Below are 1,153,433 nucleotides of genomic sequence, written 5' to 3' on the forward strand. Positions count from 1 at the left end.
CATGTTTTCTTATGTCTCTGGGCCATCTGTATGTCCTCTTTAGAAAAGTGTCTATATAAATCATTTGCCCATTTTTTGATTGGGTTGTTTATCTTTCTTTTGTTAAGTTGCATGTGTTCTCTGTAAATTTTGGAGATTAAACCCTTATCAGAAATACTATTGGCAATAATGTTCTCCCATGCAGTGGGCTTACTTGTTGTTTTGTTGATGGTTTCTTTTGCTGTGCAGAAGCTTTTTATTTTGATGTAATCCCATTTGTTTATTTTCTCCTTAGTCTCCATTGCCCTAGGAGTTGTGTCTGTAAAGATATTGCTACGACATGTCTGCTATTTTGCTGCCTATGGAGTCTTGTAGGATTTTTATGGTTTCCCAACTTACATTTAAGTCCTTTATCCATTTTGAGTTTGTTTTTGTGTATGGTGTAAGTTGGTGATGTAGTTTCGTATTTTTGCATGTTTCTGACAAAATGTCCCAGCACCATTTATTAAAGAGACTGTTTTTACTCCATTGTATGCTCTTGCCTCCTTTGTGAAATATTAATAAAGCATAATGGCTTGGGTCAATTTCTGGGTTCTCTGTTCTGTTCCATTGGTCTATATGTGTTTTCCTGTGCCAGTACCAGGCAGTTTTGAGAACCGTGGCTTGGTAATATAGCTTGATATCTGGTATTGTGATCCCTCCAACTTTGTTCTTGTTTCTCAGGATTGCTGTGGCTAGTCAGGGTCTTTTTTTATTCCAGATGAATTTTTGTTCTAGATCTTTGAAATATTCCATTGGTATTTTAATGGGGATTGCATTGAATCTGTAGATTGCTTTGGGTAGTATGGATATTTTAATGATGTTGATTCTACCAATCCATGAACATGGTATATTCTTCCATTTGTTTTTGTATTCCTCTATCTCTTTTTTCAATGTCCTGTAGTTTTCTAAGTACAGATCTTTTACATCCTCTGTTAAGTTTATTTCAAGGTATCTTAATTCATGTGGTGCAATGGTAAAAGGGATTTTGTTTTCATTTCTCTTTCTGTGAGTTCATTATTGGGGTATAAAAAGGCCATAGATTTCTGGGTGTTTATTTGTATCATGCTACATTGCTGAATTCATTTATTAAGTATAATAATTTTTTGATGGAATCTTTAGGGTTTTCTATGTATGGTATCATGTCATTTGCTAATAAGGACAGTTTTACTTCTTCTTTTCCAATTTGGATGCCTTTTATTTCTTCTTCTTGTCTGATTGCTATGGCTAGCACTTCCAGTATTATGTTGAACAGAAGTGGTGAACATGGGCATTCCTGTCTTGTTCCTGTTCTTAGAGGAAATGAGTTCAGTTTTTGCCCATTGAGTATGATGTTGGCTATAGGTTTATCATATAAGGCTTTTATTATGTTGAGGTATTATCCCTCTATTCCCACTTTATTGAGATATTTTATCAAGAAATTGTGTTGGATTTTAACAAATGCTTTCTGTGCATCGATTGATATGATTATATGATTTTTGTCTTTTTGGTTGTTTATTTGATGTTTCACATTTGTTGATTTGAGAATATTGTACCATCCTTGCATCTCCAAAATATATCCCACTTGGTCATGGTGTATGATTATTCAAATGTAATTCTGAATCTGATTTGCTAGAATTTTGTTGAGGATTTTAGCATCTATGTTAATCAAGGATATTGGCCTGTGGTTCTCTTTTTTTGGTGGTGTCTTTATCTGGTTTTGGGCTTAAGGTAATGCTGACTTCATAGAAAGAGCTTGGAAATGTGTCTTCCTCTTGAATTTTTTGGAATAGTCTGAGGAGAATAGATTTTAGTTCTCCTTTGAATGCTCTGTAGAACTCCCCTGTAAAGCTGTCTGGACCAGGGCATTTGATTGCTGGAAGATTTTTGTTCACTGCTTCAATTTCTTCGGTAGATATCGGCCTATTCAGGTTTTTTGATTCTTCTTGATGGAGTTTTGGGAGCTTTTATTTTTCTAATAGTATGTCCATTTCATCTAGGTTGTCCATTTTGTTGGAATAGAGTTGTTCATAGTATTTTTTTCATTATCATTTGTATTTCTGTGGTATCAGTTGTTACTTCAGCTCTTTTATTTCTGATTTTGTCATTTGGGTCCCCTGTCTTTACTTCTTGGTGAACCTGGCTAGAGGTTGATGAATCTTGTTTATCCTTTCAAAGAACCCGCTCTTGGTTTTGTTATTGTTTTTTTACTGTGTTTTTTATTTTTTTGTCTCTATGTCATTTATCTCCACTCTCATCTTTATTATTTCCTTCCTTCTGCATACACTGAGCTTTTCTTGTTGCTCTCTTTCCAACTATTTGAGTTGTAAGGTTAGATAATTTATTATCATTTTTTCTTGTTTTTTGAGGTAGGACTGTAGAGCTATGAACTTCCCTCTCAACTCGGTTTTCACTGTGCCGTATAGATATTGGATTGTTGTGTTTTCATTGTCATTTGTTGCCATGATGCTTTTTATTTCTTCTTTGATCTCTTTGGTAACCCAATCATTGTTTAATAGCATGCTATTTAGTCTCCACATGTTGATTTTTTTGGATTGTTTTTATTGTGGTTGATTTCTAATTTTATGCCATTGTGATCTCATATGATGCTTGATATGATTTCTATCTTCTTGAATTTGAAGAGACTTTGCCTGTATCCCAATATGTGGTCTATCTTTGAAAATGACTCATGTGCTCATGAGAAGAATGGAGATTCTGTGGCTGTGGGGTAAAATATTCTGAAGATGTCAATTAATTTCATCTGATCTAGTAAGTCATTTAGGATTACTGTTGTTGTTTTTTTTGCTGATTTTTTATTTATAAGAATTGTCCAGTGGTGTTAGTGGGGTATTAAAGTCCACTACTATGGCTGTATTGCTGTCAATCTCTCCCTTGATATCCTCCAGAATTTTTTTTTAATGTATTTGGGTGCTCCTGTGGTATTGGGTGCATATATGTTTACCAGAGTTATATCTTCTTGTTGAATTGCTCCCTTTAATATTATGAAGTGGCCTTCCTTATCTCTTGTTATGGCCTTCACTTTGAGGTCTAATTTGGCAGATATAAGTATTGTAACCCCAGATTTTTTTTCATTTCTATTCTCCTGGAAAATCTTTTTCCATCCCTTCACCCTCAGTCTGTGTGAGTCCTTTGTTCTGAGGTGGGTTTCCTGTAGACAGCAGATATATGGGTCATATTTTCTTATCCACTCAGCTACCCTATGTCTTTTGATTGGAGTATTTTATCCATATACATTTAACGTTATTATTGATAGGTTTGTCACCATTTTTATTCTTTATACCTGTGTTCCTTCTTCCCTTCTTATTTCTTCTTTTTACAGCAGACCATTTAGCATTTCTTGCATTGCTGGTTTGGTAATAAACTCTCTTAGTTATTTTTTGTCTGTGAAGCTCCTTATGTCACCCTCAATTTTTATTGATACCCTTGCTGGGTACAGTATTCTTGGATTCAGAGTCTTGCTTTGCATGACTTTGTATATTTCATTCCATTCCCTTCTGGCATTCATGTGTTTCTGTGAGAAATCACTTGATAGTCTGATGGAAGATCCTTTGTAGGTAACTTTCTGTCTGTCTCTGGCACCCTTTAGGATTCTTACTTTGTCGTTGGTGTTTGCCAATTTAATTATAACGTGTCTTGGTGTCGGTCTTTTGGGGTTCATTTTGCTTGGGACTCTGTGAGTTTCTTGGATTTTTGTGGGTTTTTTCTTTCCTATATCAGGGAAGTTTTCTGTCATTATTTCTTCAAACAGGTTTTCTATTCCTTGCTCAGTTTTCTTTCCTTCTGGCACCCCTATTATGCAGATGTTGTTTCGTTTCATGTTGTCCCAAAGTTCCCTTAGGCTCTCCTCCTGTTTTTTAGGTGTTTTTTTTTAGATGCTGCTCTGCTTGGGTATTTTTTCCTACCTTGTCTTCTAGCTCACTGATGAGGTCATTCGCTTCTTCTAGTCTACTGTTGATGCTTTCTATTGAGTTCTTTATTGCCGCAATGTCATTTTTAATTTCTTCTTGGTTCTTCTTCATTTCCTCTTTGTTCTTACACATATTATTGAATTTGTGTTCTGTCCTTTTCAGCAACCTTATGACCATTTCCTGCATTTTTTCTCTGACATTTTGCTTGCCTCCATTTCATTTACTTCCTTTTCTGGTGATGCCTCCTTTTCTTTTGTATGATGGCTATGTCTTTGTCTCTCCATGATCCCTTCAATCTTGATGTCTCATTCTGTACTTCTCTCTGTCCTGTGTTTACTTAAAGGCACAAAATACACCACTACAATACACAGCACACAGAGCACCAATCACAAATGAGTTCACAATACTAATAACCCCAAATAAAAGTGACCACCAGAAAAAAGTGAGTTAGGGGATAGAAAAGAGTGCAAAAATGCAATTGAGAAAAAGAAAAAAATTAAGAGCACAAAGAAAGAGAAGAGAAAAAGAAGGGGGTGGGAGATATATGTATATGGGGAGAAGGCTCCAATAAAATTCCAAATAATCCAAAAAATGCAAACAACAAACACCCAGTGATGAATGCAAACTACAAATAACAACTGATCCAAAATATGTAAACTACAAACCCTCAAAAAACAAACATCCAGATGAATCTTAGGAAGCAGAGCTTATTTCCAGAATGTAAGGTCAAGGAATTGAATGAATGGGGAAATAGCCACAATTCAGTATAGAGGAGATAGGAAGCGAATGAGTGTATAAGAAGAAAAGTAAAAAAAAAAACCAACTATATACAAAAGAAGAGAAAAAATATATATAACTTTTCCCCTTCTTTATTCTATCTATGTATTCATTTACTATTGGAAATGGAGTATAAAGAGTAGCTATGCCTGAGTTTGTGGTTGTAATTAGTAGAAGAAGAGAACAAGGAAGGAAAGGAATAACAGAAGCAAAAAAACTAAACAAAACAGCAACAACATAAAAAACAAAGAACAAAAGAATAAAACAAAAAACAAGTACAAACAAGCAATAAAAAACAAACTAATCAAGCATTAACAAGACAGACAGAAAGAAAAAGGCAAATAATTAAAAAAAGAAAAGAAAAGAAAAAGAAAAACACAAAACAAAAACAAAAAACAAAAACAAAACAAAGGGGAAGTAAAAGAAAATCTGGATAGTCAAGAAAGGGATGAGAAAAGTGTGTATGGGCTTGGAGCAGGGGAGCAGAAATTAGATATATGAGTAAGATCAATTTTTAACAGGGAGTAAAAAGAAAGAATAGAGAAAAACTAAAGCAGGAACAGGGTAAGAGAAACAGGGCAAAAGGGGAATGTGAGGAAGAGAGTTTTGGTATAAAGGAAAAATTGAGATAGAATAAAATAATGCTACAGGAAAAATGAAAATAGAATGCAAAACACTAATCCCAAAATAAAATAAAATAAAATAAAGAAAAAATAAAATAAAACTTTAAAAAAGGTAAAATAATAGTAGTAATAATAGTAATTAAAAACAAAAATATTAAAAAAGGTAAAATCAGGTGAGAAAGAAAAAAATTAGTTTCTCAAGTAAAAGATAAAAAATAAAAATGTGTAGTGAAGGTTGTTCACTTCCTCTACTGTTCTGTTTGGCAGGTCTGTTTCCTGTCAGGTAGACAGCACAGTATTGGAGTACCCTGAGCTCCACAGCTCCTCTGCATCATAAGCCACAATCCTTTTTTCAGGAAGTTGGGAGCTCTTTGTTTCTTAGTCTGCCTTTATTTGCATTCACATGAGTCAATTTCTGATACAACCCCTGGAAGCAGTGTTTCTGTATTGATATCTGGGGCTAAAAGGCTCCTCCCCTATCTAGCTTGTAGATGGCTTTCATTGCTGCACTTAATGCTGGGTTAGAGGGATGGACTGCCCTGGAGCTGGCTTTCTGTTAGTGTCTCTACACTCTGTTCTCCAGGTTGCACAAAAACAGCTTTCCCTGCAGTCTCGGTGAGTGGTTCTTAATTGGAAGATCCTATGTACTGGGCTTAGTAATCAGAAGCAAGGATTTAAAAAAAAAAACAGAAAAAGAAAAGCAACAACAAAAAACACACACACAAAAGCCACAGGATGCACCCAGACTCATATCTTCCCCTGGCACTCCACAGCCGGCACACTGGCAGAACTCCAGACTGCCTTCTTGTGCCCAGCCCTGCGGTGGGTTAATTTCTATAGTCTCCTTCTGCCCACAGCCCTGTGGACCCCCTTCCACATTAGAGGGCTACACTTACCCCAACAGCATGTATTTTGTAGGGCGCAATCTCCCTTTGAGATTCTATTTCCTGCTGCACGCATTACACGTACATTTCACACGTGTTTCTCCCTTAAGCCTGGATTGCAAATCTCCTCTCTCCCTAGGCAATAGCTGATCTTTCCATCCACGGATTTCCTCACCATCCACAGATTTCTCACCAGCTGTGTTTAATTCACCAATTCTGGGTGGATATTAATTAATTCAGCTGTTCCTTATCTCTGCTCTGTAAGAAGGCACAGGGGTCATCCACGTACTCGCGCCGCTTTGTCTCCTCCTGAACAGACTTTCTAGGCGCCCACAGTCGGAGAGGCTGGAGTCTTGGTATTCCTGGGTTCACAGCTGAGGTAGCTGGTCCCTGGGGGTTGTGGTTGTAAGGTCCCGTTATGTATCCGAGGGTCTCCCTGGTTGAAGTTAAGGTTGGGCTTCAGATCACCGCCACTCTCCCCTTCAAGATGGCACAGTCTCTGTGCAGAGCCGGATGCTCTGGGAGAGATTTCAGAAGGAGTAGAGGCTTCCTGGCCAAGGGAGCCAGGTCCGGCAGTCCCCAACAATTCCTTGGACTATAGCTATCCCTCACTCACAAATACATACACTCCCCACGCATCCATGCACTCTCCTTTCATTCTCTCACTCACACACTAACTTGCAGTCTGCCGTCCTGTCGGCAGCCATCTTAGGATCCTAAATAGACACCTTTCGAAAGTGGACATACAGAAGGCCTAGAGACGTATGAAACTATGCTCTAAGTCACTAATCATCAGAGAGATGCAAATCAAAATGACAGTGAGATACCATCTCACATCTATCAGAATGGCTATCATCAACAAATCAACAAATGACAAGTGATGGCGAGGATGCAGAGAAAAAGGAACCCCTGTGCACTGCTGGTGGGAATGCAGACTGGTGCAGCCACTGTGGAAATAGTATGGCATTTCCTCAAAAAGTAAAAAATGGAACTCCCATTTGACCCAGTAATCCCATTTCTAGGAATATATCCCAAGAAACCAATCAGAAAGGACATGTGTGTAGCTGACTTTTGATTGCAGCCTAATACTTATTTCTCTGGTCAAGAAGCATCGTGACTTTTAATCACATATTATCTCATATGACTTATAACAGAGAATGAGATATTCATTTTGCTGTTTCACATAGCTATCATTATGGCATACACAGTTTGGGAAATGAAATAATTAAATGTTTTGCTCTGAGAAGTTTTCTTCATATTATTGTCAGAAGTTGAATGGTTTGTATCCTGGTAAGTTTCAGAAGGTTCTGATACTATGCTTCTATTGACTGTTTTTCTTACTGAGAACTGTCTAACTAATGTATAACTTATCTGAAATTTTTCTTATCAGAAAATCAATTCAGCCATTTAGCTAAAGCTTAATGGACTTTCTGCTTGTGTACACAAAACTTTTATAGGCAAATTCCAGAAGTGACTAATATATTTTTTACTCCCATTCATTTATTTTAAGTAAGCCTTTTATTGAACATAATTGTAGATTGACTTGCAGTTGCAAGAAATAATACAGACTATATACCCACTTTCCTCAAAGGTGACATCTTGCAAAAACCATAATATAATATCAAACCCTGGAGACTGACACTGGTACAGTCAACATACAGAGCAGTTATAACCCCACAAGGATCCCTCATGTTACTTTTTTATAATGATGTCTACTTCCATCCCCCATTCATTTTATATATAACTAGAGGCCTGGTGCTCAAAATTTGTGCATGTGTAGGATCCCTAGGCCTGGCCGGCGATCAGGGCCAATCAGGGCCTTTTGGCTGCTGGCTGGGGCCTTCCTTCCAGCTGCCAGCCGGGGCCTCCCTTTGTCCCATGCTGCCCCCTGGTGGTCAGCGCACGTCATAGTGAGCGGTAGAACTCCCAGTCTCCCGGTCGAACTCCCATGGGGACACTTTGCATATTAGCCTTATATAGAGAGAGATTAGTGACAGGTATATGTCACTTCAATTCATTTTGTAAGTAGGTAGAGTTCTTCTGCCTTCAATAAATCCTGGATCAAATGAGTTATCGGTAGAATACAACATATTCTATGAATTTCTAATTCTATTAATTGCACGTAGCAAACTTCAGATAAGTAGCAAAAGTCATTTGAAAAGTTCCTGCAGCTTGCTTTGGGCTATACATTGGGGTTAGGGGAGTGAGGAGACTCTGTTGAGGGACTTCCTAGAGCCTCTGCAGTGATCAGGTGTTGAGGGAGATGCAGTTGGAATAGTGGGACAAGTTAAGGGACAAGGTAGAGGAGTAACAGGCTGTGTTCCTAAGCCATGGCTGTCCAACAATGGAAAATGCAGTATCCAGTGGAGTGGGATGAGTTATCTCTTGATCAAAGTTTATATGTGTGTACGTGGGTGGGAGGGGTACATTTGGCTGGAGTGCTCTTAAATCAAGTTGGGAGTGACTTCTGATTCTTTTGGAGAAGGCCCTCAAACAATAGATGGATCTACTGAGAAAAGGGTCCAAAATCTTATCATAAGGTCCTGAGTAGTCCTGGGGTTGCTATGGCTGGTTTGCAAGGATGATATTCAACCCTAATAAGAAACTGAGGTGGAAGCAAACAGACTTTACCAATTCAGAAAGTATTCTAAGAAAATCATGACTCTGAGCATTCCAGAACTTAGTTCTTCTCAGTGTACATTTGTCAAGTACTTAATATGGGCCAGATTCTGGGCTGGGTATTGAGTATATAATGCCCATACTGTAAGGAACTGAGAGGCCAGTGGAGATAGTACACATTAGGTCATCCTAGGATAATACAGATTGGGGCAAATGTAGGTTAACAGTTGTGAGTATGTGAAATAGTGTTTATTCTTATATTATTATGTATTAATTATTGTATTATTTTCCATATGAACAGCTGTAAATCTACTTTTGCCCCAATATATACTAGAGCAGCAAGACAGTGTAGAGCCCATTTTTTGGTGTGGTTGGGGCTCCCATAATACTCTCTGCCCTAGTTAGGTTTGGTTTTAGCAGTTAATACATTCCTTGCCCACTTCATTATTAGGGCTTAAATTAGTTAACTAGCTATCTTAAACTAGATAGAGAGATAAAGAGATAGATGATAGATAGATAGATAGATAGATAGTAGATAGATAGATAGATAGAAATGAAGGTCAGCAATTCCAGCAAGGGGGGGTTGCAGAAGGCATGGGCTAACACATTATAACTATTCAACACTCCTTTATCCTTGGAGAATAAAACAAGGAGCACTTACCACTCAAGATATTAGTAACCATATTTGTGGTTTTATGCCCCTGTGAATGTTTTTATAATTTTAAAAAATCTATAGTTGACTACAAAACCTTGAGTGATCTTGCTCAGGATAAAAAAAACTTTCACTAACATCTTTAATCTGTGTAATGAAATCTTGATCTATTTTTCATGCCTTTATTGTTGCTTCAACCAGTAACCAAAATCTCAAGAGAACTCAATGAGTTAGAATGTAACCTAAGATCAAGAGCAAAGAGTCATCAATCACAAAGGGAGATTATTTGGGGAACAGAAATTATGTAAATACCAAAGAAACACTGCCTGTTGACAGAAATATGTCTATAACTTGTTTCATTGGTCATGTAGGACAGGGAACAAATCAAGAGCTCACTCATATAAAAAATAAATTTGATTTTAGACTTCCCTCCACTGCCTTGATTTTTTGGAACTTTAAGTTTGATTCCCTGTAACTATAAACCTTGGTTCTTTTTTCTCTTTTTGCCATGTATTTCTCCATTTGTGTTGTTCTCCATCTTTCCCTCCTAGTTTTATTGAGAAACAATGATATCTATCTTGAAGAAGTACTCCAAGTTTTCAGATAGCAGAGGCCTTTTTAAGGAGTCTCCATTGAGATAGGCTGAGTAATTTAACAAACAACTTTCAAATGTCAATGGGTTAACATAATAAATATTTCTTTCTCAGTTACACAAAATCCATTGCTGATGTTTCTGGGTAGTCAGTTGTCCTGAGCAGCTACTCTAAATGGTGACCCAAGAATGCAACCCCCTTCCATCTTGTGTTGCTGTTGTGTTCAGTATGAGCCTTCCTGGTAACTTCAGAAGGGAAAGAAAACAGTACAAGGTTTGAATACTTGATACTTGGTCCAGAAGTGGTAAATACTCCACTTTTGCTTTTATTTCCTTGACCAGAACAAGTCACATGGTCCCATGAGATGAAAGAGGGACTGGGAAATATGGCCCCTGGATGAACAGTCACTTCCTAATGTCAGCAGTACACTTTGATATACTTCTGGCCATTTCCTTTTTCACCATCCTTTGAAAGCATTGTTCCATGAAAGTACCTCAGCTCTCTCATCCATCCCTAAATGACCTGTTCTGTTCCATATTCCAGATGAACTACATTCAATCACACAATCCTCAAGTCAAAGATACCAGGATGAAATGTAATTCTTTTTAAATATGTAAATGATGTATCTGGAGAAGACTGAGCACTTCTTTATGTGCCTAGCTACAACACTTTACAATTTGTTTCTGGAGCCATAAATCCCCTCATTAAAATTCGACCATAACTTAGAGGATTAAAAAAATGCAATAATCGACTAATTTCAACTCAAGTTTAGATATTTTTCAATATAATAAATTTGGTAAATAGAAACCTTGATTCACTTTTTTAGACCAAAGCTGGGTTTTGATTGACCTAGGTGAGTTTCCTGAGTGGTGTTCTCTGGCAATGGTTTCTACCCATACAAGAGTGACTCTCACCATTGTGATAAGGAGCCTCTCTCTTAAATATTTTGCTCTGGGGACACCTTTCAGCAAAAATGGCTAAATATATTTGAATATGGATGAATCCTTCTAGAGACTAAAAATACTGTGTTTGATTGTCCTGCCTTCCTGGATTCTATTAAATTGCATAAACCAAGGAGTAACCTGGGGTTCTTAATCTTCTGTAGTTAATTCAGGTCCTGTTATTTACATAACCATATATTTCCTGTCCAATCCCTGCTGTTCTCTAAAGACAGGGGAATGGCTAAATAAATTATGCTGCATCCATATGTTAGAGTATTAAGAAAACGTTAAATTTTGTTTCTCACAAATTTTAATGACCATTAAAAAATTCCCATAATATTTAGTTTTATAAATAAATACAGGTGATTTCAATTTTTGTATATATATATATATATATATATATATATATATATATATATATATATATATGACTGAAAGAAAATATATAAAAATTTTAACTGTGGTTATATCCCTGGGCAGTAGGATAGTGGGTGACTTTTATAGTCTTTATATTTTTGTGTGTTTTCCAAGGTTTAAAAATGAGCATGAAGTACTTATGAGAAAAATGTTAGTCACTAACCTGTCAATCAAGTCCACTCTTAACTATTCTTGGGAAAATTGCTAGGGACTAGTGGAAAGGGGAACTTTGGTTGTCTTTAAGTGGTTGAGTCCTCTATCTTTAAATAATAAAAAAGTAGTGACCTACCATCCAAAACAATGGTTATATCATTTTTTCTTATTCCAAAATTTTACTGGTGAAACTTATATTCTTTTCAAATAAACCTTCCCATGTGCACTGCAATCTTTCTTTTCCAATGCAGTAGCTTATTATAGAATTATAAGTTGTATAAGCATGTGTCATAATTAAGTCATTAAATGTGAACCATTGAGTGGATAGCATTAGCCTTTTATTTCCTTTTTTCATAGGAGGGACCAATATTAGCATAGTTTTCAGAGTTTGGGGCTCTAATATTGAATCAGTTTTGTGTTAGATATGTGACTTGGAGACTGCTGTAGCCTAACTTCCAGTGCAGTCAGTTCCAGTTCCAGCTGTTTTTCAAGGGCAGGACAAGCCTTCTCAACCTATACCTCACCTTCTCAAATCTAGCAATTAAGGAGTTAAGTTCTAGTGAAATAAGGGACATTCACTAACTAGCTCAGGTATGCATATTTTCTATTTATTCAATGTCTGTGGAATTCTGATTCTTAAATATTTTTAATATTACATCTGATTGTAGTCAAATAAATACTAATGGGAGTAATTTATTTCCTGTGTTACAGGATAAAATACCATAATGGTCAACTGTGTTCAAAAATTGAAGCTTTGTAAAGTGGGAGAAGATTTCCAGTAAATGTAAATTGATAGAACATCTTTATTATCCCCCTTTTCACTTTGTGAGTCTCTCAAATGGCTCATTGTTCAGGAGAGTATTGGTGAGTGTAGCTACTCTGGTCCTTGGGAAGCATTTTTACAGAGAAGGACATCATTCACACTAACAGAGGTGTTTTTCCTTTTCATTTTCTAAGAGATGCAAAATGCATCTCACCAAAAACAAAGAAAAACAACAAAACCCCTAAAAACAAAAACAAAAAAACAAAAACAAAGAATAACTTCCATAGTCTTCTCAACTAACTCTTCTGTGGTTGGGATTTTAGTAGAGAAGTCAGACTGATGAACTTTCTGTGTAGTCACTTATGTACATGATTTGGTTCCACTATTACATTGCAAAACAAGATCAAGCATTCAGTTCTGGAACTATCATCTGTATTTTTATGCATTTTAACTTGAGAGCTTGGTTGTAATTGCATCAAGAAGGGAGAGATATAAATCGTCCTTAAATTAGATGATCTGTGTGAGATATAGTATGGAATATTTTCCAAAAATAATTTTAGTCTAATCTAAGTCCTTAGAATTAAAGTATCTTAACTATAAATTTGTCTTCTGATCTCAATTCTAGAAGGACAGTAGAGGATGAGTTTTCCTTGCCTCTGCAAAGGCTAAATGAAGTGTAACACAGGAAATAAATTACTCCCATTAGTCTTTATTTGACTAGAATCAGATGTAATATTCAAATGTTACATAATATTCATGTGTTGAGGCCCTAACCGCCAATGTCACAATATTAGGCAATGGGGTCTTTGAGTGATAGCTAGGATTAGATGAGGTCATGAGGGTGAAGCTCCCATTATAGGATTAGTCTTATAAGAAGAGAAAGAGGCCTGGCCAGTGGACTAATTGATTGGAGTGTCGTCCTATGCACCAAAAAGTTGCAGATTTGATTCCCGGTCAGGGTTCATATGGGAGCAATCAAATGATCTCTCTCTCTCTCTCTCTCTCTCTCTCTCTCTCTCTCTCTCTCTCTCTCTCTGTAAGTAAAAAAAAAAAACACCATAACTTTGGGTAAGGATTTAAAAAAAGAATCAAAGAAGAAGAGACACTAGTGATACCACTCTCTGACATGTGAGCACACAAGGAGAAGGTGGCTATTTGCAAGCCAGTAAGGGAATCCTCTCCAAGAACCAAATCTGCCAGCACCTTCATCTTGGACTTCCCAGCTTCCAGAAATGTGGGAAATAAATGTCTGTCATATAAGCCACTCAGTCTATGGTATTTTGTTACAGCAGCCTGAGCTGACTAAGATAAAGAAACTTCATGACACCAACTTTTCTACAATATAGATTCAGTTATATTGCTAGCCAAAGCACCCTGGATATAACGACTCTTTATTGAAACTGATATCAATATTCTCTTTCAAGACTACCATTATATAATGATTTTAGGTGTCCTTTTGGAGGGATAAATTTATTGTAGGAGCGTCATTTTGTATTTTACCTGGGCTAGTGATGCCAAAGATTGCTGGTCTGTACCTTGAAAAGTTCTTTACTAAGATCAAAGCATTTGGACAGTGGTTGGACTATGTTTGTCATTGTCAACCAGGTATTGGGGATGGAAGAAGAAATATCACCCTTTTGAGCATCTTTGTTTTTGTCTGGGGAGTTAACAACAATGTTAGACAGTTTGGACCTAGAGTTAGTATTGTATTGCTCTCTACAGTCTCATGTACTAGCAGCCAGGAGAGGCCCATGAGGGTCATTTTGACAACTGCTTGAGGGCTTCTGGTTTGTTTTTGTGTTGTTGTTGTGTTTTTTTTTGCATTTTTTGTTTATTTTTTTTACCATCACCATTTATTCCTGCTATACACTCTTCCACTTCCATCGATCCCCTTCCCCTGCAATCACTACACTGTTATCCACGTTCATGAGTTCTTTCTCTCTTTTTATTTTCTGCTGAATCCCTCCACCCCCAATCACCAGAACTGTCTGACTGCTCTCAGAGTCTATCTCTGTTTTGTTTGTTAGTTCATCCAAAGAAACCTGAAACACTAATTTGAAAGAATATATGCATCTCTATGTTCATGGTGGTATTTATAGTAGCCAATATTTGGAATCAGCCCAAGTGCCCATCTATAGGTGAGTGGATAAAACAGCTATGGTTTTTCACAATGGACTACTACTTGGCTGTAAAAAAGAAGGAAAACTTACCCAGGCAGTGTGGCTCAGTGTTTGAGCATTGACCTATGAATTAGGAGGTCACAGCTCAATTCCTGGTCAGGGCACATGCCCGGGTTGTTGGCTTGATCCCCAGTAGGGGGTATGCAGGAGGCAGCCAATCAATGATACTCTCTCATCATTGATGCTTCTCTCTCCCTTTCTTTCTGAAATCAATAAAAATATATTAAAAACAGAAGGAAATCTTATCCTTTGTGATAGCATGGATGGACCTGGAGAACATTATGTTACATGAAATAAGCCAGTCAGAGAAAGACAAGTATATGATTTCACTCATATGTGGAATATAATGAACAAACTGAACTAACAAGCTTCTGCTGTATTTAAAGGTGGACCATTTCAAGCCTCCTCTTCAGCCTACTTAGCCAGCCAGTCTACAATTAATGAGATAAAATTGTCTCAATTTTATCTTTCAACATTTCTTTGGTCTTTAAAAGAAATTCTTCTATTATACATTCTTAATCCATGAGAGTGTATCTCATTTTGTGAATATTCCTTTTCTAGACCCTCATTTTATGGTGTTTGGGAAGGAAATGGATATAACCCTGTTTGGTTCTATTCCCCATAATTGGAAGGTTCCCACCATACACCAATTTTAGACCCTGCTATGTACTGATCAGGTCCCTTCCCAATATACTCAATTACTCCTCCATCTGACTTAATGCCCCATGGACACGTCTAGGCTCAGTGGATTTTGGACTTAGATAGAATTGAGTTCAGATCCTGGTACTGTCATTTACTTATGACATGGCATAGGAAAAATCAATTAACATCTCTGAGCTTGAGTTTTTCTATCTGTTAAATAGGCATAATATCTATATGTCAGAGTTTTATGAAAACCACGTGAGTTGAAAGTTTAGCAACACTTAACAGGCTATCTAAGCTATAATTGGTCCAATAAAGGAGATTTTAAAAATTATATTCATATGAGGCAGCAGGTAGGGCTGAACAACTAATTATATCTAAAGTTAGTTGCCTCCCTGGGAAAGAAAACCAGTCGAATAATCTATTTGGTATTAAATACAAAAAAAACATATCTAATTTACTAGAAAGGTCAATATAGTCAGCCTAATTAATAGAGATATTTGTGTGAAAAACTCACCTAAATCAAAACAAATGAATAATTTTGGGTTTATTAACATACCAGCATCTTTAGATCATTGGTTTACTAAAGTGAAAACATTCTGTATTTGAAATGTCTTGTCTATTTGGGTGTTTGTAAATCTATTTCAAATTCAATAAATGAATATAGAGGACTTTTGTGGCCCTTTTCTAGGACCTGAAATGAGAAGGTGAGTGGGAGTGGGTGGTGAATAAAAATACACATTTCTTGCTCTAAAGCAACTTGTAAGATGGGAGATGAGATATATATTTAAGTCACTACAAGACACATAATACACACTGAATGCATTCCAAGAGCTCATATGAATCAAAGTATTTGATCAAGATAGTTGTGAGAGAGAGGTGGCAGGATGGTATTCTGGAGAAAGTGGGCTTTCATCTGGGCTATATATATATATATATATATTCTATATAATAAAAGAGTAATATGCAAATTGACCATCACTCCAAGACAAAAGATGGCCACCACAAGATGTACTGCAGGGGAGGGCAGTTGTGGGTAGTTAGGGGTGACCAGGCCAGCAGAGGAGGGCAGTTGGGGGAGACTAGGCCAGCAAGGGAGGGCAGTTGGGGGGACCCAAGCCTGCAGGGGAGAGCAGTTGGGGGGGACCAGGCCTGCAGGGGAGGGCAGTTGGGGGGGGACCAGGCCTGCAGGGGAGGACAATTGCGGGGGGGACCCAGGTCTGCAGGGGAGGGCAGTTAGGGGCAATCCGGCTGGCCGGGGAGCAGTTAGGTGTCAATTAGGCTGGCAGGGGAATGGTTAGGGGGTGAACAGGCTGGCAGGCAGAAATGGTTAGGGGCAATCAGGCAGAGGCAGGCAAGTGGTTGGGAGCCAGCAGTCCTGGATTATGAGAGAGATGTCCAACTGCTGGCAGTCAGACATCCCTCAAGGGGTCCCAGATTGGAGACGGTGCAGGCTGGGCTGCGGGACACCCCCCCGCCCCCGTGCATGAATTTTGTGCACTGGGCCTCTAGTATGTGTGTGTGTGTGTGTGTGTGTGTGTGTGTGTGTGTGTGTATATATATATATATATATATATATATATATATATATACACATTTTTTTATTGTTTGAAGTATTACATGTCTTATTTTTTCCCAATTGACCCCCTGGCCACTCCCACCCCCAAGGGCAAGCACCCACCATCCCAGTGTCTGTGTCCATTGGTTATGCTAATATGTATGTATACAAGTCCCTTGGTTGATCTCTAACCCTCCTCCCCTGCCTTTTCTCTGAGGTTGGATGGTCTGTTCAGTGCTACCTTGTCTCTGGATCTATTTTTGTTCATCACTTTATGTTGATCATTATATCCCACATATGAGTGAGATCATGTGGTATTTATCTTTCTCCAACTGGCTTATTTTGCTTAGCACAATGCTTTCCAGTTCTATCCATGTTGTTGCAAATGGTAAAACTTCCATCTTTTTTATAGCAGTGTAGTATTCCATTGTGTAGATGTGCCAGAGTTTTTTTAATCCACTCATCTACTGATGGGCACTTAGGCTGTTTCCAAATCTTAGCTATTGTAAATTGTGCTGCTACAAACATAGGAGTGCATATGTCCTTTCTGATTGGTGTTTCTGGTTTCTTGGGACATATTCCTAGATGTGGGATTACTGGATCAAATGGGAGTTTCATTTTTAACTTTTTTTCATCTGGGCTTTTAAATGATGTAGTTTTAAATGATGTCTGTTCCTTGCTGTATTCGTATATAGGAGAGGGAGAGAGAGTTAGAAACATTGATGAGAGAGAAACATCAATCAGCTGCCTCCTGCACATCCCCTACTAGGAATGTGCCCACAACCAAGGTACATGCCCTTGACTGGAATTGAACCTAGGACCCTTGAGTCCACAGGCCGACGCTCTATCCACTGAGCCAAATCGGTTAGGGCCCTTGCTGTATTCTTTTATGAGAAGTTGGTCCAGTGTGGCCACAAGAAAAGAAAAGGGAGAGGCTCAGGAAAACAAAGTTTATTATACTCACAAGTGCTAGAGACAAGAGGTATGACAAGCCTTGCAGGGCCACTTGGGAAAGCACCAAGGTGTTCAGGAGGAGGAGGAAATGTTTAGGCCTCAGCTTTCATTGGAGTATCTGTGGGAAGGGCAACGTAGGGTAAAGAGTTTTGGATTGGCTAGTTTGAATAATTTCCAAGAGCTTTGGGCTATAGGGGTGATCCCTAGTTGTCTGGCACCAGAATCTGGGTTAATAAAGTCAGCAGGATATTGTCTCCTATGGGTATAAAGGATCAAGCAGTGGAGATAGGGCTCTGGATTAGTTGGTTTATATAGCAAAGATATACTTCTGGCTGGGGCCTTTGTTATCTCTAAGAATTGAGATAGACCCAGGATGGACAGACTTTTTCCAGACAGAAAGTTTTATTTTAGGATATCAAAGCATCATAATATATAGAAAATTAAAATATTTATAACAAACAATAACTCATCAACATGGGCAACAGTATGGTAGTCACCAGAGGCAAGGGGATGGGGGAAGTAGTAAAGGATAAAAATAGGATAATGGTGATGAAGGAGACTTGACTTTGGGTGGTGGGCATACAATGTGATATATAGATGATGTATCATAGAATTGTACACTTGAAACCTATATAACTTTATTAAACAATGTCACCCCAATAAAAGTAATTAAAATATTTACTAACATTGTATACTTCTTTTAGCTGTTCATTTGTCTCGTTCATGTTTTGATTTCTGAGTGTGAAGTAAGCCACCAGCACTGTCAGTACAAAGGCACAGGATGCAAACTGGTAGTAGGAGTTCTAACAACAGAGGCAATACAGTTCTTACATGTGGTTGCAAATATTAAAGCTGATGATATACAGTCCCATGGCCTCCTTTTGTCAGGGTTTGAAGGGCTATCTCAGCCAAACTCCAACAGGCCCAAGGCAGCTGTTCTAATACATCTTTTCTTGAACAATTGGATTAAGGTGATGTTTTGATATATTGCTAGTCATCTTTTATAGCCTCAAATCTCTGACACTCTTGGCTTCCTAGATGATTGTATTCTTGCTAACTGTGGCAGCCCTCTGAGTATAGCATTTTGGGAGTCAAAGAAACATAAATACACTTTTCAGTCCCTAGCCAGGAATATCCTGAAACTGTGCTTAGTATAATCAATTGTACAATGAACATTTGCCTTCTGTTGCTTGTCTTCCTGACAAAGTACCATAGGAAGAAATGCTAATAACGCACTTGCTTATTTTTTAAAATTCTTTATTGTTTAAAGAATTATATATAGTATTACATATGTCTCTTTTTACACACATTGACATCTCCCCAGCCGCCCCCAACCCCCAGCACATGCTCTCACAACCCCCCTAGTATCTGCGTCCATTGGCCATGCCTATATGCCTGCATACAAGTCCCTTGGTTGATCTCTAACCTCCCTCCGCTGCCTTTTCTCTGAGGTTGGATGGTCTGTTCAGTGCTACCTTGTCTCTGGATCTATTTTTGTTCATCACTTTATGTTAATCATTATATCCCACATATGGGTGAGATCATGTGATATTTATCTTTCTCCAACAGGCTTATTTTGCTTAGCACAGGGATTTCCAGTTCCATCCATGTTGTTGCAAATGGTAAAACTTCCATCTTTTTTATAGCAGTGTAGTATTCCATTGTGTAGATGTGCCAGAGTTTTTTTTAATCCACTCATCTGCTGATGGGCACTTAGGCTATTTCCAAAGCTTAGCTATGGTGAATTGTGCTGCTATGAACATAGGAGTGCATATGTCCTTTCTGATTGGTGTTTCTGGTTTCTTGGGACATATTCCTAGAAATGGGATTACTGGGTCAAATGGAAGTTCCCTTTTTAATTTTTCAAGGAAACTCCATACTGTTTTCCACAGTAGCTGCACCAGTCTGAATTTCCATCAGCAGTGCACAAGGGTTACTTTTTCTCAGCATCCTCACCAGCACTGGTCATTTGTTGATTTGTTAATGATAGCAATTCTGACAAGTCTGATGGTACCTCATTGTCGTTTTGATTTGCATCTCTCGGATAATTAGTGACTTTATGTATGTTTTCATTTATCTCTTGGCCTTCTGTATGTCCACTTTCAAAAGTTGTCTAAGTCCTTTGCCCATTTTTTTCCATTGGATTATTTATCTTCCTTTTATTAAGATGTATGAGTTCCCTATAAATTTTGGAGATTATGCCCTTATTACATACTAGTAGCCTGGTGCACGAAATTTGTGCACATTCAAAAGGGATTAATTAGAGGAAATATTTTAATATTGCTATTTGCCCTTTCTCTATAATAGAAGTGTCAGAGATGAAAGAAAATTAGTAAAATATATATGAAAATCTTCCTCCTGTCAGTCTGGGATGCACCATGGGACCCAGAGTCAAGTACCTGCTCACCTACATGCACCTCAAAATCGCATAAGACCCAGACCCGGCCAGCCTCCCCCATTGGGCTAGATCTAGACCTGGCCAGTCCCACCCTTGTCAAGCACCACTAGGTGGGGAGCGCAGCCTCAGGTCCCCTGGCCCAGTGCCGAGGTGGGGGGCACAGCCTGAGGTCCTCTGTCAAGCCCCACCGGGAGGGGGCCACAGCCTCAGGACCCCCACCAAGCCCCGCTGGTGGGGGGCACGGCCTGAGGTCCCATGGCTTAGAGTGAGGGGAGTAGCCTGAGGTCTCCTGGCCTAGCACTGGGGTGGGTGGATGCACCTTGAGGTACCCTGTCAATCCTGAAGTCCCCTTCAAGCCCCTCCAGGTTGCCCAGCCCTGCACCAGGGCAGACGGTGTGGCCTCAGGTCCCCTGGCCCGGTGCCAGGGCAGGGGGTGTGGCCTGAGGTCCCCCGGCCTGGTGCCGGGGTTGGGGGCATGGCCTGAGGACCCTGGCCTGGCAACAGGGTGGGGGGCGCAGCCTGAGGTCCACCAGCCTGGTGCCGGGGTGGGGGAAGCAGCCTGAGGCCCCCCAGCCCAGCACTGGGGTAGGGGGTGCATCTTGAGTTCCCTGTCAAACCCCGCTCGGTGAGGGGCATGGCCTTAGGTCCCCTGGCCCACGGCTGGGGTGGGGGATGTGGCCTGAGTTCCCCTGGCCTGACACCGGGGCAAGGGGCACAGCCTGAGGTCCCCCGTCAAGCCCTGCTGGGTGGGGTGCATGGCCTGAGGTCGCCTGGCCTGGTGCCAGGGTGGGAGGCGTGGCCTGAGGTCCCCTGTCAAGCCCCACAGGGGAAGGGGGACTGCAGCCTCAGGTCCCTGCTGATTGCTCGTTAAGGCTCATTAGGGGAACTCGGCCTCTGCTGTGGGTGTAGCCATCTTGTGTTACAGAAACACTGCCTCAGCTGTGGGTGCAGCCATCTTGTGTTATGGAACGTGCCCCCCCACCTCCGCCTCCACTGTGGGTGCTGCCATCTTTGTGGTGGAGTGACAGTTAATTTGCATATTCCATCTTTATTATATAGGATAACATTGACAAATATGTTCTCCCATGTAGTGGGCTTTCTTGTTGTTTTGTTGATGATTTCTTTTGCTGTGCAGAGGCTTTCTCTTTTGATGTAGTCCCATTTGTTTATTTTCTCCTTAGTTTCCATTGCCCAAGGAGTTGTAAAGATATTGCTACGACATATGTCTGATATTTTGCTGCCTGTGGATTCCTCTAAGATTTGTATGGTTTCCCATCTTAGGTTTAAGTCCTTTATCCATTTTGAGTTTATTTTTGTGAATGGTGGGAGTTGGTGGTCTAGTTTCATTTTTTTGCATATATATGTCCAATTTTCCCAACACCATTTATTGAAGAGACTGTCTTGACTCCATTGTATGCTCTTGCCTCCTTTGTAAAATATAAATTAAGCATAATGGCTTGGGTCAATTTCTGGCTTCTCTGTTCTCTTCCATTGGTCTATGTGTCTGTTCTTGTGCCAGTACCAAGAAGTTTTGAGAACAGTGGCTTTGTAATACAGCTTGATATCTGATATTGTGATCCCTCCAACTTTGTTCTTCTTTCTCAAGATTGCTGAGGTTATTCGGGGTCTCTTTTTACTCCATATGAATTTTTGGAGTGTTTGGTATAGGTATGTGAAATATGCTTTTGGTATTTTAATGGGAATTGCATTAAATATGCAGATAGCTTTAACTAATATGGACATTTTAATGATGTTGATTCTATCAATCCATGAACAGGGTATATTCTTCCATTTGTTTATGTCTTCCTCTATCTATTTTTTCAATGTCCTGTAGTTTTCCAAGTACAAGTCTTTTACCTTCTTAGTTAAGTTTATTCTTACGTACCTTAATTTTTTTGGGTACAATGGTAAATTGAATTTTTAAATTTTATTTTCTCTTTCTGTGAGTTCGTTATTGGTGTATAAAAAAGCCATAGATTTCTGGGTGTTAATTTTGTATCCTGCTACATTGCCAAATTCATTTATTAAATCTAGTATTTTTTTATAGTGTCTTTAAGGTTTTCTATGTACAATATCATGTCATCTGCAAATAATGACAGTCTTACTTCTTCTTTTCCAATTTGGATAGCTTTATTTCTTCTTCTTCTCTGATCCCTATGGCTAGCACTTCCAGAACTACGTTGAACAGGAGTGGTGAGAGTGGGCTCACTGTCCTGTTCCTGTTCTTAGCAGAAATGGTTTTAATTTTTGCCCATTGAGTATGATGTTGGCTGTGGTTTTGTCACATAAAGCTTTTATTATGTTGAGGTATGATCCCTCTATTCCCACTTTCCTGAGAGTTTTTTTATCAAGAAAAGGTGTTAGATTTTGTCAATCTTCATCAATTGATATGATTATGTGATTTTTATTCCTCAATTTATTTATTTGATGTGTCATGTTTCTTGATTTGTGGATATTGTACCATCCTTGCATCCCTGAAATAAATTCCACTAGGTCATGGTGTATGATCTTACTAATGTAATGCTGAATCCAATTTGCTAGGATTTTGTTGAGGATTTTAGCATCTATGTTCATCAGGGATATTGGCCTGTAATTATCTTTTTTTGTAGTGTCTATATCTGATTTTGGGATTAGGGTAATGCTGGTTTCATAAAAAGAGCTTGGAAGTGTTCCTTCCTCTGGAATTTTTTGGAATAGTCTGAGGAAGATAGGTTTTAGTTCTTCTTTGAATGTTTGGTAAACCTCCCCTGTGAAGCTGTCTGGCCCAGGGCTTTTGTTTGTTGGAAGATTTTTTTTTTATGACTGCTATAATTTCCTCCATAGTTATTGGCCTATTCAGATTTTTTATTCTTCCTTATTGAGTTTTGGAAGGTCATATTCTTCTAGGAATATGTCCATTTCTTCTAGGTTGACCAGTTTCTTAGAATATAGTTGTTCATTGTATTTTTTTTATAATCCTTTTATTTCTGTGGGGTCTGTTGTTATGTTGCCTCTTTCATTTCTCATTTTGTTTATATGAGTCCCCTTTTTGCTTCTTGGTGAGCCTGGCTAGACATTCATCAATCTTGTTTATCCTTTCAAAGAACCAGCTCTTGGTTTCATTGATATATATGTATATTGGCCTCTATGTCATTTATTTCTGCTCTGATCTTTATTATTTCCTTTATTCTGCTCACTCTGGGCTTTTCTTGTTGCTCTCTTTCTAATTTTTTAAGTTGTAGAGTTAGATAATTTATTACCATTTTTTCTTGTTTACTGAGGTAGGCATATAATGCTATGAACTTCCCACTCAGGACTCCTTTCACTGTGTCCAATAGATTTTGGACTGTTCTGGTCTCATTGTCACTTGTTTACAGGATTTTTTTTATTTCTTCTTCAATCTCTTTTGTAACCCAATCATTGTTTAATAACATGCTACTAGTATTTAGCCTCCAATTGTTTGAATTTTTGTGATTGTTTTTATTGTAGTTTATTTCTAATATTATGCCATTGTGATCTGAGAAGAAGTTTGATATAATTTACATCTTCTTGAATTTGGAGAGAATTTTTATGTGTGCCGATATATGTTTTTTCTTTGAAAATGTCCCATGTGCAATTGAGAAGAATGTATATTCTGTGGCTTTGGGGTGAAATGTTCCGAAGGTGTCGATTAAGTCCATCTGATCTAGTGAGTCATTTAGGATTGCTGATTTTTTTCCTAGTGTATTTATCTTATCATGTTAATAGGGTATTAAAGTCCCCTACTATGATTGTATTGCTGTGCACTTCTCCCTTGATATCTTCTCAAAGTTTTGTGTTTTTTTTTCCCCCAGAAGTTTTTGTAATGTATTTGAGTGCCCTGCAATGGGTGCCTATATGTTTACCAGAGTTATATACTCTTTTTGTATTAGTCCCTTTAGTATTATGAAGTGGCTTTCCTTGTCTCTTGTTATGGCCTTTACTTTGAGGTCTATTTTGTCAGATATAAGTATTTCTACCCCAGCCTTTTTTTCATTTCTATTTGCCTGGAAAATATGTTTCCATCCTTTCACTTTCAGTCTACGTGAATCCCTTGTTCTGAAGTGGGTCTCTTGTGGACAGCATGTATATGAGTCATGTTTTCTTATCCATTCAGCCACTGTATGTCTTTTGATTGGAGCATTTAATCCATTTATATTTAAGGTTATTATTGATAGGTACTTGTTTGTAGCCATTTTTATTCTTTATGCCTGTATTCCTTCTTCCCTTTCTATTTCTTCTTTTTACAACAGTCCCTTTAGCATTTCTTGCATTTCTGGTAAGGTAGTGATAAACTCCCTTACTTTTTTTTTTGTTGTTGTTGTTGTCTGTGAAGCTCCTTATTTCCCCTTCAATTTTAAATGATAGCCTTGCTGGATAGTGTATTCTTGGATTCAGTCCCTTTCTTTTCATCACTTTGTATACTTCATTCCATTCCATTCTGGTCTGTTGTGTTTCTGTTGAGAAATCATTTGATAATCTAATGGGAGATCCTTTGTTGGTAACTGTGTCTCTCTTGCAACCTTTAAGATTCTCTCTTTGTTGTTAATGTTTGCCATTGTAATTACCATGTGTCTTTGTGTGTGTGTGATTTTTTGTTGTTGTTCATCTTGTTTGGGACTCTCTGTGCTTGTGTGACTTTTTCTTCCGCAAATCAGCAGTTTTCTGTCATTATTTCTTCAAATAGGTTTTCTTACTCTTGCTTCACTTCTTGTCCTTCTGGCACCCTTATTATATGTATTTTACTTCATTTCATGTTGTCTCAAAGTTCCTGTAGGTTTTCCTCCTGCTTTCTAATTTTTTTTCTCCAATTGCTGTTCAGATTGGGTGTGTTTTTCTACCTTATCTTCTAACTCACTAACTCGATCCTCCACTTCTTCTAGTCTACTATTGAAACCTTCCATTGTTTTTTATTGTATCTATATAATTTTTATTTTTTCTTGATTCTTACATAAGTTGTTGATTTTCTTATCCATCTGGTTTATTAACTCTTACTCTGAATTCTTTTTTCTGACATATTGCATGCCTTTGTTTCATTTAGTTCCTTTTCTGGTGCTTCCTCCTTTTCTTTCCTGGGGGGTTATCTCTTTGTCTCCCAATTTTTGTTGCCTCTTTCTGGCCCTGGGCACCTTGCTTGGGGTTTGCGAGGTTGAAGAACCTATCAGGGCAATGGTCTGGAAATCATTAACCCATAAGCTGGGTCTGTCTTGAGTGTCACACCTTTATTGTCTTTGCTCATAGTTGTATCCCTTTCTCCCACATATATGGTCCTTCAGTTGTCTGTTTCAGATGCTTGGGGTGGTGGGAGCATTTGCACAGTTCCTCTGGTGTGCAACTCCCTGTAAGGACCCAGAGCCCTCTGGCATTCAGTTTGCTGTGCGGCCCCAGCTGTGGCAGGGTGGCATCTATGTGCCTCTGGCAGCATATTTGCAGCATAGTCCTGTGGCCCCTGGCTGGGAACACTGGCTTGCTCTGGGTCACCTTGCCAGCACTCTCCTGGGGCCCTGAGTGAGGCATGTGCTAGGGTGCTCCAGGTAGTCCCTATAGGACTGTCTCAGAGGCCTGGAAGAAGTGGGTATGGGTTGCTCTGGGTCACACAGTCAGAGCTCTTCTGTGGCCTGAGTGGGTTGCATGTTGGGTTACTCCAGGTTGTCTGGAAGCAATAACCTGGGCTCAGGGTGGAGTGTCTGTGGGTTGCTGTGAGTCACACAGTCCTCCCTTTCTTGTAGCCTGGAATGAGATGCATGCTGGGTTGCTCCAGTTTGCCCCTCCTCAGTGTGGAGTGTGGGCAAGTTGCCCTGGGATGCTCAGTCCACACTCTTTTGTCACCTGGAGTGAGGTGCATGTTGGGTTATTCTAGAGAATGAGATGCATGCTGGGTTGCTCCAGTTTGCCCCTCCTCAGTGTGGAGTGTGGGCAAGTTGCCCTGGGATGCTCAGTCCACACTCTTTTGTCACCTGGAGTGAGGTGCATGTTGGGTTATTCTAGATGGGCCCAGCAGGACTGTCCCAGGGGCCAGAGTGGAACAGGAACAAGTTGCTCTGGGTTGTACAGTCAGAGCTCCCCTGTGGCCCTGACTGAGGAATGTACTGGGTTGCTCTGGGTTGCCCTTCTCAGGCTGGGGTTAAGCTGGCATGCGTTGCTATGGGTCACCCCAACAGGGCTGTCCAGGGGGCCAGGGTGGAGTGTGCACTGGTTGCTTTGGGTCACACAGGTTTCTCTAAGTTGCATAGCCTGTGCTCTCCTGTGGCCCAGAGAGTAGGGTGCTCTTGGTTGCTTCAGGTCACCCTGGCAGCAGGTACCAGAACTCTGGGTGGATCAGGTGCCAGGTGGCTTCAGGTCAGGCTAGCAGCACAGTTCTGGGGTTCAGGGTTGGGATGGAGTGCAGGGTTCTTTCTGGTTGCACTCACTGTGGGGTCTTGGAGCCAGATCCTAGGACGCTGGGTACCAACGGGCTGGTGACAAAGCCTGGCAAGGGAACTCCTAGGTTGCTTATTTTTAAACTAGAGGCCTGGTGCACGAAATTTGTGCACGGGGGTGTGTGTCCCTTAGCCCAACCTGCATCCTCTCCAATCTGGGACCCCTCAGGGGATGTCCGACTGCCGGGCCTAAACAGCCAGCTGGACATCCCTCTCACAATCCTGGACTGCTGGCTCCTAACTGCTCGCCTGCCTGCCTGATTGCCCCTAACTGCTTCTGCCTGCCAGCATGATCACCCCCTAACCACTCCCCTGCCAGCTTGATCGATGCCTAACTGCTCTCCTGCCAGCCTGATCATCTCCAACTGCCCTCCCCTGACAGCCCGGTCACCTCCTAATGCCCTTCCCTGCATATTCCCTCTTTATTAGATAGGGTTTTTTCTTTAACATATTGGACAGCCCTAACTGGTTTGGCTCAGTGGATGGAGCAATGGCCTGCAGACTCAAGGGTCCCAGGTTCAATTCCAGTCAAGGCCATGTACCTTGGTTGGGGGCACATACCCAGTGGGGACTGTGCAGAAGGCAGCTGATCGATATTTCTCTCTCATAGATGTTTCTAGCTCTCTATCCCTTTCCCTTCCTCTCTGTAAAACATCAATAAAATATATATAAAAAAAGAAACATTTAAGATTCCTCCATATCTGCCTGGCTGGTGTGACTCAGTGGCTGAGAACCCAGGCTGGGCCAGGAGGGGATCGCTGCATGGGTCCGTGCACCACTGCCAGCCCGAGATCCCAGGCTGGGGCGGAGGCCCAATTGCCGCGTGGGTCCGCGCGCCACTGCCAGCCTGAGACCCCAGGCTGGGGTGTGGGTCCGTGTGCTGCTGCCAGCCTGAGACCCTAGGCTGGGGCGGGGACCCAATCGCCACATGGGTCCACGCACCGCTGCCAGCCTGAGACCCCAGGCTGGGGAAGTGGACCCAAACTGCTGCTTGGTACTGGAGCATTTGCAAGTGGCTGCAGGCAGGGCGGGAATGTCCCCGTGTCACTATGGTGTTGTGGGGATGTTCCTGCCCCGCCCCCAGCCGCTTTGTGCCTCCACTCATAGGCTCCGAGTGGCCAGGGGGTGTTCTGGGACCCCTGCTGCTCAGGGCCTAAACATGGGCCTACAGGCTAGGAGCAGCCTGGGTCCGGAGGATGTTCCAGGGATCCAGGCTTCTCAGCGCCTGTGTATGCAAATTAACCACCATCTTTTTTGGTTAATTTGCATAATCACTCTGATTGGCTGTGGGTATAGCGAAGGTACAGTCAATTAGCATTTTTCTCTTTTATTAATGTAGATTCTCCCTACAGGTTGGAGTATTAAATTATTTTTTATTATCAAAGATGATAAAATATTAGCATTAAATAAAAGTTTGGATCAGAGAAATCAACTGCAATAAAAACAATGAAAAAAATCAAACACCTGGAGGCTAAATAGCATGCTATGAAACAATGATTGGGTTACCAAAGATATAAAAAAAGAAATAAAAAACATCCTGGTAACAAATGACAATGAAAACACAACAATCCAAAATCTATGGGACACAGTGAAAAAAGCAGTCTTGAGAGGGAAGTTCATAGCTCTACAGGCATACCTCAAAAACAAACAAACAAACAAAAAAAAACAAAAGAAAAAATGGTAATAAATTATCTAACCCTACAATTCAAAGAATTAGAAAGAGATCAACGAGAAAAGCTCAGAGTAAGCAGAAGGAAGGAAATAATAAACATCAGAGCAGAAATAAATGACATAGAGGCAAAAACAACACAAAAGATCAACAAAACCAAGAGCTGGTTCTTTGAAAGGATAAACAAGACCGATGAACCTCTAGCCAGGCTCAACAAGAAACAAACAGGACCCAAATAAAGAAAATCAGAAATGAAAGAGGTGAAGTAACAACCAACCCACAGACTTACAAAGGATGGTAAAAAAAAAAATACTATTAACAACTCTACTCCAACAAACTGGACAACCTTGATGAAATGGACATATTACTAGAAAAATACAAGCTTCCAAAACTCAATCAGGAAGAATCAAGAAACTTGAATAGGGTGATAACTACTGATGAAATTGAAACAGTAATAAAAATACTTCCAAGAAACAAAAGCCCTGGTCCAGATGGCTTTACAGGGGAGTTTTACCAAACATTCAAAGAAGAAATAAAACCTGTCCTCCGCAGACTATTCCAAAAAATTCAAGAGGAAGGAGCACTTCCAAGCTCCTTCTATGAAGCCAGCATTACCCTGATCAAAAAACCAGATAAAGACACTACAAAGAAAGAGGATTACAGGCCAATATCCCTGATGAACATAGATGCTAAATCCTCAACAAAATCCTAGCAAATTGGATCCAGCACTACATTAGAAAGATCATACACCATGACCAAGTGGAATTTATTCTGGTATAATATCCGCAAATCAATAAACGTTATAAATCACATATACAAATTGGGAGACAGTAATCACATAATCATATCAATCGATGCAGAAAAAAACATTTGAAAAAAATCCAACATTGTTTCCTTATAAAAACTGTCAGAAAAGTGGGAATAGAGGGATCATACATCAACATAATAAAAGCCTTATATGACAAACCTACAGGTATCATCATACTCAATGGGCAAAAACTAAAGCCATTTCCCTAAGAACAGGAACAACACAGGGATGCCCACTTTCATCACTCTTATTCAACATAGTCCTGGAAGTGCTAGCCGTAATGATCAGACAAGGAGAAGAAATAAAAAGCATCCAAATTGGAAAAGAAGAAGTAAAGCTGTTATTATTTGCAGATGACACGATATTGTACATAGAAAAAACCCCAAAGACTCCATGAAAAAACTACTAGACTTAATAAATTAATTCGGCCATGTAGCAGGATACAAAATTAACAGCCTGAAATCTATGGCTTTTTTATACACCAATAATGAACTCATAGAAAGAGAAACTGAAAAAAAAATCCCATTTACCATTGCACAAAAAAAAAAAAAAAAAAAAAAAGATACCTAAGAATAAACTTAAATAAGGAGGTAAAAGACCTGTACTTGGAAAACTACAGGACATTGAACAAAGAGATAGAGGAAGACATAAATAAATGGAAGAATATACCCTGTTCATGTATTGGTAGAATCAACATCATTAAAATGTCCATCTACCCAAAGCAATTTATAGATTCAATATAATCCCCTTTAAAATACCAATGGCATATTTCACAGACCTAGAACAAATTCTCCAAAAATTCATCCAGAATAAAAAAAGAATAGCCAAAGCAATCCTGAGAAAGAAAAAAGTTGGAGGGATCACAATACCAGATATCAAGCTGTATTACAAAGCCACTTTTCTCAACATTTTCTGGTACTTGCACAAGAACAGACACATAGACCAATGGAACAGAACAGAGAAGCCAGAAATTGACCCAAGCCATTATGCTCAATTTATATTTGACAAAGAAGGCAAGAGCATACAATGGAGTCAAGACAGTCTCTTCAATAAATGGTGCTGGAAAATTTGATCAGGTACATGCAAAAAAAAAATGAAATTAGATCACCAACTTACACCATACACAAAAACAAAATCAAAATCGTTAAAGGACTTCAATATAAGATGGGAAACCATAAAAATCTCAGAAGACTCCATAGGCAGGAAAATATCAGACATATGTTGTAGCAATATCTTTACTGATACAGCTCATAAGGCAATGGAAATTAAAGAGAAAATAAACAAATAGGACTACATCAAAATAGAAAGCTTCTGCACAGCAAAAGAAACAATCAACAAAACACCAAGAAAGCCCACTGAATGAGGGAACATACTTTATTTGCCAATGTTATCTCTGATAAGGGTTTAATCTCCAACATTTATAGAGAACTCATACAACTTAACAAAAGGAAGATAAACAACCCAATCAAAAAATGGGCAAAGGGAAGGAGAAAATGGCGACGGAATAGAGTCGGGTTTGGAGTCTGTTCCTGGAGCGGAGAGTCGGAGCAGCAGAGGCTCGCAGAGGGAGTGTATGTGGGCAAGCCAAGGGACAGCTAAACTCCAGGAGAAGGCGGGGGAGTGCTGGGCAGTGTTCCTCTGACCGCGCAGCACCCACAGGGGCTGGGTCCCCTCCCGGAGCTGCGGGCTCGCCGGGCGCATCGCCATCTTGCAAGGAAAGGAGGATTTTAGTGGAAACCTGACTTTCTGCGACAACTGCAAACACTGAACTGCTGGGAGCACCAGACCACCGGTCCCCTATCAGCGCAAACATTCGGATTCAAAGAAACTCTTCACTGCACCACGGAAAGGTCAGATTTCGTCTGAAATGAGGTGTGGTTTCTAATCCCCGCGGTGGGTGAGGGAAGCACTGGGTGAGGGAAGCGCGGCAGCCGCAGGACCTGCAGGAGCCGGGAGGTCTGTGCCTAGAAAAATCGGCGGCAGTTGGAACTGCCGTGATCCGTGAATGAGGAGGGGGGTCTTCTGAGCTGCTAACAGAAGTGACCTCTTGAAAGCAACTCATTTTAATCTGACGAGGAGGGTCAGACTAAGAATTTTCAAAGGAGTGCAGGCTCCTTAGTCTGGCGCACAGACCCACGGTCTGCACACCTGGGCTCTTTCCGACTCTGATTGCTAAGCCCAACACATAGAAAAACCCAGGTGGAAACCCTGAAAGACTGCAGGGGGAAGGTGTTTTTTCGGAACCTGGGGACCAGAGCTGCGTGTGACCATCAGAGAGGCAGCTCTGAGGCGCACACCTCCACAAGCTCTGAGGCGCACACCTCCACAAACCGGTAGTAAGTGCCATAGAGGGGGAAAAAAAAAAAGAGCTAGAGAGGCCCGGAAGTCAATTCAGAAACACTGCCACCTAGGGGCTGAAACGCTAATTGTCTCTGGTGTAATAAAAAATAAATACTAGAAATTAAGACACGGCTGGCTTAAGAAGCAGGACTGGCTTCCAACACTGAGGAGCCCTGGAATGAAGCTGAACTGAAATACCGCCCAGACTGGGAAAAAGGCGTACCAAACAGAATAATAGAGGAAGTGAATGACAGCCGCTACTGCACATTTTAGTCTTCCTATTTTTTAATTTTCAATTCTTTTTTTAATTTTTTTATTCTCATATTTTTTATTTGCATTTTTTGCATCTTTTACTTAAGAAACTAATTTTTTTTCTTTTTCCTCACTCGATTTTAACCTTTTTAATTATTACATTTTTATTTTCAATCAGCAATATTATTACTATTATTTTACTTTTTTTTTTTAATGTCATTTGATTTTCTCTTTCTTTTATTTTTGGATTAGTGTCCTACATTCGATTTGCATCTTTCCCTTACAATCGCTTTACCCTATCTCAAAGCTAACATTATGCCATCACTCTCCTCCTAACCTTTCCCCCTTGGTCCCCAGTTTATCTTAACCCTTTCTGGCTTTAGATTTTCCCTACTTTTTCAGTTTACTCCCTGTTAAAACTTCACCCTACTTATATATCTAATTCCCAACCCCCTGCTCCAAATCCATACAAACCTCTCTCTACGCTACCTTAAAAAAATTATTTTTCTCTTGGGCCTTTTGTTGTTGTTTGCTTGAATGTTGATTAGATTGAATTTTTATGCTTTTTTATGAGATTGTTTTGATTATTCTTTTTGTTGGTTTGGTTGGTTCTTTTGTTTGCTTTGTTTTTGTTTGTTTTTTACTTTTGTTTTCCCTTGCCTCACTTGATATTAGCTGCTGTTGCAGTGTGTATTAATCTCCAGGCTCGTGTTGCTGGAATTTGCTGGGAATAGTGGTTGTTCTAGTGGAGTTTACTCCCCATATATATAGTTTGTTCCCCTTTTCTCTCTTAGTATCATTCTTGTCTCTCTTACTTTTTTTTTCTTCTTTTCTTTTTCTTTTCTGTTATTTCTTTTTCTTTTCTTTCTTTCTGCTCTTTTCCCAAGTTCAGATTCACACTCTTTGTTTTGTTTTTTTTTTTTTTTTTTTCGTTGTTGTTCTTTCTTTTTACTCTCCCTCTTCCACTCCTATTCCCTAATTTGTCTTTCTCTGGTGGTTACCTTTATTGGAGGTTATTAATATCATGAATACAATTCTGTTCAGTGCCTTGTCTGTTGTGCCTGGTTGTGTTGTATTTTATACGTTTAAATCAACGCCAGAGAGAGAAATCTATATAACCAAACATCCGGAGAAGAGAGACCATGAGGAGACAAAGAAACAGCCCCCACAGGAAAGAGAAGCAGGCATCACTAGAAAAGGAAGTAAACGATTTAGAGGCAAACAACCTATCAGAGAAAGAATTCAGAGAAATGGTCATAAAGTGGCTGAAAAGGATGGAAGACAAATTCGACAATATGAGTAAGAACCAAGAAGAAATGAAGAAGAACCAAGAAGAAATGAAAAATGACATCGCTGCTGTAAAGAACTCAATAGAAAGCATCAAGAGTAGACTAGATGAAGCAGAGGACCGCATAAGTGAGCTAGAAGACAAGATGGAAAAAAATACCCAATTACAACAGCTTCTAGAAACAAAAATTAGAAAGATTGAGGAGAGCGTAAAGGGAACTTCGGGACAATACAAAACAAAACAACATCAGGATAATAGGGGTGCCAGAAGGAAAGGAAACTGAGCAAGGAATAGAAAACCTGTTTGAAGAAATAATAACAGAAAACTTCCCTGATATAGGGAAGAAAAAACCCACACAAATCCAAGAAGCTCACAGAGTTCCAAGCAAAATGAACCCCAAAAGACCGACGCCAAGGCACATTATAGTTAAGTTGGCAAACACCAACGACAAAGTAAGAATCTTACAAGCGGCCAGAGAGAGACAGACAGTTACATACAAAGGAACCCCCATCAGACTAGCAACTGATTTCTCAACAGAAACTCATCAGGCCAGAAGGGAATGGAATGAAATATACCAAGTCATGCAAAGGAAGGGTCTAAATCCAAGAATACTGTACCCAGCAAGGCTATCAATCAAAATTGAAGGTGAAATCAGGAGCTTCAGAGACAAAAAAGGACTAAGGGAGTTTATCACCACCAAACCAGCAATGAAAGAAATGCTAAAGGGTCTGCTGTAAAAAAAAAAAAAAAGAAAGAAAGAAAGAAATAGGAAGCAAAGAAGGAACACAGGGGTATAGAATAAAAATGGCGTCAAATAAGTACCTATCAATAATAACTTTAAATGTAAATGGATTGAATGCCCCAATCAAAAGACACAGGGTAACAGACTGGATAAGAAAACAAAACCCAGATATCTGCTGTCTACAGGAAACCCACCTCAAAAAAAAGGATGCATACAGACTGAGAGTAAAGGGATGGAAAAAGGTTTTCCAGGCAAATGGAAATGAAAAAAAAAGCTGGGGTTGCAATACTTATATCTGACAAATTAGATCTCAAAGTGAAGGACATAACAAGAGATAATGAAGGCCACTTCATAATACTAAAGGGAGAAATCCAACAAGAAGAAATAACTCTGGTAAACATATATGTACCCAATACAGGAGCACCAAGATACATTAAAAAACTCCTGGAAGATATCAAAGGAGAGATTGACAGTAATACAATCATAGTAGGAGACTTCAATACCCCACTATCACCATTGGACAAATCCTCTAAACAAAAAATCAGCAAAGAAACATCAATCCTAAATGACTCACGAGAACAGATGGAATTAATCGACATCTTCAGAACATTTCACCCCAAAGCCACAGAATATACATTCTTCTCAAGTGCACAAGGGTCATTTTCAAAGATAGACCATATGTTAGGACATAGGCAAAGTCTCTCCAAATTCAAGAAGATAGAAATCATATCAAGTATCTTCTCAGATCACAGTGGCATAAAACTGGAAATCAACTACAATAAAAACAACCCAAAGAAATCAAACACTTGGAGACTAAACAGCATGTTATTAAACCATGACTGGGTTACCAAAGACATCAAGGAAGAAATAAAAAACATCATGGCAACAAACGACAACGAAAACACAACAATCCAAAATCTATGGGACACAATGAAAGCAGTCCTGAGAGGGAAGTTCATAGCTCTACAAGCCTACTTCAAAAAACAAGAAACAATGGTAATAAATTACCTAACCCAACAACTCAAAGAGTTAGAGAGAGAGCAACAAGATAAGCCCAGTGTAAGCAGAAGGAAAGAAATAATAAAGATCAGAGCGGAGATAAACGACATAGAGACCAAAGAAACAATACAAAAGATCAAGAAAACCAAGAGCTGGTTCTTTGAAAGGATAAACAAGATTGATGGACCTCTAGCCAGGCTCACCAAGAAGCAAAGAGAGAGGACCCAAATAAACAAAATCAGAAATGAAAGAGGTGAAATAACAACAGACCCCGACGAAATACAAAGGATTGTTACAAAATACTACGAACAACTCTATTCCAACAAGCTGGACAACCTAGAGGAAATCGACATATTCCTAGAAAAATACAACCTTCCAAAACTCAATCAGGAAGATTCTAAAAAGCTCAACATGCCAGTAACTATGGAAGAAATTGAAGCAGTCATCAAAAAGCTTCCGGCAAACAAAAGCCCGGGGCCAGATGGCTTCACAGGAGAGTTTTATCAAACTTTCAAGGAAGAACTAAAACCTATCCTCCTAAGACTATTCCAAAAAATTCAAGAGGAAGGAACACTTCCAGGCTCCTTCTATGAAGCCAGCATCACCCTAATACCAAAACCAGATAAAGACAACTCAATGAAAGAGAATTACAGGCCAATATCCCTCATGAACATTGATGCCAAAATCCTCAACAAAATTCTAGCAAATCGGCTCCAGCAGTACATCAGAAAGATGATACACCATGACCAAGTAGGATTTATCCCAGGAATGCAAGAATGGTACAATATCCGCAAATCAATAAACGTGATACATCACATAAACAAATTGAGAGATAAAAATCACATAGTCATATCAATAGATGCAGAAAAAGCATTTGACAAAATCCAACACCCTTTCTTGATAAAAACTCTCAACAAGGTGGGAATAGAACGCTCATACCTCAACATAATAAAAGCTATTTATGATAAACCCACAGCAAACATCATACTCAATGGGCAAAAACTAAAACCATTTCCCCTAAGAACAGGAACAAGACAGGGATGCCCACTCTCACCACTCCTGTTTGACATAGTACTAGAAGTATTAGCTATCGCAATTAGGGAAGAAGAAGAAATAAGAGGCATCCAAATTGGAAAAGAAGAAGTGAAGCTGTCCTTATTTGCAGATGACATGATATTGTACATAAAAAACCCAAAAGATTCCATCAAAAAACTAATAGACTTAATAAATGAATTCGGCAATGTAGCGGGATACAAAATTAACGCCAAGAAATCTATGGCTTTTCTATACACCAATAATGAACTTACAGAAAGAGAGACTAAAAAAGCAATCCCATTTACCATCGCACCAAAAAAATTAAGATACCTAGGAATAAACTTAACTAAGGAGGTAAAAGACCTATACGCAGAAAACTACAGGACACTGAAAAAAGAGATAGAGGAAGACGTAAACAGATGGAAGAACATACCATGTTCCTGGATTGGTAGAATCAACATCATTAAAATGTCCATACTACCCAAAGCAATCTACAGATTCAATGCACTCCCCATCAAAATACCAACAGCATATTTCACAGACCTAGAAAGAACTCTCCAAAAATTCATCTGGAATAAAAAAAGACCCCGACTAGCCTCAGCAATCCTGAGAAAGAAGAATAAAGTAGGTGGGATCTCAATACCAGATTTCAAGCTGTATTACAAAGCCACTGTTCTCAAAACAGCCTGGTACTGGCACAAGAACAGACATATTGATCAATGGAACAGAATAGAGAACCCAGATATCGACCCAAACCACTATGCTCAATTAATATTTGACAAAGGAGGCATGAACATACAATGGAGTCAAGACAGTCTCTTCAATAAATGGTGTTGGGAAAACTGGACAGATACATGCAAAAAAATGAAACTAGATCACCAACTTACACCATACACAAAAATAAATTCAAAATGGATACAGGACTTAAACATAAGACGGGAAACCATAAAAATACTAGAGGAATCCACAGGCAACAAAATCTCAGACATATGCCACAAGAACTTCTTCACTGACACTGCCCCTAGGGCAATGGAAGCTAAAGAGAAAATTAACAAATGGGACTACATCAAAATAAAAAGCTTTTTTACAGCAAAAGAAACCATCAACAAAACAACAAGAAAGCCCACTGCATGGGAAAACATATTTGCAAATGCTATCACTGATAAAGGTTTAATCTCCAACATCTACAGGCAGCTTATGCAACTCAATAAGAGGAAGATAAATGATCCAATAAAAAAATGGGCAACAGACCTAAACAGAATATTTTCAAAAGAAGATAGAAGGAAGGCCAAGAGACACATGAAAACATGTTCAAAGTCACTTATTATCCGAGAGATGCAAATCAAAACAACAATGAGGTACCATCTCACACCTGTCAGAATGGCTATCATCAACAAATCAACAAACAACAAGTGTTGGCGAGGATGCGGAGAAAAAGGAACCCTCGTGCACTGCTGGTGGGAATGCAGACTGGTGCAGCCACTGTGGAGAACAGTATGGAGTTTCCTCAAAAAACTGAAAATGGAACTCCCATTTGACCCAGTAATCCCACTCCTGGGAATATATCCGAAGAAACTAGAAACACCAATCAGAAAGAATATATGCACCACTATGTTCATAGCAGCACAATTTACAATAGCTAAGATTTGGAGACAGCCTAGGTGCCCATCAGCAGATGACTGGATCGGAAAACTGTGGTACATCCACACAATGGAATACTATGCTGCCATAAAAAAGAAGGAATTCTCATCATTTGCAGCAACCTGGATGGAATTGGAGAACATTATGCTAAGTGAAATAAGCCAGTCAATGAAAGAAAAATACCACATGATCTCACTCATTTAGGGATAGTAAAGAACATTATAAAGTGGTGAACAAAAAGATAGATACAGAGACAGTAAAGCATCAAACAGACTTTCAAAGTACAGGGGTAAAGTTTGGGAAAGGTGGGGGAGTAATGAAATAAAACGAAGGACTTGTATGCATGCATATAAGCATAAACAATGGACGCAAAACTCTGGGGGGGGGGGGCATGTGTGGGTGTGGGGGGGGGGGGTAATAGTAAGATATGTACACATATAATACCTCAATAAAAATATTAAAAAAATTTTTATTTTGATAAAATTAAAACCCCAAAACATTGCAACAATATTGCAAGGAACGACATGTATCCTTTCCCAGATCCATCAACTGTTTACATTTTGCCTTATTTGTGCTTACTCACATGGACGCCTATATTCTCTCTCTCTCTCTCTCTCTCTCTCTCTCTCAATATAGGGAGTATAGGTAGCTCTTTTTAGATATATCTATAGCTCTCAATATCTATATCTATCTGTTTAGCTGCAAGACACACACACACACACACACTCACACACACACACACAAATAGTATAACATTTCTTATTCTGAAGCATACCTTGCTGATACTAATATGGGCACTCCATCTTTTTGATTAGTGTTTGCATGTATATCTTGTTCTATAACTTTACTTTTAACTCAATTATACAGTATTTTTATATTCAAACTGGGTTTCTCATAGATAGCATATTGTTGAATCTTGTTTTTTAATACAATTGGTCAACCTCTGACTATTATTTGCTAGGTTTAGATTATTTGCATTTAAGTGTTTATTAATATGGTTGGTTTAGTGCAATTACTTATCTATTTGGATTTAGGTCTGCCATTTTGCGTTTTTGTTTTCTATTTATCTCATATTCTCCCCATATATTACTGCTTTTATCATTCTTTTGGGAGGTTAATTGAATATTTTCAGTATTCCATTTTAATTTTTCTATTGACTTTTAAATTTTGCCTCTTTTCATTAGTTGTCAATTATTACTCTACAGATTACAATATGCATTCTTAACTTATGCGGGTATAAACAGAATTAATACTACATTATTTCACATAACATATAAGAATCTTATAATTGCACAGTTCCATTTAGCATCATGTCTTTTGTCCTATAGTTTTCACACACACATATATGTATATATATATATATATATATATATATATATATATAAAATCTGTTATAAATACCAAAAATGTTCAAAGATTTAAAAGAATAAAAATATATAGTTTTTATGTTTATCCACATATTTACTTATTCAAATGCTCTTAATTACATCCTCTAAATGTGAGTTAATATCTGTTGTCTTTTTCCTTCAGCCTGAAAAAAAAGCACTTTTGTATGTCTATTGGTGACATATATTCTCAGTTTATATATATATATATATATATATATATGAAAATGTCTTTATTTTACCTTCACTTTTTTCTTTTTAACATTTAAAAATTTTTATTGATATATAGGCATATAGCATTGTATTAGTTTCAGGTGTTTAACATAATGATTTACGATGTGTTTATATTGTGAAATGATCACCACAATAATTTTAGTTAACATTCATCACTATTCATAGTTATAATTTTTTTTGTGATGAGGACTTTAAAGATCTAATCTCTTAACAATTTCTAAATATACAATACAATGTTATAAACTATATTAACCATGCTGTACATTACATCCCAGTAACTGATTTTTCTTATAACTGGGAGTTTATAACTTTTGAACACTTTCACTCATTTTTCCCACCCCATCCACCCCACCGCTTCTGTCAACCATTAATCTGTTCTCTGAATCTATAAGTTTGGTGAATTGTTTTTTTAGATTACATATATAAGTGAGATCATACACATTTTGTCTTTCTCTGACTTATTTCACTTAGTGCCCTTTTAATTTCACTTTATACTTTTCTGGATATAGAATTTTCCTTCTAGAATCCTTCTAGGATTCTCCCCATTATTTTAGTTTTTTAAATATATTTTATTGATTTCTTACAGAGAGGAAGGAAGAGGTAGAGAGAGTTAAAAACATCGAAGAGAGAGAAACATCAATCAGCTGCCTCTTGCACACCCCCTACTGGGGATGTGCCCGCAACCAAGGTACATGCCCTTGATCGGAATCGAACCTGTGACCCTTGAGTCCACAGGCCACGCTCTATCCACTGAGCCAAACCGGTTAGGGCTCTCCCCATTATTTTACAGGTGTCTTTTCATATATAATTTTATAGTGACATGCATTTATAAAGACACTGTGAAGTATTCAGCTAAACTTTTAAAAAATTAAGACTTTATTTATTGAATAGTTTTAAATTCACAGCAAAAGTGAGGAGTAGGTACAGAGATTTCCCATATACCCCTTGCCCTGACAGATGTGTGGCCTACCCCATAATCAGCATCCCCCACCAGAGCAGTATGTTTGTTACAAGCAATGGAGCCTCCATTGACACATCATAAACATCAAAAGTCCATAGTTTGTATTATGGTTCACTCTTGGTAGTTGCATATTCTGTGAGTTTGGACAATGTAAAATGATATATACTGAGTGGCCAGATTATTATGATCTCTGAACGCATAATAATTTGGTCACTCAGTGTATATCCTATATAATAAAAGGCTAATATGCAAATTGTCCCCTCAACCAGGAGTTCGACCAACAGGCAGGCCGGCCAACCACCCATGTCCCCTCCCCGGCCTGGCTGGCTGGATCCCACCAATGCATGAATTCATGCACTGGGCCTCCAGTATATATATATATATATATATATATATATATATATATATATATATATATATATATACTGAGTGGCCATATTATTATGCATTCAGAGATCATAATAATCTGGCCACTCAGTGTATATCATCATTAAAGTATCATACACAATTTTTTCAGTGCTCTGAAAATCCTGTGTTGTACTCAGTCATCCCTCCTTCTCTCCCCCAACTGCTGACAACCACTGATCTTTTTATTCTCTCCATAATTTTGTCTTTTCCAAAATGTCATATAGTTGGAATAATACAGTATGTACTTTTTCAGATTGGCTTCTTTCACTTAGTAATATACATTTAAGGTACCTCCATGTATTTTTATGGATTGATAGCTCATTTCATGTTAGCACTGAATAATAGTTCATTGTGTGGATATACCACAGTTTATTTATCAATTCACCTACTGAAGGACATATTGGCTGCTTTTAAATTTTGGCAATTATGAATAAAGCTGCTATGAACATCCATGTACAGGATTTTTGTGGGCATAATATTTCAGTTCATTTGGATAAATACCAAGGGGTGTGATTACTAGATCTAGGATAAGAGTGTATTTAATTTTGTAGGAAACTGCAAAGCTGTCTTCCAAAGTGTCTGTGCCATTTTATATTCCCAATATAATTGAATGAGAATTCCTGTTGCTTCACATCTTGTCCAACATTTGGCTTTGTCAGTGTTCCTGATTTTGGCCATTCTAATGTGTAGTGGTATCTCATTGTCTTTAGTTGTATTTCCCTGAGAACATACAGTGTGAAGCATATTTTTATATGCTTATTTGCCATCTGTACATTTTCTTTTTTTAAAAAAAAACACAAAACTTTATTGTTGAAAGTATTACAGATGTCCCCTTTTACCCGCATTGACCTCTTTTAGCCTGACCTATCTCCCACCCCAGGCCTTCTCTACACTATTGTCTGTGTCCATGGGTATGCATATATTCATACCAGTCCTTTGGTTGATCTCTTCCCTCTCACCCACCCTCCCCAGCCTTCCCTCTGAGGTTTGGCACTCTATTGTGTGCTTTTATGTCTCTGGATCTATTTTGTTCATCAGTTCATTTTGTTCATTAGATTCCATATATGAGTGAGATCATGCAATACTTGTCTTTCTCTGACTGACTTTTATGAGGTATCTAAAGTAGTCAAACTCATAGATAGAAAGAATAATGGTAGTTTTCAGGGCCTGGGAGAATGGGAAAGTTAGAGTTGTTTAATAGGAAGAGTTTTTAAGTTTTGCAACATAAGTCCTGAAGATCTGTTGCACAGCAATGTGAATAAACTTTATAAACTGAACACTTAAAAATGGTTAACATAGTAAGTTTTATGTTATGTGTATTTTACCACAATTAAATATTTAAAAATACTTAACTGTGGCTATGAAATAAATTTCTGAAGAACTTGGATTTAAGAAAATTTTCATGAACAATGAAGGTATCTAACCAAGTGTTGGGGATGAATTAAGAAAAGATTAATTAGAAGAGAAAGAAGATGGCGACCAGCAGGAAGGTAGGGAGAGAGAGAGTGTGAGTGAGGAACCCATAGAGGAGAGTGTAGATGTGTGTGGTGTGTGTGTGTGTATGAGCTAGGGTCAGTTAGATTCTGCAGGTCTTCCAAGGGGCTGCCTAACCGGGCAGTCCTAGACAGCAGAGCCCCGCACACAAAGCGGACACTTCTCGGCGGCTGGTGCGGACGCGGAGACCATGCCATCTTGAGAAACAGAGCTGCCTGAGACTCAGATCCTGGCTTCTGACACAAACCAGGACCCTACAGCCACTGGGGACAGAGAACAGCTATCACAGCTTCAGACCAACAAACAACAGGAATCCAGACTTCCTGGCAGAATTCCGTGAGTCAAAGAGCCTATCCCCCTTCCCGCAGGTGCGCAGATAGCACCATTGTAACTGATAGACCCACCCCTCACCCAAGCCGCAGAGCTTTGCACTGGGACGCGCTCCCCCTCAGGGAATTTGGCGCGAGTGGGACAGAAGCAGCTCCCTGTTGGGGAAATCTGTCAGTGCGCACAGAGGGCTCCCCTTCGGAGAATTTGGGGGAATTTGGCTTGTGGGTCACAGCCCCCCCTTCGGGGAATCTTAGTGCTTGCACAGAGGGGCTTCCCCTTTGGGGAATTTGGCGCGCAGGACGGACTCCGCCCCCCTTCCGGGACTCCGGTAGAGTGCACGGAGCCGGCTCACCTTCAGGAAATTAAGAGTGTGCGCCCTAGCCGGTTTGGCTCAGTAGAGAGAGCACACACAGGACGCAGCTCCACTTCAGGGAATTTGACACGCTGGACACAGCTGCCTGGGATCCCTGACTCACAGCGCATTCACACTAAGAGCCAGTGACCCCAATTTTTGCTGCATGCACACACAGGGACCCTGATTCTCAACGAGAAACCGCACAAGGCAACAGAGACTCTGACACTCGAGTCTTGGTGCAGAAACAGGGAAACTCTGACTCCTGGCACATGCTAAGGATCTCATTTTCGGCACATACCAACAGTGTGGTGCAGACAGGGCCCCTGATTCTAAGTGTGTACACGAGACCACACGGAACACTGGGGACACTGACCCTGGGCAAGTCTGGTTCCCACCAACCAAAGGCAGCCACACGTCCTAGTGTCAGAGCACTTCAGTGAAACTCGGGTGGAGCGAAGTCCCCACAGCACACGGCCCAGGTCCACGCAAACGGAAGCTTGAGCTTTCTGGTGATAGCCAGAATGGGGAAACGAAATAACTCACAGAGGAAAGAAAATGTGGAGTCGCCAAGAAAGGAAATCAGTGAAACTGAAGCTTGCAACATGACCGAAAAGGAGTTTAGAGTAATGGTCGTGGAATTTAAACATCGGATGGATGAGAAAATCAACAACTTATGCAAGAATCAGGAAGAAATGAAAAGTGATATAGCTATAATCAAAAACACCATGGAAAGTTTCAGTAGACTACAAGAAGCAGAGGACCGAATTAGTGAGTTAGAAGATCAGGTACAGAAACAAGCTCAATCTCAACAGCAATTGGAGAAAAAAATTAAAAAGCAGGAGGAAAGCCTAAGGGAGCTTCGGGACAACATGAAACAAAGTAACATGCATATAATAGGGCTGCCAGAAGGACAAGAAGAGAAGCAGGGATTAGAAAATCTATTTGAAGAAATAATGACAGAAAACTTCCCGGATATGGGAAAGATAAAAGTTACACAAGTACAGAGAGTCCCAAGCAGGATCAACCCCAAAAGACCCATACCAAGACATGTCATAATTTCAATGGCAAATATAAATGATAAAGAGAGAATCTTAAAGGTGGCAAGAGAGAGACAGAGAGTTACCTACAAAGGAACACCCATCAGATTGTCAAATGATTACTCAACAGAAACACAACAAGCTAGAAGTGAATGGAAGGAGGTATACAAAGTGTTGCAAAGCAAAGGACTGAATCCAAGAATACTATATCCAGCAAGACTATCAATCAAAATTGAAGGGGAAATCAGGAGCTTTGCTGACAAAAAAAGGCTCAAGGAGTTTGTCACCACCAAACCAGCAATGCAGGAATTGCTAAAGGGAATACTGTAAAAAGAAGAAATAAACAGGTAAGAAGGAATACAGACACAAAAATAGATATGACTACAAACAAATACCTTTCAGTAATAACTTTAAATGTAAATGGACTAAATGCTCCAATCAAAAGATATCGAGTAGCTGAATGGATAAAAAAACACGACCCATATATATGCTGTCTACAAGAGACCCACCTCAGAACAAGAGACTCACACAGATTGAAAGTGAAGGGATGGAAAAATATCTTTCAGGGAAATGGAAATGAAAAAAAAGCTGGGGTAGCAATACTTATATCTGACAAAATAGACCTCAAAGTAAATGCCATAACAAGAGATAAAGAAGGCCACTTCATAATACTAAAGGGAGAAATCCAACAAGAAAAAAATAATTCTGGTAAACATATACGCTCCCAATATAGGAGCACCCAAATACATAAAAAAATTCCTGGAGGATTTCAAGGGAAAGATTAATAGCAATACAATGATAGTAGGAGATTTTAATACCCCACTATCACCACTGGACAAATCCTCTAAACAAAAAATCAGCAAAGAAACAGCAATCCTAAATGAATCACTAGACCAGATGGAATTAATTGACATCTTCCGAACATTTCACCCCAAAGCCACAGAATATACATTCTTCTCAAGTGCACATAGGTCATTTTCAAACATAGACCATATGCTGGGTCACAGGCAAAGTCTCTTCAAATTCAAGAAGATAGAAATTATATCAAGCGTCTTCTCAGATCACAGTGGCATAAAACTGGAAATCAACTACAATAAAAACAACCCAAAGAAATCAAACACATGGAGACTAAACAGCATGCTATTAAACAAGGACTGGGTCACCAGAGAGGTCAAGGAAGAAATAAAAAACATCATGGCAACAAATGACAATGAAAACATAACAATCCAAAATCTATGGGACACAGCGAAAACAGTCTTGAGAGGGAAGTTCATAGCTCTACAAGCCTATTGCAAAAAACAAGAAACAATGGTAATAAATTACTTAACCCTACAACTCAAAGAGCTAGAAAAAGAGCAGCAAGAAAAGCCCAGTGTAACCAGAAGGAAGGAAATAACAAAGATCAGAGCGGAGATAAATGACATAGAGACCAAAGAAACAATACAAAAGATCAAGAAAACCAAGAGCTGGTTCTTTGAAAGGATAAACAAGATTGATGGACCTCTAGCCAGGCTCACCAAGAAGCAAAGAGAGAGGACCCAAATAAACAAAATCAGAAATGAAAGAGGTGAAATAACAACAGACCCCGCTGAGATACAAAGAATTGTTACAAAATACTATGAACAACTCTATTCCAACAAACTGGACAACCTGGAGGAAATGGACATATTCCTAGAAAAATATAACCTTCCAAAAATCAATCAAGAAGAATCTAAAGAGCTCAATAGGCCAATAACTATGGACGAAATTGAAGCAGTCATCAAAAAGCTTCCGGCAAACAAAAGCCCGGGGAGAGACGGCTTCACAGGGGAGTATTATGAAACATTCAAGGAAGAACTAAAACCTATCCTCCTCAGACTATTCCAAAAAATTCAAGAAGAAGGAACACTTCCAAGCTCCTTCTATGAAGCCAGCATCACCCTAATACCAAAACCAGATAAAGACAACACAATGAAAGAGAATTACAGACCAATATCCCTCATGAACATAGATGCCAAAATCCTCAACAAAATTCTAGCAAATCAGATCCATCAGTACATCAGAAAGATCATACACCATGACCAAGTAGGATTTATCCCAGGAATGCAAGAATGGTACAATATCCGCAAATCAATAAACGTGACACATCACATAAACAAACTGAGTGATAAAAACCACATAGTCATATCAATAGATGCAGAAAAAGCTTTTAACAAAATCCAACAGCCTTTCTTGATAAAAACTCTCAACAAGGTGGGAATAGAAGGCTTATACCTCAACATAATAAAAGCTATATATGGTAAACCCACAGCTAACATCATACTCAATGGGCAAAACCTAAAATCATTTCCCCTAAGAACAGGAACAAGACAGGGATGCCCACTCTCACCACTCCTGTTTGACATAGTACTGGAAGTATTAGCCATTGCAATTAGACAAGAAGAAGAAATAAAAGGCATCCAAATTGGAAAAGAACAAGTAAAGCTGTCTTTATTTGCAGACGACATGATATTGTACATAAAAAATCCGAAAGACTCCGTCAAAAAACTAATAGACTTAATAAATGAATTCGGCAATGTAGCGGGATACAAAATTACCGCCAAGAAATCTATGGCCTTTCTATACACCAATAGTGAACTTACAGACAGAGAGACTAAAAAGGCAATCCCATTTACCATCGCACCAAAAAAATTAAGATACCTAGGAATAAACTTAACTAAGGAGGTAAAAGACCTATACACGGAAAACTACAGAACACTGAAAAAAGAGATAGAGGAAGACGTAAACAGATGGAAGAACATACCATGTTCATGGATTGGTAGAATCAACATCATTAAAATGTCCATACTACCCAAAGCAATCTACAGATTCAATGCTCTCCCCATTAAAATACCAATGGCATATTTCACAGACCTTGAAAGAACTCTCCAAAAATTCATCTGGAATAAAAAAAGACCCCGAATAGCCACAGCAATCCTGAGAAAGAAGAATAAAGTAGGAGGGATCTCAATACCAGATTTCAAGCTGTATTACAAAGCCACTGTTCTCAAAACAGCCTGGTACTGGCACAAGAACAGACATATAGATCAATGGAACAGAATAGAGAATCCAGATATCAACCCAAACCACTATGCTCAATTAATATTCGACAAAGGAGGCATGAACATACAATGGAGTCAAGACAGTCTCTTCAATAAATGGTGTTGGGAAAATTGGACAGATACATGCAAAAAAATGAAGCTGGATCACCAACTTACGCCATACACAAAAATAAACTCAAAATGGATAAAGGACTTAAACATAAGATGGGAAACCATAGAAATACTAGAGCAATCCACAGGCAGCAAAATCTCAGACATATGCCGAAGGAACTTCTTCACTGACGATGCTCCTAAAGCAATGGAAGCTAAAGAGAAAATTAACAAATGGGACTACATCAAAATAAAAAGCTTTTTCACAGCAAAAGAAACCATCAACAAAACAACAAGAAGGCCTACTGCATGGGAGAACGTATTTGCAAATGGCATCACTGATAAAGGTTTAATCTCCAACATCTACAGGCAGCTTATACAACTTAATAAAAGGAAGATAAATGATCCAATAAAAAAATGGGCAACAGACCTAAATAGAATCTTTACAAAAGAAGACAGAAGGAAGGCCAAGAGACACATGAAAACATGCTCAACATCACTAATTATCCGAGAGATGCAAATCAAAACAACAATGCGGTACCATCTCACACCTGTCAGAATGGCTATCATCAACAAATCAACAAACGACAAGTGTTGGCGAGGATGCGGAGAAAAAGGTACCCTTGTGCACTGCTGGTGGGAATGCAGACTGGTGCAGCCACTGTGGAGAACAGTATGGAGTTTCCTCAAAAAACTGAAAATGGAACTCCCATTTGACCCAGTAATCCCACTCCTGGGAATATATCCGAAGAAACTAGAAATACCAATCAGTAAGGATATATGCACCCCTATGTTCATAGCAGCACAATTCACCATAGCTAAGATTTGGAAACAGCCTAGGTCCCCGTCAGCAGATGACTGGATCAGAAAACTGTGGTACATCTACACAATGGAATATTATGCTGCCATAAAAAAGAAGGAATTCTCATCATTTGCAGCAACATGGATGGAATTGGAGAACATTATGTTAAGTGAAATAAGCCAGTCAATGAAAGAAAAATACCATATGACCTCACTCATTTATGGATAATAAAGAACATTATAAACTTGAACAAAAAGACAGATACAGAGAGAGTAAAGCATCAAACAGACTGTCAAATTACAGGGGGAAAGTTAGGGAGAGGTGGGGGAGATAAGAGATCAATCAAAGGACTTGTATGTATGCATATAAGCATAACCAATGGATGCAAAACTCTGGGGGGTGAGGGCATATATGGGAGTGGGGTGGGGGTGGCAATTGTAAGATATGTACACATATAATACCTTAATAAAAAAATTGAAACATAAAAAAAAAATAAAAATAAAAGACAGTCAAAAATCACACAAAAAAATAAAAAAAGAAAAGATTAATTAGAAGATTAGTCAAGAAGATGAAAGCTGAAATTTAGCTGTGTCAAAAGAAGACAGAACACGCCGAAACCGGTTTGGCTCAGTGGATGGAGTGTCGGCCTGTGGACTGAAAGGTCTCAGGTTCGATTCCGGTCAAGGGCATGTACCTTGGTTGCGGGCACATCCCCAGTGTGGGGTATGTAGGAGGCAGCTGATCGATGTTTCTCTCTCATCGATATTTCTAACTCTCTATCCCTCTCCCTTTCTCTCTGTAAAAAATCAATAAAATATATTAAAAAAAAAAAGAAGACAGAACAACTAAGGTGTTTTCCTCAATGCTGAATGGGAGAATGAAAGAGATGGGCATGTTGTAAATGATTGGATGATATAAGGCAAATGGAATATGACAAGAGATAATGCCTAGAAGGCTGATTTACTTAAATTTTCTTTTACTCCTCTCCTTTCTCTCACGAGAAAGGCTTTCACAAATTCAGCACTGGTTGACAGTGGCCTCCTTGTTCTTCAGTTCATTATAGACATATGGAAATCTACACCATGGATTGTGATTGCTTTCTGCTTTGTTACCTTAATTCTTAGCCTGCCACTGACACCAGCATTCCACTGTCACTGGTAAATAGAAGGCAGTAGGAAGCCTGAACATCACCATCCATACAACCAACCCTGTGACATTTGCTGCTAATTATCTGCTGTCTATCTAGATGATAATGTTGCTAAATTGCTTCTTCCACATTGAAATTTAGTGGGTAAAAGCAGTGTCCTTGAGTCAGAAAGACCTGGATCCCAGGTCTTCACCACCAACTATTTATATGAACTTAGTTTCTAAACTGCTCCAAGCCTCAGTTTCATAATCTATTAACAGATTCCATACTTCACCAAGTTAATATAAAATTTAGGGAGAATATTTTAAAAACCTCTAGAATAGTGTCTGACTTATGGTAGGACCTATGGAATTATAGATTCCCCTGTCTTAAGTATCTCTGCATATTTAATCCTTAAGAGATGATATTTTGTTCACATAACTGCTGTTTGCCTTCATTGCAGGCCCAATGCCTAGTAGGAAATTATGTCTCATGAGTCCTAGACTGACTATCTGGAGCTTAAAAGTTGCCTCTGAAGCAGTTTTTTTTTTTCTATTTTTCTTTTTTTAATTTATTGTGGTGACATTGGTAATAAAATTATATAGGTTTCAGGTGTACAATTCTGTAACACATTATCTGTATATTGTATTGTGTGTTCACCACACCAAGTTAAGTTTCCTCTCAACACCATTTATCTTCCTTTTATCCTCTTTAACCTCCCCCACCCCCTTTCCCTCTGGTAATCACTATACTGTTGTTTGTGTCTATGAGGGTTGTTTTTTGCTTAAACCCTTCACCATTTTTACCCAGTTCCACAACCCCCCTCCCCTCTGATAGCTGTCAGTCTGTTCTCTGTGTCTATGAATCTGTTTCTATTTTGTTAGTTTATTTTGTTCATTACATTCCACATATAAGTGAAATCATATGGTACCTGTCTTTCTCTGACTGGTTTATTATGCTTATCAGAATGCTCTCCAGGTCTATCTATGCTGTTGCAAAGGTAAGGTTTCCTTCTTTCTTATGGCTAAGTAGTACTCCATTGTGTAAATGTACCACAGCTTTTTTATCCACTCATCTACTGATGGACACTTGGGCTGTGAAGCAGTGATTTTTTTTATTATTGTTCATTTTATTGCCACCTAAAGTCAAAAGTGTGCCAGCTTAGTTAAATGACAGAGCACAGATTTCCAAATGCACAAAACCTTTCTTTTGGAAATATATTTTTGAAGACTCAATTTAATTTAAAAATTACTTATGACCCTCTTTGTATCTGTCTACATTCTTTGGCATATAAAAGCAGCTGTCTGGTTCTATACTCCACAAATGGGTTCCCATTTAAGAAAACCCAATAAAGGAAAATACATGAACTTATAGAACATAATCAGTGTACCTTGCTTTAGGAATTGTGTGTGTGTGTGTGTGTGTGTGTGTGTGTGTGTGTGTGTGTGTGTGTGTAGGGGATAGGTATAAGATTATCCTGTGGGGCTTTGTCAAAGTACATATATTCCCACATTCCTCCACTCCATTTTTACTCTAAAGATTCTGGCAGTAAGGCATATAGATTCTCAGCTTAAAAATTAAAAAAAAATCACAAGTGATTCTGAAGCATGCCTAACATGTTTGCTTTACCAAAGTTTTGGTTTATAAAATTACTTGTCAACAATGCCACAGGGAAAATATACATTATAACTCCACTCAATGGGAAAATACAGCTAAATTTACAGTGACTCAATTCACACTCTGGAAACACATCTACTGCCTAATATGAGGAAAGTGTGGATGTGATGGTCAGTCCAAGATATCCAAATCATTCTCCCTTTTAGTCAGTACCATTTCTTTACTTCTGTCAGGAAAGAATTAGATGCTAGAGAGTAATGAAAGCACAAGGGAAGGAGATTTCTAGAAAAGGCTTTTGGGTACATACATTGGTTCTCCACATTCTCCATCCATAAAGCATAAAAGAGCCAGATATTTTTCTTCAGATGGCAACTCGGATGTCTTTAGTGGGAATAGAAATAAGGAGTAAATGGCATTCTCTCTATAGAAGGAAGGAAGGGAAGGGAGGGAAGGAAAGGATAAAGGCTACTTTTGAGGACTTTCCATTATAACATTTGATGATATGACGCTGCAGCATTGATTTTGTTTCTCAAACAGCAGCATTGTAAACACAGACTGTTTGAATAAAATTAGGTACCCTCTAGCCAATATGAATATAGGCTTTAATCAACATATATAAGAGTTCAAAACACATCCAACTAAATTTAACAAAACAACAGGGAAAGGATTCATTTTTATAAATGCTATTTAGATAATGGCATTACCATGGGGAAAATTAACAAACCTACATCTCATATAATAATATATCACAATCAATAACAGAAATTAAAGTGTCAAGTATTTAGAAAAAATTAATTATTGGGGAATAAAGGGAGAAAATAGAGCACTTATTCAGGTACTAAGGGAGATAATGTTTGATTAAAGGAGAAAATAAATTACAAAGAGAAAGATAGGCAGTGATTGCACAAAATGTTAATACAACTAAAACACAATAAAACCAAGATAAAAGTTGTGACAAAATACACAATTATATTTAATACATATAATGACATTTCCAAAATATATTGAGTTTTTTAAAAAAATTGTATTAAGTTCACTGTGGACAGTGGTAAAAAAAATATAAGAATCATTACATAAGATGAAACACCATTAGTAAATTAACATAGAAAACAGTGTGCAGTCTTGCCAACAGTAAAAGAAGTACAAATTAAAACAATGATGAAATGTTACATTATACTATACTTCTAAAATTAGCAACAGTAAGGGAACATTATTAAAACTAGTGATGAGACTATTTGAGGAAATTGAAACATTTATACATTCCTGGTGGCATTACAAATTACCTCAGTCAATTTGATGAACAATCTTGTAGTTTTTAGCAAGAGGCATAGAAATATTCATACCTTTTTACTAAATAGTCTCACTCCAGGGTATTTGTCTTAAGGATATAATTCATAAGGAAACTATTACATGTTATTTATTATCATAGAAAACTGGATACATCCCAAAACAGCCTCTAATAGAGAGATAGTTATAAAATTGTGGTACTTTAATGGTATTGCTTGCAACCAATGAAAATAATAAATATGATTATTATTTCATGTATCATGAGATACATGAAAAACTATATACAAAATATTAAATAAAACATTTTAAATTAAATAAAAACAAATTATAAGAGCCAGTGCTAAGAAGATCTGAAAGGACTAGAGCTGTTTATTCATATAATATATTAAAATTGACCCACTAGGACTCACTTATCATGATGAGCCTCATATTGAGGAGAGACTCTTGGCAGTTGAGCATGTTAGGAACAATAGAGATGAGGGAAATAGAACATTCAATAAAAGTTGAGGAAGGAAACAGATATAAGAAATCTCAGAAAGAGAACAGTCATATTGATTAATACTACACAAAAACAACAGAAGAGAGGGTCCTGTGAAGTTAGAAAGTCTATCTGCTTTATGCCTCTTTCTAAAAGTTGAGTCAAACTAAATTCACATTAAAATGAGCTATAGGAATGTATCAAGGCAAAAAACTCATTTAAAGTTACTATAGGACAAGATAATAAGGAGGAAAATAATATTCTTTATACCATGAAAACACATCAGAAGACATACCTTAAAGACAGATAAAAATTGTTATGCATTAAAAAAATTAAAATGTATTAAGAATATGATAGAAGATATGAAATAATAATATAAATCAGATTTAGAAAAACTCATAAATGAGGGTCCCAACTCACAAAAGAACTAAAAATAGCAGAAAAATGTATTTTAGAAATGAAAAATAAACTAAATGAAATACAAGGGTGAGTAAACACAATAAATAATGCCTTAAGAGAAATAGAAGATTTAAAGAAAAATGTTATTTTAATTTTATTTTTACCTCAGCAGTGTAAACATTATAAAAAGTTTCCTATCATTGTCTTTATTTATTATACTTTGTGATAAAAACACTTAATATAAGATCTACCCTCTAAGCAAATTTAAAAAAATAAATGAAGAGATGAAATAACCTTAGTGAAAATAATACATATGGAAGGCAAGAAAGGAATATCCAACATACCTGAAGAAGGAAACTGAGCAATGGAACAGAACACACACACACACACACACACACACACACACACACACACACATTGAAAATACATGCCCTAGCCAGTTTGGCTCAGTGGATAGAGTGTTGTCCTGCAGACCAAATGGTCCCGGGTTAGATTCTGGTCAAAGGCACATACCTTGGTTGCAGGTTCCTCCCAGGTCTGGGCCCTGGTCAGGGCTCGTGCAGGAGGCAACCAATAAATGTGTTTCTCTCACATCGATGTTTCTCTCTGTCTTTCCAGCTCTCTTCCACTCTCTCTAATGGTCCCGGGCCTGGGTGAGGCCGCGCCCCTGGGTCTGGGTGAGGCTGTGCGCCCCTGGGTTCGGGTGAGGCCACGCATCCCTGGGTCCAGGTGAGGCTGGATCCCGGGTCCGGGTGAGGCCGCGCGCACCTGAGTCCAGGTGAGGCCACGTGCCCCGGGGCCCAGGTGATGTTGGGTCCCGGGTCCGGGTGAGGCCGCGCGCCCCTGAGTCCGGGTGAGGCCGTGCCCCTGGGTCTGGCCGAGACCAAACCAGAGGGAGTCGGACCTGCATTACTACCATTTGTCCACCATCCAGAGCTGAAAAGTCAGTGCCGACATGTACACATAAGGAACTGGTGGACATTGAAATTGGGTCTCAAAAGAACTGTTGGTCCAGAAAGAAACTCACTACAGACTGATTCATTTGCCTGTCAGCATAACTATTATTGCTCGTCTCACATTCGGTTCTTATAAGTATATTTCTAGTAACACATGATCTCACTCATCTAGGGGAAATGATGAACAACATAGACTGATGAACAAGAACAGACCCAGAAACAAGGAGGCATCGATTGGACTGTCGGACCTCAGAGGGAGGGTAGGGGAGGGTGGGGGTAGGGGGGAGAGATCAACCAAAGGACTTGTGTGCATGCATGCGAGCCTAACCAATGGTTAAGGACAACAGGAGGGTGGGGGCATCCGGGGGGAGGGGTGTGGGATGGGAGTGGGGGGATGAGGACAAATATGTGACACCTTAATCAATAAAGAAATTTTTTTAAAAAATCAATGGTAAAATATTCTCGGGTGAGGAAAAGAAAAAAAAAAGAAAGAAAGAAAGAAAGAAAGAAAGAAAGAAAGAAAGAAAGAAAGAAAGAAAGAAAGAAAGAAAGAAAGAAAGAAAGAAAGAAAGAGAAAGAAAGAGAGAAAGAAAGAGAAAGAAAGGAGGGAGGGAGGGAGGGAAGGGAGGAAGAGAGAGGAAGAGAGGGAGGAAGAAAGAAAGGAAGAAAATACACACTTACTGTTTACCTAAGAATATTGACCCAGAATGACAAACACTAGGAATAGGTTCTGCTAAAGTCACCGAGCTTTAAAGTAAAATAGTTCTTTAGGCATCTTTGATAAAGAGAGCAAGGCTTAAAAGAAAAAAATTGAATCAGATGTAATCTGACTTTTTAACAACAAAGTTTTAAGCCACAACAGAATTGAGTAATCTTTTTAAGATATTCAAGGAAAGAAAATGTGAGCCAAGAAATTTATATCCAGGAACACTGACTTTCCAATATAGAGGGCACAGATAAATTATTAACATCTAGGAACTAAAATAATATTGATATAAGCACATCTTGAGGAAATAATGGAGAATTATGTTTAGATAGCCAAAAGATCTCTCTATATGTCTAGAAATATAACAACATAAGGATGAGTTGTGAGCATTAAATATATAGATACTCCCAGAATTAAATCTAAGTGATAGTTAAAAGGAAGAGAATATGGAATGGCTATATGATGAGGCATTATAGATATAGTACAACCATTAAAAATATGGGAGAAGAAAGGGTTAGTACATCCAAAATGTTTAAACTATTCAGTACTACTAGAGGCCCAATGCATGAAAATCCATGCAAGAGTAGGCCTTCCTTCCCATGCTGCAGGCACCGGCTTCTCTCCAGCACCTGAGACCTGGGCTTCCCTCCTCTGGTCGCTGGCAGGCACCTGGGACCTGGGCTGGCTTCCCTCGGGCTGCCTGCAGGCACCCGGGACATGGTCTGGCTTCCCTCCAGCCCGGCTTCATCAGGAAGGATATCTGGAATGACATCCGGAAGACGGCTGGTCTAATTAGCATATTACCCTTTTATTATTATAGATTGGTGGAGGCAGTAATTGTAGTGTTATGCTGATATTACTATGTGTGTTATATGGAAAAAGAAAACAAATAATTTTGGAATATTATAAGTCATGTATTCATAATAGAGCTAATATTGCCCCCAAAAGAGCAAAAAATCATTCTTGTCCAATGAAAATCTGACATATGGCTCACCTAGTGCAAAAAGTCTCTTCCCTGAAGGTGTTTGTTGAAAATGTTTGAGGACAACTGTTTAACTTTTATTCTGACTGAGGTAGTAAAATGGGCCAAATGATTTCCTAATACAAAAGCCAAAAAGGAAAATTTGTGGAATGGGATGTCAGTAGGGACTTTGAAAAGCTCCCAACATATTCCTGAACATCTAGAAGGACACACTCATTTGTAGGGCTGTGCATACTCAGTAAAGACATGAAAAGACCCTAAACTATCACTGCAGACTGGCATTCATTATTTGCACAAGGAAGAAATGAAGGATAAGGTGTAGTTGCAAACTGCTTGGCTGAGTGTTGAAAGAATTCCCCAACAGACACAAAGAGCCTCCTGGTAAATACTGAGATACTAACTGGTTCCAGGCATTTAAGGAAATTTTTGTCTACTCATTAACTGATCACATGCTAACCTAGCAGAGACTTCAGTGACTATACATAACAAAGACTGCAGAATTAGTGCAGAAAATACACCAAACAAAGGGCAATAATAACAACAAACTGTGGTGATGATTGCAAAGCTTTGTGAATATACTAAAAGAATCACTGAATGCCATACTTTAAAATGATTAATTTTATGATATGTGAATTATATTAAAAAATCATTCCACTCATATGTAGAATCTAATGAACCAAATAAACTGATGGACAAAATAGATCTAGAGGCATAGAAACATGGAACAGACTGATAAATCTCAGAGGGAAGGTGGGTGGGGTGGAGGGGGAGAGATTAACCAGGGAATTTATATGCATACTAGAGGCCCAATGCATGAAATTTGTGCAAGGGGCTTGGCCCCCACCACCGTGGCAGCCATCTCTGCCTCGGCTCCCACCCGCTGTGGTGGCCACCTCTGCCTCAGCCCTCACAGCCCCAGCTTCATTCGGAAGGTCGTCCAGAAGAACATCTGGTCTAATTAGCATATTATGCTTTTATTATATAGGATAAGTATAGCCCATGGACAGAGACAATAGTATGGTGAAGGCCTTGGGGATATAGGGTGAAAGGGGGTCATTGGAGAAAAGAGGGGACATCTGTAATATTTTCAACAATAAAGATAAATAAAAAATTAAAATAAGTTAAAAAATCATTCCAGTCCATAAATTAAAGCAAGATGAAAGAATATGATCATTTTGAATTTAGGGGATGCTAATAAGAAAAAAAAAAAGAAAACTGGAGACAGATCATGACCTGAGTCTACCAGGATATGCAGAGGAACATGTTGAAATGTACTATGAGTATGCAGTCAGCAACATACAGACGATGCAGAACTCTGCAGGCGAAACAACATGAATTCTTGGCACATAAATAGTAGAGCATATAAATGGATGGAGGGAGAGTTTATAGATTAAAGTAAGTGAAGTAAGCCAGTCAGAGAAAGACAAATACCATATGATCTCACTAATATGTGGAATTAAATGAACAAAATAAACTGACAAACAAAATGGAACCAGAGGCATGCATACATGGAACAAACTGGCAGGTTCCTGAAGGGAGGGGTTGGAGGTGACTGGATAAAGAAGGTGAAGGGATTAGCTAAAGAACATATACGCATACTCCATGGACAGGGACAATAATGTGGTGATGGCCAAGGAGAGATGGAATGGGGATATCTGCAATAGTGTCAACATTAACAAATTTTAATTAAAGAAAAAGATTCAAGTTTTAAAACATTTAAACAAGATTATTCTATAGTGTCTAGTGATTCACCCTTGGGTGATAAAACCATAATAATAGTAATAATTACTCTAAAATTTCAGATAGTGATTGTATTTGTATGGAGCAAGGGGGCTATATTTTATATTAGGCATTTGGAAGAGCTTCTGGGGTGGCTATTTTTTTTTTAGCCTGGATGGTGGTTACAAGGATATTATTCGTATAATTCACTCAGCTCTACATTTGTTTTGTATGGTTTTCTGCATCTTTATTTTTATTTCTTTAAATACTGAGTTTTATTTCATATGTATATTTTTGTCTCCCCACCATTCCCATTTATCTGACCACTACTACTGCTATGTCCTATCATAACATTGCATACATATTTAAAACCAAGCAAAGGGTGGATTTCCATTTTTATTTTTTTTTTATTTTTTTATTTTATTTTTTTTTTTAATTTCTTTATTGATTAAGGTGTCACATATTTGTCATCATCCCCCCATTCCCATCCCACCCCTCTCCCCACGCATGCCCCAATCCCCTGTTGAAGTTAACCGTTGGATAGGCTTATATGCATGCATACAGGTCCTTTGGTTGAACTCTCCCCCTCCCCCCACCCTCCCCCTACCCTCCCCTATCCTCCCTCTGAGGCCCGATAGTCCGATCGATGCCTCCTTGCTTCTGGTTCTGTTCTTGTTCCTCAGTCTATGTTGTTCATCATTTCCCCTAGATGAGCGAGATCATATGTCACTAGATATATACTAATAAGAACTGAATGTGAGACGAGCAATAATAGTTATGCTGACAGGCAAATGAATCAATCTGTAGCGAGCTTCCCCCTGGACCAACAGTTCTTTTGAGACCCAATTTCAATGTCCAGTAGTTCCTTATGTGTACATGTCAGCACTGACCCCTCAGCTCTGGATGGTGGACAAATGGTGGTAATGGAGGTCCGACTCCCTCTGGTTTGGTCTCGGCCGAACCCAGGGGCACGGTGTCACCCGGACTAAGGGGCACGTGGCCTCACCCATACCCAAGGGGCGCGTGGTCTCACCCGGGCCTGGGACCCAGCCTCACCCGGATGGATCCAGGGGCGCACGGCCTCACCCGGACCCAGGATCTGGCTTCACCCGTACCCAGGGACGCTTGGCCTCTCCCAGACCCAGGGGCACGTGGCCTCACCCGGGCTTAGTTGCACAAGGCCTCACCTGGTTCCAGGGACACATGGTCTCTCCCGGACCCAGGGACGCTTGGCCTCTCCCAGACCCAGGGCCACTTGGGCTCACCCGGGCCTAGGTGTACGAGGCCTCACCCGGATCCAGGGACACATGGTCTCACCCGGACCCAGGGACGCTTGGCCTCTCCCAGACCCAGGGCCACTTGGGCTCACCCGGGCCTAGGTGCACGAGGCCTCATCCGGATCCAGGGACACATGGTCTCACCCGGACCCAGGGACGCTTGGCCTCTCCCAGACCCAGGGGCACGTGGCCTCACCCGGGCCTAGGTGCACGAGGCCTCACCCGGATCCAGGGACACATGGTCTCACCCGGACCCAGGGATGCCTGGCCTCTCCCAGACCCAGGGCCACTTGGGCTCACCCGGGCCTAGGTGCACGAGGCCTCACCCGGATCCAGGGACACATGGTCTCACCCGGACCCAGGGACGCTTGGCCTCTCCCAGACCCAGGGCCACTTGGGCTCACCCGGGCCTAGGTGCACGAGGCCTCACCCGGATCCAGGGACACATGGTCTCACCCGGACCCAGGGACGCTTGGCCTCTCCCAGACCCAGGGCCACTTGGGCTCACCCGGGTCTAGGTGCACGCGTCCTCACCCGGATCCAGGGACACATGGTCTCACCCGGACCCAGGGACGCTTGGCCTCTCCCAGACCCAGGGCCACTTGGGCTCACCCGGGCCTAGGTGCACGAGGCCTCACCCGGATCCAGGGACACATGGTCTCACCCGGACCCAGGGACGCTTGGCCTCTCCCAGACCCAGGGCCACTTGGGCTCACCCGGGTCTAGGTGCACGCGTCCTCACCCGGATCCAGGGACACATGGTCTCACCCGGACCCAGGGACGCTTGGCCTCTCCCAGACCCAGGGCTACTTGGGCTCACCCGGGCCTAGGTGCACGAGGCCTCACCCGGATCCAGGGACACATGGTCTCACCCGGACCCAGGGACGCTTGGCCTCTCCCAGACCCAGGGCCACTTGGGCTCACCCGGGCCTAGGTGCACGAGGCCTCACCCGGATCCAGGGACACATGGTCTCACCCGGACCCAGGGACGCTTGGCCTCTCCCAGACCCAGGGCCACTTGGGCTCACCCGGGCCTAGGTGCACGAGGCCTCACCCAGATCCAGGGACACATGGTCTCACCCGGACCCAGGGACGCTTGGCCTCTCCCAGACCCAGGGCCACTTGGGCTCACCCGGGTCTAGGTGCACGCGTCCTCACCCAGATCCAGGGACACATGGTCTCACCCGGATCCAGGGACGCTTGGCCTCTTCCAGACCCAGGGCCACTTGGGCTCACCCGGGCCTAGGTGCACGAGGCCTCACCCGGATCCGGGGACACATGGTCTCACCCGGATCCAGGGACGCTTGGCCTCTCCCAGACCCAGGGCCACTTGGGCTCACCCGGGCCTAGGTGCACGAGGCCTCACCCGGATCCTGGGACGCATGGTCTCACCCGGACCCAGGGACGCTTGGCCTCTCCCAGACCCAGGGGCACGTGGCCTCACCTGGGCCTAGGTGCACGAGGCCTCACCCGGATCCGGGGACACATGGTCTCACCCGGATCCAGGGACGCTTGGCCTCTTCCAGACCCAGGGCCACTTGGGCTCACCCGGGCCTAGGTGCACGAGGCCTCACCCGGATCCGGGGACACATGGTCTCACCCGGACCCAGGGACGCTTGGCCTCTCCCAGACCCAGGGGCACGTGGCCTCACCCGGGCCTAGGTGCACGAGGAGTCACCCAGATCCAGGGACACATGGTCTCACCCAGACCCAGGGATGCTTGGCCTCTCCCAGACCCAGGGCCACTTGGGCTCACCCGGGTCTAGGTGCACGCGTCCTCACCCGGATCCAGGGACACATGGTCTCACCCGGACCCAGGGACGCTTGGCCTCTCAGACCCCGGGGCACGTGACCTCACCCATGCCTCGGTGCACGAGGTCTCACCCGGATCCAGGGACACACGGTCTCCCCCGGACCCAGGGACGCCTGGCCTCCCCCAGACCCAGGGGCACGTGGCCTCACCCGGGCCTAGGCGCACGAGGCCTCACCCGGATCCAGGGACACACGGTCTCACCCGGACCCAGTGACGCCTGGCCTCCCTCAGACCCAGGGGCACGTGGCCTCACCCGGGCCTAGGTGCACGAGGCCCCACCCGGATCCAGGGACACATGGTCTCGCCCGGACCTAGGGGTGCGTGGCCTCTCTCAGACCCAGGGGCACGTGGCCTCACCTGGACCTAGGTGCACGAAGCCACCCGGACCCAGGGGCGCGTTACCTCTCTCAGACCCCTGGTCGCGTGGTCTCACCCGGATCCAGGGGCTCACGGCCTCACCCGTACTCGGGACCCAGCCTTACCCGGATCCAGGGGCCCACGGCCTCACCCGTACTCGGGTCCCAGCCTTACCCGGATCCAGGGGCCCACGGCCTCACCCGGACCCAGGGTTCAGATTCGCCCGGACCCAGGGGCACATGGCCTCACCCGAACCCGGAATCCAGCTTCACCTGGACCCAGGGGCGCGCGGCCTCACCCAAACCCAGGGGCGTGAGGCCTCACCTAGACCCAGAGGCGTGTGACCACATCTGAGCCCAGAGGCTCGCAGGCTCGCCTGGACTCGGATCTCAGCGGGGTTTCGTCTTCTTGATCCCAATTCCTGTTGGTCAATTCCCTCTCAGCAATTCCTTCGGTCATTTTCTCAGAGCTCCAGGGCGGCTGCCGCAGAACTCGTTGGGCGGCGGGCTCGGCAAGGCTCCAGTGTGCCCGGTGCCCGGCGGTGGGCTGGTCCGGTGTCGCTGCGTCGGCCCTTGGGTCTGCAACGGTGGCCAGTCGCTGAGCGTGCGCACCTGGCCACTTTGGGGCATTGAGATTCTTGAAGGACTCGGAGGTCAGCAAGCACGGAGTCTCCCTCCCCATGTCTCCCAGGGGCTCGTCTGTCCGTGCTCGGCAGCGAGTGGAGCCGTCCCCTCAGCCGGAGACCGCCGGGGGAACTGCGCCGAGCACTTTCCAGGCCACCATTGTGTCGCCTGAGCCATAGTTCTTAAAGTGTGGACTTTGGGTCACCGGCATCAGCATCATCCTGCGTACCCCTCTCTTTTATTCTAGTTGTAGAGCATCTGCTCAGCCAGCCCCCCGGTCTTTCTGGCTGGTGTCTGCTCTGCTCTCCCGTCTCAGTCTCAATATTGTTGTGGTAGGCATCGATCAGGCTGCCGCCCTATGTCTCCATCTTGGTCCTCCTTTGTACAGTTAAGTCTTGATTGTTGTTGGTGTCACTGGGAGGGATTGTCCTCCAGGCCAATTGGCCGTGAGGACCCTCTTTGTCTATATAGGAAGAGTTGCTGTGCAGGAGACATGTTTGTGGGCCGGGTCTTGATGCAGCAATGCCTTGGCGCTCACTGAGTCTGCCTCTAGAATGCCTCCCTTATGCAAGTGATTGAAATCTGGTGTCATCTCCCACCAACCACTAGATGCCCTCGTTTCTGGGTCTCCAATGTAGTGTGGGTCAGCCACTACCTGAGGCACTCAGCAGGAAAAAGCTTCTGCTCAGCTTGGCTGGGGCGGAGCTACAGGGTGGAGCCTACAACCTTGGCTTCCTGTCAGCCCCGCCCTATGAGGCTCCTGTGTCTGTGTCCCTCTGTATTCCTTGCAAACACCTCTGAGAGAAACGCGCCCTGGAGTTTCGCCCACTGCCAAACAGTCCAGTCCCTCCCCTAATGAATCTGGACTCCCAGATTCTCGCCTGGAACTGGGTTTCAGTGTAGTTGGAACTGGGTCTCAGCGCAGTCTGGCGTCCCTGTCTCCTTCCCAGCAGGGCCACCCAGTGGCGCAGGCAAAAGTCCGTCCTCTGCGCACCTTCCAGTGCGCGCGTCTGGAGCCGCCGCTTCTCTGTGCCTCCGCCACCACAGCCCAAATTCATTCCCCCAGCGTGCGCCTGGCTTCCCAGGGTTTCGCCCGGAACTGGGGTTCAGTGCAGTCGGAACTGGGGTTCAGCACGGTCCTGAGCTTATGTCTCCTTCCCGCTAGGGCAGTTCAGTGGCGCAGGCAACAGTCCGTCCTTTGCGCCCCTTCCCGTGCGCGCCTCTGGAGCTCTGCCTTCCCCCGCTCCTCTGTGCCTGCGCCCCACAGCCCAGATTCATTCCCCCAGCCTGCGCCTGGCTTCCCAGGGTTTCGCCCGGAACTGGCGCTCAGTGCAGTCGGAGCCGGCGCTTAGCACACTCCGGAGCCTTTATCTCCTTCCTGCCAGTAAACGCCGGCCAGGCCTTTGGCCGCCCCTTCCTCTCCGGCTCCATCCTCCCCGCAGGCGCGCGTGCTCGTGTCTCCGCCAGTTTCTCCATACCTCAGGCTTTTACGGCTCCCCCGATTGTCCCCGTGGCCTTCTCCTTCCCCCCAGCTGTGGGCATTTCAGTCCGCCAGCTCTCCTGTGGTTCTGGACGATGTCCGTTCTGACCTCTAGTTGTGCCTTTGAAATTGTTGTGCCCGGCTGCAGGTTAGGTGTTTCACCTATGCCGCCATCTTGGTTTTTCTGGATTTCCATTTTTAAAAACTAAACAGGCATTTTGGACAATATAACTTGGCAATGGAACCTGGACAACATTTATCAGACATGGTAGGGAAAGTTCTCACTCTGCATTATAAAAAGGACAGCCAGATATCAACTGTTACAGAAATGAAATAAGATGGAAAATTTTAACAAACTGTTTAAACTGTTTTCTTAAAAAGACTTCCTCCACTGCCAGAGATCTTGAATAGCCTCCATACCAGTCATAATTAATGAACTTGGCTTCCACTTTAGGAAGAGAACCAGCCTTTTTTATATTTGTTTGAATTTTTGCTTTAATGTTTTTTACAGAACTAGGACCTTTCCATGTTTTAGGGTTGTTGTTTTTTTAAGGATTCTTGATCGTTTGATCTTGGTGTTGATGGTTTTGATTCTTTTTCATTCTGGTTTGATTTTTGTGCATTTTTGGCTGGACTATCTCATATGGATTTCTTTTTTTTTTTAAATATTTTTTATTGAGCTATTATATGTGTACATATCTTACCATTACCCCCCCACCCCACACCCACACATTCCCTCCCAACCCAGATTTTTCCGTCCATTGTTTATGCTTATATGCATGCATACAAGTCCTTCGTTTGATTTCATAACTCCCCCACCTCTCCCTAACTTTCCCCCTGTAATTTGAAAGTCTGTTTGATGCTTTACTGTCTCTATATCTATCTTTTTGTTCATCACGTTATAGTGTTCTTTACTATCCTTAAATGAGTGAGATCATGTGGTATTTTTCTTTCATTGACTGGCTTATTTCACTTAGCATAATGTTCTCCAATTCCATCCAGGTTGCTGCAAATGATGAGAATTCCTTCTTTTTTATGGCAGCATAGTATTCCATTGTGTAGATGTACCACAGTTTTCCGATCCAGTCATCTGCTGATGGGCACCTAGGCTGTTTCCAAATCTTAGCTATTGTAAATTGTGCTGCTATGAACATAGTGGTGCATATATCCTTTCTGATTGGTGTTTCTAGTTTCTTCGGATATATTCCCAGGAGTGGGATTACTGGGTCAAATGGGAGTTCCATTTTCAGTTTTTTGAGGAAACTCCATACTGTTCTCCACAGTGGCTGCACCAGTCTGCATTCCCACCAGCAGTGCACGAGGGTTCCTTTTTCTCCGCATCCTCGCCAACACTTGTTGTTGATTTGTTGATGATAGCCATTCTGACAGGTGTGAGATGGTACCTCATTGTTGTTTTGATTTGCATCTCTCGGATAATAAGTGACTTTGAACATGTTTTCATGTGTCTCTTGGCCTTCCTTCTGTCTTCTTTTGAAAATATTCTGTTTAGGTCTGTTGCCCATTTTTTTATTGGATCATTTATCTTCCTCTTATTGAGTTGCATAAGCTGCCTGTAGATGTTGGAGATTAAACCTTTATCAGTGATAGCATTTGCAAATATGTTTTCCCATGCAGTGGGTTTTCTTGTTGTTTTGTTGATGGTTTCTTTTGCTGTAAAAAAGCTTTTTATTTTGATGTAGTCCCATTTGTTAATTTTCTCTTTAGCTTCCATTGCCCTAGGGGCAGTGTCAGTGAAGAAGTTCTTGTGGCATATGTCTGAGATTTTGTTGCCTGTGAATTCCTCTAGTATTTTTATGGTTTCCCATCTTATGTTTAAGTCCTGTATCCATTAGGAGTTTATTTTTGTGTATGGCGTAAGTTGGTGATCTAGTTTCATTTTTTTGCATGTATCTGTCCAGTTTTCCCAACACTATTTATTGAAGAGACTGTCTTGACTCCATTGTATGTCCATGCCTCCTTTGTCAAATATTAATTGAGCATAGTGGTTTGGGTCGATATCTGGGTTCTCTATTCTGTTCCATTGATAAATATGTTCTTGTGCCAGTACCAGGCTGTTTTGAGAACAGTGGCTTTGTAATACAGCTTGAAATCTGGTATTGAGATCCCTCCTACTTTATTCTTCTTTCTCAGGATTGCTGTGGCTATTCGGGGTATTTTTTTATTCCAGATGAATTTTTGGAGAGTTCTTTCTAGGTCTGTGAAATATGCTGTTGGTATTTTGATGGGGAGTGCATTGAATCTGTAGATTGCTTTGGGTAGTATGGACATTATAATGATGTTGATTCTACCAATCCATGAACATGGTATGTTCTTCCATCTGTTTACGTCTTCCTCTATCTCTTTTTTCAGTGTCCTGTAGTTTTCTGCGTATAGGTCTTTTACCTCCTTAGTTAAGTTTATTCCTAGGTATCTTAATTGTTTTGGTGCGATGGTAAATGGGATTGCTTTTTTAGTCTCTCTTTCTGTAAGTTCATTATTGGTGTATAGAAAAGCCATAGATTTCTTGGCGTTAATTTTGTATCCCGCTACATTGCCGAATTCATTTATTAAGTCTATTAGTTTTTTTGATGGAATCTTTTGGGTTTTTTATGTACAATATCATGTCATCTGCAAATAAGGACAGCTTCACTTCTTCTTTTCCAATTTGGATGCCTCTTATTTCTTCTTCTTGCCTAATTGCGATAGCTAATACTTCCAGTACTATGTCAAACAGGAGTGGTGAGAGTGGGCATCCCTGTCTTGTTCCTGTTCTTAGGGGAAATGGTTTTAGTTTTTGCCCATTGAGTATGATGTTTGCTGTGGGTTTATCATATATAGCTTTTATTATGTTGAGGTATGATCCTTCTATTCCCACCTTGTTGAGAGTTTTTATCAAGAAAGGGTGTTGGATTTTGTCAAATGCTTTTTCTGCATCTATTGATATGACTATGTGATTTTTATCTCTCAGTTTGTTTATGTGATGTATCACGTTTATTGATTTGCGGATATTGTACCATCCTTGCATTCCTGGGATAAATCCTACTTGGTCATGGTGTATGATCTTTCTGATGTACTGCTGGAGCCGATTTGCTAGAATTTTGTTGAGGATTTTGGCATCTATGTTCATGAGGGATATTGGCCTGTAATTCTCTTTCATTGAGTTGTCTTTATCTGGTTTTGGTATTAGGGTGATGCTGGCTTCATAGAAGGAGCCTGGAAGTGTTCCTTCCTCTTGAATTTTTTGGAATAGTCTGAGGAGGATAGGTTTTAGTTCTTCCTTGAAAGTTTGGTAAAACTCTCCTGTGAAGCCATCTGGCCCCGGGCTTTTGTTTGCTGGAAGCTTTTTGATGACTGCTTCAATTTCTTCCATAGTTACTGGCATGTTGAGCTGTTTAGATTCTTCCTGATTGAGTTTTGGAAGGTTGTATTTTTCTAGGAATATGTCGATTTCCTCTAGGTTGTCCAGTTTGTTGGAATAGAGTTGTTCGTAGTATTTTGTAAGAATCCTTTGTATTTCGTCGGGGTCTGTTGTTATTTCACCTCTTTCATTTCTGATTTTGTTTATTTGGGTCCTCTCTCTTTTCTTCTTGGTGAGCCTGGCTAGAGGTTCATCAATCTTGTTTATCCTTTCAAAGAACCAGCTCTTGGTTTTGTTGATCTTTTGTATTGTTTCTTTGGTCTCTATGTCGTTTATCTCTGCTCTGATCTTTATTATTTCTTTCCTTCTGCTTACACTGGGCTTATCTTGTTGCTCTCTCTCTAACTCTTTGAGTTGTTGGGTTAGGTAATTTATTACCATTGTTTCTTGATTTTTGCAGTAGGCTTGTAGAGCTATGAACTTCCCTCTCAGGACTGCTTTCGCTGTGTCCCATAGATTTTGGATTGTTGTGTTTTCATTGTCATTTGTTGCCATGATGTTTTTTATTTCTTCCTTGATGTCTTTGGTAACCTAGTCATGGTTTAATAGCATGCTGTTTAGTCTCCAAGTGTTTGATTTCTTTGGGTTGTTTTTATTGTAGTTGATTTCCAGTTTTATGCCACTGTGATCTGAGAATATACTTGATATGATTTCTATCTTATTGAATTTGGAGAGACTTTGCCTATGTCCTAACATATGGTCTATCTTTGAAAATGACCCATGTGCACTTGAGAAGAATGTATATTCTGTGGCTTTGGGGTGAAATGTTCTGAAGATGTCTATGAATTCCATCTGTTCTAGTGAGTCATTTAGGATTGATGTTTCTTTGCTGATTTTTTGTTTAGAGGATTTGTCCAATGGTGATAGTGGGGTATTGAAGTCTCCTACTATGATTGTATTGCTGTCAATCTCTACTTTGATATCTTCCAGGATTTTTTTAATGTATCTTGGTGCTCCTGTATTGGGTGCATATATGTTTACCAGAGTTATTTCTTCTTGTTGGATTTCTCCCTTTAGTATTATGAAGTGGCCTGCATTATCTCTAGTTATGTCCTTCACTTTGAGATCTAATTTGTCAGATATAAGTATTGCTACCCCAGCTTTTTTTTCATTTCCATTCGCCTGGAAAACCTTTTTCCAGCCTTTTACTCTCAGTCTGTATGCATCCTTTTTTTTGAGGTGGGTTTCCTGTAGACAGCAGATATATGGGTTTTGTTTTCTTATCCAATCTGTTACCCTGTGTCTTTTGATTGGGGCATTCAATCCATTTACATTTAAAGTTATTATTGATAGGTACTTATTTGACGCCATTTTTATTCTATACCTGTGTTCCTTCTTTGCTTCCTATTTCTTTCTTTTTTTTTTTTTTTTACAGCAGACCCTTTAGCATTTCTTTCATTGCTGGTTTGGTGGTGATAAACTCCCTTAGTCCTTTTTTGTCTGTGAAGCTCCTGAATTCACCTTCAATTTTGATTGATAGCCTTGCTGGGTACAGTATTCTTGGATTGAGACCCTTTCTTTGCATGACTTTGTATATTTCATTCCATTCCCTTCTGGCCTGATGAGTTTCTGTTGAGAAATCAGTTGCTAGTCTGATGGGGGTTCCTTTGTATGTAACTGTCTGTCTCACTCTGGCTGCTTTTTAGATTCTTACTTTGTCGTTGGTGTTTGCCAACTTGATTATAATGTGCCTTGGCGTTGGTCTTTTGTGGTTCATTTTGCTTGGAACTCTGTGAGCTTCTTGGATTTGTGTGGGTTTTTTCTTCCCTATATCAGGGAAGTTTTCTGTTATTATTTCTTCAAACAGGTTTTCTATTCCTTGCTCAGTTTCCTTTCCTTCTGGCACCCCTATTATCCTGATGTTGTTTTGTATTGTGTTGTCCCGAAGTTCCCTTAGGCTCTCCTCAAGCTTTCTAATTTTTGTTTCTAGAAGCTGTTGTAATTGGGTATTTTTTTCCATCTTGTCTTCTAGCTCACTTATGCGGTCCTCTGCTTTGTCTAGTCTACTGTTGATGCTTTCTATTGAGTTCTTTACAGCAGCGATGTCATTTTTCATTTCTTCTTGGTTCTTCTTCATTTCCTCTTGGTTCTTACTCATATTGTCGAATTTGTCTTCCATCCTTTTCAGCCACTTTATGACCATTTCTCTGAATTCTTTCTCTGATAGGTTGTTTGCCTCTAAATCGTTTACTTCCTTTTCTGGTGATGCCTGCTTCTCTTTCCTGTGGGGGCTGTTTCTTTGTCTCCTCATGGTCTCTCTTCTCAGGATGTCTGGTTATATAGATTTCTCTCTCTGGTGTTGATTTAAAGGTACAAAATACAACACAACCAGGCACAACAGACAAGGCACTGAACAGAATTGTATTCACGATATTAATAACTTCCAATAAAGGTAACCACCAGAGAAAGACAAATTAGGGAATAGGAGTGGAAGAGGGAGAGCAAAAAGAAAGAACAACAACAAAAAAAACAAAGAGTGTGAATCTGAACTTGGGAAAAGAGCAGAAAGAAAGAAAAAAAAAGAAAAGAAAAAAAAAGTAAGAGAGACAAGAACGATACTAAGAGAGAAAAGGGGAACAAACTATATATATGGGGAGTAAACTCCACTAGAACAACCACTATTCCCAGCAAATTCCAGCAACACGAGCCTGGAGATTAATACAAACTGCAACACCAGCTAATATCAAGTGAGGCAAGGGAAAACAAAAGTAAAAAACAAACAAAAACAAAGCAAACAAAAGAACCAACCAAACCAACAAAAAGAATAATCAAAACAATCTCATAAAAAAGCATAAAAATTCAGTCTAATCAACATTCAAGCAAACAACAACAAAAGGCCAGAGAGAAAAATAATTTTTTTAAGGTAGCGTAGAGAGAGGTTTGTATGGATTTGGAGCAGGGGGTTGGGAATTAGATATATAAGTAGGGTGAAGTTTTAGCGGAGAGTAAACTGAAAAAGTAGGGAAAATCTAAAGCCAGAAAGGGTTAAGATAAACTGGAGACCAAAAGGGGAAAGGTTAGAAGGAGAGTGATGGCATAATGTTAGCTTTGAGATAGGGTAAAACAATTGTAAGGGAAAGATGCAAATCGAATGTAGGACACTAATCCAAAAATAAAAGAAAGAGAAAATCAACTGACATTAAAAAAAAAAAAGTAAAATAATAGTAATAATAATTATGATTGAAAATAAAAATGTAATAATTAAAAAGGTGAAAATCGAATGAGGAAAAAGAAAAAAATTTAGTTTCTTAAGTAAAAGTTGCAAAAAATGAAAAAAAAAAATAAAATAAATGAGAATAAAAAATTTAAAAAATTGAAAAAAGAATTGAAAATTAAAAAATAGGAAGACTAAAATGTGCAGTAGCAGCTGTCATTCACTTCCTCTATTATTCTGTTTGGTACGCCTGTTTCCCAGTCTGGGCGGTATTTCAGTTCAGCTTCATTCCAGGGCTCCTCAGTGTTGGAAGCCAGTCCTGCTTTTTAAGCTGGCCGTGTCTTAATTTCTCGTATTTATTTTTGATTACACAAGAGACAATTAGCGTTTCAGCCCCTGGGTGGCAGTGTTTCTGAATTGACTTCCGGGCCTCTCTAGCTTTTTTTTTTTTTCCCCTCTATGGCACTCACTACCGGTTTGTGGAGGTGTGCTCCTCAGAGCTTGTGGAGGTGTGCACCTCAGAGCTGCCTCTCTGATGGATACACCAAGCTCTGTTCCCCAGGTTCCGGAAAAACAACTTCCCCCTGCAGTCTTTCAGGGATTTCCACCTGGGTTTACCTCTGTATTGGGCTTAGCAATCAGAGTCGGAAAGAGCCCAAGTGTGTGGACCGTGGGTCTGTGCGCCAGACTAAGGATCCTGCACTCCTTTGAAAATTCTTAGTCTGACCCTCCTCATCAGATTAAAATGAGTTGCTTTTAAGAGGTCACTTCTGTTAGCAGCTCAGAAGGATCACGGCAGTTCCAACTGCCGCCGATTTTTCTAGGCACTGACCTCCCAGTTCCTGCAGGTCTTGCGGCTGCCGTGCTTCCCTCACCCAGCGCTTCCCTCACCCACCGCGGGGATTAGAAACCGCACCTTATTTCAGGCGAAATCTGACCTTTCCGTGATGCAGTGAAGAGTTCCCTTGAATCTGAATGTTTGCGCCTATAGGGGACCGGTGTTCTGGTGATCGCAGCAGTTCAGTGTTTGCAGTTGTCGCGGAAAGTCAGGTTTCCAATAAAATCCTCCTTTGCTTGCAAGATGGCGAGGCGCCTGGTGGAGGGGACCCAGCCCCTGTGGGTGCTTCACGGTCAGGGGAACACTGCCCAGCACTCCCTCGCCTTCTCCTGGAGTTTAGCTGTCCCTTGGCTTGCCCACATACACTCCCCCTGCGAGCCTCTGCCTCTCCCACACTCTGCCCCAGGAACAGACTCCAAACCCGACTCTATTCCGTCGCCATTTTTTTCCACCTCATATGGATTTCTTTACTGGAGCTTTTTCTTTGGCTTCCTAATCATCAAAATAATAATAATCATCATCATCATCATCATCATCATCGTCGTCGTCGTCATCCTCCTTTTTCATTGTCCTCATCATCTTCATCAGCATCAAGTTTTACTCTTTTCTGTGGTACCTTGCTACCACCTCCAGGGGTAGAACCCTTTCCAGACATACTTAGGAGTTTCACATCCTTCTCTTCATCTTCTGATTCTACATCTCCCTCCACAGCTACTAAGTGGTGTTTACTAATATGCACAGGCCCTGAACCACAATTCAACCATAAGAGCACAGGTGGTGTTATTTCAAAGCCACCAAGGGACACCATTGGCTATACAGACATTTTCAAAGTTGCCAGTGTTACTTTAATTGGACTGCCTTCATAATTCATTGCCTCTGCTTCAACAATGTGCAGTTCATCCTTTGCTCCAGCCCCTAAACTGACTGTTCGTAAAGATAATTGGTGCTCATTTTCATTATTATCCACCTTGAAGTTATAATCTTTGTTGACCTTTAGTTCACAACCAAAAAGATAGTTCTGGGGCCTCAGAGGGCTCGTGTCCATGTCCATAGAATCTTCCATGGGGTGGTAGCATGCACTTAAATGAGAGAGAAGGCAGACAGAGATAAATGGTATCTGTGGTGCAGAACAGACGAGCAGGATGGAATCGCACCAGGGCCCTGTGTCTTTATGTTAAAACTAGAGGCCCAGTAAACAAATTTGTGCCAACCTCCTGCCATCTCCTCCTCCTGACAGGCCCAGCCCCGATCAGCCTTGATTGGACCCGTGCATGAATTCGCGGGCCCACCCTGCGCTATGTCTCAAAAATACCTTCTCCCCCTGCAGGCCGATCAGGGCTGGGCTGGCTGGGGGAAGGGGCTGCCGGGATTGGCTGGTGGCCCCGCCCCGATTGGGGTTTGGGACCGATTGGGGGCAAGACTGGCCATGGGGAGGGGCTGTGGGCGGTGGGCCAGCCGGCCACAACCTCAATGGGGTAGGGGGTGCTGATTGGGGGCCAGCGGCCTGGGGGAGAGGCAATGGGTGGTTGGCTGGCTGGCTCTCCTCCTGATTGGAGTGGAGGGGGCTGATCTGGGGTGGGGCCAGGTGGGGGGAAAGGCTGAAGGAGATTGGTTGGCTAGCCCCACCCCCTAGTGGGGTGGGGAAGCAATAAGGGGTGGGGTCAGCCTAGGGGAGGGGCTGCAGGAGGTTGGCTAGCCAGCCCTGCCCCCATTGGGGTGGGAGTGCAATCAGGAGTGGGGTGGCCAGGGGGAGGGGGAGTTTGGCTGCCCTGCTCTTTTTTTTGTGTGGGGGCAACTTAATGACTTTTATTTGTGGTGCCTGCGCTATGTCTCAAAAAATACCTTCTCCCCCTGCCCAAGACAGTGTCTGGGAGGGGGCAGCAAAAAACAGAAGTCATCCTTCCCTATTGCACATGGACCCTATATACAGGCCCACCTGGCCCAGGTCAGCAGGATGCTTGGCAGATTCTCAGATCCCTGCTCAGGGGTAGGAGGGGTGACTGGTGGCAGCACATGTGAGAGGGGACCTCCGGGTGGCCACTCTGGTCCTGGCTACTGGTCCTGGCACTTCTTGGTTCTTGGTTTCTTCCTAGTCCTGCCTGCAGCCCTGGTCCCCCTACCTGGCTCAGCCTCCCATCTCCATCCTGGCCTCAGATGGCCCCCTTGGCTCCTGGGGGAGTCTGTCCTCCTTTCCCAGCCTGGAGGTCCAGAGGGGAGGTTATGGCTTCTCAGAGACTCCCCAGCAGTCCTGTCACTCGTGTTCACACAGGGGAAGGGGTGCATGTGGCAGAAGCAGCTGTATAAATGCGGGTGCAGGGGCAAGTCCTCTGGAGTCACTAGGACAGTTTGCTGATGACGCGGATCAGGGCCGTGTTCTCATCCTTGAGGCACTGGTTGTCAGCCCGGAGGTTGGACAGGCCCTTTGGCTCCTCTTCCAGCTCAGTTATCTTGCACTCCAGGGCCCTGTGCTCAAATCTCTCCAGCTCTAAAAGGGCCAGCCTCTCTGCAAAGAGCTCCTGCCTCTGCATGGCATGCTCCAGCTCCACCTTGAGCTGCATCAGCCACAGTGTGGTCTCAGTCAGGGCCTCATGAGGTCTCTCTCATTCTCAATGCACAGCTCTGTGTAGAGCTTCCTGAAGTCTCCCCCGAGCTGTTCTTATTCGGGCAGGGGTTCTGGGTTGAGGGCCCACTGCCTCCAGGAGGAAGTGCTGGATTCTAGGCTGATGTCTGCTGGCTTCACCTCCTCCCCCTCTGCAGGCCCTCTCCTCTCCTTGCCAACTCTGAGGTGCTCCCTGGAGGCCTGTGGTCCCTGTTCCTGCCCATCAGGCGCCTCTACTCTCTGGGCAGGGCCATCAGAATTCTCAACCCCAGGGACTTGGGGCTGCCAGGAAAAGTCCAGGCTCTGTGTGGCCCCACTCTTGATTGGGATGGGAGAGTCCTATCAGGGACAGGTCAGTAGTGGGGAGGGGCTGCGAGGTGCTCAATGCACTGCATAGTGACTGGTCATTTGGTAGTCCTGGTCGTCACGGACACTGGCTTTTTATATATATAGACTAGTGGCCCGGTGCACAAAATTTGTGCACGGGGGTGGGTGTCTCTCAGCCCGGCCTGCAACCTCTCCAATCTGGGACCCCTCAGGGTATGTACAACTGCTGGGACCACTGGCTCCTAACTGCTCACCTGCCTAACCGCTTCTGCCTGCCAGCCTGATTGCCCCCAACTGCCCTCCCCTGCCAGCCCGATCACCCCCAATTGTCCTCCCCTGATGGCCCGATTGCCCCCAACTGCCCTCCCCTGCTGACCTGATTGCACCCAACTTCCTTCCCCTGCCAGCCTGATTGCCCCCAACTGCCCTCCCCTGCTGGCCTGATCACCCACAACTGCCCTCCCCTACTGGAACCCGCCTCCTCCGCTGGGACCTGCCTCCTCCGTGCAAGGTGGCGGAGATGCCGGAACTGGCCTCTTCCACACACTGTGTGGAGCCGCGGGACTCCCAGGCCTCACCACACAGAGCGGCCACCAGGCCCCGCCTTCGCCGTGTGCATGGCCATCTTGGGCAGCCATCTTTGTGACGGCCATCTTGTGGTGGCCATCTTGTGATGACATTGCGTACGAGGGCTGCCTAGGCTTTTATTAGTATACATAAGCATGCTTGCATATAAGCCTAACCAATGGACACAGACACCAGAGGGGTGAGGGCATTACATGGGGGGTGGGCAGGCAATGGGGGGATAAGGAAACATATGTAATACCTTAATCACTAAAGAAAAAAAATAATAAAAGACCTAAAAAAAAGAAGGTGAAAAATGACATACATAAAGCTAAAATTTGTAATAGGTTAAAAGAACAAAAATATGGGTACTAACATATTTCTTCAAGTAAAATTAATAATAATGATAAAGAAGACTAACAATTTGGAATTGAATTTCTATTCCATCCTAAAACTGCAATGGAGGAATTGCAAAGGAGAATAATCTCACACTATATCTAAGAATTATTGTTTTTATAAGAGGAACTATATGCTACCTATGCTATAAATGGAACCTGTGTAAGTGGGCCACTCTACCGAAAGCACATTCATCTTATACCCATAAATTGCCCAGGATAAAATTTTAATTTAGTCAGCCCCTACAGTCATTTTTCAAAAAGTGCAAACAATGGGACTTTTATTTAAGAATGTCAGGTTGATTCAGGATCCTTGCAGAATTTCAAACTGGTCAATACCCAAGAGAGTTCCAGTTACCTACCAGTTATTTGAGACCTCCTCTCAAGCCTCCATTCCCTGCCTTAGAAATGACCTCTTCTACTTTGATGAGACTGAGTCCCTTACATATCCTCTTCTCCCCACTTCAACTCATCTCTGTCTCTGTTCATATTTATCATTCTTTTCTCCAGTCTCAAAGGAAGGACAAGACCCTTCCTCATTGCTAAAAGTAGCCATTCCACCTCTGCCTTAGTTTCCAAATGTCTACTGAACAGTTCAACTTGATCTATTGCCATGTACATTTTACTTTCATTAATGAGACCCCTAAAGTATCCAGTCTAGGATACTGGAAGATTCTTTGTGCTACTGATGGCAAAGACAGGATAAGGGAGATGGCAGAGGGGCTGGTTTGGGGGCAATGAAGAATTCCATTTGGGATATGATCCATTTGGAAGGATCAGAATGACAAACCAGTGCAAACTGAAGGTCCATGGACTGTGGTATATCTTCTTTTAACCTATTATTGTTATTATATTTTATTTTAAAATCATTTATTGCTCTGGCCAGTTTGGCTCAATGGATAGAGTGTCGGCCTGCGGACTGAAAGGTCCAGGGTTCGATTCCAGTTGGGGGCACATGCCCAGGTTGCAGGCTTGATCCCCAGGAGGGGGCATGCAGGAGGCAGCCAATCAGTGATTCTCTCTTATCATTAATGTTTCTATCTCTCTCTCCCCATCTCCCTTCCTTCTGAAATCAATAAAAATATATTTTAATAAATCATTTATTCATCTAGTATGTGAAAAGTAATACAATGGGTGCTGTGGGAGAGGGTGAACACTGAGATGAGTGAGTCATAGTGCTTGCCTTCAAGAAACAACAATGCCAAACTTATTTTATTATAGGTAATTTACAAGACAGTGGAGAAAAGTGAAGATGGAGTCAGTGGGAACAAATAGAATGCTCAGCATGGCTAAATAAGTGATTGTAAGCTTTCCAACTTGAAAGTTTCAGGCAGCATCTGTGTGATCTATACTCAAGAGTCCTTCAGGACAGTTGGAATACGAAAGTAGTTCTTTTGTGTATTACTTAATCACTCTCTCTTCAGTATTTTAAAATTTCTCCCCCCCACCCCAAGACACTGTGGAGGTACATACAAAGACTTAAACCATGGCACTACTCAGCCATAAAAAAGAAGGAAAACATACCCTTTTTGATAGCATGGATGGACCTGGAGAACATTATGCCCAGTGAAATAAGCCAGTCAGAGAAAGACAAGTACCATATGATCTCACTTATATGTGGAACCTAATGAACAAAATGAACTAACAATCGAAATAGAGACAGACTAATAGATAAAGAGAAGGCAGAAAGCTGTCCAGAGGAGTTACCTGGGTGGGGACTGTTGGAGGGCATTGATCAAAAAATAAAAGAAAGAGAAATAACTCATGGACACGAACAAAGTGTGGTGATTGTAGGGGAGAGGAGGTGGGGTAGTGGAGGAGGGTATAGGGGATATAAATGTTGATGAAGGGAGACTTGACTTGGGGTAGTGAATACACAATAGAGTGTAGAGATGATGTTCTGTAGAATTGTGCACCTGGAACCTGTAGAATTTTGTTAACCAGTGTCACCCCAATAAATTAAATGAAAAGGAAATAAATAAATCATGGCACCTTACCTAAAAGAGTTTACATTTTAGTTGAAGAGATAATACACATCTATGGAATTAGAGAAAATTTATAATTTAAAGAGTATTCCAGAAGTAAGTATTACTTCTCAGGCACAAGAAGAAAGACACCAAGATGATGAAAACATATTCTTGCAACTACTATGGTTAAGCCATGTTGATAGTGTTTTTGATCTTGGAATATACCAAGCATCTGATAAGATTTTGAAAGCAATGATAAAAGCTTTTAGTAAAAACTGTTCTTGGAAGATTAATCAGAAAGATTTTGTAGTAAAGGCTGACGAGAGACAGTAAATAAGGACTAATAAAGCATTGGAGTTGGACAAGTGAGAGTAAATAAGAGTCATATTTGCCATAGTGCATTACTATGTACTTTGATGTCAGATATACATTGGCTGTAACACCAACTCTGCTGTTTATGAACAGTGTGATCTTGGACAGTTCACTTGTCCTGTTTGAATCTTAGTCCCCATATTAGGGTTATCTAGAGAAAGAGAACATATATATGGATATTTATTATAGGAATTGGGTCATGTGATATGGAGGCCAAAAAGTCCCACTATCTGCTGTCTGTAAACTGGAGATCCAGGAAAGCCAGTAGTATAATGCAATCACAGTCTGTAGGCTTGGGAACCAGAAAAGCTGATGGTGTAAGTTCAAGTCAAAGTCCAAAGGTCTGAGAACCAGGAGTGCAGATGTGCAAGGGCAGAAGACAATAGATGTTTTAGCTCAGTCAGAGAGAGCAAATTGCTCTTCCTCTGCCTTTTTGTTCTATTTAGGCCCTCCATAGACTGGATAATGCCCATCAACATTGCTAGGGTGATCTTCTTCACTTAGTCTACTGATTCAAATGCTAATCTCTTCCAAAAGCATTCTCACAGATATGCCCAGAAATAATGTTTTATCAGCTCTCTGGGCATCCCTTAGGCCAGTGAGTTGATACACAGAATTAGCCATCACAGTCCATTTAGATGTTGGAGATCAAGAAGAGGAAACAGATAGGAGAGAGAGTCCAAAGGTAGAATGGAGAAGACTTGACAAGTAATTAGAGGTGGAGTGCATGGGGAAGGGAGGAATAAAAGATGCCAAGTCTTTGGGCATAGATGACTGTCATTCACAGAACCAAGGAGAACAAATGAGAAACATGTGATGATGGCAAGCAGAAAGCTAGATATTAGAACTGTAACTCAGTAAGAGGTTGGGAATACATTTTGGGAATCATATACTGTCAAGATATCAGGAAGTTGTGGTCTTCCTTTTCTCCTTAGTTTTCTGAGAACATTCAATAATGTAGGCAGAAATTAGAAAATCTCAGATCCCAGATGGCTGCTGATGGGACAGCAGGCTGCAAGATAGTGTGTGAATGAGAGAAGAAAAGGAGAGTGCATGGATGTGTGGGGAGTGTATGTATTTGTGAGTGAGGGACAGCTATATTCCAAGGAATTGTTGGGGACTGCCGGATGGGGCTCCCCTGGTTAGGCAGCCTCTACTGCTGTTGAAATCTCTCCCAGAGTGGCCAGCTCTGCTGCAGAGACTGTGCCATCTTGAAGGGGAGAGTAGCGGTGATCTGAACCCCAGCCTTACTTTCAACCAGGGAGACCTCAGATACCTCCTGGGACCCTACAATCACAACCCCCAGGGACAAGCTGCCTCAGCTACAAACCCAGGAACACTAAAACTCCAGCCTCTCTGACTGCGGGTGCCTAGAAGTCTGTCCAGGATGAGACAAAGCGGCATGAATATGCGGACAAGCCCTGCGCCTTCTCACAGAGCAGATAGAAGGAACTGCTGAATTGAATACATCCACCAGGAATTGGTGAATTAAACACAGCTGGTGAGGCAATTCATGGATGGAAAGGTCAGATATCGCATAGGGAAAGGTGAGATTTAGGATCCAGGCTGGAGGGAGAATTGCGTGCAAAACATGCACAGTGGGAAATAGAGTCTCAGAGGAGGACTGCACCCCAAAAATCCACGGCTGTTGGGGTCAGTGTAGCCCTAGAATGTGGAAGGGGGTCCACAGGACTGCTGGCAGAAGGGGACTATAGAAATTAACCCTGGCAGGGCTGGGCCCAGAAAGGCAGCCTGAAGTTCTACCAGTATACCGGCTGCAGAGTGCCAGGGGAAAAAGACGTGAGTCTGTGCAGTCCTGTGGCTTTTTTTCCTTCTTTTTCTTTTTTAAATCCTTGCTTTTGATTGCTAAGGCCAGTACGTAGGATCTTCCAATTAAAAAACACTCACTGAGACTGCAGGGGAAAGCTGTTTTTGTGGAACCTGGGGGTCAGAGTGGGGAGAGATGAGTAGAAAACCAGCTCTAGGGAAGTCTATCCCCTCAACCCAGTATTGAGTGCTGCAGGGAAAGCAATTTAAACACTGGGTAGGGGAGAGGCCTTATAGCACCAGATATTAACACAGAAACACTGCCACCGAGGGGTTGTATCAGAAATTGACTCTTGTCTAAATACAACTAAAGGCAGGCTGAGAAACAAAGAGATCCTGACTGCTTGAAAACAGGGTTGTGGCATATGACACAGAGGAGCAGTGGAGCACAGGGAACTTCAATACTGTGCTGTCTACCTGACAGGAAACAGACCTGCCAAGCAGAACAGTAGAGGAAGTGAATGACCTTCACTACTTCACATTTTTATTTTTTATCTTTTATTTGAGAAACTAAATTTTTTTCTCACTTGATTTTACCTTTTTATTATATTTTTATTTTTAATTATTATTATTACTACTATTATTTTATCTTTTTTAAAAGATTTATTTTATTTTTCTTTATTTTATTTTATTTTGGGATTATTGTACTACATTCTATTTTTATTTTTCTTTTAGCATTATTTTACTCCATCTCAATTTTTCCTTTATGCCAACACTCTCTTCTTCACTTTCCGCTTTTGTCCTGTTTCTCTTACCCTGTTCCTGCTTTAGTTTTTCTCTATCCTTTCTCTTTACTCCCTGTTAAAAATTGATCTTATTCATATATCTAATTTCTGCTACCCTGCTCCAAGTCCATACACATTTTTCTCTTCTCTTTCTTCACTATTCAAATTTTCTTTTTCTTCCCCTTTTTTGCCCTTTTCTTTCTATCTGTCTTGGTATTGTTTGTTTAATTGTTGATTAGTTTTGTTTTACTGCTTTTTTTTTTTAACTTCTGTTTTTCCTCTCCTCACTGGTTCTCTTCTTCTACTAATAGCTTAACTAATTCCAATCACAAACTCAGGCCTATCTGCTCTCTATTTTCCATTTCCAACAGTAAACAAATACATAGATAAATATAGTAAAAAAGGGGAAAAGTTTGATATATAAATTTTCTTGTGTAAATATACTTTGATATATATATATATTTGTATTTAGTTTTTACTTTTCTTCTTATACAGTCATTCTCTTTCTACCTTCTCTATACTGAATTGTGGCTATTTCCCGATTCATTCAATTCCTTAAACTTACCTTCTGGAAATAAGCTCTGCTTCCTCAGATTCATCTGGGTGTTTGTTGTTTGAGGGTTTGTAGTTTACATGTTTTGGAATAGTTGTTGTTTGTAGTTTGCATTCATCTCTGGGTGTTTGTTGTTTGCATTTTTTAGGACTAGTTGTTGTTTTATTGGAGTTTTCTCCCCATGTACACACATTCCCCACTTCTTTTTTCTTCTCTTTCTTTTCTCTCTTACATGTTTCCTTTTCTCAATATCATTTTTGCACTCTTTCTATCCCCTAACTCGCTTTTCTCTGGTGGTCACCTTTATTTGGGGTTATTAGTATTGTCAATACAATTGTGTTTGGTGCCCTGTGCATTGTATCTTGTTGTGTTGTATTTTGTGCCTTTAAGTCAACACAGGACAGAGAGAGCTACATAACCAGACATCCAGAGAGGAGCCATCATGGGGAGACAAAGAAACAGCTGGCATACGAAAGAAAAGGAATCACAAGAAAAGGAAATAAACAAAATGTAAGCAAGAAATATGTCAGAAAAAGAATTCAGAGCAATGGTCATAAGGTTGCTGAAAAGGATGAAAGACAAATTCAGAAACATGTGTAAGAACCAAGAGGAAATGAAGAAGAACCAAGAAGAAATTAAAAATGACATTGCTGCAATAAAGAACTCAATAGAAAGCATCAACAGTAGATTGGAAGAAGCGGAGGACCACATCAGTGAGCTAGAAGACAAGGTAGGAAAAAATACACAAGCAGAGTAGCATCTAGAAAAAAAAAACTTAAAACACAGGAGGAGAGCCTTAGGGAACTTTGGGACAACACAAAATGAAACAACATCTGCATAATAGGGGTGCCAGGAGGAAAGGAAACTGAGCAAGGAATAGAAAACCTGTTTGAAGAAATAATGACAGAAAATTTCCCTGACATAAGGATGAAAAAACTCACACAAGTCCAAGATGGTCACAGAGTCCCAAACAAGATGAACCCCAAAGGACTGACACCAAGTCATATTATAATTAAATTGGCAAACACCAACAACAAAGTAAGAATCTTAAAGGCTGCCAGAGAGTTACAGAAAGATACCCACAAAGGATCCACCATCAGGCTAGCGACTTATTTCTCAACAGAAATACATCAAGTCAGAAATACATCAGGTCAGAAGGGAATGAAATATTCAAAGTCATGCAAAGCAAGAGTCTGAATCCAAGAATACTGTACCCAGCAAGGGTATCAATCAAAATTGAGGATGAAATAAGGAACTTCACAGACAAAAAAGGACTAAGGGAGTTTATCACCACCAAACCAGCAATGTAAGAAATGATAAAGGGTCTGCTGTAAAAAGAACAAATAGGAAGGGAAGAAGGAACACAGGCATAAAGAATAAAAATGGTGACAAACCTATCAATGATAACTTTAAATGTAAATGGATTAAATGCCCCAATCAAAAGACATAGGGTAGCTGAGTGGATAAGAAAACATGACCCATATATCTGCTGACTACAGGAAACCCAGAACAAGGGACTCACACAGACTAACGGTGAAGAGATAGAAAATGGTTTTTAGGCGAATGGAAATGAAAAAAAGCTGGGGTAGCAATACTTATATCTGCCAAATTAGACCTCAAAGTGAAGGACATAATAAGAGATAAGGAAGGCCACTTCATAATACTAAAGGGAGAAAGCCAACAAGAAGATATATCTTTGGTAAACATATATGCACCCAATACAGGAGCACTCAAATACATAAAAAAAAAAATTCTGGAGTATATCAAGGGAGAGATTGACAGTAATACATTCATAGTAGAGGAATTTACTACCCCAATAACACCACTGGACAAATCCTCTAAACAAAAAATCAGCAAAATAACATCAATGCTAAATGAGTCACTAGACCAGATGGAATTAATTGACATCTTCAGAACATTGCACCCCAAAGCCACAGAACATACATTCTTCCCAAGTGCACATGGGTCATTTTCAAAGATGGACCACATATTCAGACACAGGCAAAGTCTCTTAAAATTCAAGAAGATAGAAATAATCATATCAAGCATCTTCTCAGATCATAATCGCATAAATGTAGAATTCAACCACAATAAAAAAAATCTAAAAAAAAAATTAAAAACCTGGAGACTACACAGCATGCTATTAAACAATGATTGGGTTACCAAAGAGATCAAAGAAAAAATAAAAAGCATCATGGCAACAAATGACAATGAAAACACAACAATCCAAAATGGGACACAGTGAAAGCAGTCTTGACAGGGAAGTTCATATCTCTACAGGCCTACCTCAAAAAGCAAGAAACAATTGTAATAAGATATCTAACCATACAACCCCAAAAGTTAGAAAGAGAACAACAAGAAAAGCCCAGCTTAAGTAGAAGGAAGGAAATAATAAAGATGAGAGTGGAGATAAACGACAGAGAGACCAAAACAAACAAACAAACAAAAAAAAAAACCAAAAAAAAAAAACCCCAAAACAATACAAAAGATCAATAAAACCAAGAGCTGGTTCTTTGAAAGGATAAATAAGACTGATGAACCTCTAGCCAGGCACACCAAGAAACAAAGAGAGAGGACCCAAATAAACAAAATCAGAAATGAAAGAGGTGAAGTAACAACAGACCCCACAGAAATACAAATGATTATGAAAAAATACGATAAAAATTCCATTCCCACAATATGGACAACCTGGATGAAATGGACTATTCTTAGAAAAATACAAGCTCCCAAAACTCAATCAAGAAGAATAAAAAACCTGAATAGGCTTATAACTACCAAAGAATTTGAAGCAGCGATCAAAAATCTTCCAGCACACAAAAGCCCTGGTCCAGATGGATTTACAGGTGAGTTCTACCAAACATTTAAAGAAGAACTAAAACATATCCTTCTCAGACTATTCAAAAAAATTCAAGAGGAAGGCACACTTAAAAGCTATTTCTATGAAGCCAGCATTATCCTAATCCCAAAACCAGATAAAGACACCACAAAAAAAGAGAACTACAGGCAAATATCCTTGATGAACATAGATGCTAAATGCCTCAATAAAATTCTAGCAAATCAGATTCAGCATTACATTTGAAAGATCATACACCCTGACCAAGTGGGATTTATTCCAGGGATGCAAGGATGGTACAATATCTGCAAATCAATAAATGTGATACATCACATAAACAAACTGAGAAACAAAAATCACATAATCATATCAATTGATGCAGAAAAAGCATTTGACAAAATCCAACATGCTTTCTTGATAAAAACTCTCAGCAAAGTGCGAATAAAGGGATCCTACCTCAACGTAATAAAAGCCTTATATGACAAACCTACAGCCAACATCATACTCAATGGGCAAAAATTGAACTCATTTCCCCTAAGAACAGGACAAAGACAGGGATGCCCACTTTCACCACTCCTGTTCGATATAGTATTGGAAGTGCTAGCCATAGCAATCAGAGAAGAAGAAATAAAAGGCATCCAAATTGGAAAAGAAGAAGTAAAAATGTCCTTATTCACAGATGACATGATACTATACACAGAAAACCCCAAAGACTCCATAAAAAACCTACTAGACTTAATAAATGAATTTGGCAATGTAGCAGGATAAAAAGTTAAAACCCAGAAATCTATGGCCTTTTTATACACCAATAATGAACTCATAGAAAGAGAAACTAAAAAAACGATCACATTTACCATTGCACCAAAAATATTAAAATACCTAGGAATAAACCTAACTAAGGACATAAAAGACCTGTACTCAGAAAACTTCAGGACATTGAAAAAAGAGATAGAAGAAGACATAAACAAATGAAAGAACATACCATGTTCATGGATTGGTAGAATCACATCATTAAAATGTCCATACTCCCCAAAGCAATCTACAGTTTCAATGCAATCCCCATTAAAATACAGGTGGCATATTTCAAAGATCTAGAACAAACTCTCCAAAAATTCATCTGGAATAAAAAAGACCCCAAATAGCCACAGCAATCCTGAGAAAGAAGAAGAAAGTTGGAGGGATCACATTACCAGATGCCAAGCTATATTACCAAGCCACAGTTCTCAAAAGTGCCTGGTACTGGCACAAGAACAGACATATATACCAATGGAACAGAAGAGAGGACCCAGAAATGGACCCAAGCCATTATACTCAATTAATATTTGACAAAGGAGGCAAGAGCATACAATGGAGTAAAAACAGTCTCTTTAATAAATGGTGCTGGGAAATTTGGTCAGATACATGCAAAAAAAAAAATGAAACTAGATCACCAACTTACACCATACACAAAAACAAACTCAAAATGGCTAAAGGACTTAAATGTAAGTTGGGAAAACATAAAAATCCTACAAGACTCCATAGACAGCAAAATAGCAGACATATGTCAGCAATACCTTTACAGACACAGCTCTTAGGGCAATGGAGACTAAGGAGAAAATAAACAAATGGACTACATGAAAATAAAAAGCTTCTGCACAGCAATAGGAATCATCAACAAAACAACAAGAAAGCCCACTGCATGGGAGAACATATTTGCCAATGATATTTCCGATAAGATTTTAATCTCCAAAATTTACAGAGAACTCATATAACTTAACAAAAGGAAGATAAATAATCCAATCAAAAAATGGTCAAAGGATCTAAATAGACACTTTTTGGAGGCCCAGAGACATATGAAAACATGCTCAAAGTCACTAATCACCTGAGAGATGCAAATCAAAACAACAATGAGATACCTTCTCACACCTGTCAGAATGGCTTTCATCAACAAATCAACAAATGACAAGTGCCTGGGGAGGATGTGGAGAAAAAGGTACCCTCCTTCACTGCTGGTGGGAATGCAGACTGGTACAACCACTATGGAAGACAGTATGGAGTTTCCTCAAAAAGTTAAAAATGGAACTCCCCTTTGTCCCAGTAATCCCACTTCTAGGACTATATCTCAAGAAACCAGAAACACCAATTAGCGAGGATATATGTACCCCTATGTTCATAGCAGCACAATTTACAATAGGTAAGATTTGGAAACAGCCTAATTGCCCATCAGCATATGAGTGGATTAAAAAACTGTGGTACATCTATATATTGGAATACTATGCCAGTGTGAAAAAGAAGGATCTTTTACCATTTGCATCAACATGGATGGAACTGGGAAGCATTATGCTAAGTGAAATATGCCAGTCAGAGAAAGATAAATATGACATGATCTCACTCATATGTGGGATATAATGATCAACATAATTTGATGAACAAAAATAAATTGATCTGGAGACAAATGGTAGGGGAAGAGGGGTTAGAGAGCAACCAAATGACTTGTATGCCTGCATATTAGCATAACCAATGGACACAGACACTGGGGTGGTGAGGGCTTGCCTGGGATGGGAATGGTTGCGGGGTGGGTTAATTGGGGAAAAATTAGACATATGTAAAACTTTAGACAATAAAAATCGTCAATGAAAAACTGAAAAAAAAATTAGAAAATCTATAACTGAGGGTATATGGGATAATTTCAGAATTAGCTCAGAGGACAGAACAGAATAGTGATTTACTTATCCTGCACCCTGAAAACCCTAATTGCACTCATCCCATTGAAAATAAATAGTGCACTAGAATATACACAGCTGGAAGGTGGTGTGAGGTGTGATGGAATGTCAGCCTTATCTGGTTCCTAAGATTGGCTGTCACTGTTTTTAAATTCTGAGAGTCCAGACTCTATCTGGTTCATCACTCCATATTCATCCCCTTGTGCAAATGGGCTACATAGCAAGGGCTCAATAAATATCTGTGAATGTATGACCCATTAGTTCTGATGGTTATCTTGGAAATGTCTGCTTGTCTTCTTCCCATGTTCAAAAAAATTTTCTCATCTGGTCTCTGCAGAGTAAAAAAGGCCTGGTTTCTGGTCCTGGTTCAGTCACTTACAGCTATCTGACTTGATGGAACATGTTTTTAGTTCATTTTCTTCCTCCTGAAACAAACATTACACAATTCTAAACTAATGAAAATGTGGGCTCAAAGGCACTGTGATTTTGGTAAAATCCATGGTTAGCATTGATGCCCTTGACAGGATGCTGCTTCTATTTTAGTATCCCCATAATTCAATTGATAGAGAAGAGAGAACACTGGAAATTTCACAACAAATAGGAATATAAATTGCTCTTAGTCCTTTATACATTTTTGAGAGGATGTGGCAAGTAAAGGAAACCTGGAAGTCATTCAGTCACCAAAATGAGGTCCTTTGGACTCTTTACAGTAAGTGAACACTGATATTTTGGTTCTAGTACAAATGGACCTCAGATGTTGCTTTGGAACTCTGGCAAGTAGTTTTTAGTCAGTCAAGAATCAGCCATCCTAGAAAGCTTCCAGGAGGACAAATCTGCCTGTTCTCAGGTATGTCCCCAATACCTAGCACTATGCCCGGAACACAGTAGATACTCAATATTTTAGTTGTGTGAAAGAAACAGGAGTAGGGGTGCTCCTCAATATTTTCTATTGAACTTAGTTTCTTGTCCTGGTTCTGCTACTTTAACACTTGTGTGACCCTGGGAAAATACTTTCTGCTCTCAGGACATCAGTTAACCCATTAAGAAAATGATTTTTTAAAATATGTTTGTAGAGAGAGGTGAAGGGAAATGGATAGAGAGATAGGAACATCGACGAGAGAGAAACACCATCTATCAGCTACCTCCTGTACGTCCCTACTGGGCCATGTGTCCTGACCTGAAATTGAACAGTGACCTCCTGGTTCATAGGTAGACAGACGCTCAACCACTGAGCCATGCCAACTGGATAAGAAAATGATTTTTAATTTTCTTTGTGTTCTCAGGAACTGCAGTTTGTATTGATAACTGTGGTTCTTCACAATTAATCTGTGGAAAGACTTCCTGATTCAAATGAACTCACATTTAATAAAAGAAGGCAGAGAAGCAGATTACCACAGGTTGATGGTACGTAGTGAGGCCCTGGCTTCAGGTCTGTGCCTAATATATTTTTGACCAGAATGTTGGATGCTTGTGGTACCCTATTAAATTACTATCTCTTTCTGCTCACTCTTATTACCACACAAAATCTCCAACTAAAAAACCAGACAGTAATTTATTCATGAGGCCATGGCATCAAGACATGCCACTGATGAAGTGATCTATCCTTGGCATAAAGTTTTTTTCCAAGTGTTAATTAGATAGAGGCTCTTAATATTAGACTCATTCAGTGTCAGCCTTGGGGGGCTACTAACTCATGTTACAAATTCTCTTGCTGCTTTTAATCAAGAACTAAGCTACACAGACTGTTTTAGTTGCTACTTTAGTGGAGAAAGAACAGTGCAAATGTTGGTTCTTTAATATGACCTTCAGCTGCACAGTGAATCATTGGATCTTTTACCCCAATGGTGCAAAGCAGGCATCTCAAAACAATTTATTAGAATGGCTTGTGTATTTTGAAGCCTTATCTAATTGGTGTTCAAACTTGTTGCTGCATCTTTACCTTTTCCCTTATCTCTATGGACTCCCAGCAGAGAAGAGAGAGCATCCATAAATCAATCTTCCCTCACATATTTACATGCACGTGTTCACATGAAGACACACAACTCTCCCATACCATGCCATCCCAATCCCTACATACATTGAGGACCTTGGAATAGAACTGTGTTAGATTTGTAGTGGATGAGAAACATCACAGACCAACTACCTCATTTCATAGATGGGGAAGCTGAGGCTCAAAGAGGGTTTGTAAACAGCAAAGCCAGGATTTAAAAAATCAGTTCTGGTACCATCAGTACCATGTTTCTCTATTTGCCCACCATGAGCTTAACTTTTCATCAGGGCACAAAAATACACAATTAAACTCAATATATACATCATTCGTTCTCTGCATATGAAACATTATGCTAAGTACTGGAGGTATTCTATAGGGGAGTAAAATATAATCCTGATCCAGTTGGGATACATGGAGATGTATGCAAATATGCTGAATACAAGCAGATTATTAAGTATTCACATAGACGTGCCAAGTAATTTAGATATTAAAGTTGCTTCTTTTGGATTTCATAATGGGGGAGAGGATTCTCATAATGCTTAAAGAAGCTAAAAATTAGCATTAGTATTGGAAGTGTTCTTCTGAACTTATTTTGAGAAACTTCAAAAGTACTTCTAATTAAAATAAATAGTATCTCTGAAAACAAAAATAATAAAAAGAATAAAAAATATAGGTTTGGTAAGGGTGCAAGGAAATGGGAATATGGATATGTTACTGTTGGCAATTATGAAAAAACTAGAGGCCCAATACCCCAGCTTCTTTAAGAAGGTCATCTGGATAGTTGTCCAGAAGGTCATCCAGATGGTCATTCTGCTGTTTGGTCTAATTAGCATATTAGCTCTTTATTATATAGGATTAACAGTATGTATTGGGAGCTTTAAAATGTGCATATCTTCTAACCCAAGATATTTGACTTCTAGAAATATATAAAAATAAATGAATGTGTGTGTTTAATTATATATCCTATCTAGTAAAGAGGGAATAGGCTAATTGACCCCCACACTGTCACAAAGATGGCAGTGCCCACAGCCAATAAGGAGGGAATATGCTAATTGACTGGCCCACCCTCAAAGATGGTGGCGCCCATAGCCAATAAGGAGGGAATATGCTAATTGACTGGCCTGCCCTCAAAGATGACAGAGTCCCCCAGTCCCCTCAGCCCCCCAGCCACTCAGGGCTGGCCCAAGGCTCAGGCAAACCTCAGATGGTGGCTTCCCAGCTGCCCAGGGCCGCCCAAGGCTCAGGTAAACAGGGCTGGCCGAGGCTTGCGCTGCTGGCAGTGGCAGTAGCAGAGGTGTGATGGGGCATCGCCTTCCCCTGATCGCTGGGTCACCTCCTGCCCCTGAGGGCTCCCGGACTGTGAGAGGGGGCAGGCTGGACTGATGGACCCCCCCTCCAGTGTATGAATTTCCATGTACCTGGCCTCTAGTACTAGTATAATATGTATTGCATACATAATATATGATATATGATATATATATATATATATATATATATATATATATATATATATATATATATTTGTGTGTGTGTGAAGGATGAATATAAGAAATGTTTGTTATAATGCTAAAAAATTTAGGGACATTCATGTTATCACAAATGGAAAGATTTCATTCTTTTTTTTATGGTGGAGTAATATATGTATATATTACATCTTCTTTTTCTTTCTTTTTTTTATTTCTCTGTCTTTGAGTTGTTTTTGCTTAATTTCTTTACCTTTTTCACTCTACTCCACAACACTCCTCCCTTCTATAAGCTGTCAGTCTGTCCTGTTCTCTGTATCTATGAGTCTGTCTCTATTTGATTGTTAGTTCATTTTGTTCATTAGATTGCACATATAAGTGAGATCATGTGATACTTGTCTTTCCCTGACTAGCTTATTTCATTTAGCATAATATTTTCGAGGTCCATCCATGCTGTTGCAGAAGGTAAGATTTCTTTCTTTTTTATGGCCGGGTAGTATTTCAAACAACACCTTCCCTTCAAATATTTATCTTACGCCAAAGTTTAATTTCCTTGTGCAGCTGCTTTTCTCTCTTTCATTTTTCTCAAATCCCTTCAGTGACTCCTCTTTTTATTGCCAACGTATCCTCCTCTTCTGTGGTTCCCTAGTTAAGCATTTTCCAATAGGATATTCTACACAGATTAAAATGTTCTGTATGCTTCTCTATCCAATATGGCAGTCACTAGCCCCACATGGCTATTAAGCACTTGAAATGTGACTGACACAATTGAGAAAAAATTTAAATTTTATTTAATTATAATTGATTTAAGTTAAATTAACCATATGTGGCTATTAAGCATTTGAAATATGGCTAGTGCTGCTGAGCAAATATATTTTTCAATTTTATTTAATTATATGGAATGTAAAATAAATTACCCATATGCAGCTAGTAGTCACCATATTTGACAACACAGCTCTAGTCCTTTCTTAGTCAGAAAAAGCTAGATCTCCCCCAGATCTTCAACTTTGCTTGTTAAATGCAGGAAACATGAGAGGTAACCCAACTTTCCTCAGCATCCACCCTGCTTAGAAAATACTGAAAAGTGTGGTGGGGATTATAAATAATTAATAGTTTTCTTTATTTTTATACGTATGCACAGGAAAAACCAAAGTGACATAAATGAGAGTAATTATTATAGTTAATTTGTAGTAGTTTGATAATAGATGACTTCTTTTTACTTTGTTTTTCTGTTTCTCAAGTCATATAGAGTGGGCATTTATTATTTTTTTGCTAAAAAAATATACAACAAATATTAAAATACCTCTCTTGTATGATTTTCTAAAAAAGCAAATTAGGGAAGACATCTTTTCTAGGGGTCCTATAACAAGCTCCCAGAAAAATCTCTCACTTGGCAAATAGGGAGAAGTCCAATAGCAGCAGCCCCCCCCCCCCCGCGCCCGCCCCCCCGGAGCAGGGCCCAGGAATGGCATGTGTGTATGCTCTCTCAGCTGCTTCCTCACATCAAATAGCTAACCAAAGCTCCAAAGCTAAGCCAGTTCCCATTGTCATCATTGATGAAGCCTTTACACAGATGGAGAAGTAAATAAAAGGGAGAGGTGGTGCATTTTCTATATTTGACCCAGTTACTATTTTTGCTGAATAAGGAGAGGAAAGCTTAGGCTTTCAAGCATGAAGAAATAGATCCTGACTTTGTGAGCAAAATTTTGATGCTCTCTTTTTGCCCTTCCCTGATATTCATTTCGTTCTTGGAATCAGAATTTGGCAGAATCCTTATGGACTCCAGGTTCTGACCTTACAACCCAGTCCAGAAGAGGGGGTTATTGAACATAAGCACAGAGGAACCACACAGAGGGTCTGAAAGAAACCGACTGAATCAGGGGAGCCACAGCATTGGGGGCCCACTGAATCAGGGGAGCCACAGGTAGGGGTCCAAGTTTTGGGTTTAATACACAGAATTGGCAAATTTATACCTGGCTTATAAATTTGGACTCCCAGGCTGCTGAAGGAAGAAAGGGGTTCCGTCTGAAAATGGAAAAAAACAGTTGGACCAGTCTTATTTCTGACTCAGCCATACCCAAATCAGCCCAATGGTTATGTCTTTGGCAATATCTTGCCTCTCTTCTAATACCTCCTCCCCAGAATACAATGCCAGAAATTCTCTTGGGAACCTCATTTACTCTCTTCCTGGTATGTGATCATTGTAAGAGTTCATATTTTGACACCTTCCAGAGTTTCTCATGTTTATTCCACAGAGGACTATAAAAGGCTGAAAAGCTTAATGGAATTCAGAAGAATAAAGCTAGAAAGAGGTAATAATATGGAAATTGGGGGCTATTATGGAGCAGGGGGGCAAATGGGGTCCTTCTAGAGCCTTGCATCCATCACACAAGCAGATATTCCCCATTTTGCTTACTTGCTGAGTGAGTTTCCAGGGACTAATGCCTACTTCAGCAACGTAGGAATGTGAGTGGCTAAATCTGGGACTAGCTGCATAGAAACAGAAGGTAAATCACATTTTGACCTTCGATTTTGTCTTTATTTTCACTGGTTATTTTTAGTTACTTCAAGTCTAAGAATATTTAAAAATAACTCATTCCTGAAATCGCTTTAGTTACCCCAAATTGGAAAACTACAATGCTCTCAAGTTATAAATCTTGTGCTGATGATTATAAGACATTTTTCCCTCTGTTAAACAACCATGGATTAAGTGAGCAGGAAATAGACCCTCTGGAGTCCTGAGTTGTTCAGGGCCTCTGTTCAGCTTGATGACATTGCTATTGAACAATGCCCATGGAACAATTTCTGAAATGTTTCCTTCTGGCAGATTTTAAGGGGCTTTGAGAGGTGAATGCAGAGACTCCTTGTTTATATACACAACATGGCTGGCTACCAATGAGTTCTTGATATCATCCCTTTTATAAAGGGCTGTATTATTGCTAATATAGAAATGCCTTCATGATATTATTTGTAGCAAATCCACACTGGCCTAGTCGGATCTCAGATGGCTAGAGCCAAGCACTGATGAGTCCAAGGTGATAGATTTAATCCCAAGTGGGCCATTTAACTTTAAACAGCAGATGAAAGTTATTTGCGTGTGTGTGTGTTTCCAGATTGCAGCTCTCTCATTGACATTCAGGTTGCAATGCAGTGTGCTCATAAATAAGACTGTAGATTGGTGTCCAACCTGTCTGAGGGTCTGTAAGAGCTTTTTCCAGTAGGCATGAGTATTCAGAACTCTAGGCCACAGGAGAAGGGCCATATTAGGAAGATAGTAGAGCAAGAGACCAGAGATGAACCCCAGGGTAGTGCAGGTGTCTGGAGGGGTGAACTCAGGGCCTCAAGTAGGAAATGGCTCACCAGGCAGATGGAGTATTGTATGTGGAGAACAGCAGGTCAAGGAAACAAATTGAAAGACAAAAATCACATGATCATATCAATAGATGCAGAAAAAGCATTAGATAAAATCTAACACCAACATAATAAAGACCATATATGACAAAGCTACAGGCAACATCATACTCAATGGACAAAATCTAAAACCATTTCCCCTAAGAACAGGAATAAGACAGGGATGTCCACTATTACCATTTCAGCTTTTAAATGAGTAAGGAGTAAAGTTTTATTATATTTGAGCCTATCACATATATGAGTCTATTTTTGGGTTACTCTAACTAATATAAATGCCTTATGTTAATTGCATCATTCTGGATTTATAATTTAGATAGAACATTCCCTTAGTTTTATCATTCTCTTAATTCATTTGGGTTGTTATAACAAAAAAATCATAAACTGGATAGATTATAAAAAACAAATTTATTTCTTACAGTATGCTGTCAAGTCCAAGATTGAGGCTCTGGCAGATTTGGTGTCTGGTGAGGGCCTGCTTCCTGGTTCATGTGTGTTCACATGGCATAAGGGGAGAGAGAACTCTCTGGGGTCTCTTTTATAAGGGCACTAACCCCATTCCAAATGATTCCACTCTCATGACCTAATTACCTCCCAAAGGCCCCACTTAACATCATCACAGTGGGGGTTAGAATATCAACATATGAAATTTGAGGGGACACAAACATTCAGTCAAAAGAAGTCATAGATTCAAAGTATTATGAGGCTATCTAGGACCCTCTCTACTGATTTTGGCCATTAGTACTTCTGCTATGCAAGTATGCTGAAGATTTTTAATAAAGGAAAAAAGCAGCTAAATTACTATTGACCTTAAGATATTTTAGCTAGTACCAAACATTTAAAGACTAGAGGACCGGAGCCCATTGGGGCAGATTGGGGACGGACCGGGCCAGCGAGCCGGGGGAAGGGGCCATGGGAGGTTGGCTGGCTGGGCCGGCCAGGGGGAGGCGCTGCAGTGCGCATCATAGCTACTGGTCGTTCTGGTCATTCTGGTCATTTGGTTGCTTGGCTTTTATATATATAGATTATTTATTTTGTTTAATAAACAATTAAATATCACTGACTCTGCCTGGCACTGTTGAAACTGCTTTAGAAATATTAACTCATTCAATTTTCTCAACAATTCTATGAGCTAAGCTCTATTACTATGTTACATATGAGGAAATTGAGGTGCAGTGAGGTTAAATAATTTGGTCACACAGCTAATAAATTGCAGAGTTGGGAAGGAAAACCCAGGCAGTCTGGCTCCAGAGCTCATGTTTTTATCCATCATAAGAGATTGCCTCCCATTAAGGAATGCTCCATCTTTGTTTTCTTTACTGTTTATGGAGAGCAGATCTGATACTTTCCCTCGATCTTAAAAGAGGTAGTGTTTTCAAGGAGTATTCAGGTCCATAGTTTTGCTTTGAGCATAAACAACCTCCAATTCCTGAACTCTTCCTGAATTAGAAAGTAGATGACTTCCACCTACTGCCCCCATGTCACCATTTTGAGTGAACCTTGGAGATTGCATGTGTGCACATTGAGGAAGACAGCCAGTCCCATGGAGCTGCTTTGTTTGTGAGAATTAATAGGATCATAGGACACAGTAATGTGACTGCAAATGGAAATACTGCTCTGTTCAAACAAGTCTGTTTCTTGATTCATGCCAAGAATTACAGTGGGTAAACTTGCATTGGTGCATGGAGCATTGTTTTTTCTGTAACAAATCCTTGGCCTTGGCCAGAGCTCACTAGTCCATGATCCTAGTTAGTGAGAAGTGAAGAATTGACCTATGGCTCTGAGTTGTCAGGAGTCTGCCTTATCTTTGGGTAAGAGAGGTAAATAGCCCATCATCAGCAGTCATCTCTTCACTAAAACTGCTTGAGTTTAGGTTATTAAATCTCATACACTCCTTTTTATACTCTCCACGTAGAAGTACTTATGGGAGTTTTAGCACTCTTTTCTATTTTCACTTTTTATTGCTAGGGTTAAACTTATCCCTACCTCCACTAACCCCATTATTGAGGCACTCCTTCAACCCTGTCTTTATCTTTGTCCCTTCTTTAAAAATCTCAAGAATATGATGTTTCTACATGTTTATATTTCTATGTATAAAATCATAAGAACTTAGAGTATCAGAACTGAAAGGGCCTTAGAGATGATCTTGTACCCTAACCCCTCATTTTATAAATAAAGAGACTGAAATCAGGGGAAGGGTGATTTATTGCAAGGGTGTATACCTGGAAATGGAAATGAGTAAAACTACTACTGGGATTTAACCCATGTCCATAAGTCAGGGCTGCTACACTGATAAGCCGTAACTGATTGGACAAAGAACAAGAATGGTCAACATACAGGAAACAAAAATTCTGGATTTATCTCCTATCTCTTGCAAAACTCAAAATTGAACCCTTTTCCTAGTCAACTGATTCCAGTTTTGCTATTTTTTTTGTGGATCAATTCAGCCTTTTGTTCAAATGAGTGAATATAAAAATACCATGTTATATAGTCTCCCTGGAGAAAAATGTGCAGGCATGTTTATCAGTAGTATAGTCAATTTATGAATTAGATTGGTTCCAAAATAACTTTTAGCACTAAATGTATATGATTCTGCAGGTGGAGATTGGAATTATAAGCATTTTTTAAATTTCCTACAATTGCAAAAAATTTTCATACCCAATCTCAAGAATTTCATAGTCCTGAAGTTCAATATTGCTCTGCAAAAAGTAGCAAGTGACAAGGAAAATTTGGTATTTGGTGCCCTACATTCAGAAAAACACAAGTAGTTTTAAATATTACAAGCATGTTATTTTTAAACACCCACAAACTCTTACTCTCAGTTTATAATGCTGATCATAAATAAATAAATAGCAATAGTTTCTGCTCAAATTAGGTCTATTCAGTTTCTATGGCACGCAATCTATTAGCATCCATATTCTCACCAGGATCTATACTTAGCCTTAGAATGGCAACATGTGCTTTAAAGTTTATAAGCCATATGATAGTTCACATGATTCCATTATACTCAAGGAGAGAGAGGATTTATAGAAGCCAGTACGTGATGCTATGTTTGATTCCTGGTGTCAATGTTTGGTCCTAGCTTCACATGACTATGGCATAACTGGGATCTGATAGAATTACAGATGATATATTTACAGTAAGAGCTTGGTCTCTAACTACATTGTTTTAAAACAGCCACTCCAGATAACATTCATAGGCTGACCCTAATAAAAGGGTACCCCAGGGAAATCATTTCTTTGCAGAGAATGTGGAAACAACCAGGGTTTAAACAATGTGTAAATCTTGACTTTGCACTTTAAGAAGCTTAACCATAAGGTTAAAGAGAAACTTTTCATGTATCAGTGGGTCCACACTAAATTTATTTTCTCAAGCAAAACTATAGACAGACAACCATACAATTAGAACATTTATAGGCCTTCCTTAGAATGGAAAGAAAATATAATTAAATTGTGCAATTTCCAAAGAAACTAACAGAAATGTAACTGTGGACTTATTTTTTAAAAATATACATGGCAGTGTAAAATAAAAGAATGTATAATAAATTTAGCAGGTGGAATGGCCTTCATTATTCTCTTAACAAAGCACTTAAAATAATATTTCATTTAGAAAATACATATCCAAGTTCCACATTTTAAAATCACCCTTGACGCTCAAAGTTTATTCATAGTGCTTTCACATCAGGTGACATCTTTCTTAAACCTTATGTATTCAATTTCTTTGTTTTTTATTTTTTAATCAGATTGAAATTGGGCCACCATATTTGTGAAGATCAATTTATATTGGTCCTTACCCTTAACTTCTCTGTTTTTAAAAGAGAAATGCTGCATTAGAACACAGGTTCTTAATCCGGGTCTCATGGTTGGGCTTCATGGGGGTCTCTAACTCCCAGGAAACTATGCAAAATTTTGCATGTGTATATAAGTGCATATATACAGTGTTCTGAGGAAAGAGGCTGTGGTTTCCATTAGGTTCTCAGATGTACCCCAGAATGTACCCCAGAAAATTAAGAATTTCTGGGTAAAATGCTTTCTTTCTTTTTTTTTTTTACTCATTACATTTATTTATTTATTTTTCTTTTTTTTATTAAGGTATTATATGTGTACATATCTTACCATTGCCCCCCATCCCACTCCCATACATGCCCTCACCCCCCCAGAGTTTTGTGTCCAATGGTTATGCTTATATGCATGCATACAAGTCCTTCGGTTGATCTCTTATCTCCCCCACCTCTCACTAACTTTCCCCCTGTAATTTGACAGTCTGTTTGATGCTTTACTGTCTCTGTATCTATGTTTTTGTTCATCAGTTTATAATGTTCTTTATTACCCATAAATGAGTGAGATCATGTGGTACTTTTCTTTCATTGCCTGGCTTATTTCACTTAGCATAATGTTCTCCAATTCCATACAGGTTGCTGCAAATGGTAAGAATTCCTTATTTTTTATGGCAGCATAGTATTCCATTGTTAGATGTACCATAGTTTTCTTTTTCTTTTTTCCACTTATTTCCTTACAATTCTGTGATATTCATTAGAATTTGCTCTGAATTCCTACTGCTTTCTTGCAGTGTACTATAATGGACCTTCTGCTCTACTTGTGGGACTTTACCACATGTAAAAACAACTTTATACACTGTTCTCTGAAGCTGCAAAGCTATATACACTTGTCTCTCTACTGTTTTACAGTTGAATGCTACCTTTCAGTGAATTCTAGTGGATTCCAACACTGGTTTCATGTGAACTAACTCTATTTCAAGTGTTTCTGCTGTGTACAACATCCTTTCTAGACTAGAGACTTACATTTTGATGTCTTTTCCACTTATTCTCTCACAATTCTGTGATATTCACTAGTATTTGCTCTCAAGTCTTACAATTTTCTTCTACTTTCCTATAATGGGCCTTCTGCTCCACTTGTGAAATTTCACCACATGTAGAAACAACTTTATACTCTCTTCTCTGAACTTGAGAAGGTATATACACTTGTCTCTCAACTGTTTTTACACTTTAATGCTACTTTTCAGTGAATTCTAGTGCATTGCAACACTGGTTTCATGTGAACTAACTCTATTTTAGGTGTTTCTGCAGTGTACAACATCTTTTCTGCTCTAGAGATTTACATTTTGATGTCTTTTCCACTTATTTTCTTTTTTTTAATATTTTTATTGAGGTATTATATGTGTACATATCTTACTATTACCCCCCACCCCACACCCACACATGCCCTCCCCCCCCAGAGTTTTGCGTCCATTGTTTATGCTTATATGCATGCATACAAGTCCTTCGTTTGATTTCATAACTCCCCCACCTTTCCCAAACTTTCCCCCTGTACTTTGAAAGTCTGTTTGATGCTTTACTGTCTCTGTATCTATCTTTTTGTTCACCACTTTATAATGTTCTTTACTATCCCTAAATGAGTGAGATCATGTGGTATTTTTCTTTCATTGACTGGCTTATTTCACTTAGCATAATGTTCTCCAATTCCATCCAGGTTGCTGCAAATGATGAGAATTCCTTCTTTTTTATGGCAGCATAGTATTCCATTGTGTAGATGTACCACAGTTTTCCGATCCAATCATCTGCTGATGGGCACCTAGGCTGTTTCCAAATCTTAGCTATTGTAAATTGTGCTGCTATGAACATAGTGGTGCATATATTCTTTCTGATTGGTGTTTCTAGTTTCTTCGGATATATTCCCAGGAGTGGGATTACTGGGTCAAATGGGAGTTCCATTTTCAGTTTTTTGAGGAAACTCCATACTGTTCTCCACAGTGGCTGCACCAGTCTGCATTCCCACCAGCAGTGCACGAGGGTTCCTTTTTTCCCACATCCTCGCCAAAACTTGTTGTTTGTTGATTTGTTGATGATAGCCATTCTGACAGGTGTGAGATGGTACCTCATTGTTGTTTTGATTTGCATCTCTCGGATGATAAGTGACTTTGAACATGTTTTCATGTGTCTCTTGGCCTTCCTTCTGTCTTCTTTTGAAAATATTCTGTTTAGGTCTGTTGCCCATTTTTTTATTGGATCATTTATCTTCCTCTTATTAAGTTGCATAAGCTGCCTGTAGATGTTGGAGATTAAACCTTTATCAGTGATAGCATTTGCAAATATGTTTTCCCATGCAGTGGGCTTTCTTGTTGTTTTGTTGATGGTTTCTTTTGCTGTAAAAAAGCTTTTTATTTTGATGTAGTCCCATTTGTTAATTTTCTCTTTAGCTTCCATTGCCCTAGGGGCAGTGTCAGTGAAGAAGTTCTTGTGGCATATGTCTGAGATTTTGTTGCCTGTGGATTCCTCTAGTATTTTTATGGTTTCCCGTCTTATGTTTAAGTCCTGTATCCATTTTGAGTTTATTTTTGTGTATGGTGTAAGTTGGTGATCTAGTTTCATTTTTTTGCATGTATCTGTCCAGTTTTCCCAACACCATTTATTGAAGAGACTGTCTTGACTCCATTGCATGTTCATGCCTCCTTTGTCAAATATTAATTGAGCATAGTGGTTTGGGTCGATATCTGGGTTCTCTATTCTGTTCCATTGATCAATATGTCTGTTCTTGTGCCAGTACCAGGCTGTTTTGAGAACAGTGGCTTTGTAATACAGCTTGAAATCTGGTATTGAGATCCCACCTACTTTATTCTTCTTTCTGAGGATTGCTGAGGCTAGTCGGGGTATTTTTTTATTCCAGATGAATTTTTGGAGAGTTCTTTCTAGGTCTGTGAAATATGCTGTTGGTATTTTGATGGGGAGTGCATTGAATCTGTAGATTGCTTTGGGTAGTATGGACATTTTAATGATGTTGATTCTACCAATCCAGGAACATGGTATGTTCTTCCATCTGTTTACGTCTTCCTCTATCTCTTTTTTCAGTGTCCTGTAGTTTTCTGCGTATAGGTCTTTTACCTCCTTAGTTAAGTTTATTCCTAGGTATCTTAATTTTTTTGGTGCGATGGTAAATGGGATTGCTTTTTTAGTCTCTCTTTCTGTAAGTTCATTATTGGTGTATAGAAAAGCCATAGATTTCTTGGCGTTAATTTTGTATCCCGCTACATTGCCGAATTCATTTATTAAGTCTATTAGTTTTTTTGATGGAATCTTTTGGGTTTTTTATGTACAATATCATGTCATCTGCAAATAAGGACAGCTTCACTTCTTCTTTTCCAATTTGGATGCCTCTTATTTCTTCTTCTTGCCTAATTGCGATAGCTAATACTTCCAGTACTATGTCAAACAGGAGTGGTGAGAGTGGGCATCCCTGTCTTGTTCCTGTTCTTAGGGGAAATGGTTTTAGTTTTTGCCCATTGAGTATGATGTTTGCTGTGGGTTTATCATAAATAGCTTTTATTATGTTGAGGTATGAGCGTTCTATTTCCACCTTGTTGAGAGTTTTTATCAAGAAAGGGTGTTGGATTTTGTCAAATCCTTTTTCTGCATCTATTGATATGACCATGTGATTTTTATCTCTCAATTTGTTTATGTGATGTATCACGTTTATTGATTTGCAGATATTGTACCATCCTTGCATTCCTGGAATAAATCCTTCTTGGTCATGGTGTATGATCTTTCTGATGTACTGCTGGAGCCGATTTGCTAGAATTTTGTTGAGGATTTTGGCATCAATGTTCATGAGGGATATTGGCCTGTATTTCTCTTTCATTGAGTTGTCTTTATCTGGTTTTGGTATTAGGGTGATGCTGGCTTCATAGAAGGAGCCTGGAAGTGTTCCTTCCTCTTGAATTTTTTGGAATAGTCTGAGGAGGATAGGTTTTAGTTCTTCCTTGAAAGTTTGATAAAACTCTCCTGTGAAGCCATCTGGCCCCGGGCTTTTGTTTGCCGGAAGCTTTTTGATGACTGCTTCAATTTCTTCCATAGTTACTGGCATGTTGAGCTGTTTAGAATCTTCCTGATTGAGTTTTGGAAGGTTGTATTTTTCTAGGAATATGTCGATTTCCTCTAGGTTGTCCAGTTTGTTGGAATAGAGTTGTTCGTAGTATGTTGTAAGAATCCTTTGTATTTCGTCGGGATCTATTGTTATTTCACCTCTTTCATTTCTGATTTTGTTTATTTGGGTCCTCTCTCTCTGCTTCTTGGTGAGCCTGGCTAGAGGTCCATCAATCTTGTTTATCCTTTCAAAGAACCAGCTCTTGGTTTTCTTGATCTTTTGTATTGTTTCTTTGGTCTCTATGTCGTTTATCTCCGCTCTGATCTTTATTATTTCTTTCCTTCTGCTTACACTGGGCTTATCTTGTTGCTCTCTCTCTAACTCTTTGAGTTGTTGGGTTAGGTAATTTATTACCATTGTTTCTTGTTTTTTGCAGTAGGCTTGTAGAGCTATGAACTTCCCTCTCAGGACTGCTTTCGCTGTGTCCCATAGATTTTGGATTGTTGTGTTTTCATTGTCGTTTGTTGCCATGATGTTTTTTATTTCTTCCTTGATGTCTTTGGTAACCCAGTCATGGTTTAATAGCATGCTGTTTAGTCTCCAAGTGTTTGATTTCTTTGGGTTGTTTTTATTGTAGTTGATTTCCAGTTTTATGCCACTGTGATCTGAGAAGATACTTGATATGATTTCTATCTTCTTGAATTTGGAGAGACTTTGCCTATGTCCTAACATATGGTCTATCTTTGAAAATGACCCATGTGCACTTGAGAAGAATGTATATTCTGTGGCTTTGGGGTGAAATGTTCTGAAGATGTCGATTAATTCCATCTGTTCTAATGAGTCATTTAGGATTGATGTTTCTTTGCTGATTTTTTGTTTAGAGGATTTGTCCAATGGTGATAGTGGGGTATTGAAGTCTCCTACTATGATTGTATTACTGTCAATCTCTCCTTTGATATCTTCCAGGAGTTTTTTAATGTATCTTGGTGCTCCTGTATTGGGTGCATATATGTTTACCAGAGTTATTTCTTCTTGTTGGATTTCTCCCTTTAGTATTATGAAGTGGCCTTCATTATCTCTTGTTATGTCCTTCACTTTGAGATCTAATTTGTCAGATATAAGTATTGCAACCCCAGCTTTTTTTTCATTTCCATTTGCCTGGAAAACCTTTTTCCATCCCTTTACTCTCAGTCTGTATGCATCCTTTTTTTTGAGGTGGGTTTCCTGTAGACAGCAGATATCTGGGTTTTGTTTTCTTATCCAGTCTGTTACCCTGTGTCTTTTGATTGGGGCATTCAATCCATTTACATTTAAAGTTATTATTGATAGGTACTTATTTGACGCCATTTTTATTCTATACCCCTGTGTACCTTCTTTGCTTCCTATTTCTTTCTTTTTTTTTTACAGCAGACCCTTTAGCATTTCTTTCATTGCTGGTTTGGTGGTGATAAACTCCCTTAGTCCTTTTTTGTCTGTGAAGCTCCTGATTTCACCTTCAATTTTGATTGATAGCCTTGCTGGGTACAGTATTCTTGGATTTAGACCCTTCCTTTGCATGACTTGGTATATTTCATTCCATTCCCTTCTGGCCTGATGAGTTTCTGTTGAGAAATCAGTTGCTAGTCTGATGGGGGTTCCATTGTATGTAACTGTCTGTCTCTCTCTGGCCGCTTGTAAGATTCTTACTTTGTCGTTGGTGTTTGCCAACTTAACTATAATGTGCCTTGGCGTCGGTCTTTTGGGGTTCATTTTGCTTGGAACTCTGTGAGCTTCTTGGATTTGTGTGGGTTTTTTCTTCCCTATATCAGGGAAGTTTTCTGTTATTATTTCTTCAAACAGGTTTTCTATTCCTTGCTCAGTTTCCTTTCCTTCTGGCACCCCTATTATCCTGATGTTGTTTTGTATTGTGTTGTCCCGAAGTTCCCTTAGGCTCTCCTCAATCTTTCTAACTTTTGTTTCTAGAAGCTGTTGTAATTGGGTATTTTTTTCCATCTTGTCTTCTAGCTCACTTATGCGGTCCTCTGCTTCATCTAGTCTACTTTTGATGCTTTCTATTGAGTTCTTTACAGCAGCGATGTCATTTTTCATTTCTTCTTGGTTCTTCTTCATTTCTTCTTGGTTCTTACTCATATTGTCGAATTTGTCTTCCATCCTTTTCAGCCACTTTATGACCATTTCTCTGAATTCTTTCTCTGATAGGTTGTTTGCCTCTAAATCGTTTACTTCCTTTTCTGGTGATGCCTGCTTCTCTTTCCTGTGGGGGCTGTTTCTTTGTCTCCTCATGGTCTCTCTTCTCCGGATGTCTGGTTATATAGATTTCTCTCTCTGGCGTTGATTTAAAGGTATAAAATACAACACAACCAGGCACAACAGACAAGGCACTGAACAGAATTGTATTCACGATATTAATCACCTCCAGTAAAGGTAACCACCAGAGAAAGACAAATTAGGGAATAGGAGTGGAAGAGGGAGAGTAAAAAGAAAGAACAACAACGAAAAAAAAAAAAAAAAACAAAGAGTGTGAATCTGAACTTGGGAAAAGAGTAGAAAGAAAGAAAAGAAAAAGAAATAACAGAAAAGAAAAAGAAAAGAGAAAAAAAAGTAAGAGAGACAAGAATGATACTAAGAGAGAAAAGGGGAACAAACTATATATATGGGGAGTAAACTCCACTAGAACAACCACTATTCCCAGCAAATTCCAGCAACACGAGCCTGGAGATTAATACAAACTGCAACAGCAGCTAATATCAAGTGAGGCAAGGGAAAACAAAAGTAAAAAACAAACAAAAACAAAGCAAACAAAAGAACCAACCAAACCAACAAAAAGAATAATCAAAACAATCTCATAAAACAGCATACAAATTCAATCTAATCAACATTCAAGCAAACAACAACAAAAGGCCCGAGAGAAAAATAATTTTTTTAAGGTAGCGTAGAGAGAGGTTTGTATGGATTTGGAGCAGGGGGTTGGGAATTAGATATATAAGTAGGGTGAAGTTTTAGCAGGGAGTAAACTGAAAAAGTAGGGAAAATCTAAAGCCAGAAAGGGTTAAGATAAACTGGGGACCAAAAGGGGAAAGGTTAGGAGGAGAGTGATGGCATAATGTTAGCTTTGAGATAGGGTAAAGCGATTGTAAGGGAAAGATGCAAATCGAATGTAGGACACTAATCCAAAAATAAAAGAAAGAGAAAATCAAATGACATTAAAAAAAAAAAAGTAAAATAATAGTAATAATAGTGCTGATTGAAAATAAAAATGTAATAATTAAAAAGGTGAAAATCGAGTGAGGAAAAAGAAAAAAAAATAGTTTTTTAAGTAAAAGATGCAAAAAATGAAAATAAAAAATATGAGAATAAAAAATTTAAAAAATTGAAAAAAGAATTGAAAATTAAAAAATAGGAAGACTAAAATGTGCAGTAGCGGCTGTCATTCACTTCCTCTATTATTCTGTTTGGTACGCCTTTTTCCCAGTCTGGGCGGTATTTCAGTTCAGCTTCATTCCAGGGCTCCTCAGTGTTGGAAGCCAGTCCTGCTTTTTAAGCCAGCCGTGTCTTAATTTCTCGTATTTATTTTTTATTATACCAGAGACAATTAGCGTTTCAGCCCCTGGGTGGCAGTGTTTCTGAATTGACTTCCAGGCCTCTCTAGCTCTTTTTTTTTTTCCCCCTCTATAGCCCTCACTACAGGTTTGTGGAGGTGTGCGCCTCAGAGCTTGTGGTGGTGTGCGCGTCAGAGCTGCCTCTCTGATGGATACACCAAGCTCTGTTCCCCAGGTTCCGAAAAAACACCTTCCCCCTGCAGTCTTTCAGGGTTTCCACCTGGGTTTTTCTATGTGTTGGGCTTAGCAATCAGAGTCGGAAAGAGCCCAAGTGTGCGGACCGTGGGTCTGTGCGCCAGACTAAGGAGCCTGCACTCCTCTGAAAATTCTTAGTCTGACCCTCCTCGTCAGATTAAAATGAGTTGCTTTCAAGAGGTCACTTCTGTTAGCAGCTCAGAAGACCCCCCTCCTCATTCACGGATCACGGCAGTTAGGCACAGACCTCCCGGCTCCTGCTGGTCCTGCAGCTGCTGCGCTTCCCTCACCCAGCGCTTCCCTCACCCACCGCGGGGATTAGAAACCGCACCTTATTTCAGACGAAATCTGACCTTTCCGTGGTGCAGTGAAGAGTTTCTTTGAATCCGAATGTTTGCGCTGATAGGGGACCGGTGGTCTGGTGCTCCCAGCAGTTCAGTGTTTGCAGTTGTCGCAGAAAGTCAGGTTTCCACTAAAATCCTCCTTTCCTTGCAAGATGGCGAGGCGCCCTCTAGTTTTCTGATCCAATCATCTGCTGACAGGCACTTAGGCTGTTTCCAAATCTTAGATATTGTAAATTATGCTGCTATGAACATAGGGGTGCATATATCCTTTCTTATAGGTGTTTCCATTTTCTTTGGCTATATTCCTAGGAGTGGGATTACTGGGTCAAATGGGATTTCCATTTTTAGTTTTTTGAGGAAACTCCATACTGTTCTCCACAGTGGCTGCACCAGTCTGCATTCCCACCAGCAGTGCACGAGGGTTCCTGTTTCTCTGCATCCTCGCCAACACTTGTAGTTTGTTGATTTGTTGATGATAGCCATTCTGGCCGGTGTGAGCTCATACCGCATTGTCGTTTTGATTTGCATCTCTTGGATAATTAGTGACTTTGAGCATGTTTTCATGTGTCTCTTGGCCTTCCTTCTGTCTTCTTTTGAAGATTCTATTTAGGTCCGTTGCCCATTTTTTTTATTGGATCATTTATCTTCCCTTTATTAAGTTGTATAAGTTGCCTGTAGATGTTGGAGATTAAACCTTTACCAGTGATAACATTTGCAAATATGTTCTCCCATACAGTGGGATTTCTTGTTGTTTTGTTGATAGTTTCTTTTGCTGTAAAAAAGCTTTTTATTTTGATGTAGTCCCATTTGTTTATTTACTCTTTAGCTTCCATTGCCCTTGGGGCAGTATCAGTGAAGAAGTTCTTTCGGCATATGTCTGAGATTTTGCTGCCTGTGGATTCCTCTAGTATTTTTATGGTTTCCCTTCTTATGTTTAAGTCCTGTATCCATTTTGAGTTTATTTTTGTGTATGGTGTAAGTTGGTGATATAGTTTCATTTTTTTGCATGTATCTGTCCAATTTTCCCAACACCATTTATTGAAGAGACTGTCTTGACTCCATTGTATGTTCATGCCTCCTTTGTCTAATATTAATTGAGCATAGTGGTTTGGGTTGATATCTGGATTCTCTATTCTATTCCATTGATCTATATGTCTGTTCTTGTGCTGGTACCATGCAGTTTTGAGAACAGTGGCTTTGTAATACAGCTTGAAATCTGGTATTGAGATCCCTCCTACTTTATTCTTCTTTCTCAGGATTGCTGTGGCTACTTGGGATCTTTTTTTATTCCAGATGAATTTTTGGAGAGTTCTTTCAAGGTCTGTGAAATATGCCGTTGGTATTTTAATTGGGAGTGCATTGAATCAATAGATTGCTTTGGGTAGTATGGACATTTAGATGACGTTGATTCTACCAATCCATGAACATGGTATGTTCTTCCATCTGTTTACGTCTTCCTCTATCTCTTTTTTCAGTGTCCTGTAGTTTTCCGCGTATAGGTCTTTTACCTCCTTAGTTAAGTTTATTCCTAGGTATCTTAATTTTTTTGGTGCGATGGTAAATGGGATTGCTTTTTTAGACTCTCTTTCTATAAGTTCACTATTGGTGTATAGAAAGGCCATAGATTTCTTGGCGTTAATTTTGTATCCTGCTACATTGCCAAATTCATTTATTAAGTCTAGTAGTTTTTTGATGGAGTCTTTCGTTTTTTTTTTTTTTTATGTACAATATCATGTCATCTGCAAATAGGGACAGCTTTACTTCTTCTTTTCCAATTTGGATGCTTTTATTTCTTCTTCTTGTCTAATTGCAATGGCTAATACTTCCAGTACTATGTCAAACAGGAGTGGTGAGAGTGGGCATCCCTGTCTTGTTCCTGTTCTTAGGGGAAGTGGTTTTAGTTTTTGCCCATTGAGTATGATGTTGGCTGTGGGTTTATCATATACAGCTTTTATTATGTTGAGGTAAGATCCTTCTATTCCCTCCTTGTTGAGAGTTTTTATCAAGAAAGTGTATTGGGTTTTGTCAAATGCTTTTTCTGCATCAATTGATATGACTATGTGATTTTTATCTCTCAGTTTGTTTATGTGATGTATCACGTTTATTGATTTGTGAATATTGTACCATTCTTGCATTCCTGGGATAAATCCTACTTGGTCATAGTGTATGATCTTTCTGATGCACTTCTGGAGCCGATTTGCTAGAATTTTTTTGAGTATTTGGCATCTATGTTCATGAGGGATATTGGCCTGTAATTCTCTTTCATTGAGTTGTCTTTATCTGGTTTTGGTACTAGGGTGATGCTGGCTTCATAGAAAGAGCTTGGAAGTGTTCCTTTCTCTTGAATTTTTTGGAGTAGTCTGAGGAGGATAGGTTTTAGTTCTTCCTTGAATGTTTGGTAAAACTCTCCTGTGAAGCCGTCTGGCCCCGGGCGTTTGTTTGCTGGAAGCTTTTTGATGACTGCTTCAATTTCTTCCATAGTTACTGGCCTATTGAGCTGTTTGGATTCTTCCTGATTGAGTTTTAGAAGGTTATATTTTTCTAGGAATATGTCCATTTCCTCCAGATTGTCCAGTTTGTTGGAAGAGTTATTCGTAGTATTTTGAAACAATCCTTTGTATTTAAGCAGGGCTGTTGTTATTTCACCTCTTTCATTTCTGATTTTGTTTATTTTCGTCCTCTCTCTTTGCTTCTTGGTGAGCCTGGCTAGAGGTTCATCAATCATGTTTATCCTTTAAAGAACCAGCTCTTGGTTTTGTTGATCTTTTGTATTGTTTCTTTGGTCTCTATGTCGTTTATCTCTGCTCTGATCTTTATTATTTCCTTCATTCTGCTTACACTGGGCTTTTCTTGTTGCTCTCTTTCTAACTTTTTGAGTTGTAGAGTTAGGTAATTTATTACCATTGTTTTTTTTTTTGTTTTTGTTTTTTTCAGTAGGCTTGTAGAGCTATGAACTTCCCTATTAAGACTGCTTTCACTGTGTCCCATAGATTTTGGATTGCTGTGTTTTCATTGTCGTTTGTTGCCATGATGTTTTTTATTTCTTCCTTGATCTCTCTGGTCACCCAGTCATTGTTTAATAGCATGGTGTTTAGTCTCCATGTGTTTGATTTTTTTTTGGATTGTTTTTATTGCAGTTGATTTACAGTTTTATGCCACTGTGATTTGAGAAGATGCTTGATATGATTTCTATCTTCTTGAATTTGAAGATACTTTACCTATGTCCCAAAATATAGTGTATCTTTGAAAATGACCCATGTGCACTTGAGAAGAATGTATATTCTGTGGCTTTGGGGTGAAATGTTCTGAAGATGTCAATTAATTCCATCTGGTCTAGTGAGTCATTTAGGATTGATGTTTCTTTGCTGATTTTTTGTTTAGAGGATTTGTCCAATGTTGATAGTGGGGTATTAAAGTCTCCTACTATGATTGTATTGCTGTTAATCTCTCCCTTGATATCCTCCAGGAGTTTTTTTTTTTTTAATGTATTTGTGTGCTCCTGTATTGGGTGCATATATGTTTACCAGAGTTATTTCTTCTTGTTGGATTGCTCCCTTTAGTATTATGAAATGGCCTTCCTTATCTCTTGTTATGTCCTTCACTTTGAGATCTAGTTTGTCAGATATAAGTATTGCTACCCCAGCTTTTTTTTCATTTCCCTTCGCCTGGAAAATCTTTTTCTATCCCTTCACCCTCAGTCTGTGTGCGTCTTTTTTTCTGAGGTGGGTTTCTTGTAGACAGCAGATGTATGGGTCTTGTTTTCTTATCCAATCTATTACCCTATGTCTTTTGATTGGGGCATTCAATCCATTTACATTTCAAGTTATTATTGATAGGTACTTATTTGTCGCCATTTTTATTCTATACCCCTGTGTTCCTTTTTTGTTTCCTATTTCTTTCTTTCTTTCTTTTCTTTTCTTCTTCTTTTCTTTTCTTTTTTTTACAACAAACCCTTTAGCATTTCTTGCATTGCTGGTTTGGTGGTAATAAATTCGCTTAGTCCTTTTTTGTCTGTGAATCTCCTGATTTAACCTTCAGTTTTGATTGATAGCCTTACTGGGTACAGTATTCTTGGATTGAGACCCTTCCTTTGCATGACTTTATATATTTCATTCCATTCCCTTCTGGCCTGATGAGTTTCTGTTGAGAAATCAGTTGCTAGTCTGATGGAGGTTCCTTTGTACGTAACTTTCTGTCTCTCTCTGGCTGCTTTTAAGATTCTTACTTTGTCCTTGCTGTTTGCCAATTTAATTATAATGTGCCTTGGCGTTGGTCTTTTGGGGTTTATTTTGCTTGGGACTCTGTGAGCTTCTTGGATTTGTGTGGGTTTTTTCTTCCCTATATCAGGAAAGTTTTCTGTCATTATTTCTTCAAATAGGTTTTCTATTCCTTGCTCAGTTTTCTTTCCTTCTGGGACACCTATTATGTGGATGTTGTTTTGTTTTGTGTTGTCCCAAAGTTCCCTTAGGCTCTCCTCCAGCTTTTTAATTTTTTTTTTCTAGAAGCTGCTCTACTTGGGTATATTTTTCTATCTTGTCTTCTAGCTCACTGATGCGGTCCTCTGCTTCTTCTAGTCTACTCTTGATGCTTTCTATTGACTTATTTGCAGCAGCGATGTCATTTTTCATTTCTTCTTGGTTCTTCTTCATTTCCTTTTGGTTCTTACTCATATTGTTGAATTTATTTTCCATTCTTTTCAGCCATCTTATGACCATTTCTCTGAATTCTTTCTCTGATAGGTTGCTGCCCTCTAAATAGTTTACTTCCTTTTCTGGTGATGCCTGCTTTTCTTTCTTATGCGGGCTGTTTCTTTGTCTCCCCATGGTCTCTCTTCTCTGGATGTCTGGTTATGTAGTTCTCTCTCTCCTTTCTGTGGTGGAGTGAAGAGCTCCTTCAAGTCTAAGCATTCATGCCACCTGGGACTGGTGTTTTGGGGCTCACAGCTGTTTGGCGGTCACCGCAGTTGTTTATTTTCTGGCCTTTGACAAGATCCACTTTCCCTTGCAAGATGGCAAAGTTTTCTCTCTGAGCCCGTAGCTCCGGGAAGGGACCCAGCCACAGCTGCAGTGGGGGCTGCCTGGTCAGGGGAACCCCATCCAGCAGTCCCCCACCTTCTCTGGAGTTCAGCTGTCCCTTAGCTTGAGAAAAAACACTCCCAGTGCGACCCTCAGCTGTTCTTTCTTTCTGCTCTGGGGGAAGGCTCACGTCTGTCTATCCTGCCGCCATTTTCTCCTCTCCTCTAAAATTCTTTCTAAGTCCCTTTGTAACCTCAAAGTTCAAAGAGACTTGCTAAGTGGATTTATTAATTTTCTTGCTTAGTTGAGAGGAGGGTGATAGGAAATTCAACAGGTATCCCAGTGGAAGCTGAATTATAATTGCTATAGTCAAGCATAATTGAAAATCTATGTAATGAGATAATCTAATGTATAATTTTAAAATTGGAGACAGAGAAGTAATAAGGAATGATGATTTCCAAGCCTAATAATTTTAAGTCACATTAGTAATAATAAAGGATCTCTTCAATCCCACTTTATTTTCAGTATTGCCTTTTATCATGCTAATTACCTATTTCTCATTCTTTTCACATATCCATGATATCCAGTGGACTTTCAGAATAAGTTACCCAAATATAGCATAAACATGTGGAGAAAAGATGAGAATGAAGCTGAGGATGACTGCAACTAGGTCAAATCTATTAATATGTAATATTTATATCTCTGCATGGTTGAAGCAGCAAATCCATTTGCATAACATTTCCTCTTTGATAGAACAATTTTTACTCAAAATACTTCAAAACCATCATTTTAATTTTTATTATCCCTAAAAATTTTATTTTTAAATGGAACACAATGTTATCATGCTGAAATATATGTCATTGGATTACATCACTTTGCATGGTGTGAACTGTTCTTTGTAGAGTTAATTTTACTGCTGCATATCAGAAATGTGCCTGTGAACTTGGTGGGGGGGGTGTTGGTGGTTAGAGGACAGAACTAATGAGGATTAAGTCATGGGTTCAGTCTCTATAAGAGTCTTAACTTGTTTATGCACCCTGGGCATAGATTATACCCCAACTCTGACCAAATACTCTTGGGATCAAAGGAATCCAGGGAAGAGAAGATATGACTCAGTATAAACCCATCCTCCATGATTGGAAAGACAGCTCAAAGAACACACTTTTTAGAATCTTCCAATGTTAGAGCTCCTCAGAGCTCTTCTCTTTTTACTTCTCATATGATATGCAATAATTTTGTTGGGGTTATCCAGTCTACTCTTGAATGCCTCAAGTGACAGAGAACTCATTGCCTTACAGTGCCACCCATTCAATCTTGAAACAGTTCTTATAATTTTTTTGATGTGAATTATAACTGTCTGCCATTCTGTAAACTGGTCCTTGGCCTTCCTGTGGGATCAACAGAATAAGACTCCAAGCCAATCCTTTATACGTTTGAAAACAGCAAAACAATTGAAGTAGAGGCTTCTAGTTTTACCTCTATAGTGTCATACTTATTGGCTCATGTCAGCAGAGGGAGAGACCTTGCTTAGAGAAGCATGCATTTAAACAGTTTTGATTCATTCATATAAAGATCTTAGGGTATAGCATTTGGGAAGGGAACCTTAGTTCCCTTCCGGTTATTGAGGACAGTTTCACATATAAAATACAACTGGGGAGGATATATAAAGGAACACCAAGGATGTATCTATCAACCCTCAGCCACCAAAGAACATTGCAATGGGCACTGCCTCCAGGCTGGAGATTTGGTACATTAATGGGTGGTCCACACCAATCTGTCATTGCTTCTCCAGAGGGCCTAATAGGAAGATGTTTGAATGAGAAGACTGACTTTTAATATCCCCAGAAAACATGTACTAAATTATCCATTTAAATTTTTGTATTGGGAGCCTTTTATGCCCCAGGTGTTAGGGATACAGTGATGAGCAAAAGAGATAAGGACAACTGGGGGAAATGGACATTAAATAATCACACAAGTAATGTATAATTCCAAATCATGATTACTGATAGAAAAAAAATTACAGATTATTTTCAGAGCATCTAATAGGTTTTATTTGGTTGAGGGTTTCAAGGAAGGTTTGCCTGACATTTGAGTTAACACATAACTGATGAATGGAAATTAACAGTAAAGGATCTAGAGATGGGGAAAGCAACAGCATATGCAAAGGCCCTGTGGGAGAGAGGTGTAGGAAAAAGAAAGAAATGTTCAAGTAAGCTAACCGATAGAGGACCAGATTCAGATATAAGAAGTGTTGCAGTACAAGATGAAGCTGGAGAGGTCATAGGGGCAAGTCCATTAAGAATCTGGCACTCTATGAGTAAGATACATGAAAATTTACATTTGTACTTCCCCTGACAAAGTCTCTGTTTTTATCAGCAAATGCCATGATCATCCCCACCCCCCAACTTCAGTTCTTAACTTGTATTATTCTTGTCTCCAGTGATAAACACTAACTGGAACTTTAAGAAAACACAATCAGTTTGGATGGACTATTGGAGGAACTAGGGCTCATGGAACTCTTGTATTCTTTCTTTTTTCCAATATTGACAGATTTTATTTAATTTATTTTTTTATTGATTAAGGTATTACATGTCACCATATCTCCCCATTGCCTCCCCACTCCCATACATGCCCTCACCCCCCAGTGTCCTGCATCCATTGGTTATGCTTATAAGCATGCATACAAGTCCTTCGGTTGATCTCTTATCTCCCCCCACTCCTCAAACTTCCCGCTATAATTTGACAATCTGTTTGATGCTTTACTGCCTCTGTATCTATCTTTTTGTTCATCAGGTTATAATGTTCTTTTTTCTTTTTTTCTCCACTTTTTTTAAAATTAAGGTATTATGTGTGTAAATATTTTACCATTGCCCTCTCCCACCCCACTCCCATACATGCCCTCACCCCCCAGAGTTTTGCGTCCATTGGTTATGCTTATATGTATGCATACAAGTCCTTCGGTTGATTTCGTATCTCCCCCACCTCTCCCTAACCTTCCCTCTGTAATTTGATAGTCTGTTTGATGCTTTACTGTCTTTGTATCTATCTTTTTGTTCATCAGTTTATAATGTTCTTTATTATCCAGAAATGAGTGAGATCATGTGGTACTTTTCTTTCATTGCCTGGCTTATTTCACTTAGCATAATGTTCTCCACTTCCATCCATGCTGCTGCAAATGGTAAGAATTCCTTCTTTTTTATGGCAGCATAGTATTCCATTGTGTAGATGTACCATAGTTTTCTGATCCATTCATCTGCTGCCGGGCACTTAGGCTGTTTCCAAATCTTAGCTATTGTAAATTATGCTGCTATGAACATAGGGGTGCATATATCCTTTCTGATTGGTGTTGCTAGTCTCTTGGGATATATTCCTAGAAGTGGGATTACTGGGTCAAATGGGATTTCCATTTTCAGTTTTTTGAGGAAACTCCATACTGTTCTCCACAGTGGCTGCACCAGTCTGCATTCTCACCAGCAGTGCACGAGGGTTCCTTTTTCTCCACATCCTCGCCAGCACTTGTTATTTGTTGATTTGTTGATGATTGCCATTCTGACAGGTGCAAAATGGTACCGCATTGTCGTTTTGATTTGCATCTCTCGGATAATTAGTGACTTTGAGCATGTTTTCATATGTCTCTTGGCCTTCCTTCTATATTTTTTAGAAAAGATTCTATTTAGGTCCATTACCCATTTTTTTTATTGGATCTTTTATCTTCCTTTTATTAAGTTGTATGAGTTACCTGTAAATGTTGGAGATTAAACCCTTATCAGTGATAACATTGGCAAATATGTTCTCCCATACAGTGGACTTTCTTGTTGCTTTGTTGATGGTTTCTTTTGCTGTGCAAAAGCTTTTTATTTTGATGTAGTCCCAATTGTTTATTTTCTTTTTAGTTTCCATTGCCCTAGGAGTGGTATCAGTGAAGAAATTGCTTCGGCATATGTCTGAGATTTTGCTGCCTGTGGATTCCTCTACTATTTTTATGGTTTCCTGTCTTATGTTTAAGTCCTTTATCCATTTTGAGTTTATTTTTGTGTATGGTGTAAGTTAGTGGTATAGTTTCATTTTTTTGCATGTATCTGTTCAATTTTCCCAATACCATTTATTGAAGAGACTGTCTTGACTCCATTGTGTGTTCATGCCTCCTTTGTCAAATATTAATTGAGCATAGTGGTTTGGGTTGATATCTGGATTCTCTATTCTATTCCATTGGTCTATATGCCTGTTCTTGTGCCAGTACCAGGCTGTTTTGAGAACAGTGGCCTTGTAATACAGCTTGAAATATGGTTTTGAGATCCCACCTACTTTATTCTTCTTTCTCAGGATTGCTGTGGCTATTTGGGATCTTTTTTTATTCCAGATGAATTTTTGGAGAGTTCTTTCTAGGTCTGTGAAATATGCCATTGGTATTTTAATGGAGAGTGCATTGAATCAATAGATTGCTTTGGGTAGTATGGACATTTTAATGATGTTGATTCTACCAATCCATGAACACAGTATGCTTTTCCATCTATTTATGTCTTCCTCTATCTCTTTTTTCAATGTCTTGTAGTTTTCTGAGTAGAGGTCTTTTACCTCCTTAGTTAAGTTTATTCCTAGGTATCTTAATTTTTGTGGTGCGATGGTAAATGTGATTGTTTTCCTAGTCTCTTTTCTCTAAGTTCACTGTTGGTATATATAAATGCCATAGATTTCTTGGCATTAATTTTGTATCCTGCTACATTGCCAAATTTATTTATTAAGTCTAATAATTTTTTGATGGAGTCTTTAGGGTTTTCTATGTACAGTATCATGTCATCTGTGAATAATGACAATTTTACTTCTTCTTTTCCAATTTAGATGCTTTTTATTTCTTCTTCTTGTCTGATTGCTGTGGCTAGCACTTCCAGTACTATGTTGAACAGAAGTGGTGAAAGAGGGCATCCCTGTCTTGTTCATGTCCTTAGGGGAAGTGGTTTAAGTTTTTGCCCATTGAGTATGATGTTTGCTGTGGGTTTTTCATATATGGCTTTTATTATGTTGAGGAATGATTCTTCTATAACCACCTTGCTGAGAGTTTTTATCAAAAATTGGTGCTGGATTTTTTCAAATGCTTTTTTCTGCATCAATTGATATGACTATGTGGTTTTTATCTCTCAATTTGTTTATGTGATGTATCACGTTTATTGATTTGCAGATATTGTACCATCCTTGCATTCCTGGGATAAATCCTACTTGTTCATGGTGTATGATCTTTCTGATGTACTGCTGGATCTGATTTGCTAGGATTTTGTTGAGGATTTTGGCATCTATTTTCATGTGGGATATTGTCCTGTAATTCTCTTTCATTGTGTTGTCTTTATCTGGTTTTGGTATTAGGGTGATGCTGGCTTCATACAATGAGCTTGGAAGTGTTCCTTACTCTTAAATTTTTTGGAATAGTCTGAGGAGGATAGGTTTTAGTTCTTCCTTGAATGTTTCATAATACTCCCCTGTGAAGCCGTCTCACCCCGGGCTTTTATTTGCTGGAAGCTTTTTAATGACTGCTTCAATTTCTTCCATAGTTGTTGGACTACTGAGATTTTTAGATTCTTCCTGATTGAGTTTTGGAAGGTTGTATTTTTCTAGGAATATATCCATTTCCTCCAGGTTGTCCAGTTTGTTGGAATAGAATTGTTCATAATATTTTTTAACAATCCTTTGTATTTCTGAGGGATCTGTTGTTACTTCACCTCTTTCATTTCTGATTTTGTTTATTTGGGTCCTCTCTGCTTCTTGGTGAGCCTGGCTAGAGGTTCATCAATCTTGTTTATCCTTTCAAAGAACCCGCTCTGGGTTTTGTCAATCTTTTGTATTGTTTTTTTTGGTCTCTATGTCTTTTATCTCCACTCTGTTCTTTATTATTTCCTTCCTTCTGCTTACACTGGGCTTTTCTTGTTGCTCTCTTTCTAACTCTTTGAGTTGTAGGGTTAGGTAATTTATTACCATTGTTTCTTGTTTTTTGCAGTAGGCTTGTAGAGCTATGAACTTCCCTCTCAAGTCTGCTTTCACTGTGTTCCATAGATTTTGGATTGTTTTGTTTTCATTGTCATTTGTCACGATGTTTTTTATTTCTTCTTTGATCTCTCTGGTAACCCAGTCATTGTTTAATAGCATGCTATTTAGTCTTCAGGTGTTTGATTTTTTTGGATTGTTTTTATTGTAGTTGATTTCCAGTTTTATGCCATTGTGATCTGAGAAGAGGCTTGATATGATTTATGTCTTCTTGAATTTGAAGAGACTTTGCCTGTGTCCTAATATGTGGTCTATCTTTGAAAATGTTCTGTGTGCACTGGAGAAGAATGTATATTCTGTAGCTTTGGGGTGAAATGTTCTAAATATTTCAATTAAGTCCATCTGATCTAGTGTGTAATGTAGGATTGCTGTTTCTTTGCTGATTTTTTGTTTAGATGATTTATCCAGTGGTGTCAGTGGGGTATTAAAGTCCCCTACTATGACTGTATTGCTATCAATCTCTCCCTTGATATCTTCCAGGTGTTGTTTTATGTATTTGGGTGCTCCTGTATTGGGTGCATATATGTTTACCAGAGTTATATCTTCTTGTTGAATTGCTCGCTTTAGTATTATGTAGTGGCCTTCCTTATCTTTTATGGCCTTTACTTTGAGGTCTATTTTATCAGATATAAGTATCACAACTCCAGCTTTTTTCTCATTTCCATTTGCCTGAAAAATGTTTTTCCATCCCTTCACTCTCAGTCTGTGTGAATCCTTTGTTCTGAGGTGGATCTCTTGCAGACAGCAAATATATGGGTCATGTTTTCTTATCCACTCAGCTACCCTATGTCTTTTGATTGGTGCATTTAATCCACTTATGTTTAATGTTATTATTAAGTACATGTTTGTTGTTATATTTTTCCTTAATGTTTGTGTTTCTTCTTGCCTTTCTCTTTCTTCTTTTTACAGCAGTTCATTTAGCATTTCTTGCATTGCTGTCTTGGTAGTGATAAACTCTCTTATCCCTTTTTTGTCTGTGAAGCTCCTGATTCCACCTTCAATTTTGAATGATAGCCTTGCTGGGTATAGTATTCTTGGGTTCAATACCTTGCTTTGCATCACTTTTTTAAATTTCCATTCCCTTTTGCCCTGGAGTGTTTCTGTTGAAAAATCTGTTGATATTCTAATAGGAGAACCCTTGTAGGTAATTTTCTGTCTCTCTCTGGTGGCCTTTAACCTTTTGCACTTGGATGTCGAGTGTGACTCAACACGGTTAGCATTAGAATAAAGGAATCGAGAAAAACGCAAGCGAGTGCAAAGGGTTAAGATTCTTACTTTGTCGTTGGTGTTTGCCAATTTAATTACGATGTGTTGGTCTTTTAGGGTTCATCTTGTTTGAGACTCTATGTGCTTCTTGGACTTGCATGGTTTTTTTCTTGCCAATATCAGGGAAGTTTTCTGTCATTATTTCTTCAAACAGATTTTCTATTCATTGCCTCTCTTCCTTTCCTTCTGGTACCCTTATTATGTGAATGTTGTTTCGTTTTTGTTGTCCCAAAGCTCCCTTAGGCTCTCCTTTTGCTTTTTTTTAAAAAATATATTTTATTGATTTTTTACAGAGAGGAAGAGAGAGGGATAGAGAGCCAGAAACATCGATGAGAGAGAAACATCGATCAGCTGCCTCTTGCACACCCCCTACTGGGGATGTGCCCGCAACCAAGGTACATGCCTTGACCGGAATCGAACCCGGGACCCTTGAGTCCGCAGGCCAACGCTCTATCCACTGAGCCAAACCGGTTTCGGCTCCTTTTGCTTTTTAAGTCTTCTCTCCAGTTGCTGCTGTGTTTGTGTGTTTTTTCCTACCTTGTCTTCTAATTCACTGATGCGGTCCTCAGCCTCTTCCAGTCTACTGTTTAAGCCTTCCATTGTGTTCTTTATTGCAGCTATGTCGTTCTTCCTCTCCTCATGGGTCCTTTTCATGTTGGCAACATTCTCATTCAGCTCCTTATAATTCTCATTGAGTTGTGTATATTTTTCATTGAGTTGTGTCTATTTGTCATCCAGCCATTTGAGCATCCTTATAACCAATACTCTGAATTCTTTCTCAGGTATGTTGCTAGCCTCAATTTCATTTAACTCCCTTTCTGGTGATTCCTCTTTTTCTTTCCTTTGGGGATTGCTTTTTTGTCTTCCTATGATTTCCTGTAATGTTTTAATTGTAGATCCGATTGCTTTGCTACCCAGGTTCTTTTGGGGATGGTGCTACTGGTGTGATCTCTCAGGTCTCCTGGGATTGGTAATCTAGTGTAGCACCCTACTTGAGCTATTTGGGTTCTCTTGATGTAGGCCTGCAAGCTGGAGAGGCACAACTGTGGTGTCTAGAAGTCAGCAGCTGTGGAGGGAGGGTGTCCCAAATTTTGCTGTCTTGCACCCTTGATTGAAATCACGCATGCCCAGCGGGGACTCACAGTGGCACCCAGGAACCATCTGTTGGGGTGATGGAGCTCAGGGGGCCTGCACTCTGGAAAGGCTTGACTGTGGTGTCCAGAGTTCTGTAGTTGTGAGGTGAGCAGACTCAGCTTTTGCTGCTGTACCTGTGGTTGATAGGTGCTCACTCCCAGTGGCTGCTCACAGGGGCACCTGTGGTACGTTTGCCAGCGAGGCACACTGAAGCACTCTGAAGGGCCCTGGCAGTGTAGCTGCATAATTGAGGCGTCTGTGGGCAGGTATCCAGGATGAGTGAATTCAGAATTTCTACTGCCAGGGGGAGTGCATCCCTGTTTGTCCAAGATCACACCCAGGGAGAGCTCAAAGTGGATCCCATGAGCGCCCTGTGGATAGATGGGCTCAGGGTGCCTGCCTGTTAGAAATGCTCAATTGTGGAGGTGCGTTTGCTGGTGCAGAGCTCTGATGCACTCTGAGGGGCCCTGGCACTGAGGTTGAGCAGCTGGGGTATCCATGGGCAGTTATTCAGGAAGAGGGAGTTCATACTCCTGCCCTTGTCTGTACAAAATCACACCCAGTGGGGGCTCCCAGTGGCTCCTAGGTGCTGCTTATGTAGTGCTGTGCCCTGGATGCCTGCATGCTGGAAATGCGTGAATGTGGTGTCCGGAGTTCTGCCACTGGGGAGGGGGAAGTTGCACATACTGCTGCTGAGTGGTCTACTTTTGGAGGTGTAGGTCCCCAGGTCCACTGGTCTGCTGGTGGGGCAGCAGGATTTTTGGCTGGAGTGCCTGCTGGGTCGTGAAGCATTTCCAAAGCTTGTCTGGCTGGTGGTGCTGATGAGTTCCTAAAAAAGGCCATTCTCCCCTTCAAGATGGCGTGGGCTCCGTGCAAGAGTCCTGCAGTCTGGGGAGTGCCTGCAGTGGTGGTAGTCTCTCCCTGTCCAAGAGAGCCTGGTCTGCCAGCCCCTGCTGCTCCTGCAGGATTTAACTGTCCCTCACTCACTCACACACTCACCACGCACATCCACACACTCTCCTTTCACCCTCTCACTCACTCACTTCCTCTCCCTCACCTCTGTCCTGCCAGCCACCATCTTCCTCCCCCTTGTAGGAACTCTTGTATTCAATTGCAAGAGTACCCAAGATCTCTACAGAGCTCTATGCTTATAATAAAGTTCTGTAGTCCTAACTTCCTCATCCCTTAACTTCCTCTTCCCTTGATTAAATACCTCTCCATCTTGGCAGACCAGGTAAAGTGTGCATTTGGCTTGCCACCTCTGCACGCAGTGGGTTGCAACCCTTTCAATCCTCGTGCCCCGCCCCCTGAATAAATTCATCACTAAGAACATTCCTCCTTCTCATCATTCATCTCCTACTCAAAGAGTTATCTTATGCTCTGAACTTTAGAATCCAGAAGTGGGGGTGAAGGGAAAGGGCTCTAATGTATATTAAGCACCTACTATTCACCAAGCACATTGCTAAGTGCTTTATATTTATGATTTTTAAGCATTCATCATAACCCTGTGAAGTGGTGCCCTTTCCACTATCTTACAGAGGGTGAAATTGACACTAAGAAATCTTGAATAATTGATCCAATGTCATATAGTTAAACTAGTAAGTCCAGATAGAAATTCAGATTTGACTGACCCCAAATATCCTGCTCTTTTTCCTAAATCAAGCTGCTTCTATCTTCTTTTTTTGTTGTTATTCATTAAAATCCCAGTAGAAATGTCTTGGCTCTACTAATTTTGATATTGAGGTAACTGTTTAAAACAATAAGTTGCTGGTATCAATGAGATAACATTCAGTGAGGGTCAAAGTTCCTGGACATTAGAGCCCCATTTATGGTTCATATGCCCTTATATTCACAAGGAAGTAAATGCAGTCATTCCAGAAGTTCTTACAAAGTACATATACTTTGCCATCACCCCTTGAAAGTGAGAACTTAATGCAAGTGTTTATCAGGATTTTCTAATAATTTTTGTAACCTCTATGGAGCTAATTTATATCAAGACCCAGTCTTGGTACAAGGTCACATTCAAAGAAACGTTATTCTGAACATCAAGAAAAAATGTTAAAAACAACTCCAATTGGAACTATAGATGTGGTCTCAGAATGCACCAAGGGTGATTCAAACTTCAATGTATGTCAAACTTTCATAAAGGTCTTTCTTAAACCTTTTAAATGTCATTCATTCAATAGAGATACCCCAAACCTCTCACTTATTTCTTTCTCAATCTCTCAAAAATGTTCCTCAAACCTAGCCTGTGCTGCTGAGTCTTGTCTTTTTTGCTCTTTCCTCTCATTTTCTGGATTTATTAATCTCTTTCTTGCTAGGAACTTTCTGCTCTATCCAATATAAATCTTTCAAGCGGCCTCAGTGGTTAGGATGGCAGAAAAGGGATCTTTATAGATTGAGGTGCAGGGGCTCCCTTGAATATCTAAACATTTTTTAAATCCTCACCTGATAATACTTTTTCATTGATCTTTAGAGAGAGAGTAGAAGGGAGGGAGGTTGGGGAGAAAGGGAGAGAGAGAGAGAGAGAGAGAGAGAGAGAGAGAGAGAGAGAGAGAGAGAGATGATTGGTTGTCTCCCATATGCAGGGGCTGGGGATGGAACCTGCAACTGAGGTATGTGCCCTTGACCAGGAATCAAACCCACGGCCTTTTGGTCCATGCACCGACACTCTAACCACCGGACCAAACCAGCCAGGGCTAAATATCTAAACTTTAAGTTTGTTTTTACTTCACATAGATAGTTTTTTTATGTGTCCATTTTAAGATTCTTTCAACTTGATATTATAATAGTGTTCAAAAGTGTTAAGTACTTTGCTTTCTATTTCCTAATCTTGGCTGAGTCAGCTAGTGCTCATGGATTGCTCTGACCTACCAAACACTTTCCAGCATTCCTTTGTAGTTGGATTGGCCACCAGACTGGCTGTTAAATGTGGAATTTGAATGAAAGTGACGTATCACTTCTTCACCTAGAGAGGTAAATATACAGTTTGCCTTTTCTGAAATCTTTCACCTGTTCAATATCAGGATAATACCAGGGTGACCTGGAAGCCACTAGATGGAAGCACTTGAGTCTTTGAGTAACTGCTTAGAAGGGCGTCACTTCTTAGAAGAGAGTCTTCTAACCTATGAGTAAGAAATAAAGTGTAGTTGCATTGTTTGTTTCAGTAGCTAGTGCTAATTAAGCTAATATATTTTAATTAAAACTCAACAATTTCACAGTTGTAATGAAGTCTACTTTATCAATCTTTTCATCTATAGTTAGTACTCTTTATACCCCCTTTAAGAAATTTTTGTCTAACCCAAGTCCATGAAGGTATTTTATGATTCTTTATTCCAGAAGTTCTATTCTTTTGCCTATTACATTTAGGTCTATTATCTATCTGAAGTTATTTCTTGTATACAACTCAAGAGTCGTGGTTAACTATATGGGCATGCAATTGATGCAGTACCATATGTTGGAAAGACCATTGTTCTCCCATTGGCATTCAGTGCCCCCTTCATTGGATATCATATATAGTAATTTTTAAAATGGCCCCCAATGATCCCCACATTTTAGTTAGTATTCACACTCTCATGTAATCTCCTCCACTTAAATATGAGCTGGGTATAGGGACTCACTTCTAATGAACAGAATATGGCAAAAGTGACAGAAGGTTACTTATGGGATTAGGTTTTAAAAGACCATAACTTCCATTTAGTCTCACTTTCTCTCACTCTTTCACACTCTTTAGGAAAGAACTTTACATTCCCCATTTTAATATGGTATGTACTCTGGTGAGGTTGGAGAGAATGGATGGTCATAGGACTACAAATAGCATAGTCTGTGTTGATATTGCTCAGAATAAGATGGTACTAGAAAGATACCCTTCTGACAATTGGATTATTACAGGGAGCTGTCACTGTTTACCCACAGTAGATAACATCACACAGGAGTCCCCAGGTGCAAGAGACAAACGAACTGAATCCCTTAGTGCTGCACTATGTTGGCAAGGATGTTTTTTATGTAAAAAAGGAAAGACCCTCTACCACATCTGGGTTATACAGTAAGAAACAAATTTTATTTTGATTTTGTTATCTGGATTTAACCTTCTATCAATAATAACACTACATATAAATAGATCTATTTTTCTCTTTTTATAAGATTGTGATTAAGAAAAATTGGGGGTATGAAATTTCATTTTCCAGCAGTATCAGTTTTCTATAAGATAGACCTAAATCAAATAAACATACCTTTGCCCCTAACCCTTCCATTCCTCTTCCATGTAGACACAAAACCCATATATTAGAACAGAAGCTTTCAGAGGCCAGAGAATATTTTTCTTTTCTTCCTGACAAGTGAGCTAGTCCTTGGTTGCTTCAAAATGTTTCTGATTTAAGAGCAAGATTCCAAGAGACACAAGCTACATTGGTGGCTGGAGTGTGGCTGACTTTACACATGGAAATATATTTTTTAAAAATATGTTTGTTTGTTTTTTATTTCAGAGAGAGGAAGGGAGAAGGGGAGAGAGATAGAAACATCAGTGATGAGAGATAATCATTGATCTGCTGCCTCCTGCATGCCCCCCCCCACACTGGGAATTAAGCCCCCAACCTGGGCATGTACCCTGACCAGGAATCGAATTGTGACCTCCTGGTTCATAAATCAGTTGTCAACCACTACACCACACCTGCCAGGCTAATGGACATTTTAAAATCAAACTAGTTCTGCTCATTTAATTTCACAATTTCCTGGAGTCCCAAGAATTTATAAAACCTCTACTTCTAGAAGGAGGAGTAGAAGGTATTTCAGTTTCCATTTTGCAGCTTATTCAACTGTTTTCCTTGGAGCATCCTTAGCCTCATCCTCTTCACCTAGCACGTGCCATTGTTCAGAAATAAAGTGCAGGGGTCCCAAATTCCAGCAGTATCTGTGCAAAGACAAGGTCAAATGACAAAGAAGGGATAGGCTCAGTTAGTCTGTTTGGACTATGTTGTATTCTTATTTTGAAGGATTGCCAAGGAAGGGAATACACTGGGGAGTGACTGCCATTTCAGGCAAAAGCAAAATAAAGCAATTTAACTTCCATTTCCTAGGATCATGGCACAATCCTGAACCCATTACATTTCAGATAAGGAACTGGGTTAGACACAGAGAGATTAAGAGCTGACATGAAATCACATAGGTAGTAAGTAGTTGATTCAAGTTTTGAACCCAAGCCTGTCTGATTCCAAAGTCCATTCCAGAATACTCATGTGACACTAAATTCTTTATAGTAATAAGATATTCAAGGGACGAAATAATAGCACATTTTACAGTGGGAAAACATACAGCCACTATAAAAATGATAAAAAATAGAAAGATATCCAATATATATAATTGTTTATTTATATATTTTAAAAGGCCCAAGAATAGTCTACTATATGTCTGCAGCAGTTCTAGGTGCTAGTGAATACAATAACCTGACCTCATGGGGCATGTATTAGGAGGATTTGTCAAAAAACATAAACACAAATGTCATATCTGACTCCAATAAGTGCTGTCAATGAAATTAAATGGAGCTATGGGTGTTTTAACTTGGATAGAGAAGGAAAGCCTCTCTAAGGAGATGAGATCTAAGTGCTGAGAAGACGATAGTCATTCTGCCTTTCAGGCAGGGGGGATAGCAAGTATAAGAGCATAGAGAAGGGAAGAACATGTATGTTTTAGGGACAGAAAGAAGGGTGCCATGGTTCAAGCACAGTGAATTGACTGGGTAGCAGCAGTGAGGAGAATAGTAGGAAATGTAGTGGGAGAGGCTAGCAGGGACCAGGTGATTTAGGATGCTTTAGGTCACATTAAGGATTTCGATTTTATTTTTAGTGTTATAGAAATCCAGTGGTGTGTTTTATATAGAGAAGGTAGGATATGATCTAGTTATTTCCTGAGAACTGAAAAGTAGCAAGGCAAGAAGGGCATCAAGAAAAACAGTTAATGGCTATTATGGTTTATGGCCATAGAAGATAGACAAATATTCTCCCCTACAAGCAATTGTAGACCTGACCAAAATTGACAAGATACCCATCTATGGACTGTAGAAATTTACCAAGGACATAGAATAAATTGACAATTGTTTATTTAATAAAAACTACTGAACCTCATGTCAGAACAGTAGAAATTTAATGTTTTTTGTTTGTTTAGTCTGGGACTACTCCTGCCTCCCCTACATCTATCAGTGCAGCAGTTCTGCTAGGGTAGGACAAGCAGTGAAACCAAAAACTTTGCTGCAAGAGATCACTAAATTAACTTGGAATGCAGCATAGAAAATCCTATGCCCCATGGAATTGTAAAAGACAGAGATGATCTTGGTTACAAATGAATGGAGGAAGTACATCACAGCTGGCCTGATGTCATCTTGGTTGGCAAGCAACAAACTGATAAACTTTAACTTAACAGGAAAATCCAGGAAATGAGATAATCTGGTGAGCCTTCATAAGCTCTCACAATTCTCTGGCAGTCCAGAAGGCTTTTCACATTATCTGGGCTGCATGAATGCTGAGAGACCAGAAAGAGTCCTTAATAAGCATAAGGCCCTGCAAATGTGAGACCTCATGTGTGACAGAGACCTGAGAGGTCCCAATAGAAAGTAGAATCTGGTAGAAAGTAAAATCTTCAAACTGCCTGATTTGAAATGCAACCTCCAACCCACACAGAGATCCATTAGCAAAAGGTGGAAGGAGGTTTTACTGACTGAATATGTTTGAGCACAATATCTAACCAGTCATTGGCTGCTCTTAAAAATATGCTCACACAGGGGTGACATATAAGAAAACAGGCTTAAAAATGAAAAAAAAATAACTAAAATCTGAGCAAAGACATTAGTGGCTACATGTTTTGGAACAACAGACTTTACACAATGAGTATAGATAGAGACTTTATTCAATTAATATAGATAAAGTCCACTAACTAACTAACTAACTATCTAACTAAGCAACTATAACCTCATGGGGGAATCAATATAGAGTTTCTATAATTTTGTTGAAAATACCAAGTTTTCAACAAAAAATGGTGTGACATTCAAAGACCCACCAAAGTGTGACATGTACTTCGGAAAAAGAGTGGTCAAAGAAGCTGTCTCTGAGTTGACCAAGATGTTGGATGTAGTGCAAAAGACTTCAAAGCCACTATTATAAATATGTACAAAGAACAAAAGAAATTATATTTAAATGATTAAATTACAATATGACCAAAATAACTCATTAAACAGAGAAACAAAAGCCCTCATAACTGCTGGTGAGGATATAAAAATGGTACAGTCACTTTGTAATCAGCTCATCAATTGCTTAACATATGATTCAGCAATCCCACTCCTAGAAATCTACCAAAAAAAAAAAAGAAAAAATGTGCAAACACAAACATATGCATTCAAACTTTCATTTCAAAATTATTCATAATGTCCAAAACTGAAAATAATCCAAAGAACTATTAATAATTACATAATACATAAACAAAATTTGGCATATCAACATGATGGAATATTCTTTGTAATTAATAGGAATGAACTATAGGTACATGTAACAACATAACTGAACCTGAAAAATGTGATAAGTAGAAGAAGCTAGGCACAAAAATCCCTGTATTTTGTATGATTCCCTTTATTGAAAGACCATTAAAAGGCCTATTTATACATATCTGAAACAAATCAGTGGCTGCCTAGGTCTGGGGGTGGGAGCATGGATTAATTGTAAAAGGATGTGAGCAAGCTGTGCAGATGAAAATGTTTTCAAACTGGATTGTGGTTCTGCTTTCAAAACTTCCTACCTTTACCAAAAAAAAGTCATTTTCTTAATGCTTGCAATATATAAATTTTGTATTATGTAAATTTACCTTAATAAAAGTATTATAAATTAAACATTTTTAAATAAAGATTGACAGAAGTGCATTCTAGGAAGCATCTTTGTCCCAATGAACCTGATATTCTCCTCCCTTTCTGAGAGAGACACCAGGGTAGGCAGGAGGAACTAGACAAAGGAACCCAGTCAATAGCAACTGGACATATCTTGGAAACTTCTTTATTTTTATAGCTATAAAATTCTTTATCCTCCACTGAGAAACACTAGAGCAGTGGTGGCATCAATAAGGGATTCCAAAACACCTTCCCCTTCCCCTAATGAGAACACTGTGCAACCTGACCTTATGAGACCTCTCTTGCACACCTCGGTCAGCACTAGCAGGAAACACAGGGAGCCTCAGTGACACCAGATAAATGAATTAAACCAAAATAACACCACAAAGTTGCTAGAAACAAACTTCCATTGGAGCCACAGCACACAAAATTAGGTCAAGGCCTGCATGCTAAACTAAAATGGGATTACTGCCTGGTGAAATAAAAGAATTAAATAGTTCTCATAGTGTTCCAACATAATGAATAAAAATGTCCAAGATAAACTTGAAAACCACCCATCATAACAAGAACCAGAAAATAACAACTTGAATGAGAAAAAACAATCAACTGATTGATACAAAGACTGAGATGAATCAGATGTTGGAATGTTCTGACGTGATTTTAAAGCAGCATTCATAAAAATGCTTCTGCAATCAATTATAAATTCTCTTGTAGCAAATGAAAAAATAGAAAATATCAGCAAGAAAATAGAAGTCATAAAAAAGAACTAAATGGAAATTATAGAACTGAAAATTAAAACTGAAATAAATTACTTGCTGAATGGGCTTATAGTATTGTGGATCTGAAAGAGGACATAAACTTGAGGACAGAATAATAGAAGCCATCCATTTTAAACAACGGAGAGAAAAAAGAATGAAAGGAAAAAGAACCCAAGGGAATTATGGTGTAATAAAATATTCTGATGTTTGTGTAATTAGAACCTCAGGAGGATAGACGATAGTGAGGCAGAAAGAGTATATGAAGAAATAATGATTGAAACGTTCTAATTTGGCAAAAGATACAAACCTACAGATCTAAGAAGCTGAATGAACCATAAGTAGGAAAATTAAAGAAAGATGATACTAAGACATATCATAATTAAATTGTGAAAAATTAAGACAAAGAAAAATCTTGAAAGCTGCCTGAGAGAAATATCATATTACCTATAGGGGACAACAATTCCAAAGTGTATTTATTACCGGAAAACGTAGAGGTCCAAAGTGACACAACATTTTTCAAGTGCTGAAAGAAAAGAATTATCAACAATAAATTCTGTATCACTTTAAACTATCATTTAGGATGAATGAAGAGAAAATAAAAATATTTTTAAGCATTCAGTAATGAAGAAAAATAAAAACATTTTAGGCAAAAGAACTATAAGAATTTTTTTTACTTGCACACTTACTAGTAAATATTGGCTAAAGTAAATCCTTCAAACAGAAAGGTCATCAATGACATTTGAAGCATCAAGAAGAAAGAAGGAACAATGAAAAGAACAGAAACATGGATACAAATAATAGCCTATCCATTCCCACAAGAGTTTTATAGATCATACATGATTGTTAAAACAAATATTATAACACCATCTAACACTAAAAATAATGATATTTAAAAGTGGGAAGTTAAGGAGACCTAAATGGAACTGAGGTTTCCACACTTGGAATGGTAAAAGGTTGACACTAATAATAAATCATTATAAGGCAGATATTTGTATTGTAATACACCAAGCAAACACCATGAAAACTACAAATATAATAATAATAATAACATAATAACAAAAAGATAGATTCAAAATGCAATCATTTTGTGCTTTTGATTTCTTTCTCAGCATTATTTTTTCAATGTAATAATTAAAATCAATATCATAAATAAGTTGAAAATAAAGGAAGGGAAATACATACATTGAAAATATTAATTTATAAAAGCAGGTGTGGCTATGTTAATATCTGATAAAAATAGACTTCTGATTTAAAAAAAAATTACTACAAAGAGAGACATTATATAATTATAAAAGGATTAATCACCCAGGGAGATATTACCATCCTAAAAGTGTGCATACCCAAAATCAGAATCTTAAAATACAAGAAACAAAAACTGATAGACTTGAAAATAGAAATAGGCAAAACCACAATTATAGTTGGGGACTTTAAAGCCTCCCCTCTCAGCAAATGATAGAACTACTACATAGAGCATCAGCAAAGATAAAGAAGTAATGCTATTAGCCAACAGGATTGAATTGATGTATATATAGAAGATTAAATATATACAACAGACTAAATATTTTTTCAAGCATATGGAAAGGCACAGACCCCAGGATAGATAAAATAATATTGGCAGATAAGAATAAAGTGGGAGGAAATGCTCTATTTGATAATAAGGCTAGTATAATTAAGACAGTATACTCTTGGTGGAGGGATAGACACATTGATCAATGAAATGGAATAATGAATCCACAAATAAACCTTCACAAATAAGCTCAATTGTTTTTAACAAATTTCAAGAGTAATTCAATGGAAGGATAGACTTCTCCACAAGTAGTGCTGGAGCAATTGGACATTCAAAGGCAAAAACAAAACAAAACAAAACACATCTCCTCAACCTCCCCCCCCAAAAAAAAATTTCAGCCAAGCCTCATATACTTTATACAAAAATTAACACAAAATGTATCACAGACTTAAATGTAAAACTATAAAAATTTTAGAAAAAACATAGGAGACAATCTTTGGGAACTAGGGCTAGGCAAGAGGTGTTTAGACTTGACACAAAGCATCATCCATAAAAGAAAAAAAATATAAAAATCACATGTACTACTATTTGTAATACTTTAAACAATAAAATTATTTTTTAAAAAAATGGGTCATATGATAATTGCACATTTAGTTTTGTAGCACTCTGTACAATCCCATGTGAAGATGATGAAAAATAAACTATGGACTTGGAGAAAATATTTGCAAGCAACATATCTGACAAAAGACTAGTATAAAGAATATATATTCCAGTGCGACAGCAGCCCCACGGCCACCACACTGACTGACTGAGGGTGGCTGTCAGTTTCAGGTCTTGGAGACAAGCGTGGGGATTGGGAGGGGAAGGTAGAATAAAAAAAAATATATATAAACAAAACAAAAAAAAAAAAAGAATATATAAAGAACTGTCAGGACAGTAGTAAAGAAATGAAAAAAATAATTGTTAAATGATTAAGAGATATGATGAAGACACATTTCACCAAAGTGGATATACAGATGGCAAATAAAGATGAAAAGATGTTCAACATCATTAGCCATCAAGGAAATGAAAATTAATAACAAAATGAAATAATACATCTATTAGAGAGGTTAAAATAAAAAACACCAAATAAAGGTAAGGATTCAGAGAAACATCATTGACATGGTACAGCCATTTGGGAAAGTAGTTTCACAGAGTGCTACAAAACTAAATGTGCAATTATCATATGACCCAGAAAGGGTACTGTTGTGTGTTTATCCCAGAGAAATGGAAATTTATGTTCACACAAAAATCTGTACACAAATATTCATAGCATCTTTATTCTTAATAGGTAAAAACTGGAAACAGCCCAGATATTCTTTAGCAAGTGAATGGTTAAACAGACTGGCATATCCATACCATGGAATACTGCTACTTTACAATAAAACAGAAACTATTAAAACGTGCAACAACTTGGGTAAATCCTCAGGAAATTATGATAGTGGAAAAAGCCAATCCCAAAAAGGTTTTAAAAAAGCATGATTCCATTTAAAAAACATTTTTGAAATGACAAAATTTTATAAATGAAGAGCAGATGAATGGTTGCCAGGAGTTAGGAACAAGAGAGAGGGTGGCAGGATGGAAGTGGATGTGGTTATTCTAAAAGGGCAACAGGAGGGATCTTTGTGTGATTGGAACTGTTTAGTATTTTGAATTTTATGATGGATACATGAACCCACACAGGAGAAAAATGTATAGAACTAAAAACACAATATGTGCGCACATGCGTGCACACACACACACACACACACATACACAAAGGAGTACTGATAATAGGGGAAATTTGAGTAAGATTGGTGGATTATATAATGTCAATGTCCTGGTTCTATTATTATACTACAGTTTTGTAAAATATTGTCATTTGGGTTATCTGGTCAAAGCAAACAAGCAATCTTTCTATATTTTTACAACTGCATGGACATCTTCAATTAGTAAGAATTTCCATTAAACATGCTACTGCAGAAGTCTACAGAAGGGATGAGAAAATTGAACTTGGGTGATAATGGAGGTCTTTTCACTCCCTTATTCAATTGAAAGAGACAAGGTACATATATTTTGTGCAGTATGATTTAAAGTGATGCACATATACATATTTGTATATCAACATCAAAAATTGCTAGAAGGAGACATCAGAAACTGTTGAAATAGTGGCCTCTGGGAATTCTAGCATGGGAGGAGACTTTACTTTTCAAAATAAGCCCTTTCCAGTTACTTGCTTTTTTTAGCCACATGCTTATATTGCTTGCTTACACTAAAAAAATACATAGAACCTAGAATCCTATCTAATAATAGACAAATATGCAAATTGACCATACCTCCGACACACCCACAAAGCCACGCACACAAGCCACGCCCACCATCCAATCAGAGCGAGTATGCAAATTAACCCAAATCAAGATGGCTACAGCCACAGAGAGCAAGGTTTCCTAGGTAACAGAGGAAGCCAAGCTTTCTGCCAGCCATTGCAGGCCTAAGCCTCCACTCAAGCTACAAAGTTTCAATTATAGAAGGTAAACAAATTCAAACAAATGGAGGCAGAATGGAGCTTGAGAGAGCAGGCCAGGGTTGCTGCCGGCAACAGGGGAAGCAAAGCTTTCCACATACCCTGGCTGGGCCCACCCGCTTAAGGCAACAAAGTTTCAATTATAACCCCAACACAAATGGCTGCCTGCCTCGGAGGGAGCCCCAGGCTTGGCTCCGCTCCAGGCTACAAAGTTTCAATTGTAGAAGGAAAATAAATTCCAGATACCAGGGCCTCCGCTTGGCATTGCCAGGGGGCGTGGCCCACCTGCAAACCACCACAGGCCCCTCGCTCAGGCCGCCCCACGCCCCAAGGGAACCCCACGCTGATCAGGGACACCCTTCAGGGCAAACTAGCTGGCCCCCACCCCTGTACCAGGCCTCTATCCTATCTAATAAAAGAGTAATATGCAGATTGATCATCACTGCAACACACAATATAGCTGCCCCCATGTGGTCAAAGATCCTGCCTCCATGTGGACACAAGATGGCCACCACAAGATGGCCAGCAGGAGAGGGCAGTTGGGAGGCACCTGGCCTGCAAGGGAGGGCAGTTGGAGGTGATCAACGCTGCAGGAGAGGGCAGTTAGGAGTGACCAGGCTGGCAGAGGAGGGAAGTTGGGGGCAAACAAGCTGGCTGCAGAGTGGTTAGGGGGTGATAGGCTGGCAGGCATAAGCGGTTAGGGGCAATCAGGAAGGCAGGCAGGCAAGCAGTTGGGAGCCAGCAGTCCTGGATTGTGAGAGGGATGTCCTACTGCCCGTTTAGGCCCGATCCCAGGGATCGGGCCTAAACGGGCAGTAGGACATCCCTTGAGGGGTCCCATATTGGAGAGGGTACAGGCTGGGCTGAGGGACAACCACCCTACGTGCACGAATTTCGTGCACCGGGCCTCTAGTATATTACATAAAATATAAATTTCAGTGTTTTAAAATATGACTTTTTATATTCAACTAGAGGCCTGGTGCACAAAATTCGTACATGGGGGGTCCCTCAGCCCGACCTGCACCCTTTCCAATCTAGGACCCCTTGGGGGATGTCCAACTGCTGGTTTAGGCCCCATCCTGTGGGGCCTAAACCGGCAGGCAGACATCCCTCTCACAATCTGGGACCACTAGCTCTTAACCACTTGCCTGCTTGCCTGCCTGGTCGCCTCAACCACCTCTGCCTGCCTGCCTGATTGCCCCTAACCACTCTACCTGCCTGCCTGATCACCCCTAACTGCCTCTGCTTGCCAGCCTGATTGCCCCCTGACTGGTCCCCTGCCGGCCTGATTGTCCCTTAACTGCCCCCCTGCTGGCCTGGTCACCCCCTAACTATCCCCCTGCCAGCCTGGTCACCCCCTAACTATCCCCCGGCTGGCCTGGTCACCCCGCAACTGCTTCACTGCTGGCCTGGTCCCCCTAACGATCTCCCTGCTGGCCTGGTTGCCCCCTAACTGTCTGGAAGGAAGTTGGACGTCTGGAAGATGTCCGGTCCTCCTGGTCTAAATAGCATATTACCCTTTTATTTAGTATAGATGCTAATGCACCCATCAAAAAATTATTACCGTTGCTCTGATAGCTCCAAAACTCAAAACTCCAGGCATGATCAAATTGCAGAGGAAGCTATTACCAGGAGTGGGGTGAATTGTGATATTATTTTCATGTTGGGTGAATTGTGATATTATTTTCATGGTGGTTCAAAAAAGTTCCTGAAGGCACTGTATTCTGATGTCAAACACCATGGAATAAGTGAAGTTTTTGTGCTAGTGTTCTTTATACTGTCTCACTGTTCACATTTTAAATATGTTCATGAAAATAGGCATATATAATTTAAAAGTTTATATCCTCCTAATACTTGGTTATAAATATCAATAATATTGATAGAAGTTGGTGTCTAATATTTCCTACAGCCTACTAGTAGGGAAGAGAGGAACTGATGCACAGATTACAGAAATCAGTTGGGCCTAATTCTGGGTGCATCAGAACCCCCCGGAAAGGTTAATCCATTGTAACTAAATGAGGAACATTTAGGGAGCAGGTCTTCAGTACAATTAATTATTGTATAAATTCTCTGAGATCTTTTGATATAAATGTAAGCATCAGCCACATACAGAGGCAACACTGCACAAAGAAATCTGTGTAAACAACAAAGGTAGTGGGCCACACTTAGGTTTCCTTGGGCCAATGTAATTTTGAAAATGTTCTTTGACACTTATGAAAAATCTCTGATAAATCATTACTCCACAGCACCATTTTTATCATACAACCAGTTTATCCCTTTATTTTTATTTTTGTATCCTCCTTTATGTCTTGGGCAGGAGTTATTTAAAACAGGTTTTAAAACAGATAATCTGGGACTTTGGTTCCTATATCCATAGACCTTAAGAGCTGGAAGGCATCATTACAGCATCCCTCCCTCTGACCTGGTTTTATTACGTGGCCACATTTATGTTTAATTCTCAGTGACTGCCATGCTCTGCCTGGTATCAATTCAGACATATTTTAGAGACCTTAACAAATGTAGGTAAAAATTCCTGGTCTTAGTGTAGTTCAGCCACACAATGTTTGACTTGAGAAAAACATGTCTAATGAAGTAGATTCTAGTTGAAGCTAGTCTCTGGATAGTCCCCAAGGGCTTAAGTAGGATTGCCTACCTCTTACCCAAGTCTGATGTTGGGCTTGCATAGAAACTCCTTATGGGTCTGGGTGACTAACTGGTAAGTGACTTGGGACTACAGATGTGTCTTGACTGAGAAAATCTTGGCAACCAAGTTTTAGAAGTTGTCACAACATATTTCTTTTCTCCCTAGTGTGTCAGCCAACCTATCAGGATAGCTCCACTTAGAAGACTTGTAGGCACCTCAAACTAACCATATTTCCAAATGAACTCAGGGTTTCCCTTCCAAAGTTGTTTCCTCCCTCATCTCCTCAAGTTTGAACTCTGACTTATTGTTCTCCCCACCCCAGTCCAATCAGTGACCAACTCCTATTGATAGTTCCTTCAAATGTCCTTCAACTCTCCTCTTCTTTTCTATTCCTGCCTCCAATACCTTAAGTCAGGGCTTCAGCAACACCCACTCAGATGACTGTAACAGATTCTTCTTTTCCCATTCTTTGCTCTTCCAATAAATAATGGTAATAATAGTTAACACATATCATTTTCTTCCTATACTGCTCCATAATAGGTGTTTCCTAAGACCTTTATATGCCTTACCTTGTTTATTTTTTAAAATATGTTTTTATTGATTTTAGATAGAGGGGAAGGTAGAGACAGAGAATCATCATCGTGAAAGTAAACATTGATCTACTGCCTCCTGTGAAAGAGAAACATTTATGGGCTGTCTCCTGGCTGGCCCCTATTGGGGATGCCCACCACTTATTGAGGATTGAACCCACAATTCGGGCATGTGCCCTGACTGGGAATCAAACCTGCAACCTTTTGGTGCATGGGACAACATTCAACCAACTGAGCAACACAGGCTCCTTACCTTGTTTAATTTGCACAACTCCATAAGTAACCGCTGTTATCATATCCATATTACAGATGAGGAAACTGAGGCAGAGAGCAATGAAGAAACTAGTCTAGATTTACACACATCCAGTAAGTGCCCCAATTCATCCTATATTGCAGTAAATCTCATGCTTTAGTGAATATAAAAATCATGGGGTAGAGAATATGTTAAAATACTCCACCCTTTGATACTCTGTTGTAATAAGTCTGGAATTGACTGGCAATCTTCACTTCTACCAATGTCTGTGATTCAGTTGCAGGTGGTCCAAAGGTTATACTTTTAGAAACACTGGTCTACAGCTTCAGAGTGAGCTTATTAAAACAAAAATCTCATAATATTATTCACTGTTTATTGCTCCTTATTGTTTTTAGGATAAAGTCCAAATCCCTTGGTATGGTACACCAAATCCTCCAAAAGTAGTTTCTGACAATCTCTCTATCTTTATCTTCAGCCTCTTCCCCATACCAGATTTCTTATAATTTTTAAGCTATTCATTAATTTATTCATTCTCCCAACCACCATTTAAAAAGGTTTTACTCATGCTTAGCACTATACTTAGATTTGGAGATATAATTAAAATAATATGGTACTTATTCTCAAAGAACTTAGTGTAGTGGGGCTTAATTTTAAGTGGGCAGGCCTACCTGGCAGTCAATGAAGGTATTACTGAGGAGGTATCATTTGAGCTGAGACTTACAGGATGAATAGCAGTTTACTCACTAGACAGATAGAAAGAGGAACATTTCAGGTAGAAAGTTGAAGCGTGTACATAAATAGGGGTATATGTATTCCAGAATCTATACAGAGTCCTGTAATTCTAGAGAAATTATAAGGGGATGACAGAGTAGTTGTCAAAATTGAAGCTAGATAGGGAAGTAAAGTCTAGGACCTTAAATACTGTAGGAAGCAGAAATCTGAGATGGCCCTCAAAATTTCCAGTGTTAACTGGTTTGATTTTGCTCTATAAATTTCCCTACTCCTTGAATGCATGCAGGACCTTCTTATATGATGGGATATCACTCAAGTGTTTAGGATGTTGGTCAGAATACAAAGTTTCAATAGTGCAAATTAAATAAATTTTGGGGCTCTAATGTACAACAACGTGAATATAGTCAATAATACTGTATTTTTTACAACTAAAAAGAAACAGTTCTTTAATACCATCAAATATTCAGTGTTCAAATTTACAATTGTCTCATAAATTTTATAGTTATAATTTTTTTCCCATTTGTTCAAATCAAGATCCAATTAATGTCTGCATATTGTGATTTGTTGATGTCTCATAAGTCTCTTAATCTGTAACAGTGGTTCTCAACTGGATGGGATTTTGCATCCCCCCACCCCCATCCTGGGGACACTTGGCAATATCTAGAAACACTTTTTATTGGGTTGGGGTAGTGCTATAGGAAACTAGTAGTTACAGGGAAGGGATGCTTCTGAATATCCCGCACAGCACAGTCCCCACAAGAAAAGTATTATCCGGCCCTAGATGTAAACAGTGCTTCTGTTTGAAAACCTTGCTCCGCAGGTTTACCTCATGTCTCTCTTTTTCCCTTGCAATTTATTTCTTACAGAAAGTAGTTGTTTATCCTATAAAGTTTTTCACTTTCTCTATTTTGTTATAACATCCTGAAGCATCTTTGAACATGTTCTCTTTCTTGTGAATTCATATTTGAATCTAGAGAAGGTTGGTCAGATTCAGGTTTTTTCCCCAAGAAAATTTTATAAGTGGGTGGTGTAGTCTTCCATCAGGAAGCAGAAAATGTCTGGGAAAAAAATTGTATCACTGGGCAGTCAAAGGACTAGATGAAGGAATTTTTTCTCTTTATAGAAATATTCCATCTTATAATTGAAGAAGGAATTTATAATTAAATGATCATTATTTTGCAATCACTATTGAATAAGTGAATGAATATTAATACTGCTCCATGGCAGTAAGCAAGACCAAAAGAGAATTAATACTGTAGTTTAACCTTGAAATTTGTTAAGAGGAAAAAGAAAGAAAATGAAGGAAAAGAGGAAAAAAGGAAGGAAGGAAGGAAGGAAAAGGAAGGAAGGAAGGAAGGAAGGAAGGAAGGAAGGAAAAAGATGGTAATTATGTACAGTAATGGACATATTCCATATAAATTTTATAAACAACTTGTCAATTTTCACAAAACATTCCAGAATTTTTATTTTATTGCATGAATCTAGCAGTTAATTTAGGGAGAATGAATGTTGGTTGACTGTTAATGAGTAGATTTATTTTTCTATGCTGTTCCATTGGTCTATGTATCTGTTAGTATGCCAGTACTACACCATTTGATTATTGTAGCTTTGTAATATATTTATAAATTAGGAATTGTGATGCCTCCAGCTTTGTTCTTCTTATTCCAGGTAGCTTTGGCTATTTGGGGTCTTCTGTGATTTCATATGAATTTGAATGGTCTTTTTTTTTCTGTTTCTCTGAAAAATGCCATTGGAATTTTGGTAGAATTTGCATTGAATCTGTAGATTACTTTGGATAGTATGGACATTTTAGTAATATTAATTCTTTCAATCCATGAACACATACTGTTTTTCCATTTATCTTTGACTCTCTTCACTGATGTTTTATAATTTTTGATGATTACCAGAGGGAAGGGGGGGGTAGGAAGAAGTAGAACAGGGTATAGGGAGGATAAATGGTGATGGAAAGAAACTTGACATGTGGTGGTGAACACACAATACAATATACAAATGATGTATTATAGAATTGTACATATGGAACCTATATAGTTTTATTAACCAATGTCACCCCAATAAGTTCAATAAAAATTAGAGTTTTTTCAGATTCTGAAGATGGCAGGAAGGTAGGGAGCAATAGAGGAGTGGACATGTATGGTGTGTGTGTGTATGAGCTAGGGACAGCTAGATCCTGCAGGTCTTCCAAGGGGCTGCCAAACCAGGCAGTCTTAGACATCAGAGCCCCACTGCCACTGCAGACACTCCGGGGGTGGCCAGCGTGGGCACAGAGACCACGCCATCTTGAAAAACAGAGCTGCTTGAGATAGATCCTGGCCTCAGCAACACCCATTCTGGTCTCAGACATAAACCGGGACCCTGCAGCCACTGGGGACAGAGACCTGCGACCACAGCTGCAGACCCACAGACACCAAGAATCCAGACATCCCAGCAGCACATTGCTATGAGTCACAGACCCCCTCCCTCTCCCCGCAGGCTTGCAGCAGTGCCATAGGAACTGCTAGCCCCTCACACAGGGCTGCAGGTCCACCACAGGAATTTGAGCCTGGGTGTGCACAGACACTGGGAATCTGTTCCCTGCAACGCAATCAGGCAACCAAACCCCATGCCCACGCAGGGCGGCAGTGCCACCTGACTTCAATTCTGGGCAAGTGCACACAGAAGTCTGTTTTCCGCAGTGCAGGAGTGGACCTCCTGCCAACACAGTGGTACTGTGCAACCTGGTACCATAAGCAGACTGGGACCCTGATTCCCCAGGTGAGAGGCAGCAGTGAGCACAAGTGACTTGACTCGGTTTCTTATCGCACGCACCTGGGATCCCTGATTCCCAGTGCATTCACACTAAGAGCCAGTGACTCCAATTCTTGCTGCATGCACACACAGGGTTCCTGATTCTTGGCGCAAGGCTGCACCAAGCAACAGAGACTCTGATACTCAATTCTTGTTGCAGGCAAAGGGGAACTCTGACACTTGGCACGTGCTAGGGGACTCTGATTTTCAGCACACGCTAGTGGGGTCTCTGTTTCAGCATGGCACAGGCGGGGTCCCTGATTCTAGGTGTGCGCATGAGGCCACACTGAGCACCGGTGACTCTGATGCTGGGCAAGCGTGGCTCCCACCAACCCATGGTAGCCACACATCTTGGTGTCAGAGCTCTTCAGTGACACTTGGGTGGTGCAAAGCTTCCACTGCACATGGGCCAGGCCTATGCAACTTGACGTTTGAACCTTCTGGTGATAGTCAGAATGGGGAGACAACCACACAGTCCCCAGAGGAAAGAAAATGAGGAGTCGCCAAGAAAGGAAATAAATGAAACAGAAGCATGCAACATGACAGAAAAAGAATTCAGAGTAATGGTCATGCAGTTCATACACCAGATGGATGAGAAAATCAACAACTTATGCAAAAGTCTGGAAGAAATCAAATGTGATATAGCTACAATAAAAAACACCATGGAAGGTTTCAACAGTAGACTAGAATAAGCAGAGGACCGAATTAGTGAGTTAGAAGATAATGTAGAGAAAGAAGCACAATCTCTACAGCAACTGGAGAGAAAAATTAAAAAGCAGGAGGAGAGCCTTAGGGATCTTTGGGACAACATGAAATGAAGTAACATACATACAATAGGGCTGCCAGAAGGACAAGAAGAGCAGCAAGGATTAGAAAATCTATTTGAAGAAATAGTGACAGAAAACTTCCCGGATATGGTGAATAAAAAAGTTACACAAGTACAGAGAGTCCAAAGAAAGATGAACCCCAAAGACCCACACCAAGACACGTCATAATTACAATGGCAAATGTTCACGACAAAGAGAGAATCTTAAAGGCTGTAAAAAGGAGAGAGACAGTTACCTACAATGGATCCCCCATCAGATTATCAAATGATTTCTCAACAGAAACACATCAAGCTAGAAGGGAATGGAAGGAGATATACAAAGTGATGCAAAGCAAGGAACTGAATCCAAGAATACTCTATCCAGCATGACTATCAATCAAAATTGAAGGGCAAATCAGAAGCTTTGCAGACAAAAAAAAAGGCTAAGGGAGTTTATCACTTAAAGCCAGCAATGCAAGAAATGCTAAAGGGAATGCTGTAAAAAGAAGAAATAGAAAGGGGGTAGGAACACAGGCATAAAGTACAGAAATGGCTACAAACAAGTACCTAAGAATAATAACATTAAATGTAAATGGATTAAATGCTCCAATCAAAAGACATCGAGTGAGTGAATGGATAAGAAAACATGACCCATATATATGCTGTCTACAGGAGACCCATCTCAGAACAAGGGATTCACAGTGACTGAAAGTGAAGGGATGGAAAAATATCTATCAGGCAAATGGAAATGAAAAAAAAAGCAATAGTTGTATCTAACAAAATAGACCTCAAAGTGAAGACCATAACAAGAGACAAGAAAGGCCACTTCATAATTCTAAAGGGATCGATACAACAAGAGGATATGACTCTGGTAAACATTTATGCACCCAAAGCAGGAGCACCCAAATACATAAAACAACTTCTGGAAGATATCAAGGGAGAGAATGACAGCAATACAATCATAGTAGGAGACTTTAATACCCCACTAACATCACTGGATATATCCTCTAGCAAAAAAATTAGCATAGAAACATCAATCTTAAATGACTCACTAGATCAGATGGACTTAATTGACATCTTTAGGACATACCACCTGAAAACTACTGAATATACATCTTCTCAAGTGCACATGAGTAATTTTCAAAGATAGACCACCTATTGGGACACAGGCAAAGTCTCTCCGAATTCAAGATGATTGGAATCATATCAAGCATCTTCTCAAATCACAGTGGCATAAAATTAGAAATCAATTACAGTAAAAACAATCACAAAAATTCAAACACTTGGAGGCTGAACAGCACACTATTAAACAATGAGTGGGTTACGAAAGAGATCAAAGAAGAAATACAACACATCCTCGAAACAAATGACAATGAAAACACAACAATCCAAAAACTTTGGGACACAGTGAAAGCAGTCCTGAGTGGGAATTTCATAGCATTACAGGCCTACCACAAAAACAAACAAACAAACAAACAAAAAAAACAACAACAAGAAAAACTGGTAATAAATCATCTAACTCTGCAAATTGAAGAATTAGAAAGAGAGGAACAAGAAAAGTTCAGTGTGATCAGAAGGAAGGAAATAATAAAGATCAGAGTGGAAATAAATGACGTAGAGACCAAAAAAGCAATACAAAAGATCAATGAAAGCAAGAGCTGGTTCTTTGAAAGAATAAACAAGATTGATGAACTTCTAGCTAGGCTCACCAAGATGCAAAGAGAGAGGACCCAAATAAATACAATCAGAAATGAAAGAGGTGAAATAATAACAGAACCTACAGAAGTACAAAGAATCATAAAATTATACTATGAGAAACTCTACTCCAACAAACTGGTCAACCTAGAAGAAATGGACATATTCCTAAAAAAAATACAACCTTCCAAAACTCAACCATGAGGAATCAAAAAATCTGAATAGGCCGATAACAATAGAGGAAATTGAAGCAGTAATCAACAAACTTCCAGCAAACAAAAACCTGGCACCAGACGCCTTCACAGGGGAGTTTTACCAAACATTCAAGGAAGAACTAAAACCTATCTTCCTCAGACTACTCCAAAAAATTCAAGAGGAAGGAGCACTTCCAAGCTTTTTCTATGAAGCCCGCATTACCCTAATCCCCAAACCAGGTAAAGACAATACAAAGAAAGAGAATTACAGGCCAATATCCCTCATGAAAACAGACACCAAAATTCTCAACAAACTTCTAGCAAATTGAATCCAGTATTACAGTAGAAAGATCATACACCATGACCAAGTGGGATTTATCCCGGGGATGCAAGGATGGTACAACATCTGCAAATCAATAAATGTGATACACCACATAAAAAAACTGAGAGACAAAAATCACATAATCATATCAATTGATGCAGAAAAAGCATTTAACAAAATCCAACACCCTTTCATTATAAAAACTCTAAGCAAGTAGGGAATAGAAGGATCATTCCTCAACATAATAAAAGCCCTATATGACAAACCTACAGCCAACATCATACTCAATGGGCAAAAAGTAAAACCATTTCCCTAAGAACAGGAACAAGACATGGAAGCCCACTCTCACCACTCCTGTTTGGTGAGTACTGGAAGTACTATCCATTGTGACCATACAAGAAATAGAAATAAAAGGCATCCAAATTGTAAAAGAAGAAGTAAAACTGTCCTTATTCGCAGATGACATGATATTGTACATAGAAAACCCCCAAGACTCCATCAAAAAACTACTAGACTTAATAAATGAATTTGGCAATGTATCAGGATACAAAATTAACACCCAGAAGTCTATGGCTTTTCTATACATGAATAATGAACTCACAGAAAGAGAAATTTAAAAAGCAATCTCATTTACCATTGCACCAAAAAAAAATTAAGATACCTAGGAATAAAATTAACCAAGGAGATAATGGACCTGTACTCAGAAAATTTCAGGAAGCTAAAAAAAGAGATAGAGGAAGACATGAACAAATAGAAGAATATACCATGTTCATGGATTGGTAGAATCAACATCATTAAAATGTCCATACTACCTAAAGCAATCTATAAATTCAATGCAATCCCCCTTAAAATACCAATGGCATACTTCAAAGACCTAGAACAAATTTTCCAAAAATTCATCTGGAATAAAAAAAAGACTCAGAAGAGCTGCAGCAGTCCTGAGAAAGATGAACAATGTTGGAGGGATCACAATACCAGATATCAAGCTACACTACAAAGCCATGCTTCTCAAAACTGCCTAGAACTGACATATAGAGCAGTGGAACAGAACAGAGAACCCAGAGATGGACACAAGCCAGTATGCTCAATTAATATTTGACAAAGGAGGCAAGAGCATACAATGGAGACAGAAAGTCTCTTCAATAAATGGTGTTGGTAAAACTGAATAGATACGTGCAAAAAAATGAAACTAGACCACCAACTTACACCATACACAAAAATAAACTCAAAATGGATAAAAGACTTAAATATAAGATGTGAAACCATAAAAATCTTAGAGGAAGCCATAGGCAACAAAATAGCAGACATTTGTCATAGCAATATCTTTACCGATACAGCTCCTAGGGCAATGGAAACTAAAGAGAAAATAAACAAATGGGACTACATCAAAATAAAAAGCTTCTGCACAGCAAAAGAATCCATCAACAAAACAACAAGAAAGCCCACTTCATGGGAGAACATATTTGCCAATGTTATCTCCAATAAGGGTTTAATCTCCAACATTTACAAGGAACTCATACAATTTAACAAAAGGAAGATAAATGATCCAATCAAAAAATGGGCAAAGGACCTAAATAGACACTTTTTGAAAGAGGACATTCAGAAGCCAAGAGACACATGAAAACATGCTCAAAGTCACTAATTATCTGAGAGATGCAAATCAAAAGAATAATGAGGTACCACCTCACACCTGTCAGAACGGCTACCATCAGCAAATGAACAAATGACAAGTGCTGGACAGGATGCAGAGAAAAAGAACCCTTCTTCACTGCTGGTGGAAATGCAGACTGGTGCAGCCACTGTGGAAAACAGTATGGTGTTTCCTCAAAAGAATTAAAAATGGAAGTGCCATTTGACCCAGTAATACCACTTCTAGGAATATATCCCAAAAAAACAGAAACACCAATCAGAAAGGATATATGCACCCCTATGTTCATAGCAGCGCAATTTACAATAGCTAAGATATGGAGCCAGCCTAAATGCCCATCAGAAGATGAATGGATTAGAAAACTATAGTACATCTACACAATGGAATACTTTGCTGCTGTAAAAAAGAAGGAATTCTTACCATTTGAAACAGCATGGATGGATCTGGAGAGCATTATGCTAAATGAAATAAGCCAGTCAGTGAAACATAAATACCACATGATCTCACTCATTTATAGATAATAAAGAACATTACAAACTGTTGAACAAAAAGATACAGAGGCAGAGAAGCATCAAACAGACTGTCAAATTACAGTAGGAAGGCTGGAGAGTGTTTGGGGGCGGGGAGTGTAAGAGATCAACCGAAGGACTTGTATGCATGCATATAAGCATAACCAATAGACACAGACACTGGGGGCGGGAGGACGAAGGCAAGTGCCAGGGGCGTAGGGAAGGCTGGGGGGAGGTCAGTGGGGAAAAAAGAGACATATGTACTACTATTTATAATACCTTAAACAATAAATTATTTTTAACAGTTAAAAATATTACAGTTTTTTCAACAAATGGTACCAGAACAACAGGATAACCATATGGGGAAAAATGAATCTTTTTGTTGTTGTTGTTGCTTTTTTTTATTGTTTAAAGTATTACAAATAGTAGTACATACGTCACCTTTTTCCCCTCCCTTGACCTTACCCCGGCCTCACCTACTCCCTGGCACATGCCCTCACCACCCCCGCCCCAGTGTATTTCGTCCATTGGTTATGCTTATATGCATGAATACAAGTCCTTTGATTGATCTCTCACCTCCCCGACCCCCAGACTTCCAGCTGTAATTTGACAGTCTGTTCGATGCTTCTCTTCCTTTGTATCTATCATTTTGTTCATCAGGTTATAATGTTATTATCCATAAATGAGTGAGATCATGTGGTATTTTTCTTTCATTGCCTGGCTTATTTCAATTAGCATAATGCTCTCCAGATCCATCCATGCTACTACAAATGGTAAGAATCCCTTCTTTTTATAGCAGCATAGTATTCCATTGTGTAGATATACCATAGTTTTCTAATCCACTCATCTGCTGATGGGCATTTAGGCTCTTTCCATATCTTTGCTATTGTAAATTGTGCTGCTATGAACATAGGGGTGCATATATCCTTTCTGATTGGTGTTTCTGTTTTCTTGGGACATATTCCTAGAAGTGAAATTACTGGGTCAAATGGCAGTTCTATTTTTAAATTTTTGAGGAAACACCATACTGTTTTCCACAGTGGCTGCACCAGTCTGCATTCCCACCAGCAGTGCAAAAGGGTTCCTTTTTCTCCACATCCTCGCCAGCACTTGTGGTTTGTTGATTTGTTGATGATTCCATTCAGACAGGTGTGAGGTGATACCTCATTGTTGTTTTGATTTGCATCTCTCAGAAGATTAGTGACTTTGAACATGTTTTCATATGTCTCTTGGCTTTCTGAAAGTCCTCTTTCAAAAAGTGTCTATTTAGATCCTTTGCTCATTTTTTCATTGCATCATTTATCTTCCTTTTGTTAAGTTATATGAGTTCTCTGTAAATTTTGGAGATTAAGCCCTTATCGGAAATATCATTGGCAAATATGTTCTCCCATGAAGTGGGCTTTCTTGTTGTTTTGTTGATGGATTCTTTTGTTGTGCAGAAGCTTTTTATTTTGATGTAGTCCCATTTGTTTATTTTCTCCTTAGTCTCTCTAACCCTAGGATCTGTGTCTCTCTAACCCTAGGATCTGTGTCTGTAAAGACATTGCTATGACATATGTCTGCAATTATGCTGCCTATAGAGCCTTGTAGGATTTTTATGGTTTTCTGTCTTACATTCAAGTCATTTAGCAACTTTGAGTTTGTTTTTGTGTATGGTTTAAGTTGGTGACCATTTCATTTTTCTTTTGCATGTATCTGACCAAATTTCCCAGCACCATTTATTAAAGAGATTGTTTTGACTCCATTGTAAGCTCTTGCCTCCTTTGTCAAATATTAATAGTATATAATGTTTGGGGTCAATTTCTGGGTTCTTTATCCTGTTCCATTGGTCTATATATCTTTTCTTGTGCCAGTACCAGTTTTGAGAACCATGGCTTGGTAATATAGATTGATGTCTTGTATTATGACCCCTCCAACTTTGTTTTTCTTTCTCAGTGTAGCTGTGTCTATTCGGGGTCTTTTTTTATTCCAGTTGAATTTTTGTAGCATTTGTTCTAGATCTTTGAAATATGCCATTGGTATTTTAATAGGTATTGCTTTGAATCTATAGATTGCTTTAGGTAGTATGGACATTTTACTGATGTTGATTCTGTGATTCTATGAACATGGTATGTTCTTCTATTTGTTTATGTCTTCCTCTATCTCTTTTTTCATGTTCTGCAGTTTTCAGAATACACATCTTTTATGTCCTTAGTTAAATTTACTCCTAGGTATCTTAATTTTTTTGGTGCAATAGTAAATGGGATTTTTTTTTTCATTTCTCATTCTGTGAGTTAATTATTGGTGTATAAAAAGTCCATATATTTTTGGGTGTTGATTTTGTATCCTGGTACATTGCCAAATTCATTTATTAGGTCTAGTAGTTTTTTGATGGAATCTTCGGGGTTTTGTATGTATACTATCATGTCATCTGTGAATAAGGACAGTTTTACTTCTTTTCCAATTCAAATGCGTTTTATTTCTTTTTCTTCTCCTATCTCTATGGCTAGTACTTCTAATACTATGTCAAACAGGAGTGGTAAAAGTGGGCATCCTTGTCTTGATCCTGTTCTTAGGGGAAATGGAAATGGGTTTAGTTTTTGCCCATTGAGTATGATGTTGGCTGTAGGTTTGTCATATAGGGCTTTTATTATGTTGAGGTATGATCCCTCTATTTCCACTTTGCTGAGTGTTTTTATCAAGAAATCATGTTGGATTTTGTCAAATGCTTTTTCTGCATCAATTGATATGATTATGTGATTTTTGTCTCTCAGTTTGTTTATGTGTTGTATCACATTCATTGATTTGCGGATATTGTACCATCCTTGCATACCCGGAATAAATCCCACTTGGTCAGGGTGTATGATCTTTCAAATGTAATGCTGAATCCGATTTGCTAGAATTTTATAGAGGCATTTAGCATCTATGTTCATCAAGGATATTTGCCTGTAGTTCTCTTTTTTTGTGGTGTCTTTATCTGGTTTGGGGATTAGTGTAATGCTGACTTCATAGAAAGAGCTTGGAAATGTGTCTTCCTCTTGAATTTTTTGGAATTGTCTGAGGAGGATAGGTTTTAGTTCTTCTTTGAATACTTGGTAGAACTCCCCTGTAAAGCCATCTGGACCAGGGCTTTTGTTTGCTGGAAGATTTTTGATTGCTGTTTCAATTTCTTTGGTAGTTATCAGCCTATTTTGGTTTTTAAATTCTTCTTGTTTGAGTTTTGGGAGCTTGTATTTTTCTAAGAATATGTCCATTGCATCTAGGTTGTCCATATTGTGGGAATGGAGTTGTTCATCGTATTTTTTCATAATCATTTCTATTTCTGTGAGATCAGTTGTTACTTCACCTCTTTTATTTCTGATTTTGTTTATTTGGGTCCTCTCTCTTTGCTTCTTGGTGAGCCTGGCTAGAGATTCATCAATCTTGTTTATCTTTTAAAAGAACCAGCTCTTGGTTTTGTTGATCTTTTGTATTGTGTGTTTTTTTTTTCTTGTCTCTATGTTGTTTATCTCTACTCTGATCTTTATTATTTCCTTCCTTCTACTTACGCTGGGCTTTTCTTGTTGCTCTCTTTCTAACTCTTTGAGTTGTATGGTTAGATAATTTATTACCATTTTTTCTTGTTTTTTGAGTAGGCCTGTAGAGCTATGAACTTCCCTCTCAGGACTGCTTTCACTGTGTCCCATAGGTTTTGGATTTTTGTGTTTTCATTGTTGTTTGTTGCCATGATGCTTTTTTTTTTCTTCTTTGATCTCCTATAACCCAGTCATTGTTTAATAGCATTCTATTTAGCCTCCAGGTGTTTGATTTTTTTATTGTTTTTATTGTAGTTGATTTCTAGTTTTATGCCATTGTTATCTGAGGAGATGCTTGATATGATTTCTATCTTCTTGAATTTGAAGAGACTCTGCCTGTGACCCAATATATGGTCTATCTTTGAAAATGACCCATGTGCACTTGAGAAGAATGTATATTCTCTGGCTTTGGGGTGAAATGTTCTGAAGATGTCAATTAATTCCATCTGTTCTAGTGTGTAATTTAGGATTGGTATTTATTTGCTGATTTTTTGTTTATAGGATTTGTCCAGTGGTGTTAGTGGGGTATTAAATTCCCCTACTATGACTGTATTGCTGTCAGTCTCTCCCTTGTTATCCTCCAGAAGTTTTTTTTTTATGTATTTGGGTGCTCCTGTATTGGATGTGTATACGTTTACCAGAGTTGTATCTTCTTGTTGGATTGATCCCTTTAGTATTATGAAGTGGCTTTCCTTATCTCTTGTTATGGCCTTCACTTTGAGATCTGATTTGCCAGATATAAATATTGCTATCAGAGCTTATTTTTCATTTCCATTCACCTGAAATACCTTTTCCCATCCCTTCACCATCAATCTGCATGAGTTCTTTTTTCTGAGTTGGGTTTCCTGTAGACAGCAGTTATATGGGTCATGTTTTCTTATCCACTCAGCCATCCTATGTCTTTTGGTTGGGACATTTAATCCATTTACATTTTAAGTTATTATTGATAGGTACTTGTTTGTCGCCATTTTTATTTTGTATGCCTGTGTTCCTTCTTATCTTCCTATTTCTTCTTTTTACAGGAGACCCTTTAGCATTTCTTACATTGCTGGCTTGGTGTTGATAAACTCTCTGAGTCCTTTTTTGTGTATGAAGCTCCTGATTTCACCCTCAATTTTGATTGCTAGCCTTGCTGGGTACAGTATTTTTGGATTCAGACCCTTCCTTTCCATGACTTTGTATATGTCATTTCATTCCGTTCTGGCCTGATGTGTTTCTGTTGAGAAATCAGGTGATAGTCTGATGGGGGATCCTTGTTAGTTAACTTTCTATCTCTTTCTGGCTGCTTTTAAGATTCTTACTTTGTTGTAGGTGTTTGCCAATCCTATTTAATAAAGAGGGAATTTGCTAATTGACCATGACACACTCAAAGATGGCAGTGCCAGCAGCGACAACATGGTGGCTCCCAGTCCCCTCATCCCCACAGCCTCCCAGTGCTGGCCCGAGGCGCATGCAATCCTCAAATGGTAGCTGCCCAGCCGACGCCCAAGGAGTAGGCAAGTCTCAGATGGCAGCTGCTCAGCTGCCCAGGGCCCACCCGAGGTGCAGGCAAGCCACAGAAGGCAGCTGCCCAGCCACCCAGGGCTGGCCTGAGGTGCAGGCAAGGCTTAGATGGCAGCCACCTGAGGCTCAGCTAAGCAGGGCCAGCCTAGACTTGCGCTGCTGGCAGTGGCAGCAGCAGAGGTCTGATGGGGCCATTGTCTTCCTCTGATAGCCGGGTCACCTCCTGCCCTGAGGGCTCCTGGACTGTGAGAGGGGGAAGGTTGGGCTGAGGGACTCCCCCTGTAGTTCATGGATTTTCATGCACCAGGCCTCTAGTTTAATTATAATGTGCCTTGGCATCGGTCTTTTGTGGTTCATTTTGTTTGGGTCTCTGTGAGCTTCTTGGACTTATGTGAGTTTTTTCTTCCCTATATCAGGGAAGTTTTCTGTCATTAATTCTTCATACATATTTTTTATTCCTTGCTCAATTTCCTCTCCTTCTGGCACCCTTATTATGCAGATGTTGTTTCATTTTGTGTTGTCCCAAAGTTCCCTTAGGCTCTCCTCTTGTCTTTTAAGCTTTTTTCTAGATGCTGCTCTGCTTGGGTGTTTTTTCTTACCTTGTCTTTAGCTCATTGCTGTGATCCTCTGCTTCTTTTAGTCTACTGTTGATGCTTTCTATTGAGTTCTTTATTTCAGTAATGTTATTTTTCATTTCTTCTTGGTTCTTCTTCATTTCCTCTTGGTTCTTACACATACTGCTGAATTTTTCTTCCAACCTTTTCAGTGACATTATGACCATTTCTCTGAATTCTTTCTCTGACATATTGCTTGCCTCCATTTTGTTTATTTTCTTTTCTGGTGATGCCTCCTTTTCTTTCATATGCGGGCTGTTTCTTTGTCTCTTCATGATCTCTCCTCTCTGGGTGTCTATTTATGTAGCACTCTCTCTCCTGCGTTCACTTAAAGGCACAAAATATAACACAACAAGGCACAAAGCACAAGACACTGAACAAAAATATATTCATGATACTAATAACCCCCAATAAAGGTGACCACCAGAGAAAAGAGGGTTTGGAAATAAAAAAAGAGTGCAAAATGATATTGATAAAAGGAAAAAAAAATGTAAAAGGGGTAAGAAAGAGAATAAAAAAGAAGGGCAAAAAACTATTTATATGGGGAGAAAACTACAATAGAACAACAACTAATCCAAAAAAAATGCAAACAACTAACACCCAGATATGAATGCAAACTACAAACAACAACTAATAACAAGTGAGGAGAGGAAAAACAGAAGCAAAATAAAGAGAAACATTCACACAAACAAACAAAAAACCAATCTAATCAACAATCAAACAACAACAATAGGACAGAGAGAAAGAAGGGCAAAGGAAAACAGAATCAAACAAAAAACATAAATAAAACAACATACAACAACAAAAAACAAACAAAAAAAGGGAAGAGAGAAAAAAATTTGGATAGTAATGAAAGAGAAGAGAACAGTGTGTATGGACTTGGAGCAGGGGATCAGAAATTAGATATATAAATAGGATGAATTTTTAACAGGGGGTAAAAAGTAGGAATAGGGTAAGAGAAACAGGACAACAAAAGGAGAAAAGTGAGGAAGAGAGTGTTGGCATAAAGGTAAAGTTGAGATACAGTAAAATGATGCTAAAGAAAAATGAAAATAGAATGTAGAACACTTTCTCTGGGCCAAATCTGACCCTTCCATGAGAAGGTGCAGAGCTCATCCGAGTGTGTGCATTCACGCTGCTTGAGACCTGGTGTCTGTGGGTTTGCTGCTGGCCCCTGGGTGTAGTGGTCGTAGGGTCCCAGGAGGCATCTGATTCTTCCTGATTGAAGGTAAGGCTAGGCTTCCTATCACAGCCACTGTCCCCTTTTAAGATGATGCGGTCTCTGTGGCAGAGCCAGTCACTCTGGGAGAGATTTCAGCAGCAGTGGAGGCTGTCCAGTCAGTGGAGCCCGGTCTGGCAGTCCCCAACAGTCCCTTGGGATATAGCTGTCCCTCACTCACAAATAGACACTCCCTGTACATCCACACACTCTCCTTTCGTTCTCTCACTCACACACTATCTTGCAGCCTGCCTTCCCATTGGCAGCCATCTTCTCAGAGTTTGCCCATTTCTCTTTTGGGAAAAATGAATTTTAACCCCTACCTTACACCATATACTAAATCTAATTAAAGATAAATCATAGTAAAAGGAGAAAGATTTATGTGATCTGAAGAGAATATAAGAAAAGAACCTCAACATAATAAAGGCCATATATGATAAACCGTCAGCCAATCATACTCAATGGTGAAAAGTTCAAAGCTTTTCCCTTAAGATCAGGAACAAGACAAGGATGTGCACTCTCACCACTCTTATTCAACATAGTAATGGAAGTCCTAGCCAGAGCAATAAGGCAAGAGAAAGAAATAAAAGACATCCGAACAGGGAAGGAAGAAGTCAAACTGTCACCTTTTTGCAGACAATATGATTCTGTATATAAAAAAATCCTAAAGACTCTACCAAAAAAACCCCTACTAGAAATAATAAATAAATACAGTCAAGTTGCAGGATACAAAATCAATGGCCAAAAATCCATTGCCTTCCTATATATCAACAATAAAACTTTAGAAAAAGAAATGAAAAAAAACACACAATTGCTTTGACAGTAGCAACCAAAAGAATAAAATACCTAGGAATAAACTTAACAAAGAATGTGAAAGACCTACATACTGAAAATTACAAAGCATAATTTAAAAAAGATATAAAAAGACACAACAAAATGGGAAAAAAATCCTGTTTTCATAGATTGGAAGAATCAACATAGTTAAAATGGCCATATTACCCAAAGCAATATATAGATTTAATGCAATCCCCATCAAAATTCCAATGTCATTTTTAAAAAATAGAATGAGAAATCATCAGATTTGTATGGAACCACAAAAGACCCTGAATAGCCAAAGCAATCCTGAAAAAAAAAGAACAAAGTTGGAGGTATCTTGAAATTATACTACAGAGCTATGATAATCAAAACAGCATGCTGTTGGCAAAGAAACAGATACACAGATCAATGGAACAGAATAGAGAGCCCAGCTATAAAACCACATGTATATGGACAGATAATTTTTGACAAAGAGCCAACCAGATGGGAAATAATATTTGCAAACAGTAGCTCTGACAAAGGTTTAATATCCAAAATATACACTGAGTGGCCAGATTATTATGATCTCTGAATGCATAACAATCTGGCCACTCAGTGTGTGTGTGTGTGTGTGTGTGTGTGTGTGTGTGTGTGTGTGTGTAGAGGCCCAGTGCATGAATTCGTGCATGGGTGGGGTCAGACCAACATGGCCAGGAGGAGGGGACATGGGTGATTGGCCAGCCTGCCTGCTGGTCGAACTCCTGCTTGAGGGGACAATTTGCATATTAGCCTTTTATTATATAGGATATACACTGACTGGCCAGATTATTATGCGTTCAGAGATCATAATAATCTGGCCACTCAGTGTATAAAGAACTCATAAAACTCAACACCAAACAAATAAACAATCCAATCAAAATGTGGGCAGAGGACCTGAAAATCAACCTCTCCCAAGAAGACATGCAAACAATAGATATATTAAAAGATATTCAACCTCACTGGCAATAGGAAAATGCAAATTAAAACTGTAAGATACCACCTTACACCTGCTAGAGTGGCCATCTATACTAATAAAAGCCTAGGTGGCCCTTGCCCCTCACTTCATCACAAGATGGCCACCCCCATGTTGTCCCAAGATGGCTGCCTCCACATCGTCACAAGATAGCTGCCACATTATGGCCCCCTCATGTTTTCACAAGATGGACACCACAAGATGGCCACCACAAAATGGCCACCACAAGATGGCCAGCAGGGGAGGGCAGTTGGGGATAACCAGGCCTGCAGGGGAAGGCAGTTGAGAGTGACCAGGATGGCAGGGAAGGGCAGTTGGGGGCAATCGGGCCAGTAGGGGAGGGCAGTTGGGGGCAATTGGGCCAGCAGGGGAAGGCCGTTGGGAGTGACCAGTCCTGCAGGGGATGGCAGTTGGGGTGATCGGGTCAGCAGGGGAGCAGTTAGGCATCAATCAGGTCTTCAGGGGAGTGTTTAGGGGGCAATCAGGCTGGCAAGCAGGCAAGTGGTTAGGAGCCAGCAGTCCCGCATTGTGATCAGGCCTAAACTGGCAGTCGGACATCCCCCAAGGGGTCCCAGATTAGAGAGGGTGTAGGCTCGGCTGAAGGACAACCCCCCGTGCATGAATTTTGTGCACTGGGCCTCTAGTCTATATATATATAAAAAGCAAGTGACTGTAACATCTAATGACCATAATGACCAGTGGCTATGATGCCCACTGGCCAGTGAACCGGCCCGATCAGGGGGTGGGGCCAGCTGGCCAACCTCGCAGCCTCTCCCCCCTGTCCACCTGCCCCTGATCAGACTCTCCCACCCCAATCAAGGGCTGGGCTGGCCAGGCAAACGTCCCCCTCCCTTATCCCCACAGCCAGCCCCACCCCTGATCAGCTCACCCCACCACGATAGGCCCACAGCTCCTCCCCCCAGCTGCCCTGCTCCTGATAGCACCCCCTCCACACCAATAGGGCCGGGACCAGCCAACCAACCTCCTGCAGCCCTCTCCTTGACAGCCCCACCTCCAATCGGCCCACCAACCCCAATCGGGGACGGGGCCTGACAGCCAATCACCTGCAGTCCGTTCAGGGTGGGCTGTCCGGCCAACCTCCCGCCATCTCCTCCTCCCGACAGGCCCAGCCCCCATCCACCCCAATTGGGGCCGGGCTGGCGGACCCCACCTGTGCACGAATTCATGCACTGGGCCTCTAGTTATCAATAAGACTAGCAATAACAAGTGTTGGAGAGGTTGTGGAGAAAAGGGAACCCTCATTCACTGCTGGTAGGAATGTAGACTGGTACAACTGCTATGGAAAGCAGTTTGGTAATACCTCAAAAAATTAACAATAGAGCTACCATACAACCCAGCAATCCCTCTCCTGGGTATATAACCAAAAAACTCAGAGACATGTATTTGCACCCCTATGTTCATTGCAGCATTATTCACAGTGGACAAGACATGGAAACAACCAAAGTGTCCTGTGATAGAGGACTGGATAAAGAAGATGTGGTACATATACTCAATGAGATACTACTCAACCATAAGAAAGGATGAAATAGTGCCATTTGCAACAACATGGATGGACCTTGAGAAGATTATGCTAAGTGGAGTAAGTCAGACAGAAAAAGCTAAGAACCATATGATTTCACTTATATGTGGATATAAAACTGAAACTTATGAACAAAAACAGCAGTGTGGTGGTTGCCAGAAGGAAGAGGGTGGAGGGAGAAGGGGATCATAATATGAGGTGACAGGAGATTTGACTTTGGGTGGTGGGCACATGGTGCTATATACAGATTTTATAATTAGAAATCCACACGTGAAACCTATATGTTCATGTTGACCAATGTCACCCCAATAAAAAGATAAATCATATATACATAAAAATCTAATGCTTAAACTACAAAGCTTCTTGAAGGAAACATAAACCAATATCTTTTCAATCTGGGTGTAGGCAATGTTTTTTGGTAGGCAGTATACAGAAATAGATAAATATAAAAGCAAATATCTTTGTCAACTAGGCTTAATGAGAATGAAGAACTTCTGTTAATAAAAATATACCATTAAAAAAAGTATGCCATTAAGGAAATAAATAAATAAGCAAAATGCCTGGAGAAATATTTATAAAATGTATTAAGTATAATAAAAATGTGGAAAAGATGGTTTCCTCACAACTCCATTATTCTATATTATAGCTCTCTAGGTTTTTACTTTTGCCATTTATCAAAATATCTAACTATGCATTTGCTTTTTTACTGGTTTGGTGTCTTTCCCACAAAAATGTAATCTCCAAGAAAGCAGGGTCTTCTGCCAGTTTCTAGCTCAGTATACACAATAGGTGCTCAAGAAATAATTGTTGAATAAATAAATAGTATTGATCCAGTAATCTAGGAGGGGCTGGGACTGTACATTTATTCACTGGGTAAGGATTAGCAACATTCAAGGAGCCAAGTTGGCTGTGTGTGGGGGAGTTTCTAAGTGTGCGCTTTTCACAGCTCAGGTTGAATTTGTTTTAGTATTTTCTATCCTTGGCAACTTGAGATGTCTTTATTCCAGCCTCTGCCTCAGAAAGTGAAATTTGGTATTTGTCAGTCACCTGGAGACAGTCTTTTAGTTTGCGTTGTTCCTTGAGTTATTCCTGTGCTTATCCAGAAATTGAATTGGAATGGTCCTAAATTTCATGGTAAATTATTTGGAATAGAATATGGCAAAGCCCAGCTCTGTATCATGGATTCAAAATTGTTTTCACATTGATGGGGATATCAAAGTATTTCAAACTCCAGATGGGAGTACTGAAATAAACTGTACATCATCTTGGTGCAGGAAACTAACTTTTGTGCTCATTACACATGGGATTCATCAACCTTGTCTTACATTCTAATATGCCAGTAAAGATAGTGAACACTGAGAATAATTTTGGTATTGATTGTTTATATACCAGCCATTGTTAAATTTTTTATTTCAAATTCTCAAAGTCAATTTTCATTTATTTGCACACAAATAAAGAGAGTAGAACTCAAATTGACACCTAAATAAATGTACCTGACAAATGCTTGCATTTGGCCAGCATTTCTAAACACCATCTGGAAGGAGCAAAGTGAGTAATTTTCAAAGCTATGTTTATCCTGAATAAACTTGAGAAATTATATTTCAGTCCAATATATACTTAATAATAAAATATTGTATTAGACAATTGGCTGTTACAGATTAGCCAGTCTGAACCATAGTAAAAATTAGAAGGAAAAATAACATGCTGTGGGATCTTAAGAGAAAGCCACTGTCTGCATTTGAGGAGAGGATTTATTTGGGCACTTGTGTGGCTGTTCAACATTACAATTACCCATCACTGAAAAACATCCTAACTTACATTTTATCACAGTTATACATTTCTTGGACACGTTGATATGTCAGGCACTAGGCTACCTACTCCATTTTTACATTTACAAAACAGTTTTATATGCATTTCCTCAAGTACCAATAGTTGCACATCAAAGTAAAATCATTAACCTCCTCTTAACAGATACGGAAACTGAGGTCCAGAAGGACATGAGTGGATGGAAAAGCAGGATTTTAATTCATCTCTGTGTCACTACAGAGTTTCGTCTAGGTTTTTTATTTTCTTCCCCATCACAAACATAATAGCATCAACTAAAAAATGTGGCAGAATGAGTTGAAGATACTTAGAGACTAAGGTATCAAGAGGGGTACAAGGGTCATGCAGCCTGACTTTTCTGAGGCCCAGGGATTGGACAAGTGAATTTCTGAAACCATTATTAATTTATAGACTCTGTATGAGAATTGCCTCAGAGAGCCTACTAATCTATCATAAAGCCATACAGGGTGATTCCTAAATTGTCACTACATTCACTCCACCTGTAGAAATATTTCCAAAGCCTGTGACTCCCAGGCTGGGAAGGGAAGATTTCAGAGATAAAATGATGTTCTCCCCCCATTTCTCTGAGTTGGCTCCATCTTCCTCTGCTTGACATCAGGGCATCTGGGCTTTCTATGGCGTGGGCTCTCTGAATGGAGGAAAGAAGCCCACTGAAGACAGTTCCAGTCCTCAAGTGCTCCTTCGAATCCTGCAGTCAGTGGAGAGGAGATCTATATATATAAAGAGGTGATATGCAAATTAGCTGGGACACCATAACAGTAACAACTGGCTCAGGAGGAGGCTGCTCTCGCAGATGGGTGGGAGGGGTCTGCATGCGCGGTGCGGCAATCCACGGATGGAACAGGCCTGGAGAATACACACACAGGGGGGCCTGCCCAAGCCACTGGTGGCAGGCCAGCAGTCCTGCCTCTGCACATGAGCTGCAAAGGAAACACCTTTTATGACCGCTCATTGGCTAAGCTCCCTGTATGCCACTTGCAGTGTTCTTGGTAACTTGGGTAATAAGAATCCAAGAAGGTGATCTAGGGTTTTTCCACCTCACCCCTGGAGGGGAAAAAAAAAGGTCTGCTGCTGGAGGGACTAAGAAATGTCATATCCTGCCTTAGCCAGTTTGGCTCAGAGGATAGCATCTCAGCCTGCAGCCCAGTGTCCGGGTTCAATTCTGCTCAAGGGCATGTACCTAGGTTGCAGGCTTCTCCCTGGCTGAGACCCAGGTCAGGGATCATGCAGGAGGTAACCAATCGAAGTGTCCCTCTCACATTGATGTTTCTCTCTGTCTTTCCCCCTCTCTTCCACATTCTCTAGAAATCAATGGGAAAATATACTCAGGTGAGGATAAAAAAAAAAAAAAGAAATGTCATATCCTATGAAAGAGACATCTTGAAAATGCCTAGAGAAAGTTGTCATTTTTTTCGTGATTAAGGGACTGGAATCCATGTTGATAAAAACACCTTGGTGGCTGAGGCGGCCGGCAGTAGCAGCAGCAGCGGGGTGATGGGGGTGGTGCCTTCCTCTGATCAGCCCAGTTGCCTCCTTCAGAGGGAGGCCAGACTGCGGCTTAGGTCCGCTCCCTAGGGAGCGGACCTAAGCTATCAGTAGGACATCCCCTGAGGTCTCCCAGACTGTGAGATGGGACATGCTGGGCTGAGGAACCCCCCTGCCCCCAGTTCACGAATTTCATGCACTGATCCTCTAGTAGCATATAAACCTCTTCTCCAGTATATGCACAGGGATTGTGTGGGCCTGGAGAGTTCATGGAGCCTCTGGCCTTAGACTCAAGATATTCCTTACTGAGTAAGAGTAGAGGCTGGATTATTTTGAGGATCCTCACTGATTCCCAATTGCTGAAGGACTTGACTGAAGGCTGGGCCTCTTTAGTTTCAAGCAGGATGATATCCCACCACCCAAATCAAAGTGACTAACTGGAATTTTAACATGTGGACCAGGATTCTGACTCTGGAAAGGGTTCTGAAGCCCAGGATTCACTGAAGTCTGTCCCTAGTGTACTGATAAAGACCAAGAGGTACAGGTATTAGAAACTGGATCCCAGAGGTGTTATCAGAAGTAGGCTTTGATGCAAAAGGAGACAATACTCCACAGTGAAAAAAAAAAGGACCTAGTTTGGAGAGCCAGGTAGCAAAGCTTAGATAAAGCTCAGTTCTGCCACCAATTAGCTGTGTGACCTTGGGAAAGCTGCCTTATTCTCTAGGCCTCATTTACCTCATCTATAAAGTGAAGATAAAAATTATACTTATTTAAAGGGACTAGTGTGAGGGTAAGGGCCTGTAGAGCTCTTAACCTATGACTCAATGTATAGTAAGCATTCAACAAACCCTGACAATTGTATTATTGTTGTGACAGATTAAACTGTTCTCTGCGGTCCTTCTTAGTTCTATAATTGTATCATTCTAGTATTTAGATCTTGCTTTCTGGGTCTGGGTGGAGTATCACCTTCTGTGTCTACTTCTATCAGGGAACTTATGTTCTGATCAGTTATTATCAGTTACCTTGCCTTTATCCTCCACATATTTGAGCTGCATGAAGACAGGGACTGAATAATAGTCACCATGTATCTAGTGTCTACCACATAGTTAGAACTTGATAAATGTTTGAATATTTAAATTAATACATCAATCAAGAGATTAACATGAGCCCCCTCAGTGCTGTCTGATGTTCCCATTCCATGACCTACTTGGTGATATACTATAGTATGCACCTTCCTCTCAAACAACCCTGTAAGGCCTAGTTAGGAATATAAGCTTCAGAGAAGAGAATATAAGATTTACTCTAATTCAGTAAGTCAATAAATATTCATTAAGTATTATTGAGAAAAGCATTCTTGTGTGCATGCAGTTATTTGACTCCTACTTGGCTGTATAAGAATAGGCCTTAGGTATGGAAACTTCTTACCAATAGAGTTCTCAGTCAGTGCTAAGTTTATCACCTTGTTTGTGAATCTTCCCCTGTTTCAGATTTAATGTGCACTTCTTTTGTTCTGCTTAAGCATGTGCATCATGTGGTACCTGGCCAACTACACTGCTCTGTTCCCCATGGGGAAGGAATGGGGTCCTTTGTTTGCAGCGTGAGAGTGGTGAATGCAGACCATCTCCCTGTAGTCCCTGCTGGCCATAAGAAACAGATGACCACAATTGAAGCTGATCTTGCTTTGTCTCTTCTTTATGTAATTAAAGCATTGTTATATCCAGTGCCTGTGTGAGTCATATCTTTCAAGGAGACTTCAAACAATGGTTGATATTCTGGGACTGCTGCTTCTACTGGCAGGCATTGTTAGGCTTTTTGCTATCCTCCATACAGTGAGCTTTCTTCCCTGGAGGTGGTAACAGGTGTCATGTGCTCAAAAGTTCAACAAGCACCTAATATTTTCCATGCACCATGTGAGGTTCTGGGGATGTATAACAGTAATTAAAATCCGTCTCTCACTTTAAGAAGCTCATAATTTATTAAGGAACACAAATACACATAAATAATAGTTATCATTAACTAAATACCTGCTATGTGCAGGGGTTTCATCTGAACCAATGCTCCTTCTCATTACATTAAGCATAGAGTTTTGCTTTCACTGGGAGAGTTCTGGTTTATTTTTGTTGTTCCAGTGAAATGATTAATAGCACCCCTTTCACCTTCAACACTGTCTTGATTTGAATAATAAATTATATGGACAGCCCAACTAAGCCACATGGGCTCTCAAATATGTTGTGACAGAAGTATAACCAGAGAACGTAGGGAATCTGGAATAAGGAGCAGTTAGATCTTCCTGGACATGGATGAGGGAAGAGGGTCATGGAGGAAGTGAAATTTGAGGAGGACTAAATAGAATTTTGAAAGCGGAGGCAGTGATTATTATTTTTTAATTTATTTTATTATTTATCTGTTTGTTTTTCAATATCTTTATTTAATCCTCACCCGAGGGTATTTTCCATTGATTTTTAGAAAGAGTGGAAGAGAGAGGCAAAGACAGAGAGAAACATCGATGTGAGAGAAACACCGACTGGTTGCCTCCTGCACTCGCCCTGGAGTCTGTAACCAAGGCCCTTGACTGGAATCAAAACCAGCACCCTTCAGTCCACAGGCTGACGCTCTATCCACTGAGCCAAACTGGCTAGGGCAGTGATTATTATTTTTTGAAACAGAAGGCACTTTTTGACATTTGTCTTGTAATTAATCATTTTTATTTTTCAATTACAGTTGAGATACAATATTATATTAGTTTCAGGTATACAACATAGTAATTAGAGATTTATATACCTTACAAAGTGATTTAGAGGTGGTGATTATTGGTGTTTTTCCTTTTCCTTTGTTATGTGTGTCTCTCTACTTGGCTGTCTAAAGACAGAATCAATGAGTTGTGATATCCTATATAATAAAAGGCTAATATGCAAATGGACCAAACAGTGGAATGACTGGTCGCTATGATGCACACTGACCACTAGGAGGCAGACGCTGAACACAGAAGCTGGCCCCTGGTGGTCAGTGCACTCCTACAGGGGGAGTGCCGCTCAGCCAGAAGCCCTGAGCCAGGCTCACGACTGGCGAGCACAGTGGCGGGAGCCTCTCCTGGCTCCACAGCAGCACTAAGGATGTCTGACTGCTGGCTTAGCCCCTAGGACTCCCGGACTGTGAGAGGGTTCAGGCCAGGCTTGAGGGACCTTCCCAAGTGCACGAAATTCGTAGAACATAAGAATCTATATCAAAATACATCAAAATGTATGAGTAAAAACATTAACTAATATTTCTTTATCAGCTATTATGCCCCAGGAACTATGCTAAATAAGTCATGTGTATTGTCTCATTGAATCCTTATAAGCCTTTAATATAGTGCCTACACACTATCATCTCCTTTCTACAGAAGAGGAAGGCTAGCTACAAGGTGTGAAGTGGTTTTTTCAGGGCCACACAGGTAGGAAGTGGAAAGTCAAGATTCAGACAGAAGTCATTCTGAGTCCAATTTTAAAAACAGATATAAGTGACATAAAATTATGTAAGTTTAAGGTATAAAACATATTGATTTGATATATTTACATACTGCATTATGATTAGTTGGTAGCATTAGCTAACAACTTTATCACATCACATAATTATAATTTCTTTTTTGTTATGAGTACATTTAAGATCTAGTTTCTTAGAAACTCTAAAGTATAAAATATAGTATTGTTGATTATCATCACAATGTTGTGCATTAGATCTCCAGAACTTACCTTCTTAATGCAAGTTTGATCCTTTTGACTAATATCTCCCCATTTCCCTACCCTCAAACTGCTGGCAACCACTATTATATTTATGAATTTGGCTTTTTTAGATTCCACATATACTATTAAATGATATCATATAGCACTCCCAAGGTTATTGCAGAATTATTCACGATAGCCAAGACATGGAAACAAAAGGAGTAAAGATAGTATCTCTCTCTCTCTCTATCTATCTATCTATCTATCTATCTCTAATCTATCTATCTATCTATCTATCTATCATCTATCTATAATTCTATAATCTCTATCTATTTATGAGTATTGTTCAGCCATGAGAAATAAGGAGATCCTGCCATTTGCAACAAGGATAAACCTTGAGGGCATTATGCTAAGTCAGGCAGAGATCACATTCCTAAGTCCTTCACTATTTTGCTTCCAGCAATTTTCATAATTGGGAATCCAGATGCCTCTGTTGCCTATTCATCTTTCAGTTTTAGGTGATCATGGTAACAATACTAGAGACCACCATCCATTGAACATCCATGATATGCTGAACCCTTCACAAAATTTGACCTTTTTTCTTACTTTATATTTTTAATAATATATGCACATGGGGGAAAAGGCAAAAGCTATTGAAGGTTGTGCACTGAAGAATAAATTGCTCTTTTCCACCACCCTCAATCCCCCAGTCACCCTTTTCAGAAGTAATCACTGTTGGGAGCAGACCTAAGCCGCAGTCTGGCCTCCCTTTGTGGGAGGCAACCGGGCTGATCAGGGGAAGGCGCCAGACCCATCACCCCACTGCTGCAGCCACTGCCAGTCACTGCAGCAGCCAAGGTATTTTCATCAACACAGACTCCAGTCCCTTCACCATGAAAAAATGACAACTTTCTTTAGGCATTTTCAAGATGTGTCTTTCATAGGCTATGACATTTCTTTCTTTCTTTTTCTTTTTATCTTCACCTGAGGATATGTTTCCATTGATATTTTCCCCTTCCCTCTGATCCCAGGCTCAGCCCCGGGCCAAGCCTAAAGCCTCCGCCCCTCTGATCTCCAGCTCTGGCTGCCCGGGCTTTAGGCTTGGGCAGGGGGCCCCTCTGATGGCAGGCTCGGCCTTTTCCCAAGCCTAAAGCCTCCACCCGCCCCTCTGATGGCCAGCTGGGAGTGACCTGGGTGCCGAGGAGGTTCCCGGGACCTAGGTATGTATGCAAATTAACCACCATATTTGTTGGGTTAATTTGCATACTCACTCTGATTGGCTGTGGGCATAGCAGAGGTATGGTCAATTTACATGTTTCTCTATTATTAGGTAAGATCATGCTACTTTACTGAATTTACCAGTTCTAGTAGTTCCTTGTTTGGAAACTTTAAGTTTCTCTATATACAGTATCATGCCATCTGAAAATAATGACACTTTTACTTCCTTTTCAATATATATGCCCTTTTTTCCTTCTCTTAATCTGATTTCTGTGGTGAGGACTTCCAGTAATGTGTTGAATAAAAGTGGTGAAAGTAGACATCCCTGTCTTGTTTCTGATCTTAAGGAAAATGCTTTCAGTTTTTCCCTATTTTTAAAATTCTGTTTTATCTTATTTTATTGTTTTTTAATCTTTATTGTTAAGAATATTATAGATGTCCCTCTTTTTCCCCCCATTTCCCATTCCACCCAGTTTCTGTCCCACCCCAGGCCTTCACCACCCTATTGCCTGTGTCCATAGATAATGCATATATGCATATTCAATATTTGTTTAATTTCTTCTCGCCCCCTATTCCCTCTGAGAATCATCAGTCTATTCTATTTACATGCCTCTGATTCAATTTTATACACCAGTTTATTCTATTCATTAGATTTCTTATTCATTTATTTTGATTATTAGATTCAATTGTTGATAGATATGTATTTGTTGCCAATTTTTTGTTCATATTTTTTTAATCTTTTTTTTCTTCTTCTTCCTCTACTTACAGAATACCCTTCAACATTTCATATAATACTGGTTTGGTGATGATGAACTCCTTTAGCTTTTTCTTGTCTGTGAAGCTCTTTATTTGACCTTCAATTTGAAATGATAGCTTTGCTGAGTAGAATATTCTTGGCTGTAGGTTCTTGCTGTTCATGACTTTGAATATTTCTTGCCACTCCCTTCTGGTCTGCATAATTGCTGTTGAGAAATCAGCTGGCAGTAATAAGGGCATTCCCTTATAGGTAAATAACTGCTTTTCTCTTGCTGATTTTATGATTCTCTCTTTGTCTTTAGCCCTTGGCATTTTAATTATGATGTGTCTTGGTGTGGTACATTTGGGTTCCTCTTGTTTGGGAGTCTCTGTGCTTCCTGGACTTGTAAGTCTGATTCTTTCACCAGGTGGGAGAAGTTTTCTGTCATAATTTCTTCAAATGGGTTTTCAATATCTTGCTTTCTCTCTTCTTCTGGCATCCCCATAATGAGAATGTTGGTATGCTTGAAGTTTTCCCAGAGATTCCTTACACTATCGTCATGTTTTTGGATTCTTTTTTCTTTTTGTTCATCTGGTTGGGTGTTTTTTGTTTCCTCATATTTCAAATTGTTGATTTGATTCTCAGAATCCTCTACTGTTGAATCCCTATATATTATTCTTTATTTCAGTCAGTGTATCCTTAATTTCTGACTGGTCTTTTCCACTTTTTGGAAGTTTCTAGAAGATTCTTGAGTAAATTTATAACCGTGGGTTTGAACTCTATATCCAGTAGTTTACTTTCTTCAATTTCTTTCATTTGTAACATGTTTCTTTGTCTCTGCATTTTGGCTGCTTCCCTGTGTTTGTTTCTATGTATTTGGTAGAGCTGCTATGTATTCTTGAGTTGGTAGAGTGGTCTTGTATAGTAGGAGTTCTATAGGGCCCAGTGGCTCAGCCTCCCCAGTCCCTGGAGCTGCAAACTCTAGGTGCACCCTTTTGTGCGCAGTGAGCATAGTCTTGTTTTAGTTGAAACTTGATTGCTGTTGGTGTCACTGGGAAGAATTGACCTCCAGGACAATTAGCTGTGAGGAAAGCTGCTGTGAAGGAGACACCCCTATGGAGCAGGACTTGCTTCAGTGGGGCTTTGGTGCTCACTGAGTCTGCCGCTTGACTGCATAGATTATGGATGTGTAGAATTGTAATCTGGTATGGTCTGACACTGACCACTAGGTACACAGGCTCTTGGGTCTCCAGGTAGGTGCAAAGTCAACCACTGCCTGGGGCCACCCAGCAGGAGCTACAGAGAGATTTGCAGATTCCTCCACTTTGTATCGTGTTTAGAAGTGCCCAGATGAGGCCCAGCTATGAAGCAAGGCAGGCTGGTGCTGGTGCCAGGTGTTGGGCATTTTATTGTTAGATTTGAGGCTCCCTGACCCAGCTTCAGCTTGTTTGACAGGTTTTAACCTGAGAAAGGATGGGCCATTCATATGAAACAGCCACTTCACACAGCTTGAGTGGGGCTATAATTGGATGAGGCAGAATCTTAGGGAATCACCAGTATGGAGCAAACAGAAATGGCTGCAAATTAGCCCTGTGACCAGGGAGGTCCCAACATAGGAACAATGATCCTGGAGAGCACCTTAAACTGGGAGAAAACCACCCCCAAGTTCCTGCCCAGAGGCAGACATACCAGTTCCTTCTGGTATGTGTCTGTGTTCCCCAGAGCCTTGCCATGCATCTGGAGCTCAGAGGAAGTGGGACCTTGTAAGTTCAGTTCATGGTGCCAGCCTTTTAAGAGGAGCTGCTGGGTCTCCAGCAACCTGTGTCACTGAGCCCCAATCCACACTGGTTTTACAGCCAGTAGTCCTTACTGTAGAATAGGGACTTCTTTTCTTAGCTCTGGGACCCTGGGTTGGGGGTCTGGTATGGATCTGAACCCCTTGGTCCTCCTAGAGGCCTCCGCAGAGAAGATCTCCTTCTGAATAAAAAAAGTGGCACATGTGGATGTGGGACCAGCCCATTCCGAGCCTCTGCACCTCTTATCAGTCTCAGTGTGCTTTTTTCTTTACTTCTCTAGTTGTAGGACTTTCGTTTAGAAAGCTTTCCAGGAGTTCTGGATAATGGTTGTTCTGTATTTTAGTTGTATTTTTTAAATTTTATTTTATTGTTTAAGTATTACAAATAGTAGTACATATGTCTCATTTTCCCCCCCATAGACCTTCTCCGGCCTCCCTTAACCGCCGACACATTCCTTCACCCCTCCTCAATGTATTGTGTACATTGGCTATGCTTATATGCATGCATACAAGTCCTTCTATGTATCTCTTACCATCCCTCCACCCCTCCACAGCCTTCCCACTGTAATTTGATAGTCTGTTCGATGTTTCACAGACTCTGTATCTATCTTTTTATTCATCAGGTTATAATGTTCTTTATTTTCTATAAATGACTGAGATCATGTGGTATTTTTCTTTCAGTGCTTGGCTTATTTCACCTAGCATAATGTACTCCAGATCCACCCATGCTGCTGCAAATGGTAAGAATTCCTTCTTTTTTTATAGCAGCGTAGTATTCCATTGTGTAGATGTAGCATAGTTTTCTAATCCACTCATCTGCTGATGGGCATTTAGGCTCTTTCCAAATCTTAGCTATTGTAAATTGTGCTGCCATGAACGTAGGGGTGCATATATCCTTTCTGATTGGTGTTTCTGTTTTCTTAGAATATATTCCTAGAAGTGGCATTACTGGGTCATATGACAGTTCCATTTTTAAATTTTTGAGGAAACGCCTTACTGTTTTCCCCAATGGCTGCACCAGTCTGCATTCCCACCAAAAGTGAAGGAGGGTTCCTTTTTCTCCACATCCTCTCCAGTACTTGTCCTTTGTTGATTTGTTAATGATAGCCATTCTGACAAGTGTGAGTTGGTACCTCATTGTTTTTATTTGTATGTCTCAGATGATTAGTGACTTTGAGCATGTTTTCATATGTCTCTCGTATTTCTGAATGTCCTCTTTCAAAAAGTGTTTATTAGACCCCTTGCCCATTTTTTGATTGGATCGTTTATCTTCCTTTTATTAAGTTGTATGAGTTCCCTGTAAATATTGGAGATTAAACCCTTATCAGAGATAACATTGGCAGATATGTTCTCCCAAAAGTGGGCTTTCTTGTTGTTGTGTTGATGGTCTCTTTTGCTGTGCAGAAGCTTTTTATTTTGATGTAGTACCATTAGTTTATATTCTCCTTAGTCTCTCTTGCCCTAGGATCTGTGTCTGTAAAGATATTGCTATGATATATGTCTGCAATTTTGCTGCTGATGGAGTCTTGTAGGATTTTTATGGTTTCCCGTCTTATATTCAACCCCTCTGGACATATTGAGTTTGTTTTTGTGAATGTTGTAAGTTGGTGATCTAGTTTCATTTTTTTTTTTTTTATGTATTGGATGAAATTTCCCAGCACCATTTATTAAAGAGACTGTTTTGACTCCATTGTATACTCTTGCCTCCTTTGTCAAATATTAATTGAGCATAGTGGCTTGGGTCAATTTCTGGGTTCTCTATTCTGCTCCATTGGTCTATATGTCTGTTCTTGTGCCAGTACCAGGCAGTTTTGAGAACCGTGGCTTGGTAATATAGCTTGATGTCTGGTATTGTGATCCTTTCAACTTTGTTCTTCTTTCTAAGGATGGCTGTGGCTATTCCGGTTCTTTTTTTATTCCAGATGAATTTTTAGAGAGTTTGTTCTAAATCTTTGAAATATGCCGTTGTTACTTTAATAGGTATTGCATTGAATCTATAGATTGCTTTAGATAGTACAGACATTTTAATGATTTTGATTCTACCAATCCATGAACATGGTATGTTCTTCCCTTTGTTCATGTCTTCTTCTATCCCTTTTTTCAATGTCCTGTAGTTTTCTGAGTACAGGTCTTTTACATCCTTAGTTAAGTTTATTCCTAGGTAACTTAATTTTTTTTTAGTGCAATGGTAAATGGGATTGTTTTTTTAGTTTCACATTCTGTGAGTTAATTATTGGTGTATAAAAAGGGCATAAATTTCTGGGTGTTGATTTATATCCTGCTACATTGCCAAATTCATTTATTAAGTCTAGTAGTTTTTTGATGGAGTCATTGGGGTTTTCTATGTATAGTACCATGTCATCTGCAAATAAGAACAGTTTTACTTCTTCTTTTCCAATTCAAATGTCTTTTATTTCTTCTTCTTCTCTTATCTCTATGGCTACTACTTCTAATACTATGTCAAACAGGAGTGGTGAAAGTGGACATCCTTGTCTTGTTCCTGTTCTTAGGGGAAATGGGTTTAGTTTTTGCCCATTGAGTATAATGTTGGCCGTATGTTTGACATAAAAGGCTTTTATTATATTCATGTATGATCCCTCTATTCCCACTATGCTGAGAGTTTTTATCAAGAAAGGGTGTTGGATTTTGTCAAATGCTTTTTCTGCATCAATTGATATGATTATGTGATTTTTGTCTCTCAGTTTGTTTATGTGATGTATCACATTCATTGGTTTGCGGATATTGTACCATCTTTGCATCCCTGGAATAAATCCCATTTGGTCATGGTATATGATCTTTCTAATGTAATGCTGAATCTGATTTGCTAGAATTTTGTTCAGGAATTTTGCATCTATGTTCATCAAGGATATTGGCCTGTAGTTCTCTCTTTTTGTGGTGTCTTTATCTGGTTTGGGATTAGTGTGATGCTGGCTTCATAGAAAGAGCTTGGAAATGTGTCTTCCTCTTGAATTTTTTGGAATAGTCTGAGGATGATAGGTTTTAGTTCTTCTTTGAATGCTTGGTAGAACTCCCCTGTAAAGCCATCCGAACCAGGGCTTTTGTTTGCTGGAAGATTTTTGATTGCTGTATCAATTTCTTCAGTAGTTATCAGACTATTTAGGTTTTTTTTATTCTTGGTTGAGTTTTGGGAGCTTGTATTTTTCTAAGAATATGTCCATTGCATCTAGGTTGTCCATTTTGTTGGAATAGAGTTGTTCATAGTATTTTTTCATTATTGTTTGTATTTCTCTGGGATCAGCTGTTACTTCACCTCTTTTCTTTCTGATTTTGTTTATTTGGGCCCTCTCTCTTTGCTTCTTGGTGAGCCTGGCTAGAGGTTCATCAATCTTGTTTATCCTTTCAAAGAACCAGCTCTTGGTTTTGTTGATCTTTTGTGTTGCTTTTTTGGTCTCTATGTTGTTTATCTCTGCTCTGATCTTTATTATTTAATTTCTTCTGCTTAAACTGGGCTCTTCTTACTCTCTTTGAGTTGTATGATTAGATAATTTATTACCATTGTTTTTTGTTTTTTTTGTGGTAGGCCTGTAGAGCTATGAACTTCCCTCTCAGGACTGCTTTTACTGTGTCCCTTAGATTTTGGATTGTTGTGTTTCATTGTTGTTTGTTGCCATGATGCTTTTTATTTATTCTTTTATCTCTCTGGTAATCCAGTCATTGTTTGATAGAATGATATTTAATCTCCAGGTGTTTGATTTTTTTTTATTGTTTTTATTGTAGTTGATTTCTACTTTTATGCCATTGTGATCTTAGGAGATGCTTAATATGATTTCTATCTTCTTGAATTTGAAGAGACTTTGCCTGTGTCCCAATCTATGGTCTATCTTTGAAAATGACACATGTGCACTTGAGAAGATTGTATATTCTGTGGCTTTGGGCTGAAATGTTCTGAAAATGTCAATTAATATAATCTGATCTAGTGTGTCATTTAGGATTGATATTTATTTGCTGATTTTTTTTAGAGGATTTGTCCAGTGGTGTTAGTGGGGTATTAAATTCCTCTACTATGACTATATTGCTGTCAGTCTCTCCCTTGATACCCTCCAGAAGTTTTTTTTATGAATTTGGGTGCTCCTGTATTGGGTATGTGTATACGTTTACCAGAGTTGTATCTTCTTGTTGGATTGCTCCCTTTAGTATTAGGAAGTGGCCCTTCCTTATCTCTTGTTATGAACTTCACTTTGAGATCTAATTTGCCAGATATAAATATTGCTATCAGAGCTTATTTTTCATTTCCATTCACCTGTAATACCTTTTTCCATCCCTTCCCCATCAATCTGTGTGAGTTCTTTTTTCTGAGGTGGGTTTTCTGTTGACAGCTGATATATGGGTCATGTTTTCTTATCCACTCAACTACCCCATGTCTTTTGATTGGGGCATTTAATTTATTTACATTTAAAGTTATTATTGATAGGTACTTGTTTGTCACCATTTTTATTTTTTATGCCTGTGTTCCTTCCTCCCTTCCTATTACTTCCTTTTATAGGAGAATCTTTAGCATTTCTTGCATTGCTGTTGGTGGTGATAAACTCCTTTAGTCCTTTTGTTGTCTGTGAAGCTCCTTATTTCACCCTCAATTTTGATTGATAGCCTTTCTGGGTACAGTATTCTTGGATTCAGACCCTTCCTTTGCATGACTTTTTATATTTCATTCCATTCCCTTCAGGCCTGATGTGTTTCTGTTGATAAATTAGTCACTAGTCTAATGGGGGATCCTTCGTAGGTTACTTTTTGTCTCTCTCTGGCCACTTTCAAGATTCTTACTTTGTCATTGGTTTTTGCCAATTTAATTATAATGTGCCTTGGAATCAGTCTTTTGGGGTTTGTTCTGTTTTGGTCTCTGTGATATTCTTTGACTTGTGTGAGTTTTTTCTTCCCTATATCAGGGACATTTTCTGCCATTATTTCTTCAAACAGGTTTTCTATTCCTTTCTCCGTTTCTTCTCCTTTTGGAACTCCTATTATGCAGATGTTGTTTCGTTTTGTGTTGTCCCAAAGTTCCCTTAGGCTCTCCTCTTGTTTTTTAAGCTTTTCTTCTAGATGCTGCTCTGCTGGGTGTTTTTTCCTACCTTGTCTTCTAGCTCACTGATGTGGTCCTCTGCTTCTTCTAGTCTACTGTTGATGCTTTCTATTGAGTTCTTTATTCCAGTGATGTCATTTTTCATTTCTTCTTGTTTCTTTCTCATTTCCTTGTGGTTCTTACACATATTGTTGAATTTGTTTGCCAACCTTTTTAGGGACCTTAGGACCATTTCTCTGAATTCTTTCTCTGACATATTGCTTGCTTCCATTTCGTTTACTTCCTTTTCTGGTGATGCCTCCTTTTCTTTCGTATGTGGGCTGTTTCTTTGTCTCCCCATGATCTCTCCTCTCCAGGTGTCTGGTTATGTATCTCTCTCTCTCCTGCATTGACTTAAATGTACACAATACAATACAACAAGGCACAATGCAGAAGGCACTGAACACAAATGTATTCACGATACTAATAACCCCAAATAAAGGTGACCACCAGAGAAAAGAGAATTAGGGGAATAAAAATATAGTGCAAAAATGATATTGAGAAAAGAAAAAAAGAGTAAGAAATAAAAGAAAGGGAATTAAAAAAGGGGGGAAAGTATTTATTTGGGGTGAAAACTCCAATTGACCAACAACTAATCCAAAAAATGCAAACAACTAACACCCAGATATGACTGCAAACTACAAACAACAACTAATAACAAGCAAGCAAGGAAAAACAGAAGCAAAAAAAAAGAGAAACTATCACACAAACAAACAAACAAAAAAAAACCAATCTAATCAACAATCAATCTAACAACAACAATAATATAAAGAGAAAACAGAGCGAAACAAAAGAAAATAAAACAAAAAAACATAAATAAAAAACCAACAAGAAACAAAAAAAAGGGAAGAGAGAAAAAAATTGGATAGTGAAGAAATAGAAGAGAAAAGTGTGTATGGACTTGGAGCAGGCGATTTGAAATTATATATATAAGTAGGATGAATTTTTAACAGGGGGTAAAAAAAAGGAATAGGGAAAATCTAACACAGGAATAGTGTAAGAGAAACAGGACAACAAAAGGGGAAAGGTTAGGATGAGAATGTTGGCATTAAGGTATAGTTGAGATAGAGTAAAATGATGTTAAAGGAAAAATGAAAATAGAATGTAGAACACTAATCCCAAAATAAAATAAAATAAAATAAAATAAAATAAAGAGAAAATAAAATGAAATTTAAAAAAAGATAAAATAATAGTAGTAATAATACTGATTAAAAATAAAAATGCAATAATTAAAAAGGTAAAATTAAATGATAAAAAATTAGTTTCTTAAGTAAAAATAAAAAAAAAATGTGCAGTAGTGAAGATCATTCACTTCCTCTACTGTTCTGTTTAGCATGCCTGTTTCCTGTCAGGTAGTCAGGACAGTATTGAAGTTCCCTGTGTTCCACAGCTCCTCTGTGTCCTAAGCCACAATCTTGTTTTCAAGCAGGCAGTATTTCTTTGTTTCTCAGCCTGCCTGTGGTTGTATTTACACAAGAGTCAATTTGTAATTCAACCCCTGAGTGGCAGTGTTTCTGTATTGACATCCAGTACTGTAAGTCCTCTTTACCCAGTATTTAGAATTTTTTTTCTCTGATCCACTTAATACTAATTTGGGAGTATGGACTGCCCCAGAGCTGGTTTTCTAATTGTTTCTTCCCACTCTGATCCCCAGGTTCCACAAAAACAACTTTCCCCTGCAGTCTCTGAGAGTGTTTTTAATTGGGTGATCCTACATACTGGGCTTAGTAATCAAAATCAAGGATTTAAAGAGAAAAAAGAGCCAGAGTAAGTGCATGAACTCACGCCTTTTTCGCCCCGGCACTGCAAGCAACTCTGCTCACGTCTCTGTGCAGGTCTTTTTCCCCTGGCACAGTGCAGCCAGGTTACTGGTAAAGCTTCAGGCTGCCTTTTTGTGCTCATCCAAGCTATGGTTTGATTTCTAGAGTTCCCTTCTGTCAGCAGCTCCATGTACCCCATTCCACATTCGCGGACTATGCTGGCCCCAATGGCCGCGGGTTTTGTGGGGTGCAGACTTCCTCTGTACCTCTAGATCCCACTGCACGTGTTTCTCCCTCCAGAGAAACAGAGACCTCACCTCTCACTGCAGACCTCACCTTTCTCTAGGCGAAATCTGACCTTTCCGTGAGAGGGTGCAGAGCTTGTCTGAGTCCACGTATTCGTGCTTTTTGAGACCCAGTGTTTGTGGGTTTGCAGCTGGTCTCTGGGTGTTGTGGTTGTAGGGTCCTGGGAGGTATCTGATTCTGCCCGATCGAAGGTAAAGCTAGGCTTCTGATCACAGCCACTCTCCATTTCAAGATGGCATGATCTCTGTGGCAGAGCCGGTCACTCTGGGAGAGATTTCAGCAGCAGTGGAGGCTGCCTAGTCAGGGGACCCCAGTCCACTTACTTGTAATTTTGATGTGGTTGTGAGAGGTGGTGAGTACAGGCATTTACCTACGCTGCCATCTTCCATGAATTCAGTTTTTCCCTATTGAGTATAATATTAGCTGTAGGTTTGCCATATAGGGCCTTTATAAGTTTGAGATATGTTCCCTCTATTCCCACTTTTCTGAGAGTTTTGATAATAAATTGATGCTAGGTTTTGTCAAATGCTTTTTCTTCATCTATTGATATGATCATGTGATTTGTATTGTTTCATTTTGTTTACATGGTGTATCACGTTGATTTGTAGATATTGTACCAACCTTATATTCAGAAATAAATCCTACTTGATCATTATGTATGATCTTTTTAATGAATTGCTGAATTTGGTTTGCTAATATTTTGTTGAAGATTTTAGTATCTGTGTTCGATATTGGCCTGCAATTTTTTTTTGTAGTGTCTTTATCTGGTTTTGGAATTGGAATAATTCTGGCCTTGTAAAATGAGCTTGGAAGTCTCCCTTCCTCTTAAAATTTTTACAATAGTTTTAGAAGGATAGGTGTTAGTTCTTCTTTGAATGTTTGGTAAAATTCATCTGTGCAGTCATTTGGTTCAGGATTTTGTTTGTTGGAATTTTTATGATTACTGCTTCAATTTCACTTGTTGTAATTACTACTATTTCTGTTGAAAATTTTCCTTGGGTTTCTTAAAGTTATATTTTCACTTGAACTTTAGAATAAGTGTGACTGATTCAATATTGAATCCTATTTGTATTTTATTTTGATTTTTGAAAAATATATTCTTGATAGAAGTATTCTAGTAAGAATCATTTCTGTTGCTATTTTAAATGGGTTATTTTCTTTGATTCTATTTTCTAAGTTGATATATATATATATATATATATATATATATATATATATATATATATAATGAAAGTTAATGTTATTTTATTAAATAATTTCCTATGTAGCTCTGAAATTGTGATAGAGAATCATATGTATTAAGTGCCTATGATGAGCACTCTGGTTCAAGTTTTGAAATATATATAAAGACTTCTAGAATATATATTGGCAGTTCATGAGCCAAAATGTCAACCTTGATTATGTCTGAATAATGGATGATGATTCTAAACAAGAAGAAAAAATATTGTAAAAGGAGAAAAGAGTTCCTGGTATTGTTAATAGGTGTTACTTTGGAGTATAAATATAGTGCTTATATAAGGAGAAGGGAACAACATGACCAACTGCATAATCAGGGTAATCTAATTGCTATAATAAACTACCACAAAGACTCAGTATCTGAGCACAAGAAGTTTATTTTTTTAAATATTATCTTTATTTATTTTAAAATATATTTTATTGATTTTTTTACAGAGAGGAAGGGAGAGGGATAGAGAGTTAGATACATTGATGAGAGAGAAACATCGATCAGCTGCCTCCTGCACATTCCCTACTGGGGATGTACCCGCAACCAAGGTACATGTCCTTGACCGGAATCAAACCTGGGACCCTTCAGTCCACAGGCCGATGCCCTATCCACTGAGCCAAACTGGTTAGTGCTAAAAAAAAATATTATCTTTATTGTTGAAAGTATTGCAGATGTCTCCCTCCACTTTTTTTCCGTTGACCCCCTCCACCCTGCACCCACCCCTCCCAGGCCTTCACCACACTATTGTCTGTGTCAATGGGTCATGCATTTATGCCTATAAGTTTCCCTGTTAATTTCTACCCACTCACCCCCTGCCTTTCAGTGGCTGACTACAAGAACAAGAAAAGTTTCTTTTTTTCCCTTACAATCTAATGTAGGTCCACAGGGACTGAGACAGGGAGGTGGAGCTCTTGCATATAGTAGGTTTTAGAGCATCAGACTAGAAATTATATGGTCACTTCCACTCACATTCAATATGGCCAGTGCTCAGTCATTTGGCCATATCTAACTGCAAGAGTTACTGGGTAATGTATTCTACTAGTAGCTGTGTGCTCAGGACAAAGAGAACTTGGACATTAGTGAGCACTCATAGCCTCTAAGTGAGTAAGTCTAGTGAGCACTTAGGGTTGCAATTAGTGTTTTTGCATCATTTTCTAGGATAGTTATTTGGGTTTGGATGTTTTCTTCCCAGAGAGCTTTCTTGAAATTGTCGAGAGTACCCAGATTGTCCCTGAATAATCAAATAAACAGAGGTGTTCCCCATCCCACCAAGATTTGCAGGCAAATTTATTTGTATCTTGGTCCTACTGTCCAGCCTTCTTTTGCATCATCTCCAATCTGAAGTTGAATCCTCAGACTAATTTCCCACCGTACATCTGCTCTGGCGTTGTGTCTTCAGTCATTTAACTCAGTATCTGACCATCATTTATGATGGGCACTGCTTGCTCTTTGTAAGATGCTTTAGTGAATTGTCTACATTTTCTTCTGTGTCTGAACTCAATCCATCTCCTCCTTCCTGACCTGACACTGCGTTGTCAGATTGGCATCTCAAAAAGACTCTGTGTCTTATTAACTAGGGCTGATTACTTCTTGGAGGAGGGAATCATTTTTCCCTGCCCTGTTTTCTGGAGAGTGATTGATGAACTACTTAAAGTTGAGTTCATACAATCACTTGCCAAGCTCCCTTTGGTACCCCAAGATTGTGTAAGGAAGCTGATAGATATATGTGGTATATCCTGACGTGGCATATTTGTAAAGGATCACTGATGGAAAACTGAGACCATTGACATCTCACAAAATATCAAAAAACCTGTTATGGTGAAAACACTCAATGTATTCAAAAAGAACAAACCCTCCATAAATATCCCAAGAAGCTGAGCTTTGATTTTGTTAGCTCTGCTCTCACATTGAAAGAAACTGTTTTTTCCCCCATAGAGACTTCAGAGTGAAACTAACCCTCCCCCCTTTTTTTTATTCAGTACAAATTTTCTGTGTTATGTTTTAAATAATCATATTTTTTTCTATCAAACAAACTGCTAGGCAAACAAAATGCCTGGGCCCTATAACCAACTGTGGGTATTGAATTCCAGAGCTATTTTTAAAATAACATTTCTTTTCTGATTATAAAAGTAATGTATATGACTTATGCTTTTGAGTCCATACTAAGATCTCAGTACAGGACTCAGTCTTTTTCATGCATTGAATAATCTTCAGAACATCTTTCTGAATGTAAATATAATAATTTCCATTTGACATAGGTGGAAACTGAGATAAAAAGAAATTCAGTATCTTGTTTAGGTTGACAATTAGGAAGTGGTAATGCTAAAATTAGAACATGGGTCTTCAGATACTGGGCCAGCACACTATACCACCACCAAATCCTGCCTCTATACATGACTATTATAGCAAATATGAATAATATAAAATATAATGAAGAAAAAACAAGAATAAAATTTAATGCTTTAACCTAGAGATATCCATGTTTCCAAATGAATATTTATTCAATGAAAGCACATTATAGAAATTTAGATTTAGAAAATTATAAAATGGATTAAGAACAAGAAATCAAGGGGATTCCAAGATGGTGGCTGGGAGGACGGCAGTGAGGAAGGGAGTGTGAGTGAGTGAAGGAGTGAAAGGGGAGTGTGTGGACATGGTGTGTGTGTGTGTGTGTGTGTGTGTGTGTGTGTGTGTGTGTGTGTCTGAGTGAGGGACAGCTAGATCTCGCAGGACCTTTGGGGGCTGGCTGACTGGGCTCACATAGCTGGGCAGCCTCTGCTACTGCTATAATCTCTCTCTGAGCACTGGCTCTGCCGCAAAGGCACCATTTGAAGGGGAGAGCTGCTGTGATTGGCATCCCAGCCTCACCTCCACCCATGGTGCTCTCAGACACCACCCGGGATCCTAAAGCCACTCTGACCAGGGATCTGCTGCCTCAGATGCTGACCCACAGACACCGGGACTCCAGCCTCCCCAGCTGAGGGCTCCTGTGAGTTCTGGAGCGTGCTCCCCTCCCACCAGCCAGAGGCTTTAGACCTGGGCAAACAGCCAAGCCTTATGCAGCACCCCCAGGCTCTGCAACCATGTGCACAACAGTTGAGCCTTATGCAGCAGCCCCAGGCTCTGCGACTACACCAGCAGCCATGCCAGCAGCCAAGCAAGCAGTCACCACCCACAACTGCCAGAGGAGCAGCCACCACCTGCGGGCACATGAGGAGATACCACCCCATGACTCCCCACCCCAGGAGCAGCCGCCACCCATGACCAGCCTCAGGAGCAACTGGCCAGCAAGCAGCTACCGCCCATGACCTCCCAAGGAGCAGATGCCACCCATGACCCCCCTGAGGAGCAGCCATCCCCTGTGACCACCAAGGAGGAGCTGCCCCACAACTGTGCTAGGAGTGGCCACCCCACAAGCAGCCACCACCCATGACTGCCCGAGGAGCAGCCGCCATCCATGACCTTCCAAGGAGCTGCCACCGTCCATGACTGCATAAGGAGCAGCCACCACATGTGACCACATGAGGAGCAGCTGCCCCGTGATCACGCAAGGGGTGGCCACCGAGCAAGCAGCCACCACCTGTGACTGCCTCAGGAGCAGCTGCCACTTGTGACCACACAACACACACCACCAAGCCCACTGCTGGAGTCACAGACCCCACACTACTCAACACCTACATCCTTTGGGGAAACAGAAAAACAACCCCCAAAGGAAAGAAAAGGAGGAATTGCCAGAAAATGAACTGAATGAAGTGGAGGCATGCAATACGTCAGAAAAAGAATTCAGAATAAGGGTCATACAGTCATAAAGTGAATGGATGAGAAAATCAACAACCTATGTAAGAATAAGGAGGAAATAAAGAATGATATAGCTACAACAAAAAACAATATGGAAGCTTACAACAGTGGACTAGGAGAAGCAGAGAACCTAATGATCAACTTAGAAGACAGGGAAGCAAAACACACCCAATCAGAACTGCAATTGGAGAAAAAAAAAAAAAAAAATAGGAGGAGAGCCTGAGGGAGCTTTGGGACAACATGAAACGAAGCAACATACATATAATAAGGGTGCCATAATGACAAGAAGAGGAGCAAGGATTGGAAAACATATTTGAAGAAATAATGTCAGAAAAATTCCCTGATTTGGGGAAGAAAAAAGTCTCACAAGCAAAGAGAGTCTTAAACAAGATCAACCCAAAAAGACCTGCACCAAGGCATGTGATAATTACAATAGCAAACATTAACAACAAAGAGAAAACCTTAAAAGCAGCAAGAGAGAGACAGAAAATTACCTTCAAGGGATCTCCCATTAGATTATCAAATGATTTCTCAACAGAAACACATCAGGCCAGAAGCAAATGGAATGAAGGATACAAAGTGATGCAAAGCAAGGGACTGAATCCAAGAATACTCTATCCAGAAAAGCTATCATTCAAAATTGAAGGGAAAATCAGGAGCTTCAGTCACACACACAAAAAAAAAGGCTAAGGGAGTTTATCACTGTCAAGTCAGCAATGCAAGAAATACCAAAGGGACTGTTGTAAAAAGAAGGAAAAAAAGGGAAGAAGGAACACATGCACAAAAAATAAAAATGGCTACCTATTTTTATTTTTTGTACCTATCAATAATAACTTTAAATGTAAATGGTCTTAATTCTCCAATCAAAAGACATCGAGGGGAAGAATGGGTAAGAAAACATGACCCATATATATGCTATCTACAAGAGACCCACCTCAGAACAAGAGACTCACACAGACTGAAATTGAAGGGATGGAAAAACATCTTTCAGGCAAATGAAAATGAAAAAAAAGCTTGGTTATCAATACTTAAATCTGAAAAAATAGACCTCAGAGTGAAGGCCATAACAAGAGATAAGTAAGGCCACTTCATAATACTAAAGGGTTCGATACAACAAGAGGATATAACTCTGATAAACATATATGCACCCAAAGCAGGAGCACCCAAATACATGAATAAACTTCTGGAAGATATGAAGGCAGAGATCAACAGCAATATGATCATAATAGGGGACTTTAATTCCCCACTCACATCACTGGATAAATCCTCTAGACAAAAAATTAGCAAAGAAACAGCAATCCTAAGTAAGTCACTAGATCACAAGGACTTAATTGATGTCTTCAGAACATTTCACCCCAAAGCTACAGAATATACATTCTTCTCAATTGCACATGGGACATTTTCAAAGATAGACCACATATTGGGTCACAGGCAAAGTCTCTCCAAATTCAAGAAGATTGAAATCATATAAAGCATCTTCTCAGACCACAATGGCATAATATTAGAAATAAGCTACAATAAAAACAATAAAAAAATCAAACTTTGGAGGCTGAATAACATACTATTAAACAATGATTGGTTTACCAAAGATATCAAAGAAGAAATTAAAAACATCCTGGAAATGAATGACAATGAAAACACAACAATCTACAACCAATGGGACACAGTGAAAGCAGTACTGAAAGGGAAGTTCATAGCATTACAGGCCTACCTCAAAAAAAACCAAAACAAAACAAACAAAACAAAAAAAACACACACCGAAAAACTGGTAATAAATTATCTAACTCTACAACTTAAAGAATTAGAAAGAGAGCAACCAGAAAAGCCCAGAGTGAGCACAAGGAAGGAAATAATAAAGATCAGAGCATAAATAAATAAAATAGAGACCCCCCCAAAAATACAAAAGATCAATGGAACCAAGAGCTGGTTCTTTGAAAGGATAAACAAGATTGATGAACCTCTAGCCAGGCTCACCAAGAAGCAAAGAGAGAGGACCCAAATAAACAAAATCAAAAATGAAAGAGGCGAAATAACAACAGACCCCACAGAAACACAAAAGATTGTAAAAAACTCTATGAACAACTCTACTGCAATAAACTAAACAACCTAGAGGAAATAGACATATTCCTAGAAAAATACGACCTTCCAAAATTCAATCAAGAAGAATCAAAAAATCTCAACAGGCCAATAAATAAGAAGGAAATTGAAGCAGTCATCAAGAAGCTTCCAGCAAACAAAAGCCCAAGGCCAGATGGCTTCATTTGAGAGTTTTATCAAACATTCAAAGAAGAACTAAAACCTATCCTTCTCAGACTATTCCAAAAAATTCAACAGCAATGCACACTTCCAAGTCTTCCTATGAAGTCAGCATTACCCTAATCTCAAAACCAGATAAAGACACTACAAAGAAAGAGAATTACAGGCCAATATCCCTGATGAACATAGATGCTAAAATCCTGAATAAAATTGGAGCAAATTGAATCCAACATTACATTAGAAAGATCATACACCATGACCAAGTGGCATTTATTCCAGGGATGCAAGGATGGTACAATATCTGCAAATCAATAAATGTGATACATCACATAAACAAATAGGACAAAAATCACATAATCATATCAATTGATGCAGAAAAAGCATTTGACTAAATCCAACATCCTTTCTTGATAAAACCTCTCAGCAAATTGGGAATAGAGGGATCATACCTCAACATAATAAAAGCCTTATATGACAAACCTACAGCCAAAATCATACTCAATGGGCAAAAACTAAACTCATTTCCCCTGAGAAAGTGAACAAGACAGGGATGCCCACTTTCACCACTCCTGTTCGATATAGTACTGGAAGTGCTAGCCATAGCAATCAGACAAGAAGAAGAAATAAAAGGCCTCCAAATTGGAAAAGAAGTAAAACTGTCCTTATTCGCAGATGACATGATACTATACATACAAAACCCCAAAGACTCCATCAAAAACTACTAGACCTAATAAATGAATTTGACAATGTAGCAGAATACAAAATTAACACCCAGAAATCTATGGCTTTTTTATACACCAATAATGAACTCACAGAAAGAGAAACTAAAAAAAAAAATCCCATTTACCATTGCACCAAAAAAAAAAATAATAATAAGATACCTAGGAATAAACTTAACTAAGGAGGTTAAAAAACCTGTACTTAGAAACTACAGGACATTGAACAAAGAGATAGAAGAAAACATAAACAAATGGAAGAACATATCATGTTCATGTATTTGTAGAATCAACATCATTAAAATGTCCATACTACCCAAAGCAATCTACAGATTCAATGCAATCCCCATTAAAATACCAACAGCATACTTCAAAGATCTAGAACAAACTCTCCAAAAATTCATCTGGAATAAAAAAGACCCCAAATAGCCACAGCAATCCTGAGAAAGAAGAACAAAGTTGGAGGAATCACAATACCAGATATCAAGCTATATTACCAAGCCACGGTTCTCAAAACTGCCTGGTACTGGCACAAGAACAGACATATAGACCAATGGAACAGAACAGAGAACCCAGAAATTGACCCAAGCCATTTTGCTCAATTAATATTTGACAAAGGAGGCAAGAGCATACAATGGCGTCAAGATAGTCTCTTCAATAAATGGTGCTGGGAAATTTGGTCAGATACATGCAAAAAAATAGAAACTAGATCACCAACTTACACCATTCACAAAAACAAACTCAAAATGGCGAAAGGACTTAAATGTAAGACAGGAAACAATAAAAATCCTACAAGACTCCATAGGCAGCAAAATAGCAGACATATGTCGTAGCAATATCTTTACCAACACAGCTCCTAGGGCAATGGAAACTAAGAAGAAAATAAACAAAGGGGACTACATATAAATAAAAAGCTTCTGCACAGCAAAAGAAACCATCAACAAAACAACAAGAAAGTCCACTACATGGGAGAACATATTTGTCAATACTATTTCAGATAAGGGTTTAATCTCCAAAATTTACAGAGAATTTATACAACTTAACAAAAGGAAGATAAATGATGCAATAAAAAAATGGGCAAAGGACCTAAATAGACAATTTTCCAAAGAGGACATACGGAAGGTAGAGACACATATGAAAACATGCTCAAAGTCACTAATCATCCAAGAGATGCAAATCAAAACAACAATGAGATACCATCTCACACCTGTCAGAATGGCTATCATCAACAAATCAACCAAAGACAAGTGCTGGTGAGTATGCGGAGAAAAATGAACCCTCATGTACTGCTGGTGGGAATGAAGACTGGTGCAACCACTGTGGAAGACAGTATGGAGTTTCCTCAAAAAGTTAAAATGGAACTGCCATTTGATCCAGTAATCCCACTTCTAGGAATATATCCTGAGAAACCAGAAACACCTGTCAGAAAGGATATACCATATTTTCTGGCATATAAGACGACTTTTTAACCCAGGAAAATCTTTTATACACCAGAAAATACAGTATGTACCCCTATGCTCATAGTAGCACAATTTACAATAGCTAAGATTTGGAAATAGCCTAAATGCCCATCAGCAGATGAGTGGGTAAAAAACTGTGGTACATCTACACAATGGAATACTATGCTGCTATAAAAAAGAAGGAACTTTTACCATTTGCAACAGCATGGATGGAACTGGAGAGCATTATGCTAAGCAAAATAAGCCAGTTGGAGAAAGATAAATATCACACGATCTCACTCATTTGTGGAATATAATGAACAGCATACACTGATAGACAAGAATAGATCCAGAGACAAATGGTTGGGGAGGGGGGGCATTAGAGAGCAACCAAAGAACTTGTATGCATGCATATTAGCATAACCAATGGACACAGACACTGGTTGGCGGGGGCTTCCCTGGGGTTGGAATGTCTTGGGGTTGGGGTCAGGCGGGGAAAAAGGAGACATATATAAAACTTTAGGCAATAAATATATTTTTAAAAAAGAGAGATTGAAAGAAACACACAACAAAATGGAAAAATATCCCATGTTCATGGATTGGAAGAATCAACATAGTTAAAATGGCCATATTGCCCAAAGCAAGATACAGATTTGGTGTAATCCCATAAAAACCCCAATGTTGTTTTTAAAGAAATAGAACAAGAAATCATCAGATTTGTGTGGAACCTCAAAAGACCCTGAATAGCCAAAGCAATCTTGAGGGGGAGAAAACGAGGCTGGAGGTATCATACTACCTGACTTCAAATTATACTACAGAGCTATGATAATAAAAACTGCATGGTATTGGCAGAGAAACAGACACATAGATCAATGGTACAGAATAGAGAGCTCAGCTTCAAAACCATATGTATTGGACAGATCATTTTTGACAAAGGATCCAGAAACACACAATGGAGTAAAGATAGTCTCTTCAATAAATGATGCTGGGAAAACTGAAAAACCACATGCAAATGAATGAAACTGGATGTACAAAAATTAATTCAAAATGTATCAAAGACCTAAATATAAGACCTGAAACAATAAGTTACATAGAAGAAAATATAGCTACCAAACTTAGGAACCTTAGTCATAGAGAACATTTTATGAACTTGACCCCAAAGGCAAGGAAAGTAAGTGGAAAAAATAAATTAATGGAACTATATCAAACTAAAAAGCTTCTGCACAACAAAAGAAACTGACAAAACAAAGAGGTGGCCAACGAGATGGAAATTATTTGCAAACAGGAGCTCTGACAAATGTTTATATTCCCAAATATATTAAGAACTCATAAAACTCAACACCAAACAACCCAATCAAAAAGTGAGCAGAGGATCTGAAAATCCACCTCTCCCAAGAAGACATACAAATTGTCAATAGATATATATATATAAAGATGTTCAAACTCATTGGCAATTAGGGAAATGCAAGTCAAAGCTACCATAAGATATCAGATCACACCTGTTAGAGTGGTCATTATCAATAAGACAAACAATAACAAGTGTTGGAGAGATTGTGGAAAAAAGGAAACCCTCATTCACTGCTGGTGGGAATGTAGACTGGTACAACTACTATGGAAGGCAGACTGGCGATTCCTCAAAAATTTAAGAATAGAGCTACCATATGACCCAGCAATTCCTCTCCTAGGTATATACCTGAAAACATCGAAATCATGTATTCGTAAAGATATATGCACCACTATGCTCATTGCAGCATTATTCACCATGGCAAATACATGGAAACAACCAAAGTATCCTGTGATAGAGGACTGGATAAAGAAGACGTGGTACATATACACAATGGAATACTACTCAGCCATAAGAAAGAATGAAATAGATCTATTTGCAACAACATGAATGAACCTTGAGAACATTATGCTAAGTGAAATGAGTCAGAAAAAGCTAAGAACCATGTAATTTCACTCATATGTGGGATATAAAACTGAAATTCGTGAACACAAACAGCAGAGTGTTGGTTGCCAGAGGGAAAAGGGATGAGGGGAGAAGGGGTTCCTAACATAGTGACAGGAGAAGATTTGACTTTGGGTGGTGGGCACACCGTGCAATATACAGATGTTGTAACATAGAAACCCACACCTGAAACCTATATGTTCATGTTGACCAGTGACACCCCAATAAATTTAATAAAAAATGAAAAAATTCTAGAATGCCAACCTCCAGCCCCTTCTTAAAATTAATTTATTTGTTGATCATTAAACACACAGTATATACCACAAAATTAATTTTATAGTAAAGTTAGCTAGAGACTAGATAAATGGACAATTAACCTCTCCTCTGAGAACAGATTCATTATCATAATTGGTAATAAAATACAATACACATGCATGCATAAGACAAATAAAAACCCTCCCTCTCTCTTATGCATTTGATACAGAAGCAAAAAGCTCAATCTGTAAAGCCTAGGAGGCCTAATTAATTTCATTTTTTTTCTTTTTCAACTTCCAATGGTAATCAAGTTTTCTTACAGAGCTCTCCTATCTTGTTTACATTTAATTCTCTAGCATTCCTTATTTGAAATCTACAGCTTGTATTTAACACTGGAATATATTATTAGGTAGATTTTTAATAAGCAGTTAAAATAAAGAAAGAATATATAAATTTCATTAGAAGGCTTTAAAAGCATAATTAACCTAATGATCAATCATTTAAAATTTATCTATACATTATAGGTTAAATATTTCTGAATGAAAAATAAGATAAATCAAATTCTACATACTTTGATTTCTCTCCTGATGCAAACAATAGTATTCATAGATAAAATATAGCAAAGATAAACTAAAAGACACAGCTCGTCTTGGGTAAAAGACAAGCATCTCCATGGGTCAGATACAAAAAAGAAAACCAGCCCTGACCGTGCAGCACCCACAGGGGCTGGGTCCCCTCCCGGAGCTGCAGGCTCACTGGGGACCTCGCCATCTTGCAAGGAAAGGAGGATTTTATTGGAAACCTGACTTTCTGTGACAACTGCAAACACTGAACAGCTGTGAGCACCAGAACACCGGTCCCCTATCGGCGCAAACATTCGGATTCAAAGGAACTCTTCACTACACCACGGAAAGGTCAGATTTCGCCTGGGATAAGGTGTGGTTTCTCAACCCCGCTGTGGGAGAGGGAAGCGCGAGCTGTAGGACCAGCAGGACCCTGGAGGTCTGTGCCTAGAAAAATCTGCGGCAGTTGGAGCTGCCGTGACCCGTGAATGTGGAAGGGGGTTCTCTGAGCTGCTAACAGAAGTGATCTCTTAAAAGCAACTCATTTTAATCTGATGAGGAGGGTCAGACTAAGAATTTTCAAAGGAGTGCAGGCTCCTTAGTCTTGCGTGCAAACAGATGTTAGCATACTTGGGCTCTTTCCAACTCTGATTACTAAGCCCAATACATAGGAAAACCCAGTTGGGGAATACCCTGAAAGACTGCAGGGGGAAGTTGTTTTTTTGGTACCTGGGGAGCAGAGCTGGGTGTGACCATCGGAGAGGCAGCTCTGAGGCACACACCTCCACAAACCTGTAGTGAGTGCCATAGAGGGGGAAAAAAAAAAAAAAAAAGCTAGAGAGGCCCAGAAGTCAATTCAGAAACACTGCCACCCAGGGGCCGAAATGCTAATTGTCTCTGGTGTAATCAAAAATAAATATGAGAAATTAAGACATGGCCGGCTTAAAAATCAGGACTGGCTTATAACACTGAGGAGCAGTGGAACGAAGGGAACTGAAATACCGCCCAGACTGGGAAACAGGCATACCAAACAGAATAATAGAGGAAGTGAATGACAGCCGCTACTGCACATTTTAGTCTTCCTATTTTTTATTTTAAATTCTTTTTTTTAAATTAATTAATTAATTTTTTTATTCTAATTTTTTATTTCATTTTTTGCATCTTTTGCTTAAGAAACTAAATTTTTTTCTTTTTCCTCACTCGATTTTCACCTTTTTAATTATTACATTTTTATTTCCAATCAGCATTATTATTACTATTATTTTACTTTTTTTTTTAAATGTCATTTGATTTTCTCTTTCTTTTATTTTGGGATTAGTGTCCTACATTCGATTTGCATCTTTCCCTTACAATCATTTTACCCTATCTCAACACTAACATTATGCCATCACTCTCCTCCTAACCTTTCCCCTTTTGGTCTCCTGTTTATCTTAACCCTTTCTGGCTTTAGATTTTCCCTACTTTTTCAGTTTACCCTCTGCTAAAATTTCACCCTACTTATATATCTAATTCCCAATCCCCTGCCCCAAGTCCATACATACCTCTCTCTACGCTACCAAAAAAAAAAAACAAAAAACTGTTTTTCTCTCTGGCCTTTTGTTGTCGTTTGCTTGAATGTTGATTAGATTGAATTTTTATGCTTTTTTATGAGATTGTTTTGATTATTCTTTTTGTTTGTTTGGTTGGTTCTTTTGTTTTCTTTGTTTTTGTTTGTTTCTTACTTTTGTTTTCCCTTGCCTCACTTGATATTAGTTGGTGTTGCAGTTTGTATTAATCTCCAGGCTCGTGTTGCTGCAATTTGCTGGGATTAGTGGTTGTTCTATTGGAGTTTACTCCCCATATATATAGTTTGTTACCCTTTTCTCTCTTAGTATCATTCTTGTCTCTCTTACTTTTTTTTCTTTTCTTTTTTTTCTTCTCTTTTCCCAAGTTCAGATTCATACTCTTTTTTTTGTTGTTGTTCTTTCTTTTTACTCTTCCTCTTCCTCTCCTATTCCCTAATTTGTCTTTCTCTGGAAGTCACCTTTATTGGAGGTTATTAATATCGTGAATACAATTCTGTTCAGTGCATTGTGTGTTGTGCCTGGTTGTGTTGTATTTTGTAACTTTAAATCAACGCCGGAGAGAGAGAGAACTACATAACCAGACATCTGGAGAAGAGAGACCATGGGGAGACAAAGAAATAGCCTACATAGGAAAGAAAAGCAGGCATCACCAGAAAAGGAAGTAAATGAATTAGAGGCAAACAACCTATCAGAGAAAGAATTCAGAGAAATGGTCATAAGGTGGCTGAAAAGGATGGAAGACAAATTCGACAATATGAGTAAGAACCAAGAGGAAATGAAGAAGAACCAAGAAGAAATGAAAAATGACATCTCTGCTGTAAAGAACTCAATAGAAAGCATCAAGAGTAGACTAGAAGAAGCAGAGGACCGCATAAGTGAGCTAGAAGACAAGATGGAAAAAAAAACCCAAGTACAACAGCTTCTAGAAACAAAAATTAGAAAGCATGAGGAGAGCCTAAGGGAACTTCGGGACAACACAAAACAAGACAACATCAGGATAATAGGGGTACCAGAAGGAAAGGAAACTGAGCAAGGAATAGAAAACCTGTTTGAAGAAATAATAACAGAAAACTTCCCTGATATAGGGAAGAAAAAACCCCACACAAATCCAAGAAGCTCACAGAGTTCCAAGCAAAATGAACCCCAAAAGACCGATGCCAAGGCACATTATAATTAAGTTGGCAAACACCAACGACAAAGTAAGAATCTTAAAAGCGGCCAGAGAGAGACAGAGAGTTACATACAGAGGAACCCCCATAAGAGTAGCAACTGATTTCTCAACAGAAACTCATCAGGGCAGAAGGGAATGGAATGAAATATACAAAGTCATGCAAAGGAAGGGTCTCAATCCAAGAATACTGTACCCAGCAAGGCTATCAATCAAAATTAAAGGTGAAATCAGGAGCTTCACAGACAAAAAAAGGACTAAGGGAGTTTATCACCACCAAACCAGCAATGCAAGAAATGCTAAAGGGTCTGCTGTAAAAAAAAAAAAAAAGAAAGAAAGAAATAGGAAGCAAAGAAGGAACACAGGGGTATAGAATAAAAATGGCGACAAATAAGTACCTATAAATAATAACTTTAAATGTAAATGGATTGAATGCCCCAATCAAAAGACACAGGGTAACAGATTGGATAAGAAAACAAAACCCATATATCTGCTGTCTACAGGAAACCCACCTCAAAAAAAAGGACGCATACAGTCTGAGAGTAAAGGGATGGAAAAAGGTTTTCCAGGCCAATGGAAATGAAAAAAAAGCTGGGGTAGCCATACTTATATCTGACAAATTACATCTCAAAGTGAAGGACATAACAAGAGATAATGAAGGCCACTTCATAATACTAATGGGAGCAATCCAACAAGAAGAAATAACTCGGGTAAACATATATGCACCCAATACAGGAGCACCAATATACATTAAAAAACTCCTGGAAGATATCAAAGGAGAGATTGACAGCAATATAATCATAGTAGGAGACTTCAATACCCCACTATCATCATTGGATAAATCCTCTAAACAAAAAATCAACAAAGAAACATCAATCCTAAATGACTCACTAGACCAGATGGAATTAATCGACATCTTCAGAACATTTCACCCCAAAGCCACAGAATATACATTCTTCTCAAGTGCACATGGGTCATTTTCAAAGATAGACCATATGTTAGGACATAGGCAAAGTCTCTCCAAATTCAAGAAGATAGAAATCATATCAAGTATCTTCTCAGATCACAGTGGCATAAAACTGGAAATCAACTACAATAAAAACAACCCAAAGAAGTCAAACACATGGAGACTAAACAGCATGCTATTAAACAATGACTGGGTTACCAGAGAGATCAAGGAAGAAATAAAAAACATCATGGCAACAAATGACAATGAAAACACAACAATCCAAAATCTATGGGACACAGTGAAAGCAGTCTTGAGAGGGAAGTTCATAGCTCTACAAGCCTACTGAAAAAAAAACAAGAAAAAAATGGTAATAAATTACCTAACCCTACAACTCAAAGAGTTAGAAAGAGAGCAACAACAAAAGCCCAGTTTAAGCAGAAGGAAGGACATAATAAAGATCAGAGCAGAGATAAACGAAATAGAGACCAAAGAAACAATACAAAAGACCAACAAAACCAAGAGTTGGTTCTTTGAAAGGATAAAAAAGATTGATGAAACTCTAGCCAGGCTCACCAAGAAGCAAAGAGAGAGAACCCAAATAAACAAAATCAGAAATGAAAGAGGTGAAATAACAACAGACCCCACTGAAATACAAAGGATTGTTAAAAAATACTATGAACATCTCTATTCCAACAACCTGGACAACCTGGAGGAAATGCACATATTCCTAGAAAAATATCACCTTCCAAAACTCAATCAGGAAGAATCTAAACATCTCAATAGGCCTATAACTATGGAAGAAATTGAAGCAGTCATCAAAAGCTTCCAGCAAACAAAAGCCCGGTGCCAGACGTCTTCACAGAGTACTTTTACCAAACATTGAAGAGAGAACTAAAACCTACCCTCCTCAGACTACTCCAAAAAATTCAAGAGGAAGGAACACTTCCAAGCTTCTTCTTTGAAGCCAGTATCACCCTAATACCAAAACCAGATAAAGACAATACAATGAAAGAGAATTACAGGCCAATATCCCTCATGAACATAGATGCCAAAATCCTCAACAAAATTCTAGCAAATCAGATCCAGAAGTCCATCAGAAAGATCATACACCATGACCAAGTAGGATTTATCCCTGAGATTCAAGGTTGGTACATTATCTGCAAATCAATAAACATGATACATCACATAAACAAATTGAGAGATTAAAACCATATAGTCATACCAATTGATGCAGAAAAAGTATTTGACAAAATCCAACACCCTTTCTTGATAAAAACTCTCAACAAGGTGGGAATAGAAGGATCTTACCTCAACATAATAAAAGCTATATATGATAATCCCATAGCTAACATCATACTCAATGTGCAAAAACTTAAACCATTTCCCCTAAGAACAGGAACAAGACAGGGATGCCCACTCTCACCACTCCTGTTCGACATAGTACTGGAAGTATTAGCCATTGCAATTAGACAAGAAAAAGAAATAAAAGGTATCCAAATTGGAAAAGAAGAAGTGAAGCTGTCCTTATTTGCAGATGACATGATATTGTACATAAAACCCCAAAAGACTCCATCAAAAAACTACTAGACTTAATAAATGAATTCAGCAATGTAGCAGGATACAAAACTAATGCCAAGAAATCTATGGCCTTTCTATACACCAATAGTGAACTTACAGAAAAGAGAGACTAAAAAAGCAATCCCATTTACCATCGCACCAAAAAAATTAAGATACCTAGGAATCAACTTAACTAAGGAGGTAAAAGACCTATATGCAGAAAACTACAGGACACTGAAAAAAGAGATAGAGGAAGATGTAAACAAATGGAAGAACATATCATGTTCATGGACTGGTAGAATCAACATCATTAAAATATCCATACTACCCAAAGCAATCTATAGATTCAAAGCACTCCCCATTAAAATATCAACGACATATTTCACTGACCTAGAAAGAACTCTCCAAAAATTCATCTGGAATAAAAAAAGACCCTGAAGAGCCACAGCAATCATGAGAAAGAAGAATAACTTAGGTGGGATCTCAACACCAGATTTCAAGCTGTATTACAATGCCACTGTTCTCAAAACAGCCTGGTGCTGGCACAAAAACAGACATATAGACCAATGGAATAGAATAGAGAATCCAGATATTGACCCAAACCACTATGCTCAATTAATATTTGACAAAGGAGGCATGAACATACAATGGAGTCAAGACAGTCTTCAACAAATAGTGTTGGGAAAATTGAACAGACACATGCAAAAAAAATGAAACTAGACCACCAACTTACACCGTACACAAAAATAAATTCAAAATGCATACAAGACTTAAACATAAAATGGGAAACCATAAAAATACTACAGAAATCCACAGGCAGCAAAATCTCAGATATATGCCGAAAGAACTTCTTCACTGATACTGCTCCTAGGGCAGTGGAAGCTAAAGAGAAAATAAACAAATGGGACTACATCAAAATAAAAATCTTTTGCACAGCAAAAGAAACCATCAACAAACAACAAGAAATCCCACTTAATGGGAAAACATATTTGCAAATGTTATCACTAATAAAGGTTTAATCTCCACCATCTACAGTCAACTTATACAACTTAATAAAAGGAAGATAAAAGATCCAATAAAAAAATGGGCAATGGACCTAAATAGAATCTTTTTGAAAGAAGACAGAAGGAAGGCCAAGAGACACATGAAAACATGCTCAAAGTCACTAATTATCTGAGAGATGCAAATCAAAACTACAATGCGGTAGGATCTCACACCTGTCAGAATGGCTATCATCAACAAATCAACAAATGACTAGTGTTGGCGAGGATGCAGAGAAAAAGGAACCCTCGTGCACTGCTGGTGGGAATGCAGACTGGTGCAGCCACTGTGGAGAACAGTATGGAGTTCCCTCAAAAAAATAAAAATGGAACTCTCATTTGACCCAGTAATCCCACTCCTAGGAATATATTCTAAGAAACTAGAAACACCATTCAGAAAGGATATATGCACCCCTAAGTTCATAGCAGCACAATTTACAATAGCTAAGATTTGGAGACAGCCTAGTTGCCTGTCAGCAGATGACTGGATCAGAAAACTATGGTACATCTACACAATGGAATACTATGCTGCCATAAAAAAGAAGGAATTCTTACCATTTGCAGCAACCTGGGTGGAACTGGAGAGCATTATGCTACGTGAAATAAGCCAGTCAATGAAAGAAAAATACCACATGATCTCACTCATTTAGGGATAATAAAGAACATTATAAACTGATGAACAAAAAGATAGATACAGAAACAGTAAAGCATCAAACAGACTGTCAAATTACAGCGGGAAGTTTAGGGCGAGGTGGGGGAGATTAGAGATCAATTGAAGGACTTGTATGCATGCATATAAGCATAACCAATGGACGCAAAACACTGGGTGGTGAGGGCATGTATGGGAGTGAGGTGGGGGGGGCAATGGTAAGATATGTTCACATATAATACCTTAATTAAAAAAATGGAGAAAAAACAACTCTCCTGCCATTATTGAATGGGTCCACCTAGGCCTAGGGCATCAATCCTCTAAAACTGCGGTTACATATGTAGAACTATTGGCTCAGTTAATATTTCAAATTAGAAAGTGTTTTAAACAGCTTAGAAGTGAAGAGCCCCAGTGTATCTACCTCCCCCTTACTGTGAAGCAATTAGAAATGTTATTTCAGACTTATATAAATTGGCAAATTGGGTTAAGTGGATATTCAGGGGAACTTAGTTGTCACCTATTAAAAGATAAGTTACTACAATTTTTATATAATACCTCCATCATTATACCAAAAAATACTAGGCAGGAACCTATTCATGGACCTTTAACTGTTTTTTTACTGATGAATCAGCTAATGGGAAAGATGCCTATCATACAATGAATCAGACTGAGTCATACTGACCAGTCATACTTCTGTACAAAGAATCAAACTAGAAGCTATTAAGGCTGCATTGCAGGATTTCCAAGAGCCTCTTAATATTGTCTCTGTTTTTTTTTTACACTGCAAACCTAGTGAATAGAATTGAAACTGCCCGGTTGAAATGGCTCAGTGACCAAAGTTTATTTTTACTATTTAAACAAGTTCAGCAGATTGTACAACAGAGACAATATCCTTTTTATATCACTCACATCAGGGTTCATAGTGTATTACCTGGTCCTTTAACAAAAGGAAATGCACATGCTGATCAATTGGTTGCTTTATTAAAAGAAGCCTTAGAATCTTGTCAGCTTTTACATTAGCCTGCCAAAATGTTGTCTAAACAATTCTCAGTCACTCAGCAATTGGCAAAACAGATTATTAAGGAATGTCCCACTTGCATGTTACATCTACATCAAGGGCCTAACACAGGAGTCAACCCTATAGGTTTGCTAAGAGACCATATCTGGCAAATGGATGTAACACATTATACTTCCTTTGGACGCCTTGGGGCATTACATGTCTCTGTAGACACCTTTTCAAAAGTAATATGGGCTACTGCATCTACAGGAGAAACAGCAAAACAGGTTATTAATCATTGCCTAGCTGCTTTTGCCATCATGGGAATTCCAAAAATTATTAAAACTGATAATGGGCCTGCTTACACAAGGTGTCATTTCCAGGAATTTTGTAAAAGGTGGAAAATTCAGCACATTTCAGGAATACCATATAATTCCCAAGGACAGGCCATTATTGAATGATAGCATCAGTGGCTAAAATCCCAACTTGAAAAACAAAAAGGGGGGATTATGGAGAAATCACCTGCGGGTAGGCTGCACCAAGCCATAATTACTTTAAAATTTTTCACTTGTGATGCTGGCAAGACACCTATGGAGTTGTACTGGTGTCCGCATAAAACAAAGGAAAATGGTCTAGTTAAATGGAAAGATCCCGAATCTGGTTTATGGAAGGGACCCGATCCATTATTAACCTTTGGCAGAGGGTATGCTTGTATATTTCCAGAGAATTTTTCCAAACCCATGTGGATTCCTGCTAGAAATATTAAACTGCAACATGGATCCAAGAGAGGAACTAGCCAGATTAATAAGGACCTTGCACCTGGAGTCACACCATGCAGCTGCAGACAATCAACTACCTCAGCCACAGAGAGCAGCGACTCCAAGCAGTCCACTGAAGATGAGGAGCAGGAGAAGGACGAGCCGGACAACAAACAGCCCGGAGGTCACCTGGGGCATGGTAAAGAAGATGGTACAGAAAGCTGAGTGAATTTTTTAGGAGACCAGAACCCCATGAACGCCTGAGAATGTCTTTCTTGCCATGCTAGCAGTAATCAGCTGTGCGTCTGCAGATGCGGAATGAAGAGTCTTAAGAGGACTTGAACCCTTCAGGCATCATTCACCATGTAAGATTTACTAAAGAAAAGAAACAGGGGAGATGTTGGAAGCCGCCCATTGTCTTCACTAGCAGAGAGGTGTTGACAAGGAACCCAGAAGGCTGGAGACCTTGAGCTTTGAAAAGTCAGAGCTCTTCATCCACTGTTTAGTTGAGACAATGGTAGCTGAAGCAACTTCCACCTTTTAGTTTTATGTAAATCCTTGTTGATTGGCTATTATTGGAATTGCCTGGCTAAGGGCTATGGGTGTATCCCAAAACCTGAATAAAAGGGATAGCAAGGCCAGAGCAAAGCGGAGTCCTTCCTCTTGAGCTGGGCTCCTGCCTGGCCCCCAATTCCCATATTTATATTTTCTTGTCTAGTCTCTTTCATTTGTGTGCAGCCTCCTCCAGAACCCAAACCCTGAACCTGAACCCTGAACCTGAACCCTGAACCACGCGGGACGTGGGCGGGGGGGTGGGGGGTGGAGGGGGGGAGGAGGCACTCACAAGCTGACCCAAGATAAATCATCTAATAGTGGGTGAATCTCATATTACAACATCAGAGAGTTCCTGTAACTCTGGTACAAATTGATATTTTTATTCTTGTAAACAAAAATATTGTACAAATGCTCTCTCATTAAAGAAGTCTTGTGGCAAATACTTTTGCAAACTGAAGAAACCTTTTGTAATGCAAATAAGCTCCCTTTAATCTATCTGTATTGTTTCTGAGTTTTGTGTGAAGGATTTTCTTAGAGGACATATTAGCAATGTCCCAAATCACAAATATATTGCTTATTTATAAGTTTCTTATTTTGGAACATGGCCCACCTAGAAATTCATATTCTATTGTTTCTCTTTATTGTTTAATGAGTCTTACAAAATACTCACTTTTTTTTAGACTAGCTTGGCTTTGGAAAATTTGCAGGAGATTTTCAAAACTAGCAAGGACAAAAATCAAGCAGATCATGGAATGAAAGAGGAGCCAGGTGTCAAATATCAGGATAATGAAACTAAGATCTTTGTTTTTGCTTCCATTTTTGTTTTTTTATTTGCAAAATGAAGTAGGTAGCCTTATGCATTCCAAATAAGGCAGAAAGACTTTACTCTTTTTTCAGTTCTTAATGTGGAGTTAGTGTACTCAAGTCATTAAAAAAAGAAAGCAGTCAAAACTTACAAGTTTTGCTTTTAAAAAAACACCTACAAACCTTTGATGGGTGTTGGGGCCTGTGTGTTTCTCAGTTGGCTAATGGGCATTTTGTGCTCCTATAGTTCCATCTGGATAGCTGAGACATAAACAAGAAGCTGGAGAAGCCCATTGAGATTTAGGGTGTAGTCCTCTGAAAAAGAAAGTACCAATTTTTCTTTTTTTAAAGAAAGTACCAATTTTTAAATGGGACTGGAAGGATAGTATGTTAGGGCTACAGCATTGGTCACTCCAATTGAATAAAGATCTATTTCATTGATCACCATCAATAGCAGCATAAGAAGTTTATAATTAAAGAGATGTATTTTACTGAGGAGACATTACAAGTGGGATGGTGATCCCAGTGCTCTTGAACCCTTTCTTAAAGAAGATAACTAGAAGTAACAAGACACAAACCAGCAAACTTCAAGAGAACCGGGGAGACCATGCAATGAGAAGCAAGACTTCTAGAAGCAAATTCTTATTTGTATTCAGAACTGGGCCCCAGAAAAGGGTATGGATACCAAGTACATTGTTGTGAGGACACAGTGTCAAATAGTAATTGGTTTTTAAATTTTTGAATTGAGCAAAAGAGTTGTTGCTAGGGAGTACCGAGCTGATTGAGAGAGTATATTCCTCAAGTTGAGGAGTGAAACCTGGAGCCCAGAACAATGAGCAAAATTTCCTGAAGGAACCTCCAGATTCTGTGCCACAGGTGAAACATACACACATCACATTTGCTCTTATCTTCCTCACATGTAACTATGTGGTATTTTGAGATGCCAAACTGGGTAGATAATATTCAGTTATATTCCCAATAAATTCAAACACAACTAGAGAGTAAGAGGGAACAAATTTGTTCAAATTTTAAGTAGTCATTGATGACATCTTTGAAATTAAACTTGATGAGAATCCTCAAAGGAGATGATAATAGATGAATTTGTACAATATGAAGTCGATTCACCCTTAATTATGCTCTGCTTTCCTATGTAAGAAAACAACTAATTTTGAAACAAATTGAATTGAGATCCTGCATTTGGTTTATATAATTTTGAATTTCTTTGTTTTTAAAAACTGCCCATTTCTTAATGACATCTGCATCCTCAAATTTCCTACCTGAACAGTTTTGTCTGCCACCCTAGTAATCCAGCCTTGTGCTTTAATTTTTATCTATCCATACAGGGGTGAGGAAGGTTGGGAGGCACCTGGAAAGGAAGGTGCCTCTAGAAATAAGGATAGAGTCTAACAGCATTTTGCTTTGGATAATTTGCTCATTCATTTATTTATATAATTATGTGATTATACTGTTCCCAGAACCACATTTTATATCATAGGGTTGAAAATGGCTATCATTGCTGAGCCCTTCAAAAGTAATTGTAGGAATAAATTGTAGCTAATGCATAACTATTAGCTCTTGGTAAAAGACAAACAACATGAACCCAGAATGAGGACCAATTAGTGATAAGTGGTAGTTATAATAAAAATAATGCTTTGAGCACCAATCAGTTGGGAGTTACCCAAGAGACCAAGGACCAGATTAACTGTACTGAGGAAAATCCTACTAGATCACCAGAGTTCTCCTCAACACACAAGTGGGCCTGGGAAAGGGGTAAAGAGATATGGGAAGAACTTGGGATTGGAATTTGCAACTTAATGATAAGCACCTGAAGAATACCTCTTGGCTAAAGGGGCAACTGGGAGGACCAATGCTGAGTCTTCATCCTTATCAATAACCGCTTTGTCTCCAAATCTAATGGATACTTTTCAGTCCTCATCTTACTTGACATCTGTCCCAGCACTTAATTGCTCTCTCCTTGAAGCACTCTCTTTTCTGGCTACCATTCTGGCTAGTTCTTTTCCATTTCCTCATTTTATCCTCTACTTGACCTTTCAATGTTATTAATCAAAGTTCTATAGTCAGTCCTCCTTTTTATGTTCACTTTACACTCACCCTGGGTGAACTCCTTCACTCCTTGGCTTCAATGATCATCTCTATACTGAACTGACAAAATTCAGATTTCTATCTTCTTTCCTCTGAGCTTCAGACCTATATCCATCAACTGCTCATTGTCATGCATCCAAAGCACCTCAGTTCAACATATTTCAAAGTGAGTTCACTGTCCTTCCTACTCTTCCTTCTGTATTTTCCATTCAATGAACAGTTCCCACCATCCATTCAGCATGCACGCCTGAAAACGGAGTCATCACTCACACCTCCTTCTCCCTCAGGCTCCACAAACAATTCATCATCAAATTTTTCCAGTTACAACTTTGACATCTCTCTCAGATCAACCCACGTTCTCATTCCCTTTTATCACTCCTACTCCAAGCTTTCCCACCATCTCTCACTGAACAATAGCATTCAAACAGGTTTCTACATTGCCCCCTCTGGTCTGCCTTCCCAGAACCCATTATCTACACAGCAACAAGGCCTTTCAAAAATAGAACTCAAATCATGTCACTCTCTGGCATGAAATTCATCAATAGCCCCTAAAAGAAAGTATAAACTCCTTATCATGGACAAAAGCCCACCACCTCATTTTGTACCATTCTTCCCTTTGCCTATTACTCCTAGACCCACTAGCAATCTCTCAGGTCTTCTAAACTTGACATGTGTTTCTTCCCTAATGTTTCCACTGCCTCTAATAATTTCTCCCATCCAGAACATGGCCTCCTATTGCCTTTGCGTAAATAACTGCATTCTTCAAAGCTCAGATCAAACACTAATTCCTTCGGGGAAACTTTTGTGATCCTCCAAACTTAATCAAGCCCCCATTATTTGCTCTCTTAGCAACCTGTTCCTTTTCTTCCATCACCTAGACATCAATCAAATGACTACAATAAGAAGTATATAATTACAATTATGCAGTCCCCTTCACTAGATTGTAAGGACCATATGGTCAAGGATAGTGTCTGCTTTTGAGCCACCAGCATATTTCTAACACTGAGAATAGGACTTGGCACAAAATATGTATTCAGTTCATAGAGGTTAAATAAATAAGTGAATAGCTCTAATAACCTTTTTATCATCATGTATTGCCAAATCAACTATCGTTTCATTCTTTTTAAAAAGGTTTTTATTGATTTCAGAGAAGCAGGGAGAGGGAGAGAGAGAAAGAAACATCAATGATGAGAGAGAATCATTGATCTGCTGCCTCCTGCACATCCCCTCACTGGGGATCAAGCCTGCAACCTGGGCACTTGCACTGACCAGGAATTGAACCATGACTTCCTGGTTCATAGATCAATACTCAACCATTGAACCACACTGGCTGGGCTCAACTATTATTTCTGATCACTAAGGGAAGAGACTGCATGCATCTTGCTTATCACTGTAGTCTCAATGCCTAGCTCAGTGACTGGCAAAGAAGTTAGTCTAGTTCAAAGGTAATCTCTAGCCTCACCTCAGGGACACTGAGAAAGGCAGCTGTAGGAGCTTGTTACTGAATGCCAAGCCTATGGAAGCACACTTAGTATTTTCAGAAGGAGAAGCCATGGTGTGCCCAGAAATTGACTCCCAGAGCTAATTCTTCTGGAGCTCAGCTGTCCCAAAGATGTTTCCAGAGCAGGAACACTGAAATAGGCCCTCCATTTTCTAGAGCCCCAGAGAAAGAGACACCTTAGCAGTGTGAGTGTTAGTAGTGAGGGCCTAACCATTATGGGTAATGGGTGTGAGCAATAGGCAACTAGCCAAGCTTTGAAGCAGCAGAGATAAGGGACGGCAGAGAAGATGGCTGTGACAGGTGGGTAGATTTACAGAGAATTTAGGAAAGGCAATTAGAAGCTTCTATGTATTGAATGTTTAGCATGTGCCAACCACTGTTCTAAGGGATATACAGGCATTCTCTCATTTAATCGTTGGGAAACTATGAAGTAGATGTTTCTTTATAGATAAGAAAATTGAGAAAAAAAAGACATTAGGTAATTTTGTCAAGGTCATACAGCTAAGAAGGTGACAGATTTATCTTGAACCAGTGTGGAGACTTGCTCTCTGGACATGAAATAAAACAGACTTATACTAATGGGGCCTTGTTATCCCCTTGTGAAAACTGAGGAAGTTGGACAAAATTGCCATCAAGGGCCTTTCTTGGTGTTTCCATCTGGCAGTGACAACTTGTTTTCCTGGGAGAAATTACTGAGATCCCTTTCTGAGCTCAGCTGTCGCCTTTCCTGGTCTAATTGTGCTGTGCTGTTAGTCTGTACTTAGTATGCCCACCTCAGTGTCTTTCAGGAAAACTTTGCTCCTCTTGTTCTGTGAGGAGAGGGGCTGACTGTTAAAGGCTGCTATAGCACCTTCACATTCAGGGCCCTTTAACATCCCAACACAAGCTGATTTAAACCCCATCTTCCCTTTGCAGGGCACCTTTCCTGCCACCTTCCCTAGTCTCCCAATGGGGCTAACCAGGGAGGTAGTTGAGGCACAGGGGAGCTGGCTCCCTGACAATTGGGTGTCCAGCTTCTCTTTCACACTCTCATGGTATGAATAACTACCATGCATTGGGTGTGTCCTCTGTGCCAGACTCTGTGCTACATGCTATACTTGTATTACCACATGTGATTCTTGCTACAACAAGATAAGGTAGACATAATCATGCCCATTTACATATGAGCAAAGAAAAGCTCAGGGAGATTACATCAAGGAGCTCACATCTAGAAAGTGGCCATAATGGAATTCCAAGGCCAGTCGTTTTTCCCCTACAGTGCTTTCTTGTTACTCACTCTCTGTGGCTTTTTGGCAAGTGACCTACCCTCTCTAGGTCTCAGTTTCCTCATCTGTGAAATGAATATGATAATAGTGCCCATTTCATGAGCTTGCTATAAGGCTCAAAACACAATAATGTGTACACCTAGCACGTAGTAAGTGCTCCATAGATTGTAGTCATAATAGTTGTGGTTGTAGTTGCTGTTGTTATTGTTATGATATTGTTATCACCCTAAGCTACCCCCACTGAGTTCTTCCAATCATCCCTCTTCCCTCCCCGCCCCCCAGCACGCATACAGCCAGGGCTCCAGGGCATAAGAACAAAGTCTCTTTGAGGCTGGGGAAGATGGTGACATTTTTAAAAAATATATTTTATTGATTTTTTACAGAGAGGAAGGGAGAGGGATAGAGAGCTAGAAACATCGATGAGAGAGAAACATCAACCAGCTGCCTCCTGCACACCCCCTACTGGGGATGTGCCCACAACCAAGGTACATGCCCTTGACTGGAATTGAACCTGGGACCCTTCAGTCCACAGGCCGACGCTCTATCCACTGAGCCAAACCAGTTTCGGCGACATTTTGTCTCTCAATAGTCAACTTCCCCTTTTCCATCCTTTCTTTCCTGGGAGAGACAGCTTCTGAGTCATGGCTCTGCCCAGGTGACGATAATTATGAGGTGATCAACATAATAGGCAACTGAGCTGTTTATGCCTAATAAAAAAGTTTAAATAAAACTAAACTAGGCTAGTTTAAATAAAACTAAATCAAATGAAAGAAGAGCTCTTCACAATTGTTGAAATCGTTGCTTCTTGCACCTGTGGAAGGGGATCTGCCGCACTCACATGTTCAAATCTAATATGTGGGCTCCTCATTCCTTAGAACTGATTACTTTAATGAATTTTAAAGGGAGAGCTTTAATTAAAACAGGTCTCTGTGGACATAAAGCATGCTATTTTGTGAGCTTTGTAAATATTACCTTTTAATCTAATTAGTTCAGTTACCAGAAATACTACTGTGTATAAACAGTTGGCTTCTTTTCCTTCCTATGCTTTGAAAACATAACTAGATATTGAAGAGAGGCTGGCTGCATTTCAAAGCATGGTATTTGGCTTTCAAAATAATAGCAACAAATTTGCAGGACATTTTCTCCTCTGGAACACAAAGAACTTTCCAGGCATCATCTCACCCTGTCTATAGATATATCCCTATAAAACTGGACTGAGGAAATCAACATTTATTATATGGGCACTGCCAGGCCTTTGTGACTCACCTCAAGACTTTCTTGGTGCCCCTATTGCACCCTCTACTTTATTGAGAAGACTGAGGCCAGCCAAAGGAATGCCACAAATTTATTTTTGCTTTCCCCTCACCCAACCAGCACCACTTTCCTCTTGTTCAGAATAAGAATAATACATAATATGAGTACTATTTACAGTAATGCTGATGTTTGTGTGCCAGACACTGGGCTAATCGTTGATGTATTATTTCATTTAACCCTCAAACAAGCCTGTGAGGTAGGCACTAGTATTGTCCCTAAAGGTTCTTCTATTTCACTCAGAATAACAGCCAAAGCCTTTACAATGGCCTGCAAGTCTCTTCTAAGAGACTGTTAGCTCTCTGATCTTATTGCCTCCTATATCCCCCTTTGCCTGCTTGGATATCAGAGAGATGGGACAGGCTATAGCAGAAGACCCCACATTTAGAAATTAGCTTTCCAGTATTAAAACACACACACACACACACACACACACACACACACACACAACACACACACACACACACACACATGCTCTATTGGGCATCTTCTCTACGCCAAGTTTCACTTTTACCTAATCTATTTACCCTTCCCAGTAGCTCTGTGAGAAAGGTATCATCATTATACCAATCTTAATGATGAAAAAACCAAAGCTTAGAGAGGCTGAGTTGTTCCCCTCCCCCCAAGGCTACAAGGCCACTAAGTGGCAGGCAAAGGGCTTAAAACGGAACTGTCTACTTCCAGAGCCTTCTCTATTTCCACTAAACCCACTGTATCCCGAAGTCTATAAGTAGGTGGTCTGCACACATATGGGAAGTTCTGCAACCTCTCTCGCTGTACATCCCCCATTGATCACATTTGTTTTCACTTCCTCTGTAGGCTGAGAGGCAATATGCATGGTTTATATCACCTGTCATTTACCTCTAATTATGTGACTCAGCCATTGAGTACTTTAGTGTCAGAAAGCAGATCCTTTCTGTCAGTAGATGTTCTGTTTTCATTCAAGTAACCTCTAATTTGTGGGCTGAATATTCCGTTTGGGTAATTTGGAGGAGGTATTAGTCATGCTGTGGTCAGTTTCAGTATCCCAACTTGTTTTCTGTTTGTCTTTACTTATCTCCAAATTTATTACAATGACTTAGTGGTTTGTATTCCTGATTGAAAATTAAAGAATGGAGGGGTTGACCTTGGAACATGTGGCAGAGATTCCCTAATACTCACCAATATTTGTGTTCTCTTCTTAGCCACATAGCTCAACTATGATTCACAAGCTCCCCTGCATTAAGGTTGGTCATGTGACTATTCCATTAAAATATGAGTGAAAATGATGTGAACCTTGTGCAGACTTAGCCCATAACAACTCCATGTGATCCTTATTTGCTTTCCTATACATCAGATTGAAGGCAAGAACTCTGCAGATTAGAGGATCCTAGGTCTGGGAAGACAATGAGTGAGCTATGCAACTAGGAAAACTTGCATTGGACTGTAATATGGATGACAACCCTTTTTCTGCTAAGCCACTAAAGTTTGATTTATGGGAGCTAGCTTTACTTATCCTAACTAATACAGAGGAAAACAATAGTTTCTGGGGGTCCATAATATAGATGGAAATGAAGGAGTTACAACAAGCCAGGAAAAGCAAAATCATTGATTAGGAGGAATCCGATATATAGTGAGTGAATAATCTCTTTTCTCCATTTTCATAAATCCTTTTTATTCTTCTCTTATCCCTCCTGAAAAAGAATCAACAAAACTTAGGACAAGACCATTTCCTGTCTATATATAACTGATTAAAAAGAGTAGACACCAATGGGTGAGTGACTTCTGTGTATACGAAAATGCATTGATCAATCCCAATGTCTCTCTAATTCAGTGGTTCTCAACCTTTCTAATGCCGTGACCCTTTAATACAGTTCCTCATGTTGTGGTGACCCCCAACCATAAAATTATTTTCGTTGCTACTTCATAACTGTAATTTATCTACTGTTAATGAATCATAATGTAAATATCTGTGTTTTCTCATGGTCTTAGGCTCTACAGCAGCGGTTCTCAACCTGTGGGTCACAACCCACAGGTTGAGAACCGCTAGCAGGGTCGCCTAAGACCATCAGAAAACACAGATATTTACATTACGATTCATAACAATAGAAGAATTACAGTTATGAAGTAGCAACGAAAATAATTTTATGGTTGGGGGTCACCACAACATGAGGAACTGTATTAAAAGGTCTCGGCGTTAGAAAGGTTGAGAACCACTGCTCTAATTGGTGGAATATGTGTGTGTAAGGGGGTATTTTTTTAAAAATAAATCTTTATTGTTCAGTTTCTTACAGGTGTTCCTCTTTTTTCCCCCCATAGCTCCCCTCCACTTGATTCCCCACTCCACCCCATGCCCTTACCCTCCGCCACTGTCTTCATCCATAGGTGTAAGATTTTTGTCCAATCTCTTCCCGCACCCCTCACACCCCCTTCCCCCTGAGAATTGTCAGTCCACTCCATTTCTATGTCCCTGATTCTATTATATTCATCAGTCTATTCTGTTCATCAGATTTTTTATGCACTTGATTTTTAGATTCACTTGTTGATAGATATGTATTTGTTGCATTTTATTGTTCATAATTTTTATCTTTACCTTTTTCTTCTTCCTCTTCTTAAAGAATACCCTTCAGCATTTCATATAATCCTGGTTTGGTGGTGCTGAACTCCTTTAGCTTTTTCTTGTCTGTGAAGCTCTTTATCTGACCTTCAATTCTGAATGATAGCTTTGGTGGGTAGAGTAATCTTGGTTGTAGGTCCTTGCTGTTCATCACTTTGAATATTTCTTGCCACTCCCTTCTGGCCTGCATAGTTTCTGTTGAGAAATCAGCTGACAGTCGTATGGATACTCCCTTGTAGGTAACTAACTGTTTTTCTCTTGCTGCTTTCAAGATTCTCTCTTTGTCTTTTGCCCTTGGCATTTTAATTATGATGCATCTTGGTGTGGTCCTCTTTGGATTCCTCTTGTTTGGGGTTCTGTGTGCTTCCTGGACTTGTAAGTCTATTTCTTTCACCAGGTATGACAAGTTTTCTGTCATTATTTCTTCTAATAGGTTTTCAATATCTTGCTCTCTCTTTTCTTCTGGCACCCCAATAATTCGGATGTTGGTATGCTTAAAGTTGTCCCAGAGGCTCCTTACACTATCTTCATATTTTTGGATTATTTTTTTGTTTTTGTTTTTCTGGTTGGGTGTTTTTTGTTTCCTCATATTTCAGATCTTTGGTTTGATTCTAGGGGCTTTGATCTATAGTTGAATTTCTGTATATTCTTTATTTCAGACAGTGTATGCTTAATTTCTGACTGGTCCTTTTCCATTTTTTTGGCATTCTCATTAAGGTCCTTGAAGGTCTCACTAAGCTCCTCGGAGGTTTCATCAAGTTTCTCGGCGGTTTTTAGAAGATTCTTGAGTAACCTTATAAATGTGGTTTTGAACTCTATGTCCAGTAGTTTGCTTTCCTCCATTTCTTTCATTCATGACATGTTTCTTTATCTCCACATTTTGCTGCTTCCCTGTGTTGATGGAGTGGTTTTCTGTGGTAGGTGACCTATAGGGCCCAGTGGTTCAGCCTCCCCTATCACCTGAGGTGGACACTCTTGGTGCACCCCTTTGTGGGCTGAGTGCAAAGTCTTGGTGTAGTTAAGCCTTGATTGCTGTTGGTACACTGGGAGGAATTGACCTCCAGGCCAATTGGCTGTGAGGACCTGCTGTGTCTATAATGAAAGAACTGCTGTGCTGGAGACGTGCTTATGGGGCAGGACTGGCTTCAGTTGGGCTTTGGTGTTCACATAGTCTGCCTCTTCAATGTGTCACTTATGGATGTGAGTAGTTGAAATCTGTTGTCATCTCACACTGACCACTAGATACACTAGCTTCTGGATCTCCAATGAGGTGCAGGTCAGCTACTGTCTGAGGCCACCCAGCAGGAGCTACCGTGAGAATTACAGTTTTCTCCTCTTTGCTTGGGGTTTGGAGGTTTTGGAGCTGTCTGACCAGAGCTGCAGTATGTTAGGTTAAGCTACGATAGGGCAGGCCATTTATATGCAAAAGCCACTGCATGGAGCTTGAGTGGGCTTAGAGATTGTGCGGGGCAGGGTCTCCGGGAGTCACTAGGCTAGGGTGTGGCAAACAGCGATGGCTGCCAGTCAGCCGTCTCTGCATCTCCACATTTCCAAGTCCTTGCGTCCCATGCCCCAGCTCAGTAAACAATGATTGCTGCGAGCACCTCTGCAATAAACCCTCACTTTCCGACCTGATGGCAGACAGTCCAGCTTCTCCCCATAAGAGTTTGGGTCCCCAGCATCTCCCCAGAAACTGGAGTTCAGAGTAATCAGGAGCTTGTCTCCCTTTGGGTTGAAAAAAGCAGCGCACCCAGTAGAACGCTGCCAGCCCGATTGGCACGCCTCTGTACCTCAGCTTTTTCAGCGCTTGTGCATGTCTCAATGCTCGTTTCTCTTTCCTTCTAGTTGTAGAACTTCTACTTAGCCAGCTTTCCCATGGTTCTGGGTGATAGACGTTTTGTCTTTTTGTTGTAGTTTTGAAATTCTTGTGCGAGGCAGCAGTTTAAGTGTTTACCTATGCCGCCATCTTGGTTTCTAGTAAGGGGGTATTTTTGAGGAGAGGTCTAATATGTGGATGAGGGGTGTTTCTTCCCCACTACCAGTCTTCATGGGTCTATCTGGAAATCAACCTGTCCTCTAGTATTTCAACAGTGACTCTGACCCATTAGCATAAACATAAGCAAAATCATCCCATTGGGTGAAGGGAGTTATGCATGTCAATACCAGAAACCCTAATGGAGCTTTGAGCAAGAATGCAAAGAATCCTCTGTTTTTAACAGGTGACACAAAGGCTTATTAGTTTTCACCCACCTGTGAAGTCATTAGTTTTCACCCACTCTTAGATTCAGAGGAGGTTTTATATAATTTGCACAGGTGCAGACATGGAGGCCTCAGGGTTGTGGTGGACATCAAATGTTCAACACCCCATAGCTCAGTCAGTGCCAGAGTGAGAACTTAATTAAGGCTGATTGCTTCAGATCCTTTCTAAGAAATCCTGGGTTTAATCATTTCATAAAGATGAGAAGTAATTTTAATGTAATAAATATTTTATAGTGTTCTGAGCTCAGAGGCATATCACCCCCAAACTCAAGGGAAGTTGTGGGAATATATAAATGAGTGAGTAATCTCTTTGTGTATATATTTATTTGAAAATATCAGAATGTTGTAAATGAAATGTTTCTTTTTGAAATATTAATTTAGAGATTTGCCTGAAATCATGCAGTTTTTGCCGCTGTTGTGTTATTTAAAAATTATTTCTTAATGAGCAACTAATAGCTGTGTATCTGTTTATCATTATTCAGTTATTACACACTTACAGAGCAATTAATGGGGAACTATGATAGGCATTGGTAAGAAGAGTGTGTGGATGCGTGGGCCAAAGACAGTGCCTTGCTCTAGGACACAGGCTCTTAAGCTTTTGGGACCCATTGCTTGTATTTCTGCACAGGAGCCTTCCAGAAAGCAAAGCAGTTTTGTCCACAAAGAGAAGTTCTGCCTTTCCTTGGTCAACACTGCTTTGTCCAAGATCTATATTTTCTGCTTTGTGGATTCATGCCCATAGTCTTCCCTGCTACATATCCTCTTATGCTTTAAATTGTCTTCCGTGGTTTTTATTAAGAAACTAGAGGCCCAGTGCACAAAATTCATGCATGGAGGAGGGGGTGTCCCTCAGCCCAGCCTACACCCTCTCCAATCTGGGACCCCTAGAGAGACATCCCTCTCACAATCCAGGACTGCTGGCTCCCAACTGCTCGCCTGCCTGCCTTCCTGATTGCCCCTAAATCGCTTCTGCCTGCCAGCCCGATCACCCCCTAACCACTCCCATGCCAGCCTGATTGATGTCTAACTGCTCCCCTGCCAGCCTGTTTGCCCCCAACTTCCCTCCTCTGCCGGCCTGGTCATGCCTAACTGCCATCCCCTGCAGGATTGATTGCCTCCCAACTGCCCTCCCCTGCTGGCCATTTTGTGGTGGCCATCTTGTGTCCACATGGGGGCAGGATCTTTGACCACATGGGGGCAGCCATATTGTGTGTTGGATTGATGGTCAATCTGCATATTACTCTTTTATTAGATAGGAGGATAGAGGCCTGGTGCATGGGTGGGGGCCAGCTGGTTTGCCCTGAAGGGTTTTCTGGATCAGGGTGTGGTTCCCTTGGGGCATGGAGAGGCCTGAGCAAGGGACCTGTGGTGGTTTGCAGGCCAGCCAAGCCCCTGGTGACCCAAGCAGAGGCCCTGGTATCTGGAATTTATTTACCTTCTACAATTGAAACTTTGTAGCCTGGAGTGGAGCCAAGCTTCCTGCTGGATCCATGGCTGCCGATTGGATTTGTTTACCTTCTATAATTGAAACTTTGTATCCTTGAGTGGAGGCCTGGGCCTGCCAGAGTGTGTGGAAAGCTTAGCTTCTTCTGTTGCCGGGGAAACCCAATGGTAGCCATCTTGGCTGGGGTTAATTTGCATACTTGCCCTGATTGGCTGGTGGGCGTGGCTTGGCTGGTGGGCATGGTTTATGTAGCGGAGCGATGGTTAATTTGCATATTACCCTTTTATTAGAGAGGATAATCATTTTAATTATTCAAAAAAGAAAATTTTGGAAGATCTAAAAATTTATAGACAAACAAATGGAGAAAATAATTAGTTAACTCCACCAACAATAGGAAACCACTTTTGACATGTAGGGAATGTACCTCCAGTCTTTTCTCATATGCATATAGCATACACATATTTTCAATTTATATACAGGGAATCATATTTAAAACACTATTTTATAACTTGCCTTTTGGTCAATTTTGGAAAAATTATAACTACAAATACAAAATTCATTTTTATTTTTACTGGCTGTATATCATTTCACTCTAAAGAACTATCATGTACTTAATCACATGTTAAATATTAACTTATTTCCAATATAATGAATAGTATTTCTGTATTCATCCTTATATATACACTGGTGAACTGGTGCACTAAGTTCATGCACATTAAAAGGGAATTAATTAGAGGAAATATTTTAATATTGCTATTTGCCTTTTCTCTATAATAGAAGTGTCAGAGATGAAAGAAAATTAGTAAAATGTATATGAAAATCTTCCTCCTGTCAGAGTCTGGGACGCGCCATGGGAACCAGAGTCAAGTTCCCACCCAACCATGTGTGCCTCAAAATTGCACGAGACCCAGACCTGGTTGGCCCCACCCCCACTGGGCTAGATCCAGACCCAGCCGGGCCCACCCCTTTCAAGCCCCGTCAGGTGGGGGACACAGCCTCAGGTCTCCAGGCCTGGGCCAGGGCAGGGGGCATGCCTTGAGGTCCCCATCAAGCTCTGCTGGGCGGGGGGCGTGGCTTCAGGTCCCCTGGCCCAGTGTCAGGGAAGGGGGTGTGGCCTAAGGTCCCCCTGCCCAGGCTGGGGAGGGGGACGCCCTTGAGGTCCCCCGTCAAGCCCTGTGGGTGGGGGCATGGCCTGAGGTCCCCCGTCAAGCCCTGTGGGTGGGGGCACAGCCTGAGGTCCCCCTTCCTGGTTCCAGGGCAGGGGGTGTGGCCTGAGGTCCCCCAGCTGGGCACCAGAGTGGGGAGCATGGCCTGAGATCCCCTGTCAAGCCCCACTGGGCAGGGGATGTGGCCTGAGGTTCCCCCATCAAGCCCTGCCAGGTGGAGGCCACGGCCTGAGGTCCCCTGTCAAGCCACACCAGGTGGAGGTCGCAGCCTCAGGTCCCTGCTGATTGCTTGTTAAAGCTCATTGCGGGAGCTCAGCCTCTTTGTGGATGCAGCCATCTTGTGTTGCGGGATCCCCACCTCTGCTGTGGGCACAGCCATTTTTGTTACAGTGTGACAGTCAATTTGCATATTCCCTCTTTATTAGATAGGATATTTGCATGTCTATCTTATTATTTCCAAAGAATACATTCTTAAAAACTGAATTTCTACTTATATATACTTTTTCAAGGTTCTTAATATCTTTCTGTTTGGCATTTGATGCAGCTTCTCTTGAAAATATTGCCTCCAAAATTGCTCCATATTTGGCTATAGAAACCTCAGACCAAGTGTTGCTCTACCAACCAAGACTTCAGGTCACACACCAGATAGCTATGTCAAGGCTGAAGCTAATACCTCCATTTTCTGATCCAATTGACAAAAACATTTGGGTTGCCAATAAGGGTTAACAAAGGCTGTCAGTGATCTCACCAGCGGCGGTGACCTGTCTGGTGCCTCGAAGGAAGAGAACATTATCTGCAATGCAGCTCTGGCTTATCTTGACATTTTTATTCATGTTCAAATGGAAATCACATTACTTGAATTATAAACATGATTTAACAATTTTTAAAATATGTACTGTCTCCATTCTAACTGCCCATTAAGGTGGGAGAATTCCTTTAGAATGATTTGCCAAACAATATACAGATAAATAAGAAGCTGAGAGGGGAGGAGTGAGAGATGGCCTTGTCTAGTAGAGAAAATCAATAGACCAGTTCTCTCACTCTGCCACTAAGTGACCTTGAGAAACCTTTTTTGCCAAGGTGGGATTCAGTGTCCTACTGTGAGCAAAGAGGATGTTGGACATTTATCTCTATGACTAGAGGTCCGGTGCACAAAATTCGTGCACTGGGGAGGGTGTCCCTCAGCCCAGCTTGCACCCTCTCTAATATGGGACCCCTCCGGGGATGTCCAACTGCAGGTTGAATCGGGCCTAATCCTGCAGTTGGACATCCCTCTCACAATCCGGGACCACTGGCTCCTAACCGCTCACTTACCTGCCTGATTGCCCCCTAACTGCTTCCTTGCTGGTCTGATCACCCCCAAGGCTTTTATTAGTATAGATATGACCCTGCACAGAAAATTTTACTAACCCTGCTTTACAATAAGGGCTTGACGATTGAATCATTAGGACCAGACACCAAGATCTCCTTTCTTTGAGTAGTGGAGGGAATACTTATCTTGTCTTTAAGTTGCCCGGAAATTAAAATGAGATAATGACTTAGGAAAGTATAAAAGCACCATATAAAGACAACTGTCTTTTTAATGAAGTGGCAAAATGAAAAACACTTTTTATTCTCCCCTTCTTTCCTTTACAGCTTTTATTTAAACTTTGAAATTTATAAAAATTTCACTCCAATTTTCATTTCTTTACATTCAACATTATTTTGTATTGGTTTCAGGTTTTATATTAGTTACAGAATAGTGGTTAGGCAATCATATACTTTACAAAGTGTTCCCCAATATTTCTAGTACCCACCTGGCATCATTCCATCATTACAACACTATTGACTATATTCCCTATTTAAGTGACAATGGGTTTACAGGTTCCTTTCAGTCTTTCTTTTGTGTTGCTTGTCCTTCCTTTTCTTTCTCACTTCTTCCCTCATTTTCTTTATATAGTATCTCAATTGGCCATCAAAGCTCAGTGAAGGCACTGGGACACACTTCATCTATTTTACAGACCAGGAAACTGAGGCCAATTCCAGTTGGCTGTGGAACTTGACTCAGCACACAGGAAGCCCTCAGAGCCATGCTCTTTGCACTTCCTAAGGGTCAGCAGCCCAGCAAACAGAACAAACTTTCCAGTCAGGCTCCCCAGCCTTTTTCTCAAGCACCTCTTCATGGTGGATGCTCTACATTCTTTCCTCTCCCCCCATTCTTTACTGCCCCCCCTTCTCCGAAGCAGGTGGAAGGCTTCCCACTCACTGCCTAGGCATACTCTGCTATGGGGCAGGGTGTAGCAAGCTTGCTTTTGGGTCAAGGCAGGAGCTGTAGTCACTGCCTCTGAAGTGTGAAGGCCGCCTGAGCGAGGCCCATTAGCACTGGGAGCTTCTCTGAATCACTTCAGTCAGTCCAGTACCCTGCAGTGCAGCACCCCTCCACTGAGGTGGCACCACCCCTCAACCCCCGCCTCAGGGGTGAGGGTCCTTGCCCCTCTGCCAGGAGTCCTTCCATGCCCCTTGATCCCTGGCTGGGCCCACCCACGTCTTGGGGGCACTGCAGAACCTCTGTCTCTCTGCAGATGAGGCAGATCCCTGCCCTAGGTCTCTGCAAAGCTATGAATCTGTGGCCAGAGGCCTGGTCTGGGTCTCAGCAACCACATGCCTGCAATGTTCCCAGGGACCCTGGGAGCAGCCGGGCGAGTCCTGCCACGGCCCCCCAGGGTGGCGATCTCCCCGGGGACCCCTGGGAGCAGCTGGGCGGGTACGGCCACGCCCCCCCCCAGGATGGCGATCTCCCTGGGGACCTCCGGGAGTGGCTGGCTCGGCCCGGCCACGCCCCCCCAGGGTGGCGATTTCCCTGGGGACCCCAGGGAGTGGCTGGGCGGGTCCTGCCATGCCCCCCCCAGGGTGGCGATCTCCCCGGGGACCCCCGGGAGCGGCTGGGCGGGTCCTGCCACGCCCTCCCAGGGTGGAGATAGCCCCCGGGACCCCCGGGAGCGGCGGGCTGGGCCCGGCCATGCCCCCCCAGGGTGGCGATCGCCCAGGGACCCCCGGGAGAGGCTGGCTGGGCTCGGCCATGCCCCCCCAGGGTGGCATCGCGCCCGGGACCCCCGGGAGCAGCTGGCTGGGTCTGGCCACGCCCCCCAGGGTGGCGATCGCCCCGGGACCCCCAGGGAGTGGCTGGCTGGGCCCGGCCATGCCCCCCCAGGTTGGCGATCGACCCCGGACCCCTGGGGAGCGGCTGGCTGGGCCCGGCCACGCCCCCCCAGGGTTGTGATCACCCCCGGGACCCCCAGGGAGTGGCTGGCTGGGCCCAGCCATGCCCCCCACGTTGGCGATCGCCCCCGGATCCCTGGGGAGCAGCTGGCTTGGCTTGGCCACGCCCCCCCAGGGTGGCGATGGCCCCTGGGACCCCGGGAACTAAGAGGATTGGGCGCCGCCATCTTGGTCTTATCAATGGCCGGATAGGCCACCCGGAGTCCCGCCCCCAGCCTCTCACAGGCCCAATCATGGGCATAGCGTTGGTGCGGTCAATTTGCATGTTTCTCTATTATAAGGTAGGATTTGTGCCAGTTTTAATGATCTAGTATTAAAAATCAACAAGTTGAGGTTTACCTCTTTTTCCAGGCTCTGAGGTTTATCAAGAAAGAGTGTTTGATATTAGTCCAATAAGAGACCATGGGTCCAGAGTTTGAAGAGAAGAAATAGGATATCAGCTGGTCACCCTTATTAAAACACTTGAATCAGCTTGCCATGATTTTAATGTGCTTCCAAGCCTCCTGAATAGGATGAGCTCAATGTACCTTATAGAATTTAAGATGTTGCTTTTGTAGAATGTTTTCTTTTCTACCACTAGGAAATTTTAATGCTAAAAATTAACAATGAAACAGTACTGTCTTATTCACCAATTATAACATACATTCCAGTATTTGCAAAGTTAAAATTGAAAAAATATATACCTTAGAATCAATGAAATATAGCATGAATATTTTTCCTCATGAAAAGTTAAAGTGCAATGACTAAGTAGAAACAATGATCTTGAGATCATCTAGCCTTCACACCCACAGACCCCTCTATGTTGTACAGAGGAAGAGAGCCCAGAGAAATAATGTGAGTAGCCTAAGTTCGCAGAGACAGTATGGGAATAGAACCAAAAATAAATAGGAAGGATTTACACAATGAGTAAGTTTACAAGAGACTCCCTTTAACTAAAAAGTGTTACAAGGAAAAATAATGACACTATTTATTGATAAAAGGGATAATTTATCAAGAAGAGATAAATGTATACATAGCTAATAATAGAGCCCCAAAACATATGAAGGAAAAATTGAGATAATTGAATAGATCTACGTAACAGTGGAAATCTCAATACTTCACTTTAAAAAATGAGTAGAAGTAGAGAGATCAATAAAAAATATTGAATTTGAACAATACCAACTACATCTGACAGACACTGTACCCGCCAACAATAGAATAAACATTTTTCTGAAGTACACATTATCTAGAGAGACAGGCCATAGTAAAGGTCATAAAAGAAGTTGCAGCAAATTAAACAATACTGAAACTATATAAAATACTTTCTCTATCCTAAAAGAAATGAAACTAGAAATCAATACGATGGTAAACCTGGAAAATTAACAACTATATGAAAATGGAACAACACACTCTTTTTATAAATTTATTTTTTATTGTTGACAATATTACAGATGTACCTCAATTTCCACCATTTGCCCCGCTCCACCCAGTCCCCACCCCACCCCAGGTCTTTACCACACTATCGTCTGTGTTCATGAACTATGCATATAAGCATATAAATTCTTTGGTTAATCTCTTCCTGCCCCTCCATCCCCCTTCCCCTCTGAGATGTCAGTCTATTCCATGCACCTATGCCTCTGGACCTATTTTGTTCATCAGTTTATTTTGTTCATTAGATTCTACATACCAGGTGTACTGATTAATAATGCAGACTTTTTTTCACTTGATGGAGTTTCACATATGTTGATATATATGCGATTTGATATGTATGCTATTTTGTTGTATTGACAGCAAGCTTCAAAACTTCATATGCCAAATTTTCTGAAGGTGTTAACATCATATATATTTTTATGCTTAAAAATGTCAAATTTTGTGCCAAAATAAAGAGCATTTGCAGCAAGTTTTATTTTTTTTCAAGCCTATTTTTTTTATTGAGGTATTATATGTGTACATATCTTACCATTACCCTCCCCCACCCAACCCATTCATGCCCTCACCCCCCAGAGTTTTGCATCCATTGTTTATGCTTATATGCATGCATACAAGTCCTTCGTTTGATTTCATAACTCCCCTACCTCTCCCTAACTTTCCCCCTGTAATTTGACAGTCTGTTTGATGCTTTACTGTCTCTGTATCTATCTTTTTGTTCATCACTTTATAATGTTCTTTACTATCCATAAATGAGTGAGATCATGTGGTATTTTTCTTTCATTGACTGGCTTATTTTACTTAGCATTATGTTCTCCAATTCCATCCTGCAAATGATGAAAATTCCTTCTTTTTTATGGCAGCATAGTATTCCATTGTATAGATGTACCACAGTGTTCTGATCCAGTCATCTGCTGATGGGCACGTAGGCTGTTTCCAAATCTTAGCTATTGTAAATTGTGCTGCTATGAACATAGTGGTGCATATATCCTTTCTGAATGGTGTTTCTAGTTTCTTCGGATATATTCCCAGGAGTGGGATTACTGGGTCAAATGGGAGTTCCATTTTCAGTTTTTTGAGGAAACTCCATACTGTTCTCCACAGTGGCTGCACCAGTCTGCATTCCCACCAGCAGGGCACGAGGGTTCCTTTTTCTCCGCATCCTCGCCAACACTTGTCGTTTGTTGATTTGCTGATGATAGCCATTCTGACAGGTGTGAGATGGTACCTCATTGTTGTTTTGATTTGCATCTCTCAGATAATAAGTGACTTTGAACATGTTTTCATGTGTCTCTTGGCCTTGCTTCTGTCTTCTTTTGAAAATATTCTATTTAGGTCTGTTGCCCATTTTTTTTATTGGATCATTTATCTTCCTTTTATTAAGTTGCATAAGCTGCCTGTAGATGTTGGAGATTAAACCTTTATCAGTGACAGCATTTGCAAATATGTTCTCCCATAGAGTGGGCTTTCTTGTTGTTTTGTTGATTGTTTCTTTTGCTGTGAAAAAGCTTTTTATTTTGATGTAGTCCCATTTGTTAATTTTCTCTTTAGCTTCCATTGCCCTAGGGGCAGTGCCAGTGAAGAAGTTCTTTTGGCATATGTCTGAGATTTTGTTGCCTGTGGATTCCTCTAGTATTTTTATGGTTTCCCATCTTATGTTTAAGTCCTGTATCCATTTTGAGTTTATTTTTGTGTATGGTGTAAGTTGGTGATCTAGTTTCATTTTTTTGCATGTATCTGTCCAGTTTTCCCAACACCATGTATTGAAGAGACTGTCTTGACTCCATTGTATGTTCATGCCTCCTTTGTCAAATATTAATTGAGCATAGTGGTTTGGGTAGATATCTGGGTTCTCTATTCTGTTCCATTGATCAATATGTCTGTTCTTGTGCCAGTACCAGGCTGTTTTGAGAACCGTGGCTTTGTAATACAGCTTGAAATCTAGTATTGAGATCCCACCTACTTTATTCTTCTTTCTCAGGATTGCTGTGGCTAGTCGGGGTCTTTTTTTATTCCAGATGAATTTTTGGAGAGTTCTCTCTAGGTCTGTGAAATATGCTGTTGGTATTTTGATGGGGAGTGCATTGAATCTGTAGATTGCTTTGGGTAGTATGGACATTTTAATGATGTTGATTCTTCCAATCCATGAACATGGTATGTTCTTCCATCTGTTTACGTCTTCCTCTATCTCTTTTTTCAGGGTCCTGTAGTTTTCTGCGTATAGGTCTTTTACCTCCTTAGTTAAGTTTATTCCTAGGTATCTTAATTTTTTTGGTGCGATGGTAAATGGAATTGCTTTTTTAGTCTCTCTTTCTGTGAGTTCATTATTGGTGTATAGAAAAGCCATAGATTTCTTGGCGTTAATTTTGTATCCCGCCACATTGCCGAATTCATTTATTAAGTCTATTAGTTTTTTTATGGAATCTTTTGGGTTTTTTATTTACAATATCATGTCATCTACAAATAAGGACAGCTTCACTTCTTCTTTTCCAATTTGGATGCCTCTTATTTCTTCTTCTTGCCTAATTGTGATAGCTAATACTTCCAGTACTATGTCAAACAGGAGTGGTGAGAGTGGGCATCCCTGTGTTGTTCCTGTTCTTAGGGGAAATGGTTTTAGTTTTTGCCCATTGAGTATGATGTTTGCTGTGGGTTTATCATAGATAGCTTTTATTATGTTGAGGTATGATCCTTCTATTCCCACCTTGTTGAGAGGTTTTATCAAGAAAGGGTGTTGGATTTTGATAAATGCTTTTTCTGCATCTATTGATATGACTATGTGATTTTTATCTCTCAGTTTGTTTATGTGATGTATCACGTTTATTGATTTGTGGATATTGTACCATCCTTGTATTCCTGGGATAAATCCTACTTGGTCATGGTGTATGATCTTTCTGATGTACTGCTGGAGCCGATTTGCTAGAATTTTGTTGAGTATTTTGGTATCTATGTTTATGAGGGATATTGGCCTGTAATTCTCTTTCATTGTTTTGTCTTTATCTGGTTTTGGTATTAGGGTGATGCTGGCTTCATAGAAGGATCCTCGAAGTGTTCCTTCCTCTTGAATTTTTTGGAATAGTCTGAGGAGGATAGGTTTTAGTTCTTCCTTGAAAGTTTGGTAAAACTCTCCTGTGAAGCCGTCTTGCCCCGGGCTTTTGTTTGCCAGAAGCTTTTTGATGACTGCTTCAATTTCTTCCATATTTACTGGCATGTTGAGCTGTTTAGATTCTTCCTTATTGAGTTTTGGAAGGTTGTATTTTTCTAGGAATATGTCGATTTCCTCCAGGTTGTCCAGTTTGTTGGAATAGAGTTGTTCATAGTATTTTGTAACAATCCTTTGTATTTCGTCGGGGTCTGTTGTTATTTCACCTCTCTCATTTCTGATTTTGTTTATTTGGGTTCTCTCTCTTTGCTTCTTGGTGAGCCTGGCTAGAGGTTCATCAATCTTGTTTATCCTTTCAAATAACCAGCTCTTGGTTTTGTTGATCTTTTGTATTGTTTCTTTGGTCTCTATGTCGTTTATCTCTGCTCTGATCTTTATTATTTCTTTCCTTCTGCTTACACTGGGCTTATCTTGTTGCTCTCTCTCTAACTCTTTGAGTTGTTGGGTTAGGTAATTTATTACCAGTGTTTCTTGTTTTTTGCAGTAGGCTTGTAGAGCTATGAACTTCCGTCTCAGGACTGCTTTCGCTGTGTCCCATAGATTCTGGATTGTTGTGTTTTCATTGTCATTTGTTGCCATGATGTTTTTTATTTCTTCCTTGATGTCTTTGGTAAGCCAGTCATGGTTTAATAGCATGCTGTTTAGTCTCCAAGTGTTTGATTTCTTTGGGTTGTTTTTATTGCAGTTGATTTCCAGTTTTATGCCACTGTGATCTGAGAAGATACTTGATATGATTTCTATCGTCTTAAATTTGGAGAGACTTTGCCTATGTCCTAACATATGGTCTATCTTTGAAAATGACCCATGTGCACTTGAGAAGAATGTATATTCTGTGGCTTTGGGGTGAAATACTCTGAAGATGTCAATTAATTCCATCTGATCTAGTGAGTCATTTAGGATAAATGTTTCTTTGCTGATTTTTTGTTTAGACAATTTGTCCAATGGTGATAGTGGGGTATTGAAGCCTCCTACTATGATTGTATTGCTGTCAATATCTCCTTTGATATCTTCCAGGAGTTTTTTAATGTATCCTGGTGCTCCTGTATTGGGTGCATATATGTTTACCAGAGTTATTTCTTCTTGTTGGATTTCTCCCTTTAGTATTATGAAGTGGCCTGCATTATCTCTAGTTATGTCCTTCACTTTGAGATCTAATTTGTCAGATATAAGTATTGCTACCCCAGCTTTTTTTTCATTTCCATTCGCCTGGAAAACCTTTTTCCATCCCTTTACTCTCAGTCTGTATGCATCCTTTTTTTTGAGGTGGGTTTCCTGTAGACAGCAGATATCTGGGTTTTGTTTTCTTATCCAGTCTGTTACCCTGTGTCTTTTGATTGGGGCATTCAATCAATTTACATTTAAAGTTATTATTGATAGGTACTTATTTGACGCCATTTTTATTCTATACCCCTGTGTTCCTTCTTTGCTTCCTATTTCTTTCATTTTTTTTTTTTTACAGCAGACCCTTTAGCATTTCTTTCATTGCTGGTTTGGTGGTGATAAACTCCCTTAGTCCTTTTTTGTCTGTGAAGCTCCTGATTTCACCTTCAATTTTGATTGATAGCCTTGCTGGGTACAGTATTCTTGGATTTAGACCCTTCCTTTGCATGACTTTGTATATTTCATTCCATTCCCTTCTGGCCTGATGAGTTTCTGTTGAGAAATCAGTTGCTAGTCTGATGGGGGTTCCTTTGTATGTAACTGTCTGTCTCTCTCTGGCTGCTTTTAAGATTCTTACTTTGTCGTTGGTGTTTGCCAACTTAATTATAATGTGCCTTGGCGTCGGTCTTTTGGTGTTCATTTTGCTTGGAACTCTGTGAGCTTCTTGGATTTGTGTGGGTTTTTTCTTCCCTATATCAGGGAAGTTTTCTGTTATTATTTCTTCAAACAGGTTTTCTATTCCTTGCTCAGTTTCCTTTCCTTCTGGCACCCCTATTATCCTGATGTTGTTTTGTTTTGTGTTGTCCCGAAGTTCCCTTAGGCTCTCCTCAATCTTTCTAATTTTTGTGTCTAGAAGCTGTTGTAATTGGGTATGTTTTTCCATCTTGTCTTCTAGCTCACTTATGCTGTCCTCTGCTTCGTCTAGTCTACTCTTGATGCTTTCTATTGAGTTCTTTACAGCAGCGATGTCATTTTTCATTTCTTCTTGGTTCTTCTTCATTTCTTCTTGGTTCTTACTCATATTGTTGAATTTGTCTTCCATCCTTTTCAGCCACTGTATGACCATTTCTCTGAATTCTTTCTCTGATAGGTTGTTTGCCTCTAAATCGTTTACTTCCTTTTCTGGTGATGCCTGCTTCTCTTTCCTGTGGGGGCTATTTCTTTGTCTCCTCATGGTCTCTCTTCTCCAGATGTCTGGTTATATAGATTTCTCTCTCAGGCGTTGATTTAAAGGTATAAAATACAACACAACCAGGCACAACAGACAAGGCACTGAACAGAATTGTATTCACGATATTAATAACCTCCAATAAAGGTAACCACCAGTGAAAGACAAATTAGGGAATAGGAGTGGAAGAGGGAGAGTAAAAAGAAAGAACAACAACAAAAAAAAACAAAGAGTGTGAATCTGAACTTGGGAAAAGAGCAGAAAGAAAGAAAAGAAAAAGAAAAAGAAAAGAAAAAAAAGTAAGAGAGACAAGAACGATACTAAGAGAAAAAAGGGGAACAAACTATATATATGGGGAGTAAACTCCACTAGAACAACCACTATTCCTAGCAAATTCCAGCAACACGAGCATGGAGATTAATACAAACTGCAACACCAGCTAATATCAAGTGAGGCAAGGGAAAACAAAAGTAAAAAACAAACAAAAACAAAGCAAACAAAAGAACCAACCAAACCAACAAAAAGAATAATCAAAACAATCTCATAAAAAAGCATAAAAATTCAATCTAATCAACATTCAAGCAAACAACAACAAAAGGCCAGAGAGAAAAATAATTTTTTTAAGGTAGCGTAGAGAGAGGTTTCTATGGATTTGGAGCAGGGGGTTGGGAATTAGATATATAAGTAGGGTGAAGTTTTAGCAGAGAGTAAACTGAAAAAGTAGGGAAAATCTAAAGCCAGAAAGGGTTAAGATAAACTGGAGACCAAAAGGGGAAAGGTTAGGAGGAGACTGATGGCCTGTTAGGTTTGAGATAGGCTAAAACGATTGTAAGGGAAAGATGCAAATCGAATGTAGGACACTAATCCAAAAATAAAAGAAAGAGAAAAGCAAATGACATTAAAAAAAAAAAGTAAAATAATAGTAATAATAATGCTGATTGAAAATAAAAATGTAATAATTAAAAAGGTGAAAATCGAGTGAGGAAAAAGAAAAAAAATTTTAGTTTCTTAAGTAAAAGATGCAAAAAATGAAAATAAAAAATATGAGAATAAAAAATTTAAAAAATTGAAAAAAGAATTGAAAATTAAAAAATAGGAAGACTAAAATGTGCAGTAGCAGCTTTCATTCACTTCCTCTATTATTCTGTTTGGTACGCCTGTTTCCCAGTCTGGGCGGTATTTCAGTTCAGATTCATTCTAGGGCTCCTCAGTGTTGGAAGCCAGTCCTGCTTTTTAAGCCGGCCGTGTCTTAATTTCTCGTATTTATTTTTGATTACACCAGAGACAATTAGCGTTTCAGCCCCTGGGTGGCGGTGTTTCTGAATTGACTTCCGGGCCTCTCTAGCTTTTTTTTTTTTTTTTCCCCTCTATGGCACTCACTACCGGTTTGTGGAGGTGTGCGCCTCAGAGATTGTGGAGGTGTGCACCTCAGAGCTGCCACTCTGATGGTCACACCCAGCTCTGGTCCCCAGGTTCTGAAAAAACAACTTCCCCCTGCAGTCTTTCAGGGCCCCTCCACCTGGGTTTTTCTATGTATTGGGCTTAGCAATCAGAGTCAGAAAGAGCCCAAGTGTGCGGACCGTGGGTCTGTGCGCCAGACTGAGGATCCTGCACTCCTTTGACAATCCTTTTTTTTTTTCTTTTTTTTCGCAACTCCCCCTCCCCCTGTTGTCCGTGATCATTGGTTAGGCTCATATGCAAGCACACAAGTCCTTTGGTTGATCTATCTCCCTTGTCCCCACCCTCCCCTACTTTCCCTCTGAGGTCTGACAGTCTGATCAATGCTGTTCTTGTTCTTCATCTTTTCCTCTAGTTGAGTGAGCTTGTGTGATACTAGGAATACACATATAGGAACCGAAAATGAGACAAGCAATAATGGTTATGCTGAGAGGCAAATGAATCAGTCTATAGTGAGTTTCTTTCTGGGCCAACAGTTCTTTTGAGTCCCGATTTCTATGTCCAAGAGTTGTTAATGTGTTCATAACAGCAATGATATTTCAGTTCTGGATGGTGGACAAATGGTGGTATTGCAGGTCCGACCCTCTCTGGTTTGGTCCTGGGCAATCTGCAGTGACGCATATCTGTTGACTGCTAGTATGGCAAGGCATTGTCAGCGTCTTCCATCTCTGGACTGTTTCTCTTCTGACTTCATGGCTGGAGCACTCCTGTCAATTCCTCTCTGATGCAGGACTCCACATGTCTCGGAGTTGTTTTCTGAAAACATACAAACATATTCTCGACCAAAAGTTAATAAAGGAATATTTTCTATAAATTTGACTTGCGATCCTTTTTCATTTTTTTTTTTCCCAAATGATTTTCCTTTGGCTTGTTTTGACACCATGTATGTTTTACCTGGGTGACTTGCTGTTAGCATTACAAATGAAAGTTAATTTTCTAAAGTAAAAATTTTCTAGATGTAATTTATTTGCAGGATATTTTTCCTTACATGATATTCTTCTACTATCCCCCCTTTTTTGGTTTAAATATTGGGAGGCTTTTGGAAATTTTATGCTGTAATCTTGATAGCTTTTAAATTTTACTTTTTTGCACTAAAATGTGACTGCTTTAGGTTCATTATATGTTACGCAATTTTACCATGAGATGAACTACCAATAAAAATTTTAGTTAACACTTTAGTAACAGCTTTTTTGTCCAGTACAATTGATTTTTCTAGAGTATTTGCTTATTTTGATTGGCCAATTTAAATTAGTCTGAAAACTTGACTACTATTTTACTGTCAAATTTAATACTCTAACAACCATCTTGTTTTACCCTGTAATTATTAGTGGAGAGGATTATTTGCCTTCTTGAGTAGGCCCTGAGCATTCCTGGTGCTAGGCTGGATTTAGATATACTAGACCCCAGTTCCCCGGATCATGGGTGCAAGACATCTCCATCAAGTCTTGTTGCGGTGAGGGGGCATCTGCTGTCGGCCAAGTCTCTGTTACCTGGGTCCCAATTTGAGCTGGGCATGTGAAGCTGAGCAGCCATGGGGGCAGGAGATCTCCTTCAGCAGGGGTGAGGGTTCAGGCCCCTGCAAAGTTGGGGGGGTGAAGGTCTGTGCCCCACCTCTATTGACCCCCAAGTTCTCTCCTGATGGCCCCTGTGCGACTGTGCCTGTCTTAGGTTGTTCCTTCCCTGAGGAATCTTACCTGTCTCTGGCTAACCAGCCATCCTCCGGGGCCAAGCAGGGTGATGTGAGGTTTAGTTCTGTCTCCTTGGTTGCCTATGCCCCCATGGCCTCCGCGCCCAGCACCTGCCTTGGGATCCCCTCGCCTGCTGGCAGGGTCCCAGCACTGATCACATATCTTGTGGAACCCAGGTTTCTTCTCCAAGGAGGCCCAGCTCACCCCACTGGGCGAGAGACAGATCCATGGTACCAGCCATCACAAGGTTTCGCCCTTGGCATGAACAGAAGCTCAGGCAACAGCTGTGGACAACTGGATTGTGAGAAGCAGGTCCCTCTTGGCTAAAAGGGCAAGAGGGGCCAATTTAGAATGCTCAGGTGCCTTCCCAGGGGGCCCTCTACATAGTGGAAGGGATTAAACCCTTTCATGTCCTTTTTAAATTGCTTCCAGACATTCAAAGAATTAGTTTGTAAGTTTGTTTGGGGTAATTATATAATATGCTGTTGTAATTCTAAAATATCTAGAGATGTGTTACGTTTGTCTCCAAGCACCAAACAGATGATTCCCCCCACCCCATGGGTGTGAGGAATTATTATATGTAATGGGGGTGATCCAAATCTGGGAAAATTTTTAATGCCAGTGTAGAATAATATCATGTAAGGATATTCTTTGTTCTAGTCCATGGCAATACCCTTTCAAACTGGCTGTCTATTTCTTTTTGTATAGACAAGGTCTTGGTTACATTTTCTGCACTTCTACCACGGGCAAGTAGTGATAGTAGTGACACCCTTTCTTTGTTGTCCACACAAGCCAGAAACCTCTCTTTAATTTTACACACAAAGGGGCATTGTTTTGATTTTGTGTCATACAAAAGGGAAGCTGGGTGGAGACCCCTGTGTATTTATACTTTCTTGCCTCCCCCCCCCCCCCCCCGCCATGGACCTCCTGGATAACCAAGGTGTTTGGTATTATTGGTGACTACATTAGTCAGGGGATCAGCCTATATGAGTGGTCTTACCCATGAAGAGTCAGGAGCATAAGTCCAAAATACTTACCCTCTTGTCCCGGGTAAAATTACCTTACATCTGATGATTGCTAGCATGGCTGGAAAGGTGTTCTCGTGCATTCTTGGGTTTCTGGTTACCTCACAATTTCTTCCCTGAGGTTTGACATTCTGATTGATGTTTCTCTGTTTCTGGATCTATTTCCCCCCCCCCATCAGTTTATGTTGTTCCTTATATTCCACAAATGAGTGAGATCATGTGATATTTATCTTTCTCTGCCTGGCTTATTTCACTAAGCATAATGTTCTCCATCTCCATCCATATTATTGCAAATGGTAAGAGCTCCTTCTTTTTTACCGCAGCATAGTACTCCATTGTGTAGATGTACCACAGTTTTTTAATCCATTCATCTGCTGATGGGCACTTAGGCTGTTTCCAAATCTTAGTTATGGTGAATTGTGCTGTTATGAACATACGGGTGCATATATCCTATCTGATCGATGTTTCCAGTTTCTTAGGATATATTCCTAGAAGAGGGATCACTGGGTCAAATGGGAGTTCTATTTTTAGTTTTTTAAGGAAACTCCATATTGTTCTCCACAGTGGCTGCACCAGTCTGCATTCCCACCAGCAGTGCACGAGGGTTCCTTTTTCCCCACATCCTCGCCAGCACTTGTCATTTGTTGACTTGTTGATAATGGCCATTCTGACAGGTGTGAGATGGTACCGCTTTGTTGTTTTGATTTGCATCTCTCTGATGATTAGTGATTTAGAGCAGGTTTTTATATGTCTCTTGGCCTTCCTTCTGTCTTCTTTCGAAAAGTGTCTATTTAGATCAGTTGCCCATTTTTTGATTGGGTTGTTTATCTTCTTTTTGTTAAGCTGCATGAGTTCCCTGTAAATGTTGGAGATTAAACCCTTATTGTTGACATCATTGGCAAATATGTTCTCCCATGCAGTGGGCTTTCTTGTTGTTTTATTGATGGTTTCTGTTGCTGTGCAAAAGCTTTTTATTTTGATATAATCCCATTTGTTTATTTTCTCTTTAGCTTCCATTGCCCTAGGAGCAGTATCAGTGAAGAAGTTCTTTTGGCATATGTCAGAGATTTTTCTGCCTGTAGATTCCTCTAGTATTTTTATGGTTTCCTGTCTTATGTTTAAGTCCTTGATCCATTTTGAGTTTATTTTTGTGTATGGTGTAAGTTGGTGGTCTAGTTTCATTTTTTTGCATGAATCTGTCCAATTTTCCCAACACCATTTATTGAAGAGACTGTCTTGACTCCATTGTATGTTCATGCCTCCTTTATCAAATATTAATTGAGCATAGTGATTTGAATCGATTTCTGGGTTCTCTATTCTATTCCATTGGTCTATATGTCTGTTCTTGTGCCAATACCAGGCTGTTTTGAGAACAGTGGCTTTGTAATATAGCTTGAAATCTGGTATTGAGATCCCTCCTACTTTATTCTTCTTTCTCAGGATTGCTGTAGCTATTCGGGGTCTTTTTTTATTCCAGATGAATTTTTGAAAAGTTCGTTCTAGGTCTGTGAAGTATGCCATTGGAATTTTAATGGGAAGTGCATTGAAATTATAGATTGCTTTGGGTAGTATGGACATTTTGATGATGTTGATTCTACCAATCCATGAACATGGTATGTTCCTCCATCTGTTTATGTCTTCCTCTATCTGTTTTTTCAGTGTTGTATAGTTTTCCGCGTATAGGTCTTTTACCTCCTTAGTTAAGTTTATTCCTAGGTATCTTAATTTTTTTGGTGTGGTGGTAAATGGGATTGCTTTTTTAGTCTCTCTTTCTGTAAGATCATTATTGGTGTATATAAATGCCATAGATTTCTTAGCATTTATTTTGTATCTTGCTACTCTGCCGAATTCATTTATTAAGTCTAATAACTTTTTGATGGAGTCTTTAGGGTTTTCTATGTACAGTATCATGTCATCTGCAAATAAGGACAGTTTTACTTCTTCTTTTCCAATTTGGATGCCTTTTATTTCTTCTTCTTGTCTGATTGCAATGGCTAATATTTCCAACACTATGTTGAACAGGAGTGGTGAGATTGGGCATCCCTGTCTTGTTCCTGTTCTTAGGGGAAATGGTTTTAGTTTTTGCCCATTGAGTATGATGTTTGCTGTGGGTTTGTCATATATGGCTTTTATTATGTTGAGGTATGATCCTTCTATTCCCAGCTTGCTGAGAGTTTTTATCAAGAAAGGGTGTTGGATTTTGTCAAATGCTTTTTCTGCATCAATTGATATGACTATATGATTTTTATCTCTCAATTTGTTTATGTGATGTATCACGTTTATTGATTTGCGAATATTGTACCATCCTTGCATCCCAGGGATAAATCCTACTTGGTCATGGTGTATGAGCTTTCTGATGTACTGCTGAATTCGATTTGCTAGAATTTTGTTGAGGATTTTGGCATCTATGTTCATGAGGGATATTGGCCTGTAATTCTCTTTCATTGTGTTATCTTTATCTGGTTTTGGTATTAGGGTGATGCTGGCTTCATAGAAGGAGCTTGGGAGTGTTCCTTCTTCTTGAATTTTCTGGAATAGTCTGAGGAGGATAGGTTTTAGCTCTTCCTTGAATGTTATGTAAAACTCCCCTGTGAACCCGTCTGGCCCTGGACTTTTGTTTGCTGGAAGCTTTTTGATGACTGTTTCAATTTCTTCCATAGTTATCAGCCGATTGAGATTTTTAGTCTCTTCCTGAGTAAATTTTGGAAGGTTGTATTTTTCTAGGAATGTGTCCATTTCCTCCAGGTTGTCTAGTTTGTTGGAATAGAGTTGTTCATAGTATTTTTTGACAATCCTTTGTATTTCTGTGGGGTCTGTTGTTATTTCACCTCTTTCATTTCTGATTTTGTTTATTTGGGTCCTCTCTCTTTGCTTCTTGGTGAGCCTGGCTATAGGTTCATCAATCTTGTTTATCCTTTCAAAGAACCAGCTCTTGGTTTTGTTGATCTTGTGTATTGTTTTATTGGTCTCTATGTCATTCATTTCTGCTCTGATCTTCATTATTTCCTTTCTTCTGCTCACTGTGGGCTTTTCTTGTTGCTCCCTTTCTAATTCTTTGAGTTGTTGAGTTAGATGATCTATTACCATTTTTTCTTGTTTTTTGAGATAGGCCTGTAGAGCTATACACTTCCCTCTCAGGACTGCTTTCATTGTGTCCCATAGGATTTGCAATGCTGTGTTTTCATTGTCATTCATTTCCAGGATGTTTTTAATTTCTTCTTTGATCTCATTGATAACCCAATCATTGTTTAGTAGCATGCTATTCAGTTTCCAAGTATTTGAATTTTTAGGAATGTTTTTATTGTAGTTTATTTCTATTATTATGCCATTATGGTCTGAGAAAATGCTTGATATGATTTCAATCTTTTTGAATTTGGGGAGACTTTGCTTGTTACCCAAAATGTGGTCTATTTTTGAGAATGACCCATGTGCACTTGAGAAGAACGTATATTTCATGGCTTTGGGGTGAAATACTCTGAAGATGTCAATTAGGTCCATCTGATCTAGTGTGTCATTTAAAATTGCTGTTCCTTTGCTGATTTTTTGTCCAGAGGATTTATCCATTGATGTCAGTGGTGTATTAAAGTCCCCTACTATGATTGTATTGATGTTGATCTCTCCCTTGATACCTTCCAGGAGATTTTTTATGTATTTGGGCGCTCCTGCATTGGGTGCATAAATGTTTACCAGAGTTATATCTTCTTGCTGGATTGCTCCCTTTAGTATTATGTAGTGGCCTTCCTTATCTCTTATTATGGCCTTTACTTTGAGGTCTATTTTATCTGATATAAGTATCGCAACCCCAGCTTTTTTCTCATTTCCATTTGCCTGAAAAATGTTTTTCCATCCCTTCACTCTCAGTCTGTGTGAATCTTTTGCTCTAAGGTGGGTCTCTTGTAGACAGCAAATATATGGGTCATGTTTTCTTATCCATTCAGCTACCCTATGTCTTTTGATTGGTACATTTAATCCATTTACGTTTAATATTATTATTGATAAGTACCTTTGTTGACATATTTTTCCTTAGTGTTTATGTTTCTTCTTGCCTTTCTCTATCTTCTTTTTACAGCAGCCCCTTTAGCATTTCTTTCATTGCCGGCTTGGTAGTGATGAACTCTCTTAGCCCTTTTTTGTCTGTGAAGCTTCTGATTCCACCTTCCATTTTGAATGATAGCCTTGCTGGATATAGTATTCTTGGATTCAGTCCCTTGTTTTGCATCACTTTGTATATTTCAGTCCATTCCTTTCTGGCCTGGTGTGTTTCTGTTGAGAAATCAGTTGATATTCTGATAGGAGATCCCTTGTAGGTAACTTTCTGTCTCTCTCTTGCAGCCTTTAAGATTCTTGCTTTGTCGTTGGTGTTCGTCAATTTAATTATGATGTGTCTTGATGTTGGTCTTTTGGGGTTCAACTTGTTTGGGACTCTGAATGCTTCTTGGACTTGGATAGTTTTTTTCTTGCCAATATCAGGGAAATTTTCTGTCATTATTTCTTCCAACAGGTTTTCTAGTCCTTGCTTCTCTTCCTCTCCTTCTTTTATCCCCATTATTCGAATATTGTTTCGTTTTTTGTCATCCCAAAGCTCCCTTAGGCTCTCCTCTTGCTTTTTAAGTCTTCTTTCCAGTTGCTGCTGAGTTTGTGTGTTTTTTCCTACCTTGTCTTCTAATTCGGTGATGCGGTCCTCAGCCTCTTCTACTCTACTCTTTAAGCCTTCCATTGTGTTCTTTATTGCAGCTATGTCATTCTTCATCTCCTCTTGGTTTCTTTTCATGTTGGTGACATTTTCATTCAGCTCCTTATAGTTCTCATTGAGTTGTGTGTATTTGTCATCCATCCATTTAAACATCCTTATAACGAATACTCTGAATTCTTTTTCTGTTAAGCTGCTAGCCTCAAGTTCATTTAACTCCCTTTCTGGTGATTCTTCCTGTTCCTTCCTTTGAGAATTTCCTTTCTGTCTCCCCATGTTTTCCTGTAATGTTTTAATTGTAGTTCCAATTGCTTTGCTACCCAGGATCTTTTGGTGATGGTGCTACTGGTATAATCTCTCAGTTTTCCTGGGCTTGGTAATCAAGTGTAGTTCCCTACTTGAACTATTTGGGTTCTCTTGATGTAGGCCTGCGAGTTTGAGAGGCACAACTGCAGTGTCTAGAGGTCAGCAGTCGTAGAGGGTAGTATTCCAATTTTTCTGTCTTGCACCCTAAATTGAAATTACGCTTGCCCAGTGGGGACTCACAGTGGCTCCAAGGAACCGTCTGTCAGGGTGATGTGGCTCGGGGGGCCTGCATTCTGGAAAGGCGTGACTGTGTTGCCCAGAATTCTGTAGTTGTGGGGTGGGCAGACTCAGCTTTTAATGCTGTACCTGTGGTGGATCGGCGCTTACTCCCAGTGGCAGCTCACAGGAGCACCCTCGGTGTAAGTTTGCCAGGGAGGCACACTGAAACACTCTCTCCTTTGAAAATTCTTAGTCTGACCCTCCTCGTCAGATTAAAATGAGTTGCTTTCAAGAGGTCACTTCTGTTAGCAGCTCAGAAGACCTCCCTCCACATTCACGGATCACGGCAGTTCCAACTGCCGCCGATTCCTGCCTGTCCTGCAGCTGCCGCGCTTCCCTCACCCAGCGCTTCCCTCACCCACCGCGGGGATTAGAAACCACACCTTATTTCAGGCGAAATCTGACCTTTCCGTGGTGCAGTGAAGAGTTCCTTTGAATCCGAATATATATAGGGGACTGGTGGTCTGGTGCTCGCAGCAGTTCAGTGTTTGCAGTTGTCGCGGAAAGTCAGGTTTCCAATAAAATCCTCCTTTCCTTGCAAGATGGCGAGGCGCCTGGTGAGCTCACAGCTCCGGGAGGGGACCCAGCCCCTGTGGGTGCTGCATGGTCAGGGGAACACTGCCCAGCACTCCCCCGCCTTCTCCTGGAGTTTAGCTGTCCCTTGGCTTGCCCACATACACTCCCTCTGCGAGCCTCTGCTGCTCCGACTCTCAGCCCCAGGACCAGACTCCAAACCCGACTCTATTCCGTCGCCATTTTTTCACTTACCTTGCAGCAAGTTTTAATTCATTACTTTATTTTGAAGAAAAAGTTATCGTATACTTCGGGAAGCTTATAGTGAACATGCTCCAACTCAAGATACTTGTGAACGCTGGTTTAAATGCTTTAAAAGTGATGCTTTTGATGTGAAAGACAAAGAACATCCAGGTCAACCGAAAAAGTTTAAAGACCAACAATTACAAGCATTATTGTATGAAGATGCATGTCAAATTAAAAAACAACTTGCAGAAAGATTAAACGTTGCTCAGCAAACAATTTCTGATCATTTACAAGCAATGGGAAAGATTTTAAAGGAAGGAAAATGGGTGCCACATCAACTGAACGTAAGATAAATGGAAAAGCGAAAAGTCATCAGTAAAATGTTGCTTCAATGGCACGAAAGAAAGTCTTTTTTGCATCAAATTGTGACTGGCGATGAAAAGTGGATTTATTTTGAGAATTCCAAATGCACAAAATCATGGGTTGATCCAGGTCATCCATCAACATCGACTGCAAAGCCAAATCGCTTCGGAAAGAAGACAATGCTCTGTGTTTGGTGGGATCAGGAAGGTGTGGTGTATTATGAGCTTCTAAAACCAGGTGAAACTGTTAATACTGATTGCTACCGACAACAAATAATCTATTTGAACCACGCTTTGATGGTGAAACGACCAGAATGTTCCAGAAGACACGGCAAAGTAATTTTGCTTCATGATAATGCACCATCACACACTTCAAAACCAGTTAAAGGCACGTTAAAAGATCTTGCCTGGGAAGTATTAACCCAACCACTGTATTCACCAGACCTTGCTCCTTCAGATTACCACTTGTTCCAATTGATGGCACACGCACTTTCTGAGCAGCACTTCAAAACGTATGAAGAAGTGGAAAATTGGGTCTCTGAATGGTTTGCCTCAAAACAAGAAAAGTTATATTGGGATGGTATCCACAATTACCTGAAAGATGGGGGAAATGTGTAGCTAGTTATGGAAATTACTTTGAATAAAGCACTCTGATGTTTCTCTTGAAATTATTGTTTTCTTTGATAACACATCCGCATTATTAACCGGTACACCTAGTATAAGTAAGATAATATTTGTATTTCTCTGACTGGATTATTTTGCTTAATGTAATAATCTCAAGGTCCATCCATGGTGTCACAGCGGGTAAGAAATCCTTCTTTTATATTGCTACATAGTATTCCATGGTGTAAATGTACCACAGCTTTTTTATCCACTCACCTACTAATGGGAACTTGGGCTATTTCCAGAGCTTAGCCATTGTAAATAACACTGCTATGAACATAGAGGTGCATATATTCTTTCTGATTGGTGTTTCTGGGTTCTTGGGATATATTCCCAGAAGTGGTATTTATGTGTCAAAAGGGAGTTCCATTTTTTAATTTTTTTGAGGAAACTCCATACTCATTTCCATAGTGGCTGCACCAGTCTGGATCCCACCAGCAGTGTACTAGTGTTCCTTTTCTCCACATCCTTGCCAGCAGTTGTTTGTTGAATTATTGATGGTAGGCATTCTGACAGGTGTGAGGTGATACCTCATTGTCGTTTTAATTTGCATATCTCTGATGATTAGTGAGGTTGAGCATTTTTCCATATGTCTCTTAGCCATTGTTATGTCCATGTTGGAGAAGTGTCTATTTAAGTCATCTGCCCATTTTTTAATTGGCTTGTTTGTTTTCCTTTTGTTGATTTGTATGATTACTTTATATATTTTGGATATTAACCCCTTATCGGATGTGTCATTGGTAAATATCATCTCCCATACAGTGGGTTCCCTTTTCATTTTGATGCTGATTTCTTTTGCTGTGTGAAGCTTTTTATTTTGATGTAGTCCCATTTGTTTATTTTTTCCTTTGTTTTTCTTGTGCTAGGTGTTTTATCAGTGAAATTTTTGATACGTGACGTGTCTGATTTTTTGCTGCTTATGTTTTCTTTAAAGATTTTTATGGTTTCATAACTTACATTTAAATCTTTTATCCATTTTGAGTTTATTCTTGTGTATGGTGTAAGTTAGTGGTCTAGTTTCATTTTTAACATGTAGCTGGCCAATTATCCCAACACCATTTCTTGGTTCCTTTGTATGCTCTTGCCTCCTTTATTGAAGATTAATTGAGCATAATGGCTTGTGTCAATTTCTGGGTTCTCTGTTCTGTTCTATTAATATATCTGTCTGTTCTTGTGCCAGTACCAAGCTATTTTGATTATAGTGGGTTTATAGTATAGTCTTCAATGGATTTTAAATTATTATTTAAAAAATGTATATCCTGAAAAAAAAGAAAAAGAAAAAGTACATCATGAACTTCACAGTGAAATCTGAGAAATCAAAGCAACTTGAGCAAAATGTTCTCATTAGATCTTTTAACCATTGGCAGGTAGGAATGATTTATATTATATTAAATGAGATATTTTCAATTCACAGTAAAAGAACAAAAAATATGAGAAGTGGCACACATATATACCCACATTCTAAGTTAATGTTAACATTTTGCTTTAGTTTTTTCATTTTTTCATTAAAAAGTTACAGAAAATTCCAGTTTTAAGATGGTAAAATAAAATAGTGATTTTCAAGCCCTGGCCAGTTTTTCTCAGTGGATAGAGCATCATCCCACAGACTGAAAGGTCCTGGGTTCGATTACCAGTTAAGGGCACATACCTCGGTTGCAGGCTGGATCCCTGGCCTGTTTGGGGTGCATGCAGGAAACAACCAATTGATGTGTCTCTCTCACATTGATGTTTCCCTCTCTCTGTCTCTCCCCTCCATTCTCTCTAAAAATCAATGGGAAAAATATCCTCAGGTGAGGATTAACAACAACAAAAAATAGTGATTTTTGAGTTGGGGGGGATATACCCCTGGGAGTACATAGGCACTCTGTATCCATTTCCGTATCCTTTCCTAATGTATTCTCTCCTGAAATTGATTTGCCTGAGAAAAGATGTCAGGAGGACTTAATAGACTTGCCCATTGAGAGAGATCATTAAATATAATATCTTATGAAATATGACTAAGTGACTTGGGCATATAATTCAGAAGTAGTTCAGGGAATTTAGTGACATTGCTATACTAAACTCCTTCTAGTAAATACTTTATGTGAATAAAGTTTCTTAGCCTTTATATATACCAAAAAAACAAACAAACAAAAAACAACCTATAAGAGGGATAGAATTGAACCTAGTCTCATTTTGCCAAAAAATAATATTAATGGAGAGATGCACAAATTAATTGAGAACTTATCCTCATCCAATGCATTAAGAGATGAGTAGAATTTTATTTTAGGTGTAGTTCTTTTTATCAAATGTATATTTATATCATTTCAAACTATTGTGTAATAGTGATATTTATAATTCAGTCCTGAAGAAAACATGTAGAGCCTTGGGTTCATAGACAATTTTAAAATTTTTATTTCAATTAATTTATATATTTTTATATAACTTAATTATAGTTACTCAAGTATAAAAATATAATAAAAATCTCAGGGTGGGACAGAATGAATGTATGAGGTCAAGAAAAGGAACAGGAATTATGTATACTTAAAGTAAATAATGCTAATAAATAATTAACAGTTTTTATTTTATTCATAATATGTGGGAAATTATATTCCTTGTACCTGGTTATACATATGACAAAAATCAACTTTAAAATGTATAAAGAGGCATATTGTTCTTAAAAATTATTTTGGAGAATGAGAATAAAAATACTAAAATATCACTTAAGTAAAGACTTCACTGCCTACTTCTCTCAGACATCATCTCAAATCAACCAGTGGGTAAACCTTAAACTTATGTAGTGATGCATGTCCATTATTTCTCAGTAAATCTGAGACAAAGAAAGAATGAAGAGGCATTATGCTCAGCCACCTCCTCCCTTTGTTTTCTTGGGCTGCCCCATCAAATTCAGTATTTTTCCTAAGATGCCTTTCTAATGACTTTTTTGACTTCTGAAATTTGATCTCTAAAGTTTTCAAAATGATCTTCTAATCACATTGTTCAAATACAACAAAACTCTACTTGGTTTGGTACCAATTTACTGTTGAAACTGAAATCTAAGGATTGAAATGACTTCTTTTCTATCAAAGGAAGCAAAATATTTTTGGCTGTCAAACTCAGAGGCTATATCTTACAAGGGTATTTGAGGCTTCCCAGGGGAGATTATTGCCTGGAGCTCTGCTAAAGACTGAATGTCCCTCCAAAATTATTATGTTGAAACCAAACCTCCAATGTGATGGCATTTGGAGGTAGGGTCTTTAGAAGGTGATTAAGCCATGAGGTTAGGGCCTCATAAATGGCATTAGTGCCCTGATAAGGGGCTAAAGAGCCCTTCTACCATGTGAGGACACATGGAAATGAGGGCTGTCTCTAAACCAGGAAGTGAGCTATCACTAAACACTGAATCTTCCCATGCCTTGATTTTGGACTTCCCAGACTCCAGAACTGTGAGAAATAAATGTTTCTTGTTAAGCCACCCGGTGTATGGTATTCTTACTACAAAAGATAAGCTCTTTTGTCATGTCCATAGAAAAATTTCCTCGTGAATGTGGATTTTGATGCCTGCCTTTTTCTCTTTGAAGACCACCTTTCAAATAGAGGAACGCCAAGAACCCAGTTATCTCATCTTTAGCTTGGGCTAAAGCAAATTTTCAATTTATTGTGCTTCTCAGTGAGATTTGCCAGAGAATCAGACCATATATGCTGATTACTCTTATAACAACTAGAAAAATGTAACAAAATAATTCACAAATCATGTAAATACCTGTACTTTAGGTCATGGTGCTTTACTGGTCTTGCTCAGATTTGTATTTGGGCTGGCATGCTGTTTGCTATCCAGGAAAGAATGCATTCCTACTCTTTCAAATCCAGTAACTGACCAGTATGTACTGATTTCCATAATCTTTTAATAGAGAGGGTAGAATAGTGACTTTTAGAAAAAAATCAGGCAAAAGACTTCGTTGACAATTCAGGATCTGATTTCTGCTCAGGAACATTTTATCATAATAATAATTTCAAGATGTAAATTAGTGATTTTCCAATGAAGATAGTACATGTAAACAAAAATTATATTCTTCACTGGTATCTGAATTAAATATATGTATGATGTGAATACTTAAAATATTTTAGATGCAAATGGAAATGTGATCATTTAAACTACTGTTTGATTAAAACTAATATTGGAATTAGTGATGTGTCATATTAGCACAACAAATACAATAGGGGTAAAATAAAGGGAATTTGAATAGGTGAAATTGTATATGAATGTCAAAATATTATTGTATCTCAAAGTATTTCAGGGAAATATGAAATTCAATAGAGATTCTAGAATGTTGAAAATATGAAGGTTAAATTGAACAATCTAAATCTCATTATAGTTACATGATAAGGTTGGACAGCCAGCCACTGAAATGAAGATGGGAAGGATGAAGAGAAATTTAGGAAAGATGACACATGTATATCATTCTGTAATATTTTTCTCATATGTATAAGAAAGCTGTATACAAATATTTATTATTTTATTCTTTATAGTATCAGCTATACATATTCATGTATAAAAATGATGAAAATCAGATAAATAGATGAAAAAGTTTAAAACACTCATAATGCTATCACTCAGAGTAATTGTCATTTAAATCTTGATGTTTATTTCAGCTCATTGTTATGCACACATATGTATACATTGCTTTAAACAAAAATTTACTGCATATATTGTTTTAAAACTTTTTTAAAAGATAAGATTTAAAACACACTTTGAGAGTATCTGATTTCAAGATGGCTGCAGAGTAGATGGAAGCTACAGTCATCTCTTCCTGGCACCAAAATGGATTTAGGGCTCCATTATAGAGCAATCAACCTGAATGACCACCTGAAGGACAGCTGAACAGGTATAGTATCTCCAAGTATTTATAGAAGAAGCTACCTAGAGACTGATAAGAAGGGTGGAGACTCAGAGAGGGCTGGACCTTGTGCCCATATGTGGCAACTGAGAAACTGGAGGGATATTTCAGGGGCAAAAGTCCCACCTGAGGAGTGTGGGATCTCAATCCCACTCTTGGACCCCACACCCAGAGCATGAGGACCAAAAATAGGATCCTGCATCTGGCAGTGAAAATCAGTGGTCTCTCTCTCTGTTGGGAAGAGGTGGGAGTCTGCTAGGATGCCAGGTGCTCTCCTAAAGGGCCAATTAAAGGAGCTAGCTCTAGGGCACTCACCTGGGGTTCAAATAGAGGGAAGTTGACTCAGGGTATGTGGAAGTTATGAAGAGCACATCTGGGTGGTGTGGCCCCAAAGAGAGAATGGATCACAAATGTGCCAATAGCATACAAGACTCAACTACAACAGGAGAGGTCACATAACTTACACAAGAAACATTTCTAGAGCACCTTGCTTGGGTGATCTAGAAGATTACACCACTGAGACCTACAAGGCACCTACATCAGAAATCCCTCATTATAAGCTTGGGTATCATAGCAGATCAACCTAATACACAGAATTAAACACAAAATAAGAAGACACAATGGGGAGACAAAGAAATGTGTCTCAAATGAAACAAGAGAAGTCCCCAGAAAAAGAAATAAATGAAATGGAAGCAGCAGATACCAGATGCATAGTTTAAAACAATGGCTATAAGGATGCTCAAGAACCTTACGGGGAGAATGGATACTCCTGTTGGAATTTAGAGACAGTAAGCATTAAAAAGGACATAGGGACCATAAAAAAGAACCAGTCAGAAATGAAAAATACAATTATCTGAAATGAAAAGTACACTAGATGGAATCAACAGCAGGCTAGTTTAAGCAGAGAATCTAATAAAAAATTTAGAGGACAAGATAACAGTAAGCACCCACGCAGAGAAACAATAACAAAAAACAAAATTTAAAAAATGAGGAAAGTCTAAGGGACCTCTGTGACAGCATCAAGCATAGCAATTTCTGCATCATAGTGGTACCAGAAGAAGAAGAGAATGAGCAAGGTATTGAGAACCTATTTTGAAGAAATAATGGCCAAAAAGTTCCCTAACCTGATGAAGGAAAAAGTCACAGAGGTTTATGAGCACAGAGAGTCATTATCAAGACGAACCCAAAGAGGCCCACAGCAAGACACATCATAATTTAAACAAAAAAGGTTAAAGACTAAGAAAGAATCTTAATAGCAAGAGAAAGACATATAGTAACCTACAAGAAAGCTACCATAAGGCTGTCAGCTGGTTTCTCAACAAAACACTTCAGGCCAGAAGGGATTGGCATGAAATATTTAGTTATGAAAAGCAGGGACCTTCAATCAACACTATTCTAAACTGGAAGGCTATCACTTAAAATTGAAGGTGAGCATAGCCAATGGACACAGACAAGGGGGCGGGGGGTGAGGGCATGTGATGGGGGATGGGAGCGGCTGGGGAGTGGTCAATGGGGGAAAGGAGACTTATGTAATACTTTAAAGAATAAAGAATTTAAATTACAAAAAATAAAAAAGTAAAATTGAAGGTGAAATAAAGAGCTTCCCAGAAAACAAACAAAGAAACAAAACAAAAACAAAAACAAAATAAAACAAAACAAAAAAAAGCTCCATGAGTTCATTACCACCAAACCAGCATTGAAAGAAATGTTAAAGGGCCTTTTTTAAGAAGAAAGAAGAAAAAATATAGAGAGGAACATAGGTATAAATAATACAATGGCAATAGGTAAGTACCTATCAATAACAACTTTAAATGTGAATGTATTAAATGCTCCAATCAAAAGACATAGGGTAGCTGATTAGATAAGAAAACATGGCCCACATATAGGCTATCTAGAAGAGACCCACCATAGAACAAAAGATACATGTAGACAAAGTGAAGAGATAGAAAAATATATTTTATGCAAACAAAAAAAGCTGGGATAACAATTCTTACATCAGACAAAATATACTTCAAAACAAAGGCCATAAAAAGAAACAAAGAAGGACATTACATAATATTAGAGGGATCAACCAAATTTATATCTATCTATCTATCTATCTATCTATCTATCTATCTATCTATATAGATAGATATAGATATAGATATAGATATATAGATATATATACAGAAAATCTTGGTGAACATTAAAGGAGAGATTAGCAGCAGTACAGTCATAGTTGGAGATTTTTACACCCCATTGACATCAACGAATAGATCTTCCAGACAAAAATCAACAAGGCAACAGCAACCATAAGTGACACACTGGACTGGATGGGTTTAATTGATATTTACAGAACATTTCATCCCAAAGCAGCAGAATTTATATTCTTTTCAAGTGCACACAGAATATTCCCTAAGATAGACCACATACTAGGACACAAGATAAGCCTTAATTAACTCAAGAAGTTTGAAATAATATGAAGCATCCTCTCTGACCACTATGGTATGAAACTAGAAATCAATTATAATAAATAAAACTCAAAAACACACAGCACATGGAGGCTAAATATTATTAAGCAATGAAAGGGTTATTAAGCAAAGAAAGGGTTAACAATGAGATCACAGAAGGAATCAAAAGTTACCTGGAGACAAATTAAAATGAACACACAAAACCCCAAAATTTATGGGACACAGTGAAAGCAGTCCTAAGAAGAAAATTACAGCATTAAATTTACAGGCCTACTTCAAGAAACAAGAAAAATCTCAAATAAACAATCTAACCCTACACTTAAAATAACTGGGAAAAGAAAAACAAACACAGCCCAGAGTAAGTAAAAAGAGGGTAATAATAAAGATCAGAGTGAAAATAAATGACATAGAGACTAAAAATCTTACAAAAGATCAATGAAACCAAGAGCTGTTTCTTTGAAAAGATAAACAAGATTGGCAAACATTTAGCCAAACTCATCAAGAAAAAAAGCGAGAGGACTCAAATAAATAAAACATAAATAAAAAAAGCAAAGTAACAACTGACACGACAGAAATACAAAAGATTGTAAGAAAATATTATGAATAATAATATGCCAACAAATTGGACAACCTGGGCAAAATGTATAAATTCCTAAAAACATATAATCTTTGAAAACAGAATCAGGAAATCTGAATAGACCAATTTCAACTAGTGAAATTGAAGCAGTATTTTTTTTATAAACCTCCCAGCAAACAAAAGTCCTGAACCAGATGGCTTCACAGGTCATTTTTAAGAAACATTCAAAGCACTAACACCTATCCTTCTCAAACTATTCCAAAAAATTCAAGAGAAGGAAAGTCTTCAAAGCTCATTTTATGAGGCCAGCATTATCATAATTTCAAAGCCAGATAAAGACACTACAAAGAAATAAAATTACTATAGGCCAACATCCCTGATGAACATAGATGCAAAAAATCCTCAAAATGTTAAGAAACTGAATTCAGCAACACCTGAAAAGATCATGCACCATGATCAAGTGGAATTTATTCCAGGGATGCAAGTTTAGTTCAAGATTCACAAATCAATGAATGTGACAAATCACATAAACAAAATGAAGAATAAAATCACATGATTATATCAATAGATGCAGAAAAGGCATTGATAAAATTCAGCACCCATTTATGATAAAAACTCTCAGCAAAGTCGGAAGAAATGGATTATATCTCAACATAATAAAGGCTATATATGACAAACCCACAGCTAACATCATACTCAATGAGCAAAAAGTAAAAGTATTTTCCTTCAGATCAGGAACAAGACAGGAATGTCCTCTTTAACTACTTTTATTAAACATAATAATGGAAGTTCTAGCCACAGCAATCAGACACGAAGAAGATATAAAAGGCATCCAAATTGAAAAGGAGGAAGTGACACTGTCATTACTTGCAGATGACATGATACTGTATATAGAAAACCCTAAATATTTCACCAAAAACTACTAGAATTGATAAATGAAATTGGTAAAGTAGCAGGATACAAATTAATATTCAGAAATCAGTGGTATTTTTACACCAAAAATGAACTATCAGAAAGAGAAATTAAAAAAACAACAACAACCCCATTTACTATTGCAACAACAACAAGAAATAAGGTAACTAAGAATATATTTAACCAAGGAGGTAAAAGACCTGTATTCAAAAAATTATAGAACACTAAAGAAAGAAAATGAGGAAGATACAAATAAGTGGAAGCATATACTATATTCATGAATTGCAATAATTAACATCATTAAATGTTCATTCTACCCAATGAAATCTATTTTAACAGAATTCTTATTAAAATACAAATGGCATATTGCATGGATCTAAAAGAAATATTTCAAAAATTTATATGGAACTACAAAATACCATGAATAGCTTCAGCAATCTTGAAAAGAACAAAGTTGGAGGTATCACACTACCTGACATCAAACTATACCACAAGGCAATAGTAATAAAAAACAGCATGGCATTGGCATAAGAATAGATATATAGGTGAACAGAACAGAATAGAGAGCACAGAAATAAATCCAAGTCTTTATGGTCAATTAATATTTGATGAAGGAGGCAAAAACATACAATGGGGTAAAGACAGACATTTCAATAAATGGTGTTGGGAAAATTGGATAGATACATGCAAAAAAATGAAACTAGACCAACTTAAACATTCACAAAAATGAATTAAAGACTTAAATGTAAGTTACAAAACCATAAAACTCCTAGAAAGAAACAGGCAGTAAAACCTCAGGCATTTCTCATAGTATAACTCCTCAAGCAAGGGAAACAAGATAAAATAAACAAATGGGACTACATCAAACTAAAATGCTTTTGCACAGCAAAAGAAACCATCAACAAAATGAAATAACAACACACTGAATGGAAGAACAGACAGGGTGTCTCCCCCAAAAAAATGTATACACGCTTTGAATGATTATAAAGTCAGTGTTTATTAACATACAGTTCAGTTTCAAAATTGAAAATAATTTACATAATGAATATTTTTTTGTCAATGCTGTTTTCAAACTGTTGGCTGTTCTGGTCTAGGCACTACTTATAACATGAAACACTGAAAACACAAACATCAAAAATCATTTCATTCGGTATTTGTGTGCCTTCAATTCATTGACTGTTGCTGGTTTTGTACCTTAAACTTGTTTTTTTTATGTATCCCCATAAAAAATGTCTAGTGGTACTTTAGAATAAATTTTCTTTCTTTAAAGCTCAGTCTGGCTTTACCCATTATTTCAAATCAGTTAAACCTGAAAAGGAGTTTACATTAAGTGAGATATCAGCTGTTAAAGTGTGTATACATTTTTGGGACACCCTATATTTGCCAATGATACATCTGATAAGGGGATAATTTCCAAAATATATAAAGAACGTATACAACTCAACATTAAAAAAACAAGCAATCCAATTAAAAAATGTACAAAGGATCTTTATAGACACTTATCAAAGAGGAAATACAGATGACCAAGAGACATATGAAAAGGTGTTCAATGATACTGATCATCTGAGAGTTGTGAATTAAAACAACAATGAGGTTAAAGGAACCAAGATGGCAGCAATGTTAAACAACTAATCTGCTGCCTCGAAAAACAATTTCAAAAATACAACTGAAAGACAAAACGTCTACCACCCAGAACAATGGGAAAGCTGGCTGAGTGGTAGATTTACAACTAAGGAGAGAAAGGAGCACAAACGCTGAAAAGCTGAGTGAGGTACGGAGGCGCAAATCAGGCTGGAGGCGGGTGACTGGGCGTGTGGCTTTTCTTCAACCCGCAGGGAGACAAGCTCCCGCTCACTCTGAAATCCAGTTTTTGGGGACATGCGGGGGACCCAGACACCTGCGGGGAGAAGCTGGACTCTCGACCATCGGGTCAGAAAGTGAGAGTGACTTTTTGCAGAGGTGCGCCCAGCAATCATTGTTTACTGTGCTGGAGCGTGGGACCTGGGGACTTGGAAACGCGGAAAGGCAGAGACAGCTGATGGCAGCCATTGGGCGCAGCCATCGGGCGCAGCCTAGTGACGCCCTGAGGCCTCACCCCGCACATTCTACAAACCCTCCCAGGCTCCACACAGCGGCTTTTGCATATAAATGGCCTGTTCTGTGACAGCTTAACCAAATTAACTGCAGCTCCAGTCAGACTGCTCCAAAACCACTCAAGCAAAGGAGGAGAAAACTAGTCCTTGCTGTAGCTCCTGCTGGGGGACACACAGTACACAAGGGTACACCAACAGTGTCCTCCTCAGGTAACTGGGAGGCTGACCCGTTGAACCAATAGGACACCTAGTACACAAAGCTACCCTACCAACTTAGGGAAGCAGCGAAAATGAGGAAGCAAGGAAACAGATCACAAACCAAAAAAATGGAGGAGAACAAGCGACTGGACATAGAGTTCAAAACCACGGTTATAAGGTTTTTCAAGAATTTCATGGAAAAGGCTGATAAATTTAATGAGACCCTTGAGGATATGAAAAAGGACCAACTAGAAATTAAACATACACTGACTGAAATAAAAAATATTATACAGAGACCCAACAGCAGACTAGAGGATCGCAAGAATCAACTCAAAGATTTGGAATACAAAGAGGCCAAGGACACTCCTCCAGAGAATCAAGAAGAGAAGAGAATTCAGAAAGTTGAAGATAGTGTAAGAAGCCTCTGGGACAACTTCAAGCGAACCAACATCAGAATTATGGGGGTATCAGAAGAAGAGAGAGAGCAAGATGCTGAAAACCTATTTGAAGAAATAATGAATGAAAACTTCCCCCACCTGGTGAAAGAAATAGACTTACAAGTTCAGGAAGCACACAGAACCCCAAACAAAAGGAATCCAAAGAGGACCACACCAAGACACATCATAATTAAAATGCCAAGGGCAAAAGACAAAGAGAGAATATTAAAAGCAGCAAGAGAAAAAACAGTTAGTTACCTACAAGGGAGCACCCATACGACTGTCACCCATATGAGCACCCATAGCTGATTTCTCAACAGAAACTATGCAGGCCAGACGGGAGTGGCAAGAAATATTCAAAGTGATGAATAGCAGGAACCTGCAACCAAGACTACTCTACCCAGCAAAGTTATTCAGAATTGAAGGGCAGATAAAGAGCTTCACAGATAAGAAAAAGCTAAAGGAGTTAATCACCACCAAACCAGTATTATATGAAATGCTGAAAGGTATTCTTTAAAAAGAGGAAAAAGAAGAAGAAAGATAAAAATTATGAACAACAAATACATATCTATCAACAAGTGAATCTAAAAGTCAAGAGAATTAAAAATCTGAGGAACAGAATAAACTGGTGAACATAATAGAATCAGAGGCATAGAATGGGAGTGGATTGATAATTCTCAGGGGGAAAGGGGTGTCTGTGTGGGGAGTACGGTAAGAGACTGGACAGAAATCATACACCTATGGATAAGGACAGCGGGGGGGTGAGGAGGTAAGGGCAGAGGGGGAGTGGGAACCAGGTGGTGGAGAGATATGGAGGGAAAAAAGGAGAAACAATTGTAATCTGAACAATAAAGATTTATTTAAAAAAACAAACAAACAATGAGGTATCACCTCACACCTGTCAGAATGGCTACCATCAACAATTCAATAAATGACAAGTGCTGGTGAGGATGTGGAGAAAAAGGAACCCTGCTGGTGGGATGCAGACTGGTGCAGCCATTATGGAAAACAGTATGAAGTTTCCTTAAAAAATTAAATATGGAACGGCCATTTGACCCAGTGATCCCACTTCTAAGAATATATCCTAATAGACCCAAAATACCAATCAGAAAGAATGTGTATTCACAGCAGCACAATTTACAATAGCTAAGATCTGGAAACAGCTCAAGTGCTCATCAGTAGATGAATGGATAAAAATGGTACATTTACACCATGGAATACTATGCAGCAGTAAAAAAAGAAGGCTCTCTTACCCTTTGAGACAGCATGGAGGGACCTGGAGAGTATTATGCTAAGTGAAATAAGCCAGTCAGAGAAATGCAAATACCATATTATCCCACTTATATGTAGAATCTAATGGACAAAATAAACTGGTTCCAAGTTCTCTCTTTGGACCCCAACCCATCTTCATCCTCCCAGAACTGGGTGATATCTGAGCTGCAAGGATCACCAGATGCTCCTGCTGTCAATGAGCCATGGAGCCAGCTGGACCCCAGGCTGTCCTCAATGGTAGTGCTGGGCCTGGCCTACCAAGAAATTATACCCAGCCTACCATACTCCCTTTCAGTTCCATCTCCACAGCTTTCCAGACACTACCCAATGCCTCCAGGGTCAGTAATCCCTGGGGAGCTGGTGATAGCCTCAGGGGAGGAGCCCACCCATACCTCACTCAATACTCCTTCAAGGGCAACTCCCTGACCCCCCTATGGGTCACCCATGGGAAAATATGTCCTACTCTTACCCCTTTCCTAGGGCTGTGGAGAGTACTGTGGGGTCTTCCATGTCCCTCCTAACACCCTATATTTATCTGTATAAATAATGAGATTCGAATGGGGGGAAAAGAGAAGATGGGATGGTCTCTGACTCTATACACAATTACTGGTAGCTTCACTTAGTTGCAGCTTTCTCTTATACTGCACAAGTGCACGAGTGAAAGAGATTTTTTAAATAGAGAAAACAATAAATGTTTCCTCATTTATTTTAGAAAAAGTATTTAGTTATAAATTACTTGTGGCACCTCACAATTGTCCTTGGCACACTTGTGTGCCACGCCACCTCAACTGAGAATTGTTTTTCTAGTTCCTTTATACTCTAAGTATGTGTAGTCCATGATGTAGTATGGGCATGGCCTGAGAGCTTACAAGAAATATAGAATCAGAATTAGACCTGCTGAGTCATAATCTGCCTTTTAGTTAAGGACTCCAGGTGATTCATTCTCAGGTTGAAGTTTGAGAACACTCTGGAGGAGTGATTTGCAAAGTGCCAAATCTAGACCAGCAACATCAGCATAATCTGAGAACATGTGAATAATGGAAATCCTCAGGCTTCACCCCCAATTTAATATATCAGAACCTCTTGGGGCATGGCCCAGCAATGTTTTTTGACACCCTTCTAGTTGAGTTTGATAAATCTAAAGTTTGAGAATGATGCCCTAGAGGATGGTCAGAAATGCATGAGTTTTGTTCTTTCATTCCACTATAAGCAGCTCTTGGCAAGTATTGCTAATAAATCATGACATTCTTTCTGACTGAATCTGGACATGGCCTCAGAGTCTTTCTCAGAACAGTGTTCTAGTCAGTCACTACCAATTTTATGGAGATGACCTAATTGTCATCCCAGCGTAAGTGGCCACAGGACTGCCTCTATAGTAACTTGTGTGCATATATCTTAACACGGGAGAGGCATTTTTCTGGGCAGGGGCTATAAGAGCCTCTGTGTAACTTATGAAAATGCTAATAGCAAGGATGAGGATTATAGCCTTTATATTTTTAGTCTCATAAAGCACTATCAAGATAAATTATTGTTTTCAGTGTCAGTGTTAAAATTCACTCCTGCCATTTCTTTTCAGTATATGAAGTTCCTCTTCCAGTCCTTAGCCATTGAGCCCATCCTTTGTTCCCTTTGCATGTATTATAGGGTAAGAAAGCTGTGGCTATGAGCTTGCCGATACATAAACTCTCATTGTACACTGCACTTCCCATTCACAATACTCAATGACCTTCTATTTTTTTAATTAAATTTATTGAGGTGACATTGGTTCACAAAATCATACAGGGTTCCAGTGTCAACAAAACATCATTTGCCCACTGCATCGTGAGCCCGTCACCCAAAGCAAAATCTCTTTCCAGTCTCATTTATCCTCCCTTTGCTCACCTCCACCTCCACCCACTCCCTTTCCCTCTGACTTTCACCACAATGTTGTCTGTGTCTATGTGTTACATGTGTATGTGTGTTTTAATCCTTTCACCTTCTTTTATCCAAGGCTTCTAATATTTTTAGAATTAATATCTGCCTTGCCCATACCATGAGAGCAGAAATTACATTTATCTTGCTCACTACTTTTATTGGTTACCTAGGGCTGCCATACAAATTATCAGATTGTATGACTTAAAACAATAGAAATGTATTCTCTCCCAGTTCTAGAGGCCATAAGTCTGAAATCAGTATCACTGGGCCAAAATCAAGGTGATGGCAGGGCCATACTCCCTCTAGTGGCTGTAAAAGAGAATCCGTTCATTACATCTTTTCAGCTTCTGGTAGCTTCCAGAATTCTTTGGCTTATGGCTGCATCACTCCAATCTTTGCTTTCATTATCACATCTCTTTCTCTGACTCCGACCCCCCCCCCCCGCCTTCCTCTTATAAATACCTTCGTAATTAGAATCAGGTTCAAGTATGATTGTATCATTCAAAATGAAACATCAGGAAAGCAGCGAGATAGAGTTGGTGTGTTGGGGAACATGCTCTGTGTTTGCATCTTTTCCACCCTTGATCTCAAGTGTAGTAGAACGCATTTCTGATAGCATCAACTCCAGACTCCCTTCAATTCCTAGCCCTGCCCCAGCCTTGGTAATAGCTGAGTTCACCTTGAAAAGCCCTTGGTGACCTGTTGAGATTCCATATTCTACTTTCTCAGTTCCTTGTGTATGTAGATGGTGAATGGTTTTGTCCTGACCCTCTTTTTAGCCATTGCTAGGAGGCACACACTCAATGCTTAATTAGACACTCCAAGCCTGACTACAATGTGACCAGACTGTGTGCTTCATGCCAACTCATCCTTTTTCCCTCAGGTTATGCAATTTTTTTTCTTAAATTGTCAGGATTTGATCAGAGCTGTGCAGGCTGGTAGCACCCCCTGGGCATTGCTGACCCTGGCCTTGGACTTTTTAGTTTGGGCAACTACAAAAGTACTTTGATGATGAGGAAAACAATGGCAATTATTATGCTAATGAGGAGTACAGATAATTACTTAGCTTTCCATAAGACCCATCTTCTTTTAAAAGTGAGTCCCAGTCACACACATTATGTCTCTATATCCTCACAACTCTGGGTGGCAGTAAAAGGTAGTGGAAAGAACATAGCTGGCCAATCGCAAAGACCTGGGTTTGTGCCCCACTTCCATCATGCATGGACAAGTTATTTTATCCCTTTGAACCTCAGTTTCCTGTCTATAAAATAGAATAATAATAATATCTGTCTTGCAAGTTTACAGGAAAGACTCCATGTGAAAAAACACAAAGTGCCTGATGTAATAGACATTCTAGAATCTTCATTCCTAATCTTACAGATCAGGGGCATTCAGGGTCAGGTATTTTAGCTTTAATACTAAATAAAATTACTAAATTTCTCTGTGCCTCAGGTGCCTCATCTTTAGGGGGTATTAATAATGTACTTAACTTGTATAGTCATTAGGATTAGATGTATTTTGATTTTTTAAACATTCAGAAGAGTGCCTTGTCCTGGGTCAGCACTCAATAAATTAAGTTTCAGAATCAGGCAGAGAGGAGTTTGAATGCAGCTTCACTACATACTAGCTGTATGACCTAAGGTTAATTACTGAAGTACTATCAGCCTCATTTGCAAAATAAAGATGATTATAGCATCTTCCCCCTACAATAGTCATGAAGATTAAGTGAGGAAATGCATATATAGCCCCAGCACTGTGTCTGGCACCAATTTTTAACTGATACATGTGCATTCCCCTTTACTCAAAGATACTGACATCATGAAAAAGCCCAATTTCCAGGCTTGAAAAAGTTGGGCTTTAGTCACAGAAATAAGACCTGTAGTAAATTAACTGGTCAACCCTAAAAAAATGTTCACGTTCTAATTACCAGAACCTGAGAATGTTATCTTATTTGCATAAAGGGGATTTTGCTGATATGATTAAATTAAGCATCTCTAAATTATGCTGAATTATCTGATGGGTCCTAGATCTAGTGAGAAGTGTCCTCCTAAGAGAAAGAAGAAATTTGACACAAAAAGACACAGAGAAGGGGATATGAAGATAACACCAGACTGTACACCTGCAATTAATACAAAATAACTTTGAATATAAACTGTAATTGAAAAATAAAGTAAGGGGAGATTAAAAAGATAGTGGCAGGGATAGGAACGATACACATATGAGCCAATGAATGACAAGCATTGCCAGCAACCTCTAGAAGCTAGGACAGAGGCAGTGAATAGATTCTCCCTCAGGAACTTTAGAAGGAACCATTCCTGCCCACACTTTGATTTCAGAATTCTTGCCTCTAGAATGGTGAAAGAATACATTTCTGGTGATTTTTGCCACCCAATTTGTGGTACTTTGTTATAGGGACCATAGGAAACTAATACAGACCCTAGAAATTAATCTAAGAGATTAGTTGGAGTGATGGAGGTATTTTCCCATAGGATGAACACAGCACCTCCAGCCCATGTCATTACCTTGTTAGAATTGGGGATCTGTATGTGGCTAGAGATATCTAGGAGCCCTGTTGGAATACATGTTGAAATCCTTTCAGATAGAAAATATTTACAAAGGAAAGATAGGCCTCCTGCCCTAAGCAGGGATCACATCTTTATAGGTACTATAAAGGGTTCCAAATAGTTTAAGTGGTTGGCCATAAAAAGATTCATGGGAAAATGAGGCCAGGCAGACTAACCAGTGTGATAGAAGAGACCCCCCCCCAAAAAAAAATTAGACTCCATGGAAACAAGAAAAGATAAATTTAGCCTCTTGGCTATGTTGTCATCTCATTGCTTTTGAAAATTAAATTCCACTTAGGGAAAGGAAAGGGAACTATGAGTTATTGATTGCCAAGACTCTTCAGGGGCTTTACACATAATTTTGCATTTTACTGTCACATCTACCCTGAGAGAAAGATAAGTACTATTGTTACTCTCAGCTTACCAATTAGGTAACTGAGGCCCCAAATCTCATGACTAGTGAATGATGGAACTGGATTTTAAATTCACCTCTGAAAAGGTAAAATGTGTGTACAAGTATATATATATATGCTTTTATCTAGAGAGAGATACTTTTCCAAGGTTATTATGACCCCAGAATCTGAAGAACTCTTGCTGGGATCTCCTACTGTTCTTTTCTAGTCTCCTCCGAGGTGTTATATCCTTTGGCAAGTCGTTCTTGACACTTGCCTTTAAAAATAATTAAGCAAACAGACTTGGCAAGGTGCCCCTCATCCATGCTTTTATACCACTGTTTTCACCGTGGTTTCCATATAAATTCATACTTCTTCCTCCTTCATCACATGTGAGCAAATCAATCGCATGTAGTGTGTTCTCTTCATCTCAGATAACTGGCATCAAACATAGGTCTTGGTGTATGGGAGGATCTTGGCAAATGTCAGATGGATGGTTAGATGGGTGGATGGATGGATGGAAGGGTAGGTGGATGGGTAGATGGATAGATAGGTGAGTTGATGAATGCATAGATGGATGGTTGGATAGATGAGTGGATGGATGGGTAAGTGGATAAATTAATGAATGGATGGTGACAGGAAAGATAGGACTCCTGCCCTAAGCAGAGATCACATCTTTATAGGTACCCTAAAGGGTTCCAAATAGTTTAAGTGGTTGGCCATAAAAAGATACCTGGGAAAATGATGCCAGGCAGACTAACCAGTGTGATAGAAGAGACTCCCCCTCACCCCCCCCCAAAAAAAAGTAGACTCCATGGAAACAAGAAAATATAAATTTAGCCTCTTGGCTATGTTTCCAAGGTCAATACCCAGACCTCTTTCATTGTTTGAAGCTTGTGATATATTAAGAAAAAAAATAATGCCAAAATAGGGTTACCACAATTCTTCTATGTTTAAAATGTTGTAAATATAGCCTAGCCGGAGTGGCTCAATGGTTGAGTGTCGACCCATGAACCAATAGGTCACTGGTTCGATTCCCAGTCAGGGCATATTTTTAGGTTGTGGGCTTGATCCCCAGTAGGGAGTATGCAGAAGGCATCTGATTAATGATTCTCTCTCATCATGGATATTTCTATCCTTCTTTCCTTCTCCCTTTCTTTCTCTAAAAATCAATAAAAACATTTTAAAAAGTTAGAACTAAATTCAAATAGTTGAGAATTTCCTTTAAAAAAGAAAAAAATATTATATATATATATATATATATATATATATATATATATAAACAATTTTAACATTAACTTAAAATATCACTGTAATATAGCTTTATTTGAATTAATATGTTATCCTATCTAACAAAAGGGTAATATGCAAATTAACTGTCACTCCATCACAAAGATGGTGGTGCCCATAGCCACAAGATGGCGGCACCCAATTCCCTCAGCCCTGCTGGAGTCTCCCAGTCCTTGGGGGGGGTGGCCTCTGATAGAGGGCAGCATAAGTGGCCTGGTGGAATGCTTGGACTGCTTGCTTCGTTGCTGTGGCAATGAGGCAAGCATTCTGCCCCAGCTGTGGAGGGCCTCTGGGGGACAGGGGGGCTGGCCCGCAGCCTCCAAGGCTGAGCGCAGGCCTGGAGAGGAGATGGTCAGCCCACCTCTCACGGAAGTAGCGCGGCTCCCTCCTGGCTCCTATGGAAGTGGCACGTCTCCCTTCTGGCTCCCTTCTGGCTCCTGTGGGCACTGGCGGCTCGCTTCCACCTCCCGCAGAAGTCATGCAGCTCCCGTGGAAGCAGTGCGGCTCCCAGCTACGCACTGTGGTTCACGCCGGCTCCTGTAGAAGCAGAGGGCAGCCTACTGCTTGTGGTATCGCGTGATGGGCTACTAGTTATTTATAAAGGTCTTGGAACAGGTCCTGGTACATACCAAGTACTATGTGTTCATAGTTGTTGTTATCATTTAAAGATGATGTTAAAAAATTAACTTTAAGGCCCTCTGTGAATATATGGCTTAGGCCCAGGGGCTTCCTTCCCTCGTACATCCCACTCCACATTATCAGCCTTGGTTGGATGAATATTAGTACAACTCTTTTCTTTGAGGAGCCGTCATTAATTAATCCCTTTGCCTCATCTCTAAAAGGCCTTATTGTAGATGTATATTGAAAGAAGTTGCTTTAGCTAATAAAGTAGAGATGCTCCTCAACTTACAATAGAGTTATATCCCAATAAAGCCATCATAAGTTGAAAATATCGTAAGTAAAAAGTACATTTAGTACAACTAATCTATTGAACATCATAGCTCAGCCTAGTCTACCTTAAATGTACTCAGAATACTTACATTAGCCTAGAGAAGTGATGGGCAAACTTTTGAGCTTGGTGTGTCAAACTTCTCCAAAAAACTGAGCATAACTCGGGTAGTGTGTCACTTTGAGGAAAAAACATTATTTCGCAAATGTTTCATCCTCAGGAGCAGCAAATGTTTCATCCTCAGCATATGGCTGCCTCAGTGGCCGTGTGTCATCAGAAATGGCTATGCGTGTCAGTGCTGACACGCGTGTCATAGGTTTGCCATCACTGGCCTAGAGTTAGGCAAAGTCATCTCACTGCTGCTGCCTAGCATTGAGAGAGTATTATACCACACATTGCTAGCCTGGAAAAAAATTAAAAATTAAAAATAGAGTTTATATTAAATGGGTATCACTTCCATACCACCATAAAGTAAAAAAAAAAATGTTAAGTTGAATCATCATAAATCAGGGACCATCTGTATATTACATTTTGTTAAAATGAAAAAGGTTTATAAGTAGCTGTGTAGCAATAGAAAGAGCACTGGTCTTTCAGCTCTAATATCTACCCTTGACTCTGTCCCTAAGATACTGTGTGACCTTGAGCCAACTTCTTCCCCTTCTGGGCTCAGTCTCCTTATCTGTAAAATGGAGGAGAGAATTCAATCAATTAACCTTTAAGGCTAAAATTGAGTTTTAGAAATACTACAAATCTCTCAGTCCACTGTTAGATTAGGATGATTAGAATGAGTAGACTAGTAACATCCCCAGATTCTAGGGTAAGGCAGGATATGACTATTTCCACTCTGTCACAAATTAAGAGGGATCAGGTGACCCCAAGGGGTGAGGACAGGCAGAGAGATAGAATGGCTTAACTCTGTTTTCAGGATTTCTGCCTATGGTTCAGTTGATGAGTTTAATAGGTGTTTTTGTAAAAACACTTTCTTTCCATGTCACCTTGGAATATAGAAGGGTAGAACAGAAGAAGAAATGGTAATTTTTGAGGGTCTACCAGGAACCAGGCAAGATGCTAAGTATTTCCAAATACCTTATTACTAATCTACATTTTTAAAATTGATTTCAGAGAGGAAAGGAGAGGGAGAGAGAGATAGAAACATCAATGATGAGAGAGAATCATTGATTGGCTACCTCCTACATGCCCCATACTGGGGATTGAGCCTACAATCGGGGCATGTGCCCTGACAGGGAATCAAACCATGATCTCTTGGTTCATAGGTCAACACTCAACCACTGAGCCATGCCAGCGGAGCACTATTGACATTTTAAAGATAAAAAACAAAAAAACAAAACAGAAACAAAAACAAAAAACCTAAAGCTCAGAGAGATGGAGTGACTTCCACAGGCTGGAAGTAGCTTTTTAGTTTCTCCTTTCCACTCTCTCTCACTCCCCATGTAATTGGAAGAGCTAGACTATGGGTCATAGTACAGGAGCTCTTTTCTGATATGACTGGGTCCAGGACCTCAGCTGTACAGTATTAATCATGTTAACTTTTATAATGGTTGAGATTTGTGAGGGAAGCTGAAACAGTGATTTTTCAGTGATTTTAAGGAAACAATCAACAGACAACAAAAAATAAAAAAGCACTTATTTGGACCAAAGTATATGTGTTTTGCTGCTCCTCACATATGACTAGGCTGAGGACTTCCTTTTTTGATTAGCCCAACAGAAGAGCATTTTTTATTCATTCTTGTGAATAATTCTGTCACTACTCCAAGCACAAGGCAAAAATCTCTGAAGGCCATCCTAGTGGTTTCAAAAAGTTCCCTTTCTCTCTTCTGACAACACTCCTCATCTTCATCCAATGCAGTTCCATCTTCTCCCTGGGCTCCTTCCCATGGAAGGTTTTTGTGGGTATTATTGTTACTGGTCTGTGTGTCTGATGCTTCAAATGGTCTAAACTCAAAACATCAGAGTTTGGAGCAAGGAAATGTTTATTGATCAAGAAGGCACCAACCAAGAAAATGGGGTGCCTCAAATCCATATAAAGAAAGTACAGAATTCAGGCTTCTTTTACGTGAAGGGAAGGAGAAATGGGTAGGGCAAGAGGTGATTGACAACCGAAGACATATAGGTGCCAGTAAGGGTTTAAGGAAGTGTGTGCTAATTTATGTGAGTCTACAAGGTTCCTGCAAATCTTTGATAAACAGTACATACTTCCTTTATCTCCTCAAGCCACAAGCAGAATTCCTCTAATGATTAGCATATTTATATGCAAGTCTAAGCAGAAATTATTAGCCTGGAGGCCATGGGAACAAAGCAGGCTTGAACAAGATGGGGTCAGAGAGACCTAGCATTTACTCTGTTACATTATTTTCCAGTCTTGTCCTCCAGTGCACTAGACTTGTTGTTTCTTCTAACCTAGCATTCATTTCTCCATCTTCTGATGGTATTTATTTTTAAACTAGAGGCCTGGTGCACGAAATTCATGCACGGAGGGGGGAGGTGTCCCTCAGCCCAGCCTGTACCCTCTTCAATCTGGGACCCCTCGAGGGATGTCTGACTGCCTGTTTGGGCCCAATCCCAGTGGGATCAGGCCCAAACGGGCAGTTGGACATCCCTCTCACAATCCAGGACTGCTGGCTCCCAACTGCTCGCCTGCCTGCCATCCTGATTGCTTCTAACCACTTCTGCCTGCCAGCCTGATCACCCCCTAACCACTCTGCGGCCAGCCTGATTGATGCCTAACTGCTCCCCTGCCAGCCTGTTTGCAGCCTGCCAACTTCCCTCCTCTGCCGGCCCGGTCACCCCTAACTGCCCTCCCCTACAGGGTTGATTGCCTCCAACTGCCCTCCCCTGCTGGCCATCTTGTGGTGGCCATCTTGTGTCCACATGGGGGCAGGATCTTTGACCACATGGGGGCAGCCATATTGTGTGTTGGAGTGATGGTAATCTGCATATTACTCTTTTATTAGATAGGATAGAGGCCTGGTGCAGGAGTGGGGGCCAGCTGGTTTGCCATGAAGGGTGTCCTGGATCAGGGTGGGGGTTTCCTTGGGGCATGGGGTGGCCTGAGCAAGGGGCCTGTGGTGGTTTGCAGGCTGGCCACGCCCCCTGGCGACCCAAGCAGAGGCCCTGGTATCTGGAATTTATTTACCTTCTACAATTGAAACTTTGTAGCCTGAAGCGGAGCCAAGCCTCCTGCATGCTCCACGGCCAGCAGCCATTTCTGTTTGGGTTAATTCACCTTCTATAATTGAAACTTTGTAGCCTTAAGCGGAGGCCTGGGCCCGGCCAGGGTGTGCAGAAAGCTTTGCTTTCTCCATTGCTGCGGACAACCCTGGCCTGGTCTCTCCAGCTCTGTGGCTGCTGCCATTCTGTTTGAATTTGTTTACCTTCTATAATTGAAACTTTGTAGCTTGAGTGGAGGCTTAGGCCTTCAAGGGCATGCGGAAAGCTTGGCTTCCTCTGTTGCCTTGGAAACCTTGCTCTTTGTGGCTGTAGCCATCTTGGTTGGGTTTATTTACATACTTGCCCTGATTGGCTGGTGGGTGTGGCTCGGGCTGGTGGGCATGGCTTGGGCGTAGAAAAGGTGCAGTCAATTTTCATACTACCTTTTTATTAGTTAGGATGAGCTACCAGTTGGCCCCTATCTCAGTGCAATGTCCTACTGAAGAATTCCAATCTCTTAGCCACAGGGACAATCCAGTTCAATGGGACTCAATTTTGGAATTTTGATTTGAATTATTGGAAAATAGGTATCTTTCCACTAGACTAGAACTGCCCTATACCCATTAACCAGCTATAATAATCATCACTCAAAGGCATTCTTATTTAATCTATGTCCCTACCCATTCCCTCCTATCAATCATGTTTTATTTAAAGCCAATTCCAAACATCTTATCACTTCATCTATAAATGCTTCAGTATGTCTCTAAATGGTAAGGTAAGTTTATCACTGTAATTTATCATATCTAAAAAATTAACAATTTTTTAACTATCCAATAGCCAGTCCATATTAAAATTCCCTCTATTGTTTCACAAATGTTTTCTTACATTTTTATGTTTGATTCAGGGTCCAAACAAGGTCAATGCAATGCATTTGGTTAGGTTTCTCAAATGTCTTTCAATCATTATGTTCTCCCTTCTTTTTCATTTCCTTGACATTTCTTTATTAAAGAAACTGGAGGTTATAAACTTGCTCCTTGCTGTTTTCCTGGTGCCTAGTGTGGCACCTAGAAAAGAATCAACTCAATCAGTGTCTGTGAATGGATGAGGAAACAAAGGACCACATTTCTTCATGGCCTTTGCTTGTTGTCCATGCTTGGAATAGTCTGTCTTCATTGACCCCCTCAGTCTCCTGGTCTGCAAAGTGGAGCAGCTAATACATGCCTTCTGTTTCAGTTCCTGGAAAGGTTGTGACAAATACTGAGCTTTTAAAAAGACATTTTTTTTTTTACCTAAAAAGAAAGTATAAAACAGCTTTGAGCAATTAGTGCTATAAATACCAGGGGAAGAGTCCTATTATTAAATGTCCTTTGATCATATAAGCTTCAGGCAGAGTGGTAAAGTTGAGAAGTAGAACCCCTTTTCTTTGTCCTTTGTGCTTCCTTGAGTGTGACAACTAGAACAGTCAGGGCTAGAACATTCAGGGCTAGGAGTATGCCCTGGAGTGGGTAACTCCAAAGCTCCTTTTAGACAAGTCAGCCCTCTCTGGCTGGGGCAGGCCTGTGATATCCTATTCCATCCTAGCAAATATGGAATAGCCTGGAGACCCAGAAAGACTGAGACAACTGTTCCTGTTTTGAAAAGTGTCGGAAGGATGTAGCTGCAGATGGGGGTGAATGTCTGCCCCTAAAAGCAAAGCTCAGCCAAGAAGTTGCTGGGCCCCCATGGGGGAGAGCTGAGATTTGGGCTGGACTCCTGACAGCACCTATGACCCCATCTTCTGGTCAAATCACTGGTGACAATGGACAACTTGTATGGAAAGTCTGCAAGTATTTATGAGTCAATTAGTTTTCATTTCAAACAAAGAGTTCAGAGAAGCTTTGATGAGTGGCCAAGAACTACTACAAAGAAGTAAATAGCCAGTGAGGTCAAGTTTCAGCCTTCCCTGGCTTGGAGAGAATCCTATTCTGAAGCCAGCGGCCACGCAATATTACTCTGATCCAAGCAAGCAGCCAGGGAACAAAAGGAGGCCTTCCCTAGGGGCATTTTTGTACCTAACATGAACTCCAGTAGGGACTTTGCAGGAGGCTGTATTTAGTATTTTCCTTCCTACCCAGTCCCTGTACCCTATATGCACTTTCCATAAAGTAGCACTTGTTGAGGCCAATACCTAGGGTCTTTAACACACTGGGCATGCAAACTATGGGAATTACAAAAATTACTGGGTGTGTGCTATGGGGATTACAAAAATGACAACAGAACATAGGAGTTTGAAAAATGATCAAATCAGTAGTAATTTTAAAAGAAAGTAATGAGGGCCTAAAAGTACATAGATGTGAAGTGGGAATCTTTAAAGTTTCAGTTTTGTTTTGTTTTGTTTTGTTTTTCTAAGCTTTCTGTATGCCCAAAAGAAGAGCTTATTTTGGAAGTGGAAGAAGTATGATTTTTTTTTTACTCAACTCAAAAGTGGTTGAATTGATTTAGCTCAAATTATAAAAAGACAAAAATCAAATGCACCCTTGTACAAGATTTCTGTGTAGAATAGAGTGGAAACAAACAGAGGGGTAATACCATGAAAACCTAGTACCTTGAAATCATATTCTTCCAGCTGATTTTTCAGATACCATTTGAGGGTAGGTTTGGGGCATGGGGTTCTGAGTCAAATAGGCAACTAACTCAAATTTAACCATCTTTTAAATCAGGGGTTACTATAAGTTTTTATGAATCTGAAATTATTTTTCTAAAAATTATCATCTTATTTTTTACAAAGCTACCAGCACAGCCAGGATTTTTATATTTGTTTAATGAATGAATTAATTATGCATTGATCAAATAAAAAGGGATGTGGTCCAGAGCTGATAACACAAACTTTGGAGAAAAATAGGCCTAGATTCATACATCAACTCTTCCCCTTATTAGATACTTGAACTTAATACTGAGACTTACTGCTTCTTCTGCAGAATGTGAATAAATTTACCTCAGAAGGTTTTGATAAGTATTACATAAGATGAAAAATATTAAAAACTTAGAATAGTGCCTGATATATAATGAAATCCCCCTAAAGCAGTGATAGTAGTATTACTTGTAAAATTGGGGGTGACCCAAGGGCTTTTCTTTACATTCTTTTCTTCCAAATAGTCGAGATCAGTGAATTTATAGAAAAGTGAAATTTTGTGATGACCAGCAGTAAGAAATACGTTTTATGTGGTGATTGAGTACACATATACATAGAAGAAACAAAAGTCGGTGCATTTTACTCTATTTATTGTATTCTATTCCAACCTATTCTATTTAATTGTATTGTATTCTAGTCTACTTTATTAATTTAATTTCTTTTCATTATTAAATGCTGACCACAGCCCAGTAAATAGATTTCACTACTGTCTAATAGGTCTTGTCCCACAGTTTGTAAAGACATTTAACTAGATGAATATAGGGGAGGCAGTTACCACTCTCAGAATCCCAGAGAACTGTCTTCTTCTTAATTAACAACTCTGGTCAAGGTTTGGAGTAAAAATAAATGTGCCCTGAATTTTTGTCCCCAGTAAAACTACCTCTTAGAACAATAAATGACAGCTGCAAAGTGACTAGACACCAGTTCTCCTTATACTTTCACCCCTGGCCTGGCTCCTGGATGATGACACTTTCTTTTCTAGACCTTTCTAGCAAGTCAGACCAAGATCCGGAGTTGGCTTGCATCAACTAGCATGTGTGTGTATGGTGGGGGTGAGGGGGGGGAGAAAGAGAGAGAGAGAGAGAGAGAGAGAGAGAGAGAGAGAGAGAGAGAGAGAGAGAGATCGTAGGAATTGGGGAAAGAGGGGAAGGACTGCCAACTTCTTAGTTTTATCCTCTAATGTCACCAACTTATCCAGTTTCTGACAGGTTGGAGGGGAATGCCCTTTCCCTCTGGAGATGGCTGAGACAGTGAAAAAGAGCCAAAGTACCAACAGTCAGCTCATTGCTCCACCTCCCTGGTTTGGTCCCTTCGCCTTGACAGAGCCTTGGTCCAGTAAGATGATCTGACCACAGCTGGTCTACACTTAGAACAAGTTGGAAGCAAGAGAACTTGGGTAAGGAATTTGGTTTCACTAAAAATAGCTGCAATATAGACCCTGTGACTTACCACTCCTCGGAACAGTCTTATATGAACCACACAGGGTTCACTGACCCCTGCAATCACTTTGGATTATTTGCTTTTCCTGCCTGGAGCCCGTGAAACCAAGAGGGGCTTAGGGAGTTGGGGGTGCTTTGGTTCAGATCCAGACTCTTGTAAATCTCAGAAATACATGGTGATGATATGACCAAGAAGCTTTCTCCCTCCCCTCGGGAGCGTGTGACTGCTGGCGCTTTTAAGATTTTCGTCTATGGTGAGATCTTGCTTGTTTCTCATCACCGGGCCAATTGAATCTCCAATTCTAAGGTAGGTGAAACCAAATTCATTGGGGGAAATGCTACTGGAATTGTGATCCTCTTAGCCCTGGCCCAGTTTTCGTCGGGGCCTGGGTCAGGGAGGAAAATATTAGGGTAGATCATAGTTTACAAATGACAGTCTAAGTCCATGCTCCTTATAAGCTGATCAAGCCACAGCAGTGTTTGGGAATTATTGCCTTTCCTTGTATCCTCCTACTACAAAGCCAAGGTATTAGCTAGCAAGAAAGCACCTCAAGTATTAAATGTAACCATTTCTCAACTTCTCTGCCTATAGATACTTTATTTTAGGAACCTTGTCCTTCCTGTCCTGCTCCTAACTCTGATAATTTGAATTTGGCTCATAGCACTGGTTATCTATGTTTGTCTTTTCTGATGTACAGCAACAGAGTAATGCAGAGCTGCCTAGCACAGGGATTCTTATAGGTTGGGCATTCCCTGCAAAAGAGGGAATCCAATCCAGATGTACAAAAGACTTGCTTGGATTCTATTTTCTTCCTGAAATACTGATATCAAGACTCATCTCTGTTTTTTAGCCTGTTTATAGCAATGGGCCTTCGGAGGATTTGGAATTGAATGGGAGCTGGAAAGCTCTGGGTTTGAGGTTAGGAGTCTTCTGAGAATAAAAGAAGCTGCCTTGGTTGTTAGAAGGTTAAACACCAACAATTTCTTGCTTAAAGTTAACTTTTGAGCCTTGCACTAAGCAAACTACTATGCCAACATTCTACCTTGCCAAACCAAGATGTTTTCATATAAATGAAGAGACATTTATTAACAGGTATGTTTACTTTAAATGAAAATGACAATCTTAAAATATTACATGGCTGGAGGAAACACATCTTCAGACTCAGAATCATCTGTGTCTTTTTTAAAAAAATGAACTACTGACTGATGTTTAAACATTATAATCCCTCTTCACTTTGTTTCCTTTGACCCATCTTTAAAGTAGATGACTGTCCAAATAACAAATTTAAAATCTTAATCCTTCAAGAAACAGCTTGGAAGTTATATGGTCTACCTTTTATTTGAATTGGAGCATGAGGTGGAATAAGTGATCATCTGGTCTATACCTTGACTGTTGCCTCAACTTCCCCTCTGATTTGAAAATGAATACATGGTGGATATTTCTATTTTGAAGCCATGGCTCTATCAGTATCACATCTTACTAGCACTTACTCCTTTCCAATATTACTTTAAGGTTCATTCATGTTGTTGCAAAACTAGATGAAACTAGCACATTTTCAATTATTTTCCTCATGTTGCATTTGTGCACCCATATGGCATCATTAATACCAGGCAATATTCTTACCACACAAACATGTTGTCACATTTTATTGAAAGTCATAAGAGGTTTGCATTGAAATTGGGTATGTGTTTAGAGTCTAGAGAAAGAAATTTGGTAGAGATTGCCTCAAAATATCACACTTGCATAGTACTTTGAATAAATCACTCCACTAATAAAATCTCCATGAACAAACAACTTTTCAGGAATGCATTTGTTAGTAGAGCAATGATTTACTAACTCCATTCATGAACCAGTGCCAGGCTTGCTGCCTAGGAATCATCTGGAAAGATTATTTTAAAATATAATTTCTGGGCTGTATCATTGGAAATTCAGATTCAAAAGGTCTGGGAATGGGGCCCCAGAACCTGGAATTTTGCAAGCAATCTTGATAATTCCTATACATGGCCAAATTGGGGAAGCACTGTGAAAGTCAAGGCCCTCATGTTTTTGTTTTGTCCATTTGTGTTAAATCTCTCAGTCAATTAAGTTCAAAATTTTTCACTTGGCATTCCCCAGATCCTCCATGATCTAGCCCTAACCCACCTTTCCAATCTTATTCCTCATTATTCCTCTTCACCATCCCCCAGCCCCAGTAAAATGGAATTGGCCATGTTTTTTATTTTGCTTTCATGCCTGAGCACCCAAATCTGCTTCATCTCATGAGTGTACTTTAGTGTGCATGACTTGGAGGGTATCTTTAAAAAACAAATCCTGGGACTCACTTTTGGGAATTCTGATTCAATAGGTCTGGCATTTTTAAGTACATCAGAGGATCTGATGGTGACCACACTTTCAGAAACACTGCATCTAGTTCAAATGCCATCAGTTTATAAAACCATTTCTCAAAGTGTTTGTGCTTCCCCACTCAAATTCCCATAGCATTTGGTTTTAGTTCTGGAATTTAACACTTTACCCTCTACTTTGTATTTTAATTATTTCCTTCACTCAACAAACATCCATTGAGTACCTAATATAAAAGGTATATATTTTCCTTCAAGGATCCAAGCTTCTTGGCAGATGGGTCTGTATCCATTTCTCTCTATAAACACCTTGGGCATGAGTGTGGAGTGTGTCAGTGGGCATGACAAAGTTTAAATCCCTCTGCAATAGATAAGGTTTTATTTTCCATAAAAGATGTGGAGGTGAGGCAAATCCGTTCTTTCTCCATACTCCAAATCTGAGATTTATGCACAAAAGTGGGATCTGGGAAGCCTTTTGTGGTTGGGCAATCTCAGAGCTCAGTGATGACTGGATTCCAGGTAGTCTCATGACTTAGGTAGGATGGAAAAACACCTGGCATTTCTAAATACAGTTGTTCTGACATAAGGGAGGGATAAGCATAGTGCCAGGGAGGGCAGAGAAAGTATAGAAGACATTGCGTGATGGGGATTTGCAGGGTTTTCCCTTGGGACAGGCTTCCCTTCTTTGTCTGACCTGGTATAGTAACTGCAATCACTCTGGAATTATCTGTGACTAAAATGCTATGACTCTTTAGTTATTATTATTATTTTTGTTGTTAATCCTCACCTGAGGATATTTTTTCCATTGAATTTTTTAGAGAGAGAGTGGAAGGGTTGAAGGGAGGGGAAAAGAGAGAGAGAGAGAGAGATGTGAGAGAGACACATGGATTGGTTGCCTTTCACACACTGGGATTGAACCTGTAACACAGGTATGTGCCCTTGACTGGGAATCGCACCTTACCCTTCAGTGCACAGGCTGACACTGTAAACACTGAGACACATAAGCCAGGGCACTTTAATTATTTTTAATTTACTTATACCCATATAATATATAATTATATAAAGTATATAATAACAATTATTACTAGCCTAGTATGTGTCCTCCCATATTTATATTCTTATAATTATATAAAACGTGCATATGTGCACATATATACACGCATATATATTTTTATTATAGATTATTTTACAGAAATTATATCATGTTACACTTTTCTCTATGTTACCACAAAATTCTTGTCATTTACCAGCTGTATGACCTTTGGGCTTTAGTTTCCTCATCTAGAAAATGAGATTGATAATAATACCTATCTCAGAGGGTTGCTGTGAGGATTCAATGAGTTAAAATACATACAACACTTAAAAAAGTGTGTGTGTTTTCTGTGTTCATTGTTGCTATCATTCTCATTCAGGTTGACTGAAGTTGCTTAGTTTCCATGTAACTGCAGCCGAACAGAATTTTGTGATGTAGATGGAGAATGATTTATTCAACCATACAACTTTTAGCAGACATTCACTTTATATCCATTTTTTGTCACTAAAGCAACACTGCAATAAGCACCTTTGTATATATATTTACTTGTTTTTATTACCCTGGGACAGATTCTCAGGGATGCAATGGCTGGGTTGAAGAGTGTGTGTGTGTGTGTGTGTGTGTGTGTGTGTGTGTATATATATATATATATATATATATATATATATATATATATATACTAGAGGCCTGGTGCATGAAATTCGTGCATGGGGGGCAGCGAGGAGGGTGTCCCTCAGCCTGGCCTGCACCGCACCCTCTCCAATCTGGGACCCCTTGTGGGATAACCAGCAGTCGGACATCCCTCTCACAATCCAGAATGGCTGGCTCCTAACTGCTCGCCTGCCTGCCTGATTGCCCCTAACTGCTTCTGTCTGCCAGCCTGATCATCTCTAACTGCTACCCTGCTGGCTTGATTGCCCCTAACCACCTCTACCTCAGCCCCACACCTGGGACCCAGGATTCCCTCCTCTAGCTGACCACAGGCACCTGGATTTGGGCTTCCCTCCCTCTGGTCAGCCATAGGCGCCCAGGCTGGCTGCAGCCTCAGGGGATGGTGGGCAGGTGACTTTGCCTGTGCTGCAGCCACAAGTGTTGGCGCCCGGGACCATGGGGTGGGCGGCTTCTCCGTCTACCAGGCTGTAGCCAGCTGCGGGTGCTGGCGCCTGGGCTGCAGGTGGGGGGCTTCCCTCAGATGCAGTGGGGGTGACTTCTGCTGACACCCGGTTTCTTGTCTCCCTCAGGACGTGGGGTGGGCGGCTTCTCCAGCTGGCTGCGGCCTGGGATCACAGGGCAGGCGGCTTCTTTGTCTCCCAGATCGCATCCAGCTTCAGGTGCTGGGGCCCTGTTTCTGTCTCCCCCAGGATGTGGGGCAGGTGGACATGAGGTTTCTGCTGCTGCCTGTGGCCTGGGATCACAGGGCAGGCGGCTTCTTCATTTCCCGGGCTGTAGCCAGCCTCAGGTACTGGGGCCAGGTTTCTCCATCTCCCCCAGGATGTGGGGCGGGAGGACTTGAGGCAGGTGGGCATGGTGCGGGCGGTTTCTCCAGCTGGCTGTAGCCTGGGATCACGGGGCAGGCGGCTTCTTCGTCTCCCAGACTGCACCCAGCCTCAAGCGCTGGGGCCCAGTTTCTCAGTCTCCTCCAGGATGTGGGACAGGTGGACGTGAGGCTTCTGAGGCTGGCTGCGGCCTGGGATCACGGGGCAGGTGGCTTCTTCGTCTCCCTGGCTGAAGCCAGGTACTGGCGCCTGACTTCTCTGACTCCTACAGGCTGTGAGCATCTGGGGGGCGGGGCTGATGCCATGTTTTCAGTTTAATTTGCATACTCACTCTGATTGGCTGTTGGGCATAGCGGAGTGATGGTAATTTGCATGTTTCTCTTTTATTAGTGTAGATAGTTTTTTTAATTTTATTTTTTTGTTGTTGACAGTATTACAGATGTCCCCCAATTCTTCCTCTTTGCCCCCTCCACCCAGCCTCTGCCCCATCCAAGCCTTCATTACCCTATTGTCTGTGCCCATGGGATATGAATATAAGTTATTTGGTTAATTTCTTCCCACCTTCCCCCACCCCGCTGCTCTCTGAGATCTGTCAGTCTATTCCATGCATCCATGCCTCTGAACCTATTTTGTTCGTCAGTTTATTTTGTTCATTAGATTCCACATATAAGTGAGATCATCTGATATTTTTCTTTCTCTGACTGGCTTATTTTGCTTAGCATAATAATCTCTAGGCCCATCCTATATTGTTTTAATTTCATTAAATGTTGCCACATTACTTTATAAAAAGCATGTGGCAATGCACAATTCCACCAGCAATGTATTGGTGTATACTTCTTCTTACAATCTCATCAACAGTTGATCTAACTAACTGCTCTTTTAAAATTTTACCAGTCCTATCAGGTGAAAGTGTCATCTCATTGTTATTTTAACTTGAGTTTCTTTGGCTATTCAGGAGACTGAGCATCTTTTGAAAAAGTTGTTGGCCTTTTGGATTTGCTTTTCTATAAAGTGGTGGGTTGTTGTTTTTTTTAATATCCTTCATCTATTTTTTGAATGGGATAGTTTTCCTTGTCAATTTGTAATAGGTCCTTGTACATTATATCTGTTCTGTGTGCAGCTAGGTTTCCAATTTCTTTCTTTATTGATTTTAATTATTGTACCTGTGTCAGAATTTTGAAAAATTGTATATAGTCAAATTTTTCTTCTAACTTCTGGGTTTTGAGGATTGGTTAAGAGGGTCACCCTACTCCTAGGTTGTGCATGTAGTTTCCTAGATTAAAGAAAAAAGACTTTTACTGTTTTTATGTTTGACTATGTCTTTATCTAAAAACTATATTGATGTTGGTGTAAAAAGAGGTTCAATTTTATATTCTCTGAAATTAATAGCCAATTGCATCCATATTATTCATTAACAATCCAACTTTTTTCCCACTGAAATGAAGTACCACCTTTGCCATATGTTAAATAATTATATGGGATTTATGGTAATTCTGCATTCTCTATTTTATTATTCTGAACTAATTGCCTGTTATTTTCATGGTATTATCATGTTTTTACTTAATTATGGTGACTTTAGGGAATATTATGATATTTGGCTAAAATATTTCTCATTATTCTTATTTTTCAAGGCTATTCAAATTTTTTATTCTTCCATATAGGTATTAAGATTATGTATACAAACGAATCCCCTCTTTTTCCCTCAAAAGATCATGTTGAGAATTTAAATTGGAATTTAAAAAATAATACTGACTTGGTAAATTTGAAATTTTGTAACATGAAGTCCTATGATTATGCCATTCATTCATTTTTTTTTTCAGATTTTGTTTTAGTGTTTTGGTAAGCTATTACAATTTTCTTCATATTGGTTTAATACTTCTCTAGTTAAATATATATACATATATAATGTGTATATAGTATAATGTATACATATAGTATAATGTATATATATAGTATAATGTGTATATATATATCTTTTCTTTTCTTTATTTTGTGTTTTTCCATCACCATTTATCTCCTCTATATCTTCTTCCACCTCCATCCACCCTTCCCCCCATATAGATTTTTTCAGTTATGAATATAATTTTTACCATTTTTGTTTCTTGTGTTGATTGCTTGAATTGACAAATACTATTTCTTTTGTATAGTAACCTTGTATTTTGTTACCATACCAAATTCTCTAGGTAAGTCTTACCGATTTTACTAGAGTGCGTTGTTTGTCTAGCTGTACAAATATGCCATTAACAAAGAAATATAACATCTCCCCAGGCAGTGCCCCAGGGAGGAAGAGCCTGGGGGGCCTGGGTCCCAAGAGGAGGGGGCTCGGTGGGAGCTCCCTCAGAAAAAAAAAACAAAAAAACAAAAAAACAAAACAAAGAAATAGATATCTGATGTTTGTATTAGTTCTGTCTTTCTTTAATTTTTGGAGATCTTTTTTAAAATAAGCTAGATTCTCCAAGGCAATGTTGAATAATAGCAGGGGTAAGAGGCATTATTGTCTAATTTTGAATTTGATTTGAACAGATCAGTATTTTGCCCTTCGGGATAATATTTGGCATCTGTTTTTTGTAAACTGTACTATTTTAAATAATCTATATATATAAAAGCCTAGGCAACCATTATGACTGAATGACCGGAATAACCAGAACGACCTGTTGAGCAGTCACTATGATGTGCACTGACCACCAGGGGGCAAACACTCAACACAGGAGCTGACCCTGATGGTCAGTGTGCTCCCACAGCCATCCTCCTGTGGCCCCTCCCCTCAGCTGGCCAACCTCCCGTGGCCCTTCCCCCTGGCTGGTTGGTCCCCCATTGGCTCCAATCAGGGGGTTGGCCAGCCAAACTCTCGTGGTCCCTCCCCCCTGCTGGCTGGCCCCCCCATAGGCCTCTATCACTGGCCAGGCTGAGGGACCCCATCTGTGCACGAATTCATGCACTGGGCCTCTAGTCTTCTTATAATCCTATTTAATTTAGATGTATATTAGGAATACAGTTGAATTTTATCAATTGACTTTTAAGTGTTTCTTGATTTGGTTATTCATATGGTTCTCCTCTAATTTATAGATGTAATGAGTTATTTTGATAGATGTGCTGGTATTGAACCTCTTTTGTATTTTCAAACATAATCCTATATGTCAGTTAGTAATTTATGTGAAACAAATCAGCCAATATCTCAGTGGCTTTAAAAACAACAATGATTTGTTATCCCTCATATTAGTTTGGGGTCTGAAGGATCTGGTCTAGGCTTTGCTGAGTGACTGCTTGTCACTATAGGTCTGTTGAGGTTGCTTTGCTTCAGGTTGTGGTGACTAGAATGCCTCTGCTCCAGATAACTCTTATACTGTTGTTGGAGAGAGAAGGCTAGTCAGACTAGTTTCTAGGTGACTGCCAGAGTCACAAGACAGAAGGTGAAAATGCCTAAGGAGGGCCTTGTCTTGGAAGTGGCACATTTCTATCTCATTTTACTCACCCAAACAAGATATTTAACTGATCCCAAAGTTAAGGGACAAGAAAATGTATACCATACAAATATTTATGGCAGGAACTCCAAAATCACATGGAAAAATTCCTAGATCCAGAGATAGGGAAAGAATTAGGGTCAATAGTATATTCTACCATGCCCTTATGTAGCCAAACTTTAACTTTTTTGAAGGATTGCTGGATTGTATTTGGAGGAATGTTTTATTCAAAATTTCAGCATCTATATTTAAAAAGAGAATATTTGTAGATATCTTTTTTTGTAGCCTCCTTTGCAGGTTTGGATATTGAATTTGTGTTGGCTTCATAAAAAGGAATTAAGGGGGTTCCCAGTGACCTGCTTTGCAGAAGACCCCAGCAGCTTTTGCCATTAAAGAAATCAATGGCCAGCAAAGCCATCACACAGTTCCCTGCAGATTTCACCCCACAGGTATTTTCATTCAGTGATACCAGCCTTCTGAATTCCTCTCAGTTCCCTTCCATTTGCTGTTGCCTGAGCTCCATACTCAGACCCAGACCCAAAGCAACAACCAGCCCAGGCCTCTTTGGCTGCACAAGTACAAGACTAAAACCTAGACCCCCACAGCCACTCTCAGGACTGAACCCTCCAGTTGTGTACTTGCACAACACCAAGCTGACACCAATCACGAGCCTCAAATGCCATGTTCACACATGTTGCAAGATATTAACAGCTATGGAATACACATTGATAGCCAAGATCCCCACAGCTGCTTGTGAGCCTGCATCTCCTTGTCTCCTGTCACTGGCTTACACAACCGAGCTCACCTACAGCTAGCTCCTCCATGCCCTCAGCCTGACTGTCAACAGTTGCCTCCCCTGCCTTGTACATGCCCCTGGGGAGGCCATGCAGCAACAGGAGGGAACATTCCATCCAACAATCGCAGAATGCACATTCTTTCAGGTGTACAAATAAAATTCTCCAGGATAGATTATAGATTATATTATAAAACAAGTGTCAAAAAATTTAAAAAGGTTGAACTCATACCAAATATCTTTTCTGACCACAATGGTATGAACCTGGAAATCAATGATAGGCAAATAACTGAAAAAAAAATTACAAATATCTCGAAATTAAACAACACATTGCTGAACAACTAATAGGACCAAAGATGAAATTTAAAAAAAATATCTTGAAACAAATGTAAGTGGAAAAACAGCATATCAAAACTTATGGGATGCAGTAAAAAGAGTGCTAAGTGGGAAATGTATAGCAATAAATATTTTATATGTATATATGCATAACCCATGGACAATAGCATGGTGAGGGCAAGGGACAGTGCAGGGTGGAGGGGATCAATGGGAAAAATGGAAAATATGTAATACTTTCAACAATAAAGATGCATTTTTTAAAAATACCTCAAATAAACAATCTATCTTTACACCTCAAAAAACTAGAAAAACAAGAACAAACTAAACCCAAAGTGAGCAGAAGGTTGGAGATAACAAAGATCAAAGCAGAAATAAATGTAATGGATAATAGAAAACAATAGAAAAGACCAATGATAGCTAAGAGTTGGTTTTCTGAAAAGGGAAACAAAATAGGCAAACCTTTAGCTAGACTTACTAAGAAAAAAGAGAGAACTAAAAAAATAAACAACCCTAGCTGGTTTGTCTCAGTGGATAGAGCGTCGGCGTGTGGACTGAAAGGTCCTGGGTTTGATTCCAGTCAAGGGCACATGTCTGGGTTGCTGGCTCAATCCCCAGTAGGGGGCGTGCAGGAGGCAGCCAATCATTGATTCTCTCTATCATTGATGTTTCTCTCTCTCCCTCTCCCTTCCTGTCTGAAATCAATAAAAATATATTGTAAAAATAAAAAATACACATATAAAAGAAAGAGGAAACATTACATCTGGTATCACAGAAATAAAAGGATCATTGAAGACCACTCTGAGCAATTATATGCCAATAAATTAGACAATCTAGAAGAAATGGATACATTTCTAGAAACATACTACACTCTACCAACTCTGAATCATGGAGAAATAAATAATCTGAACAGATTAGGAATAAGTAAGGTGATTGAATCAATAATCAAAAACCTCCCAGCTGAGGAAAGCTCTGGACCAGATGGCCTTACAGGTAAATTTTAGAAACCATTTAAAGAAAATTTAATGCTGAATCTTTTCAAACTCTTCCAAAATAAAAATAAAAACAAAAACAAAAAACAAACAAACAAAAACAACAAGAGAATGAAACACTCCCAAAATCATTTTATGAGGCCAGAATACCCTGATATACCAAATCCAGATAAGGATACCACAAGAAACAATAACTACTTCTGATGAATATAGATACAAAAATTCTCAACAAAGTACTAGCAAACTGAGATCAACAGTGCATTAAAAATACCATATACAGAAACCAAGATGGCGGCATAGGTTAAACACCTAACCTGCAGCCGGGCACAACAATTTCAAAAATACAACTAGAGGTCAGAACGGACATCGTCCAGAACCACAGGAAAGTTGGTGGACTGAAATGCCCACAGCTGGGGGGAAGGAGAAGGCCACGGGGACAGTCGGGGAAGCCGTAAAAGCCTGAGGTATGGAGAAACGGGCGGAGACACGAGCACACGCGCCTGCGGGGAGGATGGAACTGGAGAGGAGGGGGCAGCTGATGACCTAGCCGGAGTTCACTGGCAGGAAGGAGATAAAGGCTCCGGAGTGCGCTGAGCGCTGGCTCCGATTGCACTGAACCCCATTCCGGGCGAACCCCTGGGAAACTCACTCACTTTCGCAACTCCGCCGCCCCCGCAGGCCGCCTGGCCCGGGACGCTGGGGACGCCGCCGCCGCGGCGGCGCCCGGAGCCCGGCGGCCTCCCAGCACCCGTCCCCGCCGCGCAGCCCCCGCGCGCCTGGTGCCGCGGGCCTCGCGCCCCGCACACCGGACGGAGGCCCGGACGCCCTCTCCGTGCACCTCCCGGCGGCGCTAGACTTCAGTAGAGTTGACTGAATTCAAGGGATTAAGAAGTATAAATTGGGGGGACGCCGCGGCGGCGACGTCCGGAACGCGGCGATGGCGGTGCCTGGAGCTCGGCGGCCGCCCAGCGCCCGTCCCAGCCGCGCGGCCCTCGCGCGCCTGGTTCCGCGGGACGCGCGCACCGCGCACCGGACGGAGGCCCGGGCGCCCTTTCCGTGCACCTCCCGGCGGCGCTAGACTTCAGTAGAGTTGACTGAAATGAATGGATTAAGAAGCACAAATTGAGAAGTTTGAAAAAGATGGCGGCGGAGGTTAAAGGCTGTTCTGTTGCCTCGCACCCAGCGAAATCGGAGGGGATGAGGTGTGGAGGTGCGTGGGTCTGGCTGGTGGCGGGGGAAAGGGGCTTTTGTTCCAAACCTAAGGGAGATTAGCTCTCCATCACCCTGAAACCCATCTTCTGGCGAACCCCGGGAGACCCAGATGCCTGCGAGGAAAGGTGGGACTTTTGCGGAGGTGCGCCCAGCAATCAGTGTTTGCTGCGCTGGAGTGCGGAACGAGGGGACTTAGATACGTGGAAGGCAGAAGGACCAGACTCACAGCCATCGTGGCTCGCCGCACCATGGCCTGTTGGCGCCCTGAGACCCCGCCCCCCCCTGGGACCCCCCCCGCACGTTTTGAAGACCAGCCCCGCAAGTCTTGCAGGCACACCTGCGCCCCAAGCAACGGCTTAAGCATGTGGGTGGCCTGCCCTCTGGCAGCGGACCAGATGATCTGCTGTTCTAGTCGGACTGCTCCAGGGCCACTCAGACAGGAGGAAGAAACTACAGTTTTTGCTGTAATCCTTGCTGAGTGCCTAAGGCAGTAGCTGATCTACACCCCATTGGAGACCCAGAAACGAGGGCATCTAGTGGTCTGTGGGAGATGACACCAGATTTCAACCACGTGCATAAGGGACACATTCAATGGGAATATTCAGTGAGCGCCAAAGCTTTGCTGCACCAAGACCCGGCCCATAAACGTGTCTCCTGCACAGCAACTCTTCCTTTATAGACAAAGAGAGCCCCCCAGTGACACCAACAACAATCAAGACTTAACTATACAAAGGAGGACCAAGATGGAGGCATAGGGCGGAAGCCTGATTGTTGCCTACCACAACAACTTTGAGACTACGACAAGAGAGCAGAGCAGACACCATCCAAGACCACCATAGGGCTGGCTGAGTAGATGCTCTACAACTAGAATAAAAAAGGGGTATGTGGGATGATGCTGATGCCGGTGACCCAAAGACCACACTTTAAGAAATACGGCTCAGGCGACACAAAAGAACTATGGCTCAGGCGATACAACAGCGGCCTGGAACGTGCTCGGCGCAGTTCCCCCGGCGGTCTCCGGCTGAGGGGACGGCTCCACTGGCAGCCAAGCACGGACAGACGAACCCCTATGAGACATGGGGTGGGAGACTCCGCGCTTGCTGACCTCTGAGTCCGTCAAGAATCTCAACGCCCCGGAAGCGGCCAGGTGCGCATGCTCGGCGACCGGCCACCGATGCAGACCCAAGGGCCGACGCAGCGACGCCAGACTGGCCCACAGCCATGCACCGGGTGCACCGGAGCTTCGCCGAGCCGCCGCCTGACGAGTTCTGCAGCAGCCATACTGGAGCTCTGGAAGGATGGCCAGGGGAATTGCTGAGGGGGGATTGACCGGCAGGAATTGGGATCGGGAAGACGGGGTCCCGCTGAGACCCGGGTGCGGGCGGGGTTGCGCGCCTCTGGGCTCGGGTGTGGTCACACGCCTCTGGATATAAGTGAGGTCTCAAGTCCCTGGGTCTAGGTGAGGCCACATGCCCCTGGGTCCAGGTGAGGCCGGACTCCGGGTCCGGGTGAGGCCAAGTGCCCCTGGACCCGGATGACGCTGGATCCCGTGCCCGGGCGAGGCCAAGCGCCCCTGGGTCTGGGAGAGCCCACACACCCCTGGGTCCAGGCGAGACCATGCGTCCCTGGATCCGGATGAGGCCTCGTGCACCTAGGCTCGGGTGAGCCCAAGTGGCCCTGGGTCTGGGAGAGGCCAAGCGTCCCTGGGTCCGGGTGAGACCATGTGTCCCTGGATCCGGGTGAGGCCTTGTGCACCTAGGCCCGGGTGAGCCCAAGTGGCCCTGGGTCTGGGAGAGGCCAAGCGTCCCTGGGTCCGGGCGAGACCATGTGTCCCTGGATCCGGGTGAGGCCTTGTGCACCTAGGCCCGGGTGAGCCCAAGTGGCCCTGGGTCTGGGAGAGGCCAAGCGTCCCTGGGTCCGGGTGAGACCATGCGTCCCTGGATCCGGATGAGGCCTCGTGCACGTAGGCCCGGGTGAGCCCAAGTGGCCCTGGGTATGGGAGAGGCCAAGCGTCCCTGGGTCCGGGTGAGACCATGTGTCCCTGGATCCGGATGAGGCCTCGTGCACCTAGGCCCGGGTGAGGCCACGTGCCCCTGGGTCTGGGAGAGGCTAAGCGTCCCTGGGTCCGGGTGAGACCATGTGTCCCTGGATCCGGGTGAGGCCTCGTGCACCTAGGCCCGGGTGAGCCCAAGTGGCCCTGGGTCTGGGAGAGGCCAAGCATCCCTGGGTCCGGGTGAGACCATGTGTCCCTGGATCCGGGTGAGGCCTCGTGCACCTAGGCCCGGGTGAGCCCAAGTGGCCCTGGGTCGGGGAGAGGCCAAGCATCCCTGGGTCCGGGTGAGACCATATGTCCCTGGATCCGGGTGAGGCCTCGTGCACCTAGGCCCGGGTGAGCCCAAGTGGCCCTGGGTCTGGGAGAGGCCAAGCATCCCTGGTTCCGGGTGAGACCATGTGTCCCAGGATTCGGGTGAGGCCTCGTGCACCTAGGCCCGGGTGAGCCCAAGTGGCCCTGGGTCTGGGAGAGGCCAAGCATCCCTGGGTCCGGGTGAGACCATGTGTCCCTGGATCCGGATGAGGCCTCGTGCACCTAGGCCCGGGTGAGGCCACGTGCCCCTGGGTCTGGGAGAGGCTAAGCGTCCCTGGGTCCGGGTGAGACCATGTGTCCCTGGATCTGGGTGAGGCCTCGTGCACCTAGGCCCTGGTGAGCCCAAGTGGCCCTGGGTCTGGGAGTGGCCAAACGTTCCTGGGTCTGGGTGAGACCATATGTCCCTGGATCCGGGTGAGGCCGCGTGAACCTAAGCCCGGGTGAGGCCACGTGCCCCTGGGTCTGGGAGAGGCCAAGCGTCCCTGGGTCCGGGTGAGACCATGCGTCCCTGGATCCGGATGAGGCCTCGTGCACCTAGGCCCGGGTGAGCCCAAGTGGCCCTGGGTCTGGGAGAGGCCAAGCGTCCCTGGGTCCAGGAGAGAGCATGTGTCCCTGGATCCAGGTGAGGCCTTGTGCAACTAAGCGCGGGTGAGGCCACGTGCCCCTAGGGTCTGGGAGAGGCCAAGCGTCCCTGGGTACGGGTGAAGCCAGATCCTGGGTCCGGGTGAGGCTGTGTGCCCCTGGATCCATCCGGGTGAGGCTGGGTCCCAGGCCCGGGTGAGACCACGCGCCCCTTGGGTATGCGTGAGGCCACGTGCCCCTTAGTCTAGGTGACGCCGTGCCCCTGGGTTCGGCCAAGACCAAACCAGAGGGAGTCGGACCTCCGTTACCACCATTTGTCCACCATCCAGAGCTGAGGGGTCAGTGCTGACATGTACACATAAGGAACTACTGGACATCTAAATTGGGTCTCAAAAGAACTGTTGGTCCAGGGGGAATCTCGCTACAGATTGATTCATTTGACTGTCAGCATAAATATTATTGCTCGTCTCACATTCAGTTCTTATTAGTATATATCTAGTGACATATGATCTCGTTCATCTAGAGGAAATGATGAACAACATAGACTGAGGAACAAGAACAGAACCAGAAGCAAGGAGGCATCGATCGGACTATCGGGCCTCAGAGGGAGGATAGGGGAGGGTAGGGGGAGGGTGGGGGGAGGGGGAGAGTTCAACCAAAGGACCTGTATGCATGCATATAAGCCTATCCAACGGTTAAGTTCAACAGGGGATTGGGGCATGCGTGGGGAGAGGGGTGGGATGGGAATGGGGGGATGAGGACAAATATGTGACACCTTAATCAATAAAGAAATTTAAAAAAAAATAAATAAAAAAAATAAAAGACAAAAAAAAAAAAATACCATATACAATGATCAAGTGGGATTTATCCCATGGATGGTTCAACTTCCAAATCTATAAATGTAATTCACCACATTCATAAAATGAAAGACAAAAGTCATATCATCTCGATAGATATAGAAAAGGCAGTTGACAAAATTTAATATCTTTTCATGATTTAAAAAAATCCCTCTCAATAAATGTGTATAGAAGAAATGTACCTCAACTTAATAAAGGTCACATATGATAAACCTATAGCTAACATCATACTCAAAGGTGAAAGGTTTTCCTCTAAGAATAGAAACAAGACAAGCGTGTCCACTCTCACCACTTGTATTCAACAGTACTAAAACTCCTAGCCAGAACAATTAGGCAAGAAAAACAAGTAAAAGGCATCCAAATGTGAAAGGAAAAAGTAAAATTGTCTGTTTTCTGATAATCTGATCTTGATATAGAAAATTCCACAGACTACCAAACAGCCCATTAGAATTTAATAAGTGAATTCATAAATTTTCAGGATACAAAATCTACATATAAATATCAATTACATTTCTGTACATAAACAACAAACTATCTGTAAAAGAATAAAACATTGATGAAAGAAACTGAAGAAGACAAAAATAAATAGTAAGACATCCTATATTCATGGATCAGAGGAATTAATATTATTGAAATATCCAGCCGAAACCGGTTTGGCTCAGTCGATAGAGCATCGGTCTGCGGACTGGAAGGTCCCAGGTTCGATTCCGGTCAAGGGCATATACATTGGTTGCAGGCACATCCCCCGGTGGGGGGTGTGCAGGAGGCAGCTGGTCAATGTCTCTCTCTCATCGATGTTTCTAGCTCTCTATCCCTCTCCCTTCCTCTCTGTGAAGAATCAATAAAATATATTTTTTTAAAAAAAAGAAATATCCATGCTTCTCAAATCCATCCATAGATTCAGTACTATTCCTATTAAAAGCCCAGTGGTATTTTTCACAGAAATAGGAAAAACAATCCTAAAATTTGTATAGAACCGCAAAAGTCTTTGAATAGCTAAAGCAATCTTGAAGAAAGGTGGAGGCCTCACATTATCTTATTTCATTCCATATTGCAAAGATATAGGATTTGAAACAGTATGGTACTGGCATAAAAACAGACACAGACCAATGAAACATAATTGACAGGCTACAAACAGGCAAGAATACTCTATCAGGAAAGGATGGTATCTTTAATAAATGGTGCTGGAAAAACTGGATATCTACATGAAAAAGAATGAAATTGGACTCCTATCTTACACCACTCACAAAAATTAAACCAAAATGGTTTAGCGTTTTAACATAAGGCTCAAAACGATTTAACTCCTAGAGGAAGATATAGAGAAAAAACTCCTAGACATTGGTCTTGGCAATGGCTTTTTTGGATATGACACCAAAAGCATAGGAAACAAAAGCAAAAATCAGCAAGTGGGACTATATCAAACTAAAAAGCTTCTGTACAGAAAAAAAAAAAAACAAAAAAACAAAAAAAAAAAAAAACTAAAGGCAACCTATGGAATGGGAGAAAATATTTGCAAGCCATGTATCTGATAAGTAGTTAATATCCAAAATATATAAAGAACTCATACAATTTAATAGAAAAAAATCCAAACATCTTGATTAAAAATTGGGCAAAGGACCTAAATAAGTATTTTTCCAAAGAAGATATATAAATGTCCATGAAAAAGTACTCAATATACCTAAATCATCAGGAAAATGCAAGTCAAACCTATAATGAGATATCGCCTCACATCTATTACTGTAAGTATAATTTAAAAAAAAGGCAAGAGATTACTAGTAAAACAATGCTGGTGAGGATGTGGAGAAAGGGAACCCTGGTCCACTGCTGTGGGGAGTGTACATTGATATAGTCACTATAAAAAACACAGTATGGTGGGTCCTCAAAAATTAAAAAATAGAACTATCATATGATCCAGCAATCCCACTTCTGGCTATATATCCAAAGGAAATAAATCAGTATCTTGAAGCAATATCTGCACTCACATGTTCACTGCAGAATTATTCACAATAGAGAAGACATGAAAGCAACATAAATGTCCATTGACAGGTAAATGAGTAAAGAAGATGTGAGATACATATGTATGTATGTATATGTATATATGTATATATACACTGAGTAGCCAGATTATTATGATCTCTGGACGCATAATAATCTGACCACTCACTGTATATCCTATATAATAAAAGGCTAATATGCAAATTGTCCACTCGACCAGGAGTTCGACCAGCAGGCAGGCTGGCCAACCACCTATGTCCCCTCCCCCTGGCCAGGCTGGCCGGACCCCACCCATGCACAAATTCATGCACTGGGCCTCTAATATATATATATATATATATATATATATATATATATATATATACACACACACACACACACACACACACACACACACACATACATATATGTACTGAGTGGCCAGATTATTATGCATTCAGAGATCATAATAATCTGACCACTCAGTGTACACACACAGTAGGATGTTTTTCAGCCATAACAGAAGAAAATCCTGCCATTTTTTTGCACTGCAGATGGACCTTGATGTCATTATGCTAAGTGAAGTCAAACACAGAAAGACAAATCATGTCTGATGTCACTAGTATGTGGAATCTGAAAACATTGAACTCATACAAACAGAGAGACGAATGGTGGTTGCCAGGGCCTAAGGGTGAGAGAAATGGAAATATGTTGGTCAAAGAGTGTAAACTTTCAGTTATAAAATTAATAAGTTCCAGGGATCTAATGTATAGCACAATGATATAGTTAACAAGTATTTTATACTTGAATATTGCTATGAGAATAGATGTTTAATATTCTCACTTTTACAACAACACCAAAATGGTCATTATGTGAGACGATGGGAATGTTAACTAACCTTAATTTGGTTATATTATGTATACATGTATCAAATCATCACATTGAACACTTAAAGTTACACAATGTCATGTGCCAACTATATCCCAATAAAACTGGGGGTGGGGAGAATTAAGGGACTTCCCTCCTCTTTTTATGGTATAGGATAGTTTAAATGACATTGAAAGTATTTGTTTTTAAGACTAACTGAATTAAAACAGATGAACCAATCTTTTATGATGACTTTTTCAGTGATAACTATTTAATTCACTTTTTTCAATCTCTTTTCTGATAATTAACCTATCAAATACTTCTTGTTGGGTTAATTTTGGTTTCTAAAAATATTATTTTTCTCAATGTTTTCAAATTTGTTGTTATAGAGTTTAATATAATATCATTTTATAATTATCCTATATAATAAAAGCCCAGCAACCATAACGGCATAATGACCAGAACGACTGCTTAACCAGTCGCTATGAGGTGCATTGACCACCTCTCAGTCCCTTCCCCCCAGCCCTCAGGCTCTGATTGCCAGAATCTTCCAGGATCTGCAAGTCTCTTACACTTTCCTTCATGATTTCCCTCTCCTGGTATTTTTCATTGAACTCATAGTGCTCTGTGAATCTTCTTCCACTTTATCTTCAAGGTCACTATTTTGGGTTTTAGCAGTGATCATCCTCTCCTTCAATTCATCTATTAAACTGTTTTGTTGGGGAATCACATTTTGCAGTTCCAGAAAGTCTCCTTTCATGCTGCACTAGAGTTTCTGCATATGTTCTTATTTTGTTGTTATCACTGTTGTTGTTGTTCAAGTTATCATTTGTCTGTCATCCCAGCAGTTTATCCTACCTAATAAAAGAGTAATATGCAAATTGACCCTAACTCCGCTACACCCACAAGCCACACACACCAGCCAGTCAGGAGCAGATATGCAAATAAACCCAACCAAGATGGCTACAGCCACAGAGAGCCAGTTTTCCCAGGCAACAGAGGAAGCCAAGCTTTCTGCCTGCCCTTGCAGGCCTAAGCCTCCACTCAAGCTACAAAGTTTCTATTATAGAAGGTAAACAAATCCAAACAGAAATGGCGGCAGCCACGGAGCTGGAGCGATCAGGCCAGGGTTCCCCACAGCAATGGAGGAAGCAAAGCTTTCTGCATACCCTGGCTGGCCCAGGCCTCTGCTTAAAGCTACAAAGTTTCAATTATAGAAGGTGAATTAACCCCAACAGAAATGGCAGCCAGCCATGGAGCAAGCAGGAGGCTTGGCTCCACTCCAGGCTACAAAATTTCAATTGTAGAAGGTAAATAAATTCCAGATACTAGGGCCTCTGCTTGGGTCGCCAGGGGGCATGGCCGGCCTGCAAACCACCACAGGCCCCTTGCTCAGGCTGCCCCATGCCCCAAGGGAACCCCCACCCTGATCCGGGACACCCTTCAGGGCAAACAAGCTGGCCCCCACTCCTGCACCAGGCCTCTATTCTATCTAATAAAGGAGTAATATGCAGATTGACCATCACTCCAACACACAATATGGCTGCCCCCATGTGGTCAAAGATCCTGCCCCCATGTGGACACAAGATGGCCACCTCAAGATGGCCTGCAGAGGAGGGCAGTTGGGAGGCACCCGGCCTGCAAGGGAGGGCAGTTGGAAGCGATCAACCCTGCAGGGGAGGGCAGTTAGGGGTGACCAGGCCAACAGAGGAGGGAAGTTGGGGGCAAACAGGCTGGCAGGGGAGCAGTTAGACATCAATCAGGCTTGCATGGGAGTGGTTAGGGAGTGATCAGGCTGGCAGGCAGAAGCGGTTAGGGGCAATCAGGAAGGCAGGCAGGATAGTTGGGAGCCAGCAGTCCTGGATTGTGAGAGGGATGTCCGACTGCCCATTTAGGCCTGATCCTACCGGTGAGAGGATATAGGCTGGGCTGAGGGACACCCCCCTCAGCCTGGCCTGAACCCTCTCACAATCTGGGACCCCTTGGGGGATGTCGGACTGCCGGATCCCCTGGGATCATGCTGAAAATGGCAGTCCAACATCCCCTGAGGGATGTAGTACTGCATGAAGAAGCAGGCAGCCAGGGAGGAGCCTGAGCCCAGGCCTGGCGCTGTGCCACTCCCACTCATCCGGGCCCCACTGCATCTGCTGCCTCTGCTCAGTAAGCTCACTGAGCTGTGCTCCTGCTGTGGGAGTGCACTGACCACCAGGAGCAGCTCCTGCATTGAGCGTCTGCGCCCTGGTGGTCAGTGCACGTCATAGTGACTGGTCAAACAGTTAACTGGTCAAACGGTTGACTGGTTGCTTAGGGTTTTACATATTACTAGAAGCCCGGCGCATGCACCGGTGGGGTCCCTCAGCCTGGCCTGCACCCTCTTGCAATCTGGGATCCGTTGGGGGATGTAGTAGTGCATGAAGTGGCAGGCGGCCAGGTAGGAGCCCGCATTGCTCTGCTCATCCTGGCCCCGGTGTGGCTGCCACCACTGCCGCCACTTGGTAAGCTCACTGAGTAGTGCTCCTGCTGTGGGAGTGCACTGACCACCAGGGGGCAGCTCCTGCATTGAGTGTCTGCCCCCTGGTAGTCAGTGCACGTCATAGCGACCAGTTGACCAGTTGTTCTGTCTTCCAGTCATTCTGACGTTCTGTCACTTTGGCTTTTATATATGTAGGTTAAAAATACGTTTTTATTGATTTCAGAGAGGAAGGGTGAGGGAGAGAGAGAAACATCAATGGGTTGCCTCCTGCACACCCCCTACTGGAGTTTGAGCCTACAACCCAGGCATGTGTCTTGACAGGGAATGGAACTGCGTCTTCCTGGTGCATGAGTTGAAGCTCAACCACTGGGCCACACTGGCTGGACCTGTTTATTTCTTTAAGCATGAACTCCTTAATCAACATTCTGCTGGTTGCTGGACCCACACAGATGGTTATATAGTATTTCTTTGTCAGCCTATCAGGGTCAGCTCATTGTGACAGGAATATCTAAGAGCTTCCCCAAGAGTTAGTAGGCCCTCAAATGGTGGAAATGAAGTACCTGAAGGCAGCTGCCCTCTTCCCAAGTCTCCTCACCTACTCCATCTCTAAATGACCTTTTCTGCTGCTTTAATTCACTCTGCCTTGGCCTCTTGGAGAGCTAGGAGACTGGGTACATTGTCTGATATTGTTTTCCCAACTTTTGGTCTCCTTGCTTGTGCCTTTCTGGTGCTGGATCCAGGCTTTGCTCAGTACTCAAAACAAAGCTCGAGAATACTTCTTTATGGTGAGATTCCTACAATATCTAAGACTTCACTTACATGCAGCTCTTCTCCATAGACCTTAATAGCTATTTAGCTGAAAACAAGCAAGCAGCCTAGAATTAGGAATGGGAAACAACTCATGCTTAGGTTATCATCTTCCCATAATCTGTCATTTATGAAGAAGAAAAAAGGCCTTAATATGACTGTACCTGACTGGACCTTAATTACATGACTTCCCAGGGAATCTTTATCAGTCTGGGTATATTGTAAAAATAGAGTTTCTAAAATATTGCTATAAAAAGGGTTTTATATATAAACTAGATTCATACAAATTGGGAGGATCTAAGAGAGTGAAGGTCCAGAAGGTCCATGCCAGAGGCCCAGACAAATGTCTAATGACTTCAACTGAAAGCATTGGAGGTGAGAAAGCCAGAACTCACAGGAATTTTGAGAAGTCATCAGGTCTCCCTGTAAAAGGTGAAAGAAAGTGGGAGCTTATAGAGATATCAGTGAAGCCACACTGTCTGTCACAGCCTTCTGGGAATTGTGACTTTTGCTTTACTCCCACCTTTCAAGACTTCAGTGCATTTCTCTCAATGAAAAACTCTACCTGAATCTACATAGGGAAGGGTCTTCTGGGTAACCTCATTCCTGGCCTTGGTCAGAAGTGGCAGGGGTATCTGAGATGACAACAGACATTCTATGACTGTAACCCAGCAGGAAGACTAAAGTGCAGCAGTATGGAATTATGGATATTACTAAAGTAGTCTCTGCAGAGGACTTCTAGGTCTTGGGTCACAATAGCATTCATCTATTGACTGGCATGGTTTGATTTTGGTCTCAGCAATGCCTTCTCCACTAACACCAAAGCCAGAGCATCATTTATTAGTCATGCATTCTTCCAGAATAATCTGGCCCATGCTAACCCTTGCCAAGACTGGTACCTAAGCCGTCTTGACTCTGTCAGCATCTGGCAGTACAAAGTGCATAGGCTTTTCCCACAGAAAGGTCTGGGTTCACATCTTGCTATTGCTATTCACTAGCTCTGGGAACCTGAGAAGATAAATTTCTCCTTCTCAGCCCTTTTCTTTATTTATAGATGAAAGGTAACAATATCTAACTTTTTAAAAAGTTACAGTTTTTTTTTCAGTTATTTTGTATTGATTTCAGGTGGATAGAATGGTGGTTAGATAATCATATACTTTAAAAATGTTCCCCCCGATATTTCCAGTACCCACCTGGCACCATACATACTTATCAAAATATTGATTATATTCCCTATGCTATACTTTATATCTGTGATTATTCTGTAACTACTAATCTGTACCTCTTACACCCAATTCTCTAACTCCTCTCCCCTCTGGCAACTATCAATCCACTCTGTGTCTATGAGTCTATTTCAGCTTTGTATGTTCATTTATTTTGTTCTTTAGATTCCACATATAACTGAAATCATATGGTGACAATATCTAACTTTTAGGACAGTTACAAGAATAAAATGACAGTTTATATAAAGCACCATATATTAATTGGCTCCCATGTTTTCTTTTAATCCTCACCTGAGGATATGTTTTTATTGATTTTGAGGAGGGGGGGAGGGATCGAACCCACAACCTCTCTTTGGTGTACTAGACAATGCTCCAACTAACTGAGCCACCCGGCCAGGGTACCTCCCGTGTGCGTGTGTGTGTGTGTGTGTGTGTGTGTGTGTGTGTGTGTTTGGTTTGTTTGTTTTTGTTGTTTTTTGTTTGTTTGGTTTTTGTCATTAGTTTTGTTGCCAGGACAATGCATCTATCATATACCTACAGAGAATAAATAGGATGCTGTTGTTGTTGTTTTTCTTCCATAGCAACTGGGGACCTTCAAAGAGGCTCCTCTTTTGCTGGCCTGAAGCAACTCTCCTATCACAGATATGAGATGCTCTTTCCAGAAGCAGACAACAGTAAATCCTGACCTTGTAGGCAGGGTGATATAGTGAGGAGGGAGGCTTTATGTAACAGAGTGGAATAAATGTGGGTGGGGGAGTAATAGGAACAGTCATGCTAGACCCTAGAAGTGAGAGAGGGGATGAGAACACGAAAAGAGAAAAAGGAAGCTGCACTTGCAGATGTGGAATGGAGAAGAATAAAGAATTGTAGAAGCGGGAAACTGAGTAGGGGATGTTCCTAAGAGAAGACCACAATTAGTCTGGCAAGTACAGTGACACCAACAGTGTGATGGGTATAGTCACTCCGACCATGTGTCAGGTGCATATTCATTCTGTGCCAGGTAAATCACACCATTGGGTTACAAACAATTTCAAGTCAAGAAAAGTGCAGGTACAAAGTCTCATTATTAGAAACTCATCTTGATATTTCTTGATTATCATCAATTGACTCCTCTTTTCCTAAAATGCAACAGTCATATCAGTATCAGCAGGTGTAAATCCAGGCCCCAAAGAAGGGTTGAAGCAATTTCCCCAAAACAGGAGAGTCAGAGGCAAAAGTCAAAAATGAAGGTCACTTAAACAACCAGAAGAAGAGGAGGATTCTCAGAATCTCTTTTTACTAAAAGCCTGGACAATAAAACAGAATTGTAGAGAAAAAGTGAGAAGAGTCACTGAAAGTGAGAAGGGATCTCTGAAAGCAGAGGGAATTTAAGAGTCAACAACTGTGAAAGAACGGGAGAGGGGGAAGGATTGGGCAGAGGATAAATTAAATTGTGAATCAGGAACAACAAAGCTTTGGCCAACCAGATTGGGGGGTGCGGGGCTCTGGAGTGTGTAGTGTCTATCAGAGAGCCTGCCTTAATCCAAAGTGGCCAGGCCTTGCTCACTCATTGGATGTGGGTTGCTTTAGGAAGGTGACCTCAGATGAGATCATGGTTCTACAGCTGATACACACCCTGAAGGAGCTGACAGGTAGAGGCTGCCAACTGACCCCACTCCTCACAGTTGGCAGCAAGCCCTTCCTGGAATGGGAATATGAACAGCACCCATCCATATCTACCACATTGGAGGTCAGATGATGACAGGAAATGAACGAAAGCCCAGTAAGCCCTGATATCTCTGCTCTTGCTTTAAAGCTTGGCTTTATCTTTGGGGACATTTTAGAGGCACTAATTATTCCACAACATCTACAAAATTAGCAATGTCAAATAGTGGAAAAAGCAGGGACTTTGGAAGCAGAAGGTCTACTTGAGTTGTCTCAATCTGGGGTGCTCCTTTTTACTGCAGTCTTGGGTGATTTGTTTCACCTCTCAGGTTTCTTCATCTGGAAAATGGACATAATAATAGTCACTATGTCAAAGGGTTGCTTTGAGTGAAAAATGGCACAATCTGGATAATTATTTAGTACAAAGCAAGAAACACAGTAAGTTAAATAAATTGTGTTACAGTGATGATACTTGTTACTGTGCCTTTGATGTGCTGGGTGCTACATAAGCCATGGGGTGGCCATGGGGGGGCATTACTCTTAGAAGGGTTTAACCTAGTCCTTGTCATATAGGAGCATACAGTCTCATTGAGAAGTCAAGATATGGGCAAATGAAAGTGTGCAAGCAACTTACTACTATAGCCAAGAATTTTTCAAGAAATAAAATATTTCTGCCTGAAGTTTTTGTTAGCATTGTTAGTTTAACCACGAGAATGGAGCCAAGAGCAGGATTTGAAAATCTTCTGGAAACTGACTGAGGCTATGGTCTTTTGTGTGTTACTTATTTGGAGAGACATTGACTAGGTCTTCTGTTTCTGACATAGAGAATCAGGACCATGCTATGAGAAAAAGTTCACATTTGATTACCCATTCCTCTTGACACAGGAGCTTCTGAATGATGTGGACTGATAGGAATTCTGGGTGAAGTGCTGATGCTTCCCAATGACGGTCCTTGTTTCAGAGCAAGGGTAGATCCTTGGAAAAGCTCTGGCTCATTGTTTTCTTCCCGAAAGGCATCCCAACATCACATTACAATGGTCCAAATGTTAAATTTAACAGGAGGCAGAAAATCATATATGTTTATTGTAGATTGGAAAGGTCTTAGTGTTAATATGTTTTTGGATAAATCATTTACATCTCTCTGACTTATCACGTTCCCCAACTCTAAAGTCCCATTCTAGTCTATAGAAGATCAAGAAACTGAGACAGCTTGGTCCAAACGTGATTCTAGGATTCTCGTTTCAGTTATCTATTACTGTGTGTAACAAATCACCCAAAAACCAAGAGGCTTAAAAAATCATTTTTTTTTCTCACAATTCTGTGTGTTGGGAATTTGGACATGGCATAGAAGGACTGGCTCTTCTCTGCTCCATGAAGTCTAGAGCCTCACAGCTTGAATGGTTGGGAGGTGACTACAATGGCTTTTCTTGGGTCATATATCTGAAACCTTGGTTTTTACCATCAGCTGAGTTCCTCAGTTCTCCTTCACATTGTCTCTTCATCTAGCCAGCTTGGGTTTCTACATAATACACATCTTAGGTTGTCTGCCTTGTTATACAGTGACTGATTGCCCTTAGAGTGAACATGTAGCTGCCAAGTATCTTAAAGTCTAGGCTTGGAACTGGCATAGTATCACTTTGGCCACATTCAATTGGCAAAAACAAGTCACAAGATAAGCCTGGATTCATGAGGCCATGACCTCTAGAAGGTGGAGTGGCATATGCATACCAGATTAGGAGAAATTGATGGTAACTATTCCATTTACTATTTCTGCATAGCATATTAGCCTTAAAATGTAGCAGCTAAAATAGTCCATTTAATTTTGCTCATAATTTTTTAAAAATATATTTTATTGATTTTTTACAGAGGGGAAGAGAGAGGGATAGAGAGTTAGAAACATCAATGAGAGAGAAACATCAATCAGCTGCCTCCTGCACACCCCCTGCTGGGGATGTGCCCACAACCAAGGTACATGCCCTTGACCAGAATCAAACCTGGGACCTTTCAGTCTGCAGGCCGATACTCTACCCACTGAGCCAAACTGGTCAGGGCTTGCTCATGATTTTATGGGTTGGGAATTTGACAACAGGTCCACCAAATAGTTCTCCACTGAGGAGGGGCAGTAGTCATTTAGTGGTTTGACTCTGTTGGACATCCAAAATGGGTCTCTTGCTTGGCTGGCAGTCAATAATGGCTGTTGTCTAGAAGTTCTGCTAGCACTGTCATCTGGAGAGCCTAGATGTGAACTCTCTAGCACAGTGTTGTGAGGGTAGGCACACTTCATGCATGGCAGTTGGCTTTCCGCAAACAAACGTCCCAAGAGGGTCATGTAGAACCTGCATGGCCTTTTCAAACATAACTTAAAACTTATAGAGCATCACTTTCACCACACTGTATAACAGTTACAAGCCCACCCAGAATCATGGGAAGAGGTCAGAGTGCCCACATCTCAAACTGCCACAATCACCATCTTTGGAGATTATCTTACTCTTATGTCACAGAAATCCAACAGCTCACCAGAGATTCTGATTGAAAGCAATCTTAAATCATGATGTAGAGCAACACTGTAGGGTTTGAATCAGAAATTAATCCCTTGCAGAGCTCTAGTATTTGGATCTCTAAGTTCACATTGCTGTGACATGAGCTTAAAAAGAAAATGACTTCCAACTTTTAGATATTGGTCCAGTGAGCCTTTCTTGATTTCAAGTACACTGGTTGAAAGTGTAGGTTATGTCAGGCCCCTTCTTCTTTGTTTTATTTATTAGTTATTGTTCTTTTAATTTTTAAGGTATTTTATTGATTTTTTAAGAACGAGAGGGAGGGAGAGAGAGAGAGAAAAAAATAAAACCCTCAATGGGATGTTCACTGACCGGGAATCAAATGGGCAACCTTTCAACTGAGCCAGGGCCAGGCTGCTTCTTTTTGGACCAGCTTTCTGCTGTGGCTTTTTTCCCCAAGTGAAAAACACATTTGGTCCAGTGAGAAGCAGTCTTGTCATTAAAACATCTAATTTGGTTGTGCCTGATGACAATGGCTCTACATTCAGCTAGTCCAAACCTGCTGGGAAAAAGTGTATCTGTGCTCTGTGTCCCCACTCACCCCAACCTTAACTTCCAGTGCAGACATTGAAATCTCATGGCATCTTGCCCAGAAAAACTGCTCAGAGCTGCTAGAGGATGAGCAAACATAGAATCCAGAAGCTGGTGTTTGGAGGCATTTTGGGGACTGGTATGAAATAGACACAGGGCTAAGAGGATGAAACTCTTGGAACCTTTTCCACTTTCATACCAAACTCAAGCCTCTGCCCTTACTCTATAGAGGCTTGGTCATCTGCCTTTTTATTGTAGAATATTGATTTAATTACAGGACTAGGTTACTCAACCCCTGCGTCCCAAGTTTTACCAGATGTTTGAGTTCTCTCCCACAGCAGAGGCAGAGACAAGATAGATGGTACCATTTTATGATAGTGACAAGGCAGAGAAAATTGAAGTAGTACAAATTGTTAGAGTGAAAAGTGAAGGCACTTTCACCCCAATGGGATGGGGCAGAAAGATCTGGGTAGGAAAAAGGAAGTGCTACAAACTAAGCCAGGGGGTTATTAATGCTTCAAGACTGAGTCCATTTGGTGGTGGGAAAAAGACCACCCCCTAAATGACCCCACACAAATGTCAGATCTTCTATCTGACCATCCCAAATTACCAAGTTGCTTGGGGGCTGGACATTGTAGCATGCCTTTTTCTGAGCCAATGCCAATATTATTTTCAAATTAAACATCTCACAGAGCTTTGAAGAGGGGAAAGCCCCCTTGTCTTTCCCAAAGGAGGATGCCATGATCTTCTTAGCAGTGTCTTCAGAAGCTTCATTTAGATAAGACTGCTTGTTCTGGCACTTGAGTACTGATAATCCTTGGTCTGTGCCAGGAATACCCTTATTACATTATTGATTTGCCCCCATATGGCCACACATCACTATATTGTTCTTTCTTGAAGTATCTATTTTCTTTGTCTTCTGATTATTTTTTGCAGGTGGTAAGTGATTCACTCTTTATTTGACCTTTTGTGTTCATGGACAGACAGACTCTACTAATACTCCTAAGTAGATATCTCTTCAACTCACCTCAATCACATTAAGTAACCTAGCTTTAGTCATATGTTTACCATTAATTTCCTTCAAGGAACAGGGTGATATCTGGCTTCCAGATGAAGTTACACTTTTTGGAGGTGCCATTAGTGATAGTGCTTGGAGTGGGGGACAGTTCTGATCTGTGCAGAGAACTTGCCTGGAAATTTTAATGTGGCAGGAAAGCTGAGACAGGATGGACATAAGTATGATGCTGAAGATCTTCCAAGACAAAGACTGACCCTTTTCCTAAAAGAGATTCTTGGGGGAAGAGGGATGAAAAGAGAGAGAGAGAGAGAGAGAGAGAGAAAGAGAGAGAGAGAGAGAGAGAGAGAGAGAGAGAGAGAGAAAGAGGATTTTTAATGTTCTGAGTTAAAGGAGTTTGAATAAGCCTTCAAGTTTAGGATTGGCAGACAGGTCCAGTGAAGATGTGCTTTCCCTTCCTTTTAAGAGGCTGATAGGAGTGTTGAGAGACCACATGATTTAACAGAAGAGCGCTGTCTAAAAAGAGACCCACCTGTTTTCTATCCTGGCTCTCCTAGTTTTTTATCCAGGCTCTACCACTTACCAGCTGTGTGACCTCCTGGAAAGTTGATTAACCTCTTAGAACCTCAATTTCCTCATTTGTAAAATGGAAATAACAATGTCTCAAAACTTCCTAGTCCAGTGGTCAGCAAACTCTTTAGTCAACAGAACCAAATATCAACAGTACAACGATTGAAATTTCTTTTGAGAGCCAAATTTTTTAAACTTAAACTATATAGGTAGGTACATTGTTATTAACTTAATTAGGGTACGTGGTATTTTGTGGAAGAGCCACACTCAAGGGGCCGAAGAGCCACATGTGGCTCTCGAGCCGCAGTTTGCCGACCTAGTCTGTTGTGAAGATGAAATAAGATAATGATGTAAAGTATTTAGCATGCTGCTTGGCACAGGGTAGGCACTAAATCCATGGTAACTATTATTGGGTGTAAACTATCTAAGAACTTTATTTTCTTCCCCTCTACCTTTCCTCTAAAACCATCCAACTCTCCATTCCCTTTGAATTCCAGTCATTTGAAGAGGAATTATTTTTTTCCCGGAGTACTGACATTAATTAATGGTCTAACATTGGATTGGATAATCACATTGTGTCATCAACCTTCAGATTATTAGATATCATTTACAAGAAAAACAGGCCTGGAGTTCCTCCCAGACCTAGGACTGTAGCTGCAAATTGAAATTAGAGGGCTGCCGACCTTTAGACCAAAGCTGGCTGCAAGGGCAGCTCACTCTTCTGGTCTTGAAAGCCACAGCAGGCTGTTGTAATTGGGTTACCGCCTGGGATTCAGTAGGACTAATCCATCTGTATAATTTCTCCGTCTGGTTTAATACCATTAACAAAACTGAATTAAGGAGCGGGTGGGGTTGGGTGGGACAAGGAGAAACGGATTTTCTTCATGGGAGTGGATGCAGAGTCTCCACTGTCAGTCTGGAGCCTATGGTCTGATTAATGGATGGCTCTGAGTCCTGTTAGCGACCAGCACAGTCCCCTCAGATGAGCATCAGGCTTCAGAAAAGGCCACCACACAAAGGGGTTTCCCAGGACGCCTCAGGGCTACCCTGTTCCTCCTTCAATTTCCTTGGTTCTTTCTCCTCAGTCTGCCCCCTCTTGTACAATTTCTGAGCAGTTTTCCTTTTAGTTCGAATATTCTGGGACCTAACCTATGTTTTCACACTAACCTGTCCCAGGCGACATGTACTTATCCCAGCATTAGCCCCAGCCACACCTCGCTCCATTTGCCTGGGGTTGGCCATCCTGGGGAGTGGGCACTCTTTACTCCCAGTTTGCCAACCAGAGCGTCCAGCCCTAAGAGGAGGGGCCTTTATGTGGGGGTAGGGGTAGGAGGTGGCAGCCGCTCTTGTCAGTTTCACTCTGTGCCCTAGTGACACCTAGCGCGCCCTTCCCACAGAGAGCCCGGCTATCTCAACTCGGGCAGCTGGCCTATGGAGGCGAGGAGTTGCTGACTCTGGGACTGAGATTCCACAGCTCACTGCAGGCGGTGGCCAACAACGGAGTTCCCAAAGTGTAGGTGGCGACCAGCAAGGGCCAGGAGAGCCCTGTGAGGACCTGAGGCGCTGGGAGCAAAGTGGGTAACAGGGGCGGGGACGGGGGCGGGGGTAAGGGGAGGCGCCAGGCTGGATCTCCGTGGCCAACAGTACGAGTTCGCTCCCGAAGCGCCCGTGGGCCCTGCATGCCCGGGAGGGGCCAGAGTACATCTAGCCAACAGGCTGGCCCAGTCTCCACTGGGCTAGCTGGGGTTTTGACAACCGCTGCTGACGTCCGCGCGCCCCCGCCGAGCTCTCCTTTCACTACAGCTGGCGGGCGGCTGAGTGCCGCCCCGCCCACGCCGGCCCACGCCCCCCGCCCCCGCCCCCCGCGTGCCCACACCTTGCCTTGGCTTTAGAAGACTCCTGGTGTTGAGTCGCGGCTCCGGACCCGAGAGTTCTTCTGAAGAGGAGCGGGAGCAAGGGAGCGGGCGAGCTCTGAGGGGGTGTGGGTGTAGGGAGAGAGAGAGCAGGTAAGGGCCATTGGTTCCTGTTCTTCTGCCCGAGCAACTCGGGCCCCCCTTTTGGCAAAATAATATGATCCTGAGAATTGATTCAACAGAAAGACGCAACCCTCCCCTCTAGGTTCTCCGCGGGGAGAAGCTGCGCGGCTATGCGGTGTAACAGGCTCACACGTTGCTCATCACACGTTCAAACATTTCCCTTTCTGAGAGGCTTGTTATTTTTAAATGAATATTTTTGTCTTTGTTTTGATTTTTTAAACCTTCTTTGGGATTCTATTTTGTTTGAGTTGGCGGCTCTCAGCGGCTTGGAAGCGGGGAGCGGGGGTGGGAGGAAAGCAACCCGCCGGCGCGCGGGGCAGCCCACCCAGGCAACTCCCCGCGAGGCCCGCGCCTGACAGGAGAGCGGCCCGCGTGGAGCCCGGGAGGCTGGCGGTAGAACCAAGGATTGCGAGTGCCTCTCTGGGCAGGCGGGCGGGCAGTTTGGAGGCCGCGAGCGAGAGCGCGGAAGGAGCGCCGCGCCGCTTTGTCTCTCCACTTCTTGAGCCAGGCGAGCGGCTCCTCCTGCGGCCCGCTGCTGGGGCTCCAGGCGGCAGTGGCAGCGGCGGTGGCCGGGGCATTGGTTCCTCCTTCACCCCTTTCCTTTCCTCCCACTCCCTCACAGGCTGTGGCGACGGCGGCGGCAACGGCGGGGGAAAGCAGATCCCTCCCCGAGCCACACCGAGGGGAGCTCGCGGTCGCGACTTGCCGCCTAAACACTCTCCCAAGTCCAGCCCGCTCGGCGAGGACTTCCATCTCCTGGGCGAACCGTGTCAAGCAAGCTGGGATCTATGAGTGGAAAGGTGACCAAGCCCAAAGAAGAGAAAGATGCTTCTAAGGGTAAGCCCGCCCGCCGAGTTCGCCTGTTTTCTTTCCCTTCGTTTCCCTTGCTCCCCTCAAGTCGAGTGCGCTCCGCCCTTCCGCGACTCCTGGCCTCTTTCCAGGAGTGTAAGCTGCCCATGACCTCTGTGAACCCGGGCAAGAAAGGGGAAACGAGGGCCGCTGTGTGTGTGTGTGTGTGTTTGGGGGACCTGGGTTTGCACCACTTTCCCTCCTTTCTCGCGGAACTGTCGCCCTGCGAATGCCTCTAGCCTCTTCTACTCCCCCTCTGGACGCACGGTGGTGGCGCTGCGGGCAGCCAAAGCTGCTGCAACCCGGAGAGCCAGGCACAGCGCTGCCTGCTACCCGCTGTCCGCCTGTATGTGCGAGTGCATGTGTGTGTATGTGTGTTGCGAGGGTGCAACATAGTGACATACTCAGGAATCTGCCCCACTGTCAGAACGCAAGCTTGGATCCACCTTCAACTCCCCTCTCCCCGCCCCCAATGCAAACAAAGAGCCCGGCCAAGACGCAAAACCCTACCCCCCTACTCCCAAACACACCCCTTTCCTCCTCACAACCCCTACTCCCTAACTCTCTGGCCCTTCCCCAGAAGACAGGAGCTTGTAACCTTCTCCATGCCGCATGCAAAAGTGAGCATTGCTGGTGCCCAGGCGCCGCCCGCTCTGCGCCTAAGCAGTGCAGCCTCACCAATCCCTGGGAGAACAAAGGCTGTTGTCCCCTTTGCCACTAATGCTCAGTGGGAGCGGGCCTCAGCTGAGGAGAGAGTCTCCTCCCTCTGCTCTCTGGGGTTCAGCCACCTGGCCTTGGGTGCCTGGCTGCTGGTCCCCGGTGTGTGCGCGCCCGTCTCCGCCTGGGGCCTCACATAGGAGGGCTGGGGAGGCGCAGAGGAGCAGGACTCAAGCTGGGGAGAATTCAGGAAAAGGAAGGGGTGTCGCCGCTGGCCCCCATAGGACGGTTCTAGCCATTGCCTTGCTGAGGACCCGGCTTAGTTCTGGCAGCAAACTGGAGACAGCATCACACAGAGGCAGGTGTGGTAGACCAGTTGGGGGGAAAGGCAGGTGCCTTAGGTGCAAGTGTCCACAGAGCAGATCCTGGAGTGGGCTGGATCGGCCCGAGCCTCAGCGACCCACGCGAGTTCATGCTACCAAAGTGGAGATGCAACTGGGTGGGAGGGGGGTAGCTTTCCTTCAGGGGCCCCCATTCCTCTCAGCCCTGGTGCCCCCTTCCCTCCCACTCTTTTTCCTGTTCCTTTTTCTCATCTCCTTCTTGCCTCTCCCCATCTCTCAGCTTTCTTTCCGGGAGATTCTAGGGCAGCCTCAGCCCTCCCCCGCGGAAAGTTGTCAGTCTTCAGCTCCGGGCCTTTATCCATGTTTCTTTCTAAAAGGAGCGGTTATCTTCCAACTAGGCAAAGCATTGTCTATAGGCTAGGGAAGTTTGTGATGGGTTTTAGATATGTGGTTCTAAGGATCAGTGTTGCTACCAACCCCTGGAACCCTCTCATACCCACTGGCTATTTGAGGCTCACAGGTTAATTGAAACAATCACTTGGAAAGTAGAACTGCTACACATTTCCAGAGCTTTCCTAATCGTAGTGTATCTTAATCATAACTTCAGGGTTTTTAAAATGTTTTGTTTTTCCACCGAGGGCCCAGAAAGGTAAATACAATAGAAGATCTAGGCAAGTGATTCCCCTTATGAATCTGGGAGTATTTGAAGTTTGTTTCTGGAACTTTGGTTCCCGATTTCCATCAGGTGGCTAACAAAGCTTTATTTAAAGCTGCCTTTGGGATGATCTTAAAACTAAATTCATTCACAGAAAGTGAATTGCTATTGTAGGAATATAATTTGCAATTGTCCAGAAATGATTAAGCCTATAAACATTTCAGCAAGTTTCTGTAGCTCAAATAATGAAAATTTTACTAGGCGTATGTCATAACATTTTCTTATGTTGACTCACCACATTTGAAACAGAGTATCTCTTTGTAGGAATTATGTAATTAGCATTTGGAATTATGGTTGCAATTAGAATAAAATTAAAGTATTTTTACAAGGTAACTTTTAAGAAGTTTACTTTCCTGAGGAGATGGGAATCTTTTGGCGGCCAAAAGCAGGAGTCCTTTTTCTACCTTTCAGTTGGTTGTTTAATTTAGAGCATTTTCAAAATAATGAATGCCTAATGGTCATTAGTATTTCCCCCTTTCAACTATGTTAAAGGTCTTATTGATTAAATTTTAAACATAACTTTTTATGTTAGAGATGAAAGATGCCATGTCTACTGATATTTTTAATCAGTAAAATTTATTGACCATATTCATGAAGAGGTTTGATTATTTATAAATTTCATATATATATATATATATATATATGTAATTTAAAAATTTAAACTAGGAGACTCATGAGCACACTTCACAACATATAGGATTGAGCTTTTAATAGATACTTAAAATATCCACATATGTAATTTTGAACAATGGTGTGACAAATGATTGAATCAAGTCAAATAATTTAGTAACAGTTTGAATGAATTTCATAATCTGTTTTCAAGATCCTACTGCTTGTTTAAATTCAGCCTCCTACCCTGTCATTTGGGGTTCATGCCAACAGTCTATCATAACTACATAGATGATTATCATACAGTACAGTGTTTCTAAAATTTTAAAAGCAAAGGTAGAAGGTAATCAGTAAATTAATTTATGCTGCTTAGTGAAATATGCCTTCAGAGCATATAAATTGCCAATTGTCTTTTTAAATGATGTTTTCTTTAACTCCATGGAGGTTAAGACTAATGATGGACAACAATATTTTGGATAACCTTTTCAATTATGTAGCCAGCCAAGATAGACTACCCTCTTTGGCAGGGTGGAAGGCATCTTGATTTTTGAAACTGTTATAATAAGTCCTTGTACATCAAATCATCTTTTGTGTATCTATTTATGAGTTGCATAAACTTCTTAAATTGATTTTAGAGAGAAACATCTACTTGATTTGTTATTCCACTTATTTATGCATTCTTGATTGATTCTTGTATGTGCCCTGACCAAGGATCAGATCTGTAAACTTGGAATATCTGGAGGATGCTCTAACCAACTGGGCTACCAGGTCAGGGCCTAGAGATTGCATAAACATTGGAATTGGTAGATATGTATATACTTTGGGGTACTCAGCTTCTGCACAAGAGGACCTATTTCCATTTCAGGGAAGAACAAAGCATAAGATTTGTTTGTTCAAGCTGATATATTCGCTTAGCTTTGACTCACACTTCTCTACCTATCATATTAGATCTTTTCAGCAGTTCTTTGTTGGAAAAGCACTCAGTTAAGGCTGGGCCTGGTTTACTGCAACTGTTTTCCTGTGGCATTCAGGAAATGTGTAATTGCTACGGATAAAACCAAATAATTTCTGGATTGAGTAAAATTGCTAGACAATTATAGATTTCAAAACTATTGTTTGGTTAGTATGTACCTACCTGTTCAGAGTTGGGTGTGTTTTTTTGATAATCCTTTCCCTTGTGCTTAGCCAAAGAGGTATCATATTTATGCGCCTTTTTAGGTGAGGAGGAATGTGGTTTCTCTAAGGTGGGACTGCTGATACCAGCATCATGCTGGCTTATGCTTGCTGGCTGCTGGGAAGTGCAGGGCAATTCCTGGCATAGACCAAGAACTCAGGCACTTGCACAGCTGTTGCCACATGAATTTATGGGCACAGCTCATTTTCTGCTCACTTCCTGGCCTTTTCTAATGGCCTCTCTAACCATACCTAAGAAGGACAGGTCATGTGGTCAGCATATCACTACTTGAACATTGAATGCCATTCCAAAAAATCATCTTGGTCTTGGGGGTTACTGTAATAGCACCAAGCAAGTGGCTTTCTCAGGCTTGGGGCTGGTAAAGCAGGTGTTTAGAGGTATTTTAACCATAAGAAATCATGACGTTGGTGACCTCTCATTAAAACCTAACAATCATAATTTACCCATTACTCATGCAGGAACTTGTTTTTTCACCTTGTGAATAAATCATCAAGGACCAGTGTTTTTATGGGATTTTATAAGCCCCATATTTTCTTCTGAGCTGAAGACGGTGATTGCAGTCTTGGTGAGAGGTGTGGCCAGGGAGATTTCTAATCAGAAATGTTAAGTGTGTTCTTGGGGATAGGTACATAAGATGTGTGCACAGTGCCCCCAAATCTTCTTCATTATTATTTCTAGTGGTGTGCAGCTTCTTTATCCAGAGGCTGAAGTGAAAAGGGAGAGCAAGTTGGGACATAGGTTAGGGGTACTGTATCCTCTACCTTACTTAGTACTGCTTCCTCTAAGTCCCTTTCAAATCATGAAAAGGGATTAGGATGCATTCTCAAGATGGAGATATAGGTGAGGTTGGGGTGGGAATGGATGCTGTGTTGTGAATGGATGTTGTGTTGAGGCCTGAGTGAGAAGCAGTAAATGAGCTGTGGGGTGAAGGAAAGGGTTGAGGTTCATGCTTAAGACAGGGAAATGTATGATGGCCTTGAGAACAGGATCAGAACTGGGTAGAGAATTGGAATCAGGGTTTGGGTGGTAAGCTGGAGGCCTGCTTTGTGAGGCAGTACTAAGGAGATGAAACTGTTAACATTCCAGGTCTCTTTGCAGCTGTACTGTGTTATGTTCAAATCAATTCCTCATTCTGGGAATTACAATCAACACATAACAACCAGAATGAGTTGCAGCTCTTCAAATATATACAGTAAAAAGGATTTCTAGTGCCTTTTATTATGAATTTTATATTTGGAGTTGAGAAATTTGAAAGAAATAAGAAATAAATGCCAAGATTAAACAACTCAAAAAGAAAAAAAAACACATGAATTAAAGTACAGCAGGTGGAGGGGATATTACATGTCCATTACTTTGCTAAGTTTAATATAATATTTGAAATGTGAAGATTAGGCACATAATATGGTTTTAGCAATCAGTGAAGAAGACAAACCTCTGAATAAATCATTGTCTGCATCACTGATTTACGTTTCCCTAACCAGAAGACATGTCAGCACTGAGATTTTTTCAGCACAGACTAAGGACTAGATTTCAGGCTCATTGTCCTGTGTAATGTGGTTCATTTTAGTCAGTCTTCATAACTCAATATTTAGCTTATCTATTTGTGACACATCAATTCTACAAACTCACTTGAATCATATTTCTTACATTTTTAAATGTGACTTTATATCACTTTGATGAATGCCATAACTTGTTAAAATTGATTTTAGAGAGAAAGGAAGGAAGTGAGAGAGAGAGAAAAAGAAAAACATGTATGTAATAGAGAAGCATCTATCAGTTATCTCCCATATGCACCCTGACTGGGGATCAAACCCACAACCCAAGTATGTGCCTTGATGTGGAATCAAACCTGCAACTTTCAGTATACTGGATGATGTTCCAATTAACTGAGTCACACCAGCCAGGGCATGAATGCCATATCTTGAGGAAACATTTCTTAGGGGTGTGGATTTCTGGGTAAATGCACTAATTTCCCAAAGAAAGTGAAATAGTATACAGCAAGTAATCATTATGACCACCATTCCAGCCAGCAGGTCCAATTTCTCCTTCAATTGGATGGCCATTTATTTTTCTCTAAAGTGGTGTTTTCCAGGGCATTGACCCTGAAAATGTGGGCTTTATATTAGGAAAGAGAAAAGTTTTTGATTCTTGGGGCACAATGAAAATGTGAAGGACTGTTTTATTAAGGATCTTGGTTTGTGAGAAACATAAAGCCTAGATTACAATTACTGTATGTTATTACTGTAGAACAGTCTGCATACCCTACTCTTGCCTCTGCCCTTTGAAATGACTTTTAGCATAGATTTTCAAATGGAAATGGTATTAGTGTTACTGGCTGATGACCTTCCCTACAGGCAAAGGGCAGAGGTTAGTAGGTGTTCTTGCTGATTCATTTTAACTTCTGGCTTCTGCTGGTGTAAGGTTTGGGTTGACATTCTAGGGGGTGCTGATCTAGGGCTGGGCTGATCTAGGTCGCTTGCTTGTCCTGCCTGCTGTCAGTTTTCTGCAGAGACCTCAGATTTGGTTTGGACAATTACTCTTAGGACCAAAGGCATTTTCAGGTATATTTGTCTATCCTTTGTTCTTGATCCTGTCAGTAGGGCCTGGGATGAAAGAAAAAAAAAAAAAAAGATTTTGGTGAAAGGCAAGCCTGGTCAGAGGTCAAATTAGAAAGGAGTTAATTTAAAAAATACTATAAACCCATTTCCTTTTTTTGCAATTGCAATTATACATAGTAACATGCCCAAATCTTAAGTGTACATCTCGATTATGAACAAATGTTTATACCCATGTAATTAGCACTAAAATCAAGATACAGATATTTTCATCACCCTAGAAAATTCTCTCATGTCCCTTTCATGTAATTTCTCCTTCAAAGAAACTACTATTTTTATTTCTGTCATATATTAGCCTCTTAGTGAAATTAATATAAATGGAATCATGCAGTATGCACTGTTTGTTTTTGACACATAGCAACCTCTCATTTCATCTTATTTCCTTCCCTAGTTGACACCTCTTCTCCTTGTCTTCTGGTTTGTTTGAAGACCCTCACCTGCCCCATATTAGGACCCTCAACAGGGACTTATACTAAGCAGGTCCATAAGAATTTTTTTTGAATAATCTAGTCAGGTAGGAAATTCCTTTAAGCAGGAATATGCTTTATTAATTTGGTAACAATAACAATAATGATCACAGTTATTATAGTCATTGTTATAGTAGCTTCTAAATTTTTGGGCATTTACTATTTACTAGGCATTACTTTTACATATATCTTATTTAATGCTCATGATAGCCAAATGAAGTAGTGGTTAATATTTAGGGACTTTAGAGATGAAGAAGTTGAAGCTTATATAGATTATATAGTTTGTATGAGGTCACACAGCTGGTGGGTTGCAAATTACTAGCACAGTGCTTGGCATTGCAGTAGCCAATAAATAATTGTGTAATGTATGTACCATACACATATCAAAACTCATTTGGTCCTATGCTATGTTCATTTCCAGTTTGTTGTCCTACCAGAAGTTGTATGATAGAGAAAGGCTTTGTCAGTGACTCACTGTGAATTAATTTGACATGCCTGGGGATATTTACATTTCAACTAAGGATTGCCAGAGGCAGAGCTTTAACACCAAGGAATTAATGTCAATAGTTGACTTTCTGATACCTAGATAGGTTGGGAAAGTAATTTCGGTTGGGTTCCTTAAAATAGTTTTTCTGAGCACTGACTACATGTCAGGTATTTCATATGAAATATCTTATGAAATCTTCATAACAATCTCCAGAGGATAGATATACATACTATTATTATTCTCATTTGACAGATGCAAAAACTGAATCTCAGAGGTTGAGTCCAGCCAGAAATCACTTGGGTAGCAAGCTGGTAGAGTGAGTGTTTGAGCCAGCTTTCACTGACTTCAAATCCATTTCTTAAGCACTTTGTTATACTGCCTCCCTAGGCAACACAGTTGGTTCTTTTCTTATCTAGGTTTGCACTAACACAAAATTACTTCCCGTTTACCAATGGGAACATGATTAGGAAGAGTGTACCTTTGAATGTATGATTGTTCCAGGGCTGTAGTCTTGGTGCAGCTGAACAGGTCTCTCAGCATTTCTTGGGTGACTTTTGCATACCAGGTACTATGCTGGGCCCGAGTGTGAAGAGATGAAAGAAACCCAGTCCTACCTTATGGGTGCCCTTTCCTTCCTCTTTGGCATTGGACATTGACTTTCTTCTTTCCAATGTACATTGTCCCTCACTTGGTCATGACTGTGACTTTTAAGATTTAAGCATCTGTCAGTTTGAAGTTAATAGTTCTTTCTTCCAGAACTGTGTCTAGGAGCTTGTTTCACCTGTTCTCAAGATTACACTTCCTCTTATTTCACTGCTGGGTAAAATTCCCAATTGTTTATTTTTTTCCCATTACATGGCATATGTTTTGAGACTGCCTCTCATCAGAATCATGTCTCATTTCCCTTCTCTATCTCTCTCAACCTACCCTGTTCTCCCTCTCTCCTTTTCTTGTCAACAGATGTCAGTAATTTTCTTTAACCAAAAGTGGTTCCTTAGGGTATGCTGGGATCATTGGAGGGTTCTCAATGTCTAGATTTTCTCCTTTAATGGCTGTACTAACTTCAGCAAAAGAACCTACCCCCATCTACGGAAAAATCCTTTCATTACTTATTATATAACTCACTTTAAGTGGAAAAAAGTGTGAGCTTTATATTTTACACTATTTATGCTGCCTTCAGTTAGATAATATTTCCCAAAATATATCTTGTTAACAGAGACACACACTTTGAACGAGCATATTAATTATAGTTCTCAAAGTTAGGAATCATGTAGTTTCTCTGTGCTGCAAAACCTATGTTTAACAGCTGTAATTAACAGTGATGGGTCTCTTGAATGGTGACAGGTAAGTTTAATAACAAATGTGAAATCCATTTCTCAAAAAGCCCTCCAAATGATGTAAGTAGCTTTTCTACTCTTCTTGACCTGGGGGCTAGTAAATAGATTGAGTTCTTAAATATTTATATTGCTGTTAAAAGTAGAAGTAAACAGCCCAAAGAAGGAAGGCTGAGTGTAGTTCTTGAATATGCCTGTAGATATTTTCAGAATCTTCTTTCAACCATGACTTTGAAGTATTGTGAATTTACCTGCTTATTTTGACTTTGATTCTCTATGTGTATGCATGCCTCTCCCCTTGGGGGGTTTACTGAACATGAAGACTTCCAAGAGCTCTTGGATTTGCAAGTGATTTTCAGAGCCCTGGGAACAATGTGAACCATTCCCCTGGAAACTGGGCCAGGCGCTCCTAGCTGCTCTCATTTCTGGGAGCATTTGTTTCCTGACCAGCTGAAAAACCCTGCAGTAAGGGTAAAGCTGGCTGACTAGTCTGGTTAACCAGCCTCCTTCAGTCGCTGAGTGTCTGGTAGGCAGGTTTATTACAAACCTCTGTGCTCCTTAGCCTCCTGATGTGGCACCTGCCTAAAAAAGAAACACGGAAAAGTTGTCTCACCAAAGGTGAAACTTGATGAAAAGCCTCTGGGCACTGGGTAGTGACAAAGCTCCCTTGCAGGCGGTTGCGGTGGCTATGATGGCGGGCAGTGGAGGCTTTAACCACTTGCCAGGGGTGCCACTGCCGGACCCTCTCACCTGGGGACGCTGCAAAGTGAGCCTTGGCTGGAGTCAGTGGTGCAGGGCGAAGGAAGGGGGGGGCGCTGCAGGGGCAGGGGGAGAGGTCCGCACTCACATCTAGACTGTGGCGCTAAGATGGTGGTAGCCAGAGGAAGTGCTCCCGCCCCAACCTTGCCATCCTGTAGTCCTTGCTCTGCATACACTTGACATACCTGCCCGAAGTCTAAAAGTCAGACAAGGAAGGCAGGTTCCAATCAAAGCCTAGAAGTCAGGGCTTGGCCAACACAAGAGCTTTTGGTTCTTCTGCCTTCTGGTCAACGCTAATTTGGTGTTAACAGTTCAAAATCATAGGCTACATCTTGAGCAGAAAGATCAAGCTATTTTGAATTTATTTGTGTGTTTTTATATTGCTTATGTTTCATTGTATTGATTTTTTTCATATTACAAAATAATGAATGTTTACTGAGGACAATTATGAAAATTGTAAAAGCATAAAAAATGAAAGATCACCCAAGAGTTCCACTCCCAGGTTAACTTTTTGAGATTTTCCTCCCAGTCTTTTATTCTCTGACTTTTATAATACACTCATATACAAGAATAATAATCTTTTAACTGTATGTGTGGGATCATGCAGTACACACTGTGCTCTATTCTCTTAATGTGTTAGAATGTTTTTCTATGCCATTAAATAATCTTCCCTACCACCATTTTTAGTGTGTGCACTAGGGATGGACTAGGGGATGACAGGAGAAAAGGTGATTTTTGTGCCTGTGGGTGTGAAAGGTTTTTGTATACCATGATGAGAGTCTGCTCACTGAGTTCTACAAACATAATTTGTATTTTACATATGTACATATACAGATGTGTGCATATATAAAATACGTATATACAGGCATAAAACTGTAATTAGCAAAAGAAATGCATGTAATCTATATATGTATCTACATAAATATATATCCATCTACAAAAATAAATGCTTAGAATAAATCCTAAAAAAATAGACACCAAAAGGAATCTGAGTGGTTGGCTTATAGAAGATGTATAGTTTTTATTTGTATCTCCTATTTTTTCTACTGTGAATGTATATAATGATGTAATGAGAAGTAAACTCCAAACTGTACCAAAATCCTTTAGGATGACAGCAACATTCCATCTGGATTTAATATTGCTAATGTAATTTGGAGTATAATTTCTACTTTACAATGAACTATCTTCTGTGTAAAAGTAGTTACATGGTTAAAAACATGGATTTTAGACATTTGGGTTCATATCTAAGTTCTTCTACTTATTTGCTGTGAGATTTTGGGCAAATAATCTTTCTAAGCTTCTCTACAATAGAGATATTTATATTTATCTCACAAGCTTATTTTAAAGATGGAATGAGATAGTGTATGAGAAATATACTTAGAATTTGGTCAATGGTGATACTGATATTACTAAAATTGTAGTGATTTTTATATTGATTATTCAAGTTAAAAGGTTCTCTTTAGAAGGCTTGTTGACTATAGACACCAATCTTCAGCTCACATATCTGTCTGATAGTCATATTCCAATTTAATAGATTTTAGTTATACTAATTCATGTATTAATTCATCAATTAATTTACTCAATAAATATTTATATGCTAGTCACTGCACCAGACACTGAGGATACAGCAGTGTGCAGAAGAGATAACTATCCCTTGTCTTCATTGAGCTGATATTTTGCAAATTTACTTAGAGGAACCAGATTTTTAGAACACAAAGCACTCTGTTGCATGTTAGTCATATGTCAAGCAGTGAGTGAGTGATCTGTTGCCTACCATGGCCAGTGGGGACCTGCCCAGGCCAAACTACCAAGGAGGCAGCCTAGATGCAGTTGGACACGGATTATTGTTTATCTCTGGCCCAGGGACCACTATAGCTAAGTTTCCTGAACATGCTTGGGCATCAACACATACATCCCCCAGAATTATAATTTGATCATGTAATATGGGTGTGAGGCTTATGGACCCATATTTTAAATAAATCTCCTCAAGTGAGTCTAATATTCAGACAATTTAGGTACTTACTGCTCCTGAGCAGTGTTTTTCAAGTTTGCCTGAAGTTAAGTATCATCTGTAAGGTTTGTTAAAAAAAAAAAAAAAGTTATCCCTCTCCCCCTGACCTGCTAAATCAGAAACTTAGGAAGAGAGTTTGCTAATCTGAATTGTAAACAAGTGTCTGGGTGAGTCTTATGATCAGGCAAGTTGGGGAAATACTGTCCTAGAGATATCAAAGGAACTTTAGAAGTTATGTATAAATGCATATTTTTCTGGTGAATGGTATCTGTAGCTTTCAACAGATTCTCAAATCGTTCAGTATCTCAAAAAAAAATGTGAAGTAAGGTAGAGCCCTGAGTTCTCTGCCCACCATTGTTGTCAATGAACTGTGTGCTTTGGGTCCTGAGTTTTCTGGTGGTTTGAAGTAAATAATCTCCAGTGCCCCCAGCCCTCATCTTCCACATGCAAATATTCTGTTTGGTAACTTTCTTTCTCCTTCTTTGCTCTTCTTTTCTCTCTTATTGCCAGTCTTTTCTTCATTCTTCCTCTTGCTGCATTCTCTTCAGGAGAAAATTTGGAAGGAAGGGAATTTCAAAGCCTGAGCCCTTCCAAGGAGGGCAGGGCTTGGAGGGACCTTTGGGGATGCTATCCAGAGCTGAAAATCCAAGAACAGCTATTAGAATGGCAGAGGTCAATACTTAAATATTGTGGCCCTTCTGGTGGATTGAACCTCAATTGATCTTGATATTGTGTGATAAGGTGGTGGGAGTGGAACATCTATGATATCACTTTGCCAGTTCAGAATAGGTAGGCAAGGGAATTTATCTTCTTGAACACCACTTTCCTGCCTGTATCTGGTAGTGGGGCGTGGGTAGGAATGTGAGGTATGGAACAGTTGTGGGTGAAACCCTACCTCTTTTCATTGTCCAGTCACCAAGCAGTGTCTCTGTAATTGGTTCATGACCAATCAAGTGTATTGACCTATTACTGCTAGTTGTTTTAAGTTATAAATGATTTTTATTTCTCCTCTGTAATTGGGGGTTTAAGCTATATAGAATGACCTGATTTGTATCACAAGAGCCTTTGAGACTTGACAGATTTCACCATTGAAAAGACACACAGCTTTCTCCATCCACCGCACTGGACATAAAAGCAACCTTTGAATTAATGCAACAAAAAGCATGTCTTTAAAGAGCAGCATGCACAGAGGGGGAATAAAGAGAAGTAAGACAGTTCATCCTCTTTTCTGAGGCTATTGTGACAGAAACGAATACCTTGAAAAATCTTGTATTGATTTTGAATGCAGAGGCATCTTCCTAAGATCTGAAAAACCTGGTAGAAGAATACACTTGTTCCCCTGCCTTTAAGCCAGAAGTTGAGTTGCTTAGTTTCTACAGCAGGAAGAAATGAGAGTAGTTGCTCTACTGAGAGTGAGATTTTGGCCAGGGTGCATCTCTCTTGACTGTATTGTAGGTAAGACATAGTTTATGAAAGATATATATATATATACTAGAGGCCTGGTGCACTAAATTCGTGCATGGGGGGGGTGTGTCTCAGCCCAGCCTGCACCCTGTCCAATATGGGACCCCTCGAGGGATGTCCGACTGCCTGTTTAGGCCCGATCCTGGGCCTAAATGGGCAGTCGGACATCCCTCTCACAATCCAGGACTGCTGGCTCCCAACTGCTCGCCTGCCTGCCTTCCCGATTGCCCCTAACCGCTTCTGCCTGCCAGCCTGATCCCCCCTAACCACTCTCCTGCCAGCCTGATTGATGCCTAACTGATCCCCTGCCAGCCTGATTGCCCCTAATTGCCCTCCCTTGCAGGCCTGGTCACCCCTAACTGCCCTCCCCTGCAGGCTTGATCACCCCAAACTGCCCTCCCTTGCAAGCCTGGTCCCTCCCAACTGCCCTCCCCTGCTGGCCATCTTGTGGCAGCCATTGTTGACCACATGGGGGCAGCCATCTTGTGTGTTGGAGTGACGGCCAATTTGCATATTACCCTTTTATTAGATAGGATAGAGGCCTGGTGCACGGGTGGGGTCCAGCTGGTTTACCCTGAAGGGTGTCCCGGATCAGGGTGGAGGTTCCCTTGGGGCGTGGGGCAGCCTGGGCGAGGGGCCTGTGGTGGTTTGCAGGCTGGCTATACCCCCTGACAACCCAAACGGAGGCCCAGGTATCTGGGATTTATTTATCTTCTGTAATTGAAACTTTGTAGCCTTGAGTGGAGGCCAGGGTGGGCCAGAACGGGCGGGAAGCTTGGCTTCCTCTATTGCCAGGGAAACCCAAGCCTCTTGCTTGCTCCAGGGCTGCAGCCATCTTGGTTGGGTTAATTTGCATACTCACTCCTGATTGGCTGGTGGACATGGCTTGTGGGCGTAGTGAAGGTATAGTCAATTTGCATGTTTCTCTTTTATTAGTGTAGATATATATATGACTAAAATATTGAATGGGGGTAATTATAATATTGAGGGACTTATTATTTTATGGAAAGGTTTTCTCTTAATAGCATGGTGTATCTGAACGTTGCTTTGGGAATCAAGGATTACTTGATTAAAAAGAAAGAAATAAATGCCAAGCCTAGAGGAAGCATTTTGGGTTTCCTGCAAATTCTAATTATAAGCTATTGCTCAGAGTGGCTATTTGTGCTCCCCATGTCTGTTTTAAAAATGTTAATTTTATCTTTATTTTTATTGTGGTAAAATATATGGCATAGTATTTACCATTTTAGTGATTTTAACTGTCCAGTTCTGTGGCAATACATACACTCATATTGTTCTGCAACCATCACTACCATACTTCCCAGGTTCTTAATCAGAATTTACAATGGCTAGAAGGGACCATAATAATCATTTGTTCCAACCTTTCCATTGCAAAGAAGAGGGAATCAGTGTGGCAGTGAGTTGCCCAAGGTCTTAGAGAAAATTAGTGGCAGGGGTCTAGTCCAGTGCATTCCCAGGTGACCATATGGATAGACTCAGGCAGGTGGCCTCTTTTACTCTACTGATAGCAGAATTAAAGATTGATATAAATATTTAGGATGCTTCTCTGATTTTTTTCCTTTTTATCAAGTATGTTATCAGTCATTGTGATTTAGAACTAGAAAGCCTTTAGACACCATCTAATCCACATTCCTAATTTAAAATATTGTCTCTACTTGCTATTTATAAATCTTAATTGCACTACAAAAAGATGCTAACATCCTAATTTTTAAAATTTGGCCAAATTTCCCCCCAGCCTTCCTTTCACTGACTCCATGACATTCTGTGATTGAAACCAGGTCCTTTGTTGGTGGCTGTTATTAATATACTTTCCTTGGGATGTTTACAATAACTGCTGTGACTAAATAAGATTGCTTGTATTGTTTTGTGATTTTATTTTAATTGATAACAGGAGTGAGAAATAACCTAAAAGCAAGAACATTTCTTTTAAAATGTATTCATCTCTTCTCATACCATTGTATTTCCCATGACTAAAAGAACTGCTTGAAGCATTGCAGTTTTTCCTATTTAGGTATTAGATGAGGAAACTTTCACTAGAAAAAGAATATTCCTACACAAGTTAAACATTTGAGGACTTTGTATACCATAACCACTTTTTCTTGGAGTAGAGGTTCATAAAAATGTATCATGTCATGTATTATGTATTATTATGTTAGGCGCCATGTATCATTATAGCGTGATCCTTTAAAATTTTTTTATTCTTTTTCTAACTGTGGTAAAAATTTTCCATCTTAATGATTTTTAAGTGTGTGGTTCTAGAAGTACTAAGTATATTCATATTGTTGTGCAACCAATCTCCAAGAGTTTTTTATCTTGCAAAACTGAAACTCTGTTTCCACCATTCTACTTTCTGTTTCTATGAGTTTAATTACTTTAGATACCTCATATAAGTGGAATAATAGAGTATTTATGTTTTTGTGCCTGGCTTATTTCACTTAACCTAACGTCCTCAAGGTTTATCCATGTTATAGCATGAATCAGAACTTTCTTCCTTTTAAAGGCTGAATGATATTTTATTGCATGTTGTATTGGGCCTCTTCAGTGAAACATACCATACTTATATGGATATATATATATATATATATATATATATATATATATATATGTTTTAAATAATCAATTTATTTTCTCAGTCTTTAGTCCTAGGTCATCAAATTAACTTGATGAATAAAGTGAAGGAAGAGCCCAAACCTTTAGGGATGGGATTTCTGAGGTGTTAATCCAGTGACTTGCAAGTTTGAGAACCTTGAGAAAAGTGAATAAGACTTTCTTGGTCCTCTTAGGTATATTAATTGTTTATGGTGTTTCTTTGTACAGTGTTTTTTTTTTTTTTTGTAGAAATAATTTGGCTCCTTGGTGATAGCTTTTAAAACACATTATCTCTGAATTTGGAGTAGATTGTGCCTTCCTGTGCCCTTTGCAATTTATTTCTATTCCCCTATTGCTTTGTATGTCTCTCACACTACTAGTATACTGTAAACTTCCTGACTCTGTCATTCATCTCTGGATTCCCAGTACCTAGGACAGAGCCCATAAATCAAATGCAATAAATGCTTTTTTGAATAGAAATTTGGCTCAGTCTGTCATTTGGAAAATTTTAACTTCCTAGTTAGTCTTGGAACAGTTTGACATTTTTATTTGTTTTTCTCTGCTTCTTTTATGTGTGAGACATGACTTATGTTCAGGAGCACAAATTAGGTTTAAATATGTGGTAATTAAATCTCCCACCCCCTCAATCCTTTGTGGGAAGTAGAAGAAACATTTGCTGAATACTTGGCATCACATAGAGGAAATATCCAAGCCTGGGCTTTAGTTTTGCTTTCTGTAGGTCCCTCTGATCATTCTCTCTGTTCATTCTCCCCTCCCAGCCACTTCTGAAGGTGGTTTGCACAGGTATCATGTTTGCCTTTGGATTGTACAGCTAGAGCTGTGATTGAGATTTGTATTAGGGCACAGATTTCCCATTCTACATATTGGCTCCAAGGTTTGTTTTTCACACCCCTTGCCGTCTTCTGAAACCTCCCTAATATCTTTATATGTTACCAGAAATAGAAATCACCCAAAGTGAACTCTGCTTTTAATAAAAGTCTTAGCAATGTTTGATATATTTTGTTTCCCATTGGTAAGCAGAAAGCATAGCGATACATTTATATTTTCAGGTGATGGACAATACTTTAGAAACACATGCCTGAGATTCTGGACACCATTCATTCAAAGAGCACTAGCCCTATGGCAGGCTCAGTGCCAGGCACTGGAGAAACACTGATGAGGAAGAGAGTCTCTGATCTGGCTCCCATGAAGTTGATGGTGGATGAAATAGATAAGGAATCAGTACCCTGACCTGGGAGGATAGAGATCTAGGGAAGCTCATAGGAAAGGGAACTGACCTAGTTGGATGGTAGTAGTAGTAGGAACATTAACTGGACACCTGAAGGATGAACAAGAGTTGCCAGTTGATGAGACGGAAGAAAAGTGTCCTGGAATATGGGAACAATATATGCAAAGGCTTGGAGATGAGTGAGAACATAGCTTATGTAGAGAACTGAAGGAAGTTCAGTATTTCTAGAGTAGTGAGTCGCCTTTGTTACATAAACAGTCCTTGCAGATACTGGATTGTGCCATTCACATTTCAGTGACTGTTATCATTGATCCCCCCCCCCCCCCTTTTAAAGCAGGAATATCTAAAATACAATTTCTCTTAATGAGCATGTTCTTAGATTGGAAGTAATATATAAAGAGACAAATTACTTAGCATTCAAGTAGGCTCAGTGTTAACTTATGTACATATTTATATGCCGACTGTGAACAAAACCATGGGATACTATCTTTTAAATGAATAAAATTCATTAAATTTTAAGTAGAAACCTGATTTTTTTATGTTGTTGTTGTCAATGTTGTTTATTTTTTACTGCTAAAATCAGAGGCCTTGGAAGTTTGTCAGTTGTGTGCTCCATGACCAGAAATCCATATATGTGTTTGTAGTGTGATTTTATTTTAATTGATAACAGGAGTGAGAAATAACCTCTTACTAGTAGCTATTCAGAATATATATTGTTTAGCACTCAGATACTACCAGTCCAGAAAGCAACTTAATCAACTGTATTCATACAAAAGTACATGCTAATGATATGGCTGGTATTTGTAGGTCATGAATTTTTATTGTAAAAAAGATAAATATTTAACAGATAACATCATGCAGGACACAGTTTATTTCTGACTCTATGTCAACTGTATTTATACAAAAGTACATGCTTAGTGATATGGCTAGTATTTGTAGGTCATGAATTTTATTGTCAAAAAGATCAATATTTAACAGATAACATCACGCAGGACACAGTTTATTTCTGACTCTATGTTATATCACTCATGTTGGCTCTCATCTTGGACTTTAGCATTGCCTAAAAAAAATGTGCTTTCACAAATATTGCCCATATATTGCCACATATAAACTTCAGGATAGTTTCATTCATATCATGTTTTCATTTGTTGAACATATATTGGATGCCAACTCTGTGTCAGGCTTGATTGTAAATGCTGGTGATACAGAGGTGCAAGCTATAGATGGTCCCTGCCGTCATAGGGCTCACAGTCTAGAGGGGAAGACTATCAAATAAATAGTCAATTGGGATAAATGAAGTGTGAACAATGCCGTAGTAGGAGAAGCCTACTGTGAAAGCCCAGAGGAGGGCAGGTAACTCAGCTTTTGAATGGTCAGGGAAGGCTTCCTGAGGAGAGCTGTTTAACTGGGATCAGAAAAGTGAGGTATGAACTGGCCTGGCAAAGAGGAAAGGAAAGAGAATTTTAAACAGAGGGAACAGCACATCTTAAGAAAAAGAAATGGGAGGAATGGAGAGAAGGAAGGGAGAGAGTGAGAGAGAGGGATTGCAAATATAAGTATAAATGTGAATAATTGAATAATACTCAGTATGGCTAGGGGAGGAGAGGCATGAGATGCACCTCGAGAGGTAGTTAGGGAGCAGTACACAAAGGCATTGAGGGTTTTGTCTATGGGGATGAGGGTTTTGAATTTTATTTTAAATGCATTGGGAAGCCTTTGGACGGTTGCATCGTGATCTGATGTACAGTTCTGGCAGGGGAAGCAGTGAAAATACTGATGGAACCAAGCTTAGACTCAGCAGGGTAGGAATGAAGATGGGCGATGTCAAAAGATTTGAGAGCACTATTCAGGGGTTGGAAGAATTAAGGCTTAATGCTAACAATAACATAAGAGGTACATTGATATTTAATTAAGGGGGAGAGAGGAGTCAAGAATGATGAGTCTCATATTTCTGGAATCCAGTTTCATCTCTAGTACTCATAAATGTTGTGATTGGGCATTATTACTTCTTTTGGCATCTTCTCTTCTTCATTTCCTAAGTTTCCCCATTTTTGATGGTGATTGATAATGTCCATAATATCCTTTACTTCTAAGTTATATAACAGACCCTCAATAAATATTGGTCAAATAAATGAACTAACATTAGTCAATCACCCATCATTTCTTGTGCAGGTACATTTCCCAGTTAGGTACATATTAGCATATTGTCTCCCTCTTATTTGGAGCTTAGTGCTGGGAGTATTATTTTCAAATGAAGACTAAATACTCAAAAGTGGAAATCAAACCTTAGAGTGAGTATGTATAATGATCCCCATATTGGACTGAGACTTGAAAACTCAGATTTTATTTCCAACTAGAGGCCCAGTTGCACAGCATTCATGCACTAAGGGGGGCGGTGCTCTCAGCCCGGCCTGTGCCCTTTCACAGTCCGGGAGCCCTTGGGGACGTTTGACTGATGGGAGCAGGCCTAAGCCATCAGTCAGACATCCTCAGCGCTGCCACAGAAGCAGGCCACTGCGCTCACCAGCCATCAGCCTGGCTTGTGGCTGAGCAGTGCTCCTCCTGTGGGAGCGCACTGACCAGCAGGGGGCAGCTCCTGCATTGAGTGACTGCCCCATGGTGATCAGCACATGTCGTAGCAACCCAGTTGTTCCTCCATTCAGTCGATTTGCATATTACCCTTTTATTATATAGGATTTTCCTGTTGTATTGCGTTTATTTAATGCAAGAAAAAAATCACTTAAGAGCTTTATGTTAATATTGGAGTCTGTACAGTAGATGATAATGCCAGATCCCAAGTGTTAAGGGGTGCTATTAACAAGATAATAGTGTTTAAGCATTTAGTGTTTACCAGTATAATAGACCATTCTCCTAAGAATTTAAGGGTGGTTGTCATTAGATATGGGCTAGGGCAGAGAATAGAACCACTGAAGAGCATTTTCAGAGAATCCATGTACCCCGAATCTCTGACATACTGACTGCAGTAGGGGCATGTGCTATTGCTGTCTGGGGAACCTCTTTTCTCACCTCCAGCTCTGTGTGGTCTTGTGCAACATGGTCTTCTCTTGTTTGAGAAACACCAAATATAAAAGCCAAAACCACAACTGTTGTGAACCCAACTGTAGTTAAGAGAAAATTTACAGGTACTGGCATTGCTGTTGATGAAGGCTAGAGTCTAAGGTCAACAATATGAAGTCATACTGCTTTGGAATCATTGCATCAAAGGATTGGTGTCTTCAGAATAGTAGAAAGGAAAACTGGTATTATATAATGGTTTGATAGCAATACTTTATTATGCACAAGTATACAAAATACTATGAATTTATAGCCAGCACATTTTGCAGATTTCATGGAATTTGTGATTTTGCCATAATGAATAAATGTAAATCTTTAAAATGTTCTTATTTTTAGAAAGAAGGTATTGCTAGATTTGTCAGGCACGTGTCACAATATATTCAGCATATCCTTTCCAGTTAGATAGCCCAAGATTGGTCCCTGTGGGATTTATGAATTCTGTACCATTGATTTTAAACTAATGAGTTTGCTCCAGTGCAAACCAAAGATAATGCAGTTACTGACCAGGGCCAGTTTCATTGGTGTATGAACTATAACTACTAAGTGGTTCACTTTTGAGGCTATAATAGTGAGAGTTGTTCCAAAAATTATCCTGGAATATGGATTTCAGTGTTCTCTCTGAAGAAGACAGTCATGTTAAGTCAGAAATGCATCAGCAAACATGAAGAAATGAAAAAGGTTGTTCATTCTAAAATAAGACTAAAGTTTGTATGGGAAAATTTTATTTCAACTTTGAAAGCAAGAACTTTTCATATAACATTTGTTCAATAATACTTATTGAATATCTACCACGTGTCAGGCACTGATCTTGACACAGGTGATGTAGCAGTGAATAAAACCAAGACCCTTGCCCTTTTTATAGTTGTGTGTGAATATGTATATATAGAAGTGGGGACAAATAATGAGAAAAACATAGGTAAAAATACATGTTATCTGTTGACAAATACTGTAGAGAATAATCTAAAAATGTGTGGTGGCGGTGGTGGTGGTGGGGTGAATGTGTGTAGTTTTATGTATGGTGGTCAGGAATGGACTCACATTTGAGTAAAAACCTAAGAGACAGCCATGTAGATATTTGCGGGAAGAGGACTTCCAATTTTTGCAGGTTGCCTAGGGGAAACAAAGTGCCCAAGAATAAAAATATGTATTACCCAGCATTCAGATAGAGTTGTTTTTACTGAATAGGAGTGAAGTCCTTCTTTCTACATTATTTTATAAATTTGGCAAGGCAGAATTTCCAATGTATATGTTTATTTGATTCTTAAAAATGTACAGGTTTTTTTCTATTGTAGTCTCTGAAATTTGTGTATATGCATCCACATAACATTTGCCTGTACTAAACTAGTCTGAACCATGTATACACCTGCTTTGGTGTTGAAAACTACTTGTTGATTTGCAAATGAAAGTATGCCATAATTTTCATTTATGCAAATGAAAGCATAAGCCATTTTTATATCTTGGAAGAATGAGTACCTCCATGGTTTGAAGGTTTGTTACCAAACTAAAGGAGTTTGTTAGCCTGTGTGGATCAAAGCCCCAAAAGACACGAACAGAAATTAGCAGCAAAGTAAGTAATGGTTTATTTAAGGAAATGGCATCAAGCCAGGAGACACAGGTGAACTAGTGATTCAAAGCCTGGCTTCCTGCCTGGGGCAGGGGGCAGGGGTGAGCTAGAAGGGGTCAATGGGGGGGGGTCATATGTAATACTTTCAACAATAAAGATTAAAAACGCACACAAAAACCTGGCTTCCTGATGGCCCACATGAGGGCAGATTATATATGGAAACATTATTAATCATGGTGATTAAGGGAATTGGGGTCATGAACTCTCATGATTGGTTGGAGACAGGGAAGGAAGTATTTGATCATTGTATTAGGTCTGATATCAGCCATGACATCATTCTGTCTAGTTTCCTGCACTTTCATGGCCCTGGAGCTGATACACAACTAAGGTCAAGATGTTATCTTTAAATTGACCAAAACTGTTTCCTTGATCAACAGATCTGAAGCTTTATTCTTGACAGTTTGACACTGACCAGAACCTGATATCCTATGGGCTTAATGATTAAGTGAGTGGACATTCAGTATGTCATGGTGCTATTAGAATGGAACTTGAATTAATGAAAAAAATTATATAAAAATGAAGTTTGTATGATGTTACAAGGTTCAGCTTGAGCTACTTTGGATCATTTGACTTCTGAAACTAGGAGAGAGTAACCGCTAGGTGGATCAGCCTCTCCTGAGGACCGAAAAGGTGCAGGTGAGAGCAGTGTTTAATCACTTCATCAAGTAGGAAGTGAGTCACAGACTTGGAGAAGAGAGATTCTCCTTTGTGGATTAATGTCGGGACTATTAGATGCATATTATTTATCTCGCTTTCAACAGTGCTCTAACTCTTGGCACGTGCAAGTAGATAGGTGGGAAGACCCACTGGGACTGGAAGAACAGAGTTCTGATCCTGCAGTGGGGAAACCTCAATCCCAGAATGAATAACTATTTCTTGGACAAGATCTAGGCATGTGATATTTGCTTTTTGGTCCTACCTGTCTGATGATTGTGTACAAATAGACAGAGTGTTGCAGTGGATCTATGCTAGGACAAGGAGCTATTGTAATTGGGAAATGACTGCAGATTGACCTTCCTTTCATGTCTTCAGTTAAGTGCTCATTTGTTATATAAATATTTGAATTGAATGATGGTGGGAAGGAGGGAACTATGTTCTTGTGGAAGAGGACAGGAACTGGATACCTGTGGGTGAGCCTTTTTGTGACACTGGGTCTCAATTTTGTGAATGAAGAAAATTACCTTGGAAGAAAATGGTCCTCTATTTAAATGTTGAAATATATTTATGTTGTGAGTTTAAGGAGCCTGAAATTACCTGTAAGTTTTATAGAGCCATCTGCTTTCAGTGATTGTAAATAAACTCTCAAAACATCTTTCAAAGACTCCATACAGAATGTATCAATTGACAGGAAATTTTAATAAATTAGTAATAAGACACATTTTATAAAGTGATCTATTTAAGGGCAATTTCATCAGTTAAAGAACTTGGAAGAGAAAAAATGTGAGCATAGGTTACATCACTTGCAATGAAACAAAACTCAGAGTTTGTGCTCTCTCACACACATACCAAGCTTGTTAGAGAATAAAATATGATATGATATGTGAAAGCACTTGGTGTAGCACTGTACTTGTAAGTATACTTTTATAAATGAACTAGAGGCCTGGTGCACGGCAGGGAGGGTCCCCCTCAGCCCAGCCTGCACCCTCTCCAATCTGGGACCCCTCAGGGGATGTCTGACTGCCTCTCGCAATCTGGGACCACTGGCTCCTAACTGCTCACCTGCCTGCCTGCCTGATCACCCCTAACTGCACGCCCCCGCTGGCCTGGTTACCCCCAACTGCCCCCTCACTGGCATAGTTCACTCGTAACTGCCCCCCCGCCAGCCTAGTTGCCCCTTACTGCCCCCCCTGCCAGCCTGGTCTCCCCCAACTGCCCCCCCTCCAGCCTGGTTGCCCCTCACTGCCCCCCTCTGCTAGCCTGGTAGCCCTTCATTGCCCCCCCCTGCCAGCATGGTTGCCCCACACAGCCTGCTGCTCAGTTGTTTGGTTGTCCTTCACTAACCCCCCTGCTGGCCTGGTCACCCCACACAGCCTGTTTGGTCATCTGTTTGGTTGTTTCAGTTGCAACGGTCGCTTAGGCTTTTATATCTATAGATAGACTAGAATGCCTGTAATGGTGAAAGATTGTTCAGCCATTAAAATGACACACAATCCTTTACTAGGAAATTCCCCAAATTTGCATTATTCACATTTGAAATTATATATTTGGTTCTTAAGCTTTTATCACCCACATTATTTCATTTTGATATCTTTCCCACCCCACCCCACCCCACCCCACCCACCCCACCCTACCCCAAGGAAACATATGGATAATTTATTATTGACATCTAAAGATAATGTACTGTGAAAGGGACAGGCCTGAATCAGTTGGAGGGCTTGCATTTCTGTTGCCTTGTTGTCATTCAATGATGGAAATATTATAGAATGTTTAATATTACTAGTATATGAAGGCAAACAATATTGAATTTTGAAAGAAGCAACCTTATGGCACTTTAATTTATCCTATCTAATAAAGAGGGAATATGCAAATTGACCATCACACCATCACAAAGATGGCGGTGCCCATAGCCACAAGGTGGCGGCGCCCAGTCCCTCAGCCCTGCAGGAGTCCCCTAGTCCTTTCAAGCCTGCCGGGGGTGGTGGCAGGCGTGCAGTGCATCTGGACCCGCTCTCAGCCCCCCAGCCACCCAGGGCCGGCCCGAGGCACAGGTAAGCCTTGGATGCGGTCTGCCTATCCAATGTCTGAGGCGAGGAAAGCCTCGGATGGTGGCTGCCCAGCTGCCTGAGACTCAGGTAACCAGGGCCGGCCAAGGCTTGTGTTGCTGGCAGTGGCAGCAGCAGACGTGTGATGGGGGCGTCACCTTCCCCTGATCGCTGGGTCACCTCCTGCCCCTGAGGGCTCCCAGACTGTGAGAGGGGGCAGGCCGGGCTGAGGGACTCCCCCTCCAGTGCATGAATTTTCATGTACCGTGCCTCTAGTTTAACATAAAAGAGTGATGGTCCTATTGAAGTTTAAAATGGAAAACTAGAAGTTTGCTCAGTAAGGACACTTGAAAATATTTAGGATATGCCTTTCAGTGTTTCCTTTGAGGTCTTACTCTTTGATATTCAAGCAAAGGTACACCTGAGACTGTCCACTAAAGTCCCCTTTGCTCTGTGGACTGTCAGCATCTCATAATGAAGAGATTATATGGTATAATGGTTGAACACACAGAGTTTGTGCCTTACCTTTCCCACCTGTATAATGGGAATAACAATAATGTGTATCTCATTGGATTGTTGTGTGGAATAAGTCAGTTAATGTGTGTAACACTTAGAGTAGTGACAGGCACATAGTAAGTACGTTATAAGTGTTTGTTTGCTACTATTATCACATATGTGTGTGCTCACAACAGATTATTCACCTAGAGCAGTGATGACGAACCTATGACACGCGTGTCAGCACTGACACGCGTAGCCATTTCTGATGACACGTGGCCACATGCTGAGGATGAAACATTTGCGACTAGAGTCTTGGAGTTAGTTTTTTCCTCAAAGTGACACTCTACCCGAGTTAATGCTCATTTTTTTGGCGAAGTTTGACACACCAAGCTCAAAAGGTTGCCCATCACTGACCTAGAGGGTCTTTGTCTAAGGCAAAAGTCTGAATAAAGTCTGTGTTCTGTTAGAGAGGGAAAAGGGAGTTGTAAAGGAATCCTGTTCAGTAAATAGCCTACAATATCTGCCACAAATGCTCTTCCCACCTCATTCACTTGGCAAAGCCCTTTAGGATCCTTCAAGGCCTAGTTTAAATATTCATTATCTCTACCTTCCCCACTCCACTCCCTAAACCTAGTGGATAATCTCCAGTATAATATTTATCCGATAAATTCCTGGATGATATCATAGTGCATTATATTATCTGTTTAAGGGTATGCACCCCCTCATAAGCTGTGGGCTCCTTGAGGGAAGAGACTGGTGTAATTCAAGCACAGTGTCCTGGTACACAGTAGGCACCCAATTTTGTTTGCTGAATGGCTGACTATAGCTGGGCAGGAGAATTTTCTTTCAAGGCTGTTCTTTCTTGTGGTCACTGTCTTCCTCATAAGAATAGACAAGAGCCAGCCCCAGATGGCCTCAATTTACTGCCTGGTCAGAGGCCTGCACGCTCTCTGCAGTGGGCAGCTGGAAAACTTAAGGAGTTAGTCATTATGACCAACGTGGGCTATGGCAAATATTAGGGCAGAAGGGGAGAAAAGAGGCAACTAGAATGATGGTACATCTCTATGTTCCTGGGGTGAGTGGTTAGGGGTATTCCTCTCTATACCTCACTCCAGCTAGACTGAGTGCCTCGAGGGCAGGGCTGGTAGCTATATGCCTTGCACTTTTTCTTGTGAGGCCTTCCTAAAGGCCCCTGGCAGACCTCACTGCTGCTACTCCTGTGCATTCACTGAAATGTGAATATCTCTCTTAAAGAAGTCATTTTATTGCATAATAAACAATAATACATAAATCATGGCTTGTTTGCTCCTCATTAGACTATCAACCCCAAGAGGGCAAGGACTGTCTTTTTTTGGCTCTGTAGAGCAGCCTGGGTTAAATTGTTGTTAAATGAGTAAATGAAATAGGTCATTGGTTTATCCTTTTTTTACTACTTTAACAAGCTTCCCAAATCCTATTGAAAAACATATATGATTACTTGTTTCTCAGCCATCTTTTCTGTTTGTTCCAACTTTCAGAAAACTGTGGAACCATTCTCTCTCACTTGGCACCTGGTACACAGGAGGATTCAGTGAAAGACTGTTGAATTGAATGGTACCTGAAAGCAGGACAGATGTAGGATACTTCTACTTCCTGGATGTATTTGGTATCAGGAATACAGATCAGCAACCTATAGCACAGTAGTCACTGTGGGAGGAGGGTCAGTGTGCCAACCACTGAAGTTAGGAAGTGGTGGAGACAGTGACTACACAGTCACCAACTAATCAGGTGACTCCATTGCACACCACTTTCAACTGCATCTTAAGTTATATGTAAAGTCCATTGTAATACTGATGGCCCCATATGTTTGAGATTTACTTGAGAAGTTAAGGAAGTATATGATATTTATTAAAGTTAGTTTTCTCGTCCAAAGAGAAACAGAACTAATAAAAAATAACCCCCAATATTTCAGAAAACTCAATTTTTGAGGATTTTGGATAACAGAATTTTTGCAGTGGCCACCCAAGCTTAGATAAATTAGTGCATGGGAAACCCTTAAGGAACATAAGCTCTAGAAGATCATTTAACTGAGTGTATAGCATGGTGACAGTCATTGTAAAGAATACAGTAGATTGATAACACCTACTGTTTTTATCCAAAGAGTTTGCATTCTCATTGATCTCAGAAGTTTATATCTGAAATGGTGGTGAGGCAGTTGGGAGGTTATAAGCTATATAGCTAAGCTGTTTATTTTGTGCATGTGGAAGATGTTCAGAGGGATCATACTAAGGGCAGGGTAAATCAATGAGGCTGTCTGGAAGAAGGGGCCTTTGGATGAGATAAGTAAGGTTAGTGGAAAGTGCAGTCCAAGTAGAGGGCTAGGGGGAAACAGGAATGGAAATGAAAATGACCGTAGGGCATTGCTGGTGGGTCCAGCCTGACAGGATCATTCATTCATTTATTAGGTGAAATTTATTTGATCAACTACTTTGAGCCAGGCCTTGTGCTGTATACATAAGACAGGGACCCTGCTCTTGGTACTATAGGAACACACAGGGAGCGCATTTCTTTACTCATCAGTCATTCATGCCTTCATCAAACATATAAGTGTCTCATTTGGGTCTCACTTAGTGCTAGATTCTGGGAATATGGAAATAAATCAGACCAGTTCATGAGACTTTCATATTATAGGTAGATGCAAATATTAAAACATCTATTCACCATTTGCAAAGTGCTTTTTCACATATGAGGCAGGTTTAGTCCTCATAGCAAGCCTGTGAGGTTGTTTCCATTATTATCCTCATCTCAGATTAGAAAACTGAGGCACAGAGAAATTAATCAATTTGCCTCTGATCACACTGTTAAGAAGCAGCTGAACTGGAACATGATCCCAATTCTTCTGTATGTTTTTCTTTATGTACTGGAATAACAAGACTGCCTGCCTCAGAATTGTATGAGCAGAAGTGAAGGTTGAAAACTGATTGTTGGTGGAAAGAGATGCATCTTTTCCTAAATAAATTAAAAAATGATTTTTCTAAATGGGATAAGTCCACTCAGGGAAAGATATGAAAAGTCTGAAGACATGTAATGGGGAGGTAAAGAAAAGACAACAATAAGAAGGGACCATGTCTGAGTATGTTGCTTCACTAGTCCATTGGGAGATCTTCAGTGTGGATTAACTATGATCTGTGGTACATTCTGTGCTGTTCTTCCTTGCCTCAGAGCTCAGCTGCAGTTGTGGAATCCTTCCAGACTGACTCCTGAAGATGAAGGCAGTCTTAATATTTGGAGAGAACTTTGATTAAAAATGAGAACTTAATAGACAAGAGCCTTCCATGTCAAAACTATTCCCCTTATACCACATTGGGATTGCTTTGGTCTATTTCTTTCCCAAATAACCAGGCCTAGGCTGCCCCCAGAGGAGTCAATTGGCATTATGGAATATTAACCATAGAGTTAAATGTTCTGTAAAATAAAACTATTGTTTAAAAGGCACTTGTGGTATCTTATCAAGTGTATTTGTCAATTCTTGACCTTGCTGGCTTATAATTCATAAATATATTAAAAAAAACTGTTAAGTAGTTGGGTGGTACATGATTTCTCCCTCCCTCTCTGCCTCCTTCCCTTTCTTCCTCCCTTCTTTCTTTTGCTGAGTCAATAATTTTAAGATAAGGAAGGAGATATCAAAAGGATCTAGAACACTGATGTGCAGTTTAATTCCTTATTCTTTCCTGCAATCAGAAGATAAAATAGGGAGATAACTGGAATGTGTTTTGGGCAAAGAATGCAAGGAAGAAATTAACTGTGATTACAGACTTCACACAAAAATTATGATTATAGACCTGATACCCAAATTGTGCAGATTGAGGCCACATGAAACATAGGGTATAATGTTTTTCTAGGCATAGTTCACTTGATCTTTCTTTAAAGTTCTTAGATAGCAAGCTGACTTGAGAAATTCTCTCTCTGTTAATCACATTCTGGACCCTCCCCCTTAACTTTTTCATGGAGAGTTTCAAACTTTGCAATAGTGTATAAATTCCATATGCAACATAGTGATGTGGAGAATGGGTTGATGGCTCTAAGTTTGTAATGAGATTGTTGGGGGTGTTAGCATGAAAATACCTGTGTATACTTGACAGAATTCTCTCTGGGGATGTTAGAGTTGAATGGATAGGAATATTGATTGATTTGGAAGTCACCTCTGGCAGTATGGTATAAATGATGTCTCTCATGTGTTTTTTTTATTTTTATTTCCACTTCTTCTGTCATCATCTTAAACTCTGTGACCTCAGAGAACTACCCAACATTCTACAGTTGAACGAACTGAGGCCTGGAGAGGGTAAAGGATTTGCCTAAGGGTTTTTTGTTTGTATAGCAAAATGTAGCTTCTGGAAATACTTTCCATTAATCATAGTGCTTGCTCTTTAAAACAATTCAATGAGGTAGATTGTTTTGTTCCATTGTATAGATGAGATCCTTGAGAGCCAGAGAAATAAAATTGCTTGTTCAGGGTCCAAGAGATAGTTGGCTGCATAGCTGGGATTAAGCCCAGATATTCTGATTTCTAATAGGACACCATAATGCCTCTGAATTTATTTTTTAGAACAGACATGACTGTTATATTGAGTTTGTCTAACTACCTCCTAAATAATTTTTTAAAATATATATTTTATTGATTACAGAGAGCAAGAGAGAGGGAGAGAGAGAGCGAGAAACATCATTAATGAGAGAGAATAATTGATCAGCTGCCTCCTTCACACCCCCTACATTTTTTTACACTACTCTCCAATGGTACATGCATATTGCTTCAGAATGGTAATTAACTTTTTAAATTGGTAGGTATTTTGCTTCTCTAACTTTCTTAGTCTGTTTGTGCTGCTGTAGCTTATAAACAGCAGATATTTATATCTCACAGTTCTGGAGGCTGGAAGTCCATGATCAGAGTGCCAGCATGGTTGTGTAAGGTCCTTCTTCCAGGTTGTAGACTTCTTGTTGTATTCTGACATGGTGGAATAGGTTAGAGAGTTCTTTGTGGCCACTTTATAAGGGCATGGATCCCATTCATGACAGCTCTTCTTTCATGACCTAATCATTTCACAAAGGCCACACCTAAAACTGTTACCTTGGACATTAATTTTTCAGCATGGGATTTTGAGGTACACAAACATTCAGGCCATAGTGTTAACTATATTATAATCTCTTTGAAGATTTGAGACAGGCAGGTTTTATACAGCTTTTGAATCCCCCTTAGTACCTAGCACATAATATATCGTATTTTTCTATGTATAAGATGCCCCCATGTATAAGACACCCCCACTTTTCCAACCCAAAATTAAGAAGTCAATATTTTAAACATAAAATAGAACACATTTTTATTTAGTAATTACCACAGGTAATGTTTACATACCAGTACTATGATATTATGCAGCATATCACTTTATTTAGTAGATAACTGGAATGTGTTTGGGGCAAAGAATGCAAGGAAGAAATTAACTGTGATTACAGACTTCACACAAAAATTATGATTATAGACCTGATACCCTCTGTTGCATCACTGCTCTCTTCTTAATCCCTATTAGTTCCAGATATCAATTTCTTCAACTTCTATTGTATCATTTCTATCTTCTGAGTCACTGTCCATATATGTGAGATCATACTCTTAAACTGGTGGCATTTTGAGCCTACTTTGTTCATGTTCTCATGGCCAACCCTTCTCTCCTCATGAAATTGAAGCATCATTTTGCCTTTCCTGTAAAATCAACAATGATCATTTCGCTTGCAAACATTCTTGCCTGACATTGAATAAGCTTGGTTGAGACACATAAGGCACTCTGGCGCTACTCCATAATCCAAGTCTTAAGCCTCTGCTCCAAATTTGCCCATTTTGCTGGTTTTCCTCTTAAGGCCTTCTTTTTTTTTTTGGCATCTTAACGAGTTGTTCTTTCTGTTTTCTCCACTGTCTGATCATACACTCTGTGGGAGAAAGTCCAAATTGCCTCTCTGCAGCTCTATTTCCATGCTTTTTTGCATAGCTGATTATATTCAGTTTGAATTTTGCAGAGTAAGACAATCACTTACTGGCATTTATCTTTTTATTTTTTGACATCTTTATGGGCTCAGAACGCTCTGGTCCCTGTTGCATCTGCACACTCTCCACCTCCACCTCCAATTATGGCATCAGCTGACATCAGTAACAATAAGGCTCGTGATTGGAGGAAGCCTCTTTGACAAGGTATGGGCAGCTACCCACCCCTGTGGTTCCCTCCTCTGCTGACTTCCGTGTATAAGACGCCCCTCGATTTTCAGTCTAACGATTTTAGAAAAAAAATAGCGTCTTATACACGAAAAAATATGGTACTCTTGATGAATTTTGTTGATTGACTGACAGTGGAGATAAACTGGGGGATGGCATATGTCTAATATAAATCTGAAAATTAACGTTAATTTTGGTTCTTGGCTCAGGATAAAAAAATCATAGGTAATACAATTTGCAAGTCTCCTGGCCTAATAAGGTGTTATGTAAAATTTGTACCTTGATTTGAGAAATTCTGTGTCTGCCAGCAGATTCTGACTGTTGGAACATGAATATATGGATTAATTAGTGGTTGCAGAGTTCTGGCATAGGGTTTGTGGAATACTATATAAATTATGCCCAGAGCTTTCTGGTGTCTGCCAATAGTGAGGAAGTTGATCTTTTTTCTCCCTATATGATTTCTATTTTTAGATCTTTATGCAGATGTTCACTGAGTAATGTTCTGCTCCTAAAATCAGGACCTTGAAAAGCAAGGGTGGATCAAATACCTGTTTTTTGCAAAGAGCCAAAAAAGTGGAAGCCAGTACAATCAAGGTAGAAAATGGAGAGGGGCAAGAAGAAGGATGAAATGGAAAATGTTAGAAATGCAATCAGGAATCTGGCATAAGCCTGATGTTTGAGTCAGGAAACAAGGCTCCTATGAGCCTGGCTGATTGTCATTTCCCCATATGACCTGCTGACCAAAAAAAGTTAATGTGTCCATTCACTAAGGCTGGCCTCCTAGTCTGCTGCAGATCTTGCCCAAGAACCATCAAATTAATCACATAAAACTTGCTACTCAAATTCGATTTGGGTCCTGATATTAAGGAGAAAAAATAACCATTTCAAAACAATTTCATATGCTTATGAAAGTGTATGGGATTTTTATGGACCTGTAGGGAATTTAATACAAACAAAATAGAAATACACAGTCATATCTGAATTTTATGTTAGAAGCATATTTTGATGAAGCTAGTTTTAAACAACTATATTTATTGAGGTCTCACGGGGGGCAAATCACATTCTACATATGCATTTAAGTTTGGTGTTTTCTTTTTTTACAGGAGAGGGAGGGAGGAAGGGAGGAGAGAGAGAGAGAGAGAGAGAGAGAGAGAGAGAGAGAGAGAGAGAGAGAGAGAACCAGTCACATTGAAATGACTTGAATAAGGAAAATAACAGAATAATGCATATTCTTCACTCTTTAAAAGTTTATGAATAGTAGGAATTTCAAAGCAATATCATAATCACAATGTAGAGAAGATAATTTATTGTTTTCTTATATAAAGTCATTAGCATTCTAACTTTTTCATTCATTTGGAAATCACACATTGAAAAGAAAACAATTAGCACTGCTCTTTCAAATGACAGTGGTAAGTCATTGGGCCTACTCAAGAAGCTGTTGTGTAATGGGCATGCTGATTTGTTCTTATTGCTTTACATATTTTAGAAAAAACATAAAATTTGGATATAAAATGGAATTTTTTCTTTTTACAAAATAAATGTCATTATGAGAGGTGATAAGGAGATAAGCAAGTAGGCAAACAAGGCAGTAAGGCAGAGCATGGACTGGGACACTGTTCATAACCTATTTCTGCTGATGGGAGATTGCAGTCTAAGAGTGTATATATATATAGTAGACTAGGAGCCCAGCGCGTGAAATCGTGCGGCCCCGCCCACCCACCCTCTGCCCTGCCTTGACTCCTGAACCTCTCCACGCAGAACTTCAGCACTCCTGGCCTAGCCCCTGACCCCTCTGGCCTTCTCTGGCTGCTTCAAGCCCAGCCTTCACTCCCTCAAGTCACCTTGGGCTGGTCCTGCTTTCTCTAGGTGCCTCCCCACTTCTGCCCCGTTTCTGGAAAAACGCCCCAAAAGTGCAGGCACAGGCAGCCTCCTGTGATCAGTTGTGTTACAGCATCCCGACCATTAGCATATTAGCTCTTTATTATTATGACTAGAGGCCCGGTGCACGAAATTTGTGCAGGGGGGGAGGGCAGGTGTGTGTCCTTCAGCCCAGCCTGCACCCTCTCCAATATGGGACCCCTCCAGGGATGTCCGACTGCCCGTTTTGGCCCAATCCCACTGGGATCGGGCCAAAACGGGCAGTCGGACATCCCGCTCACAATCCAGGACTACTGGCTCCCAACTGCTCACCTGCCTGCCTGCCTGATTACCCATAACCACTCCCCTGCCAGCCTAATCAACACCTAACTGCTCCCCTGCTGGCCTGATTGCCCCCAACTGCCCTCTTCTGCTGGCCCAGTCACCCCTAACTGCCCTCCTTTGCCAGCCTGGTCGCCCCTAACTGCTCTCCCCTGACAACCTGGTTTCCCCTAACTGCCCTGCCCTGCAAGCCTGGTTCCCCCCAACTGTCCTACTCTGCTGGCCTGGTCCCCCCTAACTGCCCTCTGCTGCAGGCCTGATCGCCCCCAACTGCCCTGCCTTGCAGGCCTGGTCCCTCCCAACTGCCCTCCTCTGCTGGCCTGATCACCACAACTGCCCTCCCCTGATGGCCATCTTGTAGTGACCATCTTGTATCCATATGGGGGCAGCCATCTTTGACCACATGGGGGCAGCCATCTTGTGTGTTGGAGTGATGGTCAATTTGCATATTACTCTTTTATTAGATAGGATGGTTAGATTAGAACCTCAGATCAGAAGCTCTTCACAGACATTCTCCTTTCCCCACTCACTGCACTTGTTTCTTTCACAAGCTTTTTAAGTATTCTTTAGGTACTCTGTTGTGCAACCTAAGAGAAATTCAGCATCTAATAATAGTTTTCTTAAGGAGGAGAAAGGAGAACAATCTAGAATTTGCATTTCACATGCTTCTAATAAGATCCTTCTTTAAAAATAGCTTTGAGAATGGATCCTTATTCTTTCATCAAGCTTGCATGGGCACCCTCTGTCAGCTCTGGAGGCACAAAGATGAATTTGACACACAGGCTGCTTGCCAGGTTCTCACAATCTAGTAGGATCTGTGGGGGAGGAAAAATAATTTTCCTTCTACCCTTCAAAATTCTACTGGCTGGTCTAATAATCAAATTGACATTAGACAGACTAACAGGAGAAAATATCTAATTTTATCAAATAAATACATAAGAAGGTTGTGTAAGAACATGGGACCCAAGGACAAATCTGGCAGTTGAGATTTACATTGCATCTTCAGTTAAGGAGAAAGGGGGGGTAGTGGTTTGGACTTCAAAGGAAAAGCAGGCAATTCCTCTTTCTTTAAGCATGTTTTTCTTTTTTTAAAATCTTTATTGTTGAGATTATTACAGATGTTCCTCTTTTTCCCCCCATTGCCCCCCTCCACCTGGTTCCTGCCCTGCCCCAGGCCTTCACCACCCTATTGCCTGTGTCCAAAGGTAATGCATATATGCATATCAGATCTTTGTTTAACCTCTTCCTGCCCCCTCCCCTAACTTCCTACCCTCTGAGAATTATCGGTCTGTTCCATTTCCATGCCTCTGATTCTATTTTATTCACCAGTTTATTCTGTCATTAGATTTCTTATTAATTTATTTTGATTTTAAGATTCAATTGTTGATAGGTATGTATTTGTTGCCACTTTGTTGTTCATATTGTTTATCTTTTCCTTTGTCTTCTTCTTCCTCTTCTTAAAGAATACCCTTCAACATTGCATATAATACTGGTTTAGCTTTTTCTTGTCTGTGAAGCTCTTTATCTGACCAATTCTAAATGATAGCTTTGCTGGGTAAAGTAATCTTGGTTGTAGATCCTTGCTATTCATCACTTTGAATATTTCTTGCCACTCCCTTCTGGCCTGCATAGTTTCTGTTGAGAAATCCCTGACAATCTCATGGTCATTCCCTTGTAGGTAACTAATTGGTTTTCTCTTGCTGCTTTTAAGATTCTCTCTTTGCCTTTAGCCCTTGGCATTTTAATTATGATGTGTTTTCATGTGGTTCTCTTTGGGTTCCTCTGTGCTTCTTGAACTTGTAAGTCTATTTATTTCACCAGGTGGAGGAAATTTTTTGTCATTATTTCTTCAAATGGGTTTTCAATATATTGCTCTTTTTCTCTTCTTCTGGCACTCCAATAATGCAAATGTGGGTATGCTTGAAGTTGTCCTTTCACTATCTTCATATTTTGGACTCATTTCTTTTTGCTCTTCTGGGTGGGTGTTTTTTGCTTCATCATATTTCAAATCCTTGATTTGATTCTCAGAATCCTCTACTCTACTCTTGAATCCCTGCATATTATTCTTTATTTCAGTCAGTGTATGCTTAATTTCTGACTGGTCCTTTTCCATTTTTTGGAGGTTTCTAGAAGATTCTTGAGTATCCTTAAGACTGTAGATTTGAACTCTATATCCAGTAGTTTGCTTTCTTCCATTATTTTTATTTGTGACATGTTTCTTTGTCTTCGCATTTTGGCTGTCTGTTTCTATGTATTAGGTAGAGCTGCCATGTCTCCTTGAGTTGGTAGAGTGGCCTTGTGTGGTAGGAGTTCTGTAGGGCCCAGAGGATCAGCCTTCCCAGTCCCCTGAGCTGTGAGCTCCAGGTGCACCCCTTTATGGGCTGTGAGCACAGTCTTGTTGTAGTTGAGACTTGATTGCTGTTGGTGTCACGAGGAGGAATTGACCTCCAGGCCAATTGGCTGTGAGGACCAGCTGTGACTACAGTGGGAGAGCTGCTGTGCAGGAGACATGTCTATGGCGCAACAGGACTTGTTTCAGTGGGGCTTTGGTGCTCACTGAGTCTGCTGCTTGAGTGTGTCACTTATGGATGTGAAGAGTTGTAATCTGGTATGTTCTGACACTGACCACTGGGAACACTGGCTCTTGGATCTCCAGGTAGGTGCAAAGTGAGCCACTGCCTGAGGCCACCCAGTAGGTGGTACAGAGAGATCTTCAGATTCCTCCTCTTTGCATCCCATTTGGAAGTGCCCAGATGAGGCCCAGCTATGAAACAAGGCAGGCTGGTGCTGGTGCTGGGTCTTGGGCCTTTTATTGATAGGTTGGGGCTCCCTGACCCAGCTGCAGTCTGTTTAAAAGATTTACCCTGATCAAGGAAAGACCATTCATATGCAAAAGCTGCTGCACACAGCTTGGGTGTGATTGTAAATTGGATGAGGTGGTGTCTTAGGGAATCACCAGGGTGGTGCAAACAGAAATGACTGCCAGTCAGCCCTGTGACCAGGGAGATCCCAGCATAGGAACAATGATCCCTGTAAGGACCACTGTCTGGGAGAAAGCTGCCCCTGAGTTCCTGCCCTGATGCCAGATAATCCAGTTCCTACTCGTGTGTCTGTGTCCCCCAAAGCCTCTCCCTGGTGCTGGAGCTCAGAGGAAGCAGGGCCTTGTAAGCTCAATTCGTGATGCTGGCCTTTTAAGAGGAACAGTTGGGTCTTCAGCAGCCTTTGTGTCACTGAGCCCCAATCTGAACTGGTTTTTATAGCCCATAGTTCTTATTGCCCGTAGGGACTTCTTTTCCCAGATCTGGGACTCTGGGCTGGGGTCTGGTGTGGGGCTGGGACCTCTTCCTCCTCCTGGTGCCCTCTGCAGTGAAGACCTCCCTCCCAATTAAAAAAGTGGCTGGTGCCTGACCAGCCCGTTCCACTCTTCTGCACCTCCTACCAGTCTCAGTGTGCTTTCTTCTTTACTTCTCTAGTTGTAGGACTTCCATTCAACCAGCTTTCCAGTGGTTCTAGATGATGGTTGTTCTGAATTTTATTTGTAATTTTGATGTGGTTGTGGGAGGCGGCGAGTACAGGCATTTTACCTACGCTGCCATCTTCAAATCTCTAAGCAGGTTTTTCTATTTGAATTCCTCTAGGCAGGGAAAGGGGAGATAAAAGGCTCTTCTTGAGTCATTTGTTTCTTAAAAATTACCATATTAAAATAATATCTCCAAAAAGCCATATTTGGGGTAGCAAAACTATTCTCACTCAGTCCCATGAGGTAAGACACAAACACAACATCAAGGCCCTAAGGGAATTAAGGGAAGGAGGAAATTGATTTCTGCTGGGGAACTCCTGGAAGAGGGCAGTTGGAGCTACTTCTTGATGGATAGGTGGGATCTGGATATACAGAAATGGAGCAAGGCAGAGGGAGCAGTCACCGGGTTGAGAAAGCATGTGGCATGGTGGTTAACAATGAGAAGTAGATTTTTCTTAGAGTATAGAGCTTGTGGAGGGAAATGATGGGAAGTCAGTTTAGTAATGTAAGTTGAGACTAGATTAGTAAGAACAGCCTTGAATATCAGACTGCTTTATTTTGGAACTTATTCATAGGTAGAGCTAAGGCATATTCAGAGGATTAGCTAGGCATCCTTAGGAATAAATACTTACATCATATTGTGGCAAGAAACACATGGAAATTAGTGCAAAATGTTCAGAAGCACGGAGGAGGGAACCACTGAGAGTCCAAGTATGGAAGGTGGGGAATAGTCAAGAAAGGCTTCATATAAGTGATGGCTTTTAGCTGAGTTTTAAAAGATGGATATGAGTTCTCTGGAATGAGTTGGGCAATAGCCTTCCAGGCAGAAGGAATAGCACCTGCAAAGTCAGACAGGTCTGTGAGAGCATGTCATTCTGGGGAATGGAGATTACTTCGGTATAGAAAGTGTCGATATATGGGAAATGGGTATCAAGAGATAAAACTAGGAAGAGGATCACAACAGAAGTGGCAGGCTGGATTAAGCAACTTGGAATTAAAGGGCCATGTTCAGGAAAGAGGCCTGATGGACTGTGGCTATGATAAGGAGGGTGGTTAACCTAAATGGGAAAAGTTTGGTTTGCTGGGGACCAATATGTGTAAATGGTGTTTGGGATTTAGAGTCTGGGATAGATGTACAGTGTGGACTGAAAAGATTTAGGGGAATGGTTTTTATACGTTTAATTAATACTATAGTTTTAGCAATAGGACTCTTTGTTCCAAGGAAATTTTATACAGACTCTTCCATGAGGCAGGGAAATGGAAACTTGCTGATTTTTGTTTACACAACACTCACCCAGACTTAGAGATTTGGTATTTTGACAATTTCCATGTGTTTCTTGCCACAAGTATGAATGTTTCATGAAAACTAGTTCAGTACACAAATGGTCTTAAATGAAACACCATGCAGCTGTAACATGTGCTCTCACATTTATTCATTTGAGCATGAAATAGTACCCTAGTTTTCATTTTGAATACCAGAGTCTTGTGAAGTCTGATGTCATCTCTTTAAGTGTAATCATGGTCTTTGAAAGGGTATATATTTGTAGTTTATATTCTGGTAAAGTTGCATTGTTATAGTTTGCAAATCACTAATCCATAGTATATACATATTAATGTTTGAGAGGACACCTATGCTTTTTTTTTAAAAGCAGTTTATGGCATGTACATTTTGACATTGTCCCTCAGTTTTGCTAAGTGGAATTTGTCTTACTAGTACTTTGTGGGCTGATGAATGATGCCGTGTTTATCTTCTCGATCAGATGTGTGGCTGGTCAATGCAGGTATCATTTATGGGTTCTGTGATTGTCACCTGGGACTCTAGATTCATTGATAAGAATAGTTATCATTATCACCCATGAGCGATCAGGGACACTTGAGGTTTTGACACCTGGCTGTTTATTTGGTGTATTTTCAGTGTTGGATGTTACTTATCTGAGGCACTGTTATTGCCACATCCCTCAGTGAGTTGTCCTCTTTCTTCAGGTGTTGCCAGTGTTCATATCTCAGATTGGTAACAGAAAGTTGCTCAGAGTTGAAATGATTGTCATTGAATGAGCCTCTACTTTGCTATAATTAATGCAATGTTGATGTTGGTTTGGGGTGTGTGTGTGTGTGTGTGTGTGTGTGTGTGTGAGTGTGTGTATAAATATAATTGCTGACTTGACTTTTGCTTATCTTCATCTCTGTAATTAGAATATATTTTGTCTTGATGTTTATATTAAACCTGCCATTTTCACATAAACATTTTACTATGTGAAAGTTTCTAATCCAAGTACAGGGTGTAGAGAGATTCTTTTACCCTTAAAGAGCTCACAATCCAGTAAGGGAGACAGACAATATACTTTGGCAGGTTCTCAAATTGAAATTCAGAGGAAATATTACTTGTCAAGGCACAAGATCATGAAAGGGGATGAAAAATTTGGGAAGCACGTGCGGGGTTAAGAGACAGGGTAGACATCCATGCTTTGTTTCTGTTCTTAGGGAAATAGTTTTAGTTTTTCCCATTGAGTATGATATTGGCTGTAGGTTTGTTATGTATTGCCTTTATTATATTGAGGTATGATCCCTCTATTCTCACTTTGCTGAGAGTTTTTAACCAAAAAGGGTGTTGGATTTTGTCAAATGCTTTTTCTGTATTTATTGATATGATCATGTGATTTTTGTCTTCCAATTTGTTGATATGATGTATCCCACTTATTGATTTGCGAATATTATACTAGCCTTGCATCCCTGGAATAAATGCCGCTTGGGCATGGTGTATGATCTTTTTAACATATTGCTGGATCCGATTTGTTAAAATTTGTTGAGGATTTTAGCATCTATGTTATATTGGCCTGTAATTCTCTTTCTTTGTAGTGTCTTTATCTGGTTTTGGAATTAGGATAATGCTGGCTTCATAAAAAGAGCTTGGAAGTGTTCCTCCCTCTTGGATTTTTTTGAATAGTCTGAGGACGATAGGTGTTAATTCTTCTTTGAATGTTTAGTAAAACTCCCCTGTGTAGCCATCTGGACCAGAGCTTTTGTTTGCTGGAAGTTTTTTTAAATTATTATTATTACTGCTTTAATTTCATCAGTAGTTATTGGCCTATTCAGTTATTTTTTTTAAAAAAATAGATTTTTATTGATTTCAGAGAGGAAGGGAGAGGGAGAGATAGAAATATCAATGATGAAACATCATAGAGAAACATTGAGTGGCTGCCTCCTGCCTGCCCCCCACTGGGGGTCTTGCCCACAACCCAGGCATGTGCCCTTGACCAGAATCGAACCTGGGACCCTTCAGTCCGCAGGCCAACACTCTATCCACTGAGCCAAACTGGCTAAGGCTATTCAGGGTTTTTTTATTCTTCCTGATTGTGTTTTGGAAGATTGTACTTTTCAAAGAACATGTCCATTTTGTCCAGGTTGTCCAGCTTGTTCGAATATAGTTGTTCATAGTATTTTTTTAACGATCCTCTGTATTTCTGTGGGATCAGTTGTTACTTCACCTCTTTCATTTCTGATTTTTTTAAAAATATATTTTATTGATCTTTTACAGAGAGGAAGAGAGAGGGATAGAGAGTTAGAAACATCGATCAGCTGCCTCTTGCACACCCCCTACTGGGGATGTGCCCACAACCAAGGTACATGCCCTTGACCGGAATTGAACCTGGGACCCTTCAGTCCACAGGCCGATGCTCTATCCACTGAGCCAAACTGTTTTTGGCCTGATTTTTTTTTTTATTTGTGTCCTCTCTGTTTGTTTCTTGATGAGTCTGGCTAAAGTTTCATCAACTTTGTTTATCATTTCAAAGAAACAGCTCTTGGTTTTATTGTTTGTTTTTTTTTAGTCTCTGTGTTATTTATTTCCTCTCTGATTTTTATTATTTCTTTCCTTCTACTTATTCTGGGATTTTCTTATTGTTCTTTTTCTAATTCTTTAAGTTGTAGTGTTAGATATTTTATTAGAAGTTTTTCTTGTTTTTGTTTGTTTGTTTGTTTTTAGGTAGGCCTATAATGCTATGAACTTCCCTGTAAGGACTGCATTTACTGTGTCACATAGATTTTAGGCTGTTGTGTGTTCACTTTCGTTTGTTTTCAGGAAGTTTTTTATTTCTTCCTTGATATCTTTGGTAACCCAATCATTGCTTAATAACATGCTATTTAGCTTACATGTGTTTGAATGTTTTATAGTACTTTAATTTTAGTTGATTTCTAAATTCATTCCATATAAGATTTCAATCTTCTCGAACTAATAGAGACTTAGTTTGTATCCTAAATGTGGTTCACTTTCACCACTCTTATTCAACATAATACTGGAAGTCCTAACTCCAGCAACCAGACAAGAAGAAAAATAAAAGACATGCAAATTGGAAAGGAGGAAGTAAAACTGTCATTCATAAATGACATGATATTGTACATAGAAAAGCCTAAAAATTTCACCAAAAAACTACTAGGTTTAATAAACGAATTCGGCAATGTAGCAGGATATAAAATTAACACCCAGAAATCTATGGCATTTTTATATACCAAAAATGAATTCCCAGAAAGAGAAGCTAAAAAAACAATCCCATTTACCATTGCAACAAAAAAAATTAAGATATTTAGGAATAAACTTAACCAAGGAAACAAAAGACCTGTATTAAGAAAACTACGGGATTCTTGAAAAAAAAAAAAAAAGACAGAGAAAGTTATAAGCAAGTGGAAGAATATTCCATGTTCATGGATTGGTAGAATCAACATCATTAAAATGTCTATACTAAAAGCAATCTATAGATTCCATATAATCCATATTAAAATACCAATGGCATATTTCACAGCTCTAGAGCAAACACCCAAAAAATTTATATGGAACCCAAAAAGATCCCGAATAGCCCCTGTGATCTTGAGAAAGAAGAACAAAATTGTAATGCTCACAGTACCAAATATCAAGTTATATTACAAAGCCACTGTACTCAAAACAGCCTGGTACTGTCATGAGAACAGGCATATAGATCAATGGAACATAATAGAGAACCCAGAAATAGACCCAAGATATTACACTGAATTAATATTTGACAAAGGAACCAAGAGCATACAATGGGCCAAGTGGGTGGGGGAGGCTGGGGGAAGGTCAATGGGGAAAAAAAAAGGAGGCATATGTACTACTATTTGTAACACTTTAAACAATGAAATAAAATTTAAAAAAGAAAAAAAGAGCATACAATGGAGTAAAGATAGTCTCTTTAATAAATTGTGTTGGGAACATTGGGCAGGTACATGCAAAAAATAAAACTAGAAAACCAACTTGTACCATTCACAAGAATAAACTCAAAATGGATAAAAGACTTAAATGTAAGTTGTGAAACCATAAAAATCTTATAATAAACCATAGGGAACAAAATCTCAGACATCTCTCATAGCAATATGTTTACCAATACATCTCCTAGGCTAAAGGAAACTAAGGAGAAAATAAATAAATGGGATTACATAAAAATAAAAAGCTTCTTTACAGCAAAAGAAACCATCAACAAAACAACAAGAAAACCCACTACATGGGAGAACCTATTTGCCAATGTTACCTCCGATAAAGGTTTAATTTCCAACATTTACAGATAACTCATACAACTTAACAAAAGGAAGATAAACAATCCAATAAAAAAATGGGCAAAGGACCTAAATAGACAATTTTCAAAATAGGACATACAGAAGGCCAAGAGACATATGAAAACATGCTCAAAGTCACTAATCATCTGAGAGATGCAAATCAAAATGACAATGAGGTACCATCTCACACCTGTCAGAATGGCTATCATCAACAAATCAACAAATGACAAGTGCTGGTGAGGATGCAGAGAAAAAGGAACCCTCGTGCACTGCTGATGGGAATGCAGATTGGTGCAGCCACTGTGAAAAACAGTATGGAGTTTCCTCAAAAAGTTAAAAATGTAACTCCCATTTGACCCAGTAATCCCACTTCTAGGAATATATCCCAAGAAGTCAAATACACCAATCAGAAAATATATATGCACTCCTTTTTCATAGTAGCACAATTCACAATATCTAAGATTTGTAAACAGCCCAAGTGCCCATCAGCAGATGAATGGGATTAAAAACTTGGGTACATCTTCACAATGAAATACTATGTGGCTGTAAAAAAAGAAGGAACTCTTACCATTTGCAACAGCATGGAGGGTCCTGGAGCATATTATGCTAAGTGAAATAAGCCATTCAGAGAAATATAAGTATTACATAATCTCACTCATCTGCGGAATCTAATGAGCAAAACTAAACTGATGAACAAAGTAGATCCAGAGACATAGAGGCATGGAACAGACTGAGGAATTTCAGAGGGAAGTCAGGGTTGGGCAGGAGGGGCAGGAGCAATTAACAGGGGAATTTATATGCATATATGCATATCCCATGGACACAGACAATGGTGTGATGAATGCCTGGGAATGGCAGATGCGGGGTGGAGGGGGTCAATGGGAAAAATAAAACAAAGGGAACATCTGTAATACTTTCAATAATAAAGATAATTTTTTAAAAAGAGAGAGAAGGTGAAAATATAGGCATGGGCCAGGTCATAAAGGATCTCATATCTAGATGAGGAGCTTAGATTTGTTGCCTTAGGTAATGGGGAATTGGTGAAGAGATTTAGATGAAGTGCCACATTCCAATAGGATTTTAGGAAGGGCTGTCTGGTGGCAACTTGGAGGAACTGTAGCTGAGTTCATGGTGGAAGGTGAGCCCCATTGTGATCCAGTCTAATGCAAAGAGTCTGGAGCCAAGTCAGAAGTACCTGGATTTGAGTCCTTACTCTAGCACTTATTAGCTATGTGACTTTGGGTAAATGATATCACTTTTCTGAGTTACAGTTACCCATCAATTAAATGGGGTTGATAATTCTTACCTTACGGGACTATAGTGAGGACTTAATAATGTCAAGAACGAAGTGTTTTTCTGATGAGATCTTGCTTCCAGGAATGTCCTCTGTTTGGCTCAAATAAACTCTAATATAAACTCATAAAAGAATAATGTCGGGGATGTACCAGCTACATCACACGCCTGTTATGTGGTAGATGCTCAGAAAATTCCACTTATCTTCCTATTTCCTTCTCATATTTGCACTACTGACCTTCAAATATGCCTGGAATAGTCTATTTTGCTCTGAGACTTCCCAAAAGTGTCTCCTTGGGCCTTGTTTTCCTCAGATGGCTTCATGGTATTTAGTTCATTTAGGTTTTGACTTCTCACTTCAATTTGTCATAAACAACAGCTTAAGGACCTGTTACTTTTTCCTCAATGTCATTTATTATGGCCCATAAAGCTCAAAGGTGTTGTCTTCTTGATTGAAGTGTACCTGTTTTGCCTTCGGTTTTAAGTAGGCTCCTCATGATGATGCACAGTCATATCGGCAGACAGAAAATATGTTTTATGGCTCCATTTACCCTGTGAAATGCTGAATTTAAACAGGAGTTGATGTCCCATTGGATCCAAACCATGCTCAGCCATTTTCCAAAAGTTGTAGTGATTTACTTGCTATAAATACCCTCTATGTTTCATTTCATTTCTATATTGAGTACTAGAGGCCCGGTGCATGGATTCGTGCACTGGTGGGGTCCGTAGGCCTGGCCTATGGGGATTAGTGGACCTCTACACCACCGCAGCATGGCCTTACCAGCTAGCTTGTCGGGCTCCAGCCCACTCTCTGCGTCGATCCCACAAAGCACAAAGTAGTGCGAGAAGCTGCAGGCTTCCAGGGAGGAGCCCGAGCCTGGGCTGGGTGAGGCATCACTCCTGTTCATCCCAGCCCAGCTGTGCCAGCCAGGGGCAAGCAAGGGGAGTGTCTGTGGGAGAGGCTCAAGCTAACGCTGCAGCTGTTCTCACCAGCCATCAGCCCAGCATCTGGCGCCCTTCTGTCAGCTGAGCGGTGCTCCCACTGTGGGAGCACACTGACCACCAGGGGGCAGCTCCTGCATTGAGCGTCTGCCCCTGGTAGTCAGTGCACATCATAGCTACCTGCTGGTCATCCCGTAGGCCAGTCATCCAGTCGCTTAGGCTTTCATACATGTAGATAGATAGATAGATAGAGATAGATAGATAGATAGATAGATGATAGATAGATAGATAGATAGATAGATATATAGATAGATAGATAGATAGATGATAGATAGAGATATATAGATAATATCCAGGCCTTTGGGCCAAGTGAGGAGTTGAGAGTTGATTCAAACATGTCCTGTGCCTCCCCAGTGCTTGCTTTCTGTAGGGTAGAGAGGCATATAAACTGCTATGGGATTGAAAGCAGAATTGAATGAGTGATAAATGAAAGAATAAGTAACCTAGCAAATGATTTGGTAATAGGAAAGCAGAGGAGGGGGACATTCATCAGGAAGGGATCAGAGAAAGACTTCCTAGAGGAAGGTGGTTTTTTACATGAACATTGAGAGAGATCTAAAGGTGGAGATGGCAATGCCATGTGAGCAAAGACATGGCATACATCAGAGGAAGAGCACGTTATCCATTGTGGCTGGAGGATGGTGTATTTGGAGATGAGGTTGAGTAAAGTAATGAGGGTCACAGAGGACCTTGATTGCTAGGTTTGGTAGCACATTCCTAACATTGAGGAGACCTAGATACTATTTACAGATTATTTTATTTTTTTATTTCATGCTCATTGTAAGAAACCTGGAAAATATAGAAACATGCAAAAAAGACAGCATAATTCCCCCAAGAGAAAAACCAATTAAGGTTTTGGTGAATTTCTTGTCAGTGTTTAATCTATTTCAGTGGGGATATACATGTTTACAGCTCTACTTATGTTTTTTTCTCCTATCATATTGTGAACATTGTTTGGTGTGATTAAAAAAACAACAACATCCTTAACGCATCATTTTTCACGACTGCATAGTGTTCAATCATATGTGTGTAATACATTTTATTGAATTATTCTTCTATTGTTGGCTGTCAAAGAATTTCATAATTATGTATATGAGGGCTATGATGAATGACCTTGTTAATCTTTGTATTGCCAGTGAAGGTTTTTGAGGAAGGGGAGGGACATAATCCCATTTCACTCTTTGGAGGATCATTCTGGGAGTACTATGAAAAATTGTTGAAGAGAGATTTGAAGCAGGGAAAAAGGATGGATAGGATAATATTCCATTAATGCAAATTAGAGAAGATGAGATATACACTAAGCCTGTGGCAATCATAATGGAGAAGAAGTGATAAAATGAGAAAGACTCTAGGCAGGAAAAAATGAACAAGAATTAGGATTAATTGTTTGGTATAGTGTAGAAACATACCATCACAATTTTGTAGAAAAATGATCAAAAGTCTTGGGCCTCCCACTTTGCTATGCTAGTTGATGAATAAAAACTTCTGGGAGTGGGCCCTGATTTATGATAAGCTCCCTTGACTATTCTTGTGCATACAAAATTGGAGAATCACTTACTTAGGCCTGTGGGATGTAGGGTTGAGGGCCTCAGTTTCTTGCTGACTGTTGGCCAGAGGTTATCCACAAGTCCATGCCAAATGACCTTTTCCGATATGACTGTTTGCTTCTTTAAAACCAGCAAGTGAAAAAGTCTCTTAGCAAGATGTTTGCTAAATTCTAGTGTAATTTAATCATGTGCACATAATAATGTACATCTCATCACCTTTGCAGTGTCCTCTTGGTTAGAAACAAGTCACAGATTTCACCTACACTCAAGTGGTGGGCATTGTATAAGGGTATGATACAAGGAGGCTGGGCACATAGGGGCCACCTTAGTCTCTGTCCCCCACAGACTGTGAGGGGAGTGGAGAGATGGTGAATTCAGTTTTCCATGTGTTACCTTTAAGGTACTTGTCAGCAGAGGTGGATTTGTCATGTATCTAAAGTTTCAGTCTTAGATACCTGTACTTGAATGGCCCTTTACTTCAGTCTTAGATACCTGTACTTGAAAGGCCAGATACCTAATTTTATGTTCCTTAGTCTGTGTCCTATTTCTAGAAAGAGTTGTCTTGAATTGTATAAGCTTTAGGCCTTACAAAATGTAAATCTTCCCTGCCGGTTGAGTTCTCAGGTAGACAGTTAGCTTCTTGGGCCTGGAGCTTAGCAGAAAGATCAGTTAGTGTGCAGTGCATGGGTAACCCATGGCAGTAATGGGAAAATTTTCAATTATTACCAAGCAAGTTGATCTCAGAAGCTCTGCTTTGGATTTCATTGCTCTTTTTAGAGAAGTCCCGCCTGCCCAAAGCTCAGCCTAACAAATAGCCCTAGATGTGGCCTGCAATACCTTTGCCCAACAGCTGATATCAGCATTAGTAGGTGGAATCCCCAGATCATGATCCCAAGAACTTTCTGAAGAGTGGAGAGGACAAGTTCCAAAAGACTGCTTTTGTATCTGGTGCACCATTCTTTAAGAGCTCATCCTAACCTAAGAGGAGAAAATAGGACTCTCAGGCAGACATTTGCGTGTTCTTCTCTACCCGTCTGTTATCCACTAGGCATCTGCATATCCAGGCCAAACATGCATCTGAAGAGTGCTGGGTCCAGGCTCCTGTGTTGTGTACAGTAAAAGCCCTTGAACATTTCTGTGTTTCCTTCTGTATCCAGGACCTTACAAATTCCTACCACAGAATGGTGAGTGAGGGAGTCCACAGTTAGCTGAAGTCTGCTGAAGATAACTCAGGGAGGACAATTTAGCAAGTCGAATAAGTTGTAACCCTACACTTCTCATCATCTGAGTGCTGGGGGATATTTTTGCCTAAGTTAGTGAATTGAGAAACTTTCCTATTAGTATGTTCTTTTTGGCCAGCACTGAACTGGCAGGGACCTCCATAGAGACACAGAGCTAGACTAGGCTTTAAAGTATCTCCAGCATTGGGTCCCAACCTGTGAGTCCTGGACCGTAAGGATGTAGAAGTGTCATCAATGCTTCAGGTGCTATATGTGCGTGCTGCTGGTTTTCATGTATGTGCTTACTATTGTGATAGCAGGTTAAGGACATAGGCTCTGGAATTTGACTGCTTGGTTTGAAATTCTCCATCTAGAATGCACAAGCTATGTGATGTGTAATGATGCTGGATAAATTGCTTAACTTCTTTGAGCCTCAGTTTTGTTACCTATAAAATGGGCATCATAATTTTATCGTAGAGGGTTGTCAGGCTTAAGTTAGTTCCCAAAAAAGTGCTTAGAACATTTCCTGGTACAAAGTAGGTGCTGTGTTAACCTTTATTATTATGGAATATGAATTCACAGAACTACTCAATGCATGCTAGCTGGTTCAGTGTTTTCTCAATCAAAAGATATTGAAAAGGCCCTGGCTGGGTAGCTCATTTGGTTAGAGCCTTGTGCTGACATATCAAATTTGTTAGTTCAATCCCCGGTTGGGGCACATATGGGAGTCAAGCAATAAATGTATAATTAAGTGGAACAACAAATCAACGTTTCTCCCTCTCATTTCTTCTCTCTCTAAAATCAATAAATAAAAATTAAATTAAAAAATATTGAAAATACCAGCACTGTTATGAGCAAAGAGTTGAGGATGAAGCCCAGGGCTCTTGACTACAGTTGCCACATCATTTTTTCTACTGCAGACCCCACTTTTTGTCACTTTGCTTATTGAAAATAAATTGAATTTTTTGTTGTTCTTGTTTTTGCTCAGGGCCTATTGTCCCTTAGTAGCTACGTTTTGATATTGATGACATTTGATATTAATTAACCAGCAGTAATTGTCTGGGCACTGTCTTCTCAGGTGATATGTCCAGAAGAACCCTTGTTCATAATTGTTTGCTTTAATGGTTATGTTATATATTCATCCAATACTTTCCTTAAACAATGGATATGTTATCCTGGATACCTCTCTGTTGCTGATTTGAGGTTGGTAAATACATTGTTTCATTGATGTTCTTAAAATGGTTGAGTTATTGCAAGCTTTGTGAGCAGCACAAAATGTTCTGAATAGAAAAATTGAATAGTATCTCAAAATAGGGATATTTTTGGCCTCCTCATTTACTCCTGCACATGAGTTTGCTTGTGGTATAGACAGAACCCTGTTTTACTAGCAGTTGTCCTAGAAAGTCCTCTTACTACTAGGACCCAAGGGCATGCCATTTAGGGATAGTTAATTAATATTAGATCTTAAGTAAAATGAGAACTTTTTTGTTTGTTTTTTTTTCTCAAGATGGTACTTGTGTTAGGTTCCTAGGATTGCTATAAGAAATTGCCACAAATTTGGTGGCTTGAAACAACAGAAACTCATTGTCTTTACAGTTCTGGAAGTTATAAGTCTAAAATCAAGGTGACAGTGGGGCCATGCTCCTCTGAAGGCCTCTTCTAGCCTCTGGGGTTGATGGCAATCCAAGGTGTTCCAATCTTTACTTCCATCTTCCAATAGGCTTTTCGACCCTGTGTATCTATGTGTCTCCTCTTTCTCTGCGTCTAAATTTTCTTCTTATAAGGGTACCAGTCATTGAATCAGGCCCACCCTAATCCAGTATAACCTAATTTATCTTGATTATATCTGCAGAGACTACTTCCAAATAGAGTCATATTCACAGGTACTGAAGTGTCTTAGTCAGTTTAGGCTGCTATAACAGACTACCATAGGCTGGGTGGCATAAACAAACATTTAATTTTCATAGTTCTGGAGACTGGAATTCTGGGAACAGGGTGCCACCATGGTTGGGTTCTTCATAAGGACCCTCTTCCTGGTTTATAGATGGCCATATTCTCTCTGTATCCTTACATGGCAGAGAGAGTGAGCTGGTTCTCTTGATTTCCTTATAGGGATAATAGTGCCATCATGGGAACTCCACCCTCATGACATTTTTCAAACCTAATTTCTTCCTAAAGGCCCCACCTCCAAATACCATCACATTAGGCATTAAGGCTTCAATGTATGATACTTTAAATATATATTTAGAGAGAGAGTGAAACATTTATCAGCCACCTCCTGCACGCCCCCAATTGGGGATTAAGTCCACAGCCTAAGCATGTGCCCTAACTGGAAATCAAACCAGCAACCCTTTGGCACATGGGACAATGACACCCAACCAACTGAAACACACTGACCAGGGCATCAATGTATGAATTTTAGGGGGACATAAACATTCAGTCCATATCCTGGGGTTTAGGGCTTGAGCATATCTTTTTGGGGGATACAATTTAACCGACAATAGCTATTTCACCTATTTCTTTTTTTTTAAATATTTTTTATTGATTTCAGAAAGGAAAGGTAAGGAAGAGAGAGATAGAAACATCAATGATGAGAGAGAATCATTGATAGGCTGCCTCATGCATGCCCCACACTAGGGATAGAGCCCACAACCCAGGCATGTGCCCTGACCGGGAATCGAACCGCGACCTCCTGGTTCATAGGTTGATGCTCAACCATTGAGCCATGCCATCCGGGCTTTCCTATTTCTTATATTTTAAAGAAAGGAAAACTCCCCAGGCCTCCCCCAAACAACGCAGTGGTGGAATAACCTGATTTATAAATTAGGATGAAAAGTCATAGACTGTAAGATCAGGAGGAAGGAACTAGAAGATATGGCCCATTTTTATTTTGTCAACTGAGGCCTAGTGGAAAGATAATACTTGATCAAAGTCAGAAATCTGGTAAGGGGTAGAGCTGGTCATCATGTTTCTCAAGTTTCCTAACCCCCAGGTCAGTATTTTTCCCCCAGTTTTCTCTTAATAAAGATATTGGCAGTTGTGCTTAAATAACCAACCTCATGTGACCACAGTACATTGAGGCAAATTCCTGTTAAACAGCCAGGAAAGTGGAAGCCAAGGTTGGGCCTACCAATATTGGAGTTTTTGGCTATCTATGGGGGTGAATTGACAGCCCAAAGCCTTTCCAGACTCCAAATCTCTCTTCCCTTTATTGCAGCTCAATCTGATCAATAGTTTATTGAGCTATTAACCTGAACTAGACCCTGGAGATCCATTGATCAGAAGAGCAGGTACTATTCCTGCCCTTACAGAGCTCACAGTCCAGTGAAGGTTAAAACAATGCTAAACTCAATTGTCTGCTCATTTTTTTCTGAGGGTTATGAGAAGAGTAGTACATGACAGGGGCACCTGGTTGGACCTGAGGTTGGGGGGTGGGAGTGAGACAAGTCGAGAGACTGAGACCCCAAAGTTGACTAGGAGTTATCCCAGAAAGGAAGAGTGGAGAAGGGTTGCAGGTGCAGTAGTGTTCCTTACAAAGGGAAGGCATGCATGAGGGCTTGGAGGTGAGAAGTACAGCACATTTTGGAAGAAGTGAAAGAAATTCACTTTGGCTGAAACATAAGGTGTGGGAGGAGGTCATTGTGAACATCTTTGCAAACTTTCAGGATTTAATTGTGTTTTTTTCCTGGAGGCAGTGGGAACTCATTTCAGGGTGTCTATGCATAGAATAAACTTTCAGGCTAGACTCAGCTCCCAAATGAGATTGAGCAGTGCTTTATTTTGAATAAAGAAGGCTTCAGGGTATTTCCATTCTGGATAGAGCCACCTTTCCCATCTTTCCCCCTCGCAATACATTGGTTAAGAATTAGGTCCTGCCAACTGGTTTGGCTCAGTGGATAGAGCATTGGCCTACAGACTGAAGGGTGCTGGGTTCAATTCAGGTCAAGAGCACATGCCCCGGTTGCAGGCTCTACCCCAGTAGGGGACGTGCAGGAGGTAGCCAATCAATGATTCTCTCTCATCATTGATGTTTCTATCCTCTCTCTCCTTCTCCCTTCCTCTCTGAAATCAATAAAAACATATATTTTTAAAAAGTATTAGCTCCAGCATCTGTCTCAGGCCCTGGACCTAGAGAGTTTTCTTCAGAGTATGGTTTGTAAGTTTTAGACTGTGATTAAAGGCATCTCTCTTCTGGTGTGCATGTGCGTGAGCACGTGCATGTGTGTGAGCATGTGCATGCACACACATGCCCCTGTATGTGGGCCCACACTGGCCCACACAGGAGCACTTATAGCCAGTACATACTGACCATGTTTTTTAACTCAATCACCCTGAAAATACTCCAGGGCGTTCTCCATCTTTTTGTAATAGTTCACTCTGAGCTTAGAATTTCTTTGGATCTGCTTTTACTTTCTTGCACTTAGTTAAGCTATGGTTTCCTCTTCTCTTGTTGAGCATACCTCATATGCTTTCCATCTTTAGAGAACTCCTCAAATTTGAGTACACAGAGTACCCTTCTGTTTCCTAACTCTGTTCATGGTGTTGCAATTAGTTCCTATTAAAGTGATGGAGATTAGTTTATCTCAGTGTCTTTCAAGCTTTTAAATTTTTTTAAAAAAGTTTATTGTTTAAGGTATTACAAATAGCAGTAGATATGTCTCTTTTTCCCCCCACTGACCTCCCCCTGGCCTCCCCTATCCCCCGGCACTTGCCCTCATCCCCCCACCCCCAGTGTCTTGTGTCTGCTGGTTGTGCTTATATGCATTCATACAAGTCTTTCAGTTGATCTCTTACCCCCCCACCCCCCTCCTACCTTCCCACTGTAGTTTCACAGTCTGTTTGATGCTTCTTCGCCTTTGTCTATTTTTGTTCTAGAGTTTGCAATGTTCTTTATTATACATAAATGAGTGAGATCATGTGGTATTTATCTTTCTCTGACTGGCTTATTTCACATAGCATAATGCTCTCCAGATCCATCCATGCTGTTTCAAATGGTAAGAATTCCTTCTTTTTTACAGCATAATAATATTCCATTGTGTAGATTTACCACAGTTTTCTAATCCATTCATCTGCTGATGGGCATTTAGGCTGTCTCCAAATCTTAACTATTGTAAATTGTGCTGATATGAACATAGGGGTGCATGTATCTTTTCTGATTGGTGTTTCTGTTTTCTTGGATATATTCCTAGAAGTGGTATTACTGGGTCAAATGGCAGTTCCATTTTTGTTTTTTTTTCAGGAAATGCCATACTGTTTTCAACAGTGGCTGCACACAGTCTGCATTCTCACCAGCAGTGAAGGAGGGTTCTTTTTTCTTGGCATCCTCGCCAGCACTTGTCATTTGTTGATTTGTTGATGATAGCTGTTCTGACAGGTGTGAGATGGTACTCATTGTTGTTTTGATTTGCATCTCTCAAATGATTAGTGACTTTGAGCATGTTTTCATATGTCTCGGCTTTCTGAATGTCCTCTTTCAAAAATTGTCTATTTAAGTCCTTTGCCCATTTTTTGATTGGATTGTTTATCTTCCTTTTGTTAAGTTGTCTGAGTTCCTTGTAAATGTTGAAGATTAAACCCTTATTGGAGATAACATTGGTAAATATGTTCTCTCATGCAGTGGGCTTTCTAGTTGTTTTATTGATGGTTTCTTTTGCTGTGCAGAAGCTTTTTATTTTTATGTAGTCCCATTTATTTATTTTCTCTTTAGTTTCCATTGCCCTAGGAGATGTATCGGTAAAGATATTGCTAAGACAAATGTCTGCTATTTTGTTGCCTATGCTTCTTCTAAGATTTTTATGGTTTCCCATCTTATGTTTAAATCCTTTATCCACTTTGAGTTTATTTTTATGTATGGTGTAAGTTGGTGGTCTAGTTTCATTTTTTTTCAAGTATCTGTCCATTTTTCCCAACACCATTTATTGAAGAGACTGTCTTGTCTCCATTGTATGCTCTTGCCTCCTTTGTCAAATATTAATTGAACTTACTGGCTTGTGTCGGTCTCTGGGTTCTCTGTTCTGTTCCACTGGTCTATATGTCTGTTCTGGTGCCAGTACCAGGCAGTTTTGAGAACAGTGGCTTTATAGTATAGCTTGATATCTGGTATTGTGATTCTTCCAACATTGTTCTTCTTTCTCAAGATTGCTGCGGCTATTCAAGGTCTTTTTTTATTCCACATGAATTTTTGGAGAATTTGTTCTAGGTCTTTCAAGGATGCCGTTGGTGTTTTAATGGGGATTGTGATGAATTTATAGATTGCTTTGGGTAGTATGGACATTTTGATAATGTTGATTCTACCAATCCATGAACATGGTATATTCTTCCATTTGTTCATGTCTTCCTCTACTTCCTTTTTTAGCATACTGAAATTTTCTGAGTACAGGTCTTTTGTTGCCTTGGTTAAATTTATTCCTAGGTATCTTAATTTTTTTGTTGCAATAGTAAATGGGATTACTTTTTAAATTTCTCTTTCTGTGAGTTCATTATTGGTGTATAAAAAGCCATAGACTTCTGGGTGTTAATTTTGTATCCTCCTACATTGCCGAATTCATTTATGAAGTCTAGTAGTTTTTTGATGGAGTCTTTGGGGGTTTCTGTATACAATATCATGTCATCTGCGAATAAGGACATTTTTACTTCTTCTTTTCCAATTTGGATGCCTTTTATTTCTTCTTCTTGTCTGATTGCAATGGCTAGTACTTCTAGTACTATATCGAAGAGAAAATAAGTGGTGAGAGTGGGCATACCTGCCTTGTTCCTGTTCTTAGGGGAAATGGTTTTAGTATTTGCCCATTGAGTATGATGTTGGTTGTAGGTTTGTCATATATGGCGTTTATTATGTTGAGGTATGATCCTTCTATTCGCACCTTGCTGAGAGTTTTTATCAAGAAAGGGTGTTGGATTTGTCAAATGCTTTTTCTTCATCAATGGATATGATTATATGGTTTTTATCTCTCAGTTTGTTTCTGTGGTGTATCACATTTATTGATTTGTGGATGTTGTACCATCCTTGCATCCCCAGAATAAATCCCACTTGGTCATGGTGTATGGTCTTTTAAATTTATTTTTTAAAAAATAAATCTTTATTGTTCAGATTATTGTAGTTCCTTTTTTTTTCTCCCCATAGCTCCCCTCCACCCATTTCCCACCCCACCCCATGCCCTTACCCCCAAATGTCCTCGTCCATTGGTGTAAGGCTTTGTCCAATCTCTTCCTGCACCTCCCACACCCCTTTCCCCCTGAGAATAGTCAGTCCACTTCCTTTCTATGCCCCTGATTCTATTATATTCACCAGTTTATTCTCTTCACCAGATTTTTTATTCAATTGATTTTTAATTCACTTGTTGATAGATATGTATTTGTTGCCACTTTGTTGTTCATAATTTTTATCTTTAGCTTTTTCTTCCTCTTCTTAAAGAATATCCTTCAGCTTTTCATATTATACTGGTTTGGTTGTGATGAACTCCTTTAGGTTTCTCTTATCTGTGAAGCTCTTTATCTGACCTTCAATTCTAAATGATAGCTTTGCTGGGTAGATTAATCTTGGTTGTAGGTTCCTGGTAGTCATCACTTGGTATATTTCTTGCCACTCCCATATGGTCTGCATAGTTTCTGTTGAGAAATCCCTGACAATCCCATGGGCATTCCCTGTAGTTAACTAATTGGTTTTCTCTTGCTGCTTTTAAGATTCTCTCTTTGCCTTTAGCCCTTGGCATTTTAATTATGCTGTGTCTTGGTGTGGTCCTCTTTAGATTCCTCTTGTTTGGGGTTCTCTGTGTTTCCTGGACTTGTAAGTCTATTTCTTTCACCAGGTAGGGGAATTTTTCTGTCATTATTTCTTCAAATAGGTTTCCAATATCTTGCTCTCTCTCTTCTTCTGGCACTCCCATAATTCGGATGTTGGTATGCTTGAAATTGTCCCAGAAGCTCCTTACACTATCTTCATATTTTTGGATTCTTTTTTCTTTTCTGGTTGGGTGTTTTCTGCTTCTTTGTATTTCAAGTCTTTGACTTGATTCTTGGGATCCTGTAGTCTGCTGTTGAATCTCTGTATATTATTCTTTATTTCAGTCAGTGTATGCTTAATTTATGATTGGTCCTTTTTGATATCCTTGAGGGCCTCACTAAATTTCTTGGAGATTTCTAGAAGATTCTTGAGTAACCTTATAACCGTGGTTTTGAACTCTATATCCAGTATTTTGCTTTCCTCCATTACTTTCATTTGTGACTTGTTTCTTTGTCTCCGCATTTTTGGCTGTTTTCCTGTGTTTATTTCTAAGTCCTGGGTAGCTGCTAAGTCTCCTTGAATTGATAGAGTGGCCTTGTGTGCTAGGTGTCCTATAGGGCCCAGTGGTTCAGCCTTCCCAGTCACCTGAGGTGGACACTCTTGGTGCACCCCTTTGTCGGCTGTGTGCACAGTCTTATTGCAGTTAACCCTTGATTGCTGTTTGTATCACTGGGAGGAATTGACCTCCAGGCCAATTGGCTATGATGACCAGCTATGTGTACACTGTAAGTACTGTTGTGCAGGAGACACCCTTATGGGGCCGGACTTGCTTCAGTGGGGCTTTGGTGCTCACTGAGTCTGCCCTTTGAGTGTGTCTCTTATGGATGTGAAAAGTTGTAATCCGGTATGGTCTCACTCTGACCACTGGGTACACTGTCACTTGGATCTCCAAGAAGATGCAACATCAGCCACTGCCTAGGGCCACCTAGCAGGAGTTACAGAGACATCTACAGATTCCTTCCTTTTGTGTGGGGTTTGGAAGTTCTCAGACGATGCCCAGCTGTGAAGCAAGGCCACTGCTGTTGCTGGGCCTTGGGCCTTCTTTTGGAAGCTTTGGGGCTCTCTGACCCAGCTGCAGTTTGATAGGTTTTAGGTGAAAGGACAGGCCATTCATATGTAAAAGCCGATGCGCACAGCTTGGGTGGGTTTGTAAATTGCGGGGGGCAGGTCTCTGGGAATCACCAGGGATGATCAAACAGCAATGGCTACCAGTCAGCCCTGAACCTGAGAAGTCCCCGGTTCTCTGAGTCCCACACCACACGCAGGAACAATGATCGCTGTGAGCACTTCTAAGAGAAAGCTGCCCTGGCATTCCTGTCTCGATGCCAGACAGTCCAGTTTCTCCCTGTATGTGCCTGGGTCCCCCAGAGTCTCACCTGGAACTGGAGTTCAGAGCAAGCGGGAGCTTGCATCTCCCTCCAGGTTAAAAGAGCAGCACATCCAGGTGCCAGCACTTTCCACGCCTCCGCACCTCTTACCAGTCTCAGTGTGCTTTCTTCACCTCTCTAGTTGTGGAACTTCCACTCAGCCAACATTCCTGCAGTTCTGGGTGGTAATTGTTCTGCAGTTTAGTTGTGGTTTTGATGTGGTTATGAGAGGCAGCAAGCAGAGGTGATTACCTAAGCTGCCATCTTGGTTCTCCCATGGTGTATGATCTTTCTAATGTAATGCTGGATTTGATTTGCTAGAATTTTGTTGAGGATTTTGGCATCTATGTTCATGAGGGATATTGGCCTGTAATTCTCTTTCCTTGTATTGTCTTTATCTGGTTTGGGGATTAGGGTAATGTGAGCTTTGTAGAAAGAGCTTGGAAGTGCTCCTTCCTCTTAATTTTTTGAATAGTCTGAGGAAGATAGGTTTTATTTCTTCTTTGAATGTTTGATAAAACTCCCCTGTGAAGCTGTCTGGTCCAGGGTTTTGTTTGTTGGAAGTCTTTTTATTACTGCTTTAATTTCCTCCATAGCTATCAGCCTATTCCGAATTTTTTTATTTCTCCTGGTTGAGTTTTATAAGGTCGTATTTTTTTGAGAATATGTCCATTTCTGCTAGGTTGACCAGTTTGTTGGAGCAGAGTTGCTCATAGTATTGTTTTAAGATTCTTCGTTTTTCTGTGGGGTCTGTTATTTCACCTCTTTCATGTCTGATTTTGATTATTTGGGTCTTCTCTCTTTGCTTCTTGGTGAGACTGGCTAGACATTCATCAATCTTGCTTATCCTTTTTTTTTGTTTTGGAATTCAAATATTTTTTATTAAGCTATTATATGTGTACATATCTTACCATTGCCCCACCCCCACTCCCATATATTCCCTCACCCCCCAGAGTTTTCCGTCCATTGGTTATGCTTATGTGCATGCATACAAGTCCTTCGGTTGATCTCTTATCTTCCCCACCTCTCCCTAACCTTCCTGCTGTATTTTGACAAACTGTTTGATGCTTTACTGCCTCTGTATCTATTTGTTCAAAGTTTATAATGTTCTTTATTATCCATAAATGAGTGAGATCATGTGGTATTTTTCTTTCATTGACTGGCTTATTTCACTTAACATAATGTTCTCCAATTCCATCCAGGTTGCTGCAAATGGTAAGAATTTCTTCTTTTTTATGGCAGCATAGTATTCCATTGTGTAGATGTACCATAGTTTTCTGATCCAGTCATCAGCTGATGGGCACCTAGGCTGTTTCTAGATCTTAGCTATTGTAAATTGTGCTGCTATGAACATAGGGGTGCATATATCCATTCTTATTGGTGTTCCCAGTTTCTTAGGATATATTCCTAGGAGTGGATTACTGGGTCAAATGGGAGTTCCATTTTCAGTTTTTTGAGGAAACTCCATACTGTTCTCCACAGTGGCTGCACCAGTCTGCATTCCCACCAGCAGTGCACGAGGGTTCCTTTTTCTCCACATCCTCGCCAACACTTGTCATTTGTTGATTTGTTGATGATAGCCATTCTGACAGGTGTGAGATGGTACAGTGTTGTTGTTTTGATTTGCATATCTCAGATAATTAGTGACTTTGAGCATGTTTTCATGTGTCTCTTGGCCTTCCTTCTGTCTTCTTTTGAAAAGATTTTATTTAATGTCCGTTGTCCATTTTTTTTATTGGATCATTTATCTTCCTTTTATTAAGTTGTATAAGCTTCCTGTAGATGTTGGAGATTAAACCTTTATCAGTGATACCATTTGCAAATATGTTCTCCCATACAGTGGGCTTTCTTGTTGTTTTGTTGATAGTTTCTTTTGCTGTAAAAAAGCTTTTTATTTTGATGTAGTCCCATTTGTTTATTTTCTCTTTAGCTTTCATTGCCCTAAGGGCAGTATCGGTGAAGAAGTTCTTTTGGCATATGTCTGAGATTTTGCTGCCTGTGGATTCCTCTAGTATTTTTATGGTTTCCCGTCTTATGTTTAATTCCTGTATCCATTTTGAGTTTATTTTTGTGTATGGTGTAAGTTGGTGATCTAGTTTCATTTTTTTGCATGTATCTGTCCAATTTTCCCAACACCATTTATTGAAGAGACTGTCTTGACTCCATTGTATGTTCATGCCTCCTTTGTCAAATATTAATTGAGCATAGTGGTTTGGGTCAATATCTGGATTCTCTATTCTATTCCATTGATCTATATGTCTGTTCTTGTGTTACTTATCCTTTCAAAGAACCAGCTCTTGGTTAAATTGATATTTTGTACTGTGTTTTTTTTTTTTGGACTCTATGTCATTTATTTCTGCTCTGATCTTTATTATTTCCTTCCTTCTGATTACACTGGGCTTTTCTTATTGCTCTCGTTCTATTTCTTCAAGTTGCAGAGTTAGATGATTTATTACCAGTCTTTCTTGTTTTTTGAGGTAGGCCTGTAATGCTATGAAATTCCCTCTCAGGATTGCTTTCACTGTGTCCCAATGATTTTGGATTGTTGTGTCTTCATTGTCATTTTTTTCAGGATGTGTTTTATTTCTTCTTTGGTCTCTTTGGTAACCCACTCATTGTTTAATAGTGTGCTATTCAGCCTCCAAGTGTTTGCATTTTTGTGATTGTTTTTACTGTAGTTGATTTCTAATTTTATGCCATTGTGATCTGAGAAGATGCTTGATATGATTCCTCTCCTCTTGAATTTGGAGAGACTTTGTCCCAATATGTGGTCCATCTTTGAAAATGTCCCATGTGCATTGGAGAAGAATGTATATTCTGTAGTTTTTGGGTGGAATGTCCTAAAGATGTCAGTTAAGTCCATCTGATCTAGTGAGCCATTTAAGATTGATATTTCTTTGCTAATTTTTTGTCTAGAGGATTTATCCAATGTTGTTAACAGGGTATTAAAGTCTCTTATTATGATTGTGTTGCTGTCAATCTCTCCCCTGATATCTTCCGGAAGTTGTTTTATGTATTTGGGTGCTCCTGCTTTGGGTGCATAAATGTTTACCAGAGTTATATCCTCTTGTTGTATCAATCCCTTTAGAATTATGAAGTGGCCATTCTTGTCTCTTGTTATGGTCTTCACTTTGAGGTCTATTTTGACATATATAAGTATTGCTTTTTTTTTTCCATTTCTATTTGCCTGATAGATATTTTTCCATCCCTTCACTTTCAGTCTGTGTGAATCCCTTGTTCTGAGGTGGGTCTCCTGTAGACAGTATATATATATGGGTCATGTTTTCTTTTTTTTTTAATGACCTTTCTTTAATTTTAATATATTTTATTGATTTTTTACAGAGAGGAAGAGAGAGGGATAGAGAGTTAGAAACATCGATGAGAGAGAAACATCGATCAGCTGCCTCTTGCACACCCCCTACTGGGGATGTGCCCGCAACCAAGGTACATGCCCTTGACCGGAATCGAACCTGGGACCCTTGAGTCCACAGGCCGACGCTCTATCCACTGAGACAAACCGGTATCGGCTGGGTCATGTTTTCTTATCCATTCACTCACTCGATGTTTTTTGATTGGAGCATTTAATCCATTTACGTTTAATGTTATTATTGATAGGTACTTGTTTGTAGCCATTTCTGTACTTTATGCCTGTGTTCCTTCCTCCCTTTCTATTTCTTCTTTTTACAGCATTCCTTTTAGCATTTCTTACTTTGCTGCCTTGGTAGTGATAAATTCCCTTAGCCTTTTTTTGTCTGCAAAGCTCCTGATTTCCCCTTCAATTTTGATTGATAGTCTTGCTGGATAGAGTATTCTTGGATTCAGTCCTTTCCTTTGCACCACTTTGTATACCTCCTTCCATTCCCTTCTAGCTTGATGTGTTTCTGTTGAGAAATCGTTTGATAATCTGATGGAGAATACTTTGTAGGTAACTCTCTGTCTCTCTCTCTTGCAACCTTTAAGATTCTCTCTTTTGTGATTAACATTTGCCATTGTAATTATGAAGTGTCTTGGTGTGGGTCTTTTGGGATTCATCTTGCTTGAGACTCTCTGTACTTGTGTAACTTTTTTATTCACCATATCCGGGAAGTTTTCTTTCATTATTTCTTCAAATAGGTTTTCTAACCCTTGCTGCTCTTCTTGTCCTTTTGGAAGCCCTGTTATATGTATGTTACTTTGTTTTGAGTTGTCCCAAAGCTTCCTTAGGCTCTCCTCCTGCTTTTTAATTTTTTTTTCCAGTTGCTGTTCAGATTGAGCTTGTTTCTCTAACTTATTTTCTAACTCACTAATTCAGTCCTCTGTTTTTTCTAGTCTACTGTTGAAATCTTCTATGGTGTTTTTAATTGTAGCTATATCACTTTTGATTTCTTCCTGATTCTTGCATAGGTTGTTGATTTTCTCATCCATCCAGTGTATTAACTATAGAACCGTTACTTTGAATTCTTTTTCTGTCATGCTTCATGCTTCCTTTTCACTTATTTCCTTTCTTGGCAACTCCTCATTTTATTTCCTCTGGGGATTGTGTGGTTGTCTCCCCATTCTGACTATCACCAGAAAGTTGAAATGTTGCGTTACATGGGCCTGGGCGGTATGCAGTGGGAGCTTTGCACCCCCCAAGTGTCACTCAAGAGCTCCAACACCAAGATGTGTGGCTGCTGTGGTTTGGTGGGAGCCACGTTTGCCCAGGATCAGAGTCAACAGTGCTCAGTGTGGCCTCCTGCGCACACCTAGAATCAAGGACCCTCTCTGCACCACGCTGAAACGGAGACCCATCAGTTTGTGCTGAAAATCAGAGTCCTCTTGTGTGTGCCAGGAGTCAGAATTCCCATGTGCCCACATCAAGAATCGAGAATCAGGGTCTCTGTTGCTTGGTGCAGCCTCGCGCCAAGAATCAGAGTCTCTGTGTGTGCATGCGCCAAGAATTGGAGTCACTGGCTCTTAGTGTGAATGCATTGGGAATCAGGGATCCAAGGCACATGCGATGAGAAACATAGTCAAGTCACTGGTGCTCAGTGCTGCCTCTTGTGCAGAGAATCAGGGTTCCCGGTCTGCTTGGGGGACCAGGTTGCACAGTAGCACTGTGTTGGCAGGAGGTCCACTTCTGTGCTGCAGAAAACAGATTTTCGTGTGTGCTTTCCCAGAGTCAATGTCAGGTGGTACTGCCGCCCTGTGTGGGTGTGGGGTTTGGTTGCTAGATTGGGTTCGGGGGATAGATTCCCAGTGTCCTTGTATGCCCAGGCTCAAATTCCTTTAGCGGAGCTGCGGCCCTGTGTGAGGGGTGAGTCTAACAGTTCCTATGGCACTGCAGAGAGCCTGCAGGAAGGGGGATGGGCTCTCTGACTCACAGAAATCTGCGGCTGGGATGTCTGGCTTCTGGGTGTCTGGGGGTCTGCAGCTGTGGTCACAGGTCTCTTTCCCCAGTGGCGGCAGGGTCCCAGTTTGTGTCTAAGACCAGACTGGGTGGTGCTGAGGCCAGGATCCTAGTTTCAAGCAGCTCTATTTTTCAAGATGGTGTGGTCTCTGTGCCCATGCTGGCTGCCCCCAGAGTGTTCGCAGTGGAAGCAGGGCTCTGCTGTCTAAGACTGCCCGGTTTGGCAGCCCCTTGGAAGACCTACAGTATTTAACTGTCCCTAGCTCATACACACACACACCACACACGTCCACACACTCCTCTATCGCTCCCTCACTCTCTCACACTCTCCCCCTCCCTACCTTCTTGCTGGTCGCCATCTTCAGATCCTCTCTCAAGCTTTTTTTTTTTAATTTCATTATTGCTCCCCTAAAGATCCTTTCTAGACATTTTTTGCTAGTTACTTGCTTATGAAATTTTAATAACAGAGATGTTTTGCATATTAGTTTGTGTGCTATATGTATGTCTGCTTTAGGTGCAAAACTAAAAAGTATAGGCTCACTTATCCTTTATAACGTGCTGAATTAAGAATGCTGACATTTTAAAGGTAAAAGCAAAACTGAAAATTAAAAAAAAATATTAACAATAAACTTATGTACTTATTTTTATTTGCTTTGTAATTTACCTACTTAAAATTGCAATGTCTCAAATTACATATGCAAATTTCCAATATTGGAAATATGTAATGGTAATAACTATGTGATCAAATTTTTAAAAATTTACTCCAGTTATTTTCCAGTAAAACATCAAAAATATTATTATTTTTATTAATCCTCATCCAAGGATATTTTTTTCATTATTTTTAGAGAGAGTGGAAGGGGCGGAAGAGACACAGAGAGAGAAACATCAATGTGAGAGAGAGACATTGATTGGTTGCCTCCTGCACAGGGATTGAGCCTGCAACCAATGTACATGCCTTTGACGGTAATCAAACTTGGGATCCTTTTGTGTGCAGGCCGACGCTCTATCCACTGAGCAAACTGGCCAAGGCAAAACATTGAAAAAAATTAAATTAACTTTTTAAAATATGTTTGTGAACTTAATTTTTAATTATTACTTGATGTGGGAAAATAACTTCTAATTTAGCTGCTGCTGCTAGATATTTATTCAGATCTTGCTGGCAGCTTTTCTTTGCATTTGATATAATTAAACATGAGTTGAATTATGTTTTAGAATTAAACAAAATATAAATTGAGGATAAAATATAAACTATATTCACAAACTATATTAGCCAACAGAAGCTAATAGGCACACCAGGCCATCACTTGCTATATAGCATCTAGAATTAACAATCATTCAAGAGAATGCTTTCCAATCACAACTGTGTGTTGATCATAGTCTTGTGACACTGATCTTGCATGTTTTGTGTATCATCATGAATTCATTGTTAGAGCTTCTCATGTGATATCCAAGAAAACCCAACAGGAGACATGAAATGCTAAGCAATAAGATTTTGTTGGGTAAGGTGAACTTTTGAAGGCCACAAATCATTGTAAATGTTTTTTGGCCTCCCTCCCCACAAAACAACTTTCACCCCCTTGACGTGTATATCACCTCTAAGAGAATTCATGGTTTATTTGATTGTGTCTTCTTAGAAGTCTAATATATAAGGCCCATGAAGCTGAATATTAAAAGGATATAGGGGAGAGCACCAGAAAAGTTTCAGACCATGAACCATTGGCCTGGAGAGCAGCCTGATTGAGGCACTGATACAAGGGGAATTAGCCTCATTTCATCCCAGTAATTATATATACAATGACCAACTGGTGTTCTATCTGCTATCTAATCTGTGAGCTGTGTGCAGGAATTGACCATTTTATCTTTTTTTCCTTTATTTTTATTTTTAAATTTATCTTTATTGTTGAAAGTATTACAGATGTATCGCCCCCCACCAAATCTCAAAGGGAAAAGGGGATGGGAAGAGATCAACCAAAGAACTTATATGCATATATGCATAACCCATGGAAACATTATTAATTTTTTTAAAACTAACCATTAAAAAAAAAAAACTCCTTTTGATCCATTAGCCCAGGTGTCCTCAAACTACAGCCCGTGGGCCACATGTGGGTGTTTTTGCCGTTTTGTTTTTTTACTTCAAAATAAAATATGTGCAGTGTGCATAGGAATTTGTTCATAGTTTTTTTTTTAAACTATAGTCCGGCCCTCCAACGGTCTAAGGGACAGTGAACTGGCCCCCTGTTTAAAAAGTTTGAGGACCCCTGCATTAGCCTATTACACACTGCTTATTTGCTGCAATGGAAGAGGAGATTTGGGGCAGTTACAGCACCTAATTTGTGATACATTGATCGTTTTATCTTGTTCTGTTGCCAATATCTAGTACAGTGCCTGGCACAAATATTTGTTCATGGAATAAAGAGAAGGCACTGCAGATGGCCTTGGCCTACTTCATGGTCTAGATGAGGGATGGATCAAATAGGAAAAAAAAGATGTGCTAGTCGATGAGACTACCAAGCCACCATCTCAAAAAAATCCTTCTCGCCCTGACCGGTTTGGCTCAGTGGATAGAGCATCGGCCTGCAGACTGAAAGGTCCCAGGTTCGATTCCAGTTAAGGGCATGTACCTCGGTTGCGGGCACATCCCCAGTAGGAGGTGTGCAGGAGGCAGCTGATGGATGTTTCTCTCTCTCATCGATGTTTCTAACTCTCTATCCCTCTCTCTTCCTCTCTGTAAAAAATCAATACAATATATTTTTTAAAAATCCTTCTCTTCAATACCACCTCTCTTACCTCAGCCCAAGAGAGGAAGTTATTGTGGATAGTTGAGTTTGACCATTTGCCATTTAGATACCAAAATAGTTTTTATTAAATAAATCTTTATTGTTTATATTATTACAGTTGTTCCTCTCCCCCCCCCAATAGCTCCCCTCCACCCAGTTCCCACCCCACCCCATGCCCTTACTGCCCCCCCCACTGTCCTCATCCATAGGTGTAAGATTTTTGTCCAATCTCTTCCTGCACCCCCACACTCCCTTCCCCCCGAGAATTGTCAGTCCACTCCCTTTCTATGCCCCTGATTCTATTATATTCATCAGTTTATTCTGTTCGTCAGATTTTGTATTCACTTGATTTTTAGATTCACTTGTTGATAGATATGTATTTGTTGCCACTTTGTTGTTCATAGTTTTTATCTTTAGCCTTTTCTTCTTCCTCCTCTTCTTAAAGAATACCCTTCAGCATTTCATATAATACTGGTTTGGTGGTGATGAACTCCTTTAGGATTTTCTTATCTGTGAAGCTCTTTATCTGACCTTCAATTCTAAATGATAGCTTTGCTGGGTAGAGTAATCTTGGTTATAGGTTCTTGCTACTTATCACTTTGTATATTTCTTGCCACTCCCATCTGGCCTGCATAGTTTCTGTTGAAAAATCAGCTGACAGTCACATGGGTACTCCCTTGTAGGTAACTAACTGTTTTTCCTCTTGCTGCTTTTAAGATTCTCTCTTTGTCTTTTGCCCTTGGCATTTTAATTATGATGTGTCTTTTGATTCCTCTTGTTTGGGGTTCTTTGTGCTTCCTGGACTTGTAAGTCTATTTCTTTCACCAAGTAGGGGAAGTTTTCTGTCATTATTTCTTCAAATAGGTTTTCAATATATTTCTCTCTCTCTTCTTCTGACACCCCCATAATTCGGATATTGATATGCTTGAAGTTGTCCCAGAGGCTCCTTACACTATCTTCATATTTTTGGATTCTTTTTGCTTTTTGCTTTTCTGATTGGGTGTTTTTTGCTTCTTTGTATTTCAAATCTTTGACTTGATTCTTGGAATCCTGTAGTCTGCTGTTGAATCCTACCTAATAAAATGGTAATATGTAAATTACCATCACTCTGCTATGCCCACAATTGGGCCAGATGGAGGCACAGGGGGCGGGACTCGGGGTGGCCAGGGTAGCCGATTGGGCCGGCAGGATGCTGAGCTCGCATCGCCAGTGGCGGCGTGAGCTCAGTGTCTGCACCTTTGCTGTGCTGTGGAACAGAAGGGGCCTCTGGGGCAACGAGCTCACATCCCGCCAAGGACCATCAAAAGCGGGGGAGCTGGGTGCCTGTCTTCCCCAGCACCAGGCCTTTCAGAAGCCTCCGCCAACCCAGAGGCTTCTGAAAGGCCTGGTGCACCAGTGGACAGGCACCCAGCTCCACCGTGATCGAAAGCGAAAGCGTGTAGGGGACCCTACACGTGCATGATTTAATCATGCACTGGGCCTCTAGTCTCTGTATATTATTCTTTATTTCAGTCAGTATATGCTTAATTTATGATTGGTCCTTTTTTATATCCTTGAGGGTCTCACTAAATTTCTCAGAGGTTTCTAGAAGATTCTTGAGTAACCTTATGACCGTGGTTTTGAACTCTATATCCAGTATTTTGCTTTCCTCCATTACTTTCATTTGTGACTTGTTTCTTTGTCTCCATATTTTGGCTGCTTCCCTGTGTTGATAGAGTGGCCTTTGTGCTAGGTGTCCTATAGGGCCCAGTGGCTCAGCCTCTCCATTCACCTGAGGTGGACACTCTTGGTGCACCCCTTTGTGGGCTGTGTGCACAGTCTTGTTATAGTTAACTCTTGATTGCTGTTTGTATCACTGGGAGGAATTTACCTCCAGGCCAATTGGCTGTGAGGACCAGCTGTGTCTACAATGGAAGAACTGCTGTGCTGGAGACACCCTTATCGGGCAGGACTTGCTTCAGTGGGGCTTTGGTGCTGACTGAGTCTGCTGCTTGAGTGTGTTGCTTATGGATGTGAAGAATTGTAATCTGGTATGGTCTCACACTGACCAATGGGTACACTGGCTCTTGGATCTCTAAGGAGGTGCAAAGTCAGCCACTGCCTGAGGCCACCCAGCAGGAGCTACAGAGAGATCTGCAGACTCCTCCTCTTTGTATGGGGTTTGGAAGTGCCCAGATGAGACCCAGCTGTGAAGCAAGACAGGCTGCTGCTTCTGGGCCTTGGGCCTTCTTTTGGAGGCTTTGGAGCTCTCTGACCCACCTGCAGTTTTTTAGGTTTTGGGCTGTAAAAGGGCAGGCCATTCATATGCAAAAGCCGATGCGCATAGCTTGGGTGGGGTTGTAAACTGGCTAGGATGGGGTCTCAGGGAATCACCTGGGCAGAGCAAACAGCAATGGCTGGCAGTCATCCCTGCACCAGAGAGGTCCCCGGGTCTCTGTGTCCCGTGGCCCTGTGCAGGATCAGTGATCACTGCAAGCACCTCTGAGAGAAAGCCGCCCTCGTATTCTGGCTGGATGCCAGGCAGTCTAGTTTCTCCCCTTCTGAGTCTGGGTCCCCAGAGTCTCTCCCGGAACTGGAGTTCAGAGCAATCGGGAGCTTGTATCTCCTTGCCGATTGAAAAAAACAACAGCACACCCAGTTTCCAGACCATTTCTCGCGCTCTTCCGCACCTCCTACGAGTCTCAATGCGCTTTTTTTCTTTCCTTCTAGTTGTAGAACTTCCACTCAGCCAGCTTTCCCATAGTTCTGGATGATATTTGTTTTGTCTTTTAGTTGTAATTTTGCTGTGGTTGTGAGAGGCAGCAAGTACAGGTGTGTTTATCTATGGCGCCATCTCGGTTGTCTTACCAAATTTGTTTTAATGTGAAAAGTTTGAGTCAATATCTTTCTAAAATATACTAGTCACTACTTTGCTGCTTTTTTTTTTAACCTAATACTGCTGAATTCAATTTACCTTTTACTGGAGACTCAAAATCTTCCTAAGAAGAATCAATTCTTGAGGTATGAGGAGCATTTTATCCTGCACCACATGGTCTGAGACCATTGTAGAATTTTTGGGCTGATGTTTCTGAGTTGGGTCTTTTGTTTATTTTTTGGCCTCCTTTTCTGGCAGTCGAGTAATTGTAACTTTGAGTTGTTGTTGTTGTTGACAGAGTTGGAGCATTTGCTATCCTCCCTCTCATTTGATGGTTCTCAGATATAGAGATAATGATCAGTAGCAAACATTGTAAAAACTTTGTATAAAGTAGGAGAAAATAACTTCCAGTGTGAGGAATTGAGGAGCTATCCTATGAATAAAATTTCTAGAACTACGTGTGTGCATATGTATTGTGTGTCTGTGTACACTTGTGCACCTCAAAGAGACCTGTTCTGCTCCTCTTCCTGTTACCATATAAGTTCTGTATAGATGAAATATACAAATAAGTTTTGTGCTGGATAAGCAAGTGATTGGTGTAATATTTTCTCAGTAGAGTTTATGGGAAGTATACATAAGAGGAAGTTTAGCTTTGTCTCAATGGACTGTCCACGATTCCTTTTGTGGGTACTCACTCTTGAATCAGAGGCTGTAGATTTCCAATGCATAGAAAAAGTGACCCATGGGAGATCTAGGTTATTTTGTACATTATGGCATGTACCTGCTTAAGTAATCTTATCAAGTAGCACTATCCAACAGTGTTTTTAAAAAGTGCTAATTAACATTTGTTTGGGAAAATGTAATTACCTGAATGGGAATTTTGACCCAGATACTCAACTGCTATTCTGAGGACATTTTAAACTTAACCAGACTTTTTTTCACCAAAGATACTAACCAGATATGGTATTAGTGGTCATTATAAGTGTGAACACTTCAAATTTTCAGCATTGGTAAAGTTTGAGTCCTTGTGTATGGACCCTGTGTCAATTTAACAAAATGTTCTCTATGTACCACAACATGTGGTCCCTCTTTTGATGTCAATTCAATGTTTCCAATTAATTTTTTTGGAAATATTTAATATTATGTATTATAGTAGTATGTATTATGTTGATAGGTCTGGAAATGGAAAACCTTTTAAATGGTGAAAATTTATGATGTTAACCTTTTGCACTTGGATGTCGAGTGTGACTCAACACGGTTAGCATTGGTAGCAGCTCGAGAAAAAAGCAAGCTAGTGCAAAGGGTTAAGTATCACAATTTGAAGAAGGCAGTGTAAACATCCTGAAAGACTAGAAGAAGAGTAAAGAATAGAATAAAATCAGAGAGAGAAAAGGAACCCTCAAGGGAAATAATAGGGTTTTTGCAAATACATTGCCAGATCACCAAGATTGATAGCTGAAAAGGTCAAGGCCATTTTAATATCACAGGAGACTAAGTCCAGGTTGCCTTTGAGAAATAATGATGCTTTGAGTAACTACTTAAGATTTGGTATTGAGGACCAAAGGGAATCACAGCAAGACTCTGAGACTGGCCACCTCATTGGCTGACCAATCTCTGTGTTCTGGGCAGGGGGATCAGGATACTAGCTGGCCTGCCCCCATGAATCTCAAAACATGTCTCAAGCATCCAGACCTCTGGGGGGTGTGTGTGTGTGTGTGCTTGTTATATATTGACCTGCTTGTTATACATTGACAGCAAAACTTACATTAGGTACAGGCTTATTAGAGCCAACAGCTAAAGTGTAGGTCCCCAAATGTGGGTTTTGTTGAACATTGCTGGCCTTTTAGTGTTCAAGATGGACATACAATATTTATTAGTTTCTTTTTTCCAACAAATAATTCATGATGCTTTACCATAATATCTCATAGCTTCTTTTAACTATTGGCCACTGACATAGAAAGTCCAAATACATTACAACATTCTGGATTGTAGCTGATTTGTGAAGACATTTTTAGCGTAATTATATTCTGTCATTCTTTCCCTTTAATTCATTTTATAAAGCCGCTCTTTAGGATTTATTGTGTAAGCTGTGTACACCAAACATGTTCTCTCACTGGGAAATTCCATCTCCCTAAGAAATTTTAGCATTATAGTCCTTAAGTTTAAGGAGGTGATTCCTGGACAGCATTTAAAATTCTACTCTGAATAGGCAGGTGTGTGTTCTGTATGGAACTGCCCATGGGGGTGTGGGGTGAGGGGAAAAAAGGAAATACAAGGACCCAGCAGTTGTGGGAGGAATGCAGGAGCTGAGGAGGAAAACAGTTATCATCTACTGCTGTCCTTGATTTCTCTGCTGGTCTCTCTCATTTGATAAGTATGTGCGTAGAAAGTTTAGCAAAAGCCCAGGTACCCTGCTGTCAAGGGAGTATTCTGTAACTATTCTGATTTTTCAGAAGGAAGGGAGGATAATCTGGGTATCTACTATGTACCAGGCACTTTCACACATGCTCTGTGTACCCAGAATGCTAGAATGTGGCCTTATTTGGAAATAGAACCTTTGCAGGTGTAATCAAGTTAAGATGAGCTAATACAGAATTAGGATGGGCCCTAAATTCAATAACTGCTGTCCCTATAAAGAGAAAGAGACTTGGAGACACACAGAGACATACAGGACCATGTGAAGACTGAAGCAGAGATTGGCATTTTACAGCCCCAACCAAGGTACACCAAGGATTGTTGGAAACAACCAGAAGCTAGGAAAAGCTAGAAGAGCCTTTGGAGGGAGCATGACCCTGACTTTAGACTTCTGGCCTCCAGAACTGTGAGAGAATAAGTTTCGGTTGTTTTAAGCCAACCAATTTGTGATATGTTGTTATGGTAACCCTAGAAACTAAGACACTCTGTAAATAAGAACTTAGGATAATTAGGAAAAATGGATGCTCTCAGGTGCCTGTTATAGATTGAGAAGCAGAGTCTTATTGAGGAAATTCTGACTCACAGCACAGGTATTTTGTGAATATCTGCGATTGGGCCTGACACTTGGAGGATTATATATGGCTAAGTGTGGCCTTCACTCCTTTGAGTATGTTTATGGAGTCCTCTGTATTTATTGTATGTGTGGTGCGAGGCAGGCAATAGAGATGGGTTTTCCCCATAGGCCCTATAACAGGAGGCTTCCTCTCCTGTTTATAGGGTCTATGGGGCTGCTTATAGATTGCTTTGCCCCCCCCCTTTTTTGGTGTCTCTCTCTCTCTCTCTCTCTCTCTCTCTCTCTCTCTCTCTCTCTCTCTCTCTTTAATTCTTACCTAGGATATTGGTCCATTGATTTTTAGAGAGCATGGAAGGGAGAGGGGGCACACACAAAGAGAAACATATACTTGAGAGAGACACATGGATTGGTGACTGGGGCTGGGGATCGAGTCTGCAACCCAGGTACATGCCCTCGACTGGAATCAAACCTGTGACCCTTCAGTGCATGGGCCAACACTCTATCCAATAAGCCATACTGGCTAGGGCTTGGTGTCTCTTCTTGATTCAAAAAGATTAATAGGGATACACTAATCTGAGGAAATTCAGATGGCAATATGCCCCCAGCTTCTCTCACCTGATTCTTTCCTGACCCATAAAAGTGAAGGAGACAGTAGCTTAGTATTCCCTGCAGAGGGTGTTGAGATCCATTTGATGTGGATTTTGAGGAATTTCTCCAGTGGGAAAAGGGAGGGAGGCAAAGTGGAGGCATTGTTGGGAAGGCATTTCAGGCTCATGAAGGAGCAGGAGGAGAGGTACAGAGAGATGCTGGGGCTGGGGCTCCCATGTTAATAACACACAGATGGATTGTGGTTTGTGTGGCTTTATGGGGACAGGAGGAAGAAAGGGAGGTTGAGGCCATGATGAAAGTATTACTCCTCCACCTTTTTCTAGTTTGAAAGGGAGGTTGAGGCCATGATGAAAGTATTACTCCTCCACCTTTTTCTAGTTTTAATAGCTTTATTGAAACACAAGAGGCCTGGTACACAAATTTGTGCATGGGTGGGGTCCTTTGGCCTGGCCAGCACTCAGGGCTGATGTGGGGGAGCGGTGGCCGGCTCGGGGGAGTGGCTGTAGGAGGTTGGCTGTGGGAGCACACTGACCACCAGGGGGCATCTCCTGTGTTGAGCATCTGTCCCCTGGTGGTCAGTGTGCATCATAGCAACCGGTCGACTGGTTGGTTGTTCAACTGTTTGGTCATTCAGTTGCTTAGGTTTTTATATATATAGATCATTGACATACAACAAATAGCACATATTTCAAATGTACCAGTAGATATAGTTTGATAAGTTTTGATGTATGTATAGTGTGTAACCATCACCACAGTCAAGATCATTAATATATTCATCACTCCCAAGTTTTCTTGTACTCTTTTGTAATCCCTCTCTCCCACTCCTCCTTGACTCCAATGCCATACATTGTTCATAGGAAGCCACTGACCAAGAATTAGTTCTTAAAGTGTGGTCCGAGGACCCCCATACACCCCCAAGTTCCTTTGAAGAGGTCTGAGAAGTCCTACCTTTTCTAATTACATATCTGTATTGGGCTGGAGTATGTTTTCATGTATGTCAGGTAAAACAATCTCTCACAACAAAATGAAAGCAGAATGCTGACATGAAAATCCAGATGTCCTCTAATAAGCTAGATATTAAAGATATTTGTAAAAATACAAAACAGTGTTGGTCATACCTACATTTGTGGTTGTTTTGAAAAATATGCTTATAAAATGTGGTAATTTTTAATAAAAATATGGTATTCATGTTACCATATAATTATATATTTATATTAACATGTAATAGGTTTATTGTTGCTAATTTTACATAAATTAATACCTGAATATTTAAAAATTTCTTCCAGTTTTGATTTCTAATATGAAAAATATTGACAGATGTGACCCATATAATAACTCTTTAGTTTCCACAATTTTTTTTCAAGAAATTGCCCCTTTTCCCCCCTGCCACCTCTCAATTATTTTTCAGATGCAGAGATAAAAAAATTTTGAGGATTGTTGCTTTGGAGAGCTTTGAATGCTATGCAGAGGTTTGTAGAATTTTTCTCCCCTAGGTAGTGGGGACTTGAAGATATTTCCAGCTGAGGTGTGATAGGACCTGACTTGGTTTTGAAAGGATGCCGCTGGCAACATTAGGATAGCTATAGACTAAGGGAGTCTAGGCATGGAAAAAGGAGGATCTGCCTGAGGGGCATGGCTGTGGGGGAGTGGAGAGAAGCTATCTGCCTTGAGGGGTAATTAGGACAGAGTTACAGTCCTAGGACTTTTCTCGCAAAGGATGTGGAAGTGAACTTCCCCCTTCCCCTTCCCTCCCCTCCCTGGGAAAAGAAAGACTCTCAGGCAGCGGTTAAGAGGGAAGCAGCTTTTTGTCTCCAGGGTTTCTGGCTGCACTGTGGCAGCTGTTCCAAACTACTGGGGTTATTAACTCGAGCATGGGGCATCAGCCACTTAGATTACCAAATAAATATCCAAAGCATAAATGTGCTTACAGACTCCTGACCTCTTCTAGCCCGTTCCTTCTCCCAGCACATGCCCTCACCCCACTAATGTCTGTGTCCCTTGATTGTCCTCATATGCATGTATATAAGTCCTTTGGTTGATACTTTACCCCACCAACCTCCCCTGCCTTCCCTCTGTGGTTTGATGGTCTGTTTGATGCTTTTATGTCTCTGTTCACAATCTTCAGGGCATGTTTCTGAGTCAAGAAGTTTACCATTGACCTTTTAATCTCATTGGTTCCTTATATTGTTTATTCTACTTATCAGGCTGAGGGAATGCAGTGTTTGCATTGCTCTATCTTCTATAGTATGTTGTTACATTTTTATTTTGAATGGCCTTAGATGATCCTCCAAATTCCCAGACATTCTTCTTTTCATTAAAGGAAGTCTATCAGGACCTATATTTGCCAATATCTCTTTAGCCTTTAGCTCATATTACCTTTGGATAATAATAGCCACTGTCACCACAAAGAAGTCACTAACATTTAATGAGTGCTTTATTCTGTCCTCCTTATTTAATCCTCATGAAACCTCTAAGGGAGGTATTATTTTCTATTTCATTCCATAAATAAGGAAACCAAGACTCAGAGTAGTAACACTGCTTGCCCAAGGTCACATGGCTTGAAAGTATCTAAGGAGTTGAACCAAGCCAGACTGGTATCCAAGACCTCTGTATTAACCATTAACTATTCCTAAAAGACAAACACAAGTTCTCCCCTCAATCTCTTAAGAATTAGAGAGACTTACTATTTAGCAGCTGATTTTGAAGAACCAAGCACTTAAAATTTTCTTTGAGAGAGTACTTTGTTGTTCTCTGGAAGTTTACACCTTGTCTATTTTTGTCTGTGATGCCATTTATGATGTTTTTATGTGGTGGTATTTTTATTATTCTATTTCTGTTGGCTGTCATTTTTATCTGCAGAACCTATAGCTGATTATCTGTGATATTTTTTCAAAAACAACTAAAATATTGGCAACAAACATCTTAGTCATTGCTTGTAGCTTAGAAAAATATCAAAACACATTTATCATAACTCTGTTTTGGAAACTCTGCCCTCATATTCAGGTGACAGATGCACTTGTAAAGGACTGATATTTACAGCATCGATTTAGATTTCACAGAAGGTATGAGGTGGTCTATCTTTGCTTGGGGAATCTTTAGGCAGTGCTTGTCCTTTGAATGCTTGAGCCCTGCAAAGTCTTTTTCTGGCCCTCAGACTAATCAGTATGTTGATTCCAGGGTGCACCAAACCCATGACCTTACACTTATAGAAATTAATGTGATTTGAGCTGCATTATCAGGCACTTGCTTTTAGCAGTTAATTTAAGGAATATTTACTGAGTACCTACTATGTGCCCCTTAGGCACCAGAGTACTGAATAAGATTGATATGGTCTCCATCTTCATGGTTTATTATTGGAAACAGCATATTGAAGAGCTAAATATAAATAAGTTAATAAGAAGGCTTTGAAAGAGATGCATAATATTAAATTACTTGTCATAGTCTGTGGGATGGATGTAGAGTGGTTACTATATGAGAAGGGAGTGGTTACTATATGAGAAGGGAGGAAAGCAATGTAGGTGGATGTCTCAGCACATGTGAAGGCCCATCAAGGAAAGAAACAGTAAATACAGAAAAGTCCAGCAGGGCTCGAGCAGAGCTAGTGAGCAGAGGGCAACAGAGTTAATGCTGGATTTGAACCTTTTTGTACAGCAATGGTAAGTCGTTAAATAATTTTAAGCCTGGGGTAACATGATCTAATTTGCATTTTGAAAAGAATACTGCAGTTACTACTCATTCCACAAAGAATTATTGAGCATTTGCTACATTCCAGGCATTGTCTTGGGTTCTGGGAATAAGTCAGGGAATAAAACAGACAAAAAAAAATCATTGCACTTGTGAAATTTACATTCTAGTATGAGCATGGAGGTAGGGTTAGTGGGGTGGGAGATAGTAAAGAAACCGACAAGTAAATAAAGAAGAGCAACAATGATTCAGGAATGTGCAGCAGGGAAATGGTGCCAATTTATATTGAATGGTCAGTGAAGACCACACGCAGAAGGTGGGATTTCAGCAAAGGCTGGAAGGAAGTTATAAGTAAAAGCTTGAGGGAGAGAGTGGTCCAGGCAGAAGAGCAGGTACAAAGGCTCCAAGGAAGACCATTTTGTCCTTATTGCAGAAAGAGCCCCTGGGTTGGGAGAAGGATTAGTGTGGATAAATCCTGCTGCATTGCTTCTTTGGCTATCCTTTTTTACTTTCACATTAGCTTTCCAAAGGCAGTGAGTGCTGTGGTTAAGACCTTGGGTTTTACAGATGAACAGAAGTGGGTTTCAATCCAAGCTTTACCACTTATTGGGTGTTTGGGCTTGAGAAAGTTACTTAATCATCCTAAGTCTCAGTTTGTCCATCTGCAGTGTGAGGCTAATAAGAATGTGCACCTTGCCCTAGCCAATGTGGCTCAGTTGATTGAAGCATTGTCCAGTACACTGAAAGGTCATGGGTTCAATTCCTATTCAGGGCACATAACAGGTTGTGGGTTTGATCCCTGATCTGGGTGGGAAAGGAGGGAAGCTGATACATGTTTCGCTTCCTCTCCCTTCCTATCTCTTTGAAATCAGTAAGAACATATTCTTGGGTGAGGAATGTGTAATATATATATATATATATATATATATATATATATATATATATCACAAGGCTATGAGGCATAAATGAAATGATGCATGTAATGTGCCTGGTAAATAAATATTGGCTGCTATTGTTATTATTGTTGATAATGATTCCAGTAGGTCCTTTCAACTTTGCATTGATAGAGGACAGTCCCTGGTCAGTCTTGGGAGAGAAGAGCAATAGGATATCTACTTTTAAACCCTTATCTGTGACCTGGTCTTCAAAGATGGTGACTGGACCTGCTCATCTCTGTCTTCCCAGGGCCCATGCTAGTGCACTGACCAGAGCAGGCACTGAACACAAGGCAGAGCTTGAACTTGATGTGGATAGGTAAAGGTGGCTTCAGAGTGTTTTGAAAGTTTTTCCCTAAACACACACATAGTCCCCACTGAGTAGGCAGTTGTGGAAAAATGGCAAAGGCTTGAGGTCGGGAATAGGCTATAAGATCAAATCCTAGTCTTACCATCTTCCTTGCCGTGACTCTGGGCATGTTGTTTAACCGCTCTCAGCCAGTTTCTCTTAGTCAACAATTAGAATAATAAAACTTACATTACAGTTGCTTGTGAAAAGTCGTGGCTCATATAGGTAAATTGCCTGTCTAAATGTCTGGCAGTCATTCATTCCTTCTTCATGCATTGCCTGAATGCCTATTGCAACAGACTCAGTACTGTGCAGAAAAAAGTTAACATGGCAGGTCTGGCTGCTATCTTTGAAAGGCCTCCGGCTTACAAGGTTTGTCCCTGGCTGGCATCTGGGAATTTGGATTTCAGGAAGGTTCCTACCATTCCCTAAATCAGTGATGGCGAACCTATGACACGCGTGTCAGCACTGACACGCGTAGCCATTTCTGATGACACGCAGCCGCTGAGGCGGCCGCATGCCGAGGATGAAACATTTACGAAATAATGTTTTTTCCTCAAAGTGACACACTACCCGAGTTATGCTCAGTTTTTTGGTGAAGTTTGACACACCAAGCTCAAAAGGTTGCCCATCACTGATTTCGGCAATTATAAAACATGTACTAGATTATTATGCTAAGTAAAATAAACCAGTCAGAGAAAGACAAATATCACATGATTTCACTTGTATGTGGAATCTAATGAACACAATAAACTGACGAACAAAACAGAACCAGAGGCATGGATGCATGGAACAGACTGAGAGATTTCAGAAGGGAGAGGGGTGGGGAGGACTGGAAGAGATTAGCCAAAGAACATATATGCATAGCCCATGGACAACAAAGTTTAAAAGCATGGGTGGTGGGGGTGGGGGAGCAGGGGCTGGGTGGAGGGAGGCAGAATGGGGCAGTGGGGATATGGGGGGGCATCTGTAATAAGGTCAACAACAATAAAAAGAGAAGTTAGCCCTGGCTGGTGTGACTCAGTTGGGCATTGTCTAGTGTACTTGAAGGTTGAGGGCTGGATCCCCAGTAGGGGCAGTACAGGAGGCAGCTGATGGATGTTTAGCTTTCATATACATCAGTGATGGCGAACCTATGACACGCGTGTCAACACTGACACGTGTAGCCATTTCTGATGACACGCGGCCGCTGAGGCGGCCGCATGCCGAGGATGAAACATTTGCAAAATAATGTTTTTTCCTCAAAGTGACACACTACCAGAGTTATGCTCAGTTTTTTTGGCGAAGTTTGACACACCAAGCTCAAAAGGTTGCCCATCACTGCCCTAAATGATACGATGTCTCACTGTGCCTAAACTGTTTGTATTAACAATGTAGTTTGTGCTGAATTCAGGGAGTTAGGGATTTTGATGTGTGCTTGGAAAAGAGTGTCTATGAAACCAGCCCCAAAGAAAAACCCTGGGCACTACGACTAATGAGCTTCCCTAGTAGACACCATTTCACTTGTGTTGTCATTTGTGTTGTTAGGGGAATTAAGCGTGTTTTGTGTGCCTCCCCTAGGAAGCTTGCTTCTGGTTTCCTCTGGACTTGTACTCATGTACTTTTACTTTTGATTATTTTGCTTTGTAAATTTTATTGTAAATAAATCACAGCTGTGAGTGCAACAATTTATTGATTCCTGTGAGTCTGAGCAAATCATTGAATCTGGGGGTGGTCTTGGAGACTTGGACACGTGGATTTAGATATAAATGTAAGGGACATTCTTTGCCCTCAGAAATTCACACTTTAGATAAAATGTTTAACATGTTAGTATTCAATTACAATACAGTGAGTTAATTAGGTTAGTGCTGTGGTTGGCAAACTGCGGCTCGTGAGCCACATGTGGCTCTTTGGCCCCTTGAGTGTGGCTCTTCCACAAAATACCACAGCCTGGGCGAGTCTATTTTGAAGAAGTGGCATTGGAAGAAGTTTAAGTTTAAAAAATTTGGCTCTCAAAAGAAATTTCAATCATTGTACTGTTGATATTTGGTTCTGTTGACTAATGAGTTTGCTGACCACTGGGTTAGTGTATGTGTGTGGAGAGGATGGGGTAGCCCTGAGGAGGGGTATTGACTCTATCCATGATGGGCCAGGAGAGCTTTTTGCATTGAATCTTGAAGGGTAATTAGAAGTTAGCTATGTGAAGCTGGAGGAAATGATATTAGACACCATTAAAGCCTAACAGGCTCTTCTAAATCATTTTATATTTGTCACTCTTTTCCTTAAAAATGTTTGTTTAATGGCTTTATGCTCACTCAATCATCAGATGTGGGTTGGAGACTGACTGTTCTAAACTACTTTGTACTGTAATGTGGAGACCCAAAAGTGAACAGGAATGGTTCCTACTTTCAAAGAGGGTCTGGAAGTTTATGAGCTGAGATGTTTGGGTTTTGAGGAAATTATGATGCAATGTGATACCTGAGATGATGAGAGCCTGAGGGTGGGGAGTCAGGTAAAGCATTTCCTTAGAGGCAGGGTTTAGTCAGGGCAGGTTTCTTATTTTCTCTAATTTTATTTTTCAATTACAGTTTACATTCCATATTATTTGTATTAGTTTCAGGTATAGAGCATAGCAGTTAGACAATCATATACAGTCAAACCTCAGTTCTCAAACATCTCCCATTTTGAACAATTTGGTTCTTGATCAAGTTGTTCTTGGACAAAAATGTTACGGTTGTCAAACAAAACTTCGGTTCTCAACCTGACCACCCTTTCAAGCTGATACCTGTATCTCTCAGGCGACAATCAAAGGAGAGGATGCACAAATAAGTGTCAATTTACTGCTAAAACTCGGGTTGTTAACATCTCAGAAAATTGTGCTGTGAATATTTTCAAGTTATTTTTGCTTTTGTTGCTACTTATTATTATTAAATACATATACTGTAGTAAGTCATCATGAGAGGGAGAGGCCACTATAACTTCATGATTGTGAAACTCAAAGGAGATGTGACATTTTCTTATAATACAAAGTTTCTCTTCTCCCTCTGCCATCTAAATCTCAGTTTGACTTGCTTTGGCCCTAAGGTATAGCCATACTTTGAAATCTGTAGAACTGTTACAAGTGAATTCTTCTCACTACCTGCTCCCCATATCCTCTGAATTTGTTTTGCCCCAGCTTCCCAGTGAAAATTTTTTTCTCATTTTCCTATAAGAACTGTCCCCAGCTTGAATTTACTAAGCCTCCTACTGCAGTATGTTTGTGCTTGCCTGGGGAACCTGCTTCCAAAGGCCAGACAACCCTGCCCTTGGAGAGCTGCTTTTTTATTTGCTAATAGTGTTTCCCAAAGTGTATTGCACAAAAATACTAGTGCTTAGTAGTGGCAGGTTCAGCTTCCATGGTCAAATATTGGAGAAACAATGTCCCTTTCTTAGAGATTCATAATCTACATTAGTATATAAAGATCCTGAGAAATTTTGCAATAGGGGAAACTTTGAGTAAGTTAGCCTTTCCCAGTGTATTTAACCATTGGAGCCCTTTTTTCACTTAATCACCATCAATAGTGGAAGGCTAAATATTGGAAAGCGCTGGTCAATTGTCAGAAAAGAAGTATGTGGATATTTTTCCCCTAACCAATGGCATTTGTCTGGGAGGGGTGCATATTGCAACACTGGTATAATTTGATTATACTACTACCAGTTTACTTTTTAAATTATTCTTCCCCCCAATTTTTTAAAAATTTCTTTATTGATTAAGGTATTACATATGTGTCCTTATTCTCCCATTACCCCTCAACACCCCCATTCATGTTTCCACTTAACATAAGAATGACAATTAGTCTAAACAAAATATTTCAATGTGCTAATTCTAACCAAATGTAGTAATTGATGGTATTTAAACTGGTACCATAAATACCATCAATTACTACATTTGGTTAGAATTAGCACATTGAAATATTTTGTTTAGACTAACTGTCATTCTTATGTTAAGTGGAAACATTTGGAAATCCACTAACATCATTTCATTTTCCTTTGGAAGAAATACCATAACTAAGACTAGAATCTAAAAAAGGAAATGCACATTTTCAGAGTCCTCTTGCTCTTATGTTAATTAAAAATGACAGCATAGAGGAGAAGAGGAAAATGGCGGCAGAGTATGTAGATGTGTTCCCAGCCTGGTCCTGGAGCAGAAAGAAAGAACAGCTAAGGGTCGCACTGGGAGTGTTTGTTAGCAAGCTGAGGGACAGGTGAACGCCAGGAGAAGGTGGGGGACTGCTGGACGGGGTTCCCCTGATAGGGCAACCCCCACGGCGGCTGGGTCCTTTCCCGGAGCTACTGGCATGGACATCGAAATCTCACCATCTTGAAAGGGAAGTTGGACTTTGTCCGAGGTTTGAAAATCAACAACTGTGGCGACTGCCTAACAACTGTTTGCCCCAGAGCACCGATGTTAATTCAGGAGGCATGTTAATTCAGGAGGCATGAATGCTGGGACTCAAAGGCACTCTTCACTCCACCATGGAAAAGAGAGAGAAAACTACATAACCAGACATCTGGAGAAGAGAGACCATGGGGAGACAAAGAAACAGCCCGCATAAGAAAGAAAAGCAGGCATCACCAGAAAAGGAAGTAAACAAATTAGAGGCCAGCAACCTATCAGAGAAAGAATTCAGAGAAATGGTCATAAGGTGGCTGAAAAGAATGGAAGACAAATTCGACAATATGAGTAAGAACCAAGAGGAAATGAAGAAGAACCAAGAAGAAATGAAAAATGACATCGCTGCTGTAAAGAACTCAATAGAAAGCATCAAGAGTAGACTAGAAGAAGCAGAGGACCACATCAGTGAGCTAGAAGACAAGATGGAAAAAAATATCCAAGTAGAGTAGCTTCTAGAGAAGAAAATGAAAAAGCAGGAGGAGAGCCTAAGGGAAATTTGGGACAACACAAAACAAAACAACATCCGCATAATTGGGGTTCCAGAAGGAAAGGAAACTGAGCAAGGAATAGAAAACCTGTTTGAAGAAATAATGACAGAAAACTTCCCTGATATAGGGAAGAAAAAACCCACACAAATCCAAGAAGCTCACAGAGTCCCAAGCAAAATGAACCCCAAAAGACCGATGCCAAGGCACATTATAATTAAATTGGCAAACACCAACGACAAAGTAAGAATCTTAAAAGCGGCCAGAGAGAGACAGAAAGTTACATACAAAGGAACCCCCATCAGACTAGCAACTGATTTCTCAACAGAAACTTGTCAGGCCAGAAGGGAATGGAATGAAATATACAAAGTCTTGCAAGGGAATGGTCTCATTCCAAGAATACTGTACCCAGCAAGGCTATCAATCAAAATTGAAGGTGAAATCAGAAGCTTCACAGACAAAAGAGGGCTAACGGAATTTATCACACCAAACCAGCAATGCAAGAAATGCTAAAGGGTCTGCTGTAAAAAAAAAAAAAAAAAAACAAAAAACAAAGAAAAACAAAAAAAAAAAAAACACAAAGAAAAAACACACACACACACACAAAAACAAAACAAAAAAACTAGAAAGCGAAGAAGAAACACAGGGGTATAGAATAAAAATGGTGACAAATAAGTACCTATCAATAATAACTTTAAATTTAAATGGATTAAATGCCCCAATCAAAAGACATAGGATAACAGATTGGATAAGAAAACAAGATCCATACATCTGCTGTCTACAAGAAACCTACCTCAGAAAAAAAGACGCACACAGGCTGAGGGTGAAAGGATGGAAAAAGGTTTTCCAGGCGAATGGAAATGAATAAAAAAAAAAAAGCTGGGGTAGCAATACTTATATCCAACAAATGAGATCTCAAAGTGAAGGACATAATAAGAGATACGGAAGGCCACTTCATAATACTAAAGGGAACAATCCAACAGGAAGAAATAACTCTGGTAAACATATATGCACCCAATACAGGAGCACCCAAATACATAAAAAAAACTCCTGGAGGATATCAAGGGAGAGATTAACAGCAATACAATCATAGTAGGAGACTTTAATACACCATTATCACCACTGGACAAATCCTCTAAACAAAAAATCAGCAAAGAAACATTTATCCTAAATGACTCACTAGACCAGATGGAATTAATTGACATCTTCAGAACATTTCACCCCAAAGCCACAGAATATACATTCTTCTCAAGTGCACATGGGTCATTTTCAAAGATAGACCATATGTTAGGACTTAGGCAAAGTCTCTCCAAATTCAAGAAGATAGAGATCATATCAAGCATCCTCTCAGATCACTGTGGCATAAAACTGGAAATCAACTACAATAAAAACAATCCAAAGAAATCAAATACATGGAGACTAAACAGCATGCTATTAAACAATGACTGGGTTACCAGGAATATCAAGGAAGAAATAAAAAAAAAACTTCATGGCAACAAATGACAATGAAAACACAACAAACCAAAATCTATGGGACACAACGAAAGCAGTCTTGAGAGGGAAGTTCATAGCTCTGCAAGCCTACTGCAAAAAAACAAGAAACAATGGTAATAAATTACCTAACCCTACAACTCAAAGAGTTAGAAGGAGAACAACAAGAAAAGCCCAGTGTAAGCAGAAGGAAGGAAATAATAAAGATCAGAGCAGAGATAAACGACATAGAGACCAAAGAAACAATACAAAAGATCAACAAAACCAAGAGCTGGTTCTTTGAAAGGACAAACAAGATTGATGAACATTTAGCCAGACTCACCAAGAAACAAAGAGAGAGGACCCAAATAAACAAAATCAGAAATGAAAGAGGCGAAATAACAACAGACCCCACTGAAACACAAAGGATTCTTTCAAAATACTATGAACAACTCTATTCTAACAAACTGGACAACCTGGAGGAAATGGACATATTCCTAGAAAAATATAACCTTCCAAAACTAAAACAGGAATAATATAAACAGCTCAGTAGCCCAGTCACTATGGAAGAAATTGAAACAGTCATCAAAAAGCTTCCAGCAAACAAAAGCCCGGGGCCAGACAGCTTCACAGGATAGTTTTACCAAACATTCAAGGAAGAACTAAAACCTATCCTCCTCAGACTATTCCAAAAAATTCAAGAGGAAGGCACACTTCCAAGCTCCTTCTATGAAGCCAGCATCACCCTAATACCAAAACCAGATAAAGACAACACAATGAAAGAGAATTACAGGACAATATCCCTCATGAACATAAATGCCAAAATCCTCAACAAAATTCTAGCAAATCGGCTTCAGCAGTACATCAGAAATATCATACACCATGACCAAGTAGGATTTATCCCAGGGATGCAAGGTTGGTACAATATCCGTAAATTAATAAGCATGATACATCACATCAACAAACTGAGAGACAAAAATCACATAGTCATATTAATTGATGCAGAAAAAGCATTTGACAAAATCCAACACTCTTTCTTGATAAAAACTCTCAAGGTGGGAATAGAAGGATCATAGCTCAACCTAATAAATGCTATATATAATAAACCCACAGCAAACATCATACTCAATGGAAAAGAACTAAAACCATTTCCCCTAAGAACAGGAACAAGACAGGGATGCCCACTCTCACCACTCCTGTTTGACATAGTCCTGGAAATATTAGCCATTGTGATCAGACAAGAAGAAGAAATAAAAGGCATCCAAATTTGAAAAGAAGAAGTAAATCTATCCTTATTTGCAGATGACATGATACCGTACATAAAAAAACCAAAAGACAGCATCAAAAATTGATAGACTTAATAAATGAATTCGGCAATGTAGCAAGATACAAAATTAATGCCAAGAAATCTATGGCCTTTCTATATACCAATAGTGAATTTACAGAAAGAGGGACTAAAAAAGGAATCCCATTTACCATCGCACCAAAAAATTTAAGATACCTAGGAATAAACTTAACTAAGGAGGTAAAAGACCTATACGTGGAAAACTACAAGACACTGAAAAAAGAGATAGAGGAAGACGTAAACAGATGAAGAACATACCATGTTCATTGATTTGTAGAATCAACATCATTAAAATGTCCATACTACCCAAAGCAATCTATAGATTCAAAGCACTCCCCATTAAAATACCACTGGCATATTTCACAGACCTAGAAGGAACTCCAACAATTCATCTGGAATAAAAAACAGACCCCGAATAGCCACAGCAATCCTGAGAAAGAAGAATAAAGTAGGAGGGATCTCAATACCAGACCTCAAGCTGTATTACAAAGCCACCGTTCTCAAAACAGCATGGTACTGGCACAAGAACAGACATATAGATCAATGGAATAGAATAGAGAATCCAGATATCAACCCAAACCAATATGCTCAATTAATATTTGATAAAGTAGGCATGAACATACAATGGAGTCAAGACAGTCTTTTCAGTAAATGGTGTTGGGAAAATTGGACAGATATATGCAAAAAAATGAAACTAGACCACCAACTTACACCATACACAAAAATAAACTCAAAATAGATCAAGGACTTAAACATAAGACAGGAAACCATGAAAATACTATAGGAATCCACAGGCAGCAAAATCTCAGACATATGCCAAAAGAACTTCTTCACTGATACTGCCCCTAGGGCAATGTAAGCTAAAGAGAAAATAAACAAATGGGACTACATCAAAATAAAAAGCTTTTTTACAGCAAAAGAAACTATCAACAAAACAACAAGAAATCCCAGTGTATGGGAGAACATATTTGTAAATGTTATCACTGATAAAGGTTTAATCTCTAACATCTACAGGGAACTCATACAACTTAATAAAGGGAAGATAAATGATCCAATAAAAAAGTGGGCAACCGACCTAAATAGAATCTTTTTGAAAGAAGACAGAAGCAAGGCCAAGAGACACATGAAAACATGCTCAACATCACTAATTATCTGAGAGATGCAAATCAAAACGACAATGGGGTACCATCTCACACCTGTCAGAATGGCTATCATCAACAAATCAACAAATGACAAGTGTTGGCGAGGATATAGAGAAAAAGGAACACTAGTGCACTGCTGGTGGGAATGCAGACTGGTGCAGCCACTGTGGAGAACAGTATGGAGTTTCCTCAAAAAACTGAAAATGGAACTCCCATTTGACCCAGTAATCCCACTCCTAGGAATATATCCTAAGAAACTGGAAACACCAATAAGAAATGATATATGCACCCCTATGTTCATAGCATCACAATTTACAATAGCAAAGATTTGGAAACAGCCTAGGTGCCCATCAGCAGATGACTGAATCAGAAAACTATGGTACATCTACACAATGGAATACTACGCTGCCATAAAAAAGAAGGAATTCCTACCATTTGCAGCAACCTGGATGGAATTGGAGAACATCATGCAAAGTGAGATAAGCCAGTCCATGAAAGAAAAATACCACATGATCTCACTCATCTATGGATAATATAGAAAATTATAAGCTGTTGAACAAAAAGATAGTTACAGAGACAGTAAAGCATCAAACAGAAGGTCAAATTACAGTGGGAAGGTTAGGGAGAGGTGGGGGAGATAAGAGATCATCCGAAGAATTTGTATTCAAGCATACATGCATAACCAATGGACACAAAACTCTGGGGGGGGGTGAGGGCATTTATGGGAGTGGGGGGGCAATGGTAAGATATGTACACATATAATACCTTAATTTTAAAAAAAGTAAAAAAAAAAAAAAAAAGAAATCCTAAAAAATAAATAAAGAAAGAACCAAGAATTAGAAAAAAAAAAAAAAAAAGGAACATGACTCTGAGGAACCTGAAGGGCTGCTATGGAGTTGATGCCTGTTGTAAGTAGGAGAGTGTCTGTTTTTCTCGCTGTGGCCTAACGACTCCTCTTTTAGACACAATTGTAACAGGCTCGGTTGTGATTCCCTAGTATTCACCCATTTCAGTCCTTCCAGTGCAGGTTTCTTTGTCTGTTTTACTTAACTGGGGTGCCTTTGGGGAACCCCAGTGTGATGGTGAGGGCGGTAGGTACACTTGAAGAGATGAGATGCTCATCCAACCCAGCCATGAACTGCTGTGTGATATTGGCCACGTCACGTCACTGCTTGGGCACCTAGACTGCTGTCTGCAGCAATGGCAATAGGTATTTGTGGAATGAACAAATGCGAGAGATATTTCAAATAACCTAACTTAATCCTGGAAGGGCGACATTCCTACTTGCAGTAGCCCTTCGTGCTCTAAGGAGTTTAAATGCAGACCTCTTAGAAACTTTATAACCAACTCCTCACACCTCACAGGGTGATAAAGGATGAGAAATATTCTGCCATATTTTCAAAAGTTTATTTCATTTGCAAAAACCTCAAAATTTACAATCCTAAAAACCACCATTTTCACTGTTGGCTTGGAACATCACCAACCTGCCTGTTTAAACTCATATTTAACTTGCTATTTAAACTAGTGTGAAAACAGCAGGCAACTCAAGAAGGTCAGCCTTCCTCAGACCAACTGACCTTTTTGCTTTTTTGCAATTTTGCAAGAAGGGACCTGGGGTGCGAGCAAGTCACAAACTGTCTGATTTGAGCTTTTCCCTACTAATTAAATTCAAACCATTAAAATAAATAATAAAAATGACAGCATAAATTTGAAACTAATCACATTATTTACTCTAAATGTAGTTATAAATTTTCTTTGCAAATGCATGTGGATCATTCATAAAAATTAATAACATGCTTAGACTTAACAGGTAGATGAATTGACTGAGTCACACAGCAAATAAGTGGTAGAGCTAGGATTTGAATTCAGATCTATTTGGCTACAAATGTAAAAACTTCCCTTATGTTATACTTTCTAAAAATATATATAAAAAAATTGTTCTCCCTAAATTGTATTAAAATATTGAGTTGATGCTGCTTTACTCAATTCCAAATTTACTTTTTGGAAAAAAATATGATTTCAATCCCCAAATTGGGGGAAAAGAAACACAAAAAAATATAGGTCAACTTTACTTATGGATATTCATTATTTAAACAATTATAAATAGAAAATAAGTCCACTTAAAATTTATCTGATCAAGTGAGATTTAATGCAAGAGCACATAATAAGATGATAAAATGAAAATTATTGTGATAATTTATCAAATTAATATGAAAACATTGTTAAGATAACATTTATCTTAGCAGATATTGAAAAAGCATCTAATAAATGGAACAGTTCTTCTTTGACATTGTGTTTGGCAACCTGAAAAAGTGTATGCTTTTACATATTTAATTATAAGATATAGCACTATCTTTCATAGAGAAGAGAGTTCCCATAAAAATGGAAAAAATTACAAATGACAAAGATTGGACTACAGTTCTACCATTTTTTAATTATAGTAGAAATCCAAACCATAGTCATTGGTAAGGAAAATGAAATGAGGTGAATGCCATTAGCAAAGAAAGCCTTACCTTGCTTCAACTTATAATAGGAAGGCCTACCTACCACTTATTGTATGTGAGACATTGTGATAGGTACTGGGGATATAACCCAGAAAAACTATGCATACTTGCAACATACAAGGTCATCATATACTAGTTTGTGTAAATGAGGTTAACATCTTGAAATTCAAGGCAAATGAACACAAATAGCCATGTCTCTAGCTGCAAACAACTGAAGAATATAAGAAAGAATATAATTCATTTGCAATGGAGTCAATATATATTAAATACTGAGGCATTAATTAAATTTGGGACATGATATTTATTTAAATAATCCTAAAGGAAGGAATCAAAGGCTTTAAATAAATGGAGAGATACCTTGCTCCAGTTGAAGAGATAATATATGGGAAAGATTCCAGTATTCCCTGAGTTAATATAGATTGTCAGTGCATACTAATTAAAGACCTGGTGGGATACTTTATGAGATGTGATAAATTTCTGGAAAAATCCATCTAGGAAAATAAGCAGGCAGAAATCCTAAGGAGTTTTGAAATTAATCATTTGAAGTTATACTTTCTGTCATATATTAGATCAATCCTAAACTAGTCTCTTTTTCTGTATCCATCTACTTCCTAGTACTGTGCCTGACTCATAGATGGTGCTCTATAAATATTAGTTGAAAGAAGACAGAAAGGGATTCCTATTGTGTGGCTTTGAAAATAAGCTAGGGATTGACTAGTCGCTTTCACCAAGTGTCAAAGAGATGATGAGATGGGATATTAGGGATTAGGCCTTATCTTAAGCAAGCAAAGAGGAAGTGGTCATAATCAGAAAAGATGAGAATGTTCGCGGATCTGATAGTCTGCCTGCTGACATTTTTCTAGAGAAGAGGGACCTGCCTCCTAGCTTTCTGCCTGTGCTGTTTCTTAGCATGTGGAATGCTCAGTCAGTGCCCCTGTGACACTAGCATCAAGGGATACCACTCTATCCCTCAGTACTGACTGTCACAATGTCTCACATATAGTAGGCTCTCAACTATTTATTTTTATTTATCTTTAATTTTTTAAAATATCTTTATTGATTTCAGAGAGGAAGGGAGAGGAATATAGATAGAAACATCAATGATGAGAGAGAAACATCGATTGGCTGCCTCCTGCACGTCCCCTAATGGGGATCAAGCCTGCAACCCAGGCATGTGCCCTTGACCAGAATCGAATCTGGGACCCTTCAGTCCACAAGCTGATGCTCTATCCACTGAGCCAAACCATCTAGGGCACAACTACTTAATAAGTACATTATTTTTTATTAATTCTCACAATGACCCTCTAAGATGGGTGTCTTCTTATTTCATAAGTGCGGAAGGTGAAGTAGACTGACCTGATTGAGGTCATATAATTATTGAGCATTGGAACTGCAGTTTTTCTTCATGTCTTTGCCATTCCCAAGGCCAAGACCCAAGCAATTATGCCATCCAGCAGAAAGAGCCTCTCTACCACATGAGCTAGGCAGGAGCCAGGCCAGGAAGGACATGTATGCAAATAGTGGACACTCCAAGCAGGATGGCATAGATTTGGGGAGAACAATTAGCAGCAAAGCCTTGGAGAAAGTTTAGAGTATGTTATCCAGAGAGTTAGGTGGGCACAGATGATTGGTGACATGCTGTGGCAGTTCATAGTGATTTTGGTCCTTGTGAGGACTGATATGATGCATTCCAGGCCCTCTGAGATGGGGAAAGAATAAGGCAGGAGCCTGGACCTTGAGGAACTGGGGAACACAGCTTTGTATACAGAGGAACAAGGCAAGAAGCATGTTACTGGGTTTGGGGGGAGATGAGGCAATGTTTCACTGTAAGGAAAGAGGTGTAACTCTGGCAATGAGAGCTAGTGGCCAGGGCCAGGGCAGCACCAGCATTCTTGGTCTTCAGTGTGATCATGCTGCTGATGCTGAGCTTCTTAAACTCCTGCTCTAGGAAGATTGCATTCCCAGCTGAGACTAGGCTGGAACCCAGGTTAGGGTAGGGCATTGCCTGTGAGGCCATGCTGAGGAACTTCAGAGGTAGAAAGAGGTACACTTAGACCAGATAGCCAGAAGTACCTGCAAAACAGGGTGAGGACCTAAGGTAACATTAAGCCCCAGACCAAAGTGAGAAGGGATCACAGCACTAGCAACTTTTTTAATGTCATGGTACACAATTTAGGGTTCTTCTGATATGCTGAGGCTTGGTGAGGAAATAATTAAAGGCACACGCCTAACTCCTAAATTGGGGCGAGGAGGTGGCTGTAGCTGGCTTATTTGCTACTGAAAGGTGGTCATATATCTCCATGTTGCCAACTTCTGTTTGAGCATGGCATCCAAAGGATGTGCTGAAAAAATGAATTATGATGTATTTGACACGTTGCTCCCCTCAGCCCTCATAACTCTGGAGAGTGCTGGACTGGATTGCCTGTGGCGGCTGGCAGACTCAGCATGCCATTTGTGACTGGCGATCTGTGTAAGTGCCATGACATGAAAAAGGTTGAGAAACATCACTGAAGCCCTATTTCTTGTTGGTCTTTTCTTTAGTACTACACAGTTGTATCTACTTCCATCTCTACAGCACCAGAATGGTGGCATTCAACATTTTTCTTACCCAGGACCCTTGAGAATCCTTGAGAGACGACATCCCTCCAATGGGTAAAGGTGCTCTGATTCTCAGGAGGGGAAGGCCATGTTCTGGATCTTCCTAGAGCTGGATATGGTTTGAGAAAGCCTCTCAGATGACTCTGAAATATCTCCCTGGGGGAGGGGGGCATGTTCCTAACCCCTGAGAATCACTGTTTCCCAGAGAGAGAAACACTGTTACTCCTATGTTTTCCTAATTTCCTCTGACCTAACAGCATTATCATCTCCAAATTCTAGGTGAGGAAACTGAGGCCTGAACTGCATAAGGTTTTCACAGTTAGAAAGTAAGAGGGCCATTAGTACCACCTGGGTCTTCTGACTCCAACTCCAGTGCTGCTTTCTGCGGCACTGTGCCTCATCCCTGATAATATTAGTACCTAAGAAGAAAAGGACAAGGTTAAAAATCAGGCCCATGGACATGCTGGCAGACCCGTATGAAGTAGCACTCAAGATATGGTAGGTGTGGTGCCTCAGGTGAGGCCTAGGCTGGAGCTTGGTGTGGTGAGCTGGAATGAAGGAGGTAAGAAGACCCAATGGACTGATGTGGCTCAGCCCACAGACCCTTGGGTAAGCTGTGCTCAGAGCTGAAAATAGCCTTTAGGATTCTAGTCCTGGTGGGTGAACCTTTTCTGAAAACAACAGGGGCAAATTTTACTATCCTGCTGATGTTTTTTCAGCCACACTTGTCTGTCAGAGAATAGCTTCCTCAAACAATCATAATTCTCACTGAAGGGTCATGACTATGACTCCTACAAATGCCATAGTAATTGTTGAGTGGTTGGTGGTATACCTTGTGTCACATTACAATTATACTTTGTGTCGCATTATAAATCCACACCTGTTCATTCCAGCAGGATTTATTTAGTATGATTTTTGGGTCAAGCCCTGTGTACTGGGTGTTCAGGATCTGTATGTGAATGAGCCACAGTCCCAGAGAGGTGACTGTTTGGGGTTTCTGACAGATAATACCAACTCAGTATGATTAGTGCTTCTTATGAATTGAGTTCAAAATGGAGGTGGGATGCATGTAAGAGGAAGGTTCCAATTCCCTTGGAGTACTGGCATGGTGAAAAGGTCTGGGAATAATTCCTGGAGGAGATAACTCTTAAACTGAATTTTAAGTGGCAAATAGGATTTATTCAAGTAGGAGTAAAAAGGGAGGGCGTTCTAGGGAAAGGATCTGCGAACTTTTTCTGTAAAGGGTCAGATAGTAAATATGTTAGGCTTTACGGGCTATGCAGTATATGTCCCAACTACTGAACTTTGCCTTTAAGTGAAAAAGCTGCCATGGCTGATTGCCAAAGTATGCCCTGCCAAATAAGGTGTTATACCTATTTGAGGTGTGAGAAAATAGAAGGCCATGAGGTAGAGTTGCTCAAGGCTAACCAATTGCTGTGAGTTCAACACCTCATATGAATACACAAGGGCCCAGACACAAGGTGATGCGGGCATTGATAGCTGGAGCCAGGGATACATGTGGGATATGACATGTGGATGAGTTGGAGGAGGTAGACAGGAGCTGGTGCTTGCACTTGGACCTATTGTTACCCTTTATCCTTGTCCTTTATACCTACTGTACTACCCCTTTCCAAGGCCTTGATTCTGCAGCAGCTGTTGGGTCTGCTAGCCACAGATCTTCATTCAAACCGGCTCCCCTAACATAGAACCTGACACTAAGCAAGTGCCCAGCCCACATTTGCTTCATGATTTTCCTAAGATTCAATTAAGGGCTATGGATCATTTAAAGTGCTAGTTTGTAATACAACTGGAATCAAATTATTTTGCTTTTTTAATTTGTTTTAATTGTAACTTACTGCTCATAAAAACAAAGACATTCAACTCTATGGAACCACATCATAAACATAGGAACTCTTCCAGGTTATATTGGAGTTTTACCAAAGGAAAAAAATAGTTTTCATTCTTAACCCAATTATTTTTAAAATGAATGGCAGTTGAAACACTACAGGATCCATAATTTTTCAAGCTGAAAAAACAACTAAGCATCTTTTCTTTTGCCAAAAAATTTTAGTGGTGTCAATGACAACCATTTTATATTTTTCTGGACCAGATTGAAGATATTTATGAAATAATCAGTACTAAATATAAATATTCCCCTAGAGAGGCTATTTCTAAGGAGACTTAAAAATGCCCCTGAAGTTAGATGTGTAGCAATTTCTATTTCTGTGACTCCCCTGTCCACACTTTCGTAAAGGACTTCAGTTGGTTTGGTCTGCATTCAATGTCATGACCCCATTGCCTTCTTTATTTTGGAAAAAATATATTTTTTCTGTCTTATGGGTGGAAATATATATATATATATATATATATATATATATATATATATATATATACACACACACACACACACACACACACACACACACATACATATACTGAGTGGCCAGATTATTATGATCTCTGAATGCATAATAATCACTAGAGTCCCGTTGCATGAATTCGTGCATGAGTGGGGTCCGGCCAGTCTGGCCAGGGGGAGAGGACATGGGCGGTTGGCTAGCCTGCCTGCTGGTTGAACTCCTGGTCGAGGGGACAATTTGCATATTAGCCTTTTATTATATAGGATATACACGGAGTGGCTAGTGGCTAGATTATTATGCGTTCAGAGATCATAATAATCTGGCCGCTCAGTGTGTGTGTGTGTGTGTGTGTGTGTGTGTGTGTGTATGGGTGTAGGTATATATGAGATCTGAAAGATAATTCCATTTGGAGGCTGGACTGGCTGTGCTCATTGTCATCCCACTCTCAGCATCCCCCTTCACCCACCCCAAGCAGCCCTGGTGTACTCCCCTGTACCATTTGTCTTTTCTGACTTGATCATGGTAATAATAGCAAGTGCTTCATGAGCACCAACTCTGGACCTAGCTTCTTACAAACATGCCTCATGAAAACTTTGTGAGCATCTTGCTGTTATTCCCATTTTTCAGATAAGAAAACTGATACTTCAAGAGATTAGAAGAACTAGCCAGAGTGACTCTGGGCAGAAACTTCAGAGCTCTGATTAGACCCAATAAATTTAGTCTAACTCCCAGACTTGTGATGTTTGTCAGCACACTTGTGGAAAGAAGTACCTGTGCTTAGTTGTAAGTCCTGCATTGCAAGGCACATATGATATATGAGTATCCTGAATGGTGTAAGAGCATAGAGAGTCTGGGAATCAAGGCCTGTGAGGGCACTGAAGGGACTGTTTATCCTGGGGAATAAAAAGCTCAGAGAGAAGTAATAGCTAAAATCCTATGTGATGTGCTTTTATCTGTGAATAGATTTCTGTGTTCATTCATACATTGTTTTAATCGCCTCCTATTTAGCTCATTGGTAAGGAAGATTTGTGCCCTAGGTTTATGGGGATAGACCAATATACAACATCTGTCACTGAACAGATGAGATTGACAGCAGTTTATTAGTCACAAAAACTCAGGCCAGGGAAGTAGGACACCATACTCTATGTAGGTTCACACATTTCCCTCTCAATCCCTTTGCTCCTGACTGGCCGCAGTGCTTCCCCATGTGTTGCATGTCTCCTGCTTCTAGGGGACTGTGAATAATATAATAAATATTTTTTTCATGGCAGTTACTTCTGCATCTGCATGTCTTACCACACTTGATTAAAGTAAATCCAGGGTACCTGTATTAAAATAGGCCTAGAGTGTGGTAACTGCCTTGCTCATGGTCACACAGGTAGTGATAGAGCCGCTTCTTGAATTCAAAACTTCCAAAATATAGACATATGCTCTTTCTTTTACCCATATTGTTGCTTATTTTACAAACACTGCAGATACGTTGCTATCAAGAAAGCACCCTAAACATTTAAAATCCTGTTCAATCTTTTCATGGAGGGTGAAAATTAGTAATTAATTCTGTGACAGGCTCTATGGATGAAAAATAGAAGGAAATTCAATAAATTATAGTGATGTAAGAATTGTAACATTAGAATCCTTGAGGGAAAATAAAAACCACAATAAATGATTATATGCTTCTTCCCATTCTACTTACTACTATAAAATGGCACTATTGCTTGTAAAAAGTCATCCTTACTTGTCAGGAGAGTGCCACCTGAAAGTATTAGTGAGTAAGGTTATAATTGTACATTTGTGGTTTTAAAATTAGTAATACCTTGTCATTTTCCCCTGCCTCCTCTGCTTTCATTAGTCATATGTATTTCAGTAGTGAACCTGGTTGTCATTTTGGGTCTGACTCTCGTCTGGGATGCTGGAGGCAGGGGCTTAGGTCTTCCGGTTGGCCCACAGCTCACAGGGTCTGCAGGCTGGGAGGCCCAGGCTGTTCAACCACCCTTTGGACACATTCTGAAGTAGCTGAGGTCAGGGTCCAAGTAGACCTCCTGGAGTACACCTCCTGAAGTCCTGTAGCAAACCAGAAATGCTTGAAAACCAGAAATGCTTTTTTGGGGGGAAGGGTGGCAGAACTTGCTGGTTTTGGTTGGTGGTATATAGTAAAGGCCATAGCTGGGGAGATCCAATAGAGCTCATTTTGCAGTAGGGGCTACAGTGTGGTGGTTAAGAGCATTGACTCTGGAACTAGACTGCTTGGGTTCCAATCTCAGATCCTCTTCTTATTGGCTGTGTGACCTCAGGCAAGTTACTTAACAACTCTGAACCTCAATTTCATTATCAATAAAAATGGAGAGAGATATAAGAAGTGTAATATAGTGACTTGAAGACAGCAAGGGAGCCAGATTGCCTAAATTCAAATCCTAGCTGGATCATCTATTAGTTGCTGGGCCTTGGCAAATTTCCTAACTTCTTTGTGTCTCACTTGCCTCATCTGTAAATTCGGGATGGCAGTGATACTATGGCAGGAATAAATGGGCTAACCTATGTCAAGCAATTAAAATGGTTCCTTGCACAGCAAGTATGGCTCAGTGGTTGCACATTGACCTATGAACCAGGAGGTCAAGGTTCGATTCCTGGCCAGGGCACATGCCCGGATTGCAGGCTGGATCCCCAGTAGGGGGCGTGCAGGAGGCAGCCAATAGATGATTCTTTCTCATCATTGATGTCTCTATCTCTCCCTCTTCTTTCTTCTCTCAGAAATCAATATATATATATATATACATATACATATACACATACACACATACACACACACATACACACACACACACACACATATATATATATATATATATATATATATATATGTTCCTGCCACATGGAAGGACTGTTGAAATGTCTGCTATTATTACTATTGGTTATTTCTATTAGTAGCCAAAAGTAATGTGGACTACAAGAGTGGCAGACCCCATGTGCTTCATAGTTTGGAGGAGCAAGGAATCTTTGAGAACTCTGGGCTCAAGGAAGGCATCACAGAGCAGGTAGGCCCTGTAGATGCATAGTTTGGTGGAGAGCAGCTCTGCTGTGGGGCATATCAGAACTAGATTCGAATCCCTGTTCAGCCACTTGCTAGCTGTGTGACCTTCAGGAACCGATGTCACCTCTCCTTGCCTCTCTTTTTCTCTGACTGCAAAATGGGGATGATAACAGTGCATCCTTGGGAGAATTAAGTAAACAAATAGATTTAAAGTGACTGGTACATGGTCAGTACTCAGTAAAGGAAGATGTTGCTTAGCAATTACTACTCATACTCATAGTTGCAGTGAATGCCAGGTGTAACTCCCATTATTCTCAGGCTGAGAGCTAGCTGCCAGTGTGAAAGATAGGCAAGGACCTGGGTACTCCAAGAGGCAGAAGTTTAAATACTGGCTTAGGCTGAGAGGTGGGAATCTCCCCAGGGAGTCATGGTGACAATGATTTCCTTGGCAGGGTCCTATATTGGGAGATGTGGATTAAGCTAGGGAGTAAAGGGCACTAGATACCAGGTAAGAATTTGGTTTTTATTTCGCTAGGAATGGAGGCTATAAATCATTGAGTAGGGGGTCTATAGGGGTTTCAGGAAGATTCTCTTGTTTTGACTAAATGTCAGAAGCTCTAAAAGTAGAGTGGGTCTGAAGCTCCTTTTCTGTCTCTTCCTTTGTGGATTCTACCCATTTCCCAGTATACATCTGTAAAAGGACAATCTGCTGCTTGCCTTTGGCAAAGCACGATGCCTGCTACCTCCTCCAGGAAGCGTTCTCTGATTCTTCCAACTGCTATATGTACTCCTTTCCTCCTGTGGCCTCTAACAGCACTGTGCAGTCTCCAGAGTCTTATCCCAGATTAGTTAGTGGAAAATTGTTTATGCCCTCCCCATTCCATACTAGAGGGCCCATAGAGCACCTGGATAGATCGTACCTTGTTTTCCTCTAGATTCTCTTGATCCCCTATTCTCAGCCCCAGCTTAGTGCCTTGTACCAAGATGATGTGAAGATAATCAGATGCATGAGGGAGCAGGCGAGGGGATGCTTCATTGAGCAAATGAGTGGGCAGTAATTGTGAGGAAATGCGGGGCAGGAAGCTCATTTTCTGGGTCCTGAGCAGCAGGGGTGTACCACCTCAGACATCTGTGGGATGTAATGTATGTGGGGGTGGGTGGGAGGTGGTTGTCTCCCTTCTGCTTATGGCCGTGCTTCTCATCTAAAAATGATAGGAATTAACTCAGATGGTCATATGCTTTTCTGAACAGTAATGGACTTCTTTGGAAAGGGAGGAAGCACTTGCTTTAGTTTCTGATAATACCTGGAGAATGGAGCAATGGTTTTCACACTTTTTAAAGTAGCAGGACCCTTTATTCAAATGAAAATTTAAACTTTGGCTAATAGATGATATATAGAAAAATATATAGATGATAGATAGATGAGTGACCTTGGACATGCCACTCTTTCTGGAACTTGATCTCCTCTGTACCATAAGGGGTAGAGCTTAATCTGAATTTCTCAACAATTGACAATTTGGACTGGATAATGCTGTGTGGGACTGTGCTATACATTGGAGAATGTTAAGTGGCATTCCTAGCCTCTACCCACTAGATGCAAGTAGCATCCTTCCTACCCCACCCAAGGTGTAACAACCCAAAACGCCTTCAGACATTGCCAAATGTCCCCAGGGCTCCAAAACCACCCCAAGTGAGAACCAATGGGCTAAATGATCTCTGGCTCTCTCCCCTTTTTTATGTTCTATGTGCTTACTCCTAGCAGGTTCTTAGCACAGTGCCAGGAACATTTTAAGTTCTAAGTTAATGGTAGCAATTCTTATTGTTATATGCTTCCCTTTATTAGTCCTAGCTTAGCTATTCCTCGTCCAATAATGTGGCTTATATTTTTAATGCCCAATTTGGTAGCATATCTCATCTGGGGAAGCAAAATGGTCTGCTTGCTTTCTCATTAGCAGTCCCCAGGGAAGTCTAGCCATCAGTAATCAGGTGGTTGCCATGGCAGAAATGGGAACATGGTCACTTTGTACCATTCTCCCTCCTGCTGTATGCTCTTCAATTTAGCCTTTCCTGTCCTCATTAACACTACCCCTGGTGTGATTTTATTTCTTCCTGGTTAACTAGACAAACTGCAAAATGGAACTTTTTTTCTGCTCCCCCTCTTTTTTTACTAACTGAAGCAACAAGATTCAACCTCCAGAATAACTTTCTGTATTACTTTGGGCTGCTTCTACTGAAAGACCATTAAAATCAGCTTTTAGGTTTATAGTGAGAAAGGGCATTTGCCATTTTTATATTAACATTTATATTCTGTTTCAAGATTTAAAAAAATGCCAAAATAGTATTCACGGGGAAGAATTCAACTACTAGAATAGAAAAATCTACAATATAATTATTATAGTCTCTCATATATTAATTACCAAAATTAAGCTGGTCTTTTGGGACAAATGAGAAATATTCATTTCTGTGTTCTCTTGATCTAGGAGGAAAAATACCAGAAGTGAGAAAACTATATTAAGGATATTAATCTTAATCCCATAAAATGAGCATCCCACTATTTTGGAACTTGTACTTTTTAATGAAAATTATAAGACTCTATGAGTTTTGTTAATTTGCTATCGGTATTGTGAGGTTTTGTATGAACTGCTATGATATAAACATTTGGGAACAATTATCTTTAGTCCCCAGCATAGGGGCTAACACCTAGTTGATTCCCAATAAACTTTTATTGAACTGTATTAACAGAAGTAATCCTGGAAATTGTGCGTTTTTGTTCATTGAATTATAAAGGGCCACTCATTATTTTTTAAAACAGAAATGACATGGTGTACCCACTATATATCATACCATACTTAAGCTACTTTAATAATTTATATAAAATTTTGATTAAGCTCATAGTATGTGTCAGGCACACACTAGGAGATGGTTTGCTAAATAGACACAGTTTCTGTAGCCATAGAGCTGACATTCTAATGGGGAAGACAAACAATAACAACAAAACCACAAAGATATAACTTAAAATATGTTAAGAAATCCTCTGAAATAAATAAAAAATATTTGAACTGAGAACTTACATGTATCAGGAAAGTCATTCACCTCCAATAACAGAAACTTCTCAAAAACAATATCTTAAATATATTCTGTCACATGAAAGAGATCTGGAGATGATCATTCCAGAGTAGAGGTAGTGTTTCTATGATGTTGTCACTGGACTAAAGGGATCCATTTGCCTGCAGGCATCAAAACCCTAAAAGACATGAGCCGGAGTTTGCAGCAAAGAAAGTAAGGGTTTATTTTTAGATAGTAGCTCAGGCCTGAAGTCATAGGTGAGGTAATACTCAGAGACGTAGCTCCCCAATGGCTTCCAGGGAATGGGTTGTATAGGGGAAAAATCATTAATTATGGTGACTAAGGGAATTAGGGTCATAGTCAGGGTCATGGTCTCTACTGATTGGTCAATGCTAGTTTAGGTGGTAGCTGATCAGTGCATCTGGTCCTAAGGTTAGTCATGGCATCACTTCATCTGTTTTCCCTTTTTCTGTGCCTGGAACTGAAACACAACTGATGCCTAGTTATTATCTTTAGTTTGATTGAAACTCTGTCTCTGTGGTCAACAGACCTGATGTTTTGTTTCTAAGATTATTTGATGCTGACCAGGGCCTCGTTGTCCTGAGGGCTTAATGATTAAGGGAGTAGACACACAAGGGAGAAGGAGGCAGGTGAGTCAGGGTGATGGGCAAGGCCAGTTTGAATGAAAAGGAAATAAAGGAGAAAAGGTCATATTAAAGAAATGAAGTTTCTGTGCAGTTATAATGTCATCAGGACACAGGGACCTCTAGCTTTCTGATATTCCAAGCAGTATTCTGAATTTTTTAAAAATATATTTTATTGATTTTTTACAGAGAGGAAGAGAGAGGAATAGAGAGCTAGAAACATCGATGAGAGAGAAACATCGATCAGCTGTCTCTTGCACACCCCCTACTGGGGATGTGCCCGCAACCAAGGTACATGCCCTTGACCGTAATCGAACCCGGGACCCTTGAGTCCGCAGGCCGACGCTCTATCCACTGAGCCAAACCAGTTTCAGCAGTATTCTGAATTTTTTAATAACAGCTTTGAAATATAATACACATACCATAACATTAATCCATTTAAAATGTGCAATTTGATTTTTTTTTTTTTGGTAGTAATTCACAGAATTTGGGCAAGTATCACCACAGCTTAATTTTAAAGTACTCCTGTCACATTTTAAAAAAATATCTTTACCCTAGGATATGTTTATTGATTTGACAGAGAGAGGGAGGGAGAGAGAGAGAGAAGTTGCTTCTAGTACGTATCCTGACCAGGATTCGAACTCACAACCTTTTAATGTGTAGAACGACACTCCAACCAACTGAGCCACCCAGCCAGAGCCTTAAGGTAACTTCCTGATCTGAGATACTTTCTGGCTTTCCAGTCAGGAAGGAGGAAGAAGGAGGTAGAGGAGATGCATTTCCCAGCCTAGTCAATCCCTTTGAAGAGCAATTTGGAAGCCCCACCCAACAACTGTCATTTATATACCAGTTATAAAGGAGGCTGGGAATGCTGTTTTTGAGCTGGACACATGACCACACTGAATAAAATGTGCATTTTGTTAGTAAGGATAACAAGAGAATGGATGCTAGATAGTCAACTTGCAGAATATGGAGTTTGCTAAAAATAGCAAAAGTTTTAAAAAAACAACCTTCCTTCCTTTCGAATGTAATGAACATTTACTTTAAGTAAAGCACTGTTCTAGGTATTGGTAATATATATTAAGAACAAAACAAAGATCCCTGTTGTCATGTAGGGTATTCTAGTGTGGGTAAGACAGAGAATAAATAACATAAAAGTAAGTAGATTATTTAGGTCATCCTATATAATAATAGACAAATATGCAAATTGACCATACCTCCGACACACCCACAAGCCACGCCCACCATCCAATCAGAGCGAGTATGCAAATTAACCCAAACCAAGATGGCTACAGTCACAGAGAGCAAGGTTTCCTAGGTAACAGAGAAAGGCAAGCTTTCTGCCAGCAGTTGCAGGCCTAAGCCTCCACTCAAGCTACAAAGTTTCAATTATAGAAGGTAAACAAATTCAAACAAATGGCGGCAGAATGGACCTTGAGAGAGCAGGCCAGGGTTGCCGCCGGCAACAGGGGAAGCAAAGCTTTCTACACACCCTGGCCAGACCCACCCGCTTAAGGCAACAAAGTTTCAATCATAACCCCAACACAAATGGCTGCCGGCCTCGGAGGGAGCCCCAGGCTTGGCTCTGCTCCAGGCTACAAAGTTTCAATAGTAGAAGGAAAATAAATTCCAGATACCAGGGTCTCTGCTTGCGTTGCCAGGGGGCGTGGCTGGCCTGCAAACCACCACAGGCCCCTCGCTCAGGCCGCCCCACGCCCCAAGGGAACTCCACCCTGATCAGGGACACCCTTCAGGGCAAACCAGCTGGCCCCCACCCCTGTACCAGGCCTCTATCCAATCTAATAAAAGAGTACTATGCAGATTGATCATCACTGCAACACACAATATAGCTGCCCCCATGTGGTCAAATATCCTGCCCCCATGTGGACACAGGATCGCCACCACAAGATGGCCAGCAGGGGAGGGCAGTTGGGAGGCACCTGGCCTGCAAGGGAGGGCAGTTGAGAAGGACCAGGCCTGCAAGGGAGGGCAGTTGAGAGGGACCAGGCCTGCAAGGGAGGGCAGTTGGAGGTGATCAACCCTCCAGGAGAGGGCAGTTAGGGGTGACCAGGCCAGCAGAGGAGGGAAGTTGGGGGCAAACAGGTTGGCAGCAGAGTGGTTAGGGGGTGATCAGGCTGGCAGGCAGAAGCAGTTAGGGGCAATCAGGAAGGCAGGCAGGCAAGCAGTTGGGAGCCAGCAGTCCTGGATTGTGAAAGGGATGTCCGACCGGGCCTAAACAGGCAGTCGGACATCCCTTGAGGGGTCCCAGATTGGAGAGGGTACAGGCTGGGCTGAGGGACAACCCCCACTCCGTGCACAAATTTCGAGCACCGGGCCTCTGGTACTTTACATAAGATTGATAAAACATCATGGGCACTAATATTATGGTTTTTATGGTGTTCAGTTTCTCCAAAAATTGCCTTACTGACCTATCACATCAGTGGTGTGAGGCAGGTTTCATTTTCCCCACTGAACATGTGAGAAAATAGCAGAAGATAAGAGAGTTTGGGTAAGTACTTCCAGGAAAGCTTCTTGTTCAAGTGTGTCTCTCACCCATGAAACAATGAGATCCTCATGGGCAGTGACTGATTGTACTGAGTTTGATAGCCCTGTCCCCTGACCCAGGAAGTGGCATTTAGTCTTACCCAATCAATGTCCAGTGGTTGAACAGAACTGGCTGGAGCTCACATTCCTAGCATTTCAGTGTCAGAGCCAAGCTCATGGCCTTTGGTGGTATGAACAATTGCTCCTGATTTTCTATTTGTACATCTAGATTTTATTTCATTTTTTTCTGTTCTGCCTTGGAATGTTAATAAAATACCACTGTACATCTAGATTGTGGATAATTGTGTTTTTGAAAACAGATCCAGTTCTCTTTCTCTCTTTTTTTTTCTTGATTGAGCTTTTGTTTTGTTTTGTTTTGTTTGTTTGTTTTGTTTTTACTTCAAGGTAAAACAATACAGACTCTCTATGGTAAATTATTCTATACAAAGGGCATTCTTTTGGTGTCCATGTATTTTCTCTCATTCCCTTTAGTAAGCCAGTTTCCAGTTATCTGGGCCCTATGGCCTTAGGTGGAGAACTAAGTTCTGTGCTTTTCTGTGAGCAGATCATGATTAAGTCACTTGGATTTACCATTTGAGGCTGTAAAGTGAGTGTTAAGAGAATCTTGAAGTCGGTTTTGCTTTGCCTAGAGATGTCAGAGAATCTGAGAATATTAGGCCCTGAAGGGCCCTTAGTCATCCCTGGTACAGTCTCCCTCATTTCCCAGGAAGAGGAATGGAGAATCAGAGCAGCAAAGGCACTTAGCCAAGGCAAGCAGATAGCAGCCCTGCCATCTGATTCCCACTCCAGTGTTTTTTCTGTTCTATCATGCTGCTACTTATGAAGCACATGAAATGGATTCTTACCAAGTATAAGGAATTGTGAATGGACTCTTACTCAAGAGATGAGTCATTATAATTTAACCATGTATTTCAAATGATAAGCCAAATACAGTCAACCCCAGCCTGGTTTGAATTAACAACATCTGATATGGAGAGGTTATATATATAACCTCATATCATAAAATGCTAGAGATCCCTCAGCTCGGCCTGCACCCTCTTGCAGTCCAGGAGCCCGTGGGGAGTGAGCCTAAGCCATCAGTCGGACATCCTTAACACTGCTGCGGATGTGGGAGAGGCTCCCACCACAGCTGCTGTACTTGCCAGCTGAGAGCCCAGCTCAGGACACTGACCACCAGGGGGCAGCTCCTACGTTGAATGTCTGCCCCCTGGTGGTCAGTGTGCATCATAGCAACTGGTCGTTCCACCTTTCAATTTGCATATTAGCCTTTTATTATATAGGATATGATATATTTTTATTGATTTTAGAGAGAGTAAGGGAGAGGGATAGAGATATAGAAACATCAATGTTGAGAGAGAAACATCATCCTTGGCTGCATCCTACACACCCTCTACTGGGAATCAAGTTGCAATCTGGGCATGTGCCCTGACCAGGAATCAAACTGGGGACCTCTTGGTTCATGGGTCAACACTCAATCATTGAGACACCTTTGTTCAGGCCTGAGATGTTGTATTTTTTAGTAGTTTTCCTAATTCTGTGTAACTGCTACCATTGAAGAATGCATGAGGAGGAAAGTATACTTTTTTCTTGATTCCTGAGAAAGAATAGATTTTAATAAGGTAGCAGCATGATGTAGCCCATAGAGCATAGGCCTTGGAATCAGGTGGCCTGGCTTTTAATCAGGGCTTCACAACCCACTAGCTTTGTGAGTCTTTGGTAAGAACCTTCTAAGAGCTATTGGAGAATCTGTAGGCTGGGAGAAAAGGTGGTGAGGAGAAAGGTAATGGCTTGGACTGGAGTTCTAGAATGTGACTGAATTCCATTAGGTCTCTGGGGCTGAAATTAGACAGTGATTATGATAATTTGGAGCAGTGTCCATAAACACAGCCCTTGGATAAACTTGCCTCTAGTTGGTGTTAGATTTCCCCTTTCTTTCACGATGATTTATTACTACTCAAGAAGCCACTTTAATTTTTTTTCTGCAATAGCATGTGGTCTAAATGAAAAGATAGTACACACATGTGTGTGCATGCATCTATGCATATGTACACACAACCGCTACATAATTAAGTGCAGCAGTTCCTTGAATAAAATAATTTCGATATAACATTTATAAAAAAAAAACAACAACACATAAAATGTTCCCAGCTGGAATCAATAGCTGTTGGGTTTGCACATTCTCCCCATGTAGGCTTTCTCTGGGTCCTTCGGTGTCCTCCTACACATCCCAAAGATGTGTACAATAGATGAAGTGACATGTCTTACATTGTCCCAGTCTGAGTGAGTGTGGGTCTGTGTGAATAGCTCTATGATGGGAGGGAGTTTTGTCCAGGGTGGGTGTTGCTTTGTTCCTTGAGCTGCCTTGAGAGGCTATGGCACTCTTATGTCTGGAACTAGAATAATCAGGTTTGAAAATAAAGATCTGACTGGTTTTTATTCATTTAAAAAATGTTTCTGTAGCTCACATTTATTTCAGTGTTTAATGTTAGAAGAGTTTTGGGGTTTTATTTAGAAGTTTGCCAATGTTTTTTGTGACTAGAAATATGCTGTAGGAACTTAGGTCAATTAGCATATGGTACAGTTCGTTTCATTATATGTTGTTTTCCTTAAAATTGCAGTTTCCAAGAATCTATCAATGATGATATGGGAGGACTTATGTAATTAGTTCATGTTATATGTATTATGCATGCTACTAGTATGTGCAAGGCACTATTGTAGGCCCTGGGGATGCATTTTATGGAATGATAATGAAAGGGTGAAGTAGGGGAAGAGGAAAATAAGCAGAATGCATGAAAAGGAGGATTGTGATGATGATGACTGCCATTTATCTGGTGCCCACTATGGGCCAGCCACTGGCAGATGCTATATATGCATTTTTCAGCAGATCTTCACAGTTGGCCTATAGGATTTGCATTATTATTACCTCTTACTTATAGTGAAGAAACTGAGGCACAGTAAGATTGAGAGCAACTTTCTGAGGATCACACAGCTGGCAATACCAATGCTTGGACTTGAACTCAGTTGTCAATGACTCCAGGGCCCAAGGTCTTAGCAACCTTTTATGTGCATTAAAAAGGCAGTATAGTGACTGCTAATGGGTTAAAGGCTTCTTTTGGGTGTGACAAGAATATTTTAAAATTAGACTGTGGTGATATTTGCTCAATTCTGAGAATTACTACAAAAATCAATTTGCATATTTTAAATGGATGAATGTTATGGTTTGTGTATTATATCTCAAAACTGTTATTATATAAAAAGGTAGATAACTAAGCGGTTTATGCTAATTATGAGCTTACTATATATTGTACACTGTGCTAAGATGTTTACAAATATTTAGTCTCATAATAGCCCTGTGAAGTAGATTTATCATAATCCTCATTTTAGAGATGATGAAATCAAGGCTCAAAGAGACTAAGACATATGCCTGAGATTATGCACCTAATAAGCATTGGAACCAGGACTCAATTCCATATCTATTTGATGCTAAATCTTGTATATTTTCTGTCTCCCTAAAACATGATAGAGATTATTTTTCTTTTTAGTATCAAACAAATATGACTCCAGTTTTTATTGGTCTTAGAATTTACAATATTTTTTACTACTAAACACTCATGGAATGAAACATTATAGCTCATATATATTATTACCTGTAAAAGAAGGTGGGGAGGGATTATATATCAAAAATTTAATGATTAAATTTTAATATGTCAGGTATAAACTAGAGATTGAAAAATGCTTCATGTCTAAGGAATTAAGAGTGCAGAAAATGTATCAGCTATTTGTTATGCTCATTTTTGGCAGTACTGAAGCATTTTATTTTAAATGTACTGTTCATTTTTGGGTGCTCTGTTTTGTCTTTCTTACGTAAACTTTTTCCATTTATTGCAGCTCATGTGTGTGTTTTTTTTTTCCTGGAAATAGATAGCATTCATAAACTGTAACAGTTTCATTGGGGAAATTTTCTGTGGCACTGAGACAAAACTGTCTTGGCAGAAATACTGGAATCCTATAAAATAGAGTTAATAGTGCTATACTTTAATAAAAAATTTCTGTTTAGAAGCAATAAACTTGTTCATTGTTAGGCAGCCTCAGTTCTATCCATATCCTGCCAGCTAGAAACATCTTCCATATTTGGAGTATGACACCATAACTATATATCTCCAAATTTCTTTCCCTAATACTAAAAGAGAACTTGAAAAAATTTTATTGAGGAATAATTGACAAATATAATTATATCACTATAATGTGCAATGTAAGATTTGATATACATATACAATATAGAATGATTACTAAGATCAAGATAATTAACACCATCATCACCTCACATAGTGAACATAGGTAACTTTTTTGTGTGGGGAGAATGCTGAAGATCTACTCTTATCAACTTTCAGGTATATAATATCATATTATTAACTACTAGAGGCCCGTTGCATGATATTCATGCAAGAATAGGCCTTCCTTCCCCTGGCTTTGCTCCTGGCCTCCTGGGAGCCAGCAAGTCCTCGCTCCCAGCCAGAGCACTGCTCCTGTAGCTCCCTCCGCTGCCCCCATTCCCCCTCATAGCAGGCGTCCCACCCCTCCCAGCCGCTCCACGCCTTCATATGCAAATTAACCTGCCATCTTTGTCAGGTTAATTTGTATACTCGCTCCTGATTGGCTGTGGGCGTAGCGGAGGTACGGTCATTTTTTACATGTTTGTCTATTATTAGGTAAGACTAGAGGCCCAGTGCATGAAATTCGTGCACTGGCGGGGGGGGGGGGGTTGTTCCTCAGCCCAACCTGCACCTTCTACAATCAGGGACCCCTCGAGGGATGTCCGACTGCCCGTTTAGGCCCGATCATGGTGGGATCGGGCCTAAATGGGCAGTCGGACATCACTCTCACAAAACAGGACTGCTGACTCCCAACCACTCGCCTGCCTGCCTGCTTGAATGCCCCTAACCGCTTCTGCCTGCCAACCTGATCACCCCCTAACCACTCCCCTGCCAGCCTGATCAACGCCTAACTGCTAACCTGCTGGCCTGGTCACCCCTAACTGCCCTCCCTTGCCAGCCTGGTCACCCCCAACTGCCCTCCCCTGCAGGCCTGGTCACCCCTAACTGCCCTCCCCTGCAGGCCCCATTGCCCCCAACTACCCTCCCCTGCTGGCCCAGTCACCCCTAACTTCCCTCCCATGCTGGCCTGGTTGCCCTTAACTGCCCTCCCCTGCTGGCCTGGTCGCCCCTAAATACTCTCCCCTGCCAGCCTGGTCACCCCAAACTGCCCTTCCCTGCAGACCTGGTCCCACCCAAATGCCCTCCCCTGCAGGCCTTGTCCCCCCAACTGCCTCCCCTGCCAGCCTGGTCGCCCCTAACTGCCCTCCCCTGCAGGCCTAGTCACCACCAACTTCCCTCCCCTGCTGGCCTAGTCACCTCTAACTGCCCTCCCTTGCTGGCCTGATCATCCACAACTGCCCTCCCCTGCTGGCCATCTTGTGGTGGCCACCTTGTGACCAAATGGGGAAGGCCTTCTTATAACCACATGGAGGTATCCATCTTGTGCAAGGGCATGATGGTCAATTTGCATATTACCTCTTTATTATCACCTGCTGTATGTTATATCCTTAGAATTTATTCTTCTTATATCTCGAACTTTGTACCCTTTGACCTACATCAACCCATTTTCCTCCTTTCTTAGCCTTTGGCAATCACCATTCTAGTCTCTGTTTCTAGAAATAGGCTTTTTAAAAAAGAGGACTCTTGTGGGTTGTAATGGTACTGGGAATCCCCCAGCATTGCCTCTCTGGGATGGTAAACTTGTTCCCAGTTCTCTGGTGTCTAATAATAAGGTCATGGGGTTAATTTTGGAGCATCATTCTCCAGAGAAAACCTTTGTCAGACTAGCTGTGATTGTCTGTTCTGTCAAGAAGCCCCTTCTCATGGTCACCGGACTACTACTACCTCTGCTCTGCACCTTTGTTCTGGCTGTTCCCACTAGTTGGGATGTGTTTCCTCTCTCTCATTCTGCCTCCCGTCTTTTGAGATATTACTCATTTGTAGCAGTCAACATTCATCTGTAGTTATCAAAAGCTATTCTTGCTGTTGGAAGCAGGCAGGTATTTTAGTTCTGTTTAATTAGGTACTTAGAAAATGGTTGGAGTGGGTGGAAGTGGGGCCTGTAGTCTGGGTCTCTAGGAATGACACCCACAATGCCAGTACTGAACTGGCACACCAAATGTAGCCACTTCTGTTTTCACATCCACGGAGGTGGGGAATCAAGAGGTTACTGCTGCAACACTGGCTTTCAGGAATCACAGCTAGGGCTGCAGTCTAGTGGGAGGAGGCCACCACCACAACCACTGAAATTGTCTCTGAACACCCACACAGACAATGACTGGAACACTGCTGTGGAGTATGCCATATATCGACAACTTTGCTTGTCAGGAGTGAAAAATAAAGCAGATGAAGATATAGGAAGATGACTTTTGTCTCATTCTATCTAGTCTTCCAATTACATGCGTATATAAAAATAAATAAAATGAACATATACGTATAACTTTACTCCAAATATAAATACAAAATATATAAATATGTTCGTGTTTGTGTGTGTGTGTGTGTGTGTGTGTGTGTGTGTGTGTGTGTGTGTATCTAGCTTACTATGTTTCAGGCAGTGTTCTAAGCACTTTACATGTATTCTCTCAGTATGGGGTAGGTACAATTGCCCCAACTTCTAGATGCCTAAACTGAGGCACAAAGGGATTAAATAACTTGAATAGATTGTAAGCATCTTCACCTACAAGTCACATTTTTACCTATGCCCCCCACCATACTCCTAGAATAGTGTTTTGCCCAGATGCTCAATAAATGTTTACTGAATTAATTGAAAATAAATGTATGTCATTGGAAAGTATCTTCCCTTCATTGGGTTTTAGTGTTCTCCTTTGAGATGTGAAGGGCTTGAGCACCCTTATCTTGAAATTATTTTTAGTTTATATGCCTGAGGGTTCCTTGGGTTGAGTTGCATGGCAGCCACAAGAATAATTACCATTATAGTTCTCTGAGTGCCAGGCAGTATTAAAAGCACTTAATATGCATTGTTTCCTTTGAGCATCTCAACAGCCCCATGAGAAAGTTATGGTCTTTGTCCATTCCTATTTGACCACATGTGAGGAAATGGGTAGTCAGAAGGAAGTCATTGATCCATGGTCACACCACTAATGGGTGGCTGAGCTCAGATGCCAACTCGGGTCTACCTGACTCCAAAGCCTATGCTCTTAATAACTGAGAAAGCCTTACTTCTGTCAAAGAGAATGACATCTAAGGAACAGTTTTGTCTTTTGTTCCTCCTTCCCATGTATTCTTTTTTTTTTTTTAAATCCTCCTCATCCAAAAGCACATTAGGTCCCCTGGCCTGTATCTTATGGTTTTTACCCCTTTTCTTAGTATTGAAGTAAATAATATTTTTCTTGGTATGGGACACATGTGGCATGTATTGACAGCTGATAAACTTTTTGTTGCTGGGATGGTTGTTAATAAACACTAGTGACCTGATCCTATCTCCCTGAAGAGGGACAAATACCATCAGAACCTGGTTTTGTTTGCTGTCAAGAGAATAAAAACTAAAGAACACCATATTAAACATGCAGTAGTAGAATGATGTAGGTTAGCATGTAGTACATGGACAGGCAGTCAATGGCAAAGGGACTGACCTGGTAAAAGTTCATGAAGACGTTACTGATGGAGCCATACTGGATCCACTGAAAAAGACATTGCACGTTGAGTAGCAACTAAACAACAGGACCACTGTTCAACTGTGCTTGCTCACCTTGATCATACTAAGGTCCTCAGGGCCTGAGCTACTGGAGTGGGATGAGCTACTTGAGTGGACCAAACCACCAGGTTGGGCCAAGGAACTAGGGTGGGCTGAACTTCTGGTGTACACAGAGAGGCTGAGATGGGCAGACATGCTGGGTGTGCCTGGAGCTCATACTCCTGCTCAGAAGTGCCATTCCTCTCCTCCAGGTTGGGATCTTCATTCACCATGACCAAGGTCTCTCTTAGAGCCCTGGGCTAGTCCTCAGAACTCTGGCAGTCTAAAGTGATAGTACCCTTGGCTGGTCCCCTAAAGGTGACAGGGCACTTGCCCTAGTCTGTCCCAGAAGAAACGGAGACTTAAGCTTGCATAAAAGCCACAAGTTGGTCTCCCAATGCTCACCTCCAAACCTTGGCCCCAACTTTTCTATAGGGACCGTTGTCCCTGACTGCTAACCCTCAGGCCAGCTGCAGACCCTTCAGCTGGGTCCTGGCCCTGCAGATGCCTTCATTACTTCTAAGCATTCTGGCTAGGTACAGCCTCTGGTCCAGGAAAAAGTTCTCTCCTTGCTCAGACACTTCACATGACAATTGGCTCCCAGGAGGCTTGGGCCTCGATCCCTAGGGCCCATGTGACCACCCCGCCCCCATCCCACCAGGTATTCGGGGCCCTCCCCTCCTGTCCTCCTACCTAGCTCCCCTTCACTCCCCTTCTCTGGCCCTCCCAATAACCTTGGGCCCAGCAGCCCAATTGTTTTATCACAGTTTGCCTGGTGCATTCCTCCCCCAACGCCTCTGGCGTCATGGAAACCGTCTGGTTAACCCCCCCCTGAACTGTCCCTCAAATTCATTTGCCCCCCTCCCAGAGGATACATGAGATAATACCATCAGCCCTTCTGAGATAACTCTCCAAATAGAGTTTACTCCACTCGGTCTACATCTCCTGTGTTATAAATATTTATTTTAAACTCTCCTGAAGATTCACTGGAGATTAAGACTTAGCCCTGGCAGATGGCCTGAGAGGCCAGCTTTCATAACTGGATTCTTCTCTTCTCAGAAATGAAATATAAATATTTTATGATTATCATATTTTATCGATGATCTAAGCCTTTCTGATTAGTTTCCATCTGCATGGACTAGTTTATTTTGTTGCCTTGGCTTTTTGAGACTTTTTTGTATATGATGTATTCATGACAACCAGTTGCTTTTGTTTGAAGGAAACCCACCTTTGAGGAACAAATGAAAATATGCTTTTCTCCCCCAAAAAACATAATTTTAGATGTGATAAAATAGCATCTACAAGCATTACTAAGGGGCCAGGTGCCAAATATAATAGTGTTAGCATATGCCTTTGTTTATCATACTTTGTTGTATTTGCCAGTTTACTTGTCCACACACCCTTCCTCCTCACTCTACTGTGCACTCCTTAAGGGCAGGTCTGTGTTTAAATCACTTTTATACCTCAAGGTTCTAATACATATTAAAAATAGAATAACAATGAAAAATAACATGGTCTCTGCACAAAAGATAATTTACAAGCTTCTGAAATTTTTGGAGATATCTTGAGGATTGAGTTCCTCATCTGTTCAGTAGGTGCAGTAGTGATTTCAGAGGGGTTGCTTGGAGAGTCTTGCTTTTTCTCCCCCAGGTTCTTCTTAGTCTCCTTGTCCTTCAGGGTCATGCTTGCATCAGCAAATCCTGACTCTTTCACACTTGGCAATGAAGAGTTTAAAATCTGTTTATAAAGAATGTCAAAACTTCATTTTAACTCTATGTAGAAGCTTTCACATGTTATCATTTCATTTGCAGTCCTAATTAGATCTTAGAAGTTGCCATCTCTGCTCACATATTCTCTGAGTCTGAAGCCAATGAAATAAATCATTAAAATATTTAATTCAGCTACCAGAAAAAATAATGAGGACAAATATCTTGGAGGCCCAAATCGATTATCTGTGCTGCCATTCCATCTGTGACAGCTGGTTCTCCACTTGGCCCTAAATGTTTGTAAGTGCAAGGGCCATAAGACCATAGTAAATGGAATTACAAAACTATGGCTTCTAAAAGTGAAGCCTGACCTTTCCTTTAGAAATTTATGGCATTGGAATTGAACAAATTCATGTTGAAGATATAGAGATAAATAGCACTGGACCTCGACCACCACCTCCGTGGTTGACAAGCTGGATGGCCTGGGTAAGTCTCCAAACTGCTCTGTGATTCTGTGGAGTCATCTAACAAGTGAGGGTACTCAATCTTGAATGCCTCTGTTGAGTTACCAGACAGCTTAAGGACACTTCTGTGTATAGAATGTGCTCCATAAGTTGGAAGGTGCTGACATGCACGCAGGAGGAGTTCCTCTTAGGATGGCTACTGGGTCACAGATCTAGCATTAGAGGTCCAAGTTTGCTTCAGCTCCAGTTTACAAACATACAAAACTAGCATTCCCATAGTTTGCTGACTCTGACTTACACAATTCTGGTCACTCACATTACTTCTGGAATCCTGCTAGTGTCCAGAGAAATCAACAGTGCTTCCCCTCAATGTATACCAAGCATGTCATGTTTTTTTACACAATGGAAATGATCTTGAAGAATTGAATGAAAATCACATAGTCATACAACAACTCATATTTACTTGAGGGAAGTTAACTTTTGCAAGATCCTGTGATGAATTATTTTGTAAAATAAAAAGCCCTTTGGTAATGGAAATAATAATATTCTATCTTTTAAGTTTAAATACTTAGGTCATTTTTTTCTTAGTCATGCCAGCCTGCAATGTATTCTAAAGTATTGTAATGTAAAGTAATCTGTTATACCATATTCTAAAAAGATGATGATGTAACTTAAGTGTTTAATAAATTAAAAGTTAATACTTATTAATTGTGATAGTAATTGCACCTGTTTATTGAGGGCTTGTTATATGCCCCACACTGTGCTAACTACTTTATATGCTCTATTTTATTGGACCCTCACTATTTGATACATATAATGAAGGTGGGTTATAGTAGTTTATATTGTATACATTTTGGAGCCTGAGTCATGGGGCTGGGAGAGAACATAGAGGGTCTCAGGTTCAGAGGAGGATCCTGTGTCCCAGAAATGGAAATAAATTCCTCTTGAGTCACTCAGCAAGTTATTGGAAAGGTTGGGATTAGAAAAGATGCTTTCCAGTTCCCAGCCCAGTGCATGTTTCCCCCATCACCCTATCTCTACTGCACACAACACCTCATGATATATGGATGCCATATCAGTGCAGTTGCAGGTTAAGGAATGAAAGAATCACCAATAGGTTTTATATTTTAAAGTGCCCAGCAGCCCTGAGTCCAGCACCTTTTGTACCTGAGGCTTGTTTAAGTCTGGTGAGAGTTGATCAGATAAAGAATCCTACTAAAAACAATGTTAATATTAATAATGGCCTTGGTAAAATATAGTAAAGAAGAATAGAATTTAAAATGGAAAAATGTTGAAGGAAATAGAAAATCATACAGGACACAGTAGTGGGCCCAATATAATTTAAAGAAGGTTTGGGCAAACTTTATCTGTAAAGGGCCAGATAGTAAATATTTGATGCTATGCAATTTATATGGTCTCTGTTGCAATTACTGGACTTTGCCATTGTAATATGAAAGAAGACATGGACTGTATCATGTCTGTATTTCAATAAAACTTAATTTATAAAACAGGTGGCAGGCTGGAATTGGTTTATGAGCCATAGTTTGCTGACTTCTGACTTACACAATCCTGGTTCTATATCAAGGAGTGTGAGTTGGTGTGCTTATGACTGCTTTGGGATGTGTATTTTCCTTTTGTCAGGCAGGCAGGAAATGGATAAGTCCAAGTTAAGGTAGAGCATTCCAATGTTGCCCAATGTCCCTAGTTACCTGTGAGTGTGCCAAAGTCCCCATTTCTTGGAGGGTATTCCTTACTGATAGACTGGCTATTAAGTTTCACTGTTCTTTTTGGAAACACAGCTTAAGAGGTATTTTGAGCAGTGAAGTCATATCAGCTAATATGTCTCTTAGTGGTAATGAGAAGAAACTCCAGCCTTGGACTCCCTAAATACCAGGCCCTCCAAACGGCTCCTCTGAACTTAATGTTCCCATTGTTGTCCCTATTCAGTCAAAAGTATTTATGAATAATGATAATGATGGTCATGGTGGTTAATATTTATTGAGGTCCTTCTATGTACCAGTCAATTTAACTGACATTAATACATTTTCATCATTGATCTCTACCAACAACTTTATAAGGCAGATACTATCATTTCCTGCATTTTGCACAATTTTGACAATTGAGGCTCAAAGAGGTTTATGACTTCATCGGGGTCAAAGAGCAATTAAGTTGCTGCAGCAGATCTAAAGCCCAGGCTGGGTGATGATGAAGTCTATGGTCTTTACCACTTTACCACACCTCCATCTCTGCTCCAGGTTTTTGAGGACACAGTGAGTCATCTTCCTCTGAATCTGGGTCTGAAAATGTTTTCTCACTTCTTCCTCTCCCATATTACTCCTGTCTGTGCTTGATTCCCAGTCTCTGGCCTGCAGCACTTTATACCCAGACTACTGTAGTGGCTCCTGACTGGCTTCTATTTAAAACAGCTCTATTGAGCACCTTGTTACTTAAGAACATTTTTATCACTTCAAAAACAAGCCACAAAATCTTTTCATATAAATGGAATTGCAGAATATGTAAACATGTTTTCAAGGTTCATTATGCTTTCAAAGTTTGTCCATGTGGTAGCTTATGTCAATACTTCATTTTTTATGGCCCAATAGACCATAGTTTTTTATTCTTTCATCTATTGATAGACATTTGGGTTGTTTTCACCTTTTGTATATTCTGAAGTAATTGGCCTCTTAAATGTATTCTGCACAGCACTTTCAGATCAATTTTCCTAAAGTGCAGCTCTTACCATGTCACTCCTCTGATTGAAAAGTAATCTCTATCACATGATCTCATTCATATGTAGAGTCTAATGAACAAAATAAACTGTTGAACAAAATAGATCCAGAGATATAGAATGGTGTAACAGAATTTTGAATATCAGAGGGAAGATGGGGGTGGGTGGGTGGTGGGTAGGAAGAGATCAACCAAAGAACTTGTATACATCTATGCATAACCCATGGACACAGACAATAGGGTGGTAGAGGCCTGGGATGAGGGAGGGCTATAAGGGGTCAATGGGAGAAAAAAGATGACATATGTAATATGTTCAACAATAAAGATTTTTTTTTTAAAGAATGTCATCTCTGATTTCCCATTGCCTCTAGGACATTGTTTAAACTCCAAGTTTGGATGTTATTGTGGGAAAATACCTGACAAGGAGTGAATGCTTATGCTGGGATAAGAATTTTGAGGGAACTGTTCCTTACTCAGCATGGAGCCTTCGCACATTGATGAACTCTTTCTCACAATGATGGGCCCTTCCCATATTACTGCAGCTTCCTGTGAACTCCCCCTTCCTTTTTATTACCCAGGGCTCTCCCATCTGTATTGCCTATGTGACACTCAGCATGTGCTGCTGCACATTGGGAGAAAGATACATCTCTATGTGTCTCATTTCCTTTGCTGATCTTGGAACCCCTTGAGGTCAGGGATCAAGTATGACTCATAACGATGGTCACAAGTGTAATAATAATACCTATCATTTGTTGGAGGCATTGTTATGTGCCAGGCACTCAGTTAGGTCCTTTCAGTCCTTAACTAACAAACCAAGCCATCAAGGTAAGTGCTTTTATTTCAATTTCACAGATGAGGAAATAGGTTCTGAGTGTCTAAATAGCCTGTATTTGGTGACTCAGAAGGTAAACGATAGAGCTCAGGAACATCTGACTCCAAATTCATTCCTCCACAATGCTGTGGTGACAAGGACTCATTTTTCTCTTCCTGTCTCTCCTCTTCTTCCTCCTCCTCCTTTGTCATTGGATATCATCACTCCCACTTGGCAGATGAGGAAATTAAGGTGCAGACAAGTTAGATGTCTCCTCCAGGGTCACATTCTTAGTGTATGATGACTCGGGGACTTTAAAATTAGAAACTTCTATCTGTAAGCATATTTTTATTTTCCCTGACTGTACTATGGCATTAGTATGTGATGGGGCCTCAGTGAGCTCTTTGATATTTGATAATTGTCATGTTATAAAACAGTAGGGAGGAGAAGATGCACATATATAAATAACAATAGAAACTATAAGATGCTCTATTGTGACAAGGATTATAAATGCTATGCAAATTTGAGAAAAGTTATGAGAGCTTCATAGATGAGGGAATCCTGATGCTAGACCTTGAAGGTGGGATGAGCTTAGTGGGGCAGAGAGGAAAAAGTGAAAGAGACAAAAAGAGGGAGATAGCAGAAGAGATTAAAACCTTCCCCTGGGACCATTCTCCCAGTCCAGTTTTCCACACTGACCTACATTCTCTAACAGTCTTGACCTGTTCTAATTACTATTGGGACAGCTGTTAAGAAACAAATAGTTGCATAATAGGGACATGAGCATGTGGTTTTGGATTAAACTTATATTTCTCAAAAGGGACAGTCAAGGACATTTTACATTTGGATGATCTATCAGAATTGCTTTAAGTTCTATTTTAAATAAACTTGTTTTGGTGACTATATCAACACCATTTTAATGACTTTAATTTGTGGGAGATTTCACAAAAGCAGCCACCTATGCATTAAAGTGTGAATCTTGTACAGATGTAGTTACAGCATGCTGTGGCTGCAAGTCATCACTCTCATAAGGCATTAGCCCTAAGCAAAGGCCATAGCCTACGTCGGTTCTCCTCTTTACTTGTTTGGTTCCGTGTTGTGAAATATGGAAGCAAACAGCACAAGCATAAACTCTTTATTTTTTATTGTTGAAAGTATTATAGATGTCTCCTGTTACCCCCTCCCTGCTTTGCCCCTCTCCACCCAGCCCCCACCCTACCCCAGGCCTAAACCACATTATTGTCTGTGTCTATGGGCTAATGCATATATGTTCTTTGGTTAATCTCTTCCAGTCCCACACTCCCACCCTTTCAATCTCTCTCGCCTCGGAGATCTGTGAGTCTCTTCCAAGCCTAAACTCTTGAATTAATCCAAGGTCGGGATAGCCCAATTTCGTAAGAAATCACAGTCCTATAGAATGCCTTGGCTGTATTTTCCCAGGAAGTCCCCCAAGAGACTACAAGGACTGAAGATAGCACAGACCATGTTAGATGCCTGGGTCTCTACTGAGGGAGCCTGGGTTGGGTTGGAAGCCTACCATTGCTTTAGGCTCTGCTTTGCATTTCTCTCAAAAGCCTTTCTCTTTCCTCAGAACAATCCAGTTGTAAATGCTACTTGAAATTCTAATGGTTTATCATTGTTTATACAATTAACTTGTATTTCCAGAGTACTGTTTTCTTCTCATCTTCTGAAATTGTTCTGTAGTAGTGTCCCAGAGTTGTTTTAGGAGGTGCATCTGGTAGTCTACTGAGATATTAAACTGATTTTTTAAATCTGCATTTATTTTCATTTACTACAGTTTTAAAGTGAGTATATTGGGGTCTGAATGTATTTCTTTTTTATTACAGAATTATTATATATTTATTCTGAAGATCTTATATTTCCTCAAATTGTATTTACTTCTCTTGAAAGGCAAAGTAACACCCAATCTCCACTGAATATTTTTTCAAAAATTTTAAACTTGTTTCTCACTTAAAAATATGATATCGTGTTGGATTAAAAACCATAAATAATATAATGATTTCAAAACAAATGCTGTAGTTGGAATATAAGTAAAATAAATTGCACCTGTTGTTAGATATTTACAGCAGACTATTCAATAGCTTTTGGCTTAAAGGTTGATTACAAAGTACATTTATTGATTTCTAAGTAAACCACTCATCTCTGGAGGCATAGTGGACTATTGGCTTCTTGTCAGAATGGCTTTGAGGAGAATATGTCCTTTGGTTCTAATGCCAGCTTCTCAGTAGAGGTGAGAGTTGGTTCTCTGAGTCCAGTGCATTTAGGGTTTAGCAGCAAAGTTTTCCCAACGTTGATAGATTGTTTAATTTGAAGGTGCATGAGTCATGTTTGAGGATTGGTCAAACTCAGAGCATGTTGGCCTTACAAAAGATCGTTCCTTTACCAAAACTGGCACCAAGTTACTTGAAAGCCACATGAAAGCTGGTATAACATTAGCATGAACAGAGCTTAGGAGTATACCTACAAGAAAGTTTAAGAGGAAAATTAAATATCGATTGTACAAAATAATTTCAATCTCAAAAATTCCAAATTATTTTAGTCATCCGTTACCATGGCAGGACTAAAGGAGATGAATGTCACCCACTTCTTGTTATGAAAGAAAAAAGGCATGGAGTCTGAACGAGAGGAACAGACTTGGAAAAAACCTCTTAGCTTCTTAAGAAGAGTAATCCTAAAATGGTCCTCTTAAGTAAGGATGATAAATGTAAATTAATGGTTTAGACACCACTGATGCTAATATAATATACATTAAATATAATTGATTATGGTATTTGATATAATTACATGTCATATAAAAATAGATTGATCCTCTTGCTTGATCTTTTCAATGTGTCTTATGAAGATGCTAGCTAAGCCATAGCAACTACTTTTCTTGGCTTGTAGTATTGGGGGAAAAGAGCAGAGGACGGATGGCAGTAAATCCATTTCTTCTACTTGGGCCAAGGAATGTGGGTCATGTATAAGGTTAGCAATGTCCATTTCCCTTTTGTCATAGAGTGATCACATCCCTACATTGAGGATTGGTGTCTGAGCTTTTTCTTTTTAAAGGGAAAAAACAAAACAAAACACTCTTCCTCTTAATTGTATCACAGCTCCCCTAAAGGCTCCTTACCTGGGCCCTTGAAGTGCCAAGTTTCTACATGTTAGTCTGCCTTCCCTGAGTTGGCTATGTTTTGGGGTTTGTTCTTTTGATAAAATTCCTAGTGTTTATTTTCAGTGCTGCTCAGAGTTTCCCACTCTCATTCTTATCTGCCTGTTATCATCCCTCCTCCCTGTCTCCTCTTTTCTTTTGTTGCTTCCTCTCTCTTCTTTCATTTCTCAATTTCTCTCACTTGTAGGTGCGAGCATATCCTGATTGAGGTTGTTGTTTGGTAGCTCTTCCCCACTTCCATAATCTCCTGCATGTGTGTCCTTAGTACATGGTCTATTGATCATAGTAAAGCTGTGTTTCAAGCTGAGGCCATCTGCTCTGCAAACCCTGCTCATACCCTGTCCCAATGAAGTTGTTTTGCCTCCCTGGTGGTTTTTGAGTCTGTGTGTATGTGTGTGTGTGTGTGTGTGTGTGTGTGTGTGTGTGTGTGTGTGTGTGAGAGTGTGTGTGCTCTCCTTACACTCAAGTCTGCCTCTCAGTTGCTGCCAGTAACTTCAGGTTATTGTTCCAGACTTTTTGGACTTAATTAATCCAGGAGTAAGTTGTTATTTTCATGACCAGAGTTGTCTTCTAACATAGCAGTTTTCACATATTTTTGGTTTATTTGTTTTGCTTTGTATTCGTCTAACAGTAATTCTTATACTCTCTGAAATCTTATGCCAAATCCAATATTTCTGACAGGCCAAATTGGAGCTACTTTGCTTGAACTTTTGGTGGGGAGTTCAGTGCTTGCTTTCTCCTGCTCCCACCTTAAGGGCCCAATGAGGGATTCATGAAGATTACTGTGTTTCTTCATAGTAGGGTTTGATATACCCCTGGCTTGTCCCCTCTTTTAATTAATAGGTGGGGGCTGGGGAGAGGACATGGTACAGAAAAGCTCAAGGATAGAAAGTTGAAGTATTGTGCGACTAGGAGCCTAGTCATTGGTCCTGAATGAACCAAAAGCACAAACCTCAAGTCTACATTTGTAACAGTATTCGGACAGCTGTCAGCCCTTCTTGGGGCTTAGGTGTAGTAGAATCATTGTTCTTTTGAGGCAGAAAAGAAACCCCTAACACTATTGCCTTCATCAAAAACCCCAGACAGCCGAAACCGGTTTGGCTCAGTGGATAGAGCGTCGGCCTGTGGACTCAAAGGTCCTGGGTTCGATTCCGGTCAAGGGCATGTACCTTGGTTGCGGGCACATCCCCAGTAGGGGGTGTGCAAGAGGCAGCTGATCGATGTTTCTCTCTCATCGATGTTTCTAGCTCTCTATCCCTCTCTCTTCCTCTCTGTAAAAAATCAATAAAATATATTAAAAAAAAAACAAAAAACAAAAAAAAAAACCCAGACAGAATCAGCCATACACAGCAGTTTGGCAGGTTATTATGTCTTTGATGAAGATTAGTTAAGTGAGTAAGATTTGTTCTTATCTTATAATGAGGTGGTTGTTTTCAACTGTTATTCCAAGAAGAGAGGTTGGATCAGTCAGACCCAGCAAACATATACTAACTTGATTCATCTGGCTATGTCATTCGAAGGCCAGGGCTAAGATGGGTGTGCTTGTAGGCATTGAGTTGCCAGAGGAAGCAAGGCAGGGAGCTAAGAGACCACCATGGTGGGGTGGGGAGGATAAAGAGAGCAGCTCTACACTTTACTGTTAAGGGGTACAGAGGCAGGCTGTCAGGAAAGGGGCTCTGGGCCAAAGGTTGCTCATATTGGGGAGGCCTTATTGACAGAGTGGTGAGGGGTAGTTCTATCCTCTTTTTAGACTCCTTTTAGTTCTGGAGTTGTGTAGTGGGCTCCCTCTAACAACTCTTAGCTGGTCATCCTCACCATTATTTCCCTGTTTGAAGCCCTCCTCTTTCCAACCTAGACTATCAGGAAAGCACAGCAGTAATCTACATTTGTATCAGTATTCTGGCAGCTGTCAGCCCTTCTTGGGGCTTAGGTGTAGTATAATCATTGTTCTATTGAGACAGAAAAAAACCCTACACTATTCCCTTCATCAAAAACCCCAAACAGAATCAGCCATACACAGCAGTTTGGCCCGGAGCCCCTTTCCTGAGAGCCTGACTCTGTACTTCCTAACAGTAGAGAGTGGAGCTGCTCTCTTTATTCTCCCCAATGCTTTCTGCCTCCATACTTTCTGGTCGTTTAGTTTTTATTTTGCTTATATTATTTATTTTATTTTTATTGAATTTATTGACAGAACAGGGACAACAGTATGGTCATAGCCAGGGGGAAAGGAGGTGGGAGGAAGTGATTGTTTTTTAATGTTTATGGTGAAATGTGTATACAGAAGAATACATATAAGATATTTATGAAGATTAAAATTAATTATGATGAAAAAATAAAATGAACCCCCATGGGTCTACCATGTAGCCTGGGAAATAGAATAATACTACCTGTACTTTAGAAGCCTGAATTAGACAACCTTGCTAAATTCTCTTAATATAATTATAATAATTTATAAGATTTTTTTAGCTCTATGTAGTCAATCATATCATCTGCAAATAATGACAGTCTTATATCTTTCTTTCTGGTCCTTAAGCTGACGTTTCCATTGCTTCACCTAACTGCACTGGTTAAGACCTATTAGTGCAATGTTGAATCAAAGTGGACATTCTTTTTTGTTCCTGATTTTAAATGGAATACTTACAATATTTCACTGCTGAATTATGATGCTTTCAGATTATTTTGTATGCATAGGTTTTATTAGGTTGGAAAAATAATCACCTATATTAGCTAATAAATTTTATTGTGAATGGATATAAATTTTTATCAAATATATTTTCTGTATGTTTTGAGATTATAACATAGCATACTTTTTTTTTCTTTTGTTCTCCTTTAGTCCTCTAAAGCATTACTATACTCATAGAATTTTTAATGTTAAAATAAACTTAAATTCTTGGAATTAACCTAACTTGGTCACAAATTATTTTCATATTTTGCTAGATTGCAGTTGTTAATATATTGTTCAGGATTTTTACATTTATGTTCACAAGTTATACTAGTATATATACTTTTCTCTATTATCCCTGTCTATTTTAAGTGCCAAGGTGACAGTTTCATAATAAAATGAGTTAGGAAATATTCCTTTTTTCTTTTCTCCCAAAGTGTATGTATCAGATTGGAATTATCTGTTTCTTGAATGTTTAAAATTTTCTTTGGCCTTACATTTGTTTAATGGAATGTTTAAAAATTGTTGATGTTTATATAGGACCGTTATTGAGTCAATTGAAAAATTATATTTCTCAACTAACTTGGATATTTCATCAAAATTTCCAAATTTATTGGCATAAAGTTGCTCATAGCATTATTTGACATTTAAATACATTAATGCATCTATAGTTATGCCCTGTTTAATTCTTTTTTAAAAGTTCTTTATTGATTAAGGTATTACATATGTGTCCTTATCCCCCCATTGCCCCCTATTCCCCCAATCATGCCCTCACCCCCCTGTTGTCTGTGTCCATTGGTTAGGCTTATATGCATGCATACAAGTCCTTTGGTTGATCTCTCCCCCTTACCTCCACCCTCCCCTAACTTCCCTCTGAGGTTTGATGGTCTGATCGATTCTTCTCTGTCTCTGGATCTGTTTTTGTTCATCAGTTTATGTTGTTCATTATATTCCATAAATGAATGAGATAATGTGATATTTATCTTTCTCTGACTGGCTTATTTCACTTAGCATAATGCTCTACAGTTCCATCCATGCTGTTGCAAATGGTAAGAATTCCTTCTTTTTTACTGCAGCATATTATTCCATTGTGTGGATGTACCACAGTTTTCTAATCCATTCATCTGCTGATGGGCACTTAGGGAGTTTCCAAATCTTAGCTATGGTGAATTTTGCCATTATGAACATAAGGGTGCATATATCCTTTTTGATTGGTGTTTCTAGTTTCTTGGGATATATTCCTAGAGGTGGGATCACTGGGTCAAATGGGAGTTACATTTTTAGTTTTTTGAGGAAACTCCATAATGTTTTCCACAGTGGCTGCACCAGTCTGCATTCCCACCAGAAGTGCATGAGGGTTCCTTTTTCTCAGCATCCTCGCCAGCACTTGTCATTTGTTGATTTGTTAATGATAGCCATTCTGAAAGGTGTAAGATGGTACTGCATTGTTGTTTTGATTTGCATCTCTCAGATAATTAATGACTTTGAGCATGTTTTCATATGTCTCTTGGCCTTCCTTCTGTCTTCTTTTTAAAAGTATCTATTTAGGTCCGTTGCCCATTTTTTTATTGTGTTGTTTATCTTCCTTTTGTTAAGTTGTATGAGTTCCCTGTAAATGTTGGAGATTAGACCCTTATCAGTGATAACATTGGCAAATATGTTCTCTCATGCAGTGGGCTTTCGTGTTGTTTTGTTGATCATTTCTTTTGCTGTGCAAAAGCTTTTTATTTTGATGTAGTCCAATTTGTTTATTTTCTCTTTAGTTTCCATTGCCTTAGGAGCAGTATCGGTGAAGAAATTGCTTCGGCATATGTCTGAGATTTTTCTGCCTGTGGATTCCTCTAGTATATTTATGGTTTCCTGTGTTATGTTTAAGTCCTTTATCCATTTTGAGTTTATTTTTGTGTATAGTGTAAGTTGGTGGTCTAGTTTCATTTTTTTTGCATGTATCTGTCCAATTTTCCCAACACCATTTATTGAAGAGACTGTTTTGACTCCATTGTATTTTCATACCTCCTTTGTCAAATATTAATTGAGCATAGTGGTTTGGGTCGATTTCTGGGTTCCCTATTCTATTCCACTGGTCTATATGTCTGTCCTTATGCCAGTACCAGGCTGTTTTAAGAACAGTGGCTTTGTAATATAGCTTGAAATCTGGTATTGAGATCCCACCTACTTTGTTCTTCTTCCTCAGGATTGCTGTGGCTATTCGGGGTCTTTTTTTTATTCCAGATGAATTTTTGGAGAGTTCTTTCCAGGTCTGTGAAATATGCCAGTGGTATTTTAATGGGGAGTGCATTGAATCTATAGATTGCTTTGGGTAGTATGGACATTTTAATGATGCTGATTCTACCAATCCATGAACATGGTATGTTCTTCCATCTGTTTATGTCTTCCTCTATCTCTTTTTTCAATGTCTTGTAGTTTTCCGTGTATAGGTCTTTTACCTCCTTAGTTAAGTTTCTTCCTAGGTACCTTAATTTTTTTTGGTTCGATGGTAAATGGGATTGCTTTTTTAGTATCTCTTTCTGTAAGTTCACTATTGTTGTATAGAAATGCCATAGATTTCTTGATGTCAATTTTGTATCCAGTTACATTGCCGAATTCATTTATTTAGTCTACTAATTTTTTGATGGACTTTTTAGGGTTTTTTATGTACAGTATCATGTCATCTGCGAATAAGGACAGTTCTACTTCTTCTTTTCCAATTTGGATGCCTTTTATTTCTTCTTCTATTCTAATTGCAATGGCTAGTACTTCCAATACTATGTTGAACAGGAGTGGTGAGAGTGGGCATCCCTGTCTTGTTCTTGTTCTTAGGGGAAATGGTTCCAGTTTTTCCCCATTGAGTATGATGCTGGCTTTGGGTTTTTCATATATGGCTTTTATTATGTTGAAGTATGATCCTTCTATTCCCACCTTGCTGAATGTTTTTATCAAAAAAGTGTGTTGGATTTTATCAAATGCTTTTTATGCATCAATTGATATGACTATGTGATTTTTATCTCTCAATTTGTTTATGTGATGTATCACATTTATTGATTTGCAGATATTGTACCAAGCTTGCATCTCCGTGATAAATCCTACTTGGTCATGGTGTATGATCTTTCTGATGTACTGCTGGATCCGATTTGCTAGAATTTTTTTGAGAATTTTCTCATCTATATTCATGAGGGATATTGGCCTGTATTTCTCTTTCATTGTGTTGTCTTTATCTGGTTTTGGTATTAAGCTGACACTGGCTTCATAGAATGAGCTTGGAAGTGTTCCTTCCTCTTGAATTTTTTGGAATAGTCTGAGGGGAATTGGTTTTAGTTCTTCCTTCAATGTTTGGTAAAAGTCCCCTGTGAAGCTGTCTGGCCCTGGGCTTTTGTTTGCTCGAAGCTTTTTGATGACTGCTTCAATTTCTTCCATAGTTATCGGCCTATTGAGATTTTCAGATTCTTCCTGATTGAGTTTTGGAAGGTTGGATTTTTCTAGGAATATGTCTATTTTTCCATGTCATCTAGTTTGTTGGAATAGAGTTGTTCATAGTATTTTTTAACAATCCTTTGTATTTTTGTGGGGGTCTGTTGTTATTTCGCCTCTTTCATTTCTGATTTTGTTTATTTGGGTCCTCTCTCTTTGCTTCCTGGTGAGCCTGGTTAGGGGTTGATCAATCTTGCTTATCTTTTCAAAGAACCAGCTCTTGGTTTCATTGATCTTTTGTATTGTTTTTTTTTTGTTTGTTTGTTTGTTTTTTTTGTTTTGTTTTGGTCTCTATGTCATTTATTTCTGCTCTAATTTTTATTATCTCCTTCCTTCTGCTCACTCTGGGCTTTTCTTGTTGCTCTCTTTCTAATTCTTTAAATTGTAGAGTTAGATGATTTATTACCTTTTTTTCTTGTTTTTGAGGTAGGCCTGTAGAGCTATAAAATTCCCTCTCAGGACTGCTTTCATTGTGTCCCATAAATTTTGGGTTGGTGTGTTTTCATTGTCATTAGTTTCCAGGATGTTTTTAATTTCTTCTTTGATCTCTTTGGTAACCCAATCATTGTTTAATAGCATGCTATTTAGCTTCCAAGTGTTTGATTTTTTTGGATTGTTTTTATTATAGTTTATCTACACCAATAAAAGAGAAAAATGCTAATTGACCATACCTTTGCTACACCCACAGCCAATCAGAGCATGTATGCAAATTAACCCAACAAAGATGGCGGTTAATTTGCGTACACTGAGGGAAGGAGGAGTGAAGACTGTAGACAGCATAGAAGGAAGAGGGAGGGAAAGCAGAAATCAAGGCGGCTGCGGGAGGGAAAGCGCGGGTGGGGGCGGGCTGCAGGTGGTGGCGGAGGGCGGCGGTGTGTGGCGGAAAAGTGTGGGGCAGCAGCAGAAGGGAAAGCACAGGTCAGTGGTGGCAGAAGGGAAAACACGGGGGGGGTGGCGGCTGTGGGAGGGAAAGCATATGGTGGGGGGCAGAGACGGCGGGAGGGAAGGGAAAGCACCAGGTGGTGGCGGGAGGGAAAGTGCGGGGAAGCTGTGGCAGTGGGAGGGAAAGCACAGGGGGAGGGGCGGCGGCTGCAGAAGGGAAAGCGTGGAGGGTAGGGGGGGCGGCGGTGGCAGGAGGAAAAGCATGGGGTGGGGGTGGGGGGCAGAGTTGGCAGGGAAAGTGCGGGGGGGCGGGAGAGGTGGTGGTGGCAGGAGGGAAGCCCACCAGAAGCCCTGTTCTTGCAGGAATCTTCCAGCAACGGGCCTCTAGTTTCTAATATTATTCCATTGTGGTCTAAGAAGATGCTCGATATGATTTCAATCTTCTTGAATTTGAAGAGACTTTGTCTGTGACCCAATATATGGTCTATTTTTTAAAATGTCCTATGTGCACTTGATAAGAATGTATATTCTATGTCTTTGGGGTGAAATATTCTGAAGATATCAATTAAGTCCATCTGATGTAGTGAGTCATTTAGGATTGCTGTTTCTATGCTGATTTTTTGTTTAGAGGATTTATTCAGTTGTGTCAGTGGGGTATTAAAGTCCCGTACTATGATTGTATTGCTATCAATCTCTCCCTTGATATCTTCCAGAAGTTTTTTTTTTTTTTTATGTGCTCCTGTATTGGGTGCATATATGTTTAAAAGAGTTATATCTTCTTGTTGAATTGCTCCCTTTAGTATTATGTAGTGGCCTTCCTTATGTCTTGTTATGACCTTGACTTAGAGTCTATTTTGTCAGATATAAGTATTGCAATCCCAGCTTTTTTCTCATTTCCATTTGCCTGAATTTTTTTTTCATCACTTCACTCTCAGTCTGTGTGAATCCTTTGTTCTGAGGTGGGTCTCTTGCAGACAGCAAATATATGGGTCATTTTTTCTTATCCATTCAACTCTCCTATGTCTTTATTTAGAGAATTTAATCCATTTACGTTTAATGTTATTATTGATAAGTACTTGATTGTCATCATTTTTTTTTCTTAATGTTTGTGTTTCTTCTTGCCTTTCTGTTTCTTCTTTTGACCGCAATCACTTTGCATTTCTTGCATTGCTGGCTTGGTGGTAATAAACTTCTTTAGCCTTTTTTTGTCTGTGAAGCTCCTGATTCCACCTTCAATATGAATGATAGCCTTGCTGGGTATAGTATTCTTGGATTCAGTCCCTTGCATTGCATGACTTTGTATATTTCATTCCATTCCCTTCTGGCCTCGTGTGTTTCTGTTGAGAAATCAGTTGATATTCTAATAGGAGATCCCTTGTAGGTAACTTTCTGTCTCTCTCTGGCAGCCTTTAAGATTCTTACTTTGTTGTTGGTGTTTGTCAATTTAATTATGATGTGTCTTGTTGTCGGCCTTGTGGGGTTCATCTTGTTTGGGACTCTGTGTGCTTCTTGGATTTGCATAGTTTTTTTTCTTGCCAATATCAGGGAAGTATTATGTCATTATTTATTCAAACAGGTTTTCTATTTCTTGTTTCTCTTCCTCTACTTCTGGTACCCCTATTATGCAAATGTTGTTTCATTTTGTGTTGTCCCAAATCTCCCTTAGCTTCTCCTCTTGCTTTTTAAATTTTCTTTCCAGTTGCTGCTGTGTTTGTGTGTTTTTTTCTACCTTGTCTTCTAATTTGCTGATGCAGTCCTCAGCCTCTTCTAGTCTACTGTTTAAGCTTTCCATTGTGTTCTTTATTGCAGCTATATCATTTTTCATTTCCTCTTGGTTCCTTTTCATGTTGCTGACATTGTCATTCAGCTCCTTATAATTCTCATTGAGTTGTGTGTATTTGTCATTGAGTTGTGTGTATTTATAATCCAGCCATTTGAACATCCTTATAACCATTACTCTGAATTCTTTCTCAGGTATGTTGCTAGTCTCAATTTCATTTAACTCCCTTTCTGGTGATTCCTCTTTTTCTTTCCTTTGGGGATTGCTTTTTTGTCTTCCCATGTTTTGCTGTGACATTTTAATTTTAGATCCGATTGCTTTACTATCCAGGTTCTTTTAGGGATGGTGCTACTGGTGTGATCACTCAGGTCTCCTGCACTTGGTAATCTAGCATAGCTCCCTACTTGAGCTATTTGCATTTTCTTGATGTAGGCCTGCAAGCTGGAAATTTGCAACTGCGGTGTCTAGAAGTTAGCTGCCATGGAGGGGGGTGTCCCAGTTTTTGCTGTCTTGTGCCCTTGGTTGAAATTGTGCATGCCCAGCGGGGACTCACAGTGGCACCCAAGATCTGTCTGTTGGGGTGGTGGGGCTCAGGAGGCCTGTGCTATGAAAAGGCGTGACTGTAGTGTCCAGATTTCTGTAGTTGTGGGGTGGGCAGACTCAGCTTTTGCTGCTGCCCCCATGATTGGATACACATGTCCCCAGTGGTGGCTCACAGGGGCACCTGTGGTGCGTTTGCCAGCAGGGTTGACTAACACACTCTGAAGGACCCTGGTGCTGAAGCCACGCAATTGCAGTGTCTGTGGGCAGGTATCCCAGAAGAGGGAATTCAGAGTTTCTACAGCCCAGCAGTGTGCCCCTGTTTGTATGAGTGCATGCTCAGCGGAGGCTCATAGTGGCACCCAAGGGCTGCCTGTAGAGCGGTGGGCTTGGGATGCTTGCACGCTGAAAAAGCGTGCAACTGTAGTGTCCAGAGTTCTGTCGCTGTGGGGTGGGAAGACTCAGTTTTTGCTGCTGCATCTGTGGTTGGATATGCACGTTCCCAGTGATGACTCACAGGGGTACCTGTGGTGTGTTTGCCAGCGTGGTTCACTGAAGCACTCTGAAGGGCCCTGGCACTGAACCCACACAATAGAGGTGTCTATGGGCAGTTATTCAGGATGAGTGAATTCAGAATTTCTACTGCTGGGGGAGTGCATCTCTGTTTGTCCAAGATTGCACCCAGTGGGGGCTCATAGCGGCTCCTAAGAGCGCCCTGTGGATCGATAGGCTCAGGGGGCCTGCTTGCTGGAAATGCGCAACTGTGGCAGTGTGTTTACTGGTGCAAAGCTGTGACACACTCTGAGGGGTCCTGGCATTGAAGTTGTGCAGCTGGGGTGTCTGTGGGCAGTTATTCAGGAAGAGGGATTTCAGAATTTCTACTGCAGGCCAGTGCATCCTTGTCTGTACAAAATCACACCCAGTGGGGCCTCACAGTGGCTCTCAAGAGCTGCCTGAGAAGTGGTGTGCACTGGAGGCATGAGCGCTGTGGTGTCTGGAATTCTGCCGCTGGGGAGGGGGAAGTCGCACTTACTGCTGTGGGAGCAGTGCACCTTTGGAGGTGGAGGTCCCAGGGTCCATGGATCTGCTGGTGGGGCAGCAGAATTTTGGCTGGAGTGGTTGCTGGGTTGCAGGCAGTGTCCAAGGCCTGTCTGGGTGGTAGTGCTGATGAGTTCCTAGAAGAGGCCGTTCTCCCCTTCAAGATGGCAGGGGCTCCGTGCTCAAGTCCTGTAGCCCGGGGAGTGCCCACAGCTGTGATAGTCTCTCCCTGTCCAAGAGAGCCTGGTCTGCCAGCCCCTACTGCTCCTGCCAGATTTAACTGTCCCTCACTCACTCACACACACACCACACACATCCATACACTCTCCTTTCACACCCTCACTCACTCACATCCTCTCCCTCACTTCAGTCCTGCCAGTTGCCATTTTTAGGACTGCCCTGTTTAATTCTTAATAGCATTTATTTGTGCCTCTGCTTCCAGTACTACTCCCTTTTATTTCAAAGTTCACATAATCACCAAAATGGTGTTATTAAAACATGGTACTAGTCATATAGTTACCTTTCACACTTAGAAATCATAGGATGACTTTCCTTCTTTTTTTTAATTTTCATGGGTTATGTATATAAGTTCATTAATTAATCTCTTTCTTGTCTTCCCTCCACCCTTCCCTCTGAGATTCATGAGACTATCCCATGTCTCTATGTCTCTGGATCTATTTTGTTGACCACTTTATTTTGTTCCATTAGATTTCACATATGAGTGAGATTATGTGATACTTGTCTGTCTCTGACTGGCTTATTTTGCTTAGCATAATACCCTCATGTCCCTCCATTTTTAAAAAAGTTTTTGGTTTTTTACTCATAACTGATTTTCAGCCACATTAGGTTTTTCTTGATCTGTCCTTGACTTCCCTTAGACAGTACCTTCATTTATGCCCTTCCTAACATTTTGACCATCTTTTCATATTTCTTCATCATTTGAAATACTTGTTTCTCAAGCTCATCTCAAATTCTATTTGTTTCATGAAAGTTCATCTATTTTATCCAAAACCAATAGATATCTTGTTTTCCTGTGTTTCCATCACATAGTGCCCCAAACTTCTCCATAGCAAATATGATGTTCTGTTTTGTATTTAATGAGTTGGTTACATGTCTGCAAAGTCCTATAGGTTGTGACTCTCTTGAAGGCAAGACACTGTCTTATTATTGCCTGCATTCTAAGCACCTGGCAGGGGACAACTCAGAATATGTGAAATTTAATTGAACTGAATTAAACTGAGTGGAACTGCACAGGCATTTATCTCTTGGCAAAGTGTAAAATTGAAAAAGTGAATTGTAGGTCACATGTGCAATCTAGGGTAATGTGAAGATGTCTTTACCTCTAAAATTACTTTTTCATCAACTGGTTGAAGCCTTAAAGTCCACTACTTAAGTTTAATTTATTTTTATTAAAGCATAAATTTCTCCTTGTTAAAAATGCTATCTAGTCTGGGGAAGCATAGGAGACCTCATCAGTCATTGACACCCCACCGACCACAATTTTTCATGGTCCCTAACAAATGAGTGATTTTGCTAGATTCTTTCCTGAGAGCAGATACATTTATGGGCATGAAAAAGAAACATCTCAGCGAGAACAAGGATACAGAAAGGGATAGCTAGATATACTCCCATTTGCTATCTTTATTTAGTATCTATTATATTGCAAGCATTGTGTTAAGTCATATATAATCTTCATACCAACTCAAAGAGGTAGGTAGTGTTATTGTGTCCAGTTTCACAGATGAAAGAACCTGAGATTCAGGGAGGTTAAGCAACTTAGTCAAGGCTACTCACCTAATAAATGGCAAAGCTGAGATTCAAAGTGAAGTCTGGTGGACTATATTCTTCTACAATTCAACTTATCTCTTCTTTATGACTCATCTCAAAACCTCTGCTATTTATTGAGTCACTGTTAAGTGTGTATCTCTGCCTGGCTCCCACTATCTCAGAGTCATTTTTTAGGTATTTTAGTGTCAAAAGTGATCTCTTGTTTGCTGACTGAGCTTAGAAACTGCTGGAATGAATAAGAATATGTACAACTGCTTTGGCTGCTTCCTGTCCCTATAAGATCTCTCTTTACTCCCTGAGTGGGAGTTTCTGGGTTTCAGAAGGATCTGCTTTGTCATGCCATACCTTATCTACAAGCTGTTCCTGAAATCTTAACATATGACATCTGGCTTTTGGAGACAAAAGCTTCTTGATTAAAGGGGAGGGAGACAGCTGTTTCCAAGAAAGCTGGGAAAGAGACCAGAGGGCCAACTGGAGATCAGGAGTGTTTGGGGACTATGTATATTTGGGGGCAATTGTGATTTACTGTTTACAGGCAGTCCTCTCACCCACTAATCCACCAAGCACGTTAGGGCTGACACATCAATAAATAGTCTTACAGGTTATCCTGTCCAAACCCAATCACTGTGTGCATGAGGAACTGAAGGCAAGAGAAGGGGCAGTATATCACCCAGACTCATACAGAGTGATACTCAATGCCTGCTTTAAGACCCAGGGCTTTTAATGGAATGACCCAGATTGGGAAACTTTATTTGGTCCTCCATGCAGGCTATCCTTTCTTATCAGTTATTTTTGCAAGACAGCATGCTCTTTATTTTCCTTTAGGCATTTAGTGCCTTGAAGACAGAGAGCACATTTTGTAATTGGTTTTGGACTCCCTACCATTACTCCCACATAGTTGGCTCTTGGTGGGGGATTGGTGGCTTGATTGAGTTAGCCTTCTCTTTTTATGACCTTTATTCAAGAGGACATCTAGTTTCTGTGTATAGCATTGCCCTTGGCAAGGTGTACTCCTCCACCAGATGCAACTCCTCTTACCTAGAAGTGGCCCCTCAGTGCATTGGACTTCAGCACTTCCAAATCCAGTTTTTCCATTAGCATTAGTTCCTCATCCATTAGTCCCACTTTCTTTAATGTCCATTTCATATTTTGTTTCTAACCCATGCAGGTATGTTATAAATGATCTTTCATTGCATGCATATAGTCTCTGAAGCGCTTTTTTTTTTATATTTTATTTATTTTTTACAGAGAGGAAGGAAGAGGGATAGAGAGCTAGAAACATTGATGAGAGAGAAACATCGACCAGCTGCCTCCCGCACACCCCCCACTGGGGATATGCCCACAACCAATGTACATGCCCTTGACCGGAATCGAACCCGGGACCCTTCAGTCCACAGGCCGACGCTCTATCCACTGAGCCAAACCGGTTTCGGCTGAAGCGCTTTTTTAACTTAACTTTCAGAGTTGTATGGTAATTCTTCAGCACCATAAAGAAAGGTGTATGATTATGTCTACCATGTACATAAGATGCAGAATAATTTCATTATGAATCTTGGTTTTCTGAGTCTTGCCACATTAAGAAAGGAAGCCTCCCTTTAAATATTAATCTAACTACAAACAAACAAACAAACAGGCACTATAGAGGGCATGTATAAAAGACAACATTATTTCTCAATGGTTTATTATGCTGGCTACTTTTTCTGTTTGTTGAAATTCCAATATGAGGCTGAGGTGCTGGCATCCTCTACCAAGCAGAGTGATCTTGGTCTAGTCATTTAATCTTTCTGAGATTCAGCCTCTTCATTTATTGAGAAAGATTAAAATGTTGGGAGGACCTTATGAAGTAATGTCTGTCAAAGCACTTAGACATGGTGTATGCAGCTCCCTGAGCAGTAGCAGTATGATTGTTTATTATTAGAGGACTCAGAAAATAGTAAAATGCAGTTGTAGGAGATATTGGAAGAACAGAGACAATGTTGTACTCTTGCACAGGTCTCTAAGCTGGTATCCTGAGTACTACCAAGCATGTGCATCTTGGCTCAGTGGACTGGAACCAATAATACCTTTATAATTCTGAGGGAGTTCATTGAGATCACATCTTCTTTTAACATACAAAATAATAACTTATCAACTGAAGCAGGAATTCCAGAATCCTCTTCAATATCTTCACCAGTCCCCCTTCTCCCTGGCAGAGGTGGGAGCTTATCTTTTCCTATTAGACAGCTCCAGCTGTCAATTGCTTCTCCACTGTCCTTCTTAGCAATAGGAGATGGTTGAAAAGTATACACAAGTATCTCTGAAGACAGCTGCAAAAAAAAAAGAAGAAGAAGAAGAAGAAGCTGTCTGAAATTTGTGAGCATATACAGGGCAGTAAGCTGGAATTCAGCAAGGGAAAACTCTGAAGACAAGAAAGCACATGGATGTGTAAACTGGTATGATTGTGACAAAATTATCCCCAGCCCACTAGAGCTATACTTTCAACCTGGTGTATTGTAAGGAGCTGACAGGCATATTAATTTTACATCTCTTTTCATGGGGATGACTTTGCTGGTTTTTGTACATAGTTGTCCACATGTGTTTGTAGCATGCCCCAATGCTCATTCCTGGAGGACTTTATTATTTTTGTCCCTAGTGATCACTTCAAGCTCTCTAGATTTCTTGTGGTTGTTCTACTTTTAGTATTGGTGATAGTTGTGAAACAGATTCTGTTATAGGAAGATTGGAGATGTATTTGGCTTTATTAAGGATTATTGCATTATCCTAAGGTCAGTAATTCATCTTTGGAAAGAAAACAAAATTCTCCAAATTAATTTTCAGCAGCCTTTGTCACTGAATGGTGGGAAGATTGCAAAAATTGTTCTGAGTAGGTCAAACCTATGCTTCTAGGAACATGGTAGATCTTCCTCTGCCCAATGCCTCCCAGCTACTTTTGCAGAGATTCAGTTGGTAAATACTGACATCTGAATGGACATACTTAATTGCCTGCCACGTAGTTTATTTTGTTAGCTTTAATCCTGGGAGGTAGGTTGCTTGAGGAATGCTATAGCAAAAAGTCCCAGCTAGAACTGATCACCCAGGAAAAATGTGATCACAGACAATTAATGACTGCTATCTGGAACTGACTGGCTTCTGTCTGTACATCCCACCCCCAAACTCCTCTCTGAAAAAGGAAATTAGTGAAATATTTTGATGAGGGCATACAATTTGCAATTTGAAGATGTAAAAAGGTGCTCAATTATGCCAGTTTGGCGAAACATAGAACAGAGTAGAGGGACTGAATATTCAGAAGCTGAGTGGTCATGTCCCTTCAGGGAATGAGAATCTCTAAGGAGTAAGGTGTGTATGATCTGTGACTACTTACTGCTGCAGGTCACTTAAATGCCACTCAGCAATTAAGTGTGGATCTAGTGGAAGAGAAGGAAAAGTACACTAAGCAGCCATCTGTTTACACTTCCCAAGCCGCTGCCGCATTTCAGGGAGGCTGTCCTTATCTCTTGTCTCTGCTGGTGCAACAAACATCCTCCTACCTCTTCTCCACTTTCCTGCATCTCTCCTCTCTGACCTCTTTTCCCTCCAGCATTTACTGTAATGCAGTGCCAGGCACATCCTTCCAAGATCCAGTCCTAACCAACTTCGCCTTGTACTCAGACTTCAGCAGCTCAGGAACAGTCTATTCTCCACAGCTTTCTGTCCATGGGCTTCCATACCAACTCAACAGCCCTCTGGTCTCTTTCACCTGTATTCATTTCCAGCCAAACTGTACCCCTCTGAATACACCCTGAAGTTTTCTGCCTCTGCTATATCTGTTGACTTAAATGTATTTCTCTTCTCATAATTTTACCTGTCATTTGTCAATATCATCTACTTTACTAAGCTTTTCTTGACCCCCTGTCTCCTACTGGAAAGCATTTTTCTTCCTCTGAACTCACATAGCCTGGCCATTGAATTTCCTTCTTGGCTTGAATTCATGTTGTTTGTGAATTATCTGTCTCCCTCACTGGACAGTGAGTTCCTTAAGGGTTAGGGCCTGTTCTGTATTCATTGCCACATTGTCACAGAGTGTCCTAATAAACATTGGTTAATGTTGGGGTGTCCCCACATGCCACTCTGAAAGGCTTGCAAAACCCTGAGATTCTGTGTGAGGTGATGAAAATACTACTCCCCTTCTCAGGACTTCAGGTTTCTGCTCTACCAATCAGGGGGATTGGTCAAGGTCCTGGCTAGCTCAACTACTCTATGACTCAACTTTACAAGAAATGTTTGTGTATCTGGGTGTTCTAATTAAGGCTCAACTGGTTGCCTTTGCAGCATGGATTTGTGCTACCTTTTGATATCATTGGATAAGGATGGAGACCAAGGGATGGCCTCTGCTTTTTTTTTTTTTTTTTTTTGCCTTCTGGGTCTCCAAATCTCCAATATTTCTAGTGCCTTTCAGATTTGTGACTCTGGAAACCAAGGCAGTAATATTATAAAGTCATGAAGAATCTGCATAGCACAGTTGTAATGCAAATTTAACATTGGGTACAATGCCTACTACATAGTAAGCATATAATGAAGCTTTGCTAATTTCATGATCATTATTAATAGTCATTTTCCAATAAGACAGACCTGGGTGCAGATTTGGGCTTAGTTATTTAGTAGTAATGTAGCCACTTTCCTGATCTATAGGAACCTCTACTGGGTGGGGACTTATTGTGCAGGTGCATTGTTAGTCTTAAGTAAATTACTTCATGTTAAACTGCTTAGCATAGTCATGGTGCTTGAATATATAGTTATTGTTATGATGATGATGACCAACATTATAGTGTAGGAGCCTAATACATTCATCCAAAAGCCAACATAAAGGGTTTCACTGGTGTGATGTGGGTAAACCTCTGTAGGCTGGGATCCAGATTCAATTCAGATCATTATCTCCAAATGTATCCAAGCTCCTCAGAATGCTAGAGGTTCCTAGCATGTTTTTAAAACCTGCCATTCTGAGTGACTCTAAATGGCTGAATGGAGGGGTTGAAAAACTCCAAATCAGTGACATATGACTTAACAAAATGCCCAAAAGATCTTTGCTGCCTCTGTCATGTCAATGCTTCTTTGATTCCAAATAGATCAGTGACAACCTCACTGTGCAACTATGGAGAGACACATTCAAGAAGCATTCAGTAATGGGCCTCCTAGGAAATTAATCTGTACAAAGTACTGGTAAGGTATAATTTTCTTGGCCATGGATGGAAATATGTTTTTGTCCTTCAAATAAATAATCTATCTGGGTTATGGAGTCAGGGCAGTGTGAGAGGTACAGAAACGGGAACTGCTGTGTTAATGATAGTACTTGTGAGACTCAGATGAAACCTACATCTTCAGCTTTCCCATGGATAAAGTGGTAGGGCCAAGGAGGTGTGGAACATTACTGAGTTAATCCACAACCCATCACCTACTTATCTACCTGAAATAACTGTAATAAACAAGGATAAGTTTGTTAGATTATACTTTCAAAATACAAGGTAAAAATACAAGTATATCAAAGGATTTTTGGATGGAGAAAGCAAATTCTAGAAAGTGGCATGAGGCAGAGAATTTGATCAAACAATAAATATCTATAATAATAAAACCGTAATATGCTAGTTAGGCTGGACAGCCGAACCACCTTGGACGTCATTCTAGACATCCTTCCAGATGACCTTCTGGACGAAGCCGAGGTGGCGGGGGCCACAATGGGTGGGGGCTGAGGCAGAGGTGGTTAGGGGCAATCAGGCAGGCAGGCAGAGTGGTTAGGGGCGATCAGTCAGGCAGGTAGGTGAGCGGTTAGGAGCCAGCAGTCCCGGATTGTGAGGGGGACGTCTGAATGCAGGATTGGGCCTAAACCAGCAATCAGACATCCCCTGAGGGGTCCCAAATTGTGAGAGGGTTCAGGCCGGGTTGAGGGACCCCCCGTGCATGAATTTTGTGCACCGGGCCTCTATTAAATTTTATAATGTCTAATCACTGTGGTGTTCACCTGAAACTAATGTAATATTGTATGTCAACTGTAATTGAACAAATTTTAAATCCTTTTAAAAAACAAAAACAAAGAAACAAAAAAGATATTATGAAAAATAAAAAAGAGCCCTTGGAAAATAAAAATGATAGTCAATATTAAAAAGTTAATAATTTGGAAGTAAAAAGGCAAAATGATGGAAAATAATAGGGAGCAAATAAGGATAAAAGACTTAGGGAATAGACTGAATTCAATGTCCAAATAAGAATACAAAGAAGGAGAAAATTATGAAGAAATAATCTATAATAATGAAAGAGTAATATACTAATTAGACCGGACAGCCAAACCACCTTCCGTATGAAGCTGGGGCTGCAAGGGATGAGGCAAGCCACCACAGCTGCGAGGGCCGGGCCCCTTGCATGAATTTTTTGCACTGGGCCTCTAGTTTAAAAATAATATTAAAGACGACCAAAAAATTAAATGAAGAAAAGAATAGTAGTGGATTATTGTGGAAAGAACATGGGACCATGGACACTTGAATTTTAAATTTGATTTTGTAAATTACTGTGTTTAAGTCTTCTCTAACATCAGTTATCTATTCTGTAAAAGGAGGTGGATTAGCTCTTTTTCAGTTCTAACACCCTATGACTATAATAATGATTATTAATAATATACATCTCCCTGAAACAAAGTGAAAAGGCTTCTTTTAAAAATTTGATCTAGATGTGCAGAGTATTTACATGTTGGGCACACAAAACTAAAGAGGCAAATTTTCCACATATGTAATGAAGTTACCTGCACTTGGTGTTCATGGCTTAATTATTTTTATTTTATGGAGGTGAAATTCACACAACATACACTCTAACCATTTAAAAATGTACAAATAGTGGCATTTACAATATTCAGTGTTGTGCAATCATCAGCTCTATCTATTTCTAAAACATTTTCATCAAACCAAAAGGAAATCCCATACTCTTAAGCAGTCATTCTGTATTCCCCTCTCCCCGACAGGATGGCATAATTCCTGCAGCAGGGAAAGCAAGAATTATCCCTGCCTTTGTCTCTCTGACAATAGATTTAGAGGACAGCAGGTAGGTGTCTGTGTGCTTTCTGGGAGGCTCAGGACTTCCAGAAACCAGCATATCAGCCTTGGAAATGAAGTTTCTACTATTTTGAGAGACTTATGGTTAGGGACCTTATTTGCCATTTTTGTTCATTTGTTTTGAACAAAAAATACAAGTTCATTGTTTTTAAAAAAATCATTAAAAAACACACAAGAGTTTGGCTAAATACAAAAAAAAAGTGAAATTCACCACAATTTCTATCATGCAGAAAGAATTACCTTTTAGTGTAAAGTTGTTGAAAATTTATCTGTACATTTTAATATATACACTATATATTTGAAAAGTGAGATCATATGATACACTCTCTATTATTTTATTTCCAAGGTAAAATATTTGTAAAAATTCATACCAGATAGATTTATAATGAATAAAATAAAACACCTATTTCTTAACCTTTCTTTTTTCCATTCAACAGTATAGTTTGGCCATATTTTTCTGTCAATAAATATACTTTCAGAGCATCATTTTAATTGTTGCCTAGCAGTCAACTTTATGTATATATTAAAATTTTCTCAGATAGCCTCTGTTTTTGAGCATTTAGGTGGTTTTCAGTTTTCAGCTATTATAATGATGCTACAGCCTGTGCCTAAATCTGTGCTTGCACCTGTGATTAATTCCTTTAGATAAATGTGAATACTTGCTTTTTGCTTAGTGATGAGGATGAGGATGCACTGTAATGAAAATGAGGCAAAATTTTATTTGCTTACATTGGAATCAGGTATTTTCAAACACACTTTGGGTGGTTCTTTTTCTTTTATGCAACATGCCCACAGACATTATTTCATTTAATACTACCAATAGCAAGTAGCTAATATTTCTGTATACATATGTACCAGACACTGTGCTATGCTGTGAACAAAGGTATCTTATTCATTCTCATTTGTTATATTTTATCATAACCATTTTAGAGATGGTGAGAATCAGGAAGCTCAGAGTGGTTATGCAAATTTTCTAAAGTGTGGTAAGTAGTAGATCCAAAATTTTACTTGGTCTTTTGAATTCTTATTATTCTTTCTGGTGTACCATGCGCCTCTTTGAAATATAAGATATTCCAAGGCTATATGTGAACAAGTGATTTAAATCCATACCAGTTAACTTGAAAAGATTTAAAAATAAGGAAACAACAAAGAGATTGTGTTTCCTCCTTTCCTAGTCCAGGCTCTCTTCATCTGGTGATACCTGCCTCTGGTTGATTTCATGATATGGTCCATAAGAACCGTAAGTGTGGTACCTTCCATGCTGGATCCTTTCCCAAATTGAGACTACAGTGGCCATGCCCAAGGGGTCAGATGTGATTTATAAAAGTTCAGAAGAGGTCAGGAACACAGATTAGGAGAGGTCTTATTTACATTAAGAGTCATTGTGAAATAGGTTCTGGGGCCAAGTGCTCAAAATAATTCATCATTAAAGAGCCAAAAAAAATATTCAAGGATAAATTGGCTGAACTTCATTGGACTGTTTCATTCTGAGCTGAGGAACAAATTGTAGTTTGTGCTGCTAATTTCTTAGGAAAAAGAAGCTGTAAAATGAGACCTATACATGAGTAGGTCTTAAGGAGCATGTCTTCTTGGGAAGAAAGATAGGAGCTATGGGAAGGCAGCTAAGGCTCCATTAGGGGTCCAAAATAATTTTGGCACTGGGAGTCTCTGCCTGTTTTCAAGGACATCTGCTAAAGCTCCAAATGTGTCCTGGTTGGCCTAAGTGCTTGCTGACACCACTGACCCAGATCAGCAAACTAGTAACTGCAAAGGTTATGTATTTACAAACGTCAGTACTGTGAGGGTCCTTGGAGATCACCTAAGATGCTGACTTCCTGCATTGACTGATGAGGCCCAAACAAAGAACAGGACTTGTCCATGGTGCCCAAACTGTTGACTTCCAGTTACAGAGTTCAGTAGTCACATTTGCAGTCTTCAGTATGTTATATTCAACGCAGACATATAGAACTAAATTATTTTTCTTCTACTTTTCTCCCTCCTCCACCTCTTCAACCTTCGTCCCCCTCACATCCCCCATTTCCCTTTCTCTTCTTTCATTTTCACCTTCTCCATTTTCATATTCTTAACAACCACTTTGGTGTATTTATCATACCTGTTATCTAATAACAAGCCCCTCTACATTCATTGTTTCATTTGGTTCTTCATCCATCCTGGCCACAGTGCTCTGAAACTGAGTGACTATTCATAGACAGAGAGGGCAAGCTAGAGGTCCCTCCCCATTCAAACTGGCTGGCATTCTGAGCATTGTGCAGATGATATATACAAGCCATGTACTTCCTCCCTAGAATATTTTCTGTAGGTGTTCATGGGTTGGACTTACCCTGACACAGCCTCGGGTTCAGTGGCAAGGAAGGGAGGAAGTTAAAATGTGTTCTTGTCATTGGATATTGATCCTAAATAGAACTTTGCTTGGTAAGCATACTTCCCATATTCCCTGGCTGGCCCTGCTCTGTGGTAGGGCCTCACTCTTGGGCACTCTTTAGTCAAGATCATATTCTATGCAGGCTTTACATGGCATTCATCACTCACATGGATGCACAAGGTATGCATCCCTGAAGAGCATCACTTTTTAAAAATGTCTTTATTGATTAAGGTATTACATATGTATCCTTATTTCCCCATTACCCCCCACCTCCCATTCATGCCCCCACCCCCCTGTTGTCTGTGTCCACTGATTAGGCTTATATGCATGCATATAAATCCTTTGGTTGATCTCTCCCCCTTACCCCCACTGTCCCCTACCTTCCCTGAGGTTTGACGTTCTGATTGACGTTTCTCTGTCCCTGGATCTATTTTTGTTCATCAGTTTATGTTGTTCATTATATTCCACAAATGAGTGAGATCATGTGATATTTATCTTTCTTTGCCTGGCTTATTTCACTTAGCATAATGCTATCTAAAAACCTAGACTCCTGAGACATTAGATTTCTATTGAAAATATGAGAGATGCAGGGAGAGAAAGAGATAGCTATAGGCATGTAAAAAGGGAATTACACTGTGAGAAATCAGATTTTTCTTTCCTTCTCTCATTTTTGGTTAATTACACATATATTTATTGAGTACCTAATAAATTCCAGGTATTACTTTTTGCTGCAGGATACATTATCCTCAAGGATTTTATATTCTAATGGGGAGCTAGACAGTAAACAAATAGACCTGTATTATAGTATCAGGTAATTGCTATAATGTCATAATACTATACAGAAAAACAGGTGTATTAGTGGTGGAGGGTTGCCCTTAGGAGGTGGGGGATACTTCCTCCACAGTTAACAAGAGAGAAGGCAGATTCTATAGGTACAGATGCTGTTGTAAATGTGGTTGTGGGCAGATGTGAAATTGCTCCTAGTTGTATCTTTTTTCTTCTTCACTGAAATCAGATTCTAAGTCCTCAATGGAGAGTGAGGAGGAAGAAAGGAGTTAGAGGTATGAGAAGAGAGGAAACAATTTGAAATAATCTCAAGGAGAGCAGAAGAATGAATGTGTTAGGGGAAGAGAGCAGGATGGCAGACCACACGGAAAGCCCACACTTGAGGTTTGAATAATCAGTTTAAAAGAAAACATACAATATGGTTGTGTGTTTTCCCAACCATGTTAAGCTGCTTATGAGCAGACATGGAGTCATTAAAGAGTTGGATTAACTCATGTTGGGGTTTTGTCAAGGGTGCATGATAGAGGGAGAAAGAGGGAATTTAGGTTTGTATACCTACCTCTTCTTGAATATTTTCCCTCAGCCTCCTTAATGTTTCCACATTACTTTTGTGTGTCCTCTCTCATTTTGTAAGTTGGCAGGTGACACTTGTATACAGGTAGGAAATATGTCCTCTCTAGTTACAGGTAGATGTGGGGGTGAGTATGAGAATACCATAGCTCAAGAAGAAGCACATGAGTATAAGCAAGAGAGATTGACATTGAATTAGTAGAATATTTACTTTTAAGAAAATTCATAACAGGTAGTTTGGGAGGAAAAATTTGCTATGATTCTGCTTTTCATGATCTTTATGAAATTGTTGACAGTATTACAGATGTTCTCCAATTTTCCCCCACCTTTTGAGTTAGTAGTGTTTCAATTTTGGTCATTTGTGAATAATGTCAACTAACATTTATTGAGTACTTGCCATGATGAATGCATTTCACTGAGTGTTTTAGATGCATTGAGAGACATTTATGCCTCATAACAGTCATAGGAATTAAGTACCATTTCCCATATCTTGAGATGAGAGTAGGTAATTTGTCCAGTATGACATAGCTAGCAAGCTTCAGAGCTAGGTTTTGAACCCAGAAACTTGTGATTACATAGTACATACCCTAACCAGTCCTGCACTGCTCTTCAGTGCCCAAGAATTTTCATGTTAAAGTCTGTGTGCCCATCTATTTTTAAGTCCATTCACTGTAACTCTCCCAATGCCCACTCTGTTGTAAGTAATTGTGTTAGTTTTTGGGTTGGATGGGGTGAAGGTGTAGGTGGGTATCAGCCCCAGATCCTTCATTCTTTTTGTGCTCAATTAGGGATTCTCAAAAAAGCTAAAGGGGGAGTGGCCTTTCTTCTGGGAAACTTGCTCTGAAAACTTGAATTCTGGGCTCATATTATATATTCTGATAATTAAGCCTGTGAGATGCTACCTCTGCTTCCTTCATTTCTGAGACCTTGTCATCATCTGATTTTGCTGGTTCTGTAGGTATTAGGTTTCCATCTTGTTCTCCATGCCGTCATCCTTCCCCCATTCCCTTTTATGAGCTCTTAACTCTTATAAGAGAAACTGAGACCTACTCTGGTCTCCCTCCTACCAGGTTTGGCATGAAAAATTGCCTTCCTGTTATACTTAATGCTGGAATATAAAATAGAATATGCTTTCTTCTCACATACTGCTACCATTTTTTATATCCATCTAGATCTGAGAAGCCTATATCATCAACATAAAACCCATAGAAGCAATGCATGCTGGGAACCGGTCTTCCATATCAGAGCTGATCACCATGGATGGGTGAATTCTGTAGATTGCATCTGTATTAACCAGAAAATTAGCTATGCTTGACTTCAGCTACCATATTTTTCCTGTTGCTCTACCCTTCTATGAAATGTATTTGGTAATGTTGCAGAAGAAATACATAAGATTGGTTAGAGTTGGCACAATCTGTGTATACTTCTGTAGTTATTATTTAGTAGCTGCTTCAAAAGACTCAACAAGTACTTTAGCCCTTTGTTCCTCTATAAATTTTCATTCAAATTTTAGTGGGTATATTTATGTGTAAATTGGATCGCCTTCCAATGATAGCTCCTTATTGTTACCGTTTTGATGTTCGGTTTGCCTGAGCAGATTGATTTACCATTATGAAAAAAAAAAAAACACACAAAAAAAGTTTGAAATAAAAAAGTTCTCTGAACTTTGTTCACTAATTTATAAAAGAAAATAGAGCAGAACATGTAAACAGAAACCTGCAAATTAAATTTACTTTTCCAATTCAAATGTATTTGACCTGCATTCGTTATGAAACTAGGGCAGTAGTTGCTTTTTTATTCTGTAACTAGAGGCCCGGTGCATGAAATTCGTGCACTGGGGAGGGTGTTCCTCAGCCCAACTTGCACCCTCTCTAATATGGGACCCCTCGGGGGATGTCCAACTGCAGGATTAGGCCCGATTCCTGTGGTCACAATCTGGGACCGCTGGCTCCTAACCGCTCACCTACCTGCCTAATTGCCCCCTAACTGCTTCCTTGCTGGCCTGATTGCCCCCTAACTGCTCCTCTGTGGGCCTGATTGCCCCCAAATACCATCCCCTGCTGGCCTGATCACCCCCAAGGCTTTTATTAGTATAGAAATGACCCTGCACAGAAAATTTTACTAACCCTGCTTTACAATAAGGGCTTGACGATTGAATCATTAGGACCAGACACCAAGATTTCCTTTCTTTGAATAGTGGAGGGAATACTTATCTTGTCTTTAAGTTGCCCAGAAATTAAAATGAGATAATGACTTATAAAAGCACCATATAAAGACAACTGTCTTTTTAATGAAGTGGCAAAATGAAAAACACTTTTTATTCTCCCCTTCCTTCCTTTCAGCTTTTATTTAAACTTTGAAATTTATAAAAATTTCACTCCAATTTTCATTTCTTTACATTCAACATTATTTTGTATTGGTTTCAGCTGCAGAGGCCTCCCATTTTTTCTCATGGGAGGCCTCTGCAGCTGAGATATCCCTCCCAATTAAAAAACACACACAACACACCACACATGTATGTGGGACAAGCCCTTTCTGTGCCTTTCTATTATTTACAGAATAGTGGTTAGACAATCATATACTTTACAAAGTGTTCCCCGATATTTCTAGTACCCACCTGGCATCATACCATCATTACAACACTATTGACTATATTCCCTATTTCAGTGACAATGGGTTTACAGGTTCCTTTCAGTCTTTCTTTTGTGTTGCTTGTCCTTCCTTTTCTTTCTCACTTCTTCCCTCATTTTCTTTATATAGTATCTCAATTAGCCATCAAAGCTCAGTGAAGGCACTGGGACACACTTCATCCATTTTACAGACCAGGAAACTGAGGCCAATTCCAGTTGGCTGTGGAACTTGACTCAGCACACAGGAAGCCCTCAGAGCCATGCTCTTTGCGCTTCCTAAGGGGCAGCGGCCCAGCAAACAGAACAAACCTTCCATTCAGGCTTCTGAGCCTCTTTCTCAAGCACCTCTTCATGGCGGATGCTCCACATTCTTTCCTCTCCCCCATTCTTTACTGCCCCCCCTTCTCCGAAGCAGGTGGAAGGCTTCCCACTCACTGCCTAGGCATGCTCTGCTATGGGGCAGGGTGTAGCGAGCTTGCTTTTGGGTGAAGGCAGGAGCAGTAGTCACTGCCTCTGAAGTGTGAAGGCCACCTAAGCGAGGCCCATTAGCACTGGGAGCTTCTCTGAATCACATCAGTCAGTCAAGTACCCTGCAGTGCAGCACCCCTCCACTGAGGTGGCTCCACCCCTCAACCCCTGCCTCAGGGGTGAGGGTCCTTGCCCCTCTGCCAGGAGTCCTTCGATGCCCCTTGATCCCTGGCTGGGCCCACCCACTTCTTGGGGGCACTGCAGAACCTCTGTCTCTCTGCAGATGAGGCAGATCCCTGCCCTAGGTCTCTGCAAAGCTATGAATCTGTGGCCAGAGGCCTGGTCTGGGTCTCAGCAACCACGTGCCTGCAATGTTCCCAGGGACCCTGGGAGCGGCTGGGCGAGTCCCGCCTCACCTCCCCGGGGTACCGATCTCCCCAGGGACCCCAGGGAGCGGCTGGCTGGGCCCGGCCACGCCCCCCCCCAGGGTGGCGATCGCCCCGGGGACCCCCGGGGAGCGTCCGGCTGGGCCCGGCCACGCCCCCCCCCAGCTTGGCATTGCCCCGGGGACCCCCGGAGCTAAGAGGATTGGGCGCCGCCATCTTGATCTTTTCAATGGCTGGATAGGCCACCCAGAGTCCCGCCCCCCAGCCTCTCGCAGGCCCAATCATGGGCGTAGCGGAGGTGCGGTCAATTTGCATGTTTCTCTATTATAAGGTAGGATAACATTAAGGTTTAGACTATTTTACAAAGTCTTTAAAAATTCAAAGGAGAAAAGAATCAGTAATGTTAACTGCAAATAACATGTATTCTTTTATATTAGGTTAGTATACTTCAGAGATTGTCATTGTCCTTACAGTCAATTCTATCTATCAGGCCTGATGAGAAACAAGCAATGGTGCCATTTCTGGAAACAGCCAGGCCAATCCTACTATGTGATGACAGTTTTTTTAGGGCAAACCAATAGTGGCAGAAGTGTTAGAACACTTGCAAAGATGATTGGTGACCATGAATAGGGTCAATTTCTGCTGCTTGATTCACTGGAATTGGTTATTTCTCACATCTCTATTTAGATTTTGGAGAACTAGGCTAATGGCCTGAGCTGTTTGCTTCCTTTCTTTATATCTCTCTCACATGCTTTTAATCATTCCTTATTTTACTGTCTCTTAAGTAGGCGTATGAATCAGAACCACCATGGAAACTAAAAAAAAAAAAAAAAAAAAAAATACACAAACTTAAGACATAGAGATGTTCAAATAGCTCAAGTAAATGGAAAATAGTATGAAAGAGGAGGTCACCTAGATTTTACTCTGAATCCTGATTTCATCACTTGCTAGTCATGTGCCCTTGGGAAAATCATTTACCTTCTCCAAATGTTTTCATTTTATTCATTTTCAAATGGATAAAATGTTAGCACTACATTTATACAGTTGTCAAAATGGACAGTGGAAGTGCATAGACAAAAATATACTTAATATTTGAGAGCTTACTATTATTAGCTCTTAAGTGGTGATCACGCTTCTGCATTTAAGAAGTGTACAGGGTATCTAGAGAATCACTACTCCTAAAAAACAGCTTCCTCCAAACTGTTCTCAGCAGCTGGTTCAGGTTGCATGCTATGATGCCACTTCATGAATGTATTTATATATTGGGTGTTTATGCTGTGCCTAACACTGTGAAAGATATTGGGGATACAGAGAACATAACACATGATCCCTACCCCTAAGAATTGAGTCACCTAATACTTCATTCCTATTTGTGATGAAGTGGCACAATATTTCCAAATACCAGGACTGGCCATTCATATGGAAAAGCCTCTGCAAACAGGTTGGTGGGGCTGCAAATTGGATGGGGTAGGGTCTCAGGGAATCACCAGGGTGGAGTGAACAGTGTGGGCCATGCTGATGGAAACTCGGATATGGCTGCCAATCAGCTCTATGACAGGGGGGTTCCCAGCACAGGAACAATGAATCCTGTGAGCACCCCCATCTTGGAGAAAGTGACCCCTGAGTTCCTCCCCTGATGCCAGACGATACATTTCCTCCCCATATTCCCCATGGATCACCCAAAGCCACTGCCCAGATCTGGAGCTTAGAGGAAACAGGACTGTGTAAGTTCCTGTGCACTGGCCCTTTAAGAGGAACTGCCTGGGACTCCAGTAGCCTCCTTGTCACTCAGCCACAAACCCCACTGGTTTTAGAGCCCAAAGCAATGGGCACTTCTCTTCCAAGCTCTGGAACTCAGGGATGGAGGTTTTGTGTGTGGCTGGGACCAGTTTTTTCTCATGGGAGGCCTCTGCAGCTGAGATATCCCTCCCAATTAAAAAACACACACAACACACCACACATGTATGTGGGACAAGCCCTTTCTGTGCCTCTGCCACTCCTACCAGTCTGATGTACTTTCTTCTTTACTTTTTAGTTGTAGGACTTATATTCAGCCAGATTTCAGGCAGTTCTGATTGATGGTTGTTCTGCATTTTAGTAGTAATATGAATGTGGTTGTGATGAGTACCAGCATTTACATACTCTGCTACCTTGGTTCTTCTTCAGTTTTTTTGAGAAGTCTCTTTTAATGTCATGATTAAGCTGGGTTCTCTCAAGTTCTTTTTCCACTGAGTAGCTTAAAATTTTTAAAGGTGAGCTTGATTATTGGAATGATGAAATAATAATTTGTGGTTATCAATAATGTGCTCCTCAGTAGTATTAGTTTACAAGTTCTTCATCTCAAGTAATTCATTTCCATGACCTCTAATTGAACTGTATGTGTGAGATTGTTCACAGAGTTTATATCTGAATCAAATCAAATACTACAAACAACAACAGAAAAACAATGTGTTTTACATTTGAGGCAGAGGCAGTTAGAGTTTTTAAAAATTTCCTGAATTTTTCTATTAAAGTGTATCCTAAAGTTTCAGTGATGTCTCATGCTCTTTAAATATGGACCACCAAGGGGTCTGGTGAGTGGGCAGCTGCAGCCTACTAGAAAAAAATGCAATCAATGCTGAATCTATGTACTTGGGCTGAGGCTATGCCCTCAGTGTCAGTCAGCATCACACAATTCTGTCCTTTTGCAGAATGAATTGGTCCCAAGTTCAGGTGCAGTGAAACAGGAAAAAAAAAAAAAAACAGCCCTGGAGCTCCAAAAACCCACCTCTTCAAGTCTAGACATTTCAGAGAGAACATTCTTCTCCTTGGTGTCATCAAGTAAACCTGTCTGCGCCATGGGCTGTAGTGGGTGGTATGGTGCAGTACCTCTTCTGATTCTTCTGGGCAAACCTTGGAGGTACAGTTTGTTACATGTGCCAGGAGGCCTCACCATCTTCAAGGCATTGAGTTCTCAGATGGAGTTGCAAAAAGATCAGGAAAAATGAGACTTTTCCTTTTCTCTAATTCCCATAAGAGAATTACATTCCAGCTTTAGTTTAGTGACTCTTCCACTTTTTCTGTGTTGTTTGTATGTGATCAAAACTCATTAGAAACATTATGATAGCATAGAGTTTATTTTTATTTATATTTCTACTTAATGTTTTTATTTCACTGGCCAAATGATGACAAGGAGAATACATGAGGACATTAACATAAATTTAAAAAAAATATATAGCCCACAAATGTTGACTGCTTTAAAGCAAATTTATTTCTGTACCCACTGAAGATGCAGTGGCTTCTCCCTTCCCTTTAGTTTTTCTTTATAGGTTCTGTTGAACATGAAAAGCAGACATTGTTTCAAGTAAACAGGTATCCAAATGAGTTCAAATTATGCTTCCATACCAGTGCATTTATTTATTCCAGTGATTGCACTAATTGTGTTTGACCATGTGAAAATTATGCCACATTCATAACACAAATTTCTATTTTTTTACACCTTTGGGTTTTCTATTCCAAAATTACTAATGGCCTAAAGAGTGCTTTGGTTTAGGTGACCAGAGAAGCCATTTGTATAATGTTTTTGCTAGTAGAGAACTTTAAATGTAGGGAAGGCTATCTCTGCACATTGAGGCTCTAAATGGTCAGAATAGGGCATCAGTATGATCATTGAAGGACACTTTCTTCCATATGAGTAATGGTGGCTGATTATTATAGATTCAAGCTATATAAATGAATGTAATTAGAGAAATGTACACATACACATGCTACTTGCCATTGGTTTAGAATTGGTAATTTAATATACCATTATCTATAGATTTAACATTATATTATCCATTTCAAACTAATTGTGAGACAGACTGGAATAGAAAGAATTGTGGCCAAATTGAAATTCTTTTCTTTATCCTTCATTCTTTCTGATTTCAGTTATTTCTTCCACTTAATTATTTGAGTACCTACTCCAATTCTGAGCCAGGTAAGGACTCAAACACGTTGAATCTGAAGGATAGATATGATTATGGGCATTTTGAAAAAAGGCTACACTGATACAGCCATCCTTAATGGGAAGGAACAATATCCTGAGGGTAGCTTTTTAACTATCAGGAGGTCTGCTTATGCCTATGACAAAGGCTGTCCTTAGATAAGGAACAGTTGCCAATGAGTGTCTAAGTAGAACTAGGGAAAATCCCACTGATCAACCAATGGCATTAAGCAATGTCTGTTGTGAAGTAGCCACTGAGATGGCAGGTAAGGGACAGGAACAGAGATTTGGAGAAAGGTAGAGTGGGAAGGTAGAATCTGGGGAAGAAGGAGTAGGGAAAGGTTGACTGCTTGAGTCTACTACTTATCAAATCATGAATCTACTACTTATTCATTCAACAAATGGCACTAGTGATCCTCTTGAAGCTTACTATCTATACAAGAAAATAGATATTAATCAAATGACTCATTAATTCACTAAAGTGGTATTGAACTTACTATGTAACAAACATGGTAAGTACTATGCAGAAAAAAGTACAGTTTATGAGAGCTCTGACCTTATCTGGCACATCAGTGAACTTCATTGGTAGAACCTAAAGACCCAAAGAAGTGAAACTCTAGATATTAAGAATGATTATGAAGAATGAAGAGTTGTTCAGTCAAAGGTATGTAAAGGGAACATTCCTGAAAGTGGGAAGAATAGGGCTAAGAAAATAATATAGTATTTTCTAATGCACTACATGAAGGCAAGCATGTCTGGAACATAGAAAATATGGGAAAAAGTAAAAGCTGAGGCTAAGAAAATGGGAAGGGAATGGAGCCTTCTAGTCCTACCTGTCCATGGTAAAGTGTTTGAACATTTTCATAAAAATAATGGGAAGCGATTGTAATGTTTTATATAAGATGTTTTAATTAAATAACTGGTTATAAGGAGGTGGAGAATAGATTAAAGCAGGAGTCATACTGGAGGCAAGGAGACTGGACAAGGCATGGTATGGCTTAGAGTGTGATGGAAGCAGTAGAAGAGAAAAATGGATGGACTGTGTGACCTTTGGGGAGTTGCTTCACCTCTCTAAGCCTAATCAGGCTTATTATCTTTCAGGTTTGGTCTACTGTATCTATTGATTTAAGAGTAGGCTTCACTACTCAGATCATATGCTATGTTTAACCTCCCTTTAGATATCAAGTAGTCAACAGAAATGTTCTGTCCATATTTGATATGTGAGGGAAAGACAAAGATAGCTTTGAAGTCTTTTGAATTGTGTTTATTTTAATTTCTTGAGGATAGTGGTCTAAATATATTTTTGTGATAGAAATTGGCTTTAAAATACTAGTAAATGAAGGAACATTGACTTGACACTACACCTGTTATTTCTCTCATCCTGAAGTACTAAAGAAAGGATCTAAAATAAGTCTTCTTGCATTCAGCAATAATTAAATACAACTATACTTAGGAAACTGATAACAGTAAATTAGAGAAATTTATTGCCAGCTACCCATGAAGAGGTGGTCCAGGGACTACTTTATTTTATTTTATTTTATTTTTTTAATTACTTTATTGATTAAGGTATCACATATTTGTCAGGGACTACTTTTTGATCTTACAGTTACAAAGACTTCCAAATGAAATAAAAAGAAAGTGCCTTTAAGGGTTATAGTGTCTTCCCCAAAACCTTTGAAACTTGGCAAACATTTCTTCCAGCTCATCATGCTAAGGCCTGTAAAAATTTTGCACAATGTCCAAGTAGGCAGCAAATGACTCTGTGAGTAATGATTTTGATTTTAGACAAACCCTGGTAGGCAAACACTGAAACTAAATGCCTAAGCCTTTTAAATGGTTCAGTTCCACTTGATTGATATTTGTTGTGGTGCAGGTTATCTGGGCAATGCCTTGTGCTAGACATCTTCAGGGAAGGCAAGGTTGGGGATCCAGCAAGCAAACAGTGTTTAAAATATGGAAGTTTTGAAAACCAAAATGGTGAAATGTAGAGAGCCCTGCACACAATGATTACAAAATAAAAATATTTTCTAACAAATAGGGAACATGTAAAAAAATCAACCTTTTACAAAACTTTGAGGTAAATCTCTAATATCAGAAAGCTAGTATCAGATAGATTAAGTTATTTGACAAAAATGCAATACCACATGACAGCCACAGCTATAAAATAGATTAAAGGAGAAAAAAAAAACCTATTGTCATCTTAATAGGTACAGAATTCATTCAATAAACATGTATGATTAATAACAAAAACCCACCTAACAACCTAGAAATATATCCTTCACTTGGTGAAATCTGTTTATAGAAACTCTATGGCAAACATTATGCTTAACTAGAGGCCCAGTGCACAGATTCATGCACCGGTGGGGTCCCTCAGCCTGGCCTGTGCCCTCTCATAATCCAGGACCCCTTGGGGGATGTAATAGTGCACCAAGTGGCAGGCGGCCAGGGAGGAATCCAAGCCCGGGCTGGGCGCCACACTGCTCTCACTCATCCTGGCCCCACTGTGCCTGCTGCTGCTGCCACTTGGTAGCACAGCTGCGGAGTCAGGAGAGGCTTGCGCCACCTCAACTGTGCTTGCCAGCCATGAGCCCGGCATTTGGCTCACATCAGTCAGCTGAGTGGCATTCCTGTTGTGGGAGCACACTGAACACCTGGAGGCAACTCCTAAGTTGAGCATCTTCCCCCTGGTGGTCAGTGCATGTCATAGCAACTGGTCAAATGGTCAACTGGTCGAATGGTCAACCAGTCGCTCAGGGTTTTATATATATAGACTAGAGGCCCAGTGCACAAAATTGTGCAGGGGGTTCTCTCAGCCCGGCCTGCACGCTCTCACAATCCGGGACCCCTTGGGAGATGTCCGACTGTTGGTTTAGGGCCGAAACTTGCAGTCAGACATCCCTCTTGCAATCCAGGACTGCTGGTTCCTAACTGCTCACCTGCATTCCTGCCTGATTGCCCCTAACCAATCAGCCTGCCTACCTCATCACCCCTAACCACTAGCCTGCCTGCCTGATTGCCCCTAATTTCCTCTGCCTCAGCCCCCGCTACCGCAGCTTCATCTGGAAGGACATCCAGAAGGTTGTTTGGCTGTATGGTCTATTTAGCATATTACACTTTTATTATAGATGGAAAAATATTAGATGTCCATATGTCTCTTTCACGTCAGAAACAAGACTAATAAGAAAACCTCTAATCATCATTTTTATTCAGTACTAGAGACCCGGTGCATGAATTTATGAATGGGTGGGGTCCCTCGGGGTGGCCTGTGGGGATCGGGCCCCAGCCTGTGCCCCCAGACTTGCAGCCCCATAGCCTTGCCTGGCACCCCGCAGCGGCCTGGTGCTGCCCCCTCACCTCCTCCACCATCCCGCCTGTGGGATTATCGATCAGGGCCAGACCCCCCACTGCTGCCGCTGGTCACTGTCTGCGGGGCAATCAATAGGCGAGGCAATCTGGCCCCCACTCACACCTGCCTTGGCCTGGCACTGCCTGCTCACCTGCTCCACCATCCCGCCATGGTCCTGCTCTTGTCAGGGCCCATTGGGGCCAGCAGTGCCTCCACTGCCACCCTCTGCTAGCACCATGTCGCTGACGCCCACCATGTTCTGCACCTCCCCCTCGTGGTCAGTGCACATCATAGCGAGCAGTCAAATTCTCAGTCGAACAATTTGCATATTAGGCTTTCATTATATTGGATTGTAAGTGAGGGTCAAACTAGTTCATTGGGATAAGAAAAATATAAGGATTGAAAATATATTGTTTTCACAGATGGCAGAATTATCTACATGGGTAATGTAACAGAACATGTATACAAACTAATAGAACTAATACAGAGTTCAACAAGTTTTCTGAGAATAGGATCAATATATAAAAAATCAATAGTGCTCCTCTTCAACAGTAAGAATCAAGAAAAAAATATTATAAAAGACAAATTCTAAAAGCTAACATGACACCCAAAATTGTACATTGGTATATTTTCCCCTTTCTTTCAGGTCTTAAGTTATTTTTGCAAGATTTGCCCCTATCCCCCCAGTATTCTTGGGACATGACATTTGTTTTCCCCTTTTTCCAAGCCCTTTAAAGAGAAATTAACCAATTTAAAACAAAGAACAAATGAGGAAACAGGATCATGGGAAGAACAGAGAGACTATTCCTTTGTAAAGCTTCCACTTCCAAGTCCGTAGTGACTTTGATTTAGCTACTACTATGGATATTGAAAACCAAAGTGATATCACTGATTCTTCTGGTACTAGCTTATTCAAAATTCAATTCACTCCTATCTCACCTAAATATAGTCAACACCCCATTAGAGTATGTGTGCCCTCACTTGACTGTATTTAAGTAAGAAGTTTATCAAGTTACTTTCCTTTTTTAAAAAAAAGTATATTTTATTGATTTTTACAGAGAGGAAGAGAGAGGGATAGAGAGTTACAAACATTGATGAGAGAGAAACATCTATCAGCTGCCTCCCATACCTCCCCCCTGCCACTGGGGATGTGCCTGCAACCAAGGTACATGCCCTTGACTGGAATCGAACCTGGAACCTTTCAGTCCACAAGCCAATGCTCTATTCACTGAGTCAAACTGGCCAGAGCAAGTTACTTTCCTTTTAATCAACCCCATTGGTTTTAAAAAGTTATTTTGGAAAACATTAAGGAAAAGAAGTATTAAAAAAGGAAAGGAAAAACCAAAAGGAAATATAAATAATTATGACTTTCACCAATAAATAAGAAACTATTTAAAAATGAAAGCCCTGGTTCCTGTAGTTTCATTCATAGAATAGAAGGAAACCATTCCTCTGGAAAAAAAATTTAACCTTTGAGCAAATCATTGCAAGAAGATTTTAAAAGTGCATTGAAAAACCAAAGTATGATATCACCTCAAGGAATCCTTGAAACTTGTGAAAGTTGGTGAAGATTTAGTAAAAGAAGATTTAGGTGATTATAGATATGAATATTTAGATGGTTATGGATCCATTTCACCTATTATCGAGCCCATTACAGAGGATACACGTTATGTTAAATATGCAGATGAATGTAATACCAAGTTGGTAGGAGATAATGCTTTCATAATAAGTGCTGAATTTCTAAAAAATAGGAATCTAGGTCTAAGATAAGAGGAAAATGGTAAAACAAACAAACAAAAAACACACAAAATAAAACAAAACAAAAAACCCTGCTTTGTCTATAAAGAAAACAATGACATCTTTGTCTTCAAAGATGAAAAAGGTTAATTGTTAAAGCAAGGACAGGATTACTAGAAGAGGAGAATGGTTAGGAAGGAATTTAAATGCAGAACAAAGGAAAAATATCAAGAAAAAATACTTTATATATTAAAAAAAAACAGATGAAGTGTATTTGCATGTGTGTGTGTGTGTGTGTGTGCGTGTGTGTGTGTCTGTGTGAGTGTGTACATATATCCTCTAAACCAAAAATCTTCTAAGGAGAAAAAACATGACTTTGAATAAGTATATACATTAAATGCAAATAAAGAACCAACACATATTCTAAAGAATTAGAAGAAAAAACTTTGCATGTAGAACTAACGCAATGGAGTGAGTTCCATGTAGGAAAAATATAAGCTTTTATAGGAAAATTTTTAATTACTGAAATATAGAAACAATGTAATAGAGACTACTAACTAAAAAGCAATCTCCAAACATCATTGGAATTGTCCTATTTTGTTTAGTGAAAGGTCAAATTTTATTCTAATTTGGTGAGCTCTGGATGTCAGCTACTTTCAAACACATAAGGTCTTCTTTCCATCACTATTTATGATATTTATGAATATATACTACAATTAGAGTTTACTTGCAAGATAAATTGCTAAATTTGAAAGGGAGAAAATCCCATTCACTTAGTAGCACAACCCATAATAAATCTAATGATACACCTAACAAAATATGTATTTTAAGGAAATATTATGAAATTTTGTTGAATAATATAATGACCTAATATAAATAATAAAATAAATAGAACATTTTAATGGTTTAGAAAAATCAGTATCATAAATAATTTAATTCTTCACAATTTAATTGTAGTTTGGTACAATTCCAATAAAGCCCCACAGATTGTTTTCATGGAACTTGACAAATATCCTAAAGTTTGTATGGAAAAAGAAAGGGCAACAACTAGCTAAGATTTTTTTTTTTTGAGAAGAAAAATAAGATGAAGAGACTAGCCTCTATCAGGCATTAAGAATTGTTATTAAGCCATATTAATAAAAAGCATATATGGGTACAGGAATATACAAATATACCAATAGAACTAAATTGAAATTCTATAAACAAACTCATGAGAGAAAGTAAAATTCCCTTCCCCAGTCTATACAGAAATGTAAATTCAAGATAAATTAAAGACCTAAATGTTAAAAGCAAAAATTATTTGCTTATGAAAATTTTGAAGAGTATCTTAATGATACCAAAGTAGGAAAGGATTTCTTAAATCTATAGAATGGAAACCATAAAAGGAAAACATTGATATATTTGACTTCATTAAAAATAAAAATTCTGATGAAATATACCACAAAGAAAATCCTATATAATAAAAGGGTAATATGCAAATAGACCGAACGGCACAATGACCAGAATGCCTGTGGCCCCTCACCCTGGCTGGCCCTGCCCATGGTCCCTCGCCCCAGCTGGCCCACTCCCAATGGCCCCCATCTGGAGCGGGCCAGCTGGACCCCACCAGTGCATGAATTTGTGCACCGGGCCTCTAGTTTAAAATAACAAGACACTGGCTCATATAAGTTATTTTAGTTCATATAAATAAGGAAGTATTAATATCCAGAAGCTAAAAAGATCTGTGTCATTATGAAAAAGACAAACAGTTCAATTAGAAAAATGTGCAAAGGATATGACTGGGCAACTTATCAAAGGGAAAACCTGATTCATCTATAAACATCTGAAAAAAGGTACTCAGCCTCACTAGTAATGAGGAGAATTTAAATTAAATTCAAAATAAGACAGTTGTTTACAACCATCAAATTGACAAACAGTAAAATGCATGATAATATCATGCAGTCATACCAAGGGAAGATGTAGGGAACTAGGAGTTCTGGTGGGAGTATAAATGTATACACCTGCTCTGGAGAGCACTGTGGCAATGTCTAGCAAAGTCAATGATGTGCATATCTTATTAAGATCCCAATGTTCCTCTTTTAGTATCTTACTATGGAGTAATCCTTGCACATTCAAGAAGACATGAATCAGAATGTTTATTGCCATATAAAAATTCATGTCCAGCAACATGGGAGTGTATTAATATTATAAGTAGTAACATATTTAAAGACTGGGATGCTATATGGCACATAAATATTGTGAACTATCTCCATATGTATTAATTCAGATGTATTTGGAAAATATTGTTGGGTGTACAAAGCAATTTGGAAAAAGATACGTTCAGTAAAAGAGAAAAATAAATAGTTGGCCCATGTCAAGAGTATCTTTTGGAGCTTAGTTTTTTTTGTGTTTTTTTTTTTTTTCATGAGCAAAGAAATGTTAAATATGGATACATGTAAATAATCATTGTTTTCATAAAACAGCATTAATAGGAATGTCTAATTTTGAGAATAAAATAAGATTGAAATAAAATTTGAAATATGAAAATACAAAGGATCTTTTGGGTCATTGTGTAGTGGGCCACACATACCACATAACGTTCCTCTGAGGGGACCATTGAAAAAGTTTAGTCCCATCTCCTTGTGCCTTACAAACCTGAAGCAGTGAAGCAGGGAGACCCTCCTGAACATATTTACTTAGAAAATATTCTTCTCTTTACCCTTGAAGAAAAGCCTGGTGTAACACCATCTATTATTTTAGCAGTCACTCGGGTACATTGTGTGATGGCTCTCTGCCTAGGAGAGTTCAGGGGTCAAATGACTCAGAGTTGTATTTTTTTTTAATAAATATGTTTTTATTGATTTTTAGAGAGAGATGAAAGGAGAGGCAGAGATAGAAACATCAATGAGAGAGAAACATTGATTAGCTGACTCTTGCACGCCCCCTACTGGGGATTGAGCCTGCAACTTGGGCATTGACCTCCTGTTGCATAGGTGGATGCTCAATCAACTAAGCCACACTGGCAGGGCATGACTCAGTATTTTAGATTAAAAGGCCAAGTCTGCCGAAACCGGTTTGGCTCAGTGGATAGAGCGTCGGCCTGCGGACTCAAGGGTCCCAGGTTTGATTCCGGTCAAGGGCATGTACCTTGGTTGCGGGCACATCCCCAGTAGGGGGTGTGCAAGAGGCAGCTGATCGATGTTTCTAACTCTCTATCCCTCTCTCTTCCTCTCTGTAAAAAATCAATAAAATATATCTAAAAAAATAATAATAAAATAAAAGGCCAAGTCTACAAGGTGAAACAGAGGAATATAAATTGCAGTGTTTTCTTTTTTATGAAAATTTTTTGAAAGAAACAGGGCCAGTGGTTCTCTTTTCTCTTTATAAAATTAAATCTTTATTGTTGAAAGTATTACATGTCCCTCTTTTCCCCCCATTTACCCCTTGTAGCCGGCCTCCGTGCCCCACTCCAGGCCTTCATCAAACTATTGTCTGTGTCCATGGGTCATGCATATATGCATACAAGTTCTTTGGTTGCTCTCTTCCCACCCACACCCCCACCCCCACTTTTCCTCTGAGGTTTGACAGTCTGTTCCTTGTTTCTATGTTTTTGGATCTATTTTGTTCAACAGTTTACTGTGTTTATTAGATTCCACATATGAGTGAGGTCATGTGATACTTTCTTTTTCTGACTGGCTTATTTCATTTAGCATAATAGTCTCCAGGTTCCTCTATGCCCGTGATCGGAAAACTGCGGCTCGCGAGCCACATGCGGCTCTTTGGCCCCTTGAGTTTGGCTCTTCCACAAAATACCATGGCCTGGGCGAGTCTATTTTGAAGAAGTGGCGTTAGAAGAAGTTTAAGTTTAAAAAATTTGGCTCTCAAAATAAATTTCAATCGTTGTACTGTTGATATTTGGCTCTGTTGACTAATGAGTTTGCCGACCACTGCTCTATGCTGTCTCAAAGGGTAAGAGATCCTTATTTTTTACTGCTGCATAGTATTCCATGGTGTAAATGTACCACAGCTTTTTCAATCCACTCTTCTACTGATGGGCATGTGGGCTGTTTTCTTCAATCAGTTAACTTTTGGATGGCTTTTGTTAAAGATTAAAAAGTTATTTCCCAAAAATTCAGAAATTTCAGGCTTTTGGTCATATTAATAGTGAAAGTGCTGCTCAAATTTTTCTCTCTCTCTCCCCACATTCCTCCTCTTATCCTATTTAAATCTCCAAGCATGAAAAATGAAGGCAGTTTTGAAGGCTGTTTGGTTGGTTAATCCCCTTGAACTCAGTGTAACTTTCAAAAAGAAAACAGGAGGCCACTTCTGATCAAATCAGGATTTCATCTCATGTGGCCACTCAGGCTTCTGTCACCATATTTGAGGTGGTAGGTTTCATGGGTCCTGATGTTTGATCTGAAATCATTTTTGCACATATGAAAGAGCATGATTGAATTATGTATTCATTTGAAACTTGTTCTGTTCATCCTGGGAGCCTGCAATTATTATATACATTTATTGATGTGCAGCTTTATGCTAATTATAGAAGATATTGTGATATAATTATTGATTTGTGGTCTTCACCTCTTTTTGGTACATTTTTCTCACTTGATTATGTTGAGAATCAGTGTATGTGAACACTGTTTCAATGGCACTGAATGAATTGTCAAATCAGCAAGTAATATAGGAAATTGGACCCAGTCCACTGTCTAGAAACATAATTTTAGGCATTTTAATGACTAGATCTATGGCTGTGGAAATTTAAAAGTCTCTATAAGAATCAAAATGATTTTTGACCTTAGATGCGGTTTTAGAATGCTCAATCACCTTGGTGAGGTTCTTTGGTAAACCCCATGAGTGTATGGGTTTGTCTCTCTTATTTACTGTGGTATGGCTTAGCATAATCCAGGCACATGGTAGGACCTCAGCATTTTGAAATGAATGAGTAGGTGGACAAATGAAAGGAAGAAAGGGAGAAAAGAGAGAGGGTAGGAGAAATTTGCTCTGAGAAAGGCTTCCATGAGGAAGGTATTTATTTTTCCAGGAACATTGTCTTTTAAATTTTAAAATGTCTGCCCTCTTACTTTGGATACCAAGGGTGCCAGCCACAGGACAGTTGCTATTTCTGATCTTTAAAATGTGTGAAGCCAAACTCAAAATGGATACAGGACTTAAACATAAGACGGGAAACCATAAAAATACTAGAGGAATCCACAGGCAACAAAATCTCAGACATATGCCACAAGAACTTCTTCACTGACACTGCCCCTAGGGCAATGGAAGCTAAAGAGAAAATTAACAAATGGGACTACATCAAAATAAAAAGCTTTTTTACAGCAAAAGAAACCATCAACAAAACAACAAGAAAGCCCACTGCATGGGAAAACATATTTGCAAATGCTATTACTGATAAAGGTTTAATCTCCAACATCTACAGGCAGCTTATGCAACTTAATAAGAGGAAGATAAATGATCCAATAAAAAAATGGGCAACAGACCTAAACAGAATATTTTCAAAAGAAGACAGAAGAAAGGCCAAGAGACACATGAAAACATGCTCAAAGTCACTTATTATCCGAGAGATGCAAATCAAAACAACAATGAGGTACCATCTCACACCTGTCAGAATGGCTATCATCAACAAATCAACAAACAACAAGTGTTGGCGAGGATGCAGAGAAAAAGGAACCCTTGTGCACTGCTGGTGGGAATGCAGGCTGGTGCAGCCACTGTGGAGAACAGTATGGAGTTTCCTCAAAAAACTGAAAATGGAACTCCCATTTGACCCAGTAATCCCACTCCTGGGAATATATCCTAAGAAACTAGAAACACCAATCAGAAAGGATATATGCACCACTATGTTCATAGCAGCACAATTTACAATAGCTAAGATTTGGCAACAGCCTAGGTGCCCATCAGCAGATGACTGGATCGGAAAACTGTGGTACATCTACACAATGGAATACTATGCTGCCATAAAAAAGAAGGAATTCTCATCATTTGCAGCAACCTGGATGGAATTGGAGAACATTATGCTAAGTGAAATAAGCTAGTCAATGAAAGAACAATACCACATGATCTCACTCATTTAGGGATAGTAAAGAACATTATAAAGTGGTGAACAAAAAGATAGATACAGAGACAGTAAAGCATCAAACAGACTTTCAAAGTACAGGGGGAAAGTTTGGGAAAGGTGGGGGAGTTATGAAATCAAACGAAGGACTTGTATGCATGCATATAAGCATAAACAATGGACGCAAAACTCTGGGGGGGGAGGGCATGTGTGGGTGTGGGGTGGGGGAGTAATAGTAAGATATGTACACATATAATACCTCAATAAAAATATTAAAAAAAATAAAATAAAAAAATAAAATGTGTGAAGCCCATTGCAGGAACTAAGAGAAGACAACCATATCAAAGCTGCACTGCTTCTTTTCTGCTTTTGACCTCAAACATAGCATTCAAGGTGATGCAAGTATTTGATTGTATAGAATTAATAATCCACCAGAAAGTAAAAATAGCTGAATTGTAAATAGCCTCTTTAAATTATTTTTAGTAAACTACTTTAGATGAATCACATTAATATAGAAAAATACACAAATCCTACAGGTACAGCTCATTAAATGTTTATAAATTGAATAAACCATGGTAAATAACCCCATAATAATAGAGGTAACATTACCAGTACTCCAGAAGCCCCTTTTCTGCCCTCATCCAGAACTTATTCCTCACCACAAGGATAACCACTAGAATTCTGAACACCATCGATTGGCTTTTCCTATTTGAGTTGTTTTATATAAATGGTATTACATTATATGTAGCTTTTGTGACTGGTTTCTTTCACTTAGCATCATGTTTTCTTGGTTCATTATGTTGTAGCATCTATCAGTACTCATTTGTTCTTATTGCCAAATAATATTGCATTGTATGGATATAGTCCCAATAGAGATTTGGGTTGTGTCCACTTTTTGGCTATTATGAATAATGTTGATATAAACATTTATGTACAAGTTTTTGCATGGACATGTTTTCAATTCTCTTGGGTAGATACCTGGCAAAGGAATTGCTGGCCTGTATGTTGTTTTGTTTAATATTTTTACTGTCAAACTTTTTTCCAAATTGGCTACACCATTGTACATTTTTATCAGTAGCTTATAAGAGTTCTCTAGTTTTTCTGCCTACTTGTCAATACTTGGTATGGTTTGTGTTTTTAATTTTAGCCATTCTGGTAGGAAAACCATGTTTTTTTTCTATATAGATTTTTATATCTTCTTGTGAGACTCAGAAAGTAACTCTAAAGCTAACTTCTCTAAGTTAATTAATCTTAGATCATTTCTTATCTAGAGTCTTAATTGGAGCAACTAGTATTTTTCTGTCTTTTCTGAAAATGTGGAGACAGCCTTAAAGATTTAGCTGAGATGCTACTTCTACTGAAAAACCTCCTTGACTCTTCTTTACCTAGTCTGCATGTGATGGCTTCCCTTTGAAGATCTCTTTCTTTTATGTGTTGTTCAGCACAGGTCTGACATGAAGTAGGTGCCCACATGCACCTTCGATGAGTGACTAGATTTTCCTGTGTAGTCCCTATTTTATACCAGATTATGTAAAACAAAAACCTGCACTCTAGCTCTGGAAGGGCTTAGAAGTAATCTACCCAATCCCATAATTTTATTTATGGGAAAGTTGAAACTCAGAGAGGGGAATAGTATAGCCAGACAACCTGGGCCTAGTGGGCAGGCCCCATGATTCCTATTCCAGGGTTTTTTCTACCTACCCAGGCAATTTCTATCATGCATCTTTGCTTCCCTTCTGCTGCTAATTTACAGAGATTGAAGCTAATATTGCGGGAGGTAGGTGGGGGATCTGTATATTTAGGGTTTAAATAGAAGGTCAAAGAAACATCTCTCCTTTCATTGAAAGTTGCATGCTCCAGCACTGAGAGCCACCATCATCTAAGTCACAGAAAGTGACTTTTCATCAAATACAGTTTTTAATGGTATACATAAAATATCTGGTTTTGTTTTGTACTCTGATAATGATTAAGAATTTTAAATAGCTCAGGGAGAATTAAGATAATTTACACCCACATTATTACTCATCACCACTTAGAGCAAAGAAAGAAATCTTTTTAAAAGATGTTTATTTGCTTTCAAACCAAATGAGAATCTGAATTAAAATGATTCCCTGCACAATTGTTTGAGTTGAAAGTATATTTAGCCATTTTCAAAATCCCTTGTAATAACAACCATGCTCAATAATTTCATGGAGTTTGTATTTTTCAAAGGAGATGAGGGGAAATTCTGTAAACATGAACTTCCTAATTCTCATTGTGTAGTGACTGCCCTGGGTCAATTGTGTTACACTTGCTCCTCAGATGAACACTAAATCTCTGACTGGCTGTCTAGGCTTAGCTTGAACGTTTGGCCACTTGCTTCACTGTGAATTTACTTCAAATGGAAGAACCTTAGTTCTTCAGTAATTATCTGACCCTCAGTTCCTAGGTTGTAAAATATAATGATCACATATCCATTTCAGATAAATAATTTGTAAAGCAACTACTGCTTAGTAGGTCTTCCTTGTATGGCAGTGACTGTTGATTTCCACTGGAGAAGTCTCTGGACTACAAAAGAAGGTTTTGCTGATTCCCTCAAACCCACCCCCAAATATCCCAAACACACCATTCATTCATTCATTTATTGAGAATAGATTGATTGCTTCATAATCATGTAGTGGAGGAGGTGTGATGTAACAAAAAATTTTCACATTCAAGCATGTCACATTCTAGTTATTATCTTTATTTTGCAATTTCAGTTTATATTCAGTATTATTCCACACCACCATCTTGATTGGAATTTCTAGTTTTTATTATTTTAACTTATGATTTTTATAAATAATCATTACTCCAAGTGCTAAAGTCTAGCATCCTAAAACAAGGCTCATAAAGAATATTTCAGTAGAAAACAACTATATCACATATCATAACCTATATAATAAAAGCCTAATATGCTAAGTGTCCAGTCATCTGGTCCTCCATTCAACCAATCAAAGCATAATAGCTAATGATATGCTAAGGCCACTCAACCACTCACTATGACATGCACAGACACTCCAACTGGTAGGTTAGCTTGCTGCTGGGGTCCTGCTGATCAGGCCTGAGTGAGATGGGCTGGACATGCCCTGGAGTCCTCCTGCGGTCCCTCCCCAGCCCTGATTGTGCACCAGTGGGGTCTCTTGCCCTGGCTTGAACACTCTTGCAATCCAGGACCCCTTGAGGGGTGTCAGAGAGCTGATTTTGGCCCGATCCTGCAGGCCAGGCTGAGGGACCTTACTGGTGCACGAAATCGTGCACTTGGCCTCTAGTAATGATATAATGGACAGACAAGGTAAATGACTCCTCTTATCTAAGTAAATATTAGAAAGAAAGCTTTAAGGACTTGTAAATTTGTGCTAACTCTTGGACCTTGGATATAATATTGTTAAATTAATGGCCTAAAACAGGCAAAAATATAGTTTTCTTTTTTTGTTTTTATTTTTTCTTTCTTTTTTTTTTTTTTTTTTTTTTTTTTGCTAGGAGGACTTTCAGAATACGGCTGAAATCAGTCATAAACTAACATGGAATTCTCAGAAACCACTGCCCTTTCTTTCTTTCTTCCTTTTTCATTTCTCCTTTTTTTGTCCTCACCTGAGGATTTTTTTTTTCATTGATATTAGAGACAGAGATGAAAGGCAGAGAGAGAAACTTCAATGTGATAGAAACATCAATTGGTTGCCTCATGTATGCACCCCAACCAGGAATCAAACCCATAACCTTTTGATATATAGGACAATGCTCCAATAAATTGAGCCACCTGGTCAGGGCACTAACTCCTATTTTCTAGAGCAAATACAGAGCAGAAGAAACTGCAAGGAAGACTTCTAGGGTTGGAAAGATGCTCTTTGAGTTGGAGTTGGGAGACTTGGTTCTTAGTTCCAGATCAGTCACTGCTTTATAGTGTGATCCAGAGCAAGCCACTTTTATAATAGAAAAAAATATATATGGCTCAGCAATTCCACTACTACTATCTACTCAGGCATATTGAAAGCATACACCCATGCAAAAAGTTGCACATAAATATTCATAGCAACATTATTTATAATAACCTATAACAGGCTTTAGTTTCCTCATCTGAAAACTAACAATCTAGTCAAAACTTTTAATTATAATCTGCATTCTATAGATTCATAGGGTTCCACAGAGGTTTCTTAGAGATCACTGAAGGAGGCACTCTGACACTTCAACCCCCATCTCTAATGCAAGTAGTTCCATTTTCTGCTGGTTTGTACATGGGGCCCCTTCTCCTGGTTTCATTTGAATAAAGGGATCCAAGGCCTAAGTAAAATTGTAAACCATGAGGCCAAGTGATCTTCAAGATTCTTCAGGTTTTAATGTTCTATGATATCTGAATAACCATAGTGGCATCTTTGCCATTTTTCAGTTACTGATATGTTAGCCAGGCCTTAGGCTGGAATGATGATGGAAATAGGTATAACCACTCTGCTACCTAGGTGCTTCTTACACCTGGATTATTGGATTCAACAGAATGTCTGAATCATCAAAGAAAGGTTGTATTTGACTTAATTTTGTTTTACTATTGCACATTTCTATCTATGTATTGTATATTTAGTGGGGCTCTAAGTATATTTAGTGAGTATCCAATAAGTAAAATGCTTCATTAACCCATATATATCATTGCTGAGCAGTGCCAGATAGCAGGAAGTTTATTGAATCAGACAATGAACAATTTAAAGTGCTTTTCACACTTATGCACAGGATATCATGAAGAAGAGTATGTTCATGAGAGTTGGTCAGTTTTTTATATCCATATAGTAGAGGCTGATTTATTTGAGGCATAGAATTTTTCAGGCAATCTGAATTAACTATGTCTGGAAATGGTTCTTCTGAGCTATTACATTTCCAGGTGACTGAAAAAACGTGCACAAAAGTAGAAATATAATTTTTTTCAGGATATATACACCATCTCCAAGAATGTAAACTGGAAGTATATTACTCAATTACGTTTTAAAATGTAATGGCCTCCCTCTGAGGAAGAGTGGTGCTATTAATGTCATTTTACATGGGGGGAGAGAACTTTGTGACACTAGTTATTCTTTTATGTGCATTTCTACATTTATTTTCAGCCTGTTTATCTAGTTAACCATTCTTTTCTTTTGGCTTTGCCCCTCTCCTCGGTAGGCTCTAATACTTTTGATATTTTATGGCATTCACACAATCCAAAACATAGGATGCCTATTGATACAGAGCAAGATTCTGAGATAGGCACTGCTAGGGATAGTGATGATGAGCTTCTCTTTTAGCATGTTACTGCATTTTGAAAGTTAGTGTTTTGACGCATTATCATTCTAGGTGAGGTTCTTGTTTAAGTCTAGTGAAAGAAAGTGAGATATTGTATTCAAAATGGAAGCTGAGGCAGGCAGATTGGAAGGACATGGGTCCTGTATGTTTTTCTCTTATCACACTTTATCTCGTATCACATTGATTTGTTAACATATGTCTGTTCCTTACTAGAGTGATTGCCGCGAGAGCATGTTTTCTACCTATGTGGGATTCCCAGAGTCTAACACACTGCCTATTGAATTGGCTTTGCGTATCATATTCAATGAATGAGAGAAAGGGAGTCTGAGCTATTATTTGAGAGAAACTGTTCTAGAAAAGTAAAATGTGGTAAAGATATGTTGCTATGCATTTTTTGACACATTTGTTGACATCTAAGATGAGGAAGATTTTAATAGATTGGGCTTTGAACTATGACAGGTGAATATTTAGATCTCTCCCAAATGTTCATGCCAGTCTTATGTAAAAAATAGCTCAAACTGTTCTCCTGACTGCCCAGAAATCAGAAGGCATGCAATGGGATTCTAAATCTTATTACCTTTTGTGCCATGTATAGCTGGATTATGAGACTCCATTCAACCAGTAAGATAGAAATAACATCTACGTAGGCAGACAATAAATTCAGATCAGCTTTCCCTCTGAAGCCCAGCTGCCATTGTGACTCGGGCAAAGCTCCCTGCCTTAAAAAGCCAAGAACTACAGAGTAGAGGCACTCAACTAAGGGTGGAAACTTGAAAGGGCAGGGGCAGTACACAAACCGGTTTTCTTTTGACACTCCTGAACCAAACAGGTTCCCATTAATTAATCCATTTTCATGGATTCAGATTGGCAGTTGGGCAGAGAAGATGGGAGAGGTACAGGAAATGAGTGACAAACACTTTTATTAAGTTAGGTTTATTACAGGAATGCAAGGTTGGTTCGACAATTGAAAATCTATCATTGTGATAGATTTAAAGCATAAATGCCGTATCAACAGTAGATAGAGAAAAATAGAAAGTACTTGATAGAGTTTTAAAAATAAGGAAAGAATGCTAAATTTTAATTACAAATTGGAATAGAAAGCTATCTCTTAAACATGATGAAGCATATTTACTATAGACCAATAGGAAACATCATAATAAATTGAGAAATACAAATGGCATTTTCATTGAAACTAAGAACAAGACAGGGATTCCCCAATAATCACTGTCATTCAAAATTGTTTTGGAGGTAATCATTAATGTTAAATGTGAAGGAAAATAAATTTGTTTTATAAACAGAAAATATGGCAAAAGTATCATTATTTGAATACAATATCTATAAAAACAAAAAGACGCAACTATAAATTCTTTTATTTAAGACTAGAGGCACAGTCCCCCAGCCCGGCTTTCACAGTCCTGGACCCCTCAGGGGATGTCTGCCTGTCCCTCTCGCAGTCTGGGGCTGTCACAGTCTGGGACCCCTTGCTCCTTACTGCCCACTTGCAGCAGAGGCAGGAGATGCTCCTGCCACTGCTGCTGCGCTCACCAGCTGTGAGCCCAGCTTCTGGCTGAGCGATGCTCCCCCTGTGGGAGTACACTGACCACCAGGGGGCAGCTCCTGTGTTGAACATCTGCCCCCTGGTGGTCAGTGTGCATCATAGCGACCACTATTCAGTCAATTTGCATATTATGCTTTTATTATATAGTATTTTTATTGATTTTTAGAGACAGAAAGAAAGGGAGAGGATTAGAGAAAAACATCAATGTGAGCATGAAATACCGATTGGCTGCCTCTTGCATGCTTTCCTCCTGGGATGGAGCCTGAAAACTGGGCATGTACTCTGACTAGGAATTGAACTAGCAACCTTTCAGTGCATGGGATGACACCCAACTAATCGAGCCACACCAGCCAGGGCTTGACTATAAATTCTTTTTTTTTTTTAATAAATCTTTATTGTTCAGATTATTACAATTGTTTCTCCTTTTTTCCCCCCATATCTCCCCACCACCGGGTTCCACCCCCACTCTGCCCTTACCTTCCCCCCGTTATCCTTATCCATAGGTGTCTGATTTTTGTCCAGTCTCTTCCTGTACCCCCCACACAGACACCCTTTTCCCCCTGAGAATTATCAATCCACTCCCATTCTATGCTTCTGATTCTATTATGTTCACGAGTTTATTCTGTTCCTCAGATTTTTTAATTCACTTGATTTTTAGGATCACTTGTTGATAGATATGTATTTGTTGTTCATAATTTTTTAAAATTTCTTTATTGATTAAGGTATCACATATTTGTCCGCATGTCCCCATTCCCATCCCACACCCCTTCCCACACATGCCCCCACCTCCCTGTTGTCCCCAACTGCTGATTAGGCGCATATGCTTGCACACAAGTCCTTTGGTTGATCTCTCCCCTTTACCCCCACCCTCCCCTACACTCCCTCTGAGGCCCGACAGTCTGATCCGTGCCTCCTTGTTTCTGGGTCTGTTCTTATTCATCAGTCTATGTTGTTCATTATTTACCCTAGATGAGTGAGATCATGTGCTATTAGAAATACACTTATAAGAACCGAAAATGAGACAAGCAATAATGGTTATGGTGACAGGAAATGAATCAGTCTGTAGTGAGTTTCTTTCTGGGCCAACAGTTCTTTTGAGACCCAATTACGATGTCCAACAGTTCCTTATGTGTACATGTCAGCACTGACATTACACTTCTGGATGGTGGAGAAATGGTGGTAATGCAGGTCCGACTCTATCTGGTTTGGTCCTGGGCAACCTGCAGTGATGCACAGCTGCTAACTACTAGTATGGGAAGACCAGGTCAGCGTCTTCCATCTCTGGACTGCTTCTCTTCTGTCTTCATGGCTGGAGTAGTCCTGTCGATTCCTCTCTGTTGCTGAAATCCACATGGTCTCAGAGTTGTTTCCTGAAAATATACAAACATATTCTCGACCAAAAGTTAATAAAGGAATATTTTCTATAAATTTGACTTGGGATGCTATTTCATTTTTTGCACAAATGATTTTCCTCTGGCTTGTTTTGACACCTTGTGTGTTTTTCATGGGTGTCTTGCTTTTAGCCTTACAATTAATTTTCTAAAGTATTAATTTTCCAGATGTAATTTACTTACAGGTTATTTTTCCTTACATGATATTCTTCTACTATACCCTCCTTTTTTTATTTAAATGTTAGGAGGCTTTTGAAATTTTTATAATGTAGTCTTGATGGCTTTTACATTTTAATTTTTTGCTCTGTAGTATTACTGTTTTAGGTTCATTACATGGTGCACAATTTTATCATGAGATGAAGTACCAATAAAAATTTTAGTTAACACTTTAGGAACACCTTTTTGTCCAGTACAATTGATTTTTCTAGAATATTCGCTTGTTTCAACTAGGCAATTTAAATTTGCCTGAAAACTTGACTACTATTTTACTGTCAAATTTGTTACTCTAACAACAATCTTATTTTACCCTGTAAATATTAGTTGAAGGGATTATTTGCCTTCTTTAGTAGGTCCTGAGCATTCCTGGTGGTAGGCTGGATTTAGATATCATAAACCCACTTCCCCACACCATGGGTATAAGACAACTGAAACAATTCTTGTTGGAGTAAGAGGGCAGCTGTTGTCGGCCAAGTCTCTGTCGGTCACCTGGGTCCTGATCTGAGCTGGCCATGGGAAGCATGAAGCAGCCATGGGGGCAGGAGACCTCCCTCAGAAGGGGATAGGGTTCAGGCCCCTGCAATGTTGGGGGAGGGGGAGGGTCTGTGCCCCACCTCTGTTGATCCCCAAATTCTCTCCTGATGCCCCTCTGCAACTGTGCCTGTCTTAGGTTGTTCCTTCCTTGAGGAATCTTACCCATCTCTGGCTAACCAGCCATCCTCCTTGGTAGCCTATGCCCCCGTGGCCTCCATGCCCAGCACTTGCCTTGGGATCCCCTCGCCTGCTGGCGGCGCCCCAGCACTGATCACATATCTTGTGGAACCCTGGCTTCTTCTCCAGGGAAGGCTCAGTTCGCCCCACTGGGTGAGAGACAGATCCATGGCACCAGTCATCATGAGACTGCAACCTCGACATGAACAGAGAGCTTATGCAACAGCTGTGAGCAATTGAATTGTGAGAAGTGGGTCTCTCTTGGCCTAAAGGGTAAGGGGAACCAATATAGAATGCTCAGGTGCCGTCCCTGGAGGCCCTCTACACAATGAAAAGGATTAAATCCTTACATGTCCTTTTTAACTTGCTGCCAGACATTCAAAGAATTAGTAAGTTTGCTTGGGATAATTGTATATTATGCTGTTGTAATTCTAAAGTATCAAGAGATGTGTTAAGTTTGTCTCCAAGCACCAAACAGATGTTTTTTTTTTTTTTTTTTTTTTTTTTAATCCTCAAGTGTGCGAGGAACTATTATAAGTACTGAGGGTGATTGAAATCTGGGAAAATTTTAATGACAGTGTAGAATAATATCATTTAAGGATATTCTTTGTTCTAGTCCATGGCAATTCCCTTTCAAACTGGCTGTTCATTTCTTTTTATATAGACAAGGTCTTAGTTACATTTTCTGCACCTCTACTGGGGGCAAGTAGTGATAGTAGTGACAACCTTTCTTTGGTGTCCACACAAGCCAGAAACCTCTCTTTAATTGTCCACACAAAGGGGCATTATTTTGATTTTGTGTCATACAAAAGGGAAGCTGGGTGGAGACCCCTGTGTATTTATACTTTCTTTCCCCACCCATGGGCCTCCTGGATGACCAAGGTGTTTGGTATTATTGGTAACTACATTAGTCAGGGGATCAGCCCCCATAAGGGGTCTTACCCATGAAGGGTCAGTAGCATAAAACCAAAATACTTACCCTCTTGTCCCAGGTAACATTACCATACATCTGATGATTGCTAGCGTGGCTAGAAAGGCGTTCTCAGGCATTCTTGGGTTTCTGGTTACCTCACAATTTCTTCCCTGAGGTTTGACGTTCTGATTGATGTTTCTCTGTTTCTGGATCTATTTTTTCCCCATCAGTTTATGTTGTTCATTATATTCCACAAATGAGTGAGATCATGTGATATTTATCTTTCTCTGCCTGGCTTATTTCACTAAGAATAATGTTCTCCATCTCCATCCATATTGTTGCAAATGGTAAGAGCTCCTTCTTTTTTACCGCATCGTAGTATTCCATTGTGTAGATGTACCACAGTTTTTTAATCCACTCATCTGCTAATGTGTCCAAATCTTAGCTATGGTGAATTGTGCTGCTATGAATATAGGAGTGCATATATCCTTTCTGATTGATGTTTCCAGTTTCTTGGGATATATTCCTAGAAGTGGGATCACTGGGTCAAATGGGAGTTCTATTTTTAGTTTTTTAAGGAAACTCCATACTGTTCTCCACAGTGGCTGCACCAGTCTGCATTCCCACCAGCAGTGCACGAGGTTCCTTTTTCTCCACATCCTCTCCAGCACTTGTCATTTGTTGACTTATTGATAATGGCCATTCTGAAAGGTGTGAGATGGTACCGCATTGTTGTTTTTATTTGCTTCTCTCTAATAATTAGTGATTTAGAGCATATTTTCATAAGTTTCTTGGCCTTCCTTCTGTCTTCTTTCGAAAGTGTCTATTTAGATCAGTTGCCCATTTTTTGATTGGGTTGTTTATCTTCTTTTTGTTAAGCTGCATGAGTTCCCTGTAAATGTTGGAGATTAAACCCTTATTGTTGACATCATTGGCAAATATGTTCTCCCATGAAGTGGGCTTTTTTGTTGTTTTATTGATGGTTTCCGTTGCTGTGCAAAAGCTTTTTATTTTGATGTAGACCCATTTGTTTATTTTCTCTTTAGCTTCCATTGCCCTAGGAGCAGTATCAGCGAAGAAGTTCTTTTGGCATATGTAAGAGATTTTTCTGCCTGTAGATTCCTCTAGTATTTTTTATGGTTTCCTGTCTTATGTTTAAATCCTTGATCCATTTTGAGTTTATTTTTGTGTATGGTGTAAGTTGGTGGTCTAGTTTCATTTTTTTGCATGTACCTGTCCAATTTTCCCAAAACCATATATTGAAGAGACTGTCTTTACTCAATTGTATGTTCATGCCTCCTTTGTCAAATATTAATTGAGCATAGTGATTTGGATCTATATCTGGGTTCTCTATTCTATTCCATTGATCTATATGTCTGTTCTTGTGCCAATACCAGGCAGTTTTGAGAACAGTGGCTTTGTAATATAGCTTGAAATCTGGTATTGAGATCCCTCCTACTTTGTTCTTCTTTCTCAGGATTGCTGTAGCTATTCGGGGTCTTTTTTATTCCAGATGAATTTTTGGAAAGTTCATTCTAAGTCTGTGAAGTATGCCATTGGTATTTTAATGGGAAGTGCATTGAAATTATAGATTGCTTTGGGTAGTATGGACATTTTGATGATGTTGATTCTACCAATCCATGAACATGGTATGTTCTTCCATCTGTTTATGTCTTCCTCTATCTCTTTTTTCAGTGTTGTATAGTTTTCCGCGGATAGGTCTTTTACCTCCTTACTTAAGTTTATTCCTAGGTATCTTAATTTTTTTGGCGTGATGGTAAATGGGATTGCTTTTTTAGTCTCTCTTTCTGTAATTTCATTATTGGTGTATAGAAATGCCATAGATTTCTTAGCATTTATTTTGTATCCTGCTACTCTGCCGAATTCATTTATTAAGTCTAATAATTTTTTGATGGAGTCTTTAGGGTTTTCTATGTACAGTATCATGTCATCTGCAAATAAGGACAGTTTTACTTCTTCTTTTCCAATTTGGATGCCTTTTATTTCTTCTTCTTGTCTGATTGCAATGGCTAGTATTTCCAACACTATGTTGAACAGGAGTGGTGAGAGTGGGCATCCCTGTCTTGTTCCTGTTCTTAGGGGAAATGGTTTTAGTTTTTGCCCATTGAGTATGATGTTGGCTGTGGGTTTGTCATATATGGCTTTTATTATGTTGAGGTTTGATCCTTCTATTCCCAGTTTGCTGAGAGTTTTTATCAAGAAAGGGTGTTGGATTTTGTCAAATGCTTTTTCTGCATCAATTGATATGACTATATGGTTTTTATCTCTTAATTTGTTTATGTGATGTATCACGTTTATAGATTTGCGAATATTGTACCATCCTTGCATCCCAGGGATAAATCCTACTTGGTCGTGGTGTATGATCTTTCTGATGTACTGCTGGATTCGATTTGCTATAATTTTGTTGAGGATTTTGGCATCTATGTTCATGAGGGATATTGGCCTGTAATTCTCTTTCATTGTGTTATCTTTATCTGGTTTTGGTATTAGGGTGATGCTGGCTTCATAGAAGGAGCTTGGAAGTGTTCCTTCTTCTTGAATTTTCTGGAATTGTCTGAGGAGTATAGGTTTTAGATCTTCCTTGAATATTTTTTAAAACTCCCCTGTGAAGCCATCTGGCCCCAGGGTTTTGTTTGCTGGAAGCTTTTTGATGACTGCTTCAATTTCTTCTATAGTTATCAGCTGATTGAGATTTTAAGTCTCTTCCTAAGTTTTGGAAGATTGTGTTTTTCTAGGAATGTGTCCATTTCCTCCAGGTTGTCTAGTTTGTTGGAATAGAGTTGTTCATAGTATTTTTTGACAATCCTTTGTATTTCTGTGGGGTCTGTTGTTATTTCACCTCTTTCATTTCTGATTTTGTTTATTTGGGTCCTCTCTCTTTGCTTCTTGGTGAGCCTGGCTAGAGGTTCATCCATCTTGTTTATCCTTTCAAAGAACCAGCTCTTGGTTTTGTTGATCTTGTGTATTGTTTTTTTCGTCTCTATGTCATTCCTTTCTGCTCTGATCTTTATTATTTCCTTTCTTCTGCTTACTGTGGCTTTTCTTGTTGCTCCCTTTCTACTTCTTTGAGTTGTTGAGTTAGATAATCTATTACCTTTTTTCTTGTTTTTTTTGAGGTAGGCCTGTAGAGCTATATACTTCCCTCTCAGGACTGCTTTCATTGTGTCCCATAGGATTTGCAATGTTGTGTTTTTATTGTCATTAGTCTCCAGGATGTTTTTAATTTCTTCTTTGATCTCATTGATAACCCAATCATTGTTTAGTAGCATGCTATTCAGTTTCCAAGTGTTTTAATTTTTTGGAATGTTTTTATTGTAGTGTATTTCTAATATTATGCCATTGTGGTCTGAGAAAATGCTTGATATGATTTCAATCTTTTTGAATTTAGGGAGACTTTGCTTGTTACCCAAAATGTGGTCTATTTTTGAGAATGTCCCATGTGCACTTGAGAAGAATGTATATTCCCTGGCTTTGGGGTGAAATACTCTGAAGATGTCAATTAGGTCCATCTGATCTAGTGTGTCATTTAGAATTGCTGTTTCTTTGCTGATTTTTTGTCCAGAGGATTTATCCATTGATGTAAGTGGTGTATTAAAGTCCCCTACTATGATTGTATTGATGTCAATCTCTCCCTTGATATCTTCCAGGAGATTTTTTATGTATTTGGGCGCTCATGCATTGGGTGCATAAACGTTTACCAGAGTTATATCTTCTTGTTGAAGTGCTCCCTTTATTATTATGTAGCGGGCTTCCTTATCTCTTATTATGGCCTTTACTTTGAGGTCTATTTTATCTGATATAAGTATCGCAACCCCAGCTTTTTTCTCATTTCCATTTGCCTGAAATGTTTTTCCATCCCTTCACTCTCAGTCTGTGTGAATCCTTTGCTCTAAGGTGGGTCTCTTGTAGACAGCAAATATATGGGTCATGTTTTCTTATTCATTCAGCTACCCTATGTCTTTTGATTGGTGCATTTAATCCATTTACGTTTAATGTTGTTATTGATAGGTACCTGTTTGTTGTCATATTTTTTCTTAGTGTTTGTTTTTCTTCTTGCCTTTCTCTTTCTTCTTTTTACAGCAGTCCCTTTAGCATTTCTTTCATTGCTGGCTTGGTAGTGATGAACTCTCTTAGCCCTTTTTTATCTGTGAACCTTCTGGTTCCACCTTCAATTTTGAATGATAGCCTTGCTGGGTATAGTATTCTTGGATTCAGTCCCTTGTTTTGCATCACTTTGTATATTTCATTCCATTCCCTTCTGGCCTGGTGTGTTTCTGTTGAGAAGTCAGTTGATATTCTAATAGGAGATCCCTAATATGTTACTTTCTCTCTCTCTCTCTTGCAGCCTTTAAGATTCTTGCTTTGTCCTTGGTGTTCGTCAATTTAATTATGATGTGTCTTGGTGTCGGTCTTTTGGGGTTAAATTTGTTTGGGACTCTGTGTACTTCTTGGACTTGGATAGTTTTTTTCTTGCCAATATCAGGAAAGTTTTCTGTCATTATTTCTTCAAACAGGTTTTCTATTCCTTTGTTTCTCTTCCTCTCCTTCTTTTATCCCTATTATTCGAATGTTGTTTCGTTTTGTGTAGTCACATAGCTCCCTTAGGCTCTCCTCTTGCTTTTTAAGTCTTCTTTCCAATTGCTGCTGTGTTTGTGTGTTTTTTCCTACCTGGTCTTCTAATTCGCTGATGCGGTCCTCAGCCTCTTCTACTCTCCTCTTTAGGCCTTCCATTGTGTTCTTTATTGCAGCTATGTCATTCTTCATCTCCTCTTGGTTTCTTTTCATGTTGTTGACATTTTCATTCAGCTCCTTATAGTTCTCATTGAGTTGTGTGTATTTGTCATCCATCCGCTTAAACATCCTTATAACGAATACTCTGAATTCTTTCTCTGTTAAGCTGCTAGCCTCAAGTTCATTTAACTCCCTTTCTGGTGATTCTTCTTTTTCTTTCCTTTGTGGATTTCCTTTTTGTCTCCCCATGTTTTCCTGTAATGTTTTGATTGTAGATCCAGTTGCTTTGCTTCCCAGGTTCTTTTGGGGATGGTGCTACTGGATTAATCTCATTTTTCCTGGGTTTGTTAATCTAGTGTAGCTCCTACTCAAGCTGTTTTGGTTCTCTTGATGTAGTCCTGCAAGCTTGAGAGGCACCACTGCAGAGTCTAGATGTCAGCAGCTGTGGGTGGGAGTGTCTCCATTTTTGCCATCTTGCACCCTTAATTGTAATCACACATGCCAAGCAGGGACTCACAGTGGCCCCCAGGTACCTTCTTTTGGGGTGTTGGGGCTCAGAGGATCTGGTCTTTGAAAGACGTTGCTGTGGTGCCCTGAGATTTGCAGTCGTGTGGTGAGCAGACCCAGCTTTTTCTGTTGCACCTGTGGTGGATAAGTTCTTACTCCCAGCGGTGTTTTACAGGAGCACCCTCAGTACTTTTGCCAGTGAGGCACACTGAAGGGCTCTGAAGGGCCCTGGCAGTGTAGCCGGGTAATTGGGGTGCCTATGGGCCAGTATCCACAGTAAGTGAGGGGCATGCACCCCCTGCTTGTTCAAGATCACACCCAAGGAGAGCTCACGGTGGCTCCCACTAGCGCCCTGTGGTTGGTTGGGCTCAGTGTGTTAGTATCTGTGGAGGCGCGCTCTCTGGTCGCAGAGCTCTAATGCACTCCAAGGGGTCCTGGCACTTCAGTTGAGTAGCTGGGGTTAATGTGGGCAACCCTCCAGGAAGAGGGAATTCATAATTTCCACTAAGGGGCCGCGTGCCTCCGTCTGCGCAGAATCACACCCTTGGGTGCAAACCCTGAGCAAAGTGACCTGGGGCTGAGAACACGCAAGTGCATGCGCAGCTGGGGTTAATGTGGGCAACCCTCCAGGAAGAAGGAAGAAGGAATTTCCACTGCAGGGCCGTGGGCCCCCATCCGCACAGAATCTCACCCTCAGATGCAATCCTGGAGTGAAGTGACCTGGGGATGAGAGCGCGCGAATGTGTACGCAGCTGGGGTTAATGTCAGCAACCCTCCAGGAAGAAGGAATTTCCACTGCGGGGCTGTGGGCCCTGGCTGCACAGAATCTCACCCTCGGGTGCAAACCTGGAGTGAAGTGTCCTGGGGATGAGAGCGCACGAGTGCGTACACAGCTGGGGGCAGCTTGGGTTAATGTGGGCAACCCTCCGTGTTGGGTGAGTTTGGAATTTCCACTGAGCGCGCCCCTGTCTGTGCAGATTCACAGCCTAGGGTGCAAACCCGAATAAAGTGACCTGGGGCTGAGAACAAGCAAGTGTGTGCGCAGCTGGGGTTAATGTCGGCAACCCTCCAGGAGAAGGAAGAAGGAATTTCCACTGTGGGGCCGCGGGCCCCCGTCTGCACAGAACCTCACCCTTGGGTGTAAACCCGGAGTGAAGTGTCCTGGGGATGAGACCACAGGAGTGCGTGTTCGTGCGTGCACGGGCGGGAACCAGGGGTTCTGCCGTTGGGGAGGGGGAGTTGCACTTACAGCTGTGGAAAGCTGTGTCTTTGGAGGTGGAGGTCCCAGGTATCGTGAGTCTGCAGGTGGGGTAGCAGGATATTGGTTGGAGTGGGTGCTGGGTCGCAGGGCAGTTCCAAGGCCTGTCTTGTTGGTGGTGTTGATGAGTTTCTATGTAAGGCCATTCTCAGCTCAAGATGGCGTGGGATCCCTCTGTGGTAGGGTCCCGCAGTCCCAGGAGTGCCCGCAGCGGTGGTAGTCTCTCTTTGTCAAGGAGAGGCTTTCTGCCAGCCCCTGTTGCTCCTGTGAGATTTAACTTTCCCTCACTCACTCTCACACACCCCATGCACAACTACACACTCTCCTTTTATACCCTCACTCACTCACTTCTTCTCTCTCCACTCCGTCCTGCCAGCCGCCATCTTCCACCGGCCTCCTAGCCATAATTTTTATCTTTACTTTTTTCTTCTTTATCCTCTTTTTAAAGAATACCTTTCAGCATTTCATATAATACTGGTTTGGTGGTGATGAACTCCTTTAGCTTTTTCTTATCTGTGAAGCTCTTTATATGCCCTTCAATTCTGAATGTTAACTTTGCTGGGTAGAGTAGTCTTGGTTGTAGGTTCTTGCTATTCATCACTTTGAATATTTCTTGCCATTCCTGTCTGGCCTGCATAGTTCCTGTTGAGAAATCAGCTGACAGTTGTATGGGTACTCCCTTGTAGGTAACTAACTGTTTTTCTCTTGCTGCTTGTAAGATTCTCTCTTTGTCTTTTGCCCTTGGCGTTTTAATTATGATGTGTCTTGGTGTGGTCCTCTTTGGATTCCTCTTGTTTGGGGTTCTGTGCGCTTCCTGAACTTGTAAGTCTATTTCTTTCACCAGGTGGGGGAAGTTTTCTGTCATTATTTCTTCACATAGGTTTTCAGTATCTTGTTCTCTCTCTTCTTCTGGCACCCCAAAAATTCGGATATTGGTATGCTTAAAGCCATCCCAGAGGCTCCTTATGCTATCCTCACACTTTTGGATTCTTCTTTCTTTCCGCCTCTCTGGTTGGGTGTTTTTTTCTTCCTCATATTCCAGATCTTTGGTTTGACTCTTCGGGTACAGTGGTCTACAGTTGAGTGTCTGTATATTCTTTATTTCAGACAGTGTATGCATAATTTCTGACTGGTCCTTTTCCATTTTTTTTTTTTTTTTGGTATTCTCATTAAGGTCCTTGAAGGTCTCTTCAAGTTTCTCAGCATTTTTTAGAAGATTCTTGAGTAACCTTATAAATGAGGTTCTGAACACTGTGTCGTCCATTAGTTTGCTTTCCTCCATCTCTCCTACTTGTGACATACTTCGGTGTCTCCGCATTTTGGCTGCCTCCCTGTGTTGATTGAGTGGCTTTGTGTGGTCAGTGACCTATAGGGGCCGGTAGCTCAGCTTCCCCAGCACTCTAGGTGGTCGCTCTTGGTACACCCCTTTGTGGGCTGAGTGGAAAGTCTTGTTGTAGTTAAAAGCCTTGATTGCTGTTGGTACGCTGGGAGGAATTGACCTCCAGGCCAATTGGCTATGAGGACCTGCTGTGTCTATAACGAAAGAATTGCTGTGCTGGAGACGCAGTAGGGCTTTGGTGCTCACTGAGTCTGCCTCTTGAATGTGTCCCTTATGAGAGTGGTTGAAATCTGGTGTCGTCCACACTGACCACTAGATACCCTAGTGTCTGGATCTCCAATGGGGTGAAGGTCTGAGGCCTCCCAGCAGGAGCTACAGCAAAAGCTACAGTTTTCTCCTCTTTTCTTGGGCAGTTTTGGAGCAGTCTGACTGGAGCTGCAGTTAATTTGGTTGAGCTGCCACAGAACAGGCCATTTATATGTAAAAGCCACTGTGTGGAGCCTAGGCAGGTTTGTAGAATGTGCAGGGTGGGGTCTCAGGGAGGGGCGGGGTCTCAGGGCGTCACTAGGCTGGGGTATGGCCAACGGCCATGGCTGCCTTCAGCTGTCTCTGCCTTTCTGCATTTCCAAGTCCCCGTGTCCCGCGCTCCAGCGCAGCAAACCCTGATTGCTGGGCGCACCTCTGCAGAAAAGTCACTCTCACTCTCCCACTGATGGCCAAGAGTCCAGTTTCTCCCTGTAGGCGTCTGGGTCCCCCACGTGTCCCCAGAAACTGGAGTTCAGAGTGATCAGGATTTTGTCTCCCTTTGGTTTGAAGAAAAGCCGCGTGCCCATCGACTATAAATTCTTTAGAGTGAATAAGAATTTAATAAGGTGTCTTGATGTAAAATAAACATAAAAATAAATTGATTTTATTTATAATAGCACTAACCAGTTAGAAAAAGAACAAAATCTCATTCATAATAAGGTTTAACAAATAAAGTCACCCAGGAATAAAATTAATTAGGAAGACACAATCTATGTTAAAAAATAACATTTTAATGTAATGACAGAAAACAAGACTTGTTCAAAGCCAGAGTCATATCATAGCCCTGCATGGCAAGATTATTATCTTAAACACTGAGATTGTGATATGGAAGAATAGATATGCTAGCATCTCTTGCTAACAAAGAAATAAAATAAGTAAAGAAATCTTGGCAAAGAAGAAGAATGAGGGAAAAGTTTCCCAGTCAGATATTAAATTGACTATAAAGGAATGAGTGAGATATTGATCCAGCTATCAACAACAACAAAAATGAATAGATCAGAATTGAGAATATAGATCCAAGTATATATTGGATCCTGCTATATGATAAGGGAATTATTGAAGTCGGTAGGGAAAGAGTGTCTTTTTCAATATATGGTGTTAGAAGAATATAAAAACAGAACCTCTTCTTTACAACATATACAAAGACAAATTCCAGATACATTGAAGGGGAAATGTAAAAAGAAAACTATCAAAGAATTAGAAAGCAGTGCAAGAGAATATGTGTATGACTTTAGGGTGATGTTCCTTAAGCAAGACATGGATCTATATTATTTAAAGAAAACACTTTGCAGATTTTTTACACAAAAGTGATCAATCAGAGTAAAATATTTGCATACATTTGACAGTATAAAAGTTGATATTGCTAATACACAAAATAGTCCTACAAATTTATATGACAAAGGAACCACCCACTGGATATATGAACAAATGATTTGAACAGGGAATTTAAAAGAGAAAGTACAAATTTGTTGAAGCATTTATTTGTAATATTAAAAACAAAACAAAACACTGAGGAGTCTGAATAGCCATATGTAGGGAAATAGTTGAAGAAATTGTGGTAATTCCCTGTTTGGGATTAACACATGGCTAGAAAAAAAGTTGCTATAGACCTATCTAGCTGTCTACAAATTTGGAAGACTCTCCACTATATATAATTAAATAAAATGAGCAAGCTTTACAATTGAATGAAAAGTATGATCACATTTTGTTAAAAAGCAAGCCTAAATATCAGCATATATTTTTGTTTGTTTATATGGAAAGATAAACACAAAATGTTGATGGTGGTTACATCCAGGGCTGTTATTGGATGAGGGAGGGGAATGCTATTACTTTTACTTTAAGTTACTTGTGTATTGTCTGAAAGGTTACAATGAGCCATAAAATTGAGTATCAGTATAATTTTCCTTAAAGCTTAAAAAGCCATTGATATGCAAATAAAGCGCATTCAAGGGAAGAGAAAAAAAGACTCACTTACAGAGAAAGTAAACTAACTGCCAGTATGCATCCAGTGTGTGCTAGGTACTATGCAAACATCTTTGAATTAATTTGCTCATTTAAGCCTCCAACTAACCTTAGTGGTAAGTAATGCATTATCTCCATTTTACAGGTGAGGAATTTGAGGCTCAGGGAGCTTGACTAACTTTTCTGAGATCATGCAGCCCATAAGTAGGAGAGCCAGCATTTGAATTCAGTTCTATGGTCTCTAATATCAGTGTTAAAACTTATACTGTTCAGAATCTGAGAAGGTGTGTGAGATGGTGACATGGATTCTTAGTTCATTAAGAAAATAAATGCAGATATTGTTGGTATAGTTATGATGTGCTTTATAGTTAAAGGAAGACTTTGAGTAGTTAAGGAATTAATTCTATTGATTCTGTCCTAGCTACTAACTCACAGGGCAACCCTGGGCATGCCTTTTAGATCCCATGAGGTGGATACCTGAGCAGCTTGAATGACTGAACTAAGAGAATACTGAATGAAGTCTTTGTGTCTACATTTCCCTGTATCTAGAAACCAGACAAGTTGTTTTATTTGTTGATATATTCTCTGAACAAATGCTCAGCCTTCCTTGGTAGAGCCTGGAGGATGGGCTGTAGTGGAGGAGGGGGGGCTATAGGCCCATCTCTATCATTAACTCTCTGCCATTTAAACTTGCAATCATTAAATTGAATGAAGCCACAGTAGCCATGCTTGTCAGGTTTTTCAATTTTGTTGATGGGGCTGGGGTATCCCAATAAACAGCATTTCATTCTTTCATTTTCAAGTTAGTTGAGAAATAAAATTTAAAAGACAAACAAATGGAGACATAATGCTAACATTATTATGCATAAAGCTGATGGGAGAATTAGGCTTTAGCTCTGTAATGAGAACTGTCTGCTAACAGTTGCACTATACTCCATCGTCTAAGTGCCTTCAAGTTCATTGTTTATCCATTCATCTGCTGATGGATATTGGGTTGTTTCCACTTTTGGCTATTTTGAATAGTGCTGATATGAATTTTTGTATTCAAGTATTTTTTTTGAATACTTGTTTTCATTTCTTTTGGTTAGATATCTAGGAGTACAATATCTGGGTATATAGTAATTTTGTTTAACTTCTTGAGAAACCATCAAACTGTTTTCTCTACTTGTTACCTTCTAATTATAGATTAGCTCTCCCAATTATAGCCCAATGAATGTGCCCCACCAGTCAGATAACCTCTTCCTCCTCCTTGTAGTAGGGTAAGTCATAGTTGGGTAAGCAGCTAGGACTATTACTCTAGCTGAAGTTCCTTCACATGTACGCAAAGGACTGGGAAATGGAGCACCCTCCCTTCCCCAACAGATAACACACAAATGACATCCATGTATTAAACACAAACTTATTGAGGACCTATAAATATACCAAAGAGTGTGACAAGCATTATGGATACAGAATCAAGGAACATTTTCTGTCCTCTGTAGGTTCAGATTCCAAAATATGAACACAGATTTTTAAAAATGAAGTAATGCACTAATCAGGACCCATGATACATTTAAAAATCAAATTCTCAGAAATATAAATTTAATATTATACGGTGATGTCTTTCAATGATAAGTGAATTCAGACTCACATTTTTTCAGTTCATAAAATATTTAAAGGGCCATGTCCAAAAAAATTACACATAATTCAGTTGAGATGAGCACTGCACAAAATTGAATAAATTATAGTGGATCATCTGTCTTTTAAAAATAATATTTAAATTAAGAAACCAAAAGGAATCATAAGCTGTACTTTATTATTAAAATTAAATATTTTTACATAAATGGATGTTAATTGGTAGGCACTGTAAACTGCTGTCATTATATCTGTCAGTTTTGTTCTACAACTGAGAGAATTTACCATCGTCATGTAATACATGACTCTGTCCCTAAATTCCTAAGTGCAGGCATTACCAATGAGCTGTTTATAGCTTTACCTACTGTACTAAGCCATTGCAGGCACTGCCTGGATTATTATACTACTGAAGCACTCCTTTCTCAGTGTGACTACTGGTCCAAATGACTCATTTCTTATGGCTCTACCTCCACATACTCCAAAACCATGTTGCATGTTTGAGTACCATATTGAAATGGCCCACAGTGCTGTAGCTGGTTTGGCTCAGTGGATAGAGCATCGGCCTGGGGACTGAAAGGTCCTGGGTTTGATTCCAGTTTAGGGCACATGCCCAGGTTGTGGGCTCAATCCCCAGTAGGGGGTGTGCAAGAGACAGCCAATCACTGATTCTCTCTCATCATTGATGTTTCTATCTCTCCCTCTCCCTCTCTGAAATCAATAAAAAAAAGAAAGAAATGGGCCACAGAGAAAACCCATCTCTTGCTAAGAATAACAGCAGTATTCTATAGATAAAGCACAGCTCAGGCTTTGCAAATGGAAATAGACACAGATAACATTGTTTTATTTATTGATCTGTGTAAACTTCATTTAAACTTTTAGGTAATGTAGACATACAAATTCTTCTACTTAATGGCTAAATGCTCAGTATTGTCAAATACCATGAGGGAATATTGTCAAATACCATGAGATCAGCAGTTTTACTCAAGTGATTGAATGTTCAGGGTATTTCCTGTCTATGCTGTGTTACTAAACACAGCAAACAATTTTTTAGTGTTTTTGACAAAGAATTGACATTATTTTTTTTCTAGAGAATAAATGCCTTTGTGGTTTGTTATTTAAAATTTGGACAAATTCTACTATTCCACTTTGGATGTTGTTCATTCACCCACATTCAGTAAGTGTTGCATTGCTTTGTTCAAACGCTTACTTTTACATGAAATTAAATTCAAAGTTGGTGTGGTTAATGTAATTCAAAAAGACCATTAGGGGTATCTGGAGAAAGTTAGGAACCATGATTACAACTAGAACACAGAGTCAAAGTTATCCAAGCAATTGAATTCTATTCAAGTTCTGGGGTTTATGTGGAAAAGCTGAGATGAGGCCAAGCACAGTGCTGAAAATAGAAAGTGCTTAGTAAATGCCAGTTAAGTAAATTTATGCATGCAATTAATAAAAAAGGAAAGTTATCTAGAATATAATTTTAGGTATCAGTGGGAGAAATCCATCCTTTAGAAGAGACTCAGATTAAAATGTTTGTTCTGGACTACTGTCTTTTGCTTCCCCTGCTTCAGCCTAGTGGTCCTGAACTATACCTGGGAATCACTCTCCAATCTCTTCATGCAATTTCTGGTAATTCCCAAGCCAACCTTTACCCAATTCCAGAGAGGCTTGAGGAAAGCTGCTCACCACCTCAGCTTTCTGCCAAATGATGAACTAAGCTGGTTACTAGGTTCCAGATAGAGTCTCAATACCCAGGTTAGGCCACAGGCTCCTCCTTCTCCTTCAGCCAGCACCATCCTTCCACCCAATTCTCTGAAGTTAAAGTGCTCAGGCCTAAATTAGTAAACAAGCATGTGGGGTGCCCAGGGCTAGGTCAAAAGTTAAATTCTCCAGAAACCATGCCATCTTGAAGGGGAGACTAGCTGTGACTAAGAGCCCAGCCTTACAACCACCCACAGTGGCCTCAGACACCACCCAGTACTATATAGCCACTCTGGCCAAAGACCTACCACTGCAGCTGCAGACCCACGGACACTGGGACTCCAGCCTCCCTCCCTGGACACAGGCTCCTGTGAGTTCCAGAGTGTGCTCCCCTCCTCTGCTGACTTGCTGCTTTGGCCCAGAGCCCTGTGCTGGGCTCTCCTGTGACTCTCAGGGTGCACAATACTCTCGCCAACCCGCTACCACAGTACAGGCCCCGCAAGTTCAGGCTCTTGGGCTCTACCATGACTCTTGGGGTGACTCTCTGACCTGCCACCATGGACACAGGCCCCATGCATCCAGTGCCTGGGCACTCCTGTCTCTGGGCACACTTGGGGCACACAATGCTCCTACTGACCCACCTCTATTGACAGAGGCCTTCTGCATCCTAGCACCTAGGCTCTCCAGTGACTCTCAAGGTACACAACTCTCCTGACAAGCCCTCTGCTTCAGCCACTGCCCCATGCAACTAGGCACCCAGACCCTTCAATGATAGCAAAAATGGGGAGAAAAAGAAACAACCCTCAAAGGAAAGAAAAGGAGGAATTGCCAGAAAAGGACTCGCTGGAAAAGAAATAAATGAAAATGAGGCATGCAATATGTCAGAAAAAATTTCAAGTAATGGTCATACAGTTCATTAATCAGATGTCTGAGAAAATCAACAACATATAAGAATCAAGAGGAAATTAAGAATAATGTGGCTACAATAAAAAAAAAAAAACAACGATGAAAGGTTTCAACAGTAGACTAGAATTGGAGAACTGAGTTGGTGAGTTAGAAGATAGGGCAGGGAAACATGTCCAATCTGAACAGCAATCGGAGAAAAAAAAATTAGAAAGCAAGAGGAGAGCCTAAGGGAGCTTTGGGACAATATGAAACAAAGTAACATATGTATAATAGGGGTGCAAGAAGGACAAGAAGAGGAGCAAGAAAACCTATTTGAAGAAATGATAACAGAAAACTTCCCTGATTTGGGGGAAGATAGAGTCACATAAGCACAGAGAGTCCCAAACAAGAAGAACCCAAAAAGACCTACAGCAAGACACGTCATAATCACAATGGCTAATGTTAATGACAAAGAAAGAATCTTAAAAGCTGCAAGAGAGAAACAGAGAGTTACCTACAAAGGATCTCCCATTAGATTATCAAATGATTTATCAACAGAAACATATCAGAAGGGAATGGAATGAAGTATACAAGGTGATGCAAAGCAAGGGACTGAATCCAAGAATATACTATCCAGCAAGGCTATCATTTAAAATTTAAGGGGAAATTCGAGCTTTGCAGACAAAAACAAACAAACAAACAAAAACACACAAAAAACCAAGGGAGTTTATCACTGCAAAGCCAGAAATACAAGGAATGCTAAAGGGACTGCTGTAAAAAGAAGAAATAGAAAGGGAAGAAGGAACACTGGCATAAAGAATAAAAATGGCTACAAGCAAGTACCTATCAATAATAATCTTACATGTAAATGGACTAAATTCTCCAATCAAAAGACATAGAGTGGCTGAATGGATAGGAATACATGACCCATATAAATGCTGTCCACAAGAGACCCACTTCAGAACAAGGGATTCACATAGACTGAAAGTGAAAGGATGGAAAAATATTTTCCAGGAAAATGGAAATGAAAAAAAGGCTGGGGTAAAAATACTTATATCTGACAAAATAGACCTCAAAGTTAAGGCCATAACAAGAGATGAGGAAAGGCACTTCATAATACTAAAGGGATCAATACAAAAAGAGGATATAACTCTGGTAAACATATAGGCAGCCAATGCAGGGACACCCAAATACATACAAAAACTTTTGGAAATTAAAAAACAACTTCCAGAGAGAAGTGCACAGCAATACAATCATAGTAGGGGACTTTAATACCCCATTGACATCACTAGATAAATCCTCTAAACAAACAAACAAAAAAATCAGCAATCCTAAACGACTCACTAGATCAGATAGACTTAATAGACATCTCCAGAACATTTCACCCCAAAGCCACAAAATATACATTCTTCTCAATTGCACATGGGACATTTTCAAAGATAGACTACATATTGGCACACAGAAAGTCTCTCCAAATTCAAGAAAATCAAAATCATATCAAGCTTCTTCTCAGATCACAATGGCATAATATTAGAAATAAACTACAATAAAAACTATCACAAAAATTCAAACACTTGGAGGCTAAATACTAGTATCATGTTATTAAACAATGATTGGGTTACCAAAGAGATCAAAGAAGAAATAAAAAACATTCTGGAAACAAGTGACAATGAGAACAGAACAGTCCAAAATCTATTGGACACAGTGAAAGGAGTATTCAGATGGAAGTTCATAGCATTACATGCCTACCTCAAAAAAAAAAAGAAAGAAAAGAAAAAATGGTGATAAATTATCTAACTCTACAACTTAAAGAATTAGGAAGAGAGCAACAAGAAAATCCCAGAGTGAGCAGAAGGAAGGAAATAATAAAGATCAGAACATAAATAAATGACATATAGGCCAAAAAATAATAATATAAAAGATCAATGAGAACAAGAGCTGGTTCTTTGAAAGGATAAACAAGATTGATGAACCTCTAGCCAAGCTCACCAAAAAGCAAAGAGAGGAACCATATAAAAAGAATCAGATATGAAAGAGGCAAAATAACAACAGACCTCACAGAAATACAAAGGATTGTAAAAAAATATACTATATGCAACTCTATTCCAACAAACTGGTCAACCTAGAAGAAATGGACATTTTCCAAGAAAAACATGACCTTCCAAAACTCAATCAAAAAGAATTAAAAAAATCTGCATAGGCTGATATCTATGGAGGAAATTGAAGCAGTAATCAAAAAACTTATAGCAAACAAAATCCCTGGATCAAATGGCTTCACAGGGAGTTTTACCAAACATTCAAAGAAGATCTAAAACCTATCTTCCTCAGACTATTCCAAAAAATTCAATAGGAAGGAACACTTCCAAGCTCTTTCTATGATACCAGCATTACCCTAATCCCAAAACCAGATAAAGACACTAGAAAGAATGAGAATTACAGGCCAATAAATCTGATGAACATATATGCTAAAATACTTGACAAAACCCTAGCAAATTGGATCCAGCAGAACATTAGAAAGATCATACACTATGACCAAGTGGGATTTATTCCAGGGATGCAAGCTTGGTACAATATCTGCAAATCAATAAATGTGATACATCACACAAATGAATTGAGAGACAAAAATCACATAATCATATCAATTGATGAAAAAAGCATTTGACCAAATCCAACACCTTTTCTTGATAGAACTCTCAGCAAAGTGGGAATAGAGGGATCATACCTCGACATAATAAAAACCTTATATGACAAACTTACAGCCAACATCATACTCAATTGGCAAAAAGTAAAACCATTTCCCCTAAGAACAGGAACAAGACAGGGATGCCCACTCTCACCACTTCTGTTCAACATAGTACTGGAAGTGCTAGCTATAGCGATCAGACAATAAGAAGAAATAAAAGGTATCCAAATTGGAAAAGAAGAAGTAAAACTGTCATCATTTGCAGATGACATGATATTGTACATAGAAAACCCAAAAGACTCCATAAAAAATGAGTAGGTTTAATAAATTAATTTGGCAAAGTAGCAGGATATAAAATTAACACCCAGAAATCTGTGGCATTTTTATATACCAATAATAAACTCACCAAAAGAGAAACAAACAAACAAATAAAACAACCCCATTTACCATTGCACCAAAAAATTAAGATACCTAGGAATAAATTTAACTAAAGAGGTAAAAGTCCTGTATTCAGAAAACTGTAGGATGTTGAAAAAAGAGATAGAGGAAGACATAAACAAATGGAAGAATACACCAAGCTCATTGATTGGTAGAATCAATATCATTAAAATGTTTTTACTATCCAAAGTAATCTATTGATAGATTTAATGCAATCCCAATTAAAATACCAACGGCATATTTCAGACCTAGAACAAACTCTCCAAAAATTCATATGAAATAAAAAAAGACCCTGAAAAGCCACATCAATCTTGAGAAAGGAGAACAAAGTTGGATGGATTACAATACCAGATATCAAGCTATATTACAAAGACACTGTTCTCAAAACTGCCTGGTACCGGCACAGGAACAGACATGTAGACCAATGGAATCAAACAGAGAACTCAAAAATAGACCCAAGCCATTATGCTCAATTAATATTTGACAAAGGAGGCAAGAGCATACAATGGAGTCAAGACAGTCTCTTCAACAAATGGTGGTGGGAAAATTGGACAGATACATGCAAAATAATGAAACTAGACCACCAATTAACACCATACAGAAAATTAAACTCAGAATGGATAAAGGATTTAAATGTAAGATGGGAAACCATAAAAATCTTAGAAGAATCCACAAGCAGCAAAATATCAGACATATGTTGTAGCAATATCTTTACTGATACTGCTCCTAGGGCAATGGAAACTAAGGAGAAAATAAACAAATGGGACTACATCAAATTTAAAGCTTCTGCACAGCAAGAGAAACCATCAACAAAACAACAAGAAAGCCCACTGCATAGGAGAACAATTTGCCAATGTTATATCAGATAAGGGCCTAATCTCCAAAATTTATAGGGAACTCCTACATCTTAACAAAAAGAAGGTAAATAATATAATAAAAAATGAGCAAAGGACTTTAATAGACACTTTTTGAAAGTGGACATACAGAAGGCCAAGAGACATATGAAAACTTGCTCAAAGTCACTAATCATCTGAGAGATGCATATCAAAAGGATGAGATACCATCTCACACCTGTCAGAATGCCTATCATCAACAAATGACAAGTGCTGGTGAGAATGTGGAGAAAAAGGGACCCTCGTGCACTGCTGGTGGGAATGCAGAGTGGTCCAGCCACTGTGGAAAACAGTATGGTGTTTCCTCAAAAAGTTAAAAATGGAACTCCCATTTGACCCAGTAATCCCACTTCTAGGAATATATCCCAAGAAAGTCCGAAACACCAGTTAGAAAGGACATATCCACCCCTATGTTCATAGCAGCACAATTTATAATAGCTAAGATTTGGAAACAGCTAAGTGCCCATCAGCAGATGAATGGATTGAAAACCAGTGGTACATCTACACAATGGAATACTATGCTACTGTAAAAAGGAAAGAACTCTTACCATTCATGACAGCATGGATGGATATGGAGAGCATTATGCCAAGTGTAATAAACCAGTAAGAGAACGATAAATATCACATCATCTCACTCATTTGTAGAATATAATGAACAACATAACCTGATGAACAAAAATAGATACAGAGACAGAGAAGCATTGAACAGACCACAGGGTTGGGTGGTGGTGGGGGGGGCATAAAAGATCAACCAAAGGACTTGTATGTATGCATATAAGCATATCCAGTGGACACAGACACTAGGTTGTGAGGGAATGTCCTGGTGGGGGAGGATGGGTGGCTGGGGAGGGGTCGTTGGGGGTAAAAGGAGACATATAAAATACTGTATGCAATACTGTAAACAGTAAAGCATTAAAAATAAATAAGTAAGTAAGTAAAATAAATAAATAAAATTCTTGTTCTTACAAGTTCACCATACAGGAGCATCAGTGCTTTTATATGCACATTATATTTCTAGCTAATCCTCTCAAAAGTGATATCACATTCATTTAAATGTGTTATCATAGAAAATAGATCTGCCCATTATATTCCACATAATAGGAGGTTAATTTTTGTGTGTCATCATAAATATTATATTGGCCTACTCAAGTTCATCTGAGCTTCTGTTTTCTTAGACAAGTCTTGACTCTCCCCTCCCCCCACTCTGTTGTCTCCTAGTATATTGGTTCTTAGTTTCCTTTGATGTTACCAGACTACTCTACATTTTATTCCTAGATGCATAGCATTTCTCTAAACTCCCTTCTCCTCACAAAAGTGATACTTCAATGAAACTGGATTTATTATTCTGTGAGTCTCTTACTTGACCCCCATGGCTGGAGAGTGCTTTCAACTTCCTTGGCAGGTTTAGTAACTATACTGGTTAGATGGGACTACAATGTAGCCTTGGCATTGAAGTAATACCTGGACAAGGTACTCAACTTCTCTGTGCCTCATTTTCCTCACTGGTGAAAATAGAATAATGATGATACTTATCTTATAGGGCTATCATGAAGATTAAATGCAATGAAGTACTTGAAACACTTAGTGCAATACATGTACACAGTAAATGCTCAACTGATATTTCAAAAGATGATGGTGAACACTAGGGTTCTTCATAGAAAACTCTCCGAAGCCACACTGTTAAACAAACTACTCTGGGAAAGTATTCCATTGATCTCATTTAATTGGTTGAAAATATAAAAAAAATCAAACATTTTGAAAATCATTTGCCTATCCCTAGTCTTCTGACATATCTCACATTCTTTACCTTTCTTCAAGTTATAAAGGGCCACTCAGAAATTTAATCTGCAGGTTCTCTCTTTGCTTGTGATATCATCTAAAAAGGCCAGGAGACTTGAATATTCATTCACAAAATGCTGAGAGAGAGTCTGTTTAGTGACAGTTGCTGTTCTAGGGTGAACAAAACAATATCCCTCCTTCTATCCCAGTGAAGTTAAAATCAATTAGGATTTCCAGTCTTCTCTCTTCCAAACTACTTTAGTTTTGCCTCTTCCAATTGTTGGCTCATACCTTTGATGGCGAGTATGGGAACAAATTAGTTGAAAATCTATGCTTTCCCTCTCCTCTGGTTATAACATGCTGTTGTTCCCAAGAATAAGCCTAGCCTTTCCTCTGTCATCCTGTCTGGGAAATTATAGAATAAGTAATTTCTAGATAACCCTTACCTTATGCTAGGCTTCAATGCTTCTGACACTGTTTTAAGGCCTCTAGCACTTTCTGACACAAAGGAAAGGTCTTTGGAGTCAGACCTCACTGGACTCAAATCTCAAAATCACTGCTTTCTAACTGTGTGAGTTCCAGCAAGTTACTTCACCTCTATGACCCTTAATTTCCTCATTGTTAATTAATGATAATGATCACCACTTTGTAGGGTTGTTGTAAGCATTAAAATGAGATAATGTTTATAAACACTTAGTACAGGCCTGGAATAAAGTGAGTGTTGAATAAACATTAGCTTTTTTAAGCAAGAGCCTTGGAATAGAGAATGCCCATTTTCAAATCTTAGTTCCAAGCTTATTAACTGCTTAACTTTCATCAAATTACTTACTTTCACTAAGGATTTTCTTTATTTTCTGTAAAATGAAATTTTATATCTACTTATTTACATGATTGTTCTAAGGATTAGATGAGATAAACATGTAATGACATTGTACAGAACATGTCCTTTCACTCTTCTTTTTATATAGTCCTTTCAGTTTTATGTCTGTTGTTACTAACAAATATTTTTAAGGTCTTGTGATCAGCCCTGGAGGTACAGGGGAAAACAAGATAGACCTGATCTCTTGCTCTCTTGGAGTCATATGAATTAATTAAATAGGCACAGATGGTGAAAAATTTATGAGAGAAACAAGCATTGCTACTATAGAGAATAGTAGTTGTTTAAATTGAAGCATCAGTAAAGGCATATTTTAAGAGATAAGATCTAAAATGAGCTCTAAATGAGGAGGAACTAGCAATGGAAAAAGCATTTCAGCCAGAGGGAAGAGCATCTAGAAAGGTCTTGATGGGAAGAGTTTGGACTGTTCAAAGAGCTAAAAAAAAGTCTGAAGGTTTGATTATTTTGAAATAATATACTCCATCCTTTATTTAGAAAAGTAAGGAAAATCTGTTTGCATTATCAAATATTCTAGAGAGGTCAAAGGAGTGAAGACAGGCAAGAAGGTTTTAATAAGGTAGCCATAGTAAGCCTTTCAAAAGTAATTTTGGTATTTTTATCTCTTAGTTTCCTAGCAGGAAACAGGTGTATACCCAAAGGAGTAACTAGAGCAGTGATGGGCAACCTTTTGAGCTTGGTGTGTCAAACTTCGCCAAAAAACTGAGCATAACTCAGGTAGTGTGTCACTTTGAGGAAAAAACATTATTTCGCAAATGTTTCATCCTCGAAACAGTGCTGACACGCGTGTCATAGGTTAGACATCACTGAAATAGAGGATAATTTAATGAAGGAACTATTTATAAAGCTGTGGTCAGGGATTGGGGTCAGTGGTTAAAGGATACAAACAAGGGAGGGGAAAGCATTCCAGGGCTAGCAAAGCCAGGGAGTTCTTATCATCCCCTCCCATGATACAGCTGGGGTAGGGGGCTCTTATGGAGTCTGGAGAGTTGTTTGGAGAAGACCTGATGTCAGTCCAGTGCCCTTTGGTAAAAGAACACAGGTAGTACTTAACATTCAGCAAATGTTAAGTAGCCCAACACCAAGGAATATGGTGATGGGGCCACATATCCTACCCTTCCTTCACTCTCTTGACAGCCTCATATGGGCCAAAACCAAATGGAAGCCATAAAGGGAAGGAAATCAGGTTGATGTAGTCCATAGATATTAGCCTTTTAGAGCACAGAGCAGGATGAAGAGGAATGGGGTGTAGATCTGGAGAGACAAGTGAAGGCTATCCAGTGCAGTATCTAATACATAACTGCAGTAGACTAAATAGTGACCCCTAAACATGTACAGCACCTAACCCTGGAAAATATGAATATGTTACTTTGCATGGTAAAAAAGAATTCACAGGTGTGATTAAGTTAAGGATTTTGAGATGGGGAGATTTTCCTGGATTATCTGGGTGGCCCCACTGTAATCAGAAGGGTCTTTATAAGGAAACTAGAGGCCCAGTGCACAAAATTCATGCATAGGTAGGGTCCCTAGGCCTGGCTGGCGATCAGGGCCAATCAGGGCCAATCAGGTTCTCTGCCTCCCTGCCTCCTCCTTCCCTCGCTCCCTTAGAGCCCTGCTGCCACCAGCTACCACTAGCCGCTTGCTATGTTCTACGTCACCCCTTGGTAGTCAGCGCACATCATAGCAAGTGATCAAACTCCCTTTCTCCTGGTCGAACTCCTGAGGGGACACTTTGCATATTAGCCTTTTATACATATAGATAAGGGAGGAAGGAGAGTCAGTGAAAGAGATGTGAAAACTGAAGCAGTGGTCAGAGTGATGTGCAGCCATGTGCAAAGGAATTTGGGTAGCCTCTAGAAACTGCAAAAGTTAAGAAAGTAAGTGGATTCTCCTCTAGAACTTCCAGAAGGAACACAGACCTGCTGACACCTTGCTTTCAGCCCCAGAAAACCTATTTTGGAATTTTGACCTCTAGAAGTATAAGAGAATAAATTTGTCTTGTTTTAAACACTAGTAAGTTTGTAGTCAATTTTTTATAGCAGGAGTGGGAAACTAATCCAATAAACCTCTATTTCTATAGTGTTTAATTTCTATAAGCAGGTTCATGAACATTACTTCCTTTAAAAAGCAAGTCCATGAGGAAGAGATTCTTTTCTTCATTGTATAGAGAGGGAAAATGAGGAACAGATTTTAAAAGGCTTACCCACAGCAAGTAAAGGAGACAGCTCAGGATTGGAGTCATCTCTCCTTACTCCAAGGTCAGTGTGCTTGTCACTTGACATCACATACTGTAGAGATGTGACCGAAGGAAGCCATGTTGCAGGAAGTTATAGGACAAGTAGGTGGTGAAGATTAAAGTTGCAAAGCTGTCCAAAGATGGTAGAAGAGCTGTCTTTATTGGAGCTAAGAGAATCTGCCACTTGATCTGAGCTTACCTTCAAATTCAGGACTTCAACCCTCATGGTTAACCTGTTCTTGCTGCAAGGCAGTGGTTTCAAGCTGAGCACCCTACAGACCTAGGCCTTTGGCAGGGACAAGATGATGGGGTTCCTGCAAAGAAAATATTTGGTTTCTAGGTCAAATTACACTTTTAAAAAAGGATGCTAGGGCTAGAAAGACATTTGAAAATACTGGAAGACATTCCTCAAATTGCCACAGTGGGAGATAAGAAGAAACAGAAGTCCTGGGGTGATGGCTAATCAAACTCCATGGGACTCAGAGAAAGGGGAATGAAGAGTAGACTTTGTAGAGACCCCCAGAGGCCTGGACTTCCAGGTTCCAAGTAGAGGCTGGCTTTGAGAAGCAGCAGAATGTCATGCATATGACAGCATGTGGGCTGTTATTTGATTTTGCAAGTGGATTGTAAAATTGGAGTTCTATCACCTATGAGGCTTAAACACATTTGTGATACCAGGGTGTTTCTGTTGCATTGGTCAAGGTAAAAATCAATAGAATTCTCAAATATTCCCCTATTTCATAGGTCGTGTGCTATTATTCTATAGATCACTAGTGAATTTCTCTGTGATCCTTAAATATTTGCTTGACATAAAAAATGACTTTTTATGTTTACATACTAGTCCCTTGGCAAACAAAGAACATTTTATATCATCTGAAATTACTGCACATAGCACCTGACTGCTAAGAAATGTGCTGGAGTTTCAGAAGGTTCTCCTTTGCATGCAGTGGGTACAAAACTATATTTTTCTATCTGCTCCTCTAGAAATGCTCTTTGTGAATGAAGTAAGCACATCATAGAGCACTATCCCTGTAATGCATCTTAAACCTCCTAAGGTCATCTGCTCTGAAATGTACTTTAGCACTAGGCATCAGGCTTCCAATAGAGAACCCTACCAGAACTATTCATCAGAGACCTGTCATTGTGTTGATGGTAGGGATGGTGTTAGGAGCATTATCAGTATATCCCATTCAATACACTTTAGAAGAACCTATGGGAGGGAAGTTATCAGAGTCCTCATTGCCTAGAATAGCTCTGTTTCTCATGAGCAACGAAAGTGTTTTCTAACTTAGTGGCATTTGGAATTCTGTTATTCAGTGGCCAGAACCACTGAATAACAGAATTATAGCTGCACATTAGAAATATTAACTAAGGCATGGCCCCACTTTCAAGATTTAATTTTTCTAGCATATAATTTTTCCAATGCTCTTATTCCTTTCTCTAGTGATTCTAATCAGCAGCCAAAGCTGAGGATCACTGTTACTACTGATTGAGTCCCTTTGATTTGGCCACTGGAATGCTCAAAATCCTGTGGGATGGGGCCTAACCTGGCAGTCGGACATCCCCTGAGGGGTCCTGGATTGTGAGAGGGTACAGGGGGCTGAGGGACACTCCCCCCCCCCTGGCACCGTGCACGAATTTTGTGCCCCAGACCTTTAGTCTACCTATAAACTACAAGGTCATGGTTTGATTCCTGGTCAGGGCGCATGCCTGGGTCAGGGTGAATGCCTGGGCACAATCCCCAGTGTGGGGTGTGTAGGAAGGAGATAGCCATTGGATAATTCCCTCTCATCATTGATGTTTCTGTCTCTCTTCTTCTTCTTCTTTCCTCTCTGAAATCAATAAAAATATATTTTGAAAAAGACTAGCTGTTACCATTATTATAAGCTGTGACTATAAATATTTTTCTATTTATTTATTTATTGTCTAAAGTTTTACATATGTCTCCTTTTTCCCCCAATTGACGCCCCCCCAGCCATTCCCACCCTGGCAAGCCCCCACCACCACAGTGTCTGTGTCCATTGGTTATGCTAATATGCATGCATGCATAAAAGTCCTTTGGTTGCTCTCTAAACCTCCTCTCCCCTGCCATTTGTCTCTGGATCTATTCTTGTTCAGCAAATTATGTTGATCATTATATCCCACATATGAGTGAGATCATATGATATTTATCTTTCTCCGACTGGCTTATTTCGCTTAACATAATGCTCTCCAGTTCCATCCATGCTGCTGCAAATGGTAAGAATTCTTTCTTTTTTATAGTGGCATAGTATTCCATTGTGTAGATGTACCAGAGTTTTCTAATCCACTCATCTGCTGATGGACACTTAGGTTGCTTCCAAATCTTAGCTATTGTAAATTGTGCTGCTATGAACATAGGGGTGCATATATCCTTTCTGATGGGTGTTTCTGTTTTCTTGGGATATAGTCCTAGAAGTGAGATTACTGGGTGAAATGGGAGTTCCATTTTTAACTTTTTGAGAAAACTTCATACTGTCTTCCAACAGTGGCTGTACCAGTCTGCAATCCCACCAGCAGTGCAGGAGGGTTCCTTTTTCTCCACATGCAACCCAACACTTGTAGGTTATTGATTTGTTGATGATAGCCATTCTGACAGGTGTGAGATGGTATCTCATTGTTGTTTTGATTTGCATCTCTCTGATGATTAGTGACTTTGAGCATGTTTTCATATGTCTCTCTTGGCCTTCTGTATGTCCTCTTTCAAAAAGTGTTTATTTAGGTCCTTTGCCCATTTTTTAATTGGATCGTTTATCTTCCTTTTGTTAAGTTGTATGAGTTCTCTGTAAATTTTGGAGATTAAACCCTTATCTGAAATATCATTGGCAAATATGTTTTCCCATGTAGTGTGCTTTCTTGTTGTTTTGTTGATGGTTTCTTTTGCTGGATCACCAACTTACACCATACACAAAAACAAACTCAAAATAGATAAAGGACTTAAGTGTTTGAAGGGAAACCGTAAAAATCCTACAAGACTCCATAGGTAGCAAAATAGCAGACATATGTTGTAGCAATATCTTTACCGACACAGCTCTTAGGGAAATGGAGACTAAGGAGAAAATAAACAAATGGGACTACATCAAAATAAAAAGCTTATTCACAGTAAAAAAATATTTCTTACATGTTTACTTTCTAAGAGCAAGTTGGCTGATCACTGAGCGTTGATTTCCTCATCTCTAAAATGGGGACAGTAATGTAAGCCTTGTGACCATCTGGTGGAAATTATCTCATACCTAAGTAGGTGATTGATAAAGGTTTGTTAAATTGAAATGCATATATATATATCCCATTAGAATAAGTGTGACCATTCTGGCTTTCTCCTTTCTCAGAGTTTGTGGATATATTTAAACATTTTATTATTATTATTATCATTATTATTATTATTAGCATTTATTATTTACACAGTACCCCTCTGCAACAAAAATATATAGACAAAGAATGTAATGTAACTTACCTTTACAAATAAAAATTGATTTGTTTAATAAAGCAATACCTGATAGAAATTCTAATTTTGCTCTGCTTTGATGTAATCTAAATGCAAACTGGGAGTTTCCCTACAGCACAGTGGTGAAATAGAAGGCCCACAAATCTCTCCAAATTAGCCCCTGAATTTTTAGCAGCATTTATTTTTTAGTATAATCATATGCTTTGATTCTGGTATTTTAATTATTTCACCAGGCCAAAAAAAAAAAAAAAAAAAAAAAAAAGGTGAGCTGACTAGCCTGGTTCATCCTGGGTACCACAATTTGAAAGAATAACAGAAAGTCCCTAGATGTTCTCTGTTCTTTTGAAATGTGTGTGATCTGTCTTCAGAGACTGCAAGGTTATTAACTTAAAGCAGGAAGGTGATAGAGAAATGAGTAAAGAAACATCCTTCCATCTCAGTTGTCATGGTTCCTTTGCAATTCAGACCTCAATTGAGCAGGATGCAGTGAGCTGCAAAACACAAAGATGAGCTCCCTTCCGCTTGCTGCTACTGATGTATCAAAACTCCTTAAGTTACTCACTAACGTGGCTGATGCTTTCCTTCCTGTCTGCTTCCCAATGTCCAAACTAAGTCCTCCTGTGTCTATGGAACTGAGGGTTCTTTCTCCTTCTTTACTTATCAATTATCAGTCCCTAACAATTGTGTGCAACCTAGCTGGGAACAAATTATATACTCATTTGATACTTAGGTACAGTATAGATGCTCCTCGACTTACAAAGGAGTTACATTCCAATAAAGCCATCATAAGCTGAGAATGTTATAAGCTTAAAATTCATTTAATACACGTAATTTACTGTACATCATAGTTTAGTTTACCTTAAATGTGCTCAGAACACAATAGGCACAAAATACTGACAACACTGTATACACTGCAGAGTATAGGTTGTTTATGGCATGGATGGCTGAGTGGGACTTGTGGCTCACTGCTGCTGCTCAGCATCATGAGAGAGAATGATATTACATATCACTAGCACAGGAAATTATCAAAATTGAAAATTTGAAGTATGGTTTCTACTGAATGTGTATTGCTTTCATAGCATTGTAAAGTCTGGACATAGAACTATAGAGTAGTATAGAAGTAAATGGGCTCTCAGAGACAATCCTAACAACTATATTTGGTGGTTTTCAAATTGTGTTCCTCAGACCCTACAGGTATACTCTGGAGAGGTATCAAGAGCTTCATAGGGAGTAAGTTGAAAAGAAAAGCTGAATGGAAAAGGCTGTCTCTGGTCAACCTATCATTCCTTCGACTAGAGTTCTATATTTATCTACAACATAAATTTGGCTTCACCCTGAGATTTCTTTTTAAGAAATGATTCTTTGGCGAGTACAATTGGTGGAGAAAACATTTCCTCCAGCCCTGTTACATATCCATAGAGGGGTAGGAACCTGTTCATTGTGAATTATATTATTGTGTACTTGCTCTGGTTGCATAGATGCATATTTTCTTTCTCAAGGTAGAGTCTGAACTCTTGAGGATCAGGGTTTGTATTTGCTGACTGTGTTTATGAATAGACACTTTGTCAGCTCCCAGTGAGTGTAGCTCTGTGATCTTCATAGTTTGGTTCCTCATAAACGTTTTGAGTCATCTTTTATTTGAGAATCTGATCAGAGTTGTAGACCTATTGCCATGAAAAATGCTTGTAAGTAGTACAATTTGTATATTCTTTTAAGGATTATGGTACTATTGAAACTCAGCCATTTACTCTGAGATTAAGATTCCCTTCTGAAAGGCTTTTCTTGATTGACCACACAAGTTATTGAGAATGTTATTTTTTGGTTATTAGAACTGTGCAATATTGGAAAGTCTAGATTATTTGGCTACAGAATGGAATATATCATGAGAGACTGAATACTTGATAACTTCACATGTATACATGCTAGCTGGTCAGAGGGGCAGGTTGGCAAAACACACACACACACATACACACACACACACACACAAAAAAAACAACAACACTTGACATCAGCCAGAACAGGCTTTAAATCCAATTGCTACCAATTCTTACATATGTTTCCTTGGACTTAACTCAGTTTCCTTATCTGTAAAATGAGAATAATGATATTGCCTATTTTAAATGACCTCATATGGTTGTTGTGAGTAGTTAATGTATTTATCATGGTATAAAATAGTTGGTCAAAATGCCAATTTTCTAAAACTTATTGAGGAAAGGGCACCTACCTTGGGAAATTTAATTTTGATGCTCTGCAGTCTCTTAATTCTGAGATTCCTTGTTCGTTTATCCTTTCTGTGATATTTTATTGAATAATCCAGAAACTGTTACGTTCTTGCCTTGATTTACCCTAATCCACAGATAGGTTTGTGACTAGAATCTTGGGCCATGATTGCTTATCATCTCAAAGGTCAGCTTTGAAATATATCCTAAAAATATATTCCACTTCTTTGAAGAGATTATACATCTTTGTTGTAAAGTGTTTCTTTGAGGAGACTTTGTCCTAAACTTTTTATATATTCCATTCTGTAGCAAAATAATCAAGGGAAATATACACATATGAGTAGATAGTGTAATCTTAGAGTTTGTGATCTAATTTGGCCTCAGGTTTTTAAGTAAGTCAACCATTTGATGTTCCAAGAACTTGATCTTCAAAATGGATATCTTTAGACATGCCTATAGTATCTATACTCCAAAGATAGCATCCAAATCAAGCCATGCTTTCTTGTATTAGGCCCTCCTTTTGAACCTGAGCTGGCTTTCAACCAAGGGAATGTGGTAGAAGTGACACTGCATGGCTGCATTATATTATTGTGTACCTGCTCTGACTCTGGTATTTTCTAGGCTAGATCATAGGAAGTTTTGCAACATCAGTCTGAGTTTCTTGGAATGCTCCTTATGGGAGAAGCTAGGTACCAGGTAATAAGTTTAACTACCCTAGCTTGAGGAAGCTCAAATGTTAAGAGACAATGTGGAGAGAAAGAGTGATGTCTTACCATCCACCCCAGTTGCTCCAGCCATCCTAGCTGACATGTGAGTGAAATAGCCATCTTGGCCATCTAGCCTAGGTGAGTCTTTGCAGGACTCCAGCTGACATCTGACTGCAACTGCAGGAGAGACACCAAATAAGGACTCTTAGCTTAGTCCAGTTAATCCACAAAAGTGTGAAATTATATAGTGTACTAGTGGCCCGGGGCATGAATTCATGCACATTGAAAGGAAATTAATTAGAAGAAATATTTTAATATCGCTATTCACCCTTTCTCTATAATAGAAGTGTCAACCAAATTCACGATTGACAATGACAGATGGAAACACACGCATGCAATTGACCCCAGCGAGAGCTTTATATGTATCACGCATGCGTGAGTCAACTTAGCTTTTTATATATATACAAGTAGCCCTGCTCACAAATCCATGGGCCAGTAGGTCGCTGCTGCCCTCCTGTAGCTCTCCACCCACTACCCCATCCTTCTGTAGCTTCCCTCACCCCCCTCTCATAGCTTGCTGCCCTGCCCCCTCCTGTAGCTCTCCGCTGCCCGATTGTAATTCGATGCCCCACCCTCCTGCAGATCCGTGATTTGGTCAGTCATTACACCTCATGGTGTAATGGATAATTAGCATATTCCTCTCTTATTATATAGGATAGAATAAATTTGCTTAATTAGACCTGCTTTCTGATTTAGCTAAACATTTTCCAGCCCAGTGAAGCACCCCAACTTCTCTTTCAGGTAATTATCAGCAACACAGCAGTAATTATCAACACAAAGCAGATTATTATTATAGATCACACAGGGAGAACAAAGGGTAAAATATTTAACTGCAGCAGTGTTTGACTATATTCTGTGCCATGAGAAAACCTGAAGTCATTTTCAAGGTCCACCATTTCTTATTCTTTTTAGTTGGGTCAAGTTTCTAAGCTTTCTAAATTTCCTGGCTAATGGAAAGAAAATAGGATTCTATTGCGTTTCCTATCTACCTACTCCAGGACTTCTGTGAGATTCAAATGAGATGAACCACAGGAAAAATTATTCTCAGACAATTGGTTACAGTAAAAATGGAGGGTAGTTGCTAGGAAGAGGAAGCCGGGTGTTGCTATGTGAAATCATTACCCAGATGGATACTTAGCATATTAGCCTTTTATATATATATATATATATATATATATATATATATATATATATATATATATATATATATATATATTGTTCTTTGTACCTATTAGTTTGGGGTAGTTTTTGTTTGTTTGTTTTGTTTGTTTTTTCCAGCAACATATAACTGAAAAGGATGCCTGAATCACACATGGGAGTGGGCAGGCACATACAGGCACAAACAAAGGTGAATTGTATGCAGCTGCCAGCAGAGTATCTGGTAGGATTGTTGGAGGATATGTGACTTCCTACCAAGAGGGGCTAAGTTGGTTGCCATTGACTCAAGTTGATGGGCCTTAACCCTCAAATCAAAACAAAAACAAAATCACCTATGATTGGGTTAAAACCACTGGGGAAAGAATACAGTTTATATCTATCCCACTGAACTCCTTGGTACCTAAGTTTATACCTTCTTTCTCATTACAAGGTTTGGCAGAACTCACCACAAAGATCCACCAAGTTTTATAGAGGATTTTGCATGAGGTTTTCCCCCCAAATTGCTTGCCAGGCTGATTTCATGCAACTGTCAAAACTAGGTTTGGCAAGTAGAGCCAGCTGGCAGACAGCCCATTTTTGTAAGTAAAGTTTTATTGGAACTTGCCCATTTGTTTACATATGGCATATCACTGATTTCACACTACAGTGGCAGAGTTGAATCATTTTTGACAAATGGTATGGTGCACAAGGCCAAAAATATTTACCATCTCAAATATACAGAAAAAAGTTTGCCAAGAAGTCATCTAAATCATTGAGGTAACTGTTTGGTGATATTTTAGATTATGTGCATTATTATACTTAGACTGAATCTGAGAAGTTAACTTTATGATGGTGTTCTTGTAATTTCATTTTCTGGGGACCACTAAGCAGATAAATTCAGCTTCAGCTAACATATATTAAATACCTACTGTGTACCTAGTACCTAATGCTTGGATATATGTTTTATTGTGTATTATTCATTACCATATCTAATAATCCTGTGAGGTGTATATTTTATCTCTACTTTATAGATAAGAAAATTTGAAACTCCAGGAAAAAATATGATTTTATTAATGTCATATAGTTGCTGACATGATTGAACTAATGATGCAAACCCAGTCCATAGGCTCCAAGTACTAAATTTTCAAAATTTAATTTAATTTAATTTTATGTATGTATGTATGTATGTATGTATGCATTTAAGTGTTTGGCAGAAGAACCTTCTTTTACTCAAAAAATGCTACCCATGAGCCCATTGTACATAAAACAAATTAAAGCACAACTTCTTTGATGGAAGTGTTCCATGATCACACCTCTCCTCATTGCAACTTGTACCTCCTCTCTCTCTCTCTCTCTATCTCTCTCTCTCTCTCTTACACACACACACACACACACACACACACACACACACACACATACACATACACACACACTTCATAAATATAGTATGGACCATCTCAGGACCTATAACAAAAGATGGGATAACATGAGGTTTGGGACATCATCATTTGGCTTTTCTTTTTCATAGAGCTCAGATGTCTGATTGCTGTTTTGTCTCAATGCCAGTGATTCCCAAATCATTCCATAAAATTACAAAAAAGTCTCAAGGATTACTATATTTGTTTGTGTAACGGCTGTTACCACTCCTAAGCTTCAGATTTTCCTATCCAAATCTAAAGTAATCTGAATACTATTGTTCTTTTTTAAATTGTATTTTTAATTTAGTACGTCCATACAATGGAGATTTATATATAAAGATTAAAATATGTAAAGGTATTTAGTGATATGAGAAACTATTTACAGTGTACCATAATGCTGATAAAAAAAAAAAAGAGTTCTAAGTACACTGTGATCTTAGCTTTGCATGATGTCTCTTGGGTGGAGATTTGTACATTAACTCACTTACTGCTAGGTAAATAAAATTAGAGACCTGTGATTAAATATTGACAGTCATGTCTGGGTCAAAAAGTTCTGTGTGATTTTTATTGTTTGCCTTGGATCTTTGTGTATTGTCCTTTCTTTTAAAAGCACATGGAAACAGTTTGCCTAAAATAAGTATCTATATGTACTGTATTTTGACACTTTCTGATATTGTTTGAAAAATGTGAGATGAAATGGCTAGCCTAGAAGAACAGATGAATGTTTGTTCCTGAAGTCTTCCTCTCAGAGTCTCACATTGTCCTTTCATTCCTTGTCTGCCTGAATTTTTATGCCTCTTTATTTACAGTGACATTAAAGGGTACAAAAGGCCCATGGCTTTTTATATAGCATGCTTAAAGATATATCTCCATTTATGGCCTATCACTATTGAGTGAAAACTTGACATGAAATAAAACTGTATTTTGAACAAAACAAGTACAGATGTTAATTGATATTTTATGTTTTGAATGTCACTATCAGTGTGTTACTTTGGACAGAAGCTGAATCCATGCAGTAACTGTAAAGTATGAATGAGATTATATTTAGTTAGATAAATGATTTGAAAAATTGAAAGAGTTACAAATGAGTTTTAGGATATATGAAAGGTAAAGTATGATGTGTTTTATTGCTTTGGACAAAAACTTTCCCACATCATAAAAGTGTATTGACTGTATAAATAAGTTTTGAAACATTTATATTTTTAAGAATATGTGAGAAAAAACCTGTATTCTGTTAGAGAAAATGGTTATACATCAATGCCCCTGTTGAATTAAAAAAGATCAGTGTCACATTTTGTAAAACTCTCTGTATCAGTAAGATTGTAAGTGACAGTACATTTTATAATGTCTAAGGAAGCTTATATAAGAACAAATATTTTCCCAATACAATCAAATGTCACTTTGAATAAGGGGCACAGTAGAAGAGATGCAATGGATATGTATAATGTGTGCTAAATTTGTGATTGCCTTGAGCGCTATTAATGCTACACTGGGTAATTTCACTTGACAACCAAAAAGAGGAGCTAAAGAAATGTGGCAGTTTCACCTCCTGTGTCTATTTACAAACTCCTATGGTGACCTCATTAATCTTGGGGAGGAGAAGCACTCAAAGACTGGCTGCACAATGCCAAAATGACTGCTTGCAAAAATCAAGATCTAGTCCATTTGCCAATGTTTTGTTGTTGTTTTTTATTGCTGGTATTTGGCAGCTTTATAAAGGGGTATGCCAAGGTGCCTTGGGTCACAGATGAAGGAGGAGAATGTTGCCTCAACACTGGTTAGAGCAGCAGCAAATGTTTCTCAGGCCTGCTATGTCTTCTGGCCAGCCTCACAAGCTTAGGCTCCAGCTCACCCACCTCCTTGCTGCCACTGGTTCTTATCATGCTGCTGGCAGGAACGGTGGAGAGAAGAATGGAGGCTGGTGCTGGGCCTCTCACCAGAGACAATGGAATACTATGCCATCATTTGCATATGTCAAGGGATACTATTAACCTTTGGCTTTAATATGAGTACACCAGAGGATTTGTTGAACTAATAATGATTTACTTGCCTTGACTCACTTGGTATTTTTCCAGCTGACCAATTGTTTAATAGCCAAGGAGATTCAATGACTTTAGATTTAGATTCAGCAAACATTTATTATGCATTTGCTTTGTGCCAGGCACTGTACTGGTCACTCTGGTACCTTTATATCATTTAATCATAATATTTTGAGGTTAATGTTACTATTCCCATTTTTAATAATTAAACTAAGGCTCTTTTTACTAATCCATGCTATTGCTTTCTATACGTTAGGAGGAAATAGATTAATATTTTCATAAATAAAATTGTATCATATATGTGGCATAAAAATGATGAGGCCATCATCTTTTAAAATATATGTGCTATTGCTATTTCCAAATCTTAGCTATTGTAAATTGTGCTGCTATGAACATAGGGGTGCATATATACTTTCTGATTCGTGTTTCTGGTTTCTTGGGATAGAGTCCTAGAAGTGGGTCAAATGGGAGTTCCATTTTTAGTTTTTTGAGGAAACTCCATACTATTCTCTACAGTGGCTGCACCAGTCTGCATTCCTACCAGCAGTGCACGAGGGTTCCTTTTTCTCAGCATCCTTGCCAGCACTTGTCATTTGTTGATTTGTTGATGATAGCCATTCTGACAGGTGTGAGATGATATCTCATTGTTGTTTTGATTTGCATCTCTCAGATGATTAGTGACTTTGCACGTGTTTTCATATGTCTCTTGGCCTTCCTTATGTCTCTTTTGAAAAGTATCTATTTAGATCTATTGCCCATTTTTTGATTGGGTTATCTTCCTTTTGTTAAGTTGTATGAGTTCCCAGCAGATGAGTGGATTAAAAAAAACTGTGGTACATCTACACAGTGGAATACTATGCTGTGTTATAAAAGAATGAATTCTTACCATTTGCAACAGCATGGATGGAACTGGAGAGCATTATGCTAAGTGAAATAAGCCAGTCAGAGAAAGATAAATATCCATGATCTCACACATTTGTGGAATATAATGAACAACATAAACTGATGAATAAAAACAGATCCAGAGACAGAGAAGCAATGATCAGACCATCAAACCTCAGAGGGAAGGTAAGGGAGGGTGGGGGTAAGATGAAGTGATCAACCAAAGGACTTGTTTGCATGCATATAAGCCTAACCAATGGACACAGACATAGGGTTGTGAGGGCATGAGTGGGGGGCAATGGAGGGATAAGGACACATATGTAATATCTTAATCAATAAAGAAAAACATAAATAAAACAAAAATAAAAAATATATATGCCATTGCTAAAAATCTTAATTAGGTATTGGACATTATACCAAGGACATTTCACTGGTAAGTGGTATGAAGGCAGGGAAGTTGGGAATCCTATCTAATAAAAGAGTAATATGCAGATTGATCATCACTGCAACACACAATATAACTGCCCCCATGTGGTAAAGATCCTGCCCCCATGTGGACACAAGATGGCCACCACAAGATGGCCAGCAGGGGAGGGCAGTTGGGAGGCACCCGGCCTGCAAGGGAGGGCAGTTGGAGGTGATCAACCCTGCAGGAGAGGGCAGTTAGGGATGACCAGGCCGGCAGAGGAGGGAAGTTGGGGGCAAACAGGCTGGCAGCAGAGTGGTTAGAGGGTGATCAGGCTGGCAGGCAGAAGTGGTTAGGGGCAATCAGGAAGGCAGGCAGGCAAGCAGTTGGGAGCCAGCAGTCCTGGATTGTGAGAGGGATCCCATATTGGAGAGGGTACAGGCTGGGCTGAGGGACAATCCCCCTCAGTGCATGAATTTCATGCACCGGGCCTCTAGTGGGAATATAATAAGTAACATTGAGTCTACACATGTCAAGGACATTTCTGAATCCTGTGGCAAGCATTACAAGAGAGGCAATAGTCATATGGGTTCAAGTAGAACAAGGAGAATGCATCGCCATGGATGCTAAATGAGGAGGAAGTTTTGAGATGGATCAAGGGCTGAACATTGTGTGATATAGAAGAGAGGTCCAGAATGATAAAGATTGAAAAGAGCCACAGTATTTTGCATTTGGGAGTTTAATGCTGATCTCTACCAAGAGTCCTTTTTATTAAGTGGAAAGAGCAAGGAGTAGTATTGTAGAATGAGTGTTGTATAAGGAGTGAAGGAGAAGAAGAACGTGAGGGATTAGTCTAGTGCTCCCAATGATTTTGCTGGGGCAGGGAGAGGAGAAAGATGTGGTTCTAGGTAACAGGTCTTTAAGGGTGGGGTATTTTTTTTTTAAATCAGGCAGTGAAGAGACTGACCAAATTACAGTTTGAAAGGAAAGGGTCTATATGGAGAGAATGATTTGAGGTATAGGAAAGGACTTGAGGGCCAATATCCAAGAGGTGAAAGGAGAAGATGTGGGTCATGAACTGGATGAGGGACATCATCTCAATCCTCATTCTTGAGTGGAGAAAATAAGTAAGGGTGTAGTTTTTAAAGTTTTATGTTGGAGATGTAGGAAGTTAAGGAAATCATAGATGAAATCCTCAATTGTGTTCATGAAGCATGAGGACAAGCCAGATATTGAAAATGGAATGGGCAGGGTTGTGTGAGGGGCTTTTGAGCAAGGTAGTAAAGGCTTAACAAGATCATTGGACAGAATGAAGAATGGACTGATGAAAAGTATAAAGGGGGGTTGCTGAAACTCCAGCAAAGGTTGGGGATTGTGAATTTGTAATGATGCTAAACTGACTGGTTTGCATGACTTTCTCTTGCTGGGTAGAGCAAAAGGGTAGATTTCAGTATTTGACCAAGGTTTGGGATTTGGGGTTGTGGTAGAAGGGCAGCGGTGGAAAGATACAGAGTATATAGAGAGCTTAGGCTTGTAGCCATCAGATCACACAGAGTAGGGATGGAAATGAAGACAGAAGTTTGGTAGATTGGAAGGTAATATAGAGATCAATGGACTGAAGGACTCTCAGAGTGTGATGTTAGGACTTTGGGTGCAGAAGGATGTGGCAAACCATGATTGAAAATCATCCCAAATAGGTAATTAGGAGGCATAGAAAGGCATATAGCTGGGATGCAAACATTTCAAGAGACCAGAGGTTTTTACATAAGGATTCAGGCGTAATGAATTATGGTGTTGGTTATTAGAATAGGGCTATATCCCCAATATTCTAATATTGAGAGATGAAGTGTAGGTGGAAGATTAACCAGGTTAGCGCCTGAGGTTAGTAGGGAAGTTTATGGCAGCCCTATAAGTTGTAGATAAGTGAGTAATGAGTGAGAACTCTTGGAGTCCAAAGCTTGAGTGTAGATAAGGACCCCAAACTCCAGGGCATAGTATTATGTCAGTATTTATTACCAGATAGACAACTTGCTTGGATACAGCTTCATCTGTGGCAAGTGATATCTTGAGGACATTGAATTTCTTAATACTCTTTATTCTGGTTGTTTTTTTTTTATATCTTTTATTAATTTATTTGTTCCCCTGCCTATTTCAAGGAAGATTTAAGGCAGGTATTCAGTATTGTGAGATTCCTGGTATGAAGCAGCAATAAAATTGAGTGAGAATGTATGGATAGTTAATTTGGGAAAGCTTTTGAGGGGGTTGATCTAGCCTTTATTCCACCCAGTTTTTAGATATTCTGTGACCTGCAAATACCCTCATAGTAGTATAAACTGAATGTAATATTGAAATTGTTTACTTTGCAATCGTCTTTAAAAATGGCTCCCTAGGAAACTTCTGCTCAAAGTGATGTTTGGGGAAATATTTGTGCATTTAATTGTTTACTGTTTAGTTGCATGATGTATGTACCTGCTGGTCTTCTATGGGTTCACTGAACAGAAGAACCAGCCATCAGGGAAAAATGTGTTTTTCTTTTCATGTACCTATGCCAAAAATATTTTAAAAGAAGGAGAAACTTTTTAGAAACTCTTCAGAAGTGTCATAGCATTCCATGATTGGGGTGAAGGCAGGTAGAAGTTTTTACCTGATTTCAGGAAAGCAAGATTAATCATTATAAAAAAATATTAAAAACAAAAAATATAGACAAAGAAAATCACTTTCAATCTTACCAACTAGAAATAGTCATTGTTAACATTTTGATGCATATCATTTAATGATTTGTATGTCTATATTCTTTTAGAAAAAATGAGATTACATTTAACATTTTTAATTTTTTGCCTGACTTTCTTATGAACATGATCAAATATCATTAATACTCTTTCACAAAATGATGTTCAATTTAGTACTCCATTAATTTACTCTATTTAACCAATCTCCTCATGCTAGTTATTGTTTGTTTGTTTGTTTTTTCACCTTTTTGGAAATTTAAATCATACTGGTATAAACATCCTTGAGAAGGAATTAATCTTGCACACATTCATGATTATTTACATAAATTTTTAGAAATATAAAGCTGGATCAAAGTGTTCTCCCCTCCTGCCTCCCCCCATCTCTTCTCACCCCTGCACCCCTTTCTTTTCTTTCTCTTTCCTCCTGCCTCCATGTTGGTCTTTCTTTCTACTTTCTTTTTGTTATAATTTATACTTCAAATCAAATGTGTCTTTGTAATTATGCTGCTGTGGATTTGTTATCAGATATGTTCCTGATAACACCAGGGGTTATCAGGTTTCAGCCCATGAGCCAAATTCAATCTGCACCTGGTTTAGTATGGCCTATAAGATAAAACTACTTTTTAAAAGAATGATATTCTGTGTTATGTGAAAATTTTATGAAATTTAAATTTCATTGTTCATTAATAAAACTTTGAGTACAGTCATGCCTATTGTTTATATGTTGCCTATGGTGTCTTTCATACTTCTATGGCTGAATTGAGTACTTGAAACAGAGATTACACAGCTTGCAATACCTAAATGTCTAGCTCTTTAGAGAAAAAGATTAAATCTCTGATTTAGTCCAGAGAATTTCAGCTAATACATCAATTCTTTATTTTGACTTCAGAATATTCTGCTTTTATGCTCTAGTCTATCTATATTTTAAATCTGTGTCCCCATTTCTTCATCTGTAGAGGATAATAATGACAATCTCACATGGTTTTTATGAAGAGTGGATGATTCATTATGATGAAGTGTTTGGAATAGTGCCTGGCTTAGAACTGATAAGCACTGTCACTTGAGAGCATACAGCTACTAGCAGAGAGTTCCATTGGGAGAGTTTGACATTTATTTCAAAGGCAGGAAGCCCTAGCTTCATATATGTTAGACACTTAATCTGCCTTCTAAAACCATTGCAGATGCTCCCTCATGTGGCTGGGGTGGGAATCATTATTCCTGATCAGGTAGCATCTTTGGGTTGGGGACTTGGTAGATATATTTTGGGTGTTCCTGGTAGTTGAATGTGATACAATATGTTTCACTTCTGCTACAAAGTCACCATTATCAGTGCATGGATTGCAAATGCTCATACAATCAATAATTTTTAGAAAATGAAGAAAGTGAAGGAAATGATAAGAACTGGGTTAGGTAAAGAGAAGAGGAACTTGACAGAGCAGAGGGAGGCAGACAAAAGGGAAAACATTGGAATATGATGACTTTTTAAAAACTTTAACTGTATTTTGGAGTCATTTGAAAAATGGCTAGGTATTGTATGTCCAAAAGAGAATACAGGGAAAACATATACAGAAAACATAGGCTTTTTAAAAAGCTGGTTAAATAAAATAACAAATGTGTTTATTAAAACGGCTTATAATATGCATGCTACATTTAATTAAAATATTAAATTTAATTGTTTTTATTTAAGAAAAGGAAAAAAAATAACATAGATAGACTTTTACATACATTACTGGAAATAACTTCAGAAACCACAGATTGGTTTTTGCCCTTTTAAAATAACTAAGTCCTCTCTGTTTATTTACATATCTATCATTTTTTGCCTTCTCTCCCATCTTAGAAGAAAATAGTCCCTTCCTTCCTACCAAGACTAATTCATTACTCTTGCTTCTCCTTCTTCCTTTTGCTCCTATTTCATCCCTGTCTGGTTAATCGCCCATCTTCTTAATTATTCTTCTACTAGGGGCCCAGTGTACAAATTCGTGCACCTTGAAAGGAACTGTGGGCCACGAGGCTGCAGTGGGCACAGGGGCGAGTCTTGGCCCATCCTCCCCACCCCCACCTGGTTTCTTCCACCATGGCCCCCAGTCCCCTGTCTGCCAGCAGCCATGCTTCCACAGGCTGATGGCGCTGGCCCCGCTCACACCCGCTGACGGCCAGGAGCTATTTGGGCTGGCGCCAGCAGTGGGTGCAAGCAGGGCCGGCACCATTAGCAGGTGCGAGTGGTGGCTGCTGCCCTGATTGCTCCTCAGAAGCAGGGGGAGGTGGAGAAACCCTCAGGGGCAATCGGGGCCAGCAGCTGTCACTCACACCTGCTGATCGCGCTGAGCAATCGGGACCCGTGCCGGGCACCAGCTGCGGGTGCGAGCGGGGCCAATGCTGGCAGTGGGTGCAAGCGGCGGCTCTATCACTGGCAGCGGGTGCGAGCAGGGCCAATGCCAGCAGTAGGTGTGAGCGCTGGGTGAGACCACATCGTGTGGTAGCAAAGAATTTTCAGTAACCACCAGAGGCTCTCCCTGATGACAGCGACCAGCGCCCTTCCTTGGTCTGATACCCCTGGTCACCTGCTCCACTATCCTGCTGTGGCCGACACCCACCAAGTTCCGTGCATGCCCCCCTGGTGGTCAGCGCACGTCATAGCAACCAGTTGTTTGTCGTTCGGTTGTTCCGCTGTTTGGTCTATTTGCATATTAGGGTTTTATATATATAGACTAGGGGCCTGGTGCACGAAATTCGTGCACTGGGGTGTGGTCCCTCAGCCCAGCCTGCCCCCTCTCACATACTGGAAGCCCTCAGGGGATGTCCTACTGACGGCTTAGGCCCGCTCCCCATAAGGAGCGGGCCTAAGCTGCAGTCTGGCCTCCCTTTGTGAGAGACAACCAGGCTGATCAGGGAAAGGCACCAGCCCCATCACCCCGCTGCTGGAGCCACTGCAAGCCACTGCAGCCACCAAGGTGTTTTCATCAACACGGACTCCAGTCCCTTCACCAAGAAAAAATGACAACTTTCTTTAGGCATTTTCAAGATGTATCTTTCATAGGATATGACATTTCTTTCTTTTTTTTTTTTTTATCCTCACCTGAGTATATGTTTCCATTGACTTTTAGAGAATGTGAAAGAGAAAGGGAAAGACAGAGAGAAACATCAAAGTGAGAGGAATACTTAGATTGCTTGCCTCCTTCATGAGCCCTGACCTGGACCCCAGCCAGGGAGGAGCCTGCAACTTAGGTACATGCCCTTGATCAGAATCTAACCTGGACTCTGCGGTTGGTAAACCTAGGCATTATCCACTGAGCCAAACCGTGTAGGGCAGGTTATGACATTTCTTAGCCCTCCAGCAGCAGACCTTCGTTTTTTTCTCCAGGAGTGTGGTGGAAAAGCCCTTGATCACCTTTTTGGATTCTTATACCCAAGTTACTAGGAATATTACCAGTGGCATACAGGGAGCTTAGCCAATGAGCGGTCAGAAAAGGTATTTCCTCTGTAGTTCACACCTATCTCCTGTGACCTCCGGCTCCACCCCTGCCAAGGCCTAAAGCCTCCAGCCCTTAGCAGGGGACCCCCAGCTGGCTCGATCGCCAGGCTCTGCCCTTGGCCAAGGCCTCAAGCCTCTGTTTGAGGCTCGGGCCCTGGGCAGGGACCCCCAGCTGGCTCTACTCACGGGCTCCACCCCCAGCCAAGGCCTAAAGCCTCTGGCAGAGGCTTGGGCTCTGGGCAGGGACCCCCAGCTGGCTCTATCGCCTGGCTCCATCCAAGGCCAAGGCTTGGGATCTGGGCAGGGACCCCCAGGTGGCTCCGATTGCCAGGCTCCGCCCCAAAGGCCAAGGCTGCAAGCCTCTGGCCAAGGCTTGGGCTCTGGGCAGGACCCCCAGCTGGCACTGAATGCCCCGCTCCGCCCCCCAGCCAATGCCGCAAGCCTCTGTTTGAGGCTTGGGCCCTGGGCAGGGACCCCCAGCTGGCTCTATCGCCCGCTCTATCCAAGGCCAAGGCCTCAAGCTTTTGTTTGAGGCTCGGGCTCTGGGCAGGGACCCCCAGCTGTCTCCCATCATGGGGCTCCACCCCTAGCCAAGGCTGCAAGCCTCTGGCTGAGGCTTGGGCCCTGGTCAGGGACCACCAGCTGGCTCCAATCACCACAGGGGACCCCAGCTGGTTCCAATGGCCCAGCTCCGCCCCCAGCCAATGCTGCAAGCCTCTGGCTGAGGCTCAGGCCCTGGGCAGGGACCCCCAGCTGGCTCTGATCACCTGTGGGGGACTTCCCGTTGGCTCTGATCTTCCCCTCTCATCTTTGGCTCCAATATCCCAGTTCCAATAACCGCCCCTCTCCGAGGCTGCAGCCATCTTCGTTAGGTGTATTTGCATACTTGCTTTCTGATTGGCTGGTGGGCATGGCTGGTGGGCGTGGCTTGTGAGTGTAGCAGAGTGATGATTTGCATATTACTGTTTTATTAGATAGGATACCAGTAGATGTCCCTTAATCTTCAAACATTCCAAGTAATGTGTTCTACAGCAAGTTTATTACAGGGTCCTCTTTGTTGTGTGTGGAAGAAAACAAAGCAGGGCATGTAGTATGGATGAAAGAGACTAGTTACTGATGTCTTCTAACACAGTCCAGTTCTCAGTTATCCAGATCGATCGAATGTAAAGTTTATGTAACAGCTATTTTTAAAGTTTTCACCTATTAAGTGCTTACTCGATTCAAAATATTTTAAATCCTTTTACAATATTTTTTTGACTTATGAATTACTTAGATTACTAATTCAGTTTCCAAAAATATCTCTCTTTTCCTCTTTCCCTTTCTCCCCCTCCCCTTTCTTACCATTTGTTACTGGGTCTTGAAATTTTGGAATTTATGTCTTTTTAAAAGCATTTCTTTGGAATTTTTTAGAGTTCCTTTATGGCCAGTATGTAATCAGAGTTCCTTAATGTCTTACATGTGAAAGGAATGTGTATTCTCTAATCATTAGGTACAAGGGTTCATTGTAGTTCAATTAGATCAAGCTTGTTAATTATGTAGTTCAAATTTCCTATGCCTGTAGGAAGTTTTTGCCTGGTTGATTTGTTACTTTCTGAAAGACATTTATTAAAACTCTTCTGCTATAATTATGTATTTATTGATTTTTCCCTGTAAATATGCCATTTTGTGTCACTTACTTTTAGACGATACTGCTACATTATAGATATATTTACATGTAATCATCATATAATAAACCTTTTTATTTCTAATAAAATTAATAACATATATATATATTTATTGATTTTTTACAGAGAGGAAGGGAGAGGGATAGAGAGTAGAAACATTGATGAGAGAGAGACATCGATCAGCTGCCTCCTGCACACTCCCCACTGGGCATGTGCCCGCAATCAAGGTACATGCCCTTGACCGGAATTGAACCTGGGACCCCTCAGGCCGCAGGCCGATGCTCTATCCACTGAGCCAAACCAGTTAGGGCAATATATTAAACCTTAAAGAGGAATTTAACTTTTAGAAGTATTATAATATTTAGGAGATGGAGGCCTAATATTTACCTCCTGAAGTATATCATAATTTTTTAAACTTATAAATGTAATATCTGGTCATTGTGGAAATTAGAATTATTGATTTATTTTAGCTATCCTTTAAATCACAATTCCATCACCCAGTCATTATTACTACCAACATAGTTCTATGCATATTTTTTCTAGTTGAGATCATATATAAAATATAATATCATATCTTGATTTGTTTTAACTTCACTGTAACATAGATATTTTCTCATGTTCTTACATGCTCTTTTTGGACATCATACTTCTGTACCCCTAACTACCAAATGAATTAAAATGGAATTTGGGATACAATAAAATATACTTAAAATAGTAAAAAGAACAATCAAATTGTGAATTACAGTAATTAAAGAATATGACCTAAACCTCAATCACATTATTTATACCACACTTTAGAAATTTTGAATTAGAGAATTTCAATGATAGTTGCAGCCCTTGGGGAAAATTTCATAGCAAAGGTGGAATTTTGAGGTTACATAACATTGTCTTCCTTAATGCTAAGCCAACACCATTTAACAAAGCTACTAGGAAGGGCGTGAACCAAACCCCATAGTATAGAATGGGTGATGGAGGATAGATCAGATATCAATAATGTAAAGAAAGACCCATCAGCTTCACTCTGGAGAGGGGAGTGATAAGATTCACTAAACAGGATGGAAGCAAGTTCTGGAGGACCTACACTGTCAAGACATTTGCTACTCTGTGCAAAAGACAGATGTTTGCAACTATGTTGTTGCCACATTGAAAAGAGAAGAAGGAAGAAATTCTTATGTCTTCTTAGGTAATGCTGTCTCAACCACAAATCTTTGTTAAGAAAAGGGTAGAACAAAACCACTTTAAGAAAGGAAAGTGAAAACCATTAAGCTGATTCTACTAGTGAATTTGTAGTTCAAAGTAAGTAAAACCATTATATTTTATTCTTTTTACAAAGCTTTGAAAATTTTTTTTAATTATCCTGCTGTGAAATAGAAAGGAACCATGCTTTAAGGAGGTTGAGTGTTTCATATGACCACGTTACTTGCCAGGCCTTAGGCACCTAGTTTGATGGTTTTTCCATTACTCCATACTGTTTCTCCAGGCTAAAAATGATAGTCTTTAATGATGTAATAATGCTTGCTAGTCATTTTATTCCACAACCTTTTGGCCAGTAAGGTGTTAACAAATTTAAAAATTCTGCAGTACTAAATATCAGAAGGGAAAAAGCCAAACATCCCTGGAGAAGGCCAGCCTGATAGTTGTTTTATAATTGATCTGTTTTGTCTAGACTGTATTCTTATAGAATTTTACACAGACATACAAGTGTGTGCTTGTGCATGTGTGCACACACCCTATGTTTATCTAGGTGTAGATCTGTTTTCATTGGTTTTGCCTAGAATTTGAGGAACCCATTTTACCAATATGCTCAGCTTTATCTTCAACTTAGGAAAGTTATCTTGAGTTATACTAGTATTTGAAGTTACTGTTTGACTTCTAGTTATTCTGGTTTCTTTCTTAGGAATTCCTGTGATGCCTAAGTTAGTTCTGTCCTTCATATCTCTTTTTTTGTTATTGTTAATACTCACCCTAGGATATTTTCCCATTGATTTTTAGAGAGAGTTGGAGGGAAGGGGAGAGACCGGGAGAGAGAAACATTGATGTGAGAGAGACATTGACTGGTTGCCTCCAGCACACACCCTGACCAGGGCTGGGGATGGAGCCTGCAACCTAGGTACATGCCCTTGACTGGAATTGAACCTGGGACCATTTGGTCCGAGGGTCGATGCTCTATCCACTGAGCCAAACTAGCTAGGGCATGCCCTTCGTATCTCTTACCCTCTCTATCTCTTTGCCATGTTTAAGGTGACCAGACGTCCCGCTTTTGGCGGGACAGTCCTGATTTTTAACAATTTGTCCCGCATCCCGCGGCGTTTTAAAAAAGTCCCGATTTTTGGAAAGAATGCACGACAAACTAGGGAATGGCAGGAGAACGGAATATATGATTTTCAGGGGCCATGTGGCTATTTAACCAGGATATGAGTTTTATATTATTTTTGTTAATTTTATAATGTTAAACTTTAATAATAACAAATAATTGTTGAGAACTGATTATTAAGAACTGCTTATCAAAGTTCGCATTGTTGATCAGTTGTTAGAATTTGACCACCATTGTTTGGACTTAATGAACAATGGCATTTTTTGGGATTGGCAACAACGAAAACATTTTATAACTGTCTCTCAGACGATACACATTGCACTGCATGCTAGTAAGCTAGTTAAACAAGTGATGTCATTACAAATCAGCTATTCAGATAATTTAGGTAAGTAATTTATTTATTTCATAAATACATAAATTTTCTTGAATTTAGCAGACAGTACTTGTATTATTTATATTTTATAGTGGTGGCAAAAAGTCTAGGGCCAGCCTTGAAAGTGACACTTACGACTTACATTATGGCAAATTCAGAGGAAAAATAATACAAGTTAGTATTGTTATTATTTAGAAAGAAATATGGGATTAAAATTAAAATAATTTTTAAAATATAGTTACTTTATAACAATCAAATTAACTTAATTTATAAACTAACAATAAAATATGTTCATGTAATTATGTACCTACTTACTGTGTTTTTAAGCAATAAGTATATAATAATTTATAATATAATTTTAAATTATTTTTTTTTAGATTTTTAACATAATGAGTAAGAAAAGAGGATGCAAATTCAATGATGATCTAAGAAGTGAATTTCCTTTTATTAAAAAAACCAAAAGCGATTACAATATAGACCAAATTTTTAATCAAGAACCTTCCCTCCCGCCCCCCGGTCAATGGTGTCCTGCTTTACCAATGTTAAAATCTGATCACCTTAGCCATGTTTCAATATTTGACTGTTGTACTCTGGAGCTCTTCATAATGTGAATATTTTGTTTTATTTTCTCTAGTGTTATTTTGGTTCTTTCCTTAATGTGTAACTCTTAACCAACCTTTCTCTCCACTTTTTACCCATTTCAGTAAATGGAACCTTCATCCACCCACTTGTTCACCCCAGGTGATTTCTGTCTCTGAATATCTATACACAAACCTTCACCAAGTCTTTTCTATCAAACATTCAAAGTATGTGTTGAATCATTCCATTTCACAAAGCAAAATAGTGGCTAAATTAGGGTTAGAATCCAGGTCTTCTTGAAGATTTACAATGAAAAGATAAAAGTAGTATTCATTGACTTTAGATCCAAGCACACCCTGGTTTGTTTCCTGGCTTCACCACTGTCCACCTGTGTGATGAGGGGGCAAATTATGAGATGTTTTGAGCTCTGATTTCTTTATAAGATGTTAAAATAGCTACATTTCAGAGTTACATATTTTTGACAATTATTGTATGATTTCATTTATATGAAGTGTCCAGAATAGGCAAATCTACAGAGACACAAACTATATATTGCTTGCTCAGGGATGGGAGAATGTGTGTGGGGAAATGGGGAGTAGGATCAACTGCTAAAGAGTATGAAGTTTCTTTTTGGAGTGATGAAAAAGTTCCAAAATTAATCATAATGAGGCTTGGACAATTCATTGAATATAATAAAACCATTGAATTGTCTACTTTAAAGGGTGAGTTATATAGTATGTGAATTATATCTCAACAAAACTGTTTAAAATGTTTTTAAAATAGTAAATAAAGGATGAGGAAGTTCCTGTGGTGATGGGCAATGGAGTTCCTTGGGCCTCAAAGCTCAGTCCAATCTTTCAGTCTACTCAAAGTTGGCCATCCAGCTAATGAATTTTATCCACTTGTGTTCACTGCAGATTTCTTTGGCTTGGTAGTGCTGGTAATTCTAATGCTGAGTTACTTGAGACATATGATAGTGTTGAGGGCATACATTTTAAGGAGTTTTATTTACTACTCATCTCCACTGAGAAAGACCTTTCAAAGTGGATTTGATGCATCTTTACTAGAGACATTTGATACAGTCTGGAAGATTTAAAAGTTGGCAACACACCTTAGGCCTCTATTTGTAAGGGGTTCATCCACTGGTCTCCACAGAAAACATGGTCAGGGAGGTTGAAAAGAAATGACTCATCCTGGCCCTTGATTTATAAGGAGATTAATCTAATTGTCTCTAATTCAAACCATCCTGAATTAACATAGCCCAAAAGGAAGTCACCTGATACAGAATTACTGAAAACAACCCCTGTGATTGGGGGTTGGGTGGGGGGACCTGAGGTGTGAAAATGTTCAGTAGGTATGAGAGACCAGTTCAGCATCACCTTGTCCCATTTAAATGGTTACTTCTAAGGTTATATAATTATAGCAACTAACATGATAGACTATGAATGAATGCTACTTTCTTCTTCCCTACATCTGGACCCATATTAGTGCCTTTATTCATACAACCAAAGGGCTATTTATTGTGTGTGTGTATGTATATGTATAGTACATATATAGTATGTGTTTATATGTACATCCCACCTAATAATAGACAAATATGCAAATTGACCGTACCTTCACCATGCCCACAATTGGCCAGGAGGCACGGGGGGGCGGGACTTGGGGTGGCCGGGGGGGCCAATTGGGCCGGCGGGACGCTGAGCTGCATCGCCAGCAGCTGCGCGAGCTCAGCGTCTGCGCCATGGCTGTGCTGCGGCACAGAAGGGGCCTCTGGGGCAACAAGCTCACGTCCCGCTGCGCGGACCATCAAAAGCGGGGGAGCTGGGTGCCTGTCTACTCAGGCAGCAGGCCTTTCAGAAGCCTCCTCCACGCTGGAGGCTTCTGAAAGGCCTGGTGCACCAGTGGACAGGCACCCAGCTCCCCTGCGATCGAAAGCAAAAGCGTGGGAGCTGGGTGCCTGTCTACTCAGGCAGCAGGTCTTTCAGAAGCCTCCTCCACGCCTGAGGCTTCTGAAAGGCCTGATGCACCAGCGATCGAAAGTGAAAGCATGGGATCTGGGTGCCTGTCCACTCAGGCAGCAGGCCTTTCAGAAGCCTCCTCCACGCCTGAGGCTTCTGAAAGACCTGGTGCACCAGCGGACAGGCACCCAGCTCCCCCGTGATCAAAAGTGAAAGCGTGTAGGGGACCCTACACGTGCATGATTTAATCATGCACTGGGCCTCTAGTATATACATAATATCATTTCTCTATATTTCTATCTCTATTTATTATCTATCTTAAATGTATTTAATTAACATTAAGTCATTTCAAAGAATGCTGACTTATTTACCATAAAGGTCAGTGTTTAGTATTTGATATAAAGGAAGGAAATGCATATTTTGGAAAGATATATATAATAAAATGTTACTTTGACTGAAAGGAATCAGTACATTTACATCTTTCTTAAAAACACAAAAACTAAAATTAAGAAATGAGCATATTTGTATAGTGTGGGAGAATGTAACTGTCCCTTGAGTGGCACATTTCTTTTAGGATATCCATAAAAAAAGCAAACTGGGGACACGCTGCGACCACAGAGAATGGAACAAGCTAGATAGGACATCCGTAAGGAAGCCATGTGATTGGCCCTGAGGCACCTCACAGACTGTCATCTCAAGTACTGTTATGGAGCCAAATGCTGAAACAAAATATGTTCTAGTTATGCTTGGGAGACCTCCTAAGCCCAGCTGCCTTACTTTCCTCCTCCCTTTGCTTTTTTTGCCAAGATAATGCTAGAAGGTAGAGATGAGATAAGAGGAGAGAGCTGGGCCAACTTCATCACTGAATTATACTATATTATATGTTACATTTTAATTTGCATTTGAAAGGTATTAGATTATTTATATATCCCATGTTTATTTAGCAACTTCAGGATGAGAAGGGACTTGGAAGAATGTTGGAAGTCTTTATCTTTCACTGACCTTGGGAAAATTGCTTTGACTCTCTGAACAGCAATTTCTTTATTTATAAAAATAGAGATAGGGATAATGATGCCTTTCCTACCCTTTTCACATATTGCTTGTTATCAAAATATAAAGCACCAAACTTATTTATCATCACTTAGTTGATATTTTTAAAACCTCCTCACAAGTTCAAATAATTGACATTTGAAATGAGACCAAAATGTTTAGCTCAACTAAAAGAAAAATGTGAACACAAGTGAAATATTTCCTACATATTAAAATAGTAGAGATTAAAAATGCAATGAAGTATGTTGATAAGGTACAGGGAAGTAGGCACTTTCTTAGTCTTTTATGAGAGTTGAAATAATGTGTCATTTTAGGACAACTTGGCAGGTTTTGGCAGTATGTATCAAAACCTTAAAAAGTTGTGAAGACTTTTATCCAGCAACTCCACTTTTAGGAAATTCATTCAAATTAAAACATAAAAGATATGCATAAAGCCACTTTTTCAAGGAACTTTGTTGTCAGTTATTCCTCATAGCAAAAATGTTAGATAAAGCCTCTTGTCCAATAATAGGAAGTTAAGAAAAAGTAACACATGATGAAATATAGTGCAGTTGTTAAAAAAATTTTGGGACAAAATATTTATTGATACAAGGAAATGTTTTCAAAGGTTGAGATCCTCATTTATGCATCTTTCAATATAGTATAACATTGTTCATAAGAATGATGGTCAATTACTGGGACAAATGGGAGTTCTATTTTTAACTTTTTGAGGAAACTCCATACTGTCTTCCACAGGGGCTGCACCAGTCTGCATTCCCACCAGCAGTGCACCTAGGTTCCTTTTTCTCAGAATCCTGTCCAGCACTTGTCATTTGTTGATTTGTTGATGATAGCCATTCTGACAGGTGTGAGATGATATCTCGTTGTTTTGATTTGCATCTCTCTGATGATTAGTGACTTTGAGCATGTTTTCATATGTCTCTCGTGGCCTTCTGTATGTCCTCTTTCAAAAAGTGTCTATTTAGATCCTTTGACCATTTTTTTCATTGGATCGTTTATCTTTCTTTTGTTAAGTTGTATGAGTTCTCTGTAAATTTTGGAGATTAAACCCTTATCTGAAATATCGTTGGCAAATATGTTCCCTCATGCAGTGGGCTTTCTTGTTGTTTTATTGATGGTTTCTTTTGCTGTGCAGAAGCTTTTTATTTTGATGTAGTCCCATTTGTTTATTTTCTCCTTAGTCTCCATTGCCCTAGGAACTGTGTCTGTAAAGATATTGCTATGACATATGTCTGCTATTTTGCTGCCTATGGAGTGTTGTAGGATTTTTATGGATTGCCATCTTACATTCAAGTCCTTTAGCCATTTTGAGTTTGTTTTTGTGTATGGTGTAAGTTGGTGATCTAGTTTCATTTTTTTGCATGTATCTGTCCAAATTTCCCAGCACCATTTATTAAAGAGACTGTTTAGACTCCATTGTATGCTCTTGCCTCCTTTGTCAAATATTAATTGAGCATAATGGCTTGGGTTGATTTCTGGGTTCTCTGTTCTGTTCCATTGATCTATATGTCTGTTTTTCTGCCAGTACGAAGCAATTTTGAGAAACGTGGCTTTGTAATACAGCTTGATATCTGGTATTGTGACCCCTCCAACTTTGGTCTTCTTTCTCAGGATTGCTGTGGCTATTTGGGGTCTTTTTTTATTCCACTTGAATTTTTGGAGAGTTTGTTCTAGGTCTGTGAAATATGAAATTGGTATTTTTTTTTTTTTTTAAAATATTTTTATTGAGGTATTATATGTGTACATATCTTACTATTACCCCCCCACCCCACACCCACACATGCCCTCCCCCCCCCAGAGTTTTGCGTCCATTGTTTATGCTTATATGCATGCATACAAGTCCTTCGTTTGATTTCATAACTCCCCCACCTTTCCCAAACTTTCCCCCTGTACTTTGAAAGTCTGTTTGATGCTTTACTGTCTCTGTATCTATCTTTTTGTTCACCACTTTATAATGTTCTTTACTATCCCTAAATGAGTGAGATCATGTGGTATTTTTCTTTCATTGACTGGCTTATTTCACTTAGCATAATGTTCTCCAATTCCATCCAGGTTGCTGCAAATGATGAGAATTCCTTCTTTTTTATGGCAGCATAGTATTCCATTGTGTAGATGTACCACAGTTTTCCGATCCAGTCATCTGCTGATGGGCACCTAGGCTGTTTCCAAATCTTAGCTATTGTAAATTGTGCTGCTATGAACATAGTGGTGCATATATCCTTTCTGATTGGTGTTTCTAGTTTCTTCGGATATATTCCCAGGAGTGGGATTACTGGGTCAAATGGGAGTTCCATTTTCAGTTTTTTGAGGAAACTCCATACTATTCTCCACAGTGGCTGCACCAGTCTGCATTCCCACCAGCAGTGCACGAGGGTTCCTTTTTCTCCGCATCCTCGCCAACACTTGTTGTTTGTTGATTTGTTGATGCTAGCCATTCTGACAGGTGTGAGATGGTACCTCATTGTTGTTTTGATTTGCATCTCTCGGATAATAAGTGACTTTGAACATGTTTTCATGTGTCTCTTCGCCTTCCTTCTGTCTTCTTTTGAAAATATTCTGTTTAGGTCTGTTGCCCATTTTTTTATTGGATCATTTATCTTCCTCTTATTGAGTTGCATAAGCTGCCTGTAGATGTTGGAGATTAAACCTTTATCAGTGATAGCATTTGCAAATATGTTTTCCCATGCAGTGGGCTTTCTTGTTGTTTTGTTGATGGTTTCTTTTGCTGTAAAAAAGCTTTTTATTTTGATGTAGTCCCATTTGTTAATTTTCTCTTTAGCTTCCATTGCCCTAGGGGCAGTGTCAGTGAAGAAGTTCTTGTGGCATATGTCTGAGATTTTGTTGCCTGTGGATTCCTCTAGTATTTTTATGGTTTCCCGTCTTATGTTTAAGTCCTGTATCCATTTTGAGTTTATTTTTGTGTATGGTGTAAGTTGGTGATCTAGTTTCATTTTTTTGCATGTATCTGTCCAGTTTTCCCAACACCATTTATTGAAGAGACTGTCTTGACTCCATTGTATGTTCATGCCTCCTTTGTCAAATATTAATTGAGCATAGTGGTTTGGGTCGATATCTGGGTTCTCTATTCTGTTCCATTGATCAATATGTCTGTTCTTGTGCCAGTACCAGGCTGTTTTGAGAACAGTGGCTTTGTAATACAGCTTGAAATCTGGTATTGAGATCCCACCTACTTTATTCTTCTTTCTGAGGATTGCTGAGGCTAGTCGGGGTCTTTTTTTATTCCAGATGAATTTTTGGAGAGTTCTTTCTAGGTCTGTGAAATATGCTGTTGGTATTTTGATGGGGAGTGCATTGAATCTGTAGATTGCTTTGGGTAGTATGGACATTTTGATGATGTTGATTCTACCAATCCAGGAACATGGTATGTTCTTCCATCTGTTTACGTCTTCCTCTATCTCTTTTTTCAGTGTCCTGTAGTTTTCTGCGTATAGGTCTTTTACCTCCTTAGTTAAGTTTATTCCTAGGTATCTTAATTTTTTTTGGTGCGATGGTAAATGGGATTGCTTTTTTAGTCTCTCTTTCTGTAAGTTCATTATTGGTGTATAGAAAAGCCATAGATTTCTTAGCGTTAATTTTGTATCCCGCTACATTGCCGAATTCATTTATTAAGTCTATTAGTTTTTTGATGGAATCTTTTGGGTTTTTTATGTACAATATCATGTCATCTGCAAATAAGGACAGCTTCACTTCTTCTTTTCCAATTTGGATGCCTCTTATTTCTTCTTCTTGCCTAATTGCGATAGCTAATACTTCCAGTACTATGTCAAACAGGAGTGGTGAGAGTGGGCATCCCTGTCTTGTTCCTGTTCTTAGGGGAAATGGTTTTAGTTTTTGCCCATTGAGTATGATGTTTGCTGTGGGTTTATCATAAATAGCTTTTATTATGTTGAGGTATGAGCCTTCTATTCCCACCTTGTTGAGAGTTTTTATCAAGAAAGGGTGTTGGATTTTGTCAAATGCTTTTTCTGCATCTATTGATATGACTATGTGATTTTTATCTCTCAATTTGTTTATGTGATGTATCACGTTTTTTGATTTGCGGATATTGTACCATCCTTGCATTCCTGGAATAAATCCTACTTGGTCATGGTGTATGATCTTTCTGATGTACTGCTGGAGCCGATTTGCTAGAATTTTGTTGAGGATTTTGGCATCAATGTTCATGAGGGATATTGGCCTGTAATTCTCTTTCATTGAGTTGTCTTTATCTGGTTTTGGTATTAGGGTGATGCTGGTTTCATAGAAGGAGCCTGGAAGTGTTCCTTCCTCTTGAATTTTTTGGAATAGTCTGAGGAGGATAGGTTTTAGTTCTTCCTTGAAAGTTTGATAAAACTCTCCTGTGAAGCCATCTGGCCCCGGGCTTTTGTTTGCCGGAAGCTTTTTGATGACTGCTTCAATTTCTTCCATAGTTACTGGCATGTTGAGCTGTTTAGAATCTTCCTGATTGAGTTTTGGAAGGTTGTATTTTTCTAGGAATATGTCGATTTCCTCTAGGTTGTCCAGTTTGTTGGAATAGAGTTGTTCGTAGTATTTTGTAACAATCCTTTGTATTTCGTCGGGGTCTGTTGTTATTTCACCTCTTTCATTTTTGATTTTGTTTATTTGGGTCCTCTCTCTTTGCTTCTTGGTGAGCCTGGCTAGAGGTCCATCAATCTTGTTTATCCTTTCAAAGAACCAGCTCTTGGTTTTGTTGATCTTTTGTATTGTTTCTTTGGTCTCTATGTCGTTTATCTCCGCTCTGATCTTTATTATTTCTTTCCTTCTGCTTACACTGGGCTTATCTTGTTGCTCTCTCTCTAACTCTTTGAGTTGTTGGGTTAGGTAATTTATTACCATTGTTTCTTGTTTTTTGAAGTAGGCTTGTAGAGCTATGAACTTCCCTCTCAGGACTGCTTTCATTGTGTCCCATAGATTTTGGATTGTTGTGTTTTCATTGTCGTTTGTTGCCATGATGTTTTTTATTTCTTCCTTGATGTCTTTGGTGACCCAGTCATGGTTTAATAACATGCTGTTTAGTCTCCAAGTGTTTGATTTCTTTGGGTTGTTTTTATTGTAGTTGATTTCCAGTTTTATGCCACTGTGATCTGAGAAGATACTTGATATGATTTCTATCTTCTTGAATTTGGAGAGACTTTGCCTATGTCCTAACATATGGTCTATCTTTGAAAATGACCCATGTGCACTTGAGAAGAATGTATATTCTGTGGCTTTGGGGTGAAATGTTCTGAAGATGTCGATTAATTCCATCTGATCTAGTGAGTCATTTAGGATTGATGTTTCTTTGCTGATTTTTTGTTTAGAGGATTTGCCCAATGGTGATAGTGGGGTATTGAAGTCTCCTACTATGATTGTATTACTGTCAATCTCTCCTTTGATATCTTCCAGGAGTTTTTTAATGTATCTTGGTGCTCCTGTATTGGGTGCATATATGTTTACCAGAGTTATTTCTTCTTGTTGGATTTCTCCCTTTAGTATTATGAAGTGGCCTTCATTATCTCTTGTTATGTCGTTCACTTTGAGATCTAGTTTGTCAGATATAAGTATTGCAACCCCAGCTTTTTTTTCATTTCCATTTGCCTGGAAAACCTTTTTCCATCCCTTTACTCTCAGTCTGTATGCATCCTTTTTTTTGAGGTGGGTTTCCTGTAGACAGCAGATATCTGGGTTTTGTTTTCTTATCCAGTCTGTTACCCTGTGTCTTTTGATTGGGGCATTCAATACATTTACATTTAAAGTTATTATTGATAGGTACTTATTTGACGCCATTTTTATTCTATACCCCTGTGTACCTTCTTTGCTTCCTATTTCTTTCTTTCTTTTTTTTTTTTTTTACAGCAGACCCTTTAGCATTTCTTTCATTGCTGGTTTGGTGGTGATAAACTCCCTTAGTCCTTTTTTGTCTCTGAAGCTCCTGATTTCACCTTCAATTTTGATTGATAGCCTTGCTGGGTACAGTATTCTTGGATTCAGACCCTTCCTTTGCATGACTTGGTATATTTCATTCCATTCCCTTCTGGCCTGATGAGTTTCTGTTGAGAAATCAGTTGCTAGTCTGATGGGGGTTCCTTTGTATGTAACTGTCTGTCTCTCTCTGGCCGCTTGTAAGATTCTTACTTTGTCGTTGGTGTTTGCCAACTTAACTATAATGTGCCTTGGCGTCGGTCTTTTGGGGTTCATTTTGCTTGGAACTCTGTGAGCTTCTTGGATTTGTGTGGGTTTTTTCTTCCCTATATCAGGGAAGTTTTCTGTTATTATTTCTTCAAACAGGTTTTCTATTCCTTGCTCAGTTTCCTTTCCTTCTGGCACCCCTATTATCCTGATGTTGTTTTGTTTTGTATTATCCCGAAGTTCCCTTACGCTCTCCTCAATCTTTCTAATTTTTGTTTCTAGAAGCTGTTGTAATTGGGTATTTTTTTCCATCTTGTCTTCTAGCTCACTTATGCGGTCCTCTGCTTCATCTAGTCTACTCTTGATGCTTTCTATTGAGTTCTTTACAGCAGCGATGTCATTTTTCATTTCTTCTTGGTTCTTCTTCATTTCTTCTTGGTTCTTACTCATATTGTCGAATTTGTCTTCCATCCTTTTCAGCCACTTTACGACCATTTCTCTGAATTCTTTCTCTGATAGGTTGTTTGCCTCTAAATCGTTTACTTCCTTTTCTGGTGATGCCTGCTTCTCTTTCCTGTGGGGGCTGTTTCTTTGTCTCCTCATGGTCTCTCTTCTCCGGATGTCTGGTTATATAGATTTCTCTCTCTGGCGTTGATTTAAAGGTATAAAATACAACACAACCAGGCACAACAGACAAGGCACTGAACAGAATTGTATTCACGATATTAATAACCTCCAATAAAGGTAACCACCAGAGAAAGACAAATTAGGGAATAGGAGTGGAAGAGGGAGAGTAAAAAGAAAGAACAACAACGAAGAAAAAAAAACAACAACAAAGAGTGTGAATCTGAACTTGGGAAAAGAGCAGAAAGAAAGAAAAGAAATAACAGAAAAGAAAAAGAAAAGAAAAAAAAGTAAGAGAGACAAGAATGATACTAAGAGAGAAAAGGGGAACAAACTATATATATGGGGAGTAAACTCCACTAGAACAACCACTATTCCCAGCAAATTCCAGCAACACGAGCCTGGAGATTAATACAAACTGCAACAGCAGCTAATATCAAGTGAGGCAAGGGAAAACAAAAGTAAAAAACAAACAATAACAAAGCAAACAAAAGAACCAACCAAACCAACAAAAAGAATAATCAAAACAATCTCATAAAAAAGCATAAAAATTCAATCTAATCAACATTCAAGCAAACAACAACAAAAGGCCCGAGAGAAAAATAATTTTTTAAAGGTAGCGTAGAGAGAGGTTTGTATGAATTTGGAGCAGGGGGTTGGGAATTAGATATATAAGTAGGGTGAAGTTTTAGCAGGGAGTAAACTGAAAAAGTAGGGAAAATCTAAAGCCAGAAAGGGTTAAGATAAACTGGGGACCAAAAGGGGAAAGGTTAGGAGGAGAGTGATGGCATAAAGTTAGCTTTGAGATAGGGTAAAGCGATTGTAAGGGAGAGATGCAAATCGAATGTAGGACACTAATCCAAAAATAAAAGAAAGAGAAAATCAAATGACATTAAAAAAAAAAAGTAAAATAATAGTAATAATAGTGCTGATTGAAAATAAAAATGTAATAATTAAAAAGGTGAAAATCAAGTGATGAAAAAGAAAAAATATTAGTTTCTTAAGTAAAAGATGCAAAAAATGAAAATAAAAAAATATGAGAATAAAAAATTTAAAAAATTGAAAAAAGAATTGAAAATTAAAAAATAGGAAGACTAAAATGTGCAGTAGCGGCTGTCATTCACTTCCTCTATTATTCTGTTTGGTACGCCTTTTTCCCAGTCTGTGCGGTATTTCAGTTCAGCTTCATTCCAGGGCTCCTCAGTGTTGGAAGCCAGTCCTGCTTTTTAAGCCAGCCCTGTCTTAATTTCTCGTATTTATTTTTTATTACACCAGAGACAATTAGCGTTTCAGCCCCTGGGTGGCAGTGTTTCTGAATTGACTTCCGGGCCTCTCTAGCTCTTTTTTCTTTTTTTTTTCCCCTTCTATGGCACTCACTACAGGTTTGTGGAAGTGTGCGCCTCAGAGCTGCCTCTCTGATGGTCACACGCAGCTCTGGCCCCAGGTTCCGAAAAAACACCTTCCCCCTGCAGTCTTTCAGGGTTTCCACCTGGGTTTTTCTATGTGTTGGGCTTAGCAATCAGAGTCGGAAAGAGCCCAGGTGTGCGGACCGTGGGTCTGTGCCCCAGACTAAGGAGCCTGCACTCCTTTGAAAATTCTTAGTCTGACCCTCCTCGTCAGATTAAAATGAGTTGCTTTCAAGAGGTCACTTCTGTTAGCAGCTCAGAAGACCCCCCCTCCTCATTCATGGATCAAGGCAGTTCCAACTGCCGCTGATTTTTCTAGGCACAGACCTCCCGGCTCCTGCCGGTCCTGAGGCTGCCGCACTTCCCTCACCCAGCGCTTCCCTCACCCACCGCGGGGATTAGAAACCGCAGCTTATTTCAGACAAAATCTGACCTTTCCGTGGTGCAGTGAAGAGTTTCTTTGAATCCAAATGTTTGCGCTGATAGGGGACCGGTGGTCTGGTGCTCCCCGCAGTTCAGTGTTTGCAGTTGTCACGGAAAGTCAGGTTTCCACTAAAATCCTCCTTTCCTTGCAAGATGGTGAGGCGCCCGGCGAGCCCGCAGCTCCAGGAGGGGACCCAGCCCCTGTGGGTGCTGCGTGGTCAGAGGAACACTGCCCAGCACTCCCCCGCCTTCTCCTGGAGTTTAGCTGTCCCTTGGCTTGCCCACATACACTCCCTCTGTGAGCCTCTGCTGCTCCGACTCTCTGCCCCAGGAACAGACTCCAAACCCGACTCTATTCCGTAGCCATTTTTTTCCCTCCTCCTGAAATTGGTATTTTAATGTGGATTGCATTGAATCTATAAATTGCTTTGGGTAGTATGGACATTTTAATGATGTTGATTCTATCAATCCATGAACACGGTATGCTCTTCCATTTGTTTATGTCTTCTGCTATCTCTTTTTTCAATGTCCTGTAGTTTACAGAGTACAAGTCTTTTGCCTCCTTAGTTATGTTTATTCCTAGGAATCTTAATTTTTTTGTTGCAATGGTAAAAGGGATTTTTTTAAGCTTCTCTTTCTGTGAGTTCATTATTGGTGTATAAAAAAAGCCTCTGATTTCTGGATGTTAATTTTGTATCCTGATACATTGCCGAATTCATTTATTAAGTCTAGTAGTTTTTTTTATGCAGTCTTTGGGGTTTTCTATGTACAATGTCATGTCATCTGTGAATAATGACAGTTTTACTTCTTTTTCAATTTGGAAGCCTTTTATTCCTTCTTCTTGTCTGATCACTATGGCTAGCACTTCCAGTATTATATCAATCAGGAATGGTGAAAATGGGCATCCCTGTCTTCTTCCTGTTCTTAGGGAAAATGAATTTAGTTTTTGCCCATTGAGTATGATGTTGGCTGTACGTTTTTCATATATGGCTTTTATTATTTTGAGGTATGATTCCTCTATTCTCACTTTGCTGAGAGTTTTTGTCAAGAAAGGGTATTGGATTTTGTCAAATGCTTTTTCTGCATCGATTGATATGATTATGTGATTTTATCTCTCAATTTGTTTCTGTGATGTATTACATTTATTGATTTGCAGATATTGTACCATCCTTGCATCCCTGGAATAAATCCCACTTGGTCCTGGTGCATGATCTTTCTAATGTACTGCTGGATCCAATTTGCTAGAATTTTGTTAAGGATTTTAGCATCTATGTTCATCAAGGATATTGGTCTGTAGTTCTCTTTTTTTGTGGTGTCTTTTTATCTGGTTTTAGAATTAGGGTAATGCTGGCTTCATAGAAAGAGCTTGGAAATGTGCCTTCCTCTTGAATTTTTTGGAATAGTCTAAGGAGGATAGGTTTTAGTTCTTCTTTGAATGTTTGGTAGAACTCCCCTGTAAAGCCATCTAAACCAGGGCTTTTGTTTGCTGGAAGATTTTTGATCGCTGCTTCAATTTCTTTGGTAGTTATCAATCTATTCAGCTTTTGATTCTTCCTGATTGAGTTTGGGAGCTTGTATTTTTGCATTTTTCTCAGAATATGTCCATTGCGTCTAGGTTGTCCAGTTTGTTGGAATAGAGTTGTTCATAGTATTTTTTCATAATCCTTTGTATTTCTGTGGGGTCGGTTGTTACTTCACCACTTTCATTTCTGATTTTGTTTACTTGGGTCCTCTCTCTTTGCTTCTTGGTGAGCCTGGCTAGAGGTTCATCAATCTTGTTTATTTTTTCAAAGAACAAGCTCTTGGTTTCATTGATCTTTTGTATTGTTTCTTTGGTCTCTATGTCGTTTATCTCTGCTCTGATCTTTATTATTTCCTTCCTTCTGCTTACTCTGTGCTTTTCTTGTTGCTCTCTAATTCTTTGAGTTGTAAGGTTAGATAATTTATTACCATTTTTCTTGTTTTATGAGGTAGGCTTGTAAAGCTATGAACTTCCTATCAAGACTGTTTTCACTGTGTCACATCGATTTTGGATTGTGTTTTCATTGCCATTTGTTACCTGGATGCTTTTTATTTCTTCTTTGATCTTTTTGGTAACCCAATTATTGTTTAATAACATGCTATTAAGCCTCCATGTGTTTGATTTTTTTTCATTGTTGATTTCTAATTTTATGCCATTGTGGTCTGAGAAGATGCTTGATATGGTTTCTATCTTTTTTAATTTGAAGAGAATTTGCCTGTGTCCCAATATGTGGTCTAGCTTTGAAAATGACCCATGTGCACTTGAGAAGAATGTATATTCTGTAGCTTTGTGGTGAAATTTTCTGAAGATGTCAATTAAGTCCATCTGATTTAGTGAGTCATTTAGGACTGATGTTTCTTTGCTGACTTTTTGTTTAGAGGATTTATCAAGTGGTGTCAGTGGGGTATTAAAGTCCCCTATCATGACTGTGTTGCTGTCGATCTCTCCCTTGATGTCTTCCAGAAGTTTTTTGTTGTTGTTGTTGTTGTTGTTTGTTTGTTTTTAATGTATTTGGATGCTCCTGTATTGGGTACATATATGTTTACCAGAGTTATATCCTTTTGTTGAATTCTTCCCTTTAGTATTATGAAGTGGCCTTCCTTATCTCTTATTATGGTCTTCACTTCGAGTTCTAATTTGTTAGATATAAATATTGGTACACCAGCTTTTTCTTCAATTCCATTCGCCTGAATTTTTTTTTTCCATCCCTTCACTATCAGTCTGTGTGAGTCCTTTGTTCTGAGGTGGGTCTCCTGTAGACAGCAGATATATGGGTCATGTTTTCTTATCCATTCAGCTACCCTATGTCTTTTGATTGGGGCATTTAATCCATTTACTTTTAAGGTTATTATTGATAATGTTTGTCGCCATTTTTATTCTTTACACCTGTGTTCCTTCTTCCCTTCCTATTACTTCTTTTTACAGCAGTCCCTTTAGCATTCTTGCATTGCTGGTTTGGTGGTAATAAACTCCCTTAGCCCTTTTTTTTTCCTGTGAAGCTCCTGAATTCATCTTCAATTTTGAATGATAGCCTTGCTGGGTATAGTAATCTTGGATTCAGTACCTTGCTTTGCATCACTTTGTACTAGTATATTTTATTCCATTCCCCCTGGCCTGATTGTTTCTGTTGAGAAATCAGTTGATAGTCTAATGGGAGATCCCTTGTAGGTAACTTTCTGTCTTTCTCTGGCTGCCTCTAAGATTATTACTTTGTTCTTCATGTTTGTCAATTTAATTATGATGTGTCTTGGTGTTGGTCTTTTTTGGTTCATATTATTTGAGACTCTGTGAGCTTCTTGGACTTGTGTGGGTTTCTTTTTCCAAGTATCAGGGAAGTTTTCTGTCATTTTTTCAAACAGGTTTTTCATTCCTTGCTCTGTTTCCTCTCCTTCTGGCACCCCTATGATGCTTATGTTGTTTTGTTTTTTGTTGTCCCAAAGCTCCCTTAAGCTCTCCTCCTGATTTTTAAGTTTTATTTTTTTCCATTTGCTGCTCAGGTTGGGTGTTTTTTCCTATTGTCTTTTCTAGCTCACTGATGGGGTCCTCCACTTGCTCTAGCCTACTGTTTATGCATTCTATTGTGTTCTTTATTGCAGCTATGTCATTCTTCATTTCTTCTTGGTTATTCTTCATTTCCTCTTGATTCTTACACACATTGTTGACTTTTTCTTCCATCCTTTTCAGCGTCCTTATGACTATTGCTCTCAATTCTTTCTCTGAAAAATTGCTTTCCTCCATTTCATTAACTTCTTTTTCCAGTGATTCCTCCTTTTCTTTAGTATTGGGGCTGTTTCATTGTCTTTCCATTTTCACTCCTCTCAGGGTGTCTGGTTATGTGCCTCACTCTCTACTACATTGACCAAAAGGCATAAAATACAACTCAACAAGACATGACACTGAGGGAACAAAACATGAGTGTATTCATGACACCGATAAACAACAAACACCTAGAAAAAAAGGAGGGGATCTGAATCTGAAGAGGCAGAGCTTATTTCCAGAAGGTAAAGTAAAGAAATTGAATGAATGGGGGAATGGCCACAATTCAGTATACCAGAGGTAGAAATAGAATGAGTGTATACTAAGAAAAGTAAAAAAAACAAAATACTCAATAATAAAAAAAAGTTTCCTTTTCTTTAATCTATCATCTATCTATCTATCTATTTATTCATCTAGTTTTGGAAAAGGAGAATAGAGCAGGGTGCAGATAGGCCTGAGTTTGGTGAGTGAAACTAACTAACTAAGCTGTTAGTCAAGAAGAGAACAAGCTAGCAGAGGAAAAACAAAAGCATAAAATAAAAAGCAAAAAGTAAAACAAACTAACAATCAAACAATAACAACAAGAAAAAATTGGCTAGCAAAGAAAGAGAAAAGAGAAGGGTACATGGATTTGGGGTAGGGGAAAGAAAATTAGATATATGAGTAAGCCAACAGAGACTACTAAAATAATAATGCATCAATAGAGTAGATAAATAAGATCAATTTTTAACAAGGAGTAAAAAGAAAGGAGAGAGAAAAACTAAAGTAGGGACAGAAGAGAAGCAGGATGAAAGAGGGGCCAGTGAGGAAGAAAGTGTTGGCATAAAGGAAAAAATGAGATAGAGTAAAATAAAATAGTGATAAAAAATAATAAAAATAATAATAAAATAAACATAGAATGTATAACACTAATCAATAAAAAATAAAAAATAAATAATAATCTGTATAAAAGCCTAAGCAACCAGCCAACCAGTTGACTATCCAGTAGCTATGATGCACACCAACCACCAAGGGCCAGATGCTCAACACAAGAGCTGCCCAGTGACAGCAACTTTGCAGAGTCCCCTCTCACACTCTGGGATACCTTGGAGGATGTTGGACTTCTGGTCTTGGCCTGGTTCACACAGGCCAGGCTGAGGGCTGCAACTAGTAAATGAATCCATGCACCGGGCTTCTAGTAATAATAATAATAACAGATACATAAAAGTATATATATATCCTATCTAATAAAATGGTTATATGCAAATTAACCATCACTCTGTCACAAAGATGGCGACACCAATAGTGGCCAGGGTGCGGGGCGCTGGATGCTGGAGGCGTTGCCCTGAGGACAAGCTCCAGCATTCTGTGCGCCCTGGCCCGTGGAGGGAGGGTGGGCGGGCCTCTGGCCAGAGGTCAGCCGGGGCATGGGATGCTGGCATCATTGCAAGCCAGGCTGAGGGGACCCTCTGCCATGCACAAATTTCATGCACCAGGCCTCCAGTGTGTGTGTGTGTGTGTGTGTGTGTGTGTGTATACTCAGTCAGTGTATGTGTGTGTGTGTGTGTATATATATATTAGAGGCCTGGTGCATGAATTCGTGCATGGGTGGGGTCGGGCCAGGGGGAGGGGACATGGGCGGTTGCCCGGCCTGCCTGCTAGTCGAACTCCTGGTTGAGGGGACAATTTGCATATTAGCCTTTTATTATATAGGATATATATATACTGAGTGGCCAGATTATTATGCGTTCAGAGATCATAATAATCTGCCCACTCAGTATACACACACACATATATATAATATATATATATATATATATATATATATATATATATATATATACACACACACACACACACACACACACACATACATACTAGAGGCCCGGTGCACAAAATTCATGCACTTGGGGGGAGGGAGTACCCCTTAGCCCAGTCTGCACCCTCTCCAATCTGGGACCCCTCAGGGAATGCCCAACTTCCAGCAGTCGGACATCCCTCTCACAATCTGGAACCACTGGCTCCTAACCACTCACCTGCCTGCCTGCCTGATTGCCCCTAACCCCACTGCCTGCCTGCCTGATTGCCCCTAACCCCTCTGCCTGCTGGCCTGATCACCCCTATCTTGCTCCCCTGCCATCCTGATCACCCCTACCTTGCCCTCCCCTGCTGGCCTGATAGCCCCCAACTGCCCTCCCCTATCGGCCTGATCACCCCAAACTGCTTGTGCCTTGGCCCCCAGTCTGGCCTCCCTCTGGGGGCACCACCCCCATTATCCCGCTGTTGCTGCCACTGCTGGCCTGAGCCTCAGCCCTTCACAGCTGCCCATGGCTGTCTGAGCCTCAGCCCTTGCAGCTGCTGCAGCTTTGTCTGGAAGGATGTCCAGAAGACAAACACTCTAATTAGCATATTACCCTTTTATTAGTATAGATTTAGGGACCATTACAACCATGCAGAACTTAAAAAAAAACACATGGCCCTGGCCGGTTTGGCTTAATGGAGGGAGCATCGGCCTGTGGACTGAAGGGTCCCAGGCTTGATTCTGGTCAGGGGCACATGCCTGGGTTGCAGGCTCAATCCCCAGTAGGGAACCTGTGGGAGGCAGCTGATCAGTGATTCTTATCATTGATGTTTCTCTCTCTCTCTCCCTCTCCATTTCTCTCTGAAATAATTTTTTTTTAAAGAAAACACATGATCTTCACTTTGGGCTTTGTTATTTTACAATATTCTTTGTGCAGTATTTTAACTTCCCTCAACTTTCCTTTACCTACTCTTAAAATGCAATCTATTTTGGGGAAGATGATCAGGAAAGTGATTCTAGTGGGTAGAACTTTTTTTTTTGGAGGGGATGGGGTCATGAAGATATTTAAAAATTGAGGATGGTGATGGTTGTACCACTCTGAATTTACTTTAAAAAAATAGTTAATTGTACACTTTAGGTGACATGTACAGTATACGAATTAGATCTCAACAAAGCTGTTCTTTTATTTATTTTTAAATAAAGACCAGTCTTATAATCAATTGCAGATGTTTTCAGAGCCCCTCCCCCACCAAGATTTGCTTACCATGTCCCAAATTACGGCTGTGACTCCCAGTTGCCTCCAGTCCTGGTGGATCTGGATGGTGTGGTTTGCAAAGGAGAAGGTGGCAAGAGGCTTATGGAATTTCTGCAACCTCATTCCCCCAGTCTCCTCATAGGGCACCAGGACCATTCCCACTGTGCCAGCTCTCTGCTTCCTTTAACCTGTTGGGCAAAAGAATCCTGCATGCTCTGACCAGAAAGTTCATTCTCTTATGTGGTCTGAATGCTTTTTTTAAGGTTGTTTTATGGATTCAAAAGAATAAACAGAGATGTGGAAAGCTTTTGTCAAAATCCTTTTAAATGGTTTTTGGGAAGTGAGATGTGGCTCTGAATTCATCCCAAAGGGTATCTTTGGGCAAAAGAACCCAGAATGGTACAACTCCTTCAGGATGCTCTACACACTTCCCTATTAGGACTCAGGGGGACTTGAGGGTGAGCAAGGCAGTGGTGCCAGCACAGGACCTGGGAGAAGGTAATGCTTTCTACACTACCCAGACCATGTGTACTGCAGCTGTACAGGGTGTTTCTGCTGTTTTGTTTTGGTCTGGCCTCCACCCCATCAGCTACGGACCTGTGTCTGCACTGAGACTACTTTTTGGTGGACAGTGGATGCACTCCCACCTCCCAGAGACTGGCAGTTAGACTCTGGCGGCTTCTGAGTCCCTTGCGGGGGAGAGCCCGGCCCTAGGTCAAGAACAGACTTAGGTGTCCTCAGCCAGGAGGCCTCCTCGGGCTAGGTACTGCCACAGTTTGAAGGCTGGCCATGACCCCAATCCTGGCAGGGGTCTCCTCTGGGGCACTGGCCAGGCTAGGCTAGGGTCACTGGTGGTTTGGAGGCCGGCCATGCCTCCCAATCCTGGCAGGGGTCTCCTCTGGGGCGCTGGCCAGCTTGGGCTAATGGCCTCCCATGGTTTGGAGGCTGGCCACACACCCCGATCCTGGCAGGGGTCTCCTCTGGGGCGCTGGCTGGCCTGGGCTAATGGCCGCCCGCAGTTTGAAGGCCGGCCACGACCCCCAATCCTGGTAGGGGTCTCCTCTGGGGCACTGGCCAGACTGGGCTAATGGCTGCCCACAGTTTGGAGGCCAGCCACAACCCCCAATCCTGGCGGGGGTCTCCTCTGGGGCTTTGGCAGGCCTGGGCTAGGGCTACGGGCGGTTTGGAGGCGGGTCATGCCCCCGATCCTGGCGGGGGTCTCCTCTGGGGTGCTGGCCAGCCTGGGCTAGGACCGCTGGCAGTTTGGAGGCTGGACATGCTTCCTGATCCTTGCAGGGGTCTCCTCTGGGGTGCTGGCAGGCCTGGGCTAGGGCTGTGGGAGGTTTGGAGGCAGGCCACAACCCCCGATCCTGGCGGGGGTCTCCTCTGGGGTGCTGGCCAGCCTGGGCTCTAAGCACCGCAAAGGGAGGGGTTCCTGAACCCGCTTCCTGCACACCTAGGCTAGGATACATCTCATAGGAGGCAGCTGCAGTGCAGGGGGGCAGTGGCCAGGTCCTCCGGCACCTAGCCTCCTGGGCTGCAGTCCCACATCTCCCAGCCCCCCAGCCTTGGATGCACCCCTGCAGTTGCCCACACCGCCAGTCGCCTCAGCGCAGGCCCCCGCAGCCGAAAGCCTGCCTCCCAGCAGCCGGGCCACCATACCCACCACCGCTGGTAGCTCTCCGCTGCTCGCTCACTGCTGAGCCCTGTCCACTGGGGTGAGGGCGAGCTCCAAGCCGCTCCCACCCCTGGCGTGTGCCCACTGCCCAGAGGCCCTTCCTCCCTCAGCAGCCCGTCTTGGGAAGCTGGCCTCGTTGCTGGGGCTACGATGCCAGTGTCCTGCCCCAGCCATTATGGGCACTGCCATATTTGTAGCAGAGTGATGGTTAATTTGCATATTACCCTTTTATTAGAAAAGAAAAATTGGTTTCCTAAGTAAAAGATAAGAAAAAAAGTGAAGTAGTGAAGTCTTCACTTCACCTGAGTATTCAATGTCCCATGAGGGCTGGTCTAAGACCCCTCTCCACTGTTCTGTCTGCCATATCTCAGCTTCCTGCTAGATAGTCAGCACCATGTTGAAGCTCCCAGCGATCCACTGCTCCTCTGTGTCAGATGCCACAGCCTTGGTTTCAGGCAGGTGGGACCACTCTGTCTGCCTGCCTTCAGCCATATTTAAACAAGCGTCTATTTCTGACATAGCCTCTAGGTGACGGTGTTTCTGTATTAGTTTCCGGGATGAAATGGCCCCTCAACCCAGTCCCTGAGGGCTCCCTGGGGGTATTTCGAATCTCAGTTTCCCTGCTGAGCTCAAGGCTGGGTGCAGCTGCGTTGCTAGAAGGCACTGGCTCTTTAGGAGAAAAATGTCTGTTCAGGGTTGGAGGGATCGGACTATCCCAGAGCTGGCTTTCTGGTAGCCTCTCCCTATTTTGCTACCCAGCTTCCAAAAAACCACCTGCCACTGCACTGAAGTCTAGGTGAGTGTTTGTGATTGAAAAATCCTGGGTTTAGCGGGTAAAAGCAAGGAAATTATAAAGACAGGGCCTGCGCTGAGGCGACTGGCAGTGTGGGCAACTGCAGGGGCGCATCCAAGGCTGGGGGGCTGGGAGATGTGCACCTCTTTCTCCCCTTGGAACTTCATGGCCAGTGCAGAGCTTTAGGCTGCCTTTCTGGGTGCAGCCTCCCATGGCTGTGGGTTTAGGTCTAGATTTACCTGCTGCCAGCAGCCCTGTGGACACCCCCTTCCACAGTTGAGCGCTACATGTGTTCCCAATGTCGCACATTTGGTGCAGAGCAGTCTCCCTCTGACACTCTAGTCCCAGCTGCACACCTTTCTCCCTCCAGCTCAGATCCCTGATCCCACCAGTTTCCCGGCTACCTCTGACCATATCACAAAAGGCCAATATACCTAATATATAAAGTATTTGTAAATTGAAGTCCAAATGACTAAAAACCTTACAGAAAAGTGGGAAAAAGATGTGAAAAGACAACACACACACACACACACACACACACACACACACAGAGAGAGTAAAAATGTTCTGGCTCATTCATAATTAGAGAAATTCAAATTAAAGCAACATTAAGATGTCATTTCCAACCTATGAAAATGTTGAAAACTTAAGAATATGTCAACATATTGTGTTGTTGAGATGTGTGGAAACGGGTACTCTCAAACATTGCTGATGGGAATGCAAATTGGTCTTATATAAAAAAGTACTTAGTATGGGGGCCACATCTCTAATACTTTTAACATTAAATATAAATTAAGAAAAAGAAGAAGTAACATTAATACTTGAAAAAAAAACTACTTAGTACAGAGGGATATAAGAAAAAATGTGTTTCTTTTCTAGTGATATTTGGAAGAAGGCTGGTTTACAATGCTCCTGTCTCTCTCTCTCTTTCTCAAAAAAAAAAAAAAAGGAGCTATAGTCATAAAGGTCAGAGCTGATAGTCATTTCAGACAATGTAGCCCATTCCCGAATTATTTAGAGGAGGAAATGAGACCCACAGAGGTTCAGTGACTTGCCCAGGGTCACACAGTGAGCCAAGCCTGGAAGACAAGGATCCTAACTGGAATGCTCCACAATTTCTTGCAAGGGGCATGTAAAATATCAGACACATAGTAGGTATACAATCTGTGAGAGCAATAATAACCAATTCAGTTTCATTCCATGAGTGGAACTTGTCTTCTACATATCAAACTTGAGGGAAAGTGTTTATTTTTGTTATGGTAAGAATCCTCCCAGGATCCTTAGGTAGCAGCAATCCATTAGCAATTACAGGCACAACATCATGGAAAGGCACCAACAGGTAAGTATGTGTGGACTACTAAATTCTGGGCCAGTCCCACTATTCTTTCCTACTGACTCTGAGGTTTAGTATCTGTGGGCCTGCACTTTTAAACTGCCAGTTTAAAGGAGGCTTGCAGTTTCCCCAATGTACAAAGACACCTAGGGAGCAAGCTGGAGGCAGAGGGGCTGCAATTTAACCTATGCTGTGCTAACAAAATCATAAGCCCTGGCTGGTAACTACCTCCTCCCAAGGAAGGGACACTGTTTACTCATAGGCTCAGTCTATATATGCCTAAAGTGTTGTGCCTTCATTGAGCTTTTCTAATTCATAGAGGTTCCACGTAGGCTAGTAGAGGCCCTGGTGAAAATTCAAAATCAAGTCTCTCTGAGTCTAAAGCAGGCGTCCTCAAACTACGGCCCGTGGGCCACATGCGGGTGTTTTTGCCGTTTTGTTTTTTTACTTCAAAATAAGATATGTGCAGTGTGCATAGGATTTTGTTCATAGTTTTTTTTTATTATTTTATTATTTTAATTACTTTATTGATTAAGGTATCACATATTTGTCATCAACCCCCTCCCATTCCCTTCCCACCCACCCCCACACGCATGTCCCCCTCCCCCTGTTGTCCGTGATCACTGGTTAGGCTCATATGCAAGCACACAAGTCCTTTGGTTGATTTATCTCCCTTGTCCCCACCCTCCCCTACCTTCCCTCTGAGGTCTGACAGTCTGATCAATGCTGTTCTTGTTCTTCAGTCTATGTTGTTCATCTTTTCCCCTAGATGAGTGAGCTCATGTGATACTAGGAATACACTTATAGGAACCAAAAATGAGAGAAGCAATAATAGTTATGCTGAGATGCAAATGAATCAGTCTATAGTGAGTTTCTTTCTGGGCCAAAAGTTCTTTTGAGTCCCAGTTTCTATGTCCAACAGTTGTTTATGTGTTCTTAACAGCAATGATATTTCAGTTCTGGATGGTGGACAAATGGTGGTAATGCAGGTCCGACCCTCTCTGGTTTGGTCCTGGGCAATCTGCAGTGACGCACATCTGCTGACTGCTAGTATGGCAAGGCAGGGTCAGCATCTTCCATCTCTGGACTGTTTCTCTTCTGACTTCATGGCTGGAGCACTCCTGTCAATTCCTCTCTGTTGCAAGAATCCACATGGTCTCAGAGTTGTTTGCTGAAAATATACAAACATATTCTTGACCAAAAATTAATAAAGGAATATTTTCTATAAATTTGACTTGCGATCCTTTTTCATTTTTTTGCCCGAACAATTTTCCTTTGGCTTGTTTTGACACCATGTATGTTTTACCTGGGTGTCTTGCTGTAAGCATTACAAATGAAAGTTAATTTTCTAAAGTAAAAATTTTCTAGATGTAATTTATTTACAGGATATTTTTCCTTACATGATATTCTTCTACTATCCCCCCTTTTGTGGTTTAAATATTGGGAGGCTTTTGGAAATTTTATGCTGTAATCTTGATAGCTTTTAAATTTTAATTTTTTGCACTAAAATGTGACTGCTTTAGGTTCATTATATGTTACACAATTTTACCATGAGATGAACTACCAATAAAAATTTTAGTTAACACTTTAGGAACAGCTTTTTTGTCCAGTACAATTGATTTTTCTGGAGTATTTGCTTATTTAGATTGGCCAATTTAAATTAGTCTGAAAACTTGACTATTATTTTACTGTCAAATTTAATACTCTATCTTGTTATACCCTGTAATTATTAGTGGGGAAGATTATTTGCCTTCTTGAGTAGGCCCTGAGCATTCCTGGTGCTAGGCTGGATTTAGATATCATAGACCCCAGTTCCCCAGATCATGGGTGCAAGACATCTCCATCAAGTCTTGTTGCAGTGAGAGGGCATCTACTGTCAGCCAAGTCTCTGTTACCTGGGTCCCGATTTGAGCTGGGAATGTGAAGCTGAGCAGCCATGGGGGCAGGAGATCTCCTTCAGCAGGGGTGAGGGTTCAGGCCCCTGCAAACTTGGGGGGTGAAGGTCTGTGCCCCACCGCTGTTGACCCCCAAGTTCTCTCCTGATGGCCCCTATGCGACTGTGCCTGTCTTAGGTGGTTCTTTCCCTGAGGAATCTTACCCGTCTCTGGCCAACCAGCCATCCTACGGGGCCAAGCAGGGTGATGTGAGGTTTAGTTCTGTCTCCTTGGTCACCTATGCCCCCATGGCCTCCACTCCCAGCACCTGCCTTGGGATCCCCTCGCCTGCTGGCACGGTCCCAGCACTGATCACATATCTTGTGGAACCCAGGTTTCTTCTCTAAGGAGGCCCAGCTCACCCCACTGGGCAAGAGACAGATCCATGGTACCAGCCATCATGAGGTTTCAGCCTTGGCATGAACAGAAGCTCAGGCAACAGCTGTGGACAATTGGATTGTGAGAAGCGGGTCCCTCTTGGCCAAAAGGGCAAGAGGGGCCAATTTAGAAAGCTCAGGTGCCTTCCCAGGGGGCCCTCTACACAGTGGAAGGGATTAAACCCTTTCATGTCCCTTTTAAATTGCTGCCAGACATTCAAAGAATTAGTTTGTAAGTTTGTTTTGGGTAATTGTGTAATATGCTGTTGTAATTCTAAAATATCTAGAGATGTGTTACATTTGTCTCCAAGCACCAAACAGATGATTTTTTTTTATCCCCACGGGTGTGAGGAACTATTATAGGTAATGGGGGTGATCCAAATCTGGGAAAATATTTAATGACAGTGTAGAATAATATCATGTAAGGATATTCTTTGTTCTAGTCCATGGCAATTCCCTTTCAAACTGGCTGTTCATTTCTTTTTATATAGACAAGGTCTTAGTTACATTTTCTGCACCTCTACTGGGGGCAAGTAGTGATAGTAGTGACACCCTTTCTTTGGTGTCCACACAAGCCAGAAACCTCTCTTTAATTGTATACACAAAGGGGCATTGTTTTGATTTTGTGTCATACAAAAGGAAAGCTGGGTGGAGACCCCTGTGTATTTATAGTTTCTTGCCCCACCCATGGACCTTCTGGATGACCAAGGTGTTTGGTATTATTGGTAACTACATTAGTCAGGGGATCAGCCCACATAAGGAATCTTACCCGTGAAGGGTCAGGAGCATAATACCAAAATACTTACCCTCCTATCCCAGGTAAAATTACCTTACATATGATGATTGCTAGCGTGGCTAGAAAGGCGTTCTCAGGCGTTCTTGGGTTTCTGGTTACCTCACAATTTCTTCCCTGAGGTTTGATGTTCTGATTGATGTTTCTCTGTTTCTAGATCTATTTTTTCCCCATCAGTTTATGTTGTTCATTATATTCCACAAATGAGTGAGATCATGTGATATTTATCTTTCTCTGCCTGGCTTATTTCACTAAGCATAATGTTCTCCAGGTCCATCCATGCTGTTGCAAATGGTTAAGAGTTCCTTCTTTTTTACCGCAGCGTAGTATTCCATTGTGTAGATGTACCACAGTTTTTTAATCCACTCATCTGTTGATGGGCACTTAGGCTGTTTCCAAATCTTAGCTATGATGAATTGTGCTGCTATGAACATAGGGGTGCATATATCCTTTCTGATTGATGTTTCTGATTTCTTGGGATATATTCCTAGAAGTGGGATCACTGGGTCAAATGGGAGTTCCATTTTTAGTTTTTTAAGGAAACTCCATACTGTTCTCCACAGTGGCTGCACCAATCTGCATTCCCACCAGCAGTGCACGAGGGTTCATTTTTCTCCACATCCTCTCCAGCACTTGTCATTTGTTGACTTGTTGATAATGGCCATTCTGACAGGTGTGAGATGGTACCGCATTGTTGTTTTGCATCTCTCTAATTATTAGTGATTTAGAGCAGGTTTTCATATGTCTCTTGGCCTTCCTTCTGTCTTCTTTCAAAAAGTGTCTATTTAGATCAGTTGCCCATTTTTTGATTGGGTTGTTTATCTTCTTTTTGTTAAGCTGCATGAGTTCCCTGTAAATGTTGGAGATTAAACCCTTATCGTTGACATCATTGGCAAATATGTTCTCCCATGCAGTGGGCTTTTTTGTTGTTTTATTGATGGTTTCCGTTGCTGTGCAAAAGCTTTTTATTTTGATGTAGTCCCACTTGTTTATTTTCTCTTTAGCTTCCATTGCCCTAGGAGCAGTATCAGCGAAGAAGTTCTTTTGGCATATGTCAGAGATTTTTCTGCCTGTAGATTCCTCTAGTATTTTTATGGTTTCCTGTCTTATGTTTAAGTCCTTGATCCATTTTGAGTTTATTTTTGTGTATGGTGTAAGTTGGTGGTCTAGTTTCATTTTTTTGAATGTATCTGTCCAATTTTCCCAACACCATTTATTGAAGAGACTGTCTTGACTCCATTGTATGTTCATGCCTCCTTTGTCAAATATTAATTGAGCATAGTGATTTGGATCTATTTCTGGGCTCTCTATTCTATTCCATAGATCTATATGTCTGTTCTTGTGCCAATACCAGGCAGTTTTGAGAACATTGGCTTTGTAATATAGCTTGAAATCTGGTATTGAGATCCCTCCTACTTTGTTCTTCTTTCTCAGGATTGCTGTAGCTATTCGGGGTCTTTTTTTATGCCAGATGAATTTTTGGAAAGTTTGTTCTAGGTCTGTGAAGTATGCCATTAGTATTTTAATGGGAAGTGCATTGAAATTATAGATTGCTTTGGGTATTATGGACATTTTGATGATGTTGATTCTACCAATCCATGAACATGGTATGTTCTTCCATCTGTTTATGGCTTCCTCTATCCCTTTTTTCAGTGTTGTGTAGTTTTCCATGTATAGGTCTTTTACCTCCTTAGTTAAGTTTATTCCTAGGTATCTTAATTTTTTTGGTGTGATGGTAAATGGAATTGCTTTTTTAGTCTCTCTTTCTGTAAATTCATTATTGGTGTATAGAAATGCCATAGATTTCTTAGCATTTATTTTGTATCCTGCTACTCTGCTGAATTCATTTATTAAGTCTAATAATTTTTTGATGGAGTCTTTAGGGTTTTCTATGTACAGTATCATGTCATCTGCAAATAAGGACAGTTTTACTTCTTTTCCAATTTGGATACCTTTTATTTCTTCTTCTTGTCTGATTGCAATGGCTAGTATTTCCAACACTATGTTGAACAGGAGTGGTGAGAGTGGGCATCCCTGTCTTGTTCCTGTTCTTAGGGGAAATGGTTTTAGTTTTTGTCCTTTGAGTATGATGTTTGCTATGGGTTTGTCATATATGTCTTTTATTATGTTGAGGTATGATCCTTCTATTCCCAGTTTGCTGAGAGTTTTTATCAAGAAAGAGTGTTGGATTTTGTCAAATGCTTTTTCTGCATCAATTGATATGACTATATGGTTTTTATCTCTTAATTTGTTTATGTGATGTATCACGTTTATTGATTTGTGAATATTGTACCATCCTTGCATCCCAGGGATAAATCCTACTTGGTTGTGGTGTATGATCTTTCTGATGTACTGCTGGATTCGATTTGCTAGAATTTTGTTGAGGATTTTTGTCATCTATGTTCATGAGGGATACTGGCCTGTAATTCTCTTTCATTTTGTTATCTTTATCTGGTTTTGGTATTAGGGTGATGCTGGCTTCATAGAAGGAGCTTGGAAGTGTTCCTTCTTCTTGAATTTTCTGGAATAGTCTGAGGAGGATAGGTTTTAGCTCTTCCTTGAATGTTTGGTAAAACTCCCCTGTGAAGCCATCTGGCCCCGGGCTTTTGTTTGCTGGAAGCTTTTTGATGACTGCTTCAATTTCTTCCATAGTTATCAGCCTACTGAGATTTTTAGTCCATTCCTGAGTAAGTTTTGGAAGGTTGTGTTTTTCTAGGAATGTGTCCATTTCCTCCAGGATGTCTAGTTTGTTGGAAGAGTTGTTCATAGTATTTTTTGACAATCCTTTGTATTTCTGTGGGGTCTGTTGTTATTTCACCTCTTTCATTTCTGATTTTGTTTATTTGGGTCCTCTCTCTCTGCTTCTTGGTGAGCCTGGCTAGAGGATCATCCATCTTGTTTATCCTTTCAAAGAACCACCTCTTGGTTTTGTTGATCTTGTGTATTGTTTTTTTCGTCTCTATGTCATTCATTTCTGCTCTGATCTTTATTATTTCCTTTCTTCTGCTCACTGTGGGCTTTTCTTGTTGCTCCCTTTCTAATTTTTTGAGTTGTTGAGTTAGATGATCTATTACCATTTTTTCTTGTTTTTTTGAGGTAGGCCTTTAGAGCTATACACTTCCCTCTCAGGACTGCTTTCATTGTGTCCCATAGGATTTGCAATGTTGTGTTTTTATTGTCATTAGTCTCCAGGATGTTTTTAATTTCTTCTTTGATCTCATTGATAACCCAATCATTGTTTAATAGCATGCTATTCAGTTTCCAAGTGTTTTAATTTTTTGGAATGTTTTTATTGTAGTTTATTTCTAATATTATGCCATTGTGGTCTGAGAAAATGCTTGATATGATTTCAATCTTTTTGAATTTGGGGAGACTTTGCTTGTTACCCAATATGTGGCCTATTTTTGAGAATGTCCCATGTGCACTTGAGGAGAATGTATATTCCATGGCTTTGGGGTGAAATACTCTGAAGATGTCAATTAGGTCCATCTGATCTAGTGTGTCATTTAGAATTGCTGTTTCTTTGCTGATTTTTTGTCCAGAGGATTTATCCATTGATGTCAGTGGTGTATTAAAGTCCCCTACTATGATTGTATTAATGTCGATCTCTCCCTTGATATCTTCCAGGAGATATTTTATGTGTTTGGGTACTCCTGCGTTGGGTGCATATATGTTTACCAGAGTTATATCTTCTTGCTGGATTGCTCCCTTTAGCATTATGTAGTGGCCTTCCTTATCTCTTATTATGGCCTTTACTTTGAGGTCTATTTTATCTGATATAAGTATCGCAACCCCAGCTTTTTTCTCATTTCCATTTGCCTGAAAAATATTTTTCCATCCCTTCACTCTCAGTCTGTGTGGATCCTTTGCTCTAAGGTGGGTCTCTTGTAGACAGCAAATATATGGGTCCTGTTTTCTTATCCATTCAGCTACCCTATGTCTCTTGATTGGTGCATTTAATCCATTTACATTTAATGTTATTATTGATAAGTAAATGTTTGTTGTCATATATTTTCTTAGTGCTCATTTTTCTTCTTGCCTTTCTCTTTCTTCTTTTTACAGCAGTCCCTTTAGCATTTCTTGCATTGCTGGCTTGGTAGTGATGAACTCTCTTAGCCCTTTTTTATCTATTGAAGCTTCTGATTCCACCTTCTTTTATCTATTGAAGCTTCTGATTCCACCTTCAATTTGGAATGATAGCCTTGCTGGGTATAGTATTCTTGGATTTAGTCCCTTGTTTTGCATCACTTTGTATATTTCATTCCATTCCCTTCTGGCCTGGTGTGTTTCTGTTGAGAAATCAGTTGATATGCTGATAGGAGATCCCTTGTAGGTAACTTTCTGTTTCTCTCTGGCAGCCTTTAAGATTCTTGCTTTGTCGTTGGTGTTCGTCAATTTAATTATGATGTGTCTTGGTGTCGGTCTTTTGGGGTTCAACTTGTTTGGGCCTCTGTGTACTTCTTGGACTTGGATAGTTTTTTTCTTGCCAATGTCAGTTAAGTTTTCTGTCATTATTTCTTCTAACATGTTTTCTATTCCTTCTCTTCCTCTCCTTCTTTTATCCCTATTATTCAAAGGTTGTTTCGTTTTGTGTTGTCCCGAAGCTCCCTTAGGCTCTCCTCTTGCTTTTTAAGTCTTCTTTCCAGTTGCTGCTGTGTTTGTGTGTTTTTTCCTACCTGGTCTTCTAATTCGCTGATGCGGTCCTCAGCCTCTTCTACTCTACCCTTTAAGCCTTCCATTGTGTTCTTTATTGCAGCTATGTCATTCTTCTTCTCCTCTTGGTTTCTTTTCATGTTGGTGACGTTTTCATTCAGCTCCTTATAGTTTTCATTGAGTTGTGTGTATTTGTCATCCATCCATTTAAATGTCCTTATAATGAATACTCTGAATTCTTTCACTGTTAAGCTGCTAGCCTCAAGTTCATTTAACTCCCTTTCTAGTGATTCCTCTATTTCCTCCCTTTGGGAATTTCCTTTTTTTATCCTCATGTTTTCCTGTAATGTTTTAATTGTAGATCCACTTGCTTTGCTACCCAGGTTCTTTTGGGGATGGTGCTACTGGTATAATCTCTCAGTTCTCCTGGGCTTGGTAATCTATTGTAGCTCCCTGCTTGAGCTACTTGGGTTCTCTTGATGTTGGCCTGGAAGCTTGAGAGGCACAACTGTGGTGTCTAGAAGTCAGCAGCTATGGAGTGGAGTGTCCCAGTTTTTGCTGTCTTGCACCCTTAATTGTAATCACACATGCCCAGGAGGGACTCACAGTGGCCCCTAGGTACTGTCTGTTGGGGTGTTGGGGCTCAGGGGCTATGGTCTTTGAAAGGTGTGGCTGTGGTGCCCTGAGATCTGCAGTCCTGGGGTGAGCAGACCCAGCTTTTTCTGTTGTACCCGTGGTGGATAGGTGCTTACTCCCAGCAGTGTTTTACAGGAGCACCCTCAGTACTTTTGCCAGTGAGGCACACTGAAGGGCTCTGAAGGGCCCTGGCAGTGTAGCCGGGTAATTGGGGTGCCTGTGGGCCAGTATCCACAGTAAGTGAATTCAAAGCTTCTACTGCTGGAGGGGCGTGCGCCCCCTGCTTGTTCAAGATCACACCCAAGGGGGGCTCACAGTGGCTCCCACTAGCGCCCTGTGGTTGGTTGGGCTCAGTGTGTTAGTATCTGTGGAGGTGCGCTCTCTGGTCGCAGAGCTCTGATGCACTCCAAGGGGTCCTGGCACTACAGTTGAATAGCTGGGGTTAATGTGGGCAACCCTCCAGGAAGAGGGAATTCAGAATTTTCACTAAGGGGCCCCGTGCCCTGTCTGCACAGAATCTCACCCTCAGGTGCAAACCCAGAGTGGAGTGTCCTGGGGATGAGAGAGTGTGAGTGCGTATGCACCCAGCTGGGGGCAGCTGGGGTTAATGTGGGCAGCCCCCAGGGATGGGGGAGTTTGGAACTTCCACTGAGCGTGCCCCCTTCTGCGCAAAATCACAACCTAGGGTGCAAACCCGAAGTAAAGTGACCTGGGGCTGAGAACGCGCAAGTGAGTGCACAGCTGTGGTTAATGTCGGCAACACTCCAGGAAGAAGGAAGAAGGAATTTCCACTGCAGGGCAGCGGGCCCTGTCTGCACAGAATCTCACCCTCGGTGCAAACCCAGAGTGAAGTGTCCTGGGGATGAGACCACAGGAGTGCGTGTCCCTGTGCGTGCGCGGGCGGGAATCAGGGGTTCTGCTGTTGAGGAGGGGGAGTTGCACTTACAGCTGCGGAAAGCTGTGTCTTTGGAGGTGGAGGTCCCAGGTTCCGTGAGTCTGCAGCTGGGGTAGCAGGATATTGGCTAGAGTGGGTGCTGGGTCGCGGGGCAGTACCAAGGCCTGTCTTGGTGGTGTTGATGAGTTTCTATGTAAGGCCATTCTCCGCTCAAGATGGCGTGGGCTCCCTCTGTGCTAGGGTCCTGCTGTCAGGGAGTGCCTGCAGCAGTGGTAGTCTCTCTTTGTCAAGGAGAGGCTTTCTGCCAGCCTCTGCTGCTCCTGTGAGATTTAACTTTCCCTCACTCACTCTCACACACCCCACACACAACCACACACTCTCCTTTTATACCCTCGCTCACTCACTTCCTCTCTCTCCACTCAGTCCTGCTAGCCGCCATCTTCCTCTCCCCTTATAGTTTTTTTTAAACTATAGTCCGGCCCTCCAATGGTCTGAGGGACAGTGAACTGGCCCCCTGTTTAAAAAGTCTGAGGACCCCTGGTCTAAAGCCTGTGTTTTTCAATCTTTACTCAGAAAGCTGAAAGAAAGTTGAAATAATATCTAATTCAAACATTGACATATAAAGATAGATAAGAATTTAGGCTCTCAAAGGTTAAGAGACCTGCATGTGGTCACACAGTACAGATTCAAGCCTAGAATCCAGAACTAATACTTAATCCAGGGCTGCTTGTATCTTCAAAAAAGCTCACTTTGAAGGTATCATACAGTTCATTTCTGGGGGAAAAAGGAAACCTGTAATTTCACAAATTAAGATGTCTCCTGGCCTAAACACACACTGTCTAGACAGGTTCTTTTACAAAGCTGAAATATATTCCCAGCATTAATTTAGTTTTACAAAGTCCATTTATAAGCTCTGCTAGATATCTATGGTAATTCTTCCTTTAATTCAAGGCTGGTGAATGTTGTAGCTTATTCTCAGATTCCAACATTGAATTTGTGGGTGATAATGTGATATAGGGGCATGAACATGGATTAAAGTTGGATGAATGTTGGTTCTAGGTATTCCCCATGGTAGTTTTATAACCCTAGGTAGGACATTTAACCCCACTGAAATGTGTAACCCTCCTCCCACTTAACAGTAAATCATGAATATTTTCCCATGTCATTATTCTTTTACATCATTATTTTTATGTCTGCATAATACTAATTTTGTGACTCAACCATCCCGTTTAATTAGTCTCCTATTATGGCTAGATGTCTGGACTGTTTCCCATATTTGTGATACTTACCTCTATCTCTATGAGACCCATAATTTTGAATGTTATTTTCAAATAGCATATTCCCATTCCAAATATCATTGGATTAGAAGTTTCCAAATATGAAAAATAAAAATAATACTTACTATTTATTGAAAATTTCCATGTGCAAGTTCCTTTCTAAGGAAATACTTTGGGTTAGGAAATTTTCAAGGTAGGTATCACCAGTGGTCCACCCCAACTAGAGACAAATCCAATGAGGCTCTTGTGGGAACTGTGGCTGTGATCAGCATAACCTCTCAGTGTCCTGTACAGGACAACTTCACAGTAAAATAAAATCCCAGCAAGTCAATTGACTTGTCAAATGAATGTCTTCGATGTTGGCATACTGACATCTAGAGAGCAGAGTTTTCATTTTGTTACAATTTATGATGAGTCCTTCTAGATCATCTCATTGTTCTTCTTGGCATTATTCCTAGTTGGTGATATTAAAAACATATCATTAACACAAAGGAAGAAACTTATTTTCCACCTTCCATGGCAGGACAGAATAGGTTTGATTCATTTATAAGTGGCGGCAGACAGCCAAAGACAAAAGTTAAACAGTGTCAAAGCCGTAGTCCTTACTTTGCTTCTCAAACTACTACTTAAGTTGTTATTAATTTCTCTTCTCAGAAATCTCCAGAATATTTGTATATAGTTCCTAGTGGCCAGAAAATGAAATAACAGAAATTCACTCTGAGACCAGCTACCATAGGGAAGATGCCAGCAAACATGCTCAGAATGAAGTACCTGTACAATTTCCTCTTTTGCCCCTTACATAAATCTCAAAACTCTGTTTATGTCCATTCTAGCTCATGCTTTCTGTGATTGTATTTTTAAATGATGCAACTACATGGGTTGGCTGTCCCATTCACCTGAGTTTGTGGCTTTAAAAATATTGTGGTAACACTTAACATGAAATTTACCCTCTTAACAAATTTTGAAGTGTACAGTATGGTATTGTTAACTACAGGCACTATGTTGTATGCCAGATCTCTAGAATTTATTCATCTTTTATAAAATCAAGTTCTTGGTTCCAAACTAGAGGAAGTTTGGCCTCCATATGTCATGTACACGTTGCAGTCATATATGTAATGTTTGCATATCCTTTCAAGCACACACCTTCTGCATACCAATAACAGCAGAGCTATTTTATTTTATTTTTAAATTATTTTTTATTTATTTCATAGAGGAATGGAGAGGGAGAGAGATAGAAACAACAATGATGAGAAAGAATCATTGATTGGCTGCCTCCTGCATGGCCCACACTGAGGATTGAGCTTGGAACCTAGGTATGTGCCCTGACTGGGACTCGAACCATGACCTCTCTATCATAGGTCAACACTCAACCACTGAGCAACACTAGCTGGCCAGCAGAGTGATTTTAAATGACAGGATTTACCTGGAGTCTTTTTGAACACTACTAAAAATTTTTGGTACATTTCCAACTTGGGCTTCCCTGTACTTCTTATACAATAAGATTTGGAGATGCCAGCTGAGGAACCTATGATAATAACTCATCATTTTAGAATATAGATCTATTCAATTATTCATTTGTTCATTCAGAAAATATTTCTGCAGCACATGGTATGTCCCAATTCACCTGTAATCAGAATTAGAAATTTAATTTGCTGAATTAATTGGCAAGTTAGTCAGCTACAAGAAATAAGACCATTTAATACTTGTTAACATATGGAGAGTTGAAGCCAGAGAGGATATGATACTCACAGCAATAGAATGCCAAGGAAGAAGAGATAGGGGTTAATGAAGGAGATTTGGAAACACCTAAATTTAAGCAAGTGGTGTATATGTAAATAGAAACTCTGGAGCACACACAGTGAGTTAGGGGGGAAAATTATTTTGCTTGTTGTTCCTAACTATGGAACAAGTGAAAACCTGACAGAGTAGCGATCAGGCTTTATAAACTAAACTATTATTTTTATCTGTGACAATAAAACTGAGCTATTTTTAATCTTATAATGAGAAAATTATTTCCTATCTTCAAAGGTATTTTTAGTTACTAATGAAATAATATATGTTTGTGTCTCTTCATCAACAATGACATTGAACTCACAAATGAATAGTATATATTTCATATATACTTAGTTGATCATCAAAATGTTGGGCATGTATTTCAGAGCCAAAATCTGAATAATAGATATTAAGAAAATAAATTTCAACCTCAACCACCATTCCTGAGATATTTTCTATATGATTTTAAGAATTCCCTTATCTGGATCCTATTACTGCCTGCTAATTTGCTAATGTTCATATTTTTATACATTATTTGGATCTTATCTAAGCCAAAAAGAAGTAATTTTGGTCATGTTGGGATAGCTGACAGTTACCCAATTTTGAATTTCAGAAGTCTATGGAATGGATTTAAATCATGTGGTCATCTGCAGAGCTGTACATCTGGAGTTATTTGCAGGATTTGCACCTTGCATTTTGTTGCTGATTCTGGTTCCAGCTGGAGTGGCAGGGTATTTAGAAGAACCTAGAGGTCTATTTGTAGATTAGGAACAGAGTCTAGGAGCTAACTCTAGGATAAGAGGAGGGATGGGTCAGAGGTTACAGTGACCCTCAGGAGACATGAATATTTAACATAATTACATCCATAGAAAAACTGAAGATGCTTATTCTTACTCCTACCAAAACTGCTGTTGCCTTTGTGGATGTCACAACATTCATGCTGTACCTCAGAGGAATCTTAACCATCTTTTATGGTATCTTGTCCCTTATCTTCGGGTCCTTAATGATTAGGGGTCAAATCTGAAGTGTGTCTGGGCTATTGAAGACCTCCAAAGGGACACAGACATTTAATAAGCTGTATACAAATATTCTGGAGATTGCAGTTTTATTTTCTTTCTTCATGTTTTTTTTTTGTAGTTTTGTTAATTTAAAAGATTTGTTGCACAAGTAACATTAAAACAGTATTAAATATTTGGCTTGAAGAGATGGCAGGATACGGGTGGTTAAAAAATAGTTCATCTGTTTCTGTTAAGTTTCTGTTTCTTTGCTGTGAGTAGCTTGATATACTTTTCAGAATATCATGTGATAAGCAATAAATTGTAACATATTCCTATTTTTAAATGGATTCAATGGGAAAATTGGATTACTTCATAGAGATTAACACTAGAGCCTATTTAGTTGATATGACAACCTTTTCTTTAAAAATATTTTTATGATATGGGAAAATGTGCCCTTCCCTCTTTCTATGTGGGGCAGTACATACTCCTGATCATGCAGTGATTAACTGGATTTGCTAGTCTGGTAGAAGAAACATTCAGCTTCAAGTGCACTGTGTCATGGAAGAAATTCAGGGTGGGGTCATGACATGTAGTTTCAATTTCTTGCTCTGCCATTTACTTATTGTTTGATCTTGGACTTGGCTCGAGTCCCAGTTTCCTCTTGAGTAAAATGAGAGAAATTATGCTAGATGAGCTCAAAATGATATTTTGGTTCTAATTACCATGCTCAGTCATGGAGCTGGGCTCTATTGCTCTGATAGAGCAAAATCATTAGAAATAGATAATCCTACCATTGGTAAATTTCCATGTACATAGGCATAAACAAATAGTGGTTAAGAGCACAGGCTCTGGAGCTAGCCTGTTTGGGTTTGAATCTTATCTCAAGGCATGTAATTGTCAGTGAGTTCCTCAGCATCTCTATGCCTCTTTTTCTCACCTGTCAACTGGGTATAATAAGGTACCTAGTTGTCTGGTTGTTTTAAGGATAAAATAAGTAAATATATATAAATCCTGCAGATTCAAGAATTGATTATAAAAAAGTGCTAATTTATTTTAGGTAGTCAAGTTATATGGTATCTATACAGACCACATAATGCAGCAGTCTTTTTTTTTATTATTATCTCTGAAGACACCTTGTAGAAAAAAGGCTATATTTAATTTTTTCACCAGACGACTTTTATTCATCAGAAAAATAATAGACTCTCCTTATAAGATTATTCTAATGCTAATCATTTTATTGAGGAAATTGTATTCTAATTTACTACTTATTTTTAAACAATAATAGTTTGGGTAATAATTATTTCATTTCTTTAAGACCAGGTTTGATAAATTGGCAACCACATTCAATTATCACTTATATTTTTAGAAAAATAAAAACATTTTCCTAGGTTTGGGGGAGAGATTTGATTGTTTTCCCCCAGAGACTTGACTGTTTTTCTTCTCATGGACTCTCTGCTGGAAGTAGGCACACTTGGGTCAATGCAGGTTCTGCTCCACTTGGGTCAATGCAGGTTCTGCTCAGAGTCCCCACTTGTCCAGAGTAATCTTTGGCAAAATCTTGAGACACTTTCAAACTCTTTTAGCCTGTTTGGGTACCAACATTTCTCATGTAATTGTACTCAGAAAACAGGATAATAGGGAATTTCCATGAAGGGTTATTTAAAAAAAATTATCTTTATTGTTGAAAGTATTACAGATGTCTTCCTTTTTTCTCATTGACCCCCAGTCATCCCACACCATTGATATTGATCCATCCCTCATCATTGATCCCCGTCCACCTCGCAACAAGTACTGATGGGCACTTTGGTTGTTTCCAGATCTTGGCTATTGTAAATTATGCTGCTATGAACATAGGGGTGCATATATTATTTCTGATTGGTGTTTCAGGTTTCTTAGGATATATTCCTAGAAGTGGGATCACTGGGTCAAATAGCAGTTCCATTTTTAATTTTTTGAGAAAACTCCATACTGTTTTCCATAATGGCTGCACAAGTCTGCGTTTCCACCAGCAGTGTATTAGGGTTCCTTTTCTCCACATCCTCTCCAAACCTTGTAATTTGTTAATTTGTTGATGATAGCCATTTTGACAGGTGTGAGGTAATACCTCATTGTCATTTTAACTTTCATCTCTCTGGTGATTAGTGACTTTGAGCATGTTTTCATATGTCTCTTGCCCTTCTTTATGTCCACTTTGGAGAAGTGTCTATTTAGGTTCTTTGCCCATTTTTAAATTGGATTGTTTGTCTTTCTTTTGTTAAGTTGTATGAGTTCCCTATATATTTTGGATATAAACCCCTTATCAGATGTATCATTGGAAAATATGTTCTTACATACAGTGGGCTCCCTTTTCATTTTGTTGATAGTTTCTTTTACTGTGCAGAAGCTATATTAGGTAGATCTGCTATGACTCCCAGTCTCTGGTGCAGCACAATGTTAGACACTGTTTGTGACTGCCCCTGAATACCCTCATTGGAGCTATTAGCAATTCACAGCTTGTGGCTCCCTCTGCATGTGTGATTATTCCAAGCTGTGGTCTTAGTGTAGTTGAATAGGTCTCTCAGCATTTCTTGGGTAACTTTTGCATACCAGGTACTGTGCTGGGCCTGGGTGTACAGAGATGAAAGAAACCCAGTCCTACCTTAGGCATGCCCTTTTCTTCTGCTTTTGCATTGGACATTGACTTTTTTTCTTTCCAATGTACATTGGCCCTCACTTGGCAATGGTTGTGACTTTTAAGATTTATGCATATTTCAGTTTGAAAATAATAGTACTTTCTTCCTGAACTGTGTCTAGGAGCTTGTTTCATCTGTTCTCAAGATTACACTTCCTCTTGTTTCACTGCTTATTTTCCAGTACCCAATGTGTACCATACATAGTTACTACAATATTTTTTACTATATTTCATATGATGTACTTTACATCCCCATGATTATTTTATAACTACAGATCTGTCATTCTTAATTCCTTCTTCCTTTGTTGTTTAGTACTCAGAGGACTTTAGTCCTCAAGACTGCTCCATGATAAAATTCAGGATGCTCAAGGAATCTATCTCTTTTGTCAAAAGGGAAAAGGCCCATTGTGGAATGGAGGTAGAAAAGGAGAATCTACAAATGGTGGGCAATTATGCTAGCCGCCTTACCCTCTGGAAAGTCAGATATGTACTCAAACTTGTAAATCTCTAGTCTGGTGTACTCCTGTCTCATTTTACTGATGAGCCCACTAAGACCTAGAAAGAAGCCTGGACTCATCCAATGTGGCAATGCTTGTTGACCAGTGGTAGAGCCAATAGTGGAATATAGGCATTTTTGTTTTTCAGCTAGTGTACTTCCAGCCCTGTGATGTCTCATCAATCCACCCTACATTTAAGTGACTAGTCTTTTTAGGCAGCCACCAGGGTGGTTTCTCATAGAAGATAAGATGTCTCGCCTTGACATTTCATCACAGGGAGGGATTTGTATACAGAAAACTGAAGCATGGTAGATGTTTGTGTCTGCTCTGGCATTACTTTCAGGTCAAGCAGGTAAGATTACCACTTAACAAGCTTTTGTCCAAAAACCTGTAATTTGCCCTGGCCGGGTAGTTCAATTGGTTAGAGTGCCATCCCAACACTCCAAGGTTGCGGGTTCCCTAGTTATGGCATATGCAAGGATCAACAATGAATACATAAATAAGTGGAACAACAAATCGAAGTTTCTAAAATCAGTCAATAAATATATTTTTTAAAAGTAGCTGAAAACACTGTGCCCAAAAGCCTGTAATTTAGTAAGCCTGTCCCATGCTAGTTGGAAAAGGCACTATACCGAGGGGTCAAAATCTCTTAGTGTTTATCAATTTTTGAATAGTTTACTATTTACCTTATTTTATTAGTCTCCTAGTCTCCTGGATTAAATTGTTAGGTCTCAAAGTACATAAAATCCATCTTTTATTTCTTTATTTCATAGTCCTCTGAAACATTCAGTAGTATGGTATATAAATATTTCTGGAGTCAAACTGCCTAGATTCAAATATTGGGTCTGCTGCCTGCCAGCAGTGTGATTTGAACAAAATACCAACCTCTCAATACTTTAGTTTCCCCTTCTTTAAAATGGGGTTGTAAGGATTGAGTATGTGATATAATTCAAGTATACCTGGTATAATTATAGTAGGTACTCAATAAATGTTAGCTATTATTGTCATTACTATTGATTGAAACCATCAAGCAATCTCTAACCATAAGAGAATCAGGAAGTGAGACCATGGAGAGTAAACAGGTTCAAAAGTACATTAAATTCACCCAGAGGCAAGCTCTGGGGGAGAGAGGGCTGAACAGTGTTATGGAAATCTCATCAAGTCACCTATGAAGTAATGGTTTAGGATAATGCTGTACAATGGAAACTTCTTTGATGACAGAAATGTTCTGTTTCTTCACCATATAATATAATAGATACTAGTCACATATGGCTCTTGAGCACTTGAAATGTGGCTAATCCTAGTGAGAAATTGACATTATTGTATTTAATATTAATTAACTCACAGTTAATTTAAATAACCACATGTTGCTACTGGCAACCATTTTGGCCAGTACAGTTTCAAAACATGCTTTATTTTTGTCAGAACTTAAGACTTTGAGTTGTAAGCCAGCTTCAATTGCAGTAAAGTTAAACCTTACTCAAGGATAGTGAGTGCCATGTGGTTAGTAGCAGTGACTTAGAATTAGGGGCCATTCCCAAGTGATACTTCATATGTTACCACCTTCATTTCTCTCTGTGTCTATGCTGCTCTTTCTTGTTTTTCCTCTGTATTCCCCTCCATCATTATTCCTTGCTTCCCTATGGTCAGCGAAATATATTTTGAGTGCATATGTAGTTAACTCCTTTCCAATTATGTCCCAACTAAGGTCAATAAGATATTGACGAGGAAATGTACTAAAATACCTATGGTGCAAAGAAACCTTTTCCCACACTATTTTAATATGAAGAGTTACTCTATATCAATTTAAGATTGATTCAATTTGTCTATTAAGTAGTAGATCATGAGCAAGATCATTGAAGAGTTTGTGCAATGTCAGCAAATGTTTCCACCATTTACCAGAGCTAGATTCAGATGATATTTCAATACTTTCTTCATCTTATAAAACATTATATTTTGAAAGCTTAACTATTCCTTTAAGGAAAAGAGAAACTAAATGTAAGTCAAGAAAATGAATTGTGCTTATTGTATTTGGAAGGTGAAGAGAGGAACTAGCCAGACCACATGAACTGAGAATGGTGCATATTGTTATTCATGCATTGTTTTGCGCCAGTATTCACCATGTGAACAAAGTTACATATCTTCTAAAACAACCCCTTCTGCTTTTCAAATATCCAGGTTAAAAGAGTTCATTGTTAGTATTTTGAACATTTGAAATGTGTACTGAGTCATAGTTGTTAATATCTGAAAAGGCTTGAAAATTTGCTATTGTAAAGAAGCTATTTTGTAGAGTGTTGTAAAACCTATTTTTATCTGTGGAACCCATCCATATTAAAATTATAACTTTAGCAACTTTCTCTGGAGAAAATTGTGACTCTGACCTTTTATCGCAATTGACTATGGAGAAGAAGACCATAGTTTTAACAAATCCCTAATGTGTTTATTTCCCTAATTGATTTTTAGAAAGAGAGGAAGGGAGAGGGAGAGAGAGAAGCATTGATGTGAGAGCAAACCATCAATCAGCTACCTCCCGCATACCTCTACCTGGGATCAAGTCCACAACCAGGACATAGGGCCTGACCAGGAATCTAACTGCCAACCTTTCCATGCATGGGACAACCACCTGAGCCACACCAACCAGGGCAGTGATCATTTTCTTTATGCAAAATGTCGTTCTGTCTGATTCCTAATAGCCCACCTTAATCCATTTTCAATGGCCTTTTTTAAAGGAAATTCTCAGAAATAATTTTTATTTTCTTGAAAACAGAGGTAACTGTTGTAAATTCTCACACATGTTCCTAGAGTGAATGTATTTATTAAAGCTAATTCCCTTGGGAAATCATGGGAAAGTGGGTCTTGCTTTGGAGTGAAACCCAGGGTCCAGGAGCTTTCCTGAGTCCTGTGCCTAATACAGGTCATACAGCATTGAAGGGCCATACTAAAAACAACAGTTGCCAGTGAATGGCCATGAATGCAAGGCCAGGTTTTTTTTTTTGTTTTTGTTTTGTTTTGTTTTTTCCTACACAGAGAGAGCTAGAAGTATCCAATGAACAGTGGCCCAAAAATGTAATACAGCAAGTCCTAGACTGCTCACTCAAATCCTGTTTTCCTATACTGCAGGTCCTTCAATAACACTTTTTCTCTATATATCATTTTATTTTAGCACTAGAGGACCGGGGTGGGGGTGTCCCTCAGCCTGGCCTGCACCCTCTCCAATCTGGGACCCCTTGGGGGATGGGGCCTAAACCCACAGTTGGACATCCCTCTCGCAATCCAGAACCGCTGGCTTCTAACTGCTTGCCTGCCCTCCGGCCTGATTACTGCCTAACCACTTCCCTGCTGGCATGGTGGCCCCCAACTTCCCTCCCCCTGCTGGCCTGATCGCCCCTAACCGCCTCTGCCTTGGCCTCCACCACCATGGCTTTGTCTGGAAGGAAGTCATACGTCTGGAAGATGTCCAGTCACCCGATCTAATTTGCATATTACCCTTTTATTAGTATAAATTGAGGTTATGCCATAGGAATTTATCTCTTTATATAAATTCACAACAATTAGCCTATGGTAAAAATTGGTTTTGTTATATTTCATTTAGCTTAAAATTGCAGAACCTATCAATGACAAGTGATGACTTACTGTCTAGGCCAAACTGCTGCCTTCCCAGTATGCATAGTGATCCTGCCCTTTGTTGTTCTCAAACTTCTCTACTTCCCTGAGTGTCTCACAGCCTAAAAGTCAAGCCTTTTATGAGTTTGCTCTTCCCCTCATTCCCAGCCTTTCTTCTCACTATTCTGCCCTCCTGAACCACTTTCAGTTCTTTGTCATCCACCATGCTTTTTTGCCATTTCCACTTGTTCACATCATTCTTTCTCCAAGGTTCACTGTCTCCTCTGGTTCTGGAGGGCAAAGAAATATCCATTCTTCTAATCCCAGTTTGAATCCTACATCTGCCAAGGAAACTTCTCAGAGTCACAGACACATTAAAGGGCTTTTTCTCTCTAGTCCTCTGGAACTTTAACACCATAGTATAGTAGAAGAGCTGGGGATCAGAGACCCTGGATTTCAATCCCAGTTCTGCCATTTGCTAGGTGTGTGATTTTGCACAAGACATTTAACCTCCCTTTCTGAGTTTGTGCCTTCATCTGGAACATGGAGATAATAATGCCTTCCCTGCACATGTCACAGGTTTGCTGTGAACCTCAATGGATATAATCATGTGACCGCTCTCAATATACAAGGAAATGCCATGAACACAGGCAGTTTGTTCCTTTTATTATTGTTCTTCAATTGGAAAATCAGCCAAGGTTGCTTTGAAGTAATCATTGCAAAAGGTATAGAGGTAAGAAGTTTGTTCATCCAGTCCCTGGGCACAACTATCAGAGTGTCCCAGAAACTGCAGCCTTTAGCCTTCAAACTCTACTTTCCAGACTTCCTCTGGAACTGGAAGAGGCATGTAAATCTTTAGTCATACTACATGTTCTGATTTAGGGTTTGAAAGTCAGGATGGCTGTAATCATAGCACTTGATCACACTAGATAGTGAGTTCCATGAGGGCAGGGATTGGAACTGACTTATCTTTGTGTCTTCCATAGTGCTTAGCACCATGCTGATGCTGGTACATAGAATGTGCTCATTCTCACCATCTCATTTAGTGAGCTATGTGATGAATGCCAAAAACCTCTAATACATGTAAGCTAAAATCCAAGCTATTAGAGTCCATAACCCACATGTGCCAATCTACATATTGTTAGACTGCCATCTTTCCTTAGCATTCCTACAGAGTTGAGGGGTTCTACTAACCTTTATTAAATATTTAAGAGTTGAAGAGTTAGAAGGAAAGGAGATAATAACTCAGTGAAAATTGTGTTGAGAGGTGAGAATGGGTCTTGGAGTAGAGACTTGGCAGAACTATAGAGACCTGGCTTCTGTAGGGTGGCAGACTTGCTTGAGCCCTTGTTATCAGGGTCAGAGGATCCTAATCAACTTGTATTATAAAATGAACTGAATGACACCAGCTAGATTTATTATCTATTATACTCAGACTCTTTTAACAAACTCATCATGTACATAGCAATTAACAGTAAAGAGACATTGGCAGTCCGGTTCTGTTAACACCATAGTCTTTTCAGCTTATATTTTCCCCAACTTTGCTCTATTCTATTTTCTCCAATTCTGTATTCACCCAACTCCTGGCCTCTTACCCCTATTACTCTTTCTAGCTCTGAAATCACCTATTGATGTGGCTTCGACACTCAGGGGAAAATAGTAGGCTCAATCTTCAGTTTTTTTCTCTGGATCAATCCAATTCATGGTGCTTCAGCACTCAACTCCAGCAATGGCCCATGTCACAAGCTCTTCTGCACTTCCTCCCCCACTGAGGCCAAGGAAGCTCCTGTAAGGAAAGTAGCAACTACTAGATCTAATGACCATTTGGGGCTCTATATCCTAGAAGAAATAAATTATCTAGTTGCCTTATCCTTTTCCCTTTCAAATGGGTTCATGCTCTCACATGCTATTGTAAGATCTGAGGTAGGGTACCTCTGGCCCACTGTGCTAGCTTGTGACCAGGAATTGCTATCTGAATGAGCTCTTTGGTTATATAAAACCCCCATGTTTTAACTCTGGTCGTTTCTTCTACTTCCTACATGAACCTTTCATTTAGTTATGACATTCAGGAATAAACATTTACTGAATATATACCATTCAGGTGTTATAATCCTTTATGTCTCATGGATTTGTCTATCTGTACAGCCAAAATACAAGCTTTTGAAGGGAACATCCTCTTGAAGTAAAAAAAAAGTAAATAAAAGTTTTGCAGGCATTATACAAGTTAATCACTGATTCATGTGATTCTATTAATGTGCTCAAGATAATATAGGGGTGAACAAATGTAGCTTTACAGTTGTGAGTACATGAAACAGTTTATTCTTGAATTATTATGTATTAATTATTGTGTTACTTTCCATTTGTACAACTGTAAACCTACTTTTGTCCATCTTCTATATTCAAAACACTCAGCATTTAATGAGCACTTACTATGCAATAGACTGAGTTAAGTGCTTTACATATAACATTTTATTTAATTCCAACACTCTCCCTATGAGGTAGGTACTATTATTCCCACTTTACAGTGAGGAAACTGAGGTCTTGAAACCACACAGTTAATGAGTACTGGATCCAGGAATTCAATATATCTCTGTTTAACTTCAGGCTCTTGGCAATACCCTGTCCTACGTGTTACCTGGAAACACTGGTGTGGTGGGTCTTTGTCGTCATTTCTGCCAAACCTTGCATATACTGTGTTGCACTATATAGAAATGTTCCAGTTTTGAAGTGTAGGATGATAAGTGCACCATGAACCTAATGGAATTTGTTAATAGCTGAAGCAAGGTTGTTGACTTTTACTCTTAATATTATGTGATCATTACTTAAGCATCTAAATGTAGTATTTATCTAAAATTTCTCAACTGTAGTACCTAAAATATTTTATTCATTGCCATATTTGAAAATAAGATTTGATTGCTGCAAAAAGTGTGGATAATAGGTGGGAACTTGGAGGAATCTGAAAGGCTGGGTGAAAACTCAAGTAGGTAAGTGTCAGTTTAGAAGTGATCTGTCAATTCCCAAGTGCACTGCTCACTAGCAAATATTGTGGGCCAAGTTGGTGATTTGTGGGAACAGAACTTTCCCCTGGAGGTGTATTGGTAGGAATAGAAATACTTTTTAAAATGTTGTATGTCTGCTTTACTTACAATTATGTTATGAACACATTTTTGTGTTAACTAAAATGCAGATAATTATTTTAACAGCTACAAGTATTCCATCAGTTTAATGGACCATCATTTCACTGCTCCTCTATTTTAGTTATTAATATTTATTTATTTATTTATTTATTTATTTATTTATTGTTTTCAATTACAGTTTACATCCAATATTATTCTATTAATCTTGGATGTATAGCATAGTAACACACTGGAAACACTCTTGAACTAGAAGCATTGTGGCAAACTCTGTGTCAAAGGCTTTCAGGGAAGCCTGTAGGAACATCTGAAATGTCACTGTTTCTATAGCCTACCAAGCCCTAGACCGAACACATTGTTCCTCTTCTCCCCCACCTATTTCATTGAGAGGAACAGTATAGGAGAATAGACATAGCATTGTCTATGGCAGGGAGAACATACAAATCCCAGCTGCCTGACTCACTGTAAAAGGGGGTTTTGAGGCCTACCCTCCCTCCCTCTTTCCATGAAATAAAAAAAAAAATACTTATTGAGTTAAAACCATATGCCAAGCACTGTGCTGGAAACTATGGATATAATGATGAATAAAACACTCATCTTTCCCTCATGAAATTGAAAATTTAACAGATTGTACCAATCTTCCAGTCAGTTAAGCTTGCTGTGAAGATTAAATGAGAGTGGTAGGTGTAAATTGGCCAAAGCATAATTAGTGCTCAAAGGTGTAGATTTCCTTTCCTTCTCTTCATTTTGGCATTATGGCATGAGATATCCTTGACTCTGGCACACACACATGCACATGAACTCAGATCTGTGAGACTTTCATGTATTTTAATCCAACATTGTTGCCATTCAGATGCACAGCCACTATGGCTGATGAATCAGCCAGTCAAAAAATGGGCTTGATTGATTTGATTGAGTGACTTGCCTGCCAAAAAAGCATAATGTGTGTATGAATATAGTCACTGAGTCAGGTGGCTTTTGGGTTTTCCACTGGTGTTAGAATTTCAAATTTAGTTTTCTGCTTCTGATTATACATGAGAACAATGACAAGCTATCAGCTCTCCAGTGTGTTGTAGCAATGTGCTAATTAAAAGGCATCCCTAATACATTGAATTTTGGGTTCAGAAGCCAGTGCTCTTATAGGAAAATGATACTAGCAATGAAAAACACATTGTGCTATCTTATCACAAATTTCACAAACTCATTTTATTTTGCAGGCATTATACAAGTTATATTGCTATGTTGAGATTGTATGTCCTAATTGATCATTCTCCTCCTCATATGGCTCTGCCTCATGTATTTCACATCTTTGTGACACCACCAAACAAATCAGAAATCTGGAAGTCAGCCTAGATGTTTCTCTGTCACCCACCTTCCCCCAATTCTGTTCCTTTGCAAAGTTCTATTGAGTTTGCTCCTTAGATCTCCTCTCCATTCCCACCACCACTACCTTAGTTCATGCTCTCAATATCTCAATCATAGATGATGGCAATAACCAAAAAGGCCTCATTACCTCCAGTCAACTCTCCTCCTCCACCTTTTCTACTCCCAGCACCCTTACTTTAGAATACATTTTCTAACACACAGTTAGTTGACCATGTCACTTTTCTTTTCAGAGTCTTTCAATGGCTCCCTGTTGCCTATACAACTTCTTAGAATGATATACAAAACTATGCTCAGTTTGTTTTCTCTCTATCCAGTTTCAGCTCTCATCATTCTTGTTTTTACTCAGTCATACCAAAATGCTTATAATTACAGAATATAGCATTCATCCATTCAGTGGATGTGTTTGTATAGAGACTATACTGCAGTGAACAAAAGAGACAAGAGTGACTTTCTTAATAGATTTATATTCTTAGTGGGCAAACAAACAATAAACACATACATTATTTCTACAACTTGTTTATATGTCCATATAACCTTTCTTCTGTCTGAAGATACTTAATGAACCTCTGTTTAGATATTGCCTACTCCCCTTTCAGGAACCAGCTTTTAAGCATTATGTCTTAGGTAGATTTCAGCCTGCTTTCCTTTTTTATTTTCTGTACTTTTGCTTACTTTCAGTATAGTGTCTGCTTTGCTATTGTTTCTCATTATTTGCATGTCATAGCCAGCCTCATGATCTTCTCTGCTTAATGGAACAATATCTTTTTCTGCTTTGTCTTCACCGTACCCTGAACAGTGGCAGCACTTAGTAGTAATCAGGATTCAAAGAAGGTATTTTAGTCCATGAAAGAATGAAAGAAAGGAGGGAGGGAGGAGAGGGGGAAAAGGAAGGGGAAAAAACACAGAAATGAATAAGGGAAGGAAAGGAAAAAGGAAATCAATTTATTTTCACTTTATCTTGGCTTGTAAGTTTTAATAATTTTGAATTATTAACCAGTAGGATTGCATAGTTAAGAAAATGCCCCTGAATTTTACAACAGGTGATATTTCCTAAAAAGTGTATAAGAAATGAATATTCCCCGTGTAATTTGGTTTATAAGTTATTGTCTTAGAAACTTTTTGTTAAGTTAATAAATTAAGTGATATCTTCCTTATACACAATTAATTTTGCCTTTATATCCTATTGCTGTGTAATAGTAGTAAGAACTTGCAAGAAGTAGAAAGGCAGAAATCACAAAGAAAATGATTGATAAACTTGACACATCAAAATTTATTTAAAAAAAACTCTTCCATTTATCAAAATACCAAAAATAAGAACAGCTCCTCATTTTTAAAATTTCTGTTTTGTAAAGAACTTTAAATTTTATTTTTCAATTACAATTTACATTCAGTATTACTTTGTGTTAGTTTCAGGTGTACAGTATAGTGGCTAGACAATCATATACTTTACAAAATATTTCCCTGATATTTCCAATAGCCACATGGTACCATACATAGTTATTACAATATTACTGACATTATGTGACTGTTTTGTAACTACCAATTTGTGCTTCTTAATGTCTTCATCTTTTTCACCCAGCCCCTCAACCCCCATCCCCTCCGACAACCATCAGTCTGTTCTCTGAGTCCATGCATCTAGTTAATTTTTGCTTGTTCATTTATTTTGTTCTTTAGGTTCCCTGTGTAAATGAAATCATATAATATTTGTCTTTCTCTGATTGATTTATTTTACTTAGCATAATATCCTTTTGGTCCATCCATGCTAAAACAACTCTTCTTTAGTGTATTCTTTAGTTAGCTATGAACATAAAAGAGACTTCTGGTCTCTAAGAATCTCTTCAGGGCTGGCTTTATGGTTGTGTGATCTGTGCTTGGTTTATTGCTATTCTGTAACCATCTTGAAATTCTTAATTTTAGAGCCAGCAACACACTGCTTTTTCATTTTGCACTGGGCCCCACAAATTATGTACCCAGTCCTGAGTTTTCTTAAATCATTCTAGAACCTCCCTGCTCCCAGTGATACTTCATACATTAGGTCCATTTGTATGATGCTTGGTGAAAAAATGTAGGAAACTATCTTTTCAATAAAATTGGGCTTCAAGGTGAATGTAGTGGGTGACTACCTGTTCCATATCTTGACTGTACACAACGTATCCTAGCATTCATTAATTTGTTCCTTCGTTAATTTAACAAACCTTTTCTGAGTGCATCCTTTGTACAAAGCACTGTGCTATGCACTGGGGATAGAGTGGTTAGTAAATGAATGCTGCTGCTGCTCTAAAGGAGATGTAGATACAAGTGAGTAGAGCACATGGACGGTAACAGGAAGCATGGAGCAGAGGCCCCTAATACAGCCTGAAAGAGGAGTTAAGGAAGTCTTCTGAAGAAAACTAACATCTAAATGATGACCTGGATGAACAAAAGAGGTAGAGGTGAGAGACATGGCCTGGGAAGGACATTCAGGTCAAAGAAACAGCATGCTCTCTAGCAGTTCTTTCTTCAATAGGACAAACAACTTGGCTTATAGTGAGAATTCCTCAGTTTAGGGTCAGGTATTTACGGAAAAGCAGGTCTCTACTCTGGAGGTTTAGTCCCATCACAAGCTGTATATTATTGTTCTTACCTCCTTAGATGGGTGGAACTACATATTGTTTTATGGCTGATATGTTCTATGGCAGAAGAAAGTAGAAATATCCACTGCATCCCTTATCTCTAAGGCATCGATCAGTCCTCTGGATATTTAGAAACTCCCAGTTTTAAATAGACTCAGATTTTACTAAAATGTATGGGCCCTTGAAGAGCTAGGTATTATGCTTACCTTGCAGGTCATAGATAAAAATGTGGTAGGCCAGATTTGGTCCTTGGAGCATCATTAGCTGATTTCTGATTGGAATTAAACTTGTTCAGACCCCATGTTCTTTGTTTGCATTTGCTATTTGCCTGCCTAGAAAACTCTCTCTCAACCCCACTTCTGCTGTAGGTCTGTCCTCATCCTCAATGAAGCCTTCTTGCTCTACAGATTATATTAGAATTGCATTCACTACTGCTACATGTTTCTTTAGCATTCCTGCGACTTCCCTATCAAGTAATACATCATCCTTGGTGGACATTATTTACTTAATTTTTAAGTATCCTTATATACTAGACATTTAAGATATCTATAGTTGTGTTTATTTAAATTTATCAGTTAAATCCAAGATCCCAGCCTGGTTGAGAGTAGTTGCTCAACAAGTATTTACTAAAAATATGTATGAGTGAGTGGAGTATCACCACCCCCATTTTACAGATGATGAAATTGAGGCATACCTGGTTGATCCTGACCAAATTCAAAGACCTATAACAACTTCCAGTTAATCACATTCCTTTTTAAAACACTTTAAACATCCATCAGAAATTAATGGATATGAAAGAAATAATACAAGTTAAATAGGACTTTGTATAAGCAAAACACCAACTATGAAGATTCTATTTGGTTTGTTTTCTCCTTATTCCCATGGGGTATGCAGTGTAATAAGGGAGGTCAGATACTACATAGAAAATAAGTCCAACAATCCAAGTTAGTATGCAGCAAGTACCAAGGGGTTTTGTGTAGGTGAGCATTGCTGTGGTGAGGTGGGGATGCAGAAAAGGCCAGAGGCATGCACTAGGCCAGGCCATGGGAGTCACCTCGGCTACATGTCTCCAGGGAGGCATGTATGTGGGGATTGGCTAGTCATTGCAAGGCAACAATAACCTCTAAGGCATATGTGTAGGGACACTCATGAACTCTTTCCAAGGCAATTTGTTCCTTAAACTGCTGAGAGCTGTTCAGCAATGGAAGTAGTCAGAGCCACTTGTCAAGAGTGAGGTTCTAGCGGATGCACAGAATTTCAGAGTAGGTATTTCATGACTCATGACAAAGGAGTCTGGGGGCCTGAAAGAGTTTAATGTTCCCACCAGTGCCTGATTTGGAACATTATCTGAACCATCAGGACATATTTATTGAGTTCTTACTATGTGCCAAGAAAGTCAAATGGGGATTCTATTTCTGGCGGCTGAACTTTTAACTCCCATCTGTTTTCTTTGTCTTGAGTTAAAGATAAATCTAATCTGGAGGTGAAAAATAAGTCTATTTCTGTGCCTGCTCATTCTTCATCTACCTTTCTGCTAAATAGTACCCAGTAGCTGTGCCAAGACTTTTTGAATGCCATGAAATCATCTGTGCATTTTGATGCTGTATTATGGAAATATTAATTGTTTCTCCTCACTTCAAAGCTTTACAATTAGCTTGAATAATGCTTCCAGTCTTCTCTTTGAGGAGACTCTGTGTCATAATTATTTCCCTAATTCTGATGTGGTAGATTATATGGGAACTGATCTCTCTATTGCTATCCTTTCCTTTTTATTATTTTATAAAATTGAGTATAGTTGACATACAGTATTATTAGTTGTATAACATAGTTATTCAATATTAATATTCTTTAAAAAGTTTTTGTAATAAGTCTAGTAATCATCAGTCACTATACAGAGTTATTGCAATATTATTAACTATATTCCCTATGCTGTACATTCCATCCTCATGACTTATTTTATAAATAGAACTTTGAACCTCTTAATCCCCTTCACCTATTTTTCCCATCCCTCACCCCACCTTCCCTTTGGCAACAGTTTGTTCTCTGTACCTATGAGTCTATTTCTGTTTGTGTGTGTGTGTGAGTGGGGGGGGGCAGTGCTTGTTTTGTTTTAGATTCCTCATATAAGTGGAATCATATGGCATTTGTCTTTCTCTGTCTGACTTATTTCACTTAGAAGAATACCTTCCTTCTAGGTCCATCTATGATGTTGCAAATAGGAAGATTTCATTCTTTTTATAGCTGATTAATATCCCATTGTATATATACCACATATTCTTTATCTATTAATCTGTTGATGAATACTTACATTGTTTTCATATCATGGCTATTATAAACAATATTTCAGTGAACATAGAAGTGCATATGTCTTCAAATTAGTGAGTTTTATTTTGTTTGATAAATACACAGAAGTGGGATTGCTGGATAGTATGGTAGTCCTGTTTTTAAATTTTTGAGCTTTCATACTGTTTTCCATAGTAACTACACCAATTTACATTCCCACCAACAGTGCACAAAGGTTCCATTTTCTCTACATCCTTGGCAACCCTTCTTATTTGTTGTCTTTTTGACAATAGCCATTCTGACAGGTGTGAGATGCTATCTCATTGGGGTTTTGATTTGCATTTTCCTGATGATTAGTGATGTTGAGCATCTTTTCATGTCTCTTTTGGCTATCTATACATCTTCTTTGGAAAAAGGTCTCTACTAATTTCTTATCAGATTATTCGTTTCTTTTATATTGAACTAGGGGCCCAGTGCATTAATTCGTGTACCTTGAAAGGAACTGTGGGCTGCAAGGCTGCAGTGGGCACAGGGGTGGGTCTCGGCCCATCCTCTATGCCCCTGCCCAGTCCCTCCCACTGCAGCCTGAGTCCCCTGTCTGCCGGCAGCATGGCTCCTGCAGCTGCTGTTCCCACACACTGATGGTGCTGGCCCCATTTGTACCTGCTGATGGCGCAGAGCAATTTGGGCCTGCATCAGCAGCTGGTGTGAGTGGCAGCTGCTGCCCCAATCACCCCTCAGGAGTAGGGGGAGATAGAGAAACCCTCAAGGGTGATCAAGATTGGCAGCCACCACTCACACCCATTGCCAGCACTGAGCGATAGGGACCTGATCCAGGTGCTGGCAGTGGGTGTGAGTGGTGGCTCCAGCACCAGCTATGGGTGCAAGCAGGGCCATCACCGGCAGCAGGTGCAAGTGGAAGCTCCGGCCCCAGCAGCGGGTATGAGTGGGGCTGGCGCTGGCAGCAGGTGCAAGTGCCAGGTGAGACTGCGGCAAGCGGGAACAAAGAATTTTCAGTAACCACCAGAGGCTCACCCCGATGACAGCAACCAGCGCCCCACCTTGGTCTGGCACCCCACTCACCTGCTCCACCATCCTGCTGTGGTTGATGCCTACCATGTCCCACTCTCTACTGCCTGCTGCTGACACCTGCCATGTTCTGCGCACTCCATTTGGTGGTCAGTGCACATCATAGAGACCGGTTGTTTGGTTATTCAGTTGTTCAGTTTGTTTGCATATTAGCCTTTTATTATATAGGATTACATGAGTTTTTATATATTTCAGATAACAACTTCTTATCAGATATACAATGTGCAAATATTTTCTCCAATCTTCAGTAGAATGTCTTTTTGTTTTCCTGATGGTTTCCTTTGTTGCACAAAAGCTTTTCAATTTGATGTTGTCCCATTTGTTTATTTTTGTTTATGTTGCCCTTTCCTGAGGAGACACATCCCAAAAAATATTTCTAAAATCAGTGTCAAAAGATTTACCGATTACCTTTTCTTCTAGGAGTTTTATGGTTTTCAGGTTTTATATGTAAGTCTTTAATCTATTTTTAGTGTTTTTATATATATACTAGAGGCCCAGTGCATGAAATTTTTGCACTGGAGGGAGCTGTCCTTCAGCCCAGCCTTCACCCTCTCCAATCTGGTACACCTTGGGGGATGTCCGACTGTCTGTTTAGGGCAGATCCTAAACCAGCAGTCGGACATCCCTCTCACAATCTGGGACAGCTGGCTCCCAACCGCTCGCCTGCCTGCCTGCCTGCCAGCCTGCACCCTGTAACCACTCCCCTGCCAGCCTGATTGATGACTACTCCTCCCCTGCTGACCCGATCACGCCCAACTGCCCTCCCCTGTCAGCCTGATCGCCCCCAATTGCCCTCCCCTGTGGGCCCAGTAACCCCCATCTGCCCTCCCCTGCCAGCCCAATTGCCCCCAACTGCCTTCCCTTGCTGGCCTGGTCACACCTAACTGCCCTCCCCTACCAGCATGGTCACCTGCAGGCCTGGTCCAGACATCCCTCTCACATCTTGTGGTGGCCATTTTTGACCACATGGGGGAGGCCATCTTTCACCACGTGGGGTAGCCATCTTGTGTGAGGGTGTGAGGGTCAATTTGCATATTACCTCTTTATTATAAAGGATACTAAGAAATTATTACTTATCAACATATTATTACTTGCCCTCCCCTGCAGTCCTGGTCACCCCCAACTGCCCTCCCCTACAAGCCTGATCCCCCCCAACTGCTCTCCCCTGCAGGCCTTGTCCCCCCCACAACTGCCCTTCCCTGCTGGCCCAGTTGCCTCTAGCTGCCCTCCCCTGCTGGCCTGGTCACCACTAACTGCCCTCTCCTCACAGGCTGGTCGCACTAACTGCCCTCCCCTGCCAGCAAAGAAATGACTAGCACAAGGTTGTGCATTCAGTCAGTGGCAGAGCTGAGAGTGAAACCCATGTCCCTGACCTCTAAGGAAGAGACTAAGGCATTTCTCTGTGTCTTCTAATTGTAATTCTCCTACCACCCATACCACATTAGCTTCACAAAGAACCTGGAAAGACACAGTTTAAACCCACAATTTCATATAATCACCACAATTTCAGTAGCAGGAAATGGAAATAAAGCTGACTTGTGTGTTGTACTTCTATTAATGCCATTTTCATTTTGTCTCATTTCTGCTGGTTCCCTTGTCTGCATCCATTTTATAGCTTGTACTCTATTAGAATACACATAATATTCAAAAGCATTCTCTTTATCCTCAATAAAATGCCATACTGTTGGCTTTCCACAAACAAACTGCTATAATTTTTAAAGAAGCAGCATCTGGCCATGCCCCTGGCATGATACCTGCTTGGCTGCAGGCCTCTAGCTAGAAAACCCAGGCTATTACGGGCTGTTCTCCACCCCAATCTTCCAACCTAACTTTGTCACTGTCAAGAAACCTGACTGAGTCCCAGGTGCAGTCTCTAGAATTACGGACATGACTATGGGTAAGCTGAGCTAAATCTGTTCTGTTCTCCCTTTGCTGTATGTTGGTCCAAGATGAAGAACACTCCTTCTGTGTACCAGAGTGGAGAGAGAAACAACAAACAAACTCAAGAAAGCAAAAAGGCAGTTCACACACAAGCTGGTTTAGATACAAACTGGTCTCTATACTTCCTCAGTTAAAGATCAATATTTCTTTGTGTGGAACTTCTCTGTGCATCAGAAGCAAAGATAGCTCATCTTCCAGGCCAGAGATCCACTTATACATAGCTTCAGCCTATCCAGGGTATTGAAAATCAGAAAGTAGTGAAAGATTGCCAGTCCAAAGTTCCAAACCAGGATAGTGCCATGGTATAGTGGTTAAGAATACACACTTTGGGCCCACTGGCATGGTTTAGTTGTTGAGTATCAACCTATGAACCAGGAGGTCATGGTTCGATTACTGGTCATGGCATATGCCCAGGGTTGCAGGCTTAGTCCCCACTGTGGTGTGTGCATGAGACAGCTGATCAATGATTCTCTCTTATCATTGATGTTTATATCTCTCTCTTCCTTTCCCTCTCTGAAATCAATAAAAATATATACTTTTAAAAAGAGAGTATACACTTTGGATGCATTCATATGTGATTTGAATCATAGCTCTTCCACTTACTATCTTGGTAGTCTTGGACAGGTTAACTTGTCTTTGTTGGGCCTCCATTTCCTCATCTATCAAAATGGAGAAAACAATGTCCAGATTAGAAGACTGTTTTGAGGAGTAAAAGAGAGACAGAGCATCAGCCGTTTGCTTTCTTTGATATCTTCCTTAGAACTCTAAAATAGACTTTGTATTCTGAATGTTGTATTTACCACCAGCCATCTATATCCTTGTTGCATGGAGAGAACATGGGAAATGTGGCAGGACATGGGTATGAGAGCAAAAGTTTAACCACTAACTATTGTGTGAATCATGATTTACTTCCCTTTCATTTGTATAAAGGGGATAATACCTCCTGCTTTGTCATAGGGTAATTATGAGCATTAATTAAATAATTGTATGATTACTTCTTAGCACAGGGTATAACATATAGGCCTCCACAAATGGTATGAGCTGTAGATAAAATAATTTTTACGTTATGTTATACCAATCTCACCAAGAGCTCTTTTTATGCTAGAGGAAAATAAAAGAATTGCTTTTTTTTTCCTTACCAGACTTCAAACAGAGTCATTGAACACAGAGATGACCCACCAAGAAGAAACAGGTTACAGTTACGGACACAGATCTTTATATGTAATTCTAAATCATATCTTTATAGTTTTGATTAATGCTAATAACAGAATCTCTCAGCACAGATATGATATATTTGATTATATAACTCCCTGGCATAGAGGATAATTTTATTGAAAACTGAAGTTGTATGATAGAATACATGTAATGATTTTCCAGAAATTCAACATGTTGGTTAAAAGTGGTTAAATGCAGATGTGTGGATTTATAACTCAGTGTCGTACAGTGAAAAAAAGCAGGGACTTTGAGATGAAACAAATACGGAACTAGAATTCTTAGACATATTACTTCATTGTTGTAAGCTTCAATTATGTCATGTGTAAAGTGGAGTTTAAGTTAAGTACTGGAAAATATTTTGTGGGTGTCACATTCCAGTGCCAGGTACTAGAATGTAAGTACACAATCTGGCACATAGTATGCCCTCAGAAATGGTAGTTACTGATTACCCTCATATTTTTAGTGGCTTGTATTATTACTTTTTTATTGTTTAAAGTATTACAAATAGTAGTACATATGCTTCCTTTTTTTCCCCCAATTGATCTTTCCCCAGCCTCCCGTACCACTGGCACAAGCCCTCACCACCCTCCCAGTGTCTTGCGTCCATTGGTTATGCTTATATGCATGCATACAAGTCCTTCGGTTGATCTCTTACCTCCACCCCAACCCTTCCCAGCCTTCCCACTGTCGTTTGACAGTTTGTTTAATGCTTCTCTGCCTCTGTATCTATTTTTGTTCATCAGTTTATAATGTTCTTTATTATCCATAAATAAGCGAGATCATGTGGTATTTTTCTTTCACTAACTGGCTTATTTCACTTAGCATAATGCTCTCCACTTCCATTCATGCTGTTGCAAATGGTAAGAATTCCTTCTTTTTTATAGAAGCTTAGTATTCCATTGTGTAGATGTAACACATTTTTCTAATCCACTCATCTGCTGATTGGCATTTAGGCTGTTTCCAAATCTTTGCTATTGAAAATTGTGCTGCTATGAACGTAGGGGTGCATATATCTTTTCTTATTGGTGTTTCTGTTTTCTTGGGATATATACCTAGAAGTGGTATTACTGGGTCAAATGGCAGTTCCATTTTTAATTTTTTGAGGAAACGCCATACTGATTTCCACAGTGGCTGCACCAGTCTGCATTCCCACCAGTGAAGGAGGGATGTGAAGGAGGGTTCCTTTTTCTCCGCATCCTCTCCAGCACTAGTCCTTTGTTGATTTGTGGATGATAGACATTCTGACAGGTGTGAGGTGGTACCTCATTGTTATTTTGATTTGCATCTCTCAAATGATTAGTGACTTTGAGCATGTTTTCATATGTCTCTTGGCTTTCTGAATGTCCTCTTTCAAAAAGTGTCTATTTAGGTTATTTGCCCATTTTTTTGATTAGGTTGTTAGTCTTCCTTTTGTTAAGTTGTATGAGTTCCCTGTAAATGTTAGAGATTAAACCCTTATCAGAGATAACATTGGCAAATATGTTCTCCCATGAAGTGGGCTTTCTTGCTGTTTTGTTAATGGTTTCTTTAGCTGTGCAGAAGCTTTTTATTTTAATGTAGTCCCATTTGTTTATTTTCTCCTTAGTTCCCATTGCCTTAGGAGCTATATCGTTAAATATATTGCTACGACAAATGTCTGCTATTTTGCTACCTATGGCTTCTTCTAAGATTTTTATTGTGTCCCGTCTTATGTTTAAGTCCTTTACCCATTTTTAGTTTATTTTTGTGTATGGTGTAAGTTGGTGATCTAGTTTTATTTTTTTGTAAGTATCTGTCCATTTTTCCCAATACCATTTATTGAAGAGACTGTCTTGACTCCATTGTATGGTCTTGCCTCCTTTGTCAAGTATTAATTGCACATAATGCCTTGTGACAATTTCTGGGTTCTCTGTTCTGTTCCACTGGTCTATATATGTCTGTTCTTTTGCCAGTACCGGGCAGTTTTGAGAACAATGGCTTTGTAGTATAGCTTGATATCTCGTATTGTGATCCCTCCAATGTTCTTCTTCTTTCTCAAGATTGCTGCAGCTATTCGGGGTCTATTTTTATTCCACATGAATTTTTGGAGAATTTATTCAAGGTCTTTGAAGTATGCCGTTGGTATTTTAATGGGGATTGCATTGAATTTATAGATTGCTTTGGGTAGTATGGACATTTTGATGATGTTGATTCTACCAATCCATGAACATGGTATATTCTTCCATTTGTTCATGTCTTCCTCTATCTCTTTTTTCAGGTTTCTGAAATTTTCTGAGTATAGGTCCTTTATCTCCTTGGTTAAGTTTATTTCTAGGCATCTTAATTTTTATTTGTTGCAATGGTAAATGGGATTTCTTTTTTCATTTATCTTTCTGTGTGTTCATTATTGGTGTATAGAAAAGCCATAGACTTCTGGGTGTTAATTTTGTATCCTGATACATTGCCAAATTCATTTATTAAGTCTCGTGGTTTTTGGAGTCTTTGGGGTTTTCTGTGTACAATATTTTATCATCTGCGAATAAGGACAGTTTTACATCTTCTTTTCCAATTTGGATGTCTTTTATTTCTTCTTCTTGTCTGAATGCAATGGCTGGTACTTCCAGTACTATGTCGAAGAGGAGTGGTGAGAGTGGGCATCCCTGTCTTGTTCCTGTTCTTAGAGGAAATGGTTTTAGTTTTTGCCCATTGAGTATGATGTTGGCTGTGGGTTTGTCATATATGGCTTTTATTATGTTGAAGTATGATCCTTCTATTCCCACCTTGCTAAGGGTTTTTATCAGAAAAAGGGTGCTGGATTTTATCAAATGCTTTTTCTTTATCAATGGATATGATTATATATTTATTTTTAATCTCAGTTTGTTTATATGGTGTATCACATTTATTGATTTGCAGATATTGTACCATCCTTGCATCCCCAGAATAAATCCCACTTGGTCATGGTGTATGATCTTTCTATTGTATTGCTGGATTTGATTTGCTAGAATTTTGTTGAGGATTTTGGCATCTATGTTCATGAGGGATATTGGCCTGTAATTCTCTTTCTTTGTATTTTATTTATCTAGTTTTGAGATTAGGGAACACTGGCTTTGTAGAAAGAGTGTGGAAGTGCTCCTTCCTCTTGAGTTTTTTGGAATAGTCTGAGGAGGTTAGGTTTTATTTCTTCTTTGAATGTTTTATAAAACTCCTCTGTGAAGCCTTCTGGTCCAGGGCTTTTATTTGTTGGAAGATTTTTGATTACTGCTTCATTTTCTTCCATCATTATTGGCCTATTCAGATTTTTTGATTCCTTCTAGTTGAGTTTTGGAAGGTCGTAATTTTGGGGGAATATGTCCATTTCTTCTAGGTTGATCAGTTTATTGGAGTAGAGTTGCTCATAGTATTTTTTTATAGTTCTTATTTCTATGGGGTCTGTTGTTATTTCACCTCTTTCATTTCTGATTTTGTTTATTTGGGTCCTCTCTCATTGCATCTTGGTGAGCCTGGCTAGAGGTTCATCAATCTTGTTTATTCTTTCAACGAACCAGCTCTTGGTTTCATTGATCTTTTGTATTGTGTTTGTTTTTTGTTTGTTTGTTTGTTTTTGGTCTCTATGTCATTAATTTTTGCTCTGATCTTTATTATTTCCTTCCTTCTGCTCACTCTGGGCTTTTCTTGTTACTCTCTTTCTAATTCTTCAAGTTGCAGAGTTAGATGGTTTATTACCAGTTTTACTTATTTTTTGAGGTAGGCCTGTAATGCTATAAACTTACTTCTCAATACTGCTTTCATTGTGTCCCAAAGATTTTGAATTGTTGTGTTTTCATTGTCTTTTGTTTCCAGGATGTATTTTATTTCTTCTTTGATCTCTTTGGTAACCCACTCATTGTTTAATAGTATGCTATTCAGCCTCCAAGTGTTTGAATTTTTGTGATTGTTTTTACTGTAGCTGATTTCTAATTTTATGCCATTGTGATCTGAGAAGGTGCTTTGATATGATTTCCATCCTCTTGAATTTTGAGAATCTTTGTCTGTGTCCCAATATGCCGTCTATCTTTGACAATGTCCCATGTGTGCTTGAGAAGAATGTATATTCCGTAGTTTTGGAGTGGGATATTCTAAAGATGTCAATTAAGGCCATCTGATCTAGTGAGTTGTTTAGGATTGAAGTTTCTTTTCTGATTTTTTGTCTAGAGGATTTATCCAGTAATGTTAATGGGGTATTAAAGTCTCCTACTATGATTCTGTTGCTGCCAATCTCACCCCTGATATCTTCCAGAAGTTTTTTTTGTTTGTTTGGATTCTCCTGCATTGGGTGCATAAATGTTTACCAGAGTTATATCATCTTATTGTATAGATCCCTTTAGAATTATGAAGTGTCCTTTCTTGTCTCTTGTTATGGTCTTAACTTTGAGGTCTATTTTGTCAGATAAAGTATTGCTGCCCCAGCTTTTTTTTTTTTTTCTTTCCATTTGCCTGATAGATAATTTTCCATCCCTTCCCTTTTAGTCTGTGTGAGTCCCTTATTCTGAGGTGGGTCTCCTGTAGACAGCATATATATGGGTCATGTTTTCCTCTCCATCCATTCACTCGATGTCTTTTGATTGGAGCATTTAATCTGTTTATGTTTAATGTTATTATTGATAGGTACTTATTTGTAGCCATTTCTGTACTTTATGCCTGTGTTCCTTCCTCCCTTTCTATTTCTTCTTTTTACAGCATTTCCTTTAACTTTCTTGCATTGCTGGCTTGGTAGTGATAACCTCCCTTAGGCTTTTATTTTTTTTATTATTATTTTTTGTCTGCGATGCTCCTGATTTCCCCTTCAATTTTTTAAAAAATATTTTTATTAATTTCAGAGAGAAAGGTAGAGGGAGAGATAGAAACATCAATGATGAGAGAGAATCACTGATTGGCTTCCTCCTGCATGCCCCACACTGGGGATTGAGCCTGCAACCGCAGCATGTGCCCTTGACTGGAATCGAACCCAGGACCATTCAGTCCTCAGGCCGACGCTCTTTCCACAGAGCCAAACCAGCTAGGGCTCCCCTTCAATTTTGATTGATAATCTTGCTGGATAGAGTATTCTTGGATTTAGTCCTTTGCTTTGGACCACTTTGTATACATCCTCCCATTCCCTTCTAGCTTGATTTGTTTCTGTTGATAAATCATTTGATAATCTGATGGAGGATCCTTTATAGGTAACTCTGTCTCTCTCTTGTAGCCTTTAAGATTATCTCTTTGTTGTTAACGTTTGCCATTGTAATTATGATGTGTCTTGGTGTAGGTTTTTTGGGATTCATCTTGCTTGGGACTCTCTGTACTTGTGTAACTTTTTTTCTTCCCCATATCAGGGAATTTTTCTCTCATTATTTCTTCAAATAGATTTTCTAATCCTTGCTGCTCTTCTTGTCCTTCTGGCAGCCCTATTATACATATGTTACTTCATTTTGTGTTGTCCCAAAACTCCCTTAGGCTCTCCTCCTGCTTTTTAATTTTTTCTCCAGTTGTTGTTCAGATTGAGCTTCTTTCTGTACCTTAATTTCTAACTCACTAATTCGGTCCTATGCTTCTTCTAGTCTACTGTTGAAACCTTCCATGGTGTTTTTTATTGTAACTATATCACTTTTGATTTCTTCCTGATTTTTGCATAGGTTGTTGATTTTCTCATCCATCCAGTATATGAACTATACGACCATTACTCTGAATTATTTTTCTGTCATGTTGTATGCTTCCTTTTCACTTATTTTCTTTCTTGGCAATTCCTCAGGGGATTTTTTCTTGTCACCATATTCTAACTATCACCAGAAGGTTCAAATGTCGAGTTTTGGGGGCCTGTGCTATGTGCAGTGGGAGCTTCACACCCCCCAAGTGTCACTGAAGAGCTCCAACACCAAGATGTGTGGCTGCTATGGATTGGTGGGAGCCACGCTCGCCCAGGATCAGAGTCACAGGTACTCAGTGTGTACTTGTGTGTGCACCTAGAATCAGGGACCTCACCTGCACTATGCTGAAACAGAAACCCCTCTGGTGTGTGCCGAAAATTAGAGTCCCCTAGTGCATGTTAGGAGTCAGAGACACCCTGTGCTCATGCCGAGAAACAAGTATCAGAGTCTTTGTTGCTTGGTGCAGCCTAACACCAAGACTCAGGGTCCCTATGTGCACATGCACCAAGAATTGGAGTCACTGGCTCTTAGTATGAATGCACTGGGAATCAGAATCCCAGGCACGTGTGATGAGAAACAGAGTCAAGTCACTGGTGCTCAGTGCTGCCTCTTGCATGGAGAATCAGAGTCCCCAGTCTGCTTGGGGGACTGGTTGCACAGTTGCACTGTGTAGGCAGGAGGTCCACTCCTGCCCTGCAGGAAACAGCCTTCAGTTTGCGCCTGCCCTGAATCAACGTCAGGTGGCACTGCCGTCCTATGTGAGTGTGGGGTCTGGTCACGTGGGTGTGCACTTCAGGGAAACAAACTCCCTGTGTCCGTGCACCCAGGCTCAAATTCAGTGCAGCCTCCCTGCGTGGGCCTGGGGTCTGGTCGCAGGAAACAAACTCCCCAAGATCGCCTTCCCAGGCTCAAATTCAGCGCAGCCTCCCTGTGTGGGTGCAGGGTCTGGTCGCAGGAAGCAAACTTCCTTTGTCCGCACACCCAGGCTCAAATTCAGGTAGAGCCCCTGCTGCTATTTGTGGGCAGGAGGCCTGTTTGTGTGGAGAGGGTCTTGCAGTTCCTATACCACTGCCGCGGGTCTGGCAGGGAGGGGGATTGGCTCCGTGACTCACAGAAATCTGCGGCTGGGGTACCTGGGGCCTTGGTGTCTGTGGTTCTGCAGCTATGGTTGCAGGTCCTTTACCCGAGTGGCTGTAGGGTCCCAGTTTGCGACTGAGACCAGATTGGGTAGTGGCAAGTCTAAGATCCTAGTCTCAAGCAGTTCTGTTCTTCAAGATGGCATGGTCTCTGTGCCCGTGCTGGCTACCCCCAGAGTGTTTGCAGTGACAGCAGGGTTTTGCCGTCTAAGACTGCCTGGTTTGGCAGTCCCTTGGAAGACCTGTAGGATCTAACTATCCCTAGCTCTCACTCACACACACCACACACGTCCACACACTCCTCTATGGCTCCCTCACTCTCTCACACACTCCCTCCCTACCTTCCTGCTGGTTGCCATCTTGGGTCCTGTATTATTACTTTTGTATGTAATCACAAACGAAGTTGAGATATAAAATTTCAAATGAGTTACATCCTAAAAGAGGAAAATGATTTGTTGATGGATTCCTCCTCTGTGTTAGGGAATTATATTCACAAAAGTTATCTGTTTTATGTGTGAGGCCCTTTGCAGATTACTCAATGCATTCCTGAATAGTAGAGAAATATTTCTGAGTTTTTCTCATGTCTGAATGATGGAAACACACATTCTGTTGATTCCATGTAATGGAAAAGAATGTGGCATTTCCTCCATACATTTCTCCTTTTAACACCTTCCATTTTAACATCTTCCCATTGTGGTGGGTAGTGGAAATAGAGGGTTGTGCTTATAAATTGCTTTCTGCTACTGCTTCAGAGTGAATACAGGGACCAATGCATTAAAGACCATTAGCTAAACATTCTTTCTGCCTTTGGACAACATGAAAGGTTTTAATTAAGCCTTTGGAGTACATCTGTTGAAGTTCTCCCTGTGATATTCACTCTAGGATCTTTATGCTCTGATCTCAACCTACCTTTACAGCCTTACCTCTTTTCTTGCTGGTATAAATCATTTATGTTCTCCACATAATTCCCATATTTTCCTGTTTCTGAATACTTGCTCCTGCTGTCCCCCACCCCACACTGCACACTTGAGAAGCCTTTCTTCCCATATATGTCTGCTAAAAGTGTATCCATTTGTATTGGCTTGAATAGATTTCCTCAAAATTCATATCCACCCAGAACTTTTTAATGTGACTTTATTTGGAAATAAGTTCTTTGTAGATATAATTAGTAAAGATTAGGTCATATTGGATTAAGGTGAGCCCTAACCTAATGACTTGTGTCCTTATAAGAAGTCACTGACAACACACACAGTGTTACGGACAGAGAAAAATGCCATGTGAAGACAGATTGCAGTTACGTAGTTATAAGCCAAGAAACACCAAGGATTGTTGGCAACCACAAGAAGCTAGGAAAACACAAGGAAGGATGCTTCCCTAGAGCCTTCAGAGGGAGAATAGCCCTGCTAACACCTTGATTTTGGACTTCTCCAGAAATGTGTGAGAATAAATTTATATTGTTTTAAGTGACTCAGCTTGTGATGACTAATAAATAACAATGACAGCCCTAGAAAACTAATGCACCATTTTTCAAGGTCAAGCTCAAATATTACATCTTCCAAGGTCTCTTCAACTAGATATAATTTCTCACTTTTCTTGATCTCTATAGCAATGCTGGTGTAGAAAGATCATAAATTTTGGTGCCAAAGAAATCATGGCTCTAATTCTGGCCTGCTACTGACTTGATTTTATCATCTATACAATGGGAATAATACCTAATTAATAGGGCTATTGTGGACACATAAATGACTCTCCCTACCCCTATAAATTGTCAGTCATTCTGCCTCATATAGCATTAATTTTGTATTGAGAGCAGTCATTCTGTTGTTACTAGTTCAGGTGTTGGAGGGGCAATGGATAGGTCTGCAATTAATTTTGTATATTCTAAGTCAGAATGCAGTACCTACCAATGGTATAGACAAACAATGTTCAGTTCAGTTTGTCACAAAACATTGGCTTGCAGTAACAAAAATGGTATGTTTATATGTATTATTTTCATGCAGTTTTGTTCGCAAACTCCAAAAGTGGTCAGAAATTATACAGGAAAAGTCAGGAGCATAAACTTTTCTGAACATTTCCTATGATTGCAACATATTTTGTGATACTATTTTTACCAGTGAATAGTTCAGTTCCTAATGAATTATTTGCAAAGGAATGGGTGTTGGTAGTTCAGATGGCATATAAAATATACTAGTACTACATGATCTCACTCATTTATGGATAATAAAGAAAATTATAAACTGATGAACAAAAAGATAGATACAGAGGCAGTAAAGCATCAAACAGACTGTCAAATTACAGCGGGAGTGTTATGGAGAGGTAGGGGAGATAAGAGATCAACTGAAGGACTTGTATGCATGCATATAAGCATAACCAATGGACGCAAAACACTGGGGGGTGAGGGCATGTATAGGAGTGGGGTGGGGGGCAATGGTAAGATATGTACACATATAATACCTTAATAAAAAATTGGGAAAAAAAGGAGCTACCTTTTCTTAAATTTGAAGAGACTTTGCCTGTGATCCAGCATATGGTCTATCTTTGAAAATGACCCAAGTGCACTTGAGAAGAATGTATATTCTGTGGCTTTGGGGTGAAATGTTCTGAAGATGTCAATTAATTCCATCTGGTCTAGTGAGTCATTTAGGATTGATGTTTCTGTGCTGATTTTTTGTTTAGAGTATTTGTCCAATGGTGATAGTGGGGTATTAAAGTCTCCTACTATGATTGTATTGCTATTAATCTCTCCCTTGATATCCTCCAGGAGTTTTTTTATGTATTTGGGTGCTCCTATATTGGGTGCATATATGTTTACCAGAATTATTTCTTCTTGTTGGATTTCTCCCTTTAGTATTATGAAGTGGCCTTCCTTAGCTCTTGTTATGGCATTTACTTTGAGGTCTATTTTGTCAGATATAAGTATTGCTACCCCAGCTTTTTTTTTTCATTTCCATTTGCCTGAAAGATATTTTTTCATCACTTCACTTTCAATCTGTGTGAATCTCTTGTTCTGAGGTGGGTCTCTTGTAGACAGCATATATATGGGTCATGTTTTTTTATCCATTCAGCCACTCGATGTCTTTTGATTGGAGCATTTAGTCCCTTTACATTTAAAGTTATTATTGAAAGGTATTTGTTTGTAGTTATACCTATTTTTGTGTCTGTATTCCTTCTTACCTGTTTATTTCTTCTTTTTACAGTATTCCCTTTAACATTTCTTGCATTGCTGGTTTGGTGGTGATAAACTCTCTGAGCCTTTTTTTGTCTGCAAAGCTCCTGATTTCCCCTTCAATTTTGATTGATAGTCTTGCTGGATATAGTATTCTTGGATTCAGTCCTTTGCTTTGCAACACTTTGTATACCTCCTTCCATTCACTTCTAGCTTGTTGTGTTTCTGTTGAGTAATCATTTGATAATATAATGGGTGTTCCTTTGTAGGTAACTATCTGTCTCTCTCTTGCCGCCTTTAAGATTCTCTCTTTATCATTTATATTTGCCATTGAAATCATGACATGTCTTGATGTGGGTCTTTTGGGGTTGATCCTCCTTTGGACTCTCTGTACTTGCATAATTTTATCTTTCCCATATCTGGAAAGTTTTCTGTCATTATTTCTTCAAATAGATTTTCTAATCCCTGCTGCTCTTCTTGTCCTTCTGGCAGCCCTATTATACACATGTTACTTCGTTTCATGTTGTCCCGAAGATCCCTTAGGCTTTCCTCCTGCTTTTTAATTTTTTTCTCCAATTGCTGTTCAGATTGAGCTTGTTTCTGTACCTGATCTTCTAACTCACTAATTCGGTCCTCTGCTTCTTGTAGTCTACTGTTGAAACTTTCCATGGTGTTTTTGATTGTAGCTATATCACTTTTCATTTCTTCCTGATTCTTGCATAAGTTTTTGATTTTCTCATCTATCCGATGTACAAATTCCACGACCATTACTCTGAACTCCTTTTCTGTCATGTTGCAAGCTTCAGTTTCACTAATTTCCTTTCTTGGCGACTCCACATTTTCTTTCCTCTGTGAGTTATTTCGTTTCCCCATTCTGGCTATCACCAGAAAGCTCAAGCTTCCGTTTGCGTGGGCCTGGGCAATGTGCTGTGGGGACTTCACACCACCCGAGTTTCACTGAAGTGCTCTGACACTAGGACGTGTGGCTGCTTTTGGTTGGTGGGAACCAGACTTGCCCAGGGTCAGTGTCCCCAGTGTTCCGTTTGGTCTCGTGTGCACACTTAGAATCAGGGCCCCTGTCTGCACCACACTGTTGGTATGTGCTGAATATGAGATCCTTAGCATGTGCCAGGAGTCAGAGTTTCCCTGTGTCTTCACCAAGAATCGAGTGTCAGAGTCTCTGTTGCCTTGTGTGGTTTCTCATTGAGAATCAGGGTCCCTGTGTGTGCATGCACCAACAATTGGGGTCACTGGCTCTTAGTGTGAATGTGTTGTGAGTCAGGGATCCCAGGCAGCTGTGTCCAGAGTGCCAAATTCCCTGAAGTGGAGCTGCGTCCTGTGTGTGCTCTCTCTACTGAGCCAAGCCGGCTAGGGCTTTGCACACTCTCAAATTCCTGAAGGTGAGCTGCCTCCGTGCACTCTCCCAGATTCCCCGAAGGTGGGCGGAGTCCATCCTGTGCGCCAAATTCCCTAAAGGGGAGCCCCTCTGTGCATGCTCTAAGATTCCCTGAAGGGGAGCTGTGATCTGCAAGCCAAATTCCCCCAAATTCCACAAAGGGGAGCCCTCTGTGCGCACTGTCAGATTTCCCCAAAGGGGAGCTGCTACTGTCCCACGCGCCAAATTCCCTAAGGGGGAGTGAGTCCCTGCGCAAAGCTCTGCAGTTTGGGCGAGGGGCGGGTCATCAGTTACTATGGCGCTTTCCGCATACCTGCAGGGAGGGGAATAGGCTCTTTGACTCACAGAAATCTGCTGGGAAGTCTGGATTCTTGTTATTTGTTGGACTGAAGCTGTGATAGCAGTTCTCTGTCCCAGTGGCTGCAGGATCCTGGTTTGTGTCAGAAGCTAGGATCTGAGTCTCAGGCAGCTCTGTTTCTCAAGATGGTGTGGTCTTTGCTTCTGCACCAGCCGCCGAGAAGTGTCTGCTTTGTGCGCGGGGCTCCGCCGTCTAGGACTGCCCAGTTAGGCAGCCCCTTGGAAGACCTGCAGAATCTAACTGACCCTAGCTCATACACACACACACACACACACACACACGTCTACACTCTCCTCTATGAGTTCCTCATTCACACTCTCTCTCTCCCTACCTTCCTGCCGGTTGCCATCTTTCACCTAGGTCGCCATGGATTTTTCTAGGCACAGACTTTCCCCAGTCCTCCAGCTCCCACAGTGCATGCGTTTCTCTCTCCCGCCAGGACCAGAGACCTCACCTTATCCCAGGCGAAATCTGACCTTTCCATGGTTGAGTGTAGAGCTCCTCTGAGGTAGCTCCTTTTTTACTAGAGATAGTCCCCTCAATTCATGGAGCTGTCAAGGAAAAATGAACAAAACTGCCTCCTTCATACTCCACTACCTGAATGATCGCTAGACTAGACATCCAACAGCATCTTCTGTTGCTAACTATGATTTACTCTCATTATGCATGATGGTAGAGGTCAATGTCTGTGCTAGAGGGACAGAGAAGCAGTTCTTACACAAATCATCCTAATCATTCCCCATGTTTTTAAGACTTTACCTACAAAGAGGCTTAGTGCATGTCCCATGGACTATTCTGTACAACAGTGAAGAACACCATTTTGGATATATACACTGAGTGGCCAGATTTTATGATCTCTGAACACATAATAATCTGGCCACTCAGTGTGTGTGTGTATGTGTGTGTGTGTGTGTGTGTGTGTGTGTGTATATATATATATATATATATATATATATATATATATATATATTAGAGGCCTGGTGCATGAATTCATGCATGGGTGGGTCCAGCTAGCCTGGCCAGGGGGAGGGGACATGGGCAGTTGCCCGGCCTGCCTGCTGGTCAAACTACTCCTGGTCGAGGGGACAATTTGCATATTAGCCTTTTATTATATAGGATACTAGGGGTCCAGTGCATGAAATTCGTGCACGGGTAGGGTCCCTAGGCAAACAGGGCCGATCTGCGGGGCGACCGGCGGGGCAATCAGGGGCCCTGACTGGCAATCACCTTGGCTGGCCTGGGGCCTGAGGGCTGGGGGCAGCTCCTGCATTAAGCATCTGCCCCCTGGTGGTCAGTGCACATCATAGCAACTGGGCATTCCACCGGTCATTCTGCGGTTAGGTCAATTTGCCTATTAGGCTTTTATTATATAGGATACACTGAGTGGCCAGATTATTATGCATTCAAAAATCATGATAATCTGGCCACTCAGTGTAGATGTAGGAAATGAAAGTCCAAGCCTTACATTCCACTACAGGCCTGTTGTCATAAGAAACATTCAAACCTGTGAATAATTTTTTTTGTGAGTTTATTTGAGCCAAACTGTCAACAATTGCTGAGAAACAGAATCTCAACAGATTGAGATAATGCTCTAGAGCATGGCAGTCTTGCATCTTATTTTATACATTACAATAAAAAGATGAGACAGCACAGCTGGTGTGGCTCAGTGGTTGACCATCAACCTATGAACCAGGAGGTCAGGGCACATGCCCAGGTTGCAGGCTCGATCTCCAGTACAGGGCATGCAGGAGGCAGCTGATCAATGATTCTCTCATCATTGATGTTTCTATCAATCTCCCCTTCTCCCTTCCTTTCTCTGAAATCAGTAAAAACATATCCTATATAATAAAAGGGTAATATGCAAATTGACCATAATGGTGAAGTGGCTGGGAGCAATCAGTCACTATGACACACACTGACCACTAGGAGGCAGATGCTCAATGCAGAAACTGGCCCCTGGTGATCAGTACGCTCCCACAGGGGGAGCTCCACTCAGCCACAAGCCGGGCTGATGGCTGCGAGCACAGCATTGGTGGTGGGAGCCTCTCCCACCACCTCTGCAGCACTAAGAATGTCCAACTGCAGCGGGGAGCGGGCCTAAGCCATCAGTCAGACATTCCCCCGAGGGCTCCTGGGCTGCCAGAGGGATGTCTGACTGCCAGTTTAAGTCCAATCCCCTGGGCAGCAGGCCTAAGCTGGCAGGTGGACATCCCCCAATGGTCCTGGACTGCAAGAGGGCTCAGGCTGGGCTGAGGGACCCTCCCTGAGTGCATGAATTTTTGTGCACCGGGCCTCTAGTTTAAAAAAAAAAAAAGAGGAGATATAAGTGGGTTACATGAAATCCATTGGTGATAGATTAGGAAGGTGTTCAAAGCAAAGTGGGGAAACCTCCAGGATTAGATAAAAAGTCAAATGATAGGCACATATTTTTTTTTTTACTTAGGTGGTTGTAGGACAGTTAACAGTCAACAGTTAACTCAGTAACAATGAGGGGATTTATAGTCTCCACAGAGCAGTGCTGGGCTTTGAGGCACCTGGAAAAAGGAAAATTACTTTGACATTTCAATGATATGTTATCTTAAATGCAAAAAAAACAATAGACAGGCTCAGTTAAGGTAAAGATTGACCTTTGTCAGGGAAGATACCAGCCTAGGACATGACTATCCACCATAAACGGTTTTTAGTTAAAATTTTCATTTCAGACCATCCTTTGTGGTTACTTTAGCTCTCTGAGTTTGCAAGACCACCATGCAAGCCTTACCTGAGCTTGTCAGGTTAGCATGTGGTCCCTTTTCCTTCACAGGTCCATCATGGGACTCTGCTTTTCTGAGTATGGCAGCTACCTTTTCCTAGCTATTCCTTGAAGGTGCACTCTGACTTCTTTTCAGTGTGGGCTGCCTCTGTACACTTGCTTACTACCTCATCTCAGCCCACCCATCACCAGCATAAACAGAATCCTTAGTGAAATGGTGACCAACAGCTTTTATTGGAGGTAAACTGGGGAAAATAAAACTGTGTATGGGATAAATAGTAGGTACTTCAATACATAGGACCAGAAGATAGAACAGAAGGATAGATGGATTTCCAAAATTAAAATGATTTTTTAATCTCATGATGGTGGTGGAGTGGTGGGAAATGTTTATTCTTAAAATTTTAGATTACCTCTTTCCTGAATGAAAAAAAAAATACTAATGAGAAAATTGCCACTGCTTTTCAGCCACTAAAAGAATTAGTATCTAACATATTTGAGGAGCAGCAATATAGAAGCTGCATTTTAATCGTTCATCCTGAAATTAGCCTGCCTGGCTCTTACATGCAGCCTATGATCTGTAGGCAGCACAAGAGTGCTTTAGAGGATTTTTGAGCTGGAAGGGCCCTTGGAGATGATCCAGTCTGGGGATTCCAAAATTTTCATCACGAAGGGCACCTTTAATTAATTTATCCTTGCATTTCCTGTTTTGAAATATCTGGCCTACTAAACAAATTACATTTATCACATTATAATTTCTTTTCCCATTCTTTTTTTTTTTTTTTTTGCTCAGTCATTGATAACTTCCCATGAGAGCATCTGGTCAGCATGAAATGACCAATGTGACCACAGGAAACTGATACAAAGGGAAGGCACTTGATGGTTGAGTTAGTCAGGGGTCTGCTAGATCTCAGGGATCTTTACAATCTATTTTAGGCTTACTGATTCTCATCACGACTTTCATGTAATCTTGTGGAAAACATTTATCTTCTCTTCCTATAAGGACTGATGAGGAGACTAAGATTTAATAACCAAAGTGATTGATTGGCCCAGGGTCACAAAGCACCTTACTGAGTAGGAGGACCAGAACTCATGTCTGAGTCTCAATTACCTTTCTTCCACAGTCTCAATTTTAATGTGCTCTAAGTCTAAGAGCTCCATTTTGGCTTGTATTCTTTGTTGACAAGGACTTTTTGATGAGCAGATGAGAAGGAGAAGATGGCGAATTATATTTGGGGAACTTTGAGGATGACAGTGTTTGGTACAGATCTTGTGGATAACAGAGGGCAGCATGGAAACTGGAATGAAAGTATAGTTTTGTGGAAAGGGCACAATCTTAGGAGTAAATGATACGTGAGTTCAATGTATGGTTCCCCACTTGGTGGTTCTGTGACCCTGGGTCAGTTCCCTGTTACTTTTAACTTATGTGTCTGATACATGTAGGCATTCCATAGACATTTGCTGAATTGGTAGAATAGGAACAATGATGCTTACCTCATGGGATTGTGTGTTGATTGAGTTGATGTAAATGGAGTTCCTGTAATATGCCTAACACATAGGAGGTGCCAAAAATAAAAATGCACTGTGGATTCATTAAATAACCTATAAAATAATACTAATAGGAAACTCTCAGTTCTGAATTTGTACCAAGCCAGCCTCCTTTCCATAAATTATTTCAGGCACCCCCTTATAGAATATCTTAGGTGCTATTGTTTTTGAAAAGGTTCACTTAGGCAGCCAAATAGTGTCCATGTTATCCTCTTACACTTTTTTTCCTGAGAGCTGAAAAGGCAGGGAATTACTCTCAGCAGTGAAGTTCAGCCTTCAACTTTTTTACAGTGATGATCTTTGCTAAGATGATTAAAATTTGAATAAGAATACCCCAGGATAGCTCATTCCCAGTCATTCTAGATAGAGTCATAGTGAGGAGCCACTAAGCTTTTGGGGTTTTCCTTCTTTTAGCCTGTTCAGATGTCTTGCCATTAACCATGTGGGACACATCCGTTGGCCATTATTAGCTAATTATATTTTTGACATATTTTCCCAATAGGTGAGATGATAAAATTCAGTGGTACATACTTGGTGTTATTTTCATTGGAAACCATACTTGGGAGCCCTGGCTAATAACATGTTGAGACACAGGCTTAATTGTAGGGCTTTGGTTGGCATGTACTGTCCTATATGTAGTGTGCCATTCACATTGACCAGAATGAGTTATGCACAGCCTAGAAGACCAGATGGCCAGCTCCTACTTGACATTCCACATTGGAGCTCACAGAAAGCCTCTGCAGACCCTCATCACTGGCCATGGGCTGTGGGAGTGATCCAGTAACCTACTCATGCACAGCTCTGGAACCCACTTTGATCCCCAGGAGAGGAATAGGTTGCCCAATATTTGATTAGCAGTCCCCTATCCTGGCCCCTGTGGTGCAATACACACACACACACACACACACACACACACACACACACACACACACACATTATGATGCTTATGCAAGGTTTAGAGTTAATAGGAAAGAAGAAATGAGTTTTTCTTTCCCCCTCAGAATTTTAGGTAGAGTTGATATAAATTTCATGAGCAAAGTAGAATATTGGCTGATTTAATGCTTGCAAAAACTAACTGTTCATCAGGCTAGATAAAAATTTCAATCTTGTAAGTGGTCAGAACAATGTCGAAGATGAAAAGTTATATGTTGAATGTCAAAACAAACAAAAAATTTGAAGAGTGCAACAAGCCAATATAATGAGAACTTCCCCGGTTTTGTTTTTCTTTCAATATTGAGGGTGTTTTGTTTTTTTTTTCCTTTTGAACTCAGGAGATGAAAAATACCTTTGAGTCTAGTTAATAATTCTTAATTAACTGTCTAGAAATGTTGTGTGAGGTAAAATTCTGAGAAGGGTTCTTTCTATGGACAGGGAGAATTAGCTCAGTAGCTAGCCAACAAAAGGGTGCATTTCTTCTTACTTGTTTTTCTTAGGAATCGAGAAGAGGAGAAAAGCACAGAAAAGGACATTATCTCATTGCTCAAATAACCTGGGTCAAGGCTTGTAGGCCACCTCCAAGATGTCCCTTTCTTTGCCAATTTGTTATGTAGATGTGTGTATGTGTTTAAAAACATACTCCCTCCTCTGGAATAAAATGCCTTGACTATTTGGGAGGCATTTTACTCCAGAGGAGGGAATGTGCAGTAGTGGGACCATGGACTCTGTGAGTCTAAGGTCCGACATTTATTACATAAATGCCCTTGGGAAAATTGCTTACTTTTTTGAGCCTCAGTTTGCTTGCCTAAGAAATGGAGAGAATAGTAATACCAAATTCCAAGGCTTGTTTCATAAATAAAATAATCAAATGAGATATCCCATGTAAAAACCCTTCTCACCATGCCAGGTATATAGTAAGTAGTAGCTCAAAAAAAGATAGATGACAATGACAGTGTTTTGCAGGATAAGAAGTGTCTGGGCTTGTAGACTATTTCTTTGAACATGATTCTAATGATAAACCCTCATCTGAGCTAGTGAGTCTTACCAAGGAATAAATATGACACAGGCCTATAGACTGCAGATTTAAGCTCTGTCTGGTGTTCTTTTAGATCAGGCGTCCTCAAACTACGGCCCGCGGGCCACATGCGGGTGTTTTTGCCATTTTGTTTTTTTTTACTTCAAAATAAAATATGTGCAGTGTGCATAGGAATTTGTTCATAGTTTTTTTTTTTTTTTTTAATTATAGTCCGGCCCTCCAACGGTCTGAGGGACAGTGAACTGGCCCCCTGTTTAAGAAGTTTGAGGACCCCTGTTTTAGATCAAAGCATTGGTTTCCAGGGACTCCCAGTTAAAGATGGCTTGAATATAAAGACACAGTAGTGAATAGAGGGTTTTAGACACCTATAGATAGTAACAATGCTCCTTTTTCAGAGAAACAAGAGGCCTTCAGTACAACCAAATCTGGCCTCAAATTTGGGAGCAGGGACCTCTCACTTGTATACCATTGTATGAGGTTCAAGGACTTTCTGTACAAAACTGGGTATTTCCAATTTGTGAAATATGAAACATCTGTGATTTCTTGCTTTTAGCAAATGAATACAGGGAGAGATCATTTAACTTAGGTCATGGCCTGGGCCAGTTGACCTGTGGCTTGGTTTCCATTTTCACTAGCAGCTTTCACAATGTCAACAGAAGGTCAGGCTAGATCCAGAGTCATTATTTCCTGTCACTGTGTCAACCAAGCATGACAATCTTGGGGCAATTCAGTTTTTTTTGTTTTGTTTTTGTTTTAGGAAATGGCTTTAAATAACAGCTTTTCTTCCCCAAGCCCTTTAAAAGCAAAGTAAAATTAAAATTACACTTAAACCCAACCACTACAAGACAGGGAAACTTCAGCAAATGCCTCTGAAAACCTAATGTAGAAGCTTCTCATCAGAGCTTTATCTGGCCTTCATCTTACACCTTACGCACAGGAGGAGCTGGGTAGAAAAGACTGCATTGTGTTGTACGTGAGAAACTTACCTAAGCATCTAGGTTTAGTGCCTCATTTGTAATTAGATGGTTTCTTGGAAGTACATCAAGCTCAGCCTCAAATCAGAACATCTCTTGGGGAGAAATCTGTATTTAAATGTTTCGTTTAAAAATTCATCATTGAATAGCACAGTATTTTGTTGCAACTCCTACTTTATGCAGTCCAAATTCTCTCTAATTCTTTTTTTTATTACAATGATTTAATTAATAATGGATGGAATAGAGAGGGTGAGAATGTGCCAGAGGCTCAGCAGCAAATAAGGCAGCACAGGCAGATAAATCACAACTCTTTGGGACTGCAGAATCCTGTGCATCTCAGATCAAGAGCTTGACACCCTGCCTCTTTTTTCTGGATGCCTGTTATTTGCATCCTATAACTGCTCTGATTTGGCCAGGAAAAATGTCTTTATAAGTAGTGAGCAGGAAATGAACTACTAAAAAGTTATTTGGCAAGGAGATTAAGTTTCCCCGAAAGTTGGGAAAAGGACTTACTTTTTGTGTCTGTACTGACAGCCTATATCTCCTCTTCTCCCATTCTTCTGTTTTTTCATTCCAGTCATCCTTCCACTGATACTACACTTTTCAAAGTCACCAGTGACCTCCTATATTGCTCAATAAAATGGTCTCTTTCCACATATCATTTGATCTCTTAGTAGCATCCACTAGTAGACTGCCCTCTTTTCTTGGTTTACTTGATCATTCTCCTGCTTCTCCTTCTTCCCTGGATAATCCTTCTAAATCTCCTTTATAAGCTTGTCCCCCTCTAACCAATCTCTAAATGATAGGGTTACCTAGAGCTTGCTTCTGGGCTTTCTTCTCCTCTCCATCTATACCACTGCCCCAGTTATCTCATCTACTCTTAGTGCTTTAATATTTTATGCATGTGACTTCCATATTTCTTTTTTTACTCCAAAATTTTTCCCCTAATGCATTGTACAAAATATTTTCTCTAATGCAGAATATTGAAATGTAAGTAACTGTGAAAGAACACTGATTGTTTAATAGCTTTCTCTTTTTCTCCCTGGCCTTTGATTTCTCATTTCTAGATCATTCACCTAGAGTTACTTATTCAGCAAATATTAACAGACTATCTACACTATGTCAGACACAGTGCTAGCTGCTATAGAGATTGGGGGTTAGGGGGTAAAAATTAGAGTACACTGTGATATGTGATTGCATAGGCTGGCAGAGAAATGTGTGTCCATTCACGCAATCATTGATGTGTACATAGCTGTATACAAATAGTCATTCAGCAGATATTAACTGGGAATGTACAATGTACCAAGTACTATGTCACACACTAAGGATACTGTGAGGACCAGGGAATAGCTCCTGCTCACATGTCACCTGTACTTTTATTTAGATAGTCAGAAGGCAATCATAAAGGCAATGCTAAGTGTTCCACAGAGATGGTTCAGTTGCAAAGATAAGTCTAGATGAAGGTCTCACATCCAACTTGTGTGTGGTTTGTGTGTGTGTGTGTGTGTGTGTGTGTGTGTGTGTGTGTGTGTGTGTTATTATAAGTTTTGTTGGAAATATTGGTATTTTTCAAGTTCCTGCTAGCTTCTAACTTGCTCAATGATAATACACACAGGAACAATTTCTGGGTCTATGGTTCCCAGCATGATTGTATAACCGTAGCCCCAGTGCACTGAGCTAAGCTTCCAAGGCCAGAAAGGCTCATTTTGTCTAAAGTTTGTTTCTCTGGGTTTCTGCTAGGCTCTCTAAAGAAGGGAATAGAGATGTGCTGGAGGGAAAGGAGGACACCTCTATTCAAGCAAAAGGGGACCCTCGAACTGTTGCTGTCATAGTAGTCATCTTAATGTATTTAAAGAGCTAGGTGCTGTCAAGACCGAACGGGTGACCAGTCACCATGAAGTGCATGGAGCACCTCTCAGTCCCCTCCTTCCCCCGGCTGCTGAGCCACTCACCATGACGGGGGGGGGGGGGGCAGGAGGAGGGGGCTGGTGGTGAAGCAGGACTGGGGACTGTTGAGCAGAGATGGCGGGCTGCTTCATGGGGTGGCCATGAGCTTAGCGGAGCAGTCACCTTGGTGGCAGTGAGTTTTGTGAAGCAGTCGTGGGGTGGGGTTAGCGCATCCGGGGTTGGGGAGTTACACGTAGTGTCCCAGGGCGGCAGAGGCTATGCGTTGGAGGCCAGGCTAGGCCTAGGGTCCCTAACCGCACATGATTTCATGCGTGCTGGGCCTCTAGTATAATAGAAATGCCCTGACTATGCAGAAAGGTATTCTCTCAAGCAGAGATAAAGAAAGCCAGTCACACTCACCCTTACCTCTACCTTCAACCTTTTCCTCACCAAAGTGTAAACTGTCCCCTATAGTATTATGACCCTCTCTTGACCCAGGGCCTTGCCATTTTTTACTTTCACTCCTTGAGGGCTCCAGTGAAGAGAGGTGATGGAGAATGGTGAAACATTGGAGCTCCTTGTGGAAGCCAGCATATGTGGGTTTTCATGGAAATATTCCCATAGAAGGTGTGCTTCCATAGATAGGAGCACATATAAGGTGCTCAGTTAATATTTGTTGAATGAATGAATGTGTTATAGTGTGAGCAGGAGTTAGGTGAATCTATGCTGGCCATCCATGGCACTAGATATGTAGAGATGAATGACACCAGGTCCCTGCCATCAAGGACCTCAGTTCACAGTCTAATGCAAGAGATTGAAATGTTAATAACCAAATGTCATCTGGTGTTGTAGTTATTATAATAACAATGGATGCTTATTGAGCCCTTACTATATCCAGGTAATGCTTCGTGTAAATTATCTCATTTAATCTTTACAATAACTACATGAGATCTTTTATTAGTCCCCACTCTTCAGATGAAGAAACTTTCATAATGAGTGAAAAGAGGAAAAGAAGCGTGACAAAGCCATGATTCAAACCAGGCGGATGGACTCCAAAACTTGGGCTCATAAGTGCTATTGACATTGCCTTTTGGTCTGGGTTGAAGCTTGAGAACATCTTGGCATGTATCAGTAAGATCACTCAGGGGGAGTTCTTTTTGTGCAGAGAGAGGCAGCCCAGAGATGGAGCTTTATGGAGAGGCAGTAGAATGTAGTAGGCTAGTTGGTCCATTGTAGCACACCCGGTGTAGACTAGGGGCCTTCTTTCCAAAAGATGGTTGAATCTTACTGAGAATTTTGAGATTACTCATCTTAGTTCAGGTGCATCTTGGAGACCTTGGATTCACCTAGTATGCCCTGTCCCTGTCTATGGCTCTAAGGAAGCATAAGGGAGCCAGGAGAATCAGTGTGGAGGTTAAGTCATCACAAGGATTTCTTGAATCCTCAGCCCAGCCAGGCAGTGCCTTTAATTACTCGCATTTGGAAGCAGCAGGGTCTGCAAGTGTGTCTTATGGATATGAAAATGAAATATACCACACAGATTAAGTTTTTATCATTTATATGGCATTCTTAAAAAGACAAAGTGATAATGACGTAGAACAAAGAAGGCATCAGGTGTTAAGGGTAGAGGGGGAAGGTGTGACTAAAAAAGGGTAGCATGAGGAAATATTTTGGAGTGATCAATTGTGGCAGTGGTTCCACAGACCTATACGCTTGTTAAAACTCATTGAACTGTCCACCAATAGAAGTCCATTTTACTGTCTGTTAATTTTAAAAAAACAAAATTTAAGAAAGAACCAAGCACCCCACATAGGTTTTATTTTTTGCTTCTTAGTTCCTGCACAAAAATGCTGGGACTTAAAGCCTTTGATGGTTTGGCAGGGTTAGAAGAAGGGTAATAAGAGAATAATTGGTTGAACTTGACTCCTGATTCTTTTCAAGTCATGAGAAACTAATTTATCCTCCCATGTGCCATCTCTGCTGTTGAGCTACTGAATGCCCTGATTTGAAAAATGCCATATGGGCTATGTGGGATTATGTATGGTGATAGTGCAAGTTCCAGGGAAGTCATGTGAAGCTGGGAGAAAGAGCATTTTTGCCCATGTTCGAGCCCACAGTCCTCAAATGCTCCACTTGCCAGCATTCTGTCAGTGTTTGACATGACTTCAGTGCTTATTTGTACTTGTAGTGCAGAGCAGGCAGACCTTGACTTACATAGGCCTTGATCCATTTAATGCCATAAAGTTTTCTGCAAGAACTAAAGACTAGAGACTTCAGTTCTAGTGAAATAGGGCAGTAAGACCACTCATATCTGCCAAATTGGGGAGTTTTCCTTTTCACCTCTCTCTCTTCTAGGTCCTCTTCCTAAAGTCTAGGTTTTGCTATAGTCCAGGGTACAGGAAGGAAATAGTGGGAAAAGTTTGTCACAAAATATATTCCCAGCTAGACTAGCTTTGGGAATATGCATAGCCTTTTCCCAAATCCTTCCCCTTACTGGTTATAGGACCTTTGGCAAGGCCCTTAAACTTCTTTGATTCTTTCCTTATCTGATACACACAGATAACAATTCCTGCCTTGCTTAACTCACCTAAAGACTCTTTGGGTCAGGTGTGTAAGTGGTGAGCACATTTGTATCATGATAAAGGTGAGTTGAATATAATTTAGGAGAGATTAGCTTGGACAACTACTGTATCTTCCCACGGAATCCAATGTTTTGATTTCTAACCTATTAAGCCTCCAAATTACAGATGCATTTTTGCAACCTATAGCACATTTCATCCAGCTTATTTTCAAAGTTGTGAACAAAGAGTCATGTTCCATGAGCAAAACACTTTTGAAATAAAATACAAGTTCCCATCAAAGTATTTTCATATGTTAGACAAGATGCCAAATTGTTAGTGTGCTATGTGTTAATTAAAAAAAGCAGTTTTTATTATGACTGCAATTCTTCTGTGCTTACCCACGATCAAACTGAGCATTATTGAGACATAGTCATATGAGTGAAGAATGTTCTTGCTCCTTTATCCATATCCGCTTTATGAGGAGAAGGTGTCCTCTCCTGCTTATTGGTTATGAGCCTGCTCCCTCTGCTGACTCCCATGACATTCTGCTGGGACCACTTTTACAGCTTTTGCCATATTGTGCCTATGGCATCATTGTTGCATCCTTAATTAGTATAGAAACCCCTCCAGGACAGCCAGGTCTTGCTCAAGACACTATGCATAGTGCCTTATGCATTGCTGGTATCTGGGATTTAGCTCTTGAGTTCAAAGTTCAAAGCAAAAGAGGTTACATTCCATTCTAAGAAAGCAGACTGTTGTTTTTTTAGAAAAGCAAAACTAAATCTATTGATTATAGACAATTTTGAAATATTGATAAGCAAAACAGAAAGTTATGGTAATATAATATGTAACCCACCACTTAGGTAAAAACTTTTATTACCAATCTGGCTTAATTTGTATAGTTACTATGGTTGATGCTGTGAATCTAAAGATGATCATGGCATGATCAATGCCTTCATAACTTTACAGCCTGGTAGGAAAGGCAGATTACGAACTTAGTCCTGTAGGGGATAGGGAGCCAGTACAAGTTGTGAACAGGAGATTGAAAAGACAAAAACATTTAAGGAATATTTATCTGACAGCAGTATGCAGGATAGTGTAAATAAAGTGAGGCCTGACACATAGAGACCAATTAGGCATTGCTAAGAGTCCACATATTTTATATTTGGCCTTAATATAAAGACAATGTAATTCAACAAGAGTGACCCTCTTCCCAAGTTACTCACCCTAGGGACATCCAAGAATGAGACTTGGAGGGTAGTGTTGCCCTCTTCACATTCCTTGGAACAACAAGGGACTCAGAGAGACCCTCAGTGTAAGGGTGGCAGGCAATACTTTATCTCTCTCTGAGTGACTGATCTCTCGGGCCACACTGCAGAACCTGAGTGCTAGGGATCATAGCTTTAACCTGCAAGTCAGCCACTGGGTATCCTAAGTCTATCTCTGTTACCCTCTAATCAAGAAATTTTGATTAAAGATCTGGATGCTCCTGGTCAGAAAGGTGTAGAACCAAAGACTTAATTTCAAGCTAGAAAAGACATGGATAATTATCATTTGATAGATGAGAAAAGGAAACCTGGAAAGGTCATACTTACCCTAGGTCTCATATTGTCAGTAAGTGGCAGAGATGGGCTTCATATTAAGCTTCCCACTCCTTCCAATACATGTAGGTTGCTTTCAGGCTGGACGAAATTGCTGAGCCTCTGTGCACAAAGGCAGGTAAAGCTGGAGAACTTGCAGTGAAGCCCAGATTAAATGGATTCCTGTTGGTTCTTGCAAGCACAGTATGGCAATTTAAAAACAACTAAGAAGCAAATAAACTAAAAACTTAAAAAGAAACTGACATTATACTCATGACATGCATTTTATCTTCTGTTTTTTGCTGGCGTTATTCTTCAGTTTATTTCAGGGAAGGGGATTTGTTTTGATGGCTCCGTAAACTATGATTTGGTGTGGTAAGATGGGATTAGTGGGCTGTTTTTCTGTGAAAAGTCCTAAGCTCTTCTGAATTTACACTGTGTACCTCTTATCTTCATGGCGATATTTAGGTTTAAAAGGATACTGTTGGGAGTCACAAGTACACCATTGAGACCAATCTCAGGAACAGTCAGTGGCAATGGCCTCCTTTAGAGATGATGCCACATTGTTGAAAACTTGCCTTGGTTATCTATCGGAGAAACCAAGATGGCGCCATAGGTTAAACACCTAACCTGCAGCCGGGCACAACAATTTCAAAAATACAACTAGAGGTCAGAACGGACATCGTCCAGAACCACAGGAGACCTGGCGGACTGAAATACCCACAGCTGGGGGGAAGGAGAAGGCCACGGGGACAGTCGGGGAAGCCGTAAAAGCCTGAGGTATGGAGAAACGGGCGGAGACACGAGCACACGCGCCTGCGAGGAGGATGGAACCGGAGAGGAGGGGGCGGCTGATGACCTGGCCGGAGTTCACTGGCAGGAAGGAGATAAAGGCTCCCGAGTGCGCTGAGCACCGGCTCCGATTGCACTGAACCCCATTCCGGGCGAAACCATGGGAAACTCACTCACTTTCGCAACTCCGCCGCCCCCGCAGGCCGCCCGGCCCGGGACGCTGGGGACACCGCCGCAGCGGCGGCGCCCGGAGCCCGGCGGCCTCCCAGCACCCGTCCCCGCCGCGCAGCCCCCCGCGCGCCTGGTGCCGCGGGCCGCGTGCCCCGCACACCGGACAGAGGCCCGGGCGCCCTCTCCGTGCACCTCCCGGCGGCGCTAGACTTCAGTAGAGTTGACTGAATTCAAGGGATTAAGAAGTATAAATTGGGGGGACGCCGCGGCAGCGACGTCCGGAACGCGGCGATGGCGGTGCCTGGAGCTCGGCGGCCGCCCAGCGCCCGTCCCAGCCTCGCGGCCCTCGCGCGCCTGGTTCCGCGGGACGCGCGCACCGCGCACTGGACGGAGGCCCGGGCGCACTTTCCGTGCACCTCCCGGAGGTGCTAGACTTCAGTAGAGTTGACTGAAATGAAGGGATTAAGAGGTACGGATTGAGAAGTTTGAAAAAGATGGCGGCGGAGGTTAGGGGCTGTTCTGTTGCCTCGCACCCAGCGAAATCGGAGGGGATGAGGTGTGGAGGTGCGTGGGTCTGGCTGGTGGCGGGGGAGAGGGGCTTTTGTTCCAAACCTAGGGGAGATTGGCTCTCCATCACCCTGAAACCCATCTTCTGGCGAACCCTGGGAGACCCAGATGCCTGCGGGGAGAGGCGGGACTCTTGCGGAGGTGCGCCCAGCAATCAGTGTTTGCTGCGCTGGAGTGCGGAACGAGGGGACTTAGATACATGGAAGGCAGAAGGACCAGACTCACAGCCATCGAGGCTCGCCGCACCATGGCCTGTGGGCGCCCTGAGACCCCGCCCCGCCCTGGGACCCGCCCCGCACGTTTTGAAGACCTGCCCCGCAAGTCTTGCAGGCACACCTGCGCCCCAAGCAACGGCTTATGCATGTGGGTGGCCTGCCCTCTGGCAGCGGACCAGATGATCTGCTGTTCTAGTCGGACTGCTCCAGGGCCACTTAGACAGGAGGAAGAAACTACAGTTTTTGCTGTAATCCTTGCTGAGTGCCTAAGGCAGTAGCTGATCTACACCCCATTGGAGACCCAAAAACGAGGGCATCTAGTGGTCTGTGGGAGATGACACCAGATTTCAACCACGTGCATAAGGGACACATTCAATGGGAATATTCAGTGAGCGCCAAAGCTTTGCTGCACCAAGACCCGGCCCATAAACGTGTCTCCTGCACAGCAACTCTTCCTTTATAGACAAAGAGAGCCCCCCCAGTGACACCAACAACAATCAAGACTTAACTATACAAAGGAGGACCAAGATGGAGGCATAGGGCGGAAGCCTGATTGTTGCCTACCACAACAACTTTGAGACTACGACAGGAGAGCAGAGCAGACACCATCCAAGACCACCATAGGGCTGGCTGAGTGGATGCTCTACAACTAGAATAAAAGAGGGGTATGTGGGATGATGCTGATGCCGGTGACCCAAAGACCACACTTTGAGAACTACAGCTCAGGCGACACAAAAGAACTAGGGCTCAGGCGATACAACAGCGGCCTGGAACGTGCTCGGCGCAGTTCCCCCGGCGGTCTCCGGCTGAGGGCACGGCTCCACTGGCAGCCAAGCACGGACAGACGAACCCCTATGAGACATGGGGTGGGAGACTCCGCGCTTGCTGACCTCCGAGTCCGTCAAGAATCTCAACGCCCCGGAGGCGGCCAGGTGCGCATGCTCGGCGACCGGCCACCGATGCAGACCCAAGGGCCGACGCAGCGACGCCAGACTGGCCCGCCGCCATGCACCGGGTGCACCGGAGCTTCGCCGAGCCGCCGCCCGACGAGTTCTGAGGCAGCCATGCTGGAGCTCTGGAAGGATGGCCAGGGGAATTGCTGAGGGGGGATTGACCGGCAGGAATTGGGATCGGGAAGACGGGGCCCCGCTGAGACCCGGGTGCGGGCGGGGTTGCGCGCCTCTGGGCTCGGGTGTGGTCACACGCCTCTGGGTATAAGTGAGACCACAAGTCCCTGGATCTAGGTGAGGCCACATGCCCCTGGGTCCAGGTGAGGCCGGACTCCGGGTCCGGGTGAGGCCAAGTGCCCCTGGACCCGGATGACGCTGGATCCCGTGCCTGGGCGAGGCCAAGCGCCCCTGGGTCTGGGAGAGCCCACAAACCCCTGGGTCCAGGCGAGACCATGTGTCCCTGGATCCGGGTGAGGCTGCGTGCACCTAGGCCCGGGTGAGCCCAAGTGGCCCTGGGTCTGGGAGAGGCCAAGCGTCCCTGGGTCCGGATGAGACCATGTGTCCCTGGATCCGGATGAGGCCTCGTGCACCTAGGTCCGGGTGAGCCCAAGTGGCCCTGGGTCTGGGAGAGGCCAAGCGTCCCTGGGTCCGGGTGAGACCATGTGTCCCTGGATCCGGGTGAGGCCTCGTGCACCTAGGCCCGGGTGAGCCCAAGTGGCCCTGGGTCTGGGAGAGGCCAAGCATCCCTGGGTCCGGGTGAGACCATGTGACCCAGGATCCGGGTGAGGCCTCGTGCACCTAGGCCCGGGTGAGCCCAAGTGGCCCTGGGTCTGGGAGAGGCCAAGCATCCCTGAGTCCGGGTGAGACCATATGTCCCTGGATCCGGGTGAGGCCTCGTGCACCTAGGCCCGGGTGAGCCCAAGTGGCCCTGGGTCGGGGAGAGGCCAAGCGTCCCTGGGTCCGGGTGAGACCATGTGTCCCTGGATCCGGGTGAGGCCTCGTGCACCTAGGCCCGGGTGAGCCCAAGTGGCCCTGGGTCTGGGAGAGGCCAAGCATCCCTGGGTCCGGGTGAGACCATGTGTCCCAGGATCCGGGTGAGGCCTCGTGCACCTAGGCCCGGGTGAGCCCAAGTGGCCCTGGGTCTGGGGGAGGCCAAGCGCCCCTGGGTCCGGGTGAGACCATGCGTCCCTGGATCCGGATGAGGCCTCGTGCACCTAGGCCCGGGTGAGCCCAAGTGGCCCTGGGTCTGGGAGAGGCCAAGCGTCCCTGGGTCCGGGTGAGACCATGTGTCCCTGGATCCGGATGAGGCCTCGTGCACCTAGGCCCGGGTGAGGCCACGTGCCCCTGGGTCTGGGAGAGGCTAAGCGTCCCTGGGTCCGGGTGAGACCATGTGTCCCTGGATCTGGGTGAGGCCTCGTGCACCTAGGCCCGGGTGAGCCCAAATGGCCCTGGGTCTGGGAGTGGCCAAACGTTCCTGGGTCTGGGTGAGACCATGTGTCCCTGGATCCGGGTGAGGCCTCGTGCACCTAGGTCCGGGTGAGCCCAAGTGGCCCTGGGTCGGGGAGAGGCCAAGTGTCCCTGGGTCCGGGTGAGACCATGTGTCCCTGGATCCGGGTGAGGCCTCGTGCACCTAGGCCCGGGTGATCCCAAGTGGCCCTGGGTCTGGGAGAGGCCAAGCATCCCTGGGTCCGGGTGAGACCATGTGTCCCAGGATCCGGGTGAGGCCTTGTGCAACTAAGCCCGGGTGAGGCCACGTGCCCCTGGGTCTGGGAGAGGCCAAGCGTCCCTGGGTACGGGTGAAGCCAGATCCTTGGTCCGGGTGAGGCCGTGCGCCCCTGGATCCATCCGGGTGAGGCTGGGTCCCAGGCCCGGGTGAGACCACGCGCCCCTTGGGTATGGGTGAGGCCACGTGCCCCTTAGTCCGGGTGACGCCGTGCCCCTGGGTTCGGCCGAGACCAAACCAGAGGGAGTCGGACCTCCGTTACCACCATTTGTCCACCATCCAGAGCTGAGGGGTCAGTGCTGACATGTACACATAAGGAACTACTGGACATCGAAATTGGGTCTCAAAAGAACTGTTGGTCCAGGGGGAAGCTCGCTACAGATTGATTCATTTGCCTGTCAGCATAAATATTATTGCTCGTCTCACATTCAGTTCTTATTAGTATATATCTAGTGACATATGATCTCGTTCATCTAGAGGAAATGATGAACAACATAGACTGAGGAACAAGAACAGAACCAGAAGCAAGGAGGCATCGATCGGACTATCGGGCCTCAGAGGGAGGATAGAAGAGGGTAGGGGGGGGGTGGGGGGCGGGGTAGAGTTCAACCAAAGGACCTGTATGCATGCATATAAGCCTATCCAACGGTTAAGTTCAACAGGGGATTGGGGCATGTGTGGGGAGAGGGGTGGGATGGGAATGGGGGGATGAGGACAAATATGTGACACCTTAATCAATAAAGAAATTAAAAAAAAAAAAAGAAAACTTGCCTTAAGGAGGGATGACCATCCCTAAACTCCACAGAAGAGTGACTTCTATAATGGCAGGGTGTGGTGGGTGGTTTGCTGTTGACTTTCATTCTGAATGGCCTCCTGAGCTGTTGGGAAATGCACATGGGAAAATACTATCTACAGATTCAAAGCCCATTTCTTAGAAACTGAGCTGTGATCATACTTTCCTATTTTTATACTTGTTTTTATTTGAGCACATAAGCCTATTTTTGAATGCTGTCATTCATCCTGCATTAGGTTCTTCTTATTAGATACATATGTGTTTAGGTTACCTCTGAGTCGAGTACACATGCGTTTTTAGAAACAGTAAATTCTCTCATCTTCATATCCTTGGCTAAAACTAGAAATATGCAGGCTTTTGTGTATCAATTGATAGAAGCTGATTACTCTATTCATATACGTATAGCTGTTAGGTATATTGAAGGCCTGAGGCAATTTGGCCACACAGAGTTGTTTTTAGGTTTGAAAGAAAACTCAGCCCCCAAACTAGATATTGTGACATGTTCTATTTTCAATGGATGTATTTTCCTGTTTCAGCTTAGAGATGTTGGTTCATCATTTTGATTCTTGACAAAAGCATTCTGCTTAGAATTTCAGCTCCCTGGTGGTTTGGAGTTTCACAAAAACAACTGCTAAGCAAAGGGGATTCATACTGTCCTAGACAGTGTTCTCTAGAAGGTTCCCCATAAACATCTGTAGCTAGAAGATTCCCTGTCAGTCTGTACTCCCCAGTTGTCCACGGGCCTGCAGCCCTCACTGATGGCTAGTGAAAACTTGACAGTTACTAAAAAAGAGGATCCCTTTCTATCTAGTAACAACCAAGTCTGCTCTGGCATATGTACTGTATCTAGTTTCTTCTAGTATCTACTATTGCACATACTCACTATTTCTAAACATTGTGGATAGTTGTGGTGTAAATGGCCCCAAAGATTGGCCTTGAGTAAAAAAACAAATAAGACAACAACAAAAAACATGACTGGAATTCTGATTATGGTAGAAAATGCTTTTCAATGTACATTTCATAAGAAATTTACTTCAGAAGAGAATTGATGTTAGAGGATCCCCTCATTTCTACTGTCCTTTCTTTTCTTATTTTCTGCAGACAACCAATTATTTAATACTAGTAGCCCATTGCGTGATATCGCGCAGTAGGCCGGGAACCGCAGCGTGCCACCAGGAGTCGTGCTGCTTCTACAGGAGCCATGTGGCTTCCATGGAGGCAGAAGCGAGAGTGGGCTCTGGGAGGGAGCCCCGCTGCTTCCGTGGGAGGCGGGCCCACGGTCTCCTCTCCAGGCCTGCGCTCAGCTGCAGAGGCTGCAGGCCAGCCCTCCTGTCCCCCAGAAGCCCTCCGTGGCCGGGGCGTTGCTGCGGTGACGAAGCAAGTGTCCTGCCCTGGCTGCTCCAGGCCCGCAGCAATGAAGCAAGCATTCCTCCAGGTGGCTCAAGCTGCCTGCTCTCAGTAGCAGCCCCCCCCCCCCCCAGGACTGGAGGACTCCGACGAGGCTGAGGGGACTGGGCACTGCCATCTTGTGGCTATGAGCACCACCATCTTTGTGACGGAGTGACAGTTAATTTGCTTATTACCCTTTTATTAGATAGGATAGGATATGTGTGTGCCTCAGTGACCAAAGTTGCTAGGGATAAATCAAATGGTTCAGCCCAGAGCAGCTCAGGGAGATTTGGGATATCTCCACAGCCCTTGATTTTCAACTTCAATTATAAATCCATTTGGTCAAGTTGTGGTTTAGGTCCCTGTGACAGGCTTTTGGTAAACAGTTGCAGTACAGAGGCAGCTTGGCCTTATTTGTTATCATATCTACTAAGCTGCTGAGATAACTGCATGGGGAGGATGATTTAGTAAGTGAAAGTGGGTGGAGTTTGACAGTGTAGGTTCTTAGGTTCATGAAGAAAAATTATGCTTTGTGAAGGACTATTTTTGACTTAAAAAATTAAAATACTTTCAGATTTGTCCTCCTAAATAACATCAGGATGTTTGTTCACATATCTTCATTTCTGCCTATTTTTTGGTTTTGAAAAAGTCTTTTGTGGAGAGAAATTTGTCTCATCTAGAAAGCAGTAGATCACATTTTCCATTCCATGTGCATTTTACTATCCATTTACCTTGTTTCTGTGAACATTAAAATAAATAAAACCCTACAACCCAAATTTGAATTTTACTAAATAAATAAATAAACACAGTAGTTAGTTGAACTCAAACAGCTTTAAAATAGAAACATTATTCTATTATGGCATAAACACAGCAGAAAAAACAACAACAATTGGACATCCTAGCATAGCACTTTTTTTCACTGGGAGATTGATTTATATGTTGGCCTCAAAGTAAACATGCTATATTCTCTCAGATTTAATGAAGCTCATTAACTCTTTCAGGCCACTTGCTGCTAGGCACCCAGTATCCTGCTGCCTTAAGTCCGTGGCTTTGAAATCTATCAGTTTCTTACCAAAGACTGGCTGAGGGACTGAAAAAGGTGAATTTAGAATGTATGCTGCATTTGTTAGACAAGTATTTATTCTGCACTCCTCCAGCCAAAAACAGTGTTAGGGACTGTGAGTGGAAGACACTGTAGCTGTTGAGAAGATTCACACACACACACACACACACACACACACACACACACACACAGTAAGGCAGGGAAACAACAGTTTATGACAGTGTATGACTGAGGACCAGGGTGATTAATGTGGACCACAGTTGCTGTAGAGTAGTTTAGGAAAAGGAAGTCGTCACTATGGACTCATGGAACCAGGGAAGGGGCTCTGGCAAAATGGAGCTTAAACTGGACTAAGGAGATCTTGGAGAATATTGTAAGCACAGAGGAGAGGAAGTCATGATATTGTCCAACTAAGGCAAGTGGTTGTTTAGGACATCATGGGTGTATTTTTTTAAGTTTTATTTTATTTTTCAATTACAGTGTACATTCAATATTATTTTGTATTAGATTCAGGTGTACATCATAGTGGTTAGACAATCATATACTTTACAAAGTGTTCCACCTGACATTTACAGTACCACATGGCACCGTACATAGTTATTACAATATTATTGACTATATCTCCTATGCTATAGTTTATGTCCCCATGACTATTCTGTAACTACCAATTTATACTTCTTAATCTCTTCACTTTTTTCACTCAGTCCCTCAAGTACCCTTTTCTCTGTCAACCATCAGTTTGATTGTTGAGGACTTCTTATTAGCTAAATGCTGGGGACAAGTGAAGAATAAGTCTGGCATTGTCTGGGCTGTCTTGGAACATATTCTTTACTATTAAAACTATTTTTAATTATATATTCTGTTATTGCGTGTTATTATAAATGTGCCAAGTGCTGCACATAAGTTGAGAATCCTTGTAAACTGCTTAAATAAAGGAGGCAAAGAGATTGGAGGGGGTTGTGAGTACAGCCTGCCCTAGATCCTGTGGCAGGATCTAAGAACTATAAGGTCAAAAAATAAAATTAATTATTCCATCATCTTGGGTCATATGGACATTTATTGCTATTTCTAAGACTGATTTAAGTTTATTTATTCTCTCCTCTTCCACACACAACACACACTTTTTTTCTACTTTCGTAGACTTATGGTCTCATCAGCCTCAACTTTAAATTCACTTCCTGGTTCAAATAACCAACAGAAATTTACCAGAATTCCTGTGTCCCAATGCCCAAGTGGCCTCCTTTGGCTCAATTGTCCATTTATGATTTATTTAGCTATGCCTTGTGGTGCAAGTCATGTGTCTTTGAGATGAGAGCAAGAGAAATGACTGTCATTTCAGGTACAGACAGTCACTGCTAAGAAAGAAAGCAAAAACCCAAGCAGGGGCTTTATATCTTACCCAAACATGCTGTGCTTGATAATGTGGAGAATGGTATTACTGAAAAAAACAGGCTTGCCATGGTGAGAAGTGGTAAGAATATAGACTAGAAAGATAGGTAGAGTGGGCCTGTGGTTTAGTAGGTTGTTTTAAGTGTAGAAGAGAAAGTCTGTGTGTCTTATTGGTAGTGAGGTGTAGGAAGCGGTTATAGGGTTAAGCCTCTGACTGACCTGTGGCAGGGTCACAAACAAGTTCGCTTGGAGGGCAGACCCCTCCCAGCATAATTAAGCCTAATCCTGTAACTGATCCCTAGATCCTTCCTGGGTAGCTAGTGGGCTGTGGGAGGGGCAGCAAGTGCTGCCAAAACAAGTGAAACTTACAAGAACATTGTTAATTGCCTTGTTTGTCCCTGATTATAAATAAAGCCACAGCTTTGCAGTCTGGATCTGTTCTGTGGCCTCAGCCAGGCACAGAAAGATCCACCCAGCTTCCAGCTTCATGAATGTATTTCTGCGTCTTGTTTTCTTTATTTCTAATATTTCTCAATCCCTGGCCGCCTCCATTTAGAACCGGTTCGTTCATCTCTCTTTCTGCGAGGGACGCGAAAAAGGGAGACCCCCGCCATGTCTGGCCCCCGCCGCATCGGGTCCCTGCAGTGAGGCATATACTGACAGTCAGTCTCTTAGGGAAACTGTAGAAAAAATTCCTGTCCTGGATGGGGAGTTGTGGGACTGGAGTAAGGATTTTCTGGGATTGCTTCCCAGCATTTGGGTCTTTGATTTGAAGCTTCTGCAGATTCCTCTCTGAGAGGAACTCTGGTGATTTCCCTCTCCCCATGCAGAAAGTGCTGCCCAGACTTGTGGTAGGTGAGGCCTTCTACTTCCTGAGAGCACTATGCTAATACCTTCCCACAAGAGGACTGTGTCCTTCAAAGACAGAAATGGAAGAGATTAAAAAATCTACTCTGACTTCTGCTGTCTAGACATACCCCTTTCTTAAAGAATCCCCCCAAAATAGGGTCAAATTTTTGTATCATACCCAATATTCATCTTAGAATATTTGAGTTATTTATTTTATTTTTAAATTTACAAATTATGCATTTATAAATATTTAATATAGAAATGAGAATATTTGTTCACTGTGGAAGATTCAGGAAAGTACCCAAGACACTAAACATCCAAAGAAGATCAAGTTGGCATTTTGTTAAATATTTTTAAATATATATTTTATTGATTTTTTTTACAGAGAGTAAGGGAGAGGGATAGAGAGAGAAACATTGATGAGAGAGAAACATTGATCAGCTGCCTCCTGCACACTCCCCACTGGGTATGTGCCCACAAGGTACATGCCCTTGACTGGAATTGAACCTGGACCTTGAGTCCACAGGCCAACGCTCTATCCACTGAGCCAAATCGGTTAGGGCTCTTTTCAATATTTTAACATGTGTCTTATTTAAAATAAAATTATACTAATTCACTACACACAGTTTTTTATCTATTTTTGTCTTAGTATATAGTGAGCATTTTTCCATTTCATTAAATATTCCTGGTGGCTACATAGTTGTACAGAAATATATTTACTTATTTGGGAAAATTTAATTGTCAGCTTCCTCCCTCCAAAACAATCTATATATATATAAAAGCCTAAGCAATGGTCACTATGATGATGTACTGACCACCAGGGGGCAGATGCTCCACACAGGAGCTGCCCTCTGGTGGTCAGTGTGCTCCCACAGCCAATCTCCCATGGCCCAGCAACTTCCCACGGTCCCTCCCCCTGCCAGCTGGTCCTGATTGGCCCTGTTCAGCCCCATTGCCAGCCAGGCCGAGGGACCCCACAAATGCATGAATTTGTACACTGGGCCTCTATTAATGTATATAAATATCTTGTGTGTAAACATTTGACCACATCTCTATTTTCTTAGTCTGGCTTTCAACAATTGAAATTACTAGGGGAAAAAATGTGATATTTTAAGGTCGTGTTACATAGTTCCAAATTACTTGCTAGAAAGAGTGTACCAATGTATACTTCCAGCAGCAGTACATGAGAGTGGCTGTCTACTCCATCCTTTCTGGTGCCAAGTGATAGCAGAGCTTGTAATCTCTATCAGCTGAATAGCTGGAAAGTTTTTTCAGAGTAGGGACCATCACATTAACTTTTTTAATGGTGTTCAATACATATCAGGCACAATATGCACATTTGTTGAATAAATCATAGTAAAAAGTGAAGTTGTAAGGTTTATTACTATTACATGTTATTTGCTCCAGGTCTGTGTGGAAGGCAAGAGGAACTTAATTTAAGTATGTGTAGAAGGGAGTAGTGGAAATATGAGATTGAGAAGTAAAGAACTTGTGAGTAATGATGTTGTTAAATGCATTAGAAGTTAATATAAGCAAGTAGGGCCAGGGAGAGAAACTTGTTCTCTAGATATATTATGGGCTAAACTTGTTCTCTAGATAGATATATTGTGGGCTAGCTCATGCGGCAACACATAAGTAGAGTATAGATTATTTCATAATAAAAATCAGGAGATTGATACTTGGACCCCAGTCAAATAAGTCTGAGGATCCCCAGGGCCTAGAATTAAGTGAGAATGACAATAATAAAATAATTTTATATTCATTCAACACATAATTATTGAGTTGGCACTATTTTCATAGTGGTGATGGAGTTTTGAACATGACATTGGAGCTCCTGTTCTGGTAGTTTGTTCAAATGCATTAAGTAAGGAAGCTGGTACAAGGTTTGTATTCTGGGCCTAAAGAATTGTCTTGGCTTTCTAAGAGGCTGACTGAATAAGACACACTCACTCTTCTCTGGCCAGATATGCCTCCTTATTGCTCTTCAAATACACTAGACATGCTCCCATTTTAATGAGGGTCTTTCTACTGACTGCTCCTTCAGTGTGGAATGGGCTTTTCTCAAATACCCATTGGACCAAACCCTTCATCTCATTCAAGTCTTGCTCATATCTTACAATATTAATGAGGCTTACATTGACCCCCCCCCATTCAATACCACAGCCTATTCAAACACCCATAGATCAGGCACTCCTGCTCTGCCTTATTCTGCTCACATTTTCCTTTTTTTGTCAAATTATATTTACCTTTTTATTATACCGCAAAATATACTTATTTATTATGCTGATCACTTAATGTCGGTTCCCCTTACTTCTTCATGAAAGCAAGAATCTTTGTTTTGGTCATTCTGTATTCCTGTAGTCTAAAACAGTGTCTTGCACACAGTAGGGGAGCATTATATCTTTGTAGAATGAATAACAGATCACATGATTAACAGGTGACAGTGAAGAGCATATTTGGAAGAGCAAAGGAGAAAATCCTCCATCCACTGGGCTGTGAGCTGTGGACTCTAGAGCAAAGTCTGAAAAAACACTCTCCTCCATTTCTTGGGGTAGGTGGTGAGAGCAAGAGAGATAGAACAAAATTACAGGGAGAATGTGAGTTTAGGATGTCCTGGGAATCTTTGTTATGGTAATAATAATGCAAGCCAGCATCTCAGTGGTCTTTATGTGAAGGACCTTATCTAAACATGGAGACAAGATCTCTATAGCTGCTGCTGATGCTACTGTTATTAATAATGTGAGCCCTTACTTGACCACTTCCCCTCTGATCAGTGGTCTCAAAAGCAGATGCTCACTGCCACTTATCATTTGCATGACATGTCCCATAGACAAACAGCCCTGCCATTAATACCAGGACAAGAAAGGATTATAAAAAGAAGATTCACTAGAAGTAGACTCTTTGGGAAGTGGAACAAGAGCCTCAGTATGGGAAATTGAGGGGACAGAGAATGTGGGGGCTATCTGAGCAAGAATTCTTTAGTGAGTCTTGGGGTTTTTACTCATCTTTTATGGGGTGTGTATAATGGGGTTCAGGGAGAACCACAGCTGGTTTGTGCTGAGTCATACACTTGTATTTGTACTTTGCCTTGCATGGAGAAATCCAAAGTTGATTTACAATGACTTGGTTAAAATTAGCACTGTCAGAGAGCTCCTTAGAGTCTTGTGAAAAGTCTTCCAAAATAAATCAGCATGGGGTTTAGTCATCCCTCTTGCTTTTTTCTTCAACTATAAATGATTTTAATAGGAAAGTGAGCCATTAAAATCTTGGTAGTTGCCAGTTTTGAAAATAAATGTTATTATAAAGTAAGAGGTTAAGGTAGAAAGAGTCAGATGGTGGTAGAGGGTCAGATGCTGGTTGTGACCCTAACTTGCTGTGTGACCTTGCATGAGTTCCATAACTTCCCCAGTTTTCATGTCTCACAAGTGAAAAGTGGGGCTAACAATACCTACTTTCTCAAGAGGCACTGGATTAGTAATTAAGTGGGATAATGTATAGGAAGCATGCTTCTGGGCATATATAAGTCCCCCACAAGTAAGAACAGAAATGGCAATGTTAGCTGCTTTCACTATACCCTTCATATAAAAATGTTCCAGACTGAGCTCATCACTCCCTTTCTGACTGTTCTCATTGAGAACTGCTGCTCCTTGACTTCCCAGATACTCTCAGATGCCTTTCTGTCACCATAACCATACTCTAGGTCAGTGGTCGGCAAACTCATTAGTCAACAGAGCTAAATACCAACAGTACAACGATTGAAATTTCTTTTGAGAGCCAAATTTCTTAAACTTAAACTTCTTCTAACGCTACTTCTTCAAAATAGACTTGCCCAGGTCGTGGTATTTTGTGGAAGAGCCACACTCAAGGGGCCAAAGAGCAGCATGTCGCTCATGAGCCGCAGTTTGCCAACCATGGCTCTAGGTCAACCCCTCATCACTTCATACTTTGACTAGTTTAAAAATATTTTCCTTGACATCTCCTTACCTCAATCACTTACTAGGGAAATTCACCTATTAGGGTGGTTCATAGCCCTTGGTTAGTATGTCCATTATGATTTCCACCCTATTCTGCTTACTGGTGTTTGATATATTATAGTAGTGTGTGTCATTCAAGTACAGGGACTTGGTTATTCAATTCTGCTCTGCAACCTTTGGGCACAGGTGGGCACAGAGTAGGTGCTCTGTAAAGGTTGGCTAGAATGAAAATATATGGGAATATGTGACCAAGGTGTCCTGAGTGGTGTTCAGTATCAGTCACGACCTGAAATGATTTCTATTTATTATTTTTGCACACATATGTATGTCCTTACTACATGCATTATTGCCTTTTTTACTCCTGTATCATGTCAGACAGAGGTAGATGCCCAAACAGATCATCATTCCCCACGTCATGCCTGCGAGAGAGCAGGGAGCTTGTCTTTCTTATTATTCATTGCTATGTCCCCAGCACAGAGCCTGGGGCTTCTGGTGATCATCTTTTCCAAATGTGAGAAAACCCCTGCCTGAAAATGAAGGCAACAGAGAGAAAAGCAAAGCTGAGAGATGAAGAAGAAAGGCAGAGTACTGGTGACATTGTTCAAACTCTGAAATTTTGTCATGCCTGAAGCCAACACACTCCCTTGGACATCCCATTTGTGAGCCAATAAAGTCCCATTGTTACCAAAGCTAATTTGAGTGAGGTTTCTGCCATTTGCAATCAAAAGAAGACTAACTAATACACCCTCTCATCTCTACTTCATAAAGCTTCAGGAAAATCAAAAGGAAGTTTTCGTCAGCAAAAAGGTTATAAATCCTGGTATTAAAGTTTCCACATGGTTACCTTTTCCTGCCTTGATCAATTCAGAAATACAGAGATAATGATGCCACTGGAGACAGAGTGCCCTGGTTATGGTCTAAAGAGCATGTGAGGTGGTGGTGACGGTTGCTGCTTTAGATAGAGAAAGTGGCATTTGCACTAACATATGAATGATGAGAAGCAGGTAGACAAGTGCTTTTCTAGAGGAAGAGAATCCAGGTAGATGAATCAGCAAATATAAAGGCCTACAAATGGGAAAGAGCTCATTGTTTGTTTAAGAACTCTCCAGAACAGGGGTCCTCAAACTTTTTAAACAGGGGGCCAGTACTGTCCCTCAGACGGTTGGAGGGCCGGACTATAGTTTAAAAAAAACTATGAACAAATTCCTGTGCACACTGCACATATCTTATTTTGAAGTAAAAAAACCAAACGGCATAAACACCTGCATGTGGCCCGCAGGCCGTAGTTTGAGGATGCCTGTTCCAGAAGGTCCATGTGGCTAGAGCTTTGTGAAAAAGGAGAAGGATGGATGTAGAGCAGTAGCCAAGGGTCACCTACATCTTTCAGGAGAAGGCATAGCTTGGGGAATGATGAGCAGTCTGAGCATCTACTTTTGTCTTACATGTTACAGGAGAAAAATTGGCACTGACAAAGTGGTAAGGAAGGCCTGCATTAAATTTAGTAACATCACAGAGTGGCTTGTCTGGCAGGCATTTGGTGTAGTTTGGTGTAGCTGTACAAGATGATGTTTACAAGGTTGTAGGAGCAGATCAATTGCTGTACTACCAATCTAGAAAAGTCAGTGAATCAGCTTTCTGTTTTGATCATATAGTTAGATATATTCTATTTATCTTTTAGTTATCTAGCAGAGCTGGGAATAAATTAGAATAAATGGAAATAAAGGTAAAACAAATTAACCTCTCACATTCACCAGGGATTAATTTAGTGATCACCTCTCCATTGCCCTATATGGGCCAGTAGTACACTCTATCTCAATGGTAGCACCTTACTCTCAGAAATCTGCTTGGTTTCCAAAAGGCAATACCATAAAACATGAAATCATAACTTTAATAAATTGATATTATAGCTCAAACCTGTTTGGCTCAGTGGATAGAGCATCAGCCTGCAGACTGAAAGGTCCCAGGTTCGATTCCGGTCAAGGGCATGTACCTTGGTCGCGGGCACATCCCCAGTGGGGGGTATGCAGGAGGCAGCTGATCGATGTTTCTCTCTCATCGATGTTTCTAACTCTCTATCCCTCTCCCTTCCTCTCTGTAAAAACTCAATAAAATATATTTAAACATAAATAAATAAAATAAATTGATATTATAAAGCTTATCATACTTAAAGTATGCTGGTGACTTGATAGAATGTGAATAAAACACAAGTGTATTTTTCTTTTTTAAGTTTTGGGACATTATGCTTGCAAAATACCATGAAATCATATCTATTCTCTGGCACTGAAAGCATCCCTAAATTATGAATGTGCACATGTACTGAATAAGGAAACTGTCATTTAAGATTTGGTAATGCAAATTAATTCATCTCAATTCAACAAACTTATATAAAGTGTTTGGTATGGATTTTCAGTATAGAAAGAAGACTCTGCTCCCTTTATGGAGAGTGACTGGATGGAACAAGAGATGAAGCAGGGAGGTCTATTATGAAACATTGCTACTACTACTCAGGGGAAGAGAAAATATTAGCCTGAGCTATGAAAGTGACAGTGGAGATAATAAGTGCACAGCTAAAGATATTTAAGGGCTAACCTACAAGGACTTTGTGATGATTTAGATGTGGGAAAATAGGGAGAAATAGGAAAGGAGTCAAATGTGTGTATGTGGAGTTAATAGACTGCATGGTCGACTGACTGGGAAAATGACAGTGCTTTAAATAAACTAGGGTATTCCTGAGAAAATCTGGTTTGGAAAGATGCTTCCTAGTGGACACGTGGAAGCCATGTTTAGATCTGAACATAAAATTATATCCTGAAGATGTAGCTTTAGAGATTATACCCACCCCCACTCCCACCCCCATTCCCAACCCCACCCCCAAGAAGATTGCTGAAGCCATGGAAATATATGAGCTCATCCAGTAAGAAAATGGAGAGAGAAGAGAATTACAATAGATTGAGGCTCATAGAGTCCTATGCAGGCCAGTCTGCAGTAACCACCATGCTTTTCCTCATGAGGTGTTTAGAATCATTGGGTCCATCTTGAGTTGGGATTCAAGACTCATAGTAAGGAGGGGGGATTCAAATTCTGCCACTGGAAGCATGTTTGATGCTGGATAATGGAGCTCAAACATTGAGAATAAATATTGCTTTTACTCAGGATACAGTTATGGATCCCAAATCTAATATGTAAACATTTAAGATGCTCAGAAATGGGAAGTCATTTCTTGGAGAGGTTTATTTGGGGGCATCACCAAAAATAAAATCAGCCTTTGACTCCTGAAATGTAGACCAAGATGAACAATAATATCACAGAGGTCTTGGGTCTTTTTAAAATCCCATGATAAGGACCTGATTGACTGATTGCTATGGTTGTTTCATGTGTGTTAATTTTATCTCCCCAATAAATTTTCTGTCCTTATGAAGCTAGTGTTCTACCTCATAATTTTTAAACCTCCCCACAACTCCTACCATAGTGCAGAACTAGTATAACATACATTCAAATATCTCTTGTGGAAAAAACTGTATCACAATAAATAGATTTATGAGGCTAGATAGATAATTGAAATATACTCAAGTCTGTTCACAGCCTATGTATAGGATTGCAATCAAGCTGTCCCATAAATATTGACTTTCATCTTATAAATCACAAGATATGTTTCTTAGGCTAAAGCAAAAAAAAAAAAAAATCATGTGGAGAAACCATAGCTTCAAGAGCTCTCTATAGCTGGAAGTCAGAAACACTAAGGGAATCAACAATAATAGAGAAGGGAAAGGATAATTTTAAGACTAACCCAAAGCAACTTGGTAGTAGCATTTCTTAAAATACACATCCCATCAACATTTTCACTAAAAAAGGCAGGGCCACTTTGGATTAATATAATATAACTACAGGCCCGGTGCATGCTGTGCACCGGTGGGGTCCCTTGGCCTGACATGCGGGGATTGGGCCAAAACCAGCCTGGTGCATGGATTCATCCAGGGCGTGTCTGGCCCATCTTGCCCAGTCCCGATTGGCCAAACCCCAGCAGCAAGCTAACCTACTGGTTGGAGCGTCTGCACCCTGGTGGTCAGTGCACATCATAGTGCCTGGTTGAATGGTCGAATGGATGGTCAGACACTTAGCATAGTAGGCTTTTATTATATAGGATTAATACCATATAATGAAATACTAAATTTGCAAAGAACTTGATAAATATCCATAGCCTCATCACCCAAATTCACAGTAAAATGAGTTCTTAACATACTTAGGAGTTTATATTCCACTATTTCTACCTGGTAGGAATGATGAATGGATGTATATTCTAACCCAATTCATTTTTATGTACTCTTCGTTCCCTTCTGGAACTTCTGAGACATGATGCAGTGATCTGTAGAGTTTGCTTTTGATATGCGTAATACTTAATGGTTGGATATATTAATATTAGCTAATTCTTAAGTGCTTACTACCTGCTGGCACCATCTTTGAAATAACCTTATGACATAGATTTTATCATTTGTATATTTATAGATAAGAAATTGAAGCTCATAGGGGTAAAGTAATTGGTCTGAGGGCATACACAAGTGGCAGAGCCTTGTTAAATCTAAGATCCATGCTCTTAAGAGCTTTGTTTGCAGGATATATTAACTACATTAAAATCAGTGCCCATTATTTTGTACATAATTGGACAGAGGTATGTATGAATTCATGGAGTGTTTCCATGAACTATTGAATCCTTTGTCTGTAGATATGAGGTAGGGAGTACACAAGATCAAGAGAACTTGGAACATTTTCCCTGCAGTTATTCTCACCATCCTCCTTGAGTCCTAACCTTCTCTGTGATTAAATCACTGAAAAATAGTCATACAACACTGTGGAATGAGTGGGGGGCCGGGGTTGGGGGTTAGTGGGGGGATGAGAACACATATATAATACCTTAATCAATAAAGAAATTAAAGATTGAAAAAAATAAAAACTTGGAAATGTCAAAAAAAAAGAAAAAAAGAAAAAGAAAACCACCAGAGGTAGACTTGTCCATGTAAGAATGCCTCCATGGGTTATTTGAATAATCTTGGCTTACTTTGTGGGGACATGTGTAATTAATTTCAGCCACGACTATATAAAAAGGAACAACATTATCATCATCATTATCACCCTTTTATACCAACCATTAATCATATTTGTACTATTTGTCAGGCACGTTATATCCATTATTTTAATTAATTTTACAAAAACAAATCTCTTTAAGGCAGGGATATCAAATATCTTAAAAGAAGAATGCCTGAAATGAAAAAAAGGGAAATATTGGCCTGGCTGTTGTGACTCAGTGGTTGAGCATTGACCTATGAACCAGGAGGTCACAGTTCGATTCTTACCTGGGTTGCAGGCTCGATCCCCAGTAGGGGGCGTGCAGGAGGCAGCTAATCAATGATTCTCTCTCATCATTGATGTTTCTATATCTCTCTCCCTCTCCCTTCCTTTTTGAAATCAATAAAAATACATATTTTTTAAAATGGGAAATATTAACATAAAAGTTTGTACTAAAGTAAGTAGCCTCAGGAGCTGAATCTGAGGGTAACCAGTCCATTGGATTCCAAAAAGTTGTTGGAGCACCATTCATTGACTACATTGAAGCTAAGATGTTGATGCTCTTGGTGGTTTTGCCATTCCCTCTACCCCTCCTTAATATCTTGCACCTAACCTAATTTTCATAGCTATAATTATGTGTTACATAAATGATATGTAAAATGAACCATATAGTCTGTAGCCTTTTGAGATTGTTTCCCCGCCACTAATCCTATATAATAAAAGCCTAATATGCTAAGTATCCCGTCATCCAGTCTTCTGTTCAACCAATCAAAGTGTAATATGCTAATGATATGCTAAAGTCACTCAACCATTCACCATGATGTGCACTGACCACTAGGGGGCAGACAGTTGACCAGTTGACTAGTCACTATGATGTGCACTGACCACCAGGAGGCAGACAGTAGACTGGTCGACCAGTTGCTATGATATGCACTGACCACCAGGGGGCAGATGCTCCAACCGCTAGGTTAGCTTGCTACTGGGGTCTGACTGATCAGGACTGAGCAAGATGCCCTGGAGCCCTCCCAGGGTCCCTCTCCTACTGGCCAACCTCCTGTGTTTCTCCCCAGCCCTGATTGTGCACCAATGAGGACCCTCAGCCTGGCCTGCACCCTCTCACAATCTGGGACCCCTCAGGGAATGTCGGAGAGCCAGTTTTGGCCCGATCCCGCAGGCCAGGCCAAGGGACCCCACTGGTGCATGAATTCGTGCACCGGGCCTCTAGTTCACCATAATTTCCTTGAGGTTTGTCCAAGTTGTGTGTAGCATGTTGTGGTATGGATGCACCACAGTTTAACCAGTTATCCATTGAAGGACATTTGGATAATTTATAATTTTTGAAAATTAGTCTTTGTTTCTCTGGGATAAATACCTGACAGTGCACATGCTGGGATGTATGGTCTGGTCTGGTTTTAGTTTTAAAGGTCACTGACAAACTATTTTCCAGAGTGGCTATACCTTTTTCTTCTTGTTGATTCACATTCTCAAGATTATACTTGAGGTGAAACATCTTTTTATACATTCCTTTACCTTACTTTATTTTCCTTGAAATTTCTATTCATGTAATTTGCCCAATTTTTCAAATAGCTTTTTGGCCCTCACTGACATTTTTGCAGTTCTTTATTTATTGTTACTGGCAATCCTATTTTTTTTTTTTTGTAACACATATTACAAATCTTTTTCAGTCTGTGACATTTTAAGTTGTTCATAGTATATTTTTAATGTAAACATTTTAAATTTTAATGTAGCCATATTTACCATTATTTTCCATTGTGGTTTATGGATTTTGTGGTCTTGAATAAGAAATACTTTTGCACTTTATTCATAGGTAAACTACTTAGAGTATCAAATAGTCTATTTGCTCTTAATTTGTACACAGTACTAATATTCCTGCTGATCTGATTTTGAAGCACCTCATACATTAGAGGCAGTACATTGGCAGGAGTAAGGGAAATTCTAAAGACAGATACTCTGATGAGAGCATATAATGATTATTTTTTACTTATCTCAATTAATTATACTATCTGCCAGCCAGTCATTCACTTGTAGTAATCCTTCAGGACTCAATATCTACTTCTCTGGGAAGATTTCCTTGACACTTTTCAAGTCTAATTCCAAGTTCCTCCTCTGTGCTACACTCATTATAGCACCTCTCATACTGCATGTAACTGTACATTACTCGCCTACGTGTCTCACATGGTTTTGGCTCCATAAGAAAAGAGATTGTGCCTGTTTGACTGTTGTATCCCTTAGTGCAGTGCCTGGTCTCATGGTAAGTGATCAGTGACTTTTATTGAGTATGAAGATGAGGGAGATTCATTTAAAATAAGCAGACATTAGACCTCATGAAGTGCAGTGGCTTAGTATATGTAGTGCAGAGGCAAATTTTCTTGTGATCCAGGATTTCCTTCCGCCTTGGAGAAGCAGGCAGATCAGAACTCTGTAGGATGAGCTACTTGGAGAATAGGGTCGGAATGCCACAGGATAACAGTACAGTGGAGAGTTTTATGCTTAAGGCAGTTAGGGGCCTTTGATAGTTGAAGGGGTATATTAAGCCAAACAGAGTGAAGGTCCAGTTCTTAGAGAGAGCAAATATGAACAGCAAGTCCTAGTGTCAATAGCCAAGAGCTACGTGAAAATACTGTTGAAGCACAAGTGGACTGAGAGACATATTTTTGTCTTTTATTTAAGGAGACAGAGAAGTGTTTTGAATTTTTTGGAAAGGTTTTGCTCCAAGATGGTTAAACTATCTGGTGGTATGGCTCCCCTCCCTTGTCAGATATGGACACAGAGATAGTCACATGTTCTATCCAAGAAAGATGGGTCAGACCTGAGAAAATTCCTCACAGCTCCTTATTTCACATGAAATGATCATGAACTTTCCTTCCAGACTCATCGTAACTCATTAAAATTGTTCCACTGGCCTCTTTTCTAGTAGCTCCTGCTGCTCTTGAGGTTTGACTGTCATTGTGAAATGAAGAGGTTCTTTTTAATTAGAGAGCTGAAAGCCTAATCATATGTCATGGCAACCTATCGCTGAAGAAATATATACTCCTGGATGCTGCCAGGAGCCAAAGATGCTCATTGCAAGGCAACTTAAAAGTAAAAACAGCCCTGGCTTAGTGTTGCTCAGTGGTTAGAGTGTCAGCCTATGCTTGAAAGGGTCGCAGGTTCAATTCCTGGTCAAGGGTACCTGGGTTGCAGGTTCGATTCCTGGCCCAGGTCAAGGTGTATGCTGGAGGCAACCAATTGATGTGTCTCTCTCACATTTCTCCTCTCTCTCTCTCTCTCTCTCTCTCTCTCTCTCTCTCTCTCCCTCCCCTCCCTTCCACTCTCTATAAAAATTAATGGAAAAAATATCCTTGGATGGTATTAACAGCAACAGCAACAAAAATGTAAAAAAAAAATAAATGAAGAATAAACTTTAGGAAAGCATGAGAACATGAGGTACAGTTTGGTTATCTTTAATCTTTACATAATTGGAAGCACTTGTCCAGGAGTGAACTATCATTTAGGATTTGTGGTATATTATAGGAAAGGAAATTCACTTAGGGGAGACTTGCTACTCACAAAGTAAAGTGAAGGATGGGGAAAGAGGCTCAAAACTAAATGTGTATTTTCTTAAATCTTAGACTGTATAGTTATTCAATATAATACTGATCCTTTTTTTCTTTATTTATCTTTATTCTTATACTAGAGGCCCGATGCATGAAATTCATGCAAGAGTAGGCCTTCCTTCCCCCGGCTGCCAGCACCAGCTTCCCTCTGGCACCCGGCACCCAGGCTTCCCTTGCAGCCCCGGCTTCGTCCAGAAGGTCGTCCAGAAGGACGTCTGGTCTAATTAGCATATTATGCTTTTATTATTATAGATTATTATAGATAATTAGTAGTGCTCTTTGGGGCACTACATAACTATAGTCAGGGTCAGCTTCAAAAAAATATTTCATATTATGTACTATCTTTCTCCTTCATCATTGTTCTTTTTTTAAAATCTGGTATAGTAAAAAGAACTTTGGTCCAGAAGCCTGAATATCTTGGCTGTGGTCATGATCTTGCCACTGATTCACTATGTGAACTTGGGAAAATTCATTTTCCTTTGTAGAAATCAGTATTCCAATCTATGCAAAGAGTGAGTGGCTTGGATGACTTGATCTCTAAACTTCTTCCTGCTTCTGGCTCATATGACCACTACTAGATTGGATATTGATGTTATGCCTGAACTTAAGGCAATAATATGATCATGCTCTCAACTAAAATAGTTCTTTAAAGCAATCATTTTGTCAAAAAGGAGTTATTGTGTTCTGCCTGCTTCATATAAATATTTCTATCTTTGTCAACACCAGAAATTGGAATTTATAATCACTACAATATACCGAAAGCTAGCCCTTCTCTGAGTCATTGCTACCTACTTCTGATGGTGACCTACCAGAAGTGGAATCTTTCTATGCATCATAATCCAAGCACCCATGCAAGCTTCCCCACATTATAAAGTCTGTTTCTTCTGTGATCTAGCTTACCTGGATCAGATATTACAAATTGATCCATTTTACTTGCCAACTCCAATCATTTGGTGAATGACATCAGGAATCTGTATTTAGAAGCATTGTGAGGACTGTTTGGCCACTATGGACTTAGAATTGTCAAAGTGGCCAATATGTTAGGAATTCGTCATCCAAGACCTGTCATGAAAATTTCAAGTCTTCTCCTGCTGTTTTATAATCGACTCACTGGGAATTATGAACAGATGTTACTCTACAATCCTTCCAAATCTCTGGAGGCACCTTTGTGTGACACCAGCAGGACCAGTTGAGGGAAATTACTCAAACATCACAGAACTAATTGCTGTTCACATTTTGGAGCTTTTTATGATACAGGACAAACATATATTTACAAAATTATTTGCTATGAAATGGGTAAGAAGTAAATGTGATTGGTGAGAGTACTGGGACCAGGAAGAAATTGAAGAAACCAAGACAGTTCACCATGTAAATTGATCTACCATTTGTTTTATGCATACTATATGTCAGGCACTTTACTTCATATCTAATCCTCACAACAATAAGATGATGGAGGTGTGGAAGGTTTAAGTGGTTTTCTAAAGTTCACATGGCAAATACTGAATCTTTACCCCTCTGAAGTGTGTGTATGGAAATTGAGGACAGTAATGAACTCTTGAGTATTTGGGTCTCTTTTAACAGTGGAAGGTAACAATATACAAGCTCCTATTGAGGCTTTAGTGGATCAATAAATAGGACTCCTTCATCCTCCATCCAAGTCCTGAACAAAATGAGACATAGTAGTGAGGTAGATGAATATAAACATATAACTTTGATATCTGATAAAGCTATTTAGAGATCATCACTTGGATCTGTGGTCAAACTGACTAGAACATGTTCCTTCAAGCAAGCAGATTCCAAAAGAAAGCAAGCATCTGAGATGAATATGCCAATTTCACTCTTCCAAACATAAAATAGACTGGTTACTCCTTCTCTGGGGTGGGGTAAGTGAGGTAGTGGGAAAATGCCAAAAGTTTTATACTTCAGGCAGTCCCTCCACATAGAATCATGAAGATGGCAGAAGAAATTTTCCCTAATAGTTATAGAGTGCACGTTTGAATAACATGGGTCAATCACAAGAAAGACCAGAGCCAAGAAGTATATTCCTTAGTTTTAGAATTTTATAGAGTGGCCAGTCTGGTGAGATAAGCAAGAAGTATTAGCATATAACTCCTAATGAATGACTCTGCATAGCAATTTTAAGATGACACCTTTTAGTGAGTGTCTCTGGCCAGCTCACCAAGTTTCCCTCCTCATCATAGACAGTAAAATCCTAGTGACATCGCAAAAATGTCCTAGGTCCCTCCCCCAGGACTGAGACAGGTATTGCTAGCCTTAATCTTTTGCACTCGGATGTCGAGTGTGACTCGACACGGTTAGCATTAGAATAAAGGAATCGAGAAAAAAGCAAGCAAGTGCAAAGGGTTAAACTACTGCTATTGTGCATATAAACTGCACATATGAGCAGTCCTTGGAAAGAGAGCTAGCATTCACCTAAGGGCAAGAAGGCTGCTGTCTACAACACTGTTCCCCGACCTTTTGGGTTTCAAGCAGAGATGGTCATGTGGCAATGACATCAGGAGTTGGGGAGAGTCAGTCATGGGACTGGGGATGATAATGATAAGGGTCTTAAGTCAGATTCTCCCTGAAGTAGAACCTGAGACAGGATTTGAGTTCAAGTGGTTTATTTGGGAGGTGATTTCAGGAAGCACCATTACTGGAGTAGTTTAATGAACAGGGAAGTAAGGAATGTAAAAGTCAATACAGAGTCCATTATTTAGCAGGTTCCCACTGTGGGCAGCTGGGATTCACTCATCCTGGAGATGATAGGAGTTGTGCAAAACATGCCTCAGAGTTGAAAAAAATGAGCATTTATTCACCAACTCCTATCTATTAAGACCTATTCCTGTAAACATTGACTCCCTGGGATTACTAATGTTCCAGCCTACCCCATGCCCAAACTGAGTGAGTTTCCCCAGCCAAAGAGTGCACTCTGGCAGACAGAAATTGAAGGTACTTATAGTAGAAAACTGTTTGTGTGTACAGGAACAGGGAGCACCACACCAAAGGGTTATGGGTGGAATATACACTGCTATGAGACCTGAAAGGACCTGACCCTGGATTTTCTAAAAAGATTAAATAAGCCTTTGCTTGGAGCAATTTTCCTACCACTTCCTGTCCTCTCCAAGAAATTCTTACCCAGGACTCTCCCAACCTAAGCATGTCTTTTTTTCCTTTGGTCCAAACAAGAAAGACTATTTTTCCTTCATTTTTTCTGGTTTTTAAGGCAAGAAAGGTCCAAGAGAAGTTCAGAAATGTTAGCAAAGTTTTGGCTTTACAGAAGATTTGGAAACCATTAGTTGTCTTGGAAACTTTCAGACAGATTGCTTTTAAAGAAAAAGGGCAGTAGCAATAAATGTATTCTGGGCCATGGATGTCCCAACCCTGCTGTCTAGGGAACTGAGAAGGAATGCAGCATGAGGGGCTAGGCTTTAATTTGGGGGATGGAAAAACAGGCAGAAGCCAGAAGGTTGGCCTAAATTACCATGTAGCAATATAGTGGTGGGAGAGGATCCAAAGAACTGGAGTGGACTTCAAATGTCTGGAAGCAGATTTGTGTGGAAGGCAATGGCTGCTCAGGGGGAAGCAGTGGGTCAAACCATCTGGTCCAGTACCCCTTTGCCTGGATCTCAATACTTTTTTTGGTCATTAGCTGCTTGCTGTCCAGGGAAGCTATAGGAGGGATTTGGGAGCTCTCTTAGGAGGAACCCTAAGAGATATCTGAGATCTCTGAGAGAACTTATGATTGATTTATAATTAGTGAATGAAGTTTGCCAAAGGCTCATGTAAATTTTTCATGGATTTTTTGTATTTTCTTTATTTTTAAGGCCCAGAAGAGAATGACATGACATAAATGCATGGGCTTAAATATAGCGGCACAACAGAATCACATGGAAGCCTATTAACACACAGGATTGCCAAAATGTTGATACAGTGGGTGTGAGGTGGGGTCTGGGAGTCTGTATTTTTTAATATGCTCCTTTGCTTGGCCAATTTTTGTTAATTTGTGTCAATCCCTTACTCCAAATCAATGAAATAATGCTATGTTGATAGAAGAGGTTTCTAACTCAAATTCAGTTCCATTTTTCTTCATTTCCTTTGTATGGACAACTGATTTGCTGATTAAATATGCCTTCGGAGCCCAAATCTCTGAAGTCAGTGTTCTGATCTAATATCTGCCTCTGATTTGAAGAATGACCTTTAACATACTCTGGTTGAGTCATTCCCTGTCTTCTACATGGACTTAACCACTCTTGTTTAGTATGCTAAATGCAAAGGGAGAATGATTGTGAAAAGCTCAAAATGTAGCCCAGTGAACAACATAGTGTCAGTAAAACGTGTAAACTCAGTACATGAAGGGGAAGACTTCAGGGAGATGAAACTATCCATTCATCAACATTGGATTAATGAATCCCTGCTTGTCATCTTTGAGTGATTTAAAAGGAATTTAGATTTCTGGACTGAATTTGCCTAGATTACTATATTATATGTCAGTCCTAAACATTTGTATAAAATGTGCTATGCTGCTACTGAGATATACACAAAGACTAATCTACAAGAGAGTAGGAAGCTGTTTGCTTAGGAACTTAGGATGCTCACTTCCTTTTTTTCCTTTTCTCAGAAAACGGAAGTAGATGTTCAGTCAGGATCTGTTTTTGGTATTTATATATCGACTCAAGTCATGGAATTGTTCCTGCGTACCTTCTGAGGACAGGGATCTTTTTCTAGTTGTTTATAATTCTGAATGTTTCAAGTCATATACACTGAGTGGCCAGATTATTATGATCTCTGAACGCATAATAATCTGACCACTCAGTGTGTGTGTGTGTGTGTGTGTGTGTGTGTGTGTGTGTGTGTGTGTGTTTAGAGGCCCGGTGCATGAATTCGTGCATGGGTGAAGTCCGGCCAGCCTGGCCAGGGGAGGGGACTTGGGTGGTTGGCCTGCCTGCCTGCTGGTCAGACTCCTGGTTGAGGGGACAATTTGCATATTAGCCTTTTATTATATAGGACTAGATGCCCGGTGCACAAAATTTGTGCACGGGGTGGCGGGGGGAATCCCCCTCAGCCCAGCCTGCACCCTCTCCAATCCAGGACCCCTTGGGGGATGTCCGACTGCCAGTTTAGGCCCCATTCACAGTGCAGCAACAGTTAGACATCCCTCTCACAATCCGGGACTGCTGGCTCCTAACTGCTTGCCTGCCTGCTGGCCTAATCACTATCTAACTGCTCCCCTGATGGCCCCCAACTGTCCTGCCCTGCTGGCCTGTTGGCCCCCAACTGCCCTCCCCTGCCCACCTGATTGCCCCTAACCACCTCTGCCTCAGCCCCCACCACCATGGCCTTGTCTGGAAGGAAGTTGGATGTCCAGAAGATGTCCGGTCACCTAGTCTAATTAGCATATTACACTTTTATTAGTATGGATGGTTACTGAGCAGTCCATTCTGGGGAACATGGAGAAGCGGCCTTGTGACTCAGAACCAGGGACTCGACAGGAAGCTGGGAGGTCTGGTCTCACTCAACAGAGGATGGGCCTGGGATCATGGGTGAGGCCTGGACTGTGTTTAGCTACGAGGAGCCTTCCTTCTCCAGGCACCACTTGCTCAGTGGCCTCCCACACACACCTCGACATGGGTTCAAACATGCAGCCTTTCAATGTACAGGATGAAGCTCCAACCAATGAAGCCACCTGGCCAGGGCAGTTATTCTTAGCTTTTATTTTATTTTTTACTCTTTTTTATTAAATCTTTATTGTTGAAAGGTTTACATAGGTCCCCTTCCCCCCCATTAATCTTTTCCAGCCTACAACCCCCTCTAGGCCCTCACCACCCCATTGTCTGTGTCCAGGGATGATGCATATATGTACACAGACCATTGGTTGATCTCTTCCCACCCACCCACCCTCCCCCGCCTTCCCTCTGAGGTTCCACAGTCTATTCATGCATCTGTGTCTCTTTTTGTTCATCAGTGTATTTGGCTCATTAGGTGTTAAAAGTGCTCTGGTTGTGATCACTTGGGTTTTCTAAAGATGCAGTCATATCATGTACAAATGTTTTTTCTTTTTCCAAATTTACTTGTGGACACATTGGGAATATAGATACCAGAAACAGAAGTCTGTGAATAAGTTGGGAATAGGATGCTTTTTCTTTCGTTACTTTCCAAATTTACTTGTGGACACATTGGGAATATAGATATCAGAAACAGAAGTCTGTGAGTAAGTTGGGAATAGAATGCTTTTTCTTTCGTTACATTGTGTATGTGATCCTGTGCTCCCGCCGTGTTGAGAACACTGAGTACTCTGGCTGCAGGGAAGCTCTCATTGGCAACTCATCCACATAGAGCCATAGCCTCCCTCTCCATCAGCCGTAGCTCCCAGGACAGACGCATGCACCCCTCAGCAGAGGTGGGGGCAGGTGGCCACCTCCCGCAGACTTGCCCCCTGTCATCATCCGGTGGGGCCCACCTTCTGCATATGACCCTCTTGTTCCTACTCCCAGGCCATTCCATGTACTTCCTCTCAACCAGCCCCCTCTCTCCTCCCATCATGTCCGGAGCCCTAGGTGCTGTCCCTGCGAGGTCTGTGACACTCCCTACCAAACCATTTCATCTCATTACTTCATGGTGTCCAGTGTTTTTTCTGCCTTGTTAACTTGGTTTGAATCTGAACGGAAATGGCTCCATCTTTTATTCCATTTGTGTCCTTTCGACCCCTAAGTTAATGCCGTGTCCTTAGTATGTGGCTATGAGATGTCTCTATGACTGAGCTAGGAAACCTTTCATGTTTCTCTTTCCTTTTCTTTCATCTCAGGATAACTGAGCTCTGTGGTTTGTGTGGGACCAAAGGCTCTGGGAATACAATGCTGAGCCCTATGAACTCATTTTATTCTTTATTGTATTATTTAATTCCTGGGGTTGAATTAAACATGAAAATAGAAGAAAATATACCCTAAGATATACAATCTGAGTTATTACCCGGAGATTTCTGCGGGAGCTGACACTGAGTTATGAGACCCATGTGTTTATTGGTCAGTTTCCTCACCTATGGAACGAAGGTTGAACCTGCCCCTCGGATCCTTGGAGGTTGGATATGATGCATCCAGAGGGATTAACTGGCAGCTCGGAGAGTAAGATCAGAAGTCAACAGACACTTGTTTCCTTTACCTGGGCAGAGTTAGAAAAACACAGCTCTATATCCTAACACCTGGAAGGGCTATGCCTGTGGGAGGAGGTGCAGGGAACCGGGGCTTCCCCCTTGCTCCTGCCCCGCCCTCCCTCCATCCATCCCTGCACTGGCCCAGCCACCATCAGGGAACCGCCCATCTCTCAGGAAGGACCATGCACAGTTTCTTGCAGACACTGAAGCAGCTGGGGAGTAGGGAGGTGGTGGTTTTTCTCCCCTGAGGAGACGCTGAAGTCCTTGTTGAAGTCTCTGCTCTGGAGCCTCTCACAGCTGTGAGTCCTCGTCCAGGAAGGCTGTGCAGTGGAGGCTCCACGTGCCTTTCAGAAGAATGTCAGCTGGGGGAGGGAGCAGGAGGTCTGCCTTGCGCCCGCTCGCCAATCCCCAGTCCTGCTTCGCTGCCACCCAGCCCAGTTCCCTATGGCTCTCCATTGGCCATCCAGCCTGATGGGATCCTGTGAGCCAGGGGTGGGGGAAGTGGAGGGGAGGGACCAAGAGGTGCTCCATGCACTTCCTGGTTACTGGTAGGCCTTTCTGGTCGTGATGACCCTAGGCTTTTGGCCTGGAGCCAGCGCAGACAGCCGGCTACTCGCCTCCGATGACAGGTGGCAGGGGAGCCCGGTGTCCATGGCAGCCCCCCTCAGCGGCTGTGGATCCGGCCGTTGAGAGGTGCGGGGAGCCTCTCAACCCAGATAGGCCTCCCCAAGTCCCGCCCCCCAGCCTCCCGCCGCCCAATTGTGGGCATAGCGGAGTGATGGTTATTTGCATATTACTCTATTATTAGACAGGATGTACACTGAGTGGCCAGATTATTATGTGTTCAGAGATCATAATAATCTGGCCACTCAGTGTAGATATGAGGAATGTGCCATCTTGCTTTGAAGGTTTATAGTAATGGTTGAGAAATTTGGGGGTGATGTAAGTTATTAGTTGCCTGTGATACAGGATAAAATATTTGCTATGGAGTTCCAGAGCACCAAAGGGTCTCAGGATGTTGGGAGAATGAACAAAGAATTCATGGTGGGAAATGAGAGTTAAGATGGACTTTGAAAAATAGTCAGGATCTGACAGATAAAGGCATTGTCACTATAGAAAACAGGTAGAGCCCTGTCCTGTGTGGCTCAGTTGATTGAGCATCATCCTGTGCACTGAAGGGTCACCAGTTTGATTCTCAGTCAGGGCACATACCCAGATTGTGAGTTTAATCCCCAGTATGAGAGTGTACAGGAGACAACTGATCAATGTTTTTCTTCCTCCATCTCTCTTCCTCTCTCTCTAAAATCAATAAAAACATATTTAAAAAAGAAAACGAAAATAGCTAGAGCAATGGCCCAATGGTGGCTCAGGTACTACATGTTTGAAATTGTCTTCAAATTCTACTGAAAGATTTTTAGGCTATCCTGGAAATAGGGTAATTTCCCCTTTCTTGGGATTGTTAGGCATCAGACATCTCAACAGCTGCCTTAGTATAAAAAATGCCTTGTGAGCTGTGGGAATGAATGAACAGCAGTAACATTACAGTCATGGGGGGGAAGTTGTTGCATACTGGTAGGAATCCAGCACTGGGAGACTTTACTGAAAGATACCTAGATGGTTAGGATAGCAAAGAAGCCTGCCACTCTCGCAGTGTAAATGAAAAAGCTTGGGATTTGCTATCAGACCAATTGGATTTCAATTCTGGTTCTGCCACTTACTAGTGTTTTCCTAGACAATCATCTGTATATATAAAACCTTAATATGCAAATAGACCAAATGGCAGAACAACCAAACAACCGGTTGCTATGACATGCACTGACCACCAGGGGGCACACGTGGAACTTGGTGGGCATCTACAACAGGCAGTAGAGTGCAGAATATGGCAGACATCGGCCACAGCAAGATGGTGGAGCAGGTGAGCGGGGGCGCCGGACCAAAGTGGGGTGCCAGTCGCTGTCATTGGGGTGAGCCTCTGGTGGTTACTGAAAATTCTTTCCTCCCGCACACCACAGTCCCACCTGGCACTTGCACCCACATACTGGTCCCTCCCAACTGCCCTCCGCTGCTGGCCATATTGTGGTGGCCATCTTGTGTCCACATAGGGGCAGGATCTTTGACCACATGGTTGCAGCCATATTGTGTGTTGGAGTGATGGTCAATCTGCATATTATACTTTTATTAGATAGGATCGAGGCCTAGTGCACAGGTGGGGGCCAGCTGGTTTTCCCTGAAGGGTGTCCCGGATCAGGGCGGGGGTTCCCTTGAGGTGTGGGGCGGCCTGAGCGAGGGGCCTGTCATGGTTTGCAGGCCAGCCACACCACCTGGCAACCCAAGCAGAGGCCCTGGTATCTGAAATTTATTTACCTTCCACAATTGAAACTTTGTAGCCTGGAGCAGAGCCAAGTCTTATGCTTGCTCCTTGGCTGCATCCATTTCTGTTGGAATTTATTTTATCTTCTATAATTGAAACTTTGTAGCCTGGAGTGGAGGCCTGGGCCGGCCAGGGTGTGCAGAAAGCTTTGCTTCCTCCATTGCCAGGGGCAACCTTAGCCTCCAGCTCTTTCCAGCTCTATGGCTGCCGCCATTTCTGTTTGGATTTGTTTACCTTCTATAATTGAAACTTTGTAGCCTAGAGTGGAGGCTTAGGTCAGCAAGGGCAGGCGGAAAGCTTGGATTCCTCCATTGCCTGGGAAACCCAAGCCTCCCTCCTGCTCTCTGTGGCTGCAGCCATCTTGGTTGGGTTTATTTGCATACTCACTCTGATTGGCTGGTGGGCGTGGCTGGTGGGCATGGCTGGTGGGTATAGCAGAGTGATGGTTAATTTGCATATTAATCTTTTATTAGGTAGGATAGTGTAGTTGTTACAGCTGATATATTGTAAATGTTCAATAAATTAACTACTTGAGTCATGTGTGTAGAGGCCAAGTTTCAAGAGCCATTGTAGATGCTTGCCTAGGTTTCCATAGAACCACAGCTTATTTCTCTTGCTGTTTTATGAGATATTATGTCTCCTTCACATTTCATCTTGGTTCTTTTGCTTTATCCAGGATCTGGATGCCCCTTTAGATGTTTCTGGTCTGGCAGAAAGACCATTCCTTCAGAACTTGCAGTGGCTTTATCATTTGGGGATTCTTTCAGCTGATGCTTCTATCTTGCTATGCTTTGACACTCTGCTTTGACACTCTGGCTCCTACTTGAACTTTCTAATTCTGCTGGCTTTGTCCTATCTGTATGGGAATATGACCCCAACACTTCCATGGTACCAATGTCACCTCTAGTCCATGCTTCTTGCATGTGGTAGATATTGCCAGACAATCTTATGGATTGCTATTAGTCAAAGGTGACCAAACTGGACCTGATTGGGGGACTTGGAAACTAGCTTGGAGCCAGCCTTAATGCTTGTTGACCTTGAACTGGACTCCTCAGACCTGGCGACTCCTGACATATTATACCCCTTAGGCAAAGGCATGAAGAACTGTGGGTCAAATCTTGATCTTGTCTCAACACACTCTGAATAAGCTGGTGGTCCAAAATGTCTCCTTCAGGCTAGCCTAACACTCTTTGCCTGCCTTGAGCTGTCCATGGGGCTTCTGAAAAACTTCTAGACTCTATGATAGGCTGGGAATTTGGTGCTGTAGAACCTAAAATACAATAGCTTAATTTTGTTTAACTCAATGTTTCTCAAAATCATTCCATCAATTTGATTCACATACACACCCACTAAATACCTATTAACATACATAGAAAATAGTTTCTCCATAATTTGGGAAAATGCACTAATTCAGTTTTCATAAATATGCTTTAAGATAGATTACCTCCATTTTATTGATGTAGAAAATGGAGTTCAAAGAGATTATAGTACTTGTCTAATATCACCTAGTGATTTCGCACCAATTGGAAATCTTGCTGCTCTTCTACCACACTCCGTCTCTGCCTGCACAAGCCCTGCCCTTGGTCCTTATGATAAAAATGTTATGTTAGCACAAAGTTGGGAAACAAAACCCTTCCATAGACCACCCATGTCAATTTGAAGCCAGTGTTAATGCCTTGAATCTTAGAGCATGGCTGGGCTCTACGTTAGGACTGAATTGAACTCAGACCAGAAAGCAAAGTCAAGAAGCTTCTTACTAGCATGTTATTCAGTCTTGTACATAAGAGTTTGCCATGGGGGTTGCTATCTTTGCCTTTCCCTGAGCTTGGTAGCATTCTCAAATGGGAGGATCTCATATCCTGCCATAGTTACCACCTGCTCTACTTGTAGTATGGGTCATCATCTTCCATACCCACTCCCAAGCCTCCAACCTCTGGCTTTGGGTGGGAGTGGAGGAGGGGCTTTTCATGGACCAAAGACCAGGGAAATAACAAAACAACACTAAATACTTCTTCCTAGAGGACTTGATCCCCTTGAGTTACAGAGGAAAACCAAATACAGACAACTAGAAGCTCAGTAACCAACCCCCAGCACACCCAGCTGACCACATTTTTTTTTTCAGTCAAATTCCTGGAGTGGTGTTTAGCAAAGCTGAGCAGACATGGGTTCAAATGCTGCTACCTGACTGTGTGCTTCTCTGAACCTGTTTCACCATTCAAAAAAAGGAGATAATCATACTTATTCCTGTTTAATAGTGTGGTTGTAAGGATAAATTAGATAATTGATGTACTTTGTTATGTACGTTTCTGATAAACCCTCCAAGGCAGGATTTAAAGTAAAGGCAGATATTATAAAATGGCTCAAGGCAAATATTATAAAATAGTTTGTTATTAGTCACACATTGTGGTAACAATATTAGTTGAATATCCAAGATCAGGATGACTGTGACTCACAAGCAAATTCAGAATAATAGCGCCTGGTAGCTCTTGCACCGGGTGTCAGAACCCTACAGAAAATATTATAGCTTCCTCAGTACTCAGCCACTTTGGACAGGGTGAGTTGAAGTGCAGGTAATGTCCCAGCTCTTTCAATTGCCTAAATCTATAATATTACCTCCAAAAATGCATTAGCAACTCAGAATGGTAGGGCTAAAGTTTCCGCTTTCAGTCTCTGCCTCTTCTCCCCCCCCCCCACCCCGGGGTACAGTGAACTTTATTGATGGTGCATGACAAGGTAGGGCTCCCTAAGCCCCTCCCCTTCTTTAGGGGGTCTAGGATTGAAACTGTGGTCAGGAGAATCTCAGAGGGATCGATCTGGGGCAAGGACTCCCCAGCAGGTGAGGACCTCTCTTCCTCTTGTTGGGGCTGGTGGTCCAGTGGGCCCTTACTATTTTGAGGCTATGTGAACCATAAGGTCCACCACCCTGTTGCTGTAGCCAAATTCATTGTCATACCAGGAAACGAGCTTGACAGAGTGGTCATTGAGGACAATGTCAGCTCCAGCATCAAAGGTGGAGGAGTGGGTGTCACTGTTAAAGTCGCAGGAGACAACCTGGTCCTCATTATAGCCCAGGATGCCCTTGAGGGGGCCCTCTGTTGCCTGCCTCACTACCTTCTTGATGTCATCCTATTTGGCAGCTTTCTCCAGGTGGCAGGTAATATCCACAGCCCACACATTGGGGATGAGGACACAGAAGGCCATACCAGTGAGCTTCCCATTCAGCTCAGGGATGACCTTGCCCACAGCCTTGGCAGTGCCAGTAGAAGCAGGGATGATGTTCTAGGCAGCCCCTCAGCCACCATGTCACAGCTTCCCAGAGGGGCATCCACGGTCTTCTGGGTGGTGTTGATGGCATGGACTGTGGTCGTGAGTTCCTCCACAATGCCAAAGTTGTCATGGATGACCTTGGTCAGGGGGGCCAAGCAGTTGGTGGTACAGAAGGCATTGCTGACAATCTTGAGAGAGTTGTCATACTTGTCATGGTTCACATCCATCACAAACATGGTGGCCTCCTCTCAAGGGGCAGAGATGATGACCCTCTTGGCTCTGCCCTTCAAGTGAGCCACAGCCTTCTCCATTGTAGTGAAGACAGCAGTAGACTCCACAACATACTCAGCACCAGCATCACCCCATTTGATGTTGGTGGGATCTCACTCCTGGAAGATGGAGATGGATTTTCCATTGATGACAAGCTTCCTGTTCTCAGTTTTGACTGTGCCTTTGAACTTGAAATGAGTAAAATCATTCTGGAACATGTAGACCATGTAATTGAGGTCAATGAAGGGGTCATTGATGGCGACAATATCTACTTTGCCAGAGTTAAAAGCAGCCCTGGTGACCAGGCACCCAATGCAGCCAAATCCGTTCACTTTGACCTTCACCATCGTGTCTCAGGGTTGTGGCTGGCACTGTGCAGGAAGAGCGGCTATCTCATGAACAGGTGGAACAGAGAGACTCTGCCTCTTCTTTTATAGATGAGAAAGATAAAGACCCAAAGAAGGGACTGTACCTGTCTCTAAAGTGACACAAATAATAAATGATAAAAATGGGATTCTAACACAGATCATTTATATGATGTCAGTGTTCTGATTTGATATGCTTATTAGATAATATTTGAAAAATATGAAAAATGATAAAGAAGGAAAAAACCACCTATGATCCCATTTCACAGACAAATCCACTACTATTTGAGTGTAACATTATCTTCCTTTCTGTCTGCTCTCAATATTAAAACACCGGGCTTTGGACCTCACACTCAATGCTTTCTCTAGCACATCAGGATGACTTTTCTAATCAGCATCCTTATTTGATATTTGATAAATAATAGTTAAGTTTATAATTTTCAAAACCAAGTATAGCTGTCAATTGATCCCCAAATATATGTTGCTCATTAAAAAAGCAGGTGTAATAATGAGATCAGGAACAGAAAAGATCACCAGGATGGCCCAAAGCAGAAATCCCAATTGATGCTAGACTCTCAGGGGAATTACCCGAAAGCACACCCCCACCCCATCTCCTGGCCTAGGGAGCATGCTCATTGGCAGGGTCTCTATTTGAAGGTGGTCCTCTAGGCCTGTGCTCTTTCCAGCTGGAAGGGAACAGAAAATAAAAAGGCCACATGGAATGCTTCCTACAGTTCTCTTAATGGTAGTAATGGAATGCCTAGGCCCCAGGACATTATGACAGCTCTGTCCACTCTCCTATGGCTGAATTACTAGAACTCCAGCTGCAGCCTGCATTTTAACTCCCTGTTCTGTTACCAACCACAGTCTTGTTATCAGTCTATTAGGAAAAGAGGATAGGAGCTAGTGGAGAGGTGACTGTGGAGAACTGAGAGAGTTCAGAATTTCCTTCCAGTATATTCTACCTTAATGGAAGTAATGCTATAGCATCCTATGCACTGGGAGAGAGTAGAAGGCCCTTTGCTCTCACTTCCCTTGTTAAGCTGAGCTAAGAAGTTCCCCCAAAGCTTTTCCTAACAAAGGTATCCACATCTGTGTACTTCACTGTCTGGACACAGTTCCTTGCAGAGGCAGAAGCTAACACTATTGTCCTAATTGACTTGAATCATAGGAAATAAGTAGGATAGAAAGCCATGTAGCCTCTTTGTTACACAGCAGTTTACAGAAGCAGCCATTTATTTTTAGAATGGGGAAGCAAAACGCAGCAGCTTACTCTTTAGGGATCAGCAGGTGGAATAATAATCTGCCAAATTTAATATTAAAGTTTTTATAGCTGGGCTACAAATGAGACTTTTTTTGCCTGCCTCAATGTGATGTTGTCAGCATCATTGCATATTCCTGCGCATCAAAAATATGAATGCTGCAAAAAGGAGACATAGGACTGAAGGCCAAGGGAGCCTGCTAGACCAATTGCCTGAGCAATTGAATTAGAAAAAATATATATAGGTGGCCTAGTCACCAGGAACATTAAAACCTCAAGTCTCTGCTTAAATGTCACCCTTAGTGAAGTCTTACCTGGCACTTGTGCGAAGTAGCCCCTTTATTCGGTATTATTGTTCTTCCATGCACACATTACTACCTGACAATATGCTTTTAACTGTTTATTGATTATTTGTTGTCCATATCACCCACTAGAAGGTAAGGCCCAAGAGAACAGGGACTTGCTTTTATTAAATTCTGTCTCCAGGGCCTAGAACAGTAACTAGCATATGGCAGATTCTCAGGAAATATATGTTAAATAAGTCAGTGAATTGTGTGAATGTATGAATCTAGTATTAACAAGACCAGTGAGTATACCAATGACAGAGACAACAATACCAGTTGGTATTTATTGAAGGCTGTATATTAACCCATTTAGTTCCCACAGCAACTCTGTGAGGGTCATTCTGTCTTTATCCCCATTTTTCAGTTAAGGAAAATTAGACATGGGTGACCTTGAGACACAACATGATCACAGGACTGGGGATATTCCTTCCAGATATACCAGACTAAGCATTCATTTGATAATATTTTGAATTGGGTTATTTGGAATTTTTTCCATGATTCTTACTCAACTCTGTAAAACTCTTTCAGTAAAATGATCACATGAGCTGGATAAACTTCATTTATATCTGTATCTCTATGACATCCATGAACTTATCAAAAATCCAAACTGGCAGAGCAGAATATTCTTCATTGCTCTGTGGCAGAAAAAGCAACATTCTTTGGCCTATTTGGGGCTCGGTTGTGAAGCCATATCTGATAGATAATGGTAGTTTCTTTCCTTGAAGTTTTGGAGTAAAGATGAATGAACATTTTGGTATGCTCTAATGTTGACTTTCTCCTATTTGAGACATTATCTAGACAACACTATTTATGGAGTTAAAGTGTTCTACAAAGCCAGAGTCTGTTAGGGCCTCTTAGTCACTTTCAAGTAATTTTTTTCATGAAATTACAATTTATATGTACTCTTCCTTCCCATATAAAATGCAACAAAAATATATTAGACCAAAAATGCACACTAACAGCAGTCCACTGAGCTCCCCAAGGGCAGTGTACTAATATATTTATGTGTATATCCAAAAGTTCTCCAGGAACTTTATATATTTTAATACATATTTTTATTGATTTCAGAGAGGAGGGGAGAGGGTGAGAGAGATAGAAACAGCAATGATGAGAGAGAATCATTGATCAGCTGCCTCCTGCTTATCCCCTACTGGAGATCGAGCCCACAACCTGGGCATGTGCCCTCGACCAGAATCAAGCCTGGGATCCTTTAGTTAGCAGGCCAGGCCGACACTCTATCCACTGAGCCAAACCCACTAGGGCTAAGCTGTTTTTAAACTTATAGAGACTGGAAACTCACTGGGAACTAGATTTTTTTCAACTTTTCCTTTTTACTATTTCTAGAAACAATAGCAGATCTAAGCTTCTATGAAATTGAACTTTAAACCCACTCTTCCTATAACAAATAATGAAAAGTTGATTCATTGTCTAATCCAGTTCTCTGGATTTGAATATTAATCATCAGGTGCTCCTCTTGTCTACATAAGATGTAGCTATTTTTTGGTCTGCTAATTCTTTTGATATTTAATTAAATGTGTTTCCTTAAATTAGGAGTGTTTTGTCAAATATGGGGTCCCTCAGGGGCACCTGTAACTGATGTTATGTTCTTATGTAAGCATTTAGGTGATGCTACATACATTTTGTGTTTTGCTTGACATATAGAGCCCATTCACAAATACATCCAGAATGCCTTCATAGATTACAAAAGCTATTGCCTGGAAATAATGTATGTATGGTATTTAAATATTTCTACCAAGATGTTTCTTATGCAGGGTTTTAATCACTGAATGATTTTCTATTCTTCCTAATTTTTCCTGCCTGTTTGTTTGCTAATTGCATGGATAGAAAGATGGGTAAGAAATACAGATTCCTTTTAGACATTTTATTCCTTCTCCAAAAAACAGTTAAAAAGTTAGCAGATAGAAGTTTCAAATGACTACTAAAAATATGATTGTGAGAGTATACGTGGAAAAGAAGTTTCAGGAATGATTGAATCCTATTAGGAAAGGAGAATGGTTTCATTCAGAGAAATAGGAGCAGATCAGATGGAAATGAGATTGAATCACCTACCATAAGAAGGGAAACATTCCCTCCGTTTGTTTTTCAGCCAATGCGCCATATGAAGAACCTTTGTGTGTGTGACATAAAACAGGTGATGCATGTATACCTTGATATAATCATCAATTAATGTTGAGTGCCATACTCTAGGGCAAACATGTCAAACTTGCGGCCCATAACAAATACTTTTGCAGCCCAACCAATATAATTGTATGTAAGAAATGTTTTAATAAAAATTTCATAACTTAATTTTTACAATATCCTGTTATACATAACTAGAGGCCTGGTTCATGAATTCGTGTACCAGTGGGGACCCTCAGCCTGGCCTAAGGGATCGGACTGAAACCAGCTCTCTGACATCCCATGAGGGGTCCCGGATTGCAAGAGTGCACAGGCCAGGCCAAGGGACCCCACCGGTGCACAATCAGGGCCAGGGAGAGACACGGGAGATTGGCCAGCTGAGGAAGGATTGTGGGAGGGCTCCAGGGCATGCCCAGCCCATCTAGGTCAGTCCCGATAGCCGGACCCCAGCAGTAAGCTAACTTACCGGTCAGAGGGTTTGCCCACTGGTGGTCAGTGCACATCATAGCGAGCAGTTGAGTGGCCTTAGCATATCATTAGCATATTACACTTTGATTGGTTGAACAGCCGACCAGTCAACTGGACACTTAGCATATTAGGCTTTTATTATATAAGATTATTAATAACAAACTACAATGTTTGCTAATGACTGATTACTATAATCGTGTTGCATTCATTTTCCTTATGCACCTTACACTCAGGTGCACCATTTCTCTCCACTAATACTAGCGGTGAATATTTTAGCAGCTTATTGCCACGTCATTAGTCTTGGACTGACTTGTTTGGTGTGCACAGCAGGAAATATTTTGCTTTCGGAAAACAAGAAAAATAGGTTTATTTGTGTTATGCTTATTAATTTGTGAAGTTATTCAGTGTCTGGTAGTTAATGTTCAAGAAAAAATATTAATTTTTATTAAAGTGTTCTATTATTTTATGTTAATGATTACTCATTTATTTCAGCCCTTTGTATTCAGCATGTCTCTACCGAAATAAACCTTTGTTTCTATAAAAATTGAAGTTTTTATTTTTTTGCGGCCCATATAAACTTAAACCTTATTTATTTGGCCGGTGTTAGCCTTTGAGTTTGACATGCTTGCTCTAGGGGCTCTAGCAGAAATACCTGACATCATTAAATCTGCATCTCAGCAGGGTAAGAGGTTTGGATGGTATCAAAACATCAGAGAAAGTAGATTTTAGAGTCACTAGTTCAATGCTTACAAAGGAGGGGAAAAACCCTTACCTTAGTGTTTCTTTCTATAATTTTACTGTTTTTTTTTTCTTTAAATGTTAAGATGTATGACTGATTAGCTTAACAAATCTAAAGCTATTCAGTTTCTTGACTCTACACCCAAGAATTGTAAGTCTATGGTTTTAACTTTGATATTTCAATTTCCATGTATCAAATTATTGTCTACCAGTATTTAGTTCACCTTGTTTTCACATTCCTTCCATTGGCCATCATTTTATTTTCTTATTTACAGTTAGTATTTATTTAGATTCAGCAGCAACTGCATTGCTTGCCATTTTCTCTTACATTCTCCTTTTACTTGGATATAGTTGCCTTTTTTTCAAATTATCCTTTTAGTGATGTTCTCTAAGCAATAAACTAAGATTTTATTTGGCTAAAGATGTTGACATTTCACTTTTACTTGTCTAATGATAGGTTAACTGGATAGAGATGTCTTAGTCCCCACTGCCAACATTAGACTTGTTGCTGTTGTCAATAGGATTATTTTTTATAAGCAATGTTTTGTTTTTCTTCAGTCACTTTAAATATTTTTTTGTTCAAGGCCCTACAGTTTCACTGCAATGTCTCTAAGTATGGATTTGATATTATTTATCCTTTCTCAAACTTAGTGTCTTTTATGCATTTTCAGTATATTCTTGTATGTGGTGTAATTGATGGGCTAGTTTCATATTTTTTTGCACATACCTGTCTAGTTTTTCCAACACCATTTATTACGGAGACTGTCTTTACTCCATGGTATGCTCTTGCCTCCTTTGTCAAATATTAATTGACCCTAAAGATGAGGATTTATTTTTTTCCTCAATTCTTGAGAACTATTATCATTATATATTAAAATTACTCTGGTATCCCTTTCTAAAAATCCTCTTAGACTTTGGTTGACATTCCTCATTTTGCCTTTTTGTCTGTTATCCTTGCTTTCCTAATTTCCATCTGTTTTATCTCTCCAAAATGCAGTCTTAGTCCCCTCTCCCCAGAAAGCTTTCAGTTTACTGATTCTTCAGATCTGCATGGATTAAAAATAGCAAGGGATTAATCATTTAAATTTCATGACACCTCACACCTTCAAACTAACTTGAAATTCAACTGGAGAAAAGAATGCAAACATGAGGTGTCCATCAGCAATTGTGGAGTGTGTTATGGTGAAAGAGGCACTGGCCTTGGAATTTTTCCTGATAGCAAGTGCTCAATAAATATCTAATGAATGAGTCGGTGAATGCATTCCCCTATGTAAATGTGAAAAACCCAGTAACTGACATCATGTTGCTTACACTTTAGAAGGGAAGCCATCACATTGCTTTGTAATTGTTAACTTACCTGTACAAGGTATTCTTTGAGGCAGTGAAAGAAATGGGAGTTAGGGAAATATTTGTAGAGGCAGCAATGCTTGTACTGGATTTTGAAGAATCATTAGGAGTTTTCCAGGGGGATAAGCCATGGAAGAAAGAAAGGAAAAAACAACAACATTGTGTATACAGATTCACAAGAGCCTGGAACTCGTGGAGATGTGCATATTGATGGGTGCCAACAAAGGGAATGCTATGGAAAATAAAGGAAACATGTTAAAGGGGGCATATGTAAATCTCTGCCCTGACCCCTCCACAGATAGCTCTACCCTCAGCACTCTGAGCTCCCCAGTCTCCTGCAAAGGTTTCCTGGTGATGAATGACAGAGAGCAGTTTTGTATTGCCACTGGGCTTATGGCCTGTGATAGAACTATCAGGATGGTAAAATTCCAGCAAACAGTCCCACCCTCTGTGTCATAATATAATCAACTTTACCAGTCTAGATGCTAAATACTGCAACTGGGAAATAAAGAGGAATTAAAAATTTAAAAAAGAAGCAGATTTAATAAGCCTTTCAGCACATACTCACTCATTATGTGCCAGATATTATGCTGGAGATACAGCAATGCACAAGACAGACCAGGTCCCTATTCACACAAAGATTACATGCTAAAGTGAGGAGATTTGTAATAAATGTTAACACAATACTGAACTAATGTAATAAAGTCCTAAATGCTCTGAAGAAAATCCAGCATCGCGAACAAGCAGAGACTAATTAGAGGAATGTTTCTATAGCTTAGGGGTAGGTCTAAGGTGGTATTAAGACTAACACCTAAATGATGTGAAGTGGTTTGCCAAGAAAAGAGGCAGAGGGAAGAGGAAGTGCAAAGCTTCTAATGTAGAAACAGGTGGATTATGTCCAAAGGACAGAAAATACCAGTGAGCTCAGGGGAGAGTCAGAGGAGATAAAGCCAAGAAGGTGGGGAGGGGCCACACCATCTAAGGCCTTGCAGGCCATGTGAAAGTATTTGGACCTTTTTGTAAGCAGCAGGAAAAGCCATTAGACCGTATTAAGCTAGAGGCAACACAATAGGATTTGGGTTTTTAGAGGGTTGCCTGGTGGTTTTGTGAATAATTAAGTGGAAAAAGACAAAAAATGCCAAGAGGGGAGATAAATTAGGACCCTACTGGAAGAGATCAGCAGAAGAGTGGAGGTAACTTGGACTGTGGTGTTAGAGTGCAGAAAAGTGATCAGATCTGGGACCTATTTTTGAGGTGGAATTTGTAATACCTACTGATGGATTGGAATTATGGGTGTAGGAAAGATGGAAACCCAGGTTCTGTACTGAGTTTCCAGATGGTAACTTGTACCAAAACGGAATATCAGCAGGAGGAACAGAGGTAAATATCAAGAGTTCCAGCATGGGCAAATCAAGGGGTAGAGTATAAGAATGGAGATGTGCATAAGGACATGTTGTGAAGGGTTAGGATGTGATCCTGTGTAGAACCCTGAGTTAGTGGAGGTTTGGCCACTAGTAATGTGATCAGCTTGTTAAATTTAGAATGCAGTGGGGCCTCCAGTGGCAGCCTCAAAGTGTTGACCAATATAGAGTAAAAATGATTTTGACTCATGAGCAAAAAGAGTCTTACTGACTTCCTGGCCTGATTGGACCTCTGGTTTTATACAACTTAAGTTCTTATCCTTTTCCTTATCTCTCATTTTCTCTCTCTAAAACTTAGTTCTTTTCATGATTATAAATCAGGGCATGTGCACATTTACTCACACACTTGAGGACACACACACACACACATACACAATCGTGTTATTTACAATTTTCATATTGAAAGTGAATGACCTGGACACAGGGGCGCGTGGCCTCACTCGGGCCCAGGACCCAGCCTCATCCGGACCCAGGGGTGCGTGGCCTCTCTCAGACTCAGGGGCGAGGTCTAACCTGGACCCGGGACCCAGCCTCGTCCGGATCCAGGGGCGCACGGCCTCACCCGGACCCGGGATCCAGCTTCACCCAGACCCAGGGGCGCGCGGCCTCACCCGGACCCGGGTTCCGGGAGAGGCTGGGTCCCGGGTCCGGGTGAGGCCACGCGCCCCTGAGTCTGGGTGAAGCCGTGCCCCTGGGTCCGGGCGAGACCAAACCAGAGGGAGTTGGACCTGCATTACCACCATTTGTCCACCATCCAGAGCTATAAAGTCAGTGCCGACATGTACACATAAGGAACTGGTGAAATTGGGTCTCAAAAGAACTGTTCGTCCAGAAAGAAACTCACTACAGACTGATTCATTTGCCTGTCAGCATAACTATTATTGCTCGTCTCACATTCAGTTCTTATAAGTATATTTCTAGTAACACATGATCTCACTCATCTAGGGGAAATGATGAACAACATAGACTGATGAACAAGAACAGACCCAGAAACAAGGAGGCATCGATCAGACTGTCGGGCCTCAGAGGGAGGGTAGGGTAAGGTGGGAGTAGGGGGGATAGATCAACCAAAGGACTTGTGTGCATGCATACGAGCCTAACCAATGGTTAAGGACAACAGGGGGGTGGGGGCATCCGTGGGGAGGGGTGTGGGATGGGAATGGGGGGATGAGGACAAATATGTGACACCTTAATCAATAAAGAAATTAAAAAAAAAAAACATTTACCTCCCAAGGAGTACAAGAATGAAAAAAAAAAAAAAGAAAGTGAATGACCTCACTTAGGGAGCTGGCCTAGCACTCTGCTTTCACTGCAGGCAGTTTTATGGGAATATGAGTACTGGTTACTCATTTACCAGCTAAAAGTAAGTCTTTTGGGAATAAAATACACTCCATGGGGATTTCTTCTTTGGAGAAATCCAAGATAGAGTATAGCCAACTCATTCTTGACTTGGCCTACCATGTATATACAGTTATGAATATTCATTCTATGTCTAGCTACTTTCTGGTTCAAGATCCAGAAGGCTTCTCTGGGTATGTGTCACTTGGGCCCCACACCTCAGTTTCTCTTGAAACCTCATCAAACTTTCCGAGAAAGACAACTTTGGCAATTGTTGCTCCAGAATTGTGAATTGTGCTGATGTGACTAGATTTTTACACCAAGGAGTAGGCTAAAAAGATGGTGTTCCCCTGAAAAGCTGTTCTGTAGGGTGTTGAGTGCAGTGTACAGTTTGTGTAGTGTTCTGTGCTGCACGTGACAAGTGGATTGTAATCAGCTTAACAATCATGACATTGAAAGTGGTGTTTAAATGTAGGCTTCAATTTCCCTGTTTTCCTTACTCACACATATCAACCCCGACCCACAGCCAGCAAGTGTTGAGTTTCTTTTTTACCTTCTCTAAGCTCTTCCAATCTATAGCAATGACTGGCTGCGCCATGAATAAAGAACTGGATAAATGTTAGAGAATCTGAGTGAACAAGAGAGAGCATTGAATCTGGGTTCTAATTCAGTGAACCTGACTGTTGGAATTGTGATGGATCAGGGAATAGAGACTGAACCCTCCAGCATGTAGGCAAATGTCAGAAAGATCTTTCCTGGTGAAACAAAATGTTCCAACAATTTCAGTGTCCCTATGAACCCTTGGAGTGAGCCTGAGAGAATAGGAGTGAATAGAAGGGTGACAACGATAAATCATCAAACAGTGTCGCTGAATATTTCTTTCACAAACTGCCAATTGAATACAGAAAGCCGATCATGCAGATTCTCTCCTTTCCAGCTATACCATTGCTCTGATATTTTCTGAATATGGTAAAATAAATTATTCTCTTTTTTATTCTCTCCCTCTCATGAAGCTCCACTTACCCAACAAACTTGGGACATTTAATAATCTCTCAGTATACTTTGAACCTTCTATTAAGAAAAGGAATGAATATCTGTAATACTTTCAACAATAAAGATACATTTTTAAAAAAAAAGAAAAAGGAATGAATGCTTTAAAATTGTAAGAGAACACAGAGGAAAAAGCGAGTCTTGACATGCTGAATGAAGGCAAACAAATCCATGTGTTTCTCCCTCAAAGAACTGAGGTATAAAGTGTGGGCCCTCCAGCGTCCTTGCACTTAATGATCTGCCTCAGTAGAAGGAAGCATGACAAATCCGTCTATTTTATTCACCCCACATATACCAGGCACCTACTTAGTGTCTAGTCAAGTGCCTGAGCTCTAGTGGATGTTTAAGAAATATCATGGACCAGCTGCTCTTAGCTTTGACCCTGTACTAATCACTGATGACAGAGGTGAATAACATAAGTAGCACTTGCCCTCAAAGAGCTTACAGATTTTAGGTAGTTAAAAGGTATGCAATGGAATAAACTAGTGCTCTTACATCCTCTCTTTTGCCATTTGTCTCCAGCTCCACTAGGAAATCTCAATTTTTGTTGTTATTGTCAATGTCAGAGGAAACATTTTAAAACAGAAGAGCAAATGTGCCTCTTTAGCTGATGAAAGATCCTATGGAATTTATTTAGGCAACTGAAATTTAACTTCAGAGGTAGCTGATGCTATGGCTAAGTTTTGTACATGTGGAACAATTTGTCAGCAGTTCTGCTAAAAGCTTGAGAGGATATTCTCTCATCAAGCTGGTGTTAGAGAGAGTCCTGTGAATGTTTGGGCTCATGAAGAATAAAACAAAATCATGAGCTTTTGGGTTCCTTTATCACAGAGTGCATAATCCTAGTTCATATCTGAATTTAGACCAGTGTCTGGCCCCTAAAATACATTCATATGACAAATTGTTATGGCTGACCATATAGGCCATAGCTATGGTGTGAGGGCTGAGACCCATCAATTCTGTAGGAGTTTGGTGGATCAAGCTCTTTGGTCATGTGCCCAGGCCTCTGACGTACCCAGGTTAAATAGCAAGTATGCCTAGCCTTAGGTGGCTTCCTAAAAGTCTTCTGGAAGTAGCACAGTAGAAATATGCTGGCTTAACAGAGAGGTGTGGCAGTAGTGAAGCATTTGCTGTGGCTCGCTATGCTGCTCTGAGGTTTCATTGGTGAGATTCCCTTGTAGATTTCTAGGAACTGTGCCTAATGTCATGTGGCTTTAGGGATGATAGTAGTTAGGGTTCAATGGGGTATGATCCATTCCAAGCCTGGGATCCATGTTTACTTAGCCAAGCAAGGCTGAATTGAGTGCCCTTGGAACTTTTGATTGGATCAGGGATTTATATTCTTGTCATGCTCTATATTATCTTGTTACTTTTCCATCCAATCTGCTGCTGAAGCGCTGGTTTTAGGATACGTAGGAGCTAATCTGATGGAGATAGCAGAGGAAGTGTTGGGGAACTATTTCAGGCAGGGGGAGTAACATGTAAAAGTCCCAGATGTGGGAGAGCAATTGTTTTCTCAAATTACTAATTAGGTCACTGAGTCTTAGAGGAGTTATACATTCTGCTTCAGTTTATAAACCTAGTGAGCAGCAGAGCCCAGATTTTGTCTAACTTCAAAGCCTGTGCATTTGCACATGAGCCTCCTCATGAAGGCCAGGGTAAGGGTTTGGACATACCTTGTAAGAAGTGGGGAGCCATTAAAAGTTTAGGGAGGAGGCATACATGAAGAAAGCAGTGTTTTAAGATGACTAATTTGTTGGTCATATGGAGGCTGGATTAGCAAAGTGAGAGTTTAGAAGTAGAGACCAGTTGGAGGATACTGCAAAAGCCTAGACACAATGGTTTAGGGTTACTGTGTGCTAAGTTATTGATATTTACTTCCTCTATCATAATATTTATCACTCTTCAATTTTGTAATGTTGGTTTTCATTCAATCGTCTATAAGCTTGAGGAGAATAGAGAGTATGTCTCTCTTATTCACTGTTTTATCCTTGGTGCCTAGCACACTTTAATCATTTAGTAAATACACAATGAATACACAAATGAATGAATGTGAATGAAGGACAACAAAGAGGATTTGAAATGGTTTGGTAAGATAAAGTACATAAACATTTAAAACATACAGTACAGATAATAGCTACCATTATATGAGTGCTTATTGTGAGCTCCACAAGTGCCTTAACTTCATTTTCTCAATTCATCTTCATGGCCACCATGGAAAGTAGGTCCTGTTATCATCCATGATTTATAGCTGAGGAAATTCCCTTGAAGGAAGGGTAAAGTTAAGCATGGTGACTATAGTAAACAATACTGTATTATCAACTTGAAAATTGGTAAGAGAGTAGATCTGAAATGTTCTTACCACACAATACAAAGGTAATGGGGGTGTTAACTAACCTTACTGTGGTAATTACTAGTATTACAATATATACATGTATTAAATCATCATGTTGTATACCTTAAACTTATACAATGCTATTTGTCAATGCTTTCATAATAAAGCTGGAAATAAAGAGGGGGTAGAATAGTTGGTCACATTGCCAGTATTAGGCTGAGCCAGAAGCCAGGTCTGATTAATTACAAAGACTGTATTTATAAGCACACTGTTGAGGGCCTGGGAGAATTTGGGGTTGCAGATTAAAGCTGGAAAGTAAGAGTGGGAGAATATGCTCTCTGAGGCCCCTTTTGACTTATTGGTCTGTGGTTTTGAGGATTACGGTTTTAGACCTATTTTGAGGTAGCAGCAGGACAGCCCAGTACAGATCAAATGCTCAGTAAACAGGTGATGATAGAGGAATGAGGCTTAGATGGTAAGTTAGGTTGAGGTGAAAATTTAGCAGCCACCAGCCTGGGGGCAAGAGATGATACCCAGACAGTCTTTTCAAGACAAAGAATGTAGAGTGTGAAAGGCACAGGTCCAAAGACTTCACCTGGGTTGATATCTGTACTCAGCAAACTAGAGGAGGAAGGGGAGCTAACAAGGGAGCACCTTACCTAAGGATAGGCACCTAGACTAGTGTAGACAGACAACCCAGAGCAGTAGGAAGAGAGCCTGGAGAATAGATGCTCATCCTTTCCCCTGCTGTGTGTTGGTTGCCTGTGCTGGATCAGAGACCTCAGGTTCTTCTTTCCTAATAGTTCTGGGAAGAAATGTGAAACCAAAGGTTTTTTTTTAATCTCCTTATTCTGAAGGAGATCTCTTTGGTAGAGTCACTAACACACTTTTTAAACAGGTTGTCATGTAAGGGAGGCCCAGGGGAAGCATTGTGCATACATACAGAGCCAAATGGGGTGTTTAGTATTCTAGTCAAATGTATAAACATATTGGGGCCATTTAATAGGCAAGACAAAGTGCAGCCTTGGGAACTGAGTGAGGGGGAGTTGGAAGAAGCAACAAGGGATTATTAGTGTTTTATGCTGCCAAGAGGTCATATGGCCAATAAGTATACTGCAAATGTTCTGGACAGACAGACTCAATTATTCTAGTAGGTATGTATGAATGTCCTGATGGTATTGCTGCCCAGATAATTACTGAGTTACTGTTACTTGGGGATCTTGTCTTTGGAGCTCTCAAAAATGACCTTGCAGTCATCTCCTGGATGCTGTGGCCTCCTACTTGGCCATCTGTCAGAGGGCAGAAATGCCTATCTTTACAGAGATTGCCTATATTGTATGGCCCTGCTTGCTCACTTTCAGCTCCACCACACATTTCCTGCTTTGCATATTCGGTCCCAGGATCCTGATAATGTTATTAACTAGACAAAAAATAAAATGAATCCAAGACATCATGGTAGCTGGGACATTTTATTCCATAGACTGAGGCAAAAATATATTCTTTCTACTTACTAACAGCTTTCCAACTACTAATGCAGCTGTTTTCATGGTGAGTCTCCCTCACTGAGGCTACACTGCCCAGAAGAATTAGAAAGAAGTTCCAAGGCTCATCAAAACTTTCAGTGACCAAAAATATTAGTGCACTTTTCCACAAATTACCCTCTGGCTGCCACGAGCTGCTTACAATATACCCTTTGCCTCACTCTGCCTTTCTCTGCCTTTGTGTGGTGCGCATTCCAAGGGAACATTCATTCACCTTTGCCTCCAATGCCCACAGCAATCAGGTTGCCTAAAATCAGAATTAGCCTACACATAGGATGGCAGCTTTGGCAAAGAGTAGCAAGATCTTTATTATCTGAGAGGCATATGAGTAATCATTGTTTAATGTAAACCATTGTTTAGCTTTCAAACTATTGTTTTCCTATTGTGCTTAAAAAGGATACTGATTCATTGAGGCCAAAAGAAAAACAGCCATATGTTCTATGTTCCCTAGATTCCCTTCTGCTCTACTTCTACCATCTTGGTGTGTGTAGCAAATGTCATCATCTTCTCTGGGGAATAGCAAGTAGATCTGGGGTTATTAAAAAGAAACAACATGATATTGGGCGAAATGTGTGTGTGTGTGTGTGTGTGTGTGTGTGTGTGTGTGTGTGTGTGTGTTCTGAAATACTGAGCCAAAGGTACTCTAGCATTGTTTCACGCCCAGAGGTAATCTTGCATTCCCATGGGGAATTTGATATAGTTGTAGGAGTGTTTTTGGATTGTCACACTCATTGAAGGCAACTACTGGCATTTTGTGGGCAGACACCAGTGTTGTTAAATACTGTGCCTTGAGTGGGATATTCTGCCCAACAAGGAATTATCCAGGCCCAAATGCCATAGTGCTACCCCTACAGGGAAACATTGAGGAGAAAACTGGTGAGGGGAAGCACAGGAGAGTTCTTATGAGATTTCCAGGATTACCAAAGATCAACGATGAGTGGCTAAAGCTATGTTCTCAGAGTGGTCTCTAGTTTACCAATATCAAAATTGCCTGGAATGCTTGCTAAAATACACTTTCTGTGTTTACCCAAGAAGTGCTGAATCAGAAACTCTGGGAGAGGAATCAAGGAATCTGCATTTTAACAAGCACTCCAAATGATTTTTTATGTGCATTAGAGCTTGGGAACCATTGACTTAAAGGATTTTTCTTCTAATCAAGGGAGGCTGATGGCTAACCTAATTAAGATCTTTATACGTATAAAGGCATAGAGAAAGCCATATATTTCCATTGAGGAAAGCACAATCAGAAGTAGGTTTGGACAGTGGATAAAGGCATTTAGGATGAAGTTAGAAATATAGAAGGAAGTGTTATTTATTTTCCTTCGAAAATATTTAGAATCTTGTTTTAAAAATGACCCCAGTCTCAAAGGGCTTAAAGAAATCTACAAAGAACCAATAAATCTATGAGAAAATGTTTAACTTTCTTTTCTAATAATCAAGAAAATTAAAATTAATAAAATATCTATTTTACATTTATCATATTGGCAAAAGGTTGTTTCATAAATTTGTATTTTAATGATAATATCCATTGTTAAAGACCACTAAGTTGAGACACTGTTAGAAATGTATATTCAAACAATCCTTTGGAAAATCACATTGACCAGATGTATATACGATACCTTAAAATGCATATATCCTGTGAATGTTGTAATTCTACATCTAGAACAAAAACTAAATAATTTCATTGTCATTTGTCTGCATTTGATTTGCAAATCTGATTTAGATGTTCATTGTTGCTTTATTCTTATAACAAAAATGGAAAAAACCTAATTGTTCAACATTAAGGGATTATTTGATAGCATATTATGTGATCATTTAAAATTTAAGTGTATGAAAAATTTTAATAACATGGACAATACTTATTATATAATGTTATATGAATAGATTGAATTATAAAAGTTTAGCTTTAATTGTATGGGAGAAAAAACTAACAATATGTAGAAAAAAAGAATGTGAAGGAATATCATGCCAAGATGTCAACAGAGGATTATCTCTAGTTAGTGAGTTTGGGTGTAGTTGTTAGCTTCTTTATTCTTTTCCTAATCTCCAAATTTTCCTGTGCAATGGGTATAAGTAGAAATAAGTTAATTCAAATATATATATATATATATATATATATATATATATATATATATATATATATATATGGCACAGACTAGAAGCAGGTAAGGATGCAAAGTCCTTTCCAAATACATTTCAATAATTTGAGGTGGGATGGGATCATTGACTTTATTTAACATAATATGATCAATTCTGTGCCTCTAGCTCAGATCAATATAGCATTATCTAAAAAGGAAATTTGTTAGTGCTTACTTTCCCCTCTTGGGTACATTCTATTACTGGCCTCTTATTTATATAATGCATGTCATTCCCAATGGAAAGCTTGTTGGAATGGTGTAGATACTTGGGTGGTAGTGGAAAATTGGGTTTTATTTATTTTAACTTATATTTCATGAATATCAAATAATTTTTTAAATTTCTTTATTGATTAAGGTATTACATATGTGTCCTTGTACTCCCATTGTCCCCCCAACTTCCCCACTCATGCCCTCACACCCCTGTTGTCTGTGTGCATTGATTGACCAGAAATTTTCAATAAGGCATCAGGAACCTTTGAAAACGAATTCTACTCTTTTGTTTATTTTTTTTCTCTCAAAATTCCATTTGCATTCTAATTCCTTATTTATTATTTGTATTCCTCATTAGAATTTCTGAATTAAACCTCTCCTAGTGCTATTTATGAGTATAGTACAGATGCATTCATATACTTATGAGGTCATTTTTGCTGGGAGAACTTGGTTTTCCATAAATAAGAAGCAACTGAAAGTATTCATTAAATTCAAATTTACTAGGACCATACTAATCCAATTTGTAAACTGTGCATGTAAGGGTGAATCATCATTACAGGTTACATTTAAAGGACATTGATTGCACATGTATGCAGTGCGACTTACAAGATTCTTGGGAAAATTTGAATGAGTTACTGCAAATAATAAGAATTGATGCAATATAGTGTTAGTAAAGAAAACAGGTTGTGAATAGTGTGCCACAACATGCACTTTTCTCACTTCTTTTGATAAAGGGAGTTAGATTCAAATTATTTGTGAAACTGTTACTACATCCTTGGTAATAACAACTTGATCTTCATAATCAGATACCTCTTTGACTCTGTGCTGTAAACATGGAGCTAAGTAGACTGCAATCGCTTAAGAACTACTTTCTTCTTGTTCCTTTTCAAACGAAATACTGACTCTTGGGATTAGTCAAAAGACCCTAGAAGAAAATTCTTCTGAATCAAATATGTGAAATTACTAACATGCTTCTATGCCACAGGAAATAGCATTTAGAGATTGGCTTGACTGCAAAGTAGTTGACCTCAGACACATACCCAGCCCCTGCTTCTGATAGAAAATTTACAATAGCCACTGGATCCTTTGCATGGGGAAATGAAATACACAGTCCAGGATATACCGACTGGATCATTGTCACAGAATCACTGTCTAACCAGCCTCCCAAGTGGATTGAACTGATAATCTTTTATTTTTGAGTAATTTAACAGCCATTGCCACTACTTATATTTTTGCTGTTATAAAATACAAACTCAGCCATAGGTGCAATTTCTAATTATTTGATGATAATAACTTTGATTTTCACAGAGCCTTCCTTTTTTTCATACGAACCCCTAGTATATTCACACTACTTAAAATTTTCTCCTCAGAAAGGTAAGGTAACCAGGGAAGGTAGTGCATTTCCTCAGTCTTCTCTCCAAAACCTCTGGGAACCAGGGTTTTATGGGATACAGAACTGTTTGGGAATGAGAATGGTAATAATAAATATTATGATATAGAAGTTATTTCTGATAACCTGACCCCATGGTCACTCCTTGTGGACTTCTTCTAATTCCCACACTCAGGACTCTATAACAGCTCAGATTGTCCCCTGGTCTGAAGTGCCTTTTCTTCTCTACTTCACTTATTCTTAAGCATCCTTTAGCTCTACCTCCTCCAGAAAGCCTTCTCTAACACCTTCTGTTTATACTAATCCTTGTTGTGCTGACCTCCTATAGCACTTGTCCTCAGTATCTCTGATTCCCTACTTAATTATTCTGTGTCTCATGCGATATACATTTATCTTTCACTAGTATGCATTGTCTGCTTTTGGTCAAGCATTGTACTTGCTATTTTATATTGATCATATCACTTAATCCCTACCATTTAAGAATTATAATTTTGCCCATTTTATTAAGTTTAAAGAGTTTAAGTAACTTGCCCATGGCCACATAATTCATCAGTGGTGAAACTGGAATTTAAACACAGTTCTCATATGAATTCAGAACATAAACATTTAACTGGTGCATTATTTTGTATTAATCTATGTCATTGAAAGAGCTTACACTATAGCTGGGAAGATAAGAGTTTGACATCATGTATCTTCTTGTTATGGACTGAATGTTTGTGTCCCCCTCAAATTCATATGTTAAAGCCCTAAGCCCCAATGTAATGATATTAGGAGATAGAAAGTTTGGGAGGTAATTAACTTTACATAAGGTCAACATCATTAATAATCAGGGTAATTATTGATAATAGCATTTCTTCATTTGGAACATAGGAACAATAACAATAGTGAATTCCCAGGAAACTTGTAGGAATTCAGCGGGAAGACCTTCTAAAGCAGTGGTTCTCAACCTTTCTAATGCCGTGACCCTTTAATACAGTTCCTCATGTTGTTGTGACCCCCAACCATAAAATTATTTTTGTTGCTACTTCATAACTGTAATTTTGCTACTGTTATGAATCGTAATGTACATATCTGTGTTTTCCAATGGTCTTAGGCTCTACAGCAGCAGTTCTCAACCTGTGGGTCATGACCCACTGTAAGGGATCTAACTCATGAACTTTATAGTAGCAGGTAGAATTTTGCTTTTGCTATCACCCTGTCATATGATCAGGTAGAAGGATGGGGAAGAAGGGAAAATGGTAGTGGCTTGGGAAGCAAACAAGGATTACCTCTTTTCCAGCTTCCCACTTCCTTCCCCTTCCCACCACCCTTACTAGGCCAAAAGTAGTGCTAAATTATAGCCATCAACTTTAAAGAGTCTGAGAAGCACCACTCCAAATGAGGGCCTGCTGAGCTTGGATCTTAGAGGATCAGAATAGTAGAGCACTGAGTCATGTTCCCGGCAAGCTGGAAAAATGGGAGCTTGTGGACTCAAAAGCTAGAGAGAGAGGAAGTGACTAAGGTCCAAGGACATGAAAGTTCCATTGTGATCATAATAAGATAGATGGGTACCCACAAAGATTGAGCTTGAGGCTGGCTTTCACATTTTCAGTATCTGAGAATTTGTTACAATATATTTTTCCTATTAAATAATAGGGTGTGGTTTCATTCTGCCACAACATGCATGGCTAGGGTTCAGGATCTGAAGGAGGGGCCAATGCACAAATGAAAATACTATACAAGAAATATGAATTTAGAAGGTATAGGGGTCCAGGTAGAGACCTCTCTCTTGGAGAAGCACACTGAAACCTGGCCTTATCGTCTTTTTATTCAGTTTTAGTACTCATCTATTCCCCAGTAAAGCATGGCAAACAGGTAGCAGACAGACCATCTCTAAGGTCAATAAAGATCAGTAAAGATCAGTAAGGTCGAGTAAACATTTACTTTGAGGCTATTAGGTCAGGAAATTTCTTCAAGCCACCACTATTTCAAAATGAACAATGGTGCTTGGTGTTAGCCCTGCTAACACCCAAGGTCCATTGGCCTTCCACGTTCCTTGGTGCACTCTCATGATAGTATCTGCAGTGGGTGGCTTCCCACATCTCCCCCTTTTTGTTTTCTTAATAAATCTTGAAAAGTGTATGCCATCTGTAGGGCTTGAGTCCTTTTAAGACCCTTCATTCCACATCTTCAGACCAGAAATAAACATATAAGAACAAAATGAGACAGACAATAGTGGTTATGCTAAGAGGCAAATGTAAGGAGATCCAGTGAAAGGGATTAAACGCTTTCCTGTCCTTTTTAAATTGCTGCCAGGCATCTAAGGAACTAGTTTGTAAGTTTGCCTTGGATAATTGTACAATATGCTGTTGTAATTCTAAAATATCAAGGGTTGTATCACCTTTACCCCAAGCACCAAGAAGGTGATTTTTTATTGATTTCCAAGGGTGTAAGGTACTGTTATAGGGAACAGGGGTAACACTAATCTGGGGGAAATTATAATGACACTGTAAGGACATTCTTTGCTCTAAGCTGTGGATTTTATCACCCATCCATAAAACTGTAGATTTTAGTGCCAATAATTATATCTCAAAGTGGCTGTCAATTCTTTTTTGTATAGACAAGGTCTTAGTTACATTTTCCTTAACTTGTTGTACAAACTGAGAAGTTTGAAAAGTTTGTACCATGGATGAAGCAGCAATTCCCACAGAAGTAAGTAACAATACTAGAGCAAAGAGTCCTGCAATTAACATTCCAATAAATCTTTTTTGTTGTTTTAAGATTTTTACCAGGTCATGTAACAGTCGGTAGGTTTGATGAGATTCTCAAGGCTGGGTTAGGTTAGTAGGAACTCAAGCGAAAGCAGGTTGTTTTAAAATCATGAGGGAATCTTTTTAGAATGAATAAATAATACAATGGGATATTGTGCAGCCTGTGCATGACACCTCATACAAATGGATTGTTGCATTAAGGAGCATCTGGATGGGGCCTGAGATGAGTACAAAAGGATCAAATACACAAGCGGTGGCAAATACTGTCTGATTGGGAATTCCCCATAAGGTACGAATGGAATTATTTAAATTATAGTTAAAACTATACCATTTTATAGGTGCAAGTACAGCAGCTAATTTCCATTGTGTGTTTTGTAGGGGCCAATTATCGTGTTGTAATTGAGATCCAACAAATCCTCCTCCATACCATGAGATGGAGTGATTAGCTTCAACATATAGTTAGGATGTGGTTCCCTTCCATTTTAAGGTGCAATTGTTACTATATGCAGATCTGTAGGGGCTCCAATCCACAAAGGAAAAACTGTTATTAAGTTTGCTTCTGGTGGGTTGGTCACTATAACAGTCTTGCCAATTAATTTATTCCTCGGCGGGTGCCATTACATAATGGCTTAGCGGGGGAATGTCTTAGTAATGTTATATGTTCTGTACCTCTCCCAGGAGCAAGAAGTGATAGTAGATGTATTTGGGCTTTTGCTTCCCTCTCCTTTGGTGTCCATGCTAGTCATAAACCTCTCTTTAATTCTACACACAAAGGAGCAGTAATTGGATTCTGTATCATACAAAAAGGAAGCTGGGTGGTGACACCTGTGTAATTATATTTTTCCCAGATACTTCCTTGTCCCACCTGTGGTCCGCCTGGATGACCAAGGTTCTTGGTATTATTGGTGACTACACTAGGTGGGGGACCATCCCAAGTAAGGGGTCTTACCCATGGAGGGTCAGGAACATAAGTCCAATATACTTCCCCATTTGCCCCCGGTAGTATTGCTGCACAACTGATGGCTGCTAGCATGTCAAGGAAAATGTTCGCAGGTGTTCTTGGGATTTTGGTCTCCTCACAAATTCTCTCAGCTTTCTGGACGTTTTCTTCACTATCCCACAGGTCATCATCTCCAGATTGTTTGTCGCCTGTCTCTTTCTCCTCTCACTCCTTATCTTCAGTGTGTTGCTTGGGGCTACTGCTATCTGTGGCTGGAGTAGTCAATTGTCTTCAGCTGCAGGTACAGGATGAGGCTGAGGTGCAAGGTTCTCATTAGTCTGATCAGTTCCTCTCTCAGATCCATGTTGAAATTTAATATTCCTTGCATGAATCCACATGGGCTTGGAGGAATTTTCTGGAAATACACAAGCATAACCTTGACCAAAGGTTAACAAAGGGACCCTTCCATAAACCAGACTCAGGATCTTTCCATTTAACCAAACCATTTTCCTTTGGTTTATTCTGACACCAGTGTAATTCCATAGGTGTCTTGCCATCAGCATTACAATTGAAAAAAATTAAAGTAATTAAGGCTTGATGTAGTTTACCTACAAGAGATTTCTCCAGTATCACTATTCCCCCTTTTTATTTTTCAAGTTGGGATTTTAGCTGCTGATGTTGGCGTTCTATAATTGCCTGTCCTTGGGGATTGTATGGTATTCCTGAATGTGCTGAATTTTCCACTTTTTACAAAATTGCTGGAAATGATAGCTTGTGTATACAGGTCCATTATCAGTTTTAATAATTTTTGGAATTCCCATTATGGTAAAAGCAGCCAGGAAATGATTAATGACCTGTTTTGCCATTTTCCCTATAGATGCATTGGCCCATAGGACCTTTGAAAAAGTGTAGACATGCAATGCCCCAAGGCATCCAAAAGGAGTATAGTGTATTACATCCATTTGCCAGATATGGTGTCTTATCAATCCCCAAGGGTTAATTCCTGTATTAGGCCCTTGAGGCAGATGTAACATGCAAGTGGGACATTCCTTGATAATCTGTTTTGCCTGCTATCAAGTGATTGAGAATTGTTTAGACAACATTTTGTCAGGCTGATGTAAAAGCTGATGAGATTCTGTGGCCTGTTTTAATAAGGCAACCAATTGATCAGCATGTGCATTTACTTTTGTTAAAGGACCATGCAGGGTGGTATGATCCATGATATGAATAATATAAAAGGAGTATTGTCTTTGCTGTACAATTTGCTATACCTGTTTGAGTAGTATAAATAGACTTTGGTCACTGAGCCATTTTAATCGAGCAGTTTCAATTCTATTTACTAGGCCAGCAGCATAGGCAGAACAGAAATGATATTAAGAGGCTCTTGTAAATCCTGCAATGCAGCCTTGATAGCTTCTAATTCAATTCTTTGCACCGAAGTGTATGACTGATCTGGAAGACTCGGTCTGAATTCATTGCATGATAAGCAGCTTTACCATTAGATGAATCATCTGTAAAAACAGTTAATGCTTCAGGAATAGGTTCCTGCCTAGTATTTTTTTGTATAATAATAGGGGTGTAATATTAAAAATTGTAGTAATTTGTTTTTTAGTAGGTGACAACTAAGTTCCCCTGAATATCCATTTAATCCAATTTGCCAATTCAAATCAGTCTGAAATAATATTTCTAATTGCTTCCCAGTGAGGGGAAGATAGGTGCATTGGGGTTCTTCTCCTCTAAGCTGCCTGCAGCAATTTCTGAGTTGAGATATTAATTGAGCCATGAGTTATATATGCGTAACTACAGTTTTAGAGTACTGATGCCCTAGGTAGACCCACTCAATAATAGTAGGAGAGTTTTTATTTTGGAAGATGACTCCAGTGGGACTATTTGCAGTAGGATTAGTCTGTCCTAATAAAGGCAATTCAGGCTGTACCCATGCTACTTGGACTGAGGAGATTGCCTGCTCAATTCTTAGTAACTCCTTCCTAGCTTCCTCTGTTAATGTTCAGGGCAAGGAAAAATTAGAGTCACCCCTAAGTATATTGAATAAATTTGTCATTTCTCCCATAGAGATTTTTAGATAAGGTCTTAACCAATTAATGTCCCCTAATAATTTTTGAAAGTAATTTAATGTTTTAAGGCAATCCTTTCATATTTCCAACTTTTGAGGCCTAATACATTGGTTTTTAATTATGGTTCCTAGATATTTGAAGGGCATTTCTTTCTGTACCTTTTTTGGAGCAATTTTTAAGCCCCATTTAGGGATTTTCTTTTCTAATTGGATAAACATTGCTAAAGTCTGCTTTTCCTGTGGGCTTGCCATTAATCACTAGATTAAAGACTTTTACTTTCTTTTAAACAGAGCAACAACTTACTTGCCTTTCAGAAAAAACAGGTAGGAGAAAAAAATGCTGGCCAATGCTTCAATGCATACATCTCAAGTAAAAGTAACTTTCTTTTTACTTATGGTGTCTCATTAATGGTGAGATTTAAAGCTTGAATAATAACTTTTAGTTTACTTTGTAAATAGTGGCAGAAGATATTTAAAAATTTCTCCTTTTTATTAAGCTTAAAATTTACTTTTAAACAGCATTCTTTTTGGCCAGTGTTCATTTGCATATGTATGTAAATTTTACTTTGGACTTTGTTAGAACCAATTGCTCATAAAATATTGGCTTCTCATATAAATGAGTTTATATGCGACCTTGATTATTTTGTGAAAAGCTAACTTACTAAGTAATTAAAATAGGCATCTTTATTGAAAAAGCAAAGTAAGCAAACTTATACATTTGACCTATGAAGTACAGATGCTACCCCACCCCCCAGCCAATCTGAAGAGCAGGCTGGGTGGGGGTCTGAGGCATTATGTATGCTCCTGTTTTTAAATTCCGTTGCTGAATATTCTGATTTTGCTTAAGAAGTATTCAGCAACCTTGTCCTGCCCTGCCTTTCTGTATTAACCATTTACTCTGTCCTTGGCAGGGGAGATAAGGGTAGTGGTCTAGCCTTTGTTTAAACTTCCCTGAGATTTTATGACCCTTTTACAACTTTTGCAAATAGTTAACTTTAGAACTTATTTCTTTCTTTCAACATTTCTTTTCTCCTTCTCATTACATGTGCAACCTTCACAAATTTCACACTTTTAAATTAGCCTTCAAACCTTCTTTCCATGTCCTTCTAAAATGTATAACCATGCCTTTGACCTTCCATTAGGTATTTCCACTCTAATATTCTTTCTTTCTGTCATCAACTTATATAGACCTTTTCCTTCTTTTTTTAAATGTATTAGAATTCTTCACTCTTAGAAACCTTAATTTTTTCAATGAAAACCAAAAAGTGAACAGCCAGCATTTCTTAGATTGACATTTATCAACACACTTTTTGTAATTATTCTAAAAGACATCAATTAAATTTCAACTGGTTTTAATATTAAAATTTTGGTTCAGACCATAGAATCAATCCTCTTTTTCAATCAGGCCAATAAAATATTATATCCGAGGTTGAAATTTTACCACATGCAGTACAATATATTTTAAACTACTACTTTCTCCTGGGAAAATAAAAGAATTATTTTTTCTCGAAAATGAATATCTATACTTTATGCATTTTGTTATCACAACTATATAATCTCTCGCAATTTAGTTTGAACTTTTAACTCTTAGAAGCCTCAAATTTTAGGTAGCAAGTTAAATATTTAGCATTTCTCAGATTAGTAATATATTTATATTTTAAGGATATATTTCAAATAAAATATAAGACATATTCAATGTATAGATTCAAATATATCCTCTAGATTTTTCATATGAGGCAAACTTAGATTAATATTTCAGTATTTTGTTATTTCAAAATACCTAGATATTTAATAATTTTTATTATTTAATTTATCAAACTCCAAAGTTTTATGTCACCAAAGACTTTGGAAAACTATGTTTAGTCATATATAATTGCCACTGAAAAAGATTTACCATATACCTTTCATTTTAGTTATGTATATTTTGCCTTAACAACTTTGATATTTTAAAGTCAATTATTATTATCCAAGGCATTTTCCTTGGCAAATTCTGTAACAGAGATAACTCACTGGCTTTCAGTGGCTTTAATGTTAAAGTATTATTTTATTTTCCTTTATAAAAACAGGAGTGCCCTCAGGACCTGTGATGCAACCTTAGAATGCAGTCCATTATTATTCAAGAACTACCCATTATTATGAAAACACATCTTGTTGCCCAGACCCAGTCTGCATATTTTCCTTGTGTCATTTTTGCCATCTTTTAAAGAAAAACAATATTGGGCTTATTCCATAGCATCCGTGAAGAGATGGGGCTTAGGCCAAGAGGCCATCCAAAATCGGGCTGGGTGCACCTTCTCTTAAGCTAGCCTTTTTCTCTTCAGGGGTATAGAAATCCCAGACACATCCCTAAGTTGTGAGAAATGTCTCATCTATCCAAATTTCAAATGATAGACTGGGAAATAAAAATATGGTGAAAATGAGACTTTTAATAACACTCCTGAAAGTGGGCGTCCATTTTACAGGATCAATCAAAAGACCTAGTAATTAATGGGCTGGGACCTTTTTTAGTTACCTCTACTTTGTCTAGGGAATTTTCCTAGAACCTGTGTTATCAGCCACATGTACTGCTCATATTCTCTCTCCCCACCCCCACATTCTGTTTGCTCTGGGGAAATTTAGTAATGACCTGGTCATCTACTGTTTCTTTTGTATTAAATTAAATTAAAGGCATACAAATTAAACCAAACAAAAAAGATAGATAGAGCCAAAACCGGTTTGGCTCAGTGGATAGAGCGTCGGTCTGCGGACTGAGGGGTCCCGGGTTCGATTCCGGTCAAGGGCATGTACCTTGGTTGCGGGCACATCCCCGGTGGGGGGTGTGCAGGAGGCGGCTGGTCGATGTTTCTCTCTCATCGATGTTTCTAGCTTTCTATCCCTTCTCCCTTCCTCTCTGTTAAAAATCAATAAAAAAAATAAAAAAATAAAAAAATAAAAAAAAAAGATAGAGAGATAAAACAACAATCAACAGACACTCATATATACAAGTACGCATAACACATAGACAAGACTTAATAAATCAGAGTTCTTTTCATGGATTTTTCAGATGTTTTACATTGCCTGGGACTTACAGCCAGATGTGGCCCAGATCTCAGCCTGTTGTTCGCAGATTTTATCATATTCTGCTCTCCATAGCACTGACTGGCGTTTAAAGTTGTTTTAGCTAAAATCTGCCAGTCCCAAGGTGTCATATGATAATTTTCAGACAAAGCATTAAAGAGTCCTTTTGTAAAAGGATTGTTAGCCTCTTTTTCTCTAGTGGATGAGCCTTCCCACACTAGAGGTGGAGGACCCAGGACCTTAGGTTTTACAGACTTTTGATCCCCAATACAAAGTGGGCATAATGCAGTTCGAACAAGAGCCCACATAGTTAAAGATGACAAGGGTACTCATCTTCCTTGAGCTTGATTTAAGAGAGTACCTTTTGATATCCAGGCATTGTTATAGGCACTAAAGGTGCAGCAGTAAAGAAAAAAGATATGCCTTGTTGGAACTGACATTCCTGAGGGGAAGAAGAGGCAATAGACATAAATAAATTATTTTTTATGTAAGATGTTGATAAGTAGTGTGGAGAAAAAAGCAAGAAAGAGAGATGGGGGTGCTGGAGTGTGTGTCTGTGGGTGTGGGTATGGCTAGAGAAAGCTAAATTGTGAAGATGACATCTGAATAATGACCTGAAGGATTAAGGGAGGAGGTAATACAGATTATCTGCACAGAGCTCTAGGCAAGGGGAAACAGCAAGTGGCTAAACTGAGGCATCTGAAGGGAGCCCTCCTGTGAATTCACTTGCCAATGAAAAAAAAACAAACACATCAATCACTATAAAACAATACCATCAAGACCCTAGTATAAAAGGATCAGATTTAGAAAGCTTGTCACTGGTGTCAACAGTGGAACCTCTAGTGCCATCTGGCTAGCAAATATATTTCCTGGCACCTTAAGGCAAGGGAAGGTAGTAGAGATGGACATAAATGGTCTTTCTCACCAGCTGGGGTGCCTGGGTCAGTGAAATATAATCCAAAATCAACCTTTACAAAGAAAATAGAGCATATTAGTTTTCTAAAGTTGTGTTGCTGAAAGCTGGTTGTCTTAGGCTCTGCTCCCTAGGAGCAGGAGAGGGCAGGGAAAGGAGCTAACCAAGCAAGGCGGTGGGCTCAGCTGAAGTCTAGCTTTAACCTGATTCCATGTATTCAAGCCCCTTTTCCCTGTTCTCTCTTCCCCCAACATATTCACCTAGAATAGTCCTAATGGTGTGAGTTGCCCTGTCTCACATCTTAATACTGAAGTAGAGGAGTGCAATTGACCCCATTTTGCTGATAAAGCAATACAGATTCAGATACTTAACTGACTCACCCAAGATCATAAAGCTAGTAAGGGACAGTCAGAGATAGTTCCCAGTTTTATCTGCTGTGCCCTTACAGAGAAATGTGTTATGAAAGGCAAATACTTATTTTTGTCATTGTGCTTATTAATGTGCTTGATTCCCTCCTGGTATGGGGATGCCAATGCATCTCCACTTATCCAAGCCAAATCTTTGTTTTCTCCAAGGACAGTAGTCCCCCCTTATCTGCGGTTTCACTTTCCATGGTTTTAGTTACCCATGGTTCAACAATTTTAAATGAAAAATTCTAGGTATTTTGAAAAAGAAAGACCACATTAACATAACTTTAATTACAGTATGTTGTTATAATTGTTCCACTTTATTATTAATTATTATTAATCTCTTACTGTGCCTAATTTACAAATTAAACTTTTATCATAGATATATATGTATAGGGTAAAAAAACTGATAGATAGGGTTTGATACTATCCACAGTTTCAGGCAACCACCAGGGATGTTGGAATGCATCTCCCACAGAAAACAGAGGACTACTGTAGTTTGCCTAGGTAGTGCTCTTCTCATTAAAGCCTACTAGTGGCTGGCTGTGCTTGCCACCAAGTTATTCTGTAAGACTTGAGCTTCTGGATTGTGGCTGTATTGTTCCTGGGCCTCATTTTACATTCATTTTCATCACTTGCATAGCCTCCTGTGTCCTTATCTATCTCTATCATATGGCAGCATATTTTCTACTGCTGTTTACTGCCTTGGCTCTTGATTGGTTAATATTGAGAAATGTTATCAATTAACGCCATGCTTTGTTTTGTAGGATGTTGATCCAGACAGTCTTGAGAACTAGTGTTAGTGCTGCCTGTGCCTTTATACCTAAGCTCCAGTTTACTTCCCCAGCAAAAAAGCAAATAGACAAACAAACGACCAACCCACCTCAATGCATTTGGATCATCTTGCTCCTAGTTCAACTGGATGATTGAATTGGATGGTGATATATGGGGTTTAGGAAATGCATGGACAAAGTCTTGGTGTCTTATAGGAGAAGCTGGCAACTGTGAGTTTTATTTTCTCTTTTGTAGAGGAAAATAGAAATCTGTCAATGATTCAGGGCATCAAAAATGGCAGGAACCTCTCTTCCCATTATAACAAAGATGGCCAAAGGGAAGCAATTCAATTACAAATACTGACTGAAGCCCTCTTCTGGTTCTCCTAGAAAGCTTTCTGGGGTTCTTGCTCAGCAGAACCTTAATGGGATGTCTTTGTGGCTGGTCACACTAAAATATGGAAATTCTCTGGAATTTGATACCTTGGGTATTTGATAGACTTTTTCAGATGCTATATGGCCTATGTTTCCAGTAGTGGGACTAGCTAACATAGTCATCTCCACTCTATCAGTTCATTCTTCTTATGCCCAAAGGTAATCATTGGTGACAGGCCTGAAACTTTCATCTTAAATTTATTCATGCTGTGTATGAAGTGGCTAAACTGAGTTACCACAAACCCTGTGGTAAAGCTGGGTGTGTGAGAGAATTCTATCACACCCCTAAGTAAATGCCATGACATGTGTTAGGAAGGCACTATGCCCATCCAACTGTAGAGAGTAAGCTTGGCCTGGTCAAATACCCTTTGTAAAGCAACCACCTACACTTGAGCAGCTCCTGTAGGGCACCTGGCTAAAGAAGGCTTATGTCACCTCCTCCCAACCCAAATGCTGAGTAATGTATATACTTGTAAATGACAGCATTCACACATTGGGCTTACATACAAATGCTTGTATTTAGATTTAAGCTAAACCCAGGGGGCACAGCTACTTATAATTTTCTCTTTTCTTAGTGTTTTTTATCTTTACTGTTGAGAGTATTACATATGTCCCCTTTTTCCCCCATTGACCCCTCCCATCCTGACCCTGTCCCCTACCCACCACCCCAGGCCTTTACCACCCTATTGTCTGTGTTCCTGGGTTATGAATATAGGCATGCAAGTTACTTATAATTTTCTTGCCAAAACATGGGAAAAATTAGAGCTTTGTTACCTTTTCATTCAGTGAAAAAAAACCCTACCATTTTCTCCAGCAGTTTTGTATATGGAGGTGCTGATTATATCTTTGTGTTTTCCTCTGGAAGTATAGTTCCGTAGCCTATTTAGGGGGACCCCTTCAATTCTTTTTGTTTCTACTGCTGCTGTATTTAAATTCAAAAAAGAAAAGAAAAAGAGTTGTCTGGAGTAATTTGCTCTGAACAGGCAATGTTGACAGTCCTTAATTGAATAACCCTTGTCTAATGATGTTTTCTTTCCCAGGGTTGTTTCTAACTCTGCCACTAACACTATTTTGCCTAGTTCAAAAGGTTTTCAGGTTGTAAATGGTGTCTAGTATGGTGCTCCATGGAAGAAAAGTCTATATTATCACATGAAGATACCCTCCACAGATAATTCTTCTCTCTCTGAAGAACAGTATAGGATAAGACTAGAAGAAGGCAAGACTGATTCATTCATATATTAACTTCATGTAAACGTTTATTGGTTTTCTCACTTCTATAGGCCCCAGAAAGAGTCTAGCATAGATCTGGTACATAGTAGGTACTGAATATATATGCTAATGAGTTTATTAAACCTAAGACATATATTTGTGTTAGATACTGAGTTTAGAAACAAAGACCTGGTTTTGTTTCTAATTCTGTCATGTATTTTCTGTTTAAGTCTAAGCACATAACTCTTAGAGCCTCAGCTTCCCTCACTGTAACAAACAGGTAATGCTTACATTTTGTATTTCATGTAGTTGTTAGGAAGATCAAAATTAATTCAAAATGAGGAACTATATAGGAAAGCATTTCTTGAACTGAAATGCTAAATACATTGACTTGGTTACTATTCTACTGGCTTTGGGTTTGGATCTCTTCTGTGTCTGTTGTTATGAGTGAATGATAATATTTAGTGTTTTTCACTACTGCATAAAAACCTTTTGATGGCATTCAATAGAAATGACACTGATTATTGAAAATCATCATTTAGGATCATCACCTCAGGGCAAAGAGAGCATAGAATTACATTTAAGTATTGATTTTAATCAATGTGAGAAAGGTTGGAGTACATCTAGTCTACACTAGGACATTCACCCAGTTTAATGCTTGTTTTTCAGGCTCTACTCCTATAAATTGTGAGAGAAGTCCTTCACTCTCCCAACTGTCTCATTTCACAGAGACAGAAACTGGGAGCCAGACAGGAACTAACCTGCTTTAGGTCCCACAACAAAGGACAGGCAGATGCAGAACCAGAATTTGGAGCTCACTGCCTCATGCAACTTCTTCTTATCATTGAATGTCCCCTCAGGCTCTTCTATTACCATCAGAGATATGGACATTTTGCATCCTGGTGTGTTATGAGACTCAACATCAGAGGATTCTCTGAATTTTGTGTTTCTCATAACCTCATATTCCTCTGAATGCTATGGGCATTTTCATTTTAGAACAGTTTCTGGCTCTTCAAGGCTCCTCAATAAAAATTGTGGAATGAATGGACAGTTTCTGCTTTTCCATTCCCCACAGCTGGAGAAACTGAGCTCATTGTTTTCCTTTAATCAGCCTTTTGGTGATAATGACTTGTGAGCCCAGGTCCCTTGTGGTATGCCTTCTGTCCCCTTGAATAGATTGATCTTCCTTCCGTTAGCTGTGCTTACTCTCCTAAGTGCAGGCCTTGGTATTGCTGTTGGGAGGTGAGCTTACCTTATGGTCATGAATAAAACCTTTCTTTTATGAGGTGTAATCACATGTACTGCTCTCTGTCCCTCCACCCATCCTCCCCGCCCCCACGCATGCATTGACTGAAAGTATGGCTAAATACAAATTTTTGCTGATAGAGATGAAGTTGGCTTTATTTTCAAACCACATGGGATTACTTTTTCAGTCTCTTTTGTGTTAAAGAGAAAATGTTTGTACTAGGTTGATTTTATTTGCTTGGTGCACAGATGAGTGAAAGTGTGGTGAGTGCTGATACTGCAGTAGAAAACCCCTTTGTTGAATCCCAAAGCCATCCTTGGACAGCTGATGCTGAAGATGACAACACTGCAATTTGCTTGGGCTGTGTCTTGACAGAGCCATATGTCCAAGTTTTTTCTTCACATCACATCTGCTCTGTGCCAGACTTGTAACTTCAGTTACAAGTGGTGGCTGCCACTATCCTAGAGAATAGAAATGTCTGGAGCAGGCCTCTACATTGTTTCTGCCAGTCTCAAAACCTGTGATCAAGGGCAGTGGTTTTTAAACCTCCTGGCATGAAGAGAGAAATTCTAGGGTGGGAAGGGGAAAAGGAAAGTCCAAAGGACTCCTTCTGTACCCACTCTTAAAACTAGTTTATGTACAAACATATTGCATTTTATTGCACTTCGCATTATTGCACTTCACAGGTATTACATTTTTAAAGTTTTCTTGTTACCCCTCACCTGAGGCTTTTTTTCCCATTGATTTTTAGAAAGAGTGGAAGGGAGGAGGGGGAGAAGGAGAGAGAGAGATCAATGTGAGAGAGACACATTGATTTGTTGCCTCCTTTACACACCCTGAGCAGGACTAGGGATCAAGCCTGTAACCCAGGTAGGTGTCCTTGACCGGAATTGAACCAGAACACAGATGTTGCAATTTTAAAAATGGAAGGTAAAACCATTCACAAAGCAAAATGATTATGACCCACTTCATTATAGTGATCTGGAACTGAACCTGAAGTATCTCTGAGCGTATGCCTCTACTTGCTTTATTGCAGTGGTCTGGAACCAAATTCTCTGAGCTATGCCTGTATTGGGTTTCCATGAAATAGTTGGTTTGACAAAAGGGTTATGCCACTGAAGGAAGTTTGAAAATTACGTGGGGTTTGAGACACCAATTTCAGGCCTAGGTATCAGATGTCCTCTGTTCTGAAACTAGCCCCATTCCTGTGTCCTACAAATTGAGACCTGAGACTAACCCCCAGATGACATAATGCAGCTTAATTTTTCTGAGCTATAAAATTAAAGCATGCTTCCCTTGATATAACACATTACTTAGTGGGGAGCTAAAGGTTTTGCTGGTTGTCTATGAAGACTTTGGAGCTCCTTTAAGGATAGGTGAGGAAGAAGAGTTAGTTTTTTAGAAAGTAATTTGATTTTAACATGAAACTCATTTGATGTTAAACTTGTCCTCTCAAAATTATTATTGTCTAGAATAACACTATACACCAACTAGAACTAACAGGCCTATATAGAAACATTCACCAACAACAACAGGATACACATTTTTTCCCAAGTGCACATGGAATATTCTCCAGGTAGATCATATGTTAGGTTACAAAACAAGTCTTAATATTTTGTAAAGATTGGAATAACCCAAAGTATCCTCTGTGACCACAATGGAATGAAAGTAGAAGTCAATAATAGAAGGAAAGCTGGAAAATTCACAAATATGTAGAAATCAAGTAACCCATCTTAACAGCCAATAGTCACATAAATCACAAGAGAAATTAGAAAATTCTTAGAGAATAATGAAAATAGAAACACAATAGACCAAAATGGAGTGCAGAATAAGTAGTGCTCAAATGGAAATTAATAAATGTAAATACCTACATTAAAAAAAGAAAAAAGAGCTCAAATCAGTAATCTAATTTTGTACCTTGAGAAAGTAGAGAAATATGGAAAAATTAAACCCAAAGCTAGCAGATGGAAATAAATAATAAAGATTTGGGTGGATTTTTAGATTTTATTATATTATTTATTTATTTACTTATTTATTTGTTAATCCTCACCCAAGAATATTTTTCCATCTATTTTTAGGGAGAGTGAAAGATAGAAGGCAACACAGAGAAAAAACATTGATGTGAGAGAAACACATCGATTGGTTGCCTCCTGCATGTGCTGATCAATGATTCTCTCTCATCATTGATATTTCTATCACTCTCTCCCTCTCCCTTCCCTTCTGAAATCAATAAAAATGTATTTTTAAATGAACATGGGGACATTACTTACAGAAATAAAAAGGCCTAAAAGGGGACCTTATAGATGAAAATGACTATCAATAATTGCATGCCAACAAATTGGATAGCCCAGATGAAACAGACCAATTTCTAGAGACACACAACCTATCAACACTAAATAATGAAGAAATAGAAAATATGAACAGACCTACAACTAGTAAGGAGATTGAATCATTATTTAAAGACTTTTCAATAAAGAAAAGTCAAGGACTAGAGGGTTCCACTAGTGAATTCTACTAAACATTTAAAGGACAATTCACAACAATCCTTCACAAACTCTTCCATAAAACAGAAGAGAGAACATTTCCTAACTCACTCTAGGAGGCCTGTATTTCCCTGGTATGAAAGACAGATGAAGATGTTACAATAAAAGAATTTAATGACCTATATCTCTTATGAATACAAGAGGCAAAAATCTTAAATAAAACATTAGCAAACCAATTTGAGCAGCCTAATAAAAGGATTACAAATCATGACCAAGTGGTATTTATACCAGTAATACAAAGTTGGTTCAACATAATAAAATCAGTCTATAAAATGCATCACATTAATAGAATAAAGGGGAAAAAACATGCTCTTCCTAATTGATAAATAAAAGGCATTTGACAGAATTCAGCACCCTTTAATGATTAAAAAAAACAAAAACAAAAAAACCTCAGAAAACTCAGAATAGAAGGTAACTTCCTCAACATGATAGAAGGCATGCATGAAAAACCTACAGCTAAAATCATATTCAGTGGTGAAAAACTTAAAGCTTTCCTCTTAAGATCAGGAACAAAACAAAGATACTCACTTTCACCACTGCTATTCCATATTGTACTGGACATTCTAGCCAGAGAAAAATAAATAGGCAAGAAAAAAGAGATAAAAGGTATCCAAATTGGAAAGGAAAACCTAAACTATCTCTTCATATGTTCCATGATATTATATATAGGAAATCCCAAAGAATCCATAGAAAACTACTAGAGCTAATAAACTAAATGAGGAACATTTCAGAGTACAAGATCAATATGCAAAATCAGTTGTGTTTCTGTATACTATTAATGGACTATCTGAAAAGAAAATTAAGACATTTACATTAAAATCTGAAAGAAGAAAATACCTAGGAATAAGTTTAATCAAGGAGGTAAAAGACATGTACACCGAAAACAATAAAACATTGCTGAGAGAAATTAAGGTAGACCTAAGTGAATGGAAAGGAATCAGGTGTTCATGGATAGAAAAACTTAATAATTAAGATATCTGTACTATCCAATGTGATCTACAGATTAAATGAAATTTGTCTTGAAATCCAATAGCCTTTTTGCAGAAATGGAAAAACCAGTATTCAAATTCATATAGAATTATAAGAAGCCCCAATATAGACAAAATCATTGTGAAAATGAAGAACAAAGTTGGAGAACCCATGCTTCTTTATTTTATTTATTTATTTATTTTTCAGTTATAGTTGACATTCAATATTATTTTAGTTTAGTTTCAGGTGTACAGCACAATGGTTACACATTTATATAATTTATGAAGTGATCCCCCTGATAAGTCTAGTACCCACCTGGCACCATACATAGTTATTACAATATTATTGACTATATTCCCTATGCTGTGCTTTACATCCTGTGACTATTTTATAACTACTAATTTGTACTTCTTAATCTCTTCATTTTTTTCACCCAGCCCCCAACCATCTTCCTGTTTGATAGCTATCAGTTTGTTCTCTGTATCTATGAATCTGTTTTGTTTGTTCATGCTTCTTTATTTTAAATCGTACTACAAAGCTACAGTAATCAAAGTAGTGTGGTATGGGTATAAGGTGAGACATATAAAACAATGAAATAGAATTGATCATCCAGAGATAAGCTAATACATTTATGGCCAATTGATTTTTGATAAGGGTGACATGTCCATTCAATCGAGAAACAGTTGTCTCTTCAACAACTGGGACAACTGAATTTTCACATGCAAAAAGAATCAAGTTGGACCCTTATGTCACAGAACATGTAAACATTAACTCAAATGGATTAACAAACTAAATATAAGTGCTAAAACCATAAAAGCCTTCGAAGAAAATATAGGGGTAGTTCATGATTTGGATTTGGCAGCAGATTCTTAAATATGACACCAAAAACATGATCAACAGAAGAAAAACTAGATGAATTGGACTTCATCCAAGTTAAAAACTTTTATGCAAAGACATTATCAAGAAGTTGGAAAGACAGCCTACACAATTGGAAAAGTATTTCCAAATCATATATCTGATACAGGTTTAATATCTAGAATACAGTTGGTCCCCAGCTTACGATGGTTCAACTTATACTATTGTAATTTTATGATGGTGCAAAAGTGATACACATTCAGTAGAAACCATAGTTTGAAGTTTGAATTTTAACATTTTCCTGGGCAAAAAAAATATGCATTATGATACTCTAACATAATGCTTGGTAGCAATAGTGAGCCACAAGTCCCATTAAGACAGGCAATCATGAGGGAAATAACTGATACTTGATGGTCTACTGTGTTGCCACCATTTTTTGCTTTTTTTTTTTTTTTTGGACACTGTTCTGAGCATGTTTAAGGTAAGTTAGGTTAAACTGTGATGTTCAGTGAGTTAGGTGTATTAAATGCATTTTCAACTTATGATGGGTTGATTTATCAGACTGTAACTCCATCATAAATTGAGGAGCAGCTGTATATAAACAAAGGAGAAAATAAACAAATTGGACTACATCAAAATAAAAGGCTTCTGCACAGCAAAATAATCCATCAATAAAATAAAAAGGGAGGCAACTGTATGGGAGAACATATTTGCCAATGATATAGCTGATAAGGGGTTAATTTCCAAAATACATAAGGAACTCATACAACTTAACAAAAGGAAGACAATCCAATTAAAAATGGGCAAATGACCTAAAGAGACACTTCTCCAAAGAGGACGTACAGATGGCCAAGAGACATATGAAAAAATGCTCAAAGTCATTAATGATCAGAGAGATACAAGTTAAAACGACAATGAAGTATCACCTCACACCTGTCACAATGGCTGTCATCAACAAATAAAATCAGAAATACCAATCAGAAAGAATATATGCATCCCTATGTTCATAGCAGCACAATTTACAATAGCTAAGATCTGTAAACAGCCCAAGTGCCCATCAGTATATGAGTGAATAAAAAGTGGTGGTACCGAGAACCAAGATGGCGCCATAGGTTAAACACCTAACCTGCAGCCGGGCACAACAATTTCAAAAATACAACTAGAGGTCAGAACGGACATCGTCTAGAACCACAGGAAAGTTGGTGGACTGAAATGCCCACAGCTGGGGGGAAGGAGAAGGCCACGGGGACAGTCGGGGAAGCCGTAAAAGCCTGAGGTATGGAGAAACGGGCGGAGACACGAGCACACGCGCCTGCGGGGAGGATGGAACCGGAGAGGAAGGGATGGCTGAGGACCTGGCCGGCCTTCACTGGCAGGAAGGAGATAAAGGCTCCGGAGTGTGCTGAGCATCGGCTCCAATTGCACTGAACCCCATTCCGGGCGAAACTCTGGGAAACTCACTCACTTTCGCAACTCCGCCGCCCCCGCAGGCCGCCCGGCCCGGGACGCTGGGGACGCCCCCGCAGCGGCGGCGCCCGGAGCCAGGCGGCCTCCCAGCACCCGTCCCCGCCGCGCAGCCCCCCGCGCGCCTGGCGCCGCGGGCCGCGCGCCCCGCACACCGGACGGAGGCCCGGGAGCCCTCTCCGTGCACCTCCCGGCGGCGCTAGACTTCAGTAGAGTTGACTGAATTCACGGGATTAAGAAGTACAATTTGGGGGTACGCCTCGGCGGCAACGCCCGGAACGCGGCGATGGCGGTGCCTGGAGCTCGGCGGCCGCCCAGCGCCCGTCCCCGCCGCGCAGCCCTCGCGCGCCTGGTTCCGCGGGACGCGCGCACCGCGCACCGGACGGAGGCCCGGGCGCCCTCTCCGTGCACCTCCCGGCGGCGCTAGACTTCAGTAGAGTTGACTGAATTCAAGGGATTAAGAAGTACAATTTGGGGGGACGCCGCGGCGGCGACGCCCGGAACGCGGCGATGGCGGTGCCTGGAGCTCGGCGGCCGCCCAGCGCCCGACCCCGCCGCGCAGCCCTCGCGCGCCTGGTTCCGCGGGATGCGCGCACCGCGCACCGGACGGAGGCCCGGGCGCCCTCTCAGTGCACCTCCCGGCGGCGCTAGACTTCAGTTGAGTTGACTGAATTCAAGGGATTAAGAAGTACAATTTGGGGGGACGCCGCGGCGGCGACGCCCGGAACGCGGCGATGGCGGTGCCTGGGGCTTGGCGGCCGCCCAGCGCCCGACCCCGCCGCGCAGCCCTCGCGCGCCTGGTTCCGCGGGACGCGCGCACCGCGCACCGGACGGAGGCCCGGGCGCCCTTTCCGTGCACCTCCCGGCGGCGCTAGACTTCAGTAGAGTTGACTGAAATGAAGGGATTAAGAAGTACAAATTGGGAAGTTTGAAAAAGATGGCGGCGGAGGTTAAAGGCTGTTCTGTTGCCTCGCACCCAGCGAAATCGGAGGGGATGAGGTGTGGAGGCGCGTGGGTCTGGCTGGTGGCGGGGGAAAGGGGCTTTTGTTCCAAACCTAGGGGAGATTAGCTCTCCATCACCCTGAAATCCATCTTCTGGCGAACCGCGGGAGACCCAGATGCCTGCGGGGAGAGGCGGGACTCTTGCGAAGGTGCGCCCAGCAATCAGTGTTTGCTGCGCTGGAGTGCGGAACGAGGGGACTTAGATACGTGGAAGGCAGAAGGACCAGACTCACAGCCATCGCGGCTCGCCGCACCATGGCCTGTTGGCGCCCTGAGACCCCGCCCCGCCCTGAGACCCGCCCCGCACGTTTTGAAGACCTGCCCCGCAAGTCTTGCAGGCACACCTGCGCCCCAAGCAACGGCTTATGCATGTGGGTGGCCTGCTCTCTGGCAGCGGACCAGATGAACTGCTGTTCTAGTCGGACTGCTCCAGGGCCACTCAGACAGGAGGAAGAAACTACAGTTTTTGCTGTAATCCTTGCTGAGTGCCTAAGGCAGTAGCTGATCTACACCCCATTGGAGACCCAGAAACGAGGGCATCTAGTGGTCTGTGGGAGATGACACCAGATTTCAACCACGTGCATAAGGGACACATTCAACGGGAATATTCAGTGAGCGCCAAAGCTTTGCTGCACCAAGACCTGGCCCATAAACGTGTCTCCTGCACAGCAACTCTTCCTTTATAGACAAAGAGAGCCCCCCCAGTGACACCAACAACAATCAAGACTTAACTATACAAAGGAGGACCAAGATGGAGGCATAGGGCGGAAGCCTGATTGTTGCCTACCACAACAACTTTGAGACTACGACAAAAGAGCAGAGCAGACACCATCCAAGACCACCATAGGGCTGGCTGAGTAGATGCTCTACAACTAGAATAAAAGAGGGGTATGTGGGATGATGCTGATGCCGGTGACCCAAAGACCACACTTTAAGAACTACGGCTCAGGCGACACAAAAGAACTATGGCTCAGGCGATACAACAGCGGCCTGGAACGTGCTCGGCTCAGTTCCCCCGGCGGTCTCCGGCTGAGGGGACGGCTCCACTGGCAGCCAAGCACGGACAGACGAGCCCCTATGAGACATGGGGTGGGAGACTCCGCGCTTGCTGACCTCCGAGTCCGTCAAGAATCTCAACGCCCCGGAAGCGGCCAGGTGCGCATGCTCGGCGACCGGCCACCGATGCAGACCCAAGGGCCGACGCAGCGACGCCAGACCGGCCCACCGCCATGCACCAGGCGCACCGGAGCTTCGCCGAGCCGCCGCCCGACGAGTTCTGCAGCAGCCATACTGGAGCTCTGGAAGGACGGCCAGGGGAATTGCTGAGGGGGGATTGACCGGCAGGAATTGGGATCGGGAAGACGGGGCCCCACTGAGACCCGGGTGCAGGCGGGGTTGCACGCCTCTGGGCTAGGGTGTGGTCACACGCCTCTGGGTATAAGTGAGGCCACACGTCCCTGGGTCTAGGTGAGGCCACATGCCCCTGGGTCCAGGTGAGGCCGGACTCCGGGTCCGGGTGAGGCCATGTGCCCCTGGACCCGGATGACGCTGGATCCCGTGCCCGGGCGAGGCCAAGCGCCCCTGGCTCTGGGAGAGACCACACACCCCTGGGTCCAGGCGAGACCATGTGTCCCTGGATCCGGGTGAGGCTGCGTGCACCTAGGCCCGGGTGAGCCCAAGTGGCCCTGGGTCTGGGAGAGGCCAAGCGTCCCTGGGTCCGGGTGAGACCATGTGTCCCAGGATCCGGGTGAGGCCTCGTGCCCCTAGGCCCGGGTGAGCCCAAGTGGCCCTGGGTCTGGGAGAGGCCAAGCGTCCCTGGGTCCGGGTGAGACCATGTGTCCCTGGATCCGGGTGAGGCCTCGTGCACCTAGGCCCGGGTGAGCCCAAGTGGCCCTGGGTCTGGGAGAGGCCAAGCGTCCCTGGGTCCGGGTGAGACCAAGTATCCCAGGATCCGGGTGAGGCTGCGTGCACCTAGGCCCGGGTGAGCCCAAGTGGCCCTGGGTCTGGGAGAGGCCAAGCGTCCCTGGGTCCGGGTGAGACCATGTGTCCCAGGATCCGGGTGAGGCCTCGTGCACCTAGGCCCGGGTGAGCCCAAGTGGCCCTGGGTCTGGGAGAGGCCAAGCGTCCCTGGGTCCGGGTGAGACCATGTGTCCCTGGATCCGGGTGAGGCCTCGTGCACCTAGGCCCGGGAGAGGCCACGTGCCCCTGGGTCTGGGGGAGGCCAAGCGTCCCTGGGTCCGGGTGAGACCATGTGTCCCTGGATCCGGGTGAGGCCTTGTGCACCTAGGCCCGGGTGAGCCCAAGTGGCCCTGGGTCTGGAAGAGGCCAAGCGTCCCTGGGTCCGGGTGAGACCATGTGTCCCTGGATCCGGGTGAGGCCTCGTGCACCTAGGCCCGGGTGAGGCCACATGCCCCTGGGTCTGGGAGAGGCCAAGCATCCCTGGGTCCGGGTGAGACCATGCGTCCCTGGATCCGGATGAGGCCTCGTGCACCTAGGCCCGGTGAGCCCAAGTGGCCCTGGGTCTGGGAGAGGCCAAGCGTCCCTGGGTCCGGGTGAGACCATGTGTCCCTGGATCCGGGTGAGGCCTCGTGCACCTAGGCCCGGGTGAGCCCAAGTGGCCCTGGGTCTGGGAGAGGCCAAGCGTCCCTGGGTCCGGGTGAGACCATGTGTCCCAGGATCCGGGTGAGGCCTCGTGCACCTAGGCCCGGGTGAGCCCAAGTGGCCCTGGGTCTGGGAGAGGCCAAGCGTCCCTGGGTCCGGGTGAGACCATGTGTCCCTGGATCCGGGTGAGGCCTTGTGCACCTAGGCCCGGGTGAGCCCAAGTGGCCCTGGGTCTGGGAGAGGCCAAGCGTCCCTGGGTCCGGGTGAGACCATGTGTCCCTGGATCCTGGTGAGGCCTTGTGCAACTAAGCCCGGGTGAGGCCACGTGCCCCTGGGTCTGGGAGAGGCCAAGCGTCCCTGGGTACGGGTGAGACCATGTGTCCCTGGATCCGGGTGAGGCCTCGTGCACCTAGGCCCGGGTGAGCCCAAATGGCCCTGGGTCTGGGAGAGGCCAAATGTTCCTGGGTCTGGGTGAGCCCATGTGTCCCTGGATCCGGGTGAGGCCTCGTGCACCTAGGCCCGGGTGAGCCCAAGTGGCCCTGGATCTGGGAGAGGCCAAGCGTCCCTGGGTCCGGGAGAGACCATGGGTCCCTGGATCCAGGTGAGGCCTTGTGCAACTAAGCCCGGGTGAGGCCACGTGCCCCTGGGTCTGGGAGAGGCCAAGCGTCCCTGGGTACGGGTGAAGCCAGATCCTTGGTCCGGGTGAGGCCATGCGCCCCTGGATCCATCCGGGTGAGGCTGAGTCCCAGGCCCGGGTGAGACCACGCGCCCCTTGGGTATGGGTGAGGCCACGTGCCCCTTAATCCGGGTGACGCCGTGCCCCTGGGTTTGGCCGAGACCAAGCCAGAGGGAGTCGGACCTCCATTACCACCATTTGTCCACCATCCAGAGCTGAGGGGTCAGGGCTGACATGTACACATAAGGAACTACTGAACATTGAAATTGGGTCTCAAAAGAACTGTTGGTCCAGGGGGAAGCTCGCTACAGATTGATTCATTTGCCTGTCAGCATAACTATTATTGCTCGTCTCACATTTAGTTCTTGTTAGTATATATCTAGTGACATATGATCTCGCTCATCTAGGGGAAATGATGAACAACATAGACTGAGGAACAAGAACAGAACCAGAAGCAAGGAGGCATCGATCGGACTATCGGGCCTCAGAGGGAGGATATGGGAGGGTAGGGGGAGGGTAGGGGGAGGGGGAGAGTTCAACCAAGGGACCTGTGTGCATGCATATGAGCCTATCCAACGGTTGAGTTCAACAGGGGATTGGGGCATGCGTGGGGAGAGGGGTGGGATGGGAATGGGGGGATGAGGACAAATATGTGACACCTTAATCAATAAAGAAATATAAAGTAAAAAAAAAATAGCTATTAGCAAACTTTTTGTCACAATGCAGATATTAAATATTTTAAACTCTTAAAAAAAAAAAAGTGGTGGTACCTTTACACCATGGAATATTATGCAGCAGTAGAAAACAAGGATATCTTACCCTTTGAAACAGCATGGAGGGTCCTGGAAAGTATTATGCTAAGTGAAATAAGCCAGTCAGAGAAAGACAAATATCACATGATCTTGCTCATATGTGGAATCTAATGAACAAAATAAACTGATGAACAAAATAGATCTAGAGACATAGAAATATGGAATAGACCAGTGATGGGCAACCTTTTGAGCTCGGTGTTTCAAACTTCGCCAAAAAACTGAGCATAACTCGGGTAGTGTGTCACTTTGAGGAAAAAACATTATTTTGCGATGTTTATAGTTTAAATAACATAAATGTTTCATCCTCGGCATGCGGCCGCCTCAGCGGCCGCGTGTCATCAGAAATGGCACTGACACGTGTGTCAGAGGTTCGCCATCACTGGAATAGACTGTCAAATCGCAGAGGGAAGGCAGGGGTGGGTGGGAAGAGATTAACCAAAGAATTTATATGCATATATGCATAACCCAGACACAGACAATAGTGTCATGAAAGCCTGAGGATGGGGGAGCAAGTGAGGGGTAGAGTGGGTAAATGGGGAAAAATGGGACATCTATAATACTTTCAACAATAAAGATACATTTTTTAAAAAGCACTCTTAAAATTCAACAACAAAAATAGAAAAAAATGGGCACAGGACTTGAATAGATGTTTCTCCAAAGAAGAATAAGTACATGACAAGCTGCTTAACATCATTAGTCATTAGATAAATGCAAATCAAATCAATAATTAGATATCACTTCATATCCATTAAGATGGCTATAATTTTATTTTTCCATTACATTTTACATTCAATATTGTTTTGTATTCATTTCAGGTGTACAACATAGAGGTTAGGAAATCATATAGTTTACAAAGTCATCTCCCAAATATTTCCAGTACCCACCTAGCACCATACATAGTTATTACAATATTATTGACTATATTTCCTAGGCTGTACTTTACATCCTCATGACTCTTTCGTGACTACCAATTTGTACTTCTTCATCCTTTTACCTTTTCTTCCACTCACCAGCCCCCCTCTCCTCTAGCAACCAATAGTTTGATATCTGTAAATCTGAGTCTGTTTCTATTTTGTTTGCTCATTTGTTTTGCTCTTTAGATTCCACATATAAGTGAAATCCTATGTTATTTGTCTTTCTCTGACTGACGTATTTCACTGAGCATAATACCCTCTAGGTCCATCCATTCCATCACAAGTGATAAATTCCATTCTTCCTTATGGCCAAGTAATATTCCTTTGTATATAACTTTTTAAATCCACTAGTTTATTGGTAGACACTTGAGTTGCTACCACAGTTTGGATATTTTAAATAATGCTACATTGAACATACAGATACATATATTCTTTTGAATGAGTGCTTTGAATTTTTTTGAATACATACCCAGAAGTGGAAGCACTGGGTTATAAGGCAGTTCCATTTTTAATTTTTTCAGGACCCTCTATACTGTTTTCCATAGTGCCTGCACCAACCTACATTCCTACCAATTGTGCACTAGGGTTCCCTTTTCTCCACATCCTCGTCAACAGTTGGTTGTTGATTTATTGATGATAGCCATTCTGATAGGTATGAGGTGATTTCTCTTTGTTTTAATTTGCATTTTTCTGATTATTAGTGATATTGAACATCTTTTCATATGTCTATTGACAGTATTGGCAATGAGGTAGAGAAATTAGAATCCTCACACAAGGCTGATGGGAATGTAAAATGGCATGGCCACTGTGGATTGGATAATAGTTTAAGAGTTCTTCAAAGGGATAGACTTACCATATGACCCAACAATTACAATCCCAGTTATATACCCAAAAGATCTGCAAACCAGGACACAAAGAGATACTTGTCTGCCCATATTTTTTGCAGCATTATTCACAATACCCAAACATTGGAAACAAACCAAGTGTCCATCAACAGACAAATGAATAAACAAAATGTGGTATAATACAAACAATGTAAATTCTAATACAAACTATAACATGGATGAACTTTGAAAACATTATGTTAAGTGAATAATCCAGACACCAAAATATATATATTGTGTGATTCCATTTATTTAGGCAAATTCATAGATGGAAAGTAGATTAGAGGTTGCCAGGACATGGGCGAAGAGGAGACTGTGGAGTTATTACTTAAAAGTTAAAGAGTTTCTGTTTATGGTGATAAATTTTTAGAAAGATAGATAGTGGTCATTTTTGCATAACACAGTGAATATAATTAATGCCATTGAATTACACATTTTAAAAATGGTTAAAATGACAAGTTTTATCTTACACATTTTACCACAAAAACTATTGTGAAGAATGCCTGGCCAGTGTGCCTCTGTGGTTGAGCATCAACCTATAAACTAGGAGGTAAGGATTCAATCCCTGGCCATTGCACATGCCAGGGTTGCCGGCTCCATCTCTAGGAGCAGGGGGTGGGGGGCATGCAGGAGGCAGCCAATCAATGATTCTCTCTCATCATTGATGTTTCATTTCTCTCTCTCCCTCTCGCTTCCTCTCTGAAATCAATAAAAATATATTTTAAAAATTTGTGAAGAGAGAAAACATTTTTCTTCAAAAGTAGTTAAATTATTTAAAATGACTGTTTTCAAATAATCTTTTTCTCTGAAACAGAAAATAAAGATGACCACAAATGAGTAGAAAACTACTCATCTAAAGGAGGATTTTATATTTCATATTTAGAATGACTTTATTTCAAATGGAAGAAATATTACTGACACTTCAGTCTACTCAGGTTCTATTTAGAAATTTTCTTTTGTTATAACCCTTCTTTTTTTCTTTTTTAAATAAATCTTTATTGTTCAGATCAGGTGTCCTCAAAGTACGGCCTGCGGGCCACATGTGGGTGTTTTTGCCGTTTTGTTTTTTTACTTCAAAATAAGATATGTGCAGTATGCATAGGAATTTGTTCATAGTTGTTTTTTTAACTATAGTCCGGCCCTCCAACGGTCTGAGGGACAGTGAACTGGCCCCCTGTTTAAAAAGTTTGAGGACCCCTGGTTCGGATTATTACAATTGTTCCTCTTTTTTCCCCCCATAGCTCCCCTCCACCCGGTTCCCATCCCATCCTCTGCCCTTACCCGCACCCCCAATGGTCCTCATCCATAGGTGTACGATTTTTGTCCAGTTTCTTCCTGTACCCCCAACACCTCTTTCCCCCCAAGAATTGTCAGTCCACTCCCTTTCTATGCCCCTGATTCTATTATATTCACCAGTTTATTCTGTTCATCAGATTTTTTATTCACTTGATTTTTAGATTCACTTGTTGATAGATATGTATTTGTTGTTCATAATTTTTATCTTTACCTTTTTCTTCTTCCTCTTCTTAAAGAAAACCTTTCAGCATTTCGTATAATACTGGTTTGGTGGTGATGAACTCCTTTAGCTTTTTCTTATCTGTGAAGCTCTTTATCTGACCTTCAATTCTGAATGATAGCTTTGCTGGGTAGAGTAATCTTGGTTGTAGATTCTTGCTATTCATCACTTTGAATATTTCTTGCCACTCCCTTCTGGCCTGGATAGATTCTGTTGAAAAATCAGCTGACAATCGTAAGGACGCTCCCTTGTAGGTAACTGTTTTTCTCTTGCTGCTTTTAATATTCTCTCTTTGTCTTTTGCTCTTGGCCTTTTAATTATGATGTGTTTTGGTGTGGTCCTCTTTGGATTCCTTTTGTTTGGGGTTCTGTGTACTTCCTGGACTTGTAAGTCTATTTCTTTCACCAGGTGGGGGGATTTTTCTCTCATTATTTCTTCAAATAGGTTTCAGTATCTTACTCTCTTTCTTCTTCTGGCACCCCCATAATTCAGATGTTGGTACCCTTGAAGTTGTCGCAGAGGCTCCTTACACTATCTTCATATTTTTTTATTCTTTTTTCTTTTTGCTTTTCCAGTTGGGTGTTTTTTGCTTCTTCATATTTCAAATCTTTGACTTGATTCTTGCGATCCTCTAGTCTGCTGTTGGATCTCTGTATATTATTTTTTATTTCAGTCAGTGTATGCTTAATTTCTAGTTGGTCCTTTTTCATATCCTCGAGGGTCTTGCTAAATTTATTGGCCTTTTCTAGAAAATTCTTGAAAAACCTTATAACTGTGCTTTTGAACTCTATATCCAGTAGTTTGCTTTCCTCCATTTCTTTCATTTGTGACCTGTTTCTATGTCTCCACATTTTGGCTGCTTCCCTGAGTTGATAGAGTGGCTTTGTGTGCTAGGTGTCCTATAGGGCCCAGTGGCTCAGCCTCTCCAGTTACCTGAGGTAGACACTCTTGGTGCACCCCTTTGTGGGCTGTGTGCACAGTCTTGTTGTAGTTAAGCCTTGATTGTTGTTGATATCACTGGGAGTAATTGACCTCCAGGCCAATTGGCTGTGAGTATCAGCTGTGTATACAATGGGAGAACTTCTGTGCTAGAGACACCCTTATGAGACAAGACTTGCTTCAGTGGGGCTTTGGTGCTCACTGAGTCTGCCCCCTGAGTGTATCCCTTATGGATCTAAGGAGTTGTAATTTGGTATGGTCTCACACTGATCACTGGGTACACTGACTCTTGGATCTCCAAGGATGTGCAAATTTAGCCTCTGCTTGAGGCCACCCAGCAGGAGCTATGGAGAGATCTGCAGATTCCTCTTCTTTGTTTGGGTTTTGGAGGTGCCCAGATGAGGCCCAGCTATGAAGCAATGCAAACTTCTGTGGGGCCTTGGGCCTTCTTTTGGATGTTCTGGGTCTCACTGACTCAGCTGCAGTTTGTTAGGTAAGTTTAGAACTCAAAGGACCCATTCATATGCAAAAGCCTCTGTGCTCAGCTTGGATGGGGCAGAGTCTCAGGGCAGAGCAACCAGCAATGGCTTCATGGGGTGGGATCTCAGGGCAGAGCAAACAGCTATGGCTTCCCATCAGCCCTGCCCTAAGATGCCCCCTGGGTCTCAGTGTCCCGCAGTAATCGCTGCAAGCACCTCTGAGAGAAAGCTGCCCTTGAGTTTCGCCCCCTGCCAGACATTCCAGTTTCTCCCCATATGAGTCTGGGTCCCCAGAGTCTTGCCCGGAACTGGAGTTCAGAGAGGTCGGGAGCTTTTGTCTCATCGCCCCCCCCCCCCGCCCGATTGAGAAAGCCAGCCACGTACTCAGTTGCCAGCCCTCTCAGCATGTGCACCTCCGTACCTCCGCTTTCTGTAGCTCCTGTGAGTCTCAGTGTGCTTTTCTCTTTCCTTCTAGTTGTAGAATTTCCACTCAGCCAGCCTTCCTGTGGTTCTGGATGATGTCTGTTTTTGTCTTTTAGCTGTAGTTTTGAAATTGTTGTTCGAGGCAGCAGTTTAGGTGTTTACTTATGCCGCCATCTTGGTTTCTCCTTGGTATAACCTTTCTGAGGAGACTAATGCTAAATTTGAGAAAATTGTTTTCCTTTATCATGGTAATCTTTATATAATACAGAGAGGAATTAATCCTAATTACTCTGGTTCATCACCACAGCCTGCTTCATTAATTTAAGAATCAAAGCCTCAAAATAACAGCACATTTGCGGTTAATAAAGTCTTTGCCAATAAATGTTTGGAGGTCATGGTATAGCTGGATCCCATGTAAAGGATGTTACAAGGCCGTAATCAAGATGTTGGCTGGGCTGTATTCCTTTGTAGACATCAGGATCTTCTAAACTCGTGTGATTTTTGACAGAGTTCACTTGTTTGTGGCTGTAGGATCAACGTCCCAATTTTCTTGCTAGCTGTCAGCTGGGGGCCAATTTCAGCTTCTAGAGACTGCCCAATATTCCTTGGCACATGGCCCTCACCCAGGAATTCTCACAGGGCAGCATATTGCTTCAAGTCCAGTAGGTGAATCTTTCTTTTTTAATGCTTTCACCTCATTAAGTCAGGCCCACCCAGATTAATCTTCTTTTTATTAACTTAAAGGAAACTGGACCTTACTTCTGGAAATGACTTACATAATTATGCAAGCTAGCAAGTCTCAAGATCTGCAGGGTGAGTCAACAGACTGAACAACCAGGAGAGCTAATAACTTAGTTCCAGTCCAAGTCTTAAGATCTGAGAACCAGGAGAACTGATGGCATAGTTATAGTCCAAAGGCAAACAGGCTTAAGACCCAAGGAGAACCACTGTTTTGATTTGAGTACACAGGAAAAAAGCTGAAGATTCAGTTAAAAGGCCATCAGGCAGAAGGAGAGTCCCCTTGCTTATGGGAAGGTCAGCTTTTTTGTTCTATTCAGTCCTTCAATTGATTGGATGAGGCCCATTCACATTAGGGAGGGCAATCTGTTTAATTCAGTATATATATATTGAAATGTTTGACCAAATATTTGAGCACCCTATGGCCCAGTCAAGTTCATATGTAAAATAATCATTATAGTGTTCTTCAGTAATTATACACATAACACCCTTTTCCCTGACAAGTGGGGCTAATCCAATTATGACTCATCCAGTTCCTGCTTTTCCTGTGAACCTGAATTGGGGCTGAGAGGCTTTCGTCTGGCCGTTTCCTACAGCTATTGCAGGAGCACATTACAGGTCTGGTTACAACATTTTAGGCTGTGTGCCTCCATGGAACTTCAGAGAGAAGAGAAGCAGGCTGCACTTGCTCCCTGACAAGGAATTAAAGCTGAAGCCAGGAGCAAAGGCAGGAGGCCTTCTATTGCTGGTGAATCCCAGCTAGGCATGCCTTCCGCCTCTTCTACTTGCTTTCACCACTTCCTCCATTCATTGCAACCACCTTAAATTTGGATATAAAAAAAAAAAACATTGTGTTCTTTTTTTTCACCAGAAATCTGGTAAGGGACTTCCAAAGTCCCCTGCAGACCAGAAGGAATTATACAGAATTAGTCTGCAGAAAAAGGTTGGCAACTCCAAAGTGGGTCAGGCCATGATCATTGCAGCTTCCTAAATCTGATTGTCACTCACCCTGACCTCAACCCAAAACATTTTGCCAATGTCCCATAGCTTAACCTGAGGATCTTTTTGCCAACCGGGGACAGACTCAAGGGTGATATCTTAACCATCTGAGAATATCTCACATACATTAACATTGTTTCTGAGAAGTTATCAGTTAAACAAGTGTTACACAAAGGCATTGGGAAAGGAGAGGGGAAGGAACTGCTCTCTAATACTCTAAAAGATTACTGACGGTGATCCTTCTGCATAGGAACTTTAAAGGTATCTTGTCTACCACTCAGTAATTAAATGCCTAATTTGGAGAGCACTTACTTAGAATATTTTGCCATGACTTTCTTGTGAGCAATCTTGAACTCCATTTAACTCTCCATTAAGGAGAAAGAAAATAGCCATCTTTAATATGAGAACTGGGAAAGGACTCCACTTCCTCAATTTATGAGTGGCAGTTTCCAATAGGCACTCCTCAAATGACCAGGTTTCTCAACTTGAGTTTAATTAATGCAAATTGGAGGTCTGTCAGAGGGTATTAACTTACAGGGACTATCAGAAAACAACAGGGAGATCATATTTTGCTGCCTCCTGGTATGGACACTTTGCTTCAGTGCAATCCAAGAAGGATTCACATCTGCTTGTCCCCATCACATTAATATTTTTGACTCCATGTGTGACCTGCCTTATTCTCCTCCATCCCCTTGTTGTTGTTTTGAAATCGGACTTCCTACTGAGATTCCTGTGGGATTACAAGAACATGATCAATAGATGATGATTTCCAGGGCAGCATAAGGTTTTTAAATGAATGTGTCAGCCCACTCCTTCCATCTGTGAAAGAACAAACCAGCACTCATGTCTCCCTTCCCTTTATGTCTTCTTTTCCTCATTACTCCCTCCTATTTATCCTGGCCTCTGATCTTGGCCATGGAAATTAACTGCTTATTTCTCTAGTATCCTCCATGAACCAAATAGGCCAGCAGAGCTTGACAATCTATAGAGGTTTTAGGACTTTTCCAATTCTCCCAAGCCATGATTCTGAGCACTCATGAATATTAATGAGAATATTGGTGGGGGAACAATACTCCCTTTCTCTCTCTGTCCAAGTTGTGAACAATTAAGAAGCCAAAATAGACAGGTGTATGAGCAACAAAATATCACCTTTATTCTTTTTAAAAATATTTATTGTTGAAAGTATTACATATGCCCTCTTTTTTCCTCATTGACCTCCTCCAGCACACCCCAGACCTTCACCACCCTATTATCTGTGTCCATGAGTTATATATATATATATATATATATATATATATATATATATATATGCATACAAGATCTTTGGTTGATTATTTTCCACCCACCCACCCTCCCGCATCTCACCTTTATTCTTAATAAAGCTAATACTAAGAGATGAGACTTTTATCTGTGAAAAGATGGATATTCTAATAATGAACCCTGTAATTAGACAGATGTATCCACTCAGTCATAAGCATCTCTGGAACTTTCCTATCCTACCCTTGCACAAGGACTCTACCTGCAAAACTTAAGGAGTAGAGGAACAGAGTGGAATGCATGCTTTTTGTGGTAAGCTGGCCCCCAAGGAGAAAGAGAAAAGGAAGAGGCTAGGCTATGAATGCTAGTTTCTCTTTTGAAAGCTCACCAGTACCCCATCCAGAAAATAATGAATTTTGGGGCAAAGAGAAGACAGCAGTAGATGCTAGTGATCTTTATAGTGAAGAAAATATAAAGGTGAAGGAAGGACCCCCACTCTCCTCTACAAATTAAGCATTGGAAAAGACTTGATATCATCTAGTCAACTCCATTTTTTAGGAATCTGGGCTCACTATAAGGGCAAGGGCTTTTGTTTACATTTTTCCCATCCATTATATAATGTATGCATTGACACATATATTTATGAGTAGGCTCTTAGGCTGGGCTATGAGTCCAGGCACCTCACTTTTAATGTTTCTCCTTCATTCCTCTCTCCTAGCACATGAAGTGTTAAATTTGTTTGGTGGTCTCTTTGACATAATGATAGAGGAAAATTAGACCTATTGAATGGAAACAAGGCTGAGGAGAGTCAATTTCTCAAGAGTGTTTGTTGTTTTGCAAACTTCCTATCACCTACATCACTGCCATTAATATTCTCATGCAGTATTAATGTTTGCTGGGTACCTACCTAATCATATTCTATATAGACATATTTAGTATAATGAGACTGCAAGGGTGAGTTTAGTGTGAGATTTCTTTCCTCCTATGCCTAAAGAGTAGAATTTGCTAACCCACAGGAAATATTTTCCCTCTGAGAAGTGTATATTTCATGGAATTACCATTATCAAAGGTGATCTTTATTAAATAGATGCTGCATACTGTTAGACATAACCTCTGTTCATAAAAGTCTATATCCCTAAAGTATGTACCCAAAACCCAGCCACTTTTTTTGGCACCTATACCACTGAGTACTAACTACTATCATCTCTTGTCAGGAGTATAGCAGTAGCTTCCTTACCAGTTTCTCTGCTTCTACCCTTGTGCCCTGAAGTCTGTTCATAGCAGCAAGTGTGAGCTTCCGATCACATAAGCCAGATCATGTCACTCTTTTGCCTGAAACCATTCAATGGCTCCCTGCTACTTAGAATTAAAGCCAGAGTTATTTCAGTGGCCTACCTGAGCAGGCTTCCCATTACATTTCTTAACTCACCTCCTACCACATTTCCTTTCAGTCTCTCAGTTCCAGCCACATTGGCTTCCTTCATTTAAAAAAAAAAATCAAGTCATACTCCTACCTCTGGATCTTTGCATTTTTAATTTCTCTACTGGAACCACTCTTCTAGATACCTCCATGTTTCACTCCATTGTGCTTGTTTTGTTTTGTTTTTTTAAATCAGGCTTCTGCTCTAACATCACCTTCTCACTGAGGCTTAATTTAACATATTTAAATTAGGCTAGGTTATTCTGCAGTAACAGAAGGCTCACTGACATGTCAGGAGCTTAACTTGTAAAGGTTTTCTTTTTTTCCCCCTGTATGGGTCTATCAGCCATTCAGAGGAGCTCCCTTCCCATCAGTGACTCAGATACCCTTGGAGGTCTCAACTTACTGTTTGTTTACTACTTGCTTACTTCCCCCCTTTCCCACCTCATATGTGTAAAACACCATAAGGGCTAGAATTTTTGTTTACATTTTTCCCATCTGCTATATAATGTATGCATTGAAAAATGCTTGGCATATAGCAGATTCCCAATAAGTATTTGTTGAAAGAATATTGAAAATGCTTGTATTGTGACAGGGAATGGAAAATAGAAAGGCAAAGGAAGCATCTTTGTGCATATGTTTTCTTCTCAGGAGGAAGTTTGTGAAGATATGTCAATTTCACATATAATGATTATTGTTATGGACAATAGAGAGCTTATGGACTTTATAACCTAGTAAGGTTTTCAGCATTGAGATTTGGATATTGTGTAAGTTTTCTATTGCTGTCATAACAGATTGTCACAAACTTAGTGGCTTAAGCAACACAAATTATTATCTTACTGTTCTGTAGATGAGAAGTCAGGCATACATCTCACCAGGACAAATCAAAGGTTTTGGCATGGCTACATTCTTTTTTGGAGACTCTAGAGGAGGATCCATTCGTTCCCTTGCTCATTTTGGTCATTAGCAGAATTCAGTTCCTAGTAGGATGGAGATCCTTGTTTCCTTGCTAGCCACCAACTGAGGCTGTTTTCAGCTTTTAGAGGCTATGTATATGTTATCTCATGGCTTCTTTCCTCTATCTTCAAAGCCAGCCACAGAAAGTTGAGTCCTCTCACACTATTAATTGGCCCTGCCTTTTCTTCGTTTTCATCTCTCTGACCCACTCTTATGCCTCCTTTTAATTTTAAGAGCTCGCGATTGCCTTGGACTTACCTGGCTAATACACGGCAACATCCTTTAGCTGAAGGTCAGCTGACTAGCAACCTTAATTATTACAACTGTAATCTTAAGGTAACATATTTACAGGTTTCAGTGATTAGGATGTGGATATCTTTGAGGGGGCTTATTCTGCCTACCACAGATATATAGACTATGAATATGGTATAGTGAGCAAGAGTATAGGTTCTGAAGGCATGAACGCCTAGCTTTGAACCTCAGCTCTGCATCTTGGGGGCTGGGGTACTGTGTACATTTTCCTTAATCTCTTCAACATTCAGTTTCCTGTGTGACAAATAGGAACAATAATGATACATGCCTCATGGGGTTCTTGTGAATACCGGAAATTATGTGCAAGTGGGTAATACACACTAGGCACTTGATTTTACTCCTTTTAAAAATATTCTTTGAGTATTCCTTGTGTTCTAAGTGTGAGCACCAAACCCAGCTTAGAGTCCACCTCAGAAGACCTTACCTTTAAAAGGATAAAGGAGTGCTCATTTGCTAAAACCCCACTTGACCAGTTGGGTTTGCAAGGAATGAGGGGGAATTTTAATTTAAGTATTCATGATTCATGTACACTTAAATCACTAAGTTCTATTTTAAGGACATTTGATGACTTGAGGCTTTTAAAAATAATCCTAATATCCTTTTTTCTGACACAGACATACTACCAAGAATAAACAGTTTTGAATATAATTTGCTTAGAAATTCTTCTCAAATTTAGAATAGGTTCTAACATGGCACAATGTATTCTTACATCTGAAATCCCTGCAGGGACACCCCTCCTCCTCAGACCCACCTCCCAGAAGAAACACCAACTCCGGTTTTTACTGAATGAGGAGTTGGAAACTGTAGCAGGTATATGGGCAAATAAAACACTTGTTCAATTGAAATCTTTCTTTTTTAGAATGAGTTTTTAGAATTCAGCTATTGTAACTGGGAATTTTGTTCTAATGCTTCCCCTTAGCTAAAAAGGAGCCTCTTTTAACTTTAAAAGGGGGACATGTTCTTCCACAGCACATAGGTAAGAACTGTATTTCCTGGAGGTGTTAAGGACCATTTGTTTGAGCTTGCAAAATGATGAGTATGATATTACTCAAATTGAAGTAACTGCCTTTTGATGAGCTCAAGTAGAGCCTGTGACTAATCAAGAAGAGAAGGATTTAACCAGTGTGCATTGTAAATGAAGTAAGACGTGAAAAGACTCACTTCCTGATCAAAGTGAAGAACCTTCTCCTATCTCTTTTCTCTTTTTAATGCTTCTGGAAACACTGGCTCCACCATATTACATGGAATGCCTGGAGCACAAAACCTCAATGACATACATATACTTTATTGTTTTTGAGAAACGGTTTTTATAGATCAGCCCATGTATTGGTATGAGCTTTATGATTCCTGCCAAAGGGTTAGTCAAGATAAGCTGCTAATGTAGTTGAGTGAACTTTTATCCATGTCACTGTGGGTGGAAGGAGGCACCAATAGGTGCTAGAGGCCCATATGATCACAGAACACTAGCAGGCAGGAAAAATAAAGGAAGACAGCTTGCTTAAAAGTAAAGGTAGTATTTCCTGACTAATAAAATAAAATTAGTTTGCTAATTAGATACCTTTTTAAGGGGGATATGGGAAGGGAGAGAGAATGATGGCATTTATCACTCTCCCAATCATATAATTTTAAAGCAACATTACAATATAATTTCTCAGTCACTATAAACTAGGACCGAACAATTTCTGTCAACAGAGCCTTGAGGTTGGATTTCCTGAGCTCTCATAACATCCCAGGGACTTAGGGCAATCATGAGATTTGGATCAGAGATTAGCTTTTGAAACATGAAATAACAATATGAAGGTAATAGTGACAATGAATCATGCAGGACTCTTTTAGCATGGCGTGTGAAAGTGTATGGTGTCAATGAGCACATTTTCCAGGAAGACATGGCTGTAATGCTTGAAAATGCCCACTATAGTATATTGGCAAGGATACTTAAGTCTTCTGAAATTGAATGCTCCAAAAACGGAAAAGACTTATAGAAGAAAATAGACTTTCTATATTAATTTAGCCTGTGACATAGCCCAAGTAAGGTCTTAAGAACAAAGGCTGAGAAGATTTCAGGCAAGAAAGTTTATGCGAGTAGCTAAGACATCATTGTGTGAGCCTAACCAGAGCGTCTGTACTAACAGTTTCTAATTATGCATAGAGGAAGAGGCAAAATTTGGTGCAATGGCAACAGCTAGAATCAGTCTGTAAGTACTCTGTAATGGCTGCCTAGATATTTCAGTTCCTAGGCCACAGTAGCCAGAAGCACTTTGCATTAAAACAAAATGAGTGAAAATAAAAAATTTCTTGATTAAACATTTTCAAGAAATTACAGATGGCATTCTGGAAGCAATGCCAATTGTCAGCCAATATATTACTCCATGAGCAATATAGCCATATTTTCTTTTCCACCATGGGTCATTCCTCCTACTTTAATAAGCCACAGAGGATTTCCCAGCCTCTCCTTTTTTCTCATCACCACATGAGCCAAGTCTCTGATTGGCTGGGCCCCACCTGAATAGCAGATGCCTAGAGGTACTTACCTAGTATCTAGCACTGCTATTGGTGCTGTCCAATGTCATCACTTACTGGAAAAAGCCTTTGCCCTAGGCTTAGGAAAGACCCCACTGATGTGTAGTAGTAGTACTTTACATCTTGCCAGTCAGAAGCTTTCTGTGACCTGGATGGTTAACATGCTTACTAGTGCATTTTTCTCTTTCTGATCTGGGCTGCAGGGGTAAAACTCCCCTGAATGGACTAGCTGAGCCCTTGCAGAATGCTTAGCATCTTTGATGGGCCCAGCACACTTCCACTGCACCACTCTGCTATGGTGAATGCTTAGCATCTTTGAGAGTCACAAAGGGACTTCCAGGATTTGTACTACTTCTGTAAAAGGGGCTTGAGGACGAGGTGGGCTTTACCCATCATCAAGTCCAGTGATTCTCAACTAAGGCACTTTTGCCCTCATCCCACTGTGGGGGATATTTGGCAAAATCTGAGACCATGTTTGGTTGTCACAAATTGGAGGGGTACTAATGGAATCTACTTGGTAGGGGTCATGGATACTATTAAAAATTATGCAGTACAAAAAACAGTCTTTTAAAACATGGAAGTATGTAGCGCCAAATAAAGTGGCAATGCTCAGAAACCCTGGCCTAGTCCAATCACTTAATTTTTGAAATGAGAAAACTGAGGGTCAAAAATGTGACATGGCATTCCAATGGACACCAGAAAGTAAGCAGCAACTCAGGGTAGAGATTCTGGTTTCCTAGCCACCAGACTGCATTTTTCAACAGTTTTATCTCTGTTGTGGACAACATTTCCTCCACATCAGATGTCAGGCAATGTGCTGAACTCTTCCCATTTAGTCCCCCTAAATGGCTTGCCCTAGAAGGGACTGATTTCATGCCTGTAAACTACCAGGTGCAAAGAATTGTAGGCCATTGGGAAAACAAAATTAATACCCAAAGAGATATGGTTCTCATCTATCAGGAACTTATATCCAAGTTGCAGAGAAAAGAGATATATATGAAAATAATTATCAGTTTAACTTTTCAATAAAAGCCTGTGATAATAGCCAAAAAGATGTCCCAAGACAAAACAAGATAAATTTCATAACATGTTATATGAAAATTAAGAGTTAGAGTGAGCTCTTTACCTTACCTTTGAGAGAAGGTTAGATAAACAGGAAGGAGGGCATCCTTCATTTGATTAATGATAATTTTTTAGTGTGTATTTTGAGTGAGGCACTGTGCTGGACCCACATATTAAATGGTAATGGGACAAATAATGTTTATGTTTCACAGAGCTTGCATTTTTGTGGGGAGAATCAGATAAGAGACAAGTACATACATGCATGGATGCACACATACTACATACATACATACATATATACAATAATTAGATGGTGACAAGTGCAAACATACCTAAGGTGCCTGAAAAGACATCTTTGAGGAAGTGGCATTTAAGTAGAGCCCAGAAGGAAATAAAGGGGGAATCACAGTGAACAGCAAATGCAAGGCTTTATGGCAAGAAAAAGCCTGGCATAGTCTACACATTAATTAAAAGCTAGTGTGAGCAAGGAGAAGAGAGTCCTACAATGGAATTGAGGAGGTGGGGGACTGCTATAGTATGGTGTTTGAATTTCATTATACCATGAAAACAGCAAAACAGTGTGAACAAACAGAATTTGGAGGAAGATCTAATAGTTCTTGAGGAACTGAATGGAGATGGGGAGGAATACAAATAAGAACTTAACACATTTCTAGAAATGTTTTTTTTTAAGTCATTTCTATTTTCGCCAAATGAAATGATCATTAGTATTGATCTGTTTCATTCCGTGAATTGTTTACTTGTTACTAATTTACATTTAAACCTGCCATCTTGATAATGTCCACTGGTGGCAGTAAAGCTTGAATATCAAAAGCAGATAAGTAGATGGATAGTTAGCTGTGAAGCAGAGTGGAGGTCTTGAGCTAACTCATCCTATGTTTGAATGTACTTTTCAGCATGACAGGTGCTCAGGGACATGGAAGAGTATCACTCTAATTACTCTGTTTTCTTCTCACTTTCTCATTATGTCAGGTCATTTGATAATCTTTGTATTTGTCATACTTTCTGTTTCATAGGTGGTTTTATTTGCTTGTTGTCGTAAATAATAACTTCGATTGGGAATCCCATGGCTGTATGTGATTTCCATAGCTCTAGTGATCTCAGATTTGCTTTGATTTAAAATCATATATCATTAAATATGTTGAGTAATCTTTGTGATGAGTAAATTTAAAAGAAAAAAACAGCATCACAAACTAATTGATGAATCGTTAACTGTTTCCAGCTTGAAGTCAGCATACCTTACAAATTAGACTGTCCTGGTGAGGAGCAAGTGCCTTTGTAGCATTGTCTAAACAGTTTCCTAGAAACTTGCTTTTTTGTCTTTGAATGAAGAAAGAAAAACTCATTGGAGACTGTAATAATCTTGGAAGCTAAAAATTACTGAAGAACCCTGATTCCTGTTTAATATATCAATGTTCGTACAAAGCAGTTTTACTTTAGACTTGATGGCAAACACACTAGAATCCTGGATGGGCTTTTCCAATAATTGTTCCAATAAAAGTTACTTCCTCTCTCTGAATACATTGTAGTGTTTGTAGTACTACTAAATATTTGGATAGCTATTTTATGTATCATATACACATTTAAAAGGTCCATTACATTGGAATTATTTGGTTTATCAGTGATCTTTTTTGCTATAGATTGGGTCTTTGTTTATGTCTAATTTGAAATGGGTGTACTACATTTCTGTGAACATGAGTAGCTTAAGCCAAGTCGTCAGGCTTAGACTTAAACTCTCCTCCCTTATCATGATTGCCTCCCATTTCTCATCTTGATCTTGGTGATTGCTGAGAAGCCTGGAGGAGAGTGGAGATGATTTAATGCCAGTCTAGTGCTGCTATTGGGAAACCAGTTCTAGATGCAGGCTTGTCCACCTAATGGATAGTCAATGGTATGTATACCTTTTATACTAGGAAGTAGTTCTTTCACAAATTCTGGTCATAACTATCATCCTGCAAACAAAAGTCACTTATTTTTTGTACCTCCTTGTCTGAATATGCCAGCCTTTAGTGTTTGTGTGTCTGTGGATGTGTGGATATGCAGGAGTCCACTTGTCCCCTCCAACTCTCTACCACTCTTGTGGGACTTTGGAATCCCGAGTAGGTGGGCTGTGTGATCATGGGCTGTGTGATCAAGGCCAAGGGAACTGGCTATAAGGTCACAATTTTCTGGTGAAAGCCTACTCGGCAGCTGTTGTAATGAGGCTCAGCAGCCTTTCTCAAAGCATGGGGCCATACAGTTTAGAAACCAACCATGAGCTACTCTTACCTGCCTTGAAGCGTTAAGTTGAACCTCTGAAACTGGAGAAGGCTTTGTGTAAATCTATTGTCTACCTAATCACTGGAGTCCTTGGTCTACCTCCAAGATTGGATAAGCTTATTATTGGGAAGGACAGCAGGAGTCATTGAATAAATGTGGACAAATTGTTGAAATGAACAGAGGGAGGAGTGGTTTTCAGATAGCAGAGATTGTGTGCAAGAAGGGAATGCACTAGAAGGGGGAAGTGGTAGAAAATATTGGACTAAGTCAGGAAAATAAAGAATTCCTGTTTTGATGGGCTGACTTCTTTGCAGGTTTACTCTCCATTTTCTAGAGCTAATACCCCTTGGAAGCACTGTATCCTTACCCCTTTTTTAAGGAAGTAGAATTAAGGTACCTACCTGCCTTAGAGCTGGGGTACTGTGGGAAGTCCCCTGTTACTCCTGCTGTTGTCAATTGTATATACAACCACTGTCTTACTTGAGGGAGTCCTGGGATTAAATGGATTTGATATAACAGTTTTAATTTTTTCTTATAAAATATTCTCAAGTTCAGAGATTTTACAGATCTGAGTGAGATATTGCCTATACAATGTTACTTCTGGTTAAAAAGTTCAAAATGTTTCTGGCTCTTGTGTCACAGGACATCAAGCCACTGTTTTGCCTGAATTGACTGATGTTTAGGACATTGACTAGAGACAGTCTGAGACCCAATCTGAGCCATTAACTTCCAGATGCTCACGATTTCCAGAGAAATGTTCTGTGCCTATGGTTATTACTGAGATGGCTCCTTAAATGCTCTCATCTTGGCACCTTTTGCACTTGCTAAATTCAATTTGAAGAAAGAACAGGAGAGAGAGCATTTTGTGGAAAGTAATTATCCTGCACTTTTGTGACCTTCATGTTTTCCCCATCATGATGAATTTTTGGGCTGGTTCTTGTATCAGTCAGCATGTCCTGCTCACTTGAATTTTGTTGTATGTTACAGATAACTAGTTGTATCTAATTAAAGAATAATGGCGGCACTGTGAGGCCTTTTTCTGGGAATTAATGACCAGCTGGGAAAAGCTGATGGATGGAGAGTCAGCCAAAGGCTATTAGCTTCAGTCTGCTATTAATCTCCAGATATGCTAATTTGTGATGTCATTGTTGGTATTGAAAAATAAAAATTGGAGACAGTTTACTTATGTTTATCATGTACTTCTGAATAGCAAGTTCCCTATGTATTACAAAAAGTTATTTTTCATTCTCTAATTGTTCTTTAATCTAAAAATATGATTCTTATATACAGTGCATGAAAATAGAATTTCTCAGATGGGTGTTCCTTTCTTTTAAAAAAAGTTCCAAGTTTGGGAAGTTTCCTTTAAATATTTTGGATGGTAAAACCAGAATTTTTCTTCAGCTGTGATGCTGGAATTTGCTAAGTGTCTATATTATCATAAGTATCTGCTCATGGCAGGAAATGGTTGCAAGTGTTTATGAATAGCAGCTGTTGCTAGCAAAGATGTGCATTCAATGCAATTCTAAGAAGTTATAGTCACATTCCTAGTAGATGAAGGGGACTCTCTGCCAAGAAAAGCTGTAGTGGTGTATCTATATGAAATTTTTTTTATTACTGCTGCTGAATGCTAGAGGAAAATAGAAAGAGAAATGACTAAAATATTCATCATCTTCTTGCATAATTTAATGACTTACAAAGGAAGACAACAATTTCATATACAGGCTATCTATCTAAAACTCAATCCAAACTCATAATACTAATTTAAAAGTTATGTTGGTTTTTATACCATTTTTACCCTAAAATGAAAGAAAGCTATTAAAGCCCATTAAGATTCCAGCCAATGGGCTGGGAATGTTACACTAAACACAGAAACTTCAGATCTCATCTGATTTAAGTCATAAGCTGTTTATATTCTCCAAACACCACAGCATTATTCTCCCCATAAGAAGTTTGTTGATGGTACCAGTCTTCTTAAATGCATATTAAGTGTATGCATTTGGGGGAATAGAATGAATCAGCAAGTCACTAATCACAGCTCTTGGAGGCACTGACTCACTCCTGGCAAAATTGAATGTCCTCATTGGGAAGGGTGTAAAAGAGAGAAAATTCATCCCGGTGTCAGTTCCCTGTTTCTACAAATGCAGATCAAATTTGCACCTCCTTTGGTGATTGGTTATCAGGCTAAAGAATGTTGTGCAATGGACACTATAAAACCAGACATCTGTACTTGCAGGGGAAAGTTACTAGAAATTCATAATAATGCTTAGGAAATTGACAAAGGGCCTAGAAAGAAAATGTGGGCTGAGAGGGGCTTGGTGTATTTCTATGGCCAAAAGTAGTGAACCAGGCCCTGCTCTTCCACAATTCAACAAGGTTGGTCTTTGATCCAGTGTTGATTACTAGGCTCTCAATTGGGATTTCTTATTTTCATTAAGGGGTTTTCAATATCTGAGGAATATTTGCAACAGCCCTAGTTTTCTTTGGAAATAAAAGAGAGAGAGCAGCATCCTTAAATTTTCTGTCAGACTCGGTATATACTGCATGGATGTCATATTCTTGCCAGCAGCAGACCAAGGAAAGAAAAATAAACTGATAGTTGGTGGACAATGGCCAGTGTCACCTGTAAATTCAGGGGTGGGCAAAAGTAGGTTTACACTTGTGGGTATGCAAAACAAGAGTTTATTCTTATTTATTATTGTATTGTTTACATATGAATAACTTTTGCCCACCCCTATATTTATGCTGTATCTCAAATTGAGACATGTGAGCTCTGCATGGTGTTTATTTAGATACAATATGGTTAATGGTATTAAAGTATTTTATTTCACTCCAGGCATAGTTTAACACTGTTACATTTTCATTGTACTGGCAGTAGAGGTATCTGTAGTTGAGTAAGCTATTCCCAAACCTTTAGTATTTTAAACAAAGCCCCTAAAAATAAAATGGACAAGCTTTTAAATCCTTTTCTTTGGAATTTTTTTGGGGAATGTTGTTTCTTTAGTCTTTCCTGGGAGTAGGTTTGATTTAAGACGTTCGCTGCTTTCATGAAGCCCTAACTTGAGTTCATTTTGTTATGTGGTGACCACAGTTCTGGATGACGCCCCTCCTGGCACACAGGAATACATTATGTTACGGCAAGATTCCATCCAATCTGCGGAATTAAAGAAAAAAGAGTCCCCCTTTCGTGCTAAGTGTCACGAAATCTTCTGCTGCCCGCTGAAGCAAGTACACCACAAAGAAAACACAGAGCCCGAAGGTTTGTGCGCGACAGACGCGTGTTTTGCTTGTTTTCTCTTATTCTTTCTTTCTCTTTCTTTTTGACTGTGCATTGCCCCCTAGTGTGCTGTTAGGCTCCTGAAATAGTTAGGAGGCCTCCTGGTTTGTTGGTGAATGTGTTATGCAGTCTCAGATGGGACACTGTATAATGCAGTCATCTCTGGCACAGCACACACCGTCCTCCTGCTTCTCATAGCTGAAAGGTTTTCAGCTGGTGTCAATACACTGTCCCGTTTTGGCTGCTAAAGTTGCTTGCACCTGTAGCCAAAGTCTGACCCAGTATGTTTCCATCACCTGGCATTCCTGAGGAAGCAGTCGGCTGAGGAATGGCACTTCAAAAATGAAATAATACTCTCTTCCACTCCATAAAGCTTTTGCATTGCGCTCGAAGAATGCTCGTGATCTACTTAGTTTGCTGAAGCAGGCCCAGGCTTGCCATGTAATGCACGCCCAGTTATACTTTGCCATAGTGAAATGCATGCCTCAAGGAAACAATGAGTAGTTTGTTTTTCTTTTCAGCTCAACCACAGGTTTGGAAAACTCTACCTGCTATTATTTAAACTGAGGTCACGGTATTCCTTGCAATCCATGCTATAAATCTATCTCTAAAGTACCTCGTCTCCCCAGAAAGAGTATTTATTATTTTTTTCCAACTTTTCTGCCTATGTCAAACAGGAACATTTTTTACATCACAAAATGTGGTAATTTTTTTGCCAGCTGTGTATATTTCAATTTCCAAAATGACATTTGAGATGTGTACTATATATGCTAATTAAATGCTTCTTGGAAAACAGCCTGCCCCCCCACCCCACCCCGCCACCCATATAAAATACTATTGAAGCAGTTTACCAATGAATAACACTGGAAGTGACTAATTTCACTTGTCCTATGGCAGTCTGTGTAGTCTTTTGCATAAATGGTTGTGATCCAATTTTTAAAAGCGACCTTGTTCCCATTTCAAGTTGCCCTTTTGTAACATTATGGGTTTCCTCAGTACAACTGTCTTTTTGACTTGGAAAAGACTACCATGTGATGATGTTCAAAGTTTGGTGTGTAAGAAAATTACTTCAAATCAACTCTATTCCATAGTTTTGGAAGCACATTTTTATATCTCAAAGTCTCCCCTTCTCCTTCCTTCCAAATAGAATTTTAAATGTTTATTGGCAGAAAATGAGAAGTGTATATTTCTCATTTTTTATTTTATTTCAGCAATAGAACATGCCTATTTTATTTTATCCATATTTTGATATTCAAGCTATCCACTTTGTGTATGAGTTCTCATGTCAACACTTACTTATCTGGAGCTGTAAATGGAGATCCTTTACAGTGAGTAAAAGAAATCTTTTGGTGATTTAGTAGAGAAAATACTAACTTGCATTTATGCTCTTATGGAACAAAAAAATTAACCAGTGACAATTACTTTACTATATATAATGCATTCCAATTTGTTCTACTTTCCTTTCTCTAAAATTATGTGTGTATATTTGCAAGTACAAAACAATATCAGTATTATAGATATATACTGCTTATTATATAATTATGTAACAGATACTATATAGTTAGAACATCAGCCTGAAAAACAAAATTTGGTTTGACTAAGAAAAATAAGTCATTTAAGAAGCAGCTAGTTAAATTCAGTCAAACAATCGGTTAGAAATTTCAAATAGTTTTAACAATACTCAGATTCTAAAGAGAACAGTTGAATAACTAAATTTCAATCCCCATCCCTTTTCTTATTGCATATAATTTAGAAAGGATCTATTAATTTACAAAATATTATCTTGAGTGTATTGCGAATACTGTTAGGGATGTTTTCAGATCCAAAAAATTACTTTGAGAATAGGTAGCAGTTAAACTCTCTTATACAAAGTTTGGAGAGTTTTTAGTCTGTTGTTGAGTTGAGTGGCTGCCATCCTTTCACGTTTAATACTTTGATGATGGGCATTGTCTTTTTTCAGACTGAAGATTTTCCTTAGTCTTGCTCTCCTGCCAGGTCCACTGGAATAGCGAAGCTAACTCCTTATTCCTCATTATGAGTTATTTGTAAATAGTATTAGAGGTTTTCTAGGATGACATTTAGAATTTTACTGTAACCCCTTCAAACAAAGGCACGGAAGCTAACAGTGAACCCAGACCTTAAAATGAAACCACTTGATCTCTGTACAAATTATCAAGACCCAGAAGACCTTAGATGGGGGCAAAAGAAAATTTGCTGGGGAAGAGATGTCAGATAAATAAGGAAATGTTGCTAAGAAATTAACATGCTTACTTCATGTAGGGTACCAAAGCTCATCATTACCAGGAAGTGAAGTTAACTATGGGTTTCAAAGGGTTCAGTGGTCATTCTGGTGACCTGGAAGATTTTTGCAAGATTAGTTTTTAAATACTATAAGGTACAGTCTTCAGTTCTCTCTTACAGTTGCTGTAATGTTTTATTATAATTGGCATAAATGGTTGTGATACAATTTCAAGTACAAGTGAATATAATCTTAGTTCTAAACTATGCCCATACCTTGACACATTTTATTCTCATGTTAAGCATTTAAAGAGAGAGTTCCTCTCATTGTCTCTGTGCCCAAGGATGAGACCTTAATTGACCTTGTCTATGGCTGTTCACCGATTTTACTGCAAGTGAAGGCAATGGATGGGATGGTGAATCCACCCATTGCTTGAGGTGTGCATGCCAAACTGTCAGTATGACCTCTTCTAACGAGGTTATGTTTATACAGGCCTCATGTGAAAAATGAAAAATATATTTAAATTTGGGAGGAAAAGACTCTTTTGAGTTGGATGATTAAATTAGGTAAAAGAGGTTTGTGTGTACTCTGATAAGGCTGGAATTAATTTTCTTCTTACTGAATTGACAAATCTACCAACTTCTTTTGCATTATTGTAGATGAAATATTGATGTTTATTTTGGTTGGTGATATTTTTTGTAAGGGCCAGGTAATTTCCATAGTTTATGACCACCTGAGATTTAGTACAGACAACTTATTTAAAATTGTTCACAGTCATCTGTCTTTTTAAAGACATTTTTGTATTATGTTCAGGGCCCTCAGAATTCATGTAAAATATTACATAGAATGAGTGATATATCTTGCTTTTCAGGATACACTAAGGCCAAATTACATTTTGCTAAAAACAGGTTTCTATTTCTGAGCACCCAATTCTAAAATAAGTTCTTCAATCTGTTCCAAATGCTTGTGATTTTCAGTGTTATGATTGTTGTCATAAAAATCACTTATGATGTAATCTTATGTGAGTACTGGAATTTGGCTGAAGAAGCACATACAAATATCTGAGATTCTAATTTGGCCCAGTACCAACCAGCAGCTGTCTTTGTTATGAGAAAGCCACATGGAGAGTGGAAATCATTACTAAAATCTTTTTTCTTACTGTTCCAGGAACCATTTGGCAAGAGAAACTATAATCATCATAGCTGTATTCTTTTATTTATTTTTTCCTTTCATTGTCATGTGTGCCAAAAGGAAATCAATGATTAGAGTAACTTCTCAAAGCCAATCTATTAGCAGCATAGTTGCTAATAATAAACACCTGTCATTGGGCTTTTACTGATGTTTGAAAATTGTGCAAAAGAATAACACTGAGATATACATGCTTGCATGTGATTACTTTTGAAAATCTATGGAGAAAACTAAACCATGGATTCCTAGCATTGGCTTTTGAATTGAATACCTGATTATAATAGTAAATTTGTAGGAGTTAACATAATATAGGAAAATATTACAGAGCTCAGGGATTTGTCACCATCTTTTAATCAAGCCTTTGGCTTCTTTTGTACAGTCTTGTTTTCATGTGATTTAAAACACACACACACACACACACACACACACACACACACACACTATCTCCCTCAGGACATCCATAACCTTTTTTATTCAAAGATGCATCCTACCATAGTGACTTTGGTTGGAGAAGAGCATTTGTGCTCCAGACTGGTGATGAAGTATATCAGCTTTTCAACCAAAATAAAGCAAATTTTTGTGCCAAATGTAAAGGGGACATATTTGTAATTAGCACAATGTCTATTATTTTATTAATGCCATGGTTTCTTTATCCCAGAAAGAGAATATATCACCATGTATATCAGTCTTATCTAAATGGTATGAGAGGAAGAAGGTAGAAGAATATGAAGGAATATACTGAGAAAAATGTTTTTATTTTCATCTTTACCTTATATTTCAACTGTCATTTCTTGTCATGTGTCTATTTCATTTTAGTACTAATTTACCTTTTGAGAAAATGGATTTAATTCTATTTGAATGAATAGCTGGTTCAGTACAATGAAGCAACCTCTAATACTTGATACCTGAAAATGTCTTGACTTTCAGAAAAGATATAACTGGTTTTATTTCTAATTTATTAGGAGGACATAAGGCCATATGTTTGGGTGACTCTGAATAGATCAAATACTTTATTCTTAACCTTTTAATTTAAAAATAACTATTAATTTAAAATTACTATTAATATAAAAATAATCTGAGAGGAACCAAGATGGCGGCATAGGTAAACACACATACTTGCTGCCTCGCACAACCACATCAAAACTACAACTAAAGAACAAATTGGATATCATCCAGAACCACGGGAAGGCTGGCTGAGTGGAAGTTCTACAACTAGAAGGAAAGAGAAACACACATTGAGACTAGTAGGAGGTGCGGAGGTGTGGAGGCGCGCGAAATGGGCTGGCAATAGGGTGCGCTGTTGTTGTTTTCAATAGCGGAGGGAGATACAAGTTCCCGATTGCTCTGAACTCCAGTTCCAAGGGAGACTCTAGGGACCCAGACTCATACAGGGAGAAACTGGACTGTCTGGCATCGGGACAGGAAAGTGAGGGCGGCTTTCTCTCAGAAGTGCTTGCAGTGATCATTGTTCCTGCATGGGGGCACGGGTTGCAGAGATGGCTGACTGGTACCATTGCTGTTTTCTCTGCCATGGTGATTCCCTGAGACCCCGCCCCACCCAATTTACAACCCCACCCAAGCGGTGTGCATCAGCTTTTGCATATGAATAGCCTGTCCTTTTACAATCTAAAACCTAACAAACTGCAGCTGGGTCAGAGAACTCCAAAGCTTCCAAAAGAAGGCCTAAGTCCTGGCAGCACAGCCTGCATTGCTTCACAGCTGGGCCTCATGTGGGCACTTCAAAATCCCAAACAAAGAGGAGGAATCTGCAGATCTCTCTGTAGATACTGCTTGGTGGCCTCAGGCAGTGGCTGACTTTGCACCTCCTTGGAGATCCAATAGCCAGTGTACCCAGTGGTTAGTGTTAGACCATACCAAATTACAACTCTTCACATCCATAAGCAACACACTCAAGGGGCAGACTCAGTGAGCACCAAAGCCCCACTGGAGCAAGTCCTGCCCCATAAGGGTGTCTCCAGCATAGCAGTTTTTCCATTGTAGACACAGCTGGTCCTCACAGCCAATTGGCCTGGAGGTTAATTACTCCCAGTGATACCAACAACAATCAAGTCTTAACAACAAGACTGTGCACACAGCCCACAAAGGGGTGGACCAAGAGTGTCCACCTCAGGTAATTGGGGAGGCTGAATCACTGGGCCCTATAGGACACCTAGCCTACAAGGCCACTCTATCAACACAGGGAAGCAGCCAAAATGTGGAGACAAAGAAACAGGTCACAAAGGAAAGAAATGGAGGAAAGCAAACTACTGGATATAGAGTTCAAAACCACGGTTATAAGGTTACTCAAGAATCTTCTAGAAACCTCCGAGAAATTTAGTGAGACCCTCAAGGATATGAAAAAGGACCAATTAGAAATTAAGCATATACTGACTGAAATAAAGAATAATATACAGAGATCCAACAGCAGACTTGAGGATCCCAAGAATCCAGTCAAAGATTTGAAATACAAAGAAGCAAAAAAACACCTAATTAGAAAAGCAAAAAGAAAAAAGAATCCAAAAATATGAAGATAGTGTAAGGAGCCTCTGGGACAACTTCAAGCGTACCAACATCCGAATTATGGGGGTGCCAGAAGAAGAGAGAGAGCAAGACATTGAAAACCTATTTGAAGAAATAATGACAGAAAACTTACCCTACCTAGTGAAAGAAATAGTCTTACAAGTCCAGGAAGTGCAGAGAACCCCAAACAAGAGGAACCCAAAGAGGACCACACCAAGACACATCATAAATAAAATGCCAAGGGCTAAAGACAAAGAGAAAATCTTAAAAGCAGCAAGAGAAAAACAGTTGGTTACCTACAAGGAGTACCCATAGGACTCAGCTGATTTCTCAACAGAAACTATGCAGGCCAGAAGGGAGTGGCAAGAAATATTCAAAGTGATGAGTAGCAAGAACCTATAACCATGATTATTCTATCCAGCAAAGCTATCATTTAGAATTGAATGTCATATAAAGAGCTTCACAGACAAGAAAAAGCTAAAGGAGTTCATCACCACCAAACCAGTATTATATGAAATGCTGAAGGGTATTCTTTAAGAAGAGGAAGAAGAAGAAAAATGTAAAAATAAAAATTATGAACAAAGTGACAACAAATACATATCTATCAACAAGTGAATCTAAAAATCAAGTGAATAAAAAATTTTATGAACAGAATAAACTGGTGAATATAATAGAATCAGGGGCATAGAAAGGGAGTGGACTGACAATTCTTGGGGGAAGGGGTATGGGGGTGCAGGAAGAGATTAGACAAAAATCGTACACCTAAGGACGAGGACAGTGGGGGTGGGGATAAGGGCATGGGGTGGGGTGGGAACAAGGTGGAGGGGAGCTAAGGGGGGGGGGAAGAAGAAGAACTGTAATAATCTGAACAATAAAGATTTATTTAAAAATAATAAATAAATAAATAAAAATAATCCTTAGGGTCTCACTGACTTTGATTTATGACCTGAAGGGTAATGAAAATGGCACCAGAAAATTTTCTTTGCTCATTGAAACAAAGGGCAGCATGCTTGTGGAGTCACACAAAAAAAAGATTTTAAAAAATGGTCCATATCAAAATCAAACTAAAACCAGAAATCTGAAAGGCTTGGTGATTAGCAATGATTAAACATCATTCTTTCCCAACAGAGTGGTTGAATGTGTTTCTCTTGGTTGCATGTCAGCTACTGCTTAGAAGACAACTTGTTATGACCCAATAACAATAGCAAAGTAGTAATGACACTGAAGCACATTCTCTCTTCTATTTCCTCACCTTATCGTAGCAAATTCAAAATTAAGTCATATTTTGGGGATATATTTCTACTCCCTGGGAAACTAATAATTTGATCAAAGAAGTATAATTAACTAGCCAATAATTCAATTTCAGGCCAGCATGGGCATTTGTTATTCTCTCTCTCTTTTTTTTTTTTTGTTTGTTTTGTTATTCTCTTATTAGATACTAGAGGGTCCCTCAGCCTGGCCTGTGGGGATCAGGCCAAAACCAGCTCTCCAACATCCCCCTAGGGGTCCCGGGTTGCGAGAGGGTAGTTCGAACTGCAGCTGCCAAGTCACTGCAGCTCAGCAGCTCCTGTGTTGAGCGTCTGCCCCCTGGTGGTCAGTGCACATCATAGCTACTGGTCAGAGCATCTGACCCCTGATGGTCATTGCTCGTCATAGCTACCGGCTGGTAGGTTTTTTAGGCTTTTATATATATAGATATACATCTCAACTGCATCTCTAGGCTGGCTTTTACAGTAGAAACTAATAACTATTCATACTTCCATGATTCACTTTTTAAAGCAACAGGTCTCCCTTCTCCCTTGATCCTAGGTGTCCCTGTTGAGTTGGTGGGGTAGTTGCCCTAAGAAGTTGTCTCTTCTTTACAACCCTCGTAACTGAGGTTTCCCTTAGTTAATATTGGAAGCAGATATTTCTTTCTGTGTGAAGCCAATACTGATACTTGGATGGCTGATGAAGTTATGGTGGTGATTTTGATTTTTTAAAATATATTTTATTAATTTTTTTACAGAGAGGAAGGGAGAGGGATAGAGATTTAGAAACATCATTGAGAGAGAAACATTGATCAGCTGCCTCCTGCACACCCCCTACTGGGGATGTGCCCACAACTAAGGTACATGCCCTTGACCAGAATTGAACCTGGGACCCTTCAGTCCGCAGCCGACGCTCTATCCACTGAGCCAAACCAGTTAGGGGTAATTTTTTTTTAATGTCAAAATCTAAGTGCTAATACTTGAAAAAATCTGGAAATTATCTCTCTATATGAGTTCTGCCCCATCAAATCTGTTACTTCAGGGTGCTTTGCCAAGATGCTTTTGAGAGTCTTGTAGCTCAGTGATTTCTCTTATGTTTTTTTCTCTTCACAGCCAGTTGATAAAATCACTTAAATTAAAAAAAAATAGATGGAAATCTGCCTTTCAGACCCAATTTGATATGATCCATGTAGACTATGTTCCATGTCCAAAAAGGCAGAGCCTGAGTGACTTTTAGCTGTTTCCTCAAACCAAGCCCAACACTAATGTGTAGAGGTCAGCCTGGTTAAGAAGATGCACCAGAATGTGCTACTGTCTCAGCTCCAATTTTCACTCTGCCTTTTGTTTTAAATAACTCACTTGCCTGGAGGAAGACAATGCAGAAATCAATTCTATTCTCTTTCACGTGTTCTTAAATAATTATCAGACTAATATTTTCCACATTATGTTTCATGAAACACTGATCATGTATTTGTGAAAAAGACAGATTCTGTGGTCAAATGCATGTTTCCCAAATTCCATACCACTCTTACTGAGTCACAGTGCATACGACTATATTAAAGGTTTTGAGGAGTCTTACAGATTAGGAATCTCTCCTACTTTGGGCACTTCAGTGACAAACATCTTCCAGCTATTGGACCCATTTTATTCTAAACACTTTTTAACATCCCACAAGTTTGCTTTGGGAAATGCCATGCTGGCTCCACTGAACAGTGTATTTGGATCAAAGCTGGGCTTTGACAATTAACACAGTCTTGAAAATGAATGCAGCTCCCTTTCCCTCTAACCCTCACCTACTATCTTTAGGGCAGTGCTACTCAAAGTGTGGTCCATGGATGAGTGCTGGGTCTGAAATTGTTTGTTACCAGTCCACAATGAGATAGGAGCTTGTGCCAGAATGTAAATCAATGCACTGCTTCCTTCATCAATGAAATATTGCTATTGCCCTGACCCAGTGGCTCAGTTGATTGGAGCATTCTCTCATACACCAAAAGTTGAGGGGCTCAATTCCTGGTCAGGGCACAAACCCAGGTTCCATGTTCCCTGGTCAGGGTGTGTGCAGAAGGCAGCCTATCTCTCTCCCTCCTTTATTCTCTTAAAATCAATTTAATAAGTACTGCTATCTTGCCGAAACCGGTTTGGCTCAGTGGATAGAGCGTCGGTCTGCGGACTGAAGGGTCCCAGGTTCGATTCCGGTCAGGGGCATGTACATTGGTTGCGGGCACATCCCCGGTGGGGGGTGTGCAGGAGGCAGCTGGTCGATGTTTCTCTCTCATCGATGTTTCTAGCTCTCTATCCCTCTCCCTTCCTCTCTGTGGAAAATCAATAAAAATATATTAAAAAAAAATACTGCTATCTTGCTGTGAAAAATAATGTCAGCTGAACTGAATAAAAATGTACTTAGATACAGATCACAGGCCAGCACTAAGTCTGTGGACCATACTTTGAATGACAATGCTTTAGAATATTTAGATGATTCTCAACCATAACTAAATGTCAGAATCACTTGAGGACCTTTTCAATAATATTGATGCCTGAGCACAACATCAGTCCAAAACCAACCAATTCACCTAATTCTCCAAACAAAACCCTGCAAAATCTCTTGTGGCAGAGGCTCAACAGGGCTTATTTTAAAAAAAGGAAAAAAAAAAAAAAGCTTCCAAGGTAATTCTAAAGTGCTAATAGGGTAGAAAAATATGATCTTGGCATACAGTCTGTTGTGTGATGTCAGCTGTCAATTCAGAATTCTTATCATGCTGATTTCATGGCCTTCTTTAGGAGGTGCCTTGTGATTAAGGGGCATTGCTGGACAGGCAGCACTTATATGACCTTTAGAACTTGTGGCCTTGTAAGGTATCCATCTTTCCCACCACACACACACACACACACACACACACACACACACACACACACCTACTATTATTACTATTGGAAGAAAGGGTAATTTAGCCTTTTTGAAGCCCCCTTGCCTCTTTGCCTCTCTTTGCTTTTAGAAAATAATAATAATAATCAGGCTTCTCCATAAGAGCGTGATAATCTGCCACCTTTTGACCAACATTCTTTCTTGCAATTAATTGTTGCCACACTTGTTCTGCTTTCAATCTATGACTCAGCTTGCAATGTGGGTGAAAGAGTGTCTAGGGACCATGTCTGAGTGTATTTAAAGAAGAAGATGGAGGAGAAGAGAGTATTCATATGCCATAAAAGTACTATTATATCTTTATTTGATTGCTACTGCTCTAGGGTGAGATTGCAAAAGTTGACTCAAGCTGCTCATGATTTGGGTGTTTATCCCCAAGTTATACTATCATATAAACATCACCAGTTCCTGCAGCATAAAATTCTTACAGCAGCATGGATGTGAAAACTGACATTGACATAATTCAGATACTTTAAATGCTATCCATGTTTGTAAATCATTCCCAGCATTGCAAATTACATTGATTCAGGTTTTCATGTTATACGCTACAGCATTTGTTAGTCTGCTTAAGAATGTGCAGCTTGAATAATGCCCTCAGGAAAGTGTGGAATGAGATATAACATCCTCCAGTTTATCAACACTTACCCTTGTCTTGCTTCACAGCCAATATCCACACTCACTCCAACACATCAAAATCACATGTCCACTTCCACCCATGTGCTAGCATATTTCTACTTATGAGCCCCAGCTATTTTAAGATATATATTCTCAGAACAGCTCCAGATTCTCAGAACAGCATGTCCAGTTTGGAAGCAACAAGTGTACATTGGCTAGAAGACCAGATCTACTTAAAGGAAAGAAAAGAGAGCATATTTCCACTGAGTTACTTCTACATACAATGAGAATGCTCTGCAGAGCCCCTTAGAGGCATGATCACAAAAACAATGTCAGGTAGGAGATGCTTCCAACATTTCACACACTGTTACAAAAGGTTAAAACACTTTCTTGATAAATGAAAGGAATCAATTTGAAACTTTTTCTGGCCTCCAAAGACCATACCCTTTTACCTCCATGACTTCTCCATATACTCTTGCCCTATATGTGAGATTGTTGTCCAAAAGCAATTTTAGGCCCTAGCCAGCATTGCTTAGTTGTTAGAGTGCTGGCCTGTGCACCAAAGGGTCGTGGGTACCATACCCAGTCAAGGGCACATACCTGGGTTGCAGGTTGTTTACCCACCCCAGTCAGGGAACGTGCCGGAGGCAAAACCAATCAATGTGTCTCTCTCACATAGATGTCTCTCTCTCTCTCTCTCTCTCTCTCTCTCTCTCTCTCTCTCTCTCTCTCTCTCTCCTCCCCCTTTCTTCCACTCTTCCACTCTCTAAAAATAAATGGGGAAAATATCCTCGGTTGAGTAATAAAAACAAACAAAAAGCAATTTTAGTGCAGAAAAGATGTCTTAGGTTTAAATAAATAAAATGGTGTCCACAAATCCATTCTCAGCTTTTTTATGACAAGGAGCTGTCATAAGCAAAAAGATCTCAGGAGGTACTTGCTAATTCTGTGTGCCTATACTTAGGTGGAGTATAGCACTTATATGAAGTAAATGAAATCACCCTTACCTTGAAGGAGGTGATTACTTTCTCTAGGATACACAAAGAAAGAGTATAATGGTTAGTGAATAGCTAAATTCAATTTGTATATAATAGAACCATCCTTAGATAAAAAATAAAAACATGTACACAGGTCACTTGCCTAACCGCCTTTCTTTAAGCCAGGGGATGTCCTTCACCTATAATGGTAGAAATGAGGAAATATCATCTCTAATTATTAAGAAGCTGATTCTCTTGGTCCATTCTTCTCATCTCAATCAAGTTACAACATTGATAGGGATGTTAAGACTTGCTCTGAGCTCAGCCAGTGTGCCTCAGTGGTTGAGTGTCAATTCAAGAACCAGAAAGTCACTGGTTCAATTCCCTGTCAGGGCAAGTGCCCAGGTTGTGGGCTCAATCTCCAGTAGGGGTTGTGCAGGAGGCAGCTGATTGATGATGTTTCTCTCTCATTGATTTTTCTATCTCTCTATCCCTCTCACTTCCTCTCTCTCTAAAAAAAAAATCAATAAAAACATTTTTTAAAATAATTGCTCTGAGTACATCCAGTTTCATAGGATTAGGTGTTACCTACAGGTCTGGATATTCTGTATATTAGCAATGAATTATCTTTAATAACTTGTTGGAACCCTACTCTCTAGCTTGAGGTAAATAATGCAAACAATAATTGGCAATTATCCAGAATTTAGTATGTGCCAAGTATTTTACCTAACATTATCTTAATTCTCACAACAACCTTTGGAGGTAGGTAGATATTTTCTCTCTCTCTACATTTTATCGATGAGGAAACCCAGACTCAGAGAAGTGAAATAACTTGTTCAAGGTCATGTGACTGTGAAATGGAGCCAGTACTCAAATGCAGCCTGCCTCCCTCCAAATTCCATGGTCTCTCAATTACAAGAGACTGTACTAACAAGGTTTACCCTACAGAGAGCCAGTTATTCCAGTGTCATCTTATTGAGAGACATAACCAGGTATACTAAGTAAACAGAGGTAGAGGGACCTTATACCTGCTGTCAGAAAAAAAAAAAAAACAACAACAACATCATAATAGCTTAAAAAGGTGACTTGTTCTTCAGTGAAAAGAGAAACAGCCAGCTTTAACTTTAATATGATTACAGGACAAATTTAATTTGGTCAAAATGCTTTATAATCTGCAGTGTCAGAATTGGATTTATTCACTCTGCTGATATACATTTATTCAGCTCCAGGCCTGTTCATAATCACCTCAGGCCAACTGATCTTCTACTTCAAAACCTGGTCTCACAAAATATCTGCTGACTGAAGTCCCTGAATGACAAAAATCCCTTTGCATAGTGAGAACTAACTTAAGACATGTGAAGAGAATATCCTGCCAAATTGGGTTGGGTCATTGTCAAGATAGCCTTCTGTGTTATTTTCACAAGCAGTGAGATTGCACGAAATAGTTCATTTCCCTCCAGAAGTATGAAGAAGGAGGTCTTAGGAATTGGTGTGATGTATTCTGTGCAGTATTACTCTGTATACTGTGCTTTGGTTGGATGCTTAACCATCAGGGTTTTGTGGTTTGTGTTTGTTTGTTTGCATCTTTTAATATGCCAGGCACTTCAGGTTTATTTTTGCTAATCTTCCCAACCCATGAGGTAGGTGTCATCAATCTTGAATGACACAATGGGGAAACTGGAGTGTAGAGATGTGAAATAACTTGTTCAAAGTCACACAGCTAATAAGTGACTTGATTGGGATTTGAAGCCAAATATCCCAAGGCGACCTCTTCCACTGTGCTGCTTCAGCTCATCCTATACCCTGACCCCTGACTCCCCTCTTCAGGAGCAAGATAGAAGAAAAAGCTCAGCACCATCTTATCCACCACTGTTGAGAGATAGCTTTACCTCTCTGCAAAGTTCACTTAACTCAGTACATTTTCTTGTGGGTTTTTTTCTTGTTTCTCCACATCCTGGTTTGAATGTTGACATAAGCAGTAGTCAAAGGGTTAAACAAAGCAACATGTCATTTGTCACATGTTCTCCTTTGTTCCTTACATGAACATCTACTAAGTGCAGGTCTTTTTTTTTTTTTTTTTTCTTGTAGTGCCTCCTTAAATGGAGTAATGCTTCAAACCCATAGTTTTCCTCATGGAACCACTAGACCTTAAAATAGCCTTAACTGGTTTTGCCATGAATTGCCTCCCCAAGGTAAGGGAAGAGTTCCAGGAGTGCACTGTTTATGAGTTGGGTTCCCATAGATAGAGAAAGCCTGTTTTTACAGCATCCAGATTTTGTCCCTCTCAGTGAAAACTCAGAGGCTCCATTCTTGCTCTCAATTTTTGTGCCCACCTGGGAGTGGAGCAATCTTGTGCACAATCTTTTAGGGTAATCTCTCTGAAATGCAGGCATATTAAAGGGACAAATATGTCCATATTGGGTTTGTTTGCTCCTTCTGTTCCTCTCTCTTGGTGTGACTTCCCCTTGATTATGTGTAGGCTCTCCACTAAGGACCTCATTGGGGCAGGAGCTGTCTCAGTATAGCTCTACCAGAGATGTTACATTGCACCCATAGTGACACTGTTGATGTTGCCCTTTTGTAAAATGCAAAACACTGGGAAAAATGAAATGTGGTATTTAATTGGCATGCAAAGAAAGTGTGAACATACACACATGTACAAACACACATACATCACTAGTTAAAATAGTTTATTGAGGAAAACCACTTAGAAGCAGAGAAGTAGTAGAGATCACATGGTCATTCTACTAGTGCCCTTTCACAACAGCAACACCAGCCTAATCATAGCACACTCTAAGATAACGTGGGCTCATGCAGGCCATTCATACAGTGAGGACATTCATCTAACAGCCTGCCTTAACCTGTGTACAAAATCTACCTCTTTGCACACAACAAGGAAAGAACAAAGGACATTTCAAAAAGTAGGGTTTAGAGCTGCTGCCAACCAGTAACTTTTTTTGTTTCTTCTTCAACCATTTTTGCTCTGTAATCACTTTATTTTCCTCTGATAAAATAGCATTTTGGATCCATGTTAGAAGATTCATGAACTGATTTAGTAAATTTCTAATTGGCATGCATAGTTAGCTGTTCACTTAGAGCATAATTAGTTCAATATACCCAGAGTATTTACTGTGGGAAGAAAAAAATCCCCAAAGAAAATCAGAATAGTTCAAGAGAGTTTTATTCTAGTGCAGCTTTTTCTTTGGGAGCAGTAACTGGTGTCTTAAAAGAGATCTAGCTCCTTTCTAAATGAGAACTCTATTTAAACATACATTCTTTATTTCATCCCTACTGATTAGAGCTTTATTAAATAAATACCAGAGGCATAGCACAGTCTTTCAACAATAAATACTCAATAAATATTTATCATTACAATTAGCTTCTTCAAATAACAAATTTTGATATTCTGAGTTCAACTGGCCATTTACCCTAATTCTAGGCAGCAAGTGACTGACAGTGCTTTTAATCACCATTAACAGAATTAATGTATTTGTCAATAGATACTCATTGACTTGTACAAACCAACCATTATTTTGGTTATTAGACACAGCAGTGACAAGAGGCACCATCCCTACACTGAAGAAGAAAGACTGGCAGGAAAAGCAGTCTGAACTAGTCTATCAGTTAGCTCTTGTTGTCTTTTAAGTCACCCTAAAACAAAATGGCTTAAACCAAGAACAAATTTATTTTTTCTCATAGTCTATAGGTGGTATAGGTCTGCTATAGATAGTCTATGATTGGCAGACATTTGGTCCTGTCCAAAATGTCCACAGAGACATTTGGTCCATACCAAAAGATCCTTGATATTTGGTCCTATTCCAAAACATCCATGGAGGCATTTTTCTATGCTGAAAGGTTCTTAAAGTGTGAAAAGGTGAACAGCAGAACCATGAACAAGTAATCCATGTTCTTGGTGGTCACACTCAAATACAGCCACCAACCTTACAAAAAAGAAAGAATCAAATCCACATTATTAAAATTGTTCACAGATAGAACAAATAATAATCAGGTCAATATTTTGTTGTTGACTTTAGAGTAAACCTGCTGATCTTATTGATGAGGAAGAAAATAATCAATGTGAAATTCAAGATTCCTCATGAATTACAAGAATAATAACATTTATACAGTTTGAACAGGGTTAAATGTTTGTCTTTTCTAAGGAACCATGAACCAAATGTCTCCGTGGATATTTTGGACAGGACCAAATATCAAGGACCTTTTGCCGTGAACCAAATATTTTCATGGACATTTTTGACAGGACCAAATATTCTGCAGCAATGGTCTATAGGTTCTACTGATTTAGACTGGGCATTACTGATCTTGCCTGAGCTCACTCATACATTTGTGGTCAGTTGATTAGCCATGGTGGTTCCAACTGTTCTATGATGGGCTTGTCTAGGACAATTTAGCTCCCTTCCACAGTTCTACCACTGAAGTCCCATGAATCCATTTTTATATTTCATTCACTTATTCATTTAGCACTTATGAAGTATGACTATGTGTCAGACACTACATGGCCTAGCCTTCAAATTGCTCAGGAATGAGTTATAGGCTGATGTCAGATATTTAACACTTTTCAGCCTATCGAGGAACCATGAGAGCCTAAGGAGAAAGAGTGGATAGAAAAGTGAGTCCTGAGGCACAAAATATTTTAAGGTGGTATAGGGAAGGGACTCCTCAGGAGTGAAAAAAGAAAAACCAGGAGAATGTGGTGCTCAGGAAGCCAAGGAAGAACTGACTGTAGAAAGTAGGGATAGATCAGTATAGCAGAATGCAGTGAGGAGTTACTAATTTAATGCAAGCCTCTCATATACAAGGTATGGCAAAAATAGGTTTACAGTTCTTTGTATGGAAAATAATTCAACAATTAATAAATAATAATATAAGAATACAAGTTTGCATACTCACAACTATACACATACCTTTGCCCACCCATTCCTTTTAATATCTAGATTTTGTAGCCCTATTTATTTCAATAGTCTGTGCTGCATAACATTTCCATCAACAACGTAATGCATATATGATGGTATTCTCATAAGATTATATTAAAATTCCTATGGTCTAGTGATGTAGCCATCCTAGAATCATAGCACAACACATTACTCATGTGTTTGTGGTCATACTGGTGTAAACAAACCTACTGAGTTACTAGTCATATAAAAGTACAGCACATATAATTATGTACGGTACATAATATTTGATAATCATAATAAACAACTATGTTACTAGTTTATGTATTTACTATACATTTTATTGTTATTTTAAATGTTACTCTTTCTACTTATTAAGAAGTTTGCTATAAAATAGTATGTCATGTTACACCAGCAGCAGCCTCATATATCTTGTGTTTACCACATCTCTTAATTGCATCATGTTCTCTTGTACTTGATTTGATCTCTGTTTGTTTTGTACATTAAAACACTTTACAGGCTTGCAGCCTAGGAGAAATAGGCTATAATATATAACCTATGCGTGTAGTAGGTTATATATACCACCTAGGTTTGTGTAAGTGGATTCTATGATGTTTGCATGATGATGAAATGGCCTAATGACACATTTCTCATAACCTATCTCCGTCATTAAACAGCACATTACTGTATAGAGCATATGCCTCTCCACTTCCCACACCCTTGTAAATAGCTGGCATAAATCTTTGAATTGGGTTTGGTTGATAGATGGAGTGATGTGGAATCACATATTGCCTGCTATTTCTTTAGCAGTAGGTCTTTGTTGAAGATGTTATTGATTTTTGTTTTCCATAATGCATCTAGTGTTTAAGTCTTTGCCAAGAATAAATTATTCTTTTGTTATTTGTCTTTTTAATTTGGTTAAGCTTGCTCAATATTTTCTATGTTTCTAAAAATATTGGACCACTGGGAATTCAAATTACATGTAAAGTATCTCTTGAGTTCAGGATTGTAGAACTAACATTCTTTGGAGTTGTATTAATATACTATGATCAAGGAATACATGACGTGGGTTTCCAGTAAAACAAATTTTCTGCCAACTCTATAAACATGTACACTCTTACTAGACTATGGAAATTGATTCCTTGTCTAGTAATGAATTTCTTGCTGAATCAAAGAACTAGTATTTCAAAAGAACAAATACACAGTTTTGTGGTGAAAAACTGTTGAGTTGACAATATGGTATAGAATCTATGTAACTAAGCTAAGTATTCATTAGTATTTACAAATTGGTTCCCATGGAAATGTTAGTTTCTCATACAAAATTGGGTGAAAGTTTTCTGAATGAGGTGTCCCCTTGTCTAAGGTAAAATAACTCTTCCTTAATGGTCTCAAGAGAAGAAAGAAGCTTTATGTTTTCAGGGTGAAAATATAAAAATTAAATAAATTAACTTTTTTCATAATGTAAGTTGGTCCAGTGGGTTTTGGAAGATGTTAGTTTTGAATAAAGCCTTGTGCTTGGATCAGCCCTTAAGATTGCTTTAGGTTACTATACATTTCTAAAACCATAAGCTACAGCTGCTAGACCCTTCTTGCTCTGTACCCTTTTTACCAAGACAGGAAAATGACAGAAACACTGCATTCATGCACCTATCCCTAATAACATTTAATTTGTTCTTAGCCTATACAATGCTACTTTTCCCCCTGATTGTGTTTTAATTAAATCTGTGCTTAGAGAGTATCTTGTACCTTAAAATGTAATTTGGGTTCTCAATAGTGGAAAATGGTAGCTAACCAAGGAAACTACATATTCCTTTAGCTTGTGAAACCATTTGATAACCTGTCATCCTTTTCTCATCTCCTTGCTGGCCATGAGAAAGGGCTTTGAAGAGGAGAAATATCTCTGTAAGTAGGGAGAAGACGTTTAGATTTAACACAGTCTAAATTTTTTCTCCTTTCCTGCTCACAGCAGAAAGTGGACACTTGGAAAATTAGAAATGAACCTCTGCCCCTTAGAGTGTTCCAAGTGGTAGTATTTATCATCTCTGTGCATTGTTGCCTAATTTTTTTTCCAAATAGAAGATCTAAACAAATAAACAAACACATTCCAATACTTGATAACAAATAACATTGGATTAAAAGTAATACCAAATTAATATTGGAAACACAAGGGAGAACTAAAACCCAGTGGGCATATATGTTAATTCTTCTTTCTTGCTCTAAAAATTAGTTGACATAACTATTTTTTCCTTCAATTAATTCCAGGCCCTGTGATGAACTACACCAAGATTTCTTAATCTTGGCACTATTTACCTTTGGGGTCAGATAATTCTTTGTTCTCTGGGGCCATCCTGTACATTGTGAGATGTTGAGCAGGATCCCTGGACTCTATATATACTCCTGCCCACTCCCAATTTAGGACAACAAAAATAATGTCTTCAGACATTGCCACATGTCCCATGAAGAGTGAAATTGCATTATTAAGAAACACTTGACTGTATAATAACTATACAAATAAGAAAGATATGGTCTGAAAATTACCCCTTTTTTTTCAAGAGCCAGTCAAAATGCTTCTGTTTAATCACAACCAATGTCTACCTTCCTTGGGTACTAATAGTTTCAACTTAATTCAAATTCTTCATTATGCTTCCAATCCTTCCTTCACCCCTCCAAAAGATTTTTAAATTATCTGAACTATAAAACTTTCCAGTGGAACTCAGTGCTATGATTTGTTAAAAGAAAACTGAGGCCTCTGTTAAAATAGTCATTCCATAGTCATTTAATGAGTACCTACTTTGTTTTTCCTTGTGTCTAATATAGGAGATATGGAGCAGTATAACAGAGCTCCTGCCTTCTAGGATCTTAAAAGTCAAGCCTCTCATATATGATAGGTAGTGTAAGTTTGTGTCAAGGACCCAGGATCAAATATAACCTTATGTAGGAAGGTATTTTCATTGCAGTCTTTTCAGAAAGCTTCTGCTCAATCCACTCTATATTTTCATCAGAGTTGATGAGGAGCAAAGGTGAAAGCTTTCCATAGTATTTGCTTTGGCATATTATACTATCTAATTCAAAATTCAAGAGCTTAGAACATTAAATCCAACCATTGAGACTCAACTAACATTGACTGCACTTGGCTAGTTGCTTTCCTCTGAGTCCTTCAAACAACCCTAAAAACAGACCATCATTTTTCCCTATCCTCTTGGTTCCTTTACAACAAAAAGTACACAAGACCAGGAAAAAGGGAATTTGTGAAGCCTTGCATAATATATTAGGTGACATACAAAAATTAAACTCATTAAAATTCAGAGAAAGTAATATTCTAAAGGATTATCAAAGAGTAGAGTGAAATTTGCCTCTCAGCTAATTTAATATATTTTGGGTTATTTTTTTCAAAAGTAATTGCAGTTTATCTGGTTTTTGTTTTTTAGCTTGCTTTTATTTCCTTATCATAGTAATGTATTCTCAGTGAGTTATTTAACTTTGGACAAAGTCCATTCCTTCCTTGGGTCTGTACAATTAAAAAAATTGATTGAATGGGTACTGAATTCTCTTCTTATTTTGAACCATTCTCTATCTCAGAATGGTTTAAAATAACACTCAAATTTTTTTGCTAGATTTCCTAACAACTTTATGGAAAGTTTGAATGGAAATTGGACTAATAGATATTGATGAAGCCTAACTTCATAATTTTCAAGTTTTTGCTGCTTTCAGCTGGGCAGTTTAATATTCAAAAGCTAGAGGGGCTTCATAGTCATATGGTGATGACCACAGGCTTCTCCTTTTTTCAGGCTCTTGCTGAAACTAATGGACTTAATTCTGGGCTAGCTTTGAGAAGAGTAAAGCTTAGACATGGGCTGATGTGGAGATGTGGATAAGAAAACATTTTCTGAGTACTCAACTGTCATCATTTATGATCAAATTAGCCAGGGCCAAATATGTCAAGCTTCTGTAATCTCAATGTAAATTCATTAATTTAGCTATTTTATTCCCATTTTATATCTCAGGTAACTGAGGCTCAGAGAATTTAGGTTAGGCAGAACTTGGCAATCCAGTAGGTATTTTTAAATATTTTATTTGAATTTTGAACTGTAAGTGATTTAAACCAATCTTTTGATATATTTACTCTTCATCTGGGGTATCACCTAAGTTGGTAAATTGAACTCTTGCTTAAAATGTGACTAAATTTCAATTTATATTTTTATTTACAAAATAATTTATTCTAGCCCTGGCTGGTGTGGCTCAGTTGGTTGGAGTATCATCCCATGCACTGGAAGGTCACAGGTTTGATTCGCTATCAGGGCACATACCTAGGTTTCAGGTTTGATCCTTGTTTGAAGTGCATGTGGGAAGCAACCAATAGATGTGTCTCTCTCATATTGATCTCTCTCTCTCTCTCTCTCTCTCTCTCTCTCTCTCTCTCTCTCTCTCTTTCTCTCTCTCTCTCTCTCTCTCTCTCTCTCTCTCTCTCTCTCTCTCTCTCTTCCTTCCTCCCTCTATAGATCATTAAAAAATAAAAATAATTATTCTAGCATAATAGGTATACTAGACACATAAGACACTGCTGTGGTAATTCTCTTGTTGGCTGTACAATTGTAGTGGCATAAATATGCATTGCAATCTGTTTTTCTACAAATAGAAGACCTGATTTATTGAGTATATTCATTTCTGGGCCTTTAAAAAACACTTGGGGTCTTTTCACTTTTCTTTTACTATGGACAATGCAGGTCATCCCTGTAAATGCAAAGTTGGTCAAGTGCAAAACTCTTAAAAACCTTGCTCAAATGCAACCTCAGCTTTTGTCTTCCCAAATCTATTTTCAACACTTCTACCCTGAGACCCTCTTGGAAGCAGTTTACCCTTGTCCGCTTGTCAATTTTTCGGCACTGAACTCCTCCATTTTAGGTCTTTTCACTGCTTACCTAAGATTAAAAGGTTTTGTCTCCCCATAGAGCGCAAAACCCATGTCTTCTTCCTGGCACATAGTAGGTATCCAATACAAGCTTATCCATTGAAAATTGCAATGCTGCTGCTTTAGAAATGAAGTACAGTGACATATTAAGTAATTAGAGCCACCCAGTATCTCTTAATTCACAAAAGAATACTTCTCAGAATTGGAAAATACTGTGTATTACACATCTCTGTGAAGGGCATGTTTGTCTTACTAGTAAATGGCTTTCAGAGAATGTGTTGCACAATAAGGTCTATCTCTTGAGTGCTGTTTTACCATAATGGAAATTTTAAAATGTTGAGTGAGCAATAGATTCATTATTTTATCAAGGCAATTACCTCCACATAAAATTTGCTTGCAAGCTACTTCAGGTTAAGAACATTTCAGTTGCTAATTGTATTTTTCTGTACTTTAAGTGCTGAGCTGTGAGAATCCATTCATATATATTATTTTCTCTTGGTGTCTTCTGCTGGGTGTAATTAACTACAGTATAACATGGTATTCTATAGATCCTTCAGAATTTGTCTTCACTGATGCATTCGTGAGAGACAGCTGTAGTGGAATGAAAAGAATACTGAACTCACTGTGAAACAAACCTGGATTTCAACCCCACTTCTAACACATGCTGGGTTATTGGGACAAATAAGAGTAAAATAGAGAGAATAATAGGATGAAAATTACAGGGCTGTCTTTGAGAGTGATTGACCATAGTGCCTGAAACATAGCAAGGGACAATGAAACTGATCTTTATTATTATCATTAATAATGAAGATGAAGATTGAGCTCTGGGTGAGTCTTTTAACTCATGAGGTCATCTTTAAGCCTATTCAGCCATTGACATGTACAGTTTTCAGCCAGTGTTCCAAACTACGTAATGCGACCTATCTTGCACTGTGCTTTCATACTGGCTCCTGAGTGTCACATTAAGCTCTATCCACGGAGCTTAATAAGTGCTACTTATTCTCGTTGTTAAAATTGTCTTTAGAGCAGCATTACCAAATATGTTACTCATATTAAATGTTCCCATAGGAAAGGTCCTGAGATTAAAACTGAGAAACAGCTGCTTGCCATCCACTGCCCTGGAGGTTTGCGCTGCAGGTTAGAATATCAAAGACTCTGAGGAGCCCTATCTCATTCTTATTTTAGGCAGATAAAAGTGTTCTTGCAATTGCAAAGTACCTCCCCCCTATGAAAGCTCATCTGTTTTTGCTATCATTCTTTCACTGCACCCACTTCAGGAGAGTTCTTTAATAGACAAAGGCTATCAAGTTGCAGTCATTGTGATCAGGCCACCAGGACCATAGAACATACTAATCTGTCATTAGAAGTTTCCAAGTGGTTGGTAGCCAGTGACAGGCTGTATACAAGTTTTTCCAGCATCACAACATGCTTTAGCAGACTTTTCCTTTGATATCAACTGAATTTTAAGGTATAGCCAATGGAATAGGGAGTGTAATCTCATATAGAGGAGTCTATTTGACATATATGCCCCTCCATTCTACAATTCCATGTGTAAAAAGCTTTATGGCTTGTCTTTCAGTTTATTGTGCATTAATATTCCAGTGTACCAGTTTAGTGCAATAATGCACATCTTGGAATAAAAGTTACATACAGTATTTAGCTACTGTTCTAGGGTCACTTAGGTCATAAGTAAATCCCACTTTAAGTTTTACTGTTTGAGCATTTTAATGTATAAAATATGTAAATGGAATTCATTATTAATTTTACTCATGGATTCACTGCAACATTGCTTTGTAAGGCCTTTCCAAACTAGAATTTTTAAATAAGCATTGATTTATATGCAACTTTCTAAGATAAAACCATTTTATTAGATAGTCGAGGATAGCAGCCTTGGGTTAGGTTGTTTGATTTCTTCCCTTAACAGCATTATTTAATCTGATTTTTTGTTTCTATACAGTGTGCAGATCATGAAAAGGCCTTTATGACCAGAATATTTTTTTGAAATATTACCATTCAGCTCTTTTATTTTACCATTTGAGAAATTTGTACTTTAGAGTTATGTTTCTATATTTTATATTCTGTGGAAAAGTCATCATTTTTCAGTTTTGTTTTGGATAGATTTTGTTTGCACTATGAAAGACTTGTAGGGAAATGAGTTAAGCATTTAAGGGGTGTGCCAACTTTTAGACCACCTGGATGTCATTAGTACATTGCAGTCATATGTTGTCTAATGGTATTCATTTAGCCTAAAAATGATAAGAGGTTTTCAGAAATAGCAAACTCATTCCTGAGAGCACCTAATGCATTAGGTGAATTATTCTGAAACTGAACAATTATAATACTAAGGTCCTATGGGAAATTGCACACCAAATATTTCAGAAAGGACAATTATAATGATCTTCTAGTAGAAAGGATTGTTATAAATCAGAAAGCAAACTGATGGGGACTGAGAGGACAGATTTATTTTCTCAAGGAAAGCTTTTGGTTAGATGCTATTTCCTAAATGCCCTTACCTGAACTATGAGAACCACTATTGGGGAGGGGTTACATTTTCTAGAAGCCCAGTGGAGTTGAACTACTTTTTTATTCCCCAAGGAGTTATAAAGTCCTTGTTTAAGAAGCCAAACAACCATAGTGGTGTGAGTGTGGCTGCCACCATGGAATCAAGTATAGTATAGAGCAGTGGTCGGCAAACTGCAGCTCGTGAGCCACATGTGGCTCTTTGGCCCCTTGAGTGGGGCCAAAAATACCACGTGCGGGCGCGCACGTACAGTGCGAATGAAACTTCGTGGCCCATGCGCAGAAGTCAGTTTTCGGCTCTCAAAAGAAATTTCAATCGTTGTACTGTTGATATTTGGCTCTGTTGACTAATGAGTTTGCCGACCACTGGTATAGAGCTTTGGGCAATATTGTTGGGAAACCTAGAATTCCATTTTTGTCAGACTGCCTCCGGAAAATGTTATCTTCAGCTAACTGTGAGCCTACTCAATTGTATCAATTGCTGCCAAGTGTGAGCATACTCAATAGTATCAATTGCTGTCCAGCCAATGTGGCTCAGTGGTCAAGCGTTGACCTATGAACCAGGAGGTCACAATTCAATTCCAGGCTAGGGAATCTGCCCTGGTTGCGGGATCAATCCCCAGTGTGGGGTGTGAGGGAGGCAGTCGATCAATGGTTCTCATCATTGATGTTTCTATCTCTCTCTCCCTCTCCCTTTCTCTCTGAAACCAATAAAAATATATTAAAAATAGTATCAATTGCCCACATTTTTAGTGTTTACTATATGCCAATCACTGTGTTTTACATACATGATTTCATTTAATTCCTGTTTTGCAGATGAGAAAACTAGGGCTTAGAAAGGTAACTTGCCTGATTTCACATAGCTTATAAGTAGCAAAAAAGGGACTCAAATGTGGGCAGAGTCCAGAGGTCAAGATCTTCAAAACAGCAGTCCATTTTGAAAGGGTTTTCATGCTTACTATGAGGGCCTGAAAAGGCAAAGGACGAGTTAGGTTTCTCTTTGAAGCAAAGGCAAAAGGAAGTGCTGACTTATTTTTATTTAACTGCAATTTATGGAGTACTATTATGTGCCAAGTTCCAGGTGGAGGCTTTACATGTATTATTTTTTGTAATCCTCCCAACAATATTGTGAGTTTGATTTTATTATTTGCCCCCAATTTTGAGATGAGAAAATAGAAACCTGGAATATTAATTAGAATTCACTTCCCCAAGGTCAAATAGGCAGTAAATTGTGGTGTTGAGATCTGAACCCAGATCTGTGTGACTCCAAAGACTATGGTCCTTAATTACTATGTATACTGTATATATATACACTGAGTGGCCAGATTATTATGCATTCAGAGATCATAATAATCTGGCCACTCAGTGTATATTGCCCCAATGAGCAACTCAGAAGGCATTTTGGCCACCACATTTATCACTCACACCAGAAATGCTGCAGTGATGGGTAAGAGACAGGAAAATGAGTGAAATGACAGCCCAGTCCAATCTTCTCATGGTCTTTTCAATGGGTCTAGAATCATCCTCATTAAAGGAATGCTTTGCTCAACTTATTGGGCTAATGATCTTGCCTGCATAAGAAATGGATTGTTATCTACCTGTGTGATGGAGGAAATGCCAAAAGGAGAAAATGTTTGAACAGGAATATCATTATTAAGCACAAATTGAGTAGGACATATAATTTCTTTGCAGCAAGATGTAATACAGTAGGTCCTCAGGTTACGTCGGAGATCCATCCTACGGTGCAACGTAACTCTATTTTCGCCATAAATTGGAACCCACCTACATAAGCACCTATGTCACTCACATAGAGCACATACACAGCAGTAATGAAGTGAAACAGTAAAAAAAATTAAAAGAAAGATAATTCCTGACCTTTACTTGTGGTAAATAAATAATAAAAAAACATAAAGCACATATGTACATACATCAAAATGACAGAACTTTTATTTATTTATTTATTTATTTTAATTTATTTATTGATTAAGGTATTACATATGTGTCCTCATCCCCCCATTAACCCCCCAACTCCCCCTACTCATGCCCTCACCCCCCTGTTGTCTGTGTCCATTGGTTAGGCTTATATGCATGCATACGGGCTAAGTTAAATAAGCCAGTCAGAGAAAGATAAATACCACATGATCTTACTCATTTATGGAATATAATGAACAACATAAACTGATAAACAAAAACAGATCCAGAGACAGAGAAGCATTGATCAGACTGTCAAACCAAAGGACTTGTATGCATGCATATAAGAACGTTTTTATATATAAATAAATGGGAGATGGCGACATAACCACGAAATGAGGTACATCGAGTCTGACATAACCCGAGGACTGCCTGTAGTCTGCTCATTGAAGCAGAAAGACCACATTCTTTTTCCCTAGGGATTGTGAAACTATGGTATAAGTGAAGGAAGGCATGTGAATTAGAGGCTTTTTAACATAGAAAAATCCTAACCACTTCTGATTCCTTCTCTTTAAAGACCAAATGTTATTATATTATGATCTCTTTGAATATGCTTAGACAGAATATTGGCAGAACTTCATGAAACTTGGACTGTATTTATGGCCAAGACCTTTGACACAGCTCCACTTTTAATATATACTTTGTATCACTAAGAATAAGACATTACTATTACGCATCTTCAGTTATCACTTCATTTGACCTCCATTAAGTCAGTTTTTACAAAAAGTATTATACTTGGCTTTATTCTAATGTTTTTAGCTTATTTATACTCTGGAACATAAGAAAAGAAGAATTTCACATATTGTTCCGTTACACTGGAAAATACACATAGTATATACAGCCTTGCCACTAAGTCACCAGGTCTGTCATGTATCCTATTGTCTTCCTTTTCCATCTCCCACAGCAGATGTCCTAAACTTTCTGCCACTTGGCTCAAGCCTTTGCTCTATCTGAAGCCTACTGTTTTACTTGGGATGCTCCAGAGAAACAGAACTAGGAGAGAGAGAGAGAGAGAGAGAGAGAGAGAGAGAGAGAGAGAGAGATTTTATAGGAATAATTGGGTTATGGAGGCCAAGAAATTCCACAGTCTGCCATCCACAGGCTGGATTACCTGAGGAGCTGATGGTGTAATTCAGTCCAAGTAAGAAGGCCTAAGAACCATGGGAGTTGAGAACCAAGAGTGCAAATATAAGAGGGCAGGAGAAGATGGATAGCCAGCCAAACAGAGAACAAATTAACTCTTCCTCTGCCTTTTTGCTTTATTTAGACCCACAATAATTTGGATGATGCCCACCAACATTGGTGTGTGATATTCTTATTCAGTCTTTTAATTCTAATACTAATCTCTTCTGGAAATACCCTCAGAGACACATTCAGAAATAATGTTTTACCAGCAATCTGGGAATCCCTTAGCCCAATCAAGTTGACATATAAAATTAATCACCACAACTACTCAGCAGGTGAACTCCTAATGTTACAGAAAAAAAGTCCAGGTGAACTTTCTTATTTTATTTCTTTTGCACCTTTAGACTCACCAGCATTTGCACTCACCCTCTGTTCCATTTCCCATATCACAGGATATGTCTCTCTTCCTTCTCAAAATTAATCCTCCAGTGCCTAGGATCTCAGTAAAAGCCTAATGATTATGATAATGATCAACTGCTACGGCCTCATGACACTGCCCACCAGGTTAGGAACTGGTGGCCTCTTTAGACAAATTTTATACCACACTAGAAGTAGAAGCCCAGTGCAAAACATTCATGCACTGGGGGAGTGGGGGTGTTCCCTCAGCCCTACCTGCGCCCTTTAGCAGTCCTGGAGCCCTCAGGGGATGTCCAACTGATGGTTTAGGCCTACGCCGCAGTTAGACATCCTTAGTGCTGCTGTGGAGATGCGAGAGGCTCCCGCCACCGCCGCTGCACTTGCCAGCCATCAGTCTGGCTTGTGGCTGAGCAACGCTCCCCCTGTGGGAGCATACTGACCACAAGGGGGCAGCTCCTGCATTGAGCATCTGCCCTCCTGGTGGTCAGTGTGCATCATAGCCACCGGCCATTCCACCGATAGGTCTATTTGCATATTACCCTTTTATTATATAGGATTATTGGAGATTCTTCTTTCACTTTTAAAGTGATTAAATAACAATGTTCCTTTCTTAAGCATTATTAAGATTGGAATTAATACAATATTTAGCTCCCTCCTTTCTGTTCCAATTGATGCTAAGAAATCAAACCTTTTAGTTTCTTGATTATAATCAGGAGGTAGCCTCTTAAAAATAATTGATTTTTAAGCACAATCCATTATCAGCCACTCTTCTCTCACCTCTCTGTGAGGGTGTGAGTTATTTTAGTGATATCTCATCAATTTGAAAGTACTATGCATTCTTTCCTGTTCAATGTGTATGAGGCCATTTAGCAAACTTATCATCAATTTACTCTTTCATTCAAGATGCAAAACATGGTTTCCACATTTAGCAAAGAGTTACAGACAAGAAAAGAACCCTATTAGCTCAGTTTCTACCTCATTGACAGGGTCAGGAGTATGATGCTGCTAGGCAGGAAATTGATTGAGGTGTGATGAAATATTCCGGGCTTCCATGGCCAAAGGACTAGATTGCTGCTTACTTTTGAGTCTGGCAACCTTGTTTTAGTTACCTAATAGTTTGTTTACATCTTAGTCACTGGCTACAGATATCCTAAAGACCTCACTTGCCTTTTCCTGCAAGGAGATCAGAACTTGACTTCCAAAATTGGATTTTCTACTTAGTTCTCCATTTGTTGGCAACCTCAGGTAAAAGTGACCTAAAGTGTCAATTTATCCAAATGTCTTTTTTTCATTCTTGCTTGAATAATTTCATTACTGCCCATACCTCCAACTTATACACTGACCAGGTAATTGACCTTAAGCATGGTATTTAACTTCTCTGAGGATTAGTTTTCATATATGTAACATGATCATAATATTAGTACCTACCTACTGGGATCATTGTGAATATTCAGTGGAGAGGAAAGAGGGAAAGTGACTTTTATTGTTATGAGTTAATTTTACTTTTTCCTTCCACCTCCCATCCCCTGCTGCAGGACCCTGTAGATATGTGAAAACATTAATGTCCTCAAGAGTCTTAGTAAAGAAGCTTCATCTGTGACCATTACCTCAAATTGGACACTCTAACTTTTAAGAATTTGAATGTCATTATTCAATCAAGAGAAAGTAGGGTGAATGATATTGTTCATTGTTATCAGTTATCTGAAAATTCTCATATATAAATAAACTTAATCAGTGAGCATTCTGACAGACTAAGGCCTGGCTTCAAAATAGTCACCTGAACATTCTAAGAAAGTAACTTTAATTTCAGGGCCTACTTTTATTTCATGTTTCAGAAAAAAAATCTCAGATAAAATATATTTGCTATTAGAAGGCCAAAATATCAGTTTTTAAAAGATTCTTAGGTTTTGGCATACCAAATCTCTGACTTATTTATCTTCTTTTTTCAAATTCTCACTTTGTTAAATCACCTATAACACTTGCTTTTAAAACAAGGTTTCTATATATTACTGACATTTTGGGCCAGATAACTTTATGGGGGATTGTCCTTTTTATTGTAGAATATATAATAGCATCTCTGCTCTTTTACCCTTGACATACAAGAAGCACACCAGTCCTGCTCTCAAATTATGACAAATAAAAATGTCTCTAGAATGCCAAATGTGCCCTGAAGGGTGTCAAAATCACTCCCAATAGATTTAAGGCATTTTATCCATTTTGAAACCTCAGTGTCAGAACATGAGAAGAATTCTCTATTTTAGAAAGGAGAACAGAAGCAAATCATGGCCGTGGCAGATTTATCTCCAAGGAATGATATGGATCAATCCAACTCAATTTCCAGATATTTTTATAGTGTTTAACTAGTGTAAGGAATTGTGTGCTTTACTTTTATTCCTATTAATTGATTTCCTCATCACCTGGACATAAGTTATGCCTATGTTTTAATTTCTACTGTAGATTCTTAGATTACACAACTGGGCTGAATAATGAATTTTGAAGGCAGATATAACCCATTTGTCCCTCTACATTATTCTGTACCTTTTGGGAGACCTGCTCTGGCCATAGGGTATGGGCTGAATGAATCACCTAAAGTCCCTTGCCCTCTGGCTTCAAGTTGGTTCACATTACAGCATGCTAATGGGGAGCACTGGCAAGAGATTAGAGGAAAGGAGGAGAGAAAGGCTGGGATTCTTCTACCTTTGGCCACAGTTATGTTCAGGTGGCCGTTCTTCTAAGTCTGCAGCTTTCTCTGGCTTCCAATAACAACTGCCTCCCAGTTTTAAGTGGGATATCAAATTCCTACTCTTCCTCATCCCTGGGAGCTTCACCATTCCATAAGGGTTCCCTGAATGCTGCCTATGTTTCTATAAATGGTCCCTTTGTTAAACACTATTCAATTACTCCCTGGAATGTGCCATCTGTTTCCTTTCAGGAAGCTGTCCATATGAGATGATCCTTCTCTCAATGAACCCAGGCAGTTTTGGTAACTTGCTTCCATTAGGGTATTGCCTGCCCCTGAGGTGTCTTGTAAATTTCTCATCCCTCTATCATTAACTCTGGTCCAGGAAAGTTGTAGACCTTAGCATTACTATGTATAACAAAGTGAAGGTAAGGAATTGTTTTGACTCCTTTAATATGAACAATATGGTGGTTATACTGTCCTTATTTCTGCAAGAAGAGATAAAGGAGGCTGTGTCTTTGCTTTAGAATGGTTCTAACCAAGCACAGAAATCCTAGACAGAGCAACTATCATATTCTTGTCTTGATCTGACCTTGAGTTTCGACATGTGTTCATGAACATGTCATCTTTATCATCAATAATAATCAAGAGATATTTGTGCCTCTCATATATGATGAACTGAACTATGTGCTAGGTAGGGGGTGCAGAAGGTATGAGCCTTGGCCCTTTTACTCAGATTGATAAACTAGACTGGGTACATGGAATATAGGAAAATAATTATTGTTTTCTTTTTGAAAGCATTGAAATTATCTTTCTTTTAAATATATTTTTATTGATTTTAGAGAGGAAGGAAGAGGGATAGAGAGATAGATACATCAATGATGAGAGAGAATCATTGATTGGCTGCCACCTACACACCCCCTACTGGGGACTGAGCCCAAAACCCTGGCATGTGCCCTTGACTGGAATCTAAACTTGGACCCTTTAATCTGCAGGCCGACACTGTACCCACTGAGCCAAACTGGCTGGGGCTGAAATTATCTTTCTTTTATACTCTTCCTCATATCATTCAGTCTGATCACCGTCAATCCCATGATTCTGCTCCATATAGTCACCAAATCATAAAAATCCCCCCTCTAAAGTAGCACTGTCCAATAGCAACATAATGTGAGCCACATGTATAATTTTGTATTTTTTAGCAGCCACATTAAAAAGGAAACAGGTAAACTTAATTTTAATAATACATTTTATTTAATCCAATACATCCAAAATATTGTCATTTCAATATTTAATCAATATAAAATTTTAGTGAAATAGTGTATTTTTTAAATACAAAGTCCTTAAAATCTGTATATTTTATCCTTACAGCACATCTCAAAGTATATACCAAATATTCACTGGAAATATTTAATCTATATTTTGATTTAATCATATTTACTATTGAAAAAGTAGATGTGCTCTGGCTCAGTTGATTGAGCATTGTCCTGTGTACTGAAGGGTCACTGGTTTGATTCCCAGTTGGGGCACATGCCCAGGTTGTGGGTTCAATCCCTGGTCAGGATATGGACGTGAGCCAACCAATTAATGTTTCTCTCTCCCTCTCCCTTCCTCTCTCTCTAAAATCAATAAAAACATATTTTAAAAATAAATATGTTTTTATTGATTTCAGAGAGGAAGGGAAAGGAAGAGAGAGATAGAAACATCAATGATGAGAGGGAATCATTGATCAGCTGCCTCCTGCATGTCCCCCACTGTGGACTGAGCCCGCAACCCGAGCTTATACCCTTGACTGGGATCGAACCCGGGACCCTTGAGTCTGCAGGCTGACTCTCTATCCACTGAACCAAGCCAGCCAGGGCAAAAACAAACAAACATATATTTAAAGAAAAGAAAAAGTAGATGTATATTGCCCAAGTTGTTCCAAACATACTTGAAAATTTTGTAATAACTGCATTGATACCACGTGGCCAGTTAGCTCACTTGGTTAAAGTGTGGAGCTACTAACTGCATTGAATACTAGTTTTTACATTTAAATTTAAATTCATAAAAAAAATTAGGTAAATCATGCTTAGTTCATCTCCACATGTCAGTAGTAGTGGATACTATATTGGACCACACAGATCTAAATTATCTCCAGAATGCATCTCTTCTCACCTCACTAATAAAACCTTAGATAAAAGCTTTGCAAAAGAGGTTCTATCTAAGCTCTTTATCTTTAACTAAAGGCCCAGTGCACAAATTTGTGCACATTGAAAGGAAATTAATTAGAAGAAATATCTTAGAGGCCTAGGAGGGACCGTGGGACGGCTCCAGGGTGTGTCTGGCCCATCTTGCCCAGTCCTGATCTGCTGAACCCCAGCAGCAAGCTAACCTACCAGTTGGAGCTTCTGCCTCCTGGTGGTCAGTGGTGTCATAGCGACTGGTAGAATGAACAGTTGGACACTTAGGATATTAGGCTTTTACTATATAGGATCTCCCCCTCACCTAAGCATTGTCCTCACTGATTCTTAAGCTGCTGAGGTCAAATGTCTTATCCAAAGTAACCATTTAGGCCAAAGATCATGAGAAGAATCCATGGTGTAACCCATATCTTATCATATCATTTCACTGCTTGAGGATTCTTCAGTGCCCACTGTTGACTGAAGGATAAAGCCCAATTTTTTTAAATATGACCTGCTAAGCTCTCCCTGACCTGGTCCCTGTCAATCTCCCTGTCCTCCTTTGCCTGTCCTCCTCTGTTTCAAACACACTGGGCTATTCTACATTCTCAAAGAGCATCATGTACAAACAACTCTCCACAAATTCACATGCATTAAATTCGCTCAGATTCTACTCTTCCAAGGCTTAAGTTGAATGCCATTTCCTATAGGAAGCCTACCACTCATCCTGCTGCAAGGCAACATTAATGTTCCCATTTATATATCAAATAATACACTTTTTCATTTTATTACCTACAGATGTGAGTTGATCTGGCTCATGAACACATTTGGAAGCTCAGAGAAGGGTTCAGCAGACTATATACCCCAAGCCAAATTATGTGTCTTACTAAATAAAATCTCACTGGAAGACACACTCATTCATCTGCATATTGTTTATTGCTCTGTTTACACTCCAGTAGCAGAGATGAATGGTTGCAACAGAGACTAAATAATCCACAAAGGCTAAAATACTTATTATCTGGCCTTTTATAGGAAAGGTTTGCCTACTTCTGTCCTAGGGGATGGGGGTTTTATCTTATTCATCTGCAGCGCCTAGCACAACACCAGGCACATGGCAAGTTGTTTCTAAATGTTTGTGAACTTTAATATAGATGAAATTGGATTGATGAGTTGAATGAAAGTTGATGCCTTTGTCTTTCATTAATAATATTTTGAAGACAGAAAATTCTCTTTACTCTTTAGAATTCTTTATAATATCTTATTGCCACTTGATAACTGCTTGATTAAACTATTTTTTACCATCTTCATTATTTTTTGATACTATGTACCACCTACCATTTATACTTTATTTCTATTTTATTTTACTTGTTTCCCAAGGACACATTGATTAATTCCTGAAAACTTGAGTGACTCCAACACAGAGAAGTGGCAAGAGCTATGAATTCAAGTCCTGGCTCGATCTTTGGCCTAAATGGTTACTTTGGATAAGACATTTGACCTAACTTGTTAGTGTTATTTTCTGGTTCTTTAGGGCAGATTACAATATCCCAACTTTAAGTTATTGCTTTAAATGTGTGTGAATACAATATGTAGTTCTGTAATGAATATTATTAAGATAACATAGCTTTTCCTAAAATAAAAGCAGGGATTATTCCTCCAGAGAATGGAGATAAAGAAGTATACGCACAAGTTTTAAATATTGCTTAAAGTTAGCCTCCATCAGTACAAGTTTTCTGTTTGGGGGATGAAGTTGTTGGTCCTCAATAATCCTATCATAATTGAGTACTAACAGCAGAGAGCACTTGGTGATCTCTTCTAATGTGTTTTAAAACTAGAATTCTGAAATCCAAAGTTGGAGATGGCATCCACACTTGAGTCATACCTTTATGAATGAAGAACTTGAAGGATGAGAGGCTAAAGATCATGCAGAGAGGTCTGGAAGCTTCATGGTATGAGTTAAAAGGTGAAAGGGCTGCCAGTGGGAATGTCCATTCCTAGGAGGACTTTCTTTTTGATAGTAGGTACAGGCATTCATTACCGATACCCACACCCACACCAAGTCTTACAGTTGCAGTTTCTAGCTTATTTTTTCCCCTCAGAATTCTTATATTAATGATGTTTATACTTATTGAACACTACTATGGACCATTTATATATCTTGTTTATAAAATTTATCTCTTATCCTTACAATAACTCTGTGATGCGGTACTATTAACTTCAATTTGTAGGCAAGGAAACTGAACCTTAAAAAGACTAAATGACCTGTACTCAGTTCACATAACAAGTAAGTGGCAAATCTGGGATTTGAACCCAAGTCTCAGGAGCCCATGGTCTTAACCACTATAGAAGCTGTATTATTTCCTGAGATAAAAGAAATAAGGCTTGGCAGGGGGTGGGATGGGGCAGAGGGAAAGTACCCATACTGTGCTTTGAAATATTCTACCATTTTCATTTGAAGGATTGAATCCTAGAGCTAGAAGGGGCCAGAGAAATCACCTAATTTAACCCTAAGAAGTTGAGCAACTTCAGTTCCTTTACTCCTATTCCAGTGCTCCTTATATTACATACCATTCACATTTCTGGTTGAATGTAAACACGTATACATCCATTTTATTTTAAGATTCATTTTAAGAAAATTATTTTTGCTGAAAGAAGAGGAGAGAAAATGAAACAGTGCTCCAGAAGTAAACCAAAGATGATTTGTTTGTACCAACTATGTGGGGAAACCAGGTAGAGATGCCAGCATACACCAAATGGCCTATTTCTGAGTTCTGCTGTTGACAGTCTGGGCTCTGTGAGCAACTGTCTAGATCTTCCTGAGCCTTCATTTCTTTTTTTTTTTATTGATTAAGGTATTACATATGTGTCCTTATCCCCCGTTGCCCCCCCACCCCACTAATTTCTTATCCGTAAAAAGAAGAACCTGAAGTAAGTGAAATCTATGGTCCTTTCTGGCTGATTTCTTTCAGCATTTTAAGATTTTAGGAGTGTGATTAGGAGGTGCAAAGGAAAGGAGACATATTTTGGCTCAATATAAGAAATTCAAATGACACGGCCTTCCTAAAGTGAATTGGGATACCTAAGAGCTGGAGAATTTCTATTCAAGCAGAAATGGACAGCAATTAGTGGGAATATTGTAGAAGTTATTCAGATATTAATAATTGGATCACAATGTTAACATAAAAAAAATAATTCAGACCTGTAAAGAATTTATTTGAGCCAAACTGTCGACATATGCCGGGAAGCAGAACCTCAATGAATTGAGATAATGCTCCAGAGAATGGAGGGTTACATCTGTATTTGTACATAGCAATCAAAGGAAAGGGATGTAGGTGAGTTACATGAAATTCATTGGTGATAGATTAAGGAGGTAGGATAAAGCAAAGTGGGGAAACCTCTGGGATAGGGTAAAAAGTGAAATGATGGACATGTGCTTCTTTTACATAGATGGATACAGGATACTTTAACGTAATTAACAGTTGACTATTAACTTGATAACAATAACAATGAGGGAATGTCCCCCTCCCCCGTGCCATTTGTTGTGCCCTGAAGGGTCCAGGGTAAAAAGGAAGTTACAAGTTACCCAGACATCTCACAGATATGTTATCTTAGAGGCAAAAAGGCAAATGGGCTCAGTAAAGATCTAAGTTGATCTTTGTCAGGGAAAATATCGGCCTAGGATATGACTATCCACTATAACCTGTTTGTAGTTAAATATTTAATTTTCAGACCATCTTTTGTGGTTATTTTAGGTCTCTGAGTTTGCAAGACTGCTACGCAGGCCTCCCCTGAGCTTGTCAGGTTAGCATGTGGCTCCTTTCGTCCACAATAATTAAGATTATTTTGCCCTAGCCAGTTTGACTCAGTGGATAGAGCATTGGCCTGCAGACCAAAGGGTCCAGGGTTTGATTCTGGTCAAGGGCACATACCTCAGGTGCAAGATCCTCCCTGGCCTGGGACCTGGTCTGGGCTCCTGCAGGAGGCAACCAATCAATGTGTTTCTCTCACTCGATATTTTTCTCTTTCCATCTCTCTTATACTCTTTCTAAAAATCAATGGAAAAATATCCTCGGGTGAGGATTAAAAAAAAAAAAAAAGATTGTTTCTATACTTCACACTGTAAGAAATAAGATATGTGGAGATTTCCAGGCATAACCACACAATCTGACCAGTGGTTAAAGATGTACTCATTCAACAACTGGTAGTTGAGTATCTTTGAAGATTCCAGGTACTGTGCTAGAACTGGGGACATTAAAGCGTAGGACACATCTCATAGCAATATGTTTACTGATACATCTCCTAGTGCAAAGGAAACTAAGGAGAAAATAAACAAATGGGACTACATCAAAATAGAAAAGCTTCTGCACAGCAAAAGAAACCAACAACAAAATTAAAAGCGAGCCCAATGTATGAGAGAACATATTTGCCAATGATACATCTGTAAGGGCTTAATGTCCAAAATATATAAAGTACTCATACAACTCAACAATAGGAAGACAATCCAATCAAAAAATGGGCAGAGGACCAAAATAGACACTTCTCCAAAGAGGACATACAAATGGTGAAGAGACATGAAAAAAAATGCTCAATATAACTAATCATCAGAGAGATGCACATTAAAACAGTAATTAAGTACTACCTCACAACTGTCAGAATGGCTGAAATCAACAAATCAACAAAGGACAAGTGTTGGGAAGGATGTGGAGAAAAGGGAACCCTAGTACACTGCTGGTGGGAATGCAGACTGGTATAGCCACTATTGAAAACAATATGGAGTTTCCCCAAAAAATTAAAATGGAGCTCCCATTTGACCCAGTGATCCCACTTCCAGGAATATATCCTAAGAAACCTGAAACACCAATCAGAAAGAATATATGCACACCTATGTTCATAGCAGTGCAATTTACAATAGTTAATATTTGGAAACAGCCCAAGTGCCCATTATCCGATGAGTGGATAAAAAAGCAGTATACATTTACACAATGGAATACTACATAGCTGTAAAAAAAGAAGGAATTTTTACCATTTGCAAGAGCATAGAAGGACCTAGAGAGTATTAGACTAAGCCAAATAAGCCAGTGAGAGAAAGATAAGTATCACATGATCTCACTTATATGTGGAATCTAATGAAAAAAATAAACTGATGAAAAAAATAGATCCAGAAACATAGAAGCATGGAACAGACAGGAATTTCAGAGGAAAGGTAGGGGTGGGGGTTGGAGGGGAGAGATTAACAGAGGAACTTATATGCATATATGCATAGCCCATGGACACAGACAATAGTGTGGTGAAGGCCTGGGAAGGACTGGTGCAAGGTGGAAGAGGTCAAGGGAAAAGAAAAACAAATGGGACTCTGTAATACTTTCAACAATAAAGATAACTGAAAAAGAAAAAAAAAGAAACTTAGGACATGGCTTCTGCTCTGAATGTCATAGACAAGGGGTCAGTAAATTATAGACCTCAGCTTAAATCCCACCCATGATCTCTGTCTAGATAAAATGTTATGGGAATATAGCCACACCCATTCACTTTCATGTTGTCTATGGCTAATCTTACATTACTACAGCAGAATTGAGTGGTTGCATCAGAGACCATGTGGCCCTCAAAGCCTAAAATATATATGGTTTGATTTTTTTATAGAAAAAGTTTTCCAACCCTTGCTGTAGACAAACATGTACATCTTTAACTTCACTAGAGTAGCCTACATACAAGACTGGAGGAAGCACCAAAGCATCACATAAAATTACTTCTTCTTGAAGAAGGATCAAAAATTTTTCAGAGAAATTAAAGCATATAATCATGCCATCTTTGAGTGGGGAGAGACCTTAGCAGTTAAAACTGTCTTAATTTCTCATCTATTCCTCTATATTGTTTCTACAGCATCCTTGATACACTGGTATTTCTTTATAATGAAAAGCATACATGCTTCCTATAGAGAAGTGACAAAATGTTATAAAATTTAGCCTGCCAATTTATCCAGAACAAGTGTGAGAGATCCATAGGTGTCCTTTGCATTTTAAAAGGGATTAAGAACCACTAATCTTCATGTTACTGTTAGAATTTAAAATGAAGCAAGTTCTGACTCTATCTAGCCATAATGATGACATTGATCCATAGAAGACCTGAGAAACTGAAGGCTTGGGGCCTGTTATCCTTCCCACACAGAAGAATAAAAGTCTATTGTCTGCAGCCACACTTTTACCACCCTAGAATATGCCTAAATCCAGAAAACAGAACAAAAAGGAACTGGATTAAGTAATTTTAGGGAGACAAGGAAGAATAAGCAGAACCACCTTTACTCTAAGGACCCCCTGGGGGTACTCTCCACACAGTAGGAATTCTCAAGCTAAATGTGTTGACTGATTAACTGACTTCTTTCTAGAATTTACTGTCAGTCTAGAGAACACTACAACAATGTGATTAATGACTTGTTGAATATTTTGTTCACTAATTGATTCTCTAATTATTTTTAAAATATGGTGTGAGATGGATACAATGACAGTATCCAGAGAGGAAAATTCTGATGAATTCATGAAGGTATCCTTAGAGGAAAAAAAAATATATATTTTTTTTACTTTTAATTTTGATATGATTTCAGACTTCCAGGAAAGTGACAAAGACAATACATTATAGTACACACTGTTCCTATGTTTTTTGTAATTCTAATGCTGGAATAAATAGCCTTATGCTTGTATTTTTTCATATTGTTGGATATACATGTTCAAGGTAAATCCTGATAAGTAGTATTGCTCAGACAAAAGGTAAGTACATACATAATATGCTTAATATTGCCAAAATCCCTTCAGAAGTATTCTGCCAGTTTGTATTCTCGGTGATATATAAGAGTGCCTAGTACCTATTTCTCCAAAGCCTCACCTGCACGGTGTTAGTTACACTTTAAAATTATTGCTAATCTTATAAGTAAAATATGGATTCGTAATGTAGTTTCAACTTGCAGATCTTTTATTATGAGTGAGGTGATTTTTTTATAAGTTTAAAGGACATTTTAATATTTTTGTGAGTTATCTATTAATATTTTTGGCCATTTTCTACCTAGAATTTGTTGTTTCCTTCAAATTTTAAAAATAATTTATATATTAGAGATAGCCATTTATCTGCCATACATGTTGTGGATATTTGTCCTAGATTGTTAATTATCTTTTTGTTTATGATATTTATTGCCATGCATTATTTTTTAAATTATTGTTATGTAGTGATATTTAACAATATATTTATTGTATCTTAATTTAGAGTTCAAGTTAGAAGACTCCTTACTATACCCAGCTTAAAGAAGAATTCACCTGTATTTTATTCTAGTGCATGTATAGTGGTTTCATTTTACATTTAGATACTTGATCCATTTGGAACTTTTTTCTTATGTATAATGTGAACTGAAGATCTAATTTATCTATTTCCAAATGGCTAACCATTGTCTTAGCACCATCTATCAAAAATGTCTATCTTTGCTTTAGTTATTCAAGATATCATCTTTATTATACACTAAAGTTCTGCATATTTACTTGGGGCTATTTGTGCACTTTCTGTCCTTTTTCACTGGTTTCTATTGATGTTCTTGTACCATACTTATTCAATTATACAGGCTTTATAGGGTATTTTATTGTCTAATAAGGCTAGGATCTATTCACAGTTTTTCATTTTTATGTGTCCATGGCTAATCTTTTTTCCCCACATGAGGTTCAGTGACAATTTGTCTAACTATTAAATTTTTTTGGCATTTTTATTGGAATTCTATACATTTATAAATTAGCCTCATTAATTAAATTTATAAATTAACTTTATAAATAAATTAACTTTATAAATTAAGAGACTTCTTTATATTATTGATTCATCCTATTAAAAAACAAGGAATGTCTTTCCATTTCTTCAAGTTTACTTCTGTCTTTTATGAGTGGAAAAACTTTAAATTAGGAAAATTAGTGTTTTTTTTGTTTTTTTTTTTTTACTATTGAAGTTATTCAGAACATGAGAAATACATTTAATGCTCATTTCATTTACATATATAACAATTAAAAAGTATTTTTCTGATCCTGTTCCAATTATGCTCCAAGATTGAAATGTCCTAGTTCACATTTACTCACTCATTCATTCAGTCTCATCATGGACTTCACTGAAGGCAGAGATCAGGTTATCAAAACCAAAGAGAATAGTTGGAAGGGATGACTGTCAGGACTGATGATAATCAAGATAAAAAATACTTTAATAGTTTAGAATTATCATCACAAACTCAACAAGTGGATAAAAGTATATACTGAAATTCAAAAGTAGAATTGCATAGGTAAAAGTCAGGAAAAACTGCTTTAGCTGCAGTGCTTTTGGTATTTGGAGGAGGTGTCTAGATTGGTCCATACACTTAACAGGAACCCATACTTATCTATTTAGTAGCTGTTAAAATAATATATTCACCCAAGATTAATTAAAACAAATGTGGTAGCCAGATCAAGGCAAGCAGTTCACTACTTTGTTTAGAACAATTTTTAGGTAGCACTCTCTTCATTTGTGATGAAGCATCATAAATTTAAGGAAAACATGGACAAATAAGGGAGAATATGGAGAAGAGCACCCAGAGATGTCAAGGGGTCATGAAAGCATCTGCTGTGAGGAATTGTTTAAAGTGCTGGAGATATTGAAAAAAAGAAGAGAAAACTTGGACCTCTTATCTTTGATAAATAGGTCTCAGGATCTCAGCAATGCTGAGCAAGAAGTAACAGGAAAGTGTCAAGGGGACAGACCTCAGTTCTTCTTCAATTTTCTAGTAAAGTTTCAGTTGACCAAAGAGTTTGTGTGTGAGAGAGAAGAGGTGGAGCAAGGGGTTATAGAGGGAGAGAATGAGAATTAGAAAATGGACTATAATGGAGCAACATCACAAGCAGAGAGCTCAGTTAGGAGGATGTTGGCATGGTATAGGCAGAAGACAATGGTGATTTGTTCTAGACAAGTGGTTCCCAATGTGGGGCACATGTCCCACAGGGGGGCTATTTGATTTTTTAAGGGGGGGGCAATTGGAGAATGAGTTATTAACAGTGAATTTTTTGCATTTCTTGTGGTTCTAGGGGCCTCATATATAGTATATAAGTATATATTGTGACATATCTATGCATTTCAGTTCTTTATTATATATTTTGAAACTTTATTTGCTATTTTTTCATATCACTTCATATTATTTTTTTAACAATTTCTTAGTGATTATATAGTGATTTTTTTCTCAGCAACTGTCATTTCGTTCTTTTATATTTTTCTTTAATGGATGCCATGTTCATTGGAAGCTTGTTTAAACCAAGTTAATGGCCTTTTGGGCTTTCTCCATGTGAATAGGAGTTCACTTTTTGAATAATAAGAATTATTATTTGGGGGGGCATCATTATTTTAGAGATGCTTAGGTGGGGATTGGCCAAAAAAAGGTTGGGAACCACTGTTCTAGAATCTAGAGCAAGCATGTCAAACTCAAAGGCTAACATGGGCCAAATAAATAAGGTTTAAGATTATGTGGGCCACAAAAAAAATAAAAGCTTCACTTTTCATAGAAACATAGGTTTATTTTGATAGAGACATGTGAATACAAAAGGGCTGAAATAAATGAGTAACTGTTAACATAAAATAATAGAACATTTTATAAAAATTAATATTTTTTCTTGAACATTAACTTACCAGACATTGAATAACTGCACAAATTAATAAGCGTAACAAAAATAAACCTATTTTTCTTGTTCTCCGAAAGCAAAATATTTCCTGTTGCACACACCAAACAAGTCAGTCCAAGACTAATGACGTGGCAATTGGCTGCTAAAATATTGGCTGCTAGTATTAGTGGAGAGAAATGGTGTGGCTGCATGTAAGGTGCATAAGGGAAATGAATGCAACATGATTATAGTAATCAGTCATTAGGGAATGTTGTAGTTTGTATTAATAACTAGAGGCCCGGTGCATGAAATTAGTGCACTCGGCGGGGGGTGGGATCCCTCAGCCTTGCCTTGCCCTCTCACAGTCCAGGAGCCCTCATGGCATGTCAGACTGACAGCTTAGGCCCGCTCCCCTAAGCCATCAGTGGGACATCCTTAGTGCTGCCACAGAGGTGGGAGAGGCTCCCACCAACGCCGCTGAACTAGCCAGCCATAAGCCTGGCTCAGGGCTTCTGGCTGAGCAGCGCTCCCCCTGTAGGAGCATACTGCCCACCAGGGGGTAGCTCCTGCATTAAGTGTCTGCCCCCTGGTGGTCAGTATGCATCATAGCGACCAGTCGTTCTGCCGTTCAGTCTATTTGCATATTAGCCTTTTATTATATAGGATTATGTATAAAAGGATATTGTAAAAATTAAGTTATGAAATTTTTATTAAATCATTTCTTACATACCATTATATTGGCTGGGCCACAAAAATATTCCTTGTGGGCTGCACGCATGCTCTAGAGTGATAGTGGGGATAATGAAAAGTGGTTAGATTTAAAATATATTTTATAGGTATAATTAATGAGATTTTTTGATAGATTGGAGGTAGGAGATGATGGAGAGCAAACAATGAAAGATAAACTGTAGGTTTTGGGCTTAAACAACTCGAAAAATGGTGGTACCATTTACTGAGATAGGGAATATTGGGGGGAATCAGGAAGGACTAGTGGTGGGATTGAAAATCTAGAGTCCTTTTATGATCATGTCAATTTTGAAAACTTTGAAGTGAAGATATTGTGGTATGCAGTTGGCTTTGTGAATGTGGAATTAAAGACAAGTCAATACTGAAGCTAGTAATAGTTCACAGCTCTCACCTATGTGATTTTTAGTAGCTTGACCTAGAGCTAAGTGGTTCATTACTATGTATTATACATTATCTGTACTAAAAGTGTCTAGTCTGATTTGGGAAGATAGAAAACCATTTTAGAATAATTCAAGAAGAAAAAGTAAGCAATTAAAATGAGATGTGATAGAAATGATAAGCACAAATGAAGGCCTGAAAAGACAGGGATCATTGAAAACTGTAGTAAAGAAGGCTTCCTGCAAGAGGTAACATTTGTTCTGGGCCTTGAACACTATGCTCAGGGAGAGAAGAAGGGTTTGAACATTCAAAGCTCTGAAAAAATATTGTGTGGCCTTAGCTCTTTGTGAGAGTCTTCTTTGATATGGCTTAACCTGATGACTTTGACATTTCCTGAGAGTGCCTTGGGTGCTGTGCTCCACTTTGCTTTGAGGTGGAAATGCCCTAATTTTGCTATAGTGTTTGCACATGGTTAAGGGATATGGATATTGGAGTGCTGCAGAGCACATGACTTTCAAGGAATCTCAAACATTTGTGCCCTGTATGGTCTATCTCTAGCACCAGAGATAATTACCTCCTTTTGGAACTACACTCTCAACTTGGACCAGGATGCAGAGTCGTTTCCTCAGAGTAGTACTAACACAGTTTCTCAGGTGGCAAAACTAAGGAAGGAAATACAGATATGCAGGTGGGAGGGTACATGGGGAGAAAAGCACTTCCTGCACTTGGAAGTGTTAACAGTGCAGTCTGAATATAGATAGCAGGTTGTGTGTTTCTGCTAAGGCAGCTGCTACCAACAGGAGTACAGGCTGTGCTATTCTAGGAAGCCACCAAATCTGATTGTAGCTCTTGCTCATTTTACCATGTGATACATTTTTTTAAGTCCATCCATGTTGTCCAGCGCCAAATTCATGTCCTCGTGTCCCCATCCTGAGATAGAACCCAGCTTCCCTTCTCTGGCCTTCCTGAAGGGCATTTCCTAGAGCAGTAGTTTTCAAACTGCTTTTGGGAACCATAGGGTTTCTGAGTTGTGGAGTACTAGGAGAGAGATGATGAAGTTAGAGGACAGATATATTCAGGGATAGACTAAAAGCCACCTCCCTATGCAAATCAGCTCTGCTTTTAATTGTGTGTTTTTAAATTTTTAATTCTATATATGGATTCATTTACATAAAGTTTGAGATTCATTGTTCTAAAACTATACATAATAGATTCAAACTCCCAATTTTACTAGATTCTTTTGTTAAATTTGGGTTTTTTTAGAATTTTTTACTTACTACTGATCAACATAACATGTTTATTGTAATTATTGGGTAGATGATTTAGCAAGAAAACCATGAGTTTTAAGGGGATTTAAAGTCTTCAGCAAAACAACAGAAGTGACTAGAGTAAGATGGGCATGGAGAACTATACATACAATTTTTGCTATAGAATTAAATAATTAAAAGAGTATTCTCGGAAAGTGTCGGTATTTAAGGATCTTTTTTCATTAATCTATTCATTTATTAACAGCTATTTATTGAGTACCTACTACATTTCATCCTGGAGCCTCAATGATGGACAGAGTTTATAGACTTTTTATTAAGGTAATCAGCCACACCAGATTTTTTAAAATTGATTTTACAGAGAGGAAGGGAGAGAGAGAGAGCTGAGAAAGAAACATTGATCAACAAGGGTTCAAACTCACAACCTGAGTATGTGCCCTGAACAGGAATGGATCTGCCACATTTTGGTGTACAGGATGGCATGCCAACCAACTGAGCCACACCAGCCAAGGCACATCCCAGATTTTTAATAGTGCCCCAATATTCCCCTTTCCCTCTAGGATTAAAACTGGTTAAGGCCTCACATTTATAGTATTCAACTGGCTCTATACACTTTTGAATCATGAAATTTTAATTGGTTTTTCATTCCAGCCACTTAGCAGAGGATTCATTAGATTGCAAGGCCTAAAAAATTTCTCCACTCCCACCACCCCATTTTAGATTGCTGGAGCACAGGTCCAATCAAATATTGCATTTCAAAAATACAGTCCATCCAATCAATTTAATAAGAGCATCAGCCATTTTAATATTTAGATTCCTTCCTCAATGTATGTGTGTATGTTTAGTACATATTTTATGCCATTATTTAAATTTACTTTATTTCAGGTGTAATGTATCAAGTATCTGAAAATATAGCAGAGGATTTTCAAAGATTTTTAAGACAGGAAAGAAAGAGGTTTCTTCAGACACTAATATCTAAAAATAGCTTGGCATTTGATATTGTCTTCTATATTTATTTCCCCAAAGTTATCATATATATATATATATATATATATATATATATATATATATATATAGTTTCTGTTATTTATATCCAAGTGTATTTGTTTAAAATTGAATGTATAGGAGGTGCTACATATATTAATTTCTATTTATATAACTTATATAAACCCATGTCAATTTATATCTGACATTAATTTTGAAATATCTGCCATTCCGTTTGATTGGTATCAATAAAATTTGTTATGAATCTTTCTTTTTAATCTCAAATGAATCATGATAACATTAGGTAATATTATTGTTAACCTTTGCCCACTATTACATTGATGTTTCACTATTTCTTCAAAAGTAATGTGAGGTATTTTAAATCCCATTGTCTGAAATGAGGTTATAAGAGTGCAGATAATCTGTTTTCAGGGATAAAATTGATTGAATGTAGTTCAGTGGGAGGAAAGACAGTATAAAAAATTGAATACTCATCTGTTTCAAAACTTACCACAATATAACAGAAAGCAATAATGAATTGAATGTTTTCTTCTGATATACTTACACAAGGTAGAGTTGAATTACAAAGAAGCCTTTTAAAAATAGGATGTGTGTATACGAAAAGAATCATAGTCAAATTGATAATGCAGAAAATAACAAAGTGTATAGATTGTGATATATCATGTAAATGATTCTTCTTTTATGAACCATGAAGATCTTGATAATGTATGTGGTCTCGTGTGTGTGTGTGTGTGTGTGTGTGTGTGTGTGTGTGTGTGTGTGCATATCTCACAGGCACATAAATAATTTTGAACTAATTAGTGACCAAGAATCATGGTAAAAAGCATCACTGGGCAAGTGTTATTGGCTCTAAGTAATGATTGTGCATATAGGTGCATACTCAAAATCAGTATCTGAGTTTATGTGTGATACTTTCAGGTCTACAATCTATTTCACCAGTCTGGCACAGGTGACATATAACAGGTAATGATGTTGGTAGGAGGAGCTGTGACAGTGAGACAGAAAGCTTTTTGAGAAAATATAATGCCATAATTGAAGAATCTATCTGTCCATGACAGTAAAGTGGATAGTTCTAATAAACCAATGAATGAGGTTTGGGAGGATGAATAAGAAGCATAGTGTTTGTAGTTTAGCTTAAATTCTTTCTCCTTGTTAGGGAACTAAGGATATTTTAAGTGAGTGAAGAGGAAATTTTAAATTCTGTGGAAGCAAAATGTATCAGGTTTTATAAAGCACATTAAGTCTAAATGTGGTAAGATATGCCTATCTTCAGAGGGTCACCTGGAGAACTGACTCCTTTCTGGAACTCAGGCAGAAATGATGGCACTGACTGCACCAAATGTGGGCACAGTTTTTCAGAGTATAGCTTTTGTTTCCTTCATTTGCTTCTCAGTCCCAAACTAGACTCCGTGCTGTCACTCCATCTGGCATCAAATCAAAAGACCAACCCTGCTACACGGGAAGCAAATGTAGCTTCAAAATTGTGCTTTTGTGAAAACTCTACTGTTGCTAGTTTTCTGAAACACTGGAATTGTGAGGATGAGAGGAAGGCTTCACCAGTACTATAGAACAAAATATCATTAACCAATCTGAGAGAATATGCAAATAGTTGACTATAGTGGCCAGGAGATTTCCAACACTGACATCTTTAGATAACTGAGGCACTATCTTACCAGTTTCATAAACTCAGCCTAAAAATCACATTCTGGGGATCAAGTACCATGCATAAAGTTGGCCTCCAAACAAGATCCTACAGGTATTGCTCATGTGGGTCTCACTCAGGAGGCTGTGTGGGTAGAAATCCTGAAGGTTCAGTTTGAACTCCCAAGACCCCCCAACAAGAATGTCGAGACTAGCCCAGGTTAGAGATTAACAAAATGGGCCCCAGTGAATGTGAGGCAACTCCTATCCCAGCAGTCTGGATGCTCATTTTCCAGGCCCCTATTTCCTACCTGCCCTGCTAGTTATTTGGAGGGATTGTAGAGATTTCTACTCAAATTCTTTACCTAGTACTTGGATGGTCTCTGAATCACTAGACATCCTCATCCAGCAAGAGCAATTATGCTGCTAAGATAGGTGATGCCTTGACATTCAAGTAGAGGAAAGTTAAAATCCTTGTGATTTTTTTATTGTTAACATTATCATAGATGTCCCCATCACCCCGCTTTGCCACCTCCACTCAGCCCCTGCCCCCTCTTCATCTGGCTATCACCACACTGTTGTCTGTGTCCATGGGTTATGCATATAAGTTCTTTGGTTAATCTTTTCCCACCCAACCAACCTGTCTTCCCTCTGAGATTCATCAGTCTGTTCCATGTTTCTATGTTTCTGGATCTATTTTGTTCATCAGTTTTTTGTTCATTAGATTCCACACATGAGTGAGATCATGTGATACTTGTCTTTCTCTGACTGGCTTATTTTACTTAGCATAGTAATATCCATTCCACTCATACTGTCTCAAAGGGTAAGAGACCCTTCTTTTTTATAGCTGCATAGTATTCCATTGTGTAAATGTACCACTGCTTTTTTTATCCACTCATCTACTGATGGGCACTTGACTCTTATAAATAGCAATGCTGTGAACATAAGTGTGCATATATTCTTTCTGATTGGTGTTTCAGATTCCTTAGGATATATTCCCAGAAGTGGGATAGCTAAGTCAAAAAGCAGTTCCATTTTTAATTTTTTGAGGAAACTCCATATTGCTTTCTACAGTGGTTGCACCAGTCTGAATTCCCACCAACAGTGCACAAGGGTTCTCTTTTCTCCTCACCAGCACTTGTTTGTTGATTTATTGATGGTAGCCATTCTGGCAGGTGTGAGGTGATATCTCACTATGGTTTTAATTTGCATTCCCACTAACAGTGCAGGAGGGTTTCCTTTTCTCAATATCCTCACCAACACTTGTCTGTTGGTTTGTTGGTAATAGCCATTCTGACAGTTGTGAGGTGATAATTCTTTATTGTTGAAAGTATTACATATGTCCCCTTTTTCCCCCATTGACCCCCTCTGGCCTGCCCCCATCCCCTGACCCAGGCCTTCACCACCCTATTGTCTGTGCCCATGGGTTATGCATATATGCATACAAGGTCTTTGATCGATTACCTCCCACCCACTCACCCTCCCCCACCTTCATTGCAGTTTTAATTTTCATTTCTCTGATAATTAGGGATGCTGAGCATCTTTTCATATTTCTATTGGCCATCTATATAACCTCTTTGGAGAAGTGTCTATTCAGGTCCTTTGCCCATGTTTAAATTGGATTGTTTGCCTTTCTGGTGTTGAGTTGTATACATTCTTTATATATTTTGGAAATTAACCCCTTATCAGATGGGTCATTGGCAAATATAGCCACCTATACAATAGGTTCCCTTTTCATTTTCTTGGTGATTTCTTTTGCTGCACAGAAGCTTTTTACTTTGATGTAGTTCCATTTGTATATTTTTTCCTTTGTTTCCCTTGCCCTAAGAAATATATCAACATATTGTTACCAGAGATGTCTGAGATTTTACTGCCTATGTTTTCTTCTAGGATTATTTGGTTTTGTGACTTACATTTAAATCTTATATTCATTTTGATTTTATACTCATGTATGGTGTAAGTTTGTGGTCTAGTTCCATTTTTTTTTGTATGTATGTTTTCAATTTCCTCAACACCATTTACTGAAGAGACTGTTTTTACTCCAATGTAAATTAATTGACCATAGAGATACAGGTTGAATTAGGAAGCTAGAAATGAAGACCGAAAGGCTAATTAGCAGATAGATATACTATAGCAAGAAAATGATGGTGGGCCTGCACCAAGCTGATTGCCATTAGAGTTGGACAAATATAGGAGTGATTGAGTAAAATAGTCCAGGAGAACTTGGTGTTGTCCACTATGTGTCCTAGAGAAAGGGAAGAAGAAAAAAAAAGATGAGCTGGAGTTTCAAGCTTTGGTTCATTGGCAAATGGAGGTGCCCTTCACAAAAATAAATCAGAAGTAAGAGTTGGTTTAAGATGTTGAGTTCTGTATCAAATATTATGAGTGAGGTGCAGATGGAACATTGCATTGTAGAATTGATGCTTTGGAAGGAGGCCAAAGTTTGAGAATTGTGTGGGTAGTACACAGGAGTAGAAGAGACCGCTAAGGAAACACATGTAGAAAATTAAGGCACTGAGTCAAGAAAAAGGCAAAAATAAACTAGTTAAAGGGGTCATGCAGCAGTTGTCAGAAAAGTCAGAACAGCCAGGGCATCACAATGTCATGGAAACCAAGGTAAGAAGGGTTTGCCAATAATATCAGATATTTCAAAAGATCCAGGAAGGTGGAGCTGAGAGAAAGCCATTGAATTTGGTGATTGGAACTCTGTTCTTTCCCTTTATTAGAATACAAGTTAATTTAGACCATCACCACCACCAAGTCCTTAATAATGGTATACCAACCCCAGCGATCAGTGACTGAAAGACATTGGAGAAATAAAGCAATACAATTTTTACTCTATTATTTTATTCATTCAACAAACCTTTATTGAACTTTACTATTTGCTAGGCATTGTGTAAGATGTTATCTTCTTGTTGCCAGTATGAGTTATATAACAGTGCCCTCTCCTGCCTTATAGCTAGGTCTTGATGTAATTATTAATAGTTCTTTGTTTCATCCTAAAAAATATCTTGATTTGGACAGTAAATTATATTTATTACATATGGCCACTTCTCTAGACTCATCTGGCCTAACCCAGTCCTATAATTCTGTTTGCCTGTGCAAGGGCTTTCTGAACTCGACTGGAATGAAACCATTATGTGTGCCATGTTGTCAATGAAAGGAATTATTTCTGAAATCATTGTCTTCATAACATGGGTTGTGTGTTTCCAAACTTGTGTCTTACAGCACATGTAACATATTTTACAACACAGAAGCTCCAAAGTTAACCTGCCCAGACTTGCTATTTATGTGTTGTCTATCAATCCATGAAGGCCATTCAATGTGGATTGATCTTGATGAATCAGAGTATGTCTGTCACTTACTCATAGGAATTACTCACGATAGAACCTAGTCTAGATTTACTGTCTGTATTTTAGGACCATAGGCATATTTGCCAAATCATATCATGTGAAGAATTAAGTGAGGATAGCAGAACTGACTTGGCTAAACCAAAATTTCTCCAGTGTAGAAGTGAGGATCTGAATATTTTAAACTGGTCAATAAAGGGTTACATGTGTTAGCTAGAGGCACTTGGAAATACAGGCTGTGCTTATTTCTTAGATTTATAAATAACTTAAACCTATGTAGGAGTTAATTAATTTGGCTCCATTCCACCTACAGTTTAGCTTCTTGAGGGAGTAACTTGACCCTTATTATACCCAATGTTTGTAGTTGTAAGAGAACTCCCAACAGAATGAATAAAACCTTGCTTGGATTGTCTGAGTTTGACTTCTTGTGTACTTCTGTGGAGAAACTCTAAGATGTCAGGCATAGCACAAAATGTCAAAATAAGTCTTCAGTTAAGGACAAATGTATGCATTGTATTATTCATGGCTGCAGTTATTTATAATTCTGGTTTATTTTTCTCTTTTAAATGACTGGCATTCTAAAAGCAGGAGTTAACTTGTGACTTAGTAACAGTAATAGAGACTATAAAAAATACACTGAATTTTATTCACTTCACCCTTTCCCTGGAGAATATCTTCAAGTAGAATGGTTGCCTTTGGGACAGTAGGTCAGTTTCTTCACGCCTGATATTATCTATGATTACATAAGAAGTTACACGAGTTTTCTCAGTTGTCAGAATCCCAGAGTGCAAGAACACTGAACAGTAGGAATAAAAAAGACTACTTGTCATGCTGACAGATCTTACTTGTAACACTTCTGAAAGGATCTGACAAATTAGACTGCAGGTAAAGCCTGTGAACTGAGCATAGGAGATGAAAATGAATTAATTCATTTGATATCACAATGCAAATGAAGTGTGACTTCATAGAATGTACTCATTCCAAACGCCATGTCCCTTGTATCATCTAATCTTTCCAGCCACTCAAGTGGATACCATCACTGAATATCATGACAGGATCTAGCCCATTAGCTGTGATAGCAGCTTGTATTGTTTTGTTGACTTCATTTAAAAACATTAATCCCCATGAGTCATTTATTTCATAAGTGTACTAAATTTTATCTTAAGTTACAAAAAATAATGGTTGGAAATAGTCACATCATTCATCCAAGCAATTTTGCTGTAAGAGCTAAGGAACAATTAGCAGACAAAGTGAGAAGTCATCACCTCTCTTCAGAGCTATGAAATCCATGGTATTTAACCACTGTCCTATTTTGGGAAGTATGTTCATGAAGGAGAGGAGGCTGTTGCTCTGAGCTGTCTTCCCCTTAGGTTACAGCATTGGGCATGAGAATAGAGCCTGTCCCTGACTCCTGAACCAACTCAAGGAAAAGATGACAATAATAGAGCTGCAGTCTGAGGTCTCATGAGTGGACAGAACAACTGCCATTTAGTGAGCTCTTATTTTGTGATATTACATGTAAACATGTAATATTTAATCCTGACATCTCAGTGAGATAGTTCTTGCCATTGTCTCAATTCTGCATATAAGGAGACTGAGAAACTTTCTAGTCATGTCAGCTCAATGACCATGTAACCCTGAACAGAGCGAGAATTCAAATTCAAGGTTTTTAGACTAAAGTCCATGCCATTTCTCCACTTTGTGCGGCTTCAGATGATGTTAAAGGCAGGGTAAATTGTCCTAATTGAAGCCTAGCTGAAGTCCTCAGGTTTATAGGCTAATGCATCTGGTATGGTCTTGATTCCTAGTCAGAATTTTTATGTTCATGCCTACCAGTATTTCCCTGTTGCATGTATTAGCCCAGGTGTTTCCAACCACAGTCCCTTTGCTAGGCCCTGACTGCCATCCACTTACTCCTCATGTCTTACAGTCCAAGAACTTTGGCTTGCATTTTAAGCATCTTGGATTCCCTGGTTGGGGATTTGTAATGATCAAGCTATTCAGCTCTAGAGGTAGACAGAACTCTTCTCTTGTGTGTATACTAATATAGGTACCTCAAACCATACTCAGAGTATGTATTAGTTTCTGTGGCATCCATGACAAATTACCACACACTTGATGGCTTAAAACAATAATATTTTATTCTCTCACCTATCTGGAGGCCAGGAATCCAAAATCAAGTTGTTGGCATGGCTTTACTCCCTCCAGAGGTTCTAGGGAAGAATCTGTTCCTTACCTCTTTTGGTGGATCCAAGCATTCCTTGGTGTTCCTTGGCTTGTAAGTGCATCATTTTAATCAGTGCCTCTGTCTTCGTATGACCTCCTCTTCTGTATCTTCTCCTCTTCTGTCTGTCTCAAGTATCCCTTTACCTTTCTTTTATAAAGACATTTGTAATTAGATTTAAGGCCGAACCAGATAATTCAGGAAGATCTCATTCTAAGACCCTTAATTTAATCACATATGCAAAGTCCCTTTCCCCAAACATTCTGGAGGTTAGGATGTGGACACATATTTGGGGGGAATCACCATTTCAACCACTACCACATTCCCCAATGATTCTCTGAACCACATGGAATCAAGCTGTTTAGGGCAAAAAATGAATCACTATGAATATGGAGATAGTATTATGGCTGCCCTCCACTGGCACTTTTTAAAACATCACCCCTCACCCATGATGCCCCCAAGTCCCCAAATTCTCCTGACACCCCTTGAAATCAGTCTCAGGTCAACCTAGATTCATTAGTTCATGGAAACAGCATAGTTTAAGAGAGAGAACATGACCTTAGGAGTCTGACAACTGGGTTACAACTTACTCCAATACTTCCTGGTTATATGACCTTGGATAAGTTACTTTAACCTCTCTAGGACTCAGTTTACTGACCTGAAAAACAGAAAGAGATGAATAAATCAATTTTGGTCAGAGGCCCCTATAAGAAATAAAAATACCTTGCCTTTGGAGCCATCAAGACATGGCTTATCTGATGGCTCTGCCACCCACCAACCATATAATTTGGGCAAGACTCTACATTTCAGTTTCCTCATCCACAGACTAAGGATAATCCCTCTTACCTTGCAGTGATGTTAGGATTTCATAATAAAATGTACAGAAAATGTAGTTGATGTCAATGCATGTTTTTAAAATGTATTATTATTGTTGTTTTTATCATTAGCTTCAAGTTAGAGTGTGCCAAGTCTATGGCAGACATTCTACCAAGTGCTATGGAGCAATGCAGACACATCTGGATCCTCCAATAGAGAAAGTTGAGCTTAGAAGGGGAAAGATGATATTGTTGTGAGAAACTAGAAACAGCACACAACTTATACCCCTGAAAATAAATTCCTTGGGATACAGTTAAGTCATCTTCACTCTTGGGTGAAATTGTATAAATCAGAGTTAAGGAAGGAATGAAGAAACTGGTGGAGGGGAGGGGACGCAGGATTCAGTTTTAACAAATGAACATTTTTTTAAATTTCTTTATTGACTAAGGTATCACATATTTGTACTCATCCCCCCATTCCCATCCCAAACCCCTCCCCACACATGTCCCCACCCCCCTGTTGTCTGTGACCACTGGTTAGACTCATATGGATGCACACAGGTCCTTTGATTGATCTGTCCCCCTTATCCCCACCCTCCCCTACCTTCCCTCTGAGGTCTGACAGTCTGATCTATGCTTCCTTGTCTCCTGGTCTGTTCTTGTTCATCAGTCTATGTTGTTCATCATTTTCCTTAGATGAGTGAGATCATATGCTACTAGAAATACACTTATAAGAACCGAAAATGAGACAAGCAATAATGGTTATGCTGAAAGGCAAATGAATCCGTCTGTAGTGAGTTTCTTTCTGGGCCAACAGTTCTTCTGAGTCCCAATTTCAATGTCAAACAGTTCCTTATGTGTACATGTCAGCAATGATATTTCAGTTCTGGATGCTGGACAAATGGTAGTAATGCAGATCCGACCCTCTCTGGTTTGGTCCTGGGCAACCTGCAGTGATGCACACCTGCTGACTGCTAGTATGGCAAGGCATCGTCAGCGTCTTCCATCTCTGGACTGCTTCTCTTCTGTCTTCATGGCTGGAGTAGTCCTGTCAATTCCTCTCTGTTGCAGGAATCCACATGGTCTCGGAGTTGTTTTCTGAAAATATACAAAGATATTCTTGACCAAAAGTTAATAAAGGAATCTTTTCTATAAATTTGACTTGCGATCCTTTTTCATTTTTTGCCCAAACGATTTTTCTTTGGCTTGTTTTGACCCCATGTATGTTTTACATGGGTGTCTTGCTGTTAGCATTACAAATGAAAGTTAATTTTCTAGATGTAATTTACTTACAGGATATTTTTCCTTACACGATATTCTTCTACTATCCCCCCTTTTTTGATTTAAATATTAGGAGGCTTTTGAAAATTTTATAATGTAGTCTTGATAGCTTTTAAATTTTAATTTTTGCACTATAATATGACTGCTTTAGGTTCATTACATGTTATGCAATTTTACCATGAGATGAACTAACAATAAAAATTTTAGTTAACACTTTAGGAACAGCTTTTTGTCCAGTACAATTACTTTTTCTAGAATATTCGCTTATTTCAATTAGCCAATTTAAATTAGCCTGAAAACTTGACTACTATTTTACTGTCAAATTTAATACTCTAACAACAATCTTATTTTACCCTGTAAATATTAGTGGAAAGGATTATTTGCCTTCTTGAGTAGGCCTTGAGCATTCCTGGAACAAATGAACATTTTAGCTATGGTGAACATTTTGTTATCAAGACCACAGATCAAAGCTAATATCTTTTATGTCAAAATTCATAAATTTTAAAAATGTCCTGGGGATAAGTTGAGAAATTTAGACAACTACAAATGAACCATTTTTAATTGCATTTCACTTTTCTAGCTGAATGCTCATGGAGTTTTCCTTCTTGTTTTACTGGCAAATTCCAATTAGGGTCATTAGAGTGACAAAACCAGCTTGACTGTTCATAAATATCTTGCCTTGTACAGAAATTAAAGTGTTGCCGCAGATATCAAGATATTACAATTCCGACTGCTGAGGGAGCCTTCTAGGACAATTATTGAGGAGTTCACATTAGCCTTGTTATTTCCTCCTTCAATTGCAGTTTAATACAAATCAACAGTTCAGTTCTCCAACATCAGTTCAAGTGCAATAGCAGAAAGGATTGTAAAAGAAAAGGACTTCCCTAAATAAAGCACCCAATTAACATTTTAACATACAAAAGGCACACCTTGCCAACATACTAGGCATTGGGTCAAGGAAGTACAATTTTGTTTCCTGAATGGGAAAATCCAAATTCTGAGGAGCCATTCTTGTGCTAATTTATTGAATTGACAGTGACTAAGTACTTTGAAAATGCACCAACCTTGTGCCAGGTACTGGCAATACAAAGATAAAGAAGACTCAAAGATTCAGCTTTAACCTGTAAACTTTAAAAGTTAGTGTAATATACTGTTGTGCAGTTTGGGAAAGGCTCTAGACAGAGTCCTGGAAGAGTGTAGGGATGGAAAAATAGCTATGCCTTATGGAGTTGGGGCTGGGGTGCTTCCCAACGGATGGCCCACTTCAGCTACATTTGAAAGGATGAATGAGAATAAAGTCTGGAGGCAGAAATTTTACTAAAGGCAGGGGACAGAGGCATAGAGTGTGAAAACACAAAAGACGTAAGGTAGGTGAAAGATGAAACAGAGGGCTGGAGACCATGGGATACCAGGATACAGGCTTTATTAGAGATCACCCTGCAGGCTGCCTTCCAGAGGGAAAAGAAGAGGGTGTGCCCCGGTGTAAGCGCCTTTTGAGGGGAGGAAAGGAGGAGGCGGGGCTTAGGACACTCAGCACACGCTGATTGGTAGTTTCATGTAAGGTACATGATTAGGTACCTAGGGACTTAGGAATCGGGGACTTAGGGTATTTGGCAGGTGCTAATTGGTGGTTCAATGTACAGTCCATATAAGGTGTTCAGGAATGTCCGGCTGCAGGTGGAGTTTATGTCATACTCTGTCCATCAGTTGGGGGAAGGGAGGATCTATCAGTAGGTACAATTGAAGAGAGAAAGGGTTGGCCATGTGGGCTTGGTCTTATCTGGGAAATGTTTCTGAGGTAGATTCACCAGGAGCAGGTGAATGGATAGGGTGAAGGGGAGGACAGAGTGTATGAAGGCAGGATGGCTGGGAGGCCTCAGGCTTGGGCACTGGGTGAGCAGTTTGGGTTTGTCCAGCACACTTCCTCTGTGCAGCCCAATTTGGGTTTCCAGAGCCAGTACTTCCCTGAGCTTCTGCAGCCCCATCTGGCTGATTAACGACTAATTTAAATATCAACTCATGGTCTTTCATTTAATTTCTTTAAAAAAGATTTTCACACTGTAGAGAATGATGAAAAATCTTCTCCTTTGAAAAGTCAAGTAAGACCTAGGTATCACTTTAAAGAATTTAGTCTAAAACTGTTCCAAATTGTAAGCTATTAAGTGAGCAGATATTGGTAATTTGATTCAGGAGTTTAAAATTTCTCTGCCTCACAAAGAAGAAATCAGAGCTTTAGTTAACCATAAAGGTTTTCCAAGAAATAAATGGAAATGTCCAATGTATTTTTATTTGTTTCCTCTCTTTGCTCTGGTACTAGTAGAATTGGTAATGTGTTATGACTTGAGAACTAGCAGTTGATAATGGAATATTAGTGTTAATAGTGATGATTTCGACAACATTAAGGCTCATAGGTGTTATGTGGTATGTGCAGGGTTGCACAGCTCATTAGTGGCAGATTGAGCTGAACCACAAGACAGAAGGCCAAGGTTTCATTGCCTTTCTTTTGGTAATGAATGATGGCTGCATTTGGCTAGGTAGTGAGAAAGACAGTAGGAAGTGAGGTAAATAGATGGGCAGGGAAATTCTAACAAGCTGTTGGAGGCAGGATGTTATTTGGGCAGCAGTCCCCCAGGGAAGACCCAGATTGGCAGATAGATAGACCCATGCTTGGGAAAGAAATATCAAGGGATTTTAATTTCCTGGAAATAAAACAGTCTCCTCCTCAGGGGCAGACACAGAGTGGGTATTTATATGTTAGTTCCCTTGCTTTCTCCCCCAGTTTTTTTGTTTATTTGTTTGTTTTTTTATGGAAAGTGAAGACTAAAATACCTCTGTCTTTTCTCAAATGACTAGTTGAAAAAATAGGTAGGAAAAGGAGTTTGGATTTTATTCTATGTCTGGTGGGTATTCCCTGGAAGATTTTAAGAAATAAATGAATGATTTTATTTATTCTTTTATAAGATGAATCTTAGTGGAGAATGGATGGTAGGGAGTTACAGAAGCTAATAAAAACATCAAAAGCAATTGCTTTATGTTAAATAAGTATGGTGGATCATATCAAGAATGGCAATAGCAGTGATGGATAGAAATAGACAGACTCAGGATACATTTTTAGAGGTAGCATAGGAATGATTTGTGGAAGAATTGAACATGAGGTGACAAAAAATGGAATAAATCTCAAAAATTTTTATGTAAGTAACTGGAAATGGCTTGGGGAGAAGATTTTTGCAGGAAGAATCTTGAATTTGGATCCAACCATGTTAGTTTGGAGGTAACTATTAGACATTCAAGTGAAGATGTCAAGTAGGCAGCTGGATGTATGAGTGGAAATGTAAGTTTGGGATTCATCTGCACATAGTATTTAAAGCTATAGGACTGAATGAGGTCACTTAGGGTGAGAAGAAAAAGAGGCTGAAAAACAGATTGAGGATAGGCCAGTGAGATAGAAATAAAACCAGGAAAGTGCAGTGTCTTGGAAGGCCAGGGAAGAACAGATTTTAAAATGGAAGGACCAGTCAGCTGTTTCAAGTCCTGCTGGTAAATTAAGAGCAGAGAAAAGACCACTAACTTTGATTATACGCAAGTCATTGATAACTTTGGCAAAAGCAGTGTCTATAAAGTGGTGGAGATTGAAACTGGATTAGAGTGATTTGAGTAAAAACATGGTTAAGAGTTGGAATGATGACTATAGAATATTTATAAGAGATTTTGTTGTGAAGAGGAACAGAGAAATGAGGTGGCAACTGGAATGAAGGTGTGGGATCAAAGGATTTTTAAAAAAAAAGCTATAACTGATGAGGATGATCAGATTGAGAGGGAGAAATTTAAAAAGCAAGAAAGAGAAGAAATAACAAGAGGAAGGAAACCCAAGAAGGCTAATGGAAATGGGACAGATACCGAACACATGTGGAGGAGTTAGCCTCGAAGAGAAAGAGAAACAGTTCACTATAGTTCCTGCTTTGCCAGTTGAGGCAAGGATGTCATTTGTGAGTGAAAGGTCAAATGTTGGATGTGTTTGTAGATTTCAAAAGGGAGAAAAAGCTGTGAAATAGTTGTTTTGGAGAGTGAGAATGTGAGCATTAAAGCAAGTGTGGTAGGATCTTCAGACAATTATAAAGGGCTTGTTTGAAATTTGTGACCATGATTTTAAAATTAAACCTGTCAACACAGCTGTGTGTTTTTTCAGACAATATTCAGCTGTTAAAATACAGGGATGAAGTAGGCCGACAGTGGAGTTGACTAAAATTGGGACTTTGCAAGGCAGATGTGATAGAGGGAGAGAGAATTTAGTGGGTTAAGTTTATTTGCAGGACTATGAATAGAATGATGTATTGTTGAACCTAACATCTGGATAGAATGAAGTGAACACATAAGGTAGATTATAAACTGTGAGGTCAGTACTCTGAAGATCTTCATGAAGTTAATTACTAGAATAAGATTACTATGATAGCTGGACTGGAAGGGAAATAAATAGGCAGATAAAGAAAGAGGAGCATAAAAGTGAGATCAAGGAGTGGTCTGTGAAATAGGAGGGGGGAAGAGTGTTTCCAGAAGGAAGAAGTAGTCAACATGTTGAGACATCAACGTAGAGGTAGAGCCCAGCTGGCATGGCTTAGTGGTTGAGCATCAAACTATGAACTAGGAGGTCACAGTTAAATTTCCAGTCAGGGCACATGGCCTGGGTTTTGGGCTCCACCACCAGTAGGGGATGTGCATGAGGTAGCCAATCAATGATTCTATCATCATTGATGGTTCTATCTCTCTCTCCCTCTCCCTTCCTCTTTGAAATCAATAAAATTATAATTAAACAAAAGATTTAGGTAGAAATGTGAACAGTGGATAGAATGACAAGGTCATTATTGACCTTGACAAGAACCATTTCAATGGAATGATAGGATCCATTGTGGTGGGTTGGGAATTGATTAGGTAATGAGGAAGTTGGGACAGAGAACTAAAAGTTGGCTGTGAAGGAAAACAAAAATAAAATAGGTGGTAGCTAGAGAGGAATATGAAGCCTTAAGTGAAACCTTTTTAAAATTGAGCAACAATTGTGTTTTTAATTGAAATTATTATTGAGATAATTGTAAATTCATATGCAGTTGCAAGAAGTAACACAAAGAAATTTTTGCACAACCTGTGCAGCTTCCCCCAATGGTAACATGCTGCAATAACACAGTACAATATCCCAACCAGGACATTAACACTGATATAAAAAACATCAGTCCTACCCAGTACCACCTGCATTTGTATGTGTATATATGTTAAATTCTGTGTAATTTTGTCACTTGTGCAAGTTGTGTACACATCGCCACTGTCAAGACACTGCACAATTCCAACACAGGAATCCTTCATGTCACCCTTTTATAACCACACTCACCACCCTCGTAAGTCCCTAACCATTTGCAGCTACTAAGCTAGTCTCAATTTCTATAATTTTGCAATTTCATTATTGCCATATAAGTGGAATCATATAGTATGTAACCTTTTAGAATTGGCTTTTTTCATTCAGCATAATTTTCCTGGAGATTCATCCAAATATTCTATGTATCAATAATTTATTCATTTTTATTGCTGAGTTCCATGATATGGATACACCAGAGTTTCTTTAAACCATTGAAGGACATCTGAGCTGTTATCAGTTTTTATTATTATAAATAAATCTGCTACTAACATTTGTGTACAGATTTTTATGTGAATATAGGTTTTCATTTTTCTGGGGTAAATGCCCAGGAGTACATTTATTGAATCACTTGATAGTTATTTGCATGTTTAATTTTTAAAAGAAGCTACCAGACCATTTTCTAGAGTAGCTGCACCATTTTACATTTCTACCAACAATATATGAGTGATCCAGTTTCTTAACATCATCACTAGAATGTTGTGTTCTTATAATGTTTTATTTTAACCATTCTTGTGGGTATATAGTGGTATCTTATTGTGGCTTTAATTTGCATTCCCCTGATAACTAATGATTTTGAATGTCTTTTTATGGACTTATTTGTCATCTGTATATTCTCTTCCATGAAATGAAATGTCTATTCATACCTTTTGCCCATCTTTTAATTGGATTATTTGATTTTTACTGTTGAGTTCTGGCAGTTCTCTATACATTGATACTCTAGAAGGTTTTTGTCATATATGTGGTTTGCAAATACAGGGGTGGACAAATGTTGGTTTATAGTTGTTCATATGGAAAAAGGCATGCAGGTTATGATTATTATAATAGATTTATTAATTCAAAAGGTTGTCACAATGCCATAGTAAACCTACTTTGCTCACCCCTGTATGTTTTCTCAGTCTATAGCTTGTATGCATTTTCTTATGGCTCTTCTCAGAGAAAATAATCTTTCAGTACTTAAAAAATACTGTGCTAATCCCTCTTGGTCTCCATGGTTTCAGATTGGAAATCTGCTGTCATTCAAATTGGTGATCTTGTATGGGTAATGTGTTTTCTCTTTCTCTGCTTTCAAGAATTATTCTTTGTCTTCCTTTGTCAGAATTTTCATTATGATGTGTATTGGCTTGCATTTCATTTTAGCCTATTTGAAGTTTACTTAGCTTCTTGAATCTGTAGGTCTGCATCTTTCACCAAACATGGGAAGTTTTAGCCCTTATTTATTTACAAATTTTTAGCTCCACTTTCTTTTTTTTAAAATTTCTTTATTGATTAAAGTATTACATATGTGTCCTTATTCTCCCATTACCCCCCACCCCCCATTCATGCCCTTACCCCCCTGTTGTCTGTGTCCATTGATTAGGCTTATATGCATGCATATAAGTCCTTTGGTTGATCTCTCCCCTTTACCCCCACCGTCCACTTTCTTTCTCTTCTCCTGGGATTCCCATGATATAATTTGCTGGATCTCTTATTTTTGTTCCACGTGTTGCTGAGGTTCTGTTCATATTTTTTCCAGTCTAATCTTTGTTGTTCATATTATGTGAATTCTATTGATCCATTCTCAATTTCACTGAGTCTGTCCTCTGTCATCTCTACTCTACCATTGATTCCTTTATTTATATAATTTCCATTTGATTCTTTTATAAATTCTATTTCTCTTCTGTTTTTTTTTCTGTTTTTTTCATTTATTTCAAGAAAATTTATAATTGCTGTTTAAACATTTTATGATGGCTGCTTTATTTTTTTAATATTTATTTATTAAATGAATTGGGGTGACATTGGTCAACATGAATATATAGGTTTCAGGTATGGGTTTATATGCTACAAGATTTATATATTGCAACATGTGCCTATCATCTTATATTAGGATCCCTTCTCTCCCCATCCCCTTCCTGCTGGCAATCACCATACTTCTGTTTCAAGGCATCATGGTCAGAGAATATGCTTGGTATAATTTCAATTTTCTTGAATTTGTTTATGCTAGTTTTGTGACCCAACATATGGTCTATCCTTAAGAATGTTCCATGTGCACTGGGGAAGAATGTTTAATCTGATGTTCTGTTATTGTGAATTATGTCCATTTGGTCTAGTGTTTCATTTAAGGCCTATATTTATTTATTTATTTTTTGTTTAGTTGATCTGTCTAGAGCTGTCAATAGAGTATTGAGATCTCCATCTTTGATTGTGTTTTGATCTCTTTCTCCCTTTAGTTCTGTGAGTAGTTGTTTTATATATTTAGGTGCCCCCTAGTTGGGTGCATATAAAGAAGTGCTATGTTTTCTTGATATAGTGTTCCCTTTATCATTATAAAGTGTTGATGGCTGCTTTAAAATCCTTGTTAGATAATTCTAACATTTAAGTCATCTCAGTATTGGTATTAGTTGTGTTTTTTTTCCACTAAAGTAAAATCCTTGGTCAAAATTTGCCAAACTCAGCCCAATCCTGTTCTTTGGTAGAGAAGGTCAAGATGAGGGTAGACATAGGCTTGTGGCACCAGTTTGGATAGGAATAGTCAGGATGGAGTAACTCAGTAAGAGGAACTCTTAAGATGTAATTGGAGCATCTACTTCCCTGGGAAGCTTTTGGTGAGTGCTGGGGCCCACTGAGCTCCCCTGGCCTTGGTGCACTGCTTGCCTACAGTGTTATATGAAGCTTTCTGCCCTACCTTTCCTTAATTCTGAGTGCTTCTTTAGAGTAGGGACAAGCAATTAAGAGAAGGTACTCATGCCTCCACGTCACAACATGCCCTCAGTGTTACAATATGTACCCTCTCCCAAAGTAACTTTTGCAAGTCCCTGAGGGAAAAAAACACACATAATTTTAAAGTGTCTCATATGAAATCTATTCATATAAGCAGTCAACTACATCAATTGTGAAACATGTCATGGTTATATTTGTTCTGGGACTGCTGAAATACCATAGGGTCTTTCATCATGATGGAAAAGGAATACAAAGAAGAATTAGGAGTGCCATCTTGTGGCGAGATCTATCATTACCACTTAAGAGTCCCAAAAGCTACCAATGGGCACTGAGTATATATTTTCTTTGTATCCTCAAAGCCCAGTCTGGAAGAAACTCTTGAGAACTATTTGTTGAATAAATAAAGGGGATAGGAGTGGAATGGAGACTTGCTTTGGAAAGTTGATCTGGATGTCACCTTGATAAAATGTCTGATATGCACTGCCCATTGTTGGTTTGGAGACATTTTAAAATAGGGTTGTACCCCTAGCTGGTTAGGCTCAGTGGATAGAGCATTGGCCTGTGGACTAAAGAGTCCCAGGTTCGACTCTAGCCAAGGACACATGCCTGGGTTGCAGGCTTGATCCGCCCCTCCCAGTAGGGGGCGGACAGGAGGCAGCAGATCAATGATTCTCTCTCATCATTGATGTTTCTATCTCTCTATCCCCTTCCCTTCCTCTCTGAAATCAATAAAAATATTTTAATGGTGTTGTAGATAACCCATTATTATGTATCTGCCACATAGGGAAATGAGAAATAAAATAGATGCATGAAGAAATCAAGAACTATCAACTTCCCCATGTCTTGGCCTTGTCAATAGTAGGTTATAATGCTATCTGATGATATTATTCTCTTCCTGTAAATACCAATGTGCTACAAATTAATAAAGCCTTTAAATAGCATGAAGAATATGGTTAGCTTCAGATCTTGAGTATTTTGTCCATATTTTAGCAAGTTGAACTAAAGGAAATTGACAATAAACTTTTTTGACTTATAATAATGTCAATTTCATATGGACCAACCTACTATTTCAAATCAGTTCTCTTAAAAATATTTATTTTGGACATATGCTATGTTTAGATAATGTGAAAACCATGAGGATACAGAGACAATAAGACATGGGCCTTGCCTCCAAGTATCTCACCATTCAATGTGGGAAATAAGCACTTAGATAGCATGCCCTTTTTTTCTAGTCATCTTTTTAAAGTGTTGACAGTATTAGGATAAGCCAAAATCTGGTAGGTGTAAAGAGAGGTCTAGGAAGACATGACAATTTGGCATGGTGTATAAGAGCATAGGTTCTTGCACCAAAGTCTGGATTTGAATCCTGATTTTGCTACTTGCCAGCTAGATAACTTTGGGTAAGGTACTAACTTCTCTATACCTCAGTTTCCTTATCTATAAACTGGGAAAATATAGTGCCTACTTTATATGATTGAAGTGAGTATTAAATGAGTTAATATGTACAAAGCACTTAAACTAGCTCCTAGCACATAGTAAGTACTATTTAGCTATCATCATCAGCAGCAGCATTATCAGCATCATCGTCTCTCTATTACTGTAGAAGCATTTGAGGCATGTTTGTAAGAGGAGTTAAATGTCAGTATTCATTCTTTCATTTTTTATTTAACAAGAATTAACTTACTGAGGTACTACCTTTTCCAGTTCCTGTGAGGAATGCATAGGGCCACCATGACCTACTCTTTTTAAATATATCATCACCTCCTTCAAAGTCATCATCATCTTCTTTAAATCTTCCCCTGACTCAGAAGCTAGAACAAAGGAATGCAAAAATGAAAGGACAGAGGACAGTAGTACTGGTATCACTGGAATGCATGGTACATGGGAGCTTGTGTCAAGCAATGTGGAAGGGTAAGCCAATGCCTAGATTATTGGAATCTACTCATGTACACACTTATGAAGGTAAAATCTATTTTGGGTTGGCTTTAACAAAATCAACTGAAATAGCTGGAAAGAAGCTAAACAAAATAAAGGCAAGTGTATGTCTTATTGCTGGCATATAGTACCTTAAGTGTGCTCTGTAGACATTAGATGAATGCTGAATGCTCTGTGTTCTCAAGTTGTGAAATTACCCTTCCAAAAACTATATTTTTAATTAAATTGCTTAAACCTAAATTAATTTTTGTACCATAGCAAATGTATTGACAGCTAAGAAGTAAGATTACAAAAGTTAACTGCTATGGAATATGAACAGTCAAAATTTTATTTTGGTTGTAATGCCTTAGTCACCTAACAATATATTGTAGCATGGCTTTACAAAAAGTGGATAATGTTCATCATTTGATTATTCAGTATTTCAAAGTTCTTAGGCTAGTAGGTAGTTTTTATTGGTGTTTACTATTTTATAAAATGTCCAAGTGGAAACAGTGACATGTTGGCACTTCCCCTACCAACTTTATCACTGAAATGTGGGATTCCCATTAACTTTACCAATTGTTAAGTCCACTTTTGATCTTATATCCTCTAGGGACCCAATGAGATCAGGATTTCTCTGGAAGGCCCTCATGTGACTCCACTGGAAGGAGCAACACTGTGCATCATGACTGATTCCCAGGCACATTGCATTCTATGGAGAGCACAGACCATATGGGTAGACTAATTAATTTCATGGTTCTATTTGAATTAACTTGGCTTCTGGAATCCTGAACTCTTTTCATTTCATGTGATAACTATCATTTGCTTGTACTGAGTCTGAACCGATCACCAATCACCTCTATCAGTTGTCACTGAGGCCATTTTTTTTTACTAAATATAGACCAGCCATCAACTTGAACTTAAAATGACATGGTTGCCAAAACCGGTTTGGCTCAGTGGATAGAGCGTCGGCCTGCGGACTTAAGGGTCCCGGGTTCGATTCCGGTTAAGGGCAAGTACCTTGGTTGCGGGCACATCCCCAGTAGGGGGTGTGCAAGAGGCAGCTGATCGATGTTTCTCTCTCATCGATGTTTCTAGCTCTCTATCCCTCTCTCTTCCTCTCTGTAAAAAATTCAATAAAATATATTTTAAAAAATAAAAAATAAATAAATAAAATGACATGGCAGGTAGTCCAGTCAGTGGCAAAGAAATAGTCTTCTATGCTGCTATGATTTGGGCCCACTATATATACATTCATAACTAGCTCTAACAGCAAGACTCAATGAATGATACTTTGTCTGGATTACCATTAGGAACTAATAATGTGAGAGGCAATACCAGCTCAACACAAGATCTATTTGTAACTGGAGTACTGCATGGATTTTTAAAAGGCTTTCAAACTAATGATCTATTAATAGGTCACAGAGGTCAAAGGAAATGTGGGTTGGTCAGAACCATGGTGTATCACTTTGTGGTAGAACTGGAGTTTCTAATTTATGATCTGGCTATCAGAACATGTTGCCTATCTTTCCATCTTTGCAACTCACTAACAATACTAACGAATTTTTCCCAACTACAATGTTAAACATGGTTGAAAACAGCATGAAGTTAAAGAACTGACACACGTAATAAAAAATAACTAAAAATAATCAGCATCAAAAATATTGTCTGGGTAAAGCTTTTACTATTGTTATGAATGCCATAATTTGAGATACAAATACAGTCCTTGAGGGTGAAATGTGAGGTATAGAAACCTCCTTTCCTTCCCCATCCCCAAACAGTTACTCCTGTGTTGTAGCCCCTCTTGTTATATGCTGGAAGAAAGAAAGCGCATAGTAGATTGCTCCAGATTTAGAAAGAATACCAACAATAGAATAATGAAAATATCAGCAGCTTCAATTTCTGGAACTTTTACTCTGTTCAGATGCTTAAAATATGTTATCACATTTAATTCTTGCTAGAGCTTTGAGACATAGATATTTTTATTCTCCTCATTGTAATATTCTAAAAACATCCTTCTAATTTTTTTTGTTAATCCTCACCCAAGGATATTATTTTCATTGATTTTTAGAGAGAGTGGAAGAAGTGGGGAGGAGAGAGAGAAAGAGAAAGACACATAGATTGGTCGCCTCCTACACGCAGGGATGGGAGGAGGGATGGAACCTGAAATCCAGGTATGTGCCCTTGACAAACCTTTGATAAACCCTTGACCCTTTGGTGCACAGGCTGACACGCTAACCACTGAGAAACATTGGCAAGGCCTAAAAACATAATTTTAAAGAAATAACAACTTTTTATTTTCTCTAAAAGCAGAGAGAGCAAAACCTAACAAATCAACAGCAAAAATGAAGGTGCTCTCTACTTTCCATTAATTACTGCCCCCAAAGCCCAGTACCTTTCCCTGGAGGTGCAATACCAGGGAAATCTGACTATCCTGTTTTAGCTGTTAATACACAAAGGCATCACAGGTAGGGTTGCCACATTTAGCAAACCAAAATAGAGGATACTTAGTGAAATTTAAATTTCAGAGAAACAACAAATTTTTTAGTATAATTATATCCCAAATACTGCATGGGACATAGTTACACTAAAAAAAGAAATAATTATTGTTAACTGAAATTCAAATTTAACTGAACATTCTATATTTTATCTGGCAATCCTAAGAGCTATTTATAATTTTCAAATTACATAAATATAATAAAACAATAAGGCCAATCTTAACTTGTTTTATTATAATGGGAATCCTACAGAATGAGCTTCACTTCTTTAGAGACAAATGAGCAGATGTCTAATTTGGTTAATGTGTCATCAGCTGAGTACAATCAACATATATATAGTAATTTAAATAAGAGAAAGGAAACATGCTAAAAATGCAGGTTGTATAGAAATGTCTCTTTAGTTTACTTATTTTAGACTTATAGTGTTTCAGCTCTGAAAGGGCTGTGGGGGGTCAGTCTCTGTAATGTTTTCTCCAAAATCCCCAACCCTGGCCTGGAATCTCATTCTTTAATTCTGTGATTGCTGACAAAAAGATCCCAAAGGGGTCGTTGAGACTGAAAGTTAATCCATTCTCTGACTCCCATGCCTTGCACCTAGAGAAAAGAGCCCCTCCCTCCATACTCGTAGATGCCTTGCACTTGCCAAAAGATGCACTCTGTATACTGTATAAACATTATCTCCCAGCCTGAGCCTGCTAAGAACAGGTGCCATTTTAAAATAATTTGCATAAAAGCACAAGACTGTTGGCCTGACTCACATAGGCATTTAACACTTAACAGGCATACCTCAGAGATATTGCGGGTTCAGTTCCAGACCACTGCACAAAATGAGTATCGCAATAAAGCAAATCGTTATCTATTTGCTGGTGGAGGGTCTGCCTTCATTGTAAAAAAAAAAAAAATGTGACATTTATGAAGCACAATAAATCAAAGCGCAATAAAATTAGGTATGCTTGTATTTGAAAAGTCACTACTGAGAGCCAAGGACCATATTATTGCAGAGATGGATGGGGCATGGTCCCTTCCTTCTAGGAATGCAGAGACTGGTGGAAGACAGACAAGTAAAGCGATCATTACAAAATATGGCTTGATATAGGGTGTGCAGTGGACACGATGGGAGAAAAGAGGAGGGAAGTTATTTCAGCCTGGTGACATGAACTAAAAGACATTCTCGGATAAGCTTGAGCAGAATCCAGATGGAAGGATGGGGTTAGTTAGGCAGCAAGGGGTTGAGGGGAGAAAAGGCATTCCATGCCCAAGGTGAAGTGGCACAAGCAGATTCACAGAGGTGTGAAACTGAATGTCATGCTTTGGAAACCTCTGGATACTCATTTTAGCTGTAGTGAGTGTGGAAGACAAAGGGGTGCCAAATTAATGAAGATTCTTTAGCGAGAGAGTTCATTTGGGAAACACTGGATTAAACAGTGCACTGTGGGATAATTATGTTTCCTGCTCATTCTCTCCCCCCGCCATGCCAAGAATAGTGACAGCCAAATAGCAGACACTCAATACATATTTTATTAAATGAATGAATGAATGAATGAATGGATTAGTGATTGAATTAATGGCACTTTTTGTCAGAGTCCAGACCTCAAGAGGAATATAGTATACAGAATTTCTATATAATTTGACCACATAATTTTTTTTATTTCACTGAATAATACATTTTCAAACACTATTATTTTTAAAAATATCTTTGGGGAAATCATGACTTAAGAAGGCATTAAAATTAATATATACATGAATGATATAAAGTGAGAGAAATCCAGAATAAGGGTTTACACTTAGGTAAAAGGATGCACAACTTTCTCTGTTGATTCTTCCTGGAACTGAATGATTGATTGCAGGTGGGCAGCATGGGAGGCCAGACACAACGTGAGCTTGCCCCAATCCCAGGGGGCTTTGCAAGAAAGGCCTTTTCAGGGACAGTACTTTATAGTCACATTTTTCTTTCCTTCATTTACAAGCCCAAATTACACTGAAGCTAATCAGGAAATACCCAGCTTCCTATGGGTCAACTGTTTTCACACCAATGCTAACCATTCATACAGTGGTCTTAAGATAACAGCATTAATCAAGTAATAACTTTACAAAAAGTATTTTGTACATTTCATCTCATAGATTTTCCATGACAGTCACAGGCATGATAATACTATAATAATAATTACTGGGCTAAGTATACTGTATAAACATTATCTCTTTTAATCTCGTAACAACCGGATCCATTGATAACAAACTGAGAGGTTAAGTAACTAGTGCAAGGTCTCATAGCTAGGAAGCCAAGTGGCAGAGCAAGGACTTGAATCTGGATCTGACACAAAAGTCCACATGCTTAACTGCCCCACCATGATACTGTTAGTTCTACTATAAAGCATTTGTAGTGTATAACCAAATAGAAGTTGAATATAACTCCTTAGTATGTTCACACAAATATATCTTCGAGAAAACAATACTAACCTCAATGACTATCATGAAATAGGATCCATTTGTGACTACTTTTGAAGTAGTCATGGATCAAGTATGTATTATTGCTCTGTATATTATAGATAAAACTTTTTGACAGTGTTATTGGATTAGAAAGGGCAGCTGAATCATGTTCAATGCTGACTCATAACTGACAGCTGATGCCGGATGTTGGCTTCTGCAGCAAAACACAATTAGATATCACCTGGGACAAAACCAAAATAAACAAGGCAGGACTATGTTGTACTGGACCCCAAACTGCTCAGTCTTTACTACTCTCCCCACAGGAGTTCTAGGTTTCCATGAATCTGCTTCATGCATCTTTTCACACATAGACCCAAATAAAAGGAATTAGGCTGATCATGAAAATTAGTAGGACATCACCTTCTGGGCTGTTGCACAGAGACTGGCCCTTGTGAAATTATATATATTACTATACTACTTACTTTTGCTTTTTAAATATTAAAACATTTATTCACAACATGGCATAGTCTTTATTGATGAGTAATGTGATTGGGCTTTTTTAAAATTTGTAGTAAAGTATAACATATACAGAGGAGTACTCATATAATTAATGATTATTGTTTACAAATGGAGCATGCCTAAATAATGAGCACCCAGATAAAGAAACAGGACATTACCTGCACCCCAAGAAGAGCCACTCTGGTCACTAACCCCTAAGGCTAACATCTATTCTGACTTTTTAAAGCATAGAAGCTAAAAGAATTACAACAGTGGCCTATCTACAAAATGTCACACAGGAAATTTGAACCATCTGACTCTGGAGCTAATACAATAGATAATGCATGCCTAAAACTGCAAAACTCCAAATTCCATAGAGAAGAATTTTCTATTTTTTTCCAAGTCTTTGATTGTATCTGGAGATGAAATGGTAGGTGCCTAAATAGCAGGCCTGAAGGAATAACCATGGCAATATGGAGGGAAGTCTGAGATTACCCCAGGCTTCCATGATGCTGTGTCTGGTGGGGTTGATAGCAATGGTGATCTCAAAAGGCTAAGAGCCAAGTCCGGAAACTCTTTAGCTTTGCAGTTTTCCCAGAGGCCCCTCTGAGCAGGTATTTCCACAGAGGAAATTGCCCATGGGGAAGCTTAGTTGGCCAGCTAGTGTTGGTTTTAAATGCAGCAGGTTTTATGGGGCCAAGATGACCTTTAGCTGTGCTGTTACAATCACTGCCAGGCTCTGCATTCTGGTCTCTAATCCTCCAAACTCGCCTCTGCAATTGTTGGCCCTTTTCACAGATGAGAAAACTGATGCTCAGGACAGTTAAATGCCCTGGCCAAGGTCCTCACGTAGTAACTGGCTGGGGCATGAAATCCATGTCTTTTTTTTTTTTTTTTTTACTAGAGTCTCTGCTTATAACCATTATATGCCAAGCTTGAAACATCTCTTAGCTTCCCAGAGAAGGCTCTATATCAGTGGTCAGCAAACTCATTAGTCATCAGAGCCAAATATCAACAGTACAACGATTGAAATTTCTTTTGAGAGCCAAATTTTTTAAACTTAAACTTTTTCTAACGCCACTTCTTCAAAATAGACTCGCCCAGGCCGTGGTATTTTGTGGAAGAGCCACACTCAAGGGGCCAAAGAGCTGCATGTGGCTCGCGAGCCACAGTTTGCCGACCACGGCTCTATTGGAGAATTTTCTTTTTTTTTCTTTTTTGAGAATTCTTGACTGTGGCCCCAGAGTTTCAAATTGATATCTTCTCTTTTGCAATGGTTCAGAAGGAATTTGCAGAGCCTCAAAATGATCGTTGATCATATCAGTTACCACTTATGAGACCAGAGAACCCATTGGGACTCACTTCTCAAAGTGTGTTCCATGGACCAGCAGCATGAAATGTAGGATCTCAGATCCCACCCCAGAAATCCTGAGTGAGAATTTGCATTTTAATGAGAACCCAAGGAGATGTGTACACACATTAAGTTTAACAAACATAGTTGAATGCCAGAGAACTTAATTTAGTGTACTCTGCTCAAAATGGAGCTTCTCTCTATCTTGGGAAAAAGACATGGACAATATGAGTGAAAATATTGATCTCGTTTTAAGAGGAAGAAAAAGAAGCTGTCTCCTTGTCACTGAGGCAATGGGAGGTTGTGAGAAGATTATAATAGTAACAGCCTCCCTCATTCACTTTGCTCTCTTTGCAGGCACATGCTGTCATTAGCATTGATTGGAGTTACAGGATTCACATACCTGCTGGGGAAAATAGATGCCTTGTTTTGCTGCACTGTAAGGAAACATCGGTCAGCTCAGCTATGCCTTTGTTGATGTTAATAAATTATGTGCAATACCAAAAAATATTTAAACAGCCTACATAGGGACTGCATTATTTGGCTTCTAATAGCATTCTCACTAGCAACAGCAAAGAGAAATAGGTTTTTGCTGAAATTAAGTCAACAGGGAGGTTGGAACTGTTACTTTGAAAAGGTTCTTCCTGCTCTTCAAGTCATTTTGTCATCAGTGAACTGACCACTGTGCAGATGTTAACATTCTGGAACTTTTAACCCTGTGAGATAATACGGTTGGTGTCCTGTAAGGAAGAGCCCATCACAGACTCATTTATTCATTTTTACAATATGTATTAATATTTATTGATACTCTATTATGTAGCAGGCACAGTTTTAGGTGCTAGAGATATAATGGTGACTAGATCCAGTCCTTGATCTCATGGGCAAGACAGACACTTAACAAGTAGTATTTAATCTCCACTTTTAAAAATGGAAGTATTGGTGTCAAATGCTATTACACAGAGATACAGGGTGCAATGGGGATCAGTAAGGAGGAATCAAACCAGTTGTGTGAACATGAGGATAGGGTTAGGAAGAATTTTCTTGGATAAATGGCATTCAAACTGAGATCTTAAAGATGAATGACTGTTAACTAGATGAAGTGCACAAAAGTTGAGTGGGAGTAGAAGGTTCATTCCTGGCCCATGCAAAGTCCTTTTGGTGGGAAAAACCATGGAACATTCAAGGATCTGGACCAAGTCCAATAAAGCTTGAGTAAAGAGAGAGAGAGGAAGAATTGTATATGAACCAGAACCTACAGAGCCTTGACAGTTGTGTAAGGGATAGTAATGCCATCTCTGGGATAATGATGATACCTCAAAAGGTTTTTAGTATTCTCAAAGATACTAGTATGAGTATGATTTCTTCCAGGCCTCACAGCTATAAAGGACAGAGTGGGGATTCAAACCAAGGGCATCTGACTGCTTAGCCAGCTTTCTTAATCATGACAACATAGCACTTGTTCATTTTTATGTGGCTATATATTTTTTTCTGAAATCTCCTCCAGACCATCTGTAATTCAAATTATATACCTTGATTTGTTTTGAAATATGTCTGGGGTGCTTTCTACTATGTGACAAATGGGCATTAGGGCAGAGTGCCTGACATGGTAGCAGTGAGATAAAGTAGTCTAGCTTCCCATGACAAATAAGACGATGGAGTATGTAATAGAGGACAGGATCACAAAATCCTACCTGGAGAAAAGCAATATGTGTAATTAGTTTCTATAAGAGGAATCCATTCTTAATAGGTATGGTATTTTTGAAGGGGCTGACCAAGCAAGTCAATAAGGGAGAGATAATACATGTAATAATAATCATACCAATATGCAATAAATTTTTATTTTTGCATTTAAAAAGTACTTTTAGCTAATTACTTATCTCACTGAGTGGCTGAGAACTAAATGGGGTGAAATATTATTAACCCATTTTACAGATAAGGAAAGCGGCTCAAAGAGGCCACAAGACTTCTCTAAGTTACATATTAAACAAATGGTAGGGCCAATATCCAAATTAAGGTCCCTTCAACTCGAGTTCTTAACCAATTTTTTTGCCACTCGGAGGCTTAGTACACATTTACTGAGTTGAAAGGTCCTTGCCATTATCATGAATGAACTGACTGAAGAAAAATAACAGACATCTCTCAGAAGATTGCAGATTTCTTCCTGCTTCCGTGTTGTCTTTCAAATTCCCAAGAAGGCACATTTATACAAATCATTTAGTTTGATTCCTACAAAAGTCTTAATGTAAAGGAAACAGTTAATACAAGCATTTTATAAAAGAATCTATTGGAACACTAAGAAAGTGGTTGACATATTTTTAAAATTTTTGGGGGGAGAAACATGAATTTGTTGTTCCACTTATTGGTGCATTTATTGGTTGATTCTTCTATGTGCCCTGACCAGGGATCAAATCCATAACCTTGGCATATCAGGACGACACTAACCAACTGAGCTACCTGGCCAGTGCCAATTTTTTTAAATAAAGGGTTAATATAGTAGATATTGCCCTAGCTGGCTTGGCTCAGTGGATAGAGCGTCAGCCTGCAGACCGAAGGGACCCAGGTTCGATTCCAGCCGAGGGTACATGCCTGGGTTGTGGGCTTGATCCCCAGTAGGGGGTGTGCAGCAGGCAGCCCATCAATGATTCTCTCTCATTATTGATGTTTATATCGCTCTCTCCTCCCTTCCTCTCTGAAATCAATAAAGAAATATATTAAATATATATATATATAGTAGATATTTTAGGCTTTGCAGTCTCTGTTCAAACTTTGCCACTGTAGTTAGAAAATAACCACAGACAATACAGAAACACATGGGCATGGCTGTGTTCCAATATAATTTTGCTTATGGACCCTGACATTTGCATTTCATATAATTTCCATGTATCATGAAATATTCTTCTTTAGATTTTTCAACCATTTAAAAATGTAAAAAAATCATTCTTAACTTTGGCTATGCAAAAATAGGTGGCAGTGTGCTGGCTTTGACCTTTGGACCATAGTTTGCTAAGCTCATCATTAAGAGGTTAAGGTGCATGCATATGGGTGTTCACCTAGTAACTGTTGTACTATTTGTAAAAAAAAATGTTGGGTGTTTATAATCAGCAGAGTTAGAGGTTTGCCCTATACCCAAATTTTAATTTTGGCAGAACAACTGAATTTGATTTAGTATTCCACTAGAGCAGTGGTTCTCAACCTTTCTAATGCCACGACCCTTTAATACAGTTCCTCATGTTGTGGTGACCCCCAACCATAAAATTATTTTTGTTGCTACTTCATAACTGTAATTTTGCTACTGTTAATGAATCATAATGTAAATATCTGTGTTTTCCGATGGTCTTAGGCTCTACAGCAGCAGTTCTCAACCTGTGGGTCGCAACCCACAGATTGAGAACCGCTAGCAGGGTCGCCTAAGACCATTGGAAAACACAGGTACTTACATTATGATTCATAACAGTAGCAAAATTACAGTTATGAAGTAGCAATGAAAATAATTTTATGGTTGGGGGTCACCACAACATGAGGAACTGTATTAAAGGGTCGCAGCATTAGAAAGGTTGAGAACCACTGCACTAGAGTATTAAAGGGTTAACTACAAATGCTTTCATCTGAAAAAGCTGCCAAGAGTTCATTGGAATATAATGAACAACATAAACTGATGAACAAAAATAGATTCAGAGACAGAGAAATATCGATCAGACCATTAAATCTCAGAGGGAAGGTAGGGGAGGGTGGGGGTAAGGGGGAGAGATCAACCAAAGGACTTATATGCATGCATATAAGCCTAACCAATGGACACAGACAACAGGGGGGTGAGGGCATGAGGAGAGGGGTTGGGGAGGTAATGGGGGAATAAGGACACATATGTAACACTGTAATCAATAAAGAAAATTTTTTTAAAAAGAGTTCATTGGCCCAGGTTCAGGGTTGACATGCTGCCTAATCATAGTTTATTCCTATGCTACTGGCCTGTTCTCACAGAGCCGTGGATCTGAGGATCCCTGGGAAAGGGAAGGAAGGGGGCTTCTTAGCTCAGGGTATAGACTAGAAACACAGCAAATACTACTCTTGCAGGGGGAAGAGAGGCTGGTTTTGGAACTACTGGACGAATTGACAGTGTCTTCCTCCCTATTGTGCTGCAGGCACAGGTTAGAAAACAAGGTATCTGGCTGATAACCACTTACTTCTTCCTAAAGAGCAGCCAGCTGACAGTGTGAGCTCTTATTGTACTTATGCTGCCCCAATTCAGCTACTTCCCCAGCTCTGTTTTCTCTCTGCCCAATAAATAAATGCAAGAGTGGCAGTACTATCCTATTACTGAGGATATATTCTTAGCACTAAATGTAGCACATAACTACAACTTACTATGTGGAAAAAAATTAAGACCTTGTTTTACAGCTGGTAATTTAAGACAGGGAGGGGGTGGTACACAAAGGGAAGAATGCCAACTCTTTAGTATCTGTCAAAGCAGTCCCTCATGTTAAGGTTCATGATTTAGGATAAAGGATAATGTTATGAATGAGGACGCTAATTAACTGTTACTAGAATATTCAATCTAAAAACAAATGTTGACTTTAAGGTCTTATCTTTCAATTATCTTGCTTGTTGTACAAGGGAGACAGTGCTTTTGCAGATACAAACAGCCACACTTTTGTGCACAGGCAAATGTAGTGGATGTGACACGGAAGGACTACAAATACTTTTGGAGTGAGCTATGTGTCTGTCCCCAAATCAACAAGGATACACATGGTTTCCCAGCTAGAGTTGTAGGTATTAAGGACCCACTGAAATAGGGGAAAATCCTCCATATATGTAGGATATGTTTTTGTATTATATTATATGGCATATATAATATATTGTATATTTATATTATACATCTAGATAGATAGATAGATAGATAGATAGATAGATAGATAGACATAACTAGAGACAATGAAGTCCTCTGCTCAGCTCATAGCAAGCTTGGAAAATAGATTTATGTATATGTATACATATTATATAAAATGTATTGCATTTTATATTATACACTGAGTGGCCAGATTATTATGATCTCTGAACACATAATAATCTGGCCACTCAGCATATATCCTATATAATAAAAGGCTAATATGCAAATTATCCCCTCGACCAGGAGTTCGACCAGCAGGCAGGCTGGCCAACCGCCCATGACTCCTCCCCCTGGCCAGGCTAGCCGGACCCCACCCATACACGAATTCATGCACCAAGCCTCTAATACATATATACACACACACACACACACACACACACACACACACACACACACTGAGTAGCCAGATAATTATGCGTTCAGAGATCATAATAATCTGGCCACTCAGTGTATATACTAACTAGAGGCCCAGTGCACAAAATTCATGCATGGGGGTGGGTGTGTGTCCCTCAGCCCAGTCTGCACCCTCTCCAATCTGGGACCCCTCAAGGAATGACCAACTTACTGTTTAGGCCTGATCCCAGGGGATCAGGCCTAAACAATCAGTCAGACATCCCTCTCATAATCCAGGACTGCTAGCTCCCAATGCTTGCCTGCCTGCCAGCCTGATCACTCCCTAACCACTCCCCTGCCAGCCTGATCGACACCTAACTGCTCCCCTGCTGTGCCAATTGCCCCTAACTGCCCTCCCCTGCTGGCCTGGTCACCCCTAACTGCCCTCCCTTGCCAGCCTGGTCGCCCCTAACTGCCCTCCCCTGCTAGCCTGATCGCCCACAACTGCCCTCCCCTGCAGGCCATCTATGGCAGCCATCTTGTGTGTTGGAGCGATGGTCAATTTGCATATTACCTCTTTATTATATGGGATAAAAGGGTAATATGCTAATTAGACCAGAAGACCTTCCGGACAAAGCCATGGTGGTGGGGCCAAGGCAAAGGTGATTAGGGGTGATCATGTCAAGAGGGGAGAGCAGTTGGGGGTGATCAGGCTGGTGGGGGGGCAGTTGGGGGTGAGCATGCCAGCAAGGGGGGGCAGTTGGGACAAGCAGGCCAGCAGGGGAGGCAGTTGGGGGCAATCAGGCTGGCAGGGGGGGCAGTTGGGGGTGAGCAGGCCGGCAGGGGGGCAATTGGGGGTGAGAAGGCTGGCAGGCAGAGTGGTTAGGGGCGATCAGGCAGGCAGGCAGGCAGGCAAGCAAGCGGTTAGGAGCCAGCAGTCCCAGATTGCGAGAGGGATGTCCTCTGAAGGGTCCCAGATTGGAGAGGGTGCAGGCCGGGCTGAGGGACACCCCCCCCCATGCATGAATTTCGTGCACCAGGCCACTAGTATATACATATTTTTCCAAGATTTCTGTGAGATAAGCAGGGGGTTCCATTGTCTCATGTTATAGTGAGATATGATAAAAAACCTCAGCAATTTTGGGAATGTCTCTTTATAAATTTGGGGGCAACTGTCTCCAGAACATCTTCCAAAAATTTGTAGTTGACTATTGTAATCAGCAATCCTACAAGGCTTGAAAAGCCAGGGGCTGAGATTATTTCAGAATTGAGTGTATGGGACTATCCTGAGTAGACAGTACTGCTACTAAAGGTTTCTAGGATTCGGTGGTCCCCATTTTGGACCTGAGATCCAGAGTTCCTAGACTTTCTAATGCAGAACATGTCTAAGTCATATTTAATGAACTCAAGAAGCTTATGATCCAGGTCAATATTATCTATTATTTTTACCATTACTAGAGGCCTGGCACACAAAATTTGTGCACAGATACAATCCCTAGGCCTGGCCTGTGATCAGGGCCATCTTCCCCAGCTGCCCGCAGTTGGCCCCGCCCCTGCCGCCGCCCACCCCCAGTTCCCCGTTTGCCATAGGGTGATCGCTGCCTGAGAGCCAGAGGAAGGGATCAAGAGGTGGTCAGTGCACCTCATAGTGACTGGTCTAGTGATTGTTCTGGTTGTTCTGCCATTAGGGTCATTTTGAATATTACTCTTTTATTATATAGAATTATATGCCAGACATTGCACTAAGTGCAATGTTATATACTATCTTACTTTATCTTCACAATAACCAAGTACTATTATTATACACTAGAGGCCTGGTGCATGAAATTCGTGCAAGGAGGGGGGGTTCCCCCAGCCCATCCTGCACCCACTCCAATTGGGGTGTCATTCAGCGTCATCCCTCGGGGGATGTCCGACCCCTGAGGATCGGGCCTAAACCGGCGGTCGGACACCCTTCTCACAATCTGGGACTGCTGGCTCCTAACCACTCACCTGCCTGCCTGCCTGATTGCCCCTAACCCCTCTGCATGCCTGCCTGATTGCCCCTAACCTCTCTGCCTGCATGCATGATAGTCCCTAACTGCCTCTGTCTGCCTGCCTGATTGCCCCTAACTGCCCTCCCCTGCTGGCCTGATCAAGCCCTCAACTGCCCTCCCCTGCCATCCTGATCTCACCCCCAACTGCCCTCCCCTGCCAGCCTGGTTGTCCCCAACTGCCCTCCCTTGCCAATCTGATCTCACCCCCAATGGCCCTCCCCTGCTGGCCTGATCTCGCCCCTAACTGCCTCAGCCTACCTGATCACCCCTAACTGTCCTCCCCTGCTGGCCTGATCTTGCCCCTAACTGATTTCCCCTGCTGGCCTGGTCACCCCTAACTGCCCTCCCATGCTGTCCTGATCTCGCCCACAACTGCCCTCCTCTGCCAGCCAATTTGGTTCTGATTGGTCAGTTTCTATGCCAGTCAGCATCAAAAGCTCCGCCTCCTAGGCATCCATTGGCTCCTCACAGTTGACCCAGATTTGGTTCTGATTGGTCAGTTTCTATGTCATTCAGCGTCAACAGCTCTGCCTCCTAGGCAGCCATTGGCTCCCTACATTCACCCAGATTTGGTTCTGATTGGTCAGTTTCTATGCCAGTCAGCGTCTCTAGGCCTATCAATAGGGCCTGATCAGAAAGGCGGGGCTGATCAGCAGCCCTGGTGGAGGCCTGGAGAGAAATGGGGAGGGTGCCTCAGGCCCAGTGGGACTGATGGAAGTGGGGGGCTGGCATGGAGGTGGTGCCTGCACTTCTGATCACTTGCACACTGTGTTTTATACCACAGCATGTGGCAGCGGCTGTGAAGGGCACCAGGGCAACCCAGCACTGACTGCAGGACTGACTTCCAGTTGGTCAGCCTTCGGTCATGATTGGTCGTTACAATCCTGGGCTTTTATTATTGGGATACTTTATAATGAAGAAATTGAGAGGTTAAGTAACTTGCCTACATCTTGTAAGTGGTAGAGCCAGGGTTCATACAGTCTAAATGCAGATACCAAAATCTTAACCCCAACACTATGCTGCCTCCCCTGAAGACAGAATCTAAGCTTTTCAGATTGTAATTGTGGTGAAGCAATATAATACATTTGGAGAGGAGCATAAGTTCTATTTTTCAACAACCAGACAATTAATTTTTTTTTTTTTTGGTCTGGATAGTATTGCTCTCAGTTAAAAATCTAGTTCTCTTAACCTTTTGCACTCGGATGTCGAGTGTGACTCGACATGGTTAGCATCGGTAGCAGCTCTTTTTATACACTTTGAATGTATCAATAATTTGAAATATAAAAAAATCCAAGTAAATAAGTTTGTACGAAAAGAAACTCCAGTTTTTTATTCTACTGCCGCACTTTGTAAAATCTGGGGTATTTAAAACATTAAATCCCGAGTAGAATAAAGGAATCGAGAAAAAAGCAAGCGAGTGCAAAAGGTTAAGAATGGATGAAATTAAAATTAATCCACTGTCTTTTGTTCATGTTCACATTTAATAAGCATTTATTGTATGTGTTGGACCTATACATATAAATTTTATCAGAGGTAGCATTTATGAAATTGGACCTTCTACATATAGTTGGTTATCAAGTAAAAGGATATTGAGAAATCATAAACATGGAGTTGCCACCAAAAGCCATGCAAAGAGATGACTGCTATATGCAAAGGTCTACACCAGGCATCCTCAAACTACGGCCCGCGGGCCACATGCGGATATTTTTGCCGTTTTGTTTTTTTACTTCAAAATAAGATATGTGCAGTGTGCATAGGAATTTGTTCATAGTTTTTTTAAAACTATAGTCCAGCCCTCCAATGGTCTGAGGGACAGTGAACTGGCCCCCTGTTTAAAAGGATTGAGGACCCCTGGTCTACACTATCCAATAAGATAGGAACTAGCCACAAGTGGCTACTTAATTTAAATGAATTGTAATTAAAAATCCACTTCTTCATTCAGACTGGCTACACTTAATTGCTCAATGACCAGATGTAACTTGTGGCTACAATATTGGACAGTAAAGGTACAGAAATTTTCCACCATTGTAGAAAGTCCTACTGTACAGCACTGATCCAGAGAGAAAGGAAGAAGAACTAAGAGAGGTGCTGACAGAACCTTGGGTACAACCTATAATTAGGAGTCAGGAAGTAGAAAATGGGGCAGTAAAGGAGAAGCTAAAACAATGACCAGGATAATGTGGGGTCAGGAAAGCCAAGAATGGGGAATATCAAAGAGCAAAGTGTGGTACTCAATGTCAATTGCTGTACATATATTTTGAAGAGTTGAAAAATATCCTATGGATTTGATAAATAGGACACGTGTTACCACCTTAGTAGACATTGATGATAGGGCTGCTTTATGACAGACACTGCTGGACAGTGGATGTTCCCAGCCTCAGCTCCTCCTCTCAGGCCCAATGGGGCAGACATCACACAAAGGTGCACTATCAATTTCCTTTTTGAGAGTCTGACTTACCACTGGCTATAACAGTAGGGGTGGCAGCATGTCTCCTTCCCAACTTGATGCTGCCTCAGTGGCTCTTTCAAAGCTTTTGGCTTTGAATATTCCCAAAGCAGTTCCAGGAGTGGTAAAGTGCTCAGAGCTCTGGGAGAGCATTACTATTCAATTCATAGGTGATGCTTGAGTTTGGTAATGAGAGTAAAAAGTTGAGTCTGTGACTTTTGTCAAATTTATAAGTAATCAATAAGAACTGGATGGCAAGTGAAGGAAGATGAGGCAGCATTATAGAGAATATTAAATCTCAAGGGCCATTAAAAGCATTGGGAAGGGCCCTTTTTGTTGATTTAAAGTAACCCCCTGGGGTTCTTTTAGGCACACTTAACATGGTAATTCTGCTCTGATCCAGAGCCAGAGAGCAACATAAATCTGCACGTTCGGAATTTTGACCTAGTGCTTATGGTAATGTAAAATATGTCCATACACATGTTCCTAGAAGCTGCAGAAAGTTTAGCTTTCATTTTTACCTGTCCTTGTTCATTTGTTCCAGGTTTTCTTGTAGCATTTTAGGCACCACTATGATGGAGTGTTAAAGGGTCTGGGCTAGCATGGTTTAGATGCAGATTCTAATTCAGTTCAACTGTTGACTCAGTGACCTGTCGATAAAGTCCCTATGCTATATTAGTTTACAAGAAGAAAACTGGAGGCCTTGATAGTGAGTTGAAGTGGAATCTTGGATCAGGTGGGATGGGATGGACAAGGGTAAGCCTTGTAACTTTCAGTCTTCTAATCTGCAATAAATTATCTGTTAAAATCTTCCTTTGTTTTGGACATACACGAAATACCCTATCCCACTCACAATGGAGTTTCTGAAATCTCAATTCTCCAAAGGGGCTCCAACTTTGCAATGTGAAGCTAACACAAAGTCAGGCTTGCATCAGTTGCCTGATCTTCTTTCCAAGAATCAAAACAGGAATTCAAATAACAGTGGGAGGTTAATGTAAATAAACCACAAGTAAGGGGCTTTCTCCCCCTTGCCTTTCTCTTTGGCACTTATGTGCACACACATGCACACACAGAGACATGCAAACCACACAGCAGCACCTTTCTGCCTATTCAGTTTAGGATGAACCCAAGGAATTGTTGAAGGATGGAAAATGTGTTAGGTGAACTACACTGTAAATAACCTTGTTCTGGCCCAGTTGGCATGGCTCAGTGGTTGAGCATGGACCTATAAACCAGGATATAATGGTTTCATTTCCACACAGGACATATGTCCGGGCTGTAGGCTTGATCTCCAGCGTGGGACGTGCAGGAGGCAGACAATAAACGATTCTCTCTCATCATTGATCTCTCTCTCTCTCTCTCTCTCTCTCTCTCTCTCTCTCTCTCTCTCCCTCTCCCTCTCTCTCTCTCTCCCTTAATCTATGAAATCAATAAAAACAAATTTTAAAAATAACCTTGATCTGGATTAATTATGCCTTGTTGAGGGACTGATGTGAGTGAGCATCTCCAAGATTAATAATGGTTGCTGAAATTGGCAGAAGTTTGGGAACCAGATTATTCCTTCAGTTACAACCATCATCTCCCCACTTGTTCCCATCCACCCTCACATGCTCTAACAAGGCATGCATAGCATCTAGCATAGTTCTTGGCCCATAACAAGGACTCATAAAATGCCACTTTTATTCATGAAGTAACTGTGCTAATCATTGTTAGTAATAGAGAAGAGGTAAAATAAAGGGTTCTGACTTTCAGTATTAGCAGTAACAATTGCCATTTGTTGAAGGCCTATCATGTGTCCCTTTCTTTACTTGAATTATCTTTTCTTAGCCCGAGGACAACCCTGAACAGCCCAATTTATAAGTGAAGGATTGAAATTCAGAGAGGTTACATAATTGCCAAAGGTCATATAGCTCCTAAATGGCAGAATCAATCCAGGTCTTTGACTCTGAAGGATATATATCCTTTCCACATTTCCACACTTAATTCAAGAAGCAGGCCAAAGGAGACAATGAAGAGCCAAGGGTTAGGTCAGAATGAGGCAGGCTGGACTATACTAAGCAGGGTTAAAGGTCACCCTATATCCCTTGTAACCCAGGGCCTGGGATCAGCAAGCTGAGCCTTTATAGCTATTCTGGGCATTTTCTTTCTCCTCAACCTCTATTAGAACTTAGTTCTTCCCTTGTTTGTTTGTCCAGAGAAACAGGTTGTAAGAGAAAGCACACTTGAGGTTTCTGCTGGAGCTATGTCCTGCTTTGCTTACTATAAATAGCTTCCTCTCAGCCAATTGCCATCAATGGCATTTTACATGGAAGGTGGCCAGTTAGAAATAAGCCCTAGGGAAATGTCAGGACACCAATATTCTCTTGGTATATGCAGTGTTCCCAAACTATTGCAAAAAGTTAGATATGTTGAGATCTTGAAGCAAAAGTGGTTTCATCACATTCACAATGTCATTCTAAGCCCTTGGTCTGGGATCTAAAGGTCACCATACATTTGCTTCTTTACTTATGAACCAAAAGCCAACAATGATTCAGAGCAATCTGAAATAGAAACTGAGTGTAGCTGTGTACAGTACTAGTAAACATTTTTATCCTCTCAATTCCCATTCATTACAATAGGCTGCAATTTGCTCTTTGTTACCCAGTTGGCTTTAAAGAGCTAGGTAAAGTAAGGGATCTCTATGCTCTTCAAGCAGATCTGGAGTGTGAACACATCTGTAAGAAGTATGTGCAGACCATTCCAGATAATTAAAAAGGGAGGGGAGCATGAATTTATTTACCAGGCCACTTTCATTATTTTCCATTAGTAAATAGCCAAATAATTGATTGTGGATTTAGTACTAAATTCGCATAAATGAAAGGAATGCTATATAAGATAGAATGCACATATTGATTTTGGCTTCATCCTTTAGCAGGGATAGATGATTTTACTTTTGAGAGTTTTTGTAATGAAAACTTGCCCAAAGCAAAAAGAACTGTATGACCAGAATGCTTCAGGGCAGGACACAGGAGCTGGGCAGTTTAAGGAGGGGGCATAGGGTGTGCCAAGGGACTTGCATTTCCTGTGTGAGAGGAGGCAAGGCAGATTCATCTTAACCTTTAGATGGTGGTAACTGAGAAGATAGTTGAGAGTCTGGATATCAGTCACTAGGACCCAGGAGCTTTCTGTGTTTCCCCTGGTCAGTTCAGTGGCTATTGGTTCCTCTTAGCTGTGTCTGAAAAAGACTGTTCATAAAAGCTCTGGCCTTTGTTTGAAGAAGGTCATATGAACCCAGGGCAGGCCTCTTGCCAGGATACATCCTCCCAATTTCTACATTGAGTGGGGAGGACTAGCTTGCACATGCCCTACAAACTCTGATGTTGAGGAGGAAGTACTGTAATGGTGACATTTAGTGATTGCTTGCCTGCTCCTACATTTGCTTCTCCCCTTCCTCCTTGACTTGGAGGAGCAGACACAGCTTCCTCATTCCTATCAAGAAAATACCCAGTCACCAAGAAATCAGAGCCAAAACATTATGTGACGATGTTGATTAGTACTGCATATGCCACTTTTGCACAGTGGTGAGCAGTACACTACAGCCCTCAGAGTGCAACTGGCCTGGCTTCAGATCTTGCCCCTACTTACTTTTTAGGTATGCAGCTTTGGAAAAGTCAATTAACTTTGCTTTTTGTCGTGTCAGAGATAGGTGTACCCTGGCTGGTGTGACTCTGTTGGTTGACCATTTTCACATGCACCAAAAGGTTGCTGGTTCAATTCTTGGTCAGGGCACATGCCTGGGTTGCAGGCTTGATCCCTGGTAGGGGGTATGCTGGAGGCAGCCTGATCCATGTTTCCCTATCACATTGATGTTTCTCTCCCTCTCCTTTCCCTTCTCTAAAAATCAAACTGTTCTTTAAAAAACAGAAATGGGTGTAATAACAGTATTAAATTTCCAGGGTTGCTAAAGCAATTGAACTAGATAATACTAGTACATGTAAAGTAATAATCACAGAACCTGGCATAGAGTGTGTTCTCAATAAACATTCCTCACTCCCACCTCCTCTCTATCCTAGCTGCTTCCAATCTCTTTGCCCACCCCTAATAGTAGCACTCAGTTTATTGTCTTTCCCATTAATCTGAGCATTTCAATGTCAGGGATCCTGTGTTAGGCATTTTTTTGTTTCATTCATCATCTGCTCCTTCGCCACATCTGGTAACCTCCAACTCACTATCAACTCACACACATTTCTAGGCACAAAGCAGTTCAAAGAGAGCAGCTAGCTCTTCCTTCAAGCACCATATTGACATTTTAATTATAACAGAAAACAATCACAAGGTAGTTAATTTTAGGTTTTCTCCAAAATTCACTGAGGTGCCATGCTGGATTTATATTCACCTCTACATGTATATGCAATACCTACTAGGTTCAGGTAAAACACAAATGATGGGGGGTGGGGATTTTGGGGAGGGGCACTGAGGTAGCAGTGATTAGCATACATAAAATGTAAAGTGACCTAAGGGTCAAACTGTGATGACACACAGGTTCCTAGGACAGCATGTCATTAGGTGCCAAGCCAGGAAGTGTCACACTAGGTGTACTGATAGGGATGTTTCTCCTCTCTTCTATCCCCTGTCCCATCAAAACCCTGCTCCCATTTGGGCTTCTGAAGCTTCTTATATACAGCTCCATTATATGACTGTCATAACACTGTATTACTGTGATTCTGGGATAGACACCTGACTATAGGTTGTGATGCCCACGGAAGCCTTCATGGATAACAGGGGCTTAGTTCAGCCTAATATAGGTAAAGGATTGGAACTAGACAGAGGGAAGGAGGGTATTCAGTTGGAGTATATACAAGCCTAGAGCCAGAAATATACATGGTACATTGCCTCTGGGTGTTGAGGGGTGGTGATAGGAAGGGGATGGAAGGACTGTGAGTTCACCAGGATGACTAGAATTGGAGTCTGCAACTCATAATGAGTGATGCAATGGTCTAATTGTTCCCCAGGCAGCCTGGCATTTATGGAGGCTCTGTTAAAGGGCTGGGGTGGCAGGTGGGGGGAGGTGTTGAAATTAGACAAGAGAAAGACATTATTTCTATAAGCCTCGCTAGGGCTCCCCACCCTAGTTAGAAACATATGGCCCTGGCAAGGGTTTTTGTTTTATTTAGGCCCATTGTTTATCCTCTCCTGTTGCAAATTGTTAGGGAGAAAGCAAAACGGCAGCTGTACTGCCTGAAGTAGTAATCATTAGCTAATGCTGCCATCTCCAGGAACCTGCCTGCTAATAACCAGCATACAGGAGGCCTGCTTCAAACTGGCTGCCCTGGCAGGCTCCACCCTAAATCCACTCCATCACCCACTGGCTGGCTTGGTTTCTCCATTCTGAAATTTCACTGGGAAGGGAAAAACTGCCAAGGCCACCTAGAATCTTTGACTACCAGCTGCCTTTTCTTTTCTCTGGTCTGATAGGGATGTGTAACAAACACTGTTATCTGAAGGATAATAAACACCTTGTATTAGTGTGCTACAGTTGCCATAACAGAATACCACAGACTGGGTGACTGAAACAACAGAAATTAATTTTCTCACATTTCTGGAGACTAGTAGTCTAAGATCAAGGTGTCAGCAGATTTGGTTTCTTCTGAGGTCTCTTTCATTGGCTTGCAGATGGTCACGTTCTCACTGTGTCCTTAAGTGGACTTTCCTCTGTGTGTGCCCATGCCTGATTGTCTTTGTGTGTCCACTTTTCCTCTTCTTATGTGGACACCTTTCTTTTGGGATTATGGCCCACCCTAATGGCTTCCTTATAACTTAATCATCTCTTTAAAGGCCCTGTGTCCAAATACAATCACATTCTGAGGTTTTGGGGTTTAGGACTTCAACACATGAATCTGGGGGGACACAAGTCAGTCTATAACACACCTCATACAGTGAAGAGGGTATCCTGATTCCTTGAGACTTTGGGTAAGCTCTTTCCCTGTCTGGATTCTTCACTACTATGATAAAGTAGATATTCCCTCATCAATTTGATAAATGGGTTGGAGCTAGAAGCTTAGAAATTTTGTTCAAAAGCAAGCGATTCTATAAAGTAGAGAGATATATACTATTTTCAGAAAAGAAATGCATTTTTTTTAAAATCCTCAGTAAGGATATTTTTCCCATTAATTTATAGAGAGAGTGGAAGGGAGAGAGGAGAGAGGGAAGGGGAGAGAGAGAGAGAGAGAGAGAGAGAGAGAGAGAGAGAGAGAGAAACTTTGATGTGAGAGAGACACATAGATTGGTTGCCTCCTGCCCCCGCCCCCATGGGGGTAGAGAATCTATAACTGAGGTATGTCCCCTTGACCACGAATCGAACCCGAGACCATTCAGTCTGAGGGCTGGTGCTCTAATCATTGAGCAAAACCAGCCAGAGCAATAAATGCAAATTTTAATGACTTGCCACTGATGAATTTTTATAGTATAGACTGATTTCTTATTCTGTGAGCAAACTAATGTAGCAATTTAATTATAGATTTCAAACTTGATCTATGTCTTCATTAATGTGTTTATTAAATAACCATATTTTAGTGTCTTATATATACCAGATACTATGTTAAATGCGAGAGATAAAAACTGATGTTTTAGATCACATTTTCTAATTAGCTCTTATAATTTTAGACATGTATTTCACCAGAAATTTTGAACCCTGAGGTAAAAATCAGAACCAATATTGAGTTGAATCATTCCTCTACCTTTAACAATGAGTTTGTAAATGTAATCTCAAGGCTTTAAGTGTCCATACATAGTTCCCTAGTTTATATATTCTTTCATTCATCTGTGCATTCTGTAAATATTTCAAATGTCCACCTTGTGCCAGGCACCGTGCTAGGTGCTAAGGATACTGTGGTGAATGAAATCAGCAAGGCCATTGCCCTCATGGAGCTTACAGTCTAAGGTGGATTTGAGGCTATTTTATTTCATGAAATGTGATGCCTATATACTAGAAGATATATCAGGAGTTGCCAAAACCACCTCCACGTTTGGTGATTGATTAGAATGATTTACAGGACTCAGCACCTAGTCATGCTCATAGCTACAATTTATTATAGCAAAAATATATAGAGCAAAATCAACAACATGGTGCATGGGGAAGAGTCTGGAGAAAACCAGGTGCAAGCTTCCAAGAATCCTTTCCCAGTGGAGGCACACAGGACTTTTATTTCCCCCAGCAACAAGTGTGACAACAAATGTGAAACGTTGTCTACCAAGGAAGCTCATTAGAGACCCTGTGTCCAGGGTTTTTATTGAAGGCTGGCCACATAGGCACCATTTGTCTAGTATATACCAAAATTCCAGATGCCCCAGAAGAAAAACAGGTAGGTATTCAGCATAAAACCACATTGTACAAAATTGTTTAAATGCAGTGAGCCACTTTTATCATTTAGTGAAAGTTTCATATCAGTATAGGGAACTGTATACCAGCCAAGTTACCAGGCATCAGACAAGGCCCAACTGTGCAAGCAGGCCTTTCTAAGGATAGCAGTCTCAGGGCAGTTAAGTTGGTGAAGTAATGAGTTAAAAGCTAGACTCAAATATTGCCCAGATTTGGCCATACAACTAGAGAAGAAGGATGGTTATATGATTCCTATTCTTATATCAAAGGTTTTGTGAATCTTATAGTTTGACATTGTTTATTTTCAGCTGAATTAGGCTCTCTTGAAACTCTAGTACATCAGTAGGGTAGATGCTTGATAATTCAGACACATTCTGAATTTTGTACTCTAAAATTCAAAGTGTAGATTATAGCCATCAAAAGGGAAATCACTTCTGGAACTGTGGCTTCATTTCCACCAATTAAAAATTCTTACACATTTGTTATATTCTTATCTGACAATTAAATATGAGTAACTCTGACAGTAGCTCCCATTTTGGCTGTTGGTGTCCAAGAAACTTAGATCAAGGAAAAAAACAACACTCCAGATAAGTAAAGATCTTCCCTAGTATTTAGCTCTTGGACGAGGCAAAAATTCTAGATGTGCTGACATACAAGTTGAATGCTTGAATTCCTTATTGCCTAGAACAGTGCCTGGAACCCAGTATCCTCTCAATAAATATCTGAAGAATGGATAAGCAAATGAATGGGTGGATTAAACATATAAAAGCAGTCCTGGTTGTTGTGACTCAGTTGGTTGGAGTGTCATCCTGTGCATTGAAGGGTGGTGGGTTTGATTCCTGGTCAGAGCACATGCCCAAGTTGTGGGTTTGATCCCTTGTCAGGGTGCATGCAGGAGGCAACTGATCCATGTTTCACTCTCACATCGATATATCTCTCTCTTTCTCTGCTTTTCCCTCTCTCTAAAAAATCAGTAAAAGAATGTCCTAGAGTGAGGATTTAAAAAAAGAAAGAAAACATATAAAAGCAAAATAGTGATTAGGATGTGTGAAAATTGAATCTAAAATATAATATGGTCAGTTATCTAAGTCCATATTTCAAATTTATTTTTTCATGTTTCAACTATAAAAAATCATCATCAATAAAAATGAGTAATGGAATGTGCTGATTCAAACATAGATACTTCTGATTTTTTTCTGACAATGAGAAATAGCCTCAGAGGATAAATGCCTGGAAAATAAATTGTTCACAAAACTATATTTTAAATTAAATCCATGGTTTGTGCATTGGACCAAACAATGCAAAGGATTTTTGTACTTCATAGTGGTGTAAAATAGAGAAGCTCAGGAGCATGGGCTTGGGGACAGTTGGTCCTATGCAATTAGTCTAGAAGTTTAGGGCTAGTGAGGTCTTGATCACCACTATGTCTATACCAGTCTCCTACAATCTTTTTGATAACACATCTCCATCTGAGTATGAATACTTATTTGTATACAAATTAGGTATATGTGTATATCTACTAATAGAGTTTATATTTTACTTATTTATATCATAAAATATACACAAGCATAGAAATAAAAAATGATAGAAAAATAAATATAATTGAAGGTACAATATGTTTTTGCCACATCCAATTGTCTTACCCATTCCTAAGACTCATGCATTCTACTTGGAAGAACACTTTTCTAGTGTATGGTCCATCATAAGTAGTCAATTAATAATCATATTTATTGTATTATTGAATGTCTTCAAGTCTAAGTTCAGCTACTGACTATGTGAACTTGAGCAGGCTATACTATCTGTAATCTGAGCCTTTGTTTTATCATTCATAAAATAGGATTAAATGGTCATATCTGCATTGGAGGATTGTTGTGAAGAGTAAATTAAACAATCTAGTAAATAATAATTGTGATGATGATGATGATAATGGCAAACAGGGTTAATTCCCTACTTCTTATATGAAACTAGTGGCCTGGTGCACAAAATTCATGCACGGGGGTGGGTGGTGTCCCTCAGCCCAGCCTGCACCCTTTCCAATACAGGACTGCTGGCTCCCAACTGCTCGCCTGCCTGCCTTCCTGATTGCACCTAACCGCTTCTGCCTGCCAGCCTGATCACCCCCTAACCTCTCCCCTACCAGCCTGATTGATGCCTAACTTCTCCCCTGCCAGCCTGTTTGCCCCTAACTTCCCTCCCCTGCAGGCCTGGTACCCCCCCAACTGCTCTCCCCTGCAGGCCTGGTCACCCCCAACTGCCCTTCCCTGTGGCCTGGTCACCCCTAACTGCCCTCCCCTGCAGGCTTGATCACCCCCAAATGCCCTCCCTTGAAGGCCTGGTCCCTCCCAACTGCCCTCCCTTGCAGGCCTGGTCCCTCCCAACTGCCCTCCCCTGCTGGCCATCTTGTGGTGGCCATCTTGTGTCCACATGGGGGCAGGATCTTTGACCACATAGGGGCAGCCATCTTGTGTGTTGGAGTGATGGTCAGTTTGCATATTACTCTTTTATTAGATAGGATACAGGCCTGGTGCACGGGTGGGGGCTGCTGGTTTGCCCTGAAGGGTGTCCCAGATCAGGGTGGCGGTTCCCTTGGGGTGTGGGGCAGCCTGGGCGAGGGGCCTGTGGTGGTTTGCATGCCGGCCATGCCCCTCGGCAACCCAAGCAGAGGCCCTGGTATCTGGGATTTATTTATCTTCTAGAACTGAAACTTTGTAGCCTCAAGCATAGGCCAAGGCAGGCCAGGGCTGCAGAAGCTTGGCTTCCTCCATTGCCAGGGGCAACTCAAGCCTCCTGCTCTCTCCAGTTCCGTGGCTGCTGCCATTTTTGTTGGGATTTATTTATCTTCTATAATTGAAACTTTGTAGCCTTGAGTGGAGGCCTGGGGCAGCTAGGGTGTGCTGAAAGCTTGGCTTCCTCCATTGCCAGGGAAACCCAAGCATCCTGCTCTCTCCGTGGCCACAGCCATCTTGGTTGGGTTAATTTGCATACTCACTCCTGATTGGCTGGTGGGCATGGCTTGTGAGTGTAGCGGAGTGATGGTTAATTTGCATATTACTCTTTTTTTTTAGATAGGATGATATTAGACTCTGCCCTCATCACACCATTACTTTTTACTGTGGATACCCCTCATATTACTTAAATTGATGCATTCCATATGTAAGATCTGTTCTTACTGGAAATTCCATTCCAGCTTGTGAACAGAATTTACTGCTAATGGACATGGAGAAAAAGAAAAGATGATTACTTTTTTTAAGCACATCTCCAAAACTTCTGCCTTTCAACAGTATAGGTTACTAAAAATGTGAAGAAAAGATACTAATAGAAATGGTTTGAAAGTAAGACTAAAAGACACTGAGTAGTTGAAATGTGGCATCTTTTTATGAACTAACTCCCCCAAATTAATCAACTCTGAAACATAGAGGGACTCTCTGAATCACTTCCCCATCCCTGTCAGAACCTGCCTGTACCTCTGATCATGGACTCTGTTGAACTAAGGCAGAAATAAAGCCAGGAAAAATTCATGGGGACTCACTTTTTTCTTCTTCCAGAATCTACTGGTCTGTAGAATAGTGCATGAATATACTGTGTACATAGAATAGGAGAGAGAAATAACTTCTTCACCTCCCTTTCTTTCCTCAATACACTGCCCCTACAACTTTCTCCAAGGTTGCTACAGGCCTTCTGATTACAAAATCCAGTGGACACATACAATCCTAAACTAACTTGACTTCTCAAGAGCATCTTACTTGCACTCTCAGGAGGCACTTCTTCCTCCCTGAACCTCTCTTCTCCTTTGGTTTTTGTGACACCACTATTTCCTAGTTTGTCTTCACCTTTTTGTATATTCCTCCATAGTCTACTTTACTGCATTCTTTCCTCTTCTGTAAATGATGGTGTTTCTCCAGGTTTCATCATCAGAGTCCTTCTCATCTCTCCCTGTGCATCTACCCCACCTCTGATGACTGCCATTACCATCTCTTTGCTCCTCACTCCATAATCTTTATCCCTCCAGCTCCCTCATCCTTCATATTCCAGATCTATAATTCTAGATTATCTCCAATGCCATGTCCCCAACAGGTATATCCAAAACTGAATTTGTGCATGTGTTTGTGAACACAAAACAATTAGTTGACAAAGAATCAGAAATATTGCTTTGTAGTGCCAGCTATCACTCATTTTTAGAATGATGGTGGACAAATTTAGTTTCCTCACCTGTAAAAATAGAATGTTGTTAAAATTAATTCCAAGGCTCCCCATCTTAATGAATGACAATCACCCAACCATCCGGAAACCCTAGAGCAGTGGTCAGCAAACTCATTAGTCAACAGAGCCAAATATCAACAGTACAACGATTGAAATTTCTTTTGAGAGCCCAATTTTTTAAACTTAAACTTCTTCTAACGCCACTTCTTCAAAATAGACTAGCCCAGGCCGTGGTATTTTGTGGAAGAGCCACACTCAAGGGGCCAAAGAGCCTCATGTGGCTCACGAGCCGCAGTTTGCCGACCACAGCCCTAGAGGATTCCTTGATACCTACATACCTGGTCCTTATCTTCCATCTCCAGTCCAAAATCAAGATCTATCAATTCTGTATTTACACTGGCTCTGAAATATGTTGACATTTTCTCTAGTCACAGTGTCATTGCCTTAATTTAGGTTATCAACATTTCTCTCTTGCCAGTTGACATCCTCTTAAAAGGTCTCTTTGGCTTTATTCTTGCAGCCACTGAGATCTCTCTAAAATGCCAATTGATCGGGTCTCTCCCTCGCTCAAAACCTTTGTATATTTCAGGATTATGTGGCATACAGGATTGTGTCAAATTCGTTTCTGTGATCCATGAGGCACCACATGATCTGGCCCCTGGCAACTTTCACAATTTCATGTCTCATCCCAACCCGGGAAATCTGTGATCCACGGATTCCAAACTGCCTGCATTCCTCAACTATGTCAGACTGTCTCAAGCCTATGTCTTTGTAGTTTTTTACTCTACCTTGAATTATCTTAGCCCCACACTTTTTCTCACCTGCTTCTAAATGACTTGACTAATGACTACTGGCCTTAAATCTCAGCTCCCATCACCTGCTCTGAGAAAGGCATCTCTGGCCAACCCAGAGCCTAGGCTTTGTAGGTGCTCCTGTCTGTGCTTTTAGAATGCCTTGTGCCACACTTGTCATTACACTTACCATCTTTTAAGGTAACTAGAAGCCCAATGCACAAAATTAGTGCATGGGCCGGGGTCCCTCAGCCCGGCCTGCACCCTCTCCAATCAGGGACCCCTCGAGGGATGTCCAACTGCTGGTTTAGGCCTGATCCCACAGGCAGAGTGGTTAGGTCCGATATCCGGCAGTCGGACATCCCTTTCGCTATCTGAGACTGCTGGCTCCTAACTGCTCACCTGCCTGCCTGCCTGATCGCCCCTAACCCCTCTGCCTGCCTGCCTGATCACCCCTAACCACCCTCCCCTGCCAGCCTGATTGCCCCCAACTGCCCTCCCCTGCCGGCCTGATGGCCCCTAACTGCTCCCCTGCTGGCCTGATCTCCCCTAACTGCCTCTGCCTCGGCTCCCACCACTGTGGCTTTGTCCAGAAGGAGAACCGCACGACCAGAAGATGTCTGGTCTATCTGGTCTAATTAGCATATTGCCCTTTTATTAGCATAGATTATTTGTGTGTTGGTCTCTCTTCTGGGAGCTAAGGGCTTACTTAGGGAAGAGGCTTTGTATGATTCCTGTGGGCTCTGCCAGTTTCTAGAGTAGTTAATCTCTTCACCTGGTTGCCTCTTGCTTTTCCTTCAAGTCTCAGCTTAATATCACCTCTTCTGGGATGCCTTCCCTGATTCTAACTTCCCAAACCATGACCAATGTTTTAGATGCCCCTCCTCTGTAACATAGAACTTTGCTTTCTCAATATCTATTTGCTTGTCTGTCTCCTCCACTAAATGCTGAATTCCTTAAAGGAAGGGAGTAGATTTTATTCAACATTATGTTGCCCACCCCAGCCCCTTATAGCCAAGCACAGAGCCAGATACATATTAGGTCATCATTAGATTGATTTTGCTTTTTTATTTGGAGATTGTGATTTTGCTTCATTTCTATTTCATTAAAATTGCATTCCTGTTTTTAAACTGCTCCTGATTGCATCAACTTTTCCAAGCATTATATAGTTTTCCAAGTTTGGATTGCTGTTTTATCCTCAAGATGGGGTTGTTTAGAAAATAAATAGCAAAGTTATATATGGTTTAGAAATAAATAGATACAATATTAGTCTGTTAGGACTGCCATAACAAAAGATCACAGACTGGTTGGTGTAAACAGCAGAAATTTATTTTCTTGTAGTTCTAGAGGTTAGAAATTAAAGATTAGGGTGCTGGCTTGTAGATGGCTAGCTTCTCACTGTGTCATCACATAGTCTTTCCTCTGTGTACATGTAGAGAGAGGGAAGGAAAGAGAGAGGGAGGATGGATAGAGTGGGACAGGGGGACAGGGACATGGGGCAGGAGTACTCTTGTTCTTTTTTTATAAGGACACCAATTTTATTGTATTAGGCCTCACCCTTGTGATCTTATTTAAACTTAATTATCTCTCTAAAAAACTTATCTCCAAATTGAGGGCTAGGCCTTCAAAATATGAATTACGGGGAATGCACATCTCAGTCTATAACAGGTAAACATCCCAAAGTTATCAAAGTTTTGTGTAATTTAGTGAAACTTTATTTAAGTTATCTTAGAACCAATGTAGCAGGATTGGTTGTAACCCTAACTTATGATCAAAGTTTCTGAGTTTCCATTACCTCATGTGTGAAAGGAGGGAGCTTATAAGGACAAGTAGAAGCCTCAGAGAACACTTGGGCTGGAGAAAGTATATTTGAATTCTTCCCCTTTCTATCCTTTGATTACCTCAGAAACTTAGAATCACTGTGGCAGGCCCCAAAGCTCCATTCTCTCTAGGTCAAGGACTGCTTTCTTCAAGGACTTCACTTTTAACATTTTCTCGGTACCAGGGATTCAAAACTTCCCTGAGGGAGCCCTAGTTTAGAAATCAGATATACCAGAACCAATCGAGTTGGCCCTGTCCAAGGCACTTTCTAACCCCATCCGTCTGTGGCCATCTGACACATGAGTTGAGAATATAGAACCAACCTGTGATTAGGACCCTAAGGGGAGCCTCTCTGAGTGATTCTGTTTGTCAGTCCTGGCTAAAGATGCCCATGCTTAGGAGGCATTAGCCCAGCATGTCCTCAGAGTATTTTTCACTAAATGGTAATATTAAGAAACATGCATAGTTATGGTGACAAATAAAGAATTCTGGGGCAAATTAGTATGTTTAAACCATCATTTCTCACATTAATTGAGTTATTCACTGTATGCTTTATTAGAACCTTCAGCAAGCCAAATGTAAAATAGAAATCTCCAGGAGTAGGGCCTAGTGAACAGATCTTCCCAAACTTATTTATCACAGGATATTTTCAGTCAGAGAATTTTGGTCGTACTAGTGTTCACCACAACTCACTTAGAAATGCTAACTCTGGGAGAATCATATAAAACACTACTTCATGAGGTACAGCTTAACTCAAGGAATTCCTCTAGGCTTAGCCCTGCTGTCTCCCTCCCTGCACCCATCTACCTATTTGCTCCCAGTAATGCCAACTCCACTTGGCCTCGCTTCTTGGCTGGGTCTTTTTCTGTTCACCTATCTCTTTATTGGAGAAACTAGAAATACCATAATATTCTGTTGCCAGCCTTATTTCCAAGCTCTATGCTTTACAGTGAGAGTTGGCAGGTATGCAAACCAGACTCTCTGGACCATGAGAACCTGGCTTGTTCTCAACTGTATCTGCAGAGCTTAGACACTGTCCTGGTTAGGAGGGAAACAAAATGTGGAAATCACTAGATACCTTTCAAATAGGGGTTTTCCTTAGCCCAAGGCAGAGTACACTAGAGAGGTACTAAGAGACATGTGTACTAGCCATCTTACAAAAGACTAATTTGCATATGGGAACACTGAAGGAAGAGGAAGATAAAATAAACTACCTTTTATCACTGGCTTACTATGTGCCAGGCACAACAGTAAGTACTTTACATATATCACTTAATTGAGTTCTTACAACCACCCTACATGATAGATACAATTATCACATCCATTTTTCACAGGAGGAAACTGAGGCTCAAGGAAGCACAGCTTATAATGAGTAGCATAGCCAGGATTCAAGTCTATGTTTATGTGGCTCTGGAGCCCATGTTTTTACTACATTGCTCTGTTGCTCCCTGGTGTATCTTCAGATGGGATGGAGCCTATCCACATTGTGTTGACCAAATCAAAGAGTCGTTTAGATGACTATTTGAAATAATCACTGCCTGTTCCCTCCCCCAACTCCAGTCTATTGTTTTGTAGTCAATAGAACTAGTTTGATGCTTGTTTTATAGACAGTGATCCAGGTTTTGGTGGGGTCTTCATAGGGAACCTACAACTCCAGTTACCATCCTCACAGTAAAGTACTAACTTATATCTTCATCATCTCTCTGATGTCACTTAGCAGAGCTCCCTATCACCAACCTTCCCCCTTCCCCTCCTATTCTCCATGCTGTAGCCCAAGTTTCCTTTCTGAAAGTAGTTTTAATCCTTTCTGCTGTAAAACCCAATTACCTTTAAGATAAAATCTTAACTCTTTAAACTTGCTTTCTAAATATCCCCTGTCTGATACAGAGACAGTAAAGCATCAAACAGACTGTCAAATTACAGGGGGAAAGTTAGGGAGAGGTGGGGGAGATAAGAGATCAATCAAAGGACTTGTATGCATGCATATAAGCATAACCAACGGATGCAAAACTCTGGGGGGTGAGGGCATATATGGGAGTGGGGTGGGGAGTGGCAATGGTAAGATATGTACACATATAATACCTTAATAAAAAAAAATTGAAAATAAATAAATAAATAAATATCCCCTGTCTACTTCTTCAGCTTATCCCTTCAAATTCTTCTGTGTGACAAATGACCTCCAGTTTCCGGTGTGTCCCATCTGGTTTCAGGTTGTTTCACACCCCTAAGTTTTTCCCTCTCTATTTTTACTAATTGAAATACTTTATCTCCTTCATCAACCCCATCTGCCTTGGGAACAATAGTTCAACTGATCGTGCTCAGGTCAACTGTCACCTACTTGATGAAATCTTTCTGGTTCCTGCTCAGCTTCTTTGAGTTTTGCTCCCAGCCTTGTACTTTTGAACATTGCCTCCCAATGGTACCTCTCAGCTTTGGACAAGCTCCTCCCCAGCAGGGACCTGAGATTGTTTATTCCTGTGTCTCAAGCACCCAGAATAGGCCTAGCACATAATAGTCATCCAGGAAATGTTTGCTGACTAAAAGAATTAAAAGGAAGTTTTCCTAAAATAGGCAAGTATTTGACATTAATTTGAAAATCAGTCAAGAGTGGGGCTGGGTTGAGGGGGGCAAAGGGGGTGAAAATAGGGGACATCTGCAATAGTGTCAATAATTAACATTTTAAATAAAAAAAAATCATCCAAGAGAATCTTCAGAATAAGTGGACAGAGGACTATAGTTGGATTATCTTCTTATTTTTATGAGATATGAATCTAAAATCTGAATATTTAATTTCTTGCTCCATAAAACTCTCCAGAAGAAAATAAAAATTGCTGGGGGTGGGAGGGTTAACATGCAGTAGAAATATGCTGGCTGTCCACCAGGGGGTGCTATGAACACAAAGAGAAGCCATTCTCCCTTAATGTTCTTCCTCAGAGAAACTGCAGAAATCAAATAACTTTTCTCTTTTCCCTGCATTGCATACAATTTTAGCAAGAAATGAATAACTCTTCCAGCATGCTTGAAAATTATATATGTCTGGAACATGTCTTTCTGCTAATAAGATGGGCATGTATGTGCATGTGCACATGAATGCACACAGCACCCCTTCCGGCATCTTTAAAAGATCCAGACATTAAATTTAAAGACGCATGATTTATGGTATATTCAGAATTTGTTCATCAAAAAATTTAGGTGTAATTTACTATGATGTCATAACCAGAATAGAAGCATGTGCTCTCTTGCTTTTAACCCTGACATGAAATAGACTATTATAGAAAACCTGTCCAAGTATCAGAGGTGGGTTATCTGTTAGCTCTTGTTACTAAGAGCCCACAGACACAGTGGTATCAACTCATATGCACTAGTTCAGTTTTGATTCTACAAGATCATAATGGGGCAACACACATAACACAGTCAATATTTGGGGAGTTGTAATTTGTATAACCAGTGACTTAGTTAAATAGAATCTTGTTTTTAACATCTTATCTTCAGTTTCTGCCTTCAGCATATAACTTATGGCCTTGGATTTGGAGTGATATTTTTTTAACTGTATTCATGTTTATCTCCCCTTTGGACTCTGAGCTCTGTGGGAATGTGTGTGTTTTCTATTTGTATCTCTTGCACATGGCAGAGGTACATTGTGCAAAGGTACATTGTTAGGACTGTTATTGTTAATGGATTGCTTGCTTAGTGATCAGTTTCCACAAAAAAATACTGCCAAAACTGTCAAGGAGGATAATGATGAGATTACAGGGGATACAAGCAAATGGGAAAGAGGGGACCAAGGGGAAGAGAAGAAGAATAACTTTAATTGAGCAGTGTGCCAGGCATTGACCAGACAATTTATATGAATTTCTCATTTAATTTTTATAATAGTCCAATGAAGAAATGATCACCACCCCAATCCCACGTAATTAGGTGTCATTGCTGGGAGTGTCCAAGGCTTAGCCTGTGCCTCTGTACTAAGGGCCTTGGTGATGCTAACTGGGAATTGAGTTGTGGGCAGAGTAACCAATGGGCTGTTATTGAAGCTGGGTCCTGTGTTCACAGGGAGGAGGAAGAGGGATCCCCCTCGCTGCCTCTCTGCCCCTGCTACCCTCAGAGAAAATGAGAGAGATGTGCAGCTCGTGGTAGTGGACAGCAGCAGTTCCCATCATCCACTTGGAGTGAAGGGCTTCCTGTGCAGCATTTCCTTTCCTACCTGGAACTCGTTGGTATTGTAGAATATGAGTGATATGGGCAGTGGTGATGGACTTAAAGCAATTGGATTCACTGGAGAATGCTTTATGGAGCAGGGGGCCACAGAATCGTGAAGATTATGGGTTATGAGAAACCAAAAAGAGTATCCAGTGTAACCACCAAGCAAGCTTTTGAAACTTTTGACAGTATTCCAGTCAGTTGCCAGCTATGTGATCTTGAGCAAGAAATTTCACCTGTTAGTCAGAGTCTCCTCACCTGCAAAAACAAAAAGCAAAGAAAACCTTATGGGATTGTCATGAGGATTCAATGAGGAAACATGTACTCTTAGAATATATTAGGGACCCATTTTCTGTTTATTAAATAGACTTTTTTTTCAGAGCAGTTTTAGTGTTGCAGAATTTACCAGGCAGCCGAAAATACACAATGAGTACTCAGAGATTCAGGAAAAATCCTTTATTTAAAACAGCCTTTCTGGCTCAGCAGATTCAAAGATCCAAAGCCTGAACAGCTAATACAATGAGATCACCCCTTATATATTCCTAAGTTTCTTTGTTTTCTATCTGTTTCCTAACTACCGGGCTTTTGTGGTGGGCTTTCACAGCCCCTCCTGAGTCAGTTAGAATGGGGAAGTTAGATTGTCTAAATGCCTGGCTTGGGTGGCACCAGCAACCCCCACTCCGGCTAAGCTGCCAAATTCCGGGCCCATGGCTCCTGCAAACTGGGAGCACCCAGGAAAACAGACTATTGCCTAAGGAAGAGGCAGTGACTTCATTATAGGCTAACAAGAATGTGCACTAGGACACTGGTCACTGGCACAGATTCAGATTGCTAGCCCCCCCACCCAGGTTACCCCCTATATTCCTCCTCATTCTCCCCTCTTGATCCTCAAGCTGATTTTCAGCCTTGGGGATTCAATAAAAGACTCAAAGCTAAGGGGTAGGGTGTTCAGTAGCTTGAGTCTTTTTCATCTTCATCACCCAAGGGATTGTAATTGCAGTCCAGAGATCTGGTCTGGAGTAACATCTGGGGCTTCAGGGCTTACTGATTCTATCTCTATTGGCTGTTCTAAAACCTGTTGGCTTTCTTAGAGGAAGGGAGAGGGAGTATACACAGGTTTCTTCATTTCTGGCTTCTGAGCAGTTGGAGTGGTGAGAAGCACGTCTCAGGGTCCCATCTACACTAAGTGGCCAGATTATTATGATCTCTGAACACATAATCATCTGGCCACTCAGTGTATATATATTAGAGGCCCGGTGCATGAATTTGTGCATGGGTGGGGTCAGGCCAGCCTGGCTAGGGGGAGGGGACATGGGCGGTTGGCCAGCCTGCCTGCTGGTTGAACTCCTGGTCAAGGGGATAATTTGCATATTAGCCTTTTATTATATAGGATATACACTGAGTGGCCAGATTATTATGCGTTCAGAGATCATAATAATCTGGCCACTCAGTGTATTTCTCCTCCAGTTGGCCCATCGTCCTTGCTCTGCTCATGTCTGTCCAACTGCCTAACACATCCCCTCAAGGATCTTGGCTCTGAATTCTTTCAGGGAAAGTGGGTGTCGGTGGGCTACTCTAACTATTTCCATGCTGAGGAGGGGGAATTTTTCTTTCAGAGCCAAGAGATCCTTGCTCTCTGTCAGAGGGACGATGAGGCCTGGGCACAGAAGGAGGTGGGCTTATGACCTGGCAGAGACAAACTGTATTATAAAATTTAGTATTATTGATCAATTAGAATAGCAAGAGTTACAACAAATGGTCTAGTGGAAGGGGAAAAAAAACACATTTCAGTTCTAATAATTTCCTATTGAAATAGAATTTTTCTCCTTAAAATCACCCTTATTTTTATTAAAAAGCCAAATTAAGACCAATTTATCTATTGCATTTAATTTTGCCTGATTGTTTGCATAAACCCAACAAGAATGGTAACTGACTGCCTTTGCTGGAATTTCATGATTGAGTCTCAATGTGCCCCTCAGGGCAGAGAAGTCAAGCCATCCAGCTACCATCAGGCCTGCCTGCAATATCTGATGGGTTAGGTGAATTCCTCACAACGATCTGTACCTACACTGGCTCCACCCAGGCCCACACTCTAGGCTTCAAGGCCCATCACAGCAGCCCTCCTACTCATCACCACCTAGAGTGTGTGTGGGTTCCTCAGGGATGCAGAGGTTCCCTCATTGCTCCCCTTCCACTCCAACCACTAATGATGGCAAGGTATGGGCCTGATGCTCCAGCGCCATCCATTTTCAGGGCCACCAAGGAAGATACCAGGCTTTCTCCATGGCACTCTTATTGGCTTCAAGTCTTCAGAGTCCAGACATGACTCTTTAAAACATGACACTCCAGTCAAAGTTTTCACTCAATAAAACCACCATTGGAAACCGGGCTTATTGAATTTATGCACAGAAATACATTGCCATCATTCATTCATTAAGAATTGCCAAATTTCAGAGGGATAATATAGGGAGAAAAATACACTAACTTGCTTTAAGATCTTATGATTTTTCTTGCCAGTCCTTTCCATGGACTCTTCAGAAGATGTAATATTTTTTACAAGTTTTACAAGTGCATTGTAACAAAACAAATGACAAGAAGAAATTTACAATGACATGGTTATGAATTTCATTATAATGCAGATGACATGGAATGTTGTCCTTTCTGTAAAACCCAACTTTCTATGATATTATAACCAATAACCATTAGTTATAACTGTATTTGACAAAGGTTCCTATGTATCTTCAGTATAAAATTTTCCTTCATGAGAAAGAACACAAACATTTGAGGCCTTTCAGAGCCTATTAGGATGATGTAAAGCCAATTCTAGATCAAGAGAAAGTTTTTTTAAAATTCAAAAAGATGGTCTTTCTTTTTTTTAATTAAATACCTGATTAATATAACATAATTATTTTACTAGAAAAGAACTAACCAAAATAAGGCTTATCTTCTAACTTCATTTGTCCTTTGGTGTGGACAACAAATGACACTAATTGGATTTCTGCTATCAGTCTCTTGACATAAGCTATTTACCCTCTGTTTAGGGAGGCAAAATGCAAAACATTTACTCTTAAGTATCCTTTGTTTAGGGAAGATAGCATTTTCTAGATAGTTGCAAACTGCTATTTTGCTATCTCAATTTCCCTATTTTGCTTGTCCTGGCTTACTAGCCTGTGTCATTTAGTCAATTTCCTTTCAGCATTTCTTTCTACAAACTTTCTATAACTTTCACAGACATTCTTACAACTATCAGAAATAACCAGCTTTAGAAACCTCCTTCTTTTTCCTTCAAAATGCATAACAATGCCTCAGACCTTCCATTAAATAGTTCTACTCTAATATTCTTTCTTTCTGTCATACGTTCAGCAACTTGTACAGATCTTTTCTTTTTTTCTTTAAAATGTATTAGAATTCTTCACTCATAGAAACCTTAATTTTTCAATGATTACCAAAAAGTAAACAGTCAGCATTTACATTTATGAACACACTTTTAAACACACTCTTACTTTCAAGAAAATATACATTCAACAAAGTACAAGAGACCTTCTTTAATAAAAACTAAGCAGGCGAATTAAAATGTGTCTAGCAGTTAATGTTTCATTATTTTATGTTATTTAAAAATATTTAGATGTTTATCATTTAACCCAGCAATGCTCTAAAGCCTTTAAGTTATCAAAGACTTTGGGAAATTATGTATAGGCCTAGGAGGCTGGAGAAAAGGGCGCAGGGAGAAGGGAACAGACCCCGAAGCCTGTTTCCAAACCTCTAGCTGCTTGGATTCAAAACTGCCAATCTTTCCCTTAGAGATAAGGCTTTGGTTTAGAAACAAACTGGGCCACTTGTTCTACAGTTGTGAACATTATGTTAGCTTTCTGTTTCCATCTTTCTTATCTTTATGTACATAGACCTTCTGAGACGTTCTTAATAGCTCTTCTGCACTTCTATTCTTCCAGTTCTCTAACTTTGCAGTTTTCTTGAGATTCCAGGCCAACTATTGGTGACAAAATGTAATTTTCAATATGTCTTGGCCCAACAGGTCCTCAGGGTCTGGCCCAGAGTACTTTCTCATTTGATCTTTTAGTCTTGGTAAAGTTCAGAAGGCCCTTCTTCTATGCCTTGCTGAATATTGAAGGCTTTATGTAGGTTCTGAGACCAGGGAACTGCTTCCCTAATCCCTTTAATTATTAGTTTCCTGAGAGATCTCTCATATGTCCCCTATGGGTCTTGTTGTTAAAGTCCCACTGGGGCTCCCGGGTTTGAAAAGTTTACATCTGCTGGAAGCACACCAGGGCCAGCCAGGTGCTCCCTTTCCCAGATAGCTATAGATGACCTTCAAATCATTCCCCCTTCTTTTCCTGAGAATAGTATTCCCAAGATAGACATTAACTTGGGTGTACGTATACACTTGTGGGCCCAAAAATGTGTCTAGCTAGTCAGCTAAGCCATGTGGATCTTCCAGCAGAGGTTTTGACTCTTTTTTTTTTTTTTTTCTGCTCTAACTCTTTTTGAAGCCTAGAAAAGCTGGTGCAGTGGCCTCAGGATAGCTCTCCTCCTGAGGGGGAGGCTGGGATTGTAAATCATCATCTTGGCTGTTCCCTTAGATTGTCCCTGGTCACATAGGGAGGGGAAGGAAGGACAAGAGATCTCATTTCTCTGTCTGCCCTTGTTCCTCTCCCTCTCCCTCTCCCTCTCCCTCTCCCTCTTCCTCTCCCTCTCCCTCTCCCTCTCCCTCTTTTAGGCTTCTCTGCCTTTGCAAGGAGGATGACTGGCCCTTTCCTCCAACAGAGAGTATAGTCAATCTCCTCTTGAGTGACTGGACTTTTATTATTAGCATATTTATAATTATTACTGAAAAGCTTAATCACAAATCCTTCATTTTAGTTAATCTATTTATTATACCTTAACAATTTTGAGATTTTAAAACCAATTATTACCTAAAGCATTTTCTTGACCAATTTTATAATGGATAACTCAATGTGTAAGTACCATTTTATTTTATTTTCCTTTATAAAAACAGGAGTGACCCTGCTTCACAGCTAGAGGATACTTCTAGAGATCTGTTCCTCCCAGTGTTATGGGGGAAAACAGAACATTGGGGACTAGTTATAGTTATGGGAAATATTAATTATGCTGTTAACCATGATTGCCCTTTTTGTTCAAAGAAAGGTCATACTAATCTGCCTGGGAGTCATATGCCCCTGGGACCTGGGAGGCACCCTTGGAATGCAATCCACCCTTATTCAAGAACTGCTCATTATCATGGAAGCATTAACCTTGTTGCCCAACCCAGCCTGCATAGCTTACTTCCTTATGTTATTTCAAGTATATTGTATTGGTCTAATTTAGTTCAAAAATATTTCTTTTTAGGGAGAGTAGATCTTTGTGTCACCTCAGGGCCCTTGAGATGTCACAATGTTATCTCTCAGTTAAATACCCAATTTAAAGATTATCAAAGCTTAAACTGGTTTTAACTTTACAGATTTGGTCTTGACCACAGAAGTAATCCTTTTCAATCTGGCTAATAAATTGTTATATTCAAGTGATGCCACAGAAGTACAGAATATACTTTGAATATTATAGAGAAAATGATGAGAAGACATGCCTACTAACCGCCCATTCCCTTCCTGCAGAAGCAGCAAAACTGTGACTGCCCCATAGCCAGCCTCAGGTCCACTTTGGCCAGCCTGCACAGGTTTGTGATGTTGTAGGCAGGCATGAAAGTAGCTATATGTCTGGCCTTTGTTAAACTTCCCTGGTTAACATATGTGCAACCTTCACAAATTTTACACTTTCAAATTAGTCTTAGAATCTTAAAATTTATTTTTTTTATTTTTATTTTTTTTACATTTTTTTTATTGAGGTATTATATGTGTATATATCTTACCATTGCCCCCCCACCCCACACCCATACATGCCCTCACCCCCCAGAGTTTTGCATCCATTGTTTATGCTTATATGCATGCATACAAGTCCTTCGTTTGATTTCTTATCTCCCCCACCTCTCCCTAACTTTCCCCCTGTAATTTGAAAGTCTGTTTGATGCTTTACTGTCTCTGTATCTATCTTTTTGTTCATCAGTTTATAATGTTCTTTACTATCCATAAATGAGTGAGATCATGTGGTATTTTTCTTTCATTGACTGGCTTATTTCACTTAGCATAATGTTCTCCAATTCCATCCAGGTTGCTGCAAATGATGAGAATTCCTTCTTTTTTATGGCAGCATAGTATTCCATTGTGTAGATGTACCACAGTTTTCTGATCCAGTCATCTGCTGACGGGCACCTAGGCTGTCTCCAAATCTTAGCTATGGTGAATTGTGCTGCTATGAACATAGGGGTGCATACATCCTTTCTGATTGGTGTTTCTAGTTTCTTTGGATATATTCCCAGGAGTGGGATTACTGGGTCAAATGGGAGTTCCATTTTCAGTTTTTTGAGGAAACTCCATACTGTTCTCCACAGTGGCTGCACCAGTCTGCATTCCCACCAGCAGTGCACGAGGGTTCCTTTTTCTCTGCATCCTCGCCAACACTTGTCGTTTGTTGATTTGTTGATGATCGCCATTCTGACAGGTGTGAGATGGTACCGCATTGTCGTTTTGATTTGCATATTTCAGATAATTAGTGACTTTGAGCATGTTTTCATGTGTCTCTTGGCCTTCCTTCTGTCTTCTTTTGAAAATATTCTGTTAAGGTCCATTGCCCATTTTTTTATTGGATCATTTATCTTCCTTTTATTAAGTTTCATAAGCTGCCTGTAGATGTTGGAGATTAAACCTTTATCAGTGATAGCATTTGCAAATATGTTCTCCCATGCAGTGGGCTTTCTTGTTGTTTTGTTGATGGTTTCTTTTGCTGTAAAAAGGTTTTTATTTTGATGTAGTCCCATTTGTTAATTTTCTCTTTAGCTTCCATTGCCCTAGGGGCAGTGTCAGTGAAGAAGTTCGTTTGGCATATGTCTGAGATTTTGTTGCCTGTGGATTCCTCTAGTATTTTTATGGTTTCCCTTCTTATGTTTAAGTCCTGTATCCATTTTGAGTTTATTTTTGTGTATGGTGTAAGCTGGTGATCTAGTTTCACTTTTTTTTGCATGTATCTGTCCAATTTTCCCATTTATTGAAGAGAGTGTCTTGACCATTTATTGAAGAGACTGTCTTGACTCCATTGTATGTTCATGCCTCCTTTGTCAAATATTAATTGAGCATAGTGGTTTGGGTCGATATCTGGATTCTCTATTTTGTTCCATTGATCAATATGTCTGTTCTTGTGCCAGTACCAGGCTGTTTTGAGAACAGTGGCTTTGTAATACAGCTTGAAATCTGGTATTGAGATCCCTCCTACTTTATTCTTCTTTCTCAGGATTGCTGTGGCTATTCGGGGTCTTTTTTTATTCCAGATGAATTTTTGGAGAGTTCTTTCTAGGTCTGTGAAATATGCTGTTGGTATTTTGATGGGGAGTGCATTGAATCTGTAGATTGCTTTGGGTAGTATGGAGATTTTAATGATGTTGATTCTACCAATCCATAAACATGGTATGTTCTTCCATCTGTTTATGTCTTCCTCTATCTCTTTTTTCAGTGTCCTGTAGTTTTCTGCGTATAGGTCTTTTACCTCCTTAGTTAAGTTTATTCCTAGGTATCTTAATTTTTTTGGTGCGATGGTAAATGGGATTGCTTTTTTAGTCTCTCTTTTTGTAAGTTCACTATTGGTGTATAGAAATGCCATAGATTTCTTGGCGTTAATTTTGTATCCCGCTACATTGCCGAATTCATTTATTAAGTCTATTAGTTTTTTGATGGAATCTTTTCGGTTTTTTATGTACAATATCATGTCATCTGCAAATAAGGACAGCTTCACTTCTTCTTTTCCAATTTGGATGCCTCTTATTTCTTCTTCTTGCCTAATTGCGATAGCTAATACTTCAAGTACTATGTCAAACAGTAGTGGTGAGAGTGGGCATCCCTGTCTTGTTCCTATTCTTAGGGGAAATGGTTTTAGTTTTTGCCCATTGAGTATGATGTTTGCTGTGGGTTTATCATATATAGCTTTTATTATGTTGATGTATGCTCCTTCTATTCCCACCTTGTTGAGAGTTTTTATCAAGAAAGCGTGTTGGATTTTGTCAAATGCTTTTTCTGCATCTATTGATATGACTATGTGATTTTTATCTCTCAATTTGTTTATGTGATGTATCACGTTTATTGATTTGCGGATATTGTACCATCCTTGCATTCCTGGGATAAATCCTACTTGGTCATGGTGTATGATCTTTCTGATGTACTGCTGGAGCCTATTTGCTAGGATTTTGTTGAGGATTTTGGCATCTATGTTCATGAGGCATATTGGTCTGTAATTCTCTTTCATTGAGTTGTCTTTATCTGGTTTTGGTATTAGGGTGATGCTGGCTTCATAGAAGGAGCCTGGAAGTGTTCCTTCCTCTTGAATTTTTTAGAATAGTCTGAGGAGGATAGGTTTTAGTTCTTCCTTGAAAGTTTGGTAAAAGTCTCCTGTGAAGCCATCTGGCCCCGGGCTTTTGTTTTCCGGAAGCTTTTTGATGACTGCTTCAATTTCTTCCATAGTTACTTGCATGTTGAGCTGTTTAGATTCTTCCTGATTGAGTTTTGGAAGGTTGTATTTGTCTAGGAATATGTCGATTTCCTCCAGGTTGTCCAGTTTGTTGGAATAGAGTTGTTCGTAGTATTTTGTAACAATCCTTTGTATTTCATCGGGGTCTGTTGTTATTTCACCTCTTTCATTTCTGATTTTGTTTATTTGGGTCCTCTCTCTTTGGTTCTTGGTGAGCCTGGCTAGAGGTTCATCAATCTTGTTTATCCTTTCAAAGAACCAGCTCTTGGTTTTGTTGATCTTTTGCATTGTTTCTTTGGTCTCTATGTCGTTTATCTCTGCTCTGATCTTTATTATTTCCTTTCTTCTGCTTACACTGGGCTTTTCTTGTTTCTCTCTCTCTAACTCTTTGAGTTGTTGGGTTAGGTAATTGATTACCATTGTTTCTTGTTTTTTTGCAGTAGGCTTGTAGAGCTATGAACTTCCCTCTCAGGACTGCTTTCGCTGTGTCCCATAGATTTTGGATTGTTGTGTTTTCATTGTCATTTGTTGCCATGATGTTTTTTATTTCTTCCTTGATGTCTTTGGTAACCCAGTCATGGTTTAATAGCATGCTGTTTGGTCTCCATGTGTTTGATTTCTTTGGGTTGTTTTTATTGTAGTTGATTTCCAGTTTTATGCCACTGTGATCTGAGAAGATACTTGATATGATTTCTATCTTCTTGAATTTGGAGAGACTTTGCCTATGTCCTAACATATGGTCTATCTTTGAAAATGACCCATGTGCACTTGAGAAGAATGTATATTCTGTGGCTTTGGGGTGAAATGTTCTGAAGATGTCGATGAATTCCATCTGGTCTAGTGAGTCATTTAGGATTGATGTTTCTTTGCTGATTTTTTGTTTAGAGGATTTGTCCAATGGTGATAGTGGGGTATTGAAGTCTCCTACTATGATTGTATTGCTGTCAATCTCTCCTTTGATATCTTCCAGGAGTTTTTTAATGTATCTTGGTGCTCCTGTATTGGGTGCATATATGTTTACCAGAGTTATTTCTTCTTCTTGGATTTCTCCCTTTAGTATTATGAAGTGGCCTTCATTATCTCTTGTTATGTCCTTCACTTTGAGATCTAATTTGTCAGATATAAGTATTGCTACCCCAGCTTTTTTTCATTTCCATTTGCCTGGAAAACCTTTTTCCATCCCTTTACTCTCAGTCTGTATGTGTTCTTTTGTTTGAGGTGGGTTTCCTGTAGACAGCAGATATATGGGTTTTGTTTTCTTATCCAATCTGTTACCCTGTTTCTTTTGATTCGGGCATTCAATCCATTTACATTTAAAGTTATTATTGATAGGTACTTATTTGTCGCCATTTTTATTCTATACCCCTGTGTTCCTTCTTTGCTTCCTATTTCTTTCTCTCTCTCTCTTTTTTTTTTTTTTTACAGCAGACCCTTTAGCATTTCTTTCATTGCTGGTTTGGTGGTGATAAACTCCCTTAGTCCTTTTTTGTCTGTGAAGCTCCTGATTTCACCTTCAATTTTGATTGATAGCCTTGCTGGGTACAGTATTCTTGGATTTAGACCCTTCCTTTGCATGACTTGGTATATTTCATTCCATTCCCTTCTGGCCTGATGAGTTTCTGTTGAGAAATCAGTTGCTAGTCTGATGGGGGTTCCTTTGTATGTAACTGTCTGTCTCTCTCTGGCCGCTTTTAAGATTCTTACTTTGTCGTTGGTGTTTGCCAACTTAATTATAATGTGCCTTGGTGTCGGTCTTTTGGGGTTCATTTTGCTTGGAACTCTGTGAGCTTCTTGGATTTGTGTGGGTTTTTTCTTCCCTATATCAGGGAAGTTTTCTGTTATTATTTCTTCAAACAGGTTTTCTATTCCTTGCTCAGTTTCCTTTCCTTCTGGTACCCCTATTATCCTGATGTTGTTTTGTTTTGTATTGTCCCGAAGTTCCCTTAGGCTCTCCTCATGCTTTCTAATTTTTGTTTCTAGAAGCTGTTGTAATTGGGTATTTTTTTCTATCTTGTCTTCTAGCTCACTTATGCGGTCCTCTGCTTCTTCTAGTCTACTCTTGATGCTTTCTATTGAGTTCTTTACAGCAGCGATGTCATTTTCATTTCTTCTTGGTCCTTCTTCATTTCCTCTTGGTTCTTACTCATATTGTCGAATTTGTCTTCCATCCTTTTCAGCCACTTTATGACCATGTCTCTGAATTCTTTCTCTGATAGGTTGTTTGCCTCTAATTTGTTTACTTCCTTTTCTGGTGATGCCTGCTTTTCTTTCCTATGGGGGCTATTTCTTTGTCTCCCCATGGTCTTTCTTCTCCGGATGTCTGGTTATATAGATCTCTCTCTCTAGCGTTGATTTAAAGGTACAAAATACAACACAACCAGGCACAACACACAAGGCACAGAACAGAATTGTATTCACGATATTAATAACCTCCAAGAAAGGTAACCACCAGAGAAAGACAAATTAGGGAATAGGAGTGGAAGAGGGAGAGTAAAAAGAAAGAACAAAAAAAACAAAACAAAAAAAAAAGAGTGTGAATCTGAACTTGGGAAAAGAGCAGAAAAAAAAAGGAAAGAAAAAAACAGTAAGAGAAACAAGAACGATACTAAGAGAGAAAAGGGGAACAAACTATATATATGGGGAGTAAACTCCACTAGAACAACCACTATTCCCAGCAAATTCCAGCAACACGAGCCTGGAGATTAATACAAACTGCAACACCAACTAATATCAAGTGAGGCAAGGGAAAACAAAAGTAAAAAACAAACAAAAACAAAGAAAACAAAAGAACCAAACAAACAAACAAAAAGAATAATCAAAACAATCTCATAAAAATCATAAAAATTCAATCTAATCAACATTCAAGCAAACAACAACAAAAGGCCAGAGAGAAAAATAATTTTTTTAAGGTAGCGTAGAGAGAGGTTTGTATGGATTTGGAGAAGGGGGTTGGGAATTAGTTATATAAATAGGGTGAAATTTTAGCAGAGGGTAAACTGAAAAAGTAGGGAAAATCTGAAGTCAGAAAGGGTTAAGATAAACAGGAGACCAAAAGGGGAAAGGTTAGGAGGAGAGTGATGGCATAATGTTAGCGTTGAGATAGGGTAAAACGATTGTAAGGGAAAGGTGCAAATAGAATGTAGGACACTAATCCCAAAATAAAAGAAAGAGAAAATCAAATGACATTTAAAAAAAAGTAAAATAATAGTAATAATAATGCTGATTGAAAATAAAAATGTAATAATTAAAAAGGTGAAAATCGAGTAAGGAAAAAGAAAAAAAATTAGTTTCTTAAGTAAAAGATGCAAAAAATGAAAATAAAAAAATTAGAATAAAAAAAAAAAATTGAAAAAAGAATTTAAAATTAAAAAAATAGGAAGACTAAAATGTGCAGTAGCGGCTGTCATTCACTTCCTCTATTATTCTGTTTGGTACGCCTGTTTCCCAGTCTGGGCAGTATTTCAGTTCAGCTTCGTTCCACTGCTCCTCAGTGTTGTAAGCCAGTCCTGCTTTTTAAGCCGGCCGTGTCTTAATTTCTCGTATTTATTTTTGATTACACCAGAGACAATTAGCGTTTCAGCCCCTGGGTGGCAGTGTTTCTGAATTGACTTCCGGGCCTCTCTAGCTTTTTTTTTCTTTCCCCTCTATGGCACTCACTACCGGTTTGTGGAGGTGTGTGCCTTAGAGCTTGTGGAGGTGTGCGCCTCAGAGCTGCCTCTCCGATGGTCACACCCAGCTCTGCTCCCCAGGTTCCGAAAAAACAACTTCCCCCTGCAGTCTTTCAGGGTTTTTCCACCTGGGTTTTCCTATGTATTGGGCTTAGTAATCAGAGTCAGAAAGAGCCCAAGTGTGCGGACAGTGGGTCTGTGCGCCAGACTAAGAATCCTGCACTCCTTTGAAAATTCTTAGTCTGACCCTCCTCGTCAGATTAAAATGAGTTGCTTTTAAGAGGTCACTTCTGTTAGCAGCTCAGAGGACCCCCTTCCACATTCACGGATCACGGCAGTTCCAACTGCCGCCGATTTTTCTAGGCACAGACCTCCGGGTTCCTGCAGGTCCTAGGGCTCGCGCGCTTCCCTCAGTCACCGCGGGGATTAGAAACCTGACCTTTCCGTGGTGCAGTGAAGAGTTCCTTTGAATCCGAATGTTTGCGCTGATAGGGGACCGGTGTTCTGGTGCTCGCAGCTGTTCAGTGTTTGCAGTTGTCGCGGAAAGTCAGGTTTCCAATAAAATCCTCCTTTCCTTGCAAGATGGCGAGGCGCCCGGCGAGCCCGCAGCTCCGGGAGGGGACCCAGCCCCTGTGGGTGCTGCCCGGTCAGGGGAACCCTGCCTAGCACTCCCCCGCCTTCTCCTGGAGTTTAGCTGTCCCTTGGCTTGCCAACATACACTCCCCCTGCGAACCTCTGCTGCTCCTACTCTCCGTCCCAGGACCAGACTCCAAACCCGACTCCATTCTGTCGCCATTTTTTCTCCTCTCGAGAATCTTAAATTTTTAACCCAGCACAGCAAAATGACCTTTGGTTCTGAGTGGCACAAAGCCTACACAGAGAGTGTCCTATAATCATAAACCATGGGAGAGCAAACTAACGTCCCTAAAAGTTAGAAAGCCAAAATTACATTGTGGACATACAGACAGAGATCTCACTAGCTAAGTTTCTGGTGGCTGAAGTAACTGAGAGGAAGAGCAGAAAGAGTCCCCAAGAATAAGGATTCGTGGCAGCTGCTGGGACATCCTGCAATCTCTGTCATGTGTTCAACCTCACCACACACAACTGGGCTTCCCCAAAGCGGGACTTGCCCCATCTTTAAATTAAACAAACAACAAAGAGACATAAAACATCAACAGAAAAACTCTTATATAGGCACACACAACACACTAAAAGCTTATACCATAGAATCCCCTGCATTGAGAACCACTAAAGCAGAGCAGTGTCTTCTGTTCCTGGTTTGAGAACTGCCCCTCCCCAGAATCTCAGCATTCTCCCCAATGGACTACTAGTATTTGGGGAGAATGTATTTCCTAGGCCTGGAATTTCTGTTTCCCATCCTCGGCCATAAGCTGGAAGCCCCTGATTTCACAGAGAGACATCTGCATTGCAGGCAGTGGTCTGGGCCCTTCTTAAAATTCTTTAGCATACATTCTAAGACAGTGGGTTTAAAGGAGCTACTTCCCATGTTTGTAGTTAAACCGTGTAATCCCTCCCAGTTAACAGAGACACAGGACAACACAAGGTAACTTTCACTTCACACAAACTCTTATGTTCACATTCACACAACAGTCAGTCCGAGCTTTGACTTCCACCCATGGAAAGTCCCTGAACTGAGGGAAATATTTTGTCTAAGTGGTGTTCAGCCACTTCTTCTGTCCCGAAAGACAGGCCTGAATTCAAGACTGGTCCCCTGGGGGAAAACTCACTGGTCAGACGTCTGGTTCCAGAAAGGGCTTTCCTGTCCTCCTTGGAGTCCACTGAGGTGTGAGTGGAGGCCTCGGTCATCCAGGCCCTATGAGTACTAGGACCCAGTAAATCACTGGAGGCATGATTCCTCATCATTGGGCTCAGTGGAGTGGTCCTATCCGCCTGCTCTCGTGCAGCGCTGCCTCAAAGGGGCAACTTGGCTGCGTGTTTCCTGATCAGGAAACCAAATTATGTTGCAGAATTTATCAGGTGACCAGAAAATACACAACGAGTACTCGGAGATTCAGGAAAAAACTCTTTATTTAAAGCAGCGCTGCTGACTCAGCAAATTCAAAGATCCAAAGCCTGAACAGCTAATACAATGAGATCACCCCTTATATATTCCTAAGTTTCTTTGTTTCCTAACTACCGGGCTTTTGTGGTGGGCTTTCACAGCCCCTCCTGAGTCAGTTAGAATGGGGAAGTTAGATTGTATCTAAATGCCTGGCCTGGGTGGCACCAGTGATCCCCCCTCTGGCCAAGCTGCCAAATTCCCGGCCCGTGGTCCCTGCAGACTGGGAGCACCCAGGAAAACAAACTATTGCCTAAGGAAGGGGCAGTGACTTCATTATAGGCTAACAAGAATGTGCACTAGGACACTGGTCACTAGCACAGATTCAGATTGCTAGCCTTCCCCCCCCCGCCAGTTGCCTCCTATATTCCTCCTCATTAGATTTGCAGCAAAATTGAGTGGCAGATACAGAGATTTCCCCATGTACTTCCTGTCCCCACACATGCACAGCCTCCCCCTTATCAACATCCCCTATCAGTATAGGACATTTGTTATAATTTATGAACATACACTGGCACCCAAAATCCAGTTTACATTATTGTTCATTCTTGGTGTAGTACATTCTATGGATTTGGACAAATGTATAATGACATATATGTATTATTATGGTATCATGTGGAGTATTTTCACTGGCTTAAAAATCCTCTCTGCTCTGCCTATTCATTCATCTCTCCCTCCACCTCCCCCTAATTCCTAGCAACCACTTTACTGTCTCAATAATTTTGCTTTTCCCAGAATGTCATACAGCTGTAATCACATAGTATGTAGCCTTCTCAGATTGGCTTATTTCACCTAGTAATATGCATTGAGGTTTTCTGCATGTCATTTCACAGCTCATTTCTGTTTAGTTCAGAATAATATTCCATAGTCTGTATGTGCCACAGTTTATTTATGCATTCACCTACTGAAGGACATCTCGGTTGCTTCCAGGTTTTTAGGATTATGAATAAAGCTGCTATAAACATCTGAGTGCAGAATTTTGCATGGACGTAAAATTTTAACTCATTGGTTATTTTAAGTGAAAAACATATCGGTCCTCACCCCCATAAATTCTTCCCAAAGTGGGAGATCACTGCAGCCAAGATGCCTGATTTGCGGCTAAATGCTCTTCATTAATTAGCCAAGAGATCATGGTGGCACAACAAGTAAAAAATGTACTACAAATCTGTTTACATCAGTTTCTGCAGACATTTTAAAAACAATTAAACTGTCAAGGGGGCCTGGAGACAGAGTTTTGCATCTTAATGGGAAATTATTAAATATCAGGCATTATTGCTTTTGCTGTGTCTGGGCTCTAAGAGGAGGGCAGGATATTGATTGGGGCCTCCAGGAAGGGAGGAAGCTTACTTGGACCGCTTGACCACAGTGCAATGAAAGCTTTGAGATCTGTAACATCTTGGGCTGAGATTAAAGGCCACTCACCAGAGAGTTAACTAGATTTGTCAATTTCTGTTTAGTTAGACTTTGCCTGTAGGGGAAGATGATAGATTTTGACTTCAGAGGGGTTCTATTGGTAAATGGGCAGAGAGAGAGCATTGGGTGCTAATGGCATTTATTGGAAGGGGGTGAGTGACATAGCACTGAGCACTGACCCCAGTATTGATTAGATCTGGATTAAAATCATCACAAGGGACGTGAAGGCTGCTTATGCAGCCCCTGCCTACATGGACTAATGCAAAACTATACCCTACAACCTGCAAATGTTTATGTGTCACAATTATGGCAGCCACACAGGCTCAGCCTTCCAGTGCATTTAGGATACACTATTCTCTATTGAGTTCATTCATTCACAGGAGCTTGTCAGTTTGCATGTGGTCCTTGCCTTCTAGCCATTTATAGTCCAGTAAATGAGGGATCATGTAAACATTGTAAAGCAATCCAGTGTAATAGTTCAATGATAAATGTTTGTGTTAGGGACAATGAAAGGATCAAGGAGGACATGGTCAAATTGAGAGGCATGAAAAGGCTGGCTGAAAAGTCTTCCTAGAAGATTTTCTATTTGAAAGTAGGCAGACAAAGGGAAAAGGGCATCCCAAGCTGGGGGACTATCATGTGGAGATTAAAAAAAAAAAAAAAAGAGCCTGCGACATTTAGAGAACTGAAACAGTCTGGTGTGTGTGTTTCAGAGTTTCCCATGAGCCATTGGGCTGGATCAGCACAAACCTATATCCCTAAGGTTAATTGAACAGGTGAGCACTACCATTGTCTGTGCCTTTCTATCATTTAAAATCCTCCCATTTGTCCCACTACCCAGGAGGATGCCAATCAGAGAACAAGGTGCTTTTTCTTTTTTTTTTTTTTTCAAATGAAAACACCTTTGTGAAAGCTGTCATTTATTTAAAAATTCATGTCAATTAGTTTAATCCGGATTTCTTGCCTTCATAACACCTGGCCAAGATCAGCCACATTGAGGACTAGGTGAATACTGAGAATGGGAATGTAAGAGAAGATAGAAGCATAGGGTCCTGAGGAGGCTGCCAAGCCCAACAGGTGGATAACTCATACAGTGTAGGTACAACAGTTAGAGAGCAGCACAAAGGCCCTAAGTAGCAGGAAGGCCCTGAGTGGCTGAGAATTAGTCTGAGGGAAAGGAGAAAAACGGTAGCAGCAATACATTTTACCTGTCTTGCAATTTGGCTCCATATCAGCCCTCACTTTGTTTATTTCTGTGCAGTCTAGACATCAATGATTGAGTTTCTCTCGTCCCAGGGGATCTCCTTCCCCACTGCGCTGACCAGTGCAGCCCCTGCAGGGTCACAAGAAGCTATGGCACAACTAAAAGAAAGTCTGTGTCTCGACTAGAACTAGGACCACTCATTGAGATGACTTAATTTTGTCCCTTGGGAAATGCCTTTTTTAAAGAGCTCTTATATTGGCCAAGACAGACCGCCTCCATATTAGGGTTTGCTATTTTTGTTTGAAGGAAGTTGGCATCTCTCCTGTATAAGGAGTTTACTGAAGCCTAAATTCTTCCATTAGCCATTTTGGTTTGCAAACAGGAATCTAAGTATTTGCAACTGTGTGCCTGGTGGACTGAGCACTAGCTCAGTTTCCCAGTCACAGGACCCTGGGGAAGAGCTCTGGCCACATTCTGAAGCACATCATCTGCCCTTCTAAGCATGGCTGACTGGTAACAAATGTTTTTTAAAGGGATAGGACTGGCTGCATAATTTGCAGGGCCCAGTGCAAAACAAAATGTTTAAAAATTTTGTCCTTTGTTCAAAATTTTTAAAGAATTTTAAAATGGTGACAGCAAAGCCTGAAACCAAGTACAGGGCCCTTCTCAGAGCAGGGACCTGGGTGACTGCACAGGACACACTTCCATAAAGTTGTCCCTGTTGAAGAACAGCTCTTTAGCCCATTTGGGTTCTTAGGGCTCCTGATGTTCAGGCCCTTGGATTGTAGGCTACTGGTGGAGGATGGGGGAGGATGTTTGATTTCAGGGCAGAACAAATTTTCTCTATCCTCTGCCTGCTGCTGAAATCTGGTCCTAAAGCTTTACCAAATTCACTTGAGGCTGGATCCCTTTGAGAAGGACTAATGTTTGCAGCTGTCTGTTAACTTTTCATTTAGGATGGAAATGAGGAGGCAGAGAGAACAAGGCAATTTTGATTACTCAGAGAAGCTTAAGAAAAAAAATATGTAAGTTTATGGAATGCTTTTGGATATACACAATCTTCCTTTCCATATAGCACTGAGTATGGGTGGTGGGACTCAATAAATATAGCTCCTTGTGGGTGTCAGTAAATCTTCAATATTCATTGATAGTGACAATATTCAGACTTTGAGACAGATTTCCTTTTGCTCTGACTCAAGGGAAGTTTTCCCAGAGCCACACAGAAGGAGAATCCAATCTGTTCAATAGGAAAGACTCATTTGCTCCCAGAATAACTTAATTTCCATTTGAATCTTTAACAAAAAGAGTGGATCTTTCATAAGGAAAATAAAAAGAATGACAAGTTTGTTTGGAGTTTCACTTTTTCTAAAAAAAAATGATTCCTATATTAACATTGTTGAGTGTGCTTCAGTAACATATAAGATATAATACTAAAATAGTCTATGTTTCTTGTTTCTTTGTTATAATTAGCTGAAAGCCTAGACATAGGCTTCTAGCAGAGTCTCTAAATTTTTAACAAAGAACTTCAATATGAAAATGTATTTTTTGGCAAGAAACTCAAAATTCAGGTAGAATTTTAACATTTTGCAAGTAATTGTTACAGAGGATTGAGCAACTGTAGCACTTGTCTATTTTGCTTGTAGCATTTTCTGCTCATCAATAATTTAATTTCAAAATAAAAGACACATTTTCTACATCCCAAAAGCTATCGGGGAGCCTTTCAGACTATGAGATTCCTGACAGTGGGAGAAGTGCCTACCAAAGAAGGCAGCTAGCTTCAAAAGTGCCTCTAATGTGCTGAGGGATCCTGTTACAAAGTATTTTTCGTAATTCTAGAAGACAAAATAAAATTTTCTGCTTGGAAATAATAAGTTTAAGCAAATAGTATGGGCGAAGCTTATATCTGAGTCCAAGCATTGGTCTGATTATTGCCAGAACAATACCGCTACATGATGAATCATTAATGATCTGTGAGAGTCATAATGGTCTGTCACTAATGCCCATTAATGATCTCTCTATACCGCGAGTTATGGGCTTGATGTTTCTGGCCAGTACCTTGGAGAATACTTTAGATATGCCTTAAACTTTCTCTGATCTCCTCTCTCTGTGTCTGCTCCAAATGTAGACAGCAGTTGTCTGGGTAGGACCAGCTTTTAAAGAAGCATGGCTTTGTTAAGGAAGTCATATTCAGGTAAGATTTATTTAAGTAATGTTTTTGAAGAATATGGATTTGAAAGCTTATCTTGGACATTATTGCCTTTGTAAAAAATAACAAAATTATGCTGGGTATCTTTCTGTTGAGATCATTTCTTTCCGGATGGGACAGGGGCTCTTGAGTTTCCTTGTACCCCATGATATATGGTTGTTGAGCATAGACTCTTGAAAAATGCTTCCTTTGTTGTTTTCCTTTCTCAGAGGAATTTTAGATATTAATTGTTATAGAAGAGCGAATTGTATTTCTGTCTATTTAAAGCCCTATTTGTGTTTAGAGAACCATGCCACTGGCTGATTCAAGAGAGATTTCCTCCCTCCAGATTTGCATTTACTCTATGCATACAGCACAAAACATTCATTTGCATTTTAAAGGGAGAAAATAGAATAAATTATTATAATTGGTTTTAAATGTATTTTGCTTTAAGCTCAGCAAAAGGAAAGTCAGAGAAGGCAAGAAAGCTAAGGCAAGGTGGACACAATTACACATTAATTCTGAGAATCTTATTAGGTGTATCTACAGGGAAATCACAGAAGCTAGGCACTCCAGAATGTCTGAGCAAAACTAGGAGAGGATGGGTTCCTCCATGGCGGCAACGGAGATGCTGCAGATAGCTAATGGGACCAACGCCCAAGATCCTCTGGCTCATGGAGAAAAACAAGATGAGAGAAGGTTGCCGGAGCAGCCACTTTCAAGCCTCTGAAAATAGCAATACAAGCATTCTTTTGGAGGTTCAAAATCATTCCGGGGACTACTTTTTCATGAGAAATTGTACCAATAACTAAATGGAAAGTGAGATATTTTCGTAGGAAACTTTTTGCCAGTCTGCATATTATGTGAACGAAGTAGCCTCATCAAGCTAAGTGAAACCCTTTGCACTTTAACATTGAACTCAAAAGGGTCCTAGTCAATGCTTATCCTTCTAAATGTTTTATTTTGCTAGGACATTTTGTCCAAGTGAGTGACTACTCTTAGCAAGTTTTGTTTCTTCAAAATCCTCCCCCTTGTCCTGAAATTGTTACATAGTATTTGTTTATTCATGGAATTAACTGAGACTAATAGGCTTTCCCCATCTGAGTACTTGGCAGGATCTCTTAGACTACTTGGAGTGGTCCTGGAGCTTCTGCAAACAAAAGCTCCAATTGATCTGTTATGTTGTTCGGGTCTTGTTTATTTGGTTATTTTCAATTGTTCAACCCATGAAAAGGAGAAAAAAACAACAACAACAACCTCATTTCAGTGGTTAAAAATTAGTGATGCAAATCATTATAGAATTTCTGACGTGGATTCAACATTTCATTTTTTTAATTTTCACAATTCATGCCTCTAAGAAACCCACTAAAGTTTCCGAAAACCTGTCAGGTGGGAGACAGCTTATAATCATCTTTTTTTAAGCAACAGACTACAGCTTCTATGCCACTTATCTCAGGTGATGTACGCCTAGCAGAAACATTTAAACTCATCGCTCTGCTTATAGAGTATTTAAATGAAACATGTACATTAATTCTTTGTAGGGTAAGGTCTATGACACAGGTAATACCAAAAAATACTGCATTAACATGTACATACATTAATTGGTAATGATCATATTGCCATTTAAGCTCCTTGGTTAAATTCAAGCAACAACCAACTTTTTGCTTACAAAAGACTTCTAGATTGAGTGATGAAATGTTATAAATAGACATGTCTGTTTTAAGTAGATATATGATCATGGCAAACTGAGACGCTTTGTAAAAATGAATGCAAAATATGGGGCAGATTGACAGTGACTGGAGTTTCTTTTTGAATGTTAAAAGGACCTGATGCAATATTGTATAAGCTCTGAATCCATGGTAGCACAGTGCAAATGAGACCAGAGGAAAGGATTATGCAATCAAAGAAGGATGACCCAAGAAAGGTCAGGTAGTTTATCTCTTTGCCCTTAGACAGGAAAACACTTCACCCCTGGTATACAGATGAGATTGTCCCAGACACTGCACCCAGAAGCTCTCTAAAGAATTCATTTCAACAGCTCTCAAAGAAGGAGCATTCACCCTAAATTCCCCATCCTCCAGTCAAGTCTGGTGCCTCTTCTTTGGTCTTCACAGAGGCTAAAGTACAGACAATAGCTGTGCTCTGTGTAACATCTGACAGCCTTGAAGCCCTCATAATCATGCTTATTTAAATTAAAGAATGCAGATTTATTTAGTTTATTATTTTAGTCTTGTTTCTAACCAACCTGTTTTCACTCACCCACTTACTTCTCTAAGTGTTTTTGTCCTTGCTGTGCTGCTTTCTGTTTGCCCTGACTACTTCAGCTTTTCAAGGTCCCATTATGTTTTTCTTGTTTCTGGCTAGTTATGGGCCTTCTATTCAGTGGCCTGCCTGATTGTTCATATATCATACTGACTTAGAGTTTTCAAAATGTAAACACATGAGGACAGATTTCCCTCTTTGGGAACTACAGAAAATAACATTTGGTAATTTTCTTATTGATAGATACTTAGAAAATGATATATTTATTAATTGTTTGGTTTATCAATAATCACTTAGTTCATTTTCAGAGGATAAAGATATGTACTTTTGGCTGTTCCATAAATCACTCATTCTAAACACTGAGGCCATTGTCACCTGGGCAATGCCTCCTCATAATACCAGTTTTGACTGCCTGGACCTGGGCCTGGGGTTTAGTAGATATTTAGCATTTGTTGGGTAAATTAATATATTGACAATGGCTGCATAGAACACACAAAACTATTTCAATATATTTCCTTTGGATATGATTAAAAAAATCTATACTGATCTTATAAAACTGACCAGAAGGACTCTTTCCAAATTTTGTCTTTAGAATGTGTACTGGAATTCTATATAGGTCTTTTGCCATTTGCTTTCAAAATTGGAGACTTTGGATTTGTGAATACTACTGGAAGGGAAAAGGTCTTGGACAGTAAGACAATTCATCATAACTAAGTTCTTGAGAAGGTAGAAGGATATCCAACAGGAAACAAGTGTCTCCAGGGTAGAAGAGGTTTTGAAATTTTCCCTAGGGATACCAAGTCCATGAGAGAAAGATGAATATGCCATAACTTTTCTTTTCATTCCAACAGTGCAACTGGGCATAGACTAAAAGTGTAAGCAATCCACAGAACAACTATGTCTTTATACAATTAAATTGTTTCCAGAAAGTTATATGTAAATTTAGTCACATTTAAAATTTGCTTTGTGTATGTAGTAAGGAACCTTCTTGTATTTTTATGAAACAAAGAACTTGATTATAATATACATATTTAAAGGATTACATTCTAATCTATCCATTTGAAAGTCTGAATTTTTTATGGCAGATATAAACATTATATCTACATTCTCTTTAGAAAGAATTGTTTCACCAGGGCTTGGTAGAGAATCTCTCTATATATATAAAAGGCTAAATGACTGACCATCCATTATCCAACTGACCAACTGGCCAGCCAGTACATGTGATGCTCATTGGCAATTTAAAAATAAACGTTCACTAGCGCATGCACGATACATATAAAGCTCTTGCTGGCGCCAATTGCATGCATGTGTTTCAATCTGTCATTGTGGATCGTGAATTTGGTTGTTTTTGTTGACATTCTGAAGCTGAAAGGAAGTGGCATCGTCGACAGTATATTTCTGAAGACCAACTGTTGGCACAACTGTCCCTGTCTGACACTGGCCTCCCATTTGAATTAATTTGAAGACAGTTTCCATGATGCCAGCATTTGTGATGACTATTAATAAATCACAAGGCCAAAACCGGTTTGGCTCAGTGGATAGAGCGTCGGCCTGCGGACTGAAAGGTCCCAGGTTCAATTCCGGTCAAGGGCATGTACCTTGGTTGCGGGCACATCCCCAGTAGGGGGTGTGCAAGAGGCAGCTGATCGATGTTTCTCTCTCATGGATGTTTCTAACTCTCTATCCCTCTCTCTTTCTCTCTGTAAAAAATCAATAAAATATATTTAAATAAATAATAATAAATAAATAAATAAATAAATCACAAGGACAAACTCTAGACAGAGTAGGAATATTCCTACCTGAACCCATTTTCAGACATGGTCAGTTATATGTTACTTTCTCTTGAGTTCGAAGAGTGTGTGACATTAAAGTTAAAGTTGTAAATAATTCATCATAAGGGAAATTAGTCAAGCACTCTGAAAGTGTTTTTACTCTTAATGTGATATACAGGGAGATATTAGAATAAGTTTAATCAATTTATTAGTCATTGTTTTTATCAATGTTGTTTTTATATCATGTTTTTGTCATTTTTACATCATGTTTTTGTTGTTTTTATATCATGTTTTTATTGTTTTTATTTCATGTCTTTGTTGGTGTTATATCATGTTGTTATTGTTTATTTATTAATCAATTTATATATTATTTTCATATATATTTTACTAATTTTCTTTCATCTCTGACACTTCTATTATAGAGAAAGGGTGAATAGCAATATTAAAATACTTCTAATTAATTTCCTTTCAATATGCATGAATCTGTGCACTGGACTACTAGTGTTTTAATATAATAGTACCTCATTTGTAGGAATGTTAAAAATGGTTACATTTAAATCTGCTTACTTTATTTTTGCAAGTTTCTGAATAAGTTATTAGTGTTTCTTAAAATTCATTTATTTATTTTTTTAAATTTCTTTATTGATTAAGGTATCACATATTTGTCCTCGTCCCCCCATTCCCACCCCACACCCCTCCCCACACATGCCCCCACCCCCCTGTTGTCCTTAACTGCTGGTTAGGCTCATATGCTTGCACACAGTCCTTTGGTTGATCTCTCCCTTTACCCCCACCCTTCCCTACCCTCCCCCCGAGGCCCGACAGTCTGATCCATGCCTCCTTGTTTCTGGGTCTGTTCTTGTTCATCAGTCCACGTTGTTCATTATTTCCCCTAGATGAGTGAGATCATGTGCTATTAGAAATACACTTATAAGAACCGAAAATGAGACAAGCAATAATGGTTATGGTGACAGGCAAATGAATCAGTGTGTAGTGAGTTTCTTTCTGGGCCAACAGTTCTTTTGAGACCCAATTTCAATGTCCAACAGTTCCTTATGTGTACATGTCAGCACTGACATTTCAGTTCCGGATGGTGGACAAATGGTGGTAATGCAGGTCCGACTCTGTCTGGTTTGGTCCTGGGCAATCTGCAGTGATGCACAGCTGCTAACTGCTAGTATGGGAAGGCCACATCAGCATTCCGTCTCTGGACTGCTTCTCTTCTGTCTTCATGGTTGGAGTAGTCCTGTCGATTCCTCTCTTGCTGGAATCCACATGGTCTCGGAGTTGTTTTCTGAAAATATACAAACATGTTCTCGACCAAAAGTTAATAAAGGAATATTTTCTATAAATTTGACTGGGGATCCTTTTTCAATTTTTGCCCAAATGATTTTCTTCTGGCTTGTTTTGTCACCTTGTGTGTTTTTCATGGGTGTCTTGCTTTTAGCCTTACAATTAATTTTCTAAAGTATTAATTTTCTAGATGTAATTTACTTACAGGATATTTTTCCTTACATGATATTCCTCTACTATCCCCTCCATTTTTGATTTAAATGTTAGGAGGCTTTTGAAAATTTTATAATGTAGTCTTGATGGCTTTTAAATTTTAATTTTTTGCACTATAATATTGCTGTTTTAGGTTCATTATATGGTGCACAATTTTATCATGAGATGAAGTACCAATAAAAATTTTAGTTGACACTTTAGGAACACCTTTTTGTCCAGTACAATTAAATTTTCTAGAATATTCGCTTGTTTCAACTAGCCAATTTAAATTTGCCTGAAAACTTGACTACTATTTTACTGTCAAATTTATTACTCTAACAATAATCTTGTTTTACCCTGTAAATATTGGTGGGAGGGATTATTTGCCTTCTTGAGTAGGTCCTGAGCATTCCTGGTGGTAGGCTGGATTTAGATATCGTAAACCCACTTCCCCACACCATGGGTACAAGACAACTCAAACAATTCTTGTTGGAGTGAGAGGGCAGCTGCTGTTGTCTCTGTCGGTCACCTGGGTCCTGATCTGAGCTGGGCATGGGAAGCATGAAGCAGCCATGGGGGCAGGAGACCTCCCTCAGAAGGGGCTAGGATTCGGGCCCCTGCAATGTTGGGGGGGTGAAGGTCTGTGCCCCACCTCTGTTGATCCCCAAATTCTCTCCTGATGGCCCCTCTGCGACTGTGCCTGTCTTAGGTTGTTCCTTCCTTGAGGAATCTTACCCGTCTCTGGCTAACCAGCCATCCTCCGGGGCCAAGCAGAGTGACGTGAGGTTCAGTTTTGTCTCCTTGGTAGCCTATGCCCCCGTGGCCTCCATGCCCAGCACCTGTCTTGGGATCCCCTCGCCTGCTGGCGGGGCCCCAGCACTGATCACATATCTTTTGGAACCCGGGTTTCTTCTCCAGGGGGGGCTCAGTTCGCCCCACTGGGTGAGAGACAGATCCATGGCACCAGTCATCACGAGACTTCAACCTCGACATGAGCAGAGAGCTCATGCAACAGCTGTGAGCAATTGAATTGTGAGAAGAGGGTCTCTCTTGGCCTAAAGGGTAAGAGGGACCAATATAGAATGCTCAGGTGCCCTCCCAGGAGGCCCTCTACACAATGAAAAGGGTTAAATCCTTACATGTCCTTTATAAATTGCAGCCAGACATTCAAAGTATTAGTTTGTACGTTTGCTTGGGATAATTGTATATTATGCTGTAGTAATTCTAAAGTATCAAGAGATGTGTTAAGTTTGTCTCCAAGCACCAAACAGATGACTTTTTTTTTTTTTTATCCCCAAGGGTGCGAGGAACTCTTATAAGTACTGGGGGTGATCCAAATCTGGGAATAAATTTTAATGATAGTGTAGAATAATATCATGTAAGGATATTCTTTGTTCTAGTCCATGGGAATTCCCTTTCAAATTGGCTGTCTATTTCTTTTTATATAGACATGGTTACATTTAAATCTGCTTACTTTGTTTTGCAAGTTTCTGAATAAGTTATTAGTGTTTCTTAAAATTTAGCAGCTATTATCTAATATGGCATACTATTAACTTCTAAAATACAATTTTTAATTTTTAATCCTCATCCGAGGATATGTTTTTATTAATTTTAGAGAGGAAGGAAGGGAGAGAGAGAAACATCGATGTGAGAGATAAACATCGATTAGTTGCCTCCTGTACAAGCCCTGACCATGGATCAAACCTGCAACCTAGGTATGTGCTCTGAGCAGGAATTGAACCCACAACCCTCTGGTGTATGGGATGATGCTCCAATCAACTGAGCCCCCTGGCCAAGGCTAAAATAGAAATTTTTTTTAAAAAAACCTACTCAAAGGAAGTTGTAAATAACAGGCATGGTCATTAACATATTAAAGAAGGCTTATACATGTCTCCTGGACCCAATGTCTAGTTCAACGTGGACCTGCAATGTCCAAATAATGACTCTTTTCTAACTCTATCCTTTACTATGTTCTTAGACGATTAAGTTATGATTCAGGAGCCTTTCCTTGCATGACAATATGAGTATTATTTAGGCATATACTGGGGCTCCAGAGGTGTCAGAGTTGCAGATGTTTACTAGGGCTCTTTCTTTGGTTGTTTACATGCATGCATCTATGTAAAGACCAAATACTCCAGCATTCTTTGTAATATTCATTGTTCCACTCAGACCTAACTGCATAGTTGAGTAAGAAGATATTTTTTTCAGCTGTAACACTAATAGAATAGAATATGATAAGGTCTCCAAATGCCATTCATCATGTTCCTTCCCTATATAAAAAGTGAGATGAACTGGATTCACTGAATGCCAACCAGTTGGGGGCAGGGGTGGTTAACTTTAAGCAAAGCCTACAACAGTCTGTCTCAACATACCTTTCCAGTCCTTTCTCCTTCCTTCCCTAAGAGAACTGCTTCAGTCAATCCAGTTGACTCCATTGCACCTAGAAGAATTTGTCCAATTCATTAGTGTGTAATGTATGCATTTCGCTCTCTGTGATGTGCTACACATTGAGGAAGGTGCCAAGATGAAAGAGCCATAGGCCCTGCCTTCCAAGAAGGCACAATCTGGTTGCCCATTTAGCTAATACCAGGCTACTGTGATGAGTGCTGTAATGGAACTACAAAAAGCCACAGGGGAACAGGATTAGAATAAATGCCTTCTGCTGGCTGGATCTGGGATGGCCTCATTGAAGAGGTGTAATTTAACCAGGAACTTAATATGTATCAAACTGGTTCAAATCCTCTGAGATGCCTGTCTTCTCCCCTCCCCCAACCAAATAATATTTCATCACCCCTAGAACTCTCCTAGTACTTACTAGTTAAGCCAATCATATGATACTCATTCTAAACTTCCTCATATTATATTGGACTTTGTGCTCATTTACTAGATTATAAGTTCCTAGGAGGCAATGCCATATTCAATACTTCTATTTATCTACCCAATCAATAGCACAGGACTAATAACAATATTAACTTAAAATGTCATTTATGTGGGGCCGGGGGACTATTGATTGAGTCCTGAGGACTCCATGACTACTTAGTCAACCACTGCTTTATGGTAGTATGCCGAAATAGAGAACAAAACTAGTCAAGTTCATGATTACTGAGCTAGACTGGATTAAATCCAAGCTATGAAGATTATTTTTGCCCTCTTTCATTCACTTAATAAATATGCACTGAGAACCTACTATATTGCAGGCATGTATCCTATATAATAAAAGCCTAATATGCTAAGTGTCCAACAATTCGTTTGACCATTTGACCAGGGGGCAGATGCTCCAACCAGTAGGTTAGCTTGCTGACACACACTGACCACCAGGGGGCAGATGCTCCAACCAATAGGTTAGCTTGCTGCTGGGGTCCAGCTGATCGGAACTGGGTTAGACAGACCAGACATGCCGTGGAGCCAGCCTTCCTTGGTCCCTCCCCAGCCTCTAAAATATTTCTTCTATATCATTTCCTTTCCATGTGCATGAATCCGTGCACTGGGCCTCTAGTAGTACTTAATAAAACATAGTCTATATGGGGGGGGGGGGGAAAGAGGAACACCTGTAATAATCTGAACAATAAAGGTTTATTTAAAAAAAACCACATAGACTATATAGTCTAGAAGCAACTCAAGCAGACTTTTCGTCCTGTTTCCTCTAAATCACAACATAACTTTGATCTATAGATCTTAACATTCCAAAGATAAGGAAAGGTGAACCCAAAGATAAGAAGTCAAGTTCTTTTTTTTTTTTTTTTTTGCAATATTTCATTCTCTAAGTATGTTATCTATTTGATCCTTTTTCTTGGCCAACAGTTTCTTTGCTCCTTCTCATTGAGAAAAAGAAGCTTAATCAATCACTTTAATGGTTAGACTCTGTGACTAAAGCTAACATTTGTGAAGCATCAACTTTGGGCCAGTCCCCAGTATAAATATTTTAGTGGTAGAACTCAAATGTTTTACAACAATCCTGCAAAGTAGGTGAATATTTTCCTCATTTTACTACTGAGGGAACTGAGGCTCAGAGCAGTTAAATAATGACACAGAGTTCCCCCGTTAATGAACACTGGAGCCAGTGTTTAAAATAGGTCCATGATACTATCCCAGATATAATAGATTTTGAGCAAATATTGGTTCATTGATTAGATGTTACCATTTTGAACACAAGATCTTTATATATTTAAAATTTCAATTTAAGAAGTTGGTAGTCTTTGGTTACTGTCAGTCACAGGCAGGTGTCTTTATGTTCCAACAGCAATTCTATAAATTTGTTATGCTTAATGAAAGCAAAACTATTGTTTTACACATTATAGCTCACTTTTCTTAAACATTTTTACATGCATACATATTGACAATTTATCTAACTAACTTAGTTCAATATAGACGCTCCTTTAGGAAAATTTAGAACCTCAGTTAAGGTTATAGTTTCTGTCAGATGCTAAGTTTCAAACATCCAACTAAAAATTACAATGTCAAGTCATCTCAAGGAAATAAAATAATCTGATTTTATAGGCTTATGAAAGCTGACTCATAACATTTATAACTCATGAAAATATCCAAAATCACATTTTAAGCATTAGCTTCAGTGTTGTTTAAATACACTATTCCTATATGGAAAAATTCTGTGTTCTGGGCTGAAAATTTTTTAACCCAACTGTTCCCAGTATTTAGTGTGTGACATTGCTATTCAATGTGAAACTGGTTAAAGTTGGAAATTCCCAGCTGATTTGGTTGGAACCCAAGAATATACATTTTAACAAATACTCTATGTGATTCTGGAACAGGAAGACTACACACATCTCCCTTAGAGAAATCTTCCTGGAAATATTCTCTACTAATTTCTCTCTTCCCAATTTTCATTATTGTCCTTCCCTAACTAGCTTCCCATATCCACAGAATTTGAGTGTATATTACTTTTAAAGTTTTTGCTATTTGATTATAATTTACATACATTAAAGTGCTCAGTTCTTAAATAGACAGTGATCAGTTTAGAAAAATGCGTACATTTATATAATCCATATGTATGATATAGGTAATTTCTATCACCCCAGAAAGTTCCCTATGCCCTTTCCTAGTCAACATCCCTCTACTGCCAGAAGCAACCACTTAACATAGGTTAGTTTTTCCTATTTTAGAACTTCATATAAATGGAAACATGAAAACATCACTGTATGTGCTTTTATTGTGTGTCTTACTTATTTTGCCAAGAATAATGTTTTTGAAATTCACCCATATATCTGTGTACATCAGTAAGTCATCACATTTTATTGCTGAGTAGTTTCCATTGCATGAATATGCCAGTTGTTTACCTGTTCTTTCATTTCGGGGATATCTGAACCGTTTCCAGGGCTACAATGAATAAAGCGTCTATAAACAATATTTATAAAATTGTTGTGCATATACGTTTTAATTTTGGAGGGGCACAAATACCTAGCAGTGAAATTGTTGGGTCATAAGGTTTATATAAGTTTAACTTTTAAACCACTGCTGAAAAATTTCCCATCATTTTACACTTCACCAATGAGAATTCTGAGGGCTCCATATAATCACCAACATTTGGGGTTGTCAGTTATTTTCATTCTACCTATTCTTGTGTGTTTATAGTGACATTACAGTTTGGTTTTAATTTGCATATGCCTGATGAGTAATGATCTTGAATACTTTTTCATGTGTTTAGGTGGCTATTTGTGTAGTTTCTTTATTGAAGCATCTGTCCAAGTGTTTAACTGATATTTTACTAGGTCTTTTTGTCTTACTTTTGAGTTGTTCAATATAGACTCTCCTTTATCCTTTTAATGTCTATAGCACTTCTAGTGATGTTCTCATTTTCATTTATGTTAATACTTTGCATTTTTTCATCTGTCTTGCTAGTGGTTTACATTTTATTAATCTTTTTAAAGAATCAGCTTCCAGCCTTGGTGACTATCTCTATCTGTGTCTTTTGTTGTTATTTGTTTGTTTGTTTTTATAAATATTTTTTGTTATTGATTTTATATAGAAAGAAAGGGAGGAGAGAGAGAAAAAAAACATTAATGTGAGAGAGAAATATTGATTGGTTGTCTACTGCATGCGCCCATGACTGGGTATCGAGCCTGCAACGTGGTCATGTCCCTGACTGGGAATCTAATCTGCGGCCTTTGGGTGCACCCTGAACCAACTGAGCCACACTGGCTAGGGCTCTGTTTGTTTATGCCATTGATTACTGTTCTCATTTTTATTATGTTCATCCTCCTACTTGTTTGGGATTTAGTTAGTTCCTTTTCTAGTTTCTTAAAGTGGGAATATAAATCATTTATTTTATAACTGTCTTCTTTTTGAGTAAAGGCATATAAAGTTATAAATTTACCTATAAGAGCTGCTGCAGATTCATTTCACTTTTTGGCATAGTGTACTTTCATTATCATTGAATTAAAAGTGTTTTATAACTTTTCTTTTAGATTTTTCTTTTTTCCATGACTTATTTAAATGCGTGATATTTAATTTCCAAATTGGGGTGGATGGTCTATTTATATTGTTGATATTGATTTCAAATTGGATATTTTTACAGTCAGATAATGCATGCTGTTTGATTTTAACCCTTAGAAATGTATTTAAAGTTGTGGTATGGCTGAACTAATAGTCTACTTGGTGAATATGTTCCATGTGCACTTGAGAAGAATGTGGTTCCTGTTACTGGTTCCTAAATTTTCATCAGGTCAAATTGATTATTAGTGTTGCTCAATTCTTATTCTGATTTTTCCTCTAAATACTCTATCAATTCCTTAGAGACTAATATTAAAACCTTCAACCATGATTATGAATTTTTCTATATTTCCTTTTATTGCTGCCAATTTTTGCTTCAAGTATCTAGTATCTTTGTTAGTAGCTGTAAACACATATAGAAATGTATAGTCTTGATAAATTACCATTTTATAATTATGAAATTTCCTTTTTTTATCTTCGGTAGTGTTCATCACCTTGAGGTCTACCTTTTCTGATAGTAATACAGCCACATCATCTTTGATAGTCTATGTAATATATATATATTTTTCACATTTTCCATTTTTTTATGTCAATTTTGTATCTTTATGTTGAAAGCATGTTTCTTGTAAATAATATAAAATTTAGTCTTTATTTTTTTTCCAGTCCCCAAATTCTGCCTTTTATTTAAGGTGTTTAGACTATTTAGGTTTATCATAATTATTGATAGGTTTAGGTTTAAATATTCATTTTGGTGCTTGATTTCTGTTTGCCCAATCTTCTCTGCATCCCCCTATTCCTCTTTTTTGGCATTTTTGGGGTGAATCAAAAATTTTTTCATATTATGTTCTTTGTATTATTTTTAGCACTTTCACAAGATTATAATATGCATCTTTATCTCTGCAATTTTCAATATACATTCTATTACTTATAAACAGAGTAAGAAATTTGCAGCATTGTTCTTCCAATTATACCATTCACAATCTTTGATTGTTTTCTCATATATTTTATTCTTTATGTGCTATAAACCCCCTTGTTATAGTATTATTTTTACTATAAACAGTTAATGGACTTTGATGTGATTTCTACACACATAAACATGTACATACCACTTATTAAAATAATGACCTTTGCCCAGCTAGTGTTGCTCAGTAGATTGAGCATCATCCTATGCACCAAGAGGTCACTGGTTTAATTCCCAGCCAGGGCACATACCCAGGTTGTGGGCTCAATCCCCAGTAGGGGGCATGCAGGAGGCAGCCAATGGATGTTTCTCTCTCATTGATATTTCTATCTCTCTCTTCCTCTCTCTCTAAAATCAATAATAACATACTAAAACAATGACCCTGTGTATTTACCAATATATTAATCCTTCTGGTGTTTTTTAATTTCTTACTGCTCAATTATATTTCTATGTGGTATAATTTTACTTTGCTAAAAAGAACTTTTTTGAGCATTTCTTGTAGTATATATCTGGTGGATAAAAATTCTTTAATCTTTTTTTTCCCCTGAAAATTATTTAATTCACTTTCATCTTTGAAGAATAATTTTTGCTGGACACATAATTCAGGTTTGATAGCTTTTGTTTTTCTTTCAGCAGGTGAGATGATACTCCATTGTTTTCTGTCCCTTGTTTCTGATGAGAAGTTATATATTACTAGAGACCCAGTGCATGAATTCATGCACAGGTGGGGTCCCTCAGCCTGGCTGGTGATTGGGAGCCTGCTGGCCAGAGGGAGGGAAAGCGCGAGGTGGGCCAGGCCACAGGAGGTTGGCTGTGGGAGCACACTGACCACCAAGGGGCAGCTCCTGCATTGAGTGTCTGCCCCCTGGTGGTTAGTGCACGTCATAGCGACCAATCCACCGTTTTCATTGACTGGTTGTAATGGTCGCTTAGGCATATATATATATATATTAGGCATATATATATATATATATATATATATGTATATATATATATATATATATATATATATATATATATATATATATATATATATATATATATATATGAGGCCTGGTGCACGAAATTCGCGCACTCGGGGGAGTCCCTCAGCCTGGCCTGCGCCATCGAGCCCTCAGGGGATGTCCGACTGCTGAGGAGGTGGGAGAGGCTCCTGCCACTACCGCTGTGCTCTGCGCTCATCAGCCTGTGAGCCCAGCTTCTGGATGAGCGGCGTTGAGCGTATGCCCCCTGGTGGTCAGTGCATGTCATAGTGACCAGTCATTCTGCCTTTTGGTCTATTTGCATATAGCCTTTTATTATATAGGATTCTTATCATTGTTCCACTGTATGTAGTGTTTCTTTTTTCTCTAGATGCTTTCAAGATTATCTCTTTATTTTTGTTTTTCCGTACTTTGACTATGATATGCCTGGTTGTTGTTTGCTTCATTAATCCCGTTTGGTATTCTATGAGCTTTTTTAAAAAAAAATAGTTCTAATTGATTTCAGAGAGAGAAGAAGGGAGAGGGAAGGAGACCCACAAGTCTGGTATGTGCCCTGACTGGGAATCAAACTGGTGACCTTTTGGTGCATGGGACGATGCTCAACCAGCTAAGCCACACCAGCCAGTGCTCTATGAGCTTCTTGAACATTTCAGATCTTGTCTTTCAAAATTTTTGAAAAATTGTTGGCTATCATCCCCTTAGATATTTTTTCTGCTCATTTCTCTCTTCTCCAGGGACTCCAATTATTCATGTCAGATGGTTTGCAGTTGTCACAGATATCAGACACTCTGTTCCATTTTTTTACTTTTCTATTTCTTTGTTTGTATATATATTTTTATTCCCATGATTTCAAGTCACAAATTCCATTGTCTGCTATATCCAGTCAACTGATAATCCCTTAAAACTTCATTATTTCTGGTATTCCTCATTTCTAGTGTTTTCATATTTCTCTATTTATAGCTTTCATCTTGGTGCTGAAATTCTATATCCATTCCTTTACCTAGGCCATCTCTAGGACTTGTTCTATTGATGTTTTAGCTCTTGAGAATATTTCCTATTTTATTTCTTTTTCTAAGTCTTTTGTTTGTTTATGTAATTTCTATTTGAATACAAGTCACTATGTGTAAAATTACAGAAATTGAGGTAAATCATATCACTATCCAAAAATAGAAATACCTTTTCTTCTACTAGGCCATTAGTGTTTGGTTTGGGATCAATTTAATGTTAGATTGATCTGGATCTGAGCTTTGTTGTTGTTGTTTTAGTTATATTCAATTCACCATAGGTTTCACCTTATTTAAGAGCAGGATCACAACTCTTTTTTTTATATATATATATTTTATTGATTTTTACAGGGAGGAAGGGAGAGGGATAGAGAGCTAGAAATGTCGATGAGAGAGAAACATCGACCAGCTGCCTCCTGCACACCCCCTTACTGGGGATGTGCCCGCAACCGAGGTACATGCCCTTGACCGGAATCGAACCTGTGACCTTCCAGTCCGCAGGCTGACGCTCTATCCACTGAGCCAAACCGGTTTCGGCAGGATCACAACTCTTTAGCAGAACTTTCAATCTGAGTACCTGGATAGTTTGTCTCTGTTCTCCTTCCTTAACCCCATATTTCAGCAGACTGTTACTGGAAACTTGGCAGGAGGAATGTTCTCTTTCTTATCTCTTGCCCATCACAACAGTAAAGAGCCAATGGGGGTACTCAGTGTATTCAAGGTTCTCAGTGCCTGTGGGGTTTCAGTAATTATTCCTGCCCTCCCTGTACTACGCTCCTGGAACTGAGTAGAGGTGGGTGTCTCTCTCAGTTTTCCTGTCCCTCATCCAGTGGCAGATAACCAGTGTCTTCTAGTCATTATAAATCCAGAAGTGTGGAGGAATTCTAATTCATACTTTCTGAGTTTTATTTACCATCACATCTTAGACTTGTGCTTGAGTACCATTATTGCAGCATTATAAAATTGGGGGATGAAAACAACAATGAGTGAAAAATAGTACTCAATATAATGTAAGTAAAATATCCACCAACCACATAATATTCCAAAATTCTCTGCATACTTGAATAAGTAATAATTTCACATATGACATAGTTAAACTCAGTCTTCAACCTGGAGGTCAGAGTTTGATTATGGTAAATTTTCAATGAAATGTCTTTAAAGAGTCAAGGGTTTTGGCTCCAAGGATGGAATATTTGGGAATGGAAAAAGGAAAAATACTTTTCTCTGTCTACTCACATTTAAATGCTACATGAGAGATTGAATCCCCTATGAAACTTTGGAGAACCTGGAGTTATAACCCATAGAGACAAAACAGGAAAACGATATAAATTGTATCAGCTTAGAGAGAAGTATAAGCAAATAAGCCATTGCATTCTGGATTATGATTCATAAAATGCTTTGATTTAATATAAATATGTTCATATAAGGATACTAAACAGAGTATGAATTTGCACATTTTTCTTCAGGTTTTGCTGACAATGGTTTAGAAAAGATAACATGATATTAAAATACTGGGCAAGTGAAAGTCATTGTTATATTTAAAATATAAGTTTTCCTGTCTGTCTTCTCTTTTATATTTAGTCTTAGGAACTTGTTGAATTGGGGATACATTTTATATACAAAATTGAAATAAGGAATTATATGCAAGTAATATCCAGTGGGAAAAGCATAAAAAATCACAGAACTTATATATTTTTCTAACCCTTTGTTGTTCACTGTAGTGCCATTTAGAATGTGTTTTGTGGGCTATACTTCCAAAAATCTAAGGAGAAAGACATATTCATTATTAGCTTTGTTTTACATTTTACTAGGTATATTTTCTTAGTATAGCACAAAAAATGTATTGGCCTCATTGACATCTTAGTACTTCTAGGGTAGATCTAGAGGAACTCTCTCCCATAGAATTAAATAGGGTGAATTTGTTCCACAGTTATTTTTTCAAAGCATCTCATTGTATTTCATCACATAAAAAGTGATGTGATTATGGGCTTTAGTCAGAATGTTATTTTGTTCACTTAAGATTCATTCTTATAAAGGTTGAACAAATTTGAATTTCATATGAAAACTTACTTTATGTGCTTTAGTAACTCTTTTCCTTTATATAAAAGAAAATCTTCTTGTTCTAGAGATCTACAGCTCTTCCCAGTGCCTTTGGGGCTTGGACTAGCATCAGGGGGCCTTCACTGAAGTCTGTTCGGTTGTCCCTGTGCCTTGTTAATGGGAGGTAGAGTGGACATGACACAGGTTGTGGAGACAGGCTTTAGCACTCCCTAGCTCTCTAATGTTGGGCAAGTTACTTAGTCTTTCTGAGCCTCACTTTCCACATCTGTAAAAATTGAGATAAGCATAATGTCTACCTTGTAGGATTACCTAAGGATTAGAGATAAGGTTTGTAATGTGTGTGGCACTTAACGAACACAGTCTATTATGTCAGGAAAGCATAGTGTTAAAAGCAGGGACTCTGAAACCAGACTGTTTGGGTCCAAATCCTGCCTCTGATATATACTGGCTGCCACTTGGGCAAGTTGCTTAACTTCCCTATGCCTCAGTTTTTCATCCAAAAACTAGGGATAATAATGGTATCCACCTCATTGGCAGGCTTACATTAATTAATACATGTAAAGGACCAGTGTTTGATACATAGAATATTTGCTATTATTCTTTTTATATTCCAGAAAGCCAAGGCCCAGGCTGGCTCAGGAGATGGGAAACCATTGGAGGGCTCAACTAAATATCAATCACTTATCATTAGTCTACAGTAGATGGGATGTTCTGGCTATTTTTGTCCAGATATGTATGCAGAAAAAGTTGGCTTTAATAAGATATATCAACAAAAAGAATAACAGAAATAGCAACTACAGTTTATTGTGTGTGTACTATATACCAACTACATGCTAGGTTCATTCCAAATATTAACCCAGTTAGTTCTCACAATTACCCTAGGAGATCGGTACTGTCATTATTTTCATCTCAGAGTTGAGGAACATAAAGGTTAATTGGCATGCTAAGGTCACACATTTAACATGCTATGGAAACAAGATTCACATCTATGTTTTTAGTTGTAGAACCCATTGTCTTAGTCACTCTGCCACGTGGCCCAATATCATCTACATTATGTAGAGAGCCTGCCCTGGGGCTTCTGGCTTCCTGTATTTCATGACTTTTTCAATCTGATGGAGCAACTGAATATAATGGACAAATAATTCTATGGCTTTGTGATAAACTCCCATTGTCATTGTCTTCTGATTTGTAGTGGATTAATTAAATTCAAAGAGATTTCATGTACATGGATCTCTTATGTAATAGACAAGGAAATAGAAGCCCAGAGTGTAAGAAAGAGTTTTCCTAAAGCATCAAGACTCAAACTAAGACTCAAACCGAGGATTCTTGTTTTCATCATTCCATCAAACCTGTAGTTTGAAAAGTGGAAATGAAAGCTTATCTTGGACACAACTAAATACTGTTTCTAATTATTACGTATAAACCAATAACACATGTTGACTTGTTGCAATTCCTAGTCCTTATTTTGCAAAGGCAAAGCTATGTTTTGTCCATTACCAATTATACCAATATTTTTGCAGGGTGGAGAAAAGGAGCTTCAAGTCCCTGGGAAAGTAAAAGTAAATACCACTGGAAGTACATGCCAAATATCCTTAGTTAGAAAATAAGCCATTATATTATCAATACTTTTTCCCCTAAATGGCATTGCCTCTGCTGCAATCACAAACACCATCGACAGCCAGCTCCTCTAAAAGGTAAAGACTTTAAATTCATAATGTCTGGTGCTGGCAGTCCTAATACTGAGAAACCGCACAGTACAGCTCAGGAAGAACAAGAGTGCTGTTTCTGATTCAATGAGACATAAAGGAGCTATTCTTGACCTGTGTTGACCTCTTCTGCTGTGGTTTTTATTTTTATTTTTATTTTTTTTCTCTTTTTTTTAAAAATTTCTTTATTGATTAAGGTGTCACATATTTGTCCTCATCCCCCTATTCCCATCCCACACCTCTCCCCACGGATGCCCCAACCCACTGTTGAACTTATCCATTGGTTAGGCTCATATGCATGCACACAAGTCCTTTGGTTGATCTCTCCCCCCTCCCCCCACCCTACCCTATCCTCCCTCTTAGGCCCGATAGTCCGATCGATGCCTCCTTGTTTCTGGTTCTGTTCTTGTTCATCAGTCTATGTTGTTCATCATTTCCCCTAGATGAGCGAGATCATGTGTCACTAGAGATATACTTATAAGAACTGAATGTGAGATGAGCAATAATAGTTATGCTGACAGGCAAATGAATCAGTCTGTAGTGAGTTTCTTCCTGGACCAACAGTTCTTTTGAGACCCAATTTCAATGTCCACCAGTTCCTTATGTGTACATGTTGGTACTGACTTTTCAGCTCTGGATGGTGGACAAATGGTGGTAACGGAGGTCCGACTCCCTCTGGTTTGGTCTCGGCCGGACCCAGGGGCACGGCTTCACCCAGACTCAGGGGCACATGGCCTCACCCGGACCCAGGGGGCGCGTGGCCTCACCCAGACCCGGGACCCAGCCTCACCCGGATCCAGGGGCACACGGCCTCACCCGGACCCGGGATCCAGCTTCACCCGTACCCAGGGGCACGTGGCCTCACCCAGACCTAGGTGCGTGCGGCCTCACCTGGACCCGGGACCCAGCCTCACCCGGATCCAGGGGCGCACTGCCTCACCCGGACCCTGGACCCAGCCTCACCTGAATCCAGGGGCACAGGGCCTCGCCCGGACCCAGGATTCAGCTTCACCCGGACCCAGGGGCGCATGGCCTAACCCGGACCAAGGGGCGCGTGGCCTCTCCCAGACCCAGGGGCGCACAGCCTCACCCGGACCTGGGACCCAGCCTCACCCGGATCCAGGGGCACACGGCATCACCCAGACCCAGGATCTGGCTTCACCCGGACCCAGAGGCCTGTGGCCTCACCCGGATCCAGGGACGTGTGGCCTCACCCGGATCCAAGGGCACACGGCCTCACCCGGACCCAGGGGCGCGTGGCCTCACCTGGACCTGGGATTCAGCTTCACCCGGACCCAGGGGCGCGTAGCCTCACCCGGACCTAGGTGCGCGAGGCCTCACCCGGACCCGGGACCCAGCCTCACCCGGATCCAGGGGCACATGGCCTCACCCGGACCCAGGATCCAGCTTCACCCAGACCCAGGGGTGCGTGACCTCACCCGGGCCCGGGACCCAGCCTCACCCGGATCCAGGGGCACACGGCCTCACCCGGACCCGGGATACGGCTTCACCCGGACCCAGAAGCGCGTGGCCTCACCCGGACCCAGGGGCGTGTGGCCTCACCCGGATCCAGGGGCACACGGCCTCACCCGGACGCAGGGGCATGTGGCCTCACCCGGGCCCGGGACCCAGCCTCACCCGGATCCAGGGGCACACGGCCTCACCCAGACCCAGGGGCGGGTGGCCTCTCCCAGACCCAGGGGCGTGTAGCCTCACCCGGACCTAGGTTCACGAGGCCTCACCCGGACCCGGGACCCAGCCTCACCCGGATCCAGGGGCACATGGCCTCACCTGGACCCAGGATCCAGCTTCACCCAGACCCAGGGGTGCGGCCTCACCCGGGCCCGGGACCCAGCCTCACCCGGATCCAGGGGCACATGGCTTCACCCGGACCCGGGATCCGGCTTCACCCGGACCCAGAAGCGCGTGGCCTCACCCGGACCCAGGGGCGTGTGCCCTCACCCGGATCCAGGGGCACACGGCCTCACCCGGACGCAGGGGCACGTGGCCTCACCCGGGGCCGGGACCCAGCCTCACCCGGATCCAGGGGCACACGGCCTCACCCAGACCCAGGGGCGCGTGGCCTCTCCCAGACCCAGGGGCGTGTAGCCTCACCCGGACCTAGGTGCGCGAGGCCTCACCCGGACCCGGGATCCAGCTTCACCCAGACCCAGGGGCGCGTGGCCTCACCCGGACCCAGGGGCGCGTGGCCTCTCCCAGACCCAGGGTCACGTGGCCTCACCCGGACCCGGGACCCAGCCTTACCCGGATCCAGGGGCACACGGCCTCACCTGGACCCAGGATTCAGCTTCACCCGGACCCAGGGACGCATGGCCTCACCCGGACCCGGAATCTGGCTTCACTCAGACCCAGGGGCGCGTGGCCTCACCCAGACCCAGGGGCGTGAGGCCTCACCTAGACAAAGGGGCGTGTGACCACACCCGAGCCCAGAGGCACGCAGCCTCGCCCGGACCCGGGTCCCAGCGGGGATTCGTCTTCTTGATCCCAATTCCTGTTGGTCAATTCCCTCTCAGCAATTCCTTCGGCCATTTTCTCAGAGCTCCAGGGCGGCTGCCGCAGAACTCGTTGGGCGGCGGGCTCGGCGAAGCTTCGGTGTGCCCGGTGCGCGGCGGCAGGCTGGTCCGGTGTCGCTGCGTTGGCCCTTGGGTCTGCAGCGGTGGCCGGTCGCCAAGCGTGCGCACCTGGTTGCTTCCAGGGCATTGAGATTCTTTTTTTTTATTTTTTTATTTTTATTTTATTGACGTTTTACAGAGAGGAAGAGAGAGGGATAGAGAGTTAGAAACATCGATGAGAGAGAAACATCTATCAGCTGCCTCTTGCACACCCCCTACTGGGGATGTGCCCGCAACCAAGGTACATGCCCTTGACCGAAATCGAACATGGGACCCTTGAGTCCGCAGGCCGATGCTCTATCCACTGAGCCAAACCGGTTTCGGCGGCGTTGAGATTCTTGAAGGACTCGGAGGTCAGCAAGCGCGGAGTCTCCCACCCCATGTCTCCCAGGGGCTCATCTGTCCGTGCTCGGCAGTGAGTGGAGCCGTCCCCTCAGCCAGAGACCGCCGGGGGAACTGCGCCGAGCATGTTCCAGGCCGCCATTGTGTCGCCTGAGCCGTAGTTCTTAAAGTGTGGTCTTTGGGTCACCGGCATCAGCATCATCCCACGTACCCCTCTCTTTTATTCTAGTTGTAGAGCATCTGCTCAGCCAGCCCTCTGGTGGTTCTGGATGGTGTCTGCTCTGCTCTCCTGTCGTAGTCTCAAAATTGTTGTGGTAGGCAACAATCAGGCTTCCGCCCTATGCCTCCATCTTGGTCCTCTTTTGTATAGTTAAGTCTTGATTGTTGTTGGTGTCACTGGGAGGAATTGTCCTCCAGGCCAATTGGCCGTGAGGACCCTCTTTGTCTATAAAGGAAGAGTTGCTGTGCAGGAGACACGTTTATGGGCCGGGTCTTGGTGCAGCAAGGCTTTGGCGCTCACTGAGTCTGCCTCTTGAATGTGTCCCTTATGCACGTGGTTGAAATCTGGTGTCATCTCACACCGACCACTAGATGTCCTCATTTCTAGGTCTCCAATGGAGTGTAGGTTAGCTATTGCCTGAGGCCACTCAGCAGGGATTACAGCAAAAACTGCAGTTTCCTCCTCCTGTCTGAGCGGCCCTGGAGCAGTCCGACTAGAACCACAGTTCATCTGGTCAAGCTGCCACAGGGCAGGCCACCCACATGCAAAAGCCACTGCTTGGAGTGCAGGTGGGCCTGCAAGACTTGCGGGGCGGGTCTTCAAAACGTTGGGGGCAGGTCCCAGGGTGGGGTGGGTCTCAGGGTGGGGCAGGGTCTCAGGGCGCCATCAGGCCATGGCGTGGCGAATGGCAATGGCTGCAAGTCTGCTTTTTCTGCTTTCCACGTTTCTAAGCCCCCTCGTTCCACACTCCAGCGCAGCAAACACTGATTGCTGGACGCACCTTCGCAAGGAAGTTACTCCCGACATGAAGGCCAAGAGTCCAGCCTCACCCCGCAGGCGTCTGGGTCTCCCACGCGTCCCCAGAAGCTGGATTTCAGGGTGATGGGGAGCTAATCTCCCCTAGGGTTGGAACAAAAGCCGCACGTCCCTTCCCCCGCCACCAGCCCGACCCACGCGCCTCCGCACCTCATCCCCTCCGAGTTCGCTCTTTCCTCTTCCCTCTTAGCTGTAAATCCACCATTCAGCCAGCTCTCCTGTGGATCTGGGTGGCAGACGCTCTGTCCTCCAGTTGTATTTTTGAAATTGCTGTGCGCAGCACAGTTCATTTGTTTAACTTTGCCGCCTTCTTGGTTCTCCTCCGTCAAAATGGCTAAAGGACTTGAATGTAAGATGGGAAATCCTAAAAATCCTCCAAGTCGGTGGCGGTGTCTGGGGCCCCGAGGATCTCACTGGGCAGCTTTGCCAGGTCGGTGACGCGGATGAGCCCGTCCTGCAGAAAGATGGTCTCTTCCTTCACCGAGAGCCACTGCGCCGAGTCCGCGTCCACCACCACAGCAGCTGCCGCGGCGCCCACGAGCCCATGGACCCGGCTGCGGTGCTGACTGAGAGGAGCAGCCGCCCGGCCTGGGGAGACGCGAGCAGGAGTCGCCGTGCTCACCAGTCCATCTTTTAGTTGTATTTCCGAAATTGCCATGCGAGGCAACAGATCAGCCGTTCACCTCCGCCACTATCTTGGCTCCTCCTGCTGTGGTTTTTAGATTCAGGTAGCTGTATCCCCTAGTAAATAACCATAGCATGAGTTTCATGTTGCTTTTCTATTAGCAGTGATGGTGAGTGTCCATACTTCTCCCTACAGACTGAGCAGCTGTTTTCTCACCACCCTGTTGGTGCAGTATCATTTGTGTAGTCAAGGTGGCCTGGTCCCCTTAACTCAGGAAATTATAAAATTGGGGGATAAAAACAACAATGTGTCAGGTCCAGCCTGACGATTGAACCGGGCTGAGGTAGGGAGGTGGGAATTGAGAAATAAAAGAATAAGAGAAATAAAGGCAAGAGAAACAACAGCGGGGTCAGGAGGTCCAGAACTCTCGAGAAGCTCTGGCAACTTTTATTAGTAACACAGTGCTTTTTATACATAAGACACTAAGCAGGGAATCACAAGGAAAACATTCTTTGTTTCTCTAAAATCACTACTGGAGGGATAAGTTGAAGGACAGGTTTCTTGTTATAATAAATCTCACTAGTTGGATACATATTTCTTGGTAAGCCATGAAAGTAGCTCTTATCCTATTGATAGCAGTCATATAAACAAACCCTGGGAAAGCTCTGTAGGCAGGGGCTGCTCTCGTTATACTGATTAGTTGCCATCCAAACAGGCCTGGGAAATCTGTGTGGGTAGGGTGCCAGCCTTGCTAGCCCCTACAGGTGCAAGGACCGTGTCATCTTACAGCCCGTTCCCCACACAATGAGTGAAAAATAGTTCTTATTTCAGATACATTTATTCCAACCCATTTAAATCCCATTACTTCTTTTCCCATAGTTCAGGTTAAATAGACACTCTATTCAGACTAGATGGATCCTGCCTTCTAATACATTTGTTGAAATTAAGAAACCAATACTGGTACATAACTATCAACTAAACCCTAGATTTTATTTGGACTTTACCAGTTTTTTTTTATTATTATTAATGCCATTGTTCTGTTTCAGGGTCCCACCAGGATAACACATTGCATTTATTTATTTATTTTTTTAATATAATGTAGTCTTTTTTATTAAGGTATTATATGTGTACATATCTTACCATTGCTCCCCCCACCCCACTCCCATATATGCCCTCACCCCCCAGAGTCTTGCATCCATTGGTTATGCTTATATGCATGCATACATGTTCTTTGGTTGATCTCTTATCTTCCCCACCTCTCCCTAACCTTCCTGCTGTAATTTGACAGACTGTTTGATGCTTTACTGCCTCTGTAACACATTGCATTTAATAGTAATGTTTTAGTCTCCTGTTGTCTGTAACAGTTTCTTTGTGATTTTTTTATTTCTAGCTTAGGCTTTTTAAAAAAATTATCTCTATTGTTGAAAGTATTACAGATGTCCCCCCTTTTTTCCCCATTGACCCTCTTCACCTAGCACCTGCCCCTCCCAGGCCTTCACCACACTATTGTCTGTGTCCATGGGTTATGCATATATGCATATAAGTTCTTTTGTTAACTTCTCCCCACCTACCTCCCCAACCCCACCTTCCCTCTGAGATTTGTCAGTCTATTCCATGCTTCTGTGTCTCTGGATCTATTTTGTTTAAATGCTCAAAGTCACTAATCATCAGAGAGATCAAATTAAAATGACACTTGTAAGAATGGCTATCATCAACATATTGCCAATGATACGTCTGATAAGGAGTTAATTTCCAAAATATGTAAGGAACTCATGCAACTTAATTAAAGGAAGACAAACAACCCAATTGAAAAATGGGCAAAGGACCTAAATCATGGTTCCCAACCTTTTTTTTTTTTTTTTTTTTTTTTGGCCATGCCCCACCTAAGTATCTCTAAAATCCTGGTGCCCTCTCTGTGACATATAATTCTTATTATTCAAAAAGTGAACTCCTATTCATGTGAAGGAAGCCTAAAAGACTACTAAATTGGTCTCAACAAGCTTTCAAAAAACATGGTGTCCATGAAAGAGAAAAATAAAAGAACAAAAGGACAGTTGAAGTTCTGAGGAAGAAATCACTAAGAAATTGTTAAAATAATAATAATATGAATAAACAAGTAATAATATGAAGTGATATGAATAAATAGCATAAAGTTTAAAAACATATAATAGAGAACTGGAATGTATAAATATGTCACAATATATGTTTATATGCTGTATATGAGGCCCCTAGAACCATAAGAAATGCAAAAAAATCACTGTTAATAACTCATTCTCCAATTGCCCCCCTTAAAAATCAATTTTCCCCCCTGTGGGGCATGTTTCCCATGTTGGGAACCACTGACCTAAATAGACACTTCTCCAAAGGGGATATACAGATGGTCAAGAGACATATGAAAAAATGATAAAAGTCACTAATCATGAGAGATGCAAATCAAAACAACAATAAGGTACCATCTCACACCTGTCAGAATGGCTATCATCAACAAATCAACAAATGACAAGTGCTGGTGAGGATGTGGAGAAAAGGGAATACTAGTACACTGCTGGTGGGAATGCAGACTGGTGCAGCCATTATGGAAGACAGTATGAAGTTTCCTCAAAAAATTAAAATGGAACTCCCATTTGACCCAGTGATCCCAATTCTAGAAATACATCCTAATAATCCCAAAACACACCATTCAGAACATATATATGCACCTCTACAAATAGCACAATGTATAATAGTGAAGATCTGGAAATAGCCAAAGTGACCATCAGAAGATGAGTGGATAAAAAAGCAGTGGTACATTTATACCATGGAATGCTATGCAGCTGTGAAAAAGAAGCATCTCTTACCCTTTGAGACAGCATGGAAAGACCTGGAGAGTATTATGCTAAGCAAAATAAGCCAGTCAGAGAAAGATAAGTATCACATGATCTCACTCATATGTGGAATATAATGAACAAAATAAGCTTGGACTCTTTTAAGAGTAACTCCATATTGCTCATGTATACCAAGGATAAGACCATTGACTATTCCAGCAACTCACCTAGTTTACAAATTTTGACCTGAATTTGTAAGGACCATACTTATAAAATTCTACCCTAAAACCACCTAATGACCAACCTCAGCCCCTAAAACCCTGTAATTATTATTCTCTAACTCTCCCCTTTTTAGCCACTACTGAGAACTCTGTCAAGGGAGTACTTTCTCTTATTCAGCATGTTTCACATGACCAGCTTTTTATGACCAGTGGGTTTCTCTGGTGGTATTTGTATTGGAGCTTTGACAAATGGGTCCATGATGATTCATTAATTCACTAAATTCAAGAATCCCTTCTGTAACATCTGATAGGGGTTTAGCGGGTCTGCGTGAATTCTGCAGCCCCCATGTGAACACTTCCAGTGACAAGGTACTGATTACTTCTCAAGATAATTCATTATGTGTATTTTTGGACAGCCCCTGTTGTTAGAAATGGCTTCATAAAAGTGAACCCTAATCGGCTTCCTTGCACCTTCTCGTTATTGGCCTTCTTTCTGTTCTCTAGAGAGTCATGATATTGAATAGAAAGTAAACTCCACCTACAGTCCCACTCTAGTGGTGTGGAAGGAGTCAAACACACTTGGCTGGTCCATCTTTGTTCAAACAGTGTCACTTGATAGCTATATGGATTTGAGCAATGTGACTCAAACTCTCCTCTCCAGGCCTGATGTGATTATTGTGAAAATGGAATGAAATAATACATACGGAAGCACCTAGCACACTACCAGGCACAGAGAAGACTCTTAGTTAATTAAGATGATCAACTTGTGAATATCCAGAATGAAATGTATATATTATATTATATTATATTATATTATATTATATTATATTATATTATATTATATTATATTATATAGGGGTGGGCAAAAGTAGGTTTACAGTGATGAGTTTATTCTTGTATTATTTATTAATTAATTTTTGTATTATTTATTTATAGTATTGCCATATGAACAACTGTGAACCTACTTTTGCCAACACCTGTATTATTATATTCTTAGCTCTTTCTACTTTCCCTTCTCATTAACTAATTTCCTAAAAGATGATTTTATTTTTCTGTTGACCTTTTTCTTTTTGAGGTTTAATTAAGCTGTTACCGAACAGAACTGAAGTGTTAAATAACCCGAGAAATCAGTTCTTAACATTCATGAATCCCATATATCACCAACACATGAGATTAGTCATGGCAGTGGATGGGAGAATTTGACAGGGATTAGCAAGTACCAGTACTAATCAACAAAATATGCAAATCAGGCCCCTGCTAGTAGCATTGACCTAAATTCCCATGGCAACACCAGTGTTAGTTGTATACATGTGAATAAGTGATTTCCAAGCTGCAAAATATGACAGAAATCACTGAAGTGAGCATTAAGGGAAAAAACTGAGAAGTATTCATACTTCTTGAAGAAATTCATATACCTTTCAATAAGTTTAGTAATATTATTACTTATCTGGGACCTAACTCCTGGAATGTTAATTTAGCAATGATACAAATAACAACAAAACAAAAAAGCAAGAGGAAGTAAAAAAAGTCCGAAGCAATCCACAAAATATATAACCCATCTATATGAGTAAATAACTATAAATTGGGATTATATTAGGATTATTTGCATATCTGTGTATAACAAGATTGTCTAGGTTATTATTCCAGTTCCAGCACTTGTTAGTGTATGAACCTAGGCAACTTTTTTAACCTCACCATTTCAAATCTCGTTTTCCACATGTATATCATGGACATAATAATAGTTCCTCCCTCATAGGGTTAATGTGAGAATTAAATAAGTTAACATATGTAACGTATTTGGAACAGTGCCTGATTAATTGTAAATGCTCTAAAAAAATAGCTGCTATTATTGTTGCTCTCATGTCATTATCATTCCTGCTATTTGGTTATGATGCTAGAATATAGACTGCCTTTCAATTTTATACCCTTGTGAAGAAAGTACGGGGCTAGAAAGGTTATATTTTCCATTTTCTAATTTTGTTTGTGCTAATAAAGAGACTTGGAAATGTCAGCACCAGAGAGCTTTTATAGGTATTATCATTTTCAATTTCAGTAAAACACTTAGGAAAATGGTAACTGTGATTCTGGTTCAGTTCACAGGATCCATGTAAAGCCACATTATTGTTTAAATTCTCAACAAAATCTAGGAGCAGGTGGATGTCTGTTAAATGCGTTGTGGTCAAAACTGAATTCGCTTATCTCTAAACCGAGTTACCTTTTGGTCTCATTCATGTTCCAGTATATATGTAGCTCTACAAAACAAACCCGGGCCCCTGCACCCTCATGGACCAATTTTCTTTGTGGTCTCAGCTCATTTCACCTTGCCTCTTTCTGTTGGTTGATTAGGTTCCTAATCCAAGCAGGATAATTGCAGTAATTTAAGTTTGGATTTAATTTTCAGTGCTTACAGTTGATGGGAGATTATTCTAATAGATACTGGGCTACTTGCTTTATGAGGTCAAAATTGTTGCTTTGTGTGTGTGTGTGTGTTTTTTAAATTATTTATTTATTTATTATAATTCTTTATTGTTCAGATTATTACAATTGTTCCTCTTTTTTCCCCCCATAGTTCCTTCCCCTCCACCCAGTTCCCACCCCACCTTCTGCCCTTACCCCCCCAATGTCCTCATCCATAGGTGTACAATTTTTGTCCAGTCTCTTCCCACACCCCTCACACCCCCCCCACATCCCTTTCCCCCCCGAGAATTGTCAGTCCACTCCTTTTCTATGCCCCTGATTCTATTATATTCACCAGTTTATTCTGTTCATCAGATTTTTTATTCACTTGATATTTAGATTCACTTGTTGATAGATATGTATTTGTTGTTCATAATTTTTATCTTTAGCTTTTTCTTCTTCCTCTTCTTAACCCTTTGTACTCACTTGCTTTTTTCTCGATTCCTTTATTCTACTCGGGATTTAATTTTTTAAATACCCTAGATTTTACAAAGTGTGGCAGTAGAATAAAAAACTGGAGTTTCTTTTCATACAAACTTATTTATTTGGATTTTTTTTACATTTCAAATTATTGATACATTCAAAAGAGTAATTTGCACTCGACATCCGAGTGCAAAAGGTTAAAGAACACCTTTCAGCATTGCATATAATACTGGTTTGGTGGTGATGAACTCCTTTAGCTTTTTTCTTATCTGTGAAGCTCTTTATCTGACCTTCAATTCTGAATGATAGCTTTGCTGGGTAGAGTAATCTTGGTTGTAAGTTCTTGCTATACATCACTTTGAATATTTCTTGCCACTCCCGTCTGGACTGCATAGTTTCTGTTGAGAAATCAGCTGACAATAGTATGGGTGCTCCCTTGTAGATAACTAACTGTTTTTCTCTTGCTGCTTTTAATATTCTCTCTTTGTCTTTTGCTCTTGGCATTTTAATTATGATGTGTCTTGGTGTGGTCCTCTTTGGATTCCTTTTGTTTGGGGTTCTCTGTGCTTCCTGGACTTGTAAGTCTATTTCTTTTACCAGATGGGGGAAGTTTTCTGTCATTATTTCTTCAAATAGGTTTTCAGTATCTTGCTCTCTCTCTTCTTCTGGCATCCCCATAATTCGGATGTTGGTACGCTTGAAGTAGTCCCAAAGGCTCCTTACACTATCTTTATATTTTTGGGTTCTTTTTGCTTTTCTTTTTTTTTAAATATATTTTATTAATTTTTTACAGAGAGGAAGAGAGAGGGATAGGGAGCTAGAAACATCGATGAGAGAGAAACATCGATCAGCTGCCTCCTGCACACCTCCCACTGGGGACGTGCCTGCAACCAAGGTACGTGCCCTTGACTGGAATCGAACCTGGGACCCTTGAGTCCACAGGCCGACACTCTATCCACTGAGCCAAACTGTTTTTGGCATCTTTTTGCTTTTCTGGTTGGGTGTTTTTTGCTTCTTTGTATTTCAAATCTTTGACTTGATTCTTGTGATCCTCTAGTCTGCTGTTGGATCTCTGCATATTATTTTTTATTTCAGTCAGTGTATGCTTAATTTCTAGTTGGTCCTTTTTCATATCCTCGAGGGTCTTGCTAAATTTATTGGCCTTTTCTAGAAAATTCTTGAAAAACCTTATAATCGTGGTTTTGAACTCTATATCCAGTCGTTTGCTTTCCTCCATTTCTTTCATTTGTGACCTGTTTCTTTGTTTCTGCATTTTGGCTGCTTCCCTGAGTTGATAGAGTGGCTTTGTGTCCTAGGTGTCCTATAGGGCCCAGTGGCTCAGCCTCCCCAGTTACCTGAGGTGGACACTCTTGGTGCACCCCTTTGTGGGCTGTGTGCACAGTCTTGTTGTAGTTAAGCCTTGCTTGTTGTTGGTATCACTGGGAGGAATTGACCTCCAGGCCAATTGCCTGTGAGGATCAGCTGTGTCTATGATGGGAGAACTTCTGTGCTGGATACACCCTTATGAGACAAGACTTGCAAACGCCTCTGTGCTCAGCTTGGATGGGGCGGAGTCTCAGTGCGGAGCAGACAGCAATGGTTTCCTGTCAGCCCTGCCCTAAGAGGCCCCTGGGTCTCAGTGTCCTGTGGTAATCGCTGCAAGCACCTCTGAGAGAAAGCCGCCCTCGAGTTTCGCCCACTGCCAGACAGTCCAGTTTCTCCCCAAATGAATCTGGGTCCCCAGAGTGTCGCCCGGAACTTGAGTTCAAAGCAGTCGGGAGCTTTTGTCTCCCTCCCGATTGAGAAAGCCAGACGTGTACTCAGTTGCCAGCCCTCTCCGCACGCGTTCCTCTGTACATCTGCCTTCTTCAGCTCCTCTGAGTCTCAGTGTGCTTTTCTCTTTCCTTCTAGTTGTAGAATTTCCACTCAGCCTGCCCTCCTGTGGTTCTGGATGATGTCCATTTTGTCTTTTAGTTGTAGTTTTGAAATTGTTGTGCTAGGCAGCAGTTTAGGTGTTTACCTATGCCACCATCTTGGTTTCTCCTTTTTTTTTTTTTAAATGGAAACAAAACTCCTGCTGATCACTATCCAGTGGGTCACACTCTTTTAGAGGAAGTCTAATGAGGCTGAAAGGGAATCAGACTAGGATTCAGAAACCTTGAGTTTGAAGCCCTACTAGCCTCTTCTAGTGGCTGACTCCTCTTCCTTCACCCCAATGTTTTTTTCTTTGTTTTAAATCTTATTTTCCTGTACACTTGTTTGTTTTTTGTAAGCAACTGCAGTTCCTCTTGGGAATGTGGTAGGGCCTAAACTGATTAATAAATCTGTTGTTTAATGGTGACAAACAGTTTTCTGTTCTGTAAAATGGAGCTAATTGAATTCTACTCTGGCTGCCTCAATAATTTCCATGCAGATCAAATAAGATGATGGTTGTAAAAGGGCTCTGTCAAATGTTAAAGTGTTTTATACTTGTAAATAATTATTTTAATATCAGAATATGGCTAAAAAATGGACTAATCTAATTACTAAGCTGATTTTACTTTGCCTTTCACAAAGAGGCAATAGTCTCTGACTTATAGTTCAATGCCTGAACTATAGTTCTTCTGTTTGTAGTTAATACATGGCCACACTTTAATATGAATTGTACAAGGACCTATTCTTATCCTGTCCTATATTTCATTGCTCTAGATGTATACTGTCTGCTTTCTAAACATAGAGAGGGAGAATTATCTATTTTATTTAGCCAAGAAAATATAATTTATTGATCTCTTATCTGTCCAAAATTGGGGATCCAGATACAAATTCCTAGTCCCTGCCTTAGGGAGTTCACTGTAGGCCTGACAGATAATTTGACAGAAATTAATATTATAAATGCTATAGTAACTATATGTACAGGGTGATGTGGAACAGAAAAGAGGAAACTGTGTCTTTACATGGGGATTGTCAGGGGAAGTTTCCCAGAGGAGATAGTGCCTGAGATATATCTTGAAAAGTTTTCTGACTATGAAGGAATAGAAATTTTAAAGTTATAGCAGTTGGAGTAGCTAAAGGGCAGGAGGGGTTATTTGAGGGAAGGTTAGTACTTTGACACACCTGAAATACAGTGTGTGACAGTGCAGAGTGACAAGAATGTCTGGGACAAGATAATGGAGGGCTTGTAAGTGGACAGCAACTGAGACATGTTACAGGGCATGACATGATTGAATTTGTCTATTCAAATTATAACAATGAGTAGAGCAATTTGATCATAGGTCAGAGAGGAGGCTATGGTGAAATTCAGGCAAGAAATGAAATAGAAATATGTAAAAGTTTAACAATAGGAATTTATAAATTATATTAAGAAGGTAGAACCTGCAGTGCTTGGTCATTCCTTGGATATGGGTGGGAGAGGGAAGAATTCAGGATAATGCTCAAGTTTCTGCTTTGATTCAGATAATGGATGGATCCAGAAAGAAGTAGGATAAAAGAAATAATCTTAATAGCCTCATGGAATAAGAGAAGAGGAACCAGTTTGGGAGATGAGTTCAATTTTGGATTTTTGTTTGAGGTCCTGAGTATTTGAGGCATTTGAATAGAACTATACATATCTAGAGCTCAGAGGAGCTATCTGAGCTGAGGAAAGTGCAGGGGAGGAAAATTTTTTTTTCAACCTTCTTAGGGTGCTTGGCTGGGTCTGAAAATTAAACAGACAAAGACAAATTAACAACAGAAATAAAAGTATTTAATATAAGTTTCATGTGACATGAAGGAGAAGAATTAGGAAAACATGGATCCTAAAGTCTCTGTCAGAGCAGATTCCTGTGGGGCCTCATAAAGGACAGTGGGCATCTGGATTGAAGTGCTGGCTTTACAGCATTGCCAAAGGCCAGCCTAGAGTGTTTATACACATACACACATAGTTACACATATTATGTTATTCATATAATGAAATAGAGCACTGTTGTTTCCCTTAGTAATTTTGTTAAGTTTTTTCCCCCCACAACACAGAATACAAGATTCTGACAAAGTAGGCACTGGAATTTTAGGGTCAGGAAGAGGAATTCAGTAAGTAGGAAGATTTTTAAAAATGTTTTCAACATATTAAAATACCACCCAAGTCCTAGTTGTCCCCATTCAATAAGGATACTGAAGTCTACATAGAAAATTACCAGTATTTTCTGGCTTAGTGATTTTCCCATATTCTTTAATTCATTTGTTAGCTTAAAGTTTTATCATGCATCCCTCAGGGCATAGCTCAGTACATGCCAAATAGTTCTCAGTAAATCTTGACTGATTGACTGACTGAATGAATGAGTGAGTGAACAAGTTGACTCAGGGCAAATTTATTCAACTACTCTTATCTCATACCTCTCCTCTAGAATGAGATTGTTAATTGAGCATCAAGACCCCTGTTAGGAAATCAAGTTCTAAAAATTGCTTGAGGTATTCAGTGGTTGCAGAAGTTATAAAATGATTTCAATCTGTTGATTATACTTTTAGCTGTTTATCAGAGGGGGAAAGTTAGAGCAAATTAGTTAGAATGAATACAGAAAAAAATTCCTGATTGCAAAAGGATAGTCATGTGCTCTAGGAGTGGTAGCGCATACACTGTCTGTAATATTTTTCTCTCTTTTGGCTGAAGTCGAATTTCTTATAGCTGAAAGCAAATGGCACAAAAAAGATTACAATGTGGAAGGCCACTTTTCCCTGTATGTAAAGAATTGTGAGAATTGTGAGTGCTTTAACTTCTTATCTCTGTGAAGTAGTGATGAAGATAAAGGCCAGAGAGTATCTCTTGGGTCTTAGCATTCTAAAGCTCTAGATTACCTGAGTTGGAGAAGGTACTGGTGTCAAAGTACTCTCTGAGCTGAGAAACCCAAAATGACATTAAGCAGTGATTTATAATCATTTCATTTAGTGCAAAATGTAGCAGTTTCCTTTAAATATCACTCTAAGAAGTTATTATAAGTATAAGAATTATGCTGACAACTAAACATAGGCCATATCTATTCCTATTTGTTTTATAATTCACCTTTGTTAAGAAAAAGAAAGAAAAAACTTAACTTAATTGAAATCATTCTATATTCCCCATCTTTGCCTGTTATCCAAGCCAAGAGATAGCCATAACAGGCTCCACACTGTTCAGCAACCAAAATTCCAGAAACAGTGCCAAAGAGGAAAAAGTCATATTTAAAGGCTGGTGTTGTACACATATATTGTATTGGCTGAATACCCTTGGCTTAAACACTGGCACTACCACCTGTGTACAGGCCAGGAAATAATAGATATATCACTTAATCTTTCCAGACTTTACTTTCCTAATCTGTAAAATGTCAATAGTGATAATATCTACCTTAGAGGTTGTTGTAAGGATTAAAGAAAAATAGTTACAGTACTGAACAGGTTGCTTGTCCAATTATAACCACAGAATTTATTGAGTGTTATCAGCATTTGAAACACAAGTTTTGGCCCCAAAAATTGAAAGTAGAGTGGAGAGTTTAAAAACCATCTAGGTGAATCAATAAAATAAATGTGGTGTGTGTGTGTGTGTGTGTGTGTGTGTGTGTGTGTGTGTGTGTGAGATATTATGCAACGGAATATTATGCAACAATAAAAAAGAATGAAATCTTGCCATTTGCTATAACATGGATGGATCTAGAGGGTATTATGCTAAAGTGAAATAATTTGGGCAGAGAAAGACAAATACTTTATGGTTTCATATATATGTGTAACCTAAAAAAATTCCAACAAAATAAAACAGACTCAGAGAAACAGAGACCAAAGGAATGGTTACCAGAAGGGAGGGGTGAGGGGATGGGTGAAAAAGTGAAGGGGAATATAGTCAGTAATATCGTGATAAGTTTTCACAGTGACAGATGATTGCTAGAATTAGTAGGGTGATCATATAGTAAGGGATAAAAATGTTGAATCACTATATTATACATCTGAAACTAAGATAACCAATATAAAAGTGCATACCAGTTATATTTAAGTTAGCTTTTTAAATCTAGGGTATCTGCACAATTCTCAGGTGGATCATGGACCTCTCCTTTGTCTCCTTAGAATCTGGAGGATATCATTCCTCTGAATTCAGCATGTGCTACTGCCCAAATCCTGGTTGGTGTCCAAAACAAGATATCAAGATTCTTAATACTGAGGGAACACAGAACTATTTTCTCATTATCTCTCTGCTTCTTTAAAAAATGACAACTTTTGCCCTGGCTGGTTTGGCTCAGTGGATAGAGCGTCGGCCTATGGACTGAAGGGTCCCGGGTTCAATTCCAGTCAAGGGCACATGCCCGGGTTGTGGGCTCGATCCCCAGTTGGGGGTGTGCAGGAGGCAGCTGATCAATGATTCTCTCTCATCATTGATGTTTCTATCTCTCTCTCCTCCCTTCCTCTCTGAAATCAATAAAAAAATACTTTTAAAAAATGACAACTCTTGATAGGAAATTGGTGGAATCAGTGTCATTAGCAAATAGGTAATCAATACAGAGTTCTTTCTTCTGTCTTAGAAGCCCACCCCTATATGCTAAGTAATAATGTACCATCGTTTACAAGCACTGCACTCCCATCTTCAAATTCTGAGTTTAAGTCACCTTTTTCCAGAAATCTTATTTCCTGAAAAAACTTAGATCCAGGAAAATTACTGATTGTTTGCTTTTGTCCTAAATCCTCCATCATTTTTTCCCCTAGCTTTTCATTTATATTACTTAGTTCACTGGGCAAGAAATGAACCCAGCGTTACAGATATTTTGCCTCTGAGTCTTGCACATTTTTAATCTGCCATAAATGTCTCATCATAGAAACACCTCATTTATGCTTGTTAGCCACTAATCAGTTCATAAAATAGCAACTTCTCTTTCAATATATTCAAATAGCCTATCTAATAAAAGAGTAATATGCAAATTGACCACACATCTGCCACACCCATAAGCCACGCCCACCAGCCAATCAGGAGTGAGTATGCAAATTCACCCAACCAAGATGGCTGCGGCCATGGAGCAAGCAGGAGGCGTGGGTTACCCCCGGCAATGGAGGAAGCCAAGCTTTCCACCTGCGCTGGTGGGCCCAGGCCTCCGCTCAAGGCTACAAAGTTTCAATTATAGAAGATAAATAAATCCCAAGAAAAATGGCTGCAGCCACGGAGCGAGCAGGATGCTTGGCTCTGCTCAAGGCTACAAAGTTTCAATTATAAAAGATAAATAAATCCCAGATACCATAGCCTCCACTTGGGTCTCTGGGGGACATGGCCGGCTGCAAACCACCATAGGCCCCTCGCCCAGGCCATCCCACGCCCCAAGGGAACCCCCACCCTGATCCGGGACACCCTTCAGGGCAAACCAGCCAGCCCCCACCCATGCACCAGGCCTCTATGCTATCTAATAAAAGAGTAATATGCAAATTGACCATCACTCCAACACACAAGATGGCTGCCCCCATGTGGTCAAAGATGACTGTCCTTATGTGGACACAAGATGGCTACCACAAGATGGCCAGCAGGGGAGGCAGTTGGGAGGGATCAGGTCTGCAAGGGAGGGCAGTTATGGGTGATCAGGCCAGCAGGGGAGGGCAGTTGGGAGGGACCAGGCCTGTAAGGGAGGGCAGTTGGGGGTGATCAAGCCTGCAGGGGAGGGCAGTTAGGGGTGACCAGGCCTGCAGGGGAGGCGAGTTAGGGGTGACCAGGCCTGCAAGGGAGGGAAGTTAGGGGCAGACAGACTGGCATGGGAGTGGTTAGGGGGTGATCAGGCTGGTAGGCAGAAGTGGTTAGGGGCAATCAGGAAGGCAGGCAGGCGAGCAGTTGGGAGCCAGCAGTCCTGGATCAGGCCTAAAAGGGCAGTCAGACATCCCTCGAGGGGTCCCAGATTGGAGAGGGTGCAGGCTGGGCTGAGAGACATACCCCCCTCCCCATGCATGAATTTCATGTACTGGGCCTCTAGTTATTTAATAAAATTGAATCATCCTTACTTAGAGAAGCTGGGGCTTTTATTGGCTCTGTCACCAATGAGGCAACCAATTTGGTTAAGAATAAATTTATTGTATCTAGAAAGTATTTCCCAAACGTTGGCCAAGAGAAACTTTAGAAAATGGGTTTAACTGCTTTGACCCACATGCTCCAAGTTCACCCAATATGGATTTCCAAAATCAATGGCACTAGCTATGTCCATGCCCCATAGGGACAAGACCTTAAGCTTTCTTAGCAATGATGTTGCTTCCCCTCTCCCTGTGACCAATTCTTGGTTGCAGGCTCTGGGTAATATAAATAGTACATAGTATAGTTTTTATAATAGAACTAGAGGCCCGGTGCACGAAATTCGTGCACGGAGGGGGGTTGTCCCTCAGCCCAGCCTGTACCCTCTCCAATCTGGGACCCCTCGAGGGATGTCTGACTGCCCTGGTGGGATCGGGCCTAAACGGGCAGTCGGACATCCCTCTCACAATCCAGGACTGCTGGCTCCCAACTGCTTGCCTGCCTGCCTTCCTGATTGCCCCTAACCGCTTCTGCCTGCCAGCCTGATCACCCCCTAACCACTCTGCTGCCAGCCTGTTTGCCCCCAACTTCCCTCCTCTGCCGGCCTGGTTACCCCTAACTGCCCTCTCCTGCAGGGTTGATCACCTCCAACTGCCCTCCCTTGCAAGCCTGGTCCCTCTCAACTGCCCTCCCTTGCAGGCCTGGTCCTTCTCAACTGCCCTCCCTTGCAGGTCTGGTCCTTCTCAACAGCCCTCCCTTGCAGGCTGGGTGCCTCCCAACTGCCCTCCCCTGCTGGCCATCTTGTGGTGGCCATCTTGTGTCCACATGGGGGCAGGATCTTTGACCACATGGGGGCAGCTATATTGTGTGTTGCAGTGATGATCAATTTGTATATTACTCTTTTATTAGACAGGATAGAGGCCTGGTACAGGGGTGAGGGCCAGCTGGTTTGCCCTGAAGGGCGTCCCGGATCAGGTGGGGGTTCCCTTGGGGTGTGGGGCGGACTGAGCGAGGGGCCTGTGGTGGTTTGCAGGCTGGCCACGCCCCCTGGCAACCCAAGCGGAGGCCCTGGTATCTGGAATTTATTTTCCTTCTACAATTGAAACTTTGTAGCCTGGAGCAGAGCCAAGCCTGGGGCTCCCTCCGAGGCTGGCAGCCATTTGTGTTGGGGTTATAATTGATTTGAAACTTTGTAGCCTGGAGCAGAGCCAATCCTGGGGCTCCCTCAGAGGCTGGCAGCCATTTGTGTTGGGGTTATAATTGAAACTTTGTTGCCTTAAGCGGGTGGGCCCGGCCAGGGTGTGTGGAAAGCTTTGCTTCCCCTGTTGCCGGTGGCATCCCTGGCCTGCTCTCTCAAGCTCCATTCTGCCACCATTTGTTTGAATTTGTTTACCTTCAATAATTGAAACTTTGTAGCTTGAGTGGAGGCTTAGGCCTGGCAAGGGCAGGTGGAAAGCTTGGCTTCCTCTGTTACCTAGGAAACCTTGCTCTCTGTGGCTGTAGCCATCTTGGTTTGGGTTAATTTGCATACTCGCTCTGATTGGATGGTGGGCCTGGCTTATGGGCATGGCTTGTGGGTGTGTCGGAGGTATGGTCAATTTGCATATTTGTCTATTATTAGATTGGATGAGAGCCTTCAGGGAAATCAACTCACATACCCACCAAGATAGATAAAATTTCTGTTCTATTCATAAAAAGCTACTATAGGAAAATCAGCAATCATGGCATTTTAACAACCTCTACTGAAAATATTGTTTTCCTTGTACAAAACTTAAATCTACACAAATTGTGGTTTAGATTCATTTCCTTGTGTTCTTTCCTTATGATCAAGAAATAAAACTTGACACCAATTATCCAATATTTCTCTCCAGGTTTTCTTGATTAAATGACCAAGCAGATAATCCACAGCCTTAAACTCTTAATATTGCAGCTGCTATGACTAATTAAATGGCAAAGATCTGAATTCATTGATATGATTAATACCATCAGGGTGCTTTATGGTTTTACGCTTTGTAAATTATGACTGAATAATGAATTTTCATTATTAATAAAAATTTTTAATACCTTTTTATTATTAATCCTATGTGGGTTATAGGATTTTTCTTCTTAAAGGATCAGAATTAATCAGTATGTTCACAATTGATTTTAAATACAAACTAGAGGTGGCTTTAGTAAATTCTACAGCTTAAGTATTTAGAGAATGATCTCAAAAATGGGACATAATGAAGACGAAGCCATCATCCTAGTGCAATGCAAGCCTAGGATTCCTTGGCTTTTCATCAGGAATGCAAGTCAGGAGAGCCTATCAATTGCTAAAAAATTGGTTCTGGAGACCATTGTTCTGAAGTATAGTTCCCCCAAATGATCTGAGTATGAGAAATTCATTGCCAGCTAATAAATATGTCAGGTTATATTATAAAATACAGTCATCACTCTTCTGTCTCTGGAATTCCAGTGCCACATTGACAAGAGTCCCTTAAATTGCATTTTCAGTTTTGCTTGAAGTTAGGTGTCAAATGCTTTTTCTAATGGTTTTTCTCTAATCTCCTAATTTGTGTATCTATCCAGTCATTTCTCTTGGCTTTGGATGTACTTAGATAGACCACAAAAGGTGGTACTTGTTGCGCAGTCTCTTAAATACCCCCTTTGCTGCCCTACTCAGTTAAGGTGGGATCCCAATGTTGCTTGACTTTGGTACTCTTGATTCTGCCTCCCTTTCCTCACTTTGAGCTCATTATTGTCCTTGACCTGGTAATTGCTCACTCAGATGTTCTGATGGATGGGCAATGAAGATAGCAATCTGGCAAGTGGCTCCATTTAAACTTATCTTCATGAAGAAAGGGTGTTTGAAATCTCTCATTTTCAGAATTTCAGAAAGACAGCCAATTCCTTCCTGCTCAAATGACTTGGAGGCTGCTCCTACTTAGGCTGTCTGAATTCCCTCATTTTTACTCATCACAGTCACATCTGTTTGGATTTCTGTCTTTTTCCTGGAGATTAATCTTAAAAGTAGGTCCCCTTAGCTTCTTTACAGCTCATCTGAGCCCTGCCAAAAGAGATTGGCAGAGAATGATTAGCATTCTATACTCTGATAAATTACGTAACTCTCTCTGAAAAGAATGCTAACGCCTGGTTCTCAAGTGAATCCACAAGGAATAGAGCCAAGGAGACTTAATGTGTTTTTCATTGGAATCCAGTTTAGAGTTCATGTTCTGGTGGGGTGGAAAGGAGAGGACAAAAGTATGAGGAGGGGAAGATAAACAGTTTGGAGGAATAGGGGCATGTACAAAATAAAATAAAATCATAGACTCCCAGAACCAAAATTACTTTAAGGAACATTTCATCCAGAGATTTTCAAACATTTTGTATTTAACAATATAATCCTTTTTTCATAAGAAATCATACAATAAGCCCCAATATATAAAATAAATGAAAGCAGAGATTCTGTTATGAACCATGGGTGAGGAAACTTATATCCCCTCCATGTACTCTTAGTGTCTGTAGAATACAATGTGAAAGTCATTAATTGAATGTACGGGGTTACTTTAATGATGAGAAAACTGAGGCCCCAACAGGAGAAATGGCATCCTCAAGGTCACACAGCCCATTAGCAACAGTCAGAATGAAACCCTATTTCTCCTATCACTCAGGCTAGAACTCTTTGTGAGTTGAATTGGAGAAAGGAGCTATGTATGCTTCCTTCTTTAACATGATCAAGGAGAGCTAGGTGGATAGTGTAGTGAGGGGAGGAGGTCTAGGAGGAGCAAAGGAGAGTGGATCCACCCATCATAGGAAGTTGGAAGCCCTGGGAATTGAAACTTTATGAATCTGGAGGAGACTCAGGAAGTTCCATAGCAAGGGTGCAGTGCAAACTGGCAAGCACAGAACAAGACAGTAGAACAAGGTACTTTGGAAATAATTGTCAATAGAAAGTTATTTCTTCTTCTTCCCATGAAGATGGCATACTACTGGGGTAGCATTAAAACACAGAGGAAAGACAATATATGCTTTTCTAGGGTGGAGTGCAGTCTTTCTTTTATATGCTTTCCAACAATGACTAGAATTTGGGCACAGTTCTCCTTTGAAGACTTGAGAGTTATATTCACATTCTTATCTGAATTTTAAAGTACCTAAGAAATACACACAAGAGTTAGGAAAGGATAAAAATATATATTTAATTAATGGTTAAGCTGAAGACATACTGTGATTTTAACCCAAAGTCCAAATGGCCTTCTTCTACTTTTCTCCTGGGTGATCCTCCAATCTAGTCACAGGCCTCTGTGAGTTCCTTTAGAGGAGGAGAAAGGAGAATGCATGTGGTCTATAGGTAGACAGAACACAGATAGTTAGAGTCTCCTATCTTCACTCTCACCAATCATGAGTTACTTCTCAACTATAGAGAGAGAATAATAATGGGGGGGGGGCTATAAAAAGGCAGAAGTACCTTTTATGGATTGATGGGAACATGTGGCAGTAAGAGCTTGTGGCCCCCCTATACATTCTCATTTTTTAAGATTATAAAATTTAAGAAAGGTATCCATAAACACACATAGAATCTTATTAGCTTTGGCCCAGTGGTTCAATGAGCTCATGGCATAGAGTTTAGTAAAACTTAAATATTTACATGTTTCTGTTTGTGACTTTGTCATGATGTTCTCTCCCCATTGTATATTCCTGAAGTCTTCCCCATGCCCTTTTACCTCTAATACTGACCTCCGAGTGGCCATACTAGTAATTCTCCAGGCATCCTGAAAATACCTTATGAATGGTGTTTGCACAAGCCAACAGTGAGTGCTCTTCTAGTGGAAAGTGGAGGTAAAAGACTGTAGGAAAACCCTCATTTTCTCAGTACCATTTCCTCATTCCCACTTTTTCTAAGTTCTAGTCCTTGCCTGAATCAGAACTTTGTCCTTTAGTTTTTTCATGCTTGCTTTGGTTTGGGGCCTTAAGAGAGAAGCAAGAAGAAAGAAGAAAGAAAGAAAGAAAGAAAGAAAGAAAGAAAGAAAGAAAGAAAGAAAGAAAGAAAGAAAGAAAGAAAGAAGGAAAAAGAAAGAAAGAAAGAAAGAAAGACCTTTGGGATTGGGGATCCTCAGAAGATAGAAACATGCAGAGAGTGAGTAGGAATATCTTAACTGCCCCTTCCACACCCCAAATATTTAGCTTTTGTCTGACCCTCCTTTTAGTGAGATTATGTCCCTTCATAATACTTGGAAGTTGAATCGCATACATTCTGAGCCAGGAAACATCCTCCCATCCTTCAGAATCAATATAAATCAGTCATCATCAATTATTTCCAATAAGCTTTTATTGAGCATAAACTCTGTGACAGGAACTGTGCCAGGAAATAGTAATATGGTGGTGACCAAGACCTAGTCCTGAGTTTCAAGGTGTTCAAAGTCCAGTTGGAGCAGACTAGGACTTTCCCCCCATGAATCAAAGTCTGAAGAATTGGATACTTGAATTGACTTGTCATTCTACCATGTCCTCCATTTTGTTGTGGGAAAGCCAAAAGCGCAAAGATGTAGGCTATTCTGCAGGGAATCTCAGACCATTTGGTATCACCCTCCTTTAACTGTCTTATCTTGCCCCTGCAACCTTCACCCCAGCCTGTTTCTGCAGGCACAAAGTAGTGCTTCTGTTGAGGCAAGAGACATTCAAAATTGGGGAGAAGTGTGTGTGTGTGTGTGGGTGTCAGAAGCTCCCAGTGGACCACTGGAATCTACAGAAGGGTAAGGTGATTCAACTCTGATGGGCTAAGAAGCCTGAGTTTCCTAGTTGGGAGTTCAGGCAAGAAAAGAAGGGCTGGGGTCTGGGCATTTGGTTTTGCATCTACATCTATTCTGAAAAGATCTGAAGGAGGTGGAAGTCCAGTAAAGGTAGTGTAGTGGCAGCTCCAAGATAGAGCAGCCCTATTGGAGGCATCGTTTTTTGGCATCAGAAATCATGTAAAATAGTAAAACAGTCGCTTCTGTTTGAAGGTAGGGATGTGGATATATACCATTCTCTGTAATATTCTTGACCTCAACATTCCTTATTTTTCTACTGCAGATTAAAATACAGAACAGGGCAAGTACAGAACTTGTGAATAGAGTGAGGTGAGTAAAAGGCCGGACTTGATTCCTGAAATGGAGGGAGAGAGGCTGCCTGAGCTTGAGGAGCAAGTGGGGGGAAAAAAAAAGAAGAAAGAAGTTAGGAGATTGGAGATGGGCTAGGATTTAAATAATGAGGATAGGCTGGGCTCTGCATTTCCCCAATACTGCTTATGGCGCACAATTCAAGCTCTCTGCTTGGATCCCAACCCCAACGTAATGGATAAGGGGGCATACAGGAAAAGCGGGGTTCTGATGTTGCCAACTGGCTAGAAATGAAAAATCAGCAAAAACCACTGGGTGGCAGCGTGGTGTGCGGAAGCAGCTCTGCAGTGCCACTGCTACAGCTGCTGCCTTGGGGGTGGGGGTGGGGGTAGGGGGACTGAATTCATCTGGGAGCTTGGGTTTTTATCCAGAATGGCTACAAGTGTCGCCAGGCGAAATACCTCACTGGTGTGTGTGTGTGGTGAGTCCGAGCTCAGAGCAAGTAACTGAGGAACTTCCTGGGGACTCCAGCTGGGGCATTCATTACCTGGTCACCTGAGAGTTATATACTAAGAAACACCCCATCTTGCTGTCCCCCATCTTCAAGCACCACCCCCTTCACCCCCACCCTCGCTCCTCCAATGCAACTAGCTCATCCTGGTACCTCCTCCATCACTGTTTGTTCCCGAAGCTCCTTTCGGGAAAAGGAAGGGAGAAGGATTTAGTGATGGGGCACTGCTTAAGCCCCTACAGGTGTTAGCACCAGCGGCCAGCTGGGGACTTGGGGGGTGGGGGGCGGGTGGGAGAGGCCCGGGCCTCCAGGGGAGGGGCCTCTGGGAGGCTGTCGAGCTTGAGGAGCAGGAAAAAAGCTCTTCCTGAGGTTGCTTGCAGCGACGGAATTCTGGTGCTCAGACTTCGTGCCGCGCCCAGCCCAGAGCAGCAGCAGCAGCAGCAGCGACAACCACCGCGAAGATGGGAGGCCATTACCTGTTTGATCCCCGTCGGAAAGCTGACACCGACACCAGCCAACTTTTCCCGATCGTCACCCCAAGAAGTTGCAAGGACTAGTCAAAGGGTCCGAGGGGCCGGGGTGAGGACGCGCTCCCCCCTTCCCCCTCCCTCCGCCGCCTGCACTCCCAGCCTCTCTCCCGCCCGCGCACTCCCTCCGCCCGCCTCGCCTCCCTCCTTCAACCCCCTCCGCGAGGCACAGGGCCGGGGGAGGGGGGTGCCGCCAAACTCCGACCAGAGCCGCCTGGACTTGCACAGTGTCCTCGGGGCGCAGGGGCCAAGCGCACGCAGTCGCGCAGCTCTGCCTCTGTACGCCAGTCTCGCCCGCGATCCCGACCCGGGGCTGTGGCGTAGGCTTGACCCAGGCAGCCTGCTGCTTGAATCCCACAGCCCGCGCGGGAGCGGGACCACTGCCAGAGGAGCTCAGACGGCATGCTGAGCCCCCTCCTGGGCTGAAGCCCTTGAGCAGAGAAGTCCCGGCGAGCTCAGGCTAAAGAGCTAAAGGCGGCAAAGGCGCAAGACAGCAGACCAGCGGCGGAGGAGAAGGCGGAGGAGGCAAAGCCAGAAAGGGGCAGCGAAAGAAGTGGTGGTGGTGGGCGTCGTGGCCATGGCGGCGGCTATCGCCAGCTCCCTGATCCGGCAGAAGAGACAAGCTCGAGAGCGCGAGAAATCCAACGCCTGCAAGTGTGTCAGCAGCCCCAGCAAAGGCAAGACCAGCTGCGACAAAAACAAGTTAAACGTATTTTCCCGGGTCAAACTCTTCGGCTCCAAAAAGAGGCGCAGAAGGAGACCAGGTCGGAAGGGGCTTTTGTTGGTTTTGTTTTGTTGTTGTTTGCTTCATACTTTACGAATTTGGAGGAGCTAGAGGGCGTGTAGGTTAGCGTAGGTGAGTTTGTCGGTGGCCCATCTTGTATGGATGTGGCCACCTAGCCAATGTGCATGTTGAGGGAAGTGATTGCTTTCTCCTCTCCTTCATAACAGCACCGGGCTTGCTGCATTGCCACTGCCATGGGACAGGCGCAGAGCATAGGGCCATACCCTGCTCTGGCGGCGCGCCCCTAGCTTTAGGCGTGCCACATGTGTGCATGCCCCTGGGCAGGCGCGATACAGAAATGGACACGGTGTGTGTGTGTGTGTGTGTGTGTGTGTGTGTGTGTGTGTGTGTGTAAATTGCAGACGTGGAGCTGGGCAGACACCACTCTCCCTCCCCCCAACCAAGGATAACCTAGGGAATTCCTCCCTTGCCTTTTATTCTTGCAAGTCTGACCCTTCCCTTCCAACTTCTCTGGGTTTCCGTTGTCTAGGCATTCTGTTTCTTTGAACACTTTTAAGCTGATAGGACAGACTTGACTTGTGGTGCAGCTTTGAAATTTTTTTGCTGGAAAGAGGGGAGTGGATTCCTAGAACCTTTTATCAAAGAGCTTAGTGATCTGGTTAAAATAGTAAAACTGCCTACTTGCTACTAAAATGCAGTAGAGAGGATCTAAATTCATAACCAGAGTGTAGGTCCTTTTGAACCTATTTAGTGATCAGCTTAACACCATGTTCCTGTGCCAGGGGAAATTCACACAGCTGTAGGTGTCAGGTTGTGTCAAGGTAGTCATTCAGCCTAACCTGCAGCTTATTTGGGGATTCGTAACCAAATGAATCAGTTCAGCTTTTTTTCTTTTAACTAGGTAAGTATTGCAGAATTTCAGACTTGTCAATCTGTTATTTCTCTATTTATGTGTTTTACACACCCTGGAATGGAAATGCAAACATACATTTTCTGTTGGCTTGAAGTTTTTCAAGGTATTAGCTGTAAAGCTTAAGTGGTTACAAAGCATGATTATGAGGCTCGAATAATCACGTAAATATTATTTCAGTGCAGGTGTGTTCAACACAAGCAACTTTTGGATAACATAGCTGTTATTGGTAAATTAGTACTTTATTAATCTATGGTGAGTCAAAATTGAAAATCATTTTAATTGAGAACATATTTAGGATAATCATATTTCTCACATTAAACTCAAAAATAAGCATGAACTATTTTTCTTTCCTTCCACCAACAAAAACCCTGGTCTTTTTGCACCCACTTTTCCTAAGGATAATAAATGTGCTAGGGTATGATAATGGCTGCTTTATTCTCCCCTCTGCCTTTTTTTGTATCACAGCTCAACTTTCTATATATAAGTCCCTTGATGGGGTTGTGGATTATTTATGTATTTCAACTTTCTTAGAATGGAAGGGATTGTTTATTCAAATTGCCATAATTCTGAGGGAAATGTTTACTAGTGTGTTTTCGGTTGCTGTTTGGCAAATCATTCTAAATTACAGTTATACTTCTTTTCCTTCCATGTGAAAAGTGGCACATTGCTTAAAGGCAGAATTTGCCATTTGCCAACCCATTCTGAATACTCAATTGGATAGAGGACCAGGCTGGAAGGCAAAGTCAAGCTATCAGAAGCTGTAGCTGCTGTCAGCTTTAGAGCTTTATCAGTGTTATGAAGTAGAAATCAAGTGTTTTCTTCAGTTGGAGATTTATTCTAGAACGAAGTTTGTTTTCTTTCTTTCAGAGGACTATTTAAAATATAGCTTGACCTTTTCCACTAAAAGTTGTAAATAAAGTTATAAGTTTGAATTCTGAATCTTTTCAACTACTTATACACAACTTAACATGTGATCCAAACCCTGGTTCTCTTTACAGAGCCTCAACTTAAGGGTATAGTTACCAAACTATACAGCCGACAAGGCTTTCACTTGCAGCTGCAGGCAGATGGAACCATTGATGGCACAAAAGACGAGGATAGCACTTACAGTAAGTGAATGCAAAATAAATAAGTATATCTCAGCATGTTGTTGACATTGTTTTCTTTCCTTATTTTTTAAATAAACAACCCTTATTAAACGCTGAAGACAATGCAAAATGTAGTCAATACTATGTAATTCTGTTTATGAAAGTTAACCTAAAGGAAGTTGAACCTGAAAATATCTAAAATAGTGAACTAAAGAAAATAATGTTGACACCTTCTGAAGAACAATCCAAATGTTAATCTGGATGGATTTATGACTGTCCATTACTTTTTTTCCCCACAGAAAATTTACTCACCCACAAACTGATTCTGAAATAGCATGTTATTTCTACTCTTAAGAATTGACCTGTCCCAAGAGAGAGAAGTGGTTTCATGTCATAAGAATTCAACATTATAAGCTTTTATTTCTGTCCCCCTCCACATACACTGATAATTCCGACACTAATTGGGATTTTAACATTGAGATACCTCCACAGGTGGGTAAAGAGGTTTCTTTTAGTACTTTATTTTTAACTATGGATTAAGTAAAGGCCAAATTGGAGACCATAATGATGAACCTGAAAAGTAAACATATCAAAAATAAAGTCAATTTTGTATATAATCATTGAAGTAAGATGATTCCAAGTTTTTACATAATCTCTTATTATATATGCTTTCTTTATTTGGAATAATAGAAACATAAACACACAAATAGTGAAGCCCTATCTTCAGTGATAATAATTGGTGTTTTCTTACAAATTACAGATTCCTGCACACCTATGAAAAGTTTCATGAGGCTGAAACATCTAGTTTTGACAATTGATTCTCCATTTTCCTAATATATATTGCATTTCCCTCAGACTTTGATAATTTCCCAAAAATATTCCCATTTCGGCTAAACTCTGCCAAGGAAAGCCAGTCTGAATACTAATGAGTCTTATGCTACATTTGTAGAGATTCTTGGCTATAGACAGCAAAGCCATAGACTAGGGTTCCAAGTTAAGGGTTAAAGTTTCACACCTATTCAGAATGCTTCCTGGGCTGATGGCTAAGCTATGACCTCAAGAGGAAGTCATCTTTAATTACTTGTGAGGAAATATCTTTTGGTACCTAAGATGAAAAATATTCATACTGAATGGTTCTTCACTGTTTTGCAAAATGACATGTTGCTGTTGTGATATTAAAGTATCCTAGACATTCTTTTATGTATGTTCTTCTTTTGAAAAAATTAGTCAAGTGTAACTACATACATTAGTACATGATGATCAGTAATAAAACATTCCAATATGTACAAATCAGTATGTGGAGAAGAAATTAGGGGATGTAAGATGCTGTTTTCCAAAGTACCGCAGCACAGTGGATCCTTTGGGTATTATTGAAAGGAAATTTATGATTATGGTAGCTGCTAATGAGCCTCAAACAGTCAACTTTTCCCCCATTTATTTTTTTAATACTTTTATTGATTTTTTACAGAGAGGAAGGGAGAAAGATAGAGAGTTAGAAAGATCAATGAGAGAGAAACATCGATCAGCTGCCTCCTGCACACTCCCTACTGGGTATATGCCCGCAACCAAGGTACATGCCCTTGACTGGAATTGAACCTGGGACCCTTGAGTCTGCAGGCTGACGCTCTCTACACTGAGCCAAACCAGTCAGGGCTCCCCCATTTATTTTTAACCTTGAAATCAGATAAAAATTTGTTTTGGGTCTAGTGTTCACATGTATTTTCTGAAAAGGAAAAAAAAGAATAAGTGATTCATTTGTGGTGCCTTATAAACAGAGATGTACCAAATACATAAAGATTACACTGCATATAGTCATTTTAGGCTATATATGCATATATATTCATATACATACACATATATATATATATATATATACATATATATATGCACACATACACATATATGTATGTAAAACAAGGCTCTGTTTCTTACTATGTAGCTTTAAATCACATAGTAGGTTTTACTCTTCAATTCCTCCACATGCATAGCTTCTGTCTTTGGTTGTCTTATAATTGTGACTGATATGCATGGCATTTTTGTATGCTAACAATATTGTAAGACCTTTCAAGAGCATAGATTAATAACCAGAATCTGTGTTTAGGCAGATTGAAATAATGAGAGGTAAGTCAATCAATGGTAATTATTACCATAACATGAAGGATACAAATGAGAAGTATCTCAAAACAAATAGCAAGTCTGTGGGGTTCAACTCTACCTTTGATAATAAGTGTGACCAGAGGCAAGGGAGCTAGCTTATCTTCCCAGTTGAGGATATTATAGGGTATAAGTCATAATAAAACAAGAATGTTTAATGATTAAAAGGATCATTAAAACGGAAGTCTAGCCATGTATAATTTTCCCCCTAAAGCCAAGCAATTTTCTTGGCATTCATTACTTAATTACTTTAAATGAGTAGAACAAGGGAAAAGTTTTTTTTTTTTCAATGCTTTTTCAATTATATAGTATTTCCTTAATATGTATTACTGGATTTCCTTACCATGTATTTCTAGTATTGTGTTTATACTAGAGGCTCAGTGCACAAATTTGTGCATGGGTGGGGTCCGACCAGCTCAGCCCCAATCTGGAGGAGGAGATCAGCCCCAATCTGGAGGAGGAGATGGTGGGAGGTTGGCCAGTGGGCCGGCCCTGATTGGGGCTGGATCAGGGTCAGGCTGGCTTCAGGGAGGAGCCTTGGGCGATTGGCTGGTGGGCCCCACCCCCAATTGGGATGTGGGGCTTATTAGGGGTGGGGCCAGCTTTGGGGAGGGGCTGTGGGTGGTGGGCCAGCTAGTCCCACCCCCAAATGGGGCCAGGGTAGGGGCCATGGGAGGTTGGATGGTCAGTCCCACCCCCAATTGGTGTGGGGGGGAGATCAGGGGCCAGTGGTGGTTCGCCAGCCCTGCCCCTGATCAGGGTGGTAGGGGTCCATCCACGGTGGGGCTGGCTGGGGGGAGGAGCTGCAGGAGGTTGGTCAGCAGGACCTGCCCTCTATTGGGGTAGGGAGGGTGATCAGGGGCAGCGCCAGCTTGGGGGAGGGGCCATGGGGGTTTGGCCAGTGCCCCATCCCCAATTAGGGAGGGAGAGGCCAATCGGGCAGGGCCGGCCTGGGGGAGGGGCCACGGGAGGTTGGCCTGCCGGACACACCCCTCCTCCATCAGCGGGTTCGCTGGCCACAGTGGGCATCATAGTGACCTGTCGTTCTGGTCATTATAGCATTCTGGTCACTGGCTTTTTATATATATATATAGATTTTTCTAATTTTTAGTATTTTTAATCATACTTTTCTCATTTAGTTTAATTTGATTAGTCTTATATTTAATTCTGAGGTGGTAAGCAAGATGATGATAAAAGGGATCAGTTCACGGTTACCCAGATACATTTATTTCTAAAATCATGTGTTTGGTATTATGCATTTAAGATGACCTAAGATAGATTTATTTTAATGATAAATGTCCATCCAATAAAATCTCATCATGAGCAAATCAGCCATTGTAAATTATGTATTTCTCCCTGAAAAGGAAAAAAATGATAGACATTTCATGGCAGCAGTTTTATTATATCTGCCTTGGGTGCAGTGAGAGCTATATTAATAGAATAGGCAACTTTTTCTTCAAATGTACAGTAGTATTACCAGTTTAATGTGTCAGGTTTTTCCAACCTTCACTAGGGTATATTTTTATTAACTACTCCCTTTGAGAAATTGACCTTAGCCAAACTGAAAGGATGACCTCATTGTTGATTTCAAAAACACTGAGTGCCAACTGTGTGCACATCTCTGAGAAAATGGTCCCTGCAAGACACAAGGAGTTTAATTTTTGTTATGTAGACACAACAGAGGACAAAAAAAAAAAAATGAAGTAATCCAGATTTAAAGAAATAGAGAAAAATATTGATTCTGTCCAAGCTCACTCCTAATAAAATTGCTTTGCATTTTTTATCTGGAAAAACTGGCCCTTTAGACAGATTTTAAACCAACCCAATTTATGATCTATCTTGAATGCCTAAAGAAAAGATTGGAGTAGTATGACCAGCCATTCTCTGCTTTTGCTACTGTCTTCAATTTTTTCTTTGAGTATGATTTTTATTTTTGAATTAGGCTTCATAGAAATTTATGATACCTAGTGAGAAATTCATATTTATTATATTGTTAAGAACATTATTCAAGATACAATTATTGTTCTTTGCTTCTCTTCTACTATCTGATGTTTGGAATTTAAGCATTCTACTGCTCATTAGAAAGAACCCACACCAGAAATTGGCTGGGGTACACAGTGAAAATCAAATCAATCTCTCTCTACTTTTTATAAGCTGCATTAAAAGAACTAAGGAGGTTCAGAATATTGTAAAAAGTGAAGTTGTAGAAACAATTGTGGATTTTATTTATCATACTCTGTTATCTTTTAGTATGACTAAACTAAGATTCATACTTATGTTGTTGGTGTAGTTGTCTAGTAGTATGGCTTTTAAGCTAAACCGATATGGAGGTTTTGGTTTGGTTTAGTTTTTTTATTATTATAATATCAGAATTTGTAAACTATGAACTTTTATATGATGGGATTGTGATTTATTACTTTCCAGAAATATAATAACCTGTTTCACCATACAAATTGCTATCAATCCACAAATGGGTGTCGAGCGCCTACTCTGAGCAAGGCATTCTCAATAGAAAGAGATATACATGACATGCTCAAAGATCTCAGACTTCTTTCCTGTTCATTGCATTGTCAAATATAGCATGAAATCCTGGCTTGCAATCTGTGCAATTACTTTCCTTTACCTCACATAACAGAAGAGCACAGCTTTAATATGATGAGTATTAAATGAAATACCATCAGTGACATGTGGTAGGAACACTTGTATTTTGAACTGTACAATATGTCCTAGCTCCTCTTTGGTAGCACTCTAATTTTAAGGGAAAGATACATTGTAGGCTCACTGAGAAATGTTTAGTTGTGCCTTAATATTTCTCATCCATATGACCCCATCTACTAGAGCAGAACCTATATGCAGCAAGATAAGAGATTTAAAAAAATGTTCTTACCCATGGTATGACTTCTTTATATATTCTTATTCACAGAAATGATAGCAGACTGATTTATCATCTTCCCCAAGACAAAAATCATCAACATTGGTCTAGGTTTCTTGAGAGAAAGGTGCATAGACTATTTTCAAAAGATGTGTGTGGCAAGGACTACACTTTAAAATTGTACTGTTTTATTTTTATTCAGGGTGTAGGAGGGAGTAGACAGCTGGTAGGGGGAGGACACCCACTGGTTTTCTCCAGTGAGTGGTGTGTGATTGTGAGGAGAGCATGGGTGTAACTTTCACGCAGTCAAACCTTAAAATGGAGAAATGAAGGCCTCATTGGCATCAGCTGGCTGCTCACTTACAACTATTTTGCAAAAAGTAATTAATTAATTAAAAATAAGTAAACCTATCAAATTCATTATTTTTATTCCTATAAGCTTTGCTCCTAGAGATTAAAAGCTAGGACCCCTCTAAAACCTATCTTGGAAAATGTTTGTTCTTTAAGAAATACTGCTTTGGGAACACAGGAGTAAAAATGCATTTTTTTCAAAGCCTGGATTTATTTTTGGGTTGTTGCAATGGAAATAATACAGATAATTTAGATGAGGGAATTGGACTCTTGTCTTTTCTAAGATTCTAGGAATTTGTCCCCAAGTGGTAGATTGTAAATGCCTCTGAATTTCAGCAGTTGTCTAAGGAGCAGATTAAAATGTTAGTCTGTTGAGGATAAAGCTATTTAATGTATAGACCAATTCCTGTAATGTAATCACTCCAAAAGATTTAAGATTCCCCACCTTCAACACTATACAAACTATGGAATTATCTTCCATTTTTACAGGGTGTTTGAATATATGTAGTTATAGTCCCAGTTATGTGACTGCAACCATGAGTCAAGTATCCTAAAGAGTAGAAGAGGCCCTATATATTTGTATGTGTATAAATATATACAGTATCTGTATTTTCTTACCAAGCACACATCTCTTTTTGCTGAACCAGATAGTGCTTTTGGAAACTTTGAAACCTCTGGAATTCAGAATATAACATAGTTTTTACATTTTTTTACATTTCAGCTCTGTTTAACCTCATCCCCGTGGGACTTCGAGTGGTGGCTATTCAAGGAGTTCAAACAAAGCTGTATTTGGCAATGAACAGCGAGGGATACCTGTACACTTCGGTAAGCCTTTCACTTACCCGTGCTTTGATTATTACAGTTTTTATCTGATATGAAATAAAATATGCTGCATATGTGTTACAGCAGATTTCTGTGATGCAAGAAAGAGTGTTCTTGGTGGAAATATCTCATTTGAAAGGAGAACTTAACTTCCAGTGAAAATTACATTTATTACTAATTAATCATTTGAAGCTAACATTTTTGGTGTAATATCAAAGATCCACTGAACATTTTTGCATACAATGGCATTGGTTTATTATTTTATGTAGCTATCCTGCTTTGCAACCTGGGGGAAAGCCATTTCTATAGCTCAGTTCAACATATATTTATCCATGTTTATTTCTCAAGAAGCTGATGAGACTTCTTCCTCAGGTCAGGTCTAGGACATAAAAAACAGTTCTAGATGTGCTTTTGTTTCTTATCTTTAGTCCAATTACTTCATGTTTTCTGTATCTACTTTAAATACTATTATTTCATCAAGCATAGTTCAACCTCTTTGTACAAAAAAATTTGTGCTTACCTTTTTCTTGCAAATTTTTAATGAACACAGTAAAAAATGGAATTTTTTCCAAGAAATTTATAAACATTGTAGACAACAATTCAGTACTGGCAACATGGGGCCAAATTAAGATTTAAGGTTGTTTTTTTTTAAAGTATTTAAGTATAGACAGAAATGGTACAATACCAGGTTTAGGATTTCATTCTTATCAGTAGATCTAGTTACAAATTATAGGAGGCCACTTAATATATGAATATTTTAAATCTTTGTTTTGAATTTCATATATTTTAAGAAAAGGGTAGTATGTTAAAAATGGAGAAAACTCCTTGTAAAATTTTGACTAGATAGCCTTGAAGGAGGCTATTACCAGGAGTTTAGAAATCTATTTCTCCAAATGCAAAAGTGGTTTCCTTTAACTACTCTTGCTCTCTCATGTGTCCACAATTTATTTCAAAGCCAGGTATATAGAGACTGTGAGATGGGAAAGAAAAGTTGGAGAAGAGCAAGACCACAAATGGCCCATTCATTAAGTAAACTGGGTAGTCCATTTTATATTACTATGATAAAAGATTAATTATCGCATAATCCTCAAAGCCTGGTCACTATCAACATTCCTATCAGGCCATTCTAACTATATTGTTTAGTAAATGCAGGGATTTTATTCTTTCTACAAATGAAAGATATTTTGATTTATTGCAAAGTTCATGAAATCTGTCACTTTATTAATACATTGCTATTAATATAAACAATAGGAAAGGGATTTGCTTTTCAGATTTGTGCATCAAGGTAAGATAATTTAATAATGAAGGATTTTAATTAACCTCATTCAGATCAATAGACTACCTCAACAGGACCAGATGCAAAGGTAGGTTTTTAATAAAATAAATGACTGTTTTCTGAAATTCGTATTTCGGCATGGGAAGGAAATGGAATATACTGGACATACTTTTGAGAAGATAAATACCAGATGGCATAGGAAATAATTTCCAGGAAATAATTTTTACTAAGTTGTGGTCACCATTATAGTGCCATGAAGAGAAAGGTTGACATTTTAAAATCTTGCAACAATACAGTTTTTTAAAATGGAAATAATATTTAAGTTAGAATGAAAAAAATGTAATTTAAATTAGGTAGTATGTCAGGTTTCCCCATTCAAGAAAATTAGGGTATTCAGTATTACCTTGAGAGAACTATGTTAAAAATGTATAATCTACCTTTCTCTCACTGACCTTTTTTCACTTAGCATAACAAGTAATGTGATTTCACTCATATGTTGAATTTAATGAACAAACTGAAGTACCAAGCAAAATAGAGACAGACTCATAGATAGAAAGCAGGCAGACAGCTCTGGGTTGGGGAGTGGGGGTGGGGTTGAGCAATAAAGAAAAAAAAAGAGAGATAACTCATGGACATGGACAACACTGTGGGGAGGAGAGGATTGGAGGAGGGGTTGTGGAAGGTGGAAGAGGACATAGAGGGGCTAAATGGTGATGGAAAAAATAAAATAAATAAAAAATGTATAGCCTACCATTCAAATTGACCATTATTCCAACAAACTGGTAAATGTCAGTATGAGTTCATTTCTAAGGCTTCTCAGGGGAATCAACATTGTAGATTGATGGGATTCCTTTCCATGTTGGGCAGGCCAATAGAGAGCATATGTGGGATGCTGTGAATTTTCTATTAAGAAAAAGGAATCTTAAGTAAGCAATTGCTATTAAGGAAAGTGAACTATGTTTTTGTAAAGGAAGAAAGATGTATGATTGATAATACTGGAGTTTACATAGGGGAAAATTATCCAAATTAGTCTGCTCCAGGAAAGAATCAGTCTTCTTTTTAGCATACATTTTTCAGTTCTTTTCACACCTCCTATTGATCTTGATTATTTGGACTCCCTTCACCATGTTGATCACTATCCTCAATGGGTGCTCCATTTTTTTATATTATTTGAAATGTGGTGCCCATACTCTCTTAGGATATAGTCTGTTTTAATGACTTCAGCGACTTGTGTCCCTGTGACCAAAAAGCTAAATGAATGTCATGGTTCATTTGGAAGAGGAAGGATCATTATTCCCTTACATAAAACCACAGTATCTGCTATTGAAATGTATGCAGTTTTGTTAGCTGCCACTTGGCAAAGAGAAAACAGAATTGGATGATGACCTAAGGAGGAAACAAAGTAAGAAAATGAAGTAGGAGCTACTGATGTGGACAAGTTAAAAAAAATGTTAGAAAGTTTTTGAAAAATAATCTTGGTGAGGGATGATAAAAGTCTACTTAAAGCATTTGCAGTAGCAAAAGCTTAATGAAGATGGATTCAGAAGATATTTTAGAGGTAGAATCATCATCAGAATTTAGTGACTTATTGGATTTGGAGGGAAAACAGGACTACCATGGATGGTTGAATATGTATGGTTGCCACTCACCACACATGTGGAAATAAAATATCTTCAGGGAAAGTTTTTTATAATTTGCACAATAATAGGTTGCTAGGGGCCCTGAGGGAGAGGGAGAATTTCACCTTTGGCAATTGGGTTGATGGTGAAGTTATAAATCAAGATGATGACCAAAGGAAAAAGGACAGAAATTGGGAAAGAAGATACCTGAGTACAACCCATAGCTAGAGAAAGAGATGTGAAGTAGAGATAAAAAGTGGGAGTTATCACATGTAGGTTGTGGCTGGTGCCATGAGAAAAGTTCAGAGAATATGGACCATAAGAAGAAAAGAGAATTTATAATATTAGCAAATAACAGCATGGAAGTGGCAAGCAGCAGCAAAACTAATTGTGGTAGATAGCATGATATTGCAAAAGCTAAACAGAGTTTTCAAAACAGTCAGCAATGCCAACTGCTTTAGAGAAAACAAGTAAAATGAGAACTAAGACTATACCATATGAAGGTCTTCAGTGATCTTGACAAGAGCACTTTCAGTGGAGACAGAAGCCAGATTAGTGGCTTGTGGAGTGAATGGGAAGAGAGAAGATAGAGGCAGTGTGTGTAGAATTTCTAGGGCAAGGGGAGTTATGGGTGAGTGTGTAGAGGAAGACACAGGATTGTGAAAGGCTTTGGTGGTTCTTTGCTTAAGACACTTGAATATATTTTTAGTGGAAGGGAAAGAACCAGTAGAGAGGGAGAAATTAAAGACATAGGAAATGGGATTCTTTATGGAGTGGGGTTCCAAAGGAGTCCAGAAGAGTGATGGAATTGAGTACAAGTGAAAGGATTAGATTCACTTTGAAAAGAAGGCTTACTGCTAAAACAGGAGGCAAAGATATAAGGACGGATGTAGATGTAGGTGTAGTAAGTCTGCAGGTGATGGATGAAGAAGTTGAAGGATTTCCAGCCAAATTATCTGTATTTTCCCGTTGAAATAGAATGAGAGGCCATCTGCTGAAAATCAGAAACATAGGGTGGCATAGGTGAATGTTTGGAATACTTGTTTTGAGAAAAACAAGAAGAAATAGTCTAGTAAACTATGGCCCATGGGCCAAATCGGGCCTATTGTTTATTTTGTAAATAAAGTTTTATCGGAACACAGTCACCCCATTAATTTACATATTGTATATGGCTGCTTTTGCACTGTAACAGCAGAGTTTAATAGTTGTAACAGAGACTCTGTGGCCCACAAGCCTAGGTTATTTACTATCCTGCCCTTTTCCAAAAAGTGTTTGTTGATCCCTAATGAAACAATGGTTCTCAACCATAGTTACCTATTAGAATCACCTGGGGACCTTTAAAAAGAATTCCAGTGTACTACACCCAAACCAGTTCTATCAGAATATCTGAGGGTTGGGTCTGTGCATGAATATTTCCTGAAGCTACTCAGCTGATGCTAATATGTAGCCTGGGTTAGGAACTACTGGTCTAGGGCTAAGAAAAATGATTGCTGAATAGCATTCAAGCATTCAGAACCCTTGCAATGAAATCATAAGCCATGAATTTATAGGTACTTTATCCTTTATTAGAAATTTCTGATGCAGTTCTTATTTTTCTGCTCTTGTAAAAAAAATTGCCTTTACATTCTGAAGGACTATTTTTTGAAATGTAAGAAAATGTTGATCCATGGAAGAGCTTTCTTATTTTATTCCATTTTTTTCTACTCTTTTCATTTATGCTTCTATACCCTTAATATCTTTTAAATTTTTAAATTCAATTTTACATTTTTACCACATCTTCCCCCCTTTTGTTCATTAAATGAAGAAATAATACCTTCATGTTGTTATTGCTACAGAGATAGCAATTTACTCCCCATGGTTAATCTTAGGTTATTGCACTCCACCTTTCCCCTCCTATTTTTCCTTGTTTCCATGGGGGACAGACTTGATGTAGGCTCAAGTGGCAGTAAGAAACCATCTGTGGCACAGAGAATCATAATTAGCCATTATTTCATAACACATTTACTTTTGTCCATGATATAACTAAGTCTTTCTGGAACTAAAAGGATATTACTATTCATTGTGCATAGAGAACTTTGTTTCTACCTTTTGGTTTTCTTTACCAATAATAATGAGTTGTACACATGCTTTTGAGAGTTCCTCAAAGTTTAATAGTATACATATTTACTAGTATAATGCTATTTATAATACATATTTCAAAATTGCTTTAAATAAATAAACATTAACTATAGAAAATTGAGTCTTAAATGTGAAAATATTATTAATGTCCTAGGATCTATTGTAATAGAGTAATAATAATAATAATAGATATTAGAAATCCTAATGTATAAAAACCCAGGGTCTTAACATCCAAAACGACCAAAGGCTCAACTGACAAGAAGCAGTGCTGGGTTGCCGTGGTGACCCAGCACTGACTGCCCACTGCTGCAGGTGCCACGACCCAGCACTGACAGCCAAGTGGGCTGTGGATCAGGCCCGAAGAGAGGCCCGGGGAGAGGGAAGCAGGGTCTGATCCATAGCCTCTGTGGCAGCTGTTGATCAGCCCTTGCCTCTCTCTTTCTCTCGGGCCTCCGATGGGGCTCCTGATCAGCCCCACCTCTCTGATCAGGCCCAGGCCCGTTGTCAAGCCTAGAGATGCTGACTGGCATAGAAACTGATCAATCAGAACCAAATCTGGGTGAAGTGTGAGGAGCCAATGGATGCCTAGGAGGCGGAGCTCTTGACACTGACTGGCATAGAAACTGACCAATCAGAACCTAATCTGGGTGAACTGCGAACGCAGAACCTAAGGTGGGGGCTGAGAAGGGGTTTTAAGGGCAACAGCTGTTTGGTGTAAGGTGTATGGTTCAGTTTTTTAACAAGTGGTTTGGCAGTGTAGTGCATATGGCTGGCTATCAGTCCAGATACAGGGATTATGTATTTTTGTCTGCCAAGAGCATCTCCTCCAGATGAAAAAGGCTCCCCCCCCACATTTAAGCAATCCTATCCTATATAATCTATCTATACTACTAAAATGATAATATGCTAATTAGACTGGGTTGCCCAGCCATCTTCCAGACGTCCAACTTCCTTCTGGACAAAATCATGGTGGTGGGGGCCAAGGCAGTGGCCATTAGGGGTGATCAGGCTGGCAAGGGAGGGCAGTTGGGGGCAACCAGGCCAGCAGGGGAGGGCAGTTGGGGGCAAGATCAGGTCAGCAGGGGAGGGCAGTTGAGGGCGAGACCAGGCTGGCAGACGGGGGGCAGTTAGGGGCAATCAGGCCGGCAGGCAGAGGCAGTTAGGGGTGATCAGTCAGGCAGGCAGAGAATTTAGGGGCGATCAGGCAGGCAGGCAGGCAGGCAGCCAGATGCAGTTAGGGGCAATCAGGCAGGCAGGCAGGTGAGCAGTTAGGAGCCAGTGGACATCCTCCAAGAGGTTCCCGATTGGAGAGGGTGCAGGCTGGGCTGAGGGAAACCCACCCCCATGCACGACTTTTGTGCACTGGGCCACTAATAAGATAATAAAAATTCAAAGTTAAACCCGACACATTTTTTTCTTGATTTTGAAATGTTCCACAATGCAGTAGTATTTTTATCTGCCTAATTACTTACCTTTCATCTACACTCGTTTTCTATTTTCAGAGTCCACAGTGTTACTTGGGTTGTTGTTGGGGTTGGTGTGGCTAAATTGTGTGAACAAGTAGAAATTCTTTGACAAGTAAACCTTTTCTATTCTAGAAAGGACTTAATAGGAGTGATTTTACTGCCTTGTTTTATGGTCCTGAGACCATGACAGCAAACTAGATGCAAGAACAGAAAGCAGGTCTCTCTAAGAGTCAGCTTGTTGCCATGGAAATGAGACAGTTTGTGTTACAGGGACCCAGTAAGACTTATAAACTGAACAAAGAAACGTGGTTTCCTTCTTTACTGGGTTATTACCACATACCTTAACTTACCAGGTTTCTTCTCTCATCAAATGTTAATTTTGATGATCCAATCAAGATATTGTCTGATTTTCCAATATGCACATCTTGCTTTTTTCTCTTTTGCAACTAGTAAACAATCCATTGAGAAACACTTTGAATAAATATCCTGCTCCTAAGAGCCCCATTTTTAAACATATTTCCTGGAATCCCAACCTATTTTAAAAAGTAAAATAATTTGTCAATAAATTGAGAAATGACCAATAGCTAAATTGAGGAAGTGAAAAGTTAACATGTTTTTTTTTACCACAGTGAAAAAGAATCATAAAAAGAGTATCCAGCAGCAAAGAATTTTCTGGATTCAGAATTCTAGTCATTGTGCTTAAATACCATTATTTAATGGAAGGTTAGTTTATATTGTCTAGGTCCGTGGTCGGCAAACTGCGGCTCGCGAGCCACATGCAGCACTTTGGCCCCTTGAGTGTGGCTCTTCCAAAAAATACCATGGCCTGGGCAAGTCTATTTTGAAGAAGTGGCATTAGAAGAAGTTTAAGTTTAAAAAATTTGGCTCTCAAAAGAAATTTCAATTGTTGTACTGCTGATATTTGGCTCTGTTGACTAATGAGTTTGCCGACCACTGGTCTAGGTGAATTAAATTTTGGTTCTGATTTATGTTTTCATTTCATACTGAGGGTGGAAGATTGGTTTATTTTAAGATGCCTCAGATGTTCAGTACATTTAGCTATCAATTGCAAGCTTACTTTTGCAAAATTGTTTAGTCTGATTTTAGTATGTGACAACTTAAGACCTAATTTTCAGTGATAAGACTTCACAGCTATAGCTATATTCTAATATAGAAAGGATGTTAAAGTTTAGATGAACTCATCAATCAATTCAGAGTGACGAATGTATTCCTAGCAAACATTTGTAGCATTCAAAATGTTATGTCAGATCTGTATATCAGCAAGTTCATATAATTTAACTTCTAGGGTTTTTATAATAGAGGCTTATGTAGTTAATAGAATTAAATGGAGGGTGCTGGTTTAAATATCACAGTTCTTTAGGGAAGTGGGTTTGGGTCAATTATAAAAGGAAATAGATTTAAAATGAAAATGAGCACTATCGTATTTAATATAGAAGAAAATGATCTTTATAAAATAAAAATTATTTCATGGATGGATTCTGCATGTAGCTAGTTGCCATCACATATAACATCCCCTACTAAACAAGTAGACACAAATAAATTTCAAATTCTGCTTGCAACTTTAGCTTATTTGAATATTCAGTTAATTCAAAAAATTTTGAATTTGATTTATTTAAAATAAAATTAGAAAAGTGTTGACTATGAAAACTTAAGTTCCCAATTTTGGTGCCTACATCTAACAAACTTTTTTGTTTTCAGTGGCTGTTGGATAAAAAATTTTTAAAAAAATCTTTATTTTTCAGATTATTACAGATGTTCCTCTTTTTCCCCCCATAGCTCCATTCCACCCGGTTCCCACCCCACCCCATGCCCTCACCCCCACCACTATCCTCATCCATAGGTGTAAAATTTTTGTCCAATATCTTCCCGCACCCCCCACACCCCCTTTATCCGAGAATTGTCAGTCTGCTCCCTTTCCATTCCCCTGATTCTATTACATTCACCAGTTTATTCTGTTCATCATATTTTTTATTCACTTGATTTTTTAAAATTTAATAAATATTTATTGTTTAGATTATTACAGTTGTTCCTCTTTTTTTCCCCCCAATAGCTCCCCTCCACCTGGTTCCCATCCCACCCTTTTCCCTTACTTCCCCCCCACTGTCCTCATCCAGAGGTGTACAATTTTTGTCCAGTCTCTTCCCGCACCCCCCACACCCCTTTCCCCCTGAGAGTTGTCAGTCCACTCCCTTTCTATGCCCCTGATTCTATTATATTCACCAGTTTATTCTGTGTACATCAGATTTTTAATTCACTTGATTTTTAGATTCACTTGTTGATAGATATGTATTTGTTGTTCATAATTTTTATTTTTACCTTTTTCTTCTTCCTCTTCTTGGAGAATACCTTTCAGCATTTCATATAATACTGGTTTGGTGGTGATGAACTCCTTTAGCTTTTTCTTGTCTGTGAAGCTCTTTAGCTGACCTTCAATTCTGAATGTCAGCTTGGCTGGGTAGAGTACCCTTGGTTGTAGGTTCTTGCTATTCATCACTTTGACTATTTCTTGCCATTCCCGTCTGGCCTGCATAGTTTCTGTTGAGAAATCAGCTGACAATCGTATGGGTGCTCCCTTGTAGGTAACTAACTGTTTTTCCTCTTGCTGCTTTTAATATTCTCTCTTTGTCTTTTGCTCTTGGCATTTTAATTATGATGTGTCTTGGTGTGGTCCTCTTTGGATTCCTTTTGTTTGGGGTTCTCTGTGCTTCTTGGACTTGTAAGTCTATTTCTTTCACCAGGTAGGGGACGTTTTCAGTCATTATTTCTTCAAATAGGTTTTCAGTATCTTGCTCTCTCTCTTCTGGCACCCCCATAATTCTGATGTTGGTACACTTGAAGTTGTCCCAGAGGCTTCTTACACTATCTTCAAATTTTTGGATTATTTTTTCTTTTAGCTTTTCCAGTTGAGTGAGTTTTGCTTCTTTGTATTTCAAATCTTTGACTTGATTCTTGCGTTCCTCTAGTTTGCTGTTGGGTGTCTGTATAATATTTTTTATTTCAGTCAGTGTATGTTTAGTTTCTAGTTGGTCCTTTTCTATATCCTCGAGGGTCTCTCTCATATCCTCGAGGGTCTCGCTAAATTTATTGGCCTTTTCTAGGAAATTCTTGAAAAACCTTATAACCGTGGTTTTGAACTCTATCTCCAGTCGTTTGTTTTCCTCCATTTCTTTGGTTTGTGATCTGTTTGTCTCTGCATTTTCACTGCTTCCCTGAGTTGGTAGGGTAGCTTTGTGTGCTAGTTGTCCTATATGGGCCAGTGGCTTGGCCTCCCCGGTTACCTGAGGTGGACACTCTTGGAGCACCCCTTTGTGGACTGTGTGTACAGCCTTGTTGTAGTTAAGTCTTGATTGTTGTTGGTATCAGTGGGAGGAGTTGACCTCCAGGCCAACTGGCTGTGAGGATCAGCTATGTCTACAACGGGAGACAGCCTTATTCGACGAGAATTGTAAAATTGTAAAAGCCTCTGTGCTCAGCTTGGATGGGGCGGAGTTTCAGGGTGGAGCCTACAGCCTTGGCTTCCCATCAGCCCTGCCCTATGATGTTCCTGGGTCTCAGTGTCCCTCGGTACTCGCTGCAAGCGCCTCTGAGAGAAAGGTGCCCTCGAGTTTCACCCACTGCTAAACAATCTAGTCTCTCCCTCAATGAATCTGGATTCCCAGATTCTCGCCCAGAACTGGGGTTCAGTGCAGTCGGAACTGGGGTTCAGCGCAGTCCGGAGCTTTTGTCTCCTTCCCGCTAGGGCAATTCAGTGGCACAGTCAACAGTCCGTCCTCTGCATGCATTCACATGCGTGCCTCCGGAGCTCTGCCTTTTGCCGCTCCCCTGAGTTTCCGCCTTACAGCCCAGATTCCCCCAGTATGAGCCTGGGTCCCCAGGGTCTCGCCCAGAACTGGGGTTCAGTGCAGTAGGAATCAGGGTTCAGCGCAGTCCGGAGTTTTTATCTCCTTCCCACTAGAGAATGCCAGCCAGGCACTCAGCCGCCCCATCCTCTCTGGCTCCGTCCTCTCCGCATGTGAGCATCTGTGTCTCCGTACCTCAGGCTTTTACAGCTCCTCTGATTTTCCTTGTGGTTTTCTCTTTTCTTCTAGTTGTAGAATTTCCAGTCATCCAGCTTTCTTGTGGTTCTGGATGATGTACGTTTTGTCTTTTAGTTGTATTTTTGAAATTGTTGTGCGGGGCTGCAGTTTAGGTGTTTAACTATGCCACCATCTTGGTTTCTCTCTCTTCACTTGATTTTTAGATTCACTTGTTGATAGATATGTATTTGTTGTCACTTTGTTGTTCATAATTTTTTATCTTTACCTTTTTCTTCTTCTTCCTCTTCTCAAAGAATACCCTTCAGCATTTCATATAATACTGGTTTGGTGGTGATGAACTCCTTTAGCTTTTTCTTGTCTGTGAAGCTCTTTATCTGACCTTCAATTTTAAATGATAGCTTTGCTGGGTAGAATAATGTTGGTTGTAGGTTCCTGCTATTCATCACTTTGTTTATTTCTTGCTACTCCCTTCTGGCCTGCATAGTTTCTGTTGAGAAATCAGCTGACAGTCGTATGGGTACTCCCTTGTAGGTAACTGTTTTCTCTTGCTGCTTTTAAGATTCTCTCTTTGTCTTTTGCTCTTGGCATTTTAATTATGATGTTCCTTGGTGTGGTCCTCTTTGGATTCCTCTTGTTTGGGGTTCTCTGCATTCCCTGAACTTGTAAGTCTGTTTCTTTCACCAGGTAGGGGAAGTTTTCTGTCATTATTTCTTCAAATAGGTTTTCAATATCTTGCTCTCTCTCTTCTTCTGGCATCCCCATAATTCGAATGTTGGTATGCTTGAAGTTGTCCCAGAGGCTCCTTACACTATCTTCATATTTTTTATTCATTTTTCTTTTTGCTCTTCTGGTTTGGTGTGTTGCTTCCTTGTATTTCAAATCTTTGACTTGATTCTTGGGATCCTCTAGTCTACTGTCTTATCTCTGTATATTATTCTTTATCTCAGTCAGTGTATACTTAATTTCTGACTGGTCCTTTTCCATTTCTTTGGCATTCTCACTAAGATTCTTGAAGATCTCTCTAAATTTCTCAGAGGTTTCTAGAAGAGTCTTGAGTAATCTTATAACTGTGGTTTTGAACACTATATCCAGTATTTTGCTTTCTTCCATTTCTTTCATTTGTGACATGTTTCTTTGTCTCTGCATTTTGGCTCATTCCCTGTGTTGATAGAGTGGCCTTGTGTGATAGGTGTCCTATAGGGCCCAGTGACTCAGCTTCCCCAATTACCTGAGGTGGACACTCTTGGTTCAGCCCTTTGTGGGCTGTGTGTACAGTCTTGTTGTAGTTAAGCCTTGTTTGCTGTTGGTATCACTGGGAGGAATTGACCTCCAGGCCAATTGGCCGTGAGGACCAGCTGTGTCTACAATGGAAAAACTGCTATGAAGGAGACACCCTTATGGGGCAGGATTTGCTTCAGTGAGGCTTTGGTGCTCACTGAGTCTGCCCCTTGAGTGTGTTGCTTATGGGTGTGAAGAGTTGTAATCTGGTATGGTCTCACACTGACCACTGGGTACACTGGCCCTTGGATCTCCAAGGAAGTGCAAAGTCAGCCACTGCCTGGGGCCACCTAGCAGGAGCTACAGAGAGATCTGCAGATTCTTCCTCTTTGTATCAAGTTTGGAAGTGCCTAGATGAGGCTTAGCTGTGAAGTAAGGCAGGCTGCTGCTGGTGCTGGCTTTGGGCCTTCTTTTGGAAGCTTTGGGGCTCCCTGACCCAGCTGCTGCCTGTTTGACAGGTTTTAGGCTGAGAAAGGACAGATCATTCATATGCAAAAGCCACTGCACACAGCTTGGGTGAGGTTGTAAATTGGGTGGGGCGAGGTCTCAGGGAATCACCAGGGTGGAGCAAACAGCAATGGCTGCCAGTCAGCCCTGCACCGGAGAGGTCCTGGCACAGTAACAATGACTGCTATGAGCACCTCCTCTGAAAGAAAGCCACCCTCGTGTTCCGGCCCGAGGCCAGTCAGTCCAGTTTCTCTGGTATGAATCCACAGAGTCTCTTCTAGAACTGGAGTTCAGAGCAATTGGGAGCTTGTATCACCCTCCTGATGGAAAAAAAAAAAAAAGCAGTGCACCAGGTTGACAGCCTCGTCTGTGTGTGCCTCCATACCTCTGTACCTCCTACCAATCTCAATGCGCTTTTTTCTTTACTCCTTGTTGTAGAACTTCCACTCAGCCAGCTTTCCCGTGGTTCTGGATGGTAGTTGTTCTGTCTTTTAGTTGTAATTTTGATGTGGTTGTGAGAAGCAGCAAGTACAGGTGTTTACCTATGCCACCATCTTGGTTCTCCTCTGGATAAACATTTTTGATGAGCATTTTCAGTTCAGACTAATGGGTTATAAGGGAAGTTATACACTTATATACATATTTCTGAGTGGTATCAGTAAACATGTACAAAGAAAATGAACTTATTTCACAGGAAGAAATGCAGAGAAAATAAGCACATTTTATATGCTTATGTATGGTTCTGCTAGCTCAAAAAGCTAAATTTAATTTTTAAAGAGGCTTTCAGTTATTGTGCTGGTCCTACTGAGTTATAAGTCATTAAAATTATTGTATTGAAAAATATACTGAAGTAGCTGTGTTCGTCTTAGATATTCATTCAGAATACCAATGAATCAGCATAATTTTCAAACCTGAAATACATTTCTAAAGTCACAGACTATTTCACATACTTAGTTCTTTTTGCAATTAATGGAAGTTTCCTTCAAATGTGGAAGACAATCTAGCTTGGCATTATTTGAATATGAAATCAGATAAATCTGTTTGGTTGTACCTTCAGAGTCAAGTGCCTTCTTCATGGTCTCTGTAAAAAAATAACCCAAACTGGTAAATTATTCAGGATGAAGGTCTAGTTTCATAGGGGGAAGAATGACTAAGGATGGTGCTTTCTCAGAAATCAAGGACACAGTAGTAGTTGTAGCTAAATAGTGTAAGATTGGCTCCATATAATGTTTTTGAGGCCAAGCTGAAAAAAAATCCAAATGAGAGGTCATGGGACACATATTTAATAGAGTGTCTTACAGCTTTAACTTAGAAGTGAAGTTCATATTTGTACGAAAAAAAGCCAGTCTCTTAGAGCTAAAGAATAAAATAATTGGCAAGAACAATGAAGGAGAAATTAAGCAAGTAAAGACAGATATAAAAAGGTAATGTGTAATGCACACACACACATACACATAGACACATATACAACACACATACATGAAAGACAAATGGAAAAAAACAATCTTGTATTTATTGCTCTGTTGCTATTATGGTAAGAGTTATTTTGGCATTCCTAAAATAATTCTGCTTTAAATATATATCCTACACTGAACATGAAATACCTTTGCAGATTGTTCTATAGACATATTTGGTAATGCTTAATAGCTATATAAAACAGAGAAATTAAACTTTTGGCTATATTTTATGTAATTATCCAATGAATTTCGTGTCTTGGTGCAAACATTGTTTTTAGTTCCTCCCTTCTTGTTTGCATAATTATATTTTTGTTTTATTAATATCTTTATTCACAATGCTGCAGCATAATTTTTATTGACATTTATTAGGGTGACATTGGTTAATAAAATTATATAGGTTTCAGGTGTACAATTATACATCATCTGTATATTGTACTCTGTGTTTACCACCCAAAGTCATCTCATTTCATTGCCATTTATCTTCCCTTTACCCTCTCCTACCTCCCTTAGTCCCCCTTTCCCTCTGGTAATCACCATACTGTTGTCTGTCTATGAGATTGTGGGTTGTTTTTGTTTGTTTGTTTGTTTGTTTTGCTTAATCCCTTCACCTTTTTCACCCAGCCCTCCTCCAACCCTCTCCCCTCTGACAACTGTCAGTCTTTTCTCTGTATCTATGAGTCTGTTTTAAACAAATGCTATAGCAAGAGAAAAAAAGGACACTACATAATGATAAAGGGAGAAATCCAACAAGAAGATACAACTCATGTAACATTTATGCACCCAAGATAGGAGCACCTAAATATCTAAAGCATATCTTGATGGACATAAAGGGAGAGATCAACAGTAATACAGTCATAGTAGGGGATTTTAATACCCCATTGACATTAATAGATAGAATCTCTAGACAGAAAACAAAGGAAACAGCAACCTTAAATGTTTATATAATATTAATCCACAGAAACTATTAAGACCTTATTTCTTATTGCCTTTCTTTCTATTAAAGTTGTGTTATAAAAAGGTTTATCTAACAAATCCTATACTCATTAAGTAGTAACTAATTGGAGTTTTCTTCACCTCCCCTTAGTCATAGAATAATGCCCAGTAAAAAATACCTTTTTAATACATAATTAATACAGATGTATATAATAAACAATGAAAGCAAATTATATTATTTCTGCCAGGCCTTTTGAATATTTAAAATAAGGTAATGGGCCCAATTATAACCTTTCATGGATCCTCTCAAGTGTTAACATTTTAAGATTATGTAAGAAAATAAATTTCTGAGACACAAGAAAAATAAATGAAGGCAACAGCACTGGTTTCAGTGGTTATACTGCTTAAAGGGAACTCTGACTGCTGAACAGGGAAACTTTAAATGAAGGCATCACTTTGATCATTATAATAGTTGGAACCAAGGTTAATAATTGGCAAAACCCTGACTAATACATTTAATATGTTTTGCCCAAGTTGAATGGGTGAATAGATAACAAGTCTGTGTTAAAATTTTGATTAAGTTATTCATCAGATACTCTTATGCTAACTGCTTTTGGCAGTCCTGGAAATGGAACTACTGGGAAAGCCTAAATTGATTTCTTAGATAGATATACCCAGTAGCTATAATATATAACATTGTCTTCCTTATGGGTCTCAGGTATGTATAGGAATTCTGGCTCAGCATTAACACGAGTAGCCAGAATTAGAGATGATGTACATTTTTACCCGAGAAAAAAATGATTATAGAGATTTGGAAAAGTCAAGTGTAAATAACCAACTCCAAGGTGTTAGAATGCAGGATGCTATAATACAGAGGATGAAAAATGCTTACCAGAGGGAGAGTATGAATCATTCAATAATACTTTCATAATTGGCAATTAAACACCAGAAAATGACAGTGACAGCTTTCAGAAATGAGATTCCAACAGGTAAAACTTGATTGTATATAGCAAATATTGTAACAAAACGCCTGTTCATAACAAATCTATTGCTATAAGCTGCCACAAAATCAGCAAGGCTACAATAACAAAAGTGTTTTGTTGCTTGTCTGATTAAAAAATTCTCACAAATATTGTAAAAAATATTCCCTGGTCCCTGCCCACATCATAATTATGATTCATTGTAAAATAAATGTTAATGAAAGAGCCTCTTTGTAGGCTATTTGCCCAGAAGCCTAGGGGGGAACTGAAGCAGAGTGCTTACATACTGTATTATAACCCTTAAAGGAAAGATTTCCTAAAAACTCTCTTCTTTCCTCTAGTCTCAGTAAGCCCAGTCTCAGGAACTCCCAGAGAAACTGGGGCATAAAAGGGTTCAGGAGTTTTGTCAACCAATCAATTACCAGAAATATGTAGAACATCCACAAGGTGACTAGGCACCCCAAACAGTAGTCACCATGATCTGTACTGAGACTCATCTTATGTTCAGTCCTAATTGTTAATAGTTGATCTACTATAGCAGGGGTGGGGAACGTTTCACCCAAGGTCTCTATAAGGCCCTTGAAATCATTTGGTCTGGCTCTGTCAAGACATTAGGGGTGAGTTAATTAAATAAATGTTTGACCAAATATAGCAGGCTAATTTTTAAGTTGATAATTTTGTATGGCCAATGATGTTATAAATATCCAAATGGCCCTTGACAGAAAAAAGGTTCCCCACCCCTATACTAAAGGAAGGATAGGCATAAACTGTTTCTCCCTGACTTCTGCAGCCATGCAATGCTATTTTTAGTCCAGAACTCACTGCTAGAAAACTCCACATAGGAAAATAATTTGAATGCCCTTCTGTTTGATAGTGTGTGAGGATGCATCATTATGGAAATGTACCAGTTTTATTGAACAATATATATCGGATGTTTAGAACCACAATCTTCATCAGATTACATTAAGACCATGTTTATATGTCTTGGGAAGGTAAAATGGAATACAATGGATAAGCAGGTTTTAATTATATCAAGAAATGATGTAAGTTGAAGTCCTTTAAAAGTTTTATAAATAAGTGACTCTAAAAAAGTCTCCCACTTGTGTAACACAGGTGGCTTAGAGTGGATTCAACCAACCAAGGCTTTAAGTATATGAGTCTACCTCACATATTTGGACAGTGACACAGGGAAATCTTATTCTTCATTTTTCTATGATTATGTGCTGCAGCAGTAGGCACAGCAAAGAAAAGCAATGCTGACCCATTGATACAACTTCTTGGAGCTATAACATGCAAGATATATTAACAACTGATATTTAAGGAATACCAAGTGTTCATTTCTCCAGAATGGAATTACCATTTTCTATCAGTGACTTTACATGACTGTTAAAGAAATGGAGCAAGGTTTTGACCTTTATCATCTCTTACACTGAGATCCCTGTTAGACACATACCACTTCTCTCTGATTAGAAGGGTTTTTGGACGAGTGGTTAAAACTAGGGACAGTAAGTGGATAAAAAACATTTTTAATAAAGTTGTTTATTACATTTGCATTCCTAATATCCTGACCAATAGTGGAAGTAACTTAGCCAAATCATTGTGTTTCTTTGTACTCCTCTATTCCTAGATAGAGTTATTTCTTCAAACAAGTTTTGTTTTCAGTAGGACTATCAATAAACCAAAGCACTTGTATATCACAAGGATATTTGAATCTAACAATTCTTAAACTTCACATAAGATAATAGGCTTGGGAAACACTTTAATTGCTAGTGAGTGTCTTTGACCAAGGCATGAGACTGTATTCAACCCAGTAATTAACTTTTGAGACTAGAGGTCAACAGAACCATGATGGGTGGTTTTGCTTAGTGCTTTTCTTTGCTCTGGACTTCTGCCTGATTTCTGTCCACATCCAAGACACACAGTGCAGCATTTTATTTTATGTGATTTGAAAGATTTTTTTTGGTATTCCTTCTTTCCAGATTTTGAGGTGGAGGCTTTTTTTTCCTTTCCATCATTTTATCCTTTTATTCACTATCCTCATGAACTGCTGTCTCAAACCTCTGAAGCCTTGGTGAGACTACTAGAGTTTCAGCATCAGGGGAGATGTTTTGTTTTGTTGTTTTTCAATATCTATAACACGTTCTGGTGATTTTCACCTGTTGCTTTTCATTCTTGCTGTCAGTAGGTAAGGGCTCTGCCTCTCGGGGCTTGCATCTGGACGTGGACAAAGAGTGGCAGTTGTTTTGCTACAAGCTGTCTGTATAGTAATCATAGTTATTTTTGTAATTAAACACCCTCAAAACATTCAAAAGATGCAAGCAAGTAGGCAAGGAACAATAATAGTAAAGAAATATAAGAACTCCAGATGTTTTTGAAACAATTCTGGACTAGATTTATTTCAGACCCAGTTACCTTTCTTTTTGACAGTTGGGACACCTTAGTCAGGGCAGGGCAGTTGTGGAGAGCCAAAATGGAAATGAAGTGCAATTGCTTCCACAAGGTTACTAGTACTCTCTGAAATTTTGATTAGCCTCTAAGAGCTAAGATCTATAGTTGAGGTTCAACAGTGCAGGATCACTTGGTTCAGGTACCTAATAATCCCTGTTCTCACTTTAGTAGTAAACATATCCCATAAAATGGCAGAAATTCAATGAGCTAGTATAGGAGGTTATATGATGGCAGATATTTTCAAGTTTACCATCATTGCTTTTTTCCTCCAATTGTGCTACTATTCATACAAGTAGCTATGCAAACAGGATTTAAATTGTTTGATTACATACCTAAATGGTCGGGTTTACCTGTTGTTTTATTAAGCATTTTTGTTAGAATATTTTACAGTTTTTATGATAAACAGAGAAGCATTTATATAGTGGTCTTTTTGTATGGTCAGTCTTCCATTTGAGGGGGGGGTAGTATTTGCCATTTTTGTCAAAATAATTGTGAATTACTTTAGTTTAAAAATTGGAGCCATAATGAGATTTGATTGGTGCTGTGGTAGGTTATTGTACTGACTAAATGCTGATATTAAAAAAAAGCATGCTGAAAGAAGATTGATAATTAGTTGGTTTGGAGTTTTATTTTCTTTTAACCACCCGTGCCTTATTGAGTGTCTTTTATTATTTCCTGAAGTATTGTTATGCATCGTTGGATGGTGACTTAAGTCAATCTTTGAGAGGCTTTATAAACATGCAATCCAGCCCCTTTTTCTATGTATAACTAATCTTTAATACAGGTGCCATTTGCACAACTTCTTTCAGTTGTTTAATATGATATAATTTTCTTAGCTGGCATTATATAGATTTCATTAAATCCAAAATTCAGGAATCCAAGAAATTATACCAAGATATCAATGCCATTTGTATAGAGGTAAAAGCATATTAAGTTCTCTATATATGAACTGTATCATAAGAGTATGAGATATCAACCCATTGGTTTACTGAATAAATAGCAACTATTAGTAATTAAATGTTGCTTTTTGTATGGCTCATTGCTCTTTAACCTGAGAGATCTCAAACTTCATATAGTGTTTTTAAGTCAGGGGAAATGAATATAGTGCCCATTGTGAAAAAACCTGGAAAGTATTTTCAGCAAGTTGTTAGTTTTTGGCACATTCCTTAATGATTTCACAAATTGTTCAACATGTTCCTATTTCACTTTTAAAAGCACAATAACACTTTCTTTTTCTGAATGGTAACAATTAGTTTCTTAATGAATCAATAACTGTTTTATTGGTTATAAGTTGGCATATGGGTTCACCCAACCAAGTGGCTACACTGCATTTTCAAATATTTGTTGGAGCATTAGGGAAAAATTGAAGCCAACCAATATCCTTTGCATAAATAATGTATTCACTCTTCGAATTTAGGATTAAATTTTGTTCTTAAAAGTTCGCAGCAAGATGTTTAAAAAATCATGTTTCTCATGGGGAGTTTTATCTAAGTACAGCAGTAATGGAAAAAATTGTCTTTTTTTATGAGATCTTATTAAATCTCGATTTGCTGTTATTGTTGCCACCCAACCCTATTGCCATTTCATCATGAACCAGTGTTTTATTTAATATATTGATGAAATTAATATTTCAGGAAGCCACATGCAGAGCTGCTATACCAGAATCCATAATGGGTCAAAAGTTCATGGGGACACCTTAAAGTAAATGTATTTCTCTGTATATAAGGATCCCATGTGAGATAGTTTAGTTTATGTGATGCAAAGAAACTTTGCTATAAAAAGAGTTTCCATTCTAAGTTTGCCCTGTCTCTAGGACTCCAAGGGTAGAATTATAGAATAGCCCAGTGTAATAATAATATAAAAATACATAATATTATATACTAGAGGCCTGGTGCACAAAATTCATGCACTTGGGGGAGGGGGGTTCTCTCAGCCCGGCTTGCACCCTCTCACAGTCTGGGACCCCTCGGGGGATGTCCGACTGACAGGGAGCAGGCCTAAGCCAGCAGTCAGACATCCTTAGTGCTGCCTCGGAGGTGGGAGAGGCTCCCGCCACTGCTGCTACGCTCGCCAGCCATGAGCCCCACTTCTGACTGAGCACCCTCCCCCTGTGGAAGCGCACTGACTACCAGGGGGCAGCTCCTGCATTGAGCATCTGCCCCCTGGTGATCAGTGCATGTCATAGCAAGCATTTGAGCAGCCTTAGCATATCATTAGTATATTACGTTTTGATTGGTTGAACTGCCGACTGGACACTTAGCATATTAGGCTTTTATTATATAGGATGGTGATTTATTCTTTCATAGCCCTATTGCCTACATCACCTTATATCATAGTATGTGTACTTGATAAGTGGTCAAGTAAAACTGTATTTAGATTACTATTTTGTACTGCTGAATTAAATGAAAAGTCACAATAGGTATATTTTGTAACAACAACAAAAATAGTAGGTTGAAATTCATCATTTTGTCCATTTAAATTTTTTATTATGTCCTAGAGTCACACTGAAAGGGTTCTACATTATTCTGGAAGTTGTAGGTATGTACATAACCTTTATATGTGAGGCAGTGCTGCCAAAAAACATTAAGTGGCTTTCTTGCAAGATATATGAACTTTTGTTTAGTTGTTTCTTGAGTCTCAGTCTTCTGCAGAATTCTAGAATCACTGCCTCTGATATGCTCTTGTGGCACATTCATATAGTTTCCAAAGGTCTTATAAAGATTTTCTTGCTGTTATGATATCAATGGTAGTCCCTTGAAATTATATGCTTTCAAATGGTCATCCCACCTAATTTAAGGGAAAATTGTTCCTCACCATTTAATTGAATTTCCTTATAGTTGCTAAAAGAAATTTCTTTACCAACTCGGTTTTAATTGAAATTTTCTTTTATAAGAATACCTAGTATTTGTCTACCTTAACCAATAAAGAAATTAAAATAAAATAAAAAAAAGAATACCTAGTAGTTTGTTTTCCCTTCAGGTGTGACATTCTGAATTCAAACGACATAAAATTTCTTGTTTTTATATTGTTTGTTTTGTCTACAATAATTACCTTCTCTCCTGAATTGCTCATGAAAGGACTCACTGCCTTCACATTTTTATTTAGCAAAAGTCCCTTCATAGAAGATGAATTACACATCCTGGAGGCCATAATTCTGTTTGGCTTTGTTGAGTCAATTGTAAACATATAGTTTAAAGAAGTATCTGATAATATCAGAGTATTTTCTTGTAATGTTCCAATCTTATAAAAGCTTATATAAGTATCACAGTGTCTCACTTTGTGCTCTCAGAACACAATGTGTGTACTATTTTTATGTACTTCTTTTATTCTCCAGATGTTTCTTGTGTGTACATCTGGTGTCCCAAAACCATATTTAAGTTATTTGTGTGTAAGAATGGTACTCTCTTTTATATTTCCCACCAGACAAAATTCATTACTAAATATCCAGAAGGCACTATACTAATATTTAGTATATAGATTATAGGAGGAAATTTTACTATGTAAGAAGCCAAAGATTAAAAAAATTATACAATGTAGTAGGAACCATTTAGGGGTCCAAGTTACATGTGTGTTTCCATGTGTGTATGTGCACATGTCTCTTTCCCTCTTCATCATTGAGGTTTATGTGTATACCAAGTCTTTGTCACCATTCCAAAATAGTGGTGAATAAAATGCTATTTGATTATGTCTTTTTTTAATACATGAGAAACACTGGTCAAACAAATAGTAATATCACAATTTCACTGGTGGATACATTGAACTGGAAATCTGGGAATGCAGCTTCTAAACCCTGTTCAAATTAATGAATGCATGTGGGCAGCTCCTTTCTTTTGTCAAAATCTGAATTACTTCAAATATTAAATAAGAGTATTAAATTTTATTCCTGTGGCCCATGGAAATTGAATCTATTTTGAAGAACATAAATACCTCAACTTTCTATTCAACATTAAATGTTTAATGAAATCCACAGCAATGGGTTTAAGTAGTGTGCAGGTTGAATGAGTGATCCTTAGTACTATTTGGCCAGTTGATAGTCTTTGGAATAGATAGGTTATACCTGAGGAAAGGAATAATTATTTTCCACTCGTAATCAGGATCTCTTACCCTTTGCAACAGCATGGATGGAACTGGAGACCATTATGCTAAGTGAAATAACCCAGTCAGAGAAAGACAAATATCACATGATTTCACTTATATGTGGAATCTAATGAACAAAATATACTCATGAACAAAATAGGTCCAGAGGCATGGATGCATGGAACAGACTGATAGATCTCAGAGAAAAGAGGGGTGGGGGATAGAAAGAGATTAACCAAAGAATTTACATGCATATATGCATAACCCAAGGACACAGACAAGAGTGTGGTGAAGACCTGTGGTGGAGTGGAGGCTGGGTGGAGGGGGGAAGCAGGGATAATAGAGGACATCTGTAATACTGTCAATAATAAAAAAATAAACTTAAAAAACAGCAGACTTGGATTTCTAATGAATTTTTCATGAAAATGTTATTTTCTATTTCTCTGCCTTTTATTATCTGGTATATTTATATAAAACTAACATTAGGATTCCACTGGGAGCATAATTGGGCTTGACCAATAAAGGATGACTGTTTGTGTCTTCTAATTGCCTCTAGTTAATAACCCTTCTGTTCAACCCATTGAATTATGGAAAATGTCACATTTCCATGGTCTATGGCTCATATAATAAATGAATGTGTAAACAGTGTCAAAATATGGCAATTTTCTGTAAGTAAAGGGAGGGAATCAGTTTTTGAAAATGGTAAGGTACATGCATAGATATTTCTAAACTGAAAAAATTCTCATTTGGGTTTAGAAATAAATTTTTATGGTGCACTTAGTTATTATATCATCTAAGGTAGGGTTCACTTGTCTCCTCTGTTTCCTTGACCCACTGGTATTGCCCCAGGAAACATATTAAGTGGAATTCAACCTCAAATCTTATTATGCCAAACAATGAGATAAAAAATACATGATTTCCTTCCTCTATTAATATCTGTGTGTGTGTGTGTGTGTGTGTGTGTGTGCGCGCGTGTGTGTGTACGTGTACGTGTACGTGTGTACTGGTTTGTTTAGTTTCCTTCATAGTGCAAGCTTCCAAACATTTGTTATTTCTGTTTTTGTGCAATTTGAATTAATGTGGGTAATTGTGGTAGTTAGAAGCTTTACTTTCTCAGATAGTAATTACCCATTCTATAGTTTCATTCCAAATCCAGTAAAACAGTATTAAAATACTGTTGATATTTATCAGAAGGGATCTCTGAGGAACTGAATATGCAAGATTTTACAAATATATAATCATAGGTCAAATTAAAACAAATTTACTTCCAAAGTTACCCTAGTTATGTACTATTCTGATAGGTTTTATTAGTGTTACTACAAAATATCAGCAAGCTTCTTATATATTTATGAGTTTTCTCTCTTTTATGAATTTATCAAGTTATGATTCCCTAGAATATATATTACTTGTTCTGGCAAGAAAACATGCTTGAGATTCCTTTGGAGGAATTGTTAGTAGATAAAAGATCCAAGCTTTGGTGGTCTGAAGGGAGAAGAAAGGCTAATGTAATAGGTTTGATTTAGCTTCATTTATCTATTCCTTTATATTTAATTTTATCAAAAATAAAAAATGTTGGCATTTGAGATTTCTTAAAATTAAACCCAAGGGTTTCTGTACTATTCCTTCATAAATGAGCCAAGAAAATCTGTTTCATAGTTTATAGTCTCCTTTCATCTCTAAATGGTAGTGAAATTAAAGATAACTTTTAGAGGACATAGAATCTTTCATAAAATTCTTAGTTATGCACAAATTACTTCATTTTAGAGAAACATAGTAAGTTCAGTGTTCTGAGTTTTCTCCTTCAAAATATATTTCAAGTAAGAGATGTGTATAATTCTGTCAAGAACAGTGAGGATTCTGAGTACATTTAACTTGTAGGACAATGCTGGCGAATTTATGATATAGCTTTCTACTGTTGACAGTTTTTTCCTGTCTTAGGGAGACAGACCATCTCAGTGGTACAACTATTAGGGGCACTATAAATATTCCTGAGACATGGCAATGAAGGAAATTTTCTGTCTCATAATATATTTATAGAAATGTGGGGGAAGGAATTACGGTAGTAGCCACAAATAGCATTATTTTCCCTGTTCACAGAGTCACAGAATATAGGGGAAATAGTTGACTCCACATCTGAAACTTAATATAGGCATCATAAACATATATTCTCCATTATCACCTGCCAGTTGTTTTGCCTTGGACAAATTACATTTTTTACCTTAAGACCCTTCATGAAATGTGGGGTATTTTATATTCCTAGGGCCCAATAAGATTACTTATGTCAATTGTCTGGCACATATAGGTGTTCAATAAATGTTTGTATCCTCATTGCTGTGGTTGTATGAATATTGGACTAAGGCAGACTTCTATGTAACAAAAATTTTGGAAATGTTTCTTGAGGGTAATGCAATTGTGGAGTTTAAAATTTAATTTTTGTTTACAAGTATGGCTTGTGGAAAAGCAGTCAGTTTTTAAGAGTTTGTTATGAAATATTTTTATAAAGAAAAATATTTCTTGTGGGTGCTTTGTTATCCTGTTTTCCTTGGTTGAGTGTACTTCTTGGTACATTATAGGCTGGAAGCTCTTCTAAATTAAATGAACTGAGGGCTATCAGTTGGGAAAAAAAAAAAAAAACAAGAAAACGCCACTACACTCACGAAAGTTCATGTTATATAAGTCTAGGATAATTTCAGAGCTAAGACTTTCCATGGCTCACCTATCTTGCATTAAAAACATATGGTCCTGTCACAAATGTGCACAAATTGGGCATTGTAACAGTCTCACAGTCATAGATTTTTTATTTCTTAGCTTTGTTGTGGACCAGAGATGTGTGTGAATGGTTTATGTCATATATCAGAAAGGAGCAAAGAACGCATGGAAGCTACTAAAAGAAAAATTGAGATGATGGAATCTAGTTATCCATTTCTTAAAATTAAACCCAAGGGTTTCTGTCCTATTCCATTAGTTATCCATTTCAAGGGATAAATTATTTGGAATGCTACTTTATTTCCTAAGCTATCACTCCATAGTTCATCACCAACCTGCTATTCTGTTTTGCAGAGATATTCTTTCAGCACATGGCTATAACAGGCAGTGTATCTCATTGTGAAAAATGAAAAGCTCTGGGAAAGGATCAACTAAATTTGAAGGAAGACCTCGTTTTAAATATTAATTATATTCTCAACCTTTTCAATTTCTGATTGGTCGATGGATGGGAAATAATTTATAACTTTGTGAAATCCTTATAAGGAACTCTCAACAGTCTCCACCAGAATGATCTACTTTTTTTTTTTTTTTTTTTTTTTTCTAGATTGGGAGACTAGGGCCCAGATAAGGTTTTTTGAATTCAGTGAGATGTCTGGTGAAGAAAACATGTATTTATGGAAATAAAATATTAATAAACATTTAAATGGGTTTTCCAAGAGTATTAATCCCATCCATGTTTTAACATGCCTTTTACCTCAGAAAGGCCCCATAAATTAGCCTAGACCTAGTCCCAGTTGACCTTGTTTTCTTAGGCTTCTGGGCTAACAGATCTTATAGGGACCAACCAGGTAGCTGCAGGTTCACTGAAGTATGGGTTTTTCAACTTTTTCTTGTTTATATCTTTTTCTGTTCAGTCTAATCTTTGGTCACCACCACATAGTATCTCTATATGAAGCCATTTTACTGCAGATTGAAGATATTTCTATTCTTTCAAAGCAAATATATCTCCTCTAAAGCAAAACCTTTAATTAATAATAATGATGTCTTAGCAACTAGCATATATTTTCTCCATGATGTAACAGGAACCTGAATTACTACAAAATGCAAAGACTATGAAGGTATAACAACAGAATATCTTGGAGGACTCAGGCCCAATTTCTTGGCTCTCCTTCTTTATAAAAATGATGCATACTGCAAAATATTTAAAGTGATTATTATTGCATGATAGTATTTTTATGCCTTTTCAAAGTTTCTAAAGTTAGTTTTATTGCTTTATATTTATAAATGATTAAAAAGCAAAACAATGGGCGCTTTAGACAGTGTTGAAGCTACCTCAGTTTTCCATTCCCCTTTGTGTAGATGTTGGTTTAATATGTGACATTGTCATTAATATGCATATTAGATTATCAGAATTGCCTCATTGTGAAAAAGGGAGTAAATTAATGATGATGATAATAAAATAAATATAAAAATCACAAGAATGTTTCTTTCACAGAATTATTGTTGCAATGCGGTATACAATATAGAGTTAAAAATATAGCAGATGACTATTATGATTCCTTAAAATTTTTATAACAAAGGGATTGCAAAGTACAAATTGGTAGTTAAAAAATAGTCATGAAGATGTACAGTGCAGCATGGGGAATATAGTTAGTAATATTGTAATCACTATGTATGGTGCCAGGTGGGTACTGGACTTATCATGGGAGAATCACTTCATATATTATTTGGATGTCTGACCACTACACTGTACACTTGAAACTAATACAAAATAATATTGAATGTGAACTGTAATTGAAAAATTTAAAAATAAATACAATAAAATTTTTCATAACAAAATCATAAATAGTTTAAATTTAAGAAAAATTTAGATTTAATTTATCCTTTGTCTTGGAATTGAGAAAATACTGTTTCTTGGATTAGGTGATCAGGAATTTAAAAATGTATGTACGTATATCTAATTAACATTTGTTTGGAGCTATTTACAACACTTGAGCTCTGCTTTTGCACCATATAAAGTTTCACTTCTTTCCTTGGGGAAAAGGGCATGAGAGTAACCAAAGAATTAACAAATTTGAACAGCAAGAGTTAGCAAGTAGTAAACTGATAGGAACAGTGAACTGATTACTTGGGAAAGTGGCAAGAATTAGGGGTATCATCAGAACTATAATCATGAGAATTCCCAAATGTTTTTTCTTTCCTATTAGTTTACCTTGTGCTATACACCATTTAGTTATCCATTATTACTCTCTCCAACACCACTATCCATTACCCCATGACAATTTTAACCTCCTAGTTCATTGTCACACCCTCCAACATTACTCTTGCTATAAATCTTGTTGATTTTAGTATCCATGTAGATGATTCTCAAGTGCTCTGATCACAGTTCCTTGAATTTTCTCCTCCAATGATCTTGTCCATCCGATCTCAACTACTCTTATGGAAAACTTTAGACTGTAACCTTGGACCTCCCCCTAACTCAGTTCCAAGCATCCCACTCTTTGACCTTCTTCCTTTACAGTTTGTTTCTTGTAGTCCCCAGATTAACAATTTATTGATCCCATTAGGAGAACTATGTTTACTTTAAACTGATGAACAAAAATAGAACCAGAGTCATAGAAGCATCGAACAGACTGTCCAACCTATGAGGGAAGGTGAGGGGGCGTAGAGGTGAGGGGGTAAGAGATCTACCAAAGGACTTGTATGCATGCATATGAGCATAACCAATGGACACAGGGGGAGGGAGGTGAAGGCATGTGCTGGGGGGGGGGATGGGGGCAGGTGGGGAGAGTCAAGGGGGAAAAAAGGAGACTTACGTAATACTTTAAACAATAAATAATTTAAATTCATAAACTTTTCACAATTTCTTAATCCCACCCTCTTCCATTTCCTTGCTATCTCCTTCCTCAGTTTAGGTGACACAATTCATTATGATAATCACTTTTTCATACATCATGAGTTTAATTCCATTTTCTTTCTCTCCCCCAATTTTAATTGATAGGCAACACCCCAATCCTAGTTAAATTCACATCTATGCCAACTTAACATGTCTACTAATGCTGCTGGCAGAAAACACAATCTTGCTGACTGGTTTTGTTTTAAATTCATCTCCATTGGTGGACCATTGAGCAGGGATGAGCCTACTGCATAGATGAGTTGCTGACTGTACTTTATTTTCTCATGTTATAGGGATAATAGAAAACTTTGTAATAGAGTTGATTTAAACTTGTGAGCACATAAAACACTGCCTGGGACTAGTAAGTGCTTAATTTCTCCTTTTCTCCCACCCTTCTTCTTCCTTCCCCTCCTTCTCCTTATTAGTATTAGTATTGTTAGAATTTCCTTATTTGAATTACTTTTATACCAACCTTGTTGATTATTTCATACCTTCTTCCCCTGAAATTCTGAGTTTGTCTCATCTCTCTCCTCAGGCTAAGATTCTTGTTTCACAAAGAAGATAGAAAGTCAGAACAAAATTTCCTTGTACTTCTACCACCATTTCTACTTACCCCCTTAGATCCGTGCCCATACACTCTGTCTTTTTTTCTGTTATCATGGATCACTTTTCCTTGCTCCTATATAAAGCCAGCCCTTGCAGTTTTGCACTGGATTCTAACCCTTACTCTTACTCAAGATTATCACTCCAGAAATCATCCCTCCTCCCTTCATTATAATCAAATTTCCCTCTCTAATATGTAATTCCAACACACACATGCTATTATTTTTCCCATTTAAATAAGAAAAATCTCCATTTATTATACATCCCTTACCAGCTACCAATTCATTTATTAGTTTCCTTAAATAATTGTGTACTCATCATCTCATCACCTCCCATTCTTTCTCAAATCTATTCCAATCAGGCTTTTACCCACCCCTACCCCCACCCCCCATTATTCTACCCAAGTACTCTTCTCAAAGTAACCAATTTCCTCATTTCCAAATTTAATGTCCAGTGCTCAGTCTTCCTTGTATTTGACCTAACAGTGGTGATTGATGTAGTTCACTACTCTTTCCTGAAAACACTTTATTCAGTTGGCTTGCAGGATACCACACTCTCTTGGTTTTTCCTCCTCTATCACTGGCTCATCTTTCTAAGTCTCCTTTGCTGGTTCTTTCTTATTTTCCTCACCTTTAGATTTTTGTGGGTTCTAGGGCTCAGTTCTTGGATCTGTTCTGTTCTGTTCTCTATATTTACTCTCTTGATGTACCACTCTCATGACTTCAAATATTCCCCAAAATCTCCAGCCAGGGCCTCTTACCTAAAATCAATTACTTCCTTGATATTTACAATTGGAGGCCTAATTAACATTTTTTATTTAACTTGTCCAAATAAAAAGTCATTTCCCTTCCCCAAATTTGCTCTTACCCATAGTCTTCTCCATCTCAATAAATGGCAACTTCATCCTTCCCGTTGCTTAGGTCAACATCCTTGGAGTTGCCTTGCCTCTTTTCTTTATCTAACAATATTACTAATAATAGTACATACCCAATGCATCAGCAAATCTTGTTTTTTCCTTCAAATATATTCACCAGAGAATCAAACCAGTTCATCCCTGCCGGGGTTCTTTTTCCCAGCCTTACAAAGGGTTCAGCATTCTGGAGAAAGGGCTGCGGGTAGATGATTAAGAAGGAGTCCATGGACGAAAGATATTTTTGAAAGGCATTGGGGGTCAGAGGAGCTTCCAGCTGAAGGAGCTAGAAGACTCTACCTTTGACCAAGGACCCATGCTTTTATTAAACACAATTTGTCCCAAGGCAAGGTGGAAATATACACTTCAAAGGGTATGGTATCAAAGGGTATACAGAAACATTGTCAGTTTCTGGAATAGCCTACAGCTGTTCAGGTGTTTGGCCAACAGGAGGCAATAAAATGCCTTGAGCTGTCTGGCAGCTAACAATCATCCTATTCAGGTTTGGGGGAGATGCCTTTTAGCCATTTCCAACAGGTAAACTACATGTGACTCAACCCTGTTGAGCCCCCCAAGCTTCACCAACCTTTTGGTAAAACTCTTGTAATTATTACATGCTGGAATTGGTTCTCGGCACATCCCCTTCATTTATACCAATTAGGTCCACACTGTCATACCTAGATTCTGGCAATAGCCTCCTAATTTAGTCTTTCTTCTTTCATCTTATGCCTCTTCACATTGTTTTCCACATAGTCATCCTTTACAGATCCTATAATAACTCCTCTGTTCAGAGTCCTCTAGTGACTTCCTCAAGTGAATTCCAAAATTCTTAGTAAGACCCTCTGTGACTTGATCCCCCAACTATCTGTCTGACTGCACCCTCCTAGTATTTATTAGCTTCTCTCTCACCACTTACTATGCTCAAGTCACTTTGGTTTTCATGCTGCTCCCTTCACATCATGACACACTCTTTACACTGGCTGTTCCTTATGCCTGGGCTCCTCTTCCCAAGATATCACCATTGTTCACTCTCTCATTACCTTCAGGTCTCTCTTCAAATATCACCTTATCAAAAATTCTTCCCTGACTTATTTATTTATTTTTTAATATTTTATTGATTTTTTTTTCATAGAAAGGAAGGGAGAGGGATAGAGAGTTAGAAACGTCAATGAGAGAGAAACATTGATCAGCTGCCTCCTGCACACCTCCTACTGGGGATGTGCCTGCAACCAAGGTACATGCCCTTGACCGGAATCAAACCTGGGACCTTTCAGTCCACAGGCCAATGCTCTATCCACTGAGCCAAACCAGTTAGGGCTTAACTAATTTAAAATAGCACTTTTCATCCCTCATTTTTCATCTCCTAATGTCCATTATTTCTATAGCACATATAAGTAGGTGAAGTCATGATAAATATGTTAAATGTATATCTGTTGAATAAAATGTTTATTTGTATATTGTTTGTATCAATATACTAGAATATGTTACTTATAGGCAGGAATTTTGTTCATGGTTTCTGTTGAAAGAATGAATATGTACATGTTTGTTAATTGTGTTCCTCTACTAGAATGTCAGTGTCTTGAGGGCTGGTTCTTTATTTTTTTCAGTGATCTATCCCTAATGCATGGAATAGTGCCTACCATATAGTAGGTGCTCAATAAATGTAGTTGAAAATTTTAATTAATGGATTATTAGTTCATGCTTGAAACAATTTCCAAGAATAATGCTCAAATTCAAATGTCCAAGTGCTATATGAGAAAAAAACATTGACTGTGTTTTTAAGATTTATACTTTTATTCTACTCCTTGATGTGGAAATGCTTATTTATTTTTTAAAAACTGGTACATATAAATATGAAAACCAGAGGTTTTTCTTGCAGGAAGCAGAGATGGTGTTCAGCTTAATTTATCTTGAACTCCTATAGTATGTTCATTGATTCGTTTCTTACTTGTTTAGATTTGTTGCTAGGGAAAGCCATGAGTATTTTTTAATAATTAAAACAATTTTTAAATTTTATTTCTTTACTGATTTTTGAGAAAGAGGAAGAGAGAGAGAGAAAGAGAGAAACATCAATATGAGAGAGAAACATGGATTGGGTTGCCTCTCATACGTGCCCCAACTGGGATCATACCCTCGACCTTTTGGTGTAAGGGACAACGCTCTAACCAACTGAGCCATGCCATCCTGGGCCACTATGAGTATTATAATTATACATTTGTCCCCTAAGAGTTACATAATCACATTTAATGTCTTTTTAATATCCTTTATGATGAGGTAGGTTATTAATGGAGATGATGACGATGATGATGGTGATGGTGGTGATATGGGTGTGCCTCAGCTAAAGAACAACTTTGGGACTTGCTATTTAGTTCATACATACACATACACATAACTCACTCACTACTAAAAAGAATTACAAGGTGGTCACTCTTATAAAGTATTTTTTTAAAGGTACAATTATACCTATTCCCTATATTAACTCAAGTTATGCTAATTCATTTTTTAGTAAGGGCCTTGAGATAACTGGATTTAAAGAAATGATGCATAATTCATATTTCAGTTGTTTACATGTGAATTTAAGTTATTTGAGGACTGCATAAAAGCTTGTTCCCCAGTATTTTTTAATTCTAGTTTTTATTTTATATGAAAATGTAAAGAAGTTTAAACATCACCCCCTACTTACCAACCAGAGATTTTGGTGTCTGTCAGCCATATGCCTCGATGTGTATATATACCTATATATATACTTGATTGTACCTAAATGTTGTAATTCAATATGTGCTGTTCTGTAACTTGCTTTTTTCACTTACATCTCATGCATGTATTTCAATATCAATAAATGTCCACCCATATCATTTTAAAAATGTTATTAATACTCTATTATATGTATGTAGCATAATTTGCATAGCCAATCCTATTGATGAATGTTTAGATTGCTTAATTTTTTATTGTTGTTATAAAACAATACTGTGCTGAACATCTTTACACATGCAGTTTTTCTCATTTGATTTACAGGTATTTTTAAAATTTCTTCTTCAGTGTCATTATTTTGTATGCTGTGAATAATGGATTGATAAACAATATAAGTTTCTCCCCTATTCTCTTTTTAAATTACTCTATATTTCAAAGTAGTGAAATTTGAATAAATGAGATTTTACTGTGTACTTTGCCCTAGTACCCTCTCTTAAAGTACAGTCAAAGGAAATGAAAGGTTTCATTAACAGGTAGAGCTATTTAACTTAAAGATCAAATCTGTTGAACATTTTCACTTAAAATATACCAACCTAACCTTCTTGACATTTTTTGTTATATTTTATGCTGACAATAAAACTTTGCAATAAGCTATAACTTCTAAACCCATGCATATCAGGTCTGAAGACTGAAAGAAAACTATGACAGTTTTACATGTAGCAACTTTCCACTGACACATTTCTTTTCCTATCTGATTCTTACACTTCAGCCTTTGAAGCAGTTCCCATGAGCAATACTGAGAATCAGACTACTTAGATCTAAAGGGGGGGAAAACTCCACAAGATCTTCTACTGCTTGTACCTAGCACTTGGAAGCCTCTTTTTTATTGAATTTATTGGGGTGACATTGGTTTATAATATTATATAGGTCTCAGGTGTAGAATTTTATAATACATCATCTGTATATTGTATTGTGTATACAACACCCAAATTCACATCTCACTTGATTGTACTAAGTCTCCTTGAAGAAGTGCTGAAATGTACATCATGCTATTTGTTATGCACACAGGAGAAATCCTAAATGTATTTTAGGGGAAGCAGGAGGGGTAATCTAGAGATAATAATGACATCATGGAGACTGGGATGAAGGAGGGAGCCCCAATTCATATTATTGAAGTAACATAGTTTTAATATATTCTTGTCAACTTACATGTAGATTGCATGCCATTTTCATGCAAAGGTATCACATTTCATTCTCAGCTTTTAGAAGAAGCCAGGTAAGACAGAAAAAGAGAGCAAGCTTTTGTTGAAAAAAAAAAAAAGTCTAGGTTTAGCATCAGATATAAGGGTTATTTGTAGTTGTATGAAGTAGCATTACTTTCTTCTGTGCCATGTAGAGTCATAGGAGTACATTTCCTTCCTATTATCCAAAACTCACTATAATTTATATCAGACTTTTTTGTCCTTTGTTAAAGAATATTAATATTTTAAGAGCATTACAGGTCATGTAAAAGAAAGCCTCTTCTTCCTTTTTGGGCTAAGCCCTCTTAATCTTTCCCTTGATTGCATCCTTTTCTAAAGACATGTGGACTAGATTCATCAATTATTCTTTTCCCCACACTTTATCTCCTTGACTATTGGCTTTTTCTTTTTAGCATACAGATCATTTCAGGACTGCCCATCATAAAAAGTGCCTCGTGGAATTGTTTTCCATTCAAACTACCTGTCTCTTTCCTTTGATAGCCAAGAGCCAAATTAATCTGTCTTTGCTTTCTCATCTACTTCTTAATTTCTCAACCCTTTTCACTCTGTCTTCTGCCTTCACTATCATCCTTAAACATCTGTTGCTAAGGTCACTAGAACCATGAATATAATTTGTTGTTTACTTGAGTTCTTATTTCTCCTTTCTGTAGCAGTGAACTGTGTTGGTCTCCTCCTCCTCATTGAAACTAACTTTTTGCTTTGGCTTTCACAACACTGTTTTCTCTGTTCCATACCACCACTATTTTTCTTTTGATTTATCCATTTTTTACATATTTTAAAATGTTGATGTCTTCTCTACCCCAGGTTCCAGCCTCAGTGGCTGTCTTCTATTTTGCAGATATTCTCTGAATTGTTTAATGTATTCTTATAGCTTTGGGCACCATCCATATGCAAACAACTTCACTCTTGAGAACCAGACTTGTATATCCAACTGGTTACCCCACATCTCCAATTTTCTTAACACTTAATGGCTCTTCAAATTCAAAATAGCCAACACTATGTCTGTCTCCAAAATAGAACAGAATATTCTACTTCTCACCCTGTGGTAACAGCCTTTTGATGTCTTAGGTTTAAACAGGCTCCAACATCATTAATAAATGATACTTAATATTTGCCTTCAAGATGCTTGCAGTAGTTAAGAGGGAGGGCTCTGCCAGACTAAATGGATTTGAAACACAGATCAACTGCTTATACAGTTTATGACTCTTGGGTAAAGGGTAAGGAATTAATCCTACTGTTCTTTAGTTTTCCCATTTATAAAATTGAGGTAATCATAAGATAGACCTCCCTAAGAAGATTAAATAAGATGACACATGCACAGCATTTTAGAGAGTTAAGCACAGAGTCAATAAATGTTTAGTCTTCTTATTTGCTATTACAGTGCACATAGTGACGTGCTGACTTCAGGCCAATATGGCAGCAGTCTATAATTCTTGGAAAATTATGAGGATTTTATCTTTATATTGTCATATTTTGCCTTTTTTTCTAAGACTGAATTAATAAGATTTATAAAAATTCCCAAAGTACAGTTATTTACAGGGGACAACTGATCCACAAGGCCACCGTACTCATCAATGCAGCAGAATAATTCAAAAGGAAAAGGTAACTCAACGAGCCATCCATTCCCCACATAACATCAGAAGTGAAGAGAGGAAATCTGAAATGGAATGTTGAATCAGCTGCTGTTGGGAGACCCTGGTCTGCACTCTATCTGTATGCTGACTAAAGGGAGCGCAGGGCAGGGTTTCCCATACAGAGGGCACAGGCTACCACCACGTGGCAAAGTTTGATCAGAACTCAATTTCAAAGCCATTTCACCTGGAATCTACCCCACTAGCCCAGTGCTTCATGAAAATTCAACTGGTCTACTTATAAGAAGCTCAACCTTGATAAGTCTCTGCAGTAGTTTGTTGTTGTTTTTTATAAATTGAGGTAGTTTTGGTTCATTGTAACTGCCTTATAGTCTTAGATTGAAGAAGAATTTTAACTGTTAATTGAGTTTCTCTTTCTTCCTCTATCCTTCTCCTTCTCCCTCCCTGTCTTTAAGGAATACTGATATACTGATTTGTACATCCTTATTTTCTGTTCATGAATGTAATGTATATTTTCTGTAGAAAAAAAATGGAAAATATAAAAACTACCCATAAAAATATCCCCTAATGAGCCAACCATTGTTAACATTTAGTTAACATTACTTATACTGGCTCTCTCTCTTTCTCTCAACATATATATATATATGTGTGTGTATATATACATATATATACACATATATACATATAGATAGATATAGATAGATATAGATATGTATAGAGATATAGATAGAGATCGATATATAGATAGATGTATTTAGATATAGATATATATATAGATAGATATAGATATAAATATAAAATCACTCTATACGTACCATGTTTAAAATCTCATTATAATTAATATCCTCATATTAAAACATTCTTCCTCATCATTTTAATGGTTGAATAATAATAGTGTTTTTAAGTTGTTTATGTTTGGTTTTGTTTTTGTGAATTAGGGAACTGTTCACATCTAAATGTATACGACCATCATATCTAGGTCAGGGCACTTGAATCCTACTCATATATAATAGTAATTGATATACATATCTAACCATTTAAAATGTACAGTGTTTTCACATTCATTTCTTCATTTGATCCTTGCAATCACCATGTGAGATCGGGCAGGATTATTATTATATCTTCTTACATGAGGGAACTGACATTCAGAGAGATGAAATGATTTGAAAAAGAGCACATATAATAAGTAGGTACAAGAATTGGAATTTGAACTCACCTCTTCTAATTCCAAACCAATCCTCTTTCCAGTATCAAAATCTCCACATTATTTAAATGTTTCTTACTTGAATAATCTCTTATACACATTTTTTTTGGTCATAACTTAGGAGAATTTAGCTTTCTCACCAATTTCCTCATTAACAGAAAACTGAATTTTAAAAGTAAAAACACATCACATTTTTCCTTTCAGAAATGCAAATGTACTGTGTATTATACCCGGAAAAAAACTCTTAGATGTTGGATCCTTATTGATGACTAGAGGCCCGGTGCATGAATTCGTGCATGGGTGGGGTCCCTAAAAGGGTTGGGTGGGGGGCCAGGACATGATCGGCCTTCCAGGTGGGCGGTGGGATGCCCTTGCCCGGGATCCGGATCCATCCTGCTGACATTCGTGCAGGTTGTTGGGAGCCACCTGGTGGCCTCTTTCATATCCTTTTATCCTTGAGGAGAGCCTAGGGAGGGGGAGTGGCCATGGTGCCTGAGGCCAACTTCCAGGAGGTTGGTGGTGCTGTCGGAATCATGCCAGTGGCACTGGTTCCTTGGTGCCTGGCCCATTCTCTGGAGATTGGACCTGTAGGACTATTGAGAGAGTGAGTGGCTGCCACTGGGCTGGTGGGCCCCCAGGACCAGTCAGTCAGCTGAGTAGACTCACCACCAGAGGGCAGCTCCTGTGTTGAGCATCTGCCCCCTGGTGGTCAATACCCATCATAACAACTAGTCAACCAATTGTTCTGGTTGTTCTGGTCATTGGGTCACCTAGGCTTTTATATATGTACTAGAGGCCCGGTGCACGAAATTCGTGCATGGAGGGGGGTTGTCCCTCAGCCCAGCCTGTACCCTCGCCAATATGGGACCCCACGAGGGATGTCCGACTGCCCGTTTAGGCCCGATCCTGGTGGGCAGTCGGATCCCTAAACGGGCAGTCGGACATCCCTCTCACAATTCAGGACTGCTGGCTCCCAACTGCTTGCCTGCCTGCCTTCCTGATTGCCCCTAACTGCTTCTGCCTGCCAGCCTGATCACCCCCTAACCACTCTGCTGCCAGCCTGTTTGCCCCCAACTTCCCTCCTCTGCCGGCCTGGTCACCCCTAACTGCCCTCTCCTGCAGGGTTGATCACCTCCAACTGCCCTCCCTTGCAAGCCTGGTCCCTCTCAAATGCCCTCCCTTGCAGGCCGGGTGCCTCCCAACTGCCCTCTCCTGCTGGCCATCTTGTGGTAGCCATCTTGTATCCACATGGGGGCAGGATCTTTGACCACATGGGGGCAGCTATATTGTGTGTTGCAGTGATGATCAATCTGTATATTACTCTTTTATTAGATAGGATAGAGGCCTGGTACAGGGGTGGGGGCCAGCTGGTTTGCCCTGAAGGGCGTCCCGGATCAGGTGGGGTTTCCCTTGGGGTGTGGGGCAGTCTGAGCGAGGGGCCTGTGATGGTTTGCAGGCCGGCCACGCCCCCTGGCAACCCAAGCGGAGGCCCTGGTATCTGGAATTTATTTTCCTTCTACAATTGAAACTTTGTAGCCTGGAGCGGAGCCAAGCCTGGGGCTCCCTCCAAGGCTGGCAGCCATTTCTGTTGGGGTTATAATTGAAACTTTGTAGCCTTAAGCAGGTGGGCCCGGACAGGGTGTGCGGAAAGCTTTGCTTCCCCTGTTGCCGGCGGCAACCCTGGCCTGCTCTCTCAAGCTCCATTCTGCCGCCATTTGTTTGAATTTGTTTACCTTCTATAATTGAAACTTTGTAGCTTGAGTGGAGGCTTAGGCCTGGCAAGGGCCAGCAGAAAGCTTGGCTTCCTCTGTTACCTAGGAAACCTTGCTCTCTGTGGCTGTAGCTATCTTGGTTTGGGTTAATTTGCATGCTCACTCTGATTGGCTTGTGGGCGTGGCTTGTGGGTGAGTTGGAGGCATGGTCAATTTGCATATTTGTCTATTATTAGGTAGGGTTTTTGAGGGGATCGCCAGAGTTCTTTCTTTCTTTTTTTTTTTTTTTTTTTTGCCAAGATTGGGCTATATTTTATTTTATTTTATTTTTTATTTTTTTTAATGAATCTTTATTGTTCAGATTACAATTGTTTCTCCTTTTTCCCCACATATCTCCCCACCACCCAGTTCCCACCCCCCCTCTTCCCTTACCTCCCCTCCCCCCACTGTCCTTATCCATAGGTGTATGATTTTTGTCCAGTCTCTTCCCATACTCCCCACACAGACATCCCTTTCCCCCTGAGAATTATCAATCCACTCCCATTCTATGCCTGATTCTATTAAGTTCACCAGTTTATTCTGTTCCTCAGATTTTTAATTCACTTGACTTTTAGATTCACTTGTTGATAGATATGTATTTGTTGTTCATAATTTTTATCTTTCTTCTTCTTTTTCCTCTTTTTAAAGAATACCTTTCAGCATTTCATATAATGCTGGTTTGGTGGTGATGAACTCCTTTAGCTTTTTCTTATCTGTGAAGATCTTTATCTGCCCTTCAATTCTGAATGATAACTTTGCTGGGTAGAGTAGTCTTGGTTGTAGGTTCCTGCTATTCATCACTTTGAATATTTCTTGCCACTCCCGTCTGGCCTGCATGGTTTCTGTTGAGAAATTAGCTGATAATCGTATGGGAGCTCCCTTGTAGGTAACAAACTGTTTTTCTCTTGCTGCTTGTAAGATTCTCTCTTTGTCTTTTGCTCTTGGCATTTTAATTATGATGTTCCTTGGTGTGGTCCTCTTTGGATTCCTCTTGTTTGGGGTTCTCTGCATTCCCTGAACTTGTAAGTCTGTTTATTTCACCAGGTAGGGGAAGTTTCATAGTGGTTGTGCCAGTTCACATTCCCACCAGTAGTGAATGAGGGTTCTCTTTATTCCACAACCTCTCCAACACTTGTTATTGCTTATCTTGTTAATAATGGCCACTTTAACAGGTGTGAGGTGGTATCTCATTGTAGTTTTTTTTATTTGCATTGCCCTAATTGCCAGTGCAGTTCAACATATTTTCATATACCTATTGTCTGTTCATATGTCTTCTTGGAGGAGGTGTATTTTCAGGTCCTCTGCCCCCTTTTTATTGAGTTATTTGTTTTGTATTGAGTTTTATGAGTTCTTTATAGATTTTGGAAATTAAACATTTGTCAGAGCTACTGTTGCAACTATCATCTCCCATCTGCTTGGTTGCCTCTTTGTTTTGTTGTCTATTTCTTTTGCTGTGCAGAAGCTTTTAGTTTGATATAGTCCCATTCATTTATTTTTGCCTTTAATTCCCTTGCCTTTGGGGTCAAGTTCATAAAATGTTCTCCATGACCAAGGTCCATAAGTTTGATACCTATAGTTTCTTCTATGTAATTTATTGTTTTGGGTCCTACATTTAGGTCTTTGATCCATTTTGAATTAATATTTGTACATGGATACAAAATTCCGGTTTCATTCGTTTGCATGTGGCTTTCCAGTTTTCCCAGCATCATTTGTTGAATAGACTATTTTCACTGCATTGTGTATTTCCGGCTTCTTTGTCAAAAATTATCTGTCCATATATGTACATGTGGTTTTATAGCTGGACTCTCTATTCTGTTGCATTGATCTGTGTGTCTGTTTCTCTGCCAATACCTGTTTTGATAATCATAGCTCTGTAGTATAATTTGAAGTCAAGTAGCAGGATACCTCCAACTTCCTTCTTTTTTTCTCAGGATTGCCTTGACTATTCAGGGTATTTTGTGGTTCCATACAAATCTGATGACTTCTCATTCTATTTCTTAAAAAAATGGCATTGAACCCTAGCGAGTTTGGCTCAGTGGATAGAGCATCAGCCTGTGGACTGAAGGGTCCCAGGTTTGATTTCGGTCAAGGGCACATGCCCAGGTTGTGGGCTCAATCCCCAGTAGGGAGCGTGCAGGAGGCAGCCAACCAATGATTCTCTCTCATCATTGATGTTTCTATCTCTCTCTCCCTCTCCCTTCCTCTCTGAAATCATTAAAAATATATTTTTAAAAAATGGCATTGGGGTTTTGATGGTGATTGTATTGAATCTGTATATTGCTTTGGGTAATATGGCCATTTTAACTATATTGATTCTTCCAAACCATGAGCTTAAGATATTTTTGTTGTGTCTTTATCAATCGCTGTTAATAATGCTTTGTAATTTTCAGTATATAGGTCTTTCATGTTCTTTGTTAAGTTTATTCCTAGGTATTTTATTTTTTTGGTTGTAATTGCAAAAGGAATTGTTTGTGTATTTTTTTCATGTCTTTTTATGAAGTTTTGTTGTTTATAGTATATAAGATGGCAATGGATTTTTGCACATTGATTTTGTATCCTGCAGCTTGATTGTATTTGTTTATGTTTCTAATAGTTTTTTTGTGTGGAGTTTTTAGGGTTTTTTATATACAGAATCATGTCATCCACAAAAAATGACAGTTTGACTTCTTCCTTCCCTATTTGTTTGCCTTTTATTTATTTCTCTTGCCTTATTGCTCTGGTTAGGACTTCCAGCACTATGTTGAATAAGAGTGGTGAGAGTGGACATTCATGTCTTGCTCTTGTCTTAGAGGAAAAGCTTTCAGTTTTTCGCTATTGAGTATATTAGCTGAGGGTTTATTATAGATGGCCTTTGTTATGTTGAGGTACTTAACTTATATTCCTATTTTATTGAGTGTTTTAATCATAAATGGATGTTGTATCTTATCAAATGCTTTTTCTGTATTATTGATAAGATCATATGATTTTTATCCTTTCTTTTATTAATGTGCATTATGTTGATTGATTTGCATATGTTGAGTCATCCTTATGTTCCTGGAATGAACCCCACTTGATCGTGATGTATTATTTTTTGGATGTACTATTGTATTTGATTTGCTAGTATTTTGTTTAGGATTTTTGCATCTGTATTCATCAGAAATATTGATCTGTAGTTTTCTTTTTTAGTGTTATTTTTGCCAGGTTTTGGTATCAGGATCATATTGGCTCCATAGAATATGTTAAGACATATTGCCTCTCCTTCAATTTTTTAGAAGAGTTTGAGAAGGATAGGTTTTAAACCTTCTTTGAATGTTTGGTAGAATTCACTGGTAAAGCCATCTGCTCCTGGACATTTGTTTTGGGAGGTTTTTTATGGTTGTTTCAATTTCCTCACTGCTGATCAATCTATTTGCATTTTCCAATTCTAAATGATTAAGCCTAAGAACTTTATATATTTCTAGGAGCTTATCCATTTCTTCTAGGTTATTGAATTTGGTGGCCTGTAGTCTTTCATAATATTCTAGTATGATCCTTTGTATATCTGTGATGTCTGTGGTGAATTCTCTCTCATTTCTGATTTGTTGATATGGGTCTTTTCCCTTTTTGCCTTAGTGAATCTAGCCAAGAGTTTGTCAATGTTATTAATTTTTTTAAAGAAACATCCCTTTCTTTTATTGATTTTTGTATAGTCTTTTTGTTCTCTATTTCACTTAATTCTGCTCTAATTTTTATTATTTCCTTCTTCTGCTGACTTTGGGTTGCATTTATTCTTCTTTTTCTAGTACTTTAAGATGTGATGTTAGGTTTTTTTACTTGGGATTTCTCTTTATTCTTGAGACAGGCCTGTAATGATATAAACTTCCCTCCTATTACTGCTTTCAATGCATCCCAGAAGTTTTGATGTGTTGTATTATCATTCTCATTTGTCTCTATATATCTTTTGATCTCATCTTTTATTTCTTCTTTGACCCAGTCATTTTTTAGTAGAATGTTGTTTAATCTCCGTGTATTTCTTTACTCTCTTTTTGCAGTTGATTTCTAATTTTAAGGCATCATGGTCAGAGAACATGCTTGGAATAATTTCAATCTTCTTGAATTTGTTGATGCTAGTTTTATCACCTAACATATGGTCTACCCTTGAAAATGTTCCATGTGCACTGGAGAAGAATGTATAATCTATGTTCTGGGATGGAAGGTTCTGTAAATGTCGATTATGTCCATTTGGTCTAGTGTTGTGGTCGGCAAACTACGGCTTGCGAGCCACATGTGGCTATTTGGCCCCTTGAGTGTGGCTCTTCCACAAAATACCACGGCCTAGGCGAGTCTATTTTGAAGAAGTGGCGTTAGAAGAAGTTTAAGTTTAAAAAATTTGGCTCTCAAAAGAAATTTCAATCGTTGTACTGTTGATATTTGGCTCTGTTGACTAATGAGTTTGCCAACCACTGGTCTAGTGTTTCATTTAAGACCAATATTTCTTTTTTGATTTTCTGTTTGATTGATCTGTCTAGAGCTGTCAATGGAGTATTAAGGTCCTGAACTATGATTGTGTTTTGATCTGTTTCTCTCTTTAGTTCTGTGAGTAGCTTTATATATTTTGGTGCTTCCTGATTGGTTGGATATATTTAAAGATGTGTTATGTTTTCTTGATGTAGTGTTCCCTTTATTATTATAATGTGTCTATCTTTGTCTCTTGTTATCTTGAAATTTATTTTTTCAGATATCAGTATGGCTATTCCTGCTTTTCTGTGGATGTTATTTGCTTGGAGAATAATTTTCCACCCTTTTATTTTGAATCTAACTTTGTCTTTGCAGCTTAGATATATCTCTTCAGGTAGTATACGGTTGGGTTTTATTTTTTCATCCACTCTGCTGTTCTGTGCCTCTTTATTAGTTCATTCAAACCATTCATGTTTAGGGTAATAGTTGATGTATAAAGATTTCTTATTGCCATTTTATTTTCTGTTTTCTGGTAGCTCTATGCCTCCATTAGTTCTTTTTCTTTATGTTTCTGTCTGTTGTTTTTGTTTGGTGGTATTTCATACATCTTTCCTCTGTTTCCTCCTTTTTAAAGCCATGTGTCCTGGTTTGGGGATTTTTATGTATGGTTACCATTAGGTGTACAAAATGAAGTTGCACATATACTTTTTTTTTTTCTTTTCAGTGCATCTGATTTTAATCTTCCTTTGCCAGTTCAGACCTTTCACATTTCCCCTTTTATGTTTTTGTTGTCACAAATTATCCCTGTTTATGATGTAAATTTTTTGGTGATCTTACTCATGGTGCTGTGACCTTATGATCTTTGTTTTAGGTAGAATAACTCCTTTAAGTATTTCTTGCAATGGAGGTTTTCTGGTGATAAAACCCCACAGCTTCTGTATGTCATGGAATGTCTTTATTTCTCCTTCATATTTAAAGGATACTTTTTCTGGATATATTATTTGTGGCTGGTAATTTCTCTCTTTCATATGTTTGAATATTTGGTTCCACTCTTTCCTGGCTTGTAGAGTTTCTGCTGAGCAGTTGGATGAAATTCTGATGTGTTTTCCTTTGTAGGTCACTTCCTTCTTTTCCCTGGATGCTTTGAGAATTTTTTTTGTCATTAATATTTTACAGCTTCAGTACAAAGTGCCTTGGAGAGGGCCTCTTTGGATTAAGGTAATTAGGTGTTCTGTTTGCTTCTTGGATTCAAGGATCTAGCTCTTTCCATAGATTTATGAAGTTCTCATGAGTTTAAACATCTTGATTCCAAAATGTGGGTAGCTCAATTAAAAAAATTAGTGTAAGTGACAGAGAATTAAACCATAGGACAAAATTTTCCTATCAAAACTTCTTAGAGATCGCTTACATGTTAAAATAAAAGCACACTGCCTAAGAGTGCCAATGAGAATAGCCCACCCTACCACCAGCCTTTAATATCTTGTATATCGTCGAGTCTTTTCAGTAGCTGAGCAAGACTGAGGGGAGATGTGTGTGTGTGTGTGTGTGTGTGTGTGTGTGTGTGTGTGAGTGTGAGAGAGAGAGAGAGAGAGAGAGAGAGAGAGAGAGAGATCCAGAGAGAAAGAGATCTAGAGAGAAAGAGACTAAATGTGCCTATACCTGGAATGGAGTCCTTTCTCACATGATGACAGTGTGCTGATGACCATGTGTGTGTCTCCCTAATTCAGTTTATGGCATTATTGGTCCTTGCTTTTTTTCCTTCATAGCAGATTTCTGTTCTTTTTTATTTAAACATAGCACCTTTTAGGGATCTGTTTTATCCTGGGATCTATTACAAAAGTGGTCAGGCACCCACTTTTTCTGCCTGTTTGTTTTATATGAGGGTACAGACATGGCTTTTCTCTCAAGAATTAAGTGTTATTACATCTCAGCTAAACTGCCTGCATTTAAGGAGCGCTTACAGAATACTGAAACCATCTAGCACAAAATAATCTGCATATTCATCATAAGCAGGAATGAAATGCTTTTAATAGTATCCCTTTGCTCAGATTAATGTTTGGGCATTAAATACAGTATGCTAGGTGCTTAAGATAAATTTCCAAAGGCCCAGCCATAAGGGCAGTGCATTGTAGATACACGGGTTCTCAGAATTTATGGAATATTTCAAAATTATTTTTCCTGTCTCTTCCTAAAAGCCACAGGTATTGGCTCAGCCACTGTCCCCTCAAACCAAGCAGGAAAAAATAGCAGTAAGTACAATTGCTCTTCTGTGCATAGGGTGAAACTATCTTAAGTACATAGTCAGATCAAGAATAACTTGAAACCGAAGCAGGTTTGACTTGAACTGAACCCCAGATTCAACATTAATATAATATTTGAATAACTGACACTGCTTCCCAGGCCCCACAGAACCAAGGAGAAGCACACAGCTTAGCTTTATCCCTTCAAACTCATTATTTTTTAAAATATATATTTTTATTTATTTCAGAGAGGAAGGGAGAGAAAGATAGAAACATCAATGATGAGAGAAAATAATGCTCCCTGCATGCCCTCTACTGGGGATTAAGCCTGCAACCCGGGCATGTGCCCTTACTGGGAATTGAACAGTGACTTCCTGATTCATAGGTTGATGCTCAACCACTGACCCACACAGGGCTCAAATTTATTATTAATGAAGGAATTTTAGGCTTTAGTTATGCCTCGATCTTGCCTTGAGGTGAACTCTGAAAACTGAGTTATAAAATACTCTCCAGATTATGGGACTAAAGCAAACTCCAAGGCACTGAGAACCCCTGTAGTACAGAGACACAGGCTTGTTTCCTCATTTCAAGGGAGCTTGTTGGATTCATCATGTCCTTGAGTGTTGACAGCTGAATTTAAAAACAATTTAGGACTGAAACTCAATGGGGTAGTGGTGAGGAAGGTAGAAAGGGGTGAGAAGGGAATATCTTTTCTTATACTTTTGTTTCTTTGTTTTCTCAGAGCCAACTAGTTACTATATGTTGCCTGATTTCTTGGAGACAGATCATTGTTGGATATTTGTAGACAGAGAAATTCAGTTTCTTCACCTCTTTTTTTTCCTGTTTCTTGGTCCTTCTACCACTGCTTCTTTTTTTTTTTTTTTTTTGCTTCTTTTAAAAAGACGTAAAATAAATTTCTTGCACCTATGCGGGAAACCTTCTTGGCATTTTCAAACTGCCAAGTGTTCTATAACCAGCCATATGTGGAAATTGTTTTATGTATTTAACATACACTTTTTATTGTTCCATCCCCCCCCATACAGTTTATATTTTGATCATGTTCCAAAGGATTTTATCCAGATACTTCATGAATGTACAACAGAAAAAATATGTAAATACAAATTTATAATTAAAAATAATATTTTTCTTAAATTATTTTTATTATTTATTCTCTCTCTCTCTCTCTCTCTCTCTCTCTCATACATATACAACCACAGACTAGTTTTTAAGGATTGATTAATTAATGACTGATCTCTCTTATAACAACCTCCTGTTTTTCAGTTGAACTTTATTGCTTGTTTTTCTGAATATTTTGTCCTAAAATAGCTTAAAACAAGGTGATTTCACTAGATCAAAGGAATGATGTGTCATTTCAGAGCATGAACAGTTATTGAATATAACATTTCAAAACTGACTAATAATTTGGAATAATTTGGAATAGCTTCATGAGTCCCTGTTCCCTTACCTAACCCCCTCCCCCAAATCACATTATTGTCCAGAAGATATTGTGTTAGCCAAAGTTTTTCCCCAATCTGGATAGGAAGCTTCATGTCATAACAATTTTCAGACTTCACTGCATCAATCAAACAGTTTGTTCTTGTAGTGGTTACTTCCTGGGGAATTCGCCAACTTGGAGTTTGTACCAATGAGCCAACATAGGCCAATGGAACGGCCATACTCTTTATGTATTCATTTATAGAGCTATTTCAGAAGATGTTCTTGTAGCAGCTGCCTGTTTGTAAAGGAAGTCTTGGGGGCATGCTAAAAGAGACCTAAATGAAACTAGTAGATGATCAAATGATGAAAAATAGCAAAAAGACAGGTAAATCACAATACAAGATGCTGTGGGACTTTCTGTAGGGCTTCACCACCATGACTCTGAAATAACTGAAGTTTTAACTACAACAATTTGAATGAACTATAAAGCATTAAAAATACAAACCATAGTGTTTGCATCTTTCCCATCCCTATGTGAACATGTATGTGCATATACTCTCTCACACACACGCATAAACATACATATTAGCTCTAACTTATTTCTGATATAAATATGGATTTTAGATAGCTGACCAGTTTGCTTTTTATTTATTTATTATGTTTTCATTATTTTCTTATTTTTTATTGTTTTTAGGTATTACAAATAGTAGTACATATATCTCCTTTTTTTTCCCAATTGACCTTCCCCCAGCTTACCCTACCCCCCGGCACATGCCCTCACCCCGCTCCCAGTGTCTTGCGTCCATTGGTTATGCTTATATGCATGCATATAAGTCCTTCGGTTGATCTCTTACCTCCCCCCGAACCCCGCAACCCTTCCCAGCCTTCCTGCTGTCGTTTAACCGTTTGTTCGATGTTTCTCTGCCTCTGTATCTATTTTTGTTCATCAGTTTATAATGTTCTTTATTATCCATAAACTAGAGGCCCAGTGCACGAAATTCATGCACTGGGGGGGTGTCCCTCAGCCCAGCCTGTACCCTGTCCAATCTGGGACACCTCGGGGGATGTCCGACTGCTGGTTTAGGCCCAATCCCACAGGGCCTAAACCGGCAGTCGGACATCCCACTCACAATCTGGGACTGCTGGCTCCCAACTGCTCACCTACCTGCCAGCCTGATAACCCCCTAACCACTCCCCTGCCAGCCTGATCGATGCCTAACTGCTCCCCTGCCAGCCCAATTGCCCCCAACTCCCCTCCACTGCCAGCCCGATCACCCCCAACTGCCTTCCCCGGCCAGCTCAATCGCTCCCAACTGGCCTCCCCTGCTGGCCCAGTCACCCCTAACTGCCCTCCCCTGCCAGCCTGGTCGCCTCCAACTACCCTCCCCTGCTGGCCATCTTGTGGCGACCATCTTTGAACACATGGGGGTGGCCATCTTGTGTGAGGGCATGAGGGTCAATTTGCATATTACCTCTTTATTATATAGGATGAGTGAGATCATGTGATATTTTTCTTTCATTGACTGGCTTATTTCACTTAGCATAATGCTCTCCAGTTCCATCCATGCTGTTGCAAAAGGTAAGAATTCCTTCCTTTTTGTAGCAGTATAGTATTCCATTGTACAGATGTGCCACAGATTTCTAATCCACTCATCTGCTGATGGGCATTTAGGCTGTTTCCAAATCTTAGCTATTATAAATTGTGCTGCTATGAACATAGGGGTGCATATATCCTTTCTGATTGGTGTTTCTGTTTTCTTGGGACATATTCCTATAAGTGGGATTACTGGGTCAAATGGGAATTCCATTTTTAGTTTTTTGAGGAAACTTCATACTGTTCTCCACAGTGGCTGCACCAGTCCGCATTCCCACCAGCAGTGAAGAAGGGTTCCTTTTTCTCCGCATCCTCTCCAGCACTTGTCATTTTTTGATTTGTTGATGATAGCCATTCTGACAGGTGGTACCTCATTGTTGTTTTGATTTGCATCTCTCAGATGGTTAATGACTTTGAGCATGTTTTCATATGTCTCTTGGCTTTCTAAATGTCCTCTTTCGAAAAGTGTCTATTTAGGTCATTTGCCCAGTTTTTGATTGGGTTGTTTATCTTCCATTTGTTAAGTTGTATGAGTTCCCTGTAAATGTTGGAGATTAAACTCTTACCAGAGATAACATTGGCTAATATGTTCTCCTATGCAGTGGGCTTTCTTGTTGTTTCGTTGATGGTTTCTTTTGCTGTGCAGAAGCTTTTTATTTTGATGTAGTCCCATTTGTTTATTTTCTCCTTAGTTTCCATTGCCCTAGGAGCTGTATTGTTAAATATATTGCTACGACAAATGTCTGCTATTTTGCTGCCTATGGCTTATTCTAAGATTTTTATGGTTTCCCATCTTATGTTTAAGTTCTTTATACATTTTGAGTTTATTTTTGTGTATAGTGTAAGATGGTGCTCTAGTTTCATTTTTTTGCATGTATCTGTCCAGTTTTTCCAACACCATTTATTGAAGAGACTGTCTTGACTCCATAGTATGGTCTTGCCTCCTTTGTCAAATATTAATTGCGCATAATGGACCAGTTTGCTTTTTAATAAATGAAATGTGCCTATTTATTTAAATGTCTGTGCCTAAGGTTGCCCACGATCGTATGTCCATTCATTTACTATATGCTTGCATTTTGTTTTGTTTTTGTTTTTTTTAAAATATGTTTTATTGTTTACAGAGAGGAAGAGAGAGGGATAGAGAGTTAGAAACATCGATGAGAGAGAAACATCGACCAGCTGCCTCCTGCACACGTCCTACTGGGGATGTGCCCACAACCAAGGTACATGCCCTTGACCGGAATTGAACCTGGGACCTTTCAGTCCACAGGCCGATGCTCTATCCACTGAGCCAAACCGGTTAGGGCTATATGCTTGCATTTTGTAGAAGGTAGAATAGTTGAGGATGACTCATTGGGATTAGATACAGAATGCATATATAACTCAAATATTACCATTCTAAAGGTTTTAATAGATGTCTGTACACGAGGCATGAACTTGGATGTGACTATCCTAGTTTCTAGTGCAGAGTTAATGTGCACTTTCATGAATGGTATCAGTTGTTTTGTAGATTTTATTCCTTAAGTCTCATTAGTCAAGTTTTAACTATCTGTGAACAAATAATGCAGGTAATGTTAACTACTGTATGGATTTTGTTGAGCAATCTGGCTCAGAATTGACTAGAAGCAATTAGCACATGGAAAATTATTATTTGGATGTAGAAAAATTTAAATCCAGGCTATATCAGCTTTAACTCACTTTCTGATTTTCCTATCTAAGGAGGCTCAGAAAATGCAGTCATTTTAATATTCACCTAAGCAAAATATAGTTAGGAAGATCAAATTCTGCCCTGAATAACATGTTGTATAATTCCGAACTCCAAGGGGAACACTTTTTAGGTAATCTGTTCTCTTGGATAATTTACTCTGATTTTGTCCCTTTCTATTAATCTAGAATCTAGCTTTGGGCAGTTGGGAGGAGCTAGTCTTGTCCAAGCTGAAGCTCTTTAAAAAGCACAGGTTAGCATAATGCTCTCCAGTGCCATCCATGCTGTTGCAAATGGTAAGAATTTCTTCTTTTTTATAGCAGTGTAGTATTCCATTGTGTAGATGTACCACAGTTTTTTAATCCACTCATCTGCGGTTGGGGACTTACGTTGTTTTCATATCTTAGCTATTGTCAATTGTGCTGCTATGAACATAGGGGTGCATATATCCTTTCTGATTGGTGTTTTTGTTTTCTTGGGATGTATTCCTAGAAGTGGGATTACTGCATCAAATGGAAGTTCCATTTTTAATTTTTTGAGGAAACTTCATACTGTTCTCCACAGTGGCTGCACCAGTCTGCATTCCTACCAGCAGTGCAAGAGGGTTCCTTTCTCTCTGCATCTTTGCCAACACTTGTCGTTTGTTGATTTGTTGATGATAGCCATTCTGACAGGTGTGAGAAGGTACCTCATTGTTTTGATTTGCATCTCTAAGATGATTAGTGACTTTGAGCATGTTTTCATATGTCTCTTGGCCTTCTGTATGTCCTCTTTCAAAAAGTGTCTATTTAGGTCCTTTGCCCATTTTTTGATTGGATTGTTTATCTTCCTTTGGTTAAATTTTATGAATTCCCTATAAGTTTTGGAGATTAAACCCTCATCAGAGGTAACATTGGCAAATAGGTTCTCCCATGCAGTGGTCTTTCTTGTTGTTTTGTTGATGGTTTCTTTTGCTGTGAAAAAGCTTTTTATTTTTATGTAGTCCCTTTTGTTTATTTTCTCCTTAGTTTCCATTGTCCTAGGAGCTGTATCAATAAAGATATTGCTATGACAAATGTCTGCTATTTTGCTGCCTATAGCTTCTTCTAAGGATTTTATGGTTTCCTGTCTTATGTTTAAGTCCTTTATCCATTTTGAGTTTATTTTTGTGTATGGTGTAAATTGGGTGTCTAGTTTCATTTTTTTTTTGCATCTGTTTTTCCAATTTTCTCAACACCACTTATTGAAAAGATTGTTTTGACTTCATTTTATGTTCTTGCCTCCTTTGTCAAATATTAAAATAAGCCAGTCAAAGAAAGATAAATATCACATGATCTCACTCATTTGTGGAATATAATGAACAACATAAACTGATGAACAAAAATAGAACCAGAGTCATAGAAGCATGGAATAGACTGTCCGACCTATGAGGGAAGGTGGGGGTGAGGGGGTAAGAGATCAGCAAAGGACTTGTATGCATGCATATAAGCATAACCAATGGACACAGACAGTAGGGGGGTGAGGACATGTGCTGGGGAGTGGGGGCAGTTGGGGAGAGGTCAATGGGGGAAAAAGGAGACTTATGTAATACTTTAAACAATAAAGAATTAAAATGCCTATGTAAAAAAAAAACACACACACAGGTTAGAAGCCCTGCATAAGGCTTTGGAGAAGATGATTTAAAAAAGGAAATGTGAAAGCTGAGAGCCTTCCGGAGCAAAGGGCCACTTCAGCTATCATGTCTGTCAGCTGGCTGGTGACAGCATCCAGCAGCTACTCAGTAGGCATCAGAGCTTGCTAAGGACAGCTGATGTGTTCTCTGGACCTGGAGAGACTTGGGAGCTAGCTGAAAATATAGCCATTCCCTTCTTCTTAATGATTATCCATTAGTGCAGTGTGTTTTTTATTGCAGAGTAGATTAAAAACAATTAGCAAGTGGAAAATGGAAGAGGCCCTTGCTGCTTTTAGTGTATAGAAGCAACTTTTGAATGTAATCAAATACTCTTTTCAATCAGATGTTCCATTTTACCTGAATTACATTTTATTCCTCTATCATGGATACATGCTCTATTCCAGTGGTTGGCAAACTCATTAGTCAACAGAGCCAAATATCAACAGTAAAATGATTGAAATTTCTTTTGAGAGCCAAATTTTTTAAACTTAAACTTCTTCTAACACCACTTCTTCAAAATAGACTCGCCCAGGCTGTGGTATTTTGTGGAAGAGCCACACTCAAGGGGCCAAAGAGCCGCATGTGGCTCACGAGCCACAGTTTGCCGACCACGGCTCTATTCCATGTAAACATGGAAATTTTCTGGACATGGATTCAGTATATGTATTGCTGCTTACTGCATCTACTTTTTCATGCTTTTTAGAAAACATTATTTGGTTAATTTTCTCATACTGAACAAGATACACACACACACACACACACACACACACACACACAACTGAGTGGCCAGAATATTATGATCTCTGAATGCATAATAATCTGGCCACTCAGTGTGTGTGTGTATGTGTGTGTGTGTGTGTGTGTGTGTGTGTGTGTGTGTGTGTATATATATATATATATATATATATATATATATATATAATTAGAGGTCCGGTGCATGAATTCGTGCATGGGTGGGGTCTGGCCAGCCTGGCCAGGGGGAGGGGACATGGGTGGTTGTCCTGCCTGCCTGCTGGTCAAACTCCTGGTCGAGGGGACAATTTGCATATTAGCCTTTTATTATATAGGATATACATTGAATGGCCAGATTATTATGCATTCAGAGATCATAATAATCTGGCCACTCAGTGTATATATATGACAGTTAAAGCATATTCCAAAGGCATCTTTTAACTCACATTGTAAGACTACGGAACCATATTGACTGCTATTGAGACAGTTTAATCATTCATTTTTAAACTATGAACATATTTTACTATACTTGTCATTACCTATTACTATACTCTTATGTAAAAGGAAACTATTTTATAGAGAAAATAATAACAATTAAAGTAACAATAGATCTGATTTTGTCAATGTTCAGGAAGTGAATCATTCAATGCCAAGCCTATAGAAATCAGGGACCGCATAAATTTCAACATCACTATGTGGAATTTTTTATATTTTTCACATAGACTTGGATGAGACTTTGTGTAAATGAAAATTCCCTCATACAGTGAAGCTTGGGGGCGGGATGCATTTTAATTCTATCTTCTCCAAAAAGAATCAAAAATTAGACAATTTTTATTGAGGATTCTGTTATATTTTTCCCAAAGACTAAGGTGATAAAGAAGGTTAGAACTACCTGGTAAAAATTATTTTTTCTTTATTTATTAAGGTATTACATATGCCACCTGGTGAAATTTACATCACATTTAAAGAAACAGTTCTTAGTGTGTGAGATTTTTGTCATTAACATTTGCACAGCTTGATTCTATTTCTCATTATATCCCAATTATTGAATCGAGTAAAACGAAATCATTCCTGTAGAGTGAAACACATGAAAATAGCAACCTACCCGTGAAAATTAACAAAGAAATATTGATCTTCAACTATTCCTATACCTTTATTTCTCACTTAATCTAGCAATTCTTTCCATTTATTTTACTAAATCAGATAAGTTAAATGATTGTCTAGTATTATTGGTGAAAACAGAAGGTTATGTAAGAAACGAGGAAAACCTCAGAACAGAATCATGGTGCCTCCTGGACTTCTTAGTATAAAAAGTATCTAATATAATCAAGCAATGCAGCAGCAGTAACATCATAAGAAATTCACAGTGAAGTATTTTCATTAATCACAACTGAAGCTCCAAAGCACCAAGTAAAATCAGTGTCAGAGCTTAGACAACTAGAACCTTTGGTTGTAACTTTCTCTGTAAAGAGAGTAAATCATAGTTTAGATTTATCAGAGGTACAAAGCAAACTATTACTCTGTGTCCACAAATGCCAATTGTATAGGAGCACCAAACATCTGAGAGGGCAATGTTTGAGGGTTCTACTGCTTCTAATAAACATTACCAAGCTCTTATTTGGCATGCAACGAAAGGTGAGGGCCTAGTAAGGCAGCCATGATAGGGATTGGGTAAAGAAGGCAAAACGACATAGAAATATCCTACTAAAGTAACCATGTGTTTGGGTAATTTGTTATCTATTTACTTGCCCTAACTCCTCCAGTGAATGAGGAATAGTGGTAATAGACTTTTGGAAAGACAACACATTGTATATTATCTGAAGGAGCAGAACTCCTCCAATGTGTTTCTGTTGGACCTTTGGACTATACAAGATGGTGTTTGGGGCAGAAATTATTCTTCATACTTATATTTTTCTTGGGTGAATACTAAAGTGAGTGTGTATTCTCTGTGTAACTCCAAAAAATAGAATAAATTTCAAATCATTTTCTTCAAAAAGTGGGAAATATATTATGTTGATAGAGCAACATTCAAATAAAATGTATGCCATAGAGTACTTTTAGGAAGGCTCTCCAAGTCATTGGTTTGCCTTACTAGACAAGGTCTAAATTGTTTAAACAAAATATACAGGTGGGTTTTTTTAAAGATTATGAGGCTGCAGTCACTTATTTGCAACCCACAAGATTTTCAGGGAAGGCTATAGCATTTTATTTTAAATGGGATGGGTTCTAATAGTGGTTTTCTTTTACAAATTAAATCGGAGAACTAATTAAATTTCATTCCCCCTGATCAATGTTGTGTTAATAACCTATGTGATAGCTATCTTTAGCTATGAATACTCCAAGCAGGCATCAAATTAGTAAAAGCACATGGCTTATGACAAGAAGAAGAATGGTCAAGTTTATAATGTCCATTTTACACTTAATTTTTTTTAAAAAAATCACTTTATGAAACATTTTGCCCCATTGTTTTAGAAGGTGTTAATGTGATAGTGAAAGTCTGTGATTCATTTTTTTTTAAAGCCATTGCTTGTTTCCTTCACATTTCAGGAGGATTGGAACTATAAAAAGACCAATTTCCAGGATTATATGTTTCATAGAAAAAGCAAGCTGGTATTTCACCATCAGCTAGCGTTAAGATCCTATATTGTGACTTAATATCATTGAGGTGTGATGTGAGCCAATTTCTTTCAATTCCATGTGTTTGCTAGAATATGCAGAAGATGATGTTTACTCACTTTGAAAAGTAACTTCCTCTTTAAAGACAATTTTGAGAAAAAATAAAGCTGTAATTATGTGGCCTTGCAAAACTAATATTTATCATTCCTTAACTAGTAAATAAGCAAGATCATATCATTCTTTCCATTATATACATTATGAAACCCAAGATTCAAACATTTGCCAGACTTTAGTGAAGGGTCTTAGTTAAATCGGTGACAGAGCCAAAAGTCCCTCCTCACTAGAACTCTTTGATCTAAAAGAATGTAACTGAACTTATATAAGCTACTCCAGACAGATGAATGCTCATTTTTCAGGCAAAATGAAAAGTTCTTTCCTGTAACATTTCATAACGATGATTATTCTTCTATACTGTAAATTAAATTCAAATTTGTCATATTTATTACCTTTGAATTATCTACTTAGCCAACATAAATCAAAATATAATTTTAAAAGCACAATTAGAATAATTGGATTAGCTGTTTGCTTTCATTTAAGTATCTATACAAAAGGAAACAAGGTTTTAAGGATTAATTTCTTGGATGTGCTGAGCAGCCCAGCTGATAACTGTGGTAGTGATGGAAATTTCTGTTAGTAAATGCTGGTAGTATTTGCTCACACCTTTCTTTAAAGGAAATTTGTCTGTTTCAACAGGCTCACTTTTTTTTTTCTCATTCTGAAAATTACTTGAGTGCAGGACATTTATTTTTTCTCCTCTCTTAGGAAAAATATTCCTTCCTCCTGAACACAAATATTATAGTCCTGGTGAAATCTAACTGCTCAGTTGGCTTTGTCTCAGTGAGATTTTGAGCAGTTAAAAATGGGCTCCTATTTCACAGTCTCCACTTTTACAACTGATTTTCAAGAAAAGAAAACCAGTTGGGCATAATATATGTTTTGCTATCAGCACTTGCATGGTCACTTTAAAACTGAAGCAATTCAATAAAGCAAGATCTTCATTAGAATTTTCTGCTCTTTTATACAGTATAGTAGTCAAAAAAGAAATAGAATTAATCAAATACCTATGTTAATCAAATATTACAAGTTATGATTTGTGGCATCTGTGTAGTAATCACGTTGGAGGTTGGTTGTTTCTTCCAGCAGGCAAAATAATGGGAAATAAATTAAATTTCTATTGTGGATTCCCAGAATAAATGTTCATAAAGCCTAGTCATCGGATTGGTTTCTTTAAACATATGGCCACAACCATAAAGTGAAAAATTTAGATAATAAAAACTAGGTAATGTTATTCCAGGATCGCATGCAATATCATTGTATAAGATGGAGTCAGATTTTTTTAATATTTCAAATAGATTATGCATACATATGTGACTTGAGGCAAAAGCTCCTAATACTAGCTTTTTAGGGGTAAAGTCAGTGATTGCTGGAAATATATCTGTGTTTGATTCTAAGTAGATAATTGAAGAACATGGAGTGATTAATGTTATTTTAATAGTAGGTGCAGTCACATGGACATCTCATCTGTGAGTTAGTGACTTTAATGGGTTGTGTTTATTTATGATAAATGAGACCCTATGGGATAAAAAATTAAAACTAAAGATTAAACTAAATCTTTTTTATTAATTTCCAAGAATCTAGTACAGTACCCTGCCCATAGGTAATCAATTAACATATGCTAGTTAATTAGCTTGGTTTTGCTAAGATTGATTTCCTGTAATTCCTACAGAACAAGACTTCATCCAAGAGGAACAATATAAAGGAGTCATTTTACCAATAATTGGGAGTTGAGCTCAGTATACAGGGGTAATCTTTGAAATGCCATAGTTTCTGAAAGGCTTCAGTAGGGGTCATTAAATATAAGGGATTATTCCATTCAACACTATCAATCAAATTGAGGAAGGTAGGCATTAACAATGCCTGTACTGGCACTTTTATTCCCTTCTATATATGGCATTTTCATGGTTAAGATGACTCACAATGTACTCAAATTAGGATTTTCCAGCCAACTGTTTTCCTGCACATTTTATCTATTTTCCAAGATTCAGAGAAGTATCTGCCTGTCACTTGTTTTACAGTTTAGTAGTGTTTACATAAAGGATTGAAAAGGAGGCTGTGTTTTACCCCCTACCATTTTTAACCATTTTTTTTTTTTACCCTCCAGCATTAAGCTAGTGACCTATTAGCATCTGCCAGAAGATTTGCTAGTGTTAGTTAGACCCATATGCTTCTGGTGACTGGCAATTTGGAATAGCTATTTTCATTCATTGGCTGTCATATAACCCCCAAAAGGCTATGCTCTTTTCTTCCAACAAGTGCAGTTGAACTCCTGGCAACCAAGAGAGAGTATCACAAGATGGTTCTTGTTTTCTGTTCCTATCAGCTCTCATAAGCCACTGCCTTCTAGAGAAAGCCTTCTTAGAAACCTTCCCAGGGAAACTCTGCAATTTTCCCTACCACATCTATTGGATTTACATATTATATTTCATTCTATTCCATATAATAAGTTATGTCAAGCCCTGTGCACATTACTGACATACTGCAAGTGTCTAATAAATGTCAACCATTTCTATTATCAAATATCTATTATTATGACTGAGCCTCTCTAGTGGCCCTCAGGATAAAACAGCTGTTAAACCTGGGTCTAGGATGCTCTTACCAAGAAACAGCTTCTTCCCTGACTAGATAGCTATGTGTTCTCAAAGACTCCATAGCACACATAATTACTGCTACTTCCATACTCATTTTGCCAAACAGTACTTGTACACTTATCTTTCATGTTTCTTTAACCAGAATGTAAACTCTGAAGAAGATAGCTATGTATCAACTCCTGCTGTATCCCTAATGCTTAGCATAGTGTCTGAACTGAGCTTTTCATACATGTAGGAGGTGTTCAGTAATGTTTGCTGGTTAAAATGTCCCATTATCATAGGTACTGAATGACTCCCAGGGAGTGATCCCTCAGAAAGGTGTGCATTCTTCAGTTATATCCCCAAACAGAGTTAGCCTAATCAAAATATGTGCTATGAATGGATGTGAAGCATTAATATTGGCAGTTATGCCCCAAATATTGACCTCAGGTTGGATGCAACATAAAAATCACACTTAGATATTAATTACAAATCCTTAGATTGAGTGGTAGATAATTACCCTTTCATCATCATATGCATATCATACTTACTGATTGGCTAAAATGTGCTTAGAGTAGCAGCCTCTTTGAGGCACTTTCCCTCTCAAGTAACTGTCACCTACATACATCAACCCTTAGCACATCTTAACCCTCTCTTACTGTCATTTCTTCCACCTGCTATTGATAGTTTCACCAAATTATACATCTAATCTCAGCTTCTCCTGTTTTTTTTTTAACTAGTTATAAGATACTAAATAAATATATATATATATATATATATATATATATATATATATATATACACTAGAGGTCCGGTGCATGAAATTCGTGCATGGGTAGGGTCTCTAGGCCTGGCTGGTGATCAGGTCTGATATGTGGGGTGACTGGCAGGGCAATCGGGGGCCCCCCACTGGCACCTGTCTTGGCTGGCCTGGGGCCTGCGGGCTGGGAGCAGCTCCTGTGTTGAGCATCTGCCCCCTGGTGGTCAGTGTGCATCATAGCAACCAGTCATTCTGCTGTTTGGTTGATTTGCATATTAGGCTTTTATTATATAGTATATCCTATATAATAAAGAGGTAATATGCAAATTGACCATCACTCCAACACATAAGATGGTCACCCCCATGTGGTAAAAGATGGCCACCCCCATGTAGACACAAGATGGCTGCCACAAGATGGCCAGCAGGGGAGGTCAGTTGGGAGGGACCAGGCCTGCAAGGGAGGGCAGTTAGGGGTGATCAGGCCTGCAGGGGAGGACAGTTGGGGGAGACCTAGACCTGCAGGGGAGGGCAGTTGGGGGGGACCAGGCCTGCAGGGAGGGCAGTTGGGGGTGACCAGGCTGGCAAGGGAGGGCAGTTAGGGGTTACCGGGCCAGCAGGAGAGGGCAGTTAGGGACGACCAGGCTGCCAAAGGAGGGCAGTTATGAGTGACTGGGCCAGCAGGGCCAGGCAGTTGGAGGCGACCAGGCCTGCAGGGAAAACAGTTGGGGCGATCAGGCTGGCAGGGGAGGGCAGTTAGGGGTTACCGGGCCAGCAGGAGAGGGCAGTTAGGGACGACCAGGCTGGCAAAGGAGGGCAGTTAGGCATTGATCAGGCTTGCAGGGGAGTGGTTAAGGGGCGATCAGGCTGGCAGGCAGAAGCGGTTAGGGAAAATCAGGCAGGCAGGCAGGCGAGTAGTTGGGAGCCAGCAGTCCTGGATTGTGAGAGGGATGTCTGACTGCCCTAGAGGGGTCCCAGATTGGAGAGGGTGCAGGGTTGGCTGGGGGACACCCCCCCATGCACGAATTTCGTGCATCAGGCCTCTTATTCCCATCCATGCATCCATCTATCCATGCATCCAGCTATACTTGGCAAACACAGCCCCTGCTTTCTCTGAGCTTATAGTCAAATGGAAGAAACAGACTTTGAACTGATAATTATAATCAAGTACCTACTCAAGATCCCCTTTTCACTATGTCTGGCCACTGCTGGATGAAGATGACCATGAACAGATTACTTTTACAGAGCAGCACTGTAACAGTATTTTCAGATGCCGGTATTAACTAAGAACAAGAAAGACCTGGGAATAATTAGATGGGATGTAGATAAGAAGGAAGTGCATTATTAAAATGGGATGCATTTTTAGGAGTCAGTATCCAAAGTTAAGCTCTTGCCATTCATTGCCTGGCAACAAGAGAAGCAGCTTCACCCTGCAAAAGCTGAGAATGTGCAGAGGACTGGAGAGCAGCTGTGGAGAACTCCCCCCAGGGATTTCTTAGATGTTTATAAACTATTTTCTAATTCTTGAAAGTGGATGATCTTAACCTGTGCTCTAAGGAGAGCTGATTAAGAACAGAAGAAAAGCAAAACCTGACTTTACCCCAATGAGTTCATAGAATTTCAATACCCACCACCACCCCATTTTAAGAACCAAATGCCTAAGTCTATGGTCGGCAGACTGCGGCTCGCGAGCCACATGCGGCTCTTTGGCCCCTTGAGTGTGGCTCTTCCACAAAATACCACAGCCTGGGTGAGTCTATTTTGAAGAAGTGGCATTAGAAGAAGTTTAAGTTTAAAAAATTTGGCTCTCAAAAGAAATTTCAATCGTTTTACTGTTGATATTTGGCTCTGTTGACTAATGAGTTTGCCGACCACTGGCATAAGTCATCCACCCTGAAGCAGATTTGATGCTGACTATAAGCACTAATTCATTGTCAGTTCTGCTCTGGTTTATACATGGGAGTGATATGACTGTTAGCAGCCATCATTGCACCAATCTTTTATTCACGCAGAAAGTAATTGTGCTTTGTATGAATGCAAATTTCCCACAATATTGCCATTTGTTCCTAAAGTTAAAACATCTGCTTTAGAAAATTATATTCCTTCATATGGGCTAGGGAGCCCTTTACAAATCTTAACCTATTTAATCCTCGCAACAACCCTATGAAGAAAGTAGTATTGTTTTCCTCATTTTAAAGATGCAGAAACTAAGACCAGAGGTTACAGTACTTTCCCAAAGTTACCCAGTGAGACAGACTTGGGTTCTAATTATTGCTCTGCCATTTTGTGATTTGAATCTGTTCTGTCAACTGGTATGCAAAGTTGCCTTAATATAGAGCAAATGAAGAAAAAAGGACTCTATAGTACAACAGTCCTGAGCAGCTATTTGCCACTAGTCTTTAATTAGGTTTGTTTATCTACTTTTACTTTTCCCAGTAGGCCAAAATCAACAAGCCAAGACATTTGATTGAAGTCAGCATATCTTGAAAATCACTTTCTGCAAAAAAAAGCCACTAGAGGCCTAATATATTTGTCACCTTACTCTATATTTTAAGGGTCCAGTATCTAATCCATTAGTTTATATCCAGAAGAGACTATCTTGCAAGGAATATAGCCTAACTTCTTTGTTACATCTAGATCAAGGCCCTGCAACTCTGCTACTTGCTAAACCATCCCAGGCATTTGTTTAGAAACAGGTAATTCTGACACTTATTAGCAAGGCACATTGTAGTGGAGTCCTGATATACTCACCTGCCTCACATAGTCATGGTCATCCAGTGAGTGGAATAGAGGTACAGTTTGCATTTTTTGCTGTTGACAAAGTTAAATACATTTATTTATGTAAGTTTTAATTTACAATTTAAACCATTCTTTTTTCTTTCTCCTTAATTATTCTTCCGTTCTAATTATTCCTTTCTCTAAACAACATCAGAAGTATGGCACTGATTTTTTTAAAAACTCCATTGTACTTAAATAAATAGCAAGTTATACTTTATAAATATGCTTTTTAAAAAATACTTTTCATTGTTGATAGTATTACATATATCTCCCATTTTACCCGCCTTTACCCTCCTCCTCACAGCTTTTATCCTCCTACTCCCAGGTCTTCACTACTCTATTGCCCGTGTCCATGGGCTATGTATATAAGTATATGAGTTCTTTGGTTTATCTCTTCTCATCCTCTCAAACCCACATAAATATGCTTTTTATTGATTTTAGAAGAGAAGAAGGGAGAGAGGAAGAAAAAAAAGATTTTAGGGAGAAACATTGATCCTTTGCCTCCTGTACACAACCAAAGACTGAACTGGCAACCTTTTGGTACACAGGATGATGCTCAACCAACTGAGCCACACCAGCTAGAGCTTGGCATATAATTCTTACTTAGCATCCCTCGTTCTAAAAAATCCTTACCTTTTTCTTTGGTAAACTGATGATAAAATGTGGTCATGACAAAGAAATGAGATGTGAATCATTCTCTACTATGTATATTTATCCTGGGATCCCTGTGTTTTACACAGAGCAATTTCAGCACAAGTCATATCAGATTTTAACCCCCCATTAAAGACACATCAGAGTTAAGCACTAGTTTCCTGATTTAAACTCTTCTTGATATTTTAGTGTTTTATTTAATATATTTTAATTCATTCATTAAATAATTGCATGTTCTTTGGAAAAATGTATTTTTCATTTATTCTTTTGTTCAATACAATAAACTGACATTTCTAATATGTTGAGAAGATTGCACTTTCATATATTGCTGAGATTAGCCCTTGAAATTCACTAGCCATCAGGATTTGCTGCTTTCAGTGATTAATTATCTGTTGGCACACTTTTCAAAGGTATTCTCTTTAGCTATTTCCTTTCATCTTGACCTACCATTGTTATGAAGTCTTTCATGAATAACTCAAAAGTATATTAATAAAGGTTTATTTTGTTTCATTGGGTAGAGATGCTGGCTTGTAATTATAATGCAGTTTATAACCATAGTGAAATGAAAGCCCCGATAGCTGTACCTCAGTTGAACCCTAAATATCATTTTATGACAAATAATTATTTAATATTTTGGTAAAGATCTTAGGAATCTGGAATAATTTGTCCCTTCAATCTGTCAGTCCACCAGGATTCATATCTATTCAGCAAATTTCTATGACATGAATTCAAAGATTGAAGCACTGTTCCAAATGCTGGATATACAGCAATAAACAAAACATAATACCTGTCCTCATGGAGCTTATCTTCTAGAGAGTGTAGACAGACAGTAGATAAACAAATTAATATACAATGTGTTTTGGAGAATAAACCAGCAAGGTTAAGGAGATAGGCCATGCTGGGAGATATAGGACATTTTCATATAGGGTAGTCAGGGAAAGCCTCTGTGTTAAGGTGGCATTTGATAGACAACAGGGAAGGGTTCAGGTAAGTATCTGGAGGAAAAACATTCCAGGCAGAGGTATCCGCACATTCAAATGTCCTGAGATGATAATATGCTTGACATGTTCAAGGGACGAGCTAGTAAACCAGTGTGACATAAAGTGAAAAAGAGATCACATGATTGATGAGAGTAGAGAAGTAACCAGGATCAGATTATGTATGATCTTGTCCAAGGCAAGGACTTTGGTTTTAACTTGGAAAAGGAAAGCCATTAGAGGGGGTTGAGTAGAGGAGCTACATGATCTGCCTCATGTTATAAATTAGTGTTTTACTACAAATATGACTTTTATGGCACCAATGGCCAGCTAATGCAGTCAATTAGAGAATGCTATCAAGGAGTCCACAACCTCTCTCATCCTTCATTAACTTTACTTTGTTCCACAGCTACAGAATGAACCTTAATCTTTAAACAAACATTATGGGCAAATGCTTTGTGGGTTACAGTGGAATTGGTAAGAATGTGTAATTCACTTGGGCCATCCTATCCAAACTGCAAGGAGACAAAAACAAGTATATTCATTTACCTCAGCCATCAGCAGTGCAAGAAAAACCAATCTCACTGAAGTGAGTCAGTAGAATCTTCGTAAACCAAAGCAAGCATATTATGCCTTAAATGATGGCTCAGTGGCCTCAAGGAAGTAATGCACCTTCCTTAGCTACTAATTTACTACCAGGCCATGACTCAGGCTTAGGAAAAATCAAACCTATTATTGCTTACTCAAAATACAGTAAGCAATTGTAGGTAAACATTGGGACTGTTTAGAAGAATATAAAGGTAATGTTGCTAAGAGGACAAATATGTAATCTGTAGCAGTTCTCACACTAGCTTTGTGTGTATATCCATCCTCCAATGACTGGTGGCTGTTTGCACAGCCATCCCTTTGCTTCCTCATTGGAGTTGCACATGTAATTTGATGTGTTTGCCCGAAGTTAAACACTGCAGTTCTAATGGTTTCACCTCTGTTTAACATGTCACCTTGTTTCTTCCTAATGCTAGAAAATTAGCAAAGTCACTGACTACTGTGCGTGACCTGTAGAGCCACCCCTAAAGCTATGAGGTTTGAAACTCTGTACTAAAAATATTCGTACTGTCCTTTATTCTGGTCACTTAGCCTACAGCCCCTGTTTATTCCTTTTCACAATAATTTTCAGCCACTATCAGTCTACTGTAAATATTCTCTCCATAGATAGGTATCGCAGGAAGTATAACTTCAGTGACACTTAAATATCAAAGTGTGTTTAAAGTATATTTCTGGTGATTTACTAGTAATCTCACCATGCAAGAAGGTGACTTAAAAATGGAACCTTATTATCTTATCTTGGTGTATAATGTAAGGTATCATTTATAGTTAACTCTGATTAAATTGACTTGTGTTTGGCTAGTCCTAGAATGTATGAATGATGTTCTTTTGGTATTATAACAGTGGCAAATTTGGTTATTCTGGTGGTGTGATTCTGACTGATCTATTTTTAGGTTTCAACATACACTCTTTGAATTCTAAGCTATACCTTGACCTAGAATAGTCACACATTTTCTGAGATTAGTAAATGCTTATCTCTTGCTGATTATAAAATAGAACACTTAAATGTAGGAGATGATAATACCAAATACATCATTTTCAAATGGAATGAAGGCCTAACTAGGTTATACTAGTAGGAAGATACTCACCCACAGTAGGTCTGTATCTTGCTTGGACACTGTGAACTACAATTCAGTTTTGTCTGTTGTCTCTCACTGCAAGAACACATTTTGGGGCATGGCATGGGTTCTGGTTGTAGCTCAAGAAGTGCTTTCTGGACAACTGTCTGGGGAAGGCAACTACTATTTTCAAAATGCTAAGCACCATGAGTGCCAGCATCTCATTTAACAAAAACAGGGATTATGATAGGCATGAGAATCGCCATAAAATGGTATCTATCTAACAAAGAGGGAATATGCTAATTGACTCTCACACCCTTGCAAAGATGATGGCGCCCACAGCCAATAAGGAGGAAATATGCTGATTGACTGCCCCACCCTCAAAGATGGCAGCACCCTCAGCCCCCCAGCCACCCAAGGCTGGCCTGAGGCACAGGCAAGCCTCAGATGGCAGCTGCCCAGCCGCCCAGGGCTGGCCCGAGGCGCAGGCAAGCCTTGGATGGTGGCTGCCCAGCTGATGCCTGAGGCACAGGCAAGCCTAAGATGGCAGCTGCTCAGCCACCCAGGGCTGACCAAGGCTCAGGTAACCAGGGCCAGCCAAGGCTTGCACTGCTGGCAGTGGCAGCAGTAGAAGTATGATGGGGCATCACCTTCCTCTGATCGCTGGGTCACCTCCTGCCCCTGAGGGCTCCCGGACTGTGAGAGGGGGCAAGCCGGGCTGAGGGACCCCCCCCTCCAGTGCATGAATTTTCATACAGTGGGCCTCTAGTATAAAATAATCAGCTTCCATAAGTCAGCCAGAGATGATACTGCACATTCTGTAAAACAATAAACATTATATATAAGATGTTGTTCAGAGAAGCTCTGACTCACTAAGCAAATCATGCATCATGATTCTGTACACAAACCAATTCCTTTGTAGGGCCAGAAGATTTAGCTGCTTTACCTAGGGACAGTATAGGATAGCTAGACAATTCTGAAAATGTTATGCTTTATATGATCCAGCACATATAATTGAATATATTCTCTCCTTTCCTGAATAATTGGCATTTGAGGGTCAACCAAAGAACAAGTCCATGTCTCATCTTTCCAATAGGGGGTTACAGAACAAAGAGAAAATGGATCCTTGACAGGGTGGGGGAAGGAAGAATTGGATGTTGAACCCATACAACTCTTTCCTTGGAGACATAACTTGGGCAGAAAAGGAAAAGGATATACATCTGGTCTGCTGTATCATCACCTTTGCATCAACTGACTGTTTATTTTAGTTGGAAGTCAGCATTTAACCAGTTCTGCCTGAAGCTAAGTGAGGGAGTTTAATTCTGAGAACTTAGATCTCCCTGAAGAGTCATATCCTTCTCTTTCTTTTGGGGAAGGAGTGTTCACACCCTCCTGATGCTGAGGAATACAGTAAGCATCATCAAGTGGCAACATCCCAAATTCATCCTCTCTGAGAATTTAAAAAAAGAGAAGCAATCCAGCTGCTGATATGATTCATGAATAGATGATGCACTTACAATGACTTGGCGGTCCAATTTGTCATATACCAATCACATGCACTTAAAAGAGCCTTTATGTGGAATCAATATGAGCCATAAGACTTAAATACAAAAATATTGTGAACATTTAAAGTTTTAGCCCCTATGCTTACCTTTAAAGTAATAATGTGGCATATTTAGCAGTATAGATTTGTCATCACCAGCCATCTGCAAAAAAAAAAAAAATTAGTATGAGATAAATAATTTAGCTTTCTTCTGTTCAAATGCAATTTCATTACCCTCTTCCTTGATGCTGTGTAAGTCTTCAGAAATAATTAATTGTAAAGTGCTTTTGCATCCAGCCAAAGCGGAGCCGGGAGGTTTCTGACATGCTGACATTTGATTCTTTTTCCTCTGTGTGCTGTGAAAAGAAGAGGTGCTGATTATTAGCAAGTGACCTCAGAGAATAGCATAGCTGGTGGCGGCTCCTGCACAAACATACTGTCTGCTAAATCACAGTATGTGAACCATGACACGAGGCAGCTTAGACGTTTAAAAAGTACAGGTCAGCTCTAGCTGGTTTTGCTCAATGGATAGAGCATTGGCCTGTTGACCGAAAGGTCCTGGGTTCAATTCTGGTCAAGGACACGTACCTATGTTGTAGGCTCAATCCCTGATCAGGGCGCAAGCGGGAGGCAACCAATCGATGTGTCTCTCTCACATAGATATTTTTCTCTCTCTCCCTCCCTTCCATTCTCACTAAAAAATCCATGGAAAAATATCCTCAGGTGAGGATTAACAAAAATAAATAAATAAATAAAAAGTTTAGGTCATTTTTTTTAATTTAAAAAATGTAGAGCACAAGAAAGAAATTTAGGAGAGATTTGTTACAAATTCCCTGGGACCTAGTGCTTCTCTCTAATTACAGTAATAGCTCAGCCTCTGAAGCACAGGAATTGGATCAGAGGAGGTATATTTCCATTCATAAGAAAAATCTCTGTTCCTTTTGTTCCTGGTTTTATTTCTCCAATCTGGCTTGAGTTGAGAAATCTTCTGGTAGAGTTGTAGACAAACACGTGCAAGATTGTGGAGGGCCCTAAACACCAGGCCAGGGAGTTTGGATTTCATTCAGTAGGCAGCAGGGAGCCATTAAAAGATTTTGAACAGGAGTAGTGTAAAAAAAAAACAGGATTTGATTTGGATGCATGTTTAGTATAAAAGTGCAATGATAAGATATATTAAGGGAGTATTATGGTTTTGTTCACAGCATTAACATAACTGGAGAATTCATCTCTACTAGCTGTCTAGTTCAGCTTTTACAGCATGCAAATTTTCAGGGTCAGCTGCAAGAGCTTGCTGATAAAAGAACTAAGACTTGATCATGTGAATGTAACTATATAGAGAGGAATTTTAGTGATCAAGATCACTGGTAACACAGAATAATAATCATTTTTAAAGGGTGACTGTAGAGTTTTTGCAATTTTGTTTGAGTTCTTTGAAACCACTTCTGTGCTATATAATTACCTTAAATTTTAAGTGTTCCCTGTGGGAATAATTTATGCATTTTGCATTCTTATGCAAATGCTTTAACTGTCTACGCTGTTGAAAATGAAAGCTGAAAATTATTCCAACTAGGTTGTGGTTTTGTGCAAAGCTTATGAAGTATTAATCATTTTTTTATATATTCTTAGAGTTGGTATTATATTCTGGCATTGTGTTTTCAACTACAGTAATACATAGGTAACAAATATTTGAAATTTGAAATTGCATATCTGGATAAAAAACTGTAATTTGCCTATTTCAAAATGTAATATCATCAAACTCTTTCTTAAAAAATTAATATAAAGTGTTTCAGTATTTTAAGAATTACAGAACAAACAAAATTTAATTAAAACTAAGCTACTGAAAGCTCATTTATGAATTATAGTTGGGTGCTTAGTCTGAACACTCCTGTGAAGCACTGAAGTTTTGTAAGTCAGGCTTCACTGCAGTGGTTTCTACATAACCATAATATAAGGTGATAGAAATAATAAACGTCATTACAGGTGGTGGTGGCTTGTCATAAATAGGAAATCGTTGCCTTGTTTACCGAAACATTGCTATAGTTCTAAGCATTACATTTCTTTTACAAAAATATAATTCACTTTGTAATAGTGACATTCATATTTCAAAGTCTTGTTTTAATTAATTTTTTCAGGACTTTGCACTAATCCTGAGTTTCTTGAGACCTAGATTTCCTTCCTTCCTCACCCAGCCCCCAGAGATGGATGTGCATTACACATGGGAAAATCTCCAGGAAGAAATAAATGGGTTTACTCCTCTATCAGGTTCCTCTATAAATCTACCGATACTAAGTTTAAGGAAGAACACAACCTGCCCTGGGTGGCCTTTCAGATTTTACCCTGCGCTCAGAGCACACCTGGGAGTTTGGAGAGGAAACAGAAATCCTCTCCAGCACAGCAGACACTTTTCTACCTTCCCCATTAAACCTTTGGAGTGGGTGTGGGAGTGGTGGGTATGGGAGACCTTTCTTAATGGCCACAGAATTATGGAATTGGGAAAAACAAATCATCATATTTACTTTCTCTGTTTTCACTTCTTGTCATCTTTCTGTCTCTTTGTCCCCACCCCCGCCTCTGTCTTGCTCTCTCTGCCTCCTCCCCTTCTGCCTTGTAAGCATGGGCTCTCACCTACATGCTTGAGTCTGACTAAATTGGTTTATATTTCTCCTTACCTATTACCCACATCTTCACCTAGTTTCAGTAAATGTGACCCAGGGTCATGCCCTAGAGACTTTTAGTTTAGAGAGGTCACTGGTAAGAAAAAAAAATGGAAATGTGCCTAATTCAGTTGCAATCATTTTGCAATAGGAGAATGAACTTTTCATGGCATGATCTAGGACCGTGGTCGGCAAACTGTGGCTTGCGAGCAACATGTGGCTCTTTGGCCCCTTGAGTGTGGCTCTTCCACAAAATACCACGGCCTGGGTGAGTCTATTTTGAAGAAGTGGTGTTTGAAGAAGTTTAAGTTTAAAAAATTTGGCTCTCAAAAGAAATTTCAATTGTTGTACTGTTGATATTTGGCTCTGTTGACTAATGAGTTTGCTGATCACTGATCTAGGAGAATGTTAAATGCACACATTTACATAAGAGAAAAAAAATCTTTGTTTTGGAGAAAGCAGTGGACTGGGAGACAGGCTGGCGGGCTTGGCTAATGCTCTGTGTTAAATCTCTTCCTTCTGCAACAGGACCAGTGAGGGCTGCTAGGTCCTCACTGTTTTGCATCCCTGGAAACATCTTAGAGATCAGGTTGCCTTAAAATAAAGGACTCTCACATGTCATCAACAACTACCTTATATAGATTCCAGCTTCATCTAAAAGTAGCTACTTCCCTGCCTGGATTCATTCTCTAAGAGAAAATGTAAAATCCAGATTTCATTATAATTAGCGTCTCTGGTTTGATTTCTTCAACTGTAAAAAAAGATCTTTAAAGAGAAAACAAAGGTCTACCAGAATCCATTATAATCATTACCTTTATTGTCATTATCATTATTACATTTTCTCTTATCTGTCACTTGAATGCCATAACTATTTAAGCAGTTGTAGCAAACTTTAAAAATAGGCACTGCTTAAACCTAAGGAAGATACTATTAGATTTTCATTATTGTTGTTATTAGTAACCTACATTATGAAAGTAGAACTAGTAAAAGAGCATTTAGGACAGAAGAAGTGAGACAATATTGTACCTTTTGTAGCATAAGTTAAAATGAAACATGTAAATGTAATTTGGCCCATTCATTCTGGGTTACGTATTTCACAGATCTTTTTAATATCAGTTTTTTGTTTTTTTTTTTTCTTTCCAGTAACCTCTCTAAACCAGAAGTTTCTAGGGCATGACCCTGGGTCACATTTAATGATACTAGGTAATATTACATAAATGTTCTAGTAATTCAGATTTTAGGATCTTAGGCTATTTTAAGCCCCAAATTAAAAACTCATGTATTGTTACCCTTGAAAAGGAATCAGTACTGAATGCAGTTATACATACAGTTAACATGTAACAGGAACCTGTCTCAGAAATGGAAATGTGCTTCTCTGTTTGCTTTCACTGACCACCAGTAATTTCCATACCGGTTTCAAGTTGGGGTGGAGATGCTGCATTTTCTTTTATATCACATTAGCTTTCCCGTTGCAGGAAAAATCCTGAAAATTAAGGCAAGGGAAGGGATCCCACCATCATTGAGTGTTTACACATAAGCTAGCTGCTTTCCATGGTCTCTGCAATCCTTCCTGTGTTGCACCTGGTGGTGTTTTATAGATGCAGGAACAGAGCACAGGTGAATTTCCCAAATTCAGAAATCTGGAAAGTGGAAGAGGCAGGTTTGCATAGAGAGCTTCAGTGTACAAAGAGACAGGGCGCACAAATAGGAGGAAGGGCTGAAACTTCAGGAAATGTTGAAATGTACATTTAGAAGAAAATTGATATTGCAGCTATTGCCTACATAGTGACTATTAAGGTAACTATGACACTTGCAATTGTGTTTACTAGTATAAAGAAATGAATTAAGGATTTATTTTCTTTGGTTTCTACATTTGTGAGGTGGGAGAATTCCTCTCTCTCAGGCCATAGGGACGTAGATCCACTCATTACTATAGAGAACTGCTGTCAAGATTAAATCAGATCATTACATATGCAAAGGAGCCTCCCACAGTGCTTGGCACATAGTAGGCTCTCATTTAGTAGTTTAGAATGTATTCTTCCATTTGAGGTTTAATTTAATTCATTGACTTCCCTCATTCATATTCATGGTAAATGTCTATCACCAGCATTCTCTCATTAGCTCCTTTCAATGCACTCTCTTCATAGAGAGATTACTCTTTTGGACTTCCTATCCTCAGAAGTAATTTGCAGGTGTAATGTGATGTGGCAGTCCAATAGCCCTCTGTGACACCTTTTTCATCATTCATTTATAGATGAGGCCTTTGCATCTTATCCTATGAGACTCTGGGTTTTATGGTTTGCAGAAGAAAGCACACATTAATGACTTCTATTTGAGCAGTCACTGTTGTCTGCCATTGCTTTCCTACTTGTGCAGGAGAAAAGATAAGAAGTCTCTTTTTAAAATTTTTGAAGAAGTGAACTTCTGGTCATTGTAAGTGATTCTCTTCTACAGAGACAGACCCTATCAAATTTAACACAATCACTATCCAACACAAATCAAAATTCCAATCCTCAATATTTCCTGAAGTACCAGAAAATCCTATGTGCCCACCTTGCTATGATTTTCTTAATTTAAATTCTTTATTGTTTAAAATATTACATGTCTCCTTTTTCCCCCATTGACCTCTCCCTGGCTGTTCCCACTCCCCAGCACACGCCCTCACCCCCTACTGTCTGTGTCCATTGGTTATGATCATATGCATGCATACAAGTTCTTTGGTGGATCTCTTACCTCCCACCCCCGACTTCCCTCATAGGTTGGACCATCTGTTCCATACTTCTGGCTCTATTTTTGTTCATCAGTTTATGTTGTTCATTATATTCCACAAATGAGTGAGATCATGTGATATTTATCTTTCTCTGACTGGCTTATTTTGCTTAGCATAATGCTCCCCAGGTCAATTCCATGCTGTTACAAATGGTAAGTGTTCTTTTTTTTTTTTTTTTTTTTTTTTTTTTTTTACTGTAGTTTAGTATTCCATTGTGTAGATGTACCACAGTTTTCTAATCCACTCATCTGCTAATGCACAATTAGGCTGTTTCCAGATCTTAGCTATTATAAATTGTGCTGCTGTGAACATACGGGTGCATAGATCCTTTTTGATTGGTGTTTCTATTTTCTTGGGATATATTCCTAGAAGTGGGATTACTGGGTCAAATGGGAGTTCCATTTTTAAGTTTTTGAAGAAAATCCATACTGTTTTCAACAGTGGCTGCACCAGTCTGCATTCCCACCAGCAGTGCACCACAAGGGTTCCTTTTTCTCCACATCCTCGCCAGCACTTGTCCTTTGTTGATCTGTTGATGATAGCCATTCTGACAGGTATGAATGGTACCTCATTGTCGTTTTGATTTTCATCTCTCAGATGATTAGTGACTTTGAGCATGTTTTTATGTCTCTTGGCCTTCCGTATGTCCTCTTTAGAAAAGTGTCTATTTAAGTCCTTTGCCCATTTTTTGATTGGATTGTTTATCTTCCTTTGGTTAAATTGTATGAGTTTCCAATAAATTTTGGAGATTAAATCCTTATCGGAGATTGTTAGGTTGCCGAAGGAGGAATGCATAAGGCCAGAGTGGTGAGGGATTATGAATTTATTCCATCATCCGCACACCAGGTGGCTGAGCCTGGATGGCTCCAGTACCCAGTGAGAGGAGTCAGAGGCTTTTAAAGGACTTTTGGCGGGATTTTTCTAGGCGGAGACTTCTTTATACATACCCTGAGGGAAGAGAATGGAATGTGGTCACTGCAAGTGAAAAGAGGTCTTCAGCAAAGGGAATGTCCATAGTGAAATGACCTGAAAGCCAGTTCCCAGAGGAAGGGTATCAACTCAATTGCTTAATCAAACCTAATAGAGATAACATTGGCAAATATGATAGCCATTCTGACAGGTATGAGATGGTACCTCATTGTCATTTTGATTTTCATCTCTCAGATGATTAGTGACTTTGAGCATGTTTTCATGTCTCTTGGCCTTCTGTATGTCCTCTTTTGAAAAGTGTCTATTTCGGTCCTTTGCCCATTTTTTTGATGGATTGTTTATCTTAATTTTGTTAAGTTGTATGAGTTCTCTGTAAATTTTGGAGATTAAAACCTTATCTGAAATAGCATTGGCGAATATTTTCTCCCATGCACTGGACTTTCTTGTTGTTTTGTTGATGTTTTTTTTGTTTGTTTGTTTGTTTGTTTTTTGTTTTTTATTTGCTGTGCAGTAGCTTTTTATTTGATGTAGTCCCATTTTCATATTTTCTCCTTAGTCTCCATAGCTCTAGGAGCTGTGTCAGTAAAGATATTGCTATGACATATGTCTGATATTTTGCTACCTTGTAGGATTCTTGTAGGATTTTTATGGTTTTCCATCTTACATTTAAGTCCTTTAGCCATTTTGAGTTTGTTTTTGTGTATGGTGTAAGTTGGTGATCTAGTTTGATTTTTTTTTTGCATGTATCTGACCAAATTTTCCAGCATCATTTATTGAAGAGACTGTCTTGACTCCTTCCTATGTGCTTGTCTCCTTTGTCAAATACTAATTGAGCATAATGGCGTGGGTCGATTTCTGGGTTCTCCATTCTGTTCCATTGGTCTATATGTCTGTGCTTGTGCCAGTACCAGGCAGTTTTGAAAACCGTGGCTTGGTAATATAGCTTGATATCTGGTATTGTGATCCCTCCAACTTTGTTCGTCTTTCTAAAAATTGCTGCAGCTATTCAGGGTCTTTTTTTTATTCCAGATGAATTTTTGGAGAATTTGTTCTGGATCTTTGAAATCTGCCGTTGGTATTTTAATGAGGATTGCATTGAATCTGTAGATTGCTTTGGGTAGTATGGACATTTTAATGATGTTGATTTTACCAATCCATGAACACTGTATGCTCTTCCATTTGTTTATGTCTTTATCTCTTTTTTTAATGTCCTATAGTTTTCCGAGTACAGGTCTTTTACCTCCTTAGTTAAGTTTATTCCTAGGTTATCTTAATTTTTTGGTGCAATGGTAAATGGGATTGTTTTTTTAGTTTCTCTTTATTTGAGTTTATTATTGGTGAATAAAAAGGTCATAGATTTCTGGGTGTTAATTTTGTATCCTGCTACATTGCCATATTCATTTATTAGGCCTAGTAGTTTTTTGATGGAGTCCTTGGTTTTTCTATGTACAGTATCATGTCATCTTATCTAATAAAACAGTAATATGCAAATTGACTGCACCTTCGCTACACCCACCAGCCACGCCCACCAGCCACGCCCACCAGCCACGCCCACCAGCCAATCAGAAGCAAATATACACGTTAAACCAGCAAAGATGGCGGGGGAGAGGGCAGCACCTATGCCTGTGAGATCCAAGCCATGATGGTGGACTGGGGCAGGCGGTTAACCCCGCAGCCGACTGCCCTGGTCCACAATCACCGATCTGCCCAGGTCCACGATCACCAATCACAGATCTGCCCAGGTCCGCCATCACCGATCGCGGACCGGGGCCGAAAGGGCAGCCGCCTGCCCAGGTCCACCATCACCGATCTCGGACCAGGGCAGTTGGCATGGGTTAGCGCCTGCAGCCGCCTGACCAGGTCCTGGATAAAGGCTTCCATTCAGCTGCTGCTGACAGAGGCTGACTCGAAGCCCCTATCAGGGATCATGGACCAGGGCAGGCAGCGTGGGTTAAAGCCTGCAGCCAGCTGCCCAGGTCCGTGATCACCGATCTCAGAGCTGGGCAGGCGGCGTGGGTTAACGCCCACAGCCGGCTGCCTAGGTCCGCCATCACCGATCATGGACCAGGGCAGGCGGTGTGGGTTAAGGCCTGCAGCCACCTGCCCAGGTCCACGATCAGGGATCACAGACCAGGGAAGGCGGCGTGGGTTAGCGCCCGCACCCGCCTGCCCAGGTCCACGATCACAGATCACGGACCAGGGCAGCAGCCTGCCCAGGTCCATCACCGATCGCGGAGCAGGGCAGGTGGCGTGGGTTAAAGCCCGCAGCCGCCTGCCCAGGTCCGCCATCACCAATCTCGGAGCTGGGCAGGCGGCGTGGGTTAAGGCCTGCATCCGCCTGCCCAGGTCCATGATCAGGGATCACGGACCAGGGAAGGCAGCGTGGGTTAGCGCCCGTAGCTGCCTGCCCAGGTCCGCCATCACCGATCTCGGACGAGGGCAGGCGGCGTGGGTTAGTGCCCGCAGCCGCCTGACCAGGTCCCGGATAAGGGCTTCAAGTCAGCCATCGCCAGTGGCAGCTGACTCAAAGCCCCTATCAGGGATCATGGACCAGGGCAGGCAGCGTGGGTTAAAGTCCACAGCCGGCTGCCCAGGTCCGTGATCACCGATCTCAGAGCAGGACAGGCGGCGTGGGTTAGCACAGGCAGCCACCTGACCAGGTCCGGGATAAGGGCTTCGAGTCAGTTCCCGCCAGCAACAGCTGACTCAAAGCCCCTATCAGGGATCATGGACCAGGGCAGGCAGCGTGGGTTAATGCCTGCAGCAGGCTGCCCAGGTCCCCGATCACGGATCCAGGTGGCGTGGGTTAGCACCCACAGCCATCTGCCCAGGTCCACGATCACGGATCACGGACCAGGGCAGACGGCATGGGTTAGCACCTGCAGCCGCCTGCCCAGGTCCCCGATCACGGATCCAGGTGGCGTGGGTTAGCACCCACAGCCATCTGACCAGGTCCCCGATAGGGACTTGGAGTCTAGCATAAGGAAAAGAATAGTCAGCAAAAGCAGGAGACAAGGTTTCATAAGTTCTCCCCCAGGTCACCACTGTTCTCTTACACATTTTAATTATCCCAGACTTTGCATGATGGGATTTGATTTGAATTATGACTGATAGAGATTACGTGGCATGAATTGTAGGCTCATTCTTTCTTTTTGTGGTTGCCTGACTGAGAAAGGCCTTGGAATGAGAGAAGGCACTTTTATTTTCCTTTTTCATTCTTTAGAGGCTGAGGAATTACAGTTATATGAAGAACTTAGTGAGAGAATGAAAGTCTCATGCTGTATTTTTCTGTAAGTTTTATCATGTGGACTATCAAAAACTTGGTGGGATCCTTTTCAAGAGGTGTTACAAAAATTATGTTGGAATTAACATTCAAGAGTAAAACGAGAGAAGTGAGTGGTGGGTAAAGGAAAGAATTTTGTCCTAGAAACCAAATAGAAGCCACATAAACCTTCAGATTCTTACTCATTGTGCTTTGGAGGTATTAAAGGATAATTTTTTAAAAAGTTAAAATCATGACTTATAATCTGTATAGATAAAAGGCTAAGTGACCGACATTTGTCCATCCGTCCGACCAACTGGTACATATGATGCACTGGAAATATAAAAAATAAACTTTGACTCGCACACGTGCCATACATATAAAGCTCTCGCTGGCGCTAATTTGAATGTTGCATTTGGTGGGAAAGTTCTTTTCAAAGGGGATTTTTGTGTTGCCATGCTATACGATTGGCCATAGTACAAATAAGTTTTAAAGTACTGTAGTGTTTGGGGATGTTTCAGACAGTTGTCTCTTAAAACAAATATGAGATCAGAGGATTCTGCTTATAGTGAATGGTTAGTAAAACTTGGAGATGGCAAACTTGATAGCAGTTTTCATTTAGGAATGGATATTATTGAAATTCCCCATGAAATGATTTTTAATGGATCTATTATTTAAGCCATCTTTGGAAATAGTATATCTATAGATAATATTAAAAATATATCTAAACATGCAATTCTTTGTTCAAAAAATGAGCACGTTCAAAAATTAAATGAAGAAATTTTGGATATAGTTGATGGAGATTTTCACACCTATTTGAGTGATGATTCCATTGACTCAACAGATGATGCTGAAAAGGAAAATTTTCCTATTGAATTTCTTAATAGTATTACTCCTTCTGGAATGCCGTGTCATAAATTAAAATTGAAAGTGGGTACAATCATCATGCTATTGAGAAATCTTAATAGTAAATGGGGTCTTTGTAATGGTACCAGATTTATTATCAAAAGATTGCAACCTAACATTATCAAAGCTGAAATATTAACAGGATCTGCAGAGGGAGAGATTGTTCTGATTCCAAGAATTGATTTGTCCCCATCTGACACTGGCCACCCATTTAAATTAATTCGAAGATATTTTCCTGTTATGCCAGCATTTGTGATGACTATTAATAAATCACAAGGACAAACTCTAGACAGAGTAGGAATATTCCTACCTGAACCCATTTTTGGACATGGTCAGTTATATGTTGCTTTCTCTCTCGCTTTTTCTAAAAGTATTTTTTAAAAATATTTTATTGATTTTTTTTACAGAGAAGAAGGGAGAGGGATATATAGTTAGGGACATCGATGAGAGAGAAATATCGATCAGCTGCCTCCTGCACACCTCCTACGGGGGATGTGCCCGCAACTAAGGTACATGCCCTTGACCGGAATCGAATCTGGAATCTTTCAGTCCACAGGGCGATGCTCTATCCACTGAGCCAAACCAGTTACGGCTGTTGCTTTCTCTTGAGTTCAAAGAGCATGTTACGTTAAAGTTAAAGCTGTAAATACTTTATCTCAAGGGAAATTAGTCAAGCACTCTGAAAGTGTTTTTACTCTTAATGTGGTATACAGGGAGATATTAGAATAACTTTAATCACTTTATCAATCATTATTTGCATCAATGTTGTTTTTATATTACGAGTTTGTTATTGTTATATCATTTTGTTATTGTTTACTTATTAATAAATTTATGTATTATTTTCATATACATTGTACTCATTTCCTTTTATCTCTCACACTTTTATTATAAAGAAAGGGCAAATAGCAATATTAAAATATTTCATCTAATTAATTCCCTTTCAATATGCACGAATTTCGTGCACCGGGCTACTAGTCTGCGAATAAGGACAGTTTTACTTCTTCTTTTCCCATTTGGGTGCATTTTATTTCTTCTTCTTGTCTGATCACTATGGCTAACACTTCCCACTTTGCCTAGAGTTTTTATCAAGAAAGGGTGTTGGATTTTGTCACATGCTTTTTCTGCATCAATTGATATGACTATGTGATTTTTGTCTCTCAATATGTTTGTGCTCTGTATCACATTTATTGATTTGTGGATATTGTACCATCCTTGCATCCCCAGAATAAATCCCACTTCCTCATGGTTTATGATCTTTCTTATTTAATGCTAGATCCGATTTTCTAGAATTTTGTTGAGGATTTTAGCATCTATGTTCATCAAGGATATTGGCCTGTAGTTCTCTTTTTTGGTGGTGTCTTTATCTGGTTTTGGAATTAGGGTAATGCTAGCTTCATAGAAAGAGCTTGTAAGTGTGCCTTCCTCTTGAATTTTTTTAAATAGTCTAAGGAGGATAGGTTTTAGTTATCCTTTGAATGTTTGGTAGAACTCCCCTGTAAAGTCAGGGCTTTTGTTTCCTGAAAGACTTTTGATTTCTGCTTCAATTTCTTTGGTAGTTATTGGCCTATTTAGGTGTTTTGATTCTTCCTGATTGAGTTTTGGGAGCTTGTATTTTTCTAAGAATATGTGCATTTCGACTATGTTGTTCATTTCGTTGGAATCGAGTTGTTCATAGTATTTTTTCATACTCCATTGTATTTTTGTGGTATTGGTTATTACTTCACCTCTTTCATTTCTGATGTTTTTTATTTGTGTCCTCTCTCTCTCTGCTACTTGGTGAGCCTGGCTAGAGGTTCATCAATCTTGTTTATGCATTCAAAGAACCAGCTCTTGGTTTTGTTGATCTTTTGTATTTTTTTTTTGTCTCGATGTCGTTTATTTCTGCTCTGATCTTTATTATTTCATTCTTTCTGCTTACGCTGGGCTTTTCTTGTTGATCTCTTTCTAACTCTTTAAGTTGTAGGGTTAGATATTTTATTAACATTTTTCCTTGTTTTTTGAGGTAGGCATGTAGAGCTATGAAATTCCTTCTCAAGACTGCTTTCACTGTGTCCCATAGATTTTGGATTGTTATGTTTTCATTGTCGTTTGTTGCCAGGATGCTTTTTATTTTTTCTTTGATTTCTTTGGTAATCCAATCATTGTTTAATAGCATGCTATTTAGCCTCCAAGTGCTTGATATTTTTTTCATTGTTTTTGTTATAGTTGATTTCTACTTTTATGCCATTGTTATCTGAGAAGATTCTTGATATGATTTCTATCTTCTTGAATTTGAAGATACTTTGCCTGTGTCTCAATATGTGGTCTATCTTTGAAAATGACCCTGAGCGAGTCATTTTGTGCATGTGAGAAGAATGTATATTCTGTAACTTTGGTGTGAAATGTTCTGAAGATGTCAAATAATTCCATCTGATCTAGTGAGTCATTTAGGATTGATGTTTCTTTGCTGATTCTTTGTTTAGAGGATTTATCCAGTGATGTCAGTGGTGTATTAAAAGTCCCCTACTATGATTGTATTGTTGTCGATCTCTCCCATGATATCTTCCAGGATTTTTTTTTTTTAATGTATTTGGGTGCTCCTGCATTGGGTGTATATATGTTTATCAGGGTTATATCCTCTTGTTGTATTGATCCCTTTAGTATTATGAAGTGGCCTTCCTTATCTCTTGTTATAGCCTTCACTGTGAGGTCTAATTTGTCAGATATAAGTATTGCTACCCCAGCTTTTTTTTCGTTTCAATTTGCCTGAAAAATTTTTTTCCATCTCTTCACCATCAGTCTGTGTGAGTCCTTTGTTCTGACCTGGGTCTCCTGCTCCTGTAGACAGCAGATATATGGGTCATGTTTTCTTATCCATTCAGCTACTCTATGTCTATTGATTGGGACATTTAATCCATTTACATTTAAAGTTATTATTGAGAGATACTTGTTTGTCGCCACTTTTATTCTTTATGAATGTGTTCCTTCCTACCTTCCTATTTCTTCTTTTTACAGCAGTCCCTTTAGCATTCCTTGCATTGTTGATTTGGTTGTTATAAACTCCCTTAGTCCATTTTTGTCTGTGAAGCTCCTGATTTCACCTTCAATTTTGAATTATAGTCTTGTTGGGTATAGTATTCTTGGATTCAGAACCTTGCTTTGCATGACTTTGTATATTTCATTCCATTCCCTTCTGGCCTTATGTGTTTTTTGTTGAGAAATCATTTGATAGCCTGAAAGGAGATCCCTTGTAGGTAACTTCCTTTCTCTCTCTGGCAGTCTTTATCTTTACAACTCTTACTTTGTTGTTGGGATTTGCTGATTTAATTATAATATGTCTTGGTGTCAGTCTTTTTGGGTTCATCTTGTTTGGGAGTCTGAGCTTCTTGGACTTGTGTGAGTTTTTCCTTCTCAATATCAGGGAAGTTTTCTGTCATTATTTCTTCAAATAGGTTTTCTATTCCTCGCTCAGTTTCCTCTCCTTCTGGCACCCCTATAATATGGATGTTGTTTTGTTCCGTATTGTCCTAAAGCTCCCTTAGGCACTCCTCATGTTTTTCAAGTTTTGTTTTTTTTTTCCCAGTTGCTGCTCTGCTTGGGTATTTTTCCCTACCTTGTCTTCTAGCTCACTGATGCAGTACTCCACTTCTTCTAATCCACTGTTGATGCTTTCTATTGTGTTTTTTATTGCAGCTGTGTCATTCTTGATTTCTTCTTGGTTCTTCTTCATTTCCTCTTGGTCCTTAGACATGTTGAATTTGTCTTCCATCCTTTTCTGTGTCCTTATGACCATTGCTGTGAATTCTTTATCTGACAAATTGCCTGCCTCCGTTTTGTTTACTTCATTTTCCGGTGATTCTTCCTTTTCTTTCATATGGGGGCTGTTTCTTTGTCTCCCCATTTTTGCTCCTCTCAGGGTGTCTGGTAATGTAGCTCAGTCTCTAACGCATTGACTTAAAGGCACAAAATACAACATGACAAGACACAACACAGAGGGCACCATACACAAATGTATTCATGATACCAATAATCCCAAATAATGGTGATCACCAGAGAAAAGAGTATTAGGGGAAACAAAAGAGTGCATAAATGATATTGGGAAAAGGAAAAAAGGTAAGAGAGAAAAGAAAGAGAAGAAAAAAGAAGGAAAAAAATATGTATATGGGAAAAAAACTCCAAAAAACCAACAACTAATATAAAAATGCACACAACAAACACCCAGAAAAGAAGGATGGAGGCTGAATCTGAAGAAGTAGAGCTTATTTCTAGAAGGTAAGGTCAAGGAATTGAATGAATGGGGAAATGGCCACAATTCAGTATAGAGGAGGTAGAAAGAGAATGAGTGTATAAGAAGAAAAGTAAAAAACAAAATACTAAAATAATAATAATAATAAATAAAAATAATAATTGGAAAATATATATATTAAAAATATATATTAAAGAAATATAATTTTTCCTTTTTTTAAATCTATCCATCTATGTATTCATCTATTTTTGGAAAAGGAAAATAGAGAGCAGATAGGCCTTTGTTGGTGATTGAAACTAATTAAACTATTAGTAGAAGAAGAGAACAAGTGAGGAGAGGAAAAACAGAAGCATAAAAAAATAAAAACAAAAACAAAAAAATCTAACAAACAAAAAAACAAGAAGAAAGAAAGAAAGGGATAAATTTGGCTAGTGAAGAAAGAAAAGAGAAGTGTGCATGGACTTGGAGCAGAGGAGAGGAAATTAGATATATGAGTATGATCTATTTTTAACAGGGAGTAAAAAGAAAGGATAGAGAAAAACTAAAGTAGGAACAGGGGAAGAGAAACGGTGAAAAAGGGGAAAAGTGAGGAAGAAAGTGTTGGCATAAAGAAAAAATTGAGATGGAGTAATATAATGATAAAAAAATGAAAATAAAAATAGAATGTAGAACACTAATCCAAAATAAAATAAATAAAACTTAAAAAAATGGTAAGATCCTATCTAATAAAAGAGTAATATGCAAATTGACTGTACCTTTGCTACGCCCACAGCCAATCAGAGCGAACAAGATGGTGGTTAATTTGCATACGCCGAGGGAGGGAGGATTGAAGAAAGCAGAAAGCAAGGTGGCTGCGCGGGCGGGCGGCAGCGTGGCTGTGGAGCACGCGGCATTGGTGGCCTCTGAGGCGGTGGTGGCAGTGGATGGGGCATGTCGGGTGGTGTGCGCAGCCGCGGTGGCCTCGGAGGCGGTGGCAGGCAGTGTGCGCAGCGGTGACTGTGCATGGCCGCAGTGGTGGCGGCAGTGGCGGAGGCGGCAGAGGCGGTGGGCAGGGCACACAGCGGAGGCGGCAGGTGGGGCGTGGTGGGCAGTGTGCGTGGCCGCGGTGGCCTCAGAGGTGGTGGTGGCTGTGGGCGGGGTGGAGCGCGCAGGCGGGGTGGGACGCGCAGCAGCAGTGCGTGTGGCCGAGGAGGCAGCAGCAGTGTGCGCGGCGCATCGGGGTGCTTAGAGGCAATGGTGGCGCGCGGCCACAGAGGCAGCTGCATCAGCAGGCGCGGAGTGTTGGGAGTGTGGGGCGAGGCTTGCAGGGCAGCGGCTGTGTCCCACGCGTGGCTGTGGAGGTGGAGGTGGCTTCGGGCTGGGTTGGGTGGGTGGCAGGGGCAGGGGGTGCCCCGCCCATTCCGCCAGCCACACCCTGCCCTGCCCCGCCCACCACAGCGGGAGAGGTGGGGGGGCGGGAGAGGTGGCCGTGGCGGGAGGGAAGCCCGCCAGAAGTCTTGCAGAAATATTCCTGCAACGGGTCCCTAGTGATAGTAATAATAATGTAACAAATAAAAAGATAATAAAAAAAAGTAAAATAAAGTGAGAAAAAATTTTCATTTCTTAAGTAAAAGATAAAAAATAAAAAATGAAGTAGTGAAGTTCGTTCACTTCAGCAGAGCTTCAATGACCCATGGGGGCTGGTTTAAGACCCCTCTCTACTGTTCTGCCTGTCACATCTATTTCTTGTCAGGTAGTCAGCACAGTGTTGAAGTTCCCAGCGATACACGACTCCTCTGTGTCATAAGCCACAACCTTGGTTTCAAGCAGGCGGGATCACTCTGCTCACTTTGTTTCTCTGCCTGCCTTCAGTTGTATTTACACAAGCGTCTATTTCTGACACAGCCCTTGAGTGGCAGTGTTTCTGTATTAGTTTCTCGGACCAAATGGCTCCTCAGACCAGTCTCCCAGGGATCCCTGGGGGTGTTTAGACTCTTCCTTCCCCTGCCACACTCAAGACTGGGTTGGAGGGACGAACTGTCCCAGAGCTGGTTCCGTGCTCATCTCTCCATATTCTGCTCCCCAGTTTCTACAAAAATCATCTTCCCCTGCAGTCTCTGTGAGTGTTTTTAATTGAAATATCCTATGCATTGGGTTTAGCAAGTAAAAGCAAAGAAGTTATAAAGACAAAGCAACCATTTTGCCTAGTGTCTTTCTCCCCCTGGCACTGTGCAGCTGGTATAGCACTTCAGGCTGCCTTTCTGGGCACAGGCTGCCAGGTCTGTGGGCTTAGATCTAGAGTCCCCCACTGCCAGCAGCCCTGTGGACCCCTTTCCATATTCGAGGACTACACTGACCCCAAGGGCTGTGGGTTTGGTGCAGTCTCCTTCTGAGATTCTAGTCCTGGCTGCGCACATTTCTCCCTTCAGCCTGGATCCCAGATTCCACCTCTCTCCAGGCAATTTCTGATCTTTCCGTCTATTGATTGCATCACCAGCTGTGTTTAATTCGCCAATTATAGGTGGATGTTACTCAATTCAGCTGTTTCTTCTATCTCCTCTGTGAAAAGGCCTGTTCTCGTATTCAGCTGCCACTTGTCTCACCCCTGGACAAACTTTAGGTGCCTGCGGCTGGGGATGCTGGAGTCTCAGTGTCCATGGGTTCGCAGCTGAGGCAGCTGGTCCTTGGGCATTGTGGATGTAGGGTCCTGGAAGGTATCCGAGGTCTTCCCCAGGTGAAGGTAAGACTGGGCTTCCGATCACAGCCGCTCACCCCTTCAAGATGGCACGGTCTCTGTGGCAGAGCCAGACACTCTGGGAGGAATTTCAGTGGTAATAGAGGCTGCCCAGTCAGGGGAGCCTGGTCTGCCAGTCCCCGACAGTCCTATGGAATATAACTGTCCCTAACTCACAAATAGACACACTGCCCGCATGTCCACACACTCCCATTTTGCTCTCTCACTCATTCACACTACCTTGCTGACTGCCATCCCATTGGCCACCATCTTGGATCTCTGTAATTTTTTTTAATAGTCCACCTCATTCCCAGGTTTTTTCAATTGATCTACAAGGAAAGACTCTCCTTTTCATGTCAGTTTCTTGGATCTCTTGGAAATGTTTTCAGAGTTCCCAGGCTTTGAATATTCAGATAGGAGCTTGCAATGACTATTTATAAAGATAGAACCACCAGCCAGTATGGCTCAGTTGGTTGAGCACTATCCCATGCACCAAGAGGTGGCCAGTTTGATTCTTTGTCAGGGCACATGGCCAGATTTTGGTCTTGATCCCCAGCAGGGGATGTGCATGAGGCAGCTGATTGGTGGATGCTTCTATCTCATTCTCCCTCCCCCTTCCTCTCTCTGAAATCAAATAAGAAAACATATTTTTAAAAAGTAAAAAAAAAAAAAAAAAAAAGGTAGAACCTACTTAAGCTTATTCTCTTGCTGAGTACAAATACTTCCAAAATCATTAAAATCATTCCCTTGCAGGTGGATTGACCCCACTCTGAAGTTATTACACAAGTTAAAAAGGATCATAGTAATGGAGAACATTTATCCACTGAGCACACATTAATTTCATTAACTAACCAACAGACAGGAAAGTTTATTTTTAGGAAATAATTTCTGATATTTGACTCCTCTTTAAAACATATAAGTCAGCCTTGCTATGAGAAAAGTCAACATCCAGCCCTGGCCATTGTATTCAGTGGTTAGTGTTGAAGATTTCATTCCTGGTCAAGAAAACGTACCTGGGTTGCTGGTTTAATCAGGCCCTGGTTAGGGCATTTGCAGAAGGCAGCCAATTGATGTGTCTCTCTCTTCATTGATGTTTTTTGTATCACTCTCTTCCCTCCCTTCCTCCCTTGCACTCTCTCTAAAAAAAAAAAAATCATTGGGTGAGGATTAACAACAAGAAAAAAAAAAACAATGTCTAGAGTTAATACACACAATAGAACAAAAAAGTTTTAGAGAGTTATTCACTTTAGAAAAGTGTTCTTCACTTGCAAAAGAGACTTTCCCACAGGGAGAGTCCCTAGTAAGATTTTGCAAATAACATGATGGTCCCTCTACAACATGTTATGTAAAATGAAGTACATCTTCTGCCACCTAATGGCAGTGCCTGATCAATTTGTATTCTTCTACAAGGTTTGGGTCATACTAATACTGTCTTAGGCCAATTACACAACCTTGGAGACATGTTGCCTGACCCTCCCCATTGTTGCAAATATCAGCAAGTTACTTCCATTGCAAACTGTATTTGCTGACCAGGTTTGGAATTGAGTGAGAATTTTGGATCATATAATTTTTATATCAAGGCAAAAATAACCCCTCTTAGGCTCTGTAAGGGATGTATTATTTTTGTTTTGTTTCCTGCTTTATTTTTCTCGCTTATTTCAGTGTGTTTTATAAAACAAATTGCTTTGTAAAATTTGACAACCTGAGTAATATATTGCATGAGACTGCTTTATAGAAATATACGAAAATCCAGAACAAGCCAATATGAAGGACTAAATGAACTCCACAGCTAAAATATGTCCATGTCTGCATTCTAATTCTGTTTTAAACAGGCCATTGGTTAACAGACTCCTTAATATTGTTTTCATCTTTGTTTGCAAAGAATTAAGGAGAAAAAGCAATACTGTGCTGGTATATTTTGTGGGGTCAACATAAGGTAAATTAAAATTTCTGTGAAATACCTTAAAATATGAAATTATTACCAAGAAGTTTCATTATAACCATATGAGGAAAAATAGACCCATGTGCGTATTCTTAATTATAATTTGCATTTTTAAACAAATAGTTACTAATTAACATGTGTACATTTAAGTCATTTTGTTGCATGGAATTTCATGAAGTCCATTTTAAAGCACTCTGTTTCTTTAGTGCTGTGGTTTGAAGCACTGCAGCCTCTCAGCCCACTGCAGGCAGAAATGAAAAATGGAAGGAGACAAAACAGTTTTCTGGGAACCAAGCTTGTAGGAGAACACTAAACACACAGTGTAACTCATGAACAGTCCTAATTTTTGGCAAAATTTCTATTCTTCCATGTTAATAAAACATACATAGGCAGACCCTTTCTTTATAAATTGATTCCATAGTGAAAAAAGGACCTTGACAAGAAGAGAATTTATTTATTTATTTTGTCCTGGTTTACTGGGCATGTATTATCAGAAGGAATCCCACATTTCATGTTTCTAGAGCTTTACAATGTTCAGTGCTTCTTTCACAAGCATCATCTAATTGGATCCTCGTACAACAAATCCAGTAAGGTAGTAAGCTGGTAGGTTCCGCCCCCCCCCCCCATTTAAAAATAAATCAAGGTAATTAATTTAACTGAAATGTTTAGCTATTTGCAGACCCAAAGACCAACAGTATAAGCATAATGCCTTATACTTGGTTAAAAGGAAATCTCTTTATTCTTGTAGCTTAAACACTGATTTGTCTTTATCATCCCCTCTTCTCTTCCTCCCTCCCCTCTCTCACCCCCTTTCCTTCCCTCATACCCTCCTTTTCTCCTTTCTCTCTCCCTCCCTCTCCAGTTTATTAAATTGAATTTATCTGTAGGCAGTTTTCCTCCTTTTATCACCTATTCTTTCTACCCTCCCAGGCAAGTTTTAACTTGTCAGTCTCTACTGTAAAACAGCCCTCTATTCATATAGTGTCACATTTAAAAGGGAGCTTTCAAGTGCACTTTTTATGATATTTAATTCTTTCATTTATTTCATCACATGTGTATTGATCATTGGCTATAAGTAAGCCTTACTCTAGGAGTTGCCCTCAAGTATCGCATGGTCCAGAGGATATCTGTGTGAACAAACCATCCTGTTTACCATGAATTAATAATTTTGCTTAGCTGCAGTGCACTGGATGAGAGTTGATCCCTCTTCCCCAACGTCTCCCCTCCCATGCTTTGATCTTGCAATAATGAAACCCATGCACATCAAATATATCCTGGGAGCAAACATCAAAGTCCTGAATATAATAATTAATCCTGGATTTTGCAATCACTGATAAAGGAGAAGCCTATATAGAGAATATAGGTAGTTACAGTGTCACCCCCATGGGTATGACTTATATTTTACAGTTCTATTATTTTTTAACAGAATTTTAATCTACATATTATTTTCATTAGGCTGGGGAGTAATTGATGTGTACAAGTCAGACCTGCTTAAATAACCTGCTAACGTTAAATCTAGAAAATTGTCATCAGAACACAGCTAAGAATTAGAAGAGTGGCCCTTGCTATTGGCACTAATCTATCTATCTATTTATATATATAAAAAGGCAGCTACCACAACAGCCATAAAGACCTAACAACTGGTCGCTATGACGCCCACTGTGGCTAGCGAATCAGCCCAATCAGGGGGTGGGGCCTGCAGCCAACCTCACGGCCCCTCCCCCCAGCCAGCCTGTCCCTTATCAGACTCTCCCACCCAGATCAAGGATCAAAATCGAGGCCTGCCGGCCAAACACCCCTTCCCTTACCCCCCAGCCAGCCCCGCCCCCATCAGCCCACCCCACCACAATAGGCCCCCAGCCCCTCCCCCAAGCAGGCTGACCCTGATCACACCCCCCACCCCAATAGGGGGCGGGGCTGGGCAGCCAACCTCCTGCAGCCCCTCCCCCTGGCCACCCCACTCCTGATCACACCTGCCATCCCAATAGGGGGCAGGGCTGGCCAGCCAACCTCCTGCAGCCCCTCCCCCCAGCTGGCCATGCCCCCAATGGGACCCCACCACCCTGATCGGCCCACAGCTCCTCCCCCTGGCCACCCCACTCCTGATCACACCTGCCACCCCAATAGGGGGCAGGGCTGGCCAGCCAACCTTCTGCAGCCCCTCCCCCCAGCTGGCCATGCCCCCAATGGGACCCCACCACCCTGATCGGCCCACAGCTCCTCCCCCTGGCTAGCACCGCCCCTGATCACCACCCCACCTCAATAGGGGGCAGGTCTGGCCTGCCAACCTCCTGAAGCCCCTCCCCCCAGCTGGCCACACCCCCGATGGGCCCCCACCATCCTGATTGGCCCACAGCCCCTTCCTGGCCGGCCCCACCCCTGATCCCCCCAACCCCAATAGGGGGTGGGGCTGGCCAGCCAATCTCCTGCAACCCCTTCCCCTGTCCGGCCCCACCCCAGATTGGCCCCCTCACCCTGATCAGGGGCAGGGCCAGCTGGCCAACCATCCATGGCCACTCTCCCAGGCCGCTGATCCCTAATCAGCACGCCCACCCACCCCTTTAGGGGGCAAGGTCCGCCGGCCAATCACCCATGGCCCTTTCCCCCAGCCAGCCTGGCCCTGATTGGGTTCCAATCTGGGTGGGCAGGCCAGCCAACCTCCCACCATCTCCTCCTCCCCACAGGCCCAACCCCAATCCACCCTGATTGGGGCCAAGCTAGCTGGACCCCACCCGTGCACAAATTCATGCTCTGGGCCTCTAGTTGTTAAATTAATTGGATTGTCAGGTTACTGAAAATGTGACTGGAAGATAGGAAGAGAAGGAGGAGAGAGACTTAAAGGGGTAGATAGACTAATTGTAATATGTTTATAGAACCTGCTGAAAAGAGGAAACCATGTTTTACTAGGTTTATTTTTTTAAGTTTATTTAAATGCCCACTCATAAACTTTTTTGTTTCTTCTGTTATTCCTGCTTTACAAAATGTTACATCTGAATAAAACAAAATGTGTTGAGAAACATTATACCAGGATGTGTGCACTTGGCATAGCATAAACATATGTGAAAGATTATACTTACTATGTAATACTGTTATCTCAGGCTTTGTTCAACATCTAGGGACATAGTGCTGCTGCATTTTGTATGGACAACCTCAGTAGACTCTGTTACTCTCTCAAGATTCAAGGAAATCAGTGCAGCCCATGTGAAAATATTTCTTTTGAGAAAAATACATTAAAAGGAAACATTTATAATAAAAATGGCAATCCTTAAAGCTTGACATTCTACTGAGATACAGACTCAAATGAAACACTGCCACTCTATCAGTTGAACCATAGCTGAAAATACAAAGCAGGAAGAAGTATGAAAAATTTCCTATTGAGGGCTATGTTTGCCAAATTACTTCTCTTAATCAGGAAGGCATTTAGTCATGGTGTGTGTCTTTTTATATTATAGATGTGTTTAGGGCACTGAGATGACATAAATGAGATATGGGTATTTGTTAGTCCTCACCTTTTTAGTTATGGCTACTAAGAATGCAGCTACACATTGCCTGCTGAGTGACATGGCCTTTATTTGGCTCCTTTAAGGGAAGCCACCAACATAGTCTTTGCTCCTTGTGACCTGGCTCCAGTTCTCAAGTCCAAAAAGGTGTTGCACCCCTCTCTATTTTTCCCTCAGTGCTAGAAGCAACTCAGGGCACTATTGCTTCTTCTGACCCTAACAAAGAATAGCAATTTACACAGGTCTAAAGCCTTCTGTTCTGGGACAAAGATGTTTTCTGGCACTACCATTAGATCTGGTGGTTATTTGCAAATAACATTACTGATTGTGCTAATACTTTCTTCATGTGACTCTCAAAGTCTGTGTGGAGGTCTAAGATGTCCTGAAAAGGGCAGCTGACTATTAGCATTTGTGTCTGTAAGTATTCTCTAATATGTCATATTGACCTGATATTGAGGGTTTCAAATGTTTTCTGCTTGCCGGTGATATTTCAACCTCCAAATAACTATCTCCCCTTAATAGTAAAAATAAATTGGTAAAAAGGAAGTGTCAGATTTTGCTACTGGATATGCTCATCCTGGAAATATAGATTGTTGATTCTTTACCCAAAATATGATCATTGTAACTGGCTGGTATGGGTTCCTTAGAAAAATGGTTCAATATTCATAACCTGGAGAGTATTATGCTAAGTGAATAAGCCAGTCAGAGAAACACAAGTATCATGTTTCACTTATGTGGAATTTAATGAACAAAATAAACTGATGAACAAAATAGATTCAGAGTCATAGAAGCATTGCATGGACCAGTGATGGGCAACCTTTTGAGCTTGGTGTGTCGAACTTCGCCAAAAAACTGAGCATAACTCGGGTAGTGTGTCACTTTGAGGAAAAAAACATTATTTCGCAAATGTTTCATCCTCAGGAGCAGCAAATGTTTCATCCTCGGCATGCCGCCGCCTCAGCGGCCGCGTGTCATCAGAAATGGCTACGCGTGTCAGTGCTGACACGGTGTCATAGGTTCGCCATCACTGGCATAGACTGTCGAAACTTAGAAGGAAAATGGGGGTGGGGGTGTAGGTGGGAAGAAATCAACCAAAGAACTTGTATGCATATATGCATAATCCATGGACACAGACAATAGGGTGGTGAAGGCTTGAGGTTGGGTGTGCTGGGGTAGGCTAGAAGAGGTCAATAGGTGGGGGAAAGGGGACATATGTAATATTTTCAATAATAAAGATTTTTTAAAAATCGAAATGGACTCATAGATACAGAGAACAGACTGACAGTTGTTGGGGATGGGGTGGGGATTGTGAGGCTGGATGATTAAATCGAAGGGATTAAGAAAAAAAAAAGCCCTCAAACACAGATAACTATAGGGAAAGGGGGTAGGGGAAGGTAGGAGAGGGTAAAGGGCGGATAAATGGTGATGGAAGGAGACTTGACTTGGGGTGGTGAATATACAATTACAGTACCCAGATAATGTGTTGTAGAATTGTACACCTGAAACCTATATACTTTTATTAACCAATGTCACCCCAATAAATTCAATTTAAAGTAGTAGAAATTATTTATTTAATAAATAACCCAGGGGGGGGGGGACTTTGAACAGAACACACACAAAGGTTCACTAGTCACTAAGAAAGAACTAACCTTAAACTTTAATGGAAATAGAAATAATGATACAGAGGAGAGACAGATTGATTATTTCATGAGCTAAAAAGGTGTAATTTCTCTGAAAAAATATAGATATGTAAGAGATAAACAACTTTTAAGAGAAATCAATGCATAAAAAGTTTTAAGATATAAAACACCTTTCCTCTGTACTCATGCCAAGTAACTTCTTAGTGGCTCTTCAGGGAATGCTTGGCATATTTTTAATTTATTCATTCATTTATTATGATAGATATTTACTGCATAGTAAATACAGAGCACAGTGATTGCCACCTTTAGTTAGTGCTTAGTATGTGTCAAGACCACTATGGCACCTTCTTTAAGAGCACTAATACTGGTAATCATCTCCAGATTGATCAAAGGAGGTTGATTCCTTGCTATATGTACCTGGTATCCTCAGAAAAAGGCCTCCCTGATTAGGGTCAAATCCAATTTGTTATATCTATGAATCACTGCTGAGACGTAGACAAATACAACTGCACCCTTTTTCTTTGTGTCCACTTCTTATATTGGGTGGGATGTTCATTTTTCCACATTTCATAGAAATCAAGCCTCTTCTGCCTACTCATTCCAACACTGGATAAAATGACAGTGTCATGCACAGAGAACAGAACACTCCTTTGGTTGTTTCTATAGTCTTTTTTTGCCTCATTTCCCTACCTTTCTACTGAGTTTTTTAGCCTAAATTTAGTGGTGATGACTAAGAAATTGCCGGGATATGACAGAGCATTTAATTCATTGAGTCCTTCCTTGCCATTTCCTAATAGTTGTAACAATTGCCAAGTTTTTCCTCCTAATGTTGTAGGAATCTGTTATTTGTAACATATACTAAGTAATGCATGCAGGATCTGTCAGTACCAGTTCCTTTTACATACAGCTGATTTCATTATATGATTTAGGGAAATTCCCTACAGACTTTTTACTAGTTATTTCAGAATCCTGGAATTTGCAATGCAAATTTGCAATCTCTGAAATTCAAATCCTATAAACAATAATCTGGTGGTCTGCTCTGTGCTAGGCAACATGAAGATGGAAGTTGGATTCAGAAATAAGACAAGTCCTCTGCCATTTGGAGCCAATTTAGCATCTTCCTGAGTCACAGGGCCAAGCTAGAGATCTAGCTAGAGTTTGTGAAGGCACAAATACAAGTTCCCTGAATGAGAGAGATCAAATATGATTCCAGAGGCAGTTATATTTGAGTAAGACCTTGAGGGATGAGGGGAAAGCCAATAGGTGGAGAGATTGAAGAATGACATTCTAAACAAAGGAAATGAATGGCATCTGTAAATGCACAAAGACACACGATTCTGTGATAGAGGATGAGACTGAAGGCATGGTTGTGATTGAATTGTGGAGAATTTTCAATGAAACATCAAGTTATCATCCTTACTAGAGGCATGGTGATACCATCAAAATTTCCTGAGGAATTGCCCAGCCAGTGTGGCTCAGTGGTTGAATGTTGACCCATGAACCAGAAGATCACAGTTAGATTCTCAATCAGGGCAAATGCTTGGGTTTCAGGCTCAATCCCCAGTAGGGGGCATGCAGGAGGCAACTGATCAATGATGTTTCTCTCATCAATTTTTCTATCTCTCTCCCTTCATCTCTCCAAAATCAATAAATATATAATTAAAAAATAATTTTTAAAATAGTTCATGATGAATTGAACTTTGTGTTAGTAAGGAAATATTTTAGCAGAAAAGAACAGTTAGGAGATTATTACAGCAGGCCAGTGAAAAGGTAATAAGGGCACAAACTAGAGGAGTGACAATGGGAATGGAAGGTCAAGATCATAGACTGAAGAGCAGGTGGAAGAACATTAAGGTACCCTGAAGTTTTAAGTTTTAGCAGTTGTCAGGATGGTGGATTCTAATTTACAGAGATAGGAGACACAAAAGTGGAGTTTAGTAGCTTTGTGCTTCAAATATTCTTCTTTTTCTGTTTTGAATTCCTACCCATCCTTCAAGGCTCAGCTACAGTAATACTGTCTCTGTAAAGTACACCATTCCCCAGTCCCCCAATCAGAACTGAGTCAGGCTTCCTCTCTTTTCATGCAATAACTTCTTTATTCATCCTTTTCTGCACTTCATGGCAGCAAACCCTGTGTCCAGGTTATTTGGTTATATTTCTGACTCCTAAAACGACATGGTAAGCTTTTGGAGGCCACATGCTATTTACCTATGCATTTTTAGTACCACTCAAGCATATAATGGATTGCCAGAAAATTCATATAAATAAATGAATAAATGGATTGATGCTGCGATCACATAAGACATTAAATGCAGCCCTTTTTTGGGACCTGCCTTAGAGCACACAATGATCTCACCTCATCATTTTGTAGTCAGTCACATAGTATCTTGATATGGCTACGAAGAATCACTTGTCTGAATGATATGTGTTATTCACCGTATTTACTTTTAAATGATTTCTGACTCTTTAGGAAACTAAAATTAACTCTCCAATGATAACATTACCATCCCCCAAATGGTGATTTAATTCCCAATGACTTTTAGCAGTGTTCTGTGCAATTGCCCTCATCACTGGAGGGAATGTAGAGACTTTGAGTCAAATTTCTTTATAGGCATTTCTTGGCTTTCCCTATGTTGAGAATTCTACAAAGAGGAGTTTTCGTAGCCCATCATTAGAGCACTTTGTTTCCTATCACATGATAGTTTCTCTGGATGTAATGTTTATTCTTGTGTAGGTTGAATTTGTGTGAATTTTTTGAGGATCTATCAAGTGTGCCCCAGGCAGAAATAAACCGAAAATATTATTCCAGTCTATGAACTCTGCAGGCCAGGTGGGAATCAATGAGATTGCTGAGATTTTTGTGGATTCCCAGAAAAAAAAAAGAAAAAAAAAGTTCAATTGTTTAACTGTCAGAGAAAGGCAGCCTCAACTTGAGGAATCTGCCCCCTTTTTGCTTAAGTGACTCTCTGAGAGTGCTTTAGATCTTGTTGTTGAGGTAGTGTGCATTGCTTACAATGATATCTCATATGAAAGTGAAGGAAGGTAGGACCATGGAGGCATTGTTAAGAAAAGACTGGTGTCCAGAAAGCTTGCAGTATTTTTACAAGGTAGTTTATTTTAAGTTTTTTATTAAAAGTTATTCCTGATAACATCTCAGCAAAAGAGCAAAAATCTAATGGTTTCCTTGGTGCCCCTGTTACATGTAGCTCAGTTAACGTTTTCTTCATTATCTTACACTCCAAGTGGAACCCTTGCTTCTTATGGATTACTTTGGGATTAAAATTTGCTGTTCATTTTATTTTGCTTACAAATGGCTATTTTAATATATTTTATTGATTTTTTTACAGAGAGGAAGAGAGAGGGGATAGAGAGTTAGAAACATCGATGAGAGAGAAACATCGATCAGCTGCCTCTTGCACACCCCCTACTGGGGATGTGCCCGCAACCAAGGTACATGCCCTTGACCGGAATCGAACCTGGCACCTTTCAGTCTGCAGGCCGATGCTCCATCCACTGAGCCAAACCGGTTTCGGCACAAATGGCTATTTTAATAGATGTTTATTGCATGCACACACATACACAAAACTTGAAAGAAGGTTTTCTGTTTTTTTTTTTTTGTTTGTTTCTGAAACAGTTGGGTCAAGGAACTCTTCATTTGTATGGACAACTCTAAAGAAAACATGGTCAAGCATGTGGCAGAATATCACATTCCAGGATTGAGAGTCCCTTGGGCTGTTCTCTCATGTCTACTTATAGAATTACTGTAAATTCCTTGCTTCTATATTGATTTGCTTGTAAACTTTACTGTAAGGCAAGGGTGAGCAGGAATTTTTTTTTTAAATCAAGGTCTAATGACCTAAAGAATAATCAATTTAATAATCAATTTGGTTTACCTAAAAGTAAAAGGGAGTCTTTCGTTATAGCATCCCTTTAGAAATATAGGCAGCCAGCATTGTAACACAGATTTCCATCTTGGGCAATTGAAAATTATAGTTTATAGTAATTGGAGAATCTATGAAAAGTAAGTACAAGGACTGAATATTTATTTTCTCATATTTAATCCCAAAGTAAACAAAGCTCCATATGACAGCTTTATGCTTATCCTACCTAATAAAATGGTAATATGTAAATTACCATCACTCCGCTACGCCCATGATTAGGCCAGAGGGAGGCGCAGGGGGCAGGACTCGGGGTGGCCGGGATAGCCAATTGGGCCGGCCTGATGCTGAGCTCGCGTCGCCAGTGGCGGCGCGAGCTCAGCGTCTGTGCCATGGCTGTGCTGCGGAACAGAAGGGGCCTCTGGGGCAGCGAGCTCATGTCCCGCGGCGGACCATCAAAAGCCGGAGGCTTCTGAAAGGCCTGGTGCACCAGCAGACAGGCACCCAGCTCCACCGCGATCGAAAGCGAAAGCGTGTAGGGGACCCTACACGTGCATGATTCAATCATGCACTGGGCCTCTAGTCTTTTTTATATTTGGCTCTTGTATTTGTCTGATGTATTACACTTATGTGGCTGCTTCTAATTTTTCCATTACCTTACTACAAAGAGAGCTAATCATTGATCAATGGTACTTGCACTTCGTGCTTTTTCTAAATTATCACACAAAATACTATATATAGTCTTGTTTTCCAATGATAATAGTTTATGCTATTAAAATAGAGCACTAGTCACACAAGATTTAACAAATAATGTCCTTAACTTCCGAAGGGCAATACCACATGGTTCTCCATGAAATCCATAGCTGCAAATATTGAGTTTTAGTTTATTTACTTTTCTTGTAGGAACATTTCACACCTGAGTGTAAATTCAAAGAATCCGTGTTTGAAAATTATTACGTGACATATTCATCGATGATATACCGCCAGCAGCAGTCAGGCAGAGGGTGGTATCTGGGTCTGAATAAAGAAGGAGAGATCATGAAAGGAAACCATGTGAAAAAGAACAAGCCTGCAGCCCACTTTCTGCCCAAACCACTGAAAGGTAAGCTCAATGTTATAGGAGCTGGGATTAAATGAGTATGTATTTAAATCATTCCTTTTTCACACTTTTGAAAATGGAACATAATTCTTCTATATTCAGGCTTTTATATAAAAATTTAGTAACAGTTTAAACACTTAAAAACATTAAACTGCAACAATAGCATCTAATCTTTTGATTTTAATTTTTCCATTATATATCTAGATATAGTAACACCTTACTTATATGGAACTAGTTTAATTGATAGCTCAGGACAGCCAAGAATCTCAAATTATGCAAGATTGATCCCTGGGCAGAAAAACAGATGCTTAAATGTGTGTATACTTAACATTTATCAGAAAACTCCTTGGACATTCCCTAAGGGCCCAACAATATTGTCTCAACAATTTTCTTTCATAGTTTTATTTTTCAGTCATTATTAGCAGATTAGTAGCAAATTAGAAAAGGTAGAGGATAGGAATGGACTGCAGAGAATAGGGATGTTAAAAGTAGTGAGACATGGTTGAGAAAGACTAGAAAATGCAGACAAAGCAGAGCAAGACCTCCAAGAGGTTACTGGCCTAGGGTTCAATTCTGGGTTTCAAGTAGGGCAGACTGCCCGGTCAATCAGCATAGCATTGCTTCACAGCACATTTTTCTGGAACCAGTCTACTTGGATGCAAAACCCAGCTTTACCCTTTACTAACCGGATGGTCTTAAGAAGATTATTGCCACGTGTGTGCCTCAAGCTCCACGTCTGTAAAATATGGATAAGAGTAGTATGTCAGAAGATTCTTACACAGATTACAAGAGTTAATGAATACGAAGCACTCAAAACAGTATCTAGTACATTGTAAGTATTCCATTAACACAAGCTAGTACTATTATTTAGAGCATAACAATAATCATATTTATCATTTTTTGCATTAAGAATTGTGTTAATATTTAGACTCCTTGGGAGTTTCATTTTAAATCATGATAAAAATCTGCATTTTAAAATGTTTTTAATATTTAGCTTGCACAACATGCTCTAGATCATGTTTAAACTTATAAGAGCTTTATTAAATGCATTTTTCAATAATCCTCTCATATATATATATATATATAACCATAAGTAATGGAAATTAGGCATTAGAATTCTTTACATACTACTTCACTAAGATTAGATTTTGCTTAGTCTGATCCAGTTCACTTCTGACTGAGTCCTTGAAGGCAGCATTTTTCATGTTTGGCCTAAAATGTGGAAGCCTAGTAACTAGAAGAAAAGTTGAGGGCCAGTGTGGTGTGCCTATTTAAAGACCTTTGACACCCTCTTTCTGTGCTTTTCAGTGGCCATGTACAAGGAGCCGTCACTGCATGATCTCACGGAGTTCTCCAGATCTGGAAGTGGGACCCCAACCAAGAGCAGAAGTGTCTCTGGAGTGCTGAATGGAGGCAAATCCATGAGCCACAATGAATCAACGTAGCCAGTGAGGGCAAAACAAGGGCTCTGTAACAGAACCTTACTCCAGGTGCTGTTGAATTCTTCTAGCAGTCCTTCACCCAAAAGTTCAAATTTGTCAGTGACATTTACCAGACAAATGGGCAGAGTTCACTATTCTATCTGCCATTAAACTTTATCATCCATACTAAAGCCCCATAATTTAGATTGAGCTTGTGCAAAAGAATGCTAAGCATTATCAGTGAACTAAATCCAGGAGGACTGCTCAATTTTCTCATGATCTCACTTTAAGTTTTGGGATGACAAACCACAATCATTTCACAGCACTAATGCTGATAAAAATTTGCCCTCCAAAAAAGAAAATTTAAAAGACCACAATTGCTCTTCAAAAATAAAACAAAATTAACTGCTTAAATGTTTTGTAGAGGCAAACAAAATTATGTGAACTGTGTTGTTTTCTTGGCTTAATGTTTTCTATCTATGCTTGATTCAACTGTATTCTTTACTTTGGTATAGTGCAACTTTCTGATTTCTGAAATTCAGTGGTTCTATTGACTCTGTGTCACTTAATCCAAATCAACCAAATTCAGGGTTGGATCTGAATTGGCATCTCAGGCTCAAGGTAACAGTGTTCTTGTGATTTTACCACATTTTTTTTTTCGATTTGTAGTACTCTGGTAAAGTTCTTGTGCTGTACTTTGTGCATAGAAATTGAATTGTATTGTCAACCCCAGTCAATAAATATTACTTAAACAACAAAAAAAAGATTATCCTCAAGTTTAGATTTCTCTTAATTCCATTTGTGTTATCATGTTAAACTATTGTTGTGGCTTCTTATGTAAACACAGGAATTGTGGAACTGTGATATTGTCTTTTGTGTTGTTAAAATAAGAAATGTCTTACCTTTATGTGTATGAGTCCTCTTGTCACTGTATTTGGCACGTGAATATTATGTACAAGGAAATATTAAGACTGGTTACCCCTAAACAACATATACTTATACTTGCTTCTGGAAAAGTGTTTAAGACTTAGCTAGGTTTCCATTTAGATCTTCATATCTGTTGCATGGAAGAAAGTTGGAATCTTGGCATAGAGTTGCATGATATGTAAGATTTTGTGCATTAACAATTGTTAAAATCTGTGTTCCAAAAATGGACATAGCATGTACAGGCAGTTTTCTGTCCTGTGCACAAAAATGTTTAAAAAAGTTGTTTAATATTTGTTGTTGTATACCCAAATACGCACTGAATAAACTCTTTATATTCATTCAAAGAAAAATTCTTCAACATGTCTTTATTGAATGTCTATTACTTACAATTAACTGTTGTAGAAACTGGAGTTAAATCTTGAATTATACATAAGGTCACTGCCCTCAGACAATCTACAGTCTAAATATTCATGTTAACATGAATACTCTTTAAAGAATGATTATTGTACTAGTTATTTTACTTGGACTTCAAATTGGAACAAAAATTCTCACTCCCATTCAGTGATGGAATTGCACAAATGAGACCTATGTTCTAGTATTCTCTCTGCCATCCACACTATTTTCCCTTTTGTTGCTCGTTTTGTAGGTAGAGGGAAGACAGATAAATAAACATCTAAAGTCCTTTCCACCTCTGAGAGCTGAAGGAAAATGTAAACATTTTTAATGTTGTTGACTATTCACTAGCTCCCCAAAGTTGCCATTACCTGGAAATGCATGCTTCAGGAGTAGTCATTATATGAAGGTAAAAGTAGAGGAATAGGTAAAACATAATTGAATGGTTCTTTTCAGAGCATCCATAAAATAGTTACTGGGGCCCCAATCAGCATGTTTTTGTACAGAGGGGAAGCTGCCCAATGCTAAGGTGTTTTAGCAGGAGCTCCAAGCCCAACCCAGTTCAGTCCCCTTGTGGTTCTATCTTAAGCCTTCATTCTGCCTGAGTTTTAAAGTCTACCTGCGTCCATTGGTTAGGCTTATATGCATGCATACAAGTCCTTTGGTTGATCTCTCCCCCTTACCCCCACCCTCCCCTACCTTCCCTCTGAGGTTTGACAGTCTGATCAATGCTTCTCTGTCTCTGGATCTGTTTTTGTTCATCAGTTTATGTTGTTCATTATATTCCATAAATGCGTGAGATGATGTGATATTTATCTGTCACTGACTGGCTTATTTCACTTAGCATAATGCTCTCCAGTTCCATCCATGCTGTTGCAAACGGTAAGAATTCCTTCTTTTTTACCGCAGCATAGTATTCCATTGTGTAGATGTACCACAGTTTTTTAATCCATTCATCTGCTGATGGGCACTTAGGCTGTTTCCAAATCTTAGCTATGATAAATTGTGCTACTATGAACATAGGGGTGAATATGTCCTTTCTGCTTGGTGTATCTAGCTTCTTGGGATATATTCCTAGAAGTGGGATCACTGGGTCAAATGGGAGTTCCATTTTTAGTTTTTTGAGGAAACTCCATACTGTTCTCTACAGTGGCTGCACCAGTCTGCATTCCCACCAGCAGTGAAGAAGGGTTCCTTTTTCTCCCCATCCTCGCCAACACTTGTTGTTTGTTGATTTGTTGATGATAGCCATTCTGACAGGTGTGAGATGGTACCGCATTGTTGTTTTGATTTGCATCTCTCAGATAATTAGTGACTTTGAGCATGTTTTCATATGTCTCTTGGTCTTCCTTCTGTCTTCTTTCGAAAAGTATCTATTTAGGTCCATTGTCCATTTTTTGATTGGGTTGTTTATCTTCCTTTTGTTAATTTGTATGAGTTCCCTATAAATTTTGGAGATTAAACCCTTATCAGAGATAACATTGGCAAATATGTTTTCCCATTCAGTGGGCTTTCTTGTTGTTTTGTTGATGATTTCTTTTGCTGTGCAGAAGCTTTTTATTTTGATGTAATCCCATTTGTTTATTTTCTCTTTAGTTTCCATTGCCCTAGGAGCAGTATCAGTGAAAAAATTGCTTCGGCATATGTCTGAGATTTTGCTGCCTGCGGATTCCTCTAGTATTTTTATGGTTTACAGTCTTATGCTTAAGTCCTTTATCCATTTTGAGTTTATTTTTGTGTATGGTGTAAGTTGGTGGTTTAGTTTCATTTTTCTGCATGTATCTGTCCAATTTTCCCAACACCATTTATTGAAAAGACTGTCTTGACTCCATTGTATGTTCATGCCTCCTTTGTCAAATATTAATTGGGCATAGCAGTTTGGATCGATTTCTGGGTTCTCTGTTCTATTCCATTGATCTATATGTCTGAGGGCATGAGTGGAGGGGTGGGGAGGGTAATGGAGGGATGAGGACACATATGTAATACCTTAATCAGTAAATAATTTTTTTTTAAAAGCAATGGGAAAAAAAGAAGGAACTTTTACCATTTGCAACAGCATGGATGAAACTGGAGAGCATTATGCTAAGTGAAATAAGCCAGTCGGAGAAAGATAAATATCACATGATCTCACTCATATGTGGGATATAATGATCAACATAATTTGATGAACAAGAATAGATCCAGAGACAAATGGTAAGGAATGGGGGGTTAGAGAGCAACCAAAGGACTTGTATGCATGCACATTAGCATAACCAATGGACACAGGCACTAGGGCGGTGGGGGCTTGCCTGGGGTGGGAATGGCTGGGGCGGGTGGGGGGGTCAAATGGGGAAAAAGAAGACTTATGTAAAACTTTAGACAATTAAAAAAATTTTTTTAAAAAAAGTCTACCTGCATGAAGTGTGGACTCAGGTGTCTTTATACCATATATCAGAAGTAGACTCATTCATCCCTGCCCCCTATTAAGTTTGCTAATTTTCATTCAGTAAAGAAAACAATGCATTCTCTTTCTCTTGGTCCAAGGACTTTAAGGTTTGGTTTATTGACTATTTTGGTTGCTGCTTTGGCTTTGTCATTGTTCACTAAGAGCATAGGCTGCTAGTGATAAACAAATCAGTACATTGGTGTCTCAGGGAAGCCTGGCATAAATAAGAGGTGGTCAAAATACTCTGGAAGAATCCTTTACTGCCAGCATTCTCCTTGAGCTGTGTCAAGTTTTGTTTGTTTGTTTTTACCAGAAGGGGGTGTTTATATAAAACAACAATCAAGTAGTTGCAAAAAAGAAATCTCTGTACAAGTGCTGATGCTTTCACACATCTTCATTGCACACACTTCAGTACCATTTCTTACGGCAGAATATATTACTCCTGCCACATGTTTGATAAAAGAGTAGTTTGGGAAAACACTGCAAAGACTATTGGCTCTCAAGCTGTTTGTAACACCAGAAACACCTGGAGGGCTTATAAGAAAGACTCAGATGGCTCAATCCCATCTCCAGAGGTTTTGATTGAGCAGGTCTGAGATGGGCTTAAGTCTGGATTTCTAACAAGTTCCCAGAGGATACTGAGGCTGCTGGACCTGGGGAACCACACTTTGAGAACCACTGGCATACACTAATTCCTGCTTTGGGGTTCAAAATGTGTTAGTATAATAAATTCTTAAAAGGCCTGTGTTATAGAGAGCAACCAAAGGACTTGTATGCATGCATATTAGCATAATCAATTGACACAGACACTGGGGCAGTGGTGGCTTGCCCAGGGTGGGAATGGCTGCAGGGGGTATCAATTGGGGAAAAAGGAGACATATGTAAAACTTTAGACAATAAAAAAGTGTCCTGTGTTAAAGTAGCCTGCTTAACTTTGAGAAATTCTGGGATAAATTATTGGCCATGAAGCCATAGTTGCACAGAGCACATATTAACACTGCAATAGACTAGTGGTGGCTCAAGCCTTTTATGGGTACCAGAATCACCTGTGGCATTTAGTTTGATTCCATGGTTTTAGGCTAGACCTGAGAATCTTCCGAATCTGATACCCACCACAGCTTTGAGAACCACTGCTCTGTCGCATAGCACTCCATCTCATGTTGTTACCACTATCTGTGAATGTATATCCAATCCTTGCATTGTATTGAGCATGAGGGACAATGGGGAGGACCCAACCACTTTCTTCAAGCTTCTTATCCTATCTACTAAAAGAGTAGTATGCAAATTGACCATACCTCCCCTACATCCACAAGCCACACCCACCAGCCAATCAGGAGCGAGTATGCAAATTAACCCAACCAAGATGGCTGCAGCCATGGAGCGAACAGGAGGCTTGGGTTTCCCTGGTAATGGAGGAAGCCAAGCTTCCCACACAACTTGTCTGGCCCTGGACTCCACTCAAGGCTACAAAATTTCAATTATAGAAGATAAATAAATCCCAACAAAAATGGCAGTGGCCACGGAGCAAGCAGGAGGCTTGGGTTTCCCTGGCGATGGAGGAAGCCAAGCTTTCCACCTGCCCTGGCCTGCCCTGGGCTCCACTCAAAGCTACAAAGTTTCAATTATAGAAGATAAATAAATCCCAGATACCAGGGCCTCCGCTTGGGTTGATGTGGGGCGTGGCTGGCCTGCAAACCACCACAGACCCCTCGCCCAGATTGCCCCATGCACCAAGGGAACCCCCACCCTGATCCAGGACACCCTTCAGGGCAAACCAGCTGGCCCCCACCCATGCACCAGGCCTCTATCCTATCTAATAAAAGAGTAATATGCAAATTGACCATGACTCCAACACACAAGATGGCTGCCCCCATGTGGTCAAAGATGGCCAGCAGGGGAGGGCAGTTGGGAGGGATCAGGTCTGCAAGGGAGGGAAGTTGGGGGTGACCAGGCCTGCAGGAGAGGGCAGTTAGGGGTGACCAGACCTACAGGAGAGGGCAGTTAGGGGCAATCAGGCTGGCAGGGGAGCAGTTAAGCATAATCAGGCTGGCAGGGGAGTGGTTATGGGGTAATAAGGCTGGCAGGCAGAAGCGGTTAGGGGCAATCAGGAAGGCAGGCAGGCGAGCAGTTGGGAGCCAGCAGTCCTGGATTGTGAGAGGGATGTCCGACTGCCCGTTTAGGCCCGATCCTACCTTGATCAGGCCTAAACGGCAGTCAGACATCCCTTGAGGGGTCCCAGATTGGAGAGGATGCAGGCTGGGCTGAGGGACACACACCCCATGCACGAATTTCATGCACCAGGCCTCTAGTAATTATTTAACAGCAAAACAAATGCCAGCTTTTTCCTCCAGAAGTTGTTTGTACCTGGAGAGAAACATACTTATTGCCATGGAATCCCTAAAGGATTGAGAGGGGAAGTGATCTGTTACACTCCTTCTCACCTTCCTTGCCCCAGTCCTGAGGCAGTCAAGCTCACTGAAGAATGTTTCAAAGACCACAGCTACATGTTTCCAAAATTTTCCAAGCATCCATTTTCTACATGAACACTTTGGGGAAATTTTAATATCTAATAGGACCATCTATCCATCAGCACCATCTGATTATATCCATTCTGTAATAAAATCAGAACTGATAACTATTTTGAATAGATATCATGCAAATGTGCCTTAGAAGCCTCATTTAGCTGAAATGTGTCCTCACTAGCACATTGATATTTCTGCCAACAGGCTTTTCAGGGCAATCTAGGCTTTTTCTATCATGCTTCCCCAAATTCTTGCAACCTCTACTCAAAGGCATTTCCACATTTTAGGTATTGATTATAGCAACACCCACATGTCAGTAACAAAATCTGTACAGGGATATGGCATTGGCATAATAGATGACGACTTCCACTCACCAAAATAAGAGGTACTCCAAATTATTAACCATATTTACAGTGACAACTTTTCATCACTCAGTATGCAAAGATGTAGTCTCATAGTTTGGCTTGATGCAGTGAGCTATCCCGGGATGAAAACACCACTTAGCCATGCTAGCTTTTTTTGTCACCTTGGGTATACTTTTTCCCACTAAGGATTGAGAAGGCTTTAGTGCACTCAACAGGATATATCTCTAATTCTGGGCTGCTTTTAGCTTTAAATGAAAAAAGAAAGGAGAAAAGTCTTAACTTAGTGAATCAGTATTTGGGTCTTTCATAGATAATCACCCAGGTCCTTTTTAATCTCTTAACATTATGCTGCTTTTTAGAGGTCAGCTTGAATTTGTTGCATAGAGAACAATTGTATATTCCAAATCAATCAGCCCTTTTGTTAATATCACATGAGTACCAAGTGTCTGATAATTATTTCATCACATTTACTCTGATAAAAAAAAAAAGTACATGGCATCACTTTCAGAATGTTCGAATTTCTATGTGGGCATTCTTGAAGCGATTTGTAACAGCTAAAATTTTGTCATATTGCAGGAAGTCTTTCTAGAACACATAGCAGGGATTGTTTTCAGTATTAGAATTCTAAAACAGGAAAATATCAATCTAATTTCTCTCTTTCTATTAATGCTTTTTCAAACACTATGCCTCTCTATGTCTCATACAATCTCTTTACAGGTGCACACACACACAGAGAAGCACCCACTAAAGGTGTCAGAAATGCTCTATTCTTCTGGGAGGATGAACATGTCTGTTCAGTAGGGAGACTTGGACAGTCATGTTAAAAAGCCAGGGCTCTCTGTCTTCTGATGCTATATTGCCAGATATGACACTTCTGTACATTAATGAGTATTTCCCACGTTTGTCCCACATGTCAGCACGTCTGTGCATTTTTTACTTTAAATAATTGTGTGCACTCTTAAAATAATTTGTTTCCAATTCTGTAGAGTTAACAATTAGAGTAAGAAATGTACACAGGTGATGATTGAGTAAAGCTCAGCTCTGCTTTTGGCTCAGTGGATATTTATTACCTTACTAGAGGCCCAGTGCATGAAATGGGTGGGGGGTCCCTCAGCCCAGCCTGTACCCTCTCGCAGTACAGGACCCCTCAGGGGATGTCCTAAGCCGACAGTTGGAAATCCCTCTAGCAGTCCAGGACCTCTCGCCTTACCGCCCGCCTGCTCACTGCTCCTTACCACTCAGCTCGCTGCTCCTTAGTGTTGTCATGGAGGCAGGAGAGGCTCCCACCACTGCCACTGTGCTCACCAGCCATGAGCCCTATCTTTCTGTGTGGTTGTTTGTGGGCCAACTGCTATCTTCCTTCTCACTTAGGGCGAGCAGCATGTGAGGGCAGAGTGCACTGTCATGGAATGCAGAGGGCTGCCCAGAGCTGAGGGGAGTGGCTGGGCCCATGGGGTGAGAGGTGGACACAGAGGAAGCTATATCACCCAATTGTGGGGTGGGCTGGCTGGCCATCATCTGCCTGACTCCACCCAGGGAGGGACCAAGCAGGGTGTCCACCTTTCCACTCTCCATCCTTCCATCTGTGACACCTGTCACCCTTGCCAGGCCTCCCCCAAAGTGAGTTCAGTTCAACCCCTGAATGTAAAAGGGCACGAGGGGTGGGGGCCTTCACTCCAGTGCCCCCTGATTCCCAGCGACAGGACCTGGTCGACAGGACCTGATCTCAGGACGGTGGCCACAGCTGCAGAACATAGATCTGTTTCAAGAAAAGTTGGGAATGCAGACTTTCGTATAAGCCCCTATTCCAAAAGGTGGCAGTTTATTCACATTGTGGCAAAGACACCTTCAAGAGTAACATAAGTGGGTAAAGTCAGGGCCAAACCAGTCCATTTTGTCATCCAATCTCTCTGAGGCATGTGGACAGAACCAAGTCTCAGCTCTTCGCAGGACACTTCGGGGGTTTTCTTAAGCCTAAAGGACAGTAGTCTGTCCCCATTCTTGTTCTTTGGGATTTTTTCATCATCGGATAAGAGGATACGTACATCAGGGCAATCCTCTTGAGATACAATATTCTAGTTTCACCCATGTGACAATGATAGTACCCCTCAGAGGGAGGGAGCCGACTGATGGGGAGCAGGGAATTCTGAAAACGAAAGCAATGACAGAGATGCTAAGCCTTTCCTTCACTTGTCTGACACCCCTCTTCAGGCAGCCTGTAGGTCGGGCACCTGCTGGACCTTTACCACTTGATGTCCTGGCAGGCTGCCCTGGGCCCTACTAGGCAGTGTGCAGGGCCGCCTGGGCCTGGGGGGAGTCACCTCCCTGCCCCAGCCACTCCTGGTACAACTCCTGCACATGGGTTCTTGTCTCTGGGGGCCACACTGGGATGGTAGCGTAGATGCCTTCCATCTGATGCAGCAGTGCCCTTTCTGCACACCCGTTGTCTGCCTGGGCCTGGCCCCTGCCACTTAGGCATTCCCGGCACAGGCCAGGACCTCCACGAAGTGGCAAGGGAACTTGCCTCTACATCTTCAGGACCACTTCTGGATGTTCCTAAATCCGTAAGCAGCCTCAAAGCGTAGCAGAACCTCTCTGTCCCTTTCAAGGGTGACCTCCTGGAAGTCTTTGTTCCTCAGGGTGCGGTAGGTGAGCACTCCCACGTCCTCATTGAACAGCTCCTTGGCCATGTGCCTGAAGATGTGTGCCAGGCACCCGTCGGAGCTGGCACCCTCATGGAGCCTCACCTCCTTCTCCTTCATGTCTCCAGAGTGTCCATGGCAGCATCATTCGAGGTGAGGTCACTTTGCTCCATTATCTGGACAATTTCACCCGAGGTTAACACGCAGTCAGCACCCTGGGAACTATGTAAAGCTGTGGGAACATCTTCTCAAAGGGCCTCCAGTTTCTTGTCATAACCCGGGGCCACAATGATGTGGAAAATCTTGTCTGGGGACAGGTTCTGCTGCCTGGTGAAATAATCCTTCACCAGAGAGCCCATGATCTGCTGGGGAGACTTGGCCTGCAGAGGTGGGGGTGATGGGGTGACCCAACCCACGCTCTGCATATTGGACCCAGCCTGGACAGGAGGAGGTCAGCATGGGTAGCTGGGGCTCTTCCTCATGGTGCTGGCAGTACCGACACACAAATTCCTTCTGACTCTCCAGGATGCTGAAGTCCGCAGCTATCTTCATGTCAAAGACAGTGTGCCCCAAGGCTTTTGAGAAAACCACAGAGCCTTCTGGATGCATCAGTGACACTGAGGCTGAATTTAGCAGCAAAATAAGGCAGAGACTAAGGACACATGGACACTGCCAGCACCTTGTGCTGTGAGGTATCACATTTCTTATTAAGGTTCAGAGTACAGAAGAAGTCCTTGGTGTTCTACTGAGAAACTTGGACTGCTTCCTCTGTGGTCACACAACTGTCACACGCCAGGCAGTCACTCAGAAATATCTTGGCATCGGCCAACTTATGGAATTCTCCCTTCTCTCTGTTCTCCTGAGCCGGACTCTGGACATTGACTGCGGCATTCTCTTTGTCATCGGTTTTTGTTTTTTTACTACATTCCTTCCATGTGCAGTGATCACACTTCATCTGGAGCAGGGTGGGAGGGGGCCAGGCTGGCTTAAGTGACCTGGAGGAAGCACAGGGAGAGCAGCCAGTCACCGCTGGTCACCCCTGGTGCTGCCGGCAGTATCCTTTCTTCCTTGTGGTGCATCTAGGGAGGGGAAGCGGCCGCGGTGCGAGGCTGAGTTCCAGGAGGCTGGCAGCGCTGTCGGGATTGTGCCAGAGACGCTGGTCCATTGGTGCCTGGCCTGTCCTCTGGAGATTGAACCTATAGGACTACTAAGGAAGCCAGTCCCCAGTTCCGCCCAGCTTCCACCACTGATTGATTGGAGTCTGAGGGCCAGGAGGAGGGACCAAGAAGCCTGCCTTCCAGCTGATCACCAGTCCCTGCACCACTCACTCCGGTTCCTTGTTAACCATCCCCTGATCAATGGGAGCCTGTGGGCCGGGGGAGGGAGCAAGCGGTCTGCCTCCCACCTGCTCACCAGTCGCTGCTGCCATGGATTCATTGGAGCCTGAGGGACCCCAGTTCCCTCGTTAGCCATCCCCTGATCAATGGAGCCTGAGGGCCAGGTGATGGACCAGTCGTCCATTCGGGAGTTATGGACCCTGGCTCTTTATATATATAGATAAGCTGTCAATGCTGCACAGCATGTACTGAGGCCTGCATAAAGCATTCACATAAGGATGAATGGATTGAGACTGAGTCAATCTTGCAAAAAAAAAAAAAAGAGAGAGAGAGAGAGATAGTCTAGGGCAGTGGTCGGCAAACTGCGGCTCGCAAGCCACATGTGGCTCTTTGGCCCCTTGAGTGTGGCTCTTCCACAAAATACCACGGCCTGAGCAAGTCTATTTTGAAGAAGTGGCATTAGAAGAAGTTTAAGTTTAAAAAATTTGGCTCTCAAAAGAAATTTCAATCGTTGTACTGTTGATTTTTGGCTCTGTTGACTAATGAGTTTGCTGACCACTGGTCTAGGGTTTAACAACAGGGAAATTTTCCTTACTGGGATTAATAAAGTGGAGTGCCAATTGGAAATAACTATTCAGTTTTACATTTTTCACTATGTAAATCTCTCCATCACTAATACCCCTGTACAAATTGGATGATTGCACCCAATTGTTATTTTCTTCTTTTAAAATTGCAAAACTAAAATGGATTAGTTCTAAAAGGCTGGCTGCACTACAGTTTTCCCTTTAATGTAAACCAGATGAGCAAAACAGCTTGAAAATGTTTGCATTTCATGGATCTTAGGGACATTTCAAAATATGTCACCATTATATTCACCAACATATTGAATGTCAACTACACAGAAAACAAAGGTGTGTGTGTGTGTGTGTGTGTGTGTGTGTGTGTGTGTGTTGTGGACTAGCAGGACACTAAATAAAGAGTCCTGTTTCCTACTCTCAGGGAGGTTTCAGGAAAGATAGTTTCAAATGCCCTTGGTCACAGGAATTACATACAAGGTGTGGCAAAATATGTTTGGAGCTGTTTGTGTGGAAAATAACCCAATAATTAGTAAATAATAATACAAGAATAAGCTCTGTGTTTCACGTATTCACAACTTGAAACCTACTTTTACCCCACCTTTATAATATGGTGACTAAACTTTGCTAGTAACCAAATACACAGGTTTTATTTCCTAGAAACTCTCAGTTTCTATCATCAAATTTAGTCAGATTATGATAAATGCTATAATACAATCAAATTACCAGAGGGAAAATATTGATTAGGGAAATTTCATAAGTTTCAAAGATGAGTTCATTTGAGTTGAGTCTCAAAAGATGAGTAGGACTTTAATAGTTAGAAAGGTAGTAGATGACTCTAGGCAAACACAAACAAAACAAATCCAAACACAAAAATCCACATTATAAGCCAAGGGACAGAGTCATGACATAGCACTGAGTGCCCAGAAAACATTATTTAGCCTAGTGTAACTGGACAATAGGAGTCAAAGTCCATGATATGCAAGAGATGTTTAGGAAAAGAATGATCTATCTGAAATGCTTCATTCATTTATGTCTCATGACCTGAAAGAGACTGTGAGTCACCTAGGTCTACATTATTGGGATGTCTCTGAAACCTAGTTGTTCTATGTGTTTTGCAGAAACCCAATAAGCAAAGTATTCTCTTCAGTAGGTGAAAACCAAAGAAAATTATCTATGAGCAAAGTATGATTCACAGCCTTGATTATTACACTGGAGTGGATCAGCCTTACTAAATTCTCCCTTTTCTATTGAACAATCTCTTCTCTGCCTGCTCTAGAAATAATTTGTCAAGCAATATGGGTTGTTAGACCAGTACAATCTTATAGAAAAAGAAAAAAACAGCAAGATGATGAAAAGAAAATATTTTAACATGAAGTTTATTTGGAATGTTTATGTCTCCAAAATTATTTTAAATAGTCTTTCTCTCCCTCCCTCTTCTCCTCCCCACCTCTTCCTTCTCTCCCCGCCCCCTCCCCCCCGGCTCTCTCACATACACACAATATTTGTATACTTCTTTGGGAGGGGGGCTAAATTTTTATATAATATAATATACAAACCTCTTAAGTGTATCAATTGATTTGTTTTGACAAAATCACACACCATGAAACCCAGACCCTTATCAACGTATAGAATATTTTATCACCACTGAAAGCTCCATAATATAAATATATCAGTTTATTTACCTATTTTCTAGTTGACAGCACCTGGGCTGCTTCCAAATTTGAGCTGTGTTGAATAGAGCATGGTTTTTGTGGAAATATACTCTCATTTCCCTTAGGTAAATGCCAAGGAGTGGATTTTCTGTGTCCTAGAGTTGATTTATATGTCACTGATCTCCCAGTACATCCCTCAGACCAGGTTCCAGATGATTCCAACTCATTGTTTCATGAAGAAATTTATATCATTGTAGAAAAGCTTAGTGCAATTTTAATTTTATTAGAATTTGGGAAATATGCACTCTAGTTCTAGCCCTCTCACTTGCCTGATGACCTTTAAGATAAGTCACTTCTCCTCTCTCAGTATTTTTCATTTGTAAAATGAGTGCTTTGGAATCAATGGTGTTTAAGGATATCCAAGTTATCCTAATGTAAGATTATACTGAGGGCTGATAAAGTCTGAATGTTTGTGTCTCCCACCCCAAATTCATATGCTGAAATCCTAACCCACAATGTGATGTTATTAGGAGGCTAGGCCTTTAGGAAGCTCTGGTCATGTGGGTGAAGCCTTCATGAATAGGATTAGTGTTTTATAAAAAGACCCCACAGAGATCCATCATTTATTCCTCCATGTGAAGACACAACAAGAAGGCTGGTCCCTGGAAGCAGTCCCTAGCATAACGGTGCAGGTACCTTGATCTCAGACTTCCAGCCTCCCAAACTAGGAGAAATAAATTTCTGTTGTTTATAAGCCCCCTAGTCTGTAGTATGTGTTATATAAGCCAGAATGGACTGAGACAAGGACCTTTTAGGTATCTGATGGCAGAAAGATATTTGAGCGAAATCCTTCCCTCAAAACACTGTACCAAGTAATTCCCAGTCCATTTACATATTAATTTGTCCCTGGATCTAGAACTATTCCAGCACTATGCCATATTTGGATATCAAACTCCGAAAGTAAAACCTCTCATAAAAACAAACAAACAAACAAAAAACGGTAAAGAGGGTGAAATATGCTATCCTTATTATCCAGGCTAAGAACCAAAAAGTAAACATTTTCCAAGAATGATGACCTCATCTGCCACACTCAGTCATACATTTATCACACATTTATTGGGTTCTTACTAAAGTCCACATCTTATATAGGCACTGAGAATATAAGGATGAAATAAATATGCCCCTCAATCTGTAAAATAATATGGTCAAATGAGAAAGACAGGATGGCTACAGATAAATTACCCTATTGACCAGAATGCAATCTAATATTTACAAAGTGTTACAGAACCATATTTTGATAAATTAGCAACTCATAGCAAATACTAAGGTTTATGCCACCAATTATGTAACTTGAGTCAGTTCAGTCCCTTGGGCTGTAGGGAAAATTCATCTGCCCTTTCTAACCTGGCATTACTAGCATGAGAACACATCAAAGATTTTACATTTTCTCATAACCAGGATTGTTCTCACAGAATAAAATAGAAATACAGTGGGAAAATGCCCTATATCTAAAACTACCCTTTAGTGAGGTTGAGAGATTATCATTCTGAAATGCACTACTAAACATTTACATAGTAAAATTTTAACAGAGACATATATACAAATAAGCAAACCTGTATTCCCACAACTTACCCTCTTTATTGCATCATCATTGTTCTTTACTCTATGATACCAGAAGTAGTGTTTGTGAACCTTTATTTGTGCCATGGTATTAACTCAAATTTATCTACCGAGGTTCTTTTCATTTCCTGATGACTAGATTTTACTCCTTCTCACCTCTTCTCTCCACATGAAGAAAGCTATAAGAATGGAGATGAGAGCAATGTTACAACTGTAGGAATAGTCACAAGTCTACTCTGATTGAGTTCTTTATATTTTTATCTTGAAATAATTATAGATTCATGGAAGATGCAAAGAGTACAAAGAAGTCCATGTGCTCTTTACCTAGTTCCCCCAATGTTAACAACTTATACACAACTATTGTGCAATATCAAAACAAGGAAATTGATATCTGGTATAATTAACAGGCCATATTTAAATTCCATGAATTTTACAATACACTTAATGTGTGTTTACGTGAGTGTGTGTGTGTGTGTGTGTGTGTGGTTTCATGCAAGGTTATCACATGTATAGATACATGTAATTACCAATGGTCATGATATGAAACCTTTCATCACCACAAGATCCCTTGTACTGTTTGCTATTTTGTTTTTGTGATTTTCCGTTTCTAAATTTTATTCCATGGCATAGCATTCCTGGCACTTTTGAAGTTAGACATAAAAGAAAACTGCATCCGCCGAAACCGGTTTGGCTCAGTGGATAGAGCGTCGGTCTGTGGACTGGAAGGTCTTGGGTTCGATTCCGGTCGAGGGCATGTACATTGGTTGAGGGCACATCCCCAGTAGGGGGCATGCAGGAGGCGGCTGGTCGATGTTTCTCTCTCATCGATGTTTCTAGCTCTCTATCCCTCTCCCTTCCTCTCTGTGAAAAACCAATAAAATATATTGAAAAAAAAAAAAGAAAACTGCATCCTACAAATTACAAGGTAGATTAGGAAATAACTTTTTAACTATTGCAAATAATCTTTATAAAATTGAGTGGACATTTTAATTGGGGGCCATGTTGTATATACAGTATACTTGTATACTTTTCCACCTAATATTCAGTGGAAAGGTATATGGCTATTTGAATTTTGAAAATATGTTTTAATGATTTTTTTTTTTTAGAGAAATAGGAAGAGAGAAGGAGAAAGAGAAACATTGACTTTTTTTCCCAACCTTGTTAGGGGAAAAAACCTGCAACTTTGGTATGTGCCCTGACCAGGTATCAAACCCAGTGACCATTCAGTGCACAGATGACGTTCAACCAATTGAGCCACACCAGACAGGGCTTGAATTTTATTTTTTAAAAGATTTATTTTTAATTTTTAATTACAGTTTACATTCAATATTACTTTATGTTTGTTTCAGGTGTACAGCATAGTGGTTAGATAATATTATACTTTACAAAGTGTTCCTCCAGATATTTTCAATATTCACCTAACACAATATATAGTTATTACATTATCATTGACTATATTCCCTATGCTGTACTTTACATCACTGTGACTATTTTATAACTACTAATTAGTACTTCTTAATCTTTCTTAATCCTTCTTAATCCTTCACCTTTTTCACCACGACCCCTCTCTCCTCTGGCAACCATTAGTCTGTTTGTTCTCTGTATCAATGAGTCTGTTTCAATTTTTTTATTTCATTTATTTTGTTCTTTAGATTCCAGATATAAGTGAGATTATATGATATTTGTCTTTCTCTGATTTACTTATTTCACTTTGCTGTCACAAATGGCAAGATTTCCTTTTTTTTTTTTTTTTTTACAGCCAAGTAATATTCCATTGTATATGTACCACTTCTTCCTTATCCACTGGTCTATTGGTGGGCACTGGGTTGCTTCCATATTTTGGCTATTGTAAGTAATGCTGCAGTGAATATAGGGGTGCATATATTCTTCCAAATTAATGTGTTGCTTTCTTTGGATATATACCCTGAAGTAGAATTGCTGGGTCATAAAACAGTTACAGTTTTATTTTTTTGAGGACTCTCTATACCATTTTCCATAGTGGCAGCAATACTCTGCATTCCCACCAACAATGTACAAATATTTCTTTTTTAAAGCATCCTCATCAATACTTGTTGTTTGTTGATTTATTAATGATAGCCATTCTAATATGTGTGAGGTGATATTTCATTGTGGTTTTAATTTGCATTTCTCTGGCAATTAGTGTTGTTGAGATCTTTTCATATGTCTATTGGCCATCTGCATGTCCTCTTTGGAGAAGCATCTACTCAGGTCCTCTGCTCATTTTCTAATTAAATTGTTTATTTGGCTGTTGAATTATACGAGTTCTTTATAAATTTTGGATGTTAACCCCTTACCAGACATATCATTGGAAAATATATTCTCCCATTCAGTAGGTTGTCTTTCCATTTTGTTGATGGTTTCCTTTGCTGTGCAAAAAAAATTTAAGTTTGATGTATTTCCATTTGTTTATTTTTTCTTTTGCTTCCTTTGCTGGAGGATTTATATCAGAAAATATAAATATATTTCTATGAGAAATGTCTGAAATTTTACTGCTTATATATTCTTCTAGGAGTTTTATGTTTTTGAGTCTTACATTTAGGTATTTAATCCATTTAGAGTTCATTCTTATATATGGTGTAAGAAGGTGATCTAGCTTGTTGTGTTTTTTTGGCATGTTTCTGTTCAATTTTCCCAACAGCACGTATTGTTCATTTATAGTCACACCCAATTCCCTTTCATTCTCCCTGTTCATAAAAGCTGGTACCCACTAATTTGCTTTCCATCTCTATAGTTTTATTTCAAAACTGTTATATACAGTAGAACCCCCTTATCTGCATGGGATATGTTCCAAGATGCCCAGTGAATGTCTGAAAACTTGCATAATACCTAACCTATATATACTATGTTTTTTTCCTATAAAGACATACTTATTATAATGTTTAATTTATGAGTTAGGGAATTTCATGAGAAGATTCATTCTTACTGTAAATTTTAACAACCTTAGCGTATGATTGTTTTGGTTTTTTTTCCACGTTAAGAACATTCACCTTTTCACTTAAAAGAAGCACATTAGAGCTTCTTTTTGGCATATCCAAATTGTCTGCATCACTACTATTGTACTTTGGAGACATTATTAAGTAAAGTTATAGTTACTTGAACAAAGCACTGTGGTACTATGACAGTAGATTTGAAAACCCAGGTGACTACTAAATGACAAGGGGGTGGAGAGTATCTGCAGTGTAGATGTGCTGGACAAAGGGATGAGTCACTTCCCGGTTGGGACGGAGCAGGGCAGTATAAGATTTTATCACTCTATTCAGAATTACATACAATTTTAAACTTATGAATTACTTATTAAACTTTTTCTTTCTAAAAATTTCCATTTAATATTTTTAGACCACAGTTGACCACAGTTAACTAGAATTGCAGAAAATGAAACCACAGATAAAGGGGTGGTTACCATAAATGCCATGATACGGTTTATAACACTTTCAGTTTGGTTTTTCTAAGTCAAATTACCTTGAGTTCCATCCAAGTTGTTACATGTATCAATAGTGCATTCTTTTCATTGCTGCATACTATTCCTACATATGGATATGCCATGGTTTGTTTAATCATCCACCTGTTGAACAACAATCATATTGTTTCCAGATTTTGACTATTACAATGATATTGAGGTCATCCCAGGATATAGAGGAAGAAGTTAAAAAGATGACTGTAATAAGGGAAGGAATGGTAGGTGTGAGGAATGACGCAAATGCAAACAGTTCATGCTCTTGCACAATGAAGCAGAAAAAATTGTGAAACAAAAATAAATAAGATCCAATAAGGAAAATACTTCTGAAGAAGGAAAGAAAAATTAATACAAATATGTGAAAATTTCATAGCAAAACTTCTTATTTTTATGATCAAGAAATCACGCATGCAGGAAAATAAAGTGAATATGAAGAGGAAGAAAAATCGGCTTATAGAAGACTAGAGGCCCGATGCATGAAATTTGTGCAAGAGTATGCCTTCCGTCCCCCAGCTGCCATCACCGGCTTCCCTCTGGCACCCGGGACCCAGGCTTCCCTTGCAGCCCCAGCTTCTTCAGGAAGGATGAAAGAATGCCTGGCCTAATTAGCATATTATGCTTTTATCATTATAGACTAGAGGCCCAGTACATAAAATTCGTGCATGGGGTGTGTGTCCCTCAGTCCAGCCTGCACCTTCTCCAATCTGGGACCCCTCGAGGGATGTCCAACTGCCCGTTTAGGCCCAATCCCAGGGATGTCCAACTGCCCATTTAGGCCTGATCCTAGAAGGATATCCCTAAACAGGCAGTCGGACATCCTTCTCACAATCCAGGACTGCTGGCTCCAAACTGCTTGCCTGCCTGCCTTCCTGATTGCCCTTAACTGCTTCTGCCTGCCAGCCTGATCACCCCATAACCACTCCCCTGCCAGCCTGATTGATGCCTTACTGCTCCCCTGCCAGTCCGATTGCCCCTAACTGCCCTCCCCTGCCAGCTTGGTCACCCCTAACTGCCCTCCCCTGCCAGCCTAGTCACCCCTAACTGCCCTCCCCTGCCGGCCTGGACCCCCCAACTGCCCTCCCCTGCACACCTGGTACCGCCCAACTGCCCTCCCCTGCTGACCCAGTCACCCCTAACTGCCCTCCCCTGCCAGCCTCATTGCCCCTAACTGCTCTCCCCTGCTGGTCTGGTTCCCCACAATTGCCCTCCCCTGCAGACCCAGTCTCCCCCAACTTCCCTCCTCTGCCAGCATGGTCACCCCTAACTGCCCTCCCCTGCAGGCTTGATCGCCTCCAACTGCCCTCCCTTGCAGGCCTGGTCCCCCCCAACTGCTCTCCCCTACCGGCTTGGGTACCCCCCAGCTGCCCTCCCCTGCAGGCCTGGGACCCCCAACTGCTCTCCCCTGCAGGCCTGGGTCCCCCCAACTGCCCTTCCCTGAAGGCCCGGTCACCCCCAACTTCCCTCCTCTGCTGGCCTGGTCACCTCTAACTGTCCTACCCTGCAGGCTTGATTGCCCCCAACTGCACTCCCTTGAAGGCCTATTCCCTCCCAACTGCCTTCCCCTGCTGGCCTTATCAGCCACAACGGCTCTCCCTTGCAGGCCTGGTCCCTCCCAACTGCCCTCCCCTGCTGGCCATCTTGTGGTAGCCATCTTGTGTCCACATGGGGGCAGCCATCTTTGACCACATGGGGGCAGCCATCTTATGTGTTGGAGTGACAGTCAATTTGCATATTACTCTTTTATTAGATAGGATAGAGGCCTGGTGCATGGGTAGGGGCCGGCTGGTTTGCCCTGAAGGGTGTCCCGGATCAGGGTGGGGGTTCCCTTGGGGCTTGGGGTGGCCTGAGTGAGGGGCCTGTGGTGGTTTGCAGGCCGGCCACACCCCCTGGTGACCCAAGCATAGGCCAGGGCTGGCTGGAAGCAAGTATCTGGGATTTATTTATCTTCTATAATTGAAACTTTGTAACCTTGAGCAGAGGCCAGGGTTCACCAGGGCAGGCGGGAAGCTTGGCTTCCTCCATCGCCAGGGGCAACCCAAGCCTCCTGCTCACTCCAGCTCTGTGGTGGCCGCCATCGTAGTTGGGTTAATTTGCATACTCACTCTGATTGGCTGGTAGGCATAGTGGAGTGATGGTCAATTTGCATGTTTCTCTTTTATTAGTGTAGATAGTGGAGCAAGGTTGCAATAAAATTTTCCACAGTATTTTTTGCTTCAGTAAGTTCTAAAAAATTCTCCATCAGAAAAGTGGTTTTGGTTTTTGTTTGATCAAAAAGTTTATGGAATGCTGCAGGCATTTCCCTTTTTTGATGGGTTGATAAAGCACATTTAATATATTTTAAAATCCTGAACATTTGTGTGGCAAATAAATCACTCAAATCTTATTTTTAAATCTAAAGCAATGCAAATTTATTTGACCATAGAACCACTTTTTTTATGTAATAATGATTGGTATTCTACATTGACAGAAAGTTGTTTTTGGAAATGTTAGACATAGTATTGAGGGAAATGTTTTGAGCCAAATATCATCTACCCAGGTAAGTTATTACTATAGATGTATTTTCTGAGCTTTTTCACAAATGAGAAAAGACCAAAATATATCTTTATATCCTTTCTGATTTTATATCTGATTATACTATATAATAAAAGCCTAATATGCAAATTGACTGAACAGCAGAATAACCAGTTGCTATGATGTGCACTGACCACCAGGGGGCAGACACTCAATGCAGGAGCTGTCCCATGGTGGTCAGTGCACTCCCACAGGGGGAGCACTGCTCAGCCAGAAGCCGGGCTCTTGGCTGGCACCTGGCGAGTGCAGCGGCAGTGGTGGGAGCCTCTCCCACCTTAGTGGCAGCACTAAGGAGCAGCAAACTGAGCAGTAAGAAGCAGCGAGAAGATGGGCAGTAAGGAGCAAGGGGTCCCGGACTGTGAGAGGGCGCAGGCCAGGTTGAGGGACCCCCTCCCCCATCCCAGTGCACAAATTTCGTGCACTGGGCTTCTAGTATATATATAGTTAACTAGAATTGCAGAAAATGATGTATATGATGTAAGCAGGTGATTCAGTTTTATTTATTTTTTTGCATGTATATATTCAATTTTCCCAACACCATGTACTGTTCTTATATAGTCACACCCAATTCCCTTTCATTCCCCCCAGTTGATTATATATATATATATATATATATATATATATATATATGTCTATTTCTGGACTTTCTAGTTTTTTCCAATGGTCTGTATGTTTATATCCTTATGACAATACCACTCTCTTGATTACTATAGCTTTATATTGCCTGAAAATCAGACCAAGTAGTTTCTCTAACTTCGTGTTTATTGAAAACTAGAGGCTCGGTGCATGAAATTCATGCATGGAAGGGGGGGGTCCCCTCAGCCCAGCCTGCACCCTCTCCAATCCGGGACCCCTTGGGGGCTGTCCGACTGATGGTTTAGGGGATTAGACCTAAACCGGCAGTCAGACAGCCCTCTCAAAATCCTGGACTGCTGGCTCCTAATTGCTCACCTGCCTGCCAGCCTGGTCGCCCCTAGCTACACCCCTGCTGGCCTGGTTTCCCCTAACTGAGCCCCCTACCAGCCTGGTTGCCCCTCACGCCCTCCCCCCCACCCCCACTGGTCTGTTTGCCCTACGCAGACTGCTTGTTCAGTAATTTGGTCATCCCTCACTAACCCCCCTGCCAGCCTGGTTGCCCCACGCAGCCTGCTTGTTCAGTTGTTTGGTCATCCCTCACTAACTCCCCTGCTGGCCTGGTCATAGGCATCCATCTTGTGATGGTATGAGGGTTAATTTGCATACTATCTCTTTATTATATAGGATTGTTTTAGTTATTCTAGATACTTTGAATTTCCATATACATTTTTAAGTAATCTTGTCAATATTTACCCTAAAAAGTCCCAAATTGTGTTTTTTTTTTATTTATCTTCACTCTAGGATATGTTTATTGATTTGGGAGAGAGAGAGAGAGTAATAGATGTGGGAGAGAAACATAGATTTATTTATTCCCGTATAAACTCTGACCAGAATTCGCACTTGCAACCTAGGTATGTGCCCTGACCAGGAATCAAACCACAACCTTTTTCCATATGGAAATGCTTCAGTCAACTGAGCCACCTGGTCAGTTTAACAAGCAGGCTGCGTGGGGTGACCAGGCTGGCAGGGGGGTTAATGAGGGATGATGCTCCAGTCAACTGAGCCACCTGGTCAGGGAACCCCAAATTGGTTTTTAAAACAATTTTGGTATTTATTCCTAATAAAAATTCTTACTAACTTAGACATAGGTCATTTTTTTATATGTCCATATATGATTGTATCTATTTATCTATCTTTCTATCACATAATATATTTCTATTAATATGTCAACAGCCAGTATCATACTGAATGCATAAATGTAAGATGTATTTCAAAGCCAATAATGATAGCTGCTAACAGCACTAATAACACTACTTTGGCAAAATAGCATAGTGTTTAAGAACACAAGATTTGACTTCTAACTTCCTAGGTTCAAGTCCATAGCCAAGACTTACAATCTATGAAATATTAACCACGTAACATAATTTATCTGGCCCTCAGATTTGCATCTGGAGAATGGGGATAATAATTTTACTTACATCTAAAATTAGTATGAGAACTAAATTGTATAATTCATGTAAAGTGCTTAACACATGCCTAATACTCAGTACTTAATGGATTTTAAATGTTAATTTTATCAATATTGGAATCTCTAGAGAATAAAAAATAAGCAGTATAAATTTTAGACAATAAAAGCCAATCCCTCTTTCTCAAAATTCTCTTTTGTGTTGGCTCCTGTGACACAACTTGTTCTTGGTTGTCTTTCTATCTAATGGGCCACTCCTTTTACTTTTCATTGCTAGGTCTTCCTCATTTTCATGACATATATAGATTAGAGTGCCCCAGGGCTCAAACTTTGAGGCCTTGCCTTCATATACAAACTGTATAATGGCTTTAAATTACATCTACAAATAGATGAATCCCAAACTTACATCTCTCTAATCCAGATTTGTCCCTGAACTCATTATTTGTATTTTGATCTTTCTATAAGACATCTTCACTTGGATGTTTACTTGGAAGCTCAAACTTAACCCTTTGCACTCGCTTGCTTTTTTCTCGATTCCTTTATTCTACTCGGGATTTAATTTTTTTAATACCCCAGATTTTACAAAGCGTGACAGTAGAATAAAAAACTGGAGTTTCTTTTCATACAAACTTATTTATTTGGATTTTTTTATATTTCAAATTATTGATACATTCAATACAATTCAACATACGAGCTGCTACCGATGCTAACCGTGTTGAGTCACACTCGACATCCGAGTGCAAAAGGTTAATGTGTATAAGGCAGAACTCTTGATTCCTTCCTTACCTCAAAATTGATCCTTTTGCAGACTTCCCCATCTGCTTAAAGTCTAGGCCATTATCTATTTTTATTCAGGTCAAAAATAGAATTAAACTTCACTCTACTCCTGATCTTCTTTTTCTCATAATTTATATCCAGCCGGTAATTACTATCAGTTCTACCTTCAAAATATACTCCCAATCTAAACACTTCCTAGCACTTCTGCCACTACCACCCTAGGCATAACCAATATCATCACAGCTATAGCCTTTTCTCTACTAGCTTCCAGGTTTTCATCCTTCCCTATCAGTCTATTCTTTACCCAGTAGCCACAGAAATTATTATTAAATTTAAGTCAGATCATGTCACATTTTTCATTAAAATTATTTAATGGCTTCCCATCTCACTCAGAGTAAAAGTCAAAATTATACAAAGTTGTACACATTCTGCCACTCTCACTATGCCTCTCACTCACCCCCTCTCCTAAATCTCTCTCTCTCTCTCTCTCTCTCTCTCTCTCTCTCTCTCTCTCTATCTCTATCTCTCCACACCAAATACAATGCCCCCCTTACTATTCATTGAAAATATGAGACACATTTCTGATATAGGGCAGCACTTTTCATAAGCTTTTCTATCTGGAACATTGTTTATCTAGATCAAGATCTTTGCATGGCTTACTCCCTAATTTCTTCCAAGTCTCTTCTGAAATATCACTTTATCAGAGCAACATTCCTGAACCACCATACTTAAAATTGTAACCTATCTCTGCTATCATCACTCAATATCCTCTTCTCTGCTGGATTTTTCTTTTTAACACTTATCGACACCTGATATATTGTAGGTTTTGTTTGATACTTTTGTATGGTTTTTTCCTGTTGTGAGGGTAGAATCATAATAGTTCTGTAGCTGGGGACATATCCCCAATGTGAGAAACAATGTCTGACATAGAGTAGGTACAGGATAAATATGTGTTGAATGAAGAAATGAGTGAATCATTATTTTCAAGTGGCATTATAATAAAAAAGGAAATAAAAGAGAATAAACTTAAAAATTGTTAATAAAAATGAAAGTATATATTATACAAGTGACAGAGGAAAAATGAGGTAGAACTTGAAATAAGTGTCAGTTAATGAAAAAAAGATGAATGAGGTAGAAAAAGAGAACAGTAATAGTGATAAAATATTAAAAAGGAAAGGAACTACATTGGGCAAAGCATTGGTGAGAGTATATAGTGACCTTACTTTTTCAAGATAAGAATGTGAGCTTTATATTTTGGTCAGGATTGGTAGCTACAGACTTTGAGGGGTTCAGAAAAGAGCTGAGAGGGTCCTAAGCTCTCACTTTTGGTTGAACATAAGGCTTTTCATAAGCAGGAAGTAAGGACTAAAGAAGAGTTGTAAACTACCTGCTTGAGTGTGGACTGCATGGACATTAAGGCAGAGACCTTTGACTGACACTGAGAGCATTTCCAAGCATTTAGGAAATCTTTACTCACACATTAGTTGACCAATAATCTAACTGTACAGAAACTTCAGTGGCTGCACACAACAAAGAATTTACTTATAATTAACGCAGACTTTAAATAAATAATTCAGGGAAGTGACTAAACAAGGAAACAGCACCAAAGAACAAAAATAACACACCCCAGAGAGGAGCAGGAATCTTATTTCTAGGATTGACATCTTATGTGATATAAAAAAATGCCAAAATTTCAACAAAAAATTATGAGACATGCAAAGGAACAAGAAGGTGTATTCCATAATCAGGAAGAAAAGTAATCAGTAGATACTGTCCCTGAAGAATAGTAGATGTTGCATTTTAGTAGATTTCTAAATAAACTGTTTTAAATTTGCTCAAGATATAAAGAAAAGTCTCAATAAAGAATCAAAGGAAACCAGAAGAGAACCAAAGTATCACCAAATAGAGAATATCAATAAAGCGACAGAAATTAGCCATTTACAACTATACATTTACCTCTAAGAACTGCTTTAGGTTCATCTCACAAGTTTTGGTATGGTATACCCAAATGCTTAGTGGTACAACTGGTGAGTACGGGTTGAGTTTGGGATATAACTCAACTCCAGGAGAGTTGGGACTGCAGTTCCTGATGAGAGAACCAGAACTAGAGCCACCAACTAAGTTCCTGATCTACATGAGCTGTGAAAAAATCCATATTGTTTTTACATGCTAAGTTTGGGGGAACTTGTCACACATGGTAATAGCAGGTGGAAGAGTGGAGAGGGTGATTGTGCAGTCTAGGAAGGATTTCTTTTTTTATTGGTAGATTTTATATAGGGTTTGTTTTCCATGTTTCTCAAAGGTCATTCTCATCAGCATACAATGATGTTATGAAGAGAGGTACTAATTGTAATCCTTGTGTAGGGATCCTGAACTAAGGTGGGTGGGTTGCTGTTAGATAGGGATACAAATGATGAGGTAGTGTGTTTGTGTAAATGAAGTTGGTTAACAGTTTTGGTTGTGGGAGGATGTGTAAATTTTCTTCTGATTACTTGGTTTTCTCAGTAAAAGAAGGGAGGTCGCCACCTAAAATGAGGAGACACAATGAAACTCAATTAGTGATATGTACTTTTTAAATAAAAATTAACCTGCAGTGTAAAGACAGCTCAGAATTTGAGAAAAATAAAACTGTATCCAGTATAAAGTAACTATGATTTTCTTAGCTGTTGTCAAAATACCTCTTTAAGCTTTTAGAGCCCCCATCCCTCTCCTTAAATTACATAAAGGTCTAATAAGTACAAACTTTACCACAGCCAATATAATGACTGTGGAAATTCCAGAGAAGTTTTGTTTGTTTGTTTGTTGCATATATCTGTGAGGACCATGTACACAGTCACATAGTACCAATAAGAATATGCATTTGAAGGTGTCATTTGAAAATATGCATTTGAGGAATTTAGGCATTTAGAACTCACACAATAGAGGCGAATAGTGAGTCTTGAACTGGGATTCCTTCATCCATGAAGTATGGATTCACTCATGTCTAATCAGCATAATTTGAACTAAGTAAAGTGGCCTCAATCAGAACTGGAGAAAAGGAATTGGCTGGGTAGTCAGCTAACAATTATCAAGGGTTACAAAATAATGAAATAATTAGAAATCCACAAATACCAAAGCAAAGCCATCTAAGAAGCTACACATATAATGAAGCTTGGAATTGACATTCTAATAGCCCCATCACTGATAAATGAATCAATGAAACATGTCTTAATTCAAATCTACTGAGAGGTTCTCAGAGCATAATTAAAAGAAATAATATTTCAGACAACTTGTACTGCAAATAGAAAGCTTCAAAGTATAATCAGTTATGATATCCAATTTCTAACTACCATCCCTGAAAATTTTACTATGAATTCACTTTCACTTTGCCAGTGTTGGTGGAACTCATTTCACATATAATTCTGCATAGTTGGAAGAAAGTTTAGAATAGATGGAAACTTCAGAATAATCACAACAACAACAGTTGAAATGACTTGCATACATGAATCAAACATTTATTCTCTCTCCTAAGCTAAATAATAGATAAAGCCAAATGACTGATGGATCTTCAAACTTCATCTTACATTTATTTTTGCCTTTTTTATGCAGTGCACCTGAAGTATTTTTGTGCTTATATATAACACTAGAGGCCCGGTGCATGAAATTCATGCATGTGGGGGGGAGGGGTGTCCCTCAGCCCAGCCTGCACCTTCTCCTATCTGGGATACCTCTCACAATCCAGGACTGCTGGCTCCCAACTGCTCACCTGCATACCTTCCTGATTGCCCCTAACCACTTCTGCCTGCCAGCCTGATCACCCCCTAACCACTCCCCTGCCGGCCTGATTGATGCCTAACTGCTCCTCTGCAAGCCTGTTTGCCCCCAACTTCCTTCCTCTGCCAGCCTGGTCACCCCTAACTGCCCTCCCCTGCAGGCTTGATCACCCCCAACTTCCCTCTCTTGCAGGCCTGGTCCCTCCCAACTGCCCTCTCCTGCTGGCCTGATTGCCCACAACTGCCCTCCCTTGCAGGCCTGGTCCCTCCCAACTGCCCTCCTCTGCTGGCCATCTTGTTGTGGCCATCTTGTGTTCACTTGGGGGCAGTATCTTTGACCACATGGGGGCAGCCATCTTGTGTGTTGGAGTGATGGTCAATCTGCACATTACTCTTTTATTAGATAGGATAGAGGCCTGGTGCATGGGTGGTGGCCAGCTGGTTTGCCCTGAAGGGTGTCCCAGATCAGGGTGGAGGTTCCCTTGGGGCGTGGGGCGGCCTGGGCGAGGGGCCTGTGGTGGTTTGCAGGCCGGCCACGGCCCCTGGCAACCCAAGCAGAGGCCCTGGTATCTGGGATTTATTTATGTTCTACAATTGAAACTTTGTAGCCTGGAGCGGAGCCAAGCCTTCTGCTTGCTCCATGGCGACAGCCATTTCTGTTGGGATTTATTTATCTTCTATAATTGAAACTTTGTAGCCTTAAACGGAGGCCTGGGCAGGCCAGGGTGTGTGGAAAGCTTGGCGGGGAAACCTAAGCCTCCCTCCTGCTCTCTCCATGGCCACAGCCATCTTGGTTGGGTTAATTTACATACTCGCTCCTGATTGGCTGGTGGGCATGGCTTGTGGCCATGGCTTGTGGGTATAGTGGAATGGTGGTTAATTTGCATATCACTCTTTTATTAGATAGTACAAGATATCTGAAGTCCATATCTAGATAATGGACATCATCCCCAAGAAGATTAATTTGGTCCCACAAATGGAGTGTAAAAGGGGTACTGTTATGGAAGGAAATTGTATACTGTTAGACCACCATGGGCACATAGATCTCTTCCTTTTCTAAATCCCCACAATACTGGTACTTTATTTCATATCTCTTTTGGCATTTGTTATATTCTGCCTCTTTTGTAGGTTTTTGTAAGTATGAGTCATAAACTTAGAGTCCCTTGAAGGTATATATTGTCTCAGATTCATTGTCAAATATGGTAGTCATTATAGCTACTCACCAAACATTTTTTATTCTCTAACCTGAGGGTGACACTTCCCTGTCTTCTCAAAGTCTACCTCCTCACTTGTTGGTTAATTAAAATGTGAGTGGAAAGAATGCTTGTCACATCTGAGTGAAAGCTTTAGAACTAAGATATGATCCACCACATTTTCTTTTTCTGGCTCAGCGATTATGAAAGCACAGAGGTGGAGCTTCCCTCAACACGGGCCTGTGAGTGAGGAAGATATGTAGAAAATTCCCCTCAGTCAACATGTGATGTACAAGTAGGATGAGTGGAAAATACATTTTGTTGTTTTAATAGTCTCATATTTTGGGATAGTTGGTTCAGCATAACTAAGCCTATTCCGACTAATATATTATAAAGCCCCTAGCACTGAACATAGTACCTCATAAATAATGTTCAATCACAAAGGGACTTTCAGATCTGAGGGTTAGTTTCATTCTCTGAGGAGTCTTTTAGCTCAGTGGCATGGATTGCTGTCTCTGTGGAAGCCTACATACAAATGGGGCAAAAGTACGTTTACAGTTGTGAGTACACAAAACACAGTTTAAACATTTATTATTACATTAATTATTGTATTATTTTCCATACAAACAACTATAAACCCACTTTTGCTCCAACCTGTATTTCTTTCCCAGCTTACTATGAGGAACATATTTGCATAAAGAGGATGCTAGTGATCTTTTATCCAGCTTACCCTGCCACTAAGCAATAATTAAATCAAGATGACTTAAATACCTGCTCTTCATCAGTATAGCCACAAAATCCTAGGACGTTAGATTTGGAAGATACTACAGGGAACTTATACACAGCTCTTTCATTATATAGATGACCATGAGAATAATCATTATACAAATGACACATGATCAGAGAAGGAAAGGCTGAAGGCTATAATCAGTGGCAGAAGGAGTAAATGTAAGTAACTGAGGTACTTATAACCTAGTTAGGTAGGTAAGAGAAGCATATAAGAGCATAAATAATGAATAAACTGATATAGACTAATAATGCAATGGAAGGCCATGTAAGGAAGGGCTAGATCTATCTATCATCTATCTATCTATCTATCTATCTATCTATCTATCTATCTATCATCTATCTATCTATCTATCTATCTATCTATCTATCTATCTATATCTATTCTTCTATACATACACATTAATAACATCATATAAATTTGTCCCATGGCACTCAGGTGAAACTAATAGCACATTCCTTTATTTAAAAAAATCAGATTAGCCTGGCTGGCGTGGCTCAGTGGTTGAGCGTCAACCTATGAACCAGGGAGTCACAGTTCGATTCCCAGTCAGGGCACATGTGTGGGTTGCGGGCTCAATCCCCAGTGTGGGGCACGCAGGAAGCAGCCGATCAATGATTCTCTCTCATTGTTGATGTTTCTATCTCTTTCTCCCTCTCCCTTCCTCTCTCTGAAATCAATGCATATGTATTTTTAAAAAATCAAATTAAACTTAGATTAGCCCTTGCCATCAAGATTAGTGGTAAATTAAATTTCAGGCATTATTGTGAGGCTCCACAAAATCATTTTGTTTGAAAAACTGCTGAAACTCACATAATCATTTTGTTTGAAAAACTGCTGAAACTCACATAATCCAAGAAACTTGGGGAAGGCTGCATGGTTTTTAATTCCATTAAGTCATTATGAAAATGATTAAGCCATATGATACATTCAAATACAGTCAGTTCTCCTGCTCACAGCCTATACTCTTTCTGACATAAATTTGGACATCAAGATACCTTCTGCCCATTGGAAAAGTGATACTAAGGGATCAGTCCATTGGCTCCACACAAGAACTCCTGTGGAAAAAAAGCCTGACAACTCCACACTTTGTATGTGAGAATGCTACATAGTCCCAACATTCAGAGTCCATGAACTTTCAATCCCTCCAGCATTGGGAAATTCAGCTCTTAAACACTTCCCTTTATCAAACAGTCTAGGCTTGTATCTATGTTAATGTAGAGACATCTGAAACCAATACAAATAAAATGTAAAGCCTTGAAATCAGCAGTGGAAAAATGCATGAAGAGAATTAGATCTATCCATTGGATACACAGTAGGAGAAACATTCACTATTAAATAAAAATTTAAATTCTACACAAGTTGAATCCATTTCTGGAAAAATATAAAATGCCAAAATTGTCACAAAAATTAGAAAACTTGATTAAGCAAATCACATTGAAGAAATGAAATGGTAATCAAAAAGTGTCTCTTCAAATGAACATCAGGCCCAAATGATTTTATATCGGCTGTATCAACTTTCTACGACTAAGTAACCATTATCTTACACAAATTTTTACATAGAAACTCATGTTATAGGGCTCTCATAGCTTGATATCAAAACCAGTTAGGTATTTTAGATAAAAAACACTTAAATTAAAGACTCGTTGGTGGGCACACAGTGCAATATACAAACCTTGTAGCATAGAAATCCAAACCTGAAATCTATATGTTCATTTTAACCAGTGTCACCCCAATAAATTTAATAAAAAGGAAACAAAACAAAAAAACTATTGATATAAAAAATCTTAACACAATATTAACCAGCTGAACTCAAGTGTACAAAGGAAAATGACACATCATGACCAGAAAGGGTCTACCCCAGATCTAGGCTACAAAATAATAGTTTAGTGCCAGAAAAATCTATCATTGTAATTTTCCACTTTAATAGACCAAAGGAGAATCTCTTTTTGGTAAAAGACTTAGGTATGCTGTACTAAAAACCTATCTCAGTATACTAGTAAGTCCACAGTTTCAATATTACAAAAGTAGTGCCCACTTGGACTGCCATAATATATATTTAGTATCTTGAATGGGGGAGAAGATGTGTCACTCTCTACACTTGTCAGATCACTCCAGAGGACTTCATTCTTCTCTGGGTGCTACCTTAAAGATGAGCAGAGGCTACAAGCAAGGGACCAGGATGGTGATGAGACATGAAACCATGCAGGATTTTGGAACATATAACTTCAAGAACATGAGACATATAGGTACTCAATAACTTTTTCAAATATTTGCAGTGTTGTTACATGGAAGACTGAGCAATTTTTGGGTGTTTAGAACTTAGAAGAAATATTAGTTCAGTTTCCTATAGCCCTATCTTCAACTATTAGGATGAATGGCTGAGGAAGATATATTTTGGGTCAGCATAAAGTTGAAATTTCTAGTCCGGCAGCATGGCTCAGTGGTTGAGCATTGACCTATGAACCAGGAGGTTACAGTTCGATTCCCTTGCCCATGTTGCAGGCTCCATACCAAGTGGGGAATGTGCAGGAGTCAGCTGATCAATGATTCTCATTGTTAATGTTTCTATCTCTCTCTTCCTCTCCCTCTCTGAAATCAATTATATATATATATATATATATATATATATATATATATATATATATATATTTAAAGTTGAAATTTCTAATAAAACTGTTCAGAGAAGCACTGGACTGAATCATGAGATAGTGAGGTGGCTATTATTTAAAGTGTTCAAGGAGAGAGAAACAATTATTTGACACTGATATGATAATGAAAACTTAAAGGCTGGATAGAGGATTCTAAGATGTAAATAGAGATATTTTCTAATGTTCTTTTCAACCTTGAAAAGGTCTGTGAGTCATTAATAGTCCAAATTACCCTTATTCCCAAATTCAGCTTAAGCTTATGTGGTTTTATATACCAAATTTCATCTTCTATATATAAAAAAAGAGAAAACAACAACAAAGCAGTGTTTCATAATTAACATTATTTTTTTGTAAATCTTCTGGGCTTTCCTTCTCAGTATTAGTTCAAAGGGAAGGTAGATTTTTGTGTTAGGTTGTATCAGATAGAAATCTACTGCCAGATACCAGTCTCTGTGTCCTCTTGACAGGCACTGCTGGTTATTAACTATCCAACATCCATGCTCTCCTGCTACCTTGCTAACAGAACCCTGATTTTGTTCAGGATAGGCGGCAGTGGGCTCAGAAAAGATAGTACCTCTACAATATAAACCAATCATAGTAACCCCATTGCTCTCTTGCCATTGGATCGGTTTAGGGGTGAAAATGTGACCCAGCTTCATTAAAAAAATGAAAGAGGAATTCTTCCAGGGGAAGGAATGCTTCTGTGAAAGGTTTCCTCCATGATGAATAGCAGATAATGGAAGCCCCTTTTTCATACTTGTTGAGTCCTCTGACAATTTGATGTGTTGATCTGTGGCAGCTACCTTGTAAACATTAAGGGAAACTCAGACTAATTGCAGAGAAACCAACTTAGAGTTCTGCCATTATAGAGCTCAGAAAAAGGCTCACTATGGAGTTCTAGGTGAGATAATAAATCACTAATGTTTTAAGTAATCTTAGTCAGGTATTCTGTTATTTGCCACCTTAATATCCTAGCAAGTAGAGTCTCAGAAGAAGAATTCAGATTGAGTGATCCACAAAAACTATGTGACAAATTCATAATCAGTTGAGATACTTTTAGTTTTATTCCCTGCATTGTCTCACCCATCCACCTGCTATGCACAATCTTCAACCACCTGTCAGTACATGACCACCATTTTACAGGTGAGGAATCAATGACCCTGAGTAAGGATCCAAGGTCACATGGCCAAAAAGTGGTGAGGACAGTAATTGATAAGATCAAACCTTACACAATCTGCATCCTAAATCTATATTTTGAACAAGTACCCTGTACTGTTTCCCCATATTGAAAGATAGCATGCTAAATGTGAGGAAAATATGACTAATACCTAAGAGAAAAAGCTTGACTATGCTAAAAGGGAATGGTAACCTTATTAACTGCCTGCTGTCATTTTTAAAAGGTGAACTTTTGATCAGAAAATAATGGACTGTTTTCTACCATTTTACATATTACATAGCATCTTCTGACTTCTTGCCTTTTCCATTCAGAATTCCAAGTATCTCAGCAGTTATTTTGTAGTAACACAATTTTTATTAACTCTTTTAAACACTTTAGAAATGCTCATTTAGTTGTGGCATGGTAAAGTTCATTTAAGTAATGTTGTTAAATTCATTAGTGCAAATTACCAAATATCAATTTCAATGATGACAATTTGCCTAAAAAGTGAACATTTCAGCTGCATGTCAAAGAAAAGTTATTTAGGTAGGAATCAAGGTACACACAAGTGCTAGTCTCTACTACAAGACTTATTACATGAGTAAGATGGAGAAAATCATTCCACTCATCTGAGCCTCAGTTTCCTCACATGTAATGAGGGTACTAATACTTGTGCTATGAACATCATAGTGCTGTTTTGAGGATGGAATAAATAAATGGATTTTAAATTCTTCTGGAATCATAAAGGCACTTCATGCACAAAAATGTTTTGTTACTTTTCATCTAAAACATTCAGAAATATCAAAATTTTATTAATCCAAACTGGCCCCTTATCTATTTCTAGTTTGCAAATATGTATTCACTATTAAATCATATGGAACTACATATTGGTTTGAAGTCATTGTTGCATTTTTAGGTTGAAAGATAGGGGAGGAGATGGGGGTGGCAGTGCTTATAGAATTGGGGGCAATAAAAGCATTCTGAAAAGCAGAGATTATATAAAAAATGAGTCATCATCAGACAACCAATTCCTAGGGAAATCTATTAGTAACTATTCTCTTAAAGCCCCAAAAGAAACAGCTGGAGGAGTTCATATCATAATGACCATAATATATTTGCATAATTCTGTAGGAAATCATAATTGTGTTAGAAATCAATAGTCTTTTTCTTTAATTTCATCTCCATTAGAGGTATAGCAAAAATAAAAAAATCATGAAGCTGAGGTTTATTTGCTGCTTAGAAACCTAACAGACACTACATGCCAGAAGGATTTTTTGAAAGAATTATGAAATCGTTTTTAGTTTCTTCTAGCTACAGTCAAAGCTTAGGTAGTACAGGCCTTAGGGAATTTGAAGGATTGACAGGTCTATAGAGGTAGTACAGGGGATGAGAGGGTCTGTTTCATTACAAACTGGCTCATTAGTAAAAGCACTACTACTTTTATATTACATCATCACTTACATTAGCTGATATTGTTGCTCATGGTCAGCCCATTATCCTTGATTAGCATAAATTAATCTCAATAAAAATTTGCTTGAGTATAGAGTGACTCATCCCTAATGGTTGTGATTTTACAAAATTACCAAAGAAGCTTTTGAAAAAATTCTGAGCTAAATGTTTACCTAAGAGATAGCAGAAAGGAGTTGATGCTTTGATCCGCTCGTCCCATAAAAAAAGTAGTTGCTCCACAAATGAGTACAAGATTTTGTTATTATAGGGCAACCACAATGGTGTTCTCTGCAGGTTACATATTGTACATTTAATTATTTCATAAAATGCTGTAAAGAGTGATTTTAAAACTGTGCTGTATGAACCTAGGTTATATATTTAATCTTAGTGAATCTTAGTTTTCTCTTCTATAAAATAATTAGGTTCAGATTATCTACAAATTTTCTTCAAGCTAAAAAAAAAATCTGATACTGGTTTTCAGTATTTTTCACATTTGTTAATTTGGGTGAGGACAATTCAAAAATACACACAGAACTGAATCACAACCCCTCCCTAGAACAGCATCATTTTGAATGATAATTTTTGCATTTATAAATTTGCTCTATATACAACATAAACCTGTATAACTTATTGATGTATCTACAGAGAGCACATAAAATATATTAAAATTAAAAGCAAATATGGAGAGAAGTTTTATTTTGAGGTGTCAAAGCAAATTATATTAGAAAATTACAGTGACCTAAAAAGCCTCACTTCCCAATCTCTATAAAATTTACATGTGAACTAGATGTACATGTTCATCAATGTTAATACAACTTTAACAGAAAAATGTAGAGTGATTTTAACACATAATATATTAGAAGTAAAATCTATACAGTTATTTTCCTTGTGGTGACCTTAACTTCTGGGTGTAATTAAAATGTCAGTGTGATTTTACCAAAAGCACATTAACACCTACAAGGTATGTGAAGTTCCTACAAACAAAGAGGGCAGAACTGATTCCAGGGCCTTCTATTTGAGCTCCTAATAATGTTCCTTTTCCAAAAGGACCCATGAGTCACAATTCAGGAAACAAGAACCAAAGTGGTCTTTATTCCTGGAGGTGATCTTTTGGAAATTAAAAAAAAAAAAAAATCTTGCTCCCAGAACCCAGTCCCTGCCTATCACATTCTTTCCTTCTGTATCTGGAGGTAGGTGACATCTCCTCTGTTTCAGAGATCTGGGTTAAATGCAAAAATAAAACCCCCCAAAAAAACACAAACAAACAAAAAAAACCCCACAAAACAAACAAATAAACAAACAAACAAAAACAAACACATACACGCACACAATTTTCTCCAATATGTCAGGAATCCATGCCAAGCTTTCAAGAGTGACAAAGAAGGAGTCTTTAGGGTTTTCTATGTATAATATCATGTCACCTGCAAATAATGACAGTTTTACTTATTCTTCTCCAATTTGGATTCCTTTTATTTCTTCTTCTTGTCTGATCACTATGGCTAGCACTTCCAGTACTATGTTGAACAGGAGTGATGAAAGTGGGCATCCCTGACTTGTTCCTGTTCTTAGGGGAAATTGTTTTAGTTTTTTCCCATTGAGTATGATGTTGGCTGTAGGTTTGTCATATAAGGCTCTTATTATGTTGAGGTATGATGCCTCTACTCTCACTTTGCTGAGGGATTTTATCAAGAAAGGGTGTTGAGTTTTGTCAAATATCAACATGGATAATTTTTTTCTGTATGTTCAGTTTTAAAAGGACTTCAGGAAAGCATCACTACTACAGTCACAAATAATTTCCCCCCTAAAATTCTAACAGAGGCCAATAAAGATATGAAAATTCAGCAGCAGTGTAAAGTAAGACTGAGAGAAAACCTAGTAGCAGACTCTTGAAGGAATTTCTACTAATTATAAGACTGAACACTGAAAAAAATTATCAGTACCCCATCAAGGCTCCCTCTGATGCAACAAAACAGCCTGGTCTGCTGTAAATCAGGCTTGCATACTTCGTTACAATTGCCATAGCATCCTGATATTGCTGCTGCATATTTCTGGGACTACCCTCAAAAGACGACAGAATTATTATCATTTTACCAATTGGCACATTGTTATTTTCAGATCTAGATGTGAGATAATCCATCAAACCACTATATTTTTCAACTCTCAACTTAGATTGGTTTGCTTTAATGAAGTTTATCCGATTGGCTTTCATTTTCTAATATGAATCAACAATATACTGTTGAGTTAATTTTCCTGCATTTAAATTAGGATTGAACGTGTCCTGGATGGAGAGATGAAATTCATAATACTGCATTTGTGTGACTCGTGTCCTTACATTTCGTCTAGTATTACTGTCGATTACACTGTTGTCTCTGAGTCTTAATGCAATATCCATTTCCCAGCCTTTTTCACCATGTGGAAAAAGAATAAGATACATCATTGCATCGAATGTAGGAAGCAGGATACTGATTTATTTCATTTTAGTGGCATTCAGATTATTGGGATCTGGTTTACAATGAATGAGCAAGTCCCTTTCAAAAGAAGGTTCTCCATCTTCATTTCTGAATATAACAGCAACTTCAGTTACACGGGGATAATTATATCTACCCAGATCACTATTACCATCATATTTAATTGCCATTGTTACTTCCATGGGAGCAATAACTTTCGCTGCTGCTTCGGATTCGGCTTGCTTTTCTACCTCATGTAGCATCTTGTATAATTTTTTAATTCATTTATTTCATTCACGAGGTTGCTGATATTGATCGTGAGTCTTTCTGAGAAAGCTTGGTTTTCTGGCATTGCTAATCTTTTATTCATAGTTTTGGCTGTATCTAAAATATAGAGTTGAGCAAATTTCCAAGAAACACCATCCGAAGGATGTAAAGTTCCAGTACGGTGATAAACTTGACCGTGTATTCTAAAACAGTATGGCCCATATCCTGATGGTGATGCAATATTTGTTCCCACTGAAGCAAAAGCAAAAGAACTATTTATTGAATGAATATTTTTCATGAAATTTTTACTGTCAGAATCTTCATTTATCATTAATTGCTTTAAATATGCTGGTTATTCTGGAAAACATATCATTTGGAGAAACTTTGCCTTTGCTACAACATCAAGTAAATTTTCCATCAGATGGTTTTTTATCAGAGAAACTTAGGGATAGGCAAATTGACATGTAACAGTCATTCCACCACAACTGTGTTTGATAATTGCATCTTCATTTACCTCATTTTCGCTATGAAGGCAGTTCCTACCAGTATTGGTAGTACTTGTCACTAACTGTTCTACAGATATATTGTCAACGACATCGCTTTCTTTAAGCTTCAGAGGTACATTGTGGCAATAGTTGGCCTTCAGACATATTCTGTAGACAATTTTGGCTTTAGAATGTCAACAAAAATGTGACGTTTCTGGGCTGGGCTGGGCTGTGGGCTGCATTTTGCGCCATAGCCGCATCGGCTATGATTTGGTGGACTGTTGCTCCAGGGTGGTGGCGGGGCCTGTGTCCCACTTGGGGGAAGCCAAGTGTAGCTTTGTGCCTCCAGGTCCGCAGTGCTGTTTCTCTATGCACATCATGGCAACTCCTGCATTTAGCATTTCCCCATGGTGGTCAGTGTGTGTCATACTGACTGGTTGGAAAGTGGGAAGGATACTTAGCATATTAGGCTTTTATATATATACTAGAGAACCAGCAGTCGGACATCCCTCTCACAATCCAGGACCACTGGCTCCTATATGCTCACCTGCCTGCCTGCCTGATCACCCCTAACTGCCCCCCTGCCAGCCTGGTCACCCCTTACTTCCCCCCATGCCAGCCTGGTCACCCCCAACAGCCCCCCAACAGCCAGGTCACCCCTTACTGCCCGCCTCTGCCAGCCTGATCACCCCCAACTGCCCCCCCTGTGGGCCTGGTCACCCCACGCAGCCCGCTGTTTGGTCATTTGGTCACCACTCACTAACCCCCCTGCCGGCCTGGTTGCCCCACGCAGCCTGTTCGGTTGTCCATTCTGTTGTGATGGTTGCTTAGGCTTTTTTATATATACATATATATAATATACACTGAGTGGCCAGATTATTATGACCACCCCATCAGTACTTCGTTGGGCCATCTTTTGCCTTCAATACTGTGGCGATTCTTCTTGGCACTGACTCCACGAGATGTTGAAAGATGATGCGAGGAATCTGACACCATGCCTGATGAATAGCACTGTCCAGTTCTGTGAGATTTGATGGTTGTGGAACCAGCTGCCTGATGGCTCTTTTAACTTTGTCCCACAAATGCTCAATTGGATTGAGATCTGGTGATTGTGGGGGCCACCTAAGCAAGGTAAAGTCTCCCTCGTGTTCTTGAAACCACTTCTGCACAATACGAGCACCGTGGCATGGTGCATTGTCTTGTTGGAAGAAGCCATCTCCATTGGGATACGCCATCAACATGATAGGATGAACTTTGATCAGCAACAATACTTAGGTATGTTGTGCTATTCAGACGCTGTTCCACATGAATTAAAGGGCCCAAATCATTCCAGGAAAACATGCCCCAAACCATAACACTGCCCCCACCAGCTTGAAGGGTTGTACTCATGCATGTGGGGTGCATGCTTTCATGCTGTTTACATGAAATTCTTACTCTGCCATCTGCATGATGCAACTGGAAACATGATTCATCAGACCACATGAGTTTTTTCCAATGCTCAACTGTCCAATCCTTGTGTTCTGTGCGAATTGGAGACGTTTTATCTTGGTAACTGCAGACAGCAAAGGTGTTCGAACAGGCTTTCAGCTTCCATATCCCATATGATGCAGTGTACGGCTAATTTGCCTACTAACATCAGGTGGTCATAATATTCTGGCCACTCAGTATATATTTTATTCCATTATTCTATTGTATTCATTTGCCGTATATATTTTTAACCAGTTTTCTATTGTTGGGCATTAGGGTTGTTTACTGTTTTTCTCTATTAACAATAATATTCTGTTGAACATATGTGTGGCTTTTAATATATATCCATGTTTATTAGGATAATGTTTTTAGATGTAGAATTGCTGGGTCAAAAGAAATGCTTACTTTTTAATTTTTAAGAAATATTCAAATACATTAAACAAAATTCTTAAAGTATCATAAAATATTTAAAATTCATCGGCTTCAAGGTATATGTTGCTCCTAAGTTTTGCATATAACTGAACATACAAATCTGTTAACACTTGCTGAATCAAATCCACTATGAATTCTAATACTTTCACTTTTCCTTGCAAATTTTTCTTTGCTTCTTCTAACATTATTGTGTTTCTTCTTGAGAATGGCTAATGAAAACATCATCAATCTGATGAGGTATCATTAAGCAGTCAGTCATCTGAAGATGATGTCATAAGCATCTTCTAAATGTTGGAGTTGTTTCTTTTATTTCTTTATCTTTGTTGTTTTACTTTAAGTCTGTGCAAATTTGTTATCTCTTGTTGATTTTCTAAAATAACAGTCAGCAGGCACCAGAGTACTAGTGTTACCCACTTTGTGGACTTGTGAGGATTGTGATAATCTAGGTAAAGTGTCAGCATGATGGCTAAAGTCAGACAATGAGACCTTTGATTTTTCACACCCCAAGAGCAATGTTTTGGTCTTGAGGACCTCAGACTCCCCAGGGGCATTCTCAACAAGGTTATAAGTGGTTCAAAGCCCACTGAGAGTCTCAGCACAAGCACCCTGCCTTGGCCATCTGGGACCCTCACTTGAGGTACTGGGGCTCCATACTGGCCTCAGAGATTTATACCTTCAGCTAATTCCCTATAGGCCAACTCCAACCTTCTGCCTAAGCACCCAGCATACCAAGTGCTCCATTCAACCAGCAATGCTTATTTTTAATTCCTTTGAGACATTATACACAAAAACTTGATTTTAGCCTTGTGAAAACCCCAATCAAAGAATTCCACCTGAATTTCTGAAAGAACTGTATGCTTAATAATTGGTTGTTGATTTAAGTAACTCAATTTGTAATAATTTGTTATGCAACGATAGAAAAATAATGAACGAAGAGCTGAGAAATTGGAATAATCTGTAATCAACTATAATATAGCTATACTTACTGTACTTAAAGAAATAAAGGAAAACTTTAAAAGATCAGCAGGAATCAAGAAACCATGAAATTTATAACAGTCATCCACAATAGAGTAATAAAGATCACATTTACTCTCCTGGCTTAATCAATTAGAAAACTGGATACAATACATAAATCAATTCTTTTCAGGCTGGACAACAGGCTTCTCAGGACAATTATCTCAATGGGAAAATTAAAAAAATGAGGTGATCCCTCCAATTTCCCAAACTTATTACAGAAACTTGTTTCCAAGTTACAGTGCAGAGAGATGGGGAACCAAAGCATACCCTGGTGGTATTACTGAATTGAAGAGTCAAAGATCAAAATCCAAGGAAGCTGCCCTAGCTAGTTTGTCTCAGTGGTTAGAGTGTTGGCCTGGGGACTGAAGGGTCTTGGGTTCGATTCAGGTCAAGGGCATGTACCTCGGTTTCATGCTCCATCCCTGACCCTGGTCAGGGAATGTGCTGGTGGCAACCAGTCAATGTTTCTCTCTGTGTGTCTCTCTCCCTCTTTTCCATTATCTCTAAAAAAATCAATAGAAAAAAAATATCCTCCAGTGAGGATTAACAAAAAAATAAAAATAAAATAAAATAAAATAAAATAAAATAAATCAAGAAGGCCAGTGTAGCTGGTAATCAATCATGGGGCAGAGTACCTGAGAGGAGAAAGCAGCATAAAGAAAACTCTAGAGATCTGCAAATGTGTTCTCTTGAGTTTTTGACTTATTACTCCTGTGCATGCATGAGAGGAAACTACTAGCAGAAGAAATAGAATCACCGTAAAGCACTAAGCTGAACAATTTCCAAAGGTCCCATAGGGCTGAGAATATTTTGTATTCTAACCAGCCAAAGTGGGAAAACTTTATGACATACAGGGTAGAGTTGTCAGAAGGATAGCACAATAGTAGGGGAGATATAGTAGATCTTGAGTAAAGGATAGTACAGAAATGCTTTTTGGATTTATACAAGCACATATTCAAAAGAGCTGTAGGCCCAACTCCAATATTATTACTTTCATTCTTAGATTACTCCTGTGTAGCAAGCAAAGAACTAGCTGGGTCATTCTGTTTTGAAAAATAGTAAAAATCAAAGAGAGTAGGTAACCAATTAGTGGGGAGTCATGAGGAAAGCAATGTAGGGACTGTCTAGTACTCTGTTATAACTCTGACTTCTTGTTTATAGTTTTTATTAATTTTGAGAGAGAAAGAAACTGAAAGAGAGAGTGGAGAGAGAGAGAGACCATGGCACAGGCATGTGCCCTTGCCTGGAAATCTAACTGGCAACCTCCTGATACATGGGATGACTCCCAAACACTGGCCAGAGCATAACTCTGACTTCTTATCTTTATAGCACTCTTTTTTCTCTCTATGAGTTTTAGCAAGGTATGGTTTTCAGAGCCAGTGGCCCAAGCATCCAGCAATCTCATCAGAACCAGGTCCAGCAGCACTCTGGGGAAGCACACCTATACATCTGGTATATATGGAAGAAGATATATGCAGGTATTTGTGAAGAGTTCTCTGTGCTAGGCACTGTGCTAAACTGCAGGGTACAGGCATAAATTGGCTTAATCCCTGTGAAAACCCAAAGATGGAGGAACTCTTTTTATTCTCATTTACAGGTGAGGAAACTGATGCTCAGAGGGAATAAATGAATGTCCAAGATCATGTGGCAATGAGTGGTGAATTGTTATCTTCAATCCAGTCCATCGAATTCGGTTGCTCAGGTTATCTGGACAGTCTTTTACCAGCCCTCTATGAAAAGGCCAAGAGGCAGCAAAGTTTGGCCTTTGAGACTATGGTGAACAAGTGAAAACCTCAAATGTTGACAATTACAAAGGAGGGTGAATGATTACTGTTCATAAAAGTTAATCTAAGATTTTTACATGTCATGTTACACCTGTTTTTTAACTTAGTACAGTTCATGAAAGTGTTTATAATAATTGAACTTTCTTTTGAGTTCATCATTTGAAACAGAATTTACATAGAATATGCTCACACCTTTTAAAATTCTTATTTAATCATTTATAACTCTATGGTGCTCTATCAAATATATGATTATTAAATTCATTGGTGTTTCATCTGAGAATGAAATTGATAATTACATTTACAATGGAATACATTAACAAGTAAGTCCATTCACTAATATTTAATAACTATTAAGAACTGCTTGAATTGCATGTCTTAGGCCAGAGAGTAGCTTATATATAACATTCCTATTTATGTGTGCATGAAAGAGGAGAAAAGGGTGTATTCCTCAAGAAGAATCACAGTACTATCTAGCTAATAACCCCTACTTTAAGTCCTTTTATGGAATGAGGGCATAAATAAATAATAAATGAAATTAATATAATCATAATTTCTCTTTTGTATACTTGTTCAAAATTTCCTCCATCACTTTTCAGTATTCACATAAAAATCTCTGCCCCATTAAATTCATGCTAATCACAATGCATCCTTCTTCACCCCAGCCCCATTGCTGTCACCCTCTGACCTTTAGGCATTCCCTATCACAAATGAAGACTTTTTACCTCATTCATTGTCTGCAGCCACACTCAAGTACTACCATCATAATGGGAACTCAACATATCTAGGAGCCCCCCATCCCCTGCCAGCCAACTTTCTGACACTTTCACAAGGCCATACATCTTCAGAGCCAATGAGGAAGTTCTCCCACCCTTAACCAGGTTCTCCCACCAGGGCCACTCCCCACACTGTTACCTCTGTCCCTCTGAAATCACTGATTCAAGCAACTCAATCTGACCATACCCTCTATCCCTTCAACTCTCTATGGAATTTCTTATCTTGGATGTCTCACAGACAACTTCAATGTAATGTGAATGAAATTGAGAAGAGCCAGAAGCAGTCCAATAGATTTAAATGATTTAATATCATTTGCAGGTGTTAGCAGCACAGGCCTCTTTCTGTGAGAAATTTTGGAAATAGATGAAGATGCGTGGACTCCCTCCAGTCTCTGGGATACAGGCATCAACAGTTCTTGCTGGATTAGAACTCTTCATCCACCAGAGAATTGGTGTCATCCTTGAAGTGGTGGCTGAGCTCTGGATTGTTGTCCACTGCCCTCTGAACCCTGCAGTTGTTGTGGGCCTTGTTGCTCACCAGTTGTAGAATGTTGGTCGTCATGTATTTGATAATGACAGGGAGTAAAACCTGAGTTGACAAGCTCAGGTGCTGGGCAGGGTGGTTTTCCTGCAGGAGGCCATCCACATGGCTGGCGGGTGATTGCAGGTTGGCTTTTGTGGTGCTGGAGAATGTCTGCTTCTTAAGCTTACAGGATTTATTACAGCTTCTTTTTCCAGACATGATGTTTCACTCAAGTTGGCCTAGCTTGATTGTCCAGCTGGCCTGAGCCTCTCAAGATACCAGACACCAGTGCTCATTCACATCTACTCTGTCCCCACACTCCAGCCACTCATTGCCAGGGAGCAACCTTTGTGACATCATAGACATTGTGATGTCACTGATGTCCACTAAGCCTCAGCCTAGAAGCATGTATGTTAGAAAGTTGGTCATGCTAATGACTGGACCATAATGTGAAACACATATACCTATTAGAATAGCTGATTACACCTAATGTGGGTGAGGATGTAGAGCAACTAGAACTCTCATACATTGTTGATAGAGTGGGAAAAGTTTAAAACCATTTTTTGAAAAGTCTGATAGTTTCTAAACATACACCTTTCTATGACCTAGGCATTCTTCTTCTGGGTATTTATTCAGTAAAAATAAAAGTATATCTACACACAATGTGAACCAGAATGTTTATATCACTTTTATTAATAATAAAGAAAACTGGAAATAGCTCAGGTAGTTCATCAACCAAAAAAAACCCACAAAAAACAAAAACTGGATAAACCATAATTTATTCATACATTCAGAAATAAACAAAATAAACTACTGATGCACATAATAATATGGATGGATTTCACGGGTCCTATGCTGAATGAAGAAGTCAGATACAAAAGAGTACATCCTATATAATAAAAGCCTAATATGCTAAGTGTCTGGTCGACCAGTCGGCTGTTCAACCAATCAAAGCATAATATGCTAATGATATGCTAAGGATGCTCAACTGCTCACTATGATGTGCACTGACTACCAGGGGCAGACACTACAACAGGTAGGTTAGCTAGCTGCTGGGGTCCAGGCCATCAGGACTGAGTGAGATGGGATGGACATGCCCTGGAACCAGGGGACCTCAGCCCACGCCCCTCGCCCAGTGGGGCTTGATGGGGGACCGAGGCTGCGCCCCCTGCCCAGCAGGACTTGATGGTTAACCCTAGGCCACACCCCCTGCCCAGCTGGGCTTGACAGGGGACCTCAAGGCATGCCCCCCACCCCAGTGCTTGGCCAGGGGACCTCAGGCCATGCCCTTTACCCCGGGCTGGGGGACCTCAGGCTGTGCCCCCTGCCCCGGCACCCAGCCATGAGAACTCAGGCTGCGCCCCCTGGCCAGCAGGGCTTGACGGGGGACCTCAAGGTGCGCCCCCCCCTACCCCAGCACTTGGCTGGGGGACCTGAGAGTGCTCTGGGGGACCTGAGGCTGCGCCCCCCACCTGACGGGGCTTGACAGGGCTGGGGCCTGCCGGGTCTGGATCTCACCCAATGGAGGTGGGGCCGGCGGGGTCTGGGTATCGTGCAATTTTGAGGCACGCACTGGTGGGCAGGGAATTGACTCCGGGTCCCGCAGAGCGCCACAGACTCTGACAGGAGGAAGATTTTCATATACATTTTACTAATTTTCTTTCATCTCTGACACTTCTATTATAGAGAAAGGGCAAATAGCAATATTAAAATATTTCCTCTAATTAATCCCCTTTTAATGTGCATTAATTTTGTGCATCGGGCCACTAGTACTGTATATAAATGTGTATGTGGAGTGTATGTGTATATGTGTACAAAGTTCTAGAAGAGTTAGAATCATGGTTGCTTCCAAGGTGTAGGAGTAGCAGGATAGATTGAGAAGAAAATTTTCTGGATATTGGTGTGAATTACATGGATGTACCCATTTTTTTAAATTGTGCAATTGAAATGTATGCATTTTCACATATGACATTTTTACCTATAAAGGAACAAAGGTAATAATCAAGTAGCTTGGGAAAGTTGGGAGATATAAGTGAAACAGGAATGGGAGAATGTTGATAGCTATTGAAGTAGGTGATAGGTACCTGTAGTTTCATTAGAATATTTTGCTTCTTTTATTTTATGTTTGAAATGTTCTATAATAAATGAGGAGAAAGAAAGAAAGGATACAAGAATGAAAGAAAAAGGCAGCCATTATTAATCCATCAAAGTATCCTTGTCTGAGAATTCCCTTCAGTCCATTATAGTCTCTAATAATCAATTAGAAAGACATCTGTGATAATGCCTATTTTTCAATCCTGGACCTGTAGCATATACTCCTGAGTTTATTAAAATAACACACACAGAAATAACTAAAATTATTTACTCCAATATATTAAAGTGCTTAGCTTAATGTGGTAGAATTATGAGTGGCTTTTACTGTCCCTTTATTTTTCTACATTTTCCAAATGTATAATTATGAATATGCATTTGTTTTATTTTGTTTTATTTTATTATTTTTAATTTTATTTTATTGTTTAAAGTATTACACATAGTAGTCCATATATATCCTTCTTTTTTCCCATTGACCTTCCCCCAGCCTCCCCTACCCCCTATCACATGCCTTCATCCCACGCCCCACCCCCATGTCTTGTGTCCATTGGTTGTGCTTATATGCATGCACACAAGTGTTTCTGTTTATCTCTTTCCCCGCTCCCCAACATTCCCCAGCCTTCCCACTGTAATTTGACAGTCTGTTCGATGCTTTACTGCCTCTGTATCTATCTTTTTGTTCATCAGGTTATAATGTTCTTTATTTTCCATAAATGAGTGAGATCATGTGGTATTTTTCTTTCATTGCCTGGCTTATTTCACTTAGCATAATGCTCTCCAGTTCCATCCATGCTGCTGCAAATGGTAAGAATTCCTTCTTTTTTATAGCAGCATAGTATTCCATTGTGTAGAAGTACCATAGTTTTCTAATCCACTCATCTGCTGATGGGCATTTAGGCTGTTTCCAAATCTTAGCTATGGTGAATTGTGCTGCTATGAACATAGGGGTGCATATATCCTTTCTGATTGGTGTTTCTAGTCTCTTGGGATATATTCTTAGAATTGGAATTATTGAGTCAAATGGGAGTTCCATTTTTAGTTTTTTGAGGAAACTCCACACTGTTCTCTACAGTGGCTACACCAGTCTGCATTCCCACCAGCAGTGCATCAGGCTTCCTTTTTCTCCACATCCTCGCCAGCACTTGTCGTTTGTTGATTTGTTGATGATAGCCATTCTGACAGGTGTGAGATGGTACCGCATTGTCATTTTGATTTGCATCTCTCGGATAATTAGTGACTTTGAGCATGTTTTCATGTGTCTCTTGGCCTTCCTTCTGTCTTCTTTTGAAAAGATTCTATTTAGGTCTGTTGCCCATTTTTTTATTGGATAATTTCTCTTCCTTTTTATTGAGTTGTATGAGTTCCCTGTAAATGTTGGAGATTAAACCTTTATCAGTGATAACATTTGCAAATATGTTCTCCCATACAGTAGGCTTTCTTGTTGTTTTGTTGATGGATTCTTTGGCTGTGCAAAAGCTCTTTATTTTGATGTAGTCCCATTTGTTTATTTTCTCTTTAGTTTCCATTGCCCTAGGAGCGGTATCGGTGAAGAAATTGCTTCGGCATATGTCTGAAATTTTGCTGCCTGTGGATTCCTCTAGTATTTTTATGGTTTCCCGTCTTATGTTTAAGTCCTTTATCCATTTAGAGTTTATTTTTGTGTATGGTATAAGTTGATGGTCTAGTTTTATTTTTTTGCATGTATCTCTCCAGTTTTCCCAACACCATTTATTGTAGAGACTGTCTTGACTCCATTGTATGTTCATGCCTCCTTTGACAAATATTAATTGAGCATAGTGGTTTGGGTCTATATCTGGGTTCTCTATTCTATTCCATTGGTCTATATATCTGAGACTGCGCCAGTACCAGGCTGTTTTGATAACAGTGGCTTTATAATACAGCTTGAAATCTGGTATTGAGATCCCACCTACTTTGTTATTCTTTCTCGGGAATGCTGTGGCTATTTGGGGTCTTTTTTTATTCCAGAAGAATTTTTGGAGAGTTCTTTCTAGGTCTGTGAAATACGCCATTGGTATTTTAATGGGGAGTGCATTGAATCTATAGATTGCTTTGGGTAGTATGGACATTTTAATGATGTTGATTCTACCAATCCATGAACATGGTATGTTCTTTCATCTGTTTATGTCTTCCTCCATCTCTTTTATCAGTGTCCTATAGTTTTCTGTGTATAGGTCTTTTACCTCCTTGGTTAAGTTTATTCCTAGGTATCTTAATTTTTTTGGTGCGATGGTAAATGGGATGCTTTTTTAGTCTCTCTTTCTGTAAGTTCACTATTGATGTATAGAAATGCCATAGATTTCTTGGCATTAATTTTGTATCCTGTTACATTGCCGAATTTATTTATTAAGTCTAATAGTTTTTTGATGGAGTCTTTAGGGTTTTTTATATACAATATCATGTTATCTGGGAATAGGGACAGTTTTACTTCTTCTTTTCCAATTTGGATGCCTTTTATTTCTTCTTCTTGTTTAATCGCAAATGGCTAATACTTCCAGTACTATGTCAAAAAGGAGTGGTGAGATTGGGCATCCCTGTCTTATTCCTGTTCTTAGGGGAAATGGTTTTAGTTTTTGCCCATTGAGTATGATGTTGGCTGTGGGTTTGTCATGTATGGCTTTTATTATGTTCAGGAATGATCCTTCTATTTTGAACTTGCTGAGAGTTTTTTATCAAAAATGGGTGTTGGATTTTGTCAAATGCTTTTTCTGCATCAATTGATATGACTGTGGTTTTTATCTCTCAATTTGTTTATGTGATGTATCATGTTTATTAATTAGCAGATATTGTACCATCTTTGCATCCCTGAGATAAATCCTACTTGGTCATGGTGTATGATCTTTCTGATATACTGCTGGACCCAATTTGCTAGAATTTTGTTGAGGATTTTGGCATCTATGTTCATGAGAGATATTGGCCTGTAATTCCTTTCATTGTATTGTCTTTGTCTGGTTTTGGTATTAAGGTGATGCTGGCTTCATAGAATGAGCTTGAAAGTGTTCCTTCCTCTTGAATTTTTTTTGAATAGTCTGAGGAGGATAGGTTTTAGTTCTTCCTTGAATATTTGATAAAACTCCCCTGTGAAGCCGTCGGGCCCCAGGCTTTTGTTTGCTGGAAGCTTTTTGATGACTGCTTCAATTTCTTCCATAGTTATTGGCCTATTGAGCTGTTTAGATTCTTCTTGATTGAATTTTGGAAGGTTGTATTTTTCTAGGAATATGTTCATTTCCTCCAGGTTGTCCAGTTTGTTGGAATAGAGTTGTTCATAGTATTTTTTAACAATCCTTTGTATTTCTGTGGGGTCCGTTGTTATTTCTCCTCCTTCATTTCTGATTTTGTTTATTTGGGTCCTCTCTCTTTGCTTCTTGGTGAGCCTGACTAGAGGTACATCAGTCTTGTTTATCCTTTCAAAGAACCAGCTTTTGGTTTTGTTGATCTTTTGTAATGTTTTTTTGGTCTCTATGTTGTTTATCTCTGCTCTGATCTTTATTATTTTTTCCTTCTGCTTACACTGGGCTTTTCTTGTTGCTCTCTTTCTAACTCTTTGAGTTGTAGGGTTAGGTAATTCATTACCATTGTTTCTTGTTTTTTGCAGTAGGCTTGTAGAGCTATGAACTTCCGTCTCAAGATTGCTTTCGATGTGTCCCATAAATTTTGGATTGTTGTGTTTCCATTGTCACTTGTTGCCATGATGCTTTTTATTTCTTCTTGGATCTCTCTGGTAATCCAATCATTGTGTAATAGCATGCTATTTAATCTCCAGGTGTTTGATTTTTTTGGATTGTTTTTATTGTAGTTGATTTCCAGTTTTATTTCATTGTGATCTTATAAGATGCTTGATATGATTACTATCTTCTTTTTTTCAAGAGACTTTGCCTGTGACCCAATATATTGTGTATCTTTGAAAATGATCCATGTGCACTTGAGAAGCATGTATATTCTGTGGCTTTGGGGTGAAATGTTCTGAAGATGGTAGTTAATTCCATCTGATGTAGTGAATCATTTATGATTGACGTTTCTTTGCTGATTTTTTGTATAGAGGATTTGTCCAATGGTGATAGTGGGGTATTAACGTCCCCTACTATGATTGTATTGCTGTCAATCACTCCCTTGATATCCTCCAGAAGTTTTTTTTTTTATATATTTGGGTGTTCCTGTATTGGGTGCGTATATTTTTACCAGAGTTATTTCTTCTTTTTGGATTGCTCCCTTTAGTATTATGAAGTGGCCTTCCTTATCTCTTGTTATGTCCTTCACTTTAAGATCTAATTTGTCAGATATAAGTATTGCTACCCCATCTTTTTTTTCATTTCCATTCGCCTGAAAAAGTTGTTCCATCCCTTCACCATCAGTCAGTGTGCGTCTTGTTTTCTAAGGTGGGTTTCCTGTAGACAGCAGATATATGGGTCATGTTTTCTTATCCACTCAGTTACCCTATGTCTTTTGAATGGGACATTTAATCCATTTATATTTAAAGTTATTATTGATAGGTACTTGTTTGTCGCCATTTATTTTCTTTACCCCTGTGTTCCTTCTTTGCTTCCTATTTCTTCTTTTTACAGCAGACCCTTTAGCATTTCTTTCATTGCTGGTTTGGTGGTAATAAAATCCCTTAGTCCTTTTTTGTCTGTGAAGCTCCTGATTTCACCCTCAATTTTGATTGATAGCCTTGATGGGTACAGTATTCTTGGATTCAGACCCTTCCTTTGCATGACTTTGCATATTTCATTCCATTCCCTTCTTGCCTGATGTGTATCTGTTGAGAAATCAGTCACTAGTCTGATAGGGGATCCTTTGTATGTAATTTCTGTCTCTCTCTGGCTGCTTTTAAGATTCTTACTTTGTTGTTGGTGTTTGCCAATTTAATTTTAATGTGCCTTGGCGTCAATCTTTTGGGGTTCATTTTGTTTGGGACTCTGTGAGCTTCTTGGATTTGTGTGGGTTTTTTCTTCCCTATATCAGGGAAGTTTTCTGTCATTATTTCTTCAAACAGGTTTTCTATTCCTTGCTCAGTTTCCTCTCCTTCTTGGACCCCTATTATGCGGATGTTGTTTCGTTTTGTGTTGTCCCAAAGTTCTCTTAGGCTCTCCTCCTGCTTTTTAATTTTATTTTCTAGAAGCTGCTCTGCTTGGGTATTTTTTTCTACCTTGTTTTTTAGCTCATTGATGCAGTCCTCTGCTTCTTCTAATCTACTGTTGATGCTTTCTATTGAGTTATTTATAGCAGGGATGTCATTTTTCATTTCTTCTTGGTTCTTCTTCATTTCCTCTTGGTTCTTACTCATATTGTTGAATTTGTCTTACATTCTTTTCAGCCACCTTATGACCATTTCTTTGAATTCTTTCTCTGACAGGTTGCTTGCCTCCATTTCATTTACTTCCTTTTCTGGTGATGCCTGCTTTTCTTTCATATGCAGGCTGTTTCTTTGTCTCCCCATGATCTCTCTTCTCTGGGTGTGTGGTTATGTAGTTTTCTCTCTCCTGTGTTGATTTAAAGGCACACAATACAACACAACAAGGCACAATGCACAAGGAACTGAACACAAATATATTCAAGATACTAATAACCCCTAATAAAGGTGACTACCAGAGAAAAGATAATTAGGGGATAAGAAAGAAAGAAGAAGAGAAGAAGAAACAAAAAGAGAAAGAGAGAGAAAAGCAATGCAAAAATAAAATTAGGAAAAGTAAAGTTCGAAAAGAAAGAGAATAAAAAAGAAGAGGGGGAAAAACTATTTATATGGGGAGAAAACTCCAATAGAACAGCCACTAATCCCAACAAATGCCAGCAACAAATACCTAGAGATGAATGCAAACTACAAACAACAACTAATATCAAGCGAGGCCAGGGACAGCAGAAACAAAAACAAACAAAAACAAAAGAAAAAGCAAAACAATCTCACGAACAAGCATAAAAGAACCAATATAATCAACAATCAAGCAAACAACAACAAAAGGACAGACAGAAAAAAAATTGGATAGTGAAGAAAGAGAAGAGAGAGGTGTGTATGTACTTAGTACAGGGGATTGGAAGTTAGATATATAAGTAGGGTGAAATTTTAACAGGGGGTAAAAAGAAGGAATAGGGAAAATCTAAAGCAGGAATAGGGTAAGAGAGACAGGACAACAAAAGGGGAAAAGTGAGGGAGAGAGTGTTGGCATAAAGATAAAGTTGAGATAGAGTAAAATGATGCTAAAGGAAAGATGAAAATAGAATGTAGAACACTAATCCCAAAATAAAATGAAGAGAAAATAAAATGACACTTTAAAAAAATGTAAAGTAGTAGTAGTAATAATTATGATTAAAAATAAAAATGTAATAATTAAAAAGGTAAAATCAAGTGAGGAAAAAAATTAGTTTCTTAAGTGAAAGATGAAAAAAAAATGTGCGGTAGTGAAAGTCATTCACTTCCTCTACTGTTCTGTTTGGCATGCCTGTGTTCCAGTCAGGACAGTATTGAAGTTCCCTGCATTCTACTGCTCCTCAGTGTTGTAGGCCACAGTCCTAATTTTCAAGCAGGCAGTACTTCTCTGTTTTTTATACTCCTTTATTTGTGTTTCCACAAGAGTCAATTTGCGATTCAAACCCTGGGTGGCAGTGTTTCTGGATTGACCTCCGGGTCTATAGGTCCTCTCTAGCTAGTGTTTAGATATTGTTTTCCCTGTGGCACTTAATACCGGTTTGGGGGAATGGGCTGCCCCACAGCTGGTTCTCTGATCGTTATTCCCTGCTCTGATCACCAGGTTCCACAAAAACAACTTTCCCCTGCAGTCTCTTAGAGTGTCCCCAGTTGGGTGATCCTATTTATTGGGCTTAGTAATCAAAAGCACGGATTTAAAGAGGAAAAAAAAAAAGAGAGAGAAAAAAAAAGAGCCAGAGTAAGTTCGTGAACTCCGATGCTGCGGGGCAAGTCTGTGCAGTCTTTTTCCCCCTTGGGTCTAAGCAGCCGGCATACTTTTAAAATATTTTTTAGGCTGCCCTTTTTGCACCCAGTTCAGCTATGGGTTTGCTTTTTAGAGTTCCCTTCTGTTAGCAGCCCTGTGGATCCCCTTCCACATTCACAGATCACGCCAGCCCCAATGACCGTGGCCTTTTCTGGGCGCAGACTTCCCTGGATCCTCCAGCTCCCGCGTGCACATTTCTCTCTCCTCCCTGGACCACTGACTTCACCTTATCCCAGGCAATATCTGACCTTTCCGTGAGGAGGTGCAGAGCTCCTCCGAATCCGTGTGCTCACACCACTTGGGGACCCATGTTCCTGGGTTTGCAGCTGTTCACTGGGTGCCTTTGTTTTAGATTCCCGGGATTTTCAGGCTTCCGACAACATCCACTCTCCCCTTCAAGATGGCGTGGTCTCCGCGTCAGAGCTGGTTGCTCAGGGCGGGAACCCAGCAGCAGTGGAGGCTGCCTGGTCAGGGGAACCCCGTCTGACAATCCCCTACAGTCCCCTGGAGTATAGCTGTCCCTCAACTCAGAAACAAACACCCCATGTGCGACCACACACTCTCCCTTTGTTCTCTCACTCATGCACTATCTTGCAGTCTGCCTTCCCTTTGGCAGCCATCTTCCTTTCTCAATATGCATTTGTTTTATAATCACAAAGATAAACCATACAAAATTTTTAAATATCATTTTCATTGAGTTTCTCCTGTATTGTTACTATAGTTTCAAAAATTCAACACATAATCACTCTCAGGAAAAGCAACGCTGCTAATTGCATTATTTGTTAGCAAAACAGGTTTTGCCAAGGTATGAGCCTTCAGGGTACATGTTTTTTGTAAAGATAAAAATGCAATACTGCAAAGGAGATCTGCTTATTAGACATTGGGCACACTATCTGTAGAACCAAAATAGCTCTTCAGAAATTTCCTGCCAAATTCACAGCTAAACTGTTTTGCAAATGTAACTACATCTAAATTAAAAGTGCTGAAATGATACAGCCAACAGACATGGAAGTGTAATTGCTTTTCTTGGTGTAAGCAATAAGGTTGGGATGTTTTAAAGTAGACAAAATGTATCACACTTTATTTTGTTTCCTGTTTGGTTAGAGGTTTATAGTATACAGCAAAGAGAAAATGATAAATGAACATAAATAGAGTGAGGAAGAACAGAAAGGATAGGATTAAGTGTTTGAGGTAAGGATATCTAAGCCCTCACAAAACAAAACCAAAAAAAAATGGACATAAACTTAATTTCAGGTGGATTCTGTAAGTTTTAGAAATATACATAAAAAGGGATGATAGTCTTTATATTACATGTGCAAAGTCTCTTCATTTAACTTTCTGGTGTTTATGTCTTGCCTCCCCAACTCAGTTTTAAAATAGCTAGCTCCTTAGAGTAGAGAAACTATCTTTTACTTCTTGCTACTTGTCATTTGGCTATAAGTTCAAAGAGGGCACACTTTATCTGCCCCAAAGTTATACCCTGAAAATCTAGTTCAGTGTCTAAGACAAAGGAGGCACTCAAGTATTTGTTGAATAAATCAATATTACCTGATGTCTTGCCCATAGTAAAAATCCAGCAGAAGTTTATTGAAGCAATGATTCATTAATCCATTTATTCATGCCATTAATATTATTGAGTGTTTGCTATGTGTCAAGCACTCTCTAGGCGCTGGGAACATAGCATTGAGCAAAGTAACATCCATGCTCGCATGATACTTACACTCTAATTAAAAAAATTACCATTTGGTCAAATTAACAGAATATAATATTTAGTTATCATTGACACAAATGACAACTTTCCCCCATTTTTATTGTTACAATACTAATCAACTCCTGGGTGCATTGGGTCAACATTTCATTTCTACACCACTTTCTGTTAGTAGGAAAATGTAATTAAAAGTGGTTTAAGGTGCCCTGCCAGCATAGCTCAGTGGTTGAGCATTGACCCAGGAACCATAAGTCATTGGTTCAATTCCTGGTCAGGGCACATGCCCGGGTTGTGGGGGCTCAATCCCTGGTGTGGGGTGTGCAAGGAGGCAGCCGATCAATGATTCTCTCTCATCACTGATGTTCCTATCTTTCTATCCTCCTCCCTTCCTCTCCCTCTAAATAATCAATAAAAACATTTTTTTAGAAAGTGGTTTAAGGCAGCAATTATAAGCACACATAATTATTTTGATTGAAGGACTTTTCAAGACAACACATAAAAACTGCTACAGAATATACAGTTCTTGGAGACTGTATCCTATAAGCCATGAGAGAGATGATTTCCAACAGAAACATAGTTTCCTCTATTGACAAAGATGAATTGTTCCACTATGACTCTTTTCTTTCTAATTTCTTGGCTAGTTGATATCAATCAATACTCCTTAGACAGTGCCCATTTAAGGTTCTGACAAGTGTTATTTTTTAGAGGCCATTCTTTAAGCTTCTCATTAATGAGAAACAGTACTGTAGCATCTATTGCCACTTTTGCTCTGTTTCCTGGCCTTGCTCCATCTGGTCCTGATATTACAAACAGCTGAAATCAGTACATTGTGATATGCAAATATGCTCTGGCAGATTGAACTAAGAATAGTGTGCATGGGCTATTTCACTTTATTTGGTGTATAGATGAATTTGGCATTTTTAAATTAAAGAACTTTATAGACATTTAAAAATATCTCTGTATTAGAAATATCTTTCCTTATGATGGTTTACAAAACACCAGTCTGTGGAAACAACTTTAAACTTGTTGAGTTTAAAACTAGGAATTCAGGGAGGAAAAAAGAGGGCATTCAGAAAGCAGATAGTAGTGTTTTTCATGATGTCCCATTGGATTACATACAGAAGCATGGGATGATGCCCAGTAGAGCTTGGATAATTCAGCCCTGGTCAAATTACTATAGCCAAAAGGTGCTGATTTCGGCTCATTGCAATCTTGGAAGGAACATTCTAGTGTCATACTGCAGAGTGGAAATTTGAGCTTGTCCTGTTCAACAATTTTTAATGACTCAGAGGGGCACATTCATAATCCTATCTAATAAATAATAAATATGCTAATTAACTCTCATGCCGTTGCAAAGATGGCGCCGCACACAACCAATAAGGAGGAAATATGTTAATTGACTGCTCTGCCCTCAAAGGTGGTGGCACCCATAGCCACAAAATGGCGGTGCCCAGTCCCCTCAGCCCCACTGGGGCGACAGGTGCACAGAAAGGCCATGTCCACCTCCAGGCGGGTCCAGCCTTGCCGTGCCTGCCTCCAGAGTCCCTCAGTCCCCTCAGACCCCCAGCTGCCCAGGGCCAGCCTGAGGTGCAGGCAAGCCTCAGATGGTGGCTGCCCAGCTGCCCAGGGCTGCCTGAGGCTCAGGTAACCAGGGCTGGCCGAGGCTTGTGCTGCCGGCAGTGGCAGCAGCAGAGGTGTGATGGGGACGCCACCTTCCCCTGATCGCTGGGTCGCCTCCCACCCCTGAGGGCTCCTGGACTGTGAGAGGGGGGAAGCCTGGCTGAGGGACCCCCCTCCAGTGCATGAATTTTCATGCACTGGGACTCTAGTATATATATAAAATCTACTCATCACAATAATTTAATAGGGACAATGAATGTATTGTTATGACATAAGCAGGCGCTTAAAGTTCTCTCCAAGCTACATTCTTTGTCTGAATCTAAAAGATGAAACTTTACTGATATAAATAAATAAAAAGTTTTATATTTATGTTTAAAACAGCCAGTTCTTGGGTCCCAGGTCTGGGTAAGGCTGTGTGCCCCTGGATCTGGGTGAGAACGTGCGCCCCTGGATCCGGGTGAGGCTGGGTCCCGGGTCCGGGTGAGGCCACGCGCCCCTGGGTCCGGGTGAGGCCACATGCCCCTGGGTTCGGGTGTAGCTGGATCCTGGGTCCGGGTGAGGCTGTGCGCCCCTGGATCTGGGTGAGGCTGGGTCCTGGGTCCGGGTGAGGCCGCACACCCCCAGGTCCAGGCAAGGCCACGCACCCCTGGGTCTGGGTGAGGCCACGCGCCCCTGAGTCCGGGTGAAGTCGCGCCCCTGGGTCCGGGCGAGACCAAACCAGAGGGAGTCGGACCTGCATTACCACCATTTGTCCACCATCCAGAGCTGAAAAGTCAGTGCCGACATGTACACATAAGGAACTGGTGGACATTGAAATTGGGTCTCAAAAGAACTGTTGGTCCAGGAAGAAACTTACTACAGACTGATTCATTTGCCTGTCAGCATAACTATTATTGCTCATCTCACATTCGGTTCCTATAAGTATATTTCTAGTAACACATGATCTCACTCATCTAGGGGAAATGATGAACAACATAGACTGATGAACAAGAACAGACCCAGAAACAAGGAGGCATCGATCGGACTATCGGGCCTCAGAGGGAGGGTAGGGGAGGGTGGGGGTAGGGGGGAGAGATCAACCAAAGGACTTGTGTGCATGCATACAAGCCTAACCAATGGTTAAGGACAACAGGGTGGTGGGGGCATCAGTGGGGAAGGGTGGGGGATGGGAATGGGGGGACGAGGACAAATATGTGACACCTTAATCAGTAAAGAAATTTAAAAATAAAAATAAAAAAATAAAAATAAAAATAAATAAAACAGGCAGTTCTTATTTTAGGGGAATTCTTAATCAAAGATCAAGGAATGCCCCTGCTTCCCTGATACTAAATTGATTGATTAGTTATTTTCATAAGGCAGCAAGTGAACTATTTTTAACTCAAAAGGAAGCTAAAAGAGTTTTTTAAAGAAAACATAAATATAATATTAAAGAACAATTAGTTTTTACCTATAATGTTTTTCAAGCCTTTTCTGGTAACATTTCTTTCTTTTAAAAACGTCTGAAAGTGTAAATCTTACCCCTCTCCCCCTTCTGAAAAGAAACAAGCTTTTGGGGCATCACCTGTCTGTTGTGTCTTAGGGGAAAGTACACCTCACTCCTATAACCCAGATGATTGATAGTTTTAATGTATAATTACAAGTTATACTTTTTCATTTGGGACACAAAGAAGTGGGTTTCCTCTGTACTTAAAAAAAAATTACAAAGTAACCAATAGACAGATGGTCTCAGGACAGATAGCAATATATAATATTTTTGCAGACCATCTCATGTTTTGTTCACTTTCCTTGTAAAGAATGCAATGTATAAATTATCACTTAGGAATAAAATGGCCAAGTACTAGTAAAAATACCACTCTAGGAATTCTGAATGAGAGTTTATTAAGCCTATTTCTTAAAATAAAAGATTGCACATGGAAAATGGCAAAAAGCTCCTGGCTTGCAAGGACAGGAGTTTTCAATGGTCTTCTGGTACAGTATTAAAAAGAGCATACTTGGAAAAAAAACAATGTCTTAATGACAAAGGAGGAATAGAATCATTCTCTGAACTCCACAGATAAAAGTAGAACAGAGGAGTTGAAGCTTCATGGAGGCAAAGTTTGGCTTAATTCAGGAGAGATCCATGTAGCAGAACTCTCCAAAACAGAAATGAACTATCATAGGAGATATAAATGCCCCTATTACTGAAGGTGCTCAAGCACCTCAGAAACGTCTTTGAAGAATGAATCTGAGCAATAGATGGGGTTGAAGCACATAAGTCTTAGGGTCTCTTCTAGCCCTAATATCCTAAACTTTGCCAATAACATAAAAACCTAGTTTTGAACATCAAAATAATTTTCTGTTCTTACCTTTCACCCCATATCTAATCAGTTAACAAGTCTACTTGGCTCATCATTCTTTATACTGGGTCTTGCCTCATTCTTTTATTATTATTATTCTACAGTGGCCTGGAAATTACAATATTATCCTATTTGGAAAGATTTGTAAAAATAAAATTTGAACATTCTTTGTAGAAGATTGTTTACAAAGATAGTTAAATGTTCTCTTCCATCTCTGTATACACACATCTGCAATGTAACTCTGTTGCAACTTCCATCAAGAGTTGGCTTATCCTCTCACTCCATAATCTGGGATGCTATGGATTTTCTTTGGCCAATACAATGTGGCAGAATTAACATTGTGTGACTTCAAAGTCTAGGCTTTAAGAAGCTTTTCAACATCTGTTCTCACTTGCTTGTATCATTACAAATTTGTGAATAAACCTGGGCTAACCTCCTTAAGGATGAGTCACCACAGGGAGAGAGAAATCACTTGGTGAGAAAGAGAAGCTTAGCTATTCCAGGTGTAGCAACCCTTAGAGCTGGAGCCACTGACAGAGAGAGGACATCCAGGACCAGCCAACCTCTCAGACAATCCACCAACAGACTGAAAATCCGTGAGTCCAATTGGTGTCATATGAAGTAGAAATGAGCCATGCCACCTGAGTCCTGCCCATACTGCCAACCCACAAAATCATGAATGAACAAATGGTTGTGGCTTATAGGACAGTTTGTTATTCTACAATAGAAATCAATATGGCCCTGCCAGTGTGGCTCAGTGGTTGAGCATCAACCCAGGAACCAAGAGGTCCCCAGTTCTATTCCATGTCAGGGCACATGCCTGGGTTGTGGGCTCAACATCCAGTAGGGGGCATGCAGGAGGCAGCCAATCAATGTATCTCTCTCATCAATGTTCCTATCTCTCTATCCCTCTCCCTTTCTCTCTCTCTAATACCAATAATAATAAAATAACACCAATATGTCCTTTTATCCAGCAAAGTTGCTTCTAAAAATAACCCTATGCAATACATATATACACATATGGCCACTACCCTGTTTCCAATAAAGATCAAAATACAAAATAAAGAGAACTGGTTAAACAATGATGTCCTATTCATATAATGGAATACTCAGTAGCACTTTAAAAAGATCAGGTGGTTCTCTATTTACACATGTGGAAAGATGTCTAAGGTATATTCTTTAAAAAAAAAGCTACTTCAGCCCTGGCCGGTTTGGCTCAGTGGATAGAGCATCAGCCTGTGGACTGAAGGGTCCCAGGTTCGAATCCCGTCAAGGGCATGTACCTTGGTTGCAGGCACATCCTCAGTAGGGGACGTGCAGGAAGCAGCTGATCGATGTTTCTAACTCTCTATCCCTCTCCCTTCCTCTCTGTGAAAAATCAATAAAATATATATTAAAAAAAAAGCTACTTCAGAATTAGCTTGTGAATAGTTAATAGCATTTATGCAAATAGTCTAGTATAGGCATATATGTATATGTTTTATACACATATAAACTATCTAAAAGGATGCACAAAAACTTATTAATAGTAGTTAGCTAAGGAATTGGGAGAGGGGAGAAAGAGGACTTTGTATCCTTTGCTCCTTTACATATTTTATTTTGAGTGTAAATTACTTACATATACTAATTTAAAAATAAAAACAAACACAACTTCTGACTATTCCCCTTGCCTGCAATTACTACTCCTTGCAACATATTCAGTATACTATCACACACTGATATAATCAGATATATAACTGATATAACTGATATATCATTCCTCTACTCCACTGCCTAGCAATGGTCTTCAAAGTGAGGTATGTTTTATTTACAAATTTTAGCTCAAATAATAAGAGAAAAAGAAAAGCTCTATTGTTGTTAATTACCTGGATATATCCTGGCACAGTGTCCTAAGGAAAAAGCTGGAGTTCCACCACACAGAAGGGTCTATGGTGGTACCCTGGCTCATCCTTTTACTCTCTCCTAATTACAACTAATTATACTTTCTGTGAGCCTAGGTATATTGACTTGGGGATTTTCAAAAAATCTCTCTTAAAATAAATAAATCTTTTTTTAAAATGACAAGTAACTTAAAAATATTCCTTCAATGAAACTCAGCTTTGAGGCTAATACAGATAACATAAGCACAAATTAATGACAGGTAAATGGCAAATCTGACAGATTTCCTACTCTTGGTACAAGCTATATTACAAGGTAAAAACAGTTACTATCTAATAGACCTGACAAAGAGTTAGCAAAAAGAAAAAATAAAAGAAGAAAGTTAACTCCAGAGTTTCAAATGTATAAAATCATGTGATTTCAATATTTTACCCAAGTTCATTGAACAGTGATGAAAATTTTAAAGCCTCTGCTAAAGATTTTCACTTATTAACAAACTACAAACTTTCATACCCCTCTTAGAATAAACATGTTCATTTGTCCTGAAAATGACTGAAATGATATCTGGAAAATGTGAGAATAAAACAGAAATGTGCACATGACATGATAATGTCATCTACGAGAATTGATAAATGAATTCACTAAAGTAGCAGGATAGAAAATAAATATTCAGAAATCAGTTTCATTCTTGTACACCAATAATGAACTATCATAAAGGGAAATTAAGAAAACAATCCTATTTACAATTGCATCAAAAACAAAGAAACCTAGAAATACGTTTTAATCAAGGTGGTAAAAGACCTTCACTCTTAAATTATAAGACACTGAAGAAACAAATTGAAGAAGATACAAATAAATGTAAGCTTCTGCACTGCTCATTAATAAGAACTGACATAATTAAAATGTCCATACTATCCAAAGTAATCTATAGATGCAACACAATGTCTATCAAGATATCAATGGTGTATTTCACAGAACTAGAACAAATATTCCAAAAATGTATATGAAACCACAAAAGACCCAGAATGGCCACAGTAATCTTGAGAAAAAAGAACAAAGTTGGAGGAGTAATGCTACCTAATATCAAACTATACTACCAGGCATAGTAATTAAAACAGCATGGTATGGTACTGGCATAAAAAGAGACAGACAGATCAGTGGAACAGAATAGAGAGCCCAGAAATAAACACATGCCTTTAGGGTCAAATATTTGACAAAGAAGGCAAAAAAACAAAACAAAACAAAAAACAATGGGGTAAAGATAGTCTATTAAATAAACAATGTTGGGAAAATTGGACTGATACATGCAAAAAATTAATCTAGACCTTCTTACATCAGACACAAGAATAAACTCAAAATGGATTAAAGACTTAAATGTTAGACTTGAAACCATAAAATTCTAGAAGAAAACATAAGCCATAAAATATAGTAGCGATATTTTTTCTGATATATCTCCTTGTGCAAGTGAAACAAAAGAAAAAATAGACAAATGTGACTACATCAGACTAAAAAGGTTTTGCATAGTGAAGGAAACCATCAACAAAATTAAAAGAAAACCCTTCGAATGGGGGAAACATATTTGCCAATGATACATCTTATCAGGGGTTAATATCCACAATTTATAAAGAACTTACACAACTCAACACCAAAAATACAAATACAATTTAAAAATGGGCAAAGGACCTGAATAGACATTTCTCCAAAGAGGACATGCAGATCGCCAATAGACATGAAAATAGGCGCAACATCACTAATCATCAGAGAGATTCAAATTAAAACCACAATGAGATATCACCTCATACCTGTCAGAATGGCTATCATGAGTAAATCAACAAACAAGTGTTGAGGAGCATGTGGAGAAAAGGAAAACCTAATACACTGCTGGTGGGAATGCAGACTGGTGCTGCCACTGTGGAAAACAGTATGGAGTTTCCTGGAAAAATAAAAAATGGAACTGCCTTATGACCCAGTGATTCCACTTCTGGGAATATATCTGAAGAAACCCAAAACACAAATTCTAACAAATACCGTATTTTCCGGCGTATAAGATGACTTTTTAACCCAGGAAAATCTTCTATATGCCCAGTCGTCTTATATGCCGGAAAATACAGTATATGCACCCCATGTTCATTGAGGCATCTATATATATAAAAGCCTAAGTGACCATCCAACCAGCCAACCATCTGAACCGCTGGTAGCTATGACGTTCACTGACCACCAGGGGGCAGACGCTCAGTTCAGGAGCAGAAACCACAGGCATGGAAACAAGGAACAGACTGATGAATCTCAGAAGGAAAAGGGCAGGGAGGAAGGCGGGAAGAGATTAACCAAAGATCTTATATGTATACTAGAGGCCCACACCAGTGGGGTCCCTCAGCCTGGCCTGCGGTGATAGGGCTGAAACTGGGGGTCCCAGATTGTGAGAGGGTATAGGCCAGGTCCAGGGAAACCCACCAGTGCACGAATCTGTGCACTGGGCCTCTAGTTATTTATAATAGCCAAGATTTGAAAGCAGCCCAACTATCCATCAGTAGGTGAGTAGATAAAAAACTCTGGTACATTTACACAATGGAATACTACTCAGCTGTGAAAAGGCAGGAATTCTTACTTTTTATGGCAATATGGATGGACCTGAAGAGTAGTATTGTGCTAAGTGAGATAAGCCAATCAGAGAAAGACAAGTGCAATATGATTTTACTTATATGTGGAATCTAATAAACAAAAGAAACTAACAAAATAGAAACAGACTCATAGATACAGAGAACAGACTTACAGGTGTCAGAGGGGAGGGGTTTGGTGGATAGGGTGAAAAATGTGAAGGGATTAAGTGAAAAGAAACAACTCATGTTTGTTGTTTTTTGTCAAGTTTTAAATAAATATTTTAAAAAGGTGTAAAAAACTCATGGACACAGACAAGCATATGTTGATTACCAGAAGGAAGAGGGAGGTGGGGTGAGGTAGAAGAGGGTGTAGAGGGGATAAATGGTGAACACACAGTACAATATACAGGTGATGTATTATAGAATTGTATACATAAAACATATATTTTATTAACCAATGTCACCCCAATAAATTCTGAAATGAGTGGGGGCCAGCTGGTTTGCCCTGAAGGGTGTCCCAGATCAGGGTGGGGGTTCCCTTGGGGTGTGGGGCGGCCTGAGTGAGAGGCCTGTGGTGGTTTGCAGGCCAGCCACGCCCCCTGGCAACCCAAATGGAGGCCCTGGTATCTGGAATTTATTTTCCTTCTACAATTGAAACTTTGTAGCCTGGAGCGGAGCCAAGCCTGCTGCTCCCTCTGGGGCGGCAGCCATTTCTGTGGCAGTTAATTCACCTTCTATAATTGAAACTTTGCCTTAAGCGGGTGGGCCCGGACAGGGTGTGCAGAAAGCTTTGCTTCCCCTGTTGCCACCGGCAACCCTGGCTTGCTCTCTCAAGCTCCGTTCTGCCGCCATTTCTGTTTGAATTTGTTTACCTTCTATAATTGAAACTTTGTAGCTTGAGTGGAGGCTTAGGCCTGCAACAACTTGCGGAAAGCTTGGCTTGCTCTGTTACCTGGGAAACCTTGCTCTCTGTGGCTGTAGCCATCTTGGTTGGGTTAATTTGCATACTTGCTCTGATTGGATTGTGGGAGTGGCTTGTGGGTGTGTCAATTGTATGGTCAATTTGCATACTACCTTTTTATTAGGTAGGATATAAAAAGGCAGTGACCAGAATGCTGTAAATGACCAGAACAACTGGTTGCTATGACGCCCACTGTGGCCAGCGAACCGGCCCAATCTGGTGGTGGGGCCGGCTGATCTGGGGGCGGGGCCAGCTGGCCAACCACCTGCAGCCCCTCCCCCTGGCTGGCGCTGCCCCCTACGGGCCCCCACCACCCCGATTGGGGACGGGGACAGTTGGCCCACCGCCCACAGCTCCTCCCCACAGCGGGCCCCACCCTCAATTGCCCCCTCCCACATCAATCAGGGGTGGGGCTGGCCGGCCAACCTCCCAGGGCCCCTCCCCCAGCCCCATTCTGGGGCGGGGCCTGCTGGCCAATCACCCACAACCTCTCCCCCGAGCCAGCCTGGCCCTGATCAGTCTGATCGGGGTGGGCAGGCCAGCCAACTTCCCACTATCTCTTCCTCCCAACAGGCCCGGCCCTGATCTGCCGATTGGGGCCAGGCTGGCCAGACCACACCTGTGCACGAATTTGTGCACTGGGCCTCTAGTATGTTTATAATGTTGAGGTGGCCAGAAATAAAATAATCAGAGAGTTACAAACTCCAAAAAGGGACTGGGAAGGAAAGTAGAGGTTCTAGAAGTGCCTGTATTGAAAGGACTGGATCTAGCTTGTGAAGTCAGGAAAAGAAGGTGAAAATTGGTTCAGATAGATGGGGAATTCTGAACTTCTATAAACTTTATACACTATTTCTCTCATTTGGCATATGGTTCAAACTTTTGGTGTAGGATTTTAAGGCATAGATATCTTCCCTTCCTAACTAGATTATAAGCAACTAGAGTCTGGAGAGTATATTATCTATTTCTTTGTATCCTCATCTTGTGGCACCTAGAGAAGAGTATACATAGTAAGCAGTTCATACTTTCCAATTGACTAATTTTCTTGCCTGCCAAAGAAAATAGACACAATTCACTGTTTCCTCCTAAGTTAGCCAGTGGCTATTAGAGGAAATGGACAGGATAACTGTCTGTCCTCATTGTCCCATTTCTTTCTGTGGCCATGTGCACATGGCTCTTGTTGACCCTTGTTGTGTACTGTCCCCCAGCCTGCTCTTCAGACACATTGTTGCTAGGAAATTTTAAGGTACCTCAGACTCTTTCACCCAACCATTTTCATTTTAGTTTTTTTACTTCATATATATTATCTTTGCTTTAAAACTCGGCTTTTGCATCCTAACTCAATCAAACAATTTAGTCGCTTTGACAGCCTTGGACATATGCTAAGGCCTCAAGAAATATGTATCAATCAGTTGAAATGTCAACCTCAACCCATAAAAGGGCTCACTCTGTTGTCCTAGAACATGAATCCAACATCTATCTGAAGCTGAGCTGAAAATAACTCTCCAAAAGTTGTGCTGTGTGGGTGCCATCTTTAAACAGATTTAACCATTAACACATATGACTTTTAACAGTCAGTCTTTTGGATTGTAATGGCAAGTCTGCATGTCATCTGTCTTAACATGCTGTTTCAGGTCACTCTTTGATCAGGTTGGTCCACTGTGTGAACATTGGCTGTTAGCACAGTTAAAAATAAAAAATTGATTTTAGAGGTATAGGGATATGAAAATGGTTGATATCCTACAACAAAGATAATATCTCACTGGCTTGAAGAAAGAATCTCTCAGAAAATAGCGGGAATTTTTTTCTTTTAATCTACAAGTAAGCAGACAGGCCATAAATGGGATTGCCCTCACCATGACTAGTGATTATAGACCTCTCATTCAATTAAAAGGTTTTTGGTGGTAGCTCTACTAACTCAAACTTGCTCTTTACAAAAGGAAAATTAAGGAAAAGCAATGAAATACTTTGTGAAGACAATAATTATGTAAATTGTGGTGTGACAGTTATTTCTTATATAAACAAGGGTATGAAACCTTAGAAAAGATCGACTTAGTCTATAAACTATAATTCTATACTAAACATTAGAGTCTTTGTCCCTCAAAATACAGCATCTGTTCAGTCCAAAGCCACTATAGAGGGAAAGCACAGACCTCTGGAACTTCAAATCAAGGAAAATTGCACTACCAAAACTGCATTGATGAATCATGTTATGAGTTGTAGTGTGTTGTGGCAGATTGGCTATTATTCATGTCACTGTGCTCTATTAGTCTCAATATTGGAAAGAAGACATGAAATATAACAGCAGCCAGTTCTGTATGTAAGGAATCTAAGTGAGGGTGTAATGGGAGAATTTTTAAGTAAAAAATGGCAATAGCCAGTTAGCATAAATAATTACCTTTGCCAGGAGGCTGCAGGACCCACAGGAAACTAGGATTTTCTAACTTACCTTTATGTTTTAGATAATCATTTTCTTTGCCACTTTGTAAGATATCAAAGGATCCATTCCATTCAAAATGTTACTTATTTGTTCTTATTGTTTCAATAAATATAATTTTTATTTTCTTGAAAAGTGTTTTTGCTTTTGTTATCTTTTTTAATTCTCACAACAGCCGTAAGAAATTGACAGTAAAGGTATTAGGAATAGAAACCCCTAGAAATTAAGAACTTTTCCAGTGTCACCAGTTAGTATGTAGTTGAGTAGGGACTCAAACTTAAATCTACAGATTCCAAATCATTTCCTTGAACTGCTACACTCATCCTCCATCATTTTAAACATATTTAATCTAGTCATCAAAATGCATTTGCACTGATTCCTGGGTTTTGAAAACTTCCAAAAGCATTTGGTATGTGGGTTTAGATTTGTGGTTATAGAATGGTAAACATTAAATTGGGCAAAATGTCTGAACTTTGTTCTTGGACAAGCTGAAGCCTTGGTTGCTGTACCTGGGCTGTCATCCAAAGGGTATAGGCACCTGGCCCTTTGTCTGCAAAGTCTTCAGTGACCATATCCAGGGGGAAAACTGAAATTGAAGTTAGATAAACTTACAATCCTATTTAGGATTACAAACAAGAGAATGAGGCAGATGGGCAGAATCTAGAAATGATAAGATGAGATAGAAACCTGCAATATAGCACCAGAGCAAAATGGATAATGGAAAGTTGAAGGTGGAGCTTAGAAAAATTTACTGAACCTCTTTTTAGTGCAGCTGCAACTTTGGCCAGGTGTCACACTGGCTCGGATCCATAGGTTGAACATAGAAGTAATTTCAGAATTCTGGCTGGCAGGGCATCTATTTCTTTTCTTTCAAAATCCAAAGGGAGGATGAATACATGCCTGATTTTATTTAAGGATATATCACTTAAAAAATATTGACATTTCCACATTATAATTTATTGGACATTTGTATAGAATTAATTGTATGTTAGCCAGTCAAGTTTAAAGAATCATAATATGCAATTAGGTAAAATTAACAGAACAATATAACATCTGAGACACCGTTGAAAACAGATTATGTTCATTAAGGAGATTAATTGACCAGGACAATAAAAAAGAACATTTTAAATATAGAACAGAAAATAAATAAATAAATAAATATAGAACAGTAAAACCATATACTTTCCAGTGATTACTGACTTCCAAAGTACATACTTGGTAATTAGAGAAATATAAGGTGTAATTCAAGTATACTGGCTGGCATCCTGTAGGACATCCATTTTCAGGAAATAATTTACCTCTGTGGGCCCAGTGGAGTGCAGTGCATTAAAGAGAGGTTATAAGTGTATTCAATTTCATTTGTGAAAATTCCTTAGTAATTCCCATAAATAGATCATCATGAATTTAAAGAAGGGAATTAGAATTCAGTTCATTTGTAAAGTGCAACAAGAATGTAATAGTATCTTCTCAGTGGAACCATATGAGCTGAATAAAAATTAAAATTGCCATTGAATCAGGCTGAAATGAGTGTTTTCCATTAAGTGCATGTGCCTTTTTTTTCAGCAATGTTTGATTTTTAGCCTTGAGTATACATGACCTTAGTGTAGTGGTTTAGGTGATCTGATCTAGTGAGTAAAATGAGAATGCTGAAAAGGTAGGACTACAAATAAGAATGTCTAATAAACATTCTCTGTTCTAGGTATGAAAACCGTATCACTCTAACTATATTGTGACCCCATTATACTGTGAAATTTCCTTTCCAGAAAAAAAAAGAAATAATAACAAATCCAATTATACAGCTAAGTATTAGGTTAAACCATATGAAAATACCAATTGATGATCATGTTTTTAACCAAAAGAAACCATGCTTTCACATGGTACAACATGATATTACCATATCCCATAGTTCAGTGTATTGTATAAGTTATTTATTGATTCAATTCACTTCAAACATACAGGTTCCTATGTTGTGCCAGGGTTTGTAGGAACATAGCAGCTATAAGAATGAAGGGAACACAAAGCAGGAAAGAGACATTTCAAACACAGGGATAAAAAAATCTTTATGAAGGAGTTGAAAGTTGAACTGGCCTTGAGTTTTGATAAAAATACATTAGAACAAGACTGCAGATAGAGGGGGAAAAGTTTCCAAAGACAAGGATGTATTGGGCTCATCTCTAGAACAGAGCGCTGTTAAGTAGGTCTAAGAAGAAAGGTTCATAGGAAGATCAGGCAATGTTGCTGAATATGGAATAACACAGGGACTAGTTTAAGTTTTATTCTCTGGACCCAGCAAAGATGTTTGAACAGGTGCATGCCATGATTAGAGCTGTATGTTATGAAAGCACCCTGGTGATAATATGAAGGATGGAATGGATGAAATGAGAAGATAAACAGAAAGATTACTTAGGGGGCATTTGTAGTAATATTAGAAAAGAATGAGGGCTTGAATTACTTTAACTTGACCACAAAGTACAGGTCAGATGCCATTGATATTATAGTCTTACAATCAATAATATTTGGTGACTACCTAGATGTAGGGGATGGTGAGAGGAGGGAATGGTTAAAGATGTGGTTCAAGATGACACTGAATAACTGTGTAGAATCATTAAGCAAAATAAGGAAATTATGAGAGACGACATGTTGGATAGAAGTTTATAGGGCAATGGTGAGGTTTCATTTAAACAACATTGAGTTTAAGGAGTCTAAGGAAAATTTACCTGAAAATATCCACCTAGAAGTTTGATCTGGAGTACAGATGAAAGGTAGAAGTACAAGAGATGAATACAGAAAAAGAAAGATGAGTATGCTCAAGGAAAGAGACAGAGGACGTTAATGAAATCAAAGTGGCAGGATACATTTCTTTCTCTAAAATGAAAAAAGAAAATGAGGGAATGAGTGAATCGAGAGAGGACTTCAGAAGTGAAAAGGAAGGACCTTAAAGGAACTCAAGAAAGATGGTTTTGATCTTCTAGGATCTTCTTTGTAAAACTGGAGATAAGAGTAAGAGGAGTTAAGGAAGGATTAGGGACTTGATATGTGTGAGAAATAGTCAGAAGAGTCTTTGTATGAAAGACCTCTATTCCTTCTCCCCAAATGATTATTGTGGTTTACAATTTGATGGGACTGTACTGCAGATTTGGATCTTCACCTGCCTATAGAAAAATATGCCACTGATCATATATTCATATAGTATCTTAGAGTTTACATGGTTTTCTTTTATGTGTTAAGACAAGAGAGACTGTCAGCAAACCCCAGGATAAGGACACCAGTGGTTCTAGTGGCCTTTTCAAGCAAATGGTTTCAAGGCAGTGGTTTCAGAAAGTAAATTCAGGAGGTAAAGCAGTACACCTCTCTGAGTTTTAGTATCCCCATGATGGAATGTGATGAAAACAGTAATTTTCAAAAGTTTTTAAAAGAGCAGAACCTTTTGATTTTCAAACAAAATTTTATATTAAAAAGCTCTGTAGTTAGACAAAACAGATAAAAGTAGAAGTGCTCTATATGAAGCAGAAGTGTGTGAGGCTTGAGGCCTCACTAGCTAGGCTTAGTTTTTCCTTCTCTTTTTTTCAATGAAGAAAGAGAATTCCAGACAAGTGAAAATGAAATTACCCTAAAATTCATTGTTAATAAATGATATAGCCAAGACTGGATTCTAGATATCTTTCTACTCTACTATATTGTCTCAAGAGTATGAAATTTACTAGAGATCTATGCTGTTATAGATACATTGGAAGGTAAAAAAGAAGTTAAAGATACAAAGTCTTCCTTGAAGGAGTTAACAATCATAGCATGAAAATGAAAAAAATTTGTATTTATTCCTGAGAATGTTTTCTGAACATTTTCTACATTTGATTCATTAAGAATTTAAAGGCTGATAAGACCAGAAGCCTTTAAGAAGTTCACAGGACTAATGGAGAGTGTGGTAGGCTGAAAAATAGCCCCCGAAGATATCCCAGTCCTAATCCCTGGAGCCTGTGAATGTTACCTTATATTGTAACAGGAGCTTTGCAAACATGATTAAATTAAGGGTTTTGAGATGGGGAGATCACCCTGAATTATCTAGGTGGGCCCTAAATGTAATTACAAGTGCCCTCATAAGAGGGAGGCAGTGGCAGATTCTACTACAGAAGAAATAAGACTATGTGACAACCTTAGCAGAGAGAGATTTGAAGTTGTTAAGGCTTTGAACATGGAGGAAGGGGTCATGAGTCAATGAATGCAAGGAATTCAGAAGGCATCTAGAAGTTGGAAAAGGAAAGGAAACAGATTCTCTCCTAGAGCCGTCAGAGGGAGCTTGGTCCTGATGACACCTTGGTTTTCAGAAGTGAAACTGAATTTAGACTTCTGGCCTTCAGAATTTACAGTTCACAGAATACAGTTGTGTTGTTTTAAGCCCTCAATATTGTGGTAATTTGTTATAGAAGCAAGAGGAAATTATTACAGGGAGATACATTACCAGATAACAAAGTACTAGTAAAGTATGAGTGCTTGCTTTGTCAGCACATACACTAAACCTGGAATGATAAAGAGAAGAGTAGCATGAAACAGATATATAAAGTGTTTCATAGTGGAGAAAGGTTAACAGTCTAATAATTTGTTCTTGAAAAATTGGCTATACCCACTTAACAATAAAGTAAATGTGAATTTCTCCTTCACACTATACACAAAAATGAGCTCTAGGTGGCTTAAAAGTGAAAAATAAAGCTTTTATTAGTTTTCTAGAAGAAAATTCAGGGAAAATATAACTTTAGAGTAGAGAAATTGTTCTTTAAGAAGACAGAGAAAACATACATTGTAAAAGGAATAACTTGATAAGTAGAACCACTGTAATTTTAAAAATTCATACTAGTACAAACTTTTAAGTAAAATGATACACCACACATTGGGAGAAAAATATTTGCAATGCACATAAGCAAAAAAGATATCCAGAATATGTAAAGAACTCCTTAAATTCAGTAAGGAAAAGTTCACTTCAATAGAAATTATGAAGGTATGATTCTAACTCATGAGGTGGTGATTCCACAGAGAGGGAAGTGAAAGAATGAAAATTCTGCACTCCATTTGATTTCCTCCTGATGCTCCCTATGTAAACCAAATAGAGCCCTAGCTGGTTTGGCTCAGTGGATAGAGCATTGACTTGGGGACTGAAGGGTCCTGGATTTGATTCTGGTCAAGGACATGTACCCTGGTTGCAGGCTCCTCCCTTGCCCAGGTCCTAGTTGGGGCTTGTGCAGGAGACAACCAATCCATGTATTTCTCTCACATCAATATTTCTCTCTGTCTTCCCTCTCTTTTCCACTCTCTCTAAAAATCAATGGAAAAATAACCTTGGGTGAGAATTAAAAACAACAACAACAAAACAAATAGAAGTCAAATGCAAGGAAACCCTTTACTGTCCTACATACATTTAAAATCATGGACCACATAGCAGGATAGGAAAGAATGAAGTGTGGATCTGGAGTAACACAAGATTCATGAGATTTTAAAAGTTTAACCATACTATATGTTGGAAAGTATGTAGACCAAGGGCAAATCCCATACAATTATGATGGGAATCTAAATTCCTACAACTGCATTGGAGATAAATTTAGTAATATTTGCTAGAGCTTAACTCATACATACTTTATAACCCAATAATTCCATTTTATGTATATGTTCTACATGTGCAGCAAAAGCAAGTATATGAAAGTTCATAACATAATTATATTAAAACATTTTTTAAAAAGTCTATCAATTAGAAGGATTGATGACTATATTGTAGTATACTCAAAACTGAGTGTTATACTATACTCAAGGATCCAACATGGAGGAATCTCACAAACAACATTGGATAAAAGTGTATATCACATAAGGATACTTCCAGTATAATCTATCTTACCTAATAATAGAGAAACATGTAAATTGACCATACTTCTGCTATGCCCACAGCCAATCAGAGTGAGTATGCAAATTAACCCAACAAAGATGGTGGTTAATTTGCATACATACCTGGGTCCGGGGAACCTCCTCAGCACCCAGGTCACTCCCAGCCGGCCATCAGGCAGAGGCTTTAGGCTTGGGAAGGGGCCATGCCTGCAATCGGAGGTGCGGGGGTCCCCTTCCCAAGCCTAAAGCCTGGGGCGGAGGCTTTAGGCATGGGAAGGGGCTGAGCCTACGATCAGAGGTGCTGGGGGGAAACCCCTTTCCAAGCCTAAACCTGGGGCGAAGGCTTTAGGCTTAGGAAGGGGCCAAGCCTGCGATCGGAGGTGGGGCGGGGGGACCCCTTCCCAAGCCTAAACCTGGGGCGGAGACTTTTGGCTTGGGAAGGGGCTGAGCCTGGGATCAGAGGGAAGGGGAAAATATCAATGGAAACATATCCTCAGGTGAGGATAAAAAGAAAAATAAAGAAAGAAATGTCATATCCTATGAAAGACACATCTTGAAAATGCTTAAAGAAAATTGTAATTTTTTCATGATGAAGGGACTGGAGTCCATGTTGATGAAAATACCTTGGTGGCTGCAGTGACTGGCAGTGGCTGCAGCAGCGGGGTGATAGGGCTGGTGCCTTCCCCTGATCAGCCTGGTCGCCTCCCGCAAAGGGAGGCCAGACTGCAGCTTAGGTCCACTCCCAACAGGGAGCGGGCCTAAGCCATCAGTAGGATATCCCCTGAAGGCTCCCAGTATGTGAGAGGGGGCAGGCTGGGCTGAAGGACCCCTCCCCAGTGCATGAATTTTGTGCACCGGGCCCCTAGTGTGTGTGTGTGTGTGTGTGTATATATATATATATATATATATATATGTATATATATATATATATATATATATATATATATATGTATGTATATACATATACATATACATATATATATATATATATATATATATATATATATATATATATATAAAGAGGTAATATGCAAATTAACCATTATGCCATAACAGTCACGACTGGTCAGAAGGAGGCTGAGCATGCAGGTGAGGCCCGGAGCAGAGACAGAGACAGGGGGGCTGCCAGAGAAGACACAGGCAGGGGGGCCTGGGGCTGCCCAAGCTGCCACGCCAGCTCAGCCACCTCATGAGCAGACACAAGTAGAGGGGCCTGGGGCTGCTCCAGCCATGGCACACCAGCAGTCCTGCCTCTGAGTTGCAGAGGAAACACCTTTTCTGATCACTCATTGGCTAAGCTCCCAGTACACCACTTGCAGTGTTCTTGGTAACTTGGGTAATAAGAATCCAAGAAGGTGATTTAGGGTTTTTCCACCTCACTCCTGGAGGAAAAAATGAAGGTCTGCTGCTGGAGGGGCTAAGAAATGTCATATCCTGCCCTAGCTGGTTTGGCTCAGTGGTAGAGCCTCGCCCTACAGACCACAGGTTCCAGGTTGAATTCTGACCAAGGGCATGGACCTAGGTTGCAGGCTCCTCCCTGGCCATGGCCCAGGTCAGAGCTCATGCAGGAGGCAACCAATTGAAGTGTCCCTCTCACATTGATGTTTCTCTCTGTCTTTCCCTCTCTCTTCCATGCTCTCTAAAAATCAATGGAAAAATATCCTCAGGTGAGGATAAAAATATAAAGAAAGAAATGTCATATCCTATGAAAGAGACATCTTGAAAATGCCTAAAGAAAGTTGTCATTTTTTCATGATGAAGGGACTGGAGTCTGTGTTGATGAAAACACCTTGGTGGCTGCGTCAGCTGGCAGTGGCAGCAGCAGCAGGGTGATGGGGGTGACGCCTTCCCCTGATCAGCTGGTTGCCTCCTGCAGAGGAAGGCCAGACTGCGGCTTAGGCCTGCTGGGCCTAAGCTGTCAGTAGGACATCCCCTGAGGGCTCCCAGACTGTGAAAGTGGACACAAATTTTGTGCACCGGGCCTCCAGTTCCATATAAAGTAATAAAACATACCAAATAATACTATCTTCTATATAATAAAAGTCTAAGCGACCATTAGGGTGGAACGACCAGAATGACCGGTTGCTATGATGGGCACTGACCACCGGGGGCAAGCACTCAACACAGGAGCTTCCCCCTGGTTGTCATTGCACTCACACAAGGGGAGCAGCTGCTCAGCCAGAAGCTGGGCTCACAGCTAGCTAGCACAGTGGTGGTGGCAGGAGCCTCTCCTGCCTCTGTGGCAGCGCTAAGGAGTAATGAACTGAGTGGTAATGAGCCTACTGCTAAGGAGCAGCAAGCCATGCAGTAAGGAGCAAGCAGGCGGGCAGTAAGGAGCGAGGAATCTCAGACTGTGAGAGGGATGTCTGCCTGCCGGCTTAGGCCTGATCCCCTGCTGGGCCTAAGCCAGCAGGTGGACATCCCCCAAGAAGTCCTGGATTGCGAGAGGGCGCAGGCTGGGCTGAGGGACAACCCCCCCCCCCAGTGCACAAATTTCATGCACCAGGCCTCCAGTATGGTATATAGTTCTACATGTATGTGTAGTTAAATAATATAGAATTACATGGAATAATGGACATCAATTCAAGGTTAGAGAAATGGGTGCCCAGGAGGCTTCAATATACTGATAACACCATTTTTTCTTAACTTGGTGGTGAATAAATAAGTGACCTAAATATAATTTTATTCAAATTTATGTCAGATATATCTTGTAATTCTCTTTAAAACATGAAGTGCAATAGGTGCTAGAAAAGAAGCATGCTCAAGGGTCTCTGAGAGCACTGAGAAAGGTCCCATAACCTAGACCTTTTCGGGGTGGTCAAGGAAGGATGGCAAGACCAGCTAGAGTTAATCAAATTGCTTAAACTATCATAAAATTTCTGCAAGTTCAGTATAGAAATCAGTGTGCTATGGATACATCCTTGAGGTACTAGACGTTAAATGGGCCTGAAAGAATGGGGAGGAATTGCATGGAGACAGGAGTATTTGGGAATAAGGTAGATATTTCTGAGAAAGAGGGCAGAAGCACATTTCTAGAGAGAGCTGGACAATGTTTCTATGCAAGAAACATGTTTTAGCCAGTAAGGCTTTAAGTTTTATTCATTTAGAAACTAAAATACCCCCTGGAAAATTTATTCTCAATCCACAAGAAACAGCTCAAGGTAGGGGAATTTGTTTGTTTATGGTATTGCTATCTATCATCCCTTCAATGTGTATTATGTTCTACTGCTTGCAAAACTTGTAAATCCTCACAGCCCTGAGAGATATGAGGGCAGGCAACATTGTCACCATTTTATAGGGGACAAATAAAAGCTTTATAGAGGTACTTGCCCAAGGCTACCTGACTAATAAGTGATGGGGTCACTTAGAACCAGTTCTTCCAATTGCAAGTTCAAAATTTACTAGCCTATTTCACATTTTCACAGGTAAAGTCAGATCAACATTTAGAACACATTCTCTTACATAAGCACAAATCAACTGAAGAGCCTTTTAGCAAATTTGAATGGAATGTTCACAGACACATTTCTAATAATTTATTCATATAAAGTAATGATTTATTGCAGTGAGGTAAACTGCCCAATCCCTTGGGAAGGGTGGGTTGCTAAGTAATTGGGATATTCCAGTATGTATACCCTTTTTCAAAGTACACAACCTGATTAGAAGTGTAATAAATGGTTCAGAGGTTACATCTCTTCTATTAGACCAGAAATTCTATAAATAAAATCAATGAAATAAAGCTGAGTTCTGTTAATAAAGCAGTCATGAAAATTGTCCCTCGGCCTCTAGGCTATACAATTTATTTATTTATTTATTTATTATTTCTTTATTGATTAAGGTATTACATATGTGTCCTCATCCCCCCATTACCTTCCCAACCGCCCCCCACTCATGCCCTCACCCCCCTGGTGTCTGTGTCCATTGGTTAGGCTTATATGCATGCATATAAGTCCTTTGGTTGATGTCTCCCTAGGCCCGTGGTCTGCAAACTGCGGCTCGCGAGCCACATGCGGCTCTTTGGCCCCTTGAGTGTGGCTCTTCCACAAAATACCATGGTCTGAGCGAGTCTATTTGAAGAAGTGGCATTAGAAGAAGTTTAAGTTTAAAAAATTTGGCTCTCAAAAGAAATTTCAATCATTGTACTATTGATATTTGGCTCTGTTGACTAATGAGTTTGCCGATCACTGCCCTAGGCTATACAATTTTTAAAGGACACTGGAAAAACTGTTAGAAATGTGTCTAATCTACACTTCTTTTTTTCTCCCATCTGCAGATCAGTAAGCCTATCTAAGAGCCCACAGAGAGTACAATGCATGATATCAGTGCAATTGTAGATGACCAATTGAGTTAAAAATATTAATTTTATTGGGTTTTATACTCATGGAGAACCACAAGCACAAATGTAGCCAGTGCATTGAAGGAGAAATGGTTCAGAAACATATTAATCAGTTTACCTTTGGAAACCCACTCTGACCCTAACTATTTGCTTGATATTTTGGGAGCAAATAAAGGCATGATATAAATTTTCTGCCTTCAAGAAATTTACAGTTACATTTGGGAATGAAAAAACACTGCAACAGTAAATAATGAGGTATATATGACAAGCATTGTTTGGAAGACACTAATTGTAATGCCTATCAGATCATTATTACTCAATAAAAATAGATAAAGTGGCATCTTGGGAAACTGTGAAAGTGTTTGGTTTCTTTCTAAAATATTTCAGAAATATGGTGAATACATGTTTTTCTTATATAATTTGAGTCCCACACTCTGTGAAAGGCAGGAAACTGCAGAATGTCTCCTGGACTGATTATCCAATCAACAAAGTAGCTTGCTTCCAAAGCCATTGATTTGAAAAGAAGATGCAATTTACTTTAAATTGCATATACTTTGAACTGATAATAGTTTAAACAGATAAAAATGGTTTGTTAAAAATTTTTCAAAACGATACTTTATAACTTGCAATATTCCCCAAGTAAGAGATGACACTTTATCCAATCTTCCAATACATGCAAAAAATACTAAGTATTTAACCATGATTTCAAATACAACTGGAAATACTTTATAATTAGGAAAAATCTTATTTAAAAAAACCACTAAAGGTAGTGTTTAAGGCTAAGAAACAAAAGCAGTACACAGTAATTGGATGAGCTCAAAGAAAAAGAACAAAGTATAAGCATCACATATTAAATTATTATTAATTTGAAAAACCAAGATGTTCCTTCAGGCAGAAATCAGTAATTAAAATGTGGTGACACTCATTATCATCCTCTGAGTTGGAAATAAAAAGTGGATTTAATCTTCTCCCTACTCTAGTTTCTTTCAGTCAACAACATTTAGATAATTCTTCTGGTGAGATGAAGCAATGCAAATGTGATGGAACAGATAAGAGTTCCTCCACCAGGTGCTAGCACAGCCAAACACTAAACATCAAGAATTGTCATGGAGAAAGATTGGCTATTTTATTATGAATGGCACAGCCAAGGAGAATGGGAAACTAATGCTCAAAAGCCCAAGCTCTCTGATGGTGTGTAGGTTACAGATTGGTACATAGAGCAAAATCACAAGACATCATGATTTATAGAGCTGGGGTTTTAAAAGATTTTGTATTGATTTTTAGAGAGATAGGAAGGGAGAGAGAGGAACATTAATGTGAAATCAAACATTGATAAGCTGCTTTAGGCACACCCCCTACCAGGGGTTGAGCCCTCAATCCCAGCATATGCCCTGATCAATCAGGAATCCAACTGGCAACCTTCTGGTGCATGGCATTGAAACGAATTTTTGGACTGGAACCCAGATTCTTTGTCCACCACAGTCAAAGAATGAATCCACAACCGAAGATAGTATCACAAAGGTGGAGATTTATTGAAGAACAAGTACAGACTTCCACATGGGGAGGGAGAAAGAGTCCCACAGAACAGACTCCCACTTGGGGCGGGGGAAAGGGTCCCAGACTTCCTGTTTCCATGGTTTATAAAGGCTGAAGTTCCTATGCTCTGATATCCCCTCTGATTTGTCAATATTCCCTTTCAAATAGGTTACTATAGTAACTCCTGACGCCCTCCTCCCTCATTGTCCTCCAATTTCTTCTGGGCTTTCTTCCGCCTTTATTTTGTAAATATAGACCTCTTGGCTACTTCCAGTTCCCTTATCTTATGTAGATGTAGCTGCTGCCTCTCCCTAGTGTTATGGAGATGTAACCACACCTAGCTTCCTTGTGTTATGGAAATGTACCTTCTCTCAGTCTATAGCCCTGTGTTTTTTCCATGGACCACAATTATAAAAATTCCCTAAGCCTGCCTATATTCCCCTAAAATTCCTGTTTCAGTATGATGCCCAAGCAAGTCACCCTGGCCAGGGCTAGAGCTAGGAATTTAAAGCTAAATTTAATCAAAATTATAAAACCCCTTGTTTCAAGGGGGGTCAAATTTTTCTTCTTTAGAAATGGAGTACACCCTGGAAAAAAAATGGCGACGGAATAGAGTCGGGTTTGGAGTCTGTTCCTGGGGCGGAGTGTAGGGGAAGCAGTGGCTCGCAGAGGGAGTGTATGTGGGCAAGCCAAGGGACAGCTGAACTCCAGGAGAAGGCAGGGGAGTGCTGGGCAGTGTTCCCCTGACCGCACAGCACCCACAGGGGCTGGGTCCCCTCCCGGAGCTGCGGGCTCGCCAGGCGCCTCGCCATCTTGCAAGGAAAGGAGGGTTTTAGTGGAAACCTGACTTTCCGCGACAACTGCAAACACTGAACTGCTGCGATCACCAGACCACCAGTCCCCTATCAGCGCAAACATTCGGATTCAAAGGAACTCTTCACTGCACCACGGAAAGGTCAGATTTCGCCTGAAATAAGGTGCGGTTTCTAATCCCCGCGGTGGGTGAGGGAAGCACTGGGTGAGGGAAGCGCGGCAGCCACAGGACCTGCAGGAGCCGGGAGGTCTGTGCCTAGAAAAATCGGCGGCAGTTGGAACTGCCGTGATCCGTGAATGTGGAGGGGGGTCTTCTGAGCTGCTAACAGAAGTGACCTCTTGAAAGCAACTCATTTTAATCTGACGAGGAGGGTCAGACTAGGAATTTTCAAAGGAGTGCAGTATCCTCAGTCTGGCGCACAGACCCACGGTCCGCACACTTGGGCTCTTTCCGACTCTGATTGCTAAGCCCAATACATAGGAAAACCCAGGTGGAGGGGCCCTGAAAGACTGCAGGGGGAAGTTGTTTTTTCGGAACCTGGGGACCAGAGCTGCGTGTAAACATCAGAGAGGCAGCTCTGAGGCGCACATCTCCACAAGCTCTGAGGCACACACCTCCACAAACCAGTAGTGAGTGCCATAGAGGGAAAAAAAAAAAAAAGAGCTAGAGAGGCCCGGAAGTCAATTCAGAAACACTGCCACCCAGGGGGCTGAAACGCTAATTGTTTCTGGTGTAATCAAAAATAAATACGAGAAATTAAGACACAGCTGGCTTAAAAAGCAGGACTGGCTTCCAACACTGAGGAGCCCTGGAATGAAGCTGAACTGAAATACCGCCCAGACTGGGAAACAGGCGTACCAAACAGAACAATAGAGGAAGTGAATGACAGCCGCTACTGCACATTTTAGTCTTCCTATTTTTTAATTTTCAATTCTTTTTTCAATTTTTTAAATTTTTTATTCTCATATTTTTTATTTTCATTTTTTGCATCTTTTACTTAAGAAACTAAATTTTTTTTCTTTTTCCTCACTCGATTTTCACCTTTTTAATTATTACATTTTTATTTTCAATCAGCATTATTATTACTATTATTTTACTTTATTTTTAATGTCATTTGATTTTCTCTTTCTTTTATTTTTGGATTAGTGTCCTACATTCAATTTGCATCTTTCCCTTACAATCGTTTTACCCTATCTCAAAGCTAACATTATGCCATCACTCTCCTCCTAACCTTTCCCCTTTTGGTCCCCAGTTTATCTTAACCCGTTCTGGCTTTAGATTTTCCCTACCTTGTCAGTTTACTCTCTGCCTAAAACTTCACCCTACTTATATATCTAATTCCCAACCCCCTGCTCCAAATCCATACAAACCTCTCTCTACGCTACCTTAAAAAAATTATTTTTCTCTCTGGCCTTTTGTTGTTGTTTGCTTGAATGTTGATTAGATTGAATTTTTATGCTTTTTTATGAGATTGTTTTGATTATTCTTTTTGTTGGTTTGGTTGGTTCTTTTGTTTGCTTTGTTTTTGTTTGTTATTTACTTTTGTTTTCCCTTGCCTCACTTGATATTAGCTGGTGTTGCAGTTTGTATTAATCTCCAGGCTCGTGTTGCTGGAATTTGCTGGGAATAGTGGTTGTTCTAGTGGAGTTTACTCCCCATATATATAGTTTGTTCCCCTTTTCTCTCTTAGTATCATTCTTGTCTCTCTTACTTTTTTTTTCTTTTCTTTTTCTTTTCTGTTATTTCTTTTCTTTCTTTCTGCTCTTTTCCCAAGTTCAGATTCACACTCTTTGTTTTTTTTTTGTTGTTGTTCTTTCTTTTTACTCTCCCTCTTCCACTCCTATTCCCTAATTTGTCTTTCTCTGGTGGTTACCTTTATTGGAGATTATTAATATCGTGAATACAATTCTGTTCAGTGCCTTGTCTGTTGTGCCTGGTTGTGTTGTATTTTATACCTTTAAATCAATGCCAGAGAGAGAAATCTATATAACCAGACATCCGGAGAAGAGAGACCATGAGGAGACAAAAAATAGCCCCCACAGGAAAGAGAAGCAGGCATCACCAGAAAAGGAAGTAAACGATTTAGAGGCAAACAACCTATCAGAGAAAGAGTTCAGAGAAATGGTCATAAAGTGGCTGAAAAGGATGGAAGACAAATTCGACAATATGAGTAAGAACCAAGAAGAAATGAAGAAGAACCAAGAAGAAATGAAAAATGACATCGCTGCTGTAAAGAACTCAATAGAAAGCATCAAGAGTAGACTAGAGGAAGCAGAGGACCGCATAAGTGAGCTAGAAGACAAGATGGAAAAAAATACCCAATTACAACAGCTACTAGAAACAAAAATTAGAAAGATTGAGGAGAGCGTAAGGGAACTTCGGGACAACACAAAACAAAACAACATCAGGATAATAGGGGTGCCAGAAGGAAAGGAAACTGAGCAAGGAATAGAAAACCTGTTTGAAGAAATAATAACAGAAAACTTCCCTGATATAGGGAAGAAAAAACCCACACAAATCCAAGAAGCTCACAGAGTTCCAAGCAAAATGAACCCCAAAAGACCGACGCCAAGGCACATTATAATTAAGTTGGCAAACACCAACGACAAAGTCAGAATCTTAAAAGCGGCCAGAGAGAGACGGACAGTTACATACAAAGGAACCCCCATCAGACTAGCAACTGATTTCTCAACAGAAACTCATCAGGCCAGAAGGGAATGGAATGAAATATACCAAGTCATGCAAAGGAAGGGTCTAAATCCTAGAATACTGTACCCAGCAAGGCTATCAATCAAAATTGAAGGTGAAATCAGGAGCTTCACAGACAAAAAAGGACTAAGGGAGTTTATCACCACCAAACCAGCAATGAAAGAAATGCTAAAGGGTCTGCTGTAAAAAAAAAAAAAAAAAAAGAAAGAAATAGGAAGCAAAGAAGGAACACAGGGGTATAGAATAAAAATGGCGTCAAATAAGTACCTATCAATAATAACTTTAAATGTAAATGGATTGAATGCCCCAATCAAAAGACACAGGGTAACAGACTGGATAAGAAAACAAAACCCAGATATCTGCTGTCTACAGTAAACCCACATCAAAAAAAAGGATGCATACAGACTGAGAGTAAAGGGATGGAAAAGGTTTTCCAGGCGAATGGAAATGAAAAAAAAGCTGGGGTAGCAATACTTATATCTGACAAATTAGATCTCAAAGTGAAGGACATAACAAGAGATAATGAAGGCCACTTCATAATACTAAAGGGAGAAATCCAACAAGAAGTAATAACTCTGGTAAACATATATGCACCCAATACAGGAACACCAAGATACATTAAAAAACTCCTGGAAGATATCAAAGGAGAGATTGACAGCAATACAATCATAGTAGGAGACTTCAATACCCCACTCTCACCATTGGACAAATCCTCTAAACAAAAAATCAGCAAAGAAACATCAATCCTAAATGACTCACTAGACCAGATGGAATTAATCGACATCTTCAGAACATTTCACCCCAAAGCCACAGAATATACATTCTTCTCAAGTGCACATGGGTCATTTTCAAAGATAGACCATATGTTAGGACATAGGCAAAGTCTCTCCAAATTCAAGAAGATAGAAATCATATCAAGTATCTTCTCAGATCACAGTGGCATAAAACTGGAAATCAACTACAATAAAAACAACCCAAAGAAATCAAACACTTGGAGACTAAACAGCATGCTATTAAACAAGGACTGGGTTACCAAAGACATCAAGGAAGAAATAAAAAACATCATGGCAACAAATGACAATGAAAACACAACAATCCAAAATCTATGGGACACAGCGAAAGCAGTCCTGAGAGGGAAGTTCATAGCTATACAAGCCTACTGCAAAAAACAAGAAACAATGGTAATAAATTACCTAACCCAACAACTCAAAGAGTTAGAGAAAGAGCAACAAGATAAGCCCAGTGTAAGCAGAAGGAAAGAAATAATAAAGATCAGAGCGGAGATAAATGACATAGAGACCAAAGAAACAATACAAAAGATCAACAAAACCAAGAGCTGGTTCTTTGAAAGGATAAACAAGATTGATGAACCTCTAGCCAGGATCACCAAGAAACAAAGAGAGAGGACCCAAATAAACAAAATCAGAAATGAAAGAGGTGAAATAACAACAGACCCCACAGAAATACAAAGGATTGTTACAAAATACTACGAACAACTCTATTCCAACAAACTGGACAACCTAGAGGAAATCAACATATTCCTAGAAAAATACAACCTTCCAAAACTCAATCAGGAAGAATCTAAACAGCTCAACATGCCAGTAACTATGGAAGAAATTGAAGCAGTCATCAAAAAGCTTCCGGCAAACAAAAGCCCGGGGCCAGATGGCTTCACGGGAGAGTTTTACCAAACTTTCAAGGAACAACTAAAACCTATCCTCCTCAGACTATTCCAAAAAATTCAAGAGGAAGGAACACTTCCAGGCTCCTTCTATGAAGCCAGCATCACCCTAATACCAAAACCAGATAAAGACAACTCAATGAAAGAGAATTACAGGCCAATATCCCTCATGAACATAGATGCCAAAATCCTCAACAAAATTCTAGCAAATCGGCTCCAGCAGTACATCAGAAAGATCATACACCATGACCAAGTAGGATTTATCCCAGGAATGCAAGGATGGTACAATATCCGCAAATCAATAAACGTGATACATCACATAAACAAACTGAGAGATAAAAATCACAGTCATATCAATAGATGCAGAAAAAGCATTTGACAAAATCCAACACCCTTTCTTGATAAAAACTCTCAACAAGGTGGGAATAGAAGGATCAGACCTCAACATAATAAAAGCCATATATGATAAACCCACAGCAAACATCATACTCAATGGGCAAAAACTAAAACCATTTCCCCTAAGAACAGGAACAAGACAGGGATGCCCACTCTCACCACTCCTGTTTGACATAGTACTGGAAGTATTAGCTATCGCAATTAGGCAAGAAGAAGAAATAAGAGGCATCCAAATTGGAAAAGAAGAAGTGACGCTGTCCTTATTTGCAGATGACATAATATTGTACATAAAAAAACCAAAAGATTCCATCAAAAAACTAATAGACTTAATAAATGAATTCGGCAATGTAGCGGGATACAAAATTAACGCCAAGAAATCTATGGCTTTTCTATACACCAATAATGAACTTACAGAAAGAGAGACTAAAAAAGCAATCCCATTTACCATCGCACCAAAAAAATTAAGATACCTAGGAATAAACTTAACTAAGGAGGTAAAAGACCTATACGCAGAAAACTACAGGACACTGAAAAAAGAGATAGAGGAAGACGTAAACAGATGGAAGAACATACCATGTTCATGGATTGGTAGAATCAACATCATTAAAATGTCCATACTACCCAAAGCAATCTACAGATTCAATGCACTTCCCCTCAAAATACCAACAGCATATTTCACAGACCTAGAAAGAACTCTCCAAAAATTCATCTGGAATAAACAAAGACCCTGAATAGCCACAGCAATCCTGAGAAAGAAGAATAAAGTAGGTGGGATCTCAATACCATACTTCAAGCTGTATTACAAAGCCACTGTTCTCAAAACAGCCTGGTACTGGCACAAGAACAGACATATTGATCAATGGAACAGAATAGAGAACCCAGATATCGACCCAAACCACTATGCTCAATTAATATTTGACAAAGGAGGCATGAACATACAATGGAGTCAAGACAGTCTCTTCAATAAATGGTGTTGGGAAAACTGGACAGACACATGCAAAAAAATGAAACTAGATCACCAACTTACACCATACACAAAAATAAACTCAAAATGGATACAGGACTTAAACATAAGACGGGAAACCATAAAAATACTAGAGGAATCCACAGGCAACAAAATCTCAGACATATGCCAAAAGAACTTCTTCACTGACACTGCCCCTAGGGCAATGGAAGCTAAAGAGAAAATTAACAAATGGGACTACATCAAAATAAAAAGCTTTTTTACAGCAAAAGAAACCATCAACAAAACAACAAGAAAGCCCACTGCATGGGAAAACATATTTGCAAATGCTATCACTGATAAAGGTTTAATCTCCAACATCTACAGGCAGCTTATGCAACTTAATAAGAGGAAGATAAATGATCCAATAAAAAAATGGGCAACAGACCTAAACAGAATATTTTCAAAGAAGACAGAAGGAAGGCCAAGAGACACATGAAAACATGTTCAAAGTCACTTATTATCCGAGAGATGCAAATCAAAACAACAATGAGGTACCATCTCACACCTGTCAGAATGGCTATCATCAACAAATCAACAAACGACAAGTGTTGGCGAGGATGCGGAGAAAAAGGAACCCTCGTGCACTGCTGGTGGGAATGCAGACTGGTGCAGCCACTGTGGAGAACAGTATGGAGTTTCCTCAAAAAACTGAAAATGGAACTCCCATTTGACCCAGTAATCCCACTCCTGGGAATATATCCGAAGAAACTAGAAACACCAATCAGAAAGGATATATGCACCACTATGTTCATAGCAGCACAATTTACAATAGCTAAGATTTGGAAACAGCCTAGGTGCCCATCAGCAGATGACTGGATCGGAAAACTGTGGTACATCTACACAATGGAATACTATGCTGCCATAAAAAAGAAGGAATTCTCATCATTTGCAGCAACCTGGATGGAATTGGAGAACATTATGCTAAGTGAAATAAGCCAGTCAATGAAAGAAAAATACCACATGATCTCACTCATTTAGGGATAGTAAAGAACATTATAAAGTGATGAACAAAAAGATTTATACAGAGACAGTAAAGCATCAAACAGACTTTCAAATTACAGGGGAAAGTTAGGGAGAGGTGGGGGAGTTATGAAATCAAACGAAGGACTTGTATGCATGCATATAAGCATAAACAATGGACGCAAAACTCTGGGGGGGAGGGCATGTGTGGGTGTGGGGTGGGGAGGGTAATAGTAAGATATGTACACATAAAATACCTCAATAAAAAATATATATATATATAAAAAAAGAAATAGTGTACACCTGTAGGCTTCTGATGTCTTGTCTTCTATCAACACCTATGAACTCAGGGCCACCTGCACACAGCAGGAAGTATGAAGCAAGGCAGAGAGTAACCTGGCTTAGGAATAGGCTTCAAGTCTTGCAGATCTTGATTTCTGCTAATTAAAACACTGACTAGACTTATGCCTTACACCACTCTACCTTAGCTGATCTCTCTACCTCCACCACCTTTTGTTGCAGAATTTACCAGTCAACCAGAAAATACACAATGAGTACTGGAGATTCAGTAAATACCCTTTATTTAAAGCAGTGCTGCTGACTCAGGGAATTCAAAGATCCAAAACCTGAACCCCCTTATTGTAAGGTTTGAGGCGCAGGGAACTGGAGACCACCAAGACATACTAAAGGAAGATTTATTCCGCAGTAACATGTGAGATTCATTACGGAGGTAGAGAAATCAGAATTAGAGGAGGAGGTAGAGAAGGGACCCAACCGGGTCGCCTCCACAGACAGAGAAAAGGAAATGGAGAGCAACACACATGGGCAGGTGGAGGATCCTTTTAAGGGAAGGGAACAGGAAGGGGTTGGGTCCAGGGTGGAACTGGAAGGGGTGGGCCCCAGGGCGGAACTGGAGGGGTGGGCCCCAGGGTACTGGGCATGCGCTGATTGGTGGTTCAATGTCTTGGGGATGTCTTGGCGGCAGTTGCTGATAGCGTCATAACTCTGCCCACCAGTTGGGGGAGGGAGGATCTCACATTCCAGGCTTTTCCTGATATTATATAAAAAAATTGAGAGTCCGCGCAAGGTCAGGGGCTGCAGATCCATCTTAGGTAGCTACTTCCAGCTGAGAGGGGGCGTCATTAGGGGCGTCTACCCGGAGTCTCAAGGATTCTGATTCTAGGTTCTGTCCCACCTTCTGGTTGGTGAATGCCTACATTCTGTTCTGCAAAAGACTAGTGACACAGCGCATGAGAAAGGGGGTAAAGAGCAAAATTAAAAGAATAGATACCAGTTGGCCTAATGATAAGGTGACAGGATTTTAACATTGGTAAAGCGGGACACCATTGACCGGGGGTGGGGGGGGTGGGGTTCTTGATTAAAAATTTGGTCTATATGGAGCAACAAAAATTTTCATAGAATGCAAAAATAGTATTGTAATATATTTTTTAAAATTTCAACATAAGTACAATTTACAAATATAATAAATAAAAAATTATGTATAGTATTATTTTATTCTTTGGCATATTTCTCATTTGAGTGAATTTTTTTTTAGTGGATTGCTGTCGTTGTTTAAAAGGTCATGAATTTGCCATAACGTAAGTCGTGTCACTTTCAAGGCCGGCGCTAGACTTTTTGCCGCCACTATAAAATATAAATAATACGAGTACTGTCTGCTAAATTCAAGAAAATTTATGTATTTATGAAATAAATAAATAAATAAATAAATAAATAAATAAATAAATAAATTACCTAAATTATCTGAATAGCTGATTTGTAATGACATCACTTGTTTAACTAGCTTACTAGCACGCAGTACGATGTGTATCGTCTGAGAGATAGTTACAAAATGTTTTCGTCGTTGCCAATCTCAAAAAATGCCGTTGTTCATTAAGTCCAAACAATGGTGGTTGAATTCTAACAACTGATCAACAATGCGAACTTTGATAAGCAGTTCTCAATAATCAGTTCTCAACAATTATTTGTTATTATTAAAGTTTAACATTATAAAATTAACAAAAATAATATAAAACTTATATCCTGGCTAAATAGCCACATGGCCGCCGAAAACCGTATATTCCCTTCCCGTTCTCCCACCGTTCCCTAGCTTGTGGTGCATTCTTTCCAAAAATCAGGACTTTTTTAAAACGCCGCGGGATACGGGACAAATAGTTAAAAATCGGGACTATCTGGTCACCTTACCTAATGACAGGAGGCTGGATGAGGAGTGCAGCAGCATAATTTCCCCAAGGAACTGGTTGGTGAAGTCTCGAGTGCGCTCCTGTTGAGTCACTTGGGAGGTAAAGGCTGGTCTTGAGGCTGCCACAGCGTCACTTGTCTGGTTTTGCTGCTTTTCTGGGCCTGGAGCTGAAATATAACCTGGGGGGTTAGGTTCTTGAGGAGGAAATGAGTGGTGTAGCCTGGATTCTGGTCAGGGCCATGGGCAGAAGGTCCAGCCAGGAGCTGCGAATTTCTAGAGAGAGTTTAGTTAGATGGTCTTTAAGGAGGCCATTGCTCCTCTGGATCTTACCCGATGAATGTGGGTGCTAGGGTATGTGCAGTTTCCAGGAGATGCCAAGAGTTTATGTGTGTTATCAAGGTCTCAGCCACAACATCAGCAATTTCCTTTCAGGTAGGGAAGGCCTCTACCCACCCTGTCAGTGTGTCTACCATGGTAAGCAGATATTTGGTCTTGTGGGGAGGCATATGGGTGAAGTCTACCTGCCAGTCCTGCCCTGGGAGGTGTCCCCTCGTTTGATGGGTTGGGGCACATTTCTCCCTGGGGTGAGGCAGCTGCACACGTGGAGCAGGAGGAGCAGGCACTCGTGACTGTCTCTTGAAGTGTGGGCGAGGTGAAGAGAGATGAAGGCCGTCTCCAGGGTCCTGTTGAGTGTTACTATCGAGTAGGAGGCTTTCTAGGCACGAGCTTCCATCCACAAACAGAGTTAAGTCAGGATTAGAGAGAGGAAGATCTGAGAGTCCCGCCCGAGGTTGAGTGAAGGCCTCGACAACCTCAGGGCAGGAGTGCGTTGCCGCAGGTTGGGTGGAGGCAGTGGGAAGGAGAGTGGCGGGGGACTGGGTCAGGGAGATGTCAGGATTCTCAAGGAACAGGAGATGGAGTTCCTGCATGCCAGAGGGGGCAAGGAGAGATAAGGATCAGTGTGACAGAAGATCCTGTAGTCTATGGGCGGAGAAGACCTGTAAGGGTTGCTGGAGGCAAATCTTCTGGGCCTCCTTGATGAGAACAGCAGCTGTAGCCAGAGCCCAGAGGCAGGGCTGCCATCCCCGAACCGTGTGATCAGGCTGTCTGGACAGGTAGGCTAGAGGGGTGAAGGCTGGCCCTAGGGGCTGGGTAAGGACCCCCATAACTATTCACTGTCTTTCATCAGTAAATAGTTGGAAAGGCTTAGAGATGTCCGGAAGATAGAGAGAAAGAGAGAGAGAGAGAGAGAGAGAGAGAGAGAGACCAGAAGGGTATCCTGGAGTTAGAAAACGCTTGGCAAATGAGGGAGGGTGAGGAGACCTGGTATAAGGGCTTAGCTAGGAGAGCAAAATTTGGGACCCAATGGTGGAAGAATCATACCAGTGGAGGCCAGCTGTATGCCTCTGAGATGTGTCCAGGGAGGGGCTGCAGAGAAGGAGATCATCTACATACTGGATAAGAGTGCTGGGTTCTAATGAGCATTGTTGGAGATCTCTGGGTAAGGCCTGGCCAAACAGATGAGGACTGTCTTTGAACCCTTGGGGCAGGACTGTCCAGGTGAGTGAGTCCTTTTAAAATTCTTGTCAACAGTTAACTTTAGAACTTCTTTCTTCTTTTCTTCTATTATTGTATGCTATTTAAAATATTTAAAAAAGGCAGGGGGAGGAGGGAACAGGCCTCTAACTGCTTGAGTTCAAAACTGAGTTTCTGTTAAGCCTGTGCCAGCAATCAAGTTGTTCTCTAGGGAGGGTGGAGAGGGGGAGAGGGCGGGGTGAGAAGGCACTGAGGCCAGAGCATTTTTGCCGTCAATACCCATGACCGAGATCATGGAAGGGACAATGGCCCAGAAAAGGAGGGCAGGACAGAGAAGATAGCCCCGTATTGATCAGGAAGGAGATCTGCTTACCTGCTACCTTGAGCATTTACCCTGGGCTCGGTGAGGGTGATGGGGGTCATCGAGTCCTGGCATCTTCAGTCTTCAGCCAGTTCCAGCATGGCCAGCAGCAAGTCATGACCTGGAAGGACGGTCCCTCTATACTGAGAGGCAGAGGGCCCATCACTTTTCCAGGGGCAGTTTTGACCGCACCCCGGGCAGGGCTTGGTTGGAGCCCAAGGTTGAGGGCACTGTGGCCTTCGTTTCTGCACTTGAAGCATTCTCCAGGTGGCGTCCGTCCTCTCGTAGCACCCCCACCACGCACAGTCCCCCTTGGACCATGCATGGCTGCCGTCGGCCTCAAGGCTACTACCAAGGCTTTAGTTTGCAGACTCATCTCCTGTCGAAGGTGGGCTTACTCTGCCTGCTCATCATGGGCATTAAAACCTTAAATGCCGTGTACAGATCTCGGACCTGGGTCTGAGAAAGCTTCAGGGGAGGGGTCTGGTGGAGGAGGCAGGCCATGGGCCGGAGGAGGAGGAGCGTGGCGGCAGGTGGCCACACCAGGCCGGGCCTTCAGAGGCGGGACTTACTGGTTCAAAATGGCGGCCACCACAGCAGCCCATGTGGTCAGAGAGGGGCGGGGCTTGTCACGTCAAGATGGTGGCGGCCCCATGGGAACCGGAGACCATGTGGTCAGAGATGGGCGGGACTTGCCATGCCAAGATGGCGGCGGTCCCCACGCGGCCAACATGGCGGCAGGCTGCTCACGACACACAAGGGAAGAGCAATCTAAAACAGAAATCACACTTAGCTGTTTGGAGCGGATGGTGGGATGGCGGCTCTTGTGCTGTGCGGCGGCCTGAGGTGGCGATGGTGGCACCCACAGTGGCGGCAGCCACGGGCGGGCAAGGGCCAGCCAGAAAAGCAGCCACAGCGGGAAAGAAGAAAGGGAACAGAAAGTGGGCGGTGGGAGCCACGGCGAAGAAGAAGGGAGGGAGCAGAAAGCAGGCAGCAGGAGAGAGAGGGGTGGAAATGAGAGAGTGGCTGGGTCCAAAGAGTCAGAGAGAACAGAAGGACCAGAGGGAGGGGCGGGAGCCTGGCCATATGGAACTCTGGGCCACTTCCCGGCTTGCCGGCAGAAATTACTGAGGTTGGTGAGGATGTTTAAGTCCCACTTTTGGGTCATCAGGACCCACTGAGGCCATGCCACGTTACTGGGGTCGGGTAGCAAAAGGTCAAAGACCAGCATCCCAATCTTTGATCCAATGCTACAACGGGTGACCCCAGGGACAGTAGGGGATGTCTCCCCTACTCCCTGGGGTCCAGAGTGAGGCCAAAAGGCCAGAGAACCGAGGGGAGAAGGAACGTCTTCACTGCATCCCCAGGTTCAGAAACTTTCCCGGAAAGGTCCAGATGGAAGGCAATCTCTGACGCAGGCTGCGGTTTAAAGACAGAGAGACCGGAAGAAATTTGCCAGGAATCAGCAAAGGTTGGGACTCACCGCAGACGTTGATCCAGGGAGGAGCCTGAGTTTCCCGAGCCACGAAGAAAGAAGAATGGGGGGTATCCCAGACCGTGAAAGGTCAAACAGGGCACTCGCCCCACCTGGGTTTCGGCACCAGATGTAAGGTTTGAGGCACAGGAAACTGGAGTTGGAGACCACCAAGACATATTAAAGGAAGGTTTATTCCGCAGTAACTTGCGAGATTCATTACGGAGGTAGAGAAATCAGGATTAGAGGAGGAGGGAGAGGAGAAGGGACCCAACCAGGTTGCCTCCGGAGACGGAGAAACGGAAATGGAGAGCAACACACATGGGCAGGTGGAGGATCCTTTTAAGGGAAGGGAACAGGAAGGGGTGGGCCCCAGGGCACTCGGCACGTGCTGATTAGTGGTTCAATGTCTTGGGGATGTCTTGCAGGCAGATGCCGGTAGCGTCATAACTTCGCCCACCAGTTGGGGGGTGGGAGGATCTCACACTTATACAATGAGATTACCCCTTATATATATTCCTAAATTTCTTTGTTTCCTATCTGTTTCCTAATTACTGGGCTTTTGTGGTGGGCTTTCACAGCCCCTCCTGAGTCAGTTAGAATGGGGAAGTTAGATTGTATCTAAATACCTGGCCTGAGTGGTGCCAGAGACCCCCACTCTGACCAAGCTGCCAAATTCCTGGCCCTGTAAACTGCGAACACCCAGGAAAACAGACTATTGCCTAAGGAAGGGGCAGTGACCTAATTATAGGCTAACAAGAATGTGCACTAGCACACCAGTCACTGGCACAGATTTAGATTGCTAGCCACCCCCCTCCCAGGTTGCCCCCTATATTCCTCCTCACTTTCAAGCCTTGATTAACTAACCTACATGATCCATTATCACTTGTGCCTCTAAGGTTACAAGATTCTATGAGTCCTCACTCTAGGCCCACAGCTCTGGATTCCCTGATTCAATATGAAAATATATCCCACATACCAAGAAGCAGGCTCTAGATTTGTGTTTCTCAAAATGTGGTTCATAGACAACCAGAATCAGAAATGCCTTGGAGGGGGCATGAAACTTGCTAAAATGCAGATCTGGGGGCTCAACTCAGATATATAGAAATGAAAAGGAAAATGGGGGGAGCTTACAACCTAATTCAGTATCTGGTTAAAACTGTAGTATTACTTCCCCACTCTGACTGACTTGGGCAGAGCTGCGGGGCATGCCCCTAATGCCCCGCCAAGACTGACTTGGGTGGAGCTGTGGGGACCCTCAGGGGCCTGCCACAGGAGGAGATATATAGGTCAGAGCCTCCCCAGGAGTTCAGTTCAGGCTTTGGATCCAGAATTCCCCTGGACTAGCAGTTCTGCAAAATAAAGATTAAACTTTCCTCCCTCAAAGTGCTGGCTGATCATTCTTCCATGTATTCTGCCACAAAAGAACCAGAATATTGGGGTTGGAGCTCAGAAATTGTCATTTAAATCAGTACTCTGGGAGATTTTAAAGTATATGAGTATTTAAGAACCAATTCTTGTTGCTCTTTGTTCCTTCCCTTGGAAGTCTCTTTCCCCAAATCCATATATAGCTTACATTACTCAACATTCAGGTCTCAATTCATGTCACCCCCTCATAGAAGCTTTCCCAGGCCACTCTAGGACAGATGCCCTGCCTGCACTTTAAGGCAGTATCACATCATCCTTTTTTATTTTCTTCACAGTAATGAACACTATCTAAAGTTATCTTATTATGTATACTAGAAGCCCAGTGCACAAATTCCTACACAGGTGGGGTCCCTCTGGGTGGCCTGCAGGGATTGGGCTGAAACCCACAGTCCAATGCCGCCTGCAGCTTTTACCTGCCACTCTTGCTCATCCCTACCCCACTGTGCCTGCTCACGCCCAATTAATCCTGATAGGGAGAGTCTCATGCTGCCACAGCAGCACTCACCAGCCATGATCCCTGCATCTGGTGCCCTCCCAAGGATAGTGGCCTGTGGGATCGGGCTGAAACTGGCTCTCCAACATCTCCCGAGGGGTCCTGGATTGCAAGAGGTCGCAGGCCAGATTAAGGGACCCAACCAGTGCATGATCAGGCCAGGGAGGGACTGCGAGAGGGCTCCAGAGTGTGTCCGGCCCATTTCACTCTATCTCGATCAGCTGGACCCCAGCAGCAAGCTAACCTACCGGTTGGAGCATATGCCCCCTGGTGGTCAGTGCACGTCATAGCGACTGGTCAACCTGTTAATTGCCCCCTGGTGGTCAGTGCATGTCATAGCGAGTTGTTGAGCAGCCTTAGCATATCATTAGCATACTAGAAGCCTGGTGCAAGAAATTCATGCATGGAGGGGTGTGTCCCTCAGCCCAGCCTGCACCCTCTCCAATCTGGGATCCCTCTCACAGTCCAGGACTGCTGACTCCCAACTGCTCGCCTGCTTACCTGTCTGATTGCCCCTAACCGCTTCTACCTGCAAGCCTGATCACCCTCTAACCACTCCCCTGCCAACCCGATCGACGCCTAACTGCTCCCCTGCTGGCCCGATTGCCCCTAACTGCCCTCCCCTGCTGGCCTGGTCACCCCTAACTGCCCTCTCCTGCTGGCCTGGTCTCCCCCAACAGCCCTCCCCTGCTGGCCCGTTCACCCCTAACTGCCCTCCCCTGCTGGCCTGGTTCCCCCCAACTGCTCTCCCCTGCAGGCCTGGTCCCCCCCAACTGCACTCCCCTGCAGGCCTGCTCCCCCCAATTGCCCTCCTCTGCAGGTCTGGTCCCCCCAACTGTCCTCCCCTGAAGGCCTGATTGCCCCCAACTACCCTCCTCTGCAGGCCTGATCACCCCTAACTGCCCTCCCCTGCAGGCCTGGTCCCCCCAACTGTCCTCCCCTGCAGGGCTGATCGCCCCCAACTGCCCTCCCTTGCAGGCCTGGTCCCTCCCAGCTGCCCGCCCCTGCTGGCCTGATCGTCGACAACTATCCTCCCCTGCCAGCCATCTTGTGGCAGCTATCTTGTGTCCACATGGGGGCGGCCATCTTGTGTGTTGGAGTGACGGTCAATTTGCATATTACTCTTTTATTAGATAGGATTACACTTTGATTGTTTGGTTGTTAAGCTGTTCAGTCTATTTGCATATTACCCTTTTATTATATAGGATGTTTGCCTGTGTATATCTGTTTTCCTCAGTGAGAATGCAAACTGCACACAAGCAAGAACTTGATCTTTTTTTCACAGCATTTCTTTATTGTGCCAATGGTAGTGTCTGATATATAATTGGTAGATTCTCAATAAATGTGCTGAATTAATCCAACATAGATCTAATGAAAATACACAGATTCCTGGGAATATCTTATATAATAAAGAGGTAATATGCAAATTAACCATCACACCCTAGCACAAGATGGAAGCCCCCATGTGGTCACAAGATGGCCACGCCCATGTCATCACAAGATGGCCACCCCCATGTCATCACAAGATGGCCGGCAAGGGAGGGCAGTTGGGGACAAGCAGGCCAGCAGGGGAGGGCAGCTGGGGGCAATTAGGCCAGCAGGGGAGGGCAGTTGGGGGCAACCAGGCTAGCAGGGGAGGGCAGTTGGGGTGGACCAGGCCTGCAGGGGAGGGAAGTTAGGGGAAAACAGGCTGGCAGGAGCGTGGTTAGGGGGCGATCAGACTGGCAGGCAGAAGCAGTTAGAGGCAATCAGGCAGGCAGGCAGGTGAGCGGTTGGGAGCCAGCAGTCCCAGATTGTGATAGGGATGTCTGACTGCAGGTTTAGGCCCGGTCCCACAGGACATCCCCTGAGAGGTCCCAGATTGGAGAGGGTGCAGGCTGTGCTGAGGAACACCCCCCCCCCCAGTGCACAAATTTTGTGATCCAGGCCTCTAGTCACTATATATTAGATCAATGAAAATGTAGAAAAGCTTTTTGCCTTCTCCTACCTATAATGACTTTTCTTCCTGTTTGTATAAAGCCAAGTGTGGAAATATGTAAAATTAAAATTGAACCAGATTATGTATGGGAATTTTTAATACACCACTTTCTGGCAGTTGAATAAGCCTTATAAAACTGAAATCTTTGGAGAAGCAGTTGTTTGGATAGATAATCTTTCTAGGTAAATGTAGATTAACCATTTAGTGTCAGAAAAGTATCAATAGTTTTATGGCATTCTTTCTTTAATTTTAAAGTACTTGCATCACTATGATTTATAGCAGATGACTAAAATATATTTCTCATATATATTTGATCTTCCTCCATGGTCCTGGTTCACAGCTTTCAATACCCTTGGAATTTCCTAAGTACTGAGAGCTTAAAGTTGCCTTTTGTTGTGTTAATCAGGTGACCTTTGGAAAGCGCCTAAGGATGTGGGCTGGTTGCCAGTGGAGCCAACAATGTTATTAAAGGGTTGGAACTTTGAGTTCCACCCAGGACTTCAGGTGGAGGGACTGGAAATTGAGGTCAATCACTAATGGCCTATGATTTAGTCATTCATGTCCATGTAATGAAGCCATAAAAATCAATAAGGACTGGGTTTGGAGTGAAGTACCAGGATTGGGCCTGGAAGCTCCATGTCCTTACCCCATACCTTGACCTATGGGGATGTCTGACTGCAGGTAATAATCTCTTCCATTTAGCTGAGTTGTATATATCCTTTTATAATAAAATGGTGATGTGGTAAATTCAATGTTTTTTGAATTCTGTTTGCCACTCTAGTAAATTAATCAAATCCAAGGAGGGGGTCTTGGGAACCTCTGATTTATAGCCATTCAGGCAGAGGTACAGGTAACAACTGTGGGGCAGTCTGGGCAGTCTTTTGCAGGACTCAATGCTTAACCTGTGAAATCTGATGCTATCTCTGGGCATATAGTGTCAGAATTGAGTTGACACCCTGCTGGTGTCAAGAATTCTTTGTTGGTGTGAGGGGAACTCCCAGCCCCCAGCACAGGGGAAATAGATTTTCAGAATACCAAAAGAGTACTTCCTGGCTTTAATAAAATGTAGTAAGGGCAGGAAACTTGGCATATTGAAGTATGATAGTTTTTATCTTAACTTAACCTGCTATTTGGCTTCTGTATTCATTTGCTTGCTAAAATAATAGAAGAGTTATTTTGATTTTCTGAACTTATGTATGATTGAATACTCCTTTGATGTCGGTTTGAATATCCCATTAATTGTGATCTCACTGGTCATCGAAGCACATTCCTCTGGGACCCAAGACAGTTCAATTATCCTAAATTGTCTCAGTAACTACAGATAACTGAGTTTCGGTTGACTCAGTGGTCTCGGAATCAGAAGAGCACAAATTATCCAAAATTGCTTCAGTAGCTACAGATAGTGCATTCTTGTTGACTCAGTGATCCCAGAATCTGGACAGCACAATTATTCTAAATTGTCCAGGTGGTCCCAGATAATGTGTTTCTGTTGATTCAGTGATTCGTAGATAACTAAGTTGCTCAAATTCTGCTTTTGTAAAAATGCTTTTTCGCAAAACAGGTTCCTCATTCCAGACCCAAAGATGTAATTGATACTTTTGTGATATTCTGCCAATATAAGCCAGGCGTGGCAAGCTATTCAGGGCTGCAAGGTCTGGAATGCTTTTGCCCCTTGTCAGCCGCTGGCTTTTTAATAAATGACTCCATAATTCGACTCTTTTTGAAGCGTCCTTTTTGAGATTCGGGGTACATCACAACAATATGACTGAGCAAAGATTTCCATGCATTCAGACACTGAGTTCATTAAAGATGAACAGAATCACCATTATCAGCATGTGTAGGATGCAGTAGTCACTTGAGTCAATAAATTTATTCTGGTAGTTTATCGTGTTTTCCTAAGCATGTGGGCTCCTATAGTGGGTCTTTCAAAGAAATGTACCTGTTTTCTTGAAATCCAGCAATTCAAATAATCTTCAATCAATTTTGTTTATCATTACATTTTGTGGGCTAAGACCAGTTGAGTAGATCTTGCTCTATCCATGTATTTGCATATGCCATTTAATTCAAAGTTGCAGCCTTACATTACTATCTTTATTTTACAGATGAGCAACAAAGGCCCAGAGAATTTAAGTAACTTGCCTAAAATCAATATAGATGTGTGAGTATGTGTATTCTAATCTGTCTGAAATTGATTACTTGCCTGTCCAGATGAGTAGCACAGGCAAGACCTTGTTGAATTCCAAGTCCTAGTCTCCTAAGATTTGTCCATTTCTAGTTATTAGATAGAAATGAGAAAATGTTTAGATTAATTTTTTTGTATAATCTTCCTTATTTTTAAGATTTTACAAAAGTCTTTTGAGAAAAAAAAAACACATTATCATCATCATGATAAAATTTTATACAGTGTGAACAGTATATAATGAAATCTCCCTAATCTCATTCTCTCCCCCATGAGGCATCCATACCACCACCACAATTCATGGTCTCTTGTCTATCCTTCCAAAATATGCATAGAATACAAGAAACTACACACACACACACACACACACACACACACACACACACACACACACAGTATATATATATATATATATATTCATACATATATATTACACAAATGGAAGCATCTATACTTTGATTTTTTTTCACTTAATGATATATCTTGGTGGCAATTCCTTATCATTTGTAAACATACATACCTATTTCTGGGTGTTTTTTTTTTTTTACCATTTAACAATTAAATCTTTGAAGCAGATACAAAAATGAAAAGAATGATATTGCTAACACATTAAGCAGATTTTAAAATTGACAGTTTACAATACCTATGTTGTCATATAATTTATCCACAAATTAATTCATCTGATTTTCTTTAATACATTTCAAAATAAGTGGCAGATATCAGTTCACTTTATCAGAAAATACTACAGAATGCATGTCAACCAGAGTTAAATGTGTGTTTACAGTTCTTTACTTATGGGAAAATTTATATAAAATGAAATGCAGAAATCTTAACTGTAACATTCGATGAGTATTGATAAAGGAATACAACATGACACCTAAAACTCTATCAAAATACTATCACTCCAGAAATTTCCCTAAAGCCTCATTCCCTGTCACATCCCACTCACACCCTCACCAGAGGCAATGTCTGATATTTTTCACAGATTAGTTTTGCCTTTTCTAAAACTTCATTTAAGTGGAATCATATAGTATGTACTCTCTTGTGTAAGACCTCTTTGATTTATCGTGATAGTTTTGAGATTCACTAATATTGTCCTGTGTATCGGCAGTATATTCTTTTTAAAATATTGTTTTCCTTCATTGATTAAGGTATTACTTATGTCTCCTTATCCCTCCATTGTCCCCCCACCCATCTTCTCATGCCCTCACCCCCCTGGTGTCTATGTTCATTGGTTAGGCTTATATGCATGCATACAAGCCCTTTGATTGATCTCTCCCCTTACTCCCGCCCTCCCCTACCTTCCCTCTGAGGTTTGACAGTATGATCAATGCTTCTATGTCTCTGGATCTGTTTTGGTTCATCAGTTTATATTGTTCATTATATTCCAAAAATGAGTGAGATCATGTGATATTGATCTTTCTCTGACTGGATTATTTCACTTAGTATAATGCTCTCCAGTTCCATCCATACTGTTGCAGATGGTAAGAATTCCTTCTTTTTTACCGCAGCATAGTATTCCACTGTGTAGATGTACCACAGTTTTCTAATCCACTCATCTGCTGATGGGCACTTAGGCTGTTTCCAAATATTAGCTATGGTAAATTGTGCTGCTATGAACATAGGGGTGCATGTATCCTTTCTGATTGGTGTTTCTAGTTTCTTGGGATATATTCCTAGAAGTGGGATCACTGGGTCAAATGGGAGTTCCATTTTTAGTTTTTTGAGGAAACTTCATACTGTTCTCCACAGTGGCTGCACCAGTCTGCATTCCCACCAGCAGTGTACGAGGGTTCCTTTTTCTCCGAATCCTCGCCAGCACTTGTCATTTGTTGATTTATTGATGGTACTGCATTGTCGTTTTGATTTGCACTTCTGGGATGATTAGTGACTTTGAGCATGTTTTCATATGTCTCTTGGCCTTCTGTATGTCCTCTTTTGAAAAGTATTTATTTAGGTCAGTTGCCCATTTTTTGATTGGGTTTTTTATCTTCCTTTTGTTAAGTTGTATGAGTTCCCTGTAAATGTTGGAGATTAAACCATTATCAGAGATAACATTGGCAAATATGTTCTCCCATGCAGTGGGTTTTCATGTTGTTTTGTTGATGGCTTATTTTGCTGTGCAGAAACTTTTTTTTTTAATGTGGTCTCATTGGTTTATTTTACCCTTAGTTCCCATTGCCCTAGGAGCTGTATCGGTAAAGATATTATTATGACATATGTCTGATATTTTTATGGTTTCCTGTCTTACATTTAAGTCCTTTATCCATTTTGAGTTTATTTTTGTGTATGTTGTAAGTTGGTGGTCTAGTTTCATTTTTTTGCATGTATCTGTCCAATTTTCCCAACACCATTTATTGAAGAGACTGTCTTGATTCCATTGTATGTTTTTGCCACCTTTGTCAAATATTATTTGAGCATAGTGGTTTGGGTCGATTTCTGGGTTCTCTATTCCATTCCATTGGTCTATATGTCTGTGATTGTGCCTGTATCAGGCAGTTTTGAGAACAGTGGCTTTGTAATACAGCTTGATATCTGATATTCAGATACCTCCTATTTGTTCTTCTTTCTCAGGATTACTGCAGCTATTTGGGGTTTTGATTTATTCCATATGCATTTTTGGAGAATTCTTTCTAGGTCTGTGAAACATGCCATTGGTATTTTAATGGGGAGTGCATTGAATCTATCAATTGCTTTGGGTAGTATGGACATTTTAATGATGGTGATTCTACCAATCCATGGACACAGTTTGTTCTTCCATCTGTTTATGTCTTCCTCTATCTCTTTTTCAACGTCCTGTAGTTTTCTGAGTAGAGGTCTTTTACCTCCTTAGTTAAGTTTATTCCTAGGTATCTTAATTTTTTTGGTGTGATGGTAAATAGGATTGCTTTTTTAGTCTCTCTTTCTGTAAGTTCACTATTGGTCATTAAAAATGCCATAGATTTCTTGGGGTTAATTTTGTATCCTGCTACATTGCCAAATTCATTTATTAAGTTTAATAATATTTTGATGGAGTCTTTAGGGTTTTCTATGTACAGTATCATGTTATCTGCGAATAATGACAGTTTTTTGTCTTCTTTTTCAATTTGGATACCTTTTATTTCTTCTTCTTGTCTAATTGCTATGGCTAGCACTTCCAGTACTATGTTGAACAGGAGTGGTGAAAGTAGACATCCCTGTCTTGTTCCTGTTCTTAGGTAAAATGGTCTTATTTTTTGCCCATTGAGTATGATGTTGGCTGTAGGTTTGTCATACAAGGCTTTTATTATATTGAGGTATGATTTCTTTATTCCCATTTTTCTGAGGGTTTTTATCAAGAAAGGGTGTTGGATTTTGTCAAATGCTTTTTCTGCATCAAGTGATATGACAATGTGATTTTTATATCATAATTTTTATATGATGTATCACATTTATTGATTTGAGGATATTGTACCATCCTTGCATCCCCAGGATAAATCCTACTTAGTCATGGTGTATGATCTCTCTGATGTAATGCTGGATCCAATTTGCTAGAAATTTGTTGAGTATTTTAGCATGTATGTTCATGATGGATATTGGCCTGTAATTCCCTTTCATTGTTTTGTCTTTATCTGGTTTTGGTATTAGGGTAGTGCTGGCTTCATAGAATGCGCTTGGAAGTGTTCCTTCCTCTTGAATTTTTTGGAATAGTCTGAGGAGGATAGGTTTTAGTTCTTCTTTGAATGTTTGCTAACACTCTCCTGTGAAGCCATCTGACCCCGGGCTTTGGTTCGCTGGAAGCTTTTTGATGACTGATTTAATTTCCTCCATAGTTATTGGCCTATTGAAATTTTTAGATTCTTCCTGATTGAGTTTTGGAAGGTTGTATATTTCTAGGAATATGTCCATTTCCTCTAGGTCAGTGATGGCGAACCTATGACACGCGTGTCAGCACTGACATGCATAGCCATTTCTGATGACACGCGGCTGCTGAGGCGGCCACATGCCGAGGATGAAACATTTGCTGCTCCTGAGGATGAAACATTTGCGAAATAATGTTTTTTTCTCAAAGTGACACACTACCCGAGTTATGCTCAGTTTTTTGGCGAAGTTTGACACACCAAGCTCAAAAGGTTGCCCATCACTGCTCTAGGTTGTCTCGTTTTTTATGTTTGTTTGTTTTTTGTTTTTTTGGAATAGAGTTGTTCACAGTATTTTTTAACAGTGCTTTGTATTTCTGTGGGGTCTTGTTATTTTGCATCTTTCATTTCTGTTTTTCTTTGTTTGGGTCCTCTCTCTTTGCTTCTTGGTGAGCCTGGCTAGAGGTACATCAATCTTGTTTATCCTTTCAAAGAACCAGCTCTTGGTTTCATTGATCTTTTGTATTTTTTATTTATTTTTTGGTATCTATGTCATTTCTTTCTGCTCTGATCTTTATTATCTCTTGCCTTCTGCTCACTCTGGGCATTTCTTGTTGCTCTGATTCCTTAAGTAGTAGACTTAGATGATTTATTACCTTTTTTTTTTTTTTGTGGTAGGCTTGTAGAGCTATGAACTTCCCTCTCAGGACTGCCCTTAGATTTTGGATTGTTGTGTTTTCATTGTCATTTGGTACCAGGATGTTTTTAATTTCTTTTTTGAACTCTTTGGTAACCCAACCATTATTTAATAGCATGCTATTCAGCTTCTAAGTATTTTAAGTTTTTTGATTGTTTTAATTGTAGTTTATTTCTAATATTATGGCATTGTGATCTGAGAAGATGCTTGGTACGAGTTCAATCTTCTTGAAGTTGGAGAAACTTTGCCTATGACCCAATATGTGGTCTATCTTTGAATATGTCCCATGTGCACTTGAGAAGAACGTAGATTCTGTGGCTTTAGGGTGAAATGTTCTGTGGCTTTAGGGTGAAATGTTCTGAAGGTATGCTCTAACTAGTGAGCAAACTGGCCAGGACAGTGAGTTGTATTTTTTTATGAAGTCCTACTCTGTTGTTATAAAATTGATTATAACATTTTTAATAATATTTTTAAATTCTATAAGATTTTTAGTGGTAACGTCTCTTTCATTCATTATATCAGTATTTTGTGTTCTCCCTCTTTTTCCCTTGATCAACCTAACTAGATGTTTATTACTTCTGTTGAACTTTTCAAAGAATTAAATTTTGGCCTTATTCATGTTCTCTAATGGTTGTCTGTTTTCTTCTTTTACAGACATCTACTTTTATCTTTATTGTCTATTTCCTTCTACTTATTTAGAATTAAAGATTACCTTTTCTTTTTTTTTAAATATAGCTTTTCGAGATGAAACTTTTTCTATTATAAGTATTTAAAACAATATATTTTCCTCTGAGTATTGCTTTATCTACATCCTGCACTTTACATGACATAGTTTCACTGTTGTTATTATTCAGTTTAAAATATTTTCTAATTTCCCTTGTGATAAAGTCTTTTCTCCCCTGATCATTCAGTAGTAAATTGTTTATTCCCAAGTATTTGTCTTTTTCTAGATGCAATATGTTATTGATTTGTAATTTAACTCCCATATGATCAGAGCACATACTCTGTAAGACTTCATTCCTGTTAAGTGCATTGTATTTTTTTTCTTTTAGCCCAGACATTGATCAATCTACACTTGAAAGGCATGTGTACTCTATAATTGTAAGGTGCAGTGTTTTGTAAATATAAACTCATACTGGTTGAAAAAAGTTGTTCAAATCTTCTACATCTTTACTGGTTTTTGTTTTGTTCTTTAATTACTGAAAGAGGAATGTTAAAATATATAGATATGATTATGAAAGTGTCAAGTTTTCTCTTTTACTTTGTCAAATTTGTTCATTATATTGAATCTGTGTTCAAAGGTGCATAAACATTTATTGTTGTTAGACCTTCCTGAAAAATAGACCCCTCTCTTTAATTGTAAAATGTTCCTCTTTATCTCTGGTAATAGACTTTTATTGAAGTATATCTTATCTTGTATTAATATGGTGCCCTCTGCCTTCCTATGTGTACTTTTATATCATATATCTCTTTTTTTCCATTCACATTCTTTCAGTTTCTATCTGTACATTTAAAGTTTTTTAATATGATTTCCTTTATTTTTATTTTTTCTTTATTGATTAAGGTATTACATATGTGTCCTTATCGCCCCATTGTCCCCCACTCATGCCCTCACTTCCGTTATCTGTGTCCATTGGTTAGGCTTACATGCTTATCTCTAGTCTCTAGGACAGTGATGGGCAACCTTTTGAGCTTGGTGTGTCAAATTTGGCCAAAAAACTGAGCATAACTCAGGTAGTGTGTCACTTTTAAGGAAAAAACATTATTTCGCAAATGTTTCATCCTCGGCGTGCGGCCGCCTCAGCGCCCACGTGTTATCAGAAATGGCTATGCGTGTCAGTGCTGACACGCGTGTCATAGGTTCACCATCACTGCTCTAGGACATACTTGGGTCTTCATTTCTATTCATTCTGATAACTTCAGCATTTTTATTGGAGTGTTTATTTACCACCAACATTTACTCTAAAATTTCATATAGTTAGATTTAAGTTTACCATTTTACTATTTATTTTCTGATATCTCCTTTATGGTTTATTCTCCTAACCCTCCTTTTCTTTCTCCTATTTGATTAATTGAATATATATTTCTATAAATTCATTTTATTTTATCTTTTGGCTTTGTAATCATGTTTATTTCCTATTTTATTTTAGTATTTACTTTAGAGATTACAGGAAATACATATGTAAGTCTACTTTGTGTTTTCTCACCCTTTATGCTATTTTTGTCATATTCAGTATATACTTCTCCCCAAAACAATTTATTGGCTGTAAGAAAAGTTGAAGTTTCATATCATATCCAGACAAAAAATAATTTGAAAAGTAATTTTATTGGTTGCAAGTATTAATAGTTTGCATATTAACATAATGTCTCTAAGAGTCAGTTTCCCAGGATCATAAAATATCAGAGCTGGAAGAGATTTTAAAAATCATTCAACCCAGCTCTAGCCAAGTGACTGAGTTGGTTGGAGTGCCTTTCCATGCACCAAAAGATTGCAGATTCAATTCCCGGTCAGGTCACATAACTAGGTTGCAGGTCCGATCTCCTGTCGGTCAGGATGCATATGGAGGCAACTGCTGTTCCTCTCACATCGATGTTTCTCTCTCTCTCTCTTTCTCTCTTCTCTCTCTCTCTCTCTCTCTCTCTCTCTCTCTCTCTCTCTCTCTCTTTAATTTTCTCTCTTTAAAAATCAACAAAAACATATCATTGGCTGAGGATTTAAAAAAAAAAACATCCAGCCCAGTGTTTCCCCAGAGGGCCACTATTTTACTTTGTCAAATAGTGGGAGGGAGATGATTCCTGATTATGCAGGATTATCATGCACATTGTAGGGCTTTTAGTATCATTGGCACCTGTCTACTAAGTTCCAAAAAAATGCCAGCATATATTTCCAAAGTCACAACTGGTGTTATTCTATAGCCCTCTGTTAAGAACCATTGTTATTAAATCATTGTCTAGATTGAGAAACTGAAATTCAAAGAGGATAGGTAACTTGCGTAAGGTGAAACACCATCTTTTTTGAAACTGTGACTAAACCCTGGCTCTCATTTCAGTTCTCTTTTAAATGTACTATGCTCTATCTGAGATTGGTCATAAAACTATTCTAACTATAAATAAAACATAAAAAACTATAAGGTTTTATTTTTTATTTCTTGTTTTCTAAATTAATATCATCTGTTGGAAAATCACCCTGAAGAAGTTAAGAAGTGGGGGTCCTGAATATGATTCTTGTATAAATTTCATGGACCTTCTGTAGTGATTTAACCATTGCATGATAATTGCATTTCCTGTTATTCTCTTTGCTAGACTGATTTAGCCATGTTTGTAAAATACTCCATACAAAATCTTTACAGGAAAAAGGCCCAATATAATGTCAGTAGAATAATTAATGCTTTATCTGGGTTCTGTATAAATATGTGTACATTTCTATTTTTAAATTCTGAAAAACTAGGTTCTTAGTTGTTTCTTCTTCTAGAGTTTAGAGAGCATGAAGACAATCTAATGCTGCTTACTGTCATAAGTATAACTACTCAAATGGCTCTTAAAGGAACTTGAAAACTAGTTCTCATAATTGTACTGCCCACATGCAACTCAGTTGTTCACACATTCCCAGCATGAGGCAAGTGTTTAACTCAGTCTATACAAGATCTGAAACTATTTGAGCTCAGCATTGTGGTGAGCAAGGCAGGTGGCCTGGCTGTAGGAAAAACCACTGGGGAGATAAAGCTGTGCTTCAGAATGACTGGGCAAAGAAATAACACAAAGTCTTGAACAGGAAAAGGCTAAATATGTGGTAGACACTGGGATTATGCTTCTTCCTTTGAGAGCTTGTTTGGAGGTTCTAAAAGGGGCGCACAGCTACTCGTATACCCTTGACCAAAGACTGGTTCTCTCCTCTAGGGGAAGGTCGTCCTTTTCGAAGAAGCACACAGCTTGCAGCTTCTGGAGGGATACACATGGATTGGTGAGGGATGAGGGGGACACCCGCCTAGCCAGCCAGATCAGGGGAATCAACCCTGGTGATCAATGGGGTAACAGATGTCACAGCCAGATCGCCCTCATATCCATGCTTCTTCCTTTGGACAAAAAAAAAAAAAAAAGTTAGATAGGACTGAAAACAAAGCCACAAGGCAAATGCATGAATAGAAACATTTAGGGAATGGATGGAGCAGAAAGGGTTCTGAGTGGGTGTTGGCAGAGACTGTCATAGTTCCTGGATTCTAGCCGAACAGATTGATACTGCTTAAGTATGTCAGACTTTTTTGGTTAGCATTTGTTAATAATTAATAGGAAGTATTTTCACTAGGGTATTTCATCACTGGGTTGCATTAGATTATTTACTCATTTTTTTACATAACAAATATTTATTGAGTTCCTACTATAAGTCTGGCATTGTTTTCAAATGCTGTAGTAAGAAATAGAAATACCATATAATCTTACTTATATGTGGAATCTAAAAAAATAACCTCAGAGATACAGATTGGTGGTTGACAGAGGTAGGGGGCTGGAGAGTGGGCAAAATAGGTGAAGGGCATAAAAAGTTACAGAATTTCAGTTACAAAATAAATGTCATGGGGATATCATATACAGCATGGTGGCTATAGTTAATATTATTGTATTGCATATTTGAAAGTTACTAAGAGAGTATATCTTAAAAGTTTTCATCACACGCAAAAAAAACGTCTGTAACTATGTGTGGTGAAAGATATTAACTAGACTTATTGTGGCAATCATCTTGCAAAATATGCAAATATCAGATTATTATGTTGTACAGCTGAAACCAATATAATGTTATATTTGAGGTATACATCAATTTAAAAATGCTGGGGGTATATAGACAACAAGAATGATAGTAAGTACAGGTGGGGAATGTTATGTAAGTCTTCTCTGATCAAATATTGTCTGAGAAGAGACATGAAGGAAATGAAAGATAAAGTGATGATGATACCTGGAAAAAAGATGGGTGCAGGCAGCAGCAGCAGCAGCACAAAGTATAAATCCCTAAGGCTGGGGCAAGTCTAGTATATTCCAGAAAAGCAAAGAGACAATGTGGCTGGAAGGGAATAAGGGAGGGGAGAGTGTTAAGAGATGAGGAACTCTACTGTTACCATAGCCTCGTGTCTAATTAGAAATATATGATGAGATTGATTTTGTGATTTTACAAGAGGACAGAAGTAGCTATGGATAAAACTTGTTCTCAATATTTAGATCATCGTATGTGTCCCTTTATATTCCAGTACTGAACATCTCTTCCCTTTATCCCTGCTTTTATATACATCTCTCTGTTCATCCTTTTTCTTCTGCTAGAGAATTGAATTTAGCAGACATAGCTCAATAAATCCAGGAGCTAGAGCAGATCTTTGTAAAAACAATGCCATTTCTGAGTATAAGCTTTTAAGATGTCCAAGTTGCATTCAAAGACAGTTTCAAGATTGCTATAAGAGTCATGGATGCAAGCCCACCTATCACAGGAAAATGAACCCAGGCTTCTAAGCTCCTGAATCCTACTTCATATAGTCTGTATTATACCCCTATATAAACTGTGACTTTAGGCTGTTCCACAGTGAGATGCGTGTCATTCACAATAGTCTACTTAAAAATGAACATCTCTCTTCTACAGTACCAGTAACTGACTTCTGGTCGTGATGCCCTGATTTTACTCCCCACCCCCCACCCCCACCCCCCAGTGGCTTGGGAACTGCTGAGTTGAGCAACTCCTAAGGCACCATCAACATTATAATCTATGTCTGCTGTGTGAAAAGTAAATTATAGTAGTCCAGGTGAAGTGGGATGATGGCTTAGAGTAGGGGGAAAGCTGTAGAAAGGGAGAAATATGGACAGATTTGAGAAATAGTAAGCTGATGATATTGACAGGACTTGGGAATAGATTAGATACAAATGTTGAGGGAAAAGATGTTAGAACTGACTCCCAGGTTTCTGACTTACCAAACTAAATAGAAAGTGAAACTATTCATTGAAGCATGGCATATTGGAAGAGGAGCCAGCTGGTGAAGGAAGATTATGAGGAAAAACTGAGTTTGAAATGTCTTTGAAAAATTGAATATCAAGTAAATAGAGAAATGGAAGGGTTTCTGGAGGTCAGAGAAGAGATTTATCTTGGAAATATAAAATTTTGAAGTCATCAACACTTAGAAATTAAATTAATCATGGATATCAAGGAAAAAAGAATATAGAAAGAGAAGAGGTGTCCCTATAATTGAATCCCAAAATGCTTCATTATTTTGAAGTCAAGATGTGGAAGAAAGGCCAATAAAGGAGACTTACTGGGGCCCTGACTGGTTTGGCTCAGTGGATATAGCATTGGACTGGGGACTGAAGGGTCCCGGGTTTGATTCTAGTCAAGGGTATGTGCCTTGGTTGCAGGCACATCCCCAGAAGGGGGTGTGCAGGAGGCAGCTGATCGATGTTTCTCTCTCATCGATGTTTCTAACTCTCTATCCATCTCCCTCTCTGTAAAAAATCAATAAAATATACTTAAAAAATAAAATAAAGGACACTTACTGGAATGGAAGGAAAACCAGGAAATTATGTGGTCACTCTCAGTTCTTTACTTTCTGACTTGCCTTTGTGAATGAGAGGAAAAGCAATGAGGTTATGACTAGTGCACTGGACTTTCTCAGAGGAGTGGGTAAGCATATTCATGCTTTCCATTCCATGTGCCATGGGAGAATCAAGATAAGAATTGCTGCATTGAATCATGCTATCTTTCCAGTTATAGGAGCTAGATAAATATGAAGTCTTTCTTCTTTTTAAAATTCTTTTAACTACAGCCAGAAAATTTCAAGAATATTGAGAGAAAGAATGTTTCCCAAGTTAAAGATGAGTAACTTTGGAAAATTAGTTGATGGTGGGAGGGATTATGGGATTTAAAGGGATGGACTATATAGTATTTAAATGAAGTTGGTGAAATATAAACTGTTTTAAAACAATTTATTCTTTAAACTCTTAATTACTGGAAATATTCTGCAGTTTAATCTCAACCATAACTGGTCAACTATGTGTCATGGCAGAGTCTGCATGTAACAGCTTGTAGGTAGGACAATACTATGGAGGCAAAATGTAGTAGTGAGGGTGGAGGCCATAAAGATGCTTTTGTAGCTCACACTTAGTAGGAAATAATGAGCTAATCTCATAAAAAATGTCCGGGATGCATTTATTTTTGTGCTTTTGGCTGCTAATCAGCTGGGGGCAGACGATGGTCTTTGATATATAGCCACTCTGATTTCTGTGGTAGGCTGTGACTAGAGATACTTTAAAATGAAGAAAGCTATCTTGTTGCTAATGACAAAAAAGTGCCAAAGATGCAAGTTTTGTTTTGTATCCAAGAAAGGAGGGTGGAATTTGGGGTGAAGAGGAGAGGGAGAAAGATTGGTTTCCTGGTGCACGGCCAAGAAATAGTTCACTCTTGACATGAGTATCATGTACAGAAATTATCTAGGATAATATCTGGCTCCCACTGAATGCTTAATAAATGTTTGTTGAAGTTGATTTTTCTTTATTTTTGTCACATGAAATAATTGTAATTAACTCATTCTGATCATCATCTGGCATACTGATATTAGATCATTAAACAAAATAAGCAACAACTGAAGAAGTCAAATATTAACATTTAAAGTCCAGTATTCTGCATTACATGTGTATTTGTGGTTTATCTTACACAAGTAACCTAATTCCTCACAAGTGTTCTGACAATTGTTCAATATTTCTTAGTAGGCAATTAAAAAAATGTTCTTCAAGTATAGGAATATTGACTTCGTGGTGCTGAGCAGCTGTTTATCTTTACTGAGACAAAGACAAGAGAAAATCGATTTCGATTGAATAAAATAAACACCTCCTGAGATATCAGATAAAACTTATCTTTATAAATTATTTGAAAGTGACATAATACAGCCAGATTAACATCCCAGAAGCATAGCTCTGATATTAGAATTCCATACTGAAAATCTTTCAATGGCTCCCCATTGGATGAAGAATAAAATTAATCATTTAATCTGGCTCTCTATGATTTGTTCTCCTTTCAAGGCTATATTTTGCTCTTTCCCTACACAATCCCTAAAACTTGTTCTAAGCTATTCTTCATGTATTTTTGTTTTTCCATCCAGCAATTTTCCTCATGCTATGCCTTCTAGTGTGCATGTCCTTCCTCACATTCAGGTCCATTCAAATTCTATCCATCCTTTATATTAGACTGGGTTCAAATGTTACCTTCTTCAGTCAGGTTTTTTTTTTTTATCCCTTTAGAATAATCAATTTTCCTTTCTTCAAAAACTTTCATGAGTTTTTATGGTACTAACACAGATAGGCAGACTATGTCTTTCTTGCAATTCTCAAATCCCCAAAGCTCTGATATATAAAAAATTTCAAAATTTATTTAGAAAAAATCAGAACTCACTTGACCTTATTTAGTAGTAATATCTGACCTAAAGTGATTTGAGACTTTCTCTAGTCTTTATAGTAGTCCATCTTGTCTGTGGGTGATACATTCCAAGACCCCAAGTGGATGCCTGAAACCACTAATATACCAAATCCTACATATGCTATACTTTTCTTCTCCATGTATACCTATGATAAAGTTTAATTTTTAAGTTAGGCATGGTAATAGATTAACAATAATAACTACTAATAAAATAGAACAACTCAAACATTATACTGTAATATAAAAGTTATGTGAATGTAGTATTTCTTTATCAACATATCTTATTATACTGTACTCACCTCTCACTTAAAGGAAGCATTTTACAGCTTCTCTTTAGCATATGCAAATTGCCAGCATCATCATTTTTGTGCTTCATTCCATTATTAAGTACAAGCATACCTCGTTTTATTGCACTTTGCTTTATTATGCTTCACAGATATTGTGTTTTCATCAACATTGGGCCAAAACCTTCCACCAGCAAAAAGATTATGACTTGCTGAAGACTCAGATGAAGGTTAATATTTTTTCAGCAATAAATTATTTTTAAGTTAAGGTATTCACATTATTTTTATACATAATGCTATTGTACACTTAATAACTTTTATATACACTAGGAAACAAAAAAAAATGTGTTACTCTCTTTATTGGGATATTTACTTTGTTGCAGTGGTTTGGAACCAAACCTGCACTATCTCTGAGATATGCCTGTAAAATAAGGGTTACTTGAACATAAGAACTGAAGTACCACAACAGTCAATCTGATAACCTAGATGGCCATTAAGTTAGCAAGAAGGTAGTGTATATAGCCTGGATACACTAGACAAAAGGATGATTCATGTTCCGGGTGGGACATGATGGAATGGAGCAGGACAGGGTGATGGGTAAGTTTCATCATGCTACTCATAAAGGAGTCCAATTTAAAACATATGAATTGTTTATCTCTAGCATTTTCCATTTAATGTTTCTAGACAACTGTGTCTCAGTTGAGTGTTAATAACCATATCTTTCAGTTCTGAAATATAGGTGTGTTTGATAATGAAATATTGCCTCAAATCTCACTTGGTATGTTATTTCAAATATAGTATATAGATCTTATGTCTGAAAATTTATAAATTTTGAAATATTGGAATAGGAATTATAAACTTGATTATATTCATATACAGTTGTCATTTTGGGGGCTACCTAATATCTAAACAACCATTCTATTCTGATAGAATCTGCTATCTGTGAATCTTGATGGGAATTACGGTTCCATTGCCACCATGGATTTTGAAGTGGTGAGGTACTTTAAGCTCTTTCTCCCTAGCACGTGGTCATGGATGTATACCTTAGGCTTTACCAATTGAATACTCCCTTCTAGGACTTTGAATTCTGAGGGAGCCATGCAAAGAAACTGAGAAAACTAGAGGTTGTTCACTGAGATGGTAGAGTCAAGTGGCCAGTAGCAGTGTTGCCAACGCCAGCTATTCCTGTGGAATGGCTTTGGCTGTAATTCTCACTGACTAGTTTCTTTTGGTTCTTGACTGTTTCTGAACCTACTTTGCCAGAATTCCTGCTGGTTCAGTCTTCTATCCAATATCCTTTTATTTATTTATTTTTTTATTGATTAAGGTATTACATATGTGTCCATATCCTCCCATTAACCCCCACCCCAGTCCCCTACATGTCCTCACCCCCCTGCTGTCTCTGTCCATTGGTTATGCTTATATGCATGTATACAAGTCCTTTGGTTGATCTCTCTCCCTTACCCCCATCCTCTGAGGTTTGAGCATCTGATCAATGCTTCTCTGTCTCTGGATCTGTTGTTGTTCATCAGTTTATGTTGTTCATTATAATCCGCAAATGAATGAGATCATGTGATATTTGTCTTTCTCTGACTGAATTATTTCACTTAGCATAATGCTCTCCAGCTCCATCCATGCTGTTGCAAATGATAGGAGTTCTTTCCTTTTTACAGCAGCATAGTATTCCATTGTGTAGATGTACCACAGGTTTTCTAATCCACTCATCTGCTGATGGGCACTTAGGCTATTTCCAAATATAATCTATTATAAATTGTGCTTCTATGAACATAGGGGTGCATATATCCTTTTTGATTGGTGTTTCTAGTTTCTTGGGCTATATTCCTAGAAGTGGGATTACTGGGTCAAATGGGAGTTCCATTTTTAGTTTTTTGAGGAAACTCCATACTTTTCTCCACAGTGGCTGCACCAGTCTGCATTCCCACCAGCAGTGTACGAGGGTTCCTTTTTCTCCGAATCCTCGCCAGCACTTGTCATTTGTTGATTTATTGATGGTACCGCATTGTCATTTTGATTTGCACTTCTCAGATGAATAGTGACTTTGAGCATCTTTTCATATGTCTTTTGGCCTTCTGTATGTCCTCTTTTGAAAAGTATTTATTTAGGTCAGTTGCCCATTTTTTGATTGGGTTTTTTATCTTCCTTTTGTTAAGTTGTATGAGTTCCCTGTAAATGTTGGAGATTAAACCCTTATCAGAGATAACATTGGCAAATATGTTCTCCCATGCAGTGGGCTTTCTTGTTATTTTGTTGTTGGTTTCTTTTGCTGTGCAGAAGCTTTTTATTTTGATGTAGTCCCATTTGTTTATTTTCTCTTTAGTTTCTATTGCCCTAGGAGCTGTATAGGTGAAGATATTGCTTCGGCATATGTCTGATATTTTGCTGCCTGTGGATTCCTCTAATATTTTTATGGTTTCCTGTCTTACATTTAAGTCCTTTATCCATTTTGAATTTATTTTTGTGTATGTTGTAAGTTGGTGGTCTAGTTTCATTTTTTTGCATATATCTGTTCAATTTTCCCAACACCATTTACTGAAGAGACTGTCTTGACTCCATTACATGTTCGTGCCTCCTTTGTCAAATACTAATTGAGCATAGTGGTTTGGGTCGATATCTGGGTTCTCTATACTATTCCATTGGTCTATGTGTCTGTTCTTGTGCCAGTACCAGGCAGTTTTAAGAACAGTGGCTTTATAATTCAGCTTGATATCTGGTATTGAGATCCCTCCTACTTTGTTCTTCTTTTTCAGGATTGCTGCAGCTATTCGAGGTCCTTTTTTTATTCCACATGAATTTTTGGAGTGTTCATTCTAGGTCTGGGAAATATGCCGTTGGTATTTTAATGGGGAGTGCATTGAATCTATAGATTGCTTTGGGTAGTATGGACATTTTAATGATGTTGATTCTACCAATCCATGAACACGGTATGCTCTTCCATCTATTTATGTCTTCCTCCATCTCTTTTTTCAATGTCCTGTATTTTTCTGCGTATAGGTCTTTTACCTCCTTAGTTAAGTTTATTCCTAGGTATCTTTTTTTTTTTTTTTTTTTTGGTGTGATGGAAAATGAGATTGTTTTCTTAGTCTCTCTTTCTGTAAGTTCACTATTGGTGATTAAAAATGCCATAGATTTTTTTGGTGTTAATTTTGTATCTTGCTACATTTCCAAATTCATTTATTAAGTCTAATAATTTTTTGATGGAGTCTTTAGGGCTTTCTATGTACAGTATCATGTCATCTGCAAATAATGAAAAAGCTTCCAGCAAACAAAAGCCCTGGACCAGATGGCTTCACAGGGGAGTTTTATTGAACATTCAAATAAGTAAAACCAATCCTTCTCAGACTATTCCAATAAAATCCAGAGGAAGGCACACTTCCAAACTCTTTCTATGAAGCCAGCATTGCCCTAATACCAAAACCAGATAAAGACAACTCAAAGAAAGAGAATTACAGGCCAATAGCCCTGATGAACATAGATGCTAAAATCCTCAACAAAATTCTAGCAAACCGAATCCAGCATTATATTAGAAAGATCAGACACCATGACCAAGTGGGATTTATTCCAGGAATGCAAGGCTGGTACAATTTCCTCAAATCAATGAATGTGATACATCACATAAACAAAGTGAGAGACAAAAATCACATAATCATATCAATTGATGCAGAAAAAGCATTTGACAAAATCCAACACCCTTTTCTGATAAAAACGCTCAGCAAAGTGGGAATATAGGGATCATACCTCAACATAATAAAAGCCTTATATGAGAAACCTACAGCTAACATCATACTCAATGGGCAAAAACTAAAACCATTTCCACTAAGAACAGGAATAAGAGAGGGATGCCCGCTTTCACCACTACTGTTCAACATAGTACTGGAAGTGCTAGCCACAGCAATCAGACGAGAAGAAGAAATAAAGGGCTCACAAATTGGAAAAGAAGAAGTAAAATTGTCATTATTCACAATATCTTTTTAATAAACATTTTCCCCATAAGTTAGCCAGAGTTTGTTCCTGTTGTTTGTATCCAAAAACCTTAACTGATTAAAGGCTATATATATATATATATATATATATATATATATATATATATATTGAATTCTGTATTTTTTTCATCTTCATCTGTCTTAGTCAGATTGAGTAGTTTATAAACACAACATGAATTTATCTCTCACAGTTCTGGAGACGGGAAGTTTTACCTCAGGGTGCCCCCATGTTTAGGTTCCAATGAGGACTCTTCCAGTTTGTAGACTACTGATTTCCCATTGTATTCTCACATGGCAGAAAGAGAGCTAGTAGTAACCTGACTTCTTCTTATAAGGGCACTAATCCCATTGATAAGGGCTTCACACTCATGACCTAATTACTTCCCAAAAGCCTCACCTTCTATTACCATCACATTGGAATTAGGGTTTCAACATAGGAATTTGGGGGACACAAACATTCAGTCCATAAAACTTCTCTCATCTAAATTTGAAACTCCTGCCCTAGCTGGTTTAGCTCAGTGGTTAGATCATTGGCCTTTGGACTGAAGGGTTGAGGTTTCAATTCCAGTCAAAGGCACATACCTTGGTTGCAGGGTCCATTCCCATCCACAGTCTGAATGTGTGTGAAAGTCAACCAGTCGATGTGTCTCTCTCACATCTCTGTTTTTCCCCCTCTCTTCCACTCTCTCTCTAAAAAAAATTTGAAGCTCCTTAAAAATAAAAATCACATATTTTTGTCTCTAGTGTACTCAGAGCACATAATAATAAAATATAATTGATTACTTTTAAATATGACAATCAGAAGATTAGACTAGTATTGTAGAAAAATCACTTTCTTTGATATATAGAAAATGGTGTAGAAGAGGAAAGATTGAGAGTACTCTGGTTGGAGGGGACAGTGTCATGATTAATGTAATGAAAATAGAGATGGAAAGACATTTTATAAACTTGAGAGATGTTTAAGAAAATAGAAAGTCAAGGATTTGGTGATTGATTGATCATGCTAGATAATAGATAAGAAGGAGGAGAAGTGATTCCCAGGTATTTGTCTTGAATCACCGGTTGGATAGTGGTGCTTTTCAAAGAGCTAGGAAACATAGGAGCAATAACAGTTTGGGGTGGTAAGGGAGATTATTTTGTTAGCTGGAAATATGTTGAGTTCCAGGAGCAGAGGAAAGGTCCTATAGACAATGAGTAATAGGTCTAAAACTTAAAGTCAGAGATTAGAATATAAGTATAATATAGATGATACCTAAATTCATGGGAGTAGATGAAATCTCCTAGGAGGAGAGTATAGATTGAGAAGAGAATAGGAGAATAGGACCTAGGAAAGAGCATTGAAGAACATGGAAGTGAACAACCAAAGCTGAGGAACCTTCAAAGGTGGAACAAGAGAAGCAAGAGCATTTTGCTATGTATTGTGATTGTAACAAATCCTCCTATATAATAAAAGGCTAATATGCAAATTTTCCCTATGGGCAGGAGTTCAATAGACAGGGAGTTAGACATGTGCTGACCACCAGAGGGTGGCACGGAACATGTCAGGCGTCAGCGACGCGGCACTGGCAGCAGGCGGCAGTGGATGCACTGCCAGCCCCGATGGGCCCCAGCGAGAGCAGGATCACAGCAGGATGGTGGAGCAGGTGAGTGGGCAGTGCCAGGCCAAGGCAGGTGCAAAGGGAATCCCCAGCTGGCAGCGGCGGCAGACAGCCGCAGGAAGGGATGCCCTGGCTGGCAGCCAGAAGCTGCTAGGGACCCTACCCATGCATGAATTTCATGCACTGAGCCTCTAGTATATAATAGAAGCCTAATATGCAAATTGCCCCCTTGACCAGGAGTTCGACCGGGAGTTCAACCAGGGGGTGAGGTGGCCGGCCAACTGCCCACAGCCCCTCCCCCCAGCCAGCCTTGCCCCCAATCGGCCCCCACACCCCGATCGGGGGCAGGGCCCACCGGCCAACCTCCACAACTCCTCCCCTTGACTGGCCCAGCCTAATCGGCCCTGATCAGGGTGGGCCAGCTGTATCACACCCGTGTACCAATTCATGCACTGGGCCTCTAATGATAACATATGGTCTTTGTCTTCAAAAATTGGGTGAAGGGGAGAGACAAGCATATTAATGCAACACAATGTGAAGTGTTACATCAGGGGTATGTTAGTGTAGGAGAGAGAGCACAAGGAGAGTCATAGTAATAAATGGGACACATCCATTATTTTGAAGTCTAGTTGAACAATTATCTGTATGACATAGTATACTCACAGATGTGTGTATAATGTCAAATGACCATGACACAAGACCACATATTTAATATTAAAGTTTATCTGATTGGATTTCCTGTCAGCATCTCTTATGCCTATTGAACAATATTTTCTGTCTTTATTATATTCTTTAAACTGCTTTGCAGTGCTCATTGTTTTTGGTCATTAGAAATTTTCTTTTCTTTTTTGCCAGTATAATGAAATCCGTTGTTTAGTTAAAAATAGTCAAATATCTTATAATTTATTTAAAATATATTCTGATTAAATATTTTAAATATTATTATTAATACAGTCTGAAGAGAAATTTTTTTTCAATTTTTTTATTAAGGTATTATATGTGTACATATCTTACCATTGCCACCCCCCACCCCACTCCCATATATGCCCTCACCCCCCAGAGTTTTGCATCCATTGGTTATGCTTATATGCATGCATACAAGTCCTTTGATTGATCTCTTATCTCCCCCACCTCTCCATAACTTTCCCCCTGTAATTTGACAGTCTGTTTGATGCTTTACTGTCTCTGTATCTGTCTTTTTGTTCAAGTTTATAATGTTCTTAATTATCCATAAATGAGTGAGATCATGTGGTATTTTTCTTTCATTGACTGGCTTACTTCACTTAACATAATGTTCTCCAATTCCATCCAGGTTGCCGCAAATGATGAGAATCCCTTCTTTTTTATGGCAGCATAGTATTCCATTGTGTAGATGTACCACAGTTTTCTGATCCAGTCATCTGCTGACGGGCACCTAGGCTGTTTCCAAATCTTAGCTATGGTGAATTGTGCTGCTATGAACATAGGGGTGCATATATCCTTTCTGATTGGTGTTTCTAGTTTCTTCGGATATATTCCCAGGAGTGGGATTACTGGGTCAAATGGGAGTTCCATTTTCAGTTTTTTGAGGAAACTCCATACTGTTCTCCACAGTGGCTGCACCAGTCTGCATTCCCACCAGCAGTGCACGAGGGTTCCTTTTTCTCCGCATCCTCGCCAACACTTGTCGTTTGTTGATTTGTTGATGATAGCCATTCTGACAGGTGTGAGATGGTACCGCATTGTTGTTTTGATTTGCATCTCTCGGATAATTAGTGACGTTGAGCATGTTTTCATGTGTCTCTTGGCCTTCCTCCTGTCTTCTTTTGAAAAGATTCTATTTAGATCTGTTGCCCAGTTTTTTTATTGGATCATTTATCCTCCTTTTATTAAGTTGTATAAGCTGCCTGTAGATGTTGGAGATTAAAACTTTATCAGTGATGCCATTTGCAAATATGTTCTCCCATGCAGTAGGCCTTCTTGTTGTTTTGTTGATGGTTTCTTTTGCTTTGAAAAAGCTTTTTATTTTGATGTAGTCCCATTTGTTAATTTTCTCTTTAGCTTGCATTGCCCTAGGGGCAGTGTCAGTGAAGAATTTCTTTTGGCATATGTCTGAGATTTTGCTGCCTGTGGATTGCTCTAGTATTTTTATGGTTTCCCGTCTTATGTTTAAGTCCTGTATCCATTTTGAGTTTATTTTTGTGTATGGCGTAAGTTGGTCATCAAGCTTCATTTTTTTGCATGTATCTGTCCAATTTTCCCAACACCATTTATTGAAGAGACTGTCTTGACTCCATTGTATGTTCATACCTCCTTTGTCAAATATTAATTGAGCATAGTGGTTTGGGTCTATATCTGGATTCTCTGTTCTATTCCACTGATCTATATGTCTGTTCTTGTGCCAGTACCAGGCTGTTTTGAGAACAGTGGCTTTGTAATACAGCTTGATATCTGGTATTGAGATCCCTCCTACTTTATTCTTCTTTCTCAGGATTGCTGTGGCTATTCGGGGTCTTTTTTTATTCCAGATGAATTTTTGGAGAGTTCTTTCAAGGTCTGTGAAATATGCCATTGGTATTTTAATGGGGAGTGAATTGAATCTATAGATTGCTTTGGGTAGTATGGACATTTTAATGATGTTGATTCTACCAATCCATGAACATGGTATGTTCTTCCATCTGTTTACATATTCCTCTATCTCTTTTTTCAGTGTCCTGTAGTTTTCTGCGTATAGGTCTTTTACCTCCTTAGTTAAGTTTATTCCTAGGTATCTTAATTTTTTTGGTGCGATGGTAAATGGGATTGCCTTTTTAGTCTCTCTGTCTGGAAGTTCGCTATTGGTGTATAGAAAGGCCATAGATTTCTTGGCGTTAATTTTGTATCCTGCTACATTGCCGAATTCATTTATTAACTCGATTAGTTTTTTGACGGAGTCTTTCGGATTTTTTATGTACAATATCATGTCGTCTGCAAATAAAGACAGCTTTACTTGTTCTTTTCCAATTTGGATGCCTTTTATTTCTTCTTCTTGTCTAATTGCAATGGCTAATACTTCCAGTACTATGTCAAACAGGAGTGGTGCGAGTGGGCATCCCTGTCTTGTTCCTGTTCTTAGGGGAAATGTTTTTAGTTTTTGTCCATTGAGTATGATGTTTGCTGTGGGTTGATCATATATAGCTTTTATTATGTTGAGGTATGAGCCTTCTATTCCCACCTTGTTGAGAGTTTTTATCAATAAAGGGTGTTGGATTTTGTCAAATGCTTTTTCTGCATCAATTGATATGACTATGTGATTTTTATCTCTCAATTTGTTTATGTGATGTATCACGTTTATTGATTTGCAGATATTGTACCATCTTTGCATCCCTGGGATAAATCCTACTTGGTCATGGTGTATGATCTTTCTGATGTACTGCTGGAGCCGATTTGCTAGAATTTTGTTGAGGATTTTGGCATCTATGTTCATGAGAGATATTGGTCTGTAATTCTCTTTCATTGAGTTGTCTTTATCTGGTTTTGGTATTAGGGTGATGCTGGCTTCATAGAAGGAGCTTGAAGTGCTCCTTCCTCTTGAATTTTTTTGGAATAGTCTGAGGAGGATAGGTTTCAGTTCTTCCTTGAATGTTTGTTAAAACTCCCCTGTGAAGCCTTCAGGCCCCAGGCTTTTGTTTGCTGGAAGCTTTTTGATGACTGCTTCAATTTCATCCATAGTTATTGGCCTATTGAGCTCTTTAGATTCTTCTTGGTTGATTTTTGGAAGGTTATATTTTTCTAGGAATATGTCCATTTCCTCCAGGTTGTCCATTTTTTTGGAATAGAGTTGTTCGTAGTATTTTGTAACAATCCTTTGTATCTCAGCAGGGTCTGTTGTTATTTCACCTCTTTCATTTCTGATTTTGTTTATTTGGGTCCTCTCTCTTTGCTTCTTGGTGAGCCTGGCTAAAGGTCCATCAATCTTGTTTATCCTTTCAAAGAACCAGCTCTTGGTTTTGTTGATCTTTTGTATTGTTTCTTTGGTCTCTATGTCATTTATCTCTGCTCTGATCTTTGTTATTTCCATCCTTCTGGTTACACTGGGCTTTTCTTGCTGCTCTTTTTCTAGCTCTTTGAGTGTAGGGTTAAGTAATTTATTACCATTGTTTCTTGTTTTTTGCAATAGGCTTGTAGAGCTATGAACTTCCCTCTCAAGACTGCTTTCGCTGTGTCCCATAGATTTTGGATTGTTGTGTTTTCATTGTCATTTGTTGCCATGATGTTTTTTATTTCTTCCTTGATCTCTCTGGTGACCCAGTCCTTGTTTAATACCATGCTGTTTAGTCTCCATGTGTTTGATTTCTTTGGATTGTATTTATTGTAGTTGATTTCCAGTTTTATGCCACTGTGATCTGAGAAGATGCTTGATATAATTTCTATCTTCTTGAATTTTAAGAGACTTTGCCTGTGACCCAGCATATGGTCTATCTTTGAAAATGACCCATGTGCACTTGAGAAGAATGCATATTCTGTGGCTTTGAGGTGAAATGTTCTGAAGATGTCTATTAATTCCATCTGGTCTAGTGATTCATTTAGGATTGCTGTTTCTTTGCTGATTTTTTGTTTAGAGGATTTGTCCAATGGTGATAGTGGGGTATTAAAATCTCCTACTATGATTGATTGCTATTAATCTCTCCCTTGGAGTTTTTTTATGTATTTGGTTGCTCCTATATTGGGAGCGTATATGTTTACCAGAATTATTTCTTCTTGTTGGATTTCTCCCTTTAGTATTATGAAGTGGCCTTCTTTATTTCTTGTTATGGCATTTACTTTGAGGTGTATTTTGTCAGATATAAGTATTGCTACCCCAGATTTTTTTTCATTTCCATTTGCCTGAAAGATGTTTTTCCATCCCTTCACTTTCAATCTGTGAGAGTCTCTTGTTCTGAGGTGGGTCTCTTGTAGACAGCATATATATGGGTCGTGTTTTTTTATCCATTCAGCTACTCGATATCTTTTGATTGGAGCATTTAGTCCATTTACATTTAAAGTTATTACTGAAAGGTATTTGTTTGTAGTCATATCTATTTTTGTGTCTGTATTCCTTCTTACCTGTTTATTTCTTCTTTTTACAGTATTCCCTTTACCAATTCTTGCATTGCTGGTTTGGTGGTGATAAACTCCTTGAGCCTTTTTTTTGTCTGCAAAGCTTCTGATTTCCCCTTCTATTTTGATTGATAGTCTTGCTGGATATAGTATTCTTGGATTCAGTCCTTTGCTTTGCAACACTTTGTATACCTCCTTCCATTCACTTCTAGCTTGTTGTGTTTCTGTTGAGTAATCATTTGACAATCTGATGGGTGTTCCTTTGTAGGTAACTCTCTGTCTCTCTCTTGCCGCCTTTAAGATTCTCTCTTTATCATTTATATTTTCCATTGAAACTATGACATGTCTTGGTGTGGGTCTTTTGGGGTTGATCCTGCTTAGGACTCTCTGTACTTGCGTAACTTTTATCTTTCCCATATCCGGGAAGTTTTCTGTCATTATTTCTTCAAATAGATTTTCTAATCCCTGCTGCTCTTCTTGTCCTTCTGGCAGCCCTATTACACGCACGTTACTTCGTTTCATGTTGTCCCGAAGCTCCCTTAGGCTTTCCTCCTGCTTTTTAATTCTTTTCTCCAATTGCTGTTCAGATTGAGCTTGTTTCTGTACCTGATCTTCTAACTCACTAATTCGGTCCTCTGCTTCTTGTAGTCTACTGTTGAAACTTTCCATGGTGTTTTTGATTGTAGCTATATCACTTTTCATTTCTTCCTGATTCTTGCATAAGTTGTTGATTTTCTCATCCATCCGATGTATTAATTCCCCGACCATTACTCTGAACTCCTTTTTGGTCATGTTGCAAGCTTCAGTTTCACTGATTTCCTTTCTTGGCGACTCCACATTTTCTTTCCTCTGTGAGTTATTTCGTTTCCCCATTCTGGCTATCACCAGAAAGCTCAAGCTTCCGTTTGCATGGACCTGGGCCGTGTGCTGTGGGGACTTTGTTCCACCCGAGTTTCACTGAAGTGCTCTGACACTAGGACGTGTGGCTGCCTTTGGTTGGTGGGAACCAGACTTGCCCAGGGTCAGTGTCCCCAGTGTTCCATGTGGTCTCGTGTGCACACTTAGAATCAGGGGCCCTGTCTGCACCACACTGTTGGTATGTGCCGAAAATGAGATCCTTAGCATGTGCCAGGAGTCAGAGTTTCCCTGTTTCTGCACCAAGACTCGAGTGTCAGAGTCTCTGTTGCCTTGTGCGGTTTCTCGTTGAGAATCAGGGTCCCTGTGTGTGCATGCAACAAAAATTGGGGTCGCTGGCTCTTAGTGTGAATGTGCTGTGAGTCAGGGATCCCAGGCAGCTGTGTCCGGTGTGCCAAATTCCCTGAAGTGGAGCTGCGTCCTGTCTGTGCTCTCTCTACTGAGCCAAACTGGCTAGGGTGCACACTCTTAATTTCCTGAAGGTGAGCTGGCTCCAAGTGCTCTACCAGAGTCCCAGAAGGGGGGCGGAGTCTGTCCTGCACGCCAAATTCCCCAAAGGGGAAGCCCCTCTGTGCAAGCACTAAGATTCCCGAAGGGGGAGCTGTGACCCGCAAGCCAAATTCCCCCAAATTCTCCGAAAGGGAGCCCTCTGTGCGCACTGACAGATTTCCCAGACAGGGAGCTGCTTCTGTCCCGCGCACGCCAAATTCCCTAAGGGGGAGCGAGTCCCTGTGCAAAGCTCTTCAGCTTGGGCGAGGGGCAGGTCAATCAGTTACAATGGCGCTATCTGCGCGCCTGCGGGAAGGGGGATAGGCTCTTTGACTCACGGAATTCTGCCGGGAAGTCTGGATTCCTGTTGTCTGTTGGTCTGAAGCTGTGATAGCAGTTCTCTTTGCCCAGTGGCTGCAGGGTCCTGGTTTGTGTCTGAAGCCAGGATCTGAGTCTCAGGCAGCTCTGTTTCTCAAGATGGCGTGGTCTCCGCGTCCGCACCAGGGGCGGAGATGTGTTGGCTTTGTGCGCAGTGCTCCGCTGTCTAGGACTGCCCAGTTAGGCAGCCCCTTGGAAGACCTGCAGAATCTAACTGACCCTAGCTCAAACACACACACAGCACACACGTCTACACTCTCCTCTATGGGTTCCTCACTCACTCACTCTCTCTCCCTACCTTCCTGCTGGTCACCATCTTCTGAAGAGAAATATTTTTATTTTAAATCTGGAAGTGGCTGAAAGTGGCAGAGTATGAAGTGAATTGACCATCTTTATTTTATGGGCTTGCTCCTGGACCTTGATTTTCCTTTTAGGAGGAAATATTTTAAAGCACAAAGAACTCAGGAGGGAAAATAGGCATCCTGGTTTCTAATTCTACTTCTGTTACTAGTTAAATTTGAAACCTTAGAAAAGTTACTTTTGCTACATCTTTTCAAAGGCTCTGCTGTGGGCCCCAGAGACCTCACAGAATTTTTGTGTGTGTCAATCAAAAAGAAACAGACGCAAAATTGTTTGGATAACAATAGTGCTTGTGGAAGACACTAGCGCTCTCACAATATTGAATATGCTCACTTTTAGAGCCCAGTATCTTTTTAGTTTTGTTGAGACCATGTGAGTACTCTGGTTAATGAGCTATAAGAAAGTATGACACATGTCACTGCTAAGTCAAAGCATTAAAAGTTCAGATGCCATCTCTGAACTCTCTATGCCTCTTCCTTAGTAAACATGGAGATGATACATTGAAATAGTGGTGAAAAATAGAAGGAGCATCTATCTTTGAGACAGATGGAGGGAAACCCCACTTCTCACATGTCCTCCAGTTGACTTTGCATGAGTGAGAAATAATTTTTTTTTGTCTTAAGAGTCTGAGATATTAGAGCTGTATGCTATTGAAACATATCTAAACCTCTTCTGGTTAAACCAGCATTACAAGAATAAAGCTTTGTTATTTGAGACTTCTGTGGAAGTCAGTGGGAAACTAGAGATATGGAACTCTAAAAAAAGCTTTTGGTAGTGGTCCCAGCAAGAGAAATTAGAGGCTTTATTGTTTGTTTAACAAAGATGATTTATTTATCAATGTCTTTCCAAAATATCTTAAAATTTATAGATCTTATTTTGATGCTAAGGTTAAGAGTTCCCCTCGGCTGTTGCTTCCTGCCTTTCAGATTGGAATGGGGTGTGCGGGAAGAGATTGGACAAAAATCTTACACCTATGGACGAGGACAGTGGCGGGGGGGTAAGGGCATGGGGTGGGGTGGGAACCGGTTGGAGGGGAGCCATGGGGGGGGGGGGAAAGAGGAACATCTGCAATAATCTGAACAATAAAGATTCATTTTAAAAAAAGAATAGAGGCCCAGTAGAACAAAGGTAGGCTGGGACAAGATTGGAAGATATCACTCTTTTAAGGTTATTTTCACATAGAAAACCCCTCTACTTCTTCTTTGATTGTTTTCTCCTTTTCTTGTCTGCTTTCTATTACTTTGCCTTCTATTTATTTTTTTCTCATATACCTTTATTAATTTTTTGAGTGGCCACTCTGTGCTCAGGGATGTAAGAAATACAGAGAAGTTTCAGGTATGTATGCCTTTAAATTTATAATATATTGGGAAATGAGATTTACAACAGCAATGAGGACTAATGTAAAACTAAGCAACAATGCTAAATTGAGAGACATAAGTTATAAATGCTGTAGGAGATAGCAGACAGGGTAAGCAAAGGTGATTATTTGGATGAGGAAGAACTTGGAACCTGAAGGCTTGGCTAAGAGGCTGTTGCAGTAATCCAAAGGCGAAGTGATAAATATTTGGAAATGAGCATAGAGATGAGAAACAATGTGGATGAAAATGACAGTCATTTATAAAGAAAATGGATAGGAACTCTGACTAATGAAATGAGAGCTATGTCAGTAGAAATTGCCTAAGGTAATTAAAAGTTTTAAACCTTATATAGCTTAAGAAAATAAAAGTGTTCTTTTTTAAAAAAATGATTTTTAGAGAAAAGGAAGGGAGAGGGAGAGAGAAACATCAGTTTGAGAGAGAAACTTCAATGTGAGTGTGAAATGAGGATAAAGCCTGAAACCCAGGCATGCACCCTGACAGGAATTGAACCAGCAACCTTTCAATGTGTGGAACGATGCCCATCCAACTGAGCCACATAAGCCATGATAAAAGTGCTTTTAACAGGAAAAACATTATTTGAAACTAGAGACTTGGTGCACGAATTCGTGCACAGGTGGGGTCCCTCGGCTTGGCCAGTGATCGAGGTGATCGGGGCTGGCTGGCTGGGGAGAAGGACAGCAGGAGGTTGGCTGGCTGCGGGAAGTTGGCTGTGAGGGTGCACTAACCACCAGGGGGCAGCTCCTGCATTAACCACCATGATTAATGCTCCTGCATTAACCACCATGATTAATGCTCCTGCAGTTGGCTGTGAGGGTGCACTAACCACCAGGGGGCAGCTCCTGAGGGTGCACTAACCACCAGGGGGCAGCTCCTGGTGGTCAGTGCATGTCATAGCTACCAGCCGGTCATCCAGTTGTCCAATTGTCCAGTCATAAAGGTCACTAAGGCTTTTATATATATAGATAGACCTGATTTTGATTGGAGGAGGTAGCTATGGAAAAAGGAGTTCACTTATGGATATAATTGGTTTTGGGGTAAAGAGCTCACAAGTCAAGAATTCATGTCTATTATCCAGGCAGATCTATTAGCACTGGGACTCAAATGAAAGGATCAAATTGGAAATGTGTATGACATGTGAAGCCATAGTATGATGTATTGGTTAATACTCCCAACTTGGGAGGATGGGATGGAAGCCAAAGAGAGACTGGTAAAAAGCAATTGGGGATGTTCATTCACTTTCTCATTCATTCATTCAGCAAACACTTACTTGACACAAAGTATGGGTTATGTATTTGTTAAAGCATATTGCCTTGGCTGGGTGATTCAGTTGGCTGTAGCATTGTCCTGTACATCAAAAAAGTTGGGGGTTTGATCCCCACTCATACCTGAGGCCACTGATAGATGTTTCTTTTTATTTTTTCAAATTTATTTTATTGATTAAGGTATTACAAATGTGTCCTTATTCCCCCCACTCCCCCAGTCCTGCCCTCACACTGATGTTTCTCTCTCCCTCTCTCCCTCTCTCTCTCTCTCTCTCTCTCTCTCTCTCTCTCTCTCTCAAATCAACAAAAACATACAGTATTCTCAGATGAGGATTTAAAAATCATATTAGTTACTCAATACATGGGTAATTGGGATTTGGGTTAATTTTACTATCTCAGCATTTCCAAGATGGAAAGCAGACTCAAAAGTAAAATTGATACACGTATTTGAAAAGTTGTTTTACAGTCATACTTTCTATTTAGAGCCTACATAATAAAAGAAAACCAATACAAAAATGCTTTCATTGGAACCATGAGACACTGTTTTGAATGAAGTAGCTTGATGCATCTATAGTTATGTCTTTAATATTGTTATATTAATGCAGAAATAAGAGTTAGTGTGTTGCACATTATTATCACTGTATTTAATACCATTGAACTGTACATTTTTAAGATGGTCCTGGCCACGTAACTCAGTTGGTTATAGTGTCATCCCCATACACTAAGGTTGCGGGTATCCCAGGTCAGGGCATATACAAGAAGCAACCAATGAATGCATAAATGAGTGGAACAAGAAATCAAGGTTTTCCTCCCTTTCCCTTTCTCTCTAAAATAAATACATAAAAATATTAAGATGATAAATTTTATGTGTATTTTATCACAGTAAAAAAATAGAAAAAAGAGTTAGTGTGCCACTTATATTCTTAGTGTTTATGAACATTACACAGCAGTCTGATATTAGACATTTTCAACATTTTTCCTTTATCATCAACAAAGAGGGAAGGCCATTTTAGTTGTCCAATAAAAGTTATAGAACCTAGACATAAAGATTAAGTTTAATTTTCTATTCCATTTAAATACCTTACAGATATGTAAGATCTTTTGGAAAAAAAGAACAGGTATGCAATTTGTTTTTTTTTTTAATTACTTTATTGATTAAGGTATCACAAAAGGATCGCAAATCAAATTCATAGAAAATGTTCCTTTATTAACTTTTGGTCGAGAGTGTGTTTGTATGTTTTCAGAGAACAGCTCCGAGACAGGTATGCAATTTGATGTTAAAATATATATTAGCAGAGAACTGAAAATATATTTCCAATCAAATGATCACCAAACTCACTTTATTTCATTGAAGGAGAAGTATTCTATTAATAAAAGCCTTAGTTTTTAAAGAATTTTAAAAAATTAAAAGGAGTTTAATTACTACTTAATCACTAAATCAGTTCTTGCTCTGATTTTCTGTAAATACGGAGATGAGTCTAGAATCATGGAATATCTTGAAGTTATAAAACATTGCTGCTCCCACATAGCTTTTAGTGATGGCCATTTTAAAAAGACCATTCAATATTTTAATTATTATGACCACAGATTTGAGGTAGGTTTTAGCTAAAAATTATGAGATCATTTTAGAAATCAACAAAATGACTCTGTAAGGGAGATAAAGCTTACTTGCCGCATAATAGTAACAGACTATAAGGGGCAGAAGAGTGTAGAGGGTATCAACAGAAATAAAGAGAAAGGAATGATTTTCATAAACCAAGTTCTCACCATACCCTCAAAGATTATGGAAGGAAAACCTGGCCTAGTAAATTACCATGTTTAGCTATAGGTTGAGATAGAGTATTTTGCAAAATTTTCCATCGCATAATTTTTTACAACCACCCTCATGGTCCAATTGCAAGATTTTTTAGATCACAAGTCCTTTTGTTCTTGGTTTTCAAGACAATATGTGGCTTCTGTGTTACAGAAAAATAAGTTTCCTAGAGTGGAGTGCCCTTGAAGTTGCTTCTTCAAGAGCTTGTGTGGAAATACACTGGTTCTTTCACTTCTGCCTAATGGCTGCATCACAGTTCAACTAGAGAGGGTTAAGTGGAATGTTTAATTAAACCAGAAGCCTTAGCTTGCTTAGTAAAATTCTTAACCAATCAAATCAGCTGGCCATAGATCAAATACAGATTGTTTGTCTGGAAGATGAAATCTTTTCTTTGAAATCTGCTAAGTGTCAGATATTTTCTATATATTTAAGGATCACTTTATAGATAAGGATGGAGGCAAGATATTTGCCAGATTGAATTCATTGTAACAGTGAGTGTTTGTGATGAGATCAATAAAATATTATGCTATTTACCATTGATTAAAGCTTAGCTCCTTTAGTTAACAGTGCTTTATTGATTTTATGGTTATTTTGAAACAGTATGTGTTTAATACCAGTATTTAATTTATTTCTACAAATTGCAAAGTTTACATACAGAAGAAATTTTAACATGTTTGGATGTTAGCTTAAAACTAACACAAACCAAGTATCCCTGTACTGAGAAAATAACTCTAGGACGAATGGAAAGCTTTGTGCTTCAGCCGGTAAATCCTGCTTCTTAAGCTATAGTGTGCATTAGACTTCCCACACATCTCCCGTTGCTACGGAAACCTCTTTCAGTGTCTGAGCTCTAAACAGCTGACTCATTTCAAAGTCTGGCTCTGAAACCTCTCAGCTCACAGTTTAGGGAGACAAATAGAAACAAAGAAAAACATAGAGACAATGAAATAGCAATATATACAATTTATTTTAAAAGTTAATAAACTATGTTTCTTGATATATAAGAAAAAGGTAAGGTAATGCAAATCCCCAGTTGCTACAGACTGCAGTGACGATATAGAAATGCTGAGTCCACAGTCTGTAAAAAGAGATTTCTATCCTCTGGACTTAGTGACACAGAATAAACTGAAGCTTAAAGACAAATCCTCAGTAACTTACTCCTATCAAAACAGTTCAAGCAGATATATATGTAAATACAAGTAAAGAGCCTGATCAGCAAAGCAGTAATGTGTGGGAGTGGAGGAAGAGAAGGGGTGGGGATAGAGGTAATTTAGAATACCCCAAAGCAGTCTTAGAAATTGTGCTAACACAGCTCTGCCAAGAATGTCCTAAAGGGGCCTTCCTGCTTTAGTCTCCTCTATTAAGTCAGCATATCCAATGAACACACTGAGGCATGTTTATTAAATGGGTCAGTAACATGACTAGGAGCTAGAGTTTAGGCCAGAAGACCTCTAACATTTCTTCAGAATCTCAGGCTGAGGAAGTGAATGTACCAGTATTGTAATTATTGTCAACTTGCCCATGAGATTATATATGTATATATATAATTATACATATAATTTACATTTCGAACTAGTAATTTTCACAAGTATTAATGGAACTTTGAATATGAACTCCTGAAAAAGTGATTTTCTTAATATCTTGAGAATCAACTTTAATTTGGTTATGAAAAACTTCCTTTTAAAGACACAGTATGGTAGGGATTAGGAAAAAATTCAGTTTTCTGGATATGCCAGGATATGCCTTCACTATTCAATGCAGAAAAAATATATACATGTTACCGAAGAATCAAATCAAACTTCTCCATTGCTCGTGGGAGTGAGGATCTTGGGGTTTCACTGTAATGAGCCATTTCAGAAGCCCCTTGGGAGAATGAGATGTGGTAGAATACTTTATTTGTGGGGAGTTACACTCCTTGGTTGTACAGTCCCAAGCCCCTTAACCCAGTCCTGAAAAAGGTACAGCAGAGAGTCCAGCAGAACCAAATGGAGGGGCGGTGTCCAGAGCTTCAGTTCCATGTTGCAGCTGGTTGCAGTTCAGCATTCAAGCTAATTGAAGTCCATTAGTCCATTGTGTGGAGTCCAGAGGGCCATGGGCCACAGGGGTGAATGCAAGGGAGCATGCTCCCTGCAACATCAGTGCAGGCAAGCAAGAGAGGCAAGAGCCAAGAGAGTAAAATCCTAGAGGGCATACTCCTTTGTTCAGAAGTTTAAATATTCAGATTTAGGGCCCTTGCAGTGGCCATGCCTATTCTGGTCACTGACTCACTCCCAGGTGTGACTGACAGACAGGTAAGCACCTTCCCACTTTACTCAGACCTTACTGGACATGCATCCAAACTGCCTTTGTCCAGTCCCTTCCCCCATCAATCTGAGAAGAACAGACTTGGAGAATGTTCAAATAGCAAAGTTGTATAAATGCCATGCTTATATTATCTAGTCTTCCATTTACTATTTGTTAAATAATAACCAGATTATTATGACAGAATCATTTATATATGTGAGCTGTTTTAGGAAATTAGTTGAACCGAAGGAGACGATTGTGGAAAGCCGATTTATAGCCAGTCATTTGGAAGTCCATGTAACAACCTGGACTTGCATCTGGTGTCTGAAGTTGCCGGGGTTCTTGTTCCGGCATTAAGAAGGATTCAGCAATCTGGAAAAAGGCTCTGTGTAATTTAAGTAAGAGTCCAGAGATGAAAGATAATTTTGTAAGACATTGGGGGTCAGAGGAGCCTAACTAAAGAAACGAAGTTCTCCTTGTCTCAGGACCCCTTGCTTTTTATTAACACAAATTATCCTAAGGCAAGGTGGAGATATACACTTCAAAGAGTAGGGTTTTGTCTATAGACTCCATTGTCAGAATGGGGAATCAGGCTATGGCTGTTCAGGTGTTTGGCCAGTAGGAGGCAATAACATGTAGATCAAGATGCCCTGAGTTGTCTGGCAGCAAGCAATCAATTTAATGCATCCTTTCCAGGTTTGGAGAAATGCCTTCAGCCATTCCCAACAGGTGATAACATATGTGACTCAGCCCTTGTTGAGTCCCCAAGTTCCATCAACCTTTCAATGAAACTCTTGCAATTATGACATGCTGGAACTGGCTTCCAGCATGAAGTATGTGTGTATCTTAGGAGGGTGTGCTTTTAGGATTGAACCCTTTACCCATGGAATCTGATGCTATTTCTGGGTTGATATAATGTCAAAATTGAGTTGAAGTCTTGGACACCCTTCTAGTGTAGAGGAACCTCTCCCCACTATGTTGGACTTGGGTCCAGGAATTATGTATATAACTCTTTTGTATATTAAATTAATTTTAAAAAATATGTATATTTTCTCTTATCTGGGATCTGAAAATACAGGTTGTACTATAGCTCAAATGAATATTTAAGCATCAGTTTGTTCTATTTACTAATAAAAATATTATTGATTTTACTGTGAGGAAATACAAATAAATAATACATACCATCAAAATAATATGTTGGTGAAAAATGTGCAAAAAGCATTAATAAATGTATATGGAGTCTGTGAAATATCCCAAGCATTACTCTAAAACAAGCAAGATTGTGAATATCCATAACCCAGGATTATTTTAATAAAAGTTATAACTCTAGAGAAATCACTTGGTGTGTGTCCAGATATTGGTGCTGGGTAATTGGCATGTCCAGTTCATTGTGGTACATCCCACAATGAATTGCAGCTAGATTAATTGATTCAGTTGATGGTCCTTGAAAGGCTAACTAGGCCTGTAAATCAGGGAATGGTGTTGAACCAATATGTGTGGAACTCAGCAAAAAATGCTGTGGTAGGCTGAATAATGATCAAATATGTTTGCATCCTAAACCCTAGAATCTGTGAATATGTTAATTTACATTGCAAAAGGTACTTTGCAGATGTGATTAAATTAATGAAAGTCTTGAGGTGGGGAGATTAATGTGAAAATATCCAGGTGGGCCCAATGTAATCAATCTTATAAAAAGAAAGCAGTAGAATTAAGGTCAGACTAAGAGTGGCTATGATGAGAGAAGCAGAGGTTGGAATGATGGTTTAAAGACTGATGACAGGATTGCTAGGCAAAGAATACCAGCACTCTTTGAAAGCTGGAAAAGGCAAGGAAATATATTCTCCTTTGGAGTCTCTAAATAATTCAGCCTTGAAAATAACTTTGTTTTAACCAAGTCAAGACCACTTCAGACCTTCACAATTTTAAGATAATGAATTTGTGTTATTTTAAGCCTCTTGAGTTTGCAGCAATTTGTTACAGCAGCAACACTAACACAGATACTCATTAAATTCAGGAAAGAACTTAATTATCCTAATATATAAAAGCCCAGGGTTGTAAAGACCGATCACGATCAAAGGCTGACCAACCCGGAAGTCCTTCAGTCAGCATTGGGTTGCCATGGTGACCCAGCACTGACTGCCCAGGGGGCTGAGACCCAGAGAGAGGCAGGGTCTGATCCGTAGCTTCATGGCAGCTGTTGATCAGTACTTGCCTATCTCTTTCTCTCTCTCTTTCTCTCTCAGCCTCAGCTGGGGGCTGCTGTTCAGCCCCGCCTCTCTGATCAGGCCCTGAGATAGGCCTGGTGATGCTGACTGGCATAGGAACTGACCAAACAGAACAAAATGTGGGTGCTGTGAAGAACCAATGGCTGTCTAGGAGGCAGAGCTTTTGATGTTGACTGGCATAGAAACTGACCAATCAAAACAAATCTGGGTGCTGTGGGGAGCCAATGGCTGCCTAGCTAGAGGAGTTTTGACACTGTCTGGCATTGAAACCAGCCAATCAGAACCAACTCTGGGTGCTGTGAAGAACCAATGGCTGCCTAGGAGGCAGAGCTTCTAACACTGACAGTCACAGAAACTGACCAATCAAAACCAAATCTGGGTGCTCTGGGGAGCCAATGGCTGCCTAGGAGGAGGAGCTTTTGATGCTGACTGGCATAGCAACCTATCAATCAGAACCAAAATGGCCAGCAGAGGAAGGAAGTTGGGGGCGAGATCAAGTCTGCAGGGGAGGGCTGTTGGGGGCGAGATCAGGCCAGCAGGCGAGGGCAGTTGGGGGCAACTAGGCCAGGAGTGGAGGGCAGTTGGGGGCAAACCAGGCCAGCAGGGGAAGGCAGTTAGGGGTGATCAGGCAGGCAGGCAGAGGCAGTTAGGAGCCAGAGGCCCTAGATTGCGAGAGGGATGTCCAACTGCCGGTTTAGGCCTGATCAATGTGGGCCGGCAGTCGGACATCCCCCAAGGGGTCTCCAATTGGAGAGGGTGCAGGCTGGGCTGAGGGAATCCACCCCCCTCCATGCATGAATTTCATGCACTAGGCCTCTAGTAACCTTATAAGCTAGATAATAGGATAGGTAAATGGCAACACATCTGATGAAAATGTACATAAATATTTTTTTACTTTTTATATTTTGTTAATCTTCACCTGAGGATATTTTTTCCATTGATTTTCAGGGAGAGTATAAAAGAGGAATGGGGAGGAAGAGAGAGAGAAACATTGATGTGAGAGTCACATTGATTAGTTGCCTCTTGCAGGTGCTGCACCTGGGGTCAGGGACGTGCCCTTGACCTGGAATCAAACCTGCAACTCTTCAGCGTGCTGGCCAGTGCTCTAACCACTTAGCAACACTGACCAGGGAAGTATACACAAATATGATTGCTCATTGCTAGTGTATAAAATTGCAACTGAATTTTGTTTGTTGATCTTATATTCTGCAATTTTGCTGAATTTCTTTTATAACACTCATTTTTTATGTGTAGATTCTTTAGAATTTTCCATATAAAATATATTGTCTAAAAAAACAGATTGACTTGCTTTTTTACATTCTATATTATTTTGTATTAATTTCAGGTTATAACATAATGATTAGACAATCATATACTTTTCAAAGTATTCTTTTCAGTATTTGCAGTACCCACCTGGCACCATACATAGTTATTACAATATTATTGAATATATTCCCTATGCTATACTTTAATTCCTGTGACTATTTTGTAACTACCAATTTTTACTTTTTTAAAAAAAATTCTTTATTATTGAAAGTTTTACATGTCTCCTTTCCCCCCATTGACCTCTCCCCACCTGATCTCACCCCCAACACATGCCCCCACCCCCTACTGTGTGTGTCCATTAATCATGCTCATAATCATGGATACAAGCCCTTTGGCTGATCTCTTACCCTCCACCCCAACCCTCCCCTGCCTTCCCCCTGAGGTTTGATGGTCTGTTTGATGCTTCTAAGTCTCTGGATCTATTTTTGTTCATCAGTTTATATTGTTCATTATATTCCACAAATGAGTGAGATCATGAGATATTTATCTTTCTCCAGCTGGCTTTTTTTCACTTAGCATAATGCTCTCCAGGTCCATCTATCTGTTGCAAATGGTAAGAATTCTTTCTTTTTACAGCAGCGTAGTATTCCATTGTGTAGATGTCCCCCAAAACCCCTCTTCTCTGGCAACCATGAGTCTGTCCTCTGTATCTATGAGTTAATTGATTTACTTTTGACTGTACATTTCTGAGGTGTTTCTCTCTCTCTCTCTCTCTCTCTCTCTCTCTCTCTCTCTCTCTCTCTCTCTTGAATTTCTAGTGTGCAAGTTAGGTTCACCTCATTCATGGATTAGTTTAAAAGATAAATTATATTAGGATTGAAAACAGCACAGATCAGCATAATTTTGTTCTATCCCTCCACCCCCAGTATTAACAGTAAAGCATTCTTCCTAATACATTAGTAAAAAAACAAACAAATTATAAAAGAAAGTGATTTTCTACCTTTACAGTACTTTTCGAAGTTATAAGTCATAAAAAACATTTCTAGTTTCCTAAAATGTAAGTGCAGTGAAAAGTGGGGCCAAATGAAAGTTAGTATTATGGTGGAGTCAGAAGAAAAAAAATACAAAGTGATTTGAATAAACATTTTTTCCAAAGAAGACATACTGATGGATAACAGGTATATGAAAAGATATTCAACATCAGGAAAATGCAAATCAGAACTACAATGAGGTATCACCACACACTTGATAGGATGGCTATTATTAAAAAGACAAATCATAAATGTTGGCAAGGTATAGAAAAGAGGGAAACCTTGTGCACTGTTGGTGGGAATGTAAATGGTACAGTCAATATGGAAAACAATATGGAGATTCCTCAAAAAATTAAAAACTATCATATGATCTCGCAATTCCAATTTTGGGTATTTATCCCAAGAAAACAAAAACACTACTTTGAAAAGATATATGCCTTCTCATGTTCATTGTTGCATTATTAATAATAGCCAAGATATATAAACAACTGAATTGTTCACCGATGGATGAATAAGAAAAAAAGTCGCATGCATACACAAGCACATACACACTTACACACACAATGGAATATTATTCAGCCATAAAAAAAGAACAAAATCTGGCCATTTGCAACAACATGGATGGAGCTGTTAATCCTTAAAAGACAGATTAAGCACCTACCACAGCTTCTGATCAATGAAATTGATGACCTTTTCTCCTCCTAGTCACTGTAGATATTTGAGCAGAGATTAAAAACCATATGTCAAGATGTCAAAGAGGAATTCCTACACAGAAAGGGCAGTTAGATATGGCATACTTTAAAAGTTTTCAACACTGAGATTCTATGGCTCAACTATAGGAAGGTAAATTAACATGTCTTAAAGCAATATTTTGGTTATTTAATTTCATAACTGTTCAGAGAGAGAGGAATCATTTGAAGGTTTATGATGTGAACTGTGAATCAAGCGGTAAAATTAGAAATGGTTACTTTGACAGTGATAAAAAGTAAATAGGCTATACAGTTTTAGAAATATACTAGAGGCCTGGTGCACGAATTCATGCACCAGTGGGGTCCCTCAGCCTGGCCTGCGGGTCAGGCCAAAACCGGCTCTCCAACATCCCTCGAGAGGTCCTGGATTGCGAGAGGGCGCTGGCCAGGTCATGGAGCCCCACCAGTATACAATCAGGGCTGGGGAGGGATGCAGGAGGTTGGCCAGCAGGGGAGGGACCACAGGAGGGCTCCATCTCACTCAGTCCCGATCAGCCAGACCCCAGCAGCAAGCTAACCTACCAGTCAGAGCGTCTGCCCCCTGGTGGTCAGTGCACGTCATAGTGAGCAGTTGAGCAGCCTTAGCATATCATTAGCATATTATGCTTTGATTGGTTGAATGGCCCACTGGACCACCTGACACTTAGCATATTAGGCTTTTATTATATAGGATGTATGTGTATGTTATGTATATAAACACATGTGTATATATGTATACATGTGTGTATGTATATGTGATATTAAATGTACGCTTTGGAAATTGTGAACTCTAGATAAATGATGAGCAATGTTTCTGAGTTTCAATTTCTTCAATGATAGAATGGGAATAACCATATACTAGTTCATAGGACTTCTTTGAAAATTATGAGATAACACATAAATTGTTTAATTCTATGCTTTGAATAATCCACCTATATGTTTACTGTTGTTGTACATATGTTAGAACCTTGATAGGCAATGAAAGATTCAGTTATATTTAACACAAAAAGTTCTTTCTCTCCAAGTTAAACTGTTTTTCATATGAATGTCACCTTTTCACCCACATTATTCTACACATTGGCATGAATTGAACAAGCTCCTTTACTACATAAAGTTACAGCCAATATTACAAAATAGAAGTTTTAAACTGGATTAAAGACCAGACATTCCCTTTTATAATGCCTACATTGGCCCAGATAAGTAATCTTGTTGCTCATGTTAGGTCATACCTTGCAATGAGAATGATTTATGCATTCAACAAAAATATCGTTAGGTTTTTCTCCAAGTTGGCTTATTCCTAGCTTCAATTTCTCACATTATATCGAGGTATATTAAATATGAGATTATTCCAAAAATTAGATAAATAGGAACTCCACCACATGGTTTTCAATAAATACAGTGCCCTGCCATAATTGTTTATTTATTGTATTGAATCTTTTTGTGTTAATCCTCATCCAAATATATTGATTTTTAGAGATATTGGAAGGGAGAGAAGGGAGAGAGAGAGAAAGAAGGAGAGGAGAGAGAAAGAAACATCAATGTGAGACAGACACATCACACATTGATTGGTTGCCTCCCACACAAGCCTTGACCAAGGCCTGGGATCAAACCTGCAACCCAGGTACATGCCCATGCCCTTGACCAGGAATTGAACCCGGTGCATAGGTCGTCGGTCTAACCACTTAGCAACACTGGCCAGAGCTGTATTGAATCTTCTGATGGTATATTTATGAGCCAAGATTAGAACTAGAAGAACTGCCATGAATAACAATTTTTCTTCAAGAAGATTTTAAATTCCATGAACCGCAAGAATGAGTGTTCTTAATTGGTTCTCTGACTTTTATAGTTTTAACTCTATACTGGTGATTCCCAAATCTATATTGTCAGAATGCTCCCTTGATACTCTCAGGTCATTTGTGTTTTGTCCACTAGCACTACCAGCTCATTATGCCTCCCCGCAAAAAAACTTGTCATCTTCCCTAAAAATATCACCCTTTCTCCTATATTTCCCATGCCGTATATCCAAACACTAAGATAGAATCTCTGAATTATCCTAGACTCCCTTTCTCTCTCATCAGTCCATTTAGCCAACAACCCAAACTTCTGGATTTTACTCCTAAAAGTTTCTTCCATCACCTTATTTCCATCTCTCTCAACTACTGCACTAGTTTAAGCTACCATCATTCTCTCCTGGATTATCCTAACAATAGTGTGTTTTAATAATTTCCATGTCCCTAGTCTTACTTATTTCCATGTATGCTCCATGTGTTGTCAGAATAAACCATCTAAAAAGAGAAGTTTCGTTGTATTATTTTTCTGCTAAAATATTTTCAATGCTCACTACTGTTCTTAAAATTAAGTACAAGCTGTCTGACTTGGCAACTTAATTTTTCACGATCTAACATCTGCTTACCTTTTCAGTTCCATCTCTCACAACCTCTGACTTGCACTTGACATTCCAACAACACAGAAATGCATTCAGTTCTCCACATAAAGAGTTGCCAGATTTAGAAAAAAAAATATAGGACACCTAGTTAAATTTGAGTTTCAAATAAACAATGAATATTTTTTTGTGTAAGTGTCCCAGGTAACACACTGTTTCTTACCTTTGCTTTAGTTCATGCTCTCACATCTCCCTGGAATGCACTGGCCAAATTTAAGATTCAACTCAAATACTGTCTCTTGTAGGGCACCCATCCTCCACACTCCTTCCCAACGATCATCACATACTGTAATTGTTATTTTTTGTGTCTTCTATCAGCAAGATTCCTTATTTTTCTCTGTATTTCCATTGTCTAGCATAGTTCCAGGTACATAATAGACACTTAGTAAATATTTGATTAATATGTGATTCTCCTGATACATATGTTTATATTTTCTCCTTATACCCAATGGAAAGAATATTTTATCACTTCACAAAAGAAAATTAGAGGAAGACCCTTCCTAAAATAGAGTTCCATCCTCAAAGTTGAAAGAACAGTGTATTTTCCCCTAGAGATTGAAAACTTAGAGTAAATTTAATGGGGAAAATGTCCTTCTTTAATTTTAAACCTCATAAAACCTATTTGATTTCATAAAATTTCAGCAGTTTCTTTGACCTCAAAACAATATGATGTACTGGTTCATATTGTTTGTTTTTTTACTTATGCTCCCATACATATTTTTTAACATTCATATTTATAGTTGACACTATTACAGATGTCCTAATTCCCCCCACGTCCCATACATCTTTAAATGAATATATTTCCATATTTCAAAGATCTATGGGCATGAGAAACTGATATAAGTCCCAGTTAACAACCTTAAAAAGAACTCACACTGTTTAGTAGGTACAAATTTATTTGCTCATTGCCTACATTTTATTTCACTATGATAGATTTTTACTTCGCACCAGAAAAAGAGTGTGTTTGAATATCCATTATATAGTGATTCAGCTGAAAATTTGACATTCAACTCTATGCTCATGCAGAGGACAGGTAAACACATTAATCAGTGAGTAAACAAAGGTTAGTCATATGGATAATCTGAACATGGAATTAAATATCTGCTACTAGCCTTTCCTGTTTTCAAAGCACACTCTTCAGTAGTTCATTAAATTACACATTAATTCTTAAAATGTAATATTATCTTGTCTTAATCATAGTAGTTTTAACAAAACTTGCTTTATACTGTACTCAAGGTATCTTGTCATTAGGTCTGACTGCTGAACAAATATTTGAAAGTGGAAGTATCCTGGGTTTCATAGATTTATTAAAAACAAACAAACACACACAGAGATAGGACTTGAAGATGAATTAGGGCTGCCAAAACAAAGTTCTATAAATTGGGTAGCTTAAAACAACAGAAATGTATTGTTTCACAATTCTGGAGACCATAAGTCTGAAATCAAGGTTTCAGCATTATTGGTTCTTTATGAATATTCTGACAGCTTTCATTATCTGGTGTTCCCTGGGTTACAGGTGCATCACTCCAATTTCTGTATTCATCTTCACATGACATTCTCCCTGTGCATCTGTGTCTTCATATTATTTTCCTTCTTTTCATAAGGCCACCAATCTTATTAGGTTAGGGCCCACCATAATATTGCAATTACATCTGGAAAGACTATTTCCAAATGAGTTTACATTAACAGGTACTGGGGGGTAGGATTTCATCATATCATTTTGGAGGACACAATAAACTCATAATAGAGATGAATCTATCAACCCTCTGAAATTATGGACAAAATTATGAGCTTTATGTAAATACTAGAGGCCTGTGCATGAAATTCGTGCATGGGGGGGCCCTCAGCCCAGCCTGCACCCTCTCCAATCTGGGACCCCTCAAGTGATGTTTGACTGCCAGTCAGACATCTCTCTCACAATCCAGGGCTGCTGGCTCCCAACTGCTTGCCTGCCTGCCTGCCTGATTGCCCCTAACAGCTTCTGCCTGCCAGCCTGATCACCCCCTAACCACTCCCTTGTCAGCTTGATCGATGCCTAACTGCTCCCCTGCTGGCTTACTTGCCCCTAACTGCCCTCCCTTGCTGGTCTGGTCATCCCTAACTGCTCCCCTGCTGGCCAGATTACCCCTAACTGCCCTCCCCTGCTGGCCTGGTCCCCCCCAACTGCCCTCCCTTTCAGGCCTGGTCCCTCCCAACTGCCCTCCCCTGCTGGCCTGATCACCCACCACTGCCCTCCCCTACTGACCATCTTGTGGTGGCCATCTTGTGTCCACATGGGGGCAGACATCTTTGACCACATGTGGGAGGCCACCATCTTGTGTGTTAGAGTGACGGTCAATTTGCATATTACTCTTTTATTAGATAGGATGAGAAATTTTTTTTGCAAAGTTCCCTTCCTTCTACTTTCATTAGGTTCTGAAAGGGATTCATACCCCAAAACATTAAGAGCCACAGTCTCAATGAAAGCCACATTGAGCCCTGACCGGTTTGGCTCAGTGGATAGAGCGTCGGCCTGCGGACTCAAGGGTCCCGGGTTCGATTCCAGTCAAGGGCATGTACCTTGGTTGCGGGCACATCCCCGGTGGGGAGTGTGCAGGAGGCAGCTGATCGATGTTTCTCTCTCATTGATGTTTCTAACTCTCTATCCCTCTCCCTTCTTCTCTGTAAAAAAAAAAAAAAAAAAAAAGAAAGCCACATTGAAGGGAATGGCAAAAAGGGTCTTGATAAAGTTTGGAGTGTTCTTTGAAAGCCGCTATGTGACTTCAGGATGAGTGTTGTATAGCTAATTCACTTTTTAAGAGTCTCTGCTGACTGTGAAGAGACATGTAAGAAAAAGTGAAAGCCCTAGCAGATCCTTTTACTGCAGAGCATGGCTTCATAAGCTTTGCTCTTTTCCCATTAATGGCAAGTAATTGTTCTTATTTCCTTCTATATATTTAAGAGAAGGTTCCAACTTCCTGCCTGTATAATATGAATGTGTGATATTTACCTGAATTGAAAAAATAACAAAAATCTTTAAGATTGAAGAATCTTTGCTGAATAGAATATAATGTTGTTTTTTATGAGCCCAGCCCAACTTAATCTTGTTTACCTTTTAGGTCATAAACCTTGGGTGGCAATTGTTCTGTTTCCACAGTATGTGTAGGTTCCAAGAGATTTGTTGAAATATTTTTTTTTATTTAAAAGAGTATGAAACCTTGTAAAAATATATTAGCAACTAGACTTCTAGGTATATGATTTAGAATAACTAGGCAGATTTATAAGATTCTGATTTCATACTAATTATGTCTCACAGAAATTACATTTTAGGTTCTAAGTAGCAAAATATCAATTACTTATAGTTTGAAATACATGTATTAAATTCAAATATCTATCCCACTAACAACAATTTTAGTTGAATATGAGCAATTTGACTGGCTTGGCCATAATAATGGTTAAACCAGTCATTCATATAGATAGTTAAAGTGTGTACTAATTAGGCTTGCAGATGACATTAACTAGTACATTTGCTAGTACATTTAAATTCAAAGTGACCTGAATATTTAGGTAAATGGTCTTTCAGAAACAGAGACAAAAATCAATAAATGTATATGCATATGCCATACTTGACTAGAATGAATAGTTTGCTCATAGCTACCTACCTACTTCCTGCCTCTGATCCATTCAACTTCTTAATAGTGTATTTTCTCAAACATAGCTCTGATCATGTCAGTATACTTCACAAAAATCCTCAATGGCTCCTCATTGCTAAATACATTAGGCTCAAACTCCTCACTCTAGCACTTAAAACCCTAACATTTATTTTATATCAACAAGGTCTCAATATATTTGGAAATTAAACAATATATTTTTTACTAACCCATGTTTCAAAATAAGTTATTAAAGGAAATTAGAAAATATTTTGAACTGGATGAAAATCTAAATACAACATATCAGAATTTAAGAAACACAGCCAAAGCAGTGCTAAGTGGGAAATTTGTCATTAAATGATTATATTAGAAAAGAAAGAAAAGAGAGAAGAAGAAGAAGAAGAAGAAGAAGAAGAAGAAGAAGAAGAAGAAGAAGAAGAAGAAGAAGAAAAGAAGAAGAAGAAGAGGAGGAGGAGGAGGAGGAGGAGGAGAAGAAAGAAGGAAGAAGACAGAAGGAAGGAGAGAAGAAAAAGGGAGTGATGAGAAAATCCTAAGGCACACAAATAAAATATAGTGATATCAATGACTATTAATGGTTTTGTTAGGGCAGTGTGTTAATTACACCATTAAAATGGTGTAATTGTTGAGTGTGTAAAATAACTATGTGAGATATAGCTAACAACAAAGCACATAGTATATACAGTAGAGAAGCATTATCAAAATTATGAATCATGGCACTTTCTACAGTTTGGTTTGTGAAAGATAATTGTGGATTAAACTGTTGACAATATTCTATGAAAGGAAATTATAAATATTCTCATTAAAATGTTGCATCAATAACAGACAAGTAAAAGTGACTTTTTAGGCACAACTTGGAATTAATGCAGTAATAACTGGAGAACATATTTTTAAATAATATGATTTATTTAGTAAGAGCTTTGACAACAGACATAAACACTCATAATAGTGAATGTGATAATTATAATTACTTCTCCACAAATTGCCTGTATATTGTCCTTCATATAAATATTGGCTCTAATTATATCCTAGAGAATATGATTTAGATAAAAATATAAGTTTTTTTTTAATATAAGATAATACTCTTTCTGGAGAGAGGGCTTTAAAAAGAAGATGGATTCTTATCTGTGTAGCATTATCTTTGTAAGTGTAAGGGAAGTTGGATTTCTACATATAGCTTACTAATTGGATTGTAAATTTTTTCCTTTCTAGTCAAACAAGCATTAGTCACAGCAGAGGCTGGTTAGAATCCGGCAAGAGATTTATCAATATGGCAAGCAAACCATCTAGAGAATACGTATTTATTTTTGGCAGTCGAAATCACATTTAAAATATATATATTTTTTCTTCACCTGATAATATGTTTATTAATTTGAGAGAGAGAGCGCGCGAGAGAGAGAGATATGAAAGAACCATTGATTAGTTGCCTCCAGTACACAAGCCAACTGGGGATCAAACCAAAACCTAGGTATGTGCTCTGACTGGAAATTGAACTGGCAACCTTTTTTGGTATAAGGGATGATGCTCCAATATCCGCAAATCAATAAACGTGATACATCACATAAACAAACTGAGAGATAAAAATCACATAGTCATATCAATAGATGCAGAAAAAGCATTTGACAAAATCCAACACCCTTTCTTGATAAAAACTCTCAACAAGGTGGGAATAGAAGGATCATACCTCAACATAATAAAAGCTATATATGATAAACCCACAGCAAACATCATACTCAATGGGCAAAAACTAAAACCATTTCCCCTAAGAACAGGAACAAGACAGGGATACCCACTCTCACCACTCCTGTTTGACATAGTACTGGAAGTATTAGCTATCGCAATTAGGCAAGAAGAAGAAATAAGAGGCATCCAAATTGGAAAAGAAGAAGTGAAGCTGTCCTTATTTGCAGATGACATGATATTGTACATAAAAAACCCGAAAGATTCCATCAAAAAACTAATAGACTTAATAAATGAATTCGGCAATGTAGCGGGATACAAAATTAACGCCAAGAAATCTAAGGCTTTTCTATACATCAATAATGAACTTACAGAAAGAGAGACTAAAAAAGCAATCCCATTTACCATCACACCAAAAAAATTAAGATACCTAGGAATAAACTTAACTAAGGAGGTAAAAGACCTATACGCAGAAAACTACAGGACACTGAAAAAAGAGATAGAGGAAGACGTAAACAGATGGAAGAACATACCATGTTCATGGATTGGTAGAATCAACATCATTAAAATGTCCATACTACCCAAAGCAATCTACAGATTCAATGCACGTCCCATCAAAATACCAACAGCATATTTCACAGACCTAGAAAGAACTCTCCAAAAATTCATCTGGAATAAAAAAGACCCCGAATAGCCACAGCAATCCTGAGAAAGAAGAATAAAGTAGGTGGGATCTCAATACCAGATTTCAAGCTGTATTACAAAGCCACTGTTCTCAAAACAGCCTGGTACTGGCACAAGAACAGACATATTGATCAATGGAACAGAATAGAGACCCCAGATATCGACCCAAACCACTATGCTCAATTAATATTTGACAAAGGAGGCATGAACATACAATGGAGTCAAGACAGTCTCTTCAATAAATGGTGTTGGGAAAACTGAACAGATACATGCAAAAAAATGTAACTAGATCACCAACATACACCATACACAACAATAAACTCAAAATGGATACAGGACTTAAACATAAGACGGGAAACCATAAAAATACTAGAGGAATCCACAGGCAACAAAATCTCAGACATATGCCAAAAGAACTTCTTCACTGACACTGCCCCTAGGGCAATGGAAGCTAAAGAGAAAATTAACAAATGGGACTACATCAAAATAAAAAGCTTTTTTACAGCAAAAGAAACCATCAACAAAACAACAAGAAAGCCCACTGCATGGGAAAACATATTTGCAAAGGCTATCACTGATAAAGGTTTAATCTCCAACATCTACAGGCAGCTTATGCAACTTAATAAGAGGAAGATAAATGATACAATAAAAAATGGGCAACAGACCTAAACAGAATCTTTTCAAAAGAAGACAGAAGGAAGGCCAAGAGACACATGAAAACATGTTCAAAGTCACTTATTATCCGAGAGATGCAAATCAAAACAACAATGAGGTATCATCTCACACCTGTCAGAATGGCTATCATCAACAAACGACAAGTGTTGGCGAGGATGCAGAGAAAAAGGAACCCTCGTGCACTGCTGGTGGGAATGCAGACTGGTGCAGCCACTGTGGAGAACAGTATCGAGTTTCCTCAAAAAACTGAAAATGGAACTCCCATTTGACCCAGTAATCCCACTCCTGGGAATATATCCGAAGAAACTAGAAACACCAATCAGAAAGGATATATGCACCACTATGTTCATAGCAGCACAATTTACAATAGCTAAGATTTGGAAACAGCTTAGGTGCCCATCAGCAGATGACTGGATCGGAAAACTGTGGTACATCTACACAATGGAATACTATGCTGCCATAAAAAAGAAGGAATTCTCATCATTTGCAGCAACCTGGATGGAATTGGAGAACATTATGCTAAGTGAAATAAGCCAGTCAATGAAAGAAAAATACCACATGATCTCACTCATTTAGGGATAGTAAAGATCATTATAAAGTGATGAACAAAAAGATAGATACAGAGACAGTAAAGCATCAAACAGACTTTCAAATTACAGTGGGAAAGTTAGGGAGAGGTGGGGGAGTTATGAAATCAAACGAAGGACTTGTATGCATGCATATAAGCATAAACAATGGACGCAAAACTCTGGGGGGGAGGGCATGTGTGGGTGTGGGGTGGGGGGGTAATGGTAAGATATGTACACATATAATACCTCAATAAAAAAATATTAAAAAAAAATCAACAAACGACAAGTGTTGGCGAGGATGCGGAGAAAAAGGAACCCTCGTGCACTGCTGGTGGGAATGCAGACTGGTGCAGCCACTGTGGAGAACAGTATGGAGTTTCCTCAAAAAACTAAAAATGGAACTCCCATTTGACCCAGTAATCCCACTCCTGGGAATATATCCGAAGAAACTAGAAACACCAATCAGAAAGGATATATGCACCCCTATGTTCATAGCAGCACAATTTACAATAGCTAAGATTTGGAAACAGCCTAGGTGCCCATCAGCAGATGACTGGATCAGAAAACTGTGGTACATCTACACAATGGAATACTATGCTGCCATAAAAAAGAAGGAATTCTCATCATTTGCAGCAACCTGGATGGAATTGGAGAACATTATGCTAAGTGAAATAAGCCAGTCAATGAAAGAAAAATACCACATGATCTCACTCATTTAGGGATAGTAAAGAACATTATAATGTGATGAACAAAAAGATAGATACAGAGACAGTAAAGCATCAAACAGACTTTCAAATTACAGGGGGAAAGTTAGGGAGAGGTGTGGGAGTTATGAAATCAAACGAAGGACTTGTATGCATGCATATAAGCATAAACAATGGACGCAAAACTCTGGGGGGGGAGGGCATGTGTGGGTGTGGGGTGGGGGAGGTAATGGTAAGATATGTACACATATAATACCTCAATAAAAAATATATAAAAAAAAGTATTTTTATTGATTTCAGAGAGAATGGGAGAGGGCGAGACAGAAACATCAATCATATGATGCGAATCATCATGCATGCCCCCTACTGGGAAAAAAGGCTGCCTAGGCATGCACTCTGATCTGGGATTGAACTACGACCTACTGGTTCATAGGTTGATGCTCAACTGCTGAGCCACATAGGCCAGGCTTAAATATTCTTTATCCATTAATCTGTCAAATGACAGGTTGTTTCCATATCTTGACTATGATGAATAATGCTGCAATGAACATGGAAGTGCAGATATTTCTTGAAATCCTATTTTCAATTATTTTGAATCTATACCCAGAAGTGGGAATCCCATATCATTCTAGTTTTAATTTTCTCCATGCTGTTTTCCAAAAGAGTGGTATGAATTTACATTCCAGCTAACAGTATACAAGGGTTCCCATTTCTTCACATTCTTGCCAATACTTATCTCTTGTCTTTTTGACAATATCCATCCTAATAGAAGTGAAATGATATCTCATTGTGGTTTTGATTTTTATTTCCCTGATGATTAGAGATATTGAGCACCTTTTCATGCACCATTGACCATTCAGATTTATTATTTTGAGTGGTATTAATGTAGGTCCTTTGCATATTTTCAATCAGGGTATTCATATTTTTAGTATAGTTATAATAATTATTTATATATTTTTATTTTAACCCCTTATTGGATATATGGTTTGCAAATATTTTTTCCATTTCATAGGTTGCCTTTGAATTTTGTTGATTGTTTTCTTTGCTGTGCAGAAGCTTTTTAGTTTGGTGTAATCTCCTTTGTCCACTTTTGCATTTATTGCCTATGCTTTTAGAGTTATATACAAAAAATTACTGACAAGACCAATGTTAGGAAGACTTCTCTTTATATTTTATTTTTGTTTAAGTCTTTATTTCATTTTATTTTTGTATATTGTATGAGATAGGTATCCAGTTTCATTCTTTTGCATGTAGACATCCAGTTTTCCAAACATCATTTGTTAAAGAAACTATTCTTTTCCTACTATGTATTTTTGGCACCCCCTTTGAATATCGATTGTCTATAAATGCATGGGTTTGTTTCTGGGTTCTCTATTCTGTTCCAATGATCTATGTATGTTTGTTTGTTTTTATGTCAGTACCACACTAATTTGATTACAATTGCTTTACAATATAACTAGAGGGAGGCCTGGTGCACGAAATTCATGCATGGGGGGGTCATCCTCTCAGCCCAGCCTGCACCCTCTTCAATCCGGGACCCTTTGGAGGAATGTCCGACTGCTGATTTAGGCCTGATCCTGGGGATTGGGCCTAAACCGGCAGTCAGACATCCCTCTCACAATCCAGGACTGCTGGCTCCTAACTGCTCACCTGCCTGCTTGCCTGATCGCCCCTAACTGGCCCCCCTGACAGCCTGACCACCCCTAACAGCCTCTGCCTGCTGACCTGGTGGCCCCTAATTGTCCCCCGCCAGCATGGTTGCCCCTCACTGCCCCCTTCTGCCAGCCTGGTCGCTCCTAACTGCCCCCCTGATAGCCTGGTTGCCCCAACTGCCCCCCCCCTACTGGCCTGGTCGTCCCTCACTGACCCCCTCTGCTGGCCTGGTTGCCCCTCACTGCCCCCCTGCCAGCCTGGTTGCCCCACGCAGCCTGCTGTTTGGTCGTTTGGTCACCCCTCACTGCCCCGCCCTGCCGGCCTGGTCACCCCACACAGCCTGCTGTTCAGTGAGTTGGTCGTCCCTCATTAACCCCCGTGCCGGCCTGGTCACCCCACGCAGCCTGCTGTTCAGTCATTTGGTTGTCCCTGTTGGCCTGCTTGCCCCACACAGCATGTTGCTAAGTCGTTTGGTTATTCCTCACTAACACCCTTGCTGGCCTTGTCACTCCATGCAGCCTGTTCGGTCATCCATTTGGTTGTTTCGGATGTGACAGCCCCTGGCTCTTTATATATATATATAGATTGGAAGTTGCATTTAACATAATTTTATAGCATATGTAGTTAAATGGAAAACTTATACAGAAGTTGTATCATTCCACCCAAAGATGAATAAGACTATCCTTGCATTCATGGAACTCATAGTCATTGTGACATAGTAAAGTAAACAGAATACTACAACCCACTATAGGAGGAACTATGAGGGAAGCTTGAAGTGAGAACAAGAGGCTTTGGTTGACCACAGAATATACACCTAATTAAGAATGGAGTAGGGCCCTAACCGGTTTGGATCAGTGGATAGAACATTGGCCTGCGGACTGAAGGGTCCCAGGTTTGATTCCGGTCAAGGGCATGTACCTTGGTTGCAGGCACATCCCCAGTGGGAGGTGTGTAAGAGGCAGCTGATTGATGTTTCTAACTCTCTATCCCTCTCCCTTCCTCTCTGTAAAAAAATCAATAACAATATATTTAAAAAAAAGAATGGAGTAAGTAAAAATGTACAAGCATAGGTAGCTAATGCAGAAGAAGGTGATACCCAAGCCAAGTCTTGCATAACCATTAAAAATAAATCAAGCCACAAAACTATAGGACATTGAAAAAGAGATAGAGGAAGATATAAACAAGTGGAGGAATATAACATGTTCATGGATTGGTAGAATTAACATCATTCCAATGTCCATACTACCCAAAGAAATATATAGATTTAATGCAATCCCCATTAAAATACCAATGGCATATTTCACATATCTAGAAAAAATACTCCAAAAATTTATATGGAACCAAATAAGACCCAGAATAGCTACAGCAATCTTGAGAAAGAAGATCAAAGTTGGAGGGAATACAATACCAGATATTAAGTTATACTACAAAGTTACTGTAATCTAAACAGCCTGGTACTGGCACAAGAACAGGCATATAGATTAATGGAACAGAACAGAGTCCTCAGAAATCAACACAAGCCATTAAGCTCAATTAATATTTGAAAAAGGAGGCAAGAACATACAATGGAGTAAAGACAATCTTTTCAATAAATGGTCTTGGGAAAATTGGACAGGTACATGCAAAAAAATGAAACTAGACCACCAACTTACATCATACACAAGAATAAACTCAAAATGGATAAAAGACTTAAATGTAAGTCGTGAAACTATAAAAAAAAAAAACCTAGAAGAAACTATAGACAGCAAATTCTCAGACATCTCTTGTTGCAATATGTTTACCGATTCATCTCCTAGGACAAAGGAAACTAAGGAGGAAAAAAGGAAAACAAAATAGGGGACTACATCAAAATAAAAAGCTTCTGCACAGCAAAAGAAACCATCAATAAAATGAAAAAGGAGTCCACTGTATGGGAGAACATCTTTACCAATGATAAATCTGATAAGAGCTTAATATCCAAAATATAGAAAGAATTTATTCAACTTAAGAAAAGGAAAATAATCCAATTAAAAAATGGGCAAAGGACCTAAATAGATAATTCTCCAAAGTGGACATACAGATGGCCAAGAGATGTATGAAAAAAATGTTCATCAGAGAGATGCAAATTAAAATGACAATGAGGTATCATCTCACATCTGTCAGAATGGCTACCACCAACAAATCAACACATGACAAGTGCTGGCAAGGATGTAGAGAAAAGGGAACCCTAGTACACTGCTGGTGGGAATGCAAACTGGTGCAGCCATTATGGAAAACAGTATGGAGTTTTCTAAAAAATTTAAATATGAAATTGCCACTTGACCAAGTGATCCCACTTCTAGACATATTTCCTTAGATATCTGAAACACCAATCAGAAAGAATGTATGCACCACTCATAAAGAATAGCAGCACAATTTACACTAGCTAAGATATGGAAACAGTCTAAGTCCCCATCACTAGATGAGTGGATAAAAAGGCTGTGATATAATTATACCATGGAATACTATGCAGCTGTAAAAAGAAGGATCTCTTACTCTTTGCGACAGCATGGAGGGTCCTGGAGAGTATTATGCTAAGCAAAATGAGCCAGTCAGAGAAAGATCACATGATCTCAGTCATATGTGTAATCTAAAGAACAAAATAAACTGATGAAAAAAATAGATCCAGAGACATAGAAGCATGGAACAGACTGTTGAATCTCTGAAAGGAAGATGGAGGTGGGTGGATGAGTGGGACAAGATTTACCAAAGAACTTATATGCATATATGCAGAGCCCATGGACACAGATAGTAGTGTGGTGAAGGCCTGGGGCAGGCTAGAAGGGGCCAATGGGGGGAAAAAGAGACATCTTTAATACTTTCAATTATAAAGATACCATATTTTCCGGCATATAAGACGACTTTTTAACCCAGGAAAATCTTCTATACGCCCAGTCATCTTATACGCGGAAAAATATGGTAGTTTTTTTTTTTTTTTAAAGAGTAAATCAAGCAAGGCCCTGGACAGGTAGCTTTGTTGATTAGAGCACTGTACTGGTATGCCAAGGTTTTTATTTTGATCTCCCCCTGTCAGGGAACATACTACATGCAACCAATGAATGCATAAATAAGTGGAACAACAAATCAGTGATCTCTCTCTCTCTCTCTCTCTCTCTCTCTCTCTCTCTCTCTCTCTCCCTCAAATCAATTTTTAAACAAAGAAGTAAATCAAGCAGAAAGACAGGGCAATGGCATTTCAGGAAGAGGGCTCAGTATATTAAAAACACTGAGCTAAGACTGAGAGTCGGGATGGAAATTATGGAAGTAACAAAATAAACAAAAATTTCAATAGGATGGAAAAGTTAACTTTTAGTCCTAATATGATATCTTACCACCTCATTAAACAATTAATTTCAGAAATTACCACTATATAAATTGTATATTTCTTTCACTTTGTAGCTCATACATTTCCCAGAAGAATTTGTGATTCCTGAATGTTTAGTCTCAATTTCATCTGTTTGAGAAATTAATTTCAAATGGTTCAGATTTTACAGACATCTCTATATGGTAATTAATATAGTACTAGAGGTTTAGTACTGAAATTGGTCCAACTTTGGGCTTTTCAAACTATCTTACCTGCCACACTGGGGCCAGCATACCATAATAGTGGAAACGTGCAGCTTTCTGTATAATAGCGTATGGCAGCACCGCTTAGGTAAGCATAGAGATCCTATAATTTTAAACTCATCACTCTTCCTCTAAAACACTTTCTATGGCAGACCACTGTCTTCAAAAATAAAGCCCAATTTCCTACAAAACAACAACAACATTCAAACATGGTACAGACTTACCCCAAAATGCTATTTTGGTCTCCTTACCCTACGCTTTCCATCAGCCAGGTCAGAATTCCTTACCATTCATTGCCTAAATATGATCTGTAGAGTTTTAGCTTTACTCATGTATACTTCTACATGGAATTACCTTCCTCACTGCTCCCCATAATGTCATGGCTCCCTTCCTTTATATTTAACACTAGAGGCCCGGTGCACAAAATTTGTGCACGGGGGTGTGTATCCCTCAGCCCAGCCTGCACCCTCTCCAATCTGGGACCCCTCGAGGGATGTCCGGTAGGATTGGGCCTAAACGGGCAGTCGGACATCTCTCTCACAATCCAGGACTGCTGCCTCCCAACTGCTTGCCTGTCTGCCAGCCTGATTGCCCCTAACTGCCCTCCCCTGCAGGCCTGGTCCCCCCCAACTGCCCTCCCCTGCAGGCCTGGTCCCCACCCCTCCAACTGCTCTCCCCTGCAGGCCTCGGTCTCCTCCAACTGCCCTTTCCTGCAGGCCTAGTCGCCCCCAACTTCCCTCCTCTGCCGGCCTGGTCACCCCTAACTGCCCTCCCCTGCAGGCTTTATTGCCCACAACTGCCCTCCCTTGAAGGCCTGGTCCCTCCCAACTGCCCTCCCCTGCTGGCCTGATTGCCCACAACTGCCCTCCCTTGCAGGCCTGGTCCCTCACAACTGCCCTCCCCTGCTGGCCATCTTGTGGTGGCCATCTTATGTTCACATGGGGGCAGGATCTTTTGATCACATAGGGGCAGCCATCTTGTGTGTTGGAGTGATGGTCAAGTTGCATATTACTCTTTTATTAGATAGGATAGAGGCCTGGTACACAGATGGGGTTCAGCTGGTTTGCCCTGAAGGGTGTCCCGGATCAGGGTGGGGGTTCCCTTGGGACATGGAACAGCCTGGGTGAGGGGCATGTGGTGGTTTGCAGGCCGGCCACGCCCCCTGGCAACCCAAGCAGAGGCCCTGGTATCTGGGATTTATTTATCTTCTATAATTGAAACTTTGTAGCCTTGAGTGGAGGCCTAGGCTGGCCAGGGTGTGCGGAAAGCTTGGCTTCCTCCATTACCAGGGAAACCCAAGCCTCCTGCTCGCTCTGTGGCCACAGCCATCTTGGTTGGGTTAATTTGCATACTCGTTCCTGATTTGCTGGTGGGCGTGGCTTGTGGGTGTAGCAGAGGTACGGTCAATTTGGATATTACTCTTTTATTAGATAGGATTTATTTATCTCAGTATCAACTCCAAATGGATATATAATTTTTTCCTATAGGCTTCAATCCAGTACAATAATTAATCATTTTGTTGTTTAAATTGTTTCTGCTTTATCCATCGGGAACTCTTCTAGGTTGATATCTCTGCATTTTGGATGTGCCTGCTTCCTTGAACACTTTCTTAATTTTTGGCAGTACACAATGTCAGAATAATTTTGCATTTTTTTCTGTCTCACTCCTAGAATGGACCACTTTTCTAAGTAACTCTGTTTTTTTTTTTCACTGGAAAATGGTTTTTAGAAACCAATATCTAAGCATAAGTAGTATTCATTGCTACTAGGATGCCACTGCTTCTAGGCCTTCTCCATATGCAGAGCTTAGAAAGATATGTATGTATAATAACTCCATGCACGAGTTAATTAACCATTTTAAGCCTTTCTGCCATCATCTGTAAAATGGGAATAATGGTAATAGTCTTGTCATAGGGTGTGGTGAGAATTGAATGACATAATTACATAAAATATTTAACACTAGAGGCCCGGTGCACGACATTTGTGCACTGGGGGGGGAGAGGGGCAGGTTGTCTCAGCCTGGCCTGCACCCTTTCGCAGTCTGGGAGTTCTCGGGGGATGTCTAACTGACAGCTTAGGTCCGCTCCTTAGTGCTTCTGCGGAGGCAGGAGAGGCTCCTGCCAGGGCCACTGCGCTCGCTGGCCATGAGCCTGGCTTGTGGCTGAGCGGCACTCCCCCTGTGGGAGCGCACTGACCACCAAGGGGCCGATCCAGCATTGAGCATCTGCCCCCTGGTGGTCAGTGCGCATCATAGCGACCGGTCGTTCCACCATTCAGTTAATTTTCATATTACCCTTTTATTATATAGGATAGTGCCTGGCATATAGTAAGCACTATGTTAATTCCTTCATTAATATTTTTCTGGGTGTCTTTCTCCATTGTTAGACCTTCCAAAACCATGTCTGGATATAAACATGTGAACAACACTTATTAAGGGCCTTGTAAATAATGAAGACCTAATAAATAATTGTTCAAATGAGTTGATTCAAAAGGAGATAGGGTCAGTTTTCTAGTGGATCAAAAGACTTGTGACTGGACAAGGACTTGTTCTTACCTAAACATAAATGTAACTATAACCAAAATTTATGATTCTCTTAGGTTTCATCACATACTATAGACATGATTTTATCTGGGTGTCATGTAACTTCTTATGTGGTTTCAAATTATAAAATATTGTTAGGTTTTTGATTAAGAGAAGATTTGTAGGAAATTTCAAATTTATATAAGTTGGTTCATGTTATTTTTTATGTTTTCTATATTTACTAGTGGAGCTCACTGAGTGAAATAATATGTTAGTCACTGTCAAATGAAAACCCATAGTCAAACTACAAATTAGAGTAAAATACTAGCTTCTTGATATATTTTTTGAAATGCAATTTCCCTATGCTCCCATTTTAATTTACTAAATATGTACAATCTAATTACATGTCAAATATTTTTTTTGTAATACACTGAGATATTTTCCTACCATTTAGTGATTATTTGGAACCTTTCCAACTAGGAATGGTACCAACTGCTGAACATCACACTCAGAGTCTCCTCATCACTAGAGGCTTTGTGAGTGTTGAAACATACATCCATTAGGGATGGATAACAATCAGAGCGAGCAATGTACAAATGACTAACAGATGCTTAGAGCACAGTTTCAAAAGAACAAAACCATTTGTTTTAACTATATTAGCTGTGATATTCAAAAGCATTATTTACCAAAGGACTTGTGTGCAAGCATATGAGCCTAACCAGTGGTTAAGGACAACAGGGGGTTGGGGCATGTGTGGTAAGGGGTGTGGGATGGGAATGGGTGGATGAGGACAAATATGTGATACCTTAATCAATAAAGAAATTTAAAATAAATTAAATTAAATTAAATGACAAAAAAAACCCCACAAACAAACAAACAAAAAAAGCACAAAAAAATAACAAAAAAAACCATGAAAGCATTATTTAGATAAGTGTCTGTAGTTCAGTGCATACTGTGTAGGTTACCATACCAATACAGCCCTGTATTAGAAATGTATGTTTTTACTTAAATTGCAGAAAAATAATATATTTGCTTTTGTTCTAAGATTTTTTCAGTAGACACTGACTCTAACATAGAGGTGGTATATTTTTTATTTTTCCAATACAATTCATATTCAATATTATTTTGTATTAGTTTCAGGTGTACAGCATAGTGGTTAAACAATCATATACTTTACAAATTCATTATTGATGTATAAAAATGCCATTGATTTCTGGGTGTTAATTTTGTATCCTGCTACATTGCCAGAAACTTATATTAAATCTAGTAGTTTTTTGATGGAGTCTTTAGGGTTTTCTATGTACAACTGGCATGTCAAACTCACGGCCCACAGGCCACATGCAATCCACAACAAATATTTTTGCAGCCCAGCCAATATAACGGTATGTAAGAAACGTTTTAATAAAAATGTCATAACTTAATTTTTACAATATCCTGTTATATAATTACTAATAACAAACTACAACTAAAGACTGATTACTATAATCATGTTGCATTAATTTCCCTTATGCGCAGGTGCACTATTTCTCTCCACTAATACAGCAGGAAATATTTTAGCAGCCAATGGCCACGACATTAGTCTTGTACTGACTTGTTTGGTGTGCACAACAGGAAATATTTAGCTTTTGGAGAAAAGACAAATAGGTTTATTTGCATTACACTTATTAATTTGTGCAGTTATTCAGTGTCTGGTAAGTTAATGTTCAAGAAAAAAATATTAATTTTTATTAAAATGTATTATTTTATGTTAACAATTACTCATTTATTTCAGCCCTTTGTATTCAGCATGTCTCTATTGAAATAAACCTATGTTTTTATGAAAATTGAAGCTTTTGTTTTTTTGTGGCCCACATAAACTTAAACCTTGTTTATTTGGCCTGTGTTAGCCTTTGAGTTTGACATGTTTGATGTACAATATCATGTCATCTGCAAATAATGACAGTTTTACTTCCTCCTTTCCAATTTGTATGACTTTTATTTCTTCTTGTCTGATCTCTGTGGCTAGGACTTCCAGTACTATGTGGAATAAAAGTGAAAGCAGACATACCTGTCTTATTCCTGTTCTTAGGGGAAATGGTTTTAGTTTTTGCCCATTGAGTATGATGTTGGCTGTATGCTTGACATATATGGCCTTTATTATTGTGAAGTATGTTCCCTCTATTTCCACATTGCTGAGAGTTTTTATCAAAAAAAGGTATTGGATTATGTCAAATGCCCTTTCTGCATCAATTGATATGATCATGTGATTTTTGTTTTTGAATTTGTTTGTGTGATGTATCATATTTATTAATTTGCAGATATTGTACCAGCCTTGCATCTCCCAAATAAATGCCACTTGGTCATGGTGTATGATCATTTTAATATATTGCTGGATCTGATTTACCAATATTTTATTGAGGGTTTTAGCATCTAAGTTCATCACGGATATTGGCCTGTAATTCTCTTTCTTTGTAATGTCTTTATCTAGTTTTGTAATTAGGCTAATACTGGCCTCATAAAAAGAGCTTGGAAGTGTTCCTTCCTCTTGGATTTTTTTTTGTAATAATTTGAGGAGGATAGGCATTAGTCCTTTTTGAATATTTGGTAAAACTCTCCTGTGAAGCCATCCAGATCAGGGCTTTTGTTTGCTGTATTTTTTTTTAATTGCTTCAATTTGATCAGTATTTATCAGCCTATTCAGGTCTTCCAATTCTTCCTGGTTGAGTTTTGGAAGATTGTATTTTTCTAGGAAGGTGTCCATTTTGTCCAGGTTGTCCAGCTTGTTGGAATATAGTTGTTTATAGTATTTTCTTAAAATCCTTTGTATTTCTATGGTGTCAGTTGTTACTTCATCTTTTTTGTTTCTGATTTTATTTGGGTCCTCTCTCTTGGTTTATTGATGAGTCTGGCTAAAGGTTCATCAATCTTGTTTATCTTTTCAAAGAACCAGCTCTTGTTTTCATTGATCTTTTGTATTGCTTGTTTAGTCTCTCTGGTTGCCACTCTGATATTTATTATTTCCTTTCTTCTACCTACTTTGGGCTTTTCTTGTTGTTCCATTCTAATTCTTTAAGTTGTAGGGTTAGATAACTTATTAAAAGTTTTTCTTGCTTTTTTGAGGTAGGCCTGTGATGGTATGAGCTTCCCTCTCAGGATTGCTTTCACTGTGTCCCATAGATTTGGGGTAGTTGTGTGTTCATTGCCATTCATTTCCAGGATGTTTTTTATTTCTTCTTTGATCTCTTTTATAACCCATTCATTGTTTAATAGCATACTATTTAGCCTCTATGTGTTTGAGTGTTTTTATTGTAGTTGATTTCTAATTTCATGCCCTTGTGATCTGAGAAGATGCTTTATATGATTTCAATCATCTTGAACTGAACTTGTAGAAACTTAGTTTGTGTCCTATCTTTGAAAATGTGGTCTATATTTGAAAATGTCACACGTGCACTTGAGAACAATGTATATTCTGTAGCTTTGGGGTGAAATGTTCTGAAAATATCAATTAATTCCAACTGATGTAGTGTGTCATTTAGACTATTCTTAATTCACTGTTTTCTTGTCGATTTTTTTTTGTCTACAAGATCTATCCAGTGATTTCAATGGAATGTTAAAGTCCCCTACTATGATTGTATTAATGTTGATCTCTCCCTTAAAATTCTCCAGAAGTTTTGTTTGTTTGTTTGTTTGTTTGTTCATATATTTTAATGCTTCTGTGTTGGGTACATATATGCTTTCCAGAGTTCTATTCTCTTGTTGTAGCAATCCTTTTAGTATTATGAACTGGCCTTCATTATCTCTTCCTATGGTCTTCCCTTTGAAGTCTATTTTGTCAGATCTGAGTATTGCTACCATAGCTTTTATTTCATTTCCATGTGCCTGTGTGAATCTTCTGTTCTGAGGTAGGTCTCTTGTAGGCAACATATATACGGGTCATGTTTTCTTATGCATTCAGCTACTCTATGTCTTTTGATTTGAGCATTTAAGCCATTTACATTTAAAGTTATTATTTATAGGTACTTATTCATTGCCATTATTATTATTTATGCTTGTTTTCTTCTCTTTCTCTCTATTTCTTTTTCTTACAACAGTCCCTTTGGCATTTCTTACAGTGCTGGTTTGGTGGTAATAAACTCTTTTAGATTTTTTTTTTCTGCAAAGCTCTTTATTTCACCTTTTATTTTGAATGATAGCATTGCTGGATAGAGTAGTCTTGGGTTCAGTCCCTTGGTTTTCATTACTTTATATACTTCATTCCATTCCCTTCTGGCCTGAAATGTTTCTATTGAGAAGTCAGCTGACAGTCTAATGGGCATTCCCTTGTAGGTGATGTTCTTTCTCTCTCTTGCAGTCTTTAAGATTCTTTCTTTGTTTTTAATTCTTGCCATTATAATTAATATGTGCTTAGGTGTGGGTCTTTTGGGGTTCATCTTGATTGATACTCTATGTGTTTCCTGAACTTGAATGACTTTTTCCTTCACCAGGTTAGGGAGATTTTCTGCCATTATTTTTTTTTTCAAACAGGTTCTCTATTCCTTTCTCAGATTCTGCTCCTTCTGGTACTCCTATAATGAGAATATTGTTACATTTCATGTTTTCCCAAAACTGTTAGACACTCCTCCTGCTTTTTAATATATATATTTTACCATTTGTTGCTCTAAGTGGGTGGGTTTTTTTTCCTACACTTGTTTTCTGATTCACTGATTCAATCCTCAGCTTCTTCTAGTCTACCTTTGAATCCTTCCAGGGTGTTATTTCAGCTATGTAATTCCTCATTTCCAATTGATTCTTATTTATTGTTTCAAGCCCTCTTTTCATGTTGGTGTAATTCTCATTAAGTTTCTTCTAGTTCTCAATGAATTGTTTTTACCATTACTCTGAAATCTTTATGTGACAAATTGTTTACCGCCATTGCATTTAGTTCACTTTCTGGGAATTCCTTCTGGGAGTTGTTTCTTTGTCTCCCCCTTTTTATTGTCCCTTTGTTTTTGTTTCTATACATTAGATCACACTGCCATGCCGCCTAGATTTTGTGGGATGGTCTCATGTACTAGGTGTTTTTTGGGACCCAGTGGTACATTCTCTTAGATCTCCTGAGCTGGGTGCTCTAGGAAAGCCCCAAACTGATTATTTTGGGTTCTCCTGTTGTAGTATGGTCTTGAATATTATTGTTCCATTCATGGATGGAGTCTCCTCTCAGGCTGTCTGACTATGTGGCTCACCCCCAACCAAGTCATCCAAGCTATTATAGAGGTGCTGACTGAGCAGCACAAAATAAAACACAACCAAACATGAAACAGAAAAAAAAAGTACAAAAGCAACCACAAGAGAAGAGATAATTAGGAAAGAGAAAAGAGAGCAAGAATGATAGAAAAAGGGAGAAAAAAATACAAGATGAAAACAAAACAAACAAAAGCACAAACTAAAAAAACAACAAGAAATGGGGGCACAGAATATGTAGATGCTGGGCTGAAATAAGAAAATAAGAATTAGAGGAATAGGGGAAGGAAAATGGTTTAGAATAAAGGAGGGAGAAACAAAATAAAAAGACCAAAAAAAATTGAAAAGGAAAATGGAGGAGAAAGCAGATAAACCTAAAATAAGAAAAAGAAAAAAAAAAAAAGAGAAAGGAGAAAAATGAAAGAGAGAAAGAAAAGAGGAAAAAAGTGAGTAATGAAAAAAAGGAACCTTCGGAAAAGATGGCGATGGGCAGGAAGGTAGGGAGAGAGAGAGTGTGAGTGAGGAACCCATAGAGGAGAGTGTAGACGTCTGTGGTGTGTGTGTGTGTGTGTGTGTGTGTGTGTGTATGAGCTAGGGTCAGTTAGATTCTGAAGGTCTTCCAAGGGGCTGCCTAACCGGGCAGTCCTAGACAGCGGAGCCCCGTGCACAAAGTGGACACTTCTCGGTGGCTGGTGCGGACGCGGAGACCACACCATCTTGAGAAACAGAACTGCTTGAGACTCAGATCCTGGCTTCAGACACAAACCAGGACCCTGCAGCCACTGGGCAAAGAGAACTGCTATCACAGCTTCAGACCAACAGACAACAGGAATCCAGATTCCCGGCAGCAGATTTCCGTGAGTCAAAGAGCCTATCCCCCTCCCCGCAGGCTCGCGGATAGCACCATAGTAACTGATAGACCCGCCCCTCGCCCAAGTTGCAGAGTGTCTGTGCATGGACACACTCCCCTTTAGGGAATTTGGCCTGCGGGACAGACGCTACTCCCCTTTGGGGAAATCTGACAGCACGCACAGAGGGCTCCCCTTCGGGGAAACTGGGGGAATTTGGCTTGCAGGACACAGCTCCCCTTCAGGGAGTGTTAGAGGGGTTCCCCTTTGGGGAATTTGGCGTGCAGGACGGACTCCGCCCCCCTTTGGGGAATCTGAGAGAGTGCACGGAGGCAGCTCCCCTTTAGGAATTTGAGAGTGTGCAAAGGCCTAGCCGGTTTGGCTCAGTAGAGAGAGCACACACAGGATGCAGCTCCACTTCAGGGAATTTGGCACACCGGACACAGCTGCCTGGGATCCCTGACTCACAGCGCATTCACACTAAGACCCAGTGACTCCAATTGTTGGTGCAGGCACACACAGGGACCCTGATTCTCAACGAGAAACCGCACAAGGCAACAGAGACTCTGACACTCGATTCTTGGTGCAGAAACAGGGAAACTCTGACTCCTGGCACATGCTAAGGATCTCAATTTCAGCATATACCAACAGTGTGGTGCAGACAGGGCCCCTGATTCTAAGTGTGCACACGAGACCACATGGAACACTGGGGACACTGACCCTGGGCAAGTCTGGTTCCCACCAACCAATGGCAGCCACACGTCCTAGTGTCAGAGCACTTCAGTGAAACTCTGGTAGAGCGAAGTCCCCACAGCACATGGCCCAGGTCCACGCAAACGGAAGCTTGAGCTTTCTGGTGATAGTCAGAATGGGGAGACGAAACAATTCACAGAGGAAAGAAAATGAGGAGTAGCCAAGAAAGGAAATTAGTGAAACTGAAGCTTGCAAGATAACCAAAAAAGAGTACAGAGTAATGGTCGTGGAATTTATACATCGGATGGATGAGAAATTCAACAACTTATGCAAGAATCAGGAAGAAATGAAAAGTGATATAGCTGCAATCAAAAACACCATGGAAAGTTTTAACAGTAGACTACAAGAAGCAGAGGACCGAATCAGTGAGTTAGAAGATCAGGTACAGAAACAAACTCAATCTGAACAGCAATTGGAGAAAAAAAATTAAAAAGCAGGAGGAAAGCCTAAGGGAGCTCTGGGACAACATGAAACGAAGTAACATGTGTATAATAGGGCTGCCAGAAGGACAAGAAGAGCAGCAGGGATTAGAAAATCTATTTGAAGAAATAATGACAGAAAACTTCCAGGATATAGGAAAGAAAAAAGTTACACAAGTACAGAGAGTCCCAAGCAGGATCAACCGCAAAAGACCCACACCAAGACATGTCATAACTTCAATGGCAAATATAAATGATAAAGAGAGAATCTTAAAGGTGGCAAGAGAGAGACAGAGAGTTACCTACAAAGGAACACCCATCAGATTGTCAAATGATTACTCAACAGAAACACAACAAGCTAGAAGAGAATGGAAGGAGGTATACAAAGTGTTGCAAAGCAAAGGACTGAATCTAAGAATACTATATCCAGCAAGGCTTTCAATCAAAATTGAAGGGGAAAACAGGTGCTTCGAAAACAAAAAAAGGCTCAGGGAGTTTATCACCACCAAATCAGTAATGCAATAAATGCTAAAGGGAATACTGTAAAAAGACATAAACAGGTAAAAAGGAACACAGACACAAAAATAGATATGACTACAAACAAATACATTTCAGTAATAACTTTAAATGTAAATGGACTAAATGCTCCAATCAAAAGACATCGAGTGGTTGAATGGATAAAAAAACATGACCCATATATATGCTGTCTACAAGAGACCCACCTCAGAACAAGAGACTCACACAGATTGAAAGTGAAGGGATGGAAAAATATCTTTCAGGCAAATGGAAATGAAAAAAAAGCTGGGGTAGCAATACTTATATCTGAAAAAATAGACCTCAAAGTAAATGCCGTAACAAGAGATAAGAAAGGCCACTTCATAATACTAAAGGGAGAAATCCAACATGAAGAAATAATTCTGGTAAACATATACACACCCAATATAGGAGCACCTAAATATATAAAAAAAACTCCTGGAGGATATCAAGGGAGAGATTAATAGCAATACAATCATAGCAGGGGACTGTAATACCCACCATCACCATTGGACAAATCCTCTAAACAAAAAATCAGCAAAGAAACATCAATCCTAAATGACTCACTAGACCAGATGGAATTAATTGACATCTTCAGAACATTTCCCCCCAAAGCCACAGAATATACATTCTTTTCAAGTGCAAATGGGTCATTTTCAAAGATAGACCATATGCTGGGTCACAGGCAAAGTCTCTTAAAATTCAAGAAGATAGAAATTATATCAAGCATCTTCTCAGATCACAGTGGCATAAAACTGGAAATCAACTACAATAAATACAATGCAAAGAAATCAAACACATGGAGTCTAAACAGCATGCTATTAAACAAGGACTGGGTCACCAGAGAGATCAAGGAAGAAATAAAAAACATCATGGCAACAAATGACAATGAAAACACAACAATCCAAAATCTATGGGACACAGAAAAAGCAGTCTTGAGAGGGAAGTTCATAGCTTTACAAGCCTATTGCAAAAAAACAAGAAACAATGGTAATAAATTACCTAACCCTACAACTCAAAGAGTTAGAAAAACAGCAGCAAGAAAAGCCCAATGTAACAAGAAGGAAGGAAATAACAAAGATCAGAGCGGAGATAAACGACATAGAAACCAAAGGAACAATACAAAAGATCAATAAAACCAAGAGCTGGTTCTTTGAAAGGATAAACAAGATTGATGAACCTCTAGCCAGGCTCACCAAGAAGCAAAGAGAGAGGACCCAAATAAACAAAATCAGAAATGAAAGAGGTGAAATAACAACAGACCCCGCTGAGATACAAATGATTGTTACAAAATACTATGAACAACTCTATTCCAACAAACTGGACAACCTGGAGGAAATGGACATATTCCTAGAAAAATATGACCTTCCAAAAATCAATCAGGGAGAATCTAAACAGCTCAATAGGCCAGTAACTATGGACAAAATTGAGTCAGTCATCAAAAAGCTTCTGGCAAACAAAAGCCCAGGGCCTGACAGCTTCATAGGAGAGTTTTACCAAACATTCAAGAAGAAATAAAACCTATCCTCCTCAGACTATTCCAAAAAATTCAAGAGGAAGGAACACTTCCAAGCTCCTTCTATGAAGCCAGCATCACCCTAATACCAAAACCAGATAAAGACAACACAATGAAAGAGAATTACAGACCAATATCCCTCATGAACATAGATGCCAAAATCCTCAACAAAATTATAGCAAATCGGCTCCAGCAGTACATCAGAAAGATCATACACCATGACGTAGTAGGATTTATCCCAGGAATGCAAGGATGGTACAATATCCGCAAATCAATAAACTTGATACATCACATAAACAAATTGAGAGATAAAAATCACAGTCATATCAATTGATGCAGAAAAAGCATTTGACAAAATCCAACACCATTTTTTAATAAAAACTCTCAACAAGGTGGGAATAGAAGGCTCATACTTCAACATAATAAAAGCGATATATGATAAACCCACAGCAAACATCATACTCAATGGAGAAAAACTAAAACCATTTCCCCTAAGAACAGGAACAAGACAGGGATGCCCACTCGCACCACTCCTGTTTGACATAGTACTGGAAGTATTAGCCATTGTAATTAGACAAGGAGAAGAAATAAAAGGCATCCTAATTGGAAAAGAACAAGCAAAGTTGTCTTTATTTGCAGACGACATGATATCGTACATAAAACACCCCAAAGACTCCATCGAAAAATTAATAGACTTAATAAATGAATTCGGCAATGTAGCAGGATACAAAATTAATGCCAAGAAATCTATGGCCTTTCTATACACCAATAGTGAACTTACAGAAAGAGAGACTAAAAAGGCAATCCCACTTACCATCACACTAAAAAAAATTAAGATACCTAGGAATAAACTTAACTAAGGAGTAAAAGACCTATACGCGGAAAACTACAGGACAGTGAAAAAAGAGATAGAGGAAGACGTAAACATATGGAGGAGCATACCATGTTCATGGATTGATAGAATCAACATCATTAAAATGTCCATACTACCCAAAGCAATCTATAGATTCAATGTACTTCCCATTAAAATACCAATGGCATATTTCACAGAACTTGAAAGAACTCTCCAAAAATTCATCTGGAATAAAAAAAGACCCCGAATAGCCACAGAAATCCTCAGAAAGAAGAATGAAGTAGGAGGGATCTCAATACCAGATTTTAAGCTGTATTACAAAGCCACTATTCTCAAAACAGCCTGGTACTGGCACAAGAACAGACATATAGATCAATGGAATAGAATAGAGAATCCATATATTGACCAAAACCACTATGCTCAATTAATATTTGACAAAGGAGGCATGAACATACAATGGAATCAAGAGAGTCTCTTTAATGAATGGTGTTGGGAAAATTGGACAGGTACATGCAAAAAAATGAAGCTAGATCACCAACTTACAGCATACACAAAAATAAACTCAAAATGGATATAAGACTTAAACATAAGACAGGAAACCATAAAAATACTAGAGGAATTCACAGGCAGCAAAATCTCAGAATATGCCAAAAGAACTTCTTCACCGATACTGCCCCTAGGGAAATGGAAGCTAAAGAGAAAATAAACAAATGGGACTAAATCAAAATAAAAAGCTTTTTTACAGCAAAAGAAACTATCAACAAAACAACAAGAAAGCCCACTGTATGGGAGAACATATTTGCAAATGCTATCACTGATAAAGGTTTAACCTCCAACATCTACAGGCAGCTTACACAACTTAATAAAAGGAAGATAAATGATCCAATAAAAAAATGGGCAATGGACTTAAATAGAATTTTTTCAAAAGAAGACAGAAGGAAGGCCAAGAGACACATGAGAACATGCTCAACGTCACTAAATATCCAAGAGATGCAAATCAAAAAGACAATGTGGTACCATCTCACACCTGTCAGAATGGCTATCATCAACAAATCAACAAACGACAAGTGTTGGTGAGGATGCAGAGAAAAAGGAACCCTCGTGCACTGCTGGTGGGAATGCAGACTGGTGCAGCCACTGTGGAGAACAGTATGGAGTTTCCTCAAAAAACTGAAAATGGAACTCCCATTTGACTCAGTAATCCCACTCCTACGAATATATCCTAAGAAACTGGGAACACCAATAAGAAAGGATTTATGCACCCCTATGTTCATAGCAGCACAATTTACAATAGCTAAGATCTGGAAACAGCCTAGGTGCCCATCAGCAGATGACTGGATCAGAAAACTGTGGTACATCTACACAATGGAATATTATGCTGCCATAAAAAGAAGGAATTCTTACCATTTGCAGCAACCTGGATGGAATTGGAGAACATTATGCTGAGTGAAATAAGCCAGTCAATGAAAGAAAAATACCACATGATCTCACTCATTTATGGATAATAAAGAACATTATAAACTGTTGAGCAAAAAGATAGATACAGAGGCAGTAAAGCATCAAACAGACTGTCAAATTACCGGGGGAAGGTTAGGGAGAGGTGGGGGAGATAAGAGATCAACCAAAGGACTTGTATGCATGCATATAAGCATAACCAATGGACGCAAAACTCTGGGGGGTGAGGGAATATATGGAGTGGGGGGGGGCAATGGTAAGATATGTACACATACAATACCTTAATAAAAAAAATGAAAAAAAAGGAAAAAACGAGAAAAATTGAGTAGGAAAATGGAAGAGAAAAATTAGCTATATGGATGAAACAACAGAAACTAGAATAATAACAAATCAAGGAAACATATAGATAAAAATATATTTTAAAAGGGAAAATAAAGAGAAAAGAAAAAAAGGAGAAAAAAATAAAATAAAATAAAAATCAAATGGCATTGTTTGTTTCAGCTGAGCCATGGGGATTCGCTTTGGATTTCATTCTTCCATTCTGTCTGCCAATTTTGGGCTTCCTGTTAGGTACTTAGGTGCTAACCACTGTCAGGAACTGTCTTTGACTTTCATCAACCTGCTTGGAGTTCCAAGTGATCCACTCATCTACCATTTGTATCTGTCTCCACAGACCTAGACTGCAAGCTGAGGGGGGTGGGCAATCTGCCCTCTAAAGTAGGTTTGTTAGCAGCATGGGACCAGGGCTGGTTCAGCACACATCTCCTGGTTACCCAGGCTCCACCCTACCTCTTTTCTCAGATGGATGTTACTTGGGCCTCAGTTCTGGGCTCTTGTGCTCCAGCATGTGGAGCCTGTTCTGGGTTCCTGGCCTCTAACTTCTAAGGGAACAGACCCTCCGGTAGCCCAGCACTTTCTTATCACTCTCGGCCTACAGGCCTGCCACCCCTGGGAGCTGGGTCAGCTCAACTCTCGATCTAGCCCTTCCTACCGGTCTCCAGGTGTTTTCTGTCCTTCTTTGATAAAGTCTCCTCCTCAGATGGACCTCAGTTGGTAATTCCAGGTGAATGTTCTCCACTTTAGTTGAATTTCCAGTTTGTCCCTGGGACAGGGTGGGCAACAGATCTGCCTATTCAGCCGCCATTTTTTCTCTCTCAATAATTTGTACTTAGAATTAATAAAATTCTTAGGTATTTTCTTTCTTCCCCACCATCACTGTATAATTCTCCTATTCAATACAAATTTTATTTAGTGGTCTTATTCTATCAGTGACTCCCCTGGCTTACCAAGCATCTTTCACCAAAATAGAAAATGGACAGATATATAGGAGAATTAAAAAGGAGGGAAAAACACTAAGATAAATGGATATCCAAAGAAAATGTGATTGTACTTTAGTGCTTTAGAGAGGATGCTTGATGAAACTTTGACTCATTGATTCAATAAAGTAATTAATTCTCAGGGTTTGGTGTAATAGATTATTAGTTCCTATCTCTAGGCAGTGGTTATTATAAGCCTGACATTTCACTTCGATGAGGAATCCTTCCTTCAGCAGCTTGAAAAGCCATTTGGGCTGAGCTGAGAATAGTGATGGTACCACTCATTGTGAAAGTATTAGTGGAAAATAATCATGGTTTTCATCAGATGTATCATCCTCATTAATGAACTTGTGATCCTAGTGAATTTGTACAGCAATATTTGTATTTGAGTGTGTTCATGTGTTTATTTACTTATTTTAATTTTAATTATTTTTATCAATTTCAGAGAGGAAGGGACAAGAAGGGAGAGATATAGAAACATCAATGATAGAGGAACCAAGATGGCGGCATAGTTAAACAACTAATCTGCTGCCTCACACAACAATTTCAAAAATACAACTAAAAGACAATAACGTCTACCACCCAGAACCACGGGAAAGCTGGCTGAGTGGAAGATTTACAACTAAGAAGAGAAAGAAGCACAATCGCTGAAAAGCTGAGGTACGGAGGCACGCGAATCGGGCCGGCGGAGGGCGGCTGGGTGCGAGGCTTTTCTTCAACCCGCAGGAGACAAGCTCCCGATCACTCTGAAATCCAGTTTCTGGGGACACTCGGGGGACCCAGGCACCTATGGGGAGAAGCTGGACTCTCGGCCATCGGGTCGGAAAGTGAGAGTAACTTTTTTGCAGTGGTGCGCCCAGCAATCATTGTTTACTGCGCTGGAGCGTGGGGCGCAGGGACTTGGAAACGTGGAAAGGCTGAGACGGCTGACGGCAGCCATTGCCGTTGGCCACGCCCCAGCCTAGTGACGTCCTGAGACCCCACCCAGCCCTGAGGCCCCGCCCCGCACATTCTACAAACCCGCCCCGGCTCCACACAGCGGCTTTTGCATATAAATGGCCTGTTCTGGAGCAGCTTAACCAACTGCAGCTCCAGTCAGACTGCTCCAAAACCACCCAAGCAAAGGAGGAGAAAACTAGCCCTTGCTGTAGCTCCTGCTGGGGGACACACAGTACACAAGGGTACACCAAGAGTGTCCACCTCAAGTAACTGGGAGGCTGACCCGTTGAACCAATAGGACACCTAGTACACAAAACTACCCTACCAACTTAGGGAAGCAGAGAATATGAGAAGGCAAGGAAACAGATCACAAACCAAAGAAATGGAGGAGAACAAGCGACTGGACATAGAGTTCAAAACCACGGTTATAAGGTTTTTCAAGAATTTCATGGAAAAGGCCGATAAATTCCATGAGGACCAACTAGAAATTAAACATACACTGACTGAGATAAAAAATATTATACAGAGACCCAAAAGCAGACTAGAGGATTGCAAGAATCAACTCAAAGATTTGGAATACAAAGAGGCCAAGGACACTCCTCCAGAGAAGCATGAAGAGAAGAGAATTCAGAAAGTTGAAGATAGTGTAAGAAGCCTCTGGGACAACTTCAAGCGTACCAACATCAGAATTATGGGGGTACCAGAAGAAGAGAGAGAGCAAGATGCTGAAAACCTATTTGAAGAAATAATGAACGAAAACTTCCCACACCTGATGAAAGAAATAGACTTACAAGTCCAGGAAGCGCACAGAACCCCAAACAAAAGGAATCCAAAGAGGACCACACCAAGACACATCATAATTAAAATGCCAAGAGCAAAAGACAAAGAGAGAATCTTACAAGCAGCAAGAGAAAAACAGTTAGTTACCTACAAGGGAGCTCCCATACGATTATCAGCTAATTTCTCAACAGAAACTATGCAGGCCAGACGGGAGTGGCAAGAAATATTCAAAGTGATGAATAGCAGGAACCTACAACCAAGACTACTCTACCCAGCAAAGTTATCATTCAGAATTGAAGGGCAGATAAAGAGCTTCACAGATAAGAAAAAGCTAAAGGAGTTCATCACCACCAAACCAGCATTATATGAAATGCTGAAAGGTATTCTTTAAAAAGAGGAAAAAGAAGAAGAAAGATAAAAATTATGAACAACAAATACATATCTATCAACAAGTGAATCTAAAAGTCAAGTGAATTAAAAATCTGAGGAACAGAATAAACTGGTGAACTTAATAGAATCAGGCATAGAATGGGAGTGGATTGATAATTCTCAGGGGGAAAGGGGTGTCTGTGTGGGGAGTATGGGAAGAGACTGGACAAAAATCATACACCTATGGATAAGGACAGCGGGGGGGGGGAGGTAAGGGAAGAGGGGGGTAGGAACTGGGTGGTGGGGAGATATGTGGGGAAAAAGGAGAAACAATTGTAATCTGAACAATAAAGATTCATTAAAAAAAAAAAAGAAACATCAATGATGAGAGAGAATCATTGATGGTAGCCTCTTGCCTGCCCCATTCCTGGAATAAAATAATAACCTCCTGGTTCATGGGTTGACCCTCAACTGCTGAGCCACACTGGCTGGGATCCATGTGGTTTTCTTAAATGTAATTTTATTTCTATTTTGAATTTTTGGGGGTGACATTGGTTAATAAAATTATATAGGCTTCAGATGTACAATTCCATAACACATCAGCTGTATATTGTATTGTGTGTTCACCACCTCAAATCAAGTCTCCTTCCATCATCATTTATTCCCCCATACCTTCTTCTACTTCCCTCCTCCCCCATTTCCCTCTGGTGATTACCATACTGTTGTCTATGTCTATGACGTGTTTTTTTTTTTTTTTTTGCTTAATTTATTCACCATTTTCACCCAGCCCTCCACCCCTCTCCCGTCTGACAGCTGTCCATCTGTTATCTGTTTCTCTGTGTCTGTTTCTATTTGTTTGTTAGTTTATTTTGTTCATTAGATTTCACATATAAGTGAAATTATATGGTAATTGTCTTCCTCTGACTGGTTTACTTCACTTAGCATAATACTCTCCATCCAGGTCCATCCATACTGTCACAAGGGATAAGATTTCCTTCTATTTTATGGCTGGGTAGCATTCCATTGTATAAATGTACCACAGCTTTTACCCACTCATCTACTGTTAGACACTTGGCTGGTTCCAAATCTTGGCTATTGTAAATAACACTGCAATGAACATAAAGATGCATATATTCTTTTGAATTAGTGTTTTGGGGTTATTTGGATATATTCCCAGCATGTGTTTTAAGGATGAAAAGAAAAACAAAGCAATATGGACAGTTTTGAGTTATACTAATTTAATTTGAACAAAAAATCCCTTTAAATATATTTTAAATCATTTTTAATTTTTATTCCAGTTGACATATAATATTATATTAGTTTCAGGTATGCAGCCTAGTGATTAAATATTATATAACTTACTAAGTGATCATCCTGGTAAATCTTGTATCCATCTGACACCATACATAGTTATTAAAATATTATTGACTATATTCCCTATACTGTACTTTATATCTCTATGTCTATTCTGTAACTACAAATTTGTACTTCTTTTCTTTTAATCTTCACTCAATATGTTTTATTGACTTTTGAGAGAGAGGAAAGGGGAGAGAGAGATAGAAATGCCAATGGGAGAAAAAAATATTGATTGGTTGCCTCTCATACACACTCTGACTGTGGATTAGACACACAACTGAGCTATATGCCCTGACCAGGACTCAAACCCGCAACATTATGGTGCATGGGATTACACTCTAACCAACTGAGACACCTAGCCAGGGCCCAATTTGCACTTCTTACTCTCTTTACGTGTTTTACACATCCATCCAACTTCTCCTATCTGACAACTGTCAAATTATTCTCTGCATGTATGAGTCTGTTTCTGTTCTACCTGTTCATTTATTTTTTTGTTTTTTTTTTATTTTTTTAAAAATATATTTTTATTGATTTCAGAGAGGAAGGGAAAGGGAGAGAGATAGAATTAATGATGAGAGAGAATCATTGATCGGCTGCCTCCTGCATGCCCCCTACTGGGGATCAAGCCCGCAACCCAGGCATGTGCCCTTGACTGGAATTGAACCTGGGACCCTTCAGTCCACAGGCTGACACTCTATCCACTGAGCCAAACCAGCTAGGGCTATTTTTTTTAGATTCACTTGTTGGTAGATATGTATTTATTGCTATTTTATTGTTCATATTTCTTATTTAATTTTTTGCTTTTTTTTTCTTATAGAAGACCCTTTAACATTTCATATAATACATGTTTGGTGATGATAAACTCTTAGCTTTTGATTGTCTGGAAAGTCTTTATCTGTCCTTTGTTTCTAAATTATAACTTTGCTGGGTAGAGTAATCTTGGTTGTAGTTCCTTGCTTTTCATCACTTTTAATATTTCTTGCCACTCCTTTCTGGCCTGCAAAATTTCTATTGAGAAATCAGCTGACAATTGTATGGGTGCTCCTTTGTAGGTAACTAGTTGCTTTCCTCTTGCTGCTTTAAAGATTCTCTCTTTTTCTTCACCCTTGGCATTTTAATAAGGATGCGTCTTGGTGTGGGCCTCTTTGGGTTCATCATGTTTGGGACTCTGTGATCCATTTATGTCTATTCCTTTCACCAGATTAGGTAAGTTTTCCATCATTTTTTCAAACAGATATTCAATCTTGTTCTTTTTTTTTCCCCAGAAACCCTATGATGTGAATGTTTTTACACTTGAAGTTGTCCCAGAGGTCCCTTACACTATCCTCATTTTTTTTTTGGATTATTTTATCTTTTTGCTGTTCTGATTTGGAAGTATTTTACTTCCTTATATTTCAAATCACTGATTTGATTCTGGGCTTCATCTACTCTACTGCTGATTCCCTGTAAATTATTCTTCATTTTAGTTAGTGTATTCTTTACTTCTTTTTTTTCACTTTTTTTATTTAGGTATTATATGTGTACATATCTTACCATTGTCCCCCCCCCCCCCAACACACCCATACATGCCCTCAACCCCCAGAGTTTTGTGTCTATTGGTTATGCTTATATGCATGCATACAAGTCCTTTGGTTGATCTCTTATCTCCCCCACCTCTCCCTAACCTTCCCCCTGTAATTTGACAGTCTGTTTGATGCTTTACTGTCTCTGTATCTATATTTTTGTTCATCAGTTTATAATGTTCTTTATTATCCATAAATGAGTGAGATCATGTGATATTTTTCTTTCATTGACTGGCTTATTTCACTTAGCATAATGTTCTCCAATTCCATCCAGGTTGCTGCAAATGATGAGAATTCCTTCTTTTTTATGGCAGCATACTATTCCATTGTGTAGATGTACCACAGCTTTCTGATCCAGTCATCTGCTGATGGGCACCTAGGTTGTTTCCAAATCTTAGCTATTGTAAATTGTGCTGCTATGAACATAGGGGTGCATATATCCTTTCTGATTGGTGTTTCTAGTTTCTTCGGATATATTCCCAGGAGTGGGATTACTGGGTCAAATGGGAGTTCCATTTTCAGTTTTTTGAGGAAACTCCATACTGTTCTCCACAGTGGCTGCACCAGTCTGCATTCCCACCAGCAGTGCACGAGGGTTCCTTTTTCTCTGCATCCTCGCCAACACTTGTCGTTTGTTGATTTGTTGATGATAGCCATTCTGACAGGTGTGAGATGGTACCGCATTGTTGTTTTGATTTGCATCTCTCGGATAATAAGTGACTTTGAGCATGTTTTCATGTGTCTCTTGGCCTTCCTTCTGTCTTCTTTTGAAAAGATTCTATTTAGGTCCGTTGCCCATTTTTTTATTGGATCATTTATCTTCCTTTTATTAAGTTGCATAAGCTGCCTGTAGATGTTGGAGATTAAACCTTTATCAGTGATAGCATTTGCAAATATGTTCTCCCATAGAGTGGGCTTTCTTGTTGTTTTGTTGATAGTTTCTTTTGCTGTAAAAAAGCTTTTTATTTTGATGTAGTCCCATTTGTTAATTTTCTCTTTAGCTTCCATTGCCCTAGGGGTAGTATCAGTGAAGAAGTTCTTTTGGCATATGTCTGAGATTTTGTTGCCTGTGGATTCCTCTAGTATTTTTATGGTTTCCCATCTTATGTTTAAGTCCTGTATCCATTTTGAGTTTATTTTTGTGAATGGTATAAGTTGGTGATCTAGCTTCATTTTTTTGCATGTACCTGTCCAATTTTCCCAACACCATTTATTGAAAAGACTGTCTTGACTCCATTGTATGTTCATGCCTCCTTTGTCAAATATTAATTGAGCATAGTGGTTTGGGTCGATATCTGGATTCTCTATTCTATTCCATTGATCTATATGTCTGTTCTTGTGCCAGTACCAGGCTGTTTTGAGAATAGTGGCTTTGTAATACATCTTGAGGTCTGGTATTGAGATCCCTCCTACTTTATTCTTCTTTCTCAGGATTGCTGTGGCTATTCGGGGTCATTTTTATTCCAGATTAGTTTTTGGAGAGTTCTTTCTAGGTCTGTGAAATATGCTGTTGGTATTTTGATGGGGAGTGCATTGAATCTGTAGATTGCTTAGGGGTGTATGGACATTTTAAAAATGTTGGATTGCACCCTTTAGTATTATGAAGTGGCCTTCATTATCTCTTGTTATGTCCTTCACTTTGAGATCTAATTTGTCGGATATAAGTATTGCTACCCCAGCTTTTTTTTTCATTTCCATTCTCCTGGAAAACCTTTTTCCATCCTTTCATTCTCAGTCTGTATGTGTCTTTTTTTCTGAGGTGGGTTTCCTGTAGACAGCAGATATATGGGTTTTGTTTTCTTATCCAATCCCTTACCCTGTGTCTTTTGATTGGAGCATTCAACCCATTTACATTTAAAGTTATTATTGACAGGTACTTATTTGTCGTCATTTTTTTTTATACCCCTGTGTTCCTTCTTTGCTTCCTTTTTTTTTTTTTTTTTTACAGCAGATCCTTTAGCATTTCTTGCATTGCTGGTTTGGTGGTGATAAACTCTCCCTTAGTCCTTTTTTGTCTGTGAAGCTCCTGATTTGTGCTGGGCTTGGAGGTGCCCAGGAGAGGCTAAGCTGCAAACAAAGGCCGGCTGCTGCTAGTGCCAGATCTGGGGCCACTTTTTGAGAGGTATGGGGCATGCTGAGGCCAGATGCTGCTTGTTTGAATTATTTTAGGAAAGTCTGAAGCATGAGTCAAGACAGGCCATTTGTATGGAAAAGCCACTGGAAACAGCTGCTGGCTCTGTCAGTTGAGGGCTCAGAAAATGAATAGTAGCATATGCCAGTCTGGGAGAAAGCTACCCCTTCAGCTCTTGTGCTGATGCCAGATAGTTCAGTTCCTCCCCATATGTCCCGGTGCCTTTTGAGCTGCTTTCCCAGTGCTGCATCTTAGAGGGAATGAGTCCTTGTAAGTCCTTAAAGTTCCTTTAAGAGGAACTGCCTGGGACTCCAGAAGCTCTCTGTCTCCTTCAGTCTCAAACCTCCCCTGGTTTTCATAGCCAAAAATTATGAGGACTTCTCTTTCTGGCACTGGGACTTTGTGCTGGGGGGCCTGGTGTGAGGCTGGGACCCCTCACTTCTCATAGGGTACCTCCACAGCCAAGAAGTCCCTCCCAATTTTTATCAGCAACATGTGGGTGTGGAGCCAGCCTGTTCTGTGTCTCTACACCTCCTGTAAGTTTTGATGAGGCTTCTTTATATCCTTAGTTGTAGGACTTCTGTTATGCTAGATTTCAGGTGGTTCTGAATGATAGTTGTTCTGTAGTTTGGTTGTGATTTTGACATGGCTGTGGGAGAATGTGCACTTTTTGACCAAAAGCTGAGAAAACAATTCTTAAAGCAGCTTTTCAAGTCAAGACAATAAATCCTGTAATCCTTTTATTGTATATTTTTGCTCTTTGTCATATGCAATTTAGCACTCTATTATATCCTCCCTTTTCTTTTTGGGGTATTGGTGTTTTGAGAATGTGAGTCCTGTCTTCCCATAAAGTTGTAAAAGTAATGAAGGTATATACACAGAGAAACACTACATGACACTATAAGGTTGAACTCCCTATAAAAATGCTTTAATGTATTTGGGTTAAAATACTACCAATATTTGACTAGTTCTTCCGTTTGCTATATCTTAAGTGAGTGTTTATGTTTGCATTTAGATTACATCTTGTCTGTTGTATGAGGGCTAATGAAAGAGGAGACATAGAAAGTTTAAGATATTATTGCAACAATACAGGGGAGACTCAATAAGAGCCAGGATTAGGTAGGCCAGTGGCAGTAGGCATGGAGAAAATGGGACAGATTTGAGGCCTGCTTAAGGTAGCAAAATATGCAAGATTTGTTTGGTTGGAAGATGCAGTCCAAAATAATTCCTAGTGTTGATTTGAATTCAAGAAATTTAGGTTTGAATTTTAGAAACTTTTTATTAGTGTGATTTGGGCCACTTGCAAATTTATTTACATGGCTTTTGGTTTTCTTTCACAATTTGCAATATTGAAGATAATAATACCCACCACATAAGGTTATTGTGTGTTTAAATTGAATATATAAGAACTAGAGGCCCAGTGCATGAAATTCGTGTACAGGGGTGTGTGTCCCTCAGCCAAGCCTGCACCCTCTCCAATCTGGGACCCCTTAAGGGATGTCCGACTGCCCGTTTAGGCCTGATCCCAGTAGTATTGTGCCTAAACAGGCAGTCAGACATCCCTCTCACAATCCAGGACTGCTGGCTCCCAACTGCTCGCCTGCCTGCCTTCCTGATTGCCCCTAACCACTTCTGCCTGCCAGCCTGATCATCCCCTAACCACTCCCCTGCCAGCCTGATTGATGCCTAACTGCTCCCCTGCCAGCCTGTTTGCCCCTAACTGTATTCCCCTGCAGGCCTGTTCGCCCCTAACTGCCTTCCCCTGCAGGCCTGGTCCCCCCCCCAATTGCTCTCCCCTGCAGGCCTGGGTCCCCCCCAATTGCCCTTCCCTGTAGGCCTGGTTGCCCCCAACTTCCCTCCTCTGCCAGCCTGGTCACCTCTAACTGACTTCCCCTGCAGGCTTAATCACCCCCAACTGCCCTCCCTTGCAGTCCTGGTCCCTCACAACTGCCCTCACCTGCTGGCCATCTTGTGGTGGCCATCTTGTGTCCACATGGGGGCAGCCATCTTTGACCACATGGGGGCAGCCATCTTGTGTGTTGGAGTGAAGGTCAAGTTGCATATTACTCTTTTATTAGATAGGATAGAGGCCTGGTGCACGGGTGGGGGCCAGCTGGTTTGCCCTGAAGGGTGTCCTGGATCAGGGTGGGCGTTCCCTTGGGGTGTGGGGTGGCCTGGGTGAGGGGCCTGTGGTGGTTTGCAGGCCAACCACGCCCCATGGCAACCCAAGCAGAGGCCCTGGTATCTGGGATTTATTTATCTTCTATAATTAAAACTTTGTAGCCTTGAGCGGAGCCAAGCCTCCTGCTTGCTCCTTGGCCGCAGCCATTTTTATTGGGATTTATTTATCTTCTATAATTGAAACTTTGTAGCCTTGAGTGGAGGCCTAGGCTGGCCAGGGTGTGCGGAAAGCTTGGCTTCCTCCATCACCGTGGGCATCTCAAGCTTCCTGCTCTCTCCAGCTCCGTGGCTGCCGCGAATTTTGTTGGGAGTTATTTATCTTCTATAATTGAAACTTTATAGCTTTGAATGGAGGCCAGGGTGTGCAGAAAGCTTGGGTTCCTCCATTACCGTGGAAACCCAAGCCTCCTGCTTGCTCTGTGGCTGCAGCCATCTTGGTTGGGTTAATTTGCATACTCGCTCCTGATTGGCTGGTGGGTGTGGTTTGTGGGTGTAGCGGAGTGATGGTTAATTTGAATTACTCTTTTATTAGATAGAATGCTTTGTCAATTCTAAAGCACTTCATAAAATTGGACATTATTTACTTAATCAAAAGTACTATATTTCAAGGGAATCCCATCTACAAAAAAATAATCAACCAATGATATCTGTATTTGTTTTCTTTGGTGTGGGAAGGTATCTTACAGTGGAAAATGATGAAGTATTTTCTGTATCATATAATTTGTTTCCCTTGTTGCCAATGAAGATACTAGGGTATAATAATAATGATAAAAGAACTAGAATGCAATCCTTATTCCTTTAGACCTAGCTCAAATTCTTGATCCTCCATATGTTGGTAGTAGAATCAAATTATATCCCTTGGCCTTGTTTTCTCTACCTGTAAATTAGGGAATTAGACAAGCTTCTTATTTCCAATAAGAAGTAAGTACATCTCAAATTCTAACATTTCTATTAATCCACTTCAACAGGAGTTCTTGAACTAGTTTAAATCCTTGCCGACTTAATAGAAATGATAATTTTCTAGTTCAAGAAAGTAATTCTTATTTTTCTGCAACCTCATTAGGAAATATTGAGTGGTATAATTTTTTTCTTGTCCTTCTTCCCCAAAGGATAACCAAGGCCTTATATCTTGGAGACGGATTTGTCCTAAGTCTGTGATTAGGTATTGGTATTTTTTCTAATGTGACCTTCCTGTTTTCCTCCATGGTAAATATTTCCTCTTCTTATTCTCCATTCCATTATTGAAGGTAAGTCTTTCCATTGCTCAAGGCTCACCTAAACTATTAGCATCACTGAAATTTTCCCTCTTCCCAGGTTTTGCTGTTTGTTTTTTTTATTGTTGAAGACTTATATAGTATTGTTTAGTGACTAGCCCAAACTGTTTTTGCAAAGATTGTATTCCTTGTCATGTATGGTCACTGAAATATATGTTCTTTAGCTTGCACTCAGCTAATGTTTTGAAAGGGTTTTCCTTGACCTCCAGGAGCTAAAAGACAGACAAACAAATGATACCTCTCTTAGTCTTTGCAGATGAGGTCTGTGCCAGAGCAATCCTTCAGTGATTAGTCTGAACCTAGGTACCAGTCCAAGATGAAAGCTTGCAGGGATGGGAACCCTTTTTTCTGGAAAGGTCCATTTGGATATTAATGAGCCATAAAAAATTGTCAACTTAAAAATTACCCTGCTATATTTGGGCAAACATTTAATTAACTCACCCCTAATGCCTTGGCAGACCAAAAGATTTTGTGGGCCTTATATGGCCCGCTAACTGGATGTTCTCCACCCCTGTTTTAGAGTATTCTTGTGTCTTTTGTTAGCATAAGTCTTATTGTAGACACACACATGACTTTCTAAATGATCACAGATGTAAGGTGGCTTTTGAATATCCTAGTTTCACAAAGAAACCTTATCAGGATTTGATCCCATGCATTAGGTGGTTTATTGTATGTTTTGACTACAACTTTTTGCTCCCAGTACTCCCAGTATCTGAGGGTTGTTAGTCCCTAAGATACTGGGAGCTAAGTCTACCACATTTGAGTGTTTTTGAACAAAGTCTACCACTTTTTTAGATGAATAATTCAAGTTTGGCAAAACAGGTAACTCCTTGTGTCAGTCTTTCAGGTTACTAAAATAGGTTACAATAGTCATATACCACAGTTTTAAAGTAAGGTCTGCTCTGCTTTCTTCAGAACCAGTGATCATGGTTCCAGCCTTGGGAACATAGGTTGCCACCGCTTAGAGACCAAGACCATTGCCACACTCAGGCAAGGGCAGGTAAAAATACCACAGAACTTTCCTACTATTTTTAAGTTGCCTTCTCTTCTCTTCTCTTCTCTTCTCTTCTCTTCTCTTCTCTTCTCTTCTCTTCTCTTCTCTTTTCTGCTCTTCTCTTCTCTTTTCTTCTCTTCTCTTTTCTGCTCTTCTCTTCTCTTCTCTTCTCTTCTCTTCTCTTCTCTTCTCTTCTCTTCTCTTCTCTTCTCTTCTCTTTTTTTTTTTTTTATTCTTTATTGATTAAAGTATTACATATGTCTCCTTTTCCACCATGGACATCTCCCCGGCCACTCCCACCCCCCAGCACAAGCCCTCATCCCCCTCCTCAGTGTCTGTATCCATTGGTTATGCTTATATGCATGCATACAAATCCTTTGGTTGATCATTTACCCTCAACCTCACCCTCCCTTGCCTTCCCTCTGAGGTTTGACAGTCTCTTTGATGCTTCTCTGTCTCTGGATCAATTTTTGTTCCTCAGTTTATGTTGTTGATTATATTCCACAAATGAGTGAGATCATGTGATATTTATCTTTCCCTGACTGGCTTATTTCGCTTAGCATAATGCTCTCCATGTCCATCCATGCTGTTGTGAAAGGCAAGAGTTCTTTTTTACAGCAGTGCAGTACTGTGTTGTATAGATGTACCACAGTTTTTTAATCCACTCATCTGCTGATGGGCACGTAGGATGTTTCCAAATCTAAGCTATTGTAAATTGTGCTGCTATGAACATAGGGGTGCATATATCCTTTCTGATTGGTGTTTCTAATTTTTTGGGATATATTCTTAGAAGTGGTATTACTGGGTCAAATGGGAGTTCCATTTTTAAGTTTTTGAGGAAACTCCATATTGTTTTCCACAGTGGTTGCACCAGTCTGCATTCCCACCAGCAGTGAAGGAGGGTTCCTTTTTCTCCGTGTCCTCACCAGCACTTGTCATTTGTTGATTTATTGATGACAGCCATTCTGACAGGTATGAGATGGTAACTCATTGTCATTTTGATTTGCATCTCTCAGATGATTAATGGCTTTGAGCATGTTTTCACATCTCTTGGCCTTTTGTATGTCCACTTTCAAAAAGTGTCTATTTAGGTCCTTTGCCCATTTTTTTATTGGATTGTTTATCTTCCTTTTGATAAGATGTATGAGTTCCCTGTGAACTTTGGAAATTTGACCCTTATCAGATATAACATTGGCAAATATTTTCTCCCATGCAGTTGGCTTTCTTATTGTTTTGTTGATGGTTTCTTTTGCTGTGCAAAAGCTTATTTTGATGTAGTCCCATTTGTTTTTCTCCTTAGTTTCCATTTTCCTAGGAAATGTATCGGTAACGATTTTGGTATGACAAATGTCTGATATTTTGCTGCCTGTGGATTCTTCTGAGATTTTTATAGTTTCCCATCTTAAGTCCTGTATCCATTTTGAGTTTATTTTTGTGTATGGTGTAAGTTGGTGGTCTACTTTCATGTTCTTTGCAAGTATCTGTCTAATTTTCCCAACACCATTTATTGAGAAGACTGTCTTGACTCCATTGTATGCTCTTGACTCCTTTGTTAAATATTAATTGAGCATAATATCTTGGGTCTATTTCTGTGTTCCCTGTTCAGTTCCACTGGTCTATATGTCTCTTTTTGTGCCAATTCCAGGCATTTTTGAGAACATTGGCTTTGTAATATAGCTTGATATCTGGTATTGTGTCCCTCCCACATTGTTCTTCTTTCTCAGGATTGCTGCAGCTATTTGGGGGTCTTTATTTATTCCATATGAATTTTTTGAGTTTGTTCTAGGTCTGTGAAATAAGCTGTTGGTATTTTAATAGGGATTGCATTGAATTTATATATTGTTTTTGGGTAGTATGGACATTTTAATGATGTTGATCCTACCAATCCATGAACACAGTATATTCTTCCAGTTTTTTACGTCTTCCTCTCTCTTTTTTTCAATGTCCTATATTTTTCTGAGTAGTTTTGCAATTTTCTGTAGTTTTGCAATTTTGTTTTTTGTTGCAATGGTAAATGTGATTTTTTTAAGTTTCTCTTTCTGTGAGTCCATTATTGGTGTATAAAAAAGCCATAGATTTCTAGGTGTTAATTTTGTATCCTGCTACATTGCCAAATTCACTTATAAGTCTAGAAGTTTTCTGATGTAGTCTTTAGGGTTTTCTATGTGCAATATCATCTCATCTACGAATAATCATGTCATCTACGAATAATGACAGTGTTACTTCTTCTTTTCCAAATCCAATGCCTTTCATTTCTTTTTATCTGATCTCTATGGCTAGCTCTTCCAGTACTATGTCGAACAGGAGTGGTGAAAGTGGGCATCCTATCTTGTTCCTATTCTTAGGAGAAATAGTTTTAATGTTTTGCCCATTGAGTAAGATGTTGGCTGTAGGTGTGTCATATAAGATTTTTATTATGTTGAAGTATCATCTCTCTATTCCCACCTTGCTGAGAGTTTTATCAAGAAAGGGTTTTGGGCTTTGTCAAATGCCTTTTCTGCATCAATTGATATGATTATGTGATTTTTGTCTCTCAATATTTGAATGTGATGTATCACATCTATTGATTTGTGGATATTGTACTGTACTTGCATTCCCAGAATAAATCCCACTTTGTCATGGTGTATGATCTTTCTAATGTAATGCTGGATCCAATTTGCTAGGATTTTGTTGAGGATTTTACCATCTATGTTCATCAGAGATATTGGCCTGTAATTCTCTTTCTTTGTAGTGTCTTTAACTGGTTTTGGGATTAGGGTAATGCTTGCTTCATAGAAAAAGCTTGGAAGTGTTCCTTCCTCTTGAATATTTTGGAATATTGTGATGAAGGTAGGCTTTAGTTCTTCTTTGAATGTTTGGTAAAACTTCCCTGTGAAGCCATCTGGCCCAGGGCTTTTATTTGCTGCAAGTTATTATTATTATTATTATTATTATTATTATTACCGCTTCAATTTTCTCTATTGTTATTGGCCTATTCAATTTTTTTAAATTCTTTCTGAATGAGTTTTGGTAAGTTATATTTTTCTAGGAATATGTCCATTTCTTCTGGGTTGACCAGTTTGTTGGAATAGATTTTTTTTTTTTTACTGTTTTTTTTTTAATATTTTTATTGAGGTATTATATGTGTACATATCTTACTATTACCCCCCCACCCCACACCCACACATGCCCTCCCCCCCCCAGAGTTTTGCGTCCATTGTTTATGCTTATATGCATGCATACAAGTCCTTCGTTTGATTTCATAACTCCCCCACCTTTCCCAAACTTTAACCCTGTAATTTGAAAGTCTGTTTGATGCTTTACTGTCTCTGTATCTATCTTTTTGTTCACCATTTTATAATGTTCTTAACTATCCCTAAATGAGTGAGATCATGTGGTATTGATCTTTCATTGACTGGCTTATTTCACTTAGCATAATGTTCTCCAATTCCATCCAGGTTGCTGCAAATGATGAGAATTCCTTCTTTTTTATGGCAGCATAGTATTCCATTGTGTAGATGTACCACAGTTTTCCGATCCAGTCATCTGCTGATGGGCACCTAGGCTGTTTCCAAATCTTAGCTATTGTAAATTGTGCTGCTATGAACATAGTGGTGCATATATCCTTTCTGATTGGTGTTTCTAGTTTCTTCGGATATATTCCCAGGAGTGGGATTACTGGGTCAAATGGGAGTTCCATTTTCAGTTTTTTGAGGAAACTCCATACTGTTCTCCACAGTGGCTGCACCAGTCTGCATTCCCACCAGCAGTGCACGAGGGTTCCTTTTTCTCCGCATCCTCGCCAACACTTGTTGTTTGTTGATTTGTTGATGATAGCCATTCTGACAGGTGTGAGATGGTACCTCATTGTTGTTTTGATTTGCATCTCTCGGATAATAAGTGACTTTGAACATGTTTTCATGTGTCTCTTGGCCTTTCTTCTGTCTTCTTTTGAAAATATTCTGTTTAGGTCTGTTGCCCATTTTTTTATTGGATCATTTATCTTCCTCTTATTAAGTTGCATAAGCTGCCTGTAGATGTTGGAGATTAAACCTTTATCAGTGATAGCCTTTGCAAATATGTTTTCCCATGCAGTGGGCTTTCTTGTTGTTTTGTTGATGGTTTCTTTTGCTGTAAAAAAGCTTTTTATTTTGATGTAGTCCCATTTGTTAATTTTCTCTTTAGCTTCCATTGCCCTAGGGGCAGTGTCAGTGAAGAAGTTCTTGTGGCATATGTCTGAGATTTTGTTGCCTGTGGATTCCTCTAGTATTTTTATGGTTTCCCGTCTTATGTTTAAGTCCTGTATCCATTTTGAGTTTATTTTTGTGTATGGTGTAAGTTGGTGATCTAGTTTCATTTTTTTGCATGTATCTGTCCAGTTTTCCCAACACCATTTATTGAAGAGACTGTCTTGACTCCATTGTATGTTCTTGCCTCCTTTGTCAAATATTAATTGAGCATAGTGGTTTGGGTCGATATCTGGGTTCTCTATTCTGTTCCATTGATCAATATGTCTGTTCTTGTGCCAGTACCAGGCTGTTTTGAGAACAGTGGCTTTGTAATACAGCTTGAAATCTGGTATTGAGATCCCACCTACTTTATTCTTCTTTCTGAGGATTGCTGAGGCTAGTCGGGGTCTTTTTTTATTCCAGATGAATTTTTGGAGAGTTCTTTCTAGGTCTGTGAAATATGCTGTTGGTATTTTGATGGGGAGTGCATTGAATCTGTAGATTGCTTTGGGTAGTATGGACATTTTAATGATGTTGATTCTACCAATCCAGGAACATGGTATGTTCTTCCATCTGTTTACGTCTTCCTCTATCTCTTTTTTCAGTGTCCTGTAGTTTTCTGCATATAGGTCTTTTACCTCCTTAGTTAAGTTTATTCCTAGGTATCTTAATTTTTTTGGTGCGATGGTAAATGGGATTGCTTTTTTAGTCTCTCTTTCTGTAAGTTCATTATTGGTGTATAGAAAAGCCATAGATTTCTTGGCGTTAATTTTGTATCCCGCTACATTGTCGAATTCATTTATTAAGTCTATTAGTTTTTTGATGGAATCTTTTGGGTTTTTTATTTACAATATCATGTCATCTGCAAATAAGGACAGCTTCACTTCTTCTTTTCCAATTTGGATGCCTCTTATTTCTTCTTCTTGCCTAATTGCGATAGCTAATACTTCCAGTACTATGTCAAACAGGAGTGGTGAGAGTGGGCATCCCTGTCTTGTTCCTGTTCTTAGGGGAAATGGTTTTAGTTTTTGCCCATTGAGTATGATGTTTGCTGTGGGTTTATCATAAATAGCCTTTATTATGTTGAGGTATGAGCCTTCTATTCCCACCTTGTTGAGAGTTTTTATCAAGAAAGGGTGTTGGATTTTGTCAAATGCTTTTTCTGCATCTATTGATATGACTATGTGATTTTTATCTCGCAATTTGTTTATGTGATGTATCACGTTTATTGATTTGCGGATATTGTACCATCCTTGCATTCCTGGAATAAATCCTACTTGGTCATGGTGTATGATCTTTCTGATGTACTGCTGGAGCCGATTTGCTAGAATTTTGTTGAGGATTTTGGCATCAATGTTCATGAGGGATATTGGCCTGTAATTCTCTTTCATTGAGTTGTCTTTATCTGGTTTTGGTATTAGGATGATGCTGGCTTCATAGAAGGAGCCTGGAAGTGTTCCTTCCTCTTGAATTTTTTGGAATAGTCTGAGGAGGATAGGTTTTAGTTCTTCCTTGAAAGTTTGATAAAACTCTCCTGTGAAGCCATCTGGCCCCGGGCTTTTGTTTGCCGGAAGCTTTTTGATGACTGCTTCCATTTCTTCCATAGTTACTGGCATGTTGAGCTGTTTAGAATCTTCCTGATTGAGTTTTGGAAGGTTGTATTTTTCTAGGAATATGTCGATTTCCTCCAGGTTGTCCAGTTTGTTGGAATAGAGTTGTTCGTAGTATTTTGTAACAATCCTTTGTATTTCGTCGGGATCTGTTGTTATTTCACCTCTTTCATTTCTGATTTTGTTTATTTGGGTCCTCTCTCTTTGCTTCTTGGTGAGCCTGGCTAGAGGTCCATCAATCTTGTTTATCCTTTCAAAGAACCAGCTCTTGGTTTTGTTGATCTTTTGTATTGTTTCTTTGGTCTCTATGTCGTTTATCTCCGCTCTGATCTTTATTATTTCTTTCCTTCTGCTTACACTGGGATTATCTTGTTGCTCTCTCTCTAACTCTTTGAGTTGTTGGGTTAGGTAATTTATTACCATTGTTTCTTGTTTTTTGCAGTAGGCTTGTAGAGCTATGAACTTCCCTCTCAGGACTGCTTTCGCTGTGTCCCATAGATTTTGGATTGTTGTGTTTTCATTGTCGTTTGTTGCCATGATGTTTTTTATTTCTTCCTTGATGTCTTTGGTAACCCAGTCATGGTTTAATAGCATGCTGTTTAGTCTCCAAGTGTTTGATTTCTTTGGGTTGTTTTTATTGTAGTTGATTTCCAGTTTTATGCCACTGTGATCTGAGAAGATACTTGATATGATTTCTATCTTCTTGAATTTGGAGAGACTTTGCCTATGTCCTAACATATGGTCTATCTTTGAAAATGACCCATGTGCACTTGAGAAGAATGTATATTCTGTGGCTTTGGGGTGAAATGTTCTGAAGATGTCGATTAATTCCATCTGTTCTAGTGAGTCATTTAGGATTGATGTTTCTTTGCTGATTTTTTGTTTAGAGGATTTGTCCAATGGTGATAGTGGGGTATTGAAGTCTCCTACTATGATTGTATTACTGTCAATCTCTCCTTTGATATCTTCCAGGAGTTTTTTAATGTATCTTGGTGCTCCTGTATTGGGTGCATATATGTTTACCAGAGTTATTTCTTCTTGTTGGATTTCTCCCTTTAGTATTATGAAGTGACGGAATAGATTTTTTATAGCATTTTATTTTTTTACAATCCTTTGTAATTTTCATCTTTCATTTCTGATTTTATTTATTCGGGTCCTCTCTCTTTGTTTCTTGGTGAGCCTGCCTAGAGGTTCATCACTCTTGTTTATCCTTTCAAAGAACTAGCTCTTGGTTTAATTGAATTTTGTATTGTTTTTTAATCTCTATGTCTTTTATTTCTGGTCTGATCTTTATTATTTCCTTCTTTCTGCTCACTCTGGGCTTTTCTTGTTGCTCTTTTTCTAATTCTTTAAGTTGCAGAGTTAGATAACTTATTACCAGTTTTTCTTATTTTTTGAGGTAGGCCTGTAATTCTATGAACTTCCCTCTCAGGACTGCTTTCACTGTGTCCCATAGGTTTTGGATTATTGTGTTTTCATTGCCATTTGTTTCCAGGATGTTTTCTTTTTATTTCGTCTTTTATCTCTCTGGTAACTCAATAATTGTTTAATAACATGATATTTAGTTTTAAGTATTTGAATGTTTTTATTGTTTTTATTGTAGTTGATTTCTAATTTCATGCCATTGTAATTGGAGAAGATGCTTGATATGATTTCAATCTTCTTGAATTTGGGGAGGCTTTGCCTGTGTCCCAATATGTGGTCTATCTTTGAAAATGCCCCATGTGCATTTGAGAAGAACATATATTCCATGTCTTTGGGCTTTGGGGTGAAATGTTCTGAAGATGTAAATGAAGTCCATCTGATCTAGTGAATCATTTAGGATTGCTGTTTCTTTGCTGATTTATTTATTTATTTTTTTTGTCTAGAGGATTTATCCAGTGATGTCAACTATGATTGTATTGCTGTCGATCTCTCCTTTGATATCTTCTAGTAGTTTTTTTTTTTTTTTTATGTATTCCAGTGCTCCTGCATTGGGTGCATATATGGTTTCCAGAGTTATATACTCTTGTTGTTTTGATACCTTTAGTATTATGAAGTGGACTTCCTTATCTCTTGTTATGGCCTTCACTTTGAGGTTTATTTTGTCAGATATAAGTATTGCTACCCCAGTTTTTTTTTTTTCATTTCCATTTGCCTGACAAATATTTTTCCATCCATTCACTTTCAGTCCGTGTGAGTCTCTTGTTCTGAGGTGGGTCTCTTGTAGACAGCATATATATGGGTCATGTTGTGTTATGCATTCAGCCACTTGATGACTTTTGATTGTAGCATTTAGTCCATTTACATTTAAAGTTATTATTGATAGGTACTTGTTTGTAGCCATTTTTATTATTTATGCTTGTGTTCCTTCTTCCTTTTCTATTTCTTCTTTTTACAAGAGTCCCTTTTGTGTTTATTGCATTGCTGGCTTGGTAGTGATAAATTCCCTTAGCCTTTTTTTTTTTTCTGTGAAGATCCTGATTCCCCCTTCAATTTTGAATGATAGCCTTGGTGGATAGAATATTCTTGGATTCAGCCCCTTGCTTTGCATCACTTTGTATACTTCATTCCATTCCTTTCTGGCTTGATGTTTTTCTTTTGAGAAATTATTTGATAATCTAATGGGAGATCCCTTGTAGATCTCTCTCTCTCTCTCTCTCTCTCTCTCTCTCTCTCTCTCTCTCTCAACCTTGAAGGTTCTTTCTTTTTTGTTAAGGTTTGCCATTTTAATTATGATGTGTCTTGGTGTGGTCTCTTTGTGTTCGTCTTGTTTGGGACTCTCTGTGTTTGTGTGACTTTTTCTTCCCCATATCAAGGAAGTTTCCTGTCATTATTTCATCAAATAGGTTTTCTTATCCTTGATCCTCTTCTTGTCCAGCTGGTACCCCTATTATACATATGTTACTTTGTTTTAATGTTATCCCAAAACTCCCGCAGGCTCTCCTCCTGCTTTCTAATTTTTTTCTCCAATTGCTATTCAGATTGGGTATGTTTTTCTGCCCTGTCTCCTAACTCGCTAATTCAGTCCTCCACTTCTTCCAGTCTGCTGTTGAAACCTTCCATTGTGTTTTTTTTTTATTGTAGCTATATCATTCTTTATTTCTTCTTGATTATTTTTTAGGCTTTTAAAGTAACATTTATTATTTTAAAGTTAACATGTGCATATATAGGAAACTGAAAAACACAAGCAAAGAACAAAGCCATCCATAATTACAAGTAGTTTACAGTCTGACGTGTCCTTCTTAGTCCTGTGTATCTATACAACTAAGATTTCATTTTTATGTAATTAAGATGGTACAATTATGTATCATGCTTTCTCACACATCATGAATATTTACCATTTCAAAGTTCCAAAGCTATGAGTATTTTGATAACCAAGAATACTCTACATCAACTCAATCTGGAAGAAAATGTAATCCTGCCTTACTTGGTGACAAAAATTTCATAAAGGACAAAAATAGCAACAGACCTCTAGATAAAAGATATTCACAAAGTTACAATTAAAATACTGTGTTCCCACTGAGACCGGTTTGGCTCAGTGGATAGAGCGTCGTCCTGCGGACTCAAGGGTCCCAGGTTCGATTCTGGTCAAGGGCATGTACCTTGGTTGCGGGCACATCCCCAGTAGGGGGTGTGCAAGAGGCAGCTGATCGATGTTTCTCTCTCATCGATGTTTCTAACTCTCTATCCCTCTCTCTCTTCCTCTCTGTAAAAAATCAATAAAATATATTTTTAAAATACTGTGTTCCCTTAATGTCCCATTAAAAGTGAGACCCAGCCGAAACCGGTTTGGCTCAGTGGATAGAGCGTCGGCCTGCGGACTCAAGGGTCCCAGGTTCAATTCTGGTCAAGGGCATGTACCTTGGTTGCGGGCACATCCCCAGTAGGGGGTGTGCAAGAGGCAGCTGATCGATGTTTCTCTCTCATTGATGTTTCTAACTCTCTATCCCTCTCTCTTCCTCTCTGTAAAACATCAATTAAAAAAAAAAAAGTGAGACCCAAAGCAAGAGTACACAAAGTATAATGCTTCTAAGAGAATTGTGATTTATATTTTAAATATTAGCAAGGTGGCAAGTTTTGACTGAAGTACTTAACATAGTCCTATAGCACAGTCTAAAGAGATGCACGCACATCAGTGATTATCACCACAATGTGAATATGAACACATCCACACACACCCCTTGCATGAATAAGTCCTGATGTCCATTTCTCAGATGGTTCAACAACTCCATGCCCAAGATGCCTCTTTTCTAACAATTGTAACAAAAATATATTTACAAATTGGTTAATTCACTAGCTCTACTTTTTATCATACATTGTCACCTCAGGACATCTTAAAAACTCCAATGTTGCAAAATAAAGAACATTGTCCACAATAAACACAGGAACTTTACAAAAATGCATATAGACCTATAGTTATAACCAAAAATTTCTTCTAGGTATGGAGATATTAGCAAAGAGCCCTTCCCTTCACCCTTCCTCTTCTCCATCCTCCACCACGTCAGTGACTAAATACAGAACACCTGGCTCCAAGAGGTGGATTAACAAAGATACTCTCAGACGACAGTCCTTCCTAAAAACTAACAAGAGGGCTTTTATAAAGGGATTATTTTACTACCTCTACTTTTAATATACTTCAGGCATTATCCTTGAATACACAGCAATATTAACTAATATGCATATATGTAATAATGTTAGATAATTTTAATTTCTTTAAAGAGTCATGGGCACAGAACCATTTTTTTTCTGTACTTCCTTCCCTCCCCCTTCCCTTGTGAACAGTCAGCATACTCTCCAAGATATCAAATTTAACAGTTCCATTCCTCAAATACCACCATTACTTCCTATAAATTAACAGAAAAAATACTTAAGGGTGAAATTTTAACTCTTTTAACATATGTTTGCACTTTCAAACATCTAGAAAGACTAGCCATCTCAAGTAAGTATTGGTTTGATTAAACTGCACATAGAGGCTATAATCTGAAAGTGTCTTCTGAATAGGAAGGAACTTTCTGGCCTAAAACCCTTCCCCTTTTCATCTCTATCAACACAGTGGACAGTACAGTAAGCATCTGTAATACTTAGAGAGGATTTTAACAATTTTACTTCTCATGTTTTCAGAACAGTTCTTTTTAGGACTCTAACACATACTGTACACCATGTATTTGTTTACTAACTACTTCTGTCATACACTGGCAACCTCTGTAACATCTAGAAAGGCTGATGTTGTAAATTAGAACAGTTTGTCCTTGACATACAATATATACACAGCTAAGTAAAACACAATGCACAGGCACAAGGGAAGATGGTTAATCTTGCCAAATTATAAACATACTGGTACAAAGTCCTTTGCACTTTCTTCTCCTTCCTCCCTGAACCAGTACAAATATAATAATGTGTACTGCTCAGAGACGTGGTTTGATCATCCCATTTCCAAATCATAGTATTTGAAATGGATTTTAACAAAAGGATATATACAAAATGTGTTATTTTACTACCTCTACTCTTAACATACTTATGCACTTCTAAACATCTAGAAAGACCAGATGTTTCAAATAAGGACTTAAGTTTGTCCACTATATACACAGTAGTGTTGAATAAACTACACACATGTAACAATGGTTATATATGAAAGTGTCTTCCATATAGGAACATTCTAGTCTGGAACCCTTCATTTCCTCCTGACCACCATCAACTCAATGGGTTGAGTAGGCACATGTATCACTTACAGGTAGATTTCACAATTTTATTTCCAAAGTCCTTTTCAGAAGACAGCTTTTTGATAAATTTTAACACAAAGTGTACAAAATGTGCTAGTTTGCTAATTCTACTTTTGTCATACATTGACAACCTCTTTAATATCTAGAGACTAGATATTATCAAGTTAGGATCTATTTGTCCAGTATATTCACAATATATACAGTAAAGTTAAATGAAATTCATGTAACATATAGGGCAACAAAGGATAAGCTAACATTTTCTATTACACACTAGAAAAACATATTTTTTCAATTTCTTCCCTCCCACCTCCCTCAACCTAGTAGTGAACAAGTACATAGAGTACACTATTCGGAGAGGTGGTTTAACAATTCCATTTCTAAAGACAATATTTTCTATCAGGTTTTAAAAGCTATTTATATGAAGCATTATTCTACTACTTCTACTTTTAAGTATGTCAAGCACTTCTAAATGTCTAGAAAGACTAGATATTTCATATAAGAACTTACTTACCCACTCTGTGCATAACACTGTTAAAATTGCACATACTAACAATAATAAGCTAACATTTTCTATTACACACTAGCAAAACATATTTTTTTCAATTTGTTCCCTCCCAAATCCCTCAACCTAGTAGTGAACAAGTACATAGAGTACACTATTCGGAGAGGTGGTTTAACAATTCCATTTCTAAAGACAATATTTTCTATCAGGTTTTAAAAGCTATTTATATGAAGCATTATTCTACTACTTCTACTTTTAAGTATGTCAAGCACTTCTAAATGTCTAGAAAGACTAGATATTTCATATAAGAACTTACTTACCCACTCTGTGCATAACACTGTTAAAATTGCACATACTAACAATAATCTGAGGTATCTACTAAATATGACCATTTTGGACTGAACCATTCCCTCTCACTTCCTTCTCTTCACCACTAATCCAGTGGACAAGTGCAGGTGTGTGTAATATTTAGAGGTGGTTGAACAAATTCATATCCATAATCATTTACACAAGACAAGCTTTCCTATGAATTTCAATACAAAGTGTACAAAATATGATAATTTTACTACTTTGTCATATACTGGCAATTGTTGATTTTCTCATCCAGCCAGTTTAGGAACTGTATGACCCTTACTCTGAATTATATTTCTAACATATTGCTTGCCTCCATTTCATTTAGTTTGGAGGCATACACTGGCCTACACTGGCAACCTCTGTAACATCTGTCATACACTGGCAACCTCTGTAACATCTAGAAAGGCTAGATGTTGTAAATTCATATCCATAATCATTTACACAAGACAAGCTTTCCTCCCTTGTGATTCCTCCCTTTCTTTCCTTTGAGGGTTGTTTCTTTGTCTCCCCATTTTTGCTCTCACTGAAGGGCCCAGGTGCCAGGTACCACAGGGTCTGTGGCTGAAGCAATGGGCTTGGCAGGAGGGTCACACACTCCGAGATTTACCAGAGGGCCCAGGCACTGGTTAGTGTGGGGCCTGTGGTTAAATAGGGGGGCTTTGCAAGATGGTTGCACACTCTTGAGTCTCAACGGCCGGCCCAGGAGCTGGGTAGTGCGATACATCTGTTTGCCTTTTTCTTGATACAATGTTTGTTTGATTGCTATAAACTTTTGACTGTTTTCCACAGTTCTGACAAATTTGATTGTGACAGTTTCTGCTTGTTTTTTTGTTAATTCTTGGGAGTCCAGGGTAGACCCACCATTTTGCTGATGTTACTTATCTATACTATCTATAATAATAAAAGCATAATATGCTGATTAGACTGGACATCCTTCCAGACATTCTTCTTTCCAGACAAAGCCGCAGCAGGCAGGGGCCGAGGCAGAGGCAGCAACGGCCCCTGGCTGCAGCAGTGGCGGTGGGCGGGGACCAAGGCAGAGGTGGCAGAGGCCCCCAGCTGCAACAACAGCGGTCAGAGTATGGGGCCAAGGCCCTTGCACAAATTTCGTGCATCGGGCCTCTAGTTATTTATAATCACATAATTACCTTAACGTGTGTGTGTGTGTGTGTGTGTGTGTGTGTGTGTGTGTGTGTGTGTGTGTTTACTTTCTTTTCTTTTTCCTTGTAAGGCAAGTCTGCCAGCAGTAAATTCTCTATTTTTGTTTATGTGGAAATGCCTTTATTTTTAAATATAATTTTACTAGCTATAGAACTGTTTTTTTGTCAGCTTTTCTCTGAACATTTTAAATATATTATCAGATTGTTTTGACCTCCAATGTATCTGATGAGAAGTCAGCTATTGATATTATTGGGGCTCCCTTATAAATGACAAGTCATTCTTCTCTTATTGCTTTCAAGATTGTCCCTTTTTCTTTGTCTTTTAGCACTTTTAATATGTGTCTGTTTTGGGGTCTCAGATTTTATTCTATTTGGAGTTCATTGAGATTCTTGGATGTGTAGATTAATGTTTTTACAGAATTTTTGATCCATTATTTCTTTAAATATATCTTCTTCTCCTTTATTTTCTCTCCTTCTGTCACTCCCATTATGCATATGCTGGTGCACTTAATAGTATCCCATGTTTCCCTGACGATGTCTTCATTTTTCTTTTTTCTATTCTCTTGTCTTCAGATTGTATAATCTCTATTGATCTATTTTCAGTTTCACTAATTCACTATACTGTTTAGTTCCCCTAGTGAAACTTTCAATTTAGTTATTGTGTTTTTCAGCACTAGAATTTCCATTTGGTACTTTTTAATAGTTTCTATCTCTTTATAAATAGTTTCTACTTGATGGGACCTTGTCATCATAACTCCTTTATTTCTTAAGTATCTTTTTTTTTTTTACTTTTCTGAACACACTTTTAATGACCACTTTGAAGATTTTGTAAAACCTGAAATGTTTTCCATTTTACAGGTTGTTTTCTGATAGTTTGCACCCTTATGTGTGTCAGTTTTTCCTCTTTTTTTTCACACATTATTTTGGAAACGGAACATTTTAGGTAATACATTGTAGCAGCTCTGGGTACTGGCCCCACTCTGACCATCTGGGCTTGATATTGTTGTTGGAGTACTTCAGTGAAATCTATTTTTTTCCTGTAGTGTGTGGCTCTGATGTTGCTCATTAGAAAGTATAGCCTGGGTATGCACACAGTTAACCTGGGTATGAATACAGTCACCCTGGGATGGCAGTGGTTTTAGTAGGGCTCTCTTTGACTGTCTCTTTCGCTGACTGCATTCAGATAATGATAAACTGAACGGCTTGCAGGCTCATTGCTATATTGTTTTAATTTTTAAAATTAAAAAACTTCAACTTTACCTTATTTTTCCAGAATATTATAACTCCTGGAGAAAGAAGGCAAGGTACTCCAGAAACCATGGTGGCATTAGGTCTTGGAAGAATTAAGACACAAGATTAAAAATCTTGGGGGTTAATAGATATGTCTTTAAGAGGGTGACAATTGAATGGCATAATAGTTGTGGTGATGCTGATGGTAAGGAATGAGTAGTAAGGTTAGAATTTAGGAAATTTTATTATAAATGCATAAAATGATTAATAAATGAAGTTATCAAGTTTCCCCCCTTCTCCTGCTTGCTAAAAGTGATTCTAACTTGGTATGTATCAGTCTCTTTTTTTCTGCACACTGGAAAGAGTGTTCTGCTTTATCAGATTCACTCTTGAAGTTTTGTGGCATAGAATGAATGATGAGTAAAGAGGAAGAGCAGAAGCATAAGACATTAATAAGTGGGATAGAGAGTGGAGAGCTGGAGAGCCTTTTTAGGGGGATATGAAGAGAAGAGCTGTGATTTATTGGAAGTGATGAAAGAGAAAGGGGACATTTATAAGGAAGTGTTAGTGTGGTTTATAAGTCCCTATTCACAGTTGTGCTGGTTATTATCTTTTTGTTTCCACAGTCATTCTCCATCATTATTTTTTGCTCTGCTTAGTGCCCCTGAAGGCTCTAGGTACTGCATGTCCTGGATCTCTAGCTGGGGCTAAGGTCATATTCAGTCAGCAGGAGGCACTAGCATGAGATCAAAGGATGGGCTGAGAGAGAAGTTGGGTAGGGTATTGATTCCCTATCCCACATTCAACCTGGCTATGCTTTTGGCATGGCTGCAGTCCTTTATTAAGAGCCACAATTCATGATGTGGGGCCCTTCTCCTATGGCTACAGCTCTCACTGAGTTCTAGTAACAGCAATTCCTTCCTATGGCTCCTTTAGTCCTAAGTGTGTTAGCAGCTTCCCTCTGCTCTTTGTCCCCAGACATTTTACCTTTTTTGTTGATTTCTCTTACACTGCCTACCACCTTGTAAAAATGGCCCCTATTGTAAACATTCCTTACTTATAATATTTGATTATGTCATCTATGTTCTGCTGGATTTCTGACTGATATAACAATGTTTAAGAAATGCAAGTAAATATTTGGCTTATTTTGAAATTTCTTTTGATGTTATAGACTGTTTTTGGTCAGGATACAAATTCAGGTGTAAACACAGAATAAAAATCTTATTAGCATATTACTATAGGATAATTTTAGCCTCTTATGTAAAGTTCTATAACTCTAACTAGGAAAGGGGAATAAGAAAATGAATTATGTTTCAGCCAGGATTTTGAGGTAATATTGGATAAATTTAGAAAAGAAATATATTTCATCCTTATTGCTCTATCTGTAGGCTTCATGATTTTAGACATGTAATTTAATATCCTAATGGCTTTGACTTATCTTAATGAAGTCAGCTAAGGCTATCCTTTAATTTTAATAGAAACTAACTTGATTTCCTTTTTGCTTTTCTAAATTATAATTTCTTCTCTATTACCAAAGACCTATAGCTGACACATGTGAACTGTAAATACGTTATTATTTATTTTAGAGAGAGAGAAGAAAGGAGAGGGAGAGAGAGAAAGAAACATTAACTTCAATGTGCTGCCTCATGCATGCCCCCTACTGGTGATCAAGCCTGCAACCAGGCATGTGCCCTGACCAGGAATTGAACCAGTGACCTCTTGGTGACTGAGATGATGCTCAACCAACTGAGCCATACCAGCCAGGGCTAGAGTCACTTTTTAATAGGTTTAACATTAGTATATAGCTACAGAACGTAATACTTACTACAAGAGCTTCTGTTACACATAACAACTTTTTGGCCATGTTTGATTCCAGAAAATTAAGGAGCTACATTCATAATTTCAGGCCCTTAAGCAACTTTGTCAGCTGTTCCTGGTAATTGGTTGTTAGTGCAGGATGACCAATGAGAAAGCAGTTGAACAAGTAGAAAGAGTTATGTCCAGCTCATGCTTGCTTTCTTTGGCTTTTCATGAATCATCACTTCTTTCCATCTTTGTGCAGGACTTTTACTTAATAGCTATGTTCATGAAAAGTTGCATATGGAGACAAGCCATTCTAAAATATATTGAAGGAAATCCTGGTGTGAGTCTTTTTATAAGGAAATAGTTTTTAAGTTATCTTCAAGCAAATTCAACATAGGAAATTCCAATTTTACATATAATATATGGCACATGTATAACATGTTTGCTTTTTTCCCAGAATTTCTCAAAGTACCTGCAGAGACTAGCTAGGGAAACAACTTGGCTCTGATAAGCATTTGTCACTCTCAGCTATTTTCTGAACTAGATTCTTTATAATGACTGGCTTTAGGCCACTACTCCATTAGGCTTGTCTGAGAGAAAACTTTGTGGCTGATCTTAGACAAGGTAAGTAGGGCAGCCTGCTTGGCAATACAACTGCTTGCAACCTTCTTTCTTGGTCTTCCTCTTCTCTACTCTCAAAAAAAAAAAAAAAAAAAAAAAAAAAAAAAAAAAAAAAAAAGGCTGTGCTGTCCAGAAAGATTTTAGCTGTACTCTTCAATTCTCAGACTTCTCTGATCAGTCAATATGAGATCTTCATATATGGGGAAAATTATCAAGCATTTGGGGCAAAACTGGAGGACTGATTAGTTTCCCACAGCATACCCTACCCTGACAAGCCGAAATCCTATGAAGCTCATCTGGCCGAAGTCTTCAGAGCAAAGATACACAAGGCATGCATATGAGCCTAACTAGTGGTCATGGACAACAGGGGGGTGGGGGCATGCCTGGGGAGGGGTTTGGGATGGGAATGGGGGGATGAGGACAAATATGTGATACCTTAATCAATAAAGAAATTTATTAATTAACAATATAGATACACAAGGCAGACCAAGGAGCCTGGAGAAGTCAAGTTTTCCTTCCTGCCTCTTATACTAGTGAATTAAATGTTCTGGTTTAATGAATTGTTTATTTTAACATCCGTTCTACATGACCCAGATTATTATAGAAGAGTTTTTTTGAGTCCACAAGGCAGGAATTGTTTTGTCTTTAGCTAGACTCTGGACAAAAGTATCTGTGACTTAAGCCCATGTACTCCAAGAAGCCAAGAAAAAAATGAGAGCAAAGTGGAAGAATAATAAATAACCATTTATTGGGCACCTTATACAAGGGGTTTGTATACAATATTTCAGTTAATCCTTATTAAACTTTAGTAAATAGTTGCTATTAGTCTCACTTGCCAAAAGATTAAACTGAGACCATGTTGATTTAAGTCATAAGGCACACATTCAATGGCTCATGTGGGGTCTAAACCAAGGTATACCCAGCTCCATAATCTATGTAATTTTTATCATACCATGATACAATCCACTTTGTAAGGAACTCATCTCTCTGAGTTTCTTGGACATGTTGAGCCAAGTTTTTTATGGCTGTACAGTGTCTCTGACAGCATTATATCAAACTGAAAAGGATGTTTAGCTACTTCAGCCCACCTCTCTGCCTCTTGGTAGAGCTGCACCTACACTATGAGGTAACGTGCAGGAATCATGAACTTCAAAGATCCTCCTGTACTTGCTTATAAGAATGGAGTTAATCTTCTATTTTAGAATCTGAATGTTTACATTTTAGTGCTACTTTTCTCATACTTACAGCCTCTTTCACACCCCTCATTCTGAGCAGGTGAATGACTGGTATTGGCATTGTTCTGTGGTGATTCTCTTCCACACCCAGTAACCACAGCTGGACTGAAAAGACTGCAGGATACTAGTTATAGCCATGTGACTAGAGATACTAACTGCTTCCAGATATCAAGGAACCAGGTAATATGTGGGTCTTATCCTAGGGTTTGTAAAACTTAGTGATGCCACTGCTAATCACTTTGTCCTATTGTTGCTTAAGCTGTTCCACCTACTGCAGGTGCTATTTGGGGGAACCCACCTAGAGCATGTCCCTGATGCTAGTTGACATTTCCTAGATTTCTTTTGTCTGTATGGCTTTTAAAGTAGCCAGAGGTCCTGGGGTCTCCTGATTTTGGTGGAGATGAGCAGCAATGAGAACTCCCTTCAACCAGCAAAATGTTAAAACAGAGATGATGATGAGAGGATTAGTAGGCTCCTCCTAGGACTCCCAAAGCATCTGCTATCTATTTGTTCTATTAATTTGTATTTACCCCTTTCCCAAATCTTCCCTAACTTATTAATTTTTGTTAGTCCTTAAATAGTTGGCAGCATTGGGCTGTCAATGTAAAATAGGGAAGTTTGACCCTGGCTGGAGTTTCTCAGTGGTTAAAGCATCGCCAGGTAAATGAAGGGTCTTGGGTTCAATTCCCATTAAGGGAGCATACTGGGGTTGCAGGTTTTTTCTTCTTTATTGATTAAGCTGTGGTTGGCAAACTGAGGCTCGCAAGCCACATGCGGCTCTTTGGCCCCTTGAGTGTGGCTTTTCCACAAAATACCACGGCCTGGGCGAGTCTATTTTGAAGAAGTGGCATTAGAAGAAGTTTAAGTTTAAAAAATTTGGCTCTCAAAAGAAATTTCAATCGTTGTGCTGTTGATATTTGGCTATGTTGACTAATGAGTTTGCCGACCACTGGATTAAGGTATTACATATGTGTCCTTATCCCCCCATTATGGGTTGCAGGTCTGATCCCTGGCTCTGGTTGGGACATGTGTGGGAGGCAACCAATCAATGTGTCTCTCTCACATTGATGTTTCTCTCTCTCTCTTCCCCTTCTTCCCTCCCTTCCACTTTCTGTAGAAATTGATGGAAAAAAATATACTCAGGTGAGGATTAACAAAATAAATAAATAATAGGGAAGTATGCTCCATGTGAACTCCAAAGAGACCTTTCTATCCATGAACAGTGGATCTCAGGCTAAATTATGAAAGGAAATTCTGTTTCCAAAATCTGTCTAAGAAGTACTATAGCCTAATTGGGCACTGGCCAATTAGAACAGATGCAAACAATAGGTAGGGCTGTATAGGAATATGCTAGCTAAATGTCAGCCATGTTGGGAGTAATTATTATTTTACTGACAGGGATGTGTGATGAAGAAATATTAGAGACATGCTTTAGCAGTCGTCTAGTTAACCCTTTGCTTTTCATTATTAGGCAAAAACTTGAATATTCATTTTTCTCAAGGCTCTTCTAAAAGCTGTCTTAGAGAAACTTTTCATGAGTATGAGCAGAATACTTAACAGAAGAAGATGGAGCTTTTGGTTGCTTCTCTAAAGGCCTTTCTCTCTTATCAATCCCTTATTATCTTGAGAAGCTATAATCTGACCACTGATTCCATTCAAAGTCTTTGGTCCCTGGTTCTTTTCCATAAAGTCCTTAGCTGGTTTTCTGGCTTAGAACCAGTGAAATGTTGATACAAGTGTCAGTGATGAAGGTTTACATGTCTTTCAGTCAGTTCTCCTGCTGCCAAACTTTAAAGTACATGTAACAGTGCTTTGTCACTTTTCATTGTATTTTCCCATATCATTCAGAGCAAGGCACCCATAGATCCCTGAGAAGAAAAGAAAAAGATACTCAACGCTTCCTTTCCTTCTGTCCTCCCTTTGTCTGACTCTTCAATATGTCAATATATTTTCTATGGCCAGTAAGAGGGAATAGCAGGGCAATGCACTTCACAGCCAAAATCTCTGATTCCCCCAGAGTTTTATAGCCTCTCTCTACCCCTCAAAGACTTCTTGCTGACTTTTTGCTCTCAGTGATCAAAGCAAACTGAGGAAAAATTTAAATAAATTTAAGTAAAGGTAAAGGAAACCAGGTCTAAAGAAGGCAGACACAGGAGCAGTGCAGGGGAAAAGGGCAGGTGGCCAGAAAAGTGGGACTTTTCCTTCTTATTCCAGAAGAGTGCCTGTGATTAGAATTGAAAACTTAAGAGATTTCTGTGACAGTAATTCGAGATTCCTAGTTTTATTCCTGCCTCTGGGCCCAATGCTTTATCAGTGTGAAACCTTGTCAGAGCTCTGCTCCTTTGTATGATTCATCATCTACTCTGTCAGCTGTAAGGTATTGAAGAGCCACACAGTTAATATCATTCTTTAGTGACTTTGAGTCACTAAAATTGAGACCAAAAACCAAAAATAGGCTACCTCATTAGTACATATATACAATTGTTTTCCTAGTCCATTTAAAAAGAGTCCACAGCAGATGCAGTTCAGGAAAGATTAACCATAACTACTTTAATCTTACCTAATAATAAACAAACATGTAAATTGACCGTACCTCCACTACACCCACAGCCAATCAGAGTGAGTATGAATATCAGAAGGCCAAAGATTGCAGCTGCCCAGCTGCTTCAGGTGCAGAGTGGCCAGGCAGGGCAAGACGCCTGCTATGACAGGGAGGGCAGGAGGTGAAGGGATCTACAGGAGCGGAGTGCTGCAGCAAAGACAAGACTGCAGACTCCGGAGTCTGCAGTGAAGATGAAGATGACAGACTCTGGCCGGAGTCAGCAGCAAAGACGAAGTCAGCAGACTCCGGCTGGAGTCTGCAGCAAAGCAGCGAAGACAAACCAGCCTGAGTCTGCAGCAAAGACGAAGAAGGCAGACTTTGGCCAGAGTGAAGGCCTGGGTCCTAGGTGCCGGAGGAAAACCGGTGCTGGAAGCCAAGGGAAGGAAGGCCTATTGTACGAATCTCTTTGTGCAACTGGCCTCTAGTAAGAATATAAGTAGGGCACATGATATTATAATTTAAAACTTTAATATAATGAACTATCGAGCTTGAGACTTCCTTTGGTATTTACCAATATTGATCATTGCTATGGAATGAGAATGAATAAAAATAGTCAAAGAAAAAGGCATGTTATTATAGGAAAGGGCCAATAGATTGTCAAGACTCCAACTTCAGTAAATCAGTGACCTAGCATTATCTAATGACTATTTACAAATAACGATAGTTGTAAAGGAGACCTTTATGTGTGTTTATTTTAATTGAAAAGCGTGTTTTAAAGAGATGACAATTTTTTTCTCTTTACCCTTTCCAACATTTTCAATTAATTTAATACTATAGCTATAACTGCTTTGTATTATAACCTTTTGAACTGCATATGCTGTTCAGTAATTCAACATCCAAATTGTAGATACATTGATTACATATACCTTCTATCTAGATAGTAATAGGTTTTCAATGAATATTCAGATAATTTCAAATATTCCGCCTTTCTCTACTTCCATATCTAGATAAGGAAATGAGGTAGTGGTCACTTAGTGGCAGAGTCAAAAGTAGAGGTCAGATTTCCCAATTCCCAAACAAGCAGTTTTCCCAATGTGCAATCTTCCTTATCAAAGAGGCTCCAAGAAATAATATAAACATTCAGTCTTCCCTGCAAGGGACCTATTTGACATTTGTTTACAGCTACCAAAGAGCTTCATATTTCATCAGAGATTAGTTATCATGCCCTCAGTGAGGTCTTTTAAAATGGAGCTTAAGGAAAGACCGATTAAATTTAATAAAAATGGATTTATGGATATTAATTAAGCAACATCAATGACATAAAATGTAGAACAATATTTTTGATTGTAGAAAATATTTATTTTAACAATATGCACAATAAAATTCCTATTTGTAAAAATATATTAAAATAATATACTTTCACCAAATGGTAACAGCAGTAATATCTGAGTAGTATTTCAGGTGAATTTCCTTTTCCTTTTGTGCTTATGTACTTTCCAAATGCCTTACAATTACAACAAATTGTTCTAGTGACTAGAAAAAAAAATTAATTGCTTTTATACTTGAGACAAATATATATCATATAAAGGACTGGTAGCCACTGTTCTATGTGCTCACCAGTAAGTGATTTTCCCATAGAGTGACTATTCTAATTTTTATGTCATACAAATAAGGCATATTCATGTAGTAATACTTCAACTTTAAAGTTATATAATTTATTTTTACTGTTCTAGCACACATTTGGTGTGGCATCAGTCCATCTCTCCTGTCACTTGTGTTTAGATCATTCAAAGGAGTTAGTTCAACTACATTGACCTAGTAAGTATACACATATTGACTGTTTTTAGGAACTGCCTGGTTAGATGAATGTCCTTATGAGAAACTACTCAATCATTTTATTTTTCATACATCTATTAAGCTGGTACAATGGTTCAAATGGAAACCATTTTCTATACTTCAGTGTTATCTGGTTTTAATGAGTTTCTAGAGGTCTCTGGATAGATTTTACTGCCAAATATGATTTAGCCTAACACTGCAAATGAAGCATTGAACTCAGGTCATTCTGTCTGCCAATAGATTTCTACTTGGAGTAGCATCCTATATATTTGGAAGATTCTTAAATGACAAATTCCTAATACTTTACCACAAGACCATTCAGATGAATTCAATGTGATGGTCTTGATTCTAAGAAGTTGCATCTAATTATCTTCACATAACTGTGGTGCTATATGAATATTCCATACCTATCTTTAATAAGTGAATTGAGTCAATGGATTCTATCTTTAGTTCACAGCTAGTTAGTGTATGTGTGTACTGTATACCTATTAAGCAGTATTTCTGTATTATTTGTTTGGAGAATAATGGGGGATTGGTACTATAATATTTGCCTTCAAGTTACAGCCCCTTCCCCAAATTTTTTATATGTGTACAGAGAAAGTAGGAGAGTGCATTATACATGGGAGTGACTGGAACAAAAGAGGGCCATTCTTCATACTGTCACTACATAAAAGAATGAGGGAAATCAGTTAAGTTTTTGCAATGGTCCATTTCTGAAGTGATAAGGACTTGGATTAGGGTATTGAAAGTAGAAAATAGAGACATAAAATTTCCAGAGCATTATAATGAAGAATAAACAACTGGTTTAGTGATTAATTGATCATGGGGAGGAGTTGAAGGTATCAGAGATGTTTAATTTTCAATCCTGGGTGACCTAAAGAAGAAAGGGCCTCTTTGTCAGAAACAGGGAAATCAAGAGGCAGATCTGTTCTACGGGTAATGTGATATGATATTATGTTGAATTTTATCAGAGTGACAGATCAAGGGTGCTCTGTGAAAATTATGTAATTGGATTTATATATGCCACTTTATAAAGCCTTTTCCTATGGATATATTTGGACCAGACAATTGTGATTATGCATATTGGGTTCTTTTATCTTTATTATAATTAATAGATCAATATTATGGGTCCCTATCTTATGCCTTGTCACATTAATCATTTATATTAATGAATTGAGCTAGAACCGTGGTCAGCAAACTGCGGCTCGTGAGCCACATGCGGCTCGTGAGCCACATGCGGCTCTTTGGCCCCTTGAGTGTGGCTCTTCCACAAAATCCATGGCCTGGGCGAGTCTATTTTGAAAAAGTGGCATTAGAAGAAGTTTAAGTTTAAAAAATTGGCTCTCAAAAGAAATTTCAATCATTGTACTGTTGATATTTGGCTCTGTTGACTAATGAGTTTGCCAACCACTGAGCTAGAACATAGTGGACATGCGTAGCCAAACCTTATTAGAGACAAAGGCAGTAAAGATAACTATTTTCATTGGAAAACAGATTTTGCCTATTTTTTAGCCTCTTGATATTAAGTTTTGGATTCTGATTTTAACAAGATGAAATTTAATAGTGACACATTTTAATGTCCTGCTTTTGTGTATAAAACAAGTTCTATAAGTACAGTAGTACAATTTTGGGGTAATGTGCCTTTAAAAAGTGAGGGACATGTAAATAAATTTTGTTGTCTTACTTACTAGATTCCATGAGCATTATGAAGCTGTATTATTAGATGTTCTGTATCTAAAAAAAGGTGATAGACCTGCTTCATTTTGCACAGGCCAACAGATACCTGGTAATTTTACCCTGTTCTTGGTTTGGCATTTTGAGGGACCTGCACTGAGACATGCCCAGAGGAGAAGGACCAGGATGGTGAACAGATTCTAAACATAACATCCTCTGACATTTAAAGCAACTGGAGTTGTTTAATGTCAAGAAAGATCAGAGAGGAAAGATGAAAAATATTGCAAAATGTCTCACTCAGTATTCATTCCAATCCTCTTCTACTATACTTTCATCTACAAAAAATCTTGAAACCACGAAACTGCATTTCCCAGATTCCCTTGTATTTAAGCTTGTGCCCATGATCTAGGCTTCACTAGTCAGATCCACTTGCCTGATATATTTGAGAGGGAGGCAGGCTCTGAATAAAGAGTGAATCTTCCAGGGAAACTATGGCAGAGGTTCTACAATTTGTTGTCTAAAGTCATAGGTGCTGAGTGATAGGCAGTGGTGTTAGTGGAATTTCTGCTAGAGAAGCCCCATGATGTGGTTGGGCTTTCCACTTGGTTGTATTGTTATTGGCTGTGCAATATCTAAGGTTGGGTCCCTCACCGTCCAAGACATTCTGTAAGTTATTTTGCAATCTATAAACAATCCCTTGCCACTTACACTACCTAGAGTGGATTCTATTACCTATAACTAAGAACACTGACTGATATAGGTATATGTCCCAGACCAAGGAATAAGTGCTGCAAGGATAATTATTTCATCAAAGATGACCAATGATGGGATGGGATAAGGTGAGCAAAGTCTTGGTGGGGACAGAAGCATAGGAGGTACTTCAATGAGACAATTTTAAGTCTCTTTCCAATTACCTGAGATTGTGTTGGTATACATAGAAAGTTCTCCATTACCCGATCAAGATTATTCTCTCTTTGATATGAATGGGATAGACTTAATCATCTACTGAGATGTATAAAAAGAACTATTTAGCCCAGCCAGTGCTACTCAGTGGTTGAGCATTAACCTATGAACCAGGAGGTAATGGTTCAATTCTTGGTCAGGAGGGGTGTGCAGG

General features: G+C 39.9%; 1 protein-coding gene, 1 non-coding gene and 3 pseudogenes across 3 annotated transcripts; 2 read left to right on the forward strand and 3 right to left on the reverse strand.

Annotated features, from left to right (window-relative positions):
* Nucleotides 1–62,519: 62,519 nt before the first annotated feature.
* Nucleotides 62,520–70,739, reverse strand: LOC103298464 (nucleophosmin-like; annotated as a pseudogene).
* Nucleotides 70,740–286,271: 215,532 nt separating this feature from the next.
* On the forward strand, nucleotides 286,272–951,400 carry FGF13 (fibroblast growth factor 13). Of its 2 annotated transcripts, XM_054727791.1 has the most exons (6): nucleotides 286,272–286,368; nucleotides 681,830–681,997; nucleotides 847,686–847,796; nucleotides 853,874–853,977; nucleotides 948,518–948,716; nucleotides 950,022–951,400. In XM_054727791.1, the coding sequence occupies exons 1-6, from the start codon at nucleotides 286,320–286,322 to the stop codon at nucleotides 950,156–950,158; spliced, it is 768 nt and encodes a 255-aa protein (XP_054583766.1). In that variant the 5' UTR covers nucleotides 286,272–286,319; the 3' UTR covers nucleotides 950,159–951,400. The 2 variants fall into 2 exon arrangements, with proteins under 2 accessions (XP_054583766.1, XP_008157376.1); XM_008159154.3 differs by lacking the exons at nucleotides 286,272–286,368; nucleotides 681,830–681,997 and adding an exon at nucleotides 844,996–845,793.
* Nucleotides 618,583–619,580, reverse strand: LOC129151775 (glyceraldehyde-3-phosphate dehydrogenase-like; annotated as a pseudogene).
* MIR504 (microRNA mir-504) lies at nucleotides 888,880–888,958 on the forward strand. The gene has a single exon (NR_129290.2). It is a non-coding gene; the product is annotated as a microRNA mir-504 (primary transcript).
* A 7,646-nt stretch (nucleotides 951,401–959,046) lies between the features above and the next one.
* LOC129149426 (nuclear prelamin A recognition factor-like) lies at nucleotides 959,047–960,363 on the reverse strand (annotated as a pseudogene).
* Nucleotides 960,364–1,153,433: the final 193,070 nt, after the last annotated feature.

The sequence above is a fragment of the Eptesicus fuscus genome, chromosome 1 (assembly GCF_027574615.1).
Source record: "Eptesicus fuscus isolate TK198812 chromosome 1, DD_ASM_mEF_20220401, whole genome shotgun sequence".
Classification (NCBI taxonomy): domain Eukaryota; kingdom Metazoa; phylum Chordata; class Mammalia; order Chiroptera; family Vespertilionidae; genus Eptesicus; species Eptesicus fuscus.

Excerpts from the sequence above, each read along its gene's own strand:
- FGF13 (XM_054727791.1), top strand. The coding sequence starts at position 286,320 with ATGAGTGGAAAGGTGACCAAGCCCAAAGAAGAGAAAGATGCTTCTAAG. Across the intron at positions 853,978-948,517 it reads AGGGATACCTGTACACTTCG|GAACATTTCACACCTGAGTG; the intron begins GTAAGCCTTTCA and ends CTTTTCTTGTAG. Across the intron at positions 948,717-950,021 it reads TCTGCCCAAACCACTGAAAG|TGGCCATGTACAAGGAGCCG; the intron begins GTAAGCTCAATG and ends TGTGCTTTTCAG.